This window comes from Phocoena sinus, chromosome 21, assembly GCF_008692025.1.
Source record: "Phocoena sinus isolate mPhoSin1 chromosome 21, mPhoSin1.pri, whole genome shotgun sequence".
Lineage (NCBI taxonomy): Eukaryota > Metazoa > Chordata > Mammalia > Artiodactyla > Phocoenidae > Phocoena > Phocoena sinus.
The window spans coordinates 34653700-35802323 of record NC_045783.1 but is presented as its reverse complement, the minus strand read 5'-3'; the positions used below and the strand labels follow the sequence as shown (position 1 = coordinate 35802323).

The window sequence follows — 1148624 nt, the reverse complement described above, 5'->3', positions numbered from 1 at the left end:
GAAAGGGACTGAGAAAATATTTGAAGAGATTATAGTTGAAAACTTCCCTAATATGGGAAAGGAAATAGTTAATCAAGTCCAGGAAGCACAGAGAGTCCCATACAGGATAAATACAAGGAGAAATACAGCAAGACACATATTAATCAAACTGTCAAAAATTAAATACAAAGAAAGCATATTAAAAGCAGCAAGGGAAAAACAACAAATAACACACAAGGGAATCCCCAGAAGGTTAACAGCTGATCTCTCAGCAGAAACCCTACAAGCCAGAAGGGAGTGTCAGAACATACTGAAAGTGATGAAGGAGAAAAACCTGCAACCAAGACTACTCTACCCAGCAAGGATCTCATTCAGATTTGATGGAGAAATTAAAACCTTTACAGACAAGCAAAAGCTGAGAGAGTTCAGCACCACCAAACCAGCTTTACAACAAATGCTAAAGGAACTTCTCTAGACAAGAAACACAGGAGAAGGAAAAGACCTATAATAACGAACCCAAAACAATATAGAAAATGGGAATAGGAACATACATATCGATAATTACCTTAAATGTAAATGGACTAAATGCTCCTACCAAAAGACACAGATTGGCTAAATAGATAAAAAAACAAGACCCTTATATATGCTGTCTACAAGAGACCCACTTCAGACCTAGAGACACATACAGACTGAAAGTAAGGGGATGGAAAAAGATATTCCATGCAAATGGAAACCAAAAGAAAGCTGGAGTAGCCATTCTCATATCAGACAAAATAGACTTTAAAATAAGGACTATTAAAAGAGACAAAGAAGGACACTACATAATGAACAAGGGATCGATCCAAGAAGAAGATATAACAATTATAAATATTTATGCACCCAACATAAGAGCACCTCAATACATAAGGCAAATACTAACAGCCATAAAAGGGGAAATTGACAGTAACACATTAATAGTAGGGGACTTTAACACTCCACTTTCACCCATGGACAGATCATCCAAAATGAAAATAAATAAGGAAACACAAGCTTTAAATGGTACATTAAACAAGATGGACTTAATTGATATTTATAGGACACTCCATCCAAAAACAACAGAATACACATTTTTCTCAAGTGCTCATGGAACATTCTCCACGATAGATCATATCTTGGGTCACAAATCAAGCCTTGGTAAATTTAAGAAAATTGAAATTGTATCAAGTATCTTTTCTGACCACCACGCCATGAGACTAGATATCAATTACAGGAAAAGATCTGTAAAAAATACAAACACATGGAGGCTAAACAATACACTACATAATAATGAAGTGATCACTGATGAAATCAAAGAGGAAATAAAAAAATACCTAGAAACAAATGAAAATGGAGACACAACGACCCAAAACCTATGGGATGCAGCAAAAGCAGTTCTAAGACGGAAGTTTATAGCAATACAAGCCCATCTTAAGAAGCAGAAAACACCTCGAATAAACAACCTAACCTTGCACCTCAAGCAATTATAGAAAGAAGAACAAAATACACCAAAGCTAGCAGAAGGATAGAAATCATAAAAGTCAGATCAGAAATAAATGAAAAAGAAATGAAGGAAACAATAGCAAAGATCAATAAAACTAAAAGCTGGTTCTTTGAGAAGATAAACAAAATAGATAAACCACTAGCCAGACTCATCAAGTAAAAAAGGGAGAAGACTCAAATCAATAGATTTAGAAATGAGAAAGGAGAAGTAACAACTGACACTGCAGAAATAAAAAAAAATCATGAGAGATTACTACAAGCAACTCTTTGCCAATAAAATGGACAATCTTGAATAAATGGACAAATTCTTAGAAATGCACAACCTGCCAAGATTGAATCAGGAAGAAATAGAAAATATGAACAGACCAATCACAAGCACTGAAATTGAAACTGTGATTAAAAACCTTCCAACAAACAAAAGCCCAGGACCAGATGGCTTCACAGGTGAATTCTATCAAACATTTAGAGAAGAGCTAACACCTATCCTTCTCGAAGTCTTCCAAAATATAGCAGAGGGAGGAACACTCCCAAATTCCTTCTACGAGGCCACCATCACCTTGATACCTAAACCAGACAAGGATGTCACAAAGAAAGAAAACTACAGGCCAATATCACTGATGAACATAGATGCAAAAATCCTCAACAAAATACTAGCAAACAGAATCCAACAGCACATTAAAAGGATCATACACCATGATTAAGTGGGGTTTATTCCAGGAATGCAGGGAGTCTTCAATATACGCAAATCTATCAATGTGATAAACCATATTAACAAATTGAAGGAGAAAAACCATATGATCATCTCAATAGATGCAGAGAAAGCTTTCGACAAAATTCAACACCCATTTATGATAAAAACCCTGCAGAAAGTAGGCATAGAGGGAACTTTCCTCAACATAATGAAGGCCATATATGACAAGCCCACAGCAAACATCATCCTCAATGGTGAAAAACTGAAAGCATTTCCACTAAGATCAGGAACAAGACAAGGTTGCCCATTCTCACCACTCTTATTCAACATAGTTTTGGAAGTTTTAGCCACAGCAATCATAGAAGAAAAGGAAATAAAAGGAATCCAAATGGGAAAAGAAGAAGTAAAGCTGTCACTGTTTGCAGATGACATGATACTATACATAGAGAATCCTAAAGATGCTACCAGAAAACTACTAGAGCTAATCAATGAATTTGGTAAAATAGCAGGATACAAAATTAATGCACAGAAATCTCTGGCATTCCTATATACTAATGATGAAAAATCTGAAAGTGAAATCAAGAAAACACTCCCATTTACCACTGCAACAAAAAGAATAAAATATCTAGGAATAAACCTACCTAAGGAGACGAAAGACCTGTATGCAGAAAATTATAAGACACTGATGAAAGAAATTAAAGATGATACAAATAGATGGAGAGATATACCATGTTCTTGGATGGGAAGAATCAACATTGTGAAAATGACTCTACTACCCATAGCAATCTACAGATTCAATGCAATCCCTATCAAACTACCACTGGCATTTTCCACAGAACTAGAACAAAAAATTTCGCAATTTGTATGGAAACACAAAAGACCCCGAATAGCAAAAGCAATCTTGAGAACGAAAAAAGGAGCTGGAGGAATCAGGCTCCCTGACTTCAGACTATACTATAAAGCTACAGTAATCAAGACAGTATGGTACTGGCACAAAAACAGAAAGATAGATCAATGGAACAGGAGAGAAAGCCCAGAGATAAACCCATGCACTTATGGACACCTTATCTTTGATAAAGGTGGCAGGAATGTACAGTGGAGAAAGGACAGTCTCTTCAATAAATGGTGCTGGGAAAACAGGACAGGTACCTTTAAAGTATGAGATTAGATCACTCCTTAACACCATACAGAAAAATAAGCTCAAAGTGGATTAAAGACCTAAATGTAAGGTCAGAAACTATCAAACTCTTAGTGGAAAACATAGGCAGAACACTCTATGACATACATCACAGCAAGATCCTTTCTGACCCACCTCCTAGAGTAATGGAAATAAAAACAAAAATAAACAAATGGGACCTAATGAAACTTCAAAGCTTTTGCACAGCAAAGGAAACCATAATCAAGACCAAAAGACAACCCTCAGAATGGGAGAAAATATTTGCAAATGAAGCAACTGACAAAGGATTAATCTCCAAAATTTACAAGCAGCTCATGCAGCTCAATAACAGAAAAACAAACAACCCCATCCAAAAATGGGCAGAAGACCTAAATAGACATTTCTCCAAAGAAGATATACAGAATGCCAACAAACACATGAAAGAATGCTCAACATCATTAATCATTAGAGAAATGCAAATCAAAACTACAATGAGATATCATCTCACACCAGTCAGAATGGCCATCATCAAAAAATCTAGAAACAATAAATGCTGGAGAGGGTGTGGAGAAAAGGGAACACTCTTGCACTGCTGGTGGGAATGTGAATTGGTTCAGCCACTATGGAGAACAGTATGGAGGTTCCTTAAAAAACTACAAATAGAATTACCATACGACCCAGCAATCCCAATAGTGGGCATATACCCTGAGAAAACCAAAATCCAAAAAGAGTCATGTACCAAAATGTTCATTGCAGCTCTATTTACAATAGCTCGGAGATGGAAACAACCTAAGCGCCCATCATCGGATGAATGGATAAAGAAGATGTGGCACATACATACAATGGAATATTACTCAGCCTTAAAAAGAAATGAAATTGAGCTATTTGTAATGAGATGGATAGACCTAGAGTCTGTCATTCAGAGTGAAGTAAGTCAGAAAGAAAAAGGCAAATACCACATGCTAACACATATATACGGAATTTAAGGGAAAAAAAATGTCACGAAGAACCTAGGGGTAAGACAGGAATAAAGACGCAGACCTACTGGAGAACGGACTTGAGGATATGGGGAGGGGGAAGGGTGAGCTTTGACAGGGTGAGAGAGAGTCATGGACATATACACACTAACAAGCGTAGTAAGGTAGATAGCTAGGGGGAAGCAGCAGCAAGGCACAGGGATATTAGTTCGGTGCTTTGTGACAGCCTGGAGGGGTGGGATAGGGAGAGTGGGAGGGAGGGAGAGGCAAGAGGGAAGTCATATGGGAACATATGTATATGTATAACTAATACACTTTGTTATAAAGCAGAAACTAACACACCATTGTAAAGCAACTATACCACAATAAAAATGTTTTAAAATTAAAAAAAAAATAAAAAAATAAAAAAAAGAAGAGACTAAGGACCGAGAGCCTACTTAAGAGAGTTCCGGGATGAGGGAGTTGCCTGCATGTTGAACACCCTATGAAGAAAAGTTGATTCAGGGAGGGTACTAGTGTGTAGCTAGAGCCTCCTTTGACTTGTGAGAAAACACAAGGATATAGGCTGCATGTTCACTGGAGACGGAGGCCAGATGGCAGAAATCTTGCCTGCCCTTTTATTTTCCATATGCGGGCCTCTAACTGCTGTGGCCTCTCCCGTTGCGGATCCCAGGCTCCAGAAGCGCGGGCCCAGCGGCCATGGCTCACGGGCCCAGCCGCCTCTGCGTCCTGTGCGATCTTCCCGGGACGGGCCACGAACCTGTGTACCCCGCTTCGGCAGGCAGACTCTCAAGCACTGCGCCACCAGGGAAGCCCGAAGTTCTGCATTTCTTTACCGTTAGCACACGTCGCCGGACACTTAGAACACTCGCGTTGGCACCCTCGTCCCTGTGAGGACACTGAGGAGCTGCAGGCTCCAGTGTTCCGCTTAGAAACATCCAGGCCCGGAGGCACTTCCCGATCTCTCCGTGTATGCCGAGTGCGTGGCAACAAACTGCACTCTTCCTTGGGACAGCTAGATTTCGTCAGCACGCCCAGAGCTCCAGGAAGTCCGCTCTCTCACGTCCTACGTGCCACAGAAGTCTTCCTCATTGCCCTCATCTGAGCTGCACCGGGAAAAACCATCTGCTTCGCATTCTATCTACGAACTCGTACTCGAAGACACCATACGATGAGGACATAGCCGGCATGCATTCCTACTGTAATTAAAGCAGAGCTCTTCCTGTTAAACTGCAGCATTTAAGAAGAGACTAAGGCCCGAGAGCCTACTTAGAGCGTTCCTAGATGGGGGAGTTCCCTGCATGTTGAACCCCCTGTGAAGAAAAGTTGATTCAGGGAGGGGACAAGCGTGTAGCTAGAGCCTCCTTTGACTTGTGAGAAAACACAGGGTTATAGCTGCATGTTCACTGGAGACGGAGGCCAGATGGTAGAAATCTTCCCTGCCCGTTTATTTTCCCCCTTCTTCGGCCATGTGCGGGCCTCTAACTGTTGTGGCCTCTCCCGTTGCGGATCACACGTTCCAGAAGCCCAGGCCCAGCGGCCATGGCTCACGGGCCCAGCCGCTCTGCGTCCTGTGGGATCTTCCCAGACTGGGCTACGAAACCGTGTTGACGGCTTCGGCAGGCGGACTCTCAACCACTGCGCCACCAGGGAAACCCCGCTTGCCCATCTTGAAAGGTCCATTCGTGCTGTCTGGAACCTTCCTAAAGTACAGGTTTCTAACGGGCCTGTAGGCAGTGTAGGCAGTACTCGGGGAACAAAGGCATTTTCGCCGAATATACAGGGTGCTACCGTAGCCCGTTTAGGAGCGGCACATGATTATAGGCCTAACTTGAGCCTGCCTCGGTTGACGCAGTTCACCAAACGCAGGACACCCTGCGAGTAGAAGTTCATTCAGGGAAGGACCCATTGTGTATCTTGAGGGAGAAAGGCTGCTCGTGTTCCACCTGCAACTAAAGGAGACTTCTTCGTGTAACACGGCAGTGTTTCGGGAGAGGAAATGCTTATAGGCCTCACTAGAGCCTGTCTTGTTGGAGGCAGTTTGCTACACGCAGAAGTCTCTGCGAAAGAAGTTGATTCACGTCAGGGCCCATTGTGAACCTCCTGTGTCTTTCGACACCTTAAATTTACAGGTAAGTATACGGCATGTTTGCCTGCAAATGCAGGCCTGATGGCACAAGGCGTGTTTCCCATTCTGAAAGCCTAATCCACAGGCATGGATCCCACACAGCATGGCCTCTAATCAGAAGATCCACCTCACAGTGATGGAGGCATGGAAATATGATCATGGCTATAGGACCCACTGATTGTATCACATACCCTAACAGCCAGAAGTAGTTAAACTCATAGAATACCAGAATGCCCTTCTAAAGGCCTAACCTAAGCCACAGCTTAGAGGATACACTCTGGAATAATGAGATGTCATTCTTCAGAATTCATTATATGTATTAAATTAAAGATCCCTGTATGGCATTGCACCCCTAAGAGGAAGGGTTCAGGAACAAATGAGTGAAAGCAGGAGTGGTTCCACTTATTTCCACACTCAATGACACACTGGAGAGTTTTGAGCTTCCCATCTCCACAACTCTGGGCTCTAAAAAGTCCATATTTGTACTAAGACCACACTTCCCACGAGCTCTTAATCAATGCCTAAGGCAACCTTGTTTATTGGAGAAGTAGGACTCCACTGATGGGCAACTTTCTTGAGGACTCCTTGTTGGCCTTACCACCTTCCTTAGATAGCATGTGATCTAGAGCACTTTCACCCAACTTTCCTACCTCTCTCTTTCACTTGGGGTAAAACATGCTTCATGGTCTCACGGTTCTCCCAGTCTCCTTCTGCACTCTGTCTCTCTCTCTTTCTCTCAGGTATTTCTTCAAATAAAATCCTTGCATATTTGATCCTGTGTTGACATCTGCTTCTCAGAAGACCCAAGCTAATATATCAGGGGTTTTGTTTGGGAAAACAAACAAATAAGAATCAGCTCTGTTTAACCTAAGCAGAAAAGGGACTAATTTGAAGGCTAACAGGAAAGTTAGAGAGCCAGTCTCAGAAAATGGCAGGAACAAAAGAAACTTTGTAGCCCAAATCACAGTCCAACCCACAGCCTATATCATTCTAATGTCAGAGTCTGATTGGAAAGCTGCTGCCCACATGGTGAACCTTGGAAAGCCTGCTAGCACAAGATACTGTACCTCCACTACCTCCACCAGAGTGATTTCTAAACTATCCCCCTGATTCTTTGTGTTTCTAACTCCTAAGTTAAGATCCTTGGCTGAAGCAAAATATGGGCTAAACTTAGGTGATACCACCTAAGTTATTTCCCCAGAAAGCAACTTCACAATGGAGTTTAATGTGCAGGAGGTTTGTTAGGCAGTGCCTTGTGGATAAATATGCGTGAAAGGACAGTGGAGGAACCAGGATTGTGCAGATGGAGAGCTGAGCTCCGATGCAGTTCCAGCAGAAGGGATAGCCAAAACTGTGGGGAGTTCTGAGGTTGAGATGACCCTTCATAGTTATCCCAAGTTAGGATGAGAGAGTCAGGACTTTACACCCTTGCCTTGATCTTTCATTGGCTGCATAGCCACCCTGGAACAGGTCTCATGAGCTTGGTCAAGGCAGCTCTGTTCAGGTGAGAAAATCCTTGAACTGCCTGTTGGCAGTATCCTCAGTGGCTAGGATAATGTCTTTATTACTGAAAGGGGATTTGGATGATGCATCTCTCGATTCACCCAGGTAAACTGTCCTTACCTTAGCTGCCCTTGGTCAGGGAGAAAAATATGTGACCTTTTTGGATTTTGAAAAAGAGACAAGACCCTCCCCCTATCAAGACTCACACAAAAATGAATTCCCCAAACAGGAAAAGAGTTCAGAGACCAGATGGGTAAAAACAGCAATTGTCTTCTGGACCCTTAGACACAGTTGGCAAGGAAAGCCTACCAACCTGCAGAGAACATGTCTGATTTGAGGTATAGTAGTGAGGAGGAAGCAACCAGGATTACCTTGTACCACACCAATAGCTACATTCTAGCACCACCACCCACAGCAACAGCAAGAGAAACAGGAATAAATGAAGAATACCTTCCATTCATAAGAGATTTAGCTGCCTCTGGTTTTGGCATCAGGCTTAATGGAGCTGCAACTGAGGAATCCACTATTTCCATGGGAGCAAATCTTTTCTAGCTACTGGTGGAAGATGGAAGTGGCCAGAACTGACCTGGATGAGGTGGAGTTCTTAAAATTATCAAGGGAAGGGTGATGCCCAGGATGAATGAATATTCTTGTAAAATTCAGCTTGAATCAAGTTTTAATTGGAATAAATTTTATGTGATTTTGCGTCCCAAATTATTTAAATTGCACATTTTTGTTTTTTTGCAGTACGCAGGCCTCGCACTGTTGTGGCCTCTCCCGTTGCAGAGCACAGGCTCTGGACGCACAGCGTCAGCTGCCATGGCTCACGGGCCCAGCTGCTCCGTGGCATGTGGGATCTTCCCAGACCGGGGCACGAACCTGTGTCCCCTGCATCGGCAGGCGGACTCTCAACCACTGTACCACCAAGGAAGCCCGCACATATGTTTTTATACACACTGTGAGACCTAATCACTGCCTGTAGAAGTCAGGATAAAGTAATCCATGTTGACCTCCACTTGAAAGAATGCATATAAACTTTAAAAATTCCATTATAAGGCAGTTTCATCTATAATAGTCTCCTGGAACATGCCTATGCAAAGTCAAACTTCAGGTTCTAAGTGTAATTCCTTGATACCATCTTCTCTACCGCTCTTGACCCTTTGCCCACAAAACCCACTGTGACTCATGTTTCTATAACACTTTTTTACAATTTACTTCCTCTGTAGTCCTTCTGATGCCTTGTTGCTTGTCTCTCACTTCTGTTGGAATAATTCTCCTTGAAAGACAGTCTTATTAATATTTGCTTCCCATTAATTCTGGCATAAGATAGGAGAGTACCAATAGACTCAGAGATTTAAGGACGGCATTATAGTACAATTACTTTAAACATTAATATCTTTCCAGAAGTCCAGTTTACCTCCCATAAAATCTAAGCTGGTGGCTTGTGCATGGTTTGGTATGATGAGGTCTAAAACTTGGTTAGGTTAGGTGGACTTCAAAGAGGTTCCTCACAATGGGAGGGAGACTGAATAGTGGGCAGGAGTCTCTTGGTGGTGGCTACAGACAGTTATCCCAGACAATAGGAACAGTATGGAGTGTGAATGACATGTCATGGTGAGGACTAAAGAAAAGAAGTTAAGGCAGGGGTCTGAGACAAGCTGGGTTTTCTTCCATAGGATCTGGCTGCCCATTAAAAGCCTGTCTTTCTCCCCAGCACTCCTTAAGGAGATCACCCTCATCACAGAGTGCAGCATGACCCTTCTGTGATGGGGAGGTGCCATGCCTTGTCTGATTATGGTAGCAATGTTGAATCAGATGGTGGGTTCAGTTAACCACAGCATAGAAGGGGATTACCCCAAGTTTGGGGGAAATTTGCCATCATTTATTTACTCATCTATTCATTCATTCAGTTCATTCAACAATCTGTAGCCTAAATCCAGATCTATTTCCCAACTGGAGAGTAGATAAACTAAAATCTACAAGTACCTAGCCCTTACCTCACCCAATATCTACTCTCTTTTTATCTCTAAATCCCCTCCACATGGAAGAACATTTATTATTGTAATGCTTTGTATAGTCTTCTCTGCTGAATGCACACAAAATGCTTGCCTCAGTGGGGGACAACCAGTGACAATGAGTAAGCTTTCTAAGGACAGTGTTCAGTATTAGAAAAAGAAATTTGCTACAAGTATAAGGCACAATCTCCTTAATCAGCTTACATTTTATAAAGCTGATAATTTGTTCTCCTCTAAACCTAACTCTGTTTTCTTTTGTTTGTTTGTTTGCTTTTCAATTGATTTTTGAAACTGAATGGGGAACATGGATGCTATACATCAACCCTATCAACCACCTAACAATAGTCATTATATTAGCCTTTCACCCTAGATTCTTCTGAACTTTTAGACTTCTCTTTCCCTCTCTTCATCAACAGCTACCAGATCAGAGATTATATTTGGTTTTGACATTTTCTTTAGCAATCTGAAAGTTACAAGTAAATATTTCTTCGTGGAGCAGTTAGAAACTAGTCTCTTCTCACAACATTACATCATCTACAAGCCAAAGACATCTTGTCATATTCCCAAAGTTATTAAATCTGAAAGACATGTATCAACATGTATCTAGAGACACTGAATCTCAAAAAATCATGTAAGTTTTATTCATTTACACTGATATTTGAAAGCACTAGAATAGACTATGCTGAACTTTTTGTTTTGGATAGCAAAGCTTTCTTAATAGATAGTTTAAGTAAATAATACAAGAATAATTTGAAAAAGAACAATTTATGTCTATGAGGAAAATGAAGTATGTTTAAGTATCTTTAATTAATTGAGACATAACCATTTATATTAGATTTCCTGATGATAATTTAATCATCTATATTATCAGATGAACTTGATATCATGCTATTAATTTTGACTGACCTTTTGATTAGTCTGAATTAGTGAATTTTATTCTATTTCAATTCTGTAAAATCTGATGTCCCACAGACATCATAATATAAACATCAACTGAATTCTACTTAAGTGCCTGTTATGAGCCAAGAAATATGTTTGGCATTTTCTCATATTTACTTTGAAGACCCAAATCTAGTTTTTTGGAATTTTTTGAAGATATAACTCTAGTTATTAAGCCCTAGTGGTGCTTTTGAAAAATAATTCACTCTGCCACATATTCTGTGGCACATATTCTGAGTTTCTGAAAATAATGTATCTCTCTTAGAAGTAGTATACATAGCCTGAGAAAATAAAAAGGATCTGGAATGCTGACCTATAAATTCATTTAATAAAACTTTAGAAAAAATTACTTATAAAAATGCTGAAAAGCAAATGAAATACAAAGAAATCTCTTCTTGTAATCATAGAGCACAAATTGGTAAACTACAGCCCATGGGCCAAATATGAACTGCTACCTGTTTTTATATGACCTGCATGAGCTAACAATGGTTTTTACATTTTTTGATGAAGAAAAATAAGATAAATAATATTCATCATACATGAAAACTTTATGAAATTCAAGTTTCAGTGTTTATAGAGCTTTATTGGAACACAGCCATGCTCACTTGTTTATGTATTGTGTGACTACTTCTGCTCCGCAATGGTAGATACTGTTGCAACAGGGACTATATGAATCACAAAAGTATAGATGGCCCTTGAACAACACGGGGTCAACTTATACGCCAATTTCTTGGCGTGGGTCAACTTATACACCAATTTCTTTCAATAAATACATACTACAGTACCACATGATCCATGGTTGGTTGAATCTGTGAATGTGGAACACTGGATACAGAGGACAAACTACAAAGTTTTATGTGGATTTCCCGCTGTGCAGGAGATCACCACCCCTAACCCCCATGTTGTTCAAGGGTCAATTATATTTTCTATGTAACTTTTTACAGAAGTTTACTGACCCCTAGAACATAATGGGAAAGAAATTTTCACCATTATATAATCCTATCACTAGTACAATGACAGCTAAGTAATTTAAAGGTATATGATTCTACATATTATTTTATTTAACAATTTCTGGTCTTCCAGTTAGTGAGCACACTGTATGACACTAAAGCAGGAAAATAAAGACACAAGCAATATAATCTTTAAAAATAAAGTTAGAGAAAATGCCATGATAATAAATTTTGCTGATGTATATTTCTTTATTCTAAATATAAAAAATGAGAATGTAGTATGTGTAGTCAATACCTCAAGAAAAAGGGGAAAAAATAATTCTAACCATAAGAAGATCACTGGCAAAATTCTTTGTGCATTATGGAATCAAATATAGAAAACTCAGATGCTCTAAAATTCTTCTCATCCTATTCTGTTAAAATAATTTTAAAAACCCAAAAACTTTATTTTCCTATATTTTTGTATTCCTTTTTATCCTGTTTATACTCTCATATAATTGTCATAATTTTGTTCTTTATCACAATCATAACTTCCTTAAAAAAGAGATGTGTTCTTACTATACAGAAGTGACATTCTTGTTTTCCTTGTTCTTTTTTAGCTTATTTAAGTAACATGTACCACTTCCATACTCCCTGGTGAGTTTCTCTTCTCATATTTAGACTTCCTGCTTCTTAGACTTTCTATCAGTTCTCTCCTACCCCTCCCCAATCCCATCCCACCACCACATATTTTCATTTTCTTGTGGAAATGAGTCATTTTCATGACTCAGTCAAATTTTCCTTCTTTTCGTTTAGCTTTGAACTTCACTAGCACCTGCTCATCTAATCTCTAGTTTCCACCATCAGATCCAGGATTCTAACCAAATGCAAATTCTCCCACATCCAAACATACCTGCCAACTGTTCAGCACCACTTTATACAATCAGCACACCTCTTTACCATCCCTGCTCCAATGAAGCTACCATCACTTCTGTGAGCATATTGTCCTACACTGTGCTTTATTACCTGTTTATGGGAAGATGTGTTCTGCCAAGGATACATGATTAGACCTGGAAAGGCTCACACATTGGCACTTCTACTCCACTTTCTTTCATGTGAAATTACAATGCATTAGAGGCCATCTTTAAAGAGATCCTTTTGCTTATTATTATATTTGAACCTGATTTAAAGCAGACAAACTTTGGCAAAAAAATCAGATAAGTACTTGAGGCTGAAAGACAAAGGAAAAAAAGCAAGAAAGAGAATAGGAGAAAACTATATGTATATCACACACACACAGACACAGAAACGTATATCTGGAGTTATAAATATTCATATTCCATTTTATCACATAATATGTTTGACACAGCCATCCTTTTCCAATACCTAAATCTCATTATTTCAAGTTAAACTCACCTATCTGGACGTCACAGCAATTCAACTAAAAATGTGGGTGGTCTGTACTTCAAATTGTATATTATCCCATACACATGTGATTATCATTTTACATTTTTCAAGTTTCTTTCATAAAAGTGGTCTCATTTAATCACTTACAGTTGCTAGTTACAAGCAGTCCAGGACTTTCAGCATTTGTGGCTCATTTGGAGTTGTTGACAGGATACACTTTAAGAGACAATTTTTACTTGCAAGATCTTAATTACTTCACTGCCCTTGGGAAGCTTGTCAGCATTAGAGGAGAAAGCAGTGTGACAGCTGAGCCCAATTCAAAGTTATCAGCCACCTCAAAAGCTTACAGTGGTTAAATGTCACATACAAAATTTAACATAAAAAATTAAATTTAATCAAAATTGATTAAAGACCTAAATGTAAGGCCTAAAACTGTAAAACAATTAGGAGAAAACAGAGGAAAAGATTCATGACACTGGATTTAGCAATGATTTCTTGGATATGATATGACACCAAAAGCACAGGAAACAAAAGTAAAAATAAACTGGCTATATCAAATTAAAAAATTTTATGCATCAAGTGACATACTAAACAGAGTAAAATGGTAACTTGGAATGTGAGAAAATATTTACAAATACTTTATCTAATTAGGATTAATATCCAGAATATATAAAGAACTCCTACAACTTAACGATAAAAAATAAATAACCCAATTTTAACATTAACAAGGATTTGAATATGTATTTCTCCAGAGATGATATGCAAATGGCCAAGAAGTATATGAAAAGAAAAAGTGCTTAACATCACTAATCAGGAAAATAAAAACCAAAATCACAATGATACATCATCTCATACCTATTAGTATGGCTACTATCAAACAAAAACAAAAACAGAAAATAACAAGTTGACAAGGTGCAGAGAAATAAGAAGACTTGTGCACTGTTGGTGGAAATGTAAAATGGTGCAGGCTATGGAAAATAGCATGGAGCTCCTCAAAAAATTAAAATTACCATATAATCTAGCAATTTCACTTCAGAGTATATAGTCAAGAGAATTGAAAGCAGGGTCTCAAGGAGATATTTGTGTTATGTTCATAACAACACTACACTTGGTGTCCATCAATGGATGAATAGATAAACAAAATGTGGTATTACATAGCATGAAATATCATTCAGTCAGATTGAAATTCTGACACATGCTACTACATGAAACATGAAGTTTGAGGACATTATTCTAAGCAAAAAAAGCTGATCACACACACAAAATATACTGTATGATTCCCCTTAAATGAGGTATCTAGAAAAGTCAAATTTATAAAAACAGAAAGTAGGATGGCAGTTGCCAGGGGTTGGGGCAAGAGAAGGCAATAGGGAGTTGTTGTTTAATGTGTTTAGAATTTAAATTTTGCAAGATGGAAAGTTCTGGAGATTTGTTGCACAACAATATGTATATACTTATCACTACTGAACAGTACACTTAAATTTTTTTAAGTTGATAATTTTATGTTATGTGTATTTTACCACAGTTTTAAAGTTTATAGATGCTAAGACTCTCTCCTTTTGTAATATATTTCACATTCCTCTTTGATATAACACTTCCTTTACCATAGTAACACTCATTCTCTTATAATGAGGCAGGAGATAGATGGGACCCTGTCTAGACATTTACAACTAGCCTCCTGTTTACATTTCATGGGGCAGGAAAAAGTGGGCTTCAGGCCGGACACTTACAACTAACCCCCTGTTTGCATTTCCTGAGACAAGAGATAGGTGAGCTCCGTTAGGCATTTGCAATCAGCCTTCTCTTTGCTCTCTGAAATGGAAGTAACAACAGAAAGAGGGTAAATAGCCAGACTTTGTCTCTTGTGGACACCTTAACATAATAGTCTTGGGAGGAACAGAGAGGAGTTAAACCTTATTTGAGTAAAGGATCAAGAGACCTCTGCTTCCCCCCTCCTTGGGACAAGGGAGACAATACACATATGCAGAAAATCTTGGGGATCAAAGTCAGGGGACAACATCAGGCCATCATGAGTCTTGCTTCTGTCAGACGCCTTTGAGTGGAGATCCATCTTGGCTGAGAGGTGCGTGCTCACCTAGGGGGAGGGTCCTGAAACAAATTAGTCAGGGAGGACAAAAACAAGATGATTGACCAGAAGGAAGACAAAGACCTGGAAGAACTGCCCTATATAAATGTTTTAACCACTTCTTTACTACATTCCTCCTCATTAGGGAGGACGTTCACACCCTTTCTGTCTGGGTGGGCATCTCTGCCTTGCTTCTATATTAACTAAACAAACTGTTTCTCTGTGTGCTCTCCACTTGTTGTTGTGCTATGTCTCTAATAATAAACTTTGTACCTGTTTTTACAGTTTTGCCTCCATGAGAAATGCGTTGTTCATTAGGGGTAAGATCCAGGGAAAAATAGCTTCTAGCCTCTAGCCCTTGCTTGTCTGGTGGTTAGGATTCCTGGTTTTCATCCAGGCTACCCAGGTTCAATCCCTGGACAGGGAATTAAGATCTCACTTTGTACCGCCACTCACTGCTGCCTCTCTGAGATCAATAACAAGTAGAGAGCCATTTTCATGAAAGAGAGCACAGTAAGCTTTGCCATTTGCCTGTGGTGAGCTTATCCAGTGATCTTGAGGAGCCTTGATTTGATGACGTACAAAGCAAGGTCCAATCTTGATTGCTCAGAGCCATAAGTGTCATCCCCAAATACCAAGATTACAAAAATCCTACATAAGCATATATGAGAAAGGTGTAGGACCCAGTTCTACTTATATCCATCACACAGCAAAACTGTGAAACATTCAAATGTTCAATCCAGAATGAAGGCTGACATCTGGTGTAGTACTACTATCCTCCAAAGTACCCCATATCAGTGGAAAAGACTCTTAACAAAAGGGAAAATGAATGAACTCCATGTCCACTGTAAGACTTTTGCCCATAGAACTGAGAACTATACAAACCCCCAGTTTTGTCTAAGTTCCCTCCCCACCCCATCTCCTTTTAATGCTTTCAACAACCATTGCCCCATCATACTGAGAGTGAATGAAAAATGACAAGCAGAGTGGAGGGTAAGGGATGGAAGAATGGATGGAACGATGGCCTGCCATATCAGTAAAGAAAGCTATTACAGCCATCAAGCCACCACAGCTGCACACCCCCAGGCCCACCCCCCAACCCTCTGCCCTGAAGATGAGCCCTGAGGGAACTCAAGATGGAGACTAATGGGCTGCTGGATGCCAAGCTCTCAGCCACTGAAGCCACTCCCAGCTGTGCACCCTGAGGGCACTCAGGATGGAAAAAGAAGAGGATACAGGCCCTAGATAGCTGAGGTACATATCAAAGGAATGACTTCAATGAGCCCAGGCTCTTGCATTTTCCCACACATAGAAAAATGTTAAAGTCATTAACTTGAGATAGCTGCTTTTCTTTAATTAACAGTAATCTTTTGATGTTCTGGCTACCTGGTCTTTGTTGCAAAAACTCCAATAGATCCTGGCTCCTCCCTTACCTCTTTGGAGCAGTCTCTCAGAGCTATCTGAGAGGCTGCATTCTGGGATTAAGTCCTCAGTTTTTCCTGCCAAATAAAACGTAGTTCTCAACTTTTAGGTTTTACAATTTTTTTTCAGTCTACATGAGCAAATAACACTAAGTTCAAAGTCAACTAGCTGCTGACAGAGTAGACAGAGCCAGGACTAAAAATCAGATCGCCTGACTTAGGAAGGGTAAATTACATTACTCTGGAAGACCTTAAATAAATTCCTTCAAATTATTGTCACATGCAAGGGATATGCAGTAAACTACCTGCCACTGGAAACTACATAACTGAAATGCACCATAACTTACCTCAGAGGGAAACCTAGGCAAACACAAGAATAGAGAACAAATACCTTGAATAAGAAAACCAGGCAGAATCGACACTCACTTTGAGTAGCCAGTTTCTGACCAGGAGAACTGAAACAAGAGGGAAGGGGGCAGGGTACAACCTTTAAAAAAATGACAGCCATAGGACATAACAAAAACTGGTTAGAACCAACTAGGTCCTAGATGGTGGAATCTTTGACTTCCAGTGGACCTTGAGCCTTATTATACACACATTGTAATACATTAGCATGCTAAATGATACACCCACAAGCACCATGACAGTTCTGAGGCTAAAAGTAGGCGGTGGCCCAATTCCTGGAAATCTCCATCTCTTTCCCGAAATAATTGGACTAATCCTCCCTTCATTAGCCTATGAAATTATCCAGCCCATAAAACCTAACCATGCCATATTTCGAGGCTCTCTCGCCTTATGAGATGGCCCACTTTGTCTGTGGAGCATGTTTCTTTGTAAGTAAATCCACTTCTTAGCTATAACTTTGTTTCTCACTGAATTCTTTCTGCAACGAGACATCAAGAACCTCAAATTCATTGGTAACAGAACCATAGCAGCTGCTGCAGCGAAAAAACTGGAAACTGAAACCATGCACAGAGAAACTTCAGACCGTCACTGGAAACTTCAAATAGCGGTGGAGGAGGAGTAGGTAGGTAAACACAACCGTATGAGACAAATGTCCTGAAGTCTCTACGCCTAACATTTCTACTCAGAAATAACAAATTATCCTATCATTTGGGGGACAGCTTCATGCTGGCTTTTCTGTTTTCATTTGGGGAGGGATGGTTGGCTTTGTTTTGAATTTTTGCTCGGATAAAAAGCAGAGTTGAGGGCTTCCCTGGTGGCACAGCGGTTGAGAGTCCGCCTGCTGATGCAGGGGACATGGGTTCGTGCCCCGGTCTGGGAAGATCCCACATGCTGCGGAACGGCTGGGCCCGCGAGCCATGGCTGCTGAGCCTGCGCGTCCGGAGCCAGTGCTCAGCAATGGGAGAGGCCACCACAGTGAGAGGCCCGCGTACCGAAAGAAAACAAACAAACAAACAAAAAAAAAACCCAGAGTTGAATAATAATGTTGAAATCAAGAAACTGGGCTGATTCATTTTGTTGTGCAGTGGAGGCTAACACAGCATTGTAAAGCAACCATACTCCAATAAAAATAAATTTAAAAAAAAAAAGAAAGAAACTTGGGATGGAATTTTGAACATATCTGAGGCCTTAAAACATGTAATTTAGCCTGAGCTGCCTGTGACCTACTTAATAAGAGAGCCAACCTATGTATTAATTGTTGTAGCAAATGGAGAATTTTGGTTAAATGTACTATTCAGATGTGGTTAAGATGGGCTGTGAGAAAACCCTACCCCAGGGCACACAGAACATGAACAGTTCCAGGGATTTGTGCTGCATTTTAGTCAAATCTTACAATAGCATGGGGGTTACTTCCTTGCCCTGTAATCCTCATGGAGATGAAGGGAAGCTTGACTCCTTGTTGAATGCTGATGTAATGAGTTTTGGGCCTGGATGAAACCTCTTAGGACCTCTCCAACTTCTCCTCTTAGCTTGTTCCAGTCCTGCAGCAGAAGGAAGAGTGAAAATCCAGACACTTGGATTTTCCAAGTGCTCATACTCTCTAAACCCCTCTATAGTGTTGATTCCTAATTCTGACTGCACATTAAGACATTTGGGGAGTTTTGGAAGTATATCAATACAACCTGAAAGCAAGGTGGTTGTAACAGAGGCATTATTTTTTTAATCTCTGTGAATCTCTCATACTCCCTAAAAATAGAAAATAAAAGAAAGCAAACTAGAAGGAGAAGCTAGGATAGCACCGAAGAAAGCCATGGACAACATCTTTAACAAACAAAATGACACAATGCCCCAAATAACCCCCAAATATGAGTGGTTATGGTCAAACCACTGGCAGCAACAATGTCCACGTAGTATAAGTAACTGTGAAGGAGAATAAAAGAAAAGGCAAAGGAAGGGATCCAAATCAGATTGTGAGTTTAGCAGGCCAATATAAAACCAACAGCTAAATTTGGGAGGAAGCCTAACAGACTTGAATTATGGGATGAGTACAAGGGACTGCAGGAAGTGAGCATTAGATGAAAGGTGTTGGGCCATGAGAATTCCCAAAACACCATTCTCCAGGGGAATTAGCCAGCCACCTAGTGAGAGATTGATTACATGGCACTATTTTCATCATAGTAGGGGGACATTTTGTTCTCATTGGAATAGACACTTACTCTGCCTTTCCTATCTGCAAAATTTCTGCTAAAACCACTATCCATTAACTTATTTATCTTCATGCTATTCTATATAGAATTACTTCTTACCAAGAAACCCATTTTATAGCAAATGAAGCACAGTTATTGGCCCATGCTCATAGAATTCACTGGTCTTACCGTGTTCTTTTTTACCCTGAAGCATACAGCCTGATAGTTTTGTAGAATAGACCTTTGAAAGATATAGGAAACACCTTGTGAATCTAGAGTAATATCTTCCAGGATGCGGTATATCTTCTAAATCAATAACCAATATTGGTGCTATTTCTTCTACCACCAGAATTCATGGGTCCAAGAACCAAGAGGTGGCTCCCAAGAGAGTGGCTCCTCTCACTACTACTTCTACTGATCCACTAGCATCATTTCCATCTCCATGACCCAGGTCTATACAGGTATAGAAGATTTGGTTCACAATGTAGAAAAGCTTCCAACAGGGGGCACAGTAATGGTAGATGAGACTGCCACCTGAACACATTAATCTTCTTATGCTTAAAGTCAACAAAGAAGAGATTAGTGTACTAGCAGTAGTGATGATTGGCACTGACTATCAAGGAAAAGTGGGTTGCTACTTCCCAATGGGGTTAAATAGGAATATAATGAATGCAAGAAACCCCCTTGAGTACCACTTCATACTCTCATGATTTGTGACTAAAGTAAATGTGAAACTAAAACAAACCAATTCAGGTAAAGTTTTTAATGGCTTAGACTTGGCAGAAATAAAGTTTAGGTCAAACTACCAGTCAGGGAATTATGACCAGCTAATGTGCTTGCTGAGAACAAAAGGAATACAGAATGGATAGTGTGAGAGGTAGTTATAAACAACAGTTATGGTCATGTGACCAGATGCAGAACCAAGGACTATTATGGTTATATTTCATACATATTTTGATATGAATATATGGTGTGAATTAATCAATTCTTTCTCTTTTCTCCCATTCTCCTCCCATCTAACATAAAATGTGTTACTACTCGTTATCTTCACATTTCTTATTTAAATTGAAGTATATCAAAGGAAAGTATATGATTTGACCAGACTTTGATTCATTTTTGGGGAAGACATTTAGCAAATTTTTTGGTTGTGAAAGAGATAGTTGCATCATGTTAGACAAAGGCAAGATTTCAATATTGTTTTTATTTGAAAACTAAATTTGTATATCTTCCAAAAAATCATTATATCAGTCTACTCAGGTTCCCATAACAAACTCCTTAGACTGGGTGGTTTAAAAAACAGAAATTTATTTCTCATAGTTCTAGAGGCTGGAAAGTCCAAGATGAAGGAATCAGCAAGGTAGGCTTCATTCTGATGCCTCTTCTCTTGCTTGTAGGTGGCTACCATATGTCTGTGTCCTCACACAACCTCTTCTTCATTTGCAGGAGAGAGAAACATGGTGTCTCTTTTTTTAAGGGTACTAATCTCATTATGAATGCCTCACCTTCATATCATCTAACCCTAATTACCTCCCAAAGACCCCCATTTCCAAATACCATCACACTGGGAGTTAGGACTTTAACATACAAATTTTCAGGGGAGGGACAAAATTCAGTTCATAGCAAGTATCCTTAAAGGAAGGGAAATTTATATCTTCAACCCTCTTTTCTTCCTGGCAGCTGGAAAGCAGATGTTACAGCTGGAATTCACATTGCTATCTTGAACTAGGTGGTAGAAGCCACATGCTGAGGATGGCAGAACAGGAAGACAGAAGGAGACTGGATCACTGAGGACTTTATGAAACCACCGAACAATCATGGACTGCTTATTTTTATCCTTTTCTATAAAAGATAAATAAAAATCTTATTTAAGCCACAGTTTTCTTGGGTTCTGTCACTCACAGATGAACTTAAACCTAATGGGTATAGTGTTATATAACATATTATCTGTCTTCTTGATTAATGTAATTCATTCATTCTTGCAGCAGATATTATTAAGTATTAACCAGGTGTCAAGTACTTTATTATCACCCATATTGTTCACAACTGTTGGAATACAGTTGTGAACAACATGGGTGCTAATAAAGTCCAAGCTCCCGTGTTTGAAATAAGCAAAAAATTAATTACAAGCAAGAGGGTTATAAAATAGAAAGAATTTAGTATTTTTTAATATCTTTATTAGAATGTAATTGCTTTACAATGGTGTGTCAGTTTCTGCTCTACAACAAAGTGAATCAGTTACACATATACACATGTCCCCATATCTCTTCCCTCTTGCATCTCTCTCCCTCCCACCCTCCCCATCCCACCCCTCCAGGTGGTCACAAAGTACCAACCTAGTCTGCCTGTGCCATGCGGCTGCCCCCCTCTAGCTCTCTATTTTACATTTGGTAGTGTATATATGTTCATGACACTCTCTCACTTTGTCCCAGCTTACTGTTCCCCTCCCCGTATCCTCCAGTCCACTCTCTAGTAGGTCTGTATCTTTATTTCCATCTTGCCCCTAGATTCTTCTGACCTTTTTTTTTCCTTTTTCTAGATTCCATATATATGTGTTAGCATACGGTATATGTCTTTCTCTTTCTGACTTACTTCACTCTGTATGACAGACTCTAGGTCCATCCACTTCACCACAAATAACTCAATTTCATTTCTTTTTATGGCTGAGTAATATTCCATTGTATACATGTGCCACATCTTTATCCATTCATCTGTCAATGGACACTACATGAAAGGATGCTCAACATCACTAATCATTAGAGAAATCAAAACTACAATGAGGTATCACCTCACACTAGTCAGAATGACCATTGTCAAAATATCTACAAATAATAAATGCTTAAGAGGGTGTGGAGAAAAGGGAACCCTCTTGCACTGTTGGTGGGAATGTAAATTGATACAGCTGCTATGGAGAACAGTATGGAGGTTCCTTAAAAAACTACAAATAGAACTACATGTGCCAGATGTTCATTGCAGCTTTATTTACAATAGCCAGGACATGGAAGCAACCTAAGTGTCCATCAACAGATGAATAGATAAAGAAGTTGTGGCACATATATACAATGGAATATTACTCAGCCATAAAAATGAACAAATTGAGTATTTTTATTAGATCTCTTAATTCTATATCTTACTGAGTTTAGGATCCTGAAAGAAAAGAAGCATGATGGAGAATAATGAACTGTCCTTCTCCAAGGGATAGACTCTGGAAAGGGCATGCCATGGGGACCAGAGTACCCTGGGAAGAGAGAGATTTAAGGAATGGATCACTGGAATTGTAATGAGATGTTATTGAGCTGCACCACACAGGACTGCAAAGACTTTACTTGCCCAAAGAAAGAGCCCAAAGTCAACAACAGAGACATTAACAGTTTAATGGATTGGGGGCATCTCATATGTTGGAAGCAAGGTCCTAGAGGGTCACTCCACCACTGCTGTGCATTGGACAGCAGGGCAGGACATGGTGGCAATCTTCACTCCTAAGGGGATTAGGGAGACTACAAGTTATAGGGGGAACTGACATCAGATTGGCTCATTGGTTACCAGGGAAACCAGCAGAGGGGCACAGCACTCATAGCCTGTCTTATCCCCTTGGGCTAAGTACCTTCCTGGGACAGATGTCTTCCTTTTGTTAAACTATCAAAGGGGAGCCATTCTGACCTAAAGAGTAGAACAATCACTGGAGGAGGAGGGGGTCAAGTATGTAAGTATTTACTGATTGGGCTCTACAATTAAGGGAGAAGGTCAGTCATGCTTCTAGGATGTAGGTGAAGCAGGGACAGGTTGAGCAGGGGATGTACAGAGAGCAAGCAAACAGCCATCTTTGGTGGCCTCATACAAATGAAGAAAGTTAAAATTACTAGAACACTTCAAGAGAGTTTTAAGGAATCACTTGATAAACTACTTAGGATGGGTATCAGGTTGGAAATCTCCAAGGGGATGCTCAGAAATGCAAACTTCTATCTTTCATTGAAAAAATTGTTGCCTGCCATATCACTAAACAAAGGATGTTGCAGCCATCAAGCCATCACATTATAGCCAGCCCAACAGTGAGCCCTGAGGAAACAAAGGATAGAAACAGGATGCTCACAATCAGGCTATCAGCCTCTGCAGCCACCCCTGACAGTGCACCCTGAGGAGACTCAGGATGAGAAATCATAGGATACCAGCCCCAGATAGCCGAGGTGTATATCAACGGAATGATTTCAATAAGCCCAGACTCTTGCATCTTCCCACACATAGAAGGGCACTAATTCCTTTCACTCGAGATATCTTTTTTTTTTTTATGTAAGAGTAATCTTTTAATGTTTCAACTACCTGGTCTTTGTTGTAAAAACTGCTATATATCCTGGCTCCTCCTTTATGTCTTCAGAGTGGTCACTTAGAGCTATCTGAGAGGCTGCACCAGGCTTAAGTCCTCAGTTTTGAGGGAGACCTTCAAGATGGCAGAGGAGTAAGATGTAAAGATCACCTTCCTCCCCACAAATGCATCAAAAATACATCTACATGTGAAACAACTCCTACAGAACACCTACTGAACAATGACAGAAGACCTCAGAGTTCCCAAAAGACAAGAAAATCCCCACATACCTGGGTAGGGCAAAAGAAAAAAGAAAAAACAGAGACAAAAGAATAAGGACAGGACCTTCACCTCTGGGAGGGAGCTGCGAAGGAGGAAAATTTTCCACACACTAGGGAGCCCCTTCACTGGTGAGGATGGGGGGTGGGCAGGGGGGAAGCCTTGGAACCATGGAGGAGAGTGCAGCAACAGGGGTGCAGAGAGCAAAGTGGAGAGATTCCTGAACAGAGGATCAGTGAAGACCAGCACTCACCAACCTGAGATGCTTGCCTGCTCACCCACTGGGACAGGTGTGGGCTGGGAGCTGAGACTACGGCTTCAGAGATCAGGTCTCAGGGAGAGGACTGGGGTTGGCTGCATGAAGACAGCCTGAGGGAGCTAGCTCACCACACTAGCTGGGAGGGAGCTGGGAAAAAGTCTGGGCCTGCCGAAGAGGTAAGAAACCATTGTTTCAGGGTGTTCAAGGAGAGGGGATTCCTTCCCCATGTGCCCACAGAAGGCAGAACACAACCTAATCGAGCTCCAGAGATAGGCATGAGCCATGAATATGAGCTCAGATCCCAGAGACGGGCATGAAATGCTAACACTGCTGCAACTGCCACCAAGAATCCTGTGTGCAAGAACAGGTCACTACCAACACCCCCCAGGAGCCTGGGCAGTACACCACTGTCAGGGTCCCGAGATCAATGGATAACTTCCCTGGGAGAACACACAGCATGCCTCAGACTGTTGCAAACTTACACTGGCCTCTGTCACTGCAGGTTCACACCGCATTCTGTACCCCTGCTTCCCCCCAGCCTGAGTGAGCAAGAGAGCCCTAACCAACTGCTGCTTTAACCCCCTCCTGTCTGGAAGGGGAACAGATGTCTGAGAGTGACCTACATAGAGTCAGGACCAAAACCAAAGCAGAACGTCAGGAGTTGGGCTAACAAAGAAGGGAAAGGGAAATTTCTCCATGCAGCCTCAGGAGCAGAGGATTAAATCCCCAAATCAACTTGATGAACCCTGCAACTGTGGAATATCAGAATAGACAATGAATGATCCCAAAATTGATATGGTGGAATTTGGGAGCAAATGTACACTTGGGGTTTGCTTTCTGCATCTGATTTGTTTCTGGTTTTTATGTTTATCAAAATTTAGATTTTAGTGCTTGTTATCATTGGTGGATATTCATTGGTTTTGGTGCTCTCTTCTTTTTATTTATTTTTTTCCTTTTTTTTCCTTCCATTTATTCTGAGCTGTGTGGCTGGCAGGGTCTTGGTGCTCCAGCCAGGTGTCAGGCCTGAGCCTCTGAGGTGGGGGAGCTGAGTCCAGGACATTGGACCACCAGAGACTTCCTGGCACCAGATAATAACAATCAGAGAAATAGGCAGCAGATGAAGGAGCATGGTAAAAACCCACCAGATGAACAGATGAGAGGAAATAGGCATTCTACCTGAAAAAGAATTCAGAGTAATGTTAGTAAAGATGATCCAAAATCTTGGAAATAGAATGCAGAAAATACAAGAAACGTTTAACAAGGACCTAGAAGAACTAAAGAGCAAACAAACAATGATGAACAACACAATAAATGAAATTAAAAATTCTCTAGAAGGAATCAATAGCAGAATGACTGAGGCAGAAGAACAGATAAGTGACCTGGAAGAAAAAATAGTGGAAATAACTGCCACAGAGCAGAATAAACAAAAAAGAATGAAAAGAATTGAGGACAGTCTCAGAGACCTCTGGGACAATATTAAATGCAACAACATTCGAACTATAGGGTTGCAGAAGAAGAAGAGAAAAAGAAAGGGTCTGAGAAAATATTTGAAGAGATTATAGTTGAAAATTTCCCTACCATGGGAAAGGAAATAGTATCAATTCCAGGAAGCACAGAGAATCCTATACAGGATAAATCCAAGGAGAAACATGACAAGATACACACTAATCAAAAAATCAAAAATTAAATACAAAGAAAAAATATTAAAAGCAGCAAGGGAAAAGCAACAAATAACATACAAGGGAATCCCCATAAGGTTAACAGCTGATCTTTCAGCAGAAACTCTGCAAGCCAGAAGGGAGTAGGAGGACATATTTAAAGTAATGAAAAGGAAAAACCTACAACCAAGACTACTCTAGCCATCAAGGATCTCATTCGGATTCAATGGAGAAATCAAAACCTTTACAGACAAGCAAAAGTTAAGAGAATTCAGCACCACCAAACCAGCTTTACAACAAATGCTAAAGGAACTTCTCTAGGCAGGAAACACAAGAGAAGGAACAGACCTACAAAAACAAACCCAAAACAATTAAGAAAATGGGAATAGGAACATACATATTGATAATTACCTTAAATGTAAATGGATTAAATGTCCCAACCAAAAGACATACACTGGCTGCTAGATACCAAAACAAGACCTGTATATATGCTGTCTACAAGAGACTCACTTCAGACCTAGGGACACATACAGACTGAAAGTGAGGGGATGGAAAAAGATATTCCATGCAAATGGAAATCAAAAGAAAGCTGGAGTAGCAATTCTCATTTCAGATAAAATAGACTTTAAAATAAAGACTATTGCAAGAGACAAAGAAGGACACTACATAGTGATCAAGAGATCAATCCAAGAAGAAGATACAACAATTGTAAATATTTATGCACCCAACACAGGAGCACCTCGATACATGAGGCAAATGCTAACAGCCATAAAAGGGGAAATTGACAGTAACAAAATAATACAAGGGGACTTTAACACCCCACTTTCACCAGTGGACAGATATTCAAAATGAAAAGAAAAAGAAAATAAATAAGGAAACACAAGCTTTAAATGACGCATTAGATCAGATGGACTTAAATGATATTTATAAGACATTCCTTTCAAAAACAACAGAATACACTTTCTTCTCAAGTGTTCATGGAACATTCTCCAGGATAGACAATCTCTTGGGTCCCAAATCAAGCCTCAGTAAATTTAAGAAAATTGAAATCATAAAAAGTATATTTTCCTACCACAAGGTTATGAGACTAGATATCAATTATAGGAAAAAAATTATTTTAAAAAATACAAATGCATGCAGGCTAAACAATATGCTATTAAACGGCAAAGAGATCACTGAAGAAATCAAAGAGGAAATTAAAAAATGCCCACAAACAGATGACAATGAAAACCCGATGTCCCAAAACCTACCGGATAGAGCAAAAGCAGTTCCAAGAGAGAAGTTTATAACAATACAATCTTTTTTTTTTTGCACATGGAAGATTCTTATTAAATATTTATTAAAGGAATGAATAAACCAATGAAATAATAAATTATTATAAAACACATTTATCCATATAAGTGTAACTTTGCACCAAGTGCCTCCCTTCAGGCTAGCCTTTGTTTTCTTTTTATAGTGAGTCACAATTTTTATTGCATGTACTCCATCTCTAGTTATAAAATATTGGCTATATTCCCTGTGTTGTACAGTATATTCTTTTTTTAAAACATCTTAATTGGAGTATGATTGCTTTACAATCTTGTGTTAGTTTCTGCTGTATAACAATGTGAATCAGTTATATGTATATATATATATATCCCCATAAACTCCTCTTGTGTCTCCCTCCCTACCATTCTCCCTTTCCCACCCCTCTAGGTGGTCACAAAGCACAGTGATGATCTCCCTGTACTCTGTGGCTGCTTCCCATTAGGTATCGATTTTACATTTTGTAGTGTCCATGTCACTCTCTCACCTTCCCCCTCTCCCTGTCCTCAAGTCCATTCTCTAGTAGGTCTGTGTCTTTATTCCCGTCATGCCCCTAGGTTCTTCATAGCCTTTTTTTTAGATTCTATATATATGTGTTAGCATACAGTATTTGTTTTTCTTTTTCTGATGTACTTCATTCTCTATGACAGACTATAAGTTCATCCACCTCACTACAAATAACTTAATTTCGTTTCTTTTTATGGCTGAGTAATATGGCATTGTGTATATGTGACACATCTTCTTTACCCATTCATCTGTCGCTGGACATTTAGGTTGCTTCCATGTCCTGGCTATGGTAAATAGTGCTGCAATGAACATTGTGGTACATGACTCTTTTTGAATTATGGTTTTCTCAGGGTATATGACCAGTAGTGGGATTGCTGGACTGTATGGTAGTTCTATTTTTAGTTTTTAAAGGAACGTCCTTAGCTCTCCATAGTGTTTGAATCAATTTACATTCGGACCAACAGTGAAAGAAGGTTCCCGCTTCCCCACACCCTCACCAGTCTTTATTGTTTGTAGATTTTTTGATGATGGCCATTCTGACTGGTGTGAGGTGATACCTCATTGAAGTTGTGAATTTCATTTCTCTAGTGATTAGTGATGTTGAGCATCCTTTCATGTGTTTGTTGGCAATCTGTGTATCTTCTTTGGAGAAATGTTTATTTAGGTCTTCTGCCCACTTTTGGATTGGGTTGTTTGCTTTTTGATATTGAGCTGCATGAGCTGCTTGTACATTTTGGAAATTAATCCTTTGTCAGTTGCTTCATTTGCAAATATTTTCTCCCATTCTGCAGGTTGTATTTTCATCTTTTTTATAGTTTCCTTCACTGCACAAAAGATTTTAAGTTTTATTAGGTCCCATTTGTTTATTTTTGTTTTAATTTCCACTTCTCTAGGAGGTGGGTCAAATAAGATGTTGCTGTGATTTATGTCACAGAGTGTTCTTCCTATGATTTCCTCTAAGAGTTTTTTTTTTTTTTTTTTGAGGATAAACATAATTTTATTGAGACAGAAAAGGGAAATATGGGCTCTAATTGCAAAGCCAGAGGAAGATTCAGAGGAAATCACATTGACTTCCTTTGTTCCTTATTTTAGGGGAAAAGTCATTAGGCTTTCACTAAAAGTATGAAATTAGCTGTAGGGTTTTTTTTTTTTTTAACTTCATTATTGGAGTATAATTGCTTTACAATTGTGTGTTAGTTTCTGCTTTATAACAAAATGAATCAGCTATACATTTACATATATCCCCATATCTCTTCCCTCTTGTATCTCCTCCCCTCCCACTCTCCCTATCCCACCCGTCTGGTTGATCACAAAGTACCAAACTGATCTCCCTGTGCTATGCAGCTGCTTCCCACTAGCTATCGATTTTACATTTGGTAGTGTATATATGTCCATGCCACTCTCTCACTTTGTCCCACCTTACCATTCCCCGTCCCCGTGTCCTCAAGTCCATTCTCTAGTAGGTCTGCATCTTTATTCCCATGCTTTCCCTAGGTTCTTCATAAACTTTTTGTTTAAAGATTCCATATATATGTTAGCATACAGCATTTTTTTTCCCATTTCTGACTTACTTTACTCTGCATGACAGACTCCAAGTCCATCCACCTCACTACAAATAACTAAATTTCGTTTCTTTTTATGGCTGAGTAATATTCCATTGTATTTATATGCCACATCTTCTTTATCCACTCATCTGTCGATGGACACTTAGGTTGCTTCCATGTTGGGCTATTGTAAATAGAGCTGCAATGAACATTGTGGTACATGATCCTTTTTCAACTATGGTTTTCTCAGGGTGTATGACCAGTAAGGGGATTATGGGGGTCATATGGTAGTTCTATTTTTAGGTTTTTAAGGAAAATCTTAAAAACCTAAAAAGGGTTCCCTTTTCTCAACACCCTCTCCAGCATTTATTGTTTGTAGATTTTTTGATGGCCATTCTGACTGCTGTGAAGTGATACCCCATTGTAGTTTTGATTTGCATTTCTCTAATGATTAATGAAGTTGAGCATTCTTTCATGTGTTTGGTGGCAATCTGTATATCTTCTTTGGAGAAATGTCTATTTAGGTTTTCTGCCCAGTTTTGTATTTGTTGTTTGTTTTTCTGATATTGAGCTGCATGAGCGGCTTGTAAATTTGGAGATTAATCCTTTCTCTTTTGTTTCATGTGCAAATATTTTCTCCCATTCTGAGGGTTGTCTTTTCGTCTTGTTTATCATTTCCTTTGCTGTGCAAAAGCTTTTAAGCATTATTAGATCCCATTTGTTTATTTTTGTTTTTATTTCCATTTCTCTAGGAGGTGGGTCAAAAAGGATCTTGCTGTGATTTATATCATAGAGTGTTCTGCCTATGTTTTCCTCTAAGAGTTTGATAGTTTCTGGCTTTACATTTAGGTCTTTAATCCATTTCGAGTTTATTTTTGTGTATGGTGTTAGGGAGTGTTCTATTCTTTTACGTGTAAATGTCCAGTTTTCCCAGCACTCCTTATTGAAGAGGCTGTCTTTTCTCCACTGTATATTCTTGACTCCTTTATCAGAAATAAGGTGACCATATGTGAGTGGGTTTATCCCTGGGTTTCTATCCTGTTCCATTGATCTGTTTCTGTTTTTGTGCCAGTACCATACTGTCTTGATTACTGTACCTTTGTAGGATAGTCTGAAATCCAGGAGCCTGTTTCCTTCAGCTCCATTGTTCTTTCTCAAGACTGTGTTTGCTATTCAGGATCCTTTGTGTTTCTATAAAAAGTTGTGAATTATTTTGTTCTAGTTCTGTGAAAAATGCCAGTGGTGGTTTTATATGGATTGCATTCAATCCGGAGATTGCTTTGTGTAGTATAGTCATTTTCACAATGTTCATTCTTCCAATCCAAGAACATGGTATATCTCTCCATCTGTTTGTATCATCTTTAATTTCTTTCATCAGTGTCTTATAGTTTTCTGTATACAGGTCTTTTGTCTCCTTACGTAGGTTTATTCCTAGGTATTTTATTCTTTTTGTGGCAATGGTAAAAGGGAGTGTTCCCTTAATTTCTCTTTCATATCTTTTCATCATTAGTATATAGGAATACAAGAGATTTCTGTGCATTAATTTTGTGTCCTGGTACTTTATCAAATTCATTGATTAGCTCTAATAGTTTTCTGGTAGCATCTTTAGGATTTTCTATGTATAATATGTCATCTGCAAACAGTGACACCTTTACTTCTTCTTTTCAAATTTGGATTCCTTTTATTTCTTTTTCTTCTCTGATTACCATGGCTAAAATTTCCAAAAGTATGTTGAATAATAGTGCTGAGAGTGGACAACTTTGTCTTGTTCCTGATCTTAGTGCAAATGGTTTCAGTTTTTCACCATTGAGAATGATGTTGGCTGTGGATTTGTCATATATGGCCTTTATTATGTTGAGGTAGGTTCCCTCTATGCCTACTTTCTGGAGGGATTTTATCATATATGGGTTTTGAATTTTCTTGGAAGCTTTTTCTGCATCTGTTGAGGTGATCATATTTTTTTTTTTTTTTTTTTGCGGTACACGGGCCTCTCACTGCTGTGGCCTCTCCCGTTGTGGAGCACAGGCTCCGGACGCGCAGGCTCAGCGGCCATGGCTCACGGGCCCAGCCGCTCCGCGGCATGTGGGATCTTCCCGCACGGGGGCACGAACCCGTGTCCCCTGCATCGGCAGGCGGACTCTCAACAACTGTGCCACCAGGGAAGCCCGATCATATGGTTTTTGTTCTTCAATTTGTTAATACGATGTATCACATTGATTGATTTGCATATATTGAAGAATCTTTGCATTCCTGGGATAAACGCCTCTTCATCATGGTTTATGATCCTTTTAATGTGCTGTTGGATTCGGTTTGCTAGTATTTTGCTGAGGATTTTTGCATCTATGTTCATCAGTGATATTGGCCTGTAGTCTTCTTTGTGACATCTTTGTCTGGTTTTGGTATCAGGGTGATGGTTACCTCATAGAATGAGTTTTGGAATGCTCCTCTCTCTGCTATATTTTTGAGGAGCTTGAGAGGGATAGATGTTAGCTCTCCTCTAAATCTTTGATAGAATTCGTCTGTGAAGCCATCTGGCCCTGGGCTTTTGTTTATTAGAAGATTTTTAATCACAGTTTCAATTTCAGTACTTGTGATTGGTCTGTTCATATTTTCTATTTCTTCCTGGTTCAGTCTCGGAAGGTTTTGCTGTCTAAGAATTTGTCCATTTCTCCAGGTTGTCCCTTTTATTGGCATATAGTTGCTTTTAATAATCTCTCATGATCCTCTGTATTTCTGCAGTGTCAGTTGTTACTTCTCCTTTTCCATTTCTAATACTGTTGATTTCAGTCTTTTCCCTTTCTTTCTTGATGAGTCTGTCTAATGGTTTATCAATTTTGTTTATCTTTTCAAAGAACCAGCTTTTAGATTTATTGATCTTTGTTATTGTTTCTTTCATTTCTTTTTCATTTATTTCTGATCTGAAATTTATGATTTCTTTCCTTCTGCTAACTTTGGGGTTTTTTTGTTCTTCTTTCTCTAATTGCTTTAGGTGTAAGTTTAGGTTGTTTATTTGATATTTTTCTTGTTTCTTGAGGTAGGACTGTGTTTCTATAAACTTCTCTCCTAGAACTGCTTTTGCTGAATCCCATAGGTTTTGGGTGATCATGTTTTCATTATCATTCGTTTCTAGGTTTTTTTGATTTCCCCTTTGAATTCTTCAGTAATCTTTTAGTTATTTAGTATTGTTTAGCCTCCCTGTCTTTGTATATTTTATAGGTTTTTTTCTTTAATTGATATCTAGTCTCATAGCATTGTGGTCAGAAAAGATATTTCATACTATTTCAATTTTCTTAAATTTACCAAGGCTTGATTTGTGACCCAAGATATGATCTATCCTGGTTAATGTGCCATGAATACTTGAGAAGAAAGTGTATTCTGTTGGTTTTGGAAGGAATGTCCTATGAATATGTTAAATCGATCTTGTTTAATGTGGCATTTGAAGCTTGTGTTTCCTTATTTACTTTCATTTTCAATGATCTGTCCATTGGTGAAAGTATGGTGTTAAAATCCCCTACAATTATTGTTACTGTCAATTTTCCTTTTATGGCTCTTAACATTTGCCTTATGTATTGAGGTGCTCCTATGTTGGGTGCATAAATGTTTACAGTTGTTATATCTTCTTCTTGGATTGATCTCTTGATCATTACATAGTGTCCTTCTTTGTCTCTTGCAATAGTCTTGATTTGAAAGTCTATTTTGTGTGATATGAGAATTGCTACTCCAGCTTTCTTTTGATTTCTATTTGCATGGGATATCTTTTTCCATCCCCTCACTTTCAGTCTGTATGTGCCCCTAGGTCTGAAGTAAGTCTCTTGTAGACAACATATATACACGTCTTGTTTTTGTATCCATTCAGCCAGTCTGTCTTTTCGTTGGAGCAATTTATCCCTTTACATTTAAGGTAATTATCAATATGTATGTTCCTACTACCATTTTTTATTGGTTTTGGTTTCGTTTTGTATATCTTGTGTTTCCTGCCTAGAGAATTTCCTTTAATATTTGTTGTAAAGCTGCTTTGGTGATGCTGAATTCTCTTAGCTTTTGCTTGTCTGTAAAGGTTTTAATTCATCCATCAAATCTGAATGAGATCCTTGTTGTGTAGAGTATTCTAGGTTGTAGGTTTTTCCCTTTCATCACTTTAAATATGTTCTGCCACTCCCTTCTGGCTTGCAGAGTTTCTGCTGAAAGATCAGCTATTAACCTTATGGGGATTCCCTTGCATGTTATTTGTTGCTTTTCCCTTGCTGCTTTTAGTAGTTTTTTCGTTGTATTTAATTTTTGATCCTTTGATTAATATGTGTCTTGGCATGTTTCTCCTTGGATATATCCTGTATGGGGCTCTGCACTTCCTGGAATTGATTGACTATATCTTTTCTCATGTTATGGGAGATTTCAACTATAATCTCTTCAAATATTTTCTCAGACCCTTTCTTTTACTCATCTTCTTCTGGGAACCCTATAATTCAAATGTTGTTTTTTTTTTTAATGTTGTACCAGAGGTCTCTGAGACTGTCCTCAATTCTTTTCATTCTTTTTTCTTTATTCTGCTATGTGGTAGTGATTTCCACTATTTTATCTTCCAGGTTACTTATCCATTCTTCTGCCTCAGTTATCTGCTATTGATTCCTTCTAGGGAATTTTTAATTCATTTATTGCATTGTTCATCATTGTTTGTTTGCTCTTTAGTTCTTCTAAGTCCTTGTTAAACGTTTTGTGTATTTTCTCCATTGTATATCCAAGATTTTGGATCATCTTTTCTATCATTACTCTGAATTCTTTTTCAGGTAGAATGCTTATTTCCTCTTCATTTGTTTGGTCTGGTAGGTTTTTACCTTGCTCCTTCATATGCTTCATATTTCTCTGTCTTCCCCTTTTGCTTAAGTTACTGTGCTTAGCGTCTCCTTTTCGCAGGCTGCAAGTTCGTTGTTCCCATTGTTTTTGGTGCCTGCCCCAAGTGAGCAAAGTAGTTTCAGCGAGTTTTGTAGGCTTCCTGTTTAAGGAGACTGGTGCCTGTGTTCTGGTTAGTGAGGCTATATCTTGTCATATTCGTGGGCAGGGCTGCATCTGGTAGTGTGTTTTAGGGTTTCTGTGAACTTAGTTTGATTTTAGGCAGCCTCTCTGCTAATGGGTGGGTTTGTGCTCTTGTCTTTCTAGTTGTTTGAGATAGGGCATCCAACACTGAACCTTCCTGGCTATTGGGTGGAGCTGGGTCTTAGCATTGAGATGAAGATATCTGGGAGAGCTCATGCCAATTGATATTACATAATATCAATGCAAGGCCTGAGGTGTGCCTTGTGTTCCTCTAAGGAACTTATGAAATCTGGTGATCCAATGTCCTGAACTTGGCTCTGCCACCTCAGAGGCTCAGGCCTGACACCAGGCCAGAGCACCAAGACCCTGGCAGCCACATGGCTCAGAAGAAAAGGGAGAAAAAAATGTAAGAAAAAATATTTTTAATAAAATAAAATAATTTAAAAATTTTTAAATAAAAAAATTAAAATGGCAATAAAAAAGAAGAGAGTAACCAAACCTATATACAAATCCAACAATGATAACAAGTGTTAAAAACTATACTAAGATAAACATTAAAATCAGAAACAGGTCAGTTGCAGACAGCAATCTCCAAGTCTTCAGTTGCTCCCAAAGTCCACCACCTCAATTTTGGGTTGATTTTTGTCTATTCAGGTATTCCACATATGCAACGTACCTCAAGTTGATTGTGGGGGTTTAACCCTCTGCTCCCGAGGCTGCACCAAGTAATTTCCCTTTCTCTTCTTTGTTTGCACAGTTCCTGAGGTTCAGCTTTGGTTTTAGCTCTACCTCTGTGTGTAGTTTGCTCTTAGGCTTCTGTTCAGGCCCAGACAGGACGAGGCTAAAGCAGAGGCTGATTAGGGGGTTCTGGCTCACTCATGCTGTGGGGAGGGAAGAGTACAGTAGTTATCATTGGAATGCAGTGTGAGCCTGTGGGGGCAAAGGCCGGGATGATGTTGCAACAGCCTGAGGTGTGCCTTGTGTTCCTCTAGGGAACTTATCTCTGTATGATGGAACCCTCACAGTGGCATGCTGCACAGGGTCCTGGAGAGTGGAGGAGGGACGTGTGGATAGTGACCTGTGCTTGCACACAGGATTCTTGGTGACTGCAACAGCAGCATTAGCGTTGCATACCTGTCTCTGGTGTCCGTGGTGATAGTTGCGGCTTGTGCCCATCTCTGGAACTCGTTTAGGTGGTGCTTTGCCTTCTGTGGGCAGACAGAGAAGGAATCCACTGTTCTCATGCACCCCAGAAGAATGGTCTCTTGCCTCTTAAGCAGGTCCAGAGTTTTTCCCGGACTCCCTCCCAGCTAGCTGTGGTGCACTAACCCCCTTCAAGCTGTGTTCATGCAGCCAACCCCAGTCCTCTCCCTGAGATCTGATCTCTGAAGCCTTAGCCTCAGCTGCCAGCCCCCACCCGCCTCAGTGGGTGAGCAGACAAGCCTCTCGGGCTGGTGAGTGTTAGTCGGCACTGATCCTCTGTGCGGGAATCTGTCCACTTTTCCCTCTGCACCCCTGTTGCTGCACTCTGCTTCATGGCTCCAAAGCCTTCCCCCACTCACCAGTCATGTTCACTAGTGAAGGACCTTCCTAGTGCATGGAAACTTTTCCTCCTTCACAGCTCCCTCCCAGAGGTGCAGGTCCCATCATTATAATTTTGTCCCTGCTTTTCTTTTTTCTTTTGTCCTACTCAGGTACGTGGGGATTTTCTTGCATTTTGGGAGGTCTGAGGTGTTCTGCCAGTGCTCAGTAGGTGTTCTGTAGGAATTGTTCCACATGTAGATGTATTTTTGAAGTATTTGTGGGGAGAAAGGTGATCTCTGCGTCTTACTTCTGTGCCACCTTGAAGGTCTATAGCAATACAATCTTACCTAAAGAAACAAGAAAAATCTCAAAGAAACAATCTATCCTTACACCTAAAGCAATTAGAGAAAGAAGAGGAAGAACAACAACAAAAAAACCCAAAGTTAGCAGAAGGAAAGAAATCATAAAGATCAGATCAGAAATAAATGAAAAAGAAATTAAGGAAACAATAACAAAGATCAATAAAACTAAAAGTTGGTTCTTTGAGAAGATAAACAAAATTGATAAACCATTAGCCAGACATCAAGAAAAAAAGTAAGACTCAAATCAATAGAATTAGAAATGAAAAAGGAGAAGTAACAACTGACACTGTAGAAATACAGAGGATCATGAGAGATTATTACAAGCAACTATATGTCATTAAAATGGACAACCTGGAGAAATGGACAAATTCTTAGAAAAGCACAACCTTCCGAGACTGAACCAGGAATAAATAGAAAATATGAACTGACCAATCACAAGTACTGAAATTGAAGCTATGATTAAAAATCATCCAACAAACAAAAGCCCAGTATCAGATGGTTTCACAAGTGAATTCTGTCAAATATTTAGAGAAGAGCTAATACCTATCCTTTTCAAACTCTTCCAAAATATAACAGAGGGAAGAACACACCCAAACTCATTCTACAAGGCCACGATCACCCTGATACCAAATCCAGACAGAGATGTCACAAAGAAAGAAAACTACAGGCCAATATCACTGATGAATATAGATGCAAAAGTCCTCAACAAAATACTAGAAAACAGAATCCAACAGCACACTAAAAAGCTCATACACCATGAGCAAGTGGGGTTTATCCCAGGAATGCAAGGATCCTTCAATATATGCAAATCAATCAATGTGATAAACCATATTAACAATTTGAAGGATAAAAACCATATGATCACCTCAGAAAAAGCTTCTGACAAAATTCAACACCCATTAATGATAAAAAATAACACTCCAGAAGTAGGCATAGAGGGAACCTACCTCAAAATAGTAAAGGCCATATATGACAAACCCACAGCCAACATCATTCTCAATGATGAAAAACTGAAACTATTTCCTCAGATCAGGAACAAGACAAGGTTGCACACTCTCACCACTATTATTCAACATAGTTTTGGAATTTTTAGCCATGGCAATCAGAGAAGGAAAAGAAAAAAAAAGGAATCCAAATCGGAAAAGAATTAAAACTGTCACTGTTTGCAGATGACATGATGCTATATATAGAGGATCCTAAATATTCTACCAGAAAACCACTAGACCTAATCAATGAATTTGGTAAAGTAGCAGGATAAAAAATTAATGCACAGAAATCTCTTGCATTCCTATACGCTAAAAAATCTGATAGAGAAATTAAGAAAACTTTCCAATTTACCATTGTAACAAAACGAATGAAATAACTAGGAATAAACCTATAAGGAGACAAAAGACCTGTATGCAGAAAACTATAAGACACTGATGAAAGAAATTATAGACGATTCAAACAGATGGAGAGATATACCATGCTCTTGGGTTGGAAGAATCAACATTGTGAAAATAACTATACTACCCAAAGCAAACTACAAATTCAATGCAATGCCTATCAAACTACCAATGACATTTTTCACAGAACTAGAATTTAAAAATTCACAATTTGTATGGAAACACAAAAGACCCCGAATAGCAAAAACAATCTTGAGAAAGAAAAATGGAGCTGGAGGAATCAGGAGCCCTGACTTCAGAGTATACTACAAAGTTATAGTAATCAAAACAGTATGGTACTGGTGCAAAAATAGATTCATCAATGAAACAGAATAGAAAGCCTAGAAATATACCCACACACTTATGATTAATTAATCTATGAATAAGGAGGCAAGAATATACAATGGATAAAAAGACAGTCTATTCAGTAAGTGGTGCTGGGAATTCTGGACAGCTGCATTTTAATCAATGAAATTAATTTTCTCACTCCATATAAAAAATATACTCAAAAAACCTAAATGTAATACTGGAAACCAGAAATTTCCTAGAAGAAAACATAGGCATAACACTTTTTGACACAAATCACAGCAATATTTTTTGGATCTATCTCCTAAGGAAAATTTTTTTTAAAAAAAGGAAAAATAAGTAAATGGGACCTAATTAAACTTAAAAGTTTTTGCACAGCAAAGGAAACCATAACAAAATGAAAAGACTACCTACTGAATGTGAGAAACTATTTGCAAATGATATGACCAATAAGAGGTTAATATCTAAAATATATAAACAGTTCATACAACTCAATATCAAAAAAACAACAACCCTGTTCAAAAATGGGCAGAAGACCTGAATAGACATCTTTCCGAAGAAGATATACAGATGGCCAACAGTTACATGAAAAGATGCTCAACATTGCTAATCATCAGATAAATGAAAATCAAAACAAAAATGAGGTATCACCTCACATCTGTCAGAATAGCCATCCTCAAAAAGTCTACAGATAACAAAGGTTGGTGAGGATGTGGACAAAAGGGAACATTCTTGCACTGTTGGTGGAAATGTAAATTAGTGCAGTCACTATGGAAAACATTATGGAGTTTCCTCAAAAAAGTAAAGATATAACTACTATATGATCAAGCAATTCCAATCCTGGTTATATATCCAATGAAATTGAAAACACTAATTTGAAAATATACATGCACCCCAAATATTCATAGCAGCATCATTTACACTGGCAAAGATATGAAAACAACCTAAGTGTCCATCAGCAAATGAATGGATAAAGAAAATGTAGTATAAATATGGAAAACTAATATCCATAAAAAGGAATTAAATTTTGCTATTTGCCGCAACATGGATGGACCAGGAGGGCATTATACTTAGTGAAATAAATCAGATAGAGAAAGACAAATACTGTATGTCATCACATATGTAGAGTACAAAAAATAAAACGAATGAATATAACAAAACAGAAAGAGAGTCACAGATATAAAGAAGAAACTAGTGGTTTCCAGTGAGGAGAAGTGTGATGGGAGGGACAAGATGGTATAAGGCATTAAGAGGCACAAACTATGTATAAAATAAATGAGCTACTAGAGTATTGTACAGTACATGGAATATAGCCAATGTTTTATAACAACTTTTAATGGAATATAATTTACAAAAATTTTGAATCATTCTTTTGTACATCTGAAACTAACATAATATTGTAAATCAAGTATACCTCAATTTAAAAAAAGAAAGATAAATATTGGCAAATGTGTGGAGAAAAGGGTTGGTGGTGATGTAAAAAGGGTTGGTGGTGATGTAAAATGAGGCAAATGCTATGATAAACACTATGGAGGTTCCTCAAAATTTTTAAAAAAAGAACCTTGATTCTTTTTATATGATATGATTTCATCAATCCCATTTCTCAGTATATATCCAAAAATTAAAATAAAGTCAGGTTCTTGATGTTTGCAGTCCCATGTTCACTGCAGTATTAGTCACAGTAACCAAGATAAGGAAACAACAAAATGTCTGAGAGATAAGTGGATTATAAAAATGTGATATATACATACAGTGGAATTCTATTTGGCCTTTATATAGAAAGAAATCCTTCCATATATGAATGAACCCTGAGGACATTATGCCAGGTGAAATAAGCCAGTTACAGAAGAACAAATACTTCATGATACAATTTATATTAGATATCTAAAATAGTCACATTCATAGAAGCAGGGAACATAATGGTGCTTTCCAGGGGCAAGAGGGAGGAGAAAGTGAGAGTTGTTATTCAGCGTATATAAAGTTTCAGTTATACAAGATGAATAATTTCTAGAGTTCTGCCATAAAACATCATGCCTATAGTTAACAATGCAGTATTGTACACAAAATAATTTGTTAGGAGGGTAGATCTCTTGTTAAATATTCTTACCACACACACACAGAAAAACAGTATGTGATTGATAGTACTGCACTTGAAGTGATGAAATAAAAGAAGAGATCTCAGGATGTTAAAAGTTAGGTTTTTATGGTGCACTGAAGGCCCTTCAAGGAAATAGTTGAGAAAATAGGAGAAAAAAATCAGCAGGAAGGGAAGACTTATTGCAGTCATTTGATAATATGAAGTTCATCATGAACTTTGCTACAGTCTGGAAGCAATAACTCAGTAAATTAACAAAGATAATTGGGTGGAAAGAGACACATTGTAACTTAAGGACTTTAGACATGCTCTGAGGGTGGGTTGTTTTGTGCATATCCAGGTGTTAGAAGCCACCTAGAGCACACTGAATGGTCAAATGGAATCATTTTATTTATCTATTCATCTACCAACTGGCCATTTTCATTATTTCCATGTGTTGGCTGTTGTATTTAAATAAAGCTGCAATAAATACAGGGGTGAAGATATCTTCTCAGGATAGTGTCTTTGTTTACTTTGGATAAATTCCCCAAAGTGATAATATGGGAATTCTTTTTTTTTCAACTTTTTATGGTGTTAAAATTCACATAACCTAACATTGACCATTTTAACCATCTTTAAGTATACAAATCAGTGGTATTAAAAACATTCACGCATTTCCTCTAAGATCAGGAACAAGACAAGGATGTCTACTCTCACAACTTTTATTTAACATAGTTTTCAAAGTCCTAGCCACCACAGTGAGAGAAGAGAAAGAAAAAACGGAATCCAAACTGAAAAGAAGCAGTTAAACTGTCACTGTTGGCAGATGACATAATACTATACATAGAAAATTCTAAAGATGCTACCAGAAAACTAGTAGAGCTCATCAAAGAATTTGGTAAAGTTGCAGAATACAAAATGAATACACAGAAATATGTTGCATTCCTATACACTAACAACAAAAGATCAGAAAGAGAAATTCAAGAAACAATTTCATTTACCATTGCATCAAAAAGAATAGAATACTTAGGAATAAACCTACCTAAGGAGGAAAAAGACCTGCATGCAGAAAACTATAAGATACTGATGAAAGAAATTAAAGATGACAGAAGCAGATCAAAAGATAGACATGCTCGTGGATTGGAAGAATCAATATTGTGAAAACGACTATACTACCCAAAGCAATCTACAGATTCAATGCAATCCCTATCAAATTACTAATGGCATTTTTCACAGAACTAGAACAAAAAAATCCTTAAAGTATGTATGGAGACACAAAAGACCCTGAATAACAAAAGCAATCTTGAGAAAGAAAAACGGAGCTGGAGGAATCAGGCTCCCAGGCTTCAAACTTTACTACAAAGCTATAGTCATCAAAGCAGTATGGTACTGGCACAAAAATAGAAACATAGATAAATGGAACAGGATTGAAAGTGCAGAGGTAAACCCACACACCTATGGTCAAGTAATCTATGACAAAGGAGGCAAGGCTATACAATGGGGTAAAGATAGTCTCTTCAATAAATGGTACTGGGAAAATAGGACAGCTACATGTAAAAAAATAAAAGTAGAACATTCTTTAACACCATATACAAAAATAAGCCCAAAATGGATTAAAATCCTAAATGTGAGACTGGACACCTTAAAACTCTTAGAGGAAAACATAGACAGAATGCTCTCTGACATAAATCACAACAATATCTTTTTGATCCATCTCCCAGAATAATGGAAATAAAAACAAAAATAAACAAATGGGACCTAATCAAACTCAAGAGCTTTTGCACAGCAAAGGAAACCATTAAAAAAATGAAAAGACAACCCACAGAATGGGAGAAAATATTTGCAAATGATGTGATCAACAAGGGAGTGGTCTCCAAAATTTACAAACAGCTCATGAGGTTTAATATCACCAAAATAAACAACCCAATGAAAAAATTAGCAAAAGACCTAAATAGACATTTCTCCAAAGAAGACCTACAGGTGGACAAGAGGGACATGAAAAATGCTCAACATCAATAATTATTAGATAAATATAAATCAAAACTACATTGAGATATCACCTCACACCTGTCAGAATGGCCATTGCCAAAAAATCTACAAACAATAAATGCTGGAGAGGGTGTGGAGAGAAGGGAACCCTCCTACACTGTTGGTGGGAATGTAAATTGGTGCAGCCACTATGGAGAACAGTATGGAGGTTCCTTAAAAAACTAAAAACAGAGCTACCATATGATCCTGCAGTCCCACTCCTGGGCATATACCCAGAGAAAAACATGGCCCAAAATGATGCATGCACCCAATGTTCATTGCAGCATTGTTAACAATAGCTAAGACATGGAAGCAACATAAATGTCTATCGACAGAGGAATGCATAAAGAAGATGTGGTACATACGTAAAATGGAATATTACTCAGCCATTAAAAAGAATGAAATAATGCCATTTGCAACAACATGGATGGATCTAGAGATTGTCATACTGAGTAAAGTAAGTCAGACAGAGAAAGTGAAATATCGTATGATATCACATATGCTGAATCTAAATAAAATGATACAAATGAACTTATTTACAAAATAGAAACATACTCAGAGACTGAGAGAATGAACTTATGGTTACTGGGGGGAAGGGTGGGGGAAAAGGATAGTTAGGGAGTTTGGAATTGACATGTACACACTGCTACATTTAAAATAGATATCAAATAAGGACCTACTGTATAACACAGGGAACTCTGGTCAATATTTTGTAACAACACATGGGAAAAGAATTTGAAAAAGAATAGATGCACGTATATGTATAACTGAATCATTTTGCTGTACACCTGAAACTAATACAACATTGTTAGTCAACTATACTCCACTATAAAACAAAAAGTTAAAAAAACTTTTTTAATTTAAAATAAACATTCATATTGTTGTGCATCCATCATCACCATCCATTCCCCACAACTCCTTTCATCTTTTGAATCTGCAACTCTAAACCTATTAATTAATTTCCCCTTCTCCCCTCCTCCCAGTCTGTGGAAACCACCATTATACGTTTTATTTATGATTTTAACTCTAGCTATCTCCTGTACAGTGAATCATTCAGTATTTCTCTTTTTGTGACTGCTTTATTTCACTTTACATAACATCCTGAAGGTCCATCCATATTGTAGTACATGTCATCTTTCCTTCCTTTTTACAGATTAATAATATTCTACTATGTGTATACACCACCTTTGCTTATCAATTCATCCCTGAACAGACATGTTTTAATTGTTATGAATAGTTTTTAATTTTCTGAGGAACCTCCATACTGTTTTCCATTGTGGCTGAACCAGTTTACATTCACACCAATAATGTACAAGGCTTCCCTCTTCTCCACATTCTCATTAACAGGTTATTTCTTCTGTTTTTCATAATCGACACTCTAACAGGTAATATCTTATTGTGGTTTTGATTTGCAATTTCCTGGTGATTGGTGATGTTGAGTACATTTGTACGTACCTGTTGGCCATCTGTATGTCTTCTTTGGGAAAATGTCTATTCAGATCTTCTGCCCATTTTTATTTGGATAATTTGGTTTTCTGATATTGAGTAGTATGAGTTTTATGCATTTTGAATATTAACCCTTTATCTGATAAATGATTTGCAAATAGTTTCTCCCATTCAGTAGGTTGCCCTTTCATCTAACCAATGGCTTACTTATTGTATGGAAGATTTTTTTAAAAAAAGGAAGATTTTTAGTTAGATATAGTCCAGTTTGTTTATTTTTCTTTTGTTGGCTTTGCTTTGGGTGCCAAATTCAAAAATATCTTTGCCAAAATCAGTGTCAAGGAGTTTACTGCCAAGTTTTCTTCTAGGAGTTTTATGGTTTCTTGTCTTACAGTCAAGTCTTTAATCCATCTTTAAGTTTTGTGTATGTTGTAAGATAGTGGTTCAGTTCCATTCTTTTGAATGTGTCTGCCCAGTTTTCCCAGCACTACTTAGTGAATATCCTGTGCTTTACCCATTGTATATTCATGTCTCCTTTATTGTAAATTAACTGACTATATATGTGTGGATTTATCTCTGAACTGTTCTGTTCCATGGATCTATGAGTCAGTTTTAATGTCAATAGCATACTCTGTTGAATACTATAGGTTTGTAATATAAAGAAATCAGGACGCATGATGCCTCCAGCTTTTTGCTTCTTTCTCATGATTGCTTTGGCTATTTAGGGTCTTTTGTGCTTCCATTCAAATTTTAGGATTGATTTTTCTATGTAAAAAAATACCATTAAATTTTTGATAAGAATTGTACTGAATTTGTAGATTGCTTTGGGCAGTATGGACATTTTAACAATGTTAATTCTTCCAAATAATCAGCATGGAATATTTTCCACTTATTTGTGTCTTATTCAATTGCTTTCATCAATGTCTTATAGCTTTCAGAGTACAGATCTTTCACGTCCTTGGATAAATTTATTTCTAGTTATTTTATTGATTTTGATGCAATTATACATGGGATTGATTTCTTAAATTCTCTTTCTGATAGTTCATTATGGATGTATAGAAATACAACAGATTATTATTTATTGATTTTGTATCCTGCAACTTAATTTATTTACTAATTCTAACAATATTTTGTGGTTTTGGAGTTTTCTATATATAATATCATGTCATCTGAAAATAGAAACAGTTTTACTTCCTTTCAGATCTGAATGCCCTTACATCTTGCCTAATTGCCCTTGCTAGGACTTCCAATACTATATAGAATAAAAGTAGTCTTGTTCCTGATCTTTGAGGAAAAGTTTGAAGATTTTCACCATTGAATATAATGTTAGTTGTGAATTTATCATATATGGTCTTTATTATGAGGTATACTCCTACTACACTCACTTTTTGGAGAGTTTTTAATAAAATAAATGGATGTTGGATTTTGTCAATTTTTCCCCTGTGTCTATTGAAATGGTCATATTTTTATCCTTTATTTTGTCAATATGGTACAGAAAATATGAATTTAATTTACTAACATTTTATTCAAGGTTTCTATGTCTAAATTTATCCAGGATATTGGCCTATAATTTTCTTTTCATATAATATCCTCATCTGATTTTGATAGCAGGGTAATAGTGGCCTCATATAATGAGTTTGGAGATGTTTCCTACTCCTCAATTTTTGGAAAAGTTTGATAATGATGGGTATTAATTCTTTAAAAGTTTTGGAGAATTCCCCAGTGAAGCCATAAGGTTCTGGACTTTGTGTCTTGGGAGGGTTTTGATTACTTATTCAATCTCCTAACTAGTCTATTCAGATTTTCCATTTCTTCATAATTCAGTCTTGGTAAGTTGTATGACTTTAGGAATTTACCATTTTTAAAAATAGTTTATTCAGCTTGTTGGCATATAATTTTGCATAGTAGTCTCTTATGAGCCTTTGTATTTTGATGTATCAGTTGTAATTTCTTCTCTATCATTTCTGATTTTATTTATCTGAGTTCTGCCTTTTGTTTTTCCTGGTGAATCTAGCTACTGATTTGCCTGTTTTGTTTGTCTTTTCCATAAACAAGCTCTTAGTTCCACTGATCTTTTCTTCTGCTTTTGTTGTCTCTATTTTATTCATTTCTGCTTCGATGTTTGTTATTTTATTTCTTCTACCAACTTTGGGTTTAGTTTGCTTTACTTTTATTTTCTTCTTCCTTTAGAGGTAAATAGGTTGTTTCTTTGAGATCTTTCTTATTTCTTAATGTAGACATCTATCACTATCAACTTCCCTCTTAAAACTGCTTTTGCTGCATTCCATAAGTTGTTTGTTTCATGACCTAACATATAATCTGTTCTGAAGAGCAACCAATATGTGCTTGAGAAGAATGTGTGTTCTGAGGGAGATCAAGATGGAAGAGTAGGCGGACATGGAGTTCCCATCCTCCCCCCGAAAAAACACATCAAAAATATATCTATATGTGGAACAATTCACATGGAAAGCTAACTAGAAACTAGCAGAAGAACCCCTACACAACCAAATCTTCAAGAAAGATCTCCTTGGGCTTCCCTGGTGGCACAGCGGTTGGGAGTCCACCTGCCAATGCAGGGGACACAGGTTCGTGCCCCGGTCTGGGAAGATCCTACATGCCACAGAGTGGCTGGGCCCGTGAGCCATGGCCGCTGAGCCTGTGCGTCCGGAGCCTGTGCTCCACAATGGGAGAGGCCACGACAGTGAGAGGCCCGTGTACCACAAAAAAAAAAAAGAAAGAAAAAAGAAAGATCACCTCATAACTGGATAGGATGGAAAAAAAAGTATCACATTGGGACCTGCACCCCTAGGAGGGATCTGAAAGGAAGTGAAGGTCAAAATGAGTGGACTAGAAACAATCTGGGCATCCCAGTCCTGGGGTTTGGTGTGTAGAGGACAAGACCCCTTGACTGCTAGAAGAACTGCTGGGACATACAGAAAGGCTGGAGAAACCTAGATTCTACTCATGAGGAGTGCATACATGATGGCTCACCAACAATCAGGTGGAGAGAGCTTTGTGCTGGTGGCTACCACCTCACTGCAGTCCATCTGATCTTCTTGGATTGGAAGAATTAATTTTTTTAAATGGGCATACTACTCAAATCAATCTACAGATTTAATGTCATCCCTAACAAAATACCCAAGAGGTTTTTCACAGAACTAGAACAAATAATCCTAAAATTTGTATGGAACCACAACAGACCCAAATTGCCAAAGCAATCCTGAGGAAAAAAAGAGCAAAACTAGAGGTATAACCCTTCCAGACTTCAGACTATACTACAAAGCTACAGTAATCATAACAGTGCTGTATTATCACAGAAACAGACATATAGATCAATGAAACAGAACAGACAGCCCAGAAATAAACTCACACACCTACAGTCAATTAGTCTAGGAGGCAAGAATATACAACGGAGAAAAGAGTTTTTTCACCAAGTGATGTTGGGAAAGCTGGACAACCACATGTAAATCCATGAAGTTAGACCTCTCTCACGCTATACACAAAATGGCTTAAAGACTTAAATATAAGACACCATAAAACTCCTAGAAGAGAACATAGGCAAAATGTTCTCTGACATAAATCATAGCAATATTTTCTTAGATCAGTTTCCCAAGGCAAAAGAAATAAAATAAAAAATAAACAAATGGCACTAAATTAAACTTAAAACATTTTGCACAGCAAAGAAACCATAACAAAATGAAAAGATAACCTATGGAATGGGAGAAAATATTTGCAAACAATGAGACTGACAAGGGTTTAATTTTCAAAATATACAAACAACTCATATCAAAAAAAAAAACAATAAAAAAGTAGGCAGAGGACCTAAATAGACATTTTTCCAAAGAATACATACAGATACACAACAGGCTCATGAAAAGATCCTCAAACTCAATAATTATTAGAGAAATGTAAATCAAAACCACAATGAGGTATCACCTCACACTGGCCAGAATGGCCATCATCAAAAAGCCTACAAATAATAAATGCTGGAGAGGATGTGGAAAAAAGGGAACCCTTGTATACTGTTGATGGTAAGAATGTAAATTGGTGCAGCCACTATAGAAAGCAGTTTGGAAGTTCCTTTAAAACCTAAAAATAGAGCTACCATATGATCCAGCAATCCTTCTCTTGTATATATATACGGGGGGGGGGAACCCTCTAATTTAAAAAGACACATGCTCCCTAATATTCACAGCAGCATTATTTATAGTAACCAAGACATGGAAATAACCCAAGTGTGCATCAACAGATGTTTGACTTAAGAAGATTATATATATATAATGGATTATTACTCAGCCATAAAAAGACTGAAATATTGACATTTGCAGTAACATGGATGGACCTAGAAAATATTATGCTAAGTAAAGTAAATCAGGCAGAGAAAGACAAACCTTATATGATTTCACTTATATGAGGAATCTAAAATATAATACAAATGAATCTATATACAAAATAGAAACAGACTCACATACACAGAAAACAAATTTATGGTTAGCAAAGGGGAGAGAGAGGTGGGTTGGACAAATTAGGGGTAAGGGATTAACAGATACAAAGTACTGTACATAAAATACATAAACAACAAGGATTTCCTGTGTAGCACAGAGAATTGCATTCAATATCTTGTAATAACCTATAATGGAATATAATGTGAAAAAAAATAAATGAATCACTATGCTGTATACCTGAAACTAATGAAATATTGAAAATCAACTGTGCTTCAACTTAAAAAAGAATGAATATTATTTTGCCTTTTTTTTTTTTTTTTTTTGCGGTATGCGGGCCTCTCACTGTTGTGGCCTCTCCCGTTGTGGAGCACAGGCTCTGGACGTGCAGGCTCAGCAGCCATGGCTCACGGGCCCAGCCGCTCCGCGGCATGTGGGATCCTCCCGGACTGGGGCACGAACCTGTGTCCCCTGCATCGGCAGGCGGACTCTCAACCACTGCGCCACCAGGGAAGCCCTATTTTGCCTTTGGATGGAATGTTCTGTATGTGTCTGTTAAGTTCATCTGGTCGAACATGTTGTTTAAGGTCAATGTTTATTGATGTTCACTCTAGGTGATCTATCCTTTGATGAAAGTGGTGTATTGAAGTCCCTTACTATGATTGCATTGCTGTTTATTTCTCCCTTTAGGTCTACTAATATTTTCCTTATATATTTAAGGACTCTTTGAGGGGGACATAAAGAAGTGTCATATCTTGACTGACCCATATATCATTATATACTCTCCTTCATTGGCTCCTATTACAATCTTTGTCTTAAAGTCAATTTGTCTGATATAAGTACAAATACCTCAGCTTTCTTTTGGTTTCTATTTACATAAAATATCATTTTCCATCTCTTCACTTTCAGACTCTGAAAAGTCTCTTGCAGGCAGAATATATTTTTAAATCTATACAGCTACTCTATGTCATTTGATCAGAGAATTAAGTCCATTTACATTTAAAGTAATTATGATAGTACACATGTATTGACATTTTGTTAATTGTTTTCTGGCTGTTTTGTAATTCCTTTGCTCCTTTTCTCTCCCTTTACTCTCTTGTGATTTCGTCATTTTCTGTGGTGGTATGCTTAGAGTCCTTTCTCTTTCTCTTTTGTGTATTTACTATAGATCTTTGTGATTACCTTTAAGCTTACATAGAACAACTTATATTTCTAACAGTCTATTTTATGTCACTAACCACTTAAGTTCTAATGCATTCTAAATCTGTACATTTTTACTATCCACCACGTTTTGTTTCTGATATCACCATTTATATATTTTTATCTTGTGTTTCCATTAACAAATTATTATAGTCATAGTTGTTTCTACTACTTTTATCTTTTAACTTCATAGTTTTAAAATTGATTAACTCATTTTATATTTATATTAGACTTTATATTTTATTTATATTTATATATTTTATACTTTATATTAGACTATTTTGAATTTCACTGTATATTTACCTTAACAGTGATCTTTTTGCTTTTAATGTTTTCTTGTTACTAATTAGTACCATTTCTGTTCAGATTAAAGAATTTCCTTTAACATTTATCATAAAACTGATCCAGTGGTGATGAACTCTTTTAGCTTTTGCTTGTCTGGAAACTTTATCTCCATCAATTCTGAATCACACTTTTGCCAGCTTAAGTATTCTTGTTTAGTACTTTTTTCTTTCAGCACTTCCAGTATATATTACCACTCCCTCTGTCTGCAGAGCTTCAATGTGTTACATACAAGGAGTTTACCTTGTATGTAGCACATTGTTTTTCTCTTGCTGCTTTTAAGATTCACTCCTTGTCTTTAACTATTAACACTTCAATTATAATGTGTATTGGTGTGGGTATCTTTGGGTTCAAATTATTTGAAACTTTCTGGGCTTGCTAAAACTGGATGTCCAGGAAAAGCTAAGAGAAGTTTTCAGTCATATTTCTTCAAATAAATTTTCTGCCCTTTTCTCTTTCTCTTCTCCTTAAGGGACTCCTATAATGCAAATATTGATCCGCTTGTTTTCCCATAAGTCCTTTAAGTTGCTTTCACTCTTTTTCATTCTTTCTTCCTTTGTTGTTCTGATTGGATGAGTTCCACTGTTCTCTCTTAAGCTCATTGACACTTTCTTCTGTTTCATGTAGTCTTCTGTGGAACCTGTTAATGGTAATTTTCAGTTCAGGTATTATATTCTTCAGCTCTGTGGCTTCTGTTTGGTACTTTCTTATATTTTCTCTCTCTTTGATTATAGTCTCACTCTGTTCATGCATTCTCCTAACCTTGATAAGCATCTTTGTGACCATTACTTTGAACTGTTTTCAGGTAAATCATTTATCTTTGTTTCATTAAGGTTTTTTTTTTTTTTTTGAGGTTTATTATTTTTTATATGGAACATATTTCTGTCTCTCTCTTCTGTTTTTTTTCTCACTTTCCTTGACTCTCTGTGTTGATTTTTTTTGCATTAATAAAACAGCCACCTCTTTCAGTCTTGAAGGAGTGGTCTCATGTAGGAGATGAAACTTATTGTTCAACCCTGTCCTTACTCTTTGTTGCTTCTCAAATCTCTAAGTGTCCAAGCAGGCTACTTTGTTCTTAGTGGCTCCCAATAGTTGAGGACGTGCCAAGATCTGTCAGTATCCCAAAGGGGAGGGTCGCAGACATCACCCAGGTGCAGGCTGATTGTAATCCAGGCCCTCAGACAGAAGCTTTTTTTTTTTTTTGTGGACCCTTTTTAAAGTCTTTATTGAATTTGTTACAATATTGCTTCTGTTTCATTTTTGGTTTTTTGGCCAAGAGGCATGTGGGATCTTAGCTCTCTGACCAGGGATCAAATCCACACCCCCTGCATTGGAAAGCAAACTCCTAACCACTGGACTGCCAGGGAAGTCCCCAGGCAGCAGTTTTTAAATTATGCAAATATACTTATTTCAGGGGAAAACTGAGAAAAGGGCATTTCTGCCTGCTCCCTCTGCACTGATCCCTGGGGTGATAACCAATTCAAAATTATTTGTTTGTGTGCTCCCATCCCATTGAACTCATGAACACAAGCTCCACTGGCCACCACAGTCAGGCAATCAAGAAACATCCTCTGAGTAGGCAGCTACAAAAATCAGGACTCCAGACATATGCACAGGCTCATTTCTGGGAGATACTGGTGACCTAGAGTGAGGCAGAGGGAGAGCACAATGATGACACCCACCAACATCCATGGTCTTCAGAGAGTATTTCAGTAGGTCTCTAGATGACTGTTAAATTAGAAGCCTGAACCTCAGGTTGAAACTTTAAATAAGCAAATAGGTCTCTCACAGAAAGACAGCAGTGTGTTTCAGTCAGCTGTCACTGCACCATGCCTTGGATGTTAGTCATTTAAGAACAGTTTTTCCATTTCTTACTGTCTTGTGGGACTTACAAATGTAAGCCCACTGGCCACCAGAGCAAGGGAATCAAGGGCTGAGCAGCAGCCACAAAGCTGGACACCAGACACATGTACAAGCTCCCTTCCAGGAGATACTGGTGATATGGTGCAAGACAGAGGGAGAGCACAAAGATGGTGCTCACTATTCTCCCTGGTCTTTGGAAAGTATTTCAGTAGGCACCTAGATGTGTGTTCAATTAATTCCCGCCCTTCAGGCTAAAGCTTTAAGATAAGCCAATAGGCTTCTTTCACACAGAGCCTGAACTTTTCAGTAAAATACCTCTGCATTAAGCCCTAGGGTGTAACTGCTGTAAGTCCACCTTAACTGCATTGAGCCCGTTAAGAACTGCTTCTCAGCAGCACTTTAAGAACTACTTCTCAGCCTTGTGGGTCTCATGGGCACAGGCCCTGTTGGTTTTCAAAGTCAGATATTTTGGGGGCTCATTTTTCAGGTGCAGGTCTTAAAAGTTAGGTTGCCACATGTGGGGTTCAAACCCTTATTCTTCAAGGAGAAGCCCAGAATTTTGAGTTCCTTCCCAATTATGGGGTTTTGCATTAGGAGTGGGGTTTATGGAAAGATTATGTCTCAGCCTCTCTTACATGTTTCAATGTCAGTGTTTTTCTCATTCACCAGATGTGGAGTCAGTCAGCTATTTTTTTTATTTCTTTCAAAGGAACTTGTTTTGTATGTAATTGTATATTCAGTGTGTCTATGGGAAGAGGTGAGTTCAACATTGCCATATTGAACCAGAACTCCATATTGGTTTTTAATAATGTTCTTTCACAGTAAGGAAGATGGTAGACAAGAACTAGTAAGAAGCTCTTCTAAATTTTCAAACAAGGCATAAAATGTCCTAGTAAATAGATTTATATGACTTTATTTTATGTTATGGTATAACTGTATAGAGTCACAGAAATAAAGAAAACATTCCCTCAAACAAAGGTTTTTTATTCCAAAGACATTATTAAGAAATTGGTATAGAAAATAAAAGAATTACAAATCATAAAGAGTAATTAGTTATAAATATACATACAAAGATGCTTTTGCACATGTAATAATGAAAAGTTGGAAAGAGTTCAAATGTCCTATGATAAAGAATGAGTAAATAATGCTTTAATGTAAGCAATTTCAGTGATTAAGAATGATTATACGTAGGAATAAACCTAACCAAAGAGGTGAAAGAGTTATATGTTGAGAACTATAAAACATTGGTAAAGAAAATCAAAGATGATTCAAGAAAATGGAAAGATATCCCATGCTCTTGAATGGGTAGAGTTAATGTAGTTAGAATGGCCATACTACTCAAAGTAATGTACAGGTCTGATGCAATCCCTATCAGATTGCCCATGACTTTTTTCACAGAACTAGAACAAATAATTCTAAAACTTATATGGAACCACAAAAGATCCAGAATTGCCAAAGCAATACTGAGGGAAAAGAACAAAGCTGGAGGCATAACTCTCTCAGACTTAGATGATACTACAAAGCTACAGTAATCAAAACAGCATGATATTGGCACAAAAACAGACATATATATCAATGGCATAGAATAGAGAGCCCAGAAATAAACTCACACACCTATGGTCAATTAATCTTCAACAAAGGAAGTAAGAATATACAATGGATAAAAAAATTTTCTTCAGCAAGTGGTGTTGGGAAGGCTGGACAGCTACATGTAAATCAATAAAGTTAGAACACTACCTCACACTATACACAAAAATAAAGTCAAAATGACTTAAAGACTTAAATATAAGACATGACACTACTAACCTCCTAGAAAAGAGCATAAGAAAAACATTCTTTGACATAAATCATCACAATATTTTCTTAGATCAGTCTCCCAAGACAAAAGAAATAAAATCAAAAATAAATAAATGGCACCTAATCAAATGTATAAACATTTTGCACAACAAATGAAACCATAAACAAAACAAAAATGTGACTTATGGACTGGGAGAAAATACTTCTAAATGCTGAGACCAACAAGTGCTTAATTTCCAAAATATAAAAACAGCTCATACAACTCAATATCAGAAAAACAAACAACCCAATCAAAAAACAGAAGACCTAAATAGACATTTTTCCAAAGAAAACATACAGATGGCTAATAAGCACATGAAAATATGCTCAATATCACTAATTATTAGAGAAATGCAAATCAAAACCACAATGTAGCATCACCTCATACTTGTCAGAATGGCTATCATCAAAAAATCTACAAATATTAAATGCTGGAGAGGGTGTGGACAAAAGGGAACCCTCCTACACTGTTGGTAGGAATGTAAATTGGTGCATCCACTATGGAAAATGGTATAGAGGTTCCCTAAAGAACAGAAAGTAGAGTTATAATATGATCCAGTAATCCCACTCCTGGCTGAGTGAGAAAAGATGAAAACTAATTCAAAAATATACATGCAACCCAATGTTCATTGCAGCACTATTTACAATAGCCAAGACATGGAAACTACCTAAATGTCAATCAACAGATGAATTGATAAAGATGTGTATATATACAATGGAATATTACTCAACCATGAAAAATGAAATAATGCCATTTGCAGGAACATGGATGGACTTAGAGATTATCATACTAAGTGAAGTAAGTCAGACAAAGACAAATCCTATACGATATCACTTATATGTACAATCTAAAAAATAGTACAAATGAACATATCTACAAAACAGAAGCAGACTCACAGACATAGAAAACAAACTTATGGTTACCAAAGGGGAAAGAATGGAGGGATAAATTAGGGATTAACAGAAATACACTACCATGTATAAAGTAAGCAACAAGGATTTACTGTATAACACAGGGAATTATATTCAGTATCTTGTAATAACCTATAATGGAAAAGGATTTTAAAAATATATGTAACTGAATCACTTTGCTATATGTCTGAAATTAACACAATAATGTAAATCAACTATACTTCAATTAAAAATATTTATAAAATGTGATATCTAAAATATCTTGGATTCGAAGTCATATGGGAGTGAAGAATGGGTGCTGTATAAATGAAACATGATTGGCAATGAGTTGATAATTGTTGAAACTGGGAATAATTAAGTTTTTATCAACTTTTGTATATGTCTGGAATTTTCTATAATAAAAAAGTGGGGGTTGTAAAAGAATTATATATAAATCTTTATGTAGAAAAATATTCACCATATACTGTTAAGTTATAAACATAATATGCAACTTACTCTCTTTTGTTATAAAAAACAATACTGTACATGTGTAATAGGATATAATTATATGCTGACTACTGGAAAAGGCAACTGAGATTCTCAGGTAAGAAGATTCAAATTGCCCAGGCTTCTCAGTTCAGGGATCATCCATCTCTTGGATGGATCATCCATCCTTCTACCCTGACATGCTGAGAAATTGCAGCCAGCAGAACTGCCACTATTCCCCAATAGCATTTGTAATAGGAGAGCTGAATAGGAGAATGTGTTCCATTCTTGAGAATACTGTTTGTGAAACAAGGCTCTCCCCCTCTCCTAGATCACTTATGGGAAAGTGTGGCCTTGCTTCCTGAGGGAATTCCCAAGAAAATCACTCCTAACAAATGAGGGTACAAATGTTCTTCCTTCACACACTAAGTACTGGACAAGTAAAGCCTCTTAGCTAAAAGTTTCTGAAGCCCTGTGCAAGCTGAGTGCTCGATGTCATTAGGGTTTAAAGAAATTGGAAGACTAGAGGTAGCATAGAAGAAAGAGGACATGCCAGGAAGCACCTGCAAGTCCACCTATTAGTGTAGCAAAAATATATGTATTTCCCATGGATCAAGGGAACATTGTGGAAGGGAGTTAGGCCTGAACTTTGTTGCCAGGTGTGTACTCAAGAAGGCCATCAGCTATAGGAACCCAGCAACAATAAAATTTGTGTTGGGAGGGAGGTTGTACCTAAGGTTGTACCAGAACTCCTATATCACAGGTCTGAGCATGGTAGGCTCTGGAGAGCCAACAAATATGTCCCAAGAAAGTTCCTTTCACCCAGAGGGCACCAACAGATGTTCACTCTTAGATGAACCGTAAACAAGTGAACAGCAAGTGACATAAGCCTATAAGTTTTCCAATGTGGGGCGTGCTGAAAGAGATTTAGGGAAGTACAGGTATGGAGTTTGGTATCAAGAGTTTCACTTTGGATATAAACTTAAGGTGCTATTTGCACCTGATGTCTTGGCACTAGTGGAAAGATTTCAGTTGAAGATGTAAATGTGGGCATTTCAGGTACTATATGAGACACCTGTAGGGCAACACCTTAATAATTATAGCCATGTGGCAGAAATCAGTTCTTTGTTGGTTCTGGCCAGCTTTGAGCAGGTGCCATTTGAATGCACTTCAGCTCTCATTCAAGTCTTAGCAAGTAATGACCAGGAAGTAAACTTCAACCAATAAAGATGGATGATAATGATAAAATGGGATGGAAGAATGAGTGTTCCATACAAGTGGCCAACTTGGAAACTACTAGCTATCCCTGTTTTGCTGCCCATGTCACTAACTCTTGCAACCTGATTACCCTCCCCAATCAATACTTGCTTTTTTTTTAAACATCTTTATTGGAGTATAATTGTTTTAAATGGTGTGTTAGTTTCTGCTTTATAACAAAGCATTATGCACACATATATCCCCATATCTCCTCCCTCTTGTATCTCCCTCCCACCCTTCATATCCCACCCCTCTAGGTGGTCACAAAGCACTGAGATGATCTACCTGTGTTATGCAACTGCTCCCCACTAGCTATCTATTTTACATTTGGTAGTGTATATAAGTCCATGCCACTCTCTCACTTCGTTCCAGCTTCCCCTTCCCCTTCCCCATGTCCTCAAGTCCATTCTCTACATCTGTATCTTTATTCCTGTCCTGCCCCTAGGTTCTTCATAATTTTTTTTTTAGATTCCTTATATATGTGTTAGTATACGGTGTTTGTTTGTCTCTTTCTGACATACTTCACTCTGTATGAAAGACACTAGGACAATCCACCTCACAACAAATAACTCAATTTCGTTCATTTTCATGGCTGAGGAATATTCCATTGTATATATGTGCCACATCTTCTTTATCCATTCATCTCTCAGTGGACACTTTGGTTGCTTCCATGTCCTGGCTATTGTAAATAGAGCTGCAATGAACATTGTGGTACATGACTTTTTTCAATTACGGTTTTATCACGTTATATATCCAGTAGTGGGATGGCTGGGTCATATGGTAGTTCTATTTTTAGTTTTTTAAGGAACCTCCATACTGTTCTCCATACTGGCTCCATCAATTTACATTCCCACCAACAGTTCAGGAGGGTTCCCTTTTCTTCACACCCTCTCCAGCATTTATTGTTTGTAGATTTTTTAATGATGGCCATTCTGACCTGGTGTGAGGTGATACCTCATTGTAGATTTGTAGTATCATCAATGAGGTAATACCTCATTGTAGTTTTGATTTGCATTTCTCTACTGATTAGTGATATTGAGCATTCTTTCATGTCTTTGTTGGCAATCTGTATATCTTCTTTGATGAAATGTCTAGTTAGGTCTTCTGCCCACTTTTGGATTGGGTTGCTTGTTTTTTTGATATTGAGCTACATAAGCTGCTTGTAAATTTTGGAAATAAATCCTTTGTCAGTTGCTTCATTTGCAAATATTTTCTCCCATTCTTTTCGTCTTCTTTATGGTTTCCTTTGTTGCGTAAAAGCTTTTAAGTTTCATTAGGTCCCATTTGTTTATTTTTGTTATTATTTCCATTACTCTAGGAGGTGGGTCAAAAAGGATCTTGTTGTGATTTATGTCATAGAGTGTTCTCCCTATGTTTTCCTCTAAGAGATTTATAGTGTCTGGCCTTACATTTAGATCTTTAATCCATTTGGAGTTTATTTTTGTGTATGGTGTTAGGGAGTGCTCTAACTCCATTCTTTTACATGTAGATGTCCAGTTTTCCCAGCACCACTTATTGAACAGGCAGTCTTTTCTCCATTTTATATTCTTGCCTTCTTTATCAAAAACAAGGTGACCATATGTGCATGGGTTTATCTCTGTGCTTTCTATTTTGTTCCCTTGATCTATGTTTCTGTTTTGGTGCCCGTACCATACTGTCTTGATTACTGTAGCTTTGTAGTATAGTCTGAAGTCCTGGAGCCTGGATCCTCCAGCTCCATTTTTCTTTTTCAAGATTGCTTTGTCTATTCAGGGTCTTTTGTGTTTCCAGACAAATTGTGAACTTTTTTGTTCTAGTTCTATGAAAAAGCCATTGGTAGTTTGATAGGGATTGCATTGAATCTGTAGATTTCTTTCTTCTCAAGTGCTCTTGGAACATTCTCCAGGATATATCATATCTTGGGTCACAAATCAAGCCTTGCTAAATTTAAGAAAATTGAAATCATATCAAGTATCTCTTCTGACCACAATGCTATGAGACTAGGTATCAGTTAGAGGAAAAAATCTGAAAAATATACAAATACATGGAGGCTAAACTATACAATACTTAATAACCAAGAGATCACTGAAGAAATAAAAGAATACCTAGAAACAAATGACAATGAAAACACGATGACCCAAAACCTATGGGATGCAGCAAAAGCAATTCTAAGAGGGAAGTTTATACCAATAAAATCCTACCTCCAGAAACAAGAAACATCTCAAATAAACAACCTAACCTTACACCTAAAGCAGTTAGAGAAGGAAGAACAAAAAAACTCCAATGTTAGCAGAAGGAAAGAAATCATAAATATCAGATCAGAAATAAATGAAATAGAAACAAAGAAAAGAATAACAAAAATCAATAAAACTAAAAGCTGGTTCTCTGAGAAGATAAACAGAATTGATAAACCATGAGTCAGACTCATCCAGAAAAAAGGGAGAAGACTCAAATCAATAGAATTAGAAATGAAAAAGGAGAAGTAACAACTGACACTGCAGAAATACAAAGGATCATGAGAGATTACTACAAGCAACTATATGCCAATAAAATGGACAACCTGGAAGAAATGGACAAATTCTTAGAAAAGCACAAACTTCTGAGACTGAACCAGGAAGAAATAGAAAATATAAACAGACCAATCACAAGCACTGAAATTGAAACTGTGATTTAAAATCTTCCAACAAACAAAAGCCCAGGACCAGATGGCTTCAGAGGCAAATTCTATCAAACATTTACAGAAGAGCTAACCCCTATCCTTCTCAAACTCTTCCAAAATATAGCAGAGGGAGAAACACTCCCAAACTCATTCAACGAGGCCACCATCACCCTGATACCAAAAGCAGCCAAAGATGTCACAAAGAAAGAAAACTACAGGCCAGTATCACTGATGAACATAGATGCAAAACTCCTCAACACAATGCTAGCAAACAGAATCCAACAGCACTTAAAAGGATCATACACCATGATCAATGGGGTTTATCCCAGGAATGTAAATATTCTTCAATATATGCAAATCAATCAATGTGATAAACCATATTAACAAATTGAAGTATAAAAACCATATGATCATCTCAATAGATGGATAAAAAGCTTTCAAAAATATTTAACACTGATTTATGATAAAAACTCTCCAGAAAGTAGGCATAGAGGGAACTTTCCTCAACATAATAAAGGCCATATATGACAAACCCACAGCCAACATCCTCCTCAATGGTGAAAAACTGAAACCATTTCCACTAAGATCAGGAATAAGACAACGTTGCCCACTCTCACCACTATTATTCAACATAATTTTGGAAGGTTTAGTCACAGAAATCAGAAAAGAAAATGAAATAAAAGGAATCCAAATCGGAAATGAAGAAGTAAAGTTGACACTGTTTGCAGATAACATGATACTATACATAAAGAATCCTAAAGACACTACCAGAAAACTACTAGAGCTAATCAATGAATTTGGTAAAGTAGCAGGATACAAAATTAATGTACAGAAATCTCTTGCATTCCTATACACTAATGATGAAAAATCTGAAAGATAAATTAAGGAAACACTCCCATTTACCATTGCAACCAAAAGAATAAAATACCTAGAAATAAACCTAACTAAGGAGAGAAAAGACCTATATGCAGAAAACTATAAGGCACTGATGAAAGAAATTAAAGATGATATAAACAGATGGAGAGATATACCATGCTTTTGGATTGGAAGAATCAACATTGTGAAAATGACTATATTACTTAATACTTGCTTTTAACAGTTTGCCTCAGGTTCTGATTTCTGGAGAAACCTAAATAGTGTTTGAGTGGCATGTAGTGTCATGGTAATGAGTGAGATCATCCAGGAGAAAATGTGTACATTGAGAATAGAATGTGTCCCAAGACTAAGGCACCACAACCTTTCTTTAAAAGTGAAAGAGAGAAAGCAATTTTGGGTAAGGAGACAAAGAAGAAATAGCTAACGTGTTAGGAGGGAAATCAGGAGATGATGGGCTATGGAAGACAAACAAAAAAGTGTGTTTCAAGAAGGAAATGATAGATAATGTTGATAGCTGCAGAGATATAAAAAACTATAATAAAATAAGAGCTAATTTTTATCAAAGAGCTAGCTTTGGTTTTGTTATTTTCTCAATTGTTTTTCTGTTTCCAATTTCATTGATTTCTGCCCTGATTTTTATTATGCTTTCTCTTCTGCTTTCTGTAGGTTAGTATTGCTATTCTTTTTCTAGTTTCCTAAGGTTAAAACTTAAGTTATTGTTTTTAGATCTTTATTCTTTTCTACATTTAGTGTTATAAATTTCTCTCTAAGCACTGTGCATTCCACAAATTTTGATAGATTGTATTTCACTTTCCACTTTTCTTAAGGTTTCTTGTTTAGCTGTCATGTTATTAAAAGTGTATCATTTATGATACAAATAAACTTATTTACAAAACAGAAACAGACTCACAGACTTAGAGAATGAATTTATGGTTATGTGTGAGAGGAGTGTAGGGGGGAGGGATAAATTGGGAGCTTGGGATTGACATATACATGCTGCTATATTTAAAGTAGATAACCAACAAAAGCCTACTGTATAGCACAGGAAACTCTGCTCAATATTCTGTAATAACCTCAATGAGAAAAGAACTTGAAAAAGAATAGATACATGTAGAATATCTACATGTATTGAGTATAACTGAATCACTTTGCTGTACACCTGACACAAACACAACATTGTTAATCAACTATACTCCAATATGAAACAAAATTTTTAAAAAATAAACTAAATGTGTGTCATTTAACCTTCAAAGGCTTTGAGGTTTTCCAGCTGTCTTTCTGTTATTAATTTCTAGTTTAATTCATTATGGTTTGAGAACATATATTGACTCCCTTTTTTTAATTAATGAAGAGCATTTTATGGTCCAGAATGTGGTCTTTCTTGGTGGATGTTCCATGTGAGCTTCAGAACAATGCATATTGTGCTATTATTGGATATAGTCTATTAATGGCAATTAGATCCAATTGATTGATAGTGTGGCTCAGTTCAGCTGATTTTTGTCTACTGGATCTGTCCAATTGTTGATAGAAAGGAGTTGATGTCTCCAACTATAGGTAGATTCTCTATTTCTTCTTGCAGTTTTATCAGTTTTTCCTTCATATATATTGATGATTTGTTGTTAGGCACATGCACAGCTTTACTTAAAGAATTGACCCCTGTATCATTATGTTCTTTTGTATTCCTGATAATTTTCCTTATTCTGAGCAGGCTTTGTCTAATAGTAATATTACCACTTCAGTTTTCTTTTGATTTATGTTAGCATGATTTATGTTAGTAAAGGGATATTTCTTCATCCCTTTACTTTTTTTTTTCTTGGTCTTAGCTATTCTAGGGCCTATCAATTTACATATTAATTTTAGAATAAGCTTGTCTGTATCTACATAAAGTAAAGGTAAAATAAGAACAACAAAAAATACTTCCTGAAATATTGATAGGAATTGCATTACACTTATATATCAATCTGGGAAGAATTGACACTATGTTGAGTCTTCCAATCCACAAACACAGTATGTCTCTGCAGGGCAGGTCTACTGGTGACGAATTCTCTTAGTTTTTGTCTTTCTGGGCACATCTTTATTCTCCTTCACTTTTCATGGATAAATTTGCTGGATACAGAATTCTAGATTTGTGGGTTTATTCTTTCAAACCATTAAATATTTTTCTTGACTTTTTGCATGGTTTCTGAAAAGAAGTCCACTATAATTCTTGTTTTTCTTTAGTGTGTAAGGTGTTTTTTTCCCCCCTCTAGCTTCTTTCAAGATTTTCTCGTCTCTGTTTCTTCTGCAGGTGTCCACTTTTGGATATTTATTATGTGTGTTATTCTCTGAGATTTCTGGATCTGTGTTTTAGTGTCTGTCACTAATTTTGGAAAATACATATTCAGCCATTATTACTTCAAATATTTCTCTGCTTCTTTCTTTCTTTCTTCTTTCTTCCTTCCTTCCTTTCTTTCTCTTTCTTTCTTTCTTTCTTTTTTTCTTTCTTTCTTCTTCTTCTGGTATTCCAATTACATTTATGTTGTATCTTTTACAATTGCCCTGCAGTTCATGAATGTTCTCTATTCTTTCTTGGTTTTCTTTTTGCATTTTGGGAAGTTTCTATTGACATATCTTCAAGCACACTGAATCTTTAATTGGCCATGTTCAGTCTACTGGTAAGCCCATCAAAGGCATTCTTCATTTCTGTTATAAACTTTTATTTCTAACATTTCCTTTTTTATATATTTATTTATTTATTTTTGCTGTGTTGGATCTTCATTTTTACACATAAGCTTTCTCTAGTTTCAGTGAGCCAGGGCTACTCTTTGTTGTGGTGTGCAGGTTTCTCATTGTGGTGGTTTCTCTTGTTATGGAGAATGGGCTCTAGACACGTGGCCTTCAGTAGTTGCAGCATGAGGGCTCAGTAGTTGCAGTGCATAGGCTTAGTTGCTCCATGGCATGTGGGATCTTCCCAGACCAGGGACCGAACTTGTGTTCCCTGCATTGGCAGGTGGATTCTTAACCACTGCACCACCAGGGAAGTCCCTCTAGCATTTCCTTTGATTCTTCCTTAGAGTTTTAATTTCTATGCTTACAATGCCCATCTATTCTTGCATGTTGTCTGCTTTTCCATTAGAAACTTTAGCATATTAATCATAGTTATTTTAAATTCCTGGTCTGATAACTCCAAAATCCTTGCCATATCTGAATCTTACCCTGATGCTTGCCTTATTTCTTCATACTGTGTTTTTTCATATGTTAGCATGCCTTTCAATTTTATGTTGGAAGCTAGACATGATGTATTGGGTAATAAGAACTGAGGTATTGCAGGCCTTTAGTATGAGGGTTTATGTTTATTTCACTAGGAATTATGCTGTGTTTACTGTTTTCCATAGCTATAGATGTCCAAGTCTTCAATTTCCTTTACTATCCTAGTTTTGGTCTCTCTCTTTTCTTAGGATTGCCTGGAAATCCCTCATTAAATAGTGTCTGAAAATTGTAGCTTTTCATCTGTAATTCTCTGTTATATACAGTAGAATTATTGATGTGATTATAAGGGATGGTGAGGAGATAAGTATATTTATAGTCCTATCCTTAGCCTCAAGTTTTAAGTAAGCTGGGTTTTGCCCCAAAGTGTGACCTTCAAAAGTGCATCTCAACTTTTCCTCCCCTTAGGTAAGGCAGAAAATGCTGGAGATGATTTGAAGTTTGGTATTTTCCTTACCTTACTTTGACTAGGCTGTTATAAAAGTAATTTCCCTGGAGGGGAGAGAAAGAGAATTCTGTGACCTTATTTCAAAATGATTACATTTTCCTCCTTCTATCAGAAGCTCATAGAGATTATTCTGTGGTCTTCACAATGAGAACTTGGGTGGCGTTCCTGGTGGTAAAATTCACAAAAGTGTGGAGGACTCCATAAGACTGAGACAGCCCAAAGTTTGTAACTTTCACGCTCATCTACACTGAGTTTCCAGGAGTTCATCGAAGTTTTTAAGTGTTCTTAATAATACTGGCTTCAGTAAGGGCTTCTAACCTTGAACTTCAGTTCACAGTAATCTCCGATTCTATGTATGCACCTGTCTGTCTCTCTACTTTTTAGCAGTGTTGCTGAAATTTGGGCTCTGTACACTGATGCCAGATTAAATCCTGGAGACAGAGATTTGGGTGAAGTAGAAAGAAATAGCTTTATTTCTCTGCCAAGCAAAGGTGGCCTCAGTGGGTAATGCCCTCAAGACTGTGTGTTCCACTCTCGAGGGGGTAGCAAGGAGTCTTATAGTGCTCAAGGCGCAGGGTGTGATCAGGTCATGGAATTTCTTCTGATTGGTTGGTGGTGAGGTAAGCGGGAATCAGCATCTTCAGCCTTCTGGTTCCAACTGGTCTGGGGTCTACATGCTTGTGGGTAGCATACAGTTAACTTCTTCTGCTTGGTGGGGATTTCAGTATCTGCAAAACAACTGAAAGAACATGGATGAGAATATTATCTATAGTCCTTGAGGAAGAACTAAAGATCCTTGACGTTGTTTAATGGCTAAAGTATTATTTTGTCTCGCTTGACTGTTTTCCTTTCGTTCTGCATTTTCTCACTTCTCTGATTAACTTTATTCTTTGACTAAAGTTTTTCTACAGACAAAAGGCAGGAAGAGAACATGGGTGGAGGTCTATTCTGGGAAGGGCTCATAGAGTCTTGCTCAGTTAAAGCAGCATTTTTCCTCATGATGTTGATACACTAATGGATCTGTTTGATTTTTCAGGACTTATTGATTTTACAATAAGAATGAGAGGATTGGGTCTTCCCTGGTGGTCCAGTGGTTAAGAATCCACACTTACAATGCAGGGGGTGTGGGTTCAATCCCAGGTCAGGGATCCCACATGAGGCAAGGCCAAAGAGAGAGAGAGAGAGAGAGAGAGAGAGAGAGAGAGAGAGAGAGAGAATTGATAACTTTTACCTGTTGGAGCAGAAACCAGAAGGCTTGGCAAGCAAATTTTAAAACAGATTTATTCAACAACAAAAAGTCTTAAATTAGAGGTCATTGTCTTCCACAGATTCCATCATCAAGAGGGGGAGTTTTAGTTCAAACTCCCTATCTTTGCAAAAATGTAGGTCTCTTTGTTTTTCTTTAGCAATGAAATAAGAAATTCTTTATATACTTTAATATTTGAAAGAAAACACTTTAGAACAAGTTAGAATATTTACCATATACAAATTAATTCTACTGTATTAAGTATATTTATTTTTTAAAAAAGCAGAATGCTTAAACTTTTCCAACTTGTACATACTGGAATAAAGAGGAAGTTTATTACTACACCTAACTCACGTCCTTTATGGTGAGGAGAATGCTCAGTGACAGTTCCAGTATTTCCTACTTCTGCTCTCCTTCCACATGGAAAGTCTAGGAAGTAGTCAGAATTTGGCTTGGCATTTCAGATGGCCACTCTGATCCCAGGACTACATTCTCTGGTGTCCCTGCCCTCAGAACCCCAGGATCCATGACTCTGGTCTTACTCTCCCTTAGCCACAGCCTCCTGACTTCAGGTTTCTGTAACAATTCTTGCTGGAGATCCTCAAGGGTCTCTGTTACTTTGGCTAGAATGATGGAAGCAATCAATCTCAGAATTACAAAACTTGCCATCTGGATCTTAATTCCAGGTGTCACATTTCCCAGGATCAGGGGACAATAGCCCTACTCCATTGAATGAAGCCTTTCCACACTTTCTGTCAAAATGACCCAGGCCCAGACCTGCATTCTGGAGATTATATCTTTCTCTAGCAATATTTTTCTAGCAAGATGTCCTCTGCTATCCATCCTTCATCTCTGTTGTGCCCTGGCTACTATGGCAGAAGAGTGCTTCCTCGACATCTTGCCATTTAATTCACCACCAGTAAATGTGATGTGTCCAATAGGAATATGAAGTGTTGCTCAACTCACTAGGAATCAGAGAAGTGCAGATGAGATTTACACTGAGCTATCACCTTAGACACATGAGATTGGCAGACATTTGAAGGTTGCTAACCGAAAGTATCAACCAGGATATGAGGAAAGCAGGAAACTTTCTACACAAGAGGACAGAAATGCCCAATGAAATTAAGTACACTGGTTGCCATTGTCCTCCAGTACATTCTATTCCTGATGTCTATCCAAGCAAAGTCCTCGTGTCCAGGGCACATGTAGGAAGTGCTGATTACAGTGGTATTTGTAGTAACAAGGAGTTGGCAGCAACCTAAGTGTCCTTCACCAGTGGTTCCGGTAGGTTAAATGGTTTTAGGTTGGTTTCCTCCAAAACCAGACCCTGAGATGAGGATTTATATTCAACTAGCTTACTTGGGAGGTGATTTAAGGGAGCACCACCATGGGAGTAGAAAAGTGAGGCAGCGGCTCTTTGAGACTCAAAGAAGGATACATGATCAGCACGTTACCTCAGAGGACAATGGAAGCTTCCTCTCACTGGAGAACATAGGGAGGCAGTGCTGGCCATGACCCCAGAGTAACCCCACCTGAGTAGGTGGAACACAGGGGCATTTATGCACCCACTCACATTTTCCAGGCTGAGTGGTGTTCCAGGGCCATTAGTTGCAGGTCCATCTGGATGGCCCGAGCACAGGCCAAGAGAAAGCCTTCAGGTAGAGAGTCCCAAGTTCATGCAGCATAATACAGGAGGCATGGACTAGAACTGTTAGTGCCAAAGAGAGAGCACAAGGCAACACTTGTGTCATGAAGATGGTTTTAGAAATGGGGGGGGTGTTGTGGGATGAATTAGGAGATTGGAATTGACATATATACACTATTGATACTATGTGTAAAATAGATAACTAATGAGAACCTACTGTATAGCACAGAGAACTGTACTCAGTGTTCTGTGGTGACCTAAATGAGAAGTAAATCCAAAAAACAGAGGATATATGTATATGTATAACTGCTTCACTTTGCTGTACTGTATAAACTAAAACAGTATTATAAAACAACTATACTGCAATAAAAAAATTTTTTAATTAAAAAAGTGTAGAGGGAAGTGCATTAGAAACAGCAAGAGTGATAGACCTATACCATTAACATAAATTAAAAAATACATGCAGAGGGGGGGAACCTTGAAGATGGCGGAAGAGTAAGACGCGGAGATCGCCTTCCTCCCCACGGATACACCAGAAATACATCCACACGTGGAAACAACTCCTACAGAACTCCTACTGAAGGCTGGCAGAAGACCTCAGACCTCCCAAAAGGCAAGAAACTCCCCACGTACCTGGGTAGGGCAAAAGAAAAAACAGAGACAAAAGAATAAGGACGGCACCTGCACCAGAGGGAGGGAGCTGTGAAGGAGGAAAAGTTTCCACACACTAGGAAGCCCCTCCACGGGCGGAGACTGCGGGAGGCGGAGGGGGAGTTTCGGGACCGCGGAGTAGTGCACAGCGACGGGTGCGGAGGGCAAAGCGGGGAGATTCCTGCACAGACGATCGGTGCCCGACCAGCACTCACCAACCCGAGAGGCTTGTCTGCTCACCCGCCGGGGCGGGCGGGGGCTGCGAGCTGAGGCTCGGGTTTTGTTTTGGACGGAGCTCAGGGAGAGGACTGGGGTTGGCGGCTTGAACATAGCCTGAAGGGGTTAGTGCACCACGACTAGCCGGGAGGGAGTTCGGGGAAAAGCCTGCACCTGCCGAAGAGGCAAGAGACTTTTTCTTCCCTCTTTGTTTCCTGGCGCGCGAGGAGAGGGGCTTAAGAGCGCTGCTTAAAGGATCTCCAGAGACGGGCGCGAGCCGCGGCTAAAAGCGCGAACCCCAGAGACGGGCGCGAGACGCGGCTAAAAGCGCGAACCCCAGAGACGGGCGCGAGCCGCGGCTAAAACCGCGGACCCCAGAGACGGGCGGGAGACGCTGAGGCTGCTGCTGCCGCCACCAAGGGGCCTGTGTGCGAGCACAGGTCACTCTCCACACCCCTCTTCCGCGGAGCCTGTGCAGCCCGCCACTGCCAGGTTCCCGGGATCCAGGGACAACTTCCCCCGGGAGTACGCACAGCGGGCCTCAGGCTGGTGCAACGTCACGCCGGCCTCTGCCGCAACGTCACGCCGCCTCTGCCGCCGCAGGCCCGCCCGCACGCAGTGCCCCTCCTTCCCCCATCCCCCAACCCCCGGCCTGAGTGAGCCGGAGGCCCCGAATCAGCGGTTCCTTTAACCCCGTCCTGTCTGAGCGAAAAAACAGACGCCCTCCAGCGACCTACACGCAGAGGCAGGGCCAAATCCAAAGCTGAGCTCCTGTGAGCTGTGAGAACAAAGAAGAGAAAGGGAAATCTCTCCCAGCAGCCACAGAAGTAGTGGATTAAAGCTCCACAATCAACTTGATGTACCTGCATCTGTGGAATACCTTAATAGACAAGGAATGATCCCAAATTGAAGAGGTGGAATTTAGGAGCAAGATCTATGATTTTTTTCCCTTTTCCTCTTTTTGTGAATGTGTACGTGTACGCTTCTGTGTGAGATCTTGTCTGTATACTCTTGCTTCCACCATTTGTCCTAGGGCTCTATCCGTCCATGATTTTTTTTTTAAAAATTCTTTTCTTAATAATTAAGTTTAATTGTAATAACTTTATTATACTTTACCTTCGTTCTTTCTTTCTTTCCTTCCTTCCTTCCCTCCTTTAGACAACGAACCACCCAAATTGAGGAAGTGGTCTCTGGGAGCAGGATTTATGATTTTTCCCCCTTTACCTCTTTTTGTTAAGGTGTATGTGTATGCTTCTGTGTAAGATTTTCTCTGTATAGCTTTGCTTCCAACATTTGTCCTAAGGTTCTATCCGTCCATTTTTTTTTTTCTAAATATTTTTTAATTCAATAACTATACTATACTTTGTTTTATTTTTACTGTATCATCTTTCTGTCTTTTTCCTTCTTTCCCTCCTTCCTTCCTTCCTCCACCCTCCCTCCCTCCCTCCTTTCTTTCCTTCTTTGCTTCTTTCTTCCTTCTTCCTTTCCTCCTTTCCTTCTTTCTTTACTCATACTTCTACTAATTCTCTCTACATTTTCTCCCTTTTATTCTGAGCCGTGTGGATGAAAGGCTCTTGGTGCTCCAGCCAGGAGTCAGGGCTCTGCCTCTGAGGTAGGAGAGCCAACTTCAGGACACTGGTCACAGAGACCTCCCAGCTCCACATAATATTAAACGGTGGAAATATCCCAGAGACCTCCATCTTAACACCAGCACCCAGCTTCACTCAACGACCAGCAAGCCACAGTGCTGGACAACCTATGCCAAACAACTAGCAAAACAGGAACACAACCCCACCCATTAGCAGAGAGGCTGCCTAAAAATCATAATAAGGCCACAGACACCCCAAAACACACCACCAGACGTGAACCTGCCCACTAGAGAGACAAGATCCAGCCTCATCCAGCACAACACAGGCACTAGTCACCTCCACCAGGAAGCCTGCACAACCCACTGAAACAACCTTAGCCACTGGAGACAGACATCAAAAACAACGGGAACTACGAAAGTGCAGCCTGCAAAAAGGAGACCCTAAACACAGTAAGATAAGCAAAATGGGAAGACAGAAAAACACACAGCAGATGAAGGAGCAAGATAAAAACCCACCAGACCTAACAAATGAAGAGGAAATAGGCAATCTACCTGAAAAAGAATTCAGAATAATGATAGTAAGGATGATCCGAAATCTTGGAAGTATAATGGACAAAATGCAAGAAACAGTTAACAAGGACCTACAAGAACTAAAGATGAAACAAGCAACGATGAACAGTGCAATAAATGAAATTAAAACCACTCTAGATAGGATCAATAGCAGAATAACTGAGGCAGAAGAACGGATAAGTGACCTGGAAGATAAAATAGTGGAAATAACTACTGCAGAGCAGAATAAAGAAAAAAGAATGAAAAGAACTGAGGACAGTCTCAGAGACCTCTGGGACAACATGAAACGCAACCAACATTCGAATTATAGGGGTTCCAGAAGAAGAAGAAAGAAAGAAAGGGACTGAGAAAATATTTGAAGAGATTATAGTTTGAAAACTTCCCTAATATGGGAAAGGAAATAGTTAATCAAGTCCAGGAAGCACAGAGAGTCCCCATACAGGATAAATACAAGGAGAAACACGCCAAGACACATATTAATCAAACTGTCAAAAATTAAATACAAAGAAAGCATATTAAAAGCAGCAAGGGAAAAACAACAAATAACACACAAGGGAATCCCCATGAGGTTAACAGTTGATCTCTCAGCAGAAACCCTACAAGCCAGAAGGGAGTGGCAGGACATACTGAAAGTGATGAAGGAGAAAAGCCTGCAACCAAGACTACTCTACCCAGCAAGGATCTCATTCAGATTTGATGGAGAAATTAAAACCTTTACAGACAAGCAAAAGCTGAGAGAGTTCAACACCACCAAACCAGCTTTACAACAAATGCTAAAGGAACTTCTCTAGACACGAAACACAAGAGAAGGAAACGACCTATAGTAGCGAACCCGAAACAATATAGAAAATGGGAATAGGAACATACATATCGATAATTACCTTAAATGTAAATGGAATAAATGCTCCCACCAAAAGACACAGATTGGCTGAATGGATACAAAAACAAGACCCTTATATATGCTGTCTAAAAGAGACCCACTTCAGACCTAGAGACACATACAGACTGAAAGTAAGGGGATGGAAAAAGATATTCCATGCAAATGGAAACCAAAAGAAAGCTGGAGTAGCAATTCTTATATCAGACAAAATAGACTTTAAAATAAGGACTATTAAAAGGGACAAAGAAGGACACTACATAATGATCAAGGGATCGATCCAAGAAGAAGATATAACAATTGTAAATATTTATGCACCCAACATAGGAGCACCTCAATACATAAGGAAAATACTAACAACCATAAAAGGGGAGATCAACAGTAACACATTCATAGTAGGGGACTTTAACACCCCACTTTTCAACCCATGGACAGATCATCCAAAATGAAAATAAATAAGGAAACACAAGCTTTAAATGATACATTAAACAAGATGGACTTAATTGATATTTATAGGACACTCCATCCAAAAACAACAGAATACACATTTTTCTCAAGTGCTCATGGAACATTCTCCAGGAGAGATCATATCTTGGGTCACAAATCAAGCCTTGGTAAATTTAAGAAAACTGAAATTGTATCAAGTACCTTTCTGACCACAACGCCATGAGACTAGATATCAATTACAGGAAAAGATCTGTAAAAAATACAAACACATGGAGGCTAAACAATACACTACTTAATAATGAAGTGATCACTGAAGAAATCAATGAGGAAATAAAAAAATACCTAGAAACAAATGACAATGGAGACACAACGACCCAAAACCTATGGGATGCAGCAAAAGCAGTTCTAAGGGGGAAGTTTATAGCAATACAAGCCCACCTTAAGAAGCAGGAAACATCTCGAATAAACAACCTAACCTTGCACCTCAAGCAATTAGAGAAAGAAGAACAAAAAAAACCCCAAAGCTAGCAGAAGGAAAGAAATCATAAAAATCAGATCAGAAATAAATGAAAAAGAAATGAAGGAGACGATAGCAAAGATCAATAAAACTAAAAGCTGGTTTTTTGAGAAGATAAACAAAATAGATAAACCGCTAGCCAGACTCATCAAGAAAAAAAGGGAGAAGACTCAAATCAATAGAATTAGAAATGAAAAAGGAGAAGTAACAACTGACACTGCAGAAATAAAAAAGATCATGAGAGATTACTACAAGCAACTCTATGCCAATAAAATGGACAATCTGGAAGAACTGGACAAATTCTTAGAAATGCACAATCTGCCAAGCCTGAATCAGGAAGAAATAGAAAATATGAACAGACCAATCACAAGCACTGAAATTGAAAATGTGATTAAAAACCTTCCAACAAACAAAAGCCCAGGACCAGATGGCTTCACAGGTGAATTCTATCAACCGTTTAGAGAAGAGCTAACACCTATCCTTCTCGAACTCTTCCAAAATATAGCAGAGGGAGGAACACTCCCAAATTCCTTCTACGAGGCCACCATCACCTTGATACCAAAACCAGACAAGGATGTCACAAAGAAAGAAAATGACAGGCCAATATCACTGATGAACATAGATGCAAAAATCCTCAACAAAATACTAGCAAACAGAATCCAACAGCACATTAAAAGGATCATACGCCATGATCAAGTGGGGTTTATTCCAGGAATGCAAGGATTCTTCAATATACGCAAAGCTATCAATGTGATAAACCATATTAACAAATTGAAGGAGAAAAACCATATGATCATCTCAATAGATGCAGAGAAAGCTTTCGACAAAATTCAACACCCACTTATGATAAAAATCCTCCAGAAAGTAGGCATAGAGGGAACTTTCCTCAACATAATAAAGGCCATATATGACAAGCCCACAGCAAACATCAGCCTCAATGGTGAAAAACTGAAAGCATTTCCACTAAGATCAGGAACAAGACAAGGTTGCCCACTCTCACCACTCTTATTCAACATAGTTTTGGAAGTTTTAGCCACAGCAATCAGAGAAGAAAAGGAAATAAAAGGAATCCAAATGGGAAAAGAAGAAGTAAAGCTGTCACTGTTTGCAGATGACATGATACTATACATAGAGAATCCTAAAGATGCTACCAGAAAACTACTAGAGCCAATCAATGAATTTGGTAAAATAGCAGGATACAAAATTAATGCACAGAAATCTCTGGCATTCCTATATACTAATGATGAAAAATCTGAAAGTGAAATCAAGAAAACACTCCCATTTACCATTGCAACAAACAGAATAAAATATCTAGGAATAAACCTACCTAAGGAGACAAAAGACCTGTATGCAGAAAATTATAAGACACTGATGAAAGAAATTAAAGATGATACAAATAGATGGAGAGATATACCATGTTCTTGGATTGGAAGAATCAACATTGTGAAAATGACTCTACTACACAAAGCAATCTACAGATTCAATGCAATCCCTATCAAACTACCACTGGCATTTTTCACAGAACTAGAACAAAAAATTTCGCAATTTGTATGGAAACACAAAAGACCCCGAATAGCGAAAGCAATCTTGAGAACGAAAAAAGGAGCTGGAGGAATCAGGCTCCCTGACTTCAGACTATATTACAAAGCAACAGTAATCAAGACAGTATGGTACTGGCACAAAAACAGAAAGATAGATCAGTGGAACAGGATAGAAAGCCCAGAGATAAATGCACGCACATATGGACACCTTATCTTTGATAAAGGTGGCAGAAATGTACAGTGGAGAAAGGACAGCCTCTTCAATAAATGGTGCTGGGAAAACTGGACAGGTACATGTAAAAGTATGAGATTAGATCACTCCCTAACACCATACACAAAAATAAGCTCAAAATGGATTAAAGACCTAAATGTAAGGCCAGAAACTATCAAACTCTTAGAAGAAAACATAGGAAGAACACTCTATGACATAAATCACAGCAAGATCCTTTCTGACCCACCTCCTAGAGTAATGGAAATAAAAACAAAAATAAACAAATGGGACCTAATGAAACTTCAAAGCTTTTGCACAGCAAAGGAAACCATAATCAAGACCAAAAGACAACCCTCAGAATTGGAGAAAACATTTGCAAATGAAGCAACTGACAAAGGATTAATCTCCAAAATTTACAAGCAGCTCATGCAGCTCAATAACAAAAAAACAAACAACCCCATCCAAAAATGGGCAGAAGACCTAAATAGACATTTCTCCAAAGAAGATATACAGACTGCCAACAAACACATGAAAGAATGCTCAACATCATTAATCATTAGAGAAATGCAAATCAAAACTACAATGAGATATCATCTCACACCAGTCAGAATGGCCATCATCAAAAAATCTATAAACAATAAATGCTGGAGAGGGTGTGGAGAAAAGGGGACACTCTTGCACTGCTGGTGGGAATGTGAAATGGTTCAGCCACTATGGAGAACAGTATGGAGGTTCCTTAAAAAACTACAAATAGAATTACCATATGACCCAGCAATCCCACTACTGGGCATATACCCTGAGAAAACCAAAATTCAAAAGAGTCATGTACCAAAATGTTCATTGCAGCTCTATTTACAATAGCCCGGAGATGGAAACAACCTAAGCACCCATCATCGGATGAATGGATAAAGAAGATGTGGCACATATACACAATGGAATATTACTCAGCCTTAAAAAGAAATGAAATTGAGCTATTTGTAATGAGATGGATAGACCTAGAGTCTGTCATACAGAGTGAAGTAAGTCAGAAAGAAAAAGACAAATACCGTATGCTAACACATATATATGGAATTTAAGGGAAAAAAATGTCATGAAGAACCTAGGGGTAAGACAGGAATAAAGACGCAGACCTACTGGAGAACGGACTTGAGGATATGGGGAGGGGGAAGGGTGAGTTTTGACAGGGCGAGAGAGAGTCATGGACATATACACACTAACAAACGTAGTAAGGTAGATAGCTGGGGGGAAGCAGCCGCAAGGCACAGGGATATTAGCTCGGTGCTTTGTGACAGCCTGGAAGGGTGGGATGGGTGAGTGGGAGGGAGGGAGATGCAAGAGGGAAGACATATGGGAACATATGTATATGTATAGCTGATTCACTTTGTTATAAAGCAGAAACTAACACACCATTGTAAGCAATTATACCCCAATAAAGATGTTTAAAAAAAAAAATACATGCAGAAACAAAAGCACATTATATATGTCACACTCGTAACTTATATGTGGACAAATTTAGGACACATTATACAGTGCCTCAGGGTGGAATGGTGAATGGGACTGAAGATGGGGAAGAAATTTAGGGGCCTCATGGAAATTCATGAGGAAATGCTGTCATAACCTGAGGGAGTGACTTAAAATATCCATCTCCTTCTACTCCTCTAGGTTAATGAACCTGCTTTTCCTGGATCCCCTTAAAACCCTAACTTCCCACGTTACACTTAGGATATCTGGATTCAGCCACCCTAAGAGTAGGAACTGTATGGATTACAAGGTCACTCCACTCTCAGTCTGGTGCCAGGTCTCGCCAGAGTACATTTGAACAAGCGGTGCACAAGGACAACCCAAGTTCCACGACTACATTTCCCAGAGCGCCCTGGTGATTCTAACAAGATTCAAGGGGTGGAGCAGTTTGCAAACCAATGAGGTCTCTTCCTGGGCTTGTCCAGGAAGTGGGAAGATGGCAGTCAGCCCGGTTCCTGGTTGTGGGACCCAGGGGAGCTCGGTAAGTGACATGTTGTGCTTTGAAATAGGGGTTTAATCCTATTCAAATGTGAGTCCAGGAGACTAGATACTACACACACCAGAATGTCAGGTCCTAAGCCAGTTCAGAACGTTTGGCTGACATATAACTTGAAATCTTATGCTGTAATTACTGTACAGGATAATGGAGGAGATAACACACCCCAGTTCAAACTGTCGGGGTTAATGCCAAAAGCTCAGCTTCTCTGTATGCCGGTGCCAAATCAGATCTTGGAGACAGAGTTTTGGGTGAAGTAGAAAAGGAGAGCTTTATTACTTTGCCAGGCAAAGGGGTACACAACAGCTCCTGCCTCGAAAAAACTATGTGTCTCAACCCAGAAGATTTGATAAGGAGTTTTATAACTCCTTATCAAAGGAGTTATCAAAGGGTGGGGTTGCGGACAAGATGAGGATGTGTGTAGGGTCTCAGGTGGTAAGTCTTCTAATCTTGATGAGCGTCTCTGGTCCCTTTAATCTTGCTTTGGGTGGTTTCTTGCCTGCCCCTCCTTTGATTAGCAACTGTTTGAATCTGCCCTCTGGAACTCAGGGAAGGTCATGGAGGCTGTAGTCTTGCTGACAAGAAATCGGGGACAAAAATAAAAGGCCAAGCCTCCATACCTGGGTACCTCACAGGGCCCTGCTCAGTTTCAGGGTTAGAGTAACAGCCATGTGACATCCCAGGTGTGAGGACTTAGGCAGGTCATTTAAGCATCTCTAAAAGTCCAGTTTATCCCTCAGAAGATTGGAGCTAATAAGAGAGCTTACTTTAAAGTTTGTTGCGAGGATGAAAGTATATAAAATATAGCTAATGTGTACAACACGTGATTCAGGGGACAGGATTTCCCTCTTGGATAGTTGAAACAGCAATGTCCACCTTCTCTGTCCCCACCTGGGTGTGTCCCAAAGGGCCCAGTTAGTCCTGCAGTCATCAAAATTCATGATCACTCTTGCTCCTCCTGCATTAGCTGATCAGAAATTCTCTAATGATCATCCCTAAACTCCAGGGAGGCTGTGTTGTGTTTGTCTGCACAGTTTAAGGGAATTCTTGAGGACATTTTATCCTGATGGAAGGAAGACCCTAAGGGGAAGGTCTTCAGGAGCCATAAATGACAAGAACCAGCTCTTTCACTGTCAGGCAGGCTGAGGACACCACTCCCTGAGCACAAATGTTTAGAATTCCACAGGAGAGAGGAGCTTGTGGAGGCTGACAGCCCCAGAGCAAGGGGTCTGTGGGCTCTCCCCTCCGGACTTTGCTCCCTTGCCCTGGCCCGATGCCCACAACAACAACACGCCTGTTGGCTCTTCTTTGATGAACTGACCTTTCCCTTCCCCCAAGTCACAGTTTTAGTTCCTCACCACAAAGTGGCTGACCCTACCCCCTCTCACTCAGAAGGAAGTTGTTAACTGCCAACTATGTATATAGCTGCATCCTGCCCAGAGACTTATTTTGTTTGCCCTTTACAGGTTTAAATAGTTCAGAGCCAACTTTAAAAATAGGCAGATTTCACCCACAACTTTGAGTTTCTGCTCCTCAAGACGGGGAAAAAAAGAGAAACAAAGAAACGTTCAGAACTTCCTGCTGCCTGGGTGTAACTTTTTTTTTTTTTGGCTGTTTTCCATGGGCCTTCTGTGCAGTAAGCACTGTGAAGGACGGTCTGTGGGCACGGCTTGCATGGCAATTTCTCTTGTTTTCATCCAGAAGATCACTGGGCTGGCCACTTGTCCCTGGGGGTGGGTTGGGTTGTGGTGTCCTTGCAGTGAGCCTCGGCACCAGAAAAAGGTAAGTAAAGGGAAGAGATGGGAAGGGAAGGGAAAGGGAAGGAGAGGAAAAGAAAATCACAGCATATAGAATGAAAAGCCACTTAGAAGTACCTCTTAAAATTCTACTATTCATTTGGACAGTTCTAATGCTAGGCATATACCCAATGAATTGAAAACAGATACAGAGAAAAGTACTTGACCACAAATGTTCTCAGCAGCACTGTTCACAGCAGCCAAAGGTGGAGCGGAACATAGAGACAGGACGTAGACTGGTGGTTGCCAGAGGCTGGAGGAAATGTGGAGTAACTGCTTCATGAGTTTGGGGTTTTACTGGGGGTAGTGATATATTTTGGAACTAGATAGAAGTCGTGGTTGTGCAAAGTTGTGAATGTACCAAATGACACGGAATTGTTCACTTTAAATGGTTTATTTAGGTCACGTAAATTTCACATCAATTTTTATAAATCTGTTGTCATGACAGATATGCTGGCAGTAGGTACAGAAAGTTCCACCTCTGTCCAAATGTGTATTTATGCTGCTTGTAGCCCTGAGTGTGTCATCAGCATTTCACTCCCTTCCCTTGGGCCCTCATTTTAGTTCCTGAAGCATAAAACAGAGGACTCCATTCCTTCCCTCAAAAGGAGGTTTTTTTTGTTTTTGTTTTTTTAATATCAACTCCCTAGTACTTCTGTCCCAGAGACTTATTTTGTTTGGCTTTTCTATCTTCAGCTGAGCAGCTGTGTTCCCTCTGGGCCTGCTTGGTAGTCCTCACAATACCTGCCTGAATCTGAGAGCTTTAGCTCAGAGGCCTGGCTGAGCTGCAGGCCTTCAGTACATAAAGCCCTGTTGTCCAATGGCCTCTGAGTAGGGCTAGCCTAGCAGCTCCCTTTCCAGCCAGAAATCAAGCAGATGCCCACCTGCCCTGGGGTCAGGGAGAGTTGTAGTGTCAATCCAGTGGGATGCCATATCCTTCACTGAGACAGAGAAAAGGAAAAAGAAAGAAAGGTATTGGAAATAAACACAAACACCACACACACACACACACACACACACACACACACAGAGACAAAGAAAAGCCACTCACTAGCACTCCTTAAGGCTCTTTTATTCAGTCGTGCCAGAAGTTCAGGAAGTAGGTATAGAAGATTTCGTCTCAGTCCATAACTGTACTTGTGGTGGCAGCATCTCAGGGGTGAACTACCTCTGGATCAACCTATTTTTAATTCTTCTATTTTAGGCTTTTGCTTACAACTTTATTTGGGGAATGAATAAGGGTTTCTTTAGTTGAAAAATAAAAAATAAAATAATAAAAATGAAATAAGATAAGATAAAATAAAATAGAAAAACACTGCTCTACATGAAAGAGGTAGAGACCCTAGACTGGGAGCTGGACAATGAGTTCTTCATATTGACCTGCTCTCCAGGGCTACATCAAAAAGGTAATTTGTAACTGAAGTACTATGTCACTTAGGGATAAATCAAAGCAGCCAGTTGACTATTGACCATTCAACAAAATAACAAGCATTCATTTGGTGACAGAAGAAGTCTCTTTTGCCTGACTTTCAAGGCCCTCTGGAAGTTTCCTCATCCCTTACATCTTACCTTTCTTTCATACAGCTCTCCAAAATGACCACTGATATGACTTGTCAGGTTCCCCAGATTTAGACGCTGAGGCCAGGACTATGTGCAAGTGGCTTATGATGTGCTCCTGGGAGAACTCCAGTGCCAGCTTGAATGTGAATTATAACTCAAAGTCTTTCCAGACTCAAGGCAAGGCAGCTGAGTTTTCAGAACATCTCACCAGTAAGTCACTGATGCAGGTCTGCCCTGGCAGGACATGAAATCCCTGGCACTTCCAATTTTCACATAGGAAGGCAAAGCAGCTCCAGGAACCCCCAAGAAGTCTTCCAAAGAGTCCACAATGCAGCTCCTTGAGCACAAGGACACAGAAGCCATGCTAGTCAGAGGCAAAGAAAAGTGGTCAAAGACATCTAAGGTTTCTGGGTGGCTTAAAGACAGCATTCTCCCCACATTAGCCTCAGTCCTGAATCCTCACCAATGCCATGTGCCCTCTCAAGGTACCCTGAGCATGCTCTGTTCTTTACCCTCTGTACCTGAGGCAGAAATCTATATGTCTGATGGCTTCCATTACATCACATTTTAAAAATGTTTTTAAACTACTTTAGCCAAATTCTCATAACATTTCTACTCTTTGTTCTATATTAAAAAGAAACAGTTCCTTATATATGGTTCTGTATCCACCTTTGATTTCTTTCTTGAATATAGTTTACAGGTGAGATGTCTGGCTGTAGTGGAGCTTGGACTCCAATCTTTCCAGTGAATACGAGGGAAGGTGACTGATGACAAGAGATACTTTAATGGCTGATCTTCTGTATATCGGTGGTTCTTCTTCCTTTCCAGTGACACCATACATTAAGAACACTGCGTTATTTTTCTACCCCAATATCCCCAATTATACTTTACACATAAAGGAAGACCGTGTGTTACCATTACATATTGGTCTTTGTTATGTTTGGTAATTCTTGTAGTAGCAATCAGGGACACAGAACATGATTCACCCCTCCTAACTGATCCTAGGGCAACTAATCATCTGACTGGTTCCTTCTGAGCTCCCTTGTGCTGACTTCCACAACCTCCAGGCTCAGAACCCATCAGTGTTGCTGTCATTTCCTGTGGTTGCACTTGCTACACCCTCCCCTATGCAACCCAGATGTCCACTTTACTCTTCAGTTCTTTCCCTTCTATTTTGTGATTTTTAGGTACTTTTCACAACTCATGTAACACTAAACTATCTTTTTGTTTTCAAAGGAAGTCACAGTATACATTTTACTATCCCTTCTATTATTTCTAGAGTTCAGTCCAGGAGAAAGGAATTTCTGAGACTTCTGAATTAAAATTGAACATCAACTTGCTTCCATTTGCTTAGAAATGTTTTAAGTGCCTTTCTGGAAGTTCTCAGTAGATGCTCTAAGTGTGTTCTTTATATATCCCTTGAGTCTTCTCTAATATTAATCATGAAGCTGAAAGGAAAGGATATATCTGCACAGAAATGCTATATATCAAGAAATAAGGCTAGTTGTGTTTTCAGTTAGCTATTTTCCTGGCAACTGTTTTCTAAGTTTTGCTAGTATTTCACTGTGAATCACAACTTTAGTCATAGCAATTTATTTTGTTTAATCACAGAATACTCAAGTAATATTTCGTTACTCTTTCTGATTTATTTCACTCTGTATGACAGACTCTACGTCTATCCACATCTCTACAAATGACCCAATTTTGTTCCTTTCTATGGCTGAGTAATATTCCATTGTATATATGTACCACATCTTTTTTTTTTTTTGGAGTACACAGGCCTCTCACTGCTGTGGCCTCCCCCATTGCGGAGCACAGGCTCTGAATGCACAGGCTCAGCGGCCATGGCTCACGGGCCCAGCCGCTCCACGGCATGTGGGATCTTCCCGGACTGGGGCACGAACCCATGTCCCCTGCATCGGCAGGCGGACTCCCAACCACTGTGCCACTAGGGAAGCCCTGTGTACCACATCTTTACCCCTTCATCTGTCGATGGACATTTAGGTTAATTCCATCTCCTGGCTATGGTAAATAACGCTGCAATAAACATTGGGGTGCCTGTGTCTTTTGAAGTATGGTTTTCTCAGGGCATATGCCCAGTAGTGGGACTGTGGGGTCATATGGTAGTTTAATTTTAGTTTTTTAAGGACCCTCCATACTCTTCTCCATAGTGGCTGAATCAATTTACATTCACACCAACAGTGCAAGAGTGTTCCTTTTCTCCACACCCTCTCCAGCATTTATTGTTTATAGATTCTTTTGATGATGGCCATTCTGACCGCTGTGAGGTGATACGTCATTGTAGTTTTGATCAGCATTTCTCTAAAAATTATTGAGCATCTTTTCATGTGCCTCTTGGTCATCTGTATGTCTTATTTGGAGAAATGTCTACTTAGGTCTTCTGCCCATTTTTTGACTGGGTTGTTTCTTTTTTTTGGATATTGAGGTACATGAGCCCTTTGTATATTTTGGAGATTAATCCCATGTCAGTTGCTTCATTTGCAAATATTTTCTCCCATTCTGAGTGTTGTCTTTTTATCTCATTTATGGTTTTCTTTGTTGTGCAAAAGGTTTTAAGTTTAATTAGGTCCCATTTGAGTTTTTTTTTAACATCTTTATTGGAGTATAATTGCTTTACAATGGTGTGTTAGTTTCTGCTCTATAACAGAGTGAATCAGTTATACATATACATATGTTCCCATATCTCTTCCCTCTTGTGTCTCCCGCCCTCTCACCCTCCCTATCCCACCCCTCTAGGTGGTCACAAAGCACCGAGCTGATCTCCCTGTGTTATGTGGCTGCTTCCCACTAGCTATCTAGTTTACGTTTGGTAGTATATATATGTCCATGCCACTCTCTCACTTTGTCACAGCTTACCCTTCCCCCTCCCCATATTTCCATTACTCTAGGAGGTGGGTCAAAATGGATCTTGCTGTGATTTATGTCATAGAGTGTTCTGCCTATGTTTTCCTCTAAGAGTTTTATACTTTCTGACTTTATATGTAGGTCTTTAATCCATTTTTAGTTTATTTCTGTGTATGGTGTTAGGGAGTGTTCTAATTTCATTCTTCTACATGTAGCTGTCCAGTTTTCCCAGTACCACTTATTGAAGAGGCTGTCTTTTCTCCATTGTATATTCTTTCTTCTTTGTTATAGACCATAGGTGCATGAGTTTATCTCTGGGCTTGCTATCCTGTTCCATTGCTCTATATTTCTGTTTGTGTGTCAGTACCATATTGTATTGATTACTGTAGCTTTGTAGTATAGTCTGAAGCCCAGGAGCCTGATTCCTCTAGCTCCATTTTTCTCTCTCAAGATTGCTTTGACTATTCAGAGTCTTTTTTGTTTCCATACAAATTGTAAAATAGTTTGTTCTAATTCTGTGGAAAATGCCATTGGTAATTTAATAGGGATTGCATTGAATCTGTAGACTGCTATGGGTATTATAGTCATTTTCACAATATTGATTCCTTCAGTCCAAGAAAATGGTATATCTCTCCATCTGTTTGTGTCATCTTAATTTCTTACATCAGTATCTTGTAGTTTTCTGAGTACAGGATTTTGCCTCCTTAGGTAGGTTTATTCCTAGGTATTTTATTCTTTTGGTTGCAGTGGTAAGTGGGATTGTTTCCTTAATTTCTTTTTCTGATCTTTCATTGTTAGTGTATAGGTATGCAAGATAGTTCTGTGTATTAATTTTGTGCCCTGAAACTTTACTAAATTCATTGATTAGTTCTAGAAGATTTCTGGTGGCATCTTTAGGATTTTCTATGTATAGTAGAATACCATCTGCAAACCATGAGCATTTTACTTCTTTTCCAATTTGTATTCCTTTTATTTCTTTTTCTTCTATGATTCTCATGGCTAGGACTTCCAAAACTACGTTGAATAATAGCGGCAAGAGTGGACACACTTGTCTTGTCCCTGATCTTAGAGGAAATGCTTTCAGTTTTTCACCATTGAGAATAATGTTTGCTGTGGGTTTGTCATATATGGCCTTTATTATGTTGAGGTAATTTCCCTGTATGCTCACTTTCTGGAGAGTTTTTATCATAAATTAGTCTTGAATTTTGTCAAAAGCTTTTTCAGCATCTATTGAAAGGATCATATGTTTTTTATTCTTCAATTTGTTAATATGGTGTGATTCGTGTATATTGAAGAATCCTTGCATCCCTTGGATAAATCCCACTTGGTCATGGTGTATGATGCTTTTAATGTGTTGTTGGATTTGGTTTGCTAATATTGAGGATTTTTGTGTCTATATCCATCAGTAATATTGGTCTGTAGGTTTTTTGTGATATCTTTGTCTGGTATTGGTGTCAGGGTGATGGTGGCCTCGTAGAATGAGTTTGGAAGTATTCCACCCTCTGCAATTTTTTTGGAAGAGTTTGAGAAGGATGGGTGTTAGCTCTTCTCTAAATGTTTGATAGAATCCTCCCATGAAGACTTCTGGTTCTGGACCTTTGTTTGTTGGAAGATTTTTAGTCACAGTTTCGATTTCTTTACTTGTGATTCGTCTGTTCATATTTTCTATTTCTTCTGGTTCAGTCTTGGAAGGTTGTACTTTTCTAAGAATTTGTCCATTTCTTCCAGGTTGTCCATTTTATTGGCATATAATTGCTTGTAGTAGTCTCTTCCAATCCTTTGTATTTCTGTGGTGTCAGTTGTAACTTCTCGTTTTTCATTCCTAATTTAGTTGATTTGAGTCTTCTCCCTTTTTTTCTTGAGTCTGGCTAAAGGTTTATCTTTTGTTTATCTTCTCAAAGAACCAGCTTTTAGTTTTATTGACCGTTGCTATTGTTTTCTTTGTGACATTAAGAATTAGGTTTCTAATTCCCACAAAACACCTTTCAGCATGCTTAACTTTCTGATAACACCCTCACCTGCACCAGTTTTGTTTTGGGGGTTTGTTTTTGTTGTTTGTTTTTAGATCCAAAGAACATGAAAATCCTTTTTTGACAAGGCTTAGAAACCTGACACTATCTCTTTTTTCCTCCCTCTATATGAAGGATGTATTTAAATGAATGGTGGTCAGTAAGACATTTGTCAGATATGGATATTGGGTGCTTAACTGTCTAATGTTACCATTTGAATATTATATATGATTGTAAGGCTTATGTCACTAAAGATTTTTATTCTGATTTTTCATGATCAAAATTCATATGATATTGTATAGACATGCTTTGTAGTGAACTATAGTAGCAATAATTTCTGTACATGATCTAGGATTTATTCCAGCATTTCTTTTCCTTTTTTTAAAAAAAATATTTTATTTAAATTAACAAATGATGGAAATAGAAAAGTCTACATAAAGATTTTAGAAGGAGAACTTACAGGACACAAATTTGTGATTCATTAGATGAGACACTTGGATGTGATTCCTAAAGCTTTTATTGAGCATTGCCAAATTTGTAAGCTTCATAGGGATGGACATTATATTTATAAATGCCCTTCTATAAGGGTTACTGTAGATGTGAAATTCTTGACCTTAATATCATCTTTGAAAATATTAAATTGAAAATTCTGTTAACTTATATTTTAAGAATAGGCATATTGTATTACTGCAAGAGATTTGATTTTCAGCAGAGTGCAAAGTTCTTTCAAATGCACATGTCTTTTTTTCTAATTTCATTTTGTTTTAAAGCACTTTTTAAGTGTAGTTTTCTCATTTAGTAAATGTCTAATTGAACAAAAGAGAAAGACAATAGAAATACATAGCTTATCACCATTAACCTATGGGTGGGATTCTTTGTACCATGTCACCTCAGGCCATGTCATCTTACCAATAGTAATGTACCACTATTACAATTAGTGTCCATACTAGATTAGAACTCTGGTAACAGGGGACAGAAATTTTTTTCTACATCGGATTTTACGAAATACAGACTTTTGGGGGTGGGGTGCTCACCTTACCAGAGAGTCAAAAGATAGCCTAATCCTCACCAGTGTCATGTGCCCTCTCAAGGTACGCTGAACATGCTCTGTTCTTTACCCTCTGTACCTGAGGCAGAGGTCAATAGGTCTAATGGCTTTTACTTAAGTCAAACTTTTAAAATGTTTTAAAATTACTTCAGCCATTATTCTCATAACTTTTCTACTCTATCCTATAATAAAAGGAGTCAATTCTGCCTTTCTCTTCCTTAGTTTTTCATTTTGATTTACATCTTCACAGGCTGATGGAGAGGTAACACTATTAGAATATATACATATATATTTTTTTTCTATTATCCTTTTTGAGTTTTATCTTTTCCTTCAGAAATACCAATTATCTTTATATTGGATTGTCTTTGACTGGTTTTATGTCTATTAACTTCTCTCTAACTCTTTAATGGCTTTATCTCTTCATTAAAACCATTGAGTATTAAGTTTTCCTTCTACATAAGTCATTTGATATTATGCTATATATATATATTCCCCTATTGTTCATAATTACTTATATATTATCATTGTTGTTATTCTTAATTAGTTTCCTAAGTTATAAATAGTGCTTTTGATAATGCTGTGTTACTTTATCACCTCATTTTTTTGGCTTTTTGGTATGAGTCCATTTTAAATGTTCTATCTCTTCAAGTACCTGTGAAGAATATCTTTCCATTGTTCAGTTTATGTTTCTTCTTGAGCTGGTTGTCATTTCCCCCTATATTTTGTGTATAGAACAAATTTTGTGTATAGAACAAATTTCTGATCCCCATCTCACAGTATATTTGCATTCTGTTTTTTCATCATATTCATGCATGTATAGTTCTGTCTCCATCTTTTATTTGTTCCTTGAATGAAATGTGACTGGTGAGATGTCTGGCTGGAGTGGACCTTGGACTCTGCAATCTTTCCAGTGGAGATGAGGGAAGATGACTGAAGACAAGAGATATTTTGATGGCTGGTCTTCTGTATGGATGGTTCTTCGTCCTTTCTGGTGACACCATACACTAAGAATATTGCCTTATTTTTCTGCTCCAACATCCTCAATTATACTTTACACCTAAAGGAAGACAGGGGCTACCATTACATACTCGTCTTTTCTGTGTTTGGTAAATCTTGTAGTAGCAATCAGGGGCCTGAGACAGGGTTCACCCCTCCTTGCTGATTGTATGACAAGTATTCATCTGGTCTGTTGCGTCTGAGCTCCCTGCTGGTGACTTCCACAGTCTCCAGGCTTAGAACCCATCCGTTTTGCTCCCATCTCCCATCACTGTACATTCACTTCTCTTCTCTGTGCAACCCAAATGGCCATTTTACTCCTGTTTTGTGATTTTAAAATACTCTTCATATTCATGTCCCAATGAGAACTACTGGCCTTGTTTTCAAGAAAGAATATGATATATTTAAAACTTTTTTCTTTTATTTCTACAGAGTGAACTAGGAAGAAGAACTATCCTAAGTCTTCTGAATTAAAACTGAGACTCAGTCTACATTGAACTTCCTCAGAAAGGTATGCTTTTCTGAGACATCTCAGCTGGATCCCTAAGTGTGTTCACTCTCCCTCCTTTTATTCTTTTCTTATATTTATGATCAAAGAAAATGAAATGGTATATCAGTGCACATCTAAATTATAAGTCAATATATAAACTTTGCAGTGTTTTCACCCAGTTTTATCCTGACAACTACTTTCTAGTGCCTCCATATTTCACCTTCTATCTAACTTCAGTAGTACAAAATCTCTTATATTTAGTCACAGAATATGCAGATATAATTTGGTTATAACATGTTGCTTGCATCCAGACCCTGGCTTCTTCTCAATGAACTTGAAGTTACTAAATTCTAAAGTAACATAATATTTTTTTAACATCTTTATTGGAGTATAATTGCTTTACATTGTTGTGTTAGTTTCTGCTGTATAACAAAGTGAATCAACTATATGTACACATATATCCCCATATCCCCTCCAGAGGAACAAAGAAAAATCTTTAAAATCAAAATATAGCTTTAAAAAATATACATTAATATCCAAATAAAAAGTTGTTGGTTAACCCAGAAATGAAATGGCCAGGCAGTTACAAATCATATTGCTTTTGTTCCACATCACCTGCCCTCCTTACTTACCCAGCACTGATTCTGGATACAGAAGCAGAAGAGGGTCTGTGGTGGTCTGGCTAAGTACCAGTTGTTCTCTTGGTGTCTGAGTCGTAGAGTTTTTGGCTTGTGCTGATGCATGTAAAGATGAGAAGAAATGAAATAAGCTTAAGAGATTTGGAGGATATCAGATTGCAGACATCAAGAATAGAAAAAGTTGAAACACTAGCAAAATGGGAAGAATAACCGATCAAAAAAGAGAATTAGGTGAATCTGAAAGAAAATGACAACAGGAAGGACAACAGGAATACATAACTTATCACCATAACCTAGGGGCAGGGCCTTTTGTAACCTCGCACCTCAGACCATGTCATCTTATCAATGGTAATGCACCACTGTTTACATCAGTGTTCACACTGGATTATGACTCTGGTATCAGGGGACAGAAACATTTCCTATATGAGATTTTACAAAATAAGGACTTTTTTATTTTTTTCTGGTTCACCTTACAATAAAGTCAAGATATAGCTTAAAACTTGATTTTTGTCTTTTCTCATCTTTCCTTTTCCTGCTTTTCATTCCTCAACTCAATAAATTCTTTGTTGATATTATTCTTCAGCACGTTCTCCTAGTAGATTTGAGCAAATATCCTACCAGGTTCTGGCCCTGCAGTAGAAGCATCTGCTTAGGTTTCAGCAAAAGTTCCTCAACAGAGTATCATTGAACTGACTTGGACCACATGCCATCCACGTGCAAAACACTGCTCCTAGAGAAAATGTGCTTTGAATTGCGCCTACCCTGGTCATATGTCTATTCATTCAGCTCAGTATGTACAGCTCACTCTCCATACAAGCCAGACATAACAATTTGATGATTGTGCATTTTGCCCAAACTGCAGCTTCCCCTACTGCCTTCTTACAGTGATTACTCATCTCCGAGTAAAAGACAAATGGTCAGATCTCATCTCAATCCATGCTTCCACTTACTCCCTCTGCTCCCTTCATCTTGTCTTCCTTGAATGTTCTTTGGAAACTCTAGGCAGGTTCCAGTTTAGGGCTTTTTTTTTTTTCTAACCCTCTGTCCTTCTTCCTAAATTGTCCCCTCACATTTGTGGACATGGCTCATTCTCTCACATCCTTAAAGTCATAGTGAAGCTTCCTCTGCCCACCTTATTGGAAACTGAAGCTCTCTCTGTGCACATCTTATCTACCTTCTTTGCTTTATTTTTCCCAGAATACTTATCACTATCTAAGAAATTCATGTTTTTAAAATTCATTTAATTCACTGTGTCATACCAGACCCCACTAAATTGTAAGATTCTTTAAGATTAGCAACCACTAGGTCAGTAACATATACATAATAGATTTTCAGTAAACTATTTATTGAATAAATCAATAAATCAGTTTGTGAATGAATATGAATCTTTGAGTGGGGAAATTTGTGTAAGGTTCAGTTGAAGAAGATATTGAGTTGGTCAAGTACCATGAATGAAAGTACTATATTATAATTCTCCTGTTTGTATTAGAAACTGTTTGTAAACTCTATTTTAATTGATAGCAACTTGTACCTCTCCTTATTCATCACCAAAAAAACTACATGTAAGGTCTTTACCATTTTACTCATCACTTCATCTGGATTTCCAACTTCTCATGCTCAAAACATGGAAGAAGTGATAATACTTTTCTTTCAGGGTTACTCGCACCATTAACTGAACTTATGCATGTGAAAGCCACTAATACACTAAAAGCACACACAAAAAAAGGCTTATAATTACAGTTATTTATAACCATTGTTTGTGTTTACATGTTTAAAATACATTTGTTATCATTAGGCTAATCAAAGAAATTCAAGTACAAGAGTAATATTTTTGTTTTGTTTTCCTTGCCTTAAGGAATCATGAACATTGAAGCATATTTTGAAAGAATTGGTTATAAGCACTATAGGAACAAGTTGGACTTGGAAACATTAACTGACATTCTTCAGCACCAGATCCGAGCCATTCCCTTTGAGAATCTTAACATCCATTGTGGGGAAGCCATGGAATTGGGCTTAGAGGACACTTTTGATCAAATTGTGAGGAGGAACCGAGGTGGGTGGTGTCTCCAAGTCAATCATCTTCTGTACTGGGCTCTGACCACAATTGGTTTTGAGACCACTATACTGGGAGGGTATGTATACAACACTTCAGCAAACAAATACAGCGATGCCATGATTCACCTCCTGCTGAAGGTGACCATTGATGGCAGGAACTACATAGCTGATGCTGGATTTGGACGCTCTTACCAGATGTGGCAGCCTCTAGAGTTAATTTCTAGGAAGGATCAGCCCCAGGTGCCTTGCATCTTCTGCTTGACAGAAGAGAGAGGAATCTGGTACCTAGACCAAATCAGAAGAGAGCAGTATATCCCAAACCAAGAATTTCTTAATTCTGAGCTCCTGGAAAAGAATAAATATCGGAAAATCTACTCTTTTACTCTTGAACCTCGAACAATTGAAGACTTTGAGTCTGTGAATATATACCTTCAGGAATCTCCAGCATCTGTCTTTACAAGCAAGTCATTTTGTTCCTTGCAGACCCCAGAAGGTGTTCACTGTTTAGTGGGCTTCACCCTCACCTACAGGAGATTCAATTATAAGGACAATACAGATTTGGTAGAGTTTAACACACTGAATGAAGAAGAAGTAAAAGAAAATCTAAAAAATATATTTAATATTTCCTTGGAGAAAAAGCTTGTCCCCAAACATGGTGATAAATTTTTTACCATATAGTGTAAGCAGTAAAAATGGTCTCAGTATTACTTCTGGTGCTGTAAATTTTATTATAAAAAAGTTTAAACGTCTATAAAAGTAGAGAGAATGAAATAATAAACCTGCATTTGTTTATCACTCAGTTTATCAGCTATAAACTAGAGGCTTATCATATTTTCTCAATGCTCCCACATTATATTGAAGAAAATGCTAGATATCAAATCATTTCACCTTTAAAAATGTCAGCATATATAATTAGATAACATTTAAGAAAACATAACCATATATCTTTTCAAAAATAATAATAGCAAAGATGTTTTAATGATGGCCTATGGTTTTCTTGAGGAAAAAGTGATTTATGCTAGAAAACTTTCCACATTGGTTAATGTTGATTTCATAAAACATGTTTACCTATAACTCAGTAACTAGAACCTTGAGGGAAACTTTTTTATTAAATTCTACCAGTGTATATCCAATGTCATATTTGTGCAGAAATACCACATGTATAATGGGATTATAATTCAACCAAAAAGAAAGAGACATGACATTGTTTCCAAATAACCTAATATTTCTCAAGACAAAGTGTAAACCAATACTTGTTAGCATGTGATCAAGTACCAAGAGAGGGACACCACTAATAATTTCTTACATGGCTCTTTTTGCAACCACAGATCTTCAAGTACCATTTTTCTTAATATGGGAACACTACTATTTATAATTTTCAAATTTTGGAACTCAGTATTTTTGCTTAAAAGTAATAAGTACTGCAAATTTAAAAATACTTATTATCTAAAAACTTCATATTAGAAAAGTATGTTAAAACATGTTGGCCAATACAATATCAGTCATAAAATTTTTGTTTGGCAGAGTTAGGTTATTATGGGGTTTCTTTTTTTGTTTTTTCCCTGCAGTAGAGTCTTCCTTGAATCCTCGTTCTTGTCTCCCAGCTCTATTCTTTTACTTCCTTTTACACTTTGTTGTAAGAGAAAGAGTATGTGCTTCAAAGTATACAGTTCTGAGTTCAAATCCTGTGGACACCAGGTGAATTAATTGATGAATCTGTGGCTCCCATTCCTCAGGGATAAAATGGGGACAATACCTATATAAGTGCCAAACCTAAAGCACCATCTTCCTTCCCTCTCATTGGCCTTGTTCAGCTCTGCTGCTATCTTGCAGCATGGTTAGGTCATGTATGGTACTGTTGGACAGAAAGGATTTTCTCACATTCTGAAAAGACAATGCCAAGGGAGGAGATGTAGGCAAGAGATACATTCCAGATCAAAATGTGGCTCAAGAGAGGACCTTCAAGATGGTGGAGGACTCAAATATGGAGGTCACCTCCCCACAAATACATCAAAAATATATCTATATGTGGAACAACTCCTACAGAACACCTACTGAACACTGACAGAAGATCTCAGACTTCCCAAAAGGCAAGGAAATCCCCACCTACCTGGCCGTGTGGCTGACAGGGACTTGGTGCTCCAGCAGGATGTCAGGCCTGAGCCTCTGAGGTGGGAGAGACAAGTTCAGGACGTGGGACCAGCAGAGACATCCTGACCATACGTAATATCAATCACTGAGAGTTCCCCAAAGATCTCCGTCTCAACACTAAGAAACAACTCCACTCAATGACCAGCAAGCTGCAGTGCTGGACACCCCATGACAAACAACCAGCAAGGAACACAAACACATCCATTAGCAGAGAGACTGCCTAAAATCATAAGAAGTTCACAGACACCCCAAAACACACCACCAGACATAGTCCTGCCCACCAGACAGACAAGATGCAGCCTCATCCACCAAAACACAGGCACCAGTCCCCTCCAGTGGGAAGCCTACACAACCCACTGAACTAACCTTACCCACTGGGGGCAGACAAAAAGACCACAGGAACTACAAGCCTGCAGTCTGCACAAAGGAATACACAATATGTTAAGCAAAATGAGAAGAGAAATATGCAGCAGATGAAAGAGCAAGGTAAAAACCCACCAGACCAAACAAATGGAGAGGAAATAGGAAATCTACCTGAAAAGAATTCAGAGTAATGATAGTAAAGATGATCCAAAATCTTGAAATAGAATGGAGAAACACAAGAAACGTTTAACAAGGACCTAGAAGAACTAAAGAGCAAGCAAACAATGATGAACAACACAATAAATGAAATGAAAAATCCTCTAGAAGGAATCAATAGCAGGATAAATAAAGCAGAAGAACGGATAAGTGACTTGGAAGATAAAATAGTGGAAATAACTACCACAGAGAAGAATAAAGTAAAACGAATGAAAAAAATTGAGGACAGTGTCAGAGACCTCAGGGACAACATTAAACGCCAAAACATTCGTATTGTAAGGGTCCCAGAAGAAGAAGAGAAACAGAAAGGAACTAAGAAAATTTTTGAAGAGATTATAGTTGAAAACTTCCCTAATATGGGAAAGGAAATAGTTAATCAAGTCCAGGAAGCACAGAGAGTCCCTTACAGGATAAATCCAAGGAGAAACATGCCAAGACACATATTAATCAAACTATCTAAAATTAAATAAAAAGAAAACATATTAAAAGCAACAAGGGAAAAACAATAAATAACACACAAGTGAATGCCCATAATGTCAACAGCTGATCTTTCAGCAGAAACTTAGCAAGCCAGAAGAGAGTGGCAGGACATATTTAAAGAGATGAAGGAGAAAAACCACAACCAAGGTTACTGTAACCGCAAAGATCTCCTTCAGATTTGATGGAGAAATTAAAACCTTTATAGATAAGCAAAAGCTGTGAGAGTTCAGCACCATAAAACCAGCTTTACAACAAATGCTAAAGGAACTTCTCTAGGCAAGAAACACAAGAGAAGGAAAAGACCTACAATACCAAACCCAAAACAATTAAGAAAATGGGAATAGGAACATACATATCGATAATTACCTTAAATGTAAATGGATTAAATGCTCCCACCAAAAGACACAGACTGGCTGAATGGATACAAAAACAAGACACGTATATATGCTGTCTACAAGAGACCCACTTCAGACCTAAGGACACATACAGACTGAAAGTGGGGGGATGGAAAAAGATATTCCATGAAAATGGAAATCAAAAGAAAGATGGTGTAGCAATTCTCATATCAGACAAAATAGACTTTAAAATAAAGACTATAACAAGAAACAAAGAAGGACACTACATAATGATCAAGGGATCAGTCCAAGAAAAATATATAACAATTGTATATATTTATGCACCCAACATAAGAGCACTTCAATGAATAAGGCAAATGCTAAGAGCCATAAAAGGGGAAATCGACAGTAGCAAAATAATAGTAGGGGACTTTAACACCCCACTGTCACCAATGGACAGATCAATGAAAATAAAATTAAATAAGGAAACACAGCTTTAAATGACACATTAAACGAGATGGACTTAATTGGTATTTATAGGGCATTCCATCAAGAAACAACGGAATACATTTTATTCTGATGTGCTCATGGAACATTCTCCAGGGTAGATCATAACTTGGGTCACAAATCCAGCCTTGGTAAATTTAAGAAAATTGAAATTGTATCAAGTATCTTTTATGACCACAATGCTATGAGACTAGATATCAATTACAGAAAAAAAACACTGTAAAAAATATAAACACATGGAGGTTAAATAATAAGCTACTAAATAACCAAGAGATTATTGAAGAAATCAAAGAGGAAATCAAAAAATACCTAGAAACAAATGGCACTGAAAACACGACAAGCCAAAATCAATGGGATGCAGCAAAAGCAGTTCTAAGAGGGCAGTTTATACCAATACAATCCTACCTCCAGGAGCAAGAAAAATCTCAAATCAACAGACTAAACTTACACCTAAAGCAACTAAAGAGATAAGAAAAATAAAACCCAAAGTGAGCAGAAGGAAAGAAATCATAAAGATCAGATCAGAAATAAATGAAACAGAAATGAAGGAAATGGTAGTAAAGATCAGTAAAACTAAAAGTTGGTTCTTTGAGAAGATAAACAAAATTGATAGGCCATTGGCCAAACTCATCAAGAAAAGAAGGGAGAAGTCTGAAATCAACAGAATTAGAAATGAAAAAGGAGAAGTAAAAACTGACACAGCAGAAATACAAAGGATCATGAGAGATTACTACAAGCAACTCTATGCCAATAAAATGGACAACCTGGAAGAAATGGACAAATTCTTAGAAAGGTATAAACTTTACAGACTGAACAGGAAGGAAGAGAAAATATAAGCAGATCAATCACAAGCACTGAAATTGAAACTGAAATTAAAAATCTTCCAGTAAACAGGGCTTCCCTGGTGGCACAGTGGTTGAGAGTCCACCTGCTGATGCAGGGAACACGGGTTCATGCCCGGTCCGGGAAGATCCCACATGCTGCAGAGTGGCTGGACCCATGAGCCATGGCCACTGAGCCTGCATGTCCGGAGCCTGTGCTCCACAGCGGGAGAGACCACAACAGCGAGAGGCCTGCGTACCACCAAAAAAAAAAAAAAAAAAATCTTCCAGTAAACAAAGGCCCAAGTACAGATGGATTCACAGACAAATTCTATCAAACATTTAGAGAAGAGCTAACACCTATCCTTCTCAAAGTCTTCCAAAATATAACAGAGGGAGGAACACTCCCAAACTCATTCTATGAGGCCAAAATCACCCTGATACCAAAACCAAACAAAGATGTGACAAAAAAAGAAAACTATGGCCAATATCACTGATGAACATAAATGCAAAAATCCTCAACAAAATAATAGCAAACAGAATTCAGCCACACATTAAAAAATATCAAACACCATGATCAAATGGGGTTTTTCCCAGGAATGCAAGTATTCTTCAATATATGTAAATCAATCAATGTGATTTATTATTAACAAATTGAAGGAGAAAAACCATATGATCATCTCAATAGATGCAGAAATATCTTTTGACAAAAGTCAACACCTATTTATGATAAAAACTCTCCAGAAAGTAAGCATAGAAGGAATCTACTCAACGTAATAAAGTCCATATATGACAAACCCACAGCCAACATCATTCTCAATGGTGAGAAACTGAAACCATTTCCACTAAGATCAGGAAGAAGGCAAGGTTGCCCACTCTCACCACTATTATTCAACATAGTTTTGGAAGTTTTAGCCACAGCAAGCAGAGAAGAAAAGGAAATAAAAGGATTCCAAATCAGAAAAGAAGTAAATCTGTCACTGTTTTCAGATGCCATGATACTCTACATAGAGAATCCTAAAGATGCTATCAGAAAACTACTAGAGCTAATCAATGAATTTGGTAAAGTAGCAGGATACAAAATTAATGCACAGAAATCTCTTGCATTCCTATACACTAATGGTGAAAAATCTGAAAGAGAATCTAAGGAAACACTCCGTTTACCATTGCAACAAAAAGAATAAAATATCTAGGAATAAGACTACCTAAAGAGACAAAAGACCTGTATGCAGAAAACTATAAGACACTGGTGAAAGAAATTAAAGATGATACAAAAAGATGAAAAGATATACCATGCTTTTGGATTGGAAGAATCAACATTGTGAAAATGACTCTAATAACCAAAGTAATCTACAGATTCAATGCAATCCCAATCAAACTACCAATGGCATTTTTCACAGAACTAGAACAAAAAAATTTTACAATTTGTATGGAAAAACAAAAGACCCTGAACAGCCAAAGAAAATTTGTGAAAGAAAAACGGAGCTGGATGAGTCTCCGTGACTTCAGACTATATTACTACAGTAATCAAGACAGTATGGTACTGGCAGAAAAACAAAAATATAGATCCCTGGAACAGGAGAGAAAGCCAGGAGATAAACCCACACACATATGGTCAGCTCTTTGATACAGGGGGCAAGAGTATACAATGGAGAAAAGACACCCACTTCAATAAGTGGTGCTGGGAAAACTGGACAGCTACATGTAAAAGAATGAAATTAGAACCCCCCTTAATACTATATACAAAAATAAACTACAAATGGATTAAAGACCTAAATGTAAGGCCAGACACTATTAAACTCTTAGAGGAAAACATAGGCAGAATACTCTATGACATAAATCACAGCAAGATCCTTTTTGACCCACCTCCTAGAGAAATGGAAATAAAAACAAAAATAAACAAATAGGACCTAATGAAACTTAAAAGCTTTTGCACAGAAAACCATAAACAAGACCAAAAGACAACCCTCAGAATGGGAGAAAATATTTGCAAATGAAGAAACTGACAAAGGGTTAATCTCCAAAATTTACAAGCAGCTCAATATCAAAAAAACAAAGAACCCAATCCAAAATTCGCCGGAAGATCTAAACAGACATTTCTCCAAAGAAAATTTACAGATTGCCAGCAAACACATGAAAGAATGCTCAACATCATTAATCATTAGAGAAATGCAAATCAAAACTACAATGAGATATCATCTCACACCAGTCAGAATGGCCATTATCAAAAAAACTACAAACAATAAATGCTGGAGAGGGTGTGGACAAAAGGGAACTCTCTTGCACTGTTGGTGGGAATGTAAATTGATAGAGTCACTATGGAGAACAGTATGGAGGTTCCTTAAAAATCTAAAAATAGATCTACCATACGACCCAGCAATCCCACTCCTGGGCATATACCCTGAGAAAGCCATAATTCAAAAAGAGTCATGTACCACAATGTTCATTGCAGCTCTATTTACAATAGCCAGAACATGGAAGCACCCTAAGCGTCCATCAACAGATGAATGGGTAAAGAAGATGTGTCACATATACACAATGCCATATTACTCAGCCATAAAATGAAACGAAATTGAGTTATTTGTAGTAAGGTGCATGGACCTAGAGTCAGTCATACAGAGTGAAATTAGTCAGGAAGAGAAAAACAAATACCTTATGCTAACACATATATATGGGATCCAAAAATAAAGTCCTGAAGAACCTAGGGGCAAGATGGGAATAAAGATGCAGACCTAGTAAAGAATGGACTTGAGGACACAGGGAGGGAGAAGGGTAAGCTGGGACGAATTGAGAGAGTGGCATGGACATATATACAGTACCAAATGTAAAACTGAAAGCCTGTGGGAAGCAGCCGCATCACACAGGGAGATCAGCTCAGTGCTTTTAGACCACCTAGAGAGGTGGGATAGGGCGGGTGGGAGGGAGGGAGATGCAAGAGGGAAGAGATATGAGCATATACGTATATATATAACTGATTCACTTTGTTATAAAGCAGAAACTAACACACCATTGTAAAGCAATAATACTTCAATAATGATGTTAAGAAAAAGTGATGTTAAAAATTATTAATTAAATACTGCTGTAGCTGCTCCCCAATTAAAAAAATATATGGCTCAAGGAAAAAATGCAGTTTGTACAAATGAGTCAAAGTCATATTGTATAATGAGTATCCTGAAACCCAATGCAGTTGTTTTGCCTTAAATACAACTATGACATGTGGTGGGGGGAGTTGGGGAAAACCCAAAATATGTTGAAAGAGACTTAGAGATATAAAATTTATCTTCCAGATTGAACAGATGTGTCTTTCTGTGCAATGTTAACATCTCTCTAGTGAAAATTAAATGAGTTGTCTCTATGGTTTAATGATTATTGACCCTGTTACTACTGCTGCTTAACAAATTGCCCTGAAACTCAGTGGTTTAAAACAACCATTTTATTTTGCTCACAAGGCCTCTGGGTCTGTACTTTAAGAAGGTCACAGAGGAATGGTTCTTTTCTGCTGTCCAACGTCCAGTCTCAGCTGAGAGAACTCCAGTGGCTCACGGTTATTTGATGGCTATGTGCTAGAAGCGTATTCACTGGCATTGTGTTGCTGAGCTGGGCCTACAAAAGGAGAACATACATGTGGCCTCTCCAAGTGGTCTGGGCTTCCTCACAGCATGGTGGCCTCAGGGCAGTTATAGTTCTAAACCGTGACTCAGAATGCTATGTTGAGGGTTCTAGCTTATAAGTTGGAAACTAAAGCAACTTTTAAAAAATTATTGTTTTCAGGTGAAGTGAAATTTGTGTACAATCACAATGTTGTGCAACCATCACCTCCATCTAATTTCACAATATTTACATTACTCCCAAATAAAACCCCAAACCCATTGAGCTGTTTAAATCACCTGTCATGACCTAGCATCAAAGTCACATAGTATCATTTTTGCCACATTCTGTTGGTTATAAGTAACTCACAAGTCCTCTGGATTCAAGGGGCAAGAACTAGACTTCACTTCTTGATGTAGAAATGGAAAGTTATGGAAGATATTCTTATGGTCATCTTTGGAAAATATAATCTGACACAGTCAACCCTCTGGTTGCAAAAATTTGCATTGAAGTCCCCTCCTATTTTGGCATTAGGTTCAAACTTGAAATCCAGGAACTTTTCATCAGGTGCAGGTGCAGATAAGGCTCCTCAGGTGCAGTTTTGTGAGTACATCTCTTTGAGTATCATTCTTCTTGATCAGAGCACTTGTAAACAATTGTGACAAATTACCTTTCCCCACATACCCCACACAAAACAGTGAAACAAGTGAAAAATGATCACTGTGGACAGTTCCATTCAGAGCAAGGTAAACAAAGAACACACAGCAGACCCCAGTCCATAATAGGTGTGAAATCCAAGGGGCCCATGTGGCCAGTTCCTTGATTAGGGCTCAGTCCTATTTCCTGTGAGTTTTTTCATTATTCTTGACCTTATTCTCTAGGCCTTTGGATTCACCACATGTCTCTGCCATAATTTTCATAAGGGCTAAAATTGACAAAAACCTTATTTTCTTATAAGGAGATTACAGTCCCATGGGAGCTAATAAACCTTTATCTAAGGATTTTCCTCCAGGGTGAGGGCAGTTTTGTCCACAGCCCTCCCAAGAAACAGCAAGACACTCTAGACTCAAGTGACTTGTGATGACTTGAAGGATGAGTATGGGTTTATGCAATTAAATATGCAGGTATTCATTAATATGATGGGGCAATGTTTCTGAAAAAGTGGTGTCCTCAGTTTGGGTACCCTGAAAACAGAGCTGTCTTCAACTTGTGACCATAACAGTGAGGTCAACTTAGAAGGTGGGACTGGAATGAAAGAATGTGAGGTAAGAAAAGAAGAATACTCGGGAGCATTGGGGTTAGATGTAGCAGTTTAAGACTCAGAGACTTATTTATTTGGGAGGTGATACCAATAAACAGGAGAGGGAACAGGGAAAGTGAGGACATGCATGAAAAGTCAGCAAGAGGGTTCATTAAGTTTGTTGCTGTGGGCAACATGAGCTAAGTGCCACTAGGACTTACAAAAGCGCATATACAAATGCCTTCCAGCATTTTCCACTAAAGAAAAAGTGGTAGGAGCATTTGTCCACTTGTTCCCATCTCCCATTGGTTGAGAGTTCCCCCAAAGGAGTTACATGAGAGTGAGCTTCTGTTGGCATCCATGGAGAAGTCCTGTGGCAAGAAGCAAGAACATCTGGTATACGCATGAGTCAGGACACTGTCAGCAGTAAGCCATCAAATGCCCACACGACTGGACTAGTGACTTGACCAAAACAGATGGTAGTGTAGGGTGGAGGGATAAAGACAGGCTGGGTATGGAGGCAGGATCCCCCAAATCTCCCTGAATTATCAGAGCAGCCAAGCTGGGATTAGTATTCAAGCTTGGAACAAATGTTTAACCATTTTTTTTCATGATTTGTAAACACTAGACATAAATGTAAATAAGAAAGAAGCAAACACACAGAGAACCTATGGAGCAGAAGAAAAGTTGTCATTTTTTTTTAACATCTTTATTGGAGTATAACTGCTTTACAATGGTGTGTTACTTCCTGCTTTATAATCAGTGAATCAGATACATATATCCCCATATGTCTAAGCTGTCATTCTAATAGTAGAAAGGTGAACTGCTAAACAGGATCCTAGAAAGAACTATTTTATCTTCCAGGTCTTTAAGGAACAGTGAGTCCATATGATGTTTTGTTAATCTCTAACAATATCCAGCAGCTTTCTCTGTCAATAATTGTGGGGAATTTTTTCTGGATGTTTTTCAGAATAATTGTGATAGTTATAGTTTCATCATTAGCACTAAACTTTCACTCTATAAGTCACTGAGATTTAGGGCTATTTGTTATGGCAGCACACTATAGCCTACGCTGACAAGTGCTTTAAAATAAATCAACACTACGTGGAGCAGCAATAAAGGGGTATGCTTTTTTTGTCTCTTTTTCCTTGACAAATAGTCTAACTCCTTTAGATTATTTTATTATTTTCCCAGATGTTAGTCATCTTCTATGACTAGCACCACATGTATAGCCAAATTACATGAAAAGAGAGATTCTGAACAGCTGCTTTAAGCACAAAAATTTGGAAGAGGATAAAATGCCTAAAGATATTTTTTTTTACACAAAAATATGTATGAGGAACTTGTGAAGTCAGAATCATGTTGCACGATGAGCAAAGCCTCTTTTCCAGGAGGTTCAGTAAATACACAGAGGTCCACATATGACTGGAGAACTGTGAAGAGAGATCTGGGGAGACTGTAAGTGTGAAATAAGTTTCCCTCCTGATGGAAGCTTAAACTAGGTTTATGGTCATCACGGACTCTGCCATATTCAATTATCAAGTAGGTGTCGAGTAAATACTTGTTGAATTAATGCATGAATAGCTTCAGCTTGTGTCTAGCAAAATGCTTGACAAATAGTGGTGCTCAAAAGTTGTTTGTTGACTGATGGCATGAGGTATAAACACATGTTTTGTTGGAAAGGAGCTCACACACAGTTTCTTATGCTGCTGGGGTCTACTTTTCCCCACTGCCACACCCACATTAAGCAGGATCCTGAATTTTTGGCCGCAGTTGCAGTAAGTGCTTCTCTGTTTCTGGACAAGGAGCTGGGCTGCCTAAGTCATACCCCACCCTGGCAAGATGGAAAGTAGTTTCCCCAAAGGGATAACGGAAATGACCAAAACTCAGGAGCCCCTTGTTTTCTCAACTCCTGGAAGTAAGGAGCAGAAGACTGTTGTATACACCTGGAACAGGTTTTGATTTTGCTTCTTATTTTTTTCTTTCTTCCATGACAAGGAGAGAGAGGCAGCACTGAAAAACAAATAGCCCTCACTGAGGAATTGGGAAAAGTTGCATCTTGGCAGGATCTTGTCAGTAACATCATTTGGTTGGTGCCAACATGCTGAGGAATGTGACAGGAAACAAAGCTGCCAGCATGGCTACTTTGGTTTTGCTGCTAAGGCCAGGACGGGATCCATCCTGGAGGCTTTAGCTGCAAAACAACTCACGAGGCCAAATACCAGCAAGCAGGCATCAGCCTCACCCTGCCTCTCAGTGGGTTTCAGCACCAGAGGCTCGGGGGATACCAGGGTAACCTCTGCCACAGGATAACCAAGAGGTCAGACCCATGACTATTGTTCTGGCATCCTTACTGCACCTTCTTCCCCGAACCCAGCAGCCGGCAGGTAGGGGTTTCTCAACCACTTGTTTCATCTACACCACTAAACTAGGAGATCCTTTAGGAAAAAGAATATCTAAGATGGAACCAGTGAATACATAGTTTTGGCAGTTAGATGCATAAATAAAACTCTAATTGTGTGTTCATTCTTCCCTGTGGTTTAGTACATGAGACAACTCCCAACTTCTGGAATCAGTCATTCTGGTTGGAGATTAATTTCAGTTGCTGCAAAGAAAGCCTGTTATCCAACACTTTATAAGAATAAAAGGGTATCATGAAGCCCAAATGGGTGCCAAAAGATAAAAATTTAAAAAAATTCTTTCACCTGCCAGTGCTGTCATATTCTACTACTCAAGTTTTATTTCCAAGTGAAGTTAACCATTAGCATTTCATTTGCAACAATATTTAAGATATATTAACAAATATCTGCTTTTTAAAATTCAAATTCTTATTTTTTTTCTCAGCTAGGCAGGATTTTAGAGATGAAAGATGTGGCTGCTTGGCTGTTGTTACTTTCTCTCTTACTGACTTTAATTCTGACCTCCTTCAATCTGCTGACATCCACGTCCTCCACCTGAAACCTCAAGCTCAGAAGCCATTTATACACGGGGTATGTCACTACTGCTTTTCCACAACCAAGCGAAATCAGGGTGAGTTGTCTAAATCCCCGGTTGCTGATCTTCCTGTAACTGTCACTCACCCACTGGGAAATTATTAACTCTGCCTCCATCAAAAATTAACATACACATTTCAAATTCAAGTTGATCAGAACAAAGGATCAATTAAACCAATTAGAATCAAGATGTAGTAGGTATTGCATATTTTGATACTCTTTGTCCTTAACAGTTCTTTCCTTCTGAGATACAGATATTCTGCTTTCTCCTTAATCTTTCCATGAATGTAGTCTTTGACAGATTTTCAGCCAGACAAGTCTCTGAATAGGCTTGTCATCTCATTCACTTATGCCCACCCCTCTTCTCTGTCTTGGGTTGGCATAGCCAGAAAAACAACCATCTGGGTCTCTAACAATGGGCTATGTATACTATCACTAATTCTCCTACAACACTGCAAAATATTTTACTATCTCCACTTTATAGATGAGAGTCCTGAGACTCATAGAGACTGATTAACATACCCAAGTTTAAACAGCTACTACATATCACAGTCATTTATGTCAGTTAATGTTATGCATTATGGTTAGGGTTAGGGTTAGGAATAGGGTTAAGGTCTGCACCAGGAAGCTAAACTGCACTTAGCACCACCAACTATGCACCTGCATGCTGCCAGGCTGACTCCCTTCACTGACCTCTACTGCCATGTATGCACCTATTGAGAGACCCTGAAACCACAGAATACCTGCCAACAGCCAGGGCACTAGCAGCTGCCAGTGTGCCCAGAGTTGTTCCTGATCCTTGCTGCTGTCTCTGGCCACCACCACTACATGTGTGTCTGTAACCAGTCCCTGCCACAACACAGACCCTTGTAACTGAGTGTGGGCACACCACTGGCTCTGGCCACCATTTGTCCTGCCTTAGTCTGTACCTACTGGGTACCACGCTAAAGACTCCAACAGTCCTGGTAGCAACTACAGACTCCCTGTATCACTCAGCAAGGACAATGCAGTCGTTGACACTCTGGGCCTTAGAAGCCTGAACCAACAAGACATCAAGACACCCCCAGATGAGTTGCTACATGCCCTTGCACTTGGCACCCTGCATTACTAGACCTGGGATCACAACATATTTTAGCATTCCCCCTACCAGTAGATGATGGTCTTTCCTTACCAAAGTCTTTCCTTACATAAACTCTGGAAGAGGTGACTGCTTCTTCAAATGCAGACACCTGTGGAATACTACATGGGTCACATAAAATCAGAGAAACAGGAAATCACCAAAAGAACACAGTAAACTTCCAGTAACTGAACACAAATGAATAGAGATACATGAATTTCTCAATAAAATTCCAAAACAATTTGTGTAAAGTTGTTCAAAGAATTACAGAAGAATGCAAAGAAGCAATTTAATGAAATCAGTAAAATAATACAAAAGCAAAATGAGAGGTTGAACTGAATGTTTTTTAAAACATAAAGAACAAAACAAAATTTTGGAGATGAAGAATGCAAAACTGAACTGGAAAATTCAATAGAGAGCTTCAAAAACAGACTGGACCAACAGAAGGGTCAGTGTGCTCAAAGATAAATCATTTGAAATTATCCATACAGAGGAGCAAAAATAACAAAAAGAATGAGGAAAGCCTATGGGACTTACAGCATGTCATTAAAAGGAACAATCCACACATCAGTGGAGTCCCAGAAAGAAAAGAGAGAGAGAAAGGAGGGAAAAGTTTAGTTAAATGAATAATGGTTGAGAAAATGCCAATCCTGGGGAGAAATTTGGACATCCAAGTTTATAAAGCTAATAGGTCACCCCATAATTTCAATCCAAAGACAGTTTTCTCCAAGGTGCATTATAATAAAACTGTCAAAAATTTTAAAAAGAGAGAGAATTTTAAAAGGAGCGAGGATTAAAAAAAATCTCTCATAAAAAGTGACCCTATAAGGCAATTAATGGATTTCTCAGCAGAAATCTTGCAAGCCAGGAGTGAATGGGATGATATATTCAAGGTGTTGAAGGATTGTTTCCATCTCCGGGCTATTGTAAATAGAGCTGCAATGAACATTTTGGTACATGACTCTTTTTAGTGTCCATCACAGGATGAATGGATAAAGAAGATGTGGCATATATATACAATGGAATATTACTCAGCCATAAAAAGAAACGAAATTGAGCTATTTGTAATGAGGTGGATGGACCTAGAGTCTGTCATACAGAGTGAAGTAAGTCAGAAAGAGAAAGACAAATACTGTATGCTAACACATATATATAGGACTTAAGGGAAAAAATGTCATGAAGAACCTAGGGGTAAGACAGGAATAAAGACACAGACCTACTAGAGAATGGACTTGAGGATATGGGGAGGAGGAAGGGCAAGCTGTGACAAAGCAAGAGTGGCATGGACATATATACACTACCTAACATGAAATAGATAGCTAGTGGGAAGCAGCCGCATAGCACAGGGAGATCAGCTCGGTGCTTTGTGACCAACTAGAGGGGTGGGATAGGGAGGGTGGGAGGGAGGGAGACACAAGAGGGAAGAGATATGGGAACATATTGACTCACTTTGTTATAAAGCAGAAACTAGCACACCATTGTAAAGCAATTATACTCCAGTAAAGATGTTTTTAAAAAAAGTGTTGAAGGAAAAAATAATGTCAACAAAGAATAATTTAACCAGCAACATTGTTCTTCAGAAATAAAGGAGAGATAAACACTTCCTAGAAAACAAAGCTGAGGGAGTTCATCACCACTATACTTGCCTTACATGGAATGTTGAATTCTTCAAGCTGGAAATGAAGGATGATGGTTAGTAACATGAAAACATGAAAATATTCAACACACTGATATGGGTAAATATACAGTTAGATTCAAAATCCTTTAATACTGTAATATGGTGATGTGTTAACCACTAATTCTAGTATAAATGTTAAAGGACAAAAGTATTTAAAATAGCTATAGCTACAATAATAGTTTAGTGGATACACAATATACAAAGATGTAAATTGTGACATCCAAAACATAAAATTTGTGTGTAGGGGAAAGGGATAGGGTTCTTATATGTAATCAAGTTATTATCAGTTAAAACAGACTGATACATCTTTAAAATGATCAAGTAAGCCTCAAGGTAACCACAAAATAAAAACATATAGAAGACACACCCAAGAGAAAAAGAAGGGAAATAAAGTATTCCACTATGGAAAATCATCAATTCACAAAGGAAGATGGCAAGAGAGGAGGAAAGGAACTAAAAACAACCAGAAAACAATGAACAAAATGGCATAAATACTTACTTATCAATCATTACTTAAATGTAATAGATTAAATTTTCCAACCAAAAGATAGAGTGACTGGACAGATGATAAAACCAAGACCCAACTATATGCTGCCTACAACTGGACTCACTTCCAGTTCTCGAACACTTAACATAAAGGGATGGAAAGGTATGGAAAAAAGATAATCCACACTAGTGGGGGGAAAGAAAACGAGAGTAGGAATAACTATACTTATATCAGACAAAATAGACTTTAAGCTAAAAATGGTAACAAGTCAAAGAAGGCTATTATATATTGATTAAGGGTTCAATTCATCAAGAAGATATAAGAGTAGTAAATATATATGTGCCCAACACTATAACATGTAAATACATTAAACAAATACTAAATACAAAAAGAATGAGGAAAGCCAATGGGACATTGTACACCATTAAAAGGAACAATTCACACGTCAGTGGAGTCCCCCCAAAAAAAGAGAAAGAGAAAGGGGCAAAAAGTTTATTTAAATGAATAATGGTTGAGAACATCCCAAACCTGGGGAGAAATTTGAACATCCAAATTTATAAAGCTAACAGGTCACCCCATAATTTCAAAACTTTGTTTTTTTGTTTATGTTTTTTTTTAATTCAGTTCAACTTCTCATTTTGTTCTTGTATTATTTTAGTGATTTAATTAAATTATTTATTTGCATTCTCTTGTAATTCTTTGAACATCTTTACACAAATTATTTTGGAATTTTATTGGGAAATTTGTGTATCTCTATTCGTGTTCAGTTATTGGAAGTATACTTTGTTCCTTTGGTGGTGTCCTGTTTCTCTGATTTTATGTGACACATGTAGTCTTGCACAGGTGTCTGTGCATTTGAAGAAGCAGTCACCTCTTCCAGAGTTTATGCATCTGGAAGCGAGAAATAGGCACCATACAATAAATGGTAGGGGATTTCAGTACCCTACTTTCAACAATGGATAGATTGTCAAAAAGAAAATCACTAAAGAAACATTGGAAAAAATGGACCTAATAAACATATATAGAACATTCTATCCAACAGCAGCAGAATACACATTATTCTCAAGTAGACACAAAACATTGTCCAGGATAGAATAGATCATATGTCGGGTCACAAAATTTATCTCAAAAAATTTTAAATGACTGAAAGCATACCAAGTACATTTTACAAACACATCACATGAAACTAGAAAACAGTAATAGGAGGATAGCTGGAAAAAATCATAAATGTGTGAAAATTAAGCAACAGAGTACTGCAACCAATGGTCAAAGAATAAATTAAAGGTGAAATTAGAAAATATATTGAAACAAACAAAACTGGAAGCAATATACCAAAACTTAAAGCATACCAAAAAAACAGTTCTAAGAGGAAAGGTTATGGAGATAAATGCCTACATTTAAAAGAGAGAGAGAGGAGCTTCCCTGGTGGCGCAGTGGTCAAGAGTCTGCCTGCCGATGCAGGGGACATGGGTTCGTGCCCTGGTCTGGGAAGATCCTACATGCCACAGAGCAACTAGACCCGTGAGCCATGGCCGCTGAGCCTGCATGTCCGGAGCCTGTGCTCTGCAACAGGAGAGGAGAGGCCACAACAGGGAGAGGCCCGTGTACCGCCAAAAAAAAAAAAAAAAAAGAGAGAGAGAGAGAGATTGCAAACAAACAACCTAAATTTATACCTCAAGGAACTGAAAAAATAAGAACCAACTGAACCCAAAGTTAGCATGTGGAAGTAAATATTGAAGATCAAAGCAGAAATAAGTAAAATAAAGAAGAGAAAAACAATAGAAAATATCAAGAAAACTAAGAGTTGGTTTTTTAAAAAAGATAAGTAAAATTGACAAGTAGTCAGCTACACTTACAAAGAAAAAAAGAGAGAACTGAAGTATATGAAACTGTAAATGAAAGAAGAAACATTACAAATGATGCCACAGATTACAAAAGTACCTAAGAGACTAGTTTTAACAATTAAAAAATTCAACAACCTAGAAAAAAATAGATATTGCTAGAAACATACAAACTGCATATACCAAATCATGAAGAAATAGAAAGTCTGTACAGATCAATAATGTGTAAAGAGACTGAATCAGTAATCAAAAAAGTCCCACAAAGAAAAGCCTAGGATCAGATAGCTCTCCCATGAATTCTACCAAGTATTGATTTGAAGAGGAGCGAGCACTTCTCAACTTCCAAGGCCAACATTAACCTGATACCATAGCTATGTAGTGATACCACAGGAAGAGAAGAGTACAGATCAATATACACGATGAATATAGATGCAATGTATCTCAACAAAATATTAGCAAACCAAATTTAATACCACATTAAAAGGACTGTACACTATCTTCAAGTGAGATTCATCCCTGAGATGCAAGAAAAGTTTAACATACACAAATATATAAATGTAATACATCACATTAATTCAAAAAAGGACAAAAATCATTATGGTCATCTCAATAGATGCAGAAAAAGCATTCATCAAAATTCAACAAACTTTCGTGGTAAAAGTGCTTAGTTGTTTGGATATATAAGAAACATACATAAACATAATAAAAGCCATATATGGTAAAGTCACAGCTAACATACTCAGTGGTGAAAATATGAAACTTTGCCTCTAAGATCAGGAACAAGACAAGCGTGGCCACTCTCACCACACCTATTCAACATAGTACTAGAAGTCCTAACCAAGCAGTGAAATAAGAAAAACAAATACAAGACATTCAAATTGAAACAGAAGTGAAAGTGTCTCTGTTTGCTGATGACATGATCTTGTATATAGACAATCCTTGAAGGCTCTACCAAAAAACTGTTAGAACTAATAAACAAGTAAACAAGAAACAATAAACAAGTAAAGTTGCATGATACAAAATCAATATAAAAAATCAATTGTATTTCTAAACACTAACAACAGAATATCTGAAAAAAATGCAAAATAGCATTGAAAATAACAAAGTACTCAATGATAAATTTAACCAAGAAGTGAAAGGTCTCCACAATGAAAACAATAACACACTAATTTTTAAAAAATTGAAGGAGACATAAATAAATGGGAAGCTAAACTGAGTTCATGGATCGGAGGAATTGATATCCTTAAAATGTCCATACTACTCAAGGTCAATAGGTTCAAAATTTCAATGACATTTTACACAGAAATAGAAAACAACCCACAAAAACAGTCCTGAGAAAGAAGAACATAGGCTGGAGGTATCACACTGCCTAATTTCAAACTACTATAAAGCTATAGCAATCAAAATAGTATGGTACTTTCATCAAAATGAACACGTAGACAAATGGAACAGAATCAACATCCCAGAAATAAACCCATACGTATAAGGTCAACCTGTATTTGACAAGGGAGCCAGGAGTGCTTAATGGGAAAAGCCTCCTCAATACAAGGTTTGGGGATAACAGGATATTCACATACCAGGAAATGAAATCACCTCCCTATCTTACACCAGTCACAAAAATTAACTTAAAACAGATTAAGGACTTAAACTTAAGACCTGAAATTGTAAAATTACTAGATGAAAACTTAGGGGAAATTTCCTTGACACCTGTCTTGTACATGACACCAAAAGCACAGCAACAAAAGCAAAAATCAACAAGTGGGGCTGCATCAAACTAAAAAGCTTCGAACAGCAAAAGAAACTATCAACAAAATGAAGTGGTAAACTATAGAATGGGAAAAAATATTTTCAAACTATATACCTGATAAAAGGTTAATATCCAAAATATATAAGGAGTTCATACAACTCAATAGCACAAAACCAAAAAATATCCAGTTAAGAAAGAGCAGAGTACTTGAATAAATATTTCTCCAAAGAAATGACCAACAAGTATATGAAAAGTGTTCAAAATCACTAATAATCAGGAAAATGCATATCAAAATCACAGTGAGATATCACCTCACATCTCTTAGAATGCCAATAATGAGACAAGAGATAAGTGTTAGCAAAGATGTGGAGAAAACATAGTCCTTATACACTCTTGGTGGGAATGTAAGTTGGTTCAGCCACTATGATAAATAATATGGAGGTTTCTCAAAAAATTAAAAATAGAACTACCATAGGATGCAGCAACTCCACTTCTGGGAGAGAATATAGGAAACGAAACTAGGATATTGAAGAGATATATATGCACTTCCATGTTTATCACAGCATTATTCACAATAGCCAAGATGTGATAACAACCTAAGTGCCCATTCGTGGATGAATGGATAAAGAAAATGTATATATATATATATATATATATATATATATAGTAGTATTCAGCCAAGAGAAAAAAGTACACCCTGCTATTTGTAACAACATATTTGTGACAACATGGATGAATCTTGTGGACCTTATGCTGAGATAAGGCAGACAGAGAAAGACAAATACTGTATGATATCATTCAAATGTAGAATCTAAAAAAACCAAACTCATAAAAACAGAGAGTAAAATGGTGGTTACCAGAAGATGGGAGTTGAGGTATAGGACAGATGTTGTTTAAAGGTACAAACTTGCAAGAAGCAATAATAAGTACTGGAGATCTAATGCACAGTATAGTGAATATAAACAACATTGCATTATAATCATCAAACTTGCTAAAAGACTAGAACTTAACCACTAAAGAAAAATAATAATTATGTGATGTGATAGAGTTGCTAACTATTCTACCATGGCAATCATATTACAATATATAAATGAAATTAACAAAATTTAATTAACTTAAATCTACACAATGTGGTATGTCAAATATAGTTCAATTAAAATATTTAAATACATATATATGTATAGCTGATTCACTTTGTTATAAAGCAGAAACTAACACACCATTGTAAAGAAATTATACTCTAATAAAGATGTTACAAAAAAACCGTTTAAATAAATAAATAAACAAACAGACTGACCTGTTACCCCCAAGTCATACCACATTGCAGGGAGTGGCAGGCAAGCTCAGGCTCAAGAAGTATGGAAAATTACAGACTAAGGAAGAACTGTGGCTCCCTTGGTGTTCCCTGTTGCCTAGTCTGCAGTGGCTCTTGTATGGTAAATAAAACACTCTCCTATCACTTCCCCAGAGGATACCCCCAGTCTCTCTAGTCACACCAGCTCAGTCCCAAAATGGTGATTCTGATCCTTATTTATGCTTTTTACACCCCCAAGAAAGGCAGCTAAGGTTTAGAGAAGTATTTTTTAATTCCCATTTATTTTTACATCCTTGTTAAAATTCTTCTTTTCTGTGAAACCATTTTCTGGTCTCCCAGGCAAAAATAATAGCTCCCTCCTTTGTGTTTTCTTCTTGGTGGGGGCGGTATAGTTGTTTTACAATGCTATGTTAGTTTCTACTGTACAGTGAAGTGGAGTTCTCTGTGCTTTACAGCAGGTTCTCATTAGTTATCTATTTTATACATATTAGTGTATATATGTCAATCCCAATCTCCCAATTCATCCCACCCCTCCTTTCCTCACTTGGTGTCCATACGTTTGTTCTCTATGTCTGTGTCTCTATTTCTGCCCTGCTAACAGGTATATCTGTACCTTTTTAAGAGATTCCACATATATGCATTTATATAAGATATTTGTTTTTCTCTTTCTACTTACTTCAATCTATATGACAGTCTCTAGGTCCATCCATGTCTCTACAAATGACCCAATTTCATTCCTTTTTATGGCTGAGTAATATTCCATGTATATATATATGACATCTTCTTTATCCATTCCTCTGTCTATGGGCATTTACATTGTTTCCATGACCTGCCTATTGTAAATAGTGCTTCAATGAACACTGGGGTGCATCTATTTTTTTGAATTATGGCTTTCTCTGTGTATATGCCCAGTAGTGGGATTGCTCGGTCATATGGTATTTTTAGTTTTTTAAGGAACCTCTATACTGTTCTCCATAGTCGCTGTATCAATTTACATTCCCACCAGCAGTGCAATAGGACCCCCTTTTCTCCACACGGTCTCCAACATTTATTGTTTGTAGATTTTTTGATGAAGGCCATTCTGATGACTGTGAGGTGATACCTCATTGTAGTTTTGATTTGCATTTCTCTAATATTTAGTGATGTTGAGTATCTTTTCATGTGCCTCTTGGCCACATTTGGAGAACTGTCTATTTAGGTTTTCCTCCCATTTTTGGATTGGGTTTTTTTTTTAATTGAGCAACATGAGCTATTTGTATATTTTGGAGATCAATCCTTTGTCTGTTGACTCATTTGAAAATATTTTCTCCCATTCAGAGGGTTGTCTCTTCATCTTGTTTATGGTTTCCTTTGCTGTGCAAATGCTTTTAAGTTTAACTAGGTCCCATTTGTTTATTTTTGTTTTTATTTTCATTTCTCTAAGAAGTGTGTCAAAAAATATCTTGCTGTGATTTATGTCAAAGAGTGTTTTTCCTATGTTTTCTTCTAAGAGTTTTATAGAGTCCAGTCTTACATTTAGGTCTTTAATCCATTTTGACTTTATTTCTGTGTATGGTGTTAGGAAGTGTTCTAATTTCATTCTTTTACACTTAGATATTCAGTTTTTCCAGCACCACTTATTGAAGAGACTTCTCCATGGTATATTGTTGGCTCACTTGTCATAGATAGGTTGACCATAGGAACATGGGTTTAACTCTAGGCTTTCTATACTTTACTATCCTTCCACTGATCTATATTTCTCTTTTTGTGCCAGTACCATATTGTCTTGATTAGTGTAGCCTTATAGTATAGTCTGAAGTCAGGGAGTCTGATTCCTCTAGCTCCATTTTTTTCTCAAGATTGCTTTGGCTATTCGGGGTCTTTTGTGTCTCCATACAAATTTTAAGATTTTTTTCTTCTAGTTCTGTGAAAAATGCAATAGGTAATTTGATAGGGATTGCATTGAATCTGTAGATTGCTTTGTGTAGTATAGTCATTTTCACAATATTGATTCTTCCAATCCAAGGACATGGTGTACCTCTCCATCTGTTTGTATCATCTTTAATTTCTTTCACCACTGTCTTATAGTTTTCTGAGTACAGGTCTACCTCCTTAGGTAGGTTTATTCCTAGGTATTTTATTCTGTTTGTTGCAGTGGTGAATGTGATTGTTTCCTTAATTTCTCTTTCTGATCTTTCATTGTTAGTGTATAGGAATGCAAGAGATTTCTGTGCATTAATTTTGTATCCTGCAACTTTACCAAATTCATTGATGAAACCTAGTTGTTTTCTGCTGGCATCTTTGAGATTTCTATATACAGCATCATGTCATCTGCAAACAGTGACAGTTTTACTTCTTCTTTTCCAATTCAGATTTGTTTTATTTCTTTTTTTTCTCTGATTGCTATGGCTAGGTTTTCCAAAACTATGTTGAATAATAGTGGCAAGAGTGGGCATCCTTGTCTTTTTCCTGATCTTAGAGGAAACGCTTTCAGTTTTGCACCATTGAGAATAATGTTTGCTGTGGATTTGTCATATGTGGCCTTTATTATATTGAGGTAGGTTCCCTCTATGCCCACTTACTGGAGGGTTTTTATCGTAAATGGGTGTTGAATTTTGTCAAGGACTTTTCTGCTTCTAAACATAGAGATGATCATATGGCTTTTATTCTTCAATTTGTTAATATGGTGTATCACATTGATTGATTTTCATATATTGAAGAATCCTTGCATACCTGAGATAAATCCCACTTGATCATGGTGTATGATCCTTTTAATATGTTGTTGCATTCTGTTTGCTAGTATTTTGTTGAGGATTTGGGGGTCTATATTCATCAGTGTTATTGGTCTGTAATTCTCTTTTTGTGTGTGTGTGATATGGTTGGTTTTGATGTCAACGTGTCAGTGGCCTCATAGAATGCGTTTGGGAGTGCTCCTTCCTCTGCAATATTATGGAAGAGTTTGAAGGATCGGTGTTAGCTCTTCTCTAAATGTTTGACAGAATTCACCTGTGAAGCCATCTGGTCCAGGACTTTTGCTTGTGGGAAGATATTTAATCACAGTTTCAATTTCATTACTTGTGATTTGTCTGTTCATATTTTCTATTTCTTCCTGGTTCAGTCTTGGAAGGTTATACCTTTCTAAGAATTTGTCCATTTCTTCCAGGTTGTCCATTTTATTGGCATATAGTTGCTCGTAGTTGTCTCTTACAGTTATTAATGTTTCTGTGGTGTCCGTTGTAACTTCTCCTTTTTCATTTCTAATTTTATCAATTTGAGTCCTGTCCCTCTTTTTCTTGATGAGTCTGGCTAATGGTTGATCAATTTTTCTTATCTTCTCAAAGAACCAGCTTTTAGTTTTATTGATCTATGTTATTGTTTCTTTGTTCTGTTTCATTTATTTCTGCTCTGATCTTTATGATTTATTTCCTTCTACTAACTTTGGATTTTCTTTTGTTCTTCTCTCTCTAGCTCCTTTAGGTGTAAGGTTAGATTGTTTATTTGAGATTTTTCTTGTTTCTTGAGGTAGGATTGTATTGCTATAAACTTCCCTCTTAGAACAGCTTTTGCTGCATCCTGTAGGTTTGGGATCATCATGTTTTCATTGTCATTTGTCTCCAGGTATATTTTGATTTCCTCTTTGATTTCTTCAGAGAACTCTTGGTTATCTAGTAGCATATTGTTTAACCTCCATGTGTTTGTGGGTTTTACTAGTTTTTTCCTGTAATTGATTTCTAATCTCATATTATTGTGGTCAGAAAAGATGCTTGATATGATTTCAATTTTCTTAAATTCAGTGAGACTTGTTTTGTGACCCAAGATGTGATCTATCCTGGAGAAATCTTCATATGCACTTGAGAGGAAAGTGTATTCTATAAATATCAATTAAATCTATCTGGTCTGTTGTGTCACTTAAAGCTTGTGTTTCCTTATTAATTTTCTGTCTGGATGATCTGCCCATTGGTGTAAGTGAGGTGTTAAAGTCCCCCACTATTACTGTATTACTGTCAATTTCATCTTTTATAGCTGTTAGCATTTGCCTTATGTATGGAGGTACTCTGATATTGGGGGCATATAGATTTATAATTGTTCTATCTTCTTGGATTGATCCCTTGATCATTATGTAGTGTCCTTCCTTGTCTCTTGTAACATTCTTTATTTTAAAGTCTATTTTATCTGATATGAGTATTGCTACTCCAGCTTTCTTTTGATTTCCATTTACATGGAATATGTTCTTCCATCCCCTCACTTTTAGTCTGTATGTGTACCTATGTCTGAAGTGGGTCTCTTGTAGACAGCGTATATATGTGTCTTGTTTTTGTATCCATTCAGCCAGTCTGTGTCTTTTGGTTGGAGCATTCAATCCATTCACATTTAAGGTAATTATTGGTATATATGTTCCTATTATGATTTTCTTAATTGTTTTGGATTTGTTTTTGTAGGTCTTTTCCTTCTGTTGTGTCTCCTGCCTCGAGAAGTTTCTTTATCATTTGTTGTAAAGCTGGTTTGGTGGTGCTGAATTCTCTTAACTTTTTTGCTTGTCTGTAAATCTTTTGATTTCCCCATAGAAACTGAATGAGATCCTTGCTGGGTACAGTAATCTTGGTTGTAGGTTTTTCCCTTTCATCATGTTAAATATATCCTGTTACCCCCTTTTGGCCTGCAGAATTTCTGCTGAAAAATCAGCTGATAATCTTTTTTTCTTTTTATGGCTGTGCTGGGTCTTTGTTTCTGTGCGAGGGCCTTCTCCAGTTGCAGCAAGCAGGGGCCACTCTCCATCACGGTGCATGTGCCTCTCACTATCGTGGTCTCTCCTATTGCAGAGCACAGGCTCCAGACGCTCAGGCTCAGTAATTGTGGCTCATGGGCCCAGTTGCTCTGCAGCATGTGGGATCCCCCCAGACCAGGGCTCGAACACATGTCCCCCGCATTGGCAGGCAGACTCTCAACCACTGCGCCACCAGGGAAGCCCCTCAGCTGATAATTTTATAGGGATTCTCTTGTGTGTTATTTGTTGCTTTTCCCTTGCTGCTTTTAATATTTTTTCTTTGTATTTAATTTTTGATAGTTTGATTAATGTGTCTTGGCATGTATCTCCTTGGGTTTATCATGTATGGGACTCTCTGTGCCTCCTGGACTTGATTGACTATTTCCTTTCCCATGTTAGGGAAGTTTTTGATTATAAGCTCTTCAAATATTTTCTGAGACCCTTTCTCTTTTTCTTCCTCTTCTGGGACCCCTATAATTCGAATATTGGTTTGTTTAATGTTGTCTCAGAAGTCTTTGACACTGTCCTCAATTCTTTTCTTTCTTTTTTCTTTATTCTCCTCTGTAGCAATTATTTCCAATATTCTATCTTCCAGCTCACTTATCTGTTCTTCTGCCTCAGTTATTCTGCTATTGATTCCTTCTACAATATTTTTAATTTCAGCTACTGTGTTGTCCATCACTGTTTGTTTGTTCTTTAGTTCTAACAGGTCCTTGTTAAAGTTTTTGTGTATTTTCTCCATTGTATTTCTGAGATTTTGGGTCATCTTTACTATCATTACTCTGAATTCTTTTTCAAGTAGACTGTCTGTTTCCTTCTTCATTTGTTTTGTCTTGTGGGTTTTTTACCTTGCTCCTTCATCTGCAGCATATTTCTGTCTTCTCATTTGGTTCACTTACTGTGTTTGGGGTCTCCTTTCTGCAGGCTGCAGAGTCATAATTCCTGTTACTACTGGTGTCTGCCCCCAGGGGGTGTTGTTGGCTTGTGTAGACTTTCTGGTGGGGAGGGACTAGTGCCTGCATTCTGATCGGTTGTGCTGGATCTTGTCCCTCTGATGGGCAAAGCCATATCCAGTGGTGTGTTTTGGGGTATCTGTGAACTTAGTATGACTTCAGGCAGCCTGTCTGCTAATGGGTTGTGTTGTGTTCCTGTCTTGCTAGCTGTTTGGTGTGAGGCATCCAGCACTGGAACTTGTTGGCCATAGGGTGGAGCCAGGTCTTGGTGTTGTGGAGGAGATCTCTAGGAGAGCTCTCACTGATTAATATTCATTGGTTCTGTGAGTTCTCTGGTAGTCCAACATTCTGGACTTGGCACTCCCACCTCAAAGTCTCAAGCCAGACACCTGGCCAGAGTACCAAGAACCTGCAAGGTGCATGGTGCAGAAGAAAAGGGGGAAAAAATGAAAGAAAGAAAATGAACAGACAGCAAAAACCCAAACAAATGGTGAAAGCAAAACCAAACAGACAAAAACACATACACACAAAAAAGAGAAAAAAAGAAGAAATCTGGGGGAGCTTCAAGATGGCGGAAGACTAAGACGTGGAGATCTCCTTCCTCCTCAAAAATACATCTACATGTGGAACAACTCCTACAGAGCACCTATTGAAGGCTGGCAGAAGACCTCAGACCTCGCAAAAGGCAAGAAACTCCCCACGTACCTGCGTAGGGCAAAAGAAAAAAGAATAAACAGAGACAAAAGAATAGGGACGGGACCTGCACCAGTGGGAGGGGGCTGTGAAGGAGGAAACGTTTCCACACACTAGGAAGCCCCTTTGTGGGCAGAGACTGTGGGTGGCAGAGGGGGGAAGCTTCAGAGTCATGGAGGAGAGCACAGCCACAGGGTTGCAGAGGGCAAAGTGGAGAGATTCCCACACAGTGGATCGATGCCGAACAGCACTCACCAGCCCGAGAGGATTGTCTGCTCACCCACCAGCAGGCGGGGGCTGAGAGCTGAGGCTTGGGCTTTGGAGGTCAGATCCCAGGGAGAGGACTGAGGTTATCTGCGTGAACACAGCCTGAAGGGGGTTAGTGCACCACAGCTAGCTGGAAGGGAGGCAGGGAAAAGTCTGGAGCTGACAAAGAGGCAAGAGACTTTTTCTTGCCTCATTGTTTTCTGGTGCACAAGGAGAGGGGATAAAGAGCGCCACTTAAAGGAACTCCAGAGATGGGCGTGAGCTGTGGCTATCAGTGCAGACCCCAGAGACGGACATGAGATGCTAAGGCTGCTGCTGCAGCCACCAAAAATCCTGTGTGCAAGCACAGATCACTATCAAAACCTCCCCTCACAGGAGTCAGTGCAGCATGCCACTGCCAGGGTCCTGTGATCCAGGACAACTTAACCGGGAGAACACACAGTACGCATCAGGTTGTTGTAATGTCACGCCAGTCTCTGTCACTGCAGGCTTGCCCTGCACTCCGTATCCCATCCTCCCCCTGCCCTGAGTAAGCCAGAGCTCCCAAATCAGTTCCTCCTTTAACCCCTTCTTCTCTGAGCAAATAACAGACACCCTCAGGTGACCTACACACAGAGGCAGGTCCAAATCCAAAGCTGAACGCCAGGAGTTGTATGAGCAAAGAGAAAGGGAAATCTCTCCTAGCAGCCTCAGGAGCAGTGGATTAAATCTCCACAATCAACTTGATGTTACCTGCATCTGTGGAATACCTGAATAGACAACGAATCTTCCTAAATTGAGGAGGTGGACTTTGGGAGCAATGATATATATTTCCCTTTTTCTCTTTTTGTGGGTGTCTATGGGTATGCTTCTGTGTGTGATTTTGTCTGTATTGTTTTGCTTTTACCATTTGCCCTAGGGTTCTATCTGTCCATTATTGTTTTTAGTTTTTAGCACTTGTTATCATTGGTGGATTTGTTTTTTGTTTTGGTTACTCTCTTCTTTCCTTCTATCTTTCTTTTTCTTTTACTAATTAAGAACTTATTTTTTGATAATTATTTTTTATTTTAATAACTATTTTATATCATTTTATTTTATCTTCTTCTTTCTTTCCTTCTTTTTTTCCTCCCTTTTATTCTGAGCTGTGTGGATGACAGGTTCTTGGTGCTCCAACCAGGCGTCAGGGCTGTACCTCTGAGGTGGGACAGCCAAGTACAGGACACTGTTCCACAAGAGACCTCTCAGTGCAATGAAATATCAAATGGCAAAAACCTCCCAGAGATCTCCATCTCAAAGTCAAGACCCAGATCCACTCAATGACAAGCAAGCTACAGAGCTGGACACCCTATGCCAAACAACTAGTAGGACAGGAAAATAACGACATCCAATAACAGAGAGGCTACCTAAAGCCATAATAAGGCCACAGACACCACAAAACACATCATCACGTGTGGCCCTACCCACCAGAAGAAAAGATTCAGCTTCATCCACCAGAACACAGGCACTAGTCTCCTCCACCAGGAAGCCTACACAACCCACTTAACCAACCTTAGACACTAGGGACAGACACCAAAAAAAATGGGAACCAGAAACTGCAGCCTGCAAAAAGGAGATCCCAAACATAGTAAGTTAAACAAAATGAGAAGACAGAGAAACACACAGCAGATGAAGGAGCAAGGCAAAAAACTACCAGACCTAACAAATGAAGAGGAAATAAGCAGTCTACGGGAAAAAGAATTCAGAATAATGATAGTAAAGATGATCCAAACTCTTGGAAATAGAATGCAGAAAATACAAGAAATGTCTAGCAAGGACCTAGAAGAACTAAAGAGCAAGCAAACAGTGATGAACAGCACAATAAATGAAACTAAAAATTCTCCAGAAGGGATCAATAGAAGAATAACTGAGGCAGAAGAACGGATAAGTGACCTGGAAGATAAAATAGTCGAAATAACTATTGTAGAGCAGAATAAAGAAAAAGAATGAAAACAATTGAGGACAGTCTCAGAGACCTCTGGAAAAACATGAAACACCCCAACATTCAAATTATAGGGGTTCCAGAAGAAGAGTAAAAGAAAGGGACTGAGAAAATATTTGAAGAGATTATAGTTGAAAACTTCCCTAATATGGGAAAGGAAATAGTTAATCAAGTCCAGGAAGCACAGAGAGTCCCATACAGGATAAATCCAAGGATAAACATGCCAAGACACATATTAATAAAACTACCAAAATTAAAGAATAATATTAAAATCAGCAAGGGAAAAACAACAAATAACACACAGGGAATCCCAATAAGGTTAACAGTTGATCTTTCAGCAAAAACTCTGCAAGCCAGAAGGGATTGGCAGGATATATTTAAAGTGATGAAGGAGAAAAACCTACAATCAAGATTACTCTACACAGCAAGAATCTCATTCAGATTCGACAGAGAAATTAAAACCTTTACAGACAAAAAAAGCTAAGAGAATTCAGCACCACAAAACCAACTTTAAAACAAATACTAAAGGAACTTCACTAGGCAGGAAACACAAGAGAAGGAAAAGACCAACAATAAAAAAACAAAACAATTTTAAAAATGGTAAAGGAACATACATATCGATAATTACCTTAAATGTAAATGGACTAAATAATCCAACCAAAAGACATAGACTGGTTGAATGGATACAAAAACAAGACCCTTATGTATGCTGCCTACAAGAGACCCACTTCAGACCTAGGGACACATACAGACTGAAAGTGAGGGGATGGAAAAAAGATATTCCATGCAAATGGAGAGCAAAAGAAAGCTGGAGTAACAATTCTCATATCAGACAAAGTAGACTTTAAAACAAAGACTATAATAAGAAACAAAGAAGGACACTACATAATGATCAAGGGATCAATCCAAGAAAAAGATATAACAATTGTAAATACTTATGTACCCAACATAGGAGCCCATCAATACATAAGGCAAATACTAACAGCCATAAAAGGTGAAATCGACAGTAACACACTCATAGAAAGGGACTTTAACACCCCACTATCACCAATGGACAGATCATCCAAAATGAAAATAAATAAGGAAACACAAGATTTACATGATGCATTAAACAAGATGGACTTAATTGATATTTATAGGACATTCCATCCAAAAACAGCAGAATACACATTCTTCTCAAATGCTCATGGAACGTTCTCCAGGATAGATCATACCTTGGGTCACAAATAAAGCCTTGGCAAATTTAAGAAAACTGAAATCATATCAGGTATCTTTTCCGACCACAATACTATGAGACTAGATATAATTACAGGAAAAAATCTGTAAAAAAAAAAAAAAAAAAAACACATGGAGACTAAACAATACACTACTAAATAAACAAGAGATCACTCAAGAAATCAAAGAGGAAACCAAATATTACCTAGAAACAAATGACAATTAAAACACGACGACTCAAAACCTATGGGATGCAGCAAAAGCAGTTCTAAGAGTGAAGTTTACAGCAATACAATACTAACTTAAGTAACAAGAAACATCTCAAATAAACAACCTAACCTTGCACCTAAAGCAATTAGAGGAAGAAGAACAAAAAAACGCCAAAGTTAGCAGGAGGAAAGAAATCATAAAGATCAGATCAGAAATATATGAAAAAGAAATGAAGGAAACGATAGCAAAGTTCAATAAAACTAAAAGCTGGTTCTTTGAGAAGGTAAACAAAATGGAAAAACCATTAGACAGCTCATCAAGAAAAAAGGGAGAAGACTCAAATTAATAAAAATAGAAATGAAAAAGAAGAAGTAACAACTGACACTGCAGAAATACAAAGGATCATGAGAGATTACTACAAGCAACTCTATACCAATAAAATGGCCAACATGGAAGAAACGGACAAATTCTTAGAAAACCACGAGCTTCTGAGACTGAATCAGGAAGAAAAAGAAAATATGAATAGACCAATAACAAGTCCTGAAATTGAAACTGTGATTTAAAATCTTCCAACAAATAAAAGCCCAGGACCAGATGGCTTCACAGGCAAATTCTATTAATATTTAGAGAAGAGCTAACACCTACCCTTCTCAAACTCTTCCAAAATATAGCTGAGGGGGGAACACTCCCAAACTCATTCTACGAGGCTAACATCACCCTGATACCAAAACCAGACAGAGATGTCACAAAGAAAGAAAACTACAGGCCGATATCACTGATGAACATAGATGCAAAAATCCTCAACAAAATACTAGCAAACAGAATCCAACAGCACATTAAAAGGACCATACACCATGATCAAGTGGGGTTTATTCCAGGAATGCAAGGATTCTTCAATATATGCAAATCAATCAATGTGATACACCATACTAACAAATTGAAGGAGAAAAACCATATGATCATCTCAATAGATGCAGAGAAACCTTTCGACAAAATTCAACACCAATTTATTATAAAAACCCTCTAGAAGGTAGGAATAGAGAGAACTTTTCTCAAAATAATAAAGGCCATATATGACAAACACGCAGCCAAAATTGTACTCAATGGTGAAAAACTGAAACAATTTCCACTAAGATCAGGAAAAAGACAAGGTCACCCCTCGTATTCAACATAGTTTTGGAAGTTTCAGCCACAGCGATAAGAGAAGAAAAAGAAATAAAAGGAATCCAAATCGGAAAAAAAGAAGTAAAGCTGTCACTGTTTGCAGATGACATGATATTATAAATAGAGAATCCTAAAGATGCCACCAGAAATCTACTAGAGCTAATCAATGAATTTGGTAAAGTTGCAGGATGCAAAATTAATGCACAGAAATCTCTTGCATTCCTATACAGTAATGATGAAAAATCAGAAAGTGAAATTAAGAAAACACTCCCATTTACCATTGCAACCAAAAGAATAAAATACCTAGGATTAAACCTACCTAAGGAGACAAAAGACCTGTATGCAGAAAACTATAAGACACTGATGAAAGAAATTAAGGATGATACAAAGACATGGAGAGATATACCATGTTCTTGGATTGGAAGAATCAACATTGTGAAAATGACTCTACTACACAAAGCAATCTACAGATTCAATGCAATCCCTATCAAACTACCACTGGCAGTTTTCACAGAACTAGAACAAAAAATTTCACAATTTGTATGGAAACAGAAAAGCCTCCGAATAGCCAAAGCAATCTTGAGAATGAAAAACGGAGCTGGTGAAATCAGGCTCCCTAACTTCAGACTATACTACAAAGCTACAGTAATCAAGACAGTATGGTACTGGAACAAAAATAGAAATATAGATCAATGGAACAGAATAGAAAGCCCAGAGATAAACTCACGCACATATGGTCACCTTATCTTCGATAAAAGAATCAAGAATATACAGTGGAGAATAGACAGCCTCTTCAATAAGTGGTTCTGGGAAAACTGGACAGGTACATGTAAAAGTATGAGATTAGATCACTCCCTAACACCATACAAAAAAATAAGCTCAAAATGGATTAAAGACCTAAATGTAAAGCCAGAAACTATCAAACTCTTAGAGGAAAACATAGGCAGAACACTCTATGACATATATATCAGCAAGATCCTTTTTGACCCACCTCCTAGAATAATGGAAATAAAAACAAAAATAAACATATGGGACCTAATGAAACTTAAACGCTTTTACACAGCAAAGGAGACCATAAATAAGACCAACAGACAACCCTCAGAATAGGAGAAAATATTTGCAAATGAAGCAACTGACAAAGGATTAATCTCCAAAATATACAAGCAGTTCATGCAGCTCAATATCAAAAAAACAAACAACGCAATCCACAAATGGGCAGAAGACCTAAATAGACATTTCTCCAAAGAAGATATACATATTGCCAACAAACACATGAAAGAATGCTCAACATTTTTAATCATTAGAGAAATGCAAATCAAAATTACAATTGGATATAATCTCATACCTGTCAGAATGGCCATCATGAAAAAATCTAGAAACAATAAATGCTGGAGAGGGTGTGGAGCAAAGGGAACCCTCCTGCACTGTTGGTGGGAATGTAAGTTGATACAGCCACTGTGGAGAACACTGTGGAGGTTCCTTAAAAAACTAAAAACAGAACTACCAAACGACCCAGCAATCCCACTACAGGGCATATACTCTGAGAAAACTATAATTCAGAAAGAGTCATGTACCAAAATGTTCATTGCAGCTCTATTTACAATAGCCCGGACATGGAAGCAACCTAAGTGTCCATCAACACATGAATGGATAAAGAAGATGTGGCACATATATGCAATGGAATATTACTTAGCCATAAAAAAAATGAAATTGAGTTATTTATATTGAGGTGGACGGACCTAGAGTCTGTCATACAGAGTTAAGTAAGAAAGAGAAAAACTAATACCATATCCTAACACTTATATAGGGAATCTAAAAAGAAAAAGAAAACAATGGTCATGAAGAACCTAGGGGTAAGATGGGAATAAAGACAGAGACCTACTAGAGGATGGACTTGAGGACATGGGGAGGGGGAAGTGTAAGCTGGGACAAAGTGAGAGAGTGACATGGACATATATACACTACCAAACATAAAATAGATAGTTAGTGGGAAGCGGTTGCATAGCATAGGGAGATCAGCTCGGTGCTTTGTTACTACCTAGAGGGGTGGGATAGGGAGGTGGGAGGGAGGGAGATGCAAGATGGAAGAGAAATGGGAACATATGTATGTGCATAACAGATTCACTTTGTTATAAAGCAGAAACTAACACACCATTGTAAAGCAATTATACTCCAAAAAAGATGTTAAAAATAAATAAAATAAAATATTTAAAAACTGAAGTAATCTGAGCTTCCCTGGTGGCACAGTGGTTGAGAGTCCATCTGCCGATGCAGGGGACGCGGGTTCGTGCCCTGGTCTGGGAGGGTCTTGCATGCCGCAGAGCAGCTGGGTTCATGGGCCGTGGCTGCTGGGCCTGTGCCTCTGGAGCCTGTGCTCCACGGTGGGAGAGGCCATGGCAGTGACAGGCCCATGTACTGCAAAAAAAAAAAAAAAAAAAGAAGTAATCAACCATAGAAATAAACCAACCCAAAAATGAAATAAACACGATAAAAACAGAAGAAAGTAGAAAACAAAAGGAAAAAACACAAAACAACAAAAAAGTAAAGTCAAAACATAGAAAATGTAGTTTAAAAAAGATAAAAGCAAAGAAAAAAACAGAAACAAGGAAAAAACACAATATAACAAAAAATAAAGTAGAAATGGAAAAATATATTAAAAATAAAAACATAAAAAGAGAAGAAAGGAAAAAATTAAAAGAATAATTTATAAAAAGAACAACAGCATATCAAAATGAAACAAAAAAATAATAGCAATAATAATAATATTTTCCTGGGCCCTCAGCTGTCAGTGTCCTTGCTTCCACGGTGAGCCGCCCCCAATCCCTGCCTACCCAGAAAGTCCTCCCATACCTCTCGGTAGGTCTCTAGACCTTCTGTGGGCACTTTGGGGCAGCTCAGACTCTGACCTGGCCTTACTTCCACGTGTACTTGCCCCCAGAGTCCACAGTTGCCCCCCAAATCCACAGCCTCAATTGTAGGAACACTCATTGTCTACTCAGATACTCCACAGATGCAGAGTTTACTAAGCCAATTGCAGGGACTTAATCAGCTGCTCTTGCAGCTGCACAGAGAGATTTCCCTTCCTTTTGTTTGGTTGCACTGCCCCTGGAGTCCAGCTTTGGCTTTGGCCATGCCTCTGCATGTGGGCCACCCTCAGGCATCTCATCCTCACTCAGGCAAGAGTGGCTGAAAGCAGCGGCTGTTTAGGGTTCACTTGCTCTCTCAGGCCAGGAAGAGGGAGGGAAAAGGCAGTCACAATTGGGATGTGCAGGGAGTGCCTGCAGCGGTAGAGGCCAGCTGGAAGTTGCAACAGCCTGGGGTGTGCCGTGCACGCTGCTGGGGAAGTTGGCCCCAGATCACGGGACCCTTGGGAGTGGCTGGCTGCACAGGCTCCTGGGAAGGTGTGGGCAGTGACCTGCGCTTGCTCACAGGACCCTCGGTGGCAGGAGCAGGAGTGGTAAAGGAGACACCTCTGGGGTCCGAGGTAGCAGCCGTGGCTCATGCTCACCCCTGGATCTCATGTAGGTCTCTGCTGTCTGTGAGCACGTGGAGAAAGAAGCTCCTATGTGGACCTGCCCCTCTCCTGCCACACCCCCAACAATGGTCCCTTGCCTGTCTGACAGGCAGAGGCTTCTTCCCCGACTCCCTCAGTTGTGGCACACTAGCCCCCTCAGGCTGTCTTCACCCAGTCAACCCCAGTCCTCTACCTGGGGTCTGACCTCCAAAGCCTGAGCCTCAGCACCCAGCCCCCATCCAACCCAGTGGGCAGACTAGCGTCATGGGCTGGGAAGTGCTGGTTGGCACCAATCCTCTTTGCAGGATTCTCTCTGTTTTGCCTTCCACATCCCTGTTGCTGCACTCTCCTCTGAGGTTCTGAAGCTCCCCCCACCCTTCTCTGCCAGTGAGGGGGCTCCCTAGTCTGAAGAAACTTTTCCTCCTTCACAGCTCCATCTCAGAGGTGCAGGTTCACCCCCCTCAATTCCTTTGTCTTATTTTTTTTCTTTTGCCCTACCCAGTTACATGGAGATTTTCTTGCCTTTTTGGAAGTCTGAGGTCTTCTGCCAGCATTCAGTAGGTGTTCTGTAAGAGTTGTTCCACATGTAGATGTATTTTTGATGTATCTGTAGGGAGAAGGTGATCTCCTCTTCCATCTTGAAGGTCCCCCCCCCTTTTTGTTCTGATTATAACTAGCATGCATGGCTGTTTTGGAATCTATCATGATGAATTGTTTATTTGCTTGCTTTAGTTAATCTCTGACTAGTTTGTGAATGCTTTTAGTTATTCCACATTTGTGTTTAGCCTTTGCTTGATAAAAGGATATAGAGATGAATACACTTTTGTAAAATTAGTGCACAATTGGATGTGCTTAAGCTATAAAAACAACACTGTACTCAGACATGCAGATAATAAGGAAGATGGGGTGCTTCAGAAAATGGTTACTTTAGTGTGGCTAGTGCAGAGCATCATGATGGAAGATGGAGCTGGAAAGAAAATCTAGAAAAGGACTGTATATTATGTTGAATTCCTGAGTTTGAACTTTTTTTTCCATTACGCGGGCCTCTCACTATTGTGGCCTCTCCCGTTGCGGAGCACACGGCGTCCCGGCTCCGGACGCACAGGCTCAGCGGCCATGGCTCACGGGCCCAGCCGCTCCGCGGCATGTTGGATCTTCCTGGACTGGGGCACGAACCCGTGTCCCCTGCATCGGCAGGCAGACTCTCAACCACTGCACCACCAGGGAAGCGCTGAACTTTTTAATCTGCTATAAATCTTGGTGGGTTTTTTTTTTGAAATCCTATTAAACATTTTCCAGCCCATCATGAAAATAATTAGTTAGCATTCAAAGTTCCCTAGTCAATAATAAACAAGCTGTCAGAGATAGCTTTGCAAAGGTTTGACATATCATTATCAAAATCTACCCGAGTGTTTTGTAACTAGCATGATAGATGTTAAAAATATGCAATGCTTCATCATGAGTAAAATGAGTGGTGCTCAGGTATGTTGTTAGGTAGAAATATCATACAGATACCATCGCCATTGTTTTGTGGACAAGTTATGGGCAACTGGAGGCCCAGAAGCCTCACCCTCAGAGGAGAGCTGGAGGCCTGGAGCTCTGTATGGCCTGTGTCCCCTCTGACCACAGGACAGGGTCTGCTTTCTGATCTGAATAGAAAAGGCCTGGTCCTGACATAAGAATTTTGCTATATTTTCCTCAAAATGAACCTCTCATTCAAGGTACTTGTTAGAGATTTCTCAAACTCATAACAATAAGCTGTATGATGGTTTTTGTTCTTGATAATAAATATTACAATTTGACAGAATTTGATCTAAGGTTTGCTTTCATTCTCATATACCACCAGTTAGGGGAGAAGACAGATATAGTTCAAGTTCTTCTACTCATTGGATCCTACCTATATTTACCAAAAGTCTACCACTTCGTACCTAATAGAACAGCTATAAATAAATAATAAGTGTTAGTGAGGTTGTGGAGAAACTGGAATCCTCATACATTATTTGTGGGAATGTAAAATGGTGTAGCTGCTTTGGGAAACAGGTTGGCAGTTTCTTTAAAAGTTCAACATAAATTTACCATATGAACTAGCAATTTTACTCCTAGGCATCCTCCCAAATGAAAACCTATGTCCACAAAAAACTTGTATATGGGGTCATAGCAGAGTTACTCATTATAGACAAAAACTCGAAAAAATTTAAACATTCATCAATTAGTGAATGGATAAACAAAATGTATCATATTCTCACAATAGTCTATTTGTCAATAAAAAGGAATGGAGAGTATCCTTGCTACCACATGGATGAACTTCAAAACATTATGCTAAGTGAAATAAACTAGACACAAAGCCACATATTGTATGATTCCGTTTATGTGAAATGTCTAAAAAAGCTAAATCTATAGAGACCTAAACTAGATTAGTGGTTGCATGTGACTGGGAATGGGAATGGAAACTATCACTTGGGGAGTTGGAAATGTACTAAAATTGGATTGTGAAAATCGTGGTACAACTCTGTAATTAATTTACTAAAAATCATTGAATTGTACACTTAAAATGAGTGATAAATTATATGCCATATAAGGTATTTTTAAATTTTAAATTATATGTCTATATAAGCTATTTTTAAATGTTCTAAAATATATATGTATGTATAAATAATAGATGCTATATAGATGATAGATACATAGATAGATAGAGATAGGTGATTGGCCAAATTAGTTTAGGTCAGTTTGCAACATCTGACAATGGATGCACTTGTGAAGGGTTTACCTTGTCAACTAAAAAAATGCACAACCTAAAAGTTGAGAATTGTTTTACTTGGTGGACTCTCTGAGGACTTCAAGCCTGGGAGTCAGCCTCTCAGATAGCCCCGAGGAACTGCTCCAAATAGGTAGGGCAGGAGCCAGGGGTCTTTGCAACAATCACCAGGTACTTGGGACATCAGAAGATTACTGTTGAGCTTTTCATATGCTTTTTGGCCATTTGTATGTCTTCTTTGGAGAAATGTCTATTTAGATCTTTTCATTTTTTTTTTTTTTTACTTTAGTAGTAACAAAAAGCAAACAAACCAAAAAACAACTAATACTAAACTTTCTTTGGGTTATTTGTATAGAAATACGTTAATATAAATGTTTCAGACATTACATGAAATTTCTAAAAATCTTATATATTCTGGTATAATGTTATAAGTCATAATTCTTGTTATTACTTTTAAATGTATATCTCAGAAATAACTAAATTTCCTTGTCAATTGTATTATTATGAACTTTCATCAAATCATTAACCATGGTCATTTTTAAAAAAAGATATTTAATCATTGAAATCATAGATTAGGTAAAGAACATATGACTTTATTTATACTTTGCTTGAAAATATTTTCTGTTTACTGAGGAGACACAAATTTTGCACTACCAATATACCTAGTTAACATAATTTACATATTCCAAATTTCTTCATTTCACTTTAAAATACATGTTCCACCTTAATCTTTTTTTTTTTAATGGATGACCACAACAAAAGCAACAATGATTGCAATTACCAAACATGAAACACATTCATACTATGTCATAATATTGACATTCAGTCCAGTAATCCTCCACTGTAACAGCTCCTTTACTTGGAGTGAAAATTGATTTGTATATTTTTTGCCTCTGAGTCCTTGTGGGATTTTTTTCTTATTCAAGCAGAAAGTCACAAAAATTATAATCATCCTCATCAGTTCACTCAGTCCCATGTAATTAAATTTTTTTTCATCTTGATCTTTTTTCATCTTGATCTTAGCACTCTTATGAATTCATCAGTTTTCCATCAGAGTTCTGAAAATGCTTATTCATTCAGTTCAGCAGTATAGTCAGTTACCAGAAACCTGAGCATGTCAGAGTCCTTTCCATGAATTCCTTAAAGATGAAACCCTTTTATAGGAACATATTTGCAAAAGCATCAGAGTACACCCAGAATTGTCTGTAAATGACAAAAGACTTAAAAATCACCACAGTTAAAGATTTGATGAAAGTTCATAATAATGCAATTGACAAGGAAATTTAATTATTTCTGAGATATACATTTTAATGTAATAACTAGAATTATGACTTATAACATTATACCAGAGCATATAAGATTTTAGAAATTTCATGTAATATCTGAAACAATTATATTAAAATGTTTCCATACAAATAACCAAAAGACAGTTTAGTATTAGTTGTTTTTTTGTTTGTTTGTTTGTTTATACTGCAGGTTCTTATTAGTCATCAATTTTATACACATCAGTGTATACATGTCAATCCCAATGGCCCAATACAGCACACCACCATCCCCACCCCACCGCAGTTTACCCCCCTTGGTGTCCATACGTTTGTTCTCTACATATGTGTCTCCACTTCTGCCCTGCAAACTGTACCATTTTCCTAGGTTCCACATACATGCGTTAATATACAATATTTGTCTTTCTCTTTCTGACTTACTTCACTCTGTATGACAGTCTCTAGATCCATCCACGTCTCAACAAATGACTCATTTTCATTACTTTTCATGGCTGAGTAATATTTCATTGTATATATGAACAACATTTCCTTTACCCATTCATCTGTCAATGGGCATTCAGGATGCTTCCATGACCTGGCTATGATAAATAGTGCTGCAATGAACATTGGGGTGCATGTGTCTTTTTGAATTATGGTTTTCTCTGGGTATATGCCCAGTACTGGGATTGCTGGGTCATATGATAATTCTATTTTTAGTATTTTAAGGAACCTCCATACTGTTCTCCATAGTGGCTATATCCATTTACATTCCCACCAACATTGCAACAGGGTTCCCTTTTCTCCACACCTTCTCCAGCATTTGTTGCTTGTAGATTTTCTGATGATGCCCGTTCTAACTGGTGTGAGGTGATACCTCATTGTAGTTTTGATTTGCATTTCTCTAATAATTAGATATGTTGAGCAGCTTTTCATATGCTTCTTGGCCATCTGTATGTCTTCTTTGGAGAAATGTCTATTTAGGTCTTCTGCCCATTTTTGGATTGGGTTGTTTGTTTCTTTAATATTGAGGTGCATGAGCTGTTTATATATTTTGGAGATTAATCCTTTGTCCGATTGATTCATTTGCAAATATTATCTCCCATTCTGAGGGCTGTCTTTTCATCTTGTTTATGGTTTCCTGTGCTGTGCAAAAGCTTCGAAGTTTCGTTAGGTCCCATTTAAAAAATTTTTGTTTTTATTTTCATTACTCTAGAGGTGGATCAAAAAATATCTTGCTGTGATTTATGTCAAAAAGTGTTCTTCCTATGTTTTCTTCTAAGAATATTATAGTGTCCGGTCTTACATTTATGTCTCTAACCCATTTTGAGTTTATTTTTGTGTATGGTGTTAGGGAGTATTCTAATTTCATTCCTTTACATGTAGCTGTCCAGTCTTCCCAGCACAACTTATTGAAGAGACTGTCTTTTCTCCATTGTATATCTTTGCCTCCTTTGTGATAGATTAGTTGACCATAGGTGCATGGGTTATCTCTGGGCTTTCTATCTTGTTCCATTAATCTATATTTCTGTTTTTGGGCCAGTACCATATTGTCTTGATTACTGTAGCTTTGTAGTGTAGTCTGAACTCAGGAAGTCTGTTTCCTCCAGCTCCGTTGTTTTCCCTCAAGATTGCTTTGGATATTCGGGTTCTTTTGTTTCTCCATACAAATTTTAAGATGATTTGTCCTAGTTCCATAAAACATGCCATTGGTAATTTGATAGGGATTGCATTGAATCTGTAGGTTGCTTTGGGTAGTATAGTCATTTTCACAATGTTCATTCTTCCAATCCAAGAACATGGTATATCTCTCCAGCTGTTGGTATCATCTTTAATTTCTTTCATCAGTGTCTTATAGTTTTCTGTATACAGGTCTTTTGTCTCCTTAGGTAGGTTTATTCCTAGGTATTTTATTCTTTTCATTGCAATGGTAAATGGGAGTGTTTCCATAATTTCACTTTCAGATTTTTCGTCATTAGTGTATAGGACTGCATTAATTTTGTATCCTGCAACTTTACCAAATTCATTGATTAGCTCTAGTAGTTTTCTGGTGGCATTTTTAGGATTCTCTGTGTATAGTATCATGTCATCTGGAAACAGTGAGAGTTTTACTTCTTCTTTTCCAACTTGTGTTCATTTTATTTCTTTTTCTTCCCTGATTGCCGTAGCTAGGACTTCCAAAACTATGTTGAATAATACTGATAGGAGTGGATATCTTTGTCTCATTCCTGATCTTAGCGGAAATGCTTTCAGTTTTTCTCCATTGAGAATGATGTTTGCTATGGGTTTGTTGTATATGGCCTTTATCACGTTGGGGTAGTTTCCCTCTGTGCCCACTTTCTGGAGAGTTTTTATCATAAATGGAGGTTGAATTTTGTCAAAACCTTTTTCTGCATCTATTGAGATGATTGTATGGTTTTTCTTCTTCAATTTGTTAATATGCTGTATTACATTGATTGCTTTGCATATATTGAAGAATCTTTGCATCCCTGGGATAAATTCCACTTGATTGTGGTGTATGATCCTTTTAATGTGTTGTTGGGTTCTGTTTGCTAGTATTTTATTGAGGATTTTTGCATCTATATTCATCAGTTGTATTGGTCTGTAATTTTCTTTTTTGTAGTGTCTTTGTCTGGTCTTGGTATCAGGGTGATGGTGGCCTCATAGAATGAGTTTCAGAGTGTTCCTTCCTCTGCAATTTTTGGGAAGAGTTTGAGAAGGATGGATGTTAGCTCTTCTCTAAATGTTTGATATAATTCACCTGTGAAGCCATCTGGTCCAGGACTTTTGTTTGTTGGAAGATTTAAAATCACAGTTTCAGTTTCATTACTTGTGGTTGGTGTGTTCATATTTTTTATTTCTTCCTGGTTCAGTCTTGGAAGGTTATACCTTTCTAAGAATTTGTCCATTTCCACCAGGTTGTCCATTTTATTGGCATAGAGTTGCTTGTAGTAGCCTCTTACGTTGCTTTGTATTTCTGTGGTGTCCGTTGTAACTTCTCCTTTTTCATTTCTAATTTTATTGATTTGAGTCCTCTCCCTCTTTTTCTTGATGAGTGTGGCTAATGGTTTATCAATTTTGTTTATCTTCTCAAAGAACTAGCTTTTAGTTTTAATGATCTTTGCTATTGTTTTCTTTGAATCTATTTCATTTATTTCTGCTCTGATCTTTATGATTTCTTTCCTTCTGCTAACTTTGGGTTTGTTTGTTCTTCTTTCTCTAGTTCCTTTAGGTGTAAGATTAGATTGTTTACTTGAGATTTTTCTTATTTCCTGAGGTAGGCTTGTATAGCTATAAACTTCCCACTTACAACTGCTTTTGCTGCATCTCATAGGTTTTGGATCATCGTGTTTTCATTGTCATTTGTCTCTAGGTATTTTTTGATTTCCTCTTTGATTTCTTCAGTGATTTCTTGGTTATTTAGTACCATATTGTTTAGCCTCCATGTGTTTGTGTTTCTTACGTTTTTTCCCCTGTTATTCATTTCTAATCTCATAGTGTTGTGGTCAGAAAAGATGCTTGATATGATTTCAATTTTCTTAAATTTACCAAGGCTTGATTTGTGATCCAAGATGTGATCTATCCTGAAGAATGTTCCGTGCGCACTTGAGAAGAAAGTGTAATCTGCTGTTTTTTGATGTAATGTCTTATAAATATCAATTAAATCTATCTGGTCTATTGTGTCATTTAAAGCTTCTGTTTCCTTATTTTCATTTTGGATGATCTGTCCATTGGTGTAAGTGAGGTGTTAAAGTCCCCCGCTATTATTGTGTAACTGTCGATTTCTTCTTTTCTAGCTGTTAGCAGTTGCCTTATGTATTGAGGTGCTCCTATGTTGGGTGCATATACATTTATAATTGCTATATCTCCTTCTTGGATTGATCACTTGATCATTATGTAGTGTCCTTCCTTATCTTTTGTAACATTCTTTATTATAAATCTATTTTATCTGATATGAGCATAGCTACTCCAGTTTTCTTTTGATTTCCATTTGCATGTAATATCTTTTTCCATCCCCTCAATTTCAGTCTGTATGTGTCGTTAGGTCTGAAGCGGGTCTCTTATAGACAGCCCATATATGGGTCTTGTTTTTGTGTCCATTCAGCAAACTTCTGTCTTTTGGTTGGAGCATTTAATCCATTCACGTTTAAGGTAATTATAGATATGTGTGTTCCTATGACCACTTTCTTAATTGTTTTGGGTTTGTTTTTGCAGGTCCTTTTCTTCTCTTGTGTTTCCCACTTAGGGAAGTTCCTTTAGCATTTGTTTTAGAGCTGGTTTGGTGGTGCTGAATTCTTTTAGCTTTTGCTTGTCTGTAGCTTTTGATTTCTCCATCAAATCTGAATGAGATCCTTGCTGGGTAGAGTAATCTTGGTTGTACATTTTTCCATTTCATCACTTTAAGTATATCATGCCACTCTTTCTGGCTTGTAGAGTTTCTGCTGAGAAATCAGCTGTTAACCTTATGGGAGTTCCCTTCTATGTTATTTGTCATTTTTCCCTTGCTGCTTTCAATCATTTTTCTTTGTCTTTTATTTTTTGCCTATTTGATTACTATGTGTCTCGGCCTGTTTCTCCTTGGATTTATCCTGTATGGGACTCACTGCACTTCCTGGACTTGGGTGGCTATTTCCTCTCCCATGTAGGGAAGTTTTCAACTATAATCTCTTCAAATATTTTCTCAGGTCGTTTCTCTCTCTCTCTTCTCCTTCTGGGACCCATATAATGCAAATGTTGCTGCATTTAATGTTGTTCCAGAGGTCTCTTAGGCTGTCCTCATTTCTTTTCATTCTTTTTTCTTTAGTCTGTTCCACAGCAGTGAATTCCACCATTCTGTCTTCCAGGTCACTTATCCGTTCTTCTGCCTCAATTATTCTGCTATTGATTCCTTTTAGTGTAGTTTTCATTTCAGGTATTGTATTGTTCATCTGTTTGTTCTTTAATTCTTCTAGGTCTTTGTTAAACATTTGTTGCATCTTCTGGATCTTTGCCTCCATTCTTTTTCCGAGGTCCTAGATCATCTTCACTATCATTATTCTGAATTCTTTTTCTGGAAGGTTGCCAATCTCCACTTCATTTAGTTGTTTTTCTGGTGTTTTATCTTGTTCCTTCATCTGGTATATAGCCCTCTGCCTTTTCATCTTGTGTATCTTTCTGTGAATGTGGTTTTTGTTCCACAGGCTGAAGGATTGTAGTTCTTCTTGCTTCTGCTGTCTGCCCTCTGGTGGATGAGGCTATCTAAGAAGCTTAATGGGAGGGACTGGTGGTTGGTAGATCTGAGTGTTGCTCTGGTGGGAAGAGCTCAGTAAAACTTTAATCCACTTGACTGTTTTTGTGTGGGGCTGGGTTCCCTCCCTGATAGTTGTTTGGCCTGAGGCAACCTAACACTGGAGCCTACCTGGGTTCTTTGTTGGGGCTAATGACAGACTCTGGGAGCGCTCACACCAAGGAGTACTTCCCATAACTTCTGCTGCCAGTGTCCTTGTCCCCATGGTGAAACAGAACCAAACCCCACCTCTGCAGGAGACCCTCCAACACTAGCAGATAGGTCTGCTTCAGTCTCCCCTGGGGTCACTGTTCCTTCCCCTGGGTCCCAATGCACACACTATTTTGTATGTGCCCTCCAAGAGTGGAGTGTCTGTTTCCCCTGGTCCTGTCAAAGTTCTGCAATCAATTCCCACTAGGCTTCAAAATCTGATTCTCTAGGAATTCCTCCTCCCGTTGCTGGACCCCCAGTTTGGGAAGCCTTACGTGGGGCTCAGAACCTTCACTCCAGTGGGTGGACTTCTGTGGTATAAGTGTTCACCAGCCTGTGAGTCACCCACCCACCAGTTATTGGATTTGATTTTACTGTGATTTTGTCCCTCCTATCGTCTCATTTTGGTTTCTCCTTTATCTTTGGATGTGGGGTATGCTTTTTGGTGAGTTCCAGTGTCCTCATGTCGATGATTTCCAGCAGCTAGTCGTGATTCCAGTGTTCTCACAAGAGGGAGTGACAGCACGTCCTTCTACTCCACTATCTTGGTTCCTCCTCCTTCTTTCCATTTTTTGATTGTATTATTTCTTTTTTTGATATTGATCTACATGGGCTGTTTGTATATCTTGGATATTAATCCCTTGTTGGTTGCTTTATTTGCAAATATTTTCTCCCATTCTGAGGGCTATCTTTTTGTTTTGTTTATGGCTTCCTTTGCTATGCAAAAGCTTTTAAGTTTAATTGGATTCCATTTGTTTCTTTTTGTTTTTATTTTCATTACTCTAGGGTGGTGGATCAAAAAGTATCTTGCTGCTATTTATGTCAAAGAGTGTTCTGCCTATGTTTTCCTCTAAGATTTTTATAGTGTCCAGCCTTACATTTAGATCTTTAATCCATCACTAATTATTAGAGAAATGCAAATCAAAACTACAATGAGGTATCATCTCACACTGGTCAGAATGGCCATCATCAAAAAATCTACAGAAATAAATGCTGGAGAGGGTGTGGAGAAAAGGGTACCCTCTTGGGTTCTGTTGGTGGGAATGTAAATTGATACAACCACTATGGAGAACAGTATGGAGGTTCCTTAGAAAACTAAAAATAGAGCTACCATATGACCCAGCAATCCCACTTCTGGGCATATACTCAGAGAAAACCATAATTCAAAAAAACACATGCACCCCAATGTTCATTGCAGCACTATTTACAATAGCCAGGACATGAAAGCAACCTAAATGTCTATCAAGAGAGGAGTGGATAAAGAAGATGTGGTGTATAGATGCAATGGGATACTACTCGGCCATAAAAAGGAACAAAATAATGCCATTTGCAACAACATGGTTGGACCTAGTGACTGTCATGCTGAGTGAAGTAAGTCAGACACAGAAAGGCAAATATCATATGATATCGCTTATATGTGGAGTCTAAAAAAAAAAATGCAATGAACCTATTTACAAGACAGAAGTAGAGCCACAGATGTAGAAAACAAACTTATGGTCACCAGGAGTTAAGGCCGGGGGCAGGGGAGGGATAAATTGGGAGATTGGGATTCACATATACACCCAACTATATATAAAATAGATAACTAAAAAAACCTTGCTGTATAGCACAGGGAACCCTACTCAATACTCTGTAATGGCCTATATGGGAAAAGAATCTAAAAAATAAAATTCTAAAAGAAAAGGAGTGGATATATGTGTATATATATATATATATATATATATATATATATATATATATAAAACTGGTTCACTCTGCTGTACACCAGAAACTAACACAACATTGTAAATCAACTATACGCCAATAAAATTTTTTTATAAAATGATTACTGTTAATTAAAGAAAACCAGACATCTCAAGTTATAAATTTAGTACTTTTCTATGTATGGGAAGATGCAAGAGTCTGGGTTCCTTGAAACCATTCCTTTGATATACATCTTAGCTATCTAAGGCCAGTATCCTGTTCTTTCCCATCCTGAGTTCCCTCAGGGTCCACCGTTAGGAGCAGAGGTTGCTGATGGCTTGATGGCTGCAGCACCCTTTGTTTGATGATATGGCAGACAACAATTTTCATTCACAACCTATAAACCAATTCTTACCAAAGTGTTAACTGGTTATTTAGTAGTAATTTAGCAGGAGGTCCAAGAAGGTCTTGATGGGGAAGGAAAGAGTTTGGGCAACAAAGTAAGAAATCATGGAGTCAATTATGCCCTAGATATTTTATTTAAATATTAAAATTTTTAGATCACTAAATGTATTATGCACAAACATCAAGTATATCTTGTAAGGGGACGACTGAAGGAAGCCATACTGGTTTGCACTTAAGGTTGTGAATTGAAACACCTCAGATGTGAGATTATCTTAGCTGAGAGAGGGAAGAATGAATTTTGAATGACTTAATGACCACATTGATCAATAACTAAGCACTCGAGTTGAGGAAATGGAGGAAGAGTAAGACGCGGAGATCAACTTCCTCCCCACAGATATAGCAGAAATACATCTACACGTGGAACGGCTCCTATAGAACACTCACTGATTGCTGGCAGAAGACCTCAGACCTCCCAAAAGGCAAGAAACTCCCCACGTACCGGAGTAGGGCAAAAGAAAAAAGAAGAGACAAAAGAATAGGGACGGGACCTGCACCAGTGAGAGGGAGCTGTGAAGGAGGAAATGTTCCCACACACTAGAAAGCCCCTTTGTGGGAGGAGACTGCAGGTGGTGGAGGGGGGAAGCTTTGGAGCTATGGAGGAGAGTGCAGCCACAGGGGTGCAGAGGGCAAAGCAGAGAGATTCCCGCACAGAGGATCAGTGCTGACCAGCACTCACCAGCCCAAGAGACTTGTCTGCTCACCCACCGGGGTGGGCAGGGGCTGGGAACTGAGGCTCGGACTTCAGTTGGATCACAAGGAGAGGACTGGAGTTGGCGGCGTGAACACAGCCTGAAGGGGTTAGTGCACCACAGCTAGCCAGGAGGGAGTCCGGGGAAAAGTCTGGGCCTGCTGAAGAGGTAAAAGACTTTTACTACCCGCTTTGTTTCCTGGTGCGTGAGGAGTGAGAATTAAGAGCACTGCTTAAATGAGCTCCAGAGACAGGGGCAAGCCATGGCTATCAGTGCAGACCCCAGAGATGGGCATGAAACGCTAAGGCTGCTGCTGCCACCACCAAAAAACCTGTGGGCAAGCACAGATCACTGTCCACACCTCCCTTCAGGGGAGCCTGTGCAGCCCGCCACTGCCAGGGCCTGTGATCCATGGACAACTTCCCCAGGAGAACACATGGTGTGCCTCAGGCTGGTGCAACGTCACGCCGGCCTCTGCCGCTGCAGTCTCACCCCACATCTGTAACCCTCCCACCCCCGGCTTGAGTGAGCCAGAGCCGCCAAATCAGCTGCTCCTTTAACCCCGTCCTCTCTGAGCGAAGAACAGATGCCCTGAGGCAACCTACACACAGTGCCATGGCCAAATCCAAAGCTGAACCCCAGGAGCTGTGTGAACAAAGAAGAGGAAGGGAAATCCCTCCCAGCAGCCTCAGTAGCAGCAGATTAAATCTCCACAATCAGCTTGATGAACACTGCATCTGCGGAATACCTGAATAGACAACGAATCATCCCAAATTGAGGAGGTAGACTTTAGGAGCAAGATATATTATTTTTTCCCCTTTCCCTCTTTTTGTGAGTGTGTATGTGTATGCTTCTGTGTGAGATTTTGTCTGTATAGTTTTGCTTTCACCATTTGTCCTAGGGTTCTCTCCATCTGTCTTTTTTTTTTTTACTTAAAAAATTTTTTTTCTTAATAATTATTTTTTATTTTAATAACTTTATTTTATCTTACTTTATTTCATTTTATTTTACTCTCTTTCTTTCTTTCTATTTTTTCTCCCCTTTATTCTGAACCCTGTGGATGAAAGGCTCTTGGTGCTTCAGCCAGGAGTCAGTGCTGTGCCTCTGAGGTGGGACAGCCAACATCAGGACATTGGTCCACAAGAGATCTCCCAGCTCCATGTAATATCAAATGGTGAAAATCTCCCAGAGATCTCTGTCTAAACAACAACACCCAGATTCACTCAACAACCAGCAAGCTACAGTGCTGGACACCGTATGCCAAACAACTAGCAAGACTGGAAAAAAAACCCCACCTATTAACAGAGAGGTTTCCTAAAATCATAATAAGTCGACAGACACCCCAAAACACACCACCAGACTTGGACCTGCCCACCAAAAAGACAAGACCCAGGCTCATCCACTAGAACACAGGCACTAGTCCCCTCCACCAGGAAGCCTACACAACCCACTGAACCAACATTAGCCACTGGGGACAGACATCAAAAGCAACAGGAACTACGAACCTGCAGCCTGCAAAAAGGAGACCCCAAAAACAGTAAAATAAGCAAACTGAGAAGACAGAAAAACACACAGCAGATGAAGGAGCAAGATAAAAACCCATCAGACCTAAGAAATGAAGAGGAAATAGGCAGTTTACGTGAAAAAGAATTCAGAATAATGATAGTAAAGATGATCCAAAATCTTGGAAAGAATAGAGAAAATGCAAGAGACATTTAACAAGGACCTAGAAGAACTAAAGATGAAACAAGTAATGATGAACAACACAGTAAATCAAATTAAAAATACTCTAGAAGGGATCAATATCAGAATAACTGAGGCAGAAGAATGGATAAGTGACCTGGAAGATAAAATAGTGGAAATAACTACTGCAGAGCAGAATAAAGAAAAAAGAATGAAAAGAACTGAGGACAGTCTCAGAGACCTCTGGGACAACATTAAATGTACCAACATTCGAACTATAGGGGTTCCAGAAGAAGAAGAGAAATAGAAAGGGACTGAGAAAATTTTTGAAGAGATTATAGTTGAAAACTTCCCAAATATGGGAAAGGAAGAGTTAATGAAGTCCAGGAAGCACAGAGAGTCCCTTACAGGATAAAGCCAAGGAGAAACATGCCAAGACATATATTCATCAATCTATCAAAAATTAAATACAAAGAAAACACATTAAAAGCAACAAGGGAAAAACAACAAATAACACACAAGCGAATCACCATATGGTAAACAGCTGATCTTCCAGCAGAAACTCTGTAAGCCAGAAGAGAGTGGCAGGACATACTGAAAGTGATGAAGGAGAAAAACCTACGACCAAGGTCACGCTAACTGCAAAAATCTCATTCAGATTTGATGGAGAAATTAAAACCTTTACAGACAAGCAAAAGCTGAGAGAGTTCAGCACCACCAAACCAGCTTTACAACAAATGCTAAAGGAACTTCTCTAGACAAGAAACATAAGAACAGGAAAAGACCTACAATAACAAACACAAAACAATTAAGAAAATGGGAATAGGAACATACATATCGATAATTACCTTAAATGTAAATGGATTAAATACTCCCACCAAAAATCACAGACTGGTTGGATGGATACAAAAACAAGATGCATATATATGCTGTCTACAAGAGACCTACTTCAAACCTAGGGACACATACAGACTGAAAGTGAGGGGATGGAAAAAGATATTCCATGCAAATGGAAATCAAAAGAAAGCTGGTGTAGCAATTCGCATATCAGACAAAATAGACTTTAAAATAAAGACTATTACAAGAGACAAAGAAGGACACTACATAATGATCAAGGGATAGATTCAAGTAGAAGATATAACAGTTTAAAATACCTATGCACGAAACATAGGAGCACCTCAATAGATAAGGCAAATACTAACAGCCATAAAAGGGGAGATCGACAGTAACACATTCATAGTTGGGGACTTTAACACCCCACTTTCACCCATGGACAGATCATCCAAAATGAAAATAAGTAAGGAAACACAAGCTTTAAATGATACATTAAACAACATGGACTTAATTGATATTTATGGGACATTCAACCCAAAACAACAGAATACACTTTTTCTCAAGTGCTCATGGAACATTCTCCAGGATAGATCATACCTTGGGTCATAAATCAAGCCTTGGTATATTTAAGAAAACTGAAATTGTATCAAGTATCTTTTCCGACCACAATGCTATGAGACTAGATATCAATCACAGGAAAAGATCTGTAAAAAATAAAAACACATGGAGGCTAAACAATATACTACTTAATAACAAAGTGATCACTGAAGAAATCCAAGAGGAAATCAAAAAATACATAGAAACAAATGACAATGAAGACACGACGACGCAAAACCTATGGGATGCAACAAAAGCAGTTCTAAGAGGGAATTGTATAGCAATACAATCCTACCTTAAGAAACAGGAAACCTCTCAAATAAACAACCTAAACTATCACCTAAAGCAATTAGAGAAAGAAGAAGAAAAAAACCCCAAAGTTAGCAGAATGAAAGAAATCATAAAGATCAGATGGGAAATAAATGGAAAAGGAATGAAGGAAACGATAGCAAAGATCAGTAAAACTATAAGTTGGTTCTTTGAGAAGATAAACAAAATTAATAAACCATTAGCCAGACTCATCAAGAAAAAAAAGGGAGAAAACTCAAATAAATAGATTTAGAAATTAAAAAGGAGAAGTAACAACTAACACTGCGAAAATACAAAAGATCATGAGAGATTACTACAAGCAACTCTATGCCAATAAAATGGACAACCTGTAATAAATGGACAAATTCTTAGAAATGCACAACATGACAAGACTGAAGCAGGAAGATATAGAAAATATGAACAGACCAATCAGAAGCACTGAAATTGAAACTGTGATTTAAAATCTTCCAACAAACAAAAGCCCAGGACCAGATGGCTTCACAGGCGAATTCTATCAAACATTTACAGAAGAGCTAACACCTATCCTTCTCAAACATTCCAAAATATAGTAGAGGGAGGAACACTCCCAAACTCATTCTATGAGGCTACCATCACCTTGATACCAAAACCAGACAAGGATGTCACAAAGAAAGAAAACGACAGACCAATATCACTGATGAACATAGATGCAAAAATCCTCAACAAGATACTAGCAAACAGAAACCAACAGCACATTAAAAGGATGACACACCATGATCAAGTGGGGTTATTCCAGAAATGCAAGCATTCTTCAATATGCACAAATCAATCAACGTGATACACCATATTAACAAATTGAAGGAGGAAAACCATATGATCATCTCAATAGATTCAGAGAAATCTTTTGACAAAATTCAACAACCATTTATGATAAAAACTCTGTAGAAAGTAGGCATAGAGGGACCTTTCCTCAACATAATAAAGATCGTATATGACAAACCCACAGCCAACATCGTTTTCAATGATGAAAAACTGAAAGCATTTCCACTAAGATCAGGAACAAGACAAGGTGGCCCACTCTCACCACTCTTATTCAACATAGTATTGGAATCTTTAGCCACAGCAGAGAAGAAAAGGAAATAAAAGGAATCCAAATTGGAGAAGAAGTAAAGCTGTCAGTGTTTGCAGATGACATGATACTCTACATAGAGAATCCTAAAGATGCTACCAGAAAATTGCTAGAGCTAATCAATGAATTTGGTAAAGTAGCAGGATACAAAATTAATGCACAGAAATCTTTGGCATCCCAATACACTAATGATGAAATATCTGAAAGTGAAATCAAGAGAATACTCCCATTTACCATTGCAACAAAAACAATAAAATATCTAGGAATAAACCTACCTAAGGAGACAAAAGACCTGTATGCAGAAAATTATAAGACACTGATGAAAGAAATTAAAGATGATACAAACAGATGGAGAGATATAGCATATTCTTGGATTGGAAGAATCAACATTGTGAGAATAACTCTACTACCCAAAGCAATCTACAGATTCAATGCAATCCCTATCAAACTACCACTGGCATTTTTCACGAAATAGAACAGCAAATTTCACATTTTGTATGGAAACACAAAAGACTCCGAATACCCAAGCAATCTTGAGAACGAAAAATGGAGCTGGAGGAATCAGGCTCAGTGACTTCAGACTATACCACAAAGCTACAGTAAACAAGACAGTGTGGTACTGCACAAAAACAGAAAGATAGATCAATTGGACAGGATAGAAAGCCAAGAGATAAACCCATGCACATATGGTCACCTTATCTTTGATAAAGGAGGCAGGAATGTACAGTGGAGAAAGGACAGCCTCTTCAATAAGTGGTGCTGAGAAAACTGGACAGGTACATGCAAAAGTATGAAGTTAGGTCACTCCCTAACACCATACAAGAAAATAAGCTCAAAATGGATTAAAGACCTAAATATAAGGCGAGAAACTATCAAACTCTTAGAGGAAAACATAGGCAGAACACTCTATGACATAAATGACAGCAAGATCCTTTTTGACCCACCTCCTAGAGAAATGGAAATAAAAACAAAAATAAACAAATGGGACCTAATGAAACTTCAAAGCATTTGCACAGCAAAGGAAACCATAAACAAGACCAAAAGACAACCCTCAGAATGGGAGAAAATATTTTCAAATGAAGCAACTGACAAAAGATTAATCTCCAGGATTTACAAGAGGCTCATGCAGCTCAATAACAAAAAAACAAACAACCCAATCCGAAAATGGGTCAAAGACCTAAAAAAACATTTCTCCAAAGAAGATGTATGGACTACCAACAAACACATGAAAGAATGCTCTACATCATTAATCATTAGAGAAATGCAAATCAAAACTACAGTGAGATATCTCACACTGGTCAAAATGGCCATCATCAAAAAATCTAGAAACAATAAATGCTGGAGAGGGTGTGGAGAAAAGGGAACACTCTTACACTGCTGGTGGGAATGTGAATTGGTACAGCCACTATGGAGAACAGTATGGAGGTTCCTTAAAAAACTCCATATAGAACTACCATATGACCCAGCAATCCCATTACTGGGCATATACTCTGAGAAAACCATAATTCAGAAACAGTCATGTACCAAAATGTTCATTGCAGCTCTATTTATAATAGCCCAGAGATGGAAACAACCTAAGTGTCCATCATTGGATGAATGGATAAAGAAGATGTGGCACATATATACAATGGAATATTACTCAGCCATAAAAAGAAATGAAATTGACCTATTTGTAATGAGGTGGATGGACCGACAGTATGTCATACAGAGTGAAGTAAGTCAGAAAGAGAAAGACAAATACCGTATGCTAACACATATATATGGAATTTAAGAAAAAGTATGTCATGAAGAACCTAGGGGTAAGACAGGAATAAAGACACAGACCTAGTAGTGAATGGACTTGAGGAAACGGGGAGGTGGAAGGGTAAGCTGTTATAAAACGAGAGAGTGACATGGATATATATACACTACCAAAGTTAAAATAGATAGCTAGTGGGAAGCAGCTGCATAGCACAGGGAGATCAGCTCGGTGCTTTGTGACCACCTACAGGTGTGGGATAGGGAGGGTGGGTGGGAGGGAGATGCAAGAGGGAAGAGATATGGGAACACATGTATAACCACTAAGATCAGGAGCAAGACAAGGTTGCCCACTTTGACCACTCTTATTCAACATAGTTTTGTAAGTTTTAGCCACAGGAATTAGAAAAAAAAAGAAATAAAAGGAATCCAAATCGGAAAAAAAGAAGTAAAGCTGTCAGTGTTTGCAGGTGACATGATACTCTACATAGAGAATCCTAAAGATGCTACCAGAAAACTACTAGAGCTAATCAATGAATTTGGTAAAGTAGCAGGATACAAAATTAATGCACAGAAATCTTTGGCATTCCTATACACTAATGATGAAAAATCTGAAAGTGAAATCAAGAAAATACTCCCATTTACCAGTGCAACAAAAGGAATAAAATATATAGGAGTAAACCTACCTAAGGAGACAAAAGACCTGTATCCAGAAAATTATAAGACACTGGTAAAATAAATTAAACATGATACAAATAGATGCAGAGTTATACCATGTTCTTGGAATGGAAGAATCAACATTGTGAAAATGAATCTACTACCCAAAGCAATCTACAGATTCAGTGCAATCCCTATCAAAGTACCACTGGCATATTTCACAGAACAAGAACAAAGAACTTCACAATTTGTATGGAAACACAAAAGACCCCGAATAGCCAAAGCAATCTTGAGAATGAAAAATGGAGCTGGAGGAATCAGGCTCCCTGGCTTCAGACTATAGTACAAAGCTACATTAATCAAGACAGTATGGTACTGGCACAAAAACAGAAATATAGATCAATGGAATAGGATAGAAAGCCCAGAGATAAACCCACGCACACATGGTCACCTTATCTTTGATAAAGGAAGCAAGAATATACAGTGGAGAAAAGACAGCCTCTTCAATAAGTGGTGATGGGAAAACAGGACAGGTACCTGTAAAAGTATGAGTATGCCCCCTCCCCAAATTTATGTCCTTTTTCCATGCAAAATACTTTCACCTAATCCTATGGCTCTCAAAGATTTAACCTAGTCTAGCATCAACTCTAAGTCCAAAATTTCATGCATGTAAGATGTGAGACTTGAGGTATGATTCGTCCTGAGTCAAAATTTCTCTCCAGCTGCAAACCTGTGAAATCAGAAAAGTTATCTTCTTTCAAAATACAATGATAGGACAGGCATAGGATAGGCATCTACCTTCCAAAAGGGAAAAATCAGAGAAAAAGAAAGGGTCCCAAGCAAGTCCAAAAACTAGCAAGTCAAACTCCATTAAATGTTAAGGCTGGAGAATAATACTTTTAGGCTTCCTTCTCTGTCCTCCAGGCCCACTGACAAAATCCTATGAGTCTGGCTGTCTTCCTTCATTTCATGATGTTTCTGTACCCTTCAGTCCAAGCTGACAGCATATCTGCCGAGATAGCTGCTTAGATCTGTGAGTCATACCATAATCTCTTTTTGGAGTGATGATCTAGCCACAACCTGGTATTCTTTCCAGAACACACTTTCTTGTGTTTTGCAATATGGATAGGTTGAGAATTTTCCAGATCTCATATTCTGGTTCCTTTTTGCTTTTCGCTTAACAATTTCTTCTTCAATTTATCTCTCTCCTCTCACATTCTACTATGAATACTTAGGAATCTCCTCAACTAAATATCAAAATTCATCACTCACATGTCTTACCTTCTATGAATTAAATATGACATTGCCTGCCATATCAGTAAACAAAGGATGCTGCAGCCATCAAGCCATCACATTACAGCCACCCGACAATGAGCCCTGAGGGAACTCAGGATGGAGACAGGATGCCCGCCATCTAGCAGTCAGCTGCTGCAGCCTCCCCTGACAGTGCACCCTGAGATGAGAGAACACAGTACACTGGCCCCAGATAGGTGAGGTGCATATGAAAGGAATGATTTCAGACACTTGCATCTTCCCATAGAAAAGCGCTAAATTCCTTATTTTGAGACATCTGGTGTTCTTTAATTAATATTAATTAATTAATTATTAATATATGGAATCTAAAAAAAAATGGTTCTGAAGAACCTAGGGGCAGGACAGGAATAAAGACGCAGATGTAGAGAATGGACTTGAGGACACGGGGAGGAGGAAGGGTAAGCTGGGATGAAGTGAGAGAGTGGCATAGACTTACATATATTACCAAATGTGAGATAGGTAGCTAGTGGGAAGCAGCCACATAGCACAGGGAGGTCAGCTCTGTGCTCTGTGACCACATAGAAGGGTGGGATAGGGAGGGTGGAAGGGAGAGGCAAGAGGGAGGGTATATGGGGATATATGTATACATATAGCTGATTCACTTTGTTATACAGGAGAAACTAACACACGATTGTAAAGCAATTATACTCTAATAAAGATGTTTAAAAAAAAACAGTAATCTTTTGATGTTCCAACTACCTGTATATCCTGCCTCCTTTTTATGTCTTTGGATCAGTCCCTTGCAGCTATCTGAGAGGCTGTGTCCAAGGCTTAAGCCTTAAGTTTTGTCCACCAAATAAAACATAACTCTCAACATTTAGGTTGTGTATTCTTTTTTTTAAACACGTTTATTGGAGTATAATTGCTTTACAATGGTGTGTTAGTTTCTGCTTTATAACAAAGTGAATCAGTTATACATATACATATGTTCCAATATCTCTTCCCTCTTACGTCTCCCTCCCTCCCACCCTCCCTATCCCACCCCTCTAGGTGGTCACAAACCCAGGAGCTGATCTCCCTTTACGATGCGGCTGCTTCCCACTAGCTATCTGTTTTATATTTGGTAGTGTATATATATCCATGCCACTCTCTCACTTCATCCCAGCTTACCCTTCCTCCTCCCCGTGTCCTCAAGTCCATTCTCTACATCTGCGTCTTTATTCCTGTCCTTCCCCTAGGTTCTTCAGAACCTTTTTTTTTTTTTTTTAGATTCCATATTTGTTTTTCTCTTTCTGACTTACTTCACTCTGTATGATAGACTCGAGGTCCATCCACCTCACTACAAATATAGGTTGTGTATTCTTTTTTTCTGTCAACACTTCCACCAAACTATAGAACAGAATTTAGTCAAGTTTTTTGCCACTTTATAAAAAGACTCATCTTCCTTCCAGTGTCAGAGATCTCACCAAAAGCACTTTTCATCCCCATATTTCTACCAAGAGTCTCTTCAAAGCAACCCAGTCTTTTTTAAACGTACACCTCAAAACTCTTCTTGCCTCTATCCATTACCCAGTCCCAAAGCCACCTCCACATTTTTAGGTACTGGAGGTTAGCACTTCAACATAAGAATATGGGAGGAACACAATTCCATCCATAACACTGCTGAATTATAAAAACAATTTTTCCTATAAATGTTTAATTTGTGAGATTTAATTTGGATTTGATTGTTTTACTAATCTCACTTATTACTTTTTTTTAGTGAATTATAGCTGTTCTAGGTATATAACTATATCTGCATCATGTAGTAGTATTCTTCATCCTCTATTCTAGTAATAATAATATGCTCTAGGCACCATTCTAACTGCTTCACATCTATTAACTTAGCTAACCCTCACAGAAACTCTATAAAGATTTCCAGAAGAATCCCTTGTCTGAAAAAAAAAACACAAAAACAAAAAGATCGTCACATGTTACAATGAGGAAACTGAGACACCAATAAGTTAAGTAGCTTGCCCAGTTCACAAGCTAAGTGTAGAACTGGGATTCTTTTTTTTTTTTTAATATTTATTTATTTGTTTGCACTGGTTCTTAGTTGCAGCAGGCGGCTCCTTAGTTGCGGCACACAGGTTCCTTAGTTGTGGCATGTGAACTTTTAGTTGTGACATGCATGTGGGACCTAGTTCCCTGACCAGAGATCGAACCCAGGCTGCCTGTATTGAGAGTGCAGAATCTTAACCACTGCACCACCAGGGAGTTTCCCAGAACTGGGATTCCAACGTAGTCATTCTGGTGAATACACAATACACTCTTTCTTACCTCTTATTTTCGTTTTTTCTTTTTTATGTTGACTGCAATGTAGATCCCTGTACAGTTAAAATGATAAAAATGGCAGTGAGTTTGAGAGGAATTATAAGAAGGATGGGAGAGATTTAGAGGATATTTTTCCTTACCACCTGTCAGTTAGGAAATTATAATACCTTCCACATCTGGTTCATGAAGTTTATAGAAATACTGTCTCTGAATATTATACATCAATATATAAAAATAGGAAGTAATGTCATAAAACATATATCCATATTAATACAAATAAGTACGTATATTCACTGATATAGATTATTTAACTTAGAAGGACAAAAGCTGAAAATGTTCTGAAGTTGGAGCATAAACTGGAGGCTGGAATAACAGACCTGTGAGAGCCCTCCATCATGGCAGGATGCTTAGAATACAGAGGAAGTCAGTGGAGTCCCCACAGGACAGATGGAAAATGTAGGACCCTTCACCGTGAATAGACAGACTAACCTATAGTACCAATAACACAGTCCTCTAGTTATCATTCCTCCATAAGACAACTACCTTTCCCCCCCAAAATGTTTAAGCCACTTCAAGATGGAGCCACTTCATGGACAACTTGTTCCTTTGAGCTCCACAGAAATTCCCCCTGCTTTCCTCTCACTTGTTAGTGGTGAATTGTGCAGGAGTGATCCTACGAAAGTGAGGACAACGGCTGCTGCCAGGAACCAAGAAGAGAGCCCCAAACTACTTGTCCCCTTCCTTTCACATTTGCTGAGCAGATTATGAAAGGGGAAGAGCAATGAAGATGTTTATAGTCTACGAGCACCATGCCTTAGGAAACTCTGGCCACAGGGACAGACTCCGGCACCACAATGTCTGGATTCAAATCCTGGCTCCCCACTGCAGGTTGTGTGGGTTTGGACAAGTTACTTTTGTGTCAGTTTTGTCATCTATAAAATGGGAATGATAATGGTATGTCCATCTTGAAGGTTTTATTGTTGTTTGTCATTTGATGGGGGGAGGTGTAAGTTGACGTGGTTGATATAGTGTGGCATTTCCAGCAGTCATCAGCCTTGGCCCCAGCCCCAACATTAGGATGCTGGTGTGGTTCTCATTTAAACAACTTCTTCCTGGAGTCTTCCTTTGTGGGGGGCGGGTGGACACTTGAAAGAACATTAGCTCTTTCAATCCACTTGAGGATCACTAAATGCTTCTCTAGCTACATGGCCCCAAAGATGAGAGAACCTCAATGATATTATGCTGGGTGACCTCTGTGATGATTAGGGTGCCCCAAAATCTGAATCAACCTAAAATATGTCTACCTAAAGTGACAGAGTTGTAAACTGTCTGGACCATAATTAACTTTAAACAATTAGTCAAACAAGGTTACATTCCTCAAGGGAATTAGATGACCCTTGGACAAGCTTATTCGATAAGATTTCTCTGCCCCTAGTATAATTTGAAGTGACCTGGAGAATCTTGTTGGTTGCCAAGGTAGGAAAACTGAGAGCCATGTGGTAACCCTCAGTTCTGGAGAGGACCTGCTCCTTAAGTTCTTCAAAAATACCCCCAGAGCATTGGGGAGAGCCTTCCCATGAATTTGTAATTGGGCACAAACACTGGCCTTGGTCACAATCTTGAGAGTTTGCATCCAAAGCCGCTCTAAAAATTCAAGTGCCTTAAATCGTTGCTCTTCTTTAGGGGGAAAAGAGAAGCAAAATTGGCCAACTTCCCTAAGTAAATTGTGAAGCTGGCAAACCTAGCCTCCTGCAGATACATCCCCTCTGTCCTTTCCCAACTTCATCTTCAGAGGGCCACAGGTTCTTGAGCAGCTCCAATGACTCAATCAGGGAGGAAATTTCAATTTGCACAAAGGTTTTAGGAACTTAAAGCTGGACCCAGGAGAATTTTCAGGCTCTTGTGACAGGGACAAAAAGATAAGTTACTGATGGAATTATTTCCAATCCTATGCTAGGCCCCAGGGACATTTTTGAGTGGGTTTTCTTTAGTCATTAAATCATAGCACCTTGTGTCCTGAATTGGATAGAAAAAGTTTGCAACCAAGGATATCTACTTTTTCAAGAGATTTTTGTGACACCCATCTGGTTTTCTGTACTTCAAATAACAGAACTCTTCCAAGCTTGTTTGTTCCTGGAGAAAACATGAATGTCTTAGAAGAAAACAGAATGCATTTGTTTCTTATCAAAAAGATTTATCTGATGTATTAAGAGAGTATCAACTAAGGTAAATTAATCCTCAAAGCTCTCCCCTTTCCTACCCTAACATTTATTTCCTTCTCCCAGAAGATACATCCCTCCCCTTATCAGAGTCAAGATTCTCGGAATTGCGCCTGAGAATGTTTAAGAGAAGCTATTCAGCTCCTGACTCATCTGGCTTGGATATGAGGCCTCTAACAAAGTAATTAAGGTTAAAGGAGTTTGTAATGGTAGAACCCTGATCCAATAGGACTAGTGACCTTATAGGAAGGGACACCAGAGGGCACACTCTTCATGTGCATGCACCAAGGAAAGACCACATGAGGACATAGTGAGAAGGTGGCTGCCTGTAAGCCAGGAAAAGAGATCTCACCAGAAACCAACTCTGCCAGATGGACCTTGATCTGAAACTTACAGCCTCTAGAACTGTGGGAAATTTTCTGTTTCCAGTTCTGGTTCCAACCAACATTCTCACATCAATTCCAATGTGTGGGTTTCTTTTCTCCACACTAAGCTATTCTTCTACACCAGTTGAGTGTCCTACAATTCAACTCATTTCTGACACTACCTGGAAATAGAGTCATATCCCACAGTTTAAGGTCTCAGTCCTACAAGACTGTTCTCCCCCTTCAGATGCCAATCATGAATCCAGGTTTTTTCCCATGCTTTTGGCCAACTGGCTATAGATCAGAGACCCCTTCTTTGGGATTGATTACTTTGCTAGAGCAGTTCACAGAACTCAGAACAATTTACTTACTGGATTATCAGTTTATTATAAAAGGATATAACTCAGGAACCACCAGGTGGGACACATGTACTGGGCAAAGTATGGAGAAAGAGCAAGGAGAGTCCCTGCCCCCTCCAGGTGCACCACTCTCCCTGAATCTCCTCATGTTCACTAACCTGGAAGCTCTCTGAACCCTGTATGTTGGGTGTTTATGAAGCCTTCATTACATACACTTGATTGATTAAATCATCAGCTGTTGGCAATTGATTCAACCTCCAGCCCCTCTCCTCTTCCTGGAGAGAAGTTGAAAATTCCAGTCCTCTAATCAGTGGTTGGTTTTCCTGGCAACCAGCCCTCATCCTTAGGTGTTTCCCAAAAGCCACCTCATTAACTTAACAAAAGACACCTATTATTGCTCTCATCACAGAAAATTCCAAGTGTTTTAGGAGCTCTGTGCCAGAAATGGGACAGAGACCAAATATATATTTCATATTATAAATCACATTATCACACCGCTATTCAAGTCACTCAGCCTGTGGTATTCTGTTATGGTAGCCCAAGCAGTACTAAGAAGTAGGTACAATTAGTTCCTCCATTTCACAGACATGGAAATTAAGCACAAGTATGGCATAACTGTTAAGTGACAGGGCTGAGATTTGAAAACCAGACAGTCCAGTTCTTACTGGTGTAATCCCAATCTCTGCAGTATACCACTATTTGTGCTTCAATTAAAAAATGCCACCCAAATGAGCCAAGAAATTCCCACCAGTCTACACACAGAAAGCTAAGGTTATATGAAGGTAGCTCATAACATCCACCATACACAATGCAACATTGTCTATAAGTATGACACAGGGTGAACCAGCTAGCAGTGAGCCACATCACATTAATGTCCCAATACAGCACACATCCTTGACAAACAATGCAGTTGTTCTCTTGTCATCCAACAGCCATCCTGGGAAGTTTTCCTGTCAACCACAGCCATCTGACTCTTTCTCCTTTTACCTTCTCTGTAAGATGGCTCTGTGAAGTCTCCCTGAGGCATCAGTGTCATTTGTTCAATCTTCCCATAACCTAAGCCAATTCTGTTCTTTTTGGTCCTTCCTGCACAAAGAGACTGATGACAGCTCATAATGCCATTTACCTTCAAGGAAGTGAGGAAACCTGGGTTCTCAGCCCAGGTTAATTTTGCCCCCAACTGGACATTTGGTAATGTCTGGAGACAATTTTGAAAACAACTGGGGGAGAGGGTACTACTGGCATGGAGATTGTAGAGCCCAGGAATGTTGCTAAAATCCTACAATGCACAGCTAGGCTCCCAAAAGAACTACTCAGCCCAAAATGTCAATAGTGCCAGGGTTGAGAAAATGCTGAAAAGGGAGTCATGTGTTAAGTAAACAGTAGCATTTCAGGCATGGGGTAGGGGTGAGGGGAGGGTCATTTACACTCTACTTCTTTCTACCGCTCCTCAAATGTGGCTTTGCACATGATCATAGCCACATACGTTTACTTGGCTCTGTACTTGGCTAAGTGATAAGACAGAAATGCTATCTTGATATCTTTTTTCTTCTGAGTAACTAGGTTTTTTGGAGAGGACCCATCTAAGTTTTTTTTTTTTTTTTTTTTTTAAACATCTTTATTGGGGTATAATTGCTTTACAATGGTGTGTTAGTTTCTGCTTTACAACAAAGTGAATCAGCTATACATATACATATGTTCCCATATGTCTTCCCTCTTGCGTCTCCCTCCCTCCCACTCTCCCCATCCCACCCTTCCAGGCTGTCACAAAGCACCGAGCTAATATCCCTGTGCCTTGCGGCTGCTTCCCCCCAGCTATCTACCTTACTACGTTTGTTAGTGTGTATATGTCCATGACTCTCTCTCGCCCTGTCAAAACTCACCCTTCCCCCTCCCCATATCCTTAAGTCCGTTCTCCAGTAGGTCTGCGTCTTTATTCCTATCTTACCCCTAGGTTCTTCATGACATTTTTTTCCCTTAAATTCCATATATATGTGGTAGCATACGGTATTTGTCTTTTTCTTTCTGACTTACTTCACTCTGTATGACAGATTCTAGGTCTATCCATCTCATTACAAATAGCTCAATTTCATTTCTTTTTAAGGCTGAGTAATATTCCATTGTGTATATGTGCCACATCTTCTTTATCCATTCATCCGATGATGGGCGCTTAGGTTGTTTCCATGTCCTGGCTATTGTAAATAGAGCTGCAATGAACATTTTGGTACATGACTCTCTTTGAATTTTGGTTTTCTCAGGGTATATGCCAAGTAGTGGGATTGCTGGGTCATATGGTAATTCTATTTGTAGTTTTTTAAGGAACCTCCATACTGTTCTCCACAGTGGCTGAACCAATTCACATTCCCACCAGCAGTGCAAGAGTGTCCCCTTTTCTCCACACCCTCTCCAGCATTTATTGTTTCTTGATTTTTTGATGATGGCCATTCTGACTGGTGTGAGATGATATCTCATTGTAGTTTTGATTTGCATTTCTCTAATGATTAATGATGTTGAGCATTCTTTCATGTGTTTGTTGGCATTCTGTATATCTTCTTTGGAGAAATGTCTATTTAGGTCTTCTGCCCATTTTTGGATGGGGTTGTTTGTTTTTTTGTTATTGAGCTGCTCTAAGTTTTTATAGAATCTAAATTCCTGACATAGGTTGAATTTTTCTTGTGCATTCATAAATGAAGTATGTTTAGAATTTCTAAAAATATCATGAGCCATATAATTACTACTTTTAATGTCATGATGTAAAAATATTAACTTTGTATGGTACAAATTTTATTTGGTACAAAACTAAGTATGCAGAGTTCTAGTAATTACCCAGGTGTTATTATTATTATTGAAACCATTGCAGACCTAAGAGAACAAATAATCTTTTCCATTTTAACGTCAACAGTGAAACCAGCAGACCATATGATTTTAATTTTATGCTGTTCAGATAAAGCCTTCACAAGTACTTCCTTCAGACCACTCTCCCTAGAAATGACTCCACTGTGCCCTATAACAGACCTGTATTTAACAGCCTCATTCTTTCCCAGAACTTAAACAATTGATTTGAGGCAGATAAACCTCAAATCTACATCTCAAGCTTCAAATGTTCCCCTAATCTTTGATAGCTCATTTATAACTGTCCACGAGACAGTCACACCTGAGCATCTTGCCAAGCATCTCAAACTCAATTATGTTTAAAATCCAATCCTTCATCATCCTTCCCTCAGCCAGCTCCTCTTCCTAATTTAGTGCTTTTTTCCAGTCACCAATGATCAGAACTCCTGTAAGTGCCTTTAAATTCTACCCTTTTCCCCCTTACCATATCCATCACCAGGTCCTAAATTTTCAACCACCACAGTGCTTCTGCCATTGTTTTTCTCCTTCCAATTCCCACTCCCACCACTCTAGTTCAGGCCCTGTTTTCAACTCACCTGGACTGTGGTACGAGAGTCCTCATTGATGTCTCTACTCCAGCATCTTCCTGCAGGCAGATGCCTCTTCCAGGTCTGATCATGCCATCCCCTGCCCCAAAGTCTTCAGTGATGCCTATTGCTAAATGCTTCACCCTGCTTCCCAGGGATGTGTATAATAAGATATTAAAATATCCTTTGAAAATTAAAGAATATTATTTAAATGTAATTTACTGACATAATTTGTTTTTAAAATTGTTTTATTTTTGATAAAACTCCAGATAATCCTGTAGAGAAACAAACCTCAGAGAACTGATTCCTTAAGAGACTTTGGACAGGAAGACCTGGACACTGAAGATGGAGAATCAGCCTGCAGCCATGAGTTCGGAAAAAAGTTCAGAAAAGGAGAAGAGGAAGGACAGCAGCACAACCTGTAATCATGACAATGGTGCAGATGGTTACAAGTGAAATCTTGGCATTGGCTTTTCTGATATTCATTGTATTTTTTTTTTTTGAAAGCCATTCTTGTAGAAGAGTCTTATTGGAAAGTAATTTCATAACATGAGTTCCTGTTAGTACAGCATTCACAGACCTCAGCATGTTATCTGAGTAGCTTGGGGTCTGCTAAAGTTTAGGTATTGCTATTCCAGACCAGATAGTCTATATGAGCCCTTAAACTAGGAATTCAGAATGAAGAAATTATTTGAGAATAGTAGAATTATATAGTTAATAAATTGTGGGTAGCTTTAACTAAACAATTAGAGTTGATATTTCAGCCTTTTACAATGAGCATGTACAGTCATCCCTCAGTAGGTTGTTGGAATAATGATTACGTAAACCTGTATGTTAGTTATTCTCCATTTTCTGAACACTTCCTATCCAGCTGTAGAGCTGGAAGCATCAAATAGAAGAAGATGAGGTAACCCAGTAATTAGGTGCCACAGGAAATAGGCACCACCCCTAGGGCTGGGAGAACCTAAAGAGGCAAAAGAGGCTACTGCTTCAGAACAGGAACTTGGAGGAGATTCCTCCAGAACAAGAATTTAAAAAGACAGAGGTAGAAGGAAGAGAAAAAGAGCAAGAAAGAATTATAGTTTCTCCTCATCTCCCATCTACTAATCACCTACCAATATCTCCTCTTGGTGAAACTAAATAGAAAACCACTGGTAAAGAATATGAGAACTACATTTTGCAGATTCCCACAACAGATTACAAAAAAGTATCAAAGGATAATTGGGGGACTGAAAGAGAACAGGTAAATATCCAGCACCCCTCACAAAAGGGCCCCAAGAAAGAAGTCAACCTGTCTCTGTGATGTGTCCAATTTCTCCATCTCCATAGTTTCTTCCTTTCACACATACAAGGCAATGAACAAGGACGTATTTTCCTCACTTACAGCAAATATCACTGTCCCAGAAGAAATCCTTTTAACATTAATAATCCTTAACCTCCTCCTGCCCACAACATTGGATTATCTATATATCCTATGTGTAATCAAGAATCATTTTATAAATCATACAAGGTGTGAGGACTGGGGCACTTTTGTAGTAGTATAAAGCATTTAAGCATTTGTTTTTATTTTTCATGTTAATCAAATATATAAGCATGCAAAGGAGAATTACAATAATAAGGTCTGTAGGGGAATTGGGGAAAAAATTCTAACCCTGATTCTTTCCACACTACCAGACCCATTATTCTATAGTTTTTATCCCAGTTTACAGCATCACCATTGAGCAAGACAGAAACATGGGGATCATATTTACCTTTACCTTCATATCTTTTCAGGCATCGAATGATGTGGATTTTTCTTCCTGAATATTTTTCAAACATGTTTCATCACATCTACTACACATTAGACATTCATTCCTTCTTGCCTAGACAAATACAAGAGTTTTCTCAAGTGGTAAGCAAACAAGAACCCATGTTCAATTGGGAAAACAGACACAGAATGAATTCCTTTAGAGTGAGGACTGCCTTATATACTTATGTATACTGAACCCATAGGACAGTGTGTGGCACCCAGGAGTTCAATAAAGAATTTTGTGAATGAATGGATCTGTCCTTTCCATTGGTGTGAATAAAATTTAATTAAGGTGTTTTTATTACTAGAATAACTGTGCATTTTGCCAGCAAATGGCCTATGTTATAGTTTTCTGCCAATCTAATATCCATTTTTTCTTTGTTCTTCCTAACAGATATTTGACTTTGTTTTCCTACCTTCCTCACTCCCACTTCCAGAAGGGAGCCTGATTCCTTTGATTCAACCAGTTGAAGTAGGCATCTCACCCAGCCATTCTTATTGGTCTAAGGGTGGACCCCTGCCTAAGATGAACCAGACTCTCCCCCAGGCTTGGACCACTTCTCTCTTGCTTCTATTGAATGGGAATAAGAAAGCATGTTGAACCATTTGCTTCTGGGCATCATTTTGTAACCATGAGGATGCACAACATTAGAAGAAAGTTAATGCTTTGCCCAGAAGATTGGAGAGACAGAACAATTGATATTTTTCTTTGAACTAGTGACTCCATCGACTGTGGAGACTTTGCTATGTCTAGGCTTCCTGTTTTGTGAGATAGTAAATTTTCTCATTAAATGAATTGGAGCTTTCTCTTACTTATAGCCAAGAGAATCCTAAGTGGTTTGTTTAATTGTCATCTTCTAATATATTCTAATAATTGTTATCTTCCTAATATTAATTGTCATCTTCTAATAATGTAGATTTATACTTCTAAAGGTCATTTTTACTACTCTAACCTGAAAGATCCCTGCTGTTTAAAAAGTTTTGTCATAGTCAGTGTTTGGAATACAAGTCTGTACTGTAAAGGGAAGGGGAAAGTGAGGTGGGAGAGTGAAGGATTTTGTCAAAAGAGTGGGGGAGGGTGGGAGAGAATAACCAATAAATATTTCTCATACATAAGGAAACAGAAACTCAAACAGATGTGAATACTCTAGTTAACATGACCTATTAGGAAAGTTCCTTGGGTTGTTTTCAACCCATAATCTTGCCTGGGTCACTAGAAACTGTAATGTTTTCAAACAGTTGGCCTGAGGTCAGGACAAATTCTGCAATCATACAGTTGAGTGAAGTTAATGTAATGATGGGAAATCAATATTTATCTCATTAAATTAGCACCATCTTATGAGCTAGTAGGGTAACTTGGCAATAACTAGAATTTCACCATCAAGATAAGATTTACTCTCTGAGCCAGACTGACCTCTGATCATGGAAGAGTATTTTATGGCATGAAACAAATTAGAATATTTTGCCTCTTTTTCACCTAATCTCTACATTCCAGTATTATTTCAACCTAGATTTTTTTCTTGCCTGTGACATCTTCTTCTTCCAACACAGAAAAATATTCTTATTGATGTGATTCACCCTGAGGATTCAGTTTGATCATTTAAGACCTTTCTATTCCTTGGTTTGAATAAAGACTGGAAAAGCTGACAAGGCTCTCCAGAGATTTTTAATATAGTAATATTTCTTATGTGCATTATACCACCTAAATCATTCGATAATCAAAATTTCATCCCTCAATACTCCATGACATTTTTCCTTTCAGAAGTCAATTATTCTAGAATTTAAAAAGGAAAAGATAAATGAAAGTAATAAAAGAATACATTCCAAAAAAGTCAGTATTGTTTTAATTCCAAAACACCCTCAGAAACTTCTAATAGCATGATGAAAGATAGGATAATAGGCTGTGATTCAAATAAAAGACAATGATATCCCTACTCAAAGCACTTCAGTAGGCAATCAGAATACACCATCCTTAAGAACCCATCCACACACAACATTAAAAAAATGAAGGATAAAAAGCATATGATCGATTGGGATGAGAGGAAGATGGCAGAAGAGTAAGACGCAGAGATCACCTTCCTCCCCACAAATACACCAGAAATACATATACACGTGGAACAACTCCTACAGAACACCTACTGAACGCTGGCAGAAGACTTCAGACCTCGCAAAAGGCAAGAAACTCCCCACGTAACGGGGTAGGGCAAAAGAAAAAAGAATAAACAGAGACAAAAGGATAGGGATGGGACCTGCACCAGTGGGAGGGAGCTGTGAAGGAGGAAAGGTTTCCACACACTAGAAGCCCCTTCGCGGGCAGAGACTGCGGGTGGCGGAAGGGGAAGCTTCAGAGCCGTGGAGGAGAGCACAGCCAGAGGGGTGCGGAGGGCAAAGCGGAGAGATTCCCGCACAGAGGATTGGTGCCAAACAGCACTCACCAGCCCAAGAGGCTTGTCTGCTCACCCGCTGGGGCATGCAGGGCTGCGAGCTGAGGCTCGGGCTTCCGGGAAAGGACTGGGGTTGGCAGCGTGAACACAGCCTGAAGGGGTTAGTGCACCACGGCTAGCTGGGAGGGAGTCCGGGGAAAAGTCTGGACCTGCTGAAGAGGCAAGAGACATTTTCTTCCCTCTTTGTTTCCTGGTGAGCGAGGAGAGGGGATTAAGAGCGCTGCTTAAAGGAGCTCCAGAGACAGGTGAGAGCCACGGCTAAAAACGCAGACCCCAGAGAAGTGTATGAGACGCCAAGGCTGCTGCTGCCGCCACCAAGACGCCTGTGTACGAACACAGGTCACTATCCACACCCTCCTTCTGGGGAGCCTGTGCAGCCTGCCACTGCCAGTGTCCCAGGATCCAGGGACAATTTCCCCGGGAGAACACATGGTGCGCCTCAGGCTGGTTCAATGTCACGCTGGCCACTGCCGCTGCAGGCCCGCCCTGCACTCCACGCCGCCCCCCCCGGCCCCCCCCCCGCCCCGGCCTGAGTGAGCCAGAGCTCCCGAAGCAGCTGCTCCTTTAACCCCATCCTGTCTGAGCAAAGAACAGATGCCCTCCGGCGACCTACACGCAGAGGCGGGTCCAAATCCAAAGCTGAACCCCGGGAGATGTGCGAACAAAGAAGACAAAGGGATATCTCTCCCAGCAGCCTCAGAAGCAGCGGATAAAAGCTCCACAATCAACTTGATGTACCCTGCATCTGTGGAATGCAAGAATAGAAAACCAATCATCCCAAATTGAAGAGGTGGACTTTGAGAACAAGATTTATGATTTTCCCCCTTTTCCTCTTTTTGTGAGTGTGTATGTATATGCTTCTGTGGGAGATTTTCTTTGTATAGCTTTGCTTCCACCATTTGTCCTAGGGTTCTATCCATCCGTTTTTTTAAAAAATATTTTTTTCTTAATAATTATATTTAATTATAATAACTTTATTAATTTTATCTTACTTTATCTTCTTCTTCCTTTCTTTTTTCCTTCCTTCCTTCCTCCCTCCTCCCTTCCCTCCTTTCTTTCTTTCTTTCTACTTCTACTAATTCATTCTTTCTACATTTTCTCCCTTTTATTCTGAGCCATGTGGATGAGAAGCTCTTGGTGCTGCAGCCAGGAGTCAGTGCTGTGCCTCTGAGGTGGGAGAGCCAACTTCAGGACACTGTCCACAAGAGACTTCCCAGCTCCACATAATATCAAACGGCGAAAATCTCCCAGAGATATCCATCTCAACACTAGCACCCAGATTCACTCAACGACCAGCAAGCTACAGTGCTAGACACCCTATGTCAAACAACTAGCAAGACAGGAACACAACCCCACCCCATTAGCAGAGAGGTGGACTAAAATCATAATAAGTCCACAGACACCCCAAAACACACCACCAGACGTGGACCTGCCCACCAGAAAGAACAAGATCCAGCCTCTCCCACCAGAACACAGGTACTATTCTCCTCCACCAGGAAGCTTCACAACACACTGAAAACAACCTTAGCCACTGGGGACAGACACCAAAAACAACAGGAACTACGAACGTGCAGCCTGCAAAAAGGAGACACCAAACACAATAAAATAAGCAAACTGAGAAGACAGAAAAAACACACAGCAGATGAAGAACCAAGATAAAAACCCACCAGACCTAACAATGAAGAGGAAGTAGGCAGTCTACTTGAAAAAGAATTCAGAATAATGATAGTAAAGATGATCTAAAATCTTGGAAATAGAATAGACAAAATGCAAGAAACATTTATGAAGGACCTAGAAGAAATAAAGATGAAACAAACAACGATGAACAACACAATAAATGAAATTAAAAATACTCTAGATGGGATCAATATCAGAATAACTGAGGCAGAAGAACGGATAAGTGACATGGAAGATAAAATAGTGGGAATAACTACTGCAGAGCAAAATAAAGAGAAAAGAATGAAAGAACTGAGGACAGTCTCAGAGACCTCTGGGACAATATTAAATGCACCAACATTCGAATTATAGGGGTTCCAGAAGAAGAAGAGCAACAGAAAGGGACTGAGAAAATTTTTGAAGAGATTATAGTTGAAAACTTCCCTAATATGGGAAAGGAATAGTTAATCAAGTCCAGGAAGCACAGAGAGTCCCATACAGGATAAATCCAAGGAGAAATACGCCAAGACATATATTAATCAATCTATCAAAATTAAATACAAAGAAAACACATTAAAAGTAGAAAGGGAAACACAACAAGTAACATACAAGCAAATCCCCATAAGGTTAACAGCTGATCTCTCAGCAGAAACTCTGCAAGCCAGAGGGACTGGCAGGACATATTTAAAGTGATGAAGGAGAAAAACCTGCAACAAAGCTTACGCTACCCAGCAAGGATCTCAATCAGATTTGATGGAGAAATTAAAATCTTTACAGACAAGCAAAAGCTGAGAGAGTTCAGCACCACCAAACCAGCTTTACAACAAATGCTAAAGGAACTTCTCTAGGCAAGAAACACAAGAGAAGGAAAAGACCTACAATAAAAAACCCAAAACAATTAAGAAAATGGGAATAGGATCATACATATTGATAATTACCTTAAATGTAAATGGACTAAATGCTCCCACCAAAAGACACAGATTGGCTGAATGGATACAAAAACAAGACCCTTGTATATGCTGTCTACAAGAGACCCACTTCAGACCTGGAGACATATACAGACTGAAAGTAAGGGGATGGAAAAAGATATTCCATGCAAATGGAAACCAAAAGAAAGCTGGAGTAGCAATTCTCATATCAGACAAAATAGACTTTAAAATAAAGACTATTAGAAGAGACAAAGAAGGACACTACATAATGATCAACGGATCGATCCATGAAGAAGATATAACAACTGTAAATATTTATGCACCCAACATAGGAGCACCTCAATACATAAGGCAAATACTAACAGCCATAAAAGGGGAGATCGACAGTAACACATTCATACTAGGGGACTTTAACACCCCACTTTCACCAATGGACAGATGACCCAAAATGAAAATAAATAAGGAAGCACAAGCTTTAAATGATACATTAAACAACATGGACTTAATTGATATTTATAGGACATTCCATCTAAAAACAACAGAATACACATTTTTCTCAAGTGCTCATGGAACATTCTCCAGGATAGAACCTATCTTGGGTCACAAATCAAGCCTTGGTAAATTTAAGAAAATTGAAATTGTATCAGGTATCTTTCCGGATCACAACACTATGAGACTAGATATCAATTACAGGAAAACATCTGTAAAAAATACATATACATGGAGGCTGAACAATACACTTCTTAATTAATAAGTGATCACTGAAGAAATCAAAGAGGACATTAAAAAATCCCTAGAAACAAATGACAATGGAGACACGATGACCCAAAACCTATGGGATGCAGCAAAAGCAGTTCTAAGACGGAAGTTTATAGGAATACAATCCTACCTTAAGAAACAGGAAACATCTTGAATAAACAACCTAACCTTGCACCTAAAGCAATTAGAGAAAGAAGAACAAAAAACACCAGAGTTAGCAGAAGGAATAAAATCATAAAAATCACATCAGAAATAAATGAAAAAGAAATGAAGGAAACAATAGCAAATATCAATAAAACTAAAAGCTGGTTCTTTGAGAAGATAAACAAAATTGACAAAACATTAACCAGACTCAACAAGAAAAAAAGGGAGAAGACTCAAATAAATAGAATTAGAAATGAAAAAGGAGAAGTATCAATGACACTGCAGAAATAAAAAAGATCATGGGAGATTACTACAAGCAACTCTATGCCAATAAAATGGACAACCTGGTAAATTGGACAAATTCTTAGAATTGCAAAACCTGCCAACATTGAATCAGGAAGAAATAGAAAATATGAACAGACCAATCACAAGCACTGACACTGAAACTGTGATTTAAAATCTTCCAACAAACAAAAGCCCAAGATGAGATGGCTTCACAGGTGAATTCTATCAAACATTTAGAGAAGAGGTAACACCTATCCTTCTCAAACTCTTCCAAAATATAGCAGAGGGAGGAACACTCCCAACTCATCTACAAGGTCACCATCACCTTGATACCAAAACCAGACAAGGATGTCACAAAGAAAGAAAACGACAGGCCAATATCACTGATGAACATAGATGCAAAAATCCTCAACTAAATACTAGCAAACAGAATCCAACAGCACAATAAAAGGATCATAAAACATGAACAAGTGGGGTTTATTCCAGGAATGCAAGGATTCTTCAATATACGCAAATCAATCAATGAAATAAACCATATTAACAAATTGAAGGAGAGAAACCGTATGATCATCTCAATAGATGCAGAGAAAGCTTTCGACAAAATTCAACACCCATTTATGATAAAAACCTTGCAGAAAGTAGGCATAGAGGGAACTATCCTCAGCATAGTAAAGGCCATATATGACAAACCCACAGCCAACATCATCCTCAATGGTGAAAACCTGAAAGCAGTTCCACTAAGATGAGGAACAGGACAAGGTTGCCCACTCTGACCACTCTTATTCAACATAATTTTAGAAGGTTAAGCCACAGCAATCAGGAAAGAAAAGGAATAAAAGGAATCCCAAATCGGAAAAGTAGAAGTAAAGCTGTCACTGTTTGCAGATGACATGATACTACACATAGAGAATGCTACCAGAAAACTACGAGAGCTAATCAATGAATTTGGTAAACTAGCAGGATACCAAAATTAATGCACAGAAATCTCTGGCACTCCTATCCACTAATGGTGAAAAATCTGAAAGTGAAATCAAGAAAATACTTCCATTTACCACTGCAACAAAAACAATAAAATATCTAGGAATAAACCTACCTAAGGAGAAAAAAGACCTATATGCAGAAAATTATGACACTGATGAAAGAAATTAAAGATGATACAAACAGATGGAGAGATATACCATGTTCTTGGATTGGAAGAATCAACATTGTGAAAATGACTCTACTACACAAAGCAATCTACCAAATTCAATGCAATCCCTATCAAACTACCACTGGCATTTTTCACAGAACTAGAACAAAAATTCCACAATTTATATGGAAACACAAAAGACCCCGAATAGCCAAAGCAATCTTGAGAACGAAAAACGGAGCTGGAGGAATCAGGCTCCCTGAGTTCGGACTATACTACACAGCTACAGTAATCAAGACAGTATGGTACTGGCACAAAAACAGAAAGATAGATCAACGGAACAGGATAGAAAGCCCAGAGGTAATCCACGCACATATGGTCACCCTTATCTTTCATAAAGTAGGCAGAAATGTACAGTGGAGAAAGGACAGCCTCTTCAATAAGTGGTTCTGGGGAAATTGGACAGGTACATGTAAAAGTATGTGATTAGATCACTCCCTAACTCCATACACAAAAATAAGCTCAAAATGGATTAAAGAACTAAATGTAAGGCCATAAACTTTCGAACTCTTAGAGGAAAACATAGGCAGAACACTCTGTGACATAAATCACAGCAAGATCCTTTTTCTGACCCACCTCCTAGAGAAATGGAAATTAAAAGCAAAATAAACAAATGAGACCTAATGAAACTTCAAAGCTTTTGCACAACAAAGGAAACCATAAACAAGACCAAAAAACAACCCTTTGAATGGGAGAAAATATTTGCAAATGAAGCAACTGACAAAGGATTAATCTCCAGAATTTATAAGCAGCTCATGCAGCTCAATAACAAAAGAACAAAAAACCCAATCCAAAAATGGGCTGAAGACCTAAACAGACATTTCTCCAAAGAAGATATACAGACTGCAAACAAACACATGAAAGCATGCTCAACATCATTAATCATTAGAGAAATGCAAATCAACAACTACCATGAGATATCATCTCACACCAATCAGAATGGCCATCATCAAAATATCTAGAAACAAAAAATGCTGGAGAGGGTGTGGAGAAAAGGGGACACTCTTGCACTGCTCGGTGGGAATGTGAATTGGTACAGCCACTATGGAGAACAGTATCGAGGTTCCTTAAAAAACTACATATAGAACTACCATATGACCCAGCAATCCCACTACTGGGCATATACCCTGAGAAAACCATAATTCAAAAAGAGTCATGTACCAAAATGTTCATTGCAGCTCTATTTACAATAGCCTGGAGATGAAAACAACCTAAGTGTCCATCAATGGATGAATGGATAAAGAAGATGTGGCACATATATACAATGGAATATTACTCAGCCATAAAAAGAAACGAAATTGAGCTATTTGTAATGAGGTGGATAGACCCAGCGTCTGTCATACAGAGCGAAGTAAGTCAGAAAGAGAAAGACAAGTACCGTATGCTAACAGATTTATATGGAATTTAAGAAAAAATGTCATGGAGAACCTAAGGTTAAGACAGGAATAAAGACATGACCTACTAGAGAATGGACTTGAGGATATGGGGAGGGGGAAGCGTAAGTTGGGACAAAGTAAGAGAGAAGCATGGACATATATACACTACCAAATATAAGGTAGATTGCTAGTGGGAAGCAGCCGCATAGCACAGGAATATCAGCTCGGTGCTTTGTGATCACCTGGAGAGGTGGCATAGTGAGAGGGGGAGGGAGGGAGACATAAGAGGGAAGAGATATGGGAACATATGTATATGTATAACTGATTCACTTTGTTATAAAGCAGAAACTAACACACCACTGTAAAGCAATTATACTCTAATAAAGATGTAAAAAAAAAAGATTATTAACAGCAAAAAAAAAAAGCATATGGTCATCTCAAATATAAAAAAAGAAAAAGACTTTGTCAATTTCCATTTATGATTTTTAAAAAGTCTCAACAAAATTGGTATAGAAATAATGTACCTCAACCTATTAAAAGACATGTATGACAAACCCACAGCTAATATTATGCTCAACAGTGAAAAGCTAAAAGTTTTCCCTCTAAGATCAGGACAATAGAGGTATGCCCACTCTTGCCGCTTTTATTCCATATGGTGGTAGAAGTCCTAGCCACAGCAATTGGGCAAGGAAAAGGAATAAAAGGCATCCCAATCAGGAAGGAAGAAGTAAAACTCTCACTGTTTGCAGATAACATGATACTATCAGGAAAATACTAAATGCTCCACCAAAAATACTGCTAGAAATAATAAATAAATTTAATAAAGTCACGGGATACAAAATCAATATACAGAAATCCCTGGACTTTCTATACACTAATAATAAACTATCAGAAAGAGAAATTAAGAAAATGAGCCATTTACAACTGTATCAAAAAGAATAAAATACCTAGAAATAAATTTGACTAAGAAAGTGAAAAACCTGTACACTGAAAACTATGACACTGATGAAGAAAATGAAGAAGACACAAATAAATGGAAAATTATTTTGTGCTCATGGATTGGAAAAATTAATATTGTTAAAATAAAATGTCCATTTAAATGTTTAAATGTCATTTGGGTAGCCCCAAAGAAATCTACAGATTCAATGCAATCGCTATCAAAATTCCAATGGCATATTTCATGGAAATAGAACAAAAAATTCTGAAATTTGTATGTCACTACAAAAGACCAGAATGGCCAAAACATTCTTGAGAAAGATAAACAAAGCTAGAGGTATCGTGCTTCCTAATTTCCAACTATATTTGAAATCTACAGTAATCAAAACATTATGGTACTGGCAGAATAACAGACACACAGATAAATGGAATAGAATTGGGAGCCTAGAAATAAACCCACACATATATGAACAATCAATTTATGAGAAAGGAGCAAAGAACATACAATGGAGAAAAGATAATCTCTTGAATAAATTGTGTTGGGAATACTGGACAGCCACATGCAAAAGAATAAAACTAGGCCACTATCTTACACCAAACACAAAAATTTACTCAAAATGGATGAAAGACTTGAAATGTAAGATCTGAAACCACAAAATCCCTAGGAGAACACATAGGAACTACACTCTTTGACACTGGTCTTAGTTATGTTTTTGTGGATCTGACTCCAAAGGCAAGGGAAACAAAAACAAACAAAAAGGATTATATCAAACTGAAAAACATCTACACAGCAAAGGAAACCATCATCAAAATGAAAAGGCAACCTACTGAATGGAAGAAGATATTTGTAAGTCATATATCAAATAAGGGGTTAATATCCGAAATATTTAAAGAGTTCATACAACTCAATATTTTATTTATTTATTTTTTTTAAACTTAATATATTTTATTTTATTTATTTATTTTTTTTAAACATCTTTATTGGGGTATAATTGCTTTACAATGGTGTGTTAGTTTCTGCTTTATAACAAAGTGAATCAGCTATACATATACATATGTTCCCATATGTCTTCCCTCTTGCATCTCCCTCCCTCCCACTCTCCCCATCCCACCCTTCCAGGCTGTCACAAAGCACCGAGCTAATATCCCTGTGCCTTGCGGCTGCTTCCCCCCAGCTATCTACCTTACTACGTTTGTTAGTGTGTATATGTCCATGACTCTCTCTCGCCCTGTCAAAACTCACCCTTCCCCCTCCCCATATCCTCAAGTCCGTTCTCCAGTATGTCTGCGTCTTTATTCCTGTCTTACCCCTAGGCTCTTCATGACATTTTTTTCCCTTAAATTCCATATATATGTGTTAGCATACGGTATTTGTCCTTTTCTTTCTGACTTACTTCACTCTGTATGACAGATTCTAGGTCTATCCATCTCATTACAAATAGCTCAATTTCATTTCTTTTTAAGGCTGAGTAATATTCCATTGTGTATATGTGCCACATCTTCTTTATCCATTCATCCGATGATGGGCGCTTAGGTTGTTTCCATCTCCGGGCTATTGTAAATAGAGCTGCAATGAATATTTTGGTACATGACTCTTTTTGAATTTTGGTTTTCTCAGGGTATATGCCCAGTAGTGGGATTGCTGGGTCATTCTATTTGTAGTTTTTTAAGGAACCTCCATACTGTTCTCCATAGTGGCTGAACCATTTCACATTCCCACCAGCAGTGCAAGAGTGTCCCCTTTTCTCCACACCCTCTCCAGCATTTATTGTTTATAGATTTTTTGATGATGGCCATTCTGACTGGTGTGAGATGATATCTCATTGTAGTTTTGATTTGCATTTCTCTAATGATTAATGATGTTGAGCATTCTTTCATGTGTTTGTTGGCATTCTGTATATCTTCTTTGGAGAAATGTCTATTTAGGTCTTCTGCCCATTTTTGGGTGGGGTTGTTTGTTTTTTTGTTATTGAGCTGCATGAGCTGCTTGTAAATTTTGGAGATTAATCCTTTGTCAGTTGCTTCATTTGCAAATGTTTTCTCCCATTCTGAGGGTTGTCTTTTGGTCTTGGTTATGGTTTCCTCTGCTGTGTAAAAGCTTTGAAGTTTCATTAGGTCCCATTTGTTTATTTTTGTTTTTATTTCCATTACTCTAGGAGGTGGGTCAGAAAGGATCTTGCTGTGATTTATGTCATAGAGTGTTCTTCCTATGTTTTCTTCTAAGAGTTTGATAGTTTCTGGTCTTACATTTAGGTCTTTAATCCATTTTAAGCTTATTTTTGTGTATGGTGTTAGGGAGTGATCTAATCTCACACTTTTAGATGTACCTGTCCAGTTTTCCCAGCACCATTTATTGAAGAGGCTGTCCTTTCTCCACTGTACATTCCTGCCTCCTTTATCAAAGATAAGGTGTCCATATGGGCGTGGGTTTATCTCTGGGCTTTCTATCCTGTTCCACTGATCTATCTTTCTGTTTTTGTGCCAGTACCATACTGTCCTGATTACTGTTGCTTTGTAATATAGTCTGAAGTCAGGGAGCCTGATTCCTCCAGCTCGTTTTTTCATTCTCAAGATTGCTTTCGCTATTCGGGGTCTTTTGTGTTTCCATACAAATTGCGAAATTTTTTGTTCTAGTTCTGTGAAAAATGCCAGTGGTAGTTTGATAGGGATTGCATTGAATCTGTAGATTGCTTTGTGTAGTAGAGTCATTTTCACAATGTTGATTCTTCCCATCCAAGAACATGGTATATCTCTCCATCTATCTGTATCATCTTTAATTTCTTTCATCAGTGTCTTATAATTTTCTGCATACAGCTCTTTCATATCCTTAGGTAGGTTTATTCCTAGATATTTTATTCTTTTTGTTGCAATGGTAAATGGGAGTGTTTTCTTGATTTCACTTTCAGATTTTTCATCATTAGTATATAGGAATGCCAGAGATTTCTGTGCATTAATTTTGTATCCTGCTACTTTACAAAATTCATTGATTAGCTCTAGTAGTTTTCTGGTAGCATCTTTAGGATTCTCTATGTATAGTATCATGTCATCTGCAAACAGTGACAGCTTTACTTCTTCTTTTCCGATTTGGATTCCTTTTATTTCCTTTTCTTCTCTGATTGCTGTGGCTAAAACTTCCAAAACTATGTTGAATAAGAGTGGTGAGAGTGGGCAACCTTGTCTTGTTCCTGATCTTAGTGGAAATGCTTTCAGTTTTTCACCATTGAGGATGAAGTTTGCTGTGGGCTTGTCATATATGGCCTTTATTATGTTGAGGAAAGTTCCCTCTATGCCTACTTTCTGCAGGGTTTTTATCATAAATGGGTGTTGAATTTTGTCGAAAGCTTTCTCTGCATCTATTGAGATGATCATATGGTTTCTCTCCTTCAATTTGTTAATATGGTTTATCACATTGATAGCTTTGCGTATATTGAAGAATCCTTGCATTCCTGGAATAAACCCCACTTGATCATGGTGTATGATCCTTTTAATGTGCTGTTGGATTCTGTTTGCTAGTATTTTGTTGAGGATTTTGCATCTATGTTCATCAGTGATATTGGCCTATAGTTTTCTTTCTTTGTGACATCCTTGTCTGGTTTTGGTATCAAGGTGATGGTGGCCTCGTAGAAGGAATTTGGGAGTGTTCCTCCCTCTGCTATATTTTGGAAGACTTCGAGAAGGATAGGTGTTAGCTCTTCTCTAAACGTTTGATAGAATTCACCTGTGAAGCCATCTGGTCCTGGGCTTTTGTTTGTTGGAAGGTTTTTAATCACAGTTTCAATTTCAGTGCTTGTGATTGGTCTGTTCATATTTTCTATTTCTTCCTGATTCAGGCTTGGCAGGTTGTGCATTTCTAAGAATTTGTCCATTTCTTCCAGATTGTCCATTTTATTGGCATAGAGTTGCTTGTAGTAATCTCTCATGATTTTTTTTATTTCTGCAGTGTCAGTTGTTACTTCTCCTTTTTCATTTCTAATTCTATTGATTTGAGTCTTCTCCCTTTTTTTCTTGATGAGTCTGGCTAGCGGTTTATCTATTTTGTTTATCTTCTCAAAGAACCAGCTTTTAGTTTTATTGATCTTTGCTATCGTCTCCTTCATTTCTTTTTCATTTATTTCTTATCTGATTTTTATGATTTCTTTCCTTCTGCTAGCTTTGGGGTTTTTTTGTTCTTCTTTCTCTAATTGCTTGAGGTGCAAGGTTAGGTTGTTTATTCGAGATGTTTCCTGCTTCTTAAGGCGGGCTTGTATTGCTATAAACTTCCCCCTTAGAACTGCTTTTGCTGCATCCCATAGGTTTTGGGTCGTTGTGTCTCCATTGTCATTTGTTTCTAGGTATTTTTTTATTTCCTCTTTGATTTCTTCAGTGATCACTTCATTATTAAGTAGTGTATTGTTTAGCCTCCCTGTGTTTGTATTTTTTACAGATCTTTTCCTGTAATTGATTTCTAGTCTCATGGCATTGTGGTCAGAAAAGATACTTGATACAATTTCAGTTTTCTTAAATTTACCAAGGCTTGATTTGTGACCCAAGATATGATGTATCCTGGAGAATGTTCCATGAGCACTTGAGAAAAATGTGTATTCTGTTGTTTTTGGATGGAGTGTCCTATAAATATCAATTAAGTCCATCTTGTTTAATGTATCATTTAAAGCTTGTGTTTCGTTATTTATTTTCATTTTGGATGATCTGTCCATGGGTGAAAGTGGGGTGTTAAAGTCCCCTACTATGAATGTGTTACTGTCGATCTCCCCTTTTATGGTTGTTAGTATTTGCCTTATGTATTGAGGTGCTCCTATGTTGGGTGCATAAATATTTACAATTGTTATATCTTCTTCTTGGATCGATCCCTTGATCATTATGTAGTGTCCTTCTTTGCCCTTTTTAATAGTCCTTATTTTAAGTCTATTTTGTCTGATATGAGAATTGCTACTCCAGCTTTCTTTTGGTTTCCATTTGCATGGAATATCTTTTTCCATCCCCTTACTTTCAGTCTGTATATGTCTCTAGGTCTGAAGTGGGTCTCTTGTAGACAGCATATACAAGGGTCTTGTTTTTGTATCCATTCAGCCAATCTGTGTCTTTTGGTGGGAGCATTTAGTCCATTTACATTTAAGGTAATTATCGATATGTATGTTCCTATTTCCATTTTCTATATTGTTTTGGGTTCGCTACTATAGGTCGTTTCCTTCTCTTGTGTTTCGTGTCTAGAGAAGTTCCTTTAGCATTTGTTGTAAAGCTGGTTTGGTGGTGCTGAACTCTCTCAGCTTTTGCTTGTCTGTAAAGGTTTTAATTTCTCCATCAAATCTGAATGAGATCCTTGCTGGGTAGAGTAGTCTTGGTTGCAGGCTTTTCTCCTTCATCACTTTCAGTATGTCCTGCCACTCCCTTCTGGCTTGTAGGGTTTCTGCTGAGAGATCAGCTGTTAACCTTCTGGGGATTCCCTTGTGTGTTATTTGTTGTTTTTCCCTTGCTGCTTTTAATATGCTTTCTTTGTATTTAATTTTTGACAGTTTGATTAATATGTGTCTTGGCGTGTTTCTCCTTGTATTTATCCTGTATGGGACTCTCTGTGCTTCCTGGACTTGATTAACTATTTCCTTTCCCATATTAGGGAAGTTTTCAACTATAATCTCTTCAAATATTTTCTCAGTCCCTTTCTTTCTTTCTTCTTCTTCTGGAACCCCTATAATTCGAATGTTGGTGCGTTTCATGTTGTCCCAGAGGTCTCTAAGACTGTCCTCAGTTCTTTTCATTCTTTTTCCTTTATTCTGCTCTGCAGTAGTTATTTCCACTACTTTATCTTCCATGTCACTTATCTGTTCTTCTGCCTCAGTTATTCTGCTATTGATCCTATCTAGAGTGGTTTTAATTTCATTTATTGCTTTGTTCATCGTTGATTGTTTCATCTTTAGTTCTTGTAGGTCCTTGTTAACTGTTTCTTGCATTTTGTCCATTCTACTTCCAAGATTTCAGATCATCCTTACTATCATTATTCTGAATTCTTTTTCAGGTAGATTGCCTATTTCCTCTTCATTTGTTAGGTCTGGTGGGTTTTTATCTTGCTCCTTCATCTGCTGTGTGTTTTTCTGTCTTCTAATTTTGCTTATCTTACTGTGTTTAGGGTCTCCTTTTTGCAGGCTGCACTTTCGTAGTTCCCGTTGTTTTTGATGTCTGTCTCCAGTGGCTAAGGTTGTTTCAGTGGGTTGTGTAGGCTTCCTGGTGGAGGGGACTAGTGCCTGTGCTGTGCTGGATGAGGCTGGATCTTGTCTCTCTAGTGGGCAGGTTCACGTCTGGTGGTGTGTTTTGGGGTGTCTGTGGCCTTATTATGATTTTAGGCAGCCTCTCTGCTAATGGGTAGGGTTGTGTTCCTGTTTTGCTAGTTGTTTGGCATAGGTTGTCCAGCACTGTGGCTTGCTGGTCGTTGAGTGAAGCTGGGTGCTGGTGTTAAGATGGAGGTCTCTGGGAGATTTCCACCGTTTAATATTATGTGGAGCTGGGAGGTCTCTTGTTGACCAGTGTCCTGAAGTTGGCTCTCCTACCTCAGAGGCAGAGCCCTGACTCCTGGCTGGAGCACCAAGAGCCTTTCATCCACACGGCTCAGAATAAAAGGGAGAAAAAGTAGAGAGAATTATTAGAAGTATGAGGAAAGAAAGAAGGAAAGGAGGAAAGGAAGGAAGGAAGAAAGAAGCAAAGAAGGAAAGAAAGGAGGGAGGGAGGGAGGGAGGAAGGAAGGAAGGAGGGAAAGAAGGAAAAAAGACAGAAAGATGATACAGTAAAAATAAAATAAAGTATAATATAGTTATTGAATTTAAAAATATTTAGAAAAAAAAAAGGGACGGATAGAACCTTAGGACAAATGTTGGAAGCAAAGCTATACAGAGAAAATCTTACACAGAAGCATACACATACACCTTCACAAAAAGAGGTAAAGGGGGAAAAATCATAAATCCTGCTCCCAGAGACCACCTCCTCAATCTGGGGTGATTCGTTGTCTAAAGGAGGGAAGGAAGGAAGGAAAGAAAGAACGAACGAAGGTAAAGTATAATAAAGTTATTACAATTAAACTTAACTATTAAGAAAAAGAATTTTTTTTAAAAAATCATGGACGGATAGAGCCCTAGGACAAATGGTGGAAGCAAGAGTATACAGACAAGATCTCACACAGAAGCATACACGTACACATTCACAAAAAGAAGAAAAGGGAAAAAAATCATAGATCTCGCTCCTAAATTCCCCCTCTTCAATTTGGGATCATTCCTTGTCTATTCAGGTATTCCACAGATGCAGGGTATATCAAGTTGATTGTGGAGCTTTAATCCGCTGCTTCTGTGGCTGCTGGGAGAGATTTCCCTTTCTCTTCTTTGTTCTCACAGCTCACAGGAGCTCAGCTTTGGATTTGGCCCTGCCTCTGCGTGTAGGTCGCTGGAGGGCGTCTGTTTTTTCGCTCAGACAGGATGGGGTTAAAGGAGCCGCTGATTCGGGGCCTCCGGCTCACTCAGGCCGGGGGTTGGGGGATGGGGGAAGGAGGGGCACTGCGTGCAGGGCGGGCCTGCAGTGGCAGAGGCAGCATGACGTTGCGGCAGAGGCCGGCGTGACGTTGCACCAGCCTGAGGCCCGCCGTGCGTTGTCCCGGGGAAGTTGTCCCTGGATCCCGGGAACCTGGCAGTGGCGGGCTGCACAGGCTCCGCGGAAGAGGGGTGTGGAGAGTGACCTGTGCTCGCACACAGGCCCCTTGGTGGCGGCAGCAGCAGCCTTAGCGTCTCCCGCCCGTCTCTGGGGTCCGCGGTTTTAGCTGCGGCTCGCGCCCGTCTCTGGGGTTTGCGCTTTCAGCCGCGGGTCGCGCCCGTCTCTGGAGATCCTTTAAGCAGCGCTCTTAAACCCCTCTCCTCGCGCACCAGGAAACAAAGAGGGAAGAAAAAGTCTCTTGCCTCTTCGGCAGGTGCAGGCTTTTCCCTGAACTCCCTCCCGGCTAGTCGTGGTGCACTAACCCCTTCAGGCTATGTTCAAGCCGCCAACCCCAGTCCTCTCCCTGAGCTCCGTCCAAAACCAAAACCCGAGCCTCAGCTCGCAGCCCTGCCCGCCCCGGCGGGTGAGCAGACAAGCCTCTCGGGTTGGTGAGTGCTGGTCGGCACCGATCGTCTGTGCAGGAATCTCCCCGCTTTGCCCTCCGCACCCGTCGCTGTGCACTACTCCGCGGTCCCGAAACTCCCCCCTCCGCCTCCCGCAGTCTCCGCCCGTGGAGGGGCTTCCTAGTGTGTGGAAACTTTTCCTCCTTCACAGCTCCCTCCCACTGGTGCAGGTGCCGTCCTTATTCTTTTGTCTCTGTTTTTTCTTTTGCCCTACCCAGGTACGTGGGGAGTTTCTTGCCTTTTGGGAGGTCTGAGGTCTTCTGCCAGCCTTCAGTAGGAGTTCTGTAGGAGTTGTTCCACGTGTGGATGTATTTCTGGTGTATCCGTGGGGAGGAAGGCGATCTCCAGGTCTTACTCTTCCACCATCTTCAAGGTCCCCCCCACGACTCAATATTTTAAAAAATAAGCCTGATTTAAAAATTGTGGCATTTTTCCAAAGAAAACATACAGGTATCCAACCAGCACAAGAAAAGATGTTCAATATCTCTAATCATGAGGGAAATGCAAATCAAAACCACAGTGAGATATCACCTCACACCTGTCAGAACGGTTATGATTGAAAAGACAAGAAATAACTAATGTTGGCAAGGATGTGGAGAAAAGGGCATACTGTTGTTAGGAATGTAACTAGGTGCAGCCACTATGGAAAACCGTATGGAGATTCCTCAAAATGTTAAAAATAGAACTACCATATGACCCAGCTATTCCACTTCTGAATATTTATCTAAAGAACACAAAAACACTGATTCAAAAAGATATATGTACTTCTATGTTCATTGCAGCATTATTTACAGTAGCCAAGATACAGAAAAACACCTTAGTGTTCATTGATGGATGAATGGATAAAGAAGGAGTGATATACAATGGAATACTACTTATAGAAAAGAATAATATTCGGCATTTGCATCAACATGGATGGAACTTCAAGGGTATTAGATTAAGTGAAATAAGTCAGATGGAGAAAAATAAATACATATGATTCCACCAATATGTAAAATCTAAAACAAAACAAAACAAACCAACAAACAAAATAAAACAAAAGTTGTTACCAGAGGACAAGGGGGTTGATGTTGGTCAAAATGGTTGAAGGGAGTCAACTGTATGGTGATGGATGGCAACTGGATTGTGGTGGTGATCACTTTGTAGTGTATACAAATGTCAAATTATAAGGCTGAACACCTCAAACTACATAATAAAAACTTAATTAAGTAATTTTAAAAAAATAAACTACCCTGACACTTTCCAACTACCCTGACACTTAACAGTTTCCCAATGTATTTTGTATGATTTGCCCCTAAGATTAGTGGGTATATTGAAATGACTTTTAGACAACCATTTTCCTAGATAATTTAACAGTTCAATTATTGAAATTCATTTTTTTAAATACCATACTGTTTTCACTAGGAACTCCTCCTTGAGAGGATACTGAGGTCTAGGAAAGTTGGACAAGCTCCAGACCTCCCAGTTAAATCTTGGTTTCTCCTTTCCCAGTCTATACTTATTCCAGTACATCATTTTAGGGTCAGATCATAGAATACTTTGATGTACATGGCAAAGAGTTTATCCTCGGTTGGAAGGCAGGGGTGGGGATTAAATGTTTTTGATGTACATGACAAAGAGTTTTGCCTCAGTCTTTAGTTGAAGGGCAAGGGTGGGGATTAAATTTTTTTTGAGGAAAGGTACACTATCATTCAATTTTTATGTTAATGCGATTATATATTAGATCTACTAAAACTGTGTGGTATTAAAATAATAGTTATAGAATGCTGAAGCTTGAAAAAACATTGAGATCTTCTAACTCAACTTCCTTATTCCAAGCACATACAAATGGAGGCTCAGTGAGGGGATGTGTCTTCTTCAAGGTCATATGGCAGGTTAAGGTGAGCTCTGGAATTTGGTTCTCTACTGAACCCTGTTCTCTTTCCATTCATGCCATGTCACCTCTCAGAAGTACCTAATGTAAACATCTCACTTATATTTTAAGTATCACCTTTTTCAAGAAGTCTTTCCAGATGTGTTGACTTAAATTAATCTTACCTCAACTCTATCTTATTTCCCTAGTACTGCCATACATTCACCCCATACTGGACACCAAGCCCCATTATAAGTATTGGGAATAAAATAACAAAAATGTATTTATAGACCCTAGCTCATCCTTTTAAATGCACACAATCCTGAGACATCACCAATTTAATCACTAAGACCTTAAGTTTCCTATAATTATTGCTCAAATATGTCTTTTCCATACCCATTACCACTACCTTGGTTTATGTCCATTTTTTCCCACCTAAATTATTTTAACAACCACCTTACCACTGTCCCTGTCTTTGATTTTGCCAGCACTAGTCCACCCTTCGTATCAATCCAGATACATCTTGTTGAAATATCAAACTGATTATTCATTTTCTAGATAGTAGACATCTGTTTGGTTGTCCAGTTTTTCTTTTTACAGTTTTCATCCACAGGAAATATCATTGTGGGGGGTTGACTCTAGCCCTAGGTTATGTAAGTACCTGATCCAGGCCAGGAAAATTATAGTTTCCCACTCACACATCACTGTGATTGCGAAAAATTTGAAAGTAAATACCTCAGCATGCATCTCACAAGAACAAGGACATTCTCCTCCTGACCATGTCCAAGAAATTTTACATTAATACAGCAACATTATAGTCCTTGTTCAATTTTCCTAATAATGTTTATTATCACTAGGTTTTGTTTCATTTCTTTTCTTTATTTTTTTATTCCAAGTCCAATTAATAATCATATATTAAACTTGGTTGTCATGTCTTTTCTTTTGAATTTTATTTTATTTATTTTTTATACAGCAGGTTCTTATTAGTTATCAATTTTATACACATCAGTGTATACATGTCAATCCCATCGTCCAATTCATCACATCACCACACCCACCCCCCTGCAACTTTCCCCCCTTGTTGTCCATACGTTAGTTTTCTACATCTGTGTCTCAATTTCTGCCCTGTAAACCATTTCATCTGTACCATTTTTCTAGGATCCACATATATGCGTTAATATACGACATTTGTTTTCTCTTTCTGACTTACTTCACTCTGTATCATAGTCTCTAGATCCATCCACGTCTCAACAAATGACCCAATTTCATTCCTTTTTTGGTTGAGTAATTCCATTGTATATATGTACCACATCTTCTTTATCCATTCATCTGTCGATGGGCATTTAGGTTGCTTCCATGACCGGGCTATTGTAAATAGTGCTTCAATGAACATTGAGGTGCAGGTGTCTTTTCGAATTATGGTTTTCTTTGGATATATGCCCAGTAGTGGTATTGCTGGATCATATGATAATTCTATTTTTAGTTTTCTAAGGAACCTCCATACTGTTCTCCATAGTGGCTCTATCCATTTACATTCCCATCAACTGTGCAAGAGAATTCCCTTTTCTCCAAACCCTATGCAGCACTTGTTGTTTGTAGATTTTCTGACGATGCCCATTCTAACTGGTGTGAGCTGATACCTCATTGTAGTTTTGATTTGCATTTCTCTAATAATTAGTGATGTTGAGCAGCTTTTTGTGTGTTTCTTGGCCATCTGTATGTCTTCTATGGAGAAATGTGTATTTAGGTCTTCTGTCCATTTTTGGATTGGGTTGTTTGTTTTTTAAATATTGAGCTGCATGAGCTGTTTATATATTTTGGAGATCAATACTTTGTCATTGATTCATTTATAAATATATTCTCCCATTCTGAGGGTTGTCTTTTCATCTTGTTTATGGTTTCCTTTGCTGTGCAAAAGCTTTGAAGCTTCATTTGGTCCCATATGTTTATTTTTGTCTTTATTTCCATTACTCTAGGAGGTGGATAAAAAAATATCTTGCTGTGATTTATGTCAAACAGTGTTCTTCCTATGTTTTCCTCTAAAAGTTTTATAGTGTCCAGTCTTACATTAAGTCTCTAATCCATTTTGAGTTTATTTTTGTGTATGGTGTTAGGGAGTGTTCTAATTTCATTCTTTTACATGTAGCTGTCCAGTTTTCCCAGCACCACTTATTAAAGAGACTGTTTTTCTCCATTGTATATCCTTCCCTCCTGGCTCTTAGATTAGCTGATCATAGGTGCGTGGGTTTACCTCTGGGCTTTCTATCTTGTTCCATTGATCTATATTTCTGTTTTGGGGCCAGTCTTGATTACTGTAGCTTTGTAGTATAGTCTGAAGTCAGGGAGTCTGATTCCTCCAGCTCTGCTTTCCCCCCTGAAGACTGCTTTGGCTATTTGGGGTCTTTTGTGTCTCCAAACAAATTTTAAGATTTTTGGTTCTAGTTCTGTAAAAAAATGCCATTGGTAATTTGATAGGGATTGCATTGAATCTGTAGATTGCTTTGGGTAGTAAAGTCATTTTCATAATATTGATTCTCCCAATCCAAGAACATGGTATATCTCTCCATCTGTTTGTATCATCTTTAATTTCTTTCATCAGTGTCTTATAGTTTTCTGCACACAGGTCTTTGGTCTCCCTAGGTAAGTTTATTCCTAGGTATTTTATTCTTTTTGTTGCAATGGTAAATGGGAGTGTTTCCTTAATTTTTCGTTCAGATTTTTCATCATTAGTGTGTAGGAATGAAAGAGATTTCTGTGCATTAATTTTGTACCTTGAAACTTTACCAAATTCATTGATTAGCTCTAGTAGTTTTCCGGTGGCATCTTTAGGAATCTCTAAGTAGAGTATCATGTCATCTGCAAACAGTGACAGTTTTACTTCTTTTCCAATTTGTATTCCTTTTATTTCTTTTTCTTCTCTGATTACCATGGCTAGGATTTCCAAATCTATGTTGAATAATAGTTGTGAGAGTGGACATCCTTGTCTTGCTCCTGATCTTAGAGGAAATGTTTTCTGCTTTTCACTATTGAGAATGATGTTTGCTGTGGGTTTGTCATATATGGCCTTTATTATGTTGAGGTAGATTCCCTCTATGCCCACTTTCTGGAGAGTTTTTATCATAAATGGGTGTTGAATTTTGTCAAAACCTTTTTCTGCATCTATTGAGATGATCATATGGTTTTTCTTCTTCAATTGGTTAATATGGTGTATCACAATTATTGATTTGCATATATGGAAGAATCTTTGGATTTCCGGGGTAAATCCCACTTGATCATGGTGTATGACCCTTTCAATAGGCTGTTGGATTCTGTTTACTAGTATTTTGTTGAGGATTTTTGCATATATATTCATCAGTTATATTGGTCTGTAATTTATTTTTTTGTAGTATCTTTGTCTGGTTTTGGTATCAGCATGATGGTGGCCTCATAGAATGAGTTTGAGAATGTTCCTTCCTCTGAAAATTTTTGGAAGAGTTTGAGAAGGGTAGGTGTTAGCTCTTCTCTAAATGTTTACTACAATTCACCTGTGAAGCCATCTGGTCCAGGACTTTTGTTTGTTGGAAAATTTTCAATCACAGTTTCAATTTCATTACTTGTGATTGGTCTCTTCATATTTCCTATATCTTCCTTGTTCAGTCTTGGAAGGTTATACCTTTCTAAGAATCTGTCCATATCTTCCAGGTTGTCCACTTTACCGGCATAGAGTTGCTTGTAGTAGTCTCTTAGGATGCTTTATATTTCTGTGGTGTCTCTTGTAACTTCTTCTTTTTCATTTCTAATTTTATTGATTTGAGTCCTCTCCCTCCTTTTCTTGATGAGTCTGGTTAATGGTTTATCAATTTTGTTTATCTTCTCAAAAAACTAGCTTTTAATTTTATTGATTTTTATTATTGTTTTCTTTGTTTCTATTTCTTTTTTTTCCATTTTAACATCTTTATTGGAGTATAATTGCTTTACAATGGTATGTTAGTTTCAGATTCAGAACAAAATGAATCAGTTATATATATACATATGTTCCCATATCTCTTCCCGCTTGCATCTCCCTCTCTCCCACCCTCCCTATCCCACCCCTCCAGGTGGTCACAAAGCACCGAGCTGATCTCCTTGTGCTATGTGGCAGCTTCCCACTAGCTATCTACCTTACATTTGGTAGTGTATATATGTCCATGCCTCTCTCTAGCTTTGTCACACTTTACACTTCCCCCTCCCCATAGCCTCAAGTCCATTCTCTAGTAAGTCTGTGTCTTTATTCCTGTTTCACCCCTAGTTTTTTCATGACATTTTTTCCCTTAAATTCCATATATATGTGTTAGCATACGGTATTTGTCTCTCCCTTTCTGACTTACTTCACTCTGTATGACAGACTCTAGGTCTATCCACCTCATTACAAATAGCTCAATTTCGTTTCTTTTTATGGCTGAGTAATATTCCATTGTATATATGTGCCACATCTTCTTTATCCATTCATCCAATGATGGACACTTAGGTTGTTTCCATCTCTGGGCTATTGTAAATAGAGCTGCAATGAACATTTTGGTACATGACTCTTTTTGAATTATGGTTTTCTCAGGGTATATGGCCAGTAGTGGGATGTCTGGGTCATATGGTAGTTCTATTTGTAGTTTTTTAAGGAATACCCATACTGTTCTCTACAGTGGCTGTATCAATTTACATTCCCACCAACAGTGTAAGAGGGTTCCATTTTCTCCACACCCTCTCCAGCATTTATTTTTCCTAGATATTTTGATGATGGCCATTCTGACTGGTGCGAGATGATATCTCATTGTAGTTTTGATTTGCATTTCTCTAATCATTAGTGATGTTGAGCATTCTTTCATGTGCTTGTTGGCAGTCTGTGTATCTTCTTCGGAGAAATGTCTGTTTAGGTCTTCTGTCCATTTTTGGATTGGGTTGTTTGTTTTTTTGTTATTAAGCTGCATGAGCTGCTTATAAATTTTGGAGATTAATCCTTTGTCAGTTGCTTCATTTGCAAATATTTTCTCCCATTCTGAGGGTTGTCTTTCAGTCTTGTTTATAGTTTCCTTTGCTGCGCAAAAGCTTTGAAGTTTCATTAGGTCCCATTTGTTTATTTTTGTTTTTATTTCCATTTCTCTAGTAGGTGGGTCAAAAAGGACCTTGCTGTGAGTTATGTCATAGAGTGTGCTGCCTATGTTTTCCTCTAAGAGTTTGATAGTTTCTGGCCTTACATTTAGGTCTTTAATCCATTTTAAGCTTATATTTGTGTATGGTGTTAGGGTGTGATCTAATCTCATACTTTTACATGTAGCTGTCCAGTTATCCCAGCACCACTTATTGAAGAGGCTGTCCTTTCTCCACTGTACATTCCTGCCTCCTTTATCAAAGATAAGGTGACCATATGGGCGTGGGTTTATCTCTGGGCTTTCTATCCTGTTCCATTGATCTATATTTCTGTTTTTGTGCCAGTACCATACTGTCTTGATTACTGTAGCTTTGTAGTATAGTCTGAACTCAGGGAGCCTGATTCCTCCAGCTCCGTTTTTTGTTCTCCAGAATGCTTTGGCTATTCGGGGTCTTTTGTGCTTCCATACAAATTGTGAAATTTTTTGTTCTAGTTCTGTGAAAAATGCCAGTGGTAGTTTGATAGGGATTGCCTTGAATCTGTAGATTGCTTTGGGTAGTAGAGTCATTTTCACAATATTGATTCTTCTAATCCAAGAACATGGTATATCTTTCCATCTGTTTGTGTCATCTTTAATTTCTTTCATCAGTGTCTTATAATTTTCTGCATACAGCTCTTTTGTCTCCTTAGGTAGGTTTATTCCTAGATATTTTATTCTGTTTGTTGCAATGGTAAATGGGAGTGTTTTCTTGATTTCACTTTCAGATTTTTCATCATTAGTATATAGGAATGCCAGAGACTTCTGTGCATCAATTTTGTATCCTGCTACTTTACCAAATTCATTGATTAGCTCTAGTAGTTTTCTGGTAGCATCTTTAGGATTCTCTATGTATAGTATCATGTCATCTGCAAAGAGTGACAACTTTACTTCTTCTTTTCTGATTTGGATTTCTTTTATTTCCTTTTCTTCTCTGATTGCTGTGGCTAAAACTTCCAAAACTATGTTGAATAAGAGTGGTGAGAGTGGGCAACCTTCTCTTGTTCCTGATCTTAGTGGAAACGCTTTCAGTTTTTCACCATTGAGGACAATGTTGGCTGTGGGTTTGTCATATATGACCTTTATTATGTTGAGGAAAGTTCCCTCTATGCCTACTTTCTGCAGGCTTTTTATCATAAATGGGTGTTGAATTTTGTCAAAAGCTTTCTCTGCATCTATTGAGATGATCATATGGTTTCTCTCCTTCAATTTGTTAATATGGTGTATCACATTAATTGATTTACATATATTGAAGAATCCTTGCATTCCTGGAATAAATCCCACTTGATCATGGTGTATGATCCATTTAATGTGCTGTTGGATTCTGTTTGCCAGTATTTTGTTGAGGATTTTTGCATCTATGTTCATCAGTGATATTGGCCTGTCGTTTTCTTTCTTTGTGACATCCTTGTCTGGTTTTGGTATCAGGGTGATGGTTGCCTCGTAGAATGAGTTGGGGAGTGTTCCTCCCTCTGCTATATTTTGGAAGAGTTTGAGAAGGATAGGTGATAGCTCTTTTCTAAATGTTTGATAGAATTCGCCTGTGAAGCCATCTGGTCCTGGGCTTTTGTTTGTTGGAAGATTTTTAATCACAGTTTCAATTTCAGTGCTTGTGAAACTGTGATTGGTCTGTTCATATTTTCTATTTCTTGTGATTGGTCTGTTCATATTTTCTATTTCTTCCTGATTCAGTCTTGGCAGGTTGTGCCTTTCTAAGAATTTGTCCATTTATTCCAGGTTGTCCATTTTATTGGCATAGAGTTGCTTGTAGTAATCTCTCATGATCTTTTGTATTTCTGCAGGGCCAGTTGTTACTTCTCCTTTTTCATTTCTAATTCTATTGATTTCAATCTTCTTCCTTTTTTTCTTGATGAGTCTGGCTAATGATTTATCAATTTTGTTTATCCTTTCTAAGAACCAGCTTTTAGTTTTATTGATCTTTGCTATTGTTTCCTTCATTTCTTTTTCATTTATTTCTGATCTGATTTTTATGATTTCTTTCCTTTTGCTAACTTTGGGGGTTTTTTGTTCTTCTTTCTCTAATTGCTTTAGGTGCAAGGTTAGGTTGTTTATTCAAGATGTTTCCTGTTTCTTAAGGTAGGATTGTAGTGCTACAAAATTCCCTCATAGAGCTGCTTTTGCTGCATCCCATAGATTTTGAGTCGTCGTGTCTCCATTGTCATTTGTTTCTAGGTATTTTTTGATTTCCTCTTTGATTTCTTCAATGATCACTTCTTTATTAAGTAGTGTATTGTTTAGCCTCCATGTGTTTGTATTTTTACAGATCTTTTCCTGTAATTGATATATAGTCTCATAGCGTTGTGGTCGGAAAAGATACTTGATACAATTTCAATTTTCTTAAATTTACCAAGGCTTGATTTGTGACCCAAGATGTGATCTATCCTGGAGAATGTTCCATGAGCACTTGAGAAAAATGTGTATTCTCTTGTTTTTTGATGGAATGTCCTATAAATATCAATTAAGTCCATCTTGTTTAATGTATCATTTAAAGCTTGTGTTACCTTATTTATTTTCATTTTGGATGTTCTGTCCATGGGTAAAAGTGGGGTGTTAAAGTCCCCTACTATGAATGTGTTACTGTCGATTTCCCCTTTTATGGCTGTTAGTATTTGCCTTATGTATTGAGGTGCTCCTATGTTGGGTGCATAAATATTTATAATTGTAATATCTTCTTCTTGGATCGATCCCTTTTTCATTATGTAGTGTCCTTCTTTGTCTCTTCTAATAGTCTTTATTTTAAAGTCTATTTTGTCTAATATGAGAATTGCTACTCCAGCTTTCTTTTGGTTTCCAATTGCATGAAATATCTTTTTCCATCCCCTTACTTTCAGTCTGTATATGTCTCTAGGTCTGAGGTGGGTCTCTTGTAGACAGCAAATATATGCGTCTTGTTTTTGTATCCATTCAGCCAATCTGTGTCTTTTGGTGGGAGCATTTAGTCCATTTACATTTAAGGTAATTATCGATATGTATGTTCCCATTCCCATTTTCTTAATTGTTTTGGGTTTGTTATTGTAGGTCTTTTCCTTCTTTTGTGTTTCTTACCTAGAGAAGTTCCTTTAGCAATTGTTGTAAAGGTGGTTTGGTAGTGCTGAACTCTCTCAGCTTTTGCTTCTCTGTAAAGATTTTAATTTCTCCATCAAATCTGAATGAGATCCTTGCTGGGTAGAGTAATCTTGGTTGCAGGTTTTTCTTCTTCATCACTTTCAATATGTCCTGCCACTCCCTTCTGGCTTGCAGAGTTTCTGCTGAAAGATCAGCTGTTAACCTTATGGGGATTCCCTTGTGTGTTCTTTTTCCCTTGCTGTTTTTAATATGCTTTCTTTGTATTTAATTTTTGACAGTTTGATTAATATGTGTCTTGGCATATTTCTCCTTGGATTTATCCTGTTTGGGACTCTCTGTGCTTCCTGGAATTGATTAACTATTTCCTTTCCCAAATTACGGAAGTTTTTTGTTTTTTTGTTTTTTTTTTTTTTTTTTTTTTTTGCGGTACACAGGCCTCTCACCGCTGTGGCTTCGCCTGTTGCGGAGCACAGGCTCCGGACGCGCAGGCTCAGCGGCCATGGCTCACGGGCCCAGCCACTCCGCGGCATGTGGGATCTTCCCGTACCGGGGCACGAACCCATGTCCCCTGCATCGGCAGGCGGACTCTCAACCACTGCGCCACCAGGGAAGCCCCGGAAGTTTTAACTATAATCTCTTCAAATATTTTCTCAGTCCCTTTCTTTTTCTCTTCTTCTTCTGGAATCCCTATAATTCGAATGTTGGTGCATTTAATGTTGTCCCAGATGTCTCTGTGACTGTCCTCAGTTCTTTTCATTCTTTTTTCTTTATTCTGCTCTGCATTAGTTATTTCCACTATTTTATCTTCCAGGTCACTTATCCGTTTTTCTGCCTCAGTTATTCTGCTATTGTTCCCATCTAGAGTATTTTTCATTTCATTTATTGTGTTGTTCATCATTGTTTCTTTCATCTTTAGTTCTTCTATGTCCTTGTTAAATGTTTCTTGCATTTTGTCTATTCTATTTCCAAGATTTTGGATCATCTTTACTATCATTTTTCTGAATTCTTTTTCAAGTAGACTGCCTATTTCCTCTTCATTTGTTAGGTCTGGTGGGTTTTTATCTTGCTCCTTCATCTGCTGTGATTTTCTGTCTTTTCATTTTGCTTATCTTACTGTGTTTGGGGTCTCCCTTTTGCAGGCTGCAGGTTCGTAGTTCCTGTTGTTTTTAGTGTCTGTCCCCAGTGGCTAATATTGGTTCAGTGGGTTGTGTAGGCCTCCTGGTGGAGGGTAATAGTGCCTGTGTTCTGGTGGATGAGGCTGGATCTTGTCTTTCTGGTGGGCAAGTCCACGTCTGGTGGTGTGTTTTGGGTTGTCTGTAGACTTATTATGATTTTGGGCAGCCTCTCTGCTAATGGGTGAGGTTGTGTTTCTGTCTTGCTAGTTGTTTGGCATAGGGTGTCTAGCAATGTAACTTGCTGATCGTTGAGTGAAGCTGGGTGCTGGCATTGAGATGGATACCTCTGGGAGATTTTCGCCGTTTGATGTTATGTGCAGCTGGGAGGCCTCTTGTGGACCAGTGTCCTGAAGTTGGCTCTCTCACCTCAGAGGCACAGCACTATCTCCTGGCTGCAGCACCAAGAGCCTTTCATCCACACAGCTCCTTAATTTGGGATGATTCTTTGTCTACTCATGTATTCCACAGATGCAGTGTACATCAAGTTGATTGTGGATATTTAATCCACTGCTTCTGAGGCTGCTGGGAGAGATTTCCCTTTCTCTTCTTTGTTCTCACAGCTCCCAGGGGCTCAGCTTTAGATTTGGCCCCGCCTGTGCATGTAGGTCGCTGGAGGGCATCTGTTCTTTGCTCAGAAAGGATATGGTTAAAGAGCCGCTGATTTGGAGGCTCTGGCTCACTCAGGCCGGAGGTAGGGAGGGTCACGGAGTGCGGGGCGGGCCTGCAGCGGCAGAGGCCGGCATGAAGTTGCCAGCCTGAGGCGTGCCATGCGTTCTCCCAGAGGAGTTGTCCCTGGATCCCGGGACCCTGGCAGTGACGGGCTGCACAGGCTCCCAAGAAGGAGGGTGTGGATAGTGACCTGTGTTCGCACACAGGCTTCTTGGTGGTGGCAGCAGTGGCCTTAGCATCTCATGTTTATCTCTGTGGTCCGCACTTTTAGCCGTGGCTCGCGCCCATTTCTGGAGCTCCTTTAAGCAGTGTTCTTAATCCCCTCTCCTCATGCACCAGGAAATAAAGAGGGAAGAAAAAGTCTCTTGCATCTTCAGCAGGTCCAGACTTTCCCCCGGACTCCCTCCCGGCCTGCTGTGTTGCACTAATGCCCTGCAGGCTGTGTTCACTCTGCCAACCCCAGTCCTCTCCCAGCGCTCCAAATGAAACTTGAGCCTCAGCTCCCAGTCCCGCCCACCCCGGCGGGTGAGCAGACCAACCTCTCGGCTGGTGAGTGCTGGTCAGCCCTGATCCTCTGTGCTGGAATCTCTCTGCTTTGCCCTCCGCACTCTTGTTGCTGTGCTCTCCTCTGCGGCTCCAAAGCTACCCCACTCCGCCACCCGCAGTCTCCGCCTACGAAGGGGCTTGCTAGTGTGTGGACACTTTTCCTCCTTCACAGCTCACTCCCGCTGGTGCAGGACCTGTCCCTATCCTTTTGTCTCTGTTTATTTTTTTCTTTTGCCCTAACCATGTACGTGGGGGGTTTCTTGCCTTTTGGGAGGTCTGAGGTCTTCTGCCAGCGTTCAGTAGGGGTTCTGTAGGAGTTGTTCCATGTGTAGATGTATTTCTGGTGTATCTGTGGGGAGGAAGGTGATCTCCACTCTATTTCATTTATTTCTGCTCTGATCTTTATGATTTATTTCCTTCTGCTAACTTTGTGTTTTGTTTGTTCTTCTTTCTCTAGTTCTTTAGGTGTAAGATTAGATTGTTTATTTGAGATTTTTCATGTTTCTTGAAGTAGGCTTGTATAGCTATAAACCTCCCACTTAGAACTACTTTTGCTGCATCCCCTAGGTTTTGAATCATTGTGTTTTCATTGTCATTTGTCTCCAGGTATTTTTTGATTTCCTCTTTGATTTCTTCAGTGATCTCTTGGCTATTTAGTAACGTATTATTTAGCCTCCATGTGTTTGTGTTTCTTATGTTTGTTTCCCTGTAATTGATTTCTAATCTCATAGCGTTGGGATCAGAAAAGATGCTTGACATGATTCCAGTTTTCTCTAAATTCTCTGAGGTTTGCTTTGTGACCCAAATTGTGATGTATCCTGGAGAATGTTCCATTCACACTTGAGAAGGAATTGTAATCTGCTGTTTTTGGATGGAATGTCCTATAAATATCAATTAAATCTATCTGATCTATTGCATCATTTAAAGCTATGGATGATCTGTCCGTTGGTGTAAGTGAGGTGTTAATGTCCCCCAGTACTATTCTGTTACTGTTGATATCCTCTTTTATAGCTGTTAGCAGTTGCCTTATGTATTGAGGTGCTCCTATGTTGGGTGCATATATATTTATAATTGTTATATCTTCTTCTTGGATTGATCCCTTGATCATTATGTAGTGTCCTTCCTTGTCTCTTGTAACATTCTTTCTTTTTAAGTCTATTTTATCTGATATGAGTATTGCTACTCCAGCTTTCTTTTGATTTCCATTCGCATGGAATATTTTTTTTCCATATCCTCACTTTCGGTCTTATGTGTCTCTAGGTCTGAAGTGGGTCTCTTGTAGACAGCATATATATGGGTCTTGTTTTTGTATCCATTCAAGAGGCCTGTGTTTTTTGGTTGGAGCATTTAATCCATTCACGTTTAAGGTAATTATCTATATGTGTGTTCCTATGACCATTTTCTTAAGTTGGGGGGTTTTGATTTGGTTGGTCCTTTTGTTCTTTTTTGTTTCTTACTTAGAGAAGTTCCTTTAGCATGTAGATATTCTTTGGTGATGCTGAATTCTCTTAGCTTTTGCTTGTCTGTAAAACTTTTGATTTCTCCATTTTATCTGAATGAGATACTTGCTGGCTAGAGTAATCTTGCTTGTAGGTTCTTCCCTTTCATCACTTTAAGTATATCATGCCACTCCCTTCTGGCTTGTAGAGTTTCTGCTGAGAAATCAGCTGTTAACCTTATGGGAGTTCCCTTATATGTTATTTGTCGTTTTTCCCTTGCTGCTTTCAATAATTCTTCTTTGTCTTTAATTTTTGCCAATTTGATTATTGTGTGTCTCAGTGTGTTTCTCCTTAGGTTTATCCTGTATGGGACTCTCTGCACTTACTGGACTTGCGTGGATATTTCCTTTCCCTTGTTAGGGTAGTTTTCAACTATAATGTCTTCAAATATTTTCTTGGGTCTTTTCTCTCTCTCTTCTTCTGGGACCTCTATAATGTGAATGTTGTTGCATTTAATGTTGTCTCAGACGTCTCTTAGGCTGTCTTCATTTCTCTTCATTCTGTTTTCTTTATTCTGTTCCACAGCAGTGAATTCCACCATTCTGTCTTCCAGGTCACTTATCTGTTCTTCTGCCTCAGTTATTCTGCTATTGATTCCTTCTAGTGTAGTTTTCATTTCAGTTATTGTATTGTTCATCTCTGTTTGTTTGTTATTTAATTCTTCTAGGTCTTTATTAAACATTTCTTGCATCTTCTCGGTCTTTTCCTCCATTCATTTTCCGAGGTCCTGGATCATCTTCACTATCATTATTCTGAAATCTTTTTCTGGAAGTTTGCCTATCTCCACTTCATTTAGTTATTTTTCTGTGGTTTTACCTTGTTCTTTCATCTGGTACATAGCCTTCTGCCTTTTCATCTTGTCTATATTTCTGTGAATGTGGTTTTCGTTCCACAGGTTGCAGGATTGTAGTTCTTCTTACGTCTGCTCTGTCATGTCTTTTTTTTTTCTCTTCTCCTTTTTTTTTTTTTTTTTTTTTTGCTGTATGCAGACCTCTCACTGTTGTGGCCTGTCCCATTGCAGAGCACAGGCTCAGGACACGCAGGCCCAGTGGCCATGGCTCACTGGTCTAGCTGCTCCGCAGCATGCGGGATCCTCCCAGACTGGGGCACGAACCCGTGTCCCCTGCATCAGCAGGTGGACTCTCAACCACTGCACCACCAGGGAAGCCCTGTCATGTCTTTTTAATCTCCTTAGTTCTAGAATACTTCCCTACCTTTTTTTGTCTTTTCGTAACATTTATATTTTTAAAGAATAAAGTCATTTTCTTGTAGAAGGTCGCATTCAGGATTTGTCTGTTTTCTCATGATCAGATTCAAACTAAATTATTTTTGGCAACTACTTGGGTGACATTTTGTCCTTATCAATGCCTTCCATTAGAAGGCACTCATATTAGCTTGTTTTGTTACTGATTATGCTATTTGGGTACTTCATTAAAGTAATACTCACCAAGTCTCTCTATTATAAAGGTGTATTTTTCCTTTGTAATTATTGTAACTAATAATCCATTGTCTGATACTTTGAAAAATGTGAATACACTATGGCCCATCAATTTTTGTACCCAGTGGTTCAAACATTTTTTTTGTTTGTTTTAGGTTTTTTTGGCGGTACACGGGCCTCTCAGTGTCGTGGCATCTCCCGTTGCGGAGCACAGGCTCTGGACACGCAGGCCCAGTGGCCACGGCTCACGGGCCCAGCCGCTCCGTGGCACGTGGGATCCTCCCGGACCGGGGCACAAACCCGCGTCCCCCGCATTGGCAGGCGGACTCTCAACCACTATGCCACCAGGGAAGCCCCAAACATTTTTTGATGAGGATGCTGTAGCCACCTATTACATTAGTGGTGCAGAATTGTCATTTTCTAAATCTAATATTTCTTTTACATTTATTAATTGGCATTCTTCTGTGAATAAGTACTTCTCTGCACACCAACCCTTTTCTTTTAGTATCACCATGAATTTATGGCTGCTTTTATTCAGTATTTTTAAATCCATTACTCTCATTATCATTTGTGAAGCTCAAAATGTCTCAAATTTATCCAATGTGAGCCCTTTAAAACTGGCTTCTGTTGTCCTTTTGACATGTCTCCATTAGTTTCTGTGTGCTTTCTTACTTTTGGGCAGACACAGCAAAGTGTTCCAGACTTACTTTGTACTTTCTCTTCCCCAAATCTGGTATCACGCATTTCTCCAAGGAGCTCTGGTTTTCTTGTTGCTGCTGTTCTTGTTGTTGTTTCCTGGGGAATGATCTCAGGATCTGGTCACTAGCATGCTCATTGCTACTGGGATATTATTCCTTTTAGATCCTTACAATGGACAGTGCTAGGAAATACTGCAGTATATATTCTGCTTCCAGACAAGATGGAGTATATTAGGCACTGGATTTACCTTCACACTTTTTTTTGTTTGTTTTGTTTAAATTTTATTTATTTATTTTCTTGGCTGCGTTGGGTCTTCATTGCTGCGAGTGGGCTTTCTCCACTTGTGGTGAGCAGGGACTACTCTTCTTTGCAGGTCGCGGCCTTCTCATTGCAGTGGCTTCTCTTGTTGTGGAGCATGAGCTCTAGACACACGGGCTTCAATAGTTGTGGCTCACAGGCTCTAGAGTACAGCCTCAGTAGTTGTGACATACAGGCTTAGTTGCTCCATGGCATGTAGGATCTTCCCAGATGAGGGCTCAAACCCATGTCCCCTGCATTGGCAGGTGGATTCTTAACCACTGAGCCATCAGTGAAGTCCTTACCTTCACACTTTTAACAACTAGAAATCTGGACTAAATATATAAAACCACTGTTGTCAGATAATGGACAACAAAGAACACACAGACTGTGATCCCTTAGAGAAGAGAAACAAACAAGATAGTTTCCAACAATTTCCTTGTCCTTCTGTCTGGAAGCACACTGCAGACCACACTGCAGATCCCAAGCAGAGCATGCTGGTCTTGTCACATTGAGGAGACAGATGTCAGAGTTCAGAGAGTCCAAGATGGCTGATTACAGGGCAGATTTCCGAATAAGAAGGGATGATACAGGTAAATAGCTCCAGCTCCCAGAAGTCACACAGGGCTGGGAATGACTTGAGCTCCCACTGGTCACAGTGGAGAGTCCTTGTGATCTCTCAGAGCATTCAGAATATACAGAGGGTTATGCCTTAAGAGTGAGGCTTAACTATAACTAGAGTAAATGTTTCTGTAGACATGCTCTACTGAAGCACAAAAACAAGCCTCAAAGGCTTAAACTGGACTGCCAGAAACTCAACTTCCCAGCAGAATAGAGACTAACACTCTTTAAAGGAAGACAACTAAATCAGATGATCGAACATATAAGTTTCACAATGCACAATCAAAAATTACTAGACATGCCAAGAAGCAGGAAGATGACATCCAAATGATAGAAGTGATGGAACTACCAGACAAGGCTATTAAAATGGCCATTACATCTATGTTTTAGTAGTTGAAAGAGAAAACAAACATAATAAGGAGAGGAAAAGGAAGTTATAAATAGAACTTCTAGAGATGAAAGATATAATTGCTTGGTGATTTCATTTTATTTTCTGAATATGTTAAACATATTCAATATTCAATATTTTAAAATATTACATAGAAAGATATTTTCGGAAAAATCCATGCCCCCTGTGAGTAACCAATATTCTAGTTTCTGGATTATGCTTTCTATACTTCTTTTTGTAAAATAAACAAATGTGTTCCTCTTTCCCCTTTTCGCTTACATAAAAGCTAGTATAATATAAAAGCCAATTTGGCCTTTTTAAAAAAAATTTAACAATATACCATGAGAATTACTACATATCAGTTTACACAGATCAACTTCATAATTTTTACAGCTGCATATATTATTCCTCTGTGTGGATGCACCATAGTTTGAGTCTCTATGGACGGACACAAGTTTTTTCCTCAATATTTTGCTACATAAGAAATACTGCAACTAATAACCTTGTGCATGTGTTTTTCACATTATTGGTATTATATCTTCAGGATAAATTTATAGCAATGGGATTGCTGGGTCAAAGGGCAAGTGCATATATAATTTGTTAGATATCACCAACTTCCTCTGCACAGGGACTGCAAAATTCTGCACTCCCAGCAGTGCTATATAAGAGTGTCTGCTTTCCCTGTGTAAGCAGCTCCTTTACCCATTTTCTGTTTGTTCATCCCTGTTTTCCTTAGACTGTAATCATAAAGATGAGCTCATTAGGCAATTTTTAACTTAGCTCCTGATTTCTGCTCTTCTAAATACACACAACACCTTACTTAACCTGTTGATTACTTTTCTAGATTAGAAGGAATAAGAATGAAGAATTAAGTAGTTAAAGAATGACTGACTCTCTTCCCCTAGCTTCCTCTTAGTAAATTTGCAGGTGGACCATGTGGACAAGTCAGCATTCCAAGGAAGATTGGGAGAAGTCAGCAGGTCTACATGCAATGGAAAAATGACGAAGAATATGACCTCCTGCCTTAATGATTAACTGAGATTTTTTCCCCCTTTTTCCCTTTAAAAATTGTCATGGCTGAGCAGAATATCCGGAACTGGTCTCTGGACACAAGTCCATCTTCTCCCCAGATTGCCAGCTTTCTGGAAAAAAGCATCTTTCTTCTCTGCCAAAGATTGTCCCTCAATGTATTGGTTGTTGAGTGGTGAGTGGCCAAACCTGAATTCAGTTATACCCACAGCCACACGAACAGAGTGTGGGCCAAGCTGTTAAACGTTTGTCAATCTGAATAAATGAGAAATTGTATCTTAGTGTAGTCTTAACTTGAATTTAGTTCTTTTCTGAACACCAAGTGAAGAGACACCTGTCATCCTGGAGACATACATTGATCCTCCCTTACAGACAGTGTCCTGGCTGAAGACTGATCCTCCCCTGAAGGATATTTCACCAAACCTGAGTGTTGCTGCTCTACAAACCATTTCAGGTGGTAGTAGTATTCCACCATGAGCACTGGATTATAACTAGTTTTCAGTTTACATTCCCTTGCTCAGCCATTATTCTGCAAAGCACAATCACTGTTAGAATAGGTGGATCCACAGGTGCTTTCAATGTCAGCCACTTGTGTACCCAAACCATTCCTCCTCCAGAGACCCAGGCCTTCAGTGTGTTTCTGGATCACCAGCCCGGACTCCTCTTTCTCCTCTTTGGTGTGCTTTTCTACCAGCAGTCTAGGATAAGGCCATGCCATCTAAGAAGATAGCTTTCATTGACTTCAAATTCCTGGGTTTGGGTTCTATGTGCTACTATCACAGAAGAGCCCCAGACATTAGGTGAATTGACCAACAGAACTCTCAGACTACCTGTGCCTACTAAAAGATTTTATTTGGAACAGTATTTATTAAGACAATTACATAACCATTACATCTTTTCCCAAGGCCTACTTGCCTGACACTTTCATTTCTAAGAAGGGCAATGCAAATGATTCTTCCCAGAACAAAGACCCATTTAAGGATATTTTCTCTTCATTCCTAAATCAAAAGAAGTTTGAAGCTTCTCTCCTTAAAAAAAAAAAAATTATTCTCTGCCTTATCATATCTGTTCTTCCCACCAGATTACCCATGTTGAATATAAGCCCATGACCCCAAGAAAAGATGATTAGAACTCTGAAAACTACCTAGCATTCTTAACACCCAATACTGTATTTCTCATTTGAATGTTCATTAATTAATAAACAAAAATATTTCCCAGTTTCTTGAAAGCTGCAACCACTTTCAATACACTCACTGTTGTTTCAAAATACTGCCCCAACTAAGTAATAGACCCCTTAAGGATAATAACTATATCTTTTGATTTCTCTAATACAGGAGAATTTAATAAAGAACTAAAGACAAAAAAGGGCTTCAGGAATTTAAATATTTGTGACTTTTACCCCACCTACGGAACCTTAAATTGATTGGTGGCAAGAACTAGATCATATTTATGTTGGTATTCATGTCTCACCCTTACACCATCATATTCTCTCTCTGAATTTTCCTCTGCAAGTCTTCTTCTCTTAACTAGCCATAATTTTTTTCAATGGTCAATCGACTCATTGCTTTAGTACACAAATATTTTGTTCCTATTTTTGTATCAAAGAAACACATAGAAATTTTCTTCTCATAGAGAGAATGAGATGGGAATATAGAACGGGAATATAAAATTTCCCGTTTCAGTAATGGGAAATTTTACTCAGAAAAGTTATCCGGGGGAAAAGTGAAAAAAGCAATACACATAATCATAGAGAGAGAATCTAAGGGAAGAAACTGAGAAGCAGAACTTAATTGGTTAAATGTGAAATTTTGAAAAGCCACAAAATGATCATAAAAGACATTTAGAGTTAGTTTCACTTTCACAAACCTGTGTCCATTGGACCTTTTCAGATAAAGAAGAGCTGATGGTCTTCTTTCTGTGGACCATGCTCTTTTCCTAATTAAAGGACTCACACAGAAGGAAATCATAGAAATAAACCAGGAAGAAACTGGGATGTCATACTTAGATCTGTTACTCACTATACCTTGAACAATGCACTTAAACATTCTCTGCCTCAGTTTCCTATCTCTGTAAAAATAATGATGGGAGAAGATACATCTATCTACAGGAATATTGTAAAGGTAAAATAAGATCATGTATCTGAAAGTGTTTTGTGGAATGTCAAGTACCTTTCTTTAAGACCCACTGTGCTCACACTTTGCAAACCCATTTATTCCTCAAAATTATCCCGGAGGTATCATTACGCCTACTGTACAGTTGAGGAGACTGAGGTTCAGAGAACTCAGAACCTTAATCTTAAAATTATCTGATGTGATATTGTGATTAATAATAAGGAATGTATATTTGGTCTTCGTCCCTGTTTCTGACGCAGAGGTCCTAAAAGTCCTGGAATTTCCTAAGTGATGAGAGTAGTAAACGTGCCTCAATATTCATAACAAACCCCTTTCAACCACATCTGAGTTTACATTAATAAAGTGACTTTTGGAAAACACTAAATATGTGAGCTTGTTGCCAGGGGAACCAACCATGTGATTAGAGAGTTGGAACATTCAGTCCCACTCCCCTGACCTCCAGGGAGGATAGAGGGGTTGGAGGTTGAAACAATTGTCAGTGGCCAGTGATTTAGTCAATTGTGTCTATGCAATGAAGCCTCCATAAAAACCCCAAAAGACTGGATTTGGAAAGCTTCCAGGCTGGTGAACCGGAATGCTTCTACATGCTACTATGCCAGACCACAAGCTCCAAGAAGACAGAAGTTCCTTTGTTCAAGACATCACCCCATGTATCTCTTTGATTCATATATTTCAATCCTTTGTAATAAATCAGTTATTTAGTGAGTAAATGGATTTCCTGAGTTCTGTGAGCCACTACAGCAAAATAATCAAACCCTAAGAGTGGGGTCATGGGATCTTCTGATTTATAGTCAGTTGGTCAGAAGCACAAGTGAAAACCTGGGCTTGCAATTGACATCTGAAGTGGAGGGTGGCCTTGTAGAACTGAGCCCTTAACCTACGGAGTCTGATGCTATTTCCAGGTAAAGAGTGTCAGAATTGCATTGAATTGTAGGGCATCCAGTTGGTGTCAGAGACTTGCTTGATGGTGTGGAAGAAACCACCATACACACGTTGGAATTGGGCACAGGGTTGGAATTAGTGAACAGAATCTGCACCTGATTAGTACAGCAAAAATTTGAACTGATTGCAAATGCCATCATCCATCTGCTATCCATGTCCTATCAGTGTAAAAAGCAAATGCTTTTTCAAAATCACTAAAATATCTTCTCTGATAAGTTACTTGCTCACTAACAGAAAAGAAATGAGCTTATACAAATAATGCATTCTTTTTCTTTAAAGGATTAAAGGAGAGGTGAATGGCTGAATACAAGTGATCTGGGTTAAGACATAGTTGATAAGAATAGTTGATTTTGATAAGAATTTTAGGCAAGGCAATTGAGGAAGGAAAAATGTCATAGAATCCACAGGTAATTTGATGGCTCTCAGCTCCTTCTTAAGATTTGGCAGAACTCATAAATCTTTACCCAAAATGAATTTCTTGTTGTTTTCTCATTTAGCCAATTTTTAATCCTGCTCAGCCATTTCTCTAACAAACCCAAAGCAATGGGGATGGGAGTTATATTATAGTTTTATATTTTCTTCTTTATAGTTCCCAAACGGTCTGAATAGAAAAGCATTTTAGTATTTCTCCCACAAAAGACCAGTGTTTGAAACAGAGAATGTTCCAGGCATTGGCCTGTATTCATCTAAATTTAAATTTCAGGTAGAGTTAATATTATTAAAATGGAAATTGTGCAAGTATGTATGGTAACTTGTTTTGTGAAATTAACTAGATTTCCAGTAACAGTCAAATACTGGGGATATGCAGTTATTGCTTAAATCTGAGATAAAAAGACGCCCACTTTCAAAAAGGAAAGAACTATGGAAAAACCTTGTATCTTAAAAGATGAATATGAATCACAGGAATGAGACAATTTTACCCTTGACAGGGAGGAAAGGGTTTTTCCTTTGGGGGCTGGAGATGAAACACTTAAAAGTAAGAATTTAAAGCTGCAATTCTCTTGAAGGGCTTTGTGACTTACAATTGCATTTATTGGTCTGACAAATTGGTTTTTACAGATGCCGTGATTTGTAAACCAAATATACTGTTTGGCTGGTAACCTCAAAGAGACCACACATCTCACTAAAATGCCTGAGAGGAACTTCCACTATGTTTGTTTATACAGGTGGCAGAGAACACAGAAAGGGGCTACCTGCCAGGTAGTGCAGTCAATCACAAAACATGATCCTTAACAATGAGGATGGGATTGAATTGTCTCTGTTACCCTATACTGGGATCTTCCTTACTGAACTGGCACCTCCTGTTCTATCTGAACCAAAAGAAAGAAGGAAAAGAAACATGGCAGCAAGACATGATAGAGATTGTGTGATGGAGTTTAAACTGGGACTGGAAACCAGAACTCGAAGTCTGGATTTATTGGCCATATAATTCTGGAGGTATCACTTCTCTTATGTTTCCCTTTCTCATGGGACAGAAGAGAAAAGTGAGTAAGTGCCCGGGTTCTGAAGCCAGACACATCTGGACTTGAATCTTCTTTCAACCTCTTGCTGTCTGTGTGTCCTCTCTGAGCCTTATTTTCCATATCTGTGAAATAAGAATAATAATATTACCTCATTGTATTAGTCAGAGTTCTCCAGAGAAACAGAATGAATAGGATGTGTGTGTGTGTGTGTGTGTGTGTGTGTGTGTGTGTGTGTGTGTAGGGAGAGAGAAAGAGATTGAGAGAGAAAAATTATAAGGAATTAACTCATGTGATTATGGAGGCTGACAAGTCCAAAATCTGCAGGATGGGCTGGCAGGCTGGAGATCCAGCAGAGCCAATGTGCTAGGTTGAGCCTGAAGGCTGTCTGCTGTAGAACTAGGAAAAGCTGATGTTGCAGATGAAGTCTGAAGGCAGGCTGCTGGAGAATTCCCTTTTGCTCAGGGGAGGCAAGTCTCTTTTTCTATTCAGGCCTTAAACTAACTGGATGAGGCCCACACACACTTATGGAGAACAATCTGTTTTATGAAAAGATCACCAATTTAAATGTTAATCTCACCTAAAACATCCTCACAGAAATATCCAGAATAAAGTTTGACCAAATATTTGGGCTCCCTATGACCAAGCCAAGTTTACACATAAAATTAACCATCACACTCGTGTCATCCTCACAATATTCCTATGAAATGAATACTATTTGTGAAGCACATCTCCCAAGTTCAAACAACAAATAGCCAAGTAGTGTGTCAAATAGTGACAAAGCCAGGAGTCACTGTGGCTCCCTCTGCTCTCAAGACATTTCCAAATTAACTGCTTCTCCTCAATATCTCCTCCATATATATTCAGTAGCTTCTTGTTAAGAACTCTAAATATATTCAACCATGTAAATTTATAGTGTATGCTTATTTCCTTTTCTGACAGTTCCACCATGATATCACTACTGAGGTAAATGAAATTGAAAAGCAGTTACCTAATCCCCTGTTATCAAGAATCTTTCTACTTTAATGATTATATTCTCCCATTTATTTCCTCCTTTGAAAGATACTACTATGGTTCCTAGAATGAGAAAAAGAGAGGAGAGGGTACGTTTAGGTGGAAATAAGGGAGGAAAGAAGGAATCACTTGAAAACATAATAGATATGTATCTAAGATAACCACATCAATAAAACAGGCAGACAACACCATCAGCTTTCCCTCGCTTAATCCTAAAACCCATAAACCAGTTGTCTGGGGCCCTGGATAACAATTGTAAAAATCTGTTTTGAATACCCAGGCAAATTAACTTGTCTGTAGTTGTAGAAAGAACAGATATTTGTACATCAGAAGAAGAGCTAGCAACAATAACACTCTCTGGTCACTTTGGAAACCAGAGCAAGCCTTGTCCTTCACATCCACACAGTGTCCTGCAACTTTGGCCCTGTAGCCCTGCCAGCTTGCTCCAACCTATGAAGGGTGAGAGCAGTGATTGTCCACAGCCCTTCTGATGGCTGTGGTGCTGCTCTCCAGGATTATTAAGGCTGTCATTTTGCAAGCCTCACATATTACTTCTTCCCTAGCATGAACCCATTTGAGATCAAACTGCCATCTGTAACTACACTTCCACATTCCTTCTCATCTAAGGAAGAATCTCTAGTCTTCGTGAAATGTATTTATAATCCAGTTTCAGTACATAGCTTTCATTGACTCAATACTGGAAGAGACCTCAAAGGTCTATGAGTCCAACTTTCTGCCTAGTGTATATGTATATACATACACACAATGTAATATTACTCAGCCATAAAAACTATTGAAATTCTGCCATTTTAGCAATGTGGATGGACCTGGAGAATATTATGCTTAGTGAAATAAGTCAGAGAAAGAAAAATACTGCATGATATCACTTATATGTGGAATCTAAAAAATGAAACAAATGAATGTATGTAGTAAAACAGAAGCAGACTGCCATATATAGAGAACAAATCAGTGGTTACCAAAGTGGAGAGGGAAGGGGGAGAGGGAGATTAGGGGTATGGAATTAAGAGAGACAAACTACTATGTATAAAATAGATAAGCGACAAAGATACATTATATAGCACAGGGAATTATAGCCATTATCTTGTAATAACTTTTAATGGAGTATAATCTGTAAAAATACTGAATCACTATGCTGTATACCTAAAAGTAATATAATATTATAAATCAACTATACTTCAATTTTTTTTAAAAAAAGTACCACAATTTCCCAGTCAGGTTATCATTTAATCCATCTTTCCTATTGCAATCTGGCAAAACCAAGTAGACCATGTCCATTTGAATGTAGTGACTGGATCTGCTGGTCACCTCAAAATGAAAAACTTTAGTGAGAGACTCAAGGGTGTAATCAAAAGATTCCCTTCATGCAAATGATGTGATGGTCATTAAAAATTCTAGATTCCTTGGTATTGAAAAGATTGGTAAAAAAAAACTTTTGAAACTAAAATCTTGACTTACTCTGAGTTAGGAAATCTGTTAATTATTTAAAAGAAATTAAGTTCTAGGTCCATTAGATTTATCTGAATTTTGGAAACAATGAGAATCTAAATGCTTCTTCTTCATACTGGGCTGAGTAAGCATTAAGTAGTAGAGAGCTAAAAGATTGTTTCCTCTCATGTAAACTGGAAAACTTTGACTAAGTCACAATACATCAGAAAGAAACAAACACTAAGCCAGGAGGTAGCAGATACAGGGAAGAGGAAATCACGGGAAACACTCCATCACATCCTTCACAAAGCTAATTCCAAGCCATTCTCTAACAAGCTTTGTTTGCTAAGGACCCAGAATGACAGGTGGGGCACATAATAAAAAAATAAAACTTATTACACAACAAAATGAAAATAAAGGTTGTCACAATCAAGTTCATTCAAAATAAAACCTTCACTATGCTTTGATCTCAGGATTTAAAAAGTAAAAATCTTCCAGTTACAAATGTTGGGTTTTAATGCTTTTCCCATGATATTAGAAACTTTCAATTCAGATAATATTTTATGGGCAATATTTTATTATTTATTTATCCACTGTAAAAATCAGGTCCACAAACACTGAATGTTTTCAGCTACCAACTTTGCCAAAAGGCAGTTTTAAAAAGAGATGATCAAGGAAAAATGCTGCTTTTGAATTAATTCTGACTGAAAAAAAAAATGAAGGATTGGGCTATATTGAGAAACTGAAGAGAAAGTTGTCACTCTTGTTTTTTTAACCTCATGTTGAATTCATTGTACTTAGTTCATGATTTTCATCTTTGGTCTGGAGGTGGGATCAAGATGGCAGAATAGGAAGATGCTAAGCTCACCTCCCCTCATCAAAACTACAACTACATATAGAACGACTTTCACTGAAATTCAGCTGAAGACTAGCAAAATGGCTTTTCTAAAATCACAACTGTAAAGAAAAATACACACTGAGTCTGATAGGAAGAGAGGAGAAGTGATCTGGTTGGGACCCACACACCTAGTCGGGGACCCAGAAGAGGAGGCTATATCACAGGCACAGGGATCCTCCCTGGGGATCAGAAGATTTAAACCACATATTAGACAACCCAGCCTTGGGGTCAGATATACAGTGGACAAGCCCACTGACCCGGTTTGAAAACCAATGGGGTTTACTGGAGGGCTGTAAGAAACTGAGAATTGCTTGCTCCAAGTCACAGCATGGAGGCAGCAGATTGAAAACTGCCTGGTGCTCTGGCCAGCTTGCCAGGACCACCCCAGCACACCCCAAGCCTGCACCGAGCTTCTGTTCCACACCCTCTTATGCTGGTACTGCTCCCCACTAAGGCAGAGTCTGCATTGCCAACAAGAGTACACACACACAGAAGGAATGGAATCGCTTGGGCCCCAGCCTTGCCTCTGTCCAGGGTGGAGGTAGCCATTGCCAGTGCATGCTTCCATGTGCACACAAGGGATTGAGCAAAACCAGCTTAGTAGTGTGGCTCCAAAGCCTCCAGAGCTGACCAAGCCTCTAACCAAGGTGCTCACACCAGAAGAAAAAATGAAACCAGCACAAAAATGCAGCCCCAAGCCCTTGGGCTATAGCCACGCCCCCAACCAAAGTAGAGACTACCATCATGTCCCAGGAAAAACACAAATCCTTGAGTGCTCCAGATCCTTGGGACTTGATCCTGCCCCCAATTAGTCTGTGACTGCCACTGAGCATAAGAGAAGTCCTTCTTCATACCTGGCTCTGGCTCTAACCCCTCCAACTCCAGCCTTACACTAAGGTGGAAGCTGCCAGAACACTGCAGAAGAAGATGCGGCTAATGCTCACTTCAGATCCAACTTTACCACCAAAGCCACTGCACAAACACAGATAGCATGAGGACACACCAACACAAGGACATGCCTTCAAGAATGGGATAGGTAACTGTTTTACTTACTATCCTAAAGATAGAGAAAGTTAAACAAAGTGAGAAGACAGAGAAATATGTTTCAAAAAACAAAAAAAGAACAAGAAAGAAAACCCCTAGTGAAACAGAAATAATTTACCTGAAAAATAGTCCAAAGCAATAGTAATAAAAATGCTAACTGAATTTGAGAAAAGAGTAGATGAACACAGTAAAAATTTCAACAAAGAACTAGAGCACATAAAAAAGAACCAGTCAGAGCTGAAGAATACAATAATTGACATGGAAAGTATACTAAAAGGAATTAACAGCAGATTAGGTGATACAGAAGAATGCATAAGTGATCTGGAAGATATAATAATTATTAGCAATAATAACAATGTTCTCACACAACCATAAGAGCAAAAAGAAAAACAAAATTTAAAAAGGATACTTGGTGGTGCAGTGTTAAGAATCCATCTGCCAATGCAGGGGACATGGGTTTGAGTCCTGGTCCATGAAGACCCCACATGCCGTGGAGCAACTAAGCCTGTGAACCCCAACTACTGAGCCTGTGCTCTAGAGCCCATTAGCCATAACTACTGAAGCCTGCATGCCTACAGCTCATGCTCCACAAGAGAAGCCACCGCAATGAGAAGCCCATGTATGGCAACAAAGAGTAGCTCCCACTCATTGCAACTAGAGAAAGCCCGCATGCAGCAATGCAGACCCAACACAGCCAAAAAGAAATTAATTAATTTTAAATAATTAATTAATTTTAATTAATTAATTTTTAATTAATTAATTAAAAAAATGATATTTGAAGGAACCTCAGGAACAAAAACAAGCATAGTAACATTTGCATTACAAAGTTCCCAGAAGGAACTTTGTAAAAGAAAGGGGTAGAAAAAGTATTTGATGAAATTATGGTTGAGAACTTCCCTAACCTGAAGAAGGAAAGAGACATCCAGGTAGAGGAAGCACAGAGCGTCCCAACCAAGATGAACCCAGAGTTTCACACCAAAAAATATCATAATTAAAATAGCAAAAGTTAAAGAGGGAATTTCAAAGGCAGCAGTAGAAAAACAGAGTCACATACAAGGGAACTCCCATAAGGTTATCAGCTAATTTTTCAGCAGAAACTTCATAGGCCACAGGCCACAAGCATGATATGTTTAAGTGCTGAAAGGAAAAGACTTACAACTTAGGATACTCTACCAGTAAGGTTATCATTCAAAGTTGAAGGAGAGGTAAAGAGCTTTTTATATAAGCAAAAACTAAGAGTTCATCAATACTATACTGACCTTATAGGACATGTGAGAAGATCTTCTTTAGGTGAAAAAGAAAAGACTACAACAATAAATAAGAGATTATAGAGAGAAAAATTCCACTGAAAAAGGCAAATATAAAGACTGTAGATCAACTACTTAAAGAACCTACTACAAAGATCAAAAGACAAAAATTGTAAAATCAATTATAACTACAATAAACAGAAAAGGAATAGACATAGTGTAAACTATGACATCAATAACACAAAACATGGGAGGGGGAGTAAAGATGTAGATCTTTTAGAATGTGTTTGAACTTAAATGACTGTCACTTTAAAACAAGTAAACATAATTATAGATCAACATATATGAACTCCATGACAAACACAAATCAAAAACCTACAATAATAGATACACAAAAACTAGAGAGAAAGGCACAAAAACATAACATTAAGAAAATCATTGAACCAAAGGGGAGAGACAAAAAAAGAAGAAGAGAGAAGAACTACAAATATAACCTTAAGCAAGCAACAAAATGGCAGCAAGTACATACATATAAATACTCACTTCAAATGTCAATGGAATAAATGCTTCAATCAAAAGATACAGGGGGGCTCCCTTGATGGCACAGTGGTTAAGAATCCACCTGTCAATGCAGGGGACATAGGTTCGAGCCCTGGCCCAGGAAGATCCCACATGCCATGGAGCAACTAAGCCTGTGCACCACAACTACTGAGCCTGTGCTCTAAAGCCCACAAGCCACAACTAGTGAGCCCATGTGCCACAACTACTGAGGTCCTTTTGCCCAGAGCCTGTGATCTGCAACAAGAGAAGTCATGAAAATGAGAAGCCTGCGCACCGCGATGAAGAGTAGCCCCGACTCACCACAGCTAGAGAAAACCCGTGCACAGCAACAAGGACCCAACACAGCCATAAATAAATAAATAACTTTATTTATTTAAAAAAAGATATAGGGTGGCTGATTAGATTAAAAATACCCATCTATAGGCTGCCTATAAGAGACTAACTTCAGAGCTAAAGACACACAGACTGAAAGTGAAGAGATGGAAAAAGATATAACATTCAAACGGAAACAAAATGAAAACTAGGGTAGGAAAACTCGTATCAGACAAAAGAGAATTTAAAACAAAGTCTATAATAAAATATTTTTTAAAGGCATTATATAATCTTAAAAGGTTCAACACAAGAAGAGGATATAAAGTTCATAAACATATATGCACCTAACATAGGAGCTCCTAAATATACATAGCAAATATTAACAGACATAAAGGGAGAAATTGACAATAATAAAATAATAGAAGACTTTAATACCCCACTTACATCAATGGACACATCAACCAGACAAAATCAATAAGGCAATAGTGCCTTGAATAATACAATAGACCAGTTGGACTGAAAAGATATCTCCAGGACATTCCATCCAAGAACAGCAGAATACAAAAATTTTCAAGTGCACATGAAACGTTTTCCAGGATAGATTACATGCTAGGCCACAAAACAATTCTCGTATAATTTAAGAGGATAGAAGTTATTTCAAGCATCTTTTCCAACCACTGTAGTATGAAAGTAGAAATCAATTACAAGAAGAAAAGTGGGAAAAGGAGAAACACATGGAGATTAAACAATATGCTACCAAAAAACCAATGGGTCAATGAAGAAATCAAACAGAAAATCAGAAAATAACCTGAGACAAATGACTATGGAACCACAATTCTTCAAAATCGATGAGATGCAGCAAGAGCAGTTTTAGAGGGAAGCTTATAGGGATACAGGATTTCCTTAAGAAACAAGAAAAATCTCAAATAAACAACCTGACATACCATCTGAAGGAATTTGAAAAAGAACAATCAAAGCACGAAGTCAGCAGAAAGAAGGAAATAGTAAATATCAGATAGGAAATATATAAAATGAGGGAAAAAAAATAGAAAAGATGAATAAAACCAAGAGGTTTTTTTTGAAAAGGTAAAAAACAAAATTGATAAACCTTTAGCCACGTTCATTAAGAAGAAAAGGGAGAGGACTCAAATAAACAAAATTAGAAATGAGAGAGGAGAAATAAAAAGCAATACCAAGAAATACAAAAAAAATCATGAGAAAACTATGAACAGTGACATACCAAAAAATTGGACAAACTAGAAGAAATGAACAAATTTCTAGAAACATACAACCTGCCAAGGCTGAATCAAGAAGAAATAAATCGGGTGCTGCAGAAGATGGCGGAAGAGTAAGATGTGGAGATCGCCTTCCTCCCCACGGATACACCAGAAATACATCTACACATGGAACAACTCCTACAGAACACCTACTGAAGGCTGGCAGAAGACCCCAGACCTCCCAAAAGGCAAGAAACTCCCCACATACCTGGGTAGGGCAAAAGAAAAAAAGAAAAAACAGAGACAAAAGAATAAGGAAGGCACCTGCACCAGTGGGAGGGAGCTGTGAAGGAGGAAATGTTTCCACACACTAGGAAGCCCCTTCGCGGGCAGAGACTGTGGGAGGCGGAGGGGGGAGCCTCAGGACCGCGGAGGAGTGCACATGGACGGGTGCAGAGGGGAAAGCGGGGAGATTCCCGCACAGAGGATCAGTGCCGACCAGCACTCACCAGCCCGAGAGGCTTGTCTGCTCACCCGCCGGGGCGGGCGGGGCTGCGAGCTGAGGCTTGGGTTTCGGTTTCGGACAGAGCGCAGGGAGAGGACTGGGGCTGGTGGCTTGAACATAGCCTGAAGGGGTTAGTGCACCACGGCTAGCCGGGAGGGAGTCCGGGAAAAGGCTGCACCTGCCGAAGAGGCAAGAGACTTTTTCTTCCCTCTTTGTTTCCTGGTGCGAGAGGAGAGGGGTTTAAGAGCGCTGCTTAAAGGAACTCCAGAGACGGGCGCGAGCCGCGGCTAAATGCGCGGACCCCAGAGACGGGTGGGAGACGCTAAGGCTGCTGCTGCCGCCATCAAGGGGCCTGTGTGCGAGCACAGGTCACTCTCCACACCCCTCTTCCGTGGAGCCTGTGCAGCCCACCACTGCCAGGTTCCCGGGATCCAGGGACAACTTCCCATGGAGAACGCACGGTGAGCCTCAGGCTGGAGCAACGTCACGCTGGCCTCTGTCGCCGCAGGCCCGCCCGCACGCAGTGCCCCTCCCTCCCCACCCTCCACCCCCGGCCTGAGTGAGCCGGAGCCACAGAATCAGCGGCTCCTTTAACCCCGTCCTGTCTGAGCAAAAAACAGACGCCCTCCAGCGACCTACACAAAGAGGCAGGGCCAAATCCAAAGCTGAGCTCCTGTGAGCTGTGAGAACAAAGAAGAGAAAGGGAAATCTCTCCCAGCAGCCTCAGAAGCAGCAGATTAAAGCTCCACAATCAACTTGATATACCCTGCATCTGTAGAATACCTGAATAGACAAGGAATGCTCCCAAATTGAAGAGGTGGACTTTAGGAGCGAGATCTATGATTTTTTTCCCTTTTCCTCTTTTTGTGAATGTGTACGTGTATGCTTCTGTGTGAGATCTTGTCTGTATAGTCTTGCTTCCACCATTTGTTCTAGGGCTCTACCCATCCATGGATTTTTAAAAAAAAATTTTTTTTCTTAATAATTAATTTTAATTGTAATAACTTTATTATACTTTACCTTCGTCCTTTCTTTCTTTCTTTCCTTCCTTCCTTCCTTTAGACAACAAATCACCCCAAATGGAGGAGGTGGTCTCTGAGAGCAAGATTTATGATTTTTCCCCCTTTACCTCTTTTTGTGAGGGTGTATGTGTATGCTTCTGTGTAAGATTTTCTCTGTATAGCTTTGCTTCCAACATTGGTCCTAAGGTTCTATCCGTCACTTTTTAATTTTTCTAAATATTTTTTAATCAATAAACTATATTATATTTTATTTTATTTTTACTATATCTTCTTTCTTTCTATCTTTTTTCCTTCTTTCCCTTCCTCCTTCCTTCCTTCCTCCCTCCCTCCCTCCCTCCTTTCTTTCCTTCTTTGCTTCTTTCTTCCTTACTTCCCTTCCACTTTTCCTTCTTTCTTTCCTCAGACTTCTACTAATTCTCTCCATATTTTCTCCCTTTTATTCTGAGCCGTGTGGATGAAAGGATTTTGGTGCTCCAGCCAGGAGTCAGGGCTCTGCCTCTGAGGTAGGAGAGCCAACTTCAGGACACTGGTCAACAAGAGACCTCCCAGCTCCACATAATATTAAACGGTGGAAATCTCCCAGAGACCTCCATCTTAACACCAGCACCCAGCTTCACTCAACGACCAGCAAGCTACAGTGCTGGACAACCTACGCCAAACAACTAGCAAAACAGGAACACAACCCCACCCATTAGCAGAGAGGCTGCCTAAAATCATAATAAGGCCACAGACACCCCAAAACAAACCACCAGACATGAACCTGCCCACTAGAGAGACAACATCCAGCCTCATCCACCACAACACAGGCACTAGTCCCCTCCACCAGGAAGCCTACACAATCCACTGAAACAACCTTAACCACTGGAAACAGATATCAAAAACGAACATGCAGCCAGCAAAAAGGAGACACCAAACACAGTAAGATAAGCAAATTGAGAAGACAGAAAAACACACAGCAGATGAAGGAGCAAGATAAAAATGCACCAGACCTAACAAATGAAGAGGAAATAGGCAGTCTACCTGAAAAAGAATTAAGAATAATGATAGTAAGGATGATCCGAATTCTTGGAAATAGAAGGACAAAATGCAAGAATCAGTTAACAAGGACCTAGAAGAAATAAAGATGAAACAAACAATGATGAACAATGTAATAAATGAAATTAAAAGTACTCTAGATGGGACTAATAGCAGAATAACTGAGGCAGAAGAACGGATAAGTGACCTGGAAGATAAAATAGTGGAAATAACTACTGCAGAGCAGAATAAAGAAAAAAGAATGAAAAGAACTGAGGACAGTGTCAGAGACCTCTGGGACAACATGAAACGCACCAACATTCGAATTATAGGGGTTCCAGAAGAAGAAGAGGAAAAGAAAGGGACTGAGAAAATATTTGAAGATATTATAATTGAAAAATTCCCTAATATGGGAAAGGAAATAGTTAATCAATTCCAGGAAGCACAGAGAGTCCCATACAGGATAAATATAAGGAGAAATACGCCAAGACACATACTAATCAAACTGTCAAAAATTAAATACAAAGAAAGCATATTAAAAGCAGCAAGGGAAAAACAACAAATAACACACAATGGAATCCCCATAAGGTTAACAGCTGATCTCTCAGCAGAATCCCTACAAGCCAGAAGGGAGTGGCAGGACATACTGAAAGTGATGAAGGAGAAAAGCCTGCAACCAAGACTACTCTACCCAGCAAGGATCTCATTCAGATTTGATGGAGAAATTAAAACCTTTACAGACAAGCAAAAGCTGAGAGAGTTCAGCACCACCAAACCAGCTTTACAACAAATGCTAAAGGAATTTCTCTAGACAAGAAACACAAGAGAAGGAGAAGACCTATAATAACGAACCCAAAACAATTTAGAAAATGGGAATAGGAACATACATATCGATAATTACCTTAAATGTAAATGGAATAAATGCTCCCACCAAAAGACACAGATTGGCTGAATGGATACAAAAACAAGACCCTTATATATGCTGTCTACAAGAGACCCACTTCAGACCTAGAGACATATACAGACTGAAAGTAAGGGGATGGAAAAAGATATTCCATGCAAATGGAAACCAAAAGAAAGCTGGAGTAGCAATTCTCATAGCAGACAAAATAGACTTCAAAATAAGGACTATTAAAAGAGACAAAGAAGGATACTACATAATGATCAAGGGATCGATCCAAGAAGAAGATATAACAATTGTAAATATTTATGCACCCAACATAGGAGCACCTCAATACATAAGGCAAATACTAACAGCCATAAAAGGGGAGATTGACAGTAACACATTAATAGTAGGGGACTTTAACACCCCAATTTCACCCATGGACAGATCATCCAAAATGAAAATAAATAAGGAAACTCAAGCTTTAAATGATACATTAAACAAGATGGACTTAATTGATATTTATAGGACACTCCATCCAAAAACAGCAGAATACACATTTTTCTCAAGTGCTCATGGAACATTCTCTAGGATAGATCATATCTTGGGTCACAAGTCAAGCCTTGGTAAATTTAAGAAAATTGAAATTGTATCAAGTATCTTTTCTGACCACCACGCCATGAGACTAGATATCAATTACAGGAAAAGTTCTGTAAAAAATACAAACACATGGAGGCTAAACAATACACTATTTAATAATGAAGTGATCACTGAAGAAATCAAAGAGAAAATAAAAAAAAATACCTAGAAACAAATGACAATGGGGACACAACAACCCAAAACCTATGGGATGCAGCAAAAGCAGTTCTACGGGGGAAGTTCATAGCAATACAAGCCCACCTTAAGAAGCAGGAAATATCTCGAATAAACAACCTAACCTTGCACCTCAAGCAATTAGAGAAAGAAGAACAAAAAATCCCCAAAGCTAGCAGAAGGAAAGAAATCATAAAAATCAGATAAGAAATAAATGAAAAAGAAATGAAGGAAACGATAGCAAAGATCAATAAAACTAAAAGCTGGTTCTTTGAGAAGATAAACAAAATAGATAAACTGCTAGCCAGACTCGTCAAGAAAAAAAGGGAGAAGACTCAAATCAATAGAATTAGAAATGAAAAAGGAGAAGTAACAACTGACACTGCAGAAATAAAAAAAAATCATGAGTGATTACTGCAAGCAACTCTATGCCAATAAAATGGACAATCTGGAAGAAATGGACAAATTCTTAGAAATGCATAACCTGCCAAGACTGAATCAGGAAGAAATAGAAAATATGAACAGACCAATCACAAGCACTGAAATTGAAACTGTGATTAAAAATCTTCCAGCAAACAAAAGCCCAGGACCAGATGGCTTCACAGGTGAATTCTATCAAAAGTTTACAGAAGAGCTAACACCTATCCTTCTCAAACTCTTCCAAAATATAGCAGAGGGAGGAACACTCCCAAATTCCTTCTACGAGGCCACCATCACCTTGATGCCAAAACCAGACAAGGATGTCACAAAGAAAGAAAACTATAGGCCAATATCACTGATGAACATAGATGCAAAAATCCTCAACAAAATACTAGCAAACAGAATCCAACAGCACATTAAATGGATCATACCCCATGATCAAGTGGGGTTTATTCCAGGAATGCAAGGATTCTTCAATAAACGCAAATCTATCAATGTGATATACCATATTAACAAATTGAAGGAGAAAAACCATATGATTATCTCAATAGATGCAGAGAAAGCTTTTGACAAAATTCAACACCCATTTATCATAAAAACCCTGCAGAAAGTAGGCATAGAGGGAACTTTCCTCAACATAATAAAGGTCATATATGACAAGCCCACAGAAAACATCATCCTCAATGGTGAAAAACTGAAAGCATTTCCACTAAGATCAGGAACAAGACAAGGTTGCCCACTCTCACCACTCTTATTCAACATAGTTTTGGAAGTTTTAGCCACAGCAATCAGAGAAGAAAAGGAAATAAAAGGAATCCAAATCGGAAAAGAAGAAGTAAAGCTGTCACTGTTTGCAGGTGACATGACACTATACATAGAGAATCCTAAAGATGCTACCAGAAAACTACTAGAGCTAATCAATGAATTTGGTAAAGTAGCAGGATACAAAATTAATGCACAGAAATCTCTGGCATTCCTATATACGAATGATGAAAAATCTGAAAGTGAAATCAAGAAAACACTCCCATTTACCATTGCAACAAACAGAATAAAATATCTAGGAATAAACCTACCTAAGGAGACAAAAGACCTATATGCAGAAAATTATAAGACACTGATGAAAGAAATTAAAGATGATACAAATAGATGGAGAGATATACCATGCTCTTGGATGGGAAGAATCAACATTGTGAAAATGACTCTACTACCCAAAGCAATCTACAGATTCAATGCAATCCCTATCAAACTACCACTGGCATTTTTCACAGAACTAGAACAAAAAATTTTGCAATTTGTATGGAAACACAAAAGACCCCGAATAGCCAAAGCAATCTTGAGAATGAAAAAAGGAGCTGGAGGAATCAGGCTCCCTGACTTCAGACTATACTACAAAGCTACAGTAATCAAGACAGTATGGTACTGGCACAAAAACAGAAATATAGATCAATGGAACAGGATAGAAAGTACAGAGATAAACCCACGTACATATGGACACCTTATCTTTGATAAAGGTGGCAGGAAAGTACAGTGAAGAAAGGACAGCCTCTTCAATAAATGGTGCTCGGAAAACTGGACAGGTACATGTAAAAGTGTGAGATTAGATCACTCCCTAACACCATACACAAAAATAAGCTCAAAATGGATTAAAGACCTAAATATAAGACCAGAAACTATCAAACTCTTAGAGGAAAACATAGGCAGGACATTCTATGACATAAATCACAGCAAGATCCTTTTTGACCCACCTCCTAGAGAAATGGAAACAAAACAAAAATAAACAAATGGGACCTAATGAAACATCAAAGCTTTTGCACAGCAAAGGAAACCATAAACAAGACCAAAAGACAACGCTTAGAATGGGAGAAAATATTTGCAAATGAAGCAACTGACAAAGGATTAATCTCCAAAATTTACAAGCAGCTCATGCAGCTCAATAACAAAAAAACAAACAACCCAATCCAAAAATGGGCAGAAGACCTAAATAGACATTTTTCCAAAGAAGATATACAGAACGCCAACAAACACATGAAAAGATGCTCAACATTGCTAATTATTAGAGAAATGCAAATCAAAACTACAATGAGATATCACCTCACACCTGTCAGAATGGTCATCATCAAAAAGTCTACAAACAATAAATGTTGGGAAGGGTGTGGTGAAAAGGAAACCCTCCTACACTGTTGGTGGGAAAGTAAATTGATACAACCACTACGGAGAACAGTAGGGAGGTTCCTTAAAAAACTAAAAATAGTACTACCATATGACCCAGCAATCCCACTACTGGGCATATACCCTGAGAAAACAAAAATTCAAAAAGAGTCATGTACCAAAATGTTCATTGCAGCTCTATTTACAATAGCCTGGAGATGGAAACAACCTAAGTGCCCATCATCGAATGAATGGATAAAGAAGATGTGGCACATATATACAATGGAATATTACTCAGCCTTAAAAAGAAACGAAATTGAGCTATTTGTAATGAGATGGATAGACCTAGAATCTGTCATACAGAGTGAAGTAAGTCAGAAAGGGAGAGACAAATACCGTATGCTAACACATATATATGGAATTTAAGAAAAAAAAATGTCACGAAGAGCCTAGGGGTAAGACAGGAATAAAGACGCAGACCTACTGGAGAACGGACTTGAGGATATGGGGAGGGGGAAGGGTGAGCTTTGACAGGGTGGGAGTCATGGACATATACACACTAACAAACGTAGTAAGTTAGATAGCTAGTAGGAAGCAGCCGCATGTCACAGGGATATTAGCTCGGTGCTTTGTGACAACCTGGAGGGGTGGGATAGGGAGAGTGGGAGGGAGGGAGACACAAGAGGGAAGACATATGGGAACATATGTATACGTATAACTGATTCACTTTGTTTTAAAGCAGAAACTAACACACCATTGTAAAGAAATTATACCCCAATAAAGATGTTAAAAAAAAAAAGAATAAATCATCTGAACCGACCTGATATTAGCAGTGAAATAGAATTTGTAATTTAAAAACTCCCAGCAAATAAAATTCCAGGGCTGGATAGCTTCAGAGGAGAATTCTACCAAGCATATACAACAGAGCTTATACCTATATTTCTCAAACTATTCCCCAAAATTGAAGAGGATGGATCACTCCAATATTTGTTCTATGAGACCACCATCATCCTGATACCAAAACCAGATGAGACATTACAAAGAAGAAAATTACTGTGGTCCTAGCCACAGCCATCAGACAAGAAAAAGAAACAAAAAGTAGCCAAATTGGAAGGGAAGTAACACTGTCACTCTTTCCAGATACATGATACTATATATAGAAAATCCTAAAGTCTCCACCAAAAATCTACTACAACTAACAAATTAATTCAGTAAAGAGACCCACTTCAGACCTAGGGACACATACAGACTGAAAGTGAGGGAATGAAAAAAGATATTCTATGCAAATGGAAATCAAAAGAAAGCTGGAGTAGCAACATTGTATCAGATAAAGTAGACTTGAAAATACAGACTGTTACAAGAAATAAGGAAGGACACTACATAATGATCAAGGGATGAATCCAAGAAGAAGATACAACAATTATAAATGTTTATGCACCAACAGAGGAGCACCTCAATACATAAGGCAAATGTTAACAACTATGAAAGGGGAAATTGAAAGTAACACAATAATAGCAGGGAACTTTAACACCCCACTTACACCAATGAACAGATCATCCAAATAGAAAATAAATAATGAAACACAAGGTGTAAATGATACATTAAACATGATGGACTTAATTGATATTTATAGGACACTCCATCCAAAAACAACAGAATACACATTTTTCTCAAGTGCTCATGGAACATTCTCTAGGATAGATCATATCTTGGGTCACAAGTCAAGCCTTGGTAAATTTAAGAAAATTGAAATTGAATCAAGCATCTTTTCTGACCACAACACTATGATATTGGAAGTCATTTACAGGAAAAAGACTGTAAAAAACACAAATACCTGGAGACTAAACAGTGTGCTACTGAATAACCAAGAGATCACTGAAGAAATCAAAGAAAATTTAAAAAATACATAGAAACAAATGACAACGAAAATACAATGACCCAAAACCTATGGGATGCAGCAAAAGCAGTTCTAAGAGGGAAGTTTATACCACTTCAGTCTCACCTCAAGAAACAAGAAAAATCTCAAATAAATGATCTAACCCTACACCTAAAGCAACTAGAGAGAGAAGAACAAAGAAAACCCAAAATCAGTAGAAGGAAAGAAATCATAAAGATCAGAGAAGAAATAAATGAAATAGAAATGAGGAAAACAATAGCAAAGATCAATAAAACTAAAAGCTGATTCTTTGAGAAGATAAACAAAAATATACAATGTTCTTGGATAGGAAGAATCAATATTGTTAAAATGACTATATTATTCAAAGCAATTTACATATTCAGTGCAATCCCTATCAAATTACCAATAACATTCTTCACAGAATTAACAACAATTTTACAATTCTTATGGAAACACAAAAGACCCTGAATAGCCAAAGCAATCTTGAGAAAGAAAAACGGAGCTGGAGAAATCAGGCTCCCCAACTTCAAACTACACTACAAAGCTACAGTAATCAAGACAGTATGGTACTGGCACAGAAACAGAAATATAGATCAGGATAGAAATGGTACAGGATAGAAAGCCCAGAGATAAGTCCACACACATATAGTCACCTAATTTACAACAAAGGAGGCAAGAACATACAATGGAGAAAAGACAGCCTCTTCAATAAGTGGTGCTGGGAAAACTGGACAGCTACATGTAAAAGAATGAAATTAGAACACTCCCTAACACCATACACAAAAATAAACTCTAAATGGATTAAAGACCTAAATGTAAGACCAGACACTATAAAACTCTTAGAAGAAAACATAGGAAAAGCACTCTTTGACACAAACCACAGCAAGATCTTTTTTCACCCACCTCCTAGAATAACAAAAACAAAAATAAATGAATGGGACCTAATTAAACCTAAAAGCTTTTGCACAGCAAAGGAAACCATAAGCCAGACAAAAGACAGCTCTCAGAATGGGAGAAAATATTTGCAAACAAATCAACGGACAAAGGATTAATCTCCAAAATATACAAAGAGCTCATGGAGCTCAATATAAAAAAAACCCAAACAGTCCAATTAAAAAATAGGCAGAAGACCTAAATAGACATTTTACCAAAGATGGCCAAGAAGTACATGAAAAGTTGCTCAACTTCACTAATTATTAGATATATGCAAATCAAAACTCCAATGAGGTATCACCTCACACTTGTCAGAATGGCCATTATCAAAAAATCTAGAAACAATAAATGTTGGAAAGGGTCTGGTGAAAAGGAAACCCTCCTGCACCATTGGTGGGAATGTGAATTGATACAACCACTATGGAGAACAGTATGGAGGTTCCTTAAAAAACTAAAAATAGTACTACCGTATGACCCAGCAATCCCACTACTAGGCATATACCCTGAGAAAACCATAATTCAAAAAGAGTCATGTATCACAGTGTTCATTGCAGCAATATTTACAATAGCCAGGACATGGAAGCAACCTAAATGTCCATCGACAGATGCATGGATAAAGAAGATGTGGCACATATATACAATGGAATATTACTCAGCCAAAAAAAGAAACGAAATTGAGTTATTTGTAGTGAGGTGCATGGACCTAGAGTCTGTCATACAGAGTGAAGTAAGTCAGAGAAAAACAAATATTGTATGCTAACGCATATATATGGAATCTAAAAAAAAAAAAAATGGTACTGATGAACCTAGTGGCAGGGCAGGAATAAATATGGAGAATGGACCTGAGGATATGGTGGGGGAGGGGGAAGCTGGGGCGAAGTGAGAGTAACTTCAACATATATACACTACCAAATGTAAAATAGCTATTGGGAAGCAGCAGAATAGCACAGGGAAATCAGCTCGGTGCTTTGCAATGATCTAGAGGTGTGGGATAAGGAGGTTGGGAGGGAGGCTCAAGAGTGAGGGAGTATGGAGATGTATGTATGCATATGGCTGATTCACTTTGTTGTACAGCAGAAACTAACACAGTATTGTGAAACAATTATACTCCAATAAAGATGTATTTTTTTAAAAAGGGACAGAAGACCTGAATAGATGTTTCTCCAAAGAAGACATGTAGATGGCCTACAGGCATAAAAAAAATGCTCAGTATTGTTAATCATCAGAGAAATGAAAATCAAAACCACAATCACACCTGTCAGAATGGCTATCATCAAAAAGACCACAAGCAATAAATGTTGGTGAGGACGTGTAGAAAAGTGATCCTTAGTACACCATTGGTGGAAATGTAAATTGGTGCAGTCACTATGGAAAACAATATGTCAGTTCTTCAAAAAAACTAAAAATAGAACTACATATGATCCAGTAATTCCACTTCTGGGTGTATATCCTAAAAAAAAAAAAACAACAAAAAGAAACACTAATTGGAAAAGATACATGCACCCCAATGTTCATAGCAGCATAATTTACAATTTCCAAGACATGGAAATAATCTATGAATTGCCAAAGAAGGTGTGAGATATATATATATATATATATATATGATACATATATATATATATGATACATATATATAGTCCACTGAGTAACAGTCTATTACTCAGTCATAAGAAAAGAATGAAACTTTGCCATTTGTAACGACATGGATGGACCTGGAGGGTATTAAACTTAGTGGAATAAGTCAGACAGAGAAAGACAAATATTGTATCTTATCACTTATATGGGGAATCTAAAAATGAAACGAATGAATATGACAAAACTGAAACAGACTCACATATAGAGAACAAACTAGTGGTTACCAAAGGGGAGGGGGAAGGGGGTATGAGATTAAGAGACACAAACTACTGTGTATAAAATAAGTAAGCAACGAGTGTATACTGTACAGCACAGGGAAATATAGTCATTACTTTATAACAACTTTAAATGGAGTATAATCTATAAAAATATTGAATCACAATGTTGTACACCTGAAACTAATATTGTAAATCAATTCTACCTCAATTAAAAAATGTCTCATGGAGGGGAGTGGTGTGATCATACTTGTGTTTAAGTTCACCTTGACTAGTGTGAAAGGAAAGGAGGGTTTCCCATTAAGAGGCAATTGTGATGATCCATGTAAGAGAGTCTAGTAGCCTGAAGGAGAGTCTACCAGGCTGTGGTGATGAGGTGACATGGCCAGACTTGAGACATATATATGAGGGAAACCTGACAGAATGGGAGAATATTTGATGTCTTCTTATGGGAGAAAGAAAAGGAAGGCACCAAAATTGGCGTGGCACCATTCACTAAGAAGGAATAGAGGAGGGCACATAGGTTAATCACTTCTGTGTTGAGCCAGTTTGATGTTGAGAGTAGCTGAGGAAAAGTTTAGTAAGAAGGTAAGTATGTGACTTCTGAGGTTGAGAATATCTTGGCTGGAAACAAAGACATGAGACCCATAAGCTGATGGTAACTTCAGCAGTGAAAAAGTAGGAAGTCATTTATGGTATTACCTAAGAATTTAAAAAGTCAAGGGCCAAAGGCAATAAAATAAATCTTTAAGGGATGTTCAGATAAAGAGGAGCTTACAAGAGGCTGGCCACACAGGGAGAGAGGTGGGAAAACAGAACATCAGTGAAGAAGGGGAGGGCAAAAGTATCATGTCCCACTGGAAAGCATATATTCAGGATTCAGAATTGATAGTTAATTTAAGAACAGAAGGTCATTGGTGACTGCAGCTGGAGCAGTTTCAGTAAAGTCACATAGGTGGGATTCATATTACATTCATTTGAAGAGTGAATACAGGGTGAGGAAGCAGAAATAAACTTTTCTTTCAAGAAGTTTCCTGTAAAACAAAGGAAGGAGTAACTAAGGCAGACTTGAGTTTGAAGAGTTTCTTTTTGAAATATAAATATTGAGCATGTTCACAAGTTAACAGGAAGGAGCCAGTAAAAAGGAAAATGTTGGATTTATAAGAAAAAAAGGAGACAAATCAATTGACCAAATCCCTAAGAAGACAAAGCCAGATGGGACCCAAAGTGCAGAAGGAAGGATGAACGTGGACCAGGAGATGGGATATGTTCTCCCTTATAGAAGGAGGAACAGAGAACCAATAGGGAAGGAAATGAATCTGTGGTTTGGGCGATAGGGGATTGAGGACATCTGATGGCTCCTCTTTAAAAAAATGGAGGCAAGCCCATCAGCTAAGAGGAGTGGGATGAGGAGACTGAGGCTAGTGGAGAAGGCCTGAAATGGTCTCTGTGGAAAAGGAGCAAGAACTGATTAGAGAAACACAGAAGGGACCACACTGACAGCCTAACTGAAGTTAGGACCATGATTATGAAGAGACACAGAACCTTAAGCTGCAGGATTTTCTGCAGTGGCTCTCACCAGCCTGGGTGCACATGTGAGAAAACATACAAAGTATGGCTGGTGCCTTCTTTAGATTTTCTACTCTTTGGTCAGTGTGATAATTTGTCTTCCTAAAAGCGTAACCATCCATTTCAAGGATATTTTAAAACTTAATTAGCATTAACTTAATTAGCATTGTCTACCTAAGGAGACAAAAGACATTTACTCCGAAAACTATGAAAGGCTGATGAAAAAAATCAAAGATGACACAAACAGATGGAAAGATATACCATGTTCCTGGACTGGAAGAATCAATATTGTCAAAATGACTATACTACTCAAGGCAATCTACAGAATCAATTCAATTCCTATCAAATTACCAATGGCATTTTTCACAGAACTAGAACAAAAACTCTTAAAATTTGTATGGTGACAGAGAAGACCCTGAATAGCCAAGCAATCTTGAGAAAGAAAAATGGAGCTGGAGGAAACAGGCTCCCTGACATCAGACTATACTACAAAGCTACAGTCATCAAAACAGTATGGTAGATCAATGGAACAGTATAGAAAGCCCAGAAATAAACCCACATACCTATGGTCAATTAACCTATGACAAAGAGGGCAAGACTATACAATAAAGGAAAGACAGTCTCTCCAATAAATGATGCTGGGAAAACTGGACAGCTATATGTAAAAGAATGAAATTAGAACATTCTTTAACACCATACACAAAAATAAACTCAAAATGGATTAGAAACCTAAATGTAAGACTGGATACTATAAAACTCTAAGATGAAAACATAGGCCGAAAACTCTCTGATATAAATTGCAGCAATATCTTTTCCAAGCCTTCTCCTAGAGTAATGGAAATAAAAACAAAAATAAACAAATGAGACCTAATTAAACTCAGAAGCTTTTGCACAGCAAAGAAAACCATAAACAAAATGAAAAGACAACCCACAAAATGGGAGAAAATATTTGCAAATGATGCAACTGACAAGGGATTAGTCTACAAAATTTACAAACAGCTCATGCGGCTCAATATAGGAAAAAAAATATCAAAAAATGGGCAGAAGACCTAAATAGACATTTTTCCAAAGAAGACATACAGATGGCTACGAGGCACATGAAAAGATGCTCAACATTGCTAATTATTAGAGAAATGCAAATCAAAACTACAATGAGATATCACCTCACACCTGTCAGAATGGTCATCATCAAAAAGTCTACAAACAATAAATGTTGGGAAGGGTGTGGTGAAAAGGAAACCCTCCTACACTGTTGGTGGGAAAGTAAATTGATACAACCACTATGGAGAACAGTAGGGAGGTTCCTTAAAAAACTAAAAATAGTACTACCATATGACCCAGCAATCCCACTACTGGGCATATACCCTGAGAAAACCATAATTCAAAATGAGACATGTACCACAGTGTTCATTACAGCACTATTTACAATAGCCAGGACATAGAAGCAACCTAAATGTCCATCAACAGGTGAATGGGTAAAGAAGATGTTGTGTTTATATATACAATGGAATACTACTCAGCCATAAAAACAAGTGAAATTTTGCTATTTGCAGCAACGTGAATGGACCTGGAGATTATCATACTAAGTGAAGTAAGTCAGAAGTCAGAGAAAGACATATCATATCACTTATATTAGGAATCTTAAAAAAATGATACAAATGAACTTATCTACAAAACAGAAACAGACTCATAGACTTAGAGAATAAACTTATGGTTACCAGGAGGGAAAGGTCGGGGGGGGGCGGTACATTGGCACTTTGGAATTGACATATACACACTGCTATGTTTAAAATAGATAACAGGAAAGGACATACTGTATAGCACAGGGAACTCTGTTCAATATTCTGTAAAAACCCAAATGGGAAAAGAACTTGGAAAAGGATAGTTATACATGTAGATGTATAACTGAATCACTTTGCTATACACCTGAAACTAACACATTGTTAATCAGTATATCAATTTTATATGCTCCAATATAAAATAAAATTAAGAAAAAAAATTTGATTGTATTTAGGGCCTACCCACATATTAAAGTATAATCTCCCCATTTCAAGAGCTTAACTTGATCACATCTTCAAAGCCTCTTTTACTATATAACATATGCAAGTTCCAGGAACTTGGAACTAGACATTTTGGGGCTACCATTCAGATACCACATTCTGTGTTCTGTGTTGGAACTGCCAGTCCTCCACAGCACTCAAGCCTGTCTGGAAATACTACAGGCAATAGGAAACAACTACTAATGGCAATACTCCTCTCTCTGAAGTCCATGCCTCGGGTGTAATTGCAGTTCACTCAGATGAGGATGTATGTTCTAAGAAGGGAGATTAGGTATGAAGCTTGAATCCCATGCATTCATTTTGAGGTGGTTACAGAAATTATGATGTATAATTTTGCAGGTGTGCGAGTGAGCTTGAGAGATTTGGACACAAGAATAAAATAGTTCACTATGTCCAGTAGAGAAAACTACACCCAAATCTCTACTCCCAATTATGGTTTATCTGTGCCATACTTACCAAGGCTTTGCCATTATCATCTCAAATATGCTTAAGAGATTCATTAACTTTTTTTTTTTTTTTTGGCCATGCTGTGCAGATTGTGGGATCTCAGTTCCCCCACCAGGATTGAACCCAGGCCACAGCAGTGAAAGCCTGGAATCTTAACCACTAGGCCACCAGAAACTCCCAAGATTCATTAACTTTAACAAAAAGACTTTTATACTTCTACATTTCATCCCTATTTGACTTTCCCTTACGAAACTCGCAATTTTCTGCGACAAAGAAGATCCCTGACCAGTATTAGCACAGGGTGCCTCTAAACCAACTTCAGTTTCTCTTTCATGTCACAGTGCCCTTAAAGTTATCCAGTTCAGTTCTGTCCCTGTTCATCAAGGGGCATTATGACTGTGCAGTGTAAACTCAAAGCATTAGAAAAAATTCATTCTGACCTATGAAGGACAAGAAACGAAAATTATTTTGATTTAGGAACGCTGACATCATTCTATAAAACTATCTGCTTTCTGTTGAATGGTTTATGTAGCATGCAGGACTGGAGAATTACCAGAACCGGGATTTCTTCCCAATGTTCCCATTCTTAGACACAGAAGACCCCAACATCTTGAGTTTATATCCAATAATTAAAGAACATTATAATCGAGAAAGTCACTTTCACATCTCAATATATTGCTTTTCAAAACTTATGAATGACATATGTTTATGTTTTATATAAATATGAATGTATAAGCATGTATTTTCAGACACATGAGAGTCAAAGGAGCCAGGAAACCTGGGTTCTAGGCTGATTCTAGCCTGGCCCTATCACTAGATTTATCATTTGACAAACATATTTTCCCCATCAGCACCTCACTTTCTGCTGCTGAAAAATGAGTGAGTTGCACTAAATGATTTCAATGGCTTTCTCTCATAGTCCACTATTGTGTGATTTTACCCACGAGTCAAAAGGCATTAGATTAAGGACAATTATTTGAGCCTATAAAATTTTTAGCTGGGTTTATCATAGAAAAAGTATCTATCACTCAGCTACATCTACGTAAACACCTGAGTCATACATTCTATTTACATTAGTCAATTTGAGCAAAGTAAACATCTGGTGTCTCTGCAGCAATAGCCAAAACATATTCCTCTTTTACAAGCCCTTTTATATTGAAAGTCTCTTAAGTCTTTGCTACCTATCTTTGGTAGGTTTGCTACCCAGAGTATTTGGGGGAGGTCACACCATTTTGGAAATGCTTAAATGATTAAGACAATACAACATAACTGTTAAAATAAAAACAATGTTGTTTTGATAAAAAGGAATTCCACCTCATTAGAATTTTAAAAGTTATCTTGAAGACCATGGCAAACAGGTACACATAATATATTTAGCCTCACAAATGCGTTACAGGATTTCACCAAAAAGGGCTATTGAAAAATCTAAATTATTATAGAGCTTGCAAGTTAAGTCAAGGATAAGGAAATGGCTAAAATCAGAGGTTGGAAACTGCAGGTCTGATCTGCCTGCAGATATTTTAGTCTGGTTCACACAGAATCCTAAAGATTCAAAAATTTATTTAAAAAAATTGAATTTGGGTTGGTCTTGAAAAATGGGAAGTTCGGGCCTAGCTGGCCCACGTTCTGCAGTCCCCACAACTCCCTGTCACCCCACCCTGTGCATTTCTTTCATTCACATTACTTCCTGCCTCTGTAAGAATTCAAGTTCACTCCCCATGTCTTGAACAAATGAATAAGGCATAAAAAATAAACACAATATTTATGAACATGGTCTGGAGGAGAGAACACAGGAATTTCTCCTCTTTCATCATTTATGGGTAGATTTTTAAATTAGAGAAATGACAAATTGACAGGGACAAATGCAGCAAGACCTCTGGATTGCTTTGGCTATTTATGGTCTTTTGTGGTTCCACACAAGTTTAGGGTTGTTTTTTCTATCTTTGAAAAATGCCATTGGAATTTTGATAGGAATTTCATTGAATCTATACATTGTTTTGAGAATATCTTTTTTTTTTTAATCTAGTGATTCCTTGCAATAAATCTAGGAATCCATCCAAGAGGCCTAAATGATGAGCTATCCACAATTGGAGAATTAAGAGCAACTCAAAAAGCTTTGAAATGAAAATGATACGATTGTAAAGATGTTACTTTCAAAAGGAAATACAAGAATTGTTTCAGTTACATTGATTTAAGCATTTGACTGCATATCTAACTTAATAATTGACTAAGTATAAAGTATGAATTAAAATTTTTTCATCCACAAGTAATCCTCAAGAAGATGAAAAATAATGGCTTTCATTTCTGCTCACAACATCACTGGAAAAGAATGGATCTTCACAAAAGTTCTTAACATTTGGTTGGAAGAGGACAAAGGTTTCTGAGAGAAATGCTGCCTCCTAATTAAATTTGGTTAAAAACAAAGCACAGTGCCACTACATTGGCACTGAGGGAATTAGAAAGATGGACAAGTCATGTTTTCTGCACTCAAAGAACTTTTAGCTTAAAGGGAAGAAGGGTATGTACAAGAATAGCTCTAATAAATGGTAGAGGGTGACAAGTGCAAAACACTATTGGATCAAGAGTCCCAGGGGACACTGAGCAGGAGAGGGTGACATCTGAGCAGGTATCATATAATAAAGAATTAGTCTAATTTTTGTCCTGGGTTCCTGGTATGGAGTTTCTAAAACCCTTGGAAATTCCTAAGTGATGTTATTCATGATTATATTAAATTAAACCCTTGGATTACTCCTGAGTTTATGTTGAAGAGATGACTCAAGATGGGGCTGGTCACCAGAAAGACGAACCATGTGATTAGAGGGATGGGACTTTGAGCCAAATGATATCAACCCAACCTCCAAGAAGGTGGGGTTAGAGACTGAGTTTAGTCATGTGGCCAGTGATTCAGTCATGCCTATGTAATGAAACTCCAATAAACTCTCAGGACACCAAGGCTCAGTGGAGCTTCTTTGTTGGTGAACACATCAGTGTTCTGGAGGGTGACATACACTGATTCCACAGAGAAAGGACATGGAAGTTCCATGTCTGGGACCCTCTCTTCATTTGGCTTGTTCTGGTTTATATCCTTTAAAATAAAACTGTACTCCCAAGTATAGTGCTTTCCTGAATTCTGAGTCATTTTGGCAAATTACTGGACCTGAGAGGTTTGGGGAACCTCAGATTTTATAGCCCAGTTGGTCAGAAATGTGATGGCCTGGGGACCCCTAAAGTGTAGCTGGTGTCTGATGTAAGAGAAGTCTTGTTGGGGACCATATACTTTACCTTCTGGGGTCTACACTAACTTCAGTGTTTGGTGCAAGAATTGAATTGGACTACAACAGTTGGTGTCAGGATAGCTGGTTATTGATAAGAGGACATTTTCTCAACAGGCAGAGATGGGAAGGACATGCATTCCAGGAACAAATAACATTCAAAGTGTGCCAACAACCACCGCACCACTGTGGCTGCTTATAAGGAGTGGCAAATTGCTCAGTTTGGCACCACTGTGGAAAACAGATAAGTTAGTAGTAGGAGAAGAAGCTTCAGATTCACTGGAAAAGCTTGGAGAGAATGTTAAGATGATGAGATTTTATTTTGAAGGCAAGAGAGAATCACTCACCATTATTTCATACTACTTTTTCTCATTATAAAATATATATTCAGTGTTGAAATTAAACACCCATAATGTTACCATCTTGAGAAAACCACTGTTAACATTTGATGGCTTTCTTTTGAGTCAGTTTCCTAAATAAGTAAATATATGTATATATCTCTGTGTGTGTATGCATGTGTGTGTATGTGCATGTGTGTGTGTGTGTTTGGATCCAACTGTAAATATCTTTCTAATATATTTTCACTAAACACTTTTTCCCATTTATTTATTTATTTATTTATTTTGAGGTAAAATTGGTATGCAACATTATATTAGTTCAGGTGTACAACAGAATAATTTGATATTTGTATACACTACAAAGTGTTCACTACAATAAGTCTAGTTAATGTCCCATCACCACACAATTGACCCCCTTAAATCTTTTTGCCCCTCTGAACTCCTTCCCCTCTGATAAGCACCAATCTATTTTCTGTATCTGTGAGTTTTAGTTTGTTTTCTTTCCTTTTATTTATTCTTGGTTTTGTTTTTTTAGATTCCACAAATAAGGAAATCATACAGTGTTAGTCTTTCTCTGACTGACTTATTTTAGTTAGCATAATACCTTCAAGTTCCTTCCATCCATGCTGTCACAAATGACAAGATGTCTTTTATTATAACAGACAAATTTACACTACCACCAATAGTGCAAGAGGGTTCCCTTTTTTTCCACAATCTCTCCAACACTTGTTATTTCTTGTCTTTTTTTATGATAGTCATTCTGATAGTTGTGAGGTAATATCTTATTATGGCTTTGATTTGTATTTCCCTGATTAGTGATGTCGAACATCTTTTCATGTACCTGTTGGCCATCTGTATGCCTTCTTTGGAAAAAAATAAATCTCTATTCAGAAACTCTGTTCATTTTTTAATCAGATTGATTGGCTTTTTCTTACTAAGTTGCATTTGTTCTTTACATATTTTGAATATTAGCCCCTTAGCATATATATGATTTGCAAATACTTTCTCCCATTCAATAGGTTGCATTTTTATTTTGTTGGTGGTTTCCTTCACCATATAGAAGCTTTTTAGTTGGATGTGATACTATTTGTTTATTTTTGCTTTCATTACCATTGCCTTTGTAGTCAGATTCAAAAAATATCACCTAGACCAATGTCAAGGAGATTAACACATGTTTTCTTCTTGGACATTATGTTTTCTGGGCTGGGTGTGGTATCCTGGGTGTGGTAGTTTGCCCACAAATGTCTCCAATTGTTCCAGTCCCAGAGGAAGCATAAGCCCCCCTGGCCACCAAATCCAGGTGATCAAATGTGGTTCTCCGTGTGGACTGTGCTTTCTCATTGGCTTTAGCAAGGCTGCTGGAGAGTCGTGAGAGTCGGGCACGCCTGAGGCTTTAGCAAGGCCTGCAAATAGCTTTGGTGTTGGGCACGCTCACAGTTTTAGCAAAGCTGCAGAATGTCGCTGGGGGGTGGACAAGTTTTAGAGAGGCTGGAGCAAAGTGCTGAGGGCAGGGCATGCTATGGCTTTAGCAAGGTTGTGTCTGCGCATGTTTGTCTGCACTTGCCAGGGAGAGGGGAGGGTAAAAATCGGTGCTCTCCAGCACTTCTATCCCTGAGGAAAATCCCAATTAATCCCTGCCCTTTCCCTCAAAGGCTTTAAGATTAGCAACTGAATCTCCTTCATTCATAATCCAGTCACTCTCAAACTGATGCCTTTGTGCTGGTCCCCAGGAGGAGTGAGTCTGCTTGTGAGCCCCTCAGCAGGAGGACCTGAGATCCCCATAACCCTCAGGTTCACTGGACCTAAGCGCTGCCAGTTTCCAAAGCCAGATATTTTGGGGGCCTCATCTCTCTGGTGCAGGTTCCAAGGATTTGGGTACCCAAAGTGAGGCACAAACTCCTTTCTCCTCAGGAAGAAACTCCAGTCTGTGAGGCCTCTCCTTATTTTGTGTTGTCACACTGGGGGTGGGGTTTTAGTGAGATCACATCTCTGCCTTTCTTAGCCATCTCAATGTGGCCTTTTTATTGCTTGTTGTGGAGGAAGAGGCTGTTTGCTAGTTTTCAGGGTTTTTTTCGGTGGGAATTATTTCATATTCAGTTGTACACTTGGTGTGTCTGGGGAAGGAGGTGAGTTCTGGGTCTTCTTATGCCACCATTGTGGACCACACCCTCCAACTCCATGCATTATTAATTTTAAAGATAATACACATTATTTTGGGAAATACAGATAATAAAAAGAAAGGCCAATAGTCCCAAAAAGCAGTAATCACCCCCAGACAGTATTTTAGCATAATTTCTTCAGACTTTCTATATAACTTTAAATATATAAAGATTTAGATTGTAGTATGTATACATTTTTACTGACATTGTAAATTTCTGAGCATGCTCAACCATAGACTTTAATAAGATAAATTACCACTACCCCTCATTCACACCCACACAAAACACACACATACACACACACACACACAAACACACACACTTACCTGAAGCAACAGGTAACATCCTATCATAACAACAGATCACAACAGACTTGTTGCTTGGGCCTTGATGATGAGCAGGCTCCATCCTAAATACTGATGCATATCAATCCCTGGAATGCTTTGACTCCACTGTTCATTCAAAATATTAGCAGTCATTACACCAGAGCAGCTGCCACATTTCTCCTGGCTGTTCTGCTGCTTTTTGGGGGGGCCTGTCTTTTCTGCTATTCATGTATGTCTCTGCTGGCCTCTCCCCTCACCTCTTTTCCTCTTCATTCACAGGTTAATTCAGAAATAAAACAAGCAGCCTAAAAAAATTCTATGTGGGAAAAAATAATTTATAAAAAACCTCATCACTGTAAAATATAAAAGGAGAAGAACTGATGCCAGTAAAAATAATTTCAGCAAGACAAAAAAGAAAAGAAATAAATGTTGGTGCTGACTACGATGCAAAGAAAATGTATTCAGTATTCTAAGTGGTTTAATGGAGTTTATTTCAGAGAATATTTCATTGACCAAAACTTATCATACCACTAATAATGAGTATTTAAAATTTTGTATTCAAAACAATCATGAGGTTGAAGTGTGGGATCAAAACATTCACCGGGTGGGGACTTCCCTGGTGGTGCAGTGGATAGGTCTCTGTGCTCCCAATGCAGGGGGCCCAGGTTTGATCCCTGGTCGGGGAACTAGATCCCACATGCATGCCGCAACTAAGAGTTTGCATGCCACAACTGGGGAGCCCAAATGCCACAACTAAGGAGCTCTGGAGCTGCAACTGATGAGCCTGCCTGCTGCAACTAAGACCCAGTGCAACCAAGTAAATAAATACATATTTTTAAAAAATGATGTTTAAAAAAAAAACACACAGTCACTGGGTAAAAATGATGAGAGAGTCAAACAGGGAACAGCTTGCCCTCTAGAACAGTTAACATCAATAAGACTGACTATACCAAATGTTGCTGAGGATGTGGAGCAACTGGAACTCCCATAAAATTTCTGTGGGTGATGAAAATGTTCATCATCTTGAATGTAGTTTCCAACTGTATGCTTTAAATATGTACAGAAATTTTAGGACAATTATACTTCAATAAATCTGTTTTTTAGAAAAGGTAAAACATGTAATTGAATTTTTAATTACAGAGGACTTTCTTCTGGGAAATAAGAATATTAAATCTTGGAATAAATACTTTAGAAACTGAACTTTTTCTATAACCTCAGAGATAACCACTGTTAACAGTATGGTGTATTTCAGGTTATTTTTTGTGAATATACTAATTCACATTGTTATGGTTCTTATTTTACCAATGAAATCCTATGATGTATTCTGTTTTACATTCTTTTAAAATTAACCAATAAAACTTAGGTATCTTAAAAAACCCAGGAGGGTAAAAGTGTCCAGTACCTTAAAAAATCAGATTTGCTCTCAGGATTTGAAACTAAGGATCCAGAATAGCTAAGCCAGCTAGGCACAGAGACAGACGTTGAAATGAAGCCATATGTCAATATGAAAATAAAATAGAAAAAATAAAGTCAATCTCAGCAGCAACAAAAAGTACCTAGAAATAAACCAAACTACAAATGAATAACACCCTTGGGGAGAAAACTGTAAAACTTTATAAAGAACAAAAAAAGAAAACAAACAGGCGCTAGAACAGTTTTATGGATGAAATGTCTCAATACTGTAGGGTCCATTCTCTGCAAATTAATCCATAGATTTAACAGACTACAAATATAGATCCTACAGTGTTTTTCAAAGAGCTTGACAAGATGACTAAAATTCAAATGGAAGAATTAGCATGAAAGAATAGGTAAGATACAGTTTTGAAAGAAAAATAAAAGCATTTTCCCTACCTAATATTAAGAATTGTATAAAGAAATAATAATTAAATAATGTAATGTCATCCCAGGAATAAACAGATCAATGGCATAGAATAAAGGGTCCAGAAAGTAACTCATGTACATGTGGGAATTTAGTAAATAAGAAAGTTGAACCTCAAAACAATGGAGGGATGGACAGATTATTCAATAAACAAGGTTAACGCAAGTTTCTAGACATTAAGAAAAAATAAATTTATCCTTTCCACAACTGTATTTTCTGAATAGTTAATAAAGTACAGCTATGTTAAAGGTCCATATTAAAACAAAACTATTAAAGGATGTTTAAAATATATGGGTATATTTATCACCTTTAATTAGAAAATGACTTCTCGTTTAGTTCACAGAGAGCAAAAGTCATAAACCTAAAGACTAACTGTATAATGAACACAGATTGGGAAGAATATCTGTAGTATATATAATAGCAAAATGTTTTACCCAAAAATATGTAGAAAGGTTCTACCAGAGAAAAAAAAGAGACAATCTGTAAAATAATGGGGGAAAATATATAAAGAAAAAAAATCACAGAGATATAACTACAGATGGCTATTAATATGTGAAAAGATACCCAGTCTTACTAGTAGTTGAGGCAATGCAAATTAACCAAATAGGTATTTTCATTCATCAGATCATCAGACTGGCAAAATTAGAAGTCTGATAGTACTGTGTTGACAAGATTCAATGTTAGTGCATATGGTGCACTAAACTAGTGCATATTCTTTGGGGGACACATCTTATTATACTGGTAGACAGTGCTGATTATTCAGAATTCTACTTCTTGACTGATAGATGCTTCTTGGTATCACTCATGCATTCAAGGATTCAAGGCTAAAGAAGTTCATGACAGCTTAGTTAAGAGTAGCAAAAATTTAGAAACAGCATAAATATTCACTGATAAGGGGAAACTGTGATATAGTTTACAGATACTGTGCAAAAATAGGCAGCAGTTTAAAAAACAGTAGATCTCAAGGACTCACATGGAAATATATCAACATGTTATTGTTGAGTAAAATATATAATATGATGCCTTTTCTCGAAAAGAAAGATACTACATACTTCTATAAGTGTATATACTAAATGCATTTAAATGCATAGGAAAAATGTATGGAATAACCTATGCTAAACTTATGCTGTTTTTTTCTGAGTAAGGGGAGGAGCAAACTATTGGAGAAGATAAGTAAAGGTGAATTCAGCTTGATCTAAAAGGTATTAATATTTTGTGAAGAAAGGGATTTATGTATTATTTCTGTAATTAAACATTGATTTTTAAAAATCACCTGCAATACATGCCAAGAAACATATGACTGCTTCATCACTCTAATTAGTCCTTATATATGTAAAAAAGGATACCAAAGCCCACACAGAACCTTCCAAGGGCTCAAAGAGGTGTGGAAGGAAGGCATTAAACCTACCCTCAAGATAACATTTCAAGAAAGATTAATTTGGGGGTGGTTATTATTTTCTATTAGAACCTGAAAGCCTCGAGTACCCCAGTTGGGAATAGGGATGGCTGGGAAGGGAGATGGATGTGGAGGGAAGGGGTGCGGCAGCACCAACATATTAGTTTTATATTACTTCATAACAAATAATCACAAATTTAGTGGCTTAAAAATAATTATCACACTTTTTCTTTTCTTTTTTTTAACATCTTTATTGGAGTATAATTGCTTTACAATGGTGTGTTAGTTTCTGCTGTATAACAAAGTGTATCTGTTACACATATATATATGTTCCCATATCTCTTCTCTCTTGCATCTCCATCCCTCCCACCCTCTCTATCCCACCGCTCTAGGTGGTCACAAAGCAACGAGCTGATCTCCCTGTGCTATGCGGCTGCTTCCCACTAGGTATCTATTTTATATTTGGTAGTGTATATATGTCCATGCCACTCTCACTTTGTCACAGCTTACCCTTCCCCCTCCCAATATCCTCAAGTCCATTCTCTAGTAGGTCTATGTCTTTATTCCCGTCTTGCCCCTAGGTTCTTCATGACCATTTTTTTTTAGATTCCATATATATGTGTTATCATACGGTATTTGTTTTTCTCTTTCTGACTTACTTCACTCTATATGACAGAATCTAGGTCCATCCACCTCAATACAAATAACTCAGTTTCGTTTCTTTTTATGGCTGAGTAATATTCCATTGTATATATGTGCCACATCTTCTTTATCCATTCATCCATTGATGGACAGTTAGGTTGTTTTCATCTGCAGGTTATTGTAAATAGAGCTGCAATGAACATTTTGGTACATGACTCTTTTTGAATTATGGTTTTCTCAGGGTATATGCCCAGTAGTGAGATTGCTGGGTCATATGGTAGTTCTATTTTTCGTTTTTTTAAGGGACCTCTATACTGTTCTCCATAGTGGCTGTATTCATTTACATTCCCACCAACAGTGCAAGAGGGTTCCCTTTTCTCATCACCCTCTCCAGCATTTGTTGTTTGTAGATTTTTTGATGATGGCCATCCTGACTGGTGTGAGGTGATATCTCATTGTAGTTTTGATTTGCATTTCTCTTATGATTAATGATGTTGAGCATTCTTTCATGTGTTTGTTGGCAATCTGTATATCTTCTTCGGAGAAATGTCTATTTAGGTCTTCTGCCCATTTTTGGATTGGGTTGTTTGCTTTTTTGATATTGAGCTGTGTGAGCTGCTTGTAAATTTTGAAGATTAATCCTTTGTCAGTTGCTTCATTTGCAAATATTTTCTCTCATTTTGAGGGTTGTCTTTTCGTCTTGTTTATGGTTTTCTTTGCTGTGCAAAAGGTTTAAAGTTTCATTAGATCCCGTTTATTTTTTATTTCCATTGCTTTAGGAGGTGGGTCAAAAAGGATCTTGCTGTGATGTATGTCATAGAGTGTTCTGCCTATGTTTTCCTCTAAGAGTTTGATAGTGTCTGGCCTTACATTTAGGTCTTTAATCCATTTTGAGTTTATTTTTGTATCACACAATTTCTGTGGGTCAGGAGTCTGGGTCCTCTGTAAAGCTGCCACCAAAAAGCAGCTTTGGCTGTGGTCTCATGTGAGACTCAACAATGGAAGGCTCTGCTTCCAAGCTCTTATGATTGTTGGCAGAACTCAGTCCTTAAGGCTATAAGACTGAGGGCCCATGTTCTCATCAGTTGCTACCTATAGGCCATCACAGGCTGTCTGCTGGAGGCTGTCCTCATCTCCTAGAGGTCACTAATGGTTCTTTCTCACTTGGGGTTTCCTAACATGTCCACTGGCTTCCTCAAAGCCAGCAACAGGGTGAGAGAGAGACAGACACCAGCAAGATGGGTGCTTCCATATTATGAAACATAATCCCATAGTCCATATATCCCATCATTTTTACTGTATTCTATTGATTAAGAGCAAGTCAGAAATCGCATCCACATTCGAGGGAGGAGACATTGCAAGGGAATGAACACCCGAGGAGGGGATCATTGGGAGCAATTTTTAAAGCAGCCTATGACACATGGCTTCTCTTTTGTTCTGATATAAACCCAGAACAAAGATGTTCCCTCTAAGAAAACTCCAGGAATACATGACATGATAATTTTTTTTAAAAATCTTGTTTCATTAGGAGAAGGGAGAATGGTTGTGGTTCATTCAAGATGATCATGCCTGGGAGAGAAGGGGGACAATGGAGCAAAGTCAGTATCTTTCAAAGGAGATTGGTTGGATTCTAGAGAGGATATCTGTTGTTTTTGCCTGGCCTGTCTATATTTTTAGTTAACAGCTCCCTGGTTTCTCTTTGGAAATGATCCTTCCCTATTCCTAGCCCGTGTCATCCGAGTGTGGGAAGACCTCAGCTCACAGCTCAAGGCTGCCCAACTAGAGCTTCAGTGATGAGTTTAGTAATGAGCATGTAACCCAACACAGTATGATCAGAATCAGACCTGGAACTTTTCTAGGTATTACTGAGAAAGAGGCGCTCAGTTCTCTGGGGTAGTTGAGCTGGTAGAACAAAATACTAGACCTGCTGGCAGCCGTCTCTCTCACCAGTTGGTGTGAGGGAGCAAAAAAAGAGCTATGAGGTGGAGAGAAGAATAGTCCTGATAACATCATTTGAATACGTGGTTCCACCTGTTTCTGAAGTTAATGTACACCTAGCCTTACAAATTTCATACACCAACAACTCCATTATGACTTTGCTTGAGTTAATTTAATTTGGGTTTCTATCATTTGCAACTGAGATAAGGAAGGGATGACTTTCTCAGATAAAGTGCCAATTGCAGGGGACAAGGAGTTTGTCTTACCGGAAATGGCCACTTCTCACTATTATTGTTTGTTCCTTGTAATCTGAGCCACCTTTTTGTCCACTTTAAAATCTAAAATCTAAGTGGCTGGTTCAGGCCTAGGTGATCTTATCTCTAAGAGTTTATCACTACAGCTAAGTATTAACACTGGTGGGATAGGGAGGGTGGGAGGGAGACACAAGAGGGAGGAGATATGGGGATATAGGTGTATGCATAGCTGATTCACTTTGTTATAAAGCAGAAACTAACACACCATTGTAAAGCAATTATACTCCAACAAAGATGTTGAAAAAAAAACCCAATCAAGGAGTTAGAAGCAATGGAAAACAAAGTCAGTAAGGTAGGAGAAGATGCAAACACCAGGAAGTCAAAGGAAAAGAGCTACCTAACATACAGTGTAAAGTGTTTCAGACAGAATAAGTAAGAACTGTAACAAAATCACTTCATCAGTGATGATTAAGAGGGTGTTTGGCAACTTTGAGGGAGCATTTCCACTAGAGTGGCATGGAGTCTTTAGCATGAATCCAGGAGTCCATGAGTGGTAGCAAGTGTGTACTCTTTTGCTTTGGCAAAAAGGGAACAACAGAGATGGAACGGTAGCTCAAAGAGAGGTCTGAGGAGGGAAAGTGTTCTTGCCTGAGAGAGGATGGGAGTGCCAGGAGATCAGATGGAACCCGTTCTCCGTGGGGTGAGGTCCAGGGAAAGAGTGGAAGGGCTCCCTTCAAACTAGCGTTCTCAAAACTGGCTGCCATAGAATCACCCAGCAAAGCTGTAAAAAATACCAGTGTACAAGCTTCATTCCAGCCAATGTAATCCGAGTCTTTGTGGGGTGTGACTAAGGCACTGGGATGTTTTCCTGTGCAGCCAGGGTTAAGTACCACTACCTTAGACAGGTACATTGTTCCCTGGATCAATGGAATGGATGAAGTTTGGGACATTTAGAAACAGGGAGATTTCAAGACAGATGGCATTGATCCCTTCAATAAGGAAGAAGACAAGGTCATCTGTTAAGACAAGTGAGGATAATGGCCGGCTTGGAGCCAAAAAGAAAGTGAAAAATGTTTAGAACAGCCATTAGGTTAAAAACAAATGGCCAAGAAAACAAATGTCTTTGTAGTGCTTCTGCTTATGTGCAATTAGATCATGCTAGAGCTCAAAATGAAATACAGCTACAGCAACTGGAAAACAGTTCAATAACTCATCATGTTTTCAAAATATAAAACTTAAAAGCAGAGAAAGTAAAATGGTTAAATCAACTGTGGAAAATAAATTACACAGAGGGTGACATTAGATGTGATGCTTAAACAGTAGGAACAAGTAATGTCTGCTCAAGTGGTCATTTATATCTGCTTTTTTCTTTTAAGGAGTTCTGTGAATGAAATTATGTTTCTGTGTTACATCCTGATGGGAGGGCTTTAATGATTTCTTTTTCCATTTGCAAAGAGTCTTGAGGGTGGGTAGATGGGTACAGAAAATATTAGTTAATTTTGCCAGACTTGAAAGAAAAACATAAGTCTAACATTTAAATTCAAAAAATTTCAGGACTTAAAAAAAGAAGAAAGAGAAAAAGAAAACATAGCACTTGACCATAAAAAACATTTAATCTAGCAGAGCATTTAAAATATAACTGTGAAGTGGAGAGGGAGGTGGGGAGGGACAAGTTAGAAGTATGGGATTAATAGATACAGACTACTATACATAAAATAATCAGTAAGGGTTTACTGAGTAGCACAGGGAATTATATTCAATATCTTATAATAATATATAATGGAATATAATCAGAAAAAATAATAATATAATCAGAATAAATAATCACTATGCTGTACACCTGAAGCTAATACTGTAAATCAACTATACTTCAGTTAAAAATAATAAAAAATAAAATATAACTGTAGAACATGATGAAAGCCATGAAACAGGTACAAAGTGCTATGAAACCATAGAAACAAACACCTTGAAAGACATTACTTGCACCTGCCCAGTTTATCAAAAGAAGTTTCATGTGCATGAAGAAAATTCATCTAGGCCTTGCACCATGGGTAAGCATGCACAAGAAGGTGTTAGCAGGTACGTGGAGTGTGAAGGGAGGGTGGAGAGAGAGTGTGAATCGCAAGTATGTCACTGTGGGGTCAGTATGGGGAGCACCTAGATGGCCACATCCAAGACTCTGAGCAATGAGGGTTCCTGAAGACAGAGAAACAGTGAAGCCTTGAGGGTGGAATTGTGTCTCTCAAAGAAGACATCTGCAGGAGTGCTAATGGGGAAGCTAGTGTGATGTTTGAGTAGAGATAAAGAAAAAAAATGTATAACTTTTTAATGTATATTTGGTTTTTATTCTTTTACTTTTTTATTGAAGTATAGCTATAAATTTAAGTGTAAAACTCCCAAGTGTATAACTCACCAAACACAACTTTGTACCTACCACTGAGTTTAAGAAATAAAATACTAACAGCATTTGGAGCATCCTCCCAAACTTCCACAGAAGCACCTCCTCCTCAGAGGCAACCACTACCCTGAGTTGAACTCTGGTCTTCACATTTTATATGAATGGAATCACAGAATATCATTCTTATGTCTTTGGCATCTCTCACCCCAAAACTATCGATATAATAACTTAGGAGTGAAATTGTCAGCCACAGAGTATTTGCATGTTCACCTTCATTAAATACGAACAGTTTACTGGATGGCAGCACCACTCCACACTCTCAGCAGCACGTGCGAGCTCCGTGATTCCACACGTTCCTCAGGTGGGTGACTTCTGTGAGAAGTCATCTTCAATTGTTGCTCTACTGGTAAGTTTGTAGCGGTATTCATAGTGCTTCTAATTTCCATTTCCCTTATTACTAATAAAGGAGAGCATTTCTTCATATATATATTGGCCATTTGGTTATTTTCTTTTGGACTGTCCAGTTCACATTTCTTGCCCAGTTTTACATTAGGTGGTCTCCTACTTATTAATTTGAAATAAATTGCTATATAATCCGGATATGTGCCTATTGTCAGTTATTTGTGTTGTAAAAATCTCTCCCCACTCTGTGACTTTTCATGGAGTTTTTCAATGAAAACAGTTTCTTGATTTTAAATGTTGTTCAGTGTATTGATCTTTTCCTTTATGTTAAGCACTCTTTGTGTCTTAAGAAATTTTTGCCTATCCCAAAGTTAAATTAAATTGTTCTGGAAAACTCTGACACTTTAAAATATCAAATAATTAATCTTTCTGACTAGTGATTCCTCTGGAAAGCATCTCAAGCTTGCAGGTTTAGTTTTAAGCAAATGCTGGAACAACTGTCCTAGTGATGTAGTTCAGTGTTTCATGTTTTAAATAGTAATCAAATATGAGGGGAAAATTCCAACTGAATATAGTGGTCAAGAAATTTACTTGTATTAGAAAAACAGAGATGGCGAAAGAAAAACAAACAATCAAACAAAATCCTGAAAGAAGCACTGAAGGAGAACTCACCCTGACAACAGCATCTACTGAATTTGTATTTGAACTAAAGAAGAGAAGACCATGAGTCTTTTATATGTGTCTTTCTGTTCTTGAGTTAATTTACTTAAGTGGTGTGTGTCTCCAAGTTTTTTTTGTTTTTATAAATTTATTTTTATTTATTTATTTTTGGCTGAGTTGGGTCTCCATTGCTGTGTGCGGGCTTTCTCTAGTTGTGGTGAGCGGGGGTTACTCTTCGTTGCAGTGCTCAGGCTTCTCATTGCAGTGGCTTTTCTTTGTGGAGCACAGGCTCTAGGCATATGGGCTTCAGTAGTTGTGACATGCAGTCTCGGCAGTTGTGGCTCACAGGTTCTGTAGTTGTGGTGCACGGGCTTAGTTGCTCTGCGGCATGTGGGATCTTCCCAGACCAGGGCTTGAACCCGTGTCCCCTGCACTGGCAGGTGTATTCTTAACCACTGTGCTACCAGGGAAGTCCCCAACTTTTTTTGGATTTTGTATATTTTCTTATGCCTATCTTTTAATTGCCTTCACATATCACATGACTAAGGAATAAATTCTTGGATAAATATCATGTTTTCTCAAACTATAAATTACTATAATTTTTTCAGGTGCTAAGTGTTGTAAAGATGTCCGAAATTAGTTTGATTTTGATCATATATTGATAAACTACTTTTCCTGCCTGAATGCTTATAGGATTTTCTATTTGACATTAAATTTGAAAGATTTTGCCACAGTATGACCATACTTGGGACATTCTTTGTTGATTTTCACCTGGAACATAGTGGACACTTTTGTTCTGTAAACTGTCTATACTGAAAAGAAAAAAACACACACACTGAGAGCTGTGAGTTTCCATTTTATTGGGGGACTCACTGAGGGCTATGACTCAGGAGACAGCCTCTCAGAGAGCTCTGAGGAACTGCTGCCATGGGATAAGGGGGAGGTCAGTATATATGTAGACCAACTGTAATTCCTGAGACTGAGGGGGGAAAGGGGGAAAAGAGCCTTTTTATTTAAACTCAACATGTAAACTTAACTTACTTAAACTGTTATTTATAAACTAGTGAGTTTTACATTGTAACACCTGATTCACGACTAAGTTTAAAAATTAAACTGTGAGATCTCTGTCTGTGTCTATATGGATGTATCTATGACTGGGTGTACCTTATAGATAAGATATGTCTCTACCTCCAGATGGTATTATCAAAATTAATTTGTAAATGAGCTATTTAATGTCCTTAAGGGAAAATAAGCACTCATATTTACTCTCAGAAATATAAAAGAGACTAACCCAAATGAATTTCAGGTCCATGTGAACTGAGAAAAACTCAGTATTAAATTAATGTTTGATATTAGAGTTAGTTGAAGTTTGTTGGTTTAATTAATACAGACATGCGTTTAGAGTCATCAACACTAAGTATAATATTTTTATGTACCTAAGTTTACTAGAAGTTAAATAAGATCTTATTATGCCTGATGCAAATTTGTCAGCAAGGAAAATAACTTGGTATGATACAATTTTTATATGAAAATCAAATGTAAATAAGTTAAGAGTTTTTAGGCAAACTCTTTAGGAATAATTATGTTTCAAGAATATCTACATAAAAATAGATTCTCCCAATTTGGGTAACTTGAAACTTTAGAGTTTTGCTAAATTAAGTTAAATAATGGAAGTTTATTAAATATCTAGGTCATTCCCAAATAAAATAAGATACTGAAACATTACTTACTGAATATTGGCTTCCTTTTACAGAGAAACTAAAGAAATTTAGGATGATTAATAACTATATTTGATGCTACACTGAGATGTTTTCTTTAAGAAAGCACATTTTTTAAAAGAAATTATGAACAGTATCTATAAGTTTGCCAATCTGCAAGATGCTAATATAAAGACATTTCAAAATTGCTACTTGTTAGTTTTCACTAGAAATTAAGGTTTTTAAGAGTTGAGTATTCCAACTAGTATATGTAACTAAAACTAGTAAGTTAATAAGAAAAAACCTGTTTGGGGCTTCCCTGGTGGCGCAGTGGTTGAGAGTCCGCCTGCCGATGCAGGGGACACGGGTTTGTGCCCTGGTCCGGGAAGATCTCACGTGCCATGGAGTGGCTAGGCCCGTGAGCCATGGCAGCTGAGCCTGCGCGTCCAGATCGTGTGCTCCACAGCGGGAGAGGCCACAACAGTGAGAGGCCCGCGTACCGCAAAAACAAAACAAAAAATAACAGGGCATAAGGAATAGAAGTTAACTTTGCTAAGGGAAAATAAAGTAATTTTGTCCTAAAGAGAGGTTAGAGAGAGAGAGAAAGCATAGGGCAAAATCTGAATGTAAAAAAGGCATTTATAGAAGTTTTGTGGAAAAGAAACCATGGGGGGGGGGGAAACAGTTCTATGCGTGGTTAGAACTAAAATTATAATAAATTCAATTGAGGGAATGAATTTTAATATCAAAAGTAAGTTGGCACAAAACTAGAATTTGATTCCTCTCTGTTAGGAGGACAGAGTTTTCTTGGAATATTGATCTGCTTTTAATAACAAATTGTAAACTTTCTTTACCTTTAGCTGGCAATCTGTTATTACTTTCTGTATTTGCCTTTGAACTCTTTTATTGTCACCTTAATTAAGTGAATAAGTATTATTTCATAGCGACCTATGATCTTATTTGACCAAGTGTTTTAAAACTTTTATGATATCTTTGACAAAATTCCCAAAGATCAAATTCTAAATGAAGTTTGTGTGACCTCTAGCCAACTCTGAGGTTTTTCCAAATGGGCCCCTGGAACACCACAAGAGATTTGTTTTCTCTCCTTATAAAAAAGATATTAAGTTAATTAGGCTTATTTGGTATGTTAAATCATATAGGAAACATTGTCAAATGAGTGATAAACCTTCCTAGGTTATATTGTATGGGTAAATATTAATAGATATTCTAGAAATTATATGGAACTCCTAAAAATCTGTTATTTCCTGGTAAAATATTATCAGTTACAATCTTAAATTATCTGTCACAACAGTAAACAAGTTTCTTTGTCAATTGCATTGTAATCAGGTCTTTAATCATGCTTGAACTCTTTTGAACTGTCATTCATAGACAGTTATTATTTTACTTTGATGTCTTTGCAAAAATGCTTCATCTTCAAGAAGGTTCATAGAAAGGACTTTTTGACAAGTATAGGTTTCTGATAACTTTCTAATCATACCACTGAACTGGGTAAAATTTTAAAGAATTTTAATGGAAACACTGATGGCTTCATAAAACAGTTACAAGAGATAATTAGTTACATAAAACTGAGTGAACTGGTGACTATGGTTATAATTTTTATGGCTTCTGTCTGAAATATTACTGCCTTTTAATCTGTGTTTTCCAGATATAAGGAAACTCTTCCCCTCAAGCTAATTTTGACTTACATCATTTTGGCAAATTATACCTTTGTAAGAAGAATTGAAACATTTATCTTTTCTCTCTACCTGATCCCTCTCAAGATTGGAAACTCTTAGGCTCCCCGCAGCCTTATCAGGTGAATCAAGAAGGCCACCTCCTGACAGGTGCAAGAATCTCAAGATACTTTGGGAATCTTGAGAAGAGAGAAATTCACCAAATCTATAGATATTGCAGGCAGAATCTGATGGTAAACCCTTGACGGTAAATGGCTTTCCTGGCCTTGAGAGGAATTTTAAAAATTCAATCTGAGATTCCTTATAAAAAAACTCCAGGAAAGCCAAATTTAAAGGAGCCTGTATGCTCAATTACACTTAAGTAAATAATCAGGCCAACTTTATTGAAACCAGACTTACTTTCCAAACAAATGTCCTAATTTGGTTATATTTGGTAGAAATCAGGGTAATTTTAGAGAGAAAAAATATGTTTCAGCAATATATCTTTGTGGATATTAAATTCTAATGTTGTTTGTCTAAGACTCACTTCCTAGATGGCTACTTGTGGCTAGGTTACATCATTGTAAAAAATGATTGAATTATTAAAAGACACTCTAAGTTTGTTTCTTAAGCTTATCACAGTAATCTATCTGTGAATGAAGATCAGATGCCCCATGACCTGTAACCAGGAGATTATGTATACTGAAAAAGACATCATCTAAAGACTGTCTCCAAACTACATGGAAGGATGCTTAACAGGTACTATTAACTAGTTCATGCACAGCGAAACTGAAGGGAATTCACTCTTGGATTCATATTTCCCACTTAGAAAGGGCTCCTGCACCAGACTGGTCTCTAGAGAGGACTACTGACCTCAAAATTACCTTAAAACAATGCTCAAGCAGAATAGAAACTACACCCACACCAGGGCAAAGAGAAGACAACATCAAAGGTAGACAGCAACCCCAAGAAGCTGACCTGACCCGCATGATAATTTATAGTGTTTTCTTAATTTCTTGAACTTTTGCATGTAAATCTAATATACTTTTCTTTCATGAGCACAATCCCATGCAGAGTTTAAAAACTAATCCAATTGTGGGTTTATGATCAATTACCTATGTCCAGTACTTCTGGGTTACCTTGGTGGATTTCTCCTCTCCAAGGCTCTAATTGAATAGCCCTTAGGAAATGTATTCTAGAAGAAAGAAGTTAGAGTTCTGTTTGGGCCACTATTGATATTACTAGATGGGACTCCCTCACTTGGATAATTAATCACACTTGCTCTGACCATCACCATAAATATGAATTTTTTTTTAAGTTACTCAATCAGAGTAGTGAGCCAAATTTCAACCAAATATTATAACCTCCCTGAGTAATGGGATGGATTTATATGGTTAACACTAGGCTATGGTCATTTAAATTGAAAGGCCTCCCCCTTATGTTGCGAAGAATTAAACCATAGGAAGGAAACAACACTAGGAAATTGGTCTGGGTGCTTCATGAACAATGCTTACATATCATTTCCCTTAAAGATAGGGACTGGTATGAAACAGACCAGGTCAGATGACCTGGGAATATACTGGGTCACACCTAGTGGAAGTTCTTGGCTTAAAATCTTACTAATTCTTACCTTACTAATGCTACTAGCTTTATAACTTGTATTCTGCCTATTTTTCAAGACTGTTGTTTCTTACATTACCAAATATGTGACAGATTCTCTGATAAAATGATGACTAGGTGACTTGAAATGATTGAACAAATATATAGTTCTATATAAGACCAGTGATTGTAATAGTGTAATTCTAGATATGGGAAGAAACAACAAGATGGAATCATTTCCTGAACAATAATAGACTAGTAATACAGGTGACCCAGAGACTTTTGGCTACTGATTCATAGGGCCTAGTTTAGTAAGAGCACATTGAGTGGCCTATCAGTGAAAACCTGGCCTGACCATCTGGTACTACAAGAATGAAGTCACTAGCCACTGCAGTCACTAATTTTTTTTTTTTCGCAGGCTCAGCGGCCATGGCTCACGAGCTCAGCTGCTCCGCAGCATGTGGGAACATCCCGGACCAGGGCACGAACCCGCGTCCCCTGCATCAGCAGGCAGACTCTCAACCACTGCACCACTAGGGAAGCCCGCAGTCACTAACTTTTAACACACCCTGAAAGGAGTTCATGGTGGAGATCAGGAATGAGGCACCCTGTGCTCTGGGAAAAGTGGCAGAATAGGCCTCCAGATAGTTAGGTATTTTCAGTAGAAAATTTTGTATGAATGCAAATTCTTGCATCTCCCAATACTTAGAAAAGCACTAAAACCATTAACTAAGATATCTGTTCCTCTTGACTAGCAGTAACCTTCTCCTGAGATGTGTGCTTGGTTACACATACCCCCTTTGCCAAAATCACATATATACTGACCTCTCCCCTTATCCCATGGCAGCAGTTCCTCAGAGCTCTCTGAGAGGCTGTCTCCTGGGCCATAGCCCTCAGTGAGTCCCCAGATAAAACTGAAACTCACAGCTCTCATGTTGTATGTTTTTATTTCAGTCAGCATTTGACAGAAACAGGAAGCAAGCAGGGAAATGAGGCAGTGATATTTCCTAATGGTCCTCATATTGAATCCTTATGCTTGCTGCCTGTCTCCATCCAGTGCTCTGTCTACATGCTCCTGAACCAGGCAGAACATGGCCCATACTCTAAGCAGGTACCACCCAGTCCTGGTCAGCTCCTCCCTGGGCTTGCTCCCATGCCTCCTTTGCCATCTCCCCAGCCATTTCCTTGCTTTCTGATTTGTGAAAAACTGTGAAAGTGATTTTAGAAAATAATAACCATTTACATTTGTATAGTGCTTCAGGGTTTACAGATTGCTCTCATACACATTATCTGGGGACCTGGGTAAATTCCTTGGACATTAAAGAAAACTCACTAACTGAAAGTGGCATGCTTAGATAGAATGTCATTATTTGGCAGTGGACAAATATTTCTGAAAACAAATAAAAGACACCTCCTTAATTCTGATCTTGTTGATCCCAAAGTTGTCTACCAGCCTTTACCTGCCCTCCCAGAAGGTGTATTTTGCTTTTAACAACAAACTGGGGGAATTCCCTGGCAGTCCGGGGCTTAGGGCTCTGCACTTCTACTTCAGGGGGCACAGATTTGATCCCTCGTCTGGGAACTAAGATACCGCAAGCTGTGTGGTGCAACCAAAAAAAAAAGAAAGAAGAAAAAAAATTGGTGTTTGTCCATTTCTGGCACAGAGCTCCTAAAACCTCTGGAATCTCCTCCATCATAAGAGCAATAAAGGTGACTTTTGAAAAAAAATTTTTTAAAAACTTAGAGTAGTTGAAATGATGTTTATTTGAAATTACTTCTGACAGTTTAATTTACACCTGAATTTTGTTTTTCTTGAGGCCCAATGTTTGTTGAGCAAATCTGCAATGTTTACCTCCCTTCTAATAAGATAAATTTTAAGCATGAAGTGGTTTATTAAATAGAAATGTAAATCCAGATAATAATTAGATATTCCTTTCCCTCAGAAACAAAAATCCAAAGGACCATAATGTCTAAAGTGATGCTCCTCTTCCCATTGGATACAAACTTTTTATTTCTAGGTTCATTTGCAACATTAAATTTATTATGGGTCCATTTCCATACACGACAAACAAATATACTGGAGTATTTAACACATGTCATCACTGGTACACACAGTAAAAATGTTCCAATGATGCAAATTATGAATGTTCCAGGCTTATAAAAATATATGTTGCCAAACTCTATGTTACTGATTATTTTTCTTTAAATTCACATCCAACTGACTCCCAATCTCTCCTTCCACTGATAAGAACATTGAACTACTTGTAGTTTCCCAGGTGTTCACTAAAGTAGTATGAGAAAATAGGATCTTTGCTCCAGGTAATTTCAACCAACTGAATTTCAGTTGGTTGAAAGATATAAATGGTTAGGCTCTGACGGCATAGCAGAAATTCCATTTCCAGGTAACAGAGAGTCTGGCCATATTATTATTATTATTTTGTGGTACGCGGGCCTCTCACTGTTGTGGTCTCTCCCGTCGCGGAGCACAGGCTCCGGACACGCAGGCTCAGCGGCCATGGCTCACGGGCCCAGCCGCTCCACGGCACGTGGGATCTTCCCAGACTGGGGCACGAACCCATGTCCCCTGCATCGGCAGGCGGACTCTCAACCATTGCACCATCAGGGAAGTCCTGGCCATATTATTTTAATCACAATCCCAGTGGTGGTGTGTGGAGCACTGGGGTCCAGTTGAAGTGCATAGTCATTCACAAGGGATGGCTGTGAAGGAGATTTAAGTATAGGCAAGGCATTTAAGCAGTCACTAGCTGGCATCTAAAATTGCTTTCAGAGATTATATGATTCCAAGGGCAGCAGAGTCTCTCGTGCCCCCAGTACATAGGGGATGCTGACTGTCTACACTAGCCCTGTGCTTTTTATCCTCATTTCTCTCAAGAGTTCCCTGAAGTGAAGTAGAGGATACAGATGCATAGTTGAACACCTTAGCACTCTTCCTGGGCTTCTCGGTGCGCAGAGGCTAGAATGAAGTGAGATTTCTCCCTGTGTTTTTATAGGCAGGTCTCAGTGGCATACTGAGACACCGGGAGATGTTTTCCCCCTTGGAAGAGGCTCCTGGAAGAAGGAAATTGAGGATGAGTGACAGGAGAAAATTGGGGGATTTTGAGATGGAAAAATGAAGAGCTGGGTCTTGTATAATGAGAAACTAAAATAAGGATGTGTGTAACGGCAAATAGAAATGCCCATGTATGTGGGATACTTTGCTAGGCGTGGCTCCTACGCAGGCTTGGAGCTATGCCAGAAAGGAGTATTCATCGTTGTCACCTGATGCCAACTCTTACATTCACTGAGCATCTGCTACAGGCCAGGACCTGTGCTAACCCTTCCCATCAGGATTTCTGCATTCCTCACTGGCCCAAGGTCACCTGGGAAGTGGTGGATTAGGAATTCAGCACACGTGTATCTGATTCTTCTCTACCTGGCTGCTGTGCTTGACCCTCCACTTGGGAGTGCCCTTCCTACAGGCCTGGGTGACAAGTGGACACTTCCTTGGAGCTCTGGAATACACACCTCTCTCACTGTGCTTATTGTGCTTCCTAGAGTGGGGGCTGTCCACTCAGTCACCTCTGTATCTGCAACAATGAGAAGAGTCCAGGAAATGTTCAGTACACATGTGAGCTGAATTCAACAGGAAAAATTAGCAAGAATCTGGGAGGCTGCCACACCAGGCAGAGGGATGGAGAGACAAGTGTAGACTTCAGAAGAGGGAAGGAAGGCTGCTTCAAATATGAACAAGCAAATAAAAGCAATGATTTAAAACAGGATCTCACAGTTTAAAACAGACAAAAAGAAATCCCTTTACCAAAGAAGGGATACTATGGTCCCTCTAAATCCTGCATATCCTTTCTCAGCCCATGTGGAATATCACATTCACAGCTGCATTTGCTCATTTCATGCTAACCTCATTAGCAGCAAATTTTAAGATCTATTTCAAATTGATATTGGAACAGCATAATTCTCAAAGATTAATTAATAATAAGAGTAATTTTACATCTGCTCAGTTACTTGAGATTCTCTAATATCCTGGCAGGAGAAAACACACACAGTGATGGATGTGATAGTCACACATCCAGTATCTATTCTCTGTCGAAATGTGCACACAGGGCTATGGTCCTTCTGCTCTGATGGCTTTCCAATCCCTCTCTTAAAAACACTAGGTGCCCTTGGGTGAATTAGTTAATCATTTTAACCTTCATTATCCATTCTTTATAATTGCATAAAAGAATAGTATTGCATGATGCTGTTGTTTGACAGGGGTTAAATGAAACAGTGTATATAAGAGCACCTAGAAAAATGTTTCATGGATAAATTTTTATTAAAGCTAATGTTGGAATTTTGTTTTGATATTGCCCTTTGTTTTTGCTTTGAATTTTATTTTATTTTTATACAGCAGGTCCTTATTAGTTATCTATTTTATACATATTAGTGTATACATGCCAATCCCAATCTCCCAACTCATCTGACACAGCCCCACACCCTTGCTTTCCCCCCCTTGGTGTCCATATGCTTGTTCTCTACATCTGTGTCTCTACTTCTGCCTTGCATTAATATACGATATTTGTTTTTCTCTTTCTGACTTATGTCACTCTGTATGATACTCTCTAGGTCCATCCACGTCTCTACAAATGACCCAATCTCGTTCCGTTTTATGGCTGAGTAATATTCCATTGTATATACGTACCACGTCTTCTTTATCCATTCATCTGTTGATGGGCATTTAGGTTGTTTCCATGTCCTGTCTATTGTAATACTGCTGCAATGAATATTGAGGTGCATGGGACTTTTTGAATTATGGTTTTCTCTGGGTATATGCTCAGTAGTGGGATTTCTGGGTCATGGTAGTTCTATTTTTAGTTTTTTAAGGAACCTCCATACTGTTCTCCATGTGGCTGTATCAATTTACACTCCCACCAACAGTGCAAGAGGGTTCGCTTTTCTCCACAACCTCTCCAGCATTTGTTGTTAAAAGATTTTCTGAGGACAACTAGGAAGGTGGTGGAAGAGTAAGACGCAGAGATCACCTTCCTCCCCACAGCTACATCAGAAATACATCTACACGTGGAACAACTACAGAATACCCACTGAATGCTGGCAGAAGACCTCAGACCTCCCAAAAGGCAAGAAACTCCACACGTACCTGGGTAGGGCAAAAGAAAAAGGAATAAACAGAGAGAAAAGAATAGGGATGGAACCTGCACCAGTGGGAGGGAGCTGTGAAGGAGGAAAGGTTTCCATACACTAGGAAGCCCCTTCGCGGGCGGAGACTGCAGGTGGTTGGGGAGGGAAGCTTCGGAGTTGCAGAGGAGAGCACAGCAACAGGGGTGCGGAGGGCTAAGCGGAGAGATTCCCGCACAGAGGATTGATGCCGACCAGCACTCACCAGCCCGAGAGGCTTGTCTGCTCACCCGCCGGGGTGGGAGGGGGCTGGGAGCTGAGGCTCGGGCTTCAGTCAGATTGCAGGGAGAGGACTGGGGTTGGTGGCATGAACACAGCCTGCAGGGGGTTAGTGCACCACGGCTGGCCGGGAGGGAGTCCGGGGAAAAGTCTGGACTTGCTGAAGAGGCAAGAGACTTTTTCTTGGCTCTTTGTTTCCTGTTGCGTGAGGAGAGGGGATTAAGAGCACCACTTAAAGGAGCTCCAGAGATGGACGCGAGCTGCGGCTAACAGCGTGGACCCCAGAGATGGGCATGAGACGCTAAGGCCACTGCTACAGCCTCCAAGAAGCCTGTGTGCAACCACAGGTCACCATCCACGCCTCCCCTCCCGGGAGCCTGTGCAGCCCGCCACTGCCAGGGTCCCATGATCCAGAGACAACTTCCCTGGGAGAACAAACGGCATGCCTCGGGCTGGTGCAACGTCCCACCGGCCTCTGCTGCAACAGGCTCACCCCGCACTCAGTGCCCCTCACTCTCCCCCGCCTGAGTGAGCCAGAGGCCCTGAATCAGCTGCTCCTTTAACACCGTCCTGTCTGAGTGAACAACAGACGCCCTCAGATGACCTACATGCAGAGGCGGGGCCAAATCCAAAGCTGAACACTGGGAGCTTTGCGAACAAAGAAGAGAAAGGGAAATTTCTCCCAGCAGCCTCAGGAACAGCGGATTAAATCTCCACTATCAACTTGATGTACCCTGCATCGGTGGAATACCTGAATAGACAGCGAATCATCCCAAATTGAAGAGGTGGACTTTGAGAGCAAGATTCATTATTTTTTCCCCTTTTCCTCTTTTTGTGAGTGTGTATGTGTATGCTTCTGTGTGAGATTTTGTCTGTATAGCTTTGTTTTCACCATTTGTCCTAGGGTTAGGTCCATCCGTTTTTTTTGTTTTGTGTGGTTCTTTTTGTGGTTTTTTGTTTGTTTGTTTTTTTGTGGTACATGGCCTCTCACAGTTGTGCCCTCTCCCATTGCGGAGCACAGGCTCCGGACATGCAGGCTCAGTGGCCATGGCTCACAGACCCAGCTGCTCCGCGGCATGTGGGATCTTAGCAGACTGGGGCACAAACCCATGTCCCCTGCATCGGCAGGTGGACTCTCAACCACTGCACCAGCAGGGAATCCCTTGTTTTTTACTGTTTAAAAAACTTTTTTTCTTAATAATTATTTTTTATTTTAATAACTTTATTTTATTTTATCTTATTTTATTTTATGTTATCCTCTTTCTTTCTTTCCTTCTTCTTTTTCTCCCTTTTATTCTGAGCCATGTGGATGAAAGGGTCTTGGTGCTGCAGCCAGGAGTCAGTGCTGTGCCTCTGAGGTGGGAGAGCCAAATTCAGGACACTGGTCCACAAGAGACCTCCCAAATCCATGTAATATCAAATGGCGAAAATCTCCCAGAGATCTCCATCTCAAAAACAATACCCAGCTTCACTCAACGACCAGCAAGCTACAGTGCTGGACAGCCTATGCAAAACAACTAGCAAGACAGGAACACAAACCCACCCATTAGCAGAGAAGCTGCCTAAAATCATAATAAGGCCACAGACACCCCAAAACACACCACCAGACATGGACCTGCCGACCAGAAAGACAAGATCCAGCCTCATCCACCAGAACACAGGTACTAGTTCCCTCCACCAGGAACCCTACACAGCCCACTGAACCAACTTTAGCCACTAGGGACAAACACCAAAAACAACAGGAACTATGAACCTGCAGCCAGCAAAAAGGAGACACCAAACACAGTAAGATAAGCAAAATGAGAAGACAGAAAAACACACAGTAGATGAAGTAGCAAGATAAAGCCCCAAATGAAGAGGAAATAGGCAGTCTACCTGAAAAAGAATTCAGAATAATGATAGTAAAGATGATCCAAAATCTTGGAAATAGAATAGACAAAATGCAAGAAACATTTAACAAGGACCTAGAAGAACTAAAGAGGAAACAAGCAGCAATGAACAACACAATAAATGAAATTTAAAATACTCTAGAAGGGATCAATAGCAGAATAACTGAGGCAGAAGAATGGATAAGTAACCTGGAAGATAAAATAGTGGGAATAACTACTGCAGAGCAGAATAAAGAAAAAATGTAAAGAACTGAGGACAATTTCAGAGATCTCTGGGAAAACATTAAATGCACCAACATTTGAATTCTTGGGGTCCCAGAAGAAGAAGAGAAAAAGAAATGGACTGAGAAAATATTTGAAGAGATTATAGTTGAAAACTTTCCTAATATGGGAAAGGAAATATTAATCAAGTCCAGGAAGCACAGAGAGTCCCATACAGGATAAATCCAAGGAGAAACATGCCAAGACACATATTAATCAAACTGTCAAAAATTAAATACAAAGAAAACATATTAAAAGCAGCAAGGGAAAAACAAAAAATAACATGCAAGGGAATCCCCATAAGGTTAACAGCTGATCTTTCAGCAGAACAGACTGGCAGGGCATATTTAAAGTGATGAAAGGGAAAAATCTCCAATCCAGATTACTCTACCCAGTGAGTAACTCATTCAGATTTGACAGAGAAATCAAAACCTTTACAGGCAAGCAAAAGCTAGGAGAATTCAGCACCTCCAAACCAGCTTTACAACAAATGCTAAAGGAGCTTCTCTAGGCAAAAAACACAAGAGAAGGAAAAGACCTACAATAACAAACCCAAAACAATTAAGAAAATGGGAATAGGAACATACATATCGATAATTACCTTAAATGTAAATGGATTAAATGCTCCCACCAAACGACACAGACTGGCTGAATAAATACAAAAACAAGACCCATATATATGTTGTCTACAAGAGACCCATTTCAGATCTAGGGACACACACAGACTGAAAGTGAGGGGATGGAAAAAGATATTCCATGCAAATGGAAATCAAAAGAAACCTGGAGTAGCAATTCTCATATCAGACAAAATAGACTTTAAAAGAAAGACTATTACAAGAGACAAAGAAGGAGACTACATAATGATCAAGGGATCAATCCAAGAAGAAGATATAACAATTTTAAATATCTATGCACCCAACACAGGAGCACCTCAATACATAAGGCAAATACTAACAGCCATAAAAGGGGAAATCAACAGTAACACATTCATAGTAGGGGACTTTAACACCCCACTTTAACCAATGGATAGATCATCCAAATGAAAATAAATAAGGCACACAAGCTTTAAACGATACATTAAACAAGATGGACTTAATTGATATTTATAGGACATTCCATCCAAAAACAACAGAATACACATTTTTCTCAAGTGCTCATGGAACATTCTCCAGGAGAGATCATATCGGGTCACAAATCAAGCCTTGATAAATATAAGAAAATTGAAACTGTATTAAGTATCTTTTCTGTCCACAACGCTATGAGGCTATATATCAATTACAGGAAAAGATCTGTAAAAAACACAAACACATGGAGGCTGAACAATACACTACTTAATAACGAAGTGATCACTGGAGAAATCAAAGAGGAAATCAAAAAATACCTAGAAACAAATGACAATGGAGACAAGACGACCCCAAACATATGGGATGCAGTAAAAGCAGTTCTAACAGAGAAGTTAATAGCAATAAAATCCTACCTTAAGAAGCAGGAAACATCTCGAATAAACAACCTAACCTTGCACCTAAAGCAATTAGAGAAAGAAGAACAAAAATACCCCAAAGTTTGGTGAAGGAAAAAAATCATAAAGATCAGATCAGAAATAAATGAAAAAGAAATGAAGGAAATGATAGCAAAGAACAATAATACTAAAAACTGGTTCTTTGAGAAGATAAACAAAATTGATAAACCATTAGCCAGACTCATCAAGCAAAGAAGGGAGAAGACTCAAATAAACAGAATTAGAAATGAAAAAGAAGTAACAATGGACATTACAGAAATACAAAGGATCATGAGAGATTACTACAAGCAACTCTATACCAATAAAATGGACAACCTAGAAGAAATGGACAAATTCTTAAAAATGCACAACGTGCCAAGACTCAATGAGGAAGAAATAGAAAATATGAACAGACCAACCACAAGCACTGAACTTGAGACTGTGATTAAATATCTTACAACAAACAAAAGCCCAGGACGAGATGGCTTCACAGGTGAATTATATCAAACATTTAGAGAAGAGGTAACACCTATCCTTCTCAAACTCTTCCAAAATATAGCAGAGGGAGGAACACTCCCAAACTCATTCTATGAGGCCACCATCACCCTGATATTAAAACCAGACAAGGATGTCACAAAGAAAGAAAATTACAGGCCAATATCACTGATGAACATAAGATGCAAAAATGCTCAACAAAATACTAGCAAACAGAATCCAACAGCACATTAAAAGGATCATACACCATGATCAAGTGGGGTTTATTCCAGGAATGCAAGGATTCTTCAATATGCACAAATCAATCAACGTGATACACCATATTAAAAAATTGAATGAGAAAAACCATATGATCATCTCAATAGATGCAGAAAAACTTTTGACAAAATTCACCCCGGTTTATTATAAAACACCCTGCAGATAGTAGGCATAGAAGGAATTTTCCTCAACATAATAAAGGCCATATATGACATACCCACAGCCAACATCGTCCTCAATGGTGAAAAACTGAAAGCATTTCCACTAAGATCAGGAACAAGACAAGGTTGCCCATTCTCACCACTCTTATTCAACATAGTTTTGGAAGTTTTAGCCACAGCATTCAGAGGAGAAAAGATAATAAAAGGAATCCAAGTCAGAAAAGAAGTAAAGCTGTCACAGTTTGAGGATGACATGATACTATACATAGAGAATCCTAAAGATGCTACCAGAAAATTACTAGAGCTAATCAATAAATTTGGTAAAGCAGCAGGATACAAAATTAATGCACAGAAATCTCTGGCATTCCTATACAATAATGATGAAAAATCTGAAAGTGAAATTAAGAAAACACTCCCATTTACCATTGCAAAAAAACAATAAAATATCTAGGAATAAACCTACCTAAGGAGACCAAACTTGTATACAGAAAATTATAAGATACTGATGAAAGAAATTAAAGATGATACAAATAGATGGAAAGATATACCATGTTCTTGGATTGGAAGAATCAACATTGTGAAAATGGCTCTATTACACAAAGCAATCTACAGATTCAATGGAATCCCTTTCAAACTACCACTGGCATTTTCCACAGAAGTAGAACAAAAAGTTTCACAATTTGTATGGAAACACAATAGACCCCAAATAGCCAAAGCAGTCTTGAGAACGAAAAACGGAGCTGGAGGAATAAGGCTCCCTGAGTTCAGACTATACTACAAAGCTACAGTAATTGAGACAGTATGGTACTGGCACAAAAACAGAAAGATAGATCAATGGAACAAGACGCACATACCCACGCACATATGGTCTCCTTATCTTTGACAAAGGAGGCAGGAATGTGCAGTGGAGAAAGGACAACCTCTTCAATAAGTGGTGCTGGGAAAACTGGACAGCTACATGTAAAAGTATGAGATTAGAATATTCCTTAACACCATACACAAAAATAAGCTCGAAATGGATTAAAGTCCTAAATGTAAGGCCAGAAACTATCAAACTCTTACAGGAAAACATAGGCAGAACACTCTGTGACATAAATCACAGCAAGATCCTTTTTGACCCATCTCCTAGAGAAATGGAAATAAAAACAAAAATAAACAAATGGGATCTAACGAAACTTAAAATCTTTTGCACAGCAAAGGAAACCATAAACAAGACCAAAAGACAACCCTCAGCATGGGAGAAAATACTTGCAAATGAAGCAACTGACAAAGGATTAAGCTCCAAAATTTACAAGTGGTTCAGGCAGCTCAATAACAAAAAAACAAACAACCCAATCCACAAATGGGCAGAAGACCTAAATAGACGTTTCTCCAAAGAAGATGTACAGATTGCCAACAAACACATGAAAGAATGCTCTACATCATTAATCATTAGGAAATGCAAACCAAAACTACAATGAGATGTCATCTCACACTGGTCAGAATGGCCATTATCAAAAAATCTAGAAACAATAAATGCTGGAGAGGGTGTGGAGAAAAGGGAACACTCTTGCACTGCTGGTGGGAATGTGAATTGGTATAGCCTCTATGGAGAACAGTATGGAGGTTCCTTAAAAAACTACAAATAGAACTACCATATGTCCCAGCAATCCTACTCCTGGGCATATACCCTTAGAAAACCATAATTCAATAAGAGTCATGTAGCAAAATGTTCATTGTAGCTGTATTTACAATAGCCAGGAGATGGAAGCAACCTAAGTGTCCATCATCGGATTAATGCATAAAGAAGATGTGGCACATATACACAATGGAATATTACTCAGCCATAAAAAGAAACAAAATCGAGTTATTTGTAGTGAGGTGGAAGGACCTAGAGTCTGTCATACAGCATGAAGTAAGTCAGAAAGAGAAAGACAAATACCGTATGCTAACACATATATATGGAATCTAAGAAAAAAACATGTCATGAAGAACCTAGGGGTTAGACGGGAATAAAGACACAGACCTACTAGAGAATAGACTTGAGGATATGGGGAGGGGGAAGGGTAAGCTGTGACAAAGTGAGCGAGTGGCATGGACATACATACATTACCAAACGTAAAATAGATAGCTAGTTGGAAGCAGCCGCATAGCACAGGGAGATCAGCTCGCTGCTTTGTGACCGCCTGGAGGGGTGGGATAGGGAGAGTGTGAGGGAGGGATGCAAGGGGGAAGAGATTTGGGAACATATGTATATGTATAACTGATTCACTTTGTTATAAAGCAGAAACTAACACACCATTGTAAAGCAATTATACTCCAATAAAGATGTAAAAAAAAAGATTTTCTGATCATGTCTATTCTAACTGGTGTGAGGTGATACCTCATTGTCGTTTACATTTGAATTTCTCTAGTAATCAATGATGCTGAGCAGCTTTTCATGTGCTTCTTGGCTATCTGTATGTCTTCTTTGGAGAAATGTTTATTTAGTTCTTCTGCCCATTTTTCGATTGCGTTGTTTGTTTGTTTAATATTGAGCTGCATGTACTGTTTACATATTTTGGAGATTAATCCTTTGTCAGTTGCTTCATTTGCAAATATTTTCTCCCATTCTGGGAGTTGTCTTTTTATCTCGTTTATGGTTTCCTTTGCTGTGCAAAAGCTTTTAAGTTTCATTAGGTCCCTTTTGTTTAGTTTTGTTTTCATTTCCATTTTTCGAGAGGTGGGTCAAAAAGGATCTTGCTGTGATTTTTGTCATAGAGTGTTCTGCTTATGTTTTCCTCTTAGAGTTTTAGAGTGTCTGGCCTTACATTTAGGTCTTTAATCCATTTGGAGTTTATTTTTGTGTATGGTGTTAGGGAGTGTTCTATTTTCATTCTTTTACATGTAGCTGTCCAGTTTTCCCAGCACCACTTATTGAACAGGCAGTCTTTTGTCCATTGTATATTCTTGCCTCCTTTATCAACAATAAGGTGACCTTATGTGTGTGGGTGTATCTCTGGGCTTTCTATCCTGTTCCATTTATCAATATTTCTGTTTTTGTGCCAGTACCATACTGTCTTGATTACTGTAGCTTTGTAGTATAGTCTGAACTCAGGGAGCCTGATTCCTCCAGCTCCGGATTTCTTTCTCAAGATTGCTTTGGGTATTCAGGGTCTTTTTTGTTTCCATACAACGTGTGAAATTTCTTGTTCTAGTTCTGTGAAAAATGCCATTGGGAGTTTGATAGGGATTGCATTGAATCTGTAGATTGCTTTGTGTAGTAGAGTCCTTTTCACAATGTTGATTCTTCCAATCCAAGAACCTGGTATATCTCTCCATTTGTTTGTATCATCTTTAATTTCTTTCATCATTGTCTTATAATTTTTTGCATACAGGTCCTTTGTCTCCTTACATTGGTTAATCCAAGGTATTTTATTTTTTTTGTTGCAGTGGTAAATGGGATTGTTTCCTTAATTTCTCTTTCTGATCTTTCATTGTTAGTGTATAGGAATGCAAGAGATGTATGTGCATTAATTTTGTATACTGCTACTTCACCAAATTCATTGATTAGCTCTAGTCGTTTTCTGGTAGCGTCTTTAGGATTCTCTATGTATAGTATCATGTCATCTGCAAACAGTGACAGCTTTATTTCTTCTTTTCTGATTTGGATTCCTTTTATTTCTTTTTCTTCTCTGACTACTGTGGCTAAGACTTCCAAAACTATGTTGAATAAGAGTGGTGAGAGTGTGAAACCTTGTCTTGTTCCTGATCTTAGAGGAAATGCTTTCAGTTTTTCACCACTGAGAACGATGGTGGCTGTGGGTCTGTTATATATGGCCTTTATTATATTGAGGTAAGTTCCCTCTCTGCCAACTTTCTGGAGAGTTTTTATCATAAATGGATGTTGAATTTTGTCAAAAGCTTTTTCTGCATCTATTGAGATGATCATATAGTTTTTATCCTTCAATTTGTTAACACAGTGTGTATCACATTGTTTGATTTGCATATATTGAAGAATCCTTGAATTCCTGGGAAAAACCTCACTTCATCATGGTGTATGAGCCTTTTAATGTGCTGTTGGATTCTCTTTGCTAGTATTTTGTTGAGGATTTTTGCATCTATGTTCACCAGTGATATTGGCCTGTAGTTTTCTTTCTTTGTGACATCTTAGTCTGGTTTTGGTTTCAGGGTGATGATGGCCTTGTAGAATGAGTTTGGGAGTGTTCCTCTCTCTGCTATATTTTGGAAGACTTTGAGAAGGTTAGGTGTTAGCTCATCTCTAAGTGTTTGATAGGATTCACCTGTGAAGCCATCTCTTCCTGGGCTTTTGTTTGTTGGAAGATATTTAATCACAGTCTCAAGTTCAGTGCTTGTGATTGGTCTGTTTATATTTCTATTTCTTCCTCATTCAGCCTTGGAAGGTTGTGCTTTTCTAAGAATTTGTCCATTTCTTCCAGGTTGTCCATTTTATTGGCATATAATTGCTTGTAATAATCTCTCATGATCCATTGTATTTCTGCAGTGTCAGTTGGTTACTTCTCCTTTTTCATTTCTAATTCTATTGATTTGAGTCTTCTCCATTTTTTTCTTGATGAGTCTGGCTAATGGTTTATCAATTATGTTTATCTTATCAAAGAACCAGCTTTTAGTTTTATTGATCTTTGCTATTGTTTCCTTCATTTCTTTTTAATTTATTTCTGATCTGATCTTTATGATTTCTTTCCTTTAGCTAACTTTGGCGTTTTTTTGTTCTTCTTTCTCTAATTACTGTAGGTGTAAGGTTAGGTTGTTTATTTGAGATGTTTCTTGTTTCTTGAGGTAGGTTTGTATTGCTATAAACTTCCCTCTTAGAATTGTTTTTCCTGTATCCCATAGGTTTTGGATCATCGTGTTTTCCTTGTCATTTGTCTCTAGGTATTTTTTTATTTCCTCTTTGATTTCTTCAGTGATATCTTTGTTACTTAGTAACGTATTGTTTAGCCTACATGTGTTTGTGTTTTTTATGGCTTTTTCCCTGTAATTTATTTGTAATCTCATAGCATTGTGGTCGGAAAAGATGTTTGATATAATTTCAATTTTCTTAAATGTTGAGGCTTACTTTTTGACTGAAGATGTGATCTGTCTGGGAGAATGTTCCATATGCACTTGAGAAAAAACTGTAATCTGCTGTTTTCAGATGGATATCCTATAAATATCAATTCAATCTACCTGGTCTATTGTGTCATTTAAAGCTTGTGTTTCCTTAGTAATTTTCTGTTTGGATGATCTGTCCATTGGTGTAAATTAGGTGTTAAAGTCTCCCACTATTATTGTGTTACTGTCGATTTCCTCTTTTATAGCTGTTAGCAGTTGCCTTACATATAGAGGTGCTCCTATGTTGGGTGCATATATATTTATAATTTTTCTATCTTCTTTTTGGATTGATCCCTTGATCATTATGTAGTGTCCTTCCTTGTCTCTTGTAGCATTCTTTCTTTTAATGTCTATTTTATCTGATATGAGTATTGCTACTCCAGCTTTCTTTTGATTTCAATTTGCATGGAATATCTTTTTCCATCCCTTCACTTTCATTCTGTATGTGTCCCTAGGTCTGAAGTGGGTATCTTGTAGACAGCATATAAATGGGTCTTGGTTTTGTATCCATTCAGTGAGCCTGTGTCTTTTGTTTGGAGCATTTAATCCATTCACGTTTAAGATAATTATCAATATGTATGTTCCTATTCCCATTTTCTTAATTGTTTTGGGTTTTTTTTTTTTTTTTCGGTAGGTTCTTTTCTTCTCTTATGTTTCCCACTTAGAGAAGTTCCTTTAGCATTCATTGTAGAGATGGCTTGGTGGTGCTGAATTCTTTTAGCTTTTGCTTGTCTGTAAAACTTTTGATTTCTCCATGAAATCTAAATGAGATCCTCACTGGATAGAATCATCTTGGTTGTAGGTTCTTCCTTTTCTTCACTTTAAGTATTTCATGTCACTGCCTTCTGGCTTGTAGAGTTTCTGCTGAAAAATCAGCTGTTAACCTTATGGGAGTTCTCTTTTATGTTATTTATCATTTTTTCCTTGTTGCTTTTAATAATTTTTCTTTGTCATTAATTTTTGTCAGTTTGGTAACTATGTGTCTCGGTGTGTTTCTCCTTGGATTTATCCTGTATGGGACTCTCTGTGCTTCCTGGACTTGGGTGGCTATTTCCTTTCCCATGTTTGGGAAATTTTCGACTATAATGTCTTCAAATATTTTCTCAGGTCCTTTCTCTCTCTCTTCTCCTTCTGGGACCCCTATAATGTGAATGTTGGTGCACTTAATGTTGTCCCAGAGGTCTCTTAGGCTGTCTTCATTTCTTTTCATTCTTTTTTCTTTATTCTGTTCCATGGCAGTGAATTCCACCATTCTGTCTTCCAGGTAACTTATCCATTCTTCTGCCTCAGTTATTCTGCTATTGCTTCCTTCTTGTGCATTTTTTCATTTTAGTTATTGTATTTTTCATCTATGTTTGTTTGTTCCTTAGTTCTTCTAGGTGTTTATTCCTTAATTGTTCTAGGTCTTTGTTAAACATTTCTTGCATCGTCTCAATCTTTGCCTCCATTCTTTCTCCGAGTTCCTGGATCATCTTTTCTATCATTATTCTGAATTATTTTTCTAGAAGGTTGCTTATCTCCATTTCATTTAATTGTTCTTTTGGCGTTTTATCTTGTTCCTTCGTCTGGTACATAGTCCTCTGCCTTTTCATTTTGTCTTTCTTTCCGTGAATGTGGTTTTTGTTCCACAGGCCGCAGGACTGTAATTCTTCTTGCTTCCACTGTCTTCTCTGGTGTATGAGGCTATCTAAGTGGCTTGTGCAGGCTTCCTGTTGAGAGGGACTAGTGGTGGGTAGAGATGGGTGATGCTCTGGTGAACAGAGCTCAGTAAAACTTTAATCTGCTTGTCTGCTGAATGGTGGGTCTGGGTTCCCTGTCTGTTGGTTGTTTGGCCTGAGATAACCCAGCACTGGAGGCTATGGGCTCTTTGGTGGAGCTAATGGCAGACTCCAGGAAGGCTCATGCCAAGGAGTACTTCCCAGAACTTCTGCTGCCAGTGTCCTTGTCCCTGCAGTGAGCCACAGCCACACCCCGCCTCTGCAGGAGACCCTCCAACACTAGCAGATAGGTCTGGTTCAGTCTCCTACAGGGTCACTGCTCCTTCCTCCTAGGTCCTAGTGTGCACACTACTTTGTGTGTGCCCTCCAAGAGTGGAGTCTCTGTTTCTGCCAGTCCAAAGTCCTGCAATCAAATCCTGCTAGCCTTCACAATCTGATTCTCTGGGAATTCTTCCTCCCATTGCCAGACCCCCAAGTTGGGAAGCCTGACGTGGCACTCAGAACCTTCACTCCAGTGGGCGGACTTCTATGGTATAACTGTTCTCCAGTTTGTGAGTTACCCACCCAGCAGTTACAGGATTTGATTTTACTGTGATTGCGTCCCTGCTACTGTCTCATTGTAGCTTCTCCTTTGTCTTTGGATGTGCGGTATCTTTTTTGGTGAGTTCCAGCGTCTTCTTGTCAATGATTGTTCAGCAGTTAGTTGTGATTCTGGTGCTCTCACAAGAGAGAGTGAGCACACGTCCTTCTACTCTGCCATCATCTTGAACCAATCTCATTTCAATATTGTCCTTTGAATCCATTCTGTGTAATGGCCCTAGATAAAACTTCTCTATAACAACAGCTTTTGGAACGTAAAGAAATTAAAAAATATTTTCATCTAGTCAAGAAAGACTCACCTATTCATAGTTTTATTGAGAGCAACATAATGACACTTGCAGTTTAAAATACGTGGCTGGCATTTAAATATCACTAACAAAAGTGAAAATGAGGAAAAAAGAAACATCACAAAACAAAAAATAATATAATGTATTTCCAGATTCTTGGAAGGAATTCTATTAATTATGAATCAGCTAGATATTGACAAGATTCCAACAGGATTTTCATCATAAAATAGAGGTTGGGGAGAGAGTACAGCTAGTAGAGTAGAAAGAAAACAGGGCTAACTGTCCCTCTACTAGTTGAGCACTGCTTTTGAGGCAGTCAAAATATGGTTTCCCACTCTCTCCCACATCTATCTACATCTCCAAGAGTGTGACTCCAAGAGTGGGAAGAAAGGGACTGGATAGCCACATACTGCATACCAGGAAGTTTGATGCCAAAGAACAAAGCCTTGCAGATGGATGGAGAGACAGGAAGTGCTCATAGGAGGTGCTTGTAGGAAACTGGTCCTTTGGGTCAGAGTATCAGAAAAGCAGAAAGAGAGGCAAAGAGATACCTTCCTTGGCACAGCAGAGACATACTGAATGAAGCCACTAGAAAGGGGGGCAGGAATAAATTTTAAAAGATCACTGATGTAAAACCATCTTTAAATGCCCATTCAATTGTATTCAAGAATGGCAAAATCCATCAAAATAGTGAAAAACTCCAAAAATATTTCTGCATTGTCAAAGGTGTCAAAGACATTGAAATGGGGGTGTCTAGTTAGCAGGCAGTTAAGCTATATAGTATCTTAAATATTTGATTTACTAAAGCTAAAATTCAGAGAATTAAATGTGGTTTAAGGATATAAAAGCATAAAGCACAAAACAATATGAATTGTTTTTAAAAAGCAGTATAGAAGATGACTTTTTGTACATTTCTTGAAAATGTTACTTGAAGACATACATCAATCAATGAAGTGATAACATAAAGTGAATGAGAAAAGCATGCAATAAATAAGCTGGTAGTGAGGAGTGATAGCAGATAAACATGGAAGTGTTTAAATAATTACAAGAAATGTGGCTTCAAAACTGAAAAGATCCTTTGAAGCGATGATGTAAATGTACAAAATGTATTGTTAATACCTGGGGTTTTAATTCCAAAGTCAGGAAATTTGTCGTAGGAGGAGCTGAGGGCCACACAAACAAGGGCAACTCAATTAACACAGTTCTATTCTTTGTTAATTAAAAACACATACGTTTTAAATGAATTTTTAAAGTAGAAGTATCCACTAGAAAAGTTGTAACCAGGATACACACTTTCCAAACCTTGGAAAAGAGAAATCAAAAAGGACATTGTCCATTTGAAACAGAGAGAGAAGGAGAGAAGATGGAGAGAGAGAGAGCGAGAGAGGGAGAGAGAGAGAGAGAGAGAGAGAGAGAGAGAGAGAGAGAAAACAAATCAGCAAGGAAGAATTAATCAAAATTAATAGATATTAATAAATTAATTAATAGATATTAATAGATAATAGACAAAAGGAGATGACTATATGGTCAGACCACTCAAGATGGCTGTTCTCTTGCTCTCTGTACATCCCCTGCTTGACCAGTGTCTGCTTCACCTACACTCCACTCACATGACTGACCCTCCTACCTTATTACCCCAGGCCCCAGTTAGTGATTGTTCTTATTAAAGGGACAGTGAGGGCATGCCCCTCTGCTGGTTGGTAACTGATGAGTCAACCTGACAGCAATTCTTCTTGTAACTGGAAATTTCCCCTTCCTACCCCCAACCCCCCCAGAAGGAAGACTGCCACCACCTCCTGCCAGCCATCTCCCTGCACATGGTGGGGTGTCGCTCCAGAACCTTGCTTCAGACGTGTAAGCTCCCCCATCCATTAGACCACTGATGTCCCTGTTGCTGACTCCAGGCTCTTCCTTTTATCTTAAGGCTGGGCAAGTGCTGGCCTTGTAGACCTGTGGGGCGCAGCCTAACAATGACCTAAGAGCATCCATAACCATATTAGTAATGAATGAAATACTCTATTAAAAACACAAAGACCTTCTGATTAGGTGAAAAACAAATCCCAAGAGCCATTATAAAAAAAAAGATGTAAATTAAAAATAAAAGCATGGATGGATACAGATTGAATGAGACTAAAAAGAAAGTAGAAGTGCAATATAAACTAATGAATTCATTTGTTCAAGAATATTTACTGTGAGCCTACTGTGTCTAGTCCTACTCAATGTGCTGGTGATACAGACAGAATTCTAGTCCTTGACAGTGAGGATGTAAACAATTCATAATATAATTTCAAATAATATAACCTCAAATAGTGTGAATAAAATATTATTTGTGGAAATGGGATTCAAGGCAAATATAATTAAATAGAAAAAAGTCATTTTATATTGATTTTTTTAATATCATAAACATAGAAGATATAATACTCATGGATATTATGCATCAAATTATATTACATTGAAATATATAAAGCAATACCTGTTAGAAATATTTATATATATATGGATCTCTCTCAGTCTTTGATGGAGTAAGTGAGCAAAAATAAATATGTAGTATATCTTAATGATAGAAATAATTTTAAAAATATGTACAGTCCGGTATAAGAGGGCAACTTGAGGGAGAGTCTCACCTCCTTCGTGGACACACCAAATCTACAGCCATATATAGAACAACTTTCTCTGAAAAGAAACCTAAAAACTAGCAGAGCAACCCTTTCACATTGGGGAAAGGAGAAGAAAACCACACTGAAGTGGGCAGGAGAGATGAGACACTCTCACCATAAACCCCACCCTGCACAGCGTCTCACAATCGGGAGGGAACTCAAAACATGGAGCTTCTCCCTGAGGAGAGAAGGGTTCCTACCTCACTTTGTGCACCCCAACTTTTAACACTGGAGCCTGAGAGAAGAGCCCCCAAAACATCCAGATTTGAAACTCAATGGGGCTTGTGTCCAGGAGACCGGCAGGGTTGTGGTGAACTGAGAAATGGCCCTAAGGGCTCACACACAGGCTCACATCCCGGGGTCCAATGCAGAAGCAGCCCTTTGAAAAGTGTCAGGACTTTATGTGAAAAAGACCCACTGCCTAAGTTTAAAGCATTGGTCTGAGGGGCAGGACCTGTAGGGATGTTCTCCAGGGCAGGGGCTGGTGGGTGCCATCTTCCTGTTCTCCCTCTGCCTTGCTACAGCCAGCAGGTGCCATCTCTTTTTTATTTCTTTCTTAAAATTTTCTTTCTTTTTCTTTTTTTTCCTTCCTTTTCTGACAGGTGCAATTTTTTGCACACTGCCCCTCTAGCCTGCTCCAGCCAGTGGCCATCATCTTCATGCTCTCCCTCTGCCACACTCTAGAGCACCAGTGTTTCCCAGAGGGGAGCATCTACATTGCTGTCCCAGTTTTTATGTTTGGTGCCCCAGTTTTTGCAGCTGCCACCCAAAGGATGCTCTTTGAGCACCTAGTTCTGGAGGCCAGGAAGCTTGTAATCATGGGTCCCATGGGACTCTAACTACCAGACAGACAGTTCTTGGCAGACTTCCAGCCCAGGGCACTGCACAGACAGCAGACTGACACATCCCTGGTCTTTCTGAGAAAGAGGCCTATTAGCTTGTCCAGAAGGTTGGTCTGAGGGAAAGACTTCTTTGGCACACTCACAAGAGACCTACAGAGCTGCTCTCAGGGAGTGAAGACCAATGGACTTAATCTGTGTGCTCACTTGCCTCACTCCAGCTCACCAGTATCTTCCAGAAAGGAGCATATTCTCTTGTCTGGTGCCCTGATTTTTGTGGCTGCTGCCAGTGGACACCTCTACACTGTCTGGCTCTAGTGGCCAGTGGGACTTTTACTGGTGGATCCCACAAGATTGTAACCAACAGAGAAAGAGTTCTTCATCAGATCTAAGCCCCACCCCTCTTAGACACAGCAAGAGGCAGCAGACCCAGAGCTCAGTCTTCTGTGAAAGAGGTCTATTAATTTATTGTCACAGTCATCACTGCAATTAAACTCACAACTGAAAGCTGACCATAAGCCCTTCCTGAGATGTCAGAGGGCAGGCAGTACCCTCATTCTCTCCCGCTGCTATGCTCCAGAGCACCAGCACCTCTCAGAGGGGAGCTCTTGTACATATCTGGTGCTCCCGTTTTTGTGGCTGTGGCCCAAGGGACACCCCTTGACAACCTGGCTTTGAAAACCAGAGTGTCTTGCATTCCTGGGTTCCATGGGACTGTAACAATTGGAGAGACATTTCCCAGAAGACTACCACTCCCACAGCACTGACAGACAGAGGACTAAAACATACCTCTGGCCTTTCTGTGGAAGAAGCTACTTGCTTGTCCTGAATCTTTGGTCTTAGAGGCAGGCTTCCTCAGGTTTGCACACATCCAGAAGGCTACATATGTATGCTCAGGGAACATGGGCTGGGGAATGCCATCTTTGTGCTCTCCCTCTGCCTCACTGCAGTTCAACTGTTTGTCCAGAAAGGAGCTTATACACTCATCTGGAGCCCCAATTTTTTAAATTGCCACCAGGGTACACCTCCAGATCACCTGGCTCTAGTGGCCAGCAGGTGTATGCTTGCAGTCCCACAGAACTGTATCTAAATATTTGCATTCTTTAAAATCTGCTGCCTGAGGGTCTGGCTTCCAATCAGCCTAAATCTAGGTGCTGACTGAGATCCTTCCCTTTGGGAAACTGACTAGTTGTGGCACCCCCTCAACTACGTGGAAAGAACAAGATAAAATGTCAGAAGCAAAAAAAAAAAAAAAAGCAACCTAAATGAAACGGAGATTAAAAATTTACCTGATAAAGAATTCAAAGTAATGGCCATTATAATGCTCACCAAACTTGGGAGAAGAATGGATGAACACAGTGAAAACTTCAACAAAGAGATAAAAATATTTAAAAGTACCAAACAGAAGTCACAGAGCAGAAGAATACAATAATTGAACTGAAAAATACACTACAGGGGTTGTACAGCACAGTAGATGAAGTAGAAAAGGATCAGTGAACTCAAAGACAGATCAGAGGAACTTACCCAATTGGAGGAGCAAAAAGATAAAAAAGGATGAAAAAGGTAAGGATAGCTTATGAGATTTTTGGATCAACATCTAGCAGACTATCACATTATGAGATTTTCAGAAGGAGAAAAGAGCAACAAAGGGGGAAAAAGCTTATTTGAAGAAATAATGGCTGAAAACGTCCCTAACCTCAGAAAGGAAACAGACATACAGATCCAGGAAGCCCAGAGTGTTCCAAATAAGATGAACCCAAAGAGACTCACATGATTAAAGTATAAAAAGTTAAAGACAAGGAGAGAATCTTAAAAGCAGAAAGCAAAAAACTACTGTTATATACAAGGGAATCCCCATAAGAGTATCATCTGATTTTTCAGCAGAAACTTTGAGGGCAGAGGGAGTGACACAATATATTCAAAACGCTGAAAGAAAAACAAAAACAAAAACTTCCAGACAAGAATTCTCTACCTAGCAAAGTTATCATTCAGAATTGAAGGAGAGAGAAGAGGTTTTCAGACAAGGAATAGGCTAAAGAAGTTTATCACCACTAAATTGGCCTTAAAATAAATGTTAAAGGGACTTCTTTAACTGAAAAGAAAGGGCACTAATTAGTAACAAGAAAACACATGAAAGTATAAATCTCACTGGTAAAGGTAAATATATAGTAGAGTTAGTGAATTAATCACTTATAAACTTAGTGTGAAGGGTAAAAGACAATAGTAATAAAATAACTGTAGCTACAATAATTAGTTAAGGGGTACACAAGATAAATAGGTTAGAATGTGACATCAAAACATAAAATATGGGGAAGAGAGTAAAAATGTACAGTTTTAGAATGCATTGAAACTCAAGTTGTTATCAACTTAAAATTGAGTGCTAGAAAGTTGTTATGTGTAAGCCTCATGGTAATAACAGAAAGTCGTTATGTATAAGCCTCATGGTAATCACAAAGCAAAAACCTATAGTAGATACTCAAAAAATAATGAGAAAGGAATCTAAGCACACCACTAAAGAAAGTCATTAAGCCACAAAGGAAGAGAGTGAGAGAAGAAGAAAGGAACTACAAATCAGATGGAAAACAATTAATAAAATGGCAATAAGTACATACCTATCAATAATTACTTTAAATGTAAATGGACTAAATTCTCCAATCAAAAGACATAGAATGGCTGAATGTATTTAAACCAAAAACAACAACAACAAAACAAGATCCATCTATGTTGCCTACAAGAGACTCACTTCAGACATGAAGACACACAGACTGAATGTGAAGGGATGGAGAAAGTTAGTCCATGCAAATAGAAACCAAAAGAAAGCTGGGGTAGATATAATTACACGAGACACACTAGACTTTAAAACAAAGTCTGTAATAAGAGACAAAGAAATGTCATAATGGTAAAAGGGTCAATCCAACAAGAGGATAACAATTTGTTTTCAACATAGCATTGGAAGTCCTAGCCATGGCATTAGGCAGGAAAAAGAAATAAAAGACATCCAAACTGGAAAGGAAGAAGTAAAATCATCACTATTGGCAGATGATATGATTCTATCTATAGAAAACCCTAAAGACTCCACCAAAAGACTGTTAGAAATAACTAATGAATTCTGTAAAGTTGCAGGATACAAAATCAACAGAAATCTGTAGCCTTTCTATATACTGATAACAATCTATCAGAAAGAGAAATTGAAAAAAAATCCCATTTATAATTCATCAAAAAGAATAAAAGCAAAAATAAACAAATGGGGGCTTCCCTGGTGGCACAGTTGAGAGTTGAGAGTTCCCTGGTTGAGAGTCCGCCTGCTGATGCAGGGGACACGGGTTCGTGCCCCGGTCTGGGAAGATCCCACATGCCACGGAGCGGCTAGGCCCGTGAGACATGGCTGCTGAGCCTGCGCGTCTGGAGCCTGTGCTCTGCAACGGGAGAGGCCACAATGGTGAGAGGCCTGTGTACCGCAAAAACAAACAAAAAACAAATGGGACTAAGCAACAAAAGGAAAAATAAGTAAGTGGGTCTACATCAAACTAAAACTTCTGCACAGCAAAGAAAACCATCAACAAAAGAAAAGACAACCCGCTGAATGGGAGAAAATATTTGCAAATTAAGTATCTGATAACATATATAGTACTCATACAATTTAATAGCAAAAAAAAAATTTTAATGGACAGAGGATCTGAATAGACATTTTTCCAAAGAAGACACACAGATGGTCAACGGGTACATGAAAAGTTGTTCAACACCACTAATCATCAGGGACATGCAAATCAAAACCACAATAAGGTATCACCTCACAGCTCTCAGAATGGCTACCATCAAAAAGACAAGAAATAGCAAGTGTTGGAGAGGGTGTGGAGAAAAGGGAACTCTGGTGCACTGTTGGTGGGAATGTAAATTGGTGCCACCACTCTGGAAAACAGTATGGAGTTTCCTCAAAAAATAAGAATAGAACTACCATATGATCCAGCAATTCCACTTCTGGGTATTTATCCACAGGAAAGGATAGCTGCACCAAAAAGATAGCTGCACCCTCATGTTCATAGCAGCATTATTCACAATAGCCAAGACATGGAAATAACCTAAGCATTCATTGATGGAAGAATGGATAAAGAAAATATTATATATATATATATATATATAACTTTATATATTTTTACATATATATAAAATGTAATATTATTCAGCCATAAAAAAGAATGAAATCTTGCCATTTGTGATAACATGGATGGGCCTTGAGGGCATTATGCTAAGTGAAAGAAGTCAGGCAGAGAAAAACAAATACTATATGATCTCACTTACATGTAGAATCTTAAACAAAAAAAAAAAGACCAAGCTTATAGATACAGAGAAGGGATTGGTGGTTGGCAGAGGTGAGGGGAGAGCAGGTGGGCAAAATGGGTGAAGGGGGTCAAAAGATACAAACTTTCAGTTATAAAATAAGTCCTGGGAATGTAATGTAGAGTACAGCAATTATAGTTAATAATTCTATATTGTGTATTGGAAAGTTTGTATGAGAATAAATCTTAAAAGTTCTCATCACAAGTAAAAGAAAATTTTGCAACTATGTATGTGATGGAACTTACTCTGGTGATCATTTCACCTTATATATAAATATCAAATCATGTTGTACAACTGAAACTAATATAATATTGTATGTCAATTATACCTCAAAAATACACACACACACACACACACACACACACACATATATATGAATTACACACTGAAAATATATCTTTTTGAATGCCTGGAACATTCAAATTGTTACTATATCAGGCCACAAGGAAACCCTAAAATACAAAAAAACAAAAGTGACACAGAACACATTCCCAGATCATGATGGCCTAAATGTCAAAATTACTAACAAAAACTTGTTATAAAATCCCAAACACCTTTAATTTTATATCACTATTTAACATGAGAGTGGTTTTTTAAGAGAGCAATTCAAAACTGTAATAAGCTATTTAGAAAATGCCAACCAGTATACTGCTTATGAAAACATAACGGATGTAATTAAAGTTATACATATGAGACTAATAATAATATTAAGAAATAAAAATAAATGATCAACTCATACTTTGCTGGTTGGAATTTTAAAAATAGTACAGCCACTTTGAAAAACATTTTGGCAGGTTCTTACACATTTAAACATACATTCACCATACGACCCAGCAATCCCACTTTGAGATACTTACCCAAGTAAAATGAAAACCTATAGTCACACAAAAATCTATACGTGACTATTTATAAGCAGCTTTACTCACAATAGTTCAAAACAGAAAACAACCCAAATGTCCATCAGCTAGTGAATGGATAAATAAATTGCAGTACCTTCATGCATGAAGTACTGACACATGCAGCAACACGATGAATCTCAAAGGCATTACAAGAAAGAGGCCAGACTCAAAGCGCTGTATACTGTTGCTTCCATCTGTATGGCAAGCTGGAGCAGGCAAAGCCAAAGGGACAAACATCACATGTGTGATTGCCAAGGGCCAATGGTTAGGGTTACGGTTTCAGGGTGACAGAAATCTTCTATCTTGATTGTACTGGTGGTTGCACATGGAGCACACTTTTCTTTAATTACTGGAAGTTCACATTAAAAACCTGAATAAACCTGAATTTTTAAAAACTTGAAAAATACCTTACCCAAATCAAACTTTTACTGACAGGGTTCTTGGCCTCTTTAATCGACAGAAATTGCTAAGAGGTCAGACAAGAAATTCAGGCAAGGCTTTACTGGGGCCCCTCCCTTGCTTCCTTGTTCACTCCCCTAGGTGGGGGGAACTGGTTCCTTATATGGGGTGAGGGTAGGGGTGTGTCTGGGGGGGAGGAGGGGTGACTTAGGTGGTCTGCCTACCCCCTTGGTGGCATTGAGTGCTGGGGGCATGCGCAGTACCCTGCTTTTGCTCCCTGCTCTTCAGAAGTGGCAGTTGGGGTTTTTTTGGTCTTTTTGTATCCTGTTGTCCATAATTTGCCCCAAATGTGCATTCACACAGTTATTTTTAGTCCCTTATAGTTTCTTTGTATTTTGTTTGTCCAGGTGCAAGCACTGCAGCAAAGGGTCCCAGGTCCAAGCCTGTCTCAAAACTAAAAAGTCTGAGAATGAACAAACTAATCATGATGAGGAGAAAAGACCGAAGATGCAACAGAGCATTTCGCACTATCACCTTCCTGACCCTCAGCAGCACTGGCGGGACAAGCAGCTCTCTGAGAGGCCCCATCAACAGCAGAGTGAGTGCCAGAACCTCCCACGCCCAGCAGGCAGTGCTTGGGAAAGACCTAGAATTCAGGCTTCTGCAGTTCACACATACTTCTCCTACTGCATTTTCCACCTTCTTGCTACTGTGCCCACAAACCTTAGGTTGGCCTGAGAACTGGGCTTTCCAGTTCCAGAAGGTACATGACTGACACTTAGAAGGAACAGGATTTGACCTTGCATAGAAAAGACTTCTAAAACCCTCAATCCAGCTCTGCTTTCTGAACCTTCATTTGTTCAATCTACGGATTGTATAAATTACTGGGAAGGCTTATATGTCCCTTCATCCCTCACTTCAACAGGGATCTGTGTCCTACGAGGGAAGAAACCTTAAACTAAAGAGATAGACAAAGGTCAGTGGATGGCTGCATGTTTTTTAGCAGCAAGAAGGAAGAGCTGAGATTCTCCTTGAGCCATGCCATTCAGTAGCAGCAGAGGTGGCAGTTGAACTCATAAACCCCATGAATGTCACAGGCACTAACAATCAGACGGGGGCCATCCCTACGGCCCAGCACGGCCGGATCAGTACTGGCCTTCATAGCTGCAAACATCCTCTGCACAGTAGCCTGAGCTGAGGAAGGGCAAGATGGAAACATGCCCTCTGCTTACACTCACTCCAAACACTCTGCTCTCAGTAATAAATAATCCTAATAAAACTAATTATTAGAAGTGGATACTAATAATGAAGCATCCCCCTTTAAAAATCACAAGCAAACGACTCCAAACTCTACAAGTTATCAGCTCCTGCCAATCATAAAAATCAAATTTCTTCACACCTTTCCACCCAAAGACAAAGGTGTTTTAGGAAGAAGCCCCCAGTGCTATTAGACGCAGATTGCTGTTCAGGCCTGATTTGTAGAAAAAAGACCACTAAGGATCGAGTTCAGTAGTTCTAAAAACTGCGGGTGTTATGGGGCAGACCACTTTGAAACTCAGAAAGAGGAGCTGAAAGGGGCCTCTCCCTCTATAATCAGATACCTTCTCTGTCTCCTCCTTTTAAGACTGGTTGATCACGTGTACGCCCCAAGAGGCTGGCTCAGCACCAGGCTTCCAGACTGGCTCTGGGTGTTCTCCAGAAAGGCTCGCACCATGGAAAGGGGGAGAAAGGAGAGGCAGGGCCAGTCCACCCCACCTGTACACCCACCAAGCATATTTCTAGTCCTCATCAACACCCAAAGGAAGGAAAATGCAAGGTCAGGGTCCAGAAGTCACAATGAATTCCTGGGAGAAGATGAAAGTCTGAATGAGTAAAGCAGTTTAATTAACCTTCCTTTTTTTATAAGCTCTGATCAAGTGTACTGACATTCTGTCAGTTGAACTCCCTCTAATTACAAGGCATGGAAACAGTGACGATGCTCATAGAATGCTGCCCTCACGGCCATTTGAGATGTTCCCTCTAGGACTCAGATGAGCAGATTCACCCCGGGCTGTCCAGACTCTGGGGAACAAGCGAGGTTAGAAGGGCTGATGTCCAAAGGGCAGAACTGTGGGCTGGTCATCAGACATAGCACGTGACTGAAACGTGAACGAGGAAGCCAGCGTGTGGGGAGGGCTGTGAACTAGACGGAACACCGGAGTTGGAAGGAGTTCAGAGGTTAAAGACCAGCAGCGGGGGGGGGGGTGGTGACTGAAGCCCCTGCAGTGGGGCAGCAACCTCAGTGTGAGGCCCCACGTGCCTTTGAGGGGAGGGGCATTGAGGGGAATGGGGGGGTGATCAGTAGGGGAGCTGCTGAGATGGCCCCAGCTGAGGGTGGGGGGCAGAAAGGATGGCAAGGAACAAATCTGAGAGAGATTAGAAAGTAGAATTGCCAGAACCTGGGATGTGGTAGGGAATGAAAGAGAAAGAAAAATTTCATGCAACTCAACACCGCTGGCTTAGATGGCATATTACTTAGCAATAAAAAAGGAAGACACCAAACCCCACAATAACAGGGATGAATTGAAAATATGTTACCTTAAATGACAGATGCAACAGGGAGATCAGCTCGGTGCTTTGCGACAACCTAGAGGGTTGGGATAGCGAGGGTGGGAGGGAGACGCAGGAGGGAGGGGATATAGGGATGTATGTATATTTATAGCTGATTCACTTTGTTATACAGCAGAAATTAACACACCATTGTAAAGCAATTTTACGCCAGTAAAGATGTTAAAAAATAATGACAGATGCCAGACTCAAGAGGCTACAGAGTATGTGATTCCATTTATATGATGTTCTGGAAAAGGCAAAATTATAGGGACTGAAAATAGATGAGTGGTTTCCAGGAGCCAGGCTTGGGACACAGTGTGATGACAAAGGTGTGAGGGCAGTTTTAGGGGTGGTGGAACTTCTCTGCACCCTGATTTTAGAAGTGGTTACACCACTGTGTGTTCTTACTAAAACCCATAGAGCAATGTGCTAAAAAGGTGAATTTTACTGTATGTAAATCATAACTCAATAAATTGGACATAAAATTCATTTCTGTCTTGGGCACCTGGGTAGGAAATTATGCCATTCCCAATACAACTCTGTGGAATGGGCAGGCAGAAGAGGCTATCTGTTTAGAGAAGCTGAATTTGAGCTGAATAGAGTCCAGTAAGCAGCTGGACACCTGTGTGTGGAAGATGGCGGGGGAGTGGCCAGGAACCTGGACCGGGGTGGGGGCAGCATCTGCTCACAGGTGGTAGGGTGGTGGGTCAAGCTTCCAGGGTGGGAGGCTGGCTCTGGAAGAGGGAGAGGGGCTTGCATGGTTAGGTGGTCTCCTGCAGGATGTGATTTTAGGTGTCTTCCCTCCAAGTCCTTCCCTGAAATAACTCCACCCAGTGCCTGTATATCCTTAGAAGGATAATCTGACTAATTCACCCCTTAGCATCTTTAAAAGTGAGTGTTCCAGGAAGTGGTAACACAATGAGAAAAAAAACAAGCCTGATGTAGTGATTACCTAATGTCAATGATTGAGGTCAGATCCACTACAGGAGCTGGGTGAGAATTTAGGAGAGCGCCCTTAAAGACTTCACATATTTCTCACATTTGTCCATTTATCGTGATGTGTTACTTTCCCCAAACGTTTGAAAATAGAACCCCTCTCTACCCATAGAATAGCTATTAACCTCCTATGGAGGGTTCTTCCAAAGAGTAGCTTGGAAAATGTTGCCTTAGCCCAAAGGATTGAGACTTGGCAGGCATTCCCAGCACAAGTGCTGGAAGGGGTGAGAAGCAGTCCGGACCCAAGGTCCTTCTTGGTACCTGGAACTGTGCCTCTGACTGGAGCCCAACTAAGCTGCAGGGGGTGGGGCGGGGTGGGGGAGGCAGCCTCCATCTGGGGTCAGCCTGGAGTTCCAGCACCAACCTCAAGGGATTACTGTAAGAATTCAAGTCCCAAATTGACAGTGGCTGCTCTTCTCCTCCTTTCCTAGTGATTTTCTCCTAGGGGCCAGTAACCACATGGGACTGAGCTGGGGACACTGGTGTGAGGGAGTGGGGACAGGGCACTGAGCTATTTGTGAACATGGGGCACCCGCTTCATGACTTTTTTTTTCTTCTTTTCTCTTTTTTTTTTATTGGAGTATAATTGTTTTACAATGTTGTGTTAGTTTCTGCTGTACAATGAAGTGAATCAGCTCTATGTATCCTTGTACCAACTCACAACTGATACACTCCCATTATTGTTAACTTTGCATGTTTTAATTGAAGCATAGTTGATTTATAATGTTGTGTTAGTTTCAGGTGTACAGCAAAGTGATTCAGATATATGTATATATATCTGAATATATTCAGATTCTTTTCCATGATATGTTATTACACGATATTGAGTACAGTTCCCTGTGCCATGCAGTAGGTCCTGTTGTTTACCTATTTTGTATATAGTAGTGTGTATCTGTTAATCCCGTACCCCTAATTTATCCCTCCCCAACCCCCTTTCCCCTTTGGTAACCATAAGTTTGTTTTTTCTATGTCTGTGAGTCTGTTTCTGTTTTGTAAATAAGCTCATTTGTATCATTGTTTAGACCCCACAGATATGCGATATCAGAGGATATTTGTCTTTCTCTGTCCTAGAGTCACCCATCCTGGCAGCTGTTCACGAGGCTGAACTTTGGCGGCAACAGAAACTGACCCAGGAGGAGACTCCCTCGCCTGGGTCGCAGAGGACCCAGGAATGAGTTTCCACTAAGACCCAGGATGGCCAGGGCTCTCACAGGGGTCCCAGTGGCTGTCACATGGGCCACTGCAGAGCAGCAGCTCAGCGGTGAACAACCAGAAACAAGAAAGGCGTGCGAGGACCCTTCCTTCTGAAGAAAAGAAAGTGTGCTCAGGGACTTCACCGCCCCACTTGGCCCCCAGGCAGGGAGAAGAGAGCTGCGGCGGGGAGCTGTGCAGGCCCGGATTGCTGATGCCTTTTGAGCCCGGAACCAGTAAATCTCCTTGCTGCTCCTGTTTGGAGGTTTCATTCATTCGTTCACAGGTACTCATTGAGTGCACATGTCCACCACCCTCACGCTGCAGCCTGACCGCAGGTGGCAGGCAGCCCCCACAACAGGAACTCCCAGTCCAGCGAGCCTGCCAGGAGCACAGTGGGGACCTGGGGGCTGCAGAGAAAGGCAGGGCCTCCCTGAGTCTGCATGTCTGAGGGCTGCTGTCCAGCATCTACTGAACACAGGGAGCAGAATGCCTTCTCACGGGGTCGCACCAATCCTGATGTCCACAGGGTATCTGCAGACCTTTGTCCAAAAGGCAAAGCTTCCACACAATGAGTCAGAGGGGAGGACCGTCAGGACCCCTGCGGGTGGGGCAAGCTGACACTGACCACGAACCTGAGCCATGACCACGGCTCCTCAAGGTGCTCAGGGAGAGGAGAGGAGCAGAAGCAGCTTGTCGGAAAGGCTTCCTATGGAGTTGACATTGAACAAATACCTGGAGGAAGAGTGACAGGTGAAGAGAGAGGGGCTCAGGAGGGATGTTCAGAGGAACTGGTGGTGAGGGGACAGCCCGGAGAACAGCAGGTTCCCAGCAAGAGTGCCTGAGGAGGACCCCGGGAGAGCCGAGGTGGACAGCTGGCAGTGGGGCTGGTCTCTGTCCTCATGCAGTGGGAGGCCATAGAAGGGGAAGCATCCTAGGAGCTTGAACCATGAAATCAAAAAGTAGCCAACTTGGCAGCCTCATATGAATCAGTATTTCCAAAGGAAATATTTTTACAGGTGTCTTTAGTCTGACCGTTCCAAGTTTTACTACTTGTTATGGATCTTTTAATTCCAAGTTGATTTCCTCATTTCCTTTCATGGGCAAAACCAACTTTGGTGCCGAGAGAGAGAGAGAGAGAGAGAGAGAGAGAGAGAGACAGACAGACAGACAGAGAGAGAGAGACAGAGAGAGGGAGAGAGAGCGAGCTGTGGAGCAATGCTCTCGGGCAGCAGCATCACTGCTCCCCTCCCCACAGCCTGCAAGGCCCCCGGCAGAGTGTGCATCACCAGGAAGGCTGCCCCCCCCCCACGCTCCCCTCACCCCAGGTGCCCGGGGACAGTCTTCCTGCCTGGAGTTGATGAGGACACCAAGAAGAGCAAAAAGACCAAGGAGATCATTTCTTGAGATCCTCAAGAAATGCGCTTCAGCAACACCCCAGCCTCTCACTGTCGAGTTTCAGGCACTCTGTGTATGTGAGACTGGAATCCAGGTCACGACTCAACTGGACATCGCTGCCCTGGAACTCTTCCCTTTTCATTTTGCCAGCACACGTAGAACAATTACAAAGCAAGTGACAGGAAGGTCACATACACCAAATCCAGCCATTCGGGCACAGCCAGAAATGTGTGATTCATGTCTGATGAGTGAAGACCAGCACGGCAGGAGCACCCTTTACAGTGAGCCGTTTGGACACAGCAGATGGCGCCTGTCAGACCCCACAGTGCGCCCAGGCTGGAGAGACTCTGGGGACAGCAGGGTGCTCACGTCAGACTAACTCCTGCTGCAGACTCCTCTGTGCTTCCTGGTCAAGTGCCGGGGGGCAATTTAACCTAACTCTTCTCATGCTTGAAGTCACACCCAGCACTAAACCACTTCCTTCCCAAAGCGCCCAACTCCACCAGGCGTTTACAGAGCCCCACCTCAGTATCTGACCACACTCCATCCTGATTTCTGGTCAGATTTCTCCCCCGCCATCCTCCAGGTGATGTCTGGTCGCCCAGGCCTGCCTTCAGCAAAGATCGGGTTAGGTCAGTTGAAACAGAATTCCCCTCACTCCTGGTGTTTCCTCTTAGGAATCCTCCATCCACTGACCCTCTCTGCTCCTTGGCTGTAAATTCCCACTTGACCACGCCAAATTCCTGGTGGAGCCCAGTCTCTCTCCCCACCATAAAATCCCATTACAGTGATCCCTATATCCATCGCGATGGCCCTGAGTAAAGTCTGTATTGCCATCTTTAACAAGCGACAGTTTGACTCTGTTTTTAACAATTTAACAATGGACGATTTTTCCTTTAACACCCACATTGTTTCTCAGGTCACCTCCAAAGTAATTCTACTCTTGCTCCAGCTGCTACATTGCACTCAAAAAGCAAATGCCAGGCACTTAGCTTGCTCACCCTTCCTCTCCTTGGAAGCCACTTGGGGAGGAATAGAGAGAAATGAAGCGGAGTGGGTGAGGTCTGATTTAGCAAGTATTCATTCTACAGAACTGGCCTCTTCTTAGATGAGAACATTTAAAAATTTCCCCACTTACATTATTAATATCAGCACAAGGGGAACATAATCAGGGAGATAAAGCTACCATGTCTGTGAACAATAAAAATCACCTTGTGCAAATAGAATCAAAGAACCATCATGTGGGGATTATTCAAGGTCATAGAGACTTTGAGAACAGCCTCTTCAATGACAGAAGGAAATGAAGTTATTGGGAAAGCTTTGGTGTGTCATGAACTAGAACCCTGTGACTATTAAATTTTAATATGTTCAGTGCAAGGAAAACTGAAATTTATAAAGAAGAGAAAAGCCAAAGGACCAGTGGAAGAGAAGTGATGTGGGCTCGGAGGTGGGTAGGCAGAGGTGAGGTCTGAGGCCCCAGACCCAGGGTTCTTCCCCTGAGACATGTGCTTGGGAGACAGAACTGTCCTCAGCTGCCATGGGCCAGCTGGGTTTATGCCTTTGAAAAATGACAAAAATCACCAAAGGTAAGGGTAAACTATGGAGGCAATGAAGTTAGCTTTCAACTATCCAGGAGCTGACGGTTGGACTAGATGGCCTAGACCTTGCCTCTCATCCTAGTTCTTCCTGCATTTGGGGAAATTTGTTGCTCATAGGCCCTTTACCTGGTGGTGAACAACCATGCACAAAGCACATCAGCCAAATATTAGCCTCTCTGATTAAGGGTCTGCAGAGCTGGGGAAGAGGGTTTACATTGTCAATAGCATGAATTTTGACAGTTTCGTGAATTGACTATAACTGTTGTAAACCTGCTGTTCCTCGGAATCCACACAACAGTCGAAGATCTGCTGAGCAGCTACTAAGGTCTGCTTTAGGGACTTGGAACCATCAGCATGGAAGATGTCCAGAAACATGTGGAAGGCAGAGCTGTGCAAGAGTTAAAGGGAAAACACAGATCACATCTAACTAGGGCAGAAACCCCCTTCCCAAACCCCCTTCCCAAGGATGTACCACCTTCCCTGAGACCCAAAGAAAAATATTTTATGTAAGGAAAAAATTCAGCAGAAAAAATTCAGCACACACAAAAATGACCATACCAAAGGAACAGATATTTAAAAAGCTAAATGTTTTAACTCATATGATTGAGAACACAGCTGAAATAACCAGTAGGAAAGGGTGGAGCAGCTAGTCTGTGACCCATATGGGTATATGGCTGAGTGAGATGCTCCAGCCCTTGGAAGCTTATAATCCCATTGTTGGCTATAGAAAGAAAAACATGCATCTAAGGGTCATCTATGAAGGACAGAAGGCCATTGGGAGCTAAGTTGTTCAATCTGAATCCTTAAGGCTGTAGTTCAGGAAGACTCATGGTCGATGAGGGCTTTATAAGCAAACAAGGGCTCAGCTCTGACAGGTGAGCAGGGCTGGAGCCAAGTCACAGGAGGACAAGGCAACCAATGGGACTCCAGGTGAGGGATGTACCTCCTCCGCTTCCAGACAAGATGCTGCCTACAAAGGGGAAGCCTGATGCTTTTTCCAAGGACATATGGAAATTAAACATCCACAAGAGAGTCAGTCTCCAGAGCAATCTTCTTGGAAATGGACGTTGGCAGCGGGTAGGGAGGGGAGGGTGGAAAAGGAAGAGGTTTTTTGGCTCTTTTTTGGCCTATCCGAGAAAAATAATCTCAGCACTTCAAGTTTCTCTTGCAAAGACGATTATCCAGTTTGTTCATCCATCTTCAAAGAAGGAGCATGACAGGGTTTTGAGCGTGACAGCCTTGTTGGAATCATAACAACTACCTTGATGGAGCTCTGTCGGCCAGGTGCTTATGATAACAGCACCTACTTCATGGGGCTAGTGAGACCTAAATGGAGTCATTCCTCTGAGCTTGGTCTCTTCCTAGGCAAAATGAGGAATATTGTCAGGAAATTTATGAGGCCACACAGCAGGGCAGCCTTATGGATGGAGGTCAGAGGTTAAGCTAGTGTGTTTCCAGGGCAGCAGAGACTGCATTGCTAATGTTTCAGTTAGCAGCTGGCTCCGTCTAACCTACTCGGCTCTCTTGGAGGGGGGGCACCTTGAGGGGGACACTGCCCGTAGCCACCAGTATCTCTCTGGAATGGCCTCTGGTCTTCCTAGCCTGCTGCCCCTGCCACAGGGATGGTGGCCCGCCGTGAAGGGTTTAGGATTCCAGGGCTGTTCGAAGTGCTCTGGGTCCTAGAGTTGGGGTGGGTGTAGGTTTTTCCTCAGCCACAGCTCAAGCCTGGCTGACTGGCCCCCCTCCACTCCCACGAGGCTGCCCCCAGCACGGTGGGGAGCAGGCCAGCTCTGCAGCAGACCTCAGGGGGCTCCAGGGGACCCTGTGGGCCTGGTGGTGTGGGCTCCAGAGCTCAGTTCCCCCAACTTCATCAGCTAATAGGGAAAGGAGAATTACAACCACTGTGTCATACCACTCACACCCATGAGGATGGTTGCAATAAAAAGATAGAAAATACCCAGTATCAGTAGGATGTGGGTCAAACAGAACTCTCACACGCTGTCTTATGGGTATGACCACCCTGGAAAGCTGTTGGCAGAATCTAATAAAACTGCAGCCACACAGCCCAGATGACCCAGAAGCCCCACTCCAAGGCCTGCACCCACCAGAAATGCACATACATGCTCACCGAAACCATGTAGAAGGAGCTCCCAGCAGCACTATCCTTAACACTCCCCAACTGGAATGCCCATTAACAGAACAGAATGAGTCAATACTGTGGTATGTTTACACAAAGGAATATCCTGAAGGGAAGGGAGGAACAGCCTACAACCGTGCACGACCACTGAGCAGGAGAAGCCAGACACAAAAGAGCATGGCCTGCACGGTGTCCTGTTAAAGGGTAGAAAACAGACAGAACTCATCTATGGTACAGAAATCAGGAGAGTAGTTAGTTTTGGAGGTGAGGGGAGAGAGCCTGGAAGGAAATAGGAGGGGCCTTCGGGCTCCAGTGATAGTCTGCCTCTCAATCTGAGTGCTGCTTACAATGGAGGGTCCACGTGCTTACCATGTCTACGCTTTCTGTTTGTAGATTTTACCTTAAGGGGCGCAAAAACAAGCATGTGAGGAATGGGTAGGGACGATGGTTTGGCAGGAGACGGAGTGAGACAGAGGGAAGGAAAGAGCTAAGAGGCCCCACATACACGACACTGGGAGGCGTTGGCCCAGCCCGTCCCAGGCCATCATGTCATCTGCACCAACAGATCCTTCGGGGAGGCACTTCTCAGATTACCTGTCTCACAGCAGCGAGGATAAGGCTGCACAAGCAGGCGAGGGATGACTCTAGAGGGGCTGCAAAGCCCAGCAGAGGCCTCTAGACTTAACCAAGGGGGAAGTGAGTGCTCTCCAGAAATCTGATCTGGGAACGTTAAGATGGAACCAGACACGTCAGCTGCTATCAGTTCAATGACCTCCAAGAATGGCTTGCCTGCTGGGAGGTTATTAAAAAGCCGCCACACATATATTACGATTTCTAGGTTTCTAAATAAGTTCCCAAATGCTCCAGCTCATGACTTCAAACCACAGGACAAAAATTTCTAAAGTTGATGGAGAAATTCTCCGTGTTTCAAAAGTACTATATTATTTGAAGGAAAAATAGAGCTTTTTATAAACCAAGCTATAAAATAGGCTTTTGAAATAAGCTTTGAAAGGGATGGCAGGATTAGAAAAAAAGGCCAGATTCCCTATAGGTCAGGTCAACAAAAATCTATGCCGAGGTTCAAAGTACCAGAGGCGAGCTTGCTACATTCATGCTTACAGGAAGAGCTTCGGGTGGGAACTCTATAAATTATTTATATTTATAAAATGTATGGTTGCCGTGTGCACAAGAGCCAAGCTGAGTGCGGCGACCATGGGTATTGACCATGGGACTCTGATGACCATTTGGATGTGTGGGGTCCCAGGGGAGAAGAAGACACTCCTTGGTTACAGGGAGAAACGGGAAAACAAATTCTTTATGGGTGTTTACCTGACCACCAGGAATAGCATTCATGCTAACCTTGGCCTGGACTCAGATTTGAGGTCTGACCTCCGCAAACTTCTGTGGCTTCCCTGCCCCTGGGTCAGCAAAGCAGCATCATACCAGTGTGTGGAGCAAAAAGAGTCTCGGGCTGGAAGTCAGGAGGTAAGGGCCTTAACAGCCTAACACCTGGGACAGCCCTGGTTTATATCTGCTGTCTTGATGTAATTCCTGAAAGCATCCCCTTTTCTTCTCAAAGTGACCCAGTCTTTGAGATGTAAATTATATGAAGATGTACGTTGCAAAAACCCCAACTCCTCCCTGTCTCAACATCCTTTCCAATGTGACTTTTCAGTTTCTCCATCAAAACATGGCATCTTTTTCCCCTTCTGGAATCCAGATTCATCTTACCACCTGGCTTTGGCCAATAAAACACAGAGGGAGTGTGAGTGATGTGTGTATTCCAAGCCGAGGCCTCAGCCTACCTCGTATGTTTTCACTGTTTCTCTTGGAGCCCCGCCCAGCTGCCATGAGAACAAGCCTGAAGAAGCCCTCCGGAGGCTGAAAGATCCGGTGGTGCAGAGGTAAACCCTCACGCCTGAGGCCCTGCCAGCACACCAAGCCCCAGAGGACCTGGCGCCTGCCAGGAGATGCGTGGTTCAGTCCAGTCAACACCAGAAACCCCACGCAGCTGAGCCAGCTCACTGTTATGACCTGTATGGTGGTTAGCTGAATAAATGTTCACTGTTTTAAATCACTAAGTTCCCGGTTATCTGTTATGCGTCAAAAGCAACTGATAGAAACAGTCACTCTAGTTCTAATCAGCACTTTATCTATAGCTGTCCCTGTGAACTTGGGCGAGTCCTTAACTGCTGGCATTGAATCTTAAGTGAAGAATAAATGCATTTTGTCAACGGGGAACTAACACTGCCTGTATTCGTTTTTTATTGTTGCCGCAATGAATCAGCAAAAATTCATTGGCATGAAAGAACACAAATGTATCTCTTACAGGTCTGGAGGTCAGAGGTCCCAAGTCAGTCTCTCTGGGCTAAAGTTAAGGTATTGGCAGGGCCCGTTCCTTCTGGAAACCCTTGGGGAGAACCCGTCTCCTTGCTTTTCTGGCTTCTGGAGGCCACATGTGTTCCTTGGCTTGTGACCCTTTCTCACATCACTGAAACTCTCTTGCTTCTGTCTGAACCCCCCACTTCCTGTCTGAGCTCCTGCCTCCCCCTGACACAGGTCCTCATGATTGCAGATGGCCCAGGATAATCTCTCCAGATTCTTAACTTATCGCACCTGCAAAGTCCCCTTTGACATGTAGGGTAACATCCACAGGTTCCAGGACTAGGACTGGGCATCTCTGAGGCCATGACTCAGCTACCACATTGCCCAGGAACTCAGGGCATGTTCACCACCCAACTGAGTCCTGGGGAAAGAGCACTGCGAAGAGCAGCTCCTGCTTTGAAGTCAGCAAGTTGGACTGGAATGATTTCCATAGATTCCTGAGCAATAACAATTGAGTATTCTTTACTTCTGTGCTGCCACAACTGCTCCGTACATAGTACATGTCATTGCCTGAGGGGCGTTACGAGAACCAACATTGTTCATTAAAGGCTTGAGGTCCAAGGGCAAGTGTTTCCCAGGGCCCCACCTTAAGCCAGTCCTTTAGCCAGGATGTGCCATGTTCTACAGTCTGTACCTGAGGCAGGGATGGTTTAGCCAAGGCAGCTGGAAAGAGAAGTGGAAACTAAATGAGAGGGCACATGTAAACTCCAGTCCGGGAGGAGGGATGTTCTAAATATAAGCTATTTGTTCAAGTGACACACTGTAGAGCAATCACCTGTTTGTGGGGGAAGGTGCAGGAGAGGGCAGAGAACGGGAGAGAGAGCAAGAAAAGTATGAGGCATTGGGGAACGGGAGAGACAAGAGCAAAGTGGAAGACAGGAGGAACAGCTCGGTTTAGAAAAGAGAATCTTATAAAATACCAAATGTCAGGGGGACCACGTGCAGGCAGCTCAGGCAGAGGGAGAGGCGGGGCCACCACCCTGGTCATCCTGCTGGGATCCACAGGCATTTGTATCCATCACCACCCCATCTCCTTTTATGGTTAATTGCTTTTGAAGAAGCATTTATCCTCAGTAGAAAAATATTGGAACATTAAAAATATTTACATTTCTAGAAATGGTAGATGCTTGTCAAACTCGAATTGGGAAGGAAAAGACGTGCTACTAAGAGAGAATCTAGAACTAAAAGTCAGATTCTCCTTCCCTGGGGATCCTTGATGCATGAGGATCCTGTGAAACATCCAATGTGCGGAAGACTCACAACGTGAATCAGAATAACAAGGACAATAACAATAATAATAGCAACTAAAATTTGCTGAGCACATAATATGCTATGTACTAGGCTAGGAATTTTATCTGCATTACCTCATTTGATCCTGAAACAACACTGAAGGCTAAGTTCTGGACATCCTTCTTTTAAGATAAAGGACAAAGAATAAGATAAAGGATTAAGAACAGAGAGTTCCTGGTTCTCATGGGATAACTGCAGCTGTCCAGATAAGAGTATATCCACACATCTGACAAAAACATACAAATAACAAAGAAGTTCAAGTGAAACTACCCTTAAAAACATGATACAGCATGTCGTCCTCAAAAGGAGAAAAGTCCTAAAACTATAATTATCATGTAAGTAGGAAAAGAACTATCAGAAACAAACTTGAGACAGCCCTAGAATCCATGCTGAAGTAGAGAATCAGAGAGAAACTACACAGGAAATAGAAGAGAATAGTAGGAGACTGCCTAGTTGTGGGAGAACATGGATAAAGTCACCCCCAGAGAGATGCATCCACCCTGGTTGAAGAAATTCTGAGAACAGCTCTGAGACCTGGTGGATCTGAGAACTGGCTAAAAGGGACAGGAAAGAAAGGACTTGAAAGTATTTGGAATTTGAGATGGAAATTTGGGGAAAGCACATTCTAGAAGAGGGAGAAGAACTTAATTGTGAGGGGGAGGGAGGAAGCAAGAGGTAGAAATTAAGGAGTCTATAGAAACAAAACGAAATCACAGAATCAGGTAACATCCCCTCCTCCAGAAGGTAACATTTGTTGAAGAAATTGAACTTCACTACACTAAGAGAAGAGGTACACTGGAATTAGGAAACTTAGTAAGCCATGCAAATGCCTTACTCCTGACATAAAAAAAAATCATCTGTTATTGCTGGTCCAGGAAAATATAATGCATTTCAAATAACAGAAAATGGTAGTTCTTATAAAAACATGTAAGAAGAAAACGGAACATGAGAATCTGATAAAAATTGTCCAGTGCTCTCCCAATTCCCCAAAAGAGCAGGGGAAAACTCAACCTGTCAACCAACATCAAGTATCATAGATATCCTTGAACAAAATTTTGAAGGTACTAAAAATATCTGAATATGTGTCAAGAAATTTGGAAACCAAAAAAAAAACTTCCTCCAAGACAGAAAGAAATATGAGTTGATCAAACTCAGGAAAGAAACTGAAAATAATCTCAAAAATTAAGATTAAATTATAAAGGGCACAAGGGAAAATATTTTATTGTAAATATAATGAGAAACACTGAGGAAAGGAATAAATATAGCCAAAACGATGAAAATGGAATTAAGAAAAGGTAAAAGGGATCAGAGAGAAAGTGAGATAGATGTAAAGGTAAGAAAAGAAGATACAACATACATATAATTGAAGTCCTAGAAAACAGAAAAAACTAAACAGCACTAATCTTTAAAACTATAATCCAAGGAAACTTTCTTGAAATAAAAGAACAAAATATATACTTTGAAAGGACCAACTGCATACCTTAAAATATTGAACCAGAATAGCCAACTATGAGACATACTTCATTGAAACAAACATACTTTAAAGATAAAGGAGAAAATCCTTCAGTTCTCAAGGTTAGAGGTCAAGCTGTTTATAAAGCAGAGGACATGATTTGGATTTAGACTTCTTGGCAGCAATACACAAAGCAAAAGTAAAGTATATCTTTAAAGTCTCAAGAAAATGTGAGCCAAGGAACTTTATATTAAGCCAAATAGTCTTTCAAATATCAAAGGTATTGAAGAAGTTTTTAAAATGCAAGAATTCTAGAAACACAACATTCAGGAATCCTGCCTAAGGAGTCCACTTAAACATGAACTTCATCTAACCAAGAGATAACTAGGGAGACTTTGGCAAAAAATGTGTTGGTAAGCACTGAATTTATTTCTGTATAAAGACCAAAACAAACATAAGGACAAGCATGGAGAAATAATATGAATCTTATATGCTATGACAAAGAAATGACAAAACCAAAAACCTAGGAGGAGGGAGAGAGAAAAGGAAATATAAAATAAGTTTAGTAATTGCCACATAGGAAATGTAGTAAGAAATATCAAATCAAATATATCAAAGTTAGCCAAGGGGAGAGGAGACGTTTTTTATTCTTATAAAGAACACTACTAAAATAAAAAAAAACACGTAAATACCATAAATATAAAAATAAATATACATTATCCTGAGAGTGAAAAGATAACCCACTGAATGTGAAAACATTTTTTCCAAATTATATATCTGATAAGGGTTTAATATACACAATACATAAGAACTCCTACAACTCAATAACAAAAAGACAAACAAAAAAATGGGCAAAGGATTTAAATAGACATTTCTCCAAAGAAGATATAGCCAAATGGCCAATAGCACATGTAAAATGCTCAGTGTCATTAGGGAAATGCAAATCAAAACCACAATGAGATGCCACTTCATACCTACCAGGATGACTATAAACAAAAATATGGAAAATGACACATTTAGCAAAGATTTAGAGAAATTGGAACCCTCAATTTCTGCTGAGAAATCTTTAATTGCTTGTGGGAATATAAAACAATGCAGCCTCTGTGGAAACAGTTTGAAAGTTCCTCAAAAAGTTGAACATAGAATTATCATATGGCCCAGCAACTCCACCCTTACATATATACCACAAATAAACTGAAAATGACTAAAATAGATACTTGCATGCAAATGTTCATGCAAGTGTTATTTACCATAGCCCCAAAGTGGAAAAAACCTGTGTCCATCAAGAGATGAATGATAAACAAAATATGGTGCATACATACAATAGAATATTATTCAGCCATAAAAAGGAACGGAGTTCTGACACAGACTACAACATGGGTGAACCTTGAAGTCATCGTGCTAAGTGAAATAAATGAGATGCAAAAGGATGTACACTGTATGACTCCACTCGAAGCATTCAGAATGGGCAAATTCATAGAGACAGAGAGTACAATAGAACAGAGTGTAATGGGAGCTGGGGGAGAGGAGAAAGGAGAGTTATTGCTTAAAGGGTATAGAGTTTTCATGTGGGATGTTGAAAAAGCTTTGGAAATACTGGCGATGGTTGCACAACACTGTTAACATAATTAATGCCACTAAATCGTACACCTAAAAGCGATTAAAATGGCAACTTTTCTGTTAATATGCACTTTACTGCACACTCACAGAAGCAAATTAAAATCCAGACAGAAAGCAGACTGGAGGTTGCCAGGGACTGGAGGGAGAGCAAGATGGGGAGTAAGCACTTGGTGAGTTTAGGGCTTCCTTTTAGGGGATGAAGCGTCTGGGACTGGGCAGAGGTGGTGGTGGCACAACACTTGAGGTGCACTAAATGCCAACCAACTGTTCACTTTCCAATGGCTGACTTTATATTATGTGAGTTTTACCCCAATTTTATTTCCTTTAATTGGAGTATAGTTGATTTACAATGTTGTGTTAGTTTCTACTGCACAGCAAAGTGATTCAATTACATATATATATATATATATACACACACATATGTATATATATATATACACATACATATATATATGCTTTTTCTGGTTCTTTTCCATTATGAATTATTACAGGATATTGAACATAGTTCCCTGTGCTATACAGTAGGTCAGTCCTTGTTTATCTATTTTATACATAGTAGTTTGTATCTGTTAATCCTAAACTCCTAACTTATCTCTCCCCTCCGTACCCTTTGGTAACTGTAAGCTAGTTTTTCTATGTCTGTGAGTCTGTTTCTGTTTTGTAGATAACTTCCTTTGTACCATTTTTTTAGATTCCACATATAAGTGATATCATATGATATTTGTCTTTGTCTGACTTACTTCACTTAGTATGATAATCTCTAGGTCCATCCATGTTACTGCAAATGGCATTATTTCATTCTTTTTTATGGCTGAGTAATATTCTGTTGTATATTTGTACCACATCTTCTTTATCCATTCATCTGTTGATGGACACTTAGATTGCTTCCATGTCTTGGTTATTGTAAATAATGCTGCTATGAACATTGGGGTGCATGTATCTTTTCAAATTAGAGTTTTCATCTTTTCCAAATATATGCCCAGGAGTGGGATTGCTGGATCATATGTTAACTCAATTTTTAGTTTTTTAAGGAACCTCCATACTGTTTTCCATAGTGGCTGCACCAATTTACATGCCCACCAACAGTATACAAGGGTTCCCTTTTCTCCACACCCTCTCCAGCATTTATTATATGTAGACTTTTTGATGATGGCCATTCTGACTGGTGTGAGGTGACACTTCATTGCAGTTTTGATTTGCATTTCTCTAGCAATTAGTGATGTTGAGTATCTTTTCATATGCCTATTGACCATCTGTATGTCTTCTTTGGAGAAATGGGTGATCTTATATTATGTGAACTTTACCTCAATTTTTAAAAGCAACTAAAAATTAGATGTAAAAATGATCAAAGAAACAGATCACATTGAAACAGAGTACATATATAACACCATAACCACAATAAATATAACCTAAAATAATATGACAGATTTGAGACCAAAGATATTAGTCACATCAATCAATATAAATGGAATGGGCTCACCTATTAAAAGAAAAAGGTTTTTCAAGTGTGTCACAAAGCAAACCGAATGCTATGATGTGCACATCACGCTGAAAGCAAAGTGATTTAGAAAGGTTGACTATAAAGGTCCAGGAAAAGGTTATATCAGGCAATTGCAAACGGTAAGGAAGAAGGGTTATGATTCCTAGAGCAAACAGAATTCAGGGGGAAATTATTAAACCTTTTTAAATGCTAATGTTCAACCTCACAATGAAGATTTAATAGTTATGAATAACTATATACCAATAAAACAGCAACCACCTTCACAAAGCAGAAACTGCACTAATAAGAGATTTTAATATGTTATTCATAGTCCAAGACAGACCATGAGTGGGAAATATCTAAAAATTTAGAAGAACTAAAACAAGCAAGCCACAATCAATCAGGTAGAAGGCATAGCTATATATCAAAATTTATACCCTGATAAAAAACTAAAAATAGCGTTACCATATGATCCAGCAATCCCACTCCTGGGCAAAGATGAAAACTCTAATTCAGAAAGATACATGCACCCCAACGTTCATAGCAGCACTATTTACAATGGCCAAGACATGGAAGCAACGTAAGTGTCCATTGACAGAGGAATGGATAAAGAAGATGTGGTATATATGTACAATGGAATATTGCTGAGCCATTAAAAAGAATGAAATAATGCTATTTGCAGCAACATAAATGGGCCTGGAGATTATCATACTAAGTGAAGTAAATCAGACAGAGAAAGATGAATACCATATGATATCACTTATATGTGGAATCTAAAATACGACACAAATGAACATATTTATGAAAGAGAAACAGACTGACAGACATAGAGAACAGACTTGTGGTTAACAAAAGGGAAAGGAGGGTGAGGGATAAATTGTAAGTATAGGATTAACAGATACAAACTACTATATGTAACGCAGACAAACAGCAAGGACTTACTGTATAGCACACAGAACTATATTCAATATCTTGTAATAACCTATAATGGAAAAGAATCTGAAAAAAATACATACATAACTGAATCACTGTGCTATACACCTGAAGCTAACTCAATATTGCCAATCAACTGTATTTCAACTGAAATTTTTTTTTTAAATTTACACCCTAAAATAGAGGAGATCCGTTCTTCTCAGCAACGTGGAACCGTCATGAACGCTGCCCACACTGTGTCACACAGGGGATCCAACAATGCATGAAGTAGGACATTAATAAGAAACATTTATTAATAACAAACATTTCACAATCATTTAACAGGTCCTTCAACCTGGAAATTTAAAATACCTATAACAAATAAGTCTTTGGTTAGAGCAGAAGTGGAAATCTTAACTGCAAAATTTCTTTTAAATTATGGTAATGAAAACACTAGGTATCATGTATTTCACAATTAAAGTAGTGATCAGAGGAAAAATTAATAACATTAAATACTTAATAAATAAGGGTAAATACTTGAGAATAAAAGGAATTAGATTCCCAATTCAAAAAGCTAGAAAAGGAAAAATCAACTAATAAAAAGAAAGCAAAAGAAAGACAATAATTTTAAAATTAAAGCAGAAATAAACAGAAAAACATATATCAAAACACAAATCCTTTGAAAAAAGTGATGAAATATAAAACCCAGTATCTAACCTAATCAAGGGAAACCTGGAAAAAAAGCACAAATATACAAAATAAGTGTCAAGGGGTAAAAAGCCATCAAAGATAGTAAACAAAAACCATAAAAGCTTACCTTGTACAGCTTTATGCAAATAAAATTTTAAATGCAGACAGAATATATAATTTCCTAGGAAAACGCAATTTATCAACATTGACCCCAGCAGACTTGGAACATTGTATGTGACCATTTTCCATAAAAGAAATAGAGGAATTTATCAAAGATCTATTCCACAAAGAAGTATTGGACCATATAGTTCCATCAGGAATGTTTCAAAGTCCAGATAACTCTAATATTCTAAAATATAGAAAAAGAAGGAACTTCCAAATTCTTCTTACAATCCAAGGATAACACTAATGAATAAACACAAAACAGAGTCATACCAATTTCACTCATAAACATTGATGTAAATTTTTTTTTTAATTAGCACAGAAACTAGCAGCTTATTTAAAAATAATGAATTGTGACCAAGTTTTCTAGGTTTGACCTAGAAATACAAAATGATTAAAAATTTGTCTACATAATACAACATGTAAATAAAGCTCAGGAGAAAAATTCTGTGATTGTCTCCATGTGTATGTAAAAGGCTTCAACAAAATTGCTTGTTGATAAAAACACAATAAAATAGGAATTGCAGAAACTTCTTTAACATGATAGAAAATACACACGTTGGTATTAAAATCAACGTCTGCGTTATTGTGGGAACATTTGTGAGGGGAAAGTAAAAGGTGCTCCCAGACCACATTACTGTGTTCTAGTAAGTAGAGCTGCCAGATAAAGTATAAGATATCCAGTTAAATTTGAATTCTCAAATATTGCATGGGACATACTCATACTGAAAAACTGTTTCTTGTCTGAAATTCAAATGTAACTATGCATCCTGTATTTTTCTTTGCTCTGTCCTGCAACCACAGGTATTAATCAACAAAATAAGGCAAGAGGAAATAATTAGAAGCATAAAAACTGGAGAGAAAGTAAAAGTATGTTTTTGGATTATATGATCATATACTTGGAAAACTGAAGAGAATCACTGATAGAAATAATATAATTCAGTAAAGTAGCAGAATAGGAAATTTGGGGTATAAAATTGTCACACAAAAATCAATAGCTTTCAGAGTCCTGGCTTCTGCATGGAATGGAGAAGTTTCCCAACACACCCCATCGGAGGCACAGCAGAAAGGGAAACGGACAAGGAGAAACTCCTCAGGTCCAGCGGTTCCCAGGTCATCCATAAGGCAGAGTTGGAGGCATTGGAAGCCAGTGGTGTCCTGGGGCCACGGCAACACAAAACCCCAAACCAGCTCAACCCCTGACTTGGGTCAACCTGCTTCTTTCTCTTAGAAGAAAGAAAGGCATGACTATTTCCTGGCATAGAAAGTATTTACCTCAATTTCTACAGCCCTGCATAATGTTTCTGGCTTTCAACAACAAAAAATTTGAGACATAAGAAAAGGTCAGAAGAAAAACCATATTGTTAGGAGGGAAAGCAATGAGCATAAGCAATCCTAGATGTGACACAGATGTAGGAATTATCAGACAAGAAATTTAAAATAGTGATAACTATCACGCTAAAGCCCCTAAGGAAAAGGGGGGTCGATATGTAAGATTAAATGAGATTTCAGTAAAGAGATGGAAATTCTAAGAATCAAATGGAAGTGCTAGAAATAAAAACTAAAGTTACAGAGATGAACAGTCTTCAGAGGGTTCATCAAACAGACCTGACATCCAAGAAAAGAATCAGTGAACTTGAAGTTGTCAATAGAAATACCCAAACAAAAACACAAAGGAAAAAGGAGTAAAAAGCCAAAACAAAACCAAAACTCAGAGCAAAGTCAGAGAACTAGAGGGCAATGTCAAGTATGTCATATGTATAAGCACAACCCTAGAAAGAGAGAGAGGAAAGGGCAGAATAAATACTTGAAAATATAATTGCTTTGACCTTTGATTGATCTTGGCTAGAAGAAAAAGAAATGCTATAAATGTGTAAATATTTTTCTATAAAAATTATATAAAGCTTTAAATATTTTTGGGACATCTGAGGAATGTTAATATGGACTAGATATCAGGTAATATAATTTTATCAGTGTTATATTTCTTGAGTGTAATGGTACAGGGCTATGTAGGAGGATGTGCTTGTCCTTGGGAGATGCATGCTGATGTATTAAACGGTGATGTTTCATGATGTCTGCAAATGGCTTGGGGAAAAAAATGTCTTTCTAACTGTTCTTCTAAAATAAGTGTGAGTGTTGTGTGTGTGAATGAGTGAGTGGTTATAGAGAGAAAGGTAGAAAGGCAGTTTGGCAAGATGTTAGCCTTTGGTGAATCTGGGAGCACGGATGTGGACCACTGACACCTCCTCCAGGAAGGACCTGCGGGCTGCAGGGAGCCCCCCCCCACCTGCCACCTTGGCCCCAGTGGTCCTGCTCTTCCTGGTACTGCGAGGTAAGGGTACAAGGCCCAGCCACTTGGCCCAGCGTGGGGCTTGCTCCACAGGGTGTACAGGGAGGCATCAGGCTCCACCACAGGTGGGCTCCTCTTCTGCATGCCCTTCGTCCTCCTCCCTCCTCCACAGGTATTGATCCTTAATCAATACCTCGCAGACAAACTCTGTCTCGGCTTCTGCTTCCAGAGAAGCCATCACGTGGCAGGTGTTCACTGTGCTAATTTTTCAAATTTCCAAAGATTTAAAAGTTTTCAAAGCAAACAAATGCTGGGAGGAAGAAGAATCTGAATCAGCACATAGAAAAGTACTCTGCTCAGAGCCACAGAGCAGGAACAGTGAATAGTGAAGGCAGGAGTCGGCCTGGGTACCTCTGGGCTCCGAGCTCAAGCTCTTGGCCGTCATGCCATGTTGCTCCTCTCGGGGAAGACGGTTTCCGACTCAGCAGTGAGCCAGCTATCCGTGCTCGTCTCCAGTCTGAATTCACCTTCACCGCCTGCTCTGTGCAAACGGGTCTGAGTCCTTGAAATGTCTTTCTTTGCCAGGTGGCACAAAGCTTTGTCAGGGGAGGTGCCGGAGAAAGATTCCAGAGGGCGGGGCTTTCCTTCCGGGTTCTGATGGGCTTGTTCCGCAGGCTCCTGCTCATGCGCTGCCCCAGTGCTCACCTTCTGGTGACTGAATCTCCTCCAGCTCTCGGTTTCTGCGAGCCTGGCTCCTGCAGTGGATGCACCCGGCTTCTGCAGGATGGGTGGCCTGTCAGTGCCAGGCTCCTGCAGCGCACAGCAGTCACAGCACATAGTGAGCAGCTTCTTCCTAAATCCCCCTGGGCAGGCAGTTTTCCCCATGAGACGCTCTCCCTGGCAGTCCAGAGGACAGATGTCTAGCATGTTCTAGAGACATACATCCAGCAGTGTCCACTGGCACAGAGGCACAGTACTGTATCTTCCTAAGGTCTGGATTTCAGCCCTGGGGGAGACAAGGACTCCTCCCTGGGTGCCCTTTCTCAGCCCTAGGGGTAGTTGATGCACCTTACATCTGCAACTCCTGTTTTCTTTTGTGCTTTCGTTACCTTTTACGTGTTATTTCAATCCTCTGTTACAGTTAGTCATTTTTCAATGTTAAATTCTCCCTGACGAAATTACTGTGCAGTTTCTCTCCTGATTGGACCCTGTCTGATACAAGTAGTTAGCCTTGTGGCTCTGATTTCAGATGCACCCAACTGTGAGTGGTAGCTTGCAGTGAACAGCGGCTGGAAGCAAGACTTTAGCTCCCTGACCGGGAATCGAACCCTGGTCGCCTGGGTGGAAACCAGGAATCTTAACCACTAGACCAGGGTGGGCAGTGTCTAGAATCTAAATCCCCAGTCCTTGTCTACCTTGAAAGGAGGAATCTGACAAGGAACCAGAAGGTATAGAGGAAAGTAAACCGTTCATTAGAAAGGCAGAGTACAGGCAGAAAGAAGCACGTGTGAACTCAGCGACAGAGTTGCGACAGTTGCGCCTTTGGGAAGTTTAAATCCTTTATAAGGTGACAGGTTTCTGGGTCTTTGTCTTCTTTTTGGCCAATCGTATTGTTTTGTCCCCCCTGGCTAATCTGCCTCAGGACCCTCCCCTAGGTGCGCACGCACCCCTCAGTCAAGATGGATTTCATCGCAAGGGTGTCTGGGAGGAAGAATAGCAAGACTTTTTATGGTCTGGCATCCCCTGCCTTTTTGACCCCATGGAGACTTCCTGTGTATGTGTAATGTCTCCCTTGCCCCAAGGATGGGAAGTGTTGACCTCTTGATATTTCAGAAGGTTTTAGCCCTTCTCTGTTCCTGCCATACAAGTGTCCAATGTCCAGTTATTTACCCTATTCCTGTTGTTTCTTATATCAAAGTGCAGATCTGGAAATGCAGAGAGGAGACTGGTCATAAATATGTAGCCTGGAGCCCATTCGTCTCTTGCCTCAGGAAATGTAAACAGGAGGCTGGTAGTGAATGTCCGGAGCCCATCTTTTTCTCACCCTGGGGAGTGTGAACAGGAGGCCTGTTGTAAATGTCTAGACTGGAGCCCATCTATCTCCTGCCTCAGCTCTGGGCATGGAACTTTGGGCTCACATCCTGGCTCCATCACTTACATGTGACCTGGGGCAAGTCATTTGTAAGGGTTAAATGAAATAATACATCCAAGTGCTTAGCACAGATTGTTTCCAATAAGTACTAGTTTTCACCATTGTTACCAGAACCATTATTTTTATCCAACAAGCCTACTGAGCCCCAAAAGTCAAGACTGAAAGTTCCCCTCAGGAAAATGGACTCCCAGGCAGGCACAACTGTCTAGCTTTAGAATTGAGCTGGGCTTTGAGGCGAATATGCTGCCTTGAAGGGGGGCTGAGGATGCTTTCAGGCAGAACCAAAATTCCCAGATATGAGCTTTCATCTACCCCCGTCCATGGGCATATCCCTCATTATGGGGGCAGAACCTGTTTGGGAATCGTGGGGTCACCTAAACAGGAAACACAGTGGCGAGCCACAGATCACACTGCCCAACAGCCAGCGTCTTCGGGTTGCAAACTCCACAACGGGGCTGCGAATTGTCTTCATTTCCAGCAGGGGGCAGCCCTGCTTCTAGGTCTCCCAGGGGACAAAAGGAAGGAAGGACAACGGGGCTGCGAATTGTCTTCATTTCCAGCAGGGGGCAGCCCTGCTTCTAGGTCTCCCAGGGGACAAAAGGAAGGAAGGAGACCCAGGCTGTCATCCCCACCTTGCTCTGGGGGAGCAAGGAGAGGAATCGAGATCCAGATTTCAAAGGTAGAAGCCAAAACAAAAATTCAGAACAGACTTGCTCATTGGGTCAAACCGTACACTCTTTTCCAGTAAGTTTCATTAGTTTTTAACTTTCAATTAGATCCCTATTATACTTTATATCATTTTTACTGGAATTTTCCTCTGAAGCTATTCGGCAGTATTGTGTCTTGTATGTACAGGTGCAAGTAATGCTTGGCTGTATTGTTTGTTGGTATTACTGGCAGAAGAAATACTTGTTGGATGAATGAATCATGTCTGGGTGGTTGGTGTGCCTGAGTCTTGATCCGTAAATGAGTTTTCATTGATACGATATCATGTGCTATGTGAATGTGTGGAAAATCTCAACTTAATATGAATCTAGAGCAGTGCTGTCCAATAGATGATGGAAATGTTGAGACATGTATGTCATGCAACTAAGAAACAGAATTTCTAATTGCATTTAACTTGAATTTAAATTGCCACATGTGATTAGTGGCTACCACATCAGTAGCCACTTTTCTAGAGGACTGAGACCATAACACAAGTAGACAGCATAAGTGCTAAATGATCTCTACATGCAGGCTGGAGGTTGTCAAAGCAGCCTTCTTCAAAATTGTTCTAAGAGTTATATTACAAAATCAGCGCATAGTGGTTGAGCCAAGATATATGGTAAAACGTAATTCTTCCTGGGTCAGAAGCAGGATGAACAAGCTGGCAATTATCATTAATGGAATTAATACTGTAGGTAAGGTAATGTTAGTTAATATTATCTATTATTATTATTACAGGGCTCGCTAAGGGCCAAGTGATGTGCTAGGTATTTTATATGTATTGTTCCATTTAAGCCTCATAAAAAGCCTATGAATTGGTTATTATATTATTCTTCACATTCTTAAATTGTGAAAACAGGAACAGAGAGGTTAGGTAACTTTCTCAAGGTCATGCAGCCAGTAAGTGGCAGAGTAGGGAGTTAAAGGCAGCTCCTCTGGACTCCAGAATCCCTGTTCTTAACCATTTAAGAACAGAGGTCTTGTGAGGCCATGTACATTGAGCACTGCCCAGGGTAGTGTCCACCCCAGACCCTGTGGTGCCCTGTGGTTTTGCTGGCGACATGGCCCCTAAGTGGGGAGAAGTGCTGCAAATGACCTCGGCTGGAGGCCTCGGCCGAGAACACCTAATGGCACCCGCTGCCTCTCTGAGTCCATCAGACGTGTATATATTTATTAAACAGCTGCTCGGGCCGCCAGGTACATGGCCAGCACCTGGCACGCAGCTGAGCAAGGTACAGCTTTCCGCCCTTGAGGGGCTAAGTGCAACACAGATTATAGTCTGACTCCACTGCAGATCTGCCTGAGCAAGAAAGCGTCTGCCTCCACAACAGCAGCGTTCCAGGCCACACTGGCACTTGGCTTTACACGTCCCATCCCTCGTGAGCTTGGTCAGCGTGAATGAGCTTCCACGGGTCTGATTAACTCAAAGATATTGGCAAGATCCTCTTTTGGGCCAAGAAAGAGTAAATTCCATGAGGAAATGCTACCCAGAGGAACCCCCCGGGTAGGGCTGCCGGATAAAATATAGGATGCTCGGTTCTATTTGAATTTCAGGTAAACAATGAATACTTTTACAGCCTAAGTGTGTCCCAAATACTGCATGGGACATAGTTACAGTCAGTATTGTTATTTATCTGCGATTCAAATATAATTGGGCATCCTGTATTCCATCCGGCAGTCGCACCCCTGGCGGGCTGCGGGGAAGATTCCCCCGGACGCACTCTTCCAGGCCACAAACCCCTCTCAGGGATGTTGGTGGCACGGCCAGAATGCAGTCGTAGCTGGGGTCGAAGTACCTCTAGTCGGGGCAGGAGGGGCAGGGTGTCCTGACAGCGAGGGTGGGAAAGGGGACTGAGAGAGGGAGCGTGGGTCAGGCCGGGCCGCGGGCCTCAGGCGGGGTCTGGGGGCCTCAGGGGAGCGAGGCCGCAGGCGCAGAGAACTGTGAGCGGGGCTCCGGGTTCACGTGCACGTACGAGGGGCCCCCTGGCCACCGCCACCGCGGCGCCGCCAGCGCACATTTCCCTACGCGGGGATGGTGGCCCGGCCTCCCTTCTCGGTGGGGACAGGGAGAGGTGCGGGCACAGGGCAGCAGTGCACCGGGCCCAGCGACGCAGCAGACGGATGGCTGCCCGTGGCCTCGCGAGTGACCGGAGCATCAGTCCTCAGGTCCCAGCTTTGCGCACAGCGTCACCCGTGGGCTCAGCCTCCGGGACGGCCGTAGGGCTTCCCAGGCCCTAGCGCGCGCCAAGCCCCGGGCGCGGGGAAGACGCCCAGGCCTCCGCCTCCCGGGGTCTGGAGGGTCCGAGGCCGGGCGCGTCCACGTGGGGCCAAGGACGCGCGGCCGGGCCGGCGGGCGGCGGTTCTCAAGCCGGCTGCGCGGCACAGTCAGGCGAGCGTGAGCCCGGGGCCTCAGCCGCGCCCCAGACCGGTTCGGTCAGACATGCCCAGCGGGACCGGGAGTTTGGATCCAGCGCGGGCCGTTTGCTGCCAGTTCCTCCTGCAGATGGAGATGGACGCTGCTGAGGTGTTAAAACGCCGCGGAGGACCTGAAGACATGGGGCCTGATGCAGGCTTTCCTCCCCTGAAAGTGGGGGACGTCGGTGCTCGGGCACCCAGCCCCGTGGAGATGGAAGGAGGGGCGGGTGCGGAGGGGTCAGCAGGGTGCCGCGCACCTGAGCGCCGGGTATTCCGAGTAATGGCATCCCCTACCGTGTTTTCTACAACCCAACCTCCGCAGCAAGTTTTTCTGGGTCCTCAGTGCCCGCCCCCAGCCCCTGCCCCGGCGCCAGCCCACGTCCCAACTCGCCTGTGGGCGGAGGACCTGTCTGTCGTGGCAGCTTTGAGTGGAGAGCTCTCTCTTGGGTTCACTGTTGTGTTTCTCCTTGTAAGTTCCACTAACCAATCCTAGCCACCCCTTAGGTTGCTGCAGCATGGCTCTCCTTTCCCTCCTACACGCGACTCATTTAAACATCCCTGGTCTGTCATGGGCTGGCCGTCCCCAGCTCACGCGTGTCCGGTTCTCCTTGCACGTCACTGTTCATATTTCTGCCATCCTGGCTGCTGCTTTTACGCCCTCTGCTGTGTTCGCATCCCATGCTTCGGGGCAAGTTCTGCAGGCGCCGTCTCCCTGATGGAGGGCAGTGTCTTAGGAACCGCACTGTGTCCCGGCACAGGGTGCCCGGGACCCTTGGCACTGGCGCCCAGCTTGCTGGGATGGAGGCCGCAGCCTTTCTTTTCCAGGTGTTTGCTACACTATGCAACACCAGGGCCTACCTTGGCCTTGATAATTGTTCTTTTAATAACTGAAGTGTAAGATCTTCACTCTTACAGTTTACATTGTTAATCTGCACCATTTCCCTGCTTGATGAGATTTTTTTCGAATCCTGATTCTGTCATTCAGTATAATCATTCTCTCCCAGCTTTATGACATACACATTTTTAATAAACTCGCCTTTTGTAGCTTTAGTCAAGTTATTAATTAAAATGTTCAACAGATGGGGCCAAAAGGCAAGCTTCGTAGCAGGATTGCCCAGGTGGACGTGTGCCTTTAATTAGCACCGTTCAAGTGGTGACACTCTCATCAGCTGTACTAAAGTCCAGATCAGACTTCTCCATTTTGCCCAGACATATTTCATTAAAGACCCTGTTAAATTCTTTGATGATATGGCTCAGATATTCTGCCTACTGCATTTTTCTAATCTACCTAATCTTACAAAATTCAAAATGAATGTGTCTGAAATGGTTTGTCCTTGGGAAACCACGCTGGCTTCCAGGAACCGCTGCTTCCTTATCACTCAAGCTAAAGCCACGACCAGAGTTAAAGTCAAGCTCACTGTGCACAGCATCCAGAATTCACACTCTTCTCTAACAGGAGAGAGGTATTTCCTGCTGCTGACAGCCTCTCAATAAAAGCTGACAGTGACTCAGCAGTCTCACCGGAAAATCCCACAGTGTATGCAAGGGACTTAGTCTAGAGACAAGATGTTTTTAGACTTGCTACTTTTTTCATTATAGTATATTAATTTTCTCTGTGTTTTAGTTTCCTCTTATGAATGTCATCTTTCAAAAATGATCTCTTTAGTTCCTTTCGTTCTAATATTATTAACTGTGCAACAAACAATATGACAAGATACAGAAGACTCCTAGCTCCAGAGGACAGACAACTGGGCAGTGAGGATTCATGGCTTGCTTTGTTTTTGAATTTCTAAAATTGAGGTATAACTGACATATGACATATTACTTCCATGTGTGTGACATGATTCAGTATTTGTATAAGGGGATTCACATTTGAGGGATTTTGGTGGCAGCCCAGGCCCTCTTCTGCCCCCCATCCATCCATCCCTGTGAGAGTCACTCCTCAGGGTTTTGGTCTCCAATATCTCCAATATGCAGAAGTTAAGTGATTGGGGTGGAATTTTATTTTTCTCATTTTCCAAGTTAACATGTTATTTTGGGCATCAAGTTAGGTTAAGAGAACCCACATGCACACACGAAGTTCCACAGAGCAGGGGTGAGCACTGCACGTTAGGGCGACAATCACCCCTCGGCCCCTCTGCCTTGGTGGGAAGGCTGGAGTGGGACGCGTGTAGATTCTTGAAATTACTTCAAAAAGCTTCATCCTTCCCCCCTCAGAGCCCCTGACGAAGGCAGCAGCAGGCTTCGCACACGCAGGTTCACAGAGCCCAGCGGAGGGAGGCAGGGTTGACAATGTGACTTTCTCACCTCCCCAGCCAACTCTCGCTGTGGGGCTTGTGGTTGGCTTTTTATGCGAGGGGGTGTATGTACTGTGTTGTGTTAGTTGTTAATTAATTCGCGTTCAAACCAGCTGCTTAATAAATAAGCAAATAAGAACATTCCCCAAAATGACTGAAATTTGTTGGATTTATTTCTTTCTAAAGTTTGTACATTTACATATATCATATACATATTTTAAATCCTTCACTATTTTGCATGATTTCTATTACATAAAAACCATTTAAATGCAATAAATTTTGTTGTTGTAAAGCAACAAATTATCCCCAACTTATAAAAACACAGGAAGAGTTATATTCATGAGCATTTATACAGTAGAGAAATGTACTCTATACATCACAGCTTCTATACACATCAGGTGACTCACTGGTCTGCACGGTTAGCTTTCCTTCAACAACGGTGAGATAGGGTAATATTTATATACAACCATTTTAATAAAAAATAAAGCGATCGTAAAATGTAAACTTAATTTTCAAAATATTCTTTAAACACTTTAACAGTATCCACATAAATTACTGTTCCATTCAAAAGATGACCACCATAAATACCGTGATTCTCTAGGAGACAGCATTTCTCGAATCTGGTGGGCGAGGAGGAACAGGTTTCCTAAGGAGTTGGTGCCACGGCCTCACCCAAGTCTGCCAGTGCTGACAGTCTGGCCACTGAAAATGAGTAGGCTGCTATTTTATCACTAATTACTTTCACGATTTCAGGGACATATGGCACCGGGACTAGAATGAAACTGAAGTGACTGGTGGAGAAAGCTCTGAAGGTTAAGGGACTGACCCACTCTGCCAATTAGTTTGAACCCCAGTAAACATAATCCAGTTAATAGATTGGAAAAGTTCAAAGCATGTTTTATAGTAAAGGATACAAACCTCTGCCCTCTGCCTGCCCTACAGTAATCAAGGCTGCGGTTCCAGCTCTCCACTGCATCAACTTCTGCTCTAGAAACAGGCTCCGAAGCCGGTGGCGGGGGTGGGAGGAGGAATGCACGGAGGCACTCAGGCCTCTGCCCAGCAGGGCTCATGGGCCTGGGGAGAACCGCGCGGCAGCGGGCTGCGTCCCTTGACCCTTCCGCGGAAGCGAAACCTTATCCATTTCCAGAAATCCAGGTGCAAAGGCAAACAGATCATCCATCCCCGGTTATAGTTCAACCTGCCATCTTGTTTCTTGCAAAGGCAAAATATGCAGTCTTGTCTTCAGTCAGAGAATTGTTTAATACCTTTTGTCAAGCGTCACTGCAGTGACTCGGTCACCCTCAGCAGGGTCAGCCAATGAGGACAGCTGGATCCCTGCAGCCAGGGAAGGTGCACATGGACCAACCCTGGGCTCCTAGGAGCCCAGGAAGAGGGAGGCTGGGAGGAAACCCTCTGCAGAGAGGTGCATGCCGGCCTCTGAGGGGGCGTCCCAGCAGGAGCCCAGGCCCACAGTGGGTCCTGAACTGAGCTTGTGCCTGGGGCTCCCCGGGGGGTGCTCGGGGAAATGGTAAGGGAAACTCCAAAATTCTCCCTAGTAACCAGCATTTTCAGGAACTGACAGTAAGGTGCTTATTTTTATAGCACTATTCGTGAAAGCTGAGCCTCCACCCTGCGAAGGGAAACCCATCGTGGCCAGGCTCCTCCCCTTTCCAGCCCCACCACCAGCTCAGAGGGGAGCCTGGTGGGGGGAAGGCTGTGACCCCCCCTCCCCGTACTCCCTTCTCAAAGGAACCAGCTACAGAGCGAGCAGCAGCGCCACTGGGGACGATGGCCACGCCAGCCACTGCGGGACGCCGGGGAGCGAAGGTCCACCAGACAGGAGATGAGCGTCCCCCAACTGCCAGCCACCCGCCTCCCCGCACAGCATCTCAAGGTCAGATGCGGGGCTCCAACTCCTGCCCGCCCGGGAGGGGCCTGCGGGCCGCTGTCACCTTGGTCCACACCTCTCGCAACACTCGGGCGCTCTGGGTCTCAAGTTTATGTCACTTAGGACACTCGCTGTGTACACGCGTGCAAGTGCATGTACACACTGCCGAGGCTCCACGTGCGCCAGATCTCTCAGAGCGGAGGACAGGCCACAGCATGTCTCCCTCTGCGGAAGGCAAGAGGCTCACACACTCCCCACATCCTCACTTTGACTCTTGTTCCTACAGCTTAAGAAAGGGTCCTAATGGCATTAAAAATCAGTGAGCATGCATCCTCTCCGCAGAGGAGATGTTATTATCCATGCCAAATGGTTACTTGGCTTTATATTAAAAGTCCAAACATTTCAAATGATTAAGCCCCAGAGTGAAACTTTAAAATTTTGATATTCCTTTTGTATATGATTTCTGAGTCAAATGGACACTTTTGCAAATCACTATAGTTCTTAGAAGGAAACACACTCTTGTGGAACAGAGACCCTGCTGCGCAGCCACAGAGCCAACTCACAGCGCGGTCAAAAACAGATTAGGAAATAGGATACATTGGCAAAAACGGTTTGAGACTGCAGAGTTAATTAAAAAACGCAAGTGTAACCACCACTACTACTGCAGCCTGGAGCTGAAGCTGAGCCTCCCAGCCCACGACTCCCACCCTCTGAACTGGACACGAGGAACGACAGGCAGTGTGCGTAGACGAATACACTGCACTCAACCACTCACTCACACACACTCAGTTTTGCTTTAAATATACCAACATGCTGGCTAATAAAGTTTTAATCTCTAGTTATCTAATACTTATATACTTTAAGATAGGCAGTAAGCTCAGACAACTAAGGCCAGTGGCTCTTCTTTGGGGAGAGGCCGGAAAAGAGACCTAAGTATAAAAATACTAAAGTTTTAACCTGGTCCATAGCCTGTCCTAAAATTCTTTTACCTGTGTCTAGATGCTAATTTGTGCAACCGCAGGCCTGGAGGGCAGTCCCAGATCTCTGGAAGCCCTGATCTGCTGCAGGGCTGGCGACAGTTCTTTAAGGTGAAGAGGATGAGGACGCAGTGCTAGGAGGGTGGTTTGGGCTGCTGTAAAACTGACACAGGAACATAAATGATACGCTGGGCACTTAGCTAATTGTTCTGAAAGCTCTATTTTTCTGGACTAATTACAACAATAAAGAACGTGTGCTTTAAAGCATCACATTTTGTAATAAGCCCCAAATTGTCAGTTTGACTTTATGTTTAAGTGCTCTTAATACTGAAGTTGCTAAGACTGCACAGGCTGCCTGTGTTTTTTTTTTTTTTTCCCTTTCTTTCTGTATATTTCAAATTATAATGAGCTACAGCCCCACCCCGGGTATTGTACACAGTACACTGAAATAGTTTAACAAAGTTAGTTCAGAGCCATTTTTGCTCTGGTGATTCAAAGCTCATTTTCTAGCATAAAATCTTATCACGAAATTTTCTAGCATAAAATCTTATCATTAAAAAAATTAATCAAAATATCATTTGAATTTAAGTTTAATAAAACAGTACCACTGTATAGACTCTCAAAAACTGCATTATATATTCAATCCTATGAGGTTTTTACTTGCTTTTCATATCACACTGGTTAAGGACAAAAATAAATTTGATGTACATATGCCATATACTGATGTACAATCTACACATTGATACAATATAGATACATACAACTATAAATACCTACAATTACGACATTGGAAGGTGAGAGAAGGCATACTCTTTGATGCCTGACATACTATCAATATTCTCCAAAAGCCTGCAACACTACAGATACACACGTAAATTACAAAGGATGAGCCAAAGAGACCTAAGGAAACCTACTGTATATACAACTACTTAACTTGCCATATTTTCTTGCTGTTGCAGTCAAGTCCACAGACTGTCATACAGATTCACATCTTTACTGGCACTCTCTCTCTCTGAAGACATTCTCTCTGCAGGCACTGGCCACTCACTGTCCTAGGCAGAGGCTTCCCACTCGGGCTTTGGGTACTCTGGGCACAAAAGGAAAATGGCAATGGCTTTGGACCTTGGTCCTCCTTTTGAGAGTGAGACACTGAAAAGAGAACAGAAGTGGTGACAAAGCACCTTTCATCACTGTTGGGTTATTCTGTGTGAGCTACTGGTCTCTGAAGTCCTCTGGGTAACTTGGTACTATAAGATGTCCAAGGCCAATGGAGACACCTGTTGCCCGGGGCAGACTGTTGGCCTGGGAGAAGAGACAGCCAGAAAGCTTTGGAACCAGGAAGGCCCAGAGGCTCATCTCCTTACAAAAGCTGATCTTCTGTCAGAGTAACTCAGATGCTCCGTGAGAAAAGCAGGTGCTAGTTAAGCCCAAGTCACACTAGTCATTATCCAGGCTCTACTGTGAACAAGTCCCGGGTGCCACTTTGATTCCTGTTTAACAGCGCTAATCTTATAATTGCAAAAATTCTGACAATTGAAAAGTGAAGGGATCAGGAGGTTGTCCATTGTTGCAGCTAAGGAAGGTGGCTCCCCGCCTGCTGAACCCTTGGCCCGGTCCACAACAGCTACACTACAGAGCTTTGGACCACAAGGCTGAGAACGCCCTGTGAACTTGGTCTTAAAAAAGCTTAACGGGCGACTACAAGGAAAAATGCCAAAGAATCAAATTCCAGTGACCACTAACTAAACCCAAGAAAGTGTTCAAAGTAAGACAATAGAGAAACTTCTTTAAGGTCAATTTTCTTCCAATTGTCTATGATTAGGGATAAAGGCAGAGAAGAGGTGCAGCTCAAGGCCAAAGCAAGCCCTGCCCTACCTAAGAATGTCTTCCCCAGCTCTTTCTGTGCTGGAAGGACAACAGGCCAGGGCTGGCAGGGGGCTCCTTCCCTGCTGGGTATGTAAACCTCTCTCCAGCCTCAGGGGGTTCTGTGCTTTGGCCACAGGGTGAAACACAAACACAAGAGACCAACCCTAGACTGGCCTTGGAGAGCCAGCCAATTTTTCTCTCCCAGAATTAACTCCCTCACGTCACTTCTGACCAGGAAACACTCATCTTTGGAATGAGGATCACAGCCGGAGAAGCAAAGACGGTCCTGCACAGGTGCTCTCCATCCTCTTTACGCAAGAGCAACAGAAAAGGTTCACATGGTCCAGGACTGCGGTCCCCCAGACGACTCTCCACACGAGGTAATTAAAATGTGCAGAAGTGTTGCTTGGTTTAATCAGGCATTACTAAGAGTCAGCAAATGATATCTGTAAAAAGCATACTTCAAATAATGTCTATGGCTGGCAATAAAATAAAGACTCTTGCATGCTAGTAATTAGGTTTCGATTGCTAACAAGGAAATCCTGACCCCTCCCTGTAAATGTCAATATGTGAGGTGGGGGAACACACCCTGAGACACTTTGGTTCCGGTTCCACACATGGCTGCTTCTATGGACAATTCGGCAACAAGACCGTCACCAAGGTATTTTGATGACTCTCAAGATTTTCTATACTAAAAATTAATATTAGGTGTATTTCTGCAAAGAGGAATAATAACTTATTAGATGGAGAGAGATCGCAAGGCTCCTGGTACTAGGGGATGGGTGAGGGATGGGGGGCAGTACCTTCAGAAGGGAAGGAGGGGGCTCCCCTGTACCGTGAACTGGGTGGCAGGCGTGGAGGAACTGTGAAGGGGAAGGTCTTCAGTCATGTCTCCTGACTAGACACCACGGGAAAGAAATGATCACAAAGGAGACCCTGGTTGGGTATGGGCAAGGCTCTCAGGATCCTGTCACAGAAGGGGCCTTGTCTCCTACAGGATAAGCTCTTGGCCTGCAAGGAGCACTGGCACCAGACAGTCCAGAGGCCTCAGGGGGAGGTGTTCTCAGCCCATCCCCTAACAATGGCAGTCTGGGATCATGGCTCACAAAATAACCTTTGCAGTTGTTTTTCAAGATAAGCTATGACGCAGTATATACCACAGCTTCAAAAGTGCCCTTCTCATCTGTCTCTCTATTAGCATATCCAGAAGTTCTTGGAGATAACATCAGTGAGTCACACAGTGAGCACAAGGCCGTCGGTGCTGATGCTCACTGGGCATTTCAGAGCTGTTCGAGTGTCTAAACACTGCAGCAAGGTACCATTCCACGTCTGGTACAGACTCTAAGTGACACACACGGAGACATTCGACATACACAGACACACACATACTGGGAGCACACACATTCAAGCCAGTCAGGGATGTTGATTCTTCTTTAGTTATTGAAGCTCAGAGATGATATGGTCTAGGTACCTCTCTCCCCTCTGCTTAGGATAAAGATCTAGGCAGAAAGCACACACACTGATGATTCAGATTCTAGGAAGAAACCTTGGATTCCCTTGTAGAAACCTTGGATTCAGTCAGAAGCTACAAAGAAAGAATCAGGTACATGGGCCATGTTGGTAACTACCCTGTTTGTTTCTAGGTCTTGAAACAAATTTAGTCACTGCCTTTACCTAATAAACAAGATAGAGGGTTAGAGGGAGTTTTTCAAATGTGTGGCAAAAACACCACAAAGCAAGCAGCTACAACCTTACAGAGGGGTTTCTCTTTTCTGGGCACCAGCAAGTATGGGCATTTCTACAGCTGAAGGAAGTGCATGTTAATAAATAGTCCTGTATAAATGCTGGTGCATCAGAACAAAATACCACTAGAAAGTACCATGGTTCAGGAGCAGGTTTTCTCTAATTCCCCGGAGCCATGCTACCCACACAGAGTCCCTGAGCCTCTAGTCACACAGCACCTTAACTAGTAAACCGAGTAGAAAAGAGCAAATCTCTGTGGGAGAGAAAAGAACATTCAAAGTAATTCCATTCGCTCTGAACTTGTGGAGATTCTAGGTTTAAGGATCACAGAGTTTTCAGGTTCCAAAATCAGAAAGTTCTAACTCACAGTGGGCTCAATTTTCACTTCTTTCTTCTCCTCAGTAAGAGAATGTTCTGTTTATCACCCTGAATTTCAAAGGGACTGTCCTTGGAATAAGCTTATGACTGCTCTGAGCAGATACAAAGAAATGATTTAGAATCAAGGATTTATTTTAGGGGACAGTTCAGTGCAGCAGGGTAAAGCGGCTTCACAGAGACAGAGACAAGAACAGACTAAGGGACTCTGTGTTTGTCACCAGGAGATTCCTCAGTTTTCCAGCCATAATTCCTTCAGATTTTATTCCTTTCAGATTTATTGTAAAGAATCAACATCCTATTGCCAAACAACTATAGGGAAAAACAACTTTTTCCTTCCTTATTTTGCTTTATTAAGGAAAGAATGAAAGGGGCTCCATTTTGATATTATTTTGTTAGGAAGACCCCAAATTCTTACAACCAGGAGACAACACCATGCCTATATATATAAAAGAACCTAATTCCCGGATGGCAGGGTATCCACCACAGATGGCTCTGGATTCCTTGTCTAGACCCTGTGGGAGTGGGGTAACAACTTCCTGCAGATCAAAAACACAGCTCGCTGCTGCAGCCCCCAAGAGTCCATTGTTGCCACCATCCTTTAGAAAACAAAATGAACTTGGGGCCACCTTGCCTCAGCCTTCAAAAGACGCCATTTCCTCCTTCCTTGCTTGGCTGAAATGGAATCTACACTTCAAGCGAGCTAACGTGCTTCTTAAATTCTCCAGGCCTGAGGTCCTTGCCCCCCTTTACCCCCACCAGCAGGGCTGGACTCAACACTAAGCACTCAGATGCATGAGGCCTCACGGGGGAGTGGCACCTCCCGTGAGTGTAACTCTTAACTGAACTTCTGCGAGCGCGAGAGCTGGATTCCACCTCTGTGACTGGGCAAGATTTCACATGAAAAGGCTTATATTAACTCTGGCTAGAATTTTCTAAACTACAAAGTTTGTCCAGTTAAGTGTTTCACAATGGATTAAATCTTTAACCTTTATAAAAAGTGTAACAGCTGATTTGAGAACACACAAAACAACTGAGCAGAGTGCAAATGAGAGAACCCTGAGGGAGAAGTGATACATAATCCATTCTGAAATCATGATCCCCTCCCCTCACAAAAGGTGCATTAGTTATCAGGTAGCAGAAATCATCAAAGCAAAGAAATCAAGAGCAAAGAGACAATCTGTACAGAAACTAACAAAAATATACAATAGGAAAGGTTACTAATGCACCATTTAGTCACAGACTTTGTTTTAAATATATTCACGGATTCACCAGAAAGATCTTGAAAAACTCTATTTTGCTCCACGACCAGCACTTCCTGGCCGCAGATGGATTCTAAGTGACTTTTTGCTTAATGCTTGGAGTTTCAGGTCGGTGGTCTTTCCTCTCCGACACGTTTCTCTTGACCTTGGCGGTGACCGGAGATGCATCTGGGTTCAGCGAGGGGCTGGAGTGCGACTTCTTCAGGCCCGCGGCGCCCCCTCCACCGCTGCTACTCAGCAGCTCCAGGCCCCCCTCTTTCAGAAGGCGGACATACATCTCATAGCGGGTTTTCTGCAGGGAGTCAGAGAAGAGGGGTCAGTATACTGTCACAGGCACACGGCACAAGGCGCCAGCGAGCTCACTTCCCGAAGGGCAGGGCTGGCAGCTCAGGAGGCTGACTGATGGTTTCATCGATTCGCTAAGACATAAAGATAGAATGTGAGTTCTCCTTCGTTCTGCATTCTGCAGGAATGGCTGTGAGATGGAGGAAGCCTGCTTCCTGAACACTCAGCACAAGAAAGTGTGAGTTGGAAGAGCTGCGGCCTCCGGTTTTGGGGACCAGATGGCTCTCAGGCTCAGGCCTGCAGCCACTGGGGCCGCCCCACAAGGCCGTGGCCAAGGCCTCCCCTGAACCTGGCTGGGGTGTGGTTCTTTACTCCCAACTTGAGGAAGCAGTTGGTGGTGAACCTGTACTCTTGTCCCCTACAGGACCACTAATACTTCCTAGAAGCTGCTCTGGGTTTCCTGCTATGGCTTTTCTGCTAGGATTACCAACTTCTCAGAGTACTATGGTTTCTTGCAAAACTTCAAATTATTCCCTGATGTTGTCCTTTATTCTACACATTTTTTTTCATCAACTGTTCATTGAGTGTCTACTATGTTTTGAACGGCTCCTTGATTTTCTTGTCTCTGGGTATCTTTTTCTAAGAATAATTGAGAAGAACACTGCAGAGATTTGTTTTCTCTAACCTTTACTGGTGCTGCTTTTCTTAAGTTTGTATCTGAGTCACTATATAGAGCTATTGTGTACATACTGCAAACTACAGAAGGGTCTCAGATTCTCGATTTGATAGATTCTAGTCAAAATAAGTCTCTCATCATACTGCTTCAACACATGAAGGATCTGTAGAAGGCCTAAAGTATTTTCTTTCTCAGCAAAAGAACAGCTCAGTTATAAATTGTCCCAACAAAGGCAGCAAAGTCTTTTATAACTCTAAGTCTTTTAGGGATTTTTCTGGTCAAATTGAGATTTTATATATCTGTTTTAAGTTAATAATTATGAAGGTGAAGCTACTTGAAGCTACTCTTTCAAGTTGTTTTGCTCAAAAGTAGGGAAAAGCTGCTAGTCATTAAGCTTGCTCTGGGTTTGGTCAGTAGCCATGTTGAGGTGCCAAGCTTTGGTTGACAATGATTACATTATGGGGTGCCCACAGGCTAACTTGAGGGCATTAACACAAGAATCATATACAATTGGTACGTTATTATCCCTGTTTTACAGTAAAGGAAATAGAGGCAGAGATAAGTCCAAGACAGTAAAGAAGTGAAGCTGGGATATGGACTCTAGAACCCATACTCTTAAGCTGCATTTCCTTCCTGGGTATGAAAATATACGCAGGAATGTGTATTTTAGGATGACAACTCTGAGAGACTCTGTAGGTTTGGCCAATCAAAAGCCATTTTCAACCCCCCTCTTCTCCTATGTCCCTCCCACTGCTGGTAAAACCAAATACTTACTTTCCCAGACACTCCTGCAGCTAAGATAGGCTGTGTGATATTTTAGCCACTGAGATATAAGGAGAACTCTCCTGGGGGACTTCTGCGAAAGCGATTTTGCTTTCTGATGAAAGGGGCAGGTTGAGAGGAGAAGCCACTGGTGCCAGCCCCTCACTCTTATTCCTTCCTTGACATGGATGTGATTCCTAAAGCTGTAACCCTGTGAAATGAGGCAGCAGGCGTGAAGGCAAAAGGACAGCATGCTAGGCCTGAGGGAAAATGGAAAGACAGAAAGAGCCCGGGTTCTTGATGACACAATGAGCTGGATCCAACTCTCAAAGTCCTTATTGCCTCTGACCGTCTTGTTAAGTATGAATAATAAATACCCTTTGGGCTTAAGCCACTGCTAATCAGGTAATGGTTTTTTCTGCCACATTTTTTCCTTCTAGTTTCTTTTGAGATATAATTGACACACAGCACTGTATGAGTTTAAGGTATACAGCATAGTGCTTTGATTTATATACATCATGAAAGAATGATCACAAAATGTTTAGTGAACATCCATCATTTCATACAGATACAAAACTAAAGAAATCGAAAAAAATTTTTTTCCTTGTGATGAGAACTCAGGATTTACTCTCCTAATGACTTTCATACATAACATACAGCAGTGCTAATTATATTTATCATGTGTTTCATTACACCCCTACTACTTATTTATATTATAACTGGCTGTTTGTACCTTTTGGCTGCCTTCATCCAATTTCCCCCTCCCAACTGGCAGCCAGAAATCTATTCTCTTTTTCTATGAGTCTGTTTATTCGTTTATTTCTTTTTGATGTATAATTGACCTACACACTATGTTAGTTCCTATTACACAACATAGTGATTCAACATTTCTATACATTTCAAAATGATCACCATGATAAGTCTAGTTACCAACTGTCACCACTCAAAGATATCACAGTTACTGGCTATATTCCCCATACCCTTGACTCATTTATTTTGCAACTGGAAGTCTGTGTCTCTTGATCTCCCTCACCTATTTCTCTCCCCACCCTACACCTCTCCCCTCTGGCAACCACCTGTTTGTTCTCTGTATCTATGACTCTGTTTCTGTTGTTATGTTTGTTCATCTGTTTTGTTTTTAATAGATTACATGTATAAGTGAAATCATATTGTATTTGTCTTTCTCTGACTTATTTCACGAAGCATAACACCCTCTAGGTCCATTCATGTTGTCACAAATGGTAAGATTTCATTCTTTTTTATGACTGAGTGGTATTCAATTGTATATATACCACATCTTCTTTATCCACTCATCTGTTGGTGGACATTTATGCTGCTTCCATATCTTGGCAATTGTAAATAATACTGCTATGAACATTGGGTGCATTATCTTTTTGAATTAGTGTCTTCATTTTCTTTGGATATATACACAGAAGGGGAATTGCGGATCACATGGTAGTTCTGTTTTTAGTTTTTTGAAGGACTGCCATACTGTTTTCCACAGTGGCTGCACCAATTTTATTTTTAACTGAAGTAGAGTTGACTTACAATGTTGTGTTAGTTTCAGGTGTATAGCAAAGTGATTCAGTTTTATATAAATCTGAAAAAGAATATATATATTCTTTTATAGGTTATTGCAAGATACTGGATATAGTTCCCTGTGCTATTACACAGTAGGTCCTTGTTTATCTATTTTATATATAGTAGTGTGTATCTGTTAAACCCAAACTCCTAATTTATCCCTCCCCGCTGGCTGCACCAATTTACAATCCCACCAACACTGTAGGGGGGTTCCCTTTTCTCCACAGTCTCGCCAACATTTGTTATTTGTGTTCTTTTTGATGATAGCCATTCTGACAGGTGTGAGGTGATATCTCACTGTGGTTTTGATTTGCATTTCCCTGATGATTAGCAATGTTGAGCACCTTTCCATGTGCCTCAAGTACTGTTAATTGCAGATGAAAGCATCACTAATTGATACACATTCCAATTTTAGTAAAGAAGTAACAAAGGAATAAAATATTAATCTTTTCTCAGAAAGCTATCAATACATAAGGGTTTAATAAGGGCACATGCTAATAAAAAATATGTCATAAGTATTACACAGTAGTCTATGCATCAGTGAAATCTAAAGTCATGTTCATTCTAGGAATTTAGAGACTTAATCTGTCTCTAAACTGCCTTGGTGGCAAGAATAAAATGCAGGAAAGAACTGTATTTTAATATGAATAAGGTTTAGTAAAATGATCTAAAGACAGTTTAAAAATACATTCAGAAAATCAATGTAAGGCATACTATTTCACAAAACTAGGGCATTTATACAATAAAAGGGATATGAAGGACAATTTTTTGAGATGACTTGAAAGAGGACAAAAGAAGAAAAGGTGACTGGGCCATTTTCTACTAGCTTTTGAAGAAACTGACATTATTGGGAAAATTCAACAAAAAAATGCATAAATTAAAGCAATTTCATCCACTCATTTTACAGCTCCAGCTGCAAATCTGTTGCCCCCATAAATTACATCAGTGTGTCAATCAACAAACAAAAGGCAGAGCACAGAGGAGTGGTAGTACATGAATCATCAGATGAGAAGAAAAGGCAAAGCAAAGCAAAGGGTGAAAGGGGGCCGGCAACCAGGACTGCTCAGATGTTGAGAGAAATAAGGAAAAAAATAATGTGGGTTTGTTTAGGAACTTCCAATGGCTGTGCTCTATTTCTGAGTTATAAGGGCTTACAGGGACACAGGCTACTAAACCCAGTAATACAGCTTTGCTTTCTACCATTCTCTGTGGCCAAGCCAAATTCCTCTTTAAAATATTTTAGGAAAACTTATCTTTAATCTCAGGACTCTTCAGTACTACTGGAAGGACTGTGATCTACGTTCTTCTGGGATTACAGACTCACCAAATTTGTAAACCTCTATCCAGAGGCTTTGGGGCCAAAAAAAGATTGCCTCTGAGCAAAGACAGGCAGCTCTGAATGCAGCCCGAGGAGTGAAGGGTTAGGACTGCCCGCAAAATTCTTCTCCAAGACCTCTCCTGACTTCTCCCCTCTGGGGTGGCAAAGTCAGACTTCTTCCTAACAATGCAACCATGTGCCATCTTTGGGAGGGTTTATTTCCTTTTTTCCTTTCAGAGAAGACATGACTCTTTTTTCTAAGACCAATCCTGAAATTTTTTTTAGGTTAGAGCTGGTGTTTAGGGAAAAGCAGAGCAACAGCAGGAAGTGTACTTCTCAATCACTTTTTAACCTGATGTGCCAGTTCAGAGACTGAAAACCTGAGGGTCATGTTCCAATGGTCAATCTCATCCAAAGAAGCTGGTAGAGGACAGAGCAGCAAACACTGTTTGCTGCTTCCCTAGCAGCCTCCTCTTGCAGCTGACGGAGTTGTGCTTTTCACTGAGGGTATCATGTTCTAGCCTAACCCCAGGACAGGAATCGTGGTCTAACACAGCAGGGATAACCCTCATCCCCTTGCCAGTCAACGTTGCAGCCCTGTGACCTAGACCTGGCCAGTGACATGTAAGGAGAGCCGACTAGGGTACTTCCATGGAAGCAGTTTTTGGTGCTCTGATAAAAGTTGGGAGATGAAATGTTCGGAGCTATGGCAGGCACTTTGAAACCATGAAACGATAAGCATGAAAACAAAAAAGCCAATGTGCTAAGGATAGCAAATCAGAAGTTTAGAAAGATCATATATCTTTGGTGGCAACTCTCAAGCAGCCAGTGACCATCTACTTCAAGTTTTCTTAGATGAGATAAAGAATGTTTATACTGTTTAAAAACTTAGTCAAGTTTTCTATTATTTGCAGACTAATAAAATGGTCAACACTCAGCTTGGACTCACTCATAGAAACAACATCCCAATTGACTGACAAGGGCTTAATTTCCAAAATAGACAAACAGTTCATAAAACTCAATAACAAAAAAAACAAACAACTCAATCAAAAAATGGGCAGAAGACCTAAATAGACATTTCTCCAAAGAAGACAGACAGATGGCCAAGAGGCATGTGAAAAGATGCCCAACATTGCTAATTATTAGAGAAGTGCAAATTAAAACTACAATGAGGTACCACCTCATACCGGTCAGAATAGCCATCATCAAAAAGTCTACAAATAATAAATGCTAGAAAGAGTGTGGAGAAAAGGGAACCCTCCTACACTGTTGTGAGAATGTAAATTGGTGCAACCACTATAGAAAACAGTATGACAGTTCCTTAAAAAGCTAAAAATAGAAGTACCATATGACACAGCAATCCCACTACCGGGCAAATACCCAGAGAAAACCATAATTCAAAAAGAGACATGTACCACAATGTTCAATGCAGCACTATTTACAATAGCTAAAATATGGAAGCAACCTAAGTGTCCATCAACAGAATGGATAAAAAAGATATGGGGTACACACACACACACACACACACACACACACGATATCATTTATATGTGGGATCTAACATATGATACAAATGAATTTATTTACAAAACAGAAGCAGACTGACAAGACACAGAGAACAAACTTATGGTTACCAAAGGGGAAAGGGGGAGGGGATACATTAGGAGTTTGGGATTAGCAAATATTATATATAACTACTATATATAAAATAGATAAACAACAAGGACCTACTTTATAGCACAGGGAACTATATTCAATATTCTATAGTAAACCATAACGGAAAAGAACATGAAAGAGAATATATATTTATAACTGAATTACATTGTTGTATACCAGAAACTAATGCAACATCAACTGTACTTCAATAAAAAACAGTATCTCAATTGAGCTGTACGTGCACTTCCTGTCATATTTCTATTTAGCAAAAGATATGCTTAATTAATAGGATTTGGTATAACATAGTTTTGTTGGGTTTTCTCTGAATATTCAACAAATTATTGATGGATGTTATTCCACCCTAAGCCATACTGTGGTCACATAATAAGTATTAAATCCATTGACTATTTTATTATTTTCATTAATAGTTTTATACCAGTTGTTTGGTCGCCATGGGTGCTAGAGTACAGTTCTCTTGGTCCTCCCCTATAAGCCTACAACACGTAGGATATCAAGATTGTTAAGAGTTAGCCAACAAATTGTCCTACAGCAGTTTCTGGATCTGGCTAATGATTAGTTAGTATACTAGTATTTACTAGGGAGCAGCCTGGAGATACTTCTAAAATCCTGAGGAATTTGACAATTTGACAAATGCAGCACTATTTGACAATAAAATGCAGCAAATTTGACAATAAAAACTTTGCTCCTTGATCCTTCTTTCTCCCATATCCCACATCCATCTGTCCCTCCATCTTCAGAATAAATTCAGAAGCACACCATTTCTCTCTGCTGCCACCACTTCCAGTCTGGACCAAGCACCATCACCTTGTGCCTGGATAACTGCGATAGCTGCCTCTCTGGTCCCCCTGCTCCCTCTCTGCCCCCCATGCATACTCTTCTAGAAAGAGAGTCATGGGCTAAACTGTAAGAGTGTGTCATCTGCTCAAAATGCTCCAATGGCTTCTCATCCTTAAAAATCCTTCCAAACCCCAAATCCTTACACTGGCCTAGGAAACCCCCATCAGTGCCACCCCCCGCCCCCCAGTCTGGTGTCTTACTGCTCCCCCCGGGCATGCTGTGTGCCAGTCATCCTGCCTCCTGGCTGTCCTTGAACATAGCAGACACACTCCTGGCTCTAGACCTCTAGTACCTGCTGCTCTCTCTGCCCAAGAAGCATGGCCCCAGGAGCCCACAGGACATATTCCCTGGCCTCCGTCACCCCTTTCAGTCTTCACTCAAATGTCTCCTTTATGCAGAGGCCTTCCCTGGTCATCCAGACCTAAAACTGCCACACCTGCTCTTCGCACTGGTCACTGCATTATTTTTCTCCTTAGCATTCTCACCATGAGCCTTAGAGTTTGCTTATGAAACAATCTTGTCTATCTTCCCCCTGCCAATCCTAGAATGCAACCACATGGGAGCAAGGACTTGGCTTTAGTTTGTTAATATATCCCCAGCACAGAGAACACAGAGTACACACTAAGTAAACATTTGATGAGTGTATAAATGGAAAGAAGGAACAAATGAGAAAATAAATTTCTCATGTCTAATAGAAAACATATTTTGAACTCTTAATGTGGCAAATTCTAGAAAAATAAAACCATGGATATAGATGCAGAGGTAGATGCCTGATGAGCCCCTCTGTCAGTAGCCTCTAGGGAATGCTCTTTCACCTCCAGTGTTCCCCATTCCCATGTTTTCTACAAAAATGCTATGGTCTGACCCTAAGTGGCACCACTCAGCAAAGACTTATCTATGCCCCCCACATCCAGACCACGGCTGTCAAGACGCCACCCGCGCGCACCCTGCAGAGTGTGCTGAGGCTGCGTTACTTAAGACTGGGGCTCTCTTTCTACAGAGAAAGAAAAGTAGTTTATATCATACTTTTGAGGTTCATAAAACAGAGACATGTTTTCTGAGCGTCTCTTATCTAGTAGTACATGAAGACCAAATTTTATTACTCACTTAGAGCTTTAAAAAAAAAGTGAAAAACTGGACTTTTGGAGTGTGGAGTGTGGTGGTTCTTCATTTGTTAGTGACTAGATCTCATTCTGACATGAAGGGCAGCCTCTAAATTTACCTTCTAACAAAAGCATCCATTAAAAAGATAAGAGTTTGTCAATGGTCATTTATATGTGAATTCCTTTGCCTGATGACTCTTGCATGTGACTTACATGTAATGCACCAGGATCACATTTACCCTTGGGTAAATACTTCAACACTCACCTAAGATTCTAAGCTCTGTGGGTCAGAGTAGCAGCCTCATCAATATTAACATGGGAAGGAAACTGCTGCTGACACTAAACAAGTAAATAATAACAATATGGAGGTTTTACACTTTTGCTCTGACAATAATGTTCATAACCAGATAGTAAAAAGGGAAGAAGAAACAGCAAAAAACCATGAATGTTTTAATTAACATAATTCATGCCACAAAGTAACCACTGTGCAAGCATGAACATAGCTCCTGATTGGGCACGTTAAAGATGAGATGGGCTGCAGAACGCAAGTCTGTGGGAAGCAATGTGACAGTGAAAAGAGCAGTCTTGGGGGCAGGTGGCCACTAACTATGGCATTGATTCACTTTCCTAAATCCTTGCTAGTTTTCATTACGTGGCCCTTCCAGGGTGTACTTTCATTAGGAAGGACAGAGGGAGCCTGAGAATGCGATGTGCTTTGGGGACAGTTACTGCCTTTGGTCACGTTATTAAAGGTCTTTTTTTTTTTTAAATCATTTTCACAGTTGTTCGCTTTTTTAAAATTTTATTTATTTATTTTTGGCTGCGTTGGGTCTTTGTTGCTGTGTGTGGGCTTTCTCTAGTTGTGCTGAGTGGGGGCTACTCTTCGTTGTGGTGCGTGGGCTTCTCATTGCGGTGGCTCCTCCTGTTGCAGAGCATGGGCTCTAGGTGCACAGGCTTCAGTAGTTGTGGCACATAGGCTCAGTAGTTGTGGCTTGCAGGCTCTAGAGCACAGGCTCAGTAGCTGTAGTGCACGGGCTTAGTTGCTCCGTGGCATGTGGGATCTTCCCGGACCAGGGCTCAAACCCGTGTCCCTTGCATTGGCAGGCGGATTCTTAACCACTGTGCCACCAGGGAAGCCCCGTTATTAAAGGTTTTGTTGTAGTCTCTGTGGATTCATTCTCAGATCAATTCTTAAAAATTTCAGAGCTGTATGCTCAGCTTCCTTGCTCAGAGATTCTCCAACAGTATGAATAGATTCATAGCAGTATAACTGTGTGAGCTGATCCCACTATCAGAAAATTGAGATGGGATTTTACCAAATCCAAGCTCAGTGGCTACTCTCTGCAGAGAAGAATCTGAACACTGCTTTTGTGGCTTTGTCCATTCAGCAAGCTCTCTCCCTTAATTTCCTTCGTAAGATTTGCGCTTTCCATAAAACCTTCTGTGACCACTGAGAGCCAAAGACAATTCAAATGCTTAATGGCTTCTTTTTCTCCTAAAATCAAGTTGTTTATTCACTCTGTACCCTCCTTACTACATTGTTTTGCAAAGTTAATTTATTAAGTTGGTCTTTAATCACCTGTAAGAATACTTCTCAAACATGTAGGAAAAATATCCCTTTCACTAGCAGCAATGCTTACTAGAGAGGAACAAAACAATACAGTATCCAAGGCCAAGTAAGCTGTGGCTTAGGTTGAATGTTAAGTGCTAAAAAAAAAAAGTCCTGAGTATTGTTATTATTTGAAAAGAAGTTTAATCACATCCACATCTGATGGAGCAGTTTCTTTTTTTTGAGTATGAGTTCTGCATACCATTTTTCATTTCATTTAATATAACACTATCTCCTTTTGACCTCTGATACATGAATACAATAGTAACAGCCTAAATGAAAAGAAAACTGCAATGGCAATTCTAACTTAGCGCTGCCATTTGCCTTCAGACCTCACTGCACCAGCAATCAAGTCCTGAATACATTTCCTCCCGACATTTCCCCTTCTCAGGCAGGAAGGGTAAAAGGCCAGCTTAAAATGAAAGGAGAAGAACACCAATAATGTCATGTACATAGCAAAACACTTTTTACTCCTAGGTCTCTACATTGGAAAACAAAGAAACAAACCAAAACAATTAAAACAAGCCAACAAAACAAGGAGCTCTGGAAGAAACTGCTCATCTCCACTCTGCATTCTATAGGACGATGCAGAATTGACTTGCAGACTTTCTCCTTGCCCGGCTGGCTCACCCTCCGCTACCTGCTAACTTAAGAAAGCAATACATTAAAAACAGAGCTTTCTATAAGTTCTTATCTGAAAGCTATGCTAGGACTTACATTTTTAAAAGGAAATTTTAACGTCTTTTCCCTATGCCATTCCCCTATCAGGCTTCTGCATGTAATGGTAACCCACTACCAAAATATAGCAAATACACACATTTTTAGGTTGTATAGTTTGTATTCGTGGCTTTCTGGGAAAACCTGAGGCAGTGTGAATTCTATTGTTTTATTTCAGTCTACCTTTTGGCTCGACTGCTCTCTAAATGAACTTTGTGACTTCAATTAAAAACAAAACTAAAATAAAAAGCTTACTCATAATAATAATGTAAGCAGAAGAGGTCAAAAAACTCTAGTACGGACAAAAAGCACTGGGTCTGCAGAAAGCATTTTGAACGTGTCTTTGTCTCCATCCTGTGGTCCTGGTCTGATGCTCCTAAGGCGTCTGGTCTCTGCCCCCAGAGCTCCCACAGGCCCTTCAGGGAGCAGCGAGGGCTCAATGGCCACCCCTGTCGTGCTTGTCCCTCCCAGGGCCCCCAGCTGCCAGGCCCAGGCAGGCAGATCCCCTGCAGTGCTTTTCCCTTTGCAACACCTTTGTGGAGAAGAACAGGACTTCGGTGTCAAGGAGAGCTTTCCCAATTCTGAGAGCTAATTTTTAAAACGCTGCTGCCTTTCTCACTCTTCACACTTTGTTTCTCCAGCTCTCGAAACCCTTTCTATAAACCCAGTCTGTATTAGTACCCAGATTTTTTTTCTCTTCTTAGAAATTAAATGCGAAATTCTCAATTTAAAAGTCCACAAAGCTCACTTAGAAAACAGAACACAGTTTGTTTTCTAGGTGGAAAACTCAAGAATTGTCCAGTTCCCACCTAGCCATGGGTCAGTCCTGCAGACCTGCCATGCACCAGGCTCCTGGCTCTGGGGGCCCTGCCCAGCGTGGCCTTGCATGAGGGTTTTGACAATAGCTGAGTGTAAAATTAACTGGAAAAAGAAAATTAACTCTGGATCAATGGGATTAAAAAGTTTAATGGAAAAAAAATTGTCCTTTGAAACACAGAGATGTGAAGTCAAGTTTCTACATACCCAAGATAAGTAATCTGAGCTAGAGAAATACTACTTATCTGGATAAGAGGCTAAATTTAACTCCTATGGGATAAAAGTTTGTCTCTCACTAAGTTTTTCCTTAGGGAACTCACATCTAAAACAAAATTTTAGTTTGTTATGACAACATTCTTATACAGGCCACACTCTTTTTTTTTTTTCCGGTACGCGGGCCTCTCACTGTCGTGGCCTCTCCCGTTGCGGACCACAGGCTCTGGACGCACAGGCTCAGCAGCCATGGCTCATGGGCCTAGACGCTCCGCAGCATGTGGGATCTTCCCGGACTGGGGCACGAACCCATGTTCCCTGCATCGGCAGGCAGACTCTCAACCACTGTGCCACCAGGGAAACACCTACAGGCCACACTCTTAATCCTTGGTTTATATTTAGTTTGTGCTTCTGGCTGTACTGGGATTCCCTAAAGTCGCACACACTTTCTCTCAGAAATACGCTCTCGGGATTCTTTGTGGCGTCTGGCCTGTCACGTGCACAGGTCCCAAAACGCCAACGCCTGTCATAGGGGACAGGTCAGTCTTTCTAGGAAATTTTTAAAGTAGGATTTGAGGAAGCTTTGAAGGTAAACTACCTTCCCCACTGACTTCCCAGGACACTTCATACCTAAGATATATTGATTGATTTTGAGCTCAAAGCAGTTTTGCACCTTCTGCAGGCCCAGCTCAAATATCTCTCTTCCATCTCACCAGGTCTGTGTCCAATTCTGAGCCTGTCTTGGTAAAGTATCTTTGACCCGTGGAGTCAGAACACTGAGCGACCAGGCCTCAGCAAGTCCCTCGCCCCCTCCAGTCTCAGGCTCCACAAGTGGCAGAATGAGGGGCAGCTATAAACTTCCCAGGACTCTCTAAGGAGGGAAGCGTGACACATGGATGAAGACGCAGTGCTGGTCCGGGGAGGGGAAGGCACATGGGAAACCAGCTGTGGTTGACTCTGTCCACAAACTGGCCAAAGGCCAGACCCGGTCAGGCAGGAAACCTCCGGTTGAGGTGAGAGGCCCGGACGTGTCCCTCGTGCACATGAGCCACACCTCCAGGAGCTGTCCAGGCAGACAGGTGCTCCTGCAAGAAGTCCATGACCGGGGGACCTTCTTCCAGCCTTCCAGTGAGGGCTGTACTGAGAAGGCTAGTACAAACATAGGATTTTTGCATATGAGTAATTCTGAACTAGATACACCTAAAGAACCGCAGTAGCCTGCTCCAACAAGCCTCTGCATCTCAGAGGAGGGGCTCAAGCACACAAGTTTTTAAAACTCTTACATCAAAAGCATACAGATTCTTATGGAAAGTAGTAGGAAGAAACCTAAAGTAGTTAGGCAGAGATAAAGTATTCTGGGTAAAAAGAAAAAAACAGAGTTAGCACAGGAAAGGGCGGACAGTACCAGCAGTCTGCAAAAAAACGGATGGGAGGGTCACTTACCAAAAGGTCCAAGGGAATTGCGAAGGAGGCCGCTCACACTATTTGCATGAGAATAGCTTTGTGGGGAGACTGAAGGGGCACTGCCTTCTCACAAGTCACTGTGGTGACAGCACTCACACCAGGTGGGCCTCTTCTTTACTGAATCCCCACCCAGAAGTAACAATCAAAACAGTAAACAACAGGCACAGCACAGGCAGCTAGACAGAAGCGACACCGTCCACAAACTACTGTAGAGTCCTACGGTGCACAACAGCTGCACATCTTCCATTATGCGTGAAACCTGCACCCCACTTGTGACCAGGCCTCCCAGTCCCAGCTGGCTTTTAGGGGGACTGAGCAGCACAGGAGCCACTGCCTCAGGCGGTTCCTGAGCACGTGCAATGTGGCCACCTTACACCGAGATGTGCCCTAAGTGTAAAGGTATACTAAAGTTTGAAGACTTAGGAAGAAAAGAGCATCAAATATCTTAATATTTTATAGTGATTACATGTAGAAAGGATAACATTTTGGACATATTGTGTTAAGTTGAAAAATCTTATTACAATTAATTCTACCAGTTTCCTTTTATTTTTAAGTGTAGCTACTAGAAAATTTAAAATTATATATGTGGTTTGCACTATATCTCTATTGGACAGAGCTGGTCCAGATCCCCTGATATCCCCAAATTGAACTATTCTTGTTTTACGTTTAAGAACACTCTTAGGGATCATCATGAGAGTGAGTTAATCTAATAAACTATTTGCTGTTAGTATGTATCTCGCATCAAAAATAAAGAGTTGGAGGCGACCTTATAGGTTAGTTCACCCAATCCCATCTCATCTCCACAGCCAGAAACTGAGGTCCAGAGAGGATAACTAGTACCAAACACATCAAGGATGAGACTAAAGTGGCCTCCTAACTTCCAGTCCATCCCTTTTCCTAATTTTACTATTTTATAATTGCAAGTATTTTCCCTTTTCTGGCAGACAGTACATTCACCCAAAGCAGTGACCCTCCTCAGAGCAGACATTTCAGGTGTAAGGAGGGATTTAGGGACAGAGTCACTGTGGGTCCTGTGACTGGCTGTTTGTTCTGCTTCTCAATCATCTGTTTAAAATGTGATTCAAAGGATCCTGCTGCTAAGCTTCTCCTCCCTTCAGAAGCGTGCATCATCTTTTACAGATGAAAATCCAGCGCTCTGCAGACCTCGCTCGTTGTGTCATACAAAATGCAACTCCAAACGGCAATCAAGACTCCTGTCTCTGTAGTTAACTGGACTTGTATGCCTGGGCAGATGCTGAACCTGGGTCTCTAGACTCTAACACTTAGTCTTCTATTAGAAAAAGAAAATTCCTAAACTTCCCCAAGAATTCTATTAACCTGCCACATCTTAGCTTCTCAGATCCAGACCAGGGATCACCTCTGTGATGTTTTCTATAAAGGAGACAGTGCTGGATTCCAGGCTAGACCCTGTTACTGAGACTGAGACTCTTCTTCAAGTGAGACTGAGACTCTCCTTCAACTGAGACTCTCCCTTCGCTAGGGAGAAAGATGGTGATCACAGCTATCTCTGTACTTTTACAAACAAGGCGACTCACAAATTAACAGCTAGATTGTCTTGTTTCAGAGATGGATTAGCCTTGTGGCGGCTGGCAGTGCACTGAAATATGCCCTTGCGCTTCTCCTGTGAGAGAAAAAGTGGACCGTCACATGAAAATTATTTATCTGATGTTGACAAAGACTGAGCAATCTGAGGGGGCAGGGCTAAGATCACAAGCAGAGAATCTGTTCAAAAAGAAATACATCAAACCACCACCTACCCACCGTGCAGCAAATAGCCCAACGATAAAACTGAGGGCTTACACCCAGAAATTCATATTACGTGCGCTCCTTGATATGAGATGCTTTGAATTTCCTGAACGGCACTGTATGGAATGTGCTCTTATTTCAAATACATCAATTTCAGAAGGAATCGCGCCATTTTACATGCCACCAAAAATTAGAAATTCAGAAAAAGATGCATCACGCCTCAAGGATGCCCTAGATTTCCTAGATTTAAAATATTCCGTCCCAAGAGATTTACATGTCTTACTAGAATGGACATTTGTTGTTTCTAAAATTGAGCTTCCAGCCATGTGGTTCGTGTGGGCCCTGCCTGCCTTAAGCCATAAGCATGTGCTACTCCAGGTCGAAATTCAGGAGTGGGCACGTGGCTGATTTCTAGCCCATTCAGCCAAGGGGACTTATTCTGCATCTGGGTAGAGCCATCAGGGACGTGGACTTCTTTTCCTGCTGGATTGGAACCTGAGAACACATGTACCTGGAAGTATCCATTTTCTCACCACAAAGAGACAGTTGATTCCAAAGCCCATGTTCAAAGATCTAAGACACAAAGCATATCCAACCATCTGCAGCCTCTGTACAGGGATGGCAAACTGAACCGCCCCCAGGGGCCAGGCCAGCAACACAAATGTGGATGCCTGCTAGGCTTGATATACTAAGGGGTGGTGGGGAGGGCCCTGTAGGTCTTCCCTAAATGCATTCAAATCTCAGTGAAAACAAATCCAGCACTGCGATGGCCAAAGAAAACATTCTGACCTTAGGTCTGCTGGCCCATGAAATGCACTGGTCTGGTGCTGCCCGCCAGGTTTGCCCTGGCTCTGCAGTGAACCCGGGAGCCTCTGTTAGCCTGCCCTCAGGAATCCCTCCCTCCTGTAAGCAAACCTCTTACAGCCCAGTCACGCTTCTCACAGATTTGGGTTGCTCTGGTCTCCCTTTCCCTACTCAGGTCTAAGAATTAATAACTTATGCCACTGAAAACATCTTAAATGTCACATAAAAAACATCCTGGATCAAACAGTATCTTCACTTTAACTGCTAAAGAGACATAAAGACAAATTTCTGGGGCCAAGTACACTGCTAGCAAGGGCTGTTTCTTAAAGGGCCCAGGAGTATCGGGCACAGCCCAGCCTACTGTGCTTCGAGTGGCTGGAGCTTTGTAAGTTTTTATATGTGACACAAACCACCCACCTGTCCCACATCCTGATAAATTTCCTAATGTACTAGGAAGATGGAGATCAGTTAAACATTTTTAAGTGAAAAGGGAACTGAATAAAGTAGAAATAAGTTATAAGGAAGTGAGGCCATTTCTGATATTTATTTTTTGAAACTGGGAAATGATGGCGAGTTTCTTACACAGACTTATGATGCCTAACGACCCTTTCAAAACTGAGATCAGACTCCACACGAACTCTTCTAAACAAGTAACAGCCACAGCTTGGGGGAACCAATTCAATCAAAAACAAAGCAATGCCACCCCTCCCCACCCGCTATGAATACACAATAAAGAGAGACAGGCATGAACTTGGTCAACTAACAGCCATTCTGAGGGGAGTTTGCTGCTTACAGTAATAGTGAATATCCTTACAGGCTAAGGCTGAGATTGATGGAAGTCTCCTTGTTCTCTGTAGACTTTTTATAGACTTCAAAAACAAACAAACAGGAGAATGGACTTGAGGACACGGAGTGGGGGAAGGGTAAGCTGGGACAAAATGAGAGAGTGCCATGGACATATATACACTACCAAATGTAAAATAGATAGCTAGTGGAAAGCAGCCGCATAGCACAGGGAGATCAGCTCGGTGCTTTGTGACCACCTAGAGGGGTGGGATAGGGAGGGTGAGAGGGAGGGAGATGCAAGAGGGAAGAGATATGGGGATATATGTATTACTGATTCACTTTGTTATAAAGCAGAAACTAACACACCATTGTAAAGCAATTAGACTCCAATAAAGATGTTAAAACAAACAAACAAAAATCAAACAAACAAAAAACAACCACTGAACCTTCTTATTTACCAGAGTTTCTAATCAGTTACTGTCAGTCAGGGTTTGGAGAATTTCTAAGTCGTAGAAAGAGCTGTGAATTTGGCGCACTACGAAGAACTGTTTGTACTGAAAGCAACTTGGAATATAAATAACTGAAACACATTAAGTTAGAAACAACCCCAGTGTTATTACCAACAGCTTAATATTCTAACAAAATAAAGGTGTTTTTCTTACCAAGATGTAAAAATTACAAGAACTGCTCTGAAACCACAGCGAGTCCCTTTACTACAGGAACAGGTGAGAGAAGAGGCTCCTGCCTGTGTTCTTCCCTGGTGACAAGGATGCAGATGGGATTCAAGCTCCCCTTCCTGTCACTGCCCATCTGAGGTCACAATGAACTGCAGACACTGCTGTCTGCTTATCACATTAGTTTTCAGGGGAGCTACTAAGCTTTCTCGGGGAACCACTTCCTCTGATGTTATCTTTTATACTCAATAACAAAATTCTATTTATTCACTCAACAAATATGTATCAAGCACTCAGTCCATATTCCAGAAGCTGGGATAGAGCAATGAACAAAGTACATGGGACGGTCAGTAACACTCAGACCTCCTGTTCAGGAAATAGAGCAGCCTGCTAGGGAAGGCTGTAAAAAGCCAAGCACTGAATTCTCTGCAGAGCCTCTCTAAGGCACACACACAAGACAAATTCTGGTGGCTGAAATAACAGCAAAGTGGACCCCGAAAGATATAGTACTTCAATTTTAAGTTAGTGAAAAATAATGATTCACTTAAAAAAAAAAGATTACAAAAAATTTTTGAGATAACCTCTATGAAGTGAGGTGCCCGTCTGCCTTTCTGGTGACACAGGTCAACACAGTTTGACAGACAATCCAGCATGCCTGACATATTACCATATAAGACGATTTTAATGAGCCAAAGTCCTTGAATGCAATCTTCAGGCTCCTTGATGTGACAATTTTTCTTTCTTTTTTTTTTTTTTTGGCGGTACGTGGGCCTCTCACTGTTGTGGCCTCTCCCGTTGCGGAGCACAGGCTCCGGACGTGCAGGCTCAGCGGCCATGGCTTATGGGCCCAGCCGCTCCGCAGCATGTGGAATCCTCCCGGACCGGGGCACAAGCCCGTGTCCCCTGCATTGGCAGGCGGACTCTCAACCACTGCACCACCAGGGAAACCCTGATGTGATAATTTGATCAAAGCAAAACTTATCTCCACAGAGGTTGGTCTAAGTTCATGTCAGGAAATGAAAATGCCAGCTTTTGCTGGGTTACATTTTCAGAAAAGGGGCACCACAGTGGTTGCAAAAGCAGGGAGTGCTTCTAGCAGTGGCATCCTTTCTATGGTCCTGCCACCGCCCCTGCCTCCTGGGAAGAGACTTGTAGCCTTTGAGCCAAGGGCTCAGGGCAAGGTGTTGAGAGCTGGCAGCAGGGGCCTGAGGTGCTGGGAAATTTAATTAGCACATGTGAAACTAAAAGGGCCTACAGCTGAAAGCCACTCCAGACGTGTGAAGAATTGTGATTGATTTTTGAGAACTCCCATCTCCCAAGAATGAACAAGTGTGGGGAGAGATGAGCTGCTTAGTTTCTTAAAAGGTATTTTTTCAAGTCTTTTGCTGGTAAGGCTTCCAAAGTTTTAGCTAATAAACTTTCTCCTTTAATAAAAGAAAGATCTTTCTTCATCTGCCCAGAGCAAGGACCTGCTTAACCATGAAGAAAACTAGTACACGGACCTGCAGGGGACCAAATGTTACATTTTGTAACAGAAATTTTATAACTCAGAAAAAGACTTTTAAAAGCTTCCATGAAATCCTGTGCAGCCCAAAAGCAAGCACAGAGCAGAGATTAGAAATGGACCTGAGGCCCCTGCACTCCAAGGGCTCACAGCCTTGGCGCGGAAGCCATAGATACAAAGACTTCCTGAAATCACCATAACGGGAGTCACCGTGCAGGACGGTAACCAGATTTAGAGCAGGCTTTTCGTAGGAGGGATTTGGGCTGCATCTTGGAAGATGAACAGCATTTTCAGAAATGAAATAAGGGGAAGAGCATTTGGGGCAGAATAAAGTAGATGAACAAAGGCATAAAAAACGTGTTTGGAGAGAGGAGAGTGGGCAGAAATGTGACTGATATACATAGAGGTTGTGGTGGGAAGACCCGTGTTGTGGAAAGGCAGAAGGAACCCAAATCCTCTCAGACTAAGGATTGGACTTAATCTGAAGGTAAATTGTGGGGAAAATCAAGGGCAGCTGTCGAGCAGAAGCATGCCTTAGAAAACTAACTGACAGGAGCATGCAGGATGAACTGATGACAGGAAGCAGCCGCCAGGCTCAGGTGAGACATGAAAACCCAGCACTTGGGCAGAGAGGCATAAAAGCAACACCGGTGGCAAGCAAGGGACAGGAGGGACATCGCAGAGGCAGAGCACTGGGATCTGGCTCCTGATCAGATCCTGGGGGATGGCAGGGGCCAGGGCGAGGGTGCTCAGATGATGCTACATTTCAAGCCCAAGGAAGAAACATGATTGTAAGATGGGAAAGAAGGAGATGAATAAGTAGAATAGACTAGAGCTACAATGAAAAAGAATAGTTAAAGATGGATTCAACACACTCAACAGAAAAAGACTGTAAATAATTTAAAGATAATTGTTCTTCATTTTGGACTACAGGCTATCAACTTAAAAAAAGAGATACTTTAAGTGTCTTAAAGTGGCAGCTGAAGGGGGAGAGTCAGAGGATCCTGCATAACCCTGATGCTAACTTGGGAGAAAATTTAGCCAAAGGTAATATTTACTATTTATACTGCTTTCAACTTGCTTTAAAATTTTCTGTCTTTCCAGAGTTTATGGATCCTCCCCATCCCTTTTAGTGACCACACTTGCTATAGTATATGGATGTGCACAACTAGCCTCCTTGTGAAGGGCAGTGAGTGGTAAGAGGAAAAATGCATCTGTTGCCTAGCAGCAGGAAAAAGGCATCATGTCGCCCTGTAGCTCATTTCCTCTGCGGTACTTTTTCTGACTAAGACTGTGTTGGAAGAGGTGCAGAAACAGAGAAAGCAGCTGCCCACCCTGGCATGTCCATCTACTTGTTGTTTTTTTGTCTTGCAGCCAGCACCTGCTATTCCGACAGGCAGGCTATTTGCTTTTAAGTGCATAAACTGCCAATTATTCCTTGATGCTTGTTTGACGCTTAAACAGAACCATGAACATGAGGGGCCACCATGACCTAGACCCTGCACAGAGCTCCCTAGGGAGAGGCAGGGTCAAGGTACATTGCCCACAGTTACAGTAAGTATAAAAAAAACCTGCCTCATGGAAAAAATCATAAAGTAGCTCAGGTACAGGCAATTATTACATTTAGGTTCAACACACCTCAAACTCCAGATAGTGATCTTTGAGTTTGTACTCATCCACCTCCTTGGCTTTAACCTTCTTGTCAGGTGGGTAGGAGCGGTGCTCGGCTAGCTCTGTGGTTATCTGCCTCAGCTTGCTCTCGTGAGATTTCAGCTGTTCCTCCTGCAGGAAAGTATTAAGCCATTTAGCATCCAGAAAAATCAATAAACAACTGTAGCACACTTTAAAAAATCCCGTATGATGAATGACGTTAATTCATCAAAACAGTCCAACATGCCTCTGCTGCCACATCTTACCAACTTTCTCAGGCCAGGGTCCACGTGTACCTTCGAAAAGCAGCAAGGCCAAGGCCAGCCCCCCTAACCAGGCCCCTGGTCACAAAACCAAATGCTTTCATAGCCCTGTGTCAGGAGTAACTGCCACGGAGTTGAGACCAGGCCTCCTGAGAGGTACCCAAGCAGGCAAGGCACCGGCTGCAGAGTCAAGCACCCATCCCGAGGGCTGCACAATTTGGCTTCTCCCTTTCACGTCCTCAGCAGTGCTGTCCTGTCTGTCACTACAGATGAAGACCTACCTGCATTTTTTTTTTTTCATTTTTGAGACAAGCAATGCCATCAAGAAATAATTATTCTGAAAGCTGCTATTCTAAAAAATGTAGTGACCTATGCTTTTCCCTCCAAAATAGTAGAGGTTCTGACTTCCCTCAACCTCAAATTTTACTGAAAGATATTTAAGTTGTTTTCAGGTTTCTCTGGGCTGCTATAAATGATGCTACATTCTTATGCATGTTACCTAGTAAATATGAGCAAGAATTTCCCTATAGCATACAGGCACATCTCGTTTCATCACACTTAGCAGATAATGTGTTTTTTACAAACTGAAGGTCTGTGGAAACCCTGTGTCAAGCAAGTCTGTCGATGCCATTTTTCTAACATTTGCTCACTTTGTGTCTTTGTGCCACATTTGGTAATTCTCATAATATTTCAAACTTGTTCATTATGATTATATTTGTTATGGTGGTCTATGGTCAGTGATCTTTTTTTTTTTTTTTTTTTTTTTTTTATGCGTTATGCGGGCCTCTCACTGTTGTGGCCTCTCCCGTTGCGGAGGACAGGCCATGGCTCACGGGCCCAGCCGCTCCGCGGCACGTGGGATCCTCCCAGACCGGGGCACGAACCCGTGTCCCCTGCATCGGCAGGCGGACTCTCAACCACTGCGCCACCAGGGAAGCCCCTATGGTCAGTGATCTTTGATGTTACTACTACAACTCACTGAAGCCTCAGATGATGGTTAGCATTTTTTAGCAATAAAGCATTTCTTCACTAACGTATATAGTTTTTCTAGACAGAATGCTATTGCACACTTAGTAGACTGGGGTACAGTGTAAACATAACTTTTATATGCACTCAGAAACCAAAAAAATCTGTGTGACTTGCTTTATTGAGATATTGACTTCATTGCAGTGGTCTGAAACTGAACCCACAATGTCTCTGAAGTCTGCCTGTGATCATCAAGAACTGAAATTTCTGGATTTTAGAAAATGTATATCTTTAAAATGACACTAAACTGTTTTCCAAAGTGTTTCCACCAGTTTACATTTCCACAATAGGCTTGAAACTTCCCATTTTTCTACATCCTTGCCAAAATTTGATATCACACTTACAAATTTTTGCTAATTTTATGGGTATAAAATGATTTGAATTTACATCTTCCTGATTACAAGTGAGGATGAACACCTTTTCGTATGTTTACTGGAATTCCTCTTCTGTGAACTGGCTGCTGAAACACTGGACCCATTTTTCTGTTGAGTCCAGATCTGTAAGTACAATGACTCACAGTTTATAGTTTATAGTGTACAGTTTATTCACAGTCAAATAAATGTCTAAATTCAATGTGCAGTGCTTTACTCCAGCTTCATCATCTTCATGAAGCAAGAATCAAGGAGATAATCTCAAAATAGAAGCATTTTAAAATCATGCCTCTTAAATCTGTCTATTTTCACCACTGAAACAAAAATTCCAAGTGGTTCTTACGGCCATAAATGGATACAGACCACGCAAATTATTTCAATGCTAGAATCCCACCATACAGGAGACGCACAGACTTTCCTAACAAAAGTGGATGTAAAAACGGAGAAGGAGGAAGGCAGGAACCACAAGACGCAGCATGTTCTTAGGCTCACGCAATTAAATCTGTAATATCCACCATGAAGAAAGACCAATCAGGAAGCTTGCTGTTCTCCTCCCTTTTGTCTTTGCCCTTAGAATCCATTAGGGAAGCGTGCAGACCATTCTCATGGGACAACGCTAACAAAGGGGATTTCACAGAAGGCAGAGAAATACACCTGACAAAGTTCAAAGAAAAGGAACAGAGATAGCAAATGGCATGTACTCGTTTAAACTGTTTTAAATTAGGAAGTCACAGCTTAAGTAGTGGCATTAAAGTAATAGATGCAAGAAAAACTACTGTTATATGTCAAGTGATGTACATTGGTAGTACCTGTGATAGCACATACAATGAAATTTTATCCAAAAGGCAAGTTTCAGATGATGTCACTTAATATTTAATTTTTTTCCTACTTATATAATATTTTGACTTTGAAGAAAATTTCATATTTTCCTTTAAAATACCAAACTCTAAAGGAGACCTTCAAGATGGAGGAGGAGTAAGACATGGAGATCACCTTCCTCCCCACAAATACATCAGAAATACATCTATATGTGGAACAACTCCTACAGAACACCTACTGAACGCTGGCAGAAGACCTCAGGCTTCCCAAAAGCTGTGTGGTTGACAGGGTCTTGGTGCTCCAGCCGGGTGTCAGGCCTGTACCTCTGACGAGGGAGAGCCGAGTTCAGGATATTGGTCTATTAGAGACCTCCTGGCTCCACGTAATATCAAACGGTGAAAGCTCTCCCAGAGATCTCCATCTCAACACTAAGACCCAGCTGCACTCAACGACCAGCAAGCTCCAGTGCTGGACATCCTATGCCAAACAACTAGCAAAACAGGAACACAACCCCACCCACTAGCAGAGAGGCTGCCTAAAATCACAATAAGGTCACAGATACCCCAAAACACACCACCAGATGGGGTCCTGCCCACAGAAAGACAAGAAGCAGCCTCATCCACCAGAACACAGGCACCAGTCCCCTCCACCCACTGAACCAACCTTACCCACTGGGGGCAGACACCAAAAACAATGGGAACTACAAACCTGCAGATGGCGAAAAGGAGACCCCAAACACAGTAACTTAAGAAAATTGAGAAGACAGAAAACACAGAGCAGATGAAGGAGCAAGGAAAAAACCCACCAGTCCAAACTACTGAAGAGGAAATAGGCAGTCTACCTCAAAAAGAATTCAGAGTAATGACAGTAAAGATGATCCAAAATCTTGGAAATAGAATGGAGAAAATACAAGAAATGTTTAACAAGGACCTAGAGGAACTAAAGAGCAAAAAACCAACGATGAACAGCACAATAAATGAATTTAAAAATTCTCTAGAAGCAATCAACAGAATAACTGAGGTAGAAGAATGGATAAGTGACCTGGAAGATAAAATAGTGGAAATAACTACCATAGAGAAGAATAAAGAAAAAAGAATTAAAAGAATTGAGGACAGTCTTAGAGACCTCTGGGACAAGATTAAATGCACCAACATTTGAATTATAGCAGTCACAGAGAAAGAATAGAAAAAGAAAGGGACTGAGTACATATTTGAACAGATTATAGTTGAAAACTTCCCTAATATGGGAAAGGAAATAGTCAATCAAGTCCAGGAAGCTCAGAGAGTCCCATACAGGACAAATCCAAGGAGAAACATGCCAAGACACATATTAGTCAAACTATCAAAAATTAAATACAAAGAAAAAATATTAAAAGCAGCAAGGGAAAAACAACAAATAACACACAAGGGAATCCTCATAAGGTTAACAGCTGATCTTTCAGTAGAAACTCTGCAAGCCAGAAGGGGGTGGCAGGACATATTTAAAGTGATGAAAGGGAAAAACCTACTACCAAGATTACTCTATCCAGCAAGTATCTCCTTCAGATTTGACAGAGAAATCAAAACCTTTACAGACAAGCAAAAGCTAAGAGAATTCAGCACCTCCAAACCAGCTTTACAACAAATGCCAAAGGAACTTTTCCAAGATCTACAATAACAAACCCCAAACAATTAAGAAGATGGTAATAGGAACATACATATTGAAAACTACCTTAAATGTAAATGGATTAAATGCTCCAACCAAAAGAAACAGACTGGCTGAATGGATACAAAAAAAGAGCAGCATATATGCTGCCTACAAGAGACCCACTTCAGACCTAGGGACACATACAGACTGAAAGTGAGGGGATGGAAAAAGATGTTCCATGCAAATGGAAATCAAAAGAAAGCTGGAGTAGCAATTCTCATATCAGACAAAATATACTTTAAAATAAAGACTATTACAAGAGACAAAGAAGGAGACTACATAATGATCAAGGGGTCAATCCAAGAAGATATAAAAATTGTAAATATTTATGCACCCAACATAGGAGCACCTCAGTACATAAGGCAACTGCTAACAGCCATAAAAGGGGAAATTGACAGTAACACAACAATAGTAGGGGACTTTAATACCCCGCTTTCATCAATGGACAGATCGTCCAAAATGAAAATAAATAAACACAAACTTTAAATGATACATTAAACAAGATGGACTTAATTGATATTTATAGGACATTGCATCCAAAAACAACAGAATACACTTTCTTCTAAGGTGCTCATGGCACATTTTCAAGGATAGATCATATCTTAGGTCACAAATCAAGCCTTGGTAAATTTAAGAAAATTGAAATCGTACCAAGTATCCTTCCAACCACAATGCTATGAGACCAGATATCAATTACAGAAAAAAAAATCTGTAAAAAATAAAAACACATGGAGGCTAAAGAGTACATTACTAAATAACCAAGAGACCACTGAAGAAATCAAAGAGGAAATCAAAAAATACCTAGAAACAAATGACAATGAAAACATGATGACCCAAAACCTATGGGATGCAGCAAAGGCAGTTCTAAGAGGAAAGTGTATAGCAATACAATCCTACCTCAAGAAACAAGAAACATCTCAAATAAACAACCTAACCTTATACCTAAAGCAATTACAGGAAGAAGAACAAAAAAACCCCAGAGTTAGCAGAAGGAATAAAATCATAAAAATCTCATCAGAAATAAATGAAAAAGAAATGAAGGAAATGATAGCAAAGATGAATAAAACTAAAAGCTGGTTCTTTGAGAAGATAAACAAAATTGAAAAACCATTAGCCAGACTCATCAAGAAAAAAAGGGAGAAGACTCAAATCAATAGAATTAGAAATGAAAAAGGAGAAGTAACAACTGACACTGCAGAAATACAAAGGATCATGAGAGACTACTACAAGCAACTATGTGCCAATAAAATGGACAACCTGGGAGAAATGGACAAATTCTTAGAAAAGCACAACCTTCCAGGACTGAACAAGGAAGAAACAGAAAATATAAACAGATCAATCACAAGTACTGAAATTGAGACTGTGATTAAAAATATTGCAACAAACAAAAGCCTAGGATGAGAAGGCTTCACAGGTGAATTCTATCAAACATTTAGAGAAGAGCTAACACCTAACCTTCTCAAACTCTTCCAAAATATAGCAGAGAGAGGAACATTCCCAAACTCATTCTACGAGGCCACCATCACCCTGATACCAAAATCAGACTAAGATGTCACAAAGAAAGATAACTACAGGCCAATATCACTGATGAACATAGATGCAAAAATCCTTAACAAAATACTAGCAAACAGAATACAACAGCACATTAAAAGGATCATACACCATGATCAAGTGGGGTTTATCCCGGGAATGCAAAGGTCCTTCAATATACGCAAATCAGTCAATGTGATATACCACAGTAACAAACTGAAGAATAAAAACCATATGATCATCTCAATAGATGCAGAAAAAGCTTTCAACAAAATTCAACACCCAATTATGATAAAAACCCTCCAAAAAATAGGCACAGAGGGAACTTACCTCATTATAATAAAGGCCATATATGACAAACCCACAGCCAACATCGTTCTCAGTGGTGAAGAACTGAAACCATTTGCATTAAGATCAGGAACAAGACAAGGTTGCCCACTCTCACCACTCTTATTCAACAGTTTTGGAAGTTTTAGCCACAGCAATCAGAGAAGAAAAAGAAATGAAAGGAATCCAAATCGGAAAAGAAGACCTATCACTGTTTGCAGATGACATCATATTATACATAGAGAATCCTAAAGATGCCACCAGAAAACTAGTAGAGCTAATCAATGAATTAGGTAAAGTAGCAGGATACAAAATTAATGCACAGAAATCTCCTGCATTTCTATACACTAATGATGAAAAATCTGAAAGAGAAATTAAGGAAACACTCCCATTTACCACTGCAACAAAAGAATAAAATACCTAGGAATAAACCTACCTAAGGAGACAAAAGACCTGTATACAGAAAACTATAAGACACTGATGAAAGAAATTAAAGATGATACAAACAGATGGAGAGACATCCCAAGTTCGTGGAATGGAAGAATAAACATTGTGTAAATGACTATACTACCCAAAGCAATCTACAGTTTCCATGCAATGCCTGTCAAACTACCACTGGCATATTTCACAGAACTAGAACAAAAACTTTCACAATTTGTATGGAAACATAAAAGACCCTGAATAGCTAGTGCAATTTTGAGAAAGAAAAACAGCTGGAGGAATCAGGCTCCCTGACTTCAGACTATACTCCAAAGCTACAGTAATCAAGACAGTATGGTACTGGCACAAAAACAGTAATACAGATGTATGGAACAGGATAGAAAGCCCAGAGAGAAACCCACACACATACGGTCACCTTACTTTTGACAAAGGAGGCAAGAATATACAATGGAGAAAATACAGCCTCTTCAATAAGTGATGCTGGGAAAACTGGACAGCTACATGTAAAAGAATGAAATTAGAACACTCCCTAACACCATACACAAAAATAAACTCCAAATGGATTAAAGACCTAAATGTAAGGCCAGACACTTATAAAAGTCTTAGAGGAAAACATAGCCAGAACACTCTGTGACATAAATCACAGCAAGATCCTTTTTGACCCACCTCCTAGAGAAATGGAAATAATAACAAAAATAAACAAATGGGACCTAATTAAACTTAAAAGCATTTGCACAGCCAAGGAAACCATAAACAAGATGAAAAGACAACCCTCAGAATGGGAGAAAATATTTGCAAATGAAGCAACTGACAAAGGATTAGTCTCCAAAATTTACAAGCAGCTCATGCAGCTCAGTATCAAAAAAACAATCAACCCAATCCAAAAATGGGCAGAAGACCTAAATAGACATTTCTCCAAAGAAGATATACAGATTGCCAACAAACACATGAGAGGATGCTCAACATCACTAATCATTAGAGAAATGCAAATCAAAACTACAATGAGGTATCACCTCACACCAGTCAGAATGGCCATCATCAAAAAAGCTACAAACAGTAAGTGCTGGAGAAGGTGTGGAGAAAAGGGAACCCTCTTGCACTGTTGGTGGGAATGTAAATGGATACAGTCACTATGGAGAACAGTATGGAGGTCCCTTAAAAAACTAAAAATACAACTACCATACGACCCAGCAATCCCACTACTGGGCATATACCCTGGGAAAACCATAATTGAAAAAGAGTCATGTACCACAACGTTCATTGCAGCTCTATTTAGAATAGCCAGGACATGGAAGCTAGCTAAGTGTCCATCAACAGACGAATGGATAAAGAAGATGTGGCACATATATACCATGGAATATTACTCAGCCATAAAAAGAAACAAAATTTAGTTATTTGTAGTGAGGTGGATGGACCTAGAGTCTGTCATAGAGTGAAGTAAGTCAGAAAGAGAAAAACAAATACCGTATGCTAACACATATATATGAAATCTTACAAAAAAAAAAAAAGTAAGGTTCTGAAGAACCTTTCAGGACAAGAATAAAGACAGAGAGGTAGAGAATGGACTTGAGGACATGGGGAGGGGCAAGGGTAAGCTGGGATGAAGTGAGAAAGTGGCATGGACATACATACACTACCAAATGTAAAACAGATAGCTCGTGGGAAGCAGCCACATAGCACAGAAAGATCAGCTGAGTGCTCTGTGATCACCTAGAAGGGTGGGATGGGGAGGGTGGGAGGGAGATGTAAGAGGGAGGAGATATGGGGATATATGTATACGTATAGCTGATTCACTTTGTTATAAAGCAGAAACTAACACACCATTGTAAAGTAATTATATTCCAGTAAAGATTTTCAAAAAAAATACCAAACTCTAATTTCATGAAGAAAGTATTTCTTAGCTGCTTTGGCAATGGGGACAGTGTTCAAGATCTCACAGTGAGTCCAGGGCTGAGACAGTGCAAGAGCCTTCCCTTCCGAAGCACAGCCCAATGGTTCAGCCACCAGCCAGGCACAGAAGTCAGCTCTCCATCCTTTTATACCAAGCATAAGACTTAAGGAGGGGAGGAAGGAAGAAGACCAGAGGGAGGGGGCAGAGGGTTGGGGGTGGGTGGGTAGAACACAGCTGTGCGCCCGCACTCTAACTGGACATGTACTAGGTTGACAGGTGCTGTGCTGGGTGCTTTTTCCCACTGTGGAATACAGAACCCCAGGAATTCTAAAGTGAAAGAGAACCTGGCCTTCGCCCCTCTAACCTCTTCCTCTTGGAGGCCATGGAGATCCAGAAAGGTCAAGTCCTTGCTTGAGGCCCCAGAGGCTTGAGGGCCCAGAGGGGCAGCAGCCCCATTCTCCCAACTCTGAGCCTCCAGACAACTGTATAAAATCCAAAGGGCTGCTGAAAACACAAGCTTCAAAAGAGTCTGCTCCCTGCTGGATCAGTGCTGACCTGAGCCATCAAGGCTCGTGGTAAACGCATTGGTCCTCAACTGCCTTCTCTCCCGTGGCTCTTAGACACCCGGTTTTAACAACGAGGTCCTTTCTGCAAACCCCACTCAAAGCCAGAGTTCCCCGGATTCACAGCCGATTCCTCTGCTGCGTGGACAGCACTTACAGGTCTACACCACATGCTCAGTACAGAACATACCCTGACCCCTGCGGGAATTTTGTCTCCTCTACTGTTTATAAGCTCTCTGGAGGCAGAGCAAGTTCATTTTCCCTTCTCTCAACTCATCCAGTGTCTAGCATGGTGTTGGGTGGGGGAGAGAACGAGAGGCACCGTTCTGCCTTGTAGACATGACCTGCCTAACATCAACTGACCCCTTCAGCTTCCATTAGCTGAGAGCCAAAACCAAGTCTGAGCTATTTTTGTAATGCCCACACACCTCACACAGTACCTGATATATGGGTCTCTCAGGAAACAGGAACTGACTTACTTTTTAAAAATGGAATAAATTGACTTACTTATTTAAAAAAAGGGAAGGTAAAGAGGGAGACCTCAGACTGTTTCCTTGTGCTGTTTTAAAGTAGACATGATTTAGAAGGTAATGGCATTTCTAGGAATCTGCTAGGCAATGAACAAGTCAAATTGCTAAATACTGCAGCTTCATCAAACCCAAGCCGCAGGAATTTAGACTAAAGAACACCTGCCTTCAAGTCAGCCCGAGGGGGGCTATTGCTGAAAGCACCATCAGAAAGATTTTGTTTTATCATTTCACGTTTAAGACAGTTTTAAAGACCTTAAGCAGTGTTTAGTGAGCTTCAGCATAATAACCTCATTGTTTTATTGAATATCTAGTATATGTTAACTATTTAATTCAACCCTCTAGTAAATGAATACGAAAGCTGTCTATTCTCAAAGTGTGGTCCAAGTTCATGCCAAGGAGTCTAGACTGCATCTTGTTAGCAATAGTGAGCCAGTTAAAGTTAAGTGACATCAAAGCAATCATGTTTTAGCCAGAACTGTGCAGGATGGACTGAAGAGAAGCAAGATGAGAGGAAGGGAGATCTCCCGTGGTTTGAGGAAGGGTCTGCCAGAGTTTTCCAAGGCAGGGCATGCGCCCCAGGCAAGGTGATTCACTGGGAAGAATTTTTAAAATCAGCACTGAGATATAATTCACACTTGACCACACAAATCACCCATTTGAAATGTACAATTCAGAGTTTTTTAATATATTCACAGGGCTGTGCAACCATCACCACATTTAATTTTATGACATTTTAGATCCCCTAAAAGAGACCCTTTTGGAATAGAATCACACAACACGTTCCTTTTGTGACTGGCTTCTTTTACTTAGCAAGGTTTCCCAGGTTCATCTACACTGTAGGATGTATCAGTGCTTCAGTGTTTTATGGCTGAATAAAGTCCCGTTGTATGGATATATCACGTTTTATTCATCCATTTATCAGCTGATGGCCATTTCTACCTTTGGCCATTTGAATAATGCTGCTGTGAACATTCATGTAAAAATTTTTATGGGAATGTATATTTTCATTCTCTTGTTATCAAAGTGGGGTGAAATTACTGGGTCACATGCTAACTCTATGTTTAATCATTTGATAAACCACTGAAGTGTTTTCCAAAGAAGCTGCTTCATTTTATATTCCTGTCAGCAATATATGAGAGTTCTAATTTCTCCATAACCTCACCAATATATTACTTTTCATAAAAATTTTAAAAAACTTATAGCCATCCTAATGGTATCTCATGGTTCTGGTTTGTATTCCCCTAATGACTAATGATGTTCAGCACTTTTTCATGTTATACTGGTAGTAAGACATGTAATATATTTTATTTAAAAAATACACATATTGAAGGATATCTGCTCAAATATTTAGTGTTGATAAGGTAAATGACCAAAAAATCAGGACACCAGTGATCTGAGTACAAGATAATAAGAGTCTGAATTAAGAGATGTGGGTAGGATATGAAAGATGTCTAGGAAGTAGAAGTGACAGGACTGAAAGTATGACATTGAGTGGGGTGGGAAGGGTGTGGTTCTGGCCAGGACACACTCTGAGAATGCCTTCATCCTCTGAAAGCTCTGCTCCTAACGTCTGCCTGTGGAGAGGGGCGTTGAGAGGGCGAGTCAGCCGGTTGACCCTGGAGCCGGACCTGGGCACCAGGAGGCTCCTCACCCAGCCCCCGACCTTGGAATGTGCATTCCGCTTGCCTTCCCTGTGCTAGGAGCTGCCCAAGGACGCGGCCTTGAGACAGTAAGGTGGTGTTGGGACCATCTGGACGGCCTACCTGACTGGAACCCACTTAAGGATGCTTATAAACTTTAAGATCCTGGAGGCGGGTGCAGAGATCCGCTGTGTCTCAGATGCCCAAGACAAGCCTCGCAAGTTCCCTTGCTTATTAAGCCTGCCACCTACCAGTCCGGAGTGGCTGCCTCTTTCTTCGGTCTCTCCTTGCCCTCCTCATATGGGGCCAGTTTGTGAACCAACATTGCCCCACTCACCTTGTCCTTAGCACTATTGCCATGTGGTCAAAGCACAGGATAGCACGAGGGTGAGAAGCAAACACAGAATCTCCTGTTTGCGACTGGGTTAATCACAAGGCTGGCCCTCAGTAGTTAGCATTTAGTGATCTTCCATTGAGTCAAACTTCTACAGAACAGTGGTTGGAATTCAAAGCAGAAAACAGGACAAGGTACCTGAGGAAATGACACTGTCATGAGGTACAGATCTCCAGAGAAGTAGTGAAACGGAGGCAGGTTTTGTCACAGGGCAGGGTCTCTGGTCTGCACTGCGTATAGCAGGACACCGGTGTGTCTCAGAAACACACATATTCCCCGGGACCCTGGCCCAGACCGGATCAATCGAGGCGGGGGGCCGGGGGATGAGAAATGTGCGCTTTAAATAAGTCCCCAGATAATTCTTATGCACATTAATGTCTGAAAATGACTACTTTGATGAGTAGAAAAGGAGGTCCAGTAGATCTTGAAGACAGCCAACCATGAAATCCTAAGTTTGGAGTGCTACACCAGAAGGAGAAACAAAACTTACATTTTCATACTAGTCTCTCTACCTGCGACAGAGGAAGAAAAATGTGCCCTGGCAACATGGTCATGAAAAACAACTAGAAGGCGGCAACTCTTCCCACACAGCAGAGTTGCTCAGAAAGAACCACGCTGCTCTGACAATAATCAATTCCAATAACGACGGCTAATATGGTTTGGAGAGAAGACAAGAATAAATTAAAGAAAAGCCTGCAAATGACAGGGTGGTGAACAGTGTGTCTTTAAAAGCACCAAACAATCTTCTAATTGAATGTTTAGTTTTTTCCTAACACTGTTTGACTTTTTTCCAGCAGGGCACTCACACTGTTATACATTATTTTGTAAACTGAAATTATCCAAGTGTTCTGGCATTTAGGGGAGTTGCAGCCAGGCTGTGGGCATGCGGAGAAAAGAAAGACGGCCAGGCTAGAGCAGTGGCTCCCAACAGCAGGGACTGGCCCCACAGGACATTTGGCAACGTCTGGAGACATTTCTGGTTGTCACAACTAGGGGGATGATACTGGCATCAAGTGCGTAGAGGCTGGGGATACTGCCCAACATCCTACAATCCACAACAAAGAACTACCCAGGCCAAAAGGTCAGCAGGGCCGAGACTGAGAATGCCCGTGCTAAAGGAGGAGGCCTCACCTTCAAGGCACTGGAGGCCCTGTGGGCACATCCAGACACACCTTCCAGGTTCACTGAAGGTGCACTGTGACTCTAGCCAAGACATGCCCCAAGAGTCTCCATCTGAAACGGACGGTACCCCAAACACCTGCACCAGGCTGTGTGCAAACCAACGCTCTCTCCCTCTTTCTAACCTGTTCTTTATCATGTGCTTGGTTCTACATATTCGTTTCTAACTGTCCTATTACTCTCAAAGGTAAAGCACATTTTTCATTTTTAGTAAACAAACACGACGACCTGGGCAAAAAATACAGAGCTAGTGATAGAAAGAATCTTAAAAACATTCTAGAAAACTTCCTCATCTTCCAGATGGAAAACTGAGGCCCACAAAGGCTCAGTGACTTACTTGTCTGGGAGGAAGTCATCGTATTCTTTTACAAAGAAATTAAATTCCCAAAAGGGTTTGGTCATCTTACGTGACACAAGAGGATGCTTCTTTCAGGTTACTACTTGCGTATTTAAAATCTTGAACCCATCATTTTGATCACATTACATATGCATTTTTTGCACCTCCATGTTCAAAATGAGGAAAAATATCAAAAAAGTTATGCATTCTATTTTTAATTCCAATGTAGGACATTTGTTTAAAATAAGAGATTCTGCCTTAATAAAGGTGGTATGGTCTTGTGGTAAAAATATACAAATAGATAAACACATTCATTTTCATGTATAAGTGACTTAACTAATGTACAGCCCATACATAAGTAGGATAGTAACACATTTTTCAAAGTAGAAAATAAACAGAAATGTAGGTTCTACAGTGAGGAAAGAACAAGGAAAAGCTCTCATGTTGCTCTATACTTATTAATGTTCCTCTTTAACTTCAGATCACCTTTCCCCCTGGATCTTTTATAGGAGTAGTTGTGAGAAAGACCAATTTATTGAAAGATAACGATTGGAAAATTCCTAGTGAAATTAATAGAATAAAACTCAACTTTTGAAAGTATTTTTTTGCCTCTAGTTATTCAATTGCTTTTCTCTCCTCTTACCTTATGTAATGTGGCTTACTATTTATGTCAAGTACCCAAAATTATAGTGGGGAAATGCATTTGCTTTAAGAGTTCGTATTTTAGTTGGGTAGATGGAGAGGTCTGCCAACATACTTTCTGGTCATCAATAAGAGGTAAAACCTTCCTTTTCTCTTAGAATATTTATTTTCCTTGAAAGTTAAATGCCATTCTGCCTTGTAAAGTGAGCTGACTCAGTCCTTTCTATTCTTAACAGCTTTTTCAGTAGTCAGTCTATGAACTAGACAGGAATAGCAATGCTTACGTGGGAGCATCCAAATCATGTTCATAATAATTATGAATTTACAGAAACAAAAGAATCTCTACTGAAACCATGCCTCCTCTGTTCTCAGCGCCAGCTTGTCTTTATGAACTCAGGCAGGACTCGCACACGTCCCCCCCTCCACATGCTCACTGCCTTCCATCCCCCTTAAGGATGACCAACGCGGCCGCTCCACCATCACTCCCGAAACTGCTCTCACTGTAGGACCCAGTCACCTCCTGCCACTTCACAGGAGATCTTTTGGTCCTATTTGTACCTGATCTTTCCCCCCTTCTCTTGGCATAACATTCTCCCTGGGTTTTTTCTTGACTAACTTAAAAACTATTGTTTCTCAAGTGTCTGTTTTGGTCTGCTTCTGAGCACTCATTGCAATATTTGGAGGTAGAAAGAGGAAAAGGACACAGGAAAGGACCCTGGGAAGATGCACCAGGAGGGAAAGCAGGAGACCATGGGGTACCAAAAGCCAGATCAGACACCACAGTCCTCAGTGTCCAAGCCCAGGTGACAGACCTTATTCCTCACTTCAGGGAGCACTAAGGACCATCAACATGCCCCAAACCCTTCCACTTCTGCCCACCTCCTCTTTAACTTAGTTTTCCCCTGCATTATTGAAAGCGCCTTCCTGCTTTAGTAGTTTCCTCCTCTAGTACTTTCTTCCTATTGTAACAAGAATAATGTTTAAAGCACAGATTTGATCACATTAATTTCCTGCTTATACTATTATCCTAAGGATGCTGGGAACCAGTGAAGCATCCAAAATCCTACACCTGACAAACAAGACTTTTCATCATTTGGCATTTGCTTACCTCCACAGAGGAACGTTTCTTGCCTTTTCACAACACTCTGTACTCAAGTCACATCTGATAACTTATGTTACCTCCTACATCCCAGTGCTTTCTCCTCTAGGCCTTTCGGACCCTCTGCTGGATCATTCTCTTTCCCACAGCACACCTACCTGCTGCTCATCCTGTGAGCTTCATATTAGCTAGCACACTTCCTCCTTCCTCCAAGGCCAGGCCCTAACTTGCACCCCAACAGTACTCTGGACTTATCCTTCATGTACCTCTAATCAAACTGCGTTACAATTACTTGCTTGTTTATATTTGCCAATTCGATCCCAGAGACCGCCTGGGTTTCACTTGCCTTCCTATTTCCAGTGCCAAAAATAGTCTCTGAGGTACAACAGGCACATGATACATATTTATTAATAAATGTTCCATTCATGATGTCAGATGTGTAGAGGAGCTAGTTAATATCAAGACTTGGTTGATTAAAGCCAGGTGAAACTATTTCTATTATTGCACCAATAAGAAATTCACAAAGACATCAAAGTAGCTTCCAAAATCCTTAACTAATCAGTGGCAATAGAGGCACTGCAGACAGGTTTAAAATTGGCAAACGTGGCTTGTATGCAATATCTTAGAACAGAGTTTTAAGTAAGAAAGGAACACAATAAAATGTGGCCTTTAGAGAGGTCACTCCTACAAAAGGAGAGCAGCTCATGTTAATACGTCTGAAGAGAGTTCTAGCATGCTTTGTCTGGATTAGCTGGGAAAATCACCAGGGTTCACTTAGATCCTCCCTGAGAGGTAGGGAAGGCTCTGCCCCACTGCACTGTGAATAGTGGATCCCTGGGAATATTTTTGTATACTCAGCATCAGATACAGTCTGGGATATGGGAAAAGCTCAATAAAATAAAAAGTTGAATGAATGAATGAATAAAAAGCTTGTTTCCAAGCCATGATGTCTAACATTAGCCAGTTATTTAAAAAATATGCACTGTTAGTAAAAACAAAAATCAAAATTAAAAAATGAGGCTGGAATGACTAAGTAGTAAACTAATATGAATTTTAGAAACTAATTCAAAGTATGTGTCCTACCAACCTTGACTCAATTGTGTCAGCTTCCCACATGAAGTGTAAAAGCCAGCACACTGCATTTTGCCCCACTTGTACAACACTGTCCTCCAGGGCAAGGTCTCATCACTGCCCCCAAAATATGGAGTATTATTCACATACAAATATTAAGAAGATTATTTTACAAAGTGCTTTTTTCCAAGGTCAAAGCACGATCAAAATGACTAACCTGAGACAATTTTGTAGTGGTGGCAGGCAGAAGTGGACGACTAAACTTCTTCTGAGATCCGATGGCTGCTGGAAATGGTGGTGCAGAAAATACAGCTGCAACACAATTAATTTTGTTTATCCACCCTTGCATTTCCTCTGGACTCCTATGAGAAACAGATATATTTACGTTAGGGTATTTCTGTATCTAAGTGCATCACATCTTGCCCATTTCTCATTACTGATCTAAAATGGCATATAAAATCATTTATTCTTCTTGGGACAAATAATCCCTGACAAAACTTCATCGGAGACTAACATTTTCAAAAACAATCACCATGGTAATAAAAGGCCCTGGAACCTAGGATCATCATAGTGTAAGGCTATGATTTTCCCCCAAGGGTACAGAAGGAAATAAAGCAAATTCACTTCACAATAAATATTTACTAACCCCCCTACTTTCTATTTGATACTAGGCTAGGTCAAAAATTAATTTAAAAATTAACTCATCTCTTCCAATCACATAATTTGATTTTAAAATGCAACTGAGTGATAAACTGATACAGGGAATGTAAAAGGGTATATACACCCCCTTTGGAAAGTAGTTTGGACAGTTTCTTAAAAACTATAAACTATAAATTTATTATACAACCCAGCAATTCTACTTCTAGGTATACACTCAAAGGAAATAAAAACATATAGGCACTAAAAGATTTGTATGTGAATGTTCATAGCAGCACTATTTATAAGCATCAAAAAGGATAAACACTCTAAATGTCCATCAACTAGTGAATGAATAAACAAAACATGGTCTAGGGCTTCCCTGGTGGTGCACTGATTAAGAATCTGCCTGCCAATGCAGGGGACATGGGTTCGAGCCCTGGTCCAGGAAGATCCCACATGCCAAGGAGCAGCTAAGCCCATGCACAACTACTGAGCCCGCGCTCTAGAGCCCGTGAGCCACAACTACTGAGCCTGCGTGCCACAACTACTGAAGCCCGCGCCCCTAGAGCTGTGCTCCACAAGAGAAGCCACCACGATGAGAAGCCCGCTCACTGCAACGAAGAGTAGCCCCCGCTCGCCGCAACTAGAGAAAGCCCATGTGCAGCAACGAAGACCCAACGTAACCAAAAATTAAAAAAAATTAAAAACAAAACCACGATCTATATCTGTACAGTGGAATACCATGCAGCAGCAAAGGTATGGAGTGCTGAGGCAGATTACAGCATGGATGACCACAAAACTTCATACTGAGTTAAAGAAAAGCCCATGTATTCTGTGACTGCATTTATATGGAAAATCCAGAAAGGGCAATACAAAGAGGAAACTAGTGGTGTCTGGGCTGTGGGTGAGAATGGCACAGGGGATTGGGGTGGGGTGATGAAAGTGTTCCAAAACTGGAGTGTGTTGCACAATTCTGCAAATTTGCTAAACACCATCGTACACTTAAAAGTATGTACAGTATACCTGAGTAGGACATAAAAAAATCCACCTGAGAGGGTGTGGAAATCTCCTGATGTCGGTATCATACTTCTAACTTATATGTCATGTTTGCAGAGTCCAGCACTGACAGCACTTGTGAACTCATAAATCAATGGAAGAAATAGTCCTGAACTAGGTGAGATACCTACCATGTATATAATCAATAAAAAGATGGACAAGAAGTCAGCCCATCTAAAAATCATTTCCTGTACTGAATACTCTGAAAGCTACCACCCTAACCTGACACCACACCCAGGTGTCACCCTCATCATGCCCTGCATGCCTCTCTGACCCGTGTGCCTCTCCAACCTGTTATTTCAATCGACTGATTTCTGCATCAATCCCACTTGGAGTAATTAGCTCTCCTTAGTTACCGTATCCAGCATTTTAGACATTTAAAAACAATAATGCTGGGGAACAGAATAACGTGGGGGCCCTTTATGACTAATGGCTGTGATTACACATCCGGCTGTGGCTCCCTTGTGCTACTAGCCATCTCCCACACCAAAAACTCCTGTGTGACTTGGGTTTCCTTACAACTTCCTCCTCACCTGATGTCAGCAATCTCATGCCTTTGCAAGCTCAGCATCCCCAAATCACCAGAGTACCTGGTTCTTGTTCTCATTTCCTCTGCTAGTCTTCCATTGTTTTGATCAGCAAGCCTGCAGATACCTGTGTTTACTCTATTGATGTCAAATTTAATGCCAGTGCCTAATGCAGCCAGTTGGTAGTGCTGTGTTGAGAGAGATTCTGAAGTCAAGCTCAGGCTGTAAAAGGCATGCCATGAATAATTAACACTGCCTGCCACGGACACTGATGCTATATGTGCTATTAAAATTCCTGTTCTAGAGGCTCAGTTCTAAACATCCAAAGTTTCTCACTTCATAAATCCAGAATTCTCCACGTGGAGTGCTCCATTTTTAATCTAAAGGCTGTCACAGACCCCTTATTAAAATGGTACTCCATCCCATTTCCTTGCCCACAATATGATTTTATATTTTCCTTCTAGTTTAATCACAAACTATTAGGGCTCAGAAGGAGAGAGAAGAGAGAGAGCAAAATGAAAATCTACACCTCTTGAACAGCCTCTGTGTGCCAGGCACTGTGTGAGGCTCTTTACATGCTTCATCTCATTTGCTTCCACAAGAACCCTGAGAAATAAACATTATTAACATTATTATTATCATTATCTACACTAGCCACCAGCTGAGGTTCAAAGAGGTTAAATTTACATGATAGGACAAAGAGTTAGGAAACAGTAATCTGAATCCAGGTCTATTTTACTCACTGTGTGATAGAACTTGCATACTAACACCCTTGTATTTTATTTACGAGGGTATTACAGTCTAGAGGTGGTAAGTGGTTGACAAAGGGTCACAGGGCTACTTTGCAGCAAACAAAAAGCTTGCCCTAGGGTTTCTATTTCGTATTCTAGTTTTCTTAGACAGTTGTCTCTCTACTGCAACCAGTTAATGACTTTGACTCCAACTCAAAAATTTTCCCCTGCAGATCCCGATTCTATTTCTTGGTGTAAAGTGGTGCTCTGCAAACTAAATAACCAAACCAAACCAACCAGCGAAACCTACTGGGCTTGAAAAAGCAAGACCCTCCAATCAGCAGTTTTCAGTTTGAGCACATTGGGTTTCTTCTCGTAGTCCGTGGCCCGGGACGCCAGTGCGTGGTGCACACTCACAGCGTTTTTCAGGTCCTCTTCCGACAGGGCCTTCTCTGGCTTATATTCATCCTGTGGGCAGATACAAAGAAAGCAAAGACATGTTCAGACTTCATCTTCTCTTTTTAAAATCTAAGACTATAAGAAAAATTTTAGAGAATCCATGAAGGTGCATGAAAAAAGTGAAATGAATGGTGGGTAGAAACAACTCCTTGCTACTTCATAAATGTCATAAAAAATCCTGTTCTTTGAAAAGTATGCTCAGAATGAGAAAATACACATTTACCAAAGGGGCACTTTTGAAAAAGCTGGGATATAATAATTAAAGTAAAGAGCTAAGGAAGATCAAAGACAAAATATCTGTCACACATGTTTTATAGTGATTTGAAATGAAGCCAGGTCTAATAGGGTGATTTGGTTTCAGGAGCTAAAGGACTTATGCAAAAGCCCCCAGGATGCATCAGCAGAACTGTACTGATGGTGAAAACCCATGCCACTGTGTTTGCCCAAAAGATACTACATTTTCCCAATACTTTCTTTTGAGGCAAATATTATTGAAAGAAAAATGAACAGTAAAATAAAACAATTTCTCCAGCTGTTCTCTGAAAGAAAAGAGGAAAATCGGTTTAATCTTAAATCAGGAGAAAGCTTAGCTCTATTATCATAAATTTGGAAAATGGGTAAAATTACATAAAAAGGAGGGTGTCATGGATAGATGCAATTTTATCTTTGGGCATGATCCAGACACAATTCATAGAATTTATAAAGGTTCTTTTGTATGGCTTCCTTCCAAATGTAACTAAAAAAAAATCCCAACTAGTAGAAAAATAAGAATTTAAAACAAATGTGATATTATTATTATATCTAGTAGTTTCCTTGGGTCCATAAGAATAAAAAAGGCCTGGAAACTAATGTCAATATAGTAGACATTACAAAGTGTTGTAGGAGATGTCTTTTAGTTTTCAGATGTTTAAGTTCCTCTCCCCACTTCCCATATTTTATCAGACTTGATGCTAAATAAACTTGCACTTCTTCTGTAAAGAACACACACACACACACAAGTCCTCGCCTTCTAATAAGTACTAAAAGCCTAAAGGAAGACATTGTTTATTCTGTTATCGCAGTCTGGTTTTACAAAATTTCAAAATGATAATTACACTCTCCCATACCTCCTCCTCCCTTCCCCGTGGCCCCAGCACAAATCGAGCTCTTCAGAGGTACTCTTGCCATAGATTCAAAGTGAGTCAGAAATAAACAGCAGCTGCTGATCCTTAGTGATCACTGTCAGTGACAGTGCTGAGACAAGGGTGGGAAAACCTAAGATACTCAGTAAATGCCAACAGCAATATAAAAATTACACAATTTATAATACTAAATGATAAAATTACTACTTTAAGATTGCTACAGCTCAATTTTCTTAAGCCTCAGAGATTAAGAACTGCTGTCGACAACCATTTTCCAGAGAAGTATGAGGAATAAAGGAGAATTATTTTAAAATCTTAAAATAAATACAATATATTTACATGTATCTGTTCTACAATTCCCATTAATGCAAAAAACTATAATCTAGCTATGTTTTGGGGTCTTGTCTTTTCTACATGGGATTTCTCTTAGTGATTTAGCATTCCAAAACTTCACAGATCTCCTTCCAGGGGAACTGTTATTAGAGCAGGAGTATCAGCTAGAGGCAGCATGACAACAAATTCCCCCCCGGCCTCAGAATTAGACTGCAATAGAGCCCTGCATGGCTGGCCGTGAGCTCAGCTTACCCACTTAGCTCCAGATAGGAATCTGGGGTGGATGAGTTATGGGGAATGGGGATAAGTGATCAGGGACAAAACTGTCTTCAGAGACACTAAGTCCATTTCTGTACATACTGATCTCTAACACACCTGATATTTGAGTTTGCACAGAGATCAGCCTAGAAATTTGTATGCACCATTTTTTGATATTCCAGGTCCATAATTTGGGTTTTTATCTTAATTCTTTCTCACTAGTTTCTTTTGGTTAATTTTTTGTTGTTTGAATTTAAAACGATTAGTTTTTTATTTTTCTTATTTCTTCTTTAATTAAGAATTTAAGACTATAATTTCTCCTCTGAGTACAGGATACACATAGCTTGGGAATGAAGAGTATTTTTTCATTGTTCTCTAGATGATTTGTAGTTTTATTTTTTTCTCTCTTCTTCAATCTTAGTCATGTCAAAGAATGTTTCTCAAATTTAAAGCACCAAAAGTTTTTAGTTATTTATCATTGTATATTTCCAATTTTATTGGTTTGTGACCAGAGAATGTGGTCTATACAATCTATTTTATTTACTTAAAATTCGCTAAGGTTAATTTCTCAAAGTTTTCCAACAACTTGTTTAGTTTTTGTTATTGTTCCATGGACATAAAAAAAAAGTTATTCTCTGGGCTTCCCTGGTGGTACAGTGGTTGAGAGTCTGCCTGCCGATGCAGGGGACACGGGTTCGTGCCCCGGTCTGGGAAGATCCCACATGCCGCGGAGCGGCTACACCCGTGAGCCATGGCCGCTGAGCCTGCGCGTCCGGAGCCTGTGCTCCGCGACGGGAGAGGCCACAACAGTGAGAGGCCCGTGTACCGCAAAAAAAAAGTTATTCTCTGAGGGATGAGTGTGTATTTATATTCAAGTTTATTGATTCAGTTCCTCTATGTTCTTACAGTATTTTTCTACCATGTTCTGTGTGCTATTTATTATTTTAAAATGTTCTTCTTTATCCACGTTAGTGCTTACTTACATAAGATGGAAACTTAAAAGGCTCTCTTCTCCCACCAAATGCTCTATTTCTCTGTATCAACAAGACTTTTAAAATAGTTTCACTTCCCTCCCTACCCTTCCCATTAATCCTAAATTTTGATAAAAGTTTAGTATGTTTTATTCTGCAATCTTATTAAAATTATCTTGTATTATGTATTTTCTGTTTCAAGAAATCCTATCTTGCACTTACATTACATATTCCCTGAATCTCTCCTTATTCTTTTAGATTTAATTGTGTCCATGTTTCATTGCTCACCTACTTTCTATCTTTTCTCCATCTTGAGGTCTCTTTTCTCATCCCTTTGTTATTCTCTCTTCTTGCAAGTACTTTTCTCAGGTGCGTGATGTCCTCCACTCCTTACTTTCAAGTGTCTCTTGCTTTCTTTCTCAGGTGGAGAACTGGGTATGGAGCTTTGGGCTGCAGTCTTTTTCCACTCAGTACTCTGCAGATGCTATTCTGTCTTCTAGCTTCCAGTTTTACTAAAGTCCAACACCAGTCTGATTCTCTTTTGCTTTTCTTGTATTTTCTGTCAGGAATCTCATAGGGTTTTATTTTTATCCTTAGAATTTAGGAATTTTTGCTCAGCTATGCCCTAACATTCTCATCTATCTGATCTGGAACTAAAAAAAAAATCCCACCCTAGTTCTCCTTATATGATCACTCACTTGCACTGCTATCAGCTGCTAAAGACAACCAACCCAGCTATGCAGATGTGTGCCACCCAGATGTATGGTCTCCAGCTATGGCTGCACCCAGTGCCGACCGACAATGCGTTTACTCCTCTACGATAACCCCTCTGGTCCATTCTGCCAAACGTCCACCATTCTCTTCAACACTCCTATCCCAGGACAAAGATGGTTAAGAGCACAGGTGCCTGGGGTTAGACCCATCTCTTCAAATGTCTAGCTCTGTTATGGTACTTAACATTTCTATGACCAGAGGCAAGTTATTTAAACTCATTAAACTTCATTTTCTTTGACTGAGGAGTAGTGATAATACTTTCCTCATAGAGCTGTAGGGTGAAATTCAATGAGATACTGTTTTTTTAAAACTCTAAATAATGCTCACAGCAGACAGTAAACACTTAGATGTTAGCTGATATAATCCCTAATAATAATTTTTAGTAGCATATAGCTTGAACTTGTATTTTATAAGGTCAAGCTTGTAAATTTCAAACTTTCTGCTTACATGCCCTGTAAATGCATATTTTGTGACCACCTTTATCCTCTTTCCTCCTTACACAGAGGAGTCCTGCTCAAGGCTAATCCTGTACTCCAGGATCAACCTCCACCAACCCTTCCTAGGATCTTATTGCGTTGGTTATTATCCTTCCACTATATTTTAAATCATTCGTTATCTACAGGCTTCTTCCCCACAGCCTATAAATACCCTCAAGGTCTCTCTATTATTTGTAAGATAATAGTCCCTCCTGAATATTGCTTTCTCCTAGCTGTCACCTGTAGCTGTCACCTCTCTTTTTCCTTTATATAAAATGAGTTAGGAGTCCACATTAACTACTTTTATACATTAATTTCCAGTTTACCCTTTAACCCACTGGAACCTAGAGTCCATTTCTACACTTCATTGAAACTGCTCCAGCAAAGGTCAGCAATGACCTCCTCACTGCAAAATTTAATAGATTCTTTTAAGTTTTCGTCTTATAGCACTAAAGGAAGTCAACAATACTCTTGAAATTCTTCCATGGCTTCTCCTTACAATTCTCTCCTGGTTTCTCCCCTATACTCTGACCATGACTCTGCTATCTCTTCTTTAGCCTGTTTGTCAGCTGTCAGTTCTGCCACTGGCCTTCATCCTTTCTCATCCCATAAATGTGTCTTGGGATGATTACGACTACAGTTGACGCTTGAACAACGCATGGGCTGGGGCAAGTGAAGATCCACATATAACTTACAGTCTGCCTTCCATTTATGAAGTTCCTCCCTAACCTCTGTTCCTCTGTATCCACAGTTCTCCGTAAGCGAATTCAACCTCCTATGAATCATGTAGTATGTAGTGCATTACTATTGAAGAATCTGCTGACAAAGTGAACCTGTGCAGCTCAAATTTGTGTTGTTCAAGGGTCAAATCTACTCTTATCAGTTGAAGTCCCACCTATATCATGATGCCTAACAAACTGCTGCAGATGAATAAGAAACCCAAGACCAATCCTTAGCTATTAATATTGGATGACTTAGACCTTTGGAGCAACTACACATATTCTTGGAGCATATTCTCTCTGCTGCTATTTTCCTTTAAAACCAAGCTTAAAGGATGACATTCTTAGACCTCTCTGAAAGTGTGAAGAATTTTAAAATGCAACATTTATTATAGCTCTAAGTAAAAGTGAACAGTAATTATCAACTTGGAAGAATTGTACCATGGTTTCTGAAGAGGACTCTAAGACAGTTTCCTAAACTCTTAAGGTACCTAACATTGGAAGGAAAATACTGCACAGGCCAAAAATGGACGATAAGATCTACTTAATTAGGATAAAACCAAAGTCTAGGAATTTCAAGTCTAACATGGGCTTCCACTCTTTTAGTTGATAGTAATATTATTTTACCATTAAAACAAAAAGGCAAAATATAAACAAAACATGTTTGGCATTCTGAATTCCTACTAGAAAATGTAGCTCCAAGTCCATTAAAAAAATGAGCAAAACTCAGGGTAGATTGGAAAAATTAGAGTTGACAACTGAATAAAAAGAAAAGACTTTATCCTACGGAGTTCATTCTGACATCTTTACTTTTCACTACTTAAATTGAAGATGGTTTAAATGACGGTATTGGGAAGGAGGAAATAAGGGATAAATTATTGTAATCAAACCATTTCAAACCTAAGACTCTTGGCTGTGCAAACTAAATGAGAAAAGAGAGCAAGGTAAATTCAATCATGAAATTCTGTAAGAATAGAAAATGCTCTATGACACCTAATTACTATCTATTTTCTCAAATTAAGGGTGAAAATGATGCCTAAAAACATGTTACTCTCCTCTGTGTTCACTGCAATCTACGTCTTTTTATCTAGGATGATTCATTAGAGCACTCTACCCCCCTAATAAGCACCAAGAATTTGATTTCACAATATGCTATTTATTTTAAATTCATTTAAAGCATGAAATGAAACACTTTCTTCTTTTTCTTAAGAAGCTTGTTAATTAAATGTCTTGTGAAGTTGGATCATGACACACAGATCATCTACATATGTACAAATAATTGGTTGGCATCAAGTCTGAAAATCTGTACCCTCAGGTGAATATAAAGTCCAATTTGGAAAGTGACCAAATCTAAACTGAAATTCATCAATGTCAATTAAAAAATGCTCAGATTCCAGTTTTCAAAGTATAAGGCACAATTGCTATACCTAATTAAAACAATTTAAAACAAAGCTGAAATAGTCTTGATTTCTACTGAGCGAATATAGATGGGAAAACTGAGGACAGCCTTGAGAGGCTATGAGGATTTAATAAAAATGTCAGTAATTAAAATAAACTGGATCCTAAACTGTCCATTAATTCTTGATTTTAAAAAAGGCATTAAAAACATTTTTCATAATTTGATGACTATCTTTTTTAAAAATTCTGAGTATTTCTGGTTAGGTATCTTTCTAAAAATTATTCAGCTTCATTTTTCTTTTACCAGGGAGCTCAGAGTGCGCTGTATTCCCATAAATCTGGGAACAAGACATAATAGGAAATCCAATGGAGGCATGTTTTAGCCCATCACTCACATAATCAGATATTTGAAAATCACTTATTCACAGAATGTTAAAGCTGAAAGGAGCCTAAAGGATCATTTCAACTAATTTTCTCATGTTAGCTAAACAATTTTAAAGTCAGAAAAATATGTCCTGTATTTCTGTAAGGAGAATTAAGAAAGAATAAGCCAGTTAAAAGTCAAAGGATTATGTTTGTTTATATTAGTTTGTTCGGTTATGGTGGACATGGTGCCGTTTCCATGTTGCGATGATGGCCCACATGGGCGGGTAGCGGAGGACTTTCCTTGTTAGCACGGGAACCCGTCATGGTCCACATACAGAGGGAGCACTTATGGACACAGTTAGGACTTGAAGGACTTGAAATGCTTTCTTAGCCAGGCCTCAGACTTCAGTGAGACACAGGACATTTTCTAGGACAAATCTGGTGAGTGAACCAGGAAGCTAGGATCTATCTTTTTAATGATTACACAGCTGAACTGGAAGAGAATTAGGGCAGACAGACAACCATGAGTAGCCCTTAGAAAAAGACTACAGGATTCTATGACTCAGTATCTGAAGAAATGTAAGAGCTCTTAACATTTTTTTTTTATATATATATATATATATTTTTTTTTTTTTTCGGTACGCGGGCCTCTCACTGTTGCGGAGCACAGGCTCCGGACGCGCAGGCTCAGCGGCCATGGCTCACGGGCCCAGCTGCTCCGCGGCATGTGGGATCTTCCCAGACCGGGGCACGAACCCGTGTCCCCTGCATCGGCAGGCGGACTCTCAACAACTGCGCCACCAGGGAAGCCCGCTCTTAACATTTTTAAGCAGAAAAAACGTCTTATCACCCTTGCATACTTCTTCCATATTTCTAACTAACATAATGATCAGGGTTTTGATTGACAGGAGGCTATTCCTGCTTTCCTCTCAGTTCCAGGCTCACTAACATTCTGTGAAAGCTGCACTTGGCACTGTCTGGACCACTTGAAGTGTCTGCCCAGCACTTACCCACCACCACTCAGTTCAGAGCCCTGGAGACCAAGTTAGTATCTAATTCATATGTTTCCTGCTACGACTTTCACATGATTGGTATGGGTATAATATTTACTGCAAGGAAGGGAGGGAGAGAGGGAGACAGAGAGGGAGAGAAAGGCACTGCCTAGGGACCCAAGTAGCAAACAGGAAAAGACGTTTGAGTTCTGGACCTATCTTACCCTCGAATAACTTAGAAGAAGCCACAAAACACTGCAGCGCCTCTTCATGTGGGAACAAAACAACTCACAGGAATAAACTAGTTTCTGTTTGCTAGACCCCTGAATGAGAATTGTGTTTTGTTGTTGTTGGTTTTTTTTTTTTTTTTTTTTTTTTTTTTTGCGGTACGCGGGCCTTTCACTGTTGTGGCCTCTCCCATCGTGGAGCACAGGCTCCGGACGCGCAGGCTCAGCGGCCATGGCTCACGGGTGTAGCCGCTCCGCGGCATGTGGGATCTTCCCAGACCGGGGCACGAACCCGTGTCCCCTGCATTGGCAGGTGGACTCTCAACCAATGTGCCACCAGGGAAGCCCGAGAATTGTGTTTTTAAACAGAATCCTTCAGAGCACAGCCTATGTGTCTTAAAATCCAGAGACCAGGTGTTTCCAGCTGCAATGTTTTTTTCATGAATTGATAGTCTTAAAAAATTATGCTTATGTCCTAAATATATCTTGTATAATGGCTACATTGCTCTGCTGAACTGGGTCATTCATTTAACTTATAACTAATGAAAACTTTGATATGATCATTATTCTCCTAAGGCTTCAAAACCTAGTTAACTTTTGTTTTCTGCACTTTCCATTGTTTCGGAGAATGAGAGAGGGTCCACATGGTCTCTTCAGTGTGTGAGAGGGCACAGAGCCAGCAGTTTCACAAAAGGAAATACAAATGCCCTGAGCACACAGGGAAGCTTTTTGCTATCAGGGGCCCAGGCCAGGATCAGCCAGCTCCTGGCACTTGGTATTTGACACATCAGCCCAGGCTGCCATCATCACAGTCTGGAAGGCCTGGTCTTCAGTACTTCCTTCTGCCTGGTGCAGGCTCACTCTGTTGTTGCCACCTATACTTCAAACACTGCAACAAACAAACAAACAACTCCCCTTCCAATCCAAAAACCTTACAGGCAGGTGGAACAAATCTCAGTAATCGAAGGAAAGAATGGAAGATTTTGCATCGAGGACATAGAGTTCCCAGTATACTATGACAGGAAACTAAATTTTTAGCTAACAAACATTTTTTAACATTTGAAAGACATGGTAAAGGCAAATAAATTCAGGTCTGAATACCTATTTTCTACACTCTAGAGATAAAAGACATTAGAACATTATCCAGAGCCTGGCGTGGAGAATACGATCATCAAGTAATTCACGGCCACGCACTAACCAGCCACCCGCACCCATCTCTCTTAACCATTCCATCAATCACCTGACAATTTATTTTAAGGATAACATAGTTAACTTTTGTTACAACCAGACCTGTAACAAAAATACCATCATAAAGCTTACCAAAAAATACTTTTAAGAAAAAGGCAGAGACTAGCAGTGTCAGACACAAAGCCCTTGACTGAAACCGACAGAGAATTTCTGAAGCTGTGTGACAGCAAAGGCTTATCTCAGCATTTGCCAGCAGATGACTCACTCTCGGTTAACAAAAGGATATAAAGCTGATATCTGAATGTCGACAATGATGGATCTTCACCACCAAAAATTTAATCATTTTATCATCAATCCATAGCAATTTCAAAATTTCAAAGCATATATAAACTGTTATATTGAAATGATATTAGACTCCTCTGCCACAAAGGCTTTATATTCCAATAATAATAATTAACTCTCCATCAGGTAATATATTTCCCAAGCATGGGCTGAGGGGCACTGCAAGTACTGGAACCAAACAAGGACAGGAGTGCTTTCCTGCCCCGCTGGAAAACAGAGCCACTCACTCCACCGCAGGTGCCTCGCAGTGCCCTGCCCAAGAGAGTTCTCAGAGACTGCAGCCCAGTACCCGCACAGCGGTATTCCCTTTTCACTGATGCTTTCCCAGCTCACCCATATCCTTGGTGTATATCATGTCACTAGCCATTCACTGCCTAAGACTTGTCTCTCACCCACCACCGTAAGCCCAAGCTCTTTTTGGGGATAGAGACCAAGTTTATTCCTCCCAAGATGACATTTTGTAAATGGTTCTGACATTACTATTGCAATTCTCTATGGATTTCCTTTCTGCTTGAAAGTTAGAGGCAAATGTGATTAAGTGACATTAAGCGAGGGGGCCAGAAAAGGAAATGAGGTGGTCATGAGGAAGGCTGTGTATAACCTGGAGAAGCAAAACAAGAGCTCAGGATAATATCAGAAACTGTCCAAGGGATGGAAAGAGAGAAAAGGACTTATTTTACTTGAGAGAGAAATCAATAACAGGAAAGAAAAGAGGTTCAGTAGAAATGAGATAGACACGGGGGATCCATTCTTTGCAAAAGTCACAGGAAGGGGGATATCAGGCAGGGGGTGGGGGAATGATCAGAGTGGAGCCTCCTGAAAGCAGCTGTCTGTACACTCTCTGCCTGTGTCTTCAACTCATTCTATCTGGCTTCCATGCCCACCACTCCACTGGAGCTGCTTTATCAATAATTTCCTTGTTGCTGAATTCAAGTGTGACTTTCCAACTCCTATCTTACTTGACCTCTTTACAACATGGAACATTTCTGCCACCTCTTGAAGTCTGTAGCAGCTCCCCCCTCGCCGGCCCCCATTGTCCCCCTGGGTCTGGTCACACTGCATTCCTCACAGGGCATATATGAAATGTCTGTGTCCCACTTTTCCTACCCTGCGTCTTCTCCTCACTCTACAGTCTCTGAGTGACATCATCTACTCTCATGTTTTTTTGATGACTCTCCAGGCTCCCTTTTCAGCTCCGGATCTGAATATCTATAATTGTTTGTTGGACATGCCCATTTATTATTCCACAGACACCTTGAATTCAACACCACAAACTGAACTGTCCAGTCAGACTGTGTTTCCCCCTTCCTGTGACCCCTACCATCGTCAAGCTAGTCTGGTCTCTATGTCTCTGACTGACACCACCCCCAATCCATACTCCATCCTATCGCCAGACTGATCTTTCTAAAATATAAATCTGATTATGTCACACCCCGTTAAAAATGCTTGACAGTCCCACACTGCTCTCAGAGCTCAACTCCTAAGCCTGGTTTTCTGGGCTCTGCAGTCTGGTCTGGACACCCTTTATGCTCCACTGAGCCCACAGCTCCCTGGATGTGCTATGGTCTCTCACAGCTGGGCATCCATACATGTTCCCCCCGTCTAAATCCGCCATGTGACTTCTATTTGCCTTTTAAGTGTAGGTGTAGACATCACTTCCTTCATGAATTCTTCCATGATCTCTGCTCTTCCTGAGGCTCAGCTAACTGTCCTTCCAAAGTGTTTCCATAGAACACTTCCCTCTTGGTAGCACATACTAAATGGCATTGAAATGGCTTTTTATTTGTTGATCTCTTCAGACAGAGCATATGCTCCTTTAGGGACTATATTTTGCTCTCGGTCAGATCTGCAGTGCACAGCATTCTGAAAAACTGCCAGAGTCCTAACCTAATAGATACATTCAGATAGATACTGATTTGCTTCCCATGATGGTCCTCTGTGTCAGGATGGTAGTTTGTTAACCTAAGTTCAGCTGATAATAGATGCTGGGGTTACTTTTAAGTGCCAATCTGGGAATCATGAAATGATTGAAATGTTGACATTTCCTTTACCACGTTTTCTGGGAACAATAAGGAAGAATATCTGAAAGTGGGTCTGGATTAGAAGATCTTAAAAGGTTAGTTACACTAATTATGGAAGGTGATTAGAGACAGTCCCATATTGCAATAGAGGAGAGGCTGCAGTCAGGAGACTGCTATCTGAGACAGGTTAACCATCAGTCCTGACCAAAGCAGGAAGCTACCTATAGGAAAGAAGCTATTGTATACTTGCTTCATATTAGACAAAAGTTAATTGAATCTGGTTGACGTGGTAAAAGAAACATTTCTCCAAAATCACTTGTTTTAAACTTCTAGTATTTAAGAAAGTCATAAAATAGAGCTTTAGTGTTTATACAAGAATGGTTTAATGGAAAAAATACTAGCATGGCTCCTACCACCCTTCACAATCCTGAGGGGGTTAACCAACCTCTGAGCCTCAGCTTCTTAATTTAAAAAATGGGAACTATATCCTCCTATGAAGTTGTGGAGCTCAAATATAAAAAGTATCCTAAAAACTGTATCACACTAACAAACCCATGTTATTTCTGGCTGAATGATCACTCAGGTTAAGTTGGCTCAATAAGTCTGCCAGCCCCTTCCTAACTTTGTGAGGTGGGATGCTCTGATCTGGGATGATGATTCTCTTAGATATTAGATACAAAGCAATGCCCTGTAAGGATATGTGTATGTATGTGTGTGTGTGTGTGTGTGTGTGTGTGTGTGTGTGTGTGTGTGTGTGTGTGTGGTCAGCATGCATGCAACAGAGAGGGTTGTAAGCACACAGGTAGGGTTATGAACTTTAGAGGCATGAGATCTTTATTATCTCTTCAGTTTCCTAGAGCAGTCACTGAAAAGCTTTGTGTTAGGCCTCTCTGTGCCTGGGACGAGAAGAGGGAGAAGCCTGGGTGAGTGGGGACTAAGAGGACTTGGAGCACCTGCCCGGTGTAGGTTCAGCTGTGCCTGGTTTTCTTTCTGGTGACTGTGTATTTTTCTGGAGGTGGCGGTGGTTTTTACTATAATTCTTCACTCTTCACTCTTAATGAGGAAATACTAATTGGGTAAAAATCATTTGTCTATTTCATAATTGAGAAATCTTGATGAAAAGTTTTAAGTAATTGATGAGCAACTGATCATGGAATGAGACCCCAAACAGACTGTTACTCCAATGGCAGAGGGGTTTTGAGATGTGTGTGGCGTGTATGTGTTTAGAGTGAAGGGAGGGTGAGTTCCCAGCCATTACGGTATCTTTAGAAGACTGACTGGATTCCTTTAATTAGGGGAGCAGAGGTCCTGCTCCCTTCTGTCTCAGGGCAACACTGTCTCCCTCTTTTAGAAGTCAAGTTCTGGCAGCCACGGTGGGTGTGGAGCAGACATGCAGCACCTGCCCGCCTGAGGAGAACAAGGGATGCAGGAGGGAGGAATCCTGGCAGCCTCTGGACAGGAATCTTCTATGCTGAGAAATTGACACGGGGTGGAAAGGCGTCAATATCAGGATGGCGGCAGAAAGCCTGTGTGCTAGCCGGACCTGTAAGAACACGCTTGGTCCTATTATCTTTGCACCCCAGACCTGGCACAACCCCGATCCTGACCCCTGGCTGAGCAAGTCCCTGCCAGTCTGAATCAAACCCGTCTCGGGCTAGAGGAAAAGTGTGCCCTTTCTCCTTACCCATCATCCAAACAACAAAGAGTGGCAGGAGGTAAGGAGAGGAAGGGGTGACTACTGTTTTCTCTGCTTTGAATCCCAGCAGGTTGCACGGCATTCTCAGGGCACAGAGGAAAGAGCAACATGCCCCTCCCGGGAGCACCACCAGCCAGCAGGTCCTGTGAGAGTGACTGCCCAGCACTCGGGATGGTGCTGTCTAAATCCTTCAGGGACCTGGGTGTCAGTGGGAGCAGCACCCAACTCACACTCAAAGGGTTTGAAATTCTTCTGGGGAAGAAAACTGCTTCTTTGGTGAAGTGGACAGTTTATGACATTGTGACACCATTTTTTTCATTTTCATGATACACTAGCACTTGAAACATAATTTTTCATCATGTTTCTACTGCTGGCTACCCTCCGTCCATCCTGTACTCCAAACGGAAAAAAACTGTTTTGCCATTCTCTGAACACGCCAATTCCCTTAAATCTGTTATTTCCCCCTCTCCGGTTAAAATGCTTTTTATTACCTTGCCTGCCTGGCAAATGTCTGGTCACCCTTCAGGTATCAGTTCAAGGCATGTTAATTCCTTAGGTAGGCATTTTCTGACCTTTGCAAGTATGACTAAGGGCCTACTCTGTAAGACTTTGCATCCCTCCTTTAGTTAATACCACCATCTGGGGAAGGTTCAATGTACCTGTTTCCCCTCTTGCTTTGTGGGCTCCATGTGGCAGAGACTGTGTCTTAGTCATCATTGGAAGCCCAGCATTTAGCAGAGTCCTTGATGTGATAAGCTCTAAATGGCTATGTGAAGACATAACCCCCAAATTGTATAAACCCCAAATCACCCTGCAGTCATATAACTTACTCTTGGTGTAGCATCTGCCATCATGTGCTGGGAAATCAGGACTCCGGCAAGGTTAAGGATTAGCCAGCAATGGGACATTAGAGCCCTTTGTAGGATACATGCTGTATCAGTACTGAGCCTCTGATATACACTACAATCCAGAGGTAATTTAAAGGGGAAGATGTCTAAGAACCGATGCCTGCTGATTCTGGTAGGCAGCTCAGTATCCCAGAGGTCCCCTTACAGCAGTGGATATCAGACAGTGCCCTGTTAACCTTACAGTCCTTGGCATTTTCAGATGTAGGGGCCCATAGGGTCTTCATATTTTTATTGCCTCTCTGCCTTTTTGTTTTCTTAATTTTACAAATCAGGAAGAACCTAATTAAAACACCAGGGTAGACATAGCCACAGAAGAACCTGGCCTGGTATGACGAAGCTTCCGCTGATTGATGAGCTAGTCTCTAGGATCTGTGCAAAGTTCTGGGAATAGATATTGGCTGACTGATATGTTGAGATTTTAATCACTTGTCACATTTTTTCCAGCCCCTCCTTTTTCTTTTCTTTTAAAGAGCACTAACAACAATAACAAGGGAGGAAAGCCTGGATACAAAACCCGGCTGCCCCTGCTCAGCCTTACTCTCCATCTCAGTATGAAACAGCAAACTGAGAGATAACCCACAGCTCTACCTGCACTGTCCTAAACAAATGTATCGTTTCCTTTGTGTCCCATTTTTCACTTTACAAAAGGAATCTCATCCAATTTTCCCTAAGTGCACATGGGCCACACTCCAGAGGTACCATAAATATGGAGGTGCAATCTAATTTTGTAGCTCTAATCCAAACTGATGTTGACACTTCAGAATTTACAAAGTCATTCCCTTGTCAACATTTAGCCCATTCTCTTTTGTATCTGGATGAGTCAAATTCAATCCAATTCACTTATCTGAGGGAGAGGACAATGAGAAAGGAAAAGCAGTTGACTTGGAAACAGCATTTCTCTTTGCATCACCTCTGTCAAATGTTGAATGCAAGAGTGTTTTTCTCCTTTCCCAGGCTTACCCTGGGGTGGAGTGGGTGGAAATCCTGTGACTAGGTATTCAATGAAATGATTTTGCCAAAGACAACCATGTCCCTCATAGAGATTTTAGGGAAAATGAAAAAGTAAGCCAAGAGAATAGGATTTATGCTGGGGAAACAGCTGTGATATGTGAAGTTTAATTTCAAGGGGCTGCTCCCTGCAGAGACAAATCTAGCTGAAAGGACCAATGTAGGCCCAGCATGAATACAACATGGAGCTTTGGCAGAGGCCAAAGCAGTTGACTTATAAATTAGAAGCTGTGCTGGCTCCATAGGGAAATAAAGATAATACAAGATATCTGGCCACCTAAGAAAATGGATGATCTCCTAACATCAACAACAGTCTCCATTTCTCCAGTTGTTTGATCCTTCAAAGTAATGTGTAAATTTTAGAAGGATGCCACAGATCATTTTCTTTATAATCTCTGGGTTTCAGCTATCTCCATACATCTCTCTGCAAAGGTAATTTAGCCACAAAAAGAGCTCTAGTCCAAGGTGAAGCATCCCATACTCTAACATTCCTTACCTAATCTATTCCAAAAGGAAGAAGACAAAAGGCTTTGTTAACATTAGATATAGTTCTCAATCTAGACATTGGAAAAAAGTGCCAATAAAGAAATAGAACGAAAGAGAATTATAATAGTGCTCCTTTTAAAGCTGCTCCGGCAGTAGGTAAAATGTTGACATACGATAGTCAAGGTCCTTTTAAATACTGATCTGGGTGACTCTTAAGGAAGGGTGGTTTTAAAAAAGAATAATTCTTTCAATTTTATTACATAGGGCATTATTATAACATTTTGAAATGTTTAAAATAAAAATAAATCAAACATGTTCTTCCTCAATAATTATATTTCCATTCCAAAGCAGTTTATTATCTCAGTAGTGCAAGTGTGGACGCCATCATGCAGGGGCTGCCATCTGATTCAGTATTATTGATGTTATTTCAAATGTACTTTCTTCTTCAGAGAAACACAAGTGTGGAAAGGCAGCGTTGGAATGTGTAAAGTGTGTAAGGGCATGCGTTTGTACACTGAAAACAAAAAGCCCAAAATGAATGAGACCTTGATTCTTTAAATATGCAAATATTAGTAATTAGTGTGATGAGGAAAGGCTGTGGTGAGACAGGTATTGTTAGAAGCTGCTGTAGTGGGTGAAAGTTGGTTCAGCCTTCCCAGAAGTAATTAAGCAATAGGTCTCAATAATTTTAAACAGTTCCTACCCTGTCCCTGTGACCCATGATACTTCCAGAAATCTACCTTTAAGAAATAAACAGACATGTGCACAATATACCATTATTTATAACTGTAAAAAACTGAAATGAGGGTATGTCTGAAAATGGGAAAAGATTAAATTATGATAAATCTATTTAATGGAAAATATTGTAAGCAATTAAAAATGAATGTTTTTGTAAACCCTATTGAAAGGAAAAATTGAAACCATATGACTTATCATTTCACAGTCACCAGATACTAGACTGACCAAAAAATATACTTCTGAAGAATTTTTAATTTAAAAATGTTTATGATAATAAATGGAGTAAAAGAAAAGGAAATCAATGTCCAAGCAAATTTCAGAATCTTTTCCTAGGCGTGACGTGAGCAAGATGGCAGAACAGGAAGTCTCAGTTCTTGTTCCTACACAGAAACACCATTTAACAAGGCTACACGGATTAAAATACCTTTACAAGAATGCCAGAATACAGTCAAGAGCTAGCAGGACTCCAACTGAACAGAAGGCAAGAACAGCTTCACCAAAATAGATAAGATGGGTATGAGAAGAGCAACTTCACTTTAACCATGCCAGCCCCTCCCTGAAACAGGTCAGTGCGGGGAATGTGAAGAGTGGAGCATGCTTCCAACGTCCTGGCTTTTTGCAAAGTTGCCTGAGGAATGGGTTTCTGTCTTGCTTCACTCAGACCTCGGAGTGAATCAACATAGACTGGATGCCTGGAGGCTGCTGAGACCAAGGAAAAAGGTGGGTGGCTTGCTGCAGCTGGCAGGGCTTGTCAAGATTGGGAGAAAGGTACACAACTTAAGTCTTCTCTCTTGGAGGGACAAAGAGGAGTGAAGTATGCATCTCACATTCTGGCTCATCAGAGGGCTGCCCAAGGGAAATGCTATCAGTCTCGCCTGACCTGGGGCATTGATGGGGAGCTGGCATACTCTGGATGCCTAGTTGCCACTCAGAATAAGGGAGAGCTGGGTGGCTTGCTGCTGTAGAACCAGAAAACTTGCAGTGCCACAGATAGATATCAGAAAGAAAAAATATTATGAGCTCTGGAAAAAGAAACATGCAAGCCTCTCTAATTGAGAAGTTGCATGCACAGGCCCAGAGAAGTTGCACCCCTCAAAAAAAAGGTTACAGAGGCCCCCAGAATCTCTAGCCAAGTAGACTGATGACGGTCTTCCACTGTACAAAAGCAGTCTGTAAACACTGAGAGGTGGCTACCCCTTAAAATGTACAGATCCCAACACAAATTTACCAGAATAAAGAAGAAACAAGTGGATATAGCCCAATCAAAGGAACAAAATAAATCTCCAGAAACTGTCCCTAAAGAAAGAGAGGTATATGATGTATCTGACAAAGAATTAAAAATAACCATCATAAAGATTCTCAATTGGCTTAAGAAAATGATGCATGAACAAAAAGAGAATATCAACAAAGAAAAGATTTAAAAAACTAAAACAGAAATTTTGAAGCTAAAGAATACAATGACAAACTGAAAAATTCACTAGAATCATTCAACAGCACACATAAGCAGAAGAAAGAATCAGCAATGGAAGACGGGAAATTGAAATTATGCAGTCAGAGGAACAAACAGGAAAAAAGAACATAAAAGAGTAAAGAGAGCCTAAGGGACTTACAGGACACCATCAACTGGACAATATACCTATTATCAGAGTCCCAGAAGGAGAAGAGAAAACAAAGGGGCAGAAAGCTTATTGAAAGAAATAATCGCCAAATACTTTCCAAATCTAAGGAGGAAAATGGACATCCAGATCCAAGAAGTCCAATGGTCTCAAATTAGGATACCCCCCACAATCTACACAAAGACACATTATAATCAAATTGTCAAGTAAAAAGTGAAGACAGAATTTGGAAATCAGCAAGAGAAGAGTGATTTGTCATATTCAAGGGATTTCCTTACGATTATCATAGGACTTCTCAGCTGAAACCTTCCAGATTAGAAGAAGAGAGTGGGATGACAGATTCAGAATGCTGGCGGGTAGAGGGGGAAAGCCTGTGAACCAAGAATACTATACCCAGAAAATTACTCCTTTAAAAATGAAAGATAGATGAAGAATTTCCTAGATAAGCAAAAACTGAGGGAGTATGTTACCACTAAATCTGTCTTACAGAAAGTGTAATGAAAACAAATCAAGACTTTGAAATGAAAGGAAATGAAATAGCAACATTGGAAATATAAGAGAAAGAAGATGAAATACAAATCTCACTGGGAAGGTGAATCTATAGACAATACAGGATAATGAAATACTGTAGTAGCAGTTTGCAAATCACATCTAACTAGCACAAAAGTTAAAATAGAAAAGTATCAAGAACAACTGTAAACACAAAACTTGCTATTAGATATACAATATAAAAAGAAATAAATTCTTACATCAAAATAATAAGTTATGTGTGAGGAGGGAAAAGTAAAAGTGTAGAGTTTTTGTATGTGATTAAAGTTAAATTGTTTTCAGCTTAGGGCTTCCCTGGTGGCACAGTGGTTGAGAGTCCGCCTGCCGATGCAGGGGACACAGGTTCGTGCCCCGGTCCAGGAGGATCCCACGTGCCACAGAGTGGCTGGGCCCGTGAGCCATGGCCGCTGAGCCTGCACGTCCGGAGCCTGTGCTCCACAACAGGAGAGGCCACAACAGTGAGAGGCCTGCGTACCGCCAAAAAAAAAAAAAAAAAAAAAATTGTAACCACAAAGAAAATACTGATGGATGACACACAAAAGAAGATGAGAAAGAAATCAAAATATGTTTTTACAAAATATCAACAAAACACAAAGGGAGAGAGCAACAAAGTAAAAGTGTCAAGAAAACTACAAAGGAGAAAACAATTTACAAAATGCTAAGAGTAAGTACTTCTCCATCAGTAATTACTTTAAAAAAATAATTACTTTAAATGTAAATGAGTTAAACTCCCCAATCAATATATAGAGTGTCTGAATTGATAAAAAAAAAAAAAAACAAGACCCAACTATATGCTGTCTACAAGACTCTATGTTTAAAGGCACATATAGGATGAAAGTGAAGAAAGGGAAAAAGATATTCATGCATAATGTAACCAAAAGAGAGTTATATTTATTAGAGACAAAATTGACTTTAAGTCAAAAACTGTAAAAAAAGACAAAGAAGGATATTACATAATGATGAAAGGATCAATTCACCAGTAAAATGTAACAATTATAAATATCTATACACCTAACATCAGAACACTCAAATATATGAAGCAAATATAGACAGAATTGAAGGGAGAAATTGACAGCAATACAATAATATTAGGGGATTTCACTACCATACTCTCAATAATAGCAGAAAATCCAAACAGAAGATGAACAAGGAAACAAAGAACGTGATAAACACTGTAGACAAAATGGACCTCAAGGACATATGCAGAACATTTCATCCAGCAGTAGCTGAATACACATTCTTCTCAAGTGCACATAGAACATTCTCCAGGACAAATAACAGGTTAGGTTACAAAACAAGTCTTAACAAATTTAAGACACCTGAAATCATACCCAGTGTTTTCTAATCACAATGGGATGAAACAAGAAATTAACAGCTGAAAGAAAACTGCAGAATTACTAATATGTGGAAATTAAACAATATATTCTTGAATAATCAATGGGTCAAAGAAGAAATCATAAGGGAAATGAGAAAATATCTTGAGACAAAGGAAAATGAAAACACAACATAACAAAATATGAGATACAGTAGAAGCAAGTTTATAGATAAAAAACAAAAAACCTAACTTTACACATCAAGAAATGAAAACAAACTGAGCCCAAGTTAGCAGAAGGAAGGAAACATTAAGATTAGAGCAAAAAATCAGGCCACTCAGGTCCCAAAGCCAGCTACCCTGGGACCCAGCCCCACCCACCAATAGGCTGGCATTATCCCTAGGACTCCTCCAGGCTCTGCAGCCAGCTGTACTGGGACCTGGCCACACCAACCAGCAGGCTGGCAGCTATACACAAGGCAGGGCTGGACAGCCAAGCAGGCCAGGAGCAGCCCTGCCTTCCAGTTCACCCACAGTACTCGACCCTGCCACAAAAGAAGGGCCCATGCAACCTGCATAGGGGGAACTCCTAGAACATATAGCTCGGTGACAAGAAAGGAGTGTGCTCCTGGGCCCTAAAGAACAACTCCTAAATAAGGCCACTTCTCCAAGATTAAGAAATGTAACCAACCTACTTAATGCATAGAAATAAACAAAGAATTGGGAAAAATAAGGAGACAGAGGAATATATTCCAAATGAAGGAATAAGACAAAACCCCAGAAGAAGAACTAAGCAAAGTGGAGATGACAATCTACCCAATAAAGAGTTCAAGGTAATGATCATACAGATAATCAATGAACTTGGGAGAAGAATGGATGAACACAGTAAGAAGTTTAACAAAAAGTTAGAAAATACAAAGAAGAGCCAAAGGAGGTGAAGAATTCAGTCACTGAAATAAAAAATACACTGGAAGGAATCAACAGGAAATTCAATGACACAGAGAAATGGAGAAGTAAACTGGAAAACAGAGTAGTGGAAACCATTCAAGCTGAACAGAAAAAAGAATTTTTAAAAATGAAGATAGTTTCAGAGACCTCTGGGACAACATAATGCATACTAACATTCTCATTATAGGGGTCTGAGAAGGAGAAGAGAGAGAGAAAGGGATAGAGAACTTATTTGAAGAAATGAGTGAAAACGTCCCTAAACTGGGAAAGGAAACAGACATTCAGATCCAGGAAGCACAGAAATTCACAAACAAGGTGAAACTAAAGAGGAACGTACCAAGACACATTAAAATGGCAAAAATTAAAGATAAAGAGAGATTCTTAAAAGCAGAGAGATAAGCAACTAGTTATGTATCAGGGAACTCCTATAAAACTATCAGCTGATTTTACATCAGAAACTTTGCAGGCCAGAAGGGAGTGGCATGATATATTCAAAGTAATGAAAGGGGGAAGAAAAAACCCCCTTCAACCAAGAATACTCTACCTAGCAAGGCTATTATTCAGATTTGAAGGAGAAATAAAGAGTTTTACAGACAAGTAAAGTTAAACAGTTCAGCACCACTAAACTGGCTTTACAAGAAATGTTAAAGAGACTTTTCTAAGCAGAAAAGAAAATACCACAACTAGAAATATGAAATTTATGAAAGAAAAATTCAAACATTTATAAAGCTAGTAGGAAGGTTAAGAGAAAAGGTAGTAAAATCATCTATATCCACAATAAGTAGTTAAGGGATACACACATAAAAAGATGTAAAATGATGTCCAAAACATTAAATGTAGTGAGAGGGGAATACAAGTACAGAGTTGTTGGAATGTATTCAAACTTAAGTGATCATTAACTTAAAATAATCATACACACACACACACACACACACACACACACACACACATATACACATTCGTTTTATATGACCCTCATGGTAACCACAACGCAGAAATCTGTAACAGATACACACACAGAAAAGAGAAAGGAATCTAAACATAACACTAAAGGTAGTCATCAAATCACAAGGGAAGAAAGCAAAAGAAGAAAGGAACAAGAAAGAACTACAAAAACAACCAGAAAACAACTAACAAAATGGCAATAAGTATAAACCTATCAATAATTATTTAAATGGAAATAGACTAAATACTCCAATCAAAAGACACAGAGTGGCTGAATGGATTAAAAAAGAGAGAGACCCATGTATATGCTTCCTACAAGACACTCACTTCAGATCTAAAGACACACACAGAGTTAGGTGAGGGGATGAAAAAAGGTATTCCACTCAAATGAAAATAAAAAGAAGAATGCTGGGGTAGCAGAACTTATATCAGACAAAATAGACTTTAAAACAAAGACTGTAACAAGAGACAAAGAAAGGCATTATATAATGATCAAGGGATCAATGCAACAAGAAGATATAACAATTATAAATATATATGCACCAACACAGAAGCACCTAAATATATAAAACATATAATAATAACATAAAGGGAGAAATTTCCAGTGACACAATAAAAGTAGGAGTCTTTAACACCCCACTTACATCAATGGATAGATCATTCAGACAGAAAATAATAAGAAAACACTGGTCTTAAATGATATAAGTCCACAAGATGGACTTAAAAGATATATATAAAACATTCCATTTAAAAGCAGCAAAATACCCATTGTTTTCAAGTGCACATGAAACATTCTCTAAGACAGATCAAACATTAGGCCACAAAACAAGTCACAATAAACTTAAGTAGACTGAGACCATATAAAGTCCTATCTTTTCACACCACAGTGGTATGAGACTAGAAATTAACTACAAGAAAAAAACTGCGAAAATAAAGAACATTTGGAGGCTAAACAATATGCTAACCAATGGGTCACTAAAGAAATCAAAGAGGAAGTAAAAAAAATACCTGGGAGGAAAATGAAAATGGAAATACAACAATCCAAAACCTATGGGACACAGGAAAAGCAGTTCTAAGGGGAAGTGTACAGCAATACAAGCCTACATCTCAAATCTCAAAAAAACAAGCAAGAAAAATCTCAAATAAACAATCTAAGCTCATACCTAAATGAAATAGAAAAAGAAAAACAAACAAAACTTAAAGTTAGTAGAAGGAAGTAATAAAGGTCAGAGCAGAAATAAATAATATGGAGACTTAAAAAACAACAGAAAAAAATCAATGCAACTAAGAGCTGGTTCTTTCAAAAGAAACAAAACTGATAAACCTTTAGCTAAACTAGTCAAGATAAAAAGATAAAGGTCCCAGATAAATAAAATCAGAAATGAAAAAGGACAGAAATACACAGGATCATAAAGATATTATATGAAAAATTATGTCAACAAAATGTACAACCTAGAGTAAATAGATAAATTCCTAAAAATGCAGAATCTCTAAGACTGAATCAGCAAGAAATAGAAAACAGGAACAGACCAATTACCAGAATTGAAACTGAATTAGTAAAAACAAACAAACAAAAACCAGACCAAAACAAAAAAACTCCCAACAAACAAAAGCTCAGGACCAGATGGCTTCACAGGTGAATGCTGCCAAAGATATAAAGCAGAGTTAACACCTATCTTTTTCAACCATTACAAACAACTGAAGATGAAGGAACACTTCTGAACTCATTCTACGATGCCAGCCTCACCTGGATACCAAAACCAGACAAAGACACCACAAAAAAAGAAAACTGGGGAGGGGGGAGGGACCTTGAAGATGGCGGAAGAGTAAGATGTGGAGATCACCTTCCTCCCCACAGATACACCAGAAATACATCTACACGTGGAACAACTCCTACAGAACACCTACTGAAGGCTGGCAGAAGACCTCAGACCTCCCAAAAGGCAAGAAACTCCCCACGTACCTGGGTAGGGCAAAAGAAAAAAAGAAAAAACAGAGACAAAAGAATAAGGACAGCACCTGCACCAGTGGGAGGAAGCTGTGAAGGAGGAAAAGCTTCCACACACTAGGAAGCCCCTTCGCGGGTGGAGACTGCGGGAGGCGGAGGGGGGAGCTTCGGCACCGCGAAGTAGTGTACAGCAACGGGGGCGGAGGGCAAAGCGGCGAGATTCGCGCACAGAGGATCGGTACCGACCGTCACTCACCAGCCCGAGAGGCTTGTCTGCTCACCTGCCGGGGTGGGCGGGGCTGTGAGCTGAGGCTCGGGTTTCGGTTTTGGACGGAGCCCAGGGAGAGGACTGGGGTTGGCGGCTTGAACATAGCCTGAAGGGGTTAGTGCACCACGGGTAGCCGGGAGGGAGTCCGGGGAAAAGTCTGCACCTGCCGAAGAGGCAAGAGACTTTTTCTTCCCTCTTTGTTTCCTGGTGCGCGAGGAGAGGGGTTTAAGAGCGCTGCTTAAAGGCTTTAACTCCAGAGACGGGCGCGAACCGCGGCTAAAAGCGCGGACCACAAAGACGAGCGCGAGCCGCGGCTAAAAGCATGGACCCCAGGGACAGGTGGGAGACGCTAAGGCTGCTGCTGCCGCCACCAAGGGGCCTGTGTGCGGGCACAGGTCACTATCCACACCCCTCTTCCACGGAGCCTGTGCAGCCCGCCACTGCCAGGTTCCCGGGATCCAGGGACAACTTCCCCGGGAGAACGCACGGTGGGCCTCAGGCTGGAGCAATGTCACGCCGGCCTCTGTCGCTGCAGGCCTGCCCTGCACGCAGTGCCCCTCCCTCCCCCGCTCCCACCCCGGCCTGAGTGAGCTGGAGCCCCCCGAATCAGCGGCTCCTTTAACCCCGTCCTGTCTGAGCAAAAAACAGACGCCCTCCAGCGACCTACACGCAGAGGCAGGGCCAAATCCAAAGCTGAGTCCTTGTGAGCTGTGAGAACAAAGAAGGGAAAGGGAAATCTCTCCCAGCAGCCTCAGAAGCAGCGGATTAAAGCTCCACAATCAACTTGATGTACCCTGCATCTGTGGAATACCTGAATAGACAACGAGTCATCCCAAATTGAGGAAGTGGGCTTCGAGAGCAAGATCTATGATTTTTTCCCCTTTACCTCTTTTTGTGAATGTGTATGTGTACGCTTCTGTGTGAGATCTTGTCTGTATAGTTTTGCTTCCACCATTTGTCCTAGGGTTCTATCCGTCCATGGTTTTTTAAAAAAATTTTTCTTAAAATTAATTTTAATAACTTTATTATACTTTTCTTTCCTTCCTTCCTTCCTCTCTCCCTCCCTCCCTCCCTCCCTTCCTTCCTTCCTTCCCTCCTTTAGACAACAAATCATCCCAAATTGAGGAGGTGGTCTCTGAGAGCAAGATTTATGATTTTCTCCCTTTACCTCTTTTTGTGAGGGTGTATGTGTATGCTTCTGTGTAAGATTTTGTCTGTATAGCTCTGCTTCCAACATTTGTCCTAAGGTTCTATCCGTCCCTTTTTTTTTTTCTAAGTAAATATTTTTTAATTCAATAACATTATTATACTTTATTTTATTTTACTGTATGTTCTTTCTTACTTTTTTCCTTCTTTCCCTCCTTCCTTCCTTCCACCCTCCCTCCTTTCTTTCCTTCTTTGCTTCTTTCTTTCTTCCTTTCTTTCCTTCCTTCCTTCCTTCCACCCTCCCTCCTTTCTTTCCTTCTTTGCTTCTTTCTTTCTTTCTTTCCTTCCTTCCTTCCCTCCTTTCCTTCTTTCTTTCTTCATACTTCTACTAATTCTGTCTACTTTTTCTCCCTTTTATTCTGAGCCGTGTGGATGAAAGGCTCTTGGTGCTCCAGCCAGGAGTCAGGGCTCTGCCTCTGAGGTAGGAGAGCCAACTTCAGGACACTGGTCAACAAGAGACCTCCCAGCTCCACATAATATCAAGGGGCGAAAATCTCCCAGAGACCTCCATCTTAACACCAGCACCCAGCTTCACTCAACGACCAGCAAGCCACAGTGCTGGACAACCTATGCCAAACAACTAGCAAAACAGGAACACAACCCCACCCATTAGCAGAGAGGCTGCCTAAAATCATAATAAGGCCACAGACACCCCAAAACACACCACCAGACATGAACCTGCTCACTAGAGAGACAAGATCCAGCCTCATCCACCACAACACAGGCACTAGTCCCCTCCACCAGGAAGCCTACACAACCAACTGAACCAACCTTAGCCATTGCAGACAAACATCAAAAACAGCGGGAACTACGAACCTGCAGCCTGCAAAAAGGAGACCCCAAACAGTAAGATAAGCAAAATGCGAAGACAGAAAAACACACAGCAGATGAAGGAGCAAGATAAAAACCCACCAGACCTAACAAATGAAGAGGAAATAGGCAGTCTACCTGAAAAAGAATTCAGAATAATGATAGTAGTGATGATCCGAAATCTTGGAAATAGAATGGACAAAATGCAAGAAACAGTTAACAAGGACCTAGAAGAAATAAAGATGAAACAAGCAACGATGAACAACACAATAAATGAAATTAAAAGTACTCTAGATGGGATGAATAGCAGAATAACTGAGGCAGAAGAAAGGATAAGTGACCTGGAAGATAAAATAGTGGAAATAACTACTGCAGAGCAGAATAAAGAAAAAAGAATGAAAAGAACTGAGGCCAGTCTCAGACACCTCTGGGACAACATTAAACGCACCAACATTCGAATTATAAGGGTTCCAGAAGAAGAAGAGAAAAAGAAAGGGACTGAGAAAATATTTGAAGAGATTATAGTTGAAAACTTCCCTAATATGGGAAAGGAAATAGTTAATCAAGTCCAGGAAGCACAGAGAGTCCCATACAGGACAAATACAAGGAGAAACACTCCAAGACACATATTAATCAAACTGTCAAAAATTAAATACAAAGAAAGCATATTAAAAGCAGCAAGGGAAAAACAACAAATAACACACAAGGGACTCCCCATAAGGTTAACAGCTGATCTCTCAGCAGAAACCCTACAAACCAGAAGGGAGTGGCAGGACATACTGAAAGTGATGAAGGAGAAAAACCTGCAACCAAGACTACTTTACCCAGCAAGGATCTCATTCAGATTTGATGGAGAAATTAAAACCTTTATAGACAAGCAAAAGCTGAGAGAGTTCAGCACCACCAAACCAGCTTTACAACAAATGTTAAAGGAACTTCTCTAGACAAGAAACACAAGAGAAGGAAAAGACCTATAATAACGAACCCAAAACAATTTAGAAAATGGGAATAGGAACATACATATCAATAATTACCTTAAATGTAAATGGAATAAATGCTCCCACCAAAAGACACAGATTGGCTGAATGGATACAAAAACAAGACCCTTATATATGCTGTCTACAAGAGACCCACTTCAGACCTAGAGACACATACAGACTGAAAGTAAGGGGATGGAAAAAGATATTCCATGCAAATGGAAACCAAAAGAAACCTGGAGTAGCCATTCTCATATCAGACAAAATAGCCTTTAAAATAAGGACTATTAGAAGAGACTAAGAAGGACACTACATAATGATCAAGGGATCGATCCAAGAAGAAGATATAACAAATGTAAATATTTATGCACCCAACATAGGAGCACCTCAATACGTAAGGCAAATACTAACAGCCATAAAAGGGGAGATCGACAGTAACACATTCATAGTAGGGGACTTTAACACCCCACTTTCACCCATGGACAGATCATCCAAAATGAAAATAAATAAGGAAACACAAGCTTTAAATGATACATTAAACAAGATGGACTTAATTGATATTTATAGGACACTCCACCCCAAAACAACAGAATACACATTTTTCTCTAGTGCTCATGGAACATTCTCCAGGATAGATCATATCTTGGGTCACAAATCAAGCCTTGTTAAATTTAAGAAAATTGAAATTATATCAAGTATCTTTTCCAACCACAATGCCATGAAACTACATATCAATTACAGGAAAAGATCTGTAAAAAATACAAACACATGGTGGGTAAACAATACACTACTTAATAATGAAGTGATCACTGAAGAAATCAAAGAGGAAATAAAAAAATACCTAGAAACAAATGACAATGGAGACACAACGACCCAAAACCTATGGGATGCAGCAAAAGCAGTTCTAAGGGGGAAGTTTAGAGCAATACAAGCCCACCTTAAGAAGCAGGAAACATCTCGAATAAACAACCTAACCTTGCACCTCAAGCAATTAGAGAAAGAAGAACAAAAAAACCCCAAAGCTAGCAGAAGGAAAGAAATCATAAAAATGAGATCAGAAATAAATGAAAAAGAAATGAAGGAAACGATAGCAAAGATCAATAAAACTAAAAGCTGGTTCTTTGAGAAGATAAACAAAATTGATAAACCACTAGCCAGACTCATCAAGAAAAAAAGGGAGAAGACTCAAATCAATAGAATTAGAAATGAAAAAGAAGTAACAACTGACACTGCAGAAATAAAAAAGATCATGAGAGATTACTACAAGCAACTCTATGCCAATAAAATGGACAATCCCGAAGAAATGGACAAATTCTTAGAAATGCACAACCTGCCAAGACTGAACCAGGAAGAAATAGAAAATATGAACAGACCAATCACAAGCACTGAAATTGAAACTGTGATTAAAAATCTTCAAACAAACAAAAGCCCAGGACCAGATGGCTTCACAGGGGAATTCTATCAAACATTTAGAGAAGAGCTAACACCTATCCTTCTCAAACTCTTCCAAAATATAGCAGAGGGAGGAACACTCCCAAATTCCTTCTACGGGGCCACCATCACCTTGATACCAAAACCAGACAAGGATGTCACAAAGAAAGAAAACTATAGGCCAATATCACTGATGCACATAGGTGCAAAAATCCTCAACAAAATATTAGCAAACAGAATCCAACAGCACATTAAAAGGATCATACACCATGATCAAGTAAGGTTTCTTCCAGGAATGCAAGGATTCTTCAATATACACAAATCTATCAATGTGATAAACCATATTAACAAATTGAAGGAGAAAAACCATATGATCATCTCAATAGATGCAGAGAAAGCTTTCGACAAAATTCAACACCCATTTATGATAAAAACCCTGCAGAAAGTAGGCATAGAGAGAACTTTCCTCAACATAATAAAGGCCATATATGACAAGCCCAGAGCCAACATCATCCTCAATGGTGAAAAACTGAAAGCATTTCCACTAAGATCAGGAACAAGACAAGGTTGCCCCTCTCACCACTGTTATTCAACATAGTTTTGGAAGTTTTAGCCACAGCAATCAGAGAAGAAAAGGAAATAAAAGGAATCCAAATCGGAAAAGAAGAAATAAAGCTGTCATTCTTTGCAGATGACATGATACTATACATAGAAAATCCTAAAGATGCTACCAGAAAACTACTAGAGCTAATCAATGAATTTGGTAAAGTAGCAGGATACAAAATTAATGCACAGAAGTCTCTGGCATTCCTATATACTAATGATGAAGAATCTGAAATTGAAATCAAGAAAACACTCCCATTTACCACTGCAACAAAAAGAATAAAATATCTAGGAATAAACCTACCTAAGGAGACAAAAGATCTGTATGCAGAAAATTATAAGACACTGATGAAAGAAATTAAAGATGATACAAATAGATGGAGAGATATACCATGTTCTTGGATTGGAAGAATCAACATTGTGAAAATGACTCCACTACACAAAACAATCTATAGATTCAATGCAATCCCTATCAAACTACCACCGGCATTTTTCACAGAACTAGAACAAAAAATTTCGCAATTTGTATGGAAACACAAAAGACCCCGAATAGCCAAAGCAATCTTGAGAATGAAAAAAGGAGCTGGAGGAATCAGGCTCCCTGACTTCAGACTATACTACAAAGCTACTGTAATAAAGACAGTATGGTACTGGCACAAAAACAATAAGATAGATCAATGGAACAGGATAGAAAGCCCAGAGATAAACCCACGCACATATGGACACCTTATCTTTGATAAAGGTGGCAGGAATGTGCAGTGGAGAAAGGACAGCCTCTTCAATAAGTGGTGCTGGGAAAACTGGACCGATACATGTAAAAGTATGAGATTAGATCACTCCCTAACACCATACACAAAAATAAGCTCAAAATGGATTAAAGATCTAAATGTAAGGACAGAAACTATCAAACTCTTAGAGGAAAACAGGCAGAACACTCTATGATATAAATCACAGCCAGATCCTTTCTGACCCACCTCCTAGAGTAATGGAAATAAAACCAAAAATAAACAAATGAGACCTAATGAAACCTCAAAGCTTTTGCACAGCAAAGGAAACCATAAACAAGACCAAAAGAAAACCATCAGAATGGGAGAAAATATGTGCAAATGAAACAACTGGCAAAGGATTCATCTCCAAAATTTACAAGCAGCTCATGCAGCTCAATAACAAAAAAACAAACAACCCCATCCAAAAATGGGCAGAAGACCTAAATAGACATTTCTCCAAAGAAGATATACAGACTGCCAACAAACACATGAAAGAATGCTCAACATCATTAATCATTACAGAAATGCAAATCAAAACTACAATGAGATATCATCTCACACCGGTCAGAATGGCCATCAAAAAATCTAGAAACAGTAAATGCTGGAGAGGGTGTGGAGAAAAGGGAACACTCTTGCATTGCTGGTGGGAATGTGAATTGGTTCAGCCACTATGGAGAACAGTATGGAGGTTCCTTAAAAACCTACAGATAGAACTACCATATGATCCAGCAATCCCACTACTGGGCATATATCCTGAGAAAACCATAATTCAAAAAGAGTCATGTACCAAAATGTTCATTGCAGCTCTATTTACAATAGCCCAGAGATGGAAACAACCTAAGTGCCCATCATCGGATGAATGGATAAAGAAGATGTGGGTCATATATACAATGGACTATTACTCAGCCATAAAAAGAAACGAAATTGGGCTATTTGTAATGAGGTGGATAGACCTAGAGTCTGTCATACAGAGTGAAGTAAGTCAGAAAGAAAAAGACAAATACCGTATACTAACACATATATATGGAATTTAAGAAGAACAAACAAATGTCATGAAGAACCTAGGGGTAAGACAGGAATAAAGACACAGATCTACTGGAGAACGTACTTGAGGATATGGGGAGGGGGAAGGGTGAGCTGTGACACGGCGAGAGAGAGTCATGGCCATATATACAGTAACAAACGTAAGGTAGATAGTTAGTGGGAAGCAGCCGCATGGCACAGGGATATCAGCTCGGTGCTTTGTGACCGCCTGGAGGGGTGGGATAGGGAGGGTGGGAGGGAGGGAGATGCAAGAGGGAAGAGATATGGGAACATATGTATATGTATAACTGATCCAATTTGTTATGGGGTAGAAACTAACACACCATTGTAAAGTAATTATACCCCAATAAAGATGTTTAAAAAAAAAAGAGAGAGAACTGTAGGTTACTATCCCTACTGAACATAGATATAAAAAAATCCTCAACAAAATATTGGCAAATTGAATTCAAAAATACATTAAAAGATGATACACCACAATTAAGTGGAATTTATTCTAGGATGCAAGGAGGGTTCAATATCCACAAAACAATCAATGATACACCACAGTTACAAACTGAAGAATAAAACTCATGACCATCTCAATAGATGCAGAAAAAGCTTCTGACAAAATTCAACGTCCATTTGTAATAAAAACTTTCAACAAAGTGGGTACAGAGGGAACATACCTCAACCTAATAAAAGCCAGATATGACAAACCTACAGCCAATATCATTATCAACTGTGAAAAGCTGAAAGCATTTCTTCTACAATCAGGAACAAGACAACAATGGCCACTATCGCCACTTTGATTCAACATAGGACTGGAAGCGCTAGCCACAGCAATCAGGCAAGAAAAAGAACTACAAGGCATCCAAACTGGAAAGGAGGAAGTAAAAGTCACAGTTTGCAGATGATACTATATTTACAAAATCCTAAAGATGACAACAAAACACTATTAGAACTAATAAATTAATTCAGTAAAGTTACCGGATACAAAAGCAATTTTGTGTTTCTTTACACTAACAACAAACTAATAGAAAGAAAACAATCCCATTAACAATTGCAACAAAAAGGATAAATATCTCAGAATAAATCTAGGGAAAAGGTGGGAAAAGAGCGCTTCTTCAATAAATGTTGCTGGGAAAACTGGACAGTTACATTCCAAAGAATTAAACTGGACTACTTTCTCACAACCTATAAAAAATAAACTCAAAATGGGTTAAAGACTTGAATGGAAGATGTAAAATCATAAAATTCCTAGAAGAAAACACAGGCAGTATGCTCTTTGACATTGGTCTAAGCAATATTTTTTGGATACGTCTCCTCAGGCAAGAGAAGGAAATGCAAAAATAAACAAATGGCACTACATCAAACGAAAAAGCTTTTGCACAATTAAGAAAACTATTAATAAAATGAAAAGACAGTCTACTAAATCAGAGAAGATCTCTGAAGCAATAATATCTGATAAGGGGTTAATATCCTAAATATACAAAGGTTCCATATAATTCAACGTCAAAACAAAATAAAACAAGCTGATGAAATTATGGGCAGAGGACATAAATAGACATTTTCCAAAGAAGACACAAATGGCCAACAGATGGATGAAAACATGCTCAACATCACTAATCATCAGGGAAATGCAAATCAAGACTACAATGAGATATTACATCATACCTGTCAGAATGGCTGTAATCCAAAAGACAATAAACAATGTGTTGGCAAGGATGTGGAGATAGGAATCCTTGTGCACTGTTGGCAGGAATGTAAACTGGTGCAGCCACTACGGAAAACAGTTTGGATGTCCCTCAAAATTTAAAAAACAGAACTACCATAAGATCCAGCAAGTCCATTTCTGGGTATTTTTCTGAAGAAAACAAAAATGCTATTTTAAAAAGATTCATGCACCCCTATGTTCATTGCAGCATTATTTACAATAGCCAAGATATGGAAGCAACCTAAATGTCCACTGATAGATGAATGTGGCATATATACATTTATAACAGAATATTACTCAGCAATAGAAAAAGAATGAAATCTTGCCACTTGCAATAACATGGATGGACCTAGAGGTTATTATGCTAAGTGAAATAAGTCAGAGAAAGACAAACACCACATGATTTCACTTGCATGTACAATTTAAAAAACAAAACAAACATAACAAAACAGAAAGAGTCATAGATACAGAATACAAACAAGTGGTTGCCAGATAGAGGAGGGTGGAGGAGTGAATAAAATAGGTGAGGGAGATTAAGAGGTACACACTTTTGTCACCAAATAAATGAGTCACAAGGATTAAATGTACAGCATGGGGAATACAGTTAATAATAATATAATAACTTTATATGGTGACAGACGGTAACTAGACTTATTGTGGTGTTCATTTTGTAATATATAAAAAATATCGAATCACTATGTTGTGTACCAGAAACTAACATAGTGTTGTAGGTCAATTATACTTAAATAAAAAAAAAAAAGAAAAATAATAAATGGGAGACGAACCTCAAAAAAACAAGATAGCAAACAATATTCGTCAAAGTTGCTCAGAGACCCTTTTTTAAAATGTTGGTGTGCCACAGGCTAGGACACAGATCCAATTATTAGGGAGTTTACATAGCTTCAGTGTAGCCCTTGTTAGCAAGTGGACTTTACATACATAAAGGATTCATATCAACATAACAATAAGAAAAATAATAAACATTTTGCATCAACTGTGAAATTCTGAAGACGTAAGCTGGAATACTGATCATGATGCTAATTTTTGCTAAATATTTCAAGTTTGGTACAAAGTAGAACTATATTTTTGGGCTTCCCTGGTGGCGCAGTGACTGAGAGCCTGCCTGCCAATGCAGGGGACGTGGGTTTGAGCCCTGGTCTGGGAAGGTCCCACATGCTGCGGAGCAGCTGGGCCCGTGTGCCACAGCTGCTGAGCCTGCGCTCTGGAGCCTGCGGGCCACAGCTGCTGAGCTCACATGCCACAACTACGGCAGCCCGCGTGCCAAGAGCCCGTGTTCCGCAATGGGAGAGACCACTGCAATGAGAAGCCTGCACACCACAATGAAGAGTGGCCCCAGCTTGCTGCAGCAAGAGAGAGCCCACGAGCAGCAATGAAGACCCAGTGCAGCCAAATATAAATAACTAAAATAAATAAATTAAAAAAAAAAGAACTACATTTTTAAAACAAGCATTTGAGATAATTTGTCCTAAAAACAAAAACCTATCTTTATGTGCTAAAATAAAAAAAAATTAAATAGCAGTAATTTTGACTGACTTACAAGTAATAATGTCTTAGATGTGAAAACACTAATTTTAGTATCATACCTCAAGGGTGATAATCTCTCCTTAGTTGTCTTAAAAACCTATTTGTAACAGAAGAAAAGAGTAAATCTTCAAAACGCCAGCAGCTCAAATAAAATTCACTTCCCTCAAAAAATAAAGATTAGTACAGAAATAAATGAAATAGAGATCAGAAAAACAGTAGAGGGAAAAAAATCATTGAAATTAAGAGTTGGTTTTTTGAAAATAATAACATTGACAATCCTTTAACTAGACTACTAAGGAAAACAGAGAGAAGACTCAAATAAGTAAAACCAGAAATGAAAGAAGAGACATTACAACTAATGTCAGAGAAATAAAAATATTATAAGAAACAACTATGAACAATTATACACCAACAAATTGGACAATCTAGAAAAAATGGATAAATCCCTAGAAACACAATTTGCTAAAACTGAATTATGAATAAAAATCAGAATAGACCTATAACTAGCATGTAGATTAAATCAGTAATCAAAAACCTCCCAACAAAGAAAAGTCGAGGACCATTCAGCCTCACAAGTAAATTCTACCCAACTCTTAAAGAATTAACGCCAATCCTTCTCAAATTCTTATAAAATATTCAAGAGGAGGGAACACTTCTAAAATCATTTCATGCGGCCAGCATTAGCCTGATACCAAAACCAGAAAACGATACTACAAGAAAAGAAAACTACAGGCCATATCTCTGATGAATATAGACTCAAAAATCCACAACGAAATATCAGCAAACCAAATCCAACATCATATTATGAAAGGTGCAGGGGCTTCCCAGGTGGCGCAGTGGTTGAGAGTCTACCTGCCGATGCAGGGGACATGGGTTCATGCCCTGGTCTGGGAGGATCCCACATGCCACGGAGCGGCTGGGCCTGTGAGCCATGGCTGCTGAGCCTGCGCGTCCAGAGCCTGTGCTCCACAACGGGAGAGGCCACAGCAGTGAGAGGCCCGTGCCCCGCAAAAAAAAAAAAGAAAGGTGCATACACCATGACCAACTGGGATTTACCCCTGGAATGCAAGAATGTTTCAACTTATGAAAATTAACTAGTATGATAAACCATATTAACATAACAAATGTTACAAATCACATGATCATCTCAATAGATGCAGAAAAAGCATTTAATAAATATTCAACAACCTTTCACATGATAAAAACATTCTACAAACTAGGAATAAAAAGAAATTACTTCACTATAATAAAGATCATATATAAAAAGCCCACAGCTAACATCATACTCAATGGTGAAAAACTGAAGGCTTTTTCTTTAAGAAAAGAAACAAGACAAAAATGCCCACTCTTGGCATTTCTATTCAACATAGTACTGAAGTCCTAGCCCAGCCATCAGAGAAGAAAAAATAATTAAAGACATCTAAACAGGAAAGGAAAAAGTAAAATTATCTTTGTTTACAAATTCCATGACCTTAAATACAGAAAACTCTAAAGATTACACAAAAGAACTGTTAGAACTAAGAAATAAATTCAGCAAAGTTGCAGGACACAAAAGTCAACGTGTAAAGATCAGTTGCATTTCTATAAACTAATGATGAACAATCCAAAAAGGAAATTAAGAAAACAATTCCATTTACAACAGAATCAAACACAATAAAATACTTTAGGAATAAACTTAATAAAGGGAGTGAAAAGCTTATACAATAAAAAGTACGAAACACTGCTGATAGAATTTAAAGACGCAAATAAATGGAAAGACACCCTATGTTCATGGATTGGAAGACTTAATATTATCAAAATGCCCATACTATCCAAAGTCACCTACAGATTCAATGTAATCCTTATCAAAATCCCAATGGTAGTTTTTGCAGAAATTGAAAAATTCACCTTCACAATTCATATGGAACTACAAAGAATCCTGAATGCTCCAAATGATATTGAGAAAGAATAACAAATTTAGAATCCTCACACTTCTCCATTTCTAAACATATTTCAAAGCCATAGTAATCAAAAAAATATGGTAGTGGTATAAAGACATACATGTAGTCCAATGTAACAGAATAGACAGCCCAGAAACAATCCCATCAACTGATCTTCCACAGGGTCCCAAAAGAACACAAAGGAGAAAAGATAATCTCCTCAACAAATACTACTAGGAAAACTGGATGTCCACGTGAAAAAGAATGCAAGTTCATCCTTAACATACACCATACACAAAAGTCAACTCATCACAGATTTAAATGTTTAAGCTTTGAAACTATGAAACTCCTAGAAGAAACCACAGAGGAAAAGCTTCTTGGCATTGACATTGGCATTGATTTCTTGGATACGACATCAAAACAACAGGTAACAAAAACAAAAATAGAGAAACGGGATTACATAAACTAAAAAGCTTCTGCACAACAAAGGAAACAATCAAGAGAGTGAAAAGGCCACCTACAGAATGGGAGAAAATACCTGAAAACCACATATATGATAAGGGAATAATATTCAAAATATATAAGGAATTCCTAAACTCAAGGGCAAAAAACCCAAATAACCTGATTAAAAAATGGTCAAAGGATCTGAATAAACATTTCTCCACAGACAACACACATATGGTCAACAGGGCTATGAAAAAATGCTCATCATCACTAATTGTCAGGAAAATGTAAATCAAAATCACAAGGAAGTATCATCTCATGCCTGTTAGTATGGCCATTATTAAAAAATATTTTTTTAAAACAACCCAGAAAATAACACATGTTGACATGCATTTGGAGAAATTGGAACTCCTGTGCATTGTTGGTGTAAATTTAAAATGATTCAGCCACTGTGGAAAACAATATAGAGGTTCTTCAAAAAATTTAAAGTAGAACTATCATATGACCTAGCAATTCCACTTCTGGGAACTGAAATCAGGATCTCAAAGACATATCTGCACACCATGTTCACTGCAGTATTGTTCACAATAACCAAGAGGTGGAAACAACATAAATGTCCATGGACGAATGAATGGAAAAAGAAAATGAAGTAAACAATGGAATATTGTTCAGTCATAAAAAAGAGGAAAATCCTGTCGTATGCTGTAACATGGATGAACCTTTTACGTTAAGTGAAATCAGCCAGTCACAGAAGGACAAACACTGCTTGTTGCCATTTATGTGAAGTATCTGAGAGAGTCAAACTTATAAAAACAGAGAGTAGAAAGGTGGTTGCTAGGGGCTGGGGAGAGGGGGAAATGGGAGAACTGCTGTTCATAGGGTATTGTTTGTCATGCAAGACGGAAAGTTTCTACAGATCTACTGTACAACATGGTGCTTATAAAGTTTATAATACTGTACTATTCACTTAAAATTTTATTGAGGGAGATCTCACATTATGTTTTTTATCACATTAAAAAGAAAAAAAGTATTTCCAAGCTTTCCTTTGAGGTGGGAGCTAGAGTCCTATTGGGCCCTGGGACGTGGTTCACTTATTCCAGTCAAGACACAACTTTCCCATCTCCACGCACACAGAGCTAGGGAGGCAGAAGCTCCAGGGACTAGCCTTCAAAGGTCAGAATATATAAACTTGATACCAAACTAATTTCCAGACTTGGGGATTAGAAGAAAGGACCCTGACAGGAAATGGTATGGTCAAACACTTACCCAGGTAACTGGAATACATTTGCAGTGTTAAATACCAGGACTTGAAAGAAAATGTGTTTCTAGATTTAGGTAGGATCTAAATGAAGATAAATAACTAAATAAATGAGGGATAAAACTAATCTATAGTATAAATACCCATTGAAACAAGTGGTACCACAATCTGAACCTGAATAGACAATATGAAGTCTAACTTATCAACTTATATTCAACATTTCTAATTGAATATAATTAGAACACAGCTCATCCACTCCCTCTGATCACATACAGTCACATATACATGTATGTAACCTTTTATATTTATAAAATGTAATATATATACATATATATATAAATAATTTCCAAAACAATTTTTGCACCAGAAACAAAAAAAAAAATCTAAAAGAGAATTTAGATATCAATTAAACAGTCTTTTGGGTGTTTGATGTGGCCTCTTTGTACAAAGTGAATATTTTCTAGGTAACCTGTCTAATTATCACTTCATAAACTTTTACAGGCTTCATTTTTTTGTATCTACTTTTACCTTTTGCAAGTAAAGAACTGTTCCCTTTAGTACAGCATAAAAGGTCTTCCATCCTCGCTTTCCTCTTGGAGCTAGAAAGGGAAAAAAAATTGAAAAATTTTATTTGATGGAAATTTGCGTTTTTCGAAGGAGAACCTAAAAGGTCAACATGGTGATTATGCTTCAATGTTCCTGGTTTATTTGCTACCGAGACTAATAATAATGAGAACTAAAATTTTCTTGAGCCTTACTGTGTAACAGGCAGTATTATCTCATTTAATCCTCACAATAACACTGTGAGGTAGGTACTATTACTCTTGTCTTTTTATAAAACTGAAGCACAGAGAAGTACTCTGCTTATGGTCACATAACTAGGAAGAGGAGAAGCAGGACTCTGAGTCCAAGCAGCAAGGCTCTGCGGTCCGTGCTCCAGTAGAGGTGACTAAAAGACTGAAAAAGCAAGAGGCATATTGGAAATACACATTAATCTAAGGGCTCACGAACCAGAGCCTTCATGGCTTCGTCAAAGTTTCCAGGAATCATAAGAAAAAAGTCCCGGAATATAAAAGGACTCCTCTTGGCCTTTCTCCCAAACATCCACCAGCTGGACTGTAACTTTAATTATTATTACTCCTGTGGCAATTTGTGATACCTCTGCTGCAGATCATGCTGCCCTGTAACATAATTTTTTTTTCCTAAATGTCTCTTTCAGTAGACTGTGAATAACCTGAGAACAGATATCCTTCATCTTCAGAATTCACAGAACCTAGCATAGTGCAAGGCAGACATTAGGCACCTTTATAAAAATTCTCCAAACTAAGTTTCTTCCGGAAGTCCTTATATTTCCTTTATTTATATTTTCCTGGAGTATAAAGTAGAATTTCTCTATTGACTTATATAAAACTTTACAGATTGTCCTAAAGTAAAAGCACAGATTAGCAAAACAGTTTACTATTTATTCTTAATCTTGATAAAATTAAAATCTGTAACTGGAAAAGGTTATTACCTGAATACCATTTCTCTAATGTCTACCAAATATGCAGGAAGGGCCATTTATTCTTATTCTGTTATCAACTATTTGGCTGTCTTTAACCTGGATGCCTGATTAAATTAGGAAGTGCATTATTCTTAAGTGAATCTTTTAAATCTCCTTTGACTGAAGAATCGTTAGACTTGGAAAGTAGGTGAATAGCCACCTACAGAACACGGGTGCTCCTGCCAACACCATACTGAGATATCCACCTGGCAAAATAGGACTCAAAACATCCACTCTGTAGGTTTCCAGGGGAAATAAAAAAATTTCATCCCATCTGTTTCCATCACGTAAGGTTTTGAAGTGTGTACTCAAAAATAAATGATCAAAAAATGTATGCCATAATCTTCTTTTTTTAAAAAAATTTATTTATTTTATTTATTTATTTTTGGCTGTGTTGGGTCTTCGTTGCTGCACGTGGGCTTTCTCTAGTTGCGGCGAGCAGGGGCTACTCTTTGTTGCGGCGCGGGGGCTTCTCATTGTGGTGGCTTCTCTTGTTGTGGAGCATGGGCTCTAGGAGTGTGGGCTTCAGTAGCTGTGGCTCGTGGTCTCAGTAGTTGTGGCTTGCAGCTCTAGAGCGCAGGCTCAGTAGTTGTGGCACACAAGCTTAGTTGCTGCGCGGCATGTGGGAACTTCCTGGACCAGGACTCAAAGCCTTGTCCCCTGCGTTGGCAGGTGGATTCTTAACCACTGCGCCACCAGGGAAGTGCCATAACCTTCTTTATAAAGAAAAACAAGTGGCTACTATAAAGAAAGCCATAGATCATCATATATATATATATATATATATATATATATGAAATAAATGTTGACTGCCTTTTTCAATAGATGTCAAATTCTGATCTGGGCCATGTGAGAGCAGGGCACACAGAAGTGGCCCCGGGCTGCAGGAGCTGCTGCAGAGCAGGACAGAGGCAGTGGTGTGGTGGAGGTACCTGCTGGAAGGCAGACCAGCTGGTCTTTAGACCTTGTCTCAAACCTCTCCTCTCACCCACTAACCCTAATTCGGTAACTCCCGACCAGTCTCCCAACCTCTCAGGACTTCAGCTGCTTCATTTTAAAATGTGGATAATTCATATAACTTAAGGCAAAGCACTGGCTAATGCTGGAGAAGAACTTAGAGAAACCCTTCTGTTTTCTATAGGAGGAACACAGGTCCTGGATTTGAAAGGCTTTCCCCAAAGCCCTAAAACTAATTTAGTGGCATCTTGAGATTCCTTCAGTTTAAAGATTTACAAATCTAATTTTCTGCTTTTCAAGTAGAAATCTATTAATCTGTTACCAAGGTTGTTGCCCCAGTATCATAACCCTGCCCCTCCCTCAAATGCAAACCAGTTTATCTAAGTTTCAGGAGGAAGCTGCAAGGAGAAAAAGAAGAACTGGTCAGAACCAACTAAGCCCAAGATGGGGGAAGATTTGACTTCCAGTGACCTTGAGCCAGATTAGCTAATCGACACACCCAATGACACCAGGATAGTTGACAACTGCCATGACAACAACTGGAAAAGCCCATACAAGGACTGAAGAGGAGTGTTGCATCAGGTCCGGATCCAAACCACACCTCTATTCATGAATATTCCTCCCTCTCTTTCCAATTCCCACCCTTTCACCTGGACCCTCCTATGTACATTGTGTCTCTGCCCGAATTGGGTTGAGAAGTTGATTTGGGAACCGAGTTCTGGCTTCTTTCCATTCTTTGGCCATTGAATAAAGGCTGTGCTGTCCCAGGCTCTTCATTGGTTTCATTAGTGGCTGTGTGAATCCGAGCAGAAAAAGAACCTCCTTGACGGAGACAAGGAGTCTCCACCCGGGTTAGGACCCCAGTGTGGGTCTAGTCCACCAATTTGGTAACAAATTTGTGTACATGTTCACAAAAACTTTTAACAGATCTTCATCTTTACCACACTAAGCCTCCTAGAAATGGATCCGAAAGATCTCTCCAACCAAACTCTGATCGCAAGTCACCTGTGGGTGACCAATGCTGAGTCAGGGAGCATTAACCCTGTGTGCCATGCTCTATTTTTCCAGCTCCCACAGAAGTGTAAAAGTTAATCTTGTTTTTGGTCAATTATAACTTAGTTGTTTTACGCACACCACAATGTTAAAAATAAGACACTAGTATTACCTCCATTTTACAGTGGAATTCAGGGAAGAAAGGGACCACTGTGCACTAAACAGGATGGGAAGGCTGTTGAGGCAGCCTCAGCGGCCCTGATTTTAAAGCCACACACACACAGTGTGGCTATGGCTTTTGCACCCTCAGTGAGGCTTGCCATGTGAAACACAAGGGCTGGACCCCACTGAATGAGGAGGATTGTCCCTCATAATGACAACTGTAGAGGGAGTTAAATCTGACATCATAGCACATTCATTATTAAGTACAGAAGGCTGGGGAAAGAGCTATAACTGTAGTTACATAATGAACATGGTGGAAGGAATCAGTGAAGTTACTGACTGGAAACTGGATGTATCCTACTGCAAGGCTCTAACTACAAGGGTGGTAGCAGGTTGGTAGGTAGATGCATTTAAACAAATATCTGGGTGCCTACTGTGAAAAGGTGTTTGCCAAACTTGATCAAAAGATACTGTTTTGTGCACTAGACTACGCTTCCACGGCTATTTTTAACATGCATACCCAGAGTCCAAAGACTGCTTTCCTTCTTCTTGAAAATAAAAGAATCTTGGTGTATTTTAACTCATCAACTGTCTCCAACCTTACATGATAACAGTGTCTATTACTTTTGTCTTGTTTAATACTACTGAAGTAGACATTTTGTATAAATTGCCACTGTCTGCTTAGATTTTCCCTCATGTTTACTATAATATTACCTTTATTTGTTACTTCTGTAACTCAGGTTGTTTTTGGAGGCCATTTTCAACTACTTATTGAAATCTATACTTAGAAGTTCTTTTAGTGAGGGTCTTTTGGTGGCAAATCTTTTTCTGTTTTTCTTCATATGAAAATGTCTTTATTTCATAAAAAATTCTAGGGACTTCCCTGGTGGCACAGTGGTTGAGAATCTGCCTGCCAATGCAGGGGACACAGGTTCGAGCCCTGGTCTGGGAAGATCCCACATGCCACAGAGCAACTGAGCCTATGCGCTACAACTACTGAGCCTGTGCTCTAGAGCCCATGAGCCACAACTACTGAGCCCATGTGTCACAACTACTGAAGCCTGCGCACCTACATCCCATGCTCCACAACAAGAGAAGCCACCGGCATGAGAAGCCCAAGCACCGCAAAGAACAGTAGCCCTCGCTCGCCACAACTAGAGAAAGCCCGTGCGCAGCAACAAAGACCCAATGCACCCCAAAATTAATTAATTAAAAAAAAGTCTAGGTGGACAATTACCTTTTCTCATGAAGACATTACTTCATGTTGTTTACGTACAGGTTTCTTCACGTTTATCCAGCTCTGGGCTTCGCAGGTATCACTTCCAAACACTTGTAGTCATCATATGTTTGAATACTGCCTCTCCATTGTCTCCGCTATTGAAACTTCTGATACTCTAACTTCTCAGTCTACCCCACAGGCGGCTTCACTGCTCCTTCATACTCTGTCTTTTTGTCCTCTGTGCTAAAAGCTGGTAGTTTTATCTCCAGTACTCCTTGGGCACCCAGATCCACAGACGCCCTGAGGGATTAGCAGTCCCAGGGCTAGCTCACTTCCTAGATTTGTACTCATTTCCCTTTCATTGTTACAGGTTCATCCACTCATTTAAAAGGTGTTTAAAAATATTTTAATCACTTTTAGATGTTTCATAATGTACGAGGTTTGGAATTTGTAGGCCATCGTGTTGCCAAAAAAGAGTTTCTCATTTTTTCTTTTCTTTTGAAGAATTCATTCACAAATTTTATCATCTAGAATTCATTTGAAGCAGGATAAGGAGATAGGAGCGGAGGACAGGATGAGAGAAACTAGAACAAGGAAGGAGACTGTTACAATCGCCCACATGAGAGAAAAAGCCCAAAATATGGATAGAGGTGCACAGTAAAGACAAAGAACTGGAAAGAAAGGGGAAGGCAGCAGTGCTAACTGAGCACCTATACTACAGTGCTCTGAGCACTGGGCAAGCATTATAAACGTTCTATTTGATCCAAATGATCCTTTCAGTTAGGCATCACTGCCTCTATTTCACATTGATGTCTCCATTATAACTACATCTGCAGCTCTGAGAGGTGGTGTAAGCTACTGCGGGGGCTACCTACATACGGATTTCAAAGCTACTGTCTAGTGCAACTCGGAGGAGGAAACATGTTCTATGGATACATTAAGGGGAAACTCTCCAGGTGACAATCCTTTGCAATAGTCAGGCGTACTACTCCAGTGAGGTAAGCACAGACGGCAGGGAATGAGAAGATAGGACAGCAGGGGAATGCAAGTCAGGTGTGTTCTCTGATCTCGCTGATGCCTTCAGAAGCACCCCTGCTCATGGCGATGCAGCTCAGAACTGAGCCACGATCCTGTGTCTGCCCCCTAGCTCACCAGCATTTTGCAGAGTAATAAGGCTAATAGCAGTAATAATTGTAGCAGTAGTGATAGCATCAGCTAACATTTATCGAGAACATACTGTTTTAAGCACTGTTCCAAAACTGGATGTGTGTTAACTAAAGCCCACAACTCTGTGAGGAGCCACTTCTATATTCTTCATTTTACAGATGTGGACTCTGAGACTTCACTAACCTGCAGCACTAGGCTCCCCATCGCACTGGCCACTTTTACTCTGGTTTGTATGCAGGGAAAGAGCAGTCAAACTAGACTCATCCACACTGAGTTGGTTGACTCTGAGATATAGGGGTGATATTCAAAGTAAAACAAGAAACAAAAAAGTCAACAGGCCTCTGTGACTTTTTACACCACACACACAACACATTTCTGCAAAAGAGAAATTCGCAGTTGTTCCAAACCTGAGCAGTAGTGAAACTATCATTAAATCTTCAATATTATAAACCAGTTCTTATTAATATTCTGATCTTATCTTTATTATACATTTGAAGAAGTCTTCTTGAAAATATGAAGTACAATGAACAATATTTTGGCTTCAGTTACTACCATTGATCTTTAAAAAATAGTTAAATGCACAACCGAGAATGAAAGCACAGCCTGTCACCCTTCTTTCATAAAGAGGAAGGTATAAAATATTCCTGAGCAATGAAATATTCAGTAAAGAGTAATGATGGATATATGCCAGAAAATAAAGATATTTATTTTTTTAATTCACCAAAAGGTATAAGCCTCATGCAAAGGTTTTTATTTGCATGCTATACTCTCCAACTTTAATTTCTTCTGAACCGAACTGGGAACAGATTGCGTTTAAGATCTTACTATTCCAATTTTTCTATTTTCATCAAAATCTTGGCCTGTTTTTGAACACTCCTCACTGTGGGTTCCCTGATTATCTACTTTTTCCTTTTCTTCAAGTTTAATATCAGAAAGACTTAAGAAGCATAGAAAGACATAGTATGGACAGATGTCTATTTTTTCTTTTAATACACAAACCTTTCTTTCCTGTCTGTTGGCCTGAAAAATATTCTTCCATCGCTCCAGTAAAGTGACAAAAATATCATTTTTTCCCCAAATGGTAGAGAAGGTCAGTAAGCCATATCCACACTAATTAGAAACAATTCTTAAGTTATGGCCTGAAAGCTAACAATGGAGATCCTGCCAGGCTAGGAAACAAGGGAAATGTGAGGATGTAATAAGCTCCATGTAAAATACCTTCAATTTCTCTATGTTAATGGGAGAAAGACATTTAAAATATAATGCCACACCACCGAGGGCATTCCAAAATAAATCTAACACCTTGCTGAACTTGGAAACAAAGATGTGCTCAGCAAAAGCCCTTTCTACACTGTACAATTGGGACATGTCTGTACGAGGTTTGTAAAAGGCACAAGACATTTCTAAAGTTTAATTCCCTAGTGACAGCATCTGAAAACTGGGCAAAATTCTTAAAGTATCTCTACTATAGGATGAAGAGATATGCTACCTTAGTAGGAAGCAAGCTCTTCAATTCTACGTCACTGAGGCAGCTGAAGGTGCACCCCAGGCAGGGGGAGTTTGCTTTCTATGACTGGTATGCAAAGGATTTAGATAAATTCATGGATGACAGCTCTTCCTACAAATCATTATGTGAAGTTAACAGTAATCTTTGTATATTTATCCCTAACTTCCTTTCATAAAATATTCTCAGGCACCACCATAAGAAGTACCATTAAATCTTAGTTGAGTAACTGAGACACTCAGATTACTGCTTGAAGCAATGGAATCCCAGCTGCGCACAACAGAAGTTACCTTTGGGAGAAAACTCACACAATATTAAGTAACTCATAGTGTTAATTATCTCCAGGTTTATAACAGAGTGGTAGAAATAAAACAGTACTATTACTATCTTATATTTCTAAATCATTGACCTTTGAAACATTTAAGGCAATTTACACATTTAAAAAAAAATCACTTAATCTTTATAATCTTTCTCTTTACGACTGGGAGCTGTTACTTGCAGTCAACTCTCTTTTATAAAAGGAAAAACTGGGGCAGCCTTACAGGAACTAGAAGTACAACCTATACAGATTGCTTTTCCCTGAAAAACATTTCCTTCTTTTTATAATAGAAATAGGTTTACATCACTGGTAGAGAACAGAACATGAAACACCAGAGAGAATTGGAAGAATATGCTCCCCAGGATGCCCCTGGCAGGATGATGTTCACTCTGGATGTGATTCTATTCCTTTAAGAAGTCAAGACTCTTACCCTAAATTGATCTTTCTGGAATGGCAGAAAGTACTCTGGACCAAGAACCAGGAAACTTGGATTTTATTCATACCCTGCTGTCTACTATTTCTCTGACTTTCAACAAGTTGCCTAACATCTCTGGTTATAAATCTATAAAATGACACTACAACATACAATAATTACTTTACAGTGTTGTTTCATAAAGGTTATTAGGACACAAACCCTACCACTAAACAGTTCACATTAACAGTGAAACTTAATACAACATGATAAGTTGTATAAACCAAATTACCGGTAGCATGGCACTAACCGAAAGCAACCACAGTGGAGGTTTCAAGCAGGTAAAGAGAGGAGGAAGTCACTAATTCTACCCATGTGTAGGGTTTACAAGTCAGAGAAGGTTCTAAATGAGGATTTCGTTTTCAGCAGATAGAAAAGGGGGGTTTTCTTTGGCCTTCCACCTTCTCTACAGTATATCTGGACTAAGAGACTGAATCAAAACATGGATCTCAATTACAGAAGACTCATAATACTGATCACCACCATCCTTTATCAGGATGGCCTCTGGACAAAAGCCAACATAGTATTTTCCACAGAGAGCACATGATTTGAAATTCTGGTTTCACCTGAGTGACCTTGGGCAAGTCAGCCTCCCCATGCGTCACTTACTGTCTCTGTAAAACAATAATAAAATGCTACCTACACCTCATAGGGTTATTCTGAAAATCAGATGAGTTAATATATGTGAATCTTTTAAAAGTGTATTTTTTATTGTTAGGGATACTGTCTTCTAAAAGAAAATGCATCCAATTTCCATGCTAAAACACAAAGACTTACTTTTTAAACATCATTCATGTATTCAGAAATTTTTCTTTGTTAAAGTCAATATTTTGAGAAGAACCCCCACCCCGGCCCCAGACATTCCTGATGCATTTTTAATAGAAAAGGGGTAACCTTTCACCCTTAATTTAATTGGGGGGAGGATGGAGTACAGCACATTCATTAACATATTTATTGTTTCTGTTTTGTCCCAGGTCCTGTGCTGTCTTGACATTGGATATATCAAACATGAATGCAAACAGTAAAAGCGAACAGTGGGAGGAGGAACAAAAGCTGATGCAGAAATTTTTACCCAAGTAATAAGCCATAAAAATGTACAAACCCAACTTGTAAACAAATACCTTCCTCCACTCAGCTAGGAGATGGTTTCACAGCTAGCCATTGCTAGAAGTACAGGGAGAATGTAAAGGACTTGTGCTGAGGTTGGAGAAGAGGGCAGGACATAATAAGAACATATCATCATGAGCTAAGGTTACGGGAAAAGTGTGCAGGCAGCGAAAAAGACAAAAATAACCCAGAAGATATAGCTATTTTTTCAGGAAAAACAAATACTAGAGTCATATAAACTTTTTTAGCATTTTGACAGAGGAACATCCCACACATTTTCTTGGCTGCTGCTTTCCCAGATACCAGCATGACCTCTGCCCCTTCACTTCAATTAGGTCGCTGCTCAGATGTCACCTCCCCCAGGGCTTCCTCTCCTCCCCTTGCCTTATTTTTCTCTGGATCACTTAACAGTCACCTGAAATACCACCTATTTATTATTGAGCTCCCCCTATACTAGAATGGAATCTGCAAACAAGTACTATTTGTTACTGTGTCCAGAGAACAGATTAAAAACTCGAAAAAGAAGTAAAGCATCAGATGTCCTAAATAGGCATGTAGATGAGGCAACTCAACAAACACTGAAGATAATTTTTTTAAAAAGTGTCTCCATCATTTAGGTGAAATACATTTGAAAACTCAGATTGGTTAAAGAGCAAAGAAGAGGCAGGACAAAATTTTCATACAGATTATTTCAACAAGAGGATGTTGGATATGGAAATAGGATATCAGTAAAGACCCAGGCTCATAAGGAACAAACACAGCTTGACAAATTGCTATGGGTTTTCAATAATTATTAAAGAATGGACATCTGTGGAAAGGGACTTTAAATTCTAGGAAACAAACACCATCCCATAATTCTTTTTTTTAAAAACTGACATATAATGACATGTAACATTATGTTAGTTTCAGGTGTACAACATGATTCAATATTTGTCTATACTGCAAAATGGTGACCACTGTAAGTGTACTTAACATCTATCACCATACATTGCTGCAGTTTTTTTCTTGCGATGAGGACTTTTAAGATCTACCCTCTTAGCAACTTTCAATTATGTAATACAGTGTTATTAACCATAGTCAACATGCTCATAATTCTTATAAACTGAAGGAAGATGCTGGAGAACTTGCTATTTTAATAACCACCTTAAAAAGTTGGACAATAGCAAAATGTTACTGAAGTTCAATAACTTCATTATATGTGAAAGGTATGAACACTGAACTCCAAGAAAATCAAGCATACTATGTTTTTTCATAAGTTTTTGAGCAATTTACAGGATTCATTATCAAACTTACAGAGAGGAACATACTAAAATAAAATGTAAGGGTAAATTATTACAGTCTATCTGAGGAACGCAGGTAACTGCTAAATCAGATAAGCCTGAATCTGGCTCATCAAGTGACACCAAACCAAGTTTCTTCAACTTCACAAGCACCTTATGACCAATAAACTTTAGAGTCTAAGATGCTGCTGAGCATGCATTTCTACAAATAGAATTCAAGTAGGCTACCTTAATTGTAAAATAGCCCAAGCCCCATTGGCACCTTTAACACGCCCCTGGGCAAAAGCTACTACAGGTCAACAAAAATAATTCCTAGTGGCAAGGAAGAGCAGCCTGCAGACAGAGCCTGTTCTCAGGGAAGATGACAGCAGTCTGACTGTTTTACCCCAAACTTAGGAGCTTCAGGAGAGACTGCCAGCTCCCCTTTCTAAAACACGGTTCCCAACCCTTCCTACAAGACCGCTGACACAGATGCCAGAAAACAGCCCACTGCCATGAACTGCATCTGAAGTGATGCCACCATGTGTGTAACTCTTAGCTTTTCCATGTCAGGCCAACCTCTTCCATTTGTTTAGACTGCCAGTGCTTGGAAGAGCTTCACCCCTTCCCACTTTGGGACTTCCCACCTTGTAACCAGGACTGCATTCCTAAGAGGACTGCAACAAGCAGCCTTGATACAAATTACTAAGTGCTGCTAAAACAACATGAAACATTTGTCAACGATCCCCATCCCCAATTTATTTATAGTAAGCACAGTACCACAACAGCCATTAGCAGATTTTTAAAAGGGAGGTTTAATACCCACCACCTTATCATAAGTCATCTTAAAAAAGAGACAACAGGCCCCCAAATGGAGTCACTTGTGTTCAGCCCACCTCACCAGACCGAGGCTTAATAACTAACTTTATTGCAGTAATTGCAGTACAACCTCCTCCAGGAATGGTCTTAACCAACTAGTCTGGAAGTTTCTTGTCAGCAGCAATGAGGAAATCTGCTACACAGGCCCTTTCCATACCCCAGAAGAAGATGAGGTGACCACTCTCCCCTTTTCCCTTCCCTCCTGCCTATAAAAGCCTTGACTTTGTACGGCTCCTCCAAGCTCCTCTCTGCTTGCAAGGTGGGATGCTGCCCAATTGAATGATGGTTTAATAAAGCCAATTATATCTTTTAAATTTATTTTATTGCATTTTTTGTTATTTAACAGTCAATTTTTATTGGTAATCATGCTTAAGTGTTTGTTATACCTTTTTCCATTTGTCTTTATTTTGAAAACATTTTACTATATTTTAGACATCATTATATCTCATTAGGCCTTTAAATATTCTATTGCATTGATCTTATATTTTAAATAACAAATATTTAACATAAAACACTGATTTTCCCTGATAATGTAAGTTATATTCATCCAGTGTCAATGGCAAAAAATTTCAAAGTAAATAAAAAATATGGAAAATAACAGAAAAAACCACACATAGAAAAAGTATGTAAAATCACCAGTCTAACCACCAGAGAGCATTTCAGTATATAAGCTCCTAATCATTTTACTACGCACACATCTGCCACAAAATTGGGATATCATACTTATTTCCTTTAAACATTTCTACTTATATATCATATGTCATTTTAAAAATGACTGCAAGAGTGACACTGTATCGCTCTTGCTGGTCATTCAGCTGTTTCCAAGATGATGATGGCAATAACACTGCTGCTGCTGCTAATATTACCTAAAATAATAACTAAGCTCTTAAATAACAATTAGGTTCTTTCTATGTGCCAGACACTGTGCTAATAAGCACCTTAAGGTGGCAATCTCACCTTTGAGGCTTTTGCATTACCTATTTCCCTCACTGGAATACTCTTATATACGCCATTTGTATCCAAAGATGTTATGGACTTCCTTTTGCAATTCAGCTTTCAGCTGAATGACACCTGCTCAGGTATATCCCCTCCCTCTCCTTATTTCCCATCAAGAGTGAATGGACTGGCACACAGCTGGTGCTCGAAAGAATTTCTACTTTGCAGCCAATTAAGCCGACTGTGCTCTTTTCCCCACGGGGGCCTGGTGTGCAGTGGCTGCAAACAACAGGCTCCTTGGTAGTGTAGTGTATGAGCCTGTTGCCAGTATGGGTTGCCCTAAGGGATGTTGGATTCAGCCCTTTCCAGTGGACATTCGTGACTGGTATGCTGTCCCCAGTTGAGGCTCCAGACAGGTATGTGAGGTGCCTTTGGAAAGCTCCAGGGTGCAATGGCCAGGGTCCACATTGGCCAAGTCATGATGTCCATCTGCACCAAGCTGCAGAACAAGGAGCATGTGACTGAGGCCCTCCTCAGGGCCAAGTTCAAGTTCCCTGGCTGCTAGAAGATCCACATCTCCAAGAAGGGGGGATTTACTAAGTTTAATGAGGATGAATTTGAAAGCATGGTGGCAGAAAAGCGGCCCATCCCAGATGGCTGTGAGGTCCAATACATCCCTAATCGTGGCCCCTGGACACATGGCGGGCCCTGCACTCGCGAGAGCCTTGGCACTGTCCCCTCCCTACTTGCCCACCAATAAATTCTACTTTCTTGTCCAAAAAAGAAAAAAAAAATTCTAAAATGAATCAATGATCTATCTAGTTTCAAAGCTCAAATTCTTAATTCTGTACTATCCAGTGATAAAATTTTGGTACATAAATTTCCATCACCATAATTATTTCCTTTAGGAAACCAGTATTGCATTTTTAATTTCAAATTTACATCAGGTTACTGAAGACTTTGATAAACTGTAATAAACAAACATAGAGAAATGAGATTATTTTCTTCTTTCTCCTAAATTTTAACTATACTGAAAATATAAATAGAATGAGTCAACAGTACAAACAGAATAATTTCTAAAAATCAGATGTAGTGAAAACTGTGCATTCTTCTTTCAGAAAGAAATATTCAGATTCTGAACAGAGTTTTTTTGGTGCTAAAAGATTATAGTTTCTATTCCACATTCCTTGTCAAAAGTATTGCTTCTGAGAATGGTGGGTGACCTCTTTTAACCAACACTAATGAAGGAAAGGGTGGATTTTAAATGAAAGACAGGAGCCATCAAAATGGAACTTAAAAACCTAAAACTTATTTAGTCTAAATGTAGAATTGTGAAGAGGCACTCCTCATCGAACACAGATAAAATGCCACCAGAACTAGACCGCCACCAAACTCCTACTTGAGGACTCAAATGGCCACCCTCATGGCACTGCTCTTTGGACTTGTGTCAAAGGGCTTCATTATACAACCCTGCTGCCACAGAACAGCAAAGTGGCAAGAAGGGGGAACTTAGCCTAGTTTTAAAATAATTGCTTTGCTTTGCCTCCACTTAAAGAGTCTTTCTCTAATAGGAGGAGACACTGTCTTCTGGGGAAAAAATATTCCACTTTTATTATCTCTTAATTACAGTGTCGCTGTTCCCAGTGTTATACAATAACAAAGAATTCTGCCTGCAGTGCCATTATAAACTCTATTTTCAGTAAGTGTGACTCAGAATATCATCTACTCTCTCAAATTTGACATGTGGGACTGAATTTTCAAAACTTTCACTGACAGGCAATGTGTAAACCCCTCTAAAGTGAGTGAAACCCCCTAACCTTCTCAAGACACTACTCAACACTCCTTACATCCAAAGCGTTTAAAATGAGATCTAAAATGTGAAACAAATATGGCTCCCACACCCTTAAAAAGCAATTAACATTTCAATATTTCAGATAGAAACAGATCTCAGGTGGGTAAAATCAATGAAGGATCTATACTGGAAGTGTGATTCAAATATTTCAAAATTACTAAAAGTGGTATGTCCACATAATTAGCTTCTTTGATTCACTTCTTCCCAACTCCTCCAATACCAGTTTCCAAAAGAAACCACTTTTTAACATTTACTGTTTCTCGGGGTAGTTAATTTGCATCATATCCCTAAACAATGTGCTGTGATAATAGATTGTAAAATTCTCTATTGATTTTCTGCTGTGAGAGATGAGGACTAGCAAATGTGACTGCTCCATTCCACCTGCCCAGTACATTTGTATGGCTTTTTATCTGCATCTTATTTGTTGTCCCAGTAGTTTTAAGAGCATGCTAACAACATTATTTCCTGCTTCTTGGGTATTAGGTAGTCCCTTTCCACTTCTCTCTAAGAGCAGCATGATGGCTCTATCCCTGTTTCCCTTGGGCTCTCCCCTCTCCACTTTTACACCCCAAATTCTTTCACCTGTATTCTTACAGGGTCAAGGTGGACAATATTTACATTCCATTGTGTAACCATAATTAAATCTTTTACATTTCTAAATGTGAAAAACAAAAAAAACAAAATTTTATTATTGTGGTGAAGGTTTAAAATGTTACGAGGTGAATACCAATTTTGGGGTTTTTGGTTTTATAATTATTATTTTTCTTGCACAGCCTTCAAGAAAAATACCAACTGCTTCTAAATTTCCCATGCAATCAGGTGTTCTATCGAGTTTTAAAAATTTTATAATGAAACGTTAAGAGATCAGAAGGCTATCAAGAGCAAGAAACATATGTGTACCTAATTTTTTAAAATTGTCAATATAGTTGAATTGCTAGGTACTCCTCACTGACTGCATGTTCTTCCCCTTGCCAGAGGTAACCACTAAGCCACATTTAATGATTCCTATGTGGATGTGTTCCTATTCAAAATAGTGCTGTGTTGCATGCTTTAAGATGTTACCATATATGCACATTCTTCTGCAAGTTGCTTTTTTTCATTAAACATTACCTTTTGTGAGAGTCATTCATGTTAAAAATTGTAACTCTAGTTACTTGCTTTTCACTGTTACATAGTTTTCTACTATATGAATATATGAAACCTTTCCAATCTCTTATTAAGGGCCATTTAGGTTGTTTTATTTTGATCTAACATAATGTTGCTATGAACAATCCCCTCCTTGTAAAATGGCAAGAGTTTCTGTAGATACGTACCTAGGACTGGGTTAACTGAGACACAGGTGTAGGCTCTTCCAACTTTATTGATTATTGCCAACTGTCTTCCAAAGTGGTGATACCACCGACACTCACATGCACGGGGTGGAAGAGTGCTCACTGCTCTAAAATCCTTGCCAGCATTTGGTATTATCACTCTTTCAAATTCTGGCCAATGAGACATATGTGAAATGATATCTCACTGTGTGTTTAATCTGAATATCCTTGATTACTGGAGGCTAAGTATCTCCTCATATATATTTATGGATCACTGCAATTTATTTTTCTGTGAATGGTCTGTTCCAACTGTTGTCCATTTTTCTGTTATGTCGTCTTTCTAATTAATTTAAGATTCCTTTACACACACACACACAATACTAATCCATTATTAGTAATATAATATGCTACAAAGTATCTTCTCCCATACTGTGGATTATCTTCTAACTTTTTAAAAGAGGAGTCTTCACATTAATGTAATCATATACAGCAATATATCCTTTCACTGTTTTTGTTTTTCTAAGTCTTAAGAAAGCCTTCTCTACCCAAAGGTCATTAAGATGTTGCTTCACATTTTGATCTAAACATTTTAGATTTTCTCTCTCAAATGTTTACCTTTAATCTACCTGAAACTGATTTTTCTGGTTGGGCTGAGGTGGGGAACATACAAAGACACGCACATACCACCCACCCCACCCTCATTCCATAAGCACACACACCACACCCACCTCACCCCCTCCACAGACACCACATACCTCCCCCGACCACACATATCACTGCCCACACCCTCAGCACCATTTACTGAAATAGTTCTGTTGTCTTCAATATCTGAATCACTTCCTCTGTTGTATAATCAAGTTACCATAAACACTGGACACTGCTGCTTCTGGGCCCTCTTATCTATTCCACTGTTCTTTGGATATCTTGTTACCTGTGAGAATGTCAGCATGGTCCCAACTGTACTTCTCCCACTCAATTTTGAATGTTTTATATGGTACCTTAGCTAACAATATATGTATTTAGAAACTTGTGCTGCGGATTCTAGATGGTAATTATTCTCTGTATGGTACACCTAAATGTTAGCTCCTAAGAGGAGAGAGGCTATATTTAACACAGTCTTTGTACATGTATAGTCTTAGGTACTTGTGGAGTGTTTAATTCATGTAGGGAAAAAATTAATTTCTTGCACCTCAGCTTATATAGGCTGTGGTAGTAAAACTAGATAAGCACTTCGTTTTTTGCCACATTGATACCACTGAAGTACAAATTTAGCACTAGGTATGGTCTTGCCCATCTGTCTGCCCCCATCTCCTTAAGGCTACCTCAGTCTAAATGGGAGGCAGGGGTGAGGGGAGGTGGGTCACAACCTCAAAAGACTCTGGGGTCAGAAAAGTAGCAATTATTGTGTAAGGAGGCCTGGCATAATGATATAGGGGCTTGCGGAAACTATGGTTAACCAGAAAATGCCTAACCAAATTCACACAATTCAATTTACAAAAAAGTGCTAGGTTGGCTAAGTAAAAGAAATGTTCAGGCCCCACTGGCCCTAGACTGAGACCTCTAGCCATCTAAATACATGCTACATTGTAGTAGATGGTACTGATTGTACAAAACATGGAGAACTTAAATGTTTTCTAAACATATTTTCTCACGGGCACTGCTTTTAATAATGTGCCACAATTAGTTTGGTATAATCAGATTTTAGTCCCACGAGATATCCCGATATTCTATATTACAGCTTTGGCTAACAAATTTAAGATGAATTTCCTCCTCAGTAAAATGGGAATAATAGTAATAATACCTGCTTCATAAGGTGAAGATTAAATGAAGCAATGCATGAAGTGCTTAGGAAAAAGTACTAATATTGAGTAATCACTTAATTATCTCGTTATTCATCATGATTTAGAACATTCATATTTTGAGTACCTTGCTGTTTCCAATCACTTTCTTGATTTCCACAAATATCATGCATCAGGTTAATAAAGCTAAGAGCTTATATTGAACTTTATATTTCATTCTACCTGACAAAATGCAGAAGATACATTTTGTTTTCTAAATTTGACCGTTCAAAGCTTTTGCTTAATGTCAGATTTAATGGGTTTGGCAAATACCTATACTTCTATGAGATAAAACATTTGCTTTTAATGATGATTTGTCTCCTGGACAAATTTTTGAGCTGTCCATATCTTTTTTTTTTTTTTTTTTTTTTTCCGGTATGCGGGCCTCTCACCGCTGTGGCCTCTCCCTTCGCGGAGCATAGGCTCCGGATGCGCAGGCTCAGCGGCCATGGCTCACGGGCCCAGCCGCTCTGCGGCATGTGGGATCCTCCTGGACCGGGGCACGAACCCCCGTCCCCTGCATCGGCAGGCAGACTCTCAGCCACTGCGCCACCAGGGAAGCCCGAGCTGACCATATCTTTAAAAGACTAAATAAATAAATAAATAAGAGCAAAGAATATCTCCAAGTTTTAAAAAATGTTTATATGAGGAATTATGGAAATACTCTGACAAATTTAGTACTTAGAGTTAATTTAAAAATAATGAAATATACAAACCTTGAGTTGGACAAGTGGTCTTTTGGAGACAAGTTAATCAGGGTTTTAATCTTTCCATAGAGTTTTGACCCAAATCTTCACTTATGAAAAACTTTTAGTAGTATCTGTCGTCAGATCACCTCCCCATGTTTACATATACATGCAATGTAATACAGCGCTGGCTATAGTGAACATGATGAATCCGAATAAATTTCTACAGACTTATTAGCAGGATAATATGCCCAAAAGGTATCATTACACAAATTTCTCAAAAATTAATTGGATCTCCTATTCCAGGAAAGCTCCACTGCTGTTTTTTACTTTTTTAATGTATTAGAAATGAAAAGTGATATATTTTAAAGCACATTAGATATGAGTAATATAAAACATACTTCAAATTTGCTTATGGTGACTACCTCTCAAAACAGAAGGATGCATTCAGAAGCAGGTCAGGTGTTGGTGCATTTCCAAGAGGCAGTAGCCATCTAGCAGTGAGATAAACCAGTTCAACCAGATATGATTGGAAGTCCAACAAAAGGGATTTGGGAAGCATGGAAAAGATCAGCTGGGAAGAAGACAAATCCTGTTCTGGGACTCCAAATACACACCTGGTCATACTCAAATACCTAGAATTCCTTATCACTTTCATAACTCAGTAAATATTAGGTCTTGAGGTCTGAGGCAACTAGAAAGAAATTTCTTAACAACAGGGATCAATAATCAGTTTAGTTCTAGTTATGCTCATTAAAGATTAATTGCTATAGAAACTGCCCTCTGATCATAACAACTAGAAAATAGGACAGTATATGTGAAGCAAAAGTTTTCAAACATTGTACAATAGGCAGATCTGAACTGTGATTTAGAAGAGAAAGGAACAAATAAGGTAAGCCCAGATTACTGCTTGGAGGCAGTGTCTAAGATCTAGCAGTAAAAGTAGGTGCCTGGAAGTAGTGCTGAGCTGAGGAGCTGAAGAGGGAGTGTGGTGAGGCTGAGGTGGCTAGAATTTATGGAGCAGAATAAAAGAGAGAGAAAAGCTGCACAAAGCGACAGCTCTGGAGTTCTGCAGAGGAATCCCCAGGTCTTGGCTGGAGCACTGATCTGAACACACGTGAACGGAAATGGTCCAATTCATCAGAAATAAGTAGTGGAATGAGTAATTTTAAGAGCTCACAGAGGGCTAAGAACAGCTTGTGTTCTTATCAGACAGAGTAGAAAGACTTCATTAACACCAGGGCATTGAAGAGAGTCTAAAGAAGGGTAATAATGCTTTAGTAATGGAGCTAAATAAGTCTCCAAATAAAGGCTGCTCTGGATCCACCATGACAAAGGGTAAAGACAAGCCCCTAAAGGGTTCAGCTAATCTGCAAGTTACTCATTTGGACAATGGAATAAAATACAACATCCTTTAAAGGAATAAAACCAAATCCACCCCCCAAAAATGTCAAAAAGTCTGGCATGTAAACAAAAATTACAAGAAATGCAAAGAATGTAACAGTTCCAGAAAAGCACAGAGAGAAAGAAATTTGAAGAGAAGGAACTTAAAACAGCTATTGTAAATATGAAAAATATGCTCAAGGATATTAAGAAAGATACAAACTTGATAAGGAGAGAAATGAAGGATATAAAAGTTTCACATTGCAGTTTCTAAGATAAAAATACTATATATGGAATAAAAATACTGTAGTAAACTTTAAGATATAGCAACAAAAATTATTAAAGTACTGAAAAAAACAAAAAAAGAGCAGGAAAAAAACTGAGCAGAGTCTCAACGAACCTTTTGTGTAATATAGTCTAACATATTGGAAACTAGAGTCCCAGGAAGAGGGGTGGGTGCTATAAAAATGATGGCTGAAAAATTTCCAGACTTAGTAAAACATGTAAACCAATGAATCCAAGAACTTCAAAAAAAAAAAAAAAAAAAAAAACAGACAAGGAAAACATAAAGTAAGGCACCTCATAATAAAACTGCTTAAAATCAAATATAAAGAGAAAAATCTTGAGAGTGGCAAGAGGGGGAGAAACCCACACTAGGTACAGAGGAACAGAAAATGATAGCAGACCCTTTGTCTGAAACCACGCAGGGTAGAGAACAACAGAACAACATTTTAAAATTACTGAACAAAAAAGAAAACACTGCCAAGGAATTACACACAAGTGAACATAAATTCCTAAAATTAAGGTGCAGCCTTAATATCATTTTAAAAAACAATAAAACATGAGAACATTTCTCACCAGCAGTTTACTATAAGACATACTGAAAGAAATCGTTCAGGCAGAAAAAAAAGATACTAAATAGAAATGTGAAACTGCAAAAAGGAACCCAGTACACCAGGAATGGTCAATATGTGAGTAAAAGTAAAGAATACCTTTCTGTTTAAAGGAAAAATATAACAATGGAGTATGAGTTTTATATACATAATTAAAATGTATGACAATAGCACAGTAACCTGTTATAAAGATTCCAAACTACACATGAAGTGGTAAAATTTGAAGGCAGACTGTGACAAGTTAAAGACTACACTGTAAACCCTCCAGCACTCATTAAAATGATTAAACAAAGAGGTACAGCTAATATGCCAACAGTGAAGAAAGACCGAACCCCCCAATGCCACAAAACACACACAAGCCCAAACAAGTCAGGAAAAGAGGAAAAAATAAAAGACGGAGTAAGTAAATATCAAAGAGCAAGATGGCAGAATTAAAGTCAACTATATCAGTAATTACTATAAATTACTATAAAAACAAGTATATCAGTAATTACTATAAATATAAATGGTATAAACACTCCAATCAAAAGATTGTTGGTTGAAAAGACCCACAAGTATGCCGTAGAAAACAATTTTAAAGACAAGATCACAGAATAAGATTAAAAAGCTAGAAAAAATTTCTAGCAAAAACTGAAAGGAAAGGCAGAGTTACTATATGAATATTAGACGAAGTAGATTTCAAAATAAGGAATGTGACCAGGAATGAGGAAGGTCATTTCATGACAAAGGGATCATTTTATCAAGAGGACATAACATGCACAGGTGGCAGAAATGCAAAACATTACAGACACTTTAGAAAACAGTTTGGAAGTTTTTTATAAAGTTAAATATATACTTAGTACACATCCCAGCAAGCTCACTCCCTCACTCTTAGGTACCTTCTGAAAAGAGATGAAAACATATGTACATGCAAAGACTTGTTTGAGAATATCCAAAGCAGGTTTATTTATAATAGCCCCAAACTGAAAACAACACAAATGCCCAGCTGGTGTATGTGTAAACTGTAAGATATTCAAACAATGGAATGAATATACTACTCAGCAATAAACGGACACAAACTACAAACTAATGCAGCACACGATATGGATGACTCTGCAAAGAACACTTCCAAGTGAAAGAAGCCAAGCAAAAAAAAATATGCATGATTCAATTTATTGAAATTATAGAAAAGAAAAAGCTCAGTGCCCAAGGACAGATAAGTGGTTGCCATGGGCTGGGAGTAAAGGTGGAAGGAATTAACAGCAAGACCTTTTTCAGGTAATGGAAATGTTATGTATCTTGATAGTGATGGTAGTCACACAACTGTATTCATTTTTCAGAACTCAAACTATGTAATTTAAATTGGTAAATTTTAGTGTATATAAATTATCATTAGAAACTATGCACTTTCTACTGAAAAAGTTGGATTATCTGCCCATACTTATGTGATTTTAAAAACCATAAAAAACTGAAATGGGAAGATCTAGGAAGAGCCTGAGGAATTAAAGGATGAAACTTCAAGACTCCTCCCCAAAACCCTCTCTCAAAGGCAGAAGTGAAGAAGCCCTCCGTGATAAAGCAACCGGCTGGAGTGAAGTCTGGAGACTGGGCCCAATTAGCCCCATCTTACCTGATCCATCTGTTTTCCCACCTATTTGGCGTTCTGAAGCAGGAGCACAAATAGAGACTGAAGCAGAGGCAGGTAACAGGCAGAACTTCTTAAGCTGCTAAACAGAAAAAAAGCCCTGTGACACTTAAAACTGCCCTAACCAGCCAGAAGTTCTCAAAGGAGATAACTAAGGCTTTTAAAGGAGTTTTACTGGCAGGAAAACCTCTGGCCTGGTGCAAGGGGACTGCGATGGTTTGGGCCTGTGCTCCTACTCATAGGGCTGCTAAGCGATCAGAGCTTCCAGCAGGGGGATTCTCTCCAAAAATTCTCAGAAGTGGCCCAGGAAAACATGGACAAAGCAAATGTCAACAGGTTGAACCTGGGGATGCTCTGGAGTAAGTTACCCAGGGAAGTGACTCAGTGAAAAGATGCTCAAGTACATTAGCTTGGTCAGCCCATCCTGCCTGATGTAGCAACAGACATTGAATCAGCGACAGCTGTTCTGCTGCCTTTTTTGCCTTTTCTAGAACTGGCATTTTAAACTGCAGTTATTCTGTTTTTTGCCCCTAGTACTTTGTATGAAGTATGTCAGATATTCTGTATTTTTCAGTTAGCCTGTAGAGTTAAGTTACATCCCTACCTGAAGAGAATGGACACCAACCAGCCTTGGAGATGGGAGCCACAGCTAGACACACGGGACAGAGGTGAGGAGATCTGTGGTTAGAGATGGGAAACTGTGCCATGTTGGGCAAAAGCACTGTTTGAACTCAATGTATGGAGAAAGGGTGTGTGTGTGTGCTGGGGACAAAGAGATGAACATCGCTGGCTTTGTCTACCAAGTAGATCACCCTTTCTCCGAGAACTGTATCTCACCCCTGCTGGAGGGAACTGTCCTCTCACCAGAGCAACCACGTGGGTGTCAGTCACACAGGTCACAGTCGTGCCGCAGAATACACTACAGTGGAGGTCAGGAGACAGAACTGAACACATGCTCTGCCGTGCTGCTAGTAATCACGCATCCAGCCACATGAAAGCCTCCCCTTCCAAAGAATAAAGCTGAGCGGGGTTCCCACAAGTGCAAAACAGGAAGCCCCTGAGCTCACCTCCTCCCACAGACACACAAAATTACAACCACTTACGAAAAAGACCAGAACCTATCAAAAGAGATCTTCTACAACTAAAGACATAATGAACGGACCACAGTGAGATGGGTTTGAGGGCGGAGTCGCAGTACAGCCAAGACCACACCCTGGGGTGGGCAACCCACAAACGGGAGAATAGTTACAACTGCAGAGGTTCTCCCCATGGAGTGAGGGGTCCATGCCCCACATCTGGCTCCCAAGCTCAGGGGTCCTGCATTGGGAAGATGAGCCCCCAGAATATTTAGCTTTGAAGGCCAGTGGGGCTGACTTTCAGGAGATTGCCCAGAGGGCTGTGGGAAAGAGACCTCACTCTTAAAGGGCACACACAGAATCTCACACGCTCTGGGACCCAAGACAGAAGCAGTAATTTGAAAGGGGCCAGGGTTAGACCCACCTGCTGATCTTAGAGAGCCCCTCAGAGAGGCAGGAGGCAACTGCAGCTCACCTTGGGGACACAGACACTGGCAGCAGCTATTTGGGGAGCTCGTTCTACCATGTGGATGCTGGTCTAGCGAGCACCTCTTGGAATCCTCCCTCTAACTTACTAGCCTCAGGACCCAGCCCCACCTCTGCCCACCAACCTGAAGGAACCAGTATGGGGACACCTCAGGCCAAGCAACTAACTAGGTGGGGACACAGTCCTACCCACCAACAGACAGGCTGACTTAAGACCCTCGAGCCCACAGCTGCCCCTGGACACGGCCTTGTCCACCAGAGGGTCCAGGACCCAGCCACACACATCAGTACATGGGCACTAGACCCAGGAACCCCAGGGCCCTGCAGCCAAAGACCCCATGACCCAGCTCCACACACCAGTTAAGAGGCACCAGCCCCAGAATCTCCTGGACCTTGACCCCACCCACCAGTGAGCCTGCTCTAGCCTTGGGACCAGCATCACCCACCAGCAGGCAGAGACATGCCCAAGGAAAACCTCAGCCCTGGAGCCTACAGACCCAGCTCACACACCAGCTGGGCCATGGCCCTACCTACCTTCAGGCCAACACCAGCTCTGAGACACACTGGGCCCCTCAGCCAGCTGCCCCAGGGTCCAGCCCCACTCACCAGCAGTCCGATACCAGCTCTGGCACCCCTGAGTCCTGCAGCTAGACCCCAGGACCTGGCTCTGACCACCAGTGGGCCAGCACAAGCTCTGGGGCTCACCAGGAGTGAGGCTGCCAGCCACCTTGTGACTCAGGCCTACCAACCAATGACCAGCAACCTCTACACAAGGAGGACCTGGCCAGCAACCAGACCAGGGGCCAGCCATGCCTATGAGACTGCCCACACCAGTCAGCCCACCACAACAGGGGGACCCACAGTCCACAGAGGGGGCACCCCTAGAGCATCCAGCCCTGGTGACCGAGGGAGGTGTGCTGCCAGCGCACACAGGATGTCTCCTACAGAAGGCCATTTCTCCAAGGTCAGGAAATGTAACCAACTTAGATACACAGAAATGAAACCAGCAAATAAGGCAAAATGAGGTGACAGAGGAACACATTCCAAAGAAAGGAACAAGATAAAACCCCAGAAGGAGAACTAAGCAAAGTGGAGACAGGCAACCTACCTGAGAAAGAGTTCAGGGTAATGATCGTAAAGATGATCAAAGAACTTGGGAGAAGAATGGATGAACAGAGTGAGAAATTAGAAGTTTTTAATAAAGAGTTAGAAACCATAAAGAACAACCGAACAGAGATAAAGAATACACTAACTGAAATGAAAAAATACAGTAGAAGGAATCAACAGTAGATTAAATGATACAGAGGAACGGATGAGCGAGCTGGAAGACAGAGCAGTGGGAATCGCTGCTGCTGAGCAAAACAAGAAAAAAGAATAAAAAGAAATGAGGACAGTTCCAGAGACCTCTGGGACAACATCAAATGTACTAACATTCACCTTATAGGAGTACCAGAAGGAGAAGAGACAAAGTGGAAGACAACATATTTGAATATATAATAGCTGAAAACTTCCCTAACCTGGGAAAGGAAGTAGACTTCTTGGTTGAAAATCCACAGAGAGTCTGAAACCCAAAAAGGACCACACCAACACACTGAAATTAAAATGGCAAAAATTAAAAATAAAGACAGAATATTAAAAGCAACAAGGGAAAAGCAACAAGTTACTTACAAAGGAGCTCCCATAAGGCTATCAGCTAACTTTTCAGCCAAGACATGGAAGCAACCTAGGTGTCCATCAACAGATAAATGGATAAAGAAGATGTGATATATATAAATGTAAACACACACAATGGAATATTACTCAGCCATAAAAAAGAATGAAATTCTGCCATTTGCAGCAACATGAATGGACCTGGAGGGTATTATGCTTAGTGAAATAAGTCAAGACAGAGAAAGACAAATACTGTGTTTCATCACTTATACGTGGACTCTAAAAAATAAAACAAATGAATGAATATTACAAAAAAGAAACAGACTCACAGATATAGAGAACAAACTAGTGTTTACTGTGGGGAGAGGGAAAGGGGGAGAGGCAAAATAGGGGTGGGGAATTAAGGGATCCAAACTACTATGTATAAAATAAACAAGCTACAAGGATATACTGTACAGCACAGGGAATTACAGCCAATATTTCATAATAACTATTGATATACATGGAGTGTAATCTATAAAATCTTTGAATCATTATGTTGTACACCTGAGACTAGTAAAATATTGTAAATCAATTATACCTCAATAAAAAAGGAATAAATATGATATGCAAAAACAATAAAGAGAAAGAAATGCAGAAAATGTCCTGGAGACAATTCTTCATCTTGAGGCGTCTCCTTGCCCTTTTCTCCTAAGCTGTTAGACTCACTGTCCCTTGCAGCCACTGGAGTGCTGACAGAGAAAATGACATAGCCTAGCGGGCTAGTGTACAGACTGCCCAGAAACACGGTGGGGTGCTCCTACAGAACTGGGGACAGCAAGGCTTGCTCAGCATTGTAAGTCAGTGTAAAGCTACACTGTTACAATGTTTCTCTTGATTGTACCCTAATAGAATATGCTAATACATTAAGAAAAAAGGGCCCAGCACAGGAGGAAACAGCAGGACTGTCCATCCCAGCACTGCATGTCTGTGTTTGGAGGTGGATAGAAATAATCTAGAGCTATAGCCTAATTCTGCATTAATTCTGCATGAAAGCTGTTAATTCATGCATTAACAGCTGTCTTAGTCTATCCAACTATATACAATTGCTATTTCATACTCTGCAAGGGCTATTCTAAACATAGAAACAGACTCCATTCCACTCAAACTTCCAACATCATGTGTCAGTAGATAATCCTGTCACATGGGCCTCCTTCCATTTCCTAGGACTAAGCACACTACACTCACCTACACTGCACCCGTCCATCTTCCACAGAGGTCAGCATTCCACGTGTGCTTGGATCTCAATTCTAACCCTCCCTGCTTTGTCTCAAGGATCTCACACTATTTATTATTCTATGTGTTATAAATCCAACCTTTCCTTCAACCACCAGAAAATGTAAACTCCATGAAGACAGGGCCCTTGTCCATTCTATATACTACTGTATTTTTGATGCCTAGCACATAGCAGGTACTAAAAACTATTTGTTGAAGGCAAGAATAAATAAATGAATAAGAGGTTAGAAACAAACAGTCTGTAAGAAATCTTCCAGTTCTGAAGTTCTATAATTCTACTTGCAGAAGATAAGGTGCATAATGGTTTTCAGATTTAGGGTTAGAGGCTTTACCAAATTTCAATAATACTTTTCTAAATAAACATAATACAATTTTTCTTTATCCCTTCACTTTACTTCAGATAAATTCACTTTAAATTTTGAGCCTATCTTAAAGACGAAATAAATGAAATAGAAAATGTCAACAAATGATGCTTACTCTTCTTTCCATCCATATCTGCATGGATTTTCCGAGCCAAGAAACCACTTTTGTACACAGCAGCATTTGGGTCATGAGGAATGTCCAAGAATGGGTTGGTAGTACTCCCAATACGGCTGATGGTCTTTGGATGTGTTCCATTAGCCTTCTCATCAGTACCTTCTGACGGAGACTTTTTTTTCTCTTCATCATCTCTAAAAGGATAAAACAAAGATTGAACACACAGGTTGAGTAACACAATATTCAATGTGAACACTGTGAGTAACACAATATTCAATGAACAGAGTTATTTGGTGTAATAAACTATCATATTTTCTAATGGTCTATCAGTCTTAATAACAACGACCATGATAAGAATAACTGCGGTTCAATAAACATCTCCTGTGTGCCAGGTATTTATGACCATGACAGTCTTGTAAGACTGATATTAGTATCCTATACCACAGGTAAGGAAAGAGACTCAAAGTTTAAATAAATATGCCAAAGCACAGACCTAGGAATTAAAGGAAGAAACAGTGAGGATATGACTGCAAAACTCTAAAGCCTCTGGTCTTTACACCTACTACAGAGCCTTCATGTTTGTCTTCTTTCAAACAAGTACAAGTTCTTTGGCAGAGATCATGATTTTGATTTTGATTTCTGCATGGCCTAGAATAGTACCAAGCATACAGAATACGACAAGTACAGATTAAGTCCAGTAAACAATATTGGACTATATCTGCCAAATAACCAGGTAATCTCTAATATCAAAACCTCAGGTAAAGCTACCAATGGGTTAGGATGGGAGTGCCATCCACAGTGCTTTGGCATCTTACAGCTTTCCAATCGCCATTAAAGTTTGGCGCACCCTATCACTGACCGAGAAAACCCCTAATTGCCCAGCCCCCCTTTTGAATCCCCATTCCTTCAAGCAGGGAAAGTTGAACGCTGAGGTTATAATGTACATGAAGTATGAAGGAGGTGGTCACATTCAGCTAATAAAGAGTGGGGAAGATTAGAAGAAAGCTAATAAGCTCTGATATACTGCTGGAAAACACATAACCAGAATAAGAGCATTTGTCTTAGTTCTCTGGTTTTAATTTCCTGAATCATCTCTGGTTTCATTGTTTATTAAGCTTTGAATACTGAATCTTTTTATAAAACTTCAACCAAAATAACCACCACCAAAATATATTTAAAATAAACCACAAGCTTAACAATCATCAAAAGTGTTTATTTGGGGGCTTCCCTGGTGGTGCAGTGGTTGAGAGTCTGTCTGCTGATGCGGGGGACGTGGGTTCGTGCCCCGGTCCGGGAAGATTCCACATGCCATGGAGAGGCTGGGCCCGTGAGCCATGGCCGCTGAGCCTGCGTGTCCGGAGCCTGTGCTCCGCAACGGGAGAGGCCACAACAGTGAGAGGCCCGCGTACCACAAAAAAAAAAAAAAAAAAAAAAAGTGTTTATTTGGTTATCAGAGTAAAACACATTTTTCCCCATTGGTATTTTATAAATAATTGTGAGATATATGAAAATAACACTGAACTCAGGCAACTATACCTTATTTTTAATTTTATTTTTAGATAATTTTGGATTTGCAAAGATAGTACAGAGTCCCCTTATGCTCATCATCCAGTTTCCCCAATGTAAACAACTTTTATTTTCTTTTGGCCACGTCACGTGGCATGTGGGATCTTAGTTCCGATCAAACCCGGGCCCCCTGCAGTGGAAGTGCAGAGTACTAACCACTGGACTGCCAGGAAATTACCCCCAATGTTAACATCTTATAGAACCATAATAAGAGTATCAAAATTAAGAAATTAACAATACAATACTAAGAAGTAAACTTCAGACTTTATTCAGATTTCACCCATTTTTTTTTCACTAATGTTTTTTTCTTTACCAGAATCCTATCCATGACCCCACAGTGCACTTGGCTGTCATGGCTCTTTAGTCGCGTCCAGACAGTGACAACTTTTAAGCCTTTACTTGTCCTTCATGAGCTAGAAAGTACTAGCCAGTGATTCTGTAGGTTCGTTTGATGTCTTCTCATCATTAGATTGAGGTTATACATTCTTGGGAAGGATACCATGGGTGATACACCCTCTCAGTACACCAGATCAGGAGGTATGTGTTTTATTATTAGTGAGATGCACCTGGATCACTTGGTTAAGGTGGTTTCTGTCAAGTTTCTATACTGTAAAGTTACTATTTTCCTTTGCAAATGATTTGGGGGAGATATTTTCTGACTATGAAAACATCCTGTTTCTCTTTAAACTTCTGACCACTAATTTTAGCATTCATCTGTGTATTCTGACTAAGACAATTATACTGTAGTGATCTAATGGTGATTTTTTTAATTTCCCTAATTTCTTCTACATTATTCATTGTATTCTTCTGTAAGTATGGATACACGGATGTTTATTATTTGGATTGTAATCAAACACTACCATTATTCAATTTGTTCTTCAAATTTTTCCAGCTTTGGTCATTGGGAGTCCTATCAAGTAGGCTTCTGTGTCCTTTCATCATGCCTCATCCTTTTTTCTTTTTGTTTTGTAAGTATTTACTTTCTTTCAGGTACCACAAGATGCTACCTCCAAGCTCATCTTGTATTTTCCTTGTCTCAGCCCTGGAAGCAACTACTCTACAAGGAGTCCCAGTTCTATTTATTGGAGAATGGTATTTAGAAACCAAATCCAGGTGCTAGGTGTGCTCACTGCCTCTAGGCCCTCTCAACAGACACACCTAGGGAAATACATAGATATTGCATATATATATATATATATATATATGGTCCAGCTATCCTCCCTCCCTTCCCATGAGCTCATACTGTTATCTCCAACCCAAGCCAGCAAGACAAAATTCATTCTAGCCTTTGCCTTTTGCTTATTTGTACTTCTTCAACAGTGAGAAACCTGGCTCTCTTACCTACAATATATTTATTTATTTATATGTTCAACCCGAGTAAACAACAGGTTGTTTGTTATATATAACAACGGTTATGCAATTCATTTGGAAAACAAATTAATTTCACATAGTCTGAAATATATCTTGCATTCCCCATACTGTGGCTGATATTTAAGAAACGTACATACACAAAATGTACTCCTTGAGATGTACAATTCTATGGGAATACATAATGCATCATGTATCTACCATCACAATATCAAACAGAACAGTTCTGTCACCCCCAAATTCCTTCTGCTGCCTTCTTTTAGTCAATTCCTCTCCCTGACCAATTCCTGGAAACTATTTATCTCCCTTCCTTCCCAATAGTTTTGCCATTCTCAAAATGTCACATAAATGGTTTATTTTACTTGGCAAAACATATTTAAGATTCATTCATATTGTTGTGAGAATCAATAGTTTGTTCACTTCCATTGCTGAGTACTATTTTATTTTATGGACATACTAGTTTATTTATGCATTTACTTCCCCCTACCCCACACCTCCAGCTTTACTGAGGTAAAATTGATTTATTTATTGTAAGGTATTTTAAGTGTACAACCTGATGATTTGATATACACATACATCATGAAGGTTCCCCAACATTGAGTTAACAAATCCAACACCTCACGTATTTATTTATATATTTATTTTTGGTAAGAAATTTAAGTTTTTCTCTCTTAGTAAATTCCAGTTATACAATGCACTGCTATCAACTGTAGTCACCATGTTTTACATTATTTCTTCAGACCTTATTAGCCTTGCAGCTGCAAGTTTGTACCCTCTGAACAAACTCTCCCTATTTCCCCCACACCATATGCCCTGGCAAACACTTTTCTACTCTGTTTCAGTAAGTTAGACTTTTTAAAAAAAATCCACATATAAGTGATTCTATATGGTATTTATCTGATTTATTTCACTTAGCATAATGCCCTCCAGGTTCATCCATGTTATCAAAAATGACAGGATTTCTTTCTTATTTTAGGGCTGCATAGTATACAAGTGTGTGTGTGTGTGTGTGTGTGTGTGTGTGTGTGTGTGTATCATATCTTCTTTATCCATTCATCCACAGATGGACTTTAGGCTGTTTCCGTATTTGGCTATTGTAAATGATGCTGCTCTGAACATAGGAGTACAGATATCTCTGAAATAATTATTTCTTTTCTTTGGCTATATATTCAAAAGTAGGATTGCTGGAACATATGGTAGCTTTATTTTTAAGTTTTTGAGGAACATCCATAATGTTTTGCATAGCGGCTGTACCACTCTACATTTCCACCAACAGTGCACCAGGGTTCCCTTTTCTTCACATCCTTGCCAGCATTTGCAACCTCTTGTCTCTTTGATAATAGACATCCTAACAGGTATGAGGTGATATCTCAGGTGGTTTTGATTTGCATTTCCATGATTCGTGATGTTGACCACCTTTTCATATACCTGTTGACCTCTTTTATGTCTCTTTAGAAAAAAATGTCTACTTAGGTCCTTTCCAAATTTTTAAACTGAGTTATTTGATTTTATGCTAATGAACTGTGAGAATTCACTGTATATTTTGGATATCAACCCCCTGTCAGATATAGGATTTGCAAAAATTTTCTCTTACTCCATAGTTGCCTTTTCATTTTGTTGACGGTTTCCTTTTCTGTGCAGAGCTTTTTAGTTTAACTTAGACCCACTTTTGCTTTTGTTGCCGAATCAAAGAAATCACTGCCAAGACCAATGTCAAGAAGTTTCCTCCCTATGTTTTCTTCTAGCTTTATGGTTTCAGGTGTTATGTTCAAGGCTTTAATACATTTTGAGTTGATTTTTGTGTTTGGTGTAAGATGAGGTCCACTTTTGTTCTTTCGCATGTAGATTATCAATTTTCCTAACACCATTTACTGAAGGGACAATTCTTTCTCTTGTACATTCTTAGCTGCCTTGTGTGAGTTAATTTCTGGGCTATTGGGTTCCACTGACTTATGTGTCTGTTTTTATGTCAATACCATACTGTTTTGTTTATTTTATTGTTTGAAAGGAATTGTGATGCATCCAGCTTTGTTATTCTTTCTCAAGACTGCTTTGGCTATTTGAGGTCTTTTGTGGTTCCATGCAAATTTTAGCATTGTTCTATTCCTGTGAAAAATGCCATTGGAATTTTGATAAGGATTGCACTGAATCTTTAGATTGTTTTGAGTATTATGAACATTTAACAATACTAATTATTCAAATCCATTAGCACAGAATGTTTTTCATTTGTGTCCTCTTCAATTTCTTAATCAATGTTTATAGATTTCAGTGTATAGACCTTTAAAATGTCTTACAGATTTCAGTGTATAGACCTTTGACTTCCTTGGTCAAATTTATTCCTAAGTATTTTGTTGTTTTTGATGTTATTGTAAAAATGACTGTTTTCTTAATTTCTATTTCTGACAGTTCATTGTTGGTATACAGAAATGTAACTGATTTTTGTATATTGATTTTATATTGTGCACTTCATTTATTAATAGTTTTTTGGTGGACTATTTAGGGTTTTCTACATAGAGTATCATTTCACCTGCAAATAAAGACAATTTTACTTCCTCCTTTTCAATTTAGATGCCTTTTATTTTTCTTGCCTAATTGCCACGTCATCCTTATACTGTTCTTGATTTTAGAGGAAATGCTTTTCAAGGTTGAGTATATGATGTTTGCTGTGGGCTTGTCACATATGGCTTTTATTAATGTTAAGGTACATTTCCTCTATACTCAATTTTTTGAGAGTCTTTATTACAAATGGATGTTGAATTTTGTCAAATGCTTTTTCTGCATCTGTTGTGATTATATTTTTATCCTTCATTTTCTTAATGTGGTGTACCACATTTATAGATTTACAGATGTTGAACCACCCCTGCATCCCTGGAATAAATCACACTTGATCTTGATGTATGATGCTTTTAATGTGCTGTTGGACTCTGTTTGCTAGTATGTTGTTGAGGACTGTTTGCATCTATGTTCATCAGTGTTACTGGCCTGTGATGTTCCTTCCTTGAAGCATCCTTGTCTAGCGTTGGCATCGGGGTGATGGTGGCCTCGTAGAATGAGTTTGGCAGAATCACTCCTTTTCATTGTATGGATAGCTTAAGGATTGGCATTCATTCTTCTTTAAATGTTTGCTAGAATTCATCAATGAAGCCATCTGGTCTTGAACTTTTATTTTTTGTTTTATTTATTTAATCAGTAATCAAATACCTGTCCAAGTAGTTATTAGTAATTGGTCTCATCAGTTTTCCAGGTTTTTTTTTTTTTTTTTTTTTCATGATTCACTCCTGGTAGGTTGTATGTTTCTAGGAATTTACCCTTTTCTTCTACTTTGTCCAATTTGTTGTCATATAACAGTCTCTTATGATCCTTTGCATTTCTGTGGAATAAGTTAAATGTCTTCCATTTCATTTCTAATTTATCTGAGTCCTCTTTATTTGAGTCTCTATACTGGTTTGTTTAAAACATTCTGCTGAGTTTTGGGGATGAAATTATTTTTCTCTATATAAACATCAGGCAAAAGAAGTACAGTTACAGTGTCTAACATGGTAGCCACTGGCTACATATGGCTACTGAGAACTTAAAATGTGGATAGTCCAAATTGAGATGTACAATAAATTTAAAAAATACACACCATATTTCAAAAGACAGTACAAAAAAGGAAAATACTCCAATAATTTTTCTACCAAATACATACTGAAATGATAATATTCTGGATAAACTGGGATAAGTTAAAAATACTTTATAAAATTAATTTTACCATTTTTAAACTTTGATGATGTAGCAACTAAACATTTTTAAATTACATATGTGGCATGCATCATATTTCTTTTAGAAAGGCTGTTGTTAGAGAGGCTTGTATATTCTAAGACATATTAAAACCAAAGACAAAAATAGAAGAATAATTGGAGAAATGTTCAACAAAGTACAGCTCACTAAAACCCTGACAATAAGTGAGGGCTGAAAATATTAAATCCTGAGAAACAAGTATTCTTCAAATTACAAAGGTTAATGAAATGACCATGTCACCTTACACTTAAATTCACTTTATTTTTTATTGTGTCATTAAGTAGCATAGTGTAGGGCTTCCCTGGTGGCGCAGTGGTTGGGAGTCCACCTGCCAATGCAGGGGACACGGGTTCGTGCCCCAGTCAGGGAGGATCCCACATGCCGCGGAGCGGCTGGGCCCATGAGCCATGGCCGCTGGGCCTGTGTGTCCAGAGCCTGTGCTCCACAGTGGGAGAGGCTACAGCGGTGAGAGGCCCACGTACCACAAAAAAAAAACCAGAATAGTATATTCTACTGAGATTCCAGACATCTTAACATCTTACAACCTACAAAATTCCCCAAAACATTCTTTAATCTGTCCACTGTGTAATCATGTATGAGTCACTGGGTGGTCAAAGTCCACAGCTTAAGATGAAGTCTATTTGGAGAACAAAAGCTCTGGTGCTATCAGAAGATAATCTTTCTATTTCTCTGTTCTTTCTAAAGATCAACTGTAAATCACAAATTTCCTATATCCTATGTTACTTATGACAGGTGTGCTTTTATTTCTAAACGAAAAAGATAGATAAGGAACCATGCAAGTCTACTGGAGTCTTATATTTCACTGGAATTCCACAAAGAACAGAAAACAACTGCTTTTTTTTTGAATTTTATTTTATTTTATACAGCAAGTTCTTATTACTTATCTATTTTATACATATTAGTGTATATATGTCAATCCCAATCTCCCAATTCATCCCCCCACCCAGTTTCCCCCCTTGGCGTCCATACGTTTGTTCTCTACGTCTGTATCTCTATTTCCACCTTGCAAACCAGTCTGTACCATTTTTTCAGATTCCATGTATATATGTTAATATACGATATTTGTTTGTCACTTTCTGACTTACTTCACCCTGTATGACAGGCTCTAGGTCCATCCACATCTCTACAAATGACCCAATTTTGTTCTTTCTTATGGCTGAGTAATATTCCATTGTATATATGTACCATGTCTTCTTTATCCATTCATCTGTCTATGGGCATTTAGGTTGCTTCCATGACCTGGCTACTGTAAATAGTGCTTCAATGAACACTGTGGTACATGTCTCCTTTTGAATTATGGTTTTCTCAGGGTATATGCCCAGTATGTTTTCCATAGTGGTTGTATCAATTTACATTCCCACCAACAGTGCAACAGGGTTCTCTTTTCTCCACACCCTCTCCAGCATTTGTTGTTTGTAGATTTTCTGATGATGCCCATTCTAAAAGGTGTGAGGTGATAACTCATTGTAGTTTTGAATTGCATTTCTTTAATAATTAGTGATGTTGAGCAGCTTTTCATGTGCCTCTTGGCCATCTGTATGTCTTTTTTAGAGAAATGTCTATTTAGGTCTTCTGCCCATCTTCTAATTGGGTTGTTTGTTGTTTTAATGTTGAGCTGCATAAGCTATTTACATATTTTGGAGATTACCCGTTGTCCATTGATTTGTTTGCAAATATTTTCTGAGCATTGTCTTTTCATCTTGTTTATAGTTTCCTTTGCTGTGCAGAAGCTTTGAGCTTCATTAGGTCCCATTTATTTTTGTTTTTATTTCAACTACTCTAGGAGGTGAGTCAAAAAAGGTCTTGCTGTGATATACGTCAGAGTGTTCTGCCTATGTTTTCCTCTAAGAGTTTTATAGTGCATGGCTTTACATTTCGGTCTTTAATCCATTTGGAGAATATTTTTGTGTATGGTGTTAAGGAGTGTTCTAATTTCATTCTTTTACATGTAGCTGTCCAGTTTTCCCAGCACCAGTTATTGAAGATGCTGTCTTTTCTTGACTATATATCCTTGCCTCTTTTGTCATAGATCAGTTGACCATAGGTGTGTGGGTTTATCTCTGGGCCTTCTATCCTGTTGCATTGATCTATATTTCTGTTTTTGTGCCAGTACCATATTGTCTTGATTACTATAGCTTGGTAGTATAGTATGAAATCAGGGAGTCTGCTTCCGCCACCTCTGTGTTTTCCCTCAAGATTGTTTTCACTATTTGGGGTCTTTTGTGTCTCCATTCAAATTTTAAGATTTCTTGTGCTAGTTCTGTACAAAATGCAATAGGTAATTTGATAGGAATTGCACTGAATCTGTAGACTGCTTTGGACAGTATAGTCATTTTCACAATATTGATTCTTCCATTCCAAGAACATGGCATATATATCTCCATCCGTTCGTGTCATCCTTGATTTCTTTCATCAGTGTCTTATAGTTTTCTGAGGACAGGTCTTTTACCTCCTTAGGTAGATTTATTCCTAGGTATTTTATTCTTTATGTTGCAGTGGTAAATGGGAGTGTTTCCTTAATTTCTCTTTCTGATTTTTCACCATTAGTGTATAGGAATGCAAGAGATTTCTGTGCATTAATTTTGCATCCTGCAACTTTACAAAATTCATTGATTAGCTCTAGTATCTTTCTGGTGGCATCGTTAGGATTCTCTATGTATAGCACCATGTCATCTGCAAACAGTGACAGTTTTCCTTCTTCTTTTCCAATTTGTATTCATTTTATTTCTTTTTCTTCTCTGATTGCTGTGGCTAGTACTTTCAAAACGATGTTGAATAGTAGTGGAGAGGGTGAACATTCTTGTATTGTTCCTGATCTTAGAGGAAATGCTTTCAGTTTTTCACCATTGAGAATGATGTTTGCTGTGGGTTTGTCATATATGGCCTTTATTATGTTGAGGTAGGTGCCCTCTATGCCCACTTTCTGGAGAGTTTTTTATCATAAATGGTGTTGAATTTTGTCAAAAGATTTTTCGGCATCTATTGAAATGATCATATGCTTTTTATTGTTTAATTTGTTAAGATGGTGTATCACATTGATTGATTTGTGTATATTGAAGAATCCTTATCCCTGGGATAAATCCCACTTGATCATGGTGTCTCATCCTTTTAATGTGGTGATGAATTCTGTTTGCTAGTATTTTTTTGAGGATTTTTGCATCTATATTCATCAATGATATTGATCTGTTATTTTCCTTTTTTGTAGTCTGGTTTTGGTTTCAGGGTGATGGTGGCCTCATAGAATGAGTTTGGTAGTGTTCCTTCCACTGCAATTTTTTGGAACAGTTTGAGAAAGATGGGTGTTAGCTCTTCTCTAAATGTTTGATAGAATTCACCTGTGAACCTATCTGTTCCTGGACTTCTGCTTGTTGGAAGATTTTTAATCACAGTTTCAATGTCATTACTTCTGTTTGGTCTGTTCATATTTTCTACTTCTTCCTGGTTCAGTCTTGGAAGGTTATACTTTTCTAAGAATTTGTCCATTTCTTCCAGGTTGTCCATTTTTTTGGCATATAGTTGCTTGTAGTAGTCTCTTATGATCCTTTGTATTTCTTCAGTGTCAGTTGTAACTTCTCCTTTTTCATTTCTAACTCTGTTGATTGGAGTGTTCTCCCTTTTTACCTTGATGAGTCTGGGTAAAGGTTTATCAACTTTGTTTATCTGCTAAAAGAACTGGCTTTTAGTTTTATTCATCTTTGCTATTGTTTTCTACATTTGAACTTCATTTGTTTTGTAACACATTTATTGGAGTATAATTCCCTTACAATGGTGTGTTAGTTTCTGCTTTATAACAAAATGAATCAGCTATACATATATCCCACTATCTCCTCCCTCTTGCATCTCCCTCTCACCCTTCCTATCCCACCCATCCAGGTGGTCACAAAGCACCAAGCTGATCTCCCTGTGCTATGTGGCTGCTTCCCACTAGCTATCTATTTCACCTTTGGTAGGGTACATATGTCCATGTCACTCTCTCACTTCTTCCCTGCTCACCCTTCCCATTCCCCATGTCCTAAAGTTCATTCTCTACATTTGCGTGTTTATTCCTGTCCTGCCACTAGGTTCTTCAGAACAATTTTTTTAAGATTCCATATATATGTGTTAGCATACAGTATTTGTTTTTCTCTTACTGAGTTATTCAATTCTGTATGACAGAGTCTAGGTCCAGTACCAAACTACAAATAATTAATATTGTTTCTTTTTATGACTATTATTCCACTGTGTATATGTGCCACATCCTATTGATCCATTCATCTGCCAATGGACACTTATACTGCTTCCAGGTCCAGGCTACTGCAAATACAACTGCAATGAACACTGTGCTACACGACTCTTTTTTTTTTTTTTTTTTTTTTTTTTGCGGTACGCAGGCCTCTCACTGTTGTGGTCTCTCCCATTGCGGAGCACAGGCTCTGGACGCGCAGGCTCAGTGGCCATGGCTCACGGGCCCAGCTACTCCGCGGCATGTGGGATCTTCCCGGACTGGGGCACGAACCCGTGTCCCCTGCATCAGCAGGCAGACTCTCAACCACTGCGCCACCAGGGAAGCCCCTACTCCTTTTGAATTATGGTTTGCTCAGGGTATATGCCCAGTAGTGGGATTGCTGGGTCATATGGTACTTGTATTTTTAGTTTTTAACGAACCTCCATACTGTTCTCCATAGTGGCTGTATCAATTTACATTCCCACCAACAGTGCAAGAGAGTTCCATTTTTTCCACATCCTCTCTAGCATTTATTGTTTGTAGATTTTTTTATGATGGCCATTCTAAACAGTGTAAGGTGATATCTCATTGTAGTTTTGATTTGCATTTCTCTAATGATTAGTGATGCTGAGCATCCTTTATGTGTTCCTGGCAATCTGTATACCTTCTTTGGAGAAATGTCTATTTAGGTCTTCTGCCCATTTTTGGATTGGGTTGTTGTTTTGATATTGAGCTTCATGAGCTGCTTGTAAATTCTGGAGATTAATCCTTTGTCAGTTGCTTCATGTGCAAATACATTCTCACATTCTGAGGGCTGCCCTTTTGTCTTGTTTATGTTTTCATTTGCTGTGCAGAAGCTTTTACGTTTCATTAGGTCCCTTTAGTTTACTTTTGATTTTATTTCCAGTTCTCTAGGAGGTGGGTCAAAAAGGATCTTGCTGTGATTTATGTCATAGAATGTTCAGCCTATGTTTTCTTCTAAGTATTTTATAGTGTCTTGCCTTACACTTAGGTCTTTAATCCATTTGGAGTTTATTGTTGTGTATGGAGTTAGGGAGTGTTCTAATTTCATTCTTTTACACATAGCTGTCCAGTTTTCCCAGGACCACTTATTGAAGAGGCTGTATTTCCCCCACTGTATATTCTTGTCTCCTTTATCAAAAATAAGCTGACCATAAGTGCCTGGGTTTATCGCTGGGCTTTCTATCCTGTTCCATTGATCTATATTTCTGTTTTTGTTCTAGTAACATACTGTCTTGTTTACTGTAGCTTTGTAGTTTACTCTGAAGTCCAGGAGCCTGATTCCTCCAGCTCCATTTTTCTTTCTCAAGATTGCTTTGACTACTCAGGGTCTTTTGTGTTTCCATACAAATTGTGAAATTTTTTGTTCTAGTTGTGCGAAAAATGCCATTGGTGGTTTGATAGAGATTGCCTTGAATCTGTAGATCACTTTGGGTAGTATAGTAATTTTCACAGTGTTGATTCTTCCAGTCCAAGAACATGGTATACCTCTCCATCTGTTTTTAACATCTTTAATTACTTTCATCAGTGCCTTATAGCTTTCTGGATACAGGTCTTTTGTCTTTTTATGTAGGTTTATTCCTAGGTATTTTATTCTTTATGTTGCAATGGTAAATGGGAGTGTTTCCTTAATTTCTCTTTCAAAATTTTCATCATTAGTGTATAAGAATGCAAGAGATTTCTGTGCATTAATTTTGTATCCTGATACTTTAACAACTTCATTGATTACCTCTAGTAGTTTTCTGGAAGCATCTTTAGGATTCTTTATGTAGAGTATCATGTCATCTGCAAAGAGTGACACCATTACTTCTTCTTTTCCAACTTGAATTCCTTTTATTTCTTTTTCTTCTCTGATTGCTGTGGCTAAAACTTCCAAAATGATGTTGAATAATAGTGGCAAGAGTGGACATTCTTGTCTTTTTTCTGAAAGATTTTTAAAGCTCTTCATAATGACACTGTTCTGTTTTATGTTGTTGTATGGCATATGTTATTTTTATAACTCCACCATCAATTATCAAGTTTCCATTTACATTCTTTTTTTTTAAACATCTTTATTGGAGTATGATTGCTTTACAATGGTGTGTTAGTTTCTGCTTTATAACAAAGTGAATCAGTTATACATATACATATGTTCCCATATCTCTTCCCTCTTGTGTCTCCCTCCCTCCCACCCTCCCTATCCCACCCCTCTAGGTGGTCACAAACCACCGAGCTGATCTCCCTGTGCTATGCGGCTGCTTCCTACCAGCTATTTTACGTTTGGTAGTGTATATATGTCCATGGCACTCTCCCACTTTGTTACAGCTTACCCTTCTCCCTCCCCATATCCTCAAGTCCAATCTCTAATAGGTCTGTGTCTTTATTCCCATCTTACTCCTAACTTCTTCATGACCTTTTTTTTCCTTAGGTTCCATATATATGTGTTAGCATATGGTACTTGTTTTTCTCTTTCTGACTTACTTCACTCTGTATGACAGACTCTAGGTCCATCCACCTCACTACAAACATCTCAATTTCGTTTCTTTTTATGGCTGAATAATATTCCATTGTATATATGTGCCACGTCTTTATCCATTCACCCAATGATGGACACTTAGGTTGCTTCCATCTCCTGGCTATTGTAAATAGAGCTGCAATGAACATTTTGCTACATGACTCTTTTTGAATTATGGTTTTCTCAGGGTATATGCCCAGTAGTGGGATTGCTGGGTTGTATGGTAGTTCTATTTGTAGTTTTTTAAGGAACCTCCATACTGTTCTCTATAGTGGCTGTATCAATTTACATTCCCACCAGTAGTGCCAGAGTGTTCCCTTTTCTCCACACCCTCTCCAGCACTTATTGTTTCTAGATTTCTTGAAGATGGCTATTCTGACCGGTGTGAGATGATATCTCATTGTAGTTTTGATTTGCATTTCTCTAATGATTAATGATGTTGAGCATTCTTTCATGTATTTGTTGGCAATCTGTATATCTTCTTTGGAGAAATGTCTATTTAGGTCTTCTGCCCATTTTTGGATTGGGTTGTTTGTTTTTTTGGTATTGAGCTGCATGAGCAGCTTGTTAATCTTGGAGATTAATCCTTTGTCAGTTGTTTCACTTGCAAATATTTTCTCCGATTCTGAGGGTTGTCTTTTCATCTTGTTCATGGTTTCCTTTGCTGTGCAAAAGCTTTGAAGTTTCATTAGGTCCCATTTATTTACTTTTGTTTTTATTTCCATTACTCTAGGAGGTGGGTCAAAAAGGATCTTGTTGTGATTTATGTCATAGAGTGTTCTTCCTATGTTTTCCTCTAAGAGTTTGATAGTGTCCGGCCTTACATTTAGGTCTTTAATCCATTTTGAGTTTATTTTTGTGTATAGTGTTAGGGAGTGTTCTAATTTCATAATTTTACATGTACCTGTCCAATTTTCCCAGCACCAATTATTGAAGAGGCTGTCTTTTCTCCACTGTATATTCTTGCCTCCTTTATCAAAGATAAGGTGACCATATGTGCGTGGGTTTATTTCTGGCCTTTCTGTCCTGTTCCATTGATCTATATTTCTGTTTTTGTGCCAGTACCATACACTCTTGATTACTGTAGCTATGTAGTTTACTCTGAAGTCCAGGAGCCTGATTCTTCCAGCTCCGTTTTTCTTTCTCAAGATTGCTTTGACTACTCAGGGTCTTTTGTGTTTCCATACAAATTGTTAAATTTTTTGTTCTAGTTCTGTGAAAAATGCCAGTGGTTGTTTGATAGGGATTGCACTGAATCTGTAGAGTGCTTTGGGTAGTAGAGTCCTTTTCACAATGTTGATTCTTCCAATCCAAGAACATGGTATGTTTCTCCATCTATTTGTATCATCTTTAATTTCTTTCATCAGTGTCTTAAAATTTTCTGCATACATGTCTTTTGTCTCCTTAGGTAGGTTTATTCCTAGATATTTTATTCTTTTTGTTGCAATGGTAAATGGGAGTGTTTTATTTTCACTTTTCGATTTTTCATCATTAGTGTATAGGAATGCCAGAAATTTCTGTGCATTAATTTTGTATCCTGGTACTTTACCAAATTCATTGATTAGCTCTAGTAGTTTTCTGGTAGCATCTTTAGGATTCTCTATGTAGAGTATCATGTCATCTGCAAACAGTGACAGCTTGACTTCTTCTTTTCCAATTTGGATTCCTTTTATTTCTTTTTCTTCTCTGATCGCTGTGGCTAAAACTTCCAAAACTATGTTGAATAACAGTGGTGAGAGTGGGCAACCTTGTCTTATTTCTGATCTTAGTGGAAATAGTTTCAGTTTTCACCACTGATAACTATGTTGCTGTGCGTTTGTCATATATGGCCTTTATTATGTTGAGATAAGTTCTCTGCATGCCTACTTTTTGGAGCGTTTTTTGTCATAAGTGGGTGTTGAAATTTGTTGAAAGGTTTTCCTGAATCTATTGAGATGAGCATATTGTTTTCTCCTTTAATTTTTAATACGGTTTTTCACATTGAATGATTTGCGTACATTGAGTAATCCTTGCATTCCTGGGATAAACCCCACTTATTCATCGTGTATGATACTTTTAATGTGCTGTTGGATTCTGTTTGCTAGTATTTTGTTGAGGAGTTTTTGCATCTATGTTTATCAGTGATATTGGCCTGTAGTTTTCTTTCATTGTGATATCTTTGCCTGGTTTTGGTATCAGGGTGATGGTGGCCTCGTATATTGAGTTTGGGAGTGTTCCTCCCTCTGCTCTATTTTGGAAGAGTTTGAGAAGGGTAGGTGTTAGCTCTTCTCTAAATGTTTGATAGAAATTGCTCATGAAGCCATCTGATATTGGGCTTTTGTTTGTTGGAAGATCTTGAATCACAGTCTCAATATCATTGCTTGTGATTGGTGTGTTATATTTTCTATTTCTTCCTGGTTCAGTCTCGGAAGGTTGTCCTTTTCTATGAATTTGTCCATTTCTTCCAGGTTGTCCAGTTTATTGGCATAGTGCTGACTGTAGTAATCTCTCATGATCCTTTGTATTTGTGCACTGAGTTGTTACTTCTCCCTTTTCATTTGTAATTCTATTGCGTCTTCTCCCTTTTTTCCTGGTGAGTCTGGCTAATGGTTTAACAATTTTGTTTATCTTCTCAAAGATCCAGCTTTTAGTTTTATTGATCTTTGCTATTGTTTCCTTCATTTCTTTTTCATTTATTTCTCATCTGATCTTTATGATTTCTTTCCTTCTGCTAACTGTGGTGTTTTTTTGTTCTTTCTCTAATTGCTTTAGGTATAAGGTTCGGTTGTTTATTTGAGATGTTTCTTGTTTCTTGAGGTAGGATTGTATTGCTATAACCTTAACTGTTTGAACTGCTTTTGCTACATCCCATAGGTTTTGGGGCATCGGGTTTTCATTGTCATCTGTTTCTAGGTATTTTTTCATTTCGTGTTTGATTTCTTCAGTAATCTCTTGGTTATTTCTTAGTGTACTGTTTAGCGTCCATGTGTTTTGTGGTTGAAAAGATATTTGATATGATTTCAATTTTCTTAAATTTACCAAGACTTGATTTGTGACCCAATATATGATCTACCCTGGAGAATGTTCCAGGAGCACTTGAGAAGAAACTGTATTCTGTTGTTTTTTGATGGAATGTCCCATAAATATAAATTAATCCATCTTGCTTAGTATATCATTTAAGAGTTATGTTTCCTTATTTATTTTCATTTTGGATGATCTGTTCATTAGTGAAAGTGGGGTGTTAAAGTCCCCTAATATGTTTGTGTTACTGTCGATTTCCCCTTTTATGGCTGTTAGCATTGGCCTTATGTACTGAGGTGCTCCTTTGTTGGGTGCATAAATATTTACAATTGTTATATCTTTTTCTTGCATTGATCCCTTGATCATTATGCAGTGTCCTTCTTTGCCTTCTGTAATAGTCTTTATTTTAAAGTGTATTGTGTCTGATATGAGAATTGCTACTCCAGCTTTCTTTTGATTTCCATTTGCATGGAATATCTTTTTCCTTCCCCTTTCACTCTGTATGTGTCCCCAGGTCTGAAGTGGGTCTTTTGTTGACAGCGTATATATGGGTCTTGTTTTTGTATCCATTCAGCATATCTATGTCTTTTGGTTGGAGCATTTAGTCCATTTACATTTAAGGTAGTTATCTATATGTATGTTTCTATTACCATTTTCTTAATTGTTTTGGGTTTGTTATTGTAGGTGTTTTCCTTTTCTTGTGCTTCCTGCCTAAAGAAGTTCCTTTATCATTTGTTGTAAAGCTGGATTGGTGGGGATGAATTCTCTTAGCTTTTGCTTGTCTGTAAAGCTTTTAATTTTTCCGTCAAATCTGAATGAGAACCTTGCTGGGTAGAGTAATCTTGGTGGTAGGTTTTTCCCTTTCATCACTTTAAATATGTCCTGCCACTCCCTTCTGGCTTGGAGATTTTCTGTTGAAAGATCAGCTGTTAACCTTATGGGGATTCCCTCGTATGTTACTTTGGCTTTTTTCCCTTGCTATTTTTAATATTTTTTTCTTTTTATTTAATTTTTGATTAGTAAATGTTTTGGCATGTTTCTCCTTAGATTTATCCTGTATGGGACTCTCTGCACTTCCTGGACTTGACTGAACATTTCCTTTCCCATAATAGGGAAGTTTTCAACTATAATCTCTTCAAATATTTTCTCAGTCCTTTTCTTTATTTGTCCTTCTTCTAGGAGCTCTATAATTCAAATGTTGGTGGGTTTAATGTTATCCCAGAGGTCTCTTGAGACTGTCCTCAATTCTTCACATTCTTTTTTCTGTATCCTGTTCTGCGGCAGTTATTTCCACTACTTTATCTTCCAGGTCACTTATCCGTGCCTCATTTATTCTGCTATTGATTCCTTCTAGAGACGTTTTAATTTCATTTATTGTGTTGTTCATCATTGTTTATTTGCTCTTTAGTTCTTCTAGGCCCTTGTTCAACGTTTCTTGTATTTTCTCCATTCTATTTCCAAATTTTGTACCATCTTTACTAACATTACTCTGAATTCTTTTTCAGGTAGACTGCCTATTTCCTCTTCATTTATTTGGTCTGGTGGGTTTTTTCTTTGCTCCTTCATCTGCTTTGTGTTTGTCTGTCTTCTCATTTTGCTTACCTTACTGTGTTTGGGGTCTCCTTTTCACAGGCTGTGGGTTTGTATTTCTCGTTGTTTTGGTGTCTGGCCCCAGTGGCTAACGTTGGTTCAGCGGGTTGTGTAGCCTTCCTGGTGGAGGGGACTAGTGCCTGCATTCTGGTGGATGAAGCTGCTTCTTGTCTTTCTGGTGGGCAGGACCGTGTCTGGTGGTGTGTTTGGGGTGTCTGTGACCTTATTATGATTTTAGGCAGCCTCTCTGCTAATGGATGTGGTTGTGTTCTTGTTTTGCTAGTTGTTTGGCATTCGGTGTCCATCACTGTACCTTGCTGGTGGTAGAGTGCAGCTGGATCTTAGCACTGAGATGGAGATCTCCGGGAGAGCTCTTGCTGTCTGATATTACGTGGAGCCAGGAGGTCTCTGGTGGACCAGTGTTCTGAACTTGGCTCTCCCACCACACAGGCACAGGCCTGACACCCAGCCAGACCACCAAGACACTGTCAGCCACATGGCTATGGAGGAGACAGTGCTGCTACCCGGCTGTTGTGGGGTCCAGAGGTTTAGAGAAGGGGCTCCTAAGGAGGCACCTCCCAGTAAGCTGCTTCTGGAAGTGCTGAAAGAAGGTGGAGGCTGCAACCAGCTGCGGCCGACAGGGTGAGATGCCCTCACAACCAGCTATTACAATTATTTCTGCTCTGATATTTATGATTTCTTTCCTTCTACTAGCTTTGGGTTTTGTTTGTTCTTCTGTCTCTAGTTCTTTTAGGTGTAAGGTCAGATTGTTTGAGATTTTTCTTGTTTCTTGAGATAGGATTGTATTGCTATAAGCTTGACTTAGAACTGCTTTTGCTGCATCTCATAAGTTTTGGATCATTGTGTTTTCATTGTCATTTGTCTCTAGGTATATTTTGATTTCCTCTTTGATTTCTTCAGTGATCTCTTGGTTATTAAGTAATGCATTGTTTGGCCTCCATGTGTTGCGTTTTTTACGTTTTTTTCCATGTAATTTATTTCTAATCTCATAGCGTTGTGGTCAGAAAAGATGCCTGATATGATTTCAATTTACTTAAATTTACTGAGGCTTGATTTCTGACCCAAGATGTGATCTATCCTGGAGAATGTTCCGTGTGCACTTGAGAAAAATGTGTAATCTGCTGTTTTCGAATGGAATGTCCTATAAATATCAATTAAATCTATTTGGTTTATGGTGTCATTTAAAGCTTGCGTTTCCTTATTAATTTTCTGTCTGGATGTTCTGTCCATCGGTGTAAATGAGGTGTTAAAGTCCCCCACTATTATTGTGTTACTGTTGATTTCCTCTTTTATAGCTGTTAGCATTTGCCTTATTTATTAAGGTGCTCCTATGCTGGGTGCATATATATTTATAATTATTTTATCTTCTTGGATTGATCTGTTGATGATTATGTAGCGTCCTTCTTTGTGTCTTGTAACATCATTTTAAAGTGTATTTTATCTGATATGAGAATTGCTACTCCAGCTTTCTTTTGATTTCCATTTGCATGGAATATGTTTTTCCATCCCCTCACTTTCAGTCTCTATCTGTCCCTAGGTCTGAAGTGGGTCTCTTGTAGACAGCATATATATGGGTCTTGTTTTTGTATCCATTCAGCAAGCCTGTGTCTTTTGGTTGGAGCATTTAACCCATTGACATTTAAGGTAGTTATCAATATGTATGCTCCTATTACCATTTTCTTAATTGCTTTGGGTTTGTTTTTGTAGGTCCTTTCCTTCTCTTGTATTTCCCATTTAGAGAAGTTCCTGTAGCATTTGCTGTAGGGCTGGTTTGGTGGTGCTGAATTCTCTTAGCTTTGGCTTATTTGTAAAGCTTTTAATTTCTCTGTCGAATGTGAATGAGATGCTTGCTGGTTAATGTTGGTTGTAGGTTTTTCCCTTTCAGAACTTTAAATATGTCCTCCACTCCCTTCTGGCTTGCAGAGTTTCTGTTGAAAGATCAGCTGTTAACCTTATGGGGATTTCTTTGTATATTATTTGTCATTTTTCCCTTGTTGCTTTTAATAATTTTTCTTTGGCTTTAATTTTTGTCAATTTGATTACTCTGTGTCTTGGCGTGTTTCTCCTTGGGTTTATCCTGCCTGGGATTCTCTGCACTTCCTGAACTTGGGTGGTTATTTCCTTTCCCCCATTAGGGAAGCTTTCGACTATAATCTCTTCAAATATTTTCTGAGGTCCTTTCTCTCTCTCTGTCCTCCTTCTGGGACCCCTATAATGAGAATGTTGGTGCATTTAATGTTGTCCCAGAGGTCTCTTAGGCTGTCTTCATTTCCTTTCATTCTTTTTCCTTTATTCTGTTTTGCAGCAGTGAATTCCACCATTCTGTCCTCCAGGCCACTTATCTGTTCTTCTGCCTCAGTTATTCTGCTATTGATTCCTTCTAGTGTATTTTTCACTTCATTTATTGTACTGTTCATCTCTGTTTGTTCTTTAATTCTTCTAGGTGTTTGTTCTTCAATTCTTCTAGATCTTTGTTAATCATTTCTTGCATCTTCTTGATCTTTGCCTCCATTCTTTTTATGAGGTCTTGGATCATCTTCACTATCATTATTCTGAAGTCTTTTTCTGGAAGGTTGCCTATATCTCCACTTCATTTAGTTGTTTTTCTGGGGTTTTATCTTGCTCCTACATCTGGTACATAGTCCTCTACCTTTTCCTTCTGTCTATCTTTCTGTGAATGTGGTTTTCCTTCCACAGGCTGCAGGATTGTAGTTCTTCTTGCTTCTGCTATCTTCCCTCTGGTGGATGTGGCTATCTAAGAAAATTGTGTAGCCTTCCTGATGGGAGGGACTGGTGGTGGGTAGAGCTGGGTATTGCTCAGGTGATGGGTAGAGGTGGGTGTTGCTCTGCCCTCTGGTGGATGAGGCTATCTAAGAGGCTTGTGCAGGCTTCCTGATGGGAGGGACTGGTGGTGGGTAGATCTGGGTGTTGCTCTAGTGGGCAGAGCTCAGTAAAACTTTAATCCACTTGTCTGCTGATGGGTGGGGCTGAGTTCCCTCCGTGTTGGTTGTTTGGCCTGAGGTCACCCAGCACTGAAGCCTACTTTGGTGGGGCTAATGGCAGACTCCAGGAGGGCTCATGCCAAGGAGTACTTCCCAGAACTGCTGCTGCCAGTGTCCTTGTGTCCACAGTGAGCCACAGCCACCCCCCACCTCTGCAGAGACCCTTCAACAGTAGCAGGTAGGTCTGGTTCAGTCTCCCCTGGGGTCACTGCTCCTTCCTCGGGGTCTTGATGCACACACTACTTTGTGTGTGCCCTCCAAGAATGGAGTCTCTGTTTCCCCCATCCGGTCGAAGTCCTGCAATCAAATCCCATTAGGCTTGAAAGTCTGATTCTCTGGAAATTCCTCCTCCCGTTGCCATACCCCCAGTTGGGAAGCCTGACGTGGGGCTCCGAACATTCATTCCAGTGGGTGGACTTCTGTGGTATAAGTGTTCTCCGGTTTGTGAGTCAGCCACCCACCAGTTATGGGATTTGATTTTATTGTGATTGTGCCCCTCCTACCATCTCATTGTGGCTTCTCCTTTGTTTTTGGATGTGGAGTATCTTTTTTGGTGAGTTCCACTGTCTTCCTGTTGATGACTGTTCAGCAGTTAGTTGTGATTCTGGTGCTCTCAAAAGAGGGAGTGAGTGCACGTCCTCCTACCCCGCCATCTTGAACCAATCCAACAACTGCTTCTTAAGATTGACAAGAGCTGAATATTATTACATTGACCCAGCCATTGAACAGATTTTAAAATACCCCATTTTGGCAAGTCTCAGTATAGTTGTGTTTCAGGTGTACCAAAGTTGTTAAGCTAGCACCAAACTCAAGAATTATGTTATCTTCAAGGGACCGAATTATATGAAATCCAAATTCTGAATTTAAATATAAATTGGTGGGGCTTTTGTGAATGTGTGTGTGTGTGTGTGTGTTTGTTTGTATGTGTGTTTGGGGAAGGGAGGGAATAACAGTTGAAAAGAAAACAAAAACATTTTCCAGAGCAGAACTGGATTATTTACTTATGCTGAATTCAATGAGAAATAATCATGAAGAATATGATAGTGCAGCAGTCCCCAACCTTTTTGGCACCAGGGACTGGTTTCATGGAAGACAGTTTTTCCACAGACGAGGTGGGGAGGGATGGTTCAGGGGGTGATGCGAGTGAGCAATGCGGGGTATGGTTCAGGTGGTAATGTGAGTGATGGGGAGCGGCAGATGAAGCTTTGTTCACTTGCCCGCTGCTTACCTCGTGCTGTGCGGCCCGGTTCCGCGGGTTGGGGACTCCTGTGATAGTGGAGTTGGACAATAACTGTAAGTTCTAGAAATTTTCAACATCCAAATTGAAATTCTAAACTTATTAAATAAGAACTTCTCATTCCCTCCTCCCCCAAATACTGGCAGCCAGTATTCCACTTTGTCTCTATGAATTGGATGACTCTCAGTACACCACATATCAGTGGAAAGCACTTGTTTTTCTGTGACTGCCTTATTTCACTTAGCAGAATGTCCTCAAGGTCCACCTGTGTTATCACAAATGACAGGATTTCCTCATTTTTTGTGGCTGCATAACATCCCATTATATATATTCCACAACTTCTTTATCCATGATGGATACTTAGGTCGTTTCCATGTCTTAACTATCATAAATAGTGCCGCTTCAAACATGGGAGTGCAGATAGTTTTTGAAATTACTGTTTTCATTTCCTTTGGATATATTCCCAGCATTAAAATTGCTAGATCCTATGGTAGTTCTAGTGTTAATTTTTTGACAATCCTCCATACTGTTTTCCATAGTGGCTGTACCAGTTTACAATCCCATCAACACAGCATAAGGGTTCCCTTTTCTCCACATTCTTGTCAGCATTTACTATCTCTTGCCTTTTTGATGACGGCCATCCCTAACAAGCATGAGGTAATATCTCATTGTGTTTTTTTATTTCCCTAATGACTAGTGATGTTGAGCATTTTTCATGTACCTTGGCCGTTTAAGATGACCTCTTTAGGGAAGATGTCTATGCAAGTCTTTTGCCCATTTGTTAATTGGAATGTTTGGTGTTTTGCTACTGGGTTACAGGAGTTCTTTATGTATTTTGGATATTAGTCCCTTATCAGAATATATATATCATATGCAATATTTTTTCCCCTTTGCAGGCTGTGTTTTGGTTTTGGTTTACTTTATTTTATTCTATTCAGAACAAGTTACTAAGTAAAGTGGCTGAATCTCTGTTCTTCACTCTAGCACCTTTTATTTTTTAAGTTTATTTTTAATTGAAGTCTAGTTGATTTACCTTATTATATTTTCTTTTTCACTTTATTTCTTTTGCTGTGAAGAAACTTCTTAGTTTGATGTATTCCCACTTGTTTTTGATTTTGTTGCTTGTCCTTTAGGTGTCATATCCAAAAAATCATTGCCAAGACCCACATCAAGGAGATTTTTTCCTATGTTTTCTTCTAGGAATTTCATGGTTTCAGGTCTTACATTCAAGTCTTTAATCCACTTTGACTTAATTTTTGTGAGTCGTGTAAGACAAGGGTCTAATTTCATTCTTTTACATGTGAATATCCAATTTCCTCAGCAACACATACTAAAGAGACTTTTCCCCATTGAGTATTCTTGGATCCTTTGTAAATTACTAGTTGACCGTATATACTTGGGTTATGCTGGGATCTCAGTTCTGTTCCATTGATCTATTTGTCTGTTTTTATGCCATTACCATACTATTTTCATTACAATAGCTTTATAGTATAGCTTGAAATCAGAAAGTGTGATGCTGCCTGCTTTGTTCTTCTTTCTCAGGATTGCTTTGGCTGTTCAGGGTCTTTTGTGAATTCATATAAATTTTTTCTATTTCTGTAAAAATGCCATTTGGAATCTTGACAGGGTTTGCAATGAATCTATAGATGGCTTTTGGTAGTATTGACATTTTAACAATATTAATTCTTTCAATCCACCGATATAAGTTCCTTTCCATTTATTTGTGTCCACTTTGATTCATTTCATCAGTCTTAGAGATTTCAGAGGAGAGATCTTTAACCTCCTTGGTTAAGCTTATTCCTAAGTATTTTATTGGTTTTGATTCTGTTTTAAGTGGTATAATTAAAAAAATTTCTTACTCAGATTAATTCATTGTAAGTTTATAGAAATGCCAATGGTTTCTCTATATTAATACTGTATCCTTTACTGAATTCATTGATTAGAATTAACAGTTTCTTGGTGGAGTTTTTAGGATTTTCTAAATATAATATCACATCATCTTCAAAAAGAGACAATTTTACTTCTGTCTTTCCAATTCTGATGCCTTTTATTTCCCTTTCTTACCTGATTGCTCTGGTAACAACTTTCAGTAGTATGCTGAATAGGAATGGTTTGAGTAGCCATCCTTTTCTTATCCTGATTAAAGGAAAACCTTTCAATCTTCAATACTATGATATTAGTTTTGGCTTATATGTCCTTTATTACACTGAAGTACTTTCCTTCTATACCTAAATCATTTAAGAGAATTTTTATCATAAACGAATATTGAATTTTGTCAAATGCTTTTTCTGCACCATCTGTAAGATGATCATATTACATTTTTCCATTCATTCAATGTGATGTAACATATTGAGTGACTTCTGTATGTTGAACCATCCTTACATCCAAGGTATAAATTTCACTTTATCATGTTAAATAATCCTTTTAAGGTGCTGTTGAATTTAGTTTGCTAATACTTTATTGAAAATTTTTGTATCTACATTCATCAGGGATATTAGTCTGTTTTCTTTTGTGGAATTGTCCTTTCCTGGCTTGGGTTCTGAGGAGATACTGGCCTTGTAAAATAAGTTTGGAAGTGTCCCCTTCTCTTTGAATTTTTGGAAGAGTTTGAGAAGAACTGGCGTTAACTTTTCTTTAAATGTTTCACAAAATGTGCCAGTCAAACCATTTGGTTCTTGGATTTTCTCTGGAGATTTCTGATTACTGATTCAATCACCTTACTAGTAACTGATATATTCAGACTTTCCATTTCTTCCTGATTCAGTCATGGTAGTTTGTATGTTTCTAAGTTTTTTTTTTCCATTTTCTCTAGGTTGTGCAGTTGTTGGCATATAGTTGTTCTTCAATTCATTGTATTTCTGTGGAATCAGCTGTAATGTCACCTTTCTCATTTATAATTTTGTTGATTTGGTCCTTTCTCTTTTTTCCTTGGTTAATTTTGTTTATCTTTTCAAAGAACCAATGCCAAGTTAGGGGAATCTTTTCTATTGCTTTCCTATTCTCTATTTCAATTATTTTCCCTCTAATCTTTACTATTTCCCTCCTCCTACTAACTTGGGGGTCAGTTTGCTGTCCTTTTACTAGTTCATTAGAGTACAGAGTTAGGTTTTTTATTTGGGATCTTCCTTACTTCTTAATGTGGGCATTTATTGCTATGAACTTCCTTCTTAGAACTCCTTTTGCTACATCCCACAAATTTTTGTATGTTGTGTTTCCATTTTCACTTGTCTCAAGGAACGTTTTTGTTTCCCCTCTAATTTCTTCTTTGATCCGTTCATTGTTCAGGAGAGTGTTGTTAATTTCCATATATTGGTGAATTTTCCAATTTCCCTTTTGTTATTTGATCTCTCACTTCATATCACTGTGTTTAGAGAGGACAGTTGATATGATTTTAATCTCTAAGACTTCTTTTGTGGCCTAACATATGGTCTGTCCTAGAAAATGTTCCATGTGCACTTGAGGAAAACATGTATTCTGCCACCGTAGGAAAGAATATTCTATGTATGTCTGTTAGGTCCATCTGATCTATAATGTTGCTCAAATCCACTGTTTCCTTATTGATTCTCTGTCTGGATGATCTAACCATTGTTGACAGGTTGAGTCATTAAAGTCCCCAATTATTATTGTGTTGCTGTTTACCTCTTTTAGCTCTCTTGTTATAGTTTTTGGTTTATGTATTTAGGTGCTCTGATGTTGGGTGCATAAATATTTACAATTGTTATATCTTCTTGAGGTATTATTACTTTATCATTACATAACATTCTTTATATACTTTTACAAGTTTTAGTTTCAACTCTATTTTTTCTGAAAGAAGTATAGACCTAGTCCTGCTTTTTTTAGGGGGAAGGGTTACCATTTGCTTGAAGTATCTTTTTCCATCCCTTCACTCTCTGTCTATGTGTGTTTTTAAGGCTAAGATGAGTCTCTTTTAGGCAGCATATTGTTGGATCTTATTTTTTTATTTTTTGCAGTACGCGGGCCTCTCACTGTTGTGGCCTCTCCCGTTGCTGAGCACAGGCTCCGGACATGCAGGCTCAGCAGCCATGGCTCACGGGCCCAGCCACTCTGCAGCATGTGGGATCTTCCCGGACCGGGGCACGAACCTGTGTCCCCTGCATCGGCAGGCGGACTCTCAACCACTGCGCCACCAGGGAAGCCCGGATCTTATTTTTTAATACAGTCAGCCATTCCATGTCTTTTGATTGGAGAATTTAATCAATTTAGGTTTAAATTACTATTGATAAGTAAGGACGTACTACTGGCATTTTGTACATTGCTTTCTGGTTTTACTGTAGATCCACTGTTCCTTGATTTTTATACTGCTGTCTTCTTTGTGTTTTGATGTGGTATCAATAAGCTTTACTTCTTTATCATGTTCTTTTGTGTAATTACTACAGGTTTTCCCCTTGTGGTTATGCAACTTACATAAAATATCTTAAAATTATAGGAGGAGGAGGATGAGCTCAGCTACCCCAACAAACACATCAAAACTACAACTGCATACAGAATGACTCTTGCTGAAATCAACCTGGGGACTAGTAGGATGGCACTTCTACAACCAAGGCTATAAAGAAAGATCCACATGGAGTCTGGTAAAAGGGAGGAGGAGCGATCTGGTCAGGACCCACACTCCTAGTGGGGGACAGAGAAAAGGAGGGGATATCACAGGCTTGGGGATCTTACCTGGGGACCAAGGGGTTCAAGCCACATATCAGCCGCTGCAGCCCTGGGGTCTGACACCAGGAAGACAAGCTCTCTTTGCTGGTTTGAAAACAAGCGGAGCTTACGAGCTTATAGAAATTGAGACTCCACTCTTAAATACCACATGTGTAGACTCGCTTACTCTCAGACACAGAATGAGGACAGCAGACTGAAAACTGCCTGGAGCTCTGGCTGGCTTTCCAGCACTGCCCCAGTGCACCCACCAACCCGCATCAGCCTCTGGTTCCAGCCCCTCTTGCTCTGGAGCTGCATTCCACAAAGGGGGAGGCCACTGCTGCCAATGATAGAGGACACTTGGAGGGAATGGAGCCAGCATGGTCCCTGGCCTTGCTTCTGACCAGAGCAGAGGTAGCCATTGCCAGAGCATGCACTGGTGCACAGACTCAGGAGGGAACAACACTAGCTCTAGCTCCAAGGCTGAGACTGCCACCACCAGAGCATGCATCACTGTACACACTTAGAAGTAAGTGAGGTTAGCTCCAGGGCTGAGACTGCCATTGGCAGAGCATACATCTCTGCACACACTTGGGAGGGAGGATTCAGTTCAGCAGTGTGGCATCAACCTCTCTGGCATTGACCAAGCCTTGAACCAAAGCAAGCACACCAAGAGGAAAAAGTGAAACTAAGCCCAGAAGTACAGCCTGAAACCCTCGAGCCCTGGAAATGACCCCACCGAAGACAGAGACCACCATCATACCCAGGAAAAATCCAAATAGCTCAGGGCTCCTGCTCCAGCCCCACAGGCTCCGACCCAGGCTCCAATACAGATGTGACTGCCATAGAATAGAGGAAAAAAGCTGGCTCACAACTGGCTCTGTCTCCAGCCCCTCCAACTCCAGTACTACCTCCTACCAAGATGGCATCTGCCAGAGGACCCCAGAAGATGATGAGGTCTGAGCTCACTTCAGATCTAGCTCTGTCACCAAAGTCACTGGGTACACTCAGACTGCAGAGGGATGCTCCCACACAAGGACATGCCTTCAACACTGGGATAGGTAAACATTTCACCTAATTTCACAGAGCAGAGAAAGTTAAACAACATAAGAATAGAGGAATACGTTACAAAAGAAAGAACAAAACAACAAAAGAACCCTAAAAAAACCTAATGAAACAGAGATAAATAATTTACCTGATAAAGAGTTCAGAGAAGTAGCAATAAGATGCTAACTGAACTTGGTAAAAGAACAGATGAACACAATGAGAACTTTAAAAAGGAAATAGAAAATATAAAAAAGAACCAATCAGAGCTGAAGATACAATATCTAAAATGAAAAATACACAAGTGGGAATTAACAGATTAGGTGATAGAGAAAAAACGCATAAGCAATCTGGAAGACAGAATAATGGAAATCACCCAATCAGAACAGCAAAAAGAAACAAATTTTAAAAATGAGAATAGTTTAATGGGCCTCTGGGACAACATCAAGCAAACTAACATTTGCATTTTAAACATCACATGCTAGGCCATAAAACAAGTCCCAACAAATTTAAGAGGTTCAAAAAGAAAAATGGAGAATACACAAATATATGGAGACTAAACAATATGCTACTGAAAAACCAATGGCTCAACAAAGAAATCAGAGAGGATATCAGAAAATGCCTTGAGAGAAATGAAAACAAAAGCACAACTTTCCAAAATATATGGGAAATAGAAAAAGCAATTCTAAGGGACGGTTACAATGATACAGACCTACCTCAAGAAACCAGAAAAATCTCAAATAAACAACCTAATCTCCCATCTTGGGAAATAAGAAAAAGAAGAACAAACAAAGCCCAAAGCCAGCAGAAGGAAGGAAACAACAAAAATCAGAGTGGAAATAAACAAAACAAGGAAGAAAAACAATAGAAAAAAAATCATTGAAACCAAGAGCTAGTGTTTTTGAAAAGATACACAAAATTAATAAGCCTTTAGCTGGACTCACTAAGAAAAAAAGAGAGTGGACCCAAACAGACAAAACAAGAAGTGAAAGGAAGAAATTACAACCAATATGCAAGAAATACAAACAATCATAAGAGAATACTAAGAACAGTTATATGTAAACAAATTAGACAAATTTCTAGAAGAAATGGATAAATTCCTAGAAACATAAAATCTTCCAGTACTGAATCAGGGAGAAATAGATAATCTGAACAGACAGATTACTAGTATTGAACATGAATTAGTAATCAAAAAACTCACAACAAAGAAAAGTTCAGGACTGAATGGATCCACAGAGGATTTCTATCAAACATGTAAAGAAGAGTCCTCCAACTATTCCCAAAAAATTAAAGAGGAAACACTCTTAAATTTCTTCTTAGAGGCCACCATTACCCTGATACCAAAACCAGACAAAGACACTACAAAAAAAAGAGAAAACTACAAGCCAATATCTTTGATGAACACAGAAGCAAACATCCTCAACAACATATTAGGAAACCAAATTCAACAATATATTTAAAAGGACCATACACCATGATCAAAGGGAACTTATTCTATGGATGCTAGGATGGTTCAGTATTCACAAAACAATCAATGTGGTACATCACATTAACAAAGCAAAGGATAAAAAATCATATGATCATCTCAATAGCTGTAGAAAAGAGCATTTGACAAAATTCAACACCCATTCATGACAAAAGTTCTCAACAAAGTTGGTATAGAGACTCTCAGGATTTCTGTATTTAGCATAATGTCATCTGCAAAGAGTGACAGTTTTACTTCTTCCCTTCCCATTTGGATGACTTTTATTTCTTTTTCTTGTCTTGTTGCTATGATTAGGACTTCTAATACCATGTTAAATAGAAATGACAACAGTGGGCATCCTTATCTCATTCCTGATTTTAGAGAAGCTTTCAGCTTTTCACCATTGAGTGTGATGTTAGCTATGGTTTTGAAAAAATGGCCTTTACTATGTTGAGATAGGTTCCTTCTACACCAACTTTTTTGAGCGCTTTTACCATGAATTCAATAGAATTCCTAAGCTTTACACTTTTACTTTTCCTCCCCCTCACATTTTACATTATTGATGTTACAGCTTACATATTTTTATACTGCATAACTAATAACAGATTACTGCAGTTATGATTTTTACTACCTTTGTATTTTAACTTTTAAAATAGAGTTGTAAGTGAATTATACACCACCATTACTGCATTACAGAATCCAAATTTGACTAAATATTTACAATTACCAATGAGTTTTAATGATACTATCCATGAAATTCCATTCTAAGAACGCCCTTTAGCATTTCTTGTAAGGCAGATCTAGCCGTAACAAGTTCTCTCAGCTTTTGTTTGTTTCAGGAAGTCTTAATCCATCCTCAATTGTATGTACAATTTCTCCAGGTACAGTAATCTTGGTTGAGCATTTTTCTTTCAATACTTTAAGTACACCATCCCATTCTCTTTTGGCCTGAAAAGTTTCTGTTGAGAAATCCGCCTAAGTATTTTGGGGGTTCTCTTGTAACTTCTCTCTTTTCTCTCACTGCTTTTAAAATTTTCATTGTCTTTGACTTTTGATAATTTAATTATAATGTGTCTAGGGGTAGCCCTATTTGGGTTTAACCTACTTGGGGTCCTTTGGGCCTCTAAGATCTGGATGTCTATTTGGCTTTACAGGCTTGGGAACTTTTCAGCTATTATTGATTTAAATATGCTTTCTGTCCCTTTCTCTTTCTCTTCACCTTCTGGAATTCCCATATAAGAATATTGCTTCTTTTCATTGTGTCCTGTAAGTCTCACAGGCTTTCTTGACTCTTTTTCATTTTTTTTTTGCTCCTCTGACTGCATAATTTCAATTTTCCTATCTTCCAGGTCATTGATACTATCTTCTGCACTGCGAATTCTGCTTTTGAAGCTCTCTATTGAATTCTTTAGTTCAGTTATTGTGTTTTTCCACTCTAGGATTTGTTTGGTTTTGATGGTTAATATTTCTTTTTTATTGAAGTATAATTGACATGCACATTATGTCAGTTTAAGGAGTAGAACTTAGTGATTTGATGTCTATATACATTATACAATTTTCACAATAAGTCTAGTTGCCATCTGTCAATATACAAAATTAATGCAGTATTACTGACTATATTTCCCATGATGTACATTATATCCCATGACCTATTCCTTTCATAAGTGAAAGTCTGTACCTCCTGATCCCCTCTTCCATTTCTCATACCTCCTATCACCCCTCAACTCTGGGAACCATCAATCTGTTCTCTGCATTTATGAGTCTTTGTCCATTTTACTTTTTTAAGATTGCGCATATAAGTGAAATCACACAGTATTTAACATTTTTGGTCTGACTTATTTCACATAGCAGAATATCCTCAAGATCTATGTTAAGTCAGTACGAATGGCAAAATTTCATTTTTTATTATGGCTGAATAATAGTCTGCTGCATGTATATATATATATATATATATATATATATATATGTATATATATATATACACACATACATACATACATACCACATCTTTAACCATTCCTCTATCAATGGACACTCAGATTGCTTCCATATCTTGGCTATTACAAATAATGCTATAATGAACATGGTGGTACACATATCTTTGTGAGTTAGTGTTTTTGTTTTCCTCAGATAAATACCCCAAAGTGGAACTGCTGGATTGTATGGTGTTTTTAATTTTTCTGAGGAACCACCAGGCTGATTTCCATAGTGGCTGCACCAATTTACAGTCCCACAACAATGCACAAGGGTTCCCTTTTCTCCACATCCTCACTAACACCAGTTTTTGACTTTCTGATACTAGCCATTCTGACAGGTGTGAAGTGGTATCTCACTGTAGTTTTGATTCGCATTTCTTAAAAATTAGTGATATTGAACATCTTTTCATGTGCTTGTTGATGATCTATATGTCTTCTTTGGAAAAAAATATCTGTTCAGCTATTTCTGCCATTATTTGCTTGAATCTGTTTTCTGCTCCTTTTTTTTCTCTCTTCTCTTTCTGGGATTCTACAATGCAGACTATACTGCACTTGATGTCATCCCACAGGTGTCTTAAAATGTCCTCGTTTTTAAAATTCTTTCTTCTGTTTTGTTTGGGCGATTTCCACTCCCCTGTCCTCCAGATCCATTCTTCTGTATCATCTTGTCTGCTGTTGATTCCCTCTAGTTTATTTTTCAAGAAAGCTATTATATTCTTCAGCTTTTAAAATTCTGTTTGAAACTTTCTAATATTTTCTTTCTGTTTGTTGAATTTCTTACTGTGTTCATCCATTCTTCTCCTAAGGTCACTGAGCATTTTTATGACCATTACGTTGAATTCTTCAACAGGTATATTACTTAACTCCATTTCATTGCAGGTTTTTTCCCCCAGGCTTTTAACTTGTTCCTTCATTTAGAACATATTGCTCTATTTCCTGATTTTGCTTGACTCCCTATTTCTGTTATTCAAAACAGCTATTTCTCCCTGTCATGAAAGACTGGCCCCACGTGGGAGATGAACTTTATTATATAATCTTGCCCTAGTTCTTAGCTGTCTCTAAAACTATGTCTTTGCTTGTGTCAGCTCCATGGGGTTCCACAAACACAGCCCCTTGTTGGGCTGAGCCTGTCGTTCAAGGTATGTCTCCTGTGTGGGCTGGGGGTGCCCATCGGCTCTGGTGGGTGGTGTGAATGGTGTGGGGTGGTGGAGCTGTCTGTTCCTTGGCTCTGGCTGGGTCACACAAGTGGCAGGAGGCTACTCGCCCTCCACATTTGCCAGTGCCACATGCAGGCGGTGCAGGGTCAGGCTCAGAACCTTCTGCCCACTGGGACTGTTGGTGCCATGGAGGGAGCAGCTTGCCCACAACCCCTCTTGGTGCTGTGCACCTGTGGCTCAGGACTAAGGGGCAGGGTTTCCATTTCTTTGTTGAACTTATTCATGCATTGTTTTCCTAATTTCATTTAGTTGTCTGTGTTTTCTTGTAGTTCATTAAACTTCTTTAAGAGGACTGTTCTGAATTCTTTGCCTGACAGTTCATAGATCTCCATTTCTTTAGACTCAGTTATTAGAGCCTTATTAGTTTTTTTTGGTGATGTCATATTTACCTGATTTTTCATGATCCTTGACTCCTCATGTTGGTATCTGCACATTTGAGTAAGTCGTCTCCTCTTTCAGACTTTGCAGATTCACTTTGGCAGAGACAGTTCTTCATTAGTCAGCTCAGTTTGATTCCTGGACATGTCTGCTGGTAACATCCTCAGGCAGGTGGGGGCTGTTATTATGACCTATTTGGAGGCGAGCCACCTGAGCTCTGAGACTGGGGAAGGGGATGCGTGTCACTGGCTGAGAACAGCTGGATAAGATGGCTGGCTTGGTTCCCTGCCCAAGCAAGGCTATCAGATGGGCTTCACAGTTGCCTGGATTCTCTGGCTAGGCTCACTAGGTGGTCAGGTCTGGTTACCATACTCCATAGTAGATGGGGCTATGAATTAGCTTCCCTGCCCTGGAGGGGCAGCAGGATGGGACCCAGGGTCTGCAAGGCTCATTGTTTGGGACCCTGAATCAGTCAAGAGTGTGCCCTGAAAATCTTAGTTAGATGAAGTTACTGGTTTTGCTTTGTGGGTGGAGGAAGCCTTGGGCTACGCTCCATGTTCAGTACCACTGTAGCAGGGCTGTGGATGGGCTGTACAGTTTCCTGGGTGCTCTGGTAAGGTTCCCTGGTTGGGTGGGCTGAAAGCTGTCTTCAGCAGAAACTGGGGCTATGAATTAGTTTTTTGCCTGAACTCAGCAGGAAAAGCAGCTCCAAGGCCACTGATGCTCTTTGTGTGTAGACTTGACTCAAGCTGACCTGTGCCCCAAGTTCCCTGGCCAAAAAGGGTCAATGGCTTTGCTCTAGGGGGTGATCAGTTCTGTTTACCCTCCTCCTCTCGGCTTGAGCATTGGTGGGTTATGCAGCTTCCAGGTGTTCTCAGCAGCCCTTCCTGTCAGATGGGGCTGGGGGCCACACTCTGCAGCAGGTGCAACTAGGACTCAGCGTTTCTGCCTGGGCTTGAGCAGACCAGGTTCCAGGGTTGCAGAATTCCTCTTCTGGGGACCTCGTTTAGGCAGACCTGCTGAATTGCCCTGGTCGGACTGAGCCACTGACTTGGTTCTGCAGATGATCAAAGCTGCTGGTTGGGAATAATAATTGGCCCTGCAGGTAGGAACTCAGTCTGCCAAGATCCTTGTGATGGTTATTGGAAGCCCCTGACCCTTTCCCATCTCAATTAGATGCCCAGTATCGAGACCCAAGACTCGCAGGTGATTCCCAGGTGAGAGATCAGAGCAGACTCCTGAAAAGAAATGCACAATGCTAGGGGGCGGGGGGTTCTGGTCAGCCACTGGTTCTCTTTTCTCACTGGGGGAACCACAGGCTCAGGGGAGACACTTCTACATGGTGGGTGCTGCACTGGCTTGGGGGAAGGGCCATGCAGTCGGCCTGTAGCCTTTCCTCTTACCCTTCTAATACAGTCTGTCTCGTCTCTGAGGCACAGAGGTGCTTCAGACTCCCCTCTATGTTCCAGGAATCTCTCAGTGGTGTCTTTTTTGAAGAGCTGTTACTTGTTCTTGTGAGGGGGAGTAAAGTCAGGAACAACTTATGCTGCCATCTGGGTGATGTCTTTTTTTAAAATTGAAGTATAGTTAATGTATAATATTATATAAGTTACAGGTATACAATATAGTGATTCACAATTTTTAAAGGTTATACTCCATTTATAGTTATTATAAAATATTGGTAATATTCCCTGTGCTGTACAATATATCCATGTAGCTTACTTATTTTATACATAGTCATTTGTACCTCCTAACCTCCTACCCCTCTGTTGCCTCTCCCTTCTTCCTTCTCCCCACTGGTAAACACTAGGTTTTTCTCTTTGTGAGTCTGTTTTTTTGTTGTTTTTATATTCACTAGTTTATTTTTTAGATTCCATATATAAGTGGTATCACAGAGTATTTTTCTTTCTCTGTATGACTTATTTTACTAAGCATAATACCCTCCAAGTCCATTCACGTTGTTGCCAATGACAAAATTTCATTCTTTTCCATGGCTGAGTAGTATTTCAGCGTGTATGTTTGTGTACCACATCTTTATCCATTCATCTGTTGATGGACACTCAGGATGTTTCCATATCTTGGCTACTGTAAATAATGCTGCTACGAACACTGGGGTGCAGGTATCTTTTTGAATTAGTAATTTTTCAGAATACAGAATTTTAGGTTGGTGAGTTTTTTCTCTCAACACTTTAGCTGTGTCACGATACTCTCTTCCTGCTTACCAGTCTGCGAAGTCAGATGTTCTTGTGTTTGTTCTTCCATAGGTAAGGTGCTTTTCTCCTCTAGCTTCTTTCAAGACTTTTTCTTTATGTTTGATTTTCTGCGGTATGTAAATGATATGCCTAGGTGTAGTTTTTGTCACACCTCTAATTTTTATCCTGCTTGGTTTTCTCTGAGCTTCCTGGATCGATGGCTTTGTGTCTGACATTAACTTGGGAGAAATTCTCCATCACTGTTGCTTCACATGTGTCCTTTGTCCCCCCCTGCCCCACCCTGTGTGTGTCTCTCTCTCCTCTTCTCTTTCTGGCACTCATTATGTATCTGTTTTTAACCGTTGGTAGTCGTCCCACAGTTCTTGGATATTTTGTTCCTTCTCCTCTTCCTAGTGAATTTTCTCTTTTGTTTTTCCATTTTTGAAGTTTCTACTGACATATTCTTAAGCTTGCAGAGATTCTTTTCTCAGATGTGACCGGTCTACTAATGAGCCCATAGAAAGCATTCTTTACTTCTGTTATAGTGTTTTTGATCTCTAGCATTTCTTTTTGATTCTTCTTAGATTTCCATTTCTTTGCTCACATGGTTCATCTGTTCTGCATGCTGTGTACTGTACTTATTAGAGCCCTTGGCATATTAATCATTGCTGCTTTATGTTCCTGGTCTGATGATTCCAAATCCCTGCTATATCTGCGTCTGATTCTGATGCTGGCTCTGTCTCTCCAAACCATGTTTATTACCTTTTAGTATGGCTTGTAATTTTCTCTTGAAAGTCAGAATCAATGTAGTGAGTAAAAGGAACTGCTATAAATAGGGCTTTAGTAATGTAATGGTAAGGTGGGGAAGGGAAGCATTCTACAGTTCTCTGATTTGGTCTCAGTCTTTCATCAGCCTGTGGCTCTGAACTGTGAACTTCACATGAGCGTCTCTGTACCCACCCCCAGCATCAAACGGAACACCCTCTACCCTCTGCCTAACTGTGTGGCAAACCCAGAGGGTCAGGCTTTCCTCTGCTCCTTTAGTTCTGGTTTCTCAGTCTGTATTCAAGTTAGGTGGGCTGAGCTCAGCAAGCCTGGCAGTCACTCAGGTTCCCACTGCATTTTCCAATCTAACTTTCTAGGGTGCCTTGCACTTTGGGTTACACAGTGGATGACTGAGTTCATTTGACTCAGTATTTTGTGTACATACTTCTCTTTCCAGAACATTAAAGACAGGAGTGGGGTATGAATCAGGTCATCCACCTTGAGCATCTAATCAATACCATATCATCCTAACTTAATTTCTTAACCTCACAACCACCCTAAAAAGATAGAGGTTATCAACTCACTGAAAAACCAAGCTTCAGACAGGTCAACCTCACATGGCAGGTAACAGGGGGCCTCCCTGATTAAAAAGATTTGAAAGTCACTGCACCATCCACAGGGATGCCTGTTGAGCACAGTAGGCTGCAAGTGGCCAAGCCCTTTCTTGTCTACAGGAGGGAGTCATTGCCAGCTCAGAAATGATTACAAGGAGCCTTTAGCTGCCAGGCAGTGCACTAGGCGGTGGGAAGATCAAAATGATTAAGACCCTTTGAGGGACTCATAGTCCAGTAGGGGAAAAAAATACAAATAATAATGGGTAATGTTTTTATAAAAAGGAGTATTATAATATGCACCTCAATAGAGTTGAGCACAAAACAGTGTAGGACCAGAGAAGAGGGAAGAGTTCATATCAAATATGCTGAATCACAAGCACAAGGAATCTGTATGGAGTCTAATGGGGTGATGGATTGTGACAGTAATTATACAGCTCTGTAAATTTACCAAAAACCATGAAATCAGACACTTAAATGGGGTGAATTTTATAGTATATAAATTATACCTCAATAAATTTGCTTTTAAAAAATGAATATAGTAGTTGAGTGCAGGCAAAGAATACTAAGTTGAATATCAACCCAATATTGTGAACAGGTGATTGTTGGAAAATAAAGTGAAGAATAAACTTATAAAAAATGTGCTGACTTGTCATGGGGCTTCGATTTTACATCATATGGCACAAGGCAGGATGAGTTTAAAATGGATCTGTCTTAGTCACTTACCAAAAATAAAAAATAACAACCATGAAGTTAAATTTTAAAATTTTGATAAAACAGGAAATACATTTTATTTTCTAATATTACGTTATTCTGACACAGGCATCTTAACTGTAAAAAGGAGAATATGCTTTTATTAAAAATGTCAAACTTCATCATTAGCCCTTTAACACTAACAAGAATGCTGCCAGCTGGGAGGAGGATGTAGGCTTTCTGGAATAAAGGATCTGACTGCATGTTTGATGACTGTAGCACCCCTTCCAAACTAAGAAAAACTTAACTGTAGATGTTAATATGGTTTTAACAAAAAGTTGTTGGAAATACACTGGGGTCAAGACAGATGTCAGATGTTTCAGAAGATGTACTATGAAATCTTTAATGGGCAACTAAAAATAACTTCCTTATTACTGATCAGGCTAAATTTTTCAGCTATGAAAATGTAGGTTTGTGTGTATATCACAATGCACACATGCAAAATGCTCAATGAAATCCAAACACCTATGGTCTAAAATGTCCCAGGCACTATGTGAGCCATTGTATGCATATTATGCTTCATGTAGAAATTATGTTTATTGTATTTTCCTCTGTATCATTCTTTAACAAAAAGCAAAGGCTTAGCAATTGATATAGATGATATAAAATTCTAAATCATCAGCATATTAGGAAAAAACACTTTCCTTATACCCCAGCCTTTATAACTTTTTGCACCTTAGGGATTTAAAATTGCTTTGGGATGAGTGGGCTACTAACATTACAGCCACATTCCATTTGCTCTCCAACCTGTCTGCTCAGCATATTCTGCAGTTAAAGATAATATTTGTAAATTACATCAATTTCATCATAATCTTTGTGGATATTAACGCTGTTACAACAATAAAATCCTTAAAAATTCTAAGTATCCATCTCAGTCTCATCATTGAGATGCCACTTACACAGAGGGTGGACTTTTTTTTTTTAACTTGCCCTTTTAAAGCTAAACATTGGATGACAAATGTGTCCAGTTTCCTATCTACCCGAGTTCAACATATTCGAGATGACTGAAAAAAAAAATAGGTACTTACAGATTAAATGTTATGTGTGAACTATGATTCAGCTTCTTAATAAAATTATACTTCACAGAGCTATGTAAGAGACTCTTCCCTAACTCTAAACCTTGAAATCTTCCTTCAAATACCAAAATCCAGGAGACTGATCCATGTTCAATATCATTTTTAGCCAACAAATTTTTAAGTGAAATCAATTCTTCACCTCAAAATCTAATTCAAGTTAATGATCACCTTTTTATAACTAAGGCATTGCTTTTCTTTCCTTATCTTATATTCAAACTATTTTCAATGAATTTATATATAGAACAATCAAACCAATAACATCCTTTACACATCCCTTACACATTTACCCTTAGTTAATATTCATATAGGTTGTCTTCTAAATTTGTGAATTCCACCTAATATTAACATTAGAATTATTGTTACGCTAAGAGTCCAGCATGATTAGTATTCTCCAGTTAGGAATGTTAGGGTGATCTAACCGAGCAATGATGGTGGACTTGTCAAATCTTATTCTTTTCTAGTATTTTAATGAGTGCAATGTTTAATAGTATGAGCACCTCAAATGGATAATTGAGTTTTAACCCTTTTTTATAGTCAAATATCTCACACAGTTTCATTAATTTTTCCATGGTTAGTTCTCTCTCTACCAATAATTCCTCATGCCAACCCTCCTACCTCTTTCTCCAAATATACACACTCCAATATTTCTTTATATACTTATTATACTCACTGTATGTACAACCAATGTCCAACTTATGGCAACTTCTCTGTCTTAGTTTTCTCACTAGTAATTACGATCAACCTACAAATGGCTATTTTGAAGTTTAAAACAAGAAGTAATCTTTGGACATCTTAGATCAAAGTGCCACATAAATGTCTTGATCCAAAATAACTTGTCTGAGTAAGAAAGTTTTCCTTTATCTACATCTACTATTAAGAAACACTATCGTGATTAACAATTTCATATATCTAGATTCACTAGGACATTAGGATAATAAAGTTATCTAACAGAATATGTAACTGCAAAAATGAATTACCATGATTTATCTCTTTTACAGAAATAAAACAATTTTACTTCAAGGTAAAAAAAAAATTTTAAATAAGACAAAGAAATGCCCTTTCTTTAGGATACAAGTTCAAACCTAAAAGGTATACATAGGAAATTTCAATTTTTCTTCCTGGAGGACTCTAATGTTGGCAAATAAAAAATCAGGGAGAATTGTAACATGAGAAAATGATAAAACTTAAATGCAAGGTGATAAATTATATTCATCAGCTAAAGGTGCCTTATCTAAATCAGTCTAAGTTTGAAAGACTCTGTTGAGAGAAAATAAACTATCCTTTTGAGATGGCCATTTCCTAAAGAGCAAGAAATGAGACTACATTTTAACTGATATGTATTACTAAAATAAAATTAGAATCAACACTGTGTTAAATAAAATACAAAAAGGGACCAGGTAATAAAAATAAAAGAGTTCCAGAAGAGTTCTTTTCTTAGAAAAAGGCTTTTATCAGAGACTACATAGCAAAGAGACTTTGGAAGCAGTTGTTAATGTTGGATTCAGACCTTTGGACTGGACAAAGAATTAAAGCACCACATAAAAGACAAAGCAGTCCCACTGCCTTTATCATTCTCTAAGAACACACACAGACATAAACACAGGTACACACACCCACAGGTACTCACAGGCAGTGTCACCCAGGTAAAGAAGAGGGAGAAAATCTTTGCAGAGCTTTCTCTACTTCCTAAAATCAACCAATAAACGGGTAGCACTGGTTTCTTGAAAAGTCTAGTCATAACTAAAGTTCATTTAAAACATGATAAAGAGGCCAACCAACAAACTATTGGTATTTAAAACCACACTTCTGAAAGCTGAGGGCTTCCATAACACATGATCTGAAAGACAGAAAGGCCCCAATGTGCCAGGATATCACCTATCAGAGCCAGGACAATTTGATATAAGAGGGCAAATAGAAAACAATTTAATTCAGAAGCAAAGGCAAAGGTATTAAACTGCTCTGCTAAACTGAGTTATAGAGTAACATAAAATAGCAAAAATTATTCCATGATACAGGCGTTGTAAAAGTGCTTATTCAGAGCTAAAAGAACAACTATGCATAATGATAAGCAAGGTCAATAATGCTGCAACCTACACACTGAGGGAAGAAGCATGAGAGTGGAGGGGTCCAAAAGTATATTATTTACATTAAATACTGTTGCGTCTTTTAAAAATGAAGCTGGATATGTGAATTTTTAATATTTCTTAAAACTAGGGTAAGGGAGATTTCCTACAATCCTAAATACAATAAAATACAATAAAGCAGTACACATGAAAGTCCAAAGTAGAAGAAGACCATTAATTTTCCTAATGAATAATACTGCACTTTTATTTTCCTTTTCTGTTAACTGCTGTATTCTCTGAAAATCCTCAGGTAGCTAAATTTTAAGCAAGTCTAACATAAGTTATAAGTGCCTGTATCCACTTCAACTCACCTTACCATCCCATCCCAATCAGACAGAGTAACCACTCCTCACTTAAAAATAAATAAACACGTCTATTAGGCTGTAAGATTTCTTAAGGCCAGGGAAAATGTCTTAATGCCTTTTCTTCTCTGCAAATTTCCCGCGTACCGCTTAGCACAAAGAAGCTTTATGAATAAAGAATAACTGAGCAAAGGAAGTGGGGAAGAAATGGTGATTCTCCTGCACAAGAGAGCCGAGACCTTCCACAGGCAGTCTGGCTACTTGCACTTCTCACTACAGCTTTTACGTTTTAGTCTTTGTATAGTCTGCCCCCTCCAACCGCCCCCATGTTGTGTTCTTCTTAGGCAGAGAACCTCTCTCTTTTTCTTATTTGTATCTAGAGCTCAGTACTGGGTCAGGCACAGAAGCAGCTGCTTCAAAGGTTGTTTGTGGAACAGATGAATGATTAGTAATTCTAGGAGCATTTCACGAGACTAAAACTTTAATATAAATCTCTCTTAATACATATTCAGATGTGACACCTGCCCAGAAAAGACTTTGATAAGAGTTATGTGGCTACAGAAAAGTGAAGCAGCATGGCGATGCCAAGGGGAGAGAGGTGGCTGGGAAAACTAATCCTCGCTTTGCTCCTACACTGATTGTGTGACTCTGCATCTGTTAATAAGTGCTTCTTGACTTCATTTGCCTAATACATGAAAGGAGAACACTGGACTGGAGTAGTATTTTTCAAAAAATTTTTCTTCAGTACTGAGTACTTAGGAAAAGCAATAATAAGTAGAGCGCCAAATACATCTTTTAAAAGGATAAAAACGGGGCTGCTTTGGTCATTTGAAACAGTTGTGACACTTGTGTGAGGTAGAACTGTGTCCCTGTCATCCTCCCCTTTTCCCTCATTCACATCACCTAGGGAGGCCCCCAGACATCTCCCTGAACGCTAAGCTCCATGGAACCCATTTAGATAGCCAATAAACTCTAAGTTCCCTCTAGCTAAAGCATCCCATAATTCTATGATTTGATTTCTTCTAAGGCTCTAAAATCAACGTCATATCCCATTTACCATCACATCAAAAAGAATAAGGAGGACTCCCTCTTGTGAGAGCACCAGGATCACAACTAGCTGCTGGACAATCATTGACAGGAGGACATTGGAGTTCACCAAAAAAAGATACCCCACGTTCAAGGACAAAGGAGAAGCCACAGTGAGACGGTACGAGGGGCACAATCACAGTAAAATCAAGTCCCATAACTGGAGAAAACTTATACCACAGAAGTTCACCAACTGAAGGTTCTGAGCCCAACGTCAGGCTTCCCAACATGGGGGTCCGGCAACGGAAGGAGGAATTCCTAGAGAATCAGACTTTGAAGCCTACTGGGATTTGATTGCAGGACTTTGACAGAACTGGGGGAAAAGAGACTCCACTTTTAGAGGGCAACACAAAGTGGTGTGTGCATCAGAACCCAGGAGAAGGAGCAGGGACCCCAGGAGAGACTGAACCAGACCTACCTGCTAGTGTTGGAGGGTCTCCTGCAGAGGCAGGGGGTGGCTGTGGCTCACTGTGGACACAAGGACACTGGCAGCAGAAGTTCTGGTAAGTATTCCTTGGCATGAGCCCTCCCAGGGTCTGCCATTGGCCCCACCAAAGACCCCAGATATGCTCCAGTGTTGGGTTGCCTCAGGCCAAACAACCAACAGCAAGGGAACCCAGCCCCACCCATTAGCAGTCAAGCAGATTAAAGTTTTATAGAGCTCCGCTTACCAGAGCAACAGTCAGCTCTACCCACCACCAGTCCCTCCCAACAGGAAACTTGCATAAGCCTCTTAGATAGCCTCATCCACCAGAGGGCAGACAGCAGAAGCAAGAAGAACTAGAATCCTGCAGCCTGTGGAACAAAAACCGCATTCACAGAAAGAGAGACAAGATGAAAAGGCAGAGGGCTATGTACCAGAAGAAGGAACAAGATAAAACTTCAGAAAAACAATTAAATGAAGTGGAGATATAGGCAACCTTCCAGAAAAAGAATTCAGAATAACGATAGTGAAGATGATCCAGGACCTCGGAAAAAGAATGGAGGCAAAGATCGAGAAGATTCAAGAAATGTTTAACAAAGACCTAGAAGAATTAAAGAACAAACAAACAGAGATGAACAATACAATAACTGAAATGAAAACTACACTAGAAGGAATCAATAGCAGAATAATTGAGGCAGAAGAATGGATAAGCGACCTGGAAGACAGAATGGTGGAATTCACTGCTGCAGAACAAAATAAATCTAAAAGGAAGAAAAGAAATGAAGACAGCCTAAGAGACCTCTGGGACAACATTAAAGGCAACAACATACGCATTATAGGGGTCCAAGAAGGAGAAGAGAGAGAGAAAGGACCAGAGAAAATATTTGAAGAGATTATAGTCGAAAACTTCCTTAACATGGGAAAGGAAATAGCCACCCAAGTCCAGGAAGCACAGAGAGGCCCATACAGGATAAACCCAAGGAGAAACATGCCAAGACACATAGTAATTAAATTGGCAAAAATTAAAGACAAAGAAAAATTATTAAAAGCAACAAGGGAAAAATGACAAATAACATACAAGGGAACTCCCATAAGGTTAACAGCTGATTTCTCAGCAGAAACTCTACAAGCCAGAAGGGAGTGGCATGATATACTTAAAGTGATGAAAGGGAAGAACCAACCTACAACCAAGATTACTCTACCCGGCAAGGATCACATTCAATTCGATGGAGAAATCAAAAGCTTTACAGACAAGCAAAAGCTAAGAGAATTCAGCACCACCAAACCATCTCTACAACAAATGCTAAAGGAACTTCCCTAAATGGGAAATGCAAGAGAAGGAAAGGACCTACAAAAACAAACGCAAAGAAATTAAGAAAATGGTAATATGAACATACATATTGATAACTACCTTAAATGTCAATGGATTAAATGCTCCAACCAAAAGACACAGGCTTGCTGAATGGGTACAAAAACAAGATCCATATATATGCTGCCTACAAGAGACCCACTTCAGACCTAGGGACAGATAGAGACTGAAAGTGAGGGGATGGAAAAAGATATTCCATGCAAATGGAAATCCAAAGAAATCTGGAGTAGCAATACTCACATCAGATAAAGTACGCTTTAAAATAAAGAATGTTACATGGGCTTCCCTGGTGGCGCAGTGGCTGACAATCCGCCTGCCGATGCAGGGGACACAGGTTTGTGCCCCGGTCCGGGAGGATCCCACATGCCCCGGAGTGGCTGGGCCCGTGAGCCATGGCTGCTGAGCCTGCGCATCCGGAGCCTGTGCTCTGCAGCGGGAGAGGCCACAGCAGTGAGAGGCCCGTGTACCGCAAAAAAATAAAAAGAATAAAAAAATAAAATAAAATAAAGAATGTTACAAGAGACAAGGAAGGACACTACATAATGATCAGGGGATCAATCCAAGAAGAAGTTATAACAATTATAAATATATATGCACCCAACATAGGAACACCTCAATAAATAAGGCAACTGCTAACAGCTATAAAAGAGGAAATCACCAGTAACACAATAATAGTGGGGGACTTTAACACCTTACTTAAATCAATGGACAGATCATCCAAAATAAATAAGGAAACAGAACCATTAAGTGACACAATAGACCAGATAGATTTAATTGATATTTATAGGATATTGCATCCAAAAACAGCAGATTACACTTTCTTCTCAAGTGCGCAAGGAACATTCTCCAGGATGGATCACATCTTGGATCACAAATCAAGCCTCAGTAAATTTAAGAAAACTGAAATCATATCAAGCGTCTTTTCTGACCACAACTCTATGAGATTAGAAATGAATTACAGGGAAAAAAATGGAAAAAACACAAACACATGGAGGCTAAACATCAGGGTACTAAATAACCAAGAGATCTCTTGAGGAAATCAAAGAGGAAATCAAAAAATACTTAGAGACAAATGACAATGAAAACACGATGATCCAAAACCTATGGGATGCAGCAAAAGCAGTTCTAAGAGGGAAGTTTACAGCTGTACAAGCCTACCTCAAGAAACAAGAAAAATCTTAAATAAACAATCTAACCTTACACCTAAAGGAACTAGAGAAAGAAGAACAAACAAAACCCAAAGTTAGCAGAAGGAAAGAAATCATAAAGATCAGAGCAGAAATAAATGAAATAGAAACAAAGAAAACAATAGCAAAGATCAATAAAACTAAAAGTTGGTTCTTTGAGAAGATAAAAATAATTGATCAACTATTAGCGAGACTTATCAAGAAAAAGAGGGAGAGGACTCAAATCAATAAAATTATAAATGAAAAAGGAGAAATTACAACAGACACCGCAGAAATACAAAGCATGCTGAGAGATTACTACAAGCAACTGTATGCCAATACAATGGACAACCTGGAAGAAATGGACAAATTCTTAGAAAGGTACAACCTCCCAAGACTGAACCAGGAACAGATAATATGAACAGACCAATCACAAGTAATGAAATTGAAACTGTGATTAAAAATCTTACAACAAACAAAAATCCAGGACCAGATGGCTTCAGAGGTGAATTCTATCAAACATTTAGAGAAGAGCTAACACCCATCCTTCTCAAACCCTTTCAAAAAATTGCAGAGGAAGGAACACTCCCAAACTCATTCTATGAGGCTACTATCACCCTGATACCAAAACCAGACAAAGATACTACAAAAAAAAGAAAATTGCAGTCAATATCACTGATGAATATAGATGCAAAAATCCTCAACAAAATACTAGCAAACAGAATCCAACAACACAATAAAAGGATCATACACCATGACCAAGTGGGATTTATCTCAGGGATGCAAGGATTCTTCAATATACACAAATCAATCAATGTGATGCACCATGTTAACAAACTGAAGAAGAAAAACCATATGATCATCTCAATAGATGCATAAAAAGATTTTGACAAAATTCAACACCCCCTTATGACAAAAACTCTCCAAAAAGTGGGCATAGAGGGGACCTACCTGAACATAATAAAGGCCATATATGACAAACCCACAGAAAACATCATTCTCAATGGTGAAAAACTGAAAGTATTTCCTCTAAGATCAGGAACAAGACAAGGATGTCCACTCTTGCCACTATTATTAAACATAGTTTTGGAAGTCCCAGCCATAGCAATGAGTGAAGAAAAAGAAATAAAATGTATACAAATTGGAAAAGAAGTGAAACTGTCACTGTTTGCAGATGACATGATACTATACATAGAGAATCCTAAAGATGCCACCAGAAAACTACTAGAGCTAATCAATGAATTTGGTAAAGTAGCAGGATACAAAATTAATGCACAGAAATCTCTGGCATTCCTATATACTAATGATGAAAAAATCTGAAAGTGAAATCAAGAAAACACTCCCATTTACCACTGCAACAAAAAGAATAAAATATCTAGGAATAAATCTACCTAAGGAGACAAAAGACCTGTATGCAGAAAATTATAAGACACTGATGAAAGAAATTAAAGATGATACAAATAGATGGAGAGATATACCATGTTCTTGGATGGGAAGAATCAACATTGTGAAAATGACTCTACTACCCAAAGCAATCTACAGATTCAATGCAATCCCTATCAAACTACCACTGGCATTTTTCACAGAACTAGAACAAAAAATTTCTCAATTTGTATGGAAACACAAAAGACCCCGAATAGCCAAAGCAATCTTGAGAACGAAAAAAGGAGCTGGAGGAATCAGGCTCCCTGACTTCAGATTATACTACAAAGCAACAGTAATCAAGACAGTATGGTACTGGCACAAAAACAGAAAGATAGATCAGTGGAACAGGATAGAAAGCCCAGAGATAAACCCACACACATATGGACACCTTATCTTTGATAAAGGAGGCAGGAATGTACAGTGGAGAAAGGACAGCCTCTTCAATAAATGGTGCTGGGAAAACTGGACAGGTACATGTAAAAGTATGAGATTAGATCACTCCCTAACACCATACACAAAAATGAGCTCAAAATGGATTAAAGACCTAAATGTAATGCCAGAAACTATCAAACTCTTAGAGGAAAACATAGGAAGAACACTCTATGACATAAATCACAGCAAGATCCTTTCTGACCCACCTCCTAGAGTAATGGAAATAAAAACAAAAATAAACAAATGGGACCTAATGAAACTTCAAAGCTTTTGCACAGCAAAGGAAACCATAATCAAGACCAAAAGACAACCATCAGAATGGGAGAAAACATTTGCAAATGAAGCAACTGACAAAGGATTCATCTCCAAAATTTACAAGCAGCTCATGCAGCTCAATAACAAAAAAATAAACAACCCAATCCAAAAATGGGCAGAAGACCTAAATAGACATTTCTCCAAAGAAGATATACAGAATGCCAACAAACACATGAAAGAATGCTCAACATCATTAATCATTAGAGAAATGCAAATCAAAACTACAATGAGATATCATCTCACACCGGTCAGAATGGCCATCATCAAAAAATCTAGAAACAATAAATGTTGGAGAGGGTGTGGAGAAAAGGGGACACTCTTGCACTGCTGGTGGGAATGTGAATTGGTTCAGCCACTATGGAGAACAGTATGGAGGTTCCTTAAAAAACTACAAATAGAATTACCATATGACCCAGCAATCCCACTACTGGGCATATACCCTGAGAAAACCAAAATTCAAAAAGAGCCATGTACCAAAATGTTCATTGCAGCTCTATTTACAATAGCCCGGAGATGGAAACAACCTAAGCGCCCATCATCGGATGAATGGATAAAGAAGATGTGGCACATATACACAATGGAATATTACTCAGCCTTAAAAAGAAATGAAATTGAGCTATTTGTAATGAGATGGATAGACCTAGAGTCTGTCATACAGAGTGAAGTAAGTCAGAAAGAAAAAGACAAATACCGTATGCTAACACAGATATGGAATTTAAGGGAAAAAAAATGTCATGAAGAACCTAGGGGTAAGACAGGAATAAAGACGCAGACCTACTGGAGAACGGACTTGAGGATATGGGGAGGGGGAAGGGTGAGTTTTGACAGGGTGAGAGAGAGTCATGGACATATACACACTAACAAACGTAGTAAGGTAGATAGCTAGGGGGAAGCAGCCGCAAGGCACAGGGATATTAGCTCGGTGCTTTGTGACAGCCTGGAGGGGTGGGATGGGGAGAGTGGGAGGGAGGGAGACACAAGAGGGAAGACATATGGGAACATATGTATATGTATAGCTGATTCACTTTGTTATAAAGCAGAAACTAACACACCATTGTAAAGCAATTATACCCCAATAAAGATGTTTAAAAAAAAAAAAAAAACTACAATCAGGTATCACCTCACACCAGTTAGAATGCGAATCATCAGAAAATCTACAAACAACAAATCCTGGAGAGGGTGTGGGGAAAAGGGAATCCTTTTGCACTGTTAGTGGGAATGTAAATGGATACAGCCAGTATGGAGAACAGTATGGAAGTTCCTTAAAAAACTAAAAATAGAATTACCATATGACCCAGCAATCCCACTACTGGGCATATACCCTGAGAAGACCATAATTCAAAATGACACATGCACCCCAATGTTCATTGCAGCACTATTTACAATAGCCAGGTCATGGAAGCAACCTAAATGCCCATCGACAGATGAATGGATAAAGAAGATGGGGTACCTATATACAATGGAATATTACTCAGCCATAAAAAGGAACGAATTTGGGTCATTTGTAGAGACGTGGTTGGATCTAGAGACTGTCATACAGAGTCAAGTAAGTCAGAAAGAGAAAAACAAATATCGTATATTAACGCATATATATGGAACCTAGAAAAATGGTACAGATGAACCAATTTGCAGAGCAGAAATTGAGACACAGATGTAGAGAACAAACGTATGGACACCAAGCGGAGAAAGAGGCGGGAGGTGGGGCTGTTGGTGTGATGAATTGGGTGATTGGGATTGACATGTATACACTGATGTGTATAAAATGGATGACTAATAAGAAAGAAAGAAAGGAAAAAAAAGAATAAGGAACATAGGAGGTAAAAGACCTGTATTTGGAAAACCATATGACACAGATGAAAGGAACTGAAGATGACTCAAACAGATGGAAAGATATACCATGTTCTTGGATTGGAAGAATTAATATTGTTAAAATGACCATACAGATTCAATGCAATCCTGTCCAAATACTAGTGGCATTTTTTTCACAGAACTAGAAAAAATTTCAAAATTTATATGGAAACACAAAAGACCCCGAATAGTCAAAACAATCTTGAGAAAGAAGAAGAGAATTGGGGAAATCACACTGCCTGTCTTCAGACTATACTACAAAGCTACAGTAATCGAAACAGTATGGTACTGGCACAAAAACAGATGCACAGATCAATGGAACAGGATAGAGAGCCCAGAAATAAAACCACACACTTATGGTCAATTAATCTATAACAAAGGAGGCAAGACTATATACAATGGAGAAAAGATAGTCCCTTTAATACGTGGTGCTGGGAAAACTGGACAGCTACCTGTAAAAAAATGAAGTTAGAACATTCTCTAACACCACATACAAAAATAAACTCAACATGGATTAAAGACCTCAATGTAAGACTGGATACTACAAAACTCCTAGAAGAAAACATAGGCAGAATACTCTTTGACATGAATTGTGGCAATATTTTTTTGGATCTGGTCCTAAAGGAAAGAAAAACATCATAAACAAACGGGTCCTTTAACTTTAAAAGCTTTTGCATAGCAAAGGAAACCACTGAGAAAACGAAAAGACAATCTACTTCAAGGGAGAAAATATTTGCAAATGATATAACCAATAAGGGGTTAATACCCAACATACACAGACAGCTCATGCAACTCAACATCAAAAGAACACACAACTGGATTAAAAAATGGGCCGAAGTCCTGAAGGACATTTTTACAAAGAGGACATGCAGATGGCCAACAGACACATGGAAAGATGCCCAGCATCACTAATCTTAAGGGAAATGCAAATCAAAACCATGATGAGATATCACCTCACACCTGTCAGAATGGCTATCATCGAAAAGAACACAAATAACCAATGTTGGTGAGGATGTGGAGAAAAGGGAACCCTCATACACTGTGTATGGGAATGTAAATTGGTGCAGTCACTGTGGAAAATAGCATGGAGGTTTCTCACAAAACGAAAAATAGAACTCCCATATGATCCAGCAATTCCACTGCTGGGTAAGTATCTGAAAGAAACAAAAACACTAATTCGAAAAGATACATGCATCCCAATGTTCATAGCAGCATTATTTACAATTGCCAAGATATGGAAGCAACCTAAGTGTCCATCAACAGATGAATGGATAAAAACAGATATGGTGTATATATACAATGGAATACTACTCAGCCATAAAAACGAATGAAATTTTGCCATTTGCAGAAACATGGATGGACTTGGAGGGCATCATATTATGCTAAGTGAAATAAGTTAGAGAAAGAAAAATACTGTATGATATCAATTATATGTGGAATCTAAAAAAATATAACAAACTAGTGAATACAGCAAGAAAGAAGCAGACTCATAGATGTGGAGAACAAACCAGTGGTTACTAGCGGGGAGAGGGAAGGAGGAAGGGGCAATATAGGGGAAGGGGATTAAGAGGTACAAACTATTAGGTATAAAATAAGCTACAAGGGTATATTGTACAACATGGGGAATACAGCCAATATTTTATAATAACTATAAATGGAGTATACCCTTTAAAAACTGTGACTCACTATACTGCACACCTGTAATGTATATAACATTGTACATCAAGTATACTTCAGTAAAAATAAATCAATATCAAGATCTCCCCCACGCAAGTATATACTACGAAATCCTACAAACTTTGAAGTAGCAACCCCTTTCCTATAACTATTATCTAAACTTACACAACTGTAGAAAATCTCTCAGGAAATGCAGTTCCTCGCACTGTTGCTATTATTCTTTCTATAGACTTTTATATAGACTTCGTTACATAAAGCACTACGCTCCTCAAAGGAGGATATAAAGGGACAAATCCAGACATGTATAACTTCCTTAAGCTTACAGTCTTAATGGAACATTCCTATCAATAACTATAACTGAGAATAGAAATCACTGTGTCATCAGATAAAGTAAAGTGGATGTTTAAGGGCTGAGATTATTTCTGGTTGGTAAGATCAGGAAAGAATTCATGGAGCATGTTATGAGCTGGGCTGTAAAGAATGGCAGGGATGTAGATTCTAAGCAGAGGTTACTTTATGAGCACTGTCCAAAAAGCTAGAAGCCATGGGGCAAGTGCAGGGAATGGCATCTAGTGGCAGCTCTGTTGACATACAGGGTGTGTGAAGACAAGTACGGGGAATAAAATAGATTACTGGCACAATGTGCAGAGCTTAATGACATTTTAGAGCAGAGGAGGGCTTCAAAACAGGCTAAAGTAGAGGAAAGAGGCTGGAGGTGGAGACAGTCAGGAGGCAGAAGCAGGGATGTCTGAACTCGGAGTGCCGCAGCAGGAATGGTGTGGGGCTTCTGGTGGGGCCAGTTCCGCAGGAGCGAACGAGGGGCCAGAGAGGTTCAAGGATGATGGGAGCCCAGAATCTAGGAAATACTGGTGCCATTAATAGAAGTGGAGAACATGTGACAAAGTCTAGAGACAGATGATGAGTGCTGAGTGCAGAGGAAATGTCCTGCAGAAAAATGCAAATGTTGAACTGAAATCTGGGAAAGAGGGCAGAGCTGCATATAAGGTAAGAATTTTTAGATATGGCAGATGAACTCTTAAGACTGAATGAGACTGATGAGAATGGGACTTTAGTGAAAAGACAATTCTAAGTGCTAATCTTCAGGAAATACTAACATTAATGGCTAATAGGAGGAAAATGAATCAGAGAAGGTGTGACTGGAGAGATACAAGGCAAACTGGGGGAGCACAGTATTACATACAGTTACACACATGCATATATACTTACTTATGAATGAAAAAGCTTAGCTCTTGATCTGAAGATCACATAAGTTGATATATGGACAGCAGGGTTTTCTAAAGTGTGTTCTAGGGCAGGAGTCCCCAACCCCTGGGGATACCAGTCCGCAGCCTATTAGGAACTGGGCCTCACAGCAGGAGGTGAGTGGCGGGAGAGTGAGGGAAGCTTCATCTGCCGCTCCCCATCACTCCCCACGGCTCCCCACCGCTCGCACTGCCACCTGAGCCATCCTTCCCCGCCCCCCTCTGCCCCCATCCATGGAAAAACTGTCTTCCACAAAACCGGTCCCTGGTGCCAAAAAGGTTGGGGACCACTGTTCTAGGGAACACTAGTTTTATTAGCTGTTGAAAGGTACTTCATGATCAAAACAGGACTCAGGGATCAAAAAGGTTAGGATATTGGCCCTTTATCTACTGAAGAAATTCAAAGAGTCCATCACACTGACCCATAAACCCTTTTTGTTTTATATCCTCTAGATACAGCAGTGTATCTAGACAAGGAGCCAGCTTGAGAAATCCTGATATGTCGTAATGTTTCAAAATTCACAGAATATTAAAACTGAAAAGGACAGCTGTGATCATTTCTTCCAATCACTTCATTTTATACGAGAAGAAAGTTAATTATATGATAAATTACTGTATTGCCTTACTCTTGGTAGGTGATGAATAAATGTGGATAGGAAAGTGTATGAACAAGAGAGAAATAAAAAGGGAAATGACAAAATAAAATCTGAGCTTTAAAAGCTACAATATTAGTTACCATGTGAGAGGTAACTTGCTTTATGCTTATTGTTTTAGAATATTTCACAGTGTCATCCTGAAGAGGAAACTGAGGCCTCAAGGATCACATGGCCAGTGGTCCAGCTAGTACACAGCAGAGCTCGAATTCAAACCCAAATCTGTCTTACTCTTGAAATCTGGGCTCTTGAACACAATGCCCTGTTGACCTGACAAGAGGGCCAAAGAAGAATCCAGTTCTTGGGTAAACATCCACCCTCATCCATGGATAGGGCCCAAGATAAAGCTTTCTTATACCGAATTGCCACTATACATAAATGTAAATAAAACCTAATGTAGCAAATTCAATATATCAAAAATCTAGATTTACAAAACAGATCCTCAGGAGTATATTTATTTGCTTTTAAAAATAAATTTATAAAAGAATCATCAAAATATTCTCTCTCACAATATGAATATATTTACAATTATTTCATTCTATTAATTTTTTTGAGAGTAGACATCCTGCATAGGTCAAGATACGCCTTTCATATTTCAGCAAGGGTCTAAGTATATTTATGAAATTTTTCTAGGAAACTCACTTTCATTCATGAGAAATAAGTCCAAAAATAATCGCTTTGGACCTCAGGCCATGAATTCATATTAATTTTAATGAGTTTTCCTTGAAATGATACACTATCTCTACTTGAGTCTGGTGATATACATACACAGAAACATAGGCCATCACATATACTTGCAAATATTACTTCGAATCCCCAATTTAAAATAGTACCACATTCCCTTACAATTAGTCAAACAATTTAAGTGGTATTGATATTTTAAAATTCATTCTAGCATGTTATATGTAAGATCTAGTCAACTGGTAAACCATTTTTCCACAGTGTGCATTATGAAAGAATAAGATTTATTCCCCCAAGTTATGATTTGTAAACCTAAGTTCACTGTAGATGGCTATGTTAGGTAACATGTCAGAAAAATATTTATGAAAGCTTAATATCAGTGAAAAATAAAATTCACATGTAGTTCTAATTTAAAAACATATTTGGCCCTTATTTTCTTGATAACTTGATTAAAAATTTAGTAAAGATTCTGCTCTAACAATTTCTAAAAAATTAAATTCTTAACTGCTATATTGATTAGCAGAAATTTAACAAGGGTGGTTTTCTTGGTCGACATAGAGTTAGTTATAATTTATCTGTAATACTATCTCCCCCAAAGTATGTACCTTGAAACCTTACATTTTACTGTCAAAATAGGTTCAGGAAACATTGCAAATTCTATTTCTCTCTTACAGATTGACAATAAACATCAGCACTGTACAAGCACCTGGAAGTTCTTCAGTTAAAAAAAAAATTAGCTTCATCTAATCCATCATTTCTTAAGCTTATCTATCAATATCCTGGTATAATTAGTGTCACAGGAAACAGGATTAGAAAACCTTGCTATAATGATAAGAAGGAGATAATCAGAATCAGTGTATGGTACCCAAATCATCTGTGTTAGATTCTGGAATTTATGTAATTTTACCATATTTTCTTTTTGAATGCTATTTTTTATAAAAAGATAATTGATTGCATACAGGTATAGCAAACAGCTTAAAATAAGAATAGGAGCATGCTGGGTACCAAGAAAAAGACATGGGATACTCAGGGTTTATGTATCTTATACAAAGTAGGTAAGACACCGGTGTAAAATGAGAACAGTTGGTGCAATTAACCCTTCTCCAGGGTCACCGCTAGGGCACAAAGAAAGACAGTAAGAAAAGAGCAAGTAGTTCATTCACTAAATGGCTGACATGCAGCATACTTACACTGCCCATTCAAGCTTCTCATTCTTGATTGAGTTGTACAGAGCCTGTAAAGAGAGAAAACAAGATGGAATTATTCTTTTCATCCTGTTTCACATTTTGCGTTCAGCAAATGACCAAAGCCAAAAGGCTTGAGTAAGCAAGCAACTCCCAGGGCCCTTGTGGGTCATCCTATTGGTACTGCAGAAATGAAGAAAACACAGGTGAGGCTAAGGAGCACAGGGCAGGTAGAGCTCTGTGAAAGAGAGAGACTTTTCATGAAGTAAAAAATGTCATTTGTAAGACACACAACACTGTACTACATTTTACCACAGTAAAATATAGGACATGATTAAAATTAGACCATGTACTCTATTTTTCTTATTCAAAATATGGTCTTATAGTTTCATTGCTTTGGAAATGTCAATATTCATACCTTTTCATTAATGGAATAAATATAACTGTTTTCATAACAACTTAATGAGTAAGATACATGGAAGGGAGAATGAAGCCCAATTTTGGGAGACTATCACAGAATAATTTCAGAGTTTGTATGCCAATGACTTAAACAGCTTTTTGTTTTGTTTTTTTATTGGGATAAAGTTGCTTTACAATGGTGTGTTAGTTTCTGCTGTACAGTCAAGTGAATCAGCTATATGTACATGTATATGCCCTCTTTGTTGGATTTCCTTCTCATTTAGATCACCACAGAGCACTGAGTTCCCTGTGCTGTACAGCACATTCTCATTAGTTACCTATTTTGTACACAGTAGTGTATATATGTCAATCCCAATCTCCCAATTCATCCCACCCTCCTTTCCCGCCCTCGGGGTCCATATGTTTGTTTTCTACATCTGTGTCTCTTATTTCTGCTTTGCAAATAGGTTCATCTGTACCACTCTTTTAGATTCCACATATATGCGTTAATATACGATATTTGTTTTTCTCCTTCTGACTTCACTCTGTATGACAGTCTCTAGGTTCATCCACGTCTCTACAAATGACCCAATTTCATTCCTTTTATGGCTGCGTAATATTCCATTGTATCAGAATGGCCATCATCAAAAAATCTACAAACATTAAATGCTGGAGAGGGTGTGGAGAAAAGGGAACCCTCTTGCACTGTTGGTGGGAACGTAAATTGATACAGCCACTATGGGGAACAGTACAGAGTTTCCTTAAAAAACTAAAAATAGAACTACCATACGACCCAGCAATCCCACTACTTGGCATATACCCTGAGAAGACCATAATTCAGAAAGAGTCATTTACCAAAATGTTCACTGCAGCACTATTTACAATAGCCAGAACATGGAAGCAACCTAAATGTCCACCGACAGATGAATGGATAAAGAAGATGTGGCACATATATACAATGGAATATTACTCAGCCATAAAAAGAAATGAAATTGAGTTATTTGTAGTGAGGTGGATGGACCCAGAGTCTGTCATACAGAGTCAAGTAAGTCAGAAAGAGAAAAACAAATACTGTATGCTAACACATATATATGGAATCTAAAGGAAAAAAAAAATGGTTCTGAAGACCCTAGGGGCAGGACAGGAATAAAGATGCAGACGTAGAAAATGGACTTGAGGACATGGGGAGGGGGAAGGGTAAGCTGGGACAAAGTGAGAGAGTGGCATGGACTTATATACACTACCAAATGTAAAACAGATAGCTAGTGGGAAGCAGCTGCATAGCACAGGGAGATCAGCTCGGTGCTCTGTGACCACCTAGAGGGGTGGGATAGGGAGGGTGGGAGGGAGACGCAAGAGGCAGGGGATATGGGGATATATGTATATGTACAGCTGATTCACTGTGTTATACAGCAGAAACTAACACACTATTGTAAAGCAATTATACTCCAATAGAGATGTTAAAAAAAATTAAAAAAAAAAAAAGCCACATGCACTCCAGTGTTCACTGCAGCACTATTCACAATAGCCACAATAGTCCTGGAAGCAAGCTAGGTGTCCACGGACAGAGGAATGGATTAAGCAGCTGTTATGGGTCCCACCTCCTGACTCTGCTTTACAGTTGGTGAGTGTCGCACTGGCGGGTGCGGTGGTGCAGCAGACAGAAAGCTTCCTTGGAGCCTCCAAGGCTCCGTCCAGGCAGCAGAAGACTGCCCCACCACACCTCCCAGCTCTGGCGTCACGTGTAAGCTCCTTGTAATCACGTTGTTCCACTACAGCTAATCCAAGAAAATGTACCCACACCTCTAGTTTCTTACTTTTGAGTGAGATGTTATAAAGAAAACACAAGTGCATCTCTAAGATATAACAGCAAATTGCGTTGAAGAGAGGACTATGTGTCTAATAACATGATGCAGTTGGAACATTTTTCTTTAAAGAAGGATTTGGACTTATGAGACTCATCTCATTCACTCTGAGATGGGAAAAGGGGGACCAGATGCCATCCAACCCCTCATCTTCCACATGAGGAAATGGTAAGCTCATAACATTTCCCAGGCAGCACAGCAGAGCAGAGGCAGAACTGCCTTGTAGATCTATCTTCTAAGTGTGAGAGGAAGTCTACATGTGTGTGATCAAAAAGACTGCATCCAGCTAGTGAACTCCCTTTCTAGCAAAGCACATCCCCATTCAGGACAAAGATGCTTAGTTACAGATTTTATATTATTTAAGATGCGATACATGTATCCTTAGCCAGTGTCTTGACAGACTCCATGGGAGTTCTTCAGTGTGGCTACAGTAGTCAGTTTACCTACTGTATAATTATGGGAGCTAATAAAATTTAGGACACATTTCATCATTATCAGGGTATGGTAAAACGTGTCCTCAAATACAGGAATGGTAAAACATCAAAAGAAAATAAGGGGTAAATCAAGGCACAAAGACCATGCTATAAATTGGATGTTCTTTTCGAAGAACTCAGATTCACTCAAGAACTAGGACAACCTATTATATAGCTAATGTCTCTTGAGTCTGCATGTACAGAAGTGCAGAGTCAATGTCTAGCTCCAGCCTCAGGAGACTCTTGCTGATAAGCGTCTTTACATTAATTCTATTCCTTGCAGGAGCCGTCCTGAACCCACAAGTAATAGTGGGCTTTTCAGAAGAGACAGACCATTAAAGGTTTTTTATACACTATCACACTCAATACTAACCAGAGTAATTTAACAATATGGTAAAGATTAAAAAACTACCTGTTCATAAAGGTAGAAAATGATATCTAAGCAACTAGAAATTTTCCAATAAATTCAATTCTGCCCTAGATCAAATTTTTTTTCAAATTTTTTGCCTGTGAGAATATTTTCTTGAAGAAAGAACTGAGTTTCAAATGAGAAGATTCTTGTTTCCCTGTCAGCTGCACATCACACAACAAACTCTATTATAAAGGGTCTTGTAAAATTCAACAAACTTGCTATATTGTAGGTCAAGTCCTCTTTGTGTAAATGATAATGCAACAAATCTAAACATGGGATGTTAGCCTTATCCTTTTCAATGAAAAAATTACAAAGGGATTTTTCTGAATCTTTTTAGTGCTTTATGATAGTCCATTATTTCTCTTAAAAAAGGAAAATTTGCTTTGCAAATGCATCCAACACTCATATACCCTGATCACAACTGCCTACCCTTGTATCTACTTCACTTCGTTAGGAACTGAAGTCCCTTGATTCCCCCTCATCTCCAGCCAACAGTCCTCACATCCTTTCCCAGGCAGTCCATCACCTCAACCAGTCTTTTGTTTTTTTTTTTTTCGGTACGTGGGCCTCTCACTGTTGTGGCCTCTACCGTCGCGGAGCACAGGCTCCGGACGCGCAGGCTCAGCGGCCATGGCTCACGTGTCTAGCCGCTCCGCAGCACGTGGGATCCTCCCGGACCGGGGCACGAACCCGTGTCCGCTGCATCGGCAGATGGACTCTCAACCACTGCGCCACCAGAGAAGCCCTCAACCAGTCTTGATGGTACTTTCCACTTCTTTGTCCCATGGCCTTTCTGTTGTACCTGAAAAGAAACACTGTAACTCTTGATCAATCCTATTCTGACTTCACATTATATTAGTTAAGGTTTCTTTAGTTTCAAATTCAAAAATCTAAACTCTACCTTAAGGGTAAGGGGGACTTAACGTTTATGTAGCCAAACCATAAAAAAGATCCAGATGGAGCAGGCCACAGGGACACAGGAATTTAAAGTTCTACCCCCTTGTCAACCATTTCTCAATAAAATTGGGAAAAAAACATAAACTCTGCCGCCTCTACTTTCAACTCTTCTCTTTCCATCCCAAACATCCCCACTCCCTGTTTCTTTGCTACACAAGAAACAATAAACATGTCCATATCAACGGCACCCATTCACATCTTTGTATCTCTGAATAAGAGAAACGCACAGTTCTTTTCTCCCAGCTCCAGTTTGAAAAGATTCCAACTGGTATGATGTAGGTCACCTGTCCTCCCCACTGATCAATCCATGTGCCTGGGAGATGAGGAGTTATGATTCGGCCCTTCCCTGCAGTCAAGGGGGCTGGGATATCTATTATAGAGGGGTGGCACTGACTGGCTGCAAGTGCAGACCTCCTGAGCTCCTGGTAGGTGACTAATTCAACATTAATAGAGAACATTAACAACAGTACACACTAACATCTCACACTTCCGCAGAGCATTCATTCATGAGTCTCTTTTAACTTTTTTGCCATTTTCCCTAAAATGTACCTGTACATTGGCATCTGTTCTTTCCTCCTTTCTGACAGGAAGGGAAGGAGTGGTATATGCCTGCCAGGCTAAGCCTCTAACACAGGTCCTGACCTTCCCTTTCTGGGGTAACAGCTCTTCCTTTACCTGCTCCTCTCTATCAGCTTTCAAACCTGTGCAGGTCTCTCCAAACCCCATCTCTGCAATTTAGTTGCCACGCTTTGCTCCTCAGAACCTCTCCTGAGAGAAGTTTCAGCAATTCTTATCTCCGCTTGATCTATTCTCTTCAATCTAGTTTCCATCCCTGTTCCTCCATTAAAACTTATCAGAACAAATTCATCAGCTTTCCTCGTTCAAGGCCACTCTAGTGTTCTGTATCTCTTCACCTTCAGCAGCATTGAATACTCTCAAACATTGAATATATTCTTCCTTATTTTCTGTGACACAATACATAGTTTCCTGAATTTTCTCCTATCTCCTTTGACAATCCTTCTCCTTACTCATATCTTCCTCATCTTATCCCTTAAATGTGGCTGAACCTAAGGGTTTATCTTCGGCCCATGTGAACTCCTGTGAAGTTCAGATTCATGTGTCACAAAGCATCACAAACTCCGTAAAAAGCAACTAACTAGTACATGAAGGCCCAATAGTGAAAGTGTACTCTCAATCGTAGTAAACCCCGTTGATATAAAACATTTAATTACTGGAGTACAGAAACACTACACATAAAGCCCAAGGATGGGTAGTTTATGGTGATATAAAACATGCCCAAGTCAGAATCCTAGGAATGCCAAATTTTTTCTATCAATTGTTCCATTCAAAATACTTTTACATACATTTCTACCACACAATCAAGGAAGCTCCAGGTTAAAATCATCTTTACTACCAATCTTGCACCTGCCTACTAATGGCACAAGAACAAGCCTTTTAGTAATAGTGTTTTTAGGACAAACTGTTAAAACTCAAGAAACAACAAAATGGAATTTCAGAGCTGAAAGGGGCCTTAAAGGTCATGAAATAAATTCTTCCTTTTGTAGATGGGGAAAATGAAGCCCCGTGTTTAGAAAATTCTCTTAAGGTGCTATAGCTAGTTTTCATAAAGTTTGACTCAGAAATTACATTTCTCTCAGAAATCAAGTGACTACATTCAACTAAGTACATTCTATCCTTTCAACTACCTAAATTCTTTCCTATCAGCTAACTACAGCTAACTACATTCTCTCTCCTAAAACCAAACTTGACAGCATCGTAAATGCCTGGCTTAGGTCAAGGCTCACGTGAAAGGGAAGAAGGCTCGTGCCTCTCCTGGAATCGAGTCATGTAATGCTGGTCACTGTGATATTCTCTTCTTAAAGATGAGCTTTAAACGAGAGCCACTGTTGCTGGGACATATGCTTGGGATGCCTTCATCAGTGAGGATGATGGTTTGCTGCACTGATCGTATACCCCCACTCCACTTATGACCAAAGGTATTTGCCATACAAATGGCTGAAATGGAGGTGTATTTGACAACTTAGTAAAATAATTTATCTCTAGCTATGTGAGGGGTTATCTGATCTAGGTCCAAGAAAGCAAGATTTGTGGGTAAACACTGTCACAGAAGGCTTCCATTTCCCTGTGGCCATGAATTGGTAGCTGGAGACAAGTGGGGAAAGGGACCAAATCAATCTCAATGGGCCAGAGCAGCCCATATAAATTATATGCAGTGAGGTGATAGCCAGCTATCTCAGGTTAAATAATGGACCCCCAAAAGACATCCAGGTCCTAAACCCCAGAACCTGCAAATGTTTCTGCATTCCACAAAAAGTTTGCAAACACAATTAAGTTAATGATCTTGAATGGGAGAGAACATCTGGGCTGAGTGGTGTCTCTATAAGAAGGCAGCAGAGGGAGATTTAACAAAGACAGAAGAGAAGGTAACAGGAAGATGGACAGAGAAACTGAAGTGATACAGACACACCCCAAGGAATGCTGGCAACCACAAGAGGTTGGAAGAACCAGGGAAGACATCCTCCCCTAGACCCTCTAGAGGAGCGCAGCACTCTCCACACCTTGATTTCAGATGTCTGGCCCCCAAAGTTGTGAGAGAATAAATTCCTGTTGTTCTAGAACACCAAGTTTGTGGTAATTTGTTGCAGCAGCCCTAGGAAATAAACACACGAGGTATAAATGGAAGACAGATATCTGAATAAAGAATTATCATACCCACAGGTTGACTTCCAGAAACTTTTCCAGAGTCAGTCCCCAGGTAAAACACAGTTGTCTACCAGAGTGCTCTCAACTGAAAGTATGAGGGTATGTGCCAGAATGAGCCAATGAACTTTTTAAAATATTGATCACTGAGTCCCATCCCAGATCTACTGAATCAGATTCACAGATTAGGAACCTAAACATGAATATTTCCAAATGATCCACACATAACTCTGATACAAGCCCTTGGTTAAAAATCACTGCTTTGTGAGGTTACCTGTCTTCTTCAAACTGAAATTCCTGCAACTTAACCCAGGAACTAGACAATAATCAAATACCTCCACTGAGACTAAAGAGGACAGAATGATTCCTCAAAGTTGAAGTTCATCAGTCTTAAGAATGAGAAAGCAAAGTAACTTGCTTAAATTACAGAGAGCAAGGTATCTTGGTCTAAATTTACTTTTAAGTCTTTGTTCTTCAACTTTTAATAGCTTCTCATCGAGATGATAAAATGCAATTTTATTCAAAGCTTAGCACCATCTTTGACAGCCCACACACGGTTCTCTGAAGCTTTCCCTATTACCATGCATCAGGTAACCATGAGTCTCTTTCTCTCCAGAAGCACATTTTGCAATCTATGAAATTCGTGTATTTTTGTTCAATCATCTCTCAACTCCAATGATTTTTCTTTCTCTGTGCTCCTTGAATTACTAGGAAAAGTATAGGGGATAACACAACTTCCAGTTTCCCTTCGTGAGACTGACAGTGACCACAGTGAAATCTGTACCCAAGAATTATGACACCATCAACACCATGGCTACCTTGTTCAAGCGCAACGCTGCTTCATGCAGATATTCAGATCAAGCAGACTTCTAAGTATAGAACTAAATATGCAACACTCTGGAAAATGTTATCAGAGAAAGACTGTGTTTGAAAAAGACATTGGTTAAAAATTAATAAATCTAGGGGCTTCCTTGGTGGCGCAGTGGTTAAGAATCCGCCTGGCAGTGCAGGGGACACGAGTTTGAGCCCTGGTCCGGGAAGATCCCCCATGCCACGAAGCAGCTAAGCCCGTGAGCTGCAACTACTGAGCGTGCGCTCTGGAGCCAGCAAGCCACAACTAATGAGCACGTGCGCCTAGAGCCGGTGCTCTGCAACAAGAGAAGCCACCGCAATGAGAAGCCCGTGCACCACAACGAAGAGTAGCCCCCGCTCGCTGCAACTAGAGAGAGGCCACACGCAGGAACGACGACCCAACACAGCCAAAAATAAAAATAAGTTTATTTAAAAAAATTAATAAATCTAGTTACCATATGAATTTCAAATTGGTTAGAAAAACTCAAAATATCTTAAAGCAATGGCCCTCAACTTTTATTTTCTTCCTTATACCTTAAAATAATATTGAGAAACTGCATTACTACCTCATTAAAGAGAGCTTCCCTAAAACCAATATTTAGAATTGACTCTTTGTTTGCCCTTCTACCCGTGGAAGTTGCTACACCCGTGCAACATACCAAATCAAGTTATGGGTGAGAACTGTGCCGCCGCCTTCTTTTTTTCTTTTTCTTAAGTGGCAGAAGGCAATTGTCAACCAGAAGTAAAAAAGGATAAACAGCCTGAAACTGTGACCACAAGAGTATTCATAGGTAGATCCATTTTAGGGAGAAAAACATATAAAAGATGAGTTTCTGGAAACCGATTCCTGTATCCAGTGGAAAGTTTTCATGTACCCAAGTTTAAAGAACACGACATTAAAGAACACATATTAACAAGCAACCTTGCAGGCATTCCTCTCTTTAGCTCTCATTCAGGGTGACAAAAGCATGCTCAATATAAATAACTTATTCTGAGTTTGGCTTTTTCCCACATCTATAGTCAGATCTGTTTTTTGGATCCAGTCACCATGTAAACAGGGTCAAAATTTATGTCCTGGAGTGTTAACTTACCACAGGTTGTGGCGCACTTACAAACCCAGCCAGCAATGGCAGAAACATCTAACCATTAAGTGTCTGACTCTACTGCGGAGATGAGCCAACGCCAAACCATAACAGGTACCACGACAGTAACATAAAAGCACTCGCCTTACTGAAAGGGAATCTGAAGTACAATTAATATGCATGATTCATCACATAACAAACACTTGTGAGTACATCTATAGGCCATAGTGGCATTATGCTAGGTGTAGAAGAATCCACTCTGCCTTCTGGGGCCTCTTATGTAAGTATAACAAAACGTACTGCTAATCCTGACTGAACTTGACCTAATGGAGAATTAGCTAGCAGAATCAACTTTTTATTTTCTGCCATCAATGTGCAAGACACTTTCACACATAGTATCTAATATGTGACATCATATTACAAGTAATTTTTAGAGAAATATTTAATAGAAGAGAGAACAGATCCAGTCTCAGGATCTAAGAATTTGAGGGGAGGAGGGGGTTCGACAATCATGAACTTGCCCTTTCAAGACAAATAATTTCATTTACCTGGCCTTCATTTTCTAAATATGTGCTATGAAAGGGTTGCATAAGGTTACCTTTTTTGACCCCCTTCCAGACCTACCATTCTATGATTCCACTTCAAAAGGATCTTAGAAATCACCTGGTCAAACTCTCAAACTACTTCTTTCCCTAGTCCCTACTCCCTTTTCCTGTGTCCCTCACTTATTTTTCCCCATGGTTATTGATTAGCAGCATCACTATTTGCTCCCAAATCCCAGGTATGACTCTATAAATTAGGAAATAAAAGTAATTTTTAAATTGCACATATAAAAATGAAAAAGGGGGCTTCCCTGGTGGCGCAGTGGTTGAGAGTCCGCCTGCTGATGCAGGGGACACGGGCTCGTGCCCAGGTCCGGGAGGATCCCACATGCCACGGAGCGGCTAGGCCTGTGAGCCATGGCCGCTGAGCATGCACGTCCGGAGCCTGTGCTCTGCGACAGGTGAGGCCACAGGAGTGAGAGGCCCGCGTACTGCAAAAAAAAAAAAAAAAAAAAAGAAAAAGGGAAAGAGGGAGGAAGACTGATTATTCCCTAAGGGGGAGGAACAGCAAGTGGGGCTCACCTGATTGCCTACTGTCAAATGTATCTTTGTGAGCTAAAATAGGAACCACCCTTCCTTATCACCAAAGGGGGGAAGATGCAGCCAAAGATAATACTAAATATGCACACCTACCAAAAGATTTGGTGAGCAGTTCTGGAGGTGCACTCAACCAAACCTGAAAGGGAACAAAAATGTTCCCTTTATTACCATTTGTGCTGACACAGTACTCCAAACTATTACGTGTATATATATATATATATATATATATATATATATATACACACACACACACACACACACACACACATATTGTTTCATTTCATTCATTCTGAGGGTAGAATTGGTCAATAAGGTGTCATGAGTATTTCTACAGAGCATATTCCTCCTAAAGTGCCTTTTCTACACCTTATGATTACCTTCCATTTGACTGGCTGCTGTGTCTTAAGGAAACTTTCCTAACGATGCTATTTCAAATAACATTATTCAAAATGTAAATGTATTTAAATACAAAATAGCCACTAAGTTCCTTTTTCTAAATTGAGGCATGACTGACATATAACATTATATTAGGTTCAGGTGCACAATATAATGATTTGATATTTGTACTAAGCTCCTTTTTGAGCAAAACTTAAGTAGAATTTTTTTCTCCTTGTTAATACTGTAAACATATCCCTCAACACAATAAAAGCCATATATGAGAAGCCCACAGCTAACACCCAAAGTGCCTGCATCAATTTACATTAAAAAACTGAAAGCTTCTGCTCTAATGTCAGGAGCAAGACAAGGATGCCCATTCTCACTGCTTTTATTCAACATAGTATTGGAAATCCTGGCCAGAGCGATTAGGCAAGAGAGGGAAATAAAAGGCATTCAAATTGGAAAAGAAGAAGTAAAATTGTCACTATTTGGAGATGACATGATATTATGTATAGAAAAACTCAGACTCCACAAAAAATAACTTCTGAAACTAACTTAAAAATTCAATTAAGTTGCAGGATATGAAATCAATATACAGAAATCTGTTGATTTCTATACACTAATAATGAACTATCAGAAAGAGAAATGAAGAAAACAATCCCATTTATAATTTCATCAACAAGAATAAAATATGTAGGAATAAATTTAATAAAGGAAGTGAAAAACCTATGCACTGAAAATTATAAGACACTGATGAAAAACATTGAAGATGACCAAATAAATGGAAAGATATTCTGTGTTCCTGAATTGGAAGAATTAATATCATTAAAATGTCCTATATTACCCAAAGCAATCTACAGATTCAATGCACTCCCTATCAAAATTCCAGTGGCATTTTTTTCACAGAAATAGAAGAAAACAATCCTAAAATTTGTGTGGAGGCACAAAAGACCCTGGATAGCAAAAGCAATTTTGAGAAAGGACAAAAAAAGCTAGAGGTATTACACTCCCTGATTTCAAAATATATTACAAAACTATAGTAATCAAAACAGTATGATAGTGACATAAAAACAGACATGCAGATCAATGGAACAGAAGAGAGAGCCAGAAATAAGTCCACACATATATGGTCAATTGATTTATGACAAAGGAGCCCTGACTATACAACGGGGAAAGGAAAGTCTCTTTAATAAATGGTGTTAGGAAAACTGAACAGCCACATGCAAAAGAATGGAACTGGACCACTATCTTACACCATATACAAAATTTAACTCAAAATGGATTAAAGAATTGAATGTAAGACCTGAAACCATAAAACTCCTAGAAGAAAACATAGGCAGTAAACTCCCTGACATTGGTCTTGGTGATGAGTTTTTGGATTTGACACAAAAAGCAAAGGCAACAAAAGCAAAAATAAATGAGACTGCTCAAACTAAAAGGCTTCTGCACAGCAAAGGAAATCATCAACAGAATGAAAAAGCAGTGAACTGAATGAGAAAAAGTATTTGCAAACAATATGTCTGATAAGGGGTTAATATCCAAAATATACAAAGAACTCACAACTTGATCACAAAAAACAAACAAGCAAACTCAATTAAAATATGGGCAAGGGATCTGAAGAGACATTTTTTCAAAGAAGACATACAGATGGCCAATAGGCAAATGAAAATATACTCAACATCACTAATCATCAAGGAAATGCAAATCAAAACCAAATGAGACACCACCTCACACCTGTCAGAATGGCTGTTATCAAAAAGACAAGAAATACCAAGTGTTGGCCAGGATGCGGAGAAAAGGGACCCCCTATGCACTGTTGGTGGGAATGTAAATTGGTGCAGCCACTATGGAGAACAGTATGGAGTTTCTCACAGAAATTAAAACTAGAACTGCCATATGATCCTGCGGTCCCACTTCTGGGTATTTACTGAAGGAAACAAAAACGCTAATTTTAACATATACTGAAAAGACATATGGACTCCTACATGCACTGCAGCATTACTTTATTTGTAATATCCAAGATATGGAAACAATGTACGTGTCCATGAATGGATAAACTGCTTCCTCTCTCTCTCTCTTTCTCTCTCTCCACACCCATACACACACACACACACATACACACATGCACACATATACACAAATACACACACACACACGCAAAGGAAAATTATTCACCCATAAAAAATGAAATCTCGCCATTTGCAATAAGATGGATGAAGCTTCTGAGTATTATGCGAAGTGAAATAGGTCAGAAGGAAAAGATAAATACCATGTGATCTCATATACGTGGAATCTAAAACAAGACACACACAAAAACCCCAAGCTCATATAGAGAAAAGATTGGTGGGGTTGCCAGAGGGGTGGGGTAGGGATGGGGGAGTGGGAGAAATGAGCAAAGGGGGTTAAAAGGTACAACATTCCAATCACAAGATAAATAAGTCATGGGGATGTAATGTGCAGCATGGTAACTATAGTTAACAGTACTGTGCTGCATATTTGAAAGCTGTTAACAGAGATCTTAAAAGTCCTCATCACAAGAAAAAAATTTTTTGTAACTATGTAAGGTGATGGGTGTTAACTAGACTTATGGGGTGATCATTTCACAATGTATACAAAGATCAAATCATTATGTTGTATGCTGAAACTAACATAATGTTATATGCCAATTATACCTCAATTTAAAAAAACCTGTAAACATATCCTAATGAGTTGATTTGAATATCAAGTCTAAATGCTGGTCCAATATCAAAAAACTGACTAAGACTCATCAGCAGGCAGGTAACATAGCTGAGTACAGTAGCCAGGGAGATACTCTTGGGAATTAGAGAAAGCCTGATCTAGAGGGGCGGGTGACACTCAGCTGTAGCCTGATTTCAATCAGGTGGGAGTGTGGATTCACTATGCCTAGCTCTTATTATTTTTCAGAAGTACAAATTACTCAAGGTTCACAAATTTTCAAGTGTGGCAACAAAAAGAGCAACAAAAACAAACAAACAAAAAACCCACTGTGGGCCAAACTAAACACATCTGTTATCCAACAGGACATCAGGGTTGAAATTCTGATTAGAATGAAGTTATCAGAAAACTGTTGGGAAAGAACAATGAGAATCCCAAATAGAGAATAGATACAGCAAAACTTCCTGGTTTATGATTTAGAGACTTAACACTTCTGGATATTGGATGTTTCACTTGATGAGATTTCTCTAACTCTGTGATGATGCTCTAGCCATTTCTCAATGGCTGATATTCCACTGATGATAGATAATAATATAGTCATCTATGAGGCCACACTATGTGAGGCATCGTGCTAAGAGAGTTATTTCTATTTAATCTCACTGAGTCCTCACAGCAACTGTATGAATGAGGTATTATTATCCCTGCTTTAGAAATGACATACCTAATGCTCATAAAGGTTAAGTAATCTGCCAAAGGTCATAGAGCAGAGCTGGGGATCTGAAGACAGGTCTGTCTGAAGCCAAAGGCTGTGCTTGTAAAGTCTGCCTTAACGCTGATGCAATACTGACATATATAACATACTATAACATAGTATATACACAGTATATATAAAATGTTTTAAGTTAACATAGATTGAGCAATAGATTTTACAACTTCAATAAATGCTTTGTTGTTAAAAACTTACTAGACGCTAGTTTACAAATTTAAAAACAAACAACGCTATTCAGATTCTTCCATTTCTTTGCCTTTTACTTTCTGTTATATCAGCTCAGGACTTGTTATTTAGTTTATTTAAAAGTAATGTTTTCACAAGGAAAGATATCCACAATCCTGAGTTCTTACCTGAAAAAACAGTGTACCTGCGCTGACGGTTATTCATTCCATTCTCATTTAACCTGTCATGCATCTCTGTCACCTGTGTGCTCCAACTGCCTATGTGACATGCCTGCTTGACTCACTGTATTGCTCTAGCATACAGTAACCACAACAAATATTTTATCCTAACATAGGCTGATAGGTCAGGGGAAAGTATTTTTTATAACTGATAAACAATATGATAAGATTGCATTTCTTTCTATAATAGTACTGTATACAGTATAAGTACTTATACAGAATAGTATTTTTTTATAACTATTAGAAGACTAGTTCATGTTTGGGACATGAACAGTATAGTATAACATAACAGTTGTAACAACTGTAACGATATTGTATAAATAAATCTCTTAAAACTATTCACTCATTCATTCATACATTCAGTCAACTGAGTCTCTACTACCTGTCAGGTGGGCAGGTTGTCAGGTACTCATACAGGCATTGAAAGCCCAGTGGTGAACAACACAGGCATAGAACTTAGATTTAGTGGGGGTAGAAACAGACAGTAAAAGAATAAGAAAACAAATAAAGATTATTCATTTTCTGGGAGGCTGCCAAATAATTATTATAAGGTAACTAAAATAAGGTAACAATAACTCAAAAAGTAGCTTTAGACTGGATGGTTGAAAAAGCCTCTCTGCAAGGAAATTTAGGGTGTAAGCGACAGCCATAGGAAGATAAAGGGAAAGAGCTCCTGGCATAACTGAGCCTGGTGGGTCTGAGAAACAAACAAGGCCACCATGGCTAGAGCATGGTGGCTTGAGACGTGGGTCCTGACAAGGACAAAGAGGTAACCACGTCACACAGGGTTTTTGACCGGGAAACAAGGGTTAATTCCACGTGTGTTGGGTAACCACTGGAGGATTTTAGCAGTAGAGTGACCTGCTCTAATTCATGTACTTGAAGGTCGCCCTGGCCACCAAGTGGAGAAAGGATTGGAAGAGAGCAAGGGAAGCTGCATCGAGACTGGCGGTGTCTGGTGAGGGGTGGTGTGACCGGGCTTGGGGGGGCAGCAGTGCAGACTGGGGATGTATCAGACCATTTTCCTAAATTGTGGGAGAAGGATGGCCCATTTTCCCATACCTCAAGCACAAATAAAAAATTGGGTAAGACAGTTTCAACAGTGGCACCAGAGACAGATTGCTCTCCGTTAGTATTTAAAGTCATTTAAGCTAAAACTGGGGTAGCTATATTAGAATATGCGATTAAAGGGGAAAAGTAAGGTGCAAAACAGTCTGTTTAGTATGTTCCTACCTTGTGGAAAAAATGTATCTACGTTTGCTCTCACTACATCTCTGAAAGGATACAGAAGAAACCACTGGTGAGATTTCCTTTGTAGAAGGCAACTGGGGGAATGGAGTGGTAGAGAGAATTTTCTATGGATAACCTTCTGTACCATTTGAATGTTTACCACACCACAAATGCTTCACTTCTTCAACTAAAAATCTAGATACTATGTTTTAAACTCCTCACACATGTGATCAAGACTCTGCCTCTCCTTAGTCCCCACGATACCTCATAAATTGTCTTGACCACGGCATGTTTTAAAGAAACAGGTGTTGAGAAGACAAAGACCTCGGTGATGATGACCCTGACACCATGACTCCCATCAGGGAGGCCACAGCACAGAACAAAGAACGGTGGACTAGAAATCAGTTCACTTGTATCGAACCTGCCCCTTCCATCAGCCATGTGACTTTAGGCCACTTAACACTAGCCTTTGGTTGCTTCATCAGTAAAGATAAGATAACAACAATCTACCTCATAGAATCGTGAGGATGAAATCAAATTGTCAATATGAAAACATCTGTACTTTGTAAAGCAACACATGAATGAAAGGTACTATTGTTACATACAGCCCATGCTTGTCCTACTCAAGACTTTACAGGACACTTGAAGTAAACATCCAGAATCCATCCATTCCATTCCCCATGCCAAGCATGCTGGGCCTGGGGAGAATCACTTATTTTGAATCAAATTGGCAGCTTGGCATTATAGACAAACATGTCAACAACTAACATTTACTGAGTAGTTAACAAGTGCCGGGACCTGTACATGTATGACATTGTTCCCTCTTCACCACCACCCATGGGTATTATTCCCATTTTACAGATGAGGAAAATGGGGGTGAGAGAGGGTAAAGAGAGTGTTATTAGGTGGGAGATCTCAAAAAGGAATCATAGGCAGTTTGATACCAAAGCCTTTCACATTTTTTCCTTGACTTTTTTTCCCTTGAAAAATCTAGGCTTTCACTTCCTGTCTTCACTTCGGGGCAGAGGAGCTTGAATCTGTTATATAATTTTCCCTCTAAAACCTACAACAATAAGAGTACACGCCTCTGACCACTCAGACTAGTATACTATTCTCCCAAGAGAACTCCAACCTGGATGGCTAAAACTGTTTGCAGCTACAGTCGCGCTTTAGGACATGCCAGGCTGGGTGTCTGACAACTGAGAAGATATGATCCATACAGGTAACATTTATTGAGCTGCTACATGCTGAGCACTTATATGTACTATTTCATTTAACTCTCTACAACCTATGAAATAAGTATGACTTATTCCATCTCACTGATCTCAAAGCTATAGAGTAGGCAGATTGTTACTTGCTGCAGGTTGTAGGGTACCAGATCAAATGCAGGAGGCCAGTTAAATGTGAACTTCAGATAAACAATGACTAACTTTTTTCAAGCATAGGTATTACCAGCCCCCAACTTTGCATGAGGCATACTTATACTAAACATTATTTATTACTTACCTGAAATTCAAGCTTAACTGGGTGTTTTGTATTTTTATTTGCTAAATCTGGCAACTCTCCCCAGTGACAGAGTTCCAGTGGCAAAACTTCAACTCACACATAGGACCATCTGCCTCCAGAGCTCAGGTTTTTATTCACTGCTTTACACCTCTTGTCCTTCCCAAGATGGACTTGCTGCGACTACCTCAAAACCCTCCTGGGAAGAGGATATGTATCTCAGGTAGAAGAGGAATTCACTGAAGTACCAATGGAAAGATTACAACATATATTCTGAAAAGATCTTCATCTTCAAACAAATGTGGGCATTAAAAACTAATGACCAAAAACATTATGTAGATGTGATTTAATGTAGCAATCGTCAGAGCCTGATAGCTTGGAAAAAGTTAATGTAATGATAGTCTTAGTAAATCACCACCGTCCTCCATAAGAGTTAAGGTTAACTTCCAAACTATTCTGCAGCATATGTAACTATTCTCTGACCTGTATAAGCATCGTGATTTTCAAATTCATTGCCTTCATAGCCATCTCCTGATTTTGCTTTTAATTCTTATACGCGAATCCTCTGATTTATCTATCAAAAACTTGTCTGGATTTGGATAGCTGGGCCATACTTTTGAAAAATATAACAATAACCAATATTTTCAAAGAAGATTCTGGATTGTACCTGCCATATCTGTTATTAGACCCTCTTGTTGTAAGCCTTACTTGTTGGGAAGTGGCAGGCACATACCATAATAAAGGAAGCTTCATAATTTTAGTACATAAAGAAAACATAAATTCCAAATGACCTCGTAAACTACATGCAGTAAGTTTTTAAACACCTGAGAAAATGATCAATTATATTTAATGATTATGGACATGATGATAAAGTTAATGTACACAGTTAAAAAACTGCTTGCTGAGTAACATGCAGAGTTCTTTTTATAAATGGCTTATAAAAATGATTCCTGGGGGACTCTGACATTCAGAGAGAACATCAGGTATGGCATTTGTTCTCTGTCATTTCCATGCATTAGACAAAGTAATGAAGACAAACCAAATGGAAACAGATTTCATCCAAAACAATCAATACAGCTAAATTAAATAATCTAATCCAGTGGCTGCCAGGCTTTGGGATTTCATGAATAGGAAAATTTTGAAAAGAGGTTTGGGAACCCACCTAGAACTGCCAGATTTTCATTTTGTCACGTGAGGAAATAAAACAAAACACTATCTTCTACTGCCATCATTCTATCAAAATAATTAACAAGGACAACCTCAAGACAAAGCACTGTTTCCCAAGAAAGGACCATACCTTCACTAACATTTTCACTGTAGACTGAAAACTTTGACAGCAACCAGCAGCAGAACACTGTCTAGTCCTATAGCTGCTAGAATACAGTGTCTGGGAAAAGATGAAATTTTTAAAAAAGAAGTCCCTATTATTTGGTATTTGCTAAACACAAAGTTAAGATACACAAACCATTCTAGTCAATGGAAATTATTCCAGTCTCATGTGTACTTGTATATGTTGTCCATGTTCCTTGTTGTTCATTTTTAAACTTTTATCAAAGGAATATGTTTATCATTTTCATAATCAAAATTACTAAAAGGCATGTAATGAATAACAATCCTTTGATTTATTTACTTCAGAGTTTTGTTATCCAGAGCTAATCTCTTTCAAATCCTTTTTATTTTTCTATTTTCAGTATGAACTACTGACTTTCAACTGTGGAGCTCTGGAAAAGAGCATTTATCTCTCTCTCTCTCTCTCTCTCTCTCTCTCTCTCTCTCTCTCTCCATCTCTCCCTCTCCCCACCTCCATCTCTCCCTCTCCCCACCTCCATCTCTCCCTCTCCCTCTCCATCTCTCTCCCTCTCTCTCTCTCTCCCCCCCTCTCTCCCCCCTCTCTCTCCATCTCTCTCCCTCTCCCCCTCTCTCTCCATCTCTCTCCCCCTCTCTCTCCATCTCTCCCTCTCCCCCCTCCATCTCTCCCTCTCTCTCTCCATCTCTCCCTCTCCCCCCCTCCATCTCTCCATCTCTCCCTCTCCCCCGCTCCATCTCTCCCTCTCCCCCCTCCATCTCTCCCTCTCTCTCCCCATCTCTCTCCATCTCTCTCCCCCTCTCTCTCTCCATCTCTCCCTCTCCCTCTCTATCTCTCTCCCCCTCTCTCTCCTCCTCTCTCTCCATCTCTCCCTCTGCCCCCCTCCATCTCACCCTCTCTCCCCCTCCATCTCTCCATCTCTCCCTCTCCCCCCCTCCATCTCTCTCTCTCTCACACACACACAGTATGCTCTTACTCCCCCCTCCACTCTCGATCCTCCCACTAAAATTATATCACAATCACAATTTAGAGGTACATCAATTTTCAGTGCCTACCTTGTTATGACTAGGCAGATGTAATTCACTGCTGAGCTATGTGTGCAGTAGGCCACAGTTGCTTTGTGAACTTTTTGTTTTTCCCAATGTTAATCATGACCTCATTTTGTTGTTGCTGACTTCATTTTCTAAGAGCCTATCTCTAATTCATCACCACATGGGGAATCTCCTCTCCATATGGTCCAACACTTCACGTATTCTCTCAGTGACACTGCTGGAAGCATCCTTGGAGTCCTCTACTCTCCCACTCCAATCTGAACTGGTCAGTTTATCCTGCACACCACAACTACTGAGCCTGTGCGCTCTGGAGCCTGCACGCTGCAACTAGAGAAGCCTGCGCGCTGCAACTAGAGAAGCCTGCGCGCTGCCAACGAAGAGCCCGCATGCCGCAACTAAGACCCAAAACAACCAAAATAATAAACAAACAAACTGGTCAGTTTCTATCTCCTGCAGAGCTGCTGTTCTGGGGCTTCCCCTTTACTATCATCCTGGGGTTCCCCTCTGACTCTCTGCTATTAGATTTCTGTGTACTGGACACCATGCCTTCTCTTCTTCCAGTAACTTCAAGTAAGATGGGTGAGGAGAGAAGGAAGAGACTGCCCATTGTGAAATGCGTGTACTTTTCACTTAACCCGCCTATTTTCAATGTGGGAATCCCACTGCTGGTCTCAACTGAGCCTGATTTCCTAAGTCCAAAGTCTCTGAGAGGAGCTGCAGAAGATGGGGGATATGGTCACTAGGCTCTGCAAAGCAGGGGAAGGCGTCTAGAGGGTCCAGTAACCAATTTTAAAGGACTTAAGGGATTGTTCTGTTTTGACCCACTGCCCTCAGAGGTAGCCAGTGACTGATTCCTACGCCTTTCCTGTGTTCTATGGGCTTCCAGGTCTGCAGGCACCTGAGTTTCAGCTCTCTCTGCGGTTAGCAAGTCTTTCCATCTTTTGAATTTTGTTGACATCTTCAGGGAATCTATCTCATTCTCTGTGTCCTTGAAGATCTATGAGTTCTACTGTCATTTTAGTGGGGTTATGTAGGCATAGGGATAAAAGCACATTTGTTATCTTTAATTTTAAGAGTTATGCTTTTGCAGCATATAAATACCATTTAATCATGATCTCAGAGATCACAGCAGGGGGTTGATGAGGCATACAAAAACCCCCTCAAAACACTGCCCAATCATAATAAAAGCATTCTGGAGAGCTTTCTATTTTAACTGCTTTTCAAAAAGTGTTCTGAGGAAGAAAACTGTCATAAATCAGAACAAAGCTGGTACTTTATCAGTGCCTCTAAGTGACAGGAAAGACCTTCTTCGCTCAAAGCGCTTTCCTTTTCTGTCTATTAGGTCTAGCTAGTTAACTAGACCTCAAACCTTCTGGTTTACTTATGCTGTGAAGTCTCAGGAGACAGCTCTAATAAAAAGCTCAGTAGGAAGTGACGCCCTTGTCATGGCTACTGCGGGTGCAGGGTCTGGAGGGATTCCCTGCCCGCTGTCAGCCCCTCCAGACCCCCGTCAGCTTCTCAGCTGTGGACCTGAGGCTGACACCACTAAACCGCACCTGGGTGCAAGGAGGAGACCAGCAATTGGGCCTGGGAGAGCTGCATACTCTCGCCTGATTTACTGGAGTCAAAAAGAAACTTGGCTTGCCAGATCTGAATAGAGCAATTACAAGTATACTGATGTCTCCAGCTGCCTTGGGTACCTCATGTTCCAACACTTCACTGCAGGCTGCAACCCCTGTCATGTCAGGGGATGAGCCAGGCTACGAAGAGGGCCTCACCCAGTACTTTCCTGAAAATTCTGACATGAAGCATTCCGAGTAATCTACGTAGAAAAACAAATCCCACTGAAATCAGATGATCTGTGTGTAAACCAAAATGTTGTACCATCAGAACGTGGTAGACCAGATCTTTTCAAAGAGTGTACTGCTTGAAGGATAAGATAATGCTCAAAAATCTTAATTAAAAGCCAAAGATAGAAGAGAAACCCCATAATAAATTACTGAGGAGGAGCTACTTTGCCCAGCTGCTCATGGTTTCTGTATCGCTATGCATGAGTAAATAAAAAACATTCTCCAAAATTTTCCCGTTAGTCCTTAAGCGGAATGCAACCCCTGAAATCTAAACCAGGCAACCAAGCATAATCTAACAACAGGTTTCAATAAAGGAAGGCATCGTCCTGGGAAACACAGGACATCTGGTCGCCATGCATGTTCCCACACAAGGGCTCCTGAGGGTTGACTTCAGGTTATCGCCATGCTAACCTCCTTGTATCTTCAACAATGACTATCTTAAAAATGCAAGTTTTTTTTGTTTTCTCCCATAACTCCCATCTTAACACTATTTCACAGATTTCTCTTCTTCCCTTCCCTTGATTCTGACAAGGCTAATATACTAGCTTGCCAGGAATGATGGCACAGACCAGCATCTTCTTTACAATGTTCAAATACTTCCTGGAAGCTCTGAAACACCAGCCTAGTACACCATCCCTGGAAGAACATGTTCAAACAGAAAGGCACGAGTGCAGCAGAGCTGGATGCAGTGTGACACTGGGATTATTCTAAGGACACTCAAACCAAGTACAAAACCATGGGCACCTTAAGCAAATGAAAATAGGTAAATAGGAGGATAGTGAAGATCTGCTTTTAATTACATTCAAGGGTCAACAAGTGTCACCCCATCATGAGCATAGTTTGCTGAATATCCTAAATAATCATCCTTTAAAAAGGTACTAATTTACATGAAAGTACTGGCAGGATCTGAAAAATTCAGAAACAACTTGGGGTGAGGGGAGGGGGAGTTAGGGGCTGGAGGAAAATCCAAAAACACAAACCTAACAACAAAAACCAGTATCACTGTGCTAGCTTTAGAATTTAAAATAAAACTAAAAGTGGTGAAAGCTTCTATTTGGAGGCAAGGCTGAGTCAAGTCTGAAAAGGGTTAAACAACTATTGATAATTACGTAGTCTGCAGCATTACCTTCCAGAAGGGCCAGGTATCTTAAGGCCTCCTCTGGGTAAAGACCACATTAAAATATCAAAATGTATTAGTTTGTCAGAATCACACCTGAGGGAAAAGCATAACTTCTTGGATCACAAGAAGTGATTCCAGCGTGAAGACAGTAGAGCCGATATAAGAAAAAGAGAGTCTGGAGATAAAACTGTTTTTATCTTTGCACAACCAGATTTACTTTGTGAAAGACACGTCCTCTCAGACTCTCTCATGTGCCAGGGTCATAACTAGTAATGGGAGATGTTCTTCATATTCTGGCTCTAATAGTTTAGATCTACTGTCCTTCTGAAAGGATCCAACTGAAGGATGAATCTACAAGGTTAAAAGATGTTCTACTTCAATTTAAGAATAAAAAAATACAAAAAGACATTTGCAGGAAATTTTCCAAATTATGACTAAGGATTTTCTCCATATTATATGAGAAATACATTTTTTGAATAGGCAGACATAAATGACCCACTGAACCAGAATCTCTTTCCCGGGCTCTAAGCCTTAGTTTAAAGAACAAAAAGAGATCTGGTCAAGAATGACAATCCACAAACCTCTCAAGAAAAACTTCAGGTCACAAAGGGGCACGGTAATGATTTCTTCCGGGTTCCTTCGTGTATAGATTTGGTTCCCAGAGGGAGAAATATTAACATGTACCTAACAGTACTACAGCAAAGCCTCTGCAGAAGGGAGAGGACAGAGTTGATGGTGTCTTTCACACCACTGCAGCAAGTTTTGCAAAGCAATGAATTAGGCCCTTCCACTTTCCTTTCGTGTGTTTATGGTTAACACCAAGCACAGGAAGAGGTTTATTCAAAATATATATAAACTCACCTTTCCTGAATCTAGCTCAGTCTTTAGGTTTCTCATACAGAGGAATAACCATCACCAATCCCCACAAGGTTTCTAAAATTAACATTGCTCAGAACTAGGGTATCATTTCATCAACCCCTGCTCTTTATGGGTGAGTGTCAGGGAGGAGAAGTGACTTGTCTAGGTGCACACTGCTGACTAGTGAGCAAAACCCCGGCCTGCCACAGGGATGCTGTCACAGCACAGAGCAAAAGGCCCCCGCTTTCAGTTGGCACCACCCAAAGTGCCAGGGGTTCTGCTCTGCAATCTGACTATTGGAGAAGTTGATTTCTTTGCTGTACTATTGAATAGCTTGAAACAGTTCGCTTGAATCCAGATGATAACCAACCAAAGAACTCTTGGTTTAATCTCTAGCCTCATACTATTTCTCAAAAAATGCCTCAAGAGTCAACCATGCGCGTCACACTGACCTACAACGACAATAGAAAAGCGTCCCGTTGAGACCCCCTCATCTATAATGCATAGTGTAGTTGGCAAGAGACAGGGAAGGAGAAAGCGATATTGTCAACATGAGCTTTTACAGGTTTATGTTTTAAACTGATAGTTGGCTTACTCAAGTTGAAAACTGCACAGTACTGAAATAACTTATATTTCCAGGGGTATGTGGAAACGTGTGGCAGAACCAAAGCTTGATCGGCATTTTCTTCCATGGCGCACGCCTGACTCAGGAGTGCCTGTCTTTAGACACCGACCCGAAATGCTCCTTGGGTCAGAAGCAGAGCGAGCAGCTGGGCTGCCCCCTCATGGCCAGGAGCTCATGGGTACCCTTCCACCAGCAGGCCCTTAGAGGATAGCCACATCAAAGTCAGACTTCACTAAGACATTTAAATAACGCATGCGTTATCCACAAAACGCGTACGTGTTCTTCTAAAGCTTTCAAGGGATACAAAATGTGTTACATAGCTCCAGCTCCTTGACAAGGGACCACAATGACTGCACCTATTCTAGAAAATGCCAGAGTTCCAGAGACACAAAAGTAAGTCCAGGAGCATACCCCAAGTTAATGGTACCTTACTGGCTTTTTTTTCAGGGAGTGGTGATGGTATCTCTTCTAATCATTAGATTAGATATCTTGCATTTTGGATGAAGAGTCAGATAATGAAAACGTGTTATTTACATGATTAGCAGGAAGAAGCAAGATTCCATTATTCCATTTTTAAAGAAGCTTCTTAAAAAAGAAGCACTTTTTTAAGTGCTAAAAAAAGTAAGGTGATTGAAAATTCTGATTATTAACCCCCGGAGTAAAACATGTACACTGTGGACAGGAATTCATGTTGATATGTATTTATACACATCTATAATATAGTTTGGTTCAGTACATTTAGGGTATAAGCCTATAGTGTTATTCAGTTTACCTCATTTAGGGACCAAAAATGGTTAGTGAAAGATTATGTTTAATCTATCTAATTTCCCATTCTAATGATTTTCTGTTAGCTACTTCTGGGGCTTAATTTTAAAAGACTACATAATGCTATAAAAATATCTCTTGTGAGATAGTGGGTGAATGCACCCTCCAGAACTTCCTATGCCTCAAAAAATACAATTAAAAAAAATTTGACTATAATCTCCAAAGTACCATGTGATAGCCTACTGCCTACAATTCTACCAGAGGTCTTTTATGCTGTTCTCTCCTTGCTATGTTTGCAATACTCCCCCTCCCCCGCCAAAATGCTTGGCTTTCTCTTGCATAGAATCAAATCAAACAGAAGAACCTGTACTGTGTGACAAACAGAGAAGATAGTTAGAGCGTCCTTCCATTTGGCATGTATGCTAGATTCCTACATTACAGTACACAACCATAATTCTGGGAAAATAGACTAATATTACAATGCTTAAATTATCATCGGGATTGTTGGTAGATGACGATGGTCTGATACTGTAGGTACAATCCATATCAAAACAAAACCTAAACATGCTTCTTAGCACTCTTAATAGAAGCTAATCAGAGCCATGTTAAGAATCACATACCTGCCCACATACACTTAGCTACTTAAAAATATAATAAGCCATCCAGGTCTATCTCAGCAGGAAACAGTAGTCATCACACCACAGGAGGTCTCCTAACAGTTCCAGTAGAAACCAATACATCCCCAGGCAGGTCACATTAACAGGACAGTGAACACATGGACGAAGAAACACGTTTCTTCCTAAAGCTACAGCTTTAAAAAAAAAATACAAGGAGGAAAGAGTTACATCTGAAGACATTCTAGCTAGAAAAATCTGCTAATGACTGATGGTGTTAGATCCCACTGTATCACAGCCTAAGGGAGTGGGTAAGAAGCCAACATGTTTCTTAAAGTCATATGAGGTATTCTGTCCCCTCCCCTTACCCCCACCATATTTCGAGGGCACCCAGTTATTACCAAAGTCTTTCAATAGGTAAATGTCACAGACGGCGGCTGGGAGGGACCTGTGAGGAGACCGGGTGACACCGAGCTCTGCTCCTGAAGCTTCCCCTGCACACATCAAACCCCTGAGTCTCCAGCATAATCATCTACATCTACAGTCCCAGAGTTCTGTGATCCCATGATTCCATTATTCCATTTTTAAACCCGTGGAGTGGGAGTGTTTCTGAGTACCCTGCTCACACAGATGGTGGTGGGAAGAATCTCAAGAATATACTGCATGTAGTAAATGCCCATTTCACTACGTAATCACCCCCTTCGCATCTCATATGAGCAGAGATGATGTTATCTTACAGACAGTCACAAAAAGACAAGTGAATAATGGCAGCACAGCATCAGCATACATATGTGTAAGGAACATGAAAGAAGAAATTCTTCCCAATTACAAACACCTGAGGCTCTGAATGAGCTAAGGATGTAGTGTAATAGGACCAGGTCTGCCCTCCACATATTAGGGGGAAAGCAGGGGAGGGAAGGCAAGAGGACCTATCTGAACGATAAAATCACACACACTGTCTCTGTATTCCTGATGTTCTAAAAATACACTGCACTGACAAGTCATTTGTCAAGGCAACCTTTCTGAGACTAAAACGCGATCAATGTGCCAACCAACACTTCTCCACTATCATTTCATTTTGAGCCCTGCTTCACCCTTGTCTTCCACAAACTGGCTCTTTAGCAAACTGACCCACGCCACAATCTTAATATCTGGAGTTCAGATACCTCCCCTCTCACCTATTATCTTAGAGCCATTTTATGCACCGTACTTTCTCAGTTTGTCATTGCACATTAGACGCTGGCAAAAACTGTACCAAATTTCATTATCCTAACATACAAATGTCAATATGCTTGAACGTGGTGTCTCTTTACCTTGGTCTCCTTGGCAGAAAACTCTGAGGAGTTGGAAATTTTCATAGACTTTGACCGGTGTGACTGCCGCCGGATGGAATCCTCCCGGGAATATTTCACAGAGCCTGAGGTCCTCACCCGCACCTTGCTGGCACTCTGAACACTGTTCACGCCAATCATTTTGCAGGCTGACTGGGGAAGGGGCTTGGAGAAATACAAAGGCACTTTCCAGCCGCTGCAAGGCTCTTGTGCTGGAGGAGCTCCGCTGGGCCGCGCCTGAGCAGCTCAGAGCTCCGAGATCGCCTTAGCCCAGGAAACACCAGGCTGCTTCCTCCAGCGTCAACTACCCTGCTCGCAGAGAGTCTGATTGTTCCAGGCACAGCTCACGTCACTGGCTGCGAACAGGAAAAAAAGCAACCCCAGCCCTGCTACTTGTCTCTCTGTTACACACACACACACACACACACACCATATTCACACACTGGAACAAATGGCAATTGGCCAGGCAAGCAATTCATTAACATTCCAAATAGCAACACTATTTCTCTTGTGATTGTGCAGCAAGCTTATTAACGTCAACAACAAAATAGAGAGACCACAAATAAAAGTCTCAAGTAATCTGTCAGGCACTACGTGGGGTGGGAACAGAGATAAATTTTCAAAAAGAAAAAAAAAAAATAAGATGGGCACCAAAAGGCTCAGTCAATTCCAAGCAAGGAAAAGGATGACAGCCACAAAGCCATCCCAATGAGCATTTATTTTCCTCTCCCCTTCCTGTTCCAGGCCACATATCATTTAACAGTAATTCAAACTGCATTGCCTTTTGAAGAACTAAATGTTTCTTACAGCCTCAGACTACTACAGCCAGACGTTTAACCAGGGATGTGGTCAGCCCGTATGAGAAATCCAGAATAAATATGGTGTGTCACCTCCCTCTCATACTGAAAACTTAAAAAAAAAAAAAAAAAAAAAATCAATCGGTCAGCACATGTTAGCTTTAAATGTGGCTTAGAGTGAGACACATAAAGCCAACTCTAACCAAGAAGGAGCAAAAAGCTTTTCTAAGAGCTAGAAATGCTCTGTCGGCACAAGAATGCATGCAGCCCCTTGAGTGAGAATTACAAATTGGAAGCTAATAGAAGACCAGAGAATTTTAGTTCCTGACATGTGAAGTTCTGAGTATAATACTCAGGATTGCAATACCTCACTTATCTGGAATCCCTGGGGTATACAGGGTCAGTCACAGAAGCCTCCAGATAAAGGAGGGCTTAGTGTTAATATAAATACAATTTTAAAATAGTTTGTAAAATGCCAATCCGGAAGACAGTGCTGCCTCAACCAACCCCACTCCTCAAATCTGATCTTTTCTTTGATGACTCAGGATTACAAACTTTGTACAGTACAAGGCACAGCTCCTGAGCACTATTCAGGAATGTGGGCTGTCTCCTCAGCTGACAGTGAGCCTGGCAGGTGATGCTTGGACTTGGGCTGGGCTGCACCCCACGTTGGGGGCTACCTCCTACCTCCTCTGGCCTCTCCACTTCCCATCTCCCACCCTTGAAGCCCACGATGCTTCAACTCTGCTACGAGCGAAACAAAGACATTAGAGAACTTTGGTAGAGTCTGGTCTAAAATGATAATAGATAATCGCTTCTGGACAATCCTGGAGATCTTCTCTGCTTTAAGAATGCAGAGTTTAGAGTCTATGACATCATTTTTGGCTACTTTAAAGTAAACTTTCCTCTCTTCCCAGGTAATCTGAAGCTACTGAACCTTTTAAATTAAAAAAATTCTGCAGTGGGGCTTCCCTGGTGGCGCAGTGGTTAAGAGTCCGCCTGCCGATGCAGGGGACATGGGTTCGTGCCCCGGTCCAGGAAGATCCCACATGCCGCGGAGCGGCTAGGCCTGTGAGCCATGGCTGCTGAGCCTGCGCATCCAGAGCCTGTGCTCCACAACGGGAGAGGCCACAACAGTGAGAGGCCCGCGTATTGCAAAAAAAAAATCTGCAGTGACTTTATATTTTACAAAGCATGTTCCAAAGACATAAAAAATGATGATAAAGTCGCTCGTTTAGAACATGCATAATTCTAACTTAAGCATATGGTGATTCTATAGGGCAATATCTCCATTTAACACAAATAAGCCTGAGGTAGAACCCATGAAGGAACTAGCAGCAGAGCCAAGATAAAAATTCAAAAAGTACTAGTGGAAGACACGAGACCCTGCTTCAACGTGTCAGAAACAGGGAACATGCTGTAAAAGCAGCACATCGTTTGGGTATTTGCCAGGCAGAATAATGAGGAGTGAGAACACACCTCCTGATGAACTTAATTTCCTTTTCCCCACCAAAAAGCTTACATAAAAAGAATGAAAACCATGTGCTGCCATGTACAGAAATGGAATCTGATATACAACCTGATTTCTGGGACGTTTAGCAGAAATATTCTATCTTTACCCAAATATGTTACCTTTATCCAAAGACTGCCCAGCTGGTATTATTCCTCCTGTAATGTCATTCCTAATAACAACTTTCACCTGTTTAACACCTTATACTTTGCAGCAGTAGCAAAGGTTATCTCATTTGGGTTCTCAACTTGAAAACGTTGTGAGGGGTCGAGGTGAGTGGGGATTGTAAAACCCCCTCTTCATAGGCGGCAGAAGTCAGTTCGGGAGGTGATGGCAGAGCCGCATTCAAATCTTCACTTTGAGCCACACCACACACCATGCAGTTTCCTCATACTGTTCCCAGCACTCTCGTATCGGGACAGAGTGAAGAGCACAGAGCCATGCCTCCACAGGGTCAGGATGAACAATACAGGGAACACGTGAGGAAGCTGTCGGGGACCCCTAGCACTCAGGACCCCTGGGTGCTCTGACCCCACTCTACCAACCTGAACTCAGTCCCACTTCTTCCCAGCACCACCGTCCCCTTCAGTCAGGCCTGTGTCTTCATTTCCTAGGACTGCAGCTCTCACTCAACCTGCACACACAACACATGATTGCCTGCCTGCCGAGGCTCTCCTGAATGGTCCCCGCTGGTGTCCTCCCGCCGGGCACTCTCTTGCTGCACCCTGATCCTGGCTTTCACCATTCAGGGTTCAGCTCAAATGTTACCTTTTCCAAGGAACCTTCTCTGGCCACCCTCCTGAAACAGCCCCGACCCCGACCCCAGTCACTCTCCATCACGACTGCCGTCTCCTGTCTGTAGGTCATCCCTGGCTGTCTGAAGTCCTCCGCGTCACAGAGACTATAACAGCATCTGCAGAGAGCAGGAGCTCAATGACTACTTGTCAAATAAACTCCTTAAATGTACAGGAAGTTTCCCTTCTCTATTGTATTTCATGTCATTTTCTTTTTAAGAAAATTCAGCATAATCTTTTTTTCTGAAAAATGACTATAGTTAATGCAAAATGAACTTCTTTCCTAAAGGTAAAATAGAGCATGCAGTGAATTTTAAGTTTCCTTCCCACATTAGTTTCCTAGTCCCTTTGCCCAGAAAGAAGCAATATTGCCAGATTCCTAAGCATCCTTCCAGAGACAGTCCATCCATGGACACTGTGTGAGTGTGTATATGTATCCTTTTTCTTCTTATGGGCTACAAATGAAAGCATGATATATATTCTTTCTGTTTCTTGTTTTCCCTTACCATCAAGATCATTCTACTTTAGCACACATAAATCTCCCTCACTCTGATTCATCGCTGCACAGTATTCCAGCATACAGATGTATCTGGGTCTTATTACTGGACACTTAGTTTGCAGTCCTTTGCTTCATAAATAAAGATGCAGTGAATATGCCTGTAATGTAGCACACCTTAAATAACATTTAAACAATATGGTTTTCCAATTGTTTTCTGAATAAGTCTAATTTTCCTCCCCTTACATTTATATCACCCACAGTTGTGGTGTTAGGTACATATGGGGTTCACAACTAGATTCAATATTTAATGATGGCCCCGTCCTGCCCCATCCTGCTCTGAGAAGGCTTGACCGTTTTTAGACATCAGCCAGCCTGTGCAGAGGAGCCTGCTTGCTATAAAATAGAGGCAGGCCTCCTGGAGAGCAGCAGCTGTTTAAAGTACAAAATAACTTTTCATAAAAGCTTTAGCAGAAAATAAAGGTGACTTCCATATCAAATAGAAATTGTAGAAGAAAATTACGCAAATTAACTGGAAGGCTGGGAATCCATACTGTACCTTCTGATGCTTTCTCTTACTGAAGACACTATTTGGTACACAAGCCCTAACAAGTTTCTAAAAAGTGTCCCAGTTAATGGTCAAAAGAAAAACTCTCTAAACCTCTCAAAAGGCAGAGTCCCAGAGAACTGAACCCCATCTAATACATTGCTCATGTGTGCCTACCAGGTGCCAGGTGCCAGGGATACGTACAGCACCAATACCATAAGGCCCTAACATGCAGCTGGCACCCAGTTGGGGGTGGGAGGCGGGGTCAGCAGGAAATTCTGCCACAATTACAATGGTACCTTCTGGATACCCATGAACTAAAGACTTGCAGAACTCCAGTGAGATAGTTGGGAGGACGACAGTGGCTTCTAGGCAGGTGCGTCCTTCCTCTTTATAAAGCTGGGACAAAGTGAGAGAGTGACATGGACTTATATACACTACCAAATGTAAAACAGATAGCTAGTGGGAAGCAGCTGCATAGCACAGGGAGATCAGCTTGGTGCTTTGTGTCCACCTAGAGGGATGGGATAGGGAGGGCGGGAGGGAGATGTAAGAGGGAAGAGATATGGGGATATATGTATACGTATAGCTGGTTCACTTTGTTATACAGCAGAAACTAACATACCATTGTAAAGCAATTATACTCTAAAAAAGATGTTTAAAAAAAAAACACAAGAAAACACTGTGGAACCATTAGCAGAAAAGGCCAAAGACTGAGTTAAGCACTCTGGAGAGAAGCCAAAGTGGTAATGAATTCTAAATATCAACTGTCCAGAGGTACAATTAACACAGTAGGGGAGGGGAGAGAGGCATGAGATGCAAGAGGAAACCAGCTTCAGTTTATTTTCAGAACAGAATGATGGCCGTAAAAGGATCTCATGGCTCTCCTAGGTTCTTTAGGTCACACTGGCTTGTATGGAACAGAGTAAAGTGAGCGAATATGACCTGGGAGTCAAAGTCACATGGCCCAACATCTTCAAGAGGCTGGTGCTACTGTCACGAAGGTGCTAATAAATGATTTCTTTTCTAGGCCATTCATTTGCACTTAATCTCATTGGGAGAGCTGGAAGGAACCTTAGAAATAATCACCTTCAGTCTCTTCATTTTATAGATGAAGATTCCTGAGGCCCAAGAAACATGAAGCGGCTTGTCCAGGGCCTCATAACTAAGTGACAGAACTGAGACTTGTGTCCAGGTTTCTTAATTTCCAATAGAAGCTGTTTTTCTCCTGTGCTATTTGCTTCTTGAAGCTAAACATTCCACAACCACACATCTTTTCACACTGCTTTAAGGCTTAAAATGGTTACCTTGAAATCCAATATGAGGAGACTGACTCCAGAAGTGAATGGAGGCCAGCCACTCATGTAATAACTGCAGAGAGGAGGCTTGAAAAATCAACTCTACCAACAGCTTAGGAACAGTCTGGGGGGGCCAGAAAAATGTGTGGAAGCTTCCTGCCCCTAACATGGCAGGAGTGAGGTAGGTATCGTTCCATTCTCTGGGTACTATTCCTTTCCATACAGCAACATGATCACAAAATTAGTCAACCTTCCAGAGAACAATATCTACTTTACCACAGTCATTGAGAGTACATACAAACAACAAATGGTTTTAAATAATAAAAAGAGATAAATTAGATAAAAACTCCCTGCTTTTTTCCTGTCTTCTTCCAGGCTTTCCCAGCTGATCCTTTTCTAATCTGAGGACCAATTTTAAACCCCAGCGGAGGGTGGCAGCCATCTAGCGTCCCACATGGCAGGACTAGATCCTGATCCCCAGGTGGTCCAGCCACATGAGACCTCACGCAGGCTCCCCTGCCTCTGTTCTGTGCTAAGAGTCTGAGCCAGAACCCTGTTGCCACGCGTCACCAATCTACCACCTTAATGGATTAGACACCTCACAGACTACTTTCCAAAACAGAACTCATACAGCTTCTCTCGGAATACAGACTGGACCTGCTCTCTGGTCCCTTATCCTTCAATCCCAGCCTGAGGAGCTAGTTTCACAACCCATTCCCTTTGTCCACTAATACTTTTCATAAAGGTCTGATAATGCTTATCCTTACCCATCTCAGGTGGACACAAAAGTGAAAAGTTTTGTCTAGCCATGGGGCTAAAGATTTCCTTCACTCGTAAGTCATTATCTGAAATGTAAACTAAGTCCAATTTTAATGAACAATCACTGTCTTCGGTAATTGGCAGTTGAAGGTCGAAGTTGTATTTGACTCGTTCAACCCACGAGGATGTGCTGCTTCCCTCCAGCGGCCCTCAGCCTCGCCTGTAGGTTCACAGGCTCTAGTTCCATCTGTTCCTTAAACACACAAAGGAACAGGATGGGAAAAAAATCTTTAAATAGAACCTTCTTACATTTAAAATTAAATAACATTCTTGCTGGGGGGAGGGGGAGGCGGGGGGAGAAACCACCCTGTAAGCATGAAATAGTTCCAAACTTGAAAAAAACATTATTTATCCCTCATAAACCAAATCCAGTCATGTAAGACATTTAGACAAGAGTCATATATTAGACTTGCTATTTAGAAGCCCAGAAACACAGAAGGAAAACTGCATCTTTGTGTTCATAAGACATAATTCTGTGTAACTGACACTGCCACATTCAGCTCAGACCTTTTCAAACCATCACATGGAAAAGCAACACAGAACTTTGTCTTGAAGTCACTAGACCTTCTGGAGGGGCAGAAAACCTCTCATGTACCACTAAGACACTAAAACCTTGTTCTGTGCTGGAAGAAGGTCCTCTTCATTCTATCCCAAAGTACATACAAAATGCAGATACAGAAGTGGTACCATTTCAGACCTCCCAGAGCTGTTCTTCTAGCTGTTGGAGGAAGTCATCAAGAGGACACGTCTACCAGTTGACCCTGGAGCCGGACCTGGGCACCCAGAGGCTCCTCACCCAGCCCCCACCCTCGGAATGTGCATTCCACTTGCCTTCCCCGTGCTAGGAGCTGCTCAAGGACGCGGCCTTGAGACAGTAAGGTAGTGTTGGGACCATCTGGATGGCCTACCTGACTGGAACCCACTTAAGGCTGCTTATAAACTTTAAGACCTTGGGCTGGTGCAGAGATCCGCTGTGTCTCAGATGCCCAAGACAAGCCTCATAAGTTCCCTTGCGTATTAAACCTGCCACCTACCAGTCCGGAGTGACTGCCTCTTTCTTCGGTCTCTCCTTGCCCTCCTCATATGGGGCCAGGTTGTGAACCAACACCAGTGAGTAAACCAGTAATTACAGATGGGATGGTAAGTGCTGAGAAAATATTCTGTCCCAGAAGCCAATCCAATAAACCCACCCATAATAATCTCATTTAGTGTCAATTCAACAAATATCCCCTAAGTACCTAAGTCATGCCAGACACACTGTCCAGAAGGAAATAAAACGGTCAGATATCGCTGCCCTCGTGGAGCTTCACGCCAAAGGCAAATTATTCTCTAAGCAAGAAACGATGCCAATTACAGTACATGACTGTACTTGCATTTTTTCCAAAAAAAGATGATTTGTACAGAGAGAACATTTGCTGCCTCACTTTCATTTATCAGAAAGTCCTCTAAACCCACAAATTTTCATTTTCCATTTCTTTACTTAGTTCACTTGGTAGTCTGGGTCACTTATCAGTTTCTATCTGTACTTAATAATTTCAAATCATATTTATAATTTCACCAAAAATGGCCACCACTTGGTGTTACATAAGAGTAACTATAAGCTCTATAGTGCAAAAGACAAAACACCTGTTTAATTCTGTTCACCACCATGATTTCCCTCATTTGTTATGTCAGGCACTAAGAACAGAATATTAAACAAAACCAGACAGATTCCTGCTCTCACTGAGCTTACGCTGAGATAGACATCAACAAAAGAACCATTCACTGAAAATAATCAAATAATCACACAAGCAAATATACAACAGTAATGCGCCACTATGAGGTACTCTGTGTCTCCACGGGTTCTGACCTAGTCAAAAAAAAAAAAAAAAAAAAAACTAAACAAACAAAACCAGCAGATTTCTACTTAATACTCTCTGCCTCATCCAAATTTCAATGTGGCCAAGACAGTAACGGTGGCTTCACCAAGGTTAATAGCACTTAAGGTGGCAGCAAAGTGCAATGGTTCTGAGCCAAGCAGACCTGTGTTTACATCTTGGGTTTGTCATTGACTGAATGTATGACTTTGGGTAAGTTACTTAAATTTTCTAAATCTCAATGAAAAATGGGGGAAACATAACTCAATGGACATTTGCTGATTTCACGCTACTCACCAAGAACTTCCTACTTTAGGGGAAACTCCCACTGTGTGCCGGAGTGGGGGACAAATAGTCCCTGTCCCTGTAAGTTAGCAGCGAAGGCCATGTGACCTAAGCCAGCCACTTGATGCTGCCAAGGAAATGACACAGACACAGGGTCAGAGCATCCCTGTTGCAGAAGTAGTGGCAGCTGTAGGGTCCTCACCACACCTTTCCCATGGAAGCCGCTTGGCGTTTCCTCTGCTGTCAGCATTCCTTGATGGGAACCTATTTTCCTACTATGATTCTTAAATAGCCTCCCCCTCCAGTTTGTGAGCTACCTGATGACTTTCCAATAAATTCCTTTATGCTTCAGTTATCCAGGGTCAGCTTCCATTTATTTTGTAGCCAAGAATCCTGGCTATAAGAAATGACATTATTGGAGACAGTGGAGAGGAAACACAGATGAAGCACTTAGCATAGCATCTGATATGTAAGTGGCGTATCTGTGATAATTGGGTAGTAAAGCTAGATCCCGATATGCTATAAGACTTGTGATTTTGAGATCTGAACATACTCCTGTCCGAGGTTCATGAAACAAACAGTAAAGTAGCTCAAGTTAGAGCTTCACTTCAGTAACAAAGATTAAGAAGATCCTGGTTCCTATTTAAGCCTGAGTGGCCAAATACAAATAATCATCAATAAAACGTTTGTGTTTCCTGTGCCTTAAACATCTATCCACCACTCTTACCCCAATCCTATTCCACACAGCAGTGTCTGCTCATCTGTTCCCACTACCACAGTGCTCTCCAAGTCTCTGGAGAAAACATTCTGCACAATGCAAGTTAATTAGAAAGTGAGGTTCCTTCTCTAGATGAAATCTTTCCTTTCTTACTTAGATAATAAATTAAAATTATTCTGATAAATGAAATGGTTTTCAACTTAGCAGTGCTCATTCAAGGGATCCTCAGCGCTGGCCAAGTATGTGCTAGAAATTTATAGTAGCATTTTTATGGGGGACGCTAACTATTAGATGTTAAAAACAGTCCAATACACATTTTTACGTAAGAGGAACCAATAAATGGAAACACAGAATCTAAGGCAAATAGCATTCAAAAGGGATCAGAGCTAGGCTTTCAATTCTCAAATTTTCTAGGGACAAAACCACTCCTAAGAAGACTAAAAATCTCTAGCAGAAGGAAAAAAACCTCCTTACAAAGAAGAGCAACAACCAAGGGCTGATGAGAGCTAGTATGGCAGTGAGATTGAGATCCCAACTTGGGTTGACAATCTAAAGTAAATCTTAATGTCTCTTAGAGGCAGCTGCAGACACACAGTCACTGACACCTGACAGCCCCAAATAAGCCTGGTAGACAGGAAAGTGCAAGCGTGAGGTAAAAAAGTAAGAGGTCAACAGCATCTTTCATGCCTCCTGCTCTAATATGTTAGAAACACAACTGGGTAAGATATCAAATGCCTTAAAAACACACTATTAGTCCCCTTCCACGTACTTTAGAAGACCCAGAGGGATTGCACAGAACTAATGGGCAACTTCTGTCTATTCTCTTGTAGGGGGTATTTTTACTAAGTAATCATTGATATGTACAGAACAACATATAAAATACATAAAACACATTTTGTATACATACAAACCACACAAAGACACATAAAAACATAAAAGTAATGTTCATGCAAGATATTAAACTAATAATAATACAAAGTAAACACCCTTCAAACCGCCATCCCCAATATGTGAAATAGAATATAACAGGGCCATTAAAGCTTCCTGGGGTCCCATTCTACCTGTTTTGTTGTTCCTCCATCTAAACGCTCTGGAAAACAATTTGGCATTATCTCGTAAAGTAGAATTTGTCACCTTATGACCTGGCAGTTCTTCTCCCAGTACTATACTCCAGAAAAACTCTTACATATATGCTCCAGGAGATGAGTTCAAAAACTGTCATTGTTTGTAACAGGAAAGCAATGGGAAACCCTTCAAATGGTTAAATTAATTATGGTAACTTCGTACAACACAACAGCATATCTTCCTATTGTGAGGGAAAGGGTAAGGAACATTCCTGGTGGACACTGTGCTGCACTGCAGGACAGCTCTGAAGGGACACCTCTCTGCTTCAGACCTCTGCTGAGGCAGCGGAGGCCTCTGGGGAGACTGCATCACAGCCTAGCTTCTTTTCCTCTCTCCTCCAAAGTGCATCCCACCCTTCCCGGGTACCATCTGGAGACCACTCCCCAACATACTCCCTATGAGTTAATATGTGACTCAGAGTTTGCTGCCCAGGGATCTTTACTCAGGCCCTCACTTACCTCACTTACCTTACTCTTGTAATCCTTAGGATAAGCCCTACTAGGTAGATACTGTTAATCTCACTTTAGAGATGGGTTTCAGAGAAGTTAGCTAAATTGCCTAAAGTCATTCAGCTGAAATCAGGACTTGAATCAATGTTGACTCTACTAGTTTCCTAAAAGCTATGCTCTTACTATTACTCTGTGGGGCCTGAGCTTAGCTTGTCTTTGTATACATTCCTAGAAGCAAAGAGAACTGCATTTCTTTTAAAGTATTCTTTGATTCAAGTCCTAATTGTAACTTTTCCCCAGAATTATCAAGGTTTTACAATATATTACAGCATATATTTATTTTACTATATATTTATATATGTATTTATTTTACTATATATTTACATTTTACTATATAGTTATATAAAATAGTATATATCTACTATATATTACAGTATAAATATATTTTACTACGTATTACAGTAATACAGCATCACAATCGCTCACCAAGTCATGATGAGTCTACTGGCTTATGAACATAAGGTTAAATAAGAAATATTTAATTTTTATTGAGCTAGCTCTGAGAAATCTGGCTCCACCACCTTTAATCATTCTGACCAGGATAAGGGAGAGCTGCTCAGCCTCACATCACACCATCGTTAGTTATGGGGCAAAGTTTAGGGCAGTACTGTCCAAAAGAAATGTAATGAAAGGTGCATATATAAGTTAAATTTTTCTAGTAACCTTATTAAAATGAGTAAAAAGAAAACCGGTGAAATTAACTTTAAAAACATATTTTACTTAACCCGACATTATCTAAAACATTATCATCTCAACGTGTATGAAGTTTGTAATAAATAAAAATCCTTTTTGTATACTAAGTCTTTGAAATCTGGTGTATGTTTTACACTCACAAGCATCTCAGTTTCGACTCAGCACGTTGAAGAGTTGGAAACAAAGGGCTAATGATGAGATGTGAGAATTTCTAGTATTTCTACTCTCCACTCCTTTCCAGGCAACAATAAAAGTACTTGACATTCAGTAAGACTTGTCATAAAAAATTTTCTCTCAAATATGAAGCCTGTCTCCTTGATGATCTATTTAAACAAGAGAGAATTTTCATTTATTTATATTACTGAGGTCTGAGGTCCTTGATGGACCAAAATATCATTTCTTTGCCATCAGCAGACTTGGGACCATTTTGTCATCTCAGAGTATTAGTATTATTAAAACAAACAAACAAACAAAAACCCTCTTAAATGGAGGGTTCCAAGAAAGAAACAAGGTACCTTGTCTCTTCCTTTATCTTAAAATCCCCAGAATGTCCCAAAGCTCTGCCTCTGATGGTCTGAATAACCTCCAGCAAGTCTCAATTTTTTAGGGACCTGCATTCCTCATCTATGAAATATGGGTGTTGAATGAGAAATCTCTATAGTTCCTTCCAGAACCAACATTTTGTGACTACATGGCAGAGTGTGATGAACAAACTGTCTTCTGAAAAGCAACCAAAAATTCATTTCATTGTTGTTTTGCTTCTTCCTGAGAAAAAAGTCGCACATTATTTACCTATCAGTGTTAAACTAAATACTGGTCCCCAAAGTCTACATCCTAATCCCTGGATTAGGAGATTTTTATGTTCCTCTGTAAATATGTTACCTTATGTGGCAAAATAGACTCAGAAGTTGTGATTATGTTAAGGACCTTGAGGTGGGGAGACTACCCTGGGTTACCTTGGTGGGCACAGTGGAACCACAAGTGTTCTTAGAGAGATGTAGGAGGTCAGAGTCAGGGGACATGTAACAACAGAAGGAGAGCTTACCACATTTGTGTTGTCTTAAGACACTAAATTTATGGTAATTTGTTACAGCAGCAACAGGAAGCTAATACACCTAATATATCATGCTAGTATCATCCCAGATGGCATGTTATGGGCCTTCTTTATTAGGAGTAGATGTACTGATTTCTAACTAATCTTCCTATTTCATTAGGGTTGAAAGGTTTTATGTTGGTTCTTATATGTGAGAACAATAACAGTATATAAGTTTCAATAAAAATAGCACTTCCTCTTTCTGGAAAATATGCAGAAATATTAAAATTTTAAATTACCATTAATGAAGATAGCAAGTCCATATTAAAACCAAGGCATCGGGGGCTTCCCTGGTGGCGTAGTGGTTGAGAGTCTGCCTGCCGATGCAGGGGACACGGGTTCGTGCCCCAGTCCGGGAAGATCCCACGTGTTGCGGAGCGGCTGGGCCTATGAGCCATGGCCGCTGAGCCTGCACGTCCAGAGCCTGTGCTCCGCAACGGGAGAGGCCACAACAGTGAGAGGCTCGTGTACCGCAAAAAAAAACAAAAAAAAAAACAAGGCATCTAAGAGCATCTGAAGATCCACACTGCCCACCCCCCACAAAAAAAATCTCAAACAGGCTCCTCAGGAAATGGATAAAAAGATTATCTGGTACAGCAGAGATATCCTGTTGTCAATCAAAATCCCTTTTCTTCTCCATGGTACAGGGTTGTTGCTGGGAAGATCCAAACACTGCTCCCAGCCCCATCTGCAGCTAGACGCCCGCCAACAGAGTGTGAGTGATGGAACCTATGCCACCTGCAGTCCAGGTCCTTCAAGAACCACTGGCCCCTCCATGCTCCTTTCTCCTTTTACAAGCCAGACACAGAACAATTAAGATGTCTCTGGGGATGATGAAGGCACAGAATGCAAAGAGGCTGCTATGTTTCTGTGAAGAACCTACTCACCAGGAATGTGTGCCTCAGACAACTGGATAGGCAAGAAATACATCTCTACTGTGTCTGAGCCACGATGCAACTTGGGATCATTTACTATAGCAATTTAGCCCACTCAGACTGATACATCTATTAACACTTAAGAAAGGAGACCCAACATTTGGTTGTTGAGTTTACTTCCATGATGACAAATTCATTGTATGTGGCAAAAATTGTAGCTTTGTGTGTAGTGAACTGACTAATCTTCTACTCACTGGGTCAATTACTCTATATGAAGGATAGTTTCCTCAGAAAATGTTTGCTGAGATGTTTATAAATCCTGGTAAAAAATTTAAGGTAGTGTCAGTACTTCTGGGCAATATATGATGATAAGAGAAAAATAAAGGGAATTCAAACAGTGTGAAAGGTAAATTTATCATAAACTCTTGTATAGGTATACTGAGATATAGAATGGGTGTGTGGTAAGACAGGGAAAAAGTGATATGTGGTGTATTTTAATTATTTCCATTATTTAAATCAAAGTTCATTTGCATTATTTAAATCAAAGTTCCAGTGCTACAGATTGCACAAATTGTAAGGAGACCTTAGAAAACAAAAATCAAGCTATAGATTTTGCTCTAGTTCCCTCCTTTCTTTACTAAGCCCATTGGCAAATGGTTAACTTTTCCTACTTATTTCTAAGAATAAAATTTTCCCCACAGGCAGTTAATCAACAACCAGATTCCTGGAAAACTGTGATAATGTGAGGCTTCCTCACTTGCAAGGACATTTGATGGAATCTTGCTTGAGTCAAATGTGCTTCATTTTCCTAGGCCAAGAATTAGAGAAATGGGATCTGAAATCAACCACCATCTTTTTGGGCTCTCATATTAACATTAAACATAATATATCTGGGCTTCCCTGGGGCTGCAGTGGTTGAGAATCCACCTGCCAATTCAGGGGACACAGGTTTGCGCCCTGGTCCAGGAGGATCCCACATGCCGTGGAGCAACTAAGCCCGTGCACCACAACTACTGAGCCTGCGCTCTAGGGCCTGAAAGCCACAACTACTGAGCCCATGTGCCACAACTCCTGAAGCCCACATGCCTAGAGCCTCTGCTCCTCAACAAGAAAAGCCACCACAATGAGAAGTCTGTGCACTGCAACGAAGAGTAACCCACGCTCGCTGCAACTAGAGAAATCCCATGTGCAGCAACAAAGACCCAGCACAGCCAAACATAAATTAATTCTTTCAAAAAGAAAATTGTACATATCTTCTAAACACAAAAAACAGGGGGGAACTTCTAGACGGCAGAGGAGTAAGACATAGAGATCACCTTCCTCCCCACAAACACATCAAAAATACATCTACATGGGGAACAACGCCTACAGAACACCTACTGAATGCTGGCAGAAGACCTCAGACTTCCCAAAAGGCAAGAAACTCCCCACGTACCTGGGTAGGGAAAAAGAGAAAAGAAAAAACAGAGACAAAAGAATAGTGACGGGACCTGAACCTCTGGGAAGGAGCTGCAAAGGAGGAAAAGTTTCCACATACTAGGGAGCCCCGTCACTGGTGGAAAAAGTGGGGTGGGCAGAGGGGGGAAGCTTCGGAGCCATGGAGGAGAACGCAGCAACAGGGGTGCAGAGGGCAAAGCGGAGAGATTCCCACACAGAGGATCGGTGCCGACCAGGACTCACCAGCCCGAGAGGTTTGCCTGCTTACTCGCCAGGGCGGGAGGGGACTGGGAGCTGAGGCTCGGGCTTCGGAGGACAGATTGCAGGGAGCGGACTGGGGTTGGCTGCGTGAACACAGCCTGAAGGGGGCTAGTGCACCACAGCTAAATGGGAGGGAGTCCAGGAGAAAGTCTGGACCTGCATATGATGCAAGAGACCATTGTTTCTGGGAGCGGGAGGAGAGGGGACTCCTTCCCTGACTGCCCATAGAAGGGAAAGCACCAGCTTCAGAGATGGGCACAAGCTGTGGCTATCAGGTCGGACCCCAGAGATGGGCATGAACCACTAACACTGCTGCTGCAGCCACCAAGAAGCCTGTGTGCGAGCACACGTCACTATCCATAACCACCCCAGAAGCCTATACAGCCTGCCACCGCCAGGGTCCTGTGATCCAGGGACAACTTTCCCGGGAGAACACACGGCGTGCCTCAGGATGTTGCAACGTGATCACGCTGGCCACTGCCACTGCAGGCTTGCCCTGTACTCCAATTATAACTACCGTACCCCTCCCTCCCTCCCCCTGGCATGAGTGAGCCAGAGCCCCCAATCAGCCGCTGCTTTAACCCCATCCTGTCTGGTTGGGAACAGAAACCTGAGGGCAACCTACACGCAGAGGTCAGGGCAAAACCAAAGCTGAACCCCAAGAGGCGTGCAAACAGAGAAGAGAAAGGGAAATTTCTCTGTGCAGACTCAGGAGCAGTGGATTAATTCCTCACAATCAACTTGATATACCCTGCAGCTGTGGAATTCCTGAATAGTAAAAGAATCATCACAAATCGAGGCGATGGACTTTGGGAGCAACCGTAGACTTGGGGTTTGCTGTCTGTGACTTACTTGTTTCTGATTTTTATGTTTATCTTAGTATACTTTTTAGTGCTTGTTATCACTGGTGGATTTGTTTCTTGGTTTGGTTGCTCTCTTCCTTTTTCTTCTTTTATTACTTTTTATTTTTTTTATTTAAATAACTTTTAATTTTTTTATTTTAATTATTTTATTTTATTTCATTTTTAATTGTTTTTTCTTTCTTTTTTTCTCCCTTTTCTTCTGAGCCGTGGGGCTGACAGGCTCTGGGTGCTCCGGCCTTATGTCAGGTCTGAGCCTCTAAGGTGGGAGAGCCGAGTTCAGAACACTGGACCACCAGAGACCCCCCGGCTCCACGTAATATCAATCAGCAAGAGCTCACCCAGAGATCTCCGTCTCAACACTAAGACTGAACTCCACCCAACGGTCAGAAAGTTCCAGTGCTGGACGTCCCATGCCAAAAAACTAGCAAGACAGGAACACAACCCCATCCATTAGCAGAAAGGCTGCTTAAAATCATACTAAGTTGACAGACACTCCAAAACACACCACCACATGCAGCCCTGCCAACCAGAAAGACAAGATCCAGCCCCACCCACCAGAACACAGGCACCAGTCCCCTCCACCAGGAAGCCTACACAACCCACTGAACCAACCTTAGCCACTGGGGACAGACACCAAAAAAAAAAAAAAAAAAAAAACGGTAACTACAAACCTGCAGCCTTCAAAATGGAGACTCCAAACACAGTAAGTTAAGCAAAATGAGAAGACAAAGGAATATGCAGCAGATGAAGAAGCAAGGTTAAAATGCACCAGACCAAACAAATGAAGAGGAACTAGGCATTCTACCTGAAAAAGAATTCAGAATAATGATAGTAAAGATGATCCAAAATCTTGGAAACAGAATGGAGAAAATACAACACACGTTTAACAAGGACCTAGAAAAACTAAAGAGCAAACAAACAATGATGAACAACACAATAAAGGAAATTAAAAATTCTCTAGAAGGAATCAATAGCAGAATAACTGAGGCAGTAGAATAGATAAGTGGCCTGGAAGATAAAACAGTGTAAATAATTACCACAGAGCACAATAAAAAAAAAAAAGAATGAAAAGAATTGAAGACAGTCTCAGAGACCTCTGGGACAACATTAAACATGCCAACAAGCGAATTATAGGGGTCCCAGAAGAAGAAGAGAAGAAGAAAGGGACTGAGAAAATATTTGAAGAGATTATAGTTGAAAACTTCCCTAACATGGGAAAGGAACGAGTCACTCAAGTCCAGGAAGCACAGAGAGTCCTATACAGGACAAATCCAAGGAGAAACACACCGAGACACATAGTAATCAAACTGACAAAAATTAAATACAAAGAAAAAGTATTAAAAGCAGCAAGGGAAAAGCAACAAACAACATACAAGGGAATACTCATAAGGTTAACAGCTGATCTTTCAGCAGAAACTCTGCAAGCCAGAAGGCAGTGGCAGGACATATTTAAAGTGATGAAAGGGAAAAACCTGCAACCAAGATTACTCTACCCAGCAAAGATCTCATTCAGATTCGACAGAGAAATTAAAACCTTTACAGACAAGCAAAAGCTAAGAGAATTCAGCACCACCAAACCAGCTTTAAAATAAATGCTAAAGGAACTTCTCTAGGCAGGAATCACAAGAGAAGGAAAAGACCTACAATAACAAACCCAAAACAATTAAGAAAATGGTAATAGAAACATACATATTGATAATTACCTTAAATGTAAATGGATTAAATGCTCCCACCAAAAGAAATAGACTGGCTGAACAGATACAAAAACAAGACCTCCCATATATATTCTGTCTACAAGAGACCCACTTAAGACCTAGGGACACATACAGACTGAAAGTGAGGGGATGGAAAAAGATATTCCGTGCCAATGGAAATCAAAAGAAAGCTGGAGTAGCAATTCTCATATCAGACAAAATAGACTTTAAAATAAAGACTATTACAAGAGACAAAGAAGGACACTACATAATGATCAAGGGATCAATCCAAGAAGAAGATATAACAATTGTAAATATTTATGCACCCAACATAAGAGCACCTCCATATACGCAGGCAAATGCTAACAGCCATAAAAGGGGAAATCGACAGTAACACAGCAATAGTAGGGGACTTTTAACACTCCACTTTCACCAATGGACAGATCATCCAAAATGAAAATAAATAAGGAAACACAAGCTTTAAATGACACATTAAACAAGATGGACTTAACTGATATTTATAGGACATTCCATCCAAAAACAACAGAATACACTTTCTTCTCAACTGCTCATGGAACATTCTCCAGGATAGATTATATCCTGTGTCACAAATCAAGCCTTGGTAAGTTAGAGAAAACTGAAATCATATCAAGTATCTTTTCCGACCACAATGCTATGAGACTAGATATGAGTCACAGGAAAAAATCTGGAAAAAATACAAACACATGGAAGCTAAACAATACACTACTAAATAACCAAGAGATCACGGAAGAAATCAAAGAGGAAATCAACAAATACCTAGACACAAATGACAATGAAAACATGACGACCCAAAACCTATGGGATGCAGCAAAAGAAGTTCTAAGAGGGAAGTTTACAGCAATAAAATCCTACCTCAAGAAATAAGAAAAATCTCAGATAAACAACCTAACCTTATACCTAAAGCAATTAGAGAAAAAAGAGCAAAAAACCCCCAAAGTTAGCAGAAAGAAAGAAGTCATAAAGATCAGATCAGAAATAAATGAAAAAGAAATGAAGGAAACAATAGGAAAGATCAATAAAACTAAAAGCTGGTTCTTTGAGAAAATAAATAAAATTAATAAACCACTAGCTAGACACATCAAGAAAGAAAGGGAGAAGACTCAAATCAACAGAAGTAGAAATTAACAAGGAAAAGTAACAACTGACACTGTAGAAATACAAAGAATCATGAGAGATTACTACGAGCAACTCTGTGCCAATAAAATGGACAACCTGGAAGAAATGCACAAATTCTTAGAAAAGCACAACCTTCCGAGATGGAACCAGGAAGAAATAGAAAATATGAACAGACCAATCACAAGCACTGAAATTGAAACTGTGATTAAAAATCTTCCAACAAACAAAAGCCCAGGACCAGATGGCTTCACAGGCGAATTCTATCAAACATTGAGAAGAGCTAACACCTATCCTTCTCAAACTCTTCCAAAATATAGCAGAGGGAGGAACACCCCCAAACTCATTCTACGAGGCCACCATCACCCTGTTACCAAAACCAGCCAAAGATGTCACAAAGAAAGAAAACTACAGGCCAATATCACGGATGAACATAGATGTAAAAATCCTCAACAAAATACTAGCAAACAGAACCCAAAAGCCCATTAAAAGGATCATACACCATGATCAAGTGGGGTTTATCCCAGGAATGCAAGGATTCTTCAATATACGCAAATCAATCAATGTCATACACCATATTAACAAACTGAAGGAGAAAAACCATATGATCATCTCAATAGATGCAGAAAAAGCTTTCAACAAAATTCAACACTAATTTACGATAAAAACTCTCCAGAAAGTAGGCATAAGAGGGAACTTACCTCAACATAATAAAGGCCATACATGACAAACCCACAGCCAACATCGTTCTCAATGGTAGAAAACTGAAACCATTTCCTCTAAAATCAGGAACAAGATAAGGATGCCCACCCTAGTTTTGGAAGTTTTAGCCACAGCACTCAGAAAAGAAAAAGAAATAAAAGGAATCCAAATCGGAAAAGAAGAAGTAAAGCTGTCACTGTTTGCAAATGGCATGATACTATACATAGAGAATCTGAAAGATGCTACCAGAAAACTACTAGAGCTGATCAATGAATTTGGTAAAGTAGCAGGATACAAAATTAATGCACAAAAATCTCTTGCACCCCTATACACTAATGGTGAAAAATCTGAAAGAGAAATTAAGGAAATGCTCCCATTTACCACTGCAACAAAAAGAATAAAATACCTAGGAATAAACCTACCTAAGGAGACAAAAGACCTGTATGCAGAAAACTATGAGAGACTGATGAAAGAATTTAAAGATGATACCAACAGATGGAGAGACATACCATGTTCTTGGAATGGAAGAATAACCATTGTGTAAATGACTATACTACCCAAAGCAATCTACAGTTTACATGCAATCCTTATCAAACTACCAATGGCATTCTTCACAGAACTAGAGCAAAAACTTTCACAGTTTGTATGGAAACGCAAAAGACCCCAAATAGCCAGCACAATTTTGAGAAAGAAAAACAGAAGTGGAGGAAGCAGGCTCCCTGACTTCAGACTATACTCCAAAGCTACAGTAATCAAGACAGTATGGTACTGGCACAAAACCAGAAATACAGATCTATGGAACAGGATAGAAAGCCCAGAGATAAACCCATGCACATATGGTCACCTTATCTTTGATAAAGGAGGCAAGAATATACAATGGAGAAAAGACAGCCTCTTCAATAAGTGGTCCTGGGCAAAATGGACAGCTACATGTAAAAGAATGAAATTAGAACTCTTCCTAACATCATACACAAAAATAAACTCCAAATGGATTAAAGACCTAAATGTAAGGCCAGACACTATCAAACTCTTAGAGGAAAACATAGGAAGAACACTCTCTGACATAAATCACAGCAAGATCTTTTTGATCCACCTCCTAGAGTAATGGAAACAAAAACAAAAAGAAACAAATGGGACCTAATGAAACTTAAAAGCTTTTGCACAGCGAAGGAAAACATAAACAAGACGAAGAGACAACTCTCAGAATGGGAGAAAATATTTGCAAATGAAGCAACTGACTAAGGATTAATCTCCAAAATATACAAGCAGCTCATGAAGCTCAATATCAAAAAAACAAACAACCCAATCCAAAAATGGGCTGAAGACCTAAATAGACATTTCTCCAAAGGAGATATACAGATTGCCATCAAACACATGAAAGGATGCTCAACATCACTAATCATTAGAGAAATGCAAATCAAAACTATGATGAGGTATCACCTCACACCAGTCAGAATGGCCATCATCAAAAAGAGAGGGTGTGGAGAAAAGGGAACCCCTTCTGGAGAGGGTGTGGAGAAAAGGGAACCCTCTTGCACTGTTGGTGGGAAAGTAAACTGATACAGCCACTGTGGAGAACAGTACGGAGGTTCCTTAAAAAACTAAAAATAGAACCACCATACGACCCAGCAATCTCACTACTGGGCATATACCCTGAGAAAACCATAATTCAAAGAGTCACGTACCACAATATTCATTGTAGCACTATTTACCATAGTCAGGACATGGAAGCAACCTAAGTGTCCATTGACAGATGAAAGGATAAAGAAGATGTGGCACGTATATACAGTGGAATATTACTCAGCCATAAAGAGAAACGAAATTGAGTTATTTTTAGTGAGGTGGATGGACCTAGAGCCTGTCATACAGAGTCAAGTAAGTCAGAAAGAGAAAAACAAATACCATATGCGAACACATATATATGGAACCTTAAAAAAAAAAAAGGTTCTGATGAACCTAGGGGCAGCACAGGAATAAAGACACAGACATAGAGAATGCACTTGAGGACACGGTGAGGGGGAAGGGTTAGCTGGGACGAAGTGAGAGAGTGGCATGGACTTATATACACTACCAAATGTAAAATAGATAGCTAGTGGGAAGCAGCTGCATAGCACAGCGATATCAGCTTGGTGCTTTGTGACCATCTAGAGGGGTGGGATAGGGAGGGTGGGAGGGAGACACAGGAGGGAGGGGATATGGGGATATATGTATACATATAGCTGATTCACTTTGTTATACAGCAGAAACTAACAGAACATTGGAAAGTAATTATACTCCAATAAAGACGTTAAAAGAATAAAAAACGAAAAAATAAAAACAAATAACAATGCAGCAACTCTCCGTGTTTCCCTTTGGAAACAGATTTCTTAATTTAAGCACTTAATTAGATATAATATAAAAGGTACCTACAATCCATGAATTCATTATAGGCTGTTAGAGGTATGAATATTTTATAGATTCCCATGGATGAGTCATCAAAAGAGTATATATTTATATTAATAATAGGGAACATGATGTAGTTTCTAGAGCATGGTTGTTTTCTTTTAGATCAAGCTCTTAAAGATATAAAACACCTCATAAACAGTATGAACATTGCTTAAAGGCTGTATGCCACACTTATCACCTTAAACCTTTCTGCTACACTTGTGGAAATCAGCAGTTTGCTTTGGAAGCTAACCATCAGCATGAGCACAGCTTGGTCATTTAGCCTTCCCCCTGCAGGCCTGAAAGACAGGACGACAGCTTCTAGGTCTGTAATTATACCAATAGACGTGGTCACCTGTTATAAATTATCTGAACTCTGGAGCATAAGGACTTAAAGAAACTTCATTGTATAAAAAAGAATGTTTTTTTTTTTTTAATTGGGGTGTAGTTGCTTCACAATGTTGTGTTAGTTTCTGCTGTAGAGAAAAGCAAATGAGCTATATGTATACATATATCCAAAGGCTCATTTCCCCATCAAAAAAAAACCCCAAAAACAGACTAGATACATAATACGATGCAGAAAAGGCAGTTTCATTTTTATTTAAGAGGAAAACAAGGCCAAAAAGTTAAATAATTTTCCCGAGACACCAAAACAAGGGCATAAACAGCTTGCCTTTCTTGTCTTTTCTGTCTTTCCCTCTGCCTATGTCTGAGGAAACAGTAGAACAGAACTCAGAACCCCTGAGTGATGCTGCAGCAATGCCACCATCCTGCTGCACAACCTTGCAGGCCCCTTCACGTCCCCAGGCCTCAGTTTGTTCACCTGTACAGAAGTAGGAGCTCTAAGGTCCTTGCAAGTTTCAAGTTCTACAATTGCATAAAATTACATTTTATCTTAAATACTGTAACTATAAAGATATTTTGGTCACAGGAAATTATACATACCTTGAGTTGGCATAAGTAATTTCAACAACAAAGCAAGGTTCATTCAGCTTGCTATAAATTTTAAACCCATATACAGTAACCTATTTTAACAAGCCCCTACGTGAAGACTGTAACTTAAAACCTAGCATATAGCAAGGAACCTCCTACACAGGACAAAACAGAACCATAATGATTATCAGTAGAGGATAGTTGATCATTTATATTATAGTCCAGTTAAACCAAATATATATGTGCTAATGTCATCACCATGTGAGCTAAGTCCTTTACTGCAGAAAGACCAAAAAAGTGGCTTCCAAATAGAGCACAACAAATCAATTCCAAGATGTTTAAAAGGATATACACTTCTATCTGTCAAGGTGAATTTTCTTCAATTGCACTGGGTTTATTTGGCAATGTTTAGTGTTTGTCTTTAAGCGGATATTTACTCTTAGAGTGGAATTATTCACCAATTGCAAGACCTTTTACAATAGCATAGCCAACAGCTTTCCCAAGGGTGTAAACATCTTCTTACGAAGTAGAAACTTATAAACAATATTTCATCTCAACCTTTTTCCATCTAACCAAAAAACAATCACGAACATGTCTTGAATGTGAAACACTATGGTCACAGGACCATTTATGGAACGTAGGACTTTTTGCCTACAAATTATATGAAAATTATGTGAAAGAACTGAAAATAAAAGCAAAAACAAACTCCTTCAGATCCCATTCATTTTAACATTTTATTTCCCGAGGCAGAATATTTCCCAGGAATCCTGAGGTTGATTTCCAGTACCTGGAGTGGCACATACCACTGCCAGGCATTGTGCTACCTATCACTCATCCACTCAGCAGAGGAAGCTGAGACAACCTACTTGTAACTAACAGTTCTTTCTACTGTTTAAGATCATCTGGAAAAAGATGCAACTACTTGTAAGTCTCTTTCTCTGATCCATATTCTCCCCAGTAACTTCAAAACATGACCTGGAGAGTTCAGTAAACTATCCTGAGCCCATAGAAACAGCAGTGATGAAAGATAGAGGGGGAACTGTCTGGGGAACCTCTGGCTACTTATGCTCTCTAAGTTTCAGTTTTCAATTCTGTAAAATAGACACATTTTATGTGCCCGTGTATGTATATGTAAGTAAACTACTTACAGGTTCTTCTAAGAGTTACAAGATGGAAATCACTTAAAATGTTAAGGTATATACTCCTATACCTTAAGTGATACTCTTTACAAGAGGCACTCTATTGTTTCATGCACTGCTTGCCAGGGCAATTTTCATGTTCTCCTAAAATGTCTTTCTCTCTTTTCTGAGACTATCTTGATTTTCGTGCTTTTCTGAGGACAAGAACTGTGAGAAATCCTAGCTGGAAAACTCTTTTATTTGCCAGTGGTCAATAGCTGGGTGAAATGTCCTTTAATTCTCTGCTGCTAGCACTGCACCAATCAGAAGGCAATACTACCATAGGGCCTGAGCTCCCTCACTGTTCCTCTGGCTACAGGGTCTTTTCCCCTTGAAGAACGGACCAAGGCAGAGATTTTTCTGGTGCGCATTCTGTGGCTTGTAAGACAGAATGCAGCTCACTGACCAACACGTGAATGACTCTGCAGCTACACAGACCCATCCACTCAGGAAGGGCTTACCTAGAATTAGACTGTATTACTGTCCCCTCCAAGGCACCTGAAGATGCTCAATCAGATTTTCAAGAGGTTGAAATCAAAACTGCTTTCCTTCAATTCTTCATTATCACTAGAATGTTTGAAATCTGAGGGGATCAAATATTTACATTTCAAGGAAAAGTTTGAAACAAACTTCTAATAATACAAACAATTAATGTGTCTTTTTTGTTGGTATAAATAATCACCCACAGAAGATAGACTCCCACATAGAGAATTCCCTTGGAAGTGGAATTCCTGGTTAAAACAAATAACATGAAACGACTGCCACAGAAGAACAGGTGATTATAGTACAATGGATGCTATTTCTAAAAGGCCAGTTGCTAATCTTCCGTTTTTTTTCTTTTTTTTTTTACAAAAAGTAAAAAAAAACATGAGTGTGTTTCTATTAAGAATATATAACACTAAGCCTAAAAATTAGTAAGTAAACCTTGCATTTGAAAACTACATGAATAGAAATGAATGCAATTGAATCTCAAAGCAATCATTTTCACATTTTGGCCTGAAGTATACTGACAATGAATTTCACATTAATCAAAGTGTTTTTAATCCTGAAAATACTGCAATATCACTAGCCTGTTCTTAAAATCGTGGTGATGATTTCAAAAAGCAGCTGATTCATTAAAAGGGAACTTCCTGGCAGATAAGATCTAAAACAAAGATGCCAAAAAGATGAAAAAGCAAAAAGCAAAGCAAAGCATAATGTAGCAAAATGTTGCTTCCCAATTGAAAACAAATACATTTATGTCTTCTCTTCAAACACTGACTTTACTGCCACTGAAATAAAGATCATTTGCTTTATTCCGAACATTTTTTTCTCTTACTAGACTATAAACGGAGAATTTCCCTTTAGCAGAGGGCCGGTTCTGGGAAGATGAACTTCAACAGTGGGAAACCTTAAATACTAAGTGTAAAGGAAAATAAGTGTATCTCAATGCTTCCTGCGCTTTTTGCAATTCCATCTCAGTCCTGCCCAGTTACTGAGAGGCCTCCTACACAGTCCTACTGCTTCCATTACCTCTATTCTACTCCATTTTGCTTTTGTACAATATACCATCCATAGTATCTCTGTCCTGCTTAATATTTAAAAGCTGAAATTTAAAAAAATAACACACATAAAGTTAGAAGGAAAGCTAGAAAAAATATAAGCAGCATATATGACAGACAAGGGTAAAAAAATATCCTTAAAATACAAATTTTTAGACATCAATTAGAAAAAAGATAAAAATCCCAACTTATAAGTTAAATAACTTATAGCATATATAATGAAGTACAGTGCAAGCATTAACATTCTACTGAAATATATATTGACATGTGAAGATTTACCATATGACCCAGCAATCCAACTGCTGGGCATATACCCGGAGAAAGCCATAATTCAAAAAGACACATGCACCCAAATGTTCACTGCAGCACATGGAAGCAACCTAAATGTCCATCAACAGAGGAATGGATAAAGAAGGTGTGGTACACATATACAATGGAATATTACTCAGCCATATAAATGAATGAAATTGTGCTATTTGCAGAGACGTGGATGGACTTAGAGGCTGTCATACAGAGTGAAATAAGTTAGAAAGAGAAAAACAAATATCATATAATATCGCTTATATGTGGAATCTAGGAAAATGGTACAGATGAACTTATTTGCAAAGCAGAAATAGAGACACAAATGTAGAGAACAAACGGATGGATACCAAGGGGGAAGGGGTGGGTGAGATGAATTGGGAGATTGGGATTGACATATATACACTATTGATACCATGTATAAAATAGATAACTAATGAGAACCTGCTGTATACCACAGGGAACTCTACTTGGTGCTCTGTGGTGACCTAAATGGGAAGGAAGTCCAAAAAAGAGGGGATATATGTATATGTATAGCTGATTCACTTTTCTGTACAGCAGAAACTAACACAACATTGCAAAGCCAACTATACTCCAATAAAAATTAATGAAATACACACACACTCACACACACGAAAGGGAAAAGCAGACCACAACCACTGTATCCAGGTTCATTACAGCTGTTGTAAAGCCCTAAAGAAGGCGGCATGTGCTGTATCTCTCTGGGGCGGGGTGAGTGCACCCTGCCTGTAGGAGGAGGGAAGCCCTCAGGAACAGGAAAGAGAAGAATGGTTGCTGTAGTACAGCACACGAGTATTTTGTGTGGAGAAATGGAGTATCTGTGACCAAAACTATCACAGACTGTATTAGTTTTCACAAAATGCCTACCATGCAACCTACTTCCAAGGTTTCTGAGGAAACCTTCCTACCCCTCCACGGATGTGGCCGTAGCCGTGTAACTTGCGCTGGCGAGCAGAATAAGAGTAGATATGCACATTGCACGGGGAGCGTTCAGTGCATTGTGTGATTGGCTCAGCATCCCCTCTTCTTTCTAACACAGGAATGGGCTTGTCTGCAGAGGGACAGCTCCTCCAGGCTGGGCCTCCGAAGAGACGACACTGGAACACTCAGCCATATCCATCCCAAAGGGACACGAATACCTAGTTTAAGTCACTGAGATTCTGGGGGTGTTTGTTACATAGCAAAGCTATGTAAGGAACACAATATATAATATTATAGTATAATATCATAATGTTTTACATAATAATGTATAATTACATAATATAATGGGATAATATTATATCCCAATATTATATTATACACTCCATAATATATAATAATATAAATACATGATGCAATGCTATTCCATAAAATGTTATTATGGGAGAATTTTTTTCTCTTATTTTGCTTGTCATTTCCTAATTTTTCTATCATAACTATGTATAACTTAATCACATGGTAGTTCAAAAAAAGAAACAGGATAGCTCAACAAGCTAGAAGGATTCACTTTAACTTGACTGAATATGTTACAATAGCTAAAGAAATACTCATTGTCAGCTATTTGTCAGCCAAGGACGAAGAGCAAAAAAGCCACATGCAGGAGCATTGGCAGTGCCCATACACACACAGTCCAGGCGGGGAGAAGCCTTAGCTAATGGGCTTGGATATATTTTGGCCCAGCTGGCAATCTCCTGGCAACTCAGGAACTCTGAGGGTGGTGGTCCATTGGCAAACTCATCTCCATGGGAAATGGCTACACTGAGCTGCCTTAGACCAATGACATGAAACATTCATCTAAATAACTCCCTTTGTCCTGATGCCACCCCAGCTAAATAATGTTCTGAGTACTATATGGTTTCTTTGTAGTTTCACCGAGTGGGAAAGAATGTGCTGATAAAATAGGCTTAGATAAGAAGTACCTTGAGTTAATAAATTGGCATAGATTTCTTTTTTAGTAAAGAGCGACGAGAGATCATTCAAAAAAAATTCCTCATACTCCTTGTCCTCCCTTTCCTAGGAAACCTACTCTCCTTCCTAACCCACAGCAGCACCACCGGGCACACTGCTCTGCTCATGGGTCAAGTTTAAGACTTCCCCACACAGAGTTACAGAAGCTCCCAGAAACCTTCTCCTGGATTCCCCACAGCAACAAGTGAGTAGCAGATCCTCAAAAAACAGCTGTGCAAGTGACTGCTGACCACAGTAATTTGGCAGTTTCAGGCCAGGGAGGTTTAGGGTTTTTAGGCAGCAGCCCTGCAGCAAACACATTTACTACTATTGCCAGGCAGAGTTATGAGCACTGTTTCATGAATGACCTCATTAAGACAAAATGTACAAGACTGTGAGATAGATAATGATCATCACTCCATAGTTCCAGATGAGACAGAAAGGTTCAGACAACTGCAACATTCCCAAGGTCAGAAGTGGCACCGCTGGAATTCAGAGCCCACAGGCTTATTGGTCTTATGTGTATTGCCTTCTGCTAATTCTAGATCATTATAATAATGTAAGACTCACTAGAAATGTCATAAGGTAGAGAAGAATTATTACACTCCTCCCCAAAAGAATACAGTGTGAGACTGGAAAATTTGGAACAGGACGTAAGAGCCCCAAAGAGGCATACCTGAATAAACAAAGTCAGTTACCTGCGATGGCCTACAGAGGGCAGGGACTGTGGTTTTTGTCTGGTCGAGCACAACAGGAAAGTTTTGGGCTAGAGCTTAATTTGTAAGGACAGACGGGGCTTTGCCACCAACATCCTCTTCCTCTGCTCCTGGCCCAGGTAACAAACAACCTTGCTGCTGTAATGACAACTATTTAAAAAATATTTATTTACAATCTTGGCAAAGGTGCCCAGCCTCACCCTGGAGGTAGGGGAAGTGGGAAAGAGACTGAGGAATCACATCTAATTCACAGTTTAATGGGCTCACTTTAATCCTCAGACTTACTCTCTTCCTCCTTTACACTTAAGGCAATGAGAAAATAATTATAATAGCAATTCCTCAAAGTTGCAGTGAAAGGCCTGAAGAAAAGAGTGAGAAAATCTCCAGCAAAACTCAGTATAGGCCTGAGTGTACTCATCGGTATAGAAGTAGGAGCTCTAAGGTCCTTGCAGGTTTCAAGTTCTACAATTTCATAAAATTACATTTTACCTTAAATACTGTAACTATAAAGATATTTTGGTCAGAGGACATGACATATATCTTGAGTTGGCATAAATAATTTCAGTGACAAAACAAGGTTCATTCAGCTTGCTATAAATTTTAAACCCATATACAGTAACCTATTTTAACAAGCCCCTCTGTGAAGACCGTAATTTAAAACCTAGCATATAGCAAGGAACCTCCTACACAGGACAAAACAGAATCATAACGATTATCAGTAGAGTATAGCTGATCATTTATATTACAGTCCAGTTAAACCAAATACATGTGTGCGAATGTCATCACCATGTGAGTTAAGTCCTTTACTGTAGGAAGACACAAACAAAGCAGCTTCCAAATAGAGCACAACAAATCAATTCCAAGATGTTTAAAAGGATATACACATCAATCTGTCAAGGTGAATTTTCTCCAAATGCACTGGGTTTATTTGGTAATGTCTAGTGTTTGTCTTTAAGTGGATATTTACTATTAAAGTGGATTACAGGGGGGCCTACTGCTCTCTCCTCACTTGCCACTGTGCAAGCACTGACCATGGCTTCACGTGTTGGCTCCAGGCCCAGGGTTTTAAAAAACAGTAAGTTAGGTCTCTCCGTAGATGAACTTCTAACTTTCAACCTTAGCAGCACTTCTGGGTAGAGCCATCATTAATGAGTTGTAGATAATCCAGTTGTGTCTCCATGTTTTTCAAGTTTTTACTCCAATCTTCAGTAAGAAATTACATTTTCATCATGACCTGGTATATGTAAGATACACATATGTATCTGAAACAAAAGTTTCAGGAAGTAATACTTACCTGTCCTATGTGGACTACATTTTTTTTCTATTCCACTTTAATGAAAGAAATGCTAGCCACAAAACACTAGTCTAGATTAATCAGATCTAAAAAACTCAATTTTAGGGCATTTATTTTATTAATGTATTCATGTATGTGTTTGTTTATTGTTCACCTACAAATTCGAACACTTTAAGGAAAGACAATAATCTGTTATTCTTTGAATCATCTGAATTCAGATTGTTCAAGAAAGGTAAGCGCTCTACAAATTCTAAATCGCCTAGCTTGTAAACTGACAATAATTTTAAAATGAAATTTATTTCTAGAGTCTTAGTCTTATATGCTAAATACAACAGAATTTTTTTAAAAGGAAAATCACTTGGAAGTGTTTCTGGACACAGGTATCAATCCATGCGCTGCCTCAGTGGTTGTAATCAGCCTGGCTGCTGCTCCACAGCCCGTGACAAGTACCACTTACTAATAACCCTGTTCTTCCACTGAACCCCATGCAGTCAGTCTTCAGTGTCTATCTCATTTCTCTAGGTAGGTACCCCCAAACTAGAGCTGGCACATAAGTTCATTCAATAAGTATGTACTGAGACCCTACTACGTGCAGGCGCTGTTCTAGGTCTGGCTGGGCATGGCTGTAAAAATATAAAGCACCTACCCTCAGGGAACGTACATTTTAGTGAGGGAGGCAGCCAGTAAGAGAATGAGCAAGAACATGCATAATGCCAGGATGCCAAAGTGCCCTGAAGAACTGCAGCGGGGGAGACGGGGCGGGGAGGGCAGGGGCAAGTGCTGGCTGGGAGGGGACGCATGGCGCCAACGCTGGTCAGAGCATCAGTGGGGAGAACCGGACCTGCTTAGCTAGTCCAAGACTGTGATTTATCAGACATTAATTAGTTCACAGATTGCTGGAAAGGCCAAAGGAAAAGTCCAGGCTGCATGTCCAGGAAATACCTCCAGAGCTCTAGTGCAGAAGTGGACTGCCACGGAGCCACCGGCCTCACCACGATCAGGTTGGAGCTGCCACCAGAACACCTGGACTGCAACATAACCTGCACCCCACATCCTGCCTCAGAGATGCATGCAGACGTCTGCCACAGAAGCCACAGAAAAATGAACCGCCAGCAGAAATGGCAGCGTCACCGCAAGTGGACTTGGCCTCCTTGTGGCCCAGGTTCACCTGGCACATTTCACACGGCGTCTCTGATGGTTAAACCTAAATCACAGACTGAAACCGCAGCAGAAGGGGTGAGGGAAGTAGTTTTCACCTTTCTAGGCACTGCAGTGGCACAGATGCAGTGGAGTACGTGGGCAGGCCAACGTATTCCTAAGGAGGAGCAGCCAACGAAGGGAGAATGTCCCAGGCGTGTGCAGCAATAAGGGGCCTAGGGCAGAAGGCGCTGCGGGTATTCACTCAGCGGCAAGAAGGCCAGGTGGCTCAGCCTGGGCAGTGAGGGAAAAACTGGCAAGAGATGAGGCAGAGCGGGGGACACTGCTGGAACCAGACCTTGCAAGCCCTGTAGGCCTTGGTAAGGAGTCTAAATTTATTTTCTAAGTGTTGAGGGAAGTTATGGGATGAAGGGTTTTAAGCAGAGGAGTAGCATGATCAGACGAACCTTTGTGACAGACCAATCTAGTTATAGAAACTATTCTTCATCTGATTTGAATCAATGGCTTAAAAATACACAGTTTTAAAACAGCTAATTTGATCTTGTACAGAATGAGAATTTTATAAATCAAAACAAAGGCCCCCAAGGTAACATCTCTCCATTTCTGTGTTTGGCGCAGACAGTGTGTGAGCACAGCCATCTCCGCCTTCTCCAGGACTGAGCTGGGGGCACAGCGGCAGCAGGCCAAGCCCCAGGCACCCCTCTCCTGCCAGACTCCAAACAGACGAGGCCGATCAAGGATGCACCTTCCTCTAAGAACAAAATTCAGACCTCTGGACTTAACCTGAGGTTCTTCAAATGTGAACAAAATATTGCTAGTCAGAAGAGAAAATGAAAGTTAGCCAACAGCACTGAAATCAGACATTTTTAAAGGAGTCCCAAGATCTAGGAAGTTTTGTTTTCTTCTCCAATATCTAATTTAAAACCAGAACAACAGGATGAAATAAAAATAAACAAATCACCAAAGGAAACCATGTTTCTCCCTACTATTTGTCAGAGAGTAAGCATTTCACTCCGTGTTGTCCATCTACAACAGGCCTACTTTTTGTAAAGAGCCATTTAAAAGAAAAATTTTTTAAATGCTCCAGAATGGGAGGAAGGGGAGCTGGCTGCGAGTGCACAGTGCAATTCTAGCAACTGCCATCGGCCAGGTTGGAGGTCACGCATCGTAACCGTGGCCTAAGCACTCTAATTGTGCTTTTCTTTTCACAATAATAATGTTTTGAGCTTTTGAGCCAAACATATTTTGCTCGAATTTTAAAAGAAAATATGAAGCAAAATTGCAGAAACATACTGCAATTTCAGTGTTAAATATACTTGATATATTATCTTTTTAAGTATTTGTATATTAGTTATTTACATAATTTCTTTTAGGTTTTTCTCCAAAGCTGCCACAATACTGGCTTTAATGAATTCCTACCATTATGACTGAGTTTGAAAGATTAAAAAAAAACATTACTTCCTTTGTTTTCTTTCCATACAGATTGCCTTGGTGATTTTTTTTACATGTAAATTAAATCAGAACCAAACCTTCTCTTTCCATTTCACAAACTTTCACCTGCTCCAGCTCCCCTACGAGATCCAGTAAATAAAAGGACACCAAACAATATTCCACAGGGCTGGACTAAAGGCCAAAGACAGCTCAGAAGGGTGTGTGGCAGTCAGCTTCCAAGAGGGCACCCAGGAGTCTTGCCTTGGGGACTCACTGCCTTGTACGTCACTTCCCACTTTTGTACCCGGCTTTAATAGACTTTGTTCAAGTGTATCTGGTAGAACGAAGATTTGTTTCATATCTGCTCCAGTGGCCCTGATGCACCTTCCCCTGTGAGCTGGCCTACAGTTGCTCACCACCCCCCCATTTCCTAACAGAGCACCCTCATAAGCTTCCTGTGCAGCTAACAACCTTTTACCCTCACACTCCTTATTTCATCTGTTCCTCCATTCACACATGTCCATTTCTCTAGAATCAGAGAGCAGCATTTACTTATTTCCCATGTTATCCATTCCATGCTCACATTACTTTTCTCCCCCCCAAGAAATTATAAAAGAAGATTTTCAGCTTTAGCACACTCTTTATGTGTGTTTTCTTTTTTGTTTTTGTAGGAAGCAGGCAGGAACAGGGATTACAAAGAGGTCAGATCATTTAGCATCACAGACAGATAAAAAGGACTAGAAGAAAATATTCAAAAATTTTAATTTTCTCTGGGATATAGGAAAACTGAAAGCATTTTTAATACTTTAAAGATTTTCTATATCAAGTGTTTAATAAATTTTATAATCAGAAAATATATTAACAGAAAGACAGTATGGCTACAGCATGTATTCATGTCTCAGCCTTGTTCTTGGGCACAAGTTCTTCCAGGACCTGAAATGTTATTCAATTGAGCTAAAATCCCTAAAATCCCTGAGGAGATGAAATATGATGGTAAGAGGAAAACAGGAAATGATGGTAGAAGAAAGTAGCAAGTCAGAAAACTTTTCTAATTTAGAGATATAATGAGCTTGAAAGCAAAGGGGTTTGATGCAAAAAACCCCAAAAACCAAAAAACTAAAATGGGAAAAGCAGGTTAAAAACAAAAAGGCAAGTGAGGAGAGCGGAGTTTAGCACAAATCCTTAGACAATGTGCAAAAACAGATATCACAGAACTTCAGGATCCACCCAACTGCCACAGACATCTGTAAAACTGTCAGGCAGCTGACGTGGAGTTCCTGTGAGCATAAAGGATAAAGGAATGTGAGCGGTAACAGAGTTATTCTAGGCCAGGAGAATGAGGCTACAAGGGAAGAATGAAGACAGAGATTGAAATGTAGGTGGCTGTGACTTCCGATTGTCAGGCAGCCTGCTTCACACCACTCTGCCCTGTTCTCCCTGATCAAACAGTTTCTGGAAGGCACCTGGAAGAGGAGTATGAGTGGGCTCCATGGAGACCGCCAAAGTAATAAGTTCGATTTGTAGCATATATAAAGTTCCTCTGAACCAGACTCTATTAGGGTATTTGACAAAAGACAAAGTCCTTATGAAAAATTAAAAAATCTGAAATTGAGGGCTTCCCTGGTGGCACAGTGGTTGAGAGTCCGCCTGCCGATGCAGGGGACACGGGTTCGTGCCCCGGTCCGGGAGGATCCCACATGCCGCAGAGCAGCTAGGCCTGTGAGCCATGGCCGCTGAGCCTGCACGTCCGGAGCCTGTGCTCCATAACGGGAGAGGCCACAACAGTGAGAGGCCCGCGTACCGCAAAAAAGAAAAAATCTGAAATCGAGTGTCTGGCCTGAAAAAATGACCAAACCCAGGCCTCTGCATTACTCACTTTTAGAGGACTCCAAAGAAAAGCACTTTCTCAAGTCACATAAGCAACACTGGCAGAAGCAGCAATCTTCAAAGGCATCTCCTCCTTTATTATATGCTACTGGTCATCTTAATTTAAAACAACATTCATATCTGTGCTAAACCATAACAAAATATATACCACAGAAGCTCATTTGAGCAAGATTTTAAAAGTCATTTAGTCCAAATATTCTTTTAGCTGAACCCCTTGTTCAATATTCAGACTAACTGCCCAGTTACTGCTTGAACACCTTTAGGTCGAGGAAGCACTATTTAGTGAGGTGGTAGATCTCATCTATGGACACCTTCTAGAGAAAGACTGACATGCTTGTTCCAGGATATTTTATGTCCATTCCTAAAATTGCCTGCATCTACTATTTTATGGTCAAGTGGTTTCATTTTAACCAAACAGCTTTTCAGGAATATAGCACACATGTGTACAGCAAAACTCAGTATTTTATATTTTGTTTTGCCAAACATTTTTGAGGTAATAGTTAAGAACGCATTCTGTATACCATAAACACAGGATTAAAAAGTACTACTCATACTTCTTGTGTTCATAATGATACAAGTAATGTATTTCTCTTACTGAAACACAGAAAAGTGAAGATATGTAAGTTTTCTTATCCTTAATGCCCAGATAGTGTAAAATAAAAACCTACATGCAATTATGACTGTCCATTGTGACACGTCCATTAAGGACTACTGCCATACCCAGTAGAGAAGAATTCATTCATACAGAGAAAACCTACAGAGATAGTCCCTGCAAGGAGGGCCAAAGTTCTGGCTTTGGGTACAAAAACATAACCTTGTTTTGTTGGACTGGGCATCAAATACCCAGGCACATTCCCATCACTCCTCCCTACCTAAGCCACCAGGTGTTTCCTGGATCCCACATTTGGGCACAACTGCGTTCTATGAGCCTCTTAGGAAGACTCTTTGAATTTCCAGATGTTTAATAAAACATCTGGAAAAAGGAAAACAGTTTTGTTGAGTAAAGAACAAGTGATGCAGGAAGCAAAACTTAAAAAAAAAAAAAAGAAAAGAAAAAAACTGTATCCACATCCTCAAACTACCTGGAATTATATATGTTTACAGCTATTTACAATTGGCAAAAAGTAGCAAGAATTAGCAGCTCTTGATTGGGACAGAAATATAAAATATCATATGCAAACTGACCAAAAAAAGAGATGAATAGTGAAAGACTCTTAAAGAAGTACATATTAAATCTGCCAGGAAGATTGAAGGAGAAATCCGGCCTTTAGTACAGAACCCGCCCCCTGCCTGACCACCTCCATAGTGCTCTGCACATGGCTTACAACCCATCACAGGGGTGCAGACACACTCGTGTGATGACACTGTAAACACACATTGGCTACAACAACCATCTTCCAGAAAAGAAAAGAAGGTTCAAAGGTCACTTTCAAATACAGTGATTTATTAGTAGTAGTGATGTTTTAAAACCTCTAAAGGTTTTGATTTTTCTTACTTTATATCACTCTTCCCCAGGATTTGGGGAAACCAAAATGAGCCTTTATTTTAAAAGAAAGCATGAAGACAGAAATATTCATACTGAGGGGTAAGCCTCATCAGTCAATGTGAAAAAAGAGATCAAATCACGAACACTGTTCATCAAATCATGAACACTTTCTTGGGGAAAGAAGCCTTTGCCCACTGTCCATGTCCCTCTAGAACAAAGTCCTCCTGGCCCTGGAGCCCCAGTGAATTATGTTATTGCCGCCGGCTGGCAGGCGCTCTCTCAGAACATTCACTCTGGCAAAACAAGGTGTATGCAATTTCTGATATGTTTTTCAAGTAATCTTAATATTTTCCTTTTCAGGATCAATTATTTCGGACTAAAATCTGCCAAAGTTCTATAGAGGCTCCAAAGGGGTTGGGGGAAGCAACAGTGCTATTTGATATAAGATTCATTTTGAGATATGCCTACAAAGGTCTACCTGGATGAATCAACTGTGCCCCAGGTAACTAGGAGACCAAGGACCACTGTATTTATCCTTTTATATTTCTGCACATTCTGTAGCATAGTTAGGATCATAAAAACCTTAGAAGTTAAAAAACTGACATTTAGTGAGATGGTAATGCAATGTTTCATTTTACACACGAGGAAAGTGAAGCTGTGTGTGACCTGCCCAAGGCCGTGGAGCAGTGCACCAGCGTGGCCAACACAGGGCCTGGATTTCTTGACTCCTGCTCCAGGAATCATTCTGCATAGATAGAAGATCACTCTGGACAACGTGTCCTATCTTAACACAGAATGGGGAGGAGCTATTTAATTACTAGGGTAACTGTTTACGAAGTGGTTCCCTTGGATTAAGACTTATCACACGTCTTCACCCGATAAAGTCCAGCCCACAGAAAATTATAGTCAGTATGTATTTAACCTCTTGGTTGCAATTAAAAGACAGCTTTGAAAAAGGCCTACAAGTCAACCAAGGGTTACACACTTACTGTTCCCACTGCAGGGACAACCGTTTTAAGTAGGTCACAAATAGTAACGCCATGTAGATTAAAGCGTGATGACTAACACCACCTTCTAAAACAGAAACCACTTTATTGTTATAATTTCTAAACCAGTACATAGAGACTGTGATTTTTGAGGTTTTTTTTTTTTTTACAGGAGAAATTATATTTCAACCTCCCTTTCTCCCAGCTGCAGTACTGAACTTAAATGTCTACTAAATCAGTGGGTGGAAGATCAAAGAACATTTTTAAAATTTTAACTTTACTACCCACAAGGACGTGGGGGTTATATGCCAGGAGGACTGAGATATATGCGGCAGAGGCTCACAGATGCCCTGACTCGACGAGGAACGGGCTGTTCCCTCTTTCAAAGAAGCACCACTCGCCCTTCCTTTGCCTGGTCTACCTTATAGAGCTGACAATTATAAGTAAAAAGATAATCCGAATTTTAAAATGCACATATTCTCTTTCCAGCACAGTAAAAACACTAGTCACACCTGATAGCCTGAGATTTCTCTTACCGAAAAGTCCCTTAGAAAGTTTCCCCTCAGTTGGGTAATAAGTGAGATACCCTAAAAATAAACTTAATCTTTAAGAAATGGACAAATATTAAATCTTTCCCTCCATTTCCTCCCCCTTCATCCTCCCTATCCTCACAGGGAGTACAGATGTGAATAAATGTATCTAAATATAATCAGTGGAGACAGAGTCAGTCTCATTCAAGGAGGAGGAAGCAGCAGCAGCTGTGCCCGGGTCAGGACAGCACATCGGCCTCCTCACCCTGGGGGGCTCTCCCAGTGTCCCCACCAGTACCACGTCCCCTTGGTGGCGCCGTCAACTCACACCCCGCTCCCTCCTACCTCCCCATCCTGCTCTTTTCTAACCTGAGAACGCCCTTCCCTCCTTGCCATAGGTAGCCTTTCCATCTGTCTAAATCTCAGCTAACTGTAAGGCCTGGTCCAAATTCATGCCCCCCATAGAGCTCCCCTGGAGTGCTATATACCCACCAGCCTCTCATTTTCTGAACTCTTAAACATTGCTATGCAAATTCCATAATTTGCACCAATTACAAAATGTCTTGTGTCCTTTGCTGGTTGCCGTATGTATGTTAGCAGTTTTGCTTTCCCACTTAAACTGTAAGATTAAGGGCACACGCTAGAACTCATACTTTTAAAATGTTTTCCATTGCACTAGCATGCAAGCAGACAAATAGGCACCTGGGAAAAATCCTGCTGCGTTGAATTAACACAGTCAATGCCCTGCCTCTCAGGACTAACCCACAACATCTCTTCCTTTGTGCATGAACTCACGTGCGAGCGGAAGGTGTATGGCTATAAATTACACCTATGCTCCAGCTCCTTTGAAAAGACTAGATATAATCATCAACACTACTGTGGCTGTTATTCATCTTCATCTTCAGTGCCTAACAGGAACACTTAGGCACGAGTTGTCACACACATTCCTCAAGTGCCTTTGTGCATATATGGATGTAATTTTTCTTTCTTTTCTGTATTTCATCAACCAGTGCACTTTCTCATTTTACAGCAGGTTGTTAAGAGGATCCTTTAGTTAGCTATTTCAATGTAATGCAAGTTAGTTCCATAGGCATTTCTCTGCTGATGATCTATTAAATGCCCAGCACCAAGCAACATCCTGAAAGAAATACAAGACACACAACAGAGTTCCCTTTTTATTTTGTTAATTCTCAAATGTAAGAAGCAGGCAGACACACACACACACAGAGTTCTCAAGGAAAGGAACAAAGCTCGTTCCTTCGGCATGTCCAACACCACTTCCTCTGGTACTGCACGTACAGTAATAGCTCACAGTGTGTCAGGGGCATGGCATTGTTTATGAAATAATGAAATTTGTAGGTATAAACATAGCTAAGCACAGGAGCCCTTTATAAATAAACAATCATATGAAAGCCAAGTACATAAAAATAAATTAATATATTTTAAGAACACATTTTTTTCTTCTGACTTAATTTCTGGAGGAGAGTTGATTCTCCCACACACTGTCACTGAAAAACCATTTATTGATTTTAAATCTCCTCTCATGTTCCCTGAAGCAGAAATTAATTTGAGAGGCAACTTCTGTATCTATACATACCAGAATACCTCTGGAAGCCTGCTGTTCCTACAGCAGTGATTTGCTATCACAGCCATATTAATACAAGTAAAGGACTGAAAGTTACACGGAAAATTATTCTTTTAAAAGTTAATGATAATAGACATAAAAAGAATGGATATACTAAAAGAAGACAAAAAATGAGCCTAGGGTTTGGGTCATAAACAAGTAGGTGAGGCTGGAAGTACACGTGGAGCGGAGATCCTGGCATCAGGACAACTGGAGGGGCACGTCTATTCTCAAGGACTGTTACAGGGTCTATTACCAGAAGAAGAAAAATGAGGCAACAATATACTGAGAAGCCAAAACAAAGAGCAATAATGTTAAGGCTAGAAATCTCCTTATAATTCCTTCCAGGGTGGGTATAAAATTTAACGTGGGCATGTAATGGACAGTGGAAGAAAGGTAAATACTGCTTAACAAATGACTCTAGAATGAATGAACACATGAATGAATGGAGAGAGGAATAAATGAATGCACGGATAAAATAAGGAGTGAGGGGACAAACGGCTAGTAGTGTGAGCTCCTGGAAGAAGGAGGAGTAAATGGACAAAGACCAACCCTGACCAGTGGACAGGAACACTGATAAGACCTGGAGAGGCAGGTGGGCTCGGGCAAAGTTACCAGCTTGAGGTGGGGGGAACGTATATTAAAAACTCATAAGAGACACAGACAAAGTGAACTGAATTCTCCCATGTAGGAGGTCATCAAGCAAAACCCAATTTCCTAGTTCTTTTCTGCCAAGTAACCTTTCACTAAGCTCTCAGTATAGAAAACATGTTCTATTTATTGGCTCCCAATCATGTTACTTCTTTTGAAACCATGTCTGGCATAAGCCTCTATGACACCCGAATCCTATCCATCCTTTAAGGTCTAACTCAACACAAGCCCCAAGAATTCTTTCTTCTTTAGGAAACTCAGAAAACAGTCAGCTTTGAAAAGAGACACTACAGACAAGGGACAGAAATAGATAAAGGAGGAGATGTAAGTAGGAACAGAGCTTGGAAGAAACTAATATTACAGATTTCCTTGGTTGCGACCTGAAGAAGGATGAAAACCAGGTCTCTCTATCACACGGTGTCCTAAGGGGGTAAAATCCTTTATACTTCCTTCAAGGAGGGTGGCTTTTGATTTCTGGAATCACTCGAGGCAATGGGGTTGGCACTCCTTTCTACCACCTTCCTACCTTATGTTCTATTTCCCCTCCTTTTGGTGACTGGGGCATCTAGTGCATATTCATTTAGGATATGTCCAAAGGTAAAAGACAACCAGAGAGAGAAAGCAGAAGTTCCAGCGAGGGCCACTTTATTTCTTTTATGAATTCCTCTAGTATTCAGCCTGTAAGATGGGACAGATAACAGCTCCGAGGTTATTGCTTGAGAACATTGCCACAACTCGAAAGAAAACATCATGCTGAGACTCTGGGATACTCCCAGAGAAACAAGGGTGAGGGGGAAGTAAAATTAGTGACACCAGTGGCAATGACGCAAAGAGAAAGAAAAAAGGAAGAAATGCCACAAGCTGTAGCCAGGCAATGCGATGCAAACCATTGCTTCACGTCCCGCCCACTTCCACACCCACTGAAAGTGCTGTTCTTGGGGACAAAAAAAAACAGCTTGAGATGGCAACAGAAGAGTCGGTGCAAAAGCATCCTTATCTCTGAGCCAAGACACTAACCTCGCAGTTCATGACTGTTACTGAGAGACAAGGATGATAGGGGAAGCTATGATGCAGATCTCTCCTGATTCCAACACCACCTCCCCAAAACCAGAGATGTACTCACATGCTAAATCTGTTTAAAAAGTCATCTGAATTGCTGGCCTCTACTTCTTTCATGCATTCGTTGGAGACCAGCCTAAATTGACATCGGTGAGTTAGTGAGATGTTGCCAAGTAATAAGCAGGCAGAAACATTAAGTTACTGAACTTTAATAACATGACAGCTTAGAACTTAAAGACAAAGAAATATGTTTTTTCTTCCACATATGGAAAAGGAATATAGCTGGTTAAAAGAGCCACAGTAATTCCCTGATCTTCTCTTATCTCTTTCTTTATTGTGCTATGAATTGCTGTATAACTGATGACAATTATTGCATCATTATACCAAACCCTAGATATAAAGATTTATACACTCAGGATTATCTGCTACGTAGACCCAAACCCCCATCCATTCCCATGACTCCAAGTCATGCTGTCACAGAAGATTTCCCAACTCTGACCTGCAATCCCATCCTCTCCTCTGTGTGCCCATTACAATGTAAACTTCATGACAGCAGAGGTCTCATCTGTCTTGTGTCTTTGTGACCCCAGAGCCTGATAAAGAGTTCCTGGGAGCTTAATAAGCATCAACTGAATGAACCTACTCTGATGAAATCTCAGATGCAACTTATGCAAAATATCTTAATTCCATCCAAAACTACTGCCCCGTCTTTCTCAGTGTTCCTGCTGCTCGTCTGGGCTCTAAATGTAGGGCGCTAAATAGTCCTAATTTATCTCTCCTTCATCACCTCTATCCAGACAGTCCACCATCTAGGAAATTTTCTTTAGAAACTATATTGCTGAATTTAAAAGAAATCCAAACATACACACACAACATACACACACCCCACAGAAGAATGTCTCTTCTAGTCATCTTTACCTCTCTGCCACTGCCCTATTCCAAGCTGGGTATCATTTCCCCTATTTTGGCAATCTTGTGTAAACTGGCCTTTTTACTTTCAGTTTCTGCATACTAATTAGAGACTAAAAGTCTCCTTTGCTCGAAAGCTATATATACTTCTCCATTACCCACCTACTTTCCAAAGTAAAATTATGCTCTTAAGGGGAACCATTCAAAGTCTGACTTTGCAACGTACCCTACCCACCAAGCTGGCCTCCTCAATGCCCTACCAGCTTATTTCTATACTCATATTTAACCCATTTTTATCCATTTAGTCCATTAAAATGTAAATTCCACAAGGGCAGGGGCTTGTCACTGCTTTATCTTCTGCACATAGAATAATACTGAAACATATTAGGCCCTCAAAAAATATTCGCTGGATGATTAGTTATTATAAGAAAAAGAGAAAAACAGAAGGGAAGGAGGAAGGTAGAGTGTGTGTGCTGAAATGTCCCCATGAAGGAGTTTATCATTCAGGTCAAGGACCCACTTTCACTGATCATTTCTGTCTTCACTGGTTTCTCTGGTCACACAATTCAGCATGTAAAAATACTCATTCCAGGTGTCCAGTGAGTAGCTGAGGGCCTGCTGTGTGCCAAGTTCCTGTGTCAGGCACTGGTGGTGTGGTGACCACAACAGACAGGGCCTTTGCCTTCTCCAATCCCGCAGTCTAGTGTAAGCATTAGAGTCAATTACAAATCAGATGCTACAGTACACACAAAAAGGATGCTTAATTTGATCTTCAACAACAGGGCAGGCTTCTCAGGAAGGGACATCTAAGGGAGGACGTGCGGGAGGAGTCTGAGTTGGCCGGTGAGCAGCAGAGAGGAGTCTTGGAAGCAGAGGGAGTAGCGTGGGTGAAGAGCAGGAAGGGAAAGCGGAAGTGTTTCAGAGCTAAGAAGCCCAGAGCACAGAGCTGCAGGGTTGGCAGGGACAGGAGTCTGAGGGCCTGAAATCACCTTTGGGTGACCCTTTCCTGTCCGAAGAAGAAAAAGAAGTATGAGCCATCAAAACGAATATGAAAAGGAAGTTGGGAAGGGGCGCAGGAAAGGGCCTATGTGTCAGTTCTGTCTCAGTCTAGAGAATAAATTCCTTGTAAGAAAAGCAGAAGATAAATTCCTTGTGTCTCCCTGTTCAAAAAATGCAGTGTTCAAAAAGCTGATTGAAAACTTTGATTCTTCCTGCCCCTTTTCCATCCCAAAGGAAAAAAAAAGAGTAACTTTAAAATGTAGCCATTAAACAAAGAGACTAATAAACAATTTTAAGTGCAGGAGATTTCATCAGCTATATGAACCTTAAGTTCTTAATTGGTTTTTCCCTTTGAGACTCTGAACTTCCTCTGCTAGACAGCCAAGATTTCTGAACTGGACTCTCCTCAGAATCCACAATCCTGTAAGTTCTTACAGTTACCAGGCAATTTGTAAAGCTTAAGGAATGAGCTAAAGAAAAAGCTCAAACTGGTTTTGATTTCCCTTCCGTTTTTACTTCAAGTTAATTAGTTTTCTAAGTATGGCTTAGCAAAGGTATGGATTTTCATGGGACAATTTGTAGTAATGGTGTATTAAGAAGAGCTACCCAGCATTTGTCTCATACGTTACCTTTAAACACTGTTCTTCCTCAAAACAGCTAGCACTCACTCTGGGCCACGAACAAAATCAGGGCACTAAGAAAAACCATACATGCCATTCTGGGGGGAAATCCTTCATATCCCTATCTCTAGCCTACCACACAGGAGAGGGAAATAAATCCCTGCTAAACCTTCCTTGTGAGGAAGTTGCTAACGCACTTTTTCTTAGTATTGTTGCTACCGTGCTTTAAAAGATGTTTCCCCCCAGTAAAAACAACTCTCATTATTTATCTCGTTCATTATTCATTTCCTCTTTCATTAAAATAGCAAAACCTGAATTCCATGGAGACTAGAAAAGAAAGCATCATAAAGCAAAGAAACTTCCCCTTTCCTAAAATAGGGGCCTTATCTGGAATTCTAGTCCTTCACTTTCAAAAGTAAGCAATACAATAAGTATTGTTTTTTTTCTAATTACAAGGAGTACACTGTGTCTTTTTCCAAGTGTACCACTTCTTTTGAGATGTTCTTAATATGGAATGTTACTTTGGAACAACTCTGCAAACCACATTCATTCCGCAACCACAGGACAACAAAATGAGGACCTGACGTTTTAGGGATAAAGACACATGGCGTGATCATCAACCTCACCGTAATTCTCATCTGTCAATGCGTCTCTCTCTCTCAGGCTAAGCAGCAAGTATTCTCCAATATAAACACACACCCCAGATCATAATTAAAAACTTATCTAGCTTTGATCTCTGCCACTGTTTGGAAGAAATGCAAAAACCCTGTATATATGCATATTAACGAGACCACCATAGTTTATATCTGAACTATCAACTTGATCTTAACAAAGCCCACCCTCAGTACCTTTGAGGAAAGAGAAAGAAAAAAAGACACCCCATATCTACCGTCACATTCACTGGCCTCTCCTCCGCGCACGCATAAGCACTTATTGATCACTCCTGTGTGCCAGACACGACACAGTACAGAAGGCTGAGCAGCGTGCTGCCCAAAGTGCCAACAACCAGAACACCTCCAAGCAGTGCCCAGTGTCCTGTGGGAACCTCGGTCTCAGAAGCTAAGAGTATGTAGCCACCATTTTTCAGAAATTCAAAACATAAGTGAAAGAAAAGATACACATACTTGAAATATACTGGAAAAAATACATAAATGGCTTATAATAGCATTTTTGGTTTAGAGAGGTGACAACCAAGTAGAAATTCCCATGTACCTAGTTAAGGTTGAAAATAGTATTTTTAAATGAAACTAAGGAAAAAGAACTTGCTCCTAAAAACCATTCTCCTCGTCCTCTCTAGAAAATTCTCTCCTCCCGCCGACCCCTCAAAAAGCCTCTTCATTACACAGCAAAACACGTATTCTAACGACTGACTAATGACTTCAGGAATCAGTGTCACTAATAATGACACAAGCTTGGAAACAGTAAGCAGAGCTTTAAGGTGGGCTTGATGTGATTCTCGTTAAGTTAAAAAAAGCAACTAGATCCTCTGAACCCAGCATCTTCTATCTGTCTGATACTTAAACTTTACATCCCTAGATGAAATATAATCCCAGTGATTCCTTTATTCAACTGTTTGGAAGAGTTTGAGGAAAGGAACTGTTAGGCAGAAAGACAACAGGAAAAATGATAAACCTTTAAGTAAAGTACAAAAACACTAACAACAAAATGAGAAAAATACTACCTTGAGCTTTCAAAGGAAATTGCTTACAGAAGCTGATACAAGGACCTCAGAACAAGCATTCATTCTACTCAGGCAATTAAAAGTCATACGTTTAAAAATGGTTTCAGATCCTTCCAGAAATTTAAAATAAAATGAAATAACTACCTTCTGGTGTTTCCTTGGAATACTTACAATTTGAACAGAGGATGTACATTACAAATTCCCCCTGGATCTTGGCCTTCGCTTTAGTTTTTTATCTCAGAGCCTTCTGTTTTGCTCTTTGTCCACCAGCTACATGTAGAGTCTGAGAAGTGAGAATGCTCTAGTCTGGTAGCAGGAAATTTACTCTTCAGAGGAAATCAGTCAATTTTTTTTCATTGGTTTTCTTTTGCAAGAGAGTAATAATTTTTTGTTTCCTGAAAACAACTACAAGAAAATGGTGTCACTGAATGCCCCAGAGAAATGACATCTAGGGGCATTTCAAAAGACACAGAATCTGCTCCAAGTGAGGACAAATACAAAGCTGGTGAAAACAAAATGAGAAACAGCTGCTAAAGAATGTTTAACAAATTTTTATCACAACAAAAAATACTGATCAGCTAGAAGGTCCCTCAGAAATACAGGGTCACTGGTGTACTTGGACAGTCACCAGACATAAGGAGATAGACATAAAAGTCTTGTACAAGCTGCCCCAAAGTCAGCAGCTTACAGCAGGTACTACTGAATCTGCCCGTGACTCTGTGGGTGTGCAGAGTGGGGCCACTCTCAGGAGACCACTCTGCCTGCCCTCATAGCACTGGCGGGGCTCCCATGGGGCTGGAAGCTCGAGGACCTTGCTCCCGCATCTGGGAATGGTGTCAGTTGCAGGCTGCAGAGCCTCAATGCTCCCACAACAGGCTTCCCTCTGCAGCAGGAGAGCCTGCACTTCCTTCCTTACACAGGGGCTCAGAACCGCCCCTTCTTAAGATCTGTAATTGTTACAGCATCACCTCTGCCACATTCTGTAACACTATGACAGCCCTGCCTTCAAGGGGGAGGGAGGTGGGGATAATTCCACCCTCTAGATGGGTAGGACAGCATGTGCACACGGGGATGGAAGAACTACAGGTGACCATCTCTGCAGACAATCTACCACAAACCCCAGTACTGGAAACCACAACAACACAAAGGAAGTCAAGAGAAAGAAAAGAAAAGATGATCCAAATTAAGTGCCTTTACTTGCCAATACACTCCATCTTCTGCCCTTGACTCTTCAACCAATGAAAAACATAAAAGAAAGAACAGAATGGAAATGCAGTGAAGACTGTACCTTCGTAGAGAGCAACCTTGATCACAACATCTAATTAGGATATTTAAAAATATATAGAGAGAGAACAAAAGAATGAAGTAATAGAACTACCACTGAATCTCTTAGTACCTTTAGCTAAATGTACACTTTACCCAAAAGGATAAAAGGATTTGGTATGAGGTAAAGAATATATACACCGTTAGGAAAAAAAGAAAAGTTGTTGTTAAAAAATGGTAAGTTCTACTTCTTAAGTGTCATGATTTTTAAAGGTCAAAGTTTCTAACATATCTTTCTAGAAGAAATAAGCACTGGAATACCCACAGTTGAAAAATGAAATAAGAACAAAGCTGGAGGTATCACACTCCCTGATTTCAAACTATACTACAAAGCTGTCAGAATCAGGACAGTGTGGTACTGGCAGAAAAAGACACACAGGTCGATGGAACAGAATTAGGAGCCTAGAATTAAATCCACACATATATGGACAATTAGTTTATGACAAAGGAGCAAAGAACACACACTGGAGAAATGATAATCTTTTCAGTAAATGGTGATGGGAAAAAAGGACAGCCACATGCAAAAAATGAAAACAGACCACTATCTTACACTATACACAACAATTAACTCAAAATGGATTTAAATACTTGAATGTAAGATCTGAAACCATAAAAACCCTAGAAGAAAATGTAGACAGTACACTCTTTCACATTGGTCTTAGAAATGTTTCTGTGGATCTGATTCCAAAGGCAAGAAAAACAATAACAAAAATAACAAATTGGACTACACCAAAACAAAAAGCTTCCACATAGAGAAGGAAAACATCATCAAAACAAAATGGCAACCTACTGAATGGAAGAAGATATTTGCAAATCGTATGTCTGATAAGGGGTTAATATCCAAAATGTAGAAAGAACTCACATAGTTCAACAACAAAAACAACCCGGTTAAAACATGGGCAGAGGACCTGAATAGACATTTTTCCAAAGAAGACACAGAGATGGTCAACAGGCACATGAAAAGATGTGCAACATCACCAATTATCAGGGAAATGCAAATCAAAACCACAATGAGATATTACCTCACACCTGTCACAATGGCTATTATCAAAAAGACAAGAGATAACAAATGTTGGAGAGATGTGGAGGAAGGGAACCCTCATACACTACTGGTGGGAATATAAATTGGTGAAGTCACTATGGAAAGCAGTATGAAGGGTTTTTAAAAAATTAAGAGTATAACTACCATATGATCCAGCTGTCCCACTTCTGGGTATTTATCTGACAAACACAAAAACACTAATTTGAGAAGATATATGCACCCCTATATTCATTACAGCATTATTTACCATAGCCAAGATATAGAAACAACCTAAGTGTCCATCAGTGGATGAATGGATAAAGAAGATATGGTAGACACATACAATGGAATACTACTCAGCCATAGAAAAGAATGAAATCCAGCTATTTGCGACAATATGGATGGACCTTAAGCTATTATGCTAAGTGAAATATGTCAGATGGAGAAACACAAATACCATATGATTCCACTCAGATGTGGAATCTAAAAAGCAAAACAAATGAATAAACAAAATAAAACAAAAACAAACTCAGAGATACAAAGAACAGATTAGCAGAAGGGAAGGGAGTTGGACGGTGGGCAAAATAGGTGAAGGGGGTCAACTGTATGGTGATGGATGGTAATCACAGGTTGAATTATGATGCTGTACAACCCAAACTTATATATATATGAAAAAAAAATATATATATATATATGAAGGAAAGAAGGGAGGGAGGGGAGAAAGAGAGAAAGAGAAAACTGAGAAATGGAGGTAGTAACTTAGTATATCCTGCTGTGGACAGGCAGCTGCTTCTTTCCTGCACTGAATTGCAGTGCTACAGAACACCATCTCCTCTTAAATCTCCTCTCTTCATGTATAGGAAACAGTGGTATTACTCATGCATGACTTTTGCCAGAAAGTGGTTGGCAGGTGAGTTATATACCAAAGTGGCAATGTGATGGCACTATCCCGAGTCCCAAGAAACTAGTCCAACTGAGCCTGGACAAAAATGTCACTGGATAAGAGGAGGTTTATCGCTTTCACAGAAGGTGGACAAATGCATCCTGCTTACAGTGGTATCTACCCATTTCCTAGTTTGTCATCGTTCCTCTCTATTCTCCTTAATAGAAACAAAAAAAGGCAGTATCTTTCTTCCAGCTATAGATGTTAATCCTCAACTAAGTCTTAGTCCATTCCATCTCAGGGGTATCCACTAAAAATTTAGCAGGAAAGCTTTGAAGCCTGCAAATCATTTAGGACCAAACTGAGAAATCCAAGTCCAATTATGGGAAAATGAGAAAAAGGTAAGGGAGCAGAAAAGCCCCTCAAATAAGACCACACAGGGGGCCAAGACCGATCACCGCAGATGAAAGAAAGTGGGAAGTAATGCTTCCTTTGCTGCCTTTTAAATACAGACCTCTAGCTAAGCCGGCACTTACTTACATTCTACAGGCATTAAAGTCTGCAGTATGGAAGGCACTGAGCTAAATAACTGCTACCGTGGGCCTGGGTAATTCTTCATATTGACAAACATCGATCCCCACATAAAAGGCAAAGGTAGAAAGATCACTAAACTTGGAAGCAGAAGAAAGAGACCTGAATCCTGGCTTTAACTCTGCATAACCCCTGGTAAATTAATCTTTCAAGGCCCAAGTTCATTCATCTATAAAAAAATATGGATTAAAAATACCTTCAATCATGAGTTACAGACTATGTGGGTTCAAAGAAATAAGTAGTTTATACGCCTGAAAAACAGTACCCAATAAATATAAACTGTATATGATTCTCATTTTTTAGATTAAAGCTCCCAAATAATTAAGATTCCCAATTTTTTTTTTTTTTTTTTTTACATCATGAAAAAGGCACAAAATTTGTAGTCAGCAGATAAAGTTACTGGGTCAGATTTTGCTCACTGACTGGACAGTCCTGGTTCAGCCTTTTCTCTCCCCACGTCCTAGGCTCTTCAGTGCTTGGAACCTGAATGTGTACCAGCTGCAGACACAGCAGCCACCAAGGTAAAGCAAGTCCCTGCCCTCATGGAGCTTTCCCTGTCCCGGGAAGACGTAAAAGAAACAAATGCACGGTACTGGGCAGTGTCATCTATAAAAGGAGGTGACTGGGTTAGGTATCTTCAAGCCCCCCCCTTCTGATTTAAGTGTATGAATCTATGACTGTAACAATGAAAGTCAACAAAAGGAAAGGAAGATCATAATTTCTCATTCTGAAGTTTTGTTAGGTGTTAAATCATTCTTCCTAAAACTAAAAACAGGGCTTCCCTGGTGGCGCAGTGGTTGAGAGTCCGCCTGCCGATGCAGGGGACACAGGTTCGTGCCCCGGTCCGGGAAGATCCCACATGCCGCGGAGCGGCTGGGTCCATGAGCCATGACCACTAAGCCTGTGCGTCCGGAGCCTGTGCTCCGCAACGGGAGAGGCCAAAACAGTGAGGCCCGCGTACCACAAAACACACACACACACACACACACACACACACACACACACACACACACACACACACAAAAAAAAATCACAGGCTTCTAAAGAAAAGCGGTGTCATTATGAAGTCCTTCTGTACTACAAAAGCAACAGTCCTCATTTGAGACGAAAACTTAAAATTCTGCTGTTAAAGGGAAGCCTTTGCTGTTAAAGGGAAAATCTGATCTTCACATCAAAGACTATGCTTTTCTTTATACCCCTAAAGCCAGTAATTTAGAGAGTAATACTGACCACCAAGCCTCAGCATACACAATCACAACTGATGGCTGAGCTGCTCACAACACTAGTTCAAGAAAAAACTAAGCTGAGCTGGCGAATGGACCGCAGATGAGCCCAGGCAAATATACTGCCCTCCAGGTTAAGATTCACAGAGGAGAGAAATGCTTCATTTGCAGCCTGTATACTTTATATTCTGTTATAGTCATACAAACATATCTGAAGCTAAAAGCAATCAGATGGAGAGTAGGGTTTACAAGGTCAATTTTTCTCTGAAATTGTTTCTATGCCCCTGCAGCACAGTTTTTACTGGCAAGCTCCCTTGTATAAGCCTTACACAGAAAGACTGACCTTTCAGAATGAATCAGACAAGGACTAAAAAATAATATTCATAAAGAGAATCGGTACAGATTTTTCAGGCTGATGAAACTGTGAGAACACAAAGGATTATTGGATATCAACAAGGGTTCTTCAAATGATTTTTCAATGTAGTCAGAAACTTTCTGTTTGAGTCAATTTAAGGAACACCCATCTGAATAATAAAATTATGCTTCAGGAAATTTATTTGGCAAATTAAACAAAGATTGTCTAGCAGAATTCATTAAAAATCTACTTTGAAGAATAAATAAAAATAACAAAATTAGCATATAAATTGTTTTTATGGAAAGCAGCTTCTGAAATACTCCAGGTTTCTTAAAACGGCATGTAATTATAACAAACTTGAGCACATCTCCTATAATCTAGTTTACCTATTTAAGTATAAGCAGAAACCTTAACCCTCCACATAACTTCTTCAACCCTGGACTTCCACTCATATGAAGCAAGGGTAATTGACTTTATGAGTCACAAGGCTTAAACTCTAGAGTTCTAGAATTCTGTGAAATACATCAATGTTCAAACCAGACTCCCTCAGACTCTGAGGTGCAGATGAATGAATAAAACCTAAATTACTTTATTTTATGTACATATGCATGTATGTACCGCTATAAAATAAAAAGGCTATTTTCTTGTGAAAATTCAATAGTATTTCTGATTTAGAATAAAATAAATGAGAAATCCCCTGGCTTTCTTATTACTTTAGAAATAGGTCTAAGGGGCTGAAGACTGTTTTATTTGGATATATTACATTAAAGTAATTGGTATAAATATACTCTTATTAGAATATTTACATAGAATGGAAAGAATTTGGCGGTGGCAAGGTACTTAGAAGTTAACATTCTTTTCTTTTTTTTTTTTTAACATCTTTATTGGGGTATAATTGCTTTACAATGGTGTGTTAGTTTCTGCTTTATAACAAAGTGAATCAGTTATACATATACATATGTTCCTATATGTCTTCCCTCTTGCATCTCCCTCCCTCCCACTCTCCCTATCCCACCCCTCCAGGCTGTCACAAAGCACTGAGCTAATATCTTTGTGCCATGCAGCTGCTTCCCACTAGCTATCTACCTTACTACATTTGTTAGTGATGTCCATGACTTTCTCTCGCCCTGTCAAAGCTCACCCTTCCCCCTCTCCATATCCTCAAGCCTGTTCTCCAGTAGGTCTGCGTCTTTATTCCTGTCTTACGCCTAGGTTCTTCATGACATTTTTTTTTCTTAAAATTTCATATATATGTGTTAGCATACGGTATTTGTCTTTTTCTTTCTGACTTACTTCACTCTGTATGACAGACTCTAGGTCTATCCGTCTCATTACAAATAGCTCAATTTCATTTCTTTTTAAGGCTGAGTAATATTCCATTGTATATATGTGCCACATCTTCTTTATCCATTCATCTGATGAGGGGCACTTAGGTTGTTTCCATCTCTGGGCTATTGTAAATAGAGCTGCAATGAACATTTTGGTACATGACTCTTTTTGAATTTTGGTTTTCTCGGGGTATATGCCCAGTAGTGGGATTGCTGGGTCATATGGTAATTCTATTTGTAGTTTTTTAAGGAACCTCCATACTGTTCTCCACAGTGGCTGAACCAATTCACATTCCCACCAGCAGTGCAAGAGTGTTCCCTTTTCTCCACACCCTCTCCAGCATTTATTGTTTCTAGATTTTTTGATGATGGCCATTCTGACTGGTGTGAGATGATATCTCATTGTAGTTTTGATTTGCATTTCTCTAATGATTAATGATGTTGAGCATTCTTTCATGTGTTTGTTGGCATTCTGTATATCTTCTTTGGAGAAATGTCTATTTAGGTCTTCTGCCCATTTTTGGATTGGGTTGTTTGTTTTTCTGTTATTGAGCTGCATGAGCTGCTTGTAAATTTTGGAGATTAATCCTTTGTCAGTTGCTTCATTTGCAAATATTTTCTCCCATTCTGAGGGTTGTCTTTTGGTCTTGTTTATGGTTTCCTTTGCTGTGCAAAAGGTTTGAAGTCTTTTCTTTGTTTTATTAACATCTTTATTGGAGTATAATTGCTTTACAATGGTGTGTTAGTTTCTGCTTTATAACAAAGTTAATCAGTTATATGTATACATATGTTCCCATATCTCTTCCCTCTTGAGTCTCCCTCCCTCCCACCCTCCCTATCCCACCCCTCTAGGTGGTCACAAAGCACTGAGCTGATTGCCCTGTGCTATGCGGCTGCTTCCCCCAGCTATCGATTTTACGTTTAGTAGTGTATATACGTCCATGCCACTCTCTCACTTTGTCACAGCTTACCCTTCCCCCTCTCCATATCCTCAAGTCCATTCTCTGGTAGGTCCATGTCTTTATTCCTGTCTTACCCCTAGGTTCTTCATGACCTTTTTCTTTGTTCTTAGATTCCATATATATGTGTTAGCATACGGTATTTGTTTTTCTCTTTCTCACTTACAGACTCTAGGTCCATCCACCTCACTACAAATAAGTCAATTTCGTTTCTTTTTATGGCTGAGTAATATTCCATTGTATATATGTGCCACATCTTCTTTATCCATTCATCCAATTATGGACACTTAGGTTGCTTCCACCTCCTGGCTATTGTAAATAGAGCTGCAATGAATATTTTGCTACATGACTCTTTTTGAATTATGGTTTTCTCAGGGTATATGCCCAGTAGTGGGATTGCTGGGTCGTATGGTAGTTCTATGTGTAGTTTTTTAAGGAACCTCCATACTGTTCTTCATAGTGGCTGTATCAATTTACATTCCCACCAGTAGTGCCAGAGTGTTCCCTTTTCTCCACACCCTCTCCAGCATTTACTGTTTCTAGATTTTTTGAAGATGGCCATTCTGACCGGTGTGAGATGATATCTCATTGTAGTTTTGATTTGCATTTCTCTAATGATTAGTGATGTTGAGCATCCTTTCATGTATTTGTTGGCAATCTGTATATCTTCTTTGGAGAAATGTCTATTTAGGTCTTCTGCCCACTTTTGGATTGGGTTGTTTGTTTTTTTGGTATTGAGCTGCATGAGCAGCTTGTAAATCTTGGAGATTAATCCTTTGTCGGTTGTTTCACTTGCAAATATTTTCTCCGATTCTGAGAGTTGTCTTTTCATCTTGTTCATGGTTTCCTTTGCTGTGCAAAAGCTTTGAAGTTTCATTAGGTCCCATTTGTTTATTTTTGTTTTTATTTCCATTTCTCTAGGAGGTGGGTCAAAAATGATCTTGCTGTGATTTATGTCATAGAATGTTATGCCTATGTTTTCCTCTATGAGTTTGATAGTTTCTGTCCTTACATTTAGATCTTTAATCCATTTTGAGTTTATTTTTGCATATGGTGTTAGGGAGTGCTCTAATCTCATACTTTTACTTGTACCTGTCCAGTTTTCCCAGCACCACTTATTGAAGAGGCTGTCTTTTCTCCACTGTATATTCTTGCCTCCTTTATCAAAGATAAGGTGACCATATGTGTGTGGGTTTATCTCCGGGCTTTCTATCCTGTTCCATTGATCTATATTTCTGTTTTTGTGCCAGTACCATACTGTCTTGATTACTGTAGCTTTGTAGTATAGTCTGAAGTCAGGGAGCCTGATTCCTCCAGCTCTGTTTTTCATTTTCAAGATTGCTTTGGCTATTCGGGGTCTCTTGTATTTCCATACAAATTGTGAGATTTTTTTCCTAGCTCTGTGAAAAATTCCAGTGGTAGTTTTATAGGGATTGCATTGAATCTGTAGATTGCTTGGGGAAGTATCTATAGATCAGTGAGTATCGGTAAATAATTAGCTATTTATCCAAACTAGGGACTCAGTAAGAGCCTGACAGGAGGACAATCACCAAAGCCCTCTAGGCTTCTTACTCTGATCATCAAGGGACCGTGTTCACTTCTGGGGAACACACTTCACAGAGATGATGGCAACCCAGTTTATCCCTAGAGCAGGATAAGCATGATGCTGGGATACAGAAATAATGTCACATGAACAGAGATGAAAAATTGGGGGTATTCTGCCCTAAGAGACAACTTGGCTGAATCATAAGAGTAATCTTCATATATCAGAAAGGTCATCAGATATATTAGGAATTAGATTTATTATCTGTTTCCCCAAGGAAAATCTGCCTGCTTATCCGGAAAAAACTTTTAAAGAATAATAAGATTCTGATGATAATGAGTATTCTTTCAACATGAATGTTGACACAAAAACTAGAGACTGCTTTTCAAATACCCAGGGATGGTTATGCTGAGTGAGCTGTTCGACTAAATGACATTAAAACTTCTCAAAATTGCAGAATATGAGAACTTAAAGGGACTTCAAAGTTATCTGGTCTAGTGGCTCAGTCCATTAGAATCACCAGGGAGCTTTAAAAACAATACCGGTCCCAACCCAGATCAATTAGAATCAGAGCTTTCTGGGGGTGGGGGCTTGTACTACCTCCTTAGTTTGCCTTGTGTTGCCTTTATATTGTTGCCCCAGACAATCCTAACATGCATAGAGTTGAGAAACACTGTGTTAGTTCACAAATGAGAAAATTAGGGCTCACTGTTAGAAAATGATGGAACTCTTGTTTGAACTCAGGTATTTTCAATGCATTACTCAAAATGTGTACGGCTTTATGAGGTGTGTAAGACTATAAATCAGTCTTGCAGATATCGGTTTGAGAGGGATAAAAAGTATGTATTGATATTTTAAATTTTTTTCCCAGGGTACAGGTCTATTTTGCCTTTTCTAATTTTATAGCCATGATATCACTGAATTTTAGTTAAAAAAAGACACACAAAACTAATCTCATATCATGGGGTTAACTTTTAACTTTGATTTTGATCTGCTTGAATCCGATTTCTTATTGTTCGATGTGTGTGGCCCCCTGCACAGAGCCTTATCACATGTTACTAGTACTGCTCCTTCTACTCAAACTGGTGACCAAGAGAAACTGCTTGTAATATTTTTCTACCTACAGGTGAAAAATATTAAAAGCTATCTTTGCTTGATTTTAAAAGTCTTAAATCAATGTGATATTGGGAGGAGGGCAACGGAATGGGAATCGGGAAATATGAATCCCTGACTTCGGGTCACTGGCAAAGCCCAGTAAACCAGGACCTGAGTGTTCATTCCCTGTCTCAGCATGTGCATCACAGACAATGATCCTGACTTTCTAGTAACCGATTTTGCATGATATGTCTAATTGGAGGTATCCTGGCGTGTGCAAAAACCATGGCAGGGGGAAGGAAAATTAGCTTTACTCGTCTCAATTCTGGCTTCACATGTCCACACTAACCAGAGTCTTGAACAGCTCACTATTGCTCCCGGAAACCTGTTTTCTCATTTGTCAAATGAAGGGGTTCACCAGGAGCATCTCAAGGCTGACGTCTAACTCTAATGGTCTATGATTAGATAACATGCACATTATCAAGATCAACAGGGCTGGTCCACCATGTTTAACTGAAAATAGCTGCTTTTTCTGGGGATACAATCCAGCAGACGATACATTTGAATCCACACAGAAACCTGTATTATAAAGGGTGCTTACCAAACACACTGCACATTAAACTTGGAAAACTCTAATCACTATTGGAAATGTAAATTTCATCGCAGATTAAACAACAGCATGAATAGGTTTGAATGCCAATAGGGCACCTTTCTCTCAGCTCCAAAATGAAAACTCACACTAGACGCTAGAAGGATGACTCCATGAGAGACGTATGAACATCACATGGGTTAAAGGGCTGATTAGCCTTTAATGAACTGATCATTTTCCAGAAATGGTTTTCTTGGATTGCTAAGAAGCAGACAAGATTAAGCTCTACTCAAAAATAGGAATTCTCTAACCAACCCCCCAAAAGCGTTCTATAAGAAATGTTAGTCATTTTTTTCTAAAATTGTGTCTTTTAATATATTTGTAAGATAAAAAACTACCCTAAGGATGATTTTTTTCCTTTTAAGAAGATCCTTAGGCACCTAGGTATCACAGATTATTCAGAACAGCTCAAACTAAATGCTGATTTTACCTGGTGATTTAATTAATAAATAAGCTCAATGTTCAAAAATCATTTTGGAAGGCACATAAGGAAAACTAGGAAAACTTCAAATGGATGAAAATTTAGTGATAAATATCTTTAAGAAAGAAAATATTAAACAACTGAAAAACTCAAGTTAGATTGAAAACTATGCTCAGTTATAAACAGTAACAAGAAGGCACATGACTCTCCAGCAGAAATAAAGGCTTTAGGCAATAAACAAATCTTTGTGGAAGAAAGAAGACTAGGATATATAAGGGGGAAAAATGGGTGTTCCTTTGCTTAATTATTAGTTATAGGCTCACTGTTGAAATTCCATGAGTATTTAAAGAAACAGAGGACTGGGCAAACCTGGAAAACATCAAACGTAAATACAGTGCATTTGTTTGAACTCTGTGGTGAACCATAAAATGTCCTAAAACACCTGTGTTTTATTACAGGGTTGGATATGAAGAAGAGGATGATATACTTTGAGATTTATTTTTTAAACTTCCATTTTTCATGTGTCTAATAGTCTACAGATAAGGGGTCCACTTTATAAATACCGTATCTTGCACCATTAATAAACATAGTCATAGAACTCTAAGTTATTCCATTTTTTAATAGCAAAAGTATAAGCCAAATATTTTTAAAGAATATCAGACGAAGTTAACACTATCAGCTAATTTTAGAACACAGGTTCTTTCCAAAAGAAATTTTAAGACACCGCTCATAATGTAACATCAAATCTGGGATAACAGAGTGCTTGGTAGCATTCTTCTTCATGAAAAAGCTCAGAGGAACAAAAGTGCAAGGTGTGAGCTATCAGCCAAATGTGCAAGAGCAGTGGAGGCCGGCCAGCCCTCAGGAGGGGTCCGACCTCAGACCACTCCACAGCTGCTGTCCAGGCGGTGTCTCTGGGCCGACTCCTCATCCACGCAGTGTGCCTCTGCTTACTGTCTTCTGTTCCCGACTCTGATCTCTGACCGGCCCTAAGCTGACGGCTCCTGCTGTGTTCACTCAGCCTGGATCCTCACACTGCTTCTACCAGCACCAGGCAACCCAGTCACTCTCTCCTAAGAATTCTGACTTCACCTGTACCCTTTTTCCACTTCACTATTCCCCCTCAATTCTGACAGCTTGCAGTGACCTTCTCTTGCTACAGAGACAGAAATGCCTTGCTGTTTCATGTGTAAAATTCTCAAGTAGAACGCAGCACACCTTGAGTCCTATTTTTTAGGGCCTCTTTCAGCAATCAAATCACTGCACTCCTATTAAAGCAGGGAGAGTTGAACTGAGCGACCCTGAACAAGCCTCAGCTCTTCTTTGAGCCAACCCTTACAAGTTCCTCGGTTTTCTCACCTAAAAATTCAGGGATATCAGACTAGACCACCTTTAACATTACCTCCAGCTCTAATAAAAGTGCTCCTGCATTCCTAATTTCAGAGAAACAGCACCATCAGACACCTAAATCCCAGGAGTCACCTGGAAATCCTCTCTCTCATGCATCTCCAGAGCCAGTGAGCACATTACTCCCTCCATCCCTTCTACTCTGTGTCCGATTCCTCCTGATTTTGCTTAGACATCACTTCCACCTCCCCTGTGAAGCTGGCCGTAATGCACCCACACCTTGTAGCCCCCGTGGGGTCCAGCTCTCTCTGCTTGGGGCCTCCCCCAGTGTCTCCTAAGTGTGAACCAGCTTGAGTGCCTCCTTAGGGCAGAGGGCTGATCTCATTCTCCAGAAAGATGTTCTGCACAGTGAACAATGAATAAGGCAATGAAATGAAGAGTGAAAACTCATAAAAATGTTCGGACCCAAATACATTAAAGAATGTTTTCTGTTGTCTGTGTGTTAAATCTTAGAAAACGCTGAGCAAAAAGTAGACTAGAACAAGTCAGGTGGGGGGAAAGGCTTGTAGATACTAGTTATAAGCCAGAGGATGTGCTAAACATTTTGACATATGCAACCTAATTTAATCCTTATAACAACTGTTCAAAGGAAGTAACGTTATCTCCACTTTGCACTTGGAGAAAGGAGCCTCAGAAAGCTTCATTAATTGGCCCAATGTCACAAGCCAGTAAATGGCAGGGTCAGAACTTCACCCAAGATGGTGTGACTCCAAGAGTCCACTGCTCTTTCCCTGAAGCTTGTTACTGCCATGATCCACCTTCAGAGCAGTGTCCACTGCAGCTTGTCAATTTTACCTGATATTAAAATCCTAGAATTTAAGAAACCAAAGTATTTGGGAAAACTCCACAAACACTGGAACTGTGCTACTCAATGTATAGTCTCTACACTTACAAGTAGGCACTTGCTATATATAGCAGTACCTTTAAAATGGAATATTCTAAAACCCAATTTTGTGCTAAAATTATCTACCAGTATTCGTGGCACAATAAATTCTGTGTTCCCCTCTCTCATCTACTTTAAGCTCTCCAGAGATTACAGTATAACGATATGGGCTTCAATGCACTGCATCTAACTTAATCATAAAAGGAAAATGCTCTGACATCCAGTTACCATAGATGAATCAGTGAAGACTGCAAACAGAAGGAAAAAGCAGGTGCTGTCCCAAAGGAAAATGTGGAATGTAAATGAAATCTAAATGATTTTAAAATAGCAGGTCAACCAGTATTGTATATTTAAACAAAAGTATTAAAAGAAAAAAGGATAAAAGATGTGTTAAAACATTACCAAGAGTCAAATGAGGAAAATATGCTTTCAACATTATCACTTTTTTCCTTGGAAAGCTTTGGTGATTCAACTTTGAGAGGCCTATTCATAGGGAAGATATGAAAGAGAATTACAAATGCAAGAGAACAGCAGATCACTTTACCTCTTATTCTCATTTCTCGGAATGGTCTTCCTATATTCCTAGCATACACTTACACTTGACACTTCATCCTAGTTCCACTCATGGTCCTTTCAGAAACCCTGTGCAGTTCAAAATCACAAAGACAGATGGGTCTTCAATCTGCTGCAGAGACCTCTACACACTTAAATCAGAATGGCCAGGCTTAGAGCTCCAGCACTACAAAGAACCACCAGCATTGAAGCAAGCATCGGGAAAAAAAAACAAAAACAAAAACCTTTATAATCACAAAAAAACTGATGTCATAGCCAAATTATGAACTTAGGCATATCTCTAAAAATATGTAGTTACTTACATGTCCATTTCTATATATTCTGTCTATGCTATACATAAATATAGAAGGCTTCTGTTAAGATAGTAGTGAATTCTGGCCCCCACCATAACTCGGGAGGGCTTTTTGACCCAGGGGTCAAAAAGCAATTGAAATCTATCCTATTTATAACTATAAGCCTGGAGAGTACATCATTTTGGTGCTCTACTCCAGGGTTTAAATCATTCTAATGAAAATGATCAGAATTACTTATTTCTGGCTCAACTCCACTATTTAGGCCTTTTGGTTTATTTCCCACAAAGACAAAGAGCTTGTTACACCCATTCTCACAATAACCTTTCACAGCCTAGAATTATAGGCTGGAGTCATTAAGTTCTTCACTTTCCAAATTAAGAATCATGTTCCAGGCAATTATAGATACTGGCCAAGAGCAGAGTCAGGCCCTTGTACTTTCCACTATGAAGATGCCAAGTCATATGATCTTGGACCCTCATCTAGAATGACTACCCAATTCTGTTAGCCTGAGAGATACCATTTTCGTTTCTTAATAATTTCTATTTAATAGCAGGCTTCTATTAAAAAGCTGCCATGTATACTTCTCTAACTGTGTACTTTATGGAAAACTTTAAATATTTAACTCAGAAAGTGGAATTTCCCTGATTTACTGCCCGCCTCCAACACTACCACCATTAAACACATTAGTATCTAATCTCCAAGATTCATACATACAAGATTTTTTTTAAAAGAAATGGCATCGTTTGATACTTAATGTTATATTGGGGGTTTTCCCCATTTACTCCTAGAAAATAATAAAGTATTAATATTTTATCAATACTATATGTTAAGTATTATCCTGAGTGCTTTATAGGGGTTTTCACATTTAATCTTCACAGCCAGTCCATAACTTGATACTATTATTATTCCCAATTTATAGATGATGAAACTGATGAACAGAGAAAAGAGGAATAATTTTCCCAAGGGTCACAGAATTTACGCTAAGTGTTGGAGGTGGGATGAGAGTCCAGGCAAACAAAGTGGGGCGGGGTCATGCTGGCACACTCTGCACCCCTCTCCTCACTGTGACATCCATATCAGGTACACACTGTGCTACGTGGTTCTTTCTAATAACTCTTAACTACATGAATATAACATAATTTACCTAATCCCTGAGTATGGACATCTGTGTTATTTTTAATTTCTTGCTATAGTCAACAATAATTAATGTCCTTGAACACACACCTTTGTACATTTAAGTATCCAGCATCCTTCTTATTTTGAAATAATTTTAGACTTACAAAAAAGTTGTACAAATGGTACAGAGTTCCTGTATACCCTTCATCCAGCCTTCCCTTGATGTTAACATCTTATATAACTGTACTATAATTATCTAAACCAGGAAATTAACATCGGTACTGTATTATTAACTAAACTACCGATCTCATTTGAATTTCACCAGGTTTTCCATTAATGTCCTTTTCTATTCCAGGACCCTATCCAGGATCCTATGCTCTATTTAGTAGTTGTGTTTTCTTGGTCTCTCCCAATCTGTGACAGTTGCCCGGTCTTTCATGGTCGTGACACTCCGAGGAGGGCTGATCGGTTATAGTGTGGCATAGTCCTCAGTTAAGAGTGTGCTTGGTGTTTTCTCATGTTCACAGTGAGGTTAGGCATTTGAGGCAGGACAACACAGAAGTGATGCTGTGTCCTTCTCAGCGTGTCATATCACAGGCTTTGTGACATCCACATCTTACCACTGGCAGGGTAACCCTGATCACTTGGTTAAGGTGGTATGTGCTGGTGTCTACACTGTAAAATTCCTATTTTTCCCTTTGTAGTTAATATCTGGGAGAGACAATTTGAGACTATGCAAATATCCTGTTTCTCCTCAAACTTTCACCACAAATTTGAGCACCCATCACTGAACCTTGTGTTCAAGAATTACTGTGGTATTTGCCTAATGGTGACATTCTATTTCCCTCTTTGCTTTTATAGGTAGTAACTGAAATTCTTCTGTAAGAAAAAGCTGTCCCTTTTTGCTCCATGGGGCATAATCCAAGACTATCACTCTCTGCTCTAACTGCCCAGGCTTGGCCATTCGCAGTCCCTCCAGGTGGCCAGAGTGCCCTTTCGGCAGGTCTCCCCTTTCCTGAGCACTTACGTAGCTTTCTGGCACCACAGATGTTCTGTGCCTCTTGTATTTTCCCTGCCCCAGACCTAGAGCCAAACACTTCTCCAAGGAGCCCTGGTCCTTTTATTGGCGAATGGTATTTAGAAACCCAGGTCTGGATGCTAGACTGGTCATGGCTACTGGGTGTCATTGTTTCTAGAAACTCTCAGCAGGCAGAGCTAGGAAACCTCTGTCTGTACACTGACTCACACCTATCACTCAGTACACCTCTGTATCCGTCTACACATTAGAAACTATGAATACACACTTATAACTCCAATTCCAATCTAACACCACAGGTTCGTTTTAACCTTCCTCCTTTTCCTGATTTGTAATTTCTTTCTCCTATAGAGAGAAACCTGGCTCTCATCACGTACACTTTATTTGCTTATTTGTTAATCCTAGTATATTCATAAAGTTATACAGTCTCAGAATTGCCAGCTCATAGCCTCCTTTGCTCACAGGAAATAAAGTGAAGTTTAGAAATCTACTGACTTTTTAAGGTTGAAAAGTTCTCCTCAGATACAAATATTGCCAAATAATTCTCTACTTTTTAATAATAACATAAAAACAACATAAATCTGAATTTGACCTTTTCATGAAAATATATGTGGGTACCTATAAGAGTACTGACACAAGGCTTCCCTGGTGGTGCAGTAGTTGGGAGTCCGCCTGCCGATGGGGGGGGGGGCGCGGGTTCATGTCCCGGTCCAGGAGGGTCCCATGTGCCGCGGAGCGGCTGGGCCTGTGAGCCGTGGCCGCTGGGCCTGCACGTTGTCTGGAGCCTGTGCTCCACAACGGGAGGGGCCGCAGCGGTGAGAAGCCCGCGTACCACAAAAAAAACCCAGAGTACTGATACCACTTACTGGAAGTTAACAGCACTGGAAGGATCTTTACAGTAAGCTTTTAATTCAGTGTTACAAACAAGGAAAATATAAGAACCTAGGAACCTGAGGAAACTGCCTGAGTTTCTAAAGGTTTGTTTTCACATGTTTTTAATTCAATTTTTCCTAAAGAAAAACATGAAACTGATACAGTAGAGAGGCCAAAAAAAAAAAAAAAATATATATATATATATATATATATATATATATCCTCAAAGTCAACAGCATTGTGGAAATATGAAGAGGAAAAAATAAGTGAAACAACAGCAATCTCTTAGAGCTATCAGAAAATATATTTTAGCATATTAAGGTGGGAAAATGAATGGAAAAAGATGAAATCAGAAACAGTTCCCAGTATCTTTGAATATGAAAGTACAAAGCTTTAACCAGAACACCAGGCAGCAGGGATCATGGCAGGATGGCAGCATGGTGAAGGAAGCAGGGCTTCCTGTGCGGGTGCAGACAGCTCAGTCAACTGCTGTCGAGTTGCCTATTCACTACTTACTCAGAACGCACAAAGCAACTCCAAGAAAGGATGGGCTTCCTTTAGCAGGCCTCTGATCATCATGACCAACTCTTCAGGGGTGGGTGCAAGGTGGGAAGAGAAGGAAGGAAAACAAACCCTGGCAAGGAATAGGAAGACAGGTTTGGAAAGACTTTCACAGGTTTGGAATGCTTAGTTGCTCCAGAAGTTTAAAGAGCAAACTGCGAGTCATCAAAGAAAAGCGTAATTTGTTGATCCTCATTAAAAGACGCCTCAGCTTTTTGCCACCAAGCCTTCCCTTTTGAACTCTATTTCTCATATCCAGCTTTAGCTAAAAAAAAAATAAAATAAAATAACTAGCTTGCTGATTTCAGTATTTTAGCCTTTATGTACACATCCTTTAGAAGGGTGAATAAAAATGACCACAGGCAGTTAAAACCTTTGTATTTTTAAAAGGTTGGCAGGAAGTATTGTTAAGACTTTTTGTAGAGATGCATGCCTGCCTTTCAAAATAAAAATGTATACACAATCCTTTCTAACAGCTTATAAATAAAGTAAAAAAGAAGATAAGTGGTATAGAGTAGTTAATGCTTACAAAAAGCATTTTTCCTTTATGTGGATTATTATAAAAATCAGTTGATAAGGTTGCAGTTTTTAGATAGATGCCACTAGGCCACAGCATCTCTCCACAGAAGCTGCAATGGTACTGATGTCATCATCCACCCAAGCTTTGTACTTTAGGGTACAAAGTCCACTAAAAATGGTCAGAGAGGTACATACTGTGGGGGCATATAAAGGAAGGCCACATTCTCTGGTTTTCATCAGTAGATATGGAGTTTTAAAATGCTTGGAAATACTTAAATAACTTTTTGGACTTTCACATGTAATTCTACTGGGTTCTAACAGCCAGACAGAAGGTGATAGATAAATCACATTATGAAATTCCCCCAGTCCTTTTAAAAATATTTCTACCCATTAAGTGGGTAACTTTTTGACATTCCTCCTATTTTTCTACTTTGATCTAAAAATATCTGATGTTAATCTGACAGTGGCCTGAATGACTCAGTGTAAATAATAACTAACACACACGGAGTGCGTTTATGGAATAAAGGCTGCTCTGAGGGGATCACACTTTGTCGCGCTTCCTTTCTCCACGCTGGCACTCAAACTATTAGCCCACCTCCAGTTCTTTCTCCTATTCTGGCTCTGCAGTATCCATTAGAACTGCCTTGAGTGACTAAACGCCACCTCCTCGAAAGAGGCTCCCTGGAGGCTCTCCTGTTGAAAGTCTTTTCTCTTTATTCTGAAACCCCAGCAGTTTCCATGTAACTCTCTACTGTAGGCAAAATGCTAAAGACGCCATCCTGCCAGCATTCTCGTTCCCTGGTTATTTAGCTAAACGTCCATCTAGGTGCTACTGCGATAGAACTCTGCAGGTAGATTAAGGTTACTAATCAGCTGACCTTAACATAAGATGAGTATTCTGGATTACCCGGGTGGGTAAGCTCTTCAAAGCAAAGAAGAAGGCAGAACGGTCACTCAGGAGATGTGCCAAAAGAAGAGAACAGAGGAACAATGAGGTGAAAGCTGTGGTGACAGAGATACAAAGAGTGACTTGACCCATCATTGCTGGGTCTGAAGATGTAGGAAAGAGTCCAGAAGCCGAGGAATGTGGGTGGCCTCTAGAAACTGAGAATGACCCCCAGCCAACATGGAAACAGTGACCTCAGTCCTACGACCACATGGAACTGGTTTCTGCCAACAACCTGAATGGACTTGTAAGTAGATTCACCCTCAGAGTTCCCAGAAAGAAACACAGGCCTACCTGCACTTTGATTTTGTTCTTGTGAAACCCAGAACAGAAGAATCCAGGCCAACCCAAACCTCTGACCTACAAAATAGTAAGATAATCAATCTGTGTTGTTTAAATTTGTGGTAATTTGTTAACAACAGCTTTCTTTTGTACTTTATCCTATTTAACAGTTCAAATCTCAGTGGACATAAGAATCATCGGAGGAGCTTTTAAAATGCATATGGACCCCATTCCCAGTTAAAATTTCTGAGGGAGAAGAGGGGAGAGCAGGAAGAAAACATCGAATTTTTATTTATAGCTCTGCAAGTGACACTTTTCCCAACATTTTTTAATATTAGCATCACCTCAGAAAGTTCCTGCAAGCTCATTTCCAGGTAATTCCCATCCTCACATCCCCAGCGTAAACCATGGTTCTGATTTTTATTTTCCACCGTACATTAGTTTTGCCTATACTAGGATTCCATATAACAAAATCATGCATTGCATACACTGGTATACGGTTTCTTTCTCCATGATGTTGTGTATATTGGTACTCCACTCCTTTCTACTGATTATCACACTGTAAGGCTATACCATAGTTTATCCATTCCCAGCTGATGGATATCTGGGTTGTTTACAGTTTGGGGCTATTATGAATAAAGCTGTTATGAATATTCTTGTGACGTGCTTTCATTCCTCTTGAACTGCTGGATCATAGGGTAAATGTATGTTTAGTTAAAGACCTTTCTCCAAAGTGTCTATACCATTTTAAGAGTTCCTACCTGAGTGAGAATGTCAGTCGCCTACTTTTTCTCCCCTCGTCTCAAATGATCTTAATGTGTAGCCAGAGTTGAGAACCACTAGACTAGATTAAGAATTTCTCCAAGGCTGGTTGCACATCTTACTCATCCTTGCTTCCCCCAATATACTTAGCACAGTCTTTAGCAAAGCAGGAACTCATGAATCCTATCAGATTTCACCTTTTTTTTTTTGTTTTTAAACATTTATTTATCTATGGTATACCATATACCTCTTTCTGTAAGTTGCTTTTTTTCTCAATATTATGTTAATGAACTCTAAATCAATATTACTAATAGTTTTAGTTCATTAATTTCCATCTTTTAGCATTCTGTGTACGGCAATTTGTCCAATAATGTAACTTGTTCATCCATTCTCCTGTAAGTGGACATTTAAACTGTTTCACTAATATAAGCAATGCTGCTATGAACATTCTCGTGCGGGCTCACGATAGCTACATATGTATATATTCCATAACATGCAGTTTAACAGGAAAGATAATACGTGTGCATGATCTATATACAACGAAGGCAGCGATTAGTTTTTATGAAAGGTACAAAAGGTTGTTCTGAGCAATACGAGGCTACTTTCGCTAGAAAATATTTGGGGATGGCTCCAACGGCCAAGCGACATTCACTGCTAATTAACAGTACGAGACCACACCTTTTAACCTTTAATTACTCTTTAACTGATACCCAACAGTTCACGTGTGTCCATTCAGTTCCGCAACTAGAGTGTGAGTGCCAGGAGGACCGAGCCGGGCACCAACACGCTGAGCCAATATGAGTGTGACCGTGGAGAGTCCGCAGTGGAAGCTGCAGCCGCCGACCTCCTTGCTGTGTCTGGCCACCGGAAAGTGACAGCGCGAGGGCAATGTCGGGGGAACCAGGGCCTAGTCTCACATTTCACTCCTAAAGTCAAGGAAGCTGAGGAAACGGGGACGCACTGGGAGCACAGACGCCTGCCTCAAAGCCTCTCTCCACTTACACTCGCAAGGCCGCCAGGTCAGCAGCTAGGAGCGGAGGCGTGGACGCGGCCCCTGCCCAGAGTGTAGCGGCCCCCACCTGGCCTCTATACAGAGGCGCCTCTTTGCCTTACGCCAGCTTCGTGAAGAGGCGCTGAGGGCAACCCGAAGGCTCCCCCAGCTCCAGAACCTGACGTGAAACTGCACGGGGCTGCACTCGCGGCGGCCATCTTTGATTCGGGCAAAACCACACCCCCGCACCCCGCCGGCCTCTCCCTCTTCGCGTCCCAAGGCTTTTCACCCACAAACGTTAAGGCGCTGACCGTAGAGGTAGTGCTCAAGAAACACGCACAGAGGCCTGACTGTCCATGACCCCCGAGGTGCCAAATGCCGCCAATTTCCACATGGCAGCTAAACCCAAGCAGCAAAGGAGAGCTGATGCCAATGAAGTCATCTCAGATTTCACCTTGATCCAGCTTCTGACTTTCGCCATATATAGCAAATCTACTAAGTCTGCCCTCCGTAACTAAACACAGTAAGTGTGTAATTTTGAGTAAAGCATTTCATGATCTGCGTAATCATGGGTTCAATATTTGTTTTCTCTGCCAATTCTAATTTCCAAGAGGGCATGGCCTGTGTCTGTCTTATTAAGGGCTGCACCCATGAATCCAGCACAGAGACTGGGCGCATATCAGGGCCTCAATGAATGAATAAAGTACAGACGGGAAAGAAAAATCCTTTCTCCTAAATATTTTGTTTATTTTAATTGAAACAACAAGGTACAAGTCTACACTCTGGGAGAGTCCTAGGTCTATAGCTATCAATATTTGGGGGGAACAAAGATCCTTCTGAAAATCTGATTAAAACTATGGATTCCCCCCCCAAAAAAAATAAAAGACAAGAAAAGATGGTTGTATGTATACATTGACAGTTCTGCATACAACATCAAGTGGTCACATGGTGTTTTCACATGGTCAGAAATCACAGTACTGGGTTTTATATAAAACTGCAATCATTTCTTTCACAAATTATTTGTTGAATATCTGATTTGTCCTGGAATTATACTAGGTATAAGGGCAAGACATAGTCCCCGCCCTTAAGAATAGGGGCAGGGAGGAGGTCACACGCAAATGACAAGCAATACCATCTAATCCAATGTCAGGCATCTCAGAATCCATGACCCTTTCCAAAGATGACTTTTTTGCCCAAGTCTACAACATATGACTAAAAACCTGAAATGCAAATAACCCTTCAAGGTAATATTTGGGGTATAGAGATTTACCTTTGACTTGTGTTTCTGGAAGTGAAAGAAAAAGAAAGAAAAAGAGGGGAAGAAGAGTAACAACTTATCTATGTTGCACTCTCAAGGAATAAATGCTTCCGGTTGCTTCCAGCATTAAGAGACCCTGTGGTGAAATGACTTGCCCCAGGAGTAGGTGTGGCGTCCGTGGTGGTCATCCTCACGTGGCAGTGTGTGGGGGGACAGGCACAGCAGCTCATTCATACTGGGAAAGAGCGGGAAGGGATGGGACCTCCCCACTGGTGGTCCTCATTAGGTGCAGAGGGGACGCACAGGTGGTCTGGTGAGGTGCTGAGGGGGGCCTCCCAACAGGTGGTCTGGTGAGGTGCTGAAGACCCACAGGAGAAGGTGCCTCCACTGGTCAGGGGCACAGTGCACTGCACCATCCAGAGATACCTCCTTGCGAGGTGTTTCCTGGTGTTTATGAAAAAGCAGCATTACAGCACAAAAACTATGCCACTATCTGGGGGAAGTGTGAGAGGAGGGTGAATGTTAAAACAACTAGAATAAACAAAAAGCTTTAAAATAGCAACAATAAAAATCCAACATTGACCAAAAATGAAGTTCAAGAATGTTTTTCGGTAGAGAAATGAAGTATTCTATATTAGTGGATTTTCTGATTGAAGCTAATTTCTTTAAATGGAAAAACCTTTATAAAATAGTTGCTGGCAACCTTTCCAAATCATTTCATACTCCTGTCTCCTTAATCAAACTGAGTAAACATGATGTAACGTTCCTGGTGGCTCTCTAAGTCCATCCATTACTCCGCTGGGCTGTAACACACTCTGAGAAGCTGCTGCCTACTCAGCTCTGCCTGCCCTTCATCAAAACAACTCCAGCTGCTCCATGTGGAGACCCAGGGCTTTTTAAGTTTTCTCTTTCTCTTCACCTCATCATCAAATCACTTCTTGCTAAGGTCCATCTATCCAACTGACAGCACTCCATGCAACATTATCCTTTTAATTCCTGGCTAAACTGGGAAAACAATTGTTTCTTCAAAATAAGTTCAATTTAAAAATTTAAATAACAACCTGAATACTGTGTTTTATTAAATTTGTTTTAGAAAAGGTGAGCTGACTCTGAGATGAGCAGTGGCAGGTACAGCACGCGGTTTTAGGCAGCTGTCTGTATAATGGCATCTAAGTGGCCATTGGCTTAGGATACGCCAGGGAGGAAGATTAGGCCAAAATTTTGAAGAAGTAACAATTCTGGTTATTATTGAAAATAGACCATAAATGAGGGTCTGAGTAAAATTTGTAAGGTTTGTTACACAGACTCTGTATAACACCCATTTATTCTGGCTCTTCAGAGTTACTTTTATTTTAATTTTTTTGTGTTTTCAACTTCTGAGTCTTTTCCAGACAACTGACCTTTACATAAGTGAAGCATTAATACAACCACAAAACAAATTGTTTTCCTTTGTGAAATTCTGTACTGTACAGCTACAAATGCCTTTAAATTAAAATCTGTGTCTCTGTGTCCTCAATGGACAGGTAAACCCTGTGTTTAGGATGGACTATTTGCTGTGGTACTTCATTTGCCATTGAATTGCAGGCCTGTTAAAAGAAGCCCATCACTGCTGTCCCCATCTGGTATATCATAAGCAAAAGGAGGACAGTTTAAATTCACAATGTGACCCATTACATTCATATCAATACCACATGTTCATGCCTGAGTGACAGGAGCACTAACCTTGGTGGACTATATTATGAAATTTAAAAATGTTCCAAACATATGGCCATTCTAACTTCTATGGATGCATCTGAATATGAAATTCTGTAGCACTTTATGATCAAATTAAAATGGAATCTATCTGGGAATCATTAATACTCCATTACAGGACCCTTAATGACTACCTCCCCTTTCCCCTACTCAAACTCTTTTCTTCTTCTTCTTTTTTTTTTTGGTTAAAAATCTGTTTGTACTCTTCAAGCAGCATCTGTTCTGTCAAAATGTTCTAAGAGAATTCTTTTTAATAGATTGTTTTAAAGCATGAACACGAGATATAGACCTTCAGCAGCTTCCAAGTATTATCTTCCTCATCGTCACCGTCTTCCATTCAAGGTCTGAACCACACCAGAAGCAGCAGCATTGTCTGTCCAGGCCAGCACGCGACTGGAAGCAACAGCCTGCAACCAGATCTCTCCACAGGGAAACCAGAGCAGAAACACACCACGAACCCTGCATCACACCTCAGCTTGATTCGTTTTACTGAACAAAGCTACATTCCATATTTTAAGCCAGAACCTCTAAAGCTTTTCTCTTAAAAAGCTGCTAACATAGCTTTTCTCTTAAAAGGCTCTCCTGCTTATACCAGAATAAGCATTCAAGCCCGTTTCCTCCATAGAGACTGTTGCTACCAGGTCTCCAGGACCTTCTCTTGGAGAGAGCTCACCTACTCCAGGCAACAGTTGATGCTCTTTTTTTAGCTACACTTAAATACCACCCCTCAGTTCCTATTTTCAACTGTAAACTCCAAATATAACTCAGATCAAGTATTTCTGAGAATTCACTTCAGGCTTTTCATTTATAAAAAATTCAGACTGTTTTCAGACTGTGGCCTGTTTCTTCCTCTCATATAATTCTTTAGGAGTAATCCTTTGAGAATGCTGACACAACAAAGGTAATTTTCTTGAATTTAAATCTGAACTTTCACTATTAAATACATACTTGTCTGAACCAATAAATATAACATAAAAGTTAAAACTTGAGTGATGTGATTTGAGTTTACAAAGAAAAAAAATGACATTAAGAACACTCCTAATACTTAGACTGAAAGAATCCGTAAAGACCACGTATAGAGTTTTTCCAGCTTATTCTTTGCCACAAAATATTTTGCTCAGAAGACACTGTACATGAGTAAGTTTGAGCACAACAAAAAAACAGAGCAAGGAGTTCTGGTCCCAGTGGGGAGTGGGGACAGGGCAAGGTGACCCCAGATACTGTGGGCTAAAAGGAGCCTGAACTGAAAACCTGAAAATTATGGGCACAGCCCACATATCTCATTTTACAAACCAAGAAACCATGACTGAGGCGCCATCACTCATCAGCAGCAGCAAGAGGACAGGTGTGGAGCCCAGGACTCCCACAACCCTGTCACAGAGACGAGAGCCATGTGACAACACGGGGATGCACTTGCCAATCCTCACAATCACTCCTGGAGGAAGGCCTTACTACCCATGTTACACACGAGAAAACTGAAAAGCCTGCGTGGCCAGGCCGAGGGCTTCACAGAGGCACAAAGTGGCACAAAGACCAAGCATTAACTCAGAAGAAGCAGACAGGCTCTTCCTACTTTTTATTGCTCTTTATTTCATGCAGTTTAGAACACAGGTGATATAGGAAGGGACAGAGGGGCAACTTGGAAAATAATTTAGTAACATAAATGCTAATAACATCTCAAAACAATTTAAAATCATTCCCTTACTACTGTCGCCACCCACGTCCTAGCCGCCATCCCTTCTCGCGTGGACAACTGCAACCATTTCTTCACCATCTTCCCCATTTTCACTCCCACTTCCTTTCAAACAATTCTCCACAGATTCCAGAGTAATAATAATAATCTTTTTAAATGGACTCATGTGACTTTCTGGCTTTCAACTCTTTAAAATAATTCCCCATTGCCTTTTTCTTAAAAGCACTGTTTTTAATGCTGCTACACCATTATAGCTAAAGCTTAAGCATCGTGACACTCACTGCTGTGAAAGAGTAATGAAAGAGCAGTAAAGTTTGAAAGAGTAGGAAAACTTCATGAAAATCATCCTTATATGATGCCTAAATCTCTGGCTGAACGGAGAGAAATGGAACTTCCTTCTCACTGAAAGTTTTATTGAAATAATTGTGGATTCACATGCAGTTATAAGAGATAATAGATTTCTTATACCTTTTACCGAGCTTCCCCCAATGGTAACATTTGCAAAACTACAGTACAATATCACAACCAGAGTACTGACATTGAAAACCCCGATCTTACTCAGGTTTCCCCATTTATACTTGTCCTAATTTGATAACACTGGAAGCAAAGATGAAAGAGGAGAGAGCAAAATGGGGGAGAAATGCTGCTTAGGGTCAGCCTTTTGGTAGAAAGAAAAATAGGGCAATTGTCAGTGTTAAACTGTTAATCTTCTCCCTAGCTGAAAGGGTCAAATTAGATAGGTCAGTGGAACTCTGAAAGCTGAGCTAGCTTTGCTCTCTCTTTTTGAGAAAAATCCTACAGCTCTTGCTGTACTACGTGCAAACAGGTACTTTTCAGAGCTTTTACAAAATTGTTTGAATCTTTAATGGCTGGTTAAACCATCTTTAATGGTTTAATCATTTTTTTTTCTTGCTTACCCCTATATACAACTGTAATTGATTAAAAGCCTAATGGTTATGAACCTGCATAGTATAATTTTTATATTTCCTAATTACGTTTCTTCCTTTTTCCAACAAGATACATTAACCTTTATTTAAAATGTGTTTTTCTCTTTTGATGTTTTGGATCTGTTTGTTTAAGTGCTACCCTCCTGGCTAATTTCTCCATCATTTTCACAAGCTACTGTTCCCTAAGAATAGCAAATAATAAAATTGTATTTAAAACAAAACATACAATGGTTTCAGCCAACTACATATGTTAAGTAATGGATACATGCATTTTCAGAAACTTCTTTTAAATGAACCACATCTAAATTCTGTTTTTTGGGAAAGCAAAGGAAAACAAATGCATCTGAATAGTAACATTTTATTGGGATTCTAACTAATAGAATATGTAACAATTATTTTAACTTTCTAAAAAAATTTTTTATATAATTTTTAAGGTTCCTTTCCGTTGGCAGTTATTACCAAATATTGGCTCTATGCCCCATATTGTATAATACATCCTTGAGCCTTTCTTACACCCAACAGTTTGTACCTCCCACTCCCCACCCCCATATTGCCAGCCCTCCCCACCCCCGACCAGTAACCACTCGTTTCTTGTCTGTACCTGTGAATCTGCTTCTTTTTTTTTTTGCTGTACACGGGCCTCTCACTGTTGTGGCCTCTCCTGTTGCAGAGCACAGGCTCCGGACGCACAGGCTCAGCGGCCATGGCTCACGGGCCCAGCCGCTCTGCGGCATGTGGGATTTTCCTGGACCGGGGCACAAACCCATGTCCCATGCATCGGCAGGCGGACTCTCAACCACTGCGCCACCAGGGAAGCCCGAATCTGCTTCTTTTTTCGCTTTTTTCACTACTTTGTTGTCTTTTTTAGATACAACATACAGTGTTTGGATTTGTCTTTCTGTCTGACTTTATTCACTTTAACGTAACGCTCTCCAAGTCTGTTCATGTTGCTGCAAATGGCAAAATTTCATTCTTTTTTATGGCTCAGTAGTATTCCATCGTATTCTTTATCCATTCATCTGCTGGTGGACACTTAAGGTGCTTCCATAACTTGGCCATTGTAAATAATGCTGCTATGAATGGTGAGGTACATGTATCTTTTCAAATTAGTGTTTTTGTTTTTTTTTAAATATATACTCAGGAGTGGATGTGCTGGGTCATATGGTAGTTCTAATTTTAGTTTTTTGAGAAACCCCTCTACTGTTTTCCACAGCGGCTACACCAATTTACATTCCAACTAACAATGTACAAAGGGCTCCCTTTTCTCCACACACTTGCCAACATTTGTTATTTGTGTTCTTTTTGATGACAGCCATTCTGACAGGTGTGAGGTGTTATCTCATTGTAGTTTGATTTGCATTTCCCTGATGATTAGTGATATCAAGCATCTTTTCATGTGCCTACTGGCCATCTGCATGTCCTCTTTGGAAAAATGTCTATTCAGGTCTTCCACCCTTTTTTAATCAAGTTGTTAGTTTTTTTGATGTTGAGTTGTATGAACTGTTTATATGTGTTGGGTATTAACCCCTTATTGATAATATCATTTGCAAATATTTTCTCCCATTCAGTATACTGCCTTTTTGTTTTCTCAATGGTTTCCCTTGCTATGAAAAAGTTTAAAGGTCCCATTTGCTTATTTTTGCTTTTATTTCCTTTACTTTAGGAGACAGATCCAAAAACATATTGTTACAATTTATGTCAAAGAGTGTTCTGCCTAGGTTTTCCTCTAGGAGTTTTATAGTATCCAGTCTTACATTTAGATCTTTAATCCATTTTGAGTTTATTTTTGTATATGGTGTTAGAGAATGTTCTACTTTCATTCTTTTGCATGTAGCTGTACAGTTTTCCCAGCACCACTTATTGTAGAGACTGTCTTTTCTCCACTGTATATTCTTGCCTCCTTTGTCATAGATTAATTGACCATAGGTGTGTGGGTTTATTTCTGGGCTCTCTAATCTGTTCCACTGACCTATGTATCTGTTTTTGCACCAGTACCATACTGTTTCGATTACTGTAGCTTTGTTGTATAGTCTGAAGTCAGGGAATGTGATTCCCCCAGTTCTCTTCTTCTTTCTCAAGATTGTTTTGGCTATGCGGGGTCTTTCGTGTTTCCATATAAATTTTAAAATTATTTCTTCTAGTTCTGTGAAAAAAAATGCTGTTATTATTTTGATAGGGATTGCACTGAATCTGTAGATTGCCTCGGGTAGCATGGCCGTTTTAACAATATTGATTAAAAAAGAAAATTACAGGCCAATATCACTGATGAACATAGGTGCAAAAATCCTCAACAAAATACTAGCAAACCAGATCCAATAATATATTAAAAAGATCACATACCATGATCAAGTGGGACTTATCCCAGGGATGCAAGGATTTTTCAATTACTCACAAATCAATCAATGTGATACACCACATTAACAAACTGAAGAATAAAAACCATATGATCATCACAATAGATGCAGAAAAAGCTTCTGATGAAATTCAACATCCATTTGTGATAAAAACTCTCCAGAAAATGGGCATAGAGGGAACAAACCTCAACATACTAAAGGCCATGCCATATATGACAAACCCACAGCTAACATCATACTCAAAGGTGAAAAGCTGAAAGCATTTCCTCCAAGATCAGGAAAAAGACAAAGATGGCCACTCTTGCCGCTTTTATTCAACACAGTCCTCGCCACAGCAATCAGACAAGAAAAAGAAATAAAAGGAATCCAAATTGTAAAGGAAGAAGTAAAACTGTCACTGTCTGCAGATGACATGATACTATACATAGAAAATCCTAAAGATGCCACCAGAAAACTACTAGAGCTCATCAATGAATTTGGTAAAGTTGCAGGATACAAAATCAATATACAGAAACCTGTTGCATTTCTATACACTAACAACAAAAGATCAGAAAGAGAAATTAAGGAAATAATCCCATTTACCATCGCATCAAAAAGAATAAAATACCTAGGAATAAACCTACCTAAGGAGGCAAAAGACCTGTATTCCAAAGACTCTAAGACACTAATGAAAGAAACTGAAGATGACACAAACAGATGGAAAAATATACCATGTTCTTGAATTGGAATATGTAACAATTTAATTCACTATTATCATTCCACTCGTGGAATGAATCATGTGAATTCCACTAAGCCAGGCACACTGATTTACACTATTTCAATTTAATTACTACTCCCCCTTACCCCACACCCCCTAAGCCCCCAACACACACACTTCACCATTAACTACAAACCTAAGAGAGTGAAAAAACTTTTGGTCTCCCTTAAGAGACTGCAACTAATTTCAGAGTTAATAAATTCCCAAGTAAGAAAGATGGAAGCAAACAATTTCTTAAAAAAAATTAAATTTCTGAAAAATACTCTGAAGCCAAACATATAATCATAAGCAATAGCCTGAAAGAGGGACATGTCATTGACTTACCAAGAGCAAGATTATTTACCTTGCTTTATTCTTAAAGCTACCTGTGTATTTAAGCTGATTTAGGAGAAGGTATGTTTTAAAATACTCTGCAAAATGTATTCAGTTTTGTTTTTTAGTTATATTAAAATCATTTTGAAAGACTTGGGTGTTTTCTTGTTTGTCCTCTCTATAATTAAGATGATGTAAAAACTCCTAAATTCGATTATTTGGCTTATTTTTCTTGTAATTCTTGTTGGTACCTACTGAATTCAACTGCTGCTCAAGGAAAAAAAAATATAAACCTAACCATGACCAGGATAAAAATATTAAGGAGACCATTGTCTGAGTATCACATGGTAGGGGGCAATAAGGAAGCTCGGATAGAAAACATGGGTTTCATGTTTCATTGCCAAAAATATTCAGTCTGGAGCTCTTCAAAATGATATTATTGTGCAGCCAATAACTGACTGACTTCACCCAGTGTGCTCCTATGCCACTTTTCACTGGTTCCTTTTCTCTTATTTCCTATTGTTTCTTCTCTTCTTTCATGTAAATATATTATGAAATGGCTACTTCCCCTCTAGACATGTAAATAACTGGTAGTCACACCCAAAGTCCCGAAGTCTCTTCCAACATGTAATGTACCATTTCTAACCAAAGTTAGAAATGGAAAGCAAACTGGACTAAAGATTCAAATGTAGCTTTTCTGTTAAAATCAAGAATAGAGGTTCATAGGAAACTCAGAAGAAAAAAACTTGGGAAACAGAAAGGCAAAGAAGCAAGGTGCTACACTTGGAGCATGAGATAGAGGATGATCAAGAAAATTTTTAAAGATTATTCTACAAAGCACTTCAGAAACATGCATATGAATACATGCCAACACTCTCACTAGTTCTTAGAATCTGCCCCTGATGAGACTGGGTGGAAGAGATCCCCAGGATAACACAGTCAAGAATCTATAAAAACTGACGGGCAAGACCGTTAAACCGATGAGCCTTCTGACCCAGGGCTCTCTATTTGGAGAACGCACAGAGCAGGGAGAGATACAGCAACACTTCTTCCCCAGGGATTTGAAGTCACTTCAAATAATTCACATCCCCATTAATATCCCAGGATTTTCTTGGGATCTTTAAGAGGACCAGAACTTATTTGCTTCCTCAAAGGTTCTTCATGATCTCAGGACCAGTTTAATTCCAAACTCTCCTTAGTCTCTCCACTGTTGCAGCATCCAAGACCCAAACCAAACCTAAGATATAAAAATGTTCCAAGAGGGATAAGGTGCAAGAGAAAGGCACTGTTGCTAACAAGGTAAAAAGGCAGAAAACATAGGGTTAACCAAGGTTCATTGTCAGGTGCCTACAGAATGTCAAGACAGACTTCACTGAACAATGCCTCCCGTGAAGGATTTCAATGGCCATTCTTTGGAACCAACAAGTCTTTAGAAAGAAAGGAAGCCATAAATGACGAGGATTAAAAATCTTACCACAAAAGGAGGCAATGCTCAAAGTCAAGGTCACAAATGCTTCCTGTTAAAGACCAGGATGATGTGTGTGTGTTTAGGCTGAAAAGGGATGGGGGATAGAGGTCTTGTCTACTGACACTAATCCCACTCAACCCTAGGACATGTAAAACACCTTGGATCCAAATACTCACAGGAAGGGGTGGAGTCCTTGTCCAGTCCACTTTGAGATAGGTAAAGAATAAAGTAATATTAAAAATATAAACTTATAATACCTAACACATGCTAGGTCTCTAAAGAGTTTATATACTATTAACTCATTCAATTATTAAAACAACTAGATGAGGTGGGTGCTAATAAAACCACCCGTTTCATAGATGATGAAATCAAGAGACAAAGTTTAAGTGAATTTGCTCACAATCACTGGGCTAATCAGAGAGAGGAGCTGGGACTGGAACCCAGTCGTACAGTTCCCAAGACCATAGTCATAATCCTCAAGCTTTCATGTCTCTCAGGAAGTTCAGCCTGCAACCCAGAGCTGGCCCACATTTCACATTCTCATCCCCTTCTATTTATGTCCTGAAGATTTTTATTAGAGTTTTAGGGATGTCCTATTAAATCTATCAGAACTTTTTCCACCTCATCCCCAATGATGCCTGAAGGCAAACCACATCCAAGCATTGGGATGGGGAGGCCCTGTGGAGCCATAAAACATGCCAGATGGTTTGGCATAGTTTGGTCTTGATTTGGTGAGGAAATAGTCAGGGGTGCTTATGAGAAAGAAAGAAAGAACATTAATGTCTATGGAGAGGAAATGGGCGGGGGGGAGATGAAGTGGAATATTAACCTAAATAAAAATCAAAATAAGTCTCCTACTAAAACTGTACCTATTTTTCAAATGAAGACCCATCTCAAACATCACATCCTCCCAGCCAGTTTCAAGTTTAAAGAACCTAAATAATATTCTATCACTGGCTGTCTTTTGGTACCCAACTTCTTCCATTTTATACCATAGAGATCTATAACTTATGCTCTAAGCAACTTGTCGGGGGAGAACTCTTATTTGCACAAAGCACTCATATACTCATGTATCTGTTTTAGGTCATTTGAGTGAAAAGGGAAACAGCAGTGGAATTGTAAATTGTAAAAAGGGCTCAATATACCATTATCTATCCTTTTCATGTACCTTAAGGCAAATTTAAAGCAAAATATTAACTCAAGTCTCTGAATTTGAAGGCTTGAAACAAGTTCCTCATTGTGCATACCTTTAAGTATGTTAAGGTCTATTTTTCTGTAACCATTTCCATTGACAACAGCAGAATTCAGTTTATATTTTTATTTTAATATGGAATAACTGTCCATGTTAAGGGAGAAAGGACCCTCCATCATTTTCAGTAGTTTATGATCTCTGAGGACAGGGGCCCATTTGGTTCTGACACGTTCTCCAAGTCCACACCTGAACACACAGTGGACCTTCAATAAATATTCCTGACTACGCAACCACACTGAACAGACGTAAGTCGAAATGTTACTTCTGGTCTAAAGAAATCTGAACAACAGACATAAATCCAAATGCTACTCTTGATCCAAAGAAATCCAAAAGTAATAAGGTCAATATGTGGCAATAACCATTTATTGGTTTGATCCATGTGACTTTAAATATCTTACGTCATAAATTAAACTGCATGTAGGACATGCCTGTAATTTTTTAAGTTGGGGAGGGGGTGGCAGAAGACAGAAAGGGGTTAGTCAGAACCTGTAAGATGATACCAAACGTGTTTGTATTTATCTGTACGTATGTATCTGTCTGTGTGGCATGTGTATAATGTTGTCCCCCTAAATGCCAATTAATATTCCACCCAATAATTTATCTCAACAAGGAATGAAGAGTTAGCTATTGAAAGAGAGAGAGAGAGTTTTGGTGGGAGGGGAGAAGAGAAAGAAAGATATGAAAGAGACAAAGAGAAAACAAAGGAGAAAGGAAAAGACAGAAGTAAAGAGAAACAGAGAGGAAGAAAGAGGGAGGCAGAAAGGGAGGGAAAGGGAGAAGGAGCAGGGAAGAGGGCTGGCCACACAGAAGAGTGAAATGAAACCAACGGTTTGAAGAAACTGCAATAAAATCCAGATTCCTACTGAAATGGAAAACTCTCCTCTTGGATGGGTGAGTGGCTGGGGTTTGTTATAAAAAGGAATCAATATTTTACTTGACAATTTCCATGCTAAATGCCACTGTCATTTTCAGTGTCACTTCACTGTCATCTTCCCACACAGTAAATAAAGAACAGTATAACACATATTTTTCCCTGAGATTTGTAAACGTGATCTCAAACTGTACAACTGTGACAAATCAGCCAGCAAATTCTTCACTGACTAAATCAAAGAACATGTTTACCCCAAGGAGAATGGTAGCCACTGCACTGTACATTAACTACATTTGGTTCAGAAAGCTCCATCAAACATGCTCTAAATCTGCCCACTACGTACCCACAGTCACAAACGTTACCATAAGCCTACCACTAAAGTCTAAGAGCTTCACTGTAAAAATTATACCTGTCAATTTTCATTTCTGACATAACTTGATAAAAGCCTCACAAATCCTCTCCTAGAAAGACTGTTATTTTCCATGCTAGTACCACTAGACTGAAAAAGGACCTGTTAACGTGTGTCTACTGTATAACTTCCATGGATGCACAGAACATATTTATTAAGTCTCAATCCAATACCTTTTACTTCCCATTCCCATTTGGAATTGTAGCTTCAGAAACGGCAGCATTTATTCTATAAAGAAAAGGCTTAAAAAATACCTTCCTTATATAGTAAGCTGAAGATACATTTCTTCCTGCTTTTTTCATAATATAATTTTTTAATGAGCTGCAATTAAAGCCAGTAAGACTTGGAATCTCATAATACCATTTTTACACCTTCTTTCATTTTTCAAAGTATATATGTCTTTCCAAATCTGGCAGAACTTGATTCTACGTATTATGTAGTTTAAAACTCACAAAAAAACATAATAAAGGACTTATCTTTCAGCTGGTACATTTCCATATTATACCATGATTCAAATGTGCTGCCCTTCTTAGCAAATTCAGTCAAAATAACTGAATCCAAAAGAAATATACATGTGTACAAAGTTTTTAAAAAGAAAGTTAGAATCAAACAGAAATCTGTAAAAATCACATTCTCAACATACACATCTTATCCTGAACTTCTAAAATATTCATATCCATTATCAATCACTTGATCAAATGCACATCTCATTTATACTGCTGCAGGATGCTATGAATTCCAAAGATGACGTTTCTGTCTCCTAGAAAACAATCTGACTAGAGGGGAAAAGATGCTAATTGTTACCAATAATAAAGCTGAGTGCAAATAATTCAGGAAATCTACAATTACTCAGATTTAATTTAATCTCTTTCCAGAGATGACCTGAGTGGATTTCTGACTAGGAACTGAAGAGTCAGAACTCCTTCCTTTAGTGTCTACAAATGTTTTTTGTTTCCATAAGGAATATACCTTTGTGATCTTTCTCAAGTTCTGACAGTCAAGTAAATCAAAAAATGCCCACTATTTGTATCAGCAGTTATTCCAAATCTACTTATTATCTCAGTATTATCAATTACAATGTGGACTTATAGGAATTATTAATCAAAGGGTACTTTGCAGTCTGACGCATCAAGGACAATGCCCAACAGAAACATCACCAATAAAACTAAAAGAAAAAAACAAAGTACTTAAGTGATCTTAGCCTATTTTAGATTAAAAGGTAGGTAGAAAATATAAGCATATTTTAAAAACCAGTATTTAAGGGTAGGGGATTAAGAGGTACAAACTACTAAGCATAAAAATAATGTTATAAGAATATATGGTGCAGCAAAGGAAATATAGTCAATATTTTATAATAACTTTAAATGAAGTATAATCTATAAAATATTGAATCATTATGTTGTATATCTGAACATAATCTGAAACTAATATAATATTGTAAATCACCTATACTTCAATATATGAATAAATAAATAAATAAATACCAGTATTTCAATGCTTACTTTCAGTAGATCCTTGGAGAAATCACCACCCTCATCTACCCCTTGGAGGTTTGCAATGAACTCTTGGCAGGTCATCTTCTTTCCAATATTCTGGAATAGAGGCAAATAATACATCATGATGGCATATGTGGAATTAAGATTATTTCTTGAAAATGTGATAAAGCAAAGCAAGACTGATTTGGTTTTTCAAAACCAAACACACACCCCCCAATATATGCATATATATACATACAAGTTTATATGCATATGAAAAAACAGATGGCTTATTATGCTTTTAAAACTGTCATTAAATATGAATAGCAAAATTATGTTAAAGCTTTATTTTAGCCTAAGATAAAATCTGAAAAATCTATGCTACTTTTATAAAAATAATATATAATGTAGTTTTTAAAGGAAAAACATGAATAAAATGACATTTCTGAACTGAACTCTGATAGCTATTTATTTGCTTCTTTATTTGTATTTCCTACCTATTGCCAAGAACGATGAAGGACCTGAGATTTTGGCCTACTACTTCAAGCTAACAAGTTAGTCTATCACAACCTGCTGAATACAGTCAGAAGCAGGGCCACAGGAATTTATCACGACAACAGAAGTGGACAGAATCCCAGTGTTTTCTTGCTCCAGTTCCCTGAGTCCCAATTTTCACAGAGCAACTTAAGTGGGGCCAGCTGACACCTGCACACACACAGCAGAAACCCTGAGATTTGGGAACATGCATCCCTGCAGTGGGGCAGTAACCATACCTACCCGTTTGCTCTAAAGTGAGAAACCAGCTCTTATCTTCCAAGGTCATATGCAAATCTAACCATTGCTCTGGGAATCACTAAGTCTTCCAATACTGCTCACTATAGGAATTACACTGAAAAAACAAACCAGATCAAAGGCAACCAAACTTCAGTTCACAAAATATAAGAAAGGCAAGAGACCCATGGAGGACTGTCTACAAACACATTTCCAATCTGACTTAAGGATAATAAGTTTAACCAAAGAAAACCTCATTAATAAAAATTTAAAAATCTGAACTGTAAAAAGAGAAAAGATACAAGTGTGCTGACTGAGAAAACTAATAAAATTGCTAGGACAGAGAATTGCCTCCGATGCCAGCTCCGATCAACTAGTATAAGTTGCCAGTTGTAAAGTATTCTGAGGTTGAATATGGGCACCAACAGAAACCCATCACGCGTGCAGGAGAGGGATGTATTGATAGGACACAAATGCACAGGCAGGGAGTTTCTGGTAAATGTGGTCAAGTGGGGTGGTCAAGTTCACTTGAACACAAAGTTCACCAACATAGTAACATCCCTGCACACAATACACGTATGAATAAAAGGCATGCTCTGCAAGGCTATTTTATGCATAAAAGAATAAGAATAGGGTAGAACAGTATTCTTCAAGTTGGTGGAGAATATTTCTGGAGACAAAGACTTTAAAAGGAATGCAAAACCATAGATAGTTTTAAGGGAGTATTTATACAGAACTTAAAAAATACAAATCTGCCTGAGAACAGATTCACCTGTGTGTCTTAAACGTAATCGCTTCCCAGAGAGTCCTTCAAGATGGTGGAGGAGTTAAGACGTGGAGATCACCTTCCTCCCCACAAATACATCAGAAATACATCTACATGTGGAACAACTCCTACAGAACGCCTACTGAATGCTGGAAGAAGACCTCAGACTTCCCAAAAGGCAAGAAAATCACCACGTACCTGGGAAGGGCAAAAGAAAAAAGAAAAAACAGAGACAAAAGAATAGGGATGGGACCTGCCCCTCGGGGAGGAAGCTGTGAAGGAGGAAAAGTTTCCACACACTAGGAAGCCCCTAAGCCCCTTCGCAGGTGGAGACAGGGGTTGGGTGGGGAGGGGGAAGCTTCAGAGCCACGGAGGAGAGCGCAGCCACAGGGGTGCGGAGGGCGAAGTGGAGAGATTCCCGCACAGAGGATCAGTGCCAACTGGCACTCACCAGCCCGAGAGGCTTCTCTGCTCACCCACCAGCCAGGACAGATGGGGGCTGGGAACTGAGGCTCAGGCTTCAGAGGTCAGACCCCAGGGAGAGGACTGGGGCTGGCTGCATGAACACAGCCTGAAGGGGGCTACTGCACCACAGCTAGCAGGGAGGGAGTCCAGGAAAAATTCTGGACCTGCCTAAGAGGCAAGAGATCATTGTTTGGGGGTGTGCGAGGAAAGGGGATTCAGAGCACCCCCTAAACGAGCTCCAGAGACGGGCATGAGCCGCGGCTATCAGCGCGGACACTAGAGACGGGCAAGAAATGCTAAGGCTGCTGCTGCAGCCACCAAGAAGCCTGTGTGCAAGCAGAAGTCACTATCCACACCTCCCCTCCTGGGAGCCTGTACAGCCCACCACTGCCATGATCCCGTGAAGCAGGGACAACTTCCCCAGGAGAACACACAGCGTGCCTGAGGCTGGTGCAACGTCACGCTGGCCTCTGCTGCCACAGGCTCACCCCGCATTCCATACCTCTCCCTCCCCCCAGCCTAAGTGAGCCAGAGCCCCCAAATCAGCTGCTCCTTTAACCCTGCCCTGTCTGAGCGAACAAGAGATGCCCTCAGGCAACCTACACAAAGAGGCAGGGATAAATCCAAAGCTGAACCCCAGGAGCTGTGCGAAGAAAGAAGAGGAAGGGAAATCTCTCCCAGCAGCCTCAGGAGCAGAGGATTAAATCTCCACAGTCAACTTGATGTACCCTGCATCTGTGGAATACCTGAATAAACAACGAGTCATCCCAAATTAAGGGGGGTGGACTTTGGGAGCAACTGTAGACTTGGGGTTTGCTTTCTACATCTAATTTGTTTCTGGTTTGTTTACCTTTGTTTAGTATTTAGACTTTATTATCATTGATATATTTATTCATTTAGTTACTCTCTTGCTTTTTTATATACATAGATATATTTTTTTTCCTTTTTCTCTTTTTCTGAGTGTGTATGTGTATGCTTTTTTGTGTGCTTTTTGTCTATATAACATTGCTTTTACCATTTGTCCTAGGGATCTGTCCGTCAGTTTTTTTTATTTTGCTATTTTTTGTTTTTTTTAGTATAGCTTTTAAAGCTTGTTATCATTGGTGGATTTGTTTTTTAGTTTGGTTGCTCTTTCTTTCTTATTATTTTTAATTTTTTAATAATTTTTTAATTTTAATAACGATTTTATCCTTCCTTCCTTCCTTCCTTCCTTCCTTCCTTCCTCCTTCCTTCCTTCCTATCTTCCTTCCTTCCTCCCTCCCTCCCTTCCTTTCTTTCTTTTTCTCTCTCTTTTCTTCTGAGCCGTGCAGCTGACAGGGTCTTGGTGCTCCAGGCACGTGTCAGGCCTGTGCCTCTGAGGTGGGAGAGCTGACCTCAGGACATTGGTCCACCAGAGACCTCCCGACCACACGTAATATCAAACAGTGAAAGCTCTCCCAGAGATCTCCATCTCAATGCTAAGACCCAGCTGCACTCAACGACCAGCAAGCTACAGTGCTGGAAACCCTATGCCAAAAAACTAACAAGATGGAACACAACCCCACGCATTAGCAGAGAGGCTGCCTAAAATCATAGTAAGGTCACAGACACCCCAAAACACACCGCTGGATGCGGTCCTGCCTACCAGAAGGACAAGATCCAACCTCATCCACCAGAAAACAGGCACCAGTGCCCTCCACCAGGAAGGCTACACAACCCACTGAACCAACCTTAGCCACTGGGAGCAGACACCAAAAACAACGGGAACTATGGACCTGTGGCCTGCGAAAAGGAGACGCCAAACGCAGTAAGGTAAGCAAAATAGGAAGAGAAACACACAGCAGATCATAGAGCAAGGTTAAAAACCCACTAGACCAAACAAATGAAGAGAAAACAGGCAGTCTACCTGAAAAAGAAGTCAGAATAATGATAGTAAAGATGATCCAAAATCTTGGAAATACAATGGAGGAAATACAAGAAAAGTTTAACAAGGACCTAGAAGAACTAAACAGCAAACAAACAATGATGAACAACACAATAAATGAAATTAAAAATTCTCTAGAAGGAATCAATAGCAGAATAACTGAGGTAGAAAAATGGATAAGTGACCTGGAAGATAAAATAGTGGAAATAACTACCACAGAGCATAATAAAGAAAAAAGAATGAAAAGAATTGAGGACAGGCTCAGAGACCTCTGGGACAATATTAAATGCACCAACATTTGAATAATAGGGGTCCCAGAAGAAGAAGAGAAAAAGAAAGGCACTGAGAAAATACTAGAAGAGATTAAAGTTGAAAACTTCCCTAATATGGAAAAGGAAATACTCAATCAAGTCCAGGAAGTACAGAGAGTCCCATATAGGATAAATCTAAGGAGAAACAACCCAAGACAGATATTAATCAAACTATCAAAAATTAAATACAAAGAAAAAATATTAAAAGTAGCAAGGGAAAAATAACAAATAACATACAAGGGAATCCCCATAAGGTTAACAGCTGATCTTTCAGCATAAACTCTGCAAGCCAGAAGGCAGTGGAAGGACATATTTAAAGCAATGAAAGGGAAAAATGTACAACCAAGATTACTCTACCCAGCAAGATTCGACAGAGAAATTAAAACATTTACAGACAAGCAAAAGCTAAGAGAATTCAGCACAACCAAACCAGCTTTACAACAAATGCTAAAGGGACTTCTCTAGGCAGGAAACACAGGGGAATGAAAAAACCTACAATAACAACCCCCCCCAAATTAAGAAAATGGTAATAGGAACATACACACTGATAACTCCCTTAAATGTAAATGGATTAAATTCTCCAACCAAAAGACATAGACTGGTGGAATGGATATAAAAACAAGACCCATATATATGCTGTCTACAAGAGACCCACTTCAGACCTAAGGAAACATACAGACTGAAAGTGAGGGGATGGAAAAAGATATTCCATGCAAATGGAAATCAAAATAAAGTTGGAGTACCAATTCCCATATCAGACAAAATAGACTTTAAAAAAAAGACTATTACAGGACACAAAAAAGGACACTACATAATGATCAAGGGATCAATCCAAGAAGATATAACAATTGTAAATATTTATGCACCCAACAGAGGAGCACTTTAATACACAAGGGGAAATTGACAGTAACACAACCATAGTAGGGGACTTTAACACTCCACTCTCACCAATGGACAGATCATCCAAAATGAAAATAAATAAGGAAACACAAGTTTTAAATGATAGATTAAACAAGATGGACTTAATTGATATTTATAGGACATTCCATCCCAAAACAACAGAATACGCTTTCTTTTCAAGTGTTCATGGAACATTCTCCAGGATAGAGCATAACTTGGGTCACAAATCAAGTCTTGGTAAATTTAAGAAAATTCAAATCTTATCAAGTATCTTTTCCGATTGAATGCTATGAAACTAGATATTAATTACAGGAAAAAATCTGTAAAAAATACAAACACATGGAGGCTAAACAATACACTACTAAATAACCAAGAGATCACTGAAGAAATCAAAGAGGAAATCAAAAAATATCTAGAAACAAATCACAGTGAAAACACGATGACCCAAAAACTATGGGATACAGCAAAAGCAGTTCTAAGAGGGAAGTTTATAGCAATACAATCCTACCTCAGGAAACAACAAACATCTCAAATGAACAACCTAACCTTAACACCTAAAGCAATTAGAGAAAGAAAAACAAAAAAACCCCAACGTTAGCAGAAAGAAAGAACTCATAAAGGTCAGATCAGAAATAACTGAAAAAGAAACGAAGGAAACAATAGCAAACAACAATGAAACGAAAAGCTGGTTCTTTGAGAAGATAAACAAAATTGATAAACCATTAGCCAGACTCATCAAGAAAAGAAGGGAGAAGACTCAAATCAGTAGAATTCAAAGTAAAAAGGAGAAGTAACAACTGACACTGTAGAAATACAAAGGATCATGAGCGATTACAAGCAACTATATGCCAGTAAAATAGATAACCTGGAAGAAATGGACAAGTTCTTAGAAGGGCACAACCTTCCGGAACTGAACCAGGACGAAACAGAAAATGTGAACAGACCAATCACAAGCACTGAAATTGAAACTGTGATTAAAAATCTTCCAAAAAACAAAGGCCCAGGACCAGACGGCTTCACAGGCAAATTCTATCAAACATTTAGAGGAGAGCTAACACCTATCCTTCTCAAACTCTTCCAAAATATAGCATAGGGAGGAACACTCCCAAACTTATCCTACGGGGCCACCATCACCCTGATACCAAAACTAGACAAAGATGTCACAAAGAAAGAAAACTAAAGGTCAGTATCACTGATGAACATAGATGCAAAAATTCTCAACAAAATACTAGCAAACAGAATCCAACTGCACATTAAAAAGATCATACACCATGATCAAGTGGGGTTTATCCCAGGAATGCAAGGATTCTTCAGTATACGCAAATCGATCAATGTGATAAACCATATTAACAAATTGAAGGAGAAAAACCATATGATCATCTCAATAGATGCAGAAAAAGCTTTCAACAAAATTCAACACCCATTTATGATAAAAACTCTCCAGAAAGTAGGCACAGAGGGAAGTTATCTCAACATAATAAAGGCCATATATGACAAGCCCACAGCCAACATCGTTCTCAATAGTGAAAAACTGAAATCATTTCCTCTAAGATCAGAACAAGACAAGGCTGGCCACTCTCACCACTATTATTCAACATAGTTTTAGAAATTTTAGCCATAGCAATCAGAGAAGAAAAAGAAATAAAAGGAATCCAAATCTGAAAAGAGGAAACAAAGCTGTCATTGTTTGCAGATGACATAATACTATACATAGAGAATCCTAAAGATGCCACCAGAAAACTACTAGAGCTAATCAAAGAATTTGGGAAAGTAGCAGGATACAAAATTAATGCACAGAAATGCCTTGCATTCTAATACACTAAAGATGAAAAATCTGAATGAGAAATTAAGGAAACACTCCCATTTACCACTGCAACAAAGAGTATAGAATACCTAGAAATAAACCTACACAAAAAGCCAAAAGACCTGTATGCACAAAACTATAAGACACTGATGAAAGAAATTAAAGATGATACAAACAGATGGAGAGATATACCATGTTCTTGAATTGGAAGAATCAACATTGTGAAAATGACTATACTACCCAAAGCAATCTACAGATTCAATGCAATCCCTATCAAACTACCAATGGCATTTTTTACAGAACCAGAACAAAAACTTTCACAGTTTATATGAAAACACAAACGACCCTGAATAGCCAAAGCAATCTTGAGAAAGACAAACAGAGCTGGAGGAATCAGGCTCCCAGACTTCAGACCACACTACAAAGCTACAGTAATCAACACAGTATAGTACTGGCACAAAAACAGAGACATAGATCAATGGAACAGGATAGAAAGCCCAGAGATAATCCCACGCACATATGCTCACCTTATTTTTGATAAAGGAGGCAAGAATATACCATGGAGAAAAGACAGCCTCTTCAATAAGTGCTGATGGGAAAATGGACAGTTACATGTAAAAGAATGAAATTAGAATACTCCCTAACACCATACACAAAAATAAACTCGAAATGGATTAGGACCTAAATGTAAGGCCAGAAGCTATAAAACTCTTAGAGGAAAAGATAGGCAGATGCCTCTATGACATAAATCACAGCAAGATCCTTTTTGACCCACCTCCTAGAGAAATGGAAATAAAAACAAAAATAAACAAATGGGACCTAATGAAAGTCAAAGCTTTTGCACAGCAAATGAAAACATAAACAAGACAAAAAGACAGCCCTCAGAATGGGAAAAAATTTTTGCAAATGAAGCAACTGACAAAGGATTACTCTCCAAAATTTACAAGCAGCTCATGCAGCTCAATACCAGAAAAACAAACAACCCAATCCAAAAATGGGCAGAAGACCTAAATAGACATTTCTCCAAAGAAGACATACAGATTGCCAACAAACACATGAAAGGATGCTCATCATCACTAATCATTAGAAAAATGCAAATCAAAACTACGATGAGGTATCACCTTATACCAGTTAGAATGGCCATCATCAAAATATCTAGAAACAATAAATGCTGGAGATGGTGTGGAGAAAAGGTAACCCTCTTGCACTGTTGGTGGGAATGTAAACTGATACAACCACTGTGGAGAACATTATGGAGGTTCCTTTAAAAACTAAAAATAGAACTACCATATGACCCAGCAATCCCACTACTGGGCATATACCCTGAGAAAACCATAATTCAAAAAAGGCATGTACCATAATGTTCATTGCAGCACTATTTACAATAGCCAGGATATGGAAGCAACCTAAGTGTCCATCGACAGACGAATGGATAAAGAAAATGTGGCACATATATACAATGGAATACTACTCAGTCATAAAAAGAAACGAAATTGAGTTATTTGTAGTGAGGTGGATGAACTTAAGAGTCTGTCATACAGAGTCAAGTAAGTCAGAAAGAGAAAAACAAATGCCATATGCTAACAAATATATATGGAATCTAAAATACAAAAACAAAAAAAGGTTCTCTAGAACCTAGGGGCAGGACAGGAATAAAAATGCAGATGTAGAGAATGGACTTGAGGACATGGGGAGGGGGAAGAGTAAGCTGGGACGAAGCGAGAGAGTGGCATGGACATATATACACTACCAAATGTAAAATAGATAGCTAGTGGGAAGCAGCCGCATAGCACAGGGCGATCAGCTTGGTGCTTTGCGAGCACCTAGAGGGGTGGGATAGGGAAGGTGGGAGGGAGACGCAAAGGGGAGGAGATATGGGGTATATGTATATGTATAGCTGATTCACTTTGTTTTAAAGCAGAAACTAACACACCATTGTAAAGCAATTAAACTCCAAAAAAGATGTTAAAAAAAAAAAAGTAATCGCTTCCCACTTCTCCTTTCACAACTGCCCTTCTGCCTTACAACATGGAACAATCTGTCCAACATGTGCTACCTAATTAATTATAGTGAACGTGTAAATAACTTTTGTTAAAAACTTTGCCTCTTCCATCAGCAAAGAGGGCATATAGTCACACTTACATGAAAGACTGGATGAATGTTTTTACAATGATAACTAGCTTTGCCAATTAAATGTATTTGGTAGATAATTCCTATAATTTGAATAAATTGCATTTGCAGTCCTAAGTTTTGATGAAAATTTAAAGCACAGAAAGGAACTTTAATGGAAAATACACTATACTGAAATAGACAACAGAATAGAAAATAACATTATATTGAAAAAGAAAATGTCTTGAAAAAGCAATGTCTCAATTTTCCCAATCCTTATCTAGTATATCAGATCAAACAACGTGCCCCAAGGTAAAACGTAACAAGTATAATCAATAGTCATTTTGATATGACTTGCAATGCTTTTTTGGGATATGTTTCAAGGATTTAAGAAAATGAATGAATAATGACCAGGTAAAAAATTATTTTCCATGTCAGGTGATTCCAGTTCTTTGCTTTTAAAAAAATTAAAGGAGGACGTAATTTAATCATCAGTTAAGAACAAAAATGTTTTTTAATATATGATTTGGTGAATTCAAATACTTGTAACATTACCTGCTTTTAATCAATTTTGCATTGCAAATAATGATAAAAATTTCTTTTAGAATGATTTATATTTAAACACCTGAAGTCTTTTAGCCATAAGAAATTGAAACTTTCATTTCAACTTACATAATTTTTGTTAAAATAAGTATCAAATAAAACAATATCAATAAAAGACTGAAATATAAAAACATAAAAATAAAACTATGCAAAAGTGGGCAAGGAGCAAAAAAGAGGGTTTTTTTAATATGATGGAGTGTCAACTTACTATAACTTTTTTAAAAATACCAGCTTTATTAAAATATAATTCATATAACATTCACCCTTTTGAGCTATATAATTTAATAATTCTTCGTATACTGATAAAGTTGTATGACCATCACCACTACCTAAATTCAGAACATGTTCTTCACCCCAAAAAGCTGCCTCATATCCATCAGTAGTCACTCCCCAAATCTCTCTTCCCATCACCACTACCCATCTCCTGGCAACCACTGACAAACTTTTTATTTACTAAACCCTATGGAGTTGCCTATGCAGAACATTTCACATAAATGGAATCATACAAAATGTGGTCTTTCATGACTGGCTTCTTTCATTTAGCATAACGTTTTCAAGGTTCACCCATACTGTAGCATTAATCAGTATTTAACTTTTTTAATTGCCAAATAATATTCCATTGTATAAATATACTAAATTTTGTTTATCCATTCAGAAGTTGGTAGATACTTGGACTGTTTCCAAATTTTGGTTATTATAATGTAGCTAAAAATATTTGTGTACAAGTTTTTGTGTGGACATGTTTTCATTCCTCTATGTGTATAACTCAGGAGTGGGATTGCTGGGTCATATGGTAACTCTATGTTTAATCATTTGAGAAACTGATGGCACCAGTTTATATTCCCACTAGAAGTGTATGAGAGTTTCAATTTCTCTACATCCTTACTAACACTTACCTCCCCTTTTTATCTTAGGCAACCTAGTGGGTGTGAACTGGTATCTTCTGGTTCTGATTTGCATTTCCCTAATGACTAATGATGTTCAGCATCCATTCATGCACTTATTGGCCATTTGTATATATTCTTTGGAGAAATGCATATTTATATCCTTTGCCCTTTTCTTATTACTTGTGTTTTATTGTTCAGTTGTAAGTGTCCTTTATATATTCTGGATACAAGCTCATTATCATATACACACTTCACAAATACTGTCTCTTATTATGAGAGTTGTCTTTTCACTTGATGGTGTTCTTTGAAGCAGAGAAAATTTTTAACCTATATGATATTCAATTTATCTATTTTTTCTTTTGTTTCTTGTGCTTTTGGTGTCAAATGCAACAAATTATTGTCTAATCCAAAGTCACAAAGATTTACTCCTATGTTTTCTAAAAGATTTTATACTGTTAGCTCTTACATTTAGATATTTGATCCATTTTGCGTTAATTTTTTTTTTTTTTTTTGCAGTACGCGGGCCTCTCGCTGTTGTGGCCTCTCCCATTGTGGAGCACAGGCTCCGGACGCGCAGACTCAGTGGCCATGGCTCATGGGCCCAGCCGCTCCGTGGCATGTGGGATCTTCCCGGACTGGGGCACGAACCCGTGTCCCCTGCATTGGCAGGTGGACTCTCAACCACTGCGCCACCAGGGAAGCCCTTGCGTTAATTTTTGTACAAGGTAGGGAAGACAAATCCAACCTCATTCTTTTGCATGTGCTATACGGTTGTCCCAGCACCATATGTATTCTTTCTCCACTGAATGGCCTTGGCATCCCTGTCAAAAATCAAAAGACTGTAAATATAAGGGTTTACTTCTGAACTCATAATTCTATTGCACTGATCTAGATGTTTGGTTTGATGCCAGTATAATACTCTCTTGATTCTTGTACATTTGTAGTAAGTTATTTACACCTCTGCATTCTTTTTGATATGGTTAAGAAAACCACATGAACAATTAAGCATCTTAATGATTTTTACGTGCAGAGTTCAGTAGGGTTATGTATATTCACACTGCTGTGAAACAGATTTCCAGAACTCCCTCATCTTGCAAATCTTAAACTCTATACTCATTTAAAAAACAACTCACCAGGCTTCCCTGGTGGCGCAGTGATTGAGAATCCACCTGCCGATGCAGGGGACACGGGTTCGTGCCCCGGTCCAGGAAGATCCCACATGCCGCGGAGCAGCTGGGCCCGTAAGCCATGGCCACCGAGCCTGCGCGTCCGGAGCCTGTGCTCCGCAACGGGAGAGGCCACAACAGTGAGAGGCCCGCGTACCACAAAAAATTTAAAAAATTTAAAAATAACTCACCTTTTCTCTCTCCCCCAGGCTTCTGGTAACCATCATTCTACTTTCTGTTCTAATGAATCTGAATATTTAGGTAACTCATGAAAGTGAAATCATAGTGTTCTCAAAGTTTATCCATGTTGTAGCATACATCATAAGTTCTTCCTTTTTTAAGGCTGAATATTTCACTGTACGTATACATTTTTGTTCAACAATTCATCCACTGGTAGACATTTGGGGGTTCCACTTCTGCACTATTGTAAGTGCTGCTATGCACATGGGTGTGCAAACATCTCCTTGAGATCCTGTTTTCAGATCGTTTGGATATATAACCAGAAATAGGATAGAGGCATCATGTGGTATTTCTAATTTTTTAAGGAACTGCCGTATTATTTTCCATAGGGTTGCACCATGTTACAATCCCACCAACAGTGTATAAGGGTTCCAATTTCTCCACGTACTTGCCACTTCTTTTTTTTTTTTTTTTATAGTAGCCATCCTAATGGGTGTGAGGTAGTTTTGACTGGCATTTCTCCGATGATTAGTGAAAGTTGAGCATCTTTTCATATGCTTCTTGGTTATATGTATGATATCTTCAGGTAAATGTCTAATTCAAAGCCTTTGCCCTCTTTTTAATTGGGTTATTTGATTTTTTGTTGTTGTTGTAGAGTTGTAGGAGTTCATTACATATTCTGGATATTAATTCCTCATCAGATATATGACTTGCAAATATTTTATCTCATTCTGTAGGTTGTCATTTCACTTTGTTGATTGTGTACTTTGGTGTACAAAAGCTTGTAAGTTTGATGTAACCCCATTTGTCTATTTTAAATTTTGCTACCTGTGCATTGAGTGTCAGATCCAAGAAATCATTGCCAAGTCCAATGTCATAAAGCTTTTTCTCTATGTTTTCTTCTAGGAGTTTTGTAATTTTAGGTCTTGTATTTAGGTCTTTAATCTCTTTTGAGTTAATGTTTTATATGGTATAAGGGTGCAACTTCATTTTTTTGCTTGTGGATATCCTTTATTCCCAGCACCATTTGTTGAAGAGACTAACCTTTCCCCATTGAGTAGTCTTGGCACCCTTGCTGAAGACTGTTAAAGCATATATGCAAGAGTTTATTTGGGGGCTTTGTATTCTATTCCATTTGTCTATTGCCTGTCTTTATGCCAACGTCACACTCTTTAGATTATTGTAGACTTGTAATATGTTCTGAAATCAGGAAGTGTGAGTCCTCCAATTTTGTTGTTTTTCAAATCTGTTTAGGCTATTCACAGTCCCCTGAGATTCCATATGAATTTTAGGATGAATTTTTCTATTTCTGCAAAAAATGTCATTGGGATTTTGATAGGAATTGTAATTGAATTTCAGTATTAGCTTATCAAATTTCTGGGGGGGGGAAGAAAAGCCAGCTGGGATTTTGACAATGGCTGTGTTCAACCTTAAGATCACTTTGGAGAGTATGGCACTTTAACATTAAGCCTTCCAATCCATGACCATGAAATTACTTTCCACTTATTTGGCTTCTTTCAACAATGTTATATAGTTTTCAATGTCAATGTATTGATCTTATATTAAGTTTATTCTTAAGTATCTTAGTATTTCTGACTGATATTGTAAATGAAATGAATTTCATTTTCATATTGCTCATTGCTAGTATCAGCAATACAAATGATCTTTGTATATTCAACTTTTATTCTATAGCCTTGCTGAATGTGTTTTTTAGATTCTAATCATTTTTGGATTTTTTCTTCTTTTTTTGTAGATTCCTTAGGATTTTCTATATAAAAGATCAGGTCTTCTGCAAACAGAGAAAATTTGACCTATTTCTTTCTTATCTTGATATGTTTTATTTTTCTCCTTGACTAATTACCCTGGATAAAATCTTCAATATGTTACAAAGAAGTGGCAAATGCAGACATTCGTGTCTTGTTTCTGATCTGGAGACAGCTTTCCATCTTTCCCATAAAGTATGATGTTAGCTATGAGTTTTTCATAGAGCTCATTTTCAAGAATTAAAGAAATTCCTTTTTATTCCTGGCTTATTAGATGTTTTCTTTTTAGTTATGAAATGGTGTTGGATTTTGGCAATGCTTCTTATGTGTTTACTGAGATAATCATGTGGCTTTTCTCTTTTATTCCATTAATAAGGTGATTAGATTGATTTTCATATGTTGAACCAATCCTGTATGCCCGTAATAAATCTCAAATGGTTATAATGTATAGTCCTTTTTATATATTGCTAGATTTGGTTTCCTTTTTATTTTTTTAAGGATTTCGTGTCTATGTTCACAAGGGCTATTCATAAGGGATATTAGTTTTCTTGTGATAGTTTTGACTGGCTTTGGTATCAGGGTAATACAGTCCTCATAGAATACTTTGAAAAATACTTTGATTTTCTATTTCTTCTTGATTCAGTTTCAACAATATTTATCATTCTAGAAATCTGTCCATTTCACCTGGGTAATCTAATTTGTTAACATACAATTGCAGGCACCCTCTTTCATTACTGACTTTAGTAATTTAAATCTTTTTTTCCCCCATGGTCAGGCTAGCTAGACATTTGTCAATGTTGTTGACCTTTCAAAGAAAAAACTTCTAGTTTCATTAAAATGTTTATTGTTTTTCTATTCTCTATTTGCTTCTTCTCAAAATTACTTCCTTCCTTCTGATTTCTTTGGGTTTAGTTTGCTTTATTTTTGTTTCTTATACTGGAAGCCTACTTTATTGCTTTGAGATCATTCTTCTTTTTAAATATAAGCGATTACAGCAACAAATATGCCACTTAGCAATGCTTGAGCTGCATCTCATACGTTTTATGCTGCATTTAATTTTCATTTGTCTCAGAGTATTGTTTAATTTCCCTTGTGAATTTCATCTTTGGCCCATAGTTATTCAGTATTCAGTATTGTTATTCAGTATTGTTCAATTTCCACAAATTTCACTGTTAATGACATAATTCCATTCCATTGTACTCAGTGAACATACTCTGTATATTTTCACTCCTTTTCAACTTACTGAGACTTAGTTTTTGCTCTATCTTGGAAAATAGTTCCATGTGTACTTGAAACGAATACATATTTTGCTGCTGCTGAGCGGAGTGTGCTACAGAGTGTGCTTTGTTGATTTCTGCCTAGTTATTCTAAAGATATTTGTAAGTGGGGTACTGAAGTCTCAAACTATTGTTGTTAAATTGTCTATTTCTCCCTTTAATTCTTCCCCCCCCACCACCAGCTTTACTGAGATATAGCCGACATGTAACATTGTGTGAGTTTAAGGTGTCCAAAGTGATGTTTTTCTACACATGTATAGCAAATTGATCACAGTAAGGTTAGTTAACACATCTATCACCTCACATAGTTACCTTTGGTGTGTGTGTGTGATGAGAACTTTAAAAATCTACTCTCTTAGCAACTTACAAGTACACAATACAGTATCGTTAACTGTAGTCACCATGCTGCACCATCTCCAGAACACATTCATCTTATAACTGGAGGTTTGTAAGCTTTGACCACCTTTACCTATTTCCTCCACCCTGCAGCCCCTGGCAATCACCTATCTACTCTCTGTTTCTATGAGTGCGTTTTCTTTCTTTTCTCCCAGCTTTATTGATATAATTGACATATAACATTCTATAAGCTTAAGGTGTCCAACATAATGATTTAACATATGTACATACAGCATATGTACATATAGCAAAATGACTGCCACAGTAAGATTAACACATACAGCTCTCCATATATTTACATGTTTGTGTGTGTGGTGACAACTTTGAAGATCTTGACAACTTCCAAATACGGTGCTGTTAACTGTAGTCATCATGCTGTGCATTATTAGATCCTGAGAACTAATCCATCTTATAAATTAAAGTTTGTACCCTTTGACAAGCTTCACCCATTTTCCCCACACATACCTGATCTTGGCAACCACCAATTTGCTCTGTTTCTATTTGTGTGCATTTTCTTTTTAGATTCCACATATAAATGAGATCATACAATATTTGTCTTTCTCTTATTTCACTAGAATAATGCCCTCAAGGTTCATCCACGTTGTCACCAACAGTAGGATTTCCTTCTACTTCATGGCTGAATAATATTTCATTGTGCGCCTATCTATCTATCTACTTACCTACCTGCCTATCTAGCTCACATTTTCTTTACCCATTCATCCGTAGATGGACACTTAAGTTGTTTTCATGCCTTGGTATTGTAAATAACGCTGCAGTGAACAGAGGAGCATGGGTATCTTTTAGAGATGGTGATTTCGTTTCCTTTGACTATATACTGAGAACTGGGACTGCTGGATTATATGGTAGTTCTATTTTAATTATGAGAAACCTCCATACTGTTTTCCATATATGGCTTGTATCAAGTTACATTCCCACCAAAAGTACACAAGGGCTCCCTTTTCTCCATATCCTTGCCAGCACTCGTTAACTGTTGTCTTTCTGAGAACAGCCATTCTAACAGGTGTGAAGAGATAGCTCATTGTGAGGTAATAACTCACTGAGGTTTTGATTTGTACTTCCCTGATGATTAATAATGATGAGCATCTTTTCATGTACCTGTTGGCCATGTGTATATCTTCCTTGGAAAAATTCAGTTTATTTGCCCATTTAATCAGATTATTATTATTGTTAGTGAGTTGTATGAGCTCTTTATGTATTTTGATCATTAACCACTTAGCAGACAAACAATTTACAAATACTTACTCGCATTCCATAGGTTGCTTATTCTTTTTGTTGATGATTTCCTTTGTGGTGCAAAAGGTTTTAAGTTTGATGTTGTCCCATTTATTAATTTTTGTTTTTATTGCTTTTGCTTTTGGTGTCAGAGTCAAAAAACCACTGCCAAGACCAATGTCAAAGAGCTTACTGCCTATGTTTTCTTCTAAGAGTTATAGCTTCAGGTCTTACATTCAAGTCTTTAATCCATTTCAAGCTAATTTTGTGAGTGATATAAGGGTCCAGTTTCATTCTTTAGCATGTGGTTATCCAGTTTTCCCAACACCATTCAATGAAGAGACTATCTTTACACCACTGAGGATTCTTAGCTACATTTTCAAATATTAATTGATTATATAGATGTGTGGATTCATTTCTGGGATCTTAATTCTGTACAATTGGCCTATGTGTCTGTTTTTATGCCAGTACCATACTGTTCTGAGTAGTACAGCTTTGCAGTATAATTTGAAATCTGGGAGGTGTGATGCATATGGCTTTGTTGTTCTTTCTCAAGACTGTTTTGGCCATTTGGGGTCTTTTGAGGTTCCATACAAATTTTAGGGTTGTTTGCTCTATTTCTGTTAAAAAAAAATAAATGCCATTAAAATTTTGATGGTGACTGCACTGAATCTATAGATGGCTGTGCGTAGTATGGATATTTTAACAATATTAATTCTTCCAACCATGAACATGGGACATCTTTCCATTCATTTGTGTCTTCAATTTCTTTCTTCAATGTCTTTTAGTTTTAAGTGTATAGATCTTTCATCTCTTTGGCTAAATTTATGCATAAGTATTTTATTGTTTTTGATGCCATTGTGACTGGGATTGTTTTATTTCTTTTTCAGAGAATTCATCCTTAGTGTACAGAAACACCCACTGATTTTTGTATATTGTATTCTAACAGTTTTTTTTTCTGTGTGTGAAGTCTTTAGGGTTTTCTATCTTTAAGATTATATCATTTAAGAAAAGAAATAATTTTACTTCTTCCTTTCCAATTTGGATGCTTTTTATTTCTTTTCTTTGCTTGATTGCTCTGGCTAGGATTTCCATTACTGAGCTGAATAGGAGTGGAGAGTATGGAAACCCTTGTTTTGTTCCTGACCTTAGAGGAAAAGCTTTCAACATTTCACCACTGAGTATGATGTTAGCTGTGGGCTTGTCATGTATGGGCTTTATTATGTTGAGGTACATTTCTATACCCAATTTATTGAGAATTTTTGTCATGAAAGGATAATGAATTTTGTCAAATGCTTTTTCTGTATCTATTGAGATGATTTGTATGATTTTTAACCTTTCAGTCTATTAATGATTATTGATTTGTGTATGCTGAAACACTTTTGCCTCATAGGGATGAGGCACTTGATCATGGTGTATGATCCTTATAATGCACTGCTGAATTCAGTCTGCTAGTATTTTGTTGAGAATTTTTGCATTTATATTCATCAGTGTCTTGTGATTTTCTTGTAGTGTCTTTATCTGGTTTGGGTACCAAGGTAATGCTGGCCTTGTAAAATGAGTTTGGAAGGAGTCCCTTCTCCTCTTGAATTTTTTGGAAGAGTTTGAGAAGGACTGGCATTAATTATTCTTTAAATATTTGAATTCACCGGTGAAACCATCTGGTGCTAGGCCTCTCTGTGTTGAGAGGTTTTTGATGTTGATTCAATCTCCTTACACATTATTGGTCTGTTCAGGTTTTCTATTTATTTTTGATTCAGTCTTGATAGGTTATATGTTTCTAAGAATTTATTTCTCTTCTAGGTTGCCCAATTTATTGGCATATAATTGTTCACAGTAGTTTCTTATGATCCTTTGTATTTCTGTGTTATCTGTTGTAATGTCTCCTCTTTTGTTTATAATTTTATTTATTTGAGTCCTCTTTTTGTCTTGGTTAGTCTAGCTAAAGGTTTGTGAATTTTGTTTCAAAAAGCCAACTCTTAGTATTATTAATCTTCTCTATTGTTTTCCTATTTTCCACTTCATTTATTTCTGCTCTTATCTTAGCTCTACTCTTTATTATTTCCTTCTGCTAACTTTGGCTTACTTTGTTCTTCTTCTAGTTCCTTGAGGTGTAATGTTAGATTGTTTGAGATATTCCTATTTTCTTATAGCTATAGTTTGTTCTTAGAACTGCTTTTGCTCTATCTCATACACTTTGGTATGTTGTGTTTCCATTTTTGTTTGTCTCAAGATACTTTTTCATTCCTTTTCAATTTCTTCTTTGATCCATTGGTTGCTCAGAAGTATGTTGTTTAATTTCCATGTGTTTGTCAATTTTCCAGCTTTCCTCCTATTAATGGATATCTAGTTTCATACTTTTGTGGTCTGAAAAGATACCTGATAATCATCTTCAATTTGTTGAGACTTGTTTTGTGCATAACATGATCCTAGAAAATGTTTCATGTGTGCTTAAAAATATATATGTATCATGCTACTGTTTAATGGAATATTCTATATATGTCTGTCAGATCAAATTGATCTATAGTGTTGTTCAAATCCACTATTTCCTTTTTAATTCTCTGTTGGATGATCTATCCATTGGTGAGAGTGGGGTCTCCAAGTAGTATTATACAGCTGACCCTTGAACAACATGAGTTTGAGCTCCATGGGTTCCCTTACACATGGATTTTTTTCAATAAATACACTGGAAAATTTTTTGGAGATTTGCAGCAATTTGTAAAAAACTCACAGACAAACCACATGGCTCACAGCCTATCATCACAGAGAAGTGATTTTTTTAAATGTAGCAATGTTTCTAATACTATATTATAAATGACTATAATGCTGTATGCCATAAAATTTTTATAACGATTTATTCATTAGTGTACAGGCTAGGCTACCATGAAGCAATCTTATTGCTGCTTCTTTGTTATCAATGCATGAATCATTACACCTGTAAATAAATATGAATTTCTTTTCCACATTATCTTTTAATTTTGATGTCTGGCATTATTAATACATGTAACACCTATAGCATTTTGTACCACATAAGACAATATTGATGTAGGTACTGACAGAGGATTCATCTTATAAACAGGTGATAAGCTTAATTATAAGTTTAACATAAGGAGGAGAAAATATATTTGCTGTACTGTATTTACTGATACCACTAAGTTCATAAACTTACAGTACAGTAAATGCATTTTCTTCTCCTTATGATTTTCTTAATAACATGTTCTTTTCTCTAGCTTACTTTATCATAAGAATAAAGTATGTAATACATACAACATACAAAATATGTGTTAACTTACTGTTTACACTATTGGTAAGGCTTCAGGTCAACAGTAGGCTATTAGTAGTTAACTTTCGGGGAAGTTAAACATTACGCACAGGCTTTCAGCTGCGCGCAGGGGTCGGTGCCCCAGCTCCCACGTTGTTTCAAGAGTCAGCTGAATCACTCTCTCACCTTTTAGCTGTGTTAGTATTTGCTTTATATGTGTAGGTGCTCTGGTGCTGAGTACATAGTCTCCCTTCCACTTGTCAGCTTTTTATCCATGTATTTCAGGGCTGTGTTACGAAGTGCCTATACCTTAGAATTAGAATTGTTATATCCTCTTGGTGGACTGATCCTTTTATCATTATAAAATGTCTGTCTTTGCCTCTAGCAGTTCTGGTCTTAACATACATTTTATTGATATTAATGGAGCCAGTCCACCTGTCTTTCAATTACTGTTAGCCCAGGAGTACTTTTTCCATTCTTTTACTTTCAACTTACTTGTCTCTGAATCTAAAGTGTGTCTTTTGTAGACATAGTTAGATGCTTTTAATCCATTTTTCTAATCTTTCATGTCCAATACCTGGCTTCTCCTAGAGGCAGTTTCTATTGGCTGCTATTCATACTATGTACGGGCCATACTTTCCTATTTCTTTGTCTCAAAATTATTTGTTGAAAACTAGAAATCTTAAATAACATAATACAGCCACTCTGTAAATCAGGTTCCTTCCCCTCCCCAGCTTTTGATGTCACTGTTTACTTGCTTCTCCTGAACTAATTCTGTAAAGTCTATATTCTTTGCTGTGTGTGGCCACTGAAGTCTCTGCTCAGTTAGCTCAGCAGTCAACCTATTACTGGACAGAGGTTCCCTAAACACTCTGAATCAGGAAGTAGTCAGCCTGTGATGTGGGATTCTGCATGTGCTGAGGCTCCAGGAGGTCGTTCACAAATCTGTTTGAGGCTTTACTTTCTGCTTGTGCAAAATCTCAAAGTCAAGAAGAAGTGAGAACTTAGGGTCTTCTCAAGTTTTTCCTGGGCATGTAGACACAGATTCCCAAATATTCAGAGCTTACCAAAGCCCCCTTTATGTATCTTATTTCCCAGCTTCTCCTTTTGAGTTTTTTGGTCAGCCTCTTGTTTGTCAGCCTCTTGTTTACCACCATCCCTGGCAGCAGCAGTGTTGAACAACTGCCACATACTCTGGGGAAAAGTCTGCTTTCAGTGAGTGAGTGCAGAGTCAGATCAAAGAAAGACAAGCTATGCAAGTGACGATTTTCCAGGGAACTGCCAGACAAGTCACATACACGTAATGACAATTCCCTGGGAATGGGGCTTTGAGGAGAGCTCCAAATTGCCCATTCCAGTGGATGCTAGGCTTTCGGTTTTCAAAGCTACTGTGACTGTGAGGCTATTGGTTTTCAAGATTACTCTGGAGCGGGGGAGAGGGGAATGGTTAACAGGATAAGTGAAAACAGCACAAAGCTTTCTGTTGTTATGGAAATTCAGCTGGGTTTTATTTTTTTCCTCCAATAAAGTCTTTAGATTGTTACAAGCATTCTGGTTAATATCCAGAGTTCTGAAAATGTTTATTTTGGTCATTTTTTGCTAGTGTTCTCACTGTTTTTTGGAGGAACGGATTTTCAGAAGTACTGTCATTTAGAAATATTTCTCCCTGTGATCTTTAGACCCTAATGAAAGACAATTTTTAATATCAATAATTAACATCCACATCAAAAATTATCTCTTTTCATAAGTTTTATTTACTTAACACAATAAAATATTTAGATGACAACTTTAAACTGGATGAGAAGCTACTAGTTTTTTCCAAATTCTTTTGGAAGATTCATGAGCAGTATGTGTAAAGATCACTCAGTCAAAAATGTTTCTTTAGGACACCAGGAATTTCTATTATAAGGTGTAAATAAAACTTTCATCATTTAATTAACAATTGTTATGTTTTACAACATTTAAAAATAATGGTAAAGTCCCTGGTGTTATTTTAGTTTATAAAATCACACTCATTCTAAATTCAGTTTTATTTCATTTAGTTGCTTGTTTGGTATTGCCTTTTGTATACTTTCACAGTAACTAAACATTGCCTATATTAGTATAAAGATATCAATTTGACTCACATGGACTTTGAAACAGCGATTAGGAAAATAGCAATTAGCGGGGGAAATGGGTATGTAAAGTCAGACCAACAAAAGATAATTCAAACACTTTGGGTCCTCCACAGTAAGGTAGTGTTCTGGGTGCAATCAACTGGAACAATTTGCCTTGATTTGTCTGACCAATGCAGGGAATAAAGATATGCCTTGATTTGTCTGACCAACGCAGGGAATAAAGATAACCAAAATACATGGCTTTCTATAGGTCAAAGGTGCCCAACAACTTCTGGAATACTTGGTTAGTTGAGGCTCTTTAAATCTGCCATTTATTGTCCTCCTCTGACTCACTGGTAATTCTTCTAGGTAAGGTTTAGGAGCAAAAGCAAAGGGTCAGGTCAGTCCATTTTGCGTGTTACTGACATCAGTGTTTAAACACTCCCCATGTTTTTATACCATTTTTATCAGGGAATAAAAATAAAATGGGGCTTCCCTGGTGGCGCAGTGGTTGAGAGTCCGCCTGCCGATGTGGGGGACACAGGTTCGTGCCCCGGTCCGGGAAGATCCCACATGCCGCGGAGCGGCTGGGCCCGTGAGCCATGGCTGCTGAGCCTGCATGTCCGGAGCCTGTGCTCCGCAACGGGAGAGGCCACAACAGTGAGAGGCCCACATACCGCAAAAAATAAAATAAAATAAAATAAAAAATAAATAAAATGAAGTCTCTATCATCAAGAAACAGTCCTTATGAGACCTGGTTTTTTTTTTTCTCCTTGTTATACCAAATTGTATCAATTAATTTGAAAGACTGTTATTCAAACAAATACTGTCCACTGAACAAAGTGAACTTTAATCACTGACTTTGTATCTCAACAATTCATAGGTATCAAAGACACAGTATCATGGTTCTATCCTCTTCTTCCTATTCTATTGTTTTCTTTTGAAATTGAATCATGACTTTGGAAAACAGTAGGCCTGCTCTGAAACAAACGCTGGCAGTTGCATGCCAAGGCAGCGTTTTCATAGAACTTTCTTATATTCTGAATTCCTTCCCATTAAATGAATAAAGCAGAGAGATTTGAAAAGGCCTCCTTATGCATTAAGAGGCACACAAATTATCCTTTGAAATCAATGCAACATTTCCAATCAAATCTGAGATGCTCAATAAGTATAAATCTGTAGATCATTATCTTTAAAATCAGGAGGCATTTTTAACCAAATATAAAATGGAAAAGCCACAAAAAGAATTCTATTTGAAATCCCCAAATACCAGGTAGGCCCAAATCTTGACTACTTAGCCAATTAAGGTACCATTATTAATGAGACAAAACATTAATCAAAAAGTTAAAAAAAAAACCCAAAACTGGGGGTTCACATTCCCAAACAAATTTAAGGCTATTCTCCCAACACCATTATACTGCCATTAACAAATATATTTTCTTACAAAAGAAAGAGTTTTTTTTATCCATTTGTTTCCTTTTAGAGAGAAATTCTTTGATGAATTTATCATGTCTGAAAAACGTAACTCGGACACGTTTCACATTTAGAACGTTAGGTAAAAAGGTCATCCTCAACATAACCCTACTATGTTTGGGAGAGGGAGTAGAAGGTTTCATACACTAAGGGGCAAGAATCTGGAAGAGACAAGTTCTGTAAACTTCTGTAAAGGACCAGATAAGAAATATTTTAGGCTTCACAGGCCATAAGGTCCCTGTGACTACTGAATATTGTCATTTTAGTTTGCAAATGTGTGTGGCCGTGTTCCAATAAAAGTTGGGAAAATCAGCGCGACCATGCTTGTGGGTCACACTTTGCCGGCCCAGTCTATGAGAAAAGGAAAAGGAGCGGCACTGGTACTGAGGACAAACCACAAGTGGGCATGCAAGCAGATTAGGCATCCTGATGTATTCTGTGCCTTAATTTCAGGTTTTCCCTTTGTTAAAGTTGTGGCATTTTTTCCCACCCCAGCAGATAATCAACTCCCAACTTTAGTGGTAACTGACAGCAAAGGAGGAAAGTTAAGAAGAGTTTCATTCTTAACAATGTCACTTAGACACCACACAAACTATAATCTAAAGCTGAACATAAGTGTGACCAAGTCTTTGCTTTGAGCATGCTTCCCTGACAACTAGGAGAATGGAACCTTCTACCAAGCTCCAGCCAAGACCTGACCCACACTCAGTCCTAAGGAGAAGCTGCTGATAGGGTGGCTATCTCAATTGCACATTCACCAGGAAGCAGCCCACAGCATATACTCTGATGGAAAGGTTGAAGAATTAGCAAAATAATCCTAACATTTTTCATTTTTAATAGCGTAAAGTCTGGAAACTTTGTGGAAAACATGCTTTCAGAGAAACTAAAAGCTCTCATGATCCATTGGTAAAATCTGGCTTCATAAATCTTGAAATATTAAAACACAGCAGGCATACCCTCCCACATGACAACTCCACCTCCTGCAACATGTTACAGTAAGTGCTGGAAAAGCATACTACTGATCTGGTAATTACTTTACTTCTGGAGCTCTGCTAAAAGCTCCTATTTTGCTTTTGTTTTGTATGCATCTCTATCAAATAAGCTTAATTGTGTTCTGCTGCCCTCAGGTGTCCATTTTTTAAATTATACATGAATACATGATTAGTTGGCAAAGCAGGATCCTTTGTAAATTTCCAAGCCAGGAAACTATAGCTATAATATTCAAAGTATTCTTTAATAAACCCCAAACACAAGGCTAATGTAAGTGTTAAAAGTTCAACTTTTAGATATATTTGAAATATTACTGGGATTTTTCCTACCACTTGTGTAACACACTGCCATTGAAAAAGGAGCCAGAAATGGCATAAAGAAGAAAAAGATATATGGCAACTGAAAATAATGTTACAACACAGTGCTTCTCAAAGTGTGGTTCAGGGATCCTGTTCAGGGTGTCCATGAGGTCAAACCTATTTTCATAATAATAATAAAAACGTTTTTCAGTCTCTCACAAGTTACAGTGGAGTTTTCTAGAAGCTACATGACTTGTGATATACTGCAAAAGACAAAATGCAGAAGCAGAGAATCTAGCAGTCTACTATTAAACCAAATATGAAAGAGATCGGCAAAAAAATTTAAATGCCATTCTTTTCACTAAATTTTGTTTAAGTATAATTATTGTTCATAAAAAATACGTTATTCATTTAATTGGCTTCTTAATACTTTTTTTTTTTTTTTTTTTTTTTTTTTTTGCGGTACACGGGCCTCTCACTGTTGTGGCCTCTCCCGTTGCAGAGCACAGGCTCCGGACACGCAGGCTCAGTGGCCATGGCTCACAGGGCCAGCCGCTGCGCAGCATGTGGGATCTTCCCGGACCGGGGCACGAACCTGTGTCCCCTGCATCAGCAGGCGGACTCTCAACCACTGCGCCACCAGGGAAGCCCTTATTAATACTATTTTAAATGATTTAATAAAATGTTTAAATTATCCATTTTAGTTTCTAATATGGTAAATCAGATATAAGTAAAAGTTTTTTGGTGGTCCTCAAAATATTTTAAGAGTATAAAGGAATCCTGAGAACACTGAGAAGTATTTAGTAGCATCTTCTATCACTGCTTCATAGAAAGTAGTTTCTCTAAAATTTGAGAAGATAAAGGAAAAGACTGCCCTCATTACCAAATTACAAAGACTAACCTCTACTTCTAACTTGATTGTCTAGACAGGCATTAAAGAAAATAATGGGATTAGAGGTCAGAGGTTTCAGTCACCTTCCTCATCCTCATTTCCCCCTCCCTCCCCAAACTATTTGCAGGAAGAAAGAGCAAAACCTGACTTAACAGAGTTTCATCTGCTTTCCTTTATCACCATCTACGAATGAGCAGTGCAAATGTGAGAAGCTCATAATGGTAAGAAAGAGAAGGGATGAAGTGTCTGAATAATGTATCAATGAGATAATCCGAGGCCCCTAAATGAGCCCCACGACTCAACTGATAAAAGCTATCCTTGTTGTATTTTATAAGTATGAACTGATTCTAAGAAAAGTAAAACTACCAAAAAAAAATGGTGAAAAAAGAAAGAGAAGGGGGTAAGGGCAGGCAGAAAGGAATGGAGGAAAGAAAAAAAGTAAAGGAAGGCTTTCATTTTGAGGAGTCCTGGAAGCCAAGAAAATCCACCAGTGCATGATTAATTCTGACATGCTTAAATAAGGATTCCTATTAAAATCTCGGCAGTTGCCAATTTGACAGTGATGAGAGTCTGGTGGAGTCACTGTGGCTGGGGAGCCCCCACGAGGTGAAAGAAAGACTCCACATCAGGGAGGTGTAAAAGAGGACTCCAAGAGAAGAAGGTTTATGGAAATAAATACCACCCACAGCTGGAAATCAGAGAAAAAGAATTCAGAGCCAGGGCTGGCTCTTCTGGAAGAGGACACTGAGGAAATGGGGTAGCATGGACTCGAAGAGGAGTCCACAGAGAACACAGCTCTGCAGGAGGGAGGGACAGCAGAAGCAAAACACACTCACAGCGGATGCCAGTTACAATGATGACGGCCGCAGAAACCCACAGAGAATCCCTGAGTTATTAAATAATCCCTAGCAACCTCATGGAGATCTGTGCTGCTTTTAAGGGTGGAAATATAAGATAGCACAATATGAAAAATAAAAGTCTTTAATCACAATTCTTACAACAGTCATTTTCCACTTCTGATAATAAACCAAATATTTTACCCACCATTCAAAATTCTAGCATCCTAGAAAGCCAATTGTGATAAACTCACAATTATCAATGCAGTTTACAGATTGAAAAATAATGAATTCCTATGACCTATCTCAAACTGAACTACACACTACACACACCTTCTTAACATTATTCTGTTACAAAACCTATACTTTATTCCTTGACTTCTTTCTTCCCCCTACCAGTATGGTATACTTGCCTTGGTTTTACCCCTTATCCAACCTATAACCCAACACCAAAAAGAGCCAGTAAGGTCCTGCCTCATACAACAAAGCCAGACTACTGAAGATGATGCATGCCAAGTATCCCAAGGACAGAGCATCTGCAGGATGCCCAGCCCGAGACAGGAAGCCACCACTCCAGAGAAACCACACCCTACACACTACACCCCATGCACAGGGTGGGCTGGCTCTGTCAATGCTAGAAAGCGGAGACACACCTCAGATAAAACTGCTGCTAAAAATCCCAGGCCTCAGTGTTAAAGGGTAGATTCTGTCACAAAATCTTGACTTAAAATAATGCCCTGGCTACTGCCTCTGACCATGGCCTGACCTGGGCAGCACCATCTTGTGGATCTCTTCCAACTTTTAGCTGTGACACTGGCCAACTACTGTGCCCCTATCCACCCCAGTCTCTGCTGCAACTCAGTTCTATTTCTAAAACTTCCTCCCATCTCAGGATCCAGTCCTGGTAAGAAGCTCCTGACTACTGTCTTGGCCCTGCTACCTGTCTTCAGCCTCAGCCTCAGATTCAGGAGGCTGAAGCTCGACTAGGACTGAAGTACAAGAGAGCTACTTTTAGTTAACAGAGCACACCTGAAGATAAGTCCAGAAAAGGAACAAGTTTGAGTTTATTCTAAAATGATAAATCATTTTATTCATGCCTTTCCAATAAAATACAAGGCTTTAAAAAAAAGTTTCAACTCTTTCCTTGTTGATAGTTACAATATTCAATACACCTTAGCTCCAACATAGCAAGAGAAAAATAAACCTTAGAGTTTGTTTTGATAGATATTGATCTGTATGTGCAAAAGTCTAACTTACATATAGATTTCAGACATGAAGAAGCATTTTAAAAATAAGAGATTACTTAGCAAATGTGACCACAATTATAAAATACATATTTAATCTGAGTAAACCACTTGCAGAAAAGTAAAAGCAAGTCCATACTATTGCTAAAATAATGATAACTAATGATAAATCATTCGTATTTTTTAAAGTAGGTTCAGAAGGGAATCACCATTCTTAGCTCCAGTGAAATGACTAAAACATCTGAGCCCACTTAGTGAAGGGTGTGTAATTAAGAGACCCCCAGTGCTTTTTCACCACAGCACCTTAGTTACCTACCACCACCTCTGCAGTTAGCCTCACCAGCACTACCAGAGTGAGATATGGCCTCTGATCCTTACCCAGATGGCAGGGAACTTGGAATGGCGTGTACATGCTACAAGTGTTTCTTTTTTTTTTTTTTTTCGGTACGCGGGCCTCTCACTGTTGTGGCCTCTCCCGTTGCGGAGCACAGGCTCCGGACACGCAGGCTCAGTGGCCATGGCTCACGGGCCCAGCCGCTCCGCGGCATGTGGGATCTTCCCAGACAGGGCCACGAACCCGTGTCCCCTGCATCAGCAGGCGGACTCTCAACCACTGCACCACCACTGTAGGAAGCCCTACAAGTGTTTCTTTAACGACAGAATAAATTAGAAAAAAGGAAGCTAGAAAGACATTCCAACATATGACACTGTATTAGACTCACTATATTAGTATACCTTCTACCGTTCTATTACTAAGATTAGCAGGAAGAACAAAGGCCCATTCCAGTGCATTTTCAACACATCATTCCTAAGCACAGGAAGATTCACAAAGAACAGCTATAAGAAATGAACCTCCCAGGTTATACCTCCCCCACTGAAAGCATGAGGAAGGTATGAGCTTGTCTCAGCACTTCTTAGAAATGTCATGCTGTTGTACTGCTATTATGACACAATGGTAGGGAAGAAAAGGGAAGTGGTTTATTGGTTCATTTCCCAAGAGGATTACTCTGGCTTTGGACTAAGTAATGAGAGGGGATGACCTAGGCAGTACAGCATAAGGAGAAGGTGAAAAGGGGAAGATGCTAGAAATAATTCACTGTATACTCTTCATGAATGATTCACTTTCAATAAGTCAGACACTGTAACATAATTCAGGCAATCATAATGCAAGAGAAGTTATATCCAGAATTATGAATTAAAAACTTACCACCTAGAAGGAAAATTTATTTTTAAAATGAATCCAGAGGAGGAAAAGAAGAGAAACACATTTTCACACAGTTAGTTTTTATGATAGCTAGTATACTTTCAACAGACTTGTAACAGCATGCATTGTATATAAGAATAAAAAAGTCTAATATACAAAACTTAAACAACAGACAATCCGAAGTATGTAGCACACATTTTTAAAAACAAACCTGAGAACTAATAATCAATAAAAACATGATTTTGAAGGTGATACAGAGGGATTTACTTGCATTCACAATTTTCTCCCTGCCACTATAGCCAGTTGTTATTATGTACGATTGGCATAAATCAAGATAATATTAAACTGTTCATTTAAATAAACTGTCTCTTATATCCTAGTTGCCAAAAAGAAGTGCGACGCATCATTTAATCGCCTTTCAATTCCTCAAATGTGGAAGACAAAAGCAAATCCAAGATCTGTGGTTCTGAACCTGTGTACAAGAGGCCCTGGGGTGCCCATGGCTTGTCTGGACATCAAGCATGCGGAGTTATCTGAATAAATAACAAATCTCACACCTTTATTTACTGTTATACTTCAAATTATTGTGATTAATAAGACACACGCTTATTTGAAAGTATTATTAAAGCAATATTAGCTTTTTAAAAAGCAATCCAGCTTGTAATAGAAATAAATCCCCACAAATCTAGCAACTTCCATAGAAGTTCTGTGACATCCCCAACCTTTAAATAAGAATCAAACTATTACTGGATTCTCTTTTTCATTATTACACATTTTCTCAGTCAAAAGAGAGTAAATGCACAACTATCGTATGTGGATGGGACCTCAAGATATCCAATGTGAAGAAGATTCCTCGTGCTGGGACGCACTGGCTTGGATTAATGTTTATATGTGGACAAGCATAATCAAAAGTGTTTCCTTCAGCTGATAGTTAGGTTAAGAAATTGAGTGGGAGGAAAAGAAAGGGACAGAGTTGCAGCTGCTATCACAAGATGAACAGAGAAGAAAGCAATGAAAACGTGCTTCACTGTTAACAGGAAAACAGAGGTTAGGACAGTACACTGATTGGTCATCCCCATATCAAGTTGAATGAATATTAGACTCTAACACTCATTTCAAGGCTCACACTGTGGGAATCCCAGTACCTTCATTTCCACAAGACATATTATCCACAAATGTCCCCTGAGAACATCTACATTTTCAGTCTATATAATCTCAGGACACAAGTTACATATGCCTACAAGTCACTAACGTGTTCTAAATTCACCTCCTGCAAACTGCAGAAGGAATTTCCTAGTTGAGTATTGTGAGATTTGTGAAGACGATGTTGAAATTATGATTCTATCACTGTATCTTCTCCTTCACTTTCTTGACAGTAGAACCGTTCTTCTCCCCCTCAGTCCATCTTAATGACCCCATACAGCTCCATTTTGCCTCTCTTAAAGAGGAGCACCATGTTTAAAATAAGGTGTGACCTTTTGGAATAGTAGAACAAATTAGGACCAATATCTAAGTTTTAGTTCTTTTAATGTGGTTTCTTAATTGTAAGATAAATCATATATCAAATCAAGGGATGATCTAGACTCTTTAATTATAAGAAACATGATTTTCTCTTCAAAATAAATGGACCTGGGACTATGAAATAATTTTTGTGCTAAGTACATGTTGATTTATATTTAACTAAAACATTTTCTCTAATATGAACAGTTCAAGTAAATGCTAAAATTCCACTTCTATGAAAGGTGAAAGTTTACATATAATTCTAAATTCTATAAGTTCATCCTATACTTTAAATAGAAGATGAGACAGTAGATTACCTTGATATTTCAACTAGCAAGAGACCAGGTAAGTTGAGGAGTGTAAAGAAGTCTGAGTTTTAATACTACTATATTTAGTGAAAACATAGTTGACACTTTCAGATCTAACTTATATCCTCTTTCCACTATTCTATATCAACCCTAGTAGCTAACCAAAAAACAAAACAAAAACAAAAAACATAAGTAAAAGCTCTGTCTCTGCCACCTAGTGGAGAAAGAAGATACAGAACACACATTACAGCTAGAACAACTCCAGACGTGTAGGCATACGGAATTCACTTAAAATTATGTTCAGTGCTAGCATGTAGAATAAGTTATTTCTTTTTCCAAAGGTTTATGTTTACCTACCTGCCATGTAGAGAATGAGGTAAAGGGAGGCAGAGGATAAACACAAAAGCAAAGATAAGCCCAAAATATTTTGGAGCTCTGTAAGAGAGCTCTTCACACACCTACACTTACATGGCCATGGAGATCTGTGTTAAGAAGCATCATTGCACAGGTGAGGCAATGGACTCCATCTAACAAAAGAGACAAGGACAGAAAGCATTAATTCACTATTTCCTGTTGGACTCCTCAGTATCATTAAAATAGCATACCTATGCTTAATTAAGAACCTATGAAAACGCAATACTGTGGCTAGGCAAAATTAATCATATTCATTTGGGGCAACACAAAATAGATAAAGAAAAAGTTATTAAAAGGATCTCAATGCACAGATTTGGACTCTACTGGTGATGAAGTAAATTATTCCTACCTCTGGAGGACAATTTGATAGTATATATCTAAAACTTTGAAACAGTGTCCTTTGACACAGCAAACCTACTTCTAGGGCTTTATACTAATGAAATAAGGAGCTACCCAAAACACAAGGATATCTAAAGAAAGACTGCTTACAATGGGGAATGAGTAAATACAACCCACCTAAAACACAATTCTGTTATGTTGAAGTCATTAAAAATGTGGTCCAAGTATACATGTTGAAATGGAAAGATATTTTACAATAAAGTATTACATGAAAAACACATTATATGCAGTATGATTCTATTTAAATATAATACATCTAGAACGATATATAATATAATATTAAGAGATTATTATCTCTTGATAGTAAAATTATAATTTTTATCTTTTTTATTTAAAGTTTCTCAATTTTCTATAAGATATAGAAATGAAAATAAATTAATACTGTTACTTTTTTATTTTCTGGGAAGAAAGTGAATTAGGAAAGAAGCAGAAGTTAAAGAAAACCAAGATTTGCATCTTCCAATGTTTACTCTTTGGGTATTAGTTCTCTGGCTAAAAATATATAGACAGAAATAGTTATCCTTTTTCTTGCCATTCTTTAAAGGCAACATTTAGGTTGACTGGTCCAGGATGCTATGGATCAGACAAAAGTGAAATACTGAAATAATCACTGAAGATTTAAAAATTAATATTTAGGGGAAAAACGTTACCCAAACCAGCAAGGTCATTTCACACTTATATGGAAACATCACTTTCTCTTCTTACTTTACAAAGGAAAAGAAAAAGCACTAAGAGTTAAGCTTCTTACTTCCAAATCTTAGGATTAGTTCTCCTTATTCTCTCCCTGCAATTCTCAATCCAAGTAAAGTAGACAATAGCAGCTGCAGATGCAGAAAAATCTTATTAATTTATACTAAATGTACAAAAAAGCTTGTCCCACTACTGAATTCATGAATTAAAGATAGCTTATCTTCCAAACTATGCCTCTGAGTAGGTGATTTCTCTAAGTGGACTATCTCTAAGTAGATGCTACTAAATGCTTAAAAGTGTATGTATTCCAGTATTCTAAATACATATAAAACAAATTCTTGAATGTATTTATAAAACTCAGCAGCTAACTCTCAAATATCCTTATCAACAGCCAATTGAGTACACAAATCCGTAGTCCTTGTTTCACTTAGTAATGTCAATGTCTTCTTAGATTTGAAGAAGGTTCTAATAAAAACAATCCACTTCTATACCTTTCATTCTCTAGTCAAGGCCGACAGTGATACAGACAGTGAATAAATGGTATACATATAGTCAAAGGAATAAAGACAGTTCCTATTTTACGGATAGGAATGTGACTAACAATCAGTTAATTTAGCTACAGCCTTCAGGGCAGAGGCAGCAGGAGCAATCATTTTAGTCAATATAAAGTACACTGACACAATGTTAATTGGCAATACGGAAGCTAAGAGATAATTATAATTTCTAGTGCATCTAGTCTCAGTGATTTATTCCAGAACTTGTAAGTTTATGAAAGATACTCCAATTGTAAGTGAATATGCTTGACTTCAAACCCTGAAAACTTTGCTTTATTATAAGAATTGAAACGGAGAAATGACCTATCTTCATAGGGTATATCAAAAATTAAATAGTTTAAAGTTGCTTTTTAAAATAATAAATACAAATATAGATCATTAAAATCATAAACCAGAGTCAGTGGTCAGTGCTGTAATAATGAATGTCCAAAAAAAGCACCAGAGACACACCACAAACTCCAGTGAGATTTGCAAATGTTTCCAAAACTAACCATAAAACTATACATGCCCTTCATCAAGAAGCTTAGAGATCAGGTGTATAGGAAGGAGAAAGAAGAAAACTAGCATTTTACTTATTACAATGCACACTGACATAAAATCTCAGTGACAAACCATGAGCAATTTAAAGAAAGTATACTGTCATACTATGGAACTGGAAAATGGAGTAAAAGTAACTAAAACAAGAGTAAAGAATATCATGCAGTCATTAAACATCATGGCTTTTAAAGAATATTTGATAACATGAGAAAATGCTCACAATGAGAGGGAAAGACAGTAGGAAACAAAACTCTGTAATGATTCCAATTTGACATAAAATATTGTACAAATAGACTAGAAGGAAGTAAATCAAAGTGTTAGTAACAGTTATCTCTAGGTAATTAGAGATAACTAGGTGATTTTCATTTTCTTCTGTATAAGTTTCCATATTTTCCATAATAAAATGTAACCTTCACACATTGAGGAAAATAGCCCTTGTTATAAGAAAGAAATTCAAGCATTTCCATCAGATTACCTTGTGAAGCAATGGTATCTGGGTTACAATAAAAATATCTATTGGAGAAGTGTACTAAAACTCTCTCTCGTTCTTGGGTTTCTCCCACAAGAGAAAATGCTTTAAAGAAGTACCTAAAAAAGAATTAAGGGGGAAAAGGTGAATTTTTAGAAAATGTTACCATACTCTCTATGTTTGATAGTTAAAGTTAATTCATTTAAACATAAGAAATTAACAATACAAAGTAAGATATTCTATAGTTATTTTTTAAAAATCACTTACTAGATGGCCATTCAATATAAATTTATATTGATGCTTATATTATAGGAACTGTCAATATAAAAGATGACAGAGCAATAACATGGTGGCCAATACATCAAAAAAAGCCTTGGGAAGGTGGGTGATTTCCACATATGTTAAGTGTCAAGTAGCCATTTTAAAAGATCAGTCGGATAAAAACTAAAGAACACAAGTCTGGATGCATAACCATGTAGGCTATGTTTTAAACTTTTTTTTTTTTTTTTTTAATTTTTTGGCCATGCCACACGGCATGTGGATCTTAGTTCCCCAACCAGGGATCGAACCCACGCCCCCTGCACTAGCAGTGTGGAGTCTTAACCACTGAACCGCCAGGGAAGTCCCCTGTAGACTATGTTTTAAAGCTTGACAAAGATCACAGGTTTTTGTCATTTTGTTACTTGACTGTAATCACCACCGACCCACTATTAAAATTACAATTATATCGCCTTATGCACAGTAGATTTCTTTTTTTATTATTATTCAAACAGAAAGTTGCAAAAATTATAATGATCCTCATCAGTTCACTCAGTCCCATGTTATTTTGTTTTCACCTTGAACTTTTGTTAGCACTTTTATGAACTCATCAGTTTTCCATTAGCACAGTAGATTTCTGTTAATTTTATTTTGCCTATTATCACTACCATATATTATTAACTTGCTACATGAGGAAGAAATTGGAAAATAAAACCCTAATTTATTTCTTAATTTAGGAATACCAATCTAGATCAATCTAGATCAGAGTCACTGAGAGTACTGTCTATTATAGATGTATCCAGGACCCTCACTTGACAAAGTAGATGCATTTACCTAAACATGAGATGGGAAGGAAAAAATCATTTAAAATGCCCTAAGAATCTTACTTTTGAAAGAAACATACAATAAAACATATTTCAGTGATGAAAGTGCTGTCTTCCTTTTCTGTAGTTAATCTAAATTATGTTGATCTAACTTTAATTTTTCTTAACTTTTTTTTATAAACCACATGAGAGAGCAAAGCAAAAATACAGATCCCTCCCCCACCCTTACCTGTTTTCATTGCCAAACCTATGAGTACCCTTGATTCATGCAAAGAGCCAGAGACTAACTCACTGCTGTGCATTCTAACGGAACATCCTCCCTTCACCTCCCAGGCCTCAGTTTCCTGATTTGTAACACTAGAGCATTACACAAGATGATCTCAGAATTCCTCCAGGCTGTGACACGTTATAAAGTTTATAAGATTAAGTGCTTACTGGATTTTACCTCCAGCTGCCCTTAGAAATTTATACTATGGTATCGTGTGAGACGTGAGGGTCAGTGTGTTTCCAACACCGTCACTTGAACAGATCAGCAAAAGGCGCTACTGTCTGAAACAGTTTTACAGATACTTTCTGCTGATTATTATGTTGATATTCATTTTTATCCCATTCACTAGTTAATTCCAAAGTACTGTCTTAAAGGGCTATTTGGCTACTGTAAAAAATGATTAGGGAAAATCTAATTCTACAGTCTGTAAACTGTGCCTTTTTAAGGCATTCAAAAACCAGATTCCCACAGATTCCATTTCTCCAAGACTTACTTTGCCACCATTCTTTACTAGGTCGTCTATTTGGTGCAGGATATGAGTTCATGTGTGATTTCATAAAAACAATATATTTTTCCCACTTTCCACCATGTTTAATATCTGTAATACAATCTGAGCTAAGATCACAAAGTAACTGTGGGTTTAAAAAAATAAAAATCAGATTTTAGCTTCAGCACATTATTTTCTCTTCTCAGAATTAATTATTTAGAAGCAAAAAAGAACAAAAGTGATGTTTAATCATACCTGAGAGACTGATCCAGTGTCATTCCTGTAAAATCAAAAAACTTCAAATATTCTTCCGCAACTAGTTTGCTAAATTCATTGCTATAAGAAAACAGAATAGACTTGGTTATTAAAATTGAAGCCATCAGAACACACACATACCCCTACAAGGATACACTCAGACACCATCCTTGGAATGGGACATACTTCTTGCCTAGGTGCTTTGCCACATCCGATCTTTTGAATCTGTCTAGTTGATAAAGACGTTTGGCCAACCTTTTGGCTGCTTCTACGTTGCTGCTGGTACCATTACTGAGACTTCCTGAGGTTTCCTTTTCCAGAATTTCAGTACTCCCCATTTCAGAATGAGCCTCTAGCAGTGTTGTTTTCACCCCAGCATTGCTGTGAGAACTGATAAAGAAGGAAACAAAAGAATAGAAAAGATTGTTCTTGTGTGGCAAAAAGGAAAGTAGCTAATGAAATTATCACAATATTGTAGAACAAATGAAAAAACTATTTTAAATGATAGCATCTTATGCTTAATTATTCACAAAAATATTTTCAGTTGCTATATTTTAACATACTAGAGAAGTGATTACTTAAACCCTAGATGAGCAGTTCTCAAACCTTTTGGTCTCAGGACGTTTATATTCTTGAAAGTATAGAGAACTCCAAAGACCTCTATGTATGTAGGTTATATCTAGTGATATTCACTGCATGAGTAATTAAAACAGAAAAATTTAAATATTCATTTAAAAATAATAAATCCATTTCATGAATATAAATAATACATTTTTATTAAAAATAACTATATTTTCCAAAACAATAACATAATATTTAATGAGACAACCAACAGTGATTTACATCTTTTACAAATTTCTTTAATGCCTGGCACACTAGAAGACAGCTGGATTCTCACAGCCATTTCTACATTCACTCAGTAATAATACATCATTTTGGTTGAAAGTATTAAGAAAATCTGGCCTCACAGAAATATTTAGTTAGAAAAATAGGGAGCATTTTAATATCCTTAATTGTGGATATTCTTTTTTCATATGATGATGCCAAAATAAAACAAGTGGTAGTCTCTTAAAAGTTAGCTGCAATATAGAATCTAAACTTGTATCAATGAACTTTTTGTACTCATATTAAAAACGTCTCACATGGGCTTCCCTGGTGGCACAGCGGTTGAGAGTCTGCCTGCCAATGCAGGGGACACGGGTTCGAGCCCTGGTCTGGGAGGATCCCACATGCTGCAGAGCAACTGGGCCCGTGAGCCACAACTACTGAGCCTGCGCATCTGGAGCTTGTGCTCCACAACAAGAGAGGCCGCGACAGTGAGAGGCCCGCGCACCGCCATGAAGAGTGGCCCCCACTCGCCGCCAACTAGAGAGAGCCTGCGTGCAGCAATGAAGACCCACCACAGCAAAAAATAAATAAATAAATAAATAAATTAATTAATTAATTTAAAAAAAAAAAAGTCTCACACTTTGAATGCATCTTACCCAGGCATGATTCTGCCACATGAACTGGTCACTTGCAAAATATCTGTTGACACATTTTATTATTTTAAAAAATAACATTTATTAATGTCACCACTAATATCCTCAGAAAAGTCTTTAAGTACTGGGAAGCTGCCAAACTTTTGGTGGTAGATACAAGTTTTCCAAAATTCTAATTTTTGATTGAAACTTAAGTATTAACATTGGCAACAAGAATTGATGGTTGTTTTCCTTAAAGTAATTAAGTAACTCTATTTTCAAGAAAATGTTTGCCAAAACCACAGTTTGTCAGACTTTGAAGGAAAATGGCATTTCCATGAAAAAAGCAACTAGTTTATAGCTCACAACTCAAACTACATGAGTGCTGTTCCTAGACAGCGCTTCATGCATATTTTCCATTTCATTGCATGTGAAATTAAAAAGGCAGGTACCCGAGTGTTGAAAGGCAGTTAATTGGTACTGCTTTATCAAGGACATCTTTAGGTGAAACTGCCCTTTATTTTTATTTTGAATGCATGGCAATGAAGAATGTAACAACTAGAACAGTTTGGTGCTACTACCTTGATTTGTGCTAAGGCCCCCACCATTGCTTTTGTACCATCAGTGTGTATCAACACAGTGAAAAAGGAAAACAATGCTGCACTGTTATTATAAAAATAATTTTGACCTCACCAACCCATTGAAAGGGTCTCAGGAAGCCGCACAACCACACCGTGAGAACCTCCGCTCTAGCCAGGTGCTGCAGCATGCATCTGTAACACTAAAACCAATAACACTGTGATTTCCAGACCTTCCTTTGGACTTCCAACAGAACAAAGCTATGTTCGTGGTAAACTACTTGTGCTTAAGTAGTCTTCCAACACACTTACTGTAGACTGTAAAGCAGACATAGAATTTTTCTGCAATGAACCAGAGAGTAAATATTTCAGACTTGCAGGCCACATAAGGACCCTGGTCACACATGCTTCTTTGTTTTTGTTGTTTTTTCACAACCTTTAAAAATGTAAAAGCCATTCCAGGCTACACTGAATCTAGTCTGCAGGCCCTTGCCCTATCCCATAGCTCGTTAACTTGGCCCAAATTGTAAGTAGAGAACAATTTATTGTCTAAACGAGGACACTCTGAAAAGGAAACAGGGATGATAAAATCATTAAATATGTAGTTATAATTGTTACAAGGTAAAAAAAAATAAAGCATTACCAATAAAAAAAATAGTTGTAAACTTATAAAAATCATTACAGCAAAGTGAAGACATTTTTAAACAGAACTGCTTAATCTCTATTTTGTCACTTGTTCTACCTAACTTACAATTTCCCATTTCCCACTGATCCACCAACTGAGTAGTAGCCTGGCAGCTTCACTATCACTCAGTGCAGCTGGGCAACTGCACAACCAGCTGGTGCACCAAGGAGCGCCTGGGGGCTGCAGAGTCCCCGGAGTCCCCAACCACTGCCAGACTCTAGCAGCCCCTCTCCAAGCTCACTTATCAGCAAGCACTGCACAAGCTATCTCTGAAAGGAGCTTTAAGGGGAGGGAAAAGGGAGAGAGAGTATCCCACATAGTCTTTTAGACTCAACTATGTGAAATTTCTGTTCAATGCACACGTCAGCTCACGCATTCCAGATGAGACTGTGGAGAAGCGGCAAGTACAAAGTGGAGGGTTACAAACCCATGCTGACTTATTCTACTGCAACTATTAATGATAATACTTCATTTTTTTAAAGTCAAAGTCAAATGCTAAACCACAGTCAACACCAAGACAACAGACACAAACCAGAACTGACCCAGGCAAACCAAGATGTTTGGTAACCCTCCCTAAGCAATCAGCCACCTTAAACAATTTTCCAAAAGAAATACCCACCAATTAAAATAACTTGCTTCATTATGATGAATTCTTCGTGTAAATACATTTAAATATTTTTTCATCTTAAACTTTCCTTTATAAAGTTCACATTACCAGCCAGTTTTGTGAAATTTACACTATCAGAAAACTGAATATTTAATTTTTATATACAGCAAACCTGTAAGTAAATTCATAGAGGACACTTCTTTTAAAGGCCAGCTCACACTTCTGTGTTTTCCTAAATAAGTGGTGAAAATGTAAAATATTTACTCTAAGAACTAGCTGAGTTACAATCAAGTAGTTTTTATAATTATGAAAAGAAAATCCCTGGAGTTGTGCTCCCGCGCATTCTCCTACTCTGCATATTAGCTATTGTGTAGAAAAAACAACGTCAAAGAAAGGATTTTCTTCTCATTAAACTGCTACTTAGCATTGTTCACTTCTCAGGGCAAATTCACGGCATGTATTTAATCACTCCATTAAAAAAAGTAATTGTACCACATACATAGTACTGCAAAGATGTTGTTCAAATACAACAGACTTACCCTAACGACATTGTATTTTTTAAATGCGGTATTGATTCCTATTCCTTATGTTTCTCATTCCTCATGTTTGCTGCCTCTTTCTCCTATCCTGCCCAGTCTATTTCACCTCATTTTCCTCACATTCACCAGAAGGAGGCAATTTAAAAATGTGTATGGATCAGACTTCTCTGGATCTTCTTGAGAAAACCTTCAGTAAAAAGGAAAATAAGGAATAAAATGAAGATAAATACTTCCATTCCTAGATGGCTTCATTCTGCCCCATTCACAATTTTGAAAGAACATGAACAAGAACAGAGATTGCCCCTTTTAAGTCAGAAAGCCTGGCAGTATGATGGCAATACCAACTCACCAACAGTACGACAGACACCAAGAACCCATATCTTGGAGCCAAGGGTGCGCCTGGGCCATGCTTCCTCTCACAAGCCCCTTCCCAGGACTCTTCATCCCCCATCTCCACTGTCTGCTGGTCCACTAGGGCTTCCAAGGACCTGGCTCCCTGTGAGGTCATATGACTATGACCTCACACTCTTGCAAGTGTTTACTGTTGGGGTTTCTGTATGTTTTTACAGTACTAATAAAAACAGAAGCCAGAACACAGGGTCCACTGTATACCAAGAGCATACACAACAATGGCAGCCCTGCCTTGTTCACACTTGATAAAGCAAACTGGATGACCCCTCTCAGCAGGAGGGACACCCCTGTTTTGGACACCCCTGTTTTGTTTCCTGGAATACACAAGACATTGTCCATCTAGTCTGCTGAGTGTTAGATGCTTTCAATAGTTTGAATTTTCCTATCTTTTCTACAGTTCCGCTTTTCTTCTTGATCAAGTAACTTAAATCTCCTAAGGTGAAATCCTTACCAGTCACTTAAATATAGAAGAAACTTCCCAAAAGCTTCTCCCTGTGATATATATAAATGCTTCACTAAGGCCTATACCTCACACCTCCAAACATATGTGGTTACCACTCTATCATCAACATCATCAAAAGAAGGATCAGATCACTGAGTCTGACCATCAAGCCTTTTCATAACCTTTTTATCATACTGATTACTGCGTTTTCCAAAAAAATTAATAGGACACCCAGTTAAATCAGAATTTCAAATAAACAAAAAACAGGTTTTAGTGAAAGTATGTCTCAAAAATTGCATGGGGCATACTGACACTAAAAAAATGACTCATTATTTATCTAAAATTCAAATTTAACTGGGCATCCTGACTTTATCTGGTAACCCTATCTCCTAAATGCTTGCTCTTGATCAGACTCCTGGGTTTGTTTCAACTTGCTTCTGTGATTTAATTTTTATTCCTACTATTTTTCTATTGTCTTATCAAGATCTTCTCTCAATTGACTATGATTTGCTGATTCTTCCCTAATGTCCTTCAAATACAAAAGGAAAACCCTCTTTTCTCTGTATTTTCACCCTTCCTTCCCAGCCTGCATACTGCCACCATGGATGTGATAAAACGTCTCCTTCACAAATATCCTACGCAAGGTAAAAGCCCATGCTCTGCCGCATGTCGTTAAGGCCCTTCACAAGCCAACCCCAACTGCCCGTTTAGACTGGTCACCTCCATCGTCTTCATGCTTGGGCTGCACAGAGATGTAAGCTGTGCTCTTATACCCCTTTCCCACGTCCTTCCCTTTGCCGCTCCTGTCACCCCCACCCTAAAATCCTGGGGTTCCCCAAAATTCTGCAAACTCAATGATCCTACAAGAACCCAAGTGAAATAACAGCTTTTCTAAGACTCGTACTCCAACCCCCCCGGCTGCATTCTCAGAGCACCTGGATATTACAGCTCTGCTTTTTTAAAGTCCCACCTCTCTCACCTACCACTATCTTAAACTTCACTTTGTATCCACATCAGAAGAGTAGGCTGAGGTTATTCAACAGCCATCTGTTGAAAGAACGCAGAACTGAGCAAGCAGCTGTGTCCACTTCCTTTGAGGTCTTCCGCGTTCTGCCAGCAATGACATGGGGCACTAACTTTCTAGTTCAGTATAACCGATCCCGAAAAGTTCTAAGGAGACTGACATCAGCAGAGGGTACCAGATACACTGTCTTAGTTCATATTTTCTTTGAATTTAAATTTTTTAAATGTCTTTAAATTTTTATTTAATTGTGGTAATAAAACTAAGATAAAAAAATAAACTAGGCTAAGGTGTGCGCCCTGCATTTAGAAAACAACCACAGTCACCTAGTTCAATTTCATACATAAGCTAGTCAGAGGCAAGTCAGAAGAATCCCAAAGAGGGCGAGGAAACAACTCCAGTCACAAGTGGAATAAAAGGACTGGAAGGGAGCACTATGACCCGGCTGCCATTCTGCAAGCTGAGGATGCAGTCACAGAGGCCTGAGACCAGCAGACTCAGGGAAGCCAGAATAAAGTCAGTCAAGAAGAGCTCTAAGTACAACACCGTAAGTGAGATACACTTAAAACCCAGAAGCATAAATCGCCTCTAAGAAAGGAAAGGAAATCTTCTTGGCCACCATTATCTATGGCCTTTATTTCTCAGGCAGAGTAGATAGCACCTAATCTAATCTTTTAAAAACATATTCCTTTTATCAAAATTTTTTAAAAATTATTTTATTTTTTATTGAAGAATAGTTGTATTAGCTTCAGGTGTATGACAAAGTGATTCAGTAATACATATGTATATATCTATCCTTTTACAGATTCTTTTCCCTTATAGGTTATTACAAAATATTGAGTATAGTTCCTTGTGCTATACCGTAGGTCCTTCTTGGTTATCTTTTTTATATATAGTAGTATGTATATGTTAACCCCAAACTCCTAATTTATCCCTCTCCACCTCTTCCCCTTTGGTAACCCTGAGTTTGCTTTCTACGGCTATGAGTCTATTTCTGTTTTGTATATTAAGTTCATTTGTACCACTTCTTTTTTATATGTCACATATAAGCAATACAATACTTGCCTTTGTTTGGCTTACTTTACTTAGTATGATAATCTCTAGGTCCATCCATGTTGGTGCAAATGGTATTATTTCATTCTTTTTTATGACTGAGTAATATTCCATTGTTTATATACACCACATCTTCTTTATCCACTGCTCTGTCGATGGGCATCTAGGTTGCTTCCATGTCTTGGCTATTGTAAACAGTGCTGCAATGAACACTGGGGTGCACGTGGCTTTTTGAATTATGGTTTTCTCTGGATATATGTCCCTGAGTGGGACTGCAGGATACGGTAGTTCTATTTATAGTTTTTTAAGGAACCTCCATACTGTTCTCCATAGTGGCTGTACCAATTTACACTCCCACCAACAATGTAAGAGGGTTCCTTTTTCTCTACACCCTCTCCAGCATTTATTATTTGTAGACTTTTTGATGATGGCCATTCTGATCAGTGTGGAGTGATACATCATTGCAGTCTTGATTTGCATTTCTCTAATAATTAGCAATGCTGAGCACCTTTTTATGTGCCTCTGGCCCATATGTATGTCTTCTTGGGAGAAACATCTATTTAGATCTTCTGCCCATTTTTGTATTGGGTTGTTGGTTTTTTGATATTGAGCTGCATGAGCTGCTTGTATATTCTGGAGAGTAAGCCCTTGTTGGTCACATTGTTTGCAAATATTTTCTCCCATTCCGTAGTTTGTTTTTTTGTTTTGTTTATGGTTTCCTTTGCTGTGCAAAAGCTTCTAAGTTTAATTAGGTCCCATTTGTTTACTTTTGTTTTTATTTCCGTTACTCTAGGAGATGGATCCAAAAAGATATTGCTGCAATTTACGTCAAAGAATGTTCTGTGTACTTTTTCCACTAGGAGTTTTATAGCATCAAGTCTTACATTTAGATCTTTAATCCATTTTGAGTTTATCATTGTGTATGGTGTTAGGAAGTGTTCTAATTTCCTTCTTTTACATGTAGCTGTCCAGTTTTCCCAGCACCACTTATTGAAGAGACTGTCTTTTCTCCGTTGTATATTCTTGCCTCCTTTGTCATAGATTAATTGACCATAGATGTGTGGGTTTATTTCTGAGCTCTCTAATCTGTTCCATTGATCTATGTTTCTGTTTTTGTGCCACTACCATACTGTCTTGATTACTATGTAGTATAGTCTGAAGTCAGAGACCCTGATTCTTCCAGCTCTTTTTTTCTTTCTCAAGATTGCTTTGGTTATTTGAGGTCTTTTGTGTTTCCATACAAATTTTTAAATTTTTTGCTCTAGTTCTGTGAAAAATGCCATTGGTAATTTGTAGGGATTGCACTGAATCTTTAGATTGCCTTGGGTAATATAGTCATTTTGACAATATTGATTCTTCCGATCCAAGAACACAGTATATCTTTCCATCTGTTTGTATCATCTTTGATTTCTTTCATCAGTGTCTTATAGTTTTCAGAGTACAGGTCTTTTTCCTCCTTAGGTAGGTTTATTCCTAGGTATTTTATGCTTTTAGATGCAAAGGTAAATGGGATTGTTTCCTTAATTTCTCTTTCTGATCTTTCATTGTTAGTGTATAGAAATGCAACAGATTTCTGCATATTAATTTTGTATCCTACAACTTTACCGAATTCATTGATGAGCTCTAGCAGTTTTCTACACCTAATCTTGAGGGAAACGTAAATGAGGTTATTCAAAACAGCTACAGCACCTCCAGTGGTGCCATTTACCTAATAGTATCTAATATTGGTTAAGCCTGGGAGTAGTGCTTTCTAGAGATTGTCTCAGGCAGAGTGTTGGCCTGACACAGGCCTCAGCACTCTTCCTACCTCAGGAAGAAGGAGGAATGTATACCAGGGGGAGGGGGAGGGGGAGGGAGAGAGGGGGTGGGAGAGGAGGGAGAGGGTTAAGAAGAGAGGAAGGGAGCTAGAGAAAGAGAGAGCAGAGAGTGTGCAAGCATATGGGGAAAAACAGGAGACAGAGGAGAAAAACCCTGAGTTTGATTCAAAGACTTGAAGACATGATAAGTATAAGGCGCTCACAGTATATCCAGGCAGAGCTACCTGTGGGAACTCAGTACAGGCACAGCAGTTGCCCACACACTGATGGGTGCCCTCACAGGGTGAGAGTCTACATGACCAAGGAACTCCAAAATGTGCCACCCGAAAAATATGCCTAGCAGAGTATTCATCTGAATAAACCTCCATTACAGTGAAAGAATTAGGAGGTCCCCTTAATTTATTAATGAGATTCTCCAGGCAAGCACTCAGTTTGCCAGTAAGGAACAACTATAAATTTAGAAGATGCTAAAAGCGAGTATCTGTTGAAAAGCTCCAGTTAGACTGCCACGTTCAAACATGGGTTCCATCAGCCACCAGTTGTGGGTAAGTTCATTATTCTCCGTGAGCCTCAGTTTGTTCATCTACAGAATGGAAAGAACGAAGTGCTATGAAGATTAAATGAGAAGATCTGTGTAAATGCTTAGGGCAGAGTCTGGCACACAGTAAACAATAAATGTCAGCTGCCATCACCAGACCCATTTTCATCACTACACCACCCCTTGCACCACTAAGATTACTACTTGGTTATTTGGATGATCAGGCGAGATCAGCATTTTATTAAATGTAAACTGCTATTAGTAATCATATACAAATGTTAGCTCTCAGTATCAATGAATACTTGATTTTTCTAAAGAAAACTGCCTCAAATGAACACATTTTTGATGTTTATATAGAATAGATTTCTCTAGATGGGACTGCATCTTACCTACAAATGATTTCAGGGCTCTTATAAGAGAACCATAAACAAAACCTAATAATCAAAACTCAGCACAGAGGCCAAAATTCAGTCTTTACCAATGATGAATTTTAGTAAGCGTCACCTAGAAGGTCTGCCTCCTCAGGGAACCTTTCACCTCACTCATTTTTCTCAGTCCTGCCTTCGGTGTTCCAGAAGAGGGCACCCGTGTGCAAGGCAGTGTACAGAGACCGACCAAGCTCACCAACGGAATGAGACAGGCTGAACATGCCTTAGTAGCACTAATTTCTAGGAAACAACTGGACTCGTCACCCTTCTACAGGTTCAGACTCCTCTGGGCATGATCCAGAAGACGGGGGTTTTCACTTTTTTGCTTTTTGGGGTTGTTTTGTTTTTCTATACTAGGCTGCAGCTTTTCTGGGCCAGCTCTCAAATAAGCATGTAATACCTGCAATACTATCAACTTTAATACAACCACATTATAAAAATTTGAAATGAATCATTTGCAAAGCAACTATTTCTAAATGCTGAGCGTGAAAACTAAGGAGAAAAAAAATGATGCAAAAACATTTACATGTTCACTCTTTGCACAGAAGCTTCTTTGCGCAAAGTGGGATCAATGAATCCCAATTCCAGTGGGCAGGAAAGGAAGAGTGAATCATTTGCAGATAGACTAACTTGTTTTCCTGAGATACTCTTAAAATGTCATTGGAATTCTGAGTTTACAACTTTCATGAGAAACAGCTTTTGGCTATGTTGCTTCACTGCCTTGATATGGCATTAAAAATTTCTGATAACACCATATCACTCTCCACCCTGACAAAAGAAAATAAAGGGGCAACTGCATTCCACTCCCTTGTAAACTAATCAGTAGATGGTCTGAAGCTGATCATCTCCTTTAATAATGTGATTAAAATACACTGCATAGGGAGGCAGAGTCAAGATGGCAGCGTGGGAAGACACGGCGTTGGAGTCTCCCCACAACTAGGGCACCTGCCGGCCATTGAGGGGGACTGTGACGACCAAGCAGACAGGAGGAACCCTCAAGTGAACCAGTAGGAGGTAGGGGGGACTGAGGGAGGGAGAAGTGGAGGCCAGACAGGATTGGCACCCTGAGGCTGGGAAGATCTGGAGAGGCGGGGGGAGGGACCCTCCGGGAGGAGTGGGAGAGGAGTGGAGGGCGATCTTCTGGCCCAGTCGGGCCAGAGAGCCGGCTGAGCTCCCAGGCTGATCCCCTGCCCTCCAAAGCCCCTTCAGCCCGCATGGGTCCCTGGGGGCACAGGAGGGAGGCTGGGGAGATCAGAAGAGGCAGGCGGGAGGAACCATCCAGGACAGGAGGAGCAGGAGAGGAGGGCGTTTGCCCCCCCTGACTCGAGCCCAGGAGGCCTGCTGGGCTCCCAGGTTGGGTCCCCTGCCCTCTGAGACCAGGGGTGGGGGGCATGCCTGGGCCCTTTCTGTTCCTTGAGCCTAAGCCCCACCCCCCACAGCCCCCAGGGCCTTTTCCAGCCCTGTGGGTCCTGAGCGTAGGACCTGCCCACCACCCAAACCTTGCCCTTGCTTAGGCACCACCCTCCACAGCCAAGGCCTTTTACCATTTTTTTTCTTTTCCCTCCCCCTCTTTTTTACTATTGTGGTACTGATGTACCTTCCAGTTGTTGATTCATCTATATTTTAAATTTATATTCTTTTCAATATATCTGTTAGTTTCCTAGTCTAATTTTATCTTCTACTTTGTTATTGTTCTCTTTTTTGCCACCCCACACGGCTTGCGGGATCTTGGTTCATGAGCTGGGCCTGGGCCGAAGCTCCTGCAGCGGGGGCTCCAAGTCTGAACCACTGGACTAACAGAGAACCTCAGACCGCAGGGAATATTCATCGGAGTGAGGTCTCCAGGAGATCCTCATCTTAGCACCCAGACCAAGTTCTACCCAATAGCTTACAAACTCCAGCATTGGAAGCCTCAGGCCAAGCAACCAGTAAGACAGGAATGCAATACCATTCATTAAAAAAAAAAAAAAAAAAAAAGAGGAAAAAAAATGAGATAGCAAAAAAATGTGTAACAGATGAAGGAGCAAGATAAAAACCTACAATACCAAATAAATGAAGAGGAAATAGGCAATCTACCTGTAAAAGAATTCAGAGTGATGATAGTAAAAATGATCCAGAATCTCAGAAATAGAATGGAGGCACGGATTGAGAAAATACAAGAAATGTTTAACATTTTAGAAGAACTAAACAACAAACAAACAGAGATGAACAACACAATAACTGAAGTGAAACTACATTAGAAGGAATCAATAACAGAATAACTGAGGCAGAAGAACAAATAAGTGAACTGGAAGACAAAATGGTGGAAATAAGTGCCAAGGAGCAGAATAAAGAAAAAAGAATTGAAGACAACCTCAGAGACCTCTGGGACAACACTAAACACACCAACATTCGAATTATAGGGGTCCCAGAAGAAGAAGAGAAAAAGAAAGGGTCTGAGAAAATATTTGAAGAGATTACAGTCGAAAACTTCCCTAACATGGGAAAGGAAATAGTCACCCAAGTCCAGGAAGCACAGAGTCCCATACAGGATAAACCCTAGGAAAAACACACCAAGACACATATTAATCAAACTAACAAAATTCAAAGAAAAAACATTAAAAGCAGCAAGGGAAAAACAAAAAATAACACACAAAGGAATCCCTATAAGGTCATCAGATGATTTTTCAGTGGAAACTCTGCAGGCCAGAAGGCAGTGGCAGGATATACTTAAAGTGATGAAAGAGAAAAACCCACAACCAAGATTACTCTTCCCAGCAAAGAGCTCATTCAGATTACCCAGAGAAGCCAAAAGCTTTTCAGACAAGCAAAAGCTAAGAGAAATCAGCACCACCAAACCAGCTTTACAACAAATGCTAAAGAAACTTCTCTAGGTGTGAAACATGAGAGAAGAAAAAAACCTGCAAAAACAAACCGAAAACAATTAAGAAAATGGTAATAGGAACCTGCATATCAATAACAACCTTGACCGTAAATGGATTAAATGCCCCAATCAAAAGACACAGACTGGTTGAATGGATACAAAAACAAGACCCAAATATATGCCGTGTACAAGAGACCCACTTCAGACCTGAAAGTGACATATACAGACTGAAAGTGAAGGGATGGAAAAAGATATCCCATGCAAATGGAAATCAAAAGAAAGCTGGAGCAGCAATACTTGTATCAGATAAAATAGATTTTAAAATAAAGACTCTTACAAGACATAAGGAGGGACACTACATAATGATCAAATGATCAGTCCAAGAAGAAGATGTGACAATTATAAATGTTTATGCACCCAACACAGGAGCACCTCAATACATAAGGCAAATGCTAACAACCATGAAAGGGGAAATCGACAGTAACACACTAATAGTAGGGGACTTTATCACCCCACTTACACCAATGGAAAAATCATCCAAACAGAAAATAAATAAGGAAACACAAGCTTTAAATGACACAATGGACCAGACAGATTTAATTGATATTTATAGAACATTCCACCCAAAAGTGGCAGAATACACTTTCTTCTCGAGTGCACATGGGACATTCTCCAGGATGGATCACATCTTGGGTCAAAAATCAAGACTCACTAAATTTAAGAAAATTGAAATCATATCAAGCACCTTTTCTGACCACAACGCTATGAGACTGGAAACGACTTACAGGAAAAAAACTGTAAAAAACACAAATACATGGAGGCTCAACAGTGCACTACTAAATAACCAAGAGATCACTGAAGAAATCAAAGAAGAAATTAAAAAATACAAAGAAACAAATGACAATGAAAACACAACAACCCCAAACCCATGGGACGCAGCAAAAAACAGTTCTAAGAGGGCAGTTTATAGCAATTCAATCTCACCTCAAGAAACAAGAAAAATCTCAAATAAACAATCTAACCCTATACTTAATAAGAGAAAGAAGAACAAAGAAAACCCAAAGTCAGTAGAAGGAAAGAAATCATAAAGATCAGAGTAGAAATGAATGAAATAGAAATGAAGAAAACAACAGCAAAGATCAATAAAACTAAAAGCTGGTTCTTTGAGAAGATAAGCAAAATTGATAAACCCTTAGCCAGACTGATCAAGAAAAAAAGGGAGGGGATGTAAATCAATAAAATTAGAAATGAAAAAGGAGAAATCACAACTGACACTGCAGAAATGCAAAGGATTATGAGACTACTACAAACAACTTTATGGCAATAAAATGGACAACCATGAAGAAATGGACAAATTCTTGGAAAGGTATAATTTTCCAACGCTGAACCTGGAAGAATTAGAAAATATAAACAGACCTATCATAAGTAATGAAATTCAAACTGTAATTAAAAGTCTTCCAACAAACAAAAGTCCAGGACCAGAGGGCTTCACAGGTGAATTCTATCAAACATTTACAGAAGAGTTGACCCCAATTCTTCTCAAACCCTTTCAAAAAACTGCAAAGGGAGAAACACTCCCAAATTCATTCTACAAAGCCACCGTCACCCTGATACCAAAACCAGAAAAAGATATCACAAAAAAAGAAAATTATAGACCAATATCACTGATGAACATAGATGCAAAAATCCTCAACAAAACACTAAAAACAGAATCCAACAGCACATTAAAGGGATCATACAGAATGATCAAGTGGGGTTTATCCCAGTGATACAAGGATTCTTCAATATAAGCAGATCAATCAATGTGATACACCACATTAACAAATTAAGGAGTAAAAACCATATGAGCATCTCAACAGATGCAGGAAAAGCTTTTGACAAAATTCAACACTCATTTATGACAAAAACTCTCCAGAAAATGGGCATAGAGGGAACTTATCTCAACATAATAAAGGCCATATATGACAAATCCACAGCAAGCGTCATATTCAATGGTGAAAAACTGAAAGCATTTCCACTAAGATCAGGAACAGGCCAAGGATGTCCACTCTTGCCGCTCTTATTCAACATAGTTTTGGAAGTCCTAGCCACAGCAATCAAAGAAGAAAAAGAAATAAAAGGAATACAAATTGGAAAAGAAGTAAAACTATCACTGTTTGCTGATGACATGATACTATACATAGAAAATCCTAAAGATGCCACCAGAAAACTACTAGAACTACTAAATGAATTCAGTAAGGTTGCAGGATACAAAATTAGTACACAGAAGTCTCTGGCATTGCTATACACCAACAATGAAAAATCAGAAAGAGAAATTAAGGAAACATTGCATTTACCACTGCAACAAAAAGAATAAAATACCTAGAAATAAACCTGCCTAAGGAGGTGAAAGACTTGTACTCAGAAAACTATAAAACACTGATGAAAGAAATCAAAGATGACATAAACAGATGGAGAAATATACCATGTTCTTGGACTGGAAGAATCAACATTGTGAAAATGACTATACAACCCAAAGCAATCTACAGATTCAATGCAATCTCTCTCAAACTACCAATGGCATTCTTCACAGAATTAGAACAAAAAGTTTTGCAATTTGTATGGAAACACAAAAGACCCCGAATTGCCAAAGCAATCTTGAGAAAGAAAAACAGAGTTGGAGGAAGCAGGCTCCCCAACTTCAAACTATACCACAAAGCTACAGTAATCAAGACTGTATGGTACTGGCACAAAAAGAGAAACAGAGATCAATGGTACAGGATAGAATGCCCAGAGATAAACCCACACACATATGGGCACGTAATTTACAACACAGGAGGCAAGAACACACAATGGAGAAAAGACAGCCTCTTCAATAAGTGGTGCTTGGAAAATGGACAGTTACATGTAAAAGAATGAAATTAGAACACTCCCTAACACCATACACAAAAATAAACTCCAAATGGATTAAAGACCTAAATATAAGACCAGACACTATAAAACTCTTAGAGGAAAACATAGGAAAAACATTCTTTGACACAAACCACAGCAAGATCTTTTTTCACTCACCTCCTGGAATAACAAAAATAAAAACAAAAATAAACAAATGGGACCTAATTAAACTTAAAAGCTTTTGCACAGCAAAGGAAACCATAAGCAAGACGAAAAGACAACTCTCAGAATGGGAGAAAATATTTGCAAACAAATCAACGGACAAAGGATTAATCTCCCAACTATACAAAGAGCTCATGGAGCTCAATATCAAAAAAAAAAAACCAAACAACCCAATTAAAAAATGGGTAGAAGACCTAAATAGACATTTTACCAAAGGAAACATACAGATGGCCAAGAGGTACATGAAAAGTTGCTCAACTTCACTAATTATTAGAGAAATGCAAATCAAAACTACAATGAGGTATCACCTCACGCGAGTCAGAATGGCATTATCAAAAAATCTAGAAACAATAAATGCTGGAAAGGGTGTGGTGAAAAGGGAACCCTCCTGCACTGCTGGTGGGAATGTAAATTGATATAGCCACTATGTAAAACAGTATGGAGGGTCCTTAAAAAACTAAAAATAGAACTACCATACAACCCAGCAATCCCACTACTGGGCATATACCCTGAGAAAACCATAATTCAAAAAGAGACATGTATCACAGTGTTCACTGCAGTACTATTTACAATAGCCAGGATATGGAAGCAACCTAAGTGTCCATCGACAGATAAATGGATAAAGAAGATGTGGCACATATATACAATGGAATATTCCTCAGTCATGAAAAGAAACGAAATTGAGTTATTTGTAGTGAGGTGGATGCACCTAGAGTCTGTCATACAGAGTGAAGTAAGTCAGAAAGAGATAAACAAATACCGTATGCTAGCATATATATATGGAATCTAAAAAAGAAAAGAAAATGGTACTGATGATCTTAGCTGCAGGGCAGGAATAAAGAGGAGGACATAAAGAATGGACCTGAGGACATGGGTTGGGAGGGGGAAGGTGGGGCGAAGTGAGAGTAGCTTCAACATATATACACTAGCGAATGTTAGCTGGTGGGCAGCTGCAGCATAGCACAGAGAGATCGGCTCGGTGCTTTGCGATGACCTAGAGGGATGGAATAGGGAAGGTGGGAGGGAGGCTCAAGAGGGAGGGGATATGGGGACATGTGTGTGCATATGATTTGCTTTGTTGTGCAACAGAAACTAACACAGTATTGTGAAGCAATTATACTCCAATAAAGATCTATTTAAAAAAATACACTGCACACTCACACTCTTCAGGAAACAAAACAGTCTGAATTTAGACAACACACCCGTATTTCTACACAGAAAAACACTTGCTTATCCAGGCCAAGATATCACATCCCTTCCTGTCTCTCCAAATTCAAGTTATCTAATTTTACAATATTTTATTTAAAGGAAGATATAATTTATTATTCATAAATAAATAAATAAACCAATCAGTCAATCAATCAATCATCAACTCACCAAAAACCTCCCTCTTCTGAATGAGGCGGAAGAAAGGAGGTGCTACTTGGCCTCACAACACATGAAGAAGGACATTCTGTACAAGGCTCTAACTGCCAGAGCCCAGCAATCTCCCTGCTGGGGTTCAGAAAGGACACTCTTATTGCTTAATTCAATACAACTATTATCAAGAAAGTTTAATACCCTTAGGCAGAATACTCACTATAGCACAGAATGAGATCAAGTCTACCTTCCAAAGAAAATTTATAGAAAGAAATATCAGATTTTAAAAAATTTATTTTATTGAAGTATAGTTATTTACAATGCTGTGTTAATTCCTACTGTACAGCAAAGTGATTCAGTTACATATATATACATTCTGTTTCATATTATTTTCCATTATGGTTTATCACGAGTTTTTAAAGTTAAAAAGTTGCCTGGGCTAGCTCCTCTTTGCTTTTTCTCTCTGAAATTCCTACCAAATAAAAAGAGAGGAATAGACAGATAAATAATAGTCACATACAATTCCTATATAAGAAAACTAATGACAATGTCTGTTTTGGTGTAATGCTTATAACAACATTATTCCTTAGAGATTCACATTCTAATCTATCATTTTAAAAGTCATTCAAAAAGAATAAATTCCCAAACAGCCATCTGAAGACTCAAGACACACCTTATTATTACTGGTTAAATCCTAACTATCTAGTTTTTTTCTGGTTTCTTACAGGTTTTTTTTTTGCATGTGTGATTATCTGATACTTGAAAATAATCAGTTTTCTATCACTAGGGTTATATTATTGAGGAAAAGTTATGGCTAAAAAATAATGGTTTCAAAGTACCATATTCTGGCCCTTCCTACCCCTAAGGAGAAAAAATGCTTAATTTCAACTTAAAAAATATGAAGCACTGAATTACCTTTAATCAGATCTCAAACCATCTTCCAACTATTTATATTAAATAAGTATAATAAATATAATAAATATAAATAAATATAATAAATGGATTGTTCCATACATTTTAGAATGCAATGAATAATTTTCATGCAAAAATTTCTCTTCTGTCCACATTTGTGCTGAGTTGAATTAGTATTAGTATATATTCACTGGGCATCAGAAGCTGGGCAACAGAAGGTGGTCCAGGACTGGCCAGCGAGGGAATGTTTGAACTCTGACCAACATAACTGTCAACAGATACTCTACAAAGTAGATAATCCTTCCATAGATAATGACTACTAAGTTAATATTGTAAGCAGTTTGCTACATAGTGTCTTATCAAGAGTTGGTGTACCTACTCCATTCCTGTGAATCCCTGTTTCCTCCAGAACACAGGTCAAGATGCACCCAAGCCGGTCTGGGAAGCTGGGATAGCTGGCCTCTTCTACCTCACAAGCAGTAGCCAAAAAGTTAGAAGACAGATCCTAATTCCAGTTGAGTGTGTGTGTGTGTGTGTGTGTGTGTGTGTTGCTGTTGTTTTTCTTAATCTACCCCTGCTAGAGGTCTCAACTTAGAACTTACTTCTTTTTAATTTAATTTGCTTAAGAATAGCAATCATTAGGAATAAACAAGTAAAAATTAACTCATTAAACTTAAGTATTCTACCCCTAAACTAAACATTACAAGTGCTCAAAAGTATACTTGTAAACATGAAGTTAGTTTGGCCACATACCTCTGCCCCTCGCATGTCAAGGTTCTAAATAACATTATCCAGCCAGAGAACCATATGGGTTCCACTCTCCTCTGTTCTCTCTTCTAACTGTTCCATCTTGTGAAGAACAAGAGGCTTTACGGATACTTTCTGTGGTTAGATATCATCCAGTTTTTACCATCTCTATTAGTGCTTTCTGCCCTCTCTTCAAATTCTTACAAATACCTATTTCCACTGTCCCATCCGTGCCCAGCGTGGCTGCACCTCTCTGGTGCACTCAGAACTGCACATCAGCCCCCAGGCCCCTGTCCTGCTGGCACATCCGCCTCGTGCCTTATAGTAAAATAATGATGGCACGAAATTCTTTGTTTTTTATTCCCTCTGTTTTAGACAAGACTAGAGTTTTTTTGAAGTCCTGGTTTTTACAGTTAATTCTAGAAGTTTATGGCCAACTCCTGAAACATCACCATTCAAAAGGTCACAGACACTCTCTAACCAATGCCTTTTACAATAATATTTTTAAGTTTATCTAATATTTTTAAAGCTTTGCTATATCCCAGTGCACCAAGAAAACATTTAAGATAATTAGTATTAAAATTTTCCTTCTCCAATTTCAAGAAAACACAATCATACCAAGTTCCAAAATGCTAAACTTTAAAATTATGGGTAAATATTCCTTGTGAGAAAAATTACAAAGTAAAGGGAGGTTACATGAATTTAAGACCAGTATTTATAATCAATACCTAAGAAAATCGAATGAAAACTCTTGATTTTTCTCTAACAAAATTGAATGTTAATCTGGAGGGCTGCGTGTAAATTAATGAAGTTAGAACACTCCTTCACACCATACACAAAAATAAACTCAAAATGGCTTAAAGACTTAAATAAAAGACATGACAACATGTCTTCTTGTCCTAGAAGAGAACACAGGCAAAACATTCTCTGACATAACTCATACCAATGTTTTCTTAAGTCAATCTCCCAACACAAAAACAAAAATAAACAAATAGGACCTAATCAGATTTATAAGCTTTTAAACAGCAAAGGAAGGCATCAACAAAATGAAAAAACAACATATGGTGTGGGAGAAAATATTTGCAAACAATGCAAACAACAAGGCTTAATTTCCAAAATATACAAATAGCTCGTACAGCTCAATATCAAAAAAAAAAAAAAAGCTACCAATTCAAAATGTGAGCAGAACATCTAAATAGATATTTCTCCAAAAACGACATACATATGGCCAACAGGAGCATGAAAAGATGCTCAACATCGCTAATTATTAGAGAAATGTAAATCATAACTACAATGAGGTATGCACCTCACACCAAACAGAATGGCCATCATCAAAAAGACTACAAATAATAAATGCTGGAGAGGGTGTGGAGAAAAAGGAACCCTCCTACACTGTTGGTGGGAATGTAAATTGGTGCAGCCACTGTGGAAAACTTAAAAAACTAAAAATTAAGTTACCATATGATCCAGCAATCCCACTCCTGGGCATACATATGGAAAAGATGAACACTCTAATTTGAAAAGATACATGCACCCCAATGTTCATAGCAGCACTATTTACAATAGTCAAGACATGGAAGTAACCTAAGTGTCCATCGACAGATAATTGGATAAAGAAAATGTGGTATATATATACAATGGAATATTACCGAGCCATAAAAAAGAATGAAATAATGCCATTTGCAGCAACATGGATGGACCTAGAGATTATCATACTAAGTGAAGTAAGTCAGACAAAGACAAATATCATGATATCACTTACATGTGGAATCTAAAAAAGTGATATAAATGAACCTATTTACAAAACAGAAAGAGACTCACAGACACAGAAAACAAATGGTTACCAAAGGGGAAAGGGGAGGAGGGATAATTTAGGAGTTTGGAATTAACAAATTCACACTACTATATATGAAACAGATAAACAAGAAGGTCCTACTGTATAGCACAGGGAACTATATTCAATATCTTGTAATACCCTATAATGGAAAATAATCTGAAAAAATATATGTAACTTATATATGTATAACTGAATCACTCTGCTGTACACCAGAAACTAATACAGCATTGTAAATCAACTTCACTTCAAATAAAAAGAAAAAAACTGAATATTAACAATTTCTCTCACTTGTTGACCAGTTTCTGTGGAAATGAAGAATATTTCCCCCGGTAATTCAAACACTGCTTCATATTGCTTTAATACCAAACTTTTGGACTTTTCCACACACATACACAAACAAATAACCCCCCTACACACACACACACACACACACACACACACACACACACAGCTTACTCCATATGGCTTATGAACTTCTATGCTCATGGCTTCAAATAATTTTTTGAACCATAATCTATTCCATCACTTCAAACTTCATTTTGAGGAAGGGATAGCAGGAAAAGAAAATTTTCCTCGAGGACAAATACACTCCATACTATAAAAAATAGGAATGGCCAGTAAGCTGAGTATTCTTTAACTTCTAAAACCACCCCTTGCAGATTCACAATGCAGGTGAGTACTCTTCGTACTAAAGACTTAGAAGTTCTTCAGAAAAGAGTTTAACCTTGATAAAATCACTTTTGTTGTTTTGTTTTGTTTACTACCTTTTAATTTCTATCCTACATGGAACACACACTCTGTGAAACATGCATTCAAACTTTCACTAAGCTATTCAATTTACAAAATAAGATGCTTTTTTACCAGAAAAACTTAGGTTTGGAAGGGGCCATGAGAGGGTCTTCAGTGGCCTGAAACCACTAGATGGCCCAGGCTGAGTGAGCATCAGACTTCAAAGAAGAAAAGCAAAGAGGGAGAAGATTTAGTCATATATACGCCTTCTTAAAAAGGAATCACCACGCAGAGCCCCAGACAGCACCTGTCTATCCAGCCCAGTTCCTCGGACGGTGTCACTTGGGCATCGCTTGAGAGGAGGCGGGCAAACCTGTGTCCCTTCTTCAGTACTACAGTCCATCCCCCAGAGTGTGTTCCTAATACCCTTTCACCCCACCACACTCTTAAGAGCAATACCCCACGCCATGGTGCAAGAAAAAAAGCAGAAACATCCTCAAACTCAACTTTTTAAATGGCAAGAGGGAATGACCTAGCGGTGATGTCCTGGGCCAATATCCCCCTAGTGACAGTCCCTCTGCTTCCTTACCTGAATACCATAAGGTGCGGATGTGATGCACTTAGCAATTCCCAACTACCTGCTGCAAGAAGCTGCATATCAGAGATGAACCCAGAAGGCAGCATGCACTTAGATTTTGTGACTTTCAGAGAACACAGCCATTTCAGAATGAAATTCACCATAGAAATATAAAATATACTGTCCTCACTAGTACATTAACTTCATATAGATCTTGTCTCTTTTATAAAATAAAAAATACATATCAGGGAACTCCTAGGTGGTCCACTGGTGAAGAATCCACCTTACAATGCAGGGGACGCAGGTTCGATCCCTGGTCAGGGAACTAAGATCCCACATGCCACCACAACTACTGAGCTCACGCACCTCAACTAGAGCCCACGCGCTCTGGAACCTGCGTGCCAGAACTACAGAGCCCATGTGCCCTGCACCTATGCACCACAACTAGAGAGAGAAAACCCACACGCCACAACTAGAGAGAAGCCCACGCGCCACAACAAAAGATCCCGCACGCTGCAACAAAGATCCCACGTGCTGCAACTAAGATCCGCCGCAGCCAAAAGTAAATAAAATAAATAAATAATAAGTAAATCTGAAAAAAAAAAACAAAACATGTCAGATGACTCAGTTCAGATATTTTAAAGTTTAGAGAACAAGAGCATGTGCTTGACCACCCTTCTCCTGAGTCCTGGCACCTCTGAGCTCCTATCTCAGCATATAAACTCACTCAAAGATGATCATTCAACCCAGTCATTCAGCTCTATGAAGTTTTTATTTATGCCTTATTCTTTAATTTTATTTCTGAAGTATATGATAAGTAATATCACTCTGGTTTTATGTAGCAGTAAGAAAAAGAGGGAGGGAGGGAAGGAGGACAAAGAAAAGAAAAAACTAAGCCAAGAGCCAGAAAAACTCCCAAGAAGCCAAAAAGAAAAAAAATCCTACCAGTCTGGAACTTCCATTTGGAGGACACACTCCTTCCTTTGGGGTCTGAAGGAAACAGAATGCCCTTTGGCACCATTCTTAAAATTCATTTTTAAATTTCTCCTTCAACTACAGAGTCAAATCACCTAGACAGTTTTACTTTCACATTCTGAATTCCTATCCTTGAAACTAGGGCTGATAAAATAAAACCTAAATACACTTTAAGTCAATCTCGCCAGTCCTCTCAGAAGATCTTTACCCCAATCACTTAAAGTAAGAAAATACCAGTCAAGTAGCAAAAATAGCAAAGGTGTGATTTCTCCCCTCCCCTTTATGCACCAGAGGTGTTAAAGGTCCTGCCCTATCGGAGATCAGCCTGGCTTTTTGGTCCTGCCACGGGAGAGCCTAAATTCTGCAATTTGCTGCAATGCCACCAGCCCCAAGGTGCTGACGCTTCTGCACCTTGTCACAGTGTTGTCACATGCTAGTCACTTCAGAGCAACCAAAAGACTTGCAGAACTAATTCCCATTGATACCACTTAAAACTTGCCAAAGTTTGGGGAAAGCTCGTTATTAAAAATGTGGATACCACTACCTGCTCTCTCCCCTTACAATTACAGATGGTGCTTTACACTATACACACCCATGTTCATAAATGTTTACTAATATCTGGGGATAAGGAAAGCACTACATATCAATTTAATGGATGGAAAAAAAGTGAGGCTCAGTGAGACTAAATGACTTTCCCAAAGACACAAAGCTGCTTAGATACAAAATTGGAATTGAATCCACATCTGTCTTCAATCCTAGAATACTTTCCACAGTAAACAATACACTGCACTAATATAAACCTTGAATAAAACTGAAAGGCAAAGCCACTGAGGAAAAAAATTACAGGTCTGGAGACTCAAACAGACCTAGTCTCAGGTCTCAGTCCCAGCCAGTTGTGTCACCTCTCTCAGCCTCAGTTTCCTCGTCTGCAAATAATGAGGATCATAATACCTGCCTTAAAAATCAGTCACTCAAAAATAGTGTTTACTATTAAAATTTTTTAAAGATTTCAGTGGTTCTCTTTCCCAGAATTCTTAACTTTACAAAATAGAAATAGAAAAAAGTTCCCCACAACTCACCAGAATAAATCTAAGAGCTATGTACCAATGACTAAAGCACACACTTCATTATCCATGATAAACGTTGCCAAAGAAATCTGCAGTGTTTGGAGGGAGAAGTTCATAAAAGAAGAACGAGATAGGTGGTTTGTTCAACACATACCTGACTGTGATGCGGACACTGGAAAGCAGCAAACCAGCCCCAAGTCAGAGCACCAGTAACATACGGTGCGCCCGGGCTTATACCAATCCAGCGCCACCTCTTTAACCAAGACTTTCAACAAACAAGGGCCAAGAGTCACCCTCTTTCCACGTGTCCCCCAAAACAGTATTCCACAAAACCCTAGTGCTTCAGGCTATGAAAATTAGAGCTGTACAAAAAACAAAAACACTTTTTACCTTTCCAGCATTTCTCAAAGTTATCTGACATGAATCCTTTTGTGCCAAGAACGTCTATTAACACCTAGAGAAATACAATTCGGAAAACCCTGACTTACTGCTATGCTGTCATATACTAGCACAGTTTCTCAAACGTATGTGTGCATTAGAATCACCCGGGAAAATGTTATAAAGGCAACTTCTCCAGCCCTACCCCAGACCTAAAGTTTGAGAACCAAAGGGCTACTTATATTTCAACTAAGCATCACAGGCTATAACAAATTTAAAACTGCTGTACCAGTAGTTTCAGCATTATCTGTTATCTCTCATTGTAAAGACCACCAGTAGCTCTCAAAATTCAATATCTGTTAGAGTCACCTGGGAAGCTCATTTAAAAACACATATCACTGGACATCACCCCTAAAAATTCAGATTGACAGGCTCTGGGCTGCAGTCCGGTTTGAGAATCACACCTATAGAAAGTTTAACTGAAAGTTCAATGTCTGCTGGCTATAAGCATCCTCACCCTAACCTTTATATTCTGTGAGGGTAAGTAACAATTAGGGATATGCGTGCTGAGGGGAATGGAGCCCTGTTCATGGGGAAGAAGTATCAATAACTCAAAGAGTTTCAATATTATTTTGAATGAAGATGATTTCAGTATTTGCTTCAGGATAAGAAATGATGATTCGGGGCTTCCCTGGTGGCGCAGTGGTTGGGAGTCCGCCTGCTGATGCAGGGGACACGGGTTCGTGCCCCGGTCCGGGAGGATCCCACAAGCCACGGAGCGGCTGGGCCCGTGAGCCTGTGCTCTGCAACGGGAGAGGCCACAACAGTGAGAGGCCCACGTACGGCAAAAATAAAAACAAACAAAAAAAAAAAAAAAAAAAAAAAAAAAAAGAAATGATGATTCATACTTTGAACGTTACACTTTAACTGATCAGTATTTTTGATGGACTGAGAATGACATGTGGAAATCTGATCTCTTTCCTAGCCTCCATGGGCAGCTCATTGCTGTCTTTAACACTACTGGCAGAATCAGAATATCAGACAGGATCTGTGTAGTTGATATACAGCCACTTCGTCTGGTCAGATGCCTAGGTTCTTCCGTATTTTCTCTCATTATAGCAAAAGGTACTGTGTGATTGTTTAATGTTATGCATCTTGACTGTGCCCCAGGATGCCCATATACATGGTTCAACATTTCTAGGAGTGTCTGTGAGGGTGTTTCTGGAAGGGATTAACACTTGAATTAGTGAAATGAGTAAAGCAGACTTCCCTCCTCAATGTGGGGCAGAGGAGATCATCCAATCCACTGAGGGCCTCAATAAAACCAAAAGGTGGAAGAAGGCAGAGTTTCACCTACCCCTGCCTGACTGCTGAACTGGGACATCAGTATTCTCCTGCCCCATCACTCCTGGCCTTCAAACTCAGATTAGAATGTACAGCATCAGCGCTCCAGCCCCAAGGTCTTTAAACTACACCACCAGCATGCCCAGGTCTCCAGAGGGCAGATCGTGGAATTTCTCAGCAAGCCAATATTGTTATACTAAATCTCATTCTTTACATGAGATTCTATTGATTCTATTTCTCTGAAGAACCCTGATTAGTAAAGGTACACTACACTCAACGTGAATTGGTACAATTGTTGGATCCAAACAAATTAATAGCAGCAATTTTCTTTCTAACTTAAGTCCGACTTCTTGTAGGATTCACCAAATGGTATAATGTCTTATTATTTTATATTCCTTGTGATGTAAATGAGTTCCTTCTGTACCTTTCTCTTAGAGAAATAAAAATGTTACTGTTAAGGAGGAATAGAGTTATATTACACAAAACTGATTCCAGAAACACGTACTGTGTTATCACTGAAGTATGAGAATGAATGTCAGCCTGGGCAAAGGCCCTTTGGAAAATTTTTGAAGGTTTTGGTTTGTATTTTTTTAAAATCCTATTCTGGCTATACATACCCAAGGGTCAAATTCCATTTTATACTCACAACTCTGATATGAATATTTCTATTCAGAGAGAGTATGTCTTCTATCTTTCAGAGGTACTGTAAGTTCTGAGCTATAAGACAATTAACATCAGCTCACACTAAAGTGACAGAAAGAGTATGATGGCTGTGACACTGTTTATACAATGTTAACATCACGGTTAAGAGCAGAGGCTTAAGGCCTTGCAGAGATCAAGACAGTGGAATAAAAGAATGTGGAGCTCACCCCCTCCCACAAATACATCAGAAATACATCTACCTGTGGAGCAATTCTCACAGAACACCTAATAACACTGGCAGAAGACCTCACAAAACCAAAGCTGCCAGAAAGAAAACCACCTAACTAGGCAGGAAGAAATGAACAGGGACGGGACCTATGACTCTGGGAGGGAGCTGTGAGAGAAGAAAGGTCCCCTCGCCCTCTGAACCCCCTTCACAGCTGGAAGATCAGCTGGGACAGACAGAGCCTCAGAGGCTCGGAAGAGAGTGCTGCAGCTGGCCTGCAGCAGGCAGGACAAAGAGAGACCAGCACAGACGGTCCTGGCCACCTTGCTGCACTCCCCAGCCCGAGACACGTGCCTGCTGCGCAGCAGCTGGGGACCGAAACTCCGGCTTCAGCTAACAGACCCAGGGACGGCACTGGGGTTGGCTATGCAGAGACAACCCAAAGGGCCCACAGTGTGGTCCAGGCTGCAGGTGGGGGGGTGTGCTGGACAGAGCCTAGGTGCACCACAGGAGCTCCACTGTCAACGCACGCAGGAAGGGGTAGAACGTGGTGCAGTCACAGCAGCCTCGTTCTCAGTGTGCTCATGGGCAGGCACGACTCCACCTCTACAAGCTCTGGGAGCACACAAGCACAGGCGGGTTGCCCACACGCGAAGACAGGGCTGAAATCTAAGCCAATTCTTCCAGTTGCACAACTTCAGAGGATTTATGCCACCAGGAGGTTTGTGAGCGCAGCGCCTGCAGGACGTCCAAGCAGATGACAGGCACCCCCCTGGGCGGGGCAGGACCAGTGTCGGCAGTGGTGGGCTTTATGGTAGGCAAACGCAAAGGCGGGGCTGGGGTTTGGGCTGATTCCCTGCACTACCACAGCAGGTCCAGGTGCACCACTACAGTGTGTCCAGGTTCCGGACTTCGGCAGATCTGCATCTGCAGCTTTCTGAGCGCAGCACCTGAGGGACATTTGGACCGATTGCCAGCATTCTCATGACTAAGGCGGGGCCGGGGGCAATGGCAAGAACAGTGTACTTTGTGAGCACCCACAGAGGTAACAGGTGACATCACAGAGTACACTTCCCGACAGACAACTCCTGCAGAGGAATACTCAGTGGCTCCTCTCACAGCGGGAGTGCTCCAGTCCTGCCTACCTCACAAGGCAGTTCAGAACCGGATCTAGGGACGTCTACTCTAGCAACTGGGAAGCAGACCCTGCTGCTGACAGGGCTGTGACAACCACAGAGGAAAGAGGAGGACGCACCCGAAGTCCAGGGCAGGCTCTGGTCACAACACTAATCACACCCACTCTCAAGGGGATAAGAGCCAGCACACCCTGAGGAAAGATGTGGCAGGCAGCCATACTAAAAACCACCCTCACACCAAAAATATTAGAGTCACACAGGCTACCCAGGGAAGCTCCCACATAAAAACGGTAGATAACTGTTTCAAGACCACAGTAGATAACTGTTTCTTCTAAATTTATAAAGTGAGAGAAAAATGAGTAAAATAAAGAAGCAGAGGAACCAACCCAAATAAAAGATCAAGAGAATGCCCCTGAAATAACAATGAAATTGACCACTCCAGTCTACTAGACCCAAAGTCCAAAAAGGAGATAATAAAAGTGCTGAAGGAATTAAGAAAGGCTGTTGATAGAAATGCAGACCACTGTAACTAGGAACTAGAAACTATAAGGGGAAGCTAATCAAAAATAGACAGCTCAACTGCTGAGACGAAAATAAAGATAAAGGCAATAAATAGCAAGCTAAGTAATGAAGAACGACGAATAAGCAATCCAGAAGATAGAATAATGGAAACCACTCCATCAGAACAGCAGACAGAAAGACAAATGGAGTGGGGGGAGGGATTGGTTCAAGATGGTGGAGTAGAAGGATGTGCTCTCACTCCCTCTTGTGAGAGCACCGGAATCACAACTAACTGCTGAAAAATCAGTGAGACACTGTAACTCACCAAAAAAGATACCTCACATCCAAAGACAAAGGAGAAGCCACAATGAGATGATAGGAGGGGCGCAATCACAATAAAATCAAATCCCATAACTGCTGGGTGGGTGACCCACAAACTGGAGCACACTTATACCACAGAAGTCCACCCAATGGAGTGAAGGTTCTGAGCCCCACGTCAGACTTCCAAACCTGGGCGTCCAGCAACAGGAGGAGGAATTCCTAGAGAGTCAGAATTTGAAGGCTAGCGGGATTTGACTAGAGGACTTTGACAGGACTGGGGGAAACAGAGACTCCACTCTTGGAGGGCACACACAAAGTAGTGTGCACATCAAGACCCAGGGGAAGGAGCAAGTGGCCCTACAGGAGACTGAACCAGCCCTACCTGCTACTGTTGGAGGGTCTCCTGCAGAGGCAGGGGGGTGGCTGTGTCTCACCGTGAGGACAAGGACACTGGCAGCAGAAGTTGTGGGAAATACTCCTTGGCGTGAGCACTTCCAGAGTCCACCATTAGCCCCAATAAAGAGCGCGGGTAGGCTCCAGTGTTGGGTCGCCTCAGACCAAACAACCAACAGGGAGGAAACTCAGCCCCACCCATCAGCAGACAAGTGGATTAAAGTTTTACTGAGTTCTGCCCACCAGAGCAATAGCCAGCTCTACCCACCACCAGTCCCTCCCATTAGGAAACTTGCACAACCCTCTTAGATAGCCTCATCCACCAGAGGGCAGACACCAGAAGCAAGAAGAACTACAATCCTGCAGCCTGTGGAACAGATACGACATTGACAGAAAGATAGACAAGATGAAAAGGCAGAGGGTATGTACCAGATGAAGGAACAAGATAAAACCCCAGAAAAACAACAAAATGAAGTGGAGATAGGCAACCTTCCAGAAAAAGAATTCAAAATAATGATATTGAAGATGATCCAGGACCTGGAAAAAGAAGAAGGCAAAGATCGAGAAGATGCAAGAAATGTTTAACAAAGATTTAGAAGAATTAAAGAACAAACAAACAGAGATGAACAATACAATAACTGAAATGAAAACTACACTAGAAGGAATCAATAGCAGAATAACTGAGGCAGAAGAACAGATAAGTGACCTGGAAGACAGAAGGGTGGAATTCACTGCCACAGAACAGAATAAAGAAAAAATAATGAAAGGAAATGAAGACAGCCTAAGAGACCTCTGGGACAACATTAAACGAAACAACATTTGCATTATAAGGATCCCAGAAGGATAAGAGAGAGAGAAAGGACCAGAGAAAATATCTGAAGTGATTATAGTCAAAAACTTCCCTAACATGGGAAAGGAACAGGAAGCACCAAGTCCAGGAAGCACAGCGAGTCCCATACGGGATAAACCCAAGGAGAAGCATGCTGAGACACACAGTAATCAAATTGGCAAAAATTAAAGACAAAGAAAAATTATTGAAAGCAGCAAAGGAAAAATGACAAATAAAATACAAAGGAACTCCCATAAGGTTAACAGCCAATTTCTCAGCAGAAACTCTACAAGCCAGAAGGGAGTGGCACAATATACTTAAAGCGATGAAAGGGAAGCGTCTACAACCAAGATTACTCTACCCAGCAAGAATCTCACTCAGATTCGATGGAGAAATCAAAAGCTTTACAGACAAGCAAAAGCTAAGAGAATTCAGCACCACGAAACCAGCTCTACAACAAATGCTAAAGGAACTTCTCTAAGGGGGGAACATAAGAGAAGAAAAGGACCTACAAAAACAAACCCGTAACAATTAAGAAAATGGTAATAGGAACATACATATCGATAATTACCTTAAACGTGAATGGATTAAATGCTCCAACCAAAAGACACAGGCTCGGGACTTCCCTGGTGGTGCAGTGGATAGGACTCCGTGCTCCCAATGCAGGGGCCCCAGGATCGATCACTGGTGGGGGAACTGGATCCCACATGCCGCAACTAACAGTTCACATGCCACAACTAAGGAGCTCACCTGCCGCAACTGAGACCCGGTGCAACCAAAAAAAAATAAAGACACAAGCTCGCTGAATGGATACAAAAACAAGACCCATATATATGCTATCTACAAGAGGCCCACTTCAGACCTAGAGACACATTCAGACTGAAAGTGAGGGGATGGAAAAAGATATTCCATGGAAATCAAAAGAAATCTGGAGTAGCAATACTCATATCAGACAAAACAGACTTTAAAATAAAGAATGTTACAAGAGACAAGGAAGGACACTACATAATGATCAAGGGATCAATCCAAGAAGAAGATATAACAATTATAAATATACATGCACCCAACATGGGAGCATCTCAATACATAAGGCAACTGCTAACGGCTATAAAAGAGGAAATTGACAGTAACACAATAATAGTGGGGGACTTTAACACCTCACTTACAAAAATGGACAGATCATCCAAACAGAAAATTAATGAAGAAACACAAGCTTTAAATGAAACAACAGACCAGACAAATTGATATTTATACGGCATTCCATCCAAAAACAGCAGATTACACTTTCTTCTCAAGTGCACACTGACCATTCTCCAGGATAGATCACACCTTGGGTCACAAATCAAACCTCAGTAAATTTAAGAAAATTGAAATCATATCAAGCATCTTTTCTGACCAAAATGCTATGAGATTGGAAATCAATTACAGGGGAAAAAAAACGTAAAAAACACAAACACACGGAGGCTAAACAATACAAACTAAATAACCAAGAGATCACTGAAGAAATCAAAGAGGAAATTAAAAAATACCTAGAGACAAATGACAATGAAAACACGACAATCCAAAACCTATGGGATACGGCAAAAGCAGCTGTAAAAGGGAAGTTTATAGCAACACAATCCTATCTCAAGAAATAAACATCTCAAATGAACAACCTAAACTTACACCTAAAGGAACTAGAGAAAGAAGAACGAACAAAACCCAAAGTTAGTAGAAGGAAAGAAATCATAAAGATCAGAGCAGAAATAAATAGAATAGAAACAAAGAAGACAAGAGCAGAGATCAATAAAACTAAAACCTGGTTCTTCAAGAAGATAAACAAAATTGATAAACCATTAGCCAGACTCATCAAGAAAAAGAGGGAGAGGACTCAAATCAATAAAATTAGAAATGAAAAAGGAGAAGTTACAACAGACACCACAGAAATACAAAGCATCCTAAGAGACTACTACAAGCAACTCTATGCCAATGAAACGGACAACCTGGAAGAAATGGACAAATTCTTAGAAAGGTATAACCTTCCAAGACTGAACCAGGAAGAAATAGAAAATATGAACAGACCAATCACAAGTAATGAAATTGAAACTGTGAGTAAAAATTTTCCAACAAAAAAAAGTCGAGGACCAGATGGCTTCACAGGTGAATTGTATCAAACATTTAGAGAAGAGCTAACACCCATCCTTCTCAAGCTCTTCCAAAAAATTGCAGAGGAAGGAACACTCCCAAACTCATTCTATGAGGTCACCATCACGCCGATACCAAAACCAGACAAAGATACTACAAAAAAAGAAAATTACAGACCAACATCACTGATGAATATAGATGCAAAAATCCTCAAGAAAATACTAGCAAACAGAATCCAACAACACATTAAAACGATCATACACCATGATCAAGTGGGATTTATCCCAGGGATGTAAGGATTCTTCAATATACACAAATCAGTCAATGTGATACACCATATTAACAAACTGAAGAAAAAAATATATGATCACCTCAATAGATGCAGAAAAAGCTTTTGACAAAATTCAACACCTATTTATGATAAAAAAAACTCTCCAGAAAGTGGGCATAGAGGGCACCTCAACATAATATACGCCATATATAACAAACCCAAAGCAAACATCAGTCTCAATGGTGAAAAACTGAAAGCATTTCCTCTAAGATCAGGAACAAGAAAAGGCTGTCCACTCTCACCATTAGTATTCAACATACTTTTGGATGTCTTAGCCACGGCAATCAGAGAAGAAAAAAAATAAAAGGAATACAAATTGGAAAAGTAGAAATAAAACTGTCACTGTTTGCAGATGACATGACACTATACATAGAGAATCCTAAAGATGCCACCAGAAAACTAGTAAAGCTAATCAATGAATTTGGTAAAGTTGCAGGATACAAAATTAATGCACAGAAATCTCCTGCATTCCTATACACTAATGATGAAAAATCTGAATGAGAAATTAAAGAAGCACTCTCATTTACCATTGCAACAAAAAGAATAAAATACCTAGGAGTAAACCTACCTAGCAAGACAAAAGACCTGTATGCAGAAAACTATAAGACACTGCTGAAAGAAATTAAAGATGATACCAACAGATGGAGAGATATACCATGTTCTTGGATTGGAAGAATCAATATTATGAAAATGACTATACTACCCAAAGCAATCTACAGATTCAATGCAGTCCCTACCAAATTATCAATGGCATTTTTTACAGAACTAGAACAAAAAATCTTAAAATCTGTATGGAGACACAAAAGACCCTGAATAGCCAAGGCAGTCTTGAGGGAAAAAAACGGAGCTGGAGGAATCAGACTCCCTGACTTCAGACTATACAACAAAGCTACAGTAATCAAGACAATATGGTACTGGCACAAAAACAGAAATATAGATCAACAGAACAGAATAGAAAACCCAGAGGTAAACGCATGCACCTATGGTCAACTAATCTATGACAAAGGAGGCAAGGATATACAATGGAGAAAAGACAGTCTCTTCAATAAGTGGTGCTGGGAAAACTGGACACGTACATGTAGTAAAAGAATGAAATTAGAACACTCCCTAACACCATGCACAAAAATAAACTCAAAATGGATTACAGACCTAAATGTAATGTAAGACGGGACACTATAAAACTCTTAAAGGAAAACATAGGAAGAACACTCTTTGACATAAATCACAGCAAGATCTTTTTTGATCTACCTCCTAGAGTAATGGAAATAAAAAAAAAAAACACACAAATGGGACCTAATGAAACTTAAAAGCTTTTGCAAGGCAAAGGAAACTACAAACAAGACAAAAAGACAACCCTCAGAATGGGAGAAAAATATGTGCTAATGAATCAACAGACAAAGGATTAATCTCCAAAATATATAAGTAGCTCATACAGCTCAATATTAAAAAAACAGACAACCCAATCAAAAAATGGGCAGAAGACCTAAATAGACATTTCTCCAAAGAAGACATACAGATGGCCAAGAAGCACATGAAAAGCTGCTCAACTTCACTAATTATTAGAGAAATGCAAATCAAAACTACAATGAGGTATCACCTCACAACACCAGTTAGAATGGGCATCATCAGAAAATCTACAAGCAACAAATGCTGGAGAAGGTGTGGAGAAAAGAGAACCCTGTTGCACTGTTGGTGGGAATGTAAATGGATACAGCCACTATGGAGAACAGTATGGAGGTTCCTTAAAAAACTAAAAACAGAATTACCATATGACCCAGCAAGCCCACTACTGGGCATAGACACAGAGAAAACCATAATTCAAAAAGATACATGCACCCCAATATTCACTGCAGCACTATTCACAATAGCCAGGACATGGAAGCAACCTAAATGCCCACTGACAGACGAATGGATAAAGAAGATGTGGTACATATATACAATGGAATATTACTCAGCCATAAAAAGGAATGAAATTGGGTCATTTGTAGAGACGTGGATGCATCTTGAGACTGTCATACAAAGTGAAGTAAGTCAGAAAGAGAAAACAAATATCGTATATTAACACATGTATGTGGAACCTAGAAAAATGGTACAGATGAACTGGTTTGCAGGGCAGAAATTGAGACGCAGATGTAGAGAACAAACGTATGGACACCAAGGATGGAAAAGCGGGGGGTGGGGTGGTGTGATGAATTGGGAGATTGCGATTGACATGTATATACTAATATGTATAAAATGGATAACTACTAAGAACCTGCTGTATAAAAAAGAGACATGGAAAAAAAATAAAAGCAATATACGAGAACTATGGATAATATAAAGCATGCCAATCTATACATAATACAGATCTCAGAGGTAGAAGAAAGAGAAAAAAGAATCAAAAATGTATTTGAAGAAATTATGGCTGAAAACTTCCCAAACCTAAAGGAGGAAACAGATATCCAGGTACAGGAAGTACAGAGGGTCTCAAACAAGATGAACCCAAGCAGACCTACTCTAAGACATATTATGATTAAAATGGCAACAGTTCAAGATAAAAAGAGGTTCTAAAGACACAACAGAAAAATGAAGAGTTAGTTAGAAGGGAACCCCCCCATAGGGCTATCAGCTGATTTCTCTACAGAAATGCTGCAGGCCAGAAGGGAGTAGAAAGATATATTCAAAGTCCTAAAATGGAAAAACCTGCAACTCAGGATACTTTACTCAGCAAGATTATCATTTAGAATAGAAGGAGAGATACAGAATTTCTTAGATAAGCAAAAACAAAAAGAATATAGCAATACTAAACCTATCCTAGAAGAAATATTGAAAGTTCTTCTCTAAATAGAAAAGAAGCAAGAATCTATAGGAAAAATAAAATTACAACAGGAAAAGCAAATATGTAAAAGCATTGTAGTTCACTTAAATAAACCAGTGTATAGATTAAAAAAAAAGCAATCAAAACAATTTTTGTGAAAGCAATTATAACTACAATGACCAGCAAAATGATAAACATGAAGATGTAAAACAGGACATTAAAATCATAAAAACGGGGGTGGGGGGAGTAAGAAAAGGTAGATTGTTTTTCAGAATGTGTTTGAGCTTATATGAGCAAGTATATATAGTGGTGGACTGACATACTTGAAAACCACGGTAACCACAAATCAGAAGCTCATAACAGATTCATAAAAACCAAAAAGAAGAGAACTCAAGCATAAAACAAAAGAAAACCATCAATCCACAAAAGGAAAAACAAAAAGAAAGGAACAAAAAAGAAGTAAAAAATCAACTGGAAAACAAAGTTAAAAATGGCAATAAATACATACCTACCAATAATTACCTTAAATGTGAACGGACTAAATGCTCCAATCAAAAGACAAAGAATGGCAGACTGTATAATAAAACAAGAACTTACAATATGCTTCATACAAGAGACCCACACAGACTGAAAGAGAGGGGATGGAAAAAGATATTTCATCCAAACGGAAATGACAAGAAAGCAGGATTCATATCAGACAAAACAGACTTTAAAACAATATTCATATCAGACAAATAGACTTTAAACAAAGGTCATAAAGAAAGATAAAGAAGGACACTATATAATGATAAAAGGATCAATATAAGAAGAGTATATTACACTCGTTAACGTATATGCACCCAATATGGAAGCACCTAAATACGTAAAACAAATACTAACATACATAAAGGGAGAAGTTGATGGGAATATAATAATAGGAGACTTTAACACCCACTGACATCAATGGACAGATCTTCCAGACAGAAAATCAATAATGCAACAGAGACCCTAAATGACACAAAAAAGAATAGTTAGACTTAACTGATATCTACAGGGCACTACATCAAAAAACAAACAAACAACAACAAAAAAAAAACAGAATACATATTCTTATCAAATGCTCATGGAACATTCTCTAAAATAGACAACATATTAGGACATAAAACAAGCCTCAACAAATTTAAGAGAATAGAAATTATTTCAAGCATTTATTTCTGACCACATCAGCATGAAACTAGAAATCAACCACAGAAAGAGAAATGAGTAAAAAAAAGAAAAAAGACTACATGAAGACTTAACAACATGCTACTAAAAAAACAACAGGTAAATGATGAAATCAAAGAGGAAATCCAAAAATACCTTGAGACAAATGACAATGAAAACACAACCATACAAAATCTATGGGATGCAGCAAAAGTAGTCCTAAGACGGATGTTCACAGCAATACAGGCCTTCCTCAAAAAACAAGAAAAATTTCAAACAACCTAACCTACCACCTAAAAGAATTAGGAAAACAAGGAAAAACAAAACCTAAAGTGAGGAGAAAGAAATAATAAAGATCAGAGAGGAAATGAATAAAATAGAGAGATTTAAAAAATTGAAAAAATAAAACCAAGAGCTGGTTTTTTGAAAGGATAAACAAAACTGACAAACCTCTAGCCAGACTCACCAAGAACAGAGAGAGGACCCCAATAAATAAAATAAAAAGTGAAAGAGGAGAAATAACCACTGATATTACAGAAATACAAAAAAATATAATACTATGAACACTTATATGCCAACAAACTGGACAACCTAGAAGAAATGAAGAAGTTTCTAGAAACATACAGCCCACCAAAACTGAATCAAGAAGAAATTGATAATTTGAGCAGACTGATCACCAGAGGTGAAATAGAATCTATAATGAAAAAAAACAAAAACAAACAAAAAACAAACAAAAACATCTCCCTGCAAACAACAGCCCAGGACCAGATGGCTTCACTGAGGAATTCTACCAAACATACAAAGAACTTATACCTATCCTTCTCAAACTCTTCCAAAAGACTGAAGAGGAGGGAACACTCTCAAATTCATTCTATGAAGCCACCATCACCCTTATACTAAAATATGACAAAGATACCACCAAAAAAGAAAATTATAGGTCAATATCTTTGATGAATACACATGCAAAAATCCTCAACAAAATATCAAACCAAATCTGGCAATACATTACAAAACAAAATACATACATACACCATGGTCAATTTGGATTCATTCCAGGGTCACAAGGATGGTTCAACATATACAAATCACTCAATGTGATACACCATATTAACAAAAGAAAAGATAAATATCACATGATTATTTCAACAGATACAGAAAAAGCACTTGATAAAATTCAACATCCATTCATGATAAAAAACTCTTGCCAAAGTGGGTATATATCTTAGCATTATAAAAAGCTATTTATGACAAACCCACAACCAACATAATACTCAATGGTGAAGAGCTGAAAGGCTTCCCACTAAAATCTGAAAGAAGACAAGGATGCCCACTCTCACCACTTCCTTTCAACATACTATTGGAAGTCCTAGCCACAGCAATCAGACAAGAAAAAGAAATAAAATGTACCCAAATTGGAAGGGAAGAGGTGAAACTGTCATTATATGCAGGTGACATGATACTACATATAGAACACTCTAAAGACTCCACACAAAAACTACTAGAACTGATAAACAAATTCATCAAGGTAGCAGGATACAAGATTAACATACAGAAATCTGTTGCATTTCTTTACACCAACAATGAAATATCAGAAAGAGAAAGTTAAAAAAAATCCCTTTTAAAATTGCAACAAAAAATAAAATACTTAGGAATAAACCTGACCAAGGAGGTTTACATGTTACAGGTTCTCAGGTTACATGCTGAGAACTATAAAACATTGATAAAGGAAATTAATGATGATTCAAAGAAACAGAAAGATAACCCATGCTCTTGGAGTGGAAGAATATTGTTAAAATGGCCATACTACCCAAAGCAATCTACAGATTTAATGTTATCCCTATCAAATTACCCATGATATTTTTCACAAAACTAGAACAAATAATCCTAAAATTTACATGGAACCATAAAAGTCCCAGAATTGCCAAAGCAATCCTTAGGAAAAAGAACAAAGCTGGAGGCATAATCCTCCCAGATTTCAGACAATACTACAAAGCTACAGTAATCAAAACACTGTGTTTTGGGCAGAGAAACAGACATATGGATCAATGGAACAGAATAGATAGCACAGAAATAAATCCACACACCCATGGTCAATTAATCTTCAACAAATGAGGCAAGAATATTCAATGGAGAAAAGACAGTCTCTTCAGCAAGTGGTGTTGGGAAAGCTGGACACCACATGTAAATCAATGAAGTTAGAACACTCCCTCACACCATACACAAAATAAAGTCAAAATGGCTTAAGACTTAAATACAAGACATGACACCATAAAACTCCCAGAAGAGAACACAGGCAAAACATTCTGACATAAATCGTACCAATGTTTTCTTAGGTCCGTCTCCCAACACAAAAAGAAATAAAAGCAAAAATAAACGAATGGCACCTAATCATACTTATAAGCTTCTGCACAGCAAAGGAAACCATCAACAAAATGAAAAGACAATCTACAGGATGGGAGAAAATATTTACAAATGATGTGACCAACACGCGATAAATCTCCAAAATATACAAACAGCTCATACAGCTCAATATTGAAAAACTAAACAACCCAATCAAAAAATGGGCAGAAGACCTAAATAGACATTTCTCCAAAGAAAACATACAGATGGCCAAGAAGCACATGAAAAGCTGCTCAACATCACTAATTATTAGAGAAATGCAAATCGAAACTACAATGAAGTATCACCTCACACCAGTCAGAATGGCCATCAAAAAGACCACAAATGATAAATGCTGCAGGGGGTGTGGAGAAATGGCAACCCTCCTACACTGCTGGTGGGAATGTAAATTGGTGCAGTCACTATGGAGAACAGTGAAGAGATTCCTTTAAAAAAAAAAAACTAAAAATTGAGTTACCATATGATTCAGCAATCCCCCTTTCAGGCAAATATTCTGAGAAAACTATAATTTGAAAAGATACATGCAGCCCAATGTTCATAGTAGCTCTATTCACAATAGCCAAGACATGGAAGCAACCTAAATGTCCATCGACAGATGAATGGATAGAGAAGATGTGGTACATATACACAATAGAATACTACTCAGCCATAAAAAAGAATGAAATAATGCCGTTTGCAGCAATACGGATGGACCTAGAGATGATCATACTAATCAGTCAGAGAATGACAAATGTCATATGATATCACTTATATGTGGAATCTAAAAATTGATACAAATGAGCTTATTTACAGAACAGAAACAGATTCACAGACATAGAAAACAAACTTATCGTTACCAAAGGGAAAGGGGGGAGGGATAAATTAGGAGTTTGGGGTTAGCAGATACACAATACTATATATAAAATAGATAAACAACAAGGGCCTACTGTATAGCACAGGGAACTATATTTAATATCTTGTAATAACCTATAATGGAAAGTAATCTGAAAAAGAATATATACCTATATATGTAAACACATATATGTAAAACAGTCACTTTGCCATACACCAGAAACTGACACAACACTGTAAACCAACTGTATGTCAATTAAATAAATAAAGAGCAGAGGCTTAAGAGGAGGACAGAGATGCCTAACCACCTACAAAGTTCCCTCACTGACATCAATTACTGAGCACCCAGACTTCACAGTAGGTACAGTGTGTACAAAGATGAATAAAGAGCAAAGCACAGCTCCCAACATCATGGATTTTAAAGTCTAGGTAGTGCAGACAAAGTTTGTAGAAATAACTACAAACAAGACAGAAATCACGGAGCAATCAGTGTTCCAACTGTTAGAAGAGTACATCCTGCACAATCCTGAACCAAAAGGAGGCGTATGCCAGGTGGACAGTGATGAAAGAAAGGCTCTCCCAGCACAGGCAATGCACAGCAAGTCGCAGGGGTGTAAGACCCCAGGGCTTGTTCAAAGCATGAGGCCAGTGGCATCGTACAGGGTACAGGAAAAAGGGCAGTAGTGTGAGTACTTAGGCAAGGGAGCCAGAGGAAGACTTCAAGTGGATATGAAAAATGGCCAGATTACTCTAAACTTAAATGCAGTATCACTACAACCCAATCTACCAAAATTAGCACCTCAACTTGCTTAATTTTATTAGTCATATAGTAATCTCATGAAAACTCAGCTCAATTGACATGGATTTGTTTTTAATACTCCAAGTATTAATACTCAAAGTTCAACCCTTAGTTCAACATTATGTCAAAGAGCAGTTTTCCTCAGGAATACATAGTTTGAATAAATGAGATAAAGAAAATAATAGTAATAAATGTATTTGGTCTCCTATTTACATTTGGCTCTGAGTTCACTGTTTATAATTTATAATAGAATGATAATATAAAAAACAGAAGTATAGGAATACAAGTTTACTCTAACTTGAGAAGCAGTGAAAACTGTATGGTAATTCTTTATTCAGGAACTGGTACCATCCCGGCTCACAAAAGCAAACTTTCCTTGCTTTTGCCAACGAAAAAGCACCAAGTCCTGTTTTTTTTGTACAGACTCCTGTTTTTTCCTCCTACTGCCTTTTACCGCTCTAGCTTTTTAAATATGGTCTTCATTGTAGGTGGGGTCCTAAACTTTATGAGCCAGTCTGCCAGTTTAGATGTTGTAAAATCCTAGTGGTTGTACTACTTCAACCCTGAAAAGCAAAGAAATTAAAGGGTAAAAGCATGAAGTACAGGGTTGCATTCTTCTCCATGTCCAAGGGTACAGAGTTCACCTGTATATGAAACTCCATTTCAAATCTCTCAGAACTCTGCTCAAATTCAGTAACAGAAGGCAGGCCTTCCCTTCAGTTCCACACAGGTTCAGAAACTAAGTGTTTCCGGCACAGGCATACACCATACCTTCCCTTCCAACTCCTCCAACTCCCTCTTGCTATCACTTTCACTAATCAAGGCAGCTCCCTGCAGTCTCTCACCCATGCTCACTGTCCTCCATTCCCCTGTTCATCATTAATTTTGGAAGCATTTATTGAGTGACTACTTAGGTGTCAGACACAATGATCAGTAAGGGAGACATGCTCTCTGGCACTGCAATTTGAGGTTATAGTTAAATAGCTCTAACATTTTTAAAAGAGATTATTTTTCAAAGCAATTATAATAATGTCATTTTAAAGAAAATACAGGGTACATTCAGAGTACATGGTAGGACCATAACCTACTCTAAGGAAATGAGTCTCCTAGAGAAGAGTGACATTGAAGTTGACCCTGAGGACGAGGATGCTAAGAGTGGGGGGTAAGAACAGGAAAGCTCAAGACAAGAGAATAAAACATATTTAAGAAAGCAAAAGAAGTTCACTGTGGTTGAGTTTGTGGGGTGGAGGTGGGAGGTACACAGAAAACAAAGCAGAGAAAAGCTGAAGCTGAAGTAAGGAGCTGCTAACTACATGGGCTCATGCTGCCATCACCACCTTAAACACTTTCTATCCTATCTCTTTAAGGTCCATTTCTCATTTTCCATAATAGTAGACCAGTATCAATTACCAGAAAATCAGAGAACCACATCAGTGACATGCTATATTAGCAAGTCTGTGTTAATGGGAGGATCACATGGGCATTTTAACAGGGACTTTCTGGATTTGGTCAGAAAGAGAGTAACAAGTGAAACATTCAGGCTCCAAGACAAGCCAGTGTAGATCATCTTTTGGGTCAAGACCAGTTTTCCACTAGTTTCATTTACCTCTACATTCCCAAATATTCTATCTAAAAGTTGTTAAACAACTACTGCTTTTTTTTTTTAATTAATTTAGTTATTTGGTTGCACCAGGTCTTAGTTGAGACAGGCAGGCTCCTTAGTTTTGGCTTCTGGGCTCCTTAGTTGTGGCACGTGGGCTCCTTAGTTGCAGCAGATGGGCTCCTTAGTTGCGGCTCCCGGGCTCCTTAGTTGTGGCATGCAAACTCTTAGTTGCAGCATGCATGTGCGATGTAGTTCCCTGATCAGGGATCAAACCCAGGCCCCCTGCATTGGAAGTGCAGAGTCTTATCCACTGTGCGCCACCAGGGAATATCCTCTGTGCGCCACCAGTCAGATATTCTGACTATCTAATCAGAACAATTATTCCTAACAAAACACAACAGTATAAGACATTGTTTTACATTGCTTTACAATCACCATAATCCTCATTCTAAAAGATCTACTACAGTAAAATGAGGGAAAAAAATGAAAAGACAGAAGAAAGCAGAAATAAAATAACTATTTGCAGATGTTGTAAGTGTCTACATACAAAGCCCAAAAGTATTAAGTAAAAAAGTTATTAGGACTAGTAAAGTGGTCAGTTATAAAATAAAAATATGAAAACAATAGCTTCAATAAACCACGAAGGACCAGTTAGAAAACATAATTGAGAAAAATTCTACTCATAATAAGAATAAAATTTATAAAGTAGCTAGGACTAAACTTAAGAAAGGTACAGAACTGGAATTTAAAAAGCTACAAAATTTTGCTGAAAGGAATTAATACTAAATAAACACTATGCTCCTAGAATGAATTAGGCAAAGATACTATTTCTCTCCCAAATTCCCCTAAAATTTAATGTAATTCAAGGGGCACGTAAAAAATAAAACTGTAAAGAACTAGAAGAAGGTATAGCTGAATATATAATTTCCTCATAAAGAAGGTATTTCTAAACTTTACAGTAGCAAACATCACGATTTAATTGACTATTTTAATTAAATGGTGAAAACACCAAGCAAAATTAAAATGGTAATCAGAGGGAAAAACACCCATGAGACAAAAGACAAAACTAGTCTTCGTATGTAATGGGCTTCTGTGTACCCATAAGAGAAAGATGAACACATCATACGAAAAAATGGGCAAAAGACATGGTACTGAACATTCCAGTCACTTCATCCTTCCTAGAGAAGCTATTTCACCCACAGCCCCTGGACAGAACAGTCCCCAGGTGTCAACCACCCCCGCCGCCAACCCTAATCTCAGCTAGCTGGACCAGAGGCAACCACCTAATGAAATGGAGCCAACTGACTGCTCACTCCTAGAAATCTGGGACACAGATGCCCATGGCACCTGGATGATGATGGGTATCTGAACTGAAAGGTCCTGCTAAGAGTCAGGGCTGAACTGAGTGACATGGCAAACCAAAGCCAGGTGGTATAAACAGTTACAGAAAAGCAGAGGCCCTGCGGAGAGCGAGAAAAGGGAAACCCAGTAGGGAAAGAAAAGCTGGAGTGGAAATGATAGGAAGCAGGAACCCTCCCGTTCCTGTCTCTGAGAGGTCTGCCTGTCCTTCGTATTCTTTCCTTGTACATAAACCAGAATGCCTATGACATCCATCCAATAAAACCAGCTCATGGAGGTTTTCAGTCCCCTGCAATCAGAGCCCAGCCCAAACAGACAAGAGCAAGCAAGTCACAAAAAAAAAGATTAAAAGATCAGAATTAAACAGGGGAAAATACTCATACATATAAGTTATCGATGAAGTACAAGGCTCAGGCACTCAGCTTTTTCAGCTATCAAACTGGCAAAGATAAAAAGGCACTGAGATAGTGCACCGCAAGGTTTAGGAAGAAATATAAGTGCTCATAGATTGTAGAGAGGTATGAACCCAATAAGCTGTCTAGCTTCAGTAAGTCTTAAAAATATGTATATCCTCAGAATCAGCAAAGAGACTTTCAAGTGTTTATTTTAAAGAAATAAACATAAATATATACAAGAAAATTACTAAAGGGTATTTACTGCAGTGCTATTTATAATAACACAAAAGAAAAAGACTCAATGATTATTTAAATCAGTGTTTTTTCAAAACATTATCCATTCATCACTTTCATGACCTTTTGCATATCCCCTGTACTAGAGGTACTGATTTATTTAATATTGTTCATTAAGTCAGCCCATGACTTTTTTTTTTTTTTTTTGTTTGTGGTACACGGGCCTCTCACTGTTGTGGCCTCTCCCTTTGCGGAGCACAGGCTCCGGACGCGCAGGCTCAGCGGCCATGGCTCACGCGCCCAGCCACTCCACGGCATGTGGGATCTTCCCGGACCGGGGCACGAACCCGTGTCCCCTGCATCGGCAGGCGGACTCTCAACCACTGCGCCACCAGGGAAGCCCAGCCCATGACTTTTATTTAAGCTATTCTTTCAACAAGTTTTTACTAAATGCCTACTATATGCCAGGAACTATACTAGGAGCTGTAGATTCAGTAATGACTAAAACAGACAAAAATCCCTGACCTGGAAGAGCTTACGTTTAAGTGGGGAAACATAATAAAATAAGATAACCATATTAGTGACATGGTTAGCGAGAAAAAATAAAACAAGCAAGAGGAACATGAGGCTTGTGGGGGAAGGAGTTAGAATTTTAAAGAAGGTAGCCAGGTAAATGCTTGCTAGAAAGGAACCTTTGAAGACCTGAAGTTGGGGGGCTGGCCATGGGAGTACCTGGGGGATAAGCATTCCAGGAAGATGTAATAGCAAGAGCAAAGGACCCAAGGTGGAAGCATGCTTGGTATGTTCAAAGATGTGACAGAAGCAGGTGAGCAAGAAGAATAGGAGGAGATGAGGTCACAGAGGTACGGGACGGGGACGAGGCAGACCATGCAGGGACTTGTGGGTTGGTGGTAAGGACTCAGGCTTTTACTCTGAGATGGGAAGCCAACAGAGATTGACAAAAGACTGAAGTAGGACACTAGTTAAAAGGATATTGTCATATCCCTGGTCAGGGAACTAAATCCCACATGCATGCCACAACTAAGAGTTTGCATGCCACAACTAAGGAGCCAGTGAGCCGCAACTAAGGAGCCCGCCTGCCACAAGTAAGACCCAGCACAACCAAATAAATAAATATATTTTTAAAAAAACGGATATTGTCATAAACCATGGTGACCTGGATCATTTGAATCCTGGTGGCATTAGGAGTGGTGAAGAGTTGAATCAGGAACAGATTTTGATGGTAGAGCTGACCAGATCACTGATGTGCTGGATATTGAAGACCTAGTGAAATCACCTAATGAGTGAGGTGCTGAAGAAGGGCTGAGGACTCCCAACATCTAAAGGTCATCCAGAGTAACTGTAACCATGAAATCATAGGTTTGATGTGTTGTTATAATTTTATAATATATTATTAGAATATATAACCATTAACAAAACATGCTCATTCATATATTTCCTAAATTATTTCATGTGCCACCAATAGTGTCTGCACCAGACTTTTGGAAGCACTCATTTAAATAAACCTGAAGTGCACACGTGCGCACGCACGTGCGCGCACACACACACACACACACACACACACACATGTTGAAAATGCATATACCAAAATGGCAACAGTAGCTGATTTCTCAGTGTTGGTTCCTAGATTATTTACTTCTTTGTGCTTTTCAAATTGTCTTTAATGAACATATACTTTAATTCTATAATGAGACTCCTTTTTAAGTGGATGGGATTTTTTAATACACGGTTGACCCATGACAGCATATTTTAATAAACTGCTCAAATTCTTCTACATAAGCATCATCTAAAACATTACCCAGGTAAAATAAACATAAGCATGCATACACAGACCTCAAGAGGTGTAGAGCAAGCTCAATAAAAATCAGAGTGGGCTCTAAAAGAAATTGATTGTGCCTCCCCTCTCTGTCCTAATGGTATATTGGCATAGGTAACTAGGATTCAGTGGAGGTTTTTAGGTCAAACCGCTTAGCTGGGTTATCAAAGTGTCATTGTTCCTGACTCTCTATTATTAACTAGCAAAAGACCATAAATGTACACAGTAAATGAAATGAGACTAAACTTTAAAAGTGCTCTGGTAAAGCTCTGAGGTTTTCAAGTAATCCTCCACCTTGCTTAAGAGCTAGGATGACTCTCCTCTAACCTAATCAGATCCACAACTCTGTCTGCAAGACATTGTTGCTGTACATCAGGCAGACAGCTACTGGGGACAGGAGAGTCACTCTGGGAAAGACACAATAGAGGACTGTTCTAAATGCCTGTCGTGTTTAGACACAGCTCTCCCATCTCTCTAATAAAGAACATAATTATGAATGGGTTTAAGTTGGCTCATGTATTGAATGGATCATATGGCTCAGCTAGTTAATCCTGTAATGCCATCTGACAAAGCTCATACATGGAATCACCTCACAGCCCTGAACAGGGCTTTTATTTCTAAAACAATATTTTGCTAATAACACTAGAGATTTAGTTTTGATTTCATGTAAAGCTATAGCTTCATGGTATGATCAAGAAACATTAAGTATAAAAAATTACCTAAAGGTCTGCATTGTTCTACCACTCTGGGCAAGAGAGAGAACGTGGGTTTCCAGGAAAGGAAATGGTCTGACTCTCGCTTCCTCAGTTCTTCTGCTTTCCATAAGCATTTCTGTATATTGGTTAAGTCTAATTATTTGATAAATGTGTCCTGGCCTCTTTTAAAAAAATAAATAAAAAAAAAATTTTTTAAACTGAATGGACTTTGTGAAACTTTAAGAAAGTACAAAGCAAAGTTCAATTTTTTAAAATAATAATGTTCAGTAAAACAAATGTAAGCCTTCAGTGGCTGACAACCTATTTCAGTTAACTGCATTTCAAAAATGTTTTGACTCTAGGCCCTATTTGTTTCTCAGTAATTTCAATCTGTGTCTGAATATTCTACCAATGTCCCAGAGGAAATGGGCCTATCATAGAAATGGAAAACTCAAAACCCACTTTAAAACAAACAGAAGGGAGAGGTCCTTGAAAAGGGAACTAAATCTCAAAACACCATTTCCTGCGCTCAGCTCTCTCAACGATATTCTAACCAGAAGAAACACAAATTCCAAAGGTTAGTCCATCAGTTTCTGGCGTTGTTATTTCATCAGAGCATAGGCAGAAAAGACACCCCTAGTCCAAATACATTTTCTCCACTGAACTTTTATACACAAATCTAACTGTACTTTTAAGGGAAAATATTTTCTTAAGCACGAAAGAGAAAAAAGACCAAAAACAGTAGAGCAAAAGCTTTCCTCCTAAAAGATTCTTTGTCAAAAAGCAAGTTTCCCTGGCTTCTCAATCAACCCTCCAGCCCCCAGCATTAGCTCTCCACCCCAGGACCCTGAGCTTGGCTTTCCTCATACAGCTCCTGGCCCTTAAAGCTGGAGCCTCTGTTCCATACAGAAAAGCAAAGAGAGTGACAGGCTATGGCCAGCCCCAGAGGGGCGCCTGCTGGCAAGGAGTCACTTCCGCAAACGGTGTGGGAACCAGAATTACTCACCTGGAGAAAAAGTTTCCTAAGAAGGTTCTGCAGTTCCAGTGGTTCTGGAACACATCACTTTCCACAGCCATCACCTGCTGTAAATCAACTCAACACTGAGCCCAAAGTAGCGACGGGTTGTCTCCAAGTGTCTTACTCAAAGCAAGGCTTGAGCCTGGCTGTGGCCCCCGTGAGGCGGTGATGGCACAGCCAACGCACGCGGTGCCTCCCCAGCTCCCGGTGGCCGTCTCACCCCACGTCACTCACAGACAACGCTGTGCCATCGTTCCGTAAAAACTTTTCTCTCTCTCCACCCACACACTGTTAAACTCCACATGATAATTTACATTATTACACTGAGGAACGAAACACTAGCTTGAGGTCAGCAGAAAATAATCATCCCATGGGCCTTTAGGAATCCTACTGCTGATCCCTTTGTCCTCTAGATCTTGAACAAAATGAGCCTGCATTATTTCATGAATGTGACTACCAAGTGAATAAACCAGAAGAACTTAGTGAGAACTACCTTTTGCCTGGAAATGTCCTGCGATATCATGCTAACAGCTAAGTCACATGCCCCCAGTCACTCCCCCTGGGAGGGGTTGCTGGAGGAGAAGCTAAGCCAAAATGTCTTGGAACACCTGTGACAAAATGTCTTGGAACACCTGTGACAAACACAGTGGCCTCCCAGAGACGACCTGGGCGGTTGGTGTATATTTTGCTACTAAATGAACCCCAGTTGGTCTGCCAGGCTGAGGTAAACACTTCAGTGTTCAGGCCATAATGGTCTCTACTTAATTCCTCTCCACTGCCATTCAAAGCATTCAGGCAAAAATGACAGTTAATATGTATTAAGCACTTTCAATGTTCCAGGCATGGTTCTGAGAAGTTTACAGGCATTAATTAGCGCATTTAATCTTCATCTCAACCCTACGAAGTAGGTAGTATTAACAAGTCCTCTTGACAGATGGTGAAACTGAGGTACGCGTGAGCAGGATGGCAGAGCTGGGATGTGCATCCAGGCACTGTGGTTCCATATACCACACTGTGCGCCACTGCTGTCTCATCTCCCTGGGAGAGGTCCGTGGCGCCAGTGCAGTACCGCAGACTCACCAACAGTGGTTAGACGGGAGGCCCACGGCAAAGACGCTCTGGAAGAGCACAACGTATATGGAAGCCAAGAGAGGTGAATTCCTGTTTCAGTATCATCATTAACCATGAGACTCGGAGCAAGTACCTCACTTCCTTGGCCTCAGTCTATTCATTCATCTGCACAGCTCTGGGGGGTGCAGGGCTGGATGAATATCCCTTCTACCTCTAAAATTCCACAACAGCCTACTACACCTGATAAGGTTATTATATTACTTACTATATGACATTTAAAAAGTAATAACAAGAACCTAAGGAGGGAAGAGAAAGCAAAACAAGTCTCATGATTTCTGTTGGATAAAAATCAAGTTTACAACCTAAACTGCCTGGTGACCCCTGGCCATGCCCACACTAACTGGATGTGCTACTTGTTGGTACCTGTCTTTGTGCATGCTCATGGCACAGCACGGAAACGGAGTGTTCTTAGTGAGGATAACCCACTAAAGCAGCCCCTTGGGGGTGCCCAGGGTAGAGCACAGTATCGCCCCCAGTCAAGCTTCTGACAAAGCAGGTCCACTTCCAACCATGTGATAAAACTGGGAGTTCTTTGTAATCCCTTAGTGGAAAAAAAAATGTCTATTTACACACACACACAAGCACACGAGTTTTAACACCCACTAGCATGGAGTAAGTGCCCTTACTCGCTATAAAGAGAAAGGGCTGCCTGGATGCCACATGTTAGGAAGAGAGGAAGTACGGGCGTTGTCTGAACTGGGTAGGAGGAAGGATGCTGGTGAGTGGGTAGACTTTTCTGGGTTGCACCCAGCCAGCTGGTATCAACCAGTCATGCCCAGATGACTCAATAATGATGAAGGCCAAAATTCTTTTAAGTTTTTCGAGAGACCCTTGTCTGCTGCTACCCTCAGGAAGTCTAAGAGCAGGGCAGGCAGTCTGCCACCCTGAGCCGCACCACCGGGATAGAAGCCCTGCCTAACTCAGTGCAGGAGGGTAACAGAATGAATTTAAAAGCATAAACCAACAAAGGGTACCTGTCCCTTCCTTTGTTTAATCAGAACCTGCTCTATCTGTAAGCAGAGGACTTGAGACCAATGCAGGGGTAGAAAAGGTAGAGCTGATAAAGAAACCTACCTCCAAGTCACAGGAGCAGAAGGGCAACTGAGGGAGCCCTCTTCTGCTGTTTCCAACAATACAATGGACTTCCCCATTCTTCTCCCATTTTAGCCAGTACTTGAAATTCTTAAGACTCTCAGTAAGGGAGAAGTACCTAGAGTCCACTGCTGGATACACAAGGAGACTTGAGCCGGCTGACTGAGGATCACCCCAGCTAGTGTTTAGCCCACAGCCAGGGTTCCTTTACCTAAACCACAGCTACTCTCTGCAGCATCACTGTGTGAATCCCCATAAGCCCACAGCAGCTCAAGGCCACACAACGCCAAAGTTACACGCCTTTTTGTAATTCCTCTGTGCTGCAGAGACTGCTTAGAGGCCATCTATCAAAGGTAGTTTATTTTTATTATTATTATTATTTTTTTTTTTTCCAGTATGCGGGCCTCTCATTGTTGTGGCCTCTCCTGTTGCGGAGCACAGGCTCTGGACGCGCAGGCTCAGCCGCCATGGCTCACGGGCCCAGCCGCTCCGCGGCATGTGGGATCTTCCCGGACCGGGGCACGAACCTGTGTCCCCTGCATTGGCAGGCGAACTCTCAACCACTGCGCCACCAGGGAAGACCTTATTTATTTATAACATCTTTTTTTTTTTTTTTTTTTAAACATCTTTATTGGGGTATAATTGCTTTACAATGGTGTGTTAGTTTCTGCTTTATAACAAAGTGAATCAGTTATACACATACATATGTTCCCATATCTCTTCCCTCTTGCGTCTCCCCTCCCTCCCACCCTCCCTATCCCACCCCTCTACGTAGTCACAAAGCACCGAGCTGATCTATTTTTGACATAAAAATGCTCCCACCAGGGGCTTAAGTGGAAAAAAACTTTTTTGGTTCTTCACAGCAAGCGGATGTTTTGTTTAGTCTTCTTTTAAGATGAGTTAGACCTCACAAAAATTGTGTGGTGTTATTTACACAAAGACTTTGTTAATATCCAGTCAATGAGAGCTCTTCAGCAAAGGATTTAGATATAACATATATCAGAGAAGGAGGACATTCACTAAAGAAAATCTGGTACAATGTGAAGGCACAGAAGCCTTCCTCTGATGTTCCTTTTTGCCAGAACATGTGGAACTAGGCACGGATTTCACTTGAGCAGAGAACCATAAATTTTCCTATTATTCTAACTTTTTATCAGGAGATATTCAGTTTCCGTGTTGGTTTTTCCACTGTCAAGGGCAACTCTCTAAAAGACTATGTCTCTGCTACAGTTGTTAATAAAAAAATAAAATCATCAGAAGGATTATAGTGACCCATTACTGACAGTTAATTTTCTATACAGCCAACCTTCCAGCATGAGGAATCAGAATCACTGTACCTAACAACTCTGAGCAAGAGTCAGACATTATTCGAATTTCTCTTCTTTTTTTTCCCTTTGTACAATAAAGAGGCATTAGGAAGTTTTCTTCTTCCTGGAGGGACACCTGCAGACATTCCGTATTCTGGATCTGTAGTTCTTTCTCCTCTTCTAATAATAGCTTTGAGATATAACCTCAGTCCTCACCTAGCATCCCTGACAGAAGGGCACCAAAAAAGGCAGAAAGGTAGAGAGAAGTAGGAAAGGGGATGAGCATGGGACACTGTCCCTTGTTGCTAACTGAGCTTTGAGCTTGATGGGGTTAACATAAAACGCGTGATAAAAGCAGAGGCACGGGCTTCCTGGTGGCACAATGGTTGAGAGTCCGCCTGCTGATGCAGGGGACACGGGTTCGTGCCCCGGTCCGGGAGGATCCCACATGCCGCAGAGTGGCTGGGGCCCGTGAGCCATGGCGGCTGAGCCTGCCTGCGCGTCCAGAGCCTGTGCTCCGCAACGGGAGAGGCCACAACAGTGACAGGCCTGCGTACTGCAAAAAAAAAAAAAGCAGAGACACATGTACCTCTGTGGAAGGACCTGGCAGTGACGGTGACAGCGAAGACATTGATGACAGCCAACATATCCTGCATACTTACTAGCTCCAGGCACTGTGTCAAGCACTTCATAAGCATTATATCTCAACTGATCCTGGTAATGTCTCTAGAAAGTAGGTATTACTGCGACCTCTTCAAAAAGGACAGAAAGGAGAGTTTTTTGCCTGAGGTAACACTAACAGGAAATGGCCAAGTTAGGCTGGGAAGACGAATCCGCTGGTAAAGAACTAGGTTCTTAACCCTACACACAATTCTATCCATTGCAATAGATAGAGTTCTGGCCCTAAAAGAGGTCCAGCAGTTAGCTTGATGGGATTACAAATGTTAACATAATCATAGGAAGACTTGCTTTAATACCCTTTGAATCATACAATTTACCCATAATTAAGATCTAAATCTACACAGGGAAAAACTACAAAAGTAATTATTCTTAAAATATGAAGATATCATAGAAAGAAAGTAAAGGAATGGCCCTACTTCAGGCCCCTGAGAATTCTAGAGAGGATGGAATTTTCTACAGGTTGATCTCTCCCCTATTGTTTTTCAAGCACATACAAAAAATCTGAGGTAGATACACTTCTGTCTTCCCTCAGAAACCTGAAAACTCTACGAATGACTCCCTGGGGCTCGAGCACTTTTCCTCTCTCTAATTCAAGGCCTTACAATGTAAACAACTTGAAGTATGCTTTATCTTGGCTAAATATAATAACAATTAAGACTGAATCACTTCCACTGAAAAGGCACTCCTGAAGTTAGAAAATCAAATAAGAGAAACACTTGGATGCATCTGCAATTTTCAGCCACAACCCCTACGCCCCCTCAACGAGGACGGGCTGCTTTCTCACAGAAAAATAAGATTTATTACCAGAAAAGTTAGAGGCACAAAAACAATAACGTATAAGGACCTGTGCACTAGCATGGCTCTCCTCTGCAAGAGAAGAGTTTAATCAGGAGAAATACAGGGAGGTCAAATTCCAGAATCATCTAGTCTGCACAGCATTTACTCTTGGGTATAAAGAAAATGACGTCATTTACAGGGTTGGGATCTGAAATAACTGTTCCCATACAAAACCAGCTACAATGCCCAGTTCATTCCAAATTGGTGGGGAAAGGTTTGCACTCAAATCTAAGAATGTACAGCCATGGAAGGCTCAAAGCACGTCATATGAGTTCACAAACTAACCTAGATTTTCTGAAACCTTATTGCTTAAATAAAGTTTTAACTTGAGGGTAAGTTTGTTCTAAATGTAAAAAAAGCAGGAGGTAAGAATATGATATTTAGTAAACTAGAACATTTCCTCAAAAGTAAATAGCATATTGCACTAACACCATTCTGATTTGAGACTATACTAGTTGTAGGGTCCTTGGCACATGGAGGCAGACACACACCTTGGCGGGGAGAGGCCATCGCAGCAGGAGCGATCCGGGCTCGCACAGTCTCCTGGAGTGGACACCCGGGGCCTTTGGCAGCTGCGCCATCCCACCGACACAGTCCTGCTTGCGGTCCCAAAGTTAGTGACATAAGCGGGGTGGCAACTCTCTCCTCAGTCATCACTTCCAGGGGCACAGGACAGGGTTTCAGGGTTTCAAGTACTCCAAGCTGAGAGGGCTCTGGAATCACCACATCAGCACCCTGTCAGTTGTGCCCGTGGGGATGGCTGGGGGCTCCGTGAGCCCTCTGACTCTCTCCTCTCCCTCCCTGTTGCCCACAGGTGAAATGTTCCAAGGTCTCATTACTACATCAGGAAATGTCAGAAGAGAGAAAACTCAGATGAATCAAACTATCTCCTGTGTCTAAAAATCTGACAGGAGAGAATACTAAAATTATTGTTTTGAATAAAATAAACATATATAAATGAAATCCTTTATAACTCTGTTGACCCAACAGCACAGATAACTAAATGCAGTTGTAATGACCTGCACTCGTACTGATCTCCTTCAGTTAAGTCAGTGGGATGAGCCTCAATAAAGAATTCTCCAGGACTGGGAAGAGTGGAATCCTTCACCGAGTTGGGATGTATTTTAAACAAGGTAATTTGCCAACTCTAAAGTTGCCCTGTGGTACTGAAAGAATAAGGATAGGAAAAGGAGATTTTCAGATCCCATCGTGACCAGAAAATATGCTCAGTAAGCCATTCAGTGCATGTGCTGGGCCTTACGGATGGAATACAAGCGCTCTGACTGGCACTACCATTAAAACAAGAAGGCAAAGGCAGACAGTTCCCTGGAGAAGCATGGCTGTCCCTGCTAAACCTCCCCCTCGAGGTTCAAAGGCACCAGCAGCTCTTCAACCTGAATGTGAACAGGCAGTTGTCCTTAAAGGCTTATGTTTGAAGGTAAACAAAGAAACAGACAAGAGGGAGATGGACAGAAACATTTCTGCCACCCCCTGGAGGGAGACACTCCTTGTGAAGGGACAGACAGTTCAAAAGTTCCATGGCCACAAAGGAACAAACTCAGATGGGGAGGCCTCTCCTGTTTCCTGGCGGCTGTGCTCCTAACTGGGCGCCTCAGGCTGTGACACCTTGATAAATAAACACCAAAATCTGCACACTGATCAAAGACAACATCAACTGTAAGACGCTCTGTGGTAACTGGGAGTTAGTGCTGCACAAAAATTATAAGACACCCTCTGCCCAAGGAGGTTGCAGGCTGGATACAAGGCATCCGCACAAGCTGGCTGCTCCTCTCCTTTTCCCGCATGGCCACTCCCCTCCCACATCCTGCAAATGAAGAGGGGGATCTCAAGTTCCTGGCACACTGGCTCTGGAAACAACCCTAAACACTGCCCTGCCTAGCCCAACTCCCTCATTTTAAACATGACACCAGCTCAGAAAAGAGTAAGGGGGCTTCCCTGGTGGCGCAGTGGTTGAGAGTCCGCCTGCCGATGCAGGGGACATGGGTTCGTGTCCCGGTCCGGGAGGATCCCACATGCCACTGAGTGGCTGGGCCCGTGAGCCATGGCCGCTGAGCCTGCGCATCCGGAGCCTGTGCTCCGCAACGGGAAGAGGCCACAACAGTGAGAGGCCCGCGTACCACAAAAAAAAAAAGAGTAAGGGACATGCCCGGAGTCACAGAGCTAATGTGAGGCACGATAAAGCCCAGGCTCCAGATGGTCACGTCCACACTTCTTCAGTTCCAAACGGAGAGAATATGTCCCCTAAGTGTAGGCCTGCAACATACACGCACTGAACACTGAGACTCCAGAGAGGATTACGTGGACATTTACCTCCTATTGTCCTGGTTTCATTTCAGCCGCTGGGGCCCACAACTTCTGCCTTCATGTGGAGAAACAGGGACCCTCTGATAAGGGGCGGAAAAGACGCAATCTTTAGTCCCTTACTGCAGCCAAGAGAAGAAGAATTAGTCTCCTACCATCTCTGCACTCGCCTTCCTAGAAGAGGGGCATTTGGGTTTCAGAATAAGTATTTCTTCCCAAGCAGTTCAGACTGAGGAAGGGTAACAAGTGTTGTTGCTTTCATGGAAGAACATGCAGAAAAGTCAGGCTGTGCAAAAGCCACCAAGAAAGTCGGGGAAGAGTGGACCCTGCTCCCTCATGCATCTGCTTTCTGGCCTCCCAGCCAGCCAGAGAGCGACACATGCGGTACTCAGCCCTGGAGTTCTTCTACCCGCTCCAATTCCAGTCTCCTAGCTGCTTTTCAATCTGTTCTTGGGTAGAAGATCCTAACTGGTCACAAAGAGCTAATCTCAGGAGCCAGAATTAGTACAATTTCATAGAGCCAAATAATGAATTTTTTGAGTTGAGAATATGCTTCGTGAATTGCTGAATCTAATCTCATTTCCCAGATGAGTAAAGGAAGGCCTCGGAGGGAGGTTAAGAATCTGGATATGAACAGAACTAGGGCCACAGCCCACGCCTCCCAACTCCCAGCACGACGCTCTTCCTACGGCCCCCCGGCATCACCAGCAGACACGGGACAACCTCAGAGGCCCAGCCTGCACAGACGGGTCAGGAGGCAACCCTGGGCTCATCAGAGGCAGGCTGGCCTCACGTGTGCAATGGCCACGGCAACACGGCAGCTTAAAGGCCTTGTCCATCTGTGCCTGTGGAGGCTCAGCATGATGGAAAGGCGCTGAAGACAGAGGGAAAGGAAGCAGGAAAAGAAAATACGCCATCAAGAAAACAGGTGAAAAGAATGGCATCCAAGCACATAGAGGACAACCACTGGTCACACAATATATACAGTACTGTGAGAAAAAAATATCCCTAAATCCTGTTACTTCCTTTATAATGACACTTTTAACCAACTTGGTGTACAGTTACAGCAGACTGCTATCCTCAGCTGTTTTCATAAAACTGAGTGCAACACAAGATAAATATTACTTGTACACCAGTCGACCCAGGGTGGATCGGGATCCTTACCACACCCTGGGTGGGGCAGGCCCACCCTAGGCACCCGGCCCAGCTCCTGCAGATGGATCTCGCATCCTCCCAAGAAGACCCAGCGCCACAGGAAGGGCTCGACTGACTCAGGAGGGGCAGCTCCCCAGGAGGAGCAGCAGGGCAAGATGACACTTCACACGCTGCACTGAGGCTGCCTGAGGGGTGTGTGTGTGTGTCTGTGTGTGTGTCTGTGTGTGTGTGTGTGTGTGTGTGTGTGTGTGGTGGTGGGTATCTGTTTTGTTCAATCTAAATTTCCCAGTAAAATATTTTGTTAGCAAAAATGTTTTTCTCATTTCAAAAAAAAGGTTACTTTCCAAGGAATGGGTTGTGAAATCCACACTGCTTACCAACTGAGGAGCCCAGGATGACAGAATCCCACAGCGAAGGTGGGGCCATGGACTCAGCAGTCTGTCATTATGTTAAATGCCACAAGTGACATTCTTCGGCTGTCTTTCAGGTGGAGACTTTTGAGTTCCCTCGTTTTTAAACTTCAGAAAATGCTCAGCTATGCAATTTCCATGGTGAATTCAAAGTCACAGCCAAGGATGGGACACACCAGCTTCTCAAGGTCAAGGTGCCAGAAAATTCAAGGCAAAATCCACCTTACACCAACTTCCTCCTTAGGTTTACTCTCCATTACCTTTTTTTTTTGAATTTTTGAATTTTATTTTTTATACAGCAGGTTCTTATTAATTATCCATTTTATACATATTAGTGTATACATGTCAATCCCAATCTCCCAACTCATCCCACCGCCACCCCCCTGCCGCTTTCCCCCTTGGTGTCCATACGTTTGTTCTCTCCATCTGTGTCTCTATTTCTGCCCTGCAAACTGGTTCATCTGTACAAGTTTTCTAGGTTCCATATATATGCATTAATATACGATATTTGTTTTATCTTTCTGACTTACTTCACTCTGTATGACAGTCTCTAGATCCATCCACGTCTCTACAAATGCCCCAATTTCGTTCCTTTTCATGGCTGAGTAATATTCCATTGTATATATGTACCACATCTTCTTTATCCATTCGTCTGTCGATGGGCATTTAGGTTGCTTCTGTGACCTGGCTATTGTAAATAGTGCTGCAGTGAACACTGGAGTGCATGTGTCTTTTCTTTTTTTCATGGCTTGCCACAGGACTAGATTCTGTACGTGTAAAAGTTACCGTTGGCCACATGTGTTTGTCGGGTTTTTTTGAATTTTATTTATTTTTTTATACAGCAGGTTCTTATTAGTTATCAATTTTATACACATCAGTGTATACATGTCAACCCCAATCGCCCAACTCATCACACCACCATCCCCACCTCTCACAGCTTTCCCCCCTTGGTGTCCATACGTTTGTTCTCTACATCTGTGTCTCAATTTCTGCCCTGCAAACTGGTTCATCTGTACAATTTTTCTACATTCCACATACATGCATTAATATATGATATTTGCTTTTCTCTTTCTGACTTACTTCACTCTGCATGACAGTCTCTAGCTGCATCCATGTCTCAACAAATGACCCAATTTCGTTCCTTTTATGACTGAGTAACATTCCATTGTATATATGTACCACAACTTCTTTATCCATTCGTCTGTCGATGGGCATTTAGGTTGCTTCCGTGACCTGGCTATTGTAAATAGTGCTGCAATGAACATTGGGGTGCATGTGTCTTTTTGAATTATGGTTTTCTCTGGATATATGCCCAGTAGTGGGATTGATGGATCACATGGTAATTCTATTTTTAGCTTTTTAAGGAACCTCCATACTGTTCTCCATAGTGGCTGTATCCATTTACATTCCCACCAACAGTGCAAGAGGGTTCCCTTTTCTCCACACCCTCCACCCTCTCCAGCATTTGTTGTTTGTAGATTTTCTGATGATGCCCATTCTAACTGGTGTGAGGTGATACCTCATTGCAGTTTTGATTTGCATTTCTCTAATAATTAGTGATGTTGAGCAGCTTTTCATGTGCTTCTTGGCCATCTGTATGTCTTCTTTGGAGAAATGTCTATTTAGGTCTTCTGCCCATTTTTTGATTGGGTTGTCTGTTTTTTTAATATTGAGCTGCATGAGCTGTTTATATATTTTGGAGATTAATCCTTTGTCTGTTGATTTGTTTGCAAATATTTTCTCCCATTCTGAGGGTTGTCTTTTTGTCTTGTTTGTAGTTTCCTTTGCCTTGCAAAAACTTTTAAGTTTCATTAGGTCCCATTTGCTTATTTTTGTTTTTATTTCCATTACTTTTGGTACTCTCCATTACCTTCTAAACCTGTTGGCCATGTCCCCACCTCCAATCCTGAAGCAGCACTTATAACAACTGGCACTTAAATAGACATTGATCTGCTTGTTACAACGTTTATGGTAGGTCAGTTTGTGAGACCCCACCCTTCAGAATTTAGCAAGAAGTGTCAAGCCTTGGGCAACAGAATCTTCACTCACATTGCAACTGAAAGGGTCTAGAGCAGAGATAATTCCTGTAACACACAGTCACACACTCAGATCATTCAGCCAATCACAGACAAATCTGTGTTCCTCCTACCAACCACTGCCTTAAAAGCCAGAAGTGCTGGAATTCTCTAGGTGACCTATTTCAACCAGAAGGACAACTCATGAGTCTCTAACAGCCAGCTCATCTGATGGGTCCCCCAAGGGACTCACTAGAGATACAAGTTCCAGCGGTCAGTGACTGTCTCCCCTTACCTGGGCCAGTCCTGAGCCTTCTGATTTGTAAGCTGCAGAGATAGTTTTTAACTGTCTTTTTGCTTATCTTTTAGCAGCAAAACACTGAAGAAATACAAATGTTTCCCTGTCATTCTGTCACCCAGAAATGCAGTCTTGTCCTGGGAAAGCCAGACTAAAATGTCCACACCTGCTAGATGTGCTCCTCTATTCAACAAGATTTAGACAAAGAACTTAGGAAACCAGGATGGATGAACAGCACTGAGAACCAAACCACAGCAACACAAACATCTCGCACACACAGCCTGGCCAAAGGCCCTCCCTGACCCAAAGGGATCACTGTCTCCAGCTCCAAGAAATTCATTCTCCATTTCTTCTCCTGGTGGCATCTCCATTTCAGCTGCCAGGGCATCCTTCTTCTCTTCCCCTTCAGGTTCTCACAGCTCCCATAACAACAGGTCTGAGACACAGAAGCCCTAATCAAAGGTGACCAATTCTGGATGAATATAAAACAAACCAATGTCAAGGTCAGTGGCTTATGGGCAGGACAATTTGATACTTACCCTGAATACCCCATCACCCTTTTCCACATTTAGGGCTCAAAAGTCAACACAGCATTCCTCAACTTGCTGTTCACAGCCTCATTACTCACTTGTCTTATCTTTTTGAGGATAACTGTCCCAAGTTGTTTAAAAGGGGAAGCAGAAATTGTTCAGTAATTTGATGGATACAGCAAGGTTGAGGAAAGACAGAAAAAGGAAGAGAATCATCATTTCCATGTCAAATACAAATGTCTTAAAGGTGAGGACATGCAGGGATCAAGAGAGGAAGTGACTGGGTCTCAGGATCAGTAGCAGAGCTGGGCCAACAGAGGTGCTCTGGGCCTCAGTCCCCAGTGTCTCCCTGGCTGAAAAGCAGGGCCTCCACAGAGGACCAGCTGAATCAACAAAAGGGAGTAGCTTGTTGAAGAACATGCTGAGCACAGAAACTCTGTTGCCCGCCCTGCTTCTGAAGACAGGCTGTAGGCATGCCGGGACCACTCAGGAGCAGATGGGACACACGATACTCACAAAAAGGTTGGGTAAGGTCAAGGACACCAAACACTTAAGAGACTTAAAGAATCCACAGAGCACTTCGTAGTCTACCTAGCACTGTCACGTGCATTATTTTACTTCACACCTCACAATGGTCCCAGTTTCCAAGTAAAGAAACTGAGGACCAAGGAATCTCTGCCCCGGCTCACAGCTGGTAATCAGCCAGGCTGGCAGCTGAGCCCGTATCTTCCAAGCCCACACTCAGCACACCTCTCTGACGCTCCCTCAACCCAACGTTACTAATGAAAAAAAGCCAAACACAACCGTACACCAGTGGGGTGACTGAACCACACCCTCAGGCCAGCTACATAATCACTAATATCCCTGCTGGAACCCAACACAGGCTCTGCCTCCCTAGAACGTCAGGACTGGGCATTTTCAGAGCAGGGTCAGCCCTGGCATCTGCTGAGAGAGGCCCATGGCTCACTCTCCTGCAGGAACTCTGGCCTGATGGCAGGAAACACGGTGTGGCTACAGCTGGCCCTGTCGATTGCACTCAGCGTTGGTGACACAGCCCAGCTGTGCAGGCGCGTGCCCTCTAAGGGGCTGCTAAACACTCCAGCGCTGCGTGGTAGAGCTGTAGGGAGGAACCACGTTTCAGGAGGCTGGCAACTCCGAAAGAACTTTCCATCGTTTGTGCTTTCACACTGTAAGGTAGTTTAAAATTGGTCCCCAAAGAGCTGCGCAGACCATGCCTTGCAAGGACACCCTACAAACCATCAGGAGGTCCCTTCGGCAAAGTGGGACCACAGGGACTTCAGTTTGAATTGTTACCATCGGCACATATTCCTTTTGTATTTCTGAAAACTAGTTCAAAATTAAATTTAAAAGCTATAAGGATTAGCTGTACTGGAAAGTCATGCAGGCAAACAGAAACTGACTAAACTATTTTAAATTAAACAAAAGCCTTAGAAACATTAATCTAGACATGAAACCTTTATAAAAGCAAAACAGGGGAAAAGAGACTCATTTACAAATTGTATGATTTTTCCCCTCATAGTAACGGAAAAACATAGAGCAATTCTTAAAGGAGCAAACAAATTGTTAGGCATTTTCACATATTTTATCTCATTTAATGTCTTCAATAACCACGGAAAAAAGACATCATCCACAAGCTATAGTCCAGGAAATAGGAGCTAAGGAGCTTCGCCCAGCCACTAACTCCTGGAGCATGAAGACAGAGCGGGTCAACCTGTGAACATAGAAAAACCCGGTAAGAGTGGCCACCGCTCCAGGCAGAGCACGACCTGCACCTACAGGAAGAACCAGAAGGAGTGGCCAGGTCCCGACAACGTTTCCACTGCACTCCCAGTGTGGGCTGCGTGGCCCCTGAGTGGCATGTGAGTGCACAGTGCTGTTCTCCCCGTTCAAAGACGATGAAACTAACCCTCACTGAAAGGACTTGAGCATAAAGACGTTTTCACAGTGTTGATGGTTTTGTACCAATCTACCCATCTTCCTCCCTCCCTCTGTGGAGCCTTCCACAAAGGCTCCATCTGAGAGATGACTGGGGGAGGGGGGCAGGGCGGGGCAAGGGGCCACAGGCGCTGAGGAGGCACCGCCTGGAACCCTGGTGCAAAGAAGCCCTGACGCGTTTACTGTGTGAGCGTACCCACAAGTCCATGTTTGTGACCACCGGTCTACAGGCCCAGGACCAGGCTCTCTCACGTCTGATGTAAGGGAGAACGACTTAAACAAAGTAATAGCCGTGCTTTATTCACACTTGCTGAGCTCTGACTAAGACAGGAGAAAGGCTGCTGAACTCGCCCACGCACTGCACCTCTGTTAACCCTCACAACCGCCACCCCGTGCTCGCTCCGGTCACCGTTCGTACTTCACGTGTGAAGAGACTGAGGGTCAGGGTAGTGAAGTAACTCACTAGAGGTCAAACGGTAAGAAACGGAGGTAAAACTTAAACCGCTGAGACTATGACTCCTCAGTCCAGGCTCATACATACTCACCAACACAGCAATTACACTCAGCTGACTACCCCAGACATCCAAGCCCTGAGGTTCTCACCGGCCTTGGGGTGTCCATGAATCTTTTAACTCCAAGCATCTCAAGAATGGAAGTAATATCAACGCACTGGCTCTGGCCCTTCTCTACCATCTGACCCTAGAGCTGCCCAGCATATGCCCTGGCCTGAACATGAAGAGAGACCTTCCCAGACAGAAATGTGGAGCTCGTTCCCTCAGCTCCAGATAAAAACTCGCTTTACGTTTTTTCTTTAGATAACAGACTAGTCTTTGAAGTTTCAAAACCAACGCCAAATTCTAAGACAGATCATGTCTCTACACTAACAGCACAGCCAACTTCCCTTTAGAGCAGTGATACACCAAAATAAGAGCGGGAGCCTTGCGCAGCAGTCAGAATGGACTCCACTGAAATGACAAAGCTCAAGCTGGTGACCTCCCGACGCCTGAAGTTTAGTAGAAGGTGGCTGGCACCGCCCTGGGTGCAGGAGCACAGAGCAACACCTGCTGGCCTCAAAGGGCAGCACAGCTCCATCAAGGGAGCATCTCACTGCCCAAACATCACAGCCCTGTACAAATACACCCTCCGCACTTCGGACATCCTTGTTTAGAAAACAATATACAGGAATTATCATTTTCCTAAGTTTCTTCTAAGACTTTCTTACAATGTTTTTCACTTGAAATAAAAGTTTAAAATCCAAGGAATTTTCTGTAAGTACAATCACACATAATCCAGCACTGCCTGGGACCAAAGAACATAAAGTCAATTCCAGTTACCTTTGCCAGCAAACAGCCTGCCCGTAATTTTGTCACGAATACAAAGAACATCCCCTGGTCCCATCTGTTTAGCAGAACTTCATCATCGGCAAGGGCTCTTTCAATGCACATCTACAGCTGCTTCCTTTGGGAGCGCAGACTGCTGCACCCTGACTCGGCAGCGACATTCTCCCAGAACGCCACTGTTCCCTCAGGGCTGCGGGGTAAGAACTTGAAGAAGCTGAAGGAGTACTTCCCCTTGCCCCGCCTCCCCTCTCCGCAGGCAGCCCCCCTCCAAGAGAGCTTCAGAAGTCCAGATCCTGGGAAGCCACGCATGACCTCACAAACCTCCAGCTTAACTCTTTAGAAGCCAGGAGGCCAGCTGACTACAGGGAGAAAGGACAACTGTGCTAGCTTATCTGGAGTGGTTGCTGCTTATGTGAGAAAGAGAGTTTGTCCAACATCATTTGAAAAAGAAGAAAAAAAGTGTTAATCTCAGCATTGTTTTTCTTAAGTAGCACTACAGTTTTTGAGGTCCTATTTTTAAAGACCATCATTTCCTACAGCACATACATTCTGGCTATAAGGGAATGGCTGAAATAGGCAATAAATAGATCTGATTCATTTATATTATATAAAATTCACCTGTGTTAAATTCACACCTAATTTTATGTGATTTGTGTTTTCCTATTTTCTAGTTTTGTTTCTGTTTTTCTGCTATCCTTAAATGAAAAGACTCATTTGGCCTTTTGCTCAAACCCTGCTTTAGACGGCCAGAAGTGGACAGGCAACACTCACAGCTGTCAGACGCAGGCAACAACTGCCACCAAGGCAGCTGAGAAACTGCGACCTACGGGACTTGGGGGTGGGGGGCGGGGGCGGGGCAGACGGAATGGACGCGCACCAGGCCTAACTAATGGATAACAGAGTCCACATCAGAGCTCCTGAAGGGAAAGGAGACTGGTTTCGCTTCATTTTTTTCCCATGCTTTCTCTTTAAGCTCCTGCTATTTTTGTTGGGATTTGGGAATTATAAGGATCAGGAGGTAAAATAACTAAAAATTACTTTATAAACAGAAGTAGATAAAATTACATACTCTCAAAGAAAATGTAATATGCCCTTTCAAGAATGCCTTGGTTCACCCAGAAAATGATTATAACTTACTGTCCAGCAATTTTATTCCTAAATATATACCTAGCCTAGAGAAACTCTCCACATGTGCACAAGAAACCACTAATTAGAATGTTCACTGCCATGCCATTTAAAATAACAAAAATACAAGACAGCCAAAATGTTCATAACTAGACAAATGGGAAAATTAGTTACAGTGTATATTCATGCAATGAATATTATTCAGCAAATAATTAATACACTAGGGCTTTATGAATCAGTAAGAATGAATTTGAAATGTTGAGCAAATAAGTGAGTTACAAAAGGAAACAAGATAGCACTTATATAAAGTTCATGTGAAAGAATATCATATATTGTTTATGCGTTCACACCTATATAGGCACAATACACGCCCACAGGTCATGGTGACCTTTAGGAAGAGAACAAGAGAGATGGGACCACAGAGGCACTGACTGCAACAATTTATTTCTCAAATTGGCTGGCAAGATGGAAGGTGTTTATTAACTTTTACACTTCTGGGTGTGCCGAGGACGTGCAGAAGTTGTAAAAGTCAACTGCATGATGACTGCCTTTCAAGTGGATTCAGTGGCCTCAATCTAGAAAATTAACACAACAGGAGGCAAAGAGATTAATAAGCCCTCAACTCCCCACTCTCAAGCCCCCAATCCAAGCAGCTGTTCCTAACTCTACCTCCACCTGGAAAGTCTCCCCCAGCCCACAACCATGTCCACACACCCACCGGGTCCTCCAAAGCCAATGCTGGAGTAGTCCTGGCCTCGGAACCTTAGTGCCCCACCCACTAGGCCCTGTTCCAGAGTGATCTGTGAAGTTATCTGCCCCCTCTTTGGGAGACACCTAGTACCTAGTATAGAGCAGCTGCTAACTGAGTTCCTCATTCAACAAAAACTGGGCACCCAGCATGTGCTGGACTCTGTAACAGGTTCTCTGAGTCTTAAATCTAAAGACTTGTGAAGTTCACTGCCTAATAGGAGGGACAGGCTCAGACCTAAGTATAATATTATATGATGAACCCTAAAATAGTTGCTAAGTGAATGGAGTGTGAATAATGAACATTTATAATTTTGTTTCACAATAATAATTATTCAACACCTCTTAATTTCTCTATACTAAAGATTTCATATTACTACTCTTGACTAGAAAATGTCACCGTTGTGTCGAGGTGCAGCTGCTATATAATTATGAAGAAAATAAACTACCATTAAAACTCCTCACCTTCAAGTAATCTAAGGCTCTTAGAATTATTATTACAGATAAACAACATCCTAAGTTGATCTGACCATGGTACACTCACAGCATGTGACTTTGAGGAAGTTTTAAAGAGAACAGTTCAAGCAGTGTTATTACTGAAAATAAGAGCCAACATTTTCTGAGTAATCATCAAGTGACAGTAAATTATTATCCCTTTTCCCAGATAAGTAAGCTGAGGTTTAGTAGAGATAATTCACAAAATGTGAGCCAAAGCAGTCTGACTTAACCCACACTCTTCACTAGGAAACCATACTGTTTCCTAGGAGGAAAATGGGTCAACCTCTATATTTCTAGAGCAGGAATGGGCACCCTGTGATCACTACACCAAAGGTGACACAAGAAATCATTTCAAAGTTCACAGCCAGGGCCACTCACTTTTATGAACCTCTGTTAAGAAACTTCTCCCTGCCAGTAGCACAGTGACATATAACAGGCCTGCCGCCCCCGCCCCCCGCCCCCGAGAACACGGACTGTCTTACTCAGCTTTGTATTGTGCCTTTAACAGTTTCCCGTGCTTCTCAAACTTTAAAGTACTCATGAATCACCTGGGAATTTGTTAAAAAAATACACATTTTGACTGAGTAGGTCAGGGATGAGGTCTGCATTACACATTTCTAACAAGCTCAAAAATGAGAGGTTGACAACTTAGGCTGAACATGAGCATCTTTCCACGAAAAGCTTCCGAAGCTGTCACTGCCTGGGTACCACCCTCGACCAGCAGAGTCATAATCTGTGGTGGCAAAGCATGGAGAGTGCCTCCTAATTCCAGATTCAGAGAAAAGTGCCTGGGGACAGAGGCCCAAGCACAAGGGCATGAGAAGCTGTCAAGGGATTTCTCTAACATTTAAACGCTAGATGGTTTAGATGGAGTTTACATTAATCCTCATTAGCATGCATGAGAAAGATTATGTTCAACTTGCCTGGCACCATGGCCTTACGGTACTGAATAGCAGGGCTCTGCTAGGAGCTTGTGCCAATTTAATACAGTTTACAGAAAGTGTCTAAGACACACGGGAGAAAAAGAAAAACAAGATTAAAGCACTGGAAAGATACCCATTTGGGGCTCTGATAAATTGGTACTTCTATGTAAAAGACTTTCAGAGAACTTTATTTGGAGAAGGTCTCTGTCTTTTTTCTTCCCCAGCGGATCAATGGATAACGTTTCTCATCCAATGTTGCAAGTCTTGTGTTAAGTGACCTCTGCTGAGAGAAAACGTTATTGCTTCCTTTAAAAGTTATATATTGCACTGATATATGAATAGAAAGATTGCTGCATCACCCTGACCAGTTAAAATAACCGCCAATCCAGTTTTTATTTAGAGCTATGATTCTCCTTGTAATAACATGTAACTCCAACGTCCTCTATCATTTGAGGTCTTGCAATATAGTCTTGGATGAAAGATCACCCACTTAGCCAGCACTCCACAGCACTCTTCACACCGACGTCCAGGTCACTACTTTGTATGTCTTAAGGTTTAAACTACAGAATCAGAATGCTTCTGGGAAACCCTGTTTCAAATCCAGGACCATTTCCTGAAGTCATCACCGAATTATACAAGAGACCCCAGCAAACAGGGAGAGGCCAAACCCACAGAGTCAGAGCCAGGCTTGCCTGAGAGGACAGCCACACCGGCTCCCTGACAATTGGACACTGCTGGGGACTGAAGGTGAGCACCAAAGAGCCGCCTGGAAACTCCGGTCAGAGGCATACGTCCTACCCAGATGGCATCAGAAAGCCGCACGGGCAGCACCCAAGGGCTCCCGTGTGCACCTCTCTCCAGCCTGGCCTCAGCCGCTCCTCGCCCTCCCAGAGCTCACTGCGAGCCTCCCCTCCAAATGGTGACTCCGTGTCTCTGCATATGAAGGGTCCTCCCTCTCCTCAAATTCAATCTGTGTAATCTGTGTGCCCTCCTACAAACCCTGCTGCTCCCCCCAACTCCCGCTGATTGTTTCCTGACTTGGTAAGTCATCCACACTGGAAATCTCACAGTCACCTTGATGCAGCCCCCGTGTCCTAGATTCAAACACTCACCAAATTCTTGCGTCTTTCCTTCTTTATCAGGCTTTTTCTTATTTATTTTCTTACATTCCTTAGACTACTACTCAGACTACTGCAAAACTCATGATAAAAATGAACATCCACAAACTAGAACTTAGCAAATTCTTACAACAGAACTGTAAACTGGGTGATAAGGTTATTTCCATTTTACCAGTAAGGAATGGGAGGTTCCTAGAAGTGAAATAACCTACCCTGGACCAAGCAGCCAGTAGAGAGGATGATCTGACCTCCTGTCTTCTGATCCCAAATCCCCATATTTATGCCACCCCACCACAGTACATTGAATTTTATTCAGGACATCCAGTACCCGGTGTTTCAGACAGCTCAGAGGCTGACCCAGGGCCTGAGCAGGCGGTAGACTGGCGTAACAACTCTTCTCCAGGTTACCACTGCTGTTCGTATTATCATTAGTTTACAGTTATCTCCTACTACATGCTAGGCATTGTGAAACCACTTGATTTTCTATTCTTGATTTTTTTTCACTTAATCTCATTTGCTTTTGAATAGGTGTTATTCATTCCATTTTACACTTGGAAAGGTTCCCAGGTTTTCTGTAACTTACTCAAGATCACAGCCCCAGTAAGTACCGGAGGCAGGATCTGAACCCAGATATGACCGGCTCTGAAGCTAGGAGAGCCCCTGCCCTCAGCAATGAGCAGGGGCTCCTTTGCAGTTAAGGAAAAAAAAAAAAAAAATCATCATCACAACTGCTTCAGAAAGCTAGAAAGAGAAAAATAAGAACCTATCTTCTACAGAACAAGTTTTAAAACATGAGAGAAAAGGCCTGAAGAGATCACCAGAGCAGCAGGAATAAACCTGAGAGGCAGGAGCTCCCCACCTGGAGGACAGAGGAGGTCAGCCAGATCCCCCCAAACAAGTTCACAAGATCAAGGTCTTTTCCTGTTACCAGCTTAACTAATGTCACATGATTTTAATATTTTACATTATACTAAAATACCTGCAAGGAATTCCCTGGCGGTCCAGTGGTTAGGACTCAGCACTCTCACTGCCGGGGCCCAGGTTCAATCCCTGGTTGGGGAACTAAGACACCACAAGTTGCGTGGCATGGCCAAAAATAATAATTAATTAATTAGTTAATTACTTAATTAAATACCTGCAGGTTTTAACTTGGGATGTCAAAATGTATTTGAAATCACACTTCAACAAATTTCTCTAAGTACTAATCTTGTTTCATGTGACTTTTCCTAGACAGAAAGACACTAAAGAAAAAGAAAAACAGGAAGAAAAAAGATACTTCCAATGTCTGCGCTTCATTTGAGAAAGGTGAGAAGGCAGAAAACCGGCAACTACCAGCTGGAGTGGACCCAACTGAGCAGAGCACTCCCCAGGCGTAAGAGCTGCACACAGACGTAATCCACCCCCTCTGCGGGGCTCCTCGGGATCCTGAGCGCTCTCCGAAAGAAAAACTGGGAAGCCTAGACGTGGAGTATATATATCTGTTACACCAAAAATGTAATCTTAAAAGGTAGTTGTGTGTATTTCAGAGAATCAAAAGAGAAATCCCTGCCATATGGCTGTATTTGCTGTCCCTTTTCCCATCTGTCCAAACCCAAGCTCCATAGAAATAAACAATATTCAGCCCTGCTAATGGTCACAGTGACCACATTTGTGCCCTGCAGGCTTCAGGTCAGGACTTACTGACTGGAGCTGCAGTCTTCAGCTGATGGGCCGGAGAGGGAGAAGCACCCAGACACAAAGGAACCCATTGGCCCTGGGTATCTGTAAGTCTCTAATTATCCTTTCTAATTTTGGAGCCACGTGACTGGATTCCACACAGCACCACTGAACCCGCTAGCTAGCCTGAGTGCTCTGCAGCTGGACCACAAAGGGAGGGGATGCTACTCTTTGCTCCTTCATTAAACTATTGTGTTACATTCACAGGGTGAGCTATTTCCGCATTGGCATGAGGCTCTCTGGTCAACATCAGTGTTCAGAGCACCTGAGAGAATTAACTATTCCTGCCAAATTGATTCCAGGATCTTAAGAGGTGTTTTCAGCTTATAATGAGCAATCTATTTGATACTGCAAAGGTACATAACCCTTTAAAAGACAGTCAGCACACATACTCTCTACAAACGTCCTTTCCAACCCTATTCTGGAATATTACAGATTTGAAGTATTTTCTTCTTTGACTTAAGTGGAGCTCAGTCCCGCTCTGGCCACAAAGCCTGGCTAAATCCAGGCCTGGGAGGTGTTCCAGAGGGAACTAAGGTGTGTTGAAGTGCCACAGGTCCTTGTCACCCTCCCCAACCACTCCACCTTTCTTACAGGAAGCAACACAATTGAGAACAGTGTCATCCTGTGTTCAAAAGAAATCACTGTCAGATACCGCCACTGAAATAATCTTTAATGATGTAAAAGCATATACTGATATAGAAAAGTATTTAAAAATATACCTAGGCAATGTCAAGCAAAAATATTTTTGTTTTGAGATCAAAAATAAATGGTCTCTGGAGCCTGACTGCCTGGGTTCAAATACTGGGTGTGGCACTTACCATTTGTGTGACTTTGAGCAAGTTACTCAACTGCTCTGAGCCTCGGTTTCCTTACCTGGAAAATTAGAACATTAATGTTCCTTTCTCTTAGCTTATTGTGTGAATTAAGCACCATGTCTTTACTAAAGAAAGAAAACCTATGGAATACATATGATGCATAGGACATAAGATGGTGTTTAGAAACAACCTAAAGTGATCTTATAATACTGTCTAATACTTTATACATCAAAAGCAGTACCTCAATAGGAATGGGCTTAATTTTCTTGGTTCAAGTCCAGCTAGAATCAAAGCAGCATTATCAAGCGCAGATTAGTCTTATCATTCCCTTTTCCTTTGTGCTTTCCTCAGAGTTCACTTTATCCAACACAGTCAGACCCCCCAGTCCACTGCCAAGGAAACAGGAGAGGCCAGTGAGTAGAGGTGGAATGCTAAGCACGTGCACTTGTTTTATTTATCACTTTTGCTGTGTTGCTTTATCATAACATTTATTAATAAATGAATTTTTTTCTCCTTGAAGCCTAACACTTTGGCCTTGAGTGCCTAACAGAAGGGAGTCAATCGGGGTGACAGTTGTGCAGTCAGCGTCCTAGTCTGGACTTCCTTAACAGACTCAGTACCTCAGTATCTACTCCTTACCTCTGCAGAGGGATGTTTTAATGCAGAAGAAATTTTTAAAAGCCTGATCATTGATTACATTAAAAAATTTATAGAGACAGGTTTATTAACAATTTGGGAATTTTTTCTCTTTTTTTTAACATCTTTACTGGAGTATAATTGCTTTACAATGGTGTGTTAGTTGCTGCTTTATATAACAAAGTGAATCAGCTATACGTATACATATATCCCCATATCTCTTCCCTCTTACATCTCCCTCCCACCCTCCCTATCCCACCCCTCTAGGTGGTCACAAAGCACAGAGCTGATCTCCCTGTGCTATGCAGCTGCTTCCCACTAGCTATCTGTTTTACATTTGGTAGTGTATATATGTCCACGCCACTCACACTTCGTGCCAGCTTACCCTTCCCCCTCCCCGTGTCCTCAAGCCCATTCTCTACGTCTGCGTCTTTATTCCTCTCCTGCCCCTAGGTTCTTCAGAACCTTTTTTTTTTTTTTTTTTAGATAACAATTTGGAAATTTTTTTCTAAAACTGAACACATACACCACCAACAACCACCAGCTCTACAATTACCAACTCAGACTTACAGCTCCATGAATATATGGAATGAGAGAAATTAGATCAAAAGAAAGAATACAGATATGAAACCAGGCAGCCTAGAACAGTCAATGTAGGAGTCACGCAATTTGAATTCTGGTGCAAGATCTGTCACCAGGTAATTCTATCCCACCCAACTGGGACTCAGATTCTTTACTGTAAAACAGGGTTATCTAAGACCCCCTTTAAGCTGGAAAATATCATTATTCTTCAACCCACGATTCCTCTGGTGCTACAACTTCTCCAAAGCACCAAGAAGGCAGAGAAGGTAGAGAAAAATATGAAAATTATTCCCGATTCCCTAAAATTTCTTAGAATGATTGAGCCCATCCTAATTTTTAACCGTGAATCACCAAACAAAAAACCTCCTCCACCTGTAACTGCTTATTATCTTATGCCAAGTCGAAGAACACAAATGGCGTGCCCTTGCCAAGCTGGTCTGTCCACATCACTAGCAGTGCTCAAGGAAGGGTGAATGACCACTGGTCAGGAATCATGTGGACAGTGCCAGAGCCCATCTCTAACATGCTTCTCATTCAGTACTGGAATTCGGTCTCATGGCTGGGCAAGATCTCATGGTTTGACAATGCAGGTAACACAGCTGAAACCTTATCTCAAGTTGGCCTGAAGTATACCACTGTCCACATCTGAGATGCTAAAATACTATAACCTACCCCAATACTCTCTCTTAACTACCCAGCTCTGCCCTACTAATGACTGGCACTCACCCTGGCCCCAACGATGGCTGCTTCCTATTCTAAGTGTGCAAACCACACTTTTGATAAACCTTTCACCTTCCTGTTCTGACTTGCTGATGTTTAATTCTTGTCTTTATTTACTTACCCTCCCTGTGGCTTCTGCAGCAAAGCCTCTCAGCCAAAAACACCTCAGGTCCCCAACAACTTCAACTCACTCCAGAAAGTTGGATTGGAATTTCAATGAAATTATCTGCATTTTACCACAACTTACAGTTACCCGAGATGATGGTGAAACTAAACGACTAAAGTAGCACCATCCACCCAGGGACACCCCCTCTCAAGGATGTCCCCTCAAAGACACCCCTCTCTCTGGCCCCTTCTAGAAACACCCCCTTCTCAGGGATGCCCCCCTTCCCTCAGGGATACCACCTCTTAGAGATCAGGTATAAATGCGGGTTTATCAGCCAGTTCTGATTCACACATTTGCTCCAGCTTCTACTTGGTACCAGGTACTGTGCTAGGTGCTTTAATCTATATTAACTCTTTAAATCACATGGCCACACAGCATACTAAGTATCATTAACCCTACTATGCAAATAAATAAAGAGGGTTTCAGAAAGAATAAGTGGCTTGTCCAAGAAATTCAGACCAAGGTCTTCTGCTTCTGAGAGTTGTGTGACCCAAGAAGACAACCAACATCCATGGTCTATTTCACATGGAAATGCATAGCTGCAACGTTACCATGTGCCAGTCTTGAATGTGCTCAGCCAATGAACTATAAACCTATAAACTGCTTATAGGAAACACTTAACATAGAACAGACTGATCATAAAAACAGGCTCATTAGAAATCTGTAATATGGGGACTTCTCTGGTGGCGCAGTGGTTAAGAATCTGCCTGCCAATGCAGGGGACATGGGTTCGAGCCCTGGTCTGGGAAGATCCCACATGCTGCGGAGCAACTAAGCCCGTGCGCCACAACTACTGAGCCCGCGGCTCTAGAGCCTGCGAGCCACAACTACTGAGCACACATGCCACAACTACTGAGCCCACGCGCCTAGAGCCCATGCTCCGCAACAGGAGAGGCCACCTCAATGAGAAGAACGTGCACCACAATGAAGAGTAGCCCCTGCTCGCCGCAACTAGAGAAAACCCGCATGCAGCAACGAAGACCCAACGCAGCCAAAAATAAATAAATAAATTTATATATTAAAAAAAAAAGAAATCTGTAATATGTATACTGACTTTAAAAAAAAAACTGACATTTTTTCATACAACTTTAAAATAGTTTATCCCCATTTAACCTCCCCTGCACCTCCCCAAACATGTGAATTGACACATTTTAATTCAGGAAAAACATATTAAAACTAAATTCATAAAATGATTAAGAAGTTTAGCATTCTCTTCCCACTTATGGAGATGCTGAAGGACAGGTAAATGACCCTAGAACGATGAATGACAAGAGATGAAATGCTGGATAATCCATAAAGAGACAGGGAATCACTAAATGACAGGTATAGCACATAAAACCTACATAATTTGTGATTTTGTGTTCTAGGGAGAGTTAAATCCTAAAGTAGAGAGAGAAAATAAGTATTTATGGCGTTGACCAAGGGATTAGCTCTACCAAGCACCCATATAATTAGATCTTCCCCCACCATCTCAGGAACATGAAGACTTCCCAGCAGAATGGGACCTCACAGAGCAAACGGCCAAAAGAGATTATAGTGACCATCTAATCCAACACCCTCTACTTACAGTCAAGGAATCTCTGGCCTAATCAAACAACCTGCCCCAAGTAATCAATCAATGCCAGTGGCAGAATGAAAGCCAAGATACTCCCAGTGTCCTTTTCCCAACACCAGGCCACTGCTACCAAAGCTGCATCATGGGAGCTAATACATACTCATCACCCACAAGTATTTGTTCAGGATCCAATTTACATACGGTAATACAAGAAATACTGCCAAATAGAATGTCCACAGGTTGCCAATTTGGCAAACCACTAAATTGTACTCTACCTGCCCCCAAAACCCAAATTACTTTTCACTCACATCATTCACTTATATCCACAGAAACCAGCCAAATGCTTTTCAAATATGTTCCACACTCAGATTTCCCAAAGAAAAACTGCTACAAAAACCACCAGCACAAAATTAAGAGAATGGGACCAGTACCTTCCCCAGAAAGCAATCTCTGGGGTGCCTTTCACGTAGGTGGAGTTACTGGAGCCACTCAGCCCATTGGTGTTCCCACCAGAATAGCCCATCACTATTCCACCATCTGCAGAGATGCTCAGGACGTCCTGCTGTCCTCCCATTGATGTCCTCTCCAGGAACTGACCACCTTCTTTAATGCGCTGTTGTATCATGGGAGTGAGGGGCACTTCAAAGCTAAAATAGCTATCAGGCTCTGAATATAAAGTCTCCAAGGACTCAGCACTGTAGTATAAAGAAGTGTTGTCCAAAATGGTTTCAAACTGGGAGCTGTACACATCAGTGGAGTCCTCTGCATAACCAGACCCAAGGATATCATCATCTCTGGCCCGAAAGTGCTCCTCTTGCTCAAGAATCCTGGAAAGCACATAAAACGGACGAATTTCAATATCAGGTTACTCTTTCCCCTCCAACCATATAAAAAAGGGAACATTCTATAAAGCTAACACTTGTATTCAGTGGGCTTATGTCAATACATTTGGGAAGGAAGATTTCATAGAAACATATTCAGGCTGAAAAAACTCTTTAGCATACATACGCTATGCTACCCTCTACATAATTTAATATAGTTTTGAACTATTTCCTAATATGTGAATCAGGTCCAAAGAATATTTCAATAAAATGTTAAAATAATGAATTTTCATCTAGCCAACTAAACTCCAAAATTCCAAATTAACAGCTACTGTCATTCTTAATTTTAACAGAAAGAGGTCATTAACAGGTAAATGACCTGTTAGAAGATAAATATATTGTGTAAACTTAATGGACTAAAAATATACTAAACTTTCATCAGTCTGTTAATATTTTCTGATTTAAATAAGACCGAACGCCCTCAAGAAGATAAATATTCTATAATCCAAGGGCTGTCCCCTGGTGACAATAAGACAGCACTGCAGAGAGAGTTCAGGTCCAGAAACAGCCAGCCAGTAAACGACCTTTTAAAAAAATAAATAAATAAGAGCCAACAAACGTGTTTACTACAGGGCTAACCAAAACAGTGACAACCTACAAAAAACGTACAAGTTAATATACCTGGGGCGTTAATTAATTAATATGCAGCATGTTCTTCAAATATTAAAAATGAACATTAGAATAACTAAATAAAATTTTAAAACTCAGTAAGAGAAAGAAGACAAGAGACAGCAAAACGTGGAGCTGAATCTGGATGTGCCAATTACTAGCTGAGCCTCAGGAACAAAACAGAAATAGGAATAAAACTACCTGGTAGGTAACCCACATTTCTAGGTATTACCAGGATTCACGTTGTCTCTGCTGTTTTTAAATTACTGAAGGCCTACCCCACACCAAGTACTATTGTGGGTTCTACCTCTAAATGGCTCCTCAGGGCACTTGCAGTGAAACAGGAAGCTCAGGATGAGGCCTCTCCCTACCTCTGCTCACCTACTTCCCACCCTCCCCCAGCCCCCAGGTTCCAGCCACACGGGGAGGAGGGCGGACGGAGGGTCACATCTTAAAAGGCACCTGGAGGCTTCTGCTTCCCAGCATCCAGGAAGCATGCTCCATTAGCGACAAGCAGTCCTCCTTTGCCCAGGTGGTTCCCTCTGCCTGGTATATCCTCCTCCCCATTCTCTGCTGGGCAAACACGTATTCATTCCTGAAGTCTCAGCGTAACTATCACTTCCACAGAAAGGCCTTCCCCAAGCCGTCAACCGAATCAGCCTCTCTCCTGCATTCAGACTATTCTTTCTAGGGACCTCCCTGGCGGTCCAGTGGTTGGGACTTCGCCTTCCAATGCCGGGGTGAGGGTTTGAACCCTGGCTGGGCAGCTGGGGTGCCACGTGCCTCGCCTCGGGGCCAAAGGGCCAAAAGGTGAAGCAGAAGCAATACTGTAACAAATTCAATAAAGACATTAAAAATGGTCCACATCAAAAAAAACTTTAAAACAAAACAAAACTATTCTTTCTAGTATGTCTCCCTTCTTCTCCTTTACGGAACCCAGCACAATTAGAGGTCCTAGCATTACTAATGTGTTGATCTTCAGAAGTAAACTCCGTGAGGTCAGTGACCTCAGGCCATGTCTATTTTCCACTGTTTTTTTTTTTTTTTTTTTTGCCCTCCCCGCACAGCTTGCATGATCTTAGTTTCCCAACCAAGAATGGAACCCATGCCCCCTGCAGTGGGGGGCCACTGGACCGCCAGGGAATTCCCAGGGCCATGTCTATTTTGAACATTCCTTTATGCCCAGCATCTCTAGCCGTATCAAGGACAGAGCAGACAACTGAAAACCATTTGTGGAAGGACAGGAAGGGAAGGAGGGTGGGAGGAAAGGAGGAATGAATTAATAATCTGCACAAGCACAGAAGTGCATACCCCAGTGGGAATATAATTACCGAGCCATGTGCCACATATCAGGGCTCCTTTTGAGGGGAGTCTGGAGATTTTCTGTGTAGGGGGGATGGGGACAGGAGGGAGAGGAGTCCTGACAGCCAACCTAAAGGAGCATCTCTTCGTGGATCTGTTAGTTAACTGTGGAGAAAACGGCATCTCCTTACACCAAACAAACAAAACCCTTCAGGCATGACACAGATGTTTTCCCATGTGAACTACCACAGGTGGAGGACTGACAAGACGGCACACATTTGAAATGACTTTGCCAGAAGGAACACTCTACAGTCAGACTACAAGCAAAGAAAGTGAAGACAGACGGGTATGGCTTCCATTTTTCCAGTCTCTCAGCCGGTATGGATGCCAGAAATGTAGGGAGAGACCAGGAAATACCATATGATGCCAAGTTTACTCATCAGGGCTGTAATCAAAACATGCTGCTTGTGAGAAGGGAGACCCATGTGAGTGCCATGGAAGAACTGAATTCTGACCTCCTGATCTCCTCTTTCAATCTAGAAAACTGAGCCAGCCTCTGTGTTCCTACATGTATAAGGCTGTATGCAGGCAACAGTGCTGCACCCAGAAGAAATGCCTGAGTTAGGATGTAATGACTACAGGATGTCAAAAAGAGTTCAAACCTTTCCACATCGTTAAAGATAATCATGGGGTATTTAGTTACCTTGATGTTGGAGAAGTTGCAACCTGTCTAATACAATAAAACATCAGAAATGGATTCACCTAGTTTAGAGTTCACAGTCTCCCAATATGGACAACTGTATAACAAGACCACTTTAACATCTCGGAACCTTAGAAGCAACATAGCTTACAGTCACTTCTCTTCCATTCTGTGGTAAACAAGGGCCCAGGATATTGTGAATCGAGTTCTCACTGGCATCACAGACAGCAGGATACTATGCGAGCTCACCTTTCCCTGTCTCTCTCCAATTCAGGTTTCGTCTCAAGATGTTCCTTGTTTTCCCTTAGGAAGACTTCATCCTCTCCACTCTCAAGAAGAGGCTCAGGCAGAAATGGCCCTGAGCCAGTGGCCAGCCTCTCTGAAGGAGCTCTCCAGGTGTCATCCCAAACACTCTCAGTTAAACCAGCTGAATCCCACAAACCAGCAGATGAGACGAGATGGCTTGGCACTTTAGAAAACTCTTTGCTTTCAGGAGGGGTTGTCCTTTCCAATGATGCCTGAAAATCCACAGGTTGCCATGTCCCTCTTTTCTCCCCTCCTGTCCACAATATTTCCACCCCTTGAAATTCCACATGTTTGACCTGGCCTGGGCGTCCTGAGGAGCTGCCTCGACCACATTGCTCTGGGTGCTCTCTCCCCTGATCAGATCTCCTCTCTCTCAATAAACCAGCACTTCCCACTGAGCTGTGGGTCACGGGGCTCCCCACGGAGGATGCTGGACAAGCTGGCTCCTGCACATGGACAGCCCCCTTTCTCCCATTATTAGCTCTTAGGGAAAGCTCTGCTTGAGTTTCTCCAGTTAATAGTGCAGTCAGGTCCTCCTGGATGCTCAAATAAAAGCTTTCCTCTGTCGTAACTTCAGCTGAAAGAGGTATATCGGGTGACTTTTCTCGGCCAGCAGGGAACAGTGTGTTGGCTCTCTGTGTTTTATGACTGGCAGGGTCTGGTTCTTGTTCCACCTGCTGAACTAAAAAAGTAGAAACCGCATCTCCATCCAGTACCTTTGTAGCCTGCAATGTTCCTGAAACTATTCTGGCTTCTGTGGCTTTCAGAGCTGAAATCAAAGAGTCAATGGGTTGTAAACTCTGTTCCTTGAGATGACTCTGAGAGGGGACCTCTCTGACATCTTTTGGTCCTCCGGTAACACTGAGAAGCCCAGAGGGATGGCCAGCAAGAGACTGGACCCTCTGCTGCACCTGAGGGCAGCATGGCAGAGACTCGGCATCAAACTCGACAGAGGCTCTTAGGCCTTCTCCACTTTCCTCCATGGTCCCATATTCTGGAAATTCATTTGTGACATTCGGGGGGAGTAAAGTGCTTCCTCCATGATCACCTACAAAGAGAACAGAATGGACACATGACTTGTTCTGAACAACAGATTCCAATGTGTGTTAATAAATCTCCATACGCATTAGGCATTCAGTCATCCTTATGTGATCCTTTCACTGTCTCCTGCCCCCACCTCTGCAACACTTGCTTCTCATAACCCTGCCGGTGGTTCCTTCCACTTAGCTTACACGAGAGTACCCACAAAGGTTTTGGCACAGACAGAGACAATCTAATGAAACACGCCCTATTCAACTCTGCTTCTGATGAAGTCCCACACATGCACCTCGGTTGCTGCATATGCAAGAACAGATGAAAAGAAGGATATGTATCATTTTCCAAATACCACTCATGAAATAGCAACTAAAGTGTTTATATTGGGCACAACAACAAATAGTCTTACGATCCAGCCAACAATATCTGTGCAGTGCAATCTCTGAGATGGAAGCCTCAGAAAAAAGATACGATCTATTTAAAGTCAGTAAATATTTTTTTGGCTGGAAGCTTCCCCTTCACTGTTGGATTTCTGTTGGGGGGGGAATGCTTTCAGAACATCCCTGGGGAATGAGACTGAAGTCAAAATGGAATAGGAAACTTAGTATGTTAAGAAAGATCTCTGGGATCCCAACTGAATAAAATTTAAATGGTATCATATGCAGAACCCCAATATATGAAGCAGTAAAAACAATTAGCATATATTTACTATGTAGGATCAAATTTACATCCTTTTCTTATTAAAATGGCAGTCAATGAGAAAAATGAAGACATTCTGATAACAGAATTTTAAATTGAGGATTTATGGATAACAGTTACAGTCCTATCACCCCAGGATCCAATTTCCTTCTGAACTTGGTTTTGGTTACTTTGTATCGAGAATATCCTCATCTACCCTGGAAATGTAGGGTCCTCACTTGGATAACTTTATGACAGAGGACACCTGTTGTTTTTGTTATTGCTTTTAAAGCATTGCCAGCTACCACCTTCCTATTCAGTGAAATGTTTGATGACTGTCTGAATATATACAATGAAATGACATGAAAGACTTGATTCCAAGGCATGTACAAAATGAGGTAACTTGGAAACATAAGTTAATGTATAGTATCCCACAGTGTGGAAAATCTGATAAATAATACATCTAAGAGTGTATTCAGTTTCATATTTCATTTTTGAAATAATTTGAAACATATTTTTTAAATTAAATTTGAATCAGTATTGATGGAATCCAAGAAGCACTTCTCTGTGATTGTAGTATTGATAGTACTTTCACAAGACAGAAGTAAGAGGATGTGGCTTGCTTGAAATCTGAGGAGGAAGCAACTTTCAAACCCTGATTTTGAAAAGGAAGACAGTTAAAAGCAATAAAGATTCCTCTTCCTGTGACACACTGACATTTTAAATTTTTCAATAAAGACTGTGATAGGACTTTTAAGATTCAGTTGTCTTTAATATATTCACAAAATTGTGTGACCATCACCGCAACCTAATTCCAGAACATTTTCATCACCTCCTACCACCACCATAAAACCTATATCCAATCCATTAGCCACCACTCCTCAGCCCCTGGTAACTACCAACCTACCTTCTGTCTCTATGGATTCACGTGTTCTACTTCATATCAACAGAATCACACAATATGTGGCATTTTTTGTCTTTTTTTTCCACCTAGCACAATGCTTTCAAGGTTTATCCACACTGTACCATGTATCAGAACTTCTTTTCTTTTAATTGACAAATAATATTCCATTGTATGGATATACCACAGTTTCTTTCCATTCATCTGCTGATGGACATATGTGTTATTTCCACATTTTAGCTATTATAAATAATGAACATTTGTGTACAAGTTTTTGTGTCTACATTTATTTTCAGTTCTCTTGGGTATATACCTATGAGTGGATTCTGGGTCACATGGTAACTCTCTCTCTTTAATGTTTGGAGAAACTGCCAGTTTTCCAAAGGAACTACACCATTTTACATTCCTACCAGCAAAGTCTGAGGGTTCTAGTACTGCCCATATTTTTTATTATAGCTGTCTTAGTAGATGTGAAATGCTATCTCACTATGGTTCTGATTTTGCTCAATATCATTAATCACTGTGGTAGTGATTAATGATATTGAGCATCCTGTCACATGCTTGTTGGCCATTTGTATGTCTTCTTCAGAGACATATCCATTCAAATCCTTTGCCCATTTTATAATTGGGTTACTTGTCTTTTTATTATTGAGTTGTAAGAGTCCTTTGTATATTCTGGACAGAAGTTCCTTATCATATATATACTTTGCAAACATTTTCTCCCATTCTGTGGGTTGTCTCTTCCCTTAGTTGATGGTGTTTTGTTTTCTTGTTTTTTTGTTTTGCGGTACACGGGCCTCTCACTGTTGTGGCCTCTCCCATTGCGGAGCACAGGCTCTGGATGCGCAGGCCAAGCGGCCATGGCTCACAGGCCTAGCCGCTCCGCAGCATGTGTGATCTTCCCGGACAGGGGCACGAACCCGTGTCCCCTGCATCAGCAGGCGGACTCTTAACCACTGCGCCACCAGGGAAGCCCGATGGTTTTTTGAAGCACAATTTTTAAAAATTTTAATAAAATCCAACATCTATTTTTTTATTTTGTTGCTTGTGTCTTTGGTGTCATATGCAACAAATTATTGTCTAATCCAAGGTCACAAAGATTTAGTCCTCTTTTTTTTAAGAGTTTTACAGTGTTAGCTATTACATGTAGACCTCTGATCCATTTTGAATTAACTCTTGTATATGGGGTAAAGTGGAGCTCCAATGTCATTCTGTTGCACGTGGATATCCACTGTCCCAACACTACTGTTGAAAAAAACTATTATTTCCCCCACTGAACTGCATTAATACCTTCATAGAAAATCAACTGACCATAAACGTAAAGGTTTATGCCTGTACTCTAAATTCTGTTCCTTTGAGCTAGCAGCAAGTATAACACCATCTTGATTACTGTAGCTTTGCAGAAGTAAAATCAGGAAGTGTGAGTCCTCCTACTTTGTCCTTCCCTTTCCAGGTTGTTTTGGCTACTCTGGGACCCTGGCATTTTCCATATGAATTTTAGGATCAGCTTGCCAGACACCTGAAATGTTCGTAGAGCCTGGGATGAATCTGTAGAGCACTGCATCCTAACAATAGTACTATTAAGTCTTTTGATCCATGACTATAGGATGTCTTTCCATTTATTTAATTTTCTTTAATTTCTTTTAACATGTTTTTGTTTTAAATGTACAAGTTTTACATTACTTTTGTTAAACTTACCCCCAAGTATTTTCTTTTTGATACTATAGTATGCAGAAATTTTTTCATTTTCAGATTATTCACTGCTAGCATATAGAAATACAACTGGTTGCCGAACTTACTATTTAGTACTAATAGCTTTTTTGTGGATTCCTTAGGATTTCCTATATATAAGATCATGTTGTCTGTGAACAGAGATAATTTTACTTTTTTTCTTTCTTATCTGGATGTCTTTCATTTCTTTTTCTTGCCTAACTGCACTGGCCAGACCCTCTAGTACAATGTTGACTGGAAGTGGTAAGAGCTAGACATCCCTGTCTTGTTCTGGATCTTACGAGAAAGCTTTCAGTCTTTTACCATTAAGTATGATATTAGCTGTGGGTTTTTCACAAACGCCCTATATATCAGCGTAAGGAAGATCCCTTCTACTCCCAGTTTGTCAAGTGTTTCTATCATGAAAGGGTGCCAAGTTTTGTCAAATGTTTTTTCTCTGTCAATTGAGATTTCCATGTGGGTTTTGTCTTTTAATCTAGTAAGAGTGCATTACATTAACTGACTTTTATATACTGAACCAACCTTGCATTCCTGGAATAAATACCACTTGGTCATGGTGCATAATCCTTTTTTAAAAGTTACTAGATTCAGCTTTTTAGTATTTTTGCACCTATATTCATAAACAAAATTGGTCTGTAGTTGTCTTATGCTATCTCTGGTTTGGGTAGTAATGTGGGCTTAACGAGATGAATTGGGAAATATTCTATGTTGGCATTTATTTACACCTTTTTTAAAAAACATTTTTCATATTTTACACTTTTAAGGCTTTTAACAGTTTTCTCTTCCTTAATAATTCAGGGGACTTAATTTCCTCCGTAGTTTAAAAGCTATAAATTTATTGTTAAAATGCAATGAAAGAAAAAAGTATACAATCCAAAAGCATGGGCTTTTTTCTTTAACTTAGTAAAATAGCTTTAAATTGTTAGAGAAGTACTTAGATCACAGTGGGAAATATTTCCTATAGATGTTATAATGCTTTTATTTAAGTTAGAGTATGCCTTTACAAAAAATAAGGATCATAGAATATAAAACTGCAAAAGTCAAAGGAATCAAAGAATTAATTTGGCTACCTAACATAATTAGCAAGAAAACAGGCTCAAAGGAATGATGTACTTGCCAACATGATACAACAAATAAAAACCAGAGCTTATCTATTTTACCTCTACTAAGCTTTACATCCCTCCCCTGCCCTCCATCTTTATTGGTATTGAGATACCGTAGTATGTCTTCAATCTTTTCCCTGAAATTTAAAAAATCTTCTGAGGGCTTCCATGGTGGCACAGTGGTTAAGAGTCCGCCTGCTGATGCAGGGGACACGGGTTCGTGCCCCGGTCCGGGAAGATCCCACATGCCGTGGAGCTCTTGGGCCTGTGAGCCATGGCCGCTGAGCCTGCGCGTCCGGAGCCTGTGCTCCGCAACGGGAGAGGCCCGTGCACCGCAAAAAAAAAAAAAAAGATAAGAAATAAAAAGTGTTGGTAAGGATGTGAAGAAAAGAGAACCCTAGTACACTGTTGATGGAACATAAATTAGTGCAACCTCCAGCGTGTGGAGGTTCCTCAAAAAATTAAAAATAGAACTACCATATGATACAGCAATTCCACTTATGGGTATTTACCTGAAGAAAACAAAAACACTAATTAGAAAAGATATCTGCACCCCTATGCTCACTGCAGCATTATTTACAATAGCCAAGATACGGAAACAACCTAAGTGCCCATCGATGGATGAACGGAACGGATAAAGAAACTGTGGTATATATATATTATATATAGTTTATATAATGGGATATTATTCAGCCATAAAAAAGAATGAAAACTTGCCATTTGCAACAATATGATTGGACCTTGAGGACATTATGCTAAATGAAATAAGTCAGAGGAAGACACATACTGAATGGTCTCACTTACATGTGGAATCTTAAAAAAAAACAAAAACAAAAACAAGCTCACATATACAGAGGAGAGACTGGAAGTTGTCAGAAGGATGTGGGGGGAGGTGAAACAGGTAAAGTGATTCAAAAGGTACACACTTCCAGCTATAAAATAATCATGGGGATGTAATATACAGCACGGGGACCATAGTTAATAATACTGTCTTGCATATTTGAAAGTTGGTAAGAGAGTAGATCTTAAAAGTCCTCATCACAAGAAAAATAATTTCTGTAACTACGTATGGTGATGGACTTACTGTGGTGATCATTTCACAACATATACAATAATGAATCATTACATTGTATACCTGAAACTAATATAATATTGTATGTCAATTATACTTCAAAAAAGAATTCTTGAAATCATGGAGAAACAAGCCTGCTCCAAAAGATGAGCTTCAGAAAAACCGTGGCCCTTCTAAGACTGACCCTGCTTGAGGCCCAGTAAATGAAATGGATTTCTTTCTACTCTGCGTAGCAAACTCCTTAAAAGAAAATGGCTGAAGGAAAAAAAAAAAAAGAAAAAAGAAGAAGAAAAAGAACTATTTGGCAAGTCTTCTGCAGACTTGGTCACAGCTTCACAGTAGAAATGTGAAGTAAAGAAGTTTATCATAAGGGATTCTGAGCAACTGGATATAGGTTTCCCAAAAGACTATGGGGGCCACGTCCATGAAACCACAATTACTAATCATACACACACTACCTAGGAACTAGGCCCAGTCATTTTTAGGAAAAGATTCTTTCTTTGTTTTATCTTATTTTGTGTTGTTGCCACTAGAATATAAACTCCAAAAGAAAAGCACTTTGTCTGATTTCCTTACCATTATATCCCCAGAGCCTAGAATAACAGTACCGAGCAAAATGGATATATTTGTTGAATCAATGAATGAATGAAGAATGTCCTATAACCAACAGGATACCATTTAATAGAACCTCAAAAGAGAAACAGAAAGAAGCCTCCCAAAACCCAAGCAAAATACTACACGTCAAAGCCACCTAAGTTCTGTCCCCTACTCCCAAGTACAGGCTGAAGAGAATGCTGAAAACATTGCGGGGGGTGGGGGTGGGGGGCGGGGTCGTCCTTCCTAACAAGGAGCTTGCAGTCCAGCAACTCTATCTGCATATACTTTCTCTTGCAGACAAAGTTTAAGCAGTGGTAAAGTTAAGTGGGGACAACCTTGGCCATAGTTCTAGAATTCACCATGATCCTACATGGGCTGTTACCATTAAACATTAATTTCTCAATTGTTTATCTTACTCTCTAAATGCTATGTTGCCCTATATGGTAGCCACAGCCACATATAACTACTTAAAAATTAATTAAAATTAAACTGAAAATCCAGTGCTCAATACCATATGTTGCTAGTGGCTATCATATTGCACCAGAGATACAGAACATTTTTCCATGCTCACAGAGAAGTCTGTTTGAAAGCACTGCCCTAGAACCTTCCTACTCAAAATGTGGCCAGGGGAGAGCAGCATAGGTATCACCCAGGAGTCTGTTTAAAATGCAGACTCAAGTACCATCTCAGACCTTCCTAATCAGAATCTGTATTTCTAAAAAGAACCCCAGGTAATCTGTATACACTTTAAAATATGGTAGTACTTCTCCAGAGAACTACAACAATATCTAGAAGTTGTTCTGACTACATTTAAATGGTTTTTATTCTGAAAGATAATCTTAAGAGTTCCTACCTCCTAACCGAAAGGTCCAAGTGTTCAATCAAGTAAACAAGAGGTAAAGAAAACATGCAGCCTCTCCTTCCAATCAAGAGAAAGCCTTGTGCATTCTGGTCTGGATTTGCCATCCAGCTGATCCAGGATCCTTTCAGCAGAGGAAGAGAACCACCTCGACTGTGATGGGACCTGTCTTTAGTTTATAGCTCACAGTGAATTTCTCCCACAGTGAATGGTCAATGACTCTACCTTTAGGCAAAAGACCATAAAGTCCTAAAAAAAAACCTACAAATGTAAAACTGAGCATTAGTAAATGCCTGTACATTAACATCTGTACATAGCCTTAAAGAAATTACATTGTAGCTTAAAAGAAAGAAGCTGAGGGAAAGGTAAGGTTTTTCTGTTTTTAAAAACTGGGAGATTTTCCCAGACTTTCAAGGTTCATGTCACTGGATATATCACTTGTAAAATAAAAATGCATAGGCAAATTCACTCTCGTGTGGCACTTTCAAGACAGCACTATTTTTTATAAGTACAGTTGAGCACATTTTCAATCCTTTATAAATCATGGCTAACCCAGCCACTAGAAGTCAGTTTCTCTCCTTCCCTTGTAGGTTGTTCATAAATGCAGTAATGTCCTTGGTGCTCTCTGTTCCCTAATGAATATCAGCTACCAAACATATTAAAACGTATATAATCAGTTAGTGTGATAAAAGAACTATAAATTCTTAAGTTATTTCAACACTGGAAAACTTACAGAAACAACCTTAAAGACACACTGCCCCCCACCTGTCAGGAAGGAATTCAATCCCATGGACAGAAGGGTGCCTGATTGTCCCCTTTAGTCTGGAATTTCATAAATCAATAAAAATAAATTGAAGACAAAGGTCCAATTTACAAAGCAACATAAAAAGTAAGCCTTGCAGAGTAAAAAATCTCAAATACATTTTATCTATAAGTAATCATAATCCTTAACTGTGAATAACAATGATCAATGTTTCTAACAATCAATAAACGCCTCCAGTATCACAGTGATGCATGCATGGTTTCGATTTACAGTGCAGTAGAAAAAGTTTTACTTAAAAAAAGGAAACAAACAGGAGAATAATCCATTTTTACTAAGCAATAGAAAATATATTTAGTATGATAAAGGTGATATAAAATGAGTATGAGTAATGATAATTTGCTAAATGAGTAATCTAATCACATTATATTTTGGTACACACTCTTAATAAAAGTCCCCCTTTGGAGACGGCTACAGTATGTAGTTGAGGATGCTGGCTATTACCTGGTCACTAATAACTCTCTAAAAGCACAGATATTTAAGGTATTTATGTTACAAAACCCAGGAAAAGGTCTGCCAACCACTACACAAGCTATTAGCATGTGCACACGAGACAGTTCTATTAATTGGACACTCTTTCCCCAAGTGATTAATAGTTACAGCTGTGCTCATCACAAACTAAATTTCACATACTAATGATTCAGAACCCAATTTTTCTCCTTCAATTCTAGTCCCTGGGGAAATGAGACTAGCTTTCCATTCCAGTCAACTGCAGAGGAGCTCTGTGGGCTAGGAGCAGCAGCACACAACACACGGAAGGTAAGACAAGTGCGCTAAGGAGCAGCCCAGCAACCTTAACCCAGGCCTCTGCCAGCATGCAGAGACCTGGCACTCATCACGGAGGAGAAATTCTAAGCTGCAAGAGCTGAATTTAGACCTATCTTTAAAATCATTGTTTTTAAAAGCTGGTTTCCTTTTCTCAATCAGTAGGATTCTCCACTTTGACCTATCATCCACTCTCATTTGTTTCTTCTTATATCCACACTTTGTGCTTCTCCTTCCAGTCTTAGCGCTTCTGATCATCATTGCTCCTCTGATTTCACCCATTCTATCCTTTTTCTACTTCTTCCTGTTAGGAATCCACAGTTTTAAAAACCCAATTTTATGTTCTAATTTTTTCCAGCTTTATTGAGATGTAATCGATATATAACATTGTGTAGGTTCAGGGTATACAACGTGTTGATTTGATAAACTTACAGATTGAAAAATGATCACCACTATAGCTTGAGCTAACACCTCCGCCACATCACACAATTACTTCTTTTTTGTGGTGAAAACATTTAAGATCTACTCTCTTAGCAGCTTCAAAGTACATCATACAATATTATTAACTATAATCACGATGCTTTACATCAGAGCCCCAGAACTTATTCATCTTGTAACTGTAAGTTTGTACCCTTGACCAGCATCTCCCCATTTTCCCCACCCTGACAGCCCCTGGTCACCACCACTTTACTCTCTGAAAACCCAATTTTTAAATTTCTCTGATCTTCACTGATTTTTTTTGTTTTCTCTTTATTTTTAAAAGCAAAAGTTTAAGCTTTTAAAGAACTCCACAGTCTTGTTTATAGCAGGCTCTCTTCTGCTAAAGTTAACACAGATGTGGTGGTATTAATATAAGTTCTTATTTAAGATATTTTATTAAATATTTTAATATTTTAAAATTGAAGTATTAAAGAAATTTAATACTTAAGTTGAAATTCAAAATACTATACAATTCTTTTTCTTAAAAATCACAAATGCTAAGTGGCTGGAGTGCCTAGCAGTGATGATCCACTACAGCTGTGGACTTCCCTAAACCGCTGTGTGCCAAGACAGATGTCAAGTGCAGTGGAAAACAACAGCTCCACTCAGCCTCCAGCCTGTCACAAGCCTCAGCTGATCCATATTTGCATTCAGTAGTTTTCATGCTCAATAAGAGACCCACAGTTTTGCTAAGGATTCAGGCTGCAAATTGACATGAGCAATAATTCCAAGCGTCTCTGAAAATGCAAATTTCACCGAAGTCAAGTTCCCTGGTGAGAGAGAAATAAATCTTGAACTACTCTAAAAGTGACACTTTCCACAGACCAGAAAAACACACCCCCATGTGTAAAGTGAGGAAAAATAAACCTCCAGCAGAGACCACCTCAGCCTCAAGGACAGTGCTCAAGGAGCGGCTGTGGTGCTGCCTGGGGCTAGCCACGCTCTCCTCCAGAGACTCCGGCAGAGCAGGGGGAAAGCAGTCTGAGCTCTTTAAGAGGAACTCCTCCCCATTCCCATCCAGTGCCACAACATGATGGCTTTCTAAAACTACAGGGGTAGCTGGTTTCCTCTTTCTTTCTATATAATACATCAGAAACAGGGAGAAACAGGATGATAGAATTCTGTGTTCCCAGGAAAGGCGTTTGAACAACAACAAAAAACAATGAAAGGAAATAAAATTACAGGTAAGAATAATATTCTGTTTTCTATTTAAAAATAAAAATTTTGAAAAATCCAATGTCAGATGCTAAAATAAACCTTCCACGTTAAAGCCAGGGTAGGTTCTGGGCAACAGCACTCGGAGGGCAGGTGGTGTCTTTCTGGCGGCTGGGGAATTAAAGAACGGCTGGCGTGGACACCCCGGATAAATGCAGTATGTGCTTCTCTAGTCAGGATTCAGCAAAACCTCATCTAGCCCCAGCAGTCTCCTACTGGGATGGTCAAAAGACAAGACTAGTAAGCAAAAGCAGTCAATAATACAGACGGATCATTTTACAGCAGCATTTTACAAAAGATAGATATATAAAAATATATTTGCCTGCATAGACCTACAAATAGAGGTTACTCACAGAGATTACTGTAGCTCCAGCAGTTACCCATTGATCATAGAAAATGCCCAGTTCATCAGCTTAACGCTTGAGAAAAGTTAGCTAGAAAAGAAGCTGGCTAATTCAAAATCTGCCGTTCTAGTAACTGGAAGCAAATGAGTTTCAGATTTCCTGGCAGCCCCTGTGGCCCTGCAATGCACAGGGTGATGTCCATGGAAGCGCTCTGAGCACCAGGAGCCTGGCTGAGCGAGCTGCCGCCTCTCCCTGTGTCACAAAGGCACAGCAGCCTGCCCTCACGCTCCCGTCTGCCTCTGCGCTCTCCACCTTGGTAGCTTACCGAAAACAACCACCGTAGGGCCTTTCTATATTTGTGAAAACTACTTCCAAGGAGATAATGGAGATGACGGGAGTGAGCTTTAATGTAACCATTTCCCCAGTGCAGCAGCAGGAACCCCAGCAAAGCCTCGGAGAGGACTGTACCACCCCGAGTGACATCAGAGGTGGGGCTGTCATCTCAGAATTAAGCAGCATTTTCTCTGATGCAAGAAGGACACGCGTGAAAGGAGATGGATGGGCTCCCTTTTAAAGGATTTAATTCTTGTGTTATTTAACCAGAAAAGGCAAAAGCAAATGTAATGTTGAACAACTGCTGTGGGAGGATCTCAATCCTGCTTTCCCGGTCCTCATCTCACGGCTAAATGACGCTGCCAACTAAAGTCATTTTACTGACGACTGCATTACCATTCCTGCAATTAAATTCTTATTTAATGGGTAGCTGATATTACTTGGAAAATGTGACATGAAAAAATTCGAAGACATTAACATTTAGTTTTAAATATGATGACATAAACTTATACATCACCAATGGTACCTCAGATGTATGCAATACCTTTCTACACAATCTCAATAAAAATACTAAATGAAAAACTAATGGTTTTGTAGATGAGAAAAGTGAAGTGAAAAATAGCACGAGATGAAGAGCATAATGTAATATTGGTCCTTAGTCTTAGTAACAGAGGTTAATACAAACATTGAAAATATCTCATCTTCTATAACCTTAATTTTCCAACCAGTATAAAAAGCAAAGGCCAATACAAAGCAATTGATGATTATTTTTATTCACTCCATATGCATTTACTGAGTACCTAATAGGTGTGAGATAATGTGCTGAGTTTAATTTGGAGTATACATTTCTCATAAATAATATAGCCAGAATAGAAAATATTTATAAAATGCTTACTATGTGCCAGACACCACACTAAGCAGCTTTATTGTATTAACTTATCTATTCCTACCAGCAGCCCTGTGGGATAGCTACCATAATTAACCCACTTTACAGATAAAACTACTGAAACGCAAGAAGTATCTGACTTGTATGAGTTCACATGGCTAAAACCGGCACAGGCAGGATTCAATTACAGGCACTAAGGCTGCAAAGTCCACCCTCTCAGTCCATAAAGCTACACTGACTCCTGGGGGCTTCCTTGTCAAGTAAAACAATTCCAAAGGAAGAATATAATTTTCAGAATTTGGAACCACAGCAAGTCAAAAATAGCAAGAAGATTCACCCAAATATAAGAGGATAAAGGCAGAGAGTACACCTAGAGAAAGCATACGAAGATAGTGAAAATGACACCCAGGAGAGGAATTTCAGTGCTGACTGTTCCAGTGACCTTGGGCCAATGGCTTTAAATCTTTCGGCTTTAGTTTCCTTACTTCTGAGCTATAGATTTTTAAATTATAAAAGCACGGTTAAAGCGCACAATCTAGACTTGTAGTCTGGGTTCCATCACTTTCCAATTATGTCCCTCAAGCAAGATTTAACCTGAGGCGCTCAATTTTCTCATCCAAAAAAAATGAGGAAAACAATGAGGTTGTTCTGAGAATTAAAGTAACTATTCATATAAATATATAAAGCACTCATACTAGCAGCCAGTATATAATAAAAGCTCAAGATTATTATTATTGTTACTATAATCATCATTACTTTTAGCATTATTACTGCATTTTTAAACTACAACTGCCAGCTTCCTCCCTTTTCAAAAACTTCTCCAAGAAGAGCTGCGATTTTTCCAGAGTTGGTAGGAAAAGCAGAAAGGACAACCTTTGCTGGTGTCATACAAACATTAACCAACCCATGAATCACCAACTCTCTGTGAGATATAAGCTGAAGTTGTTGGGTGTGCTTTCCAAGAAAGCTCCTTACAAGGGGAAAAAACTCAAATACATGAATGAGGGTGCTGAATAAAGTTACTGAGATTATAAAAAGGCTACATAACTAAGATGATCCCCTTAAATGCATCTACCAGTGACTGTGAGGAAATGAAACTGTCTCAACCACACAACTGTCTCATTTCCAAATGTCTAGCATTTCACATTAGGCTTTAATTAGCAATATCTTTGACAGACATCCTAAAACTCACCATTTTAAAAAGTAAAGCTTGAAAATAAATTTGTTACATATTCTCTAGTCTCTCATGTACACTATCTCTAAAAAATATACATATGGAAACAGCACCTGAGTCTACGACTGGGTTGGCAGTGACATCCTGAAGTCTTTGACTGTCTGGTTTTGTTTTGTTTCTGAAATGTAACCTAATAAAGCTGCTTGAAAGACAGATAATATCAATAATATTCAGATGAGAGAACCATTAAAAAATTTACCAACCAATATTCTGTTTATATCTCCTCTGTAAAAGATAATTTGTTTTTCTAGAAATATCACGGACAGACTGTACCAATCAAAAAAGCTAGATCTGGGCTTCCCTGGTGGCCCAGTGGTTGGGAGTCCGCCTGCCGATGCAGGGGACGTGGGTTCGTGCCCCGGTCTGGGAGGGTCCCACATGCCGTGGAGCGGCTGGGACCGTGAGCCATGGCCGCTGAGCCTGCGCGTCCGGAGCCTGTGCTCCACAACGGGAGAGGCCACAACAGTGAGAGGCCCGCGTACCGAAAAAAAAAAAAAAAAAAAAAAAAAAAAAGCTAGATCTATAAAATACACTTTTTCATTAAAATTTAAGATCTTCTAAACAAAAGTATACAACAGCCAACTGCAACCAATGTTTTTTAATGAAGAAAGTATGAAATTTAAATTATAAAGTATTTTGAGTGTTAACATAAAGTTTGTATTGACTGTATCTTCTTATTTTCTGTGTTGATGCTCTGGCATCTGGGGCCTTGATCTTGGAGAGCAGCCCCTCCCAGGGCTAGCTATTTCCTGAAGAGAGCAAAGGACTCCCCTGGGAGTACACTTCTGATGCACCAATCAACCAATCCAGAGCCATACCCCATGCATCTCCTTCCTCAACCTCTCCCACCTAAGCCAATATTCCCCGGCTCTAAGTCACCCAAGGGCCTGGCATGGGACAACTAGGAACTACCCCTAGACTTTAACCCTTGAAATTATTCAAACTATATAATCCTAAGCTTACGTAGGTATCTACCCTGCCTTACCCATTCCTTCCAGCAAAAACTCCATTAAAGGATGGGCTGTGCTCTTCCCCACCCACCTCTATCCCCATGTAGCCCTGCAGGTGTTTCTAGAGATCTGTGAGTACACTTCTTTCTTCATGACAATTATTCCCGTGTCTGTGTGACTTACCATACCTGATTAAAACAAATCCTAAATACAAATCTTGTAAGAAAGTTTTAAGAGAAATGAATAATTAATTATTCTTGAATAACAAAATTTCAAATCAGTAATGTATTTCTAGACTTTATTGTCACTAGCACTGACAAGCTGTAGGTAATAAATTGCTATTTGATATAACGTGTTACTTCTCAAAAATTTCCAACAAAGTAATACAAACAGGCAAGCAAACTACTGTTATCCAATTTAGTGCAAAATTTTAGAATTAAAAATATTTTACAAATAAAGATTGTATAATGCCAATTTTATCACAACATATGATATTTTATTATTTGCCTTTATTACTTACTAAATCCATAAGGAGACAAGATTATCCGAAGAACTGGTAACAATAGTTCCTTATTTGAAATAACTTCGTTTTATTGAGCAAATTTCAACAAATAAGAAGCCAGTTTTCCAGGCTTCCCTGGTGGCGCGGTGGTTGGGGGTCCGCCTGCCGATGCAGGGGACGTGGGTTCGTGCCCCAGTCCGGGAGGATCCCACATGCCGCGGAGCGGCTGGGCCCGTGAGCCATGGCCGCTGAGCCTGAGTGTCTGGAGCCTGTGCTCCGCAATGGGAGAGGCCACAACAGTGAGAGGCCCGCGTACCGCAAAAAAAAAAAAAAAAGAAGCCAGTTTTCCTATCTCAAGTTATTTATTTTTTAATTCTGGTTCTTAGATGTTAACAAACATACTCAGTGCCAATTTCAGGATTATAAAAATTTAGTTTTTACATATTAGTCTACTGTCTCTATTATAAGGTACATCTGAATGTTTAAGATTAACATAGAAAACAGAATCCAGAAAGACATAACATGAAAATAAATCCAAGTGAGCAGAGAGGACACGTGTGTACACCAAGACTAGAAATAATGACAGTTATGCCAGAGCTTTATACTCTGAACATTGTTTTAAAAAAAAAAAATTCACTTGTAATTTATAAGAAATATATACACAGCCCTCCTAGTAAGCTTGTAGGGAAACATACCTTACAAAAAGTGTGTATGTCTGAAACCTCCTGTTCAGTAAAGATATAATTTAAAATCACCTACAAACTCTCCAACTCTCCCAGGACTGCTTGGCAGGATGACCACAGTCAGTGGACCTGAGGGTCTGCATTGGTGAGGAGAGGGTGAGCCCTCTCAAGAGTGCAGAACCACTGCGCCTTCTCTGTGCTACAGACTGTGTGGGGAGGCGACGGGGGGGGGGGGGGAGACCTGGAGGAGGAGAGACTGGGCAAGATGCTATTTACCTATAAAGCCACCCTGTCACCCTCCAAGTCATTCCCCACTGTGTTCCTGCTCCCCCACCAGCTGTGCTGACAAGGAAAGAGCAGGAAACAGAACTGCAGCAGGTCTTGTTGTCAGTCCCTATTTACCCAGTGCTTACTACACAGCAGACACCCAATTAATTGTTTCATTTAACCCTTAAAATCTCCTAAGAAGTAAAGACCAGGTATACCTAAATATAAGGCAACCCAATGGACAAAAAGTCGTTGGCTACACTTTAAGGATGTACATTAAATAATCAAATAGCTTCTCATAATATTTTATGTTAATTGTGTACATATATAAAATAACATACTACATAAAACAATAAAAATACTTGCTCTCACTTACATTTCTGGGAATTATCAGAGTCAAGCTTTTCACATGCAATTGTCGTTAGAATCTTTGCTACCACTACAGTCTCATTTTCAGTTATATTACATTTTGGGTTCTGCTTTAAGTTGAGATACAGCAATTTTTAAATCTGTGCGATGCTGTAGCTGGAAATTCTATCCTAATGCACAGAATCCATTCAGTGCTACACTCACTGTCTGACCTTTAAAAGTCACCTTTAAAAGCCAGTTTACAGTGACATCCAACACCTACAACTCCAGGATCATTTCTTCAGGTATAATTAATAGATGTGTGTTAAATTTGTTTCCTCCTCTTTGTTTAAACCTGTTTTAGTGATCTCTGTAAGCATCCCAACTAGAATTATCTGTAGTTATTTCAAGCTAATACATATTCTCCAAAAGTTCTTTGTTATTCAAAAGCAATCAAACATCCCTAATTCAGAAATGGTAAAAACTTGAATATAAAGCCACTCCTCCTTTTCTGATAATTTGGGGGTGTAGAGGATATTTTTTTTAATTTTTTAAAATTTTACTGAAGCATAGTTGATTTACAATGCTGTGTTTAATTTCTGCTGTACAGCAAAGTGACTCAGTTATATGTATATGTATTCTTTTTCACATTCTTTTCCTTTATGGTTTAACACAGGCCACTGAATATAGTTCCCTGTGCTATACAGTAGGACCTTGTTGTTTATCCACCCTATTAGCAGTTTTTATCTGCTAATCCCAAACTCCCAGTCCCTCCCTCCCCCACTCCCCTCCCCCTTGGCAACCACAAGTCTGTTCTCTATACCTGTCTGTTTTTGTTTCGTAGATATGTTCATCTGTGTCATTTTTTAGATTTCACATACAAGTAATATCATATGGTATTTGTCTTTCTCTTTCTGACTTACTTCGCTTAGTATGATAATCTCTAGGTTCATCCATGCTGCTGCAAATGGCATTATTTCATTCTTTCTTATGGCTAAGTAATATTCCATTCCATATGTACCACATCTTCTTTATCCACTCATCTGTCAATGGACATTTAGGTTGTTTCCATGTCTTAGTTATTGTAAATAGTGCTGCTATGAACATAGGAGTGCATGTATCTTTACAAATTATAGTTTTGTCTGGGTATATGCCCAGAAGTGGGATTGATGGATCTACGGTAGCTCTGCTTTTAGTTTTCTGAGGAACCTCCATACTATTTTCCAGAGTGGCTGCACCAATTTACATTCCCACCAAACAGTGTAAGAGGGTTCTCAGGGTATGGAGAATATTAACTCCTTTTTTACAGATAAGAGCATAGAGAGAGTTTAAGCCACCTGGCCAACATACAATTAGAAGATAAGAAGGGCAAGAAACATCCCTCAGATCAAATTAAAAAAAAAAAAAAGAAGGAAAGGAATTTAGTTGGCAGCCCAAATGTGAGTCTAAGAAGAGCAGAAGGAAACAAAGCTTCTACTTCACACTGGGCTGTACTTCATTCCTATCTTTTATTCTACCACAGTTTGGGAATTTAAACATTTTTCCCTTGTTGTGCATATTAACTTATTTACAATAATACTTATGTTATTTTCTATTATATAAACCATGTAAACATCATTTATAATGAACATACAACATGCCATTTAGTAATATAATTCAGTTACTGTTGACTACTCTGGTTATTCCCAATATTATCTTAGGTAGATTCTTATATTGACAACTGGCTAATTAATATTATTCAGAATGTAATCAAACTATAAGCCCCACTGACTCAAAGGAAACCTCCACGAAGTAAATGATTTGTATCTGTTTTGTTCACTGCTGTACCCCCATATCACTGAGATACCCAGGAAGCACAAATGTCAAACTGCAAAGTCAGGTTAAGATGGCCTAAAACTCAGGTTGCATGTAACAGGCAAGGAGAATTTCTATGGTCAGTCAGGAAGCTGCCATCCTCATGTATGGGGCCTGGGATGGAATCAGAACCCAAGGGTGCAAGAATAGCACTGGAGGAGAAAGAATGCTCCAGAGTCTTGGGCTAAAGGGGACACCATACGCAAAGGTAAAACTTGAAAGCAAATTCTAGGAGGAACTGAATCTTCCCCAAAGTAGAAAAGTCAATAATTATCCAAACGACATTGAAGTGGGCAACTGAAGTAGCCAGAGGGCCCTAGGATCTGTACTCATCAAGCCGATTTCTGGCTAGCCTTTAGTTAAATTAGGATTATAATTCTCTCTCCTATAAACTCCTTTATTTATTTGCCGTTTCTTTTTATTTTCTTTCTTTCAGTAAGAGATTTTGTTCATAAACTCTCACCTTGTATCAGCTATGTTACAGTAAAATGTAACATCCCACCCCTTGGCAGGGAAGCAGGACCACATGGACTCTAGATCCAGCCCTAAGAGCACAGCACAGTCCAGTCAGTCAAGGGATGGAAGGGTAGGAATTTCTTCTACAATCCCTCTCGTCCACTGGCTCGTGTGACAATATGCTACCCTAGTCGTTGTTCTATCGCTTCTGCCATTCTGCTATTTCCCCGGCTTCTGGCATTTCTTCTGCCCTTAAATTATAGGTTGTCCCCAAAACTGATTAGTTCTCAGCTCACTGCTCTTCTCACTTTGTATTCTTCACCTTCTAAAATGCAAGAGCTTGGAAGAAACATCTATCACCCAACAGACAAACTGGTATTGTGGCAAAAGTATTCTAAATGAGTTAATACACATAAAATACTTAAAACAGTGCCCAGCACTTAGGGAACAGTCAGTAAGATCTAGCTGATGTCACTACTACTACTACTGGGGATCGGCCTTTGTTCCATTACTTACCATGTGATTGGGACAAGTAATTTTGCCTTCCTGAGCCTCAGCTTTCATCTATTACTTTAAAAATTCTCACTAAAAGTCAACTTATCCAGCCTTTTGTACTCACTAAAATAAAAATTTGCAATTAATTTTCAACATAATTTGAACAATTTATTACAAGATGTTTACCTCACAGGGCTGTTGTAAGATTAAACTGAGAAGGTTGCCTGAAAAGTTAACTGAAAACTACAAAATTGTATTTGAAAGGAAGGCTCTGCCCTGATCATTCCAGGTTCCCAGATCTGACATCTGCCCTGAGCTTCAGTCCACCTCACACTTCCATTGACTGGAAGTGCTCATCCGACGGAGACTACTATACAGGAAAAGGGAAAGATGTCAAGAATTTAGTTAATTCAGAAGAAAATGTAATTGGCCAGACCAGACCTCTGAGGCAAGGGTCTAGAGTTGGACTGGGATGACAGAACAAGGAGAAAAAACAAGGTAACTCTAGACCAGTTTGTATCCTTTAATTACAAGCCTCAAGAAAGCCAAACAGAAAATAAATCTTACCAAGTTAAAGGTGTCAAGGCTACATTCCGATCTGTGTTGGCAAAAGAACCACCCAACTTATGATAATGACAACATAATAAGAAAAAAATACAAAGTAAACCACAGCCAGAAGCAGCTCACATACAGTCTAATTAGCTCACCTCTGGTGGAGGTCTCAGGAGTCTAGAAGGGATGTGTGTCTCAGGCTAAGAGTGGAAGGGAAGATTGTGAGTTTTGTCTGAAGAACTAACTTGAGCCAACATGCTCAAGAGAGCCTCTGGGAACTGCCCCGTGCTTCTCCCACAGACAGTGATCAAGTCGCTGGCATTTACAAGCCATGCGCTACACATCCACATTATTTCACCATGCAACCCACCGCCGTCACTCTTGGAAGGCACTACCAGGAAGAAGAAAAACTGGACTAAGGAAAGAGATTCTCTCTTTCCTGGGACCCTGTGGGGGGGTTCTGAGCAATTAAGGGCGGCATACTCTCTGAATTGTGCCTACCATTCCCAGAAAGTTGGGTCTGGCCAGAGAAGCAGAAAAAAGCAAAGAGTCAATAACTTCTAACTACCTGATAGATGTATCGTCACACTCAACATGCCAAAACCATAGTAATGAACTTCCCTATAAAACTAGCTCCTATTTCAGATGCACCACTAACCCCTCCGGTCACTTCAGTGACATACTTTAGATCCTCATATATTCCCTCGTATCTCCCCATATCGTCTCCAAGACTATTATTATTTTCTTAGAGTCTCACGCATCTATCCCTCCATTTACATTCTTCTTATTACTATCTCTTCCTACAGTGGATACCATCTCTTCTCTAGCGTGCTTCAGGAGTTAACTACTGGTCCTAAACAGCCTACCCACCTCAACACGAATTCATACCCTCCAACGCATTCTAGGCAACTTCACTAGATTAATCTTCCTAATACACTTTTCCGGTGGCATTGTTGTTACTACTGTCTACTATATACCTTTCCTTCCCCCAAACAAAACAAAACAGAAATTTTAAATGGATCCCCAATGCAACTAAATTAAAGCTGTAATTCTTTAACTCAGGAGTCAGCAGACTTTTTCTGTAAAGGACCAAAGAGTAAATATTTTAAGCTTCATGGGCCATAAAGTCATGATGCAAACACTCAACTCTGCCACTGTATAAAAAGTCGTCAGAGACGATGATAAATTAACCCATGGCTGTGTCCCAATAAAACGTCATCCACAAAGACAAGAAATGAGTACAAGGGCCATAGTTTGCCAACTCCTGCTTAACCCTGTTACTCAAGACCCTTAGCAATCTGGCCACTAACTACTCTCACCTTATTCCCATACTGCCATCTTGATGGCTCTGTATATTAGGTTTTTCTTTTCAAATATAACACATACCAAATAAATTAACAATGTTATAAGAAAAGTACTAGTTTTACAAATTAAAATACTGAGAACAGAGTGGTTAAGCAGCTTCCAGCCAGAACTAGAAGCCAGGGAAAGAGCCACTACCCACTGCTGCCTCTCCATTGGTCAACTCAGTGTCCCCTTAAGGGGCAAAATTGCCTGTGGACCTTGCTTCAACCAGTTACTCCCTCCTCCCCAAACTCTGTCTTACCCATCTTTCAAGTCCCCGCTCAAATCCCCCTTCTCACTGAAGTCCTGCGTGCTTGACCCAACTCACAGTGACCGTTCCCTCCTTTCTACTCTTAAAACATGTATTGCCTGTACTTTTCTTTGGGTCCTTATATACTCATGATTTCATACTGGCTTCCCAACCTACTTCTTATGTTACATTTTCTATAGACTAGACAAGTATCACAGTGTTCAGAAGTTAAAAGATATTCATTAATTCTTTACTAGGATGATGATGTTAACTTACAAGGTAATCCATGGATATATGAACCTAAAATAATTTTCATCACACCCCATATTTATAAAGATTATGTCAAGTGGTCTCTGTACAGTAAATATGTCAATTTAATGGGGAAAGGAACTAAAAGTGTAAATTAATCCCTTTGACCTTTCTGGTATGGGGTACATCTTGCAAAAACAATTATGACAATATATCAATAGATTCACTAATTCAAGTACTTAAAAGAGCTTACTTTACGGTAAACACCTCATTAATGTAGTTGATTTAGGGTAATAGTTGAATCTGTAGGACTAGGAAAATATAATCCTCAGAGAAGTGGTTCTTAACTTTTTTGGCATCATGGACCTCTTTGAGAAAGCTATGGATCCTCTTCCAATAAAAACATCCAGATAGGGGCTTCCCTGATGGCACAGTGGTTTAGAATCTGCCTGCCAATGCAGGGGACACGGGTTCAATCACTGGCCCGGGAACATCGCACATGCCGCGGAGCAACTAAGCCCGTGTGCCACAACTACTGAAGCCCGCATGCCTAGAGCCCGTGCTCTGCATCAAGAGAAGCCACAGGAATGAGAAGCCAGTGCACCGCAACGAAGAGTAGCCCCCGCTCGCCACAACTAGAGAAAGCCCGCTTGCAGCAGCAAGGACCCAACACAGCCAAAAAAAAAAAAAATCCAGATAAATATTCATACAAACTTCGCATTAAATGTCTGGGGGCTCACAGACGCTCTGAAGTTAAGAAACCCTCTCAGAGGGTCTCATGTTAAGCACTCACAGCCCTCACTCACCTAAGAAATTTTCCTTTTAATTCAAGTTATTCACATAAATTTCAATGCACCAAAAGGATCTGGCAGCAATTTTTTTTATTTTTATAGAGCAAACTCACACCCAAATTAGAAGATGTCAAAGATCATAAACAGCGGAAATGGGTAAATTTATGGTTAAGAGCAAGTGGGTGGGAGGGGAGAGGGGAAATATCAGCAATGACAGAGATTCAATTTCACTTCACTGCCTGCAAGGAAAACTTGGTGGCCTGGACACACGTCCATGCTGGAGGAGCATCAGCCCGGGCTCCTAGGGTAGCACACGTCACCATAAGACCTCGCACGGCAGAAGTGGCAATTTCACATCCTAAAACACTCATGCTAAGAAAATCAGCATGAGCAACTAATTATAAAATGTCCTTTAAAACTCAAATTCGGGGGACTTCCCTGGTGGCACGGTGGTTAAGAATCTGCCTGCCAATGCAGGGGACACGGGTTCAATCCCTGGTCCGGGAAGATCCCACATGCCGCGGAACAACTAAGCCGGTGTGCCACAGGTACTGAGCCTGCGCTCTAGGGCCCACGAGCCACAACTACTGAGCCCACGCACCACAACTGCTGAGGCCCACACGCCTAGAGCCTGTGTTCAGCAACAAGAGAAGCTACTCCAATGAGAAGTCCGTGCACTGCAACAAAGAGTAGCCCCCGCTCGCCGCAACTCGAGAAAGCCCACGCACAGCAACAAAGACCCAACACAGCCATAAATAAATAATTTTTTTAAATAAATAAAACTCAAATTTGGAAATAAAAATGAGTTCCTAAAATAAATACACACACACTGTGAATGCAACAGCACATAAGTGACAAACACAATAATATTAATGATACATACATAGCTGCTGAATTCTAATTCCCTTTCATTTAATCTTTTTATTTAAAACAAACTTGTTAAATGTATTGCTAAGTAGGATTTAATTTTTATGTCTTTTGTGCTGAGCATATGACAATGAAAGCAAGATGTCATAAAAATCTAAATTTTAAGATTGAAAATAAAATGGTTAAAATCAAACTATCTGTAGAAGTAACCCACTGATAGGTAAATTTATGAATATGGAATTTCAAAAACAGCCAAATTCCAATCAAGGTAACCAGGTATAGTCTCAGTCACATTTAGTGAAAGAAAAACCTGTAAATAAATTTGAGCCTTTCAGAATGACTGGTTCAATAACAGAGGCAGACTCTAAGGTACAGTGGGGACCCCCCAAAGAAAGGGGTCATCAATCAAACTGATAGGGATTAAATAAAGCTTCTCAAGACATACACTTCCAATGGCAACTTGCTGAACTGAATTAAGGTCTTCCACAATCACATCTTAATCCATTTCTCTACCTAAGCCAGTTTTCTGCCGTCCTCCACAACATCACTCTCATCTCCTCCTAGAACAGAACATCCTGCCTATTCTTTCCATATATTCAATACTACCTACCCTGCCAGGCACAGAACAAACGAGCATCCCTCCTAGAAGCCTCTGAGTGTGCCTTCATACCCTGCTGTGCTCTCCCCTCTACTGTACCTAATATGATGACCACATACCCCTGACCTCCCAGGCTGCTCCTGATCTCAATAGTCTGTCTCCTGATAAGAACATATGTCTATCACCATGCAGGATCATTAGCATGGAATTAGTCATCTGTTCATGAGACTTATACTAATTATCTAGCACTCAATCACACATCATCATCTATTTAATGGCTCCTAGTATGAATGTTATCTTGCCTATAAGTTCATAAGTTTCTCATAAGCAGTGATTAGCAGAATTGGGTACATAGCAAATACTCAGTAACTATCTGTAGAAATTAATTAAATGTATTAAACAAGAAAAACTTATTTCCTGCCCCTCCTCTTCTCCCCCACTATACCTAGATATAAGAACCAAACCTATACAAATCTCAGTTCCCAAAAAATTCTGGGGAGCCTCCCACCACAAAAAAAAAAAAAAGAAAAAAAGAATCTCTAATCATTTTTCCTTTAACCAGAAAATTAAAACAGGTTCTTAATCTTCTTTCTTTCATTCTATTCATTTTGATCAGAGTTCCCCATGCAGTTATTCCAAGGACAGCTAAGGGGCTCAATTTAAGATATTTAACAATCTGTCATTGGAAGGGCGAGCTCTCTAAATTGCTTTTCCTGGTACAGCTGGATAGTGCACTAAGTGGTCCCTACTCATTTGCTAGACTCCCTTTTAACCAACAGAAACATTTTTTAAAATAGTTTGCAATGTTCCTGGTGTACTGAAATAAAAGTTAAGATTTGACCCTGTCCTCAATGATACCACTGTTTGTATCAGTGAAGTAAGGCTGACTGCATACTTCAATATATGAACAGCATAAGGACAACAAGGAACAGAAATTTTCAGGAAGGCAGAGACAACGTAGCTATGGATGAAAGAGTGCTGGATCTTGCTCACTGTTATTTTGCATGTTGCCAAGAAATCTTCTCTAATTCTACAATGTTGAATGCAAACAGAAATTTATGTTTCAGTGTTTTATGTATTTTTTACTTCTGTCATCTTCCTCGCATTATAATTTCCCTCTGCTCGGATGTGGGAAGTGCGTTGTTGAAAGTTTCACTGCAAAGTAAAGGGGCAGCTGGGTGCTCTGATTACAGTGGGTAAAGAATTTAAATGCTTCAGTATTCTGAGATTCGGAGGACTGCCCATCTAGAGCCTGCTTTCCTCCTAATTTAATGGCCCTGTCCTCAGCACCCTAATGCTGTCAAGTGAAAGGAGCAGGTACTAAATAATCCGGTGCCTCGGGCCACACCTGCTTTCCCTGCCAAAGGAAAAATAACAAGGAGCTGTTGTGCTGATCAACATCCCTCAAGAAAGAATGAGCTGGATAAGACCTGGGAAATCATACTGACCAACAGTTTAATTTTTTTTTTTAAGCAGAGAAATTGTGCCTTCAAATGATGTCTGACATAGAAGCCCAATATGTAAAACAGATAAGAGGGGGAGCCTTTAGTTGACTGGAGTGGGGCATGGATTCATACCACTATCTCCTCATTCCCCAACCCTCAGGGAGACACAAAGACCTTGGTTTAAAGATTTTTTTAAAAAGTGGAGCTAGGAAAGTCAATTACTCAATATCATACTACCAATTAATGACAAAGTTAGAATTACAGCCCACTTTCATCTGAAGTTAGTAGGCTGGCAATTGGGGTACAGTGGCATCTCACTCTGATTCTTTGTGATACTGTAGGATGTGATGGGAAGACTTGGGCTCTGAAGTCACACTTGAGTGGACATGCCAGTTCCACAACTTACTTGCTGTGTAACCTGAGGTTAAATTATTTAAACCTTACTGGGGACCTAGCATCAGAGGACTCCTCTGAGGTCTAAAGAATGGCTAACATAAAAATTTCCTAGCAGAGTATCTGTTACGTAGTAAGTGTGTGTGTGTACACATATAAAACAAACAGAGAACTCAGGATTGAACCAAAAAATTAATAAAAATATCCCACTCACTTTGTCAGCCATAATTTAACACAGGACAAACAAACGCAACAACTAAAAAACTATCAGTTAAGAAACAGCCAATTTAGGACCTTCCACATTAGTCTTTCAATTATTACAGTAGTAAAGACTTCTTCAGAAGTTTCTGCAAAATTTACATATAAGAAAAAAAGAACACTCCAGACTAGCTTTCATATATATTTTTTTGTTTTGTTTTGTTTTGTTTTTGCAGTACACGGGCCTCTCACTGCTGTGGCCTCTCCCATTGCGGAGCACAGGCTCCGGACGCACAGGCTCAGCGGCCATGGCTCATATATTATTTTAATGCATCTTATATTCAAGCATTATAATTATCAGAGGCATACCAAAATGTCCATCTGAGAGTACGGGTGGTTAACATTTCTATTTCAACCACATGAATGTTTTTGCCATGAAAATTCCAAATCTTTAATTTCATAACATCATAATGAGATTAAAGCATCACATATTTAAGGCATATTTGTACACCACTGGAATTTTTATAAACCTTCAGATTAGATTAAGCAAAAGTATATTAATTGACCTCCAAAACAAATGTGAAAGAAATCTGTAGCAGGAAAAGGAAAGAGCACTTGACAATTCAAGAACTGCTACTAAAAAAGTGTCGCGACTTCCGGGAAGATGGTGGAAGAGTAAGAAGCGGAGATCACCTTCCTCCCCACAGATACACCAGAAATACATCTACACGTAGAACAACTACTACAGAATACCTACTGGACGCTGGCAGAAGACCTCAGACCTCCCAAAAGGCAAGAAACCCCCACGTACCTGGGTAGGGCAAAAGAAAAAAGAATAAACAGAGACAAAAGGATAGGGACGGGACCTGCACCGGTGGGAGGGAGGTGTTTAGGAGGAAAAGTGTCCACACACTAGGAAGCCCCTCCGCGGGCGGAGACTGTGGGTGTTGGAGTGGGGGAGCTACGAGGCCGCGGAGGAGAGCACAGCAACAGGGGTGCGGAGGACAAGGCGGAGAGATTCCTGCACAAAGGATCGGTGCCGACCAGCACTCACCAGCCCGAGAGGCTTATCTGCTCACCCGCCGAAGCGGGCGGGGCTGGGAGCTGAGGCTCGGGCTTCGGTCTGAGCGCAGGGAGAGGACTGGGGTTGGCAGCGTGAACACAGCCTGAAGGGCGTTAGTGCGCCACGGCTGGCTGGGAGGGAGTCCGGGGAAAAGTCTGGACCTGCCGAAGAGGCAAGAGACTTTTTCTTCCCTCTTTATTACCTGGTGCCCGAGGAGAGGGGATTAAGAACGATGCTTAAAGGAGCTCCAGAGACGGGCGCGAGCCGCGGCTAAAAGCGCGGACCCCAGAGACAGACATGAGACGCTAAGACTGCTGCTGCCGCCACCAAGAAGCCTGTGTGCAAGCACAGGTCACTCTCCACACCCCCCTTCCGGGGAGCCTGTGCAGCCCACCACTGCCAGGATCCCATGATCCAGGGACAACTCCCCCGGGAGAACGCACGGCGCGACTCAGGCTGGTGCAACATCACGCCAGCGTCTGCCTCCACAGGCTCGGCCTGCACTCCGTGACCCTCCCTACCCCCGGCCTGAGTGAGCCAGAGCCTCCGAATCAGCGGCTCCTTTAACCCCGTCCTATCTGAGCAAACAACAGACGCCCCAGCGACCCACACGCACAGGCGGGGCCAAATCCAAAGCTGAGCCCCTGGAAGCTGTGAGAACAAAGAAGAGAAAGGGAAATCTCTCCCAGCAGCCTCAGAAGCAGCGGATTAAAGCTCCACAATCAACTTGATGTACCCTGCAGCTGTGGAATACATGAATAGACAACGAGTCATCCCAAATTAAGGAGGTAGACTTTGAGAGCAAGATTTATTATTTTTTCCCCTTTTCCTTTTTTTGTGAGTGTGTATGTGTATGCTTCTGTGTGAGATTTTGTCTGTATAGCTTTGCTTCCACCATTTGTTCCAGGGTTCTGTTGGGTTTTTTTTTTTAACTTTTTTCTTAATAATTTTTATTTTAATTATTTTATTTTACTTTATCTTTGTTCTTTCTTTCCTTCCTTCCCTCCTTTAGACAACGAATCATCCCAAATTAAGGAGGTGGACTTTGAGAGCAAGATTTATGATTTTTTTCCCCTTTTCCTCTTTTTGTGAGTGTGTATGTGTATGCTTCTGTGTGAGATTTTGTCTCTATAGTTTTGCTTCCACCATTTGTTCCACGGTTCTATCCATCCATTTTTTTGTTTCTTGGTTTTCCTCTTAATAATTATGTTTTTTATTTTAATAACTTTATTATATTTTATCTTTATTTTATTTTACTTTATCGTCTTTCTTTTTTTCCTTCCTTCCTCCCTCCCTCCCTCCTTCTTGCTTTCTTTCTTTTCTTCTTCTACTAATTCTTTCTTTCTACTTTTTCTCCCCTTTCTTCTGAGCCATGTGGATGAAAGGCTCTTGGTGCTGCAGCCAGGAGTTAGTGCTGTGCCTCTGAGGTGGGAGAGCCAACTTCAGGACACTGGTCCACAAGAGACCTCCCAGCTGCACATAATATCAAATGGCAAAAATCTCCCAGAGATCTCCATCTCAACACCAGCACCCAGCTTCACTCAACGACCAGCAGGCTACACTGCTGGACATCCTATTGCAAAACAACTAGCAAGACAGGAACACAACCCCCACCCATTAGCAGAGAGGCTGCCTAAAATCATAATAAGGCCACAGACACCCCAAAACACACCACCAGACATGAACCTGCCCACCAGAAAGACAAGATCCAGCCTCATCCACCACAACACAGGCACTAGTCCCCTCCACCAGGAAGCCTACACAACCCACTGAACCAACCTTAGCCACTGGGGACAGACACCAAAAACAACGGGAACTACTAACCTGCAGCCTGCAAAAAGGAGACGCCAAACACAGTAAGATAAGCAAAATGAGAACACAGAAAAACACACAGCAGATGAAGGAGCAAGATAAAAACCCACCAGACCTAACAAATGAAGAGGAAATAGGCAGTCTACCTGAAAAAGAATTCAGAATAATGATAGTAAATATGATCAAAATCTTGGAAATAGAATAGACAAAATGCAAGAAACGTTTAACAAGGACATAGAGGAACTAAAGATGAAACAAACAATGATGAACAACACAATAAATGAAATGAAAAATACTCTAGATGGGATCAATAGCAGAATAACTGAGGCAGAAGAACGGATAAGTGACCTGGAAGATAAAATAGTGGAAATAGCTAATGCAGAGCAAAATAAAGAATGAAAAGAACTGAGGACAGTCTCAGACACCTCTGGGACAACATTATACGCACCAACATTCGAATTATAGGGGTTCCAGAAGAAGAAGAGAAAAAGAAAGGGACTGAGAAAATATTTGCAGAGATTATAGTTGAAAACTTCCCTAATATGGGAAAGGAAATAGTTAATCAAGTCCAGGAAGCACAGAGAGTCCCATACAGGATAAATCCAAGGAGAAATACACCAAGACACATATTAATCAAACTGTCAAAAATTAAATACAAAGAAAACATATTAAAAGCAGCAAGGGAAAAACAACAAATAACACACAAGGGAATCCCCATAAGGTTAACAGCAGATCTTTCAGCAGAAACTCTGCAAGCCAGAAGGGAGTGGCCGGACATATTGAAAGTGATGAAGGAGAAAAACCTGCAACCAAGATTACTCTACCCAGCAAGGATCTCATTCAGATTTGATGGAGAAATTAAAAGACAAGCAAAAGCTGAGAGAGTTCAGCACCACCAAACCAGCTCTAAAACAACTGCTAAAGGAACTTCCCTAGGCAAGAAACACAAGAGAAGGAAAAGACCTACAATAATTATTGATATGTATGTTCCTATTCCCATTTTCTTAACGAATTAAGAAAATGGGAATAGGAACATACATATCGATAATTACCTTAAATGTAAATGGACTAAATGCTCCCACCAAAAGACACAGACTGGCTGAATGGATACAAAAACAAGACACATATATTTGCTGTCTACAAGAGACCCACTTCAGACCTAGAGACACATAGAGACTGAAAGTAAGGGGATGGAAAAAGATATTTCATGCAAATGGAAACCAAAAGAAAGCTGGAGTAGCAATTCTCATATCAGACAAAATAGACTTTAAAATAAAGACTATTATAAGAGACAAAGAAAGACACTATATAATGATCAAGGGATCGATCAAAGAAGACGATATAACAATTGTAAATATTTATGCACCCAACATAGGAGCACCTCAATACATAAGGCAAATACTAACAGCCATAAAAGGGGAAATCGACAGTAACACATTCACAGTAGAGCACTTAACACCCCAGTTTCACCCATGGACAGATCATCCAAAATGAAAATAAATAAGGAAACACAAGCTTTAAATGATACATTAAACAAGATGGACTTAATTGATATTTATAGGACATTCCATCCAAAAACAACAAAATACACATTTTTCTCTAGTGCTCATGGAACATTCTCCAGGATAGATCATATCTTGGGTCACAAATCAAGCCTTGGTAAATTTAAGAAAATTGAAATTGTATCAAGTATCTTTTCCGACCACAACGCTATGAGACTAGATATCAATTACAGGAAAAGATCTGTAAAAAATAAAAACACATGGAGGCTAAACAATACACTACTTAATAACGAAGTGATCACTGAAGAAATCAAAGATGAAATCAAAAAATACCTAGAAACAAACGACAATGGAGACACGACGACCCAAAATCTATGGGATGCAGCGAGAGCAGTTCTAACAGGGAAGTTTATAGCAATACAATCCTACCTTAAGAAACAGGAAACATCTCGAATAAACAACCTAAACTTGCACCTAAAGCAATTAGAGAAAGAAGAACAAAAAACCCCAAAGTTAGCAGAAGGAAAGAAATCATAAAAATCAGATTAGAAATAAATGAAAAAGAAATGAAGGAAACGATAGCAAAGATCAATAAAACTAAAAGCTGGTTCTTTGAGAAGATAAACAAAATTGATAAACCATTAGCCAGACTCATCAAGAAAAAAAGGGAGAAGACTCAAACCAATAGAATTAGAAATGAAAAAGGAGAAGTAACAACTGACACTGCAGAAATAAAAAAGATCATGAGAGATTACTACAGGCAACACTATGCCAATAAAATTGACAACCTGGAAGAAATGGACAAATTCTTAGAAAGGCACAACCTGCCAAGACTGAATGAGGAAGAAATACAAAATATGAACAGACCAATCACAAGCACTGAAATTGAAACTGTGATTAAAAATCTTCCAACAAACAAAAGCCCAGGACCAGATGGCTTCACAGGCGAATTCTATCAAACATTTAGAGAAGAGCTAACACCTATCCTTCTCAAACTCTTCCAAAATATAGCTGAGGAAAGAACACTCCCAAACTCATTCTATGAGGCTACCATCACCCTGATACCAAAACCAGACAAAGATATCACAAAGAAAGAAAACTACAGGCCGATATCACTGATGAACATAGATGCAAAAATCCTCAACAAAATACTAGCAAACAGAATCCAACAGCACATGAAAAGGATCATACACCATGATCAAGTGGGGTTTATTCCAGTAATGCAAGGATTCTTCAATATACGCAAATCAATCAACATGATAGACCATATTAACAAACTGAAGGAGGAAAACCATATGATTAACTCAATAGATGCAGAGAAAGCTTTTGAAAAAATTCAACACCCATTTATAATAAAAACCCTTCAGAAAGTAGGCATAGAGGGAACTTTCCTCAACATAATAAAGGCCATATATGACAAACCCACAGCCAACATTGTCCTCAATGGTGAAAAACTGAAAGCATTTCCACTAAGATCAGGAATAAGACAAGGTTGCCCACTCTCACCACTCTTATTCAACACAGTTTTGGAAGTTTTAGCCACACCAATCAGAGAAGAAAAGGAAATAAAAGGAATCCAAATTGGTAAAGAAGAAGTAAAGCTGTCACTATTTGCAGATGACATGATACTCTACATAGAGAATCCTAAAGATGCTACCAGAAAACTACTAGAGGTAGTCAATGAATTTGGTAAAGTAGCAGGATACAAAATTAATGCACAGAAATCTCCTGCATTCCTATACACTAATGATGAAAAATCTGAATGAGAAATTAAAGACGCACTCTCATTTACCACTGCAACACAAAGAATAAAACATCTAGGAATAAACCTACCTAAGGAGACAAAAGACCTGTATGCAGAAAATTATAAGACACTGATGAAAGAAATTAAAGATGATACAAATAGATGGAGAGATATACCGTGTTCTTGGATTGGAAGAATCAACATTGTGAAAATGAATCTACTACACAAAGCAATCTACAGATTCAATGCAATCCCTATCAAACTACCACTGGCATTTTTCACAGAACTAGCACAAAAAATTTCACAATTTGTATGGAAACACAAAAGACCCCGAATAGCCAAAGCAATCTTGAGAACCAAAAACAGAGCTGGAGGAATCAGGCTTCCTGACTTCAGACTACACTACAAAGCTACAGTAATCAAGACAGTATCGTACCGGCACAAAAACAGAAATATAGATCAATGGAACAGGATAGAAAGACCAGATATAAACCCACACACATATGGTCACCTTATCTTTGATAAAGGAGGCAGGAATGTACAGTGGAGAAAGGACAGCCTCTTCAATAAGTGGTGCTGGGAAAACTGGACAACTACATGTAAAAGTATGAGATTAGATCACTCCCTAACACCATACACAAAAATAAGCTCAAAATGGATTAAAGACCTAAATGTAAGGCCAAAAACTATCAAACTCTTAGAGGAAAACATAGGCAGAACACCCTATGACATAAATCACAGCAAGATCCTTTTTGACCCACCTCCTAGAGAAATGGAAATAAAAACAAAAATAAACAAATGGGACCTAATGAAACTTCAAAGCTTTTGCACAGCAAAGGAAACCATAAACAAAACCAAAAGACAACCCTCAGAATGGGAGAAAATATTTGCAAATGAAGCAACTGACAAAGGATTAATCTCCAAAATTTATAAGCAGCTCATGCAGCTTAATAACAAAAAGCAAACAACCCAATCCAAAAATGGGCAGGAGACCTAAATAGATATTTCTCCAAAGAAGATATACGGACTGCCAACAAACACATGAAAGAATGCTCAACATCACTAATCATTAGGGAAATGCAAATTAAAACTACAATGAGATATCATCTCACACCAGTCAGAATTGCCATCATCAAAAAATCTAGACACAGTAAATGCTGGAGAGGGTGTGGAGAAAAGGGAACCCTCTTACACTGTTGGTGGGAATGTAAATTGATACAGCCACTGTGGAGAACAGTATGGAGGTTCCTTAAAAAACTACAAATAGAACTACCATATGACCCAGCAATCCCACTACTGGGCATATACCCTGAGAAAACCATAATTCAAAAAGAGTCATGTACCAAATTGTTCATTGCAGCTCTATTTACAATAGCCCAGAGATGGAAACAACCGAAGTGTCCATCATCGGATGAATGGATAAAGAAGATGTGGCAGATATATACAATGGAATATTACTCAGCCATAAAAAGAAACAAAATTGAGCTATTTGTAATGAGGTGGATAGACCTAGAGTCTGTCATACAGAGTGAGGTAAGTCAGAAAGAGAGAGACAAATACCATATGCTAACACATATATATGGAATTTAAGAAAAAAAAAATGTCATGAAGAACCTAGGGGTTAAACAGGAATAAAGACACACACTTACTAGAGAATGGACTTGAAGATATGGGGAGGGGGAAGGCTAAACTGTGACAAAGCGAGAGAGAGGCATGGACATATATACACTACCAAACGCAAGGTAGATTGCTAGTGGGAAGCAGCCGCATAGCACAGGGAGGTCAGCTTGGTGCTTTGTGACTGCCTGGAGGGGTGGGGTAGGGAGGGTGGGAGGGAGGGAGACGCAAGAGGGAAGAGATATGGGAACATATGTATATATATAACTGATTCATTTTGTTGTGAAGCAGAAACTAACACACCATTGTAAAGCAATTATACTCCAATAAAGATGTTAAAAAAAAAAGAGAGGGAAGAGATATGGGAACATATGTATATGTATAACTGATTCACTTTGTTATAAATCAGAACTAACACACCATTGTAAAGCAATTATACTCCAATAAAGATGTTAAAAAAAAAAAAGAGAGGGAAGAGATATGGGAACATATGTATATGTATAACTGATTCACTTTGTTATAAATCAGAACTAACACACCATTGTAAAGCAATTATACTCCAATAAAGATGCAAAAAAAATAAACAATCAAAAAATAAATAAAAATTTAAAAGTGTCACAAACTCCGTCCACCAGAGGGAAGTGTTGTCTATCAGCAGAACCTAAACATAGTATTTTGTACAAAAAAAATTCGATTTGGCCAACCCAACAATTTCTTTCCAAGCTTTCAGGAAAAAACATATATATATTTATTGAAGGAAAATGCAGAAATCTGCCATTAGGTATCTGTAAATCAGGTTAAAATGATACCATAAAATACAGTACACCTTTCAAAATCACTTGTGCCTGTGAACTTGTCATACCTTTAGATGTAGGACTGTCCTAAAAGGAACAAAGAATCATCATGTTGGGACTTCCCAGGTGGCGCAATAGTTAGGAATCCGGCTGCCACTGCAGGGGACACAGGTTCGAGCCCTGGTCCAGGAAGATCCCACTTGCCACTGAGCAACTAAGCCTGTGTGCCACGACTACTGAGCCTGTGCTCTAGAGCCCGCAAGCCACAACTACTGAGCCCGTGTGCCACAACTACTGAAGCCTACGCACCTAGAGCCTGCGCTCTGCAACAAGAGAAGCCACCGCAATGAGAAGCCCACGCACCGGAATGAAGAGTAGCCCCGGCTCGCCGCAACTAGAGAAAGTCCACACGCAGCAACAAAGACCCAACACAGACAAAAATAAATTAAAAAAAAAAAACATCATGTCCAGCTCCACCTGACCAAGGCCGCTGCAGTCCTAAGCAGTCCCCCGTCCTCACTCACAGCCTGATGCTAAAGCTCAAAGAAGGGGGTGAACAGTGGCAGCTGGGACCCTAATTTCATCACATTTTTTAAACCATTTCATGTTTTTCAAGGCACACTAGTCCTTGTATTAAATATCTACCCCTCTCTGCCCATAAAAACATTCTCACTTAGCAATAAATATATACAAAATTTTAGCTTGAGAGACCTAGTTGCTGCCCTATCACAGTGACAAAAACCCAAAGTGGGCTGCCAAGGGGGAAGGGGGGGCACAGGATATGCAGACTCTACTCCTAGAGATCAGCTCAGCAGCCATCTACCCTGAGTGATTTTGACAGTCATTATGATCATTTTGAATCATGTGTTGATCTAAACAACCTTACACATATACACACACCCATATCTGATACATATAGACAGAGATACCGAAACACACACACATCTATTTCTCTATTTTACTGCATTCAATCACCTCTTAATTGCTAGACACTTCAGTCTTTATTTACTGGGCCCAATTATTCCCTTCTTATTACAATCTTTTCCCTCTTATTTCCCAATACCTTTCTGTTCTGCTTTTCCTTCTATCTCCCTGGCTCATCATCCTGAATTCCTTTTAAACACCCTTTAAATATTTATCTTCTTCAAGGTGCCACTTGCAGCCTTCCCATGGTGCACATGTTCCCTGGGCAATACATCCACTTCCAAAGTCTCTTCTCCCTGGAGGAGCCCCACACACCCCCTGCCCACCGGACATCCCTACATGAAAGTGCCAGTGTCCGAAACCCAGCATAGTGGGCTGTCACCATTCTCCTTACCACCCCAAACCTGCTCCTCCTTCCAGCCTGTACCTTGTTGAAAGGCACCACCATCCACCCAGCTGCCCAAAGCAGAACCACCCTCAGTGCCTCCCAATCAGGTGCCGAGAGCAGCGCCTCCCTCTCTGCACTCTGCCTTCTTCCCTGTTGCCACTGCCTCAGCCCCGTCATCATCATGAGCCCCTTGCATCCCTGTACTACTCTCTGTGGCAATCACACAGGTGGTCTGAGCCCACTGCCCACCTCCCCTGCCTTACAAACAGAACTCCCAATTTTTAGCTGGGCACATGGCTAAAGATTACATTTTCTGCATTTTCCATGGCACCACACTATAAGCAATGAGCTGTAACTGAAAATGTTCTGTGGTAAGGATATTCTCCAAAATATCCTTAAAGGACAGATGACACATGCCCCTTTGCCCTTCTGATTGCCCTCTTCCTCTTCTCTGCTCTCGGGAATTGCCTGGAACTCAACCAACCACATTAGAAGATAAGAAATGTTTAAAGGATGGCAGACCAAATAGCCCACAGGAGTGTGGCTCATTTGACACTGTAGAACCACCGCCCGAGCTCTCTATCATCTGTCTGGATCCCTTTCACGGAAGAGAAGAGTAAACTTGTATTTTCTTTAAGCCACAGGGGTGTGTGTGCTGCGTGTGTGTGTGGTGCGCGTGTGCGCTGTATGTGCGCTGTATGTGCGTGTGTGTGCATACGTGTGTGTGTGCGCGCACGCACCTTCCTAACAAGGCACACTGCTTCCAATCTCACCTCTCCATAACTGCAATCCAATCTCCACACTGCTTTCAGACTGATTCCCTAAATCCCAAACATAAAGAATCAATCCATTATTTTAAAAAATCCAATGAAACACATACTCCTTAGCAGGGCACATAACACTGTGCACAGCCTGGCCCTTGCCTGTCCCGAGCCTTCTCCCTCACACCCACCCTCTACGCCCACTGACACCAGCTGCTCTGAACAATCTATGGTTTTCACAGCACCATAGCTTTACATATACTTCTTCCACTGTCTGAAACATCTGTCTTGCCAGCACCCATTCCACCTGAGCCTCAAAAACTCTGCTCAGGGCTTCCCTGGTGGCGCAGTGGTTGAGAGTCCACCTGCCGATGCAGGGGACACGGGTTCGTGCCCCGGTCCGGGAAGATCCCACATGCCGTGGAGTGGCTGGGCCCGTGAGCCATGGCCGCTGAGCCTGCGCGTCCAGAGCCTGTGCTCCGCAACAGGAGAGGCCACAACAGTGAAAGCCCCACGTACCACAAAAAAAAACAAAAATCAAAACTCTGCTCAGATAATCACCTCTCCTGGGAAGCTGTCCCAGCTTCCCAAAACTCCGTTTTTATTTCTACTGTAGCAGGAATCATATAATGTTAGAACCATCACATTACTTGTCTGTTTCCCCAACCACCCTTCACAGTCACACTGTACACTGTTATCTCCACACCTCCAGCCTAGCAACTACAGGTATTTGCTGTATATTGAAAAAGTAAACACCTTCAGGAGTGCCTTCACTCATCTTGAAGCAAGTTGTGGCATCTGATATCTGACATAAATGAAAACCCAGGCCTCTAGATTGTTTGCCCAGGCCTGTTGCTAGTATATCAGCATTTCCCTAACTGTGTTCCAATAACACCCATTTAGGGAATGTTAATAACGTTAATAACAGGTGGGTTTCCAGCCACCCCCGACAACTTTCAGTTCCACCAACCCACCCAAGTCCCTCACCCTCAGAAGGCCTATCACCTCAGCGCCCTACCCCCACCCCCGTTCCCACCTCTCATCCTTTCCACTCCAGCGCCAGCTCTCACCTGGGGAGGACTATTACTCTCCCGTACTTCTAATAATCCTCTAAAATTTGGCTAAAATCATCCTTAAACTCACCAGTCTCTACAATCTTCTCCATTCTCCTTTCTAAAAACAGACGTTTTATCTCTCAAAATATGTTAGCATCTACCCCTTTCTTCCTGACATCTGAAGAGTACCTTGAGTGGGTCTGTTCTTCACCTGTCAATGTACTCAGCTCCCTCAGAGCTCCCTCATGTGAAAGGAGCAAGGGGAGTTCTCCCTGGGCTTCTCAGCAGTGTTTGCTCCACTGTTTCCAGCAGGGGTCTCACTTCCCCACTTTCTCTCAGAAATCTCTGACCATTACCTCACACGTCCTCAGAAAGGAGCCTAGCCCCTCCTGTTCTGTGTCCATCAGACAACGCATGGCTACTGCACCTACCCCTACAAGCAGACTGCTGGTCTGAATTACCTGGGGAGCTCATCACAGTAGATTTCTGGGTCACACACCAAAATCAGAATTACTGGGTTGAGGTTCAAGAAGCCAAATTGTTTTTTCAGCTTTACTGAGGTATAACTGACAAATAAAATCCTAAGAATTTAAAGTGTATGAGGTGATGATTTGATATACATATACATTGTGCAAAGAAAAATCTGAATTTTTAATAAGCATCCCAAGCTTCCAAAGTGTCAATACATCTCTGCTGGCAGGGCAGGGCGGGAGCTGCCAGGATCCCCAGGTGGTCACCTGCAGCCTTAAGCAGCTGCTTTCATTCACCCTAGTGTACGATACGAAGAATATCATTTTCTAAGTATGCCATGAACTGGAAAAGGTTTGTAGAGTTCCTAGAATTTCCTAGGAAACCATTAAATTAGTACTGCCAGGGGAGGTTCACAATGATCATTTTCAAAACGTCCACAGGTCAATGTGATGTGCACTGTTGGTTAAGAGCCATTGCTTTAAAATAGCAATTCTCAACTTTTTAAGAGCAAAAATACCTTTTCACAACAAATATTTGGCAATGCCTCCTTTATTATCCTCAAGTGAAATTCAAAGCTAAATATAAAAATCAAAACAATCAATATCAAAGAAAAAATCAATATCATGACTTACTAAAGGTGCGCCTTCAGTGGTTTACTAAACATAACACAAAGGAGAAACAGAATTAAAATGTTCCTCATGATGTACATGCTCAGGTTGTATCTACATGCAGCCTCACCCTGAAAGCTAGGCTCAAGCACAGACCGCAGGTGTGTTGAAATGACAACTCAACAGCACAGTCATTACCTTGTGGTAATGACTTTTGAAATGGTGAACAATTTTTAGTGAATTTCCAAACAAAAAGAAGTAGAACCTTCCCTCGATTCACATGGTAGTTATAGTTCTAGAAAACTCACTGATATTTAAAATGACATGAAAAACCTTTTGGTTACATATCCTATGCCCAGATCGTTAGAAACATGTTTTTCCCCTACGAGAATGTCTAACAGGACACTCGAAGTCATGAGCACTTGGGGCAATTCTTCCTTGTGCAGTACTATCCCATGCCCTACAGGATGCCTTGCATCCCTGGCACTTACCCATTAAAGGCCAGTAGCCAGGCCTCACTCCCAGTCACTGTAACAATTAAAATCATCTCCACAAATTTCCAAAACCACTGATTTAAAACAAGCATTCAACCTACCCAAGCAATAAGAGCAGAGGCACTTGTATCAGGCTGCAATATCATATCTCCTTGTCTGCTGTATCGTCATTATAATGACTCCAGAATCTCTGCCTGATTTCACCTATACAATAATGTTTTCCAAAGCAAATATTTACGTGACTACTAGGATAACAGAAATTGCCAGTGAAATTCCACATGAGTGGACAAACATTACAGATATAGGAAACCTCAAAAATTCCTGAAAAACTAATAATGCACACTATTTTCTTAACAATCAAATCATGTTTTCATACTGACATCACAATTTTAATTTCAGAGATGCCCTCTTAACTTATCTGATTGATCTTCAGTTGGGAGCGGTTCCTAAGCACTTCAGTTTCGAATGTCAGTAAAATACATCAAACTATAGTCCAAATGTATTAAAGGATCCCACAATGAATCTTGTTAATATTAAAATAGTTTACAAATAGCTCAGGTGACTACCTTTTTAAATACAGAAGTTCTTAAGCCTGTATGTGCATCATAACCATCCACTGGTGAGCTGCCTAAAAACTGAGAGATGCTTGGGTCCCTTGCCCACAGATTCTGATTGCATAGGCACAAGAATCTTTTTTCTTTTAAAAAGTCTACAGGTGGTTCTCATGCTGGCAGGGGCAAATCCAGTTTTGTGGCTCCTGAAATTTACAAAATTTGGGATGCTCTCTTTAAGCGAAAGAAGAAAAAATTGCTAGGCCTCAGAAGGCCTTGGAAAGTTCCCAGGCATACTTCATGATATATCCACCTTTGGATACTAGTCAGGGTTGCAAAGCAGGACATAATGAGAATCATTACTGGAAAACATGTCAAAATAACAAGCCATACACTAGTATGACTTTAAAGCAGAGACCTTAAGCCCAAACGCCTACAAGCTTCAGGAGGCAACACAAACGGAAAGCAGGCAAAGTAGGAGCCTGCAGCACCTGAGTTCTATCTAGGGCCAGCTGCAACACCCACACAGTAGTGCACCCCAGATTTCCCCACAGACGCTTGAAGTCTGGATTTTTACATGAAATCCCCCAATGTTTTTTTCAGGTTAGCTCAATTTTTCATTAAAACACTGGCCAGGTCAAATAAAACATGCATGCAAGATGCCAGTATATGACCTCCCCTTTACAAAATAAAAGGGAAAAGATACCTCCTACCTAAAAATAAAAGGAAACTTAAGACTGGATAGTTGATTTAGGAATGGTGAAGGGACGTTCTGCTAAAAGCAGACTTTCTAAAGTAGTTCTGGGAGCTCCCTGGTGGCCTAGTGGTTAGGATTCTGGTCTTTCACTGATGTGGCCAGGGTTCAATCCCCGGTCAGGGAACTGAGACCCTGCAAGCCACATGGTGCGCCAATAAAAGGAAAGGGGAAAAATAAAAAAAAAGTTTTTAAAAGGAAAAAAAAAAGTAGTTCTTACACCTGAAAATGAAAAATTCTGCTCAGGGACCCATCTTGAGGACCCAAATTTACTCTAAAACACCCTCACGGCACTCAAAGAGTTCTGTACGTCAAGGAAAGACTAGCTCTCCAATAAAAAACATGAAGAAGAAAATCTTAAACAAAGCCTTGATAGCTAATATGTACATTAAAAAGTCTGACCTCAATTACATTTGGTGCCGCAAGTTTCTGGAGATAAAAGCTCTCTATTCTAATTGAGATGCACTGTTGCAGTGCTGCTCCAAAGTTGATCTCAAGAAAGTCAAATCCTGCTCCTCAGCTTTCAACAGCTGCTTCAAAAAAAAAAAAGAAAAAAAATGAACAGGACTTTTAGAAGTAAAAAGCATTTTTTTAATGGAGGGGAATAAAAAAAAATATAGAACATATATTTCCAGAGCTAAGGTATGACGTAAAGGGCTCACCAAGTGCACAGAAAGAACAATTAACGATGTGTGCCTCCTGACAGTTCAGAGGGCTGAGGTGAGGAGACCTCAAAAGTGTCTAAGGAGAGCAGGTCCCGCACAAGGAAGCAAGCCTCAGAGTCACATCAGGATCAGTGGATGCCAAGGAAAGCGGGGTCGCCTTCAGAATTCTGAAGGGAACTGAGCTGGATCTAGACTCAGTTCCAGGGGAGTGAGCAATGAAGCATAAAAACAAAATGGTCGTTTCCAGACATACAAAGCTTTAGGAACGTTACCAACCCCAGAACCTCTCAGGAAGTATTACTAAAGGATAGATATACTCTAGCAAAAAAAAAAGATTCCAAGAATGAGGCATGTAATCCAAGATACAGTGCATCTAATCAAGAAGGCAATGAAGAATTCTGGCAAAGTCAAAGGGGAACAGCCGTACAGAGGCCTAGAAAACTTATGGCACAACTGAGAACAGGTTGTCAGAAGACTCTAAGAAAGCCTTCAGGATGAAAACAACCTGCCTGTTACAAATAATACAGTTAACCTCACTCTGTCTCCTCTCTGCTCTCCTTGACTGTATCACCCCTTGAGCAGCGGAGGTCACGGATATAGGACTCGCTTCTCTCACTTCGGTTCCAACTACACCACCTGGATTCTGCACTCTGTAAATGCTGATGCCAGGTTTTTAATTTTCAGAATCAACCTGTAGTAAAAGCACAAAAAAGATTTTGCTATCCTGTAGTTACAGAACAGTATATAAATGCCTACAGCCTTGTAAAAGTAAAGGTGAGACGCAAGGAGACCGAGTTGGGGGAAGGAAAGCTAGGCAGGCTGCAGGGGTGCTGCATTCTTATCTTACACAAGAGTGTCCTGAGATTTAACAACCATAATGTAACCAAGTAAAAACCTAAAAGTAAGAATACAACCTGTGGTGCTGGGGGGAAGGGGTGAAAGTGAGCCAGATTCCTCATTTTTATTATACTTTTTCTGAATAAGTAAGAAATACAGGTGCAAGCATATTATCTATAAGGCAACTACCATTAAAGCTTAAGAAACAAAAGCAAAAGTAGAAGGAAAAAGAGTAGAAGAAAACAGCAACAGTCAAAAGTCACTGCCACTAGGGGAAGAAAGCGAGGCGGGGAACCCGCACATGGGCCGTGCATACTTTAGTAACAGTTATATTTCTCAGATTATACACTCATATTATTTTGATAATAAAAACTTTAAATTCATATTTAAAATAAAAAATAAATACCTACATCTGGGGGAATAAAGCCTAACCAGTGCATTTTCCCCTATTAAATGTGGTGCGGTGCTTTGTCTCAGACAGTAATATGAGGAAGAGGAGGTGACACCTGTACCACAGAGGAGACTCGGAATTGGAACAATCTTTGTTAAGCAATTTGTCAAACCAGGATTTTAGTTCTGTTCAACACTCCACCCCGAGACCTAGAACAATGCTTGACGAAGAGTAACCGTCCGTATGTTTACTAAATAATGAAGAAATGTGTGTGCCTTTGGGGGATGGAACGGACAAACAGAAACAAATCGGAAGTAAGCTTTGCCAAGATGAGAACATATTGCTTGGAATTACGAATGCTCGTTTTTTTCCTTCTTTTCATTTTTCTGCAGATAACATTTGAAAAGCAGGAAAAAAAAAAAAAGCAGGGATCAGAAAAAAGTTCATCAGCCCCCACCAAAAGTAAAATTAACTCAACCATTGTACTTTCCTAAGTTTCACTATTTATGGGGCTTCCCCGGTGGTGCAGTGGTTGAGAGTCCGCCTGCCAATGCAGGGGACACAGGTTCGTGCCCCGGTCTAGGAAGATCCCACATGCCGCGGAGTGGCTGGGCCCGTGAGCCATGGCCGCTGAGCCTGCGCGTCCAGAGCCTGTGCTCCGCAACGGGAGAGGCCACAACAGTGAGAGGCCCGCGTATCGCAAAAATAAATAAATAAATAAAATTTTTTACATAAATAAATTTCACTATTTATATTTTTCATTTTCTGTAAGTTATTTTTTTGTTCATATATGTATGTTCTCTACTTCATACTTTCCTCTTTTATCATAATGGTTCCCTCTTTTATCTTTTAAACAAACCTATTATAGTTTCAGAATATTCTACTATCTCTGGCTCTGTGGGTCTTGATTTCCCTGCTTGCTGTGTATGCTGACCTTCCCTCCCATGGAAGCTCCTTCCTTTCTGCAGTTTATACCACTTTATTGTGAGCTTGTCCATTTTAGGGTCACTGATCTATTCATTAATATGAGGGTCTTCTATGTCCTGGGCTGTGAAAGAGCCCCTCTGGGCGGTTTTGCATGTACTTCAGCAGTAACTCGTGGGGTTTCACCAGCCCAGCACGTTTGTGTCAATTTCCAGATGTCAAGAGACGATACACTTGGACGTCTACCCCATCTGGGCTACAGGCTGGGGCTTCAATTCCACACGAGTGACTCTGCCCATCAGAGCTCTGGAAAACCAGTTCATCAACCGCCAACCCCCCACCTCTTCCCTGGCCTCCACCTGACTTGAACGCATCTAAACTACATGCCCTTGGACAATTTCTTCAATACTGTTGAAGCTTATTTCCTACCTACTTATCTCAAAGTTTAAAAATCAGTAGAGAAGGTAGGAGTGAGAGTCTGTAAATTTCCAAGAGCTAATACGAGAAGTCTGTTCCCTTTCTCAGGATACCACGGGCCCTTCGCCCCCTCACACGCTTCCACAAGTCATGTGTCCTCCCCACAAGCCAAGGAACAGTCTCACTCTTCTTCAAAGACTTTCTCAAGCATTTCTTCCCTCTGGATTTCGCCCCAAAAGACATACCAACCTCAGCCATCTGATACTGCCTTAGGAACACCTCAAAGAATGTACTTCCCCAAAATGAAGCCTCCTCCTGTTAGAGCGGACTCCATCTGACTAGCTGAGAGAAGCCAGCAGCCTCAGTGCAACAGCCAGGAGAGAAAACGAGGGGCAAGGGGTAAGTCTGGGAGGTGTTGCTTCACAGGTGGCCCCAGGTGGGTTCCTGTGGCACCTCTTTTTTACCTCTTTGTAGTTCAGTGCAGCTCCACAAATATTCCAAGAGCTGATCAGAATGGAAGAGGGGAACCTCTGGTGACTCGCCTCCCTGTTCCTCATTAAGTCACAGCACAACTGATGCCACACTAGTTCAAAGCTTCTCAGCAATTACCAACTACGGACTTGCCCTTGAAGAGCTCCTGAAAGCTGCGACAGCTCCCAGAAAGCAGCAGGGAATAGAGAGAAGCAAGGTCACCTCTTTCACTACACTGATGAACAGATCACAGAATCCAGACCTTAATTCCCAGTCAAGGGACTCTTTCCTCTGTTCTCATGTTCTCCCATACCCCATCCAACACCCCCAAACTCTGTCACAGATTCAAAACCCCTGCAATAAGCAACACTTTGCAAATTATCTTGTATTGTCTTCCCTAGAAACTCCCACCCACAACCCATGTTAAGTCCCCACTGAGTGGCAAAGCCTAAGCCTCCTGTCCCTAGAGCAGCGACACTTTCCTTGGGCCTAACTGGAGTCATGAGTCAACTGACCTTCACTGATTTGGCTGCATTACTAAGAGGCTACCACCTGAACATTACTGGGGATGCATTCAAAACGCAATGTCAGCATTTCCATTTCTCCAGCAGGCTGTTTCTGGAGCACTTAGTCAGTTTCAGTCACTTATTTAATCCACTTGGAAAAACAAAAACAAGTGGGAAGAGGTATGCCTATCAATAAAATTCAAATAAAAACACTGTCCTATTCTCTCTACTACCTTTCCCTATGGTCTTCTGAGTTTGGGCAGTGTTTTGACAATAGATGAATGGTCAATATAATGAAACTTCAAGAGTATTTTTGAAATGATAAAAATGTGCCATCATTTCTTTGTGAAGATTAGAAAAAAAAAGTACTTTCCAAAAGTCAATATAAACTTGCATCTTACACCCCTCCTACGATAAGCAACAACTTCTGCTGCCCCGTCCAATTTCCAGATCAACCCATCTTGATTTATCTCTCTAAAATGGTACCTGGAGAAATACAGTTACCCCAGGCTGGAGCGTTAGAAAAACAACAAGAAAGGTGGAGTCAAGATGGCAGAGTAGGAAGACACAGAGTTCGCATCTCCTCACAAAAAGGGCACCAACTAGGCGCTGGTGAGGGACCTTGGACCCCTAAAAGGATGGGAGAAATCCCCACTCGACCAGGTTGGACATGGGAAGGAAGGAGTGGGGGGAAGAAAAGTGGAGGTGGGATGGGACTGGCACCCCTGTGGGGGGGCTGGGGGAGGGGAGAGGTTCCCACGCTCAGAGGCACCGACTCACAGCAAGAGGATCAGCAGGGAAGGAGAGGGACCTTCACGGAATCAGGGGACTGGAGGGTAATGCGGCCAGCATCTCCCCCAGCCCCTCGGGCCCCCATGAGCCTGCTGGGGTCCCAGGCCTGAACTCCTGCCCCTACCAAGGCCTCTCCCGGTGGCACAGTTCCTGGGCCTGAATTCCTCCTCCCCACCAATGCCTCTTCCAGCTGCACGAGTCCTGGGCCTGAGCCCCCAACACAAGGCCTCTTCCGGCCGCATGAGTTCCGGACCTGAGTGGCCCCGGCCAAAGCCTCTTCCGACTGCGCGGGTCCCAGGTCTGAGGCCCGCCCCTGACAAAGCCTCCTCTGGCCGTGTGGGTCCAGGTGGGCCAAACACCGCCCCCCTCCAAGGCCTCCTCCAGCCCCTGTGGGTGTGCCTGTGAACACCTGTGCCCCAGCTGGCCTGCATGGGCACGTGTGCTCCGGGCCAGCTCCAGGAACAGATGCTGGTGAAAGGAACACACACAGACCTAGGGTTGACACAGTGAGTCCAGAAACCTACGTAGAGGTCTTGGAGGGCCCACTGGGGAGGTGGGGGTTGGCTGTAGTTCACAATCGGGAGAAGGACACTGATAGAGAAGGCACCAGGGAATATTTTATATTTTTACTTTTTTTATCTCTTTTCTTTATTTTCTTTTTTGCTTTTGCTGTTCTGTTGTTTCATTTTTATTATTTTTTCTAATATATTTTTAACTTTTCTAATTCTATTTTTTATTCTTTGTTATTGTTCTGCTCTTTTCTGTTTGTTGCTTTTTTTTTTTTTTTTTTTTTTGCTGCACTGTATAGCTTACAGGGTCTTGGTTCTCAGGCCAGGGGTCTGGCCTGAGCTCCTGTGGTGGGAGCACCAAGTCTAAGCCAGTGGACTAACAGAACTTCAGGTCCCAGGGAATATTAATCAGTGTGAGGTCTCCCAGAGGTCCTCATCTCGGCACCAAGACCCAGCTCCACACAACTGCTGGCAAACTCCAGTACTGGACACCTCAAGCCAAACAACCAGCAAGACAGGAAGACAGCCCCACCAATCAAAAGAAAAATAAGATGACAAAAAAATATGTTACAGCCAAAGAAGCAAGGTAAAAACCTACAAGACCAAAAAAATGAAGAGGAAATAGGCAACCTACCTGAAAAAGAATTCACAGTAATGATAGTAAAGATGATCCAAAATCTCAGAAATAGAATGGAGGCACAGATCAAGAAAATACAAGAAATGTTTAACAAGGACCTAGAAGAACTAGAGAACAAACAGTGATGAACAACACAATAACTAAAATGAAAAATATACTAGATGGAATCAATAGCAGAATAACCGAGGGAGAAGAACAAATAAGTGAGCTGGAAGATAGAATGGTGGAAATAACTGCCGAGGAGCAGAATAAAGAAAAAAGAATGAAAAGAAATGAGGACATTCTCACAGACATCTGGGACAACATTAAATACACCAACATTTGAATTACAGGGGTCCCAGAAGAAGAAGAGAAAGAGAAAGGGTCTGAAAAAATATTTGATGAAATTATAGTCAAACACTTCCCTAACATGGGAAATAGTCACCTAAGTCGAGGAAGTGCAGAGAGTCCCATACATGATAAGCCCTAGGGGAAACACAGCGAGACACGTATTAATCAAACTAACAAAAATTAAGTTCACAGAAAAAATATTAAAAGCTGCAAGGGAAAAACAAAAAATAACATATAAAGGAATCCCCATAAGGTTATCAGCTGATTTTTCAGTAGAAACTCTGCAGGCTAGAAGGCATTGGCAGGATATACCTAAAGTGATGAAAGAGAAGAACCTACAGCCAAGATTACTCTACCCAGCAAGGATCTCATTCAGATTTGACAGAGAAATCCAAAGCTTTACAGACAAGGAAAAGCCAAACCAGCTTTACAACAAATGCTAAAGGAACTTCTCTAGGCAGGAAACACAAGAAAAGACAAAGACCTACAAAAACAAACCCAAAACAATAAAGAAAATGGTAATAGTAACATAGATATCGATAATTACATTAAATGTAAATGGTTTAAATGCTCCAATCAAAAGATATAGACTGGCTGAATGAATACAAAAACAAGACCCGTATATATGCTGTCTACAAGAGACCCACTTCAGACCTAGAGACACATACACAGACTGAAACTGAGAAGACAGAAAAAGATATTCCATGCAAATGGAAATCAAGAGAAAGCTGGAGTACCAATACTCATATCAGATAAAATATACTTTAAAATAAAGACTGATACAAGAGACAAGGAAGAACACTGCATAATGATCAAGGGATCAATCCAAGAAGAAGACATAATAATTATAAACATTTATGCACCCAACAGAGGACTGCCTCAATACATAAGGCTTAAAAGGGGAAACTGACAGTAACACAATAATAGTGGGGGACTTTTAACCCCCCACTTACACCAATGAATAGATCATCCAGACAGAAACTCAACAAGGAAACACAAGCTTTAAATGACACAACAGACCAGACACACTTAATTGGTATTTATAGGACATTCCATCCAAAAGCAGCAGAGTACACTTTCTCCTCAAGTGCTTACAGAATATTCTCCAGGATAGATCACATCTTGGGTCACAAATCAAGCCTCAGTAAATTTAAGAAAACTGAAATCATATCAAGCATCTTTTCTGAACATAAAGCTATGAGATTAGAAATCAATTACAGGGACTTCCCTGGTGACACAGTGGTTAAGAATCCACCTGCCAATGCAGGGGTCATGGGTTTGATCCCTAATCCAGGAAGATCCCACTTGCCGCAGAGTAATTAAGCCTGTGTGCCACAGCTAATGAGCCTGTGCTCTAGAGCCAGCAAGCCACAACTACTGAGCCCACATGCCACAACTACTGAAGCCCATGTGCCTAGATCTCTGCACCAAAATGAGAAGGCACTGCAATGAGACACCTGTGCAGACTAGCTCGCAACAAAGAGTAGCCCCCACTCGCTGCATCAAGAGAAAGCCCACATGCAGCAATGAAGACCCAGCACAACCAAAATAAATAAATAATTCTTTTAAAAAAGAAATCAATTACAGGGAAAAACTGTAAAAAATACAAACCCATGGAGTCTAAAAAAATGCTACTAATGAAGAGATCACTGAAGAAATCAAAGAGGAAATAAAACAATACACAGAAACAAATGACAATGACAACACGATGACCCAAAAACTATGGGATGCAGCAAAAGCAGTTCTAAGAGGGAAGTTTTCAGCAATTCAATCTCACCTCAAGAAACAAGAAGAATCTCAAATAAACAATCTAACCTAACACCTCAAGCAACTAGAGAAAGAAGAACAAAGAAAACCCAAAATTAGTAGAAGGAAAGAAATCATAAAGATCAGAGCAGAAATAAATGAAACAGAAATGAAGAAAACAATACCAAAGATCAACAAAACTAAACTGGTTCTTTGAGAAGATACACAAAACTGATAAACCTTTATCCAGACTCATCAAGTAAAAAAGGAGGACTCAAATCCATAAAATTAGAAATGAAAAGGGAGAAACTACAAATGACACCACAGAAATACAAAGGATCATAAGAGACTACTACAAACAACTATATGCCAATAAAATGGACAACCTGGAAGAAATGAACAAATTCTTTGACAGGTACAACTTCTAAGACTGAACCAGGAAGAAGTAGAAAATATAAACAGACCAATCACAAGTAATGAAATTGAAACTGTAATTTAAAATCTTCCAAGAAACAAAAGTCCAGGACCAGGTGGCTTCACAGGTGAATTCTATCAAACATTTAGAGAAGTGGTAACACCGATCCTTCTCAAATTCTTCCCAAAATTTGCAGAGGGAGGAACACTCCTAAACTTATTCTAGGAGACCACCATCACCCTGCTACCAAAACCAGACAAAGATATCACAAAAAACGAAAATTACAGGCCAATATCACTGATAAACATAGACGCCAAAATCCTCAAAAAATTACTAGCAAACAGAATCCAACAACACATTAAAGGATCATACACCACAATCGAGTGGGATTTATCCTAGGAATGCAAGGATTCTTCAATATAAGCAAATCAATCAATGTGATACATCATATTAACAAATTAAAGAAAAAAAACACATGATCATCTCAATAGATGCAGAAAAAAGCTTTTAGACAAAATTCAACACCCATTTATGATAAAAACTCTCCAGGAAGTGGGCACAGAGAGAACCTACTTCAACGTAATAAAGGCCATATACGACAAACCCATAGCAAACATCATTCTCAATGGTGAAAAACTGAGAGCATTTCCTCTAAGATCAGGAACAAGACAAGGATGTCCACTCTTGCCACTATTATTTAACATAGTTTTGGAAGTCCTAGCCACAGCAGAGAAGAAAAAGGAACAAAAGGAATACAAATTGGAAAAGAAGAAGTAAAACTCTCAGTTTTCAGATGACATGATACTATACAGAGAAAATACTAAAGATGCCACCAGAAAACTACTAGAGCTAATCAATTTGGTAAACTTGAAGGATACAAAATTAATGCACAAAAATCTCTTGCAGTCCTATACACTAACAACAAAAAATCAGTAAGGAAACAATCCCATTTACCATGGCAACAAAAAGAATAAAATACCTAGGAATAAACCTACCTAGGGAGACAAAAGACCTGTATGCAGAAAACTCTAAGACACTGATGAAAGAAATTAAAGGTGATACAAACAGATGGAGAGATATACCATGTTCTTGGATTGGAAGAATCAATATTGTGAAAATGACTATACTACCCAAAGCAATCTACAGATTCAATGCAATCCCTATCAAATTACCAATGGCATTTTTCATAGAATTAGAACAAACAATTTTACAATTTGTGTGGAAACACAAAAGACTCCAAATAGCCAAGCAATCTTGAGAAAGAAAAACAGAGTTAGAGGAATCAGGCTCCCTGACTTCAGACTATACTACAAAGCTACAGTAATCAAGACAGTACTGGCACAAAAAACAGAAATATAGATCAATGGTACAGGATAGAAAGCCCAGAGATAAACCCATGCACATATGGTTAACTAATCTATGTCAAAGGAGGCAAGAATATACAATGGAGAAAAGACAGCATCGTCAATAAGTGGTGCTGGGAAAGCTGGACAGCTACGTGTAAAAGAATGAAATTAGAACACTTCCTAACACCATACACAAAAATAAACTCAAAATGGATTAAAGACCTAAATGTAAGACCAGACACTATAAAACTCTTCAAGAAAAACATAGGCAGAACACTCTTTGACATAAATCACAGCAGGATCTCTTTCGACCCACCTCCTACAGTAATGAAAATAAAAACAAAAATAAACAAATGGGACCTAATTAAACTTAAAAGCTTTTGTACAGCAAAGAAAACCATAAACGAGATGAAAACACAACCCTCAGAATGGGAGAAAATATTTGCAAACAAAGCAACTGACAAGGGATTAATCTCCAAAATATACCAACAGCTCATGCAGCTCAACATCAAAAAACCAAACAACCCAATCAAAAAATGGGCAGAAGACCTAAAGAGACATGTCTCAAAGAAGACATACAGATGGCCAAGAGGCACATGAAAAGATGCTCAACATTGCTAATTATTAGCAATTATTATTAGCACTTATTAGAGAAATGCAGATCAAAACTACAATGAGGTATCACCTCACACTGGTCAGAATGACCATCATCAAAAAATCTACAAAGAGGGGCTGCCCTGGTGGCGCAGTGGTTGAGAGTCTGCCTGCCGATGCAGGGGACATGGGTTCGTGCCCCGGTCCGGGAAGATCCCACATGCCGCGGAGTGGCTGGGCCCATGAGCCATGGCCACTGAGCCTGCGCGTCCGGAGCCTGTGCTCCACAACGGGAGAGGCCACAACAGTGAGAGGCCCGCGTACTGCCAAAAAAAAAAAAAAATCTACAAAGAATAAATGCTGGAGGGGGTGTGCAGAAAGGGAACTCTCTTGCACTGTTGGTGGGAATATAAATTGATACAGCCACTATGGAGAACAGTATGGAGGTTCCTTAAAAAACTAAAAATAGAATTACCATATGACCCAGCAATCCCACTATTGGGCATATATCCTAAGAAAACCATAATTCAAAAAGACACATGCACCCCAATGTTCACTGCAGCACTATTTACAATAGCCAGGACATGGAAGCAACCTAAATGTCCATCAACAGAGGAATGGATAAAGAAGATGTGGTACATATGTACAATGGAATATTACTCAGTCATAAAAAGGAATGAAACTGAGTCATTTGCAGAGATGTGGATGGACCCAGAGACTGTCGTACAGAGTGAAGTAAGTCATAAAGAGAAAAACAATTATTGTATATTAACACATGTATGTGGAATCTAGAAAAATGGTACAGATGAACCTATCTGCAGAGCAGGAATAGAGACACAGACATAGTGAACAAATGTGTGGACACAGGCCGGGGGGCGGGGGGGGGGGGCAGGGGGGGAGGGAAGTGGGGGTGGGATGAATTGGGAGATTGGGAGACATGTATACACTAGCATATGTAAAACAGATAGCTAGTGGGAACCTGCTGTATGGCGCAGGGAGCTCCACTTAGTGCTCTGTGGTGACCTAGATGGGTGGGATTAGGGGGTGTGGAGGGAGGTCCAAGAGGGAGAGGAAATATATATACATATAGCTGATTCACTTCGTTTTACAGCAGAAACTAACACAGCATTGTAAAGCAACTATACCCCAATAAAAAAATAAAAATAAAAAATGGATTAAAAAAAAAAAAGTACCTGGCACTTCATCTCTGCATACCTAAATTAAAATGCACACTCTTCACCCTCCATGATTCTGCCCCTTTCTAAATGGTTATCTTTCTAAACCTATCTCTCACAGATATGCTTTGCAAACCAACCTGGGCAGTTTCCTCCATGTTCTCCAAATTTTTTCTGCCACCACACCCTTGGTCATACCCTTCCCTCAGTCTGAAATGCCCTCCCCAAAACTCAATTAATCAGAATACTAGTCATTCTTTAAGAACAGTGCAACTTTCACCTCCTCCATGAAGCCATCACCAGCACAGCTGAAAATGATTATTCCCTCTCTCTGACCAAAGAATTAGCCCCCATGTGGCAAGGACTGTCTTCTACTTCTTTGTACCACGACAGTGCCCAGCACAGGTGACTAGCACATAATAAGTGTTCATTAAATAGATTTGTTTAATAAATGCATGCACATTTACACACCTGCAGAATAACATCACACTACAAATAAATAACACCAACCATTTTTACCAAGGCAAATAAGGAACAGGAGATTTAAAATGTCATTTTGATTCTCCTCAGGTACACTTGGAAAACTACAAAACCTATGAGTAAGGTAGACCCAAACTCACCCACCAATAAGTCAAAGGACTATGTAGACAGTTGATAGTATCTCTATATAGTGAAGTAAAAATCATGTTTTATCCAAGTTAAAAACAGCTTAATTAGCACAAATTCACAAAGTTAAGGCTATGCCAAGGAGGAGTTTTACACAGTCTTGGGGTGATGACAGTCAGTACTCCCTGAGACAAAGTGAATAAATGATTAAGTGCCCCAAACCTCTAGCCTAGAATGTTAGGTATTTATGCTACATAATAAAAGCAGAATGATTTTTTTAAAATAATTTAGCTGTTTTATACTTCATTAAGAGTCTCCAACTACTAAAATATCTAATAAATGTTCATTATTAAGATAAAAGGAATTATTGATATACACTGCATTCTTGCTAGCCCCAGGTATTAGGGAGCCCATTATATAATCCCATCTAACACATAAATCAAAATGAATAGTTAGCATTTGACTTCTTCAACTGAACAACAGCTACCAATACATTAGGTCAGATTCCTTGTCTACCCAAAACAGAAAATCAGTGTCAGTGATGGAGTTGAGGAGACTCAGGATTGTATTTTTTCTAAATGTCAGCTTCAAAGGTCAGGAATATGATGATGATAATGATCATAATAAATAATAATGGCAGCAAACACTTCCATATCATTTATTACATGCCAAGTATGGTTTTGAGATCCTTACATACGGCAATCTACCTAATCCTCAAAAGATTTCTGAGACATATATCACTATAATCCCATTTTACAGAGAGAAAACTGAGGCAAAAATAGCTTGGACAACTTACTCAAGGTCACACATCTCATAAGTTACAAGGCCAGAATTGACGCTCAAGAAGCCTAGCTAAAGAGCCAAAGCTCTTAACCACATTCAGTACCCTTCTCTGCCTGACTCCCAGGACTCCTATGGCCTTTATCTCCTGCTGATTGAGTACCTTTTCTCCATCCGCACTGCTGCCTTCCTACCTCTGTGAAACCTGTTTGCTTTAATTATTCACTAATAATTCTACATCTTCCTAAGGTGTAGAACTCAGAAATACAGGATGTGATTCTAGTAGCCTGTTTTAGGTAATTTCAAGTCACTTCTTGATTTGAAGAATTCTCAGCTTCTGAGATTTGAAATTTCAATAGCACTTCCTATCTGTTACCTGAAAGAGGAAGGTAGGGAAACACTTACTAGTATCTGGAGTTTTCTCTTCAGATCTGCCAAATAAAAATTCATATTTGGCCTTGGCAACACTCTGGGAATGTGCTGATGCACTGTTAACCCAAACAAATGTCTCTGCCTGCAAAATTAGAGCAAAACAAAGACATCATTAAAAGTATATCATAAAAAATACATCATAAAGCAAGTCAACCAACAAGAGAATGGTTATGACATTTCTACTTGATAGAATGCTATACAGCCATTAAAAATGAAACATAAAAATTATAACATAAGTCAGAATACAAGATGATCACAGCAAGATTACAACTATATAGAAAGATAAACATATAAACATCTATAGGGGAACAAGAAAAATATGAAAAGTTTGGCTTGATTGGAGGGCAGAATTATGGTAGAATTTCTAAAAATTAAGTATATGTTACTTTTTTGCAATAAGAAAACTGTATTTTATTTTTAGACACATCATTTTCCAAATGATTATCATTACCCACAGTCCATACCAGGAATACTTCTGTGCATGGGTTCTGCTAAAGTACGTCAACAAAAAGTAGTCTTTCCCCAAAAGAGACCACATTTTTATTTAATCAGGAACACCATTTAGCCAAACAGGAGTACCGGGCGTTTATACTTATTATCCTAAATTCAAGCATCTGTCCCAGTGTCCTTTGGGACACTTATTTGAAAGAAAAACTACAAAGGTCACTGAAGTGGTCCACAACATGATCCTCAACTCCTATCACCCTTCTCCTGGCTGCTTTAGGCAACTGCCAAAAATCAGGAGTGCCTCCTTTCTCTGGCCTAGGATTAATTAAAAATAAGTAACGAGGCAGAAATTTCAAAACACAAAGAAATTTGACCGAGTCCAATCAGGGAGTCATTATGCTGCCTCTTCACTCCGAACTCAAAAATTAAAACCAGGATCCAGATATTACCACACTGGTTTCTACCATCTAATCATGAGGCATCTTTCTCATGTCTGAGCAGCAACTGACCATTCACTTTAGGAGAGAGGAGCATGAAGGGTTCTATCAGCAACCAGGCAGCTACTTCAAGGAGGGAAATTTCATGACATCTGCTTTACCCTTTGGAGCAGAAATGATTGACAGCAGTGAGGAGGCGCATGGCTGGGTTATGAGTACCTCTATCACCCTCTGCAGACAGGTTCAGTGGGCCCACCTCTCTTTGTTCTTGAATAACAATATCAAAGACCTTCTTGAACAATTTCAAGATAGCAATTTCTTAAAATAGCTCTACAATCACTTAATGTTCACAATGTGTAAAATTATTCCACTCCTCTTGGAGTTGCATGTTTCATAATCACAGGCTGTTAATTATCCTTTTCCCTGATGGAGAGGCAATATTCACTTGTTGATGTGTTTAGGGAGCCTCAGACTGATAAAGGAGGAATTTGGTGCCCTAATTTAGGTAGGGGTGGTTAAGAAAGGCTCTCTAAGGAACCAATACCCACAGAGATGAGAAGGATGGGAGCTGAGGAAGGGCAGAAACATGCAGCTGAACAGAGGGAGGGTCACACACAATGGCCTCAAAGTATGAAAGGACCAGGCTACCCAAATAACTGAGGGAAAGCCAACATGGCCACAGAACAGTGGGTACACGGGCAAGTTCAGAGGCAGACCAGAGAAACAGCACAGCACGAACAAACACTTGAAAGGAGGCAGGGGCCAAAACACAGGCTGCAGGTCAGGGAAAGGCTTGACGGGAAGCCACTGGACCGTTCTAAATGTACGGTGGTCACTAACGTTTTTATTAGATCATTCACTTACACTTTAAAAAAAATCATACGGTTGTTATAGGGGAAACTGATTGGAGTCAGTCAAGAGGAAGGAGAGACACCAGTCAGAAGTGCCAATGAGAATGCATGAAAGTTTCGAGTAGGATGACGGCAATGGAAACAGATAGAAGTAGATAAATATGAAATATACCTGTAGGGAGACTCTATATAAATTTTCTGACAAACTGTGTTTAAGGAATAAGGGAAAGGAAGAAATCAAGCATAACTGTAATGGATAACATTTACTAACCACTTAACTCCAGGCCAGGCTGTTCCAGTGCAATACCTGGGATGTCTCATGCAATACTCAGAACAGTCCTATGAGGTGGGGGCACTGCTGCCATCCCAGTCTCACAGGCAGAGAAAGGGAGGCTTCTCGCTTGTCCAAGGTGACACAGCTAGTAAACCGTGGACCCCAGATTCAGATCCTGAATCCAGAACCCATGGCCCAGAGAATGATCCCAGGAATCTGGTTTGAGCAGCTGGGTGGTGTGTTGAGATGGGGGAGACTAGAGAAGAAACATTGTCAATAGATTGCATTTGGGCCTGAGGTAACCTCAGGAAAACAATAGAGAAGAAGATTTTAAAGGAAAACTCCATTACTTGGGAAAAGAGTCTGAAAAAGAATGGATATATGGGGAATTCCCCGGCGGTCATTAGGACTCTGCACTCTCACTGCTGAGGCCTGGGGTTCAATCCCTGGTTGGGGAACTAAGATCCTACAAGCTGCACAGTGTGGCCAAAAACAAAAAAAGAAAAAGAATGGATACATGTATATGTATAACTGAATCACTTTGCTGTACATCTGAAACTAACAACATTATAAATCAACTATACTCCAAAGTAAAATAAAAATTAAATTAAATTTTAAAATGCTGATTTCTGCATCAGGGAAATGCAAATCAAAACCACAATGAGGTATCACCTCACCCCTGTCAGAATGGCTAACATCAAAAAGAACACAAAAAATAAATGGTGGTGAGGATGTAGAGAAAAGGGAAGCCTCCTACCCTGTTGGTGAGGAAAAAAACAAAACAGAACTCCATTACCATGGTGCTAGAAAATAAGAAATGCCATCGATGAAGCAGCAGTTTTAAGGAATTCCAGGAAGGTAATTTTTTGACACACAGTCTTAAAGCCTGGGAACTATTCTCCAAAGAAAGGTTCCTTTTGAGCAAGAGTGCTTAACCTCAGAATTTTGGAAGTCTGAAGTTAGGGAAAAAAATTACATCTTTATTTTCACTTAACTTAAACCGAAATGTAGCTTTTTTTTTCTAATATGCATGTACTCAACAAACCACAGTATTATTATCAGTAACCGTAACTTTGTCACTAATTGAAATCACAGCCATTTTCACTTCATATAACAATTATTGCAAATAACTTGAACTATCATTTATACCCATCCCTACTTTGAAATGACAGTAGTTACAAGACCCACCACTGAATCTCACTATGAATAAGAAAATACAATATATCACCATATCACACATTTGTTTAATATTTTGGTACCCTATATAACTGGTTTCTTTTACAGCTCCATGTATATTACTGTATACACTTAAAAAGCATTACTCTGACAAGAGATCCAGAGCTTTACCAGACTGTCAAAAGGGGCCACAGCACAGAAGAAGGTTAAGAGACCCTGTTCAAGAGCATCAGTCCTTAAACTGCAGTGCATGGTCTATTAGTGGCTTTGTAATCAGCTGTGTGGGTTATGGCCAGATTTTCTTTATAAATAAGTTTATACACACACATATATATTTAACAGAATAAAATGGAAAATACCAAAGTAGATATAGAACTTGGTAAGATAACCATTGTTTTATGAAACTTCTAGAGTGTGTGTGTGTGTGTGTGTGTGTGTGTGTGTGTGTGTGTGTGTGTGTGTGTTTTGGGTCATGATGTAAAATATGTTTTTCACCGTGAGTCCAGATCAAAACTGTGGAAACACAGTGTTCCAGAGTGGTTCTCAAACTTAAGCATGAATTAGCATTACCTACAGGGCTTGTTAAAGCACATATTGGGGTTTCACCCAGAGTTTCTGGTTCAGGGGGTCTGGGATTTGGGGCCTGAGAATGTGTGTTTTCTAGCAACTTTGCCGGTGATGTTGATGCTGCTGGTCCAGGGACCACATTTTGTGAACCACTGCTCTAGACCAGTGTTTCCCATGCTTTACTGTATATATGAACTGCCTGGGAGTCTTGTTAAAACACAGATCAAGCATGTCTGGGGTGGGGCCTGAGACTCTGCATTCCTAAGAAGTTCCCAGAGGATGCTGATGCTGGTCCACAGAGCACACTTGTGCTAAGGTTTGGAAGTGAAGCGCTGTTCAAAGCACAGACTCTCACAGAAGAGAAACACCTGTGAAAAGGATGCTCTAACCAAGAGTAAAAGATACTACAGGGCTCCACTCTAATAAAGCACTCCATACTCTGAAAATTGTGGGAAACCCCAAAACCAAACATTCAGGCCCAGTCAAAGCACCACCATTCCCCTGCCTTGCCCAGTGAAATAAAATTCACTCGGCTTATATTAGTTATTCTTAAAGCTAGGTGCCCCACTGCCCTTTCCATGCCAAGGGTTACAATTCTTCACCCACCTATCTCCACAACAACTTTTGCAGGTCAAAAAAATTTTACTTGAAATACTCAGCACTACTTTTTCTTCTGTATTACTAACAGAAAAATATATATTCTTTTTTATCACAGCCACTGTGATAAAGTATGGGATATGAAGTAACATTAGCAAATGGACTGTCGGCTGATCCAGACTTGAATCCCAGGTGAGACTCCCACTCAATCACACTAATGTTCAGTCCTGGACTTCAGCTTCAGTCTTAGACTTCAGCTTCTTTTTATTGGTAAAAAGAGATATTCAAATTCATCTCTAAGGTCCCTTCTAATTCTGAAGCACAAAGATTCTTCACACTTCTGAGCCACCTTCACAGATATTTCATTAAGGAGGAATAACACAAGTCTTTTCCTTGTATTGAAGTTACAATGACATGGTCACCATAATATGTAAGTCGGCAGTCCATCTTTAAATGGACAGGACAAGTAAAATCTCAACCTTACATTTTACATGGCTTTTCAAATTTACAAAGAGTTTTCACCTAATATCATCCAAGTCTCAAGATGTTGCTGATTATAATTACCAATTTCAGATACAAGAGAAACACTACTGACGTAAAATAATTTTTTTAATTGCCTAACTATAAAAAATCAAGAGAAAGCAGAAAGCTGCAAGCAAATTTTAGAAGTAATTTCAGTTGACTTGGTAGGGGACGTATGGGGTCAGGGGTGGGAGAGGTGGAGACAGGGCTTGAGGGTAGTCTGAGGAGGGTGGCGTGCTCCTTCACATCCTTATCATTTCAATTTCAGGATCATGTTCAGAGGATATGAGACCTCTAAAGTCAGTCAGGGCTGAATATTATAAAGTGCTTTAAGCCAAAGAATATTAAAAGCTAAACTAACGACTATAAAAATGTTTCACAACTCACTCAAAACTAATATGATTCCAACATTCACACTCCATGCCTGATCCCACTCAGTGCCATCTGATTCCATCACCCAGAAGTCAGGCCCACGGAAGCAGGGCACCGAGTGCAGCAACTCAAGTACAGGCAGCACTAGAAGTTTAGTGCCAATGCTGCCAAAGACAATGGTTGGGTGTTATGGGCAGAACTGTGTCCCAAAATTCATATGTTGAGTCCTAGCTCCAGCACCTTACACGTGACTGCATTTGGAAACAGGGTCTATAAGGTCATTAGGGTAGGCCCTAATCCAATATGACTGGTGCCCTTATAAGAGATTAGGATACAGACACACATGGAAGTCCATACAAAGACACAGGGAGAAGGCAGCCAGCCATCTGCAGGCCAAAGAGAGAGGCCTCTGAAGAAACCAACCCTACTGACACCTTGAGCCTGGACTTCTTAGATTACAGACCTGTGAGAGCATAATTTTCCCTCTGGCTAAGCTACCCAGTCTGTGGTACCTTATTACAGCAGCCTATCATCAGGGAAAGCTGAAAGAGTTAAGAGCAAATGGGAAGTTGTTTAAGATGACAGGTAACTTAGGTCTGTTAAAAGGGAACAGAACCAACCAAGCCACACCAAAGAATACTCAAAGGCAAAGGAAAGGGGGAAGGGGGAAGGTGGAAGGAGGAGGGATCAACACAAGCAGGACTGGTAAAAAGGAAAGGTTATCAAGCAGTTAGATCCCCAGATCTGCTTCACTGGAAAATTTGCCACCCCCCACTTCATCCAGGCAAAAGACTGGAATTTTATTCATGAGTGAGATTTTTCACAGAACATCTCTGGCCTGGGGGACACCAGGCACAACTGATACAAGGACACCAGAGTAGCAAGGGGACTTGCTTGTTGTATGCTAAGATGCTTAGACTTCTCCAGCTCTGTTCCCTGAGCTGGTCTACAAGCAGGTACCCCCAGTAGCAATGAGCACACCCAGCCACTCAACATCCAGTTCTTTTATTTCACCCAACCTATGGAGTGCTGCACCCTGGACTTTACCCTGCAGGCAAGAGATCTGAAGAGCTTTCTCTGCAGAAAGCAACCACCTCACGAAGAAAGACCTAAACAGTTATGTCAGGGGTCCACTGATGAATGGCCTACCAGCTCCTCCCCACAGTGAAGCTCAGAACTTCCAACTGGTTATTTAGACCCACTATTACATGACATTAGATTCCTTAACTTCCATGACTATGAGTTATTTGAAAATTACAGGCCCATTATTTTGCAGAGTGTTCTTCAACGTGGGTTTGTCTTTACATTTCCTCATGATTACAGTCATATACTTTTTTTTTAATTTTTATTTTATATTGAGTGTAGTCGATTTACAATGCTGTGTTAGTTTCAGGTGTACAGCAAAGTGGTTCAGTTATACATATATCCATTCTTTTTCAGACTCTTTTCCCATATAGGTTATGACGGAATATTGAGTAGAGTTCCCTGTGCTATACAGTAGGTCCTTGTTGACTATCTATTTTATACAGAGTAGTGTATATGTTAATCCCAAACTCCTAATTTATCCCTCCCTGACACCTCTCCCCTTTGGTAACCATAAATTTGTTTTCTATGTCTGTGAGTCTGTTTCTGTTTTGTAAACAAGTTCATTTGTATCATTTTTTTAGATTCCACATATAAGTGATATATGATATTTGTCTTTGTCTGACTTACTTCACTTACTATGATCATCTCTAGATTGATCCATGCTGCTGCAAATAGCATTATTTCATTCTTTTTTATGGCTGAGTAATATTCTATTGCATATATGTACCACATCTTCTTTATCCATTCATCTGTCAATGGGCATTTAGGTTGCTTCCATGTCTTGGCTATTGTAAACAGTGTTGCAATGAACACTGGGGTCCATGTATCTTTTTGAAGTATGGTTTTCTCTGGACACATGCCCAGGTGTGGGACTGCTGGATCACATGGTAGTTATATTTTAAATTTTTTAAGGAACCTCCATACTGTCCTTCATAGTGGCTGTTATCAATTTACATTCCCACCAACAGTGTAGGAGGGTTCCCTTTTCTCCACACCCGCTCCAGCATTTACTGTTTGTAGACTTTTTTTTTAACTTTTTATTTTATATTGAAGTATAGCCAATTAACAGTGTTATGATAGTTTCACGTGCACAGCAAAGGGACTCAGCCATACATATACATGTATCCATTCTCCCCCAAACTCCCCTCCCATCCAGGCTGCCACATAACACTGAGCAGAGTTCCCTGTGCTATACAGTAGGTCCTTGTTGGTTACCTATTTTAAATAAAGCAGTGTGTACATGTCGATCCCAAACTCCCTGACTATTCCCTTCCCCCATCCTTCCCCGCTGGTAATCATAAGTTCATTCTCCACAGTGGCTGTATCAATTTACATTCTCACCAACAGTGCAAGAGTGTTCCCTTTTCTCCACACCCTCTCCAGCATTTATTTCTAGACTTTTGTCTAGAAATAAATAAAAACAAGTTTCTAGACTTTTTGATGATGGCCATTCTGACCGGTGTGAGATGATATCTCATTGTAGTTTTGATTTGCATTTCTCTAACACTTTGCAATACTGAGCATCTGTTCATGTGCTTTTTGGCCATCTGTATGTCTTCTTTGGATAAATGTCTATTTAGATCTTCTGCCCATTTTTTTAAAATATTTTACTATACTCACTTTATTATTTATCCTTCCATCTACGTATAGTTCAATCCTTCCTTTTATATCAATCAGTATATTTCAAAAAATATTTGTGGACACCAAGTACACTTCCTTCTAAAAAATTTAATATGCATATAATCACCTAAAGGTCAATATTTATTTTTTAACATCTTTATTGGAGTATAATTGCGTTACATTGTTGTGTTAGTTTCTGCTGTATAACAAAGTGAATCAGCTCTATGTATACATACATCCCCTCCCTCTTGCCTCTCCCTCCCGCCCTCCCTATCCCACCCCTCTAGGTGGTCACAAAGTACGAGCTGATCTCCCTGTGCTTTGCGGCTGCTTCCCACTAGCTGTCTATTTTACATTTGGTAGTGTATATATGTCAATGGCACTCTCTCACTTCGTCTCAGCTTAGCCTTCTCCCTCCCCGTGTTCTCAAGTCCATTCTCTACGTCTGCATCTTTATTCCTGTCCTGCCCCTAGGTTCTTCAGAACCTTTTTTTTTTCCTTAGATCCCATATATATGTGTTAGCATACAGTGTTTGTTTTCCTCTTTCTGACTTACTTCACTCTGTATGACAGACTCTAGGTTCATCCACCTCACTACAAATAACTAAATTTCATTTCTTTTCATGGCTGAGGAAAATTCCATTGCATATATGTGCCACATCTTCTTTATCCATTCATCTGTCAATGGACACTTAGGTTGCTTCCATGTCCTGGCTATTGTAAATAGAGCTGCAATGAATTGTGGTACAGACTCTTTCTGAATTATGGTTTTCTCAGGGTATATGCCCAGGAGTGGGATTGCTGGGTCATATGGTAGTTCTATTTTTAGTTTTTTAAGGAACCTCCATACTGTCCTCCATAGTGGCTGTATCCCTTTACATTCCCACCAACAGTGCAAGAGGGTTTCCTTTTCTCCACACCCTCTCCAGCATTTAATGTTTGTAGATTTTTTGATGATGGCCATTCTGACCGGTGTGAGGTGATACCTCATTGTAGTTTTGATTTGCATTTCTCTAATGATTAGTGCTGTTGAGCATCCTTTCATATGTTTGCTGGCAATCTGTATATCTTCTTTGGAGAAATGTCTATTGGGTTTGATTTTGATTGGGTTGTTTGGGTTTGTTTTTTTTTTATATTGAGCTGCATGAGGTGTTTGTATATTCTGGATATTAATCCCTTATCAGTCGCATCATTTGCAAATATTTTCTCCCATTTTGTAGGTTGTCTTTTCATTCTGTTGATGGTTTCCTTTGCTGTGCAAAAGCTTTTAAGTTTAATTAGGTCCCATGTGTTTATTTTTGGTTTTATTTTCATTACTCTAGGAGGTGGGTTCAAAAAGATATTGCTGCGATTTACGTCAAAAACTGTTCTATGTTTTCTTCTAATAGTTTTATAGTATCCAGTCTTACATTTAGGTCTTTAGTCCATTTTGAGTTTACTTTTGTGTATGGTGTTAGAGAATGTTCTAATTTCATTCTTTTAGATTCTTTCCCAGCACCACTTATTGAAGAGACTCACTTTTCTCCACTGTATATTCTTGCCTCCTTTGTTGTAGATTAACTGACCATAGGTGCATGGGTTTACCTCTGGGCTTTCTATCCTGTTCCATTGATCTATAAGTCTGTCATTGTGCCAGTACCATACTGTTTTGATTACTATAGCTTTGTAGTATAGTCTGAAGTCAGGAAGCCTGATTCCTCCAGCTCTGTTTTTCTTTCTCAAGACTGCTTTGGCTATTTGACATCTTTTGTGTTTCCATACAAAATTTAAGGTGTTTTTGGTGCATTTCCTCATGATTACATTCAGATTATGCATCTCTGACAGGAATGTCACAGAAGTGATGCTATCCACTCTGCATCCTATTTAGAGACACAGGATTTCAATTTGTCCCATTCCTGATCATATTCACTTTGATCTGCCAGGCCTCTCTACTGTCAACTGAGAACTTTCTCTCTGTAATTAATCAGTATTCTGTGGAAAGACTTAGAAACTATGTACAGTAAGTCCCCTACATATGAACGAGTTCCATTCTGAGAGCAGATCTATAAGTCCAATGTGTTCGTAAGTCCAACAAAGTTAGCCAAGGTACCCAACTAACATAATCGACTATATAGTACTGTACTGTAATAGGTTTATAATACTTTTCACACAAATGATATATAAAAAACAAACAAAACAAAAAGTAAAGAAAACATTTTTAATCTTATAGTAGTACAGTACAACAGCTGGCATACAGGGGCTGGCATCAAGTGAACAGGCAAGAAGAGCTACTGACTGGAGGAGGGAGAGGAGGTGGGAGATGGTAGAGCTGAAGGATCGTCAGCAATAGGAGACAGAGGGAAAGCTGCAATTTCACTTACGCCTGCCGTTGATGGAACGCACGTTCGCATCTCTGAAAGTTCGCATGTAGGGGACTTACTATAAATATTCTGTTCCTCATCAAACCTGCAAATTATAAATTTATTTTTATCAATAAGGACTGAATTTACTATTTTATCCAATGAGCTGTGATCCACTACTTTCATTATTTACTTCAATGTTCAAGCTGCCTGATTTTGGCCAGTGGAAGCTCCTTCCAGCTGGCTTCTGTTCTCTTTGACACATCCCCTGTATTCTCTGAGCACCTCTTCACTTTCTGGTACAACAGGACGTTCCAGGCCTCTCCCTGGAATCAGCCATTTTTCTACAAACAAAAACCAACCCAAAAACCTGGTCCCTTTCAATGAAGAATATTGTTTAGTATGATACATAAGAACTGGACATTGAGCAGCTGGGTGTGCCCACTGCTACTGGGGGTACCTGCTTGTCGACCAGCTCAGGGGACAGACCTAAGAAATTTTAAGTAGGACCCTGCACATGCGTGCGCGTGTACGTGCGTGCGCACACACGCACACACACACACACTCACACACTGCAGTGGGCTAAATAAGGGTCCCCCAAGATGTCCACATCCTAATCCTCAGAACCTGTGAGTGCTGCACCATATGGCAAAGACTTTCAAAATGTGATTAAGTTCTTTCATACCTGAATTACCCATCTTGGCCAAGATTTGTGGCTAGGAGAGAAGAAGTCAGAGGAAAGCAGAGTAAGAGAAAGGATGCCACGCTATTGGATGGAGGAAGGAGCTTAGAGCCCAGGAATGCAAGGAATGGAACTCCAGGCTGGAAATGCCAGGAAACAAACTCTCCCTACAGTCTCCAGAAAAACCACTGCCCTCCTGGAACCTTGATTTTAGCCCATACAATTCATTTCAAGCTTCTGGCCTCCAGAACTATGAGAGAATAAATTTCTGTTGTTTTAATCCACCAAGTTAGTGGTACTTTGCTTTAACAGCCATAGGAAATTAATGCAGACACACAGAAAATATGTATATACAAATACATACTTTTATATCTGTTTATTTCTGTATCTATCCAATAAAAAAACCGTGAGTTCACACTGACACGTATACTGTAAGTATATTTGTAATGCTTTCAAGTACAAATGAGTTATTAATTAAATAATCAAAGATTTAATGAGTAATTGTTATTCCACCTATATTGTTCCCTGTTATTGAAGTTCATCCAAATATACTTTGCTCTTCCACTATAATTAAGAAATTTGTATAGCTGAAAGACAAACAAGCAAAATTATCCACTCCTTCAGCTTGCCTGGTTATAAAGAGAGAGATTCAAATCCTGCCATGTGCAGCATTTTTCCCTTTAAAAATATATTTGACATACGCTTGCACATAAACAAGTGGAAAAAACACCAGTGTTTGAGAATAAGGGGATGGCCCACATAATTTGAAATTCCCTAAAACCAGCTCCTACTCCCTTGAAAGGCTAATTGGATAGATAATCCAAAAGTCAGGAACAGTAACCAAGTAAAACTGGGACTGAGAGCCTCTCAAGAGCAGAAAGAGTCCAAAAACTGACAGGGGACAAATGGGATAACAGAACATCCAAATCCTGACTTCTAAAGGTTAGAGACAGCATCCAAAGCAAAGGGCAAAGCAGGAAAGGACTACCAGGCTAAGGAGGAGACTGTGCGGGAAAAGGCAGGACTCATCTCATCACTAGCCAGACCTGCTGCCAGTCTGTTTTAACTGTGTGAGCGCAGAGACAAGGGCTGAATTCACAGCCTTTTTAAAAGCCCCTGGAGGTCCATTCTCATCTTCCCACCAGCTGCCATCCATCTACTCAGCCCATTTCCTGAAAGCACACTCCCCTGGGAAGGGCAAGTGGGGGCTCTGCTGCTCCTCCAGACACAGAAGCCAGTCTGGGGGGCGGGGTGCAGGAGGCACCAGAGCAGAGGCACAGAGTCCCCACCCCGCCTGCCACTGACATGCATGTAAAGGCAGAGGGAGGGGTATGACAGCAAGCCTTTGGCCAATGCAAAGGCTCCTTCTTTGATAATCTGCATCTTGGACCCATTTTATAGTTGTCTTCCGACCAAATGGAAAGATTATATGCCCTTTTAGAAACTGCGCCTTCCCTGGCTTATTCACAATATATTTTATGGCTTATTACAAATGGTGATAGTGCCTTTTTTTTTTGGAGTGTGATGTAGAAAGTTAGGGGCTAAGAAACTAGGATGATAAACATTCATTTGTAGCAAAGCCTCCCATAAAACTAATGTAAGACACAGGGATCAAGTTTTCCTGACGACTCCTTCACTAAGGCACCAAGGGACTAAAGTGTTGGAGAGCTTCAAAGAAAGTATTTAAAAGAAAACTAGCAATCATATATTATGCACTCACAATACATCCTCTGCCTTTCCCACCATTTCACAATCCATAATGACAGAGGGTGAGACCTTTGATGGCAAGTGTACAGACCCAGTGATCTAAGTCTTCCTTCTGCTTTTCTCATTTCCCTGTCTACTACTACCTACCTTTCTACCTTCCTCAGGCTCTGGATCTGTGTGCTTCTGATAATGTTTAAAACTAATAAACAAAATAGATAATATAAAGGTCCAGGTTTTAAAAAGAAAAACACACATTTGTAAGCCTCAGAACACATGTCCTTACTTGCTAGAGCTCTCACCCAGGAGGCTGGAGCAAGTCAGGATTTAAGTTGGGTAACAAGAGGGAATGATGGAAAGCCACAGAGAACTTTAAAAGTCAACCCAGCATAACCAGGATCCCTGGGAGGAAATCAACCAGACTTTGAATAACAACATTCACAGAAGTTCCTCTGTGTACTCAAAAAACAACGGAGGAAGGCTAGGTACTGAGAACAATCAGAACAAGTGGTAGCAAAGCTGACACAGACTACAGGCTCACAGTGAGCGTTCATAAATATTTTTGCTGAGTCCTTATAAACTCAGCAACCCAAAAAAGCCTTGAAACTTTGGCAGAATACCACAAATTACATAAATGAAAACTAAGTATCAGCCTATTCACCAAAATCTAAGCTTCACAAATACCGAAGTATCTTCAGTTTTTTCAAATTTTCTACTAACTTCTGAAACAAAATTAAATCTACTCTAATTTTTTAAAAACATGTCATTTGGTACTTTGCCAAGAAGGAAAAATAGGTGCTAACTGTGAATTCGGGGTGGGAATCATGAAAAGTAAGTATTTTCTCACCCAGTTTGCTACATCTTTATTTCCCTTAACTTGAAAGTCACCCCTGGATGGCAACTCTGTGTTTTAGTAGAACATGTAATACCTAGAACTGGATCTTGCAATAAGACATGCTAAAGACTATTCTTGATTAAAGTAAGAAAACCAGCCATAATTTTCTTCTCAAAGAAGGTATGTGAGTGATCAAATAAATTAGTTTCTACGTGTAAAATATAAGTCATTTACCCAATATACATATTTATGTTTGTATGTATATAGAAAATTACTGCATGTATGGAGAAAAAAGTGTCTCAGGACAAACACAAACATTCTGAAAGTCATAAAATCCAGGCTGTAATTTAAGCTAAACCAGCACATGAAATATTAGAAATAATATAATCATTGCATTAATTTCTACAAGAAAATATACAATCCACCGAAATTTTACCAAAGTAAACTATCTCCAAGTACGGGCCCCTCTTGAAAAACACCAAATGACCACAAGTTTGATATCACAAAGAAAATCAGAAGAGTCAGGTCATCCCCCTGGAAAGCATCTGGTTCTGCCTGCAGGACATAAACCCTGACCAGATGATACAAGCATCTCATCCTAGTGTTAACAGATGTCTATTATGAAGAAATGTGCATGCACTAAGGTAAAAGGATCTATATAACACGTATCTGTCATATCAAGGTAAAGAAGGACACCAAAGAGAACATAGCATAAGGTCCTAAAAATAAAAATTTAACAAAAATTCCAAGTCAATTTTCAGATAAATAATGCTAGTTATCTATAGTCTTGATTTAATTTTTTAAATATTTATTTATTTATTATTTCACTGCATCAGGTCTTAGTTGCAGCACACGGGATCTTCGCTGCAGCATGTGGGCTCTCTACTTGTAAGCATGCATGCTTAGTTTCCCCACAGCATGTAGGATCTTAGTTCCCCGACCAGGGCTCGAACCCGTGTCCCCTGCACTGGAAGGTAGATTCTTAACCACTGAACCACCAGGGAAGACCCAAAATTTTTAATTTTAATTTAAAATGATACAGAAAGTGAAATATATTATGTGGGTGCCTAATAGCCCTGTTAATTACCAGTAAAGCCATTTCTTCAAAGTGACCTGACAAGGCATTTGCCCGATTTTCCACTGATGATTTCTCAGCATCCCAGCTTCAGGCAAGTCCGATGGGCAGTCAATAGGTAAAAGGCACAAACTGACATGGTGACCTGTATTTTGATTTCAGAAGATCTCCATTCTTTAAACTTAAACATTGTCAGGATACCCACACTACCTGCAATACTAAAATGTGCCCATTTTACATATTTAGCTTTAATAAAGACACAAACTGGGACTTCCCTGGTGGCGGCAATGGTTAAGGATCCGCCTGCCAATGCAGGGGACACGGGTTCGAGCCCTGGTCCTGGAAGATCCCACATGCTGCGGAGCAACTAAGTCCATGCGCCACAACTACTGAGACTACACTCTAGAGCCCATGAGCCACAACTACTGAGCCCGGGCGCCACAACTACTGAAGCCCGCGCACCTAGAGCCCGTGCTCTGAAACAAGAGAAGCCACCGCAATGAGAAACCTGCGCACTGCAACAAAGGGTAGCCCCCGCTCACCACAACTAGAGAAAGCCAGCGCGCAGCAATGAAGAAGCAACACAGCCAAAAATAAATAAATAAATATATTTATTTAAAAAAAAAAAAAGACACAAACTATTCATCATAAGCCAAAATAAGTAAATTTCTCGGAAACAAACTGCTTACGTAAACATGATAAAGTAAATAATTCTTCCAGGACTTTAGGACTTTTAGGTCCCATTTGGTCAATTACCTCTTTGGAGACATCAAACTATGTATGCTTGGTGCCCTGACAGAGTTCATCAGCCTCACTCACAGAAGCAAGGGATCTGAGAATTGTCTTGCTCTGACTCATACTTGAGAGAGAGAACACAGGAGGCATGAAACACTCTAGAGCATTATTTCTGCTGGCCCAGGGATGTCTGGCAACATAGTCCCCAGGGTGCTTGTGGATAAACCACAGGCTGCTGAACTCCTCAGGCCCACTGAATCAGACTCCTGAAGGGGTCACAGGAGAAGCTGACTTTGTACCTAACTCCTCTAGCTGATTCTCAGGTATGCTGAAGTTCTGAGCACTACTATTCTGGAGCTCTATGAGGTATACAATGAGTCCTCAAAAAGACTAAGGAACAGCAGGACAGCTGAGAGCAAGGAATGAAGAAGCCCATTCCTCTTAGGTCACCTCCATCATCCCTACAACACAAACCACAACCACAAAATACCTGGGAAAATGTACTAGCAAGCTTCCTGGCTTATTGTGGGCATTTTACAACTGATGTTAAAGCTGTTTACCAATGGCCTTAAACTTGTGTAGTGAGTGAGAACAATGCTATCAGTCATAAAGTTGCTTTTGGACCCAAGCAATGCAAGGAATACAGCATGAGGAAATGCTCCTGCTACACTAACCAGGCCAAATCATTCTCAAAAACGCTGGATTTTCAACAGACAGTGCATGAGCTAAAGAATAATGAGTAAATGCAAATTACCTTTGTTCTTGTTCCTAAATGCAGAACACTGGAGAATAAATGATTCACCAAAGGTTTCTGCACTTTATAGTTTTAAAGGCATTTACCCTACTCCCCACACACCCACCCACACATCCCACAGTCTGATCACCAGAGCGTCTGAAGATGAGAGGTTTGTGCTATTTTTACATCTATAATTGGAATATAAAATTAATGTGGTACACTATATTTTTTATGTTAAGTTTAAGTAACAGTGCTTTATTAAATATTGTTAAGAGTTAATTTTAAGAATGCTCATTTGGGCTTGCTGGAAACCTAGAAACTGACTTGTTTCTGTGCAAAAATAAAAGTAGAGTTCCAATTAATTAAACTATAAACTTTTGAAATTCACATATGAAAGTTAGAGATTACCTACACATTTTATTTACCTATACATTTAACTGAAGTTGACAGCTCACATCAATTGATGAACAAAGACTACTCATGTGACTCTGATTACAGATCCCTAATTTTGCTTGGGGGAGCCGAGAAAAGTCATCTTCTGTACAAGAGCAAATTAATTAAAAACATAAGGAATGGTGGTATTATTAACACTTCCTTTATTTGGAACACCATAAACCAGCAAACATATATTCAGAACATAGAAAGTAGATTTTTCAGAATGGTCAAAGTACATATCTTAAAAATCCATGCAATTAAATATATATATATAATTCAGGAGAGCCCCAAGGGTTCTCCCCTTGGGGGGGGTCCTTAAAAATGGACAATTTGGGGAAATTTCATTATTTTCTAACTCTTAAAAGACTCCAGTTTATTAGGGAGAAGGACTAACAGCAAGCAGACACTATCAAAAATAAAAAATGACAACCACAAGTCTGACAGGAAAGACAAATAATAAAAGACAACATAAACAAAGATAAAAGACAAGCATGGACTGGGGAGTAAATATTTGCCACATATATTTAAATATCCAAAATATAACAAATTCCAACATATCAATAAGAAAAAGACAAACAACAGAAAAACAGAAGATAAAAAGACTATTTGAGAAATGTAAATACAAATGACCAATATACATTAAAAGATGTTGAACCTTGCTAATAATCAGTGAAATACAAATTAAAACAAAGGTTACCAAACTTCACCCATCATATTGGCAAAGATTAAAATATATGAAAATAACATAATTTCCTCATATGGAATTAACAGTAGTCTGACGTTATAAGGTTTTTGAAAGGATAAAGGAAGATAACATGTGAAGCACTTAGAAGTGTCTGGAACATTTCAAGTGTCCAAGAGATGTTAGTTGCTACTGTTATCATTATCATTATTACTACATTTGTATTTCTGTATTATTTGGTTTATACATCTCTCTTACTTATTCAACTATAAGCCCTTGGACCACAGGAATTAAGTGTGTATTCTTTAATAACATAATTGTTACTCAAAAACATTGTTGATATATTCTCATTTCAGTAATATATGTCTTACTTTCTTGAATATGTAAGTCTACCATATGACTAACAGAATTTATTAATTTATCTATTTCTTACTATTATAAATAATATTGTAGTGATTAACTTTCTACACATTTCTTTACATTCTTTTCTGATGATTAGTTCAGGAAACTCTTCTAGAAGTGGAATTTTGGGGTCAAAGGAGCTGTCCTCCAGGGAGCCTGTACCAGCAGTGGGGGGAACTGTGTGTCCAGCCATGTCCGAAACCTGATCCAAATCACAGTTCTTGGCACATTTAGACACCTAGTAAATCCAATGAATGGAAGGAAAGACAGGAAGTTGATAGGGACATTTCTGGGAAAATGATATAATTTGAAGAAAGGCAGGCCACTGGAGAAGTGCAGAACGTGTTCAGAAAATGACAGCTAGTCCAGGCAAGCTGACTGCAGGACTAAAATGGAGGCTGAGAAGAATGAGGCAGATCAGTGCTTCTCACCCTGCAGTGGGCTTCCACACACTTGGGGATCTGCTAAAATTCTAGTTGTGATTCCACAGATCCAAGTAGGGGCTGAGAATCTGCATTTCTAACAAGCTCCCAGGTGATGCTGATGCTGCTAGTCCATGGACTGTACTTCAAATAAGAAAGAAGCAGTGAAGAGGCAGATCAGCACTAGAGTTTCAAACGTCAGGTTAAACAGTTTGGACTTTGGTATTCAATTATTTGGTCATCAGTTTAAGGGAGGGGTTATATTAGAAGCTTCTGAGCAAGAGAGATCTAATCACCAGACAAAAATCAAGTATGAAAAATCGTTATACCAAATTACCTACCAAGTCTTTCTTAGGAGATGGCTTGTTTTGTTTTGTCACTTTAATATTTTCTCAGTTTTGCTTAATATTGTACACAAACTTGAGGCTATTTTGGCAAAGTATCAGTGCTTTACATATATCCCTCTCTAGATTAATTTTTTTTTAATAATGGAAGAGACAGTCAACAAATAAAAGCAAAAGGATGAAGGGTTTTGCTCTTTCTTACCTCCCCACCCCTATCTTCTCTGGCCCATTCAGCACAGGCCATACCCCAAAGCTCCTGGTCACTGCTTTATGACTATTTCTGGTGGCAATCAGGGGTCCTGTTTATAAAAATGACACAGGGGTAAACCAACAGCCAAGTCTCCCCTACCACGTCCCCACCCCCCAACCATGACTACAACTACAACTACTTCAAATTCAGTAAGAGATGAGTGCCAATTCTTGGAGCACATATCACCTCAAGATGCCTAAGCCTCAGAGTGAGTAATAACTCAGGAAAGAAGGGTGATTGACTGCACACAACCGAAGAAATTAATCTAACTCAGGGAAACACAAAGATAAGAACGGCCTCAATAGAGTCCAAATCTCCAAGAGCTCATTCCATGCCATCCCATCCTCCTCTGTCCTCTCCATCCATCACTAGCACTGGAGAGATGACAGGGACAGAAGCCAGCACTTGCTGAATTTCTCTCCACTACTCCATTACGGCCTGGAAAGGGGGTGCGGGGGGGATGTAAAGGAGAAAGAGATAGGTAGGTAGGCTGAACTCAACACCTGATCTCAGCATTTTGCTGGACTTCCTCTCATCTTCACAGTAATACTTCAGAACACACAGCAGTTTCCAAGGCTCTCGTGAGGCTCTCTAGCAGGAAATCCCTGCCTGCCAAAGCTCATGAGATCACAAAGTTAATGATGAACGCACTGGCACGTGGGCAGAAGTGTAGGTGCAGCCAGCATGACCACGAAACCGAGTGACCTGTGCAGTGGTAAAGGAGTCTTATGAGGCCACGACACTTCAGACGTTTGCCATGGCAAGCTCATACAGTGTTGGAGTGTAAAGAGATGTAACCCATTTGTAAGATAATTTGGCTATTTCTATCAAAATTTGAAAAGTGCATATCCTTTTAGCAACTCTACTTGTAGGAATTTATTCCACAAAAAAATCTACATGCCAAATAAGATGGTGAAATGATGTTCATTTCAGAAAAATGAGAAACGACTTAAATGTCTATCTAAAGGACCTAATTAACTCTACTGGGATATAATGAAACACAATAGAGATATTAAGAAAAGAATGAAGAAGACTTCATGTACTGTACAAGAACTATCTCCAAGATATATTAGTAAGTTGCTGTACACCTGAAACACAATATTGTAAATCAACTATACTTCAATTTTTTTTAATTTTAATAAAAAAATGAAACATATAAAAGATATATTAGTAAGTAAAAAGAGTAAAATGGAAAACAGTATCTAGAATATGCAACATATATGGGAGAGGAGGTGTGTACATACACACATGTGCGTACCCGCACACACACACACACAAAATCTCTGGTAACAGATTGTATGGGGAACTGGGTGTCTGGGGTTAGAGAAAGACTTTCATTTTATAGCTCCTACCTTTTTGTATTTATTGATTATTTACTTACTTATTTATCATGCACCATGTATTATTATTTCCAATTTTGGAGGTTCTTTGGTTTGTTTGGTTTTTTTCCCCAAAGCATGGATTCCTTCTGAGCATTCAGGAGTTACAGAAAACATTTACATGTTTTCATGTGAAGAAAAACTGCAGGTCAATCTCACAAAACTAAATGTAAAAATCCTAGGGCTTCCCTGGTGGCGCAGTGGTTGAGAGTCCGCCTGCTGATGCAGGGGACACGGGTTCATGCCCTGGTCTGGGAAGATCCCACATGTCATGGAGCGACTAGGCCCGTGAGCCATGACCGCTGAGCCTGCGCGTCCGGAACCTGTGCTCCACAACGGGAGAGGCCACAACAGCGAGAGGCCTGCGTACCGGGAAAAAAAAAAAAGAATCCTAAACAAGAAATTAGCAAAGTGAATTCAACGATATATTAAAAAAATAATCCATTACCATCAACTTGGCTTTATCCCAAGAATGCAAAGCTGTTTTACTTTTAAAGCTCAATATAACTCATCACATTGACAAATCAAAGGAGAAAAACCTGCATGATTATCAGAATATGCAGAAAACTATCTGATGCAATGCAACATCAATTCATTATTTTTAAAAGAAGCTTTAGCAAACTAGGTATTAAAAGGAACTTCTATAATCTGATAAAGGCCCTACAACACAATCCAGAATAAACATCATACTTACTGGTGAACTTCCCTTCCTAGATGTCCTATAAGTAAACAAGACAAAAGTGTTTACTGGTAGCTCTTAACCAGTTATTGGCAGATAAACCTTTAAAAGACCCTACATGTGATTTCATGGCATCTTCCTTCAGAACTTCCAAAGCCAGAAGTTTCATGTATCCCAACTGAAGAAGCCTTAATGTAAAGGTTTTTAAAAAAGGGTTTTTTAACTGTAAAATGAGGAACCCATTCCACGGCACTATCAGATTCATGTTACTAAAACAAAACTATTCTCTTAAAGCGTTCAAAAAACTGGAATGGGTCCTCAGCCTACAAAATAAAGGACACATTCTGCAGCCCTGCACAATCTGACTCCAATCTCCATTCCAACCTGTAGTGAGCCACAGCACTGCCCCTACACTAACAACAGTGTTCATCCATCAAGGGTTTACTGTGTGTAACTCCACCAAACCTGTCCTTCCAACCCTCTCCAAGCTCTCATCCAACCAAGAGCGAAATGGGAATCAAGACACCATCCCTATCACTGATGAAGTAGACAAGAGAAAACAGCTACAGACCTGTGGCAAGAATCAACCTGACTTCTCCAGTCACTGGCACAGCTAGACAACTTCAGGCCACCCCAGCAGGGCCAAGTCTGTTAGTGCAGAAAAAGCCAAGTGCCGGCTGAGTCTGAACAGAGAGGGCCGGCAGGCAATGAGCTGCAGATCTTCACTTTTTCTCCCAATTCAATCAGACAAGCAACTCCACTTCCATGGAGAGCCTTCTGCCTAGAAACACCAGGCCAGGCAAATGAAGGCTGCCTCACTAATTATTCAACTGCTTTTTTTTTTCTTTTTTTTTTTTAAGTACATAGCTTTTTTTTTTCCTTTTTCTATTTCATTTTTTTTTTACAACTTTATTGGTGTATAGTTGCTTTACAATGTTGTGTTAGTTTCTGTTGTATAACAAAGTGCATCAGCTATACGCATACATATATCCCCAAATCCCTTCCCTATCCCACCCCTCTAGGCGGTCACAAAGCACAGAGCTGATCTCCCCGTGCCATGCAGCTGCTTCCCACTATCTATCTATTTTACATTTAGTAGTGTATCTAGGTCAATGTTACTCTCTCATTTTGTCCCAGCTTACCCTTCCCCCTCCCCGTGTCCTCAAGTCCATTCTCTACGTCTGTGTCTTTATTCCTGTCCTGCCCCTTGGTTCATCAGAACCATTTTTTTTTTTAGATCCCATATATATATGTTAGCATACGGTATTTGCTTTTCTCTTTCTGACTTACTTCACTCTGTATGACAGACTCTAGGCCCATCCAGCTCACTACAAATAACTCAATTTCATTTCTCTTTATGGCTGAGTAATATTCCATTGTATATGGAACATCTTTATCCATTCATCTGTCAACGGACATTTAGGTTGCTTCCATGTCCTGGCTATTGTAAACAGTGCTGCAATGAACATTGTGGTACATGACTTTTTTTTTTTTTAATTTATTTATCTTTGGCTGTGTTGGGTCTTCATTGCCGAGCACAGGCTTTCTCTGGTTGCAGCAAGTGGGGGCTACTCTTCATTGCGGTGTGCGGGCTTCTCATTGCGGTAGCTTCTCCAGTTGTGCAGCACGGGCTCTAGGTGCGAGGGCTTCAGTAGTTATGGCTTGTGGGCTCAGCAGTTGTGGCTCATGGGCTCTAGAGCACAGGCTCAGTAGTTGTGGTACAGGGGCTTAGTTGTTCCACAGCATGTGGGATCTTCTCAGACCAGGGATCAAACCCATGTCCCCTGCATTGGCAGGTGGATTCTTAACCACTGCGCCACCAGGGAATTCCCATGCATGACTCTTTTTGAATTATGGTTTTCTCAGGATATATGCCCAGTAGTGGGATTGCTGGGTCATATGGTAGTTCTATTTTTAGTTTTTTAAGGAACCTCCATACTGTTCTCCATAGTGGCTGTATCAATTTACATTCCCACCAACAGTGCAAGAGGGTTCCCTTTTCTGCACACCCTCTCTAGCATTTACTGTTTGTAGATTTTTTGATGATGGCCATTCTGACCAGTGTGAGGTGATCCCTCATTGTGGTTTTGATTTGCATTTCTCTAATGGTTAGTGATGTTGAGCATCCTTTCGTGTGCTTCTTGGCCATCTGTATGTCTTCTTTGGAGAAATGTCTATTTAGGTCTTCTGCCCATTTTTTAATTGGGTTGTTTGTTTTCTTAATATTGAGCTGCATGAGCTGTTTATATATTTTGGAGATTAATCCTTTGTCCGTTGATTCATTTGCAAATATTTTCTCCCATTCTGAGGGCTGTCTTTTCGTCTTGTTTATGGTTTCCTCTGCTGTGCAAAAGCTTTTAAGTTCCATTAGGTCTCATTTATTTTTGTTTTTATTTCTATTACTCTAGGAAGTGGGTCAAAAAGGATCTTGCTGTGATTTATGTCATAGCGTGTTCTGCCTATGTTTTCCTCTAAGAGTTTTATAGTGTCTGGCCTTACATTTAGGTCTTTAATCCATTTTGAGTTTATTTTTGTGTATGGTGTTAGGGAGTGTTCTAATTTCATTCTTTTACATGTAACTGTCCAGTTTTCCCAGTAACATTTATTGAAGAGGTTGTCTTTTCTCCATTGTATATTCCTGCCCCCTTTGTCAAAGATAAGGTGACCATATGTGCATGGGTTTATCCCTGGGCTTTCTACCCTGTTCCATTGATCTATACTTCTGTTTTTGTGCCAATACCATACTCTCTTGATTACTACAGCTTTGTGGTATAGTCTGAAGTCAGAGAGCCTGATTCCTCCAGCTCTGTTTTTCTTTCTCAAGATTGCTTTGGCTATTCGGGGTCTTTTGTGTTTCCATACAAATTGTGAAATCTTTTATTCTATTTCTGTGAAAAATGCCATTGGTAGTTTGATAGGTATTGCACTGAATCTGTAGATTGCTTTGGGTAGTAGATTCATTTTCACAATGTTGATTCTTCCAATCCAAGAACATGGTATATCTCTCCTTCTGTTTGTATCGTCTTTGATTTCTTTCATCAGTGTCTTATAGTTTTCTGCATACAGGTCTTTTGTCTCCCTAGGTAGGTTTATTCCTAGGTATTTTATTCTTTTTGTTGCAATTGTAAATGAGAGTATTTCCTTAATTTCTCTTTCAGATTTTTCGTTGTTAGTGTATAGGAGTACAAGGGATTTCTGTTCATTAATTTTATATCCTGCAACTTTACCAAATTCATTGATTAGCTCTAGTATCAACTGCTTTTTTTTTCAAGGCACAGTACACATCCCACCCTGACCTGAAAACCATCCCATCCCACACAACACTTACCGTGTTATCCTTTCCTTGGATTTCCTATAGCAGTTAATGCCTGTGCTACTCTCTTGTTCCTACATTTACAATAACATCTTTTGTACTGATGAGAAGTCTATTAAGATAAAATAGACAGTAAGTCCCCTGATCCTGAGACTCTATTTTATCTCTCTTTGAATTCTCACCTCCACTGAACAAAGACAACACTCAGCTATCCACTGATTTTGAAAAATTATTATTGTCAGAATGTGGAGTGCAGTCTTTGATAGGTAAGAAGGAATCCCAGTTAAGGGGGAAACATAATCAAGAAGTGTTTTCTAAACATTAATATTCAATGGCAGATCTGGCTAGAATACAAGACACAAAGAAGCAGCAAGAGGGAAACTACAGCTATTTACCTGTGATATGGAAAAGGTTCTTCAGATATCAGAGTACTAAATTAAAGCAGAAATCATAAAATAATGGAAAGCTGTCCAATGAAGAACAACTGAATAAAAGCAAATCATGAAAACAGATTAGGAAATACATATATACACTAAGGATTGCCATGGGTCACTAGCTGACAATAAAATGCTGCTTCCGTGCTGTTGCTAACATAACAGGGCTGTTAAAAATGGAGAGTAGGGGGACGCTGAAGATGGCGGAAGAGTAAGACGCGGAGATCGCCTTCCTCCCCACGGATACACCAGAAATACATCCACACGTGGAACAACTCCTACAGAACTCCTACTGAAGGCTGGCAGAAGACCTCAGACCTCCCAAAAGGCAAGAAACTCCCCACGTAACTGGGTAGGGCAAAAGAAAAAACAGAGACAAAAGAATAAGGACGGCACCTGCACCAGTGGGAGGGAGCTGTGAAGGAGGAAAAGTTTCCACACACTAGGAAGCCCCTCCGCGGGCGGAGACTGCGGGAGGCAGAGGGGGGAGTTTCGGGACCGCGGAGTAGTGCACAGCGACGGGTGCGGAGGGCAAAGCGGGGAGATTCCTGCACAGACGATCGGTGCTGACCGGCACTCACCAGCCCGAGTGGCTTGTCTGCTCACCCGCCGGGGCGGGCGGGGCTGCGAGCTGAGGCTCGGGTTTTGGTTTTGGACGGAGCTCAGGGAGAGGACTGGGGTTGGCGGCTTGAACATAGCCTGAAGGGGTTAGTGCACCACGACTAGCCGGGAGGGAGTTCGGGGAAAAGCCTGCACCGGCCGAAGAGGCAAGAGACTTTTTCTTCCCTCTTTGTTTCCTGGTGCGCGAGGAGAGGGGTTTAAGAGCGCTGCTTAAAGGAACTCCAGAGACGGGCGCGAGCTGCGGCTAAAAGCGCGAACCCCAGAGATGGGCGCGAGCCGCGGCTGAGGGCGCGAGCCCCCGAGACGGGCGCGAGCCGCGGCTGAAAGCGCAAACCCCAGAGACGGGCGCGAGCCGCGGCTAAAACCGCGGACCCCAGAGACGGGCGGGAGACGCTAAGGCTGCTGCTGCCGCCACCAAGGGGCCTGTGTGCGAGCACAGGTCACTCTCCACACCCCTCTTCCGCGGAGCCTGTGCAGCCCGCCACTGCCAGGTTCCCGGGATCCAGGGACAACTTCCCCGGGAGTACGCACGGCGGGTCTCAGGCTGGTGCAACATCACGCCGGCCTCTGCCGCAACGTCACGCTGCCTCTGCAGCCGCAGGCCCGCCCCGCACGTAGTGCCCCTCCTACCCCCATCCCCCAACCCCCGGCCTGAGTGAGCCGGAGGCCCCGAATCAGCGGCTCCTTTAACCCCGTCCTGTCTGAGCGGAAAAAACAGACGCCCTCCAGCGACCTACACGCAGAGGCAGGGCCAAATCCAAAGCTGAGCTCCTGTGAGCTGTGAGAACAAAGAAGAGAAAGGGAAATCTCTCCCAGCAGCCACAGAAGCAGCGGATTAAAGCTCCACAATCAACTTGATATACCCTGCATCTGTGGAATACCTGAATAGACAAGGAATGATCCCAAATTGAAGAGGTGGAATTTAGGAGCGAGATCTATGATTTTTTTCCCTTTTCCTCTTTTTGTGAATGTGTACGTGTATGCTTCTGTGTGAGATCCTGTCTGTATACTCTTGCTTCCACCATTTGTCCTAGGGCTCTATCCGTCCATGACTTTTTTTTTTTAAATTCTTTTTCTTAATAATTAAGTTTAATTGTAATAACTTTATTATACTTTACCTTCGTTCTTTCTTTCTTTCCTTCCTTCCTTCCCTCCTTTAGTCAACGAATCACCCCAAATTGAGGAGGTGGTCTCAGGGAGCAGGATTTATGATTTTTCCCCCTTACCTCTTTTTGTGAAGGTGTATGTGTATGCTTCTGTGTAAGATTTTCTCTGTATAGCTTTGCTTCCAACATTTGTCCTAAGGTTCTATCCGTCCCTTTTTTTTTTTTTTCTAAATATTTTTTAATTCAATAACTATATTATACTTTATTTTATTTTTTACTGTATCATCTTTCTTTCTGTCTTTTTTCCTTCTTTCCCTCCTTCCTTCCTCCCTCCCTCCCTCCTTTCTTTCCTTCTTTGCTTCTTTCTTTCTTCCTTCCTTTCCTCCTTTCCTTCTTTCTTTACTCATACTTCTACTAATTCTCCCTACTTTTTCTCCCTTTTATTCTGAGCTGTGTGGATGAAAGGCTCTTGGTGCTCCAGCCAGGAGTCAGGGCTCTGCCTCTGAGGTAGGAGAGCCAACTTCAGGACACTGGTCAACAAGAGACCTCCCAGCTCCACATAATATTAAACGGTGGAAATATCCCAGAGACCTCCATCTTAACACCAGCACCCAGCTTCACTCAACGACCAGCAAGCCACAGTGCTGGACAACCTATGCCAAACAACTAGCAAAACAGGAACACAACCCCACCCGTTAGCAGAGAGGCTGCCTAAAATCATAATAAGGCCACAGACACCCCAAAACACACCACCAGACGTGAACCTGCCCACTAGAGAGACAAGATCCAGCCTCATCCAGCACAACACAGGCACTAGTCTCCTCCACCAGGAAGCCTACACAACCCACTGAAACAACCTTAGCCACTGGAGACAGACATCAAAAACAACGGGAACTACGAAAGTGCAGCCTGCAAAAAGGAGACCCCAAACACAGTAAGATAAGCAAAATGAGAAGACAGAAAAACACACAGCAGATGAAGGAGCAAGATAAAAACCCACCAGACCTAACAAATGAAGAGGAAATAGGCAATCTACCTGAAAAAGAATTCAGAATAATGATAGTAAGGATGATCCGAAATCTTGGAAGTAGAATGGACAAAATGCAAGAAACAGTTAACAAGGACCTACAAGAACTAAAGATGAAACAAGCAACGATGAACAATGCAATAAATGAAATTAAAATCACTCTAGATAGGATCAATAGCAGAATAACTGAGGCAGAAGAACGGATAAGTGACCTGGAAGATAAAGTAGTGGAAATAACTACTGCAGAGCAGAATAAAGAAAAAAGAATGAAAAGAACTGAGGACAGTCTCAGAGACCTCTGGGACAACATGAAACGCACCAACATTCGAATTATAGGGGTTCCAGAAGAAGAAGAAAGAAAGAAAGGGACTGAGAAAATATTTGAAGAGATTATAGTTGAAAACTTCCCTAATATGGGAAAGGAAATAGTTAATCAAGTCCAGGAAGCACAGAGGGTCCCATACAGGATAAATACAAGGAGAAACACACCAAGACACATATTAATCAAACTGTCAAAAATTAAATACAAAGAAAGCATATTAAAAGCAGCAAGGGAAAAACAACAAATAACACACAAGGGAATCCCCATAAGGTTAACAGCTGATCTCTCAGCAGAAACCCTACAAGCCAGAAGGGAGTGGCAGGACATACTGAAAGTGATGAAGGAGAATAGCCTGCAACCAAGACTACTCTACCCAGCAAGGATCTCATTCACATTTGATGGAGAAATTAAAACCTTTACAGACAAGCAAAAGCTGAGAGAGTTCAGCACCACCAAACCAGCTTTACAACAAATGCTAAAGGAACTTCTCTAGACACGAAACACAAGAGAAGGAAATGACCTATAGTAGCGAACCCAAAACAATATATAAAATGGAAATAGGAACATACATATCGATAATTACCTTAAATGTAAATGGACTAAATGCTCCCACCAAAAGACACAGATTGGCTGAATGGATACAAAAACAAGACCCTTATATATGCTGTCTACAAGAGACCCACTTCAGAACTAGAGACACATACAGACAGAAAGTAAGGGGATGGAAAAAGATATTCCATGCAAATGGAAACCAAAAGAAAGCTGGAGTAGCAATTCTCATATCAGACAAAATAGACTTTAAAATAAGGACTATTAAAAGGGACAAAGAAGGACACTACATAATGATCAAGGGATCGATCCAAGAAGATATAACAATTGTAAATATTTATGCACCCAACATAGGAGCACCTCAATACATAAGGCAAATACTAACAACCATAAAAGGGGAGATCAACAGTAACACATTCATAGTAGGGGACTTTAACACCCCACTTTCACCCATGGACAGATCATCCAAAATGAAAATAAATAAGGAAACACAAGCTTTAAGTGATACATTAAACAAGATGGACTTAATTGATATTTATAGGACACTCCATCCAAAAACAACAGAATACACATTTTTCTCAAGTGCTCATGGAACATTCTCCAGGATAGATCATATCTTGGGTCACAAATCAAGCCTTGGTAAATTTAAGAAAACTGAAATTGTATCAAGTATCTTTTCCGACCACAACGCCATGAGACTAGATATCAATTACAGGAAAAGATCTTTAAAAAATACAAACACATGGAGGCTAAACAATACACTACTTAATAATGAAGTGATCACTGAAGAAATCAAAGAGGAAATAAAAAAATACCTAGAAACAAATGACAATGGAGACACAACGACCCAAAACCTATGGGATGCAGCAAAAGCAGTTCTAAGGGGGAAGTTTATAGCAATACAAGCCCACCTTAAGAAGCAGGAAACATCTCGAATAAACAACCTAACCTTGCACCTCAAGCAATTAGAGAAAGAAGAACAAAAAAACCCCAAAGCTAGCAGAAGGAAAGAAATCATAAAAATCAGATCAGAAATAAATGAAAAAGAAATGAAGGAAACAATAGCAAAGATCAATAAAACTAAAAGCTGGTTCTTTGAGAAGATAAACAAAATAGATAAACCACTAGCCAGACTCATCAAGAAAAAAAGGGAGAAGACTCAAATCAATAGAATTAGAAATGAAAAAGGAGAAGTAACAACTGACACTGCAGAAATAAAAAAAATCATGAGAGATTACTACAAGCAACTCTATGCCAATAAAATGGACAATCTGGAAGAAATGGACAAATTCTTAGAAATGCACAACCTGCCAAGACTGAATCAGGAAGAAATAGAAAATATGAACAGACCAATCACAAGCACTGAAATTGAAACTGTGATTAAAAACCTTCCAACAAACAAAAGCCCAGGACCAGATGGCTTCACAGGTGAATTCTATCAAACGTTTAGAGAAGAGCTAACACCTATCCTTCTCAAACTCTTCCAAAATATAGCAGAGGGAGGAACACTCCCAAATTCCTTCTACGAAGCCACCATCACCTTGGTACGAAAACCAGACAAGGATGTCACAAAGAAAGAAAACGACAGGCCAATATCACTGATGAACATAGATGCAAAAATCCTCAACAAAATACTAGCAAACAGAATCCAACAGCACATTAAAAGGATCATACACCATGATCAAGTGGGGTTTATTCCAGGAATGCAAGGATTCTTCAATATACGCAAATCTATCAATGTGATAAACCATATTAACAAATTGAAGGAGAAAAACCATATGATCATCTCAATAGATGCAGAGAAAGCTTTCGACAAAATTCAACACCCATTTATGATAAAAACCCTCCAGAAAGTAGGCATAGAGGGAACTTTCCTAAACATAATAAAAGCCATATATGACAAGCCCACAGCAAACATCATCCTCAATGGTGAAAAACTGAAAGCATTTCCACTAAGATCAGGAACAAGACAAGGTTGCCCACTCTCACCACTCTTATTCAACATAGTTTTGGAAGTTTTAGCCACAGCAATCAGAGAAGAAAAGGAAATAAAAGGAATCCAAATCGGAAAAGAAGAAGTAAAGCTGTCACTGTTTGCAGATGACATGATACTATACATAGAGAATCCTAAAGATGCTACCAGAAAACTACTAGAGCTAATCAATGAATTTGGTAAAGTAGCAGGATACAAAATTAATGCACAGAAATCTCTGGCATTCCTATATACTAATGATGAAAAATCTGAAAGTGAAATCAAGAAAACACTCCCATTTACCATTGCAACAAAAAGAATAAAATATCTAGGAATAAACCTACCTAAGGATACGAAAGACCTGTATGCAGAAAATTATAAGACACTGATGAAAGAAATTAAAGATGATACAAATAGATGGAGAGATATACCATGTTCTTGGATGGGAAGAATCAACATTGTGAAAATGACTCTACTACCCAAAGCAATCTACAGATTCAATGCAATCCCTATCAAACTACCACTGGCATTTTTCACAGAACTAGAACAAAAAATTTCGCAATTTGTATGGAAACACAAAAGACCCCGAATAGCCAAAGCAATCTTGAGAACGAAAAAAGGAGCTGGAGGAATAAGGCTCCCTGACTTCAGACTATATTACAAAGCAACAGTAATCAAGACAGTATGGTACTGGCACAAAAACAGAAAGATAGATCAGTGGAACAGGATAGAAAGCCCAGAGATAAACCCACGCACATATGGACACCTTATCTTTGATAAAGGAGGCAGGAATGTACAGTGGAGAAAGGACAGCCTCTTCAATAAATGGTGCTGGGAAAACTGGACAGGTACATGTAAAAGTATGAGATTAGATCACTCCCTAACACCATACACAAAAATAAGCTCAAAATGGATTAAAGACCTAAATGTAAGGCCAGAAACTATCAAACTCTTAGAAGAAAACATAGGAAGAACACTCTATGACATAAATCACAGCAAGATCCTTTCTGACCCACCTCCTAGAGTAATGGAAATAAAAACAAAAATAAACAAATGGGACCTAATGAAACTTCAAAGCTTTTGCACAGCAAAGGAAACCATAACCAAGACCAAAAGACAACCCTCAGAATGGGAGAAAACATTTGCAAATGAAGCAACTGACAAAGGATTAATCTCCAAAATTTACAAGCAGCTCATGCAGCTCAATAACAAAAAAACAAACAACCCCATCCAAAAATGGGCAGAAGACCTAAATAGACATTTCTCCAAAGAAGATATACAGAATGCCAACAAACACATGAAAGAATGCTCAACATCATTAATCATTAGAGAAATGCAAATCAAAACTACAATGAGATATCATCTCACACCAGTCAGAATGGCCATCATCAAAAAATCTAGAAACAATAAATGCTGGAGAGGGTGTGGAGAAAAGGGGACACTCTTGCACTGCTGGTGGGAATGTGAATTGGTTCAGCCACTGTGGAGAACAGTATGGAGGTTCCTTAAAAAACTACAAATAGAATTACCATATGACCCAGCAATCCCACTACTTGGCATATACCCTGAGAAAACCAAAATTCAAAAAGAGTCATGTACCAAAATGTTCATTGCAGCTCTATTTACAATAGCCAGGACATGGAAACAACCTAAGCGCCCATCATCGGATGAATGGATAAAGAAGATGTGGCACATATACACAATGGAATATTACTCAGCCTTAAAAAGAAATGAAATTGAGCTATTTGTAATGAGATGGATAGACCTAGAGTCTGTCATACAGAGTGAAGTAAGTCAGAAAGAAAAAGACAAATACCGTATGCTAACACATATATATGGAATTTAAGGGAAAAAAATGTCATGAAGAACCTAGGGGTAAGATAGGAATAAAGACGCAGACCTACTGGAGAACGGACTTGAGGGTATGGGGAGGGGGAGGGGTGAGTTTTGACAGGGCGAGAGAGAGTCATGGACATATACACACTAACAAACGTAGTAAGGTAGATAGCTGGGGGGAAGCAGCCGCAAGGCACAGGGATATTAGCTCGGTGCTTTGTGACAGCCTGGAAGGGTGGGATGGGGAGAGTGGGAGGGAGGGAGACGCAAGAGGGAAGACATATGGGAACATATGTATATGTATAGCTGATTCACTTTGTTATAAAGCAGAAACTAACACACCATTGTAAAGCAATTATACCCCAATAAAGATGTTTAAAAAAAAAAAAAAAATGGAGAGTAATAAGTCATTGTTATATTCTCTAAGTATATATCTAACAGATCCCAATTAGATCCTCATTAGAGTTCCAAGCCTAATTGAAAAGAATAATGAAGATGATTTAAGGCAGGGGTCCCTAACCCCAGGGCCGCAGACCAGTACCTGTCCCTGGCCTGTTAGGAACCGGGCCGCAGAGCAGGTGGTGAGCGATGGACAAGCGAGTGAAGCTTCATCTGCCGCTCCCCATCGCTCCCTATCACTCGCATTACGCCTGAACCATCCCCCCTTGCATCCTGTAATGGGAAGATAAGTGTGACGTGTTTGGGTATCAGTTTGAAATACAAAAGAATTCTGCATCTCTCAAGGCTCGTCACTGAAGAGTTGTGGAGAGGCCTCCAGACTCGCCCGACAGGGTGCTTCGTGCGCACGAGCTCGTGCTCGTCAGTCAGCACCGAGGTGGCCTACATCCGTGTTGCCTTCCTGTTCTGTTCACACGTGTTCCCATCTTGATTTTAGGTCTTTCTAGAACTCCACAGCAACCATCTAATGATATCAATAGTGAATTTCATTCAAGTTGTTCAGGGTTTGTTGCGAATACAATTTAGAATAGTGAGGATGTTTAGGATTTGTGTATTTTCTTTAAAAGGCAAAAAGTTTACCAGACTCTATCAGTACGCTAAATCTAGAAAAGTGTCCCTTTTCAGTGACTGCTGATTTAAGAATAGTCAGGTTTTACTGAAGCCAGATTCAACTTATCCCTGAAGAGTGAGTGTGACTTGATTGTGTGTCCCGCTTTGTCACCATCCCGAGTACTTGGCAGACAGGAGCATGGGTGGTCCCTGCCCCCAGTGTGTGTAAGGTGTGTGTTTGCTCTGCAGGCCTTGAGCCCTCCCTCTCAGGGACCCCAAGATGATGGGCCAGGCCATGGTGTCAGCTGTCCCATCCTTTCAGTGTTAGGAATTCAGACAGATGCCCATCTTGCTCATCTTTGTAAGAAACGACCACTGCCTCATTCTGGCACAGGGGGAGGTCCTTATGTAGAGGGAGAAGGACTGCAACTTCACCTCCCCTGGGGGCTGTACCTAGTGCACACATGCCGAGGAGGTGCTGGCAGGTCCGTGAATCCACAGCCACCACTCCATAGGCCTCTCCTGGTGTTCCCCTGAGGCCGGCCCAGAGCTTAGTGAAGGCCACTCTCAGGCCAGCTTATGCCAGTCTGGGATCGGCAGCTGGTGAGGCCAGCGCTCCGGTTCTGCTCTTCTCTTGCAATGTTGGGCCTGGACCTGAGGCGGAGCCCCGGGCCCGTGTCAGCCCAGGGCTGCTGGACGCAGGGACCTGAGCCTCCTGGCCAGTGTGCTCCACCCCCCGCCGTAGGGCTTGAGGACAACACTGCCCTCCCAGGAGATGTTTGGTGAACACTCCAGGAGCAAACCCTGAACCTCTGTAAAGCAATCTTGCAAATGGAGATACTGGATTTGTATTAAATAAACCTTGGCATGTTCAAATTAAATGCTTGTTTAATGCACTCGCATCCCCCCCATCGCTCACATTACCACCTGAACCATCCCCCCTCTTCCGCCCCTCCCCACACCCCATCTGTGGAAAAACTGTCTTCCACAAAACCAGTTCCTGGTGACAAAAATGTTGGGGACCGCTGATTTAAGGAGCTGAAAATGAGACTTCTGGAGGGAGTAAAAAGGTTTAGCAAATATAAAAAAATTTCTGAGATGTAATCATACTACTGAAGACTAGCAGTTAGAACATAGTAATTAGACATTTTACAAGTGCACTGAAAAGTGGAGATATTCAGCAACAGAGAAATTTTAGCTAAATATGAAGGAGGAACTAAGTGTAAGCACTGTTAATGAAGCAGTGATAGAAACAACACTATCTTTTTTAATTAGTCAACTCAGTACTGGAGTCTACACAGTGGTCAACATGATGGAACAGCAACATAAGATAGAGAAGGTTACAATTTAAGCTATCTAAAGACAAAAGACAAAAACACAACAATAGAAAAGTCATAAAAATTAAATATATACAGAAGGTATCTGTAGATATAAATAGTCCTCTAGAGATCTCGGTCTTCAAAATTGCCGTAAAGGTATTTTATTTGTCCTGAGTCAAACAGCATGATAAATCAGATATCTGCCTAACAAAACTACTTCTAAGTCCTAGTCAATGGGTATGTGCTTCCTCCACTGCCTGGAGCTCATGCCTTCAAGCCCCAAACTATGCCTGCTTTTCTGATGAAATCATGTAAAATCTAGGACACTGAGTTTCATTTTGCAAAACTTTTATGTTAGTTTCAAAACGAAGATAGGTCAACTTCCATCATCACCATCATACCTATCAGGAATTCCCTTTTAAAACTCTCCAAGGGACTTCCCTGGTAGGCCAGCGGTTAACACTCCGTGCTTCCAATGCAGGGGGCATGGGTTTGATCCCTGGATGGGGAAGTTCCGCATGCTGGGTGAAGCGGCCAAAAAAAAAAAAACCTCTCCAAGATTAAAAAACTTAGAAATCTTTGGTTTGCTTTCAAATTGGGAATCTATGACAATACAGACATACAGCAAAAGGGATTTTTTTTCCAGGTGGTGGGGGGGACATAATGTTGTTGTAGAAAAAATGGCAAATCATATTGCTAATGTATCCCCAGTGAGATGTCTCTTTTTTTTAACAGGGTAATGTAGTTATTCCGGTCTATCAAGCTGGTGCTTGAAACCTTCCACAGCATCCCAAAGTTCAAATATCTCCAAATGCTGAAGAACTGACTAGCCTAGACAGCTTTTATTAGTTAAAAAATGTTTTAATTTAAAAAATTTATGTATGATTGCAGACTATGAGCCAGGCACTGTCTAATAACTTTACATGAATTATCTTCTTAACCCTCACAAACCCTTGAGTTCTACTGTCACACCTGTCTCGAAGACAAGGAGACATAGAAAGGTTAAAGGCCACAGCAGGCCCAGTGGAGCCAAGATCTGCCATGATCTTTGGGAAAGTTATGCTTAGATACCATATGTATTCCCAAACATTACAAACCACAGAGAACTTGACCCCCCTAATTTCTGCTTCTGAAACTAAAAATTTCCTTCAAAACTTTTCTTAGGCACATACCACATTCTCTATGGGTTCCCAGTTTATGAACCTTAGTTGTTTTTTCTTCTTATTTTATACATACCTGACTAGCAAGAAACAAAATGCAAAGCATCAAGAAGACAAATTCAGTTCTCTTTTTTCAAAATTATTCGGAAAGGTAAGTAGAGACCATCAAAACATTTAAAAATCAGAATCAATGATTAGTTCCTTACATTCATCTTGCCCAGGAATTTCTGCTACATAACATAACTTGGAACAAATAAGAAATAAGGGGTGGGAGAAATGAATAGACAGTAGCCATGTTTCAGGTATAAATAACTTATTAAAAGCACTCCAAACTTAATGAAATAGCAGTATTTTTAAGGCTTTGCTATGGCTAAAATATAAAGGCCACATTATTGCAATATGAAGTACATATGTCACTGGAAAGAGTAGGCGGTATCAAGCTTGTATACAGGGTACCTTCCAGGACTAAAATACTATGAAGAGTTCAGATAAAGATTTAATGCTTATCATACTAAACAGAGAAGAAAGATATGAATCATACTGCTTCAAATAATGAAGAATGAATAGCCTACTTCCTCAATCTGTTTTCATAGAGAATTATCTAATGGAAGCTACTCACTAAAATAAATGAAATACCATACTCCTCTGTCAATTAGGCTCCTCCTTTATTTATGTGTTTATAGATTCACTTACCTATCTAACTCAGGCATGTGAAGACCAAACAGAATTGATTTTCCCCAATGATACTAAAGTAAAATATTGTTATAATATTTAGAGCAAATAACAGGAGAGAAGGGGGCAATCTATATAAGAAACTGTCATGTGCAGGCAGAACAGACATTTTCTGATACTCCAGAGAACAAAGGTGTGATCAAAGAATAGAAGCTACAGAGTCAGATTTTGACTCAACATTCATAATTCTTCCAAATACGTGAAGGAACCCAACAATGGAATGAATAAGTTCCATAGCAAAGTAGCAAGCTCCCAACCACTGGAAGTATAGGAGCAGATTAGGCAGCTACTGTTAGAAACACAGTGTTTGTGTCCTCCCAAAATTCATAGGTTGAAACACTAATTCCAGTGGGACGGTATTAGGAGGTGGGGCCTTTGGGAGGTAATTAGGTCATGAGGGTAGAGCCCTCAAGAATGGAATTAGTGCCCTTACAAGAAGATGCCACAAAGCTGGGTAGCTCCCTTTCCACCATGTGAAGACACAGCAAGAGACAGCCCCTGTAAACCAGTTAAAGGGCCCTCAACAGAACCTGACCACGCCGGCACCTTGCTCTGGGAATTCCAACCTCCCGGATGGTGAGAAATAAATGTTTATTGTTTAAGCCACCCAGTAGATGGTAATTTGTTATAGCAGCCCAAACTAACTAAACAGCATGAAAACTGCCAGCACTAAGTGGGTGGGCTGGTTGGTTCAGACTTCTAAAGTCCTATCCAACTCGGGTACTAAAAAACTGATTCCTATAGTCTGGGGGCGGTGCGGGGGGGGGGGCGGCTGGAGAGTTGGAGTGAACAAGATAAAATTCTGAATTTGTACTAAAATATCAGACCAAGTACAGGATGGGGTAGACATGAGTATTAAAGGCTTGTTCAGGTGACTACCTAACCCAATCTTATATTTCATTAGAAGGGTAGAGTCCAGTACCCAAACTGCTGAGGCCACACGGGAGTCCTGAGTTTATCTTGGGGTTCCCCACTTTAAAAAGGACATGTGAACACAAGAAAGTATCTAGACAATAGTGACCAGGATGGTAAGATGTAAAAACTGTCGCAGGAGGAGAACTAAGAGAAGATATGGATGATGACGCAAGAAAAGAAAAAGGATCTGCATAAAGTCTGCTCAGGCTGCTATAACAAGATACCACAGACTGGGTATCTTAAGAACCAGCCTTCAGAACTTTCTCATAGGTCTGGAGGCTGGAAGTCCAAGATCAAGGTGCCATCAGGGTTGGTTTCTGGTGAAGCATCTATCCCTGGCTTGTCGCCTTCTGGCCATGTCCTCATAAGGCCCCTGCAGAAAGAAATCTCTGGTGTCTGTCTCTCTTCTTTAAGAACACCAGTCTTATAGGACTAGGGCCCCACCCTCATGACCTCATTTGACCTTAATCACCTCCCTAAAGGCTCTGTCTCCAAACAGAGTCATGTAAGGAGTTAGGGCTTCAACATGAATCTGGGGGGACAAAATTCAGTCCACAGCAGCATCCAACCTTAAGTATATGAAAGACTGACTGAAAATGATACTAATTTATTCTTTATTACTCTATAAGGAAAAATTAGAAACAGGGTAAGAGTACTAGATGTGGACAAAATGAAATCTAAGCTTCTTTCAACTCTAACTATTACAGCAACTGTCATTTATAGGCTATAAGTTACTGGGTGCTCCCTATGGGCCAAACTTTGTGTTAAGTACTATCTCACTGAATCTTTCCACCCACTCAGAGGTAAATCCTACTATTATGGCCATTTGTTGTTGTTTATAAATTAGGCTCACTCTTGCCCAGTGTCACAGTGCTGGCAAGTGGCAGAAGGAGCACCAGATCCTAGGCAGTCAAATGCCAAAGTCACCTACCCACCTTTGAACATTAAACTGAACAGTCTCCCTAAATTAGTAAAGGACAGTAAATACAACTGAGTAAATAGCTCCAATTATCAATAGAAAATCACACAGAAGAAAACTATAACATTAACAACCACATCACCACCAATGCTTATTTTTCTTCCTAGATACCAGTTGTTTCCATACATTGTCAGAGTTCATCTCACCACAAACCAAGGAGGCAGGTATTATGCCCATTTCACAGATGAGGAAACAGACTCAGAAAGCCTTCCTCAAACTCATACACTGACTAAAAACATCTGGGGTCAGAACTCAAACCAGTCTGGGCTATTCCACGTGCAAATTATTTATGTCAACTATAATCCTCCACTCCTACTGGGCTCTCACTTAGCTCAGGCTCTGGGACCTGACGGGGTGGACCAAATGTCACAGGGAGGGGCAAATATATTCCAAACCTGCCTTCAAGGGCAAGAGAGCCAAGGAGAGCAAACCTTAGGGAACAAAATCAGGCTTTTCTCCACCAAGTCCTGTGGCCCATTTGACAAATACTAACAGAACCCCTGCTATGTGCTAGTCCCAGGGAACATGCGGAGAGCAGTAAGCAGATTAAATCCCACTCACCCAGACCCTCATTCTAGTGGGGGGAGACTAAACAAACTTCTAATATAGAACACGACAAGTTTAAAACAAAAAGACAGAGAGTGGGGCTTCCCTGGTGGCGCAGTGGTTGAGAGTCCGCTTGCCGATGCAGGGGACACGGGTTCGTGCCCCGGTCCGGGAAGATCCCACATGCCGCGGAGCGGCTGGGCCCATGAGCCATGGCCGCTGAGCCTGCGCGTCCGGAGCCTGTGCTCCGCAACGGGAGAGGCCACAACAGTGAGAGGCCAGCGTACAGAAAAAAAAAAAAAAAAAAAAAAGACAGAGAGTGAAGGGGCATGGGAGCACGGTCAGAGGATGCAGCAGGTGCTGTTTTACAACCAGTTGTTGGAGGGGGGAAGGGGGTTAAACAGCTGCACAGAAGTGCCGCAGGCCTGCTAGCTATTACATCCATCAGGCCCTATAGCCTTGACTACAGTTCAGTACTTCCTTGCTTTTCACTGGAGGAAAGGGTGGACCACACTGCTAATTGCAAATACCGGGTCACAGAGAAAGAAATGGGTGAAGCCTTTTTTCCTTAAAGGCAAGGAAAGTAGTTATCTGTGAACTGTTGCCATAGCACTGAGGAAACCGAGAGAGAAGCATTCCACCACGAGAGCATGAAGAGAAATGCAGCAGTGAGATGACAAAGGGCTTCCCTGGTGGCGCAGTGGTTGAGAGTCCGCCTGCTGATGCAGGGGACACGGGTTCGTGCCCCGGTCCGGGAGGATCCCATATGCCGCGGAGCAGCTGGGCCTGTGGGCCATGGCTGCTGAGCCTGTGCGTCTGGAGCCTGTGCTCCGCGGGGGGAGAGGTCACAACAGTGAGAGGCCCGCATACCGCAAAAAAAAAAAAAAAAGGCATAGAGGTTTCACTCCCAGGGTGGGCGGCAGGCAGGAAGGAAAGCTTTCAAAAGTGGCAGGAGCTGGAAGCAAGGGGAAGGGGAAGAGGTCAGAGCTACTAAGGAAAAGGTTTTTGCCTAATCCCTACTCATTTTCTACACACCTCTAGTAGATCAGGGTTCTTATGGAACAGTCAGCAGAAAAATAAAAATAAAAACACATCAAGTTTCTGAAGTACTCTGTATCACATTAGAATATTTCTAAACAGATATTTTCTGAAAATTTTGTCTTTTTGGTCAAAATGTACCTTAGGTTTCAACCAGCTAATTTACCACCTAAAGTAAGTATGTCTTCTTATAAACAAGGTATGGCCCAGGAGTGGAAGAAACCTGTACTATGAGGTCAGGCAGAACAGAGCTTAAGTCCTCTTTCTGCCACTTACAACTAGGGGACCCTGGATAAGTTACTTGGCCTATCTAAACTTCCTATTCTTTATCTGTAAGATTAAAACAGAAAGATTAGAGAGATAACAGGCCTAAAGGCTGACTTTTAATTTTAAGTTAATAAATATTCATTCCCCAGCCTTAAACAGTTCTAATATCTTTAACATCAGCTTTAACACCATCAGTGATAGGAAGGGAAGGCAATTTGCTCCACTGGTAGATAACTGGAATTATAGAACTGAAAAAATTGTACATGATCAAAATCTTCCTTAAGGCATGAAGAGGCCTTAAAAGAGGCCACAACAGAAGAATTACCAACTCCTAATAATCATACAGAAATATCTCAACTTTAACTCATAATCAAAGGAGTACACTTTAGCCAAAATTTTTTTAATAACACCAAGTACTATCATCAGTTATTGGGACACAGACACTCTATCATATACTGCCAGTCAATGTGCACACGATCTTTCTAGAGAGAAACAGAACATATGAATCTAAGTCTTAAAAATGTGGATTCCCTTCCATTCACCATTTACAATTCTAAGAAATTTCCTAAGAAACTATTAAGTGAATGTTCTTGACAGCACTGTAATGAAAAACTGGAAGCAAAAGGCCCACCATTCAAATAAATCACAGTATTTCCATATAATGGAAAATATACAGCCATCGAAAATGCTAATGTTGGAAAAATATTTGCAAAGCATAGGAAAGTTGAAGGGCTAATTTCCTTATTTTATAGACAGCTCATAAAAAGCATTTTTAAAAAAAAACTAAAAAAAAAAAAACTATCCATGAAATTGGATCCTCATCTTACACCATACACAAAAATCAACTCAAAATGGATTAAAGACTGGACCATAAAACTACTAGAAAAATACATAAAGGGTAAGCTCCCTGACTTAATCTTGGTGATGATTTTTTGGATTTGACACCAAAAGCAAAGACAACAAAAACAAAAGTAAACAAGTGGGACTACATCAAATTAAAAAGCTTCCACACAGGAAAGGAAACCATCAATGAAAAGACAACCTATGGAATGGGAGAAACTATTTGCAAATCATATATCTATTAAGGGATTAGTATCAAAAAGATATAAAGAACTCATACAACTCAATAGCAAAAAAAACCCAAACAATCCAATTTAAAAATGCAAAGGAATCAAATAGACATTTTTCTGAAAAAGACATACAAATGGCCAACAGATATGTGAAAAGATGCTCAGCATCACTCGTATTCAGGGAAATGCAAACCAAAACCATTGAGATATCACCTCACACCTGTCAGAATGGCTATCATCAAAAAGACAAGAGTGGTATAGGGAGGGGTAGGAGAGAGGCTCAAGAGGGAAGGGATATGGGGATATATGTATGCATATGGCTGATTCACTTTGTTGTACAACAGAAACTAACACAGTATTGTGAAGCAATTATACTCCAATAAAGAGCTATTAAAAGAAAGAAAAGACTATCCTTTCCCCATTAAATTGCCTCAATGCCTGTTTCAAAAATCAATTAACCCAGTATGTATGGGTCTATATCTGGAATTTCTATTGTGTTCCATTGATGTGTATGTCTATTCTTATTCTAAACACATTCTTGACAAATGTAGCTGTATAATAAAATCTGACATTATGGGGAAAAAAAAGACAAGAAAAACAAGTGTTGGAGAGGGTGTGGAGAAAAGGGAACCCTCCTGCACTGCTGGTGGGAATGTAAATTGGTACAGACACTACAGAGAACAGTATGGAGGTTCCTCAAAAAATTTAAAATAGAACTACCATATGCTCCAGCAATTCCACTTCTGTGTATTTATCCAAAGAAAATAAAAACACTAATTCAAAGATAAACTCATCCCTGTTCACTGCAGCATTACTTACAATAGCCAAGATATGGAAGCAACCTAAGTGCCCATCGATAGATGATGTGGTATGTATTAATATATGTGTGTGTGTGTGTCTAACACACACACACACACACACACACACACACACAATGGAATATTACTCAGCCATCAAAAATAATGAAATCTTGCCATTTGCAACAACATGGATGGACCTAGAGGGTATTATGCTAAGTGACATAAGTCAGAGAAAAAGACAAATACTGTATGATTTCACTTATCTGTGGAATCTAAAAAAAACAAAACAAATGAACAAACAGAAACAGTCATAGATACAGAGAACAAACAAATGATTGCCAGAGGGGAGGAGGGGAGGAGGATGAGGGAAACAGGTGAGGAGATTAAGAGGTACTAAATTCAGTTACAAAATAAATGAGTTGGGGATAAAATGTACAGCATGGGGAATACAGCAAATAATTATATCTTTGTATGGTGACAGATAGTAACTAGACTTACCATGATGATCATTTTGTAAAGTACAGAAATATCAAATCACTTGTACACTTGGAACTAATAGTGTTGTAGTGTTGTAGGTCGATTACACTTTAAAAAAAAAAAAAGACAAGAGATAACAGGTGTTGCTAAGAATGTGGAGAAATGAGCTCTGGAGCAAGGCTGCCTGGGTCCTAATCCAAGCTAATTTCTTACCAGCTCTACAGCTTTGGGAGGGTATTTAAACACTTAGCCTCAGTATCTTCATCTGTAAATCAGGATTAAAAATAGTATCGGGCTTCCCCGGTGGCGCAGTGGTTGAGAGTTCGCCTGCCGATGCAGGGGACACCGGTTCATGCCCCGGTCTGGGAAGATCCCACATGCCACGGAGCGGCAGGGCCCGTAAGCCATGGCCGCTGAGCCTGCGCGTCTGGAGCCTGTGCTCCGCAGCAGGAGAGCACACAACCGTAAGAGGCCCGCGTACCGCAAAAAACAAAAAAAAAAAAAAAAAAAAAAATAGTATCTACTGCATAGCTTTTGTGAGGGTTAAAGGAGCTAACTGATAAAACAGTCCCTGGCATACAGTAAGCAACCACTTAATGTTAGTTGTCTTATTACTAACCATTTGAACATGTCAACAAAGGTTGTGAGATTATGTGACTTTTTGGGATTTTTTGTACTTATCTGTATCTTAAAAGGTAGAGACAAAGAGATTCATCTTTTGAAAATTCAAAATTATATTTATTGATATGAGAAATGTAGAGAACATGTCAAATGAGAAATCCCAGCACAAAACAGTATGTACAGCTCAAACTCATTTTTATTAAAATATTTAATATTATGCAAATAAATGTACATAGAAAAGCATTTTGATATACACTAAAATGTTACCAAGCAGTGGTTTCTCTGAGGTAGATTATAGATTATTTATATTTCCTTCTTTTTGCTTTCCCTATTTTCTAATTTTCCTAAAATGAACATACATTACTTGTATAGTAATAAAATTTTAACTGTCATAATTTATTTCCAACTATAGAACCTACAAAGAAAGAGATGGAACTGAGACACTTCTAATGGTGTAACCAAAGACGGGCTTTAGAGTAAAAACAAGTGAACAGAACATGTCTTCCTGAGGACCGTAAGTCAGATATCACGTTAATACCAAGCAACACAATTGATAATCAGTGGCTAGGACTGGGGACCTCGATCAGGCCAAGCTCCCACCTGACTTCAGGGAGGTGTGCTGGGATTTAAGAACCTGAATCCGGCCCAAGGGAAATGCATAAGCTTGGTGAAAGTCCAACAGGCACTGTGGGCCACACGCCCACACACTGGTGTTTCAACACTTGTTTTACACCAGCAAATCCGTAATAGACCCTGAGTGAACTGGGAAAGGATGACTGAAACATTCCAAATACCTTTTGAAAATCAGTTTGCATTTTGACTTCTCTTAAAAAGTCAAACCCCAACTAACTAAGCAAGAAGTGTCACAGGATTTTGCTCAGACTTGAAAGTAGAAAGGGAAATGTGAGATTATACCCCCTTGCTAAGAAAAACCTGAAAACTGACAAATTATCAGCCACACAAATTTCGATTTGACTCTTCTCTCCCCAACATCTCTTTGTAACCTGAGAGGCTGGCTCTACTTGTTGGACTGAGATACACCAACAAGCCTACAGACACAGACGCTCAGGATGGCGTTTATGCTGCAGGTATAGGACATTCCTAGGTCCCACCCGAACCAGTCTCCCCTCGCTTCATGTATGCAGCAAGACCCTGCTTCAGACCATTGCTTTTACTGGTACCACTGCTGAGAAAGGAGCAAAGCAGGCATACTTCTTTCTCTATGGTCTTCCGTCTCTCCTTCCCTCAATTCTAGTCTCTCGTCTCCCTCACTGATGTTGACTCTCTCCCTTCCTTCCCCCACCTCCCACCCCTCTTATCACTACACTAAGGTCAGCAACCACAGCAGAACTGCTGGGCAGCAACACACAGTGCAGTCTCAAAGCAAGCAAGCCAGATAGAGTCCGAGTGCCTAGTTCCTTCCAGAATTAGCCATATGACCCCCGTCTCGTCCCTTCACCACTGTGGGCCTATTTTGCTCATCTGGAGGATGAGAGGATGAGAAGAGATTTCTGAGATCCTTTTCCTGCTTCAAAATTCTGTGATTCCACCACAGCTAACTAAGGTCACTAAACAGGAGAACCACCAGGATGCTGGGGGGAAGCAGCATACAGCATCTTTATTTCTGTTTCCAAAATATCTATTGCAAAGAAATATATCCAACTATACCCTAGCTCCATGTTTTAATTTTTATACATTGTAAGTAAAAACTGAATTCTGTCATTCTTTCCATTCATAATGAGAAGCTCTTACATGAGATCAACTGAGTCTTTTCTTCAGCAGCACATTCTTCCTTAACAAGAGAACTTCAGGCATTTGTACTAATAGAATCAAGAGTATCTTTCACTCCAAAGAAAAGGAACTGCTGTTTTTGTATGCTCTGCCCAATTTTTCCTCCAAGTAATAGAAAAATATTTGTATTATTTTACTACCAATATTTTATTACAGCTTTTATATGAGTAAAGCATTTCTTTGATATTAAATAAATCATGCTTTTCAAAGTACAAAAGAATTCTCTTCTACTTGTAAAATGTATTTATGAAAAAGTAGGTCATTTGGTCCTTAATTGTATAAAAACATGTTTTTTTTTCCTCTGTTGTGAAAACAAATCTCCAAAGCACTGAGAGGTACAATAGTATCCTTATGCAGAAGTCAGATTTAACCTTGACTGAACTAATTAAACAAGAAATATTTATTATTTACTCACATATGTTTTAGCAGGTATTATGGAAAAGTCAGAAGTATTACAGGTTCCCTGCCTGCAAAGAGTTTACAATCTCACATGGAAATCAATGTATATACAAAATAAAGTCAAGGTCTATTTATACTTATGTTTGCTGAACACTACATAATTCATTAGGGATGTGAATAAGACTCCCCCTCTGCCATAAAGCTCTCACAAGCTGGTGGGAGCCAGTACTGCGTAACCCAGGCACAGCTAACCTGCCATCTCCCAGTGTGACCTCCACTGAACTTGCAGGGGAACGTCCAGTGCCCTTCCCAGGAAGGTAGTGGCTTCAGGATAAAGGGAGAGGTGAGGAGATGGGGGTAAATTATCTCATGGTCACTTTTGGTCATTTCCTGTATTGTGGTATTCTCTGTCAAGTGTATCTGTTTATTTGTTTGGTTAGTTTTTTGGTGGTTTTTTTTTTGCGGTACGCGGGCCTCTCACTGCTATGGCCTCTCCCGCCGCGGAGCACAGGCTCCAGACGCGCAGGCTCAGTGGTCATGGCTCACAGGCCCAGCCGCTCCGCGGCATGTGGGATCCTCCCGGACCAGGGCACGAACCCATGTCCCCTGCATCGGCAGGCAGACTCTCAACCACTGCGCCACCAGGGAAGCCCGTGTTTGGTTGGATTTTATCAGTCTGAAAATCCTTGTCTTTTTTTGGTGCATTTAGTCCATATACACTTAAAGTAATTACAAACACATTTGGGTTTATATCTATCATCTTATTTTGTGCTATCTGTCCCATCTATTTTATTTTAATCTCCTTTTTTGCTTCCTTTTGAAGTGATTTATTATCCCATGCCCCCAAAAGTTTGGAAGCTATATACCTGGTTTCTGTGCTTTTACTGTCAGAAATTACAATAAAGTATAATCAATCCTTTCAGTTTTCTGTCTGATCTTAGAACACTTTTAACACTATCTACACCCTTCTTCACTCCATTTCCAATTCAAAACACTGGACTTCAGCCATAATGGATTTGTCTGAAGTTCTCTAAACTACTTACACATCCTCTGGCCTTTGCACATGGCTGCTCCCTTTACCTAGAATGTCCTCCTCTTCTCCTCACACCTGCTTTCCAATCTGGCTTAATCCTGCTCACCTCTCAGGTCCCTGTCTCTCAGTAACACAGTAAGCTTCACTCTGCTCCATCTGCCCTCCCTCCTAGATGTTAAGCTGCAACATCAGGCCTGCAGGTCACCAGAGTCCCGCAGATCAGGGCCCAGCTGGATCACTGCTGCACCACATGATGGGTGCTCAGTAAATATTTGCTGAATGAACAAATGAGTGAATGAAAGTTTCAAAATATACAAAAATCAGGATGAAAGCAAAACAGGCCACAGATGATAAACAGTCCACTCCTTGTAAAACAAAAAGACCACCATGGTGATAAAGAGGCAGGCTCTGGTGCCAGACGGAAAGAATTCAAATCCTGATTTGTCCACTTACTAGTCGGTGACCTTGCACAAGTACTTAACTTCCCTGTGACTCTGGAAAATGGGGATAACAAGAAACCAACCTCATGAGGTTGTTTTAAGGAATAAATAAGCTAATACGTGAAAAGTACTTAAAATACCATTTAAGATTCTGTCTGCATGTCTGTTGAATGTCTACTTGTTAAAGAGCATAATGTAACTAAAACGGTTATTAGGCTCTTATTTAAAACCAGGTTATTGGGGGCTTCCCTGGTGGCGCAGTGGTTGGGAGTCCGCCTGCCGATGCAGGGGACGCGGGTTCGTGCCCCGGTCTGGGAAGATCCCACATGCCGCGGAGCGGCTGGGCCCGTGAGCCATGGCCGCTGAGCCTGCGCGTCCGGAGCCTGTCCTCCGCAACGGGAGAGGCCACAACAGTGAGAGGCCCGCGTAACGCATAAAAAAAAAAAAAAAAAAAAAAAAAACCAGGTTATTATTTAAAACCAGGTTATTCATACATTATACTAATTTACCATAACACCTCGACATGATTAGGTACAGACCTATAAGCCCATGAGGAGAACATCACTGTAATTCAATACTGGAAATCAACATGGATAACTAAAAAAAGTTAAACAGCATTAAGTACATGCATTAAAAATACAGAAAAGGGAGTAATAATATACCATTTAAAGAATTCTATCAAAATATGATCTAAAAGAACCATTTGAGCATTTGAAGGAACAAGTTTCAATTTTTTTATTGAGGTAATAATATGTTTGTGAATTTTGCATTCTTACTGAATTTTATTATAATTCCTTAATTGTAGCTATAAAAAGTGTACAGTGTTTTAAATTTCCACATTCTCCAAAAATATATCCAAATAGTGAAATCAATTATTCATTATTATCCCATAAGACAGATGACAAATTTTATTTTTTTAAACTTCTAACATTACTTTTTTTTTAATTTTAGAATTTTATTTTTTTATACAGCAGGTTCTTATTAGTTATCCATTTTACACATATTAGTGTATATGTGTCAATCGCAATCTCCCAATTCATCACACCACCACCCTCCCCCTGCTACTTTCTGCCCTTGGTGTCCATACGTTTGTTCTCTGTGTCTGTGTCTCTATTTCTGCCCTGCAAACTGGTTCATCTGTATTATTTTTCTAGGTTCCACATATATGCGTTAATATACGATATTTGTTTTTCTCTTTCTTACTTCACTCTGTATGACAGTCTCTACATCCATCCACGTCTCTACAAATGACTCGATTTCATTCCTTTTTATGGCTGAGTAATATTCCATTGTATATATGTACCACATCTTCTTTATCCATTCGTCTGTCAATGGACATTTAGGTTGGTTCCATGATGTCCTGGCTATTGTAAATAGTGCTGCAGTGAACACTGTGATACATGTCTCTTTTTGAATTATGGTTTTCTAAGGGTATATGCCCAGTAGTGGGATTGCTGGGTCTTATGGTAGTTCTATTTTTAGTTTTTTAAGGAACCTCCATACTGTTTTCCATAGTGGTTGTATCAATTTACATTCCCACCAACAGTGCAAGAGGGTTCCCTTTTCTGCACACCCTCTCCAGCATTTATTGTTGGTGGATTTTTTGATGATGGCCATTCTGACTGGTGTGAGGTGATACCTCATTGTGGTTTTGATTTGCATCTCTAATGGTTAGTGATGTTGAGCATCCTTTCGTGTGCTTCTTGGCCATCTGTATGTCTTCTTTGGAGAAATGTCTATTTAGGTCTTCTGCCCATTTTTGGATTGAGTTGTTTGTTTTTTTAATATTGAGCTGCATGAGCTGTTTATATATTTTGGAGATTAATCCTTTGTCCATTGATTCATTTGTAAATATTTTCTCCCATTCTGAGGGTTGTCTTTTCATCTCATTTGTAGTTTCCTTTGCTTTGCAAAAGCTTTTAAGTTTCATTAGGTCCCATTTGTTTATTTTTGTCTTTATTTCCATTACTCTAGGAGGTGGATCAAAAAAGATCTTGCTGTGATTTATGTCAAAGAGTGTTCTTCCTATGTGTTCCTCTAAGAATTTCTTAGTGTCCGTTCTTACATTTAGGTCTCTAATCCATTTTGAGTTTATTTTGGTGTATGGTGTTAGGTAGTCTTCTAATTTCATTCTTTTACATGTAGCTGTCCAGTTTTCCCAGCACCACTTATTGAAGAGACTGTCTTTTCTCCATTGTATATCCTTGCCTCCTTTGTCATAGATTAGTTGACCATAGGTGCATGGGTTTATCTCTGGGCTTTCTATCCTGTTCCATTGATCTATATTTCTGTTTTTGTGCCAGTACCATACTGTCTTGATTACTGTAGCTTTGTAGTATAGTCTGAAGTCAGGAAGTCTGATTACTCCAGCTTTGGTTTTTTTCCCCTCAAGACTGCTTTGTCTATTTGGGGTCTTTTTTGTCTCCATACAAATTTTAAGATTTTTTTGTTCTAGTTCTGTAAAAACTGCCATTGGTAATTTGATACGGATTGCACTGAATCTGTAGGTTGCTTTGGGTAATATAGTCATTTTCACAATATTGATTCTTCCAATCCAAGAACATGGTATATATCTTCATCTGCTTGTATCATCTTTAATTTCTTTCATCAATGTCTTATAGTTTTTGGCATACAGGTCTTTTGTCTCCCTAGGTAGGTTTATTCCTAGGTATTTTATTCTTTTTGTTGCAGTGGTAAACGCGAGTGTTTCCTTAATTTATCTTTCAGATTTTTCATCATTAGTGTATAGAAATGCAAGAGATTTCTGTGCATTAATTTTGCATCCTGCAACTTTACCAAATTCACTGATTAGCTCTAGTAGTTTTCTGGTGACATCTTTAGAATTCTCTATGTATAGTATCATGTCACAGATGACAAATTTTAAACAGTTGTTCTGGAGTTCTTTTCTCTCTAAAATAATAAAATATTAGAATGATGTATTTTAGTAGCATGAAAAGGTCTCACCTTATAGTTTTTGGCATACAGGTCTTTTGTCTCCCTAGGTAGGTTTATTCCTAGGTATTTTATTCTTTTTGTTGCAGTGGTAAACGCGAGTGTTTCCTTAATTTATCTTTCAGATTTTTCATCATTAGTGTATAGAAATGCAAGAGATTTCTGTGCATTAATTTTGCATCCTGCAACTTTACCAAATTCACTGATTAGCTCTAGTAGTTTTCTGGTGACATCTTTAGAATTCTCTATGTATAGTATCATGTCACAGATGACAAATTTTAAACAGTTGTTCTGGAGTTCTTTTCTCTCTAAAATAATAAAATATTAGAATGATGTATTTTAGTAGCATGAAAAGGTCTCAGAATCAATTCTATTTCTCTGTTCCTGATTTTGGGTGGCAATTCGCTCTATAACATTTTCAATTTTTTCCTAGAAGCCAATTAAATATTTCCTAATTAGTCTGATTTAATGACTATCTTGTAACTCTAAATTAATAATCACATTTATCAAGCTTTGTTCTGATAATCTACCTCATTTTATTACCCAATGTTCTATTTTAAAGACTAAGAAATTCCAGTTGTGTCTTAAACCTCTAACCCATGATATGTAGTGTAGGCGCAGCAACAGGTCTTTAAAATACTCAACTGGGGCTTCCCTGGTGGCGTAGTGGTTGAGAGTCCGCCTGCCGATGCAGGGGACATGGGTTCATGACCCGGTCTGGGAAGATTCCACATGCTGCGGAGCAGCTGGGCCCATGAGCCATGGCCGCTGAGCCTGCGCATCCGGAGCCTGTGCTCCCCAACGGGAGAGGCCACAGCAATGAAAGGCCCGCATACAGCAAAAAATTAAAAGAAAAAAATACTCAACTGGCAATGAGGTAATAAAGGCTAATTAACTGTTAAAGGTCACACACAATTGGGAGTTTTTATTTTAAAAAGAAAATTATTTTGATCCTTCACATACATGGGATAATTGAAATTAGGTTAACAGTAGAGGTCCTTGGAGAAACTGCATTAATAAATAGATAAGTTATTGTAATTAAAATTTTAACTATAAAGTATACAAAGGCACATGAAAATAGTTTTATTTTACCCTTTGGTATTTAGGGTTTTTTTTCTTGCTTTTGTCTTATTTTGTTTTTGCTATCAAATACTGAGTGCTTCATATGGTAGTGCTATGCTTACATGGATTTCCTCATTTAATACTCAGAACACTTCTGCAAGGTTGGTATTACTACCCCATTATACATTTTAAAATATACTCAGGGATCAAAGGGTTCAAAAAGGTCTCTCTGGCTCACTTCCTCATTACAAGCCCATAAGCTCTTATCTGAGGTAAGGAGAATAGTCAAATCGTCACAAAATGTTCTATGTTGTAAAAAGTCTCACAAGCATCTTTAAATATTCTGTTTATCTGATTAGCGTGTGTGTGTATATACACTATATACAATATATATATACATATAGTATATATATAACTAATGCTGTTTTTGAAGAGTCAGACACTACTTATTGCTGAATGCCCGTCCTTAAAGGGTTCGTTAACCCCAGTGGGGCTGATCCAGCCATCTGGGAGCTGGTACACAAGAGGCTGTCCCTTGAAGGGAAGACTAACGTGGGCCAGGAGTGAGAAGAGGAGGGGCTGTACTGTCTCTGTCATGTTCTGGCTGTGGACACTTGAGGAAGCCAGCTAACTCTTCTAACCCACACAACACGCCCACTACACGAGTGCTGTGGCAGGGATGGTAATGCTCGCCCTGCCTACCTCAGAGATGACGGCAAGATCAAACAACACAACATGTGCAAAAAGTATTGCACCATATTAAAATTTGGCAAAACATTTTTCGCTTCATATTTTTATGTTTAAGGGTCTACAGTATTCCTGCTCTTATTTATTATTTTTAGAAGCAAATTCCCTGAAAAGACTTAGCTTAAATTTTAAAACTACAGGGAAATGAGATTAAGTGCACAGAAATTCATTTTCCTTTTTTAAAAAAAATCTGTTTTGCAAAATGAGCTACAACTGCATGAGCTAAATCTGAGCATACACACAAAACAAGGGCCAACCCTTTAACCCCCTCATTCTTTCAAAAATTATTTACGTAGTACCTACCATGCACCAAGCAGCTGGGGAAGTAACACTGAACAAAACAAACTCTTTTAACTGCTAGATATTCCTGTACCTTTTGCATGGAACAGTGCCTGACACACAGTAGGCAACAAGGAATGTTAGATAAATACACTTGACTAAAGGTGCTCAGTTAAATCTGCTCCACGAGAATAGTGTGTGAAGGAGAGGAAAACAAAAAGCAGAGAAGCCCTGTCCCAAAACTCCCAAGATACGCCTGCCTCTCTATTACCAGAGAAACAAAATTGAAACAGATGAAAACCAGGCAAAAAGATCTCTAATTTTAAAAACAAGAAAATTCCCAAGTGTAAAACCTGCTTTCCATCAATCAAACAAATCAGGAAAGGCAGCATTTCTAGGCCATTACCCCTGGGTCGACAGGGCACTTACAAAATGGCTTAACTAATTAGTCTAATCACCACTTCTGTTCCACATGGTTGTAGCTGCCTAATTACCCAAGTTAAAAATGTTCCCCCAACCCCCATATGCCAAGCCCCTCCACATCTCTATTTCCTTAAACAATGCTTCCACAGGAACATTTAATGACACGACCACATGTAAAAAGCAAGGATTGATTTGGAGGTGTAAAAGTGACCCCAACGTTTGGGGACTTTTTTCCTTAGAAACTTAAGGAACAGAACTAAAAGTTCTAACAGGCCTTCAGAAGTATGGAAATAAGAGTATGGAAAATAACTTTGGTTTCTGAGACTCTCCTAATCATCGTTTTTTAAATCTGTAGTAAATGGAGAAATGACATAACAAAAAGCACACTGTTGCCCCAGGTGATTAGTACCTGCTGGGCTAGAGCCCACCATTTGGCCTGCAGAACCACCTGCCAGTCTGGGCCAAGCAAACCACAGCAGTGGTTAAGTTTGAGAAACCAGCATCGCTGAGCATCTCCTGAGCCTAGCGAAGCACTGGGCTTCCAGGCCAGGAGCACATTCTGTGAAGAGGTTTTGTTTGCCCTATAACCTCAGGGAGCTGGGCCACTGGACTGATTTCTTCCAGTCTTGACCTCTTTTCACAGGCACTTCAGAATGAGCTTTTTTAGTAAAGGAGAAAAAAAAGAGACCAAGGAACTGAGAGAATCAAAGCAGCATCGAAGGGGCAGAGACCACCCAGGGATGACATAGCTAGTTATTTGATGTTTTTACTTTTCACTATGTGGAATAACACCAAAGAAAAAAGAAACACTAATTTTAGGCAGAAAAAAATTACCTGGAAGCACAAAAATAGGGCAGACGATTTAATGAGAATACCAGGGATTAGAAAATGTTAAAGCACTATCAAAAGATTATCTAGGGCAGATTTCTTTATTTTCTAAGAAATGCAGTTCATGCACCTCTTCCCACATACTTTACACCATTTTAAACAAGTTTAAAAACCATCAACAAAAAATATCCTAATAAATGGGATTTGTTCTCATTCCTTTAAGCCTCCGCTCAAGGTCCACCCTGAGAGTGGGGTTTAGGATCAGCTCCCCCTGATCTATGTCCAACCAAGTGCCTATTATACACCTCAGCACTGCGCTAGAATCAACGAAGAAAAACGAGATATGTCTAACCCCTGTTCTCAAGAAGTTTACAGTCTGGGTGGGAAGAACTGAGTAACACAAAGCAGTATCCAATGAGAAACGGCCTTCTCCTCTCTGTGTGTGTCTCTTTTTCTCTTCTTATAAGGACACCAGTCACTGGATTAGGGCTCGCTACTCCACTATGACCTCATCTTTACTAATTACACTCACAAAGATCCTTTTTCCAAATAAAGTCAGGGGTTCCAGGTGGACATGAATTTGGGGGGACACTATTCAACCCAGGACATACACTCTATGACCTGATACATATACCTACTGAAATGCACATATATGTGCACCATATACGTAAGTGTTGGCAGCACCACTAGCCGTGCTAGCTAAAGTGGGAAACCACTCAAATATCCCTCAACTGAAGGGCTCAATGACTGGCAGAATATTTATCCAGGGTAATAGCAGTGGTGTCGCTATTATGCAATGACTCACATTAACCTCCCAATTTTGAGCATAGAAGCTAGACACAAAATATAATACTGAATAATTCCATTTACATAAAAGAGCTGAATCTCAACAATGGCAGCCCCATCCACTGTGCTAATCAAGCTGGAAATCTGTCATTCCTCCTCTCCTTACCCATCACTCAACAGATTCTGTTAATCTACACAAACTGTGGCTCACTTATCTTTCCACTTGTTTGTATTCCCATCCAAGAAATCTTCATCTCTCTCCTACAAAGCCTCCTAACACTCTCCCTCTTCCCTTCTGCCTAGGAGAAAGGAATGGAGCGTGACCTTTTTTAAAAGCTAAACTGCTTAAACCCCTTCAACGACTTGAATTCCCATTTTCATAGGACAAAATCCAAGCATCCTACTTCACTGCCCAATCTGTCTTCAGCTTACCTTTCCAATTCCCTTCCCTCCCTCCCCATCTCCCCCTCCCAACACCTCCTCACTTGGCCAGGCTCCAGGCCTTCCTCAGTTCCTCCTGTGCTAAGCTCTTGCCTGCCCCTGCCTTCTGCACTGTTATCCCTCTATAAGGCATACGCTTCCTCTGGCCAGCCCCATTTCATCAGCCATGGACAGCTGTTGTTTCTGCCTGCCCAGCACTCTTTCTTCTTATAACAGAATACCTCTTTTCTTCTTTAAATAATCTCTCCTCTAGTCTCACTCCATGTGTTAGGCTTAAATTGGCATCTTCCCCTCATCTTCACCCAGGGCCATGCATCTGGGAATGTGACTCAGGCCGAGCTAAGACACTGGCCACAGGGACAGACACATAAGTCAAGCCAGGACTATCAACATTAAGCCAAGATTCTGGGGGAGATATAGGGAAGAGGCATGTCCTGGGCCAGATGATAATTAATGAATGGTTCTATATGCCTAGCAGAGGCTATGTCATGGCAAAAAAATGTTTGGTGACATTTATGTCACCCTCTAATTCAGTCCTGGGGGACAACTATCTCTGGTGCATCAAGATCTAGATGAAAAAGAAAAGATGCAGGACAAGGAGTCAAAGTCTCTAAATCTGGCTCAGCCAATTACCAACCACATGAACTTGGGTAAATCAATTAAATAACTGTTGTAGTTCTCAGTTTCCTCATCTGTAAAATATCAAAGTAGGACTAATATGTACTAGATGTGTAGATCTAAAGATTTCAGCTCTGTGGTTCCACAACCTCCTTTTAAAGGTATGAACTTAGATAATAACAGCTATGACAAAGCTAGTCCTAACCTGTATCACTCAAAAATCACAAAAGTTTCTTTCTGACTCTATAGTATGGTGAGTAAAATATAAATGTAAATGGTGCCACCTTTCCAGAAAGAAATATAGATGTGGAGGACTTGAAAAGTTCACACCTATAACTCTCAAACTCCTCTTATAGGAAAATATTCTATGGCAATAATCAGAGATACAGACAAAAGTTTATATATAAAGTATGTGTGTGTATATTCAATATATATAGAAATAAAATCACAATGAGATCCTGGAAACATCCTAGGTATCCAACAATAGAGAACTGGTTTAATAAGTTACAGAAGGGCCCTAACACTAAATAGTAGGTGGCCATTTAAAAAAGCATATTTGCAAGTAGTTTTAATAACATGGGGAAATGTCTGTAATACAATATTAAGCAAAGTAAAACATGTAAAACCATATATACTGTATGAACACAAACACACACGCTCAGAATAAGAAACAGAAATGCTTCAAAAAAGGTTAACAGTGTTTTATCTCTAAGTAGAGGAATTATAGTTGATTTTTGTTTTCTTCTGTAAATATTTCTGTATATCCCAACCTGTTTACAATTGCCAGGCCTTTTTTCATAATCAGAAAAACATTTCAAATTTTATATTTTAAAATGGAATTTTAACAATTAATTACACAATCCAAGAAAAAAGCTGCACATGCCCACATCTTCACCAGAGGCCTGCCATGTACCCACCTTTTCCATGATCTAGAATTCTCGTAATGATCACACTCACTCATGGGCCAACTGAAAATAATGCTGAAATATTACATTAAGACAGTGGCCTTATTTTTGCCAAAGTACTGTCAAATAATTAAGAGGAGAGGGAGACAAAATATTGCCTCCAAAGACAGTTAAAATGTCCACATGGTCCTCTATCCCTCTCCCAATAACCCAGATGTATTTCTCAAGTCAGCTAGGTGACACCTAAAGACCCAGGAAAATGAGATGCAGAAATGAGCAGGCCATCACCAAAAAAAAGTAGGGCAACATAAAGACAAGTTTTACAGAAGTCCAATCCAGTTACACATAGGACTCTCTCCTAATATCACTTGCAGACTGGCAAATCAAATTTGTAATGCTTTTAACCAGACACTGCTATTAGATACAACACTGAAGTAAAAGTCAGACTGAATTTCCAGGTGTAAAACATATGTAAAGAAAAAACATCAGACGTAAACTTGTCCATAGAATCATAAGATGCTGTGTTTACACTCTGGGAGGACAAAGATCCTGCGTAACAGAGTACACACACACACACACACACACACACACACACACACACACACACACACACAGGCATGCACGCGCACCCCTAAAACCCAGGGAGGCTTCACAGTGAACCACTTCCCTGCGTGTCCTTTGGCTAGAGGTCAACTGTGACCCACAGGCAGGACCTTCTCTGCCTGCTTTAATCAACAGCCAAATTTCCAGAATTGTCCAAAACTGATAACGCCTGTGGAATGGGAAGAGAGTTCTAGAATGTGCCAAATTGTGACACCACAAAAATAGCTAGTGACATTTAAAAGAATTAATTCATACACATGTAAAAGAAATAGTGCTAAGACAGAGGTATTATTTTAAGTACTGTTTCAATGTTAGGACTTTTAGACAAAGGTATTTAATACATTTAGTCTAAACTAAACATAAAGGCTGAGTTAGCACCCTAAATCTACCTTTAAAATAACTTTTACCAATTCTTAAAATTCCCTTTTCTAAATTATCATAGTAATTGCTGTGCTTTTATTGAATGTTTACAACATTCCAAGCACTGAGCTGAGCACTTCATAAGCATGTTCTCCTTTTAATCATTTAATCATCAAAAAAACCCCATGAAACGGCTTTAACCCCATTTCACCAATGACAAAACTGAAGCTCACAATTAATACATTTGCTCAGAATCAGATCACCATTGAAAGATGGGATTCAAACGTAGGTCTGTCAGATTCCATCATGAAGTTATAATGTTTTTCAAATCAGTAAATGGTAAAATAACTTGCTTATGTAACTAACAAGGATCAAAGCTCTAACTGCAGTAATTCCAACGTGTGCCAACTGGACAAAAGGTGTTTTACTAAATCAAAGCAGACTACAGCTGGCTGAAACTCCCAGATAATCCTTTTAGATTGTTAGTGATACTTTAAAAAAAAAAAAAAAGCACATCCCCTCATCCTCTGTCCTGGACTATCTAATGGCTTCCCAACTCAGAGTAAAATCCCACAACTGTGTTTGGAAAAGCATGTGGCACACACGAAGCCTTCAATAAATATTTGTTGAAGGAACGATAAATTATCAGAGCCACTGTATGCCTTCTTTCTGCCTTCAATGTGAAAATGCTTATGTTTTCAGTGAAATAAAACACTGTGGCATTAAATAAGTTGAAGAAACAGAAAGCTTGTCTTTAGGAAAATCACTGAGTTTCAAGTTCAGATGAGGTAACAAAAAAAGGACTCAAGTGTGTCCCAATTAGAACAAAATGAACTTAAGGCTGCTTTATTCTGTTAGCTCTAGAGAAGATTAAAAAGGACCTTTAAAAATGTGCTATAGGTGATTTAGTCTGTTCCACCTATACATTAGTAATTGTAGTGAGAAAAAAAAGTAGTGCAGCTGAAGTCAATACGAGCTGAGTACTTGTCCAATTGGGTCTTTATTTTCTCTAACTTTCTCAGTTTCCTCATTTGCAAAATGAGGTTAGACCTCAAGATTTCTAAGGTCCTTCTTTGCTCTGACATTCTATTATTAAATCACAATCTCCAACTTAATTTCCAATCTCCAACTTAATTTCCAAAACTGAGGTAGTAATTATTTACATTACAAAAAATCTGATTTTAGAACACAATTTATAACAAAATCACAAACCCCCAAGACTGGAAAGAACTTAAAGGGTCTTTCATTTGACCAACTGGACAATTCACCCAATAGCCAATTCCTATAATCCGAATCTTCCAAATGCAAGCATTTAATCTAAATATCCAGGTAGGGACCTATTCTCTGTCCAAACACATGTAAACAGAAAGTGGTTTAGTTTTTCAAACAGCTCTGTGAAAAAGTTCTTTATTATTTTGAAGTAAAAATCTGCTTTTCTGTAAATTTCTCTCATAATTCTTTGGAGAAAGATGGAGTAAGTGTACATGTTCCTTTTCTGTAGTCGGGTTTCTCTTTAGACCACAGTCCTTGTTCCAAATACTTAAAAACAACTATTCTGCCACTAAGTCTTCTTTCCTTAAGCTAAAGATTAAAGTTTCTACAACCTTTCTGACCACTCACCCACCACTCACATACCTAGCTGTCCTTTCATTGCTAATGTCTGTCTTGAAAGGTGACACCCAGAATTGAATACATGGAGTCTGTTTCAGATACAATGCACTGTTTTTGGCACTTATTTATTGAGGAAGATAAAACCAACCTTACAGCATCATTTTAATGATTAAAAAGATAATGAGTATAAAAATAAGTGACTGCTGCTGTGACTGCACTTAACAGTAAGTTATAATAATCTTTTACTAGTATTAGAGCCATATCCTCCCAATCAAGCTGTAAGCTCTAGTCCTCTACTACAAGGAAGGTTTCCCTTATATATCATTAGCTGTTCTTTCCCCAAGTCAGGGTTGGGCAGAGAAATTAAGTGCTGAGGCCCAACTTAAATTGAAGATCAGTCAGAAGTCAAGATAAAGCAATTCTGAAATTAAGACAAATTAATGGCAAAAGATTTATTTAAAGAGTTAATTTATACTCAAGTTTTCAGAACACAACGATTTCATAAATCAAGCAATCCCCACTCTTTACCCCTGAATCACACAATTTAACAAGGCATCACTGGGGCATGCTGAGGAAGCCATCTGGCACAGACTTGAAATAGTAAGCTCTGGGATCAGACTGTCTAGAGTTCAAATCCTAGATCCACAGTCTACCCACTTGGTGACCTGGGGCAAATTACTACACCTTTCTGGTCTCAGGTTCCCCATCTTCAAAATGCAAGTCATCACAGTATCTACCTACCTTATAGGGATTTGTGGGAATCAAATGAAAATGGACATGAAGTGTGTTAAGAATGGTGCTTCTCACCTTTCAAAACTCTTACTGATGTTGTAACTACTTCTCAGAAATCATCTGAAGAAGCAAATTATCCTAAATAATTTTGCTAAAACTTATCTGAAAGTCTCAGCCATTTTTAATTTATATAGACCCTCACCTCTGTTAGCCATTGCTGAAGTCAGTTGGCAGCTTAGCATTTTTTTGCATATTTATAATTTTCTGTTTTCCATACATTCATCTATTCATTTTAGGGTAGATTTTTAAATTAATATAAAAAATTCCACCCCAATTTTAATATTTAGCTAGCCATAAATGCTATCACTATAGCAAATAGTATGTTGAGATACACAGAGAATGATGAAATAAAGGTACAAACAAAACTGTATTTATTACACCTGCAACTGCTCTGCATATAGATCAGCACTGTCCAATACAGCACCACGTGGAGCCATTTGGTCCCTGAAATATGGCAGAAGTGCTGTGAATAAAAAATACATGTCAGATCACTAACACTTAGGGTAAGAAGAAGAAGAAAACAGATTATCTCATTAATAATTTTTATACCTATTACATATTGAAATGACAGCATTTCAGATACAATGGGTTAAATATATTATTTAAATTAATTTCACCTGTTTCTTTTTACTTTTAAGGTGACTACTAGAAAATTTTAAATTATATATATAACACATATTTCTATTGGACAGCACTGACATAGATGATCCTAAAGAATATGCCTCATGAAAATTAAATTCAGGACAAGATATATGATCTAAATCACAGCAGAAACGAAACATAGAACTTAAATAAATTTTCAGTTTACATATAATTAATTTCAAACTCTCCCCCACTCCCCCCAAAAATGACCTTTGATGAGTGACTCTTCAATTCTAGAGCCGTCTGAGAAGCTTTTTATCAGCATGTGCTGAATTTAAGAGATTTCCTCTACTTTCCACAAGCTGACAGAATTTACTTCTATAACACAGCTCAGCAACTAACCTCCATCAGGAGAGCTAGACTTAGCACGGAAGTGTCCAGAGCATCAGACAGCTGACCACGCTTGAACACACACCTGAACTGGCAATTTGGCCCCAGTGCTGGACCCTGCCTCTGGGTCTTCAAAGCACATAAGCATATGTTCAGATGCCCAGGAGAAAAAGGGCCTGGGGATTTACAAGCCTGAGAGTCTGGCCTTCCACAGATAATACTTATGACACTTGCCTCATTACTACCTACTTACTAAACAAACACCCAGAAGCCAGTAGGCATTTTGCAGAGATCAATAAAAATGCAAAGTTAGAAAGCAGAAAATACTGAAATGCTGTATGTTCTGAGAATTCCCACTAGAGAGGACCCAATATGGAAATAAGAGAAAGTAGGAAGAAAACAAAAAGCAAAACCTTAAGGAAAAAAGTTAAGCTCAGAAGTAGTACCTCTGATATCTTTCTACTCAAAATGAGGTACACCAGCATCACTGGCATCACCTGGGAGTTTATTAGAAATGCAGGATCCCAGGCCCCACCCCAAACCTAAAGAGTCAAAATCCGCATTTCGACAGTGTCTCAAGATGATTTGCACAGCATGCACAGAAGCCACTACTAATCCACACAAGAGCCAGAGACATCTGTATCTTTAGATTCTTCCTGTTTTTTATCAGCCATCTGTTGCCCTGTGGCTGTTATCTGTAAACACAGGACCATATATGTATAATGCATGCAATGACTATTTTGTTGACTAAATATATTCTTGGAAAACCCAGAGGATTCCATACCTGCTTAAAGGACTGTGGGAAATCTGTGCCAGACATAAGATCAATAGAACAGTGAGATACCACTACACAGTCATCTGGATGGTCAAAATCCTGAACACTGACAACACCAAATGCTGATGAGGCTATGGAGCAACAAAAACTTCCATTCATTGCAGACGGGAATGCAAAACGGTACAGCCACTTTGGAAGACCGTTTGGCAGTTTCTTACAAATCTAAACGTTCTCTAACCATACAATCCAGCAATCCATACAATACTCCTTGGTTATTTGCCCAAGCAGTTATGTCCACACAAAAACCTACACATGGATGTTTATAGTAGCTTTGTTCATAAATGTCAAAACCTGGAAGCAACCATACTGTCCTGGGTGAATGGATAAATAAATTTTGGTACATAAGATAATGGCATATTATTCAGCACTAAAAAGAAATGAGCAATCAAACCATGGAAAGACATGGAGGAACCTTAAGTGTATATTACTAAGTGAAAGAAACCGATCTGAAAAAGGCAATACACTGCATGATTCCAACTGTATGACATTCTGGAAAAGGCAAAACCATGGTGATGGTAAAAAGATCAGTGGTTGCCAGAGGCTGGGGTAGAGGGGAGGGCTTTTTAGGGCAGTGAAAATATTCTACTATTATGAAGGATACATGTCATTACACATTTTCCAAACCCAAGAATGCGCAACACCAAGAGTGAACCCTAATGTAAACTGTGGACTTTGGGTCATCACGATGTGTCAATGTGGGTTCATCAATTTCAACAAGTGTACCGTATGATGGGGATGTTGGTAATGGGGAGGCTATGCATGTGTGTGGGCTGGAAGTACATGGGAAATCTCTGTACCTTCCTCTCAGTTTTGCTGCGAAACCAAAACTGCTCTTAAAAAAATTGAAGTCTGAAAAAAAAAAAGTCAGCAGTTACTGAAGTGTATGGACAGAGTATACTTCAGGCCCATGCATACTGTTGCAGAAATAGGGACTCCCTTAGGTTGAAAAAGATGAACAGAAACGATCCATACCAAAAAAAAAAAAAAAAACATTTATTTAAAGGCTCAGAGAAAAGAAAAAGTTTGATTTTTTTTTATTGGAGTATAATTGCTTTACAATGTTGTGTTAGTTTCTGCTGTACAACGAAGTGAATCAGCTATATGTATACATATATCCTCTCCAGCTTGGACCTCCCTCGATAGAGATGGGAAGATAAGAATTTTGTACGTTGAAAATATAGGCTACATTAACAAAAATTGGTGTTCACAATAGTAAGCTAAATGATTTTAGCTGTTTTAAACTAAACCAAAGTTCTTCTGAAAGGGAATTATGCTGCTACATGAAGGATCATTCCATTTTTCCTCTTCACTGTCTCTGCTATCAGCAAACATGCTGCTACTTTCCACATTTTAAAACCTTTCTTGACCTCAATTTCCCTTCAGCCGTATTTATCCACCTTCCCTTTACAACAAGAATCCTTGAAATATTTGTCCACGTTTGATGTTCCCACTTCCTACTCCTGTTGTCTCTTGTCCTCACCATCAATTGTAGGTCCCCACTACTCCATCACAATTGCTAATGTCAAGCTCACCAATGACCTCCCCATTGCTAAATCCCTAAGTCAATTCGAGACCTTGACCATCACTGTACTTCCCCTCTTCAGTAGCTGACTCATCCTCCTTGAAACAGTGTCTTCACTTACTTGGCTCCCAAGGCATGGCACTCTCCTGGTTTTCCTACCTCATCAGCAGCTTTTTCTCATTCTCCTTTACTGGTTCCATCTCATCTCCCCAACCTCAGCGCAGAAGTAGCCCAGGTTCTTGGCCCTGAACCTCTTTTCTATCTATACTCACTCCCTTGTGGATTTCTCCAGTCTCTACATTCTGACAGCTCCCAAATGTTTATCTCTAGCCCAGACCTCTCCTCTGAAATCCAAACTAGCATATCCACTGCCCACTGGGAATCTCCAAAACTGAGCTCCTGATCCTTCCCTCCAAATCAGCTTCTCCCTACCCCCTTCAAGCTGCAGAGGTCAAAACCCTGCAATTCACCACTGACTTCTCTCACTCACATCTCATATCCAGTCAATCATGAAATCTTTTGCACTCTATTTTCAAAACAGACCACCCTGGTCCAAGCGGTCACAATCGCTCACCTAGATTACTACAATAGCTTCCTAACTGCTTTCCCTATCTCTGCCCTTCTCCACTTAGGTCTAGTCTCATGAGACACAACAGCAATGCGTCCTCTTAAAACATAAGCCAGATCATGTCAAATCTTTATGCGGAACTCTCCACCAGCTTCTCTGCTCACTCGAGTACAAGCCAAAGGCCTTGCAACAGCCTATGGGACCAGTGGCCTTACAGGAATTGGTGTCTGCTCTCCTCCCTGCCTCCTCTATGCCATCCACACCAGTCTTGCAGTTCCCAGAAGGCGGGAAGCATGCCTCGGCCTCAAGACTAGCATTTGCTGGCCCCTCTTCCCCCAAGACAGCCACATGACTCCCTTCACCTTCTGCAGGCCTTTCATTATACAAGTCACCACCGGGGGGCCATCCTTGACCATCCTAGTTAAAATTTCAACTCCCTCCCAATTCCTAACCTCTCTCCTTTGTTTTATTTTTCTCCAAAGTACTATACACACATATACAGGAGCGCGCATGCATACACACACATGCACACATACATACATACACACATACATACATACACACACACACACACACACACACAGAGTCTGTCTCACCTTGCAAGAGTTAGAATTTTGGGGTCTATTTTGTTGACCACAGTATCCCCAGTACCTAAAATAATGCCTGATACTTAGGAGGCACTCAATAAATATTTGTTTAATGAATATATGAATGAATGAAAGACTACAGTAATACAGAGCTGCATGTGAACTATGATAGTATATCTTGCAGCCTTATAAAAGGGTTGCATCTTAATATGGCACTTTATATGCATATACATATTCAGATACTGTAGAAAAAACAAAGGTGTTCCAACTTGATAATTAAATTAATCTCATACAAAACCTGAATAACTGTAAAGAAATAGTTCTCTAAACTGAGAGATACTCTAAAACACTCCAAGGGTAGTAGGATTTCTCAAAACCCTAGATCTTACTTCACCAGAGCACAATGAAAAGATGGGTCTCAATAGGTACACCCTTCCTGAAGCAGGTGAAAGTCTCCAGGCCAATATAATGGACTTTAATTTCTTCAAATGATAGAGAAATTATGACACAAAGTACAAAGCACTTAATGTTTTAATGCTGTATAAAATCTGGGTGTAACCAGTGAACGGTATGAGACAGAAAAAAAGTTATTTTGTTGTTAGCAGTGCATTCAGTTAACAGAAAGAAATGGGTGGGTCATATTTTTATAAACCATAGTTTAAAAGAACTTAAAAGTATCTTCCAGGTAAAAAGAAAGCCAACTAATTTCAAAAACATTTAGATGCAGAAATAAATTATTTAGGAGTTTAATAACTGTGTACACAAATGGAAGTGATATGAGTCAGATAAAAGCTAAAAGTGATTCTACAACAAAATGGAAAGTGTCCCAATTTCTCTACCTTATCAATACTCACATAGTCTATCAGGTTTCTAAAGTTACATATACAGCAGAAGTTCTCACCAGCCGGCAGTCAGCCAGCTCCAGGATGATCAGGCACCCTGTGAAACATCTGAGCTGAAGCCCATTATAACCTGGGGCTCACGGCTAGTAATCAAGGCTCTGAAATTCTGCTCTGATCACTGAGCTGATGGTTACCAGAATCAATTGTGTTTGCTCCCAAACTGATTTATGCCAATATTATGTAATTTAATTAAATATTATGTAGAGCGATTATATATGTGTATAACAAGAAAGAGTTGTTTCCATGAAAGCTAAATGGATTGCTTTAGAAATAAGTCGTTAAATGACCATAACAGAATTCTACCAAGAGTGGTTTATTTTTAAATTGTTTTTACTAAATAGAGGCAAAATAAAATTTATAAAATATTTGTCATATATGAAGATTCATAATGCAATTATCCCTACATACACCAAGAAATTACCATTATCCTTTTAACTCCCCTGTGAACTTTTTGGTATATAATGATATTATAAATTAAAACATTTTCTCATTAAATAATCACAGATATATTTATTTTAGTAGTGCTTCTAAAATATTGACCTTAATTACTCTGAAGCTATCAAGTTCTTTTAAATATATAAATATCTTTATATACAAATAAAATAAAATTTAAAGTATATAAGTATTTTTTAAGTAAATATATCTTTACTTAAAGCTCCAGCTTTAGAATATTACACTATATTTAATTAGATTTTTTTCCCCAGATAGAACCTATCAATACAAGAGACAATCGACTGACATATAAGCCACACAAGGAAAGTAGGAAGAAATGAATCAAGAATTTTAAAAAGTGATAAAATCAAAAGAATGAATGAATCAGGTCTCTGAGACCGTTATATCACACCATGCAAACACAGCCTACACCTGTAATCTACTTCTATTAAATGCCTCTGTCAGAAGGGAAAGACCTATGTGAGGAAGTTTACAGTTAACACATTACTCTTACCTTTATGCCCTAGGTTGTCATTCGCAAGAAGGCTGTAATGAAAGTCACACACCTGGAGCACTAAATGCAGCCCATGAACATCTGCAAAGTGGGGAAAATTCCACTTCCCCAAAGCAGGAGGTACAAGAAGACCACACACCAAAGCAACGGCAAAAAATGATCAGGCCAGAAACCCTGCTGACTCTGGAAATTCTACTCTACCACAAGACCAGGGTCAGTATCAGAACACCTATTCTGTCCACACATGATTGGAAGGGTTCCTGGGCTTAGCGATTCAATAGCCTGTGGTGTTTAACTCATTGAGTGACTACTATGTGCCAAAGCACCATTCAAAGTGCCAGAATTTTCCTCTTGGCTGCCACACTGCATATCTACAGGCAATCACAATATAGGGAACAAGAAAAACCAGTTTTAACTAGTTAATGGGAGAAGCTGTGTGATTTTAAGAATGGAAATAATTCCACCTCCTACCCAGATAAGTATAACCTACCATCCAGGTCACATTTACTGTCCACTTACTGTTTTACTGCAGGCACTAAGCCCCTCTCAAGCATTATTAAGGCCACATTCTAACCATATACTGCACTGCCTCTCACTTGGTGACCCAGGCACAGGAGTGTCCCCATCCCCTGTTAAATGAAGCTGGCCCAACCTCACATTTATCAAACCCTTTAGGAGACCCTGACCACCCACCCAAAACAAGCAAAGTGTAAGTAAGGATTATGTAAAATTCGAACTGTTTTCCTTTCCATGACCTCTTCTCACCACTGGGTCTCAGAGATCTGTGTGGCTATGGAAGGCCGCCAGGGATTCAGCAATGGTAAGAAAACAGGGACACATCTTAAAGGGGAAGAAAGGGGAGGGAGGAATACTTTCAAGAGGGTAGTGGAAACCTTATGACTTGAAATGTTTGTGAACCTGGTTTAAATTTTTATAGTGGAACCACCTCTACTATATGAGGGGAGGGGAAGAGAATGTGGGTTGCCTTGGATCAAGATCCGTAGCTCCCTAAGCAAAGTAGCCAGACTGGCTGGATCAGCTCTCTGTAATCACCCTCAGGGAGGGATGTTTGCCACCCAGAGACCACACCCACTAAAGAGTCTAATTAAGTTCTAGGGGCAACCACTAAAAGGTCATGATTATCACCAGTTTAGATCAGAGTTTCTCAAGTGTTCCTGATCTTAATCATGTGGGGTGATTATGAAAAGTGCCGCCTCAGAACTACTGAACCACACCTTCAGGCAGCCCTAGAAATCTAAAACCAGGTGATTCTTGTGATAAATTAGTTTGGGAACCTCTATTCAGATCATAAAATTACAGGACCTACAAGAGGGGTCTTTTAGGCAGGGTGTCCTTTTCCTTTCAAGCAGTTCTCTAATCCAAGAGGAAAGCAGCATTTTCTGTACATAAAAGACTGCAAAGAAACTACTTCGAAATTTTCCTTTCAATACACATAAAGGTCTCAAATCCTCAGAGCTTTGCTTTTCTCTTAAGTAACTTAGGCAAAAGTTAAATCCATCCTTTTTTCCAACCAGAAACCCCAAAACAATGATATTCATTATACAATCTATTTTACAAATTATTGTGGTGACTGACTTCAGCAAATATGTGAGAACCTATAAGTGTGCTATGCCCACCCAAGCTTTGCTTAAGAAAAAGAACCTCACTTACTTCAAAGGACAGGAAGAAAATGAAAAGACAACCCACAGAATGGGAGAAGATTTTTGCAAAGCATATACCTGACAAGAGACTTGCATCCAGAATATAAAGAACTTTTTTACAATTCAATAAGAAGAAGACAACCCAATTTTTCATAGGGCAAATGATCTGAATAGACATTTCTCAAAGGAAGATAAACAAATGGCCAAAAAGCATGTGAAAAGATGCTCAACATTATTAGGGAAACGCAAAACCACAGTGAAATACCACTTAATACCCACTAAGATGGCGAAAATCAGAAAGAAAATAACAAGGGTTGATGAGGATATGAAGAAATGGGAACTCGCATAGTCTGCTGATAGAAATGTAAAGTAGTGCAGCCCCTGTGAAAAACAGTCTGGCAGTTCATCCAAGTGTCAAACACAGAGTTACAATATGACCCAGCAATTCCACTCCTAGGTACATACCCAAGAGAAATGGAAGCATATGTCCCCACAAAAACTTGTACATGAATGTTCACAGCAACATTATTCCTAAATGCCAAAAGGGGGGGAGGGAACCACTATCTGATGAATGAATAAAATATGTCCTGGCTATTCTATTGAATATTACTCAGCAATAAAAAGGAAAGAAGTACTGACACATGCTACAGCATGGCTGAGCACTGAAAACATTTTGCTAAATGAAAGAAACCAGTCACAAATGGCCACATACTCTATGATTCCATTTATATGATACGTGCAGAACAGGCAAACCCATAGAGACAGAAAATAGAATAATGATTCCTCGGTCAGGGAATGGGGGCAATAGTAGGATTACGGAGAAACAGCTAATGGATCCAAAGTTTGTTTTGGGGTGATGAATATACTCTAAAGTTGATTACGAGTATGAATGCACAACTCTGTGAATGTACTAAAAATCAATGAATATACACTTTAAATGGATGAGCTGTGTGGTATGTGAATTTTATCTCAATAAACTTGTTTTTAAAAGGAATCCCACTTAACCTCCATGAGCCTCAATTTCATCCTCTGAAAATGGGGACACTACCTAGCTTACAACATTGTGAAGAACATAAAAGAATATGTAAACTGGGCTTGCCTAGTGGCGCAGTGGTTAAGAATCCGCCTGCCAATGCAGGGGACACAGGCTCGAGCCCTGGTCTGGGAAGATCCCACATGCCGCGGAGCAACTAAGCCCATGCGCCACAACTACTGATACTGCGCTCTAGAGCCCTCAGGCCACAACTACTGAGACTGCATGCCACAACTACTGAAGCCCACACGCCTAGAGCCCTTGCTGTGCAACAAGAGAAGCCACCTCAGTGAGAAGCCCGCACACCACAATGAAGAGTAGCCCCCGCTCGCCGCAACTAGAGAAAGCCCACGGCACAGCAACGAAGGCCCAACAGAGCCAAAAATAAATAAGTAAATCAAATAAATTTATTTTTAAAAAAAAGAATATGTAAATTCACATACACACACACACACACACACACACACACACTGTTTCACATGGTGCCTGCCACACAGTAAATACAGAATACATGTTATTCTTTCTCCTCTTCCTATCCCCACATTTTTGCAGTGTTATGCCTTGATATCATTGTGTTTTCACCACAAGTTAGAAAACTCAAAATAGTCAGGTATTCCAACAGAAGCCTAACCATGAGAATTCTCTCATGGTTTCACACATGCTATTATACTCAAGGCTATTCCTACACGCCTGACCCTGGAGAAACCCTGGCATCTGTAAATGTGGCTGTCTACCTCCCAGACTGAAAAGTATTTAGGGATAAAGAGTAAGATTTTTTTCTCCATTCTGTGGTCTGAAGCACCTCTACTAACATGTACTTTTAAAACTAGGCATGCTCCTTGCCAAAATTCATGCAATACAGAAATCTTTCCTACTCAGCTTCATCTACTTTGAAAATCTATTGGGCCTCCAAGACAGCTTTGAGGGGTCCCAGGAAAGACCTTAGCCACTTGAATATCCAGCACTACCCACCAGGACTGTGATGCTACACAGATTCAAAGGGAGCTGGGAGCTACTGAACTATCCACAGCTTGCAACAAAAAAAAAGTCAACGGCAGTGCTCTCACCATCTCTGTAAGTTCTCAAACAACTCACAGCCAGCTCATGAATTAATATAATAGTGGATCTCAGCCAGACACTCGTTTTTCTATTTTATCAAAAGCTTCTCCTCCATCTTGCTGAGTACTGTCAACCGCACACTACCTGTTACACAATTTTTTTTTTTAGTATAGTTCTTACTCTTGAATACATTTTTCTTCTTCTCATCACTTTCAATGATTCTATCTCCACTTTCATTTCCATTAAAATCCCATGCCCCCATATACTGTCACTGCTTTTGTATTTATCAGACATGATGGGGTAAACACATACAAAACTAAAAACTTAGCAAAGCCCAGTCAGTAAACATACCATAAGCAACCAGATGGTCAAGTGGGAACTGACTGCCCAGGACAACCATTACCATCTAGTAGAGCATTTCTGGTCTAGAGCTGGGCTGTCCTGATATATTAGCCATTAGCCATATGAGGCTAATTAAGTTCACTGAAATTAAATAAAATTTAAAATTCAGGGCTTCCCTGGTGGCGCAGTGGTTGAGAGTCCACCTGCCTATGCAGGGGACACGGGTTCGTGCCCCGGTCCAGGAAGATCCCACATGCCGCGGAGCAGCTGGGCCCGTGAGCCATGGCCGCTGAGCCTGCGCGTCCGGAGCCTGTGCTCCGCAACGGGGAGAGGGCACAACAGTGAGAGGCCTGCGTACCGCAAAAAAAAAAAAAAAATTAAAAATAAATTAATTTTTTAAATAATAAAAAAAAAAAAAAAAAAAAAAAAAAAAATTTAAAATTCAGTTCCTAAATCTCACTAGCCATATTTCAAATGCTCTCAGTGGCTACATGCAGCTACTGACTGCCATATTAGACAGCACAGATATAAACTATTTCCATCACAGCAGAAAGTTCTATTGAACAATACTGATTTGGAGGTAACTCATTGATTCTATGAAAGTATTCCATGAAAGGGTTCTTAAATACAGTAGTTTCAGTATTTACAGGCTGTGAGGTTTGACACTCTGAAATATGACCTTAGTGCCTCTAAATGTTTTCTTTTAATAAATTTATTTGTTTGTTTGTTTTTTGGCTGCACTGGGTCTTCGTTGCTGTGTACGGGCTTTCTCTAGTTGTGGCGAGCGGGAGCTACTCTTCGTTGCAGTGCGCCGGCTTCTCATTGTGGTGGCTTCTCTTGTTGTGGAGCACGAGCTCTAGGCGCGCAGGCTTCAGTAGTTGTGGCACGCAGGCTCAGTAGTTGTGGCTCACGGGCTCTAGAGCGCAGGCTCAGTAGTGTGGCACACGGGTTTAGTTGCTCCACAGCACGTGGGATCTTCCCGGGCCAGGGATCGAACCTGTGTCCCCTGCATCGGCAGGCGGACTCTCAACCACTGCACCACCAGGGAAGCCCCAACACAATGCTAACTTTGAGTACATAGAAGCAGAATGGTGGTTAAGACCACTGGACCGCCAAGTTTAAATCTCAGCTCTGCCCCTTATTAGCTGTGTTACTTAACCTCTCCAGACTTCAGACTGGAGATAATGGCAGTACTGACCGCACGGGGCTGTCATGGGGACTAGAGGTAACCTGTGTGAAAACACACAATAAGATCTCAATAAATATTAGCTGTGACTGTAACATGCATCATGCTTGAAAATATCACATGAAATAAGCACTTTCCAAAAGTTAGGTCATAATTTGAAACTTAAAGGAAAATGCTGCTTCTCAGACAACCCACACGAAGCTACTAGGTAAGAAAAGAGCCTCAGGCTCAGGCCAAAATGTTCATTTTCCCTCTTACCCTAACCCCAAAATATCCATCGACATGTACAAGTTATTCTGATTCATCTCACTGGCCTGTGACCAGCGAAAAGGGAATTTCAAACTAGATGGTTGTTCACAGTTAAACAGGCCTGGAGAAATGAGTGGTCAGCTGTGGCCAGGGCCTGGCGCTTACACGGAGGATGGGGAGAGAAGCTGGTGACTCCCTCACACCACAGGTGTGCCCGAAAGAGAAAACGCCTCGCCACCTCTGTGCCCTGGAGTGTCAACAAAATCCTGCCCGCTCAGCACCAACAGGGCCCCAGTTTGTTGACCTTCTGGGCACAGCAGTGTAAAGTTGTAATGCAACTATACTCCAATTTAGAAAAAAAAAAAGAAAAAAGAAACACAGGAAAGGTACAAAGGGACACGCTCTCAAAAAATAATGCCACTGCTAAAATTCTTTCCAGCAAATCTCTGAAACTGCAAACAATACCACAAACGAAAACTGTCCAGACATGGACACTATGAACAAATGCTCTGGGGAATTTCATCTGGATGGTGCACTACCCTAAACTAAGGTTCAGCTGATTTAACTGTGAAAGAACTTAGGAAGAGCTGAGAGGCAGTACCCTAGGTGGAAATGTCTCCACTCTTAGCAAAGGGAAGCCAAGGACCTCTGCGCCTGGCCACCACTGCATGCGGAGAGTCCTAAATGTTGAGAACTATCAAAGCAGCAGTGACTGGAGGTGAGCCTGGACCCCAAGGTATCTGTAAGCCTGAGTCACATGCTCAGGTAAGGGGGCTTTGGACACCTACTGATCACCAGATTATTTCTCACAGGCTGCCTAAACCTCAATCGTGTCTGAATTCGTTTCTAAAAATTGAGAAGGATCATCATCCATTACTTATTTCTTAATCCAACCCAAACCCAAAGAAATGCTCTTTTCATAATTGGCAAGTGACAACATTACGTCAGGTAAACCTCAAACAAACCAGTCCGGAGGCCAAAGTACATACACATTTTAACATTCACACGTTTTTTGCCCCAGCACTTCTTAATCAAGACTGGGCCTAATCCATTACCACACTGGTGTCTTAGTTTATGAATGATGACTCCAGAATTTCTAAAGAAGAAAAATCACCTCTAAAAGGAGTAATGCCTTGGACATGTTTTTTTAGAAAAATGCCAGGCTAAATCCCACTCATATTTTCCACCAGGGTCAGCAAACAAATACCAAGGTTTTAGAAAGTGAACAGAACCATGGATGGAAAGCATTGCTGAATTTCCCTTTTTCAAGGAACTATCTGCCGTCTTATATTATTTTTATTTCCAAATTCCCAAGATTTACTAGCCTAAAAGGATTTCTGAGATATCTCACTTTTTTAAGCGCTAGTAGTTAATTAAGAGCAAAATTGAAGCTCTTAACACACGTACACGGTAAAGCACGTATTATTCTTTGGTCACAAATGAAATGAACAGTGTCAACAAAACCTTTTTTAAAGCCAACACTCATTCAGATTGGCAAATCAAGCTTCTTACACTTGCATTTTAAAAAATAAAATTCAACTGTGGAATTTCACCTTAAAATAAGGTTATTTTAGCTTTGCAGCTTCCATCACTCTCCCCCACTCAACGGCCAGGATGTGTTGATCCGTTCACAGAACATATAAACTGAGAGCGATTCAGAAGGTGAAGCTGAGAGTACATCACTGAATAAGGAGTGCATGTACACGTCTAGGCATGAAACCATAAAATGCTGGGGCTGGAAGACTCCGAGGGAGCACCTATCCACCCAATCCCCTTATCCTACAGAGGAGGAAATTTCAGCTCCAGGGGCTAAAGGATGTGACAAAGACAGTGGCAAAGACTCACCCAGTCAGTGATATAACCTACAAGCCAGGTGTCTAAGCACTTTCCATGGTACCCACTCTGCTCCTGTTAGCACAAAAAGTGTGTATTAATGAAATATGAGACAAGACAAACCCAAAGAGCTGCCATACGACTTGTGAGAGGATATAGAGAGTTGTAGAAGGACATGCATCGAGCCACTAAACAATTGTTTGGGAAGGTGTTCTTTTATTTTGCTTTGTTTTGCTGGTTTTGTTTAGCATGCCGCACTTATTTTTAAGCGGTGAAGAGGAATTTAACGACTTTTTAAAAGAATATCCCTTGATCTGCAAACACTCTAAGGAAGGACGGTAAAGCCTGTCTTGGAAGAAACTAGAAAGTGCATTCGCTTTCCTCCAGCGGGGAGCATCCTTTCCCCCTCGACGCGACGGCCGCCCCAACCCTCCCCTTCAAGGTCCACCCTAACCTGCCCGCAGAGGCCGTCCAGGCCCTCGCTCGCCAGAACCCCGCCCTCCTCTGGGTTCCTCCTTCACAGCTCTGCCCAAGCCGCCCCTCCTAGAAGGCAAGCTCCTTGACAGCAGCAAGCCTGTCGCACTCACCTGGCTACGGGACTCCGCAAAATCATCTGCAGATACTCAACTATGGCTCATGAATTGCAAGCATTTGCTCCCAGAATCCCAATGAGCGGAATTTTCCAGACCTCGTCTTCCCTACACCAGCACCTGGACCCACTTAAGAGCTATTCCGGGGTGGAAACCCGGGACCCCAGTGTCTGTGGACAATGACGTCGCATGCGTCGCGTCCTCCGAGGGGAGCGGTAACACTACACATTTGTCATCCAGGCAACCGACAGCATTTTAAACCCACGTCCTCCAAGTGGTGCCTGCTTTTTTTTTTAACATCTCACAACATCGCCTGCCAGAACTCGCTGCAGAAACCCGCGGACAAAGTTAAATGCAAGTACCACCCAAGGGCTGCAACGTCTTTCAAGGTGCGGAATCCCCCCCGCCGGCCGCGCGCCCGCTCGCTGCGCTGGGCTTCCCTGTTTCTCCTAACAGAAACCAGAGCGCCGCGCACATCGGCCGCCGGGCCCCCTCCCGCCTTCCCCGCCGTCCCGGCCTCGGGGGTCGGGGTGAACCCCCCGAACCGCCACCCCACAGAGCGAGCCTTCCGCCTCCTCACCCGCACAAAGAGAGGGCAGAAAGGAAGCAGTTCCCGAGCCCGACGTCCAGAGGTCCGGGACCCCGGGACCGAGCAGCCACAAAGCACCGCCGCCCCGACGGCCGCCCGCGCTCCCGCCCGCCCGCCCGCCCTCCGGGTCGAGCCTCACCGCGGCGTCGCTTCCTTCCATCTCCCATCGCCCGCCGAGCTGCTGGAGCCTCAGGCGCGCTCTTTGTCGGGCTCCCGGGACACCGGCGGGCGGCGGCCGCGCTCCCTGGCGGAGGCTGCGGCCGGGCCGCGGCCCAGGGACGGCGGGGGCGGGCGCGGGACCAGAGGGGCGAGTGGAGGGAGGAGAAAGAGAAGGGGAGGGCGGCGGGGCCGAGGGTGGGAGGGGCGCGGGAGATGGGGGCGGGCCCCGTGGGGGAGCGGGAAGGGGGCGGGGCAGCCGGAGAGGTAGGGGGCGGGCAGGAGCGGGGAGGTGGGCGGTGCCCCAGAGGAAGGGAGGGGAGAGACGAGGGGGAGGGGGAAAAGGGGGGGAGGGGCGGGCTCCGCGCCAAGCTCGCAGTCGCCTGTCTCCAGCGGAAGCCTGCCTGTTGCTTCGTTCATCTCCCTGAGGAAAGTGAGCCGCGCTTCCGACGGAGTTTCCTGTCAGGAAGCGCCGCGAGGGGAGCGGCGTCTCGCGTGCTCCCGGGACTAGCGCCCGACACGCCCACGCGTCCCAGTGGGTCGCGGCATCCGGGCGGGGGGCCTCTGGCGTCCGTGTGGGGGTTTGCTCGCCGGCGACCCGCCGACCCTTTCCAAGTCCAGTCCCTCTAGGCAGATCCCGCGCTCGCGGCCACCGCGGTCCCGGCTCCGAATGCGCGTGCCGGGGGATCTCGGCGTAAAACTGCATTTTCCAACCGAAGTGCCGCACACCGATGCCCTTTTTCCTCTTCGCCTCGAGCTTTTGTGGCAGAGACCGGGGCCGGGAAGGCGCCCTCCTCTGGCCGAGGGAGGGGGAGACCTAAGACCCCCCGACCCCAGAGGTCCGTTACCCGCGGAGAGCGCGCTCAGCACCTGGAGCAGAGCCCCGCGTGGCCGGTTGCACGGTGCTATGGTATGAGGGTATTGCAGCCTTAAAGTCTGGCTTCTGTGACCGGTGGAAGATGCCCAAATAAAGGGAAATGGCTAACAATGGCCAAGCGTTGAGTCGAGGATGGAGGGTCAGGCTCCTTGGTGGCCCGAGGAGGCAGCCCACCAGGTCAGGGTGCAGGAGGCCCCTGAGGCTCCTGCTTTGCCTTGCCCCATTCACAGCTGACAGTCAGCCAGCGGCGCCCACCAGCGGAACCAGAATGAGGGGGTGGATGCATTTATGCAGATCCAGTCCAGCTTCTGAAAATGGTCGTAGTCCATGCTACCCGGCCAGAGCAGAAGTTTGGTCAGATGTGTAGGTTCTAAAGCACCCCAGTTACTTGGGCATTTTTCTCTTTTATGGATGCTCCCCTCTTAACAGAATGACGCAAAGAAGACAGTCCCTGTGTACCTATTCTCAATAAACTCCTACCTTCCTTGAACCCGGAGGTCTGATGACTTTGTTGGCAAAGAATCAGGAGTAAAACCAAGTAGGAAATGCTGTTGCTACCTAGGGCTTGACCGCTGGCCTGGCGGCCTTTACCTGGAAAATCAACCAACAGCTCATACATGGAAGAAGGTCAGGATTTTGAGCTGAATCTAAACCCATACCAACGATGCCCAGACATAACTCTTCATAGAAGAGGCAGAGTAGACGGAGATTTGCATGAGCTTACTAGTTAAGGGACGTGGTAATGGACATCTATAATCTGAGGCTCTGTTTCCTCAATTACTGAAAGAGGATAATAATAGCTTGAAGAACTATTATTAGCATGACAAGTTATGTAAGGTTCCTGGCCCATAGTAAATGTTCAATAAAGAGGCATTTCAAAAGTTAGGCAACAGAAACATTTTCATCACAAAGCAAAGTTTTTATTTTTTTCTCCCTGAATTCAACATGTTTTAAGATTTTACTTACAAAGCTGGTCACACCTATTAAATGATCATTCATTCTTCCCACCTTAAATAATCAAAGGCATAATTGTTGGAGACTCTGATCGGCATAAATTAGCCGGTGTTGCCACTTCTGATTTGATAAAGCCCAAAGCAAATCAAATAAAGGTTGACATCGCATTTTGCCAGCATGTATTTTGTGGATAAATATTTTGTTAGGTTTCTTGAAATATTGGAAATAGAGTATGAATTCGCATTTCTGCTACTCTAGCCCACAGAGATCCCAGGCACCCAGCTCAAAAGATCACAGTTGTGCTCAAGTTCGGTGTCAGAATACACAGACATCCACCTTGTAAAAGTAGGAAGGAGGCACACTGGCCAGGGAGGAGCAACCACTTCGAAAGAGTATGGGCTGGTCTGTATTTATCCAATGCCATATCCCTCCCTGAACTCTGCCCATGAGCCCCGTATTGTGTTGTGGAAAGAGAGAAAGATAACTTAGGCAAGACATTAGGTACCAGCAGTCAAAAGAAGAAATGAAAAGGAAATGGAAATTCTCTCATGCATGACTCATGCATACAATTAATCCCCACTATTTCTTTGTTGTTGTTGTTGTTTGTTTTTGGGTGGTACACGGGCCTCTCACTGCTGTGGCCTCTCCCCTTGCGGAGCACAGGCTCCGGACGCGTAGGCTCAGCAGCCATGGCTCAAGGGCCCAGCCACTCCGCAGCATGTGGGGTCTTCCCGGACCGGGGCACAAACCCGTGTCCCCTGCATCGACAGGCAGACTCTCAACCACTGTGCCACCAGGGAAGGCCAATCCCCACTATTTCTGAAGGCCAGTTTGCAGAACCAGATTGTGGATTTTTTTTTTCGTTTTTTTTTTTGTACAAGAGTGAATATTTATTTAGAATGGAAAAAAACTTTAATACAAATTTCTGAAAGTTGACAAGTTACGCGCACACCACCAAATCCAGAAAAATCACATATTTTTATTAATTAACTTCCTAAAATACCTTTACAGTACTTTTCCCCCATGTGTTTTGGCTGCATACTTTTGATCACCTCTTTGGAATGACTTTTTTTAACAGCTTTATTGAGATATAACTCATATACCGCACAACTCACTCATCTAAACTGTACAATTCAATGGGTTTTAGTATATTCACAGAGTTGTGCATTTTATAAAAATATTATCACGCCAAAAAGAAACACTATATTCTTAGCAGTCACTGCTCTTTTCTTTCTAACCCCCTCAGCCCCAAACAACCACTAATCTACTTTCTGTCTCTATGGACTTGCCTATTCTGGACTTTTCATATAAATTAAATCATACACTATGTGGTCTTTTTGTGACTGATTTCTTTCACTTAGCCTAATGTTTTCAGTGCTCATCCGGGACCAGCATATATCAGAACTTCATTCCTTTTGTTGCCAAATAATATTCTACTACCCATTCATCAGCTGATGAACATTTGTGTTGTTTCTACTTTTTGGCTTTTATGAATACTCCTGCTATAAACACTCCTGTGCAAGTTTTTGTGTGGATGTTATATTCTCATTTCTCTTGGGTAGAATTCGTGGGTCATATGTAACTCTGTTTAATTTTATTGCCAAACTGTGCCTCGCAGTGGCTGCACCATCTCGTATTCCCATCAGCAATGTATGAGGGTTCCAATTTCTCCACATTCTAACCAACACTGGTTATTGTCTGTATTTTGATTTTATAGCTGTTCTAATGAGTGTGAAGTGGTAGAATAATTCTGTAACATCATTTCTGATGGGTAGAATAAAAAGTCTTTTCTCCAGCATAGTTGATCAAAAGTTGTTTGGTTTTTTTAATTGACACTTTAGAAAAGTTCCTGTCTCACATTCATTATTGAAAATAACATGTACAATTTTACTGTGTTGTCGAATTTAGGAAAACGTCTCAAGTTTCTTTCATATGTGAGCCGTAGGATATGGGGACATTTCAAGTTATTTAGGCAATGATTAACATTAAGTGCTCTTAAATTCATCTTTATTAATATTGTGAATTTTATCATTTCATAGATGTCAGTTATTTCATGTCAAAAGAGAAAAAGAAAATTTCTCATTGCGTTCTACGGTTCACTCCTCGTTTTTACCTGAATTCCTCAAACAATCCAAGAGTCCTTAAAACATGCATTTTTAAGTTTTTATTTGAAATACACAAACTCTAACCTCTACAATCTTTTCAATTAGAAGACCTCTTAACACATTAATCATTTATCTGTTGTATACAAATAACTGGTATATTAGAGTGGAGAACGTTAGCTTATTTATTGTCAAATTCCTAGCTTCTAGCACTGTTCTTGGTCCATAGTAAAGACTCAGTGAATAATTGTTGAGTTGAAATTTGCCCTTATCCAAGGTAGAATTATTCAACTTACATACACAACAAATATTCAACTCAAATATACAACAATCTAAAATCACTTGTCCTTGAATTTCAGTAGCCCAAGGTGAAACTGAAGGACAGATCTAAGACAAAATTCACCTGGCATGTGACTCTACTGAATACTGAATGGATGCTGGATGGATAAGAGGATTGGGAGACAAGAAGCAAAGAGTAAAAATCTGGTCACTGTGCTGAGGTGATTTCAAAGAGCAGAGAATCAGGGGAAGATCAAGGAGGAATTGACATTGGCTCCCTGTGCTGCATGCACAGAAATGTTAGATCATAGGCTGGACCCAGTTCACCTTTTCCCCAGGATCCAAATAAGTTAGGCTATGTCTGGGAAGAAGAAGAAGAGGAAGGAGAAGGAGAAGAAGAAACACAAGTAATAAAGGTTTCAGCTTATTTTTTATTATCTTTCTCATGGATAGCTATTCTTTTATTCATCATATGACCAATATTTCTTGAACATTTGCATGTATTGTACTAGGTATAGTTCACTGACTTTAGCAGTAAATGAAACATCCCTGTCCTCACGAAGCTTACAGTCTAATGACCTTGGGAAGACAGAAAATATGCAAGATAAGTTAATATTTATAAGACCTGATATGGTGATAAACATTTTAGAGAAAAATAAAACAAGGAAGAGGGACAAGGAGTAAGGAGTGTGGGTGTGGGGAGTGGATGGTTGCAAAGGGTGTTTGGAGAAGGATGCGCCTGAGAAGGGGAAATCTGAGTGAGGATCTGAAGGAGGTGAGGCGCCAGCCTCACAGACAGACAGGTGAGGAACTGTGAGTGTAGAGGCCCCGAGGGCTCGCCTGGCGTGTTCGGGCCACAGCAAAGATGTCAGTGTGCCAAGAGCCGAGTGAGGACGGGTGATGGCAGGAGGTGTGGTGTGTGGGGTCTTACAGGCTACTGAGAGGATCTGGGCTTTTAAGTGACTTTGGAAGCTTTTGAGCAGAGGAGTAGCGGGATCTGATTTCTCTTTTACCAGGATCACCTTGTATGGGGTGTCGGAAACAGGGAAGTGAATTAGGAGGCTAATGCAACAATCCAAGCAGATGAGGGTGGCATAGGCCAGGGTGGAAGCAAAGGAGGTAGTGAGAATTGTTCAGATTCTGTCGTATTTTGAAGGCTGAGCTGACAAGATTTTCTGATCAATAGAGGGTGGAAGAGAAAGAGAGTCAAGGATGACTCCAAGTGTTTGGGGGAGAACTGCTTGAAAGATGGAGTTGGGAAACTGAGCTGGGAAGAACCTGCAGGGGAGCAGGACTAGGCGGGGGATGTCAGCGCTCAGCTGTGGACATGGTGAGTTGCAGGCATCTTTCAGACACCCAATGGTAGTGCTGCATAAGCAGTTGGAGATCAGAATTCAGGGAAGAGGTTGGTGCTGGAGCTATAAATTTGGAAGTTAGAGTAGAAGTGGTATTTACACCCATGAAATGAGATGAGATCACCAAAGAGGCGGATAAAGAGAAAGAGAAAGTCCAAGGCAACACTAAGAAGTTAGAGGGATGAGTAAGAACCAGCAGAGGAGGTTGAAAAAATAGGAGGAGAGCAGGTAGATGCTCTTAATGGAATATTGTCAAGTTATTTTTACATGAAAATTTTTCCTCTCTAAAGTTTTCAGTTAGCATTTTCTCTATTCTGCTGTCTCCCTACACCCTACAATCATCACTTCTCTTTTTATCAACACGTTCATTCTATCATTTTCAAGAAGAATGGAAGAGAGTGTTTGTACCTATAGTTCTAGCAATTTCTCACTTTGTCTCAAGCTAATTTGTTATGCCTGACCTAGTTACTAATATTTGTTTACTATTTTTTGCAAAAATAATTACATCTAGAATTCACTAAAAAAGATATTTAATTAATATATAGGTTTCCAGGCTGATAGAAATTGTTTATTAATTAATTTGTATTTAATTTCTGTATTTTTTGTTACAAAAGAAGTGTCAACCACAGCTTCTTGGAATTATACCAAGAAAAATCGAATGGAATGACTATATACATTAGAACCAGGATGCTGAATAAGTTCCATCCTGGTATAACCAAAACTGTTCTCCACAATCATCTCATTCGGTGGGGGAAACTCTTCCCTGTCATTAAATGAAAACTTGGCAGGCCCAGAAATTGTTCAGCTCACTCTAGACACAGGGTCAGTTCAGTAATTAAACTACCCCATCCTGGAAAGCCCAAACTTGACCTGACATCAGATCTTCTTCCCTGCTTAGCTGGAAGTGTGCTATGGGAAGGAGAGTGTAGGTGACAACCTCTGCTCCTGTTCCACAGCCCTAAGTACCCACTGGGACACCTCCTCTTCTTACTGATACTCTCCAGCCCACCCCAATGGATAGACCACAGGAAGGTAGACCCCAGGCCAACTATCTTGCATGTGGCCCACGTCTGGTCCACAAGAACACTCATGGCCCTTGCTCAGCAACTCTGGAAGTGCAAGCTAATCCCAACCACACAGCAGGGGATCTCAGGCCCTGCCCCTAGAGCACTCAACTCTCTCTCCCACTGAGTTTCCTGGAAAGCGACAGTCTCCATTAGCTTTCTGGGGCATGAGTGAGGCCACTATCCTCAGTATTTTCCAGCTACAGGGAACAACTTCAAATTTCTCCAACGAGTCTCTTTGAAGTCCCTTTATGAGTCTTGGGGTCATAGAGTAGAACCTCCCACCTTCCCCTAAATGGGGAGTAGAACCAGGCAACACCTCTAGTCACCATGTCCTCCCAATCTCCTCACACTCACTTCTTTTTACAGCTTTGATCTAACTATGGGATCCAAGATTGTGGAGCAGGATCTCAGGACCATTTCCTTAAAAATCTGTACATGGGGTGGAGGTCTGTTTCACATTCACTTTGTACACTTTCATAGCTAATGCATTGACACCTCAGTAGAACCTGAGACAGAAAGAGCCCCATTCTACCTACCATCCTCTTACCTTTCTTGACTTGAAAGAGTCAAAGCATTTTTTTCTTGCTATAAATACATGTGCACATATATTTACATGGACATTTAAGTATATACATTACATATTGTACCTCTGGATATGCCTTAATCACCTCCATTGTAGATTTATATGTTTGAAGGTGATGACTGAAAGACTGGTACCCTTGTGGACAGAAATCACTGAAAAATTCCTCCATCTACACCTAGCCCAATTCACCACGACCACATTGTGCATATTGGGACACTTCATATTACCTATTCCTCATACCCAACCTGTCCAACTTGATAAGTACTAGCCATATGTAGCCATTTAAAAGAATTAAATTAAATTAAAACCCAGTTTCTGAGCCTGACTACTATATTTAGACAGTGCAGTCATAGAAAACCTTTCCATCATTGCAGAGTTCTGCTGGACAGCACGGCCTCACAAGGGCTTTGGCACATAGGAGGCACTGAATGGCAAGTGAAAGTTTGGTCCAAAGATACTGTTACCAGAAGGGGGACCCAGAATTGGGCTCTTGTTTAACACCCAGAAATGAATTGTCCGAGGAGACACACTTACTGACAAAGCAAAAGACTTTGTTGGGAAGGGACACCCAGGTGGAGAGCAGCAGGGTAGGGGAACCCAGTAGAACTGCTCTGTCATGCGGCTTGCAGTCTCAGGTTTTATGGTGATGGGGGTTAGCTTTGGGGGTTGTCTCTGGCCAATCATCTTGCTTGTGCCCATATTTGGTCTGACTCACTGTCCTTCCTGATGGTACATGCATCTCTTAGCCAAGACGGTTTCCAGCACGAGGATTTCTGGGAGGTCGGCAGGACATATTACGGGCTGGCATCTCCTCCCTCCTTTTGGCCCCTCCCGAATTCTCCAGGTTGGTTTTAGGTGGCAGAACCATGTTCCTTATCAGGACCTCCTATTGTGAGACAACTCATGCAAGTGGTTATTATTGTGCCTGGCCAAGGTGAGTGGTTTCGGCCAACGGTTCCCTAACAATACCATATGATTGCCCTGGTTTATTTTTCTGAGAATATAAGGCTTTTTAGTACAGTACTAAGTACTGACTCAACCATCAAGAACAAAAACCAAGGTACATAGGTATAGCTGCTTTTCTATTTCACACTTGAAAACCTATCTGCATCCTCCTACTCCACTAGAAAATGCTTTACTGTCCAAATAATTACTGAAAATATTTGGGGGACAGTCCCTATTTCCCTCAAAAAACAAATTACTTTTTCAGAATTATTCCAGTGAAAAGGAACTGTTTCAAAAGCAGTGTTTGTATTGAAGGGGGATTCCATATAAAAACTACTTTGCTGAAATAAGCATTTCACGTATAATATTTTTCCAGAGTAGAAATGACCTATGAAAATTACCAATGCCTGAGTGTGTTCACATTGTAAAAGTACCCTGGTGTTCAAAAGCAGTCTTTATTGTCACAATCCTCACAATCTTTCTGGCAAGGCTTTAGTGATAATGGCAAATCCCAGAAGCTGAATCTGTAAATGTTCTGAATTGTGACCCCAAGAAACTCAGACCAGACTAGCCTTCAGGTGCAGAGATGACCACACCTTCTTTATTTACTTCCTTTTTTTCTCCTGCCCAAGGCACATTGCCCAGCACAGAGGAGTTGCCCATCAAATGTTCCCTGAATGCATAGATGAATGAATTCTCTCTCCTTATTTTGGGAGGGACTAGCATGTGGGTTAGGGATTCCTCTGATTTCAGTGGCTCTACAGAGAGAAATGTTGGTGAACACTGTCAACAAAGCAGGCAAGAGAACTTCCAATAGAACTCTCATCTCAAAATATCTGCTTTAGGAACTCTTACATTTGAAAATTTCTGTAACTGTGTTCATGAAAGGAGAGAAATCTACCCGTTCTCTCTCCATTTCCCATTAAAGACCCTCATTCTGGACACATCTGCTGAATTACCTGCAAGAGTTGACAAGTTCCTGGGGCTGAATTCTGACCGAGTGGCTCTTTTCGAGTCACCTTACTTCTGAACTCTGTGAGCCCAGCTATTTTGGCCCTATTGATTCATATAAATCTACAATCAGGAACCCTGGAGAAAAGGGTTTCTTTCCTTCAAAATCAGCTTTACTGATGGATAGTTTACATACTGTAAAACTCACCAATGTTATTGCTGTGGTACTGTGATTTATAATAAGAAATATACTTGGTCTTCCTTCTGCTCCTGACACAGAGCTCCTGAAGGTCTCGAAATTCCTAAGTGGTGAGAGCAAAAGCGTCTTTTGTTGTGTTGATGGCATGACTTTAGAACCTCACCTGAGGGTGGGGGCTGGTTGCAAGGAGAACCAACCCTGTGGTTAAAGGGCTAGAATCTGGGCTTCCCTGGTGGCGCAGTGGTTGAGAGTCCCCTTGCCATGTAGGGGATACGGGTTCGTGCCCCGGTCTGGGAGGATCCCGCATGCTGCGGAGCGGCTGGGTCCATGAGCCATGGCCGCTGAACCTGCGCGTCCGGAGCCTGTGATCCGCAACAGGAGAGGCCACAACAGAGAGAGGCCCGCGCACCGCAAAAAAAAAAGGTCTAGAACTTTCAGTCCCAACCCCTTGACCTCTGGGAAGGGGAGAGGGGCTGGAGGTTGAATTGATGCCAATTGCCAGTGATTTAATCAACTGTGCCTATGTAATGAAGCCTCCTTAAAAAAACAAAAGGATGAGGTTCTGGGTTGGAGAACACAAGGAACACAATCTTGCCTTTCGTTCCTTAAGGATGAGCCCTTAATCTGTCGGCTTTGATGGTATCTCCAGGTAAATAGTGTCACAATTGACTTGAACTGTAGGACACCCAGCTGGCACTGGGGAACTGCTTAGTGGTGTGGGGAAAAACCCACACACGTTGGAACTGGTGATAAGAATTGTTAAGTTCAGAGTTCAGTGAGCTTTGGCAAATGTATCTAGTTCTGTAAATCACCACTACAATCAAGATATTTCACACCAGGGCTTCCCTGGTGGAACAGTGGTTAAGAATCCGTCTGCCAATGCAGGGGACACAGGTTCGATCCCTGGTCCGGGAAGATCCCACATGCAGCGGAGCAACTAAGCCCGTGTGCCACAACTACTGAGCCTGTGCTCTAAAGCCCGCGAGCCACAACTACTGAGCCCACATGCCACAACTACTGAAGCCTGTGCGCCTAAAGCCTGTGCTCTGCAACAAGAGAAGCCACCGCAATGAGAAGTCTGCGCACCGCAACGAAGAGTAGCCCCCACTCACCCCAACGAGAGTAAACCTGCGCAGCAACGAAGACCCAACATAGCCAAAAATAAAATAAATTAAAAAAAAAAAGACATTTCACACCTTCTCTCCCCACAAATTTCCATGCCCCTTTGCAGTCAACCCCTCCCTCCAGACCCTGGATCCTAACAACTACTAACTCGCTTTTCTCTCCGCTGTAGTTTTCCCTTTTCTAGAATCCCACATAAATGTAAGCATGCAGTATGAAATCTTTTGTTGTCTGGCTGCGTTCACATAGATTCATGCATGTTTTTATATGGATCTGTAGTTTTTCCTCTTTGTTGTTTAGTAGTGTTCCATTATATGGATATATCAATATAATTTGTTTATTCACCAGGTGATGGACATTTGGGTTGTGTCCAGTTTTTGGCTATTACAAAGAAAATGTTATGAACTTCGATATTCAAGTTTTTGTGTATAGTGCATATGTTTTTTTCTTGGATAAATATCCAGAAACGATATTTCTGGGTCATATGGTTAATGTATGTTTATTTTTTTTTAAACGCAAAACAGTTTTCCAAAGTGGCCATATTATTTTGCTTTCCCATCTGCAATGTTTGAGAGTTCCAGTATACTACATTGTTGCCAACACTTGATATTATCAGTTTTTAAAAATTTTTGGCCTTTTGTGTACGTAGAGTGGTATCTCATTGTAGTTTGACTAGCATTTCTTAATGATAAATAATAATTGAGCATCCTGTCATGTGCTTATTTTCAATTCGTATGTCTTCTTTTGTAAAGTGTCTATTTAAATCTTTTCCCCATTTTCTAAAATGGAATCTTTTTGTCTTCTTTTTATTAAGTTGTAAGAATTCTTTATATATCCTGAATCCAAGTTCTATATCAGATAGGTATTTTGTAAATACATATTTATAAATGTATTTGTATTTGTAAATACATATAATTTTCTCCCTGTTTTTGGCTTGTCTTTTCAATTTCTTAAGTGTCTTTGAACAGCAAGAGTTTTTAATTTAAAAATCCAATCTGCCAATTTTTCTGTTATGGTTTGTGTTTTTTTGTTTCCTAAGGAATCTTTGCCTAATATAATGTCACAAAGATTTTCTCCTATGTTTGCTTCTAGAAGTTTTATAATTTTAACTCTTATGTTTACATTACAACTGAATTTTTTTATGTGGTATGAGTTAAAAGTCAAGGTTCCTTTCTTCCTACATGGATAGCCAATTGTTCTAAAACCATTCTTGAAAAGATTACCCTTTCCTCATGTAATTATTGTGTTGAAAATCAATTGAGCATATATGTGTGGGTCTATTTTTGAACTCTCTTCTATTGCATTGATCTTACCAATTTAAAAAATTTTTGGCCTTTTGTGTATGCTAACTAAATAAGAGTGGAAGATAAAACCACGAGAAAAAGTCTCAGCGTCATAGAGGGGACTAGGAGGAACACTAGAGATGATGTAACCCGACCTCTTTGCCTTACAGGTGGGGAAACCCTTTACAGACTCTTGGCACAGCTTGAAAGACACTTATTTGAGTACCGTCGTCATAATATTTTACTTTATAAATGTCCTAGGTGGACACGTGCCATGATCTGCTCTATTCTGGAGCAATGATCACCTTCTAGGGGGGCCTTCCTGCTGCTCGGCGTGACTTGGGGATGGATGCTCAGGCCACTGGACCCCAGACGGGGGGGACCACTGGAGGAGGCCAACCTGGGGGCAGTGGGTCCTATCTGGGCCCTTCACTCCAGCCACTGTCTTCACTTGTCAAATGAGTTACAAATAAAATGCTTTAAGATTTGTAGAGCAATTTAATATTTTTAAAAAATCAACATTTCATCCTCTTACACTAACCCCAAACACACACCCACCCACCTCAGAAATGAGACGTGGTTTTATCTATCCCTTATGTTTATTTGTTAAATATAATGTTTAGAAACGAAATTGAAAGCCAAGTTGATTTCTTTCGTAATTTAAGCTATATTAACCTGCTACTGATTTTTTTCAGATGAAAAATATTTCCAAAAAAGATTAGTAATTTGTAGTTGATGGATATTCAACATTAATGTCAGACTGTAGAACTTGCCTCTCATTTCGTTGTGAATATAAGTTGAATATGCACATATTACAGTTGAAGAACTTCTGCAACTTTTAACAATAAGAAGGAGGGCTACTTTAATGCTCTAAATTTTGTCATTTGGTTAAAATGTCACGTAGTTGTCACACACACAAAACAACAGGACATCTTCAAATCCATTTTGTTCAGAAAAAAAGACTTTGTATGTGATTTCTGAAAGTTATTTAATAGCTAAAGATACACAATCATCATATTTTTGGATATGAGATTGTTTTCTCGTTTAATTTTTTTCTCCTTTGTGGTTTTCTATAGAAATTGCCCATACTAGTTTATATTGCTGATGCTGTTATGGTGCTTTTATAGTAAATGATTGATTCTAGAATGGTTATCCGTAAAAGGACATTTTTCTTTTCTCTTTTAGAATATATTTTGTTTTTCAAACCTTAATTTTTATTTCTTCTAAGGAGTAGGGCTTCTATTGCATCTAAAGGATCTATGTAGACATAGGGCTTAAAAGTGAGAATCAGGACAGATTTTAAACCTCTTCTTTCTTGCTCTCCTTCTCCTTCTGTCTCCTTTCTACCTGTACTGCTTACACCCAGCCCTGCACCCTTGCCTTGGTGACCTCCCTAGGATTTATTTTCTCTTTCCTTTTCCCTGGGCTCCCTCTCAGCCTCGCTGTAAAGTTCTCAGTCTATCCCTAGTCTTCTCAGCCTGTTGTCATAGTGACAACCACACTCCCAGGAGTAGCAGTCTCATGAGTGGTTGTGATGGACCTGACACCAGGTCCCACAAACAAGCCTGTAACTGTGTGGACTTCAGCGGCTCTGGGCAGACGTTTAGCAGCTAGGCCAGAGCTGTCACCCTACGGTGTTATTAGAGAGAAAAAAAGAAAAACGAGAAAGAAGCCCACACTGTTAAAAACCTAGGCTGGGGGGAGCGGCTAGCGGGCACCGGGCGGCCGAGTGGCAGAATGAAGACCAACGACCTGGCAGCAGCCCCCGGGGATGCTCTGGGCATGGCCTCGGAACCCCCACAGCAGAACAGCCAGAAGGCAGAGGAGAACCCCAGCCTCCTGGACGCACTCCTCCGCGACTTCCCAGCCCCGCTGGGCCCGGAGAGCCCGTTGCCATGGAAGGTCCGAGGTACAATGCTGATCCAGGAGGAGCTGGAAGGCGAGCTAGCTGAGCTGGCCATGGGCTTCCTGAACAGCAGGAGCGCTCGGCCGCCACTTGCTGCCTGCCTGGCTGCCGCGGACGGACCTGGACGGACCTTTCTGAGTTGCGGAAGTTGCCGGAGCAGGTGGAGGAGGATCGCGATGAGGAGGAGGAGGCCCCTGTGAGCCTGCTGGACGCTGCGGGCCTGGTGCAGAGCCTCTTTGACCGGCTCTGGGAAGTGTGCAGCCAGTGGTAGAAGCAGGTGCCCGTGGCTGTCTGGGTCCCGCAGCGGCAGTGGCTCGTCTCCGTGCATGCCATCCGTAATGCGCTCCTCAGGATGGAGGACCAGCACGTGTGCCTCCCAGCCTTCAACCTGCTCTTTGGCCTATCGGACTCTGTGGACGGCGCCTACTTTGCCGTGTTCGATGGGCACGGAGGGGTGGACGCCGCGGGGTACGCGTCTGTGCACATGCACGCTGTTGCTGCCCACCAGCCGGAGATGCCCACTGACCCCGCGGGGGCCCTGCGAGCAGCCTTCCGCTGCACCGATGATATGTTCCTCTGGAAAGCCCGGCGAGAGTACAGATAAAAGCTACGTTTACACTGTACCCTCATCTATAAGCGTGCAGCAGAATTACGTCTAAAACAACACATGTACGGTAAAAAACACCTTATTGCTAAAAAATGCTAGCCGTCATCTGAGCCTTCCAGTCGCGGTCTTTTTGCAGTAGGAACATCAAAGATGACTGCTCACAGATCATCACGACAGAGAATAATAATAATGAAAAAGTTTGAAATATCGCAGGAGTTACCAAAATGCGGCACAGAGACAGGAAGTGAGCAAATGCTGTTGGAAAAATGGTGCCAATAAACTTGCTCGGCGCAGGGTTGCCACAAACCTTCAATTTGTGAAAAACGCACCATCTGCGAAGGGCAATAAAGCGAAGCAGCAACACAAGGTCCACCTGACCCTCCCCACCCTCCAAACACCTCCCCCGGGGAAGGTGTCACTAGGCTGCTGGTGTTGGCAGTTAGCGCGATGAGGCGCGTTTGTTTCTGAAAGAAGAAAGGACGCATTGGTCCCTCTGTGACCTTACCGCCCACTGAACCTCACCTCGGAACCTCGGGGGTCCTCCTAGCAGGGTGGATACTAAGATCGTGTCCATTTCTGAGATCGGGAAACAGGTCCAGAGAGCTGAGGCCTGGCCCAGTCGACAAGGCAGGAGGAGACGCGGGGTGGGGGGGCGGTGGGGGGGTGGGCACCGTCATCAGATGCTCTGAGCACAGACCTCACCAGAATTAACAAGGCTGCATTTGAATCTGAACAGAAAACCTTCCAGGTCTAAGACTGTAAGCTGGGAGCCCCGCCACCCGCCACCCGGGAGCTCAGGGCTACCACTCTAGTCAAGAAAGAATTCTCTGAAGCAGAGCTGTTTTAGCTTAGGCTGTGTTTATTAAAAGCACCTTTGCTGAGAACACACCTAGGCTGGTTCTTTGCCTGCTCACTGATGAGGATTTAAAGGACAAGGTAAAGATAGGTACAAATATTTAGAGAAATATGACTGTAGACAGATGACATTCTGGATAATAAGGGAAATAACGTAATTTTAGAACACAGTGAGCCACAGACTTAAGGAAACTAGTTGGAAAAACATCTCCATTTGAAAAGGACCTAAAGGGTCTCGGAGGAAAACTTGGCAGAGACTAAACAGTCAAATTAGTGAGTGTCTTTCTTAGAATTAAGGCTAGCTCAGGACTTTCTTTCTTAAAGAGAACAGTTTGCTCCATATAATACCATTTTACCAATAACACTACGTCACAAACCTAGTTCACCCAAGTATTACATTATAGTAAAAATCCAGTGAAGCAAAGGTTGAAGGATGAAAATAGAAGTCCTTCCTCCTTCCCCTCCTCTCCCAAATTCATGGAATCGTGGACCTGGAAATCATCTATTTCAACCTTACCCTCAAGGCAGGAAGCCCTTATACAGCAGTTTTAACAGGTGGCCATCCAGGTTCTGCTTCATTACTTCCGGTTGACAGAGAAGTGAGTCATTGCTTCACAAAGCAACCCATTCTATTTTTAACAAACTTCAGGTAAAAATCCTCCACTAATAAAGAGCTAACACTCATGTTCTATTTACTCTGTGCTAGGCAGAGGCCTCCGTGCATTAGCTGGGAATCCCCACACGACCCCATGCAGCAGGCCGGTGGCTCCGAGCAACTAACCCCACCACAGCAAGGACGGGGTCTGGATTTAGGTCCAGCCTGACTCCAGAGCATCCTATGTAACCCCTGTGCCATGGGGCCGCAGGTCACACATGCCTCCCTGTAGCTTCGCCATTCACGCTGGTCTGGACACCAGCGGTCAAGCCACCACTCCCATTCCTCTTCCACTCCAATAGCCTTCAGACCCTTGAAGATGGCAACTGTCATCTCCCCACCCTGCCCCGCAACTCCTCTCCTCACTGTTTATTCAGCGGCAAATTTTTGGAAGCCTCTTTCATCTGGATGACCATCTTCTCAGGATGGGTACTGAAGAGCAAACACAGTAGATAAGGTATAAACAGAGTAATAATTACAGATGAAATTGTCATGTTTTGGCTACCAGATTCAGTGGAGGAAAAGATTTTATAGGTAATAAGCATAAAAATTATCTTTTTAAATATTTACTACTGCATGTATTTATGTGTACTCGCAAATCTTTTCATTACTAACATAGTAATTATCGTTCTAAACACATTATAGTGCTGCATAATGATAACTTATTGCCCAAACTGAATTATATTTCAGGAGCTAAGAATGAATTTGATGGATGCAACCATTTCTGTGCATCTCTGCTACCATGGCAACCAGTTAAAACAGGTTTGCTTAATTAATTAGTTGTTGGTAAAGTACTATGAAGATGAAAACTGCTATTAATAGATTTACAGTGTTTGGTATTAACGCTAGTGTGATTAACATAAACGTAAAGTGTTTATGGCCGGAGTAGACCAATTCGTTTTCCATTAACAGCCATACTTCATCATTGAATTAAGAAAAGGATTTAAAAAAATTTTTATCACCCTTTATATTTTTAACAAATTGTCTAGTCTCTCTTTTGTGCTTCTTTTGGCCAAATTTTAACCAACTCACATCATACACTCAGGCAGAAGAGAAAATTAGTGATAACCAAAGTTTCCTGATGAAAAAGGAATATCTTCTGATGGTGACAATACTCAAATGCCACTGCTGAGCCTTTCCGTTTCCTAAAGCTGAATGCAGGGTATGGAGATTGCCCCGAGTGAGAGGTGGAGGAATGGCCACATCATCCGCCAGGACCTATTTCCCAAAATGGCACAAGGGTTGTTTGCAGGGAGCTTGTCAACCTCCCTTAACTCCCACCAATGCTTATGCAATCGAAGTAAAAACCGCTGTTTGCCATGCAGATGGAACTACGTGACAAGCTCTCCAGATTGTCAAACCTCCAAACAGATGGGCTCCAGGTCTGCCATAGGTTGAAATTCTGGAGCTGCCGTTGCTCCTTTCCTACCTGCCTCCTTGCTATGATCTCTTGAGTCTCCAGGGAGATCTTGTAGCTGAGCTACTATCATGGAATTTAGAAGTGGGAAGACCCACCCAAGGCCCTCTACTCTAGCTCCCTGCATTCTAATAGGTGAGGTATTTCACAGATGAGGAAAAACAAAGTTCAGAGTTAGCTGAACTCAGAGAGGGCTGGGCTGGGCTGGGCTGGGCTCCATTTGGATTGTGGTAGGGTTACATGGCTGGTTGGAAGTCTTATCCTCAGGTAGATTGAGAATACCTTCCGCTATCCTAGCTTAAACCAGATCCATGAACCTCTGGCTGGGTCCATTTAAATGGATTCAATGGACTACCTCATTGCCAGTAATTGAAATGTCCTCGTTTACATGAGGGCAAGGAGTGAATGCTCAGGCCTGGGCTCCTCTTTTTTTTCGGTACGCAGCCCTCTCACTGTTGTGGCCTCTCCCGTTGCGGAGCACAGGCTCTGGACGCGCACGCAGGCTCAGCGGCCGTGGCTCACGGGTCCAGCCGCTCCACGTCCTGTGGGATCTTCCCGGACCAGGGCATGAACCCGTGTCCCCTGCATCGGCAGGCGGACTCTCAACCACTGTGCCACCAGGGAAGCCCGGGCTCCTCTTTAGATGGTGGCACACCCCAGTGCCCACCTGGGGCCAGAATAAGACAAAGGATGAACATGACTTCAATATTTCCCTTCCTCTGAATACCCTGTGCTTGCATGTTGGCTTTTGTAGCAGTGTCTTATGCTCTTTAACATCCCTTGGTGTTAAGCATCCTCAGATGTTAACATCTGCAGCCCTCCCACCGCACGTTAGATTTACCCCTCCTTGGAGTCATCCTTTGTGACTGACAAGGACTCTTACAGAAAAGGCATCACCAGCATCTCCATCCCCAGGTTATGTATTTGTGGTTTAAAAGAATCCGTCAGTCTGTTAAGCCTAAGGAGTGATTGAAAATGGCAATTTCAAGTCTATGGCAGATCAGTGGGAGAATTCCTGTGCTGAACAGTCTAACCTGAGAAAGAAAGGTCTGGCTTGCAAGATACCAAATGGGATGCTGTTCAAATGCAGCTTATATGTAACCGCCTGCTGGAGATGCTGTGGAGGGAATTCAGGTGATCTTGGGCCAGATGGCCTTTCAGATGCCTCCAGCCCTGAGATTCTTAATGATTGTGTTGCATGAATGGCGGCTCGATTCACTGTTGGTCAGTGGCCACTTGGAGAGGCTTTCTTACACCTCTACAGAGCTCTGTCCTTAGCCCTGGCAGTGCTTATCAAACAGTATCAGTTCAGAAAGTTGGAATTATCAGCCCCATGTGGCGTAGTGAGAAAGAGGCACTCACAAGCTCTCAACAGTGGGGGCCATGGGCTGATCTAACAAGGTGACACTGAAAGACCTTCTCATTATCAAAATACCCATCTCTCTTCTCATCCTTATCATCCGTTTTGTGCTCCTATCTCAACATCTATCTTCTCCTCCCTAATACTAAGCCCTGTGTCTAAATATATGAACCTTTTTCCTTTCTTTACAGGATTTTGTTCACTCAAGAGGTCTTCCCTGAACTCCGTTAATCTCCCCAATTTATATCTTATCTTTCTCCTTCCTTTATATTCCAAACTCTTACCGAAAGAAATAATATCTGGGACTTCCCTGGTGGTGCAGTGGTTAAGAATCTGCCTGCCAATGCAGGGGAGATGGGTTCTATCCCTGGTCTGGGAAGATTCCACATGCCGCGGAGCAACTAAGCCCGTGCACCACAACTAGTGAGCCTGTGCTCTAGAGCCTGCGACCCACAACTTCTGAGCCTGTGCTCCGCAACAACAGAAGCCACCGCAATGAGAAGCCCGCGCACCGCAACGAAGAGTAGCCCTTGCTCGCCACAACTAGAGAAAGCCCACGCGCAGCAATGAAGACCCAACGCAGCCAAAAAAAAAAAAAGAGAGAGAGAAATGATATCTAAAGTTATTGAGCAGTTGCTATGCATCAGGAACTGGGCTTAACAATTTAAGTGGATTATTTCATTTATTTCTCATAATATTTTAATATGATACTTTTATCCCTATTTAGTATATGAGGCAATAAGGCTTAGAGAGATTAAAAATCTTTCCTGAGGCCCTACAGTTAATGCTGAAGTCTGGGTCCAAATCCAGGCAGTTTAACTCCAGTGATCTTAACCAATAAGGCCTCATCCTCAGGACCTGGGTCCCTGGCAATCTGACCTTTGACCCTGCACTGCTGAAACTGCCCCTCCTCCTGCTTTGTCCTTGTCCTACTTGACCTTCCCTCCATTGACCTTCTTTCTTCCTTGACTTCATGAGACCATGTGCATCCTTTTTTTTTTTTTTTTTGCGGTACGCGGGCCTCTCACCACTGTGGGCCCTGCCGTTGCGGAGCACAGGCTCCGGACGCACAGGCTCAGCGGCCATGGCGCACGGGCCCAGCCGCTCCTGCATCCTTTTTTTTATCTGCAAATTTCTTCCATATGCAAATGTTCTGGCCCTTGCTTTTTTTTTTTCCATCTTCTTCTCTCCCTTTTCTTGTTTTTTGCTCTTTATCTACCTTGGCAATCTCATCCTTTCCCACATTTCAATTACAAAATCAATGCAGGTATCTGAGCTCATTTCTGAGTTTCAGTTTTTATATCTAACTGGTGAACGTCCCAGGGATACCTCAAACTCAGCATGTCCAAAGCCAAATTCATCATCTCTCCTTTATTTGTACACCAACCTCACTTCCTGCTGATGAAATGATGTCATGTCCTGGAAAGAACACAAAGCAGGGAAATGAGGGGATGTGGATTCCAGTCCCTGACATGCTGGCTGTATGAACCCTATCTCCCGAGTAAGGGGGTGTTCAATGGGTGGCATTAGATGCCATCCACTCTGTATTCCTACAGCTCCTCATGTCCCACATCCATCACTCTTTCAGGTACCCAGGGATGGAATCTTAGAGTCATCTTTCACCCCTGCATGTATTCAATCTTGAAATGGAAAGGAAATTTTTCTAATAATTGATTAATTAATTTAATTTATTTATAGAATACCTACAAGATGACAACACTGGGAAACACAGTGGAGAATGAAGGAGACAAAGTCCCTACCTCATGGAGTGAGTGGAGGCTGACAGTAAACATCTGCATGAATAAACGTTTTAAATAATATAAAGGAACAAAAAGAGCCATGACGAAAAAGAAAGCAGGTCAAGGGTTTGCAAGCGGCTTGGTGGGAAATGTTTTAGTTAGGGTGGTCTGAGGAGATGATGTTGGAGCATTGACCTGACAATGAGGGAACGTACCACAAAGACGGGAGGGGAGCCTGGGGAGAGGGCAAAGGTCGTGAAATGGGAGCAGTGAGAGGATCCTCGTGGTTGGTGCAGAGCACTAAGGACCAGAGCTCAGCATGAAGGCGGGAGTCCAGGTCTTTGGGCCTGAAAGCCATGCTCAGAATTTGGATTTAGATTTTAACTGGTGGGGATACCTTAGAGGATTTTAAGCCTGAGAATAACTTGGCCTGATTACATTTTAAAAGATCACCTACTGCTATGTGGAGAATAGATCATGGAGTTTGCAGCAGGACAAGAGTGATGACAGGAAGACCTATAAGATTCAGTTGTCAGGTAAGAGAGTCTTGGGGCTTGGACCAGAATAACCATGCAGGTGACGAGCTTGCTGAAGAAGCTACGTGTGAGGGGCTGTGTCCCTTATTACTGGAAGTATCCTGGAAAGGGGGGAAGTCAGGGATGTTGCCCATGAGTCAGGTTTGGACAACATGGTATGGAAAGTTTTGCTACCGCCAACATTCTACACTCTATGAGACTTGATTCCATTTTATGTAGAATCTGTCTTATCTACTTTTTATATGGCCCCATAACCCTGTAAGTCAGAAGACAAAAGGGACAGGCATTAACACAGAGGTCAGAGCTAACTGGAGCTGGTCTAGCTAGTTATCCTACCTTTAGGAGCTGACTGGTCCCCAGTGTAGTAGGGTGATTCGCCATAACGAATGAGCCCCAATGCATGACACCCATTTTACTTATCTATGTGGAGTCAGAATCTCCTGAGCCTTAAATTCATAGTAAAAGGGGTATCAATTTGTGAAGATTAAATGAGGGAATGTATAAAGTTTATAGAAATCTAAGTTACTAAAAAGTATGAATTTTTATAGAAATCTAAGTTACTATTCTTACTTAAATGAAATTCAGTGCAAAAGTACAATAAAATGTCTTATAATGTGCTCTGTCCCTTTGCAAAGCTGTAACTGCTGGAAATGCTACAATTCTTGAACTTGCTGGGCCAGACTCAAGGGCAGCTATGTGTCTTTGTATACAAAGTTAATATGTGTCAGACAAACACACTGGACTATACGCCCAGGCAAATTTTCAGTAATGAGACAAGGGTAAGAGTAAGAAGTAAGTGTTTCCCAACATGCTCTGAACCAGAATTCCTCTGTTTTGATGTCATCAGCACACTTTTTCTGCCATTTTATCTTTTCTCACAAAAAAGAAACCAAAAACTATGATTTCTAATATTATTTCAAAATTGTGCTTTTCCTATGTGGTTTTTTAAAAAAAATCCATTTATTTTTTTAATTAATTAGTTTATTTATTTATTTATTTTTGGCTGCGTTGGGTCTTCATGCAGCAAGTAGGGACTACTCATCATTGCGGCGTGCGGGAGCTACTCTTCATTGCGGCGCGCGGGCTTCTCATTGCGGTGGCTTCTCTTGTTGCAGAGCATGGGCTCTAGGCACGTGGGCTTCAGTAGTTGTGGCATGTGGGCTCAGTAGTTGTGACTCGCGGGCTCTAGAGCGCAGGCTCAGTAGTTGTGGTGCATGGGCTTAGTTGTTCCGCGGCATGTGGGATTTTCCCGGACCAGGGCTCGAACCCATGTCCCCTGCATTGGCAGGTGGATCGTTAACCACTGCACCACCAGGGAAGCCCTCCCATGTGGTTTTATAGAGAGCAAAGGAATGAAGAAACATATTTGAAAAAGGGAGACAAGAGATAATCAAAACTGAATTTTGTTCTAATTCTCTTCTGAATTCTTTAACTTGTACATTGTCATAATTCAGACCTTCACATGAATTTCATCATCAAAGAAACTTTAAGGGGAAAAGAGAATTTCTCTTTTCATTAAACTTGTTTTATTTTATGTGTATGTGTTTATATGGAAACAAAACAAATCTGATGAGAAACAGCTGGATGAACATGTGGTTTCAAAACCATTACATAATAAATGAGGAAAAGATTCAGATTCCCACATTGCACCTAACATATGGTATTGCAACCCTACAGCACCCCTCCCCCCACTTTTTAAAGGATATCAAATTCTAAAGTGCTTTCACAGGTCACCCACCTTCTAGAATTACATTCTGCAAACTTATTTTCCTCCACATGCTTAGTGAAATGCAGGGTGAGGCTCCCAGATGAGTGAGCCCCCAACATGTCCTTCTCCAAGCAAGCCTAAGTGTATGTTTAAAACCAAAATGTCAGGCATGATAAATCTATGTCTATAATATATAAAGTGAAGAAAATCATACGTAACAGCAGAATATCAATGATTGACATATCAAAAACCTTCAATTCTATTCCAGCAAAGGTTGTCTACAAGTTGACCAGGTCCAGACACCAACAGAATTTCTTCAGTTTTCTTTAAAAAAAAGTCTGGGACATAAACAAAAGCACCTCATGAAAGTACTTTTTTCATGGGTCACTGAAACTCAAAAGCACTGAACTTATGAAGAGTTCAAAGGAATATCATAAATCCACATAATAGGCTTGAGCACTGGCTTCGGTGTTTTAATTTCATTCGTAACACTTGATGTTGCTGCCAAAAGTTCAATTTTCTCTCTCTTTCTTTTTAATTGAATGAAATACCTATAAAGGAATCATACCTCCTAAAAAGAAAGCACAACTTTACAAGAGAAGAATGATGACTCTCATCTCCAGTTAAATACAACTTCCATCTTGGTAAATTTGAATAAAGCTGCCAGTGAGTTGGCCAGTAATGCAGGTAGGAGGGAGGGAGTTACAACAAGACCGGGTCCTTACTTATCCTACCGCCTGTCCCCAGGAATCTGGTACATGTCCATGAACTACTTTGACCTTATAGAAAATGGGTGGAACAGAAAAGAGTAGAAAAAAAAAAGAGTAAAGACCCAAGACTTGATGCATGTTAACCAGGAGGCCAGTTCTATGTTCAGCATCAGACCACACATTTTGCCAAATATCATAGACTGGCAAACAGCATATTTGGCCAAAATGATTGTGGTAAGAATTCACAGGTATGGAATCATGCTACATAAACAGGATCTCAAAGCAGTTTTAGTGGTAGCTCAGGGTCAAAAGCCTTTCCATTTACTGTGATATTCAGCCAAACAGCTCCCACACAATCCTCTCATCTGGTCATGCTTTTGTGGGGCTGTGGACTCTACAATCCATCCCACCTGGGAGGAGAATGGGATCCAACCTATTACTTTTGCAGGCCATGTTTAGGTTCATAGCTGGGGGGAACTACCGTGACCACATATTGTGTCAGGGCTCAGATACTCACAGAGGCATTAACCACATTATGATTTTTCTGCAGGACCTGAGTCTTTTTTGTCTCCTTCTCCCCACGCTGCTGGCCAGTCTCCCAGCTCAGGGCCTGGAGCAGCTGCATCTGGGGATCTGTGCTGAGGACTGTGCCCTGCCCCTACTGCAGTCCCCCCACCCCACCTCGAACAACTGCATTCAGGACCAAGTAAGATGCTGTGCTGCACCCGGCTCCTCCCTGTCAGGGCCTATCACATGTATTGATCACTCTCTGCTTATTACTCTTGCCCAGGCACTCATCACCTCACAACTGACTAATTCCTGCAATCTCCTGGCTGCCTTCCCCCCTCAAACCCGTGCTGCGAACAAGTGCCAGCCTATAGCTTCAATGGTAGCCTCCCTTCTCTGAGCCAGACTGGGGTAATGCCAACAGCCTGGACTTTGGAGCAACAGATGGGATTCAAATCTAGGCTCCATGATTAATTAAGTCACTAACCAAGTCACTCTACCCTTAAACCCATTTACTAACTTGTAAGTGTGTTAATCCCCACCTGGTTATCAAATAGATTAAATAAGATTGTAGCAATTGTATCCTTGAAAGCATCTAGTACCCGGTTTATAGCAGATATTAAATGAATGTAAATTATTATCTGTTCTTTTTCACTATATTTACTGTTTTTGGCAATTCATTCCATGGTCTTTAATCTAGTCACCAAGACCAGGTCTTTTTCTCTAGAGTGTGCAGTCTGGTGCAAACAGTAAAACATTTGTGCATTCCCCCACTTTTCAGACCAAATTCAAGACAACATTTATTCAACAAACACAGAGTTAGTGTCAAATAGATACTAGATACTGTACAAGCCTACTATATCAACATGAAATACAATAAAACATGAAAAATACTGTGAAAGCAAAAGAACTATGAAAGTTCTATGAGAACCTTGCTCTGTGGTGTACCACAAAGATTCACAGAAGAGATTCTCCAAGAATGAATAGGAGTTTGGTGGAGAGATGGGGAAGGCTATATAGAAAAATGTGAAGGCTTAGGTATGACCCGGGGAGACAGGCAGATGAGACTTTTGAAGAAGTTAAGGCCCAAATTGTGAAAATCCTTGAATACCATTATAGAGGTTTAGGACTTTGTTACAGGCGATTGAGAGAACATTTTAAGGAGAGAATGAAATGAAACCAAGAGATTCACAGTTCCATTGAAAAAGTTCACCAAAGGGCCTGGGTATTTCTCTTATATGTCTTTTATTTTGAATATATCAGAAGTGTTAAGGGAGTTGAGACTGACAGTAGCCAAACTCCCTTGAACACAGCCAAGTATCTTTCCTGGAAAAATAAGAAGCATTTCTAAGCAACAGCATAAAGCTCTTGAAAATAGCAGTTCCCAGTAGCTGTTTTCTAGGACTGATTCTACAGAAGTTTACCCAAGTGATTAGAAAACTCTTTGCTCTTGCAAAGATGAGGTCTCTTTACATAACAAAAGAAAGGTAGTAATCCCTTTCCTCCGTAACATTTCTCCATTAAGAGGGGAAGGAAATTCTAGAAATGGAAGAAAGTAAAAGAAACCAGCCCTCTGATTCAGCTCAAAATCAACTGAGGTTGGCTGTGTTGAGAGGAGGCTACTAACAATTGTTGGGCACCTTCTAGGTGTCAGCACTATGCTAGATGCTTTATACACATGATCTCATTTAATCCTCACAATAACCTACCAAGTAGATATTTTTACTCCCAGTTGAATTCAGGGCTTTCATCAGTCTAATTACTAGTTTCTCAAATATTTTCCTTTAAATCTTCTTTTTGTCCATAACCAACATCCCTTACATCTTGTTCAAGTTTAGTTTGGGTACAAATTTTACTGGAATTATCCAATAGGAAACAAAATATATGTAGAACAAAGATGAAATAACTAGATCTTATACTTTCGGACCTGACAGGGACTCTGATTTTAGCATTGATCGGTTTCCTTCCTTGGGCTATCACTTATTCATTCAGCAAATATGAGCTAAGTTCCTGGCACCATGCATCTGGCTGAGGTCAGACGTAGCAAAGGGCCATGCCTACTCTTTCTCACTCAGTCCTGGCACTCTACCCCTTATCGTTCCCATCTGCCTCTTAAAACACCCAAGTGTAACTTTGCCTTGAATTTCCAAGGCAAGCTAAACCTCTTTATTCTTCCAAGTTTGATGCAATATTGGATTACCCAAGTAAAACACCAGGATGCTAATCTTTTTAGTAAGATCTGATGAGGTTTTGTTAAAGCTGACAAAGGAAGTTTCAAAGAAATACTGTTGACACTGCTAAACAGTATTTAATACTGAAGCTTACTATCACTCAAGTCTTGGCAAGTGAAATGGTTGGTTGGTCTTGCAATAGAAGAAAAGGCATTAAATAGGAATAGGGACAAAGTTCTCAGGTGTGGGCCTCAGGTGAGCACCTGTTTTTGATCAGGAGTGATCTCTATCCTCAGGTGAGCACCTGCTTTTGATCAAGAGTGATCTCTATCTATCCTCGGCTCACATAGCACCTGGAGAGTTAGGGGTTAAATCTTAGGGTTGGCAGCCCTGGGACCAACAGCTGCCAGCAATTACATTTGTCAGCATACCCTCTGCAAACCCCACTACCTCCCTGGGGCTCGCTGCCAGCAGGCCTCTTATTCCTGTGTATGTGGGGACATGAATCTGTCTGCAGGAAGCAGGAACTAAGCTAGGTGCTTGAGTAGATGAAGTACTTAAGAGCCTCAGGTGAGCAATGCAGTGCTACTCAGCTGTTTATATGCTAATGACAAAATGCATTGCTGATTTGCAAGCGTGGAGGTCTCTAACTGCGCAGTCCTTGGCACTCTGGGGTAGCTCTCATGTGCCTCCAGGCTATAGCAGTAAGATGCATTGTGCAGATTTCATTTCAAGCAAGGGATTCAGGATCCTGTAATTGGAGAGGCCATAAAATGGTCATTTATCGTAAAATATCTCCTAGCCAGATGCCGGATGATATAATCCTGCCATTAGGGACTCAGGCCCTGAGATAAGCATCATTCTTCCTGCAGCGTCTTCCTCTGATGCAAGCCTCTGGGAGGTGGAGCATGCAGGGGACAGATGAATGGAAGAAAGGACAAAGAGGGAGACACAGAGTGTGGTGAGGGAAGGAAACAGCCTATGCTGCATGCACAAGCACACTGCTGAGCCCCCGGGGCAGGGAGCACGTCTGTCTATCAGCCATTCCCCCGCTTCTTGCATAATACAAGGTGGGTATTCAATAGGGACGTGCTGAATGACGTGACTTAAAAGGCAGAGGACCAGCTCTCTCCTGCCTAAGAAGAGGAACCCATCAGAACAAGGATCCCAAGGTGCCTGTGCTCCTGGCAGAATCTCCCCCAGGGCCAATGCTGTGGCCAGGTGGGCCTCCTGCTCTGAAGTTTCTGCTGTAGGTAACACCTACACACAGCCTAGTGTCATGTGGTTGGATTTTTTTAGTGAAGTTTCATGCACATTCGCCTTCTATCCTTGCTTATGCAGCCTCTCCATGGAACGGCCTGGCAGCACCCTTGGCTTGCCCAAACCTGGAGACAAGTAGCGTTTGCACATCCAGAGTTTCCAAAGAACAGGGCAGACGCCTCTAACTCATTCTCCTGAAGCCTTACAAGAAGTGGCAGCCAGGGTGAGGCCAGGCTTGATGACCGCCCCCAGGACTAAAATTAACCCAAATGCCAGTGGGCCTGGTGGGACGATGGAGCCAACCTCCTGGCCCTTCACTGAGAAGCAGCCCCGCCCTCTCCTACAGGGCACAGAGTCCTGGCAGACCTATCACTTAGGAGGAAAGAGCAGTTAGAGATGGGTTTTTTTCGTTTTTTGGTTTTTGTTATTGTTTTTTGTGGCACACGGGCCTCTCAACGCTGCGGCCTCTCCCGCCGCGGAGCACAGGCTCCAGACGCGCAGGCTCAGCGGGCCTGGCTCACGGGCCCAGCCGCTCCGCGGCACGCGGGATCTTCCCTGACCGGGGCACGAACCCATGTCCCCTGCATCGGCGGGCGGACTCCCAACCATTGCGCCACCAAGGAAGCCCTAGAGATGCTTTTTATGGGATCTTTTATGAGGGCAGAGTGTACTTTCTCCCCATCTAAAGCCCACACCTTTGAAAGTCAGTTTCCTGAAGAAATGGTATATAGCTTTGAGCATGTAAAAACCATTTATCTCACAAAGATATATGGATAAAGTAGTGAAAGGTGCTCAGCTGCTGAATTAATACTTTATGTACTCCGAGCAGCTTAACTGCCAGAATGCTATATATCCTCATATATCCTTGTGGAGAAAGGAGGGAAGAAAGACAGGAAGAGACCCCACATCAACAGCGTGGTGGGTAAACGTGAGACCTGTGAGATACTGGGTTGAAAGGTGCTTGTGAATCCGTAAGCAGCTGCGTTCACAAAATAGAGAAAACTCACTGCTAGGGTCCGTCCGCTCTAGTCTATATGAGCAGGGAAGCAAAGAGCAATCAGGTGTTCTCACTTTACGAAGATTTGGTAGAGCTGCCTTAGGCTCTGTATCAGTTTGCTAGGGCTGCCACAACAAAGTACCACAGACTGGATGGCTTACATAACAGCTATGTATTGTCTCAAAGTCCTGGAGGCTGGAAGTCCAAGATCAAGGTGTCAGCAGTGTTTCTTCCTTCTGAGGACTTTCTCCTTGTCTTGTAGGCATCACCTTTCCCTGTGTCCTCTCAGGGTTGCCCTCGTCTGTGTGTTGTCTGTGTTCTAATCTCTTCTTGTAAGGACACCTATTAGATTAGGGTCCACACATATGACCTCATTTCACCTTAATTACCACTTTAAAGGCCCTGTGTCCAAATACAGTCACATTCTCAGGCACTGGGAGTTAGGACTTCAACATACAAATTTGGGTAGGTGGGTGGAGAAATAGTTCAGGCCCTAAAAGGAGGGGACATTCTCCAAGGAGGAGGGAGGAGAACCTCCCCCATCACTGTACCAGGAATCCCTTACACCTAAATCACACGTATGATGAGCTTCCGATGCTTCTAAGACTTTCCTGTGCCTCTAAGATCTGTGACAGAGGATGGTGACAAAGATGGCTTTATTTCCTCATCTAATTAAAAGGTGGAAACCTAGATATTTTCTCTCCTCAGCTCCTGAGCCTGCTTTGAATAGTGGGACAGCAGGGTGTCCTGGAAAAACCCATGGTGTGAAGCCAGACTCCCTGCATTTGAATCCTATGCCTGCCACGTATTAGCTTAACCCATTAGTGAAAAACAACCATGACAAGGGAAGGGATGGAACAATTAAAATCCTCAATTCCAGCCAGCACCTGGCAGAGAGTTGAAACTCTTAAAGGAGCCCAGATTTTGGAAACATAATACTTTAAAAAAACATATTTATTTACTTATTTATTTGGCTGCACCGGGTCTTAGTTGTGGCATTTGGAATCTAATTCCCCAGCCAGGGATAGAACTCGGGTCCCCTGCATTGGGAGTGTGGAGTAGTAACCACTGGACCACCAGGGAAGTCCCAAAACATAACACTTTTGTTTGAACAAGCCAGCCAATTTGTGATGGAGATTGCAACAATTCTTAGATCAAGAGTTCAGTACTTAGGATGCAGGTCAAGGAGGCCATGTCAGCTCTCTCTAGATAGTCTTTGAGGTCTGCAATTTGCAAATGAGAAAAAAGAAAGTGATATAATTTAAGTGACCCCGCCACCCCAGGGCCTGCGAGGTGAGCCTGAGTGTGCTCTTTGAACTAGACACAGAAATGCACTGGGTCTACACCCTTTACCTACATCCCCTCCTGGCAGACAAATAATGGCTATGAGGCTTAGGAAACACTGAAAAAGGTATAGGATTAAACAAATGGGCTGAAGGCCTCCTGTGAGCCAGGACTTAGTCACACACATCCTCTCCCAACTGCCTCAGTGTCCAGAGGAGGAAACCAAGCCTCAGGAAGAGTTTGCCCAAGTTCATTGGCTCATAAGACTTGAATACAACCTGTGATGTCTGATTCTGAATCCAGTGCTCTTCCAGTTTCACCAGAGTTGACCCCAAGCCCTCCATCCTGCTACCCACCCTGCAGCTGGAGTGTTCATTTAAGCCCATGTCTGATCAAGTCTCCTCTTTGCTTCAAGGCCTTCAACAGCTCCATGGCTCTTAGAATAAACACACAGCTTCTTATCCTGATCTGTGAGACCCTGCTCCCTGGCGTCTTTCACCTTCCATGTCTGCACCCCTCCATTTGCTGTCCTCCTTCCAGGCCTGAGTCCTGGTCAAGCCCCCTCCCTGCACAAGAGCTCTGTGCAGGCTGGCCCTCCTCGGGCCTCCATCTTTACCTTGATGACCAGCACTCATCCTTCAGTTCTTAGTTCCATTGTCCCAGGTCCAGAGAAGACTTCTCTGCTTTCTGGGATTAGACCATACCCTCTATTATGCACTTGCATATGACCTAGCACTGCTCCTTTCCAGCACTTTCCACAGCTCATACTTATTTGTGTGATTAAGGCTAGTCTTTGATTATCTACAAACTCCATGAGTGCAGGGACCTTGTTTGTTTTCACTCATTAGGGGGCCTCCAGCACCCCGGTAGTGCTGACACATAGTAGACACTTAATAAATATTTTTTGAATGGATTAATGAGTGTATTTGCATGCTTTTTCTCCTTTTCTATTTATTTTGCTGCTGGAATAGGGAGATTGGCTCTGGGGCAGTAGAAGGGCTTGAAGAAATTAAAATCCCCCATCACAATAATTGCTCCTCCCTGGGAATGCCTGTAGAACTATTTGTCATTGTGTCATGCTGACTTACAATCAGGTGAATAGCACATTACCATCTACCCCTGTTCAACTGAGGGCAGGGGCCATACTTTATCCTTTATTAGATGCACTGCACCTAGCACAGTGCAGGCACTCACACACTTGTTGAAGGAGGAAAAACACAAAGAGCTAACTGAAAATGACAGCTACATAAGATGCTGGAAAGAGATGGCATGATACAGGAATAAGATCTCTCAGCACAGATGTCAAGAAATTTAGAGCACACATAGCTGGATTAACTCCAGGAAGGAATAGGAAAGTCTCTTCCCTTGATACCACAACAAAGGAAGAGGGAACAATTGTAGAAATAAAAATAAAGATGATGGGGATGGGGGTATTTGCTCCAGGTGCCTATGTTGCCTCCTTCCAGTCTTTCCTTGGTGAGATCCTCAAGTGGGAGTGAGAGTGGATGGGAAAAAAAGACATACTTGAAGAGAGCAGAGACGGTCTGGGAAAGCTACTGTGTAAGAAAGCCAGAAGGTTCATGAAAAATATAGAGAGTTAGTTATGAAAGCAAGTGTCAAGGGCTGAGAATTGGCTTGCTATAAATATGTGTACCATTTCTTGGGATTTCTTCAGCTGTGCTTCAATACCTAAATCCAGAGCTTGACGAATGGGGTGGAGGCTCGGAGTTAATACGGCTCATCAAGGGGTCCCAGCTGGGGAAGGAGACCAGTGACTCCAGCAGGGGAGAGATGGTCCATGGGAAGTGGGAGGAGCCCACCCATGCACATGCACACATGCACACACACACACACACACACACACACACACACACAGTCCTCTCCTCCTGACAGAATAGGAGAACATAAGGTCCTCATGGGAGAGAATGCCAGGTCCCAGGACAGAGTTATTTAAAGAAAGCAAGTTTCTTATAAGATTAAGAGATGAAGTAAGGATATAAAGAGATGTACAGTAAAATGGAAAACACCCAAAGCACAATCAAGAGAGAACATACCCCATGATGAAACCATTTTACTAAGAAGCAGCTTGGACCAAGATCATCTTGGCTGATCCTAGTCTAGGGCTACATGTCTGGAGCTGGAGCTGGTAAACTGGTGTCTGCCCACAAAGTTACCTTGGATCACCTGGCTTGTGCTTGTGTTGTCCTAGGCTCAAGGAGAACAAGGTCACTCTGGTGGCGAGCACGGTTATGTAATAGAGATCAGGGAGCCAGACTCACTTTGCTGATACAAGAGTTAACCTGCAGTCAAGGTGACTGCGGTGGTTTGGCACCTGCCCAGAGAAAAGATAGATATTCCAAGGAGAACAGCCTGGTGACAGGAACCCTTAAAGTCACAATTTGTTGAATCCTTTGAAAATAATAAAATTAGTGGGGTCCCTCCCATTAGAAGAGTTATAGAAGCACCCAGGGTGCTGGATTCTGGATGACCTTTTTGCAGCCAGACAGGGGAGGTAAGCTGCCTGACCCTGTTCCCACCTACCCCCTTCTCCCCACTTGGAAGCCAAATTCCCTCTCTCCTTCTCTGTCCTCCCTCCTTCCCACTAGTGGCCTCCCTGCACTGCCTCAGATGTGTCACCTAAGGGCAAGAAGGGAAAATATCTCCCCTGGTCAGGACCAGTAGTTGAGACACTAATCAGGGGATGCATAGGATGTTTGGGGATGGGGCAATTTGGGAAGAGGCTAGGAGGAAATGAGTCTAGTTAAAAGGGTACCAAAAACAGTTCCAATGTAAAAACAAACTACAAACTAGAGAACGACATGCTGAACACACACATGCTTACCTCCGGCTTTATCCAATCAAAACGTTATGTCATATTTGCTTCAGATTTTTCTAAGGGAGATCATAATTTATAGATACACCTAAGGCCCTCTGTGTATCTCTTCCTCATCCATTTCTCTCTGTTGCTTCCTCCTTGGAGTAACAGCCACTATCCTGAATTCTGTGTTCATCCTGCTCATGCGTGTTTTTAACTTTTAATATAAATTCACATCCATAAAGAGCATGTGGTATTGTTTTTCAGGGTTTTAAAACTTTTTTAAACGTAACCTGGGTCTATTACTAATCAACTGCAATTTGCTTTTTTTCACACAGTATTTTGTTTTTGAAAATTTTTTGAGATCGTTTTTCAGACTTGATTTTGAGATTTTTTGAAATTGTTTTTGAGATGTTGATAGTTGTAGCTCAAAGTTTTTCAGTTTATCTGCTTTGTAGTATTATTCTGTTAAATAAACACATTATAATTTATCCATTTTTTTTCCCATTAATGGACATTTGTTTCCTTTTTTTTTTTTTGCTTTTACAAACAATAATGTAATAAACATTTTGTACATGGTTCCTTGCTTACATATACAAGATTTTCTTAAGAGTGTAAGACCTAAAAGTAGAATTTGAGGGTAGGAACAGTGGAAAGATTTTTGTCTGTTTTGTTCACTGTAGTAGCCCCTGTACCTAGAGCATTGCCTGGAAAAGAAGAAAGGGAAAGGAAGGAAGGAAGGAAGGAAGGAAGGAGGGAAAGAAAGAAAGAGAGAAAGAGAGAAAGAAAGTAAGAAAGAAAGAAAGAAAGAAGAAAGAAAGAAAGAAAGAAAGAGAGAGAGAGGGAGAGAGGGAGGGAGGGAGGGAGGGAGGGAGGGAGGAAAGGAGAAGAAAGGAAGGGAAGAAAGAAAGAAAGAGAAAGAAAGAAGGAAGGAAGGAAAGAAGGAAAAAAGGAAGGAAGGAAGAAAGGGAGAAAGAAAGAAGGAAGGAAGGGAGGGAGGGAGGAAGGAGGAAGGAAGGAAGAAGGAAGGAAGGAGAAAGAAAGGCAGGAAGGAAGAAAGGGAGAAAGAAAGGAGGGAGGAAGGATGAAGGAAGGAAGGAGGAAGAAAGGAAGGAAGGAGGAAGAAAGGAAGAAAGGAAGGAAGGAAGGAATGGAGGGAGGAAGGAGGAAGGAGGAAGGAAGGAAGAAGGAAGGAAGGAGAAAGAAAGAAAGGAAGGAAGAAAGGGAGAAAGAAAGGAAGGAGGAAGGAAGGGAGGGAGGGAGGAAGGATGAAGGAAGGAAGGAAGGAGGAAGAAAGGAAGGAAGGAGGAAGAAAGGAAGAAAGGAAGGAAGGAAGGAATGGAGGGAGCAAGGAGGAAGGAAGGGAGGGAGGGAGAGAAAAGAAAAGAAAAGAAAAGAAAAAAGAAAATAAGGCAAATGAGTTTTTGTTGGACTAATGAATAAAATTTTTATTTTTGTTTTCCTAAGCTAAAAGTGGACTCCTTCAGTTGTGTCTCTCTGGTCCATTAAGTCTCTTCCGCTCTGACCCTCCCACCTGCACTGGGACATGGAGTGGTGTACAGCCCCGCTGGGCCAGGCCTGTAGAAATCTCCCATCTGGAAACATCCACACTCTTCCCCCTTCTGCTGGCTTGTTGCATTCACACATCTTGGAAGCTTCATGTACTATTTGTGGAGCCATGTGAATCATATGACTGATAACAGCCTCCCCCTGCCCTGCACATACATTTTGGATGGTACATGAATTAAAAGTAAACATTATTGTGTTGAGCCACTAGGATTTGGGGATTTATCTGTTAAGCACCCAGTGTTACCCTAACTCATCCAGGAACAGTGACTACTCGTTGATGATTGTCTCCTTGGTGCCTGGCAGAGTTTGTGGCATGTGACAGAGACTGAATAATATTTGTTGAAGGAAGGGAGGGAGAAAGGGATGAAAGGAGGAAGGAAAGGAGCGAAGAAGTTGTGTCCCCAGAGCTCTGTAATCGTCTTGCATGGAGCCAACTCCTCTGCCCCATGTGCCTCCATTTGCTTCCTCCCATCTCCTCAACTTCTCTTTACGCTGAAAAATGCAGTGAGGAATCTTCACCTGGGCATTTGCCAAATGTAGTCTGGGGAATTCATATTTTTGGTAAATTTAGTTTTAATAATACCTGTGAGCTGATTAAATGACTCTAAACCTATTTTATAGAAATAGGATCTTAAAAAGGCCTATTCTCAAACAGGAATCATAATCATAAATTTTCCCCTTAATAACATCTAATAATGCAAACAATTTTTAATCCTGATATATCTGCAGTTCTAGGCTTGAGGGACTTTGAACTAAATATTTAGAAAGCAAGAATATTACATACATTATACATTTTAGGTGTATGTAATATACACATTGTACACTGTAGGTGCATGTGATATTATATACATTATATATTACAGATGTATGTGATATTATACAGTATATTGTAGATGTATGTGATATTATGTACATTGCACATTGTAGATGTATATATATCATACATTGTAGATGTATGTGATATTATATACATTGTACATGATAGATGTATGTGGTATTACATACATTGCCAGCAGAAGGAACATTTGTGTTGAAAGCTTCTCTACCCTGTTTTCTCCTCCTTCCTGGGCATGTGGAAGATGCCACATTCAGCTCCTTGGCAGGTAGGAGGTACCACGTGATTAGCCTCAGCTTGTGTGAGTGGAAGAGATGCGTGTCACTTCTGGGTTTGCAACAGTGAAAATCCTCTGCTTGACCTCTTGATCTCTCTTCTCTTTGCCTATTTGATTTTGCATGAGCAAAAAGTAAACCTTGGTTGTGTTGATCCACTGAGATTCAGGGGTTGCTATGTTGCCAAGGAACGGTTTAGCCTAGCCTGACTAATACAACAGCTGAAACGGGAGTTCATACATAACCCACGACACGTGTACGTCCTAGACGACTTGTAGCCTTTTTCACTGATCTACATCCCTAGTCCTGGGCTGAAAGAACTAAGCTATGTATTTCAGTCTCGAGACAGCAAGGAAAGGCAAAGGTTCAGAAATGGTAAGTGTAGATGGTGCTCAGGGTAAAGGGTGTTGACAAAGCAAAATTACACAGTTAGGACCAGTATGTTGAAATTTTAGACCCAACAGAATCCACGCCTCATTCTGTGACCTGTGGCCACAGAGATTTAATCTTCTCAATGGTCCCTGTTCCTGTGTTCAGATTACACTAAACATGACTGGAAAGACATTCCACCAAACAAAGGCAGACACAGAATTCAACACAGTTCAGCTTTAGTCTCCATGCCAATGATGTGGCAAGAGAACACACTGATTCCCAAGATCATCTACCCTCATACTAAAAAGGTTGCCACGTGAATTATCAAAGATACAGTCTATGAAAGGTAGTTCTATTATCTTGAAAATCTATGTTTCTTGGTCTGATTTTTTTTCTTCCTTGATGTTAAATACTGCCTCTTGTGGCTGTTCTTTGTTTGAGTTTTAATCTCATTTAAATGTGATCATTTACAGCAACTTTCTCATGGGAGAACTTCCTTCCCTTTCATCTTTCTCAAATACAGGCCAACAAAAGATGTTATTTCAGAGCAAAATCTAAAACTCAGAAGCCACAGAGGAAACCAGTTCCGGTCTCTGGGTAGTTTGCTATGTTGCAGCTTTGCAAATGAGGAAATCTGACCCTCCTCTACCATAATTAATCAGACCAGGCAGAATCTGCATGTTTGTATTATTTGGGACATTTGTATTAAAACTAAAATGTGTCTTGGAACTGTTCCTCTCAGTAGAAGAGAAGTAAGCCAGAATTTTGACTCGTTGTACAATTACAAGGTAAAGAGAAGGCTCCTGATGGAAAGATTGGACAGATTCCTCATTTGCAATCTGATGAGCAGAGAGAAATGCTCGGGCAGACCAAGCTATGGCTAAGTGGAGTCCAAGTCAGCAAGGCACTTAGTATCATTTTAAAATTTCAACAGGCAGCAAGCATTCCATTCAGACTCCAAAATACACACTGTGTCTGTGAATTTTTCCCATTACCAGTCATTTTTTCCACCAAGGCTGTACATACTATAGGCACAATTTGGAGACTTTATGGGTTAGCGAATCGGTGCCCTGTCCATGACCTGAGACCAATGCCCAGGAACGCGTGAGAGCAGCAGACAGAGCGACAGGAGAGAGAACTATCACTGTGACCGTGCCTAGGTGCAAAGTGGGCATCAGCAGAGGGGAGAGCGACACCCACATTATGGACGGATGGAACATTTTTAGGGAAATGCAACTGAACATATATAACTGGTGTAGATTTGAAAAGTAAGTCTGTTAGTGCTTTCCCAAATCAGGGGAGAGGTTATAGGGAATCCTAATATTTTCAGCATTTAGAATTGAGTGACTTTTGGATTCTTGCTAAATTGTTCTTCAGAGAAACAGTAAGTTATATATTCATCTAATAAGAAAACTCACATATGCAGTAAGTTTCAAGGAAAATCATGGTTTGTTTTTATAAATCAGCAACTATAGTAAAGGAAAAACTCCAAATTTTCATTTGTGTTTCAGTTGTTTAACTTTCACATATAAATTTTACATGCTTAACCTTCACACGTAAGTACAAAATTGATATTTTGTTTGTTGTACATTTTTCCTACAATCTATATAATTACTTAAAATTTGTCTTTTTACCTCTCATTGCATATATATTTGAAATATCAAAAATAGATCTCATCTTACAAAAATGATTAATATCTTTTTGATTAATGCTGTATGGTGATGATAGCAAGTGCCTGTATGATACTATATTTAAGGCACAGTTCTAAGAGATACACATACATTACCTCATCTAAACCTTATAACAACTCTATAAAGTGAGAATTATTATTATCCCCACTTTACAAGAGAAAGCTGAGGCATGGAGAGATTATAGATCTAGTAATTTTTTTCTTCCAGATGGATCTAGTAATTTATTATTCTGATTCAATAATGATGCTTTATTGACAGTTCTTCTTCGAAACAAAATTGGTTGGGTTAAAAATAAATTATGTCATGCAAAAAAAATAGCCAGAAGTTCTGGTTCCAGGTGTGATGGAGTAAGTGCATGCCACACTTTCTCTCACTGAATGCAACTATAAAACCTAGACAATGTGCCTCCCTCAGATGTTTGAAGACCTTAAAAATGAAGTATATACTAGCAGGCAGATAGGGTAAAAATGCTAGAATTCAAAGTAGTGCTGGACTTGGTGGTGAGTTTACAGTTTCATTTCCCCTCAGTATTCCCCAACCTGAACTTGAGGTAGCTGGAACTGTGGAAGTGAGCACCATGGTGCAGACAGAGAGCGATCAAGAGAAGCACTCTAGGTCTGGCTTGAGAAGAACTTCAAGATTTACAAGGAGAGGCAACTTTCTGCTCAGTGGGGTTGCAGCTCTAAGAGGTGGAACCAAATACATAGTTCCCCTGACCCCCACTCCCACTCCTCCTACCACATGACCCCAGACATGATGCAGTTTGGAAGTGGAGAGTTTTTGGCTAAGGGACCAGGGAGGGGAGACTAGTGAACTGGAAAACATCAGAGAGACAGTGACGAGGGAACATATTTTTTATGAACTCTTAGGCTCAATCCTGACATGCTTATGTATGGGTTTGGTCCTAATTAGCATACCAAAGACTTTGAGAACTAAGTTAAAGCATAGACTCCGCCCAGGTCCCACACTGATATGAATGGTGCACGAATAGGACAGATTCAATCAGTGCTCACAGCAAAAGCTTTGAAAACGGAACTGATGTTTCAGTCACAGACCACAAAAGAGGGTTGGAATTTGCAGCCTGAACTTAACTAGGTTGGTTACCTGTTAAAACAGAATTAATGTTCTTCATATGATTTAAACAAATCTGAGTCTCATAAAGTAATATGCAAAATATCCAGGATACAAACAACCCAAATTACTTGGCTTACAAAGAACCAAGTAAATCTCAACTCATAATCAACAAATGACAACAATAAGATGACATAGATCCTGGAATTATTTGACAAAGGACTTTAAAGCAGCTATTATAAAAGTGCTCAAATAAGTAATTGCAAACATTCTTGAAAGAAATATTAAATAGAACATATCAGAAAACATAAAGTAGAACGAAGTGGGAATTTAAAAAATGAAAAGTAAAACAATCTAAATTTAAAAACTCAGTGGATGGAAAGGAATCAATAAAGCTATCTTTCTTTTTAGACTGCATGATTGTCTATGTAGAAAATCCCAAGAAATCTGTAATAAAACTCATAGAACTAATAAGTGAATTTTGGAAGGTCACAAGATACAAAGTATACACACACGTGTCCTATTTCTATATAGTAGTAATATACAATTGGAAACTGAACTATAAAAAACAATACTATTTACTTTGGGGGTAATAAAAATTCTGGAAATAGAGAGTGCTGATGGTTGTATAACACTGTGGATGTACTTGATGCCACTGAACTATACACTTTAAAATGGTTAAAATGAAACAATGGGGGCTTCCCTGGTGGTGCAGTGGTTGAGAGTCTGCCTGCCGATGCAGGGGACGCGGGTTCGTGCCCCGGTCTGGGAAGATCCCACATGCCGCGGAGCGGCTGGGCCCGTGAGCCGTGGCTGCTGAGCCTGCGCGTCCGGAGCCTGTGCTCCGCAACGGGAGAGGCCACAACAGTGAGAGGCCCGCATACCGCAAAAAAAAAAAAAAAAAAAAAAAAAAAGAAACAATGGGTCAATGGTGAAATCAAAGAGGAAATTTAAAAATTTCTTGAGACAAATGACAATGAAAACACAAACACACAAAATCTATGGAACACAGCAAAAGCAGTCCTAAGAGGGACATTCATAGTGATACAGGCCTTCCTCAGAAAACAAGAAAAATCTCAAATAAACAACCTAACCTACCACATAAAAGAATTAGAAAAAGAAGAACAAACAAAACCTAAAATCAGCAGAAGGAAGGAAATAATAAAGATCAGAGAGGAAATAAATATAATAGAGTTTTGGAAAATGATAGAAACAAATCAATAAAACCAAAAGCTGGTTTTTTGAAAGATAAACAAAATTGACAAACTTCTGGTGAGGCTCACCAAGAAGAAAAAAGAGAGGACCCAAATAAACAAAATAAGAAATGAAAGAGGAGAAATAACAAATGATACTGCAGAACTACAAAAAAAATAAGAGAATACCATGAACAATTACACACCAACAAATTGGACAACCTAGAAGACATGGACAAGTTTCTAGAAACATACAGCCCACCAAAAGTGAATCAAGAAGAAATAGATAATTTGAACAGACCAATCACTAAAAATGAAATAGAATCTGTAATTAAAAAAACTCCCTGCAGACCAAAGTCCAGGACTGGATGGTTTTACTGGGGAATTCTACCAAACATACAAAGAAGAACTTATACCAATCCTTCTCAAACTCTTCCAAAAGATTGACGAAGACTGAAACCCTCCCCAAAGTAATTCTAGGAAGTCACCATCAACCTGATACCAAACCAGACAAAAACACTACAAAAAAGAAATTTATAGGCCAATAGCTTTGATGAATATAGATGCAAAGGTCCTCAACCAAAATATTAGCAAACCGAATCCAATAATACATAAAAAGGATCATACACCATGATCAGGTTAGATTCATGCCAGGTTCACAAGGATGTGTCAACATAAGCAAATCAATCAATGCAATACACCACATCAACAAAAGAGAAGACAAAAACCACATGATCATCTCCATACATGCAGAAAAAGCATCTGATAAATTCAACATCTATTCACATTAAAAACTCTCACTAAAGTAGGTATAGAGAATACATATCTCAACATAATAAAATCTATTTAGGACAAACCCACAACCAACATAAAACTCAATGGTGAAAAGCTGAAAGCCTTCCTGCTAAAATCTGGAACAAGACAAAAATGCCCACTCAACATAGTATTGGAAGTCCTAGCCACAGCAATCAGACAAGAAAAAGAAATAAAAGGTATCCAAATTGGAAGGGAAGAGGTAAAATTGTCATAGGCAGATGACATGATACTACATATAGAAAACCCTAAAGACTCTACACAAAAACTATTAGAACTGATAAACGAATTCAACAAGGTAGAAGGATACAAGATTGACATACAGAAATTTGTTGCATTTCTTTACACTAACAGTGAAATATAAGAAAGAGAAAGTAAAAAAAAAATCCTTTTAAAAATGGTCCAAAAAAAAAAAAACACATTAGAAATAAACCTGACCAAGAAGGTGAAAGACTTAAGCTGAGAACTATAAAACATTGATAAAGAAATTAAAGACAACTGAAAGAAATGGAAAGATATTCCATGCTCTTAGATTGGAAGAATTAACATTGTTAAAATGGCCCTACTACTCAAAGCAATCTACAGAATTAATGAGATCCCTATCAAATTACCCATGACATTTTTCACAGAACTAGAACAAAGAATCCCAAAATTTATATGGAAACATAAAAGAACCAGAATCGCCAAAGCAATCCTGAGGAAAAAGGACAAAGCTGGAGGCATAACCCTCCCAGACTTCAGACAATACTACAAAGCTACGGTAATCAAAATGATGTGGTATTGGCACAGAAACAAACAGATGGATCATTGGAACAGGATAGAGAGCCCAGAAATAAACCCACACACCTATAGTCAATTAATCTTCAACAAAGGGAGCAAGACTATACAATGGAGAAAAGACAGTCTCTACAGCAAGTGGAGTTGAGAAAGCTGGACTCAAATCAATGAAATTATAACACTTCTCACACCATACACAAAAATAAACTCAAAATGGCTTAAAGACTTAAATAAAAGACCTGACACCATAAAACTCCTAGAAGAGAACATAGGAAAAACATTCTCTGATATAAATTAAAGCAATGTTTTCTTAGGTCAGTCTCCCAAGGCAAAAGAAATAAAGGCAAAAATAAACAAATGGGACCTAATCAAACTTACAAGTTTTTGCACAGGAAAGGAAATGATTAACAAAATGAAAAGACAACCTATGGGCTAGGAGAAAATATTTGTGAATGCTGCAACCAACAAGGGCTTAATTTCCAAAATATACGAACAGTTCATACAACTCAATATCAAAAAAAAAATCAATCCAATCAAAAAAATGGGCAGAAGACCTAAATACACATGAAAAGACCTAAATGAGCACATGAAAAGATGCTCGACATTGCTAATTATTAGAGAAATGCAAATCAAAACTATGATGAAGTAGTACCTCAGACTGGTCATCATCAAGAAGGCTACAAATAATAAATGCTGTAGGGGATGTGGAGAAATGGCAACCGTCCTGCACTGTTGGTGGGAATGTAAGCTGGTGCAGCCACTGTGGAGGCCAGTATGGCAGTTCCTTAAAAAACTAAAAATAGAGTTATCATATGATCCAGCAGTCCAACTCTTGGGCATATTATCTGGAAAAGACAAAAGCTCTAATTTGAAAAGATACATGCACCCCAATGTTCATTGCAGCACTGTTCATAATAGCCAAGACATGGAAGCAAACTATGTGTCCATTGACAGATAAAGAGGATGTGGTGTGTGTGTGTGTGTGTACACACACACACACACACACACACACACAATGGAATATTACTCAGCCATAAAAAAGAATGAAATAATGCCACTTGCAGCAACATGGATGGACCTAGAGATTATCATACTAAGCAAAGTAAATGCACCTTTCATACAAATACAAATATCGTATGATACCACTTATATGTAGAATGTAAAAAAATGATACAAATTAACTTATTTACAAAACAGAAACAGACTCACAGGCATAGAAAACAAACTTATGGTTACCAAAGGGGAAAGGTGGGGAGGGATAAATTAGGAGTTTGGGATTAGCATATACATACTACTATGTATAAAATAGATAATCAATAAGGACCTACTGTGTAGCACAGGGAACTCTACTCAATATTCTATCATAACCTATGTGGGAAAAGAATCTGAAAAAGAATGGATATATGTATATGCATAACTGAATGACTTTGCTGTACACCTGAAACTAATACAACACTGTAAATCAACTATACTTCAATGAGAATTTTTAAAAAAAGAATAAATGAAAGAGTTGTACAATTAAAGAGTAAGTGAAAGAGTTTTAGACAGTATAGGAAAACAATTAGTTTATTATTATTATTTCATTTAGAACTCCAATAAAAATTAGCTAGTTGAATCAGCAACCTATCTATCCCCACCATGTACAAACATAAATCCATTAAATATTAAAAAAGCAAAACAAGGGCTTCCCTGGTGGCGCAGTGATTGAGAGTCCGCCTGCCGATGCAGGGGACATGGGTTCGTGCCCCGGTCCGGGAGGATCCCACATGCTGCGGAGCGGCTGGGCCCGTGAGCCACGGCCACTGAGCCTGTGTGTCCAGAGCCTGTGCTCCGCAACAGGAGAGGCCACAACAGTGAGAGGCCCGTGTACCACAAAAAAAAAAAGCAAAACAAAACCACAACAAACAAAAACTAAACATAAATTTTTAAAAGGTAGAATCTATGAATAAGTTTGACTCAACTCTCCTAATATATATTTGTGTATATTTATTCAAGATATAAATAATAAATAAATTTTAAAAATGATTAAAGTGGTAAAATTTATGTTTCATGTATTTTATGACAATTTTAGAAAGGAAAAAACCGGCACTAAAACAAAACATATACTGTTTAAAATAATTTCAATATTTAGGTAAAAGTCTAAAAAAATGTTTAGAAGCTAGATGCTGAAACCTACAAAATGTCCATAAAAGAAATCAAAGACCAAAAAAATGGAGACATACTGTGTTCATTAATTGGAGGACAGAGTAAAGATGCCAATTCTCCCCAAACTGATCTATAGACTTAATGTAATACCAGTCCAAATCCAAGCAGAATTTTTTGGAGATTTAGACAAGCTGATTCTAAAATTTATATGGATGGTGGAGGAATTAGAAGCTAAAACACTTTTGAAGAAGAATAAAGTTAGAGGAATCACAGTATCCAGTTTTAAGACTTTAAGCTACAGTAATAAGAATAGAGCAGAATTGTTGAAGAGCTACACTTAGGTCAAAGAAACAGAATAGAACCCAGGAATAGACCCACACAAATATGGCTATTTCCTTTTTGACAAAGAGGGAGAAGCAATTCGGTGGAGAAGTGTAGCTCTTTCAGCAAATGATATTGGAAAAGTAGGTCACTTTATAAAAAAAAAAGTACCTCAATTTAAATCTCACACTTAAACAAAAATTAAAAATGGACTTAAATGTAAACCCTACATCTATAAAACTTCTGGAAGAAATCAAGTAAAAATGTCATGACCTAGGATTAGGTAAAGAGTTTTTAGACATGATATTCCATAAGCATGATCTGTAAAATTTAAGAGGTGACAAATTGCGGTTCATCAAAAAAATAAAAAGTTTCATGCTTGAAATACAATGTTAAGAATATGAAAAGACAAGTGGCAGACTGATAAAATATTTACAAGCCATATATCAGACAAGGTCTTGTATCCAGAATATATAAAGAACACTCAAAGTTCAACAAAAAGAAAAAAAAAACCTCAATAAATGGACAAAGAAAAAAATGGGCAAAGTAGTTGAACAATTATTTCACTAAAGAGATTATAAGGATAGCCATTAGGGAAGGGCAAACTAAACCATGATGAGATACCATCATGAATGGCAAAAATAAAAAACAGTGAACATACCAAATGCTGGCAAAGATGAGGAGAAACTGGATCTCTCATAGATTGCTGATGGGAGTACAAAATGGTAGAGTCATTCTGGAAAGACAGCTTGGCAGTTATTTTTATAAAGTTAAACACACACTTACCATATGACCCAGCAATCTCCCTCCTGATTATTTTCCCCGAGAAATGAAAACGTGTTCACACAAAACCTGTGTGTGAATGTTTACAGCAGCTCTATTCACACCATCAAAGCTTGGAAATAACCCACATGCCTTTTAAAGGGTAAAAGAATAAGCAAACTGGGGATCATCCATGCAATGGAATGCTTAGCAGTAAGAAGGAACAAACTCTTGAACGTGCAATAACTAATCACTCGGCTGAATCTCAAAATATTGAGATTTGCTGGGTGAAAGAAGCAAGTCTCAAAAAGTTACATACTTTGTGATTCCATTTTTATGACATTCTTGAAGAGACAAAACCATTGTACTGAAGAACAGATGAATGGTTTCCAGGGACTAGGGGTGGGGGAAGGAGTAAGTATAAAGGGATAGCATGTGTTTTTTGGGTGTGTTTGCATAATTATGTGTGTATGTGTGTGTATTATATATGTATATATGTGTGTGTGTTAAAATTCATAGAACTACACACAAACATGCACACATGCTAATTTTACTTTACGATAATTTTTTTAAAGTGTTGCCTACTCTACCAGTGAGGCCCAACTAAAATACTACCAGTATCCTTTCCCTTTCCCTGAACTGAAGTGTTAAGCACATTGTTATAAAAGTTCTCTGAAGTTTGGAGATGTTTCTGGAAATTAGGGAACGGTGCCGGCTCCTTACCTAGATATTTTTGATGGTGAGTGGCTGATCGGTACCTAGGCCAGGAGAGTGACAGGGGTCCGCAGTGTGGAGCACGCTTAGGAAATGGAAAGTGAGGACGTGGCCATCCCAGTTCTCCAGAGCTTTGGGGATCAAGGCAAAAACCCAGCTGGTTTCTGTGACCCAAGTGAGGTTAACTGAGGGATGGGAGCCCAGAGCTTGCCCTTGTGATCACTCTGCAAAGCAGAGTTGCAGGGCCTGAAAGGATATAGCGCATACTGAGGGCAGAAGCCACAGGAACGTTTGACTACCCTTCAATGGTCTTTTGGTTTAGCTATATTGGAGCTGAATGCTGACCATGAACACTCTGTATGCCACCTACAGTGAAATCTCCATTTTAGCAGAGACCATTAAAAACAGAATAATCGGGCTTCCCTGGTGGCGCAGTGGTTGGGAGTCCGCCTGCCGATGCAGGGGACGCGGGTTCGTGTCCCCGTCCGGGAAGATCCCACATGCCGCAGAGCGGCTGGGCCCGTGAGCTATGGCCGCTGAGCCTGCGCGTCCGGAGCCTGTGCTCCGCGACGGGAGAGGCCACAACAGTGAGAGGCCCACGTACCGCAAAAAAAAAAAAAAAAAAAAAAAACAGAATAATCAAGGTCTAAGTCCTGAGCGCGTCCTCCACCCAAGTGGTATCCAGCTGTGGCCGAGTCTGCATCATTGTGCCGGGAGCTAGACCAGGGAATGGTACCAGAGCAGGGGCCAAGAAAGGAGTGGCCATGCCCAGGCTGCTAGATTCTGTAGACCGCCATAGGCCTCATAAGAAGATGGTCCCCTGCCCTCCAGCTCTATTGCTGCTTCTGTAGACAGTGCAGCTCAAAGGAAAAACAGGACCAGGTAAGCAGGGCATGCCAAGCTCTGCAACTGTCTATTTCCAACACAGAGCAGCAGCTGCTCCAGAACAGAAAACTAGCCTGAGCAGGATGGGGAGAGACTGAAGCTTTTAGAAAAGTCTAGGGTTTAAACCAGTATCAGATGGGACTGAGGTATTTTATTCAATGAGATGAAACAGACCCCCCCCCAACCTGCCCCAGTACCTAGGGAGATTATGAGAGCAAGCTGATGATCAGGTATTCAAAACCATTAAAAATGTTCTGTGTTTGTGTAGTGCTGAGTTGAGACCCTCAATCACTCCCACGACAGAAAGCAGAAAGTTTCGGGAAGAGATTCTGGAGAAAACAAAAAGCAAGAGATGGGAAAGAAATAACAAGTCATGGAAAGTGCCAGGCTTTCCTTTCTGTTGGATCATCTTCCTCTTTTCCAGCCTGCCCAAGTCCCCTGCAGCTCTCTGTGACCGGCCTCCCGTCCAGGGTACCCGCCCAGCCGACTTCTGTCTCCTATAACCATGGAAACTTCTGACCTTGCTCTGTGCCCAGCGCCGCATGCCAAGCCACTGCCTTGAGAACCGATGGAAGAGCAAGTCTACGTGGGCTGCTGTCGCACCTGTGCTTGATGTGAGTGTTTTTGACCAAAGGAGCCCTAAATGTAGCTGACTTTTAGATGACAGCCTCGGTATTTTAGATGATGCTTGGAGGGCCCTGACTCCCTGCAACGTCAGGTTTTGTGGAGGTGGGGTTTGTCTTCCTCCTTATTTGTGAATAATGGCAGCTGAAGGAAGTGCGTGCATTTTGAAGTTTGGGGATTTAAGGAATATGTGTTTCAGGTGACGAGAGGAAAAGTTTTAAAAAACACTGTAAAATTTGAGTTTCCAAGAAGTGTAGGAATATCTATATAGAGATTTTGCTGTCACTACCTCTTATTTATCAATATATGGAAAACTGCAGCTTCATGTGTAGGGTTACTAATTCCTTGTGTCTGTCATCATGGAGACCTGGATCTTCATATGCAGCTCCACATCAGCCTATTAATACAACCAGCAGAGCTTATCAGTGTCACATACGTGTCCATACTGAAGCCCCACTGACCATCATCTCATCTCACTGCTATTTTTCACTGCTAAGATGGAATTCTGCTTTATGATATCCTCAACTATAAAGTCAACTAAAGGAGGAAAGAGGGACATGACATGTGATACACGGAAGCAACAGGCCTGCAAGGGCCTGAGGCTGAGGAATGGCAGGTGGCTCAGAGGTGCCCACCCTGGTGTCTAGATGTCTCTTTGGCAAGGTGACAACTGCCCCTAGCTGAAGGGTCCTGGCTTCTACCTTCTCTGACTGGCCCTTTCTTTGGCCCCTTTCAATCATCCAAAAAGCATAGTAGGGCACATTCATCAGCCTGGGTTTCCTCCATAGCCTTGGCAGGCTTCCCAGACATCAGCCAGGTGCATGCCTCCCACCAGTGGCATCTGCTCATGCCCCATTTGTCCTCACTGCTTCCCAGTTTCCCATCACAGCAGAGAACTTCCTAAAAGAAATAAGTGAAATCATAGTTGGCAGTCTTTATAAATAAACACACATGACCACACCACACTTACAAAACAAACAAGCCAAAGAGATGATAGAGTAATCTAATTGGTCAGGAGCCTTACAGCTAGATAATATTTTAGAAAATAGAAAAAAGAACATGGCCAATAATTTAATCATTGGCAGCAAGACGAAATTAACAAAATGTCTCAACCAACAAGTATGTTAGATCATAAATACTGGGCTTCAATCAGGAGGAGAAAGGTATTACTATTGTGTTTGTCTGCTGGTGAATTTGTTAAATATGCATTAAAAACATCACTTTGCAGATTTTACACACATGGCTAACCCAGCTTAGAATGTTCTCCTTCTTCTTATCCCTTATTTTAAACACCTCTTCCTTCAAAGTCACGTCCCATCTCCTCCCCAAACTTGCCGATAACTGATAACTCCTTCCTTCATCCTGGATAAGATTTGCCACATCCAGTGATATTTGCTGACCTACACGCCTAACTTGCCCTCTAAGTGCCTTCACAAGGGAACTGCAAACTCTCTGGGGACAGTCACCATTCCTATCACTTCTCTGGTTTCCTTCATTGCACTTTGTACGTCCAAGGCACAAATAAACTCAATCAATTGTTAAATATTCAAGCTTGTGGCTACACGATGTATCTCTCTCAGTAGACAACTGGAAAGAAAATGAAAGTGCTGATTCCTCTAGACATAGAGGGGCCCTCAAATGGCAGAAGTGGAGGGGACAGTTAACGTATTGAATCTTCCAGTGCTGCCTTGAGCTGCGCTGCGGTGGTCCTCACACTGTGCTGGTAGTTGGGGGAGGAGGATGAGTAAACCGTGGCCTGTTTCCTCAGATGCAGCAAGAGACCACTGCTTCCCCAGTTTCACCCCTTATGCGCCATCTGCCCAATTTTTATTGCATAGGGATAATATCTGTTCAATTCCTAATGTTTTTGTTTTTTTTGTTGTTGTTTGTTTTTTTTGTTTGTTTGTTTTTGTGGTACACGGGCCTCTCACTGCTGTGGCCTCTCCCGTTGCGGAGTACAGGCTCCGGGTGCGCAGGCTCAGCGGCCATGGCTCATGGGCCCAGCCGCTCCGCGGCATGTGGGATCTTCCCGGACCAGGGCACGAACCCATGTCCCCTGCATCGGCAGGCGGAATCTCAACCACTGCACCATCAGGGAAGCCCCCCTAATGTTTTTTAACGTAGTTTTTTTTTTAAGATTTATTTACTATTTATTTATTTATTTTTGGCTGTGTCGGGTCTTAGTTGCAGCATGTGGAATCTTTCGTTGCAGCACACAGGCTTCTCTCTAGTTGTGGCGTAGGGTTTTTGTCTCTCTAGTTGAGGCATGCGAGCTCAGTAGTTGTGGTGTGCAGGCTTAGTTGCTCCGCAGCATGTGGGATCTTAGTTCCCGACCAGGAATAGAACCCGCGTCCCCTGCATTGGAAGGCGGATTCTTTATCACTGGACCACCAGGGAAGTCCCTAACTTAAATAGTTTTAAAAGGAATCTTTAGAATTTTTATCAATAAATGGCAAACCAGTATCATTTTCTGTAAGTAGAAGGTATTTACAAATATTCTTTAAAATACAAAACTTTTAAAAATAAAAATAGTAAAATTGTGTTACTACCTAAGGTCCACACTTTTGGGAAACATTATATTACATCAAAATCCATATTGACCAGTAAGATAGATTAGCCTATATTTCACATAGATATTACTGTATACATATGTTAGGACCCACCTTTGAAATATCAACCTTTTCAAGGAGTCATATTTATTTGATTTGATCTGTTTTTCCCCAAATGCAAGAGAAAAGAAAATTTGCTACCATTCAAAATTAGTCAAGAAAAAAGTCTATTAGCCCTACAAAAGTAAACATGCTAATAGGTATTCAGCAAAAAACAAAACTAAGACATCAAGTAGAAAACATGTGTGAGACAGTTGGACTTGAAGGATTCCAAATTAGCTTTAAAAGGCAGAGAAAAACAGCACTAATTCCTGGCTGGCACTTTATTTAAACTTTGTTAAAATCAGAGCTGACAGTTCTATTATTTAACTTTGTTAAAATAAACTTTGTTAAAATCAGAGTAGACAGTATCTGAGAGATACTCCTATTTCTCTATAGATAAAACATTGTAGTTTCTGATACAGGAAAAATCAAGTGTTTATTAATCTGAATATTTTTAAATTGGGCATTCTAGTTAGCTGACTTTAATTATAGCTTACCAAGGGTTAACCAGAAAATATTTTAATTTTAAAAATATTAAAATTCATTATTAAATGAATTTTAATATGCCTTCATATTTTCAAAAGTCATTATCAAAAATAAATTTTGAAAATATGAAGGCATAATTTCTGTCAACGTTAGCACAGAATAGCAAATGTAAGTAACATTTCTTTGATGATTTGTGATGTTGTGGTGGCCCAGGCTAAATCATTTTCAATGATTTCTGTTTCCTGAGTACCTGTTCTGAGTGGCCCTTTGCTTTACCCATGTGATCCCATTCTGCTCTTCCCACATTTGAGTGAGACAGGTACTATGACCCACTTTGTGCAGATGAATGAATTGAACCATCGAAAAATGAAATAATTCGTCTGGAGACAAAACAGTGAGCATAACGAGGACTCTCAGACACCCATCTGATTTCCAAGTTCACAACACCAAGTGTAGCAGAACAGGTGTGCCCAGAATCCTGGCCTAAGGTGCCCCATCAACGTGAGATTCATTCGTCTTAAAATGTTTGAGTTGGGTTTTATTTTTCTTTTAACCCGTTATCATCTGGCAATTTCCCATAAGCCTTAGATACAATACGAAAAGTAATTCAAGTTAATTGAGAACTCCAGGTAGCAGAACTCTAGTTAATTAAGTTTTAATAGCATGTCATTCCTAATAATTAAAGATGCTTTTGTGTGCACCCAGATAAAGTAATATTGGACATGGTCATGCTTATATTGCTTCTTTTGAAGTTAAGGTGGAAATGCTTTAATAACACTGGAGGAATCTAAATGTGGCCCAGCAGACCCTTCTCCTGAATGTTGTGAAGTCGTCCTGAGCCAAGACATGTCCAGGTTAACCCTGTAGAACCGCTCACAGTGTCAGGACGAAAAGTCCTCCTCCCACCGTTATAATATTTCCTCATTATTTCTAAATTTCCCCTAAGCATGTGATTCCAAGAATGGAGAAAAATAACCTGCTAGAATCAATGCCTTTGTGACTGTGGCTAGAATCATTCTATCATTAAAACACTGAACATCTACTATTATTGCCACCTGATTGAACACCAGGTGGAACTGCATTAAAATAATTAAAGAGTTTTCTCACTTAAGGCTTATTAGAAAATTAGATTATGCAACCCCTCCCACTTCTGAGGAAATTTTACTTTAAGGATATTTTACTTCTCACAAACCCTAGTAACCTCTGACTGTGTATGAACCATTCCGTCTGCCTCTTTCCTGAATTAGAAAAGCAATTGTTCCTTCAGAAGCACGTTACTATCTGAAGGACAACTGGACAACGAGGCTGTTGGAGCTTCCTTGCAGCGTCAGCTCACGGAGCCCACGAGGTGGCACGGGGCCTGCCCCAGCCTTTGCCCCGGGCTTGTCCAGCTTCCTTCTTACCAGTCGGCCGAGACTGGGGTACAGCTTCCTGCACCCACAAACAGGGCTATCTCCAACTAGCTGTGAGGGCATGGTTGTCACCGCGTGTGCCTTGATTTCTTTTGTCTGTGAGTAGAAACAAGAATAGACCCTACTTGATGGAGTTCTTATGAAGACCGAATGAAATAATGCACATAACATGATGACATATAAAACGGGCTCAATATATGTTAGCTCTTATTATTAACCTGGAGAGTTCCTCCTGGCAGGAAGCTTTTCTTACCCACTCAAACCAGGTAGGGTGCTCCCACTACACATTGCTACAGCATCTTGACCTTCCTTGTAACCTTTGTTATACTTTTAATCACCTATTCAATGTCTATCTTCTCAGCTAGATGCTAGATTATACACACCACAAGGGCAGGTCTGTCTTTTTTTTTTTTTTTTAAATTACCTGGTGTCTAGCACAGAGCCTGAAACTGAATATTTGTTAAATGAGTGAAAGTTGATTGCTGAAGCTGTAAAACTAATGGGTTCTTTGGGCAGACATTCAACTATCAGTTTTTAAAATTGGTCAATCTGTAGGAACTAGGAATTGAGAGAAATTGGTATTGTGCCACACCTCAGTTTGAGACATAATTCAGAAGAAAAATAATAATAACAGTAGTGGTACCTAAGTTTTCTGTCCCCTCTTTGCTTTATAGTGTATTCATACCTATTACCCCATCTCAGAGGCTCAAAGAATACAAAAGTTGGAAGAAACTCCAGAGCCATCTCATTCAAAGCTCCATGTGAGAGATAGGGAAACAGAAAGCCGTCACTTACCCAGAGTCACAGCATCCTCCAAAATGCCTCCTACAGAAAGAGCACCAGGAAAGCCCTTGGACTCTGACCGTGTGTTCTATGAGCTCAAAATCTTGAATCATAACTTGTGAGGGGATAAGAAATTGCACAAAAATGGGCAGATGGAACTAGAAGATGGAAATACAATCGGATGGTGCAGATAAGGAGTGATGCTCAAGGCCCAGGGTGGGAGCTTTGTCTTATGCTGAAGTGGACCACAGCCCCCAGGGCCATGCAGGCAAGAGTTGCTCTGGAGGGACCTGCAGCAGTTGCGGCTGGGTGACTGATCTCCCTCATATGAGCCAATAGGTGACAGTTGGGCTTATCAGCTCAGTGCACTGTGCATCATCTAGCTGGCTTGGAGCAGCGTGCCCAACATTCTGTCTCTTCTGTCCACTGCAGATACCTCCCTTTAGCTTCCCAATGTGGAACACCCGGGGGTCCGAAGGAAAATCCCTCCATCATTTGGCACATGGGAAATGCTTTCTGATAATGATGTGGAAGAGAATGGTCTTCCACATGCCTGAAAGTTCAGTCCAGTTCATCTGCCCACACACTGGGAATACAGGACTGACTGCCCAGTCCCCTGATTTTGACTCCTCTGCAGCCTGCATATGGGGGATACCTACCTAGCAGAGGCCCCAGAACACCTGAGCAGAGTGGGTGGCCCAGGGGGATGCTTAGTAATAGCAGAGTTGAAATGGTGGGGAGCTAAGGTCAGGGACTTTTAAAAATAAAATCAGACTCAGAGAGTCTTTAATTCTCACTTTAATCTTCCTTCTTGACAGCAAGCGGAAGGCGGGCGAAGTGCCTCAGTGCAGCGACACACAGACCATTGGGAGCTGGTGTGCTGTGACTGTGAGGACTGTGCTGGCACTCTCTCCTGGGCACCGTTGCTTCCTCCCAGGGGATGGTCTGGGTGGGTGAGCATTCCAGGAAGTCTTTCCCACTGTCCCTATCGCTGTCCTGGGTTCCCTCCCCCAAACCCTTGTTATGCTTCATAACTGTATAGAAATGTCTAAGTTTCCATCATATCCAACCCACAGCTCTGAGGGAGACATTTCACACACCCTGAATTAATATCAAGCTAGCATTGGGCAAGTTGTTCTAAATGGTCTAAACTCAGCAAAAGAATAGCCGCCCGGCATCCATAATCATTTACTTTCAGCAGCTTGAATGCAAATGTCATTAAATCTTTACAGTGGTTGCAGTGAATGCCATTCATTTTCATCTGTAGTTTCAAAGATTTACACAGGGGAGTTTTTCAATTTGATATGAACGATAAATCTTATACATCCTGTGGGACCTACTGGCCTATAAAAACTGATTGAAGCAGTTTCCACAAGGGCTTAGCCTGCTTGAAATAACTTGAGAACAAAGCTTCATTCTTCCTACGGGGAAGGAAACGGGAATAGGAGAATAGGAAGAGGGGGCCAGCCAAGAGCCAGTCAACCAGACTCAGTGGAAGTGCTTGGGCAGAAGCTATACTTATGCAAAATTCAACAAACTGTACACAAGTTAAGTGCAAGTCTGTGCAAATGTGGATCCCACCTTCAGGCAAAGGAGGTAAGATTTATAGTAAATACTTGAATCTGAGTTGCAACTAACAGGGCCATCTATCATGAAATACCTAAAATTTAGACCTTTATCTCCTTTGTGCAAAAACCATGCTAAGTGCTGATATCCACTATAAAAAGAATGCTCACAGCAACGGAGGGCACAAAGAAAGTGAGGCTCGGAAAAGCTAAGTCATTTGCCCAAGGTCTCTTAGCTAATGGGTCTTCAACACCAGACCCAACTTCAAACAAGTGTTGCTGTATAACATACAGGACACTGCTTAAGACTGAATTTCGGATAAAAACAAATAATTGTACTAAAAAGTATGTCCCAAATATTGCTATTTTTATTTGCTAAATTTGGCAACACTTCTGCAAATCTCATCCTTTGAAGCTATTTGTATGGAATTCTGGTTAGGAGTGAAATGGTCTATTGCCTATATGTGATATTGTGATTTATAGTAAGAAATATGTCTTTGGTCTTGTCCTGTTTCTGGCCCAGGGCTCCTAAAACCCTTGGAATTTCCTAAGGTAAGATCCGAGGAGGTGTCTTTTGTTATGTTATTGAGGTGACTTGGGGGAGGCTCCTAAAGAAGGTGGCTGGTGCCAGAGGAACCTATTCTCTCTCCATCAGAGTTGGAACTTTCACTCCCTCCCCGTCACCCCATCTAGGGAGGGAGAGGGGCTGGCGATTGAGTTCAATCAATGATTAATCAATTATACCCATGTAATTAAGCCACCATAAACCCCCAAAAGGACTGGGTTCAGACAGCTTCCATGTTGGTGAACACCTGGAGATTCGGGGGAGTGGTGTCCAAAGAGATCATGGAAGCCCCGTGCCCTTTCCCCAGACTGTCCCCTCTGCATTTCTTCCACCTGGATGTTCCTGAGTTATCTCCTTTATAATAAACTGACGATCTAGTAAGTAGAATGCTTCTCTAAGTTCTGTGACCCACTTGAGCAAGTTAATTGAACCTGAGGAGGGGCCCTCTGGAACCTCCCATCTGTAGCCGGTGGGTCAGAAGCACCAGTGACAGTCTAGACCTGTGACTGATGTCTGAAGCGGGGGAAGGGGCAGTCTTATAGGACCGAGCCCTTAACCTCTGGGATCTGACGCCATCTCCATGTCGGTAGTGTCAGAATTGAATTGAACTGTAGGACACCCAGCTGGTGTCTGAGAATTGCTTGGTGGTGCGGGAAAAACATCTGCAGGGTGGAATTTGGCGTGGAAGTAGGCCATAGTAAAATAGGTGCTCCAGCCCTATTTTGGATGAATCGTGGTAGCTGCAAGAGGCATAAGACTTAGACAAAATTGTCATGTAGATGATATTTGTTTTGAATATTTGTTCTGTTAAACACAAGGCAAGAGGCCCCAAATGGAATTACTTCTGCTGAGCTTCACATCACCAAACCCAGGCTTAACTTTACTACAGTTTCAGCCTCTCCCAGGAATGGAGTCTTAAACCCATCCATCAGGATCACCTGGTCAGCACTAGTGAGGTCATCTGCCTGATAGACCTTTGCAGCCCCTACGGGAAAGTGACCTGACACAAGCACCCCACTGTTGGCTGGTATAACTTCCTTGTTCCCACTCCCTTGGGCCTATAAGTCTTTCATTTTGTACAGTACCTTGGAGCCGCTTTCTATCTGCTTAGATGGGATGCTGCCTGATTCAAGAATCATTGAAGAAAACCACTAAGATCTTTAAAATTTACTAAGTTGAATTTTGTTTTTTAACAGCTCTCAGTGTGGTAAGCCTCACAATGTTTAAACCATTCCCCTCAACACCATCAGCAAAATCATTTGAGCATCTGTCCCCCAAATACACATATTTATTTATGATTGATACGTTAATACTCTCATATTAATATATCTTGTACATTTTAAAGCACAAAATAAAAATGTTAAAGATGAGATATAAAAATATAAGAAGACGTACCACCTCTTTCTTTCTATACCCAATAGACTGTCCTGAGCACCCACTTTGGACACTGCTGGACACTCTGGCCCCATCCTTGTCCTGGGCAAGACTCATAATAACTAAGATTTAGTGAACACCTATGTGTGGTTTTCTCACTTGGTCCTTGTACCAGTTCACGAGCCCCCTATTTGCCTTTGGTGAATACTGGGGTGAGGGGCTACTTCAGAGTCTCAGTGACTCACCGAGTCCCACCCTAACCAGCAGAGCTGAGACCTGCAGAGCTGTGCTCTCTCAGCCGGGCTGCCTGTGAGAGAGTTGAGGTGGGAGGGGAGGCAGCTGTACCAGATGCTGGAAGCTGGGGTGATGCTCCCCCCATTTTACCGAAGAAACTGTGGGTAACATTTACCTGTTGTAACACAGTTAATATGCTTGTTTTGGAATCTGAGACTTGATCCCAGACTCTGTGCTTTTTCCTGCTTTGCTATGTATTCTAAGATACCTCTGAACCTGAACCCAAGTATGAATAAAGGTTGGTATTCCCTCCTTAAAAAATAAATAAATAAATAAAAAGGACACTGGAACTAACCAAGCAAACTTAAACCCAGAGAACCACTAGAGTTTTATCCAATACATTTTTGTAAAATCCAAGTTTTCTTTAACTCTTTTTTTAACTCTAGGTACACCTGGCTGAAGTGTTTTACTTTTAGAATGTGGTCTAACAATGAAAACCTCTTCAAAACATTCTTGAGTGGCAGGATACTTTATTAACACGCACTTGTGCCCAGGGAGGTTTCTGTATCAGGAGCACAGGTCTCCTCAGGACCCTTCCCTTCGGTTAGACACACTGAAGAGTGGTAACAAGTGTCTGGGGAGAGGAGGAGAGGATGCTTGTGCCTGGAAAGGGGCAGAAAGAGAATCCTGTGACTCCTGGGGGGCACGGGTGAGGGTGAGGGCTGGGGAGTTTCTTTATTTGTTTGTTTTGGGGTTTTTTTTTGCAGTACGTGGGCCTCTCACTGTTGTGGCCTGTCCCATTGCGGAGCACAGGCTCCGGACGCGCAGGCTCAGTGGCCATGGCTCACGGGCCCAGCCGCTCCGCAGCATGTGGGATCTTCCTAGACCGGGGCACGAACCCGCGTACCCTGCATCGGCAGGCGGACTCTCAACCACTGAGGCACCAGGGAAGCTCAGGGCTGGGGAGTTTTAAGCAGGGGAAAAGGGGCGGGAATTAAGGGGAGGCCGTCCTGGTTATGAAGTGGCGCAATGAAGCTGTTGGCCAGGGTTTTTCAGGCTTTGCTATCTTACCTCCTGCTTGCTAACCTTGTCTTCAGGACCCTGAGGCACATGGCTTTACTCTTCCAACTACAGAGAGCTCTTTTGCTTTCCTACATTTCTAAGCTTAAACAATTTTCTGTTTCTCAAGGTCCCATCAGTTCTGGATAGTGGGTGATGAAATGATAGTGAATTCAGATATTAAGCGTATATATAACAGAATTTATGATTAAACAAAGAAAATATAGCCCCATCTTTATGGGTGGAGATGGGGGAGGGTATTCAGGCATTCAGAGAGAAGACCCCACCCCCTACTTCTGTGCTGTCATTCTTCCAGAAGTGCAGAGTCCAGCCCCCAGCCTGGGGCACAGAAGCAGCACAGGGCCTGGGGTGGGACGCAGTCTGGGGAAAGTTCCAGCAGACAGAGAGCTAATCCAATCAGGGGTCCCCCAGCATCTACAAACTCCATGCCAGGCATGGTTCCAAGTACTTTAAATGTTAGTACACACTTAATCCTTATTTTCTATCAGGCAGGTCCTCATTTAACCTCTGTTTTACAGATGAAGAAACTGAGGCACAGAGAGATTAAGTAACTCACCAAGGCCACCCTGGAGGAAGGGGCAGGCAGAGTCGGCCTCTCACCAGAGTCGGGGCCCTGGGGCAGCTCTTCAAGGCTGCGCTCATGCTGGCCACGTGCTGAAGGACAGATGTGAGGGCAAGACTTCATTAACTTCTCCTGTCATGACCTTTCTGGATCCTTGGCCCAAAGTTAGCAGACAGGGAGCCCTGAGCATAGCTGAGTTCCAGTAGGATGGGGGTTTGCAGCTAGCTTTTAATGTGATTTTAACAAAAGAATGAAATGGCTCTCTCTTTGAGCATGTTGATGGATTCTGAGGCTTGCTACAGTCAGGAATAACTTATTTTGTCTTTTTCCTGCCCTTAAGAGAAGGCAAAGACTGCTCCACCAGCAGCATAGACAGGCCCAGTGAGGTTGTAAAGGGAGGGAAATGAGTGCTTCAAGTTCTTGGCCTGGTCTTCGTGATTAAGAGGCTTAAGAGGTCTTAATAATCATAACGATTCCGTCTGGGTGGGAATGAGGCAGGAAAGCCAATCTACACATTACTGTTGTGAACCGACAGGTTGTTACCGTCACAGATTTCTAAACGTCATTTTTGTTCAGGAGTCACAGGGGCCTGCTCCCAGCCTGGATCACCTGCTTTGATTTGCTGTCCAAACAGCAGGATCCTTCATGTCTACAGCAAGATACAGTCCCTGCACATTTGCTCATTCACAGAATCGTCCCAGAGTCAAACTGCCTCCCCTGCTTCCTGCAAGAAATAGCTTCTGATTCACCGACTGGTCCAGCATGCAGGGCCCTTTCCTGCATCTCTGTGTCTCTTAGTAACGCCTCCCAAAGCGGCCCTGTTCAGTTGCCATCATCACCTGCCACCTGGGAAAGGAAACCGGCCAGTTCCGGTGCGGAGCCACCACTCTCTAATGCACAGACATGGGACTCTGTGTCCAGATTTTCTGGTCTTGGTTTCAAATTCTCCAGTGTTGCATTAAATTATGCTTATTTTTAAATCCTGGAATGTGTGCTTCTCTCATGATATTTTATTCTTTTCAGTAAATGTAGTTGACTAATTTAAATTTATTTTTTATACTTTCGAATAAAAGATATAAACTAACAAGCCAGAAACCTTAAATATTTTCAGTTTGAAAAGCATTCACTCTCTAAATATGTGACCACATAGTTGTTACGTTCCTTCATAATGAATCATGAAATTCACACATGAACTCAGGAGAAACCACAAACTCAAACCCTCTCTACATTCTATCAATCCAAGCTTTCCTCCCTTCATTCAGATGGCCCATCTCCATTAAGGATCTTCTCCTGACTAAATCACCCCACTGCAGGCCTACACTGATTATTACATAAAGTAGTAGACCTTTATCTTTATTCTGCTGTTTCTTGTATATATATGTCTAAAAATGCCTCTTTGCATATATGTTTGTCTACCACAAACGTTAAGCTTATAGAAAGCAGAAAAAGAATTTTCTGCCTCTGTTTTGTGCTTTATAAAGGACCTACAGAAACATTTAATAATGCTTGAAGTAACTTACAGGTAGTCAACAGTGTAATTCCTGCCATTACTTCTAACTGGATTTATGTGATGCTTTTTTCTCAAAGGGCTCCAGAAGCTGCGAACAACAAGACGACACAATAAACAAAGGCAGCCAGTCCTCAGTGGCTCACAAAACAGCATAAAGGTGGTAGGAGAGCAGTTTGCAGAGAACTATAAGGAAAAGCTCATTTAGTAAAACAGATCGAGGATGAGAAGGGAAAGAATTTTGCCATGAGCTTTCTAAAATGGCACGAAAAGTAGACTGATTTATTTAAATAAGAAAAAAGTTATTTCACAGGTTGTTTAAAGCATGGAGTAAAGCTGGTTCATTAGGAGAATAGTTACCGCTATTGGGGGTCATTATTCATAAAGATTATTCACAAAGCAGATCCAGAAAACTAGGTCACCAAGCTCAGCCAGAAATACCACTGTTAATTCTTTGGCTACGGGGCCACCCAGGAACTCCTTAAATATTAGTCTAAGCCACAAGAGAAATACATTTTCATAGAAGCACCACTAGACTAAATTTATGACCCCAAAGATAGTTCAAAATTTTATTCTACTTTGGATGGACTCCAAGAGTGCCAACCACCCCTTGCTTGCCAAGTTCCTGGCATGGATGGCCTCACAGTTCACTGCCTACAGATGTGAACCGGAGGGATTAAAGCACCTGAGGGAAGAACAGAAGGAATTGGTAAAAGAGGTCACTTAGTGTGGTTTTGCCATAATCTAAAGTTGAGAAATATTTATGGAGCACCTATTATGTGCAATGCATTTTGTAATGCTCAAAAGGCGAGGGGGGGAGTTTTTCTATTTAAATCATAAATTCTATGCACTGCAATAAGTTTAACTTTTTGAGGTTACAAATATGGAAAAGATCTACTCTATTGTCTATCGTTAGAACACAGCTTCATTTGGGAAAATCTCAAATCTTTGAGTAACTGGAGTTTTCTCCCCCTTCACCTGTCTGTGTCCGCAGGACCTCATCAAACCTCTATATTTCAGAACTAAAGGACTCTGAAGAAAATTAGAGCCCCCAGTGTTCAGAGGGAGTTAAGCTGTGTGCCTCAAGGTTTCTTTGACAAGATTAGGAAATGAGAGGCAGATTCAAACATGTAATCTGCAGAGTAACTGTAGGGGGGTCACTTCATAAACATACCCACCCTTCCCTTAATTTCTGTGTTTCTCTCCTGCTTAAAAACTCTCCAAAGGCTCCCCAATAATAAATTTAAAAATTTATTATTTTACTTAGAATAAATTTCAAAATGCTTACTGAAAACTAAGAGGCCCTGTGTGATCTGGCCCTGCCTATAGCTCTGAGTAAGCTTCACAGTAACTTATGCTCCCCAGTGACCCTGCAGGTACAGGGGACTCTTCTGCTAACCCTGCCTAGAACCTTCCCTCCCTGATCTTCTCGTGGCTGCCTCCTGTCTGTCACTCAAGGCTTAACTCTGAGGTCACCTTCTGTCATCACACAAACTAAACCATTCATTCGAGCACCCTCCCCTCATCACCCCTTGTTTTATTTTCTTCCAAGCTCTTGTGGCCATGTGAAGTCCTATGCCCGTGTGTTGTTTGTTTGTTTATCATTCCCTGTAGGAGCAAGGACTTTGTCAACTCACTGCTGTACCACCCGTGCCTGGAACATTGCTCGTCACATAGCTGGTGGTCAAGAAATACTTATTGAATGAATGAATCTGGAAGTTATTTGTTCAGCAACTTTATTCATCCCTAGCATGGCCATAGTCACAGAAAGCAACAGTATCATCTCTGAACACACAAAATCAGAAGAGGGACTTCCCTGGTGGCAAAGTGGTTAAGAATCCACCTGCCAGTGCAGGGGACATGGGCTCAAGACCTGGTCCGGGAAGATGCCACAGAGCAACTAAGCCCATGCGCCACAACTACTGAGCCTGAGCTCTAGAGCCCACGAGCCACAGCTACTGAGCCCGCATGCCACAACTACTGAAGCCCACGCGCCTAGAGCTTGTGCTCCGCAACAAGAGAAGCCACCACAATGAGAAGCCTGCGCACCGCAACAGAGTAGCCCCCGTTCACTACAACTAGAGAAAGCTCCCGAGCAGCAACGAAGATCCAATGCAGTCAAAAATAAACAAATAAATAATTTTTTTTAAATATCAGAGGAAAAAAATCCTTTCTAAAACTGTAAGATCTTCTGCTAGCTGAGCCACTCTATCCTTCCGCTGGATGAGCCCATTCAAAACTTCCACTGGTTGAGCCCACTCAAACCTTCCGCTGGATAAGCCCACTCAATCCTTCTGCTATATGAGCCACTCAGAACTTCCGCTGGATGAGCCCACTCAATCCTTCTGCTAGAGGAGCCCACTCAGTCCTTCTGCTAGATGAGCCATTCAACTTTTACTTTATGCAATTAACAAATTTGCCTTACAATTTAAACAAATCTGCTGTCTAGTTTCCTGGCCTGTGGTAGATTAAAAGAAGTATATTAGAGGTAGACACACTAATAGCAGCAAGAAGGGATAGGCCAGCATGGAGAAAACTAAAAAGTTACTAAAAGGCAAAAAGAACTGAGAAAACAGAGTATTTGGGGCATTAAGTGTAGAAGCAAACAGTCTCACAGATCTGAAGTTGCCGGCAAGCAATACTGCAGTTACGGTAATTGCTTAAGTTATCAAGAAAATTAAGTTATGTCGTATACATGTATATGTATCTAAGGAAACAGGGAAATAGTAAATGTTAAGTCCTCCTTCGAAAAGTTTTTATCCAAAATGCTATTTTTACTGTTATTTTAAAGGGCAAGCAAAATTCAGTTTTCTAAGAGAATTGATTTCTGTGGAACATGTTAGAGGACCTCTTCCTCCCTCCCTCCCTCCTTCCCTTGTTTCCTTCCTCCCTCCCTCCCTCCCTCTCTCCGTCCCTTCTCACAGAACTGTGTAGCTAACCATGTCTCTTTTACCTTGAGCAGCTAGAAAGCACACAGCTAAATGTGACTTTCAAACATACTGGCTCTGTTGGCCTTTATGTTCTTTTGGGTTCTTTTCCTGATCTTGACCTTTCTTCATCTTGACACGTATTTATGTTTTCCTAGAACTGATTCTTTATTACTATTTACCTTCACCATTATTTTTATTATTTGTGCTATAGTTGTAGGGCACTTTAAATCCTTTATGGAAAAAGATTGAGATCTCTCTGCTTGTGGCATGAGATGGATGGAGTGACCTTTTAACTGTTACTTCATCATACAATCAGATTTAGAACTTTAAATCCTTTATGGAAAAAGACTGAGATCTCTCTGCTTGTGGCATGAGATGGATGGAGTGACCTTTTAACTGTTACTTCATCATACAATCAGATTGAGAACTCAGTCAAGAGTAACCAAGCTTCTTGCAGATAAAATGGAATTTTCAAATGACAGAACATTGTAAGTGCTTGAATAGGGTCCTGGAGCTTTTTAGCTCACGATCTGCTGGACTTGGTAATTGAAAGGTTAATACAAAATCACACATCCTGAAAATTGAAAGTTAAATTCCAAAAAGTTAAAATTGACTAAATATAATCACAGGATATGGGCAGCCAAAAAAGAGCCACAGCTGCTGATTCCTTTAGAATGAAGGAGAGCGAACTTCCTCACAAAGCAGGCTGCAGCGGCCCAGCAGTGGTGACACGGTGAAGCCAGGGTTCTTTCCTTTGCCCATCTCGTGTTTTCACTGATATGGTTCAGTTCAAGGAACATGGCTTCCCCTCACTGTCCTGACTTCTCGGATTCTGTGAGTAGCCCAGGGAGTGGCTGTAAGGTTGAACAGATCACACATAGAACCCAAAGGGCTAGAGAACCCTGCTTTCACCGAAGGACTTATATTTATGTAAATCATGTAGCATTTTACAGTCTCTAAAAATCTACAAGGAAAAAAGTCTTTGAAAGAGAAAACTTACCATATTATGCCCAGTAGCAGATTCTGGAAACAAATCTATTTATAAATCATATCAGGCAATAATTTGATTCTAATACATTGCTTGTTCAGGGATGCTTTTTAAAAAAATCTCCTCAAGAGCTATAAAAACTGGCTTCCCTAAAATCAGAGAGGGCTCAGATAGGACATTTATAGAAAGCAGTGACTTTATAAATTTTAAGTGAAACTCCCTGAAAGTGTCTTTGTCATCTATTGGGTTGGCCGTCCACACCTGCCCCCTTCTCTCCATGTCCCATCAACTTCTAGGACCTGTCCCTCACACAGGTTTACATGGTTATAACCACCTTTGGGCTCTCAGTAGACCTGATAGCACCATATGAGCTGTCCCCACCACAGTAGGTTGGGTGGGCACCAACCCCCAACCTGCACTGGACCAAGAAGCCTCTTTGCAGGGGGATTGGGAAGCAGGTCTGAGGAATCCCAATCTTTAAGGAGAGGAGATATAAATCTGGGAGTTGTGGGTGACCATATTCCTCCCCCTGGAATAGGGGAAGCAGATGTGCAAAAAGAGAAAGAATAGTTCAGAGAAGAGTGCTGGGAAGGGCAGAGAGCAACAGGTGAGTTGAAAAGAGAGACCTGGGGCTTCTCTGGTGGCGCAGTGGTTAAGAATCTGCCTGCCAATGCAGGGGACAGGGGTTCGAGCCCTGGTCCAGGAAGATCCCACATGCCACGGAGCAGCTAAGCCTGTGCGCCACAACTACTGAGCCTGAGCGCTTATAGAACCCGTGCTCCACAACAAGAGAAGCCACCGCAATGAGAAGCCCGCGCACTGCAACAAAGAGTAGCCCCTGCTCGCCGCAACTAGAGAAAGTCCACGCACAGCATCGAAGACCCAACGCAGCCAAAAATTTAAAAAAACAAACAAAAAAGAGAACTGGATGCCCTGGAGCCCTCATGCCAGGTGATCCTGATGCAGCTGCACCCCCACCCTTGGTTCTACACACCCAACACTTACAGGCAAGGGTTCTCCTCATAATGAATCCCCCTCATTGGGGTTAAGTAGCCTTGAGGGTTTCTATCACACACAACCAAGAATCCTAACTAATCTACAAGTGATAGAACACTTTTGTTCAAGGGCACAAAACTTGAAAGTTAAACTGAGGCAATTGTTGGAACTGATTCCAACTGGCTGAGTGCAGACAAGCCTCTTCTTCATTCTGGGCCTTAATTCTGGAATCGATTTCCAATATTCCCTTTGCTAAGTAATTAAATCACGGGACTAAAAACACAAAACAATCCCTTTCAGCGAATGTATTTCCTTTTAATATGGGAGAATAACAAAACACAACTCCTTTTTGTATAGTTATAAAAAACTCAATTCAGTATTTTGTCCAAATCTCTCAGGGCAAACCTAATACTTAACTCATGCTACCAATATTTTGTAGAGAAATTTAACACTTGAGATTAGAAAATTGGGTATATATTGGTGTAAATTGTTTTAAAATGTATTTTGGTTCCTTTTTAACCTCTGGATCCTGGAGAGGTATCTAATTTTACCAATAAAGGAGTTTCCCAACAGTAGTGACTTCTAAATATGATGGATTTTTAGAGATTTGTCATCAAAAGCTGTAGCTTTGGTAGGGTTTTCACAAACACAGGTGCAAATGGATTGGCAAGAATTTAGAATCTTGAGCTAGTGGGAAGGAAATCACAGTCTGATCTTTTCACATTTCAGATGAGAAGTTGAGACCCAGCGTGAGGAGGTCGCCCTTACTTAGCTAACTTGAACCAAAGAGGGGGCCAGACCTGGGTCCCAGCTCCCACCCCAAATCGTTTCTACAAGTCTCAGAGGCAATGTGTGAAGTGGTCTGTGTGCTCTCCGCCCTCTTCTCCCATCAAGATGTGGAGGTGAGATGGGGCCATGAGGGCAGCTCCTGCACAATGACGACAGGACGTCTGTGTGAACGTCGAAGGAAGGGGTAAGGAGAGAAAAAGAGTAAGAGAACATTGTCATGGGAACGCCGAGGCAAACCACAAGATGAAAAAGAGTTGAAACCCATTCTGCTACCTCAGGTTTTATTTACTGAAATAATAAATCAAGACATCTGTGTCAAAACCAATGCAGTGTAAAACAGACTAAAGATAAGCTTTTGAATCTGATCAACACTGTCTTCTAAATACCAGAATCCTTTAAAAGGGATACCACTGCACATTTATCTACATCACTGTTCAAATTACTATATGGCATTTGTGCAAGCTCTCTCTTTGTTCTAGTTTCTTTTAAAACTTCTAAATTGCTCACCAAGAATGACTAATATAATGACAGAATTATCTAGAATTTTATCTTTCTATGAGCATAACAGTTTCTAAACTCACAACAGGCCAGAAAAGTCAAATTGCCTTAAGAAATTAAGCATTTACTCCAGATGAGATCAATGACCTCCTCCTGGGGATTAGGTGTACCTGGGGGTCAGTACTGAACTTCAGAAGAGAATTTCATTCAACTCGAATCTGATCAGAGAAAGAAATATCCGGCTTTAGGGAATAGACAGCAAACGATTGTGGCCCTAAAATTTTGTGGTGGGGATTTGTGTTACTGCCCAAAGATGGCACTGACTCCTATCACTGGATGTTAACCCCCTTCCAAGTTTCATTCATTCAACTGATTGTTCAGTGCTGGTCCTATAGAGAACATCCCAGCTCCCGCTGAAATCCCATATCCCCTGAGAGATGCAAGCCCGCTGAGGGTAGCTTCCCTGCCCTGGAGCCGTTTGACAAAATAATTAATATTTAGAGACAAGCGGAGGTAGATGAAATTAAATTATTTTCATACTTTTATTTCATTAAACAGTTTCATTCCCTTTCTGGATTCGAAGATTCATACTTATCCCAGAAGGTCAGAGCTGGAAAGACCTCAGAGGTCAGACAGGGTAACGTTGCTTTGCTCAGTGAGTCGTCAGGGCGCTTAGCTAGTTGGCTGGCAGAACCAGAGCTTCATTTCACCTCCTGAATCCCAGTGACAGTGACCTTTTCTCTAAATAAAATCTCTCTATCAAAAATTGATACACTTTACAGACATATTTCAGACCCTGTTTTTATTTTAAGGCAAAACAATCCAAGACACAGAGGGTTAAAGCTATTCTCTCTGATCTGCTGTGTACAAATGGACCCCCCCTTCCCCTCAGCACCTCAGGGAATAACTGCCCCCTACCCCCGTCCCTGTGTCCCCGCCCCCAGCCTCCAGGGAGGCCCTTTCTGCCCTGCTTATTCTCACTCTGCCTTCTAAACCCTGAACACTCCTAGCAGCTGGTGATGAAAACTCAAAAAGCTAATTGTTTTTGAGATGAGAGAGGAAGAGAAGAGGAAGACCAAAATAAAGAGGTAAAAGCCTTGGGAAATTTAAAGCTACAGGTGGGGTTTGTAGAAATGGCATTTGGGGGGAATTTTTAATATTACTTACTGCTAATTTTCTTTCCTTTTTTTTTTTTTTTAAGTTGCTTTCTTGGGAAGGGAAGCCGTGAAATGGCTCTTTTTTTTTCTTTTTTTCTGGCTGCTTCAGGTCTTAGCTGTGGCACGCGGGATCTTCGTTGAGGCATGCGGGATCTTTTGTTGCAGCACCCGGGCTTCTCTAGTTGTGGTGTGTGGGTTTTCTCTTCTCTAGCTGTGGCATGCATGTGGGCTCCAGGGCGCATGGGCTCTGTAGTTTGCAGCACGTGGGCTCTCTCGTTGAGGCACGCAAGCTCAGTAGTTGTGGCGCACGGGATTAGTTGCCCCGCGGCATGTGGGATCCTACCTCCCTGACCAGGGATCGAACCCACGTCCCCTGCACTGGAAGGCAGATTCTTTACCACTAGACCACCAGGGAAGTCTTTCTAATGTCATTTACACACCCAAAGTCATTGTAATTTCAAAACATAAAATATGTAAGATAGGAAGACAGTCAAAAAAATGGAAAATTCCCAAAATGATTGTAGAGAAAGCTATTTTCCCCTCTCGTTTGACTTGTGTCTGTTTTCTGTGTCTTTGTATCTTTAGCCCCAAACTCAAGTCACATATCAGCAAGGCTAGGTCACTAGACCTGATAGTCCTGAAGCCCCTTCTCCCATGTCCCAGGAGTGCTTACAGGACCCCAGTCCCGGGGCTGGTGGGCTGCCTTCTGAGGAAGCCTCGCCCTCTAGGAAGGCAGTGAGAGCAGAGCTCCAGCCTCTGCATGGACCACAGGAGCTCTGTCCAAGCTGCTGCATCCTGGCCTCAGGACGTAGCAAGTCACTGACCGTCCTCAAGCATCTGTGTCCTCATCCACAAAGTGGGCACAATGATAATGTATAACCTCACAGAGTTGTGAGGTTCTGATAAGAAGGAATCATGCTTTGGAAGCTCTCTGTAGGGCACAGAGAGCTGTAGTTTTCACTAAAGCCTAGTCATGGTTTGGATGAAGAACTAAGTGATTGCTGTACCCACTCCTTGTGATACTTGGATACATCAGCAATGTTCTCTCTGGACCCCATTTGTTTCAACAATAAGGCAGTAAATTTAGCCATTTGGAGAAGAAAGTCTACACTTAGGATCCAGACTTTTTTAGAAGTTGATATAAGGACCTCCATCCTATGATACGCATGTAGGAATAGATTTTGCTTCCACGTAATCAATATTTCACTTTAATAAATGTAGTAAATAATCACATTTGTATGAGTGTATTGAGTGAAAGGCCTCTTCACTGATAGCTCACAGAAGACATTTTTAACCAGTCTGCTGTCACTATGCGGTGACTCACACAGCTAAGTTCCAACCCATGCGAGGACAGGGCGGTGCTTGCGCACCAATTTATCAGACCCAGGGAAACAGTCATGTGCCCAGGGCTGGGCGGATGGAAACCTCTCTTTGTTGATTTCTTCCTTTCTCTAACACCCAAGGCCAGGCAGGGGTCACCTGGCTAATAACAGCCATGAGGCACCTGAGGGACTTGTAGTTCTGAAGGTGCTGATTTTCCAACTCCCTCTTTGCTGTGACAGAGACCGTCACACAGTCTGACCAGCATGGTCAAGGTTAAGTTCAGCCCTGCTTTCTCCCGACCCCAGAGCCCCCAAACTGACCCCTCTAACTCCATGCTTCCCGGTCCTACCTGCTGTCCTACTGACTCTGCTTCTCTTCTCTCCCCTAAGATAGGGCTACTGAGGGACCCTCACTGGCCCCGTGGCGACTCTCAGGCAGGTGGCGTCCTCAGGGCTTTCTGATGGGAAAACTGAGAGCTCTGGTGGTTTGCTCAAGGTTAGGAGTTGAACCTGGGGTTTCCAGGATTTTAGCCAGGAATCTTGCCGTCCTTGCTTTAGATGGGGCAGATGTCTGGGGATCCATTAGCAAAAGTGGCTAAATGGGGCAGACAGGCAGAAATCTACCCACTTGGAACAAGTCCCACAGTGCCTCTCCCTAGAGGACTGGCAACAGCTCTGAGGTTTTCTTATACCTGGAAGCCGGAGGAGAAAGGAGGGGAGATGGAGTTTTCAAGTCATCAGAGCAGCATTAAAGTACACAAACAACTACCGTGTGACCCCACCTTCAGAGACTGGGCTCTGACGCACGGATATGTCATTCCTCTTAAATCCCTGTAGGAAACGCAAGATACAAGGACTAGGATGGAATGTAAACCATTTCTTAAGGAAGCATGCTAGCATTTCTCTTCTTCCAAGAGTTTCCCTCCAAAGAGAACTTGAGCTCATCTTTTCTCCCTGATTCTCTACTGTGGCTGTAAGGGCTGCCTGTTACGGGGAAAGGGGCAGGAAGGAGGGTGCAGAGGCACGCAGGAGGGAGGCACAGGCTCCAGATGATGCAGCATCACGTCCACACCTCTGGGAGGCCCCTCTCCCGATGCTGTGAATTTCATCCATTTCTCTGGTGACTTCCCCAAGCGTCCCTCCATGTGGACCTTCCACACAGTCCAGCAAGAGGCCCCTCCTCCATCTCATCCCACCAACCCCTCCCTCACCCTCATTGCCTGTATATGGACAAAGTATAGCAAGATGTCCGTGCTATCGGGAAAGAGAAAACAAAAGCATAATTTTTAATTTTGTCCACCCATTTTGGGATCAGTACATCTGAGCTGGGTGGAGAGGGGAGGCTGGGCTCAAGCACCAGCCCAGAGAGGAGGCTGAGTGGAGATGCAGAGAATAAAATGCGAAGAGCAAACAGTAGGCTTGACCATGACTGGAGCTGAGAGAGACGCTGGAAACCACCCAGTGCTACCCTTTCCCTTCTGGTGGGAAGGGAAGCAGGGCCTGGAGGCTGACACCAGGAAGAAAAACATGGACCTGCCGGCAGGGGTGGAAGGTGGTCCACTGGGTACAGATGGGGCTGAGTTCCAAGACTGCACTCCAGTTCTGGAAACCTCCACAAAACCCACCGAAGGCTCCCCAAGTCCCCCTCGCCCATTCCGGAGAACAGGTTTTGCTTCTGCCCTTTCCTTTTTGGGAGCAAGAGGAGGATTTTTGCCTACTCACTTCCCAATTCCTTCATCTGGAGTTGGGGATAGGAGCCTTTGTTTTTCGGGTGGCTATGCAGCTTAACACCCAGCATAAGGGCTGGCACAGCACAGGGCTCAACAAGTGTCCGTGCACCGCCACCAACCTCCCTCTCCGCTTTCCCATAAAGGACGCTAGTCTTTGGCAGAAATCTTGGGAAGGAACGATACATTCTCTCCTTCCGCAGGATAAGCCGCTCGTGCAGGGAAGGTGGCGGAGCACAGAGGAAGGAGCCAGGCCCACAGCGGACAGGAGACCCCAGCGTGAGGAACTGGGCGCCCTGCGGGCACATCGGCCCCCTCTCTCCACTCTCGCTTCTCTGGGGAGAGCTCGGGTCTCAGGGATTCAGCCACGCGCACTTTCTTACCTTGAGAGGCAGGGCGGCAGGCGGGGCCGGGCAGCTCCTGCTGGTCTGGAGGAGCGCACGATGCCTGCCGAGCCTGGCGCTCCTGGGCCGCGTGGACGTGCCTGAGCCCTCAGCGCTCCGCGGGCGCCCCGGGCAGGGGGCCGGCGCCTCGCCACTTCCCCCGGACCGGGGGCTTTCAGCCGCGGCGGCGGCAGCCAGGGGCTGGGGAAGGGAGCCTCCCACGGCGTCCTGAGCCTGCGGGTCCGTGCCCCACACGTGCAGCGGAGCAGGACCGCCCGGCCAGGGCTTCCAGCCCGCGGAGGGACTGCGACCACCGTCGCCCATGCCGCGAGCCGGGCTAGGGGGTCTGCATGGCCGGGGCTGCCGCCGTCCACGGGTCCCGGAGGCAGGGGATCTGCGAGCGCGCCCCCTCCTTGCATCCACGTCCCGGGTTTTCTTCTCTCCCTCTTTCCCCTCGTCGGGAGCAGAGCAACTGGGAGCAGCTGGTGCCTCTGTCCCACGGCCCTGCCTCTGCGGGGGAGGGGCAGCCGGGCCCCGCGGGAGCCCGAGGGCCCGGCCTGCTGAGAAGCCTGTCCCGGGACCCGAGAGAGAGCGTCCCTCCTCCGGGCCCCCTGCGGCCGCAGTCCGGGCGGGAGCCAGGGCGGGGCGGGCGCGCGCCGGGGTGGGCCGCAGCTGCACGGAGAGGAAGGAAGTTTTCATCTGCTGCTGCTCAGCCATGTCCTCCAGGGGCTCGGCTGGTCCAGCCGGGTCGACTTTCAGACCTCGGTGCCCAGGGATGCGAAGGCCGGCAGCTGTGGGCAGGCGTGACCTGGCCCCATGGCTCCACGACGGCCTGAGGAAGCAAATGATACACCTTCAGCCCAGGGGGAATCTTCCCCCTGGAGTGGGGAAGGAGTGGGGATGGAGGTGACCCAGCCGCGGGTCAGGACTGTGCATGAACAGACAGGCTGGGGGAGCGAGGCCGGGAGGGGACAGTTGGGACTCGGCTGCCCTCTCCCTGGTGTGTCTGACGGCTTTCCTTCTGTTATCCGGCCCCCTCCCCATGTTTGAACTGAAGACACTAAAGTTACTAGTTTCCATGCTTATCCTAAACTCCATATTAGCGACACCTGTTGTTTGGTGTCTGACACTGAGACGGATGCATGTAAAGATGAGCCCCCAGGACACTTCAAAGCTCACTTTCAATCTACCTTTCTCGCATCAGTGACACACAGTTGTAGACAACTTTAATGTTTTAATGAATTTCCACTTGAAATCATGTGGTTATTCAGGAATTCCCCAGGGGGTAGTCCCATAGTCCCACAGCAAAATACTAGGCATCACATACACACACACACACACACACACACACACACACAAATAGATAAGTAGAAATAAAGAGATAAAGATGAAAAAGAGAAAATAAGAAAGAGAGAAAGATGAAATAAGAAAATCTATCCAGGTGACAAATCAAGCAGGAGGTTTTTTGTTAAATTATTTTAAGAAATACTTCAGTTTTCTTAAACTGTGAGAACAATAGGAAATCACCTGAAAATTCATCCAGTAATTCACATTTAGTGGGCTACTACAGGCCCAATATCCCTCACAATGGAAAAGAGCCCTTTGAGTCCTGCTGACCTTGATCCTGGGGAGAGCATAGCAGTGAGTGGAAAAGGTCTTTTCTTTATCAATTTGAGCTTGACTGGGAGGGAACCAGGAAATGATCCTCTGAGACCAACTGGCACGTGGCCTGGAGAGCTGGCAGCAAACTAGCGTGAGCCACAGCCTCCCAACTCCTGACCATGACCTCCCACGGGCAGTGTACCTTCAGTGGCCGAGGGCACCGGCCCTGGCTGACCACCGCTGGCCGGGGTGGCTCCTTGGAAATTCTCAGCCTGGGTAGATGGGGCCCTGTGTTTGTTTTCCTTCTTAAACATCTTCACACAGCTTTTCCACCCAAGTTTATGGAGGCTTCTCCTTGTTTCCAGACAGCTGACAAATGACTCAGTCTACATGTGTCCAGAGCTGTCTGGGCCAGGCTTTGGACGCTGTAGCCCTTTTATAACAAACACCATGACAGAGAAAATTGCAGCAAAACATATGTCTAAGTCTCAGACTTATCCATTGAAATGATGACATATTGATCTGATTATATTTATTTTAAACAAAAATCCCATGTGAGTGATGTCTAGGCCTCTTTATGTAACTCACTCTCCTATAAAAGAACTTACTTGGACATTGTAACCACGCAACAAGTATTGTACTAGTTGGTTAACCGATTAACTCTGAATAAGGCCAGGGGGGAGCTCTGTCTTCCTGCAGAACAGGAATTTGGGGAGAAGTACTGTTGTCTTGTCTTAGCTTCCAGGGGTTCGAGCATCACACTAGGTGCTCTGCATTTCTGTTATTCACAGTTCAACCCCATCTTGAGAGGCAGGGGGCAGTGTTTCCACTGCACAGGTGAGGATGGTGGAGCTCGGGGAGGGGAAATGATTGCCGTTTTACCACAACTGCCCCAGATGGGCAGGGGCTTAAGGAACCATCAGAAGAGAAGTTTCGCTTCAACTCCAACCTGCAAATAAAACAATGTACCAGGGGCTTCCCTGGTGGCGCAGTGGTTGAGAGTCCGCCTGCCAATGCAGGGTACACGGGTTCGTGCCCTGGTCCGGGAAGATCCCACATGCCGCGGAGCGGCTGGTCTCGTGAGCCATGGCCGCTGAGCCTGAGCGTCCAGAGCCTGTGCTCCTCAGCGGAAGAGGCCACAACAGTGAGAGGCCCACGTACTGCAAAAAAAAAAAAAAAAAAAGAAATGTACCACAAAGTCTGTGGTGGTGGTGAGCTCACGACAATTCTCTCTTCCGACTTGTTATTAGCAAGGCTGCCGCAGAGGTGATTACTGCCAAATGTTTCATGTCTAGGTTGTTTGGGCTGGCCTGGGAGGAGAGTAAACAAATGGCGGGGATGCCACTGGGGGGTTGACAGGAGGGCGGAGGGACTTACCTGGAGGACACGTGTAAGACACCTCCTTAGTATTGGGGGGACTTTTAGGGAGCTGGGGTTCTCTGTGAGAAGTAGGGGTAGGTGCCAGAAAAACATGGGTTTCTGCTGTGATGTAAATAGCACAGGGACTGAGAGCACAAGCTTTGGTGCTACACAGACATTTTTCTGAGCCCACTGTGTGGCTTTGTGACCTTGAGCAAGTTACTTAGCCTCTCTGATAATCAGTTTCCTCTTCTCTGCGTTAACAATACCCACTTCATAGGGTTGCTGAGAGGATGAAGTGGAAGTGTCTCTCAACGCCTTGTTTAGCATAGTATCGGGCACAGAAAGGTTTCTCGATAAATGTTAGCATTTCTTAGAATGCATATGCACACACTTTTCAGGCCTAGGAAGTTTGGTTGACCCAATGGAACAATTTGAGCTGTTGCATGAAATCTTTTTTTTTTTTAACCTGCAATGGCAATCATATGCAAGTTTGTACGCCTCCTATCTGATGAGTAAGCATCCGAGAACTGAAGAAGTCACTGTGATGAGGGAAGGGTTAAGGTTAGGGTTAGCAGTGAGCTTGGGGTCTGGAGGTCTGACATGATCATTTATTAGCTGTGACTCACAGCGAGTTTCTGACCCTCAGTGGACTTACCTGAGCAAAATATATTTCTGCCCTTTCTGTCTTACAGAATTGTTTTGAAGGTCAAGGGGGATAATCTGTGTAAGAGTACTCTGTAAACACAAAATTAATATTTATTAAGTCTTTACATCAGGATGGGTGTTGTTATAATAATATCATTAATAATAACTCTAAGCTTAACCATCGTCTGATTTCTCTGAAAACTCAAGATCTCTTTGTCTGAAAGGATTCTAAATTGATTTCATATTTCTCCACCACCACTGACCTTCAAGATTCATAAGGTGTGAAGGCAAACAACAGATAATTTAAACTGGACTCTATTTCTGCTAATGACCTCTTCTCATCACTTCTAGAGAGAAAAGAAGATTCTAGAAACTTAACACGGGTGGAGTGGGGAGTGGGCACTGAGGAGAGATGTCAGGGCTTCTCTCTCTCCAACCTTGTGACAACCTCATGCAGTCGGCAGCTGAGCCCCCTTCCAGAGACGCAGAAAGAGACTGAGAGCACCGGGGTCCGGGGCTCGGGCGCAGCAGCAGAGATTTCATCGGGTCTGGCTCCCTCCTCCCCTCTCTAGACCGGTGGACGGTGCATACAGCTGGTCCAGCCCGTCTGCTCTTCTCTCCAAACCTGGGCTCCCTGGAAAGGCCCACCCACCCACATGAGCTGCCTCGCTGCCCAGGGAGCTACTCGCTAAAGTTGTTTCTCTAGCGTTCTTAAGAGCTTAAGTGATTTAAGATTGTACAAAATGGTACCTTATCAAGATCTGTTGTCTGAATTGAAGAAAAGTAATTCTCCCAAGAGTAGTGACTCCAGAGAAAGAGTGTTAGAGGACCATGTCCCGGGGCTCCCAAGGGCTCCTGGAAATACTCCATTCCGGAGTGACATCCTCTCCACACGCACTCATTCTCTCAGGGGAGTTCACGCCATCCGTCCTTGACAACTAAATTTGGAGCCTTCTGGAGTCCCTGTGCCCAGTTTGGTCGTGACCTTCCGGCATTAGCGCCTGATAAGAAGAGAAGAAGGTGGTAACTATAGTCCTCTCCTGCCAATGGATATGTTTTGGAAAATGCACTGTTTAAAAATAATTTTCCAAGAATTTTCTTCCTTCTTTTTTTAATTTTTCTTTTTTATTTTTGGCTGCATTGGGTCTTCATTGCTGTGTGCACGTGGGCTTTCTCTAGTTGCAGTGTGTGGGCTTACTGCGGTGGCTTCTCTTGCGTAGCATGGGCTCTAGGCGTGCGGGCTTCAGTAGTTGTGGCTCGCGGGCTTAGACCGCAGACTCAGTAGTTGTGGTGCCCGGGCTTAAGTTGCTTAGCGGCATGTGGGATCTTCCCGGACCAGGGCTCGAACCCATGTCTCCTGCACTGGCAGGCGGATTGTTAACCACTGCACCACCAGGGAATTCCCGGAAAATGCATTCTTGATTCAAGAAAGAACGAGAGACAAGGCGGAGGTGGGGGTGGGTCTGAGGGAGAGCTTGGCAGAAATGAAGCCTGAATGGTTAGGGAGGCAGAGAGAGTGGACCCGAGCAGAACTCTGTGGGGCCCCCAATTACAAAGGCCTCTCCATGTCCCCTGCCTCTTGTTTGTAGAAAATCTGAAGTCTCCCAGGCCTCCCCGAGTCCAAAAGAGTGAGCCCAAGCAGCTAATGATCAGGACAATAGAGTCCCAGACTCAATGTCTGATGCACACTCCTGAGCTGTTTTACAGATACTATAACTGCCACCAGAGGGGAAAAGCTCACTGCATGATGACCAGACTGCAGCCATGATATAACTGCCACACCCTGAGCAGTACTGAGTCTATGGCTAGCACAATTCCAAGAGCTGGCCTCAAGAGAATGGGATTAGCACTGTTGCTCATGATCATCTATACCTTTGTGGGCATCAAAGTAATTATAGCTTGCTCTGCCCATATACATAAGCAGCCAACCAAAACTGTCAGCAAAGAGATACTACAGACACATGTCAACATCTTCCACTCTAAGACCTCAGCGCCCTTTCTCAGCATGAAGAAGTTACAGAAGATGTACCTTCGTTCCTAATCCCATAGAAAAGAAATGATATCTGATGGGGGCGGGGGTGGGGGTGGGGGTGGGGGGGATTTGTAAGTAGCTCTTTGCAGGAAACTGTCCTCAGCAGGAAACCCCCTTTCTTGTTACTTTAGCAAAGCATCTTATGGAAAAACCCGAACAAACTTTTTGGCTAACCCAATATATTGTAACTAACCTTAAACCAGGCATCCCCATGCTCTGCTCATCTCCAGCCCAAGCACAATTTTCAAATCTTGTGATCACACAATACCTTGCCTAACTTGTTGGTTCTTTCCTTAGATCAGAGAAGTAGAAATGAAGAATAAGTAATTAACAGATGATCAGATCTCTTCCCTAGCTTCCCCTTCAGTAATCTTATGAACAGACTGTGTGAACAAGACAGCATCTAAAGAAAATCACAAGAAGTTGAGAAGCCTGCACAAAGTGGGGGAGGGTGATGACTCTGACCCCCTATCTAAATGATTAACTGAAATTATGCCCCTTTTTTTCCCTTTAAAAACTGTCATGGCTGAGTAGAATCTTCAGAATTGGTCTTGGGACATGAGTCCACCTTCTCCCCAGATTGCAGGCTTTTCTGATTAAAGCATTTTTCCTTTCTACCAACCACTGTCTCTCAGGTATTGATTTTTTGGTTGGTTTGTTTGTTTTTGTTGAATTTTTGAAATTTATTTTATTTATTTTTTATACAGCAGGTTCTTGTTAGTTATCTACTTTGTACAAATTAGTGTATACATGTCAATACCAATCTCCCAATTCATCACACCACCACCACCACCACCCTGCTACTATCCCCCCTTGGTGTCTGTATGTTTGTTCTCTACATCTGTGTCTCTATTTCTGCCCTGCAAACCGGTTCATCGGTACCATTTTTCTAGGCTCCACATATATGCGTCAATATACAATATTTGTTTTTCTCTTTCTGACTTACTTCACTCTGTATGACAGTCTCTAGATGCATCCACATCTCTACAAATGACCCAATTTCATTCCTTTTTATGGTTGAGTACTGTTCCATTGTATATATGTACCACATCTTCTTTATCCACTCATCTTTTGATGGGCATTTAGGTTGCTTCCATGACCTGGCTATTGTAAATAGTGCTTCAATGAACATTGGAGTGCATGTGTCTTTTTGAATTATGGTTTTCTTTGGGTATATGCCCAGTAGTGGGATGGCTGGGTCATATGTTAATTCTATTTTTAGTTTTTTAAGGAACCTCCGTACTCAGGTATTGATTTTTGGGTAGTGAGCAGCCAGACCTGAGATCAGTAACAAGAGTGATGGCAGGAATCAGCACCGAGCATTCCTGCTCAGGCTGTACAAATAAAGCTTCAGGACTTTCCAGAATATTCTGTCTACTGGTTAGAAATGCACCTTCACAGTTGTAGCTTGGTTTCCTCCGTTATCATAAGGAGATTTGCCTAATAGTGAGCTTGATGGTGGTGACAGTGAGAGCTGCCATTTACGGAAAATCTCTTTTATGCCTGACACGGCCAAGGGCACTTTATATATATGACTTCTCACCCCCAGAACAAGGTAAATATTAGACTCTGTCTCAAAGACAGGAACACAAAATCTGCAGAAGTTAAACTGCTTTCCCAAAGTGACATTGCAATGAGGTGGACCCAGGTCTTTCAGGATCCAAAGTCCATGCCCTTTCCACAATGCCACATTGCCTCCCAATGAATATATTTACAGGACAACGTTATCTTCCATTTTATAGACAAAGACTTGAGATTTGGAGAGGTTAAAAAAAGAAAATTTTCTCACATCCTCCCCAGGTTCCAGGGGCACGTGGTCCCCTCAACTCCTCCACTCCTTACTTTCTCCAAACCCAGTCCCCTGTGACTATTTTTTCCTCTCCTCCAAAAGCAAGCCGGGCTCATTTCTTCAGGAGATGACACTGTGTCAGATAGTCCCCTTGTGATGACTATTTATGGAGGAACCAGATGGGAACGCTTGGGAAATGCTCTGATTAGAAAGAGGCTTTCATTTCCATCCTGCTTCTGTTTCCTTTACTGCCTGCCACCCAACTCCATACACACATGGGTGTGTTCTGAGCGATTCTTTGTATGTTAAGTAGCTATGTGTCTACACTGGCATCTGATCACACAGGCTGATGCTTTTGAAGTAAATGGGAAAATTTCTTGAACAGATCAGAGCACTGGCCTGAGGAACTTGAACGCTCTGTCTTGTGTCGAGCTTAGACGACCATCCTCTCATTCACGGTTCTGAGACACTTTCTACTACGAGGCGCTGGGCAGTTAGAGGTGGGGTCCTTGCAGGGAGCAGGACCACTCCACCGAGGGGCTGGGGTGGGGGGCGGCGAAGGGCGGCTTGAAGGGGAGGAGTGTGTTTGGGGTCTGTGTTCGCTGAGGCCCGGGCCAGAGCCAGAGGCTGTACCTCTTCACTTGGTCTGTAATTGTCCCTTGGGGAAGCCATCCTCATAGGGCTGTGAGTTTACTGGAAGGAGGCTTCACGGAAGCTTGATTAGTTGAGTAGCAATGATTTCAAGTGCACATTTTGTAAGTTCCAGGTGAACTTGGTGACGGCGCAGTTTGATCCCACGTGCCCAGCACCTCCCATCTGCTCTCCCGTTTAGTCCTCGGGATGCAAAGCCTGAGGCCCAGGGAGGTGGGTCAACTTGTCCACTGCTGCTGACCAGAGGCAAAGCCAGCCCTCAGCCCTTCTGTCATAACTGCACACAGGGCCCTGATGGCACCAGGTGCCTCCCAGACCCACCCAGGCCACACTACCTGCCACCCCATTGCATCCTGGCAGTGCCCACCCCATCCTGGCCAACCGACTATACTAATGCTCTGCACCCGTCTTCCAAGCCCCAGGTCTGCACGCCTATGAGCCTAGGTCCCCAGTGTCTCCAGCGTTGTCAACTCCACAGACAGTGGTTTGCCTGCACCATCCCTGCTTTCCCAGACTCTCCTCCCACTCTTCCTCTGTGGGGTCCCCTCAGACAGGACAGGTTCCCGGGGGCCACCGTGCAAAGGCTCCACCCGGACCCTGGCTGAGCTCTCCCCTTCCCTGTCCTCCCCATCCTTGCTAGACACTCTGGCCATCAGTAATACTTCCTTTTCTAGCACTTTCTGCCAAAAACATTCATTCTGATGCCAATGATAAGTAAGGAAGAAAAGACAGGAAAGAAGGAAGTTTTCAAAAGGCTTTAGAAATTTTCTTTTTTCTAACTCCTGACACAGTCTCAAAAGCCATCTGAAATATTTTAATGTTGCAACTCCTCTCCCATAAGTAAAATATTAGGCTCAATTGTAAACTCAGATCAGAACTACATATTGGTAATTTTTTAATATACACCAGACTACAAAGTTTATTGAGACTCTATGGAACTATGACTAATTCAGCAGTGAGCTTGAAAAGCTATGTGTCTGATATATTTGCATAGTGAGGCACCATTTACATAGAAGTGAAGGAGGTTTTATCAGGTTTATCAGGTTGGAACAGTTGTACCCATATGATGAGCACCCTCTTTTCACCCTCTGGTAACGGCCCTGCATGAAGGCTTTGAAGGGAAAACACAGTGATCCTCAGCCCTTGTTGGGGAGTTTGATCTTTTACTCTACTCCCTAATTCCTGAAAGGGTAGAATGATCCAGAAGTCAAGAACCAGTCCCCTGGATCAGTGTTAAACAGAACCTCTGTCCCAAAAAAGGTACAATGTGATCACTTAAGCAATAGGGAGGGAGAAATCTAGAATTAATAGGGCTGGATAATATTGGGGATCCTTACTTGTCCAATGGATTCCCAGCTTCAGTTTTAGGATTTCCCAGCTTCTGCTGTACTTTTTTTTTTTAAGTTTCTTAAAATAAATTTATTTATTTTATTTATTTATTTTTGTCTGCATTGGGTCCTCAGGTATTCAGGCTTTCTCTAGTTGGCAGCACGCAGTAGCTACTCTTTCTTGCAGTGCGCGGGCTTCTCATTGCAGTGGCTTCTTTTGTTGTGGAGCCTGGGCTCTAGGCGCACAGGCTTCAGTAGTTGTGGCTCACAGGCTCAGTAGTTGTGGCTCACGGGCTCTAGAGCGCAGGCTCAGTAATTGTGGCACACGGGTTTAGTTGCTCTGTGGCATGTGGGATCTTCCCGGACCAGGGGTCAAACCCGTGTCCCCTGCGTTGGCAGGTGGATTCTTAACCACTGCGCCACCAGGGAAGCCCTCTGCTGTACTTCTTGACAGGAGCTTCAGGCTGAAGGACTGTCCCCTACCAGAGACAGACCTAGGCTTTGGTCTGGAGAGAGTGATGGAGAGGAAGGAGCCGTGGACCAGACTGCAGTACTAGCCTCACACCTTACCAGTAGCACAGATGTGAGGGTTCAACTTTTGCACGTAAAATTTTTTTTAATTTTTATATTTTAACTTCAGAATGTTACTGAATATATTTTACTTCATAGTGTTACTGAATAATTACCGTGTTAGGACCATAGAAGGGAATTTGAATCCTGATGCTTTCTTCTTAGATAAGACAAATAGATTGAACAACTGATGTCATTGCCAGGAAGTGACACAAGTTCACTATTTTAACAAATGCTACCGAGCATCTCCTGTGTGCCAGGTGCTGTGAGTCCTGTGTGACAGGGCTACAGAGGTGAGACTGCACTGTCAGTGCCCAAAGCAGCTTAGACCCTGTGGAGTGCAAACTGCACAAGCAAGTAAACGTCCTTAGAGGCCATGAAACCAAAGTGCCACAGGGCTCATAAGAAAGGACATCATAACAGAGTGGGAAGAGTCAATAGAAGACAGCCTTTGTGGGCTGCATGTTTGTGTCCCTCCAAGATTCACATCGAAACCTAGTCCCAGAGGAATTGTGTTTGGAGGTGGGGCCTTTGGGAGATAATCAGTTCATGAGGGTAGAGCCCCTTTGGTGGGATTAGTGTCCTTACAAGAAGAGGCCAGAGGGCAGTTCCTGCTCTTTCTGCCACGTGAGGACACACCAAGAGTCAGCAGTGGGCAACCAGGAATAGGGATCTCGCCAGACACCAAGTTGGCCGGCACCTTGATCTTGTATTTCCCAACCTCCAGAGCTGTGAGAAATACGTTTCTATTGTTGATAAGCCACTCAGTTTATGGTATTTTGTGATAGCAGCCCAAGCTGAGACGGAAATGGGGTGCTGCTATAATAAATACTTAAAAATATGGAAGCAGCTTTGAAACTGGGCAATAAAGGAACTTTTAAAGGCAGTGCTGGTGCAAGCTCAGAAAGGAAAGGAGAGCTGCAGAGAAAGCTTCCATCTCCTTAGAGATCACATAAATAATCATGTACAGAATGTTTGCAGGTATATGGATGGAAAAGGCCATTCTGATGGGGTCTCAGATGGAAACAAGGAATGTGTTACTGGACAATGGAGAAAAGGCAATCCTTCTTAGAAATTGGCAAAGAACTTAGCTGAATTGTGTTTGTTTCCTAGTGTTTTGTGGAAGGCAGGACATGGGAGTGATAAAACTGAACAGCTGAGGAGGGTTTTTTTTGGCCGTGTGGCTTTCAGGATCTTAGTTTCCCAACCAGGGATCAAACCCGTGCCCCCTGCAGTGGAAGCTTGGAGTCCTAACCACTGGACCACCAGGGAATTCCTAGCTGAGGAGGTTTCTAAGTGAAGTGTTAAAGGAAAGGCTTGGCTCCTTTTGACTTCTTATAGTAAATTGTGAGAAGAGAGAAATGGCTTGAAGATGGTATTATTAAGCAAAAAGGAACTAGAACTTGAAGATTTGAAAAATTATCATATTACAAAGAAAATGAGAAAGCATGTTTGGAAGAGAACACTTAGGGTGTGGCCAGGCGACTGTTTGATAAGTAGATTAGTATGAGTGTGAACTGCGTCAGAGAAGACTTGAATAGACATTTCTCCAAAGGAGACATACAGATGGCCAACAGGCACATGAAAAGATGCTCCACATCATTAATCATCAGAGAAATGCAAACCAAAACTACAATGATAGATCATCTCACATCTGTCAGAATAGTTATCATCAAGAAGTCTAAGAATAGTTATCATCAAGAAGTCTACAAATAACAAATGTTGGTGAGGGTGTGGAGGAAAGGGAGCCCTCGTGGTGCACAATTGGTGGGAATATAAATTGGTGCAGCCAGTATGGAAAACAGTATGGAGATTCCTCAAAAATTAAAAATAGAACTACTATATGATCCAGCAATTCCACTCCTGGGTATATATGCAAGGAAAACGAAAACGCTAATTTGAAAAGACACATGCACCCCAATGTTCATAACAGCATTATTTACAATGACCAAGATATGAAAGCAACCTAAGTGTTCATCAACAGATGAATGGATAAAGAAGATGTGGTATAGGGCTTCCCTGGTGGCGCAGTGGTTGAGAGTCCGCCTGCCGTTGCAGGGGACACGGGTTTGTGCCCCAGTCCAGGAAGATCCCACATGCCGCGGAGCGGCTGGGCCCGTCAGCCATGGCTGCTGGGCCTGCACGTCCGGAGCCTGTGCTCCGCAACGGGAGAGGCCACAACACTGAGAGTCCCGCGTATCGCATAAAAAAAAAAAAAAAAAGAAAAGATGTGGTATATGTATACAATGGAATATTAGCCATAAAAAAGAATGAAATTTTGCTATTTGCAACAATGTGGATGGACCTAGAGGGTATTATGCTTAGTGAAATAAGTCAGAGAAAGACAATTACTGTATGTTATCACTTATATATGGAATCTAAAAAATAGAACAAATGTATGTAACAAAACAGAAACAGACTCACAGATATAGAGAACAAACTAGTGGTTACCAGTGGGGAGAGGGGCACGATGCGGGTATGGGATTAAGAGACACAAACTACTGTGTATAAAATAGGTGAGATAAGAGCCAGCATGGAGCACCAAGGTGTGGTGGGCACGTAGTCATGCCCAGCAGGCAGGTGCAGATGACTCAGATGTGCAGGTCTGGTTCACCTTCGCCTGGCGGACCAGGCAGAATCAGCAACCCAACCAGGCATGCGTGGATTTGCTTCTCACCCATGCTCTCTGCATTTCAGAAGGAAATCCTGCAATAGCAGAAAAAAGGCCTTATTTATCTTGAAAGGCCACGTCAAGTACAAGAGGAGTGAGGGGTAGAGGGCAGCAAGAAACACTTAAAAGTGCAACTGTTTGAAAACAGAATGCTTTTCATTAGGTCTGTGCAGCTGCTTAAACAATGGAAAATGACTGTTTATTCCATTTAACACACATAGGCATTAAAACCCCTTTTTTTAAACTTCGCTTCACTTATCTCCACCTGGTAGTCAGGGGAGAGGAAAAGGTCCTTGCTTGTGAAGCAACTTGGAAGATGCCAGGAAGGCCTACTTGGCCTAAAAGTTATGCTTACCAGAGTGACATAGACCCAAAAGATCTATCCCCATGGATTCATTTCTCTGGGTTAATCATTGCATTGGGGGTGAGGGTGGATTCTCCTTTAAAGCACTAATTACTCTGGGAGGAGGAAGCCCACCACACCCTAGTGTCTCGGTGCAAGTGGTTTTCTTAGGCTGCATCCTTAGGAGGGCCCAGGGGTGCAGACTGGAGGAACAAGCCTCACTCACCGCCCCAGGGAGCTCCCCGCAAGCCGAGGATCCGGGGCAGCTGAGGAAGATAAAGGGTTAATGAGCTCAGTGCTTCCAGCTGTAGTTGCAGCCTTTTCTTTTAGTCACTTTCTACTTCTAAAATAGTGTAAGTGACATAAAAAATTTTAAAGATAATTTTCATCCTTTCCAGCTCTTTGTTATTACAAATATTTGCTTCTGAAAGAAACATGTTCGCACGTGTACACTTATGTGACTGTGCTTTTTTGGTTTGTTTTGAGTTTAGCAAGAGGAAAAAACCAGTTAACACTAAAAAAAGTCCAGCCAAGCAGAAAATTGGGAACAGCAGCAGCTGTGAGAAGAGATGTGCACACCGGGTACAAATGAGTTTCCTTCCCCCACCCCCCCCCGCCCCGCCCCGAGACTCTGTTCTCAGTCCTCTGAGTCACCAGAGGCCCATCGGATAGGCGGCCATGGTGTAGGCAGGATGGTGTCGGAGGAGAGAAGGGAGAGAGAGCCTCCTGATGAGTCCTGATGGAAGAGGCTCCTCAAGGCTGAGGGTTTCCAGTACCGAGGAGCTGCCCTGGCAGCCCCGGCTCGGAGGGAGAAGGCCCTGCCCCTTCCGGACCCGACAGGTGATCTTGGGCGAGTCACTGGGCTTTCTGATCCTCGTTTTCTCATCTGTAAAATGATAATGGTAATGATGTCTCCCTTGCGGAATAGAAGCAAAGACTAAATGAGATACTATACAAGGAAGCAGTTTGTAGGATGGATAATGCTGTGCACGGATGCATAGATGGCTCCACTCAAGGTTACCATATATCCCTGAAAGACGTGTCCTCCTGCACGTGGCTCACACCAGTCTTAAAAACGTATAGGGGGCTTCCTTGGTGGCACAGTGGTTTGGAGTCCGCCCGCCGATGCAGGGGACACGGGTTTGTGCCCCAGTCCGGGAAGATCCCACATGCCGCGGAGCAGCTGGGCCCGTGAGCCATGGCCGCTGAGCCTGCGCATTCAGAGCCTGAGCTCCGTAACGGCAGAGGCCACAACAGTGAGAGGCCCGAGTACCGCAAAAAACAAACAAAAACGTATAGGAATTAGCCAGTGAAAGAAGAGGGACAGCATTTGTGTTCGCAATGAACAAAACACGCAAACAAACCCGAGGTCTGCAATGTGCAGGGCCGGCCGGGGCTTGCGGAACTGCGAGGCGGGGCAGCGATGAGTCTCAAGGGGGTTGGGCTCGGTGCCCTGTCAGGTTTGAGGCAGACAGCAGGGGGAGCTGACCCCACAGGGCATCACGTGCCATGTTAGGGGGCTTGGATTTTTATTCCCTAGAGCAATGTTTACTGTGTTCAATGAAATGTTAACAGACATGTTTGTTAAAGTTTCTATAGTCCAGCAAGTTCAGGATTAAATAGTAAATCCTGTTTCTTTGCTGCAGGACTTGTCAGAGCCTTTATTATGCTAAGGTGCTCCATGAAGCTTCAACAAGGGCAGGCACTCTGCCGTATTTCTTCACTTTTGACAGGAGGACCTTTTTCTGACCCTGCCCTCTCTGGAACGCCCACTGCACCAGGGTTTACATTTTCTAGCTCCACAGTTGGGAAATGCTGCCACTTCAGGGAGCCAGCGTCAGGGTCACTGCATGTCTGTGCTTGTAAATGTTACTGTGCTTTTCCAACCTTTCCTGACCCTCTGTCTGCTCGCCAAGACCCCGTCCCAACCTTCTCTTCTCAAGGGCCCTGCTTCTTCCCCAGTGGATGAGTGTACAAAAAGGATGAAGTCAAGCTGGGCTGGCCCTTGGCTACATCCTAACACATCCACGTCTGCACACTCTGTCCTAATTAGTTCCAGAGATGGCGTTCCTCTTTCCTAGGGTGGATGCCAACATGTCAGTCTCAGAAGAGGGAAGAACTGTCAGCGAAGGGAGGCTACCTGTTCCAGGTCACAGAGTTGAAATAGATGGAGGCCTGGCTAGAACCCATCTCAGCTGTGGCGGCGGGGCCTTCCGCAGGTCCCACTGCCATCCAGACGCCCGGGAGGTAGTCCTGGTCCGAGAACGTGGCAAAGGCACGTCATCAGTACAGCGTTTATACCAGCACAAAATTACTTAGTCAGATCTTGAATATCTGTGGTAGAAATCTCTCAAGTTTCTTTTACCAGAACTATTTTGTTCCCTTTCTTTTCACTACAGTTTCTTCATATAAACCACTCTTAGTCCCAGAACTACCAGGGATTAATATAATGCTTTCTGCCCTAACAATTAAAACAAAAACTAATTTATTGAGCTGCCTTTCACAGGCGCTCTGTCATTTTTGCTCTTTTCCCAGCACTTTTCCTGGTTCCCACCGTGCTGGGGTTGCCCAGGAGGTGGGCATGGGACGGATACCCTAACCCTGCAGCAGCTTCAGCAAGCTCTGCCCTCAGCATCACCACATAGAACCAAACACTCCGGGGTGTGTTGGCTTCACTTAACATTTCTGGATTTAGAGACAACACATGAATAAAATAGCCATTTAAAGTGCTTTGCCAGAGGTGGCCTCTTGGCATTGAGTCAATGAAACCCCTTTCTTTCTCTGCTGCTCATTTCTCTTGGCACTTAGAGTTAAGCTGTTCCTTGGCCTTTTTCTTTTTCCAGGTACTTTGGGTAGAATTAGTTTCTGTTTATTTGTTTTTAAATACATCTTTAAAATCTGTATGACTGTTTTCGAAGTTTTCAAAACTCATAGCTACTTTAATCACTTTTTCCGGGCACTGTTTCAATCCAGATACTTTGAAGAAACTGGGCCTTAGAGCTGGCACACACATGTCCTGAATAAGGGCCCTTGTTCTCCAAGTTTAAAGCAATCTGATTTGGAAGGAGTGAGACGTTGCTTGTGTTTAAAAATAGCCAGCTGAATATGGGAGGCTTTTTCCAATTACTGTGGAAAGATACTTTCAGGCCCGATTAGCCCCCAGACCACAACTATAAATGTTTTACAGCTTGTGGGCATAAATATATTTGAGATAATTTGGGGCAGTCATTCAAAAATTTGTCATTTGAACATGACACATCCAAGGCTGAACTATTTGATCAAGTCAAATATTGCTAATTCTTCATGAAGAATATAATTAATTACTATATGTAACTTAGTTCAACCATACGTTTACACAGCATATTTACCTTTTTAAAGAATACGTGTGTATATATATATTCAAAGAATACATATGTATATAAATATACTTATCTGCTGAATCATTTTTTCTTCCCAGCAGCTTTGCCTCCAATTTCTTTCTGATTTAATCCATCCCTTATGCTGCTGCTTGGGATACCTGCCCATAGCACATGCATGAAGCCATGACAGGTAAAGGAATTTATGGCATCTGTAAACGATGATTAGAATGGTGGAGAATGGGATTGAATCTAAGCAAAAGGGGAGCCATTCATGAGGCTACTGATGGACAGGGAAGAAATGGGAGATTCAATGAAGTGTGAGTCATGATGAGATTGGAAGCCCACTAGGAGGGATACTTGAATAACTAAACTAGAAGGACATGGATGGTCTGGGAGCTGGAGGTTGGCCTTCAAGCTTTCAGAGGTGGTGCAGTGTCCAGGGGCAGTGTCCGGGGGCAGCTGTCAGAGTGGGCAGCTGCTGGAGAGGGAAGAAAAGACCATTTGAGACACGACATGAAAAAACCGAGATGCTAGGGAACCTAGATGGCCTCCCCTGGGAATGTCTAAGTCACAAAAAGGATGGAATTTGAGTGGAAGGAAGCCCAGGAACCAGTGAGTGAAGAGGGTGACTGAGAGATGACAGAAACCGGGGAGAAGCCCAGGGAGGGGGTGGGTAGCATGTCCGAGTCAGAGGCAGAGGTCTGACAGGAAAATGGGTGCAACTGTGTGGAGGTAGCAGAGGTGGGCACGGAGGCAGCCACCCCCCTTCCTGTGGGTCCCGGTTACATGGCATATGGGAGGAAAAACAGCCTTGAGTGTCTGTGGGAGAGCCGTCTCAGAGAACCTCCCCATTTCAGAGGAGAGGCCATGAACAGAAGGCAGACTCAGGCACATCAGGGCCTGTACAGAGGTGTACGGTGATTGCTCAGGTGAAGGGAGGTGGGGACTCCGGGCCTCTGGCTGCATGCACAGTGATGAGCCTGCTGGCCTCTTAGAGGGTGGGCTTCAGCCTGGCCGTCTCGGGCCACAGCCCTTGTCGTCCAGGGCGGCTGCCCTCCCAGTGTGCCCTGTGTGCTTCTCGGTCCTCACGGTCCCCAAGCACACTCTGGATCCTCCCACCTCTGCCCTCTGCTCCCAGCGCCCCACGGGAGATGCCCTATTTCAGTCCCATCTGTCTTCAACGCCTGACACAAAAGCCACCCTTTCTGCAAAATCCTGCAAGTCACTTCCAATCAGAAACAACCACTCTGGCTTCTGGATTTATGTCAGTGGAATGAGATGGAATTCGAAATGGAATGTTTCAAAACAATTTTTCCCCTGCTCAGCAGAAAACCTTTTTTCTGTGCATTTTTGAGGGAGGTGATATATCTCAAAGGGGGACCCCTGTGTTTCTAAGGCCCCCATGCTTCCCTTCTGGGGAGGAGAACGGGTTTTGTGTTGCCCGGGATGGGGGTTCCAGGCCAAGGGAGCATTGGGCCCCGCCTGAGGCTTTGGTGAAGGAGAGCTGAGGCAGGTGGGGGGCGGGGAACTGGGGAGGGACCATGGAGGGAGTCCGGGGAAAGGGACAGGGGCCGCTCAGAGAGCTCACATGCCTGCGTCCATCCTGAGGCCTGGGAGCTGCTCTCAGGTAGCACGAGGGTGAGGACGGGCAGGGACTGACTGCAGCTCCTCCTGAGGGAGCATCGTCCGTCTGGACCGGAGCCAGCACCTGTGCGATGCCTGGTGGATGCAGGTGCTGGCACTGCCGTGTCCGCAGTCCCCAGTGAGGGGCCTGGTGCCTGTGCGGTTGGGACTCGGTATAGGTTTACTGAGTGAAGCAAACATCCTGTGAGGTGGGTGGGATAGGTCTCATCCTCTGCACTTTACTCCTGGAGATTCTGAGGCATAAGAAGGTTTAGCTGACATCCATATGTTTATTTAAACAGTAACTGACAGGAACAAAACCCAGGCTCTGCAGGGACTGGCGTCATTGCCATTTGTTTTCCCCAGCTACACAGCTTCCCTGAACAGAGACTGAGGCTATGTCAGAAAAGAAAGGCAGAATTTTATGATTCTGTATTAAAATTATCCCTTTGGTAGAGAGATCATTTTCTGTAAAGCATCCCTTTTGTTTGCATAAACAAAAGGCCACTTAAAGACAATGTCCTCATGTGAACCTGTAGTAACCACAGGGTAAGACTTGGAGTGAGTGTGGACAGGACCGGGAGGTGATCTGCAAATTAAAGTGGTTGTAGAGTTAGGCTGGGGTTATGATGAACCTCCTGACTTTTCTTTGATACCTAACTTATTATTTTTATGTTACATTTTCAATAGATGCCTAAGAAAATCTCAACTTTAGAATAAGGCAACAACTAATAGCACTTGATGAATTGCTGTTAAAAAGAATCACAGGTAAACAATATTTTCTTGTCTCTGCTGCTGGAAGACAGGAAGACAGTTGTTGAGATGGGAGCAGCGTTAGGGAATCCCCAGCCCCTCTCTGGAGGCATTCCACTTGGGATGCAAAAGCCCTGGTGTCAACTGGGGACTCTATGGGTTGAACGCCACTGTTGCAGGTGCCTTTTGTGACTTTGTTTGGGGACGTGCAATTGTGTGGGAGGGTAGAGAAGTGGCTAAAGAGCAGGCCTGGGGGTGAGAGGGGACCACGCTGCCTATGACATTAGCTCCATGTCTTCCTCATCAGACCCAACTCGTCCCCAGTCCCTCCCTGCCCAGCTGTCACCCTGACACTTCCGGCTGGCAGTTCCTGAGCAAGTTCTGATGAAGGCAGATGACAGGGCATCCAGATCCACCAGAGCAGGGCCTTGAATTAGACTCGCTGCCACAGGCCTGGGGGCCAAGGCATCCTCAGGCCCCCAAGTCAGAGCCGTCCCCTGAGTCCTGCATGGAGGAAGCCTTGACCAAACTAATGTCTGCTCTTAGAAGGTGGGACAGTGTTTCCCTTTAGACTGTGTGAGTAGCTCCCATGATGGGGCAAGGAGGGACTTCTGGGGGCCAGTCAGGCTCTCCTTCCTGATCTGGGTGTCATCTGGGTGTGTCCAGTTTGTGAGAATCCCTTGAGCCAGGCAACACTTACGATGCGTCCACTTTTCTGTGTGTAGATTATAATTCAGTATATCAAAAGTAAAGAAGAAGAGAAGAGGGCTTCCCGGGTGGCACAGTGGTTGAGAGTCCGCCTACCGATGCAGGGGACACGGGTTCATGCCCCGGTCCGGGAAGATCCCACATGCCTCCGAGCGGCTGGGCCCGTGAGCCATGGCCGCTGAGCCTGTGCGTCCGGAGCCTGTGCTCTGCAATGGGAGAGGCCACAACAGTGAGAGGCCCGTGTGCCGCAATAAAATAAAATAAAATAAAATAGGAGGAGAAAATAAAATATAAAAAAAAAAAAAGAAGAAGAAGAGAAGAGAGGGAGGGAGGAAAGGAAAAAGGGAAGGAAGAAGGAAGGGAGAAAGGGAGAGTGATGTAAAGCCAGATCGAGGCACTTGGACCTGATTCAACACGTTAACGTGTGAACTCCAGTCGTCCCATCGGGACAGGACAGGACAGTAGCTTTATTGTAGGAAGATGGACTGTGGAGAGCAGTTGAAATGGGATGAGACTGAAGCAAGAAAACAAGGACGGGCTACAGTGGCCTTAGTCTGGGGATGAGGCTTAGATTAGATACGTGGGGGTGTTAAGAGGGTAGGGGCCAGTTTCAAGGTAAGCTTTCCATTCATGAGCCCTCATGCAGCACACGCTGTCGGCTGCTTTCATAAGCTATCATTTCATATCGTGCTGCACAACGTTAAAATTCACTTTCTTTACACAGTAATCGTGATGCTTGCCGTTATCGGCTGGGCAGGGCCCAGGACAGCCCACTTAGACGTGCTCGTCCACAGCTGAGCTCCAGAGCTCCAGCCTGGCGAGCCTCTGCTCCCAGATGTGTGCCCTTTGTCAGGAGGTCCCGGGTAGCAGCATGAACCTTGTTTTTTTTTTGTTTTGCTTTGATTTGGTTTGGTTTTTAATACATCGTGATAATGTTGGTGTCAAATGATTAGCCTGCAAGATAAAACTACTAAGACCAGTTCACAAGATTGATTTAATGGCAGAATACTGAAGATTGAAGCGAATATTGCTTTCCAAAGTATATAATGAAGATTTTAAAGATTGGATTGAACAGATCAAGCTTGTTCTTTGGAAAAATAATATGAAGCACAGGGTATTAGCACAGGGTCCTTAGTAGAATTTAGATTTATGCAAATGTTCAGTGTTCCATAAGCCAAAATTAACAAACTTAGAATGACACAAATCTGTTGAAATATGATGCAAACTAAACATTTTAATGCATCTTTCTAGAATTCAACAGAATGTTGACATCTAAATTTATATTATGCACCTCATTTAATTTCTGCATGATGAACCAACAGGCAGAAATAGATGAACTGCTGACACGTTGACTTTTTTCCAATTCCTAGAAGGAAAACAAAGGTTTGTAGTCAGAGATCAGGGAGGAGTTCAACTGGTCCATTAGTTTGTGTAAATCCATAATTATGCACACAAGTAATTTCTGTGTGCTGCACTAAATGTGTTATTATTATTCAGCTTTGCTGCAATGCCTGTCATTGAAACATAATCTAATTTTATTAAGTTCCTCAAAGCCTGGGAGAGTCTTAGTTACAAGCCGGTTCTCTACTCATTAGCATTGACCTCTATGGTTTGTTTGTTTGGAGTTTTCTTTTTGGCCTTCTGCTCCCAAGTTAACACCCCTTTGTTTCATAATCCATCCTGTCATCATGCCCTCTGGACCCAGAAGAGAGGCAGATGAATGGAAGTATTGATGCCAATTTTACAGCTTCTACAAACAGGCAAGAGGCCTGAATGCCTAGTCACTTGGCTCTGATTTCTTTGGAAACAAAGAAGGGAAGAGTAGAAAGAGGACTTGAGCAGGTATTCAAGGCCTTCATGGACTCACACTAAGCAATGCTGTCTGTAAGATGATTAAACAGTGCACAGCACATAGGAAGTCCTGCACAGATAACACTCATTTTTGTTGTTGTCCCTGGTGTTGGTATTTTGAGGGCCTCTGCTTCAGTCTTGTACTGTCTTGAGACTTGGTCCAAAGGCCCTGTATCCCCACTCGAACTCCCAACCAGCTGAACAGCCCTCTACCTACTTCGAAAAGAACAGGAAGAGTCAGCTAAGATGATCAGCAGGACAGGTGGTGCTACGTGAGGATGTGCAAAAGAGGGCACGGCTTCAGCCTGCAAGAGGGACCACAAAATCAGAGTGGCCTGTGTAAGAGAAACATGGGTACCCCCCAAATCTAGACATATTCACATGACACATGGATTCTAAAGTTTAATGATTAAGCAACAAATAAAATGAATTTTTACTTCATTGAGTTGGTAGTAAACTTATAAAATGCACTACTAGAAAGGTCGGGCAGGAAACATAATTGAATTATAAAAAGGTCAAAATAGCTATTATGAAATTATATTATACAAACTACATAAAAGCTTGGGAAATTATGATGTTATAATTTTAAAAATAAAAAACAGAATTAAAATTAAATGGATATCACAAATACAGTAATATAAAAATATGGAAGATTGGGACAAAAGATAGAGGGATTTATAAAAATGAAAATAATTGTGGTTAAGATTTGGGGCAGCGTTATGTTTTCTTTATTCAAAAAGGTATTGAATATAATATTGCTTTAAATAAGTGTTTATCTGTTATATTGTTTTCTATTCTTTTTTTTTTTTTAATCTTTTACTTCAACTTGTTGGTGTTTTAATGTTTTAGGTATGTCTCATAAATAGTATATAGTTGGAATTTTTTCCCTCCCCCTCTCTTTGGTTTACTTTGTTTTTAACTTGTAAGATGATAACACTTATATTCATTGTGATAATTGATATATTTAGATTTGTTTATACGATCTTATGTTATTATTTTGGTCTTACTTTTTCTATGCCACTTTTTCCCCCTTCCTTGCCTTTTAAAAAAATTAACAGAACTTTTATTCACCTTTTTTATCCCCTTCTTTTCTTCTTCTGTTTTGGAAGCTAAATATTCTATTACCATTTTTGCCAATGATATTTCTGGAGTAAACAAAGCCTAACTGTAGTCAATATCTTAATCTTTTCCCCCAAATGCAAGAACCTTGTGTTGGTTCTAATTCCACAATTAGACATCGTTTTTATTATAAACTGCATGTTTTCTACTTTATTTTCCTGCAATTCCTTCTTGTGTCTCAGACCTTCCTTCTGGGATCACTTTCCTTGATCTTCAAGTAGGTTCTTTAGAAGTTTCTTTCATAAAGTTCTGCTCCTAGGAACACTGGGCCTTCATCTCAAAAGGTTGTTATTTCACTCTTATTCTTAAAATAGTTTTTCTACGTTGTTATTCAGCTATTGATGATACCATTCCACCATTTCTGGCTCCTTTTTGTGTGTTGAGAAGGCTGCTGTAAGTTTAGTTGTTATTCCTCTGTGGGAAACCTGCATTTTCTCTTTCACTGCTTATCAGGCCTTCTCTTTGCTTAGATATCCTGTAGTTCGTTATGGCGTATCCAAATAATTTCATTTATCCTGTTGGTAAGTTTTCTCTCATCAGAAGTCCCCTTTTCTCTTCAAGTATCACCTCTTTCTATTCTCTCCCTCTGGGACTCCGCTTATACACTTGGTGGACTTCTCCTTCTATCTTCCACATCCCTTTATCTCTTTCCCATAGTTTATACGTTTAGAATCATATAGTCTCTCTTCAGCTACTATTAATACACTAATCTATCCATTGAGTTTTTAATTGCAACAATTATACTTTTCATTTTAAAAAGTTCTATTACAAATCAAAACTACAATGGGTTATCACCTCACACTGGTCAGAATGGTCATCATCAAGTAGGTTACAAATAATAAAAGCTGGAGAGGGTGTGGAGAAAAGGGAACCCTCCTACAGTGTTGGTGGGAATGTAAATTGGTGCAGCCACTGTGGAGAGCAGTATGGAGATTCCTTTAAAAACTAAAAATAGAGTTACCATATGATCCAGCAATCCCACTCCTGGACATCTATCTGGAAAAGACAAAAACACTAATTCAAAAAGATACATGCACCCCAATGTTCAAAGCAGCACTATTCACAATAGCCAAGACATGGAAGCAACCTAAGTGTCCATCAACAGATCAATGGATAAAGAAGATGTGGTATATATATAAGATGTGGTACATGTATACAATGGAATATTACTCAGCCATAAGTAAGAATGAAATAATGCCATTTGCAGCAACATGGATGGACCTAGAGATTATCATACTAAATGAAGTCAGACAAAGAAAGACAAGTATCACATGATATCACTTACATGTGGAATCTAAAAATAAGGATGCAGAAGAACTTATTTACAAAGCAGAAACAGACTCACATACATAGAAAACAAATTTATGGTTACCAAAGTGGAAGGGGAGGGAGGGATAAATTAGGGACTTGGGATTAGCAGATACACACTACTGTACATAAAACAAAAAACAACAGGGGCCTACTCTATAGCACAAGGAACTATATTAAATATCTTGTAATAACCTATAATGGAAAAGAATCTGAAGAAGTATACATATGCACTTTGTATGTATATATATATATACTTATATATATACTTTACATAGATGCTTATATATACATTATATATGTGTGTGTATATAGATATAAATATATATAAATATAAATAAAAATATATATATATTATATATATATATAAACTGAATCACTTTGCTCTACACCTGAAACTAACACAACATTGTAAATCAACTAAAAATTAAAAAAAGTTCTATTAGGTTGTTTTGTAAATCAACCCATCATTTTGTTTCTTGATCAAATTTATGATCCCATTCTTTATTTCCATAAATACTTTGTATTTAAGAATTATGTATTCTTTATCTGAGAATTTAAAAATATGAAATCCTTTGGGGTCTAAGTCTGTTTATCTCCTTTTTCTATGACATGATGTCTTGTTTATTTGTGTGTTTGGTGAACTTTTTGAACTCATATTTGCTTGAGTGCATGGAAATCATGCAAACTTCATCAGAGAGACCTTGTGACTCCTTTTGCTACTACTGAAGCTGGCACTGTCTACTTCAGTCCTCTCTGAAACCCCCTGGCTGATGTCAGAACACAGGCTTCCCTCCCTGGCACTGGCCCAAGGCTGGAGCTCCCGACTGCAGTACAGCTCACAGCCTTTGCCCTCAGGGAAACACTGCACATCTCATTTGCTTACTGCTCCCAGCTCCTGACTCTGCTTTCAGCTCACTCTGTGGTTAAGGGCTGGGGTCGGGGCTAAAGCCTGCAGGGCTGTGGCATCCTGAAGAGTTCCTTTCCTTCTCATCAGTCCAGCAATCTACCTACAATCTACGAGGTATCTCAAAAGAGATGTCTTCTTCAATGCAAAGTCCTTCAGCAACCAGCACAGTGTTTGACACTGTATTTATTTAAGGAATGGATAAGTAATAAAAATGTTACAAAAATAACAACACAACCACATTCAGTGTGTCAGCCTCTATGTCACTTTTAGAAAGTGGTATCCTATTCCCTATAACCTTACAAGGTCAATATATTTATTATTATTTGTATATTTTACAAATAGTAAATGGCAACTATACCCCTAACACAAGTATATTTTGCTCCACAGTCTATGTACATAATTGCTATGTGTGTTGTTTCAGCATAAATGAATAAATATAAAAATCATTCATTTATTCAATTAATAAATGTTTATTGAGAATTTACTAAGATCCAAACATTGTTTTTAGGTACTGGCAATATAGTAGTGAACAAAACAGAAAACAAGTCTTGCCTGTGTGGAGCTTATATTATTAAGGATGGAGAGAGACAGCACAAACATGTAAGTAAATTTATAATAAGGAATTTATATATAAATTTATAATGTATATATTTATAATGAGGAATTTATATGTATAAATTTATAATTAAGGAAGATTGAGATTGCCAAGGGCTGGGAGGTTGTTACTACTTTACCTTAAGTGATCAGGGAAAGTCTCACTGAGAGTTGATATTTAAGCAGAATAAATGAATGGATGAGTTTAAACTTTAGCTGTCTGAGTACAACATGAGACAAACTACATATAATTTAAACATAAACAGAATAGGATTTCCTTTAACAAATGTCATTTTCATTAATAAAGGGTTGTTTCTGAATATTAATATATTGCATTTATACTGTAATTTCTATTTAAGATAATGAGGTTTCATCTTATTTTAACATTGTAGATCTAGTAGTTTAGAGAATAATGATTAATAACATGGGTTTGAATTCTAATTCATTTCTCCTCAGCTCTGTGACCTTGCGAGGAAGTTACTTTACCTTTTTGGTCTCAGTTTCTTCATCTTTCAAGTGGAAATAAAATATAGTGTCTTCCTTATACAATTATCGTGAGGATTAAACAAATCAGTGCATGTAATACACTGAGAACAATGCCTGTAACAAACACTGTATATTATTCTCATTTTATAGTGGTGAAAATCTAGATGCAGCTGGTTACTCTAAAACAAGATTGCAAAATCTAAATTCCCTGGCTCCTGAGGGCAGGAAGCCTAACTGCATAAACACGCTTGAATTTTACTTTTGAACCATTGCAACAGTTATTTACCATGTTCACGTTTGCTTTCCTCAGAGCGGTTTACATTGCTACCAGGGTTAAAGTCAACAGAGATACCTGGGTTTGCAAAAAAATTGATGGGCAAAACTTTTCCATTGCACTGTTTCCTCTAATTTGGGGTTCAAATTGTGACTTCTGCTTAGCCAAGGAATGGCATGTGATTCTCTTCCTGAATCCTGTGTGCTTCATTAGTTTAAGTAGGAGCAATTCTTTCCCCAGAAGAATCACAAATTGCTGAGGGTTTGGGTGCTGGCTCAATTTTCTAAACTTTCACGTTCCCCGCACAGTAGCTGATGGTCATATGTGGCGACTGAACACTTGAAATGTGGTTGGTACAATTCAAGATGGTCTTTAAGTAAAAAATACACACAAGACTTTGAAGCCTTGGTGTGAAAAAAAGAATGTAAGTTATTTCATTATTTTTTATATTAAGTTAATGTTCCTGATATATTAGCTTAAATAAAACATTATTAAAATTAATTTCACTTGCTTCCTTTAACATTTTTAAATGCAGCTACTAGAACATTTTAAGTGGCAAGTGTAGCTCACATATTTCTTTCCTTCATTATTTTCCTCCATTGAGTAGGTCTGAAGACCAAGAAAATGTCATTTTCAGTTCTTAAACTGACCACTTGGCCATTTCAAACTTAAAAATTGGTTCACAGCCAAAAAGATGACTTTACTTCACACTGGCTACATCTGTTATGCTTGAAAACAAAGTGCTAGTTATCTCAATATCCCAAATAAGGTTTTTCAAAATTTGCTTATACTTTTAATTCCATTGAACTTGGATTGGGGGCAGAGGGCTCAGTGGGGAGAGAAAGGGAGCAGATAGAAGGAGAACAGACAGGGATCCTTATCCATCTAAGTTCATTAGGAAACTAGGATGTTTTTTAATCAACTGTTGAGACAAATGATACACTTAATTTAGATAAAAGTGAGCAATAGAGTGAAAGATTCCCCAGGTTTATTTGGATACTCACATACTCACCATGCTGCACCAGATCCAGCAAATACAAAATCCTTCTCTTGGGGTGTAACTAACGAGGATCTATCTCCACATTTGACTAAAAGTCAAATACATCTCTTTCAAGACTCATTGATGGTCCAGCCAGGGTCCCACAGGGGTCGGGGCGCTGCTGTCTCTTGTTCAAGCTCTGCTGTGGAGCTCGAGGGGGACAGAGTGAAGGAGCCCCTGGAGAGGACTTTCCACCCAGAGCCCAGAGAGGGTTTCCCTCCATGCAGAGGAAGAGGGCACAGACTCTTACGTTTAATTACAGTTTCACCATCTTTTGCCCATAATTCCAAAGAAATTCCTGAAAACCAAAAGATTTTCAGAATTCATTTGAAGGCAAAACCTGGTCTGAACTGACTGGAGGCTATTCTTAGTCTCCCTTTATCCCAGTTAGTGTGATGTTCATACAGAAACTGCAGACGTGCTGCTGTGTTGGGTTGTGAGCTGCTGCCCCAGCCTCCCTGGGGTGTCACACCATCTGTCACAGTATATCCAAAATAGATTACCTTCATGAAGCCCCAAACATTCAAAACTTGGAAACACATCTGACCCCATGAATCTCAGAGAAGGGACTGTGAGCCTACCTGCGGGTACCACAGCCCAGAAGGCAGGGAGTACCAGAGCTCTCCACCTACCAGGGTTTTCTCCTGACCCAGGCTCTTATCCCAGGGTTACTTTTCCCTTCTGTGCTTTAGTTCCTCGTCCACACAATCCTGCCCCCACTCAAAGGGCACTTTGTGGATAACCACAGTTGCCAGATATGTTTCAGACACCCCGTGGTTCTCTTTATGATGTGGGCCAGTCTTTGTTTGCAAGCCTACATGAAATTATAGTAATGAAATTTACCTTCTCTAAACTTACTTAAACAGAAAAAGAATATAGAGGATCTTTTTCATATAACTGCAAAGGGAAAAAGCATCCCATGAGTTAGGAGAAGAAAATAATGTGTGACGTATTGTACTCTTAAGATTATACATTATTTTCAGAAATTTGCAACATTCTAATCTATTGAGAGAGCTTGATTGTTCTCAAATTTCCTATTAAGAATTACGATTTTAATTCATTTTCATGAAAGATTTTAAGGATTTGGGGGAGACCTGGCAACTAAAATGTAATCAAATCTGTTTTATCTTAACCAGGGATTTTTTTTTTTTTTAAATCCTACACTGTTTCTTTAACAACACTTCTAATTATCTGGCTTTGGTGAAAGCATTTATGGTTTCTTTCTTGGAAACGTTTCCTTAGTGACTATTCATATACCACTCCAGATGGATGTTGCATATTTGTTACTGTTTACAGCCTTTGGCCCTAAATTTCATTTTACATGAAGACAGAACATGAGAAAACTAATCAAAAGGCTGTATACTTTTCTTTCTTTTTTTTTAAAGAAATCTTTCCACTTCTCTCTCCCTGGGAGTGTAAATACGTAAATCTATATATAGCTTATGCTATGCAGTGGTTGCAGTCATATATCTGTCCAGTTACTCTTTGTTTGCATTTGAATATCATTGCTTCAGTGTAAACTCAGAACTCTGGGATCATCAGCCTAGGTAACACACAAGACATGACATACCTTTCAAACTCTGTGCCCCTTGCAGAAGTCCTGCACGCCAGCCTATTGGGGCCTCCTCCCTCCCACCTGCATGGGGTCATCTTAGTCGTGCCTTGAAAATTCAGACCAGGGTACCTACTGATGTGGCACCTCTGCAACACCAGGAAGTCAACACCTGAACGCAGCCCCACTGACACCAGGCCGGTCCCTTACCTGGGATGTCGAGACCCGCCCTTGTGGTCCTTTTCTGGAAGTCCCTCTACCTTAGGACCGGTTGGTCTCCTTTTCCCCGTGGAACTACCACCTGGAGCCTGAGTCTCACTCTGCTTCTCCCGTCTCCCAGTTCTTACTCCAGCTGTAGATCCAGGCATGGCTTCAGGAGAAAGTTCATCTGTCCATTCGCTCCTGGACTTACCCCACTTCACACCATCTAATGTGTTTCTGTCATATTTAAAAATTTGTCTTTTGCCATTAAACTCCATTCTCCTGCCTTTTGTGTTCTTCTTTGGGGGATGAACTCAAATGCGGGCTGCTTTGATTGGATCACCCTTCCCAAACTCCACAGGTGACCAGAGAAAAGGCACTCCATGAGGAAGCAGATGATTTTTCCATGATGTATGGGACCCATGTGCTGTCATGGTTAAGCTGGTGTTTTGGGTTTTGTTCTTGTTTCCTTCTTTCTAATAGTTTCTAAAGTTTCATTTCTGCCTGAGTTTCACAAGAACACATGTAAGTTCTGCCCTAACCCAGGCTTAGGGCGTGGTAGGCAGCCCTTAAACTGGCTTGTCTATACTTTCTTGCGGGTTTGCATCTGCCCCACCAGCACTGTATTCACTCAGCTTAAACAACGACATTAAAAGAATATATTTTATGTATTTATATTTTGGCTGTGCCGTGCAGCATGCGGCACAGCCAGGGGTCGAACCCATGCACCTTGCAGTGGAAGCCTACCTGGAACCTTAACCACTGGACCACCAGGGAAGTCCCAGACAACTGCGTTTCCAAACTCTGAGCTCAACAGCAGTTGCCCTGGGAGCGAAGTGACCCAGGAACGAAGCCCAATGCTGCACTCAATCTGGCAACAAGGCTTCTCCACAAACTCCTCCTCAGCAGAAATCTACACTACAGTCTCCTCCACCCATTTGTTTATTTTCTGGATCACAGTTTGTTTCAAGTTGTCTCTAAAGCTCCAAATAATAATTTCTGGAGGACAACACTTTTTCCACAATACTTGTTTGGGATATAATTCATAGAACACAAAACTCATCATTTTAAAGTGTTTTTTAGTATATACTAAAGTATATACTAATAAAGTGGTTTTCAGTTTATCCACAATGTTATGCAACTATCACCACTGTATAATACCGGAACATTTTTATTATTTCAAAAAAACCTCCATACCTGTTACCAGTTACTCACCGTTCTCTCCTCTCTCCATCCCCTAGCAACCACTAATCTACTTTCTCTCTGTATGGATTTGTCTAATCTGGACATTTCATAAATGTCATCGTACAATATGTAGCCTTTTGTGTCTGGCTTTTTCACTTAGCATAATGTTTTTAAGGTTCATCCATGTTGTAGCATGAATCAGGACTTTATTCATGGCTGAATTATATTCCATTGTATGGATATACCAAATTTGTTTAATCATTTATCAGCTGACGGACATTTGAGTTGTTTCCACTTGGGGCTATTTTGAAATTTGCTGCTATGAACATTTGTGTACAAGTTTTTGTGTGAACATATATTTTAAATTCTCTTGGATATATACCTAGGAGTGGAATTGCTGGGTCATATGGTAACTCTATGTTCAACTTTTCGAACAAATGCAAAACTGTTTTCCACAGCATCTGCACCATTGTACAATCCCAGCAAGAATGTGGGAGGGTTCCAGTTTCTCCACAGCCTCGTCAACGCTTATCATTACCCCTCGTTTAGATTATAGCCATCCTAGTAGGTGTGAAGTGGTATCTCACTGTGGGTTTGATTTGCATTTCCCTAGTGACTAATGATGTTGAGCATCTTTTTATCTGCTTCTTGGCCATTTGTATATATATTTTAGAAGAAATGTCTCTTTTGTCCATTTAAAAAATTGGATTATTTGTCTTTTTATTATTGAGTTGACAACTTCCTTACGTATTCTGGACACTAGACTCTTGTCATATCTATGACTTGCAAATATTTTCTCCTATTCTGTCCACTTTTTGATTGCGACTTTTTTTTTTTGGCTGCATTGGGTCTTCATTCCTGTGTGCGGGCTTTCTCTAGTTGCGGCGAGCGGGGCTACTCTTCGCTGTGGTGCATGGGCTTCTCATTGCGGTGGCTTCTCTTGTTGTGGAGCACGGGCTCTAGGCACGTGGGCCTCAGCAGTTGTGGCACGCAGGCTCAGTAGTTGTGGCTCACGGACTCAGTAGTTGTGGCTCACAGGCTTAGTTGCTCCGTGGCGTGTGGGATCTTCCCAGACCAGGGATCGAACCCGTGTCCCCTGTATTGGCAGGCAGATTCTTAACCACTGCACCACCAGGGAAGTCCCTGATTGTGTCTTTTGATTCACAAAAGGTTTTAATTTTGAGGAGGTTCAGTTTATCTTTTTCATTTGTTTGTTTGCTTGCTTGGAATACCCTCTTTTAAAAAAATTAAATCTATGTGGAACGCCACTACATAAAAAGCGCTCCGGTGAAGCAGAAATGGGGATCTCATATCTGATCATGCAGGAAGCCTTCCAGCACATCAGGTTCTATGGCATCTGATGAGGTCCTGGAAGCTTTTAGAGCTGATCTCTAAATATCAGCTTTGCACTCCTCACCTTTCCCAGTGATCTACATAACACATGGGTTATTCTACTGTCTCACAGCAGTGAGAAAGAAAATAAGTGAATGTGGGAAAGTGTTTTGTGAACTTAAAGGGGCATCAAAAAATGGAAGTCAGAGATCATAGAAATCAGAGTAAAAAGACTATTAAAGATTATCTAGTCTAATGTCATATTATGTAGAAATAAAAACTGAGGTCTTGAAGAGTCATTTTCAAAGTGCTGTCTCTTGATCATTGCTGGAGAGCTTAAAGGCTCTTTCATGGAGTGTGTGAGGTGAAAACTATTTCCGTAATAATAATAACTATTTTCATAATAATTCTAAGACATTATTTGCCCTTTTCACCCTCATCCTCTCACAAGTATACAGAAAAGTTTCCCATGGTGTCATTATTACAAAATCTAATGGAATGTGTGCTTTTGTACTCTTGTGTTTTGTAACTTTTTCAGATTTAATTTATAATATATACTAATATACATCTATCTGTCTATCATCTATCCACCTACTTACCTACCTACCTATCTCTCAAGTAACACAAGCAAAGAGCTCAATAATTTTTAGCAGTGTAAAGTGGTCCAGAGATCCAAAAGTTTGTAAATGTTGGTCTGAAGAGATTAAATAACATAACTAACTATATTTTCTGTGACATGTTTTATTTTCGCTATTCTGGGAAGAAAACAAAAGGTTAAAAACAGTATGGACTACATAGTTGTATACAAGCTTAAAAACCATTCATCGTACATATAAGAACTGGGCAATTTAGACGCTTTACTATATTCATGTTATGCCTCAATTGAAAAGTAATTTTAAAATTTGGACATAAAAAAGAGTTCTGGTAGACAGAAGAATTAGAAAATAAGTAGCTGCACAAATCCCAGGTAATTGTCCAGGTCAATAAAAGCAAGAGTGATTTGACAAAAGCAGATTGTACCTCCCTACTAAGTATTATCTCATTCCTAGAGAATCCTCACCTTAGATTCTCACTCTAAAGAATCTAAAGGAGAAAATATCTCAAGAATGATGGGAGGGTTCTGTCAGTGCACTGATAAACAAAACAGTTGGCTGTTTAAGAAGGTGGAAGGAGACACATGTGCAGACTGGAGAAGGGACCCACAATAAGGAACAGATAGCTAGTGAAATTGTACTTGGGATTTAACCAGCTTGTTGTGTTCTTCTACCCCAGCCCTACTCGGACTATGTGATGCAGACCAACACTTGCCTTGGGAAGAGTGTTGTCAGAAATGAGGCAAATTTTAAGTGGAAGCACTAATAACCTGGGAGTGAGGTGATGGTGACTCTGGAACAGGTCCCTTTTCATCCCCTCGACTCTTTAAAGAGCTCAAAGATTCGGGGAGAGAGAGAGAGGAAGAGATGGGATGAGAGGAAGAATACAATGAGAAGTAGTGTAAAGGCCAGGCTCTGTGCCCCCATCTCCACCCCCCAGAACAAGTTGGTGGGGACCCAGTGGAAACTAGTTTGGGGGTCCAAAGGAGAAAAGACCTGGGTTGTAGCCTATGGGGAGCAGTAGCCAGCCTTGGAGAGACTGCTTACCCTACTCTGTGCCATCTTGGGTTATAAAGCAAAGATTAGGACATGTGAGCCTCGACAGGCAACCTCATTCAACACCATGACTCCAGTTGTATCTTACATGCCAGCAATTTCCAAATGGTATCTCCAGGCCAAACTTTCTCTTCTCAACTTTAGACTAAGACATGTGGCTGCCTACTCAACACATGCATTCAGATCTCTCACAGTGTCACAAATTTAACATGTCAAAAATCCAGTTTATGACCTTTCCCATGCAAACTGCTCCTTTGCCATTGTTTCCGGTATAAGTTAAAGACATCATTCCCTAGCTCAGTAAAATTGACACCTCCACTTGGATATTTAATAGACATCTCAAAGGACAAAAACTCTTGACTTTTTATACCTAGTCTTTACCATCTCCGTAAAAAGGTCTGTCTTCTCTCTTCCATCCCCAATTCTCCGTCCCCAGTTCCAGCACAAAACTCTGTTGTTTCTGTCCCCACTTTAGAGATCTGACCACTGTTGTCCACCTCCTCTGCCACAAGCCAAAGCGCCCTCACTTCCCGCCTGGGCAAATGCAAGCTCCTTGGAAAGGTCTCCCGCTTCCATGGCAGGAATCATCCATTCTCCACATGGCAGCCAGAGAGAATTTTTTAAATACTGATCTTTCCAGGGGCATCGCATTACACTTAGAATGAAATCACAGCTCCTGGTTTACAAAGCTCTCTGTACTCTGGCCCTTCTCTACTTCTTTAAGTTTATCCCATTCCACTCTCCATTCACCCACTAAGTCCAACAACAGGGGTTTCTCTGTGTTCCTAGGGTTTCCAGATAACATACAGGATGCCCAGTTAAATTCTTTTTTTAATTAATATACTTTGATTTTTAGAGCAATTGAGCAGAAAGTAGAGTTTCCATATACCCCCTCCACCCTCCCACACAATTTTCCCCGTTGATATCTTGTGATACATTTGTTACAACTGGTGAATCAATATTAACACATTATTATTAAATAAAGTCCATAGTTCACTCTTTATGTTGTACACTTCTCTAGGTTTTGGCAAATGTATAATGACATGTGCTTAATGGCACATGTTTATCTTTTTTGGAGTTACATTATCACACAGAATAGTTTCACTGACCTAATGATCCCAGGTGCCCCAGCTACTCAACTCCCCTCTGATTCCCCTCCAACCCCTGGTAATTGTTGACCATTTTATTCTCTATAGTTTTGCCTCTTCCAGAAAGTCATATTGTTGGAATTATACAGTATACCCTTTCCAGACTGGCTTCTTTCACTTAGCAGAATACATTTAAGGTTCTTCCATGTTTTTGTGGCTTGATGGTTCATTTCTTCTTGTTGCTGAGCAATATTCCACTGTATGGATATGTCAAACTTCATTTCTATTCACCTATTGAAGAATATCTTTATTGCTTCCAAGGTTTGGCAATTATGAATAAAGCTGCTATAAACACTCGTGCAGGTTTTTTGTAGATAAAGGTTTTCAGCTCATTTGAGTAAATATCAAGGAGCAGGATTGCTGGGTTGTATGGTTAGAGTATGATTAGCATTGTAAGAAACTGCCAAACTGTCTTCTGAAGTGGCTGTACCGTTTTGCATTCCCATCAGTATTGCATGAGAGTTCCCATTGCTCCACAGTCTCACCAGCATTTCGTGGTGTCAGTGTTTTAGATTTTAATCATTCTAATAGCTGTATAGTTTGTTAGGAAATTTGCAATTTCCTGATGACATAAGATGTTGAGCATTTTTTCAGAGGCTTATTTGCCACCTGTGTATGTTCTTTGATGAGTGTCTATTCAGATCTTTTACCTTCTTTATAATTGGATTATTTGTTTTCTTATTGTTGAGTTTTAAGAGTTCTTTGTGCTATTTTGAATACAAGTTCTTTACTTGTATGTTTTGCAAATATTTTCTCTCAGTTTTTGGCTTGTTCTTTCATTCTCTTAACCATATCTTTCAACAGAAGTTTCTTGTTTGTTTGTTTGTTTGTTTGTTTGCGGTATGCGGGCCTCTCACCGTTGAGGCCTCTCCCGCTGCGGAGCACAGGCTCCGGACGCACAGGCTCAGCGGCCATGGCTCACGGGCCCAGCCGCTCTGAAGCATGTGGGATCCTCCCAGACCGGGGCATGAACCCGTGTCCCCTGCATCATCAGGCGGACTTGCAACCACTGCGCCACCAGGGAAGCCCTCAATAGAAGTTTTTAATTTTAATGAAATTCTACTTAACGAATTTTTCTTTCATGGACTGTGCTGTTAGGTGTTGTATCTAAAAAGTCATCATCAAATGTACCACTTGGATGTTCTTATATCTTATCTTCCAGAAGTTTTATAGTTTTAAATTTTATATTTAGGTCTATGTTCCATTTTGAGCTAATTTTGGGGAAGAGTGTAAGGTCTATGTCTAGATTAATTTTTTGCATGTGGATGTCCAGTTGTTCTAGCACCATTTGTTGGAAAGACTATCCTTTCTCTGTTGAATTGCCTTTGCATCTCTGTCAAAGAATCATTGACTATACTTATGCAGGTCTATTCCTGAACTCTCTATTCTGTTCTGCTGGCCATTTGTTTATTCTTTCACCAGTACTACACTGTCTTGATTACTGTAGCTTTACAGTCTTGATGTTGAGCAATGTTAGTCCTCCAACTTTGTTCTTCTTCAATATTATGTTGGATATTGTGGGTATTTTGCCTATCCATACAAACTTTAGAATCAGTTTCTTGATAACCACAAAATAACTTCCTAGTATTTTCATTGGTACTGCACTGACTCTGTAGGTCAGGATGAGAAGCACCAACATCTTGACAATAGTTTCTGCCTATCCTTGAACTTATTTAGATCTTCTTTGATTTCTTTCATCAAAGCTCTTTTTAGTTTTCTTCATATAGATCTTGTACATATTTTGTTAGGTTTATATATTCCTAAGTCTAAGTGTTTCTTTCTTTATTCTTTTTCTCTCTTTCTTTTTCTTTTTTTTGGTGGTAATGCAAATGATATTGTGTTTTTAATTTAAAATTCCAATTGTTGGGAATTCCCTGGTGGTCCAGTGGTTAATGTGGACATGGGGTTCGATCCCTGATTGGGGAACTAAGACCCCACAAGCCGTGTGGTATAGCCAAAAAATTAAAAATTAAAAAATAAATAATAAATAGAATAAAATAAAATAAAATTCCAATTTTTCATTGCTGATATATAGGAAAGCAGTTGACTTTTGTATATTAAACTTGTGTCCACAAATCTTCATGTAATTTCTATTAGTTCTAAGAATTTGTGGTTGATTCTTTAGGAGTTTTCTACATACACCCAGTTAAATTTGAATTTCAGATAAACAACAAAGTTATTTTTTTCTTGGTATAAGTATGTTCCAAATATTGTATGGGACATATTAATACTAAAATAAAAATAGCTGGTTATCTAAAATTCAAATTTAACTGGATATCTTGTATTTTTATTTCTATATCTGGCAACCCTACCAATTTCTCATTTCACTAAGCTCATTTTTGCCTTGGAGAATTTCAGCAAATAGTCCCTCTTCCTGTCATGCTGTTTCTCCTACTTTGCATGGTTGTCTTGTTCTTGTTCTTCAGAACTTAGTTTAAATGTCATCTCCTCAGACAGGTCCCTCCGGCCGCCCAGTCCAATCCAAAGTCTCCTCCTCTATCACATCAGCCTATTTTAATGCTTTGCTTAGCAGCCATCACTTAACGATTTATTGAGTAATTGACCCATTGATTGTCTGTCTCCTCCCCACGTCTCACTAAGGTGCCTTTTCTTGCTCAGCACTGCACCCTCAATACCTAGAATGCTGCCTGTCATTTGTAGGTGCTCAATAAATATTCGTTAAATTGATAATTGAATGAAAGTACTTTATGCCACAAAGCTGAGTATTTAATCCTTCCTCTTTTTCCTTTGTGTTTATATCCAATCACCAAATCATGTCCAAAAATCCCACCAAAGGTATCTCCAACCCATCCTTTCTCCTTAGGACTGCAGTGTCAGTCCTCTGACTCAGTCCTCAGCTGGGGAGGAAACTCTCAGTATCTTAGCATCCTAAATTGAATGCTGCCATGCATCTCCCGCACACTAAATTTTCTTTTAGTGTCTGTCTTCTCTTAGACTAAGCTCCACAAAGGAGGAACTGTGTCTGGGGGCTGCTGTGTCCTCTGTGCCTGGTGCGGAGACTGACACATAGTAAATATTCAGTAAGTGTTATCCATTATTATTTTAGAGTAGCAACAATAATCATTTATTAAAACCCATTTCACTTCAGTGAAAGATGCCTACTAACTAGAATTTGAATTAAATATAATCTTACCAGTGACATTCATGTCATGACTCATTCATCAGTTATAACTCCGGGCTGGCTATGGATTCAGAATTCAGCAAAAATCAACAGAAAGCTTTCTGTGAGAATCAGTTGGCTAAATGGAATTGATGATAAAGAGCACTGTATATTTTATTATTTCTAAATTGTGTTACATATCCTTTATATCAGTTATAGACATATATTGACACACACGTACCTACAAATACCTTTTTTTTGGAACTGGTTGTTAAACATCTACTGATACACTACTGCTTGTGGTGGTTTTATCAGATGTGAATTTTTCCAATTAAAAAGTTTGGTGGACATAAACTTGATGGGCAGAAAATGCTATATCCTTGTCATTTTTCTCTGTGTTTACATGATTCTGTACTAGTTTCCTGTGGCTGCTATAACAAAGTACTACAAAGAGTGTGTCTTAAAACAACGGAACTTCATTCTCTCACAGTTCTGAAGGCTAGAAGTCTGAGACCAAGGAGTCAGCAGGGCCATGCCCCCTCTGAGGGACTGGGTAGAACCCTTCACTGCCTCATCCTAGCTCCTGGGGGCGGATGGTGATCCTTAGTGCTCCTTGGCTTGGAGCTGCCCCTCTCCATCTCTGCCTCTGTGGTCACATGGCTTCTCCCCTGGGCCTTCACCCTGTCTTGTCTTGAGGGCACCAGCCATGTTGGAGTAGGGCCCCTTCACCCCAGGATGGCCTCCTCTTAACTAATTGCATCTGCAGTGACCCTGTTTCCAGTAAGGTCACACACTGGGGGTTAGAACTTCAACATAGCTTCTGGGGGGACACAATTCAACTCAACAATTACTAACGAAGAATAGATTTAGGTAAGATTCCTTATAAGATCGAACTTAATGAAGTCTGTTTATCTTTGATTTCAATTAGAACAAAGCACAGGAAACACTGCTCACACTCCCTTTCTCTCCTACCCTTTCTGCTTTCCCAATGCAATGTGATTCTTAGAATATCGAGGTGATCACTGCATAATAACTGCTTGGATTCACAGTTCTATCTGACGGCAAAAGTGCTTCCCGTGTGGATACTGGAATAGAGGTGGTGCGCAGGCTTTGTGACCAGACAGACCTGAGTTCAAATGCCAGACAGATCTTATCAGTTCTGTGACCTTGGGAATAGTACTTCAACCTCTTTAGACTTCAGTGTTCTCATCTGTAAAACGAAGATACTAATATCTATTCAGTAGCACTGCTATGAGGATTTTATGGGATAACAGACTATGCCTGACACATAGTAAGAGCTCATTTAAAGTAGCTGTTATTACTATTGGTTTTTTTTTTGCTGTTGTTGTTACTTGATAAATCCCAGTCAGTCATCTTGTTTTAAGTAATTATTCCTCACCTGATGGAGTGTCTGCTGCAGAGAATCACGTGGGGAAATCAGTGAGGCAGGACCAGACAGAGGGGGCCCGGGAGGACCAGTTCTACAGCCCCGGGGATGGGGGTGGGGGGCTCTGGAGCTAGAGTGGCCCCAGCTGGAGCGAGGGGGCTGCACTTCTAGACGCCCACAGCAGCCAGTCACTGGACGTGGGCTCCCCAGCGAGGGGAGCGTGACTGCGGACGAGGATGCCCCTGCAGAGGCCGGCGGTCCGGGGAAGGGAGTGAGCTGCTAGCTGCCGCCGCCCACGCTTTCCGCGGCGGGGAGGAGCTCTTTAGTCCCTGGCGGGCGGGGTCTGCGTCGTGCATCACAGCGCCCCTACAGCGTCCAGTAGATGTAGGATTTTCTCCCCTGCCCCCAAAGAAGTAGGCTTCTTAAGTAAATAATTTCACAGTCACATCTGCGAAGCTTTCTTCACAAACCCCAAATTCTCAAGTCCTTTCTCCACACTTGTTTACTTCAGGGGAAACAGGCTTCAGCGGAAGGAAGACTGACCTTGTTACAGAGGCAGGCAGGCAGGCTTATCTCACGGGTCACCAGCGTGCCAGACCGTCACCAAGCTCGGTGAAGCGCAGAGTCTCGTCCACATGAAGGCTGTAATAGCGCACGTGGTGTGGTGTGCCTGGGTGTGGGAAGCGACAAGAACCGCATCCATTTAGCAATCCCACTCCTCTCCACCTGTAATTCCACTGCTCCTTTATCCAGAAAGTTCTGGCTTGCTAGGTCACCATGATCACTTTAGTTTATACCCTACCCTCTAAAAGATTAAAAGCAAAATATAAAAGAGCAGAGAGGAGACCATCCTTGTCCTGATCCAGCATCTGAATCACACTGGCCATCTGACTGTTGGCATCAGGGGTCAGCTCTCCACCTGGTGTCCATCTGGCCACTTTTCTTTCTTGATTTCCGACACATGGTTGCCTCCCTCTTTGCATGACCCCTTCTTTCTTGACCTCTGGCCGGCTCATGGCTGGCAGCTGCACAGGACCGTCAGTCTTAGCTGAGATCCTTGGCTTTCAGTGTTTATCTTGTTTTGGCTGTTGTTAATCCGGTGTTTTTCGTTGCTGCCTTGTTCTTCTGGATCTTACTTATATCTCTTCTGAGCTGTGGCCAGTGGGAAGCCCTCTTGGACTGTCCTGACCCCATGGCTCCTCAGGTTTTAGGGCAGTGCCCCTGTGTCCAAGTTTGGTCCGAGACATCACAGTTCTCCTAGCTGAGTAAGAGCCTGTCAGGTTGGAGCAAGGAAGGCAGGATGGGGTGGTGGAAAGAGGGATAGAACAGGAATCAGAGGCCTGGGGACTGGTCATTGAACCCTGCAATGTCAGCGCTCGAAGGAGCTTAGAGATTGTATTGTTAAAATCTGTTATTTAATTTAAAAGGGGACTAAAGCCCAGAGGAAAGTGTCTTGCCTCAGTTATAGAGCTATTTAGTGGCAGAGCTTGTATGAAAATCTGAGCCTGGAGTCTAGTCTCTGGTTTCTGCTCACAAACAGTATGAACTCAGCAAACACATGTCTCTGAGCCTCACCTTCCTCATCTCCCTCCAGGGGACAGCAATAGCCTCAAATAGGTTCACTGTGATTAAATACGATCATGTATGCAGGAAGGATGTCTAAAGTCTTAATGCAATGTAATATGAAGTCTCTAATTTGTCTTCTTGACAGGCTATAGATAGTTAAGTACCTTATTTTTCTTGTGCTTATATTTTGAGACATAAGTCTACATGTTACAGGAGGAGACAAACACACATCACTCCCCTAAGCTTAGACTTAACTTACCTACCTGTGGCTAGTGACAAGAGTAGCAAGTGCTTAACTAATCAAGTTATCTAAGATTTTGAAGAATAGTAAACTTTGCTGCATTTTTCATGATTAATCTATTTTTTTCTCATAATCTATAAGGTGAGTTCAATGAAATTACACATACACAACTTATTTTTTAAAGGTTATATTCCATTTATAGTTATCCAATATTGGCTCTATTCCCTATGCTGTACAATGTATCCTTGTAGCTTATTTATTTTATACCCAGTAGTTTGTACCTCTTAATTCCCTCCCCCTATCTTGTTCCACCCCTCTTCCCTCTCCCCACTGGTAACCACTAGCTTGTTCTCTATAGTATCTGTGAGTCTATTTCTTTTTTGTTATTTCACTAGTTTGTTGTATTTTTTAGATTCCACATATAAGTGATATCATACAGTATTTGTCTTTCTCAGCCTGACTTATTTCACTTAGCATAATGCCCTCCAAGTCTATCCATGTTGTTGCAAATGGCAAAATTTCATTGTTTGTTTATGGCTGAGTAGTATTCCATTGTATATACGTAGCACATCTTCTTTGTTCATTCATCTGTTGATGGACACAGGTTTTGCTTCCATATCTTGCTTATTGTAAATAATGCTACTATGAACATTGGGGTGCACGTGTCTTTTCAAATTAGTGTCGTTGGTTTTTTTCTGATACATGCCCAGGAGTGGGATTGTTCGGTCATATGGTTTCAGTTTTTTGAGAAACCTCCATATTGTTTTCCATAGTGTCTGTATCAATTTACATTCCCAATATACAATTTATTTTGGTCTCAAATAATTTGTAGAACTAGGAAAAGAAAAGGAAGGTAACCAGAATGTAAAGTTTGTCTCAAACTTTTTCAACATTTAAAACAACAAAATGGAGTAGAGGAAAGAGCATGAGGTTTGGGCTGGGAGGCTCAGATGTGAGAAGGGTGGATTTATGTAATCGGGGTAAGCTGTTCTCCCTCAGGTTACCACTGTATCAGAAAAGAAAAATGATAAGATTCCTGCCTCACCAGGTCATCGTGAAGTCAAGCAAGAGAACGTACCTGAAGGAGTTTCGTAAACTCTAAAGCGGATTCAAACTTCTGCTCAAGCCTGTTTAGTTTCCGTGTACCCTGTTGACCTACACCGTGCATTATTTTTTACCTGCTTGCTAACCTTTTTAGAAAGGGGCTTTCATATGGAACTTGGATTTCTGCCTCTACTTGGCAGCCCTCTACTGACATTCCAGGGAGCAGGAACATCAGGACAGCCCACCTAACACGGAGACCAGGTGAGAGCTGCTGCTCATCATCAGGCCACCACTCCTCATCAGGCCACTGCTCTTCATCGGGCCACTGCTCATCATGGGGCCACCACTCATCATCGGGCCACCGCTCCTCATCGGGCCACCTCTTGTTTTTTTTTTTTTTTTTTCTGTATGCGGGCCTCTCACTGTTGCGGCCCCTCCCGCTGCGGGGCACAGGCTCTGGACGCGCAGGCCCAGCGGCCATGGCTCACGGGCCCAGCCTCTCCGCGGCATGTGGGATCTTCCCGGACTGGGGCACGAACCCATGTCCCCTGCATCGGCAGGCGGACTCCCAACCACTGCGCCACCAGGGAAGCCCCCTCTTGTTTTTATTACATTGAAATTTTTCTTGTAATGGAGTGAAGAAATAGTGAAGGATTTCTTAGATTCAAGTCTTCATCAAAAGTTAGAAAATGAAAGATAGACTGAGAGGGTTGCAAGGCTCAGAAAAAATGAGAGGAAGTGTGTTTCTTTGCAGAAGCTAAGTAATGTTTATGTGTTTACTATGTAAACAAGTCTATCTGTATTCAAAGCATGTCCTAAGATGCCTTTATGAAACAAGCCCAGCCTGAATACTGTGACAGGACTCGACATGTCAGGCAGTGTTAGCGATATTGTGTCAGCGTCTCCTTATCTATTATTTCTCCTCCTCTCTCTACTTAGCAGGATAGGAATTGCTTTTACAGTCATTACATCCCTCTGCGACCCTGAAGCCCTCTATCATAACATTTTTGTAGTATTATCCAGTAAGTATCAAGTGTCTCCAGTTTAAGTGTGAATTGCTTATTTTTAACCTCCCCACATTTCCAGCCTTAAATTCCAGTTCATATAAGAGAATATGAATTTAAGGACCAGAAGGACAGACAGTTGTCTACCATCTGCCACAGGAAGTCACTTGTGCAAGATGTAAAAATTGACTCAGAGCATGAAATCGATTATAAAGTCCAGAGGCCTGTCAGCTTGAATTTCCTCCTGATTGGCCTTGAGTACATTCCTTGCAGGTCATATGTTCTACCTTTACTTAATGGCATTTAAACACATTCCCAAACACCCATGAAACTGTGCACCTCAGATTGGGACTTGAACCCATGTGCCAGGACTCAAACCCAGCTTAAAGCCAGATTGGAACTTGAACCCACACGGCCAGGACTTGAACCCGGCCAAAACCCACAGCCTTCCAACTGAGATCACACACCTGGTTTCAGGACTTAATGAAGCTCAGGTTCTTGATGTTTCATCGCAGAAAGAATTCAGTGAGAGACAAAGTGATAGGTAAGAAGTGGATTTATTTAGAGAAAAACACATTCCACAGACAGAGCGTGGGCCATCTCAGAAGGCGAGAAAAGGCACCTCGGTATGGGGTTGTCAGTTTTTATAGTGGTGGGTAATTTTATAGGCTAATGAATGGGAGGAGAATTCCAGCTATTTCTGGAAGGGCAGAGATTTCCAGGAATTGGGCCACCGCCCATTTTTTTGATTATGGTTGGCCTTGGAACTGTCATGGCTCCTGTGGGTGTGTCATTTAGCTTGCTGGTGTGTTACAATGAGCATATACTGAGGCTCAAGGTCTAGTGGAAGTCCACTTGTCCACCACCTTGGACCCATTTGGTTCTAATCCTTTTATGTCATGTCCTTGGGCTATGCCATTCTTTCAAAAGTTGTGTCCTGCTCCCTCCTCTCCTGTTTCACCCAGGCTAGAAACTCAGTTACCTTGGGTCCTCTTTCTGCTTCACCTTCCACATTAATTTAGCTACTACATGTCATGAATTCTACTCTGAAATGTCTCTGGAATCTGTCACAATTTCCATCCTCACTGTCAAATATCATTGCAATAATTTTTAAGCTTTTCTTTTCCCTGCCTTTTCCCCAGTTCCAGGTATTTTTGTGGTAAGAATCTTTGCTGCAAGGAGTTTTGCTGCATAACTAGTTGGCTGTAAGACAATTTTATTGTAAAAGATAAGAAGGACATAATAAAAAAAGATTAAAAGGACATAATGAAACATGAAAAATTAATAACAAAAATTTTTAAGATTTTATTGTAAAAAATGAAAACACACAAAAAATTTGACTACCTTTAAAATGTGTAGATTCAGGGTTATGTTGTATTGGGGTATATCTTAGAGAAAGTGATGATAGTTTCTCAATGTTGATCATTAAGGATTCAGATCTAATGTCAGACATAAATTCTTTATGATATAAAAATATTTGCTGCAAGTGTCTCCAGATTTTCCTGGAAGTAAAACAAACAGACAGGGACACTGCTATTTTTCATCAGTATATGGAACATATGTAACTGCTAGAACATAGCTGGGCTATATTGAAATGTTCTATCACATGCCTAGTCCTTATATTCCACCAAATCAAGGAAGCCACATTCTGTGCCAAATACCAAATTCCATCTACATCATGTTCTCCATTATCAAATGGCAAAAAATTTCGCATTTTCAAGAAACCTACACTCATCGGGAATCACATAACTATTTCTTTTGAGTGGGTAGGAGGACCTTGATGCTTCTTTTGCCTCCAACTTCTAATATTGTTAATATTCATAAATTTTGTTAAAAGTACAGGAGAGAACAAGCAGTGTATCTAAATCAGCCAAAGAATGGATCATTAATGCTCTTGAAGACTGTTGTGAATAACTAGGTGCATCTTTTATATTGTCTTGAATGGCACTGAAACCAAACTGTCAACCAGTTGGTTCATCTTTTAGAGCAAAACTGTCCTACAGCCAGATAGTTGTGCAATGAAACTGCTCGCAGCAAAGATGTTTATGGCAAAAATACCAGACGTGCTTTCCCGCACTCCACTGCATTCTTAATGTTTTGTATATATTTACATGCAAACAAATGGTATAACCATCTCTCTTGTTCCTGTGATTTTCTATTGTCTGATGAGGTTCAAAGCTCTTACGGTGGCACCTTCCAGAACTGGGCCCTTGTTTATCCCTTCAACCTCAGTTTTGATAATACCAAACCCCATTCAGACCCCACTCATTCATTCATGAATTTCATCAATTTTTATTGAACATCTGTAATATTCTGAGTGTTATTCTAGGTTCTGAGGAGTCATCAGTGAACAAAACAGACAAAAATGTCTACCTTTCTGGAGCTTATATTCTGGGGATGGGTTGTAGGTGGCAAATAATAAACTAAATAGGTAGAATATAGAGTGTTTGATAGTTATATGTGATATGAGAAAATAAAAAATAAGAGGATAGGGTGTAAGAGGAGGGATGGCAAGTTTCTGTAAGAGGATTAGGAAGGTCTATGGAGAAGAGTCATTGCATAAAAAATGGAGGGGGAGAGAAGTGTGGCTCGGGGAGTCTGGGGGGAGCGCTAGGCTCCCGGGGGTGGTGGGGAGTGGGCAGTCAGGGAGTAGAAGGGGGTAGGAGGGATGGGGGGCTCAGGTCATTCAGGGCCTTGGTCGGCCACAGTGAGGACTTCAGCTTTTACTCAGTGAAATGGGAGTCATGGGGGTTTTTGAGCTGGAGAATTACATGATCTGTCTTACCATATATGTGGATCGATCGCCCTGTCCGCTCTGCTGAGAATGGATTGAAGTGGGGCAGCCCTGCGAGAGATGATGGTGGCTTGGATGAAGGTGGAAGCAACAGAGCTGGTAAGATGTGATTGGGTTCTGGATCCTTTCAGTGGAGCCAAAAGGATTTGTTGACACTTTGGAGAGAGGATTACAGAGAGGATTCAATCGTGACTCCTAGGCATGTGGCTTGAGCAACTAAAGGATGTGGCTGCCATGACTAAGAAGAGGCAGACCATGGGATGGGCCAATGGAGGAGGTGGAGAGGGTAAGAAGTTCAACTCGGGGGGTATTAGGTTTGAGATGAATGTTGAAGAGGCAGCTTGAGATGCGCCCCCTTCACACCCAGGAATAGCAGTGTTCTCACCTTTCCCTCCTTACCTCATTCTTTCGTGTTTATGTGGGTTTTGCACTTGCTTAAATGCACTTTCCTTTTGGCCTCCACTTTACCTCTTATTGCATTGCATTGTAATTATTGTTCTATCTTTTCTCTTCCTTTCATCATACTGTCCTGCTACTCATCCTCAGCATAATGCCTGATACAAAATAATCAAGAAAATCTATCGAATAATTCAAACCTATTGGGGCCATAATCTCTTATGTTCAGTTGTTAGATTTCTTGATATATGTTGCTATTTTTTCTCTCCCACAAAAAGAGCTGTTTGGCACACATTGTTTTAATCAATGTGAATTAAATTCTATTTTTGTTGGTGTGCTTTTTTTCATATTCCCTTGGGCATGCGATTTATCAAGCATGAGTAGTATCTGGCACACAGAGTCTCTAATAGCTTCCTTTTATTATTAGATCAATGATTGAATTCTTGAGAAAGGAACTATCTGGAAAGAGAATGCCCCAATTCCTTGAAAATGGTGCTAAAGAGAACACATGGCCGTATAAACAATGAACAGTGAAGTTGCTTTGGGGGCACTTGAAGCCTTAATTATGGAAACTTGGAACCATTTTAAAGTATTTTTTCAGCAGCCAGTGAGTTAGTTATGATAGTTTGGCCTCTGAATATTGGATGCATTTAACGTGTTTTTCTTTAGTGTTTGGCATATTTTAAAAGAAACATGAAGTAAATAACTAATTTTAACAAACAAATTCTCACCCACACCTCTCCACCTTCACCAGACCTCCAGTCCCTCTCTGTACTCAGTTAACAGCTATTTTCCTCATTTTTTTTCAGAACTAAGCCTTCATAATTTATATTTATGTCTATCCTTTTTTTTTACATAAATGGGCCCCTACTGCGTTATCTTTTCTGTCACATAGTTTTCTTTCACTTAACATATCTTAAGCATGCTTAAAAAGTTATAGCATGTAAAATAGCTGATACATATCAGTATACTTTTTTCTCGTTAATACCTCCATAACATCCCACTGTATAGATGGGCTATAACCTAATTTAAAACATCCTACTGCTGAGTATTCACGGTTAGACATTTACTGTTGCAGTAAAAGATGCTACAGTGAACAACTTTGTGTATGTACACACATATATATACCTATATATACAGATACATTAGCATTAAGTACAATAGGTATTTGTATGTATACATATAACTGTATGTATTTGTATGTATATGTATATATAGGTATATATGTGTATACATACACAAAGCTGTTCATATACAGGCTTCATGCTAATTATCTGTAGGATACATTTCAAAAGGGCAATTGCTGTTATAATTTTTGATATATAATTGACAAGTCTGAGAAACCCAGCAGGATACACTGGTGTCCACAAACACAGGCTGCACAGAATTTAATCAGGACCCAGGTTTCCATTATCAAAGTCTCATTAGCCAAGCCATCCGCACTCATTTCGAGATTGCCGGCTGGCCAAAAAGCAAGTAGCAGATGTTGACCTTGCAGAGGTTCACTTAATAGAGTTGAATTTGATTCAGATTCAGTCAGTGCTTCCGCAGCCGTTGGGTGGGCCAGTAGTACTGCAGAGGTGAGGTCGTGGTGTGCACTGCCAGCTCGACGTGCAGGCATGACTCACACCTTTGCCTTGAAAGGCTCCACTGTGTGTTTGATCCTGGGTGTAGTGGGGATGTGACTCACCCACTGACTCAGACCCCCAGCGCCTCCCAGACCTGCTGATGGAACTTCCATGTGGGGCGTTAACTCTGTCCCACCCTGCTCTCCAGCAGGTTGGTAAAGAGAGTTGCCGCCTAGGATGGCCTTTGGCTGGGCAGAATGCAGCTTGTCCTTGGGGTTCTCCATCCCCACCTCCTGCCCTCCACCCAACTACCCAGCTCCCTAATGTCACTTTAAACGCAAAGGGGTCTTTTAAGTATAAACCAACAAGTGTGGATGGGTAATATTGTGACTACACATTTCAGTTCAGTCTATGTGCTTAATTACGGGGATATAATTTATCTGTAAATAAATCTGCCAGCGTAAGTGCAGTTTGAGCCTCATCCCTCCTAAGCAGGTAGATGGTAGCTTCACAGCCTGGGTGAGTGGACCTCATGTTTTGGGTGGGTTCTTTGTCCTCTACTAAAGCCCCATGCTTCCCCTACCCCTTCCAGAGTCACTTCTGCACATACTCTGGTTGACAGGGTTATGAATGGTACAAGATAAATTCCGTGCTACCAATTGTTGGTCTTTTGGTTTATTCTTTTGCTTTCTCCTTCCTTTCAGGAGATGCCACTGCTTCTCCCCAAATTTTCCCTTTTTCCTCATGCTCCTTGTGGTGTCAGCATCTGCATTAAATCTATGTCTGATTTACGTTTGTTCAGATTTTTCTATCTTGCAAGAGATTTTTCTGGGACTGGCTTTTTTCATGGCGGGAGAGGCTATTTCTCAGCCATTCAGGAAACCTCATTAGTGGGTCAGGAAAGACCAGCTTTTAGGCACAATCATCAGAGAGAGTGCTCCCTACACACACACACACACACACACACACACACACACACACACACACACACGCCATAAAACGAGCCCTCTCTATGCTAAATACCATTTCTGCAATTTAAAAACCACTTGAGACTGGCAGAAAGGTCCCCTCAACACCTTCCCTGAATCCTGCACTGCATCCTCAGGCCGCCCTGCCCTGCGGTTTGGGGTGTTAGCAGATGGGAGGGATGGAGCAGATGTGCTTGAGTAGAAGTGAAGCCGGAGGGAGCATGTTTGTTTCATCATCTGGGTAGAATGTTGTCACAGGTGGGGCTGGAAGAAGACGGCTGTGATCCTGTCCCTGGTGTGATGCTTATTCTGAGCTATGGCTTTCATTTTGGCTGCCTTTTCTAAGTTCTTCCAAATTGGCCAGTTAAAAGCACAATATACCATTTGCAGGAAGCATTTTTTATTTCAGCCTCACCTCTTCAATCCATGCTCTGAAAGTGTAGCTTGTCAAGGAGAACCAAGGGCACAGATGTGCTACATCTCAACACATATTGACACTCACTGCCACATGGAAGCTCAGTTTAGGGGAAGGAGATCTGAGCAGGAGACAGGATCTTAGAAGGAGACCCAGACTGTGGCCTTGAGGAGGTGAGTTAACCTCTCCTGCCTGCCACCCACCCTGCCCCAGGCGCAGTCATCTAAAGGCAGGAGGCCAGCTCAGGCCTCTCACAGCCCCTTCTATCTCTACGATCCAAGCACTTAGTTAATTTGTTATTGCACAATTCCTCCCAAGAAAAAGAAAGAAGTACAAATAAGTGATTACCCAAGTCCCATGAGGTGAAGCAGATTACATTAATGGAAAATCTGCTGTAAGTCAAATGATGTAAGTCAGACCAGATGACTGTCCAAGCCCTGGGATTCCTTGAGTATATTACTTTTATTCAGAAACAATGGCACAAGAGAGGGAGTATGAGGTCATGTAAAATGTGCTCAGCACAGGGCCGAGAACACAGGCACCAAGAAGTGAGAGATGCTATTAAAAATAATAATAGCTTCGTTAACTTTAAAAAAATTAATTAATTAATTAATTAATATTTGGCTGCATTGGGTCTTCATTGCTGTACACAGGCTTTCTCTAGTTGCAGTGAGTGGGGGGCTACTCTTCGTTGTGGTGCGTGGGCTTCTCATTGCAGTGGCTTCCCTTGTGGAGCCCGGGCTCTAGGCGCGTGAGCTTCAGTAGTTGTGGCACGCGGGCTCAGTAGTTGTGGCTCATGAGCTCTAGAGCGCAGACTCAGTAGTTGTGGTGCACAGGCTTAGTTGCTCCGTGGCATGTGGTATCTTCCCAGATCAGGGCTCAAACCTGTGTCCCCTGCATTTGCAGGCAGATTCTCAACCGCTGTGCCACCAGGGAAGTCCCCATTGTTAACTTTTTATAGAAAGTTCCTAATGTGATGTCATAGTCATGTATATTATCTGTCTATATAGTTTCCACTGAGCAAACAGGAATATACTTTTAATTTAATATTGTATAGTATCTCTCCATGAAAGATGCCTCATTTGAACTCCTAAATCATGGACTAATTTTACTACAAAAAATAAAAAGTTTAGGGACACATTTACTCAGGAGAACAGGACGGTCTAGTAAGAAGAGTATGAGCTTTGGGGCTGTCTGGAGTTCTTGGCTGCAAAAATTAAGGACCTTGTAGTTAGACATGGTGCTGCCTTTGAAATAGCTGGGGTGTTATTCGGCAGGCAAAGCCTCAGTTTGCTCCTGACCTAATGCAGGGCATCTGCCTGTGAGATGCATGACCAAATCCACCCATGCACCCCTTCACCAGGTGAGATGCATAATCAAATCTGAAAATGAACAACCACCTTCACCAGGTGGTTGATCTACAATGTCAAAGGATGTGAACGTCTTGGCTTGGTTTGTGCCTCAACCGCAAGGTGTAGAACACTGACTTTGATCCCGACTCTTCAGAAGCAAGATGCTTTCCATCTTGGTGGTCTCCCCCAGTCTGCCCAGCACTGTATAGCTGCCACCTCCCTGCCAAAGTGTCCTGCCAGTGTCAGGCTTGGCCCAGGTGAGGAGGCTTGCAGTCCACTTGGAGCTCTGTGCTCAAGCAAGCAGGCTCTGGAGCTGGTTCCCTGCCCCGGGCCTGTGGTGCAGGCTACAAGGGGCAGAGCTGATGCTTCTGTGATGCTCGTGGAGGTGAGAGCCACGGGGCCCCCCTCAGTCCTCACCCAGGGGGAGTCTTTCTGTCCTGCCTTGTCCTGGGGGTTCACTTTGGCCACATGAGACCATCAGCAACTCACCCAGTACCTGCTAGTCCCTTCCTCCAGGGCAGGTACCATTGCTGTAAGAGCTCCTATCTTCCCAGTATCTGTCCTTGACCCCCAAAGGCTGGTCCCTGAGCCAACTCCCTGATTCTGAGAACCACGGCTCCCTCATGGCTCCAGGAGCGCCCCCAAGGTGGATCCCATTCTGAGCTAAACTTCTGGACTTGTGATTCAGGCCCTCCCTGACAGCTCTGCATGGCCTGGCCCCAGCCCCCTCTGTACACACACCTCCTTACCCTCTGCCCTCACTCCAGGCCCACTGGCCTCCCTCCTCATCCCACGGGGACCTGTTAAACTTGATCCTAGTTTTGATCCTTTGCAGTAGCTGAGTCTCTGCCCTATGTGCTCTCCCACCCAATTTTACATGAGTTGTTCCTTCTTATTGTACAGATCTCAGCTCATATGTCACTTTTTCAAAAAGACCTTCCCTGATGACCCCAGTCGCTTTCTCATCACCCTTTAAAAAATCTTTCCAGAGTATTTACCAGTAACTGACACTTTCATATTTGCATTATCATGTGTGTCTTTGTCTGTCTCTGGCCTTACAATTTAAGCTCCATGAGAGCAGGATGTCACCTGCTCAGCCTGTGCTACAGCACCTGGGACATCTCTTGGCATGTGGAGCTGCTCAGCAAACGCTTAGGAAATGAATGAGTTTGAACCCCACCCCGGGCGGAGGGAGGCCAGAGACCCCCACCCTGCTCATCCCTTCTTTGGTTGCCACATGACCACCTCAGCTCACAGCCCCTACCCCACTGGGCCTGCCTAACACCTGCAGGTTTAGGCTGCACAGTGTAAAAAGATGTCCTGCATTTTGTCACAAAAGCACCACTGTTCTCCTTTTTAAAACAAAATTCAAACACAGCAATGAAAGATCGAGACTTATACTATATACTCATTTCTTCAACACATGGTTAAAATTTTCCTTTCTAACTTTTAAAAGTTGGTTTATCACGAATAAAGCAAAATCACATTCCAGGGCATCCTCCATACTCTCCCTCTCTGCCCGCCCCCACTCCCTTGGCAGAGGCTGAGGGCCCCCATGTAGCACGGAGCTGGAGCAGAGACACAGGGAGAAGAGCTGGGGGATCACTGCTCACCCAGCGGGATGGGCTCCGAGCGTGTGTGCCAGGCTGGGTGCAAATGCTGAGAAACTGAAAACTGTTCCCCGTGACGGAGGTAATGGATGACAAGCTGGGTTGGCCTGAACCAGTGAGAGAAACTGCACGGCCCCACTTGGACGAGAGGCTTAGCTGAGAACTGCTTGAAAACAGGCTGGAAAGCCAAGCTGCCAGGCTGCCCTCAGGGGCGTTGAATCTCACATGGATTCTCCAACCATACAGCCCACAAACCCAGGACCACCCTGGTCTGGAGTAGGGAGTAAGGTGTAGACAGTGCATAAAGAGTGTCAAGGGGAACCAGAAAATAGATTCAGGAACCTTCAGATGAAATCCAACGCATCTACTGAAGTCCTATCTGTAATTCTAATTCCTAACAATGGTATAAACTTTGCACCCTATGGGGCATTTTCTCTACATTACCTTGTTGATCCTTATAACAATCTCATATAGGAGGCAGAGCAAATAATATCATCTTTACAGTCAAGAAAATGGAAACTCCGAGTGGTTAAGAAATTGACCACAATGTCATAGGTGTTGTCAGATTCTCTTGTGGGTTCAGTAGGTTCAACTGAGTCTAAGAAACCACTTTCCCTAAGTTTTAACTTTGAATAACTTATATTAGCCTAAAAATCTTGCCATTAAAATGGTAATTATTCATTTTATAAAAAGAATCTTAATTTATCAAAAGAATGTATGACTTGTTTAAATAACAAACTCCTTTAAATGTATGCTAAAATATTTTAAAAGATCTTTATTGATGTATGTGCACTGGTGCATTTAAATGATCAGATTTATTGTATAAATTAAACAGGCAAACTAGAATATGTAAGGAATTCCTATAAATCAATAAGACAAAGCAAACAAAATAAAAATGGACAAAAACTTTTACCAGCTGAGTCATGGAAAAGGAGGCCCAGAAGCCACACAAATACCTGCTTGAGAAGGAAAGCTAGTCCCACTCCCCGCTTCCTCCTGGACACATAGTTGCCCAGCCAGGGACCATGACTCCCAGCGGCTCCTAAGGATGTGCCTAACTTTTGCCAATGGAACGTGAGTTGAAGGAGTGTGTGCAGCTTCTGCCTTATTTGCCTATAAGACAATTGCTTTCTGAGAAACTCTCTAATTTTTTTCCAAAAGTTAGTGTGTGGCAACTACCCAACTTCAACCATGGGGACGAGGAGGATGACCTAAGGGATGGCAGTGTGACAAAGGGAAGGATCCCTGAATACCAGCCTGACTGCGCAACGCAAGGTGGTTATGCAAGAGAGAACTACTGTACCTGGGGCCTCTTTGTTACATCAGCTTAGCTTTACCCTAACTAATACAATGTTCAACCTAACTAGTAATTGGGAAATTCAGGTTAAAATGAGATGTCATCTCATGCCCTAAGGATGGCAACATTTTAAAAGTCTGATAATACTAAAAATCGGCAAGACTATGGGAAATGAGAAACCTGCATATAGTTCTGCCAGGAGTATAAATTGGTATAACCACTTGGAGAACAATTTGTCAATATTACTGAAGTAGAAAATGAGCTCCCTACAATCTGTTCACTTCACTTTTAGGGACAGTAAACTTGCATACGGAGACTGTCTGTAGGGTGATTCCAACATCACTTTTATTAGCAAAATTGAAAGCAACCTGAAAGTCCATTAATAAGGGGATAGACAAGTTGTGATATTTTCACATAATTGAGCACAATCAGCACTTAAAACGGATGCACTGCCTCTACATGCATCAATATGAATAAATTTCAAAAACACAATATTGAAAAGAAAGTGGAAGAATATGTATAATATGATAGCACTAGGTAAAATTCAGAGTAGGCAAAGCATAAAGACGTATTGCTTTGACTACATATATATGTGGTAAAAGTATAAAAGTGTAATCTGGAAGAACACATACCAGATTCTTGAGACGGTTGTCTCTGGGGAAGGAAGGTAAGATGGATCTGTGGAGAGAAGCAAGGAAGGTTTCAACATTATTCACAACGTTTTATTTCTTCTGTGAAAAGATGTCATGCGAAAATTGTTAACATTTGTTAATTATGGCTGTTGGGTCCACTCAGTGGTGAGCTATAGCTGGATCACCCCAGGAAGGGTAGATTGTGTGCAGATCCTCCCAGCTCCCCATTCAGTGATATCACCGTGATAGCTGGAAGTATTCACACCAATTCACAGAAATCAGCAAGTCCTACAAATCAGAGCTTTGTTTTCCTCTTGAGAGTTGGCTGTTAACATTGACCACTGGGTATCTACTAAGTTAATCTTGGAACTTTTAAATACTTTTTAAACTTTTCAAAATATAAAAATTAAAATTCTATGTCTAATTTTTCAGCATTATGCATTTTGCACAAAGCATCCTGAAGGTGTGTCTTGCTGGTGGTGAAAAAATAAAGCATCTCTCAGAGCCAACCAAAAGTCAGGCTTTTGAGAAAACCTGGTTCATTTGGGTTGGGAGAAAACTTTGGACCTTCTACTTATTAAACATTTTCAACGGCTAATGTCTTCAAATCATATATGACATTCCCTATGTGATAAGAAGCTTCCTGCTCTTTTCTAAGAAGAAAACATCTTTCACAGCTGCTAGAATGCCTACATTTACCTCCAAACTCCAGGCATCGACACAAGTTTGAATCCTACTTCTGTAAAAATAAATCTGGTTTAAAGGGTTTACAATGTGGCCTTGAGACTCAACCTGATTTGAGCCAGCCTCTGCGTCCATCACCTTGGGAAATGGGAATCACATCCTCTGAACCCCACATCGGGACAAGTGGCCACATAAGGAGGGAGGACTGCGGGAAGGGTGTTTGACTTCAGTTCTGTCATTAAGACTCTGGGCTTTTGATCTTCTAATCGTAGTACCAGGTGACAAAAGTGACCTATTCCTCATTAATCACACACAAATCAATCCTTGGAATGATTATTTTTAAATAATTTTCCATTTTTGTTATTAAAAAGTAAAACATTAAATGTAGAAAATAAAATCATCCATTCATAATTTCATGACCTAGAGATAACAACCGTTAATAGTTCAATAAATAACTTCAGATTATTTTGTCTATTTACCTTTTTTTCTAAAATAATATTAAACTATATACACTGCTTTAATTGGTCTTTTTTAAAAATTAATTTACTTATTTTTGGCTGTGTTGGGTCTTCGTTTCTGTGCGAGGGCTTTCTCTAGTTGTGGCAAGCAGGGGCCACTCTTCATCGCGGTGCGCGGGCCTCTCACTGTCACAGCCTCTCTTGTTGCAGAGCACAGGCTCCAGATGCACAGGCTCAGTAGTTGTGGCTCATGGGCCTAGCTGCTCCATGGCATGTGGGATCCTCCCAGACCAGGGCTTGAACCCGTGTCCCCTGCATTGGCAGGCAGATTCTCAAGAACTGTGCCACCAGGGAAGCCCTAACTAGCCTTTTTCACCTAAGACTCTATCATTAACTTATTTCCATGTCATTAAATTTTTTTCAGATGTGTTTTTTATAGCTATATAGCATTATATAACTGTAATCAAATTTATTTCACCCATTCTTCCATTGTTAAATATTGGGATCATTTGTTATTCTTCCATATAAATAAGCATAGTTTAAAAAAATGAGTAAAAAAGAAAAATTAACAAAATTCATCTTCACTTCCATAGCTGATGACTTGGGGCAAGGTAATTAACTTTTCCTGAATCAGTTCATTTTTCTCTAAACGGTGTTAATTCCCAAGTCGTAGAGTCATGGCTGCTGCATTTCCTGACTCTACAGAGGTTTTCCTGCTGTGTGTCCAACCTTGTCAGCTACTGAACTATTCTGACTGAGGTTGGTTGGCTGACTCATCAGCTAGGGAGACCCAGAAGGGGAGGAGAAGGCTCAGGGTTTGGTGAGCTGGGTGCTCAGGGAGACTTGACTCCATCTTCACCCCATTACCCTCACCTCTGGGCCTCCCTGAAGGAAGGACTTCTTGCCGCTGCTGAGTACTCTCAGCAGATGACCTTCAGCTGCCAGCCGTCCATGGATTACTCAGCTGCAAAGAGCTACCTCATTCAAGGTCAAGCCTTTTCCAGGGCAGCCCATACCTAGTGACTGACAGGTGGGTACATGAACAGCCAACAATCTGGCCCAACCCAGGACAGCTCAGACAGGTGATGTTCGCTCCAAAGCTCCCTGGGTGAGGGGGTGGGGTGGGGTCGAGGCTGTTGAGGCTTGGCTGCCCTCCTTCCGCAGGCACTGAGCACATTCCGCAGTGAACACCCAGTCTGCTTCCTGGGGAATCCACCCCATGAAGCTGGTACCAGGACAGGGGTGACAAAAATAATGTGGGGTTTGGAACTGGTTCACTTGCTACCTGACTTACGTCTCACTGGTGCTGAGTCAAGCACGAATAGCCCCTGCCACAAAGCAGCTCTTGGTAGTAGGTTGACGAGTGTCCCCAGAGATCCACGTCCACCCAGAACCTCAGAATAGGACCTTACTTGGAAATAGGGTCTTTGCAGATGTAATTAGCTAAGGACCTCAAAATAAGATTTAGGATTAGCCTTAAATCCAATGATGGCATCCTTGCCAAGGGGAAGCGGGGAAACCTACAGGCAGAGAGACATAGGGAAGAAGGCGTGTGAAGATGGAGGCAGAGACTGGAGCCACGTAGCCACAGCCAAGGAGCGCCAGGAGCACCAGAAATGGGAAGAGGTGAGGAGAGTTCTCCCCTCAGGGCCTCAGAGGGAGCCCGCTCTGTTGACTCCTTGATTTCAGACCTCTGGTCCCCAGTACCAGGGGACAACACATGACTGTTGTTTAAGCCACCCAGTTTGTCATGGCTGCCCAGGGAAACTAATGCCTGGTCTAGTCGTTAAAACTTTTGCCAGGGACCAGTTGAGAGGGTGGAAGGAAATGCTGGTGTAAAGTGCCAGATGTGTGAAAAGTTTGGAGGAAACAGCGACTCTAATGACAGTGGAATTCAACAGCTATTACTATGGCAAAGTTGACACGCGTCATGAAAACCTGCGAGCGATTTACGGTGATGGAGAGTCAATGGGGAAGCCAGGGACCCTCCTTACAACAGCAACGAGGGTCTCACCTCCCAGAGAGAGAAGGCAGAGAAAGATGACCACCAGACTCAGGACCTAACTGTCGGAACAGCAGAACCAAGAAGGGGAAGGGTCCAGCCAAGGACCCCTGGGATGGTTTCAGCTCCCCCTTCTGTCTTGAAACTCCTAATTCCCCAAACCCTCCGGGCCTGCAGAAGCAAGCCACCCTCCCTATAAAGAGTGGCCCTCCTGCCCCCTCACCGCCACCTTGCAGGCAATGCAAAGACCTCCACCCACAAGACACGTGTCCCATCAGGACCTCCTCCCACCCACCTCTTGACCCTAGTCCTATAACTGGGGTTAAGCTTCAGCATAACTCAGCCCTGAGGATACAGCATGAGCCTGCATGCATGAGCCTGCATGCCTCACTCTTCTGTGGTTTCTCTGGACCACAGCTCTCGGGAGTGGCCCCGGAGAGACTCCCTACAAACCTCCCTTCCAGCGCTGTCTCTGTCTCAGGACTTGATCCAGGAAACCCTCCTTAAGACAGTAAGCACTGTCATCGTCCATGGAGGCTGGCTACTTGCATACAACTTCATGTTTTTAAATAAGTTTCTAATGTATTAAAAAAGGAAATTGGGAAGAAAGGGTGGTGAAACTGACACCCATGAATCTGCCAGCAGATGGACAGCTCCGAGAGCCCCATAACTGGCACCTCCATCCTCTGTGCTACAGGTCAGTTTATCAGAGAATTGAAGAACACCTGATCTATAAAAGCTCTGTGTGCACTTACAGTTTGCTGATTGAAAGACTGCTTGACACTAAAAGCAGGCTTTGCACACCAAAGCCTTCTTGCATGTCAGAAACAAAGGGCTCTCAGTAGAGTTCAGGTTTACAAAGGCACATTCGTGCTTGGAGATTTATAGGTTTAGTTTTTTCAGTTAGGTCATCTCATCTCTAGGTTGTAGATCAGGAGCACTGAGAACACGCAGGTAAGGTCCTGGACATTTATTGGGATTGACGACAATTTCTCAGGTACCTGGGAACCACTCCAAGGGAGGAACTGGATTTAAAATCCAGGTGAGAAACGAACAAACAAACAAACAAAACCCCCTGCTTTGGGGACTTCCCTGGCGGTCCAGTGGTTAAGACTCTGCACTTCCAAGGCAGGGGACACGAGTTAGATCCCTGGTCGGGGAACTAAGATCCCACATGCTGCACAGCGTGGCCAAAAAATTAAAAATAAAAAAATAAATCGGACCTCATCAAAATTAAAATAAATAAAGTCCAGGCGACGTGCACTGTGCTGTCCCCAGTAAGACTATCTGGGACTAGATGGAGAGAGTTAAATAATTTCTTAACACATCAGAAAGCAAGTTCTGATGGTGATATGACCCTGAGGAGAGCTAACAGTGATGCTTCTACTTTAAGCTGAAAGGCTGTGGCTGCCCTGAAGTCCAGTTAAGGAAGCACAGAGGTGCTGGCACAAAGGAAGCTTAAGAGTTCAGGCAAAAGGGCTTCCCTCTGTGAAACCACCAAGAAGGTTAATAAATGACCCAGAGAATGGGAGAAAATAATTGCAAATCCCTTATCTGATGTGGGACAGGTGTTAAGAATATACAAAGAACTCTTGGAACTCAATAATAAAGAAATAAACAACCTAACTAAAAATGAGGAGTCTTTGAATAGATATTTCTCCAAAGGAGATATACAAATGGCCAATAAAGATGCTCAACATCATTAGCCATTAAGAAAATGCAAATCAAAACCATTAAGAATGCTAGGATCAAGAAAGATAATTACAAATGTCAGTGGGGATGGGAGAAATTGGGAGCCCTGTACATTGCTGATGAAAATGTAAAATGGTGCAGCTGTTCAGGAAAACAGTTTGCAGTTCGTCAAAAGGTTAAACATAGGGCTACCACATGACCCAGCAATCCCCTCCTCGGTATATAATCAAGAGACATGAGGGACTTCCCTGGTGGTCCAGTGGCTCGGACTTCGTCTTCCAATGCAGGGGGTACGGATTCGATCCCTGGTCAGTGAGCTAGGATCCCACATGCCTCTCCGCCAAAAAAACAAAACATAAAACAGTAGCAATATTGTAACAAATTCAATAAAGACTTTAAAAATTGTTAAAAACAAAAAAAGAGAAATGAAAGTGTATGTCTACACAAAAACCTATACACAACGTTCATAGTAGTCCCAAAGTGAAAAAACCTAAATATCCGTCATCCAATGAATGGATAAGCAACACGTGGTCCATCCACACAAAGGAATATTATTCAGCCACAAAAAAATTATGAAGTACTGATACATGCTACAGCAGCCATGAGCCTTGAAAACATATGCTAGGTGAAAGAAGGCAGTCACAAAAGATAACATATCATATGATTCCATTTCTAGGAAATGTCTAGAATGGGCAAATCTAATGAGACAGAAAGTGGATTAGTGGTTGCCTCGGGCTGGGGGATGGTTCATAGGCAGAGACTGTTAATGGGTACAGGGGTTCTTTCTGAGGTGACAGAAATGTTCTAAATTTAGACAGTGATGATGCTTGCACAATTCTTTCAATATGTTAAAGTCATTGAATTGAATTGTACACTTTAAATGGGTGGATTTTATGGCATATGAATTATATCTCAATAAAGATATTGAAATAATTTAAGGGACTTCATTCCATTAAGACTGCCCTATCCATTTCTTCTGCGAGAAGAAAAGGAGCTATTGTATCTTAGTCTCCTGGGAAAGTCTGCATGTCATTCTACAGCTGAGGTTTAGTTCCTAGGTGTATATTTTCCATGCAGGCTAGAACTATATATGTATGACAACTGCCCAATCAAAAAATTTACAAGGATGGGAAATTAATGTGAAAAATCCTTTTCATGGCTGTTGTTTGGCTCAGTGGTACCTTTGTTGCAGCAGGAATATCCCCTATGGATCTGCTTCTTTTCCATTCTATATTCCTCATGTCTTTGTGGTGGGTTACATTATGTTTCAGCACGATATTCCTTCTCACCTCCAAGTCTGTCCTACCTCATCCCTCCCCCACGCCAGGAGAAGTGCATTTCCCAGGGAAGTTGGGTTTGGCTGGGTGGGTCACTTTGGCTAATTGAGTGAGGGAAGCAGTGGCTCCTGCTTATCCCAAGTGGATGCTGGAAAACGCGTTGAGAGAACTCCCACCAGCCCTCTGATAACTATCACCGTGGGAAGTGAGCATACAACATAGTGTCTCCCTCAGTATGAGTCCCAGATGGAGGACATGGGGCAGAATAGAAGCTACCCGACTGCCCATGACTGCAAGGGAGAAATAAGTGCTGCAAGCTGCTGACATTTTCTTTACGCAGCGTTATCATAGTGAAAGCTGACTGATACAACCATCACTTTATTCATTCAGAAAACATATTTGGAGCACTGCCATGCATTAGATTTCATTATTCTTTAAGGAATAAGACAGTCTCTTCTATTCTCAGGCACCTTTCCGTCTAGAAGGTAAAATAGGAAAAGACACAAATAAAATACAAAATATGTGGTGAGTGACACAAGAAATATAAAATGTAAGAGCTGTAGAGCAGAAAGAGATTATTTCTGACTCAGAGGGATCACAGAACTTCTTTAAAGAGGTAACATTTCCGTAATCAGTTATTTTAGGAAATGAAAACCCAATAGTATATAGACTGTTCTCACCGGGTGCCACTGTAGACAGAGGAGAGCTGGAAAGCTCCTGCTTTCCCCACAGGCGCCCTCTGCCCTGGCTACAATGTAGACAAGCCTCTGGGGCTGATGTCGCCCTTCAGAGCAGGAGGAAGGGGTCAGAGAAATCATAAAGTGACTGGGAAAGCCCTGTGGTGATAGTTTTAGTTGAAACTGACTAGATTTTCTAGATTCAGGAAGGATGGGGGCTTAGGTAGACTTGAGTTTTAATTATAGGAAAATATAGGCAGTTAGGTTTCTGTGCCCCTGAATGTCACACACTGCACACAGGAAAGGAGCAGCTCTTCCAAATGAGGCCATAATCTCAGAGAGCCAGATGCTTGGGTTCTTGCCCAGATGTCTTGTTCCTTTAGGTAACTGTTCCATTTTATTCCATTTGCTAAAATAAAGTCTGATGAGTTTTCCATATATTGTGCTGTGACCAAGAGCCAAGAAGAAACATTAAACCCTAAAGAAAAATCAACACCCTTGCTTTCTTCTATATTGAAGGCATGCTTTGGAAATGAGGAAGTTCCTCCCAAATGTTTCTATTAAAACATCTCTACCAAAAAAACCAAAAAAACAAACATCTCTACCCACACACTCCACTTTTTTTTTTTTTAAGTACGTTTGTAATAAAGAAAACCTGAATGTACCTTTAACACGATGTACTAAAACAGACCATACACACACTGAAAGACTCAAAACCATGGTGGAAATTACACAGGCATTTTTGACAGTCTGGATTTTAACTTTTACTTCGGTACATTTTTATGAAGTCACAATAATAGGAAAATACGTTCTCCAGTTTCTTTCAGTCAATTTTAGGATAATCTCTAGGTCTCCAGAAGGGTCAGTACAATCTCCTGCAACTGATTTTGGCATCTCCAGCAACACCAGTGGGAAGTACTGGGGTGGCCCTGGGTCTACTCCTGGCTCCACCAGGAATTCCCCTGAGGCTCTGGCAAGTCCCTTCCTGCCTCTGGAGCTCATTTCCTCATCCTTGAAATGCATGGGCCTCTAAATAATCTTTAGGCCCTTTCCAGCTGCCACTCTTTGATTCCACTTTTTTTTTTCATGAAACTTTTAGATTCATAGCTTGATGACTGAATCCTTTAGAATTAAAAATATTTTTCTCCTAATAACATACGTTTTGTTCAAAGTCCATTGGAGCTAATTTTATTCATCTTCCTATGGGTTGATTCAGAATTTATCTTTATAGTTACACACACACAAAGGGGGTGTTAATGCTTGAAGAACCATGTCATCTTCTGCAGACTTGCCTCTTAGATCAGTTAACTCTGCCCCATAGATTACAAGTGACTGTGGGTCACTCAGAGAAGAGAGAGTTAGCGGGCTTTTCCATCAGGAAGAGAAGCAATAATATTTCAGCAGAGACTGCTCAGTACAAACCACTGCCTAGTCCTTTTATTCCCATGGAGCTTTATTGGCAGATTCAAAGGTAGAGATGAGTTTGGGGCAGGTAACAGTATTGGTAGTTTGCATTCAAGCACAATTTTTGTGAGTACTTATGTGCCAGACACTGTCCTGAAAACTTCCCATGAGTCAATTAACCCTCAAAATAACCTCACAAGGTAATATTCTTACAGATGAAAATACAGACACAGACAGGATAGATAACTTGTCTAAGGTCTCAGGGTAAACGGCAGGGTCAGAATTTGAGTCTAGACAGAGCCCAGCCCAAGGGACTAGACAAAGTCTGTCCCAGGAGCTCAAGGGCAAACTTGGAGACCAACTCAAACCACGGGGCGGATGTTTGGAATTGGGGGGGTGGGGATGGAGTTTACTGTATTTAACCTACTTTCTTTCTCTGCCTTGAGGGGATTTAAATTGCTGTCACCTGAATGTCAAAGGGAAAAGAAAATATTAGCATTTAAATTCTAACATTCAAAGTAGGATTTTTTGCTTACGAGACAGGCTTAATATGACATGAAGGGAATGAAGATGTATTAGAGCCTGGCTGGCTGTCCAGCCCAGCATCCACATGGGGATGGGAGACAGCCCATCAGGAAGAATCGAGGACAGCCCCCTTTCTCCTCCCAAGGGTAGTCGGGGTGGGGATGACATGGCCATCAGAGGCAGCTGTGTGCTTGATAGAAATTGGAAACCTGAATCGGGGGCAGGAGGGGTTCAGTGTCTCCGTCCCAGCATTGATCAAAGGGCAGAGAGAGTGTCTAGTTTGGGAAGCTAAGCTTCCCACCCGTCTCCTGTGGGGGGATGGTGAATTGAGAGCAAGCTCACAGCAGAAGAGCTGGGGGTAGACCCTGGAACAGGGGACAGGATGGAAGATGGAACAGAGGTTTGGAAAGTCCACAGCTGGTGGGGCTAAGTCATGGGAAGAGGCACTAGGTCTTCCTGAGCTGAGAGACAGTGAGGCTAGTGGGAGCAGCCCCCCAGGGCACGAGGGAGAGCCCCTATCAGCTGGGATAACAGAGAGCATGGCCTGGATCGGATGCCCCTGAGCTCCCCCATCAGAGGCAGGACGTCCCCCTCTCTCTCAGAGGAGCTGGATGGGGTTTGGAGAACTTCAGGTCAGAGTCTAAGCAACTACCTCCCAAACAGCATTATCAATGGGCTGTTTAAATTACTGGATCACACTCGGTCTACAAAGCTTCCTCTCCCAGAGCAGGAGGGGTAGAGGTGGCCAGCTCATGAGGAAGTCCAGGAAAATCTATAAACAAATGAAAGAAACTACACTTTATCTGCCTTACTGAGTTATGGCAGTCTTTGTTTTTGAACCGTGCACTGCATGTAAACAGGTAACCACGATGAAGCATGGGAAGTTTTGAGGGAGAGTGACAGAACCATGCTTGCTGCCATGTCAGACCCTGCCCCAGCGCTGAGCATCCGTTAACTCGTCTAAGGCTTAGACATTCCCATGAGGTGGTGCTATTTTTACCCTCCTTTTGCAGGTGAGGAAACTGAGACACAAAGGTGAAGCAACAGGGTCAGGATCACACAGCTGATCAGCGGCGGGGCTGGGACTGAGCGCAGACAGTCCGGCTCCCAAGTCCAGGCTGTCACCCTCCGGCTACGCTGTGCAGATACAAAATGTGACAAGCACACGGAGAAGACGCGCTCCACTCTGCCCGCTGCAGAGCAGGCTTCTTAGAGGACGTGCTGTGGGCTTGGCCTTGAGGTGGAGAAGGGAAGCAAGGCGGGCGGAAACAGGAAAAGAGAAGGCACAGAATCCTGAAGGAACATGCATTCAGGGAAGGGCAGTGCAACAGACCCCTTAACGTGCTAAAGGGATAAGTCCAGACGCCTCTAGAATATCTGCTTGTGAATATTGTATTAGCTGCTGCTCAATGGTAGGCTTTATACTCAAGATTTCTTCTTCTTCTGACCAAGAACCAAAACTTCCTAAAACCTGCACACTTTGACTTCACTTTCATTACCATGCTGCTTTCTTTCTTTCTTGATCCCTTTGCATAAAGAAACAGTTTTTACTGCTTTATGAGAACGCTTAACAATGAGTATGAAGCAGTGAAGCACAGCTACCTGGATGTTAGCAACAGGCAGGCTCGCTCACCAGCTGAATGACTGTGATCCAGATTCAAGCCTCAGCAGAGCAGCCCCGAACCGTCAACACCGGGAAAGTGAAATGCAGGACCGCAGGAGCCCGCTGTGTCCTGCTGAAAGGCCTCACATCCCCAGCTCGCCACAGGCTGGGAGCCTGGGGACAAACGGGACCGGAGAAGGACTCTCGGAACGTGGACATTCTCTCAACCTAGGAACTATTCTGGAGAGTCTTTCTGTCTTAGAGTATTTTTCTGTTTATTGCCCAGTTGTATTTCTTATTTTGTGAATTTTCAGTGTACATATTTTGTCTTTTTTTAAATTGAATATTCTTTTTAAGCACTTTTTAATATTCTTAGAATATTAACCAATATATGTTGTGAATGTTTTGTTCAGTTTGTTATTAACTTCTTAAATTTTAAAAAAGTATGTTTTATATTTAAAAGTTTTTAAAGTTCATGTTGTTAAATCACCTTATGTTTTCTTCATTTGTTTATATTACTAAAAAGTTCTTTCTATCCTAGTTCAGAAAAGCAGCCCTATATTTTTTTATATCTGCTTCCTGGCTCCCTTACAGCTTAGAGGTTAAGAGCCCAGGTTCTGAGTCCGGTGAAGGTGAAGTTGAATCCTGGTTCTGCCCTTCACTGGCTGTGAGAATTTCCCTTCCTTCTGTTTCCTCACTTATAAGCCAGGCACACAGCGATGCAGTGAGACAAGTACACTCCCAATATGCAGATGGGAAAACTGATATTTAGAGAGGGGAAATTGCTTGTGCAGAGGTACTTGGTAAATGGAGCTGGAATTGGACACCACGCTGTACCGATTTACATGGAACATAATTGTTTTATTTTTATTATATTATAGAAGAAGTTTTGCTAGCATTCTATTTGAGATGTTTGCATCTATCGTCAAAGGTGAGGCTGTGGTGCAGTTTTCCTAATGGACATGTTTCCTAACCGTGGTGTTTGAGCTACATTTAGGCTCTGCCTGTGTCTTCTGAGGCCTCAGTTATCATATTTGATTGGCTTACTTCAAACAGACTTGTACACAGTCCCTCTAGTGGGACCTACAAAGGACAGGGGGCTGGACAGCGATTAGAACAGATCTTCGGTTTAGTTAAAGGCTCTTAGTATGTGTTTCTCTGCATCAGGAATGAAATAAATGTGTGTAAACAGGTGATAAGAAGATTCCACTCCCCCAGGGCTCCTTGAAGCAAGACCTGTCTGGAGATGGTGTGGGTTCATTCAGAGCCTGTTTCCAAGTTTTCATTTAATTTGATTAGAAACAGCTGGAAGATCAGAATGACTGCATAACCTCTCCAGTGATGCAGAGGGAAAGAATGTTTAAGTGACAGAACCACAAGTCACCACCCTGGCTTGACTCACACGTGGAAAAATTGCGTTAACTAAGCTACAAGCCCCAAACTTCTCATCCTTTCAGTGTTCATTTTTACGTCTGTTCAAATTAATATTACCCCATGCTGCCAATTCCTGTCACAGTGTTAATTATTACATAACTAACATCCTTTTTATCTTTACAAAGGGTTTTTTAAAAAATATGCATATCAATATAAAATTTTTAACAATCAAAAACAATTATTTCCATTATTCAGTCATGAGCAGAGGGGAGAGGAGTTTCTCCAGACAATACAGGGCTTGGTGTTGACCCAGCCCTGAGAAATGTGCTCGCGGTGGGGCAGAGTCTGATTCAGTTGCTGAAGGTTCAGCCTCATCCATCCGTACCACAGTCAGTGGCTTGTGAACCCTGCACCAAGGCCAGGTTCCATCCCCTCCCTGGAGACACCCCTCTCAGACAGTGGTCCAAACTGTCCTCAGATCCTTAATCAAACCTACTATGCGACTAGCAGAGAAGTTGAGAGCATTCTTTGCTAATCTTTTCTAATCTTCACTTGCATAGTGTAAATAATTAAATCAAAATGATGAGAGTGTCAACCTCACAAGCCATTCTCAGAATAAACAGTAAAACTTCTACATAGTGCTTTAAATAAATCAAGTTACCTTTAAATGATGAAAACATTTAAAGTTGCCTAAAATGTGAAATACAGAAAAGGAAGGTGGTAACAGAGATAGAAAAGGTGATCCATAATCTCACCACCTCCAGACAACCACTATTAACATGTTATTTTTCCCCAATATAAGTATTTTGCTCTTTCTCCCTCTTTCTCCTCTGTTTTTGTCCCCTTCTTTCACTCTCTCATCCAGAGGTTGCCTCATTCATCTTCCCTCACAGATGAGACAGAAGGGCAAAGAGGGAAACGGGTACAATAGGATCCACACACCTGACCTTGGATCTCCACACACCATGTGTTCCCAGCCCCGATAACCTAGAATCCTGATCAGCTTATTTCTTAATTTCCCATAACCATCTCCGTAGAGGTTAGAAGACACCCATCTGTGAGCAGGGATGGATAAAGAGCAGAGACATGTGGATGGGATACAGAAGGACTGACTTTTCCATGGCTGGCTGGCCCCGGCAGACCTCCACAAGTTCTAGGTGTTACAGCCAACCTCACCACTGCCTTTCCAGTGGTTCTTATGGTGCCCTATTTGGGTAGTTCTAAAATTCCTTTTCTCCTGGTGGGGCAGAGACAGTTAGGGCTCACCAAGTATTCTGTTTGCTCATTGACAATCTCAGCTCTCCAGCAGTTAAGCAAGGCTGTGAGACTAATTCCCTCTTTCCTTGCAGACATGGATGCCTTGTGTTCCATCCAGATGGTGCAGCTACAAGATAGAATATTGAGGGATTATATGTTGCAAGACTCTTGTTGACTCATGTGAGACATGTCTTGTGAGAGAGAGAAATAAACATTTTTTAAGCCTTTAAAGTTTGGGGTTTGTTTATTATTGCAGCACAAACTAGCATATTCTGACTAATACAATTGGAGGGGTTCTCTCAGTTGGCCCTATACGCTGATCTTTTTATATCCTTAAAAGAACAATTTGATCGTAGCATTTCCTTGTTTAAAAATTATCAGGAGCTAGCCATTGCCTAAATAGTGAGGTCCAAATGCCTTACCCCAGCAGACTATCTCGTCCAATTTATCCTTGTGGGCTAATCTCCTGGTGTTCTGCCCCCCAATCTATAGCCTAAATTACAGCCACACTGACTCCTAGGCCATTCCCCAAGTTTCCATTTCCTGAATTTCCCAGTCCTTTAAATGCTGTAAGGCCTTTGTTCATGCTGTTTTCTTTGCTTAGCTGGCCCTGCATTTCTCCACATAGCATATTGTTACACATCCTACAAGACCCAACTCAAATATGACATCTGTGATGTTGAAGCCAACACCGCAAAACATTGTTAGCTCCCTCTGCCAAGTTGCCACAGTGATTGGTAAGTTCTTTTCCTCAGAAAGTCTCCTACCATATGATTTATTTGCATGTACACTTTAGGCTCTTAAAGGTGATGTTATACCATATTCTTTTCTAGCACAATGGCAGTTACATAGGCATGTGTATGCATTGTCTATAGAACCTACTATTGTGGCCACAGTGGTGGTTTAGGAGCAGCACCTATGGTTTCTGTCAGTCTACCCTCCCTAGTCATTGGTGTGTAAAACTGATGTTTCTCAAGCAGAATGTTATGTAAAGTAGCTTAAGACAAGTCCTCTGGGAAGGGCCCAAAATGGTGGCATAGGGGGACCCTGAGCTCACCTCCTCCCTCGAACACACCAAATCTACACTACACCTACATATAGACCTCAGATCTAAAGACACACACAGACTGAAAGTGAGGGGATGGAAAAAGATATTCCACGCAAAGGGAAAAGAAAAGAAAGCAATACTCCTATCAGATAAAATAGACTTAAAAAAAAAAAAGACTGGGGCTTCCCTGGTGGTGCAGTGGTTGAGAGCCCACCTTCTGATGCAGGGGACACGGGTTCGTGCCCCGGTCCAGGAAGATCCCACATGCCATGGAATGGCTGGGTCCGTGAGCCATGGCTGCTGAGCCTGTGCGTCCGGAGCCTGTGCTCCGCAATGGGAGAGGCCACAACAGTGAGAGGCTCACGTACTGTAAAAAAAAAAAAAAAAAAAAAACTGTAATAAAAGACAAAGAAGGGTGTTACATAATGATAAAGAGGTCAATCTAACAAAGACTATAACATTTATAAACATTTATGCACCCAACATAGGAGCAACTAAATATGTTAAGCAAATATTAACAGCATAAAGGGAGAAATAGATGGAATACAATAGTAAGGAACTTTAATACCCCACTTACATTAATGGATAGATCATCCAGACAGGAAGTCAATAAGGAAACACTGGCCCCCAATGACACATTGGACCAGATGAACTTAATGGTTATAGAGAGAACATTCTATACAAAAGCAGCAGAATATACATTCAAGTACACATGGAACATTCTCCAGGATAGATCACATATTAGTTCACAAAGAAAGTTTCAATAAACTTAAGAAATCTGAAATCACATCAAGCATCTTTTCCAGCCTCAATGGTATGAAGCTAGAAATCAAGTACAAGAAGAAAACTGGAAAAAAACAAAAACACATGGAGACTAAACAATATGCTACTAAACAATGAATGGGTCAATGAAGAAAGCAAAGAGGAAATTTGTAAATACCTTGAGACAAATAAAAATGGAAGCACAACTTTCAAAAATCTATGGGATGCAGCAAAAGCTGTTCTAAGAGGGAGGACCTAAATATAAGACCAGACACTATAAAACTCTTAGAGGAAAACATAGGAAAAACACTCTTTGACATAAATCACAGCAAGATCTTTTTTCACCCACCTCCTAGAGTAGTGAAAATAAAAACAAAAATAAACAAATGGGACCTAATTAAACTTAAAATCTTTTGCACAGCAAAGAAAACCATAAACAAGCCAAAAAGACAACCCACAGAATGGGAGAAAATATTTGTAAACAAAGCAACGGACAAAGGATTAATCTCCAAAATATACAAACAGCTCATGGAGCTCAATATCAGAAAAACAAACAACCCAATTAAAAAATGGGCAGAAGACCTAAATAGACATTTCTCCAAAGAAGACATACAGATGGCCAAGAAGCACATGAGAAGATGCTCAACATCACAAATTATTAGAGAAACGCAAATCAAAACTACAATGAGGTATCACCTCACACTGGTCAGAATGGCCACCATCAAAAAATCTACAAACAATAAATGTTGGAGAGGGTGTGCAGAAAAGGGAACCCTCTTGCACTGTTGGTGGGAATGCAAAGTGATACAGCCACTGTGGAGAACAGTATGGAGGTTCCTTAAAAAACTAAAAATAGAACTACCATATGACCCAGCAATCCCACTACTGGGCATATACCCAGAGAAAACCATAATTCAAAAGGACACATGTACCCCAGTGTTCACTGCAGCACTATTTACAATAGCCAGGACATGGAAACAACCTAAATGTCCAATGAAAGATGAATGGATAAAGAAGATGTGGTACATATATACAATGGAATATTACTCAGCCATAAAAAGGGAAAAAATTGGGTCATTTGTAGAGATGTGGATGGACCTAGAGTCTATCATACAGAGTGAAGTAAGCCAGAAAGAGAAAAACAAGTATCATATATTAATGCATATATGTGGAATCTAGAAAAATTGTACAGATGAACCTATTTGCAGGGCAGGAATAGAGAGGCAGACATAGAGAACAGACATGTGGACACAGAGGGGGAAGGGGAGGGTGGGACGAATTGGGAGATTAGAATTGACATACATACACTACCATGCATATACACTATATACTACTATGTAGAGTGTATATATACTACTTACATATATACTATACAATGTATATAATTGACTTATATACCACTAAAATATATAGCTAGCAGGAACATGCTATAAAGCTCAGGAAGCTCAGCTTGGTGCTCTGTGATGACCTAGATGGGTGCAATGGGGGTGGGTGGGAGGGAGGTCCAAGTGGGAGGGGATATAGGTATACATATATCTGATTCACTTCATTGTACAGCATTGTAAAGCAATTATATTCCAGTAAAAACAATTATTTAAAAAGGAACAAGAAAAATCTCAAACAATCTAACTTTACACCTAAAGGAACTAGAAAAAGAATAACAAGCAAAGCCCAAAGTTGGTAGAAGGAAGGAAATAATGAAAATCAAAGTGGAATTAAATGAAATAGAAACTAGAAAAAAAAAAAAGAAAGAAAATGTAAATGAAACTAAGACTTGGTTCTTTGAAAAGATAAACAAATCAACAAACCCTTAGCAAGACTTATCAAGAACAAAGGAGAGAGAGTCCAAACGAATAAAATCAGAAATGAAAAAGGAGAAATAGCTAACACCATAGAAATACAAAGAATCACAAGAAAATAATATGAAAAATTATATGGCAAAAATTAGACAACTTTGAAGAAATGGATACATTTCTAGAAACATACATCTTCCAAGACTGAATCATGAAGAAATAGAAAATGCAAATAAAGCAATTACTAGTAAAAAAAAAAAAAAAAAGGAAATAATAATCAAAAAGATCCCCCAAGGTACTTCCCTGGTGGTCCAGTAGTTAAGACTCTGCCTTCCAATGCAGGGGACGTGGGTTTGATCCCTGGTCAGGGAACAAAGATCCTACATGCTGCAGGGCAACTAAGCCAGCAAGCTCTAGAGCCCGTGTGCCACAACAAGAGAGAAGCCCACATGCCGCAATGAAGAGCCCACGTGCTGCAACGAAGATCCCTCATGCCACAACTAAGACCCAATGCAGCCAAGTAAATGAATGAATGAACTTTTTAAAAACCCCAAAACAAAAGTCCAGGTCCAGATGACTTCATAGGCGAATTCTACCGAACATTTAAAGAAGAGTTAATGCTTTTCCTTCTCAAATTATTCCAAAAAGTTGAAGAAGAAGGAACACTTCCAAACTCCTTTTATGAGGCTGGCATTATTTACCCAATACCAAAACCAGAAAGAGACACCAGAAATAAAGAAAATTACAGGCAAATATCCCTGATGAACATTGATGCAAAAATCTTCAACAAAATGTTAGCAAACCAAATTCAACAATACATCAAGAGTATCATACACCATGATCAAGTGGGATTCATTCCAGGGGTACAGGATGATTTAAAGTAAATCCATCAAAAAAATAATAAAGTAAATCAATCAATGTGATATACCACATTAAAAAAAAGAACTATAAAAATTATATGATCATCTCAATAGATTCAGAAAACCATCTGACAAAATTCAACATCCATTTATGATTAAAAAAAAAAACTCCCAGCAGAGTGGGTATAGAAGGAACATGCCTCAGCATAATAAAGGCCACAAATGACAAACCCACAGGTAACATCAATGGTGAAAGGCTGAAAGCATTTCCTCTAAGATCAAAAACAAGACAAAGATGCCCACTCTCACCATTTTTATTCAACATAGTTAGAAATCCTAGCCACAGCAATTAGCCAATAAAAAGAAATGAAAGTCATCCCAATTGGAAAGGAAGAAGTAAAACGATCTGCGGGTGACATGATACTACATATAGAAAACCCCAAAAACTCCACCAAAAAAACTATTGGAACTAGTAAATGAATACAGTAAAGTTGCAGGATACAAAATTAATATACAGGGTATTCCCTGGTCGTCCAGTGGTTAGGACTCCACGCTTCCACTGCAGGGGGCCCAGGTTCAATCCCTGGTTGGAGAACTAATATCCTGCATGTCGCATGGTACAGCCAAAAAAAAAAAAAAATTGTATAAAAAAAAATTTCTATGGAACCACAAAAGACCCCAAATAGCAAAAGCAATCTTGAGAAAGAAGAACAAAGTTGGAGGTATCACACACTCCCAGACTTGAAACTACATTACAAAGCTATAGTAATCCAAATAGTAATATACCGGCACAAAAACAGACATGTACATCAATGCAACAGAATAGAGAGCCCAGAAATAAACCCACACTCACATGGGCAATTAATCTATGAAAAGGAGGCAAGAATATATCATGGAGAAAAGACAGTCTCTTCAATAAATGGTGCTGGGAGAAACTGGACAGCTATATGCAAAAGAATGATACTGGACTACTTTCTTAAACCACATACAAAAATAAACTCAAAATGGATTAAAGATTTAAATGTAACACTGGAAACCATAAAACTCCTATAAGAAAACATAGGCAATAATCTCTTTGACATTGGTGTCAGCAATATTTTTTCAGATATGTCTCCTCAGGCAAGGGTATCAAGAGCAAAAATAAGCAAATGGGACCACATCAAACTAAAAAGCTTTTGCATGGTGAAGGAAACTCAACAGAGCCACTATGGAAAACAGTATGGAGGTTCCTCAAAAAACTAAAAATAGAGCTACCATACGATCCAGCATTCCACTTCTGGGTATTTATCTGAAGAAAATGAAAATACTAACTCAAAAATTTGTATGCATCCCCATGTTCATTTCAGCATTGTTTGCAATGGCCAAGATATGGATGCAACCTATGTGTCCATCGACAGATGAATGGATAAAGAAGATGTGGTGTCTATACAATAGAATACTACTCAGCCATAAAAGAAGAATGAAATCTTGCTGTTTATGGCAACATGGATAGACCTGGAGAGTATTATGCTAAGGTAAAAAAAGTCAGAGAAAAACAAATACCGTAAGATTTCACTTATATGTGGAATATGAAAACATAACAAACAGGGACTTCCCTGGTGGTTCAGTGATTAAGAATCTGCCTTCCAATGCAGGGGACGTGGGTTCGATCCCTGGTTGGGACCTAAGATCCCACATGCCACGGGGCAACTAAGCCTGCATGCCGCAAATACTGAGCCCGTGTGCTCTGGAGCCCACAAGCCATAACTAGAAAACCCATGTGCCGCAACTAGAGAGATGCCCGCGTGCCACAACTAAGACCCAATCCAGCCAAATAAATAAATTAAAATTAAAAAAAATAACAAACAAACAAAATAAAACAGAAACAGACTCATAGATACAAAGAACAAACTGGTGGTTGCCAGAGGGGAGTGGGGATGTGGGACAGATGAAACAGGTGAAGCAGATTAAGAGGTACAAACTTCCGGCCACAAAATAAATAAGTCATGGGGATGTAATGTACACATAGGGAATATAGTCAAGAATACAGTAACAACTTTGTACGGTGACAGATGGTAACTGGACTTATTGCAGTGATCATTTCATAATGTATATAAATATCCAAACACTATGTTGTACCCCGAAACTAATATAATATTGTATGTTATGGCTCAATAATAAAAGGACAATTCCTCTGTGTACTCTTCTCCCACAACGAGAACTCTGCCCTTGAATCTCTCCTACATCAAAATGTTAGATCCGGGAATTCCCTGGCGGTCCAGTGGTTAGGACCCCATACTTTCAGTGCCGTGGGCCTGGGTTCCATCCCGGGTCGGGGAACTAAGATTCCACAAACCGCGTGGCCAAAAAAAAAAAAAAAAAAAAAGGATGTTATAGCCAACACTGAGGGCGACTGACAACGCCTGTCCACAAGAGGCGCTCAACAAAAGTGTGTCCAGCCTACAAGGAAAATAAACTATATATTGTAAGGGAGGAAAGCTATGTGGGAAATGGATTGAGTATTTTTAATAATAAATTGGTATAATTATTCTTTAAATGGTTTTAAATGATGAGGGGGAAAAGCCCCAAATGTTCATTTGTTCATTCATTCGAGGTTTCTTTCCCATGAGCTGGGAACAGGGGGAGGCCCTTCACATGCCACGTCATTTAATCTCGGTCAATGTGCCCGATAATCCCAGAATGGGCGATTTTTTCTCATTTACAGCGGAGTCAAGGATAGGCAGTCACCCACCTGACATGCGTCCCAGCCAACGGCAGAACTGGTGCCTGCAGTTTTTACCTGATTTCATTAGCAGGGAAGCAGGAGGGGGTCCATGTTCTTCATGCCTCTCCCTGGAGACATAGTCCGTGAAGGCTCAGATCAACAGTTATCCAGGTGACCCTCCAAGCCACTTTTGTCTTTTTATTCACACCTAAACCTTAAAGTCCTGAGGCAGAAACCAGAAACTAAAGGGCCCAGGAGGAGACAATCGGCTTTTAATTACTTGGAGGCTGTTCTCTCAGAGGAAGATTCATTTCATGTGTTTTTACCATCTCTTCCTTTGGAAGCATTTTCCTGCTTAAAAAGTGTATCTACAAGCAAGAGGGAAAAGTGAGAAGGCTTCAATTCAATTCAATTCAATTATACTCCATGGATTCAATTTTCTCCGAAGAGCTCTGGAAAACACGGGTCTGAGGGAAATAAAAGCTGACCTAGTTCAAATGGAATTTAGCAATGCTGCAACGCGGGGGTGGTCCCTGCTCCCAGGACACAGGGTCTCTAGGAAGCCCCTAAGCGGCGTCGGTTGGTACCTGGAGGTGCCTAATCCTTGCTTCCCAGGCCGCTCCTGGTCAAAGGCACAGTGTAGCCGTAAGAAAACCCTTGATTTTCAGGCAACGCCGGACGAGGGACGGGGAGTCAAGCTGGGATTGTACGGCTTGTGTTTCGGCTCTGCGACCTCTGCACGTCTCGGGACCCCCGCCCCTTCCCATCCGTACCCCCGCCCCACCTCCCCGAGCATTGAAACCCCGATTCCGCTCCTCCCGGGGGACGTCAGAGCCCCCGCCCCACCCACGGGTGTCGGCTGTCAATCCAGGATGACAGCGCCTAACTGAGGACTGTCCCGAGGGTCAGGAGCACCCAGACAGGATCCAGGGCCCCGGCGCCCCTCGCTGGCGTCTGTTGGTCCCCGTGAGCCCGGCGTCTCCTCCCGGCCTTGTTACTTTGTCAGCGCCCAGGGCGCCCCTCTGGGAGCCTGGGGCTCGGCTGCAGGGGTCTCCAGCTCTCCCTGGGCCCCCCTGCTAATGCTCCCGCCCCCGCGCTGCTCTCCTCTGAGAGCCCCACCGAGCTGCGTGCGCTTTTCCATTTTCATCCCCCGGGGAGGTCCAGCCCCTGGAGTCAGCCACATGCTTTGCCGGCAGTGAATTCAGCTTGCTGGTACCTTGCACCCCAGTTGCAAGTTTGTGATGAGCAAACGGTTTCACTGCATTTTAAACCCTTTAAAGAAAAATCCGAGATGTCATCTGTGCTTGAAACACACCACCTGCTATACCTGCACTGTTCCACAGGGCAGGTGCTAACCACACGAGGCTGTGAGCACCTGAAATGGGGCTGGTCGGAATTGAGTGCTGTGACGTAAAATACACCCCAGATTTCAAAGACTTAATACAAAAAAATTAGAATGTAAAATGTTCAAATATATTTCTGTTGATTACATGTTAAGATCCATAGGGTTAAATAAAACGTATCATGAAAAAACCTCAACTGTTCGTTTTTAGTTGTTTCAATTGTGGCACTAGAAACATTTACTATGGCTCACATTGTATTTCCAGTGGCTCGCACTGTGCCAGACAAACCTGGAAAGCACAGATCCTAACTATTACAGGAATACCGCAGTCATCAACAACGTCATACTGTTGGGGCAGCTTTTTCTCTGAAGAGATTAGGAAGCCAGCTGCGTATGCCACATGCGCTACATAATCATTAATATTTTGAAACAGTGCTTGCAGCTGTTGTATTCTCCTTCTACGTGTTGTCTGGCCGTTTCTTTTACTTTATTGAATAAGGTCACAGATAAATGATTTTCAGTTGGCAAAAAAGTTAAAAATCACGCATTGGGTTTTCGATTATAAGAGTAATATAGCAGCTGATAAAGCATCTGTCATCTCCTATGGAGAATTTATAATAATTTATAATAATGGAGTCCATTTGTTTTCTGGTTTATTTATTTGATTGTCTTAACTCTTTTTTATACATTTCAAGCTATTTTTGTTAATATTATGTAAGCTATTTTGGATAAGGAAGTCACTTTTAAAATTTTTTAACTGCCAATTGCTCATGCAAAAGTGAATCAAATTCAGTAATTACCTCAACAATTCCCACGGAAGTTGCATTATTTGAGGACAGCCGCTTTTCATTGCAACATCAGAACAAACTTTTCATTAAAAAATAATCAACACAACTCTGTCAAGCAATCAAGGTAATACTGTATTTCTTTGTTCTTTGAGACATAGAACATTTTTATTTGATTGATACGTGATCCAAGTACAGCCTTCTAGTGCTTCATAGAATCTTCACGACTTTTGAAGGTTCTTTCTTCACATACACATCCAGTCTAAAAACTGGTCTCCTATAAGGAATATCTGTCCCTTTCAAAGCAGTTTAGAAATAAAATGACACATGCAGTCTTGGAATAGGCCAGCCAGAGTCTCATGATAGTTTTGATCATTTAAAATTTTTTTCCAGAATGTCTATTTTCAAAACATCTTTGTGTGTGTGTGCTTGTGTGTGCTGTTTGATTTTCTGTAAATATTAATGGGATAATAATTTGGGGGGAAAAAAGAAAACCAACGTTTTCATTAAATGGTGTCAAAAATTATTACTCATTGTAACAAGCTGAGGTCACAGAATTTATCAAAGTCAGCGAATTCATCAAAATTAAGCTGCTGTTGGCCTTTATGTACTGTTTGTACAAATTGTTTTACTTTGTTCTTATTTTAATCCTCCTTCTTCTTTTTTTCTTTCCTACTTAAGTGTCCTGACCTTCTTTATCTTTAAAAATTCTTCTGTGTCATTTTCATTACCTGTATTTTCTTGCCTTTATTAACTCATTTTATCCTTATCTTCACGAGTTTAATTATTAAAGTTTTGGGAGTTTTTTAGTTCCCAATGTGCTATATCAGAGAGGTTTTGACATTTTAAACTCTGTCAGTTTTTCTTTCTTACAATGTGGGCTTCCACTGGGCTACTTTTTTCTTATTGTATTTGAATTTTAGTATGAACAATAAATCTAAAGAAATATACCTAATTAATTTGAAATTAAGGCCTACAGTAGAGCAAAGGTAATTTTATTTTTTTAATATAAATTTATTTATTTATTTATATTTTATTTTTGGCTGTGTTGGGTCTTCATTGTGGTGCACGGGCTTCTCATTATGGTGGCTTCTCTTGTTGCAGAGCAAAGGCTCTAGGTGCGCAGGCTTCAGTAGTTGCAGCTCATGGGCTCAGTAGTTGTGGCTCACAGGCTCCAGAGAGCAGGCTCAGTAGTTGTGGCGCACGGGCTTAGTTGCTCCGTGGCATGTGGGATCTTCCTGGACCAGGGCTCAAACCCGTGTCCCCTGCATTGGCAGGTGGATTCTTAACCACTGCGCCACCAGGGAAGTCCCAATGGCAATTTTAAATGGTTATGATGCTGCTTTGTTGTATTGAACTGTGTAGCTGTTTAATCAAATCACTCTTCTGCTACATACATTGACTGATTGATGGTTGAGCTCAGGAGTTTTGTCACTGGACCACTTGTGTCAGTGACTGTTTGGCACATTATTTCCTCTGGAACCACCAGACTCTGCAGGACAAGACCTACGAGGAGGCTGCCCACAGGGTGTGGCTTGTCGAGATGCATGAGCATATGGCTTCACACACACACGTTTCCCCGTGGGTAGGTTTGTGTCCTCACGCACAAGTAGTCTGATCAATTCCTTTCACTGGTTTCCGCCAACAAAGAAAAATATTGCACAGGGATTTTATCATTTTATACACTGGGTTATTGCGTCTGTTCCTGAGAGAAGAACATTTCTCTTTTGACCAGGTGCTATTGAAAGTGGAATCCTCTACCTACCATCTTACACGTTTGATAACTGGGAGAACTTTCCAAGGACCTGTTTCTGTCTCCAAGTGTTTAAATCCTACTTTCTGCTCTGCTATCTGGTTGTACCAGTGCAGGCACCGCGGGACACACACTTATCACAACCTGGCCCTGCACCATGACATCACAGCAGGCAAGCCGGTGCGGAAGCAGGGAACCCCAGGGGACAGCTCCCAGTCACTTAGCCCTGCACAAACGTGATAGTGAGCCCCATAAATATACACCACGACCCAGCTGCACACATCCCCGATTCAACTGCCCCTTAGATGGAGCACCAAGACTCCCTGCATGCTCGTCACACCCTGGACACGAGAGAAAGCACAGAGGCACAGCGGGAGGGGACAGAGACAGAGGGCTGGACCAACGGTGCTTAAAATATCTTATTTTTCCTTTTGTGGGTATGTTTTACAAGAACATGTGACCATGTGAGCACACTGCTAGGGCCCCTCCCAGAGTCTCGGAAGAGGCCCACACAGTGAGGGTCCCTGATGCATAAGCTTTACTAGCTTCACAGTGGGTCCGCCCCTACTCTGAGGTCAGCTTGAGCTGGGTTCCAGGATTGGCCCAGACGTCTCAATTCTCCCTTGTGTCAGGGCATCCCTCGCCCAGCCCCTGGGCCCTTTACCCAGATGGGGGCACCTTTTGTCTTCCTTGTATGCAGGAGCATTCATCAATGTGGAGGGGCCCTATCTTCAAGCCCCCTCCCACCTCGGCATGGCATTGCCAATATCTCCCAGGTGGGAACAGCGTAATGCAAGCATGTCCCTTCCTGGCCTGTTCTGATAACCAGAGCTCCCTTGGTCCTTGCTCTGAGTTATGGAAGAAACTATCATTAGGCAAAGACCATGAAAAGTTAAACAAACTTTTTCAGGCAAAATTCTAGGAAGCTACACAAACTTTGCATGTTGACGACAAGAGAAGAAAGTTCCCAAGTATATAATGTGATTTATCATAATGTAGATAAGTTGTAAGTGATTCTGGGAAGAGCATCAAATGTCAGCATAGATGATGTAATGCAAACCCCAAAGAATTTTTAACCCAGTTGTGACATTTGAGATGGGATGTGATAGCTGCCCTCAATAATTGCTGTGTCTACTTACAAGGAAAAGGATGAATAACTTCGTTTGGTGCAAAGCAATCTAAATTCAATCAGTGAATTAAATTAAGTAAAAAATAATTAGGGCCAAATGTTGTGAAACTCCATTAGGTTATGGAAATCTCCCAAAGGAGATGCAAATAACACCATTACTCAGAACTGAAAAAACAATATTATCACTGCATGTATTATGAGTAACTGTGCTGTGCTTCTTCCAGGGCACTAAAGGGATGTCCAGATACATGTTTACTCTTTCTTTTTCCACAAGCTATGATTCTGTGGGAACCGCATCTTTGCTTACCCAGTGCTAAATTATGAGAACAAATTTCTTCATTAATATAATACTTAAATGTAAAGACTGTTGACTAGGGAGTTTAATTACTTAAAGTCCTAATTAAAATGCAGTCATCTCATACAGTAGCTAAATTTTCCATGCAAGCCAATTAATTTGATGCTGTCCAATGAAGAATGTCAAGCTGGGAAGAAAAAGATGAGAGCAGGGATGACAAGTAAGCTTCATCCAGCAAGCCTACTCTAACTTAGTAGTAATGTTTGCTTGGAGTTCTCGGTTGAGAAAGATAATACCATGATCCATCAGTGACGTCTGCCAAGGCTTAGGACAAGCCAGCAACAGCCTGTCTGCCATTTGCAAAGCTGCTGGACCACAGCTACTGGTCAGGATCCAACACACTCCAGGCAGTGTGGACATCCAGGACTGGGGTTCTGGGCTGAGACTCTCTGCTCCTCCCCTAAAGGGAGCAAGAGACCAGGAACCCATGCTGTAGGCGCCCCCCTCCTTAGGCTCTGGAATGCAATAGAGCCGTATCCACTACAGGGAGGCCTTAGGGGTCTTTTTACACAACTGTGTCATTTCGATTATGAGGAAGCTGAGGCCAGGGAGGCTATTTCACCCACTGTGGCCATAAGACAACTTAGAGGCAGCGTTGGGACCAGACCCCAAGCTCCCTGGCACCCAGACCTGCCCCCCCAACCCCCCACCTGCACACTGGTCCCAGGTCCTTCACAGCCACAACAGATTAGCCCTAAAGCAGTGGACATACTCAACCTCTGGGCTGTTGGCCATCTACACTCACTGGTTCTGTTCCTGTTTCATTTTGGTGTCAAAGGCCTGACATCCTCTTGTCCTTCAGGGTCCAGTGACTCACAGGTGCACTGAAATTCAGGAACAACAACAAAGCAACTCTGAAGTGCCCAGTCAGGGCTCAGGCTGGAAAACAGTGTCATTTGTCATGTGAGCTCTGAATCGGGATGTTCTTGACCTGCATCTGGAGAACCCTGAACAAGTCCACATTTCTTTCCAGTCTGTGAGCAGCGAGAGCCCGTGAGGGCACATATGAGTCAGACCTGGTTTCAGGCTGACCTTCAGAGCAATCTGCCTATGAGAGGCCTAGAAACAGAGGAGCAGCTCCCCTGCCTCGCCACGGGATCATCACCCAGCACAGGACCACCTGGTCCGTTTCACTGGGCTCCCTTTCCCTTGCACTTTCTCTCTTCCCATTGGGCACCTGACAGCATGACGACACCACTTCATTCTTCCGAGGACCTGGCAGGACGCGGACAGAACAGGTAGAATAGAATTCATATCAGCAGAAAGTTGGGCCCTCCCATCTCCTTCCCAGGACAATATATGTTTCATTAGCTCCCTTCTGAGCTTTCTTCTTTGTGTTACTTCCTAGGTTTGGCCTCAGGCCACAGCCAGGGGCGTGATGAACCGGACACCCAATGCGGGGAGATGAACCATCCCTGGAGCTGGTGTGGGTATTTATTTTCTTTATACATGCAGTGCCTTTGGCTAGACCACCAGGCAGTGTTGCTCTGGCATAACCCAGATTGCAGCCAATAAACACGGAACCCAGCACAGTGTTCCCAGTCCTCAGAGGCCCTGCTTCCCTGGAGCCTGGGCAGACAGCAACTACCCTGCCAACTGCCCCCCGAATCTTCACATGTACACCCAGGGCTCTGTGAAGGGGTCCATGTCTCTGCATCATCACCTAATATTTAAAAATGAAATATCCAACTGCTAATGCAAAGCATCTAACACAGTGCCTGGCACGTGGTAAGTGGTAGGTACCATTAACTATTAATATAAGTATTAGGATTCTTATTGTGTAAGTAGTACTACCCTACAGTGTGTAATACTATGTACCCAAATCTTCATAAGAGCTGGCATATTACAGAACTTTGCAGCTATTAAATAATTTTCAGTCATAATTCCATTTGATCCTCAGAAAAATACCTTAAAATCCACCTCTACATAAAGTTTTCTCCATTGGTTCCAATCTCTTTCATCTCTGAACCACCATAGAATTTTATTTGTCTCTATTTGTCCCCCAACCCCTGCCATCCCCTCAACACACACACACACACACACACACACACACACACACACAAAACCTGGGAATCATGCACATCCTCTGTGGCACTGCTCTGAGTCCCAGCAGGTGACATCACCTGGGTCCCCCGATGGCTGGACTTGGTCAGTGGAAAGTACCAGCAGGAGATCGTAGAATGTGTAGTCAGGCATTAGGGCTCTCCTGGTAAACAGAACCAACTGTGTGTGTGTTTTTGTGTTTGTAATATATGTATTAAGAGGTGTTTTATAAGGAATTGGCTCATGTGATGATGGAGGCTAAGCCCCGAGGTTTACAGGGTCAGTCAGCAAGCTGGGGACCAGGAAAAAGGATGGTTTGCATATTCTTCAAGAAGATGTCCATGGAGCTTCCCTGGTGGTGCAGTGGTTAAGAATCTGCCTGCCAATGCAGGGGACACAGGTTTGAGTCCTGGTCCGGGAAGATCCCACATGGTGCAGAGCAACTAAGCCCGTGCGCCACAACTACGGAGCCTGTGCTCTAGAGCCCACGAGCCACAACGACTGAGCCCATGTGCCACAACTACTGAAGCCTGCATGCCTAGAGCCCGTGCTCTGCAACAAGAGAAACCACCGCAATGAGAAGCCCGCACACCACAACGAAGAGTAGCCCCTGCTTGCTACAACTAGAGAAAGCCCACGTGCAGCAACGAAGACCCAACACAGCCAAAAATAAAGAAAAAGAAGATGTCCATGCTGGGTCTGTCTGTGAATCTATACCCATATCCAGGTATCTATGTATCTATAGTATATTAAGTGACAGAGTCCTGGTTCTGGCAACATGGGCATTTGAACTAAAATAAGCTCCATCTCATCTACAAACATAAAATATAACAAAGATTGTAAACACATAGCCAATATTGAAAAAAACAAATGGACTTTCTTCAATTATCAGCAATACCAGAAAGGTCTTGGGCAGGGTGAGAGGCTTACAAGCTGCCTTGGGTGGCCCCCGAGACATCAACCTGAATACAGGTCCAAAAGAGTGAGGTTTTAATGTTCCCAGAAGGGCATTTTGATGTGGTCTTAGGCTCTGCAAAGGAGGGAGCTGAAACTGGGAAATACCTTATACAGCTAAGTCCCTAGAAAGAAGTTCAGAAAAACTCTACTAGTAGCTTGTTCCTTGAAAGGATTTTGGAATAAAAATCAAATAAATGAACAACAACAAAAATTCTTCCGTGAGAATGAAAATCCAATCCTGAAACTCCCGCAAAGTATAGAGTCCTCATTTATGGGCTCATAACCCGTATAATTAACACAAAAGTGGTTTCCAGATCATTGAAACCCATGGAGCACTTGGCAAAAGAAAATGCAAAACAAGTCTGTAGGGACATTTTCCTACCAAGCTCATGGGACACCCACAGAAACAAACAACTTCAGTTGAAGATGAACTCATGGTGAAAAGTTACAAACCACAAAAGAAAATGAATCATCATAAGGAAACTATGTGCTCCCCACCGAATTGAAATATTAGAAAGAGACTACATAATACTATGTTTAAATCATTAAAAAGTTAAAAAGAGGGAATAGAAGCCGTATGAAAGATCAGGCACTAAAGAAAGGAGAATCAAAACAGAACTAAAAATGAAACATGTAGTATTGAAGTTAAAAATTCAAAATATGGGTTAAATAACAAATCAGATACAATGGAAGAGAAGAATGACCTGAGGAAATACCCCAGAATTCAGAGAGAAAATGATTCTAAGAGGTAAATGACAGTCAGTTTAACAACATATTCAAATTTACACCTAGATACACAGCACTTACTTCCAGTAGGTGCTGTGCTGTGTTCTCTACAAATATCTCACTTAATCCTCGTAACAATCTTATGATCTAGCTTCACTTGTTTTCACTTCAGTTATTATCAACTCATGGCTGTGCCCAGTCCATCCTTCACTAACCCCACATGCCCCGGTGGCCGAGTGCTTTAGTCCCAGCATGTCTACAAACACTCTTTCATTCTGAGGCTCGCAGCAATCCTTCAAGGGGAAGGGCAGGAATTACCCACTGTGTTAGGCAGATGGGGCAGTGGAGACACAGGGTTCAGGAAACTTGCCTCCATCCATGCAGTCATTTAGTGACTTCAGGACTCACACGGCCTTCAGCCTCTGTTTGTTGCTCGTGTCACCTTGTAACATTATCCTAAAATGGTGATGGTGGAAACCCCAGCATGATGGGGTCTCCAGGAGTTTCCTCTTTCCTCCTGGTCTGTACCACTTTCTTCATGCAAATAGCACAAGATCTCTGAGGTCTTGAGGTCTATAAAAATGCAAGGAAATTCCATGACCTCCGAATCCCCAACAGCCCAAATGCCACCTTCTGGGTGAAGACTGCTCTCCCCCAACCTCCCTGTCTCTCCCTTTCCAGGGAAGACTCGTCACCCTTCCCTCCGTGCTCTGACATCCCTTTGCATGGGACTTTACTAAAAGTTTTCACTTCATGTTACATTTAGCTGTTATAGGTCTGTCTCTCCAGCTAGAATGAGTTCCTTAATGGTGGGTCTATATCTTCTTCTATTAGGACCCTGGCCCCTCAAATTAATAATTTGGAACAAGTTTAAGAAAGGGACTGTTTACAAAGATGGGACCAGGATTTAAGAAAAAGAAAGAAATCATCATACAGTATCTTTCCTTCCCCCCCGCCATATATTTACACACACACACCCCAGACCTGACCCATTAGTGGAACCCTTCCAGAACAGAGAAAGCCATATGGGCACAGCTGCCGACAGGAGCCGACCCTAACCAGAAGCCAGAAGGCAAGGGTCAGCCTCCCAGGGCAGAGCGGGGAAGGCAGGGCAGAGAGCAGGACAAATGGAGGACATGCCCAAATCTGTGCATTCCCAGCATGTAGCAGGGTGCTCAGCACACAGCCGGTGGACAGAAATACTTTTGATTGAATTACTGAATCTTAGATACTCCTCACTGATGTACCCTAGAATGGTAGAAAACATTTTTAGCATTGCTACAGCATAGTGATCACAGTTTAAACCAGAGAAGTACCAAACATATGATCAAAGTTTAAAGTGTTATGTTGTCATAATGAACTCAGGTTCTTAAACAAAAACCTAAAACTCATTGTTCTATTTAAGAATATTATAGCCAAGGTATATAGTGCTGTATGAGTATGAGGTTATAATCCTTCCCTACTAAATGGATTCCAATAAGGATCCTGTATACTCCTTAATATTAGAAAAATACATTTTTTGTTCTACTTTTCTTGCCCAAATGCTGAAGCTCCTCAGGCTGTTGGGTAATTAAATCACTGTGAGACTTAAAATGACAAACGGCACCACTTATGACAAACATGCCCAAATGCCTCAGCTTCACCACCTCTGAAGAAATCAGAGAGTGGGTCCAGAACTCCCCAAACAGGTACTGTGGGTCTTCTGGTTTCCAAAGCTCTTTTCACCAGCAGTCAGATTCTCTGCTTTTATAAGTATGTCCATGTGGTGATTTTTGCAGCATTAAATCCTTACTTTAAAGGCCACTCAGTATGCATTTCTCTAATTGACTATTTAACAAAAATGCCCTGAAGGGTTTGCATCACGCACCCAAACGCCTGGCACATCTGAAGTTGATAAACCGAGATTGTGGCTCCAGCTGCAAACTCACCAGCGACAACCAATTTGCTGAAAATGAATAGCTTAAGCCATTAATCACCCAGGGCAGTTGGTCCAGGACTTGTGGTCACTGGTAGTCCCTGCTCCCTTTCTCAGTAGTGTTCTGATTGGTCCATAAGTTATATGGTCACCCTACTTAAGACCCACTATCAGTCTGATCTTCAAGACTCTCAGTATGTAGATGACAACGCTCAAGCAGCACCTTCGCTGACATTAAAATCTCGATGTCTGTGCTGTCATCTGTCAGTTCATCGCCATGTTGTATTAACTTCCTGCAGCTGCTGTAACAAAGTATCACAGACTTGGTGACTTAACACAGCAGACATTTGCTGGCTCACAGTTCTGGTGCCTAGGAGTCCAAAATCAGGGTGCGGGCTGGTGTGCACCCCTTCTAAAGCTCTGAGGGGAGCCCATCTTTCCCTTCTGCAGCTCCCCCTGGCAACAGAAGCCCTCATGTTCCCGGCCGTCACCACCTCACTCCCGTCTCTGCCTCTTCCCCTTGCGGTTTCCTCCTCTGTCTATGTTAAGCTCCTGGTCTCATCCTTATAAGGATGCCTGCCATTGGAGTTATGTCCTACCAGGATAATACAGGATGAGCTCTTAATCTCAAAATCCTTAACTACATCTACAAAGACTTTGTTTTGTTGTTTTTTTCAAGTAATGTCACATTCACAGGTCCCAGGGGTCAGGACTTGGACAGATCTTTTTGGGGGCCACTATTTAACCCACTACACATATTAAGTGAAGCTTACATTTTCTAATTATATTTTTGAAAGTGTGGGATTTCTGTGCTACATTTTTAAAGATCCTGTTGAATCACTTACACTTAACATACTTATACCCCAGATGTCCCCATTACAAATTAAAAACCAATTGAGGACAGCCTCGCGGACCCCTGCCCTGAGAAGTCTGCTTTCTATAACACTCTCCATGGCAGATGAGTCCAGTTCATTCAGAGGGTGCATCACTGGGAATAGGGTGACGGGACTGAGACACTTGCCTAGGGCACAAAATTTAAGCGAGTGCCCAAAATCTCAGTGATCAAGATAAGTAATCCACTAGATATTAGGTACTGTGTGTCTAATATATTAGATAGACATTACTTATCTTGATCATTGAGGTCTCTGGCATCCCCTGTAAGCGTGCAAGGTGAGAGCCTTATTGGCCTCAGCCTAGGCTCTACATCTTCTGCTATTTTCCTTTGTAAGAGTGGGCATAGCTCCTGTGTTTGCAGTGTTCTCTAATAATGAATGTACAAAATCTGCTCTTTCCTTTCCACTCTCAGTATTTCTCAGCATCATAATCTGCATCTCCCATAAATAAACACAGAATGTAAATGTTTCGGAGGGTTAAGTTTCCTCAGACCCTTCCCTGTCCCTCACCACCAGCTTGCCCCACAGTCTCTTCCGATCCTACAGCCCAGAGAAAAAACAACAGACTTTCTAATTTTCCCTTTTTAGCCATCAAACCAGTGGACACCAGGTTTTTTTCTTGATGGAAAAGGTAACTTTAAATCAACTCGGGACCTCACACTCATCTCATGAGATGTTTCTTTCTATTGGAAACATGTAGTGTGTTACCACCATTGTATCTCATTCTGACAAGTCACTCTCAAACTTCTGAAGATCACAAGCCATCATCCTGAAAGGCTGGCCCTAGTGGCAGTATCTTCCAAGTTAAGCCAGCAGAATCTGAGAAACCTGGCCCCGATGACCTCAGCCCCTGGTCCTCACCCAGAGCCCTTCTCTAAGACGTCACTTCTGGAGAATTCCAGCCTGTCCTGACATTGCCCTCCTTCACCTCGGAGAGTTCTCAGGGCTTATGGGAGCTCTCCCCAAAGAGTCTTGGTCTGCATCTCTGAGCCTAACTCAGAGCCCCTCTTTCACAAGAGTGCAAGAGCTGTCCTTCTCAAGCAGGTGGTGTGCCACGTGCATCTAAGCAGGCCAGGGAGGGCCCACGGCCCCAGCGAGTCTCAGGAGAGACCTTCCACTGCTCAAGGTTTGCTCAGCTTCACTGTCAGGACAGAATAGAACTTCATGGTTGGTCTCCTTCCTGAGCAATCACTCCTTCAAAGTCACTGTTTGGGTGTGAAGTCAAGTCAGAACAAGGCAGCAAATTGTGTGGAGATGACTGAAAATTTTTATGGGTTGTCTATGTGGTTCCAAATAGGAATGCTTAAGAAAGAAAGAGAATTTCCTGACTTGACTTTTTACTTCAAGCCCAAATATGTGAGTCTAGTGGCTATTAGCTATTCATTAATATCTCATTAATAGATTGAATCCATGTTATTTCTGTTTTCAACTTGATTTGCTTATTGGTCTTTAGTCTTAGCACTCTCAAAGGACATTGTTTTTAAATAACTGAAAAACTATAGCCTTTGGAGCTGGTAAAGAAAAATAATTTATCCTTTTGTCATGCCCAAGAAATTTTGTTATGTATATAAACAGCTCATACAACTCAACATCAAAAAAACAAACAACCCAATTAAAAAATAGGCAGAAGACCTGAATAGACATTTTTCCAAAGAAGATATGCAAATGGCCAACAGGCACATGAAAAGATGCTCAACATCACTAATCATCAGAGAAATGCAAACCAAAACCACAATGAGCTATCAGCTCACAACTGTCAGAATGGCTATCATCAAAAAGAACATAAATAACAAATGTTGGCAAGGATGTGAGGATAGGGAACCCCCATACACTATAGGTGGGAATGTAAATTGGTGCAGCCACTGTGGAAAACAGTATGTAGATTTCTCAAAATACTAAAAATAGAACTACCATCTGACCCAGCAATTCTACTCCTGGGCATATATATGAAAAGAAAATGAAAACACTAATTAGAACAGATACATGCACCCCAATGTTTATAGCAGCATTATTTATAATTGCCAAGATATGGAAGCAACCTAAGTGCCCATCAACCCATCAACAGATGAATACACACACACACACACACAAAATGGAATATAGTAGGCCATAAAAAACAACAAAATTTTTCCTTTTGCAATAACATGGATTGACTTAGGGGCATTATGCTAATTGAAATAAGTCAGACAGAGAAAGAAAAATACTGTATGATATCACTTATATGTGGTATCAAAAAATAAAACAAACTAGTAAATATAATAAAAAAAGAAACTGACTCACAGACATAGAGAACAAACTAGTGGCTGCCAGTGGGAAGAGAGAAAGGGGGATATAGAAGTAGAGGATTAAGAGGTACAAACTACTATATGTAAAATAAATAAGCTACAGGGATATATTGTACAACACAGGAAATATTTTATGATAACTATAAATGGAGTATAATCTTAAAAAATTGTGAATCACTATGTTGTACACTTGTAACTTATTTAATATTATACATCAACTATACTTCAATTTTTTAAATTTGTTTTTAACTAAAAAAAACAAGAAATCTGTTTTGTGTAGAGAAAAGTCAACTAATTACTTTTCTCAAATGTTAATTGTGGTACCAGTACTTGGTCACTTGGGATCTTTGTATAATAATCATAGGCTTTGATGTAGGCTACAGTATTTATGTCCTGTAACATAAATATAAATTACATTTGTATTAGAGAATTTCCTGCACAGCTACTCTGAAGTTAATGAATCTGTGCAATACATTAAAAAAAAAAATTTGTTACCATGTGGTTTACTAAAGAGACCATTGGGTTGAGAACAATTATAAAAATACACTCATATTCTTTCAGTTTCTGCATCATTAAACTAATAAGACAGAGGGACAATCAACCAATCAATAATTTAATGCCTACTAAAAATATGAGGCAATATCTATTATCAATTATCATAGTGAAGAGTCACTCATAAGCTAAAATCACAGATAATATTAAAAGTCATATATTTATTGGCTTTTGCATATAATCCTTGCAGATCTTTTATTTTTAAAGTTGTATTTTGGAGAGGCTAGTATTGAATTACATTATTTGAGCACATAAATTTGGGCAATAAAGAAAGTGACCTGAGAGTTTGTTGGGAACCAGAGGAGACTTCAGTTTGAGACTGAGAAAAAAGAAAAAATGAAAAATAAAAACCATGAGACTGAATAACCTGGAAAACATAATTGAGAATAGGTCTATTCTAGTCACGGCTATAAGATAAAGGGACAGTTTCTCATGTGCAGTTGGGATAACCAGTATAAGACTTGGTAGTCGTTTTCTCTGTCAGAAGAGGAAGAATTAGGAGAGAGAACAAGAGACCAAAGTGAAGGGAAGGGAAGAGGCTCTGGCTGGGAGGACTTCCTCGGCTCTCTTCGCCTCTTCCTGGTGGCAATCGTTACCTTTCCACTCAGTTCCCACTGCAAAGGGAAGGGAGGCAGGTCGAGAAAGAACACACCTGACAGTTGGAACCAGATGTAATATTGCTGGTTTGTTTCCCAGAGACGAGTTTGCTAACATAGACCCAGGCCCAACTGTAGGGCTGCACGTTCTCTTAGACTCAGGCTACAGGCCACAGGACACCAAGTGTTCCGAAAGAAAAATATTTAGGCACAGCCACTGCTGTGTGCATTTAACACTCAGAACAACGCCACTGCTGCTCATCAGCCCCTGTGGAGCTAGTGTGCCCTGGGAGCACGGCCCCCAGGCCCTCATCCTCCTGCTCTGCTGCAGACGCCCTCAGCCACCTGGGGCTCAGTTGTGGGGTCATGGCTCACTTCCTTCATGGTGTCTGAGCTGAGCTTGGACAGCTCCACCATCAATTATCTCTTTTGGCACTTGGTTTTAGCAAAGTTGAAACATCGTGTGGAGGTTATTAAAAGAGAAAACTGATGCTCTGAGGATTCTACAAAAGCCATACATAACTAAAATTTTAAAAAGAAAAAGTGAGGCCAAACCAAGAAGAGTATATTCTGGGGTACTCTTGTACCATTTCCTTGAACAGTGATGCAGGGAATCTTAGTTGGGTTTGGATTCCAAAAGCGAAATTTCCAGAGCATTACACATAGTGCCCTGTCCCTTGGCCACAGAGGAGGTAGTGATTCAAGCTTGTTAGGGGTGGAGGGCAGTGAATGAAATATTGTCATGTCAAAAGCCAATGGGACTGCTGATTAGACAGGCTTCTTATGTAAATAGATCCAGCCTCAAGAGTTAACTCTCTGACACAAAATCTATGGTCTGTTTGCAAAGGCAAAAACACAGAGAGATGACTCATAGCGGCAAATCACTGAGAAAAAGGTGATTTGACTTCTTTGTCCCAGGTGGTTTGTACGTGCTGTGTTACACTTTTGAGGTCACAGGAGATAGTAGGTTTTTAAAAATATAACTTTTCTCAATATATATTCCTCCTCAAAAATTTCAGTCCCCAGGTAGAAGGACGTGTGCTCATTCCCTCTTGTGAGAGCACTGGAATCACAGCTAACTGCTGAACAATCATCGACACGAAGACACTGGAACTCACCAACAAAAGATACCCCACATCCAAAGACAAAGGAGAAGCCGCAGTGAGATGGTAGGAGGGGCGCAATCACAATAAAATCAAATCCCATAACTGCAGGGTGGGTGACTCACAAACTAGAGAACACATGTGCCACAGAAGTCCACCCACTGGAGTGAAGGTTCTGAGCCCCACGTCAGGCTTCCCAACCAGAGGGTCTGGCAACGGGAGGAGAAATTCCTAGAGAATCAGATTTTGAAGGCTAGTGGGATTTGATTGCAGGACTTTGACAGGACTGGGGGAAACAGAGACTTCACTCGTGGAGGGCACACACAAAGTAGTGTGCACATTGGGACCCAGAGGTAGGAGCAGTGACCCCATAGGAGACTGACCCAGACATACCTGCTAGTGTTGGAGGGTGTCCTACAGAGGCTTGTCTGTAAGAGGGGGTGTCTGTGTCTCACTGTGAGGACAAGGGCACTGGAAGCAGAAGTTCTGGGAAGTACTTCTTGGTGTGAGCCCTCCCAGAGTCCAGCATTAGCCCCCCCAAAGAGGCTGTAGCCTCCAGTGCTGGGTTGCCTCAGGCCAAACAATGAACAGGGAGGGAACCCAGCACCACCCATTAGCAGACAAGCAGATTAAAGTTTTGCTGAGCTCTGCCCACCAGAACAACACCCAGCTCTGCACACTACAAGTCCCTCCCCTCAGGAAGCTTGCACAAGCCTCTTAGATAGTCTCATCCACAGAGGGCAGACAGCAGAAGAAAAATTACAATCCTGCAGCCTGTGGAACAAAAACCACATTTACAGAAAGACAAGATGAAAAGGCAGAGGATTATGTACCAGATGAAGAAACAAAGATAAAACGCCAGAAAAACAACTAAATGAAGTGGAGATAAGAAACATTCCAGAAAAAAGAATTCAGAATAATGAGAGTGAAGATGATCCAGGAACTCGGAAAAAGAATGGAGGCAAAGATCAAGAAGATGCAAGAAATATTTTACAAAGACCTAGAAGAATTAAAGAACAAGGATCTAGAAGAATTAAAGAACAAACAAATAGAGATGAACAATACAATAACTGAAATGAAAAATACACTAGAAGGAATTAATAACAGAATAACTGAGGCAGAAGAACGGATAAGTGACCTGGAAGACAGAATGGTGGAATTCACTGCCATGGAACAGAATAAAGAAAAAAGAATGCAAAGAAATGAAGACAGACTAAGAGACCTCTGGGACAACATTAAATGCAACAACATTTGCATTATAGGGGTCCCAGAAAGAGAAGAGAGAGAGAAAGGACCTGAGAAAATAATTGAACATATTATAGTCAAAAACTTCCCTAACATGGGAAAGGAAATAGCCATCCAAGTCCAGGAAGCACAGAGAGTCCCAGGCAGAATAAACCCAAGGAAAAACACACAGAGTAATCAAACTGACAAAAATTAAAGACAAAGAAAAATTATTGAAAGCAACAAGGGAAAAATGATAAATAACATACAAGGGAACGCACATAACGTTAACAGCTGATTTCTCAGCAGAAACTCTACAAGCCAGAAGGAAGTGGCACGATATATTTAAAGTGATGAAAGGGAAGAACCTACAACCAAGATTACTCTACCCAGCAAGGATCACATTCAGATTTGACAGAGAAATCAAAAGCTTTACAGACAAGCAAAAGCTAAGAGAATTCAGCAGCACCAAACCAGCTCTACAACAAATGCTAAAGGAACTTTTCTAAGTGGGAAACATAAGAGAAGAAAAGGACCTACAAAAACAAACCCATAACAATTAAGAAAATGGTAATAGGAACATACATATCGATAATTACCTTAAACGTGAATGGATTAAATGCTCCAACCAAAAGACACAGGCTCGGGACTTCCCTGGTGGTGCAGTGGATAGGACTCTGCGCTCCCAATGCAGGGGGCCCTGGTTCAATCACTGGTCGGGGAACTGGATCCCACATGCCACAAATAAGAGTTCACATGCCACAACCGAGGAGCCCACCTGCCACAACTGAGACCCGGTGCAACCAAATAAATAAATAAATATTAAAAAAAAAAAAACAAAGACACAGGCTCGCTGACTGGACACAAAAACAAGACCCATTATATATGCTGTCTACAAGAGACCCACTTCAGACCTAGGGACACATACAGACTGAAAATGAGGGGATGAAAAAAGATATTCCATGCAAATGGAAATTGAAAGAAAGCTAGAGTAGCAATACTCATATCAGATAAAATAGACTTTAAAAGAAAGAATGTTACAAGAGACAAGGAAGGACACTACATAATGATCAAGGGATCAGTCCAAGAAGAAGATATAACAATTATAAATATATATGCACCCAACATAGGAGCACCTCAATACATAAGGCAACTGCTAACAGCTATGAAAGAGGAAATCGACAGTAACACAATAATAGCGGGGGACTTTAACACCTCACTTACACCAATGGACATATCATCCAAACTGAAAATTAATAAGGAATCATAAGCTTTAAATGACACAATAGACCAGATAGATTTAATTGATATTTATTGGACATTCCACCCAAAAACAACAGAATACACTCTCTTCCCAAGTGCACATGGAACATTTTCCAGGATAGATCACATCTTGGGTCACTAATCAAGCCTCAGTAAATTTAAGAAAATTGAAATCATATCAAGCATCTTTTTTGACCACAACACTGTGAGATTAGCAATCAATTACAGGGGAAAAAATGTAAAAAACACAAACACATGGAGGCTAAACAATACATTACTAAATAAGCAAGAGATCACTGAAAAAATCAAAGAGGAAATCAAAAAATACCTAGAGACAAATTACAAGAAAAACACGACAATCCAAAACCTGTGGGATGCAGCAAAAGCAGTTCTAAGAGGGAAGTTTATAGCAATACAAGCCTACCTCAAGAAACAAGAAAAATCTCAAATAAACAATCTAACCTTACACTTAAAGGAACTAGAGAAAAAAGAACAAGCAAAACCCAAAGTTAGTAGAAGGAAAAAAATCGTAAAGATCAGAGCAGAAATAAATGAAATAGAAACAAAGAAAACAATAGCAAATATCAATAAAACTAAAAGCTGGTTCTTTGAGAAGATAAACAAAATTGATAAACCATTAGCCAAACTTATCAAGAAAAAAAGGAAGAAGACTCAAATCAATAAAATTATAAATGAAAAAGGAGAAGTTACAACAGACACCACAGAAATACAAAGCATCCTAAGAGACTACTACAAGCAACTCTATGCCAATAAAATGGACAACCTGGAAGAAATGGACAGTTTCTTAGAAAAGTATAACCTTTCAAGACTGAACCAGGAAGAAATAGAAAATATGGACAGACCAATCACAAGTAATGAAATTGAAACTGTGATTAAAATCTTCCAACAAACAAAAGTCCAAGACCAGATGGCTTCACAGGTGAATTTAATCAAACATTTAGAGAAGAGCTAACACCCATCCTTCTCAAACTCTTCCAAACAATTGCAGAGGAAGGAACACTCTCAAACTCATTCTATGAGGCCACCAAAACCAAACAAAGACAAAGATACCAAAACCAGACAAAGATACTACAAGGAAAGAAAATTACAGACCAATATCACTGATGAATATAGATGCAAAAATCCTCAACAAAATACTAGCAAACAGAATCCAACAACACATTAAAAGTATCATACACCATGATCAAGTGGGATTTATCCCAGGGATGCAAGTATTCTTCAATATATGTAAATCAATCAGTGTGATACACCATATTAACAAATTGAAGAATAAAAACCATATGATCATCTCAATAGGCAGAAAAAGCTTTTGACAAAATTCAATACACATTTATGACAAAAACTCTCCAGAGGGACTTCCTTGGTGGTGCAGTGGTTAAGAATCTGCCTGCCAATGCAGGGAACATAGGTTTGAGCCCTGGCCTGGGAAGATCTCACATGCCGCTGAGCAACTAAGTCCGTGCACCACAACTACTGGGCCTGTGCTCAAGAGCCCACGAGCCACAGCTACTGAGTTCGTGTGTTGCATCTATTGAACCCCGCATGCGTAGAGCCCATGCTCCACCATAAGAGGAGCCACCACAATGAGAAGCTCGTGCACCACAACAAAGAGTAGCCCCACTCGCCACAACTAGAGAAAGCCCGCACACAGCAATAAAGACCCAACACAGCGAAAAATAAATAAATTTATTAAAAAATAAAAAAAGAACTCTCCAGAAAGTGGGCATAGAGGGAATATACATCAACATAATAACGACCATATACTACAAACCCACAGCAAACATAATTCTCAATGGTGAAAAACTGAAAGCATTCCTCTAAGATCAGGAACAAGACAAGGCTGTCCATTCTGGCCACTATTATTCAACATAGTTTTGGAAGTCCTAGCCATGGCAATCAGAGAAGAGAAAGAAATAAAAGGAATACAGGGCTTCCCTGGTGGTGCAGTGGTTGAGAGTCCGCCTGCTGATGCAGGGGATATGGGTTTGTGCCCCAGTACAGGAAGACCCCACATGCTGTGGAGTGGCTGGACCCGTGAGTCATGGCCACTGAGCCTGCACGTCCAGAGCCTGTGCTCCACAATGGGAGAGGCCACAACAGTGAGAGGCCCGCATACCACAAAAAAAAAAAAAGGAATACAAATTGGAAAAGAAGAAGGAAAACTGTCACTGTTTGCAGATGACATGATACTATACATAGAGAATCCTAAAGATGCCACCAGAAAACTACTAAAGCTAATCAATGAATCTGGTAAAGTTGTAGGATACAAAATTAATGCACAGAAATCTCTTGCATTCCTATACACTAATGATGAAAAATCTGAAAAAGAAATTAAGGAAACACTCCCATTTACCATTGCAACAAAAAGAATAAAATACCTAGGAATAAACCTATCTAAGGAGACAAAAGACCTGTATGCAGAAAACTGTAAGATACTGCTGAAAGAAATTAAAGATAATACAAACAGATGGAGAGATAACCCTGTTCTTGGATTGGAAGAATCAATATTATGAAAATGACTATACTACCCAAAGTAATCTACAGATTCAATGCAATCCCTATCAAACTACCAATGGCATTTTTTTACAGAACTAGAACAAAATATCTTAAAATTTGTATGGAGACACAAAAGACCCCGAATAGCAAAGCAGTCTTGAGGGGAAAAAATGGAGCTGGAGGAATCAGCCTCCCTGACTTCAGACTATACTACAAAGCTACAGTAATCAAGACAGTATGGTACTGGCACAAAAGCAGAAAGATAGATCAATGGAACGGGATAGAAAGCCCAGAGATAAACCCATGCCCCTATGGTCAACTAATCTATGACAAAGGAGGCAAAGATATACAATGGAGAAAAGACAGTCTCTTCAATACGTGGTGTTGGGAAAACTGGACAGCTACATGTAAAAGAATGAAATTAGAACACTCCCTAACACCATACACCAAAAGAAACTCAAAATGGATTAAAGACCTAAATGTAAGACCAGGCACTATAAAACTCTTAGAGGAAAACATAGGAAGAACACTCTTTGACCTAAATCACAGCAAGATCTTTTTTGATCCACCTCCTAGAGTAATGGAAATAAAAACAAAAATAAACAAATGGGACCTAATAAAACTTAAAAGCTTTTGCACAGCAAAGGAAACTACAAACAAGATGGAAATACAACCCTCAGAATGGGAGAAAATATATGCAAACAAATCAATGGACAAAAGATTAACCTCCAAAATATATAAACAGCTCATGCAGCTCAAAATTAAAAAAACAACCCACCCAATCAAAAAATGGGCAGAAGACCTAAATAGACATTTCTCTAAAGAAGACATACAGATGGCCAAGAAGCACATGAAAAGCTTCTCAACATCACTAATTATCAGGGAAATGCAAATCAAAGCTACAATGAGGTATCACCTCACACCAGTTAGAATGGGCATCATCAGAAAATCTACAAACAACTAATGCTGGAGAGGGTGTGGAGAAAAGGGAAACCTCTTGCACTGTTGGTGGGAATGTAAATTGATACAGCCACTATGGAGAACAGTATGGAGGTTCCTCAAGAAACTAAAAATAGAATTACCATATGACCTAGCCATCCCACTACTGGGCATATACTCAGAGAAAAACCATAATTCAAACAGACACATGCACCCCAATGTTCATTGCAGCACTATTTACAATAGCCAGGTCACAGAAGCAACCTAAATGCCCATCGACAGATGAATGGATAAAGAAGTTGTGGTACATATATACAATGGAATAGTACTCAGCCATAAAAAGGAATGAAATTGGGTCATTTGTAGAGACATGAATGCATCTAGAGACTGTCATACAGAGTGAAGTAAGTCAGGAAGAGTAAAACAAATATTGTACATTAACGCATATATGTGGGACCTAGAAAATGGTACAGATGAACCTGTTTGCAGGGCAGAAATAGAGACACAGATGTAGAGAACAAACGTATGGACACCAAGGGGGGAAAGTAGCAGGGGGATGGTGGTGGTGGTGTGATGAATTGGGAGATTGGGACTGACATATATACACTAATATGTATAAAATATATAACTAATAAGATCCTGCTGTATAGAAAAATAAATTAAATTTAAAAAAAGTATTTCAGTCCCCATAGTAATTTTTCAGGTTTTCTTGCATATGCAGTGAGTGAAATAAAACAGATTTCCATGCCCATGTGTAATGATCATACTGGCAACTTGGTAATCTGAGCAGTGGTTTTCAAAGCGCGGTCTCACTACACTGCATTAGCACCGGCTGTACATGTCAATAGCCGGTACTGCATTAGCACCACCTGGGAACTGGTTAGGAATGCAGATTCTTGAGCATTACCAGAACCCCTGACTCAGAAGCCCTGTAGGTGGAACCCAGCCATCTACACCAGCAAGCCCTCCAGGCGATCCTGACACAAGGCAAAAGTTTGAGGAAAACCTTGTCATTGTGTATTAATGATTACCGTGACATCATTATAAACTAAGCAAAAGGACACCACGGAGTTGCACATTTTGGCGTCTGTTCTCACATCTGCTATTCAGCAAGATAGATAATTTTGGAATTGCTGTGTCCACATGTATCTCAAACATAAATCCTGGACTCACTCCACTGAAAATGGAATTCTGAAACAATAGATTTCCTGCTCTTTGCCTTTCAGCTTCTGCAGAGACATTAGATCCAAAAGAAACCTTCGCAGCTGAGTTGCCAACATTGAGGATTATTCTAAAGGATGCATGTTACGTGGTTTCAGATGCTGGATGGCACTTCATTGTCCTGGGCAGTAACTGGCCAGGGCTCTGACTCCAAAAAGAAACGTGACGCAAAACTCAACACAGGAACAAATCGCAGCTTTTTTTTTTTTTTGGCCGCGTTACACGGCTTGTGGGATCTTACTTCCCCAACCAGGGATAGAACCCGAACCCTGGCAGTGAAAGCACCGAGTCATAACCACTGGACCACCAGGGAATTCCGCAGCTTTTTGTTTGCATATAAATGGATGGGAATATTCAGGATACTCAAGGGAAGCACAGCGCCTTACAGTATCATTAGTGGGACCAACCTCCTCCCCCCAGGTCACTTCCATTTTAAATTAAAGAGCATTTTATTCCAGGGTAGACACTTGAAATTGTCTGGAATATGCAACAGTGGAAATAAGGTAAAGAAAAGGAGGAGTCCTCTGATAAACGTTTCCAACCTCACAGTGTACCTGTGGATAAGTGCTCCTTGGAAAATTATCAAGTGTTCACATCCCTATAAAAATTAAGTCTAAAGAAAAGAAAACCGAAGGACTGTTTGGAGCCTGATAAAATCAGTATCTTCACTTCTTCCAAAAACCAGTACATTGGAGTTTTAACGAGTGCTGGAAATAAGCTTTACTAAGACACAGGGTCAGTGTGGCATTGAGTTTTGAGACTCTGAAACTCTCAGCCACCTCCCTGGATGGGAGGGCCCAGGTGTGTGTCCCCTTTCCCAATACCTCGAGGGCAGGAAGGGCCTTGGCATCCCAGCGCCAACCTGACAGCTTCTCTGCTTCCCGTCTCCCTCAGGGCACAAAGCTCACATCTTACTCAGGCTCCTTTTCTACTTTCAGTTCAGTATTTGCACGATTTTTGTCACTGTGTCCTCTGATCTTCAGAAGAAAGATGAAAATGCAATTTTTAGGGGTTATTCATGGTTTCCAGTAAAACAGCCCATGAGCAGGAAGGAAGGAAGGGCAGAAAGGAAAAAAAAATGGAAGAGGAAGGAAGGCTTTGCTGAAAGGAGAAGTGAGCAAGTAACTACAGTCTCTGCCCAGAATCTGTAGCATGAATTGTCCAACTTTGGAGACTGCTTTTCAGGGATTACCCCAAGCCCACAGAAAGATTTCCCTGGACAGTTCTCAACGCCGTGGTTAAGGGGTGCTGTGTGCCGTTTCCTAAATAGAAGATACGCACTTGTGCCTCAAAACTGTTTCACGCAGTGACTCTCCCCCGTGGGCCTCGCCTGCGGGAACCCGGGATGCACTGAGGCACGTGGATGGGGCAGCAGAAACCTAAAGGGCCAGAAACAAGAGCTGCTCTGAGTTTTAACATGTCCTCAAAAAATCCTCTTTTGTTGTGACTCATGTCAATAGCCGGTACAGGACAGAAAATGACCAAGGCCTTTGCCACTAAAAGTGGCCTCCTTCCTTTATTAGGGCAAGGCAAGCAGGGCGACAAAAATGGCAACTTCTGAATTTGTGTCAGATATTTCGAAGCCTTCTCATGTCTCTAATACCCTAGGGAAGAAGAGAAATGGAACCAAGAGACAAGCCATGCCTGGAAGTGTCACTGGAGAGAACACGACAGGAGCCCATGACCGAGCCCCTCTCTCCAGCCCCAGGGAAAATCGACCCCAGCAAAGAACCATGGTGACACCTGAAGTTGGGACCAGAGAGGGAGGGGAAGAGCGCTCCATGATCCCCAGGGAGGAGGTGTCAGGAGGGAGGGCTGTCGAGAGGTCCACTCGAAGGACATTGTAAGGTGACCACTCAGAAGGACATTGGATTTGAGGTCACAGATGACCTTTGCTGTGACAATTCAGTCGAGCAGTGAGGATGGAAACCAGGTTTCAAGGGAGCAGGAAATACAGGAGAGGAGAGGGAGCAGAGACAGTAGAAAACCCTTTAGTGAAACAAAGGAGAGGATGCGGGGAGTAACTGGATGGAGAGTGTGACCTGGGGGTGTTGTACACAGTTATAGGCTGGGGGAGAGGAATAAATAGATGAGAGAAACAGAGTAGGAAACTGATGAAATAAATCCCCAGGGAAGGTAGGAAAAGAGAAAGACCATTCGCAAAGATGAAAACAGTTGGCTTTGGAGAGACATGAAGGATTTCTTTTCCTCTAAGGTAGGAGGGAGAGTAAGATGGGTAAGGAAGTGGACAAGATGAAAACTGAGGCACGAAGCTGCCCAATAGCTTCTGCTAAAAGAAATTTTCACATGTCAAGAGATAGGGAAGTCATTCTTATACACGAGCTAACTTGAATGTTATGCTAACTAAAATAGCTTGTTTGTGGCCTATCAAACATACGTTGTACATCTGCTTTAATTATTAGAGAAAAGGGAACTTTGACCAGAAGTAAAGACTGTCCAGGGCTTCCGGGTGGCACAGTGGTTAAGAATCCGCCTGCCAATGCAGGGGACACGGGTTCAAGCCCTGGCCCGGGAAGATCCCACAGGCCGTGGAGCAACTAAGCCTGTGCACCACAACTACTGAGCCCGCGTGCCACAACTACTGAAGCCTGTGCGCCTAGAGCCCGTACTCCGCAACAAGAGAAGCCACCTCAATGAGAAGCTCGTGCACCGCAACGAAGACCCAATGCAGCCAAAAAAAAATGTTCATATTAAAAATAAAGATTAAACGCATCTCTTCCTGGCATCTCTTGCTGGTCCTCCCTGATGATAAGACCAACTTCCCAGGCGCCAAGGCCATGCTGACTTGCTGTGTATGTGCTGGCCTGTGTGACCTTTGTTTGTTTGTTTGTTTGCTTGTGTTTTGTTTAGTTTTGACCTTGAAAAAATATATCCCTGACTTGTTTAATGTTCTTTGTTCTGACAAGATATAAGACTGTGGTGGAAACCCCGCTTCTCTGGAGCAGCTCCTCAGACTACTGTGGGAAGTGTGCTTCCAGGCTAGTCCTGTTTGACTCAAATAAAACTCTTCTATTGCTATTATTGTTTATTGATTTTTTTTTTTTTTTTGACACCAGGGAGCAGGTTCTCTGCAGACGTGCTTATGGGGATGGGAACAAGAGGAAACTGAGTTCATGTAACAAGCTCCAGAGATGCTATGGAAACTGGTTTTTAGGGACCAAATCTTAAGAAAAGGAAAAAAAACTTGCTATTTATTTAAAGCTTCTTCCTTCAATCACGACATTTCCTGGTAAAACGGCACTTAAAACAAGGAGAAAAGTGATGCTCAGGCCAGAGCAGAGTGACATTCACAGGCACCACTTTTTCTGAAAGAGACACAACAGCTAATTGCGGCCTTAGGTCTGAACATGGGACGTGGTTGTCTCAATTGCTCTCATAGGGACAAAGGGACATCCGCCAGGTGAGGTGATTATTACCTTCATTCTTGGACTCTTTCGGCAAGAAATGCAGAGGAAGCTTGTCGTTGCCTCACCTCAGGTGTCCCTGGCCTGCTTGATTGGCTTGAAAGGGGCAACCGAGGAGCCACATTTCCATCTCCTTCGAGGCTCTGGTTTTTGGATTCTGCCAGGGCAAGAGGAAAACTATGCAAACCTCAGTCGAGAGCCCAAGGAAATAAACAAGTCTCGGCAGAGCACCAGGTAACAGACACCGCTTTCTGGTGCTTCCAGCCACACTCAGAAAACAGTAAGCTCCAAGAAGCTATTAAAAATAGGAAAATAGGGGCTTCACTGGTGGCCCAGTGGTTGGGAGTTCGCCTGCCGATGCGGGGGACACGGGTTCGTGCCCCGGTCCGGGAAGACCCCACATGCCGCGGAGCGGCTGGGCCCGGGCCGTGACCGCTGAGCCTGCGTGTTCGGAGCCTGTGCTCCGCAACGGGAGAGGTCACAGCAGTGAAAGGCCCGCGTACCGCAAAAAAAAAAAAAAAAAAAAAAAGGAAAATATTCAGCTTCCCATATAGATACTGACACAACATGTGCGGCCACCCCTTATAAAATATTAAGCCTAAAATGTGCACTATCACAAAAGGGTTGAGTATACAAACACTTGCCTAGAACGCTGATTATGTTTCCAATGGAAAAGCTGCCACGAGGTAAAGAGTGATGCTTTAAGTTTGGGTACACAGGTGAGCTGGGTATACTGTTTAGCTAAGAAGTAATACACTTAGTCACAATTCAGCCAAATATTCTTTTCCAAAAATATAGTAAGAGAGGAAAAATGTTTACTAACTCATTTATAACCAACATAAGCTGATACAGAGCAAGATTTAAAGAAACTCAAACACCCAGATATATTTTGGTACTACATGAACTAGAATTCAAGTTTAACACTTCTGACTTTAAGGTAAGACTGACTGAGCCTTTTCTTAAAATCAGAAATTACCTAAGACATTATACACACAGAACAATCTCACTTGACAAGAAAGCTTATTGTTTTAGCTGTCAGGCCTTTAATTACTTCCTTATTCTAATTACTAGGACTTTATCTGTATCTATTTCCTAATTATCCCAGGAATCTAAATTCCCTGAATCTTCTTTTCTAGGAGAAAGTTACTTTTCTTCCTGTGTGTTCACCTCCTTATGGCTAGCAGGAAAAAAGGAAAAAAAAAAGAAAGAGAGAAAGAAAAAAAAACCATGGCATACACTACCAACTTCCTTTGAATGTCTTTCTTATTTCCAAATTGTATGTTACATCGAATAATTTCCTTGCTTAACCTTACAACGTTTAGTGCTGAGACTTCTTTTTAACTTTTGCAGTTTTATTGAGATGTAATTGACATACCATATACATTTAAGGCGTACAGCCTAATGATTTCATTTCACTTCATTTCAAATATTGTGAAGTGATTAAGAGACTTCCCAAATGGGTCAAACCTTTTCTGTTTTTCTGAACATTTTAAGATAAAACTACACCCAAGAAGTATTTTAAGCCAAGCTATTCAGTAGTTTTTAAAAATACTTATTTAGAAAAAATAATTTAAGCCATTTTGTTATACCTTCCGTTATTTCCCACCATCAAATTTGTTGACTATACCTATTTTACACATGAGTACATTCAGGCGAATTTACTTCCCTCTAAATTTATTTATCTACTGAGGCAAATTTATTTTTATCTCCAATCATTATTTAAAGTCCCTGCCTCATAAGATAGCTGTGAAAATTATATGATTAATGGAAATTAATTACATATAATGTAAAACACTTAGGAAAGTGCTTACAAATGAGCAAGGGCTATAAAAATGTTAGCTGCTATTACCATTATTTCAGGATTGACTAAGAAAATAGTGATCATCTGTTCTGCTAGTTGGCCTGTATTTTCTATCTAAGAAATCTATGACTTTTTTTCTTTTTTCAGAGAAGCTATTTCAAAGCCAGATTTTTAAAGATATTAAATTAGTTGTTTAAAGTTGAGCAGGATTGTGGTTAACCAAACATTTCCTGTTAAAACTTCAGACAAACATATGTGGAATAGAACAGACTGCAAGGCTGTGAGCTACAGAGGGACTTTATGTGTGCCACTATCTCCTAAACAGATTTCTCAGTATCTAAATTATCAGCTTCTGCTGATGTTTCAGCCAAAAGAACACGGTGAGGTCATGTTACTTGGGAGCTCACCTCAAGTACACACGGCGCCAGTAAAACTGTGTGAGTCATGGTTTGTTCTTTCGTAACTGCTACAAAATATGAAGTTTTGTAAAGAATATAAAGTATTGCAGCATTTCCCCTTACTGTGCTAAATTACACAGTCTTTAGAATGCAGGGAGTGGGCAGTGAAGCCTGTCATGAGCGGGCATCTCGGGGTTTAGTGTAAAAGTACATGTTTCAGTCAGACCACAGGCTCCCCGGGAGCACACCTAGGAAGAAACCAAACCACTTATAGAGGCCCGAAGATGTGGTCTCTCACCGCAATGGTGGGATTTTATTTCCTATGGAGGTGTACTGATGATACTCAGGTGTTTAAAAAGAAACCAACTAGGGAAGTCCCTGGAGGTCCAGTGGTTAAGACTCCACGCTCCCAGTGCAGGGGGTCCGGGTTCCATCCCTGGTCAGGGAACTAGATCCTGCATGCTGCACCTAAGACCCAGCACAGCCAATAAATAAATATTAAAAAAAAAAAAAAAAAAAAAGACTCTGTGCTTACACTGCAGGGGACTTGGGTTCAATACCCAGTCAGGGAACTGAGATCCCACGTGCCACGCAGCCAAAAAAAAAAAGAGAAAAGAAACCAATTAAAGAGTTCACATAAATTCAAAGCAATTTCAATTTTTGAGAGAAATATATAAAATAACATAATCACTTTGCAAACTAAAACCAAATGATGCACGACCTTACTTAAAAACAAAAATCCCCCAAAATCTAAAATATATTTAGAAAGGCAGAGAGCAGGAAGGAAAAGACAAAGGAGGCAGAAGGGGGTGAAGAAAAGAGAAGGAAAAAGGAGAGAAGAGGAAGTATAGGAAGAGAAAACTTTTGGAAAGTTATAACAGAGACAAGCGATACAAGAGAATGATTAAAAGAGTTGCTTCTGCATCAAAGAAAAATAAGAAAATGATTTTCTATATCTATTTCAAATTCATTTTCTGATTAAACTCTGTAGTTTTTTTTTATTGCATCGGGTCACAGTTGTATGTAAAATCATAAAATGTGGATCACAGATAAGAGCATTTAGGGTGAATTTTTTATGTGTTTCATTTTTATTGGCTTTTACTTTGGCAGAAGTATAAATATGATTTTTATAATAGTAAAGAAAAATCAGTGTGATCCAATTAAAGGAATCAAGGCAATACAGGAGGTTCCATTTGAGCTGGACCTCAACCTCCTGAATTGAAAAACGTATATAAACTTATAGTAAGGAAATTCTCAAGCATACACAAGGGTGGAGAGAATAGGAAAATACCTTCATGGACTCATGGCCCAACTTCAATAATGATCAACACATTGCCAATCTCACTGCAGCCTTCCCCCACTAACACACACACACACACACACACACACGGGGGCAGAGAGGACGAGCTGATGTGTTTGTGTGTGCAGATACATAGTTTCTCAAAACTATCTAAAACCCAGCAAAGCCAGCATGTTTTGGCACTTTTTGGAAATGCAAATTCTTAGTTGCACTGCAGACCCACTGGATCAGAATCTCTGGGGGGAGACTCAGTATTCTATGTTTTCCCAGGTTCTCCGGGTAATCCTGATGCACGCACACCCTGAGAAGCAATGTATGCAAGCAAATTCCACACATGAGGTCATGTGACCTGTAAACACTTCAATATGCATCTGTAAGTGATATTATTGCATCAAACAGAAATGAGTAATTCCTTAATAACATCCCACCTGGGGTAGTCACCAGTCCCGATTGGCCAAGGTCAGTCTGGTTTATACCCGTTGTCTGGGAATAATTATTAAAACTACCCCTTTTCACTCTCAAAAGTGTCCCAACTAGGATGACACACTTTATGGTCGCTATACTCACTCTCAGTCTAACCTTCATGCACTTGATATACAATTACTAGGTTCATTTGCTTCCTTTTGTATTGTTTTAAAGGTGCTTTTCAATTTCTTAAAATTATGTAAAACATTTTCATGTTTCTGAAGTAAAGGTTCATCTTGGTTCCCTCCACCCTAATTCCCCCCTCCCCAAAGGTAAACATTTTTTATTAGTTTTGTTTATGCTTCACTTGTTTCTTTTTGAAACTATGGGTGAACTCATATGCTGTTTCACTCTGTCCCTCTTTAACACTGTTCCATAGCTCAGGGTTTTAGGTACTACATGGGGAGCTCCCTCCAGGGTGGGTGTACAGACCATTCGCATTCCTTTTACAGCTGCAGAGTGACCCTTTGTGTGAAAGTAACAGCTACCAACGCCTACTGACAGACATTTGGGTTTTTGACGATCTCTTGCCGTTTCAAATAGAGCAGCAATAAGCAGCCATGTGCATGTTGTCATGTCATAACTTTGCCTGCATGTCTCTGACACAGACTCCTAGAGATGGCACTGCAAAGTCAAAGGATGAGCGCACACATAACTTTGCTAGATATTGCGAAATGCCCCCCAGAGGTGCCAGCAGCTGGCACACCCACCAGCACTGGATGAGTGGGCCGGTTTCCCATCACCTTCTCTACAAGATGTGTTGTCTAACTTTGGGATGTTTGCCTGCCTGGTAAGTGAGATGTGGTTTCTCAGGGCAGTTTGCTTGTTAACTTATTTACGTACAATGTACATACAGAAGGTGTACCTATCAGAAGTGCAGAGATGGTAAATTTTCACAGACTGAGCACATCCTTGTAATCAGCACACCAATGAAGAAACAGAAAAATTATTAGCACTGCAGAAGCCCCCTCGTGCTGACTTAGTGAGTTGCAAGTTGCATTTCTCTTACTTTGAGCAAGGGTAAGCTTCCTTTCATATATTTAAAGGCCATTTGTATGTTTTTCTGTGGAATTTTCTGTTTCAATATTTTGCCATTTTCCTACCGAATAGACTTCAGTATGATTTATAGGAAACCCACAAAGATTTTAGGAGAATTGTGGTAGCAGAAAATAACATCAACTGGGACAGAAAAGCATAGAAATGTTATAAAATAAAGAGACTCCTTTGGACCCACAAACATCTGTACACAAAAAGCAGGATGGGAAAACCACTCAGCTGCAAACATGGGCTACATTTTACTCCCAGGGAGGAATGAAGAGCCTGGAGGGCAGAGTCAAGAGCTGTCAGGAATTGTTCCTAGAGTCATAGGCCTGACCCCTAACCAAGAACCTGGCAGCAGGTGCGGGACTGGATTTTAGAATTGCTGTGTTTCTCCTGTTACTGCCTTTTGAGTGGGAGCATCTATAGCAGTTATCCTATGCTGTCTCACTATTGTAGGCTGCACATGCAGAGGGCAGGTAAGTTCTCTCTAGCTTGCAAGACTTCAGATTGAGAGGAATATTACACAACGAGCTGTATGTGAAGAAACGCACTTGAGAAGCCTCAGCTGTACATAAGCTTGATTTAAATAACTTGATCCTGAACCTCAAGCCTGAGCCTGGTACCTTAATGCGCAAGATCTAGGGGTCTTCTGAGAGGGGATGAATGCATTTTGCATATGGAAAGGATGCAGATGACAGTAGCCAGAGGACAAACTGTAGCATATTGTATTTTCCAAAAATGGCCATGACAACACTCCTGACCCCCACATGCTCTTTCAGAACTTTTCAGCTCTCCCATCAAGAGATGGAGTCTATGTATCCTCCACTGGATCTTGGGTGGGACTTGATGACTGTCTCAATGAATAGACTATGGAAGAAGTGACATAGGATGACTTCCAAGGCAAAGTCATTATAGGCAATATAATTTCCTCCTGTCTCTCTCTCTCAGGACACTAGCTTTTGGAGCCCTGCACCACATGTAAGAAGTCTGAGGCTGTCATGCTATGAGGAAGCACAAACTTCTTTAGTCAAAAGCAGAGACCGTGTGAAGAGAGAAACACCTGGCCAGTCCCCAGATGCTCCACACATTGCTAATCCCACTGCTGCCACCCTCAGACTGACCACACCAGATGCTATCAACCAGAGCTACTCAGCTGAGCCAACCCAAATTCCTGATCCACAAAATCCATGAGAAACACGACACAAGAGTCCTTGTTTTCAGACATGAAATTTTGGGCACTAGATAGCTGGAACAGATTTTGATCCCTGCTCTCAAAGTAAGAAAAAATCTAATTCTCTACCAAATTTAACCTAAACTACTACAAAACAAAACACCCTCAGGAATGGTGGCTGAAAAACAGCTCAAATTTTAGAAATTCATTCTGGAGCACAAGAGATGTTGGTTAATTTAAATTTAATTTAAAATTACACATCATTTGTAATTTAAAGTTATCTGACTGCCTTATGCTCCAATTTACAACGATGGGACTTAATGCCTGAATTTTCTAGTCAACATTTATTTACTTGATATGAGATTTAATTGTTCCCATAAAATTAAGCTAGGCTTTAAACAAATCTAGTCAGTACATATTAGGATAACCAATAATAAGAACAACATTATCAAAAGCGAACATACTCTAGGAACAAAATTGGAACGACTGTTTTCAGAGATTCATCAGTTATTATAAGCTTTGCTCTGAATGGAAATGTTAAAGAAGTCAGTGGATAGAAATTATTCTGTGAATCAAAAAATATCCATTTTAAGCATAACTAGCCAAATTTATCTTTAAAAAGTTGGGACTTGACAGAAGCTTTGAAAGCCCTAATCTCTATCATTTGATTTTCCAAGAGCCAAAACAGAGTCACTGGGTATATTTTCCAATACTTTTATTCTATTGTATTTAAAATAGCACCAACTCTTACCTTGACTGAAGTAGTAAGCAACAATAAAAATGTTGGGTTATACACTTTTGATACAGAGGAGATATATATGTGAGCTGCCTTGTGAGCATAGAAATGGCATTAAATTACTGAGGCATTAGATGTCACTGCTGCTGTAACTCAATTATTCAAAAAAAAGTGCTTAATCTTCTAGGTGGTTCATGTGTTTTTCTTCTGAAAGCTTTTGGAGTCTCAGCATATTTCGTCATATTTAATGGGTGTTGTTCTTACTTTTAATTTTAACAGAAAATTAGGATGTGACTTGACTTGCTTTAGTTAAGACTGAGAAATCACAGGTTCTAGGGACTGCCGAATTTCACACCTAGACAAGATGCATAAGAGCTGAAGACCGCTTTTATAAAGCTTCGCCCGCCCCCAAGGCGAGCTGTAATGAGACTGAATGTGAAGAAAATTGGATGTAGGTGTGTGTGGGTGGGGGCTTCCCTTCCACTGCCCTCACCTGCCGTGGGGAAGGGGAGAGGATGCTTCAGCCCAACCACAAGCCAAGTGGGAGAGGGGCTCCAGCAGAACCACGTGGAGAGCTTGGCGCCAGCGCAAAGGTGCCAAGATGGTGTTGCTGGGTTGGCCTGAGCAGAAGAGATGCCTGCAGCGCTGCGCCTCCCCCCCCCCCCCCCGCCTGCAGGCACGGGTGCACCTTCCTCCCGTGGGTCAGGATGCCCGGAGATGGTAGTGGACGGTGTCATGGACAAAAGGGGTGTTTGCCCAAGGCCTGCTTCCAGCGGCAGGCCTATGGCGCCTCAGCAGAACCAAACTGGAGGAGGACCTCCATCAAGGGGCCAAGGGTTAAAAGAGGTTAAAAACGACCAGCCAGGCGAGTCAAGATCCTCTTCACCAGAATTCAGTGGGAAGTACCCAGAGCAGATTCTTTTAAAAAGCATGGACGCTCCCTCATCCCCAACAAAAGCCCTCAGTTGTAGGAACCCACACACTTAGAGAGCAACCACACACGAGCTTGGAGCTGGACCACGAAAGCTTATATGTGCCTCATCCCCCCTTCCTGGGTGGGTCACACCAGTTTCTCTGGGTGTCAGGTGGGGCCCCAGCAGGAGAGCAAGATGAGATCGGGGATCGGAAGTGCACTAGTCTGCCTTTATATTTGCTGCAAAAATATATTTCAGAACATTCCAGACGAAAGACATCTTGAGAAACATTTGTAGTGACTTTTTAAAGCATGGACTCACACTAATAGTGAATTTATTAACCTTAGTTGTATGAAGAAATGTCTTCCCCCTTCCTCCAGTTTCTGTATAAGTGATACATAATTGGAAATTTCTCTGAAAACTGCCTGAAGTAGAGTCTTGAACATATATCGGAAGTTTTGAGACCTCCTTTGACCTGTAATTCCTCTTCTAGCAATTGATCTTAAATAATTAAAAAGATGTACAAAATATTAGCTGCAAGGATGCTCACTGCAGCATTGTTTATAGTGCTAAAAATTGGAAACATCCTCAGTTTTCAATAACAGATTGAACAATATTTCAGTTCAATAAACATGGCACATTCATACAAAGGAATACTATCCATTATGTAAAATGATGTAGATCATTGTTTCTCGACCTCTTTCCAATATTGTCCCTGTAAGGAGCCTTTTCAGACTTTTTTACCCTAATACCTTAGTAGTTTCTCACCCACCTCCTTCCCCCATGAAATTTTTTCTTTTCTTTTTTTTTTGGTGGGGGTCAGGGGGCATGCCATGCAGCTTGTGGAGATCTTAGTTCCCTGACCAGGGATCGAACCCCTGATCCCTACAGTGGAAGCTTGGAGTTCTAACCACTGGACCACCAGGGAAGTCCCAGCCCCCATGAAATTTTAATACCATGATGTACATCTGTTTATGTACTGTGGTCCTTTGAAGGGTCACAATACATCATAATATCTAAGATTTTTTTCACCCCTAAGAGCCAGTATTTTCCAACTTGAGGGCTCATTCTCACTCATTGAGAAAGCATGTTGTTGATTGATATGTATTGATATGGAAAAATGTTTATGATATTTGGGAAAGTAAAAAAAAAAGGTTGTATGATACAATCCACATTTATTTACTTGTAAATAGGTATAGAAAAAATATCTAGAAGTTTCTATATAAAGGTATTAATTTTGGTTGTCTCTGGGTGAAAACCAGACCAAATGTTTATTAATGTCCTATTATGTGAGGCACTTGTCATGTCACTTACCCCCGCTAACTCTGTGAGGGGCTGGGGGCTCACAGTGAGACCAGGGGAGGGTAGCAAGCATGGAGCTTTGTACAACTTGGCATTTAGTAAGTGGTAGCTATTTTATTATGATCTTTATTATTTTAATTATTATCTTATTTTAGAGGTTCTGTTTATTTGTTGTTTTTTTTTAAATTAAGACAGCAGAGGTGAAATGGCACAGGGACCCATGGAGTCAGGCAGCCCAGGTCTGAATCTTTGCCATTGGCTGGGTAGCCTTATACCATCACTTAATCTCTGATGTCCAGCCCCTCACTCACTAAATGATCATGATGACAATAATTATACCCACCACATAGGCTGGTTGTGAGGATTAAATAAACTAATCCACGCACTATGCTTAGAATAGCGTCTGGTATATAGGGAGCCCTCAATAATGTTGCCTTGTATTCTTACTTAATCTTCACAATGAACCCATGGTGGGGGTATATAATTATTTCAGTTTTACAGGTGAAAGGACTGAGGCTCGGAGGTTAAATGATGGAATACGACCGCATTCCATCCCAGGGTGAGGACATCTGGAACCACAAGACAGTGCATGGCGGTCCAGGGGCCAGGTGGAAGTCGGTGATTAAAAGAAGGTAAGTTCTCTCCAGTTTCCTATTCATGTTTGTGGTGAAGATTGCCCGCCTACGTGCACAGTGTGCGTTTTACACACATACATACGACTGCCTTGTGCTTCCGGGTGTCCTTTCTGGGGACCACATGGAGAGATAGGATCAGGGAAGGTGCGTGGCCTGAGGCTGGATCCTGGCTCCACCAGCGCTAGTTAAGTGGCGCTAAAGTGCACACCCGTCCTCGGATCCAACGTTTCCTTACATGTCAAAAAGGGGCCATAACATACACCTCATGAAGTTAGTAAAATTAAATGAAATACAAATAGCTACCGTTTAGCACATGCCAGGAATGCATGAGTTACATTACGTTACACAAATCCCACAGGGGCTCTCAAAGGGCCACCTCCTCTCCCCCCGCCCCTTCCTTTTCCTTGTTCTTCCCTGATGCTGATCCAGGAGATGTCTCATTCATTCTCTGTCCACCCAACAGGCCCTCAGCGAGCTGCTTCCTGGTCCCGGCACCTGCCAGCTCTGGGAGTTGAGAGGAAAAACATCACCCCAGCTCTGGAGTGGCACTCGGACTGGTTAGATGACAGTCCCATAAAGGTGTCACCGGAGTACAGTGTGATGCAGCGCCCCAAGGGACAGGCACATGACATTTAAAAAGGGTCAGTAACATTTCATTTCAAGCTGCAAACCCTCCGTGATTAAACCTTTCCTTGTTCTGCGTCCGCTGCCAGAGAACACCATCTCGGAGATTCATAACTGGCACCAAGGCACCTACCTCACTTTCTAGGAACCTCCTCTCACATCAGATAGTGGTTTCTCTTCCTTCAGACCTCTCTGTTGCAGGGACAGCGAACTGCATCAAGTTCCCGAGCAAGTGCCCTCTTTTCCCAACTTTGAAAGCTCTCTCAAGGGCTTAGGTGAAAGGAACCCAGAACTCAGTCCTTAGAAGAAGGCTGAGGAGTGTGTCCCACTACATCTCTGTACGTCTCTAATACTTAATCACATGCTCCCAGGGTGAGTTAAAGGGATGACAACTCTCATAGTTAAGATCTAGTTAGGTAAAAAGAAAATATGTTTATAATCGAAGCCCTAAAACAATGGGGAGGGTTCTCTTTCCCGCAGAAATTCCTTGGAATGATGTAGAAAGAATGTCTCCTAAAAATGGAGAAATGTACAAGGTAACCTTCTCAAGATCCATCTCCTCCAATTAGGGGGAAGCAAACACTAAGAACGTTCAGTTCATACAACAAACATCGACGAAGCCCCAGGGGTACATCAGTAAACAAAACAGTCAAAATCCCTGCCCTGAGTCGGTTACGTTCTACTTAGTGGAGGCAGACAATCATCGTAATAATGCACAGAGCCTGTCTTAGAATGTAATAATTGCTCCTAAAAAATAGAGCTACTTAGCAAATAGAGTTCGCCAGGGGTGACCGGGACAGGAGACTGCAATTGAAAACAGGCTGGTCGGGGTGGGCATCGCAGGGGCGTGAAGAGTTGAAGGAAGGGAGGGAGCATCAGGTCCCGGGCAGGCGAGGCCGAGGCCAGCGTGAAAGCCCCGGGCCGGAGCGTGCCTGGCGCGCTTGGAGAGCCGGAAGGAGCCCGGGAGCCAGTGCGGCAGGAGCGACGCCGGCCCGGAGGACAGCCGATGTAGGGACTTGGAGGCGGCTCGCTGGCAGGACTTTGGTTTTCACTCCAAGTGAGACAGGGAGCTCTTGGAGGGTTTGTGTGGCAGCACGGTGTGATCTGACTTTTGCTTCAAAGGGGCCACCCAGCCTGCCAGGTGGAAAGTATACGGGGAGGGGGCTTGTGAGGGAGCAGAGAGCAGTCCCTGCAATGGTCCAGGTGGGAAATTATGGTGCTTGGACCCAGTAGTCAGATTCTGGGTTTTTTGAAGACACAGCTGACTAGACTTCCTGGAAAATGGAATATGGGGGAGGGGGGTGAGAAAAAAAGAAGAATCAAGAATGACTCAGATTCTCGGAAGGATGGAGAAAGATGGTAGATGGGGAAGATTTAAGGGGAAAGTTTGGAACATGTCGTGTGAGAATCCATTAGACACGATGAGGGCTTTGAGCTGCATCAGCTGAGCTAAGACAGAGCCCATTCCCTCCTGTGGCTCCTGGTCAGGCTGCAGGTAAATCTGCGCTGAGTTTGGAAGGTGCAGATGAGGCAGCGTCTAAGGTCAGGCCACGACCTGCCTGCACTGTGGCCGAAGCGCTGGCCACTGCGCTGCCAGGGCGGGTAGCAGATCCTGCAGCCTCCCTAGCCCCACCCCTCCCCAGCGCTGCTGACCCCGGGGCCGGGGTGCAGGCCGGCGTGTGGTCCAGGTCAGAGGCAGCGAGAGGCAGATGTGGTCCCAGTCGTCCGGCTCCCTCCCACTCCAGGTCCAGCTCTTCCTCCCAACTGCAGGTACAGCTGACCTATGGCACCTGAAGGCCCCCAGGGGCAGAGTCAACAGCTCTTCACAGACCCTTCAGCAACTCCACAACTGCAGAAATTCGAATCCCTGCAATGAATCCCCCCCCTGCCAATTTCCTATCACTCATAGTGGTCCTGCCCTTCTGATTAGACTCTGCTACAGCATCCAAGTGAGATGCTGGGTAAGTGTTGGCCGTGAGTCTCAAGGTCAAGGTCCCAGCTGGATGTGTAAATCTGGGAGTTGTCGTCATATGACTGGTATTTGAAGCCCTGAGACTGGATTGGATCACCCAAAGAGAGAGCATTCCAATAGGAGATGAGTCCAAGGCCCAGAACCCTGGGAGCTCCACAGTAAAAACGTCGGAGGGGAAACAGCCAAAGACTGAGAGCTGCCAGTGAGATAGAAGGAAAACCAGAAGAGCACACGCAGTTCAAGGTGAAGGAAGAGGGAATGTCAGGAGGAGACCGAGATTGACCGTGTCAGGTAAGATGAGGACTGAGAGATGACCGCTGTGCTTGAGGTTATTATTATTGACATTTTCCAGAGGGATTTGCTGAAGTGGAGTCAAATCTGATTACAGCAGGTTCAAGAGGAAATAGGGTGAGAAAAATTGGAGAACACTCTTGAGACATTTCTTTTTGAAGGAGAGCAGAGAAATAATGAGGAAAAGATGACGTCAATAAAAAGTTGCTGTTTTTTTAAAGTTGGGAGAAACAAAACCTATTTGCTTTCTGGTGAGAATGACCCAGTAGAGAAAGCGCCCGATTGCTGGAGGAGTGTCCTTGAGAAGTGATGCTGATAGGGTCTAGCTCCCAGGGAGGGCCCCTGGCCGCAGGAGCCTGGACGCCCTGTGAAGGGGCAGGAACATGGGGTCACACGCTTCCTGATTGGACATGTGTCAGGAGTTTGGAAGCTCTCTTCCAATGACCTCAGTTTTCTCAGTGAGTAGAAACCAAAGCCATCAGCTGAGACAGAGCACAGGGAAAAGGTGTTGGGGGTTTTAGGAGAGGAAAAGGCGTGAAATATTTCTCTAGGTGAGCAGGAGAGCACACGGACCAGGGAAATAGAGGATGTTCTCAAGGCAGCATCAGGGCCCACTTGGGGACGGTGGTCTTGAATGTCACGTGTAGTGTGAATGTGCATGAGCCACTCTCAGCTGCACAGACACAGTACAGAGAGAACGAGGGCAGGGTCAGGCAGGTTTGTTGAATGAGAAGGATGAAAAAGACAAAAACAAGGGGGGATGAGGGTGTGCACAAGAGAGGGATTGTAACAATTGGCCATTTAACTGGGCAGAGAGGGAAGAAAGGGGATGAGGGACAGGGAATAGGTGACAGAGTTGATGGAATGAAGGTCCCATTGGGGTCAAAGGATTTTTGGGCTCAAGGTGCTGTATGAGTAACTGAAAAGACAGGGGATGGAGGCGGGAAGTGGGAGGCGTAGATGAAGGTCATGGGAGGTAAGGACGTGGAAGTGAGTGGCTGACGGAGGGTGGAGGACAAGATTATAGGGAACAAGAATGAAAGGACCTGAAGACCAGGGCACTGCAAGGATCACAGATGTGTACGTTGAAATCAACAAGAGTTAATATGAGAAAAGTGTTGAAAAGAGTGATAGTGATTTGGGAACTAAAATGATCCAGAAATGAGGGGACTTGACTGTTGCGATCCCCTTCCATCCACTCATGGGTGAGGGAGGGGTCCCTGTCTGAATAGCATGGGACACAGGATGCTCAACACGGGACAGAGGAGAGGGCGGTGGTTCACCAGCCACACACACTCACAGCTCACAGGAGGAGGGCACCGCGTGCCATACAGGGTCTCATGGGGGCTGCTCTCAAGATTACAGTGAACCAGCGAAGCCTGGGGGCAGGCTTTGTAATAACAAGAGGGGGTGGTGCCCCTGTGCCCCGTGGGAGGGGCTGATTGGCTTGTTTGGGTAATTTTTCAGGGAAGTGAACTTGTTAGCTTGAGGACCACATGGGGCGCAGCTGACCCAACTGACAGGAAGCCTTTCCCACTGGGGTGGGAGGCATATCTGGCAAGAGCAGGGCAACTCAGGATCAGGCCTTTGGGGCCTGTGAGGCTCCAAGGCGTCAAGGCGGCATTTGAAGTTTTAGGCTTTACAGTACACTTGACCCCAGCTGATGACTCTGACAATGAGAGGGAGTGGGTGGCGGAGTCTGATGAGATGGGGTTTAAGGCTGGGAGACGTCAGGACAGGGGGAAAGGGTGTGGAAGGAGCAATGGGGGGCGGTGGAGAGGACATCGACCCCCTGCTACCTGAGGAGCTGCAGGGTCCTCCGGGGAGACTTGGGTTCAGTTAGGCAGTGAGGGGACCATCCAAAAAGGAAAGCTGAGGGATACAAAGAAATAAGCTGATGGCTTGCAGCGAGCTGCAGAGGCATTGTGGAAGGTTCCAGGAGTTGGGGAGGACTGAGAGACAGGGGAAGAGGGGCTCTGCAGAACCACATGGTAAATAGAGTCCAGGAGGGGACTAGGGCCCTGTGGGCTGGGCTCCTCGTGGTGACAGACGGAAACAAGGGAAAAGGAACAATGAGATTAGTCGTGACAGCCTCAAGGCACAGCTGACCACTCAATGGGCAGGTTCTGGCCAGGCTCTGCCATGATTAGTTATGGAATCGTGGATTTATCTCTAGGCTTCACTTTCCAAGTGAGTGAAATGAGGGACATGGAATAGAAGATTTCTTAGGGTAACTTTTAGTCCATAATATGAGATTTTATCCAGTTTGCCCAAGTGCTGCAGCACCTTTAGGCCACCGTGGCCCTGCCCCACTCACCCAGCCTCAGTGCACAGGCCCTGTGAGCAGAACCAGTTCAGAGTCATTTCTCACAATTCCCTCCTTTCCACCAGCCCCATTCTGCTCTGAACTCATCACCAACGTTACTTCTGTCCTCGCCCTGATCCTCAGAGCCACACACCTCTCGTCCTTACCGTGCTCTTAACGCTCAGTGTTCTGGGTCTCCACGTGAGTCTTCCACTCCCCCCTCCTGGGTGGAGGTCAGAGATGCCTCAGTAAGCCTTGGCTCCTTCCATGGTCAGGACCCTCTCTACCACCGCTTGGGCAAGACTAACCCAGTTATAGGGTTCTCAGATTTCTCTGGATGGCCCATACTTGTTCACACAGGGCAAGAAACATTTTCTACTCTCTCTCCTACACAGGCACTGCACACAAAGCACAAGGGTCTTGGACTGGGCCTGCTCTTCTCCTAAATATCCTGAGATGCCGGAGCAGTAGAAGTCCAGCTTCCAAGGCAGCGTAGTTCAAAGACATGTCTCTCTTCCACCTGTGTGAGTCCTTCCCTTCGAACACGCTGCTCATGCAAAGGAGTGGTTCTTCAACCAGCAATTCTGCACAAGTTGCAGGGGGTCATAGGCCTTCTTAGGTCCACCTCTTAGAATCCCATAGATCCCTTTAGGGTTTCTTGGCCAGGATCCGTTCCTGGGAATTTTATTTCCTCCTTTTCAAAGACAGAGAGAGAGAGAGCATCCAGAAAGGAGATGGAAGGCTCCATCTGCCCTCATTTCAGGGAAGAGAAATTCCCGGGAGAGAAAGTGGAAAAATCCCATCTCCTGACAAAGACTCCTTCCTGGGAAACTTGTCTTTTCAGTTCATAAACACAAAGGGGCTTCGACCACTCCCTGGACAGCCTCCCCTCCCCCAACACTTGTCCTTGAAATCTCAATCCTCTGCTCATATCCTGCCCGTGTATCTAATTGAGATTCTGGAATTAGGCAGAAATGTAGTCTACATTCTCATTTTCTAACACAATCATATTTGATCATTGTTATTAATGACACATTCTAATATTTATTCTTCTGAGGAACATATAGGTTAACACGAGTGGCACACCTTCTAATCTTCTTTTTCTAATTATTTATAAACTATGCATTTTGTGTAGTCATCAGCTGTCTTTCTCTAAAGGGAGTGCTGACATTTCCCATGGTTGGCAACTGCTCTGCACAGCAGCTGGTTATCTGATTTGTCTGGTTAACAAGTTCCTCTTTGACATTTAATAAACTGCAGTGATTTCACATTTAGGTATTTCCCCCCTCGCTTGATGAGGGCAAAAACACCATATAAAGGCCATCTTAGTAGGTGTGATTGCAAAAATACCAGCAATTTTTATGGATAAGCAGACTAAAAAGTTACCTTTTCTATCTCTGTTTTTTTGAAATTTAAATCTTCAGCTTTTCTTTGGAAATACACGATCTTATTCTAACATTTTTACTGTTTACAGGTTTTCTTCGTAATGTATTTGCCATCAACTGCTTTGGTTATGGTTTTGTCTCTTTAACACTAAAGATATTATTAAATAAAGGGCAAAAAGCAAAGTTTTGCTTTTTGTTTTTTTTATGGAACTGTAGCTCTTTAAATCAGAATAGACTTGAGTCTTCCAATAAAATCTTCCATCAGTGAATGTTCAGCAAGAACTCTACACATCCAACCAGTTGACATTTCAGAATATATTGAAGAAAAGCACAATTCAAGGTCATCAACCTGCCTAGATCCTCAAACACCAAGTCTCTGGCAATTTAACTTTATGCTAGAATAGCTTTAGTTGGTAAAACCAAGAATATTTTTCTGACTCTTCTTCCTCCAAAGGAAAACATATCCCAAAGCAGCCCAGCAAAATACCCCAAATCACATCTCCCACCATGTCAGAATTCTTATTTTAACACAGTCACAGTTATAGAAAGTAAAAAACTTTTCAAAGACCCAAACATTTCTTCCTAAAATATATTCTTGCTGGTGTTTTGCCTCACAAGAAAGTTTCAATCTTAAGCAGCGACTTACCAGGCTTGCATCTGGCCAGGCCCTTGGAGCGGTTCCTCTTTGTTTTGAGGTTGTGTCTGACACAAAATATAAAATTCGGTCACTTCCGCTGCCTGGTATTAGTGACTTGGTTTATCCCAATGGACTGACTCACGACAGGGTGAAATCCAATCCCTTCTCTCTGCAAATCTTCAAATTATTTTCTTCCTCATTCTCCGCTTCTACACCGTAGGCCACAACGAAAACCGCACAATCTTGGTTTACTTGTCAAGGAAAAGGTGCCAAATGTACATGTGTCAAGCCAAGTAGGAATCATCGATCACAAAAGGATGTAGAAGGTTCTTCAAATAGATTAGTCACCCCATTAGCTCTCTGTTTTGTATATATTTGTCAAAGGAGTAAGTTTTTTCAAAGCGGGAATGATATCCAAGTGCCGACAGAGAACGGGACAGGGACTCTAAATCAGCAGGAGGGAAATCAGACCCTGTGGCTCTGACAGTTAATCCAGCAACAGGAAGTGCACTGGTTTAGCTAACGCTGGAGAAACAGTGGCCTCTTATGGAGCCAGATGTCACACTGATTACACACGGTGTGGTGACTGGTAGCTTATTGTGACAGTCATTCAAAGGGAAATACGGGATGAGAGGCCTACAACTGAAAAGCCATCTCAGGCCTAATTATTTCATTTTTATGAATAAAGTCCAAAAGTTCCATAATGTTCTTATCCTCATCCTTCCTTCCCAGCGTGTTACCTTCCTCCTCGGAGACATTTTAAATATGCAAACATACTCTAATGAGGTTTAACTTTTAAACAATTAGTATTGACAAGTGAATTTTTGTTTTCCTAATGTTTCTGGCATTCTCTACCATAGGAATATCATAAGAAAAAGATATTACAGTATTTACTTTGAAAACCTATATTGAAAAGTATCTTATAACCGGGAAAAATCTTCCATCTCTACACGGAGCAGTTTTGCCCACTTGCCACATAAAATATAGGCAGGCAGCAAAAACACTGGGGGATGGTGAGAGGTAGTGAGAAACTCAGGTTCTTCCAATCCTTGCTATGTTCATTTCTTTTCTTTTATGCCATTTTTACAAATGTGAGCATAGCCAAGAAAATTAGCACATGCGGGTCTACCCAAAACCTAGTAACAAGCTGATCCTAAAGAAAACCAGAGAGCGTGCCCCCTGACCCTTTTCAGATCTAGTATTTACTGGGGCTTGGGGACCGTGCTATTCAGAAAGCTCTGACCCTCTACCAGGCAGACCCTCGTGTACTCACCTGTGATAAGGTAGAGTGAGATCCAGAATAGTGAGGGGACACGTGGGCCAATGTAAATTGTAGGGAGAAGAAAAAATATTTCAGGAGAGTTCTCTGAACTTTGAGTAGCATGTCTTTGGTGGAAAACAACAATACACAGGTAACTGTAAAATACAGTCAAAGATAAGCCAAAAGGGGGCTTCCCTGGCAGTCCAGTGGTTAAAACTCCACACTTCCACTTCAGGGGGCGTGGGTTTGATCCCTGGTCCAGGAACTAAGATCCTGCACGCCACGAGGCCAAAATATAAAATAAATAAATTAAAACGAAAAAAACGATAAGCCAAAAGGAAGGCTCCATTTGTCAGAAACTCATCTGTTAAAGGTAATTCCCAGGGTTTTCAATTTAAGTGATAATACAAGGTCATGTGAGATCATACATTTAGCAGAAAACTTGGTGTCAAAGACCGTTTTCCCCCTCATATTGCCTCCAGTCAGTAGCCGTGTCATGTCATATTGTCTGTTTATTAAGCACAAAGCCAGGAATCTTCACGGATCCAAGATTTTAAGATAATTATTCTGTTGGTTTTCAATTATTATTTTCCTCGGGGTACATTTATGGTCTTATTTCCTAGAAGTATTTTATTTAGTTACATGTAAATTCATAAAAAATTCTCAACACATAAATGTTTCATTATGTCACTGGACGGTCAGTTTTCATTTATGCCTGAATGCAGGTTCACTGAAAACATTTTGCAGCCCTGGTGGAAAACCAAGAGGAATCCTGGCAGAGGTTTCCTGGAGGTTAGCAAACCTAATAAAATACTGTACAATGAAGCATTGTTTGCAATTGTGACTTAACTGCATTCTTATCTACTTCCAAAGTTGCTTTTGTATTTATCTGAGTTGTAAACAGCTTCCAAAGGTCAGACTACTTTACAGGGAAGAACTCTGATTTCCTTTCTGTGAAGGCATGTATCTCTGCTCTATCGTTGCTGTATTTTATTTTCTTCAGCCCTATTCCTTTTTTCCTATGAAGGTCACCTCTCCCTCTCTGTCATGTCTCAGGATCTATTCCACTCCACTGATATTTTTTAACTCAGATAGAAAAGGATGCCACCTCTCTACCTATTATATGCTATTTTCTTTTGAAACAGTTATAAGGGAGACAACATATCTAAAGATTTTAAACAGTAGTGAAACAGGAGGGAATGGGGCAGGGTACAACCTTTAAAAGAATGGCATAGCCATAGGATAAGATAAAAACTGGTTAGAACCAACTAGGTCCAAGATGGTGGAAGATTTGACTTCCAGTGGACCTTGAGCCTCATACGTTAGCATCATTGTAATACATTAGCACAAGCTAAGTGACACACCCGCCAGTGCCATGACACTTCCAAGGCCGACCATGAAAGATCAAAAAGTGGGCAGTGGCCCAATTCCTGGAAATCTCCACTTCTTCCCCAAAATAGTTGGAATAATTCTCCCACTCATTAGCTTATGAAATTACCCAGTCCATAAATACTAACCACCCCATATTTGGGGGCCTCTCACCTTCTGAGATGGCCCACACTCTGTCTGTGGAGTGTGTTTCTCTCTAAATAAATCCACTTCTTACCTATCACTTTGTCTCTCACTGAATTCTTTCTGCAAGGAGACATCAAGAACCTGAGTTTCATTAAGTCCTGAGACCAGGTGTGTGATCTTAATGAAAAGACCATGGGTTGAAGTCCCAATCTGAGTTGCACAGTTTCAGTAGTAGTTGAACTCATTTCTTGTTCTTTTTCCTGAAATATTTTTTCTCATTATAAAAGTGATAAGGCTCATTGCACAAAATTTGGAAATTGCGGAAAAATCCAAAGTACAAAACTTGATAATACAAATCAGCCACATTACCATCAACAAAAGACAATCGCTCTCCCAGTCCTTTTCTTCTACGTGTATTTATTCTTCATGTATTTATTTCTTCATAATATTCAGATAGTATTATGCCCTCTTTCCTCCACCTACTTTTATATTTTGAATACTTATGTCCCCATGTTATTTAAATGTGATTTTAATTTCTATACAATACTCATAATGTATTTACTTCTCCCCCCATGGGAGGCACTTAGACATTTCCCAATTTTTCCTTATTTTAAATAATGTCATTGAGAATGTCTCTCTAGACATTTTGAAGTTGCCCCTCGGGACTTCCCTGGTGGCGCAGTGGTTAAGAATCCACCTGCCAATGCAGGGGACATGGGTTCAAGCCCTTGTCCGGGAAGATCCCACATGCCGCGGAACAACTAAGCCCGTGTGCCACAACTACTAAGCCTGCACTCTAGAGCCCACGAGCCACAACTACTGAGCCCGCCTGCCACAACTACTGAGCCCGCGCTCCTAGAGCCCGTGCTCCGCAACAAGAGAAGCCACTGCAATGAGAAGCCCGCGCACTGCAACGAAGAGTAGCCCCAGCTTGCCGCAATTAGAGAAAGCCCGCACGCAGCAACGAAGACCCAATGCAGCCAAAAATAAATAAATAAATAAAAGCAATCTTTTTAAATAAATAAATAAATAAAATTGCCCCTCTTTGTCAAAACAACCAATTAATCCAGTCCTTCTATGTACATACAAGCCTCAGTCCCCCGTGAGGTGAGGGGTTGCACTTGCATTTCCTTCCATTGAGGGGCCCAGAGAGATTCTATCACTTCCCTGAAGCCACGTAACTGGTTATTTGAAATTTAGAATCTTTGATTTTTTTCACTTTCTCCATCTTTCATGCTCAATCAAACACTAAGTCTGTCCTTTTGACCTGCCTTTTCTTAAACCCATTAATTTTTATTTTATACCAGCTCTTGCCACCGGGTTCCAGGCTTGTCCTTGTAGCCACACCCCAAAGCCACCTAAATGGGTTTCCTGCCTCTGGACCCCCCTTGTTCTAAACCTCCCCGCACACCAGTATCAGATGGGTCTTTCTTTAAGCCACTAAGCCAGTTCAAAGCTTCACTGGCTCCTCATGTAGGTAGTGAAACCCTACATGAAACATGAACCCCTGCCTGGCTCTCAAAGCCCCATTTTACCTTCCGGTCTTACCTCATCCACTGGCCCCGCCCCTCATCTGCTCACCCTCCCATTCCTGGCTCCCTGCCTTCTCCTTATACTCTTTACCCCAAGCAGAATACTCTCATTTCCCCTCATCTCTTCAAATTTTACTCAGGCCTCTAAGGCCCAGCTCAAGTCTCATTTACTCCATGAAATAGAGTGAGCTTCCCATTGGATTTGAAGTTGGCTGACTTGAGGTCAAAGCTCTGCTTTGCTGCTTTGGCTGGGGGATCTGGGGAGAAAGAGTTAACCTTTCTGAGTCATTTTTGCATATGCAAAGATAAATGATTATACTAATACTTGCCTTTTGTCAACCTCCCAGAACCCTAGGAAGGACGGAATGTGCGTCACAAAGGTCTGGTAGCAGCAAAGTGCAAAGCAAACGTGAGGCAGTACCGTCCATGCGTTGGGCCAGTTCAGCATCCAGGTCTGCACCACGCAGTGAAGCACTGAATTACGTCCTGTCCCATCAGACTCTCTCGTTGTTTCATGTACGGTAATCATTTTCCCTCAACTTGGCTGTGAAGTCTCTGAATGCAAGGCAGTACCTTACCTCACTTCCATAACCCTCAGAGCCTAACACAGCATGCTGTCTTAAAGACTGCTGGTCTAATCCACATAAGTTCTAGCTGGATTCGGGTCACAGTGGAATTTAGATACAAAGGGAAGAGCCCAGGCTTCTGTAGGTCTTCTGGAGTAGGAAAGTCTTACACTTTGGGGAGTCCTAGAAGACTGGGATCAAGGTTAGCATACGCCTTTGTGAGTCTACGGAAATGTACTCTCAATTTGGATCTTGCCCCTCCAGAGACCTTCACTGAATTTTCACAATGACCCTTATTAAGTACATTTAGTGACATCAGAGAACAGAGGCAAGGATGTCCTGTAGACATCCGGGAACAATATCCACACCTTGGGTATCTTTATCAGAAAGATCAGGCTACCTGACCATGAAATGCTGTTGAAGATGGTCCACTGATGATCTGTTCGTAAATTACTCATTTAATCTGAAATTCATTTCTCAGTTTTGATTACCTGTTTTCTAGAGACCTAAAGAACATTTTACCCTAATAAGTCTAGGTCTAAGCCAGTTCTAGGGATAAGGTTAGGGTTAGTGACAAGAAATGGGGTTCACGTTAGAGTTAAGGGTTAGTGCTGCATTTAGGGTTAGAGTTCAGGTTACCGTCAGAGTTAAGGCTCAGCTTTGGATGAGGCGTCAGTTTCGATGTGCAGATGCAGATTCATGCCAGAGTTGGTGTTAGTGTTGTCAACTACGAGTGGCACCCGCCATTGGCACTTGCCATCCACCTCTACAAGGATTAAGCTATGTGCTGTTGCAGCTGCTGATTTGCAACACCCCCTGAAAGGAGTTCAGGGTGGAGAGCTGAAATGAGGCACTCTGTGCTCTGGGAAAAACTGGCAAAACAGGTCTTCAGATAGTTAGGTATTTTCAGGAGCCGACTTTATGAGCCCGGTTCTTGTATCTCCTCATATCTAGAAAAGCACTAAAATCCTTCATGGTGACATCTACTCCTCGTGACTAGCAGTAAGCTTCACGAGACTAGCAGAAACCTTCTACAAAAAATCTGTGCTTGATTACATGTATTCCCCTTCACCAAAATCACATATATACTGACATTCCCCCCTACCTCTTTGGAGCAGTTTCTCAGAGCTCTCTGAAATGCTGTCTCTCGGGCTGCAGTCCTCATTTTGCCCCAAATAAAACTTAACTCGCAACTGTCAGATGGTGCCTTTTTTTAAGTCGACAGTGCGACACGCAGGTTGGGGGTTGGGATTAGAGTTAGGGTTAAGGGGACAGGTTAGGGTTAGAGTTAAGGTTAGGGTTAGGCTAGATTCCTGGATACAAGGACGATTTCACAAAAATGTGTTCTTGAAAATTCTTTGTATGATAAAGGACACATTTTTACCGACTTCCTGGGAACTAGTGCGGCACTGTTGGAAAGAACCTTCATTCTACAGCATTTCAAGATCAAATTCAATATACAGTTTTCCATAGTTCATCAGAGTGTTTTTTAAATCTCTAATCCTGAAAGGGCAAGTAACACTTTTAATGTCATTGTTAACACCCTGAAGTTCACTTTGTAGGTTGTGTTCAGTTTGTACTGCCCTCTTCCCCACCTGATATGCTGAATCCCCGACATAAAAGATGACACCATTAAAGAACAAAGCCATGATCTGGAATCCACTTACATTTTATCTGAAGACTACATTTTAAAATAAACACCGTATACTTTTGAAGTGCTAGTCATTTGTCAGGTGCCATAAACATAAAGTACAATCTGTTTTCAGTAGAAACACATTTCCAAATGGTTACATGTAGCTCACATCTGCATTTCCCGCCCAGTCCTCTTTCTCAAACTATTGCAACAGGTCCAAAAATGAGCCCATGTCTCCACAGCCATCACCTAACACACCTGCTGCTTCTTTTCCATTCTTCTCAACAGCAACACCATTAACCAAGAGTCCAAAACAAAAACCTTCTCTCGACTCTTCCTCACCTCCCACCATCCCCACCTGTTGTAGAAACTCTCAGATCTCCACTGCATCCCCTCTTTCTGTCTACCATGCTTTACTGCACTCACCACACTTTTTAAAAAATCTTTATTGGAGTATAATTGCTTTACAATGCTGTGTTAGTTTCTGCTGTACAACAAAGTGAATCAGCTATACATATACATATATCCCCATATCCCCTCCCTCTTGAGTCTCCCTCCCACCCTCCCCATCCCACCCTTCTAGGTCATCACAAAGCATCCAGCTGATCTCCCTGTGCTATGCAGCACTTTCTTATGCTCATCTCCCTAGAGTGGATGGTAAGCTTCTGGAAGCTGAGACCATCTCATTCATTGCTGCACCACCAGTGCCCTGAACAGTGCCTGGCACCTAGTGAGCGCCCACAAAATTTTGCTGAAAGAAAATAGCTTACAGGGCTAAATAACCCTCAGAGATCCTCTTTATATATTAGTACGTCCAGTCCCAAAATAGAACTTATGCTGTGTAAGGCTTCTTTAAAAAGCACACCCTGCATCTTAACAGGAAGATACAGATGAATAAACAGCTGACAGAACAAACTAAATAGCGGCCAGTGACTCACCAGCTGACCATTCGATTGCTGCTAACTGGACGCAGGAAGCAAGCAAAGACAGGGACAGACCTCACTCTTCATTACTAGCAGGCTTTGCAAGGTGCTCGAAAGCTCTGGGTAGCAGGACGTTCGCACATCTCACGGTGGGGAAAATCCAGGCACGGAAGCAGACCATAGCAAAAATGAAATTGGGAGGCTTTGTGAATACAAAAACTGATTAATACCAAATTGGTGGCCACAGAACATCCAGCACACCCTCCCTCGTCCACTTGTGTAGCAGGGAGCCTGGCATGTGGTTTTTAGGTGCCATTCATGAGAAGATGATGATTCTATATAGACAGTACACGTTTCTGTAACCTCTGGGTGTCTGCCCTGCCATAGAACTAAAGCGGAGGAGGTGCTGGTTTCACAATAATAAAGTCAGAAAGCTCAGCCACCATCTGCATTACAGAGCGGAAAGCCCAGAAGACGCAGCCCTGGGCACATGCCTATTGCTTGAAGCTTCCTAGGAGAATCCTAAGAAAATGCTAATCCCCTATTTAGCGGGTTGGAGCTTAGTGAGAACTCCCACCGACAGCTTCCACTTGGGAAGGCGTAGGTGATCAGACGAAGCACAAGCCGATGAGTGGCGGGAGACCGTATATAAATAGGCAACTCTGATCCGCAGCAACCAGACCAAAACGGTGAGGATTTGATCAAGATACGCAAGCTTCCTTAACGTCCCGCCCCCGACTCCTCCCCCTCCCCGCCCCGTCCCATGCTTCCAACTCTGGAACAACCGGGGAATCCCAAATATTCTTCCTAAATCAACCACGCAGAATGCTTGGCTTGTTGCCCAGGTCAACAGCCTGGGGTCAGGGCCTCCTGTCCACTAGGAAGTCTTCCGACCGCTGCCTGCCTCGCAGTCTCTCCGCCGCCAGTGGTGGCGGCCACTCCCGGCGTTCTCACGGGGGGCGGGGGGGGAAGGGGTCTCCGCGGGTTTTCTCTCTGCGTGTCTCTGGAGCGTCCTGAGCCCCGCCTTCTGTGATGGAAGGAGGACTGGGTGCCGCGGGCGGGGTGGTGGCGTCCGGAACTGGAAGGGGGCCCTTTGGAGTTGGGGGGAGCGGCTGGGGTGCAGGTAGAGGCCTGGGGGCCGCTGGGGAAAAGGGGAAGGAGGTGAGGAAACGCGCCCCGCCGGGCCGCGGTGCGGGCGCCGGGCGAGGGGGGCGCCGGTGATGGTGGCCGTGGGAAGCCGGTCGCAGCCGCAGGGGCGCCCCGCGGGGAGTCGTGCCCCGAGGCCGGCGCCTGCGCCCTGCTGGACCGCCGTTCGTGTGCCCGGGGTGTGTGGGGGGGTCGGCCTGTCCTGAGAGCGCGGGGAGCCGGGCCGCAGGGCGATGGCGGCCGCCTGAGCACCCGAGAACCCCCGGGAGGTGGGGGAGGAGGCGCTGACCCCGCCTCCTCGTTCTTATTTTGACTCAGTTCTTCCCATCTTTCTCCAGTCTGGACCCCACCAGAGCGGGACGTTAGCGTGTGAGTCCATAACCCTCACGTGCCCACACCCTGTCCCCCCCGCCTTCCCCCCACCGGGGGCTGGAATCAGATCCCCCCAGGGACCTGCTATAGCGCCAAGGAACTAGCTCCAGGGCAGAAGCCTCTCAGCTGACGGGAAAAGAAGGCTTGCGCCCACACCCGCGCCTGCATCCCTCCGGCCACAGAGAACTGGGAATGTCTTACCCCCCCCCCCACCCTCTTTTAGGACGGGGTGATGTTTCCTTTTTCGTTGTTGTTGTTTTTTAGCTGCGTGGGGTGTTTCCAAGAGCGGAGCCTACTTTTCCATGCAGTGCGCCGGCTTCTCACTGCGGTGGCTTCTCTCCTTGCGGAGCGCGGGCTCTAGGCGCACAGGATTTAGTAGTTGTGGTGCGCGGGCTCAGTAGTTGTGGCTCGCAGGCTCTAGAGCACAGGCTCAGTAGTTGCGGTGCACGGGCTTAGTTGCTCCGCGGCATGTAGGATCTTCCCGGGCCAGAGATTGAACCCGTGTCCCCTTCATTGGCAGGCAGATTCTTAACCACTGTGCCACCAGGGAATCCCCTAAACACAGGTTTTTGTAACACAACTTCCTATTGAAGAATTCCAGTTGGATGTTCCACCAGCATCCTAAGCAAAGCATTTTAAAGACTGGAGTAGGGACTTCCTTGGTGGTGCAGTGGTTAAGAATCTGCCTGCCAATGCAGGGAACACAGGTTAGAGCCCTGGTCCAAGAAGATCCCACATGCTGCAGAGCAACTAAGTCCGTGCGCCACAACTACTGAGCCTGCTCTCTAGAGCCTGCGAGCCACAACTACTGAAGCCCAAACGTCTAGAGCCCCTGCTCCGCAACAGGAGAAGACACCAAAAGCCCGCACACCGCAACGAAGAGTAGCCCCCGCTCGCCACAAGTAGAGAAAGCTCGTGCGCAGCAATGAAGACCCAACGCAGACAAAAATAAATAATTTATTTATTTAAAAAATAAACTGAATTAATTATTCCCCACAGCCCACACAAAATATTGAGTTCTCCTAATTGCATGTCCTTTTCCAGTGAATAGTTCCTTCTTGCACTTACCTGCTGAAGCCAAATGATTGGGAATTCATTTATGTTTCTTCTCCCTCACACCCAACATCCAGATTCACATTTAGTAAAATTTCCCTCCTAAATATCAAAAACACCCCTTTCAAATGCCACTGCACTAATTCAGCCCATCATCTCTCACCTGAACTATTGCCAAAGCCCCACAATGGATTCTCCTTCCTCTTCTGCAATCCATCCTCCATAACTTTACTAAATTTTTTTTTTTCCTGAAAAGCAAACCTGATGTGTTGCTCTTCAGGGACTCCCTGTGGCTTTCTGGGCTGCTCTGGTTCTATTTCTGGGTGGGATAACAGGCCAGGATTCTGGCTGACTGAAATCCAGGGACAGCTTACTTGCCTCTAGAACAAACACCATCCTGTCTTCAACTTCTTCATGTTTGCCATTGCCCAAGAACCTCCCATGAGCTTGACATGAACAGGCTCAAGGGAACTCACATTCATGAACAGACAGGGTAAGGTACAGCTTTCTAAGGAGGGTCTTCATAGCTTGAGGGAGGACTGACCTTCACCTCCTGGTGTTCACATCCTTGTGTAATCCCCTCCTGTGCGGAAGGCCTGGCCTTACTGACTGACTTCCAAGGAATAGGATGTAAAAAAGAAATGAGATATAATTTCCAAATTGGGTTAGAAGCATGCTGTGGCTCTGTCTTGGGTGTTCCTTCTCACATGCTCTTGGATTACTCCTGGGGGAACCAGCTGCCCTGCCTGAGGCAGCCTGTGGAGAGGCCACGTGAGGGAGCCTGAAGCAGACCCTTTCTCAGCTGTGCGTGAGAGGACAGCAGCCCTGACCAGCACCTTGGCTGCAGCCTTGTGAGAGCCCTGGAACCAGAACGACCCAGCTCAGCCACTCCTGGACAACCCACAGCAACTGTGAGCTGTGTTTAGAGAATTTCTGCTCATTTCTGTGAGCTATTCTGTGAGTTGTGTTTAGAATTCTAACCACGACATTTTGGAGTAATTTGTTATGCAGTAATAGATAATTAATACCAAGTCCAAGAGAAGGAGGATCTCACTGAGGCAAAAAAGACAAAAGAAAATTTAATAGAAATTTAATAGATTCTTTAACAAGAATCTCAAATAGATGCAATTATACAATTTTTAAAAAGATTTGCTGTAAGTACAAAACATGACTTTGGATTTAAAAATTCAAGAAACACTAGAAATTATTATGGCTGTTGTGAAAATTCAATTAATGGAGCAGATAACTAAAAGGGACAAATAATTCACAACTCACACCACAGAGGAAAAAATGAAAGAATTGCAAATCATAAGGAAAACAATAAGACACTTGGAAAGCAAACCTAAGAAATCTATTATACAAATAATAGGATTTTTATGGGAAAAGAGAACAAATAGAGAAGTGATGATTAAGGGTAAAATAGAATATGAAACTATTCTAAAGTTTTTTTAAGTGTTCGAATCATTTTACTGAAAGGGAGTTCCAAACAGGATTGGGCAAAAAAGACACACGCCTAGACATATTCTGGCAATGTTTCTGAACTTCAATGATAAAGAAAAAAAGTATGTCTAAGCTTCTAGCCAGAAATCACAGGATACCTATAAAGAAAAGAAGATTCAACTTCTCTGCAGGATTGGAAGCTAGAAGATAGGGACAATCATTGTAAGCTACTGAGTGAACAGGTATAAGTCCCAAGATCATATACCCAGTGAAGACATCGTCCTTTACACTTGCACGCCACCCACATATTCTATCCAAGCAAAACACTTCAGGAAGTAACCTAACCAAAGGAAAAAGAAATCTGAACAAAGGGCTTAGATAAGGAAACTAAAGAGTACAAGAAACAGTGGTGAGCAATGAGTTTTGTAAGACATGCTTAAATCTAAAGGGATGACTGTTACATTGTTTGACATTACATACATGCACTGAGAGTAAGAAGAGCCTTCCCATTTCTGGTTAAGTATGTAAGGAGCTTGGAAATTGTCACTGTGTTCTGACAGGTAAACAGCTAAGCAAACTGAATCAGCAACTGTTCTTAGTCTATCAGAGAAGTGAGGTCACAAAGTAACCTGCTGCTCCCCAAATCAGAGAGACAGACATGTGGATACTGAGAATCACAGCTTACTAGAGCAGAAGCCCCCTCAGGAACCAATACCAAGGTAGGGGAAACTGAACTTAAATTGACAAGTTGCTGGAGGCTTAGTGTGAGTAATTCTGAGTTAAAAACTCCAGAGGGACACAGTCAAGGAGGGCCTCCCTTTACCTCTAAGAGTACTACCCTCTTGAAGTGAAGACTGGAGAAAGACCTCCTCATGCTTCTGGTGGGGGGGTGGGGGGAGGGAGGCTAGCCATTTTGAACCATGTGTGAGTTCTCTGTCCTGCCCCCCAGAGAATTCAAGGGCTGCCCTCAGGAGAAATCATTTTTCCCAACTGAGCTGCAGGAAGGGGATACTCCAGCTCCCTCTATTCTTCCACAGGGGGGACAGAAAATACAAGATTTCATCCCCCTCTAGCTATTCTGTCACATGCAAGGGCGGGAAGAGCAGAAATGGAGAAGCACTTCTGAAATCTGACGTTCAGGGGCACAGTCTCATTAAAAGAGTAAGATTTATTTAATCATAAGATTAAAGAACATTTCTTCTCCACACACATTTGACTACCATATTGCTAAAGAACTATTTACTCCAGTTCCTTTTATGCAGTACTTCATATCTGGCCACCAAGAAAAATCACAAAGTACACTAAACTGAGAAGAAACACAGTTTGAAGAAACTGAAAAAATAGCAGAAGCAGAATCAGGTATGGCAAGAATGTTGGAATTATAAACCACGAATTTTTTAAAACTATGATTAATATGTTAAGGGATCTAATGGACAAAGTAGACAGCAAGCAAAAACAGATGGATAATGTAAGAGAGCTGGACATTTTAATAAAGAATCAAGAACATACAAGGGTAAAAAACACTAACAGAAATGAAGAGTTCATCAGATGTGCTCATTAATAGACTTGGCATGGTTGAGGAAAGAATGTCTGAGCTTGAGTCTATTCCAATGGAAACTTCCAAAACTAAAAAGAAAAGACTTAAGAAAAACAGAACAGAATATCCAGGAACTGTGGGACTACAACAAAAGGAGTAAATATGTGAATGGGATTGCCAGAAGGAGAAGAAAGAGAAAGGAACAGAAGCAATATTTGAAACAATAGTGCCTGAGAATTTCCAGCAACTAACATCAGACACCAAATCACAGGTTCAGGAAGCTGTGCTTAGAGAAATACAAGAAGGATGAATGCCGAAAAAGAAAAAAAAAAAACCTACACCTAGGCATATCATATTTAAAATGCAGAAAATCAAAGATAAAGAAATAAATCTTGAAAGAAGCCAGAGGGAAAAACAGTTTACCTAGAGAGAAGCAAAGATAAGAACTACATCTGACTTCTCTTCAGAAACCATGCAAGCAAGAAGACAGTGGAGTGAATGTTTAAAATATTGAAAGAAAAATCCCCACCAATATAGAATTCTGTACCCTGTGCGATTATCCTTCAAAAGTAAAGGAGAAATAAGACTTTGCCAGATGAACAAATTTTAAGGGAATTTGTGACCAGTCAACCTGCCTGGTGGGATATGTTCAAAGAAGTTTTTCTCAGAAAAGGAAAATTGTATAGATCAGAAACTCAGATCTACATAAAGAAAGGAAGAGTGTTACAGAAGGAATAAGTGAAAATGTTTATTTTTCTTTTTCTTAATTGATCTAACAAATGAGAGTTTGTTCAAAATAACAATAGAAACAATATATTAGGCTATATATGCTTATGTACAAGTGAAATAAATGATAGCAACGATACAGGGATGAGAGGGAGGAATGGAATATATTTTATTATAAGATGCTTGCACTACCTGTGAAGCAGTAAAGTGTTATTTGAAAGTGGACTTCAATTAATTGTAAACATATACTGCAAACTCTAGGACAAACACTAAATAAAAGTATAATGGATATGCTAAGTAAGGAGGGAAAATGGAATCATATAAAGTGCTCAGTTAAAACCACAAAAGGAAGAAAAAGAGTGGAGGAACAAAGAACAAAGGGCAACAAATCATAGAAAACAATAGCAAATATGGTAGATATTAATTCAGCTATATCAATAATCACTCTGACTGTCAGTGATCTAAATGCATCAATTGAAAGACAGAGATTGTCAGAGTGGATCAAAAACCACTACCCAACTATATGCTGTCTACAAGAAACTCACTTTATTTAAAAAATTTTTTAATTGAAGGATAGTTGATTTACAATATTGTGTTAGTTTCAGGTGTACAGCACGGTGATTCAGTTATATATATTCTTTTTCAGGTTCTTTTCCCTTATAGGTTATTACAAAATATTGAGTATAGTACCTGTGCTATACAGTAGGTCCTTGTTGGTTATCTATTTTGTATATAGTAGCGTGTGTATGTTAATCCCAACATATGGGGGGAGAAGAGAAGTGGGAGGTGGGTGAGGGGAGGGATAAATTAAGAAACCCACTTTAGGGACTTCCCTGGTGGTGCAGTGGTTAAGAATCTGCCTGCCAATGCAGGGACACGGGTTTGAGCCCTGGTCCGGGAAGATCCCACATGCTGCGGAGCAACAAAGTCCGTGCACCACAACTACTGAGCCTGCACTCTAGAGCCCACGAGCCACAACTACTGAGCCCACGAGCCTAGAGCCCATGCTCCACAACAAGAGAAGCCACTGCAGTGAGAAGCCCACGCACAGCAACAAAGAGTAGCCCCTGCTCGCTGCAACTAGAGAAAGCCTGCATGCAGCATGGAAGACCCAACACAGCCAAAAACAAAAATAAATAAAATAAATAAATTTATAAGAAACAATATAAAGAAACCCACTTTAAATATAAAGCTAAATATAGATTAAAAGTAAGTGGATGGAGAAACATATACCATGCTAACACTACTCAAAAGAAAGCAGAAGTAGCTATATTAATGTCAGAGCAGTCTTTGAAGCAAGGAAAATTATCAAGGATAAAGAAGGGCATTGCATAATGATAAAGGGGTCAATTCTCCAAGAAGGCATAACAATGCTTAACATGTATGTGCCTAACAACAGAACATCAAACTACGTGAGGCAAAAACTGATAGAACTGCAAAGAGAAATAGGCAAATCCACCATCATAGTTGAATAGTTCAGCATGCCTCATCAGAAATCCAGCAGGCAGAAAATCAGTAAGGACACAGTTGAATTCAACACCACCACCAATCAACTGGATATAACTGACACCTACAGACTATTTCATCCAATGACAGCCAAATACACATTCTTTTCAAGCTCACATGGAACATTCACCAAGATAAATCATATTCTAGGCTGTAAAATACACATTAACACATTTAAAAGCATAGAAATCATACAATATATGCTTTCAGGTGACAATAGAATTAAAGTAGAAATTCATACTAGAAAGATGGCCAGAAAATCCCCAAATACTTATTGATTAAACAACACACTTCTAAATATCACATGGGTCAAAGAAGAAATTGTAAGAGAAATTTTAAAATACTTTGAAATAATAAAAATGAAAATACAACTTATCAAAATGTGTGGGATGAAGCAAAAGCAGTGTTTAGAGGGATATTTATAGGATTTAATGCATATATTAGAAAAGAAGAAAGATCTAAAATAAATCATCTAAGCTTTCACCTTAGAGAACTAGAAAAAGAATAAAAAACTATATTCAAAGTAAGAAAAAATCATAAAAATTAAAGCAGAAGTCAATGAAATTGAAGGCAGGAAATCAACAGAGAAAATCAACAAAACCAAAAGCTGGTTCTTTGGAAGATATTAATAAAACTGATAAGCCTCTAACCAGGCTAACTAAGAAAAAGAAGACACAAATTACTTTAATAGAAATGAAAGAGGACTTCACTACAGATCTTTGAGCTACGTCTGTTCTTTATTTCTAGTTCCTTGAGGTGTAAAGTCAGGTTGCTTGAGATTTTTGTTTCCTGAGGTAGGAATTTATTGCTGTGAACTTCTCTCCTAGAACTGCTTTTGCTGCATCCTGTAAGTTTTGGTATGTTGTATTTCCCTTTTTGTTTGTCTCCAAAAATGTATGGGACTTTTAACACCCCTACTAATATTGTATTGCTATCTATTTCTCCCGTAAAGTCTGTATTTGCTTTATATATTTTAGTGCTCCTATGTTAGGTGCCTGTGTATGAATAACTGTTATGTTTTCTTGATGAATTGTTCCATTTGTCATTATATACTGTCCACATGTGTCTCTTGTTACCTTTTTTGGTTGAAATCTATTTTGTCTGATATGAGTATGGCTACACATGCTTTATTTTGGCTGCTGCTTGCTCAGAGTATCATCTTCCATCCCTTCTCTTTGAGCCTATATTCATCTTTAGAGCTGAGATCAGTCTTCCAGAGGCAGCATATAGTTGGAATTTGTGTTTTAATTCATCCTACCACTCTGTGTCTTTTGACTAGTGGATTCAATCCATTTATATTTAGGGTGATTATTGATAAGCAAGGGCTTAGTACTTCCATTTAATCTTTTGTTTTCTGGTTGCTCCATATCTCCATTGTTTCTTTTTCTTTTTCTTTTCTATTTATTTTGGCTGCACCGGGTCTTCATGGCAGCATGCAAGATCCTTAGTTGCAGCATGTAGGCTCATAGTTGCAGCATGCAGACTTCTTAGTTGTGGTATGCATGTGGGATCTAGTTTCCTGACTAGGGACCGAACCCAGGCCCCCTGCATTGGGAGTGCGGAGTCTTACCCACTGGACAACCAGGGAAGTCCCTCCATTGTTTCTTTTTCTTGTGTTTCTGGCTGCCATTTTATTTTGGTGGTTTTCTATAGTATTTTTCTCAGTTTCCTCTTTTGTATATTTTGTGTCTCTGCTCTAGATTTATGTTTTGTGGTTAACATGAGGTTTGTATAAAATATCTCATAGATTAAATTGTCCTATTTTTTGCTAACAGCATCTTATCTTCATTTGCTTATACAGATTCCATCCTTTTCCTCTTCCCCTTTTGTGTTTTTGTTTCCCCAAATTATCCCTTTTTATGTTGTGAGTTTATTACTGAATTGAAATAGGTATAGTTATTTTTTTTCCTGCCTTTTCCCCCTTTAATTTTTATGCTGTAATAAAGTGTTTTAAAACCTATTCTAATAAAGAGTTGCAATTTTCTGTTTCTACTTATCACTTTGCTCAGAGGTTTGTATATTTTGGCTATTTTGTTTCTGGTAGAAAAGCTCCTTTCAACATTTTGTAAGGCGGGTTAGTGTCGATGAATTCCCTCAGCTTTTTTCTGGGAAAGTCTTTATATCTGGATGATAACTTTGCTGGATAGAGTATCCTTGTGTGACAATTTTTATCTTTTAGTATTTTGGGAATGTCATTCCACTCCCTCCAGGCCTACAGGGTTTCTGATGAGAAATCTGCTCATAGACTAATGGGGGTTCCTTTGTAAGTTACCATCCTTTTTTCTCTTGCTGCCTTTAAAATTTTTTCTTTGTCATTGACTTTTGACAGTCATTGACTTTTGACAGTTTTAATATGATGTGTCTTGAAACAGGTCTGTTTACATTGAGATAACTGGTTTTTCTCTTAGCTTTATGCGCGTGTATATCAGTTCCTTCCTCAGATTTGGGAAGTTCTCAGCTGTAATTTCTGTATGTAAACTCTGTTCCCTTCTCCCTCTCTTCTCATTCTGGGATACCCATTATTATAATGTTGCACTTCCTAAAAGTGTCAGATAATTGTGGAATTTCCGAAATTTTTTAGATCTTAATTCTCTTTCCTCTTCTATCTGTATTATTTCTAGCTTTCTATCTTCAAGCTTGCTAATTCTCTCTTCCATATTGTCTGCTGTATTTTCAAGGCTTTCTAATGCATTTTTTATCTTGTTTATTGAGTCCTTCATTTCCAGTATTTCTGTTTGGCTCTTTTTTAGAGTTTCAATCTCTTTTGTAAAGTTTTTCTTCTATTAATTAGTTTTATTCCTGAGGTTATTGAACTGACTTTCTGAGTTTCCTTGTAGCTCATTGAGTATCTTCATGATGACTATTTTTAATTCTCTATCAGATACATTGCAATATCCCATGACTTTAAGTTTAGTTTCTGGGAAATTGTCATTTTCTTTTTGTAATACAGTATTACTCTGGTCCTTCATGGTGCTTGATGAATTGTTCCTCTGCTTTTCTTCTTTAGGTAAAGTTTTTGTTTTCCTTTGATTCTAATGAGACAACAGGTTAGAAGCAAGAAGGCTTGCTTTTGTTTCCAGTAGGTGGCGCTATAGCACAAATTTTTGGCTCCTCTTACCTGAGCTGCCTGAGTTGGGTTCCTGGGTGCTGCGGCTGCAAGTGGGGGTTGGGGGCCAGAGTCTTGGTGCCCCCATGGCTGGAGGGATGGGGCCACAGGTCCTGCTGCTGCTGCTGCTGCTGCTGCTGCCCAGTTATGTGTGGCCATGAGCGCCATGGCAGCTGGTAGGCCAGTATGCCACCTCCCCTGCTGCTACCTGGGGTTGTGGGCTCAGCTGCCACTTCTGGCAGTGGGGGGCAGGATTCCAGGCAGTGCTCCACTGTTCCCCTCATTCCACCTCCTCTATATGTTACAATCCATTCACCTTTAGATGTATGTCAGATGTATGGAATTCTCCTGCATCCTGGTGTGTTGGGCAGAGACACATGTGTTGAATTGTGGGAAACAAAGGAAGCATCTCACTCTGTCATGATTTCAACATCACTCCCCAAAGGGGAGGATCTTAGTCAGCACCTAGATTCAGGCTGATTGAAAGCCAGACCTTCAGGTAGCAACTTAAAAAAAAAAAAAAAAGCAAATATATACAGTCCTATGGGACCATAAGCCCTAGTGGCCCCCAGAGCTGGGTGCTCTTGAGGTGTTCCCTGGGCAGCAGTCACAAAAACTGGGGTTCCAGATGGGCTTACAAGCTCCTTTCTGGGAGATACTGGTGAGCTATAGTGAGGCAGAGGGAGAGCACAAAGTTGACACTCTTGGCCTATGTTCCCTGAGAGCACCTCTGTATCTTCTACATGTGTGCAAACCTGAAGCCTGCCTCCAAGCAGGACTAGCAAGTAGACCTCTTCCACAGAAAGGCTGGGGGTGTGTCAGTCCTCGGTGCAGTGCCCTGAGGGTGGTAGCCTGCCAAGAACTGTCACTCCGATTGTTGCAGTCCTGTGGTACCCAGGAACACAACCTACCCCCCCCCGGCCTCCAGAACAAGACATGGTAGTCATAAAACCCAGGGCGCCAGATGTGTGTTGACGCTCCCTTCTGACAGATACTGGCACTCTGGAGCATGGCAGAGGGCGAGTGAAAACATTGTACTGACTGATAAAAGGGAAAAAACAAAAAGAAAAAGAAAAAGAGAAAAAAGGGAACTATAAAGAAAAAAAAGGAAAAAAAGATGGCACCTGCTGGCTGTAGCAAGGCAGAGGGAGAACAGGAAGATGGTGCCCACCAGCCCCTGCCCTGGAGAGTATCCCCTCAGTCCCCACCCCACAGACCCATGCTTATATTTAGGAAATGGGTCTCTTTCACATAAAGTCCTGGTGCTTTTCAAAGAGCTGCTTTTGTGTTGGGCCCCAGGGTGTGTGAGTCTGTATGTGAGCCCTCAGTTCACCACAGCGCCGTGGGTCTCCTGGACACAAGCCCCATTGAACTTCAAAGCTGAATGTTTTGGGAGCTCTTCTTTCAGGCACCAGTGTTAAAAGTTGGGGTTCTTGAGGTGGGGTAGGAATCCTTCCCTCCTCAGGGAGGAGCTCTGGGTTTTGAGTTCCCTCCCGATTGTGGGGCACTGTGTGGGGTGGGCTTTATGGCGAGAGTGTCTCTGCCTCTCCTACCACTCAGTGTGGTTTCCCTCTTGTTTGCCCAGTGTGAAGGTTTGCTCTGCCAGTTTTTAGGGCTTTATTCAAAGGAAGTTTTCCATACATAGCTGTAGATTTGGTGTGCCCACGGGAGGAGGTGAGTTCACGATCATCACCATCCTGAACAAGAATCCTCATCAATACTATATGGTTTTCAGTATACAGATCTTTCACCTCCATGGGTAGATTTGTTCCTAAGTATTCTACTGGTTTTGATGTTATTGTAAGTGGGATTGCTTTCTTAATTTCTCTTTCAGAGAGTTCATTGTTAGTGTACAGAAACTTGATTGATTTTTGCATGTTGATTTTGTATTGTGCAATGTTACTGAATTCATTTACTAGTTCTAACAGTTTTTCAGTGAAGTATTTGGGATTTTCTGTACATAGAATCATGTCATTTGCAAACAGAGACAATTTTACTTCTTTCTTTCTGATTTGGATGCTGTTTATTTCTTTTTCTTTTTTTAAATGCTGTGGCTAGGACTTTCAATACTATGTTGAATAGAAGTGGTGAGAGTAGATACCCTTGCCTTGTTCCTGATGTTAGAGGGAAAACTTTCAACCTTTCACTATTGAGTATAATATTAGCTGGATTATGTTTCTTCTATACCCAATTTATGGAGAGTTTTCATCATGAAAGGAAGTTGAATTTTGTCAAATGTTTTTTCTGCATTTACTGAAAGGATCATATGATTTTTATCTTTCACTCTTAATGTGGTGTATCACAATTATTGATTTGGTACGTTGAATTATTATTGCATCCCAGGAAAAAAGTCACCTACTGCTAAGTACGATACCCAGTCCCAATTGTCTAGTGAGCCTGACCAGAGAATCTAGGCAACCACAGAGACCATCCTATAGCCTCACTTGGGCAGAGAACCAAGCCAGCCAACCTATCCAGTTATTCTCAGCCAGTGACACCCACCCCTACCCCCAATCTCAGAGCTTGAATATTTGCCTTGCCCCAAAACAGACCATAATAGCAGGCCCCACCTGCTCAAGGACAGTACCAGAAGACATGTCCAGAAACCCAAATTGAGCTGACTGGTAAAGAACTGTCTCTGCAAAGAGAACCCTCAGTGTCTGGAAGAGAAGAACAATTATTCAAATGTGCAGATACCAATGTAAGGAATCAAGAAGCATTAAAATATGACACCACCAAAGGAAGCTAATAAAGCGCTAATAACTGATCCTAAAGAAATGGAGATCTATGAGCTGTTGGACAAAGAATTCAGAACAGTCCTCTTAAGGAAGTTTAGTGAACTACAAGAAAACACAGACAACTAAACAAAATTAGGAAGACAGTGCATGAACAAAACAATAAGTTCAATGAAGAAACAGAAACCATAGCGGACGAGGGGAAGATGGCGGAAGAGTAAGACGCGGAGATCACCTTCCTCCCCACAGATACACCAGAAATACATCTACACGTGGAACCACTCCTACAGAACACCTACTGAAGGCTGCCAGAAGACCTCAGACCTCCCAAAAGGCAAGAAACCCCCCACGTACCTCAGTAGGGCAAAAGAAGAAAGAACAGAGACAAAAGAATAGGGACGGGACCTGCACCAGTGGGAGGGAGGTGTGAAGGAGGAAAAGTGTCCACACACTAGGAAGCCCCTCCGCGGGCGGAGACTGCCGTGGCAGAGTGGGAAAGCTTCGGAACCGCTGAGGAGAGCACAGCAACAGGGGTGCGGAGGGCAAAGCGGGGAGATTCACGCACAGAGGATCGGTGCCGACCGGCACTCACCAGCCCGAGAGGCTTGTCTGCTCACTCACCCGGGTGGGCGGGCGGGGCTGGGAGCTGAGGCTCGGGCTTCTGTTGGAGCGCAGGGAGAGGACTGGGGTTGGTGGTGTGAACACAGCCTGCAGGGGATTAGTGCACCACGGCTAGCCAGGAGGGAGTCCGGGGAAAAGTCTGGACCTGCCGAAGAGGCAAGAGACTTTTTCTTCCCTCTTTGGTTTGTTGAACTAGTGATCACTGAAGAAATCAAAGAGGAAATCAAAAAATACCTACAAACAAATGACAATGGAGACATGACGACCCAAAACCTATGGGATGCAGCAAAAGCAGTTCTAAGAGGGAAGTTTATAGCAATACAATCCTACCTTAAGAAACAGGAAATATCTCGAATAAACAACCTAACCTTGCACCTAAAGAAATTAGAGAAAGTTGAACAAAAACCCCCAAAGTTAGCAGAAGGAAAGAAATCATAAAGATCAGATCAGAAATAAATGAAAAAGAAATGAAGGAAATGATAGCAAAGATCAACAAAACTAAAAGCTGGTTCTTTGAGAGATAAACAAAATTGATAAACCATTAGCCAGACTCATCAAGAAAAAAAGGGAGAAGACTCAAATCAATAGAATTAGAAATGAAAAAGGAGAAGTAACAACTGACACTGCAGAAATACCAAAGATCATGAGAGATTACTACAAGCAACTCTATGCCAATAAAATGGACAACCTGGAGAAATGGACAAATTCTTAGAAATGCACAACCTGCCAAGACTGAATCAGGAAGAAACAGAAAATACGAACAGGCCAATCACAAGCACTGAAATTGAAACCATGATTAAAAATCTTCCAACAGGGCTTCCCTGGTGATGCGGTGGTTGAGAGCCCGCGTGCCGATGCAGGGGACACGGGTTCGTGCCCTGGTCCGGGAAGATCCCACATGCCGCGGAGCAGCTTGGCCCGTGAGCCATGGCCGCCGAGCCTGCGCATCCGGGGCCTGTGCTCTGCAACGGGAGAGCCCACAGCAGTGAGAGGCCCGCCTACCGCAAAAAATAAATAAATAAATAAATCTTCCAAAAAACAAAAGCCCAGGACCAGATGGCTTCACAGGCGAATTCTATCAAACACTTAGAGAAGAGCTAACATGTATCCTTCTCAAACGCTTCCAAGATATAGCAGAGGGAGGAACACAACTCATTCTACGAGGCCACCATCACCCTGATACCAAAACCAGACAAGGATGTCACAAAGAAAGAAAACTACAGGCCAATATCGGTGATGAACATAGATGCAAAAATCCTCAACAAAATACTAGCAAACAGAATCCAACAGTACATTCAAAGGATCATACACCATGATCAAGTCGGATTTATCCCAGGGATGCAAGGATTCTTCAATATACGCAAATCAATCAATGTGATACGCCATATTAACAAATTGAAGGAGAAAAAACATATGGTCATCTCAATAGATGCAGAGAAAGCTTTCGACAAAATTCAACACCCATTTATGATAAATTCCCTGCAGAAAGTAGGCATAGAGGGATGTTTTCCTCAACATAATAAAGGCCATATATGACAAATCCACAGCCAACGTTGTCCTCAATGGTGAAAAACTGAAAACACTTCCACTGAGATCAGGAATAAGACAAGGTTGCCCACTCTCACCACTCTTATTCAACATAGTTTTGGAAGTTTTAGCCACAGCAATCAGAGAATAAAAGGAAATAAAAGGAAGCCAAATCAGAAGAGAAGAAGTAAAGCTGTCACTGTTTGCAGATGACATGATACTATACATAGAGAATCCTAAAGATGCTACCAGAAAACTACTAAAGCTAATCAATTAATTTGGTAAAGTAGCTGGAAGCAAAATTAATGCACAGAAATCTCTGGCATTCCTATACACTAATGATGAAAAATCTGAAAGTGAAATCAAGAAAACACTCCCATTTACCATTGCAACAAAAAGAATAAAATATCTAGGAATAAACCTACCTAAGGAGACAAAACACCTGTATGCAGAAAATTATAAGACACTGATGAAAGAAATTAAAGATGATACAAATAGATGGAGAGATATACCGTGTTCTTGGATTGGAAGAATCAACATTGTGAAAATGACTCTACTACCCAAAGCAATCTACAGATTCAATGCAATCCCTATCAAACTACCACTGGCATTTTCCACAGAAGTAGAATAAAAAATTTCACAATGTGTATGGAAACACAAAAGACCCCGAATAGCCAAAGCAGCCTTGAGAACGAAAAACAGAGCTGGAGGAATCAGCCTCCCTGACTTCAGACTATACTACAAAGCTACGGTAATCAAGACAGTATGGTACTAGCACAAAAGCAGAAAGATAGATCAATGGAACAGGATAGAAAGCCCAGAGATAATCCCACGCACATATGGTCACCTCATCTTTGATAAAGGAGGCAGGAATGTACGGTGGAGAAAGGACAGCCTCTTCAATAAGTGGTGCTGGGAAAACTGGACAGCTACATGTAAAAGTATGAGATTAGATCACTCCCTAACGCCATACACAAAAATAAGCTCAAAATGGATTAAAGACCTAAATGTAAGGCCAGAAACTATCAAACTCTTAGAGGAAAACATAGGCAGAACACCCTATGACATAAATCACAGCAAGATCCTTTTTGACCCACCTCCTAGAGAAATGGAAATAAAAACAAAACTAAACAGATGCGACCTAATGAAACGTCAAAGCTTTTGCACAGCAAAGGAAACCATAAACAAGACCAAAAGACAACCCTCAGAATGGGAGAAAATATTTGCAAATGAAGCAACTGACAAAGGATTAATCTCCAAAATTTACAAGCAGCCCATGCAGCTCAATAACAAAAAAACAAACAACCCCATCCAAAAGTGGGCAGAAGACCTAAATAGACATTCCTCCAAAGAAGATATACAGACTGCCAACAAACACATGAAAGAATGCTCAACATCATTAATCATTAGAGAAATGCAAATCAAAACTACAATGAGATATCATCTCACACCAGTCAGAATGGCTATCATCAAAAAATCTAGAAACAATATATCCTGGAGAGGGTGTGGAGAAAAGGGAACACTCTTGCACTGCTGGTGGGAATGTGAATTGCTACAGCCACTATGGAGAACAGTATGGAGGTTCCTTAAAAAACTACAAATAGAACTACCATGTGACCCAGCAATCCCACTACTGGACACATACCCTGAGAAAACCATAATTCAAAAAGAGTCATGTACCAAAATGTTCATTGCAGCTCTATTTACAATAGCCAGGAGATGGAAACAACTTAAGTGTCCATCATCGGATGAATGGATAAAGAAGATGTGGCACATATACACAATGGAATATTACTCAGCCATAAAAAGAAACGAAATGGAGCTATTTGTAATGAGGTGGATAGACCTAGAGTCTGTCATACAGAGTGAAGTAAGTCAGAAAGAGAAAGACAAATACCGTATGCTAACACATATATATGGAATTTAAGGGAAAAAATGTCAGGAGGGACCTAGGGGTAAGACAGGAATAAAGACACAGACCTACTGGAGAACGGACTTGAGGATATGGGGAGGGGGAAGGATGAGCTGTGACAGGGCGAGAGAGAGGCATGGACATATATACACTAACAAACGTAAGGTAGATAGCTAGTGGGAAGCAGCCGCATATAGCACAGGGATATCAGCTCGGTGCTTTGTGACCGCCTGGAGGGGTGGGATAGGGAGGGTGGGAGGGAGGGAGATGTAAGAGGGAAGAGATATGGGAATATATGTATATGTATAACTGATTCACTTTGTTATAAAGCAGAAACTAACACACCATTGTAAGGCAATTATACTCCAATAAAGATGTAAAAACAAAAGCAAAAAACAGTCAGGGGATCCTGAGAAGGAATAGCCAGGCAGACAGGACATAAAGCAGGAGAGGGTTGTGGTATAGATGAAGGTATTTCAAGAAGGAAGGGGTGCTCAAGAGAGTTCAACACTGCTGGGAGCTCAGATGAGATAAAAACTGAAAAAATAATGCCATCGGACTTAGCAATGCCTGTTATTGATGACTTTGGGAAGAGCAGGTTCAGAGGTCAGAGCATAGTCAGAGGAAGACAGAGCTGGGGGACAGAAGGTAATAACTCAAGAAATCTGGCTGTGTAGACCACACCACTATTGGGTGACATAGAGTTATAAATAGGTGTCTGTTTTTTAAGATGGGAGGGACAGGGCTATGTTATAAATCCTTCCACTTAACACAATTACTGTGCTTTTGTGTCTTTCTCCACTTGTAGACTGCAAGCACCGTGAGGAGAGTCTAGAGTCATATTTTTGTGTCTTGTGCAGAGTAGTCTCTTTATTTTTATTTTCCTTGGCTGCGCAGCTTGTGGGATCTTACTTCCCCTACCAGGGATGGGGCCCAGGCCCTTGGCATCGAAAGTGCAAAGTCCTAACCATTGGATCACCAGGGAATTCCCCAGACTTGTCTCTTTATAAGGGTTTGTTGAACTAAAACTGAGCCTTAGTCCAAACTACAACAAAATCTCCTATCACTGTCATTCCCTATTTATTCAGGATAAGCCAAGTTATACTTTGACAACAGAGAACCCTAGAATCGTAGTGGCTTAAAGACACAATTTTGTTTCTTGCTCATGCTATATACTCATCTTCAGTCAGGGACTCAGGGTGACAGAGCTTCCACTGTCTGGAATGCCTCCAGTCACTATGTTGGAGGAATGGCTGTGGAAAATCACATACTTCCACTAACTGGACAGAGTCGCATGGTCACACCTATCATGAGAGGGGTCAGGAAGGAGGAGATGCAGAATACTGGTGATAGCCCTAATGACCTTCCATACTCCTATACATCTTCAAGGTGGTCAGAAGAGTCTTCCTGCAGTCTTCCAAGGGGTCTGGGCAAGCACAACTGCCAACACCTAGCAGAAGCTCTCCCCTTTTCTGTTCCCGTTCCACAGCTCTCCTCAGTCAGCAGACATGTCTGTGAAGCCACTTAGAAGCTGTCTTTGAGCTTCTGGATGGATCTTCCATTTTTCACCACAATCCAAATATGCTCCGAGACACAGCAGCAAGAGATATGTTTATTAAACAGAAACCAGATCATGCCACACCCCTTCTTGAAACTATTTACTTCTAAGCACTAGAAAATCCCAAACTCCTTACCCTGCTCACAAGCATCCCCTGATCTCCCGGCCTTTCCTTACTCTCACCACTAGGTTCCCACACCTGTCTCCTCTGCATTCCTCACACACCAGTGCTTTCCTGTCTGTTCTCTCTTCTTTCTAGAGAGCTTTACCTTCCAGGTTGTCTCACATCTGTCTCTTTCTCATCATTTTCTCAAAGCAAAGCAAGTATCATCTTCCTGGAGAGAACTCTTCTGAATATTCTAACTAAGGTCATCCCATCCCTGTCCAGTCACTCTTTATACCATTACCTAGTTTTAGAAATATTTATCATTCATCAGTATCTGAAATTATTTTACTTATATATTTTTATGTATTTATTGTCTATCTGCCCTCACTGGAATGTAAGATCCGTAAATTTATGAATTTTTGTCTGTATTGTTCACTATTATATCCCCTGAATGGTTCTTAACAGATATTCATTGGATTAATTAATCAATCAATACGTTTTGGACGTAGATAAGGCTAGAAGGAAACTAGCTGCCAGACCGAGGCAGGTTTGAGCAAAAGCCTTTGCTAAAGATCAAACTGTCAAAGGAGCTCAGGAAGCTGAGCAGGGTGGGGAGTCAAGAAAGGGCAATGAGGAAGAGGAGGTCCCGCCACGCAGGTGGGTGGAAGCCACACATGGGAATATTCACCCCTCGACAGCCCCACCCTCAGCTGGTAAACTAGAAAACAAAGTACACAATAACGGGAATTACAACAATCTGTCGTGCAGAGTGAGAGGGTAAGAATATTTGCCTGGGTAGGTCTGGGCTCTGAAGGAAAAGAGAAAACAAGAAACAGAAAACAATTCTCCACTCAGAATCCCTAACCACAGCAGACCACTGTGGATCTGGGGCCCGAAGCCACATTGCTCATGGAGGAGAAAAGTCAAAATTTAGTCTAAGGAAGTCTCAGGATGACAGGTGTCTGTCAAAAACAAGGAAAGCATTTTCAAATCCTGGTCTTTTTGAATTTTCACAAATAAATTTCCAAGGGACATGAACTCACAATAAAAAATCACAAAACACACAAGGAAATAAGCCACATTGAACTATATCAGCAACGAAATGCAAAATTAGAACTTCAAAAACTGTAGCCCTAAAATGTTTTACCAAACCTGGGGGTTTCCCTACACTCTGTTCCCACCTTGATAAATAATCATTTTATTAATCTGTTCTCAATTATCAAATTTGAGTGTATCATCTGTTTTCTACTGGGAACTTGTATGAATAAATTGGTTAGTTCCTGGACACTTTATCCATCTTTGTTACTATGTAAATGACACTTCATTTTTATTATATTTTTCTAGTTTTAGATCAGTGGTGTGAAGAATGGAGTTCTTGTTGCACTGATGTTTTCTTGGCACTTTTGCTGAACTCTCTTATTGGTTCTATTAATTTGTATATTGTTTCTGTTGGTTTTCATTGGGTAAATAGATAATCATATGATCTTCAAATAGTAAAAATTTATCTCTTTTTCTTTCACAGTTTATACTTCCTCTTTTCCCCTTATAGTATTGGCCAGAACTATACTGGGGATTGTGGACTTTATCTTAAAGGGAATTCTTTCAAAGTTTTTCCATTAAGTGTAATTCTTCCTATAGGTTTTGGATAAAACCTTCACCAAGGTAAAGAAGTTCTGTTGTATTCATAAGTTACTGTTACAAAAAAGACTTATAAATAGGTATTGACCTTCATGAAATAAATTGAACTTATAAAAATTTTTAAATTTAGCTCTCCATTAAGAAAATGAAAAGGAAAATCACAGACTGAGGGAAGATATACATATAGAAAGGACTTGGATACAGCTATCCAGAATATGTGATGAGCTTTAAGTCAACAATAAAAGGGAAACAACCCAAATTAAAACATGGGGAAAGGACTTGAAATTAATTTCACAAAGAAGGATCTATGTATGGTAAATAAACATAGGAAAAGAAGCTAAATATTATTAGTCACCAAGGAAATGCAGAGTATAACCACAATGAGGTACTACTTCCTGCCCACAATAGTGGCTAAAATATAAAAGACTGACAACATCAAATGTTGGTGAAGTTGTAGAACAACAAATCTCTCCTACTTTACTGGCTGAAGTAAAATGGTTTCACCACTTTAGAAAACTGATAGTTTTGGCAATACTTTATAAAGTTAAATAGACATCTGCCATATAAACCAGTAATTCAACTCCTAGGAATTTATCCAGGAGAAATGAAAACATATATTTACAAAAAGACTTGTACAAGAATGTTTATTGCAGCTTTATTCATCATAACCAAAATATGAAAACAATGCAAATGTGTATCAAGAGGAAATTGGATAAACAAATTGTTTGGAATATAGCAATAAAAAACAATGAACTGGGCTTCCTTGGTGGCACAGTGGTTAAGAATCTGCCTGCCAATGCAGGGGACATGGGTTCGAGCCCTGGTCTGGGAAGATCCCACGTGCCGTGGAGCAACTTAGCCCATGCACCACAGCTACTGAGCCTGCACTCTAGAGCCCGCGAACCAAAACTACTAAAGCCCACTCACTCTAGGGCTGGCGTGCCACAACTACTGAGCCTGCGTGCTGCAACTACTGAAGCCCACGCACCTAGAGCCCATGCTCCACAACAAGAGAAGCCATTGCAATGAGAATCCTGAGCACCGCAATGAAGAGTAGCCCCCGCTCGCTGCAACAAGAGAAAGCCCGCATGCAGCAACGAAGACCCAATGCAGCCAAAAATAAATTAAAATAAAATAAAAATAAAACCTTAAAAAACTTATGAATTAAAAACAAAAAGAAAACAATGAACTACTTATACATGCAACAACATGGCTTTATCTTTTCTTTTTTGGAGTCTTATTTATTATGGTTGAGTCAATATTTGAAAAACTCTTTATAGATAGTTAATATGCATTTTACTTTTCTAAGTTTTACTATTATATTGGGTTTTAACTTCAGATCTAAATCAAAATCTTGAAAATTCAAACAATACAGAAACACCAGTTGGAGATATTGAAAGCTCTCTAAGTTCTCTGCCCTCCCCGCCTGCACCCTTACCCCATCAATGGTTTAGCACATCCTCTCAATTCTTTTTCATATTTTGGGGGGAGGGAGGAGGTAAGAATAATAAAAACAGTACCATTAAAATAAAAATAAAAGCTGTTATTGGTCAAGCTTTGGCCAAGTTTCAGGCAATTTCCACATATTAGCATTGATTCTTACAAAAGAACCCATAAAGGCCATTATTATTATCCTTTTCTTGTCTGTGAGGAAACAGACTAAGAGTGAGTGAGTAACTTATCTAAAGTCACAGCAAAAGAGCAGAGGCAGGATCTGAATTTAGCTCTGCCTGATTCCAAACCTATACTCTTTCCACTGTGATGAGAGTGACAGTCACCATTTAATGAACCCCTATTATTTGCTCAGCACTTTAAAAAGTTATTTCCATTTTTCACAAGAACTCAGTGAGATAACAGTGATCATTTCTCCTTTGAAGAGGGGGTGTGGTTGGCCAAAGCCACCTGGAAAATCAAGTGCAGAGGCAGGATTCATATCCAGGGCTCTTAGACGCCAATGTCCCTGCTTTTCCCTCGACACACTTACACTGTAACATTTCAATGAAGTAGCACCTGTATCTCAACATACTCCTGTGCACAGTGTGTTCCCATAGGCTTCTCATAGGTTTGGGAATAGTTGTCCCGTAGGTTTCCAGCCCTGTGCCAACTCCATAGACGGATGGTGGCTGCCTGGAGCACTTGTCTGGGAAGAGTCCTTAGGCAGCTCTGTGAAAGCGAAGTGCTGTGATGGGCTAGTGACGTCTGTGTAGTGTTGTGGTGGGCTAGTAACGTCCATCATGTGCATGGAAGGGGAGGTGCTGTGGCCTCAGTGCCCAGAATCCTCCATCCCCAACATGATTATTGTAAGATAGCACAAGATTACTAACTCTTAATTACTTACATTTCTACAATGATCAGTGGTCCCCTCACCTCCCTCAATGATCTGTTAAAAAAATAAAACTCTAGTTATAAAAAAAGAAAAAACAATCTACAAGGAGGTATACACATCCACATACTAATTCTCAGATAAAACACTATAGATAAGCTACTTTTAGTATATGCCAAAGACAAAATTATTCAGTATAATTTGACTAGCAGTCTTATTCACACAACCTGCCTTGTTTCATCATAGTGTTGTGCTCTACACAAAGCTAGAAAATTCTAACCTTCTGCTCTAATAATTTCCTGCCCCTGCACCTGACTTTAAGCTACCAGACAATTTTAATTCTTTGTATATCTCCAACTTAGTCATTAGTCTGTAGTTAAAAGACCAGCTTAAATGTTTTTCAATTGGACTGAATGTTTGATCTCGTTTTAATTTGGTACTTTGGCTTTGTGAGCAGAGATGGGTCTGGAAAATAGAAGGAAGTTGGCATTAATATAGGAGAGGAGAATATGGGGCTTAATCTTAAAAACATTGTGCTGAGGAAAATAAACCAGGCACAAAAGAGTACATATCTATGCGATTCCTTCAAAGAACAGCCAAAAATAACCTATGGTGATAGAAATCAGGGTAGGGTTGTCTATGAGAAGGGAGATTGGTTGGAAAGGGGCACAGGGGAACTTCCTGGGGTAATGGAAACATTCTGTCTTAATTGGTGCATTGATACACAGGAGTATGTGTTCGTCATCACCCACCTGATTGCACACTGAAGGTCTGTGCACGTCTGCCTTAAATTTTATCATCGTCGTCATCATCATAATGAAATGATGATATTAACATCACAAATGAACTGCGTAGTTTCATTCTCTATTTTTTGGATCAACTTTTATAAGACAGGAGACAAGTGCTCATTGAACGTTGGCAGAATTCACCAGTAAAATCAATCAGGTGTGTTGTCTGTGTATGTATCAGTTATCTCTCGTCATGTGACAAACTACCCTAGAACTTAGTGACTTCACACAACACACATTTGTTACTTCACAGCTTTGTGGGCCTACTTGCTTCTCACTCAGGGTCTCTCACAAAGTAGCCGTCAATGTGGTGTGGGTCAGCTCTCTCCCGAGGGAGAATATGCTTTTCATCTCACTCACATGGTTCTTGGCAGGACTCAGAAATCCACTTCCCAGCCCAATCGCACGGCTGCTCAGAAGCCACAGGTCCTCACTGACTGTTGGCAGGAGACTCAGTCCTTGGCTCTGGGCCTTTCCTTGGGGGAACCCCCAGCAAGGCGCCCTGCTTCCCCAGAGCAGGGCTGAGAGGGAGAGGAGGACAGCAGGAGCAAAATGGGCCTTAGCTTCCCTGCAGCCAAACACCTAGTGACGCCCGATCACTTTGCCACACTCGATTCATTAGGAGAGCCCCTAGGTCCAGCCCACATTCAAGGGCACCAATCCCAGGAGACAGGTCACAAGGGCCACTTCAGAGGCCACCCACCACCGTATGTCTCAGGACGGCGGAAACAAAAGAGGGGCTGTGACACAGTCTTGACGCTGACTCCGAGGGGCTTGATTAGCCCCACCTGTCCTGTGTGTTTGTGTGTGTGCATGTGTGTGTGTACATGGGCACTTGTGCTTTGAGAGTGACGGTTCATTAATTCCATCTGAAAACCTTGCGTACTCAGTGGTTGGTTTAATTTTAAAATTTCTCTTTGTGCCAGTTTTTACACATTTACATTTCTAGGAATTTATCTGATTCAAGTAGTTTTTCAAATTCATTTGTATATATTCATTTACAATCACCTTTAAAATTTTTCAAGTGTCCCCCCTTTTCATGACACATTTTGCATATTTGCATTTTCTCCCTTTTTACCTCCAGATACCTTTCTTATTAATCTTTTTCATGAACCCGCTGCTATTTTTGTTCATCTGTTATTTTTCCTCTTCCAGCTCATTGATTTCTGTCCTTATTTTTGTTTTCTTTCATGATGTTTCTTTGTATTTATTCCAGTGCTCCTTTTCCAAACTCTTGAGTTGAACAGTTAGCTTGTAATTTTTAACCTTTTAAACTTTTCTATTAAACATATTTAAGGTTATAATTTCACCTAACAGTACTTCTTTAGCTATTGCACACATTTTAACATGTCGTGCTTTCATTATCCTTTAATTATGAGCATGTATTCATTTACTTTATTTCCTCTTAAAACCAAGGCTTATTTAGTAATGGTTTACTAAATTTCCAAACATAGAGGATTTTTTAAAAACTTATACCTTTGTTATTAACTTCTAATTTTCCTGAATAAACTACAATTTCTACTTGAATAAATCATGGGTTGCAAGTTCTCAGGGATACCTTTCCTCTTCCTGTGGGTTCAGCCCTCCCAGGCCTGCCTGTGTGGGGTTCTCACCCAGACGTCTGCTTGCTGCGGGGCCAGAAGCATCACCTCCCGGCTCAGGCCGACACCCCCAGGGCAGCGAGGCACCAGGCAAATCCGCCTGGTTTTCAGTGCTGAAGCATCCCTTTACTTTTCTGCACACTCAGCTCTGTGTTGACAGGGCTGTTTGCGACAGGCGATACTGCCCAGTGAAGTGTTTGAAGTGGAGGATTTCAGGTAACCTAGCCTTCTGCATTGCTTATAACTGGACTAGGGTCAAACAAGACAGAATGAAAGGCCGCGTGGGTGATCTCGGCCTCCAGAGGTAAACGCTGCGACCTCGTGGTCTCCTTCCCACAGGCCTTTTCTCTGAACTCAAACGGCCCCTCAGGGTTGGGGGAGTAGAGCCTGAGGGCCTGGCTTCCCAGGCCCAGCTCTGTCACAAGCTTCTTGTGTGACTTTGAGAAAAATCATTAACTTCTCTCAAACCGGTTTTCTCCTTTGGGAAATGAAAGGGCCAAGGAGGGCTTCCCTGGTGGTGTAGTGGTTGGGAGTCCACCTGCCAATGCAGGGGACACGGGTTTGTGCCCCGGTCTGGGAAGATCCCACATGCCGCGGAGCGGCTGGGCCCGTGAGCCACGGCCGCTGAGCCTGCACGTCCGGAGCCTGTGCTCCACAACGGGAGAGGCCACAACAGTGAGAGGCCCGCATACCGCAAAAAAAAAAAAAAAAAAAAAAAAAAAAAGGCCAAGGAGACACTAAGATACAGTATTCATAAGCTTATTTTTTTTTCTCTGACTTCTTCTTTAGTCTGCCTTTTTTGGTCTCTATAGATTTTTCATGGAAGTAGACTGTGTTTAGTAATGCATAACTTTTCTGGATAAAGAAGATGTGGTGCATATATACAATGGAATATTACTCAGCCATAAAAAAGAATGAAATATTACCATTTGCAGCAACATGGATGGACCTAGAGATGATCATACTAAGTGAAGTAAGTCAGACAGAGGAAGACAAATACCATATGATATCACTCACATGTGGAATCTAATTTTTTTTTAATTATACAAATGAACTTATTTACAAAGCAGAAACAGACTTACAGATTTTGAAAACACACTTATGGTTACCAAAGGGGAAACATGGTGGAGGGAAGGATAAATTAGGACTATGGAATTAACATATGCACACTACTATATATAAAATAGATAAACAACAAGGACTTGCTGTATAGCACAGAGAACTCTACTCAATATTCTGTGATAACCTGTATGGGAAAAGAATCTGAAAAAGAAAGAATATATGTATAACTGAATCACTTTGCTGTACACCTGAAACTAACACAACATTGTAAATAACTATACTCCAATAAAATTTACAAAAAAACCTTTTCTGTAATTAAAAGGAAAAAAAAAAGAGGATCCATGCTATGTCTAAGGTCCTCTTAAGCAGTTAAAAGAACTCTATGGTCATCTATACAAACAGCCCTGATAACTTGGGCCGATAGTTCCCACACCTGCTGTGCATCAGAATCACCTGGGAGCACTTGTTAAAAATGCAGATTTGTGTTAAAAATACAGTCCCTGGGTTTTGAAAAAAGAGCCCTGGAGGATTCTAATGAGCAGCCTGCGGGTATGCCCAGCAAAGCTCTGGCATCAGGAACGTGGCCACCTGGTGGCACCAGGGCAGCACAAGGGCACTGAAGACGCCACTGCTGTAAGCGTCCTGCCTGGGGGTTCTGAATCCCCACGCCAACCCTGGGCAATGTCCTTCCTCTCCCTGGGCCTCAGCCGCTGGTTCTACGAAATGAAGGTTCTGATTCTCTTTCCACCTGGAATCCTACTCATTCACAACCCCACTGCAGGCCCTCCCTCCCCGCCGACGCCCCACAGGATCAGAGCTGGGCCTTCCTAGCAGGACATCCCTTTGCCCAGAGCTGGTTCCCTGCAGAATCCCGGGTGACACTTGTCTTTCAAACCCTGGCTCCCAGGCATGATTCAAGGAGTCATCCTAAGCCCTTTCTCCCACCTGAGATTTGGGAATCTCACTTATTCCAATGGGGTAGTCCATCCTTCCTGGGGATGTTTCTATTCTCAAAGAGGCCCTCAGGCACGGGCAATGTTTAACCCGAAGAAATAAATTATTGGCAAAATTAAATACCTGCTAGGCTGCTATACGGGATACTGGGAGGTGGGGGTGTTGTAAATTCTCTTTATTTCAGGCATAGCCCTGACATGACCAGCCACATTCCCTGCAGGTAAGGAAAACTCTCCCTGTCTGTTAATCCTGCGTCATTAATTCATTCATTCTACTTCGAATGAGTCAGAGCCTGTGCACTCAGGGAGCTCCAAGTCTAAGGGAGAGACGCCTTTACAACATAACCGGCCAGGGTGGGTGGGACCAGGCTTGGGGGAGGCGCGGAGGCGGAAGGCCCCCCGGGATGCTGAGCTCTGACTCCCAGGTGAGGGGTGTGGAGGAAAGGCGGAAGGACGGTTTCACAAGGGGACTGGGCTTAGCTCGGGGCTGGCGGCCATCAGCTGGAGGTGTCCCCGTTCCTGTGTCCTCAGGAAGTCTTTCTTCTCCTCGCTTCTCTTGAAAAGAGTAAACAAAACCATAAATGTCCTCTCCTTTCCTCTTTTCCTCCTACCGTGAACAGATTTAATTATTCCTTCGAGGAGTCTCTGAGTCCCAAATCATCAAACAATGGGTGACCCGAATGAGCACTGTTTTTAAGACTATAAAATGAAAGAGGCTCAGTTTCCTAACACTTCCCAGCCTCAGGGAAGGGACCAAGCTCATCTTGCTGACATCACTATGTCACAGTCGGTTACTGAGGAAGGCAGCGATCTCAACAGCGATGTTTCTCCACTCAGCCTGGTGCCGAGCTTTGCTTCAAGGGTGGGGGCGGGGCACACCAAGAGTTCTGACCCCTGATCATAGCTCAAGTCTGATCTCTGGGTTTGAGGAACTAGCCCATCTCGGCCACTTGGTCCATTTTACAGATGAGGAAACAGCTGTGACGTGTTCTTCCCGTTGTATCACACTAACCGAGGGACACGGATGACACGACGGCGGGTAGCTTTGCGGAGGTGCCGGGAGCCCGCGCGGGAATCACCGTGGAGATTGAGAACACAGACGCCCAGCCCGCCCGGGCCCACCAGAGCTCAACAGCGGGACCAAGGAAGCTTATTTTGCTCTCAGGGTGATTCTGAAGCGAACCTCTGATTAAGAACCGCTGCATCACCAGAGGCTTTGTTTGCACTGAAGTTGTTTGGTTTAGTCGGCTCGCTTGTTAGCGCAGTTTCTGTCCACATAGCATTTCTGGGGCCTCACGGGATTATCCTCAGGGCACCTGGGCTGACGTGCCCTTCCCTCTCCAGGACTGCAGTCCTAGGAAGGCTGCGGGCACCCGTCCCCACGTGGCCGCTACTGTCTTGTCTGTAGAAGGATCACACGACAGTGCTGCTGGATCCCAGGATGAAATCCTGGGCACGCCACCCTGTCCTTGAATGAACCTGGAAAGCGAGTTCGTTCCTGACTGTAGGACGCGCACCTGGTCCCGAAGCCTCCGGAGGCCTACAGCGCCGCCTGCTGGAACAGCTGGTTATTTCCCGCTGCATCTGGGCCTGGGCGCTGCAGGGGCTGAAACCCGGTGTTTACTTCCTCATGCTTACCTACTACAGTTACTCGTTCTGTTTATCCGTTTCAGTAGCATAGAGTTCCTAAGGACAGCAACAGTAACTGAATTACTACGAAAGACTGGGCTGAGAATGCCATTGAGAATAGAGTGGATTGGGGAGGGAAAATGTTAGAATTTTTCAAAACAAAGGATCTTTGGCTCTCAAATTGTGCATTAGGAAAATCTAAGGCCCTTCAATGGTTATTTAGAGTTTCCACAGAGACTGAAATTCCTGTGAAGTCCCTAATTTCTCAAAAGCTTCCCCAGCCTCTCAGACTGTGCCACTTCATTTGTTTAGAAGGATCTGGAACCTCCCTCAAGTTCTGTGGTGTTACTTAATAAGATGTGTCCTAGATGAATGGATAAAGAAGATGTGGATAATGAAATAGTACTCAGCCATAAAAAAATGAAATAATGCCATTTGCAGCAACATGTGTGGACCTAGAGGTGATCATACTAAGTGAAGTTATGTCAGACAGAGAAAGACAAATATCATATGATATCACTTATATCTGGAATCTTAAAAAATGATACAAATGAACTTATTAACAAAACAGAAACAGACTCACTCTCATAGAAAACAAACTTATGGTTACTAAAGGGGATAGCAGGGGGGTGAGGGGAGGGAGAGGAGGAGAGATAAATTAGGAATTTAGGATTAACAGATACACACTACTATATATAAAATAGATAAACAAGGACCTACTATATAGCACAGAGAACTATATTCAATATCTCGTAAAAACCTAAATGGAAAAGAATCTGAAAAAGAATAGATATATACATATATGTATAACTGAATCACGTTGCTGTACACCTGAAACTAACACAATATTGTACACTAACTCTACTCCAATTTAAAAAATGGTAAAGAAAAAAAAAAAACTTAGGATGTGTCCTATTGCTGTTGGCTGGGCAACTCCAGCCTTGAAAGAAAAGGCAAGGGCAGACCACTGAAAATAACTTTAAAGGTTGAATCCGTGTATAATCGTACTCCTTTTCTTCCTCTGCTACTCTCAGCTTGAACAGGTCTAAATATCAGTGTAGGGTAACATAAAGGATGTGAGCTTTGAAGTCAGGGAGACTTGGGTTCAAATCCCAGCTCTGACATTTACCAGCTGGGTAACTCAGGCAAAAGTAGTTAATCTTTCTGAACATCATTCCTCACATGCAAAATGGGAATAATACGGTGCCTGTCTCATGAGTTCTTCCTGGGGAAATCAGTGAGAGAGCATATGATATGCAGAGCCTGGCGCCAGGCTTGCGGAAGGAGGGTGGTAATGGTCCAGAGCATACGGGGTTAGTGCAGGACAGCAGGAGGAAATTGGTGGTGCTCTTCTGATTCGCTGGGCAAAATGGCCAAGGAAGCAAGAGAGGTCAAGAGACACGCTGGGGCCGGTGGACCTACACAAGCCGGAGCGCCACCCCTCTGGGAGCTGCTGGCAGAGTGAGGCCAGGCAGGGGGTCCCCTGGCACACGTGCCACCCCCTGAATCCTGCCCTGAGCCTCTTCCAGGTACCTCCTTGGAGACAGCAGATCCCACCTGGTCTCTCCCTGCATGGGCTTGCTAGGCCAGCAGCTGATGAGGTAGAGGAAAAGACTGAGGTTCCAACAGTAGGAGGTCTGAAGGGCCCCGGACGAGGATAAAGCAAGGGGCCACAGCAGTCAGCCCTGGATCCCGGGCTTCCTCGTGGTCCTTTCAGGCACGGCACAGGACACGTGGGACATGGTAAGAGCCAGGCCCTGGGCGGCTCTGATGCTTCCTCTTCGTCTGGCCACTCAGGACAATGACTCAGAGTGGCAATGGTCCAGCCGCTGACCAGCCCTGGGTCCCTGGGCAGATCACTTATGCCTCTGAGGCTCGGGGCGCTCATCTGCGAAGTGGAAGTAACGAGTCCACAGAGCTGTTGGCAGGATTAAGTTCAGTAATATATATTTAATACAGCACAGCATACAGTAAAAGCGAAATAAACGCCAGCATTTTGGCTGTCATCTTCATTATCATAATGTTATTACTGTTATTATTATTCTGGCTTCATGCTGCTTATGTTGTTCTCCCAGTGGCTTCCCCAGTCTCAGGGCACCCCCAAGCATAATAACCAGTCTTCTTGGGGGTAGGAACATTTCGAACCACTGCTCAAAGCTGTTCCATTTGGAGGCCCTGTGTGAAGCGTGGGAAGGAGAATCGTGTGGTCAGAGAGCTCCCTCTTCAGGTCCAGGTAGTGACCCTCCTCTCCAACGCTGCGTTCATAGGCGGGTCACCTCTTCCTGTTCTTCCAGCTGCGGTACATCTTTCTGCACCTTGAGTATGTGGTCTTCAAAAATGTGCTACTCTTAGATAATCACACCTTCAGCTATTAAAATAGCAGTACCGTAAAGAGAGTGGTCAATATTATTCACATTCTCGTTTTATGCCCTGCTCGGTGCTGGGCCCTTTGCATGCATTATCTCACCTAACTCTAACAACTTTTGAGGTGGGTATTAGTAGCTTCATTTTGTACATAAGGAAACTGTGCTTCAGGTAGACTAAGAAACTTGACAAAGCCCCACAATGAACAGATGGTTGAACTGGGCACAGCTGTGTATGTGGTTCACCTAAAACTCCCGAGGGGGTCATTTTTTATACCCCTCTTCTATGTGGCAAAATTATGTTTAGTAATAATTACGATACAAAGAATTTTAAAACCAGAAAATAAATAGGCAATGAAAATTGTCTCTTATCGAACCCTATACTTATTTATGCCATTACGACGTTTTTAAATAAATAAAAGATGAAATAGTACAGTACAAAAAAAGGAAAAAAATAGATTCATATTAACTATATTAATGGGTTTTTTAAGGGAATGAACATGTGATAAATAATAACGTTGAAGTTCAAAAACAACAAATTAGAGAAAATGATGATTTTTAAAGAGAGGAACACATTTAACTTTAAAGATGTCATTCCGATTCTGTGTACTAGCTTCCTAGGGTCTCCATAAAAAAGTACTAGAAACTAGGTGGATTAAAACAGCAGAAATGTATTCTCTCACAGTTCTGGAGGCTGGAAGTCCAAAGTCAAGGTGTGGGCAGGGCCGTGCTCCCTGTGAGACCACAGGGGAGAGCCCTTCTTTGCCTCTCCCAGCTCCTGGTGGGTCCCCAGGCCTCCGTGTTCCTTGCCATGCAATGTCATCGTTCTCATCGTCACCTGCATCACCTGCATTGTCACATGGCGTCCTTGTGGGTGTCTGTGTCTTCACATGGCTTTCCTCTCCCCACGTGTGTCTCTCTCCTCTTACAAGGACCCCTGTCGTATTGGATTAAGGGCCCACCTTCACTCCAGTACGACTTCATCTTAACTAATTACATCTGCAACAATATTCTCTCCAATTAAAGTCACATTCTAAGGTACTGGGGGTTAAAACTTTAATATATCTTTTGGGAGGACACAATTCAACCCATAGCATTTAATAAAATATCTTAAGTGTTGGGACTTCCCTGGCGGTCCAGTGGGTAAGACTCTGTGCTCCCAAAGTAGGGGGCCTGGGTTTGATCCCTGGTAAGGGAACTAGATCCCACATGCAGGCCGCAACTGAGAAGGCTGCATGCCGCAACAAAGATCCCTTGTGTCACAAGTGAGACCCGGCACAGCCTAGATAAATAAATCAATTAATTTAAAACAATCTTACATGTCATGCGAAATAAAATTTGCACTTACCAAACAAAAATATTACACCTTGCAGTTCACACTCTATTTTACTCTTAAATTTTTAAAAACGTATAAAAACTCCAAGTGGTCATGTGGAATGACAGAGTTGAAGGACTCACGCTCTGTTTCTTTGTTTTTACCACTCCTGTGCTATTGTTATTTAAAATCTACTGTTTAAATAAAATATGTGTATAGGTACCAGGGTTGGAGTTACAAACTGTGCTCCAAGTAAGTTCAAATCATTCTAAACCATTATGAATTCATTCTCTGAACCTAAGCGGGTAGCTGCAACCTCACATATAACTAGTAGGATTGCCAGACAAAATACAGGATGCCTGGTTAAATTTGAATTTCAGGTAAACAATAAATTTGTTTTAGTATAAGTATGTCCCAAGTAAGCATGAGACGTAGCTATACTAAAGAATTAATCATTGTTATTTGAAATTAAAATTATGTGGTGCCCTCTATTTTTCTTTAATCAATCTGTCAACCCTAACTGGGAGATCTTTGACTAACTTTCATGGAGAAGACTAGGTTTATTAAAGGATAAGAAACAAAACTGTGGTAAGTTGAAGCATTCATATATGTTATTAAAATTCAATAGAACCATAAGAATTGCTTGGAATTCAGACCTATGAAAGACTTTTTCAGGAAAGAGTATTTTATCACTGACATTATTTAGAATTGCCAAACACAGTGATAACAAAAGGGAAGCTCACTTTTAGTTGGTTTTATAACTGTTTTTAAGTTCTTTACAGACAATGCACCTTCTTGATGGCTGACCTTGGCACACCACTGGCCGGGCATAGTAAAACCTTTCATTGGTGGGATGCTTTACAGTTTCTAAAGTCCTCTGTCACATCCATTATTTAATCTGGTCCAGAACAGTTATGGAAATTAGCAAGTCTATGTAACTGACTTACCCTAAGCCATGCACTTCCTACAAGGCAGGGCTCAGACCCAGTCCATCTTTTGACCCTTTATCTCAGGCCCTTTCTTCCCAGACACCTTGGTTCTAGTGCTGATTTTGCCACAGACTCACCTGAGTCAAGCCACGCTACTTCTCTTGGATTCAGTTTCCTCATCTATTCAAAAGGAAAGGATTGGACCAGGTGATTTTTGAGACACATTTCAGCCCTGAGATTCTGCAACTCAGACCTTGGGATGCTGCCCTGTGTAGATATTCTCTACCTGGGCTGGAGCAAGAGAGGAGAGTCAGGGGCCAGCCAAGGGGAAGCGAGGCAGGTATGGGAGCATCACAAAGGTGACCTCCTTCATCGTTTGGCCCAGAGCAGTGAAGTGCCATCCTGCCAACAGAACACAGTTTGCCCCTGAGACTAGAGCATGGCGCTGAGGAAGCACACTCACCTTCATCAGTTCACACTCATGCAGCCTGTGCACACGTTCGCACCAGGGGGACCAAGATTCTTTTCAGGTACAATGGGACACCTCCCTGAGGACACACCAGTTTCCAATGCCAGCCAATGTGCTGTGAATCTGACCTCCCCCACATCTAATTCCAGGTGGGCATGACCTACTCAAGACACGTGTGTCCCAGATAGTCAGCCTCTAGCAGAGCTTTACCAGGCTGGATGCAATCACTATCTCTGCCACTGGGTGATTGTGGGTGTTTTGGGGTGTTTTTTGGGGTGGGTGGGTTATTGTGTTTTAATTATTGCTATGGAGAGGTTGGTGGGCGAAGACAGGAGGATAGGGAGCACGTAGAAGGCAAGGAGATGAGAGGGGTGTGTGGCCCCAGGGACCTTGTTGTGCCCACATCCGATCATATGTAAGTCCGGGTGGGAGAGCCGGGCTGCGCGGCAGGGGCTTTGCAGCGACCTCCGTGAGTGCACGCAGTGAACTCAGGGCGCCGTCTCCCTGAGAGCTGCCCCTGAGTCTGGGACGGGCAAGGACAGGCCAGATGGCAGGCAGGGGCTTCTGGAGGGCACATCACACTGCCAAGGTCCAGCCTGCTCTGAAGAGAGATGCCAATTCTCCCGAATGCATATCTCACGATATTGGGGAGCCATGCAGTGCCAGCAGGACCACAGATGGCGCGTGAGGTACCGGGGAGGCCAGAGCCCTAGAACGGCCCGCGGCAGGGTCAGGGGAGGTCACCCCTGGAGGACCTTTCCAGGCTCCGCATCAGGAGCTCAGTGCTGGGACGCTGGCACCAGGAACACACCCACTGGGCGGGAGCAGCCCTTGTCCACACAGGCCTGCCATCCAGGATGCCTGAGGGCAGGGGCGCTGGAGTGAACTGTGCAGGGGCAGGTATCTGTGACTCAGCATCCAGGCAACGTGGGATCCTCTCCGGATCCAGGACTTATAGGGATAGGCCAGGCCACCGGTCGGGACTTCTGGGGACTCTCAGCAACGCCAAGGTCCACCACAGCCTCCAGAACAGGGTTGCCAGTTCCACTGATGCCAGATCTCATGGGACCTCTAGGGAGTAATCCCGGGGAGCCCTTCAGTAAGAGTTACCTGGGAGACCTGCCTCCCACGGAGGCCTTGTGTATCCTCTGGGCTCTGACCCGACGACCTCCCCACTCTGCACCTAGTTCCAGGGTGTCACCTGCCGGGCTGGCTCTGCTCCTGTTCACACAGCCTAGAGGTACTAGATTCCTGAGGGTGGGAGGCACAGGGAGGGAACTGCACATGCGCCCTTCCCCTTGGGCTGGTGACCAGGCTCCCTGGGATCAGTCCCAGGCCAGGGCCACAGGTGGAGACTTGAGGGGGACACTCTGGGCAGCCAGGGTCCATCCTGCTCCAAAACAGAGTCAGGGATTTCCCTGATGCCAGTTGTATGTAGATACATATATTCCACATATGCATATATATAGCCAAATAAAAAATGCACAATAACTAATACAGCAATAGGTAGACTTCTTTTTTTTTTTTTTTAATTTATTTATTTTATTATTTATTTATTTATTTAGGCTGTGTTGGGTCTTTTGTTGCTGTGCACGGGCTTTCTCTAGTTGCGGTGAGCGGGGGCTACTCTTCGTTGCAGTGCACGGGCTTCTCATTGCGATGGCTTCTCTCGTTGCAGAGCACGGGCTCTAGGCACATGGGCTTCAGTAGCTGTGGCACACGGGCTCTAGAGCACAGGCTCAGTAGTTGTTGCGTACTGGCTTAGCTGCTCCGCAGCATGTGGGATCTTCCCAGACCAGGGCTTGAACCCGTGTCTCCTGGATTGGCAGGCGGATTCTTAACCACTGCGCCACCAGGGAAGCCCGGTAGACTTCTTAATTGCAAGACTGAATTTAGTAAATTTTCCCCCATATTTAATTTACAGATTTAATACAATTCCAGAGTTGGCAGGCAGCTATGAAGTCGGCTACCTCCTGTATCAATGGTGGCTTTGTAAAGCTGTACAATCCTTTGGAAAGTTATCTGGCAATATCTGTAAAGAATCATAAAAATATTAAAGCCCTCTGGCCCATAATCTCACCTCTGGGAATCTATCTTAAGGAAATAATCCAAACTATAAGAAAAAGCCTATGCTCGTAGTTGCTCACTGCAGTATTTATAACGATGAAAAATTGGAAGCAATTTAAATGCCAACTAATGAAGAATGATCATAGTACATCATAGAAAGAATGTTATGCAGATATTAAAATTACTGAACAGAAAATAACATCAAGGAACAAAGCACAATACAAGGCTCTATTGTTAAAACTAGTAAACATCTTAGAAGCAAAGGTTTAAAAAATTACACCTTATGAGTTAGGGTAACAGGTGACTTTCTCCGTACTAAATGTGGTACACTTTTCCTGGTATAATAAAAGAAAGTAAAATCAGGGCAAAGTTGAATTAGAAAAGCATACTTTGTTCTTTGCGATTGGAGTAACTACATCAAAAATGAAAAGCAAGAAGTTTTGGCCTGCCAGATATCACTATTCACTTGTTAGTTTTTTTCCTTGATTGCAGGCACAGTGCCAAAGAAGAAAAAAACATTTCTTGAACGTTTTTGGAATGTCTTGGAATCCAAACAGATTAAATGAAAGCAAACATTCTGTCTCAAAGCGGCCACTGCATAGAGCAGGCCGGCCTGCACACCCACGCAGTCAAGCCAGGGGGCTGTGCTGCTTCCCCACGAGGGGTGGATTCTGGGGAGGGCAGCGCTCAGAAGGAGACCTCCCTCAGGGGATCCGAGGTTTTGCTGTATCGCGGGAGGACGCTGTGTGGGAAAGACCCAAAGAAGAATCATATGTGGGATAAAGACCAGTGTTTCCAATCTCCACTACAACATCCTGATGAAAAATAACCGACGGAACTCTGTGTATTTCTATAAGTCATCTCAAATTCCCACTGGAGTAAGATGATTATCTACATAAACAAAACATCTAGATTTAAAAAACAACAACAAGAATTTACTGTATGCCCAGCACTATCAAAGGCATTCCGGTGGGGTTGAGTGGTAGACACTTAAACAAGGCACCTGCCCTCACAGTGCCTAACATCTGGTAGGGGAGACGGGGTGGATGGGAGGGGCTACGAGAGTGGGGCTATGAAGGTAAAGCAAGAAAAGAACGAATGAGACCAGCGTTCTGCTAGATAAAGGAGGAGAAGGAAATGAGAAGAGAAGGGACAGGGGCCCGTAGGGCTGGGAGACATAAAAAAGACATCCTGGGAAGATAGGGAGCCTGTGGACCACAGAACCTGGAGACATAAGAGCATCACATAAACTAAATTGAGTTTAGTTTAGTTGGCTTCATGGTCCTGCTTTCCATTTGGGGAACTAGGAAACCTCATTTTGATTCAAGTGCAAACATATCTTGTTCATTTTGATTTACTGGAGAAATTTCAATCAAGTCCTTAGCATAGCACAGCACTCAAGTTGTCATTTCTTTGAGAGACACGGGTGATGTATGAGTGCAGCCGCCTTCCGCAAGCCGTGTGCTCGCTGCCCTGCCAGCTCCGAGCCCATCAATCTCGGCCTCAGCTGGCACATCCAGCCTCTGTTGTCAGGCTGCTGAAGATGCCTTTGGTCCTGTTCAAAGATTATTTGAAAGCTTAAATAGACACTAAAATTATTCTTTTTTTTTTTTACTTGAGTGATAACCTAAGATATTCCTGAAGGATATGGCCCGGGTTTTCATTACTATGCAGATAAGCAAAGCTTACTTTAATCTGCTGTCAGATTAAAAAGCTGTGCTGTCTTTTCCAGGAGTTCATATGACACTGGGACAGGGACATCACAGATTTTTTTTTTTTAAGCAAATTGAAGACCACATGGGAATTTCTACATGAGTCAGTCAGCATACATAGGGCATCAACTTGATGTCAGGTACTATGCTGGACAAAGCAGTTTAATACACACACACGTGCACACACACACACATACATATACACACACAACACTTACATACATACACACACATACACTTTCACATACACACATTACACACACACACACACGACAGGAGCCTAGCTTCCAGAGTACTCTGAGTGAGCGTCTTAGATCAGAAGGAACATTACATAAGGACAGGAGAATTCAGTCCCATATGTGAGGACAGGTCGCAGGGTATAAGGCTGACACGTGGCAGTCACAAGCGCCCATCCACTGCAAGGCCACGTGATCTTCCACCCAACTCCTGCCATGGCTCCGACCTGGCCTTCCCTGCCCCTCCCCTGCTCCAATCATTCTGACTATCCCCTGTTCCCAAGCATGTCAGGGCCCTCCCACCAGGGCCCTGTATAAGCTACCCTCACTGTCTGGCACCCTCTTCCAGAGGTCTCCCTGGCTTGTTCCTTCATGTTCTTTTGGCTTTTCCCCAGTTCCATGCTCTGAGGAAGGCCTTCCCTGGCCACCCTATCTCTCTGTATAAAAGGCCACCCCTTTTCATATCCCTGTGCCCTGCATTATTTTTGCCCTCAGCACTTACTACTGTCCAACATAATATATGGTGTACTTAACTACATTGTTGATCATCCTTCTCCCCTACTAAAATGCCAACTCCACGAGGGCAGGACATTTTGCCTGTTTAGTTACTGCTCCATCCCCAGCACATGGCAGGCATTCATAAACGCTTATCAGACATTATCAGGTGAATGAACAAATGCCCTTTGTGTTCTTTGGTCTGTGCCGGGTGCTTCACTTAAGTCATGTGTTGGAACCCTCTCAGCAATTCCGTGGGGCAGGTGTTATTTTAGGAATTTAAATGTTTTTCCTTAAGCCCATGTGATATTTTGGAGTCCTTCTCAGGGCAAGGCCAGCTGGATGTTTCCCAAAAGCGTTCACAAGGCAGTGCCCATCATTTCAGTCAATTTACTCTGGCCCAAGGCCTGCGGCCTTGCAGCCTTGTAGACGCTTGGCCAGGTGTTTCAAACTTCAAATTCACAGCAAGAGAGAAAACTGCCCCACCAGCAAGCATGAGCACCACAGGCTGTGGCTATTCTTTCCCATGTAGCCAGACCCACATGGAAACTAAACCATCGCAGCATCATACAACCTTCCGGCTTCCATCTCCACGTTAGGAACCCCGCCTGAGGTTTGGACCACCTCGGCCAGGTCAAACCCCCTGGCCCCAGGGCAGCGCTTGGAGGGAGGGCTGGCCCCTCTCCTTGTCCCCTCCGTTTCTATTCGCTTTCTTCTCGGCGCCCCCCACCCCACCCCAGGGGCAGCCTTCATCCCCAGGCTCTCGTGCCCTCAGGCCTCCAGTCGGACGCCAGCAGGAGGCGCCAGCCAGACAGATGAAAGGCAGGAAGAGCAGGGTATTCCCTCAAAATGCCCATGGCAGGACTATCAATTTGACAGCAGCTACTGGGCCCAGTGACGTCATACCCCCTCAGACCTCTCATCGGCAGCGTGGTGCTAGCTCCCCGCTGTGCAAAGGCCCCAGATGCTTCACCAGCTCTGTGGGTTCGATTTTAGATCAGTGTAGCCCTATCTTTGTCGATAATCTGTTTACTACACCCTCTTCAGTTAACCCTTCAAGCGCCATCTGACTTCTCCCAGGACCCAGGCAGATGCAACCTCACTACCAGTGTTTAACTGGAGATTCTCTATTGTCTGCAAGGTTAATCAGCTGGCCAACTCTTCCCCAGATCACGGGAGCTTTTCTAGATCAGCGCTGACCCACAGAGCTTTCTGTGACAATGGAAATGTCCTTGATCTGCACTGTCCAACGTATTAGCCACTGGCCACGTGAGCACTTGAAATGTGACTAGTCAAACTGGGGAATGGTTTAATTTTATTCCATTTTCATTTATTTTAATTTAAGTCAGCACATGTGGCCACCATATTGGACATCCCAGGGCAGCCGCTCACTCAGCCAACTACTGCTGGCCTGGCAGTTATTTACTTGTCCTTCAGGTGACATATCTGTGTCTCATCTCTTACGGAAGCAGTTTTCCTAATTTCCAAGTTTTTGATGGGAAACTCACTGTAACCCCCAGAACTTACAACAACATTACCCGAGAGTTTAGACAACGTGGCGAAGCGGGCTGTGCCCTAGTAGTTATGAGACCCTGGCCCTCCTGCAGGCGGGGATGTGGAGCAGTGTGACACAGGACCTGCTTCCTGGCGTCCCCATCTCTGCCCTGTTTCCATTGGGAAAGTGCAACAAAATTCCCCCTTTATCCAAATAGGAAGGAATTTAGCAAATGGATAATAACATAGCAATAGGGAGTAAGTTCAGGGAGAGGAGTGACTTCCTGACGGGGGACGGGGGAGGGGCACTGGGCATGCCCAGGCCAGGCTCTGTCCCCTGTCCCGGAGCCTGCTGCCCGCAGAAAGCATGCAATCTGCCCTCTCCTCCGCCAGGAGACCTTTCAGGGCAGGCCGGCAGATGGAGCGGGGGAGGGGGTGTCTGGTTCTGGAGCTCAGTGTCAGAAAGCCTGCTTCACAGCAGATGTAAACTAAGCCTGGCATTTATCAGTGATTAGGGGTTAAGATTGGTTCTCCCATCTACCTTACTCTTGTCTTATTTCTAAAATGGCTCAGAACGTGGAAAGGAAAGAAAGGTGTTATTTCAGGACTCCTCAAACACTTCAATTTAAGAGTCAGGTCAATATTTTGCGATGATGACTTGCCATCTGACACGACAGGGAGAGCTAGCAAAGGAATGATGCAGCCCCAGGAAGGGGCTCCATGAAAGGAAGTGTGTGCAGGAAATGCAGGGGCAGGACAATAAGGCAAGACTTACCATCCTCGGTCTGAATCAAACTTTGTTTTGATGGTTACTTTATCAGCTGGGTACACAGCTCCAGGACAGAAGGCACTATGTTTTGTTTACTGTCAAATCTTCAGCACTTAGAGGTGCCTGCACATAGTAGTTGCTCAATAAACATTTTTTTGATGAATAAATGAAACACGATCGCCAGTGGTAGCAACATAGACTCCTTTTACAGGTGAATACCTGAGGCCAAGGGAACTCAATTACTCAAGGAGAAACTGCCAATTTGTGGCGGATCCCAGGCTCCCATGCCACTGCTCTTTCTTCTCCTCCAGGCTGCCTCCCAACTCTAGGCTCTGGACGAATGATCTCACCTTTAAGCCATTTTATCTCAATGCTTTAGTCTCTAATTTTTCTGACCAAACAAAGTGGTTCCTCTCCCCAAACATGACTTGTTTACGCTTGTAAGCTCTGTTCACTCTGAGCGTCTGTGCACTCTTCCCACCATTGAACCGAGCAGGGCCCTTTAAATCCCCATTCAGACCTGCTCCCCTCTGAGAACTCCTTCCTGATCTACTCACCTGGCTCTAGTTGCACTGTGAAAGTTATTACATAAATATCCCTGTGAGCTGCAGTAGTTTCACTAGAACCTTAGGTGGAACTGAAAGATATGGGTGTGGCCACCCAGCTCTCGTCTATTTGCCTCTGTCCACCTCTGTTCCCTCCCAAGACATAGGGTGGGACCCAACAGCTCTGGCTGTGCTCCCGAGACCCTATCTCCTGGTCAGAAGTGACCAATCCAGGCGTGGACGGCTGACCCAACCTAAGCTTGTCAGTTGTCTCTCCCAGAAACTAGAAACTTCGAGTTGAGAGACACGGAGCTCTGGGGGTGGGGGTGGGCAGTTGAGGCGAGGGTCCTGGCTGCTGACTTTCATCCACAGCAATGTTCTAAAGAGAAATGCTACAGATGCAGCGGCCTAGCTTCCTGCAGCCTCCTGGTCCCTGTTGTTTCCGAGGCCTGGGTTTTCTCCCCTTCTTTGGATTCTCCACACCCCAGCATCCTTCCAGTATTTTCTCGCTTTTGCATTAGTCAACGAGAGTGAGTTCCTATGAACTGCTATGAAGCTAAGACATAAGCCAGTCTCCTTGTTTTGAAGATTGGAAAACTCGAGGCCTGGAGACAGCTGCTTTCCCTTCTTGGGCAGGTCTGTCCTCTCTTCTTGCACTAGTTGGCACCTGTCTCTTTGCCGTCTCCCTCCTCGCCTACGTCCCACCACCCGCCCTGGTGCGAGCTCGCACACAGGCCACCGTGCACTCCTCCCGGCTGAGCCTGGGCTGTCCTTGGGCACATATGCTGCACCTCACTCCGCTCCCCCACTGCCGGGCCTATTTCTCGAGGGAGGCAGCTTATAAAACACGTTGCCTTTATGGCTTTTGCCCTTGCTCTCCCCACAGCCATCCATCACCGGTCATCCTTCAAGGTCATTTGCTCACTAGCTTCCGAGCTGAGATCCAGGAACGTGAAAAGCACTATTTAAGAACAAGACTCCATCGCTGATCTGCATGTGTTTTGCCGGCCCCAAGAATTAATAGCCAAGTTCTGGGTTCCATAACAACAGACAATAGTTGACACTTCCAGCTGGAAGATTTAGGTTTTTATTTGCAGTTCTTCTTTTTTGTAGGACTGTGGCTGAAGGACGGCATTATGTCTAGACTGCCCTCCTTTCAAGGCCACCTTCAAAGCTTCCAACTCTACCAAGGTTGGGGAGTGGGGCTGCAACACGGAAGGGAATGAAACTTCCCTCTCTGTAAAAATAATAAAATAGAATAGATTAAAATATAAACTCTGACTACTTATTTATTTTAAATTCTTCTGTGAGAAAGGTAGGATATCTGTTCATTGGACTTAATGTCTTCCAGAAACTCACTCTGAGTTTTTAAGATCCCTTTTTACAATAACTACTCCATTATATTCACAAAGATGGGTCATTTAATTTGAACTTTAAAACAGAAATAGAAAAGGAGACTTGTGGTCCCTTGGGGAGTGAAGGAGAATATTTGTTTTCAAAATTAATTCTGAAGTTTTATCATTCAAGTCTTGATTTTTAGTACCTAATGATAAGTTAGTACCTGTATATTTCCTGTGCAGTTCTGCAACAATATTTATCAGGTATTGCACTTCCTGTGTCCCCAGCTATCTTGAGGTATCCCTAAGGAGTTTAAAATTCACCTAAAACAATCAAATAACAACCTAAGATGGATAGATTTGTATCCCATGGAGGTCAAGAAGCAGGAGATGTTTATATAAACCTGCTTATGATTTTCAGAGACTGGTTCCCTCTCAAAAGGGAACTGATGGAATATTCCACAATCCAAATTATGAAGCACACTTTATGAAGGCAACACATTATGCAATGACGCTAAAAACTGACATGCTTCATTAATGACGTTTTTATTTAAATCAAAGAAGAATAATTCTCAAGCCATGTTTCATAACCACATAAATAACACCATTATTCAAGGAAGTTGGAAAAGTACAGAGATGCCTTAAAAATTATTTCCCTGTGTGATGTCAGTGGAAAAGCCAGTTAGACGGCTTCACTCCCAGACTCACTGGCCCGGAAGGCACAAGCTCAGCCAGATGCTCACACTGTGACCCACTCAGGGTCATGTTTGCTGCCTCATGGCAGGGGAGGCTGGTGCTGCAGATTGATTGGTTCCCATGGACGCCGGGCATACTTCAGATGGCAACACGGTTGACACAAATTCAAGAGGAATGTGGAATGTGACAAAGAAGACTCCCAATCTATTTTCATTCCAGGATGGAAGAACCTGTAATGGTTAAGGACACAAACTTAGGAGTCCAATGGCCTGAATTGGTTTCCCAAGTCTACCACTCTTTCGCTGTGTGATCTTGGGCAAGTTACTTCTCTGCCTCAGTTTCCTCATTTGTAATGTGCAGATAACAGAAGGTTTAACTATGAGACATGTGGTGCCTGGCACACGGTAAACACGCAATCGAGGTAAACTGTTTTTTCACTGAAGGCTATTTGAATTGTTTCGTAAAGAATACACTGGTCCACATGGGTCAGTGGTCTCTGGACCTTTTAACCCTTTTCTTCAGGACTACATCCAGTTGTATAAATCAGCTGGAGAAAAGGAAAGGTGAGGAATGACAGAGTCCGTGTGAGTATTCCCTGCATCCCCTTTACACATGACTTTTGTCCACTGGTGTTTACATTCTGTTTTCTACGTGATCCAGGACACACCACCTGCAAGGTAGATAACCTCCAGGATGGGGCTAATAGACCACAGTCATTGAGTCAGTGTTTTCCATCTCAAAGTATGTGTACACAGAGGACAAAAGTAGAGCCAGGCAAAGAGAGAAGAGGGGGCATGGGAGCCTGAGCAAGATGAGGGAAGATGCCACCTCCCCAGTGCTTTGAGTCCTTAAATCAATCCCGTGCCATCTCTCTGGCCAATGGGCCTTTTAGGAGAGTAGGTGGTGACCAGGACATTTACAGTCTGAGTGATGTTTTTACCCAATTAATCCTGGTCTTCTGCTACGGGAGCCTCGTAGAAATCTACCTGGAATCTTTGTCACGTCAACCTGGAGAATGGCATCCTTCCCCACTGCTCTGAAAACTTGAGGGCAGAAGCCTTGTCTTCTTGCTTTTTCACATCTTCCCCAACCTGGCACTGTGCTTCAGACGTGCTAGCACTCGGCACATAGTTTTTGACTGCTGGATCGGATCCTGAAAACCTGTAACAGAATCATCCAAATAGTTCAGCTCTACATAGGAGCCCGTGCATTTGCACCCCTTCCCTTGGAAGGGCTGGGGGACATGCTGGGGAACAGGCAGTGCACTTGGGAAGGCTCTCCAAGTGTTGGAAATCCATCAGGGGATCTGGTCTCCAAAGCCTTATATGTCACCAGCCTCTTGCTAACCACCGCCGTGCGATGGGGCCTGGATCTGATGTCATTTGACTTTGACAGATGGCAGAGTAGTTTTGAAATTCATCCAGGTGCCTCCTCACAAGAAATGTCGGAAGGACCTTTAGTTCCTCCCAGACCCTTGTTTTTAGTGAGGCTCCAGCAAACTGCCATTGCTGATAAGTATAATTGGCCAGTCTTTGGATTTCAGATTGAACTTTAAGAATGAAACAAAAAAGTTAAGCGATTATAGGAACACAGCTCTAGTCCGACTAACACAACCGAATTTTCTAGTCTTGAAATGTTCCACACTTGAACCTCAAACCATTAGGTGTCTGATTTATGAAAAGAACAAGAAATAGATTGACAACTGGATAAACCCTGTCATGGGCCAGAAGAAACAGACTATTGGCATCTTCAAAAATTTCCCCATCTATTCTTTATTATAAATCTGTATAGAATATTTGTTGGAACTTGAAATTCATTGCATATGCCCTTAATGACATTTAACTCAGATTTTCAGGCTAATTAGTTGTCTGCTTCTCAAGTTTCATGGATATGTAGAATTTTGGACTTTTAGGCCCCTTCCCTTATAAGCCTTTCGTTATGTAGTAAGGACGGGAGGGAGAGAGGAGCTGCCAGGCCCTGGGCCCCCTCTGCTCTGTTAGAGCTGAGATGAGTCTCCACGTGGTCCTTCTCCTCTCTCCACTCTTCAGCTGGTCTTTGTTCTGCCCCCAGCTGCCATCCCTCTTTCAGTCACGGGCCACTTCTACAAGAGAACAGCATTCATCTTGTCAGGACTGATTCCCAGAAGCAGAGGTGTTTTAATGACTAACTCACCACTTCCAAAAGGGGGGCTGCAGAAAGCTGCTTCTGTCTTCCAATGAAGTCCGTTCCCTCCCAGAGACACAGCCACACTGGGTGCCAGTCCCAGTGGTGTCTTTGGTCACACGAGGACCCACCTGGGGGGAGAAGGGGGCGCTCCTAGCCATGGTGAATACTGCTCCCACCATGCCGGACAGAGGGTAGTGCATGGTGGCAGTGCAGGGAAGTGGGGACGGTGGCCTCAGGCCAAGAGCTGGCATGTCCCCAGGGAGTGGAAGGAGTGGCTCCATTGGGGGTTACAATGAGCTTAACAAAACAGCAAGAATCAGAGTGGACGTCATTCCACAGGCTGAGAGCAAAGGCTCCTGCAATCGTGGCCGAGAGCGGCCAGTTCACCCTGGGCTATGCATCCCGTAGATTAAAATAACCCACCAACCCTTTCAAGCTACCTTAGTGGAAGCCAATCATACATTTCCAGTTCAAACATAAAATGTGTGCCTAAAATACTTTATATTACTTCACCGTAACACATTTTTGTTATCTTCATTTTACTGTAATATTTACAGACTGGAATATTTAACAACTGATCTTTGAAACTCTCACCTGCTCTAATTTCAGCCCAAAGATTGCAGCACAGCACATCAGCTATTTTCCTCTCCCTTGGCATAGTCTTTCTTTTTATTTTACCTTCCAACCTTGGACATGCTCTGATTACCCACTGAGCCCATGGGTCAGTGTTAGCATTGCTTCATGATTTTAGACAAAGGGTGGTCTTCATTCTGCCACGCTTCTGATACTGATGGGGCAACTGTGTAAACTTAGCTTTTAAAGTACCTTCAGAAGTGTGTGTAGGCAGCATTGCAAGTCTTAGCCATTGTCTAACGGTAGAACCATTTTTCATATGCTATCGGGGAGGTGACAGGGGACAATGAGAGGGTTAGCATCTTGGCACCAAAACCTGACTCTAGGGTTTGTAAAGGAGATCCATTATTTCATTTGTTTCTCAAACGTTAATGAAGTATCTACCAGCTGTCAGGCACTTTACCAGGTTCTGAGGTTACAGCAAGGAATGAGACCACTATTTCCCTTAAGAAAGTTACACTCTCACAGGGAAAAAGACCTATTATAACTTGATCGTATAAAATATCCAGTGAGTGCTTTGAGGAGCATGTAACCGGCATTACGCGAGCAGGCAGAGGGGCCTCTAACTCTGCAGTGGACGGAAAAGGAGGCCCAAAAAGCTTTGTGGAGGGGCTGATGCCTGAGCTGAGCATGCAAGGATGAGGGAGAGTTAAATGGTGGTTTTGGGGGGTGGGGTGAGGTGTCAATATAGAGAGGAGAAAGGAAAGAACATTCCAGGCAAGAGAGAGGGCGTGCACAACGACAGAGAAGCCAAAAATAGCATGAAAATGCAAGAAACTAGATAAATCATTAGTGCTGTTGAGGTCGAAACTATGGGACACATAGTGTGAGGGATGAAGCTGGAGAGGCAGGACACCCCCTGGGCGTCAGTGATGGGCTTTGAGATGTCACAGCACAGTTGGTTAATATATCCTGTTTTGTGGCTCTGTGGAGTATGGATTTAGAGATGATGAGATGGGAAGAAAGGAGGCCAGTGAGAAATTCAGAAAGAGATGATGAGACCCTCAACCAATGACAGCAAAGCTGGAAAGGCTGTGATGAATTCGAGAAATGGCATTAGGATCGACATGGCCAGATTAGAATTAACATGGGATGGGGGATAGTAAAGAAAAAGGAAATGGTAAGAATAACTTGAGGGACTGGTTGAAATCACCAACTAAAAGAGATTAGAATAAAGGAGAAATGTTAATCCTGTGTGTGCGATGAGAGCTGACATCAGGTGTGATGTTCAGGTGACAGTGTGCATTGGGCATTTTACTATCCAAGTCTAGATTTCAGGGAACAGGTATGGACTAGAGGTACAGTTTAGGAGACATCCACATACATGTGGTCCAAAAAAATGCAAGTAGAGCCCAGGCAGAGTCCACTAGAGTTGTTAGAATCAAAGTTGTGGACTTAGGAACCCCGACATTTAAACAGAAAGCGGAAGATGAACAGCCCATGAAGAAGCAGAGAAGGACTGATTAGAAAGGTAAGGAAGACTAAGACAGCAGGGCATTCACAGGAGCTAAAGGAGCAGGAAGTTTCAGGAAGGAGGAGGCATCTCCAGGGTCGAAAGCAGCAGCTCCACACTTGTGAATCAGGGACTAATCTGTGTCCTTTGGGTTTGACAAATTGGTGCACGTTTGTTTGCCATAATAAGAGCAGTTTCAGTGGAGGCAAGGCTGGGAGCATTGAGGAGTGGGCCAGAGCCTGACAGCAATAGGTCGAGGGGAATAGTTGATGAAGAAATGGAAATGATTGATTTAATTTATTATTTCAAGAAGTTAGCTTGAGAAGCAGGGGAGTGCAGATTGAGGGTGTCTAGGGAGGGATTTGGGGATGGAAGAAGCTTGAGTATATTCATTGATTGAGGATAGTTGTTAAAATAGAGAAAGATTCAGAATATAGAAAGGAGAGGGTATTATAGATAGAGGACATGGAAGCAGAAAGGGGTAGAGTTAAGTGCAGAAATAAAGAGGGTGACCTTCAAAACTAGAGGCACTATGATTGGAAGAAGGAAGATATGAATGGGTCTGGAGGTAGATAAATTTTCAGGTAGGGGGATGAAAGGTGAAAAGATCACAGGGGCTGTTTATCATGTTTGTAGCTGCCAAATGTCTTTGGTCACCCCTCTTGTATTGGAGAATTTCTCCTATGATGAATCCTGCCTCCACAAGGTAGAAACCAGAGCTCACTCTCCTGGCATCCCTTGCTGCTGAGAGGCAGGCATGTGAATCCAGCTCCCACGGGTCAGATGCTTCTGTTGACTTGGAAGGGAGCAGCATAAGGAGGTAGGTACACGCAGACTCCATATTTCTGCAAATGAAGTGGAGAAGTGTTTATCTCTTCAAGCACAGTAAGAACAGAACTTCCGGCTTTTGGTTGTGATCATTGTCAGTGCGTGGTGCGAGCTAAGGTTTGGATTCTGATAGTGGTGTTTACTATAAGAGCCCCCATGGCATGGTTGGGGCCGAATAGCTTCCAAGGGCTCTCAGGTCCTTCCGCAGATTCTCTGAACTGCAAAGTAACTTCTAACAAACATGCCATTCAACCAGTGGATTGGATTCCATTGTTTGTAACAAAGAACCCTGACTGATGCAGCCAACATATCTAAAAGCATCAGTTTTCTCAAGACAGGAGGCAGGTCATCTGCCGAAATTGAGAGATGGAGGCCTGAAGAGTGTGATTATGATAGTATTATTAGAGTAGTTGGTGGGAACAGCGGAAGAGGAAGCTAACCCAAGACTAGCGGCAGACTTAAGGTCCAGCTGAAGTTAGAGCCATGACTCTAGGTAGCCCTTATCCTCATCACTGTGTGATTTTCCTTCTCCAGCAAAATGAGGGAGGAGTAAGGGAATGGAAAGTGGTGGTGAGAAATCAGCAAAGGAGGACTATGCTGGGAAGAGAAGAAGGAAGGGGCTGAGGTAGCTGATAAGCCAATAAAATGAAAGGAATCAGGGAATAAAAGTTCCTTTGAGCTAAAAGAGCAGTGCAGTGTGAGTTCATGAGAAAATTGGGAGAACAGCAGGCTGTGGCCAGAAATTGCTATGTTCAAATAACAAATTTAAGAGGTGCAGAAGATCCAGGCTGTGGACAGAGCCAAAGGAGCAGTGGATGTCTTCGGAATTAAAGAGACCCAGGAAAGGGTGAGCTATGCTGTGGGATGGATCATCTATCTAGGTAGATGGTGAGATTTTCCAGGTCGCTGGCAGGAATGGGAGTGGAGGGGAAGACTTTGTAACAGGTCTCAAAGTCTGTGAGTGAGGGGCAGTGCCTGGGAGCTGAGTAGGTGACAGTGGTGAAAGGGATGAGATGGGACAGCTTAATGAAACAGTCTGACACCGTAAAATGAGCTTTAATGCAAGAAACATAATAGATTGGAAACAGCAGTTGTGGGTGAACATATCTTGAAAGGATACACAGCCGGAACTGACATCTGTGAAACCCAGTGTAGCCATAAATAAGAAAATGGACCAGGACAGAGTGAAGGTGGTGGTAAGTTTCCATTGTCCTTCATTTGCTAAATGATGATTACTAGAAGAGATGAGATGTCGTGAGCAATAACTGACCTCAAATTTCAAATGTCCTAATTTGTCCAAGGTATCTCTAGTATGTGAGACTCCTTCAGATATTTGAGGAGGTTCCCACATACCCCCAAGCTTTCTTGGGTTCAGGCTAATCACCCCCCAATTCCTTTAACTGTACTTAACTTATCCATTCTTCCCTGGAAAAACTACACTTGTCCATGATTGATGTCACCTTTAACTGTGGCACTCAAATTCAAACAAAATTTCCCAAAGGCAACCTGACCGAAGGAGGATACAGTGAAATTGTCAAACTTTCCTTCCAACAGCCTGAAACTGAGCAGAAAGAAAAACCCTGACATCATTTCCTGTGACACCCCCTCTTCTTCTCTCCATGCCCTTCACATGCACTTAAGCCTGAACAAAAATGTGCTGCTTGATGACAAGTGAGGAGAACAATATGAATAATGATGACAGGGGTGATGACGAGGCTCAAGGCAACCCATGGATGACAGCACTGCATAGACCCAGCACCAGCCCTCCTGAGGAAGGGAACCCATAGGTTTGGATTTGTTTGCTTATTTAACCTGAACCTTACACACAGAACAAAGACTATGTGCCTTGCTCAGGGACCTGCTATCCTAATGCCAATTTACTTCCTGGCTTGAGTCAGAAGTGCAAGCAAGCTGAGAGCATTACTGTGGCTCCCAGATATGCCCACCTATCCCTGCATAGTGGCTGACAGACTGGGGAACTGAGAGTCAGAGAAAAGGCACAACAGAAAGAAGTACTCAACATCCTGTTCCTATTCAGCACTCTGCTGTTTGTTAAGTTAAACCCTTAGGCTTAATGAAAAATAAAGCCTATAAGAAATGTGCTCTGAATTCACTTACAGTTACAAGCTGAGCTTTGTAAGCTTTGTAAGTTTGATGTGGAATTATCACCTCTTTTCTGAAAAACAACTGACATTATCAAGTGTCAGACATAGTCTTATGGTCAGAATACCAGCTAAAGCAAAGTAAATCAAAGTTAATAATAAACAGGAGGAAACACAGTTTAGGGAATGTAAGGTTCAGGGCTGCAGGATCTGGTTTGGGGTCATTCCTCTGTAGTGTCTCTATTAGTTAATGTTAAACATGGTAAAAATGAAATTAATGAGAGATTGTGAAGTAATAAGGAGTATTCATAGCATTGAAAAGTAGAGGAAACAGCAAATAAATTAATTATAAATATTGAAAAGCACATAAAATATTAGACAAGAAGTCCTCAAATGTTACAAAGTAAATGAAACTGGAGACAAGATATCCACAGGGGCTGGAGAGGGAGGGAGGTGGCTTATGCAGAGATCATTAGACTAAGATCTGAATTCTAGTCTTTAACACTCCCTAAGTTAGCATGGGCAAGTGAGAGGAAGGAAGGGAGGGAGGGAGGGGAGGGGGGGAGGAAGGAAGGAAGGAAGGAAGGAAGGAAGGAAGGAAGGAAGGAATGAAGGAAGGGAGGAAGGGAAGGAGGGAAGGAGGAAGGGAGAGAGAAAGAGAGAGTGAAAGAGAGAAAGAAAGAAAGAAAAAGAAAGAAAGAAAGAGAAAGAAAGAGAGGGAAAGAAAGACAGAAGGAAGGAAAGAAAGAAAGAAAAGAAAGAAAGAAAAGGAAGAAAGAAAAGGAAGAAAGAAAAGAAAGAAAAGAAAGAAAGAAAGAAAGAAAGAAAGAAAGAAAGAAAGGAAGGAAGGAAGGGAGAAAGAATGAGAGAAAAAGAGAAAGAAAAGAAAAGGAAGAAAAGGTTCTTGTAGGTAGTGTCACCAGTGGTTTATCCCAGTCCAGGGGTCGTCCAGACACTCCACATGAGACATCTACAGAAACAAGCTAATGCAGGAAACAGCGGAATAAACTCCTATAGAACTCTGAGCTCTCCTGGGCAAGCTGTCCATGTTCTAGAGAGTTCTGTGCTGGACTGTGTGGTACACTGTAACAGTAATGGTCCCAGTGAGTCACACTTCCTACAATCTGTGCAGTGTAGCCCCTCCTATATTGACTCTGGAGGTGGCCTTGGGTTTGCCTCAGCCAGCAGGACACAAGCACATGTGCTGTGACACACCAGGCCGTGGCCTCTTGGAATGCTGCTGCTGCTGGTGGAGAAACCCGCCTGGACCCCGTGAGAGTCAAAGGCCACATGCCTGCCCCAGGGTCCAGCTGCCCCGCAAGAACAAGTCCAGGCAAGACCAGCAGGATAACCCTCCCGGCAACCCACAGACCCATGAGGAATGTTAAAGGTTATTGTTTAAAGTCACTGTTTTTGGTGTTTGTTATGCAGCAAGAGATAACTGACATAAGCTGGAAAGATCAGACCAGAGGACTAAAACTTTCTAATTAAGAAAACCTTCATAAAATCCTATTATGTGTTCAGCCTCACTGACAACCCCAAGTGCCTCTGTGACTGCCTCACGAATTCCCACCATCCCCTATGACTAAGCGACTGGAAGGAGGAAGGAATGTACGATGAGTTCTCTGATAACCATCAGTTTCCAAAGTCCCTCAGGTTGATGTAATCTGTCTTCTCATGAATGCTCACACCTTTATCTCTGTGGCCTTTGTAGTATTTATATTTTCAACCTTGTTATTAAAATTATTTTAATTGTTTTTATTCATGACATCTCCCCCTCATAGGTATTTGCTAATGGCCATCAGGGACTGTTTCTTTTCATTACCCCCCACCCCACAAAGACACGTGTTTACTAAATGTTTGACAAGCCAGCAGATGCAATCGTTCATTTCCTTTTCATTTTAGCAATGGAAATTCCTATCTGTAGGTTTTCACATGCTATTTGAGAAGGAAGAGAGGGAAAAGCAGGAAGAGAAGGTGAGGTCACATGTGGCTTCTCTTCTTAATGCAAATATCCTAGAAGCAACTCCCTCAATTCTGTCTACTTTTTTTGCCCTACCAACAGAAAGTTTCATTATACAGATATATAACTCTTAGGAAATACTATGAGGAGTTTAATAAAACAGAATTCCATCCCAACTACAATATTAAGTTGGATCAAGATGAAAACTAAAAAAAAAAAAATTCTCTAGCAAACATTGCCAGACTACACCAAGAGCTCCATCAAGGGAATCTACATTCTTTGCCGTGATCTGTGTACTCAGAAATCCATGTTTTGTGTTGGTCCTTCATTAGGCATGAGGGAGATAAAATACATAAAATGCATGAGTCTATCTGAAGGAATTTATAATCTAGCTGGAGAACCAACAGCAATGAAACAGTTGAATAATAACTCAAGATGGTGCATTCCTAAAATTGCAAGATTGATCATGTAAATAATCATCCTTCTGGATCAGAAAATGCTATGTATTTCAAAACAATAGTTGCTCACGTGTGTGTCATTCACATCATAGGGATAAAAGATTTATATCATTGCACATAATGAATAATAGTTTGAAAAATAAAAAAGCATTAAGGGAAAATAAAAATAAGGCATATGGTTCTGTGGCAGGATAATAATATAATCCCCATGAGATTATCCCCTCCTTTCATACAGACTAGCGTCTCAGGTCAGAACATTCAAGTTACATGAGCCATTCCTGGGGTTAAGATAATTCCTCAAAACACACTGATAAGTTCTTAGGCTGCAAAGCTACTTAACCTTAATTTCCAAAAATAAGCTTACCCAGACTCTGCAAGGAGGCACTGATTCTCTCTGGGCAAGCCCAAATTTAGATTCCTTCAGCTCGTCAACAAACAAACATGTGTTCAGTATCTACTCTATATCACAGCCTGGGCTAGGCTTGGGGGCTGCAAAAATAATGAGACAAAGCTCCAGCCGTCCTATGCACACAGGGAGAATGACAGGGTGACAGAGGCAGTAGGGTGTGGGGAAAAGGGCCTTGGACTAGGTGTGGGAAGACCCGAGTCCCAGCCCTGGTCCACTACTACCCAAGCTAATGTATAAACCAGGCAAATCATGGAATTGCCCTGAACCCAAGTGTCCCCATTTGTCAATTGAGATCAAAAGGCCTATCTCACCAAACATGTTGGGAGGACTGAAGGAAATCATAGCTTGAAAGTGCTTTGAAATGTTGGTCTGTACAGATTTACGGTGTCATGATGATTTAGTGCACACTCGGAGGACTAGAAACCCTTTCTATCTGACATTAAGTGTCATCTCTTTAGTGACATATGTTACTTCCTTGGAGTCTAACTAGGAAATGTTATTGAAAGGAAAAAACAGTAGGATTTGAGTCTTTTGTTTCCCAGGCATTTGATTAGACTTTTTTTTTCAGCCATTTTGGGAGGGCTGCTCACCACACAGCAAAACTAGCAATAAAATTCATGCTTTCAAGCCCAGTATTGACCAGAAATTCCTCCTCTTCCATTAAAGACTCAAAGTAATTTCTGGATGCTGGATGCATTCTTCCCCCTCTCATGTGTGAACCCCTCCCCTGCTAGGAAGGAGTACAGATTTGAGACTCCCCAGGAAGCACCAATGGGAAGCAAAGCTCACTTAGGAAATCAGCTGAGTCATGTAGACGCTTAAAAAAAAATCACCTCCACTCTCTTTATTCTTCTGGCGTTGATTCCTCTGTTCCTTCTTCTTACGTCTCTTCCTCTGGGCAGAATTTGACCCAAGGAAACACTCAGAATTGATTGGTGGTTCCATCAGTACCTGCTTATTGCACTGAAGAAAGAGGGAGGGTCACAGCCTCAGGTCTGCCTTCTCCAGAGGGGCTGAAAATCTCGATGTGGCACCTGCAAGTCTCCTTCTGCAAGTGCTATGAGCACGGCCAGCAGAGCCCAGAGGGGAGACCTGTGCCCCATAGCTGCCCTCGAGCTGATGCAGCCTCGAAGAGGCTCCTGTCTGCCCCTTCATCACCAGACAGAGGTGCTTATGTTGGAAGAGAAACACAGGTGATGGTTCCCTTCATTCTTACTCCTGAACTCAGTAAAGTAAATGATCTGGTTAATTTATTATAGTATAATAACTCTGTAAAGACTGTATGTCAGAAACTCTTTGTTTTCATTGTTTTCACCAATAAAGCTCTGTTATGGTTAACCTTGCTTTCCCCCCATTTTTTTCAGCTGCAAAATGAGGTCCAGATAACGTCCAAATTCCTTCCAGCCCTAAACATTGTATATGATGTACTATCCTTTAGTGAGGACAGAGCTGTAGCATGCACTCCCAATGACGGTTCCCAGTGTGGCTATATAAACTCTATGAATACAGACTCCTTTCTCCAAAGGGAGTCTGTCCTCTTTCATATTCCCTATTTATAAAGCATGATCTGTTATCTGCTGGCCATAACCTTCCATTATACTGGATGCTATACAAATGTCCTTGTTAAAATGCTGACATGCCAATAAAATCAACTCTCCAGTTTCAAACTTAAAACAATGGCATTCACCGTTGAGGCCATAAACTGGCTCTTCTTCAAACATACACTTAGGGGAAGAGGCATAGTAGCTTACTTTACCCCAGGGTAAGGCTCTCCTTGCTGCTAAAGAAGAGTATTTAGGCAGACAGAGTATAATGGGGGAGATGGCCCTAGAGGGCAGAACTAAAGAGCTATCCCCAGGAAAGGCAAGGACGTGAAGAGAAGAACGCCTGGAGCCAGGAGCCTAGGTGGGAGTCTTTGGGCCAGGGTGCGAAGCCCTGTCCTCAACTAAAAGGCCAGAGGGAACATCTGGGTTTCACAACCAGGAAGTAGTGAATGGAAGGAAAGAAGCAAAACTCAGGCCTACTGAGCAGCAGTGACGAGCCAGACACTGCATTTATGAAATGTGAGGCTGTCCATCCCCAGACAAGGTTGTGGGACTAACTTCAAGACCAGAACCAAGAAGGTGAACATCTAGTTTTATGTTTAAGAAAGTCTAGGGGCTGCCGTTACTACTCCTTCAAAATCTCCCTTAACCAATTAACTTTGTTCCCACATATTTTAGTGGTTCTCACCCTTGGCCACACCTTAGGACCTCCTAGGATGCGCTGGAAAAATGTTGATGTCTGTGCTCCATCCCATCCCCATCAAAAGAACCCCTTGAGGGGCTTCCCTGGTGGCGCAGTGGTAGAGAGTCCGCCTGCCGATGCAGGGGACACGGGTTTGTGCCTCGGTCTGGGAAGATCTCACATGCCGTGGAGTGGCTGGGCCCGTGAGCCATGGCCGCTGAGCCTGCGCGTCCGGAGCCTGTGCTCTGCAACGGGAGAGGCCACAACAGTGAGAGGCCCGCGTACCGCAAAAAAAAAAAAAAAAAAAAAAAAAAGAACCCCTTGGGGGAGGGGACAAAGGGGCAAACTTTAAACCTCCCTTAGGTTATTTTAATATGTGCTTGAGAATTACTTCTGGGATCCCGGCAGTAAAGCTTTATAAAACTAAAATGAATCTGTGTAATTTTTGAAAAGATGGCACATAAGAAAGAGGTTAGGAAATCAAAACCTGATTCTGAATCTGGTCCAAGATTAAGAGATGAGACTTTGGTTTTATTTGCATTAGGAGACCTACTCCAAGCTGCCTGGGAAGATCCAAGGATGCCAGGATGCTAGCAACGGCTTTTACAGAAACACAAGAAATGAGGAACGCTATGGTCTTGTCACCAGTCCATAGGGTGGGTTTGGAGGAAACAATTCCATAAAGGTCATTCAGCAGAAACATCAAAAATTAGAGTAATCGAATTAATTTAAAAATGATGTAAAGACCAATAATTTATCTTGATATTCATGATGATGAAAAAATAAAAGCCACACAGAGTCATAAAGGAATGAAAATCGTTCAAAATCAAATCCAACTGCTGGCAAAAAACTGAAGACAAAGTAGCCCTTCAATACTTTAAAAAAAAATTGATGACTAAGATTTATTTTGAGATTTGGTCAATTTTTAGTAAAATTAAAATTTCTTAGTCTTTTTCTTTCACATCTACTTCACAGTCACTAAGGGACAAATGTATAGCTTACTTCTTGGAGAATTAAAAGCATGGCTGGACTTTCTGTTACTGATGATAAAGTATGACAGGAAAAACATTATTGGTGTTTATGCTATTTTCTAAAGAAAACATCTGAAGGTAACTTTCATTTTCTATAAAACTCACACACTTATGAAAAGTGGTCTTCTTGGTCTTCCTGGCGTCACTGGGGCTGCTGTGTCTCACAGCTGGGGGGTGACCTATGCTTTGTCGCCTCTGCTCGGCGCCCCTCCAGCTGCACAGAGCCAGCCGCGTGGCTGTACATGGCAGCCTACAAGCAGGGATCTTAAGCAAAATTCTAAAAGGAATGCCACGGAACATGTTCATCAAAACATAGGCCATCTGCTTCATGGTATCCATTACTACAAATAAATGACTAATTTTAAAAATTAGTGTAAAGTAAACAGATATTTAGCTCTTCTCTTGGAACACTGCCCTGGATGGGCATCGGGAACTCCTAAACACTCCTTTCAGAGGGGTCTGTGACTCGCCTGTGGCCAGCAAGCAGGAGAGGCTCAGCCCCCAGCCCCTGCCAATGCCCAGACCTCACACTCGACAGGGGCACTGCTGGCATGTGAAGGCAGCAACCCTCCCACAACTCATCTTGGATCACGGGGTGGGGACATGCTTTCTTCTGAGGGCATGGGCCCAGAGGGAAAATAATTGAGGGCCTTATAATTAAGTAACAGAGCCATTGTTGTTTTTAGAGCAATAGAAAACATTTTAACTGTCTGCTTTTGAAATTAATGAAAAAATATATTTTCTGTATCAGATTATGCCAGTGGAAAGAGGAAATAACAGGTGATGGGAGAGAAGGAACAGAAAGGGAAGGTGGTGTCGGAGAGGGGGACAAGGTGAAGAGGATGAAGGGGGAAGCAGAGAAAGGAGAGGAGGAGAAGAGATATTTTACCAATACAGGAGCGAGGCCCATGGCAAGGAAGATGTAGAGGAGGCGGCAGAGAAAAGGAAAGACACACCGGGCTCCTAACTGAGAGAATGATGCAGTGTACAGTCTGTGCGCAGTCAGGCTGTTAACATCCATTCAACCTGGGTACTGCGTGCCTGTTGTGTGCCTGGGTGTCAGGTAGGATTCAAACTTGCCTGGGATCAGTCCTGGCATCACGTTTATGATTTCAAAGAGGCATAAAACATACACACAGCTACTGTACAAGGCAGTGCTGCCCCGAGGACAGCAGCAGGGCCCGGCTGTCTGCTCCCTGTGGGTCCCAGTGTCACGACGGGCCTGGCACCCAGCAGGTATTCATTAAATGCTTCTCGGATGTGTCAAATGCTAACTTCGTAGTTCTTCAACTGCTCCACCATACAGTGTTAGGGTTCACTCTGAGTTGGCCACAGCAGCTAGCTGGGGGCGGGGGGGGGGCCGGAAATGACACTCCAGCCAGAAACACCCTACATGCCATTCATTTAATAAGCAGTGGGAACCAAACCCAACCAGAAATTCTTCCCTGATAGGATCCCTAGAATAGTTCTTAAATAGCTCCTAGGGAGTCCTGACCTCTGCCTCCAGGTTCTACCTTTGAGTATCTTCTGAGGTCTGGAGAGGCTAGAAATGGGTTTCATTTCTGAAGGAGCAAGTCAGGTGGGCTGCGTAGACGAGGTCCACACTCGCCGTTTACAGCCTCTCTCCCGGACACCTGCGACCTGGGCGTCACCAAAGCAGGCTGTTTGCTTCACACATTCTGAACGTTCCTCTAGACGTAAAAATGCCCTCCAACGTTTCCGCTCTGCTTCTGCTGAACTGTCCTCCCAGATTTCCTTCTCCGTCCGCAGCCAGCTCCTCCTCCGTGCGACACCCCGACCTGGCCTGGCCACAGTCCACGGCCTTCCTTTACCCTCTTTCCTTCTCGCCGCGTTTCTTTCATTTTCTCCCCTCTCTCCGCTGTCTTCATCTTTTCCAACCTTTCTCCTCCTTGGTCCTGGCTCCCTACGAAGCCACACCCATACGGACAAGCGCCAGAGAGTTTGATAATTTACTTCAGGTCAACAAAAGGGAAAGAAACAAAAAAAAAGTGAGCTCCAGCGACGCCATAGCAGAAGCTCAGCCCGTGCAGCTGAGAAGGTCCCGCCCGCCTGCCTGGGCCCCACCTGCCAGGACGCCCGGCGCCCGGCCGGGACCTGCCGCGGCCCGCGGGACACGCGTGGAGGGATGAGCCCCGGCGGCCGCAGGTGCGGGCGGCCCGGGCGGGCCTGGACCACGGGCGGCGCGGGCGGGGACGTGCTCGGCCCACGCCTTCCCCTCCCTCGGCGCCCGACGGCCCCGGGCGGCCCAGCCCCGCGTAGGCTGGAGGCGGCCGGGAAGGGCCGGGAGGAGCCAGCGAGCGCGGGGGTTCCCGCGGGTCCGGGTCCCGCCGGCCGGCCCCACGCTCCTCCGCCCGGCGGGCTCAGGTGCCGGCGGAGCGGTGTCCGGTGTCGGGTGTCCGGTGTCGCAGCAACGGCGGGAGAGCTGCGGCGCCGAGGGCCAGGCCGGTGGTCGTGGTGAGGGGCACGCGGGGCCGCGGGTCGCACAGGCAGCTCCGGCTCCGGGCCGGGTCCCCGAGGGGCGCGCGCGGGGCTGCCCGGGAGGGAGCGCGCGGGCGGCGGGGTGGGGTCGCGTGGGGGTCGCGGGCGGGGGAGGACGGCCTGCCGGGCGCGCGCGGGCCGGGCGGCGGGGACGCTTCCCTCCTTCGAGGGCGCCGTGGGTGCGGGGGAAAGGCGCGGGGCCCGGGGTGGGCGCGCCGCCCCCAGAAGACGGGCCCGGACGGTGGCCGCAGGCGGCCCGGCGGTGACCTTCCCCCGCCCTCGGGTTCGCCGGGCGCCCCCGGGGTGGCGTTAGGGGCAGCGGCGAGTCACTGTGCAGGTTCGCTCAGAGTCGTCTTTCCCCCGCCAGAGTCACAGGAAGGAGGCAGGCGAGCTCCCCTCTTTCTAAACTTAGTCCCTACTCGCCTCCTAAAGGGCTTTGTTTGACTGCCTGCTTGATAGAACAACGACTTGGATACAAGTTTTTTTTTTTTTTTTTGAGTGAAGAAGTAAGTGGAAGGCGTATGCGGGCATAGATCTGGCATGAGTGCAGTTTCTGGGTAAATCCGTGTACAGTGATTTCAAATTTCTGAAGAGGGGTGTATATTTACAAAATTTACCAAATTGCTGTCACCCTTGGCAATTCATTTTATCCTCAAAGATAGCCCTTGTGCAGATAGATTAATAACATAAAGTTGAGTAAGGTAACAGAAAGTCTGAAAACAGAGCTGGCTGTTTTAAAAGAATTACAATTCAAACTATATTCTTACCATTAAAGTTATACCATCCATATCACACTATTTTTATTATTGATTTGGCTGTATCTCTGGCATTTGGGGTAAAGTCTCAGAGTCATTAAAAATACAATTAAAAAAAAATAGGACAGTGGCTCTGGAAAGTGTGAGAGCTAGGCCACATCTCTAGGCATCCTGAAAGACAACTGTGAACCATTAGAAATTTATTTTTGGAAAAAGTAGCAGATGTGGACTTGTTGCTTGTCATTTCTGTCTTTTAAGAAAAGTGTTGTACAAGAAGAAAACTGAGTTAGCCGAGCTTTCCTTTTTACTGGATCTTGCATAAGTGGAAGCCTGCTGCCCTCAGTGTGTTAGACACAGAAAGTCATGCCCGTTTGAATCACTAGCAGCACTGATTGTCCGGGATAAAGTGGGGAAACCCTGGTCAGCTAATTTCCTCATTTCTACTTCCTCTACCCCGGCTCCACTTGTCTCCGTAACTCCCCGCTAGATTATATGGCCTAGACCTCAGATTACAAAGAGTCACAGTTCAGGCTCATTTCACGGTGAGGAAACTCCCTACAGGGAAGTGAAGTGACAGCCCAGAGACACACAGCCCGCAAGGCAGAGCTGGCCGTCCCGTAAGTGGCCTGAGCTGTATTTGAGGAAGGCGTTCGTTCACACCACTGGGAGTCCACAGCCTCAGCGTGGCAGGCAGTGCATATTATTCAGCAGCCTCGCCCCACAAGCATGTTGTCAGCTGGGTCCCCAAGTTTTCTCTGAGGACAGAGGGAAGCCAGTGTCTCTCCCTTAAGGGCCATTAGTTATCTTTAATGCCAAAAAAACCCATGTTTGCTACAAAAGGCGAAACAGCACAAAATGGAAGCTGTGAGAGATTGAACGTGTCATCCCCGAGGTGCAGAGCAGCCCTGCACCCCACGGCCCGCCCGCGCTGGTCCCAGGGACAGTGAGAGGGGGAGCCAAGGAGACTGAGTGCCCGGTGAATGCCGTGGGCAGCATCGTCCACGCCTGGGCCGGCATGGCGGTCATTTCCCGCTGTCCTTCCTGGGGTGGGGGCTTTTCAATACCTGGCCTCCCCTGAGCTCACCTGCAGTTGCAGGGGTGAGGCTTCTGCCCCCGAGAGGGACCCTGCTTCATGTGCTTTCGGTTCGTTTCCGCTCTCGCGAGAACTTGCTGGTTTTCATTCTAAAACTTCACCAGTTGTACCGCATCCCGATGATGCTCTGATTCTGGGTTCACAGACTCTGCTGCATTGACTTGGAGCCAGACCGCCCGGCGTACGCCTTTCCATCTTCTATAAAATGGGGATAGTGAGGGACTGATCTCCAAGATTATGGCAAAGATTCATTAGTTACTGCATGTCAAGCGCTCAAGGTAGTGGCTGCGCGGCAGGTGTCAGCACTTGTGACCAGGAGCGCTCTGGGTGGGGAAGTGGGGGAGGGGGGATTTGGCCCTTTCAGGGTTTTAGTTTTTAGGCTCAACCCACACTGTCCCTGTTGCTGGGAGTCACCCGATTCAAACTGGGAAACAGAGTGGAAGCCTCCAGCTTCACTGGGCTGCTCCCCTCCCCATGTTTAATTTCTGTGAAAGTCAACCCCTGCTCAAGGAACGTGCCAGCATAAGGACATTTACCGGAATGTCAAGGACTCTTTCACTTTGGTTTCTTACCACTTGGTCTGGGAGCACCGGAGTCCAGTGAGCTGAGGACCTGCATTCTTTCTGCGGTTCTGACACCTACAGATAAGAGCTCAGCCTCAGGAAACCACCCTTTAGTGTGGATTTAGTTGGCCCACCCCTGGAGAAGCTGTGAGACCCGAGAGTCAAGAAAGCATCACAGAACTTCAGTACTGTGGCCGTTACAGCCTTTGAAGATCACCTCAAAGCAAAATACAAAGCTAGCCAGGGAGCCGGGGGCGGGCATGGCTGACTGAGTTAAAGTCAGACAGTGCCTTTAATTAAAATTTTCTCGTAACGTTGTGTTCCATTTGAGTTTTGGTAGTTGAATGCGGCAGATTGTAGGATGCAGTTAACGGGAGTCGTGGTAGCCTCAGTAAAGGTCCCTGCTATACAATGACTCGTTAGTGAATCGAGCTATGTGTTGTGTATGCAAACCACTCTGGGTACCCTGGCTCTTGGGCTGTTGCTCATGCTTCTCTCGGAAGACGGGTGTAAATGGAGAAACAGATGCGTGAGGAGGAGTATGAAAAGGTGAAGCTGCAGGGGCCTCCCAGGGGTGAGAGGAGCATCACAGTCTGGCTGGAGAAGGACCAGGTGATGGAACTGGGAGAGCCATGGTGTGGCTAAGTGACTAGTCTGAGGTTTAAGAGCATTTGAACTTAGTTTGGAGAAAAAGATATTTGAGAGGGTGTGGCTAGGTGGTGGGATTATTGAGGCATTGTAAGCACAAAAGGATTCGTCAGTTTCTTAGAACATAGGTGATCCTGGAAAGTCGAAATAAGTAAGCTTTTTTTGTGTATCCTATTATACTGGAACCAAATAAACATCTTTTTTTTTTTCAGAATGGAAATCTATACATTATTTCCTTCTGATTACAAAAATATGAAGGTTTGGTATATTTTTTTAAATAGACCAAATAGAAACATGTAAAGTAGAATGAAACCGCAGTGGGGTAGGCACCCCCATGAAACAACCTGTGTGCTTAGGTCCAAGGTTCCTTCCTCTGAGAAACTCTCTTACAGAGCCAGGACCCTTTGTGATGAGCCTGGTCACCTCCACTCCCCCAGTTTATCTGGTCTGTAAATTTAGATCCTATTAAATTAGGTTATCTGGAAGAGGTACACCTAAAACCTGGTGACCTTCCAAAATGTACATGAATGTTCTCTCCTGCACCTGCACAGTTTTCATGGTTCTAGTGTGTTGTCTGAACATTGTATTGTCCTTTTGTGAAGATGAAAGTACATAATTGTGTTTATTTAGTGCTACTTTTAAGGAGAAATGGGAAAATGGCACTGTGGTCTAATGTTTATTTCTTCTTTTTCCTTCCTTGAGCATGGCTTAGGTTTGGTTTGGGTCTGGGTGGGTAATTCTGAGAAATCTCAAAAACGGTATTTCCTTTTGAAATAACTTCTTTTAATTTTTCCCTGTGCCTTTGTCTCTTTAACTCTGTTCTTAGCCATGGACGTAGTGGTTTGTTGGGCTCTGAGGTAATAGTATGTTTGCTTAGTTGGGAGAAGGCCAAACCTCTGTTCATTTTTTGTTTCCCTGAGATTGACCTGTTAGGGTTTGTTTTGTTTTTTGATAAAGTATCTTTGGAAATTACAGGATACAGGTTACACAAACTCTTAACAAAGCTTGCTTCAGCTTTCTTGTGAAATGAAAAGCAATACTGTATTTCCTCCAAGCTTTATTCCTAAGCCTGTCCTGGCCCCATGTCTGCACATTTTAACACGGCCTGCATTTTGCCTGTTGCTCTTTGCAGGTTCATGAGTGGCGTTTTGGACAGGATGCTTGGTGCCAGGAACCCAGAGCCAGTTTGTTGAATTACTGTCCCAGCCCCTCGAGTCTCGGGGAAGGTCTGTGGGTGCCTCCCAGGGCCAGCCCAGGTGAAGGCAGCCCTGGAAACCATTTTCAAGAACTTTTGCCACAGGTGTAAAAGACTCCACCCTTGCAAAGATGCTGAAACAGATACTGTCGGAGATGTACATAGATCCTGATCTGCTGGCAGAGCTCAGCGAAGAACAGAAACAGATCCTGTTCTTCAAGATGAGGGAGGAGCAGGTCCGCCGATGGAAAGAAAGAGAAGCAGCAATGGAAAAACAGGAGTCCTTGCCAGTGAAACCCAGACCAAAGAAAGGTAAGCGGAGCCCGCCTTGCCTGGGAGCCTGCACATGGGATGCCTCCCCGCTCTTTCCCACGTTTCACACCAGTCAGAAGCAAGCCAGGTGTGAGGTCTAATTTGGCAGGTGGACCCTCAGTGTTACTGAGATTTTAATGGTGCAGTTTATTGACTTGAAGTCTCCATGCTCGTGCATGTACACACACACACACACACACACATGCACGCACATGGCAATTACCCTGGAGTTGTGAGGCCAAAAGCAGATCTCTTACTCAAAACCAGGCTGATCTTAAGCTGCAGTAAAAAGTCACCCGTGGAGCTGGACCTGAGGGGAATTAAGGAAGAGTTCCATCCCCATATTGTCACAGACAACTAATATTCTGCTACCAGCATACAAAGTCTTTGTGTCAAAATCTTTGTAGCAGTGCTGTTTGCATTTCCTAGATTCTAAGAGATATTTCTTTGAGTTTTCTTTTTTAGGGAGATTCACTCTTAAAATGCAAATACTACTAACAGGAAAAAAGTCATAATACTAATTTTTTAGTGTGAGATTATTTTTCAGATGTACTACGTCTTCCTGACTCAAGGAATCCCTGGTAACTTGAGAAGGCCTTTTGGGACCATGGGTGAGGAGGAATTCCTTGTACATCAGGCTTAAAGCATATACACACACAGATGTGGAAAAGCACACATTAACACCCCCCACACACACACACACGCACATTCTGTTATGGATGAATTCCTATTTTGTTTAAAAAAAGCACAGTTTTCGGCTTTAAATTGTCAAAGTGTGATGGGGAGCCTTTATTGAGTAATAGTCAATAGAAAGTTAATTGGTCTTAGTGATTTATTCCATGTCACTTCTTGCTATCATTTTGAAATTGTTAAACTGGGCATAGTTCAGAAAGCAAACCTGATGTCTTTACAGGAGATGGAGCCACATTTGTGCTCTGGGTGGGATCACCTCTGTAGGAGAGCATTACATTTTCTCTTAAAGGCAAAATGCTTGTAGGTTTTGCCTCTTTACTTTGTATTTACTTTTAAAGTTGCACTTGTTCACTTATCAGTGTTTATGAAATCCTATATTTGGGATGCTTTTTTTGTAATAAAATGTTATCATTTGGAAAAAAACAACACAGTTTTCAAGGTCACTCACAGAGAGGTATTCAAGATCAATCTCTCTTCATTTTTCATTAAGCCATGAAAAATTAAATTTGATAAAACCATTCAGGGTTTCAAAGATTGAGAACATGAATCTAACTTGTATACACAGACTCAAAAAGGAAGTCAGTTTAGTGACCTTTACCTTGTACTGCCTTTCATTGAAACCTTTTTCCAATTAAGCCTTTATTTTTCTTTTAAATATTTATTTATTTGGCTGCGCTGGTCTTCGTTGCTGCGTGCTGGATTTTCGTTGTGACATGCGGGATCTTTAGTTGCAGCATGCGGCATCTTTTAGAATCAAGCCTTTACGGTGATACGGAAATAAATATGAGCATCTCTTTTATTATTACTATCATCATGGCAGCTATTTATTAAACACCTGTTTTGTCAGACACCACGCAAAGCACTTTTACTTACATTATTCGTCATCTTCACAATATTTCTGCAAAATAGGTATCAGTTGTCCTGTTTTACAGATGGAAAATCTTAGAATCAGAGAAGTTCAGTAATAAATGCAAGGTCACACCACCAGTTAGTGCCCAGATCTTCTGGGTTTCACAGTACCCTACACTCTCCAAATAGATACTTGTTTTTCCTTCTAGAGGTAACGCGTCCAAACTGAAGCAGGAGCTTTTATCTTTCCGAACTGGCTCCTTCATTTCCTTGCATCCTTCAGTCAGAGTTTACCAGGTATAACCAGGCCACTGGGCACCATGCTGGTTGTGAACATAACACACAGATGTGGTGCGTGACTCTGAAGCCTGGTGACAGCAGAAGGGTTCTTGCCCCTGGAATCGTTGGCCCAGGCTCTTTGAAACACTTTGGGCTTCTCATGTTTGCTGAATTGTCCTCCTCGTGCTGACTTAAGACAATAATTTCCGTTTCTTTGCCTAAGTTCTTCCTTTGCAGGGTTTGAATCTACCTCATCAAAAACCTATGTTACTTTATAAGTTAAGTGATCATAAAAAATGTATGTTGATTTACACAGTGGAATAGGTGTATGTCAACATACTTTTTTAATGATCACTTAACTAATCTAAAAAATACAACAAACTAGTGAATATAACAAAAGAAGCAGATTCACAGACGTAGAGAACAAGCTAGTTGTTACCGGTTGGGGGGAGAGGCAATGTAGGGGAGGGGGAGTGGGAGGTACAAACTACTGGGGGTAAGACAGGCTACAAGGGTGTAGTGTGCAACACGGGGAATAGAGCCAATATTTTGTAATAACTGTAGATGGAGTGTAACCTTTAAAATTGTATAAAAATTTTAAAAAGTAAATTAAAATCAGAAAAGAATCAAAAGAAAAAGGTGAAATTAATATATTTATTTTACCCAAGATGCCCAAAATATGATATCAATATATAATGAATATAAAAGTATTAATGTGGTATTTTGCATTAATTTTCCTCCTACCAAGTCTCTGGTCATTTACCTGTCTAGCACACCTAAGCCCAGAGCAGCCTCATTTCGTGTGCTCAGTAGTGACCTGTGGCCAGCGGCTACCAGACTGGACCCTGCAGCTTCCGCCCTCTCGTTATGCCCCAGCAGGCAGATGAGGTCCAGAATTCTGTCCCTCTCTAACAATCATATTTTCATGCTACATTTTGAAATGATTTTCTGATCTATTACTGAGTTAAATCTATACTTCTGATTGTTTTTTAGCCTCTCCTACTTTAGCCTGAGGATTACTATAAGGTGGACAGGCTCCTAGAATACACAATATGCTAGTTATCACTAAAAGTCTAGTGATGCTTTTTGAAAACTCACCACAGTAGGTTATATAGAGAAAAAAATGACCGGATGACAGTGAAAGAACTGCTAAGTGGTGAGCTAGAATGGTAAAGGAATGGGGTGGACATAGATATATTTATGAGCCAAGAAAAGGACAAGCTCAAAGCCACAGCCCAGCTATGAACCACTAAGGAAAAGTAGCACTTAAGTCAGCCAGACCGTCGAGGAGGAACGCATCCTGAGGGCTCAACAAGCAGCAGCTGGGGCCTTGTTCAGCCTGGGGAGCCCCAGCCATGATAACACAGCCTTGACTTTCTGTGACTTGATCACCAAAGACAGAGCAAGATGAGACACAGAGGAGACCTGTCTTTATAGGGGAAGTGGAGAAAGACTCTCAGATCTTTTCCTTTTCTGTAGTCAAAGAGGAACCACTGTGATGTAAAATGTATTGTTCCAAGTGTTAAATTTAAGGGAGTAATGAACTTCTGTTGTGAAAAACTGATATAACTAGTCTCAAGGCATTGTGGTCAGAAAAGATGCTTGATATGTTTTCAGTTTTCCTAAATTTACTGAGACTTGTTTTGTGGCTTAGCACAAGATCTATCCTGCAAACCGTTCCATGAGCACTTGCAAAGAATGTGTATTCTGCTGCTTTTGGATGGAAAGCCCTCTGTATGTTCATTAAGGCTGTTTGGTCTAATGTGTCATTTAAGGCCCGTGTTTCCTTATTGACTTTCTGTCTGGCTGATCTGTCCATTGCTGTAAGTGGTGTGTTAAAGTCCTGTACTATTATTGCATTACTGTCAATTTCTCCTTTGTCTGTTAACATTTGCCTTATATTTTGAGATGCTCATACGTTGGGTGCATATACAACTGTAACAATGTTACAGTTGTTATATTTTCTTCCTGGATTGATCCCTTGCTCAGTATGTAGTGTCCTTCTTTGTCTCTTATAAGAGTCTTTATTTTATTTTATTTTATTTTATTTTTTAAATTAAAAAAAATTTTTTTTTGCGGTACACGGGCCTCTCACTGTTGTGGCCTCTCCCGTTGCAGAGCACAGGCTCCGGACACGCAGGCTCAGCGGCCATGGCTCACGGGCCCAGCCGCTCCGCGGCATGTGGGATCTTCCTGGACCGGGGCACGAACCCATGTCCCCTGCATCGGCAGGCGGACTCTCAACCACTGCGCCACGAGGGAAGCCCAACAGTCTTTATTTTAAAGTCTATTTTATCTGATATAAATATGGCTACTCTGGCTTTTGTTTTGCTTTGTTTTCCATTGGCATGGAATACCTTTTTCCATCCCCTCACTTTCAATCTGTATGTGTCTCTAGATCTGAAGTGAGTCTCTTGTAGGCAGCATATATATGGGTCTTGTTTCTACATCCATTCAGCCAGCCTACGTCTTTTGGTTGGAGCATTTAGTCCATCATTTACAGTTAAGGTAATTATCAATATGTGTGTTCTTATTGCCATTTTGTTAATGTTTTGGATTCTTATTTTTAGGTCTTCCCCCCCACCCTTTCTTCTTTTGTTCTTCTCTCATGATTTGATGACTGTCTTTGGGTTATGTTTGGATTCTTTTTTCTTTTTCGTGTGTATATCTATTATAGGTTTTCGGTTTGCTGTTACCAGGAGGCTTTTGTATAGCAGCCTATATATATATATACGTGATTGTTTTAAGTTGCTGATCTCTTAATTTCAAATGCATTTTAAAAACCCTGCTTGTGTACTTTCCTCCCTCACAATTACTATTTTTGATATCATATTTTACATCTAATTGTTTTGTGTACCCCTTAACTGGTTATTGTGGATATAGATGATTTTACTACTTTTGTCTTTTAACCTCCTTGCTAGCTTTGTGTGTGGATGATCTCCTACCTTTACGGTATGTTTGCCTTTTTCATTTTGTAATTTTCTTGTTTCTAGTTGTGGCCTTTTTCACCTAGAGGAGTTCCTTTAACATTTGTTGTAAAACTGCTTTTGTGGTGCTGAATTCTTTTAGCTCTTGCTTGTCTATAAAGATTTTGATATCTCCATCGAATCTGAATGAGAGCTTTGCTGGGTAGCGTATTCTTGGTTGCAGGTTTTTCCCTTTCATCACTTTAAATATATCGTGCCACTCCCTTCTGACCTGCAGAAAAATCAGCTGATAGTCTTATGGGACTTCCCTTGTATGTTATTTGTTGCTTTTCCCTTGCTGCTTTTAATATTCTGTATCTTTAATTTTTGTCATTTTAATTACAGTGTGTTTTGGTATGTTCCTCTTTGGGTTCGTCCTGTATGGGACTCTCTGTGCTTTCTTGACTTGGGTGACTATTTCCTTTCCCAGGTTAGGGAAGTTTTCAGTTATTATGTCTTCAAATATTTTCTCAGACTCTTTCCCTCTCTCTTCTCCTTCTGGGCCCCTATAATGAGAATATTAGTGCATTTGATGTTGTCCTAGAGGTCTCTTAAACTATCCTCATTTCTTTTCATTCTTTTTTCTTTTTTCCTGTTCAGCAGCAGTGATTTCTGCTACTCTGTCTTCCAGCTCACTGATCCATTCTTCTGTATCATTTAGTCTACTATTGATTCCTTCTAGTGTATTTTTCATTTCAGTTATTGTATTCTTCTCTGTTTGGTTGTTCTTTATATTTTCTAACTCTTTTGTTAAAAAATTCGAACTTCTTGCTCTGTGCATCCAGTCTCCTTCAGAGATCTTTGATCATCTTTATGAGCACTACCCTGAACTCTTTCTTGGGTAGATTGCCTATCTCCACTTCACTTAGTTCTTCTTCTGAGGTTTTATCTTGTTCCTTCATCTGGAACATGTTCCTCTGCTGCCTCATTTTGTCTAAGTTGTTATTTGTATTTTTATGTATGTGGTAGGTTAGTTATGTTTCTCAGCCTTGGAAAAGTGGCCTTCTGTAGGAGATGTCCTATGTGTCCCAGCAGCACACTCCCACCTTGTCACTCAAGGTATAGGCTCTAGGGGTGCCCCCTAAGAGGACTATGTCAGCCCTTCTGTCATAGGGGCTGAGTGTGCAGGCCATCTGGGGGTCTTGGTTGGTCCCCAGCCTGGTTGGTTCTCAGGCCCTGCCTTGTGTGGATGCTGCCGGCTGCTGTGTAGATGGATCTGGCCATAAGGTGACTGGTTGAGGAATCCTAGGGGGCCCTGGGGCTAGTGCTGGCTCACTGGTGAGTGGAATCAGGGTACCAAAGACTCCAGGGATATTGTGTACCCACTGACAGGTGAACGTAGGTCCTGGTGCTAGTGCTGGACTGCTGGCAGGCAGAGCCAGGTCCTGGAGTCTGGCTGCAGGGCCCAGGGATCCGAGAACTCATTTCAAATCATTGGTGGTTGGGGAGCCAGTTGCTGGCACAGTTGGATCTGGGGTCTGGGGTGTCCTGAAGCTTGTGCTGGCCTGCTAGTGGGCAGGGCCAGGTCCCAGCTGGTCCCACAGTAGGGTCTGGTGAGCTGTGGGTGGGCTGAATCTGCAGGCTGTGGGATCATAGTTTTGTTGCTTCTGGTGTCTGCCTCCTGGCCAGTGAGCCTGGTCTAGAGACTAGTGCCTGCTTCCTAGAGCGAAGGGTCAGTGCCTGCCCACTGGTGTGTAGAGTTAGGTCTTGGCCCGCTGGTGGGCAGGGCCAAGTCTAGAGGTGTGTCTAGAGTCAGCTGTGGGCTCAGGAAGTCTTTAGGCAGCCTGCTTATGGGTGGGGCTATGTCCCCATCCAGTTGGTTGTTTGGCCTGAGGCATCCTAGCAGTGCTGCCTACAGGCTGTTGGGTGGGACCAGATCTTGGCGCTCCTGAGCCAAGATGGCAGCCACCAACAGCAATGTTCTCGCAATAGAATGTTCCCAAATATGTCTGCCACCAGTATTTATGGGCCCAGGGTGATCCGTAGCCACCCCCACCTCTCTGGGAGACTCTCCAAGACCAACACGTAGGTCTGGCCCAGGCTCTTATCAAATTACTGCTTTTTGCCCCGGGTCCTGGTGCATGTGAGATTTTGTGTGTGCCCTTTAGGAGTGAAGTCTCTCTTTCCCCCACTCCTGTGGGGCTCCCGAAATTAAGCCCTGCTGGCCTTTAAAAGTCAAATGCTCTGGGGGTCATCTTCCTCGTGTAGGAACTCTGGGCTGGGGAGGCTGATGGGGGCTCAGCATGCTCCCTCCTGTGGGAGAACCTCTGCAGTACAATTGTTCTCCAGCCTATGGGTCACCCACCTGGCGTACATGTCTCGTTGTGACTCCTTCTTTATGTCTAGTTGTAGGAGATCTCTTCTTGAAGGTTCTGGTCTTTTCCATCGATGGTTGTTCTGCAGATAGTTGTGATGTTGGTGTGCTTGTGAGAGGGGGTGAGCGCAGGGTCTTTCTACACCATCATCTTGGGCAAACTCCTCTTTTGATTTTTTAGTTGGGCTACTAGAAAATGTATAACGACAGGCAGAGCGCCCATTGGACAGCACTGCTCTAGACAGTAAACATGGCACCAGCCAGCACTGATTGAGCTGACGGCATGTCAGACCCTGAACTCTGTGATTAAATATATCATCTCATTAAATGATCACAGCCAAGCCTGGAGCTGAGTTACCGTTCACCTTTTACAGGTGAGGAAAATGAGGCTGAGGGACCTTAATAACTTGCCCAGGGCAGCAGCTACTAAGTGACCCTGAGTCTGACTCTCCCGGAGCCAATGCTGTTGACAAACGTACCACCTGTTCAGCTTACCTGGAGCTTTGTAACAGTTCCTGTTGTCTTCAGGTGCCCTGCTCGCGTCTGAACACGTGCTTGCATCGGCGTCCTGCCGTGGAGCATTTATTCTGTAAGATTCTCTCTGGTAACACACACAAAGGAGGCTGCCTAGCAATGGACCTCTCTCCAGCTGGCAGAAGCCTCACGCAGGAGGCTGGGCTCTGGGCGCCGTGTGTGGTGCCCGAGAGGCTCCTCGTGTGCCCCTGAAACAGACTCGGGCTTGTGACATTTCATTTGTGGATTCTCAGGCAAGTTCCTTTATGCAAAACCTTCCCTTTTTCATGAAATGATGATAAAGCCTTGCTTTGTGCCACCTGCCGTGTCTACTTCCTCCCCTCCCTTCATTCCTGACCCAGCACGGTGACCTCTGCTGCTAGAGTCAGTTCTTACGTCAGTCGATTCCTCAGCTGCGTCTGACCCTGTGAGCTGCCTCTCAGAGTCTCTTGTTGGTGTCATGGTCACTTGCTGTGTCCATGACGGCTTCTTTTTCGTCTCTGCCTGACCCTGAATACCCGTGTTCCCCAGGGGAGTCTCACTCTACACCGGTGGTTGGTAACCTTGAGGTGGGATTGAGGGACCCATAGACTCCATGGAAAACTTATGAAAAGCTTGGACCAGGAAAATGCACACAGAGGATGTTTCGTGTAGAGTTTCCCGATGTTCACAGACTCCCTGAGGCTCATTCAGACTCAGAGACTAGGTTAAGGTTAGGGTCTCTGTATTCTCTCCCTGGGGCATCTCTTCTGCTCTTTATGTCAGACTCTCACACCTGTATTTCAAAGCCAGACCTTTCACCTGAGCTTTGGTTTCCTTGTCAGTTACCCAATGAGCATCTCCGCTCAGAAGACCCTTAGGCCCTGCAAACTTGATGCAAAACCGAGTTAATCACCATCACCATGGTTCTCCCCACCCCCAGGCCTGGTCCTGCCTCTCAATCTCCACCATGATCTGTGGCCCTGAGTCACCAAAGCCAGAAACCCGGGAGTCCCCTGGTTACTCCTGACCTCACTGCACCCCACCTGCTCCATCCCAGGGAGGTTTCCCCCACCAACCTGCTTGTCTGTTAGTGTGTGCCAGCCAGAAGCCTTGTATTTATGTTGTTTCATTTAATCCTCGCAAGAATCCAGGGAGGTGAACGTTGCCCCCTTATTCTTACAAATAAGGAAACAAACTTGGAGAAAGTAACTTGTGTGGGTCACCGGTGGAGTCAGGGTTTGAACTCAGGTCCAGATCTACTCCAGGTCTGTTCTGAGCCACTGGTCCCAGCCCTGTCTGTGCCCCTCACTCTGGGCTGGATAGTGTAACGGACCTGGTGTCTTATGCGTGGAGCACCGGATGCAGATGCTCACTGGCTGCCCTTCCCTTTCACCTCCACGAGCTGTGGACTCAGCGGGCCTCCCTCCTGGCTCACCTTCTCACTTGTCTGTGCCACCTCCTGCTTCCCTGGACCATGGTGCCATGCACATTCTCCAACTTCCTTCCTGTCCTTTTGTCTCTATAGTAAGCATAAATATTTTTGAAGTTTTAAAGGATGGACCTGTGTTAGTAACTGCAGGATTCTTACCAGGTTAACTTCAGGAAGTGCCTGTAGGACTGGGCCTTGTCCTTCACTAAATGCACATGAGGCTGGAGCTGTCCAGCTCTGCAGGGCCCTGAGGGCACATGCCAGTGACCCCACACCCAGCTTGCTCAGCAGAGCCCTGCACGTTCTCCATTTCCTGCCATTCCTGTTGGTGGGTTTCCTTTCTTGCTCTCAAAAGTATTTCCGTTTGGACAATGCATCAGAGGTGGCTCTAAACACAGGTTTTACCATCTCACAGCCGAATTTTGAATTCTGGTTCCAGTTTCACCACCTCTATGATCTTGGGCAAGTTACCCTCCCTAAGCCTCAATTTCCTTGTGGTCAAGTAGGGTTAGTAACAGCCTCGGTGGTGCTCTAAGTATTTCAAGGCAGACCTGGCATGGGCATCAGTCAGAAGGGACATGGCCATAGCACCCGAGTCCCGGAGGCCCCACCGGCCAGGCATTCATTTAGCCTTTGGTTTCTGGGTTGGAGGTGGGTGACCTAGAGGAGCGGCCAGAGTGGTGGGAGAGTCCTGGGATGTTGTGAGTTCAGGGAGCATATGGACACGGCAGCCTGGGGTTGGTAGGAGCCCTGCTTCCGTCAGCCCTGGTGTAGTTCATGCGTGATGCGTTAGGGGCCCTGGTTCTGTTGCTCTTCCGGCTTCTGTTCTCCGAGTCCATGGTCTTCTCTCAGTGGGGGTAGAGCATGCAATTCTCCCTCTCTCCATCCCTCTCCCTCTCATGCGCACCTGCTACTGTGCTCGTCCCTCCAAGTGGATCAGTCAGAGTGGAGACCAGGTGCTGACTCTGAGGCACAGTCATAGCCCCAGGGGCCGTGTTGACCTCAGTGGAGGTCACACACACCACACCTCCGGGTGCTGCCTCCTGCCCCCTGCGGGCCCAACACGTGCTGCATGAGCGGCGTCACGCTCCCCCGTCAGAGCGGAATGGGCCTGGCCATGGCCTTGCCAGGGACGTGCGTGACCCGTCACTGTTTTTGTGTGACATTCTACAGCACTGCCTCTTGAGTCCCTAAGAGCAAGCTTGAGAGCACTGCAGCATAGAAACATGAGTTGAAGACTGGGAAACAAGCTCATAATTCAATGGAGGTGCTGTAACAGGTCCCTCTCTCACTGTCCTCTGAGTTGAAGTCAGCAGGAGGCCCAGGACACCTGGAGAGCATTAAGTCAGGACGAGTTGCAGTGCCTGCCCTGTTAACACCCCTCATGCTTGTACCTTTACCTTAAGGAGGCACACTGGGAACTGAACGGGGTTCCGTGCAGCTAAGTTTCAACTCTAAGCAGCCGAGCTTTTCCCTCTCCTCAAAAGCACCCTCTTTCCCTGCTCTCTCCTGTCCCTGTGTCCCCATCCCCGGCCTGGTCCCTGGCGTCCATACTCCTTCCCCTCGCAGCAACCCAGTGGAAGCGTCCACGTTCCCCTGAGCGCCTGGGCTGCTCTGTCCTGCCCACGGGCACAGCAGGTCATGGCAGGAGCTCAGTGATGCCCGCTGAGCCCCGCCGAACCCTCTTTGCTCCTCCCCTAGTAACTTGTGCCCAGTCCTTTGTGCCCCATGTAGCCTGCCCCGTCTGTCTGAAGTGACCGTCTCTGAGGTCGGAACCTCTCCTCTCCTGGAGGCAAGGCATCCTCTCCACTCTCCTTCCAGTTATTTAGGAGTCAGAATTCCCTCTCCCTCTTTTTCCTTTTGAATCAGGACTCTCCTTCCCCTGTCTTTTCTTCTGTGTCCTGACGAAGCACGTGCTTTTCCGAGGGTCTCTCCTGGGTTTCATTCTCCGGGCCAGCGGTGTCCACGATGGCATCTGTAAAGTAATCCCCACATTCACACTGCATCCTGACCTCACTCTAAACTTCAATTCCATGTTTCAGGTATGTGCTCAACCTTGCCATCTGGGTTTCTAGTAAAACTGAAAATAGTTTATTCTTCGTTTCCCAAAACGTTCACTACCTAACTCCTCAAACACGTATTTTCTTGACGTCACTGTTTATCATCCCACGTTCTCAAACCTTCGGCCTCATCTTTGAGTCCTTCCTTGCCTCGGCTGCCCAGATGCCATCGCCCCGTTGGAGGCCGTCTTCCCCTCGTGCAGGCCCGGCTGGCCTCACCCCTCTTCTCTCCACCCTTTGTCTCCTGCAACATCATTGTACACCCACTGCACACCACCTGGTCCAGGTCCTCCCTGCGTGCGGACGTGCTGCAGGGCTTCCTGGTCCTGGCACCACCTGCACAGAGACTGTCCTGGACTCTTTTTATAATTGAAGTCGAGCTGATTTACAATACTGCATTAGTTTCAGGTGTACAGCATAGGGTTTGGTTTTGGGGTTTTTTGGCAGATTAGATTTGATTATAGATTATTATAAGATATTGAATATAATTATACAGTAGGTATAATTATACAGTACAATAATTATACACTGCTATATGGTAGGTCCTTGTTTATCTATTTTATGTACCTGTTATGTGGTTTGTATCTGTTAATCCCATACTCCTAATTTATCCCTCTCCCCTTTAGTAACCATAAGTTTGTTTTCTATGTCTATGAGTCTGTTTCTGATATGGATTCATTTGTATTATTTTTAAATTCCACATATAAGATTCCACATATTATATAGTATTTGTCTTTCTTTGTGTGACTTACTTCATTTAGTATAATATTCTCTAGGTCCATCCATGTTGCTGCAAATGGCAATATTTCATTCTTTTTTATGGCTGAGTAATATTCCAGTGTGTGTGTGTGTGTGTGTGTGTGTGTGTGTGTGTGTGTGTGTGTGTATCACATCTTCTTAAGCCATTCATCTGTTGATGGACACTTGGGTTGTTTCCATGTCTTGGCTATTTTAAATCATGCTGCTATGACCATTGGGGTGCATGTATCTTTTTGAATTAGAGTTTTCTCCAGATATATGCCCAGGAGTGGGATTGCTGGATCATATGGTAGCTCTATTTTTAGTTTTTTTTTTTTTTTTTTTTTTTCTGTACGGGGGCCTCTCACTGTTGTGGCCTCTCCCGTTGCGGAGCACAGGCTCCGGACGCGCAGGCTCAGCGGCCATGGCTCACGGGCCCAGCCGCTCCACGGCATGTGGGATCTTCCCGGACCGGGGCACGAACCCGTGTCCCCTGCATCGGCAGGCGGACTCTCAACCACTGCGCCACCAGGGAAGCCCTATTTTTAGTTTTTTAAGGAACCTCCATACTGTTCTCCATAGTAGATGCACCAATTTACATTCCCACCAATAGTGTAAGAGGGTTCCCTTTTCTCCACACCCTCTTTAGCATTTATTATTTGTGGACGTTTTGATGATGGCCATTCTGACTGGTGTGAGTTGATAGCTCATTGTGGTTGATTTACATTTCTCTAATAGTTAGCGAAGTTGAGAATCTTTTCTTGTGCCTGTTGACCATCTGTATGTCTTCTTTAGAAAAACATCTGTTTAGGTTTCTGCTCCTTTTTTGATTGGGTTGTTTATTTTTTTGATATTGAGTTCTATGAGCTGTCTGTATATTTTGAATATTAACCCCTTGTTGTTTGTATAATTTGCAAATATTTTCTCCCATTCCATAGGTTGTTTTTTCATTTTGTTGATGGTTTCCTTTACTGTGCAAAAGCTCATATGTTTGGTTAGGTCCCATTTATTTATTGTTTGCTTTTATTTCTTTTGCCTTGGGAGACTGACCTAAGAAAACATTGGTACAATTTATGTCAGAGGAGGTTTTGCCTATGTTCTCTTCTAGGAGTTTTACGGTGTCATGTCTTACAGGTGTGGACTCTTGCTTGGTCACTCAGACCAAGAACATGGAGCTAATGCTTTTTGAACACTTGTCATGTGACAGGCCTGTGAGTTCAGACTCATTACCTCTGTTTTATCAAAGAGGGAACTCTGGCTCGGAGAAATATTGTGATATATACATGGTCACGTAAAGAGTTGGTAGAAGCACTGGGATTTTAGTACCACTTTCTGGCTTTATGCAACACAGGGCCTAAATTTAAACCCTTCAGCCTGGTGTCTGGGACCTGTGCCAGGCGGCCACCTGCTCCCCCTGCATGATCCTCAGCCCACGGCCAGGTGGCTTCTAAAGCCTCTCGGCTCTGACGGAGACCCTTGTTCCCCATGGCCCCATGTTGATTCCCTTCTCTGATCTTGGTCATGCTGTTCCTTGTGTCCAGCACCAAACCCACCCCTATTCTCTGTCCAGATTCCATATCCATCCTCCCAAACTGAACACAAAGAACTTCTTATTTCTTCCCTGTCCTTCTGAAGCATTCTCCGTCCTCTGAATCCTCAATGGACTTAAATCTCTCGTGGTTACGGTGTATGTCCCCGGCCCTCCACACATCCCGCAGCACTTCAACACCCCTCCCCAGTTACTGCAACTTTTCTAGGTAACTAGTTGGTCAGCACCTGCCTGCCCCAGCTAGAAGGAGGGACTGGTCTGTCTTGTTTGTAAGTGTTCACGCGTGTCTACCTCAGGGCCTGGCACATAGCAGATACGCAGTGAAGTTCGTTAAGTCAGTGACCTACCACCCTACTCTTTCTCTCCCAGGCTCTGGGTGACCTGCAGGAGGATGTTTCACCCCACATCTCCGCAGCACCCAGCTCTGCATCCTGCCAGCGTTAGGAACGCAGTAGGATTTTGTGGAAGGAGCTACACAGAGGCCCTGCTAGCCCCCCTATCTTGGTACGAAGCAGAGGGCACCAGGCCGACACTCAGTTTACGGGAATGATTCCCCCTCCCTGGATTCAGGGAGCTGTGTGGGCCCCCTGGAGGACCCCAGTGTCTTCAGAGCAGAGACCCCTGTCAGGGCCGCTAAATCTGACACATCCTATCTAATTCCCTTTCTTCCTGCCCCAAAGCCTCTGCCTCTTTACCTTCACTCTACTTTCTGTGACATGGCCACGGCCCGGCCTGCATGCCAGCTGCTGCCCATGTCACACACTCAACACCACTGGCTAGTGTGGGTCCTCAGGCCCAGGCATCTTGACCAGCCGTGGACCACGATAGCCCTGGTGAGTCCCCTCTGGGGCCTTCAGGTTTAGGACTGCCCACCCCCTCTCCTGGGAATGGTCCACCGTCCCGGGTTTCAGGGAACATGACCTGTGCGGCCACATCTGAGGAGCAGGAACTAGAGAGAATGTAACACAACCCCTGCTGGGAGCAGGCGCAGGTTCGGTTATTCAAGTAGCTTCCCCGCGTCTCACACTTCGGGCGTGTCATCTCTCATGGGCTGGCCCGAGTCTCTGAGCTGGCACGTCCGTCTGTCAACAGTACAGAGGGACGGTGGCGCCAGCCTCTCCTGTGAGTCCGTCATGTGTCGTGTGTCAGACACCTGGGGACCTGCCTGCACGGCTGTCGCCGCCTCCCCACAGCCATCCTCCTGAGTAGATGTTAGCATTCCCATTTTGCAGGTAAGAAAATTGAGGCTTAGGGAGATTAAATAATTTGTCCAAGCCACACAGCTAAGTGGCAGGGCTAGGATTTAGACTAAAGCCGGTGTGACTCTCAAGTGTTTGCCTTGTACTCAGCAATGAAACCTAGAAATGTAGTGGACACCCCAAGCCCTGGAGCAGCCGGGTTGCAGGGAGATTCTTAGGCTGCAGATGTTCTGGTGCCTGATGCTGCTTTGTTGCCCTAAACATAATGCAGACAATGCCTGCTTTCTTCCCATCTTGCATCTTCACTTAGAAAATGGGCACCACATCCATCATAGTTTCAAACAAGCGTACTGCAGCCCACTGCCGCCGCCCTGGGAGTGCTGCTCATTCTGAGCAGGTTGGACGAGCTTTGCCTCATCTGATTTTCAGATACTTGAATGATGAAAAACATCCTAACCCATGGCTAAAGATACTTGTTCATCCAAATTCTGTTTTGCCTGCAGACAACGGCAAATCGGTTCATTGGAAACTGGGAGCCGACGAGGAAGTCTGGGTGTGGGTGATGGGTGAGCACCACCTCGATAAACCCTACGACACGCTCTGTGATGAGATCCTTGCCCAGAGGGCACGGCTGAAGTCGGGGCAGGAGGTGCGGGAGCTCAGGTATGAACCTGCAGGCCCGTGAGGGACTGGCCAGGCACCACACAATGGGGCTGCGAGACCTCTCGCTCTCAGACCCTGTGGGGGGCCTGGTGGGACTTGAGGGCGCACGGTGACTCCCAGCTTCTGGAAAGTTCCTTCAGACTTCCGGCGACTCCCTTCATTTTCACAGCGCCACCATGTCGGCCGTTTCGCTTTCCTGCTTGGGCGTGGAGGTGGTTCCCTGGTGACCCCGGGCTTCCCTAGCCTCGCGCTGGAACAGTGCAGCTGTGGGAGGGGTGCGGCGCGGGGACCCCTCGGGCTTCAGGCTCTGGGGGCCCCAGAGGAAGCGGGCCCGAGGGTGCTTGTCTGTGCTGGGTGCTGGGAGCTCAGGGACGGGCCAGGAGCTTGCAGTTCAGGAGGAGAAACAGGCAGACACACAGGCTGTGGTGTGCGCTGGGACTAAGGTCAGGCAGAGGGCTCCCCGAGCCCATCATCCTGATCCACGGCAGTGAACCTTGAAAGGTGAGTAGTTTTCCAGCTACAGAAGGTCAGGCAGGACAATGCAGGCAGAGGGGTCATTAAGACCACTCAATGGAGCATGTATGGCACTTTGGGTGATGGTGAGTCCTTCCGCCTCTTTGGGGTGCACAGGGGTGAGGGGGGCCGTGCTCTGAAGTGCCTGGAAGGCCCGGTTTAGGAGTTGGAACCTTATTCTGTGACAGTGAGGAGGTGGTGAATGAGGAAGCGACATAATCAACTGCAGAGACAGGAAGGTAGCTTGGGTGGGAGCAGTGAGGCAGGGGATGGGTCCCCTGGGCTGGGTGCCAGGGTGGCCTCTGCGAAGTGTTGGCAGCCCCATGCGAGCGGGGAAATAGGAACAGACACGTGGGCCTCTCTTCCGTGCCGCGGTCCTGTGACTTCACAGCCGTAAGTGGGCACACGGAGAGAAAGGGACTCTTTGCTGCTGATGACACAAAGGCCGTGTGCCCTGGCTGTTTAGCTTCCGAACCAGGAGCCAGGCAGACCTGGGTTTCAGTCCTGGCTGCTGCGTGGCCTCGGATGAGTGAGACCATTATTTTGAGCCTCTTACAGCAAAGCAAGGATAACAGCGCCTTCCTCGCAGGGTTGTTATGAGGATTAAGTTAATGTCTTTAAATACCTAGCAAAGGGCTCAGCCTACCATCAGCGCTCCGTAAATGGTACCCATTACTGGTTTCCACGTAATTTGAATGCAGACCTCTACTTTGGGAAAGCTGTCTTTGTTGAAGACTGTCTTTGATTATTCCACATTTGTTTCTCTTCAGAAAAACTCAGTCCAGAGAATTCACCAGCAGCTTGAAACCAAAGTCACACTCCTCCGATGTGCGGGCACCAGGTGACCGGGAGCCTCGGAGCGTGTGTGAGAAGGCGGCAGAAGAGGGGGGACACGGGCGCGGCCGCGGGCCAGCTTCACCCCTAGAAGAGCAGAAAACGCCCGTGAGTCTTTCCTGTCTGTAAATGTGCGGAATTTCATGACGGGGGAGATGGAGGTATTGGGGTCACTGAGCGTCAGGATCCTAAACTGGCTTTTCTGGGACAAATCCCTCTCAGCTTGAAGGCCCTGCTGTTACTCCTTGTTGGGAGATTCGGGGGTTTGGTTCACCTGCCTTTTCACAAACAGTATAAGGCACCCTTTTCACGGGAGAAGGTGTGAGGAAAGAACTCTAGATACAAAACTGTGCATTTTAAGACATTTCCGGGGTTATTTTTCCGTGTTATGTGCCTTCTATAATGGCTCGGCAGACTCTTGAAGGGCCAGATGGTGGACCATGGAGCTCCTCGGCCCTGCGGCCTCTGTTGCAGGTGTGCACAGGTTGTGGCCACTTTACTCACCAGGGTGGTTGGGGCCGGGTCTGGTGCTCGGGCTGCAGTTTGCTGGGCCTGCCTGTAACACGGGCACCTCCGGGACCTCGATATGTCCTAATGGACCCCCCCTGTTGTTGAGGACAGAGCATCAGTGTCTCTTGGCTTCGTAGGTTCTGCCTGGGCTTGTGGAACAGCTGTTGCCTCAACACAACGGCATTCTGTACTCAGAACTAGGATGATTCTCTTAGGTCAGGTGGTTTAAAAAGCTCAAACGTAATCTGCGGCTTGGATTATGGTTTGGAAGAATAATGAAACTATATGGTGAAGTGTTTCTTCTGCCAACGATTTAATTACCCTGAGAACTAACAGGGGATTTGCAGCTGTGTGGCTTCCATTAGGTCTGTGGCTCTATGACGCTGTGTGTGCTCTCTACCTCTTGGAGGCTGTTAAGTGGGAGGTGTATTGAAGAGAAGATCCCAAGATGATTGGTTTACTCATGCAATGAACAAGTACCCATTATGTGCTAGGCTTGAGATGACAATTCAGGAGTGAAAATAGAATCACTGCTGTCATGAATTTCGTAGTTGGGGAAGCAGGGAAAGACTTCACATAAAATCTCATTTCAAACGATGGCTGTGCTCCAGGACTGGGGTATGTTTCCGTGCCTCTCTCACCCCAGGACGTGAGCACTACCGGGGCGTGCATAATGGCTTTGCCGGGGACTCAGAGCTGGAGGTGACCACAGAGGCTGCCTGGGGCTGGAGGTTCCAGCAAAGGGACAGTTGGACAGGGCTGTGTGGCTGGAATGCAGAGGGAATGACAGAGTGAGGGGCTGGGCAAGGCCAGACAGGACAGGGTCTTGGGGGCGACTTACGTGTTCTGACCCTCTGTGCAAGAACAGCTGGAAATTGTCAGTGATTTCTGAGCAAGGGGCTGACCTAAGCAGATTCATATTGTGAAAGGAACTGATCGGGCATCCCAGTGAGCAGGGGAGTGAGGTCTGTAGCACAGCCCATGTTTCCAAGGTTGGATGCCTGGGGGTGTGGGTGTGTCATCAGCATAAACAGGAACGAACTGCTGGAGCAGTTGCTGGTTTTAGAGAAGATGAGTCTGGTTTAGAAACATCAGGGACTTTTCATGCTCCTCCAGGTGGAGATGTAAGTTGATTTTATACAAAAGAATAAAACACACACAATTTGACTTAGCGTTCACAGAGCTTTTCCTCATGGATTTAGTTCATTTTACAACACAATGCAAGTATGATTTCTTTTGTACAGATGAACAGACTAATGCCCAAAGAGAGATTGATTTGCCCCCCATATCTCAGAAAGTCCTCATTTTTGTATATCTACTTGAACTTCCACTCCCATCATAATTTTGATGTACTTAAAACAGATTGTCTTCTCCAGATCTGCTCCTTGGACAAGAACTCTAGTGAGAAACCAAGGCAGGAGCTTTGGAAGTCACCCAGTGCATGTTTCCAAATGCAATCCAGGCTTGTGCTGTAAAGATTTCCGTGTTTCGGCCATAATTTAACCATAGTATCTAGAAGGATATTGTCATGTCTTTAAAATTGCATTGCCTACACAAGGCCTAAAGTTTATTATAAAAGGAAAAATCATCAAGCCATTTTTATTGATGTTAGTGATCATAACGCTTATCTGAATAACCATGGGAGGATTTAAAGAGCCATCAGTTTTCCAGAATTATAAAAAGTATTCAAGGAAAATCAGCTATAGATTTACTAGAATAAAATGGTCTTGTTGGACTTGTAATGAATTTCCACATGACAGATCATCACCAGAAAATGTGCCCCATATGCTCAGAAAGTTCTCCAGACCTGAATCTGAAAGCACTCCTTACGGGTCTGATCTAAAATCTCTGAAGGGTTATGAAGAAGAGATAAAAGTTAAATTCAACCCAAATGTTGATGTGCCTTCAGCACCGTGGAAGCTCTTGTGTAAGAGTCAGTCACTCATAGGAGGTGGTGCTTCTTAGTTAATGATTTAACTGGGGAATAAGAGTGGACTGGGTTTCTGCATTTGTATCAGCCAGTGTCTTTTCAGCTCTGCTCTGATTATCTTGTGAATGGAGGAGAACATGTAGTCAGGGACCCCTTTGGGCCTGTGTAGGACTTGGGGGGCCAATCCCACAGTTAATTCCTTCATTATCCTCCCTCTTTACCCACTAATATTTTGAATAAGATGAAATCAGCTTAAAAGAATGCCAAAGCCAGCTTCAAGAGGAGAAAACAGCACATCCTAAGAGCATAGCCAGGAGCCTGGGATATTCTTTGGTGAAAAGGCAGATTTGCTTTCGTGTGGGTAACTGGGGTGATCACAGCGAGGGGGAGGAATTTGACACTTCACGTGCATGCATCCCTGGACAGTTGCCAAATGACTTAGATGCACTGTCTCACTCCATCCTCTCAGCAGCTGTTGGAGACGTGAAACAGGGTCTGTTCTCCGAGGGGAGGAAGAGAGCAGTGGCTTGTGCAGAGCCTGTGTTAGAGGCAGAGCTGGGCCATCTCGTCTGCCCTGGGGAAGCTATCATGGCTGCATCGTCACCATCACACGGCTGGCAAGAGAGGTTTTGCTTTTGTGCCCCCAAAGCAGGAGTGCTTTAGACCCGGATGTTGTTGGCTTTCAAATTAAACAGTAGACTTTTTTCTGTAAGAAAACATGGAGAAAGAGAAAGAGGAGAGCGGAGAAACAGACGCAATGAGATCTAACTGCCTGGACACCTGCCAGAGCGGATCCACGGCAGTGTCCCCAGAGCTCGCAATGTGGCCCTGCTGCTGCCTCGGCCAGATTCTCAGAGTTGTGTTTGCCCTGCGCGTGGCAGCACTGAGTCTGTGAGGCAGGGTTTCTCACGTGGGCTAGCGGACAAACCTCAGAACCTTTTAGAGCCTCTGTCTTCTCACCTGTAAAAACTGGGAATTAAAAATACCTGCCTTGTTTTATCTCATGGTTTATTTTGTAAAAATTACATGAGATAATATATTTGGAAACTCTTGGAAAACTGCAAATCCCACTACAACTCCAAGGGGTTATTTAAACCAGAAACACGCAAAGCCTTGCCTGGTCTGCGTGACAGTGTCCTACACCCGGCCTGCCCTGCGTGCACCCAGTGAGTCGGTGAGGCCGACTGAGGCGAATCGGTCCTTCTGTGAGCTAAGGCTTGTCAGGGGCTCCATACGTGTAGTGATAGGTGTTACGGGGCCATAAGGGAGGCACCCAACTGAGTCTTGGTGTCTCAGGACTTGGGAGGAAGAAGGGACACCCCCTGGAAAGCACTGCACCCAGTGAGGCAGGACAGAGTCAAGTTCCTGGTGGGGAGGGCGGGGCTGGCCAGGGAGGGCGGAGCTGGCCGGGGGAAGCCTGGGGGCCAGGAGGGCGTCAGAGTGAAAGCATCTTGAGTGGGTCAAGGGAGGGAGCGGCCTGACCCAGGCGGGGCTTGGCTGGGACGCGGGGAAGGCACTTTGGGAGGGTGTCTAGAGGCTGTATCATGGGGGAGGAATCAGGCTTGCCCTGTTTAGTTTTGTGTTGCTCCCGTAGCAAATTACTATGAACTTAATACCCACTTGTTATCTCACAGCCCCCAGGTCAGAAATCTGACATGGCTTGGCTGGGTCTTCCATTCTCACGAGGCAGAAATCGAGGTGTTGGCTGAGAAGGGATCTTATCTGGAAGCTTTGGGAAAGAATCACTTCCATGCTTATTCAGGTCGTTGGCGAATGTCAACCTGTCAGCCTGGGGACAGTCCTGGGGCTGCCTGCCTGCCTTCTCGTGCTGCCAGTGTGGCCCCTCCTGCAAAGGCAGGTGGAGTCTCTCTCCTGCTTGGAATTTAGAGAGATGCTAAGATTCTAGACTTGACCTTCTGCTGCATCTCTCGGACTCCTGCTGGAGAAACTTCTCTGCTTTTAAGGGCTCATGTGATTAGTTGAGGCCAATAGAACAATCCAGGAAAGTCTCCCTATTTTAAGGTCTGTAGCTTATAATGAATACCTGCAAACTTCCTGTGTTACATAACACAGACACAAGTTCCAGGGGATGAGGGTGTAGACATTTGGGGGCTACTCTACCTGCCACACCCTCTAGGCAGTGGACTCAGTACCACTGGCCTACCCTCCCTTATCCAAACCCCTGGGCCAGATGTGTTTCAGATTTCAGATTTTTTCAGATTTTATAGAAGAAATGCTGTGTATATACTGTATAAGATATAGTGTCCCCGGCAGGGTTTGGTTACACTTTGCAATCAGTTACTGTAAATACTGTAAATGATCTCATGTTAGTCCAAATTAGTCCAGGTTTTCCCCTCAATATGAGTTATGTACGTTCAGAACTTGTTGGATTTCAGAACTGTTAATAAGGCATTGTGGACTTACGGTAGGTTTTTGCTCTGTGGTAACATAATGAGAGCAAGCATGGTAAACGCAGTCAGAAGAACTGGTCTTTCATTCTCACTCTGTGTCTACAGGATTTCGTTTTTTCTTATCTATAAAATGAGAGGCTTTTAAAAGGTATGTAGACACAAAGCATAAGACCTCTTATGCACCTACACCTGGGCAGACATCACTAATGGATCACAGCTCTCCTTCCCCCGACCCAGGGCACGTGCACCCTGGCATCCTGTCCACAGATGTCTCGTGCTCAGTCCTGGCAGCGAGCGCTAGAGATGGAATCTATTTGCTGAGATGACTCCTCCTAGCCTTCCAGCTGTAAATGCCGGTGATCCTAAACAACACCCATGCCTGTGTGGCCTGAAGGTGAATATTTTTTCATGTCTTTATGGCTGTTAAGGAGGGTTTCCATGCAGTTTCACTGGAAAAATCACATCACCAGGGCTGGACTTTCACATCCAAGCAGAAATTAGGCAGGGGTGTGAGGTCCAAGCCCAGCAGTATAGGGCTGAGGTTAACCCAGCCCCATTTCTGGAAATAAAGTGCATATTACGTCCTTCTTAGTCAATTGGCTAGCCTAGCCTCAGCTTTTCACCACAGCCCTCCAGCCCCAGATTGTAAACTATACCTCTTGACCCACCTGGGTCTGCTTAATCTTCTCACATATAAAAAATTGTAGAGACCTGTACCCTTCCCTCCATGGAACCAGAACAGTAAACAGCCCAATCTTTAGGTTTGCATTTGGATTATTTTATACCAATGTAACAGTGATTTATTTTATACCTTCACTGGCAGATGGCTTCATCCAAGCAGATCTTTTCTAGAACAGTGAAAGATTTGTCCCAATTCTAAGGGTAGAGAATTTCTGCTTAACCCTTAGATCCACAAGAAGCAAACCTGAGGGATTTGAGAAGAGTTATTTGATGCCTGCCTCGGGGTTTGGAAAACTTGGGGTCCAGTCTCAGCATCTTTTTACACACTGAGGATAATCTTTACAAAATACTTCTTATATATTTATGTTAACTTAAAATTTTCATTTTAACAAATGGATAACCAAAAGTAAGACTGCCCAATTAAGTACCAGATACCTTGAAACAGTGCAGCTGACATAGAATACCTCTAGTCTGGGCATGGAGGTTTCCATCCTTAGAAGCAGCTCTGTGACCTGCGGCTCCATCCTACAGGAATCAGTTCCCTCTATAAAATAGGGATTAAATTAGCAACATTGTTTCTTTACAAAGGAAGCTGAAAAAAACTTAGGAGGTTGCTTGCCTAATATCATCTGATGGAGACAGCAAGAATGGCCCCTGAAGTCCTTCAGTTATGAGATGCTGTTCTTAGCATGAGCCCAGGCTTGGTCCTTTTCATTTTTCAGTTGAGGAGGTGGAGGCAGAGGGAGGCTGAGTGGCTGGTGCAATCTGAGGAGACAGAAATGATCCCTAGATTAGAGCTGCCTGCATGGCTTCTTTTCTGGAAGCTGTTGCCCTCTACAAAATACTTCCCTTTCCTTGTTTTTGGCAGCAGTGGCAGCACTTGGGAAACTCAGAAATGATGTTCTGCTTAATATCTAGTGACAGTGTTCTGGTTCTCAGTGGATCACAGCAAACATTCAGTGTTGCTGGGAGCCTGTCCCTGAATGGGAGGTGATGGTAAATATGGAATTTAGCTGTCACCCAGCCATGTTCTGAGACATGCAGGTTGGGAAGCAGAGGCCATTCCCAGGCAGAGACAAGTCTGATGAGGAGTTAATAAGAGCCAGAGAAGAGGACAGACGAGGCACTGTGTGAGCAGGCGCCCCTTCCTGGGGGATTCTGGGTAAGAACTAGGAGTACCCCTCTGCTGAGCAGAGATCCTTAGGGACCCTTGGCGTGGACAGCCCTCCAAAAGCAGTCAGTATTTAACCCCTTCCCACAGGAGAATTTGGGAGGGAAAAGAACAGGTTTGAGGGTGGTGGGTGGGATGCGAATTAAAAGATAAGCCCTTGGGCTTCCCTGGTGGCGCAGTGGTTGAGAGTCCGCCTGCCGATGCAGGGGACACGGGTTCATGCCCCGGTCCGGGAAGCTCCCACATGCCGCGGAGCGGCTGGGCCCGTGAGCCATGGCCGCTGAGCCTGGGCGTCTAGAGCCTGTGCTCCGCAACGGGAGAGGCCACAACAGTGAGAGGGCCGCGTACCGCAAAAAAAAAAAAAAAAAAAAAAAAAAGAGATAAGCCCTTGTGTGTCTCTGTGTCAGGTGATTTGTAGGCTGGGGACTCATTCATCAGTAGACTGACTGTCCTTGCCCCAAAGGGGACCTTGGATAAAACTATCTGCTCACTTTTAGATTTTTATTTCTGGAGAATTACTTGTTTTTAACAGAAATGGCCTTCAAAGTGGACCACATTGCAAACCAGGAGATTAAAAAAAATTAGAACACAAACATTTGGAATTCAAAGCGTTCAAAAAACCCCGAAAAGGACCTCGAAGCTAGCAGATTAAAAACCCTTGAGCAAGAGTCTTCCCCGCCATACATAGTATCTTCTTTAACCAAATGGAGCTAGACATGAGACCTCTCACCTCTCCACCTCTACCATGCACGCGCACGTGCGTGCGCACACACACACACACACACACACACACACACACACACACACCCCTCCCACACTGCCCCAAGGCTCTGGCACCTGCTTTTACATCTGTCATTTCACTATAACAACTGATAACAAAAACATGGCACTAAAATGTGCATTTTAATTGTAAAGTTGGCATTGAAACTGTGGTAGTGTTCAGATGTGTTTTTAGGTGTTGTTCTAACTCGTAGCGTTATGTTCCCTTCAGTAGAGAACAGTGAAGGGGTACCTGGGTAATGATTTTCAGACACAATGGAAGGCTTCCACTTAGGTTTTCCTTCTTCCTGACCTCCTTCACCTCTTCTAGACTGAAGTTGTTAAGCTTGCTGTCTACTCAGAAGCCAGCAGTTCTCTAAAACTGGATTTTGATTGTTTGCCTTCATAAAGGAGAGATTCAAAAGCAAGATACTGAGATCAGACCACTTGAAGAGAATGGAAAAGAATATGCTTGATTGCTACTTTTGGACCCTTATTCATCTCGAGGTGCTTCTACATAGCAACCAAAGTTTGGGGTTCTATGTGGCACCGGCTTTCTATTAAGAGTGAAAAGTAGTATTAGAGCACAGCTCCTTAGGTGACTTAACCTAGGGGAGTAGGCGGGTGGAGAACCCTCCCCCACCGAGGGGTAGACGCCCTGTGCCAGGGCCTGGTGGAGCCATCGTGGGAAGGCTGGCTCTTGTCTGCAGACAGACATGTTACCAGTCCCTCAGAGGGAGTAGGGGTCACGCTAATAATAAGGACACCACTGCAAACAGAAGGGGAAATGTATTCTTGAAATGCAAGTGGAATTTTGAGGGTTGAGTTGAATGTGAAGAGAAAAAGAGAGATAATCCCAAACCAGTAACCGTTTGTCTCTTGATGTATATTCCCTCCTAGTATACACGAAGGAAGCATTTCAGTATTATTTTTGTGAGAGATGAAAGTATTGCGTATACCAGGTAAAAACAGACGAGGAATTAACCGTGCTCATTTTATTAATTCAAGAGAAGAGCCACAATCAGAGAGTTACACAATTACCCCAGTAGTGTTTGTGTAACTGTAGTAGAATTTCATGGTAGTTTGTAGAATAAAATTTTACATAAGATAGAATCACAGAATCGTAAGCCCTTAAAAGCCTTTTAAGCTGTTGGACTTTTAAAAGTAGTATGTTATATTAAAAGCTTCATATAAAGTGAATTACAAAAGAGAAAAACAGTTCTGGTGTTGAGAGTTGTACATTACAAAGTTGGTAACACAACTTCATTTTGTGTGATGCACGTGATGTTGGCGATGATTCATTTATCCCTCACTGGAGTAGCATGCTGGGAAGAAAAATATGGAACCCTGTGGGGCCTAGCTGACCTTTCTGGGGCTCAGTTTCCTGGTCTGAAAAATGGAGGTTACAGTAGCTACAAATCACTGGGTTGGATGTGAGTAAAATATTACATATGTAAATACTATTTTCTATTGTTATTTATTGTTAGGCTCCTAAGACTTCCCAAATCAACCATGTTTTTAAGACTCTTTGACTACTCTCCTAACAATCCTTTGTTGCTATCCTTATACTTTATATTTATATATATTACAGCTATATAAATATAATAAATATATAAATATTTATAATATCCTTAAACTTTACATTTAACAATTACTTTATTTCTCTTGCTGTCTTCCTTTTCTCCTTCATGGATCATATTCTCCCTGGTGAAATTGTAAGAGCGGCCTCTGAAACTCTTTCATATCTGAAACGCTTTGCCCTAACGGCCCTTATTAGTTCTGATTATTGCATTTCCTGAGGATGTTACTGCCCAGTTCTGCTGTTTGCACATCGTTTGGAGGAGTCGTGGGTGAGGTGCGATGCCGGCGGACAGACCTTCATGCAGCATGACAGTTCCATGCTCTGCTCTGCTCAGAATAAACTCAGGCACTAAAGACTAATGCATTATTTAAAGAGGTGCCATAAAGTTACACATCGTACTAGAGTCCACTGTATTTTCAAGTCGGACTCTCCAGTAGTCTTTGTGCATAGATTTTGCTAGGAACGATGTTAGAGAAATGGGGAAAAGATTCCCTAAGTTCTCCGTTGTCCTAGTTCATGTTTCAGTAAAATCTCTCCACAGGGACCACACAGCATACCTTCAGCAGTAAAACTGAATGTCCCTTTTTCATCCTGTTAGTCTAGTTGGCCTTAGGAAAGTATCTCCACTTTCTCTATATTATTATTCTTTGTCACTTTATCAAAGCATGGTTTCATTATTCTGCCTCTCTCACTATTTTAGAAAGAAAAAAAAAACAGTGCTAAACCCCAGTATGCTCAAAAGCTTACTATTATAGTCATCACTGGGAAATTCCCTTTTCACTTAAAATGGCTGAGAATAGAAATAGGAATCTGATTATTCCAGCGACCTGGTTAGCAAAGCGTGGGGACAGGCCATCGATTTTTGGAGAATTTGAATTAAGTCTCTCTTATTAGTATTAAAACTAGACTGAACACTTTTTTTTTTTTTTTTTTTTTTGTGGTACACGGGCCTCTTACTGTTGTGGCCACAGGCTCCGGACACGCAGACTCAGCGGCCATGGCCCACGGGCCCAGCCGCTCCGCAGCATGTGGGATCTTCCCGGACCGGGGCACGAACCCGCATCCCCTGCATCGGCAGGCGGACTCTCAACCACTGCGCCACCAGGGAAGCCCTAGACTGAATATCTTTTAATGATTGAGAACGTGTTCATGAATATATAGTGTGTTCATTCATTCACCAAATACTTATTGAGGCCCTAGTAAGTGCCCAGTCACTGTTCTCTTTGCTGGGGCTCCAGGTATCGTGAATTAATTAAGCTGATGTGATGTTTGCACTCACAGAGGTTGCTATTCTGACCATCAGTCTGCTAAGGGATACCATAGATTTAAGAGGTGTAAGATCAGGATGAGCCAATCCTTAACTAGCAGTTTGTTTTCAAATGAAAACTCTTGATTTTAGCCCCTTAATTCAGCTGTCCCCAACCTTTTTGGCACCAGGGACTGGTTTCATGGAAGACAATTTTCCACGGATGGGGGGTGAATGGGGGATGGTTCAGGCAGTAATGCGGGTGATGGGGAGGTTGGTTCCGGTGGTAATGCGAGCGATGGGGCCGATGGTTCAGGTGGTAATGCGGGTGATGGGGAGCGATGGGGAGCGGCAGATGCAGCTTCGCTCACTAGCCCGCTGCTCACCTCCTGCTGTGCGGCCCGGTTCCTAACGGGCCAGGGACCCTTAGCGGTCTGCGGCCTGCGGTTTGGGGATGCCTGCCTTAATTCATCATTTTCTTCTTCACCATTAACATATAAGCACTAAAAATGTTCTGTTCACTGGAGCTTTCGTGTTTATTCCAAAGGCTCTTGACGTTTGTTTGATAGTATAGTCCTACTTTTAAACAGAGTGAATATTAGGTTAGAAGCCAGAATGAACCACTTTTCAAACCAGTTTAAAAAGTGAATATAATTAGAATAATTCTCACATGACACATAGTCTCTGGAGGAAATACAATTTGTAACCATATAATATTGATGTTGCTGGCAGCATCTTTTGTTTACCCATTGCTTATATAGATTTGAATGGCCATACTTCTAAGTTTAATGGTAATTTATATATACTTATAAAATCCTTTGGTCATTGTGGAGGGGCTCCACTCCCAGGTCTCCTTGGTCCACATTGATTGGAGAGGACCATTCTGACTTGGTGTCTGCAGACAGTCCACTAGCTTGTGATGTCATTGCCTTCCAAGTTTTCTCGCTATTTTTTTGGAGCTTTTGCATAAATATTCCATGGCAGTTTTCATTTTTAAATAAAACAAATATGAAGAGGATACAATAGCTTTAACTCTGTCCATAGGGCTTCAGCAGCTGCAGAAGTCTCCGTGATGCAGCAGGTGGGAGGGGACTGCCGTGGCTTCTGTGCACAAGAGCAGACAGATGTTCTCTCCGGGACACCCCACAGAAGGAGCAGGGCAAGGGTTTCAGACCCTGCTTTCCTACCTATGAACAGGTCGCCTTACATTTTTGGTAAAGGGATAATACCTGCTTTGATACCCTTATGGTGTTGATATGAAGGTCACATGATGCATGGACTTGAAAGTTCTTTGTAAGAAAAAATTATGCAGAGAGGTGGGTAGTTTTCCAACCTTCCTTGTGTTGCAAATTGGAATAGCTGAAGAGTCTATTCCCTGGGACCCAGCGTCCTATGGAAGCTTCAGAGAGGGCCCGGCACCCTCTTCAGGACTCCTCTTCATCCTTGAGCTGGGGATGCTCAGGGTGCTATTCCTGAGGCTGTCTCCTTCTGGTATTGACATCACAAATCATCACTTTTGAGCCATGGATCTGGCTGTTTTTTAGTAAGGGAGATCTGGCTCACACTGCTTTCAGTCTATTCCATTGTACATGGTGTGCTTTGTGGATTTGTAAGCATGTAAGTGTATCTGAATGAACTGCTCTACGCAAGTCTTTTTTTTTTTTTTACATCTTTATTGGGGTATAATTGCTTCTCAATGGTGTGTTAGTTTCTGCTTTATAACAAAGTGAATCAGTTATACATATACATATGTTCCCATATCTCTTCCCTCTTGCATCTCCCTCCCTCCCACCCTCCCTATCCCACCCCTCTAGGTGTTCACAAAGCACAGAGCTGACCTCCCTGTGTTATGCGGCTGCTTCCCACTAGCTATCTATTTTACATTTGGTAGTGTATATATGTCCATGCCACTCTCTCGCTTTGTCACAGTAAGACAGGAATAAAGACACAGACCTACTAGAGAATGGACTTGAGGATATGCGGAGGGGGAAGGGTAAGTTCTACGCAAGTCTTGATTAACTTCTTCATATTATTTTAACATTTTGGAATAAGAGCGAATCTTCGCTCACCCTTAAAATGAGAATTTTTATAAATGTGGTTCTTAGTATGTGTGAATGGTTTTAGAGTTGACAGTATGTTTTGGACACATGGAAGGATTTGAAAAGAAGTACTGATCTCTGGGGTGGTTGTTAAATTAATCAGCTGTTTATGCTAAATCTTATCTACTCAAGAACCAACTTGTGAGCTTTGATGTACTAAAAACAAAACCTAAACCTTCAGACAAGGAAAGGCTGTCAACTCTGAGCGGCACCAGTAGGCGGTGCTGACGGTCACAGAGGTCCCTTCAGTCCCCGGCACCAAGTCCTGAAAATGGTCTTGTTCCTGCATCTGTGCTTAGATTTGAGCTCTTTTAAAAATATTGATGACCCTGTAATGTTTGACAAGTGAAGAAGCAGTGAGCATGTTGAAAGTGCTAGTGAGAAAGGGCACATCCAGATTGTAATTCCTTAAAAAGCAAGTGGTGAGAAAACACTTTTGTGTGTCTACATGAGATCGATAGTTCCACTGAAGGAATACTGCTAAGGGACAAAGAATAACTTGTACAGTGTGTTGAAGGTATTATGTCCAAGCAGAGGACAGTAATTGGCAAGTGATGGGGGAAAATGCTTGACAAAATAGACCACACTTTGGGATATATGACTTAGAAGAACAACGTCAGATATCTATTAGCCTGACGCTAATTCAGGAGACAACTAAGAGTTTGTTCAGGAGCTGATCGTGGTGGAGGTGCTGCTGATGAAACCTTGGTCCAAAGCTCTGCTAGTGGCAAAAGCCCAGGTCCCTCTGAAACACATGAGTGGAGAAGCGGGGGCTGCAGCATTGTCTACGGCACTTGAGGAGGTATCCGTGGAGCACAGTCACCTGCCTCCTAATTTTCAGCATAGAAGAAACATCCTTTTTGCAAAATAATGCCCCACAGATCTTATATCATTGAGGGAAGGGAGAGTGAGCCTGTTTTTAAAGTTCACAATTCTTATAGTGGAAATGTATTCAGAGACCACAAGCCTGAGCCCTTCAAAGCCATCTCGGACTTTTGAACAGACAGACATACAAAACCTGTTGGAAGAGTTCTAATCTGTTCATCAGTAGAGGAACTGTTTATTGTCCTATTCTGCTTTAGATGCAGGGCATCTAAATAAGGAAAAAATGAGACAGAATATGGCAAGTAGCAATTGTGAAACCTATAGGATTCATTACTTTGCCAAGTAATAGGTATAAGAAATCTTTTGACCTGCAACTCATTATATCATGACAATATTGATATAGTGGAAAAAGCATGAACTCTGGCACAGGCTGGCTGTGTGATCCCAGAAAGCTGCATAACTCCTCTGAGATTCAGTTCCTTCACCTGAGAATGAGCGTAATGTTGCCCCTCCAACAGCGATGTTGTGGGCAGTGAAGATGATACTTACTAAGGCCCTGATGCAGAGCCTGGGTAGGACAGGCTCCAGTGACCCTCAGCCATCAGGGAAATCAGCATTGACTGTACTCCCGTGATCAGTAAATGACCTCAGCAGAGAGCTGGAGTCCAGGGCCACCAGCGATTGCTGTGGCCAGCTTTATCAGCTCAGATAGAATAGAACAAACAGGCAATGGTCAAAACATCATGTAAGTTCATCTTTCTCCCTTGTAACGTCCAGGATGGGTGTTCTGGTCTAGGAAGGCTCAGGTCTACACAGCCGTTCAGGGACTCAGGCTTTGGAGGCTCTGCTGTTTTTCTAGTAGCATGACTGCTGACACCATTCCAGCCCAAAGAAGGGGGAAATGGCCTGGAGACACATGTGAAGGAGGTTTTAAGGGCCTGGATAGAAGTGGCCAATACCAGTTATCACCTGTATTATTTTGGAGATAATTATTCACATGGGCACCTAACTGCAGGGGCAGGATTGAGGTAGCCATGCTGGTTCGTTTCATGGCATAGAAGTGACCCTAAAGTACCCACTGTGCTCCACGCTGAATCTTGGTACAGACCTTTGGCTGAAACTTTGCAGGCAATTTCTCTTCTATGCCAGGACCCAGGAAGGAGTCCTCAGGCACAAGGCTCATGAGTCGTGGTACCGTGGGTTGAGGGTGTCTAATATCGGCCACACAGGTCACATGGCTGCCATGCTGGCCTTGGCCCAGACTGCACTCAGGCCAGGGACCGGGTGACTGGGGCCAGTGTAACTGACCTGGTCTTACGAGCCGCCCCGTGTGCTGTGCCAGCTCAGTCACTGAGCCAGAGGGGTTGGCAGGTGGCCTGCAAGGATGGTCCCAGGGAATCCAGGCAGCAGAACTAGGAATCCCATTGACAGGAGCTGGCTCCTAGGAAATCCATCTAGAGCAGCAGAAGCCGGAACTGGGAAGTGGGGGAAGTGGGGGGACAGGGGGGAATGTGAGCGGGCAGGGAGGGTGGGCAGGGCTCCCAGGCACTGGGTGTTCCAGGTATGTCTCCAGCCCTAGAAGGGGAGAGAGGCGAATGCAGTTAAGTGGCCGAAACTAAGGCGTTTCTCTGGTCCGACCTAAAACACGGGTTGGGGTAGAGCAGGGATTAAGAGAGAAAGAAGGGAATTGAGATTAAGGAGTAGTGTTGATGTCTTAAAGTCATCCCAGGGACCTTGGGGCCAGCTGGGAGCAAGACATGAGCAAACCACCAGCTCCTGGCTGCTGGGCAGTGATTCATCTCTAACCCTACTGAGTGCAGAGGCTGGGACTTCATATACCTGCCCCCTCAGTCAGGATGGGCTCAGGAGCTCACTTGCTGGTGGGAAAGGGATGGATCCAGTTGTGGGGGGGGGCAGCATTTGGGAACATCGACATGAGGGAAGCATTAACAGATTATCTTCTGGAATTGCACTGCAGCTCTAAATGGCATAAAAATGTGTTTCATTTAATTTTTAGTTGCCCTCCAGTTCCTCAAGAAGTGTTCACCAAATGTTGGCAGATTCTATCAGTCGTATGAAGGAATATGGATTTCACCAGGTAAAAGACTTACCTTCCGTCTCAGGGGCTAAGTGCAGAGCCAGTTCCACTAATGCTTCACAAATTGTTTTATTAGCCTCATGCAGAAATGAAATTAAGCAGCAGACTGTGAACTCTGTCTTTGAAAAGCTTGTGAGCACAGCTGTTCATCTTTACCTGTTTATCTGGAGTTGGAGAGTCTTGAGTATCATGGAAAGGATGTACCAGGACGTATCTGCTCGTCAGGACATATCGGACTCCTCCCTGAAGATCTGACGTGAGATAGCATCCTGGACAGAGGCAAACGCTGGGGAGACTGATTTCAGAGAGAGAGAAACGAAGCATGAAACTTGGCAGAAATCGTGAATTCACATTAGGTTCCCTAGGTGTTCACTCTTTCTCGAGCCGTCCCTTTGCGCTGAGCAGCTGCTTGGGTCACTGTGTCCACGGTGCCCGCAGGGCCTCCAGGTGCTCAGGTCTCCGGGTCCATCCGGACAGGGACCTCTCTGCTCCCTCCGTCCTACCGCCGTGTTACCATACATGCGGCTCAGGATAACTGAGGCAGAGACTGGAAACCCTGTAGGGTTTGGCCCACAGATGGTCTGAAAAAGTGGAGCGAGAGATGAGGCTGTAAAATTTAGGTTCTGGGGGCCACAGGCTGGGATGGAGGCTGTCAGGAGGTGGCTGGGGCCGGTTACCTTGGGTGGTGACCCAGGCCCGGACTCCTCTGCAGGGCCATGTGTGAGCTGGAGAGCTCACACGTTTGAGACGTCAGTCATGGGGAGGCCTGGAGCTGTGGGCCTGGTGTGCAGACGCTGATGTAATACATGCCTCTTTATAAAACAGCAGCAATAGTCCCTAAAGGAACTCCCCAGTGACCCTGCCCTGATTACATTATGTCATTTTAAATGAGGGCAGGTGAGGAAGAAAGGACAGAAGATCTGTGTGTTCGTTCAGACGACCTATGTTGAGTTCCTCCTGCGTGCCAGGCTCTGCTGTGGGCACTAGAGACACAGTGAACGAAACAGATAAAGTCCCTGCCCTTGGAAAGCTTCTACTCCTGATGGGGAGACAGATGATACATCTGTGTGTGAACTCAGGTCCTAAGAGCTCTGCAGGAAAATCACGCAGGATAAGGGAGCTGAGGAATGCAGGGAGGGTGAGAATTGGATTTTATAGAGGTGGCCAGAGAAGTTGACATTGGAGCAGACACCTGAAGAATGAGGGTGGGGTGATGGGGATGGCTGGGGAAGTGTGTTCCAGGCAGAGGGAACAGCACGTAGGAGGGCACAGAGGCAAGAGCTCTTGGACATGGTGGAGGAACGACACAGAAGTCAGTAATGAGGCAGAGTGAGGGGCTGATGAGGGAGCTGGTGGGAGTATTTGCATCAGCAGCCCGGGACGAGCGGCTTTGTGTCAGGGACCTTTGACAGCTCCGTCTTCCCATCTCTGGCTCCACACCCCGGCCCCTGGGCTTCTGGACCAGTGTCCAGGCTCAGCCCTGCTGCCCCTCCACTCCCTGGCCTTCATCCTGGACCTGTGTGCTTCAGCAGAACACTTCTAAAGAAGAAATGATGGTTTTCTAAACAGAGAAAGTAAAGATCAACTTGTAAAGACTTTTCTAAAAGTAAATTTTCTGGAGGAATCCTTAGAGAAACTCAGGACAAGTTCTTGAGTGTTCTAGCTGCTTTGAATAAAAACAGCGGCCAGGGTCAGCTCTCATCAGCTGTTACTCTGTGAAACATTAATTTTGTCTCCTTTCTCACTGTGCCCATACATAATGACACTGTGGATGAAAAAGGAGTGAGACTTACTAAACACAGCTCTCTCAGACACTGGAGTGTCAACTTAGCAGCCAAGTACCGCCCGAATTATTATTTACTTAATATATTTCTTTAAGTAGACTCACTTTGTAAACTTCTTGCTTTTCCTAAGCAACAGTATCCTTAGTATAACAGTATGCTATGATAGCATAGTTTAATATTGTAGCTATATTTTTCTAATTATTTAAAATCATTTAAAAATATGCGTGTGGAAGACAAACAAAGCTCCCTTTGAATTTTTTTCTGTTTGAGCTTAGAAATTTCTACCAGCACTTTTGATATTTTCAGGCTTGCCAACAGCTTCAATAAGGCAATGGCAAATTTTAAGTCATTTCAAACACCAAAAGCTGCTCTTTGGTTTTTATAATATTGACTAAAGAAGGGGGGCTTAGCTCTAGGCAGGAAAAGAATGTAAGAAAAAAAGTGAAAACAGTGAAACCACAAAAGTTTCGTTGCATCTGAGGTGAAGTGCATAATATGAATTATCACCATCTTCTGTGCTAACTGTGCTTTAATGGTGATTGAAACCAGTTTCACAGCATCGAGGTACATATTTTACTTGTGGTGAAATAATTTAACCACAAGAAAGTCTTTATCTCTCTATAGGAAAACACAAAAGAAAAAAGCCATGATTTCTGTGGTGCAGAGCAAAGCACGGCCAGTCTTTCCCGCCCCTCAGCCTGTTTCATGACTCAGCTGACGAGGCTTTTTGCCGCACCAAGTTGTAAATTCATTTTTCTCATGAACACTCAGAAGGTTGTCCTCAAAGAAACAAAGGAATTTTTAAGTGCTTTGGTGTGTTAGTTTTCTCTTTGGTTAAAAATGAATTCCCTTGGGTGTACTTAGGCTACAGAACTGTACATGTCAAAATGGTTAAGATGCTAAACTTAGTGGTATGTATATTTTACCACAACTTTTTAAAAATTTAAAATGGTAATTTTATGTTATATGTATTTTACCACAGTAAATAATATTGTAAGACCACTATACTTCAATAAGATATTCCCTTTTTAAGGAAGACTCATGTTTCTTATTCTATATTTTTCCTTCTCAAAAAGGATGCTTTTAAAAGATATTTTTTATATTTTATTTTTTCTTTTCTTTATTGAAGTACAGTTGATTTACAATATTGTGTTAGTTTCAGGTGTACAACAAAATGATTAAGTTTTTTTTCAGATTACATTCCATTATACATTATTATAAGATATTGAATATAATTCTCTGTGCTATACAGTAAATCCTTGTTGTTTGTCTGTTGTATATATAGCAGTTTATATCTGTTAATCCTATACTCCTAATTTGTTCCTCCCTCCCTCCTTCCCTCTCCCGTTTGGTAAGCATAAATATGTTTTCTATGTCTGTGAGCCTGTTTCTATTTCTAATCTATTTTATATATAGATTTATTTGTACTACTTTTTAGATTCCACATATATGTGATATATAATATTTGTCTGTCTCTGTCGGACTTACTTCACTAATTCTGATAACCTCTAGGTCTATCCATGTTGCTGCAAATGGTAATATTTCATTCTTTTTTATGGCTGAGTAATATTCCACTGTGTATAAATATCACATCTTCTTAAGCCAATCATCTGTTGGTGGGCATTTGTGTTGTTTCCATGTCTTGGCTATTTTAAATCATGCTGCTATGACCATTGGGTGCATGTATCTTTTTGAATTAGAGTTTTCTCCAGATATATGCCCAGGAGTGGGATTGCTGGATCTTTTTAGTTTTTTAAGGAACCTCCATACTGTTCTCCATAGTAGATGCACCAATTAACATTCCCACCAACAGTGTAAGAGGGTTCCCTTTTTCTCCACACCCTCTTTAGCATTTATTATTTGTAGACTTTTTGATGATGGCCATTCTGACTGGTGTGAGGTGATAGCTCATTGTGGTTGATTTGCATTTCTTTAATCATTAGCGAAGTTGAGCATCTTTTCATGTGCCTGTTGACCATCTGTATGCCTTCTTTAGAAAAATCTGTTTAGGTTTTCTGCTCCTTTTTTGATTGGGTTGTTTATTTTTTTGATATTGGGTTCTATGAGTTGTCTGTATATTTTTAATATTAACCCTTTGTTGTTTGCATCGTTTGCAAATATTTTCTCCCATTCCGTAGGTTGTTTTTTCATTTTGTTGATGGTTTCCTTTACTGTGCAAAAGCTTATATGTTTGGTTAGGTCCCATTTGTTTATTGTTTGCTTTTATTTATTTTGCCTTGTGAGACTGACCTAAGAAAACATTGGTATGGTTTATGTCAGAGAATGTTTTGCCTATGTTCTCTTCTAGGAGTTTTATTGTGTCGTATCTTATATGTAGTTCTTTAAGCAATTCTGAGTTTATTTTTGTGTATGGTTTGAGGGAATATTCTAATTTCATTGATTTACATGTAGCTGTCCAGCTTTCCCCAACACCACTTGTTGAAGAAGATGTCTTTTCTCCATTGTACAGTCTTGCCTCCTTTGTCATAGATCAATTGACCATAAGTGCGAGGGTTTATTTCTGGGCTCTCTATTCTGTTCCGTTGATCTATGTGTCTGCTTTTGTGCCATTACCATGCAGTTTTCTTACTTTAGCTTTGTAGTATAGTCTGAAGTCTGGGAAGATTTTTGCTCCAGCTTTTTTCTTTTTCCTCAGGATTGCTTTGGCAATTCTGGGTCTTTTCTTGTTCCATATCAGTTTTACAATTATTTGTTCTAGTTCTGTGAAAAATGTCCTGAGTGTTTTGATAGGGATCACATTAAATCTGTAGATTGCTTTGGGTAGTATGGCCATTTTAACAATATTTATTCTTCCAATCCAAGAACATAGGATATTTTTCCATTTCTTTGAATCATTTTCAGTTTCCTTTATAAATGTTTTATAGTTCTTGGTGTATAGGTATTTTACCTCCTTGGTTAAGTTTATTCCTAGGTTTTTGTTTTTGTTTTGACATGATTTTAAAATCATGTTTAAATTTCATTGTTAGTGTAAAGAAGTGCAACAGGTTTCTGTGTATTAATCTTGTATCCTGCTATCTTGCTGAATTCATTTATTAGTTCTAGTAGTTTTTGTGTTATGACTTTAGGGTTCTCTATATAGAGTATCATGTTATCTGCAGATAGTGGCAGTTTTACTTCTTCCCTTCCAGCTTGGGTACATTTTATTTATTTTTCTTGTCTGTGGCTGTGGCTAGGACTTCCAATACTATGTTGAATAGAAGTGGTAAGAGTGGGCATCCTTGTCTCGTTCCTTTGGGAAGTCTTTCAGCTTTTCACCATTGACTATGATGTTGACTGTGGATTTGTTGTAAATAGCCTTCATTATGTTGAGATATGTTCCCTTTATACCCATATTGATGAGAGTTTCTATCGTGAATGGATGTTGAATTATGTCATGTGCTTTTTCGGCATCTATTGAGATAATCATGGGTTTTTTTGTCTTTTCTTTTGTTGATGTGGTGTATCACATTGATTGATTTGCATATGTTGGGCCATCCTTGTGACCCTGGAATGAATCAAACTTGATCATGGTATAGGATCCTTTTTATGTGTTGTTGGATTCAGTGTGCAAATATTTTGTTGAGGAGTTTTGCAGCTATATTCATCAAAGATATTGGCCTGTAAATTTCTTTTTTTGTAGTGTCTTTGGTTTTGGCCGCAGGGTGATGGTGGCTTCATAGAATGAATTTGGGAGTGTTCCCTCTTCCTCAGTCTTTTGGAAGAGTTTGAGAAGGATCAGTGTAAGTTCTTCTTTGTATGTTTGGTAGAATTCCCCAGTGAAGCCATTTGGTCCTGGACTTTTGTTTGCAGTGAGTTCTTTTTTTAGCTACAGATTCTATTTCACTTCTAGTGATCAGTCTGTTCAAATTAGCTGTTTGCTCCTGACTCAGCTTTGGTGGGCTGCATGTTTCTAGAAATGTGTCCATTTCTTCTAGGTTGTCCGACTTGTTGGCATATAATTGTTCATAGTATTCTCTTATGATTTTTTTATATTTCTGTGCTATCAGTTGTTATTTCTCCTCTTTCATTTCTTATTTTGTTTATCCGGGTACTCTCTCTTTTCTTCTTGGTGAACCTGGCTAGAGGTTTGTTAATTTTGTTTATCTTTTCAAAAAAACCAGCTCTTGGTTTTGTTGATCTTTTCTATTTTTCTTCTGAGCTCTATTTTATTTATCTGCTCTCTGATCTTTATTATTTCCTTCTTTCTGTTGACTTTGGATTTTGCTTGTCCTTCTTTTTCTGTTCTTTTAAGTGGTAGGTTAGGTTATTTATTTGAGATTTTTCTTATTTCTTGAGGAAGGACTGTAGTGCTATGAACTTCCTTCTTAGAACTGCTTTTGCTGCTTTCCATAGATTTTGTAAGGTTGTGTTTTCATTTTCGAGCTTTCTATTCTCTTCCATTCATCTTTATGCCCATTTTTGTGCCCATACCATGCCTAGTGCCTGCCTCACTGCTGGAAACTGCCAGAGTCCCTCACCAGTGTTTGTTTTTGGTTTTTTAAACAGAAGAAAGAATCTGTGAAGAAAACACAAGATGAAGAAGTAAAACAAATAGATGAAGAGAGAACCAAGCAGATTTATAAGAGCTGGAAAGAAGATTCGGAGTGGCAGGCCTCTTGTGAGTACCCAGAGGCCTCCATAACAGTAACACTAAGCTAGTTTGTTCACAGAATAAGATGATCCATCTAGGAAGCACTTAGAGTGGTTGTTGAGAGATTTTTTTTTTTTTTTTTTTTTTTTTGCGGTACACGGGCCTCTCACTGTTGTGGCCTCTCCCATTGCGGAGCACAGGCTACGGACGTGCAGCCTCAGCGGCCATGGCTCATGGGCCCAGCCACTCCGCGGCATGTGGGATCTTCCCGGACTGGGGCACGAACCCGTGTCCCCTGCATCGGCAGGCAGACTCTCAACCACAGTGCCACCAGGGAAGCCCGAGAGATGTTTTAACACTAAACTATTACTCGAAGGCTACAGAGCCATCCAAATATTGAGTAGCAGAAAGGTTCTCATCTAAACATTGAATGGCAGAAAGGTTCTCAATTCATCTTTGTACCATCAAAATTATGATGTATGTATATGATGAAATGGTATTTAGCTATGAAAAAATGTTTTGGAAGAGTGTTTAAAGTCCTTGGAATGTGTTTATATCTTTTTAGCTTGGAGAAGAAAAATCATTATAAAATAGTATGAAAAATATCCCTACTTAAAAATGTCTAAGTATATGAGGGAAAAGAAGTGGCAGGTTAACATATTAACATTAGTTTTCTTGGAGAGGCAGGATTCAAGGTTATTTATTGGAATTCTTCTCGTTTTTCTGTATTTTTCTCAGTTTTCAACAGTGAACACATCTTAACTTTGTAATCAGAAGAACACAGGTGTAACAGGCTGGATGTGTCAGCATCCCTTCCCCACCTATGGCTCAACCCTGCCCCATTTTGAGTTAGCACTGCCCAGAGATCGTCCTCCTAGGGAGAGGCCAGTGCAGATGAAGGCAGAGCAGAGCATGTGTGAGGATGCTGGGAGGATTTGGATTTGAAACAGGATTAGAGCTTCCATCTGACTTGGACAAAGACACCCTAACTGCCCAGTCATCCCTTGAAGCAACAGGAGGAGAACAGGGGCGGCCGTGTTTGCAGAATGTTGGGAATTCCATCACAATGAACACCATTAAAATGACAATTTTTGTGAAGTGAAAATGTTTACCAGATCCAATCACTTATATGCAGTGAAATCTTAGTGTAATGGAAGACTTCAGGCATTTCTGTGAAATCAAACATAACAGATTCTGATCAATAGTGTCTGAAGTACAGATACACTCAGTAAAGCTTATTCTTACATCCTGCGTTAGGGTCTTTAATGCTAGGCTTTGCTGGTGCCTGTTCATTGTTACCAGAGTCCGTTCTGTTCACTGTCTGAGGTGCTGATTCTTCTAAACATCTCCGTGGCTCATGAGGGCCTTTCTCAAACCCCACTGTTTTTCTAGTGCGAAAATCCAAGGCAGCTGATGAGAGGAGGCGCTCCCTGGCAAAACAGGCGCGGGAGGACTACAAGAGGCTGTCCCAGAGGGGGAGAGGCGGCGAGGGGCCACTGAGCCCCCCCGGCGGCCCCCAGAAGCCTCGGAGGCCCCCCCTTCCACCCAAGCCTCAGTTCCTGAGCCCTTCGGGACACCCCTGCAGACCTCTCAGGTAAGAAGCCATGCAGGTGGCTTTAAGCATAAGTGGTGAAATGGCTGATTAAAATAGATGAATTGCGTGGCCGCTGCGGGGAGAGAGCCTACTGGTGCCATTCAATCCAGCTCCACCTCTGAGTCTGTGATTCTGAGACACCTGGGCAGCACTTCATCTCCCCTCATCTGTAAAATCCCCGCTGTGGGTACCATTAACACAGCCAGGAATTTCGTGAAGATGCTTAGCGAGGTCCTGTGCTGCCAGCCCAGCTCACCCCCACATGGTGACAGCCAGTGAGGGGTGGGGGGACAACTGGGGGGTCATCACAGTAGGAACCCAGGCTTGCTGGGCTTCACATCATGAGCAGAGATACATTTCCTCTGCTCAGGATTAAAGATTTGATGATGATTCTCATTCTGGGATATACAACCAAGCTCATAGATTGAGAATTTGGAAATGTTTCTTTTCTTTTTTTTTTTTAATATCTTTATTGGAGTACAATTGCTTTACAATGTTGTGTTAGTTTCTGCTGTACAACAAAGTGAATCAGCTATATGTATAAATACATCCCTATATCCCCTCCCTCTTGAGCCTCCCTCCCACCCTCCCTACCCCACCCCTCTAGGTCATCACAAAGCATTTAGCTGATCTCCCTGTGCTATGCAGCAGCTGGAAATGTTTCTTTTTTAAATGAAGACTTTATTTGGCCATGGTGGTCCCTTTACCTCCTAGGCTGTGGGGGGAATTAGGCAGAACAATTTGTTTTGGAAAATCCCTGAATAAAACTACAGTGCAAACCCACAGCCAACATCATTCTCAATGGTGAAAAACTGAAACCATTTCCACTAAGATCAGGAACAAGACAAAGTTGCCAACTCTCACCACTATTATTCAACATAGTTTTGGAAGTTTTAGCCACAGCAATCAGAGAAGAAAAAGAAATAAAAGGAACCCAAATCGGAAAAGAAGAAGTAAAACTGTCACTGTTTGCAGATGACGTGATATTATACATAGAGAATCCTAAAGATGCTACCAGAAAACTACTAGAGCTAATCAATGAATTTGGTAAAGTAGCAGGATACAAAATTAATGCACAGAACTCTCTTTCATTCCTATGCACTAATGATGAAACATCTGAAAGAGAAATTAAGGAAATGCTCCCATTTACCGTTGCAACAAAAAGCATAAGATACCTAGGAATAAACCTACCTAAGGAGACAAAAGACCTGAATGCAGAAAACTATAAGACACTGATGAAGGAAATTAAAGATGATACAAACAGATGGAGATATACCATGTTCTTGATTTGGAAGAATCAGCATTGTGAAAATGACTATACTACTCAAAGAAATCTACAGATTCAAGGCAATCTCTATCAAACTACCAATGGCATTTTTCACAGAACTAGAACAAAAAATTGCACAATTTGTATAGAAACACAAAAGACCCCAAATAGCTAAAGCAATCTTGAGAAAGGAAAATGGAGCTGGAGGAATCAGGCTTCCTGACTTCAGACTATACTACAAAGCTACATTAATCAAGACAGTATGGTACTGGCACAAAAACAGAAATATAGATCAATGGAACAGGTTAGAAAGCCCAGAGATAAACCCACGCACATATGGTCACCTTATCTTTGATAAAGGAAGCAAGAATATACAATGGAGAAAAGATAGCCTTTTCAGTAAGTGGTGCTGGGAAAACTGGACAGCTACAGTTGAAATTAGAATGAAATTAGAACACTCCCTAACACCATACACAGAAATAAACTCTAAATGGATTAAAGACCTAAATGTAAGGCCAGACACTATAAAACTCTCAGAGGAAAACATAGGCAGAACACTCTATGACATAAATCACAGCAAGATCCTTTTTGACCCACCTCCTAAAGTAATGGAAATAAAAACAAAAATAAACAAATGGGACCTAATGAAACTTAAAAGCTTTTGCACAGCAAAGGAAACCATAAACAAGACAAAAAGACAGCCCTCAGAATGGGAGAAAATATTTGCAAACAAAGCAACTGACAAAGGATCAATCTCTAAAATATACAAGAGGCTCATGCTCAATATCAAAAAAAGCAAAAAACCCAATCCAAAAATGGGCAGAAGACCTAAATAGACATTTCTCCAAAGAAGATATATGGATTGCCAACAAACACATGAAAGGATGCTCAATATCACTAATCATTAGAGAAACGCAAATCAAAACTATGATGAGGTATCACCTTACACCAGTCAGAATGGCCATCATCAAAAAATCTACAAACAATAAATGCTAGAGAGGGTGTGGAGAAAAGGGAACCCTCTTACACTGTTGGTGGGAATGTAAATTGATACAGCCACTATGGAAAACCATATGGAGGTTTTTAAAAAACTAAAAGTAAAACTACCATACGACCCAGCAATCCCACTACTGGACATATACCCTGAGAAAGCCATCATTCAAAAAGAGACATGTACCACAATGTTCATTGCAGCACTATTTACAATAGCCAGGACATGGAAGCAACCTAAATGTCCATCGACAGATGAATGGCTAAAGAAGATGTGGCACATATATACAATGGAATATTACTCAGCCATAGAAAGAAACAAAATTGAGTTATTTGTAGTGAGGTGGATGGACCTAGAATCTGTCATACAGAGTGAAGTTAGTAAGAAAGAGAAAAACAAATACTGTATGCTAACACACATATATAGAATCTAAAAAAAAAAAAGGTTCTGAAGAACCTATGGGCTGGACAGGAATAAAGATGCAGATGTAGAGAGTGGACTTAAGGACACGGGGAGGGGGAAGGGTAAGCTGGGACGAAGTGCGAGAGTGGCATGGACATATATACACTACCAAATGTAAAATAGATAGCTAGTGGGAAGCAGCAGCATAGCACAGGGAGATCAGCTCGGTGCTTTGTGACCACCTAGAGGGGTGGGATAGGGAGGGTGGGAGGGGGACTCAGGAGGGAGGGGATATGGGGATACATGTATACATATAGCTGATTTACTTTGTTATACAGCGGAAACTAAAACAACATTGTAAAGCAATTATACTCCAATAAAGATGTTAAAAGAAAAATGCAGTGATATCACAGCAGAAACCCCCATCCCTTATCTTCACTAAATATAAAATTATTTTCTCCTGGTTATTGCTATTACATGATTTTTTCATATTTTGGTCTGGAGAAAGATGATATTTAAAATGACCAAGAGAAATCAAATATTGATTTAATGAAACACAACTGTCTAAATCCTTTTCCTCTGAAATAAAAACTAAAAATCCTTCTCTGTTAGGAGTATGGAAAAATAAAAAACAAAGATCTCCTTTTGTGTGGGGTCAGTAGTTATCTTCAGGGCTTTTTCCTAATGGGGATTCTGTCCTCAGAGGAAGCAGGAGATGGACCATTTCCTCTTCTATGATTATTTATACTTACTCAGTTGAAAGGTTCCATCTGGGGACTTGGGGACCAGCACTAACTGACCATGTTCTACAGAGTGACAGTTTGGGGAACGATTTTTTCCTTATGACAAAAAGAGAGGCCCCTTAACGTTGTGCCTGGGGCACGGAGTGTGAACTCCCGCGCAGGTGCCTCCCACACCCGAGCCTGTCACTGTGTCGGGCCGCAGGTCCCCGCAGGCTATGTGCCTCTCCAGGCTCCTCCAAGGGTGGAATACAGCTTGTCATACACCCACAGTATTTTTAGAGCACAACTTATGTGACTGACAGCAATGAAGGTGCCTTTTTTTTTTTTTTTTGTGGTACGCGGGCCTCTCACTGTTGTGGCCTCTCCCGTTGCGGAGCACGGATTCTGGACACGCAGGCTCAGCGGCCATGGCTCATGGGTCCAGCCGCTCCACGGCATGTGGGATCTTCCTGGACCAGGGCACGAACCTGTATCCCCTGCATCGGCAGGCGGACTCTCAACCACTGCGCCACCAGGGAAGCCCTGAAGGTGCCTTTTAATGAGGGTTTTAAGACGATGTTTTAAGCTCCAGTAGCTCATTTTTTCCAACTTAAGCCACTTGCATGAAGTGCTTTTTTGTGAGGTGGCCAGACCGGATGGTTTCAGGGCTGGGACTTCAAATAGTGATGACCAAGGTCAGCTAGGAACCAGCCCAGGGAAAGACAGACACAGGCTGTCCTTGGAGTTTCTGCTTTACCTCCAAAGATTTCCCGAAGAAAAGAACCTAATCTGAAGGCCAGGAGGAGAACTTAACATGTAATCTCATGTGTGTGCAGTGTCTGCTCCCTTGGAAAGTCAAGTATTATAAGCTGTTTTCTCCAAAATGCTATGTATGTATGTACATGCATATACATCACGTGTATATATCTGACATGTATGTCACATGTAACTCCTGGTAGCATGTGTTACCATAAAAAGCATAAAGAACGTAATTTACATGGCAGGATATTCCGGTAGCTCATCCAAACTCGTTGTTGTTTTTACATTGAATTCTGCTCAGAATTTGTGGGCCTGGAACTTGGGAATACATTTGTTACACTGCAGTATTAGTTTTTATAGTGGAAATTGACTTAAGTTCTACTGAATTTATTTCAAATCCATTCTGCTGCCTATATCTTTCTCTTAACCTATCTTCAAACACTCCTTTTGCTTCTACTTTTTATTTCTGAGACTGCCTTTTAGCAGAACTCTTCAAAGTATGGGAGAGAAGGAAGCAAGTCAGAGAGGTTAGTGGCAACAGAAAGATGAGGAAATTGAATGATGAAAATGTTAGGGAGAAAGTTTATTCTATTGCATCTGGTTTCCTCCTTTTGCAAGTACATGCTCTCCAGGAAAATATGGCTGGGGGTGTATTTCACTTTTTAATGCTCATCTTGTCAAATTTTAATTAATGGAGCTTCTCATTCATATTAAAAATGAATTAAAATCTGTGTGTCGGTACAGCAGCAGCTCATGGCTAGCCTGCAGGACTGGAAGGGCAGGTGAGAGATCTGCTCCCTTCTATTCCCTGCCCTGAAGGAACCATGTGACAGCCGTGCGCAGGGTCACACCCCGTGAGCTCAGCTGCGAGGCCAGATCTTCAGACATGTTATACTCTCTGCGTCTGTGTGTGATTTTTGAAAGCATTATTTTCCAATAAGTTGAATCTAACTTGAAACCCTTCATGAATGTCAGAAACCAGGCAGCGGCAAGGCCAGCGTCCCGCTCGGCCCATGGGGACATCGTGCGCTGGTTCCGGGAGGAGCAGCTCCCGCTGCGGGCCGGCTACCTGGGCACCTCGGACAGCATCGCCCCATGGTTCCACGGTGAGTGCACGGCCCCGCCCCTGGTAGTGGGTGAGCCGGCTCAGCCTCCAGGCACTCAGGGTCAGGGCTGCCTTTCACCTGAGCTGCCCCCGAAGAGGCCCTGACCTTGTTCTCACAGAACAGCTTTTCCCGGCTTTCTCAGGGAGCTACAGTCTCACAACCAGAGGCCCACGCCATGGTGGCTCCCAGCACGGGGGTGATTCATCACCCCGGACGGACACCACCACATTGTAAAGCAATTATACTCCAATAAAGATGTTAAAAGAAAAATGCAGTGATATCACAGCAGAAACCCCCATCCCTTATCTTCACTAATTATAAAATTATTTTCTCCTGGTTATTGCTATTACATGATTTTTTCATATTCTGGTGTGGAGGAAGATGATATTTAAAATAACCAAGAGAAATCAAATATTGATTTAATGAAACACAACTGTCTAAAGCCTTTTCCTCTGAAATAAAAACTAAAAATCCTTCTCTGTTAGGAGTATGGAAAAATAAAAAACAAAGATCTCCTTTTGTGTGGGGTCAGTAGTTATCTTCAGGGCGGAGGGAAGGCAGGCCCCTTGGGACGGCCCCAGATGGCAGCGCTGTCATCCGTCCCCCACCCAGGGAGGGGCTGGTGTGGCCTCTGTGGGTGGCCGGAAGGTCTTGGGCTGAGTGACCTTGAGCAGATCATCGTTCTCCGCAGTGACTCCTTATCTGAGCCTCACTTTCCTCATCTGTTAAGTGAAGGGGTGGGACTTTGTGATCTTGAACTTAAAAGTCGACCCATGCGGTTAAGGCTGCAAAGTGGGTCTGTTGGGGGCTGAGCAGAGGTCAGCTCGTAAAGCACGTCTTCATTCGACCCTCGAAGCTAGACTCATCCAAGACGTCTGTTTACCCAGCGCCTGCCTCACCGACCTCTCCGTTTCTTGAACTTCAAGAGAAGGAGGTGGCTTCCTGCCTCGATTGGCTTCCACGAGGTCTGTGGTTGGGTTGGACTCACTGGTCCCGTAGACAACAAAAGCTTTTTTTTTTTTTGGTTGCACGGTGCGGCACACCGGATCTTAGTTCCCCAACCAGGGATTGAACCCGTGCCCCCTGCAGTGGAAGCACGGAGAGTTAACCACTGGACTGTCAGGGAAGTCCCAACGACAGCTTTAAGACAGAGATCACATCCTCTCGTGGAACACACTTGTCCTAACGGGTATCTCGGTTTGAGTTATGTTTAAGGCTACTCTCTTTTCCGTAGGATCGTCTCACACATAAATAAAGCCACAAAAACAAGCTCCCAAACACACAGCATGGCAAACTCCTCTAAAAAGAACCACGTTATCTGCGGTAGGCTCATTGCCAAAGGGCTGCCTTTACAGGTACAGCACAGCAGCCTAGTTTTCCTGGAAAGTGCATGTTCTTTGGCGATTTAGGTTTTGTAATTGTCCATCCCCAGAGGAGCCCCCCAGCCCAGCCCTCCCGGGACCAGGTCCTTCCTTTCCATTCTGCTCTGAAGACACTGGGGGAAAGAGTGACGACAGCATCAGAAGATGAATAGAAAGAACATGGTCAGTGACCCGTCTGTCATGGTCAACTCCACTGCCCCACATTGCCTGTTTTTTTTTCCTTTTTAAGATAAGCAGTGAGGAAATCAGCCACTTTGTAGCTTCTGTGTCACTGGGCAGAAGATGCTGTCATCCCTGATTGAAAGGGTGGTAGCTTTTTTAACAGCAGGGAGTGAGAAATTCAAAGTGTTGGTGTTATTAAAAATCCTGATACTTCAACGGGCAGATCTGTTTGAAACAGTTGCTACAAGCTAGGAAGACACAGTCGGACTAAAAATCTAGTTGAAGCTTTGGTTAAAAAATAAGACTCTTGAGTTTTACATATAATTTATTAATTGTTATTGAGTTATTTTCATTTATACAAACATCATAGTTATAAACAAAGCAAATAATATGATACAATAAAATAAGGTAATAATAAATAAATACACAGCCAGGTAGTCAATGTAAATCATTATCTTCAGTTTTAAGAAGACAAAATTTCACATTTCTATCACAAAGAGAAGATGGATCACATCTTATCTTTTGGAAATATAATTGTTTATTTATCAGGAAGCCTGTTTTGAAATAGCGGCATGGAAGCTCTTCTTTATTGGTTTGCCATATTCCATTCATTGTCATGCACTCCTTTAATCACCCTTCCTAAATTACTGTTTTGGCCACCTAATCTTCCACCCCACAGAAGTTTCTATTTCACCCCTTTCTCTTAATTAGCTTTGGGTAAGGATGGGGCTGGGTAGGAGGAGACCAGGGAAGTGAGGGCTGCTGGGCCTTTGGCTTGTGGGGTGGGTGGAAGCTGCACGCTGTTGGTGAGACAGGAACCCAGGAGGATGCAGGGACTTAGGGGAGGGGGACAGTGCACTCGTTTGGGATATGATGAGTTTGAATGTTTTGGGGGGCCGTTGTGTGAAAGTATCCATTTGGCAATCAGATTAATGGGTCAACCCTCGAGATAATAGATTGGATCGTTAGCCCATAATTAAAAGCATGGAGGGGATGAGACTTTCCAGGGGTGAGTTGGGAAGATGGTAAGAGAGGAAGACCAGGCACAGAACCTGAGGGAGTGCCAGCCACCACTCAGTGCAGTGGCAGAGAGGAGCAGAGACCCCCCCATCTCTGTCCCAGGCTTGGTGGGTCCGAAACCTGCTGGGCATGCCAGCCAGAGGGAGAATGGCCAGATTGGTGGCTCAGATCCAGAGGCTGTCCACCCCCTGGCAGATTCTTTCTTGCTCAGGGAAGGTCAGTCTTTGTCCTGTGAAGCTTTTAACTGATTAGATGAGGCCCACCCACATTATGGAGGATTTTCTCTCCTCGTTTAAACATGATTTTTCTTTTCTTTCTTTCTTTCTTTTTTTTTTTTTTTTGGCTGTACTGTGTCTTCATTGCTGCACGTGAGTTTTCTCTAGTTGCGGGGGCTACTCAGTTGCGGTGCACAGGCTTCTCATTGCAGCAGCTTGTCTTGTTGTGGAGCACGGGCTCTAGGCACGCAGGCTTCAGTAGTTGTGGCTCATGGGCTCAGTAGTTGCTGCTCACGGCTCTAGAGTACAGACTCAGTAGTTGTGGCACATGGGCTTAGTTGCCCTGTGGCATGTGGGGTCTTCCCGGACCAGGGATCAAACCCGTGTCCCCTGCATTGGCGGGCAGATTCTTAACCACTGGACCACGAGGGAAGTCCCTAAACATGATTTTTCTAATTATGAAATATTTTAAACAAGAACAGTACAGAGGGAAATATATCTAGTGCCAGTGATGAAACATGTTATAGCTACTCTCCAGATACAGTGAATGTTAAAAACCATATTTACTTCACATCTGCTTTTATTAAGAAATAAATCCTGACAGAGAGAATTAAGGCTCCTTTTTTATTCCCTTTTTGATTCTATTTCATTCTCTCCTTCCCAATGGGTGAACCACTCTTCTGAAGCTGTCCTTTCCATCCATATTTTTATACTCTTATTATATATATGCATACCTGTGTATTTCTATAAAATATATTTTAAAAATATAAAACATAGGTATATGTATGTTTCTATAAAACAGAATATTGTGTTTAACGTTTACGTGGGTATCATGTTATAGACATTCTTCTGCAACGTGTGTTTTCTCTCAACATTATGTTATCTGGGTTTTTCTTTGTTTATAAATGTAGACTGGCTCATTCATTTTACCTGTAGTGCAGTGTTATATGATATATGTTATTTAAATATTTATAATACACACGCTATAAAACACGTAATGCTTTATTTGTGTTTAACGATGATATATATATTATTACACACACATATCATTATTCATTCATCCCTTCTCCTACATTTGGTACATTTTATTGCTATTGCAGAAAATGATGTGGTATACACCCTGAACAGGTCTCATTGTAGACATTCACAATAATTTCTTCAGGGTATACATCTAGAAGTGGAAATGCTGGGAGGTAGGGTATGTGCATCTTTAATTATATTAAATATTGCCAAATGCCTTCCAAAGTGATTATACAAAGTTATACTCCCACCAGCTATACTTGAGAGTTTTTCTTCCCATATACTTGACATACGTGGTATTGCCAGACTTCTTTGTTAATCTAACAGCCTGCGGTGGAACCACCTTAATTCAATTAGCATTGATTTGTTGTCCAGTTAGCCTTTTTTAAATTAGTTTGTAAAGAATTTATTTTTCCAATTCTTACATTAATTTCCATGAAAAGCCTTATATTGACTTCTTTATTGGTTAAAAAATCAAATATTATTCACCATGATTTTTTTAATGTACTATTTTTTTAACATCTTTATTGGAGTATAATTGCTTTACGTTGTTGTTAGTTGCTGCTGTGTAACAAAGTGAATCAGCTATACTTATACATATATACCCATATCCCCTCCCTCTTGTGTCTCCCACCCACCCTCCCTATCCCACCCCTCTATGTGGTCACAAAGCACGAGCTGATCTCCCTGTGCTATGCTGCTGCCTCCCACTAGCTATCTATTTTACACTTGGTAGTGTATATATGTCCATGCCACTCTCTCACTTTGTCACAGCTTACCCTTCCCCCTCCCTATGTCCTCAAGTGCATTCTCTACATCTGAGTCTTTATTCCTGTCCTGCCCCTAGGTTCTTCAGAACCACTTTTTTTTTTTTTTAGAGTCCATATATATGTGTTAGCATATGGTATTTGTTTTTCTCTTTCCAACTTACTTCACTCTGTAGGACAGACTCTAGGTCCATCCACCTCACTACAAATAACTCAATTTCGTTTCTTTTTATGGCTGAGTACTATTCCATTGTATATATGTGCTACATCTTCTTTATCCATTCATCTGTCGATGGACATTTAGGTTGCTTCCATATCCTGGCTATTGTAAATAGAGCTGCAGTGAACATTGTGGTGCATGTCTCTTTTTGAATGATGGTTTTCTCAGGGTATATGTCCAGTAGTGGGATTGCTGGGTCATATGGTAGTTCTATTTTTAGTTTTTTAAGGAACCTCCATACTGTTCTCCGTAGTGGCTGTATCAAGTTACCTTCCCACCAACAGTGCAAGAGGGTTCCCTTTTCTCCACACCCTCTCTAGCATTTATTGTTTATAGATTTTTTAACTTTTTTTTTTTTTTTTTTGCTGTATGCAGGCCTGTCACTGTTGTGGCCTCTCCCGTTGTGGAGCACAGGCTCCGGACGCGCAGGCTCAGCGGCCATGGCTCATGGACCCAGCTGCTCCATGGCATGTGGGATCCTCCCAGACTGGGGCACGAACCCATGTCCCCTGCATCGGCAGGCGGACTCTCAACCACTGCCCCACCAGGGGAGCCCTGTTTGTAGATTTTTTGATGATGGCCATTCTGACCGGTGTGAGGTGATACCTCTTTGTACTTTTGATTTGCATTTCTCTAATAATTAGTGATGTTGAGTGTCTTTTCATGTGCATCTTGGCCATCTGTATGTCTTCTTTGGTGAAATGTCTATTTAGGTCTTCTGCCCATTTTTAAATTGAATTGTTTGTTTTTTTGATATTGAGCTCCATGAGCTGTTTATATATTCTGGAGATTAATCCTTTGTCCATTGTTTAATTTGCAAATTTTTCTCCCATTCTGAGGGTTGTCTTTTCATCTTGATTATGGTTTCCTTTGCTGTGCAAAAGCTTTTAAGTTTCATTAGGTCCTATTTGTTTAATTTTGTTTTTATTTCCATTTCTCTAGGAGGTGGGTCAAAAAATATCTTGCTGTGTTTTATGTCAAGGAGTGTTTTTCCTATGTTTTCCTCTAAGAGTTTGATAGTGTCTGGCCTTACATTTAAGTCTTTAATCCATTTAGAGTTTATTTTTGTGTATCGTGTTAGGGAGTGTTCTAATTTCATTCTTTTACATGTAGCTGTCCAGTTTTCCCGACACCACTTATTGAAGAGGGTGTATTTTCTCCATTGTATATTCTTGCCTCCTTTGTCGTAAATTAGGTGCCCATGTGTGCATGGGTTTATCTCTGGGCTTTCTATCCTATACCATTGATCTATATTTCTGTTTTTGTGCCAGTACCATACTGTCTTGATTACTGTAGCTTTGTAGTATAGTTTGAAGTCAGGGAGCCTGATTCCTCCAGCTCCGTTTTTCTTTCTCAAGGTTGCTTTGGCTATGTGGGGTCTTTTGTGTTTCCCTACGAATTGTAAAACTTTTTTTTCTAATTGTATGAAGAATGCCATTGGTAGTTTGATAGGGATTGCTTTGGGTAGTATAATAATTTTCACAATATCGATTCTTCCAATCCAAGAACATGGTGTATTTCTCCATCTGTTTATGTCATCTTTGATTTCTTTCATCAGTGTTTTATAGTTTTCCGAGTACAGTGTTTTGCCTCCTTAGTTAGGTTTACTTCTAGGTATTTTCTTCTCTTTGTTATGATGGTAAATGGGATTGTTTCCATAATTTCTCTTTCTGATGTTTTGTTGTTAGTGTATAGGAATGCCAGAGATTTCTGTGCATTAATTTTGTATCCTGAAACCTTACCAAATTCATTGATTAGTTCTAGTAGTTTTCTGGTTGCATCTTTAGTACTTTCTAGGTATAGTATCATGTCATTGGCAAACAGTGAGAGTTTTACGTCTTCTTTTCCAATTTGGATTCCTTTTATTTCTTTTTCTTCTCTGATTGTCATGGCTAGGACTTCCAAAACTATGTTGAATAAGAATGGCGAGAGTGAACATCCTTCTCTTGTTCCTGATCTTAGTGGAAATGCTTTCAGTTTTTCACTATTGAGTATGATGTTTGCTGTGGGTTTGTCATATATGGCTTTTATTATGTTGAAATAGGTTCCCTCTATGCCCATTTTCTGTAGAGTTTATATCATAAATGGGTGTTGAATTTTGTCAAAAGCTTTTTCTGTATCTATTGAAATGATCATATGGTTTTTATTCCTTAACTTGTTGATATGGTGTATCACATTGATTGATTTGCATATATTGCAGAATCCTTGCATCCCTGGGATAAATCCCACTTGATCATGGTGTATGATCCTTTTAATATGTTGTTGGATTCTGTTTGCTACTATTTTGTTCAGGATTTTTGCTTCTATGTTCATCAGTGATATTGGTCTATAATTTTCTTTTTTTGTGATGTCTTTTTCTGGTTTTGGTATCAGGGTGATGATGGCTTCATAGAATGGATTTGGGAGTGTTTCTCCCTCTGGAAATTTTTGGAAGAGTTTGAGAAGGATCAGTGTTAGCTCTTCTCTAAGTGTTCGATAGAATTTGCCTGTGAAGCCATCTGGTCCTGGAATTTTGTTTGTTGGAAGATTTTTAATTACAGCTTCAATTTCATTACTTGGAATAGGTCTGTTTATATTTTCTAATTCTTCCTTGTTCCATCTTGGAAAATTGTACCTTTCCAAGAATTCGTCCATTTCTTCATGTTTGTCCATTTTATTGGCATATAGTTGTTTGTAGTAGTCTCTTATAATCCTTTTTATTTCTGTGGTATCAGTTGTGATTTCTCCCTTTTCATTTCTAATTTTATTGATTTCAGTCCTCTCCCTTTTTTTCTTGATGAGTCTGGCTAAGGGTTTATCAATCTTGTTTATCTTCTCAAAGAACCAGCTTTTAGTTTTATTGATCTTTGCTATTGTTTTCTTCATTTCTATTTCATTTATTTCTGCTCTGATCTTTATGATTTCTTTCCTTCTACCGACTTTGGGTTTTCTTTGTTCTTCTTTCTGTAGTTGCTTTAGGTGTAGGGTTAGATTGTTTATTTGAGATTTTTCTTGTTTCTTGAGGTGAGATTGAATTGATATAACTTCTCTCTTAGAACTGTTTTTGCTGCATCCCATAGGTTTTGGGTCATTGTGTTTTTGTTGTCATTTGTTTCTACGTATTTTTTTTTTTTAAGTTTTTACTTCCCTTAAATGATGATAATAGCTACTCTTTTTAAAAAATTATTAATTAATTAATTAATTTTGGCTGCATTGGGTCTTCATTTCTGTGTGAGGGCTTTCTCTAGTTGTGGCAAGTGGGGGCCACTCTTCATTGTGGTGCTCGGGCCTCTCACTATCTCGGCCTGTCTTGTTGCGGAGCACAGGCTCCAGACGTGCAGGCTCAGTAGTTGTGGCTCACAGGCCTAGGTGCTCCACAGCATGTGGGATCTTCCCAGACCAGGGCTTGAACCTGTGTCCCCTGCATTAGCAGGCAGACTCTCAACCACTGTGCCACCAAGGAAGCCCTATGTATTTTTTTATTTGTTCAATTTCTTTAGTGATCTCTTGGTTATTTAGTAGTGCAGTGTTTAGCCTCCATGTATTTGTGGTTTTTACCATTTTTTCCCTGTAATTGATTTCCAATCTCATAGGCACTGTGGTCAGAAAAGATGCTTGATACGATTTCAATTCTCTTAAATTTACTGAGGCTTGATTTGTGACCCAGGATGTGATCTATCCTGGAGAATGGTCCGTGTGCACTTGAGAAGAAAGTATATTCTGCCACTTTTGGGTGGAATGTTCTATAAATATCAATTAAATCTATCTGGTCTATTGTGTCATTAAAGCTTCTGTTTCCTTATTTATTTTCTGTTTGGAGGATCTGTCCATTGGTGTAAGTGGGGTGTTAAAGTCCCCTACTATTATTGTGTTACTGTTGATTTCCCCTTTCATGGTTGTTAGCATTTGCCTTATGTATTGAGGTGCTCCTAAGTTGGGTACATAAACATTTATAGTTGTTATATCTTCTTCTTGGATTAATCCCTTGATCATTATGTAGTGTCCTTCCTTATGTCTTGTAACAGTCTTTATTTTCAAGTCTATTTTATCTGATACGAGTATTGCTACTTCAGCTTTCTTTTGATTTTCATTTGCATGGATTATCTTTTTCCATCCCTTCACTTTCAGTCTGTATGTGTCCCTAGGTCTGAAGTGGGTCTCTTGTGGACAGCATATATATGGGCTTGTTTTTGTATCCATTCAGCCAGTCTGTGTCTTTTGGTTGGGGCATTTAGTCCATTTACATTCAAGGTTATTATCGATATGTATGTTCCTATTACCATTTTCTTAATTGTTTTGGGTTTGGTTTTGTGGGTCTTTTTGTTCTCTTGTGTTTCCCTCCTAGAGAAGTTTCTTTAGTACTTGTTGTTAGTTTGGTGGTGCTGAATTGTCTTAGCTTTTGCTTGTCTGAAAAGCTTTTGATTTCTCCATCGAATCTGAATGAGATCCTTGCCAGGTAGAGTAATCTTGGTTGTAGGTTTTTCTCTTTCATCATTTTAGGTATATCCTGCCACTGCCTTCCGGCCTGCAGAGTTTCTACTGAAATATCAGCTGATAACCTTATAGGGATTCCTTTAAATGTTATTTTTTGTTTTTCCCTTGCTGCTTTTAATATTTTTTCTTTGAATTTAATTTTTGTTAGTTTGATTAATATGTGTCTTGGTGTGTGTTATCTAGGGTTTATCCTATATCAGACTCTCTGTGCTTCCTGGACTTGGGTGACTATTTCCTTTCCCATGTTAAGGAAGTTTTCAACTATAATCTCTTCAAATATTTTCTCAGACCCTTTCTTTTTCTCTTCTTCTTCTGGGACCCCTGTAATTAGACCCCTGTAGTGCATTTAGTGTTGTCCCAGAGGTCTCTGAGATTGTTTTCAATTCTTTTCATTCTTTTTTCTTTATTCTTCTCCTCAGCAGATATTTCCACCATTTTGTCTTCCAGCTCACTTATTTGTTCTTCTGCCTCAGTCATTCTGTTATTGATTCCTTCTAGTGTATTTTTCATTTCACTTATTGTATTGCTCATCTCTGTTTGTTTGTTCTTTAGTTCTTCTAGATCTTTGTTAATCATTTCTTGTATTTTCTCAATCCATGCCTCCATTCTATTTCCGAGATTCTGGATCATCTTTATTATCATTACTCTGAATTCTTTTTCAGGTAGATTGCCTATTGCCTCTTTATTTTTTTGGTCTTGTAGGTTTTTACCTTGCTCCTTCATCTGTGACATATTTTTTTGCATCTCTTTTTTTTCCCTTTGTTTTATGACTGGGATTGTGTTCCTGTCTTACTGGTTGTTTGATCTGAGGCTTCCAACATTGCATTTTGTAGGCTGTTTGGTAGAGTTGGGTCTTGGTGCTAAGATGAGGATCTCCGGAAGACCTCACTCCGATGAATATTCCCTGGGGTCTGAGGTTCTCTGTTAGTCCAGTGGTTTGGACTCGGAGCTCCCACCCCAGGAGCTTCAACCCAACCCCCAGCTCATGAACCAAGATCCCGCAAGCCACACTGGGTGGCAAAAAAACAAAACAAAGCAATGTAAAAAATAAAATTAGACTAGGAAACTAACAGCTATGTTAGAAAAAATATAAAAATTAAAATATAGATAAAACAACAACCAGAAGGTAAAACAGAACCACAATAGTGAAAAAGAGGAGGAGGAAAAAGAAAAGGTGGAAAAGGCCTTGGTTGTGGAGGGTGGTGCCGAAGCAAGGGTGAGGTTTGGGCGGTGGACGGGGCCTATGCTCAGGACCCACAGGGCTGGAAAAGGTGGGGGGTAGGGCGTGGGGCGGGTGGGGCTTAGGCTCAATGGAACATAAGGGACCCAGGAATGCCCCCCACCCCTGCTTTCAGTGGGCGGGGGACCCCATCTGGGAGCCTAGCAGGCTTCCTGGGCTCGAGTGGGGAGGCAAACACCCTCCTCTCCTGCTCCTCGCATCCTGGAGGGCCCCTCCTACCTGCCTCTCCTGATCTCCCCAGCCTCCCTCCTATGTCCCCAGAACCCACGTGGTCTGGAGTGGGCTTTAGAGGGTGGGAGATCAGCTTGGGAGCTTAGCAGGCTCCCCAGGCCCCAGTGGGCAGAGCAAACGCCCTGTGATCCTCTCCCACTCCTCTGGTCCTGGAGGGCCCCTCCCGCCTGACTCTCCTGTTCTCTCCCCACCTCCCTTCTATGTCCCCAGCACCAACCCAGCCCGGGGGGGACCTCTGAAGGCGTAGGACCTGGCCTGAGAGCCAGGCAGACTTCCCTGGCTAACTGGGCAGGGGAAACGCTGGGCTCGCATCCCCCCGATCTGAGCCCCTGAGGGTCCCCCTAGGTGTGGGAACCCCTGCCCCCTCTCAGTCACCCCTCAGGGGCACCAGTCCTGTCCAGCCTCCATTTCTCTTGCCCTCTCAGTCCCTCCACATTGTACCGGTTCGCTTGGGGGTTCCTCTCGTCTCCTTGGGCATTGGGGCAGGTACCCTAGTTGTGGGCAGACACAAAGTCTGCGTCTTCCCACACCTCCATCTTGACTCCACCGTGTAATTTATTTTTATATATGATGTGTGGTATAGAGGCTTGATTTATCTTTTTTCATACGAGTGGCCAGTTGTCCCAACATCATTCCTTAAATAGTCCTTCCTTTCTCCACTGATTTGTAATGTCAAGTTTTAAAACTCTCGTTGGGATTTTTAATGGAATTGCATTGAACTTGTAGATTGATTTGGAGAGGCAATTGCCATCTTTATGTTATCATATCTTTCCACCCATGAACATGGTAAATGTCTCCTTATATTTCTTTTTAAATCATTAAATAAATTCCCCATACATGACATGCACTTTAAAGAAAGCAAACCAGACTTTAGTTGTATGTACTTATATTTTTTGTTTCTATTTTGAAAGAGATTTTTAAAATTATATCATTGGTTGTTGGTGGTGTAAAGAAGTTATGTTTTTATATATTGATCTTGAGTCCAGTAACACTGTTGGCCTCTTATTAATTCTACTGTCAGAGTATTCTGTTGGAGCTGTAATATTTCGAGGGCTAACATGGGCCAAGCATTGCACTGTGCTCTTGAAGAAGGTAACTTTCATTCCCACTCCATAGAAGAAGAACCCAGGAACTAAGATGGTAGGTTCTTTCCTCACCTGTGGTGGCAGAGGCAGTATTCACACCCAGGTCTATTTGACTTCAAAGCCGCAGTGTGTCTGCACTAGGACAAGTGAGAACACCTATGTGGTGCTTTTTATTAACCTGTGAAGTTTAAATCAGTGAAGAGTAATACCACAGAGATTTGCTTCTCTGATAAATGAACGAGGTCACTCAGTTTCACAGTCAGTGGTGAAATGGGAGTGTCAAAGAGACCTCATTCAGCTATGTCTTGCCCCATCCCTACCTCTGAGAATAAGGGAAAAGCACGCCTTTGTCTGGACACTGTTTTGCTCACTTCCAGGTGGGATTCCAAGAAGCAGTTATTTGACATACAAATGTTCCAAAGCCACAGGGTTTGGAGTAACAGACGTGCAGTCTTATTATGATTGTGGCAGTAGTTAGCCAACTGTATGCGTTTGTCAGAATTGATCTACAGCACACTTAAAATTGGTGAATTTTATTGTACGTAAATGATATCTCAAACTGATTTTAAAAAATTTAATGCCCCAAAGCAGCACAGAGTTTTCTTAGCTCCTAGCTCGGAAAGGTAGTATGGTGCAGGCTTAGTACCAGACTCCAAGATGGATCACTGGGTTTCAGTTGTGTTTTCTCCCCTGTAAATGGGTATAGTATCTACACCACAGCATTGTTTTCTAAGTAAGTCAGCTGACATGTGTGAGGTGCTTAGGGCCTGGTGCAGTGTTTCTGTTGTAAGCAGAACCGATCAGCTTCCTGTTGGAAGTTCGCCCCTCCTGTCCTCCCTGCCTTTCTGTTCCTCATCACCCTCACCCCACCACAAAGTATTGTCTTGAGTATCAGCATCACATACGAGGAAGAGGCAGCACTTCAACAAAATAGATCTTAATTACTGCCAAAACCGTCCTATGCTGTTTCCTCAAGTATTTACTTAGGGCCTGTCCTTTAAAAGCCTAGAGCCCAGGGGGTCACCCCAGAAGGTGACAGTAATTTGGAAGGACCAACGGACAGCCACCCCACAAACGGGATAAAGCTGTGTGGAAAGTTCAGCGTAACAAGCAGTTAGGGTTGAGCGTGGGGTTAGGAGGGAGGATGTGGTGAGATGGCAGTGAGTCCTAGGGTCACTGAAGCAGTGTCTTCTCTTTTCTAGATTTATAATTTTCTTAGTGTAATTGTTAAGTCTATTCGGTTTTGTTTCCTTAAGAGGGATTGTTTTCTTCTCTATTCCTCACTGCTTATCTCCTCACATGCTTGTGTTGAGTTCAGGACTGTCTTGACCCTCAAATATGATCCTTGTTTTTATCCATTTCATTCTTGTGTGTGGCCACCCTATTAGAGCGCCTTTTGGTCTGGACCGTTTGTGCAGTTGGTGATAAGTGTTGGGGAGCCTTCCTGGCCAAACTTAACACCCCTCTGAGCAAAGTCATTTCACTCATTCTGTTTCCTGCTGTGAGTCTTCAATGTGGGTAGATATGTAATTAATCGTACCACTTCTTGGAGAAAAGGGCCAAGGAATAAATAAAACTGAAGTTTGAAGGTCCATCCGGAAACCCACAGACCCATTCCTTCATTCCGTCCATTTTCCTACTCCTGTTAAATATGCAACAGTGTCAGGAGCTTAGGAACCAGCAGGAACTAGGAGTGGGAAGGTGGGAAAAAGATAGAAGTAAATGTATAAAGAGATTTCTGATTTAGGAAATTTCTAATTACTTCTGTTGTCGTTAGATAATTCACATGCTTGCTTTATGCATCAACAGCTGATCATTATTCCTCTGAAATGTAATTTATGCTTCCTTATCCAAAATTGGAAATGCTTAGACTGTTGATGAAATATTTCCACCTGATTTATTACTTGTGGATGTCTTTGCTGTCGTGGCATATGATCAAACGTGCCCTCCAAATGCTTTACATTTTTTTAAAACTTTACATTTTAAGCTACTTAAAAAGCAAATCCTTTTAACATCCATGGGCTACCAACACAGTTCATACTGCAACTATTTTGATTCTTTCCATATTTGCTATACCCTCCAAATTTTCATCCTCCATTGGGAGTAAATCCTGTCCATTTCTGTGGAGGCAGTTATTCTCTGGAACTTAAGTTCCCTAGAGATGATTGTCCAGGAGGAGTCCTGTGTCTTTGTCTTCCCAGTGTTACCGAGTCCAAGCTCATACTGCTCAGGGCATGACAGGCGGATACATTGAGAGATGAGGTGTTGGGGCAGAGAAGAGTAACTTTATTCAGAAAGCCAGCAGACTGAGAAGATGGTGGACTAGTGTCCCAAAGAACCATCTTACCCGAGCTAGAATTCAGGCTTCTTTTACACTAAAAGGGGAGGTGGTGTGCTTCTTGGTGTCAGAATCCTTTGTTCTTGCAGCTGTCCACATAGGTCACGACGTTCACATAGGTCAGGTCACAACAAGACAAAGGTTATTCTCTGTTCTGCAACTTTTTATCTCTATATGAATGGAAAGCATTGTACCTTTAAAGGTCAGGCCTTGAGAATGGGCTACCCTGTATATTTCAGGATATAGGCAGCATTCTTTTTTACAAAGGTGCAGAGCCTGTATGACTAAGCACGGACCACAGAGCTCAACGGTTAGAGCTAAAGGAATAGGTCCAATATGGAGTCAGGTTTGTTCTTCTCCATTATACCTGCAGTGTGCCATCCAGGCTCCATCAGCACAGTCCTCCAGGGCTGAGTGTATATACCTGGATGGGTTGCATTGAGAAAGTCTCACAGAAGCCTCCCTAGATTTCTTTCAGGATAAGACTTTAATTAACCTGGAAACTGGCATCCATAAGCGATAATCTGTCCTTCAGCTATTTTGCTGAGGAGTGGAGATTTCTTAATTGGGGGGCCATCAAAATTCTACCCATCTCTCACAAAGGGATTTTTCAAGCTTCTGTCTTAAGCACAAATTACTGATTTGTGTGACTTTTCAAAGTCACACAAATGTATTCACCCTGCCTCACTTACATCTATGATTCGGCTACCTCATGGAGTGGAAGAGGCTGTGGTCGGAAGCAGGAGGGCGTCGGTGCCTGTGCATGGCAGTGATCTCGCAGAGGCAGCAGGGAGTGGTGGCGTGAAGCGAGATCTTAGTTCCCTGCCCAGAAACTGAACCTGGGGAGCCTGGATGAAAACCAGGAATCCAAGCCACCACACCCCTGGCTCTTGCCCGCAGTGAAAAATGCATTTCTCACAGAGGCAAAAACTGTAAAAACAGGTACAAAGTTTATTATTAGAGACACAGCACAGCAAGTGGGAGAGCACACAGGGAAACAGTTTGTTTAGTTAAGACAGAAACAAGGCAGAGATGCACACCCAGAGAGAACGGGTGTGGGCGTCCTCCCTAATGAGGAGTGCAGTAAAGAGGCGGTGAAGTCACTTATACGGGGCAGTTCTTCTGGATCTCTGTTCACCTCTGACCAATTATCTGGTTTCTTTCTCCGCACCTGCCCTGCCCTAGGACCCTCCCTAACACGTGTGTGCGCAACTTTTTTCCAAGATGGATTCCAGCCCAGAGGCCTATGGGACGGCCTTAGCATTACCCATTATGGGGTAGTGCCCCCTCCTTTTTGACCCCCAAGGAGGCTTTCTGCACATGTGCAGCATCTCCCTTGCCCCAAGGGTGGGACATATGTGACCTCTTGATCCTTTACCCAAACAAAGTTTAGCCCCTCTCTGTTCCTGCCACGGCTGTTATCTTCAGGCATCCACAGGAGACAGTCGGGCTATTTACACTGTTTCTGTTGTCACTTCCATTGCGGAGAGCAAACAGGAGGCTGATTTTAAATGTCTAACCTAGAACCCATCATTCTCCTGTCTCAGGAAATGCAAACAGAAGACTAGTCTGGCCTGAGGCCCACTTTTTCCTGCCCCCTGAAATGTAAACGGGAGGCCAGTTGTAAATGTCTGGCTTGGGGCCCACCTATCTCCAGCCTCTGCAGGGGAGGGCACGGGGAAGCCCTGACCTTGGGAGGGACCAGCAGGGCCTGAGCCATGAGCCCTGGGAGTCACTTCCGTTCAGCATCAAAGCTTCATCTACAACGAGGCATCCAAGCACTTTGTCCAAATTATTCTCTGCGGTTCTCCTATGTGCCTGTGTAGTGTTAGTTCAGATTTCTGAAATACCTGAAGATGAAACCTAAAGAGGTGAAAGCTACAGTATTTATTCAGATTTGAGAAGAGCTATCTTTTCTGCAGCAAATACTACACATTGCTCTTTTTCTGGGAGACCCTGGCTCTTCTCATAAATTACCCAGGGCTTAGTATGTTATTCCAATAATGCTGAGAACAGTCCATTAACCACAAACCCTCTCTCCCTTGAGTTTTTCAAATGATGCAGTTGGGTCCTCACCCTGACGCTGCGGCCACTGGGTTCAGGGCCTGCCTGCACTCAGAGCCTCACACCTCCCATCACTGACGCCCTCGGCTCTGGGCTTGCGGTTTCCACTGTGGTCTTGGAGGGACCTCGGAGGCAAGAGAGAGGGCAGTGAGCGGGTCCCACCAAGGGGAATGGCTCTGCTTGGGGGTTTACTTGGGATGCGTTTCTGGAAAGGGGCATTGTACTCTTTAGAGAAGTAGCTTTAAGTCCACGCTTTTGTTGTCAGACTTTCTTTGTCACGTGCCTTGTGTCCTGGACTTCTGCTGCCGCAGCCAGAGCAGGCTAGATGCTGCTTCTTGAGCCGGTGTGGGTAGGCGAGCACGCACGCTGGCGACAAGCGCATCTCTGGGGCCTGGCCGCCTGCGCTCAGCTCCCGGTCCCCCACCAACCGGCTGTGTGGCCTCAGCAAGTCGCACGACTCCTGCACTTGACTCTCATCAGTCTGATGCAGATAACGACGTTACCTGCCTCCCAGGGCTGGTCTGAACAAGGTACAGTACATAAAGTACTTAGAACTGTGTGTGACGCATACTCAGGCCTGGTTAGTAAGTGTTAGCCATGGTGATGAAGTGAGAACAAACGATGTAATTTTAACCTTTGAATTATTAAGGAAACATTATGAATAATACTTTAAGAGCTCTGACCGTTTTTCCTCATCCCTAAGGTGCCTGAGACGTCAAGGGTGAATGTCAGCATCACGGTGCGTCTCCTTCTACACAGAGGACCAGGGCAGGACCCAGAGCCTCTCTGAATGTGCTTCCTTTACATACTGCAGGGTCAGAGAGTGTAAAGTAGGAAGGAGCTCTCTCCCAAGCTTAAGACTCCCTGGGGATAACGTGTACACTTGCAGTCTGCAGGGCTCTGCCTGGAAGAACCGACGTGCCCGCCGGGGACAGGTGTTCTGGATGGGTGTGTGTGATCCTGGCCTCGGGTCAGGCACCTGGTCCAGCCAGCACTCTGGGCCCACCCGAGAGACCTTACGCATATCAGGAACTCTGCAACACGGGCCTTCCCCTTTGTCCTTGAAGGGCAGTGACAGTGCCTCTTCCTCAGGCCACCGTGAGGATTAAATGAGGGAAGGCACACCTGGAGAAGTGCCAGGCAGACACAAAGAACCCTCAGTGCTGTTGTTATTGGGTTATCTTTCATCTGGTTATTAAACACAGCTTTTCCAGACACTGGAAGCAGGCTACACAGATGTACATGTATCAGCAGAGTTAGAGCTAGCGGTGCCTTGGAGAAACATGAGTGCACCCCTTGTCCCCATGGTAACAGTTCTCAGACCAGAGGTAGTGGTTGCTAGAAGTGTCCTAGAGAAAGAAGTAAGACAAAATTATTCGTTAGACCTTTTCTGGGCATCCTGAGTGGCAGGTGCTGAGGCTGTGACAATAAATAAGGAGTGGTAGCTGCCCGCTCGTTGCTTACGTGGTGGAGCAGGGAGACACAAAGCAGAATGTGCCGTGGTCCCCTCAGAGCTGTGGACGGCGCTTGCCCAGGTGGAGGTCGGGCCAGGTGAGCCCTTGGAGAGGCTGAGTGAGTGCTCGCCGGGCCTGGTGGACCCTGAGCCTCAAATTGCTCAGGGAGAGATGAGAACGCTTCATGCTGTTGGGCTGAATCTTGGAGAATACGGAGGAAGGGCCGGCAAAGGGCATCCCATTTACCTGCCCTCCTTCTGTAGGGGAGTCGCTGTCACTTGGCTTTCCAGTGAGGGTCCTGCGGGGGGTTCTGAGTTGTTTCAGGTCTCCTGGGGTCCAATTATCGTCTCCTGTGCAAAAACAGTTTTCCTGGGCCTGGCCTGGAGCGCTAAACCTATACTCACAGGGGTTTAGGGCTGTGCTCTCCGATATGGAGCCACTAGCCATGCCTGGCTCTTTACATCAAAATTAATTAAAATTAAAACTTGAGTCCCTCAGTCACATGTCAGGTGCTCAGTAGCCACACATGACCGGCACAGACAACATTTCCATCGTCACAGAAAGTTCTGTTGAATAGGACTGTTCTTGAGGGCGCCGGGCATCACACAGACGACCGGGACGAGTGGGACCTTTCTCTCTGCTCCCCTCCAAGCCGGGGGTCCAGGCTCTCGGGAGCTTAGCCCCTTCCCCTGGCACAATGCCCTCTGCTGTCCCCCGGGCCACCGCCGTTCTGCCCCACCCGGCCTGGATTCAGCTCCAAAATAGATCGCTGGGTGAAGAGCTGGTTCATTTCAAAAAACTGGTGAAGCAGAAGGAAGCTTTTATGTATCCGTTTCCACTAGTGCGGAGATCCTTCTATGCTCTCAGACAGGTTTGGTTCTTGTGTGAGGAGAGCTGGTGGGAGGGAGGTGGCCTGGAGGTGTCACAGCCTCAGGGACTGGAGGAAGGCCACTCACTGCTCTAGAGTTAATTTCTTAAGAGTCGTGCACGGGACACGAGTCCGTGGTGATTAATATCTGATGCTGGACTTCGGCATTGCATTCAAGAGCTCCCTTTACGGGGGAGCTTGACAGTGACCTCAGTCAGGCCTCCCTGAAGGCACCCGCTGCCCTCGATGGAATCGTGAGAAATTGTCCATCGACCTGTATCACAGGTGCACCAAGAGAGCATGCCCTTCAGGCGTGGTGACCCTGTTGTAAAGCAAAAAGAACAAAGCCTAGTCCCCGTAGCATTCACCTTCTGCACCTGCCGTGGGTACCACCGAGTGGAAGGAGGCCCCATTAGGACCAAGTTCTGGTGTCTCTGGAGATGAGACAGCACCAGGACTTGTGTGTAATGAGGAATAGTTACAGACTGGGAGGCTCTCGGATGGTTTGATTTACAGCTACTATATGACCTGATTTTAGGAGGAATTTGCCTTATTCTGGTTATAATTTTCCAGAATAGCTTTCATTTTAGGAATCCAAATCCATCTTGATAAAATCCAGACATTATACATTATAACATCTGTCCCATCTGTTGAAGTAATCTGGAATCTCAGAGTCAGCCTGTCAGTAAGTCGGGGAGGGGAGAGAAATCTTTTCAGAATGAGCCCCTCAGCTCGATTCTGAAGTCAGTGAAAAATACCCCTGGTTTCAGAGACAGACCCAGAGTCTTCAAACCTTGGTCCCCTGCAGGCCCCGGGCAGGCTGGTCACCTGTGGCCTTGGTTCAGCCTCCGGTTGCCCTCCGTGGGACCGGTGTGTGCAGAATGTACAACAGGCAGACAGAAGCGGTCGTAGCTGGGGGAGCTCACCTGGGCGTCGCTTGGGCACCTGATGCGGACACCCAGCAGCTGACCCAGGGGATCCTCACGGTCACGGTGCCTGCCGTGTCCAGTGGCTCAGTCTCACTGGGGAAGGGCAGGAAGGTGACTGGAGAGGACAGAGAAGGTGCCCCGTGGGGCAGGGACACAGCAGAGCTGGGGCCAGAGGAGAGGCAGCAGGCTCATTTCCTGTCCAGCGCCCCGACTCCCACCCCCATCCTGGCGTCGCCCTGGGGCTGAGCCTCACGCACCGGGAATTGCAGGTGCGGGCCCTGCAGGGGGGGACGGGGCAGGAGGCGGGCCGGTCAGCTGGTCTCGGCGGGGGAGAACAGCGGATTTCCAGTCCTCCCTTTATTAAAGGTCTGCTTACAAAAGAGAACATAGAAGCAGTTTTAGTTTAGGCTTCACCCTGGATAATTAGGTTTAATTCTCAATTAACTTTACCACCTTTAGTCATGTTAGACTAAAGGGCTGTGATAATCCATTGCCTTTCCACCAGGAGGTTTTCTGGGTTTTCCTGATAACGATACTGAGGACCAGCATGGGAGAAGGCAGGGGGTCCCATCTGCTGACGCTGGAAAGGGCGCAGAGAACGCTGCTCCCCAGGTCAGAGGTCAGAGTCGCTCACCGCCCTCACCACCCTGCCAAGACGTGTCTGTGTGCTTTCTGGCTGTCTCATCACATTGCTGGTTCATCTGAAGAATTACACTAGGCATGAGAAGGGGAACCGGGAATACGAGTCGGACGTCATGAGTGTGGACTCATTGGGGGAAAGGCCGGTCTGAATCAGTATGAATTCATGAAGCATCCAAACTATACACATGTATACATAGGTGTATAAAACTCATGTGTATATATATGAAGGGTTTCACTCTTTTGAATGTATGTGAAGACATAAATATTAATAGATAAGCATATATATACCCATGTACATGCATATACCTATATATCTACCTTCATTCCTGTAAATGAAGCATCATTTAGGAGTAGCCACAGCAGAGGGCACTGGGTAGGCCTGGGCCCATCCTGGTTCTGTCACTAACTTGTTGACACCTGACCAGGATGTCCACCTTCAGCACTGACGGCATTTGGGGCCGGATCACTCTTTGTAGTGAGGCTGTTCTGTTCACGGTGGGAGGTTTAGCATCATCCCCGCCTCAACGAACTGGAGGAAAGTAGCCCCCCACCCAGACAACCAAAAATGTTTCAAGACATTTCCAGACATTGCCCTGGGTGAGAACTACCGTTCCAGATCAAGCAGGATCATTCCCAGGCCACAGAGTCCCCATCAGTCAACTGGGGAGAGCTCACCCTCCCAGGACGACCGTCAAGGGTCCGACGACACTCAGAAGCCACCTGACGCCTGTGCTGTTGTCAGTGGGTGTGCGAGTGGAAATGTGTTCTGAGGGGTAAACGTTTCAGCTCTCGTTTATACTATCCATTTGCTTATGTAACCTACCCCGGCCCAGTCACCAAATACCAGATGACGAATGATACTATACCGTATTCCTAAGAAGCTCAAACTGGACTTAAACTTGCTCAGATTTTTATTAGCTTTATCCACTCAGCTGCGTTTAACAGAGGGGAGTTTTGGAAATGATTTGGCTGAAACACCTCTTCTTTCCCACAGGAATTCTCACCGTACAGAGAGCGAATGAGCTTCTGAGCACGTGCGTGCCAGGCAGCTTTCTGATCCGGGTCAGCGAGAGGATCAAGGGCTACGTCCTGTCCTATCTGTCCAAGGACGGCTGCAAACACTTCCTCATAGATGCCTCCACGGACTCGTACAGCTTCCTGGGTGCAGACCAGCTGCAGCACGCCAGCCTGGCTGACTTGGTGGAGTACCACAAGGTGAAGCGATGCGCAGACTTCACTGGCTCGTGATAGGGGTCCTGCAGCAGCTCTGACAGTGAAAGGCAATTCCAAGAAAAATGACTGACACAGGCAGTGGGGGATTAGCCTTTGATGACCCCTCCTGAAAATCAGGATTGTCAATGGCATTTCCTTTATCACTGAACCTAGTTCCTCCTCAAATGCTCAGGGAGAACTCACTGGGGCAGAGCATGCAGGAGATGCTACAAAATCTGTGCACTCTGATCACATCTGAGAACACTCCTTTTTTTTTTTGAAGTATAGTTGATTTACAATGTGGTGGTAATTACTGCCGTACTGCCAAGTGATTCCGTTATACATATATATATACATTCTTTTTTTTTTAATATATTCTTTTCCATCATGAGAACACTCTTAAGTTAGAGCACAAGCCCAGGAGGGAGGGAGACCACGTGGCAGTTTGTGGGCAAGAAAAATCTCTTTCAAGGCTGCCTAAGCCAAGAAAGCTTTGTGAACACCAAGGGGAGACCAGAAGTTATGTGTTCTGGCGGGGTAGGGAGGGCAGGGCTTCCTATTAAACTGTCTTATAAATAAGACTCAGGAGCCGCCTAATACCTGTGCTGCTGTCACTGGGCACAGCCTGACCTGTACCCTCTGCTTCACAGGAGGAACCCATCACCTCCCTGGGGAAGGAGCTCCTTCTGTACCCCTGCGGTCAGCAGGAACAGCCACCCGACTACCAGGGCCTGTTTGAGTGACAGCGTCATCGTGTCGTCCTGCAGCCGCCAGCTGGCCGTCCTCTGGACAGACAGACACCGCGGAGATGGACACTTGTGTAGGAAGCCACATCGCCCTGCAGCGAGCCGATCCTGATCAAGTGAAAGGACCCTTGGGGGTCCCATGGCGACCTGTCTTTTGCACAGATGCTGGAGTTTAATTAACGCTAAGAGGGAATCACCTCTGCGTTGTACGCACCCCAGCAGTAAAGGGAGAAGAACCCCCATCTCCGCAGCTCCCAACATGAAGGCTACAACCCTAGTGATGTATGGAATAAACGAAGAAGAAATTGGAACCTTTTAGGAATTAAGGGGCACCTCAAAACCAGAAGTCCTCCATGGCCTTGGCACTCCCTCTCTGCCTCATCTCGGAAGGTCTTGGGGTCCTGTTCCTATGAAGTTCCTCGGTGGCGTCAGGGACTGACGAAAGAGCCTGCACTGGTGGCTGAGCCCACGGCCCTGCACACCTCACTTGTGGTGCATGTGTGGGCCAGGGTGTAAGACACACAGGGAACACAAGTTGCGGGTGTTGTGAACTGAATGAGGAGTTTGAAGGTGTAGGACGAGAGCCTTCACATGTACAGAAATACTCCAGACGATGGCGGGGGGTGAGGGGACCTGTGTGAGCGGTTCGCTGGCTCTGGGGAGCGGGGCAGGGCTCTACCCAGGACCTCGCCGAGGACGGTGAAGCCACATGCGTGCCTTGGATAGACAAGGGCAGAAGAGTGAGCTTTGCGGACACTAGGTGCTGTGGGTCGAGTCCCCCAAAGAGACATTGAAGTCCTAACCCCCTGCACCTGTGAACGTGGCCTTATTTGGAAACAGGGTCTTTGCGGATGTGATCAAATTAAGACGAGGTCAGGCCAGATTAGGGCGGGCCCCAAAACCAACGACGGGCGTCCTTATAAGGAGAGAGGGGTTGGGAAGTTGAGGTGCGCACGCAGAGGGGATGGCAGCCAGGGGACAACAGAGGCAGGGCCCCAAGTGACAAGCCGCAAGCCAGGGGACGCCGGGGGCCGGGGGGGGGCAGCATGGAGCAGACTCCCCAGAGCCCTGGAGGGGAGCATGGCCCTGCGGACACCTCGATTCCAGACTTGTAGCCTCCAGAACTATGACAGAATAAATGTCTTTTGTCTTAAGCCACTGAGTTTATGGTAATTTGTTAAGGCAGCCCTAGGAAACTAATATAGACGTTTATGTAATTGCAGACCCTGATGTGCATTGTGTACCTTTGGTTGCCGTACAGCCCGCCAGCTTCCTGAGGAAGGGAAGGCGGGAGATAACTCCCCCTGGCTCTTTGGCTCTGGATGCAGATTTGCTCAGTCAGTCAGGCATCTCATGCAGTAGCTCCCGGGCCAGCCCAGCAGGGCGACGGCCTCTGGGCGGCCACCAGGATCACGCGGGAGGATGGGGCTTGCTGGTACTCCAGGCTTGGCTCCTGTGGCGGCATTCATTTAAAGGACGCATAGGGTTGTAGCAGTCTGTCGTGAAGTTGTTGGCTGCGCAAGACACACCTGGACAGTGTAAAATGTAGCCAGAGAAGAGGGTGGGGTGCACGTATATGTGTGAGTGTGCATGGGTGTATGTGTGCTTTAATGAGAAAGTTTTTAAACTGATCATTGTCAGGTGTTTCTTGAAATGTTCCGTGTGGTTTCTGTTGTCTGAGAGACAATGGTCAGTTGTCTAAGAGAACCTGTCTCTTAGCTTTCATTTCTAACAGTAGTCCGGCAGTCATGACATTATAAAATTGCAGACATACACAGGGCTGGAAGTCAGAAACATCTGTTACCGGGCTTCCCTGGTGGCGCGGTGGCTAAGAATCCGCCTGCCAATGCAGGGGACACAGGTTCGAGCCCTGGTCCGGGAAGATCCCACATGCCGCGGAGCAACTAAGCCTGTGCGCCACAACTACTGAGCCCACGTGCCACAACTACTGAAGTCCATGGGCCTAGAGCCCATACTCCGCAACAAGAGAAGCCACCACAATGAGAAGCCTGCGCACCACAACGAAGAGTAGCCCCCGCTCACGCGACTAGAGAAAGCCCACGTGCAGCAACGAAGACCCAACACAGCCAAAAATAAATAAAAATTTTAAAAAGAAAAGAAAAACTTGCGTTCCCATCTCTTCCCACCATTAGCTGTGTGACCTTGGATAGGTCCTTCTACCTCTCTGAACTTCAGTTTTTCACTTCTAGCTAAACAAGGTGGGATAACCAGGTAATTATTATTTTCATCCATCTCTGAAATCTTAAGGTTCTGGAATAAATAGAAAAATACCCTATAGCCACTAGTAATTATGAAGACATATAAGATTCTAGCATCACCCTCTGCCTACAGTTATTTTGGAGGAAATAAGTACAGTCCTATCCGGATATAACTACAGAGTGACACCCTACTGGAGGAAGACTTAGAAAACAGGTGACCAGACTGAATTAACCTAATATTACCAGGAGGGGCAGACTTGAGTTCTCTACTCTTTTACCTCGTTGGCTATTGATATTCAGAGGAAGAAACTGTCCAGTGTTTGCTGATATGATGGCCAAGAGTAGCACTTGATATTCCGAGGGAGAGTGGTTTACATAACTCAGAAACTGTTTACCACTAAATGGGGTTGGGGAGGCCTGAATTCTCATCCCAGCTCTGCAATTAGACTCAGTGTCCCAGGGTCTGAGCCTGGTTAAGGCTGAAGGAGAGGACGTCCAGCCTCTGGCCTGCTCTCGCCCTCCTGTGGCCTCGATAAGGCCAGCACCCAGACCTGCCTGCCGAGCTTTCCTGGTCTGGGATTCTCCCCAGCCCCAGGCGCTGCAACCTGCCCACCTCCGTGGGACTGTGCTGAATACCGCTCCCTGACCGTGGTGACTCTTCTCTCCCCCAGGGAGATTGCGGGTCTCCTACAGTTGCCCCCAGACCCTCCGCTGCCCCTCCCCACTGCCAGAACCTCACACTCCCACCAAACCCCCATCAAGGCACAGGAGGGTGCACCAGAGAGTCACTCTGTACTCTGGCATCACCAGCAGGCTAAGCGACAAGCAGAAGTGTCAGTTGGCTCAAACCTCACACCAAGAAGAGGAAGACACAGGGACAGCCAGAGATAAAGTGAACCCGGGGCACGGGCAGATCACTTGAGATATCTCAGGGGCATTTGCACCAGAAATTGCCTCTCTGAGCTAATGCTTTGGAATTGACCATCCTTTTAGCGTAAGGTCATGGCTGATGTGGCATGAGGTCTGTTTTTAGGTTAAAAAATTAAGGTCAGGACTTCCCTGGTGGCGCAGTGGTTAAAGAATCCACCTGCCACTGCAGGGGACACAGGTTTGAGTCCTGGTCTGGGAAGATCCCACATGCGCTGGAGCAACTAAGCCCGTGCGTCACAGCTAGTGAGCCTGTGCTCTAGAGCCCACGATCCACAACTACTGAAGGCTGCGCGCCTAGAGCCCGTGCTCCACCACAAGAGAAGCCACCGCAATGAGGAGCCCACGCACAACATTGAAGAGTAGCCCCCGCTCACCGCAACTAGACCAGTGCAGCCAATAATAAATTAATTAATTAATTTTTTAAAATTATGGTCTACGTTTTTGCAATTGCCACCTCTGCAGGGGCGGCTTTCTTCACGCACACACATCCAAACATTGGTTATGTCCTCACATATCTCACATATATATACCCTGGGACTCCTGCATTTGGTGCACAGAGAAGACCCAGAAGTGATTTGTGGGGGATGCTCGGATGTGTTTTCATGGGGCCTCTTTGCTTTCATTTTGTCAAGAACATGTTCCAGACTGCATTGCACAGGTTTCTGTTTTAGAACATAAGTTTTCTACATTTATATCTTTAAATAATACTTCAGTTTGAATTATGTGTTCCCGTCCTCCGGAGTAACTATTTTTGACTTAAAAAAATACACAACGTGAGAGTTGTGAGTTAAGTTTTATTTGGGGCAAAATAAGGACTGCAGCCCAGGACACGGCTTTTCAGATAACTCTGAGAAACTGCTTCAAGGAGGTGAGGGGGGAGCCAGGACACATAGGGGTTTTGCAACGAAGGGCAGGTAGTCGGGAACGTCAAAGGATTATTGTTAATTAAAGAAAACCAGATATCTCAAGTTAAAGAATTTAGCGCTTTTCTATGTATGGGAAGATGCAAGAGTCTGGGCTCACTGAAATCATTCCTTTGATATGCACTTGAACTATCTGGGGCCAGTATCCTTTGTTTTCACATCCTGAGTTTCCTCGGGGCTCACCGCAGGGAGTGGCTGCGGTCTGTTGGCTGCTAGATGGCAGGTATTCTTTTCAGCGCTGAGTTTCCTCGGGGCTCACCGGCTCTCGTTGCAGGGCTTGCAATCATCGGTGACTGTGACATCCTTTGCTTACTGATACGGCAGGAAATATTCAGTTCATAAATATTCCATTTATCACTATACATCTTACTTAGATTTCCCTCCTTTGCCTTCCATTGTTGTAATCTCCTCATTATTATTTTCCTCTCTCCATCCTCTTCCTTGTATTTTAGGAGAACTGCTCACTCTTTCTTTTCCACTCACAGGTTACATTCTCTGCAGTGTTAATTCTGCCCATACAGCCTGCAGTGTGGACATTAATAATTCTGTTTCCAGAAGTACTGGCTCTGCCTCTTTACCTTCCTGTTCAGGGAATCTGTAGATGTCCTACTACTGCCCCAGACTGAAAGCCACCAGGAGGCATAAAAGATCTTTTTATTGTGTGGTAAAAATGCATTATTTGGTAATGAGGTAGCTTGGTATAGTAGAGGGAAAGCCCAGCAGGTTTGGGTTTGGATCCTGTCTACTTCATTAACCAGCTGTGTGGAATCTTAAAAGAAAAAAAAAGCTAAGCTGTATGAGCTTCAGCTTCATCGCTGAAACAGGAGTTCTAAAGTCACCCTTGGGTTCTGAGGTTTAGAAAAGAAATTTGTAAAGTGCCTGGAACATACAAAATTCTCCACAAATAGCAGTTATTCCTGTGAGTCCTGAGCCCAGGATCCATCTCCCCCTTTAACAGCTCAGCTCATATAACCAATGGGCCGTGTATCTTAATGGCCCCTTTGCTAGAGTTTCTGGGATGAATTTAGGGGGAAAGGGAAACTTTTATAGAGTAAGGGACCTAATGATGAATCACACAGTATATCAGCCAGTCGCCTTGCAGAGAAATGGCTCACTTAGTTTGGATTTGAAATGGTATGGAAAGGGCGTTCTCTAACGTCTGATTTTGACATCACCCAAGTTAGCAGTCACCTGTCTTCACCCCAAAGCTGCCCATTGACAACAGATTCAGCTGCCTTGGCATTCCTGGTCACAAATCCGCAAGTATTTGCCTCTCTTTTTGACCAGAAGACTTATTACAAACCCAGATCGCTTGGGAGTTAACTCTGCCTTGCCTGCGAAGAGGTCAGGCAGCGCTGGTGCTAAGCCAGATGGCCAGGGAGGGGGCAAGGCCCAACACCCTTGTCAGTCTAAATCAGCTTTTACTTTTCTTCCACTGAAAGGATGTTCCTTCATGAGTCTTCCCACCACCTGAGTCCAGACATGGTACCCATCCATCGCACTGGGCCTCAACACCCCACAACACAGCGAGCGCCTCACCTTTGGAAGGTGCTCTTGATGGTGTGGCCGAGCTCTGGAGAAGGCTTCTTAACCAGGCCACTCCCTACATTCCTGGCAGCCCACACACTGTGGGTGTGAGCTTTTTTCTCTTTTATCTATTCTGTTTGTCCTGACTGGGGTAAAGTATAGGCATATGCAGTCTCTAACGCTTGCTTTTGTTTAATTTTTTTATACCCACCCCCCAAAAAAAACTAAAACAGTTCATCCATTTATCCTCCCCTCCACCCCCTGCCACATGCAACCACCAATCTTTTCTTCACACCTATGAGCTTGGGTTGTTGTTTGGTTCTTTTTTTCAGATTCCACATATAAGTGAGATCATATGGTATTTGTCTTTCTCTGACTTATTTCACTTAGCATAATGCCCTCAAGGTCCATTCATGTTGCAAATGGCAAAATTTCATTCTTTTTCATGGCTGAATAATGTTCCACTGTGTATATTTACCACATCTTCTTTATCCATCAGTGGACACTTAGGTTGTTTCCTTATCTTGGCTATTGTAAATAATGCTGTGATGAATGTGTGGGTACATATATCTTTTCAATTTTGTGTTTTCATTTTCTTCAGATAAATACCCAGAAGTAGAACTACTGGATCATGTAGTAGTTCTATTTTTTATTTTTTGAGGAACCTCCGTACTGTTTTCCACCAATTTACATTCCCACCAACAGTGCACAAGGATTCCCTTTTCTCCACATCCTTGCCAACACTTACTATTTCTACACTTTTTTATAATAGCCATTCTAACAGGTGGTATCTCATTGTGGCTTTGATTTGCATTTCTCTGATAATTAATTATGTTAAGTACTTTTTCATATGCCTGTTGGCCATTTGTAAACCTTCTTTGGAAAAATACCTATTCGGATCTACCTCCTATTTAAAAATCAGATTTTTTTGTTTTTTTTATTGAGTTGTAGGAATTCTTTACATATTTTGGTATTAGCCCCTTATCAGAATATATGACTTGTTGGGCTTCCCTGGTGGTGCAGTGGTTGAGAGTCCGCCTGCCGATGCAGGGGACACAGGTTCGTGCCCCAGTCCGGGAAGATCCCACATGCCGAGGAGCGGCTGGGCCCATGAGCCATGGCCGCTGAGCCTGCGGGTCCGGAGCCTGTGCTTCGCAATGGGAGAGGCCACAACAGTGAGAGGCCCGCGTACCACACACAAAAAATAATATATATATATATATATATATATATATATATATATATATATATATGACTTGCAATTATTTCCTCCCATTCAGTAGGTTGCTTTTTCATTTTGTTTATGGTTTTCTTTGCTGTGCAAAAGCTTTTTAGTTGGATGTACTCCCACTTGTTCCTTTTTGCTTTTGTTGCTTTTGCTTTTGCTGTCAGAATTAAAAAATCATTGCCAAGACCAATGTCAAGAAGCTTACAACCTGTGTTTTCTTGTAGGAGTTTTATGGTTTCAGGCCTTAAGTTCAAGTCTTTTATCCATTTTGAGTTAATTTTTGTGTACAGTGCTGGGGAGTAATCCAGTTTAATTCTTTTGCACGTGGCTGGCCAATTTTCGCAAGTTCATTTATTAGAGTCTATTCTTTCCCCATTGTATATTCATGATTCTGTTGTTGTAAATCAATTGACCATATATGCATAGGTTTATTTCTGGGCTTTCTATTCTGTTCCATTGATCTAAGTTTCTGTTTTTATGCCAATACCATACTAATTTAGCTTTGTAATGCAGCTTGAAATCAGGGAGCATGATGCCTCCAGCTTTGTTCCTCTTTTTCCAGATTGCTTTGGCTATTTGGGGTCTTTTATGGGTCTATAAAAATGTTTGGAGTGTTTGTTCTATTTCTTTGAAAAATACCACTGGGATTTTGATAGCGATTGAATTGAATCTGTAGATTGCTTTGGGTAGTATGGACATTTTAACAACAGTACTTCTTCAATCCATGAGCACAGAATATATTTCCATTTATTTATGTCTTCTTCAATTTCTTTCATTAATGTCTTATAGTTTTCAATATACAGGTGTTTCACCCCCATGGTTAAATTTATTTCTAAGTGTTTTACTCTTTTAGATGCAATTGTAAATGGGATTGTTTTCTTAAATTCTCTGATAGTTTGTTATTAGTGTATAAAACGCAACTGATTTCTCTATGTTAATTTTCTATCCTGCAACTTTACGAAATTCATTCATTAGTTCTAACAGTTTTTTTGGTGGAATATCCAGGGTTTATATATAGTACCATGTCATCCGAAAAGAATGACAGTTTTACTTCTTCCTTTCCAATCTGGGTGCCTTTTGTTTCTTTTCCTTGCCTTACTGCTTTAAGAATTCCAGTACTATGCTGTATAAGAGTGGCAGAAGTGGGCATCCTTGTCTTTTTCCTAATCTTAGTGGAAATGCTTTCAACTTTTCATCATTGAGTATGATGTTAACTGTGGGCTTGTCATATATGGCCTTTATTATGTTGAGGTACATTCCCTCTATATCCACTTTGCTGAGAGTTTTTAATCATAAACGGATGTTAAATTTTGTCAAATGTTTTTTCTGCATCTATTGAAATGATTATATGATTTTTATCCTTCATTTTGTTAATATGGTGCATCACTTTGAATGATTTGCAGGTATTGAACCAGCCCTGCATCCCTGGAATAAATTCCATTTGGTCACAGTTGTGTGATCCTTTTAATGTACCGCTGATTTTGATTTACTAATATTTGGTTGAGGATTTTTGCATCTATGTTCATCAGGCATATTGGCTTGTAATTTTCTTTTCTTTCTTTTTTTTTTTGTGACATCTTTGTCCCGTTTTGGTATCAGGGTTATGCTGGCCTTGTAAAATGTGTTTGGAAGAGCTCCCCTCTCTTCTATATTTTGAACGAGTTTGAGAAGGATTGGTATTCATTCTTCTTTGAATGTTTGGTAGAATTCACCAGTGAATCCATCTGGTCCTGGACTTTTGTTTGTTGGGAGGTTTTTGATTACTGATTCAATCTCTTTGTTAATCATTCTGTTCAAATGTTCTGTTTCATCATGAATCAGTTTTGGTAGGTTATATGTTTTAGGAATTTATCCATTTCTTCTAGGTTGTGCAGTTTGTTGGCACATAATCGTTCACAGTAGTCTCTTGTGATCCTTTGTATTTTTGATGTATCAGTTGTAATTTCTCTTTCATTTCTGATTTTATCTGAGTCCTCTCTTTTTCCTGGTGAGGCTAGCTACTGGTTGGTCTATTTTGTTTATCTTTTCCATAAATCAGCTCTTAATGTGATTGATATTTTCTATTATCTTTTTTGTCTCAATTTTATTTGTTTCCATTCTGATCCTTGTCATTTCCTTCCTTCTACTAACCTTAAACTTCATTCTTTTTCTAGTCCCTTGAGGTGTAAAGTTAGGTTTTTTATTTGAGGCTTTTCTTGAGGTGGGCATTTATCGCTTTGAACTTCCTTCTTTGAACTGCCTTTGCTGCATCCCATAAATTTTAGTATATTATGTCTCCGTTTTCGTCTCAAGCTATTTTTAAAATTTCTCCTTTGGCCCATTGGTTATTCAGTAGTATGTTGCTTAATCTCCACATATTTGTGATTTTCTGGTTTTCTTCATGTAATTAATTTCCGGTTTCATACTTTCATGGCCAGAAAAGATCTTCGCTATGATCTCAATCCTCTTAAATTTATCAAGACACGTTTGTGGGGTCTGTCTTTAATTTTCATTTATTTTTCTTACCCTTTTCAAATGAGGTTTGACATTCCAGCCAAAGAGGTGATGTTAACTGTTGTAGATTTGTAAACACTGGAGTTGGAGGTGGTTTTGGTGGTGGGGTTACAAGCTGGGGGATCGATGACTGAGGTAGGGAGTTGCCAGTGGTGCTGTACTCACCTTGATTCAGGCTAACATGTCTGACCCTCAAGTAGATGAAGAATAAGTGCAGTTCACCCAGCGTCCCCACTTGCACCCTGGGTACTGCCTGTGTGTAGAAGGCAGGCCGTCTGCACAGCCAGCCACCGGGTGAGTCTTGAGCAGAGGCCATGAGTGTGGCCTGGCCCTCTCTGAACCGCTGTGTGAGGATGGAGGGTAGACAGCCTGAGGCAGCACAGTGGCACTTCATCTCCCCACCCCTGGAAGAGTGGACAAGGCAGACACAGCCAAGGGGCACTGGGCTGGCTACTCCAGAGGGTGTGTCAGAGGATCAGTGATGCAGAGATGTTTGAAGGGCACCTCTGCTGACTGAAGAGAACATTTTTTCTCTATGTTGAAAAAAAACACCACCCAAATCCCCCAACCAACTGGCACAGGCCCCATAGTTTTTGGCAGCATCAACAGCAAAGCCCTGAGTCCTGCCAAGAGAAACAGCTTTGAACTCAGATATAAAGCGCATCAGAATAGGGGCCACACAAAGCTGCCAGCTATTTGATGGGTGTTGGGAGTAAAACACACCCACCCTTCCAAGGGCCCACCCAAGGGCATTCTCTCTGATCAGCAATCCTCAGAAACAGTGTCAGATCCTTTCCAAAAGCAAGAATTCCCACCTGCCCTCCCCTCCAACCCAAGGTAGACTTTACATCTAACACCTTGGGATCCTGCTTGGAGAGCTGGCTTCTGAGGCCTCCAACCTGCCAGTGATGACCCAGAGCTGGAGGGGCAGTGGGAACCCGAGGCACAAGAGGACAGGTGCTGGACTCCACCTAGGCCAAAGCTCCTGCCCTTGCCCTGAGACCATCAAGCCCTCTGGAGCTGGTCCTGGGAGGGAACATGATGCCAATTTCTGGCCAGGCCTCTGGGCAAGTTCCTGACCATTTCTGGGCCTTGGTTTTCTGCACCTGGAAAATGGAAGTAATGACATTAGCTGCCTTAGAAGGTTGGCGTTCTGTATATAAGGTGCCCGGCTATGCTTTTTACTTCAAAAACCTCTAATGTCTCTCAACTGCCTAGGGGGTCACCGACTCCAAATTACAGAATTTAAGGGAGGAACTATTCATTATATTTTACACTCCTACTAGCACTTCTGTGGATAGACTGAAATTGTTTTCGGAATGACAGAAATAAATGACAGTGGTGCACGCATGATGGGTTCATGATCTCTACTGTGTGACCCACTGTCTGATTATACCCAAGAGGTGCGGGGTGCACTGGGAAGTACAGCAGACACAGTCGTGAATGCAAAATTGGTATCAGATAATAACAAATGGATGTGAATACCTGCTACGTGCATTACGTGTCCTAATTCCATGGTCAGTCGTATGATATAAACGTGATTGCATTCATGAACCTGAACGAGGAAACGGGTGGAGATGATTGTCAGGTTTAAGATCATATGGGCTGGAAGTGAAAGAACTGCATGTGAACCCAGGCATGTGGCTGGGGAAACCCTGATACTAATTCCCACGCTGAACTGAAACTGCAAATATGATGCATCCTACGTAAGAGACTTGCACAAAAGCAGCCCCCGTGGATGCCAGCAGAGGACTGTCCCCCTGCCGGGGCTGACTGCAAGCTGCCAACGTGTCTTTAGGTTACAAGTGCGGAGCGGGAGGGAGTGCCAGCAACTGGCTCTCACGAGGCTGGTTGGTGCACGGCTGCTGGACGGAACCCCAGGTTCTACTAGGGACCCTGCTCCAGCGGGGTGACTGGGGCCAGTTCCTGGGCGATTTACATACAGTCACAACAGTGGAGGATGCAGAGCTGGAAGGGACCTCAGACAAGCCCCAGCCTCAGTGCTTCCCTGGTAGCATCCTTCCTCCTTTAGAAGATGTCATTCATCACTGCCATCCTTTGCTGTCTAAGTTTTAAATGTCAAGTCCCTGATTATAATGCTCCAGTGGGGCATCACCAACCCTTCTGTTATAAATAAGTATCTTGGGCAGGGAACGGGACAGGTCCTGCTAGGGAATGAATGTTTGTGCCCCCATAAGATTCTTAAGTTGAAGCCTAATGAGATGATATTTGGAGGTGGGGCCTTTGAGAGGTACTAGGTCATGAGGGTGGAGGCCCCATGGCGGGGTTAGTGTCCTTTTAAGAATACGAAGGAAAGCTAGCCTTCTGTCTGCTCTCAGCCATGTGAGGACAACAGCAAGAGGGGGTCCTCACCAGACACCTGATCTGCGGTGCTTTGACCTTGGACTTTTCAGCCTCCAGAACCTGGGAAAATCAGCGTCGGTTGATGAAGCTGCCCTGTGGTATGTGTTACAGACCAAGCTGAGACAGACCCCTCCTGCATGTGCTCTGCGAGGGCTCCTGCCTCTTGATAAAACCGCTTACCTACCTAAGCTTTGAAAAGAGGGATAGTTTAACACTATGCCGTTGTCTCTTCAGCCACCCTCAGCATTCTTTAAAATCCCATTTTTAGGGCTTCCCTGGTGGCACAGTGGTTGAGAGTCCGCCTGCCGATGCAGGGGACATGGGTTCGTGCCCCGGTCCGGGAAGATCCCACGCGCCGCGGAGCGGCTGGGCCCATGAGCCACGGCTGCTGAGCCTGCACGTCCGGAACCTGTGCTCCGCAACGGGAGAGGCCACAACAGTGAGAGGCCCGCGTACCGCAAAAAAAAAAAAAAAAAAAAAAAAATCCCATTTTTAACCTCTGCCTGAGGCACCCATGATATCCAATTTAAACCCGCACAAATGGTTGGTACCCGCACAGTGCGTCCTGGAGCCCCCATCCCGGGACCCCGAGACCTCATTCCACAATCAGACATTCGCTCCCGCTGCGGGCCTTTCTGGGACAGCAACCTCCTGACCCAGGGGAAGACAGCAGGAGTGGGCAAGGTTGGCCCCACCAAGCCCAGGACCCAGTGGAGAGACAGACAGGTGCCCGGAGCCTCCTCTCCCAGCTCCGGAAGTACGAAACGCACGTACAACCAAAAGGGCTCCTGGAAACCATTCCTCAGCGTTTCCTAATCAAAAAGACGAGCGGACTGTATTAACTGCCAGGTTCTTCACTACAGTTCTCTCCTCTCTCTAGACCAGTTCCCCCCAGGGGACACCTGGCAGTGACAGGAGCCAGTTTAGGTGTCCCCCTGGGTGAGAGGTGCTCCTGGCTTCGAGGGCGGGGGAGACCAGGGATGCTGGGGGCACAGGACAGCCCCCGGCAGGGAGTGATCTAGCCTGAAACGCTATAGGGCCACAGCCAGGGAACCCTGGTCTACACACACAGAAAACCGTTCTCCAAAAACTAAAGATGTGGTGTTCTTAATCCAAGAAGAAATCGTACCCACAAATCACATT

The 1148624-nt window shown here is 40.9% G+C and overlaps 3 protein-coding genes, 2 non-coding genes and 1 pseudogene across 16 annotated transcripts; 5 read left to right on the top strand and 1 right to left on the bottom strand.

Annotated features, from left to right (window-relative positions):
• Nucleotides 1–74344: 74344 nt before the first annotated feature.
• On the top strand, nt 74345–155312 carry LOC116746861 (arylamine N-acetyltransferase 1). Of its 7 annotated transcripts, none has more exons than XR_004347901.1 (4): nt 74371–74417; nt 85139–85217; nt 152933–154554; nt 154847–155312. XR_004347901.1 is itself a non-coding variant. In XM_032618615.1 (4 exons), exon 4 carries the CDS (start codon nt 87695–87697, stop codon nt 88565–88567), a length of 873 nt encoding a protein of 290 aa, XP_032474506.1. In that variant the 5' UTR covers nt 76193–76214; nt 77813–77998; nt 85139–85217; nt 87690–87694; the 3' UTR covers nt 88568–91411. The 7 variants fall into 7 exon arrangements, 5 of the variants coding, with proteins under 5 accessions (XP_032474507.1, XP_032474503.1, XP_032474504.1 ...); XM_032618615.1 differs by lacking the exons at nt 74371–74417; nt 152933–154554; nt 154847–155312 and adding exons at nt 76193–76214; nt 77813–77998; nt 87690–91411; XM_032618612.1 differs by lacking the exons at nt 152933–154554; nt 154847–155312 and adding an exon at nt 87690–91411 and having other exon boundaries at nt 74351–74417.
• A 140609-nt stretch (nt 155313–295921) lies between these two features.
• PSD3 (pleckstrin and Sec7 domain containing 3) lies at nt 295922–879961 on the bottom strand. 2 transcript variants are annotated; one of them, XM_032618448.1, is made up of 17 exons: nt 879492–879961; nt 736305–736413; nt 681869–682973; nt 678559–678954; nt 605523–605726; nt 605337–605417; nt 603251–603363; nt 600650–600708; nt 569571–569660; nt 462104–462147; nt 407714–407907; nt 381175–381245; nt 343193–343350; nt 340147–340291; nt 324109–324252; nt 303050–304169; nt 295922–301388 (listed from the first exon to the last, which is right to left on the bottom strand). In XM_032618448.1, the coding sequence occupies exons 1-16, from the start codon at nt 879813–879815 to the stop codon at nt 303951–303953; spliced, it is 3456 nt and encodes a 1151-aa protein (XP_032474339.1). In that variant the 5' UTR covers nt 879816–879961; the 3' UTR covers nt 295922–301388; nt 303050–303950. The 2 variants fall into 2 exon arrangements, with proteins under 2 accessions (XP_032474339.1, XP_032474338.1); XM_032618447.1 differs by having other exon boundaries at nt 295922–304169; nt 879492–879914.
• LOC116746913 lies at nt 393386–393524 on the top strand. Its single transcript, XR_004347917.1, has one exon. It is a non-coding gene; the product is annotated as a small nucleolar RNA SNORA70 (small nucleolar RNA).
• TRNAE-CUC lies at nt 672925–672996 on the top strand. The gene has a single exon. It is a non-coding gene; the product is annotated as a tRNA-Glu (tRNA).
• Nucleotides 823691–824418, top strand: LOC116746876 (annotated as a pseudogene).
• A 183004-nt stretch (nt 879962–1062965) lies between the features above and the next one.
• On the top strand, nt 1062966–1136951 carry SH2D4A (SH2 domain containing 4A). 5 transcript variants are annotated; one of them, XM_032618379.1, is made up of 10 exons: nt 1062966–1063134; nt 1068246–1068620; nt 1083695–1083854; nt 1085138–1085309; nt 1100433–1100513; nt 1106804–1106915; nt 1108281–1108482; nt 1113599–1113729; nt 1134834–1135054; nt 1135702–1136951. In XM_032618379.1, exons 2-10 carry the CDS (start codon nt 1068440–1068442, stop codon nt 1135792–1135794), a joined length of 1353 nt encoding a protein of 450 aa, XP_032474270.1. In that variant the 5' UTR covers nt 1062966–1063134; nt 1068246–1068439; the 3' UTR covers nt 1135795–1136951. The 5 variants fall into 5 exon arrangements, with proteins under 5 accessions (XP_032474270.1, XP_032474269.1, XP_032474268.1 ...); XM_032618378.1 differs by lacking the exon at nt 1062966–1063134 and adding an exon at nt 1063262–1063564; XM_032618377.1 differs by lacking the exon at nt 1062966–1063134 and adding an exon at nt 1063262–1063721.
• The last annotated feature ends 11673 nt before the right edge of the window (nt 1136952–1148624 follow it).

Excerpts from the sequence above, each read along its gene's own strand:
- PSD3 (XM_032618448.1), bottom strand. The coding sequence starts at position 879,815 with ATGGGCGACGGTGGTCGCAGTCCCTCCGCGGGCTGGAAGCCCTGGCCG. Across the intron at positions 682,974-736,304 it reads AGAGAAAACTCCAGATACTA|GTGATCATGGAGGAAGCACT; the intron begins GTAAGTGTTTCC and ends TTCTCTTTGTAG. Across the intron at positions 304,170-324,108 it reads ATCACTATCTGGAGTTTGAG|AAAACCCGCTATGAGATGTA; the intron begins GTGTGTTGAACC and ends GACTCCCTGCAG.
- SH2D4A (XM_032618379.1), top strand. The coding sequence starts at position 1,068,440 with ATGCTGAAACAGATACTGTCGGAGATGTACATAGATCCTGATCTGCTG. Across the intron at positions 1,083,855-1,085,137 it reads CAGGAGGTGCGGGAGCTCAG|AAAAACTCAGTCCAGAGAAT; the intron begins GTATGAACCTGC and ends GTTTCTCTTCAG. Across the intron at positions 1,106,916-1,108,280 it reads TTCGGAGTGGCAGGCCTCTT|TGCGAAAATCCAAGGCAGCT; the intron begins GTGAGTACCCAG and ends CTGTTTTTCTAG.
- LOC116746861 (XM_032618616.1), top strand. The coding sequence starts at position 87,695 with ATGAACATTGAAGCATATTTTGAAAGAATTGGTTATAAGCACTATAGG.